The sequence below is a fragment of the Danio rerio genome, chromosome 8 (genome assembly GCF_052040795.2).
Source record: "Danio rerio strain M-AB ecotype USA chromosome 8, GRCz13ab, whole genome shotgun sequence".
NCBI classification, from domain to species: domain Eukaryota; kingdom Metazoa; phylum Chordata; class Actinopteri; order Cypriniformes; family Danionidae; genus Danio; species Danio rerio.
In genome coordinates this window covers 42,664,389-43,817,821 of record NC_141028.1, presented here as the reverse complement: position 1 = coordinate 43,817,821, position 1,153,433 = coordinate 42,664,389, and the positions used below count along the sequence as shown (strand labels likewise).

Below are 1,153,433 nucleotides of genomic sequence, written 5' to 3'. Positions count from 1 at the left end.
TCCAACACAAGCTAAAGACTGTGTATCTAACTGCAGCATCACGCTTCCCCCAAGAAGCAGCCAGTGCCACCATGCTTGCAACCTCAGATACCAGGAAACACTGGTCTGGTTGTCTGTTTACCTCCCGAGCCACAGCCCACCAACCAGCCACACCTGCGTACAAACAACTGCTCAGGCCCCTGCACTTCAACTCTTGGGGAACCTGAACAAAATGGCGTGGCAACAACACGCTTCTTGGCTGTAACCGTGCAGATGAAAGAAAGATGAAAAACGCGCGTCAGCACTGGAGCAGACCTCACAATAAATGTCATCTTTCCTGTTTGAGTAACTCAAAGCAAGAGCTCAGAGACTAAAACGAACTCTTAATTGCCAACCAGGCAGGCTGATGGTGCAAATCATACAGCCAAACTGAGGTTCAATTCGCATACATCGCTCCCATTCAAGTAATTACTGTCCCATGACTGCAGTGCACCCCGTGTACCCGTCGCCAATGGGCACATACCTGCTGCTGAATGGTAAAGATCTGCTGGATATGTTTGAACCTCTTTCGAACTTTGAACCCCTTTAAAATCTGGGCCCAAGTGCGAGAACTCTCTCAAAGCCGCCAGGTCAACCCCAACAGACTTTCAGGTCACCGAGGTCGCGGGAAACTGCTGGAACCCGCGAGAACCCAAACTCAACAACATAGACGGGGTCAAGGTCGCTACTCTGCAGCCTTCAAACCAGCTAGCAACCCCAACGCTTGCTGCCCCAGGCCTCAAAGGGCTTAATGTTGAATAACCGAACTGTGAATGACACTGTACTTGCACTGTGAGCAGACCACCCAGCAGCCATCAGCCTCGCACTGTGCGACACTCCGCCTGAACACACCCCCAGACCTGTGTTCAACTAACAAGCATACACACTACTGTCCAAATGCTGAACTCTCACACATGACAACTGCCAACAGCATTTGCACATTGAACTTGAATCGGAACGGCGGATGGTTGAGCCATCCCGTCCTAACTCTCACGGCCCCGCCGCACGATGTTAACATCAGAGCTAATAGCCTGATACATCTTCAGGCATATATATAGACACCTTTAACGACCGGTGATAGGCACCCACACTTCTCACAGCCAACATCTATGGCTGTCACCCTCAAGAAGCCCCACTCAGGCCAGACCATGCCAGAGGCCTGCTCTGTCATCATCAAACAAGACTCTGTGGTGCCAGCCTATACAAACAGGTGCTCTATATGGCTCTCCATACGAAAGGCCGAACTCTAAACCATACATTGGGTTTTCTTCCAACCAACAACAGAAGGCATAAAACTGGGCCTCAACCTGGAAGCCATACCCTAAATGGAACTGTCCTCATGAACAATATATGTCTTGTGTAATAGCTGCATGGCAACTGACATAAAAATCCCCAAAGACTACCTACTGGGACGATTGGTCAGCTACGAGTTCCATGACTTTGAACTCTTGGGCCAATTAGTGGCCTCAACCCACATGCAACGAAACCATAGAGGAGCTTAGAAAACACAAACTATACTGTTCCATTCAAGCTCGCCACACTCATGTCTGTCTTACCAGTAAACAAATAACAGGTAGGCAGAAGTGAGCTCACTGAGGACTAACTCCTTGCCGTGTGCCCAGCCACTTGTCACCCCATCACTAACATGGATGAAGACAGGGCACTTTCCTCAACAGGACAGACATGCGGAGGCCACGCAGGATGATGTCAACCAACAAACGTCAGCACATCCTGTATGACTACAACGGTGCCCTCACTAAAGACTCTTTAGACTGCAAGTCCCACTGACTTTCACATGGAAATATCCAACTCCATGCTGGAAAAAGGACATCGGGCTATGTAACAAAACCTGCTAGGCACCCATCTGGCCCGTCCTCAAGCCCAGGGTCAAAGGGTGCCTGACCATAGAAAGCTAAATCAGCAAATGCCATGGTCACAAGGGCCAATGACACCACTGGAACAGGAAGTGCCCAGAATTCAAAGACCAACCATCTTCTCAACGCTTGATGTGGTCCCCGCCTTCTGGATGATACCTGTACATCCAAATGACCAGCATAAGCTAGCTTTCACCTTGAACAACAGACACTAAACGATCATGAGGTGCCCCGTCGGCTAGGCCAACTCACCAGCCGAAAGCAACACCCTCTGAACAAAGCATATACTGATGCTTATGTTAGAGGCAACCTCATCTAAGTTGATGACATCCTCAATGAAAGTACCACCGTGTCTGGCCACTGAAAGGAGATAGACCATGGCCTACAACAGTTGACTGCGGCTAGCGCAAAGACTACCGCCTAGAAAGGTCAACACTGCAACCCTTCAAAGCACAGCAGCCCATGACATCAGAGTGCACTTAGCTGCAGACTCCAACTTGCTAGACTCTGTTTCACGTTCCACCACCCAGGGTGGAAACAAAAGGCTTCAGAACTGCCCACCACAAGCCCGTGAAACATCAACACTTTTTCTTTTTCCCAAGTAGGCGACCATAACACTAACAACCACATCATGGTCATCTACAGAAAAAAGATAAGAACAGTTCAAACTTTCAGGCACTGACAAAGACCTGAATGACTGGACTGATGCCCTTACCAAGAAGGTGCATCACACGGTGGACTATGGTCACCACCCAACCAAAACCCCGAGATCTGGCAGCTGTAACCGGCAGCCAACAACCCTGCCTAGCCTAACTGCTACATCCAATCTCACCAGCCCGACAAATGTCGACAAACGACACTGCGACTACATAGGCGTCTGACTCCTCACGTCAGACCAGGTTTATTTTTACCTTTAAATTGTCTCTTGTTGTATTGTTTTGTTTCCACCACTCACCCCACCTACCACCTGATCCTTCTGTCTGACCTCAGCTTCAACACAGATGTCACTCAACACCTCCTACATCTTAAGAAAAACAGGTGCGTGTGAATCATTTTTGGGTTGTCCCTGAAGACCCCACGACACCACAGTTCGTGCTGCCTCAGAGCCAGAGGGGGGTAATGCTAATGTACTGACCCTGCACACAGCAAAACATGCCCAGGGCGCTGATTCACCGAGCACCACAGCAACACAGAGAAACCATCCTCTCATGATCAGACACCCAGATGGATCGGGCGGGACACTTCCATGGGCTCACAAGGAGCAACAATTTTTTTTGTGTGTTTTTTTTCTCTCCTTCGCTTTCTCTTCCCCTTGAACTCATATGCCAGTACACCAAATGGGTAGAGTGTCTCTCAGCACCGACGACACAGCCCAGACCATGGCATATCTTCTGATGATGTAAACAACTTGGACAGAGGCACCCCCCCTGCACTACCAACATCACACAGGAAGGGCAAAGACTCCTGGTTGTATACGCTCAGCTGCATAGCAGCCAACCCTCAAACCTACGTATCACAACCAGAGTAACAAACACTGGGCCACAAGCCAGGAAATGGGGTAGAGACCCTGCAACCGGTGTCACAGTGGAATGCCCAGCCAAGCACAGTCATCACAGACACCACCTACTCCCCTGTTCCCTCTCTCTCTCTCTCTCTCTCTCTCTCTCTCTTCCTTTTCTACACAGGATACAGCCACGATCCTGTACCTCAGTCTCACCAGAAGACCACTGCAACCTCACAACTATACTCCTCTATCACTCATCTCTGGAAAACTCCGGAACAACTACCACTCCGTGCCTCCCGACAACAGGGAAGCACACATTAACAAGGGCTTCGCCATTCAATAAGATGCAAGCACAAGTGGACAAGTGCACCCCTGACCTCCCCCTCAAAGCTTTCCTGCATGAAACCAGGAAGGGGGGGAGAGCATGAAGAAACCAGGTCAAAACTGCTTGAGTCTAAGCCACGACTCGTCGACCCAGCAACGGAGGTCGAAGGAAACTCACCTCCAACCCATCCTGTACGTCAAGTTAGATTTCAACCAACGAGGTTTTCTCCGAACCTCCTTCGTTGCAAAAGGGGGATATATGTAGCGTACAGTCCACAGATAAAATTACTTATTGATTTTATCACGGTCTGGCTTTGGTCACAGAACGGTTTTACGACTCCTGGCTCCAAGAAGTCTGGATTTTCGTGACAGCTTAAGTTGTTCAGGGGGACTGGAGAGATAAGCAGGAAAACTTCAAAGACATTCCTGCCCAAATACACACACACACACACACCCCCACACGAGGCTGTTCCGACAGAAATAAAATGAACTCATCAAATCCTGAACCAGCACAAAACCAATGTGTTATGTTTTGTAAACTTTGTATCTCATTTCTGACTTTTCTTACCTGTGTAACCTCTCTTATAACCTGTATGCATGTTCCATTTAGGCCTTTGTAAAGCATAAATATTGTAAGGATATGAAAAATTAGGTTGATGTACTGTAAACCCCCCCATGTTTGGTACCGATGGGTTTCTGCTGACATTTTACAACACATGATGCATAGAGCAAGACCATAACTCGCATTGCTTTATTCTTTAAAGCCCTGTATTAAATGCCTGTCCGCATGCTTTAGGCGGACACTCAAATTTGCATACAAGCAGCCCCGAGACAAAGGAAGGTTCGCGCGCAAACTTTCCCCTGAAATCATTGGTCAGAATGCTGTACGGGTTGTCACGTGACCCGCAGGTATAACCAGACCTTTTGCCAAACATCTGGGCAGAAAGAGAACGTCCCAAAAAGGAACATCATTGACGGTGGTCCCTTTAAGGGCCACACGGCTCTTCACAGCCGCATGGACTTTCCCGCCACGTTTTCTTTATTTTCCGGCAAAAGTAAACTCAGTTTTAAAGTTTGCGATAGTGTTCGTCCGAACTGCATTACAAACTCCACGCATCAAGAAGGACATTAAAAGGAGTTTCATCACGACGGAAGAGAGACGCATAAAAGAGACCTCCAGACATGAAAGACCAGGGGCCTCATGTATCAACGCTGCGTACGCACAAAAACTTTGCGTACGCCAAGTTTCACGCTCAGAATCGCTCACGTTTGGATTTACTAACAATGAACTGAACGTGGGAATGTGCGCAGGTTCACGGCAGCTTTCTGGCAGGCGTACGCACATTTTTTGTGCGTGTCTGTTTTATTTCCATTGGCGACTCCTAGAGGCAGTTGTGTTAAATTCCTCTCTACAAAGTGTCTGAGCCTTGCAATGGCAGCTTTATGAGACGGGTTCAGCAGGTATATAAGGTTTCCATACCATACAGTTGACCAGCTAAACATTAAAGCACAATTTGCAGCGGTCGCCTGTTTTCCCAATGTAATCTGAGCGATCTACCGCACGCACATTGCTATAAAGACACTATCTGAAGATGAATTTGCATGCGTGAATCAGAAACATTTCCATTCAATAAATGTGCAAATAAAATATGATGCACAAACTTATTGATGATTCATACTTGTCTTTCTCTTGATAAATAGTGGGCAAAATCTGATATGTAGCGGGGAAAAAAATAAAGAATTCATTAAACGCTGGATTCGAGCCGAGATTATGCTCGAACATGTCAGAACATGATCACGTGCTTCTTATGAGGTGCGCCACTGAGACTGCTAAGGGTACTGCAACATTTTTCAGTTATAAACCACACTATTTCTTTTTTAATGCACTCAGTGCGATGTTCAGACCCAACTGTGTTAACTGCATCAGCTAAACTCTCCCACTCTATTTTTTTCTTTTGTTGTTAATTCCGGAGAACAAACTTGCAAATAACACCGCTTTTCTCCGGTCTACCTCCGAAAGCAGCACCTCCAATTCACATTCTGTTCAAAGTTTCTCTTTTTGCTTGATTTTGCCGTTGCTTTTTCGTTGGGTTTTGCCATTAGCATAGTCATTAGCATATTCATACGGGGGAGGAGGCAGGGAGGGGTTTTGTGCTCGTGCATGTTGCGCTCAGTTTCACGTTCATTCAGATGTACAAAAGAATATGCGTGAGATTCGGCGTACGCAGTGTTTCATACATCTGAAATTTTTTCTGCGTACGCACATTTACAGCTTTGTGCGTACGCAATGTTTTAGTAAGATTTCCACGCAAGTCTTCGTACATGAGGCCCCAGGTGATTTTAGTTATGCGATTAAGCTGTGCCCCTTTTATCAAAAAGGTGTTTTTTTTATAACCTTGGTGGTCCGTAATGGTGCGTGTGGAACTGAAAGTTTTGTCACTCTTGTACCTGAAATCTATATTTCCTAGCTTTACTATGTTTCTTTGCTGTTACACGTTCTACAGACCCGATATCTCCACGTGGTTTACCTTTGTTTTGTGTTTAATGTATGTTTGTGCGTTTGTTTGTTCGTTACGTCTGACTAGTCAATAAATTCCATTTATAATTAAATTGAATTTTATTGTTTGCCTCACGAGAAAATGTCACTGAAATACAGATTCCCCTGCCTAGCTATTATAAGTTGTTTAAAACTTTTGAATGATTAATCTACTTCACAAGAAGTAGCAATTAAATTCCCTTTTTCTAAATGAATAGATTACCGTGTCCGCTTGGGAGAGCGGCGGCTCTGCTTGTGTTCATTTGGTCAAATTAACAATAAATTGATCCGGAATATTAATGGTTAATAATAATTCATTATTGTTGATAATTAATATTCATAATCTGGGAATCCGCTCGGTCGCGCGAGCATGATCATATACCTACAATCATATGTTTGTTTGACCAAACTGACTGAAGCTTAAGCCGGAATATTAATAATTAAGAATAAACCGTTATTGTTGATTATTAATATTCATAAAATGAGCTAATTTCATGTTACAGATTGAATAAAGATTTTTTTTTTACTCACACTAAAACATTTACAAATAATAGGTAATATAAATGTATATGCATAGCAGCAATAAATTAATTGATAAATTCATTACTTTAGTAAATAAACTGAATTAATAAGTGAAAATATATACTTCAATTGATAAATAATAGTTTACTCATATTCAAAATACCTTAAACAATATTTTTTCAAACTCAGAAATAAGGTATAAAAAATATTTAGACACATGCCCAATAATTTAATAGTTATAAAATCACAATATGCAATGTTCATATTTTCAGTTGTAAATTTTCCCAAGTATCCCAGTAATTTAAAGGTAAACTGGAACTAATACACTGATACTTAACAGTATATTCTTCATTTTCTGAAAAACAATTAAACATCAACATCAGTTACTACCATTGGTAGAGAAAAATAGCATTTTAGATTTTTCCTTAAATATTCAAAATATAAAAAGAGACGCAAGTTATACTGGACACTTATATGATGACTTTAAACTTAGTTTTATGAAATCTCTCATACTGTTCCAGAATTAAATGTGTACTAATGTGGAAATTTAGAAACACTCATTAAATATGTGAATCTCAAAACTAAAACCTTAAGCCAAATTTATGCGCATTGATTGAAGTGTGTGTAAAAATAAATAAATAAATAACTTAATAAAGAGCATGTGCTGGTAAGGCATGTTTAGATTTTAGATGTTCAGGACCAGCAAACTAGCTGCATCACCAGCCTGTGCTGTTTATTCACCAGGAAGAGCAAAGGAAAAATCAAAAAATTATAAGGATGAAGCACATAATCGACCAAACTTATTATGAAATTAATTTCGCTCAAAAATCAGAGGGTCACATGCCCAAAAAACATTGGTTAGGAAGTGTATGGCAGCATAGGAGATTGGAAAACGCACTAAAAAAATCGATCTTACATTGCATACAATAGTGTGTGTTTGTAAGTAACACAGGTAGAACCCATTGTGTTACATAAATAGCTTTATTTTGTTGGTATATCGTCGCAATATGCCAATTCAGTAATGCAAATCATGATTCTTATCATTACAGAACATGACACGCCATTCTACATGACGTGTAAATAACCAACTAAACACTTAATAGCACTTTTAACATCAATGGCCGTTAAAAATCATATAACAGAACTATAAAAATGCAATAAAGTAAAAAACAGAACTTACTTGGAAGAAATTTGCAAGTTATTGCATTGCTCCGATTCACTTCACCACATCCAAAGTCTGATCAATCCCATGATTCCGGGTCTGTGTACGTTTTGTTTATTTGTTTTCTGTCACGTACAAAGAATGTTCAGAGAGATCCAAGTGCAAGTGAAATAGTATTTATTGACACAGTCAAGATAAATGTAACAGAGAGTGCGGTGCTAGGACTTGGAGAAACCAGAGCAGGGATCAGACGGGAAAACAAGGTCCAGTGGTAACTCAGTACGGTCCTGAGCACAGACAAACAAACACATAAGCACACGTAACGAACTGACAAGGAAACACAGAAAACGTTCCATATATATAGGCGTAATAATGAGCCTCAGCAGGCGAACTAATCAAACCAACTGAGTGCGTCATAACACATGACCAAAACAAATACACGTGGGGAACAAAAACAAAACAAACTCACATGATCAAACAGACACTCCATCAAACAGACACTCCGGAAGAGCGCACAAACCTGCAACCCAGACATTACCCCTCTCTCAAGAGCACCTCCTGGTGCTCCCAGAAGCGCTTACCTGGCGATTATAATCATCGATAGGAGAGTGATTAAATATGTCATTTGCAGGAACCCAAGTTCTCTAGTACTGAAATCCTCACCCCCCTCCGTCTTGAGTCCAGAATGCGCTTAACCGAATAAACGGTCTCCCCATCTATGAGACGTGGCGGGGGTGGGGGGACCGGAGTGAGCGGGAACACGGGATGTATTCTCCTGTACGCTGGAGGAAGTTTGAGGCGGACTGCCACCGGACTAATGATCTTGATGACAGTGAATAGGCCAATAAATTTAGGTGCAAGTTTATTACATACGGAACGCAAGGGAATATTCTTAGTTGAAAGCCACACTTTTTGACCGACGACGTAAATGGGAGGCTTCGACTGGTGGCGATCGGCTTTGGCCTTGGTGCGCGCACCCACTTGGAGGAGGATCTGTCTGGCCCTGCTGCAAGTGCGTCGACACCTCTGGACAAAGGCGTGGGCGGAGGGGACCGCAACTTCAGATTCCAGAGTGGGAAAAGCTGGTGGCTGGTAACCTAAGCTACACTGAAACGGAGAGAGGCCCGTAGCCGACGCTGGTAATGAATTGTGTGCTTACTATACCCATGGGAGTTGCTGACTCCAAGAGGAGGGATTCTGGGAAACCAAACAAGGTAACATGCGCTCGAGATCTTGGTTGGCCATCTCTGTTTGTCCGTTACTCTGAGGATGGAAACCAGAAGAAAGACTTATAGTTGCTCCCAATAAATGACAGAATTCTCTCCAAAATTTAGAGACAAACTGGGGCCCCCTGTCAGAAACCATGTCCGTCGGGAGGCTATGAATGCGAAAGATGTGATTAATGACAGCATCCGCTGTCTCTCTGGCTGAGGGTAATTTTGGCAGAGGAATAAAATGAGTAGCCTTCGAGAACCGGTCTACCACGGTCAAAACAGCCGTATTGCCACCAGATGGCGGGAGACCGGTGACAAAATCTAGCAAAATGTGCGTCCAGGGTCTCGAAGGCACTGACAGTGGCTGAAGGAGTCCAGCAGGAGGGTGAATACAAAGGCCACCTTGGACTGCTCTGAAGAAAACAAGGACGGCTGCAAGGTGATATACAGGGAGCATTTGGACAAGAAGGACCGGCATAAGTGAGGCTCTCCAGCATAGCAGATCGGAGGAGGAAGGTGAGGCTCAACCGAGCGGCTAATATTAGCAATCACTGGCGCAGGCACCACCTCCGGGGCTGCAACAAGATCCACTTAAGCCGCTCCAGAAAAAAGCTGTCATCAGCAGTGAAACCTGACCAACCAAGGCCTGAATAGCCTGTGCTGTGGTGGCCAAAGCCTCATCCTGATGATCGATCCTGGCATTGCTGGTTGTGAGGAACTCGGAAATCTGTGACGCAGTATCATTTGAACCACACACAGTTAGCAGGCTTACATTCATTGCGCATGTATAAATTAAATAAAAACGTAAATTAGCGTCTATTAAGTCAATGCAAACATGCAAATAGACATCCTGCGGCACGATAGGCGTGAATGGAGCGGCATGAATGACGCGAATTGCGCGATAGGTACGGTGCGAATGATGCTATACGCGCGAATTGAGCGTTTTGCGGGTTTGACACGCTTAATGCACGAATCGCTCGAGTACGAAAATCTGAACTTTAGCGGACATTCGCGCTGCGGTAAACAACCAGGAGCTTGCTCTTGTGGGGGTGTGATTGTAATGTATAGCCTGTTGTGGGTGTCCCAGGGGAAATCCTTCAGCTGACACCGACAAGAAGTTCATCAAACTAGGCTGGGCTCAGTCAGAATCACCGCTGAAACCTTCCGTCAGCCAGGTTAAGTTTCTGGAGGAGTTTATGAGCTCACAGAGCTGGATGCACCTCTGAAAAGATGTAGTGGACTCAGACACAGCGCTATACGTATAGACGCTGTTTTACAGCCTTCATAAAGCACATAAACACTGTAATTTTCTTCATAAAATCCATGTTAACCATTTAGCTATGGGGGCGCTAGTGCGCATGCTTAGGGTATAGATGTGTTTGGTTGGAGCTCCTCTCCAGGTCCTCTACAAAGTTGTTATTTTACCAAGTTTTTTGTTTTTTTTCAGTAAAAGTTAACAAGCCCTACTGCGATCAACTTGAGTGTACGTCGGGACTCAAAAATGCAGAAACCGAGCGTCTCTAGCAAAGGCAAGAATGGCGACGAGCGAGCTACCGGAGCTAGCGCTAAACCTAGCTCACCCAGCACGTGTGATATTACACCAGATGTCTACGCGTTGTGCAAAGAGCTGTGTAAAGAGATGTCGGAGTCCATCCTACAGGGAGTAAACGCTCGATTTGATACATTCGAGCTGCATTGCCAACAACTGATGTCTTCGCAAGCCAAACTACAGACCCGTGTTGCTAATCACGAGTTAGCCGTTAATGACTTTGAGGCGCGCATTCTGGAGGCTAATTATGCAGAACTAAGTCAACAAAATAAACAGCTCCGCGCTAAGGTTACGGATTTGGAGGCTCGCTCTAGAAGAAACAACATAAAGGTTGTAGGGAAACAAGAAGGGGAAGAAGAAGGTAAACCTACCGACTTTGTTTCTAAACTGATTCCCCAACTTCTTGGAAAAGAGTTTTTCCCTCACCCAATCAAAGTTGACCGAGCTCATCGCTCTCTTCAGCCCAAGCCAGCCGCCGGTGAAAAGCCGCGTACCATTCTGGCACGCATCCATAATTTCCAAGAAAAGGAGCTGATTTTGCGACACGGGAGAACGCAGACGCTGGAATTTAAGGGCAAAAGGGTCTTCATTTTTCCCGATTACACTGCCGAAGTGATGTCACAGCGAAATGCTTTTCGAGATGTAACGCAATCCATGCGGAAACACGGCATCAAGTTCTCACTACGATACCCGGCCAGGCTGCATGTCTATCGGGACGAAGCGGAGGCACCAGTGACTTTTGACGACCCAGCAAAGATTTGACGGCAACGAGATACGTGGAAGGGCTCGGCGGGCATTCATGAGAGCGACCCAAAAGTGAAACATAAGGTCTCCCTATATAACTGTAGACGGTTCGCACTACTACCTCAAACGTGTGTTCCACGCACACAGTTTTGACATTTGTCACTGAGATCGTAATATGGTCTGCTCCCTTTATTATTACTAATTACCTTGTCTTTTAAAATTTTATTTACATTTCTTTAAATCTATCTATATCAAATTTATTTATTTATATTTTGTTTAATTAGTTAATTAATTTTTTCGTATTATTATGGCTTATCAGTGTGTTTTAAACAACTTTCATGTTTACTAATGCCTTTTTCTATTCATTTTATTATTTTTTTGTTTGTTTTTATTTTTTGTTATTATTTCGATTATTATTTTTTTTTTTATTATTATTTTTTTACGGTAACATGTATAATGTGCTTTTACACCTGAGGACCTAAAGAGGAGTCTTTTCCTTTCCTTTTCTTTTTCTTGTGTGAGTTTTTGATTATAGCTACCCGCCCGGCAGCTCCTTTTCAGATGGAACGGGGATTTTTATGTTGGCTTGAGAAAGCCAACATACTGTAATGCTACTTAAACTTATTCTTATTATGTTGGCTTGAGAAAGCCAACATACTGTAATGCTACTTAAACTTATTCTTATTATGTTGGCTTGAGAAAGCCAACATACTGTAATGCTACTTAAACTTATTATGTTGGCTTGAGAAAGCCAACATACTGTAATGCTACTTAAACTTATTCTTATTATTATTATGTTGGCTTGAGAAAGCCAACATACTGTAATGCTACTTAAACTTATTATGTTGGCTTGAGAAAGCCAACATACTGTAATGCTACTTAAACTTATTCTTATTATTATTATGTTGGCTTGAGAAAGCCAACATACTGTAATGCTACTTAAACTTATTCTTATTATTATTATTATTATTCCGGCTTCTGACCAAAAAAAAGCAATCGCTTCTCCTCCCAGGGCTTAGATGCTACAAGCCCCAAATTTGGTCAAAAGCTGTCTATTACTCATGAGATGGTTGCTGTATGTCCTCATGCCGATAAGATTTGTAGTTTTTGAATTAAAATTTTTTTTATTAAAAAATTGTATCGAGTATTTGGGGCATATAAAAAAGTATACAATCCTCAAATTTGGCCAAAAGATGTGTTTGAAATTACTGATAATTGTCATATTTATTTGGTGTAATTATAAATAACATTTTTCCTATAAATATTTTTTTTATATTAAATTTGTAAAATTCAGACTCAAAGCGTGTCAGAGTGTCCACGAGATGGCGCCAGAAGACTATTTTTGAGCCCTTTGTAATTTAGTAATGGCCCTTTAAGAGGCACTTTCCCTTTAAGAGGCGGGGATATCCGTGCTGACTGTTTTGAATCTACAGAAATTCGGGCTCATTTCAGACGTGCTTGTTACAACATTTGAAGCTGTTTACATTAAAATACTTTAGCGAAAGTACACAAATACAAGAAATACAACACTTTTTAGTGTTCCTTTAAGAGGCAGAGAGATCTGTGGTCAAAATCGAGGTAAGATTGAACTTAATTCTGGTCATCAGTCATTCATATTATGCTCGCGGTGAATTCCATAAAGCGTAATAAAACTGAACTGGATGCAGAATCTTCCGCGTCGGAATCGACCCGCATGCATTTCTGTCTGCTACCCTGTGAGTTTTAAAATGCATGCCTCTGATGTTGGCAGAAACATAACTATACTTCAGATATTTCTTTCAAAACAGAATATTCTGTGCCGTGAAAAAGCCTTCTCCTCTACTTGTGATAATGAAAATGAAAGCCATGCGAACATTCACGTATATTATACAATAAACATATTTAATATAAAATCATTCTAACTTTATTTTTCATCTGTATTTAACCCACTAAAACAGCTATGTCCTTGCCACAAAACTAATAATCCATCTTCAAAACCTACAATTTCTTTCCAGTCGGTCCGGTCGGACCTGAACGTCTTTATACCGTTGTAATCACGTGTAAATTCTAACAAAGACAATGTTTGCACTTTTTAAATCACATTTTATTTATTGTGCAAAAATAAATCCAAACAGCATCATAACCAATAAAAACACACAGCAAAGAAAATGTATTTTAAAATAGTGAATATATATACATACAATGTATGAAGATTTTTTATATCCCCTTATATGCTCTGCTGTTGCTGCATCAATTTCTCTCTGTAACATCTGGATTGCAATTTACACTGCAAATTTTCACAATTTATTATTATGGGGGGAAAATCCAAACAGTATTATAATGTTTTAAAGCAAAAATGTTAAGAACAATTATTTACAAACAGTGAAAATAAAGTGTGTGTATATACATATATATACATACAGTTGAAGTCAGAATTATTAGCTCCCCTGTTTATTTTTTCCCCAATTTCTGTTTAATGGAGGGAAGATTGTTTCAGCACATTTCTAAGCATAATAGTTTTAATAACTCATTTCTAATAACTTCTTTATTTTATCTTTGCCATGATGACAGTAATTAATATTTGACTTGATATTTTTCAAGACACTTCTATACAGCTTAAAGTGACATTTAAAGCCTTAACTAGGTTAATAAGGTGAACTAGGCAGGTTAGGGTAATTAGGCAAGTTATTGTATAACGATGGTTTGTTCTGTAGACTATCAAAAAAAAATTGCTTAAAGGGGATAATAATTGTGTCCCAAAAATAGTTTTTAAATAATTAATAACTGCTTTTATTCTAGCCGAAATAAAACAAATAAGACTTTCTCAAGAAGAAAAAATATTATCAGACATACAGTGAAAATTTCCTTGCTCTGTTAAACATCATTTGGGAAATATTTAAAAAAGGGGAAAAAAATCAAAAGGGGGTTAATAATTCTGACTTAAACTGTATATATGTATGTATATATATACATACATATATACATATATACATATATAACACATACACACATTTATGGTTAGGGTTATAAGGATTATTTCTTAATCCCCCTTTTATGTTAGCAAAAACATAAGTTTACTTCAGATATTTCTTTCAAAACAATATTCTGTGCTGCAAAAGAGCCTTCTCCTCACTTGTGATAATGACAATGAAAGCCAAGCTTTTGGCCTATGCTGTACCAAAAAAAAAATAAAATCACCCAGGTGATGACAACTAAATATTACGATTATAACATTGTGTTAATGGCCAGTGGGGTGGAACGTCATTGGTCAGAATTAACCACGTGATGAAGACGGCCTATAATATTGTATTTAATGCGATTTTCTTCCTGTAAACTGTATATAACTATATAACTATAACTATATATATAATGCTGCAAATTACTGTAAATTGACTGTACTCTATATTAACTGCAAAACTGATAAGACTGATTAAATAAAAGACAAATTAACTAAATGCATGTGCTATTGTTTCATTAGTATTTTAATTTAATATTTTTCTTTATATGATATTTATTATAATGTAATTTTGTTCAGATTATAATATATACTATAAATACTAACTATACTATAGTGATCTGCATTAAACAACCTGAACAAATCAGTCCTCTCTCTCTCTCTCTCTCGATTTGATCAAAAATGTAAATGAGGCCTTCCGATTAACAGTCCAGTGGACCCTAGCAACAGCCTAGAAACCACTCAGAACACCCTAGCAACTACCTAGGAATGCCTTAGCTACACCTTAGCAACCGCCTAGCAACCACTTCTCAACCGCTGTGCTTCCTGCCAACTGCCTTTGAGTCCCCGGCGCAGTCACGTTGGCTTTCTCAAGCCAACATCAAAGTTCGTCAACGAACTTTAGGTTCTAGTTATTATTATTATTATTCCGGCTTCTGACCTAAAAAAAGCAATCGCTTCTCCTCCCAGGGCTTAGATGCTACAAGCCCCAAATTTGGTCAAAAGCTGTCTTTTGCTCATGAGATGGTTGCTGTATGTCCTCATGCCGATAAGATTTGTAGTTTTTGAATTAAAAAATTTTTTTTTAATTAAAAAATTGTATCGAGTATTTGGGGCATATAAAAAAGTATACAATCCTCAAATTTGGCCAAAAGATGTGCTTAAAATTGCAGATAATTATCATATTTATTTGGTGTAATTATAAATAATAGTTTTCCTATAAATATTTTTTTTTATATTAAATTTGTAAAATTCACACACAAAGCGTGTCAGAGTGTCCACGAGATGGCGCCAGAAGACTATTTTTGAGCCCTTTTGGAATTGAATTTACAGCCCCTTTAAGAGGCACTTTCCCTTTAAGAGGCGGAGATATCCGGGCTGTATGTTTTGGCTGTGCAGAAATTCGGGCTCATTTCAGACGTGCTTGTTACAACATTTGAAGCTGTTTACATTAAAATACTTCAGCGAAAGTACACAAATACAAGTAATTAGGGCTGTAACGATACACGATATAAAATCGAAATCGCGACACTCAGATCTACGATCCTGTGTCGCGGTGTGATAAGGGAGAATCGCGACACACCCCGTGATACCTTTCCAATAACGTCACGCGTGCCTGCAAAAGTTGAGCTAATTAACACTTTTTTTCGTTGGACATTACAAGCACTGCTCCGTTTAAGCCCTCCAATATTTAGCCGGGAGAGCTCGCACGGAGCTCTTAGTAAGGGACCGTCTGATTGTGTCAGGAATATTAAAAACAAAACCAACTTAACCCCGCTTGACAACAGACAACGCCAGAAACATTGCCAATGCTGTCAAAGCGGCCGGATTTTCAGTGCATATACGATGATTTGCTCACACTGTTAATGTGGCTGCGCAGAGAGGGATGGGCGTTCACCAGATGTCAGGTAACAGCGCAAACTTTTCTGTAACCGTGCTGTGCGATTTCTGTTTGAACCTTAGAGAGTGCTGACTGACCAGCCGAATTGCCGTGAGATTGTGTTTCACGACGAAGCTTTCAGTTAAGATGAACACAGTTTCTATAGTTATACTTTATTTAGAGATAAAGGTAGCCTATATGGCTCTGCATAATCACTCAATCTTGCTGGAGTTTATAGCCATTTCGCTTTACTTCAGGACGCATTAACGCCGCTCTGAAGGTCTAATCGCTGTTTTAGGTTATCCAGAGCTGTATGAATATACAAATCTTGAATATCACAATAGTATTAAATATTACTATTGTAACAACACAGACAGCAACACTTTTGCTGATTCAGTCGTTTCATGAGAGGACCGCGCCTCTTCTTTTTTCCTTGTCAACAAAGGCAGTGAGGTGTGCCTCGTTTTCGCCCCTTGTTTAACTGCAAGGCATACTTATTTTGCGGGACCATAACGTGTAACCCGTGCCTACTGACACATTTGCCAAGGAAGCAAAATGGAAGAAGAATATTGCTGTTTGAAACAGACCTGTTGATGCTTAACCAGCGCTTATGTTGACCTGGATCTGCGTAATAAACGCAACAAATAGGCTTTACTTTTTATTTTACAGCTTATAAAGCATGTACGCAGATTAATGCAATATCATATTTAAACAACAAAACTGTTTACAAAAAGTTCACATATGAGCGCATTGTTGCTGTCTTTTCATCACGCAGCGCGCGCACTTGAACCGCGAGGGAGAGAGAGGAAACCATAGACTATATCAGGACATAATCTTTAAAATAATGATTTCTATTAAAATGTAAAAGGTTTTGTGATTATAATAATAACAGTGGGGCATTAAATAAATGCATATTTTCCGTGAAGCGAGCAATTTGAGGAAGTCTGCGATTTTTATTTGACGGAAGAAAAAAACATATGATTGGAAAACATATATATATATATATATATATATATATACATACATATATACATATATAACACATACACACATTTATGGTTAGGGTTATAAGGATTATTTCTTAATCCCCCTTTTATGTTAGCAAAAACATAAGTTTACTTCAGATATTTCTTTCAAAACAATATTCTGTGCCGCAAAAGAGCCTTCTCCTCACTTGTGATAATGACAATGAAAGCCAAGCTTTTGGCCTATGCTGTACCAAAAAAAAATAAAATCACCCAGGTGATGACAATTAAATATTACGATTATAACATTGTGTTAGTTGCCAGTGGGGTGGAACAACGTCATTGGTCAGAATTAACCACGTGATGAAGACGTCCTATAATAATGTATTTAATGTATTGTATTTTATTTCTTCCTGTAAACTGTATATAACTATATAACTATAACTATATATATAATGCTGCAAATTACTGTAAATTGACTGTACTCTATATTAACTGCAAAAATTATAAGACTGATTAAATAAAAGACAAATTAACTAAATGCATGTGCTATTGTTTCATTAGTATTTTAATTTAATATTTTTCTTTATATGATATTTATTATAATGTAATTTTGTTCAGATTATAATATATACTATAAATACTAACTATACTATAGTGATCTGCATTAAACAACCTGAACAAATCAGTCCTCTCTCTCTCTCTCTCTCTCTCTCTCGATTTGATCAAAAATGTAAACGAGGCCTTCCGATTAACAGTCCAGTGGACCCTAGCAACAGCCTAGAAACCACTCAGAACACCCTAGCAACTACCTAGGAATGCCTTAGCAACATCTTAGCAACCGCCTAGCAACCACTTCTCAACCGCTGTGCTTCCTGCCAACTGCCTTTGAGTCCCCGGCGCAGTCACGTTGGCTTTCTCAAGCCAACATCAAAGTTTGTCTACGAACTTTAGGTTCTAGTTATTATTATTATTCTTATTATTATTCCGGCTTCTGACCAAAAAAAAGCAATCGCTTCTCCTCCCAGGGCTTAGATGCTACAAGCCCCAAATTTGGTCAAAAGCTGTCTATTGCCCATGAGATGGTTGCTGTATGTCCTCATGCCGATAAGATTTGTAGTTTTTGAATTAAACATTTTTTGAATTAAAAAATTGTAAATATTACAATCGAGTATTTGGGGCATATAAAAAAGTATACAATCCTCAAATTTGGCCAAAAGATGTGCTTTAAATTGAAGATAATTATCATATTTATTTGGTGTAATTATAAATAACAGTTTTCCTATAAATATTTTTTTTTATATTAAATTTGTAAAATTCAGACTCAAAGCGTGTCAGAGTGTCCACGAGATGGCGCCAGAGAACCATTTTTGAGCCCTTTGTAATTTAGTACTGGCCCTTTAAGAGGCGGGGATATCCGTGTTGACTGTTTTGAATCTACAGAAATTCGGGCTCATTTCAGACGTGCTTGTTACAACATTTGAAGCTGAAATTGCGACCATTTTGGTCGCATATGCGCCTGAAAATTAATCTATGCGACCTCATAACATATTTGGGCGCATTAGTGCGACTGCAGATGGTTGTAGTGCGACCTGTTTTGATTTTTTGTAAAAACGTGCTGATTCGCTCTTCCCTGCCGCCATATTGGTTCATATTAGCTGTCAATCACTCAAGGTATTCCGCTGTCAGATGACAGGGAAGGAGCTTTTATGACCACGGGAAATGCAAACGGCTGAAGAGTAAAAACTTAAAGCACACAGGTTTGCAAACCCCACCTAAAATTGAGGTGTAGATGAGAGAGATCGTGACACGTCACGTGGTGAATAATGATCCACCAGCTGAGATCACTGAAACTGCGGCTCATAACAAAGACCAGTATTGCGCCGATGGTTAGTGCAAAATTCCTGCTCTGCCTGCTCATAAATTGGGTCGGCTGACTCGCCAGCTTTTCCACAAACACAGAAAAATGAAGATCATCTCAGACTGAACCTTTAAATTGACACAAACTGAAACCAAAACTTTTAAAGAGTGATAGAAGTGAGACTTTACTTTCTTTCTTTTGTCTATTCTTTTTTTGAGGTGTATATTATTTTTTTATTTATTTACTGATGACTGCTTTGCAGCTTTCATCATTGAATTGAATTATTTATTATAATCTTTTGTTTGTTTTGTAGCAGAAATATTATTTATTAAATTGACATGCATATAAAAACAGCAGTACAAAATCAATATTTCTTACTGCAATGCTTCATTTTTGTTTGATGCAAACTATACAATTATTTTTCATAAAGTAACAGACTTTTTATAGCAGATAACCTACATTCATGCACATTCAAGGCAGTATCATAATGAGAAATGGAATTCATTGTTACTATTATTGTCATTTTCATCATCACTAATATTCTATGGCCTAATTATTAGACATTCATTTTAGAATTATTGCACACAAATATCAATGTCTTCACAGCATTAGTTAGATAGTTGTTTCTGGTTTTTGTCAGTCCTATTGATGTTGTTTTAAAATACAATAAATCCCTTAAAAAGCAATTTGCAGCGGTGCTCATTCATTTTTGGTGGGTGCTCCTAAATTTTTTCTGGTGCTCCTAAATTTATTTTGGTGCCCCTGAATATTTGAAGTTGGGAGCACCGGTGCTACCAAGTAAAAAAGTTAATTTCGAGCCCTGTATATATATATATATATATATATATATATATATATATATATATATATATATATATATATATATATATTCATACAGTTGATGTCAGAATTATTAGCTCCCCTGTTTATTTTTTCCCCAATTTCTGTTTAATGGAGGGAAGATTGTTTCAGCACATTTCTAAGCATAATAGTTTTAAAAACCTATTTCTAATAACTGATTTATTTTATCTTTGCCATGATGACATTAAATAATGTTTGACTTGATATTTTTCAAGACACTTCTATACAGCTTAAAGTCACATTTAAAGGCTTAACTAGGTTAATAAGGGTAACTAGGCAGGTTCGGGTAATTAGGCAAGTTATTTTATAACGATGGTTTGTTCTGTAGACTATCAAAAAAAAAAATATCTTAAAGGGGATAATAATTGTGTCCCAAAAATGGTTTTTAAATAATTAATAACTGCTTTTATTCTAGCCGAAATAAAACAAATAAGACTTTCTCAAGAAGAAAAAATATTATCAGACATACAGTGAAAATTTCCTTGCTCTGTTAAACACCATTTGGGAAATATTTAAAAAAGGGAAAACAAAATCAACTGGGGGTTAATAATTCTGACTTCAACAGTGTATATATATATATATATATATATATATATATATATATATATATATATATATATATATATATATATATATGTGTGTGTGTATATATATATATATATATATATATATATATATATATATATATATATATATATATATATATATATACATACACACACACACATTTATGGTTAGGGTTATAAGGATTATTTTTTATCCCCCTTTTATGTTGGCAAAAACATAAGTTTACTTCAGATATTTCTTTCAAAACAGAATATTCTGTACCGCAAAAAAGCCTTCTCCTCACTTGTGATAATGACAATGAAAGCCAAGCTTTTGGTCTATGCTGTACCAAAAAAAAATAAAATCACCCAGGTGATGACAATTAAATATTACGATTATAACATTGTGTTAGTGGCCAGTGGGGTGAAACAACGTCATTGGTCAGAATTAACCACGTGATGAAGATGGCCTAATATTGTATTTAATGCAATTTTCTTCCTGTAAACTGTATATAACTATATAACTATAACTATATATATAACGCTGCAAATTACTGTAAATTGACTGTACTCTTTATTAACTGCAAAACTGATAAGACTGATTAAATAAAAGACAAATTAACTAACTGCATGTGCTATTGTTTCATTAGTATTTTAATTTAATATTTTTCTTTATATGATATTTATTATAATGTAATTTTGTTCAGATTATAATATATACTATAAATACTAACTATACTATAGTGATCTGCATTAAACAACCTGAACAAATCAGTTCTCTCTCTCTCTCTCTCTCTCTCTCTCGATTTGATCAAAAATGTAAATGAGGCCTTCCGATTAACAGTCCAGTGGACCCTAGCAACAGCCTAGAAACCACTCAGAACACCCTAGCAACTACCTAGGAATGCCTTAGCAACATCTTAGCAACCGCCTAGCAACCACTTCTCAACCGCTGTGCTTCCTGCCAACTGCCTTTGAGTCCCCGGCGCAGTCACGTTGGCTTTCTCAAGCCAACATCAAAGTTCGTCAACGAACTTTAGGTTCTAGTTATGTTGGCTTGAGAAAGCCAACATACTGTAATGCTACTTAAACTTATTCTTATTATTATTCTTATTATTATTATTCCGGCTTCTGACCAAAAAAAAGCAATCGCTTCTCCTCCCAGGGCTTACATGCTACAAGCCCCAAATTTGGTCAAAAGCTGTCTATTGCCCATGAGATGGTTGCTGTATGTCCTCATGCCGATAAGATTTGTAGTTTTTGAATTAAAAATTTTTTGAATTAAAAAATTGTAAATATTACAATCGAGTATTTGGGGCATATAAAAAAGTATACAATCCTCAAATTTGGCCAAAAGATGTGCTTTAAATTGAAGATAATTATCATATTTATTTGGTGTAATTATAAATAACAGTTTTCCTATAAATATTTTTTTTATATTAAATTTGTAAAATTCAGACTCAAAGCGTGTCAGAGTGTCCACGAGATGGCGCCAGAGAACCATTTTTGAGCCCTTTGTAATTTAGTACTGGCCCTTTAAGAGGCGGGGATATCCGTGCTGACTGTTTTGAATCTACAGAAATTCGAGCACATTTCAGACGTGCTTGTTACAACATTTGAAGCTGAAATTGCGACCATTTTGGTCGCATATGCGCCTGAAAATTAATCTATGCGACCTCATAACATATTTGGGCGCATTAGTGCGACTGCAGATGGTTGTAGTGCGACCTGTTTTGATTTTTTGTAAAAACGTGCTGAATCGCTCTTCCCTGCCGCTATATTGGTTCATATTAGCTGTCAATCACTCAAGGTATTCCGCTGTCAGATGACAGGGAAGGAGCTTTTATGACCACGGGAAATGCAAACGGCTGAAGAGTAAAAACTTAAAGCACACAGGTTTGCAAACCCCACCTAAAATTGAGGTGTAGATGAGAGAGATCGTGACACGTCACGTGGTGAATAATGATCCACCAGCTGAGATCACTGAAACTGCGGCTCATAACAAAGACCAGTATTGCGCCGATGGTTAGTGCAAGAATCCTGCTCTGCCTGCTCATAAATTGGGTCGGCTGACTCGCCAGCTTTTCCACAAACACAGAAAAATGAAGATCATCTCAGACTGAACCTTTAAATTGACACAAACTGAAACCAAAACTTTTAAAGAGTGATAGAAGTGAGACTTTACTTTCTTTCTTTTGTCTATTCTTTTTTGAGGTGTATATTATTTCTTTATTTATTTACTGATGACTGCTTTGCAGCTTTCATCATTGAATTGAATTATTTATTATAATCTTTTGTTTGTTTTGTAGCAGAAATATTATTTATTAAATTGACATGCATATAAAAACAGCAGTACAAAATCAATATTTCTTACTGCAATGCTTCATTTTTGTTTGATGCAAACTATACAATTATTTTATATAAAGTAACAGACTTTTTATAGCAGATAACCTACATTCATGCACATTCAAGGCAGTATCATAATGAGAAATGGAATTCATTGTTACTATTATTGTCATTTTCATCATCACTAATATTCTATGGCCTAATTATTAGACATTCATTTTAGAATTATTGCACACAAATATCAATGTCTTCGCAGCATTAGTTAGATAGTTGTTTCTGGTTTTTGTCAGTCCTATTGATGTTGTTTTAAAATACAATAAATCCCTTAAAAAGCAATTTGCAGCAGTGCTCATTCATTTTTGGTGGGTGCTCCTAAATTTTTTCTGGTGCTCCTAAATTTATTTTGGTGCCCCTGAATATTTGAAGTTGGGAGCACCGGTGCTACCAAGTAAAAAAGTTAATTTCGAGCCCTGTATATATATATATATATATATATATATATATATATATATATATATATATATATATATATATATATTCATACAGTTGATGTCAGAATTATTAGCTCCCCTGTTTATTTTTTCCCCAATTTCTGTTTAATGGAGGGAAGATTGTTTCAGCACATTTCTAAGCATAATAGTTTTAAAAACCTATTTCTAATTACTGATTTATTTTATCTTTGCCATGATGACATTAAATAATGTTTGACTTGATATTTTTCAAGACACTTCTATACAGCTTAAAGTCACATTTAAAGGCTTAACTAGGTTAATAAGGGTAACTAGGCAGGTTAGGGTAATTAGGCAAGTTATTTTATAACGATGGTTTGTTCTGTAGATTATCAAAAAAATTGCTTAAAGGGGATAATAATTGTGTCCCAAAAATGTTTTTTAAATAATTAATAACTGCTTTTATTCTAGCCGAAATAAAACAAATAAGACTTTCTCAAGAAGAAAAAATATTATCAGACATACAGTGAAAATTTCCTTGCTCTGTTAAACACCATTTGGGAAATATTTAAAAAAGGGAAAAAAAAATCAAAAGGGGGTTAATAATTCTGACTTCAACAGTGTATATATATATATATATATATATATATATATATATATATATATATATATATATATATATATATATATATATATATATATATATACACACACACACATACACACACACACATTTATGGTTAGGGTTATAAGGATTATTTTTTATCCCCCTTTTATGTTGGCAAAAACATAAGTTTACTTCAGATATTTCTTTCAAAACAGAATATTCTGTACCGCAAAAAAGCCTTCTCCTCACTTGTGATAATGACAATGAAAGCCAAGCTTTTGGCCTATGCTGTACCAAAAAAATAAATAAAATCACCCAGGTGATGACAATTAAATATTACGATTATAACATTGTGTTAGTGGCCAGTGGGGTGAAACAACGTCATTGGTCAGAATTAACCACGTGATGAAGACGGCCTAATATTGTATTTAATGCAATTTTCTTCCTGTAAACTGTATATATAACTATATAACTATAACTATATATATATAACGCTGCAAATTACTGTAAATTGACTGTACTCTTTATTAACTGCAAAACTGATAAGACTGATTAAATAAAAGACAAATTAACTAAATGTATGTGCTATTGTTTCATTAGTATTTTAATTTAATATTTTTCTTCATATGATATTTATTATAATGTAATTTTGTTCAGATTATAATATATACTGTAAATACTAACTATACTATAGTGATCTGCATTAAACAACCTGAACAAATCAGTTCTCTCTCTCTCTCTCTCTCTCTCGATTTGATCAAAAATGTAAATGAGGCCTTCCGATTAACAGTCCAGTGGACCCTAGCAACAGCCTAGAAACCACTCAGAACACCCTAGCAACTACCTAGGAATGCCTTAGCAACATCTTAGCAACCGCCTAGCAACCACTTCTCAACCGCTGTGCTTCCTGCCAACTGCCTTCGAGTCCCCGGTGCAGTCACGTTGGCTTTCTCAAGCCAACATCAAAGTTCGTCAACGAACTTTAGGTTCTAGTTCTTATTATTATTATTATTCCGGCTTCTGACCAAAAAAAAGCAATCGCTTCTCCTCCCAGGGCTTAGATGCTACAAGCCCCAAATTTGGTCAAAAGCTGCCTACTGCTCATGAGATGGTTGCTGTATGTCCTCATCCTGATAAGATTTGTAGTTTTTTAATTAAAATTTTTTTAATTAAAAAATTGTATCGAGTATTTGGGGCATATAAAAAAGTATACAATCCTCAAATTTGGCCAAAAGATGTGTTTGAAATTACAGATAATTATCATATTTATTTGGTGTAATTATAAATAACAGTTTTCCTATAAATATTTTTTTTATATTAAATTTGTAAAATTCAGACTCAAAGCGTGTCAAAGAGTGTCCACGAGATGGCGCCAGAAGACTATTTTTGAGCCCTTTGTAATTTAGTACTGGCCCTTTAAGAGGCGGGGATATCCGGACTGACTGTTTTGAATCTACAGAAATTCGGGCTCATTTCAGACGTGCTTGTTACAACATTTGAAGCTGAAATTGCGACCATTTTGGTCGCATATGCGCCTGAAAATTAATCTATGCGACCTCATAACATATTTGGGCGCATTAGTGCAACTGCTGATAATGGTTGTAGTGCGACCTGTTTTGATTTTTTGTAAAAACGTGCTGAATCGCTCTTCCCTGCCGCTATATTGGTTCATATTAGCTGTCAATCACTCAAGGTATTCCGCTGTCAGATGACAGGGAAGGAGCTTTTATGACCACGGGAAATGCAAACGGCTGAAGAGTAAAAACTTAAAGCACACAGGTTTGCAAACCCCACCTAAAATTGAGGTGTAGATGAGAGAGATCGTGACACGTCACGTGGTGAATAATGATCCACCAGCTGAGATCACTGAAACTGCGGCTCATAACAAAGACCAGTATTGCGCCGATGGTTAGTGCAAGAATCCTGCTCTGCCTGCTCATAAATTGGGTCGGCTGACTCGCCAGCTTTTCCACAAACACAGAAAAATGAAGATCATATCAGACTGAACCTTTAAATTGACACAAACTGAAACCAAAACTTTTAAAGAGTGATAGAAGTGAGACTTCACTTTCTTTCTTTTGTCTATTCTTTTTTGAGGTGTATATTATTTTTTTATTTATTTACTGATGACTGCTTTGCAGCTTTCATCATTGAATTGAATTATTTATTATAATCTTTTGTTTGTTTTGTAGCAGAAATATTATTTATTAAATTGACATGCATATAAAAACAGCAGTACAAAATCAATATTTCTTACTGCAATGCTTCATTTTTGTTTGATGCAAACTATACAATTATTTTATATAAAGTAACAGACATTTTATAGCAGATAACCTACATTCATGCACATTCAAGGCAGTATCATAATGAGAAATGGAATTCATTGTTACTATTATTGTCATTTTCATCATCACTAATATTCTATGGCCTAATTATTAGACATTCATTTTAGAATTATTGCACACAAATATCAATGTCTTCGCAGCATTAGTTAGATAGTTGTTTCTGGTTTTTGTCAGTCCTATTGATGTTGTTTTAAAATACAATAAATCCCTTAAAAAGCAATTTGCAGCGGTGCTCATTCATTTTTGGTGGGTGCTCCTAAATTTTTTCTGGTGCTCCTAAATTTATTTTGGTGCCCCTGAATATTTGAAGTTGGGAGCACCGGTGCTACCAAGTAAAAAAGTTAATTTCGAGCCCTGTATATATATATATATATATATATATATATATATATATATATATATATATATATATATATATATATATTCATACAGTTGATGTCAGAATTATTAAAAAAAAATTATTAAAAATTATTAAAAAAAAAATCAACTGGGGGTTAATAATTCTGACTTCAACAGTGTATATATATATATATATATATATATATATATATATATGTGTGTGTGTGTATATATATATATATATATATATATATATATATATATATATATATATATATATTAGGGATGTAACGGTATTGTAAATACCGTCATACCGCAATATTAATTTTTTTCGATATTACCGAAGTCGCATGACTCGGTAAAACTATAGGTCTTCTGAGAAAATTTGCTCAGGCGAATGAAGCGAACGGGAGGTAGCGAAAACTACAATACCCATCAGCCCATGCTTGACCATCATCCCTTGCGGTCTGTTGTCGCTACAGATCCAGTAATGCGGAAATGGAGTGTGCTGCTAGAAGCGGGGATGAAAAGAGCTGGAAAACTCTAAAGCAGGTCGCACACCAGAAGCGCCGCTCGGCGCGTACATGACAGATTAAAGTATCGCACACCAGACGCGCACATTCGAATGATATTTAACATGAAACTAATCTGATGGCGCTCTGTGGCGCGGCTGAAAAATGAACTGCGTCCTGAGCCGTCGCCGGGCGCCGCCGACAGCCGCCGACTTGCGGCGCCGGTGTGTGTATCCTGATAGAAACCTATGATTAGAATTCTAAAATACATGGTGCTGCGTGGCGCTGCGCGGCGCGCCGCCGAGCGTCGCTTCTGGTGTGCGACCTGCTTTACACGCACAGTTCAGTCCTGCATTATCTCCGTGTAAGTTCAGACTTCGCAAGTTTGATCAAGGCTGCAGTCTCTTCTTCTCAGTTTGATATGGAAAAGCAGATTATACCGAGGACACGGGTAAATCTTCAAAGGGAACAGTGTACTTTATAACTTCATTCACATCACCCTGGCTTCGTTGTTTCACTTTCTCAACAATAAAATGTAAACATGATTTAAGGAACTGCCTATTTTCATTTTAATATTAGCAACTTAGACAGCAGAAATGTTGAGGCGTCGTGCTGCATATATGAGCGTCATCTTCACTGTGTGCATATTTATAACAAAACGGAGCCGATAACAACTGCCTCCTTTCAATTTCAGTGAAAATACGAAACACAGCCTCTCTTTTGCTGAGTATCAGTTTTAAGAATCGATAATGGCCATTTTAAAAGTATAACATACAATAAGTTTATACATTATAGGAAATAAAGGCGATCAGTCAATATACAGAATGTACGTGGTTACATTAATCATTAACTTATCTTTGCGCTCAGCCAAAACACGTTACCTGAGAACAGTTAGATAAAGACAACAAGATGAATGAAATATCACGTTTAATAAATATAGTGAGATTAGATCCAGCGGGAGATGCTTGATGAGAAGTCCGACTAGCAGAGCTCTCATCTGGGTAGATGGGCTGAGTGTGATTAAATGTTGAATGTGATGAGTTTTCAACAATACTAAATTGAAACTTTATTTTTTTACATGGTTTAATAATTTTTTGTTATTAAAATTGAAGTTCCTGTTTCAAAGCTTACAGATAGATGGCTAATTTGTATGTCATTGACACTTTTTTGGAGTATTTTCATAAGTTTTGTTTTTTCCTGTAAATGATTCAATAAATACCGTACCGTGACATTCATACCGAGGTATTACCGTACCGTGAAATTCTGATACCGTTACATCCCTAATATATATATATATATATACATACACACACACACATTTATGGTTAGGGTTATAAGGATTATTTTTTATCCCCCTTTTATGTTGGCAAAAACATAAGTTTACTTCAGATATTTCTTTCAAAACAGAATATTCTGTACCGCAAAAAAGCCTTCTCCTCACTTGTGATAATGACAATGAAAGCCAAGCTTTTGGCCTATGCTGTACCAAAAAAAAAATAAAATCACCCAGGTGATGACAATTAAATATTACGATTATAACATTGTGTTAGTGGCCAGTGGGGTGGAACAACGTCATTGGTCAGAATTAACCACGTGAAGAAGATGGCCTAATATTGTATTTAATGCAATTTTCTTCCTGTAAACTGTATATAACTATATAACTATAACTATATATATAACGCTGCAAATTACTGTAAATTGACTGTACTCTTTATTAACTGCAAAACTGATAAGACTGATTAAATAAAAGACAAATTAACTAAATGCATGTGCTATTGTTTCATTAGTATTTTAATTTAATATTTTTCTTTATATGATATTTATTATAATGTAATTTTATTCAGATTATAATATATACTATAAATACTAACTATACTATAGTGATCTGCATTAAACAACCTGAACAAATCAGTTCTCTCTCTCTCTCTCTCTCTCGATTTGATCAAAAATGTAAATGAGGCCTTCCGATTAACAGTCCAGTGGACCCTAGCAACAGCCTAGAAACCACTCAGAACACCCTAGCAACTACCTAGGAATGCCTTAGCAACATCTTAGCAACCGCCTAGCAACCACTTCTCAACCGCTGTGCTTCCTGCCAACTGCCTTTGAGTCCCCGGCGCAGTCACGTTGGCTTTCTCAAGCCAACATCAAAGTTCGTCAACGAACTTTAGGTTCTAGTTATTCTTATTATTATTCCGGCTTCTGACCTAAAAAAGCAATCGCTTCTCCTCCCAGGGCTTAGATGCTACAAGCCCCAAATTTGGTCAAAAGCTGTCTTTTACTCATGAGATGGTTGCTGTATGTCCTCATGCCGATAAGATTTGTAGTTTTTGAATAAAAAAAATTTTAATTAAAAAATTGTATCGAGTATTTGGGGCATATAAAAAAGTATACAATCCTCAAATTTGGCCAAAAGATGTGCTTTAAATTGCAGATAATTATCATATTTATTTGGTGTAATTATAAATAACAGTTTTCCTATAAATATTTTTTTTATGTCAAATTTGTAAAATACACACAAAGTGTGTCAGAGTGTCCACGAGATGGCGCCAGAAGACTATTTTTGAGCTCTTTTGGAATTAAATTTACAGCCCCTTTAAGAGGCACTTTCCCTTTAAGAGGCGGAGATATCCGGGCTGTATGTTTTGGCTGTGCAGAAATTCGGTCTCATTTCAGACGTGCTTGTTACAACATTTGAAGCTGTTTACATTAAAATACTTCAGCGAAAGTACACAAATACAAGTAATTAGGGCTGTAACGTACACGATATAAAATCGAAATCGCGACACTCAGATCTACGATCCTGTGTCGCGGTGTGATAAGGGAGAATCGCGACACACCCCGTGATACCTTTCCAATAACGTCACGCGTGCCTGCAAAAGTTGAGCTAATTAACACTTTTTTTCGTTGGACATTACAAGCACTGCTCCGTTTAAGCCCTCCAATATTTAGCCGGGAGAGCTCGCACGGAGCTCTTAGTAAGGGACCGTCTGATTGTGTCAGGAATATTAAAAACAAAACCAACTTAACCCCGCTTGACAACAGACAACGCCAGAAACATTGCCAATGCTGTCAAAGCGGCCGGATTTTTAGCGCATATACGATGATTTGCTCACACTGTTAATGTGGCTGCGCAGAGAGGGATGGGCGTTCACCAGATGTCAGGTAACAGCGCAAACTTTTCTGTAACCGTGCTGTGCGATTTCTGTTTGAACCTTAGAGAGTGCTGACTGACCAGCCGAATTGCCGTGAGATTGTGTTTCACGACGAAGCTTTCAGTTAAGATGAACACAGTTTCTATAGTTATACTTTATTTAGAGATAAAGGTATATGGCTCTGCATATAATCACTCTATCTTGCTGGAGTTTATAGCCGTTTCGCTTTACTTCAGGACGCATTAACGCCGCTCTGAAGGTCTAATCGCTGTTTTAGGTTATCCAGAGCTGTATGAATATACAAATCTTGAATATCACAATAGTATTAAATATTACTATTGTAACAACACAGACAGCAACACTTTTGCACAATCGATATCCAGCTGATTCAGTCGTTTCATAAGAGGACCGCGCCTCTTCTTTTTTCCTTGTCAACATAAAGGCAGTGAGGTGCGCCTCGTTTTCGCCCCTTGTTTAACTGCAAGGCATACTTATTTTGCGGGACCATAACGTGTAACCCGTGCCTGCTGACACATTTGCCAAAGAAGCAAAATGGAAGAAGAATATTGCTGTTTGAAACAGACCTGTTGATGCTTAACCAGCGCTTATGTTGACCTGGATCTGCGTAATAAACGCAACAAATAGGCTTTACTTTTTATTTTACAGCTTATAAAGCATGTACGCAGATTAATGCAATATCATATTTAAACAACAAAACTGTTTACAAAAAGTCTACATATGCGCGCGTGTTGCTGTCTTTTCATCACGCAGCGCGCGCACTTGAACTGCGAGGGAGAGAGAGGAAACCATAGACTATATCAGGACATAATCTTTAAAATAATGATTTCTATTAAAATGTAAAAGGTTTTGTAATTATAATAATAACAGTGGGGCATTAAATAAATGCATATTTTCCGTGAAGCGAGCAATTTGAGGAAGTCTGCGATTTTTATTTGACGAAAGAAAAAAACATATGATTGGAAAAAAAGCCTATGCCGGTTATTAAAAAGAATCAGTCAGTATTTTCGTTTTGTAATATAAATTAATTATTTAAGTGAAAATAATTTAGGGCAGTCCTATTTATTTTATTCATTTTATTTAGATTATTCTGCTCTTCTGTGCTAAACACTGCAGGTGCGTGGAAATGCTCTGTTGTTCTGTTCCGCTATTAATATTCTAACATATAAAAATAAATCAGTATTTTAAAATGCAATATTTAATGTGTCAGACACAAAATAGACACGTCAATTTGTTTAATATAAAATTAATAGTAATCTGACCAGTTAACCGGTAATAACCGATTAATGAGCTGCTGTTGTCCGTTAGCAAAATTAACGAAATGAGCATCCCTAGTAGCTTTTTAATTTACTTTTTCTAAGTAAGAGAACTTGATTGAAAAATAATTTTCAACATGCTTGAACCATCTACACAATGGAGTTTAGTTCTGTTTGTTTTTTCAACAGTATTTTGTTACAAAAAACAGAAGTGATAGCTTTGGCTATTTATTTATTTTATATATGCCTATTTATGTTGTTAATAATTTGCATAGTTAATATTGTTCTTTGATGTTTAGTTTATAAAGATTTTTCAAATGTTATTTAATAAAAAATAGTTTAAAAAATCTTTTTTTTCCCACCCCACACGAAAAAAATAAAATAAAAAATCGTGATACGAACTGAATCGTGGGTCAAAAATCGTGATACGAACCGAATCTTGGGTTTGGTGTATCGTTACAGCCCTACAAGTAATACAACACTTTTTAGTGTTCCTTTAAGAGGCAGAGAGATCCGTGGTCAAAATCGAGGTAAGATTGAACTTAGTTCTGGTCATCAGTCATTCATATTATGCTCGCGGTGAACTCCATATGCGTAATAAAACTGATCTGGATGCAGAATCATCCGCGTCGGAATCGACCCGCATGCATTTCTGTCGGCTACCCTGTGATTTTTAAAATGCATGCCTCTGATGTTGGCAGAAACATAACTTTACATCAGATATTTCTTTCAAAACAGAATATTCTGTGCCGTGAAAAGCCTTCTCCTCTACTTGTGATAATGAAAATGAAAGCCATGCGAACATTCACGTATATTATACAATAAACATATTTAATATAAAATCATTCTAACTTTATTTTTAATCTGTATTTTAACCCTCTAAAACAGCTATGTCCTTGCCACAAAACTAATAATCCATCTTCAAAACCTACAATTTCTTTCCATTCGGTCTGGTCGGACCTGAACGTCTTTATACCGTTGTAATCACGTGTAAATTCTAACAAAGACAATGTTTGCACTTTTTAAATCACATTTTATTTATTGTGCAAAAACAGTATTATAATGTTTTAAAGCAAAAATGTTAACAACAATTATTTACAAACAGTGAAAATAAAGTGTGTGTGTGTATATTTATATACATACAGTTGATGTCAGAATTATTAGCTCCCCTGTTTATTTTTTCCCCAATTTCTGTTTAATGGAGGGAAGATTGTTTCAGCACATTTCTAGGCATAATAGTTTTAAAAACCTATATCTAATTACTGATTTATTTTATCTTTGCCATGATGACATTAAATAATGTTTGACCTGATATTTTTTAAGACACTTCTATACAGCTTAAAGTGACATTTAAAGGCTTAACTAGGTTAATAAGGTGAACTAGGCAGGTTAGGGTAATTAAGCAAGTTATTGTATAAGGATGGTTTGTTCTGTAGATTATCAAAAAAATTGCTTAAAGGGGATAATAATTGTGCAAATTACTGTAAATTGACTGTACTCTTTTTTTAACTGCAAAACTGATAAGACTGATTAAATAAAAGACAAATTAACTAAATGTATGTGCTATTGTTTCATTAGTATTTTAATTTAATATTTTTCTTCATATGATGTTTATTATAATGTAATTTTGTTCAGATTATAATATATACTATAAATACTAACTATACTTTAGTGATCTGCATTAAACAACCTGAACAAATCAGTCCCCCCTCTCTCTCTCTCTCTCTCTCTCTCTCTTGATTTGATCAAAAATGTAAATGAGGCCTTCCGATTAACAGTCCAGTGGACCCTAGCAACAGCCTAGAAACCACTCAGAACACCCTAGCAACTACCTAGGAATGCCTTAGCAACATCTTAGCAACCGCCTAGCTACCACTTCTCAACCGCTGTGCTTCCTGCCAACTGCCTTTGAGTCCCCGGCGCAGTCACGTTGGCTTTCTCAAGCCAACATCAAAGTTCGTCAACGAACTTTAGGTTCTAGTTGTGTCTTGTTCTTCTAGACACTGTAAGGGTGGGGTGGGGTGGGGTGTTCTTTGTGTTGTTGTTCGCACGTTCTCGTTCTTGTCTGTTGTTTATTTCTGTTTGCGACTATTTTACTATTTACATTCCCTGCAATGACTTTTTTGATGGTATTAATAGTTCTCTAATACTAAAGAAGTGTTTACATTGTAATAGTCTTTTTTTCTCCTTTCTTTTACTTTTATGCAGGGGTCTTTCGATAGAGCTATGACTGGAGGAGCAGTAAAATTAGTCTCTTGGAACGTTAGGGGATTAGGACACCCTATAAAAAGGGAGAAAGTATTTAGACATTTAAAATTGTTATCAGCAGACATAGTCTTCCTACAGGAGACCCACATCAAAGCCACTGAACAGCGCAGGTTGCGGTGTAATTGGGTTTCACAGGTTTATCAGTCACCATTCACATCCCACGCGCGTGGGGTGGCTATTCTCTTTCGTAAAAATATCCCGTTTCAGTTTTCCTCTATGGTCACTGATCCACATGGCAGATATATATTAGTTTCTGGCACCATAAACTCGATCCCTCTGACTTTCCTGAACATCTACGGTCCAAACATAGATGACCCTAACTTCTTTCAAAAGGTTTTCGATTTGCTCCCAGATGACAATACTTTTTATATTGTAATAGGGGGAGATTTTAATTGTTATCTAGACACTTTTTTAGACAGACTGTCAACGTGCCCCCCTCCTGGACTTGTGTCTGTGCAAGTTTTAAATAATTTGATTAACTGCAGACATGTAGTGGTCATTTGGAGACTCCAACACCCCACGGATAGGGATTACTCTTATCATTCGCACGTGCACAAATCCCACAGTAGAATAGATAATTTTTTAGTCAATTCACAATTAATCTCATACATCGCTGACACAAAATACAGTGGTATATTAATATCTGATCATAGTCCCCTTATCATGTCTATTGATTTATCTCTTCCTAGGCAGTCCTATTCCTGGCGCTTTAACCCGTCATTGCTTGCTGATAATAAATTTGTAGAATATATCACTACTAAGCTGAAAGATTTCATAGAGTTCAATGACAATGGAGAGGTGACAGATTCTACCCTCTGGGAGACTTTAAAAGTGGTTATGCGTGGGCATATAATTTCCTATAAATCTGCTGCCAAAAAAGAAAGGGATAAACGGCTTTTGGAAATATGAAATACTCTTCCGAATACAGAACAGATGTATCAGATATCAAACTCACCTAAAGATTACAACAAGATAATGAAACTCAATTATGAATACAGTCACATTCTTGGTACTCAAATATACAGTCTTTTTATGACAAACCTGACAAACTTTTGGCACAGCAACTTAAAGGAGCTCAAGCTTCTAGGTTAATTCACTGTATTAAATCCAAAAACGGTACATTGTTGACTAACCATAAGGATATCAACGCCAGTTTCAAAGACTTTTATAGTGAACTGTACTCTTCCAACAGCACAGCCACTTCCTCTGATTTAGCCAATTTTTTAAATTCTTTTGAGACGCCCAGCCTCAGTGATAATGCAAAGATAAATTTAGATTCTGATTTTACTTTGGAAGAGATCATCTCTGCCATTAAATCATTCCCATCTGGAAAAGCAGCAGGGCCAGACGGATTTAGTCCTGAGTTTTATAAAAAATTCTGTAACATCCTCGCCCCGTTTCTACTCAGAATGATAGTTGATTCCAAGGAAAATAACATTCTACCTAACACCTTGTATGAAGCCAACATCTCTCTTATCTTAAAGAAAAATAAGGTCAAAACTGACCCAGGCAGCTATTGTGGTAAATTTTGACTTCTCATCAATTACAAATTATCAGACCAGAGGTTTTGAATATCAGAAAATAGACTTTATTCTCCATAATAAAGCCGAGAAAGAGCAGAGCAGACCCCAGAGCATTCTGAAGTCTCTCCTGGACACCTTCTGAAGTCTCTCCTGCACCTTCTAAAGTTTCAGTGTGTTTGTTACAATTTTTATACAGGATTATTTGACACACCCCTAAGTCTCTTTTTAACTCTTGACCATTTTTGAATAGGTTTCTAGTCTAAGGGGTCCTGCTATTCTTGGCTCTCAGCCCACTAGCTCATGTCAACAGAGATGTTACAGGTCTTTGTCAGCAAAGTATAGATGCAACTTATGCAAAGGAACTAAGTGTTTACATACAATGTTATGATAGGATAATAACTTGATAATATGTTACTCATTCTAACTTCTAACACATATAGCTTCATACAAGTATTTAACATATATAATCAGTGCTTTACATATTCAGTTATTCTACAATCAGTCACTCAGCCTTCTCCTAGTGTTGCTCCTGTGCAGGCATACTCATCTTACACAGATATATCACTGTATTTTTAACACAGGCTGGCATGTTTGCTGCAAACACTACATACATTTTGTGAAGAGAAAATTAACTGCTTTACACTTAGAAAATACTTCATACAGAGAGAATAGAAATATACTTTAATCCCTCCTCTTAAGACTTTAGTCTTAATATTATTGTCTTTTAACCCCAAAGTGCAATTTCATAATCCAGTTCTCTTAATTACCTCTATCTAGTGACTGATATTAGCCACATAGCAGTTATCAATTGACTAGATTATGCCACTGTACTTTGACAGAAGTCCAGCCAAACATCTCCCCTTTTGCTTTTGATTTGAAGGAAGTAAAAGACTGTACTCTGTTTTTCTCTTAACACATTAAAGACAACAATGTTTTAAGCATAAGTATTCAGTTGGTTCAGTGCTAGCTGCTAGTTTTCACACTCATGTAGAATATACTGAAGTGATATTATATATAGGTACCATGAAAGCAATATGCAAACAAAATCAATATGCAAACGTAAAAAGCATCAAATGTTGGTCTTCATCTTTGCTCATCCTTGTTTCTCTTCTTCTGAGCTATCAGCATCTTCATTAAACTTTGAAAAGATGTTGATGGATATGTGTGGTTGAGAGTCTGAGTTCTGATATCTGCAGTTGTGCATTCATCATCCTTTGATTTGTGACACTTCTGTATGTGGTACGGGCATATTATCAGAATCACTCTTTACTTTGTTCTGATAAACTTCTCCTTCCACAAGTTGAACTTCGTAGTTTAGAGCTTTGGAATATTCAGGCTTCTCTGTTTCCGGTCAGCTTTTCCTTGTTGGAGTTGTTTCCTTTCGCTCCTTTGAGGCATTGGTACCCCATCAATGGCATCCACTTTGGCAGCTGTTGGATTTGCCCTCATCCAGATATGGTCCTTTCCTCCTGAGCTCTCCAGAGCATCCTCAGATAGACTCAATCACCTAGACCAATTGGACCTTGTATCACTGCTCTCTCCCATGGCTCCTTTCTGGTTTCCTGCACAGATATCGCTATGCACATGGCAATTATTTGTTTCTTCATAAAAGTCCCTACTGCATTAGACATCTTTGCAAACCATTCCAAGAGGTTTATGCAAGGTTATAGGTGAGATTATATGCCAGGTTTTATGCAAAGTTTCATGTGGTTTCTTGCAAGGGTCATGCTGTTTCTTGCAAAGTTTCTTTCAAGGGTCGACCCAATAGCAGTTCATGCGATGCGGTGTTAGATGCTTGTTTCTGTCAGTTTCCATGCCATCACTCACCAATGCACTTGTACACACATTAATCCCATTAAGTTTATTATTTTCACATATTTCATTGAGCGTTGGTCTTGATGGATCATCTTCATCTCTTTCAGCTATTTCTGGTAATTGAGCATAATACAATTATTCTCTCTTTTTCTTTATTCATAATTTTTCATACTCCTTTAGATGATTTATTTATTGATCACTTATTAACTTTAATTTTTAATTACTTTATGAATGCAAACCCATTATGAACTTATTTCTGAAAGCATTTCAAAATTTAGGAAATACTTCTCTTGTCACAGATGTAATACCTGTTCCTGCTTCATAATTTGCTTCTAGTATTACTCCAATCATCTACTCATCATAGTTTCTTAACAGTGCTTCTTCGCTGAATAATTCTTCATCCAGTCAACAACAAAAACAGTCATCATATCTCACTTTTTGGAGCAATGGTCTACACTCAAGTCTTTTAATTGAACTAGAGCTCTGTGAAGCTGTAGATAATTCAATCATCCACATATTGTGACAGTGTCCATACTATGATCTTCTCCCTTATTATAACCCTTTATGCATTTTGGTGTATACAATATATGCTACTCATCAAGCTACACAAGTACAAACAAGTTTCTACCCTCCTCTGGTAGTTACCTAAAATTAACTCAATAGAAACTAAGCACTTGATATATTTACCATCCAAAAGAACATATCTCCACATACAATATGAACTTCAGCTGGAAAATCTTTTCTTATTGATTTTCTTAAATCATAACCTAAACATAATCTTGTTTTGTCTTCATATGTAATTATTGCCTTTAAATTCCATAAAAAATTATTAGTCATTTATACACTTATTACTACTTTAAATTTAAATAGAAATGTCTAGGACAGATTGTATATTACAGTAAATGTTTCTATTAATGCTCCTATTTTTACACTTTTCAATGGAGTTTTATACCTATTTCAGCATCTCGTGGTTTTCTTTCTGGGCAAATCTGCATGAGATCTATTTTAACCCTCACTGTGCTGGCTGATTTTATCTGCATCTCAGTCCTGTAATGACAATCATTTAGTTGGAATTTGATACTTCTTTCTTTGCTAATTTATTTTCTGATCTATATATTAATTCCTTTTTTGTCTTTGAGTTATTTTCTTTTGGCTCATAATTATTTCCTAAGGCACTCCCCTCAAACTAGTTGTTTATACAATTTTGATGCACTTTTTTATCAGCTGACTAAAACTTACTGTATGCTTTGTAAATTTCTCTTTGCTCTGTTTTAATTATTATTCCTTAATATTTTTTTTTCTAATTATCTTTCACATATGTTTTCATGTAAAATATTATCTTTTTCTTAAACACTTTTCTCTTTCAATTTGTTTTATAGTAATTTAGAACTGTTACTTTTTGACCTTATCATGTCCTATGAATTAATTAAAATTGTTATTTTAATCTTCTCTTTAACTATAAATCATTTTTCTAAATTTGAATCTCTTTCCAGTTTTCAATATCTAATCTTGATTTAGGCCATTCACAATAAGATTATGTTAAGATATTTCCTTTACTTAGTTTTAACTTAAATACTTAATTCCAATCTTATTTATTCTCCAAATTATTTATTGCCTTATCAAAAGGTTTTTCTCTTTTTCTTTAGTCAATCTGCTGCATTGTAATTTATCCTTCAATGTTTAAGGACTTTTATGATTAAACCTATTAAAACTTAAACCTAAATTATTTAACATTCATCATAATATATCATTCAATATTTAAAATTTTACCTTAAAATTACCTTATAACACTTTTTCTTACTTAAAAATTTGCATGAGAATAATTTCTCTCAAACTGACAGGAGTCTGATTTGATACAAGAATGGGTAGCTACACTTTTGTTCTTAATTTTCCTTCTGTAATGCTTGAACTTAATTTGGACTATAGGAGCTACTTTGAAATGGACTGTCAGACTATCCCCCCTCGCAACCTGAGACAACTAGCTTCAGATTGGCGGTACAGTCTTTTCAGCGTTTTCCCCCTCTCTCTTTGGGCTGGCTTCTTTCTTTGACTCAGCTGATGTAAAGTTCTGGTGGAGCGTTTTTTCTCTTTGATCAGTTCATCAGTCTCTTGTTAGTGTCTCTTTTGAATGTCTCTGAACAAATGTAACTTTTTCAGTCCTCAGTAAATCCTGGGCAAAAAGTTCATGTCACAAGTGTCCACAGCCATTTTGCTCTGTGTTTTTCAAACACCTTTCCATTTGCCAGTGCACTCAGAAATGTCTGGTAGGTACGAGACTACAGTCCCCCAAAGTTCATCCATACGTCCTTTTAATGAATATATATAGAATTTAGCTCATGACTCTTTTTTTTTCCCCATTTTTTCCTTCATCAAATAAAGACTCCTTTTATCCATTTTTTTTATTAATTAATTAATTAATTTATCTAATTTTGTTTGCTGTTTAACAACTTATTTTTTCTAATTCTCAATCATTTTTATCATATGTAAATATTCTTAATTTTTCTATTTGTTAAATGTTCTTATAATTAATTTCTTTGGCTTCAGATTGTGCTTCACTTATTTTTCCTAATTTATTCTAGTGTTTCCTCACTAGTAACATTACATCTTACAGTATTTTAATTTCTCTAACATTTCCATACCTGTTTTAATTCAACAGTACTATATGGTGGCCTAATGTCTAATATACCTGTTCAAAATCCTTACTGCAATAGCTTCAAGTTCATAGTACTATTTTAACTCTACATGTTTGTTTACTTTAAGCATTTTTCCAATCTGAAATGCAATTTTTAATTCTCAATTACCTTTTAAGTACATAAAATATTAACTATAAAATTTTTGAACTCACTATGATGTTCTTTCATTTTTCCTCAGTGTCTATGCTTTATATCTGACTCACTGCTTTTAATACAAATAGCTGTTGGCTCAGATGACAGTCTGTAGCTGACTTTAAAACAGATGACAACAGTCAACTTACTCCACAACAAGTTTTTCATTGCACTTAAACATAATTTATCTTTTAAAGCCAAATCTTAGTTTCTTCAAAATGTTACTGTTTTTTCAAATTTTTATTTTATCTCTTTAATATGTATTTTTAAATACCATGTTCTCTTTTTATTCTATTAAACAATGTTTGGACCTTTTTTTTTTCCATTTTCCTATGCTTCTTTTCCATTTCAAAAATTAGCATTTTTATCTCTTAGCTTTTCCTAATTCATTTTCCTTTGGACTTATTTTACTTAAACATTTGATCATTAACTCTTCAATTAATCCATATTCATTAAAGTTTTCTCTTCTAATTCTTTATTTACTTAAATTAATAACTTATCTATTTTTATTCATACTTTATTTAGTAAATTTATTTCCTTATTAATATATCAATTTATCTCCATATGTAGTTATTTCTATGCTTCAATTTTTAAATTTCTTAATATTTATTAGTATAGCTTCCAGTTGCATTTTTATTAACACTTTTTATTTATTAAATCTTATTCTATCATGTATATTTTCTTATTTCATTTATCTTATTACATTACTTTATAATATTTCTATTTATTTAATACCTTATAATATATCTTTACTCTTTAGCTTCTATCTGTCCTGTGAAACTTTTGTTCTTAAAATAGACAGATTCTTACCACTCCTGAAGCAGACCTTCTTCCAAACTGTCAACATGTCAGGAATTTCAGTCACCTCTCTGCCTAGTTCATACTTAAAAACACTTCAAACACACAGAGATTATTCAGAAAAATGTTGTATATTCTTCTTTTCAGTCTGTCTTTCAAATGCAATATGATCTCAATTAATTTTATGAGGCTTAATCCTCCTTTGTATCACAATATCTTCCCTCAACTGCATCACTCTCTATCTTATTGTTCATAAAATCACACAACATATGCAGTTTTTCTTTTATATTATAATATAAAACGATAATTCTTTTAAACTCACTCTTATTGCAAACATACTTCTAAACACAATCATACTTCTCACTCGTCCTAACCTCATCTCTTACACTGTGTAACCTGAACCTCACCTCTATTCTAGTCTCTCTAGATCAAAGGTGATAGCTTCTAAGCACCCCAACAACACAGACAAATACACAAATACTTACAATTACATAAATACACCTCACTCTTCTTGAGTGACCTGTCCGAGCAGCCTCTAACCTTAGAGCTGTAACCACAGAATTCTCCACTACACTCCTCTTGAGTGACCTGTTACTTCTGCTCCCGTCTTTACTGTTCTTCAGTAAAAATAGCATTTCACAGGATTTGTGCCTTTTTCCCCCCAGCCTCCTGAATAATAATATTAATTATTATTAAAACAGAACGGGTACGAGGTGGTCACATGACCCAGAGCGAAATGGCTGCTTGAGTTTCTAGCTCCGCTCTAATTTTCAAGATTTTACATATTTTCCTCCGAATCTCTCGTTTTTACGGATCACCTACCATGTCTGAACCGATTTCTGACAAATAATTTCCAATTTTCGGATCAACGCGGTCCAAGAAAGGTAAAGAAAAGGACAAAAAAAAGACGGCTCACTCATCGACACCAACTGAGGCTAACGCTAACGTTAATGCGGCCGAGGCCCAATCAGATATGGCGCTGGTAATCGCTGAAATAAAAGCCAACGGCTCCCGTCTCGATGCGATAACTAACCGGCTGGAGGGAATTGCTGGGTCCGTCTCATCACTGCAAAATTTGTTTGCGACCCTCACCGAGAAGATCGAGAGTATTGAAACTAGTCTAACGGAGGCTGAAGGTAGGATATCATCCGCCGAAGACACGGCAGCAGTCTCTGAAGGCCAGCTTGCCAATTTGCTGACCAAGGTGGAACAACTCCAGTCAAAAGTTGACGATCTAGAGAACAGAGGACGTCGGAAAAATTTGAGAATAGTTGGTCTACCTGAAGGAGCGGAAGGCTCCGGTCCTCTCGTGTCGTTTCTCCGCTCCTCCATCCCCAATTGGTTAGAGGTGCCCGCTGATTCTCTCACACTGGATATCGAAAGGGCTCACAGAGCCAAACTCACATCCAAGGAGTGTATTGGTGCGGTTTTTGCGGTTCACGGATAAAGAAACCGTTCTGAGAGCAGCGTTGAAGAAAAAGATTTCACACGGGGGTGCAGAGCTTCGGTTTTATTCAGATTTATCTGCCGGTGTCCTGCAGAAGCGTCGCGAGTTCAACCCAGTTGTCAAAATCATGATCTCTCATGGATTAAACCGCGGATTCGCCTATCCCGCCCGGCTCAGATGCTTACATCTGGGTAAAATCCGCTTTTTTGAGGATCCGAACTCAGCGAAATCATTTCTGGACTCTTTGGACGGGTAACTCATAATGTAACTTTCGGAGGACTAACTTACCTTTATTTTTTTGAACCTACTAATTTCCTTTTCTTCTTCATCTAAGTTACTTTATTTTGTTTTATAACTTTTTTTTTTTTTTTAATCACTTGATTTTTTAATTTATTTTTTCTCCACAATGTAAATCCATTAGTTGAACATTGCATCTCTGCCCCTAATATAGGTTTACTTCTGGTACTGCAGGACCTTTTTCCGTTTTTTATATGTGATTTAATATTATAGTGATACGTTTGGGATTAATATTTTAATTTTTTATTTTTGTCTGCCTACTTATATTTATAATTATTTTGTTTTAATTCATTATTGATTATATGATAATTACATAATTGTTTATTTGATATGGGTTTGGTTAACTTAATTTTGTTTTCATATCATAGTTGCTATAGGAGCTATTCTTAATGGAGCTGTTTTTTCTCAGTGGTTGTAGTATGGTAACAGGCTTAACGTTACTTACGTTAATTGTATTTTGTGACTTTCTGGTGTTATTTGTGCCCTATCGTTTGGGGATAGGGCCTGGGGGGGTGGCTTTTCTTAGGGTTATTCAGTGTTTAATCAGTGGTACTGTTCTGTTCAAATATGGTGTCCTCTATATGCCAGATTCTTTATTTGTCCATCAGCATCTTAAAATTGTATCCTTTATTTTTTCTCCATGGATATCTTTAAACTAGTTACTTGGAATGTGAAGGGTATCGGCCAGGTCATAAAGAGAAAGAAAATTCTTACATTCCTGAAAAAAGCCAGTATATCCATTGCTCTGTTGCAGGAAACTCACATGTCAGACGCAGAGCATTGTAAACTGAAAAGAGAGTGGATGGGTCAGATTTATTACTCATCTTTTACATCAAATAGTAGGGGTGTAGCAACTCTAATCCACAAGAATATCCCATTCAGCCTGGAGCATGTAGAATCTGATTCTGAAGGTAGATTTGTACTAGTTTCAGGCCACATTTATGGTGTACACCTCACTATTGGAAATGTGTATGCTCCAAACATTGACAATCCCACCTTTATATCTTATACAGTCTTACAATTCAACAAGCTATGTACAAATCTGGGATTCTTAGGTGGTGATTTTAATTGTATTATTAATAACAATTTGGACAGATCCTCCCCGCAGACCCTGACAAGTAAAAAATCCTCTTTTACTCTGCAGCATATATGTAAAGATTTAGGCCTAGTAGACGTTTGGAGGGAATTACATCCAAAAGACAGAAACTATACATTCTATTCTCATCCCCACAGTTCCTATTCTAGATTGGACTATTTTTTTGCACCATCTGAATGTATTTTCCAAGTGAAGTCGTGTCATATAGGCCCTATCGTTTTATCAGATCATAGTCCAGTTTACTTAGATTTTGACCTTAAATTGTCTATTCATAAATCTAATAATTGGAAATTCAATATTTCACACATAAATAATGCAGATTTTTGTATATTACTTAAGGAAAAAATAGCTTATTATTGGCAAGACAACCAAAACTCTCCGGTTTCTGCAGCAACAAAATGGGATGCAGCTAAAGCGGTATTACGTGGCCATATAATTTCTTATGCCTCCTTTATGAGTAAATCTAAGACCAAGAGGAGGAGAGAATTAGAGGATGAAGTAGCAAATTTGGAAAATCTGCACAAACAAATGCCAAATCAGACCAATTGGATTCAGCTGAACAGAGCAAGGGCTAAACAAAATTTAGATCATACAGAGCATGTTAAGAAATTATTATTTTTTAGTAAGCAAAAATACTATGAATTTGGGAATAAACCAAGTCGTTTACTTGCATATCAGTTAAAAAAGGCACAACAAGAGAGTTATAAAATCAGTTAGGACCCCAGAGGGCAGAGTCACTTTTGATCCACAGATAATTAATGATACTTTTTCTGATTTTTATAGAATTTTATATAAATCTGATAACTGTAATTCAGAAGAGGATTTATCTTATTTCTTGAGTAAGATTGTTCTTCCTGCTGTTTCCGAAAATGAAAAAAGTATTTTAAATGCCCCCTTCACCAAGGAAGAAATCTGGCAAGCAATTCAGAATATGCCCTCTAATAAAGCTCCAGGCCCAGATGGGTTCCCACTTGAATTTTACAAGCAGTTTTGGGAAGACATAAATCCAATTTTAATTCCTGCCATTAACAATCTTTTAGATTTAAACTCAATGCCTGACTCTTGGTCTTCTGCTGTTATTAGTCTTATCCTGAAAAAAGATAAAGACCCTCTGGACTGCTCCTCATATCGTCCAATTAGTTTACTAAACGTAGACTATAAAATTGTTACTAAAGCAATAGCTAGACGCCTTGAATCCATTCTTCCATCTATTGTCTCGCCGGATCAGACTGGGTTTGTAAAAGGTAGATATGGCTCTGATAACATCCGCAGACTGTTAAATATCCTAGATTACGTACACATGAGCAAAGAACCTACTTTAATTGTTTCGCTTGATGCCGAAAAGGCATTTGATAGGGTGGAGTGGTCCTTCCTTTTTGCTGTGTTAGAGAAGATAAATCTAGGTTGTAATTTTATTAATTTGATTAAACTCTTATATTCTCAGCCTATGGCGGCGGTCAATATGAACCGGTTAATTTCCAATAGATTTCCTGTCAGTAGAGGTTGCCGGCAGGGCTGTCCACTCTCACCCCTCTTATTTTCCTTGGTCATTGAACCTTTGGCAGCGGCAGTAAGGGCCAGTACAAATTTACACGGCATTAGGATTGGATCAGAGGAGCATCGTATCTCACTCTATGCTGACGATGTTCTGCTGTATGTTAAATATCCTGAACCTTCTGTTAAGGCAATTCTTTCTATTATTGAAGAATATAGCACATTTTCAGGATATAAGATTAATTTAAATAAATCTCAGGCACTGTATTTGAATGTCCCCTCGGAAGATACTTTTATTTCTCCATTAGGCTTAACTCTCTCTGGTTTTCAATATTTAGAAATAAATGTTACACCCAACTTGTGTGATTTACTCAAAGCTAACTACACCCCATTAATTTCTAAAATTACACAAGATCTTTCTAACTGGTCAGATCTTCCCATATCATTTATGGGCAGGATTAATGTAATTAGGATGAATATTCTCCCTAGGTTAAATTTTTTATTTCAAAGTCTGCCCTGCTACCTGAACTCTGATTTCTATAAAAAAATACATTTCATCATATCAAAATTTATCTGGAATAAAAAAAAGCCTAGAGTTAAATTTTCTACTTTACTGAAACCCAGAGAATTAGGAGGGGTCTCATTACCCAATTTTCAGTTATATTTTTGGTCTGCCCAGATAAAAAATATGTTAAACTGGTTTCTTAATAGAATGGATTCTCAGTGGCTGGGTATAGAATCTATAAGAAGCTCCCCAAATTTGTTATGTACTTTACCGTTTATTAATAGTGTACATAAACTTGACTCTGTATCCAGAATCTTTACAGTATCAAACACTCTCCTGGCATGGAAAGATGTGGTAAACTATTTGAATATTCCTTGTACTCTTTCTTTAAAATCTCCTATTTCGTGTAACCCTGATCTACCCCCTGCTATTCAAAACATTGGTTTTCGATCATGGAGACTAAAGGGCATTTTGGAATTAGATCAGATATTTGAAAACCGAAATCTGAAATCATTTCAGTTACTAAAACAGTAATTTCATTTACCAAATAATGACTTTTATAAATTTTTGCAACTACGACATTTTCTAGAATCGTCCTTTAAGGATGGCAGGATACGTCTTGATCTTTCTGACATGGAAAAACAATTGTATTCTTCATTCTCCCTCAAAGGGAAGATATCTTTATTTTACTCAATGTTATCCAATGAAGGGTGTTCTTCCTTTACCTCCTTGAAAGTTATATGGGAGAAAGACTGTGGAACAAATTTTAGTGAAGAAGAATGGCTTTCTATCTGTTCTGGCATATTTTTCAAAGGGGCCACAATATCAAACCATGAGCAAAATTTTAAATTCTTTTACAGAACTTATTTAACGCCAGTTCGTTTAAATAAAATATTCCCTAATGTTTCTCAGTGTTGTTTTAAGTGCAAATCCAATGTTGGTACTGTGATGCATGTATTCTGGGACTGTGACATGATTAAGACATACTGGAAAGAAATTCACAAATTAGTTCAGAAGATTATAGGTAAACCTTTTGCTCTTTCTCCAGCTGTTTATCTTCTGAATTGTAAAACTGCTCTACAACTTAGTCATGGACTAGAATCTGTGTTACACTTTTGTACATATCTTGCAAGAAAATGTATTCTTTTGCTGTGGTCCTCTCCTAACATTCCTTCTGTCAATATGTGGATAAATCAGGTTGCCATTTTCTTACCCTTGGAAAAACTGACTTGTGACTTGCGTCAGAAATCTGATGATTTCTGGCATATCTGGAATCCTCTATGGGAGTTTTTGGAGAATGTATCTTGATTTTTATTTAATTTTTATTTTAATTTATAAATTTTTTGTTAATTTTACCCTTCACAAAAGACTTGAATTATTAGCAGATGGACAATTGTATAATAGATTGCTATATTATTGTATATGATGACATGAGACACCTATACCACTGTTCTGTCATTGTAAATCTTTAAATAAAAAATAAAAATAAAAAAATAAATAAAAAAAACAGAACGGGTACTCCGAGGTCTTTGCGCGCTTCTCTCTATACCTTATTAATCTGTTTTAACTTATTAATTGTCACCACACTTTAATAACTTCCTCTTAAAACTTAAAAATGCTCTATGCATATTCTTCATTATTAAAAAATTTCCCAAACATGAGTAAAAGTTACTAGTTAACGTTTATCCTATCCGTCAAGGCCCTCTTAGGAAAACACAGATCATTTGCATGCAAATTGTTATTTTCTTCTGGTATTCAAAACCCCATTGTTTTCCTTTTATATCTTTACTTTTACTTTTTTAGTTTTACTTGTAGTTCGTTATAGCTGTAGAAACAGTTCAAGTGACTTTTTACCGTTACAAGCAGGTCCTTGGTAGAAAAAACACAAACGTATAAGCGAAAATTGCTTACCGTTTTTTATCGTGGCCACATATTTGTGTTTTTCCTCCAAGCCCCAGCACGTCCAGTGTCACCTGTTCGTCTCTTTCCAGCCCCACGTTGGGCGCCATTTGTGGTAAATTTTGACTTCTCATCAATTACAAATTATCAGACCAGAGGTTTTGAATATCAGAAAATAGACTTTATTCTCCATAATAAAGCCGAGAAAGAGCAGAGCAGACCCCAGAGCATTCTGAAGTCTCTCCTGGACACCTTCTGAAGTCTCTCCTGCACCTTCTAAAGTTTCAGTGTGTTTGTTACAATTTTTTTACAGGATTATTTGACACACCCCTAAGTCTCTTTTTAACTCTTGACCATTTTTGAATAGGTTTCTAGTCTAAGGGGTCCTGCTATTCTTGGCTCTCAGCCCACTAGCTCATGTCAACAGAGATGTTACAGATCTTTGTCAGCAAAGTATAGATGCAACTTATGCAAAGGAACTAAGTGTTTACATACAATGTTATGATAGGATAATAACTTGATAATATGTTACTCATTCTAACTTCTAACACATATAGCTTCATACAAGTTGTGGGGAGTCAACGGATCGTTCCAGAACCGAACAAGTCACAGACCATGTTATCCTTAAAAGATTGGTTGGTGCCTACATGTCTGAGCTTTGATTTCATTTTCAAAGCAATCCACAGGCACCCAGCAAAAGGCAATCCACAGGATGACAAGCCAGTCAACATCACAGTTGCGTGTTAATTAACTTTACACCTTAAAACAATAAGAGGCTCTACAATCAAAAACCCACCAAACCGGTTTATGAGAAGTACCTTTTGGTTTGCGTGCCCTTTGGCGTCTGCAAGGAATACACATTCTCAGGCAGACACAGAAGCGATCAGAAACGCTTCCAAAGTTTAATGGACATTTAAGTAAAACAGTTTATTTGAGTAATGTACGTTTGCTTTATGTTTCTGTAGGTTTTTGTGTGTACATGTTCCATGTGTTTAACAAAACTGTTATGGATAGTTATTGAGTAATAGCCCTCAGCGACAAATGAAATCTACAGAATGTTTGTGAAATACTTCATGTTTGGTATCGATTGAAAGCTAGGAACATTTTAAATGCATTGGTTTATATGAAGAAACCATACTATGAAAAGTATTGACGTTATAAGACTTTATTTTAACCACTATGCTATCAAAGCAGCACCCACACCAGGTGTCAACCAGGCCTCCTAGAGGGCAGAATTGGGGTGTGACTCCATCCCGCACCTTATCTGATTGGACAAGCATTGTGTAGATCCAGCCTCTACCAAAGCCTATAAAACTTTGAACAAAGGAATTTCATCGTCGTCTTTTGCCGGTCATCTTTGCCAGTCGTCACCGCCGTCGCTGCCCGGACGTCGCTCTTCTCGTGCTGTGGCCGTTACATCGCCTCGCCAGAAGCCTCGTTACATCACGGAGCAGACCGCGACCTTCACTTGCTGCCGGCTCGACCCCCGATCTGCTTGTGCAACCGCTTCAACAACAAGCCATCGGGTCAACACATCCAAACTCTGAAACTCATCATAACTACAGGAACCCAGGAAGGACTTCGAACGCCGCCTTGTCCAACATCCGTATCCCTAGCAACCGACTAAGGAAACCCCTCTTCACCGACAAGGGAATTCCATCACGTCACTGAAGTTGCTACGCTGACCAATCAGCTTCGCCGGGATTTCCCTTTGGACCAGTCGAGGAAACCAAAATTACATCAGAACGCAAGTAGCACAAACAAGGTTTCTACCCATTACTGAATCTGGTGTGAATTATGTTTAAGTAGTAAAGAATAGCAAAATTCTCTGCTTTTATGGTTTCTCTCAGGTTGCAATGCTAAGAACTTAGCAAAGGCTAGAAGTTAAATCCACTCAGCCAAAACTCTCCTCAAACTGCTTGTGCGTGTGTGTATGTATGTGCATTTGTTTGTTTTACGTAGATTAGTACTTTGTGTTATAGAAGTAGCAATAAACTTTTGTGTCGTTCTAAGATCAGTGTTGGTGTGTTGTGTGCTTTATAAGTTAATGCCTCAGCTTCAGATACTGCTACCTTGCTCATTAAATAATTAGATACTGTTTTTATATTGTTATTGTTGGCCACGTAATAATATAATACAAAATTGCTTTACACTAAACGTTCTATTTGCTGGACAAATACTTAAGTTAAGTGTAAGCTTTAAATAATTCTATGTGAATCATGTTCGAATCTTTGATTCGAATACCCAAAGTTTAAACATGATTTAAACCAAAGAGCTGATTCTTACAAAGTATTTAACATATATAATCAGTGCTTTACATATTCAGTTATTCTACAATCAGTCACTCAGCCTTCTCCTAGTGTTGCTCCTGTGCAGGCATACTCATCTTACACAGACATATCACTGTATTTTTAACACAGGCTGGCATGTTTGCTGCAAACACTACATACATTTTGTGAAGAGAAAATTAACTGCTTTACACTTAGAAAATACTTCATACAGAGAGAATAGAAATCTTCTTCACTATAGACCAATAGCACTCCAGAATTTTGACAGGAAAATAATTACAAAAATTTTGGCTGCTCGTCTCAACAAATATCTGCCTCTCATTATTCATCCCGATCAAACTGGGTTTATTCCTGGTCGTTTTTCTTTTTTTAATGTGCGACGCCTCCTCAACATTACATATGCCAATCATAAAGAGGCACCGGGCCCAGCTATTCTGTCCTTAGATGCGCAGAAAGCTTTTGATCAGGTAGAATGGCCCTATATGTTTGCTGTTTTGCATAAGTTTGGTTTTGGTGAGGCATTTATATCACGGGTACGAATAATATACTCAAGACCGGTGTGTTCAGTCTTATCTAATACTGACAAGTCATCTGTGTTCCCTTTGCATCGTTCAGTACAACAAGGTTGTCCCCTCTCACCTGCTATCTTTGCTATTGCAATAGAACCTCTTGCTCTAATGATAAGGGGACATAAAAATATCACAGGATTGACAGTGGGAGATAGGGAAGCTCGCATTAGCCTTTACGCTGACGACATCATATTATATTTGCAGAATTCTGAAAAGGCAGTCCCCATTCTTTTGGATCTAATAACGTCATTCGGGAAATTATCAGGGTACACCATCAATTGGTCAAAGAGTAATTTCATGCCCCTTTCTGACACGTATAAATCCGGTTTCCTGGAGAATCTCCCATTCAATATAGTTAGAGACCACTTTGTTTATCTAGGCTTAACCATTCCCAAAGATCCAAAATTACTGTATAAATAGAATTTTTTTGAATTTCTTACTAAACTTAAAAGCAACATAGAGACTTGGAAAGTTCTGCCTTTGTCTATGATTGGGCGTATAAACTCAATTAAAATGGTTTCCCTCCCTAGATTTCTTTACCTTTGCCAAAACCTTCCAGTTTTTCTAACCTCTGCTTTCTTCAAGGAATTAGATTCTGTAATTTTTTCTTACATTTGGAACTATAAGACACCTAGAATCTCTAAAATTCATTTGCAGAGACATAAGTCAGTAGGGGGATTGGGCATGCCGGTTTTTAAGCACTACTTCTGGGCTGCAAATATGCGGGCTTTAATGTACTGGATAAAAGGGACCCCTGCTAAAATAACCCCTGAGACCCCCCTCTGGGTACAAATGGAGACTAATCAAGCCTTTGGCACCTCTCCAGCAGCCATGGTATTTTCTAAATTAGATAAGCCCGCACTGCTGAAAAAATTAAACTTTGTGTTAAAAAACTCAGTCTAAATTTTAAATCAGGTGAGAAAAGTCTTGTCTCTACCGGAGACCTCTGTCTACACGCCAATCTGTCACAACCATTCTTTTTTGCCCCCTTGGACAGACAAAATCTACTCCGATTGGAGAGAAAAAGGTTTAAGTTCCATCGTAGACCTGTATGTTAAAGGAAGATTGGCATCCTTTGATCAATTAAAAGAAAAATTTAATTTACCCCATACACATTTTTTTTCGTTACTTACAAATCAGACATTATGTTCAGGCTAAATTTAGTAGTTTGGAACAACCTCTTGAAAAGCATGCTTTTTTTGATGTCTTTTTGGACCCTCCAAATTCCAGGCATCTTGTCTCTAAATTTGTCAGTTTATCCGATAGCTATGGTGTAGCTCCCACTGAAAGGTTCAAAGCTGCCTGGGAGAAAGATCTAGGGTCTGAAATTTCTGCAGACACATGGGATAAATGCCTGGAGATGATACGGTCCTGTTCGGTGAATAGTAGACTTCAATTGGTCCAATTTAAGGTTATCCATCGGTTACATTATACTAAAGCAAAGTTGCATAAGATTTTTCCCTCCATATCACCATTATGTGACAGGTGCAAAGTGACAGAAGACACAACTTCCCATGCTTTCTGGTTCTGCCCTTTGTTATATACATTTTGGTCAAACATATTCGATTGGTACTCTAAAGCTTATGTCAAATCTTTAACACCTGATGCAGAACTTGCTATTTTTGGATATTCACAACACATTTCTCATCTCCCACATGGCCTCCAGCAGTCTTTGTCTTTAGGCATGATTGTGGCCAAAAGGCTTTTTCTTCGACATTGGAAGTCATCTTCACCTCCTACATTTCAAATGTGGATTGCAGACATGACTTCGGTAATACAGATTGAAAGACTGAGAATTTTGAGGACTCATTCTATTGAAACATTTTTCAGTGTTTGGGGTTTATTTTTTAAGTGAAGTTTTTTAAACTAATTTCGAGAGGAGCACGTGATATAATTGACCGCAGCTGGCCGCCTATCTACACTCATTAGTTAGCCAATCAGATCTATCCCAACTTACTATAAATAGCCTAGCTAGAAATTACTCCCTTACCTTCGTTTTTCCGAAGAACAAGGACAAACCCTGCTCCTTGACAAACCACCGAAACCCTCTACAACAAACAACAACGACGACGACAACAGCTACAACAACAGCAACAACAACAACAGCTACAACAACAGCTACAACAGCCTACATCAACAACAACAGCTACAACAACAACAGCTTCAACAACAACAGCTTCAACAACAACAGCTCCAACAACAACAGCTTCAAGAACAACAACAACAGCTACTACAACAACAGCTACAACAAAACAGCGACAACAACAGAAATAATTCACAACCTAAACAGAACAATCCAACATCACAACCATCATCAAGCATCATGGAAGGAACCAACACACCAGCTCTCCCGGAAACACCAGCCCAAACACAGCAACAGACCCAAATAAACCCCGAGGCTCCCATCAGAGGCCGAAGACCCATCCGCTCCACAGTCACAAGAACCCATCGCCGCACGCAATCTCCATCTCCAAACCGCAACTTACCGTCTCCCGCTTCCTCCTACGCCTCTGCAAGATCTTCATCCATCACATCCAACAAAATGACTGTTTCTGAACTCCGCCAGTCACTCACAAACGCCGGAATTTCCATCCCCACCCGCTGTAATAAATCCGAACTTCTGAAACTGTACGAAGCCATCCCGTCACCAACTCCACCTCCTCAAGACAGTAGACCAACTCGCTCCCGCCACACCCCCTATCCACAACCCTCCGCTACTCAGCACTCAAGAAACCCCCCTGGACCACCCAAGAAAGCAACAAAGAAAACTAATAAAAAGCAACCTCAAGCTAAAGGACAGACCGCACCTTCTACCAACCAACACACAGTGAATCCACCGGACAATTATGCCACCCCAGGACTTCCCACCCCCCTCCTTTGGCCTCCAGCCCCACAATCCAGCGAAAACTCCAGTCCGACTTTTCAAGCAATTCCCCCGACTCTCAACCCTCCTCAGTTCTCTCTTTCTTCTAATCTCCCTCATTCTTCAACTCAACTTATTCCCAATCTTTCTTCTAATCTCCCTCACTCTTCAACTCAACTTATTCCCACTCAATCCCTTCCTACAAGCTCCAACGCTCTCCCTCTGCCTGCTAATTTTTCATCTACTAATCCCCCCTTTTTTCCCTCTACATCCCTCCAAGCACCCACTTCCATTACTAACCCTCCCCAACAAAATGCCTTCTGTACTAACACATCTTCCGCACGAGCCCCCTTCACCCTAGCCACAGCCACACCCCTTCCCATTCCGCATAACGCTCCAGTCCTGGAACCACCTCAGATCTCCAACACAGTCAGGAACCTCATCCTATCAGGTGCAGACATAGACCTCTCTACACTCCTTTCACCTATTGCACCTCCTTCGGCAGATTGACAGGTGGATTGCGGCGAATTCACCATTACACTTAAATCACCAGTCAGCTCTCAACCTCGCACACTCACAATAGCCGAATTCCACGTAGCTTTCTCACGTTATACAGACACCATCTGCTCGGTCTTTCCCCATAGGAGGCGCGAGCTGAATGACTATATGGCCATTATTTCGGAGCTCGCACTCTCCTATGGGGGAACACATTTCTATACATATCACAAATTATTTTTAGCAAAATGCGCTATTCGCATTGCTCAATGGAATCAGTGTTCTTATTGGGGGGCTTTGGACACTGATCTCCATAACAGAGTTTTTCTAGGATGCCGCAATCTTTCCTGCGCGGTCTGCCGCTCAAACCTTCACCCAACCACTTCCTGTCCCTTCATAATGCCCTCCGCTGAGAAAGAACTACAAACCCCAAGATCCACTAGTTAGTACCCCACCCATCTACCTCTGCTATCCCTGCTCTTCTCCCCCCTCCCTCCTCTCAAAACCCTCCATCATCTCTAGCTTGCAATAACTTTAACGCAGCCAGATGTTTCCGCCACCCTTGCAAATACCTACACATATGCAGTTACTGCGGTGGCGCTCATGCTCGAGTAGTCTGCCAAGTGTGGAAAGCAAATAAAAAACATAGATCTTATTTGTCGACTCCTGTCAATATTTCTAATCTTTATCATGAATTATGCATGCACCCTGATCCTAACTTTTCTGAATTTCTCATTTCAGGTCTGTCTAATGGATTCCACCCCGGTGTTTCGACTCTTCCTTCCTATAACCTCGCATGTCCTAACCTTCAATCTGCTAACGCTGAACCAGAAGTGGTGGAGCAATTAATAAAGAAAGAGATCGATAATAAATTTATGATCGGTCCCTTTCTTGCCCCCCCGTTTAGCACCTATCGAGTCAGCCCAATTGGAGTAGCGACGGCTAATTATCGACCTGTCTTCTCCCCATAATTCCGCCTATTCAAGCGTCAACAGCATAATTTCACCTGACGAATTCTCTCTGAATTACCACGATATAGACCAAGCCATTTATTTAATTAAACTCGTCGGACGCGACGCCTGGCTCGCGAAAGTAGACATCACGTCAGCTTTCAAAATTATGCCATTGCATCCCGAGTTCTGGCATCTCTTTGGCATTAATTGGAAATCCCAATTCTACTTTGCAGTCCGTTTAACCTTCGGCTGCAGAAGTAGCCCCAAAATCTTCGACATGCTTTCAGAAGCATTATGCTGGATCCTCGCTAATAATTACGGCATTCCGCACGTAGTCCACCTACTAGATGATTTCCTCATAATTTCCCCTCCAAATTCCCCACCTGCTAAACACCTAGAGACTACTAAAGCAGTGTTTGCCAAACTCGGCATCCCTCTAGCTGAAGAAAAAACCGCCGGCCCCGGCACCTTCATAGAATTCTTAGGCATCAATTTGGACTCCAACAAATTTCAAGCATCTTTACCCAAAGAGAAAGTCGATCGCATCATTTCTCTATCTTCCATATTTTTGGAGAAACAAGAATGTTCTAAACGCGAACTGCTGTCAATATTAGGGCATTTAAATTTCGCCATGCGCATCATACCTCAAGGACGCCCGTTCGTCACTCACCTCCTTCAACTCGCAGCTTCAGTTCAGAGTCTAGACGAAAACATTTCCTTATCCGATCCATGTCGAAACGAACTCAGCCTCTGGATTTCCTTCCTTAAGTGCTGGAACGGCTGTTCTTTCTTTTATAGTGATCTAATTTCATCCCCCGTAGACATCCATCTTTATACAGACGCTGCACCTTCCATAGGATTCGGCGGTTACTATCAAGGCCGCTGGTTCGCATCCGATTGGCCCCCCCAAATGTTAGAGATTCCATCACACCAATATTCATCTGCGTTATTCGAACTATACCCCATAGTCGTCGCGTCCCTATTATGGGGAGATGAATGGTCTGCTTCCAGCATTCTCATTTACTGTGACAATGAAGCCGTCGTTCACTGCATTAACAGAGGGCGCTCTCACTCCCCCGCTCTAATGCCGCTTCTCCGTCGCCTTATTTGGACTTCAGCCAAAAAACAGTTTATTATAACTGCTGTACATGTTCCTGGTTTTCATAACCAAATTGCTGACTCTCTCTCTCGTCTTCATTTTCAGAAATTCAGAGAATTAGCGCCGGAGGCGGAGCAGCACCCGACGCCCATCCCTCCTTATTCAGAGATAATATTCCAATAAATCATCCCATGCACGATCTGCACCAAGCATCCATATCTCTCATTATGCAAGCGGTGGCTCCAAGAACCTTACAAGCTTATCTCACTGCATGGAAAACATTCAAACATTTCCATTCACTATACAACACTACATTCCCCAATTTCTCCCTACTTACAATCACATCATTTATCACTTACCTTCATTCTCACAAACATATCCAGGCAAACTCGATTAAGAGCTATTTAAGTGGCATTCAGTTTTTTCACAAACTCATGTACGGCTCCAGTTCTGAATCTATTACTAACTCACAAACTAGCCTTCTTATTAAAGGCATTCAGAAGACCCGCCCCCCCCTCCCAGACACAAGGCTACCCATCACACACAACATACTAGCTAAATGCATTTCCACACTAAGGAAAGGCTATTTTTCATTTCATACAGATCATACCCTAGATGCAATGTTTATTCTTGCCTTTTTTGGATTTCTAAGATGTTCTGAACTTACAGTTACATCTAAATTCGATCCCTCTATCCACCCTACTATAGCAGATCTGACCTTGATTGATGAGGAAACAATTGCTTTCCTCATTAAGCAAAGTAAAACAGATCAATCTAGAAAAGGACATTACATCTACATATTCAACATTCCCTCCCCCACAAGCCCATTCCAAACTCTTCTAGCTTACACACACTACAGGAAAACACTAGGTGCAAGTCCCCTAGACCCCCTTTTCATAGACGACACACACCACCCAGTGACACGCTTTTGGTTCCAAAAACACCTTAAATATGAAACCAATTCAGGCTTCCCATCAGAATCATACTCCAGTCACTCATTCAGAATTGGAGCCGCCACTACAGCAGCACACAAAGGGTTATCACAACAACACATACAAACACTAGGAAGGTGGTCTTCTGACGCCTTCAAAACCTACATCCGACTCAGCCACAGCCATCTCAGGGAAGCCCAGAGGACCCTCACCAACAGATGCAGTTATCCCAGCGGCCAAAGGCACGAGCCTAGTACAAGGAAAGAACACAACCCAGCTTCCCGAGGGCAGAGGAACTACCAAGTCTCCCAAGGGCGCGGGCATGACCCAGCCATCTAATTTCTTTTCTTCCTTCCAGCTGATTTGCACTCAGCCTTCTCTCCCCTTTCACTCACCCAACTACAGTAAGAGTTCTTTCTCTGCCCAGGCCCCCCCCGTCACCCCCGCCCCCCCTGGCCGCTGCCACAGAAGTTTTCACTGCCCACCAACTTTTATAACTTCTGTAGGACCCCGCCCCCCCCATGGCTCTGGCCCCCGCAGGGGCGTTACCCCGAGCTTCGATTCCCGCAGGAATCATCTCACGGCCCGGCCTTAGCTTTTTATATTATATGTCATTTCAATGACATATAGTATAGCACTATTTATTTTCTCTCTGTTTGATTTTATTTGTATAAATTCACATCTATATGCACCCACGCATATAAATATGAATTTATATATAGTGCTGTCACCCTCACGCTCTGTTCCCACAGGAACACCCCCAGAGCACCTATACCGCCCGTCACCCTCCAGTGAGAGTCTTCACCTCCCCCTCATCTTTCCAGACTCCTACCGGAGCCAGTTAAATAGCTCACCCAGACCCGAGCTGTGACACTAGTCATGTCACCGACCCTCCCCGGCCCTAGCTTTTATTCGTTTATTTCTGTTTATTTCTCACATTTATCTTTTATTTTTTTTTAAATTTATTTATATATATGTATATATATATGCACCCACGCATATAAATATATATTTATATATAGTGCTGTCACCCTCACGCTCTAACTCCCGCGGAGTTAATCCCGAGCACCGGACCCCCACAGGGGTCATCGCCCAACTGCCATTTCACCCTCCAGCTGGGGCTTCACCGACCATTCCTTTTCCCGACTCTAGCTAGAGATGGCACATACAGCTCTCTCTCCCGCAGGAGAGTCAAGAGCTTCGACTCTCTCAAGAGTCAGTAAAAAACGCCCCCCCAAGGCCCTAGATTACCCCATTATATATTTATATATCTATATGTTTCATATAAATATATAATTATATATAGTGCTGCCACCTCCCAGCTCTATCTCCGCAAGGAGTGTTCCTCGAGCAAATTACTCCTTCGGAGTCCCCGCCCCCCCCCTGCCCCCCTTCACCCCCCTCTCCAGCCGGAGTCCTTCACTCCCCTTCCCTCGTAATGACTCCAGCAGGATTCCCGCCCACCCCATGGCTCTGACCCCCGCAGGGGTCTCCCCGAGTCTCTACTCCAGCAGGAGTATTCACAGCCCACGCCAACTCTGCTCGGGTTCCCGCAGGAACCTGTTTCACCCTTTGCTCCAAGGAGCCCTCTTTAAATTTCCTTTCAAATAACTATATCCAGCAGTCGGATATAGCATTTCAAGCCTTTTGGGGAGTTTCTTCGAATACACGGCTGCTGTCCCGAGCTTCATGCATTTGGGGAGCTCTCGAGAACCACCTGATCTCGTACTCCCCTTACATGCTCTATGGACCTGGCGGGAGCCCTGGGCTCAACTATCTCCGAGCTCAGGGTTCTCTCCCGGGACAGCATGCCAAACCTGCTTACAGTTGTCAAGCAATATCTAAGTGTGAACTCTTGAAACTATCTAGATGAGCAAACCAGCCACTCAACCTCTGATGATACTTCAGAGACTTAGTTTACTTATTTTACATATTTAATTATTTAATTTTACTTTTTTATTCTATTTTCTGTTGTCACTTGCTAAACTGTGATGTCATTGTTATTTGTTCATTGACTCATTGTATGGGATTTGTCCGAGACAGTGCCTAGTGTTGTGTGTGTTTGTGTATGTGTGTATATATGTATGTGTGTCTTTGTGGTTGTTCTTGAAAAATCCAATAAAATACAATTATTAAAAAAAAAAAAAACATTTAACTATGAAGCTAGAGTCACGGGGCAGACAGAAGCCCTGCCCATCACGCGAGTCTGCGTCTGTTCTGAAGTGAGTTTGACAAGCGAATGAAGCGGATTTGACACGCGGATGAAGCAGGGTTTGACGCGTGAATGAAGCGAGTAACCTTAAATGTTCACGCGGCTATATACGCGCGAATAGCGTGATTTATCCACGCGTTACGCTTCTGGTGTGAACACAGCATTAGACATTTGTCATTAAAATAAGGTCATTGTTCACTGTCAAGCTTCTTGCTGCTGTGCACCTGATGCTGAGCAAAGATAGCCATTTCCGAGCAGCACCTGGTTTGTATGATTGTTTCAGAGCAAGGGCTTTATAATAATAATAATAATTATTATTATTATTATTATTATTATTATTATTATTATTATTATTATTATCACGTACTAGTGTTTTTATTGTTTTTTTTTTCTCTTAATAGTTGTTAGCAGAACCAGAAAAAGAACACATTGGGCCCTGCTATAAAAACAAAGGTTATCATTTGTTTTTATTTTATTTCTTCCTATTTTAATTAAATATTGAAATTATTTATTTGATAATTAATACTATTTTATTGCAACGCCAAAGTAGGCCTGTCTTATTATTTTTTGTATTTTGCTGTTATTGTAGGCTACATGGTAGGCTATGCGAAAAATTTTAAATAACATTTACTCATAACCTTACTAATTCGAGAGCCGAACCTAAAAAAGTTTAAGTGCAATAAGCATGTACAATAAAGTGAGCCTTTAATGCATATTTCTAGCGCATTCTTTCACTCAACAATTATTGCTGGAATAATTAAACAAATTTCAAATTAACTAATTAAACACATTATAGTTGATAATAAATAGTGGCTAGTAGTTCCGACAAACAGATGAGTTCTCTGCATGTGCGATTCACTAATAATTTGACATTTGCTCTGCTTATTTTACATATAAGGTTAGTGATAAGTAATTTTTTTTTTTTGCAAATTATTTTGACAATAAATAAGGCACCCAGTATTTCTGATGCACAGTCTCTTTTATGGCTACACTACTAAATTAGAGGACACAGTCTCAAACAAAACTTGATGCTTATTTACATTATCTAAAATCATTTCTTACGAGGTAGGATCTGTTGTTGTATTATATATTTTCAATTTAATATGCAAATAATTTTATTTAATTTGTAATAGGCCTAATGTCCCTCATTGCATAAAATAACCAGCCTTTGTATTTAATATATTTGTAAATTGTCCATCCAGTTTGATGCAAACTAAACAACATTTTGGCCTGTTTAGCTTATTAAATGAGTGCTTTTTCACAGAGAAACAAATCATCCATTCACACAGTTTTGTATAGGACCTGTGTGAACAAAAATATACACTTCATCATAGCCTATAGGAAAACGTATCTGTTTAGAACCAATTTTGTTTGGTATAATTAAAAATATGAAAAATACAATAAAAATAAAAAGGAAGAATAACATTTGAAGTGCAATGCTTCAAAATAAGATCCACAATAGGCTGCATGCAGCACCAAAACACAAACTGGTTTGTTTGTTTGTTTGTTTGATAAAATAATAATATGAAATTAAAGTGAGATTTAATTTCATAATATTTTAATAATTACAGATTACCTCGGAATAAGAACTCGGTCTGTGAAGGATGCAGAACACAGAAACTCGTTGAGAATGGATATGCATGTTAGATGTTTTATTTCCCTTTAGATATTGTAAATTAGCAACATGTTTTTATTGAAATTGTGTCATGTCTTTTCTTTGACGCATGCACTGAACAGCTCCGAAAAGGCGCCGTTATTTAGCCTGTAGCCTAAATAATAGTTTAGATTTTATAACATATAATGTTCCATTACTTTAAATGTTTAATGTTTTTTTAATATTTATGGATTATATAAAATATATAGTTTATATAAATGCGCTTTGATCATGTAAGGGTCATGATGCTTTGCATATTCTTCTTATTCTTCATTAGGCTTGATCCGTAAATTGTGTATTTTATAAACTGATCATTTATAAGGACTAAGCTATTAATAACTGTAATTCCTGGAATGGAAAAGTCGGGATTAAAGAAATAAAGAAAACTTAATACGGCATATGCATATAGTGTGCTTATTTCTGCGTGCATCGCGCGCTTTAGCGAATTACCTTTTTTATTATTTTAATAGTGAATGCATCTGGCAGCACCAAAAAGAACAAATGTCAAGTTATTAGCGCAGCGCACAGATAGCTAGCTCGTCTGTTAGTCTAAACCAGGGGTTTTCAAACTATTCATCCACATCCACCGATCCTATTGTATTTTATTATAAATTTTATTTTATATTTTTATTTTATTTTTTATTATATATTTATTATATGTATATTGGCACTGGTGGGAGGCGTGTGTAACATAACTGGTAACATATATTGTGACATGTGTTCTGGAGGTAAACATTCCATTTAACATTCCATGAAAACGGTCTGGGTTCAATTTCCAGGACAATTCAGATTACTCAGTGACGAAAAGTCTGGCCTAGAATATCCCTGCTGACAAGTTAACGAGTTCGGGACACTTCGCAGAACGGTCCTAAACCACTCTCTGTCGACTTCAAAAGAACATGGCAGATAAGATAAAAGAGAAAAAAAAAACATCTTTAGTCAGCCTTCTGCTCACAGACAAAAGACATTCCTCAACATTAAACAAAGACATTTTGAAATCAAATCTCTTGTTTAATTACACTTAACTTTTGTAATGTGTACAATTCCTCATATAGACTTTACACATTCACACTTTCAGGCCTTTTTAAAAGCATCAATGATGTAAGAATGTGGGAATTATGTTGATGTATTTTGATGTACCTCTATTGTTGATGTACTTGTGGAGTGTTTGGTGTCGTTAGAATGCCCTCGACATTTTACAACGCATGAAGCATATAGCATGATAATAACTTGCACTGCTAACATTCTTTAATACCCTGCAAAGTTTGCAAACATAACATTTTAGTTCTGTGCTGTTCCCTGGTTTCTCAGTCAATTTCTCTTTGGACTAGTGTCCTTGTGGGTGTGGGGATGTGTGTGTGTGTAAGGAAGGAATGTCTTTTGTCTGTGAGTAGAAGGCTGACTAAAGATGTTTTTTTTTTCTCTTATCTTATCTGCCATGTTTTTTTGAAGTCGACAGAGAGTGGTTTAGGACAGTTCTGTGAAGAGTCTTTAACTCGTTACTTGACAGCAGGGATATTCTAAGTCAGACTTTTCGTCACCGAGTGATTTGAATTGTCCTGGAAACTGAACCCAGACCGTTTTCATGGAATGTTAAATGGAATGTTTACCTCCAGAATACATGTTGCAATATATGTTACCAGTTATGTTACAGTCCCCCTCTTCCCAGACAACGTGGTTTAGAGAAAACCCGGTTGGTTGGGATCTAACTTAACTTGTTGGTTGGGCTGGAGGTGAGGGTCCCTCGATGTCCTTTCCTGAGTCAGCTGGACGGAGTTTCATTTCGATCAGCGTGGGCCAGCTCCTTGGCGTTCCTTTCCTTTCCCAGCTTGCCGCTGAAAGGCTTGTGGGAGTGCGATGGCACTTGTTCACTGATTCCTGTATCTTATTGAATGTCAAAGCCCTTGTTAATGTGTGCTTCACTGCTGTCGGGTGGCACAGAGTGGTAGTTGTCCCGCAGTTTTCCAGAGATGAGTGATAGAGGAGTATAGTTGTGAGATTGCAGTGGTACTCTGGTGAGACTGAGATACAGGGTCGTGGCTGTATCCTGTGTAGAAAAGGAAGAGAGAGAGAGGGAACAGGGGAGAGAGTAGGTGGTGTCTGTGATGACTGTGCTTGGCTGGGCATTTCACTGTGACACTGGTTGCGGGGTCTCTTCCCCCCTTTCCTGGCTTGTGGCAAAGTGTTTGTTACTCTGGTTGTGATACGTAGGTTTGAGGGTTGGCTGCTATGCAGCTGAGCATATACAACCAGGAGTCTTTGCACTTCCTGTGTGATGTTGGTGGTGCAGGGGGGGTGCCTCAGTCCAAGTTGTTTACATCATCAGAAGATATGCCATGGTCTGGGCTGTGTCATCGAGGCTGAGACCCTCTACCCACTTGGTGTACTGGCATATGAGTTTAAGAGGAAGAGAAAGGGAAGGAGAGAAAAACACACAAAAAAATAAAATTGTTGCTCCTTGTGAGCCCATGGAAGTGTCCCGCCCGATCCATCTGGGTGTCTGATCATGAGAGGATGGTTCCTCTGTGTTGCTGTGGTGCTCGGTGAATCAGCGCCCTGGGCATGTTTTGCTGTTTGCTTGGTCAGTACATTAGCATTACCCCCCTCTGGCTCTGAGGGAGCACGAACTGTGGTGTCGTGGGGTCTACAGGGACAACCCAAAAATTATTCACACGCACCTGTTTTTTCAAGATGTAGGAGGTGATGAGTGACATCTGCGATGTTGGCTGCCGTTTACAGCTGCCAGATCTCGGGGTTGTGGTTGGGTGGTGACCATGGTCCACCGTGTGATGTGCCTTCTTGGTAAGGGCATCTGTCCGGTCATTCAGGTCCTTGTCAGTGCCTGAAAGTTTGAACTGTTCTTATCTTTTTTCAGTAGACGACCATGATGTGGTGGTCAGTGTTGTGGTCGCCTACTTGGAAAAAAGAAAAAGTTTTGATGTTTCATGGGCTTGTGGTTGGTAGTTCTGAAGCCCTTTGTTTCCACCTTGGGAAGTGGAACGTGAAACAGAGTCTAGCAAGTTGGAGTCTGTGCAGCTAAGTGCACTCTGATGTCATGGGCTGCTGTGCTTTGAAAGGTTAAAATGATGACTGCCATTTCTGCATACTGCGATGTTTGTGGGAGCATCCATCGACACGGGCTGTGGGCATACCTTGGCACACATTCTCATCCCAGTACTTGGAGTACTTGAATGCCAGGTTGGCAGAGGTGGCTGGGGTTCATCCACTTCGGCATCGCAGATGGTTTGTCAGTTGTACAGTCTTGGTAAACAGCTAGGCCGTTGCCCAGCGTGGATTTGTGGCTTAAGATGTAATGAGTGTCAATACAGTGGCCCTGAGCGGCCATCGGCCGCATGGTCATACTGGCGTTAGTCTTTATGCCATCCTGGATGTGCTGACTTCAGCAACATGACAGGTTGGTGTCTATGATGGCTTTTGTGCTCCAAAGAAGTTGGAGAATAGCTGTTGAAATGGCACCCACTGTGCAGAGCGATGTTATTTTACGATGTCTTAGTATTTGCCTTCTGGCGCAAGGAGTGTTTTACTTGCATGGCATCAGCATGTTCGTTCTGTTGAGGAAAGTGCCCTGTCTTCATCCATGTTAATGATGGGGTGACAAGTGGCTGGGCACATGGCAAGGAGTTAGTCCTCGGTGAGCTCACTTCTGCATACCTGTTCTTTGTTTACTGGTAAGACAGACGTGAGTTTGACGAGCTTGAATGGAACAGTATAGTCTGTGTTTTCTAAGCTCCCCTCTGGTGTCGTTGCATGTAGGGTGAGGCCAATAATTGGCCCAAGAGTTCAAAGTCATGGAACTCATAGCTGACCAATTGTCCCAGTCGGTAGTCTTTGGGGATTTTTATGTCAGTTGCCATGCAGCTATTACACAAGACATATACTGTTTATGAGGACAGTTCAACTTAGGGTATGGCTTCCAGGTTGAGGCCCAGTTTTATGCCTTCTGTTCTTGGTTGGAAGAACAACCCACTGTATGGTTTAGAGTTCGGCCTTTCGTATGGAGAGCCATAGAGCACCTGTTTGTATAGGCTGGCACCACAGAGTCTTGTTTGCTGATGACGGAGCAGACCTCTGGCATGGTCTGGCCTAAGTGGGGCTTCTTGAGAGTGACAGCCATAGATGTTGGCTGTGAAAAGTGTGGGTCCCTATATATATGCCTGAAGATGTATCAGGCTATCAGCTCCTATGTGAACATCGTGTGGCTGGGCCATGAGAGTTAGGAGGGGATGGGTCAACCATCCGCCGTTTCGGTTCAAGATCAATGCGCAAATGCTGTTGGCAGTTGTCATGTGTGAGAGTTCAGCATTTGGATAGTAGCGTGTATGCTTGGAAGTTGAACACAGGTCTGGGGTGTGTTCAGGCGGAGTGTCGCACAGTGCGAGGCTGATGGCTGCTGGGTTGTCTGCTCATAGTGCAAGTACAGTGTCGTTCACAGTCCAATTATTCAACATTAAGCCCTTTGAGGCCTGGGGCAGCAAGCGTTGGGGTTACTAGCTGGTTGAAGGCTGCAGAGTAGCGACCTTGACCCCGTCTATGTTATTGAGTTTGGGTTCTCACGGGTTCCAGCGGTTTACCGCGACCTCGGTGACCTGAAAGTCTGTTGGGGTTGACCTGACGGCTGTGAGAAAGAGTTCTCGCACTTGGGCCCAGATTTTAAGAGGTTCAAAGTTCAAAAGAGGTTCAAACCTATCCAGTGGATCTTTACCAATCAGCAGCAGGTATGTGCCCATTGGCAACGGTTACACTGGGTGCACTGCAGTCATGGGGACAGTAGTTACTTGAATGGGAGCGATGTATGTGAGTTGAACCTCAGTTTGGCTGCATAATTTGCACATTCAGCCAGCCTTGTTGGCATTTAAGTGTTCGATTTAGTCTCTGAGCTCTCGCTTTGAGTTACTCAAATAGGGAAGATGACATTAATGTGAGGTCTGCTTCCGTGCTGACCAGCGTTTCTCTTCTTTCTTCCATCTCGAAGGTTATGGCTGTAACAGAAAATAGCTCATTTTATGAATATTAATAATCAACAATAACGGTTTATTCTTAATTATTAATATTCCGGCTTAAGCTTCAGTCAATTTGGTCAAACAAACATATGATTGTATATGATCTTGCCCGTGCGACCGAGCAGATTCTCAGATTATGAATATTAATTATTAACAATAACGAATTATTATTAATCATTAATATTCCGGATCAATTTATTGTTAATTTGACCAAACAAACACAAGGAGAGCCGCCGCTCTTCAGAGCGGACACGGTAATGATCTATTCATTTAGAAAAAGGGAATTTAATTGCTACTTCTTGTGAAGTAGATTAATCCTTTATAAGTTTTAATCAACTTATAACAGCTAGGCAGGGGAATCTGTATTTCAGTGACATTTTCTCGTGAGGCAAACAATACAATTCATTTGATTATAATGGGATTTATTGACTAGTCAGACAGATAACGAACCAACGCACAAACATACATTAAACATAGAACAAAGGTAAACCAAGTGGAGTGGTCGGGTCTATACAGGTCTAGAGAACATGTAACAACAAAGAGAAATAGTAAAGCGAGGAAATAGAGATTTCAGATAAAAGTGACAAAACTTTCAGTTCCACACGCACCATTAAGAATCACCAAGATTATAAAAAAAACATCTTTCCCTTAATGCAGGGAATTAAAGAATAAAGTATTGCGAGTTATGATCTTGCTCTATGCATCATGTGTTGTAAAATGTCAGCAGAAACCCATCGGTACCAAACATAGGGGGTTTAAAAGTACATCAACATAATTTTTCACATCCGCACATTATTTATGCTTTAAAAAAGGCCTAAAGGGACCACACGTACAGGTTATATGAAGGGTTATACAGGTAAGAAAAGTCAGAAATGAGATACAAAGTTTGCAAATATTTTTTTCTTTGCAAATATCTCACCTCCAGCTTTTCCGTGGGACCCGCGCGCTTCCCGGATCAGCACACCCACTCTGCGCTGCCCCACTGCTGGTACGTCAGCGATCGTAGCGATGAGTCCATTAGCGAGAGCTCTGCCTGCCTGGTTAGCGCGGGCCAGCTCTTCGCGGTGGCTCATACGCACAATCAGACTTGGCTATGCGATTCAGTTCGCGAAACGGCCCCCCAAGTCACGGGTGTGTATTCACCAGGGTCAGCCCCCTGTCCGCCCCTGTCTTGCGAGAGGAGATTGCTGTCCTCCTGGCGAAGGATGCAATCGAGCCGCTCCCTCCAGCCGAGATGGAGAGCGGGTTTTACAGCCCACACTTCATCGTGCCCAAAAAGAGCGGTGGGTCACGGCCAATCCTAGATCTGCGCGTTTTGAACCGCTGTCTGCACAAGCTGCCATTCAGAATGCTCACGCAGAAGCGCATCCTCCGGTGCGTTCGTCCTCTGGGTTGGTCTGCAGCAGTAGACCTGATGGACGCGTATTTCCATGTCTCCACTCATCCTCGCCACCGTCAGTTTCTGCGGTTTGCGTTTGAAGGTCGAGCTTGGCAATACAAAGCCCTCCCCTTCGGGCTCTCTCTGTCTCTGCGGGTCCTCACCAAGCCCGCGGAGGGTGCCTTAGTGCCCCTTCGGCTCGCGGGCATCTGCATACTCAATTTCTTGACGACTGGCTGATTTTTGCCCTCTCTCGGAGCAATTGATTATGCACAGAGACAAAGTGCTCCGGCACTTCCACCTGTTGGGGTTTCAGGTGTAGCGTACAGTCCACAGATAAAATTTCTTATTGATTTTATCATGGTCTGACAGAACGGTTTTACGACTCCTGGCTCCAAGAAGTCTGGATTTTCGTGACAGCTTAAGTTGTTCAGGGGGCCTGGATAGATAAGCAGGAAAACTTCAAAGACATTCCTGCCCAAATACCCTCACACACACACATACACCCCCAAGAGGCTGTTCCGACAGAAAGAAAATGAACTCATCAAATCCAGAACCAGCACAAAACCAATGTGTTATGTTTTGTAAACTTTGTATCTAATTTCTGACTTTTCTTACCGGTGTAACCTCTCTTATAACCTGTATGCAAGTTCCATTTAGGCCTTTATAAAGCATAAATATTGTAAGGATATGAAAAATTATGTTGATGTACTTTCAACCCCCCCCATGTTTGGTACCGATGGGTTTCTGCTGACATTTTACAACACATGATGCATAGATCGAGACCATAACTCGCATTGCTTTATTCTTTAAAGCCCTGTATTAGATGCCTGTCCGCATGCTTTAGGCGGACACTCAAATTTGCATATGAGCAGCCCCTAGACAAAGGAAGGTTCGTGCGCAAACTTTCCCCTGAAATCATTGGTCAGAATGCTGTACGGGTTGTCACGTGACCCGCAGGTATAAGCACACTTCCCCCCAAACATCTGGGCAGAAAGAGAACGTCCCAAAAAAGGAACATCATTGACGGTGGCCCTCGGGCCACACGTGGCTTTCTAAGCCGCATGGACTTTTTCCCGCCACGCTTTCTTTATTTTCCGGCAAAGTAAATTCAGTTTAAAGTTTGCGATCGTGTTCGTCCGAACTGCATTACAAACTCCACGCATCAAAGGACATCAAGAGTAGTTTCATCACGACGGAAGAGAGACGCATAAGAGAGACCGCCAGACATGAAAGACCAGGTGATTTTAGTTATGCGATTAAGCTGTGCCCCTTTTATCAAAAAGGTGTTTTTTATAACCTTGGTGGTCCGTAATGGTGCGTGTGGAACTGAAAGTTTTGTCACTCTTTAATCTGAAATCTATATTTTCTAGCTTTACTATTTCTCTTTGCTGTTACACGTTCTATAGACCCGATATCTCCACGTGGTTTACCTTTGTTTTGTGTTAAATGTATGTTTGTGGGTTTGTTTGTTCGTTACGTCTGACTAGTCAATAAATTCCATTATAATCAAATGAATTGTATTGTTTGCCTCACGAGAAAATGTCACTGAAATACAGATTCCCCTGCCTTGCTATTATAAGTTGTTTAAAACTTTTGAATGATTAATCTACTTCACAAGAAATAGCAATTAAATTCCCTTTTTCTAAATGAATAGATTACCGTGTCCGCTCGGAAGAGCGGCGGCTCTGCTTGTGTTTGCTTGGTCAAATTAACAATAAATTGATCCGGAATATTAATGATTAATAATAATTCGTTATTGTTTATAATTAATATTCATAATCTGGGAATCCGCTCGGTCGCGCGAGCATGATCATTTACAATCATGTTTGTTTGATCAAACTGACTGAAGCTTAAGCCGGAATATTAATAATTAAGAATAAACCGTTATTGTTGATTATTAATATTCATAAAATGAGCTAATTTCATGTTACACAGGTCAACTGAGAAAAGAGCAAACTCGCAACCGTGCAGAGGATCTTTTCTCTCGGGCTGGAGCTGGACTCGGTCACCATGGCAGCGCGCCTCTCCGGAGAGCGCGCTCAGCTGATGCTGTACTGTCTGAGAGAGCTCGACAGTAAAATAGTGGTCCCACTGAAACTATTTCAGAGGCTCCTGGGGCATATGGCATCCGCAGCCGCTTCATGCCGCTCGGATTACTCTATATGAGACCACTTCAGCACTGGCTTCACGATCGAGTCCCCAGACGCGCATGGCACGCGCGCGCACACCGAGTCTCTGTTACTGCGCTGTGTCGCTGCGCCCTCAGCCCTTGGAGCGACCCCTCGTTCCTACAGGCCTGCGTGTCTCTAGAACAGGCGTCCAGTCTTGTTGTCGTTTCAGCAGAAGGGCTGTGCGTTGCGGGCATGCGGCTGCGGACCTGTGGAAAGGTACCCAGTTGCATTGGCATATCGCCTGGAGCTGTTGGCAGTGTTCCTCACTCTCCACCGTTTTTTTCCGGTGCTGGAGCGGCAACACGTGCTGGTCAGGACGGACAGTACGGCGGCGGTGGCGTATATCAGCCGTATGGGGGGTATGCGCTCTCGCCGCATGTCTCAGCTCGCCCGCCGTCTGCTCCTCTGGAGTCATCCGCGACTGAAATCGCTGCACGCCATTCATATTCAGGCAAGCTCAACCGTGCAGCCGATGCGCTCTCACGGCAGCCTTACGTCCTGGAGAATGGAGACTCCACCCCGAGTCTGTTCAGCTGATATGGGCGCGATTCGGGGAAGCCCAGATCGATCTGTTGCTTCCCCCGAGATCGTTCATTGCCAGTTGTTCTTTCCCTGACCGAGTGCTCTCGGCACGGATGTACTGGCTTACAGCTGGCCTCGGGGCATGCGCAAATACGCGTTTCCCCCAGTGAGCATGCTCGCGCAGTTACTGTGCAAGGTCAGGGAGGACGAGGAACAGGTTGCTGGTTGCGCCCCTCTGGCTCAACCGGACCTGGATGTCAGAGCTCTCCCTCGCGATAGCCCTCCCCTGGCAGTCCCTTCGAGAGAGCACCTACTCTCTCAGGGACAGGGCACCATCTGGCACCCTCGCCGATCTTTGGCGGTCCTTAGACGCGAGGAAGACTTAGGTAACCTCCGATTGCGGTGGCTAATACCGTCACTCGGGCTAGAGCCCCCTCCCCGAGCGCGCCTATGCCCTGAAGTGGAGTCTATTCACTGAATGGTGTGTCTCTCGCTGAGAAGACCCTGTAATTTGCCAGATCAGCGTTGTGCTTTCTTTACGCCGAGAGAAGCTGGAGAGCAGGCTGTCGCCCTCCACACTCAAAGTTACGTGGCTGCCATCTCCGCTCTCATGATGCGGTGGCTGGCAGCACCGTGGGAACGTATAACCTCATCATCCGGTTCCTCAGGGGTGCTAAGCGAATTAATCCACCCTTCCCCCATCTCATGCCCTCTTAGGATCTCGCCCTCGCTACACAAGCACGTCAGATCCCTTCGATCCTCGACTCAGTATCTTTCTGTCCCTGAAGACAGCTCTGCTGGTCGCGTTGATATCGATTAGAGGGTCGGGGACCCGGAGGCATTTTTTGGTCAGTGACTCGTGCCTGTAATTGGGCTGGCTTTCTCTCACGTCCTGAGACCCCGCCCGCGATATGTGCCACAGGTTTCTACCACTCCGTTTTAATACGAGGTAGTGAGCCTGCAAGCGCTGCCCTCGGAGGAGGCAGACCCAGCCCTTCTTTATTGTCCAGTTCGCGTTTTGCATATTATCCGGACCGCACTCAGAGTTTAGATCATCTGAGCAGCTCTTCGTCTGTTATAGCGGTCGGCAGCAGGGAAGTGCCGTACGGAAATAAGTTACCACTAGATTGTGGATGCCTTCTTTCGCTATCAGAGCCAAGGTGAGCCGCGTCCCCCGAGAGTGCGTGCGCACTCCACTCAGAGCTTCGCATCCTCTCGAGCGCGCGCACGCGGCGCCTCTCTAACAGACATCTGTAGAGCTGCTTGCTGGGTGACACCCAACACATTTGCAAGGTTTTACAATCTGCGAGTGGAGCCGGTTTCCTCAAGGGTATTAGGTAACCCTTGGTGATTGAGGAAACAATTCGGTAGGGTGTTGAAATACGCTTGCTGCACCATTCTCCCTAACACGGAGGTACGTGCGCCTTTTTATCTGTCAGTAAAGTTCCCCGTCAGGTGAGCCCTGCAGACTCCTCCGTGGCCCCCAGCACTGACTCAGCGGAGGAGTCACTTGCTGGCCCACTACGTTGTAGGTCTGCCCGCTGGTCAGCCCGCATTTTGGATAAAGGTGCCTGCTATGCGTGATCCCCACTAGGCGATCCCATATGCTTATTCCGCCACGGTTAAGTCCCCCCCCCAGGGCGGACCCGTGTCTTCCCTCTCCGCTAACCACTCTTTTGCTATGCGTACTCCCCCTTTTAGGGCTAGTCCATATGTAAATTCTGCCATCTATCCCCCCTTGGGTAACGAATGGCCTCCGCAGCGTCCTCCCTATCGGGATTGCACGCTTCGCAACGTACTGTCGTATTTCCTAGAATTATCTAGATGCTCACGACTTCCCAAAAAATATATCTAAATCCGTAAGACTTCTGTTGATGTAGGATAAATTAGGGCCAGGGACACGTTGGAGGACCGCGCCTCCCATGATGTGGGTGCGTCACGCTTGCTTGACTATCCCCTCATCGGGGGCGTTGGTAAGGTGCAGTCATTTTGGCGCTTTCCATACTTCTCCCATTCGTGGATTTCAATCAATCCACTCTATGGCACTGAAGTTCCCCAACCGAAGGGGAACGTTCGAGGTTACAGAAGTAACCCTTCGTTCCCCGAGGAGGGGAACGGAAGTGCCATACTCCGTCGCCATAATGACTGTCCCTTAGCTGTTTGAAAGTCTCTTCAACTTAAAAGGATGGCGTTTGCTCGCTCCTGGTGTGCTTATATGCTGGGATAATTGGCAATGAAGTACACCTGTGCAAGCTTACGCTGCCAATTCATTGCATTCATTGGCCCGTTCAATACTCTTTCAGACAAGCGGCTTCTGAACCGAATCCTCCCATTCGTGGATTTCAATCAATCCACTCTATGGCACTTCCGTTCCCCTCCTCGGGGAACGAAGGTTTACTTCTGTAACCTCGAACGTTCTGTGCTGGTCCCTGGTTTCTCAGTCGATTTCTCTTTGGACTAGTGTCCTTGTGGGTGTGGGGAGTTGAGTGTGTGTGTAAGAAAGGAATGTCTTTGAAGCATTCTGGCTTATCTCTTCAGGTGGCTCTGGACTACGTAAGTTGTTGTGGATACCCAGACTTTGAGGAGCCAGGAGTCGTAAAACCCACGCAAGAGGGTTTAATAAAACCAATAAGTAATTTATCCGTGGACTGTACGCTACAAATATCCCCCCGTTCGCAACGAAGAGGTTCGGAGAAAACCTTGTTGGTTGAGATCTACTTGACGTACAGGATGGGCTTGAGGTGGGTTTCCTTCGACCTCCGTTGCTGGGTCGATGGATCATGACTTAGACTCAAGCAGTGTTGACATGGCTTCTTCATGCTCTTTCCCCCTTCCTGGTTTTGCGCAGAAAAGCTTTGAGGGGGAGGTCAGCGGTGCGCTTGTTCACTGGTGCTTGCATCTTGTTGAATGGCGAAGCCCTTGTTAATGTGTGCTTCCATGCTGTCAGGAGGCACGGACTGGTAGTTGTTCCGCAGTTTTCCAGAGATAAGTGATAGATGAGTATAGTTGTGAGGTTGCAGTGGTCCTCTCGTGAGACTGTGATACAGGGTCGTGGCTGTATCCTGTGTAGAAAAGGAAGAGAGAGAGAGGGAACAGGGTAGAGAGTAGATGGTGTCTGTGATGACTTTGCTTTGCTGGGCATTTCACTGTGACACTGGTTGCGGGGTCTCTTCCCCCTTTCCTGGCTTGTGGCCAAGTGTTTGTTACTCTGGTTGTGATACGTAGGTTTGAGGCTTGGCTGTTATGCAGCTGAGCTTATACAACCAGGAGTCTTTGCACTTCCTGTGTGATGTTGGTGGTGCATGGGGGGTGCCTCGGTCCAAGTTGTTTACATCATCAGAAGATATGCCATGGTCTGGGCTGTGTCATCGGTGCTGAGAGACACTCTACCCACTTGTTGTACTGGCATATGAGTTCAAGAGGAAGAGAAAGGGAAGGAGAGAAAAACACACAAAAAAAATGTTGCTCCTTCTGAGCCCATGGAAGTGTCCCGCCTGATCCATCTGGGTGTCTGATCATGAGAGGATGGTTTCTCTGTGTTGCTGTGGTGTAGGGCTGCACGATATTGGAAAAAATTGACATTGCGATATTTTTTTTCCCTGCGATATATATTGCGATATATTAAATATATATACATACATTATATATATATATGTATATATATATATATATATATATATATATATATATATATATATATATATACATTAAGACTTAAGACTAGGGCTGTGACGGTCACCGAGACAACCGTGCCACCGCCGTGGTCAGTTGCCACCGCCGTTGTCCATTGCCACCGGCTGTAGTACGTGACGTCACGCACTTTAAAACACAAATAACTGTTATGTTGCCAAGTATTACATATCTGTTAGAATATAACATTAGGCGCGATTCAAGTTCAACCATGAATCTTGTTAGAAAACGAAATCTTACATCTGGGAACATTTTGGATTCATGCCGACCGAGAAAGGTGAACGAATTAATTTGGATTAAGCTTTTTGTAGGGGGTTTTTAAGTGTTAAAGTGTGTTTTAATATTCACTGCTGAGAGTCCAAACACTGAAGAGCAAATCCATCGATACGCAGATCCACGGGTCCCGAATCATGCAAGCCAGTGGCGAGGGAAAAAAAAGCCATGTAGGCTTAATCAACTCCTGTCTTCTAAATGCAAAAGCCCAGCTCAGCCAGGCATGGAAGAGGCATTTGCAAAAAATGGCCAGATAAAAAAGAGAAAGTGATAAATGGAAGACATTGACGAGAAATGGAGCAACATATTTCGTAACTAGTTAAGAACGCGCCGCTCCGCAGCGTAGAGAAACCTGCGTTGCGAGAAATGCGGGCGGCGGAACAGAAGCAGAAGCCCTCTCTCGCATGGCTGTGAAAAAGTAGCCAGTCTGCATTTTCGCTACAAGCACACCGTCTGACAGTGTATTGCTGGAAACATTATAACCCCATTCTTCACTTAAACCGGACAAAGTTAACATGTTAGTTTTTCTGGCAAATAATTTAAAATATGAATACAAAAGGTGGAGAGAACCTACGTTGTTTTTTTAAACATCTGACTTATATTGTTACTAGGTTAATATTTACTTTTTACTTATAATTATTAATATTTATATTATTATTACACTGATTAGTAAAGTGCCATTTAGGCTATTTGTTAAGTTCTTTAAAAAATGTCACGTTTAATTATTATTATACGGTTTCAAGCAGTAAAAGTTATTTAATATTTAACTACCATATTTATAGGCCTACGTTTATACGGATGTTTTATTTATTAATATTTAATTAAGTTATTAAGTTATTCCTTAATTTTTACATAAAAGGTCAATTAATTAAGGTAGGCTAGTTTATTTGTTAATGTACGAGATCGAGGAACATGTTTGCCAGTAAATAATGCTCTCACCACTTTAAAAAAATAAATAGATAAATAACTTACGAAAAGGATGCAATAAAAAATGCAAGCGCTTAATCATTCTTCACAATCGGATTCGTGTGTGCAATAAGCCGAGGCTATATTGCGCCGAAGAGAAACAAGCCCTAAAACAAAGTCTAGAGAGAGAATTATTATTAGTTAATATCAATGATTATTAACACAAACTGCGTTGTATGATAAACGCCTCACAATGTCGTGATCTTTTCTGAATAACAGATAATCCATGTTGTCACCGTCTCCTCAGCCAGGTTTTCATCTGCTTTTTTTTCTTCTTCTCGCTACAAACAATAAAGTTTCAGCGCCAGACCAGTGGTTTAAATTATATTTTACTCTCCTGATTTCTTTTTATTTAAAAAAACCCATAAATGTTAAAAGTTTTGTATTGCATATATATTTTTAAAGATTATCATTCAGCTACCTGCAGCGAGAAGTTGTGTGCTGGGCAAATCCCCTTTAATCCCACCTATTTCATTTATGACACTGTAAACTTGACTTGGCAGGCTGATCATCTTTAAACTCAAAAGGTGTTTTTAACTTCTGCATAATGTGATGTTTTTTTATTACAACTGTTAGCGGTGTCAAAATGAAAGCAATTAAACAATAAAAAGGGTTTTGTTTTATCAATTGTATAGTTTAGTTTTAATAATAATGTATATAATAAATTATAATATTGATTATTGTGTAGACTACAGTGTCCAACAAAACATTGTTATTAGGTTAATAGACCTAATCCCTCACTGAAAAACGAATGTGAAAATGACAGGCAGTTGCATCTCTGCTAAAATTAATTTAACGACAAATTTCTTTTGCATTTTTTACCCTTTAGAGGATCAAGAGAGCTTTATTTAAATAATTATTTAACTGAAACATGAATTGAATGCCCAGTTCTTTCCCGTCTGAGTTTAGTGCGCCTCCGCATCTGTGTTTTAAAGTTTACAGGTGCACCCTGACCTGACGCGGGGACTAGATCTCTGCACTATTGCTTTAATTTCACAATTTTCATAACTGCATTGCATTTTTATATGGTAAAATATCAAAATTTATGTTCTGAAAGTAGTAATGACGGGAGTGTTAGTAATTAATGACAGAAAGAACTTTCACTTTTGAGTGAACTTCTATCACGTGTTATTTTAGTATGATCAAAAAAAAAATTTAACAAAAATAGTAATGCAGTATTTTTCGCTCTGCCAAGCCTTCTCTGTTGCTGTTGTGGAACAGCAGCATGCTGCAGTCACCTTTTTTCCCCGGCGCCACCCCGCCTCCGACTCCTGAACGTCTCACTTACTCACTCATGCGGGCATGCACTGCGGTCTCATGAGGAAACGCAGCTTTTTGATATAATGTTTTTCTTGTTCCCCGAATACAAATCATTTTTCAAGTATTTGTTCGAAATAAGTATTGGTAAAAACACGCTATTCGTGCTTATCCGAATACGTATTCGGGTTCTGCTCCACCCATAATACATATAGCCTATATATATACATTTTTTTTTTGCATCGCACCCTCCTGCGATGTGACTATCGCAGATGCGCACATCGCGATTTCGATGCTGAAACGATGTATCGTGCAGCCCTACTGTGGTGCTTGGTGAATCAGCACCCTGGGAATGTTTTGCTGTGTGCTGGGTCAGTACATTAGCATTACCTCCCTCTGGCTCTGAGGCAGCACGAACTGTGGTGTCGCGGGGTCTTAAGGGACAACCCAAAAATTATTCACACAGCACCTGTTTTTTAGGATGTAGGAGGTGTTGAGCGACATCTGCTATGAAGCTAAGGTCAGACAGAGGGATCGGGTGTGTTCGGTTAGGCAGGGTTGTTGGCTGCCGGTTACAGCTGTCAGATCTCTGGGTTTTGGTTGGGTGGTGACTATGGTCCACCGTGTGATGCGCCTTCTTGGTAAGGGCATCTGTCCAGTCATTCAGGTCCTTGTCAGTGCCTGAATGTTTGAACTGTTCTTATCTTTTTTCCGCAGACGACCATGATGTGGTTGTCAGTGTTGTGGTAGCCTACTTGGGGAAAAAAAGAAAAAGTGTTGATGTTTCACGGGCTTGTGGTAGTTCTGAAGCCCTTTGTTTCCACCTTGGGAGGTGGAACGTAAAACAGAGTCTAGCGAGTTGGAGTCTGTGCAGCTAAGTGCACTCTGATGTTATGGGCTGCTGTGTTTTTAACGGTTACAATGATGACTGCCATTTCTGCATACTGCGATGTTTGTGGGAGCATCCATCGACACGGGCTGTGGGCATACCTTGGCACGCATTCTCATCCCAGTACTTGGAGTACTTGAATGCCAGGTTAGCAGAGGTGGCTGGGGTTCATCCACTACGGCATAGCAGATGGTCTGTCAGTTGTACAGTCTTGGTATTTGCCTTCTGGCGCAAGGAGTGTTTTACTTGCATATGCCCAGACGTTGTCTCAATTCAGTCGTGGCCAGCTGTTGACCTTCCATCAAACAGAAGGACAGCCCTTTTTGAACAGGTTGGTCACGGGTCTAGAAGTCTTTGAAAAGTTCTTAATGACGTGTCTGGAGCCACAGTCAACTGTTGTAGGACATGGACTGTCTCCTTTGAGTGGCCAGACACGGTGGTACTTTCATTAAGGATGTCATCAACGTAGATGAGGTTGCCTTTAACATAAGCATTGGGATATGCTTTGTTCAGGAGGGTGTTGCTTTCAGCTGGTGAGTTGGCCTAGCCGACGGGGCACCTCATGATCGTTTAGTGTCTGTTATTCAAGGTAAAAGCTAGCTTATGCTGGTCAATTGGATGTACAGTATCGTCCAGAAGTTGAGAAGATGGTTGGTCCTTGAATTCTGGGCACTTCCTGTTCCAGTGGTGTCATTGGCCCTCGTGACAATGGCATTTGCTGATTTAGCTTTCTATAGTCAGGCACCCTTTGATGTTTGGCTTGAGGACGGCCCAGATGGGTGCCGAGTAGGTGTTATTGCATGGACAGATGTCCTTTTCTCAGCATGGAGTTGGATATTTCCATGTGAAGGTCAGTGGGACTTGCAGTCTAAAGAGTCTTTAGCGGGGGCACCGTTGTAGTCATACAGGATGTGCTGACTTTTGTCGGTTGACATCATCCTGCATGGCCTCAGCATGTCTGTTCTGTTGAGGAAAGTGCCCTGTCTTCATCCATGTTAGTGATGGGGTGACAAGTGGCTGGGCACACGGCAAGAAGTTAGTCCTCGGTGAGCTCACTTCTGCCTACCTGTTCTTTGTTTACTGGTAAGACAGACGTGAGTGTGGCGAGCTTGAATGGAACAGTATAGTCTGTGTTTTCTAAGCTCCCCTCTGGTGTCGTTGCATGTAGGGTGAGGCCACTAATTGACCCAAGAATTCAAAGTCATGGAACTCGTAGCTGACCAATCGTCCCAGTAGGTAGTCTTTGGGGATTTTTATGTCAGTTGCCATGCAGCTATTACACAAGACATATACTGTTCATGAGGACAGTTCAATTTAGGGTATGGCTTCCAGGTTGAGGCCCAGTTTTATGCTTTCTGTTGTTGGTTGAAAGAAAAACCTAGTGTATGGTTTAGAGTTTGGCCTTTCGTATGGAGAGCCATATAGAGCACCTGTTTGTATAGGCTGGCATGACAGAGTCTTGTTTGCTGATGACGGAGCAGACCTCTCTCATGGTCTGGCCTGAGTGGGGCTTCTTGAGGGTGACAGCCATCGTTGTTGGCTGTGAGAAGTGTGGGTGCCTATAATCAGTCGTTAAGGGTGTCTATATATAGGCCTGAAGATGTATCAGACTATTTGCTATGATGTGAACATCGTGCGGCAGGGCCGTGAGAGTTAGAAAGGGATGGGTCAACCATCCGCCGTTCCGGTTCAAGTTCAATGTGTAAATGCTGTTGGCAGTTGTCATGTGTGAGAGTTCAGCATTTGGATAGTAGTGTGTATGCTTGGTAGTTGAACACAGGTCTGGGGTGTGTTTAGGCGGAGTGTCGCACAGTGCGAGGCTGATGGCTGCTGGGTTGTCTGCTCATAGTGCAAGTACAGTGTCGTTCACATTCCGGTTATTCAACATTAAGCGTTGGGGTTGCTTGCTGGTTTGAAGGCTGCAGAGTAGCGACCTTGACCCTGTCTATGTTGTTGAGTTTGGGTTCTCGCGGGTTCCAGCGGTTTCCCGCGACCTTGGTGACCTGAAAGCCTGTTGGGGTTGACCTGACGGCTGTGGGAGAGTTCTCGCACTTGGGCCCAGATTTTAAGGGGTTCAAAGTACAAAAGAGGTTCAAACCTATCCATCGGATCCTTACCAATCAGCGGTAGGTATGTGCCCATTGGCGACGGGTACACAGGGTGCACTGCAGTCATGGGGACAGTCGTTACTTGAATGGGAGCGATGTATGTGAGTTGAACCTCAGTTTGGCTGTATGATTTGCACCATCAGCCTGCCTTGTTGACATGTAAGTGTTCGGTTTAGTCTCTGAGCATTTGCTTCGAGTTTCTCAAATGGGGAAGATGACATTAATGTGAGGTCTGCTCCCGTGCTGACGCGCGTTTTTCATCTTTCTTTTATCTCCATGGTTACGGCCAAGTAGCGCCTCATTGCCACGCCATTTTGGTCAGATTCCCCAAGAGTTGAAGTGCAGGGGCCTGAGCAGTTGTTTTTACGCAGGTGTGGCTTGTTGGTGGGCTGTGGCTCAGGAAGTAAACAGACAACCAGACCAGTGTTTTCTGGTACCTGAGGTTGCAAGCATGGTAGCACTGGCTGCTTCTTGGGGGAAGCGTGATGCTGTAGTTAGATACAAAGTCTTTAGCTTGGGTTGGACTCGCAGTACTCTGCAGGGATGGAGCAGAAGGTAGGTGTTTAAGGGGGTAAGTGGTTTTGGACCCCCCCTCTAGTCATAAGGTGTCTGGCTTGACTTCTTGTGGGGTCCCCTTCAAGTTTTTCAGCAGTTCTGCTGCTCATGACGCCACTGTGCTGTTGTTTGGTGTCAGGTTTTTACCTTTGGCTTTCTCTGGCGTGTAACTAGCTGGATGCTGGTTGCTTGAGCTCCTAGCTACTGCAGGTTGGCCATTCCTTGGTTGCTTTTAGGCTCCTTTTGGACTGCTTGTGGAGAGTGGCTTGTCCCAGTGTGTCTCTGAGCATCCTGTCTGGTGTTGGGACATGCACCTTCCTGGCGGTGCTGTCCTCTGCTGGCAGAGAAAGGCTTTAACTCACAGTTTGGAAGTCTTGCGGCAGGGAAACAGTAGCGTGCTTTTTAAAGTCAGCTCTGGATGAGATTCTGAGACAGGGTAGCTTGTGTTTGACAGTCTTTCAAAGCAGTCTTTGTTTTAAACAGATTTTATGAGCTAAACTCTGCCGCTGTTGGGTGGTCAGGGCGTGGGGGCAGGACATTGCCCGAGTGTGGGCTCACCACAGAAAGCAGTTTTTTGGAGAGAGAGGATCTGGAAGGTGAAATCCTCCTCCGTCCGTGGCTCATTTCCTGTCTCGAAGTAGGGTTGGTGTAGTCGACTGCAGTATGCTTGTGAGGTCTCGTGGCTGTTCTGAGACCCATGGCGACAATCAGTCCTTACTCTGACACGGGGTCAGGTAAAACACTCTAGCTTTTGCATCGGCTCGTAATCTGCTTTGATGGCACGGGGCTGTTGATTCAAGAAACTTCTTGCCTCACGGCTCGAAGTAATTCTTAGCAGATACAATTTGTCACAGAGAGTGGCACTTGGCCTCGTCTGTGTAAAAGTCAATGTCTTAGAAGTAGGAGTGCATGTCGTCGCCTCCAGCAGGGTTTTGGGTGAAAGTTGGCATTTCTCTGGTCAGCTGGTTCAGGTCTTTGGTTGACAGATGGTGTCTGTTGTGGGGGGACCCCTTTGGAGGGAGTCCTGGCACTGTGTTGCTGATGGGCGTTGCTGCAATGCTGGCTGGCGGGGCAGTATGAGTTGGATTCACCCCCCTCTGCTGGTCTATCCAGTCTTGGCTTTTGGGGCTGACTGCGGCACTTCCCCTTTCGGGTAGTCACATGGATTGTAGGAATGTGACAGTTTTGGGTGAACTGTCAAGTTCATGCTTAAAGTCTCTTGGTTGGGTTCCGTGTTGGAATTTTGCTCGGGCCCTCAGCCGTTGACTTTAGAGGCTTTGACACGAGCTTCACTGTCTTTAGTTCTGCTCTTTACAATAGTGTTTCAGCTTGTAGCTCTACACTCAGTTCATCTTTGGCTTTCTCCTCTCGTCGCTCCTTGTGTGCGTTGTCCGCTTGTAGCTCCATCGGGGCGCGCTGTAGTCCGTCCATTTGCTCTAGAAGTTCGGCGTCCTTTTCCCTCGTCGTCTTGCAGGCGTCCTGGGCTCGATGCTCCAGCTGGTTGAGACCCTTTCCTATGGATCTAGCCGGTGCAAGGGTGAGGTGTGTCAGGGCCCTGGAGAGTTGAGTCTGGGCTTTGCTGTTATGGCTCCGGGCTAGGTTGTTCGCCCTCAGTGGCTTAATGCGGACTTCCAGCTGTTCTCTGCTTGGCCGCTGCAGCTCCATGGCGTCGTTGGGCAGGAGGTTGTGGGTTAAGCACTTAACCAGGCCTCCAGTTGGTCCCAGTGAGCAGCGGGCTGGACGCACTTGACATGCTGGTCTGTTGGGTGAGACAGAAGCTGCGTCCCAAATGGCACACTATACACTATGCACTCATGCACTATTTACTTATGCACTTACACACTCAACAAGATAGTATATGTATGTAGTGGCGTCCCAAATGGCACACTAATGTGTTTTTACTAAGCGGAAATTCAAACCGTTTCCCTGATGACGTTTGACGGTTGCCAAATCAGTGAAATAAACAACAGAATTATCAAATAATACCTGCCGTGAGTATTGCCGCATTCACCATCGGGAGGCGCTAAAATCACTCTCGTAGGAGAATTTTGCTTTCACCATCCAAAATAAATAAAGTTATTTAACATGTGCGTCTGAAAGCTCCGCCCCTTCCGCTACGTAAGCAAACCTGCGGTCGTTGAGTGCGTGAAGTGTCCATCATTACACACTTCATTTTAGCGGCTGAATGAGTGCATCATCCGGGTAATTAAAGTGCACTAATTATTTTAAGTTTTCAGTGTGAACACACTACTTAAACTATTTATACTACAAAATGGCGTAGAATAGTGCATAAGTATGCGATTTGGGATGCAGCTAGAGATCACAAGGGAGAGAGAGACCCACATGGCAAATTCGAGTGGATGTTAGCATTGTGCTATATTATTAGTCTGACAGGGTTGTCAGCTAGGGGGTATGTGCCGGCTAGACGTTGGTCCTTCTAAGGATCCACTGGGGGCCGGACAATTCGGATATCAAATTTGGGTGGCTAGATAACAGTTGATATCTACGTACTGGCCTCAAGGCTTTTAGTCATGCGCCAGGCTGTGCAAATTACCAATCAATTATTTAGATCACCCTGGTGGTTCTCAATAGCGTGGTCTCTGAGCAGGTCAAAGTAAATAAAATAATTAAGTAAATAAAAATAACAGTAACCCAAAAAAAACAAAAATAAATAAATAATACTAACGATAGGTTAGACAAAATGGCACCTTGCTCGGATGAACGAGTGTACAGGGAAAGAAAAATGAATGAAAATAATACTAATAATGGATATCAGTAAATATGAATAAAAATAAAAATAAAAGACAGACAAGGATGAAAAAAGAGGGGGAGAGAGAGAGAGAGAGAGAGAGAATAGCAAAACCTATGGGCATGTCTAAAGCGTTCATTTATAGTCCTGTAGGGGGTTAAGTTTAGACTAGGTTTTACATGCTATTTACACTTGGTGGTGAGTGAAAGGCATTCAGATGAAAGTCAAAAGAGCGTGCTATCTGGCTAGACTTTCCCCAACTCCTACTGCAGTCGCTATCAGATCACTTGCCCATAATGTGACTCGGTTGCGAACTCACACAGCGTAGGCTTTTAGCACAATATGTAGCACTCAAGGAGGTCACTGACTGCCTGGCACGATTCAAAATTGGGTTTCGCCTGATGATTCCAGTGCCGCTCTAGGCCTATAGAATGAGGTGGCCAATCTCACTCAAGCGGGCACGTGTGTGGAATCATGACAGGGTAATTAACCAAGATTGATCGTATGCCAGTTGACACGGACGGTGCTTCTTGGAGTACGATTGCTGATGCCACTGTGATCCACACAAGCCGGAGTGACAAAACGCCAAGGTATCTAACGCATTCTTCAGCAGGGGTCGGTTATGTCAGACAGATGAACCCAATCTTTTGATCTGCAACCTGGATAACCTGTACGCTTAACCACACAAGCACAGAGGACTCGGGTCCGGATACGGGCAGTATTTTAGATCTACTATGCTGGGCGAGCCAGTTGGAGTAGGAATCTTAGTATGCTGTAGTATCTGATGGATAGAGAAGGTTATCACCCTGTGATGGAGGGAGGCTAAAGGAAAATTAAATCAGCATAAAATAATTTAAAAGAATAATCATAATAATCCCCTATAGGTAAAAGCAGTACAGGACGGCTTAGAAAAAGTAGAAAGAGTGCCCTAGTATTCAGGGGCATCTACAAACATTAATGTGTAAGAACTGAAATATTACAAATATTTTTGATGTCTTTGGCAATTCAAAACATGAGCTGAAAACAGGGCCAATGGACTCCACAACCCACCAGGGGGGAATGCGGGAAAAACCAGTTCCTGCTGCATTTGCATCTGAGTATGCTGAAACTCAGCTTCATCCCCCCAACTCACGCATATGGTCATTTCAATGTTTTAGATTAACCAAACTGACTTTAACTATCATGTTTGATATCATTTGAAATATCTCAGTGCGATTGGTACAATGGTCTCATTCTCTCAGAAATAGACATAATCAAAACAATAAATATATAACTTCAGGCTTCTTTTGAACCACTGTGAAGGGTGTGACTTTTTCCTTTTGTTATACATTCACACCCCATTCCTTGAGGGAATTCTTGGATTATTTAAGGTAAGGGTTGAGAAAAACTCAGCGCGATTCTGCCTAACCAGATCAGCCCATAACATGGGGTCTGCCCCATGTTATGTATATTTCAAAGTCAGGAATGCATCTTTTTCATCTTGGATTTATCTTTGATAATTTGATGTTTTGTATTGATCATTTATGAATTGACTTATTGAATTGGCATAATACATTTACCTGACTAATAAATTGTAATGTTTGACCATATTTTGCTCACTCTGTAATTATTAATTCAAGTAGATTACGCTGTATCCTTGTTTCCGCACGTCTTGCGTCAGGTCAGTAGACGGACTAAAATCCAATTGAGATGGAGCATTGGGCACACTAATTGTGTTTTAGCGATCCGGCTGACTCTTGATATTGATTCATGTGCACTTAGGTGGAAAGGGCGATAACTTCCGTCTAGGTCAACAAGGTGTTGCACGACTAACCTAGATTGGGTACCTGACCTTTGTTTGAAGGTAATATTATTCTAAATTAAGTTCATACGAGAAACCATGGGCTTGGTGAAAACCAAAGTTAATATAGAGTCCAGTAGTCGGGTACATTTATATTAATGCCCTAACCTCTAATTAGAAATGATGATTGTCTTAACTCAAAGGTGTACATCTAAGCGGGACTAACTAAAGTATTTTAGAACGAGCGCGCTGGTAGCGGCCATCTAAAGTATTAGTCAATTTACCTCTGTTTAATATTCAAGACTGACCGGAGTGTGACCGTGAGGGACGCCTTCGGCCGAGGCGATTTCTCTGAGCGACATGAGCACCCGAATGAACGGATGTAATAGTTACTAGTGAAGACAAAAGGTTCAAACATTTATCTAAATTACATATTGATATAATCTTCCTAATGTTTTATGATTGGAGTCAGATAAAACGAGGATAAATATATTAATATTCTAAACCACCTCATATTAAAATTGGAGTCAGATATGAGCTAAGTTAATATAAATCAACATTGTGCACTGGAAAGACCGAACATGCAATGAACCTTCATCCACCAGTGGACACCGGCATTGGGCCAACTGGGTGGACCCTACAAATGGGTTAGAGTTAAAATAAAATAATAACAAAATAAACTGGACACGGTATTAAAATGAAAAAGACAGAAGGCAGAAAAATTTATAAAAAATTTTAAAGTAACAAAATAATTCATAATACCAAATGAAATAAAAACCAAGACCAATAATCTATACTTAGGTAACTAAAATATTGTTTGAATAAAATTATGACAGGGAAAATTAAATGCTTTATCGAAATTAAAACAAATTAACTCAAAACTATTTGACCATTTCAGACCACATGAGACACAATGTTGGGCGGAACTGATATGAGAAGATGCAGAAGGAGACAGGGGGGGATGTTTTCGAGTTGCACTTCACATTCGGTTAGCCTTGTGCTAAAGTTTGTTAATGTTACAAGACGTGAAGGGTTAGTTTGCTTAAGCTTTAACTGGCGTTAGCCGCTAGCAAGTTGTTACGAGTTACGCTTCGCATCCGGTTAGCCTTGTGCTAACAGTTTGGTAATATTAAGACGCGAAGGGTTAGTTTACTTAAGGCTAGTTGTTAAAAGCTAGCGAGTTGTTTTGCCCTGTGATGTAAGCCGCGTCACACACTCTGCCTCCTAAAGCCGGGTCTGATGCTTTAGGGTGGTGGCTACGTCATTCACGCATGCGTGCGTGCACATGAGTCATGTAGACGAGGAGCCAATGAGTGCTCGAAGAGCGGTTTCAGTCATGAAAGGAGCTTTCATTCATAACTTGGTATGCGGCTGACTTCACAAAGGCAAACCGCGAACCACTAAGATTCGCATAAACAGTCATTTCTTATATCACGTTGCAGTAACACTGATTATGATATCTGACCATTACAATTAGACAAACAAACATAAAATGCGGAACGTCTCTCGAGGCAGTGCACGTTTGTACACAGATTTGGTCCGGATGAACATAACTGAAATATGGGAATTCACATCCATATCAGATTGTGGTACCATTTAAAAACACGCCTATTATTCTGAGAATTCCTTTCGTCAGAAAGCGGTTAATAGGCAAGCTTGCAGCTCCCAAATACATTAATTTAGAACCGTCCAGCAAATCTGAAATTAATTTTGCACGGCGGCGAAGCAGAGAGGTTTAACGTTAGGCAGCTAAACTAACTGTTTTAAACCACGGGAGCAAATAGTCTAGAATTTTTCTAGCTATTAGAAGGCCTTTTAAATGGACAGGTTTGGGGTTTCCAAACTGTCTTACAGGCGCTGAGGGAAATCTCTGTTCTGACAGGCACAATAATATATTTAAATGATTTGCGGAACAAGCGTCTTTGCAAAATCGATTTAAAATATTATGAACTGCAGTTTAAATCGTTACACTCAACACGGGGCAACTCTCTGCTGTGTAAGTGAACAGAAGGGCTGGGGGAGGCTTTCGTCCTTACAGCTTTGAAGAAAAGGAAGTGCTTCTCGCGGTCCTTTTCTTCTATAGCGCGCTCCATAAAACACAATGAATTGGAAAGTTTGCCTCACAGAAAATGTTTGGAAAAATGCCCGCATTCTCCACCAATATGTAGCAGAAATTAGCTCATTTTATGAATATTAATAATCAACAATAATGGTTTATTCTTAATTATTAATATTCCGGCTTAAGCTTCAGTCAATTTGGTCAAACAAACATATGATTGCATATGATCCTGCCCGCTCGATCGAGCGGACTCTCAGATATGAATATTGATTATCAACAATAACGAATTATTATTAATCATTAATATTCTGGATCAATTTACTGTTAACTTGACCAAACAAACACAAGCAGAGCCGCCGCTCTTCCGAGCGGTTACGGCAATGATCTATTCATTTAGAAAAAGGGAATTTAATTGCTACTTCTTGTGAAGTAGATTATTCATTCATAAGTTTTAATCAACTTATAACAGCTAGGCAGGGGAATCTGTATTTCAGTGACATTTTCTTGTGAGGCAAACAATACAATTCATTTGATTATAATAGGATTTATTGACTAGTCAGACAGATAACGAACAACGCACAAACATACATTAAACATAGAACAAAGGTAAACTACGTGGAGATATCGGGTCTATAGAACATGTAACAACAAAGAGAAATAGTAAAGCGAGGAAATAGAGATTTCAGATAAAGAGTGACAAAACTATCAGTTCCACACGCACCATTAAGGATCATGAAGATTATAAAAACAAAGACACCTTTTTTGATAAAAGGGGCACAGCTTAATCGCATAACTAAAATACCTGGACTTTAATGTTTGGGTCTCTCCCTTTATGCTCCCGTCATGATAAAACTCCTTTGATGTCCTCCTTGGTGCGGTGAGTTTGCAATACAGTTCTGAGGAACGCGATTGCAAACTTTAAACTGAGTTTACTTTGCTGGAAAATAAGAAAAGCGTGGCGGGAAAAGTCCAGAAGAGCCGCTGGCCCCTCAAAGGGGCCACCTTTTTCGAGTTCTTTGTCCGGACTTCTCTGTTCAGATGTTGGGGGTTATACCTGCGGGTCAGCCCGGTTATACCTGCGGGTCATGTGATAACCTGTTCAGCATTCTTGACCAATGATTTCAGGGCAAAGTTTGTGCGCGAAACCTTCCTTTGTCTCGAGTCTGCTCGTATGCAAATTTGAGTGTCCGCCCAAAACATGCGGAGAGGCATTTAATGCAGGGAATTAAATGATCAAAGCAGTGTTGATTATGATCGTACTCTACGCATCATGTGTTGTAAAATGTCAGCAGAATCTCATCCGTACCAGACATGGATAGGTACATTAACAATGAAAACTCATCAAAATACCTCAACATAATTCCCACACAATTACATTATTTATGCTCTAAACAGGCCTAAATCAGGGGTGTCAAACTCAATTCCTGGAGGGGTTGTACAGGTAGGGAAGGTCAAAAATGAGATACAAAGTTTGCAAACATAACATTTTAGTTCTGTGCTGGTCCCTGGTTTCTCAGTCAATTTCTCTTTGGACTAGTGTCCATGTGGGTGTGGGGATGTGTATGTGTGTGTAAGGAAGGAATGTCTTTTGTCTGTGAGCAGAAGGCTGACTAAAGATGGGTTTTTATTTGAAGAGTTTTTCTCTCTTATCTGCCATGTTCTTTTGAAGTTGGCAGAGAGTGGTTTAGGACAGTTCTGTGAAGTGTCTTAAACTCTTTACTTGTCAGCAGGGATATTCTAAGTCAGACATTTCTAATCACCAAGTGATTTGAATTGTCCTGGAAATTGAACCCTGACCGTTTTCATGGCATGTTAAAAGGAATGTTTACCTCCAGAATACATGTTACAATAAATGTTACCAGTTATGTTACACATTATATATATATACACTGTTAACCCTTACTGTAGATTATGCAGTAAATAACTGTAAAATAGCCAGTGTTTTGCTGTAATAAAAGGAAACAGTATTTTACTGTAAAAGGAGCAGGATTTGTATGAAATTTTGTAGTGCAAAGAATAAATTACAGTAATTTACTTTATGTACCCATTACAGATAGTTACTGTGATAATAAATGGTAAATTACTGCTCAACCATTATTACCCCATGTACTCTGATGCTTTATGTTGCTATATATATATATACTGTTCAGTTTTGGTATGTGTATGGTCAGTATTGAGGAGAAAGTGAGACAATGCATTAATGATAAGCTAAATTTCTCTGCAGCCATCTTTGTGTTTTCTTTGGTTCCTTTTATGTTTTTAACATTGAGTATCAGGAGTCAACCAATGTCAATGTCACAGAGCTAATTAAAAGGTAAAGATATCGAAGAGATGCATTTAAAGGCAAAAATATTCACACAGAGCAACCAAATTATCACAATCATTTTTATAACTTTGTTTACTTTTCTATAATTAATCTAATTTGCCTAGTTTAGCCTACAGTTAAGCTTTTAAATTGCACTTTAAGCTGAATATTAGTATTTTGCTAAATAACTAGTAAAAATGTGTTGTTTAAAAAATATCTTAAACAGCACGTACATACATTTTTGCATAGACTCAATTAATTTGTCTGGAAAACTTCAAATGAAGTAGGTAAAAGTGGCATTAACAGTATAGTATAAAGGCTTTCCTAAATAAATGTATTAATCAGGTTATTTTATTTATTTATTTATTTTAATTACTACAGGTTTGGAACAACATGAGGATCAGATTATTTATTATTATTATTTATTTATTTATTTTTTTTTTTTGCTTTGGATGAAGTTTTTATATTTTTATTGTTTTTATTCAATGATATGTGCATGATTGTGATAAATGTAGGCAGTTTCTTTGAAAATATGCTATGTACCAGGGATGTCAAACTCCTGAAGGGCCGCAGCCCAGCAGAATTTAGTTCCAGCCCTGCTTCAACACACTACCTTTAGATTTAGTTTGATCAGGTGTGTTTAATTAGTATAACTGCACTGTTACTCTGTAGATTGTGCAGTAAATAACTGTAAAAAAACAATGATTTAGGCATCACCACACACTCCCACAGGCTGTCCGTCTAATTCTAAACACAAAGGTGTTAGAAAGAGTTTTCAGAAAATGCCGGCCCTTTAAGGGAGCCAGGTGTTTGATTTGTTTACTGCTGAGTGTGCTCTATTCTCTGTCTATCAATTCAGATGTAGAGTCTGATATGTTTTAGGCTTTAAATAAGAATCTAAAACGAGTAAGTAAAATGTGTTCAAATGTTTTTTAAGGTTTCTAAAATAAGGTTGTGTTTTAAGTTATATTGTTGTTATCTTGAACTGTGTACTTGAAAGCTACACTGTTAGCTAGTTAGCCTCTCCTCATATAACTTCTTACATTACTTTTGTTTAAGTACAGTATATGTATTTATTGGATATTGCATACTGCCATAATGTACAGATGCTAACAGTTGTTTGTATCTTTCTGGCAACTAAGCCAAAATTAAATTCCATCATCTCTGTAAGGTAACATGTGCACATCATCACAGGGAATCACAAAAACATGATACACATAGCCATCCACACACAAAAGCTCCACTGTCCGGTCCCAGGTTGTGAGTTTGTTACTAAGTATTTTTCAGAGCTGTGTTTCCACCTATGAATTTATATTAAAAACAATAAAAAAGTTTGTTGTCATGAGATAATTATAACAATAAAAGATTGGATCCTTTGGTTTTTCAGTGTTGCCAACTTTATTTTTGTTTTCTACAATTATTTTAAACTTTTTATTGAGAGTTGACACAGTTTTTAATAATTTAAAACTTTAAAATTTAAAATAATTATTTTGTGTTTTTTGCTGTTCAGTTTTTTTTTTTTTTTTTTTTTTTTTGCATGGTCAGCATTGAGGAGAGAGTAACACATTTCACTGCAGCACTTTGTGTGTGTGTGTGTGTGTGTGTTTATTGGATATGTGATTGTGATAAATGTTGGCAGTTGCTTTAAAAGTATTGCTAATACCAGGGTTTCTCAATCCTGCTCCTGGAGATCTACCTTTCTGCAGATTTCAGTTGCTATCCATATAAAACACACCTGAACCAATTAATTAGGACCTGAACACCACGTGATAATTACAGGCAGGTGTGTTTGATATGGGTAGCAACTGAAATCTGCAGAACAGAGTTTAGTACCCACCCTACTTCAACATTACCTGTAGAATTCTAACAAGCCTTAATTAGTTTGATCAGGTGTGTTTAATTAGAGTTACAGCTTAAAGTCCCGGTCACACTGCACTTTTCTCCCTATAGACTTCCATTCATACACATGTGAGTACTGCAGACCTGGAATGATTGCTCATGCGACAAATTTCATAATTTGCAGCATTGGAAAGTTCAAGCTTGGAGAACGCTGAATGCGAAATCACATCATGTGATTGTTTGAGACCAATCAAAGATCAAAACATGACCTCTCTGGCTTGCTTTTTCAATCTCTAATTATTTTGTTTAATTTCACTCCTCGCTTTGTTTAATTCCACTTCGCAGTGCAGTATGACAGAATTTTGCATGCTCAAACATTAGTGTGACCGCAGTCTGTACAGACCTGTAATATGCAAGACAATATTTATATCTGCTGATTTCTTAATTTTGTTAAACATTTTCTGTTATTTATTTGTTTGGTGCCAAAACAATAAAATAAATTTGTCTGAAAAATGTTATGCCTTCTATTTTTAAATAACAGCTAAGAATACTGATTAATTTTAGTAACACTACAATAACTATATATGACATACTATTAATGTGTATGCAGTATAGTGCTGTGATTTGTAACACTACAGTACAGTAATTAACTGTGCACAGTTTCCAGTTAGTTACCACTGCTGCTCTATTACAGTAATTAACTGGCAACACTGTTGCCTGCTACTCACTGTATCGGTTCAGTTACAGTAAATAACTGGCAACACTGTTGCCAGCCACTCACTGTAATGGTTTAGTTACAGTAGAATATTGGCAACGCTGTTGCCAGCCACTCACTGTAATGGTTCAGTTACAGTAATTAATAAACACTGTTGCCAGTTACTTACTGTAACCAAACTTTTACAGTGAGTAGCTGGCAACAGTGTTGCCAGTATTCTACTGTAAAAAACCCTGGTAAGGTCTAACAGTGTGTATATATATATATATATATATATATATATATATATATATATATATATAATATTAAAAAGACAGGCTTTTGACGTTGCAATAAAACAGTAATAATTATCATATAAATAATTACAATAGGCTAAAGGCATATATTAAATTAAAATAGGAGAAAATCCAATAGAAACAAATGGTACCATTTATTATAGCCCCATGCAGGGTCCAATGTGTTCTTACTCTGGCCCTTACAACCATTAAATAAATATGTAAATAATAATAATATTAATAATAATAATAAAAAATTATTATTTTATAAATTATAGAGTATTATTTAGGCCTACAATAGCCCTGAAACAATTATGTAAACCAAGTGCTGCTCGGAAATGGCTATCTTTGCTCAGCATCAGGTGCACATGTTGCAGGCCCCGCCTCCGGAGACCCAGCAGACAGATTACTGTTTAACTGTAAAACAGGATAATGAAATGAAAACCACGGAGTCACGTCTGCTCCCTTGCAGCTCCTCTGGCGATCTGAGGGGGCGCGCAGTTCACCGTGGTAGTTTCCGTGGATCGAGTGTCAAAATAAAAGTCCTCTCCATGAAATTGCAAATGTCCACTATTTTGTAACTTTTAAACCCATCTTATTTAAACAAAACAACACAATTGTATATACACTTTGTGTGTATCACACTCTCCCTGACAAAATAAGAAAAGCTCCAGTGATCAAATCCTAATTACCCATGGCTCAACATTTTACCACTTCTAATAAACGGATGTTGTGACCCCATAAGGTGTATGTATTGTAGGTAAGTATAAGTGAGAGTAAGGAATTGGTGTAGTGTAATTGTGCAGACCCCAATTGGGTAGGTGTGGAGTAGTGTAAGCAGTGACTGAGTTCAGTGTGGGGTTGTAGGGGTGAATTAGAGGCTGCCCCAACGTCTCATATGTATATATCTGCTTTGGCCTCCGCTCTCTCGATGATCTCCTCACACTAGTCTCTTCTTCTGGCCTTATCCATTCAGCTCTGTTTGCACTCTCTGCCTCACTGTCTGTATTTGCTCCCTCTTTTTCCTCAGTATGGACTGGATGTGCTGCCTCAAGGTAAGTAGTTGGACTGTCGCATGCCCTTTGCATTTCACTGTTCTGAATCTGTCCAGAATTTTCTCTCCTTGGCATAACACACATATTTTCCCTTATAGGAGCTTGTTCAGGGAGTTGGGAACTTTCGGATGCCCGCTGATGGACTGGAGCCCTTAACCAATATCCTCCTCCTATTTCCTTCTCATCAGAATCAACCAAGTCATTGTCTCTATCATCCATATCATTGATGATTGTATGTCTCACTGTCTTTTTCTTCCTATCAGGTCTCGAGGATCCAGGTGTTGTTGCTGGAGGTTCAACAGGTAAGTCGTTCACCTGTAGCAATAGGTTTCGATGTAATGTCCTGGGGCCTCATGTATCAACGCTGCGTACGCACAAAAACTTTGCGTACGCCAGGTTTCACGCTCAGAATCACTCACGTTTGGATTTACTAACAATGAACTGAACGTGGGAATGTGCGCAACTTCACGGCAGCTTTCTGGCAGGCGTACGCACATTTTTTGTGCGTGTCTGTTTTATTTCCATTGGCGACTCCTAGAGGCAGTTGTGTTAAATTGCTCTCTACAAAGTGTCTGAGCCTTGCAATGGCAGCTGTATGAGACGGGTTCAGCAGGTATATAAGGTTTCCATACCATACAGTTGACCAGCTAAACATTAAAGCACAATTTGCAGCGGTCACCTGTTTTCCCAATGTAATCTGAGCGATCTACCGCACGCACATTGCTATAAAGACACTATCTGAAGATGAATTTGCATGCGTGAATCAGAAACATTTCCATTCAATATTATTATATCTGTAAAATGTTGCAGCACCCTAAACAGTCTCAGTGGCGCGCTCGTAAGACACATGTGAACATGTTTTGACACGTTCGAGCATGAACTCGGCTCGAATCCAGCGTCTGATGAACTCTTTCTTCTTTTTTCCCCCGCTACATATCAGATTTTGCCTACTATTTATCACGAGAAAGACTAGTAGGAATCATTAATAAGTTTGTGCATCATATTTTATTTGCACATTTATTGAATGGAAATGTTTCTGATTCACGCATGCAAATTCATCTTCATATAGTGTCTTTATAGCAATGTGCGTGCAGTAGATAGCTCAGATTACATCGGGAAAACAGGCGACCGCTGCAAATTGTGCTTTAATGTTTAGCTGGTCAACTGTATGGTATGGAAATCTTACATACCTATCTGAAGATGAATTTGCATGCGTGAATCAGAAACATTTCCATTCAATAAATGTGCAAATAAAATATGATGCTTATTGATATGAACTTATTAATGATTCCTACTTGTCTTTCTCGTGATAAATAGTTGACAAAATCTGATATGTAGCGGGGGAAAAAACAAGAAAGAGTTCATCAGACGCTGGATTCGAGCCGAGTTCATGCTCGAACGTATCAATTCCTGATCACATGGGTCTTACGAGTAGCGCCACTGAGACTGTTACCCATCCTGCAACATTTTACAGATATAAACCACAATATTTCTTTTTTCAATGCACTATACAATATTTCTTTTTTCAGACCCAACTGTGTTAACCGCATCAGCTAAACTCTCCCGCTCTATTTATTTCTTTTATTGTTAATTCCGGAGAACAAACTTGCAAATAACACCGCTTTTCTCCGGTCTACCTCTGAAAGCACCTCCAATTCACATTCTGTTCAAAGTTTCTCTTTTTGCTTGCTTTTGCCATTGCTTTTTCGTTGGGTTTTTCCATTAGCATAGTCATTAGCATATTCATACGGGGGAGGAGGCAGGGAGGGGTTTTGTGCTCGTGCATGTTGCGCTCAGTTTCACGTTCATTCAGATGTACAAAAGAATATGCGTGAGATTCGGCGTACGCAGTGTTTCATACATCTGAATTTTTTTCTGCGTACGCACATTTACAGCTTTGTGCGTACGCAATGTTTTAGTAAGATTTCCACGCAAGTCTTCGTACATGAGGCCCCTGGTCTTTTTCCCATCACCCTTCTCAGGGTAGATGACATACACAGGGTTGTTTGATATTTGCTTTTTCACGACATACACAGCCTTTTCACAGTAGGATCGTAACTTTCCTGGGCCTCCTCGCTCTCCAAGATTTCGGACCAGTACTCTGTCTCCTTCCTTCAGTACAACTCCTCTCACCTTCCGATCATACTGACTTTTCCCCCTACTGCTTGACTGACGACTGTGGGTCTCTGCGATCTTATACGCCTCACTCATCCTGTGTGCCCACTGCTTGGCATAACCTTTAGGTGTTGTTTCATCTTCTGGTTCTACCAAACTGAAGATCAGATCTACTGGGAGATGAGGATGCCGCCCATACAGCAGGTAAAAGGGAGAGTACCCTGTTGATTCATGTCGGGTACAATTATATGCGTGTACAATCTGAGGTAAGTAGTTTTTCCATCTCTCCTTTTCCCTGTCTGTCAATGTCCTCAGCATCTGCAAGAGCGTCCGGTTGAATCTTTCTACCGGGTTCCCTTGAGGGTGGTACGGTGATGTGCGGGAGTGCCCAATGCCAGCCAGTTGTCTAAGTGTTCTGAATAGCTCGTTCTCAAATTCACGGCCTTGATCGTGGTGCAGCTTAGCCGGGTACCCAAAGCGAGGGATATAGTCCTGAAACAATCGCTCTGCTGCAGTCCGCCCTGACTTGTTCTTAGTTGGGTAGGCCTGAGCAAACCTGGTGAAATGATCCATTACCACCAGAATATACTCATACCCCCCACGGCTTGGCTCTAGGTGGAGGTAATCGATGCAGACCAGCTCCATAGGTGAGTGTGTTGTAATACAACCCATTGGGGCCCTGACATGTACGGTGGGTTTCTTCTGTTTTATACAGGGACACTTCCTCACTTTCAACATGAAGTTTATTCCACTCATACATGAGCCTCCTACTGGCTCCCGTCAGATTTTCTTTCATCTCCTCTGTTGGATTAACCCCATCAACCTTCCACTGCATCACTTGTGAGATTATTATGTTCTCTTTCTGGGCTGTGATCAACTCCTCATTGCTAATTGTTGGCAGCAAATTGTTAGATGGTTCCACTTTCTTCTCCACAGTGGACAGATACAAAGCAGCAACCCAGGCCACATCCTTTTCCCCGGAAACCTGACTACCTTCCCAGGCTGCTTGCACAATGCTGGTAGGTAACTCTTCAGTGCATTCCGACTCAAAAGCTTCAATGTCCAGGGGGAGGCGGGACAAGGTGTCAGCGTCGATGTTAGCTCGTCCTGGACGATACTTTATGTCAAATCTGAAGTCAGAGAGCTCCCCAACCCAACGATGGCCCACTGCGTTCAGCTTAGCTGTACTCATTACGTACGTTAGCGGGTTGTTGTCAGTATATACTGTGAATTTCTGGGCATAAAACAAGTAGTCTCTGAATTTTTCGCAAACTGCCCATTTCAAGGCCAGGAATTCCAGCTTGCCGCTGTGCAATCGATAGTTCCGCTCTGCCTTAGTCAATGTACGGGACCCATATCCAATTACTCTAGGTTTTCCTCCCTGCCGCTGGTAGAGTATTGCCCCTAGGCCTTCCTCAGACGCATCAGTGTGGAGAGTAAAGGGCAAGTTAAAGTCTGGATATGCCAGTACTGGTGGTTTTTCTAGCATACCAGCTAATCTCTCCAGAATCTCCTGATGGAGTGCCATCCATTTGACTGGAGTTTTTGAAGGAAGTTGCGAGCCTTTGGGTTTCTTTCGACAGTGCATTTCTGATTCTGTCCCAGCCTTTGTCTGTAGTAACTCATACAGGGGTCTTGCAATTCGGGAGAAGTCCTGAATAAACGTCCGGTAGTAGCTTAGAAATCCTAGTATTCTCCGTACATCTCCCACTGTCTGTGGAGTCCTGGCTGTGAGTGAACGAACAGCCTCCAAGTCCTTGGGATCTATCCTCACTCCTTCAGATGATACCAGCCGCCCAACATATCTGACTTCCTTCCGAAACATCTCACACTTCTCTGGCTTTAGCTTTACACCATGACAACGAAGGGCTTTTAGCACTCTCCTGAGGCTCTCCACATGTTCTTCAAATGACTTGGCGTAACACAAGACATCATCCAGATAGGGTATACAGTACTCATCCCTTAAAGAGTCAAGCATCTCTTCCATGCTGCGTTGGAAGGCAGCTGGCGCATTTGACAAACCAAAAGGAATCCGGACCCACTCATACAGGCCCCAAGGTGTAATAAATGCTGTCATGTGTCTGGAACCCTCATCGATAAAGCCCTGGTGGTAGGCCTTACCCTGGTCTAAAATACTAAACCATGAATATCCTCCAAGTGTGTCGATTAACTCCTGTATTCTGGGTAGTGGGTGTCGATCAGGAATGGTCTTTTTATTTAGAAGGCGGTAGTCTACACACAGCCGGAGTTTGCCATCTTTTTTTCTCACGCAAACTACAGGTGCAGCATATGGTGACTTGGACTTGATAATCCATCCTTTGGCCAAGAGCTCTTGTATATAGCCTTTTACCTCGCTGAACAGGGGTTTTGGAACAGCAGAGTATGCCCTCTGAACTGGTATATTGTCCTGAAGAGTTATCGACATCTGTAGGGATGGAATGCATCCTATGTCATCGTCACCTTTACTGAAGACATTAGACTCCTCATATAACATCTTCTGTACTACTTCACGTTGATTGTCACTCAGGTGTCCCAAGTCTACAGGAGGATGCCACAAGCCTGTGCTTTTCTCTGCTTCTCGTGTCATTGTAGTCTGGACTCTCACTGTCTGCCTCACTCCACTAGAGGGTTCAGAATCCACAACTCCTTTTATCCTCTTATCCTCTGCCATCCTTCTCCAACATCCAAACACTTCAGGTGGGTACTCTCCATGTGTGGCTCAAACAAGACTACAGAGTCTGACTGCACTACTTTTGGTTTAAAGCGGCATCGTACCCAAGCGACCTGCCCTGTCGGTACAACAACTGCCCTCTGACTGACTTTCAGACTGCCACATTCCTCTTTTTCTGTATTCTGGATAACTTCAATTAGGGTTTGTGCTTTCTCTGTTGGGACATCAATGGCTCCAGCTACTAGTGTGGTGAGTGTTTGCATGAGCTTTTCAGGTTTACCTTGAATCAGTTCTTCGATTACATTGAAGCCCAGAAGTGGTCTCTCAATCGGCATTTTGCTCACAAGAAAAGGTACAATCAACCATATAATCACTCTAGTGTCTACAACATCAAATATCAATCACACTCTGTCTTATCTTCTCATTTTCCCCTTTAAGTTGTCCTTTGAATACTCAATACACATCTTAATCAGTATTAACAATTATTAATTACAAATATATTATTTATAGATGTACATATGAAGCTGTAAAACTAGTATAAAATCAGCAATACTCTTATTCTCAGTCAATGTGAACTGAACTGCACCATTTTCTCTCATATAGAGGCATTTTCAGAGAACCCCTTAGCTGCAGCAGCTCTCTGTGCTTCCCTTCAGTGAGTGGTCACGTGACCATTAAGCGCGCCAAACGCGAGTGCTGAGTGAGCCTTACAGTGCCTTTTAACCATAATAAATTAACTCTTTACATGTCTAAACAGGTGGCTTTTGCCTTAAAATAAATATTACAATAACATAGACTGCTATAGCGATCACTGGAGCACACGTAACAACTTATTTTTGTACATTAGTGCAAACATAACATATAATCGGTACTAAAACATACTCTTAAATAACCTCAGACACTTGTACATATTCCACACATCAAAATAATACACATTCACTGTAATATTATGTTTAGTTTGTCCATATTTACCTGTAAAACAGGATAATGAAGTGTGATACACACAAAGTGTATATACAATTGTGTTGTTTTGTTTAAATAAGATGGGTTTAAAAGTTACAAAATAGTGGACATTTGCAATTTCATGGAGAGGACTTTTATTTTGACACTCGATCCACGGAAACTACCACGGTGAACTGCGCGCTCCCTCAGATCGCCAGAGGAGCTGCAAGGGAGCAGACGTGACTCCGTGGTTTTCATTTCATTATCCTGTTTTACAGTTAAACAGTAATCTGTCTGCTGGGTCTCCGGAGGCGGGGCCTGCAACAGATTCTTGGGGGCTCGTCCGGGATCGGCTTCACGTGGTACGAGGAGGCTGATCCACTTATTTCTGAACCGTGGGGCCAGGTGGCGCTGGTTCTGGAGGTCGGCGGCTACTACGTCAACGGTGACACACAGCAGCAAGAAGCTTGGCAGTAAACTATGACCTTATTTTAATGACAAATGTCTAAGAATACTGCTAATTTACGTTTTTATGTAATTTATACATGCGCAATAAATGTATAATGCCTGCTAACTGTGTGTGGTTTAAATGATAGAATATGTAAACTTGGTTTATATATAATTAAATAATAATAATTAAAAGCCTGCGTGTAAGGCTTTTATTTTGAGGGCGACATCACGAGCGCAGATTTGGTTGACCAATTAGCGGAACGTGGGCGTTTCAGCACCGGCTACATGTGTAAAAGGAATTTTAAAGTCGTTTATCCGTTTTTCCACCTTAAACCAAAAAACGAAAATCCAGCCAAAATCTTGTTTTTTCGTGAGCAAAAGAAAAACAGAAAATGGCATTTTTTTCCTTTCCTTTATTCCGTTTAAAAATGGAAAACAAATCAACAAAACGTACATGGACAATTCCGCTTGCGCAAAATTCGAATCTCCACACCTTAATTTGACCAGCATTTGACCCCAAGAGGCACGTCGCGACGTTTGACCTTGGTTAAACCTACGGTGGGCAGAGTTAGTGTAAATAGCCTCTGGCAACAAGTCAGGCTATTTACACTTAATGCAAATAGCCACTCCGTAAAAGAAATTGCAAATTTTTGCCCCCTTGGAGGTGCCACACGGCTCTTCTACGCCGCGTGGACTTTTCCCGCCGCGCTTTTCTTATTTTCCGGCAAAGTAAACTCAGTTTAAAGTTTGCAATCGCGTTCCTCAGAACTGTATTACAAACTCAGCGCATCAAGAAGGACATTAAAGGAGTTTTCATCACGACGGAAGAGAGACTCGCATAAAGGGAGAGACCTCCAGACATGAAAGTCCAGGTATTTTTAGTTATGCGATTAAGCTGTGCCCCTTTTATCAAAAAAGGTGTTTTTGTTTTTATAATCTTGGTGATCCCTAATGGTGCGTGTGGAACTGAAAGTTTTGTCACTCTTTTATCTGAAATCTCTATTTCCTCGCTTTACTATTTCTCTTTGTTGTTACATGATCTATAGACCTGTATAGACCCGATATCTCCATGTAGTTTACCTTTGTTCTATGTTTAATGTATGTTTGTGCGTTTGTTCGTTATCTGTCTGGCTAGTCAATAAATCCTATTATAATCAAATGAATTGTATTGTTTGCCTCACGAGAAAATGTCACTGAAATACAGATTCCCCTGCCTAGCTGTTATAAGTTGATTAAAACTTATGAATGATTAATCTACTTCACAAGAAGTAGCAATTAAATAGATCATTACCGTGTCCGCTCGGAAGAGCGGCGGCTCTGCTTGTGTTTGTTTCGTCGAATTAACACTAAATTGATCCAGAATATTAATGATTAATAATAATTTGTTATTGTTGATAATTAAAATTCATAATCTGAGAGTCCGCTCGGTCAAGCGGGCAGGATCATATATATGTTTGTTTGACCAAATTGACTAAAGCTTAAGCCGGAACATAATAATTAAGAATAAACCGATATTGTTGTTTATTAATATTCATAAAATGAGCTAATTTCTGTTACATACTATTAAAATCAACGTTTATATATCGTATTGTTACATGATTATTATTATTATTATCATTACAAGACATATTTATTTTAATATATTTGTTTACTTATTAAAAAAAAAAAAAACAAGGCAATAAAATAACCACATTTGTGACCAGGAGCATAAAACCCATGTTATGTTGCACAAGCAAGCTTTTTTGCAGTAGCCAGAAAAACATTGTATTGGTCCAAAAAAAATCACTTTCGTCGCTTACATACATTTAAGAGTCACTTGCATACATTTGAACTGTTGTAAAGCATTGCACCGGTTCCACACAGTGGCACCCCCAGAAAATTTTCTTAGGGGTGGGCAGAAGAGGCCGCACCATATCTTGGGGTGGCACACAAAAAAATTATGAATTCAGTGTAATGTTATATTTTTGTTTTTGGTAAATGTAATAATGTAGTTTTTATTCATTTAATTAATTCTTTTTGAAATATATATATATATATATATATATATATATATATATATATATATATATATATATATATAAATATATATATATATATATATATATATATATATATATATATATATATATATACTGTATAAATAACTTTTTACGTGCTTTTATTGTACATCATACGGTATATGCCATGTCTAAAATTAATGAAGATTAATGAGTTTATTATTCCCAGAGATGGGTTGCAGCTGGAAGGGCATCCAATGTGTAAAAATGTGCTAGATAAGTTGGCGGTTCATTCCACTGTGGCGGCCCTGGATTAATAAAGGGACTAAGCCGAAAAGAAAATGAATGAAAGAATAATGAGTTTATTAATAACCCAAACAAATGAACAAACTGAATGAAAGGCATTACTATATACACACTCACTATACCAAATAATATGATTTATCCATATTGCTTTTTGAGCCATTTTATTAATGCAGCTTCTTCTATTGATATACTGTACCTTAAGGTAAATAGTAAATTGCCATTGCTGTCTATTGAAGGTGTGTGCGTGCTGTCAACGACGATCGGGAAGGGTGGTGGTTCTAGTTTAAATGAAACCCTGGGCGAACAACCCTATACACCCCACCTCCCTTGAATTGTTAGATTTGTTATTCAATAAATATAAAAATTTGTTTATATTTATTTTAAATAAATAAAATTAATATTATTATACAATTATTATTCTGAATAGATAACAGAAATCAATCCTAAATACTACTGGTAAACAACTGGAGTGATATGCCAAGATCACTTAAGAAACCTTGAGCATGAAAATTAATTATGACAATTCTAAAGAATACAAAAAATGTATTATAGAATTATCTGTGGTCTTAGACCAGATCATGGCTGAGAAATCATGTTATGAAGTCTTACCTCCCTGAATCATTATCCATCCTTTCTGCTTTAAAGGCATGTTTAGGGAAAGTAGCATCATCACCATCATATTATATAAACTTTAGTCGACTTTTACCTCTGCACAAAAGGCTGTTACTCCGTTTCACAGCGCATGAGCGGCGCGTATTTTGTCGGCGTGCATGCAAACAACCAACTGGGATTCACACAGGAGTGCGTGAGGCGCGCGGGAATGGTTTTCTGCGCGCATGCGTCAGTTTGCTTTCACCAGCATTCAGCATTGAACCAGCACTAAGGGGGAGAGACAATGAATCAGCTATGTCAGTAACACCAACAATAATTTAGTCGCTGCATTTTATTTATTTAAACGATGGGAATTTATAAGTACATTTAAATCAATAATGTCAACAGCAAAATTATATTGGGGTAGCCAAAGGGGTCGCCACAGGGGTGGCCAGAGTTTACCGAGGGGTGGCCCCTTGGGGGCGCCCCTGGTCCCACACACCAGTAACTAAACTAAAATGCAATAGTAATTTATGGTAAAAATATTTTGAAACATACTAAAGTGTATTAGATTAGATGAGATTCAGCTTTATTGTCACATGTACACATTACACATGTACAAGTACAATGCAACGAAGTGCAATTTAGGTCTAACCAGAAGTGCATTAGCAGCAAGTGCAGGATACAGGTATAAGTTATATAGTGCAGTTATAGAAAACCTATGTTGATATTTACAGATGGATGTACTATGAACATTATATACAGGTTGGATTAGCTATGAAAAGATTTACAATATATGAATAAATGTGCAGGTTGCTATTAATGATCATAAGTGTGCAGATAAATAAGCATGATTACAAGTGTATATGTTACGATATATGAATATATGTACAGGTTGCTATTAATAATCAGTTATGTGCAGATAAATAAGTGTAAAAATATGTACAGTGGGTGTGTGAATAATTACAAATGTCCATGTGCAGTGGGTATGTACAGTTCACTAAGTAAATCAGTTCAATGTGGTGCAGTGAATATGTGCAAATTTTCAAATGTGCAAATAAAAACAGTGCAGTTATGGCGAGGAGTTTAAGTTAGAGGAGAGTGGGGGGTGTATTGAGGGAGGGCAAAAGAGTCAGTAAGGGGCAGAGTTCAGGGGCAGTAAGGGGGAGCCTGAAGCGCCTGCCAGAAGGCAGGAGTGAAAACAGTCTGTGAGCGGGGTGAAAGGTGTCCTTCAGAATATTGCGTGCTCGGCGCAGACAGTGTTTCCTTTGGATGTCCTCTATGGCTGGCAGTGTGGTCCTTGTGATGCGTTGGGCAGTTTTCACCACCCGCTGGAGTGCCTTACACTCAGCAACAGAGCAGCTTCCATACCAAACTGTGACGCAGTTTGTCAGGATGCTTTCTTTTGTGCAGCGGTAGAAGTTTACCAAGACGGCTGATGAAAGGTGGTTCTTCGTAAGTTGCCTTAAGAAGAATAAGCGCTGGTGAGCCTTCTTGATCAGGCTGGAGGAGTTGGTGGTCCAGGAAAGGTCCTTTGAGATGTGGGTCCCCAGAAACTTGAAGGATGAGACAGGCTCAGTGGCCATCCCATTGATGTGGATGGGATCATGTGAGCCTGTTCTTCCCTTCCTGAAGTCCACAATGAGCTCCTTGGTCTTGTTGGTGTTAAGGAGCAGATTTTTGTTGGTGCACCAAGTGGCCAGATGCATTATCTCCTCCGTGTAGGCCGTCTCATCATTGTTTCTGATTAGACTAATCACTGTGGTGTTATCTGCAAATTTAATGATGGTGTTGGGTCTATTAACAGGCCTACAGTCGATGGTAAAAAAGGAGTAGAGGAAGGGGTTCAGCACACAGCCCTGTGGTACACCAGTGTTGAGTGTGACGGTGGTGGAGCAGATGTGGCCTGATCTAACATGTTTGTCAGAAAGTCTATAACCCAGTTGCAGAGTGATGTGTTGATATCCAGGTCTCTTAGTTTGATCAGTAACTTGGAGGGTATGACAGTGTTGAATGCTGAGCTGAAGTCAACAAACAGCATTTGTGCATAAGTGTTTTTATTGTCCAGGTGTGTGTGTACAGTGTGCAGTGCTAAGGAGACTGCATCCTCTATGCTCCTGTTGCCACGGTAAGCAAACTGATGTGGGTCCAGTGTGGATGGCAGAGAGTCTTTTAGATGTGCCAGGACCAACTGCTCGAAGCACTTCATGATGATGGGTGTAAGTGCTAAAGGGCGGTAGTCGTTCAGGCATGTTGGGCTGGAGTGTTTGGGCACGGGCACAATAGAGGTGGTTTTAAAGCATGTTGGCACAGCTGCTAGGTTAAGCGACAGGTTGAAAATGTCTGTGAATACCCCAGCGAGCTGTTCTGCACTTGCTTTGAGGACACGACCAGGAATACTGTCAGGTGCAGCAGCCTTACGTACATTGATCAGACTCAGTGCGGTGTGTACTTCTGAGAGGGTGAGTGTGATAGGTGAGTGGTCGGTTGAGGAAGTGAACCTGGTGTAGGGTTCTTTATTGTCTCTTTCAAAGCGGGCATAAAATCATTTAGCTCGTTCAGGAAGGAGACATCTGTGGCTGTGGGTGTGGACTGGCTGGGTTTGTAGTTGGTGATGGCCTGGATGCCCTGCCACATGCGCAGAGGATCAGAGTTGGAAAAGTGCTCCTCTGGCTATAGCTTGTAACAGTGCTTGGCCTTTTTGATGCCCCTCTTCAGATTAGCCCTGGAAGTGCTGTAGGCCTGTGCATCCCCTGATCTGAAGGCAGTGTTGCGTGCTTTCAACAGGAGGTGCACCTCCTTGTTCATCCATGACGTCTGATTCGGGTATGTGGTCATTTGTTTCTGGGTTGTAACACTGTCTATGGTGGTGTTGATATATTCAAGAACAGAGGAAGTGTAACTGTCAATGTCTGTTTGAGAGCCACAGGTGGTCTGGGAAGCAAACATACCCCAGTCTGTTTGTTGAAACCTGTCCTGGAGTGTGGAGTCTACCCCCACTGGCTACACTTTGATGGTCCTCACTGATGGCTTCACACGGTTGATGAGGGGTGAGTATGTGGGGATAAGGAACAAAGAAAGGTGATCTGATTAGCCACGTTTCCACTATCGCGCCTAAAGCGAGCGAGCCAAGGCCAGTGGGGTTTCCACTGTCACTTCCGGGGCCTAATCGGGCCAAAGCGGGGCTTTCTTGGGGCCAAGGAGGGCCAGCTGGGGCTTCGGGGCGGAGTGAAAAGAGAGGCGGGCAGTTTTGAGTACATGCGCCAAACAAATAAAGAAATAAAGGGAAAGAAAACATCTAGCCTTATAGTGTGGGATCTTTTTGCGTATGAAGGTTTTCGAGAGTTTTTGTCAAGTTTAAAATGTTTGTTAGTGCGCGCTTACATGCCTGTATGTGTGTGTGAGACCGGGCAAAAGCGCTCATTCACAGCTCTGTTATGCCGCGAGCGGCTTTTTTCTTTATTAATTTTGCAGATAATACACAATATAAATACAACAGAAAGACATAAAACTTAACAAATTACGTGCCCACTTTCTTAGACTTTAAACAATATAGTGTCATATCTTGATAAAATAGCCTAAGCTATATTGAAATATAATTTAAAGAATTACAAATATCGGATATATATAAAATCACATTAAATAAATAAACCAATATAAAATAAACAAAAGCTAGCTATAACAATGTAGGTAGCCTATATACAATACATAAATCAAACTGTTTTAAAGCCACATATAGCCTAACTTTCATTTTACAAAGACCTGTCTGAAAAAAAAGATTTTCGATATTTTCTAAAAACAATTAACACCGGAGAAGGTTTGAAATATTATTTATATAGTATTTGGATACGATGATATTAATCAAATCGCGCAAACAGAGCATTATTTGGGTGAGTGAAAGCAGAATCTAGCCTATACCTTTTTTTCTGTCACTCAGTCCTGCGCAGCGCTCGCTGCTTTAAACGCATCGGGGGAAAGTCCAAACACAAAATGTGTTCTATGTCCTCAAACAAGTGTTTATGTTTTTATATGACGTGGTAAAATTTATAAATGAAACTTTAAATGAAGAGCTTTAGTGAGTAGCTGCCGAGCGCAACAAATATGGCTATATTTTATTAGGCTACTCGCTCTAGTACTGAAACACTTAGCTCGACTTCAATCAAAACGAGGATGTTATAAAATACATGCCATATCGAGTTTTAAAGGAGAATTTGTGTGGCTTTATATTAGGGATGTGTGCGCTCTCTGTGTTAGGTATCTCCGTTAGTCGGTCGGCGAGTAAACAAATGTAATGAATGGAAATACACAGGTCTGTGCGTATAGACATTTCATGTACTGCTGTACAGTAACGTGTCGTTTGTTTGTTTCGGTTATCTTCATTTTAATGGTTTCGTTTCGTGATGATTCTATGGTGTGCTTTATCTGCCTGTCCTGATTCCCGCTGAAGTGGGCGGGTTGTGTGACGTTTGATTCGGGGACGTTCTGTGGGCGGTGTTTGCGTGACGTGCTGTGAGCTACTAGCCCGACAGTGGAAACGCGACATGATTTTGGCCTCATTTCTCAACCTCCCGGGCTATTGGCCCAGCCCAGCCCGATTAAAGCCCTGGCTCGCACTGGCCCGATAGTGGAAATGCGGCTATTGACCCAGGTGGGGGAGGGGGTCACATCATATACTTCAGCCATGTTTGTGTAAACATGGTCTAATGTTTTGTTTTCCCTTGTGTGGCAAAAAATGTTTTGATGGAATTTAGGGAGCACTGTCTTTAAGTTTGATTGATTAAAATCCCCCGCAACAATAAAAGCAGCCTCCAGGTTAGCAGTGTATTATTTACAACTATTTTTAAAGAACGCCACTGCATATTGTAGTGTAGTGTAACAAAGGACAGCCGGTGCGTGCAGCTCCAAAAGCCACACTTCCATAGCCTCATCGTTAGAGCAATCGCCTCACATGCAGGAATCGCCAGTTCGATCCCAACTTGGAATGAGGCAGTGGGTGAAAGACCAGTTGGAATACGATAATAGTCAAGGCTTTTGAATATTCTGAATTTCTCTACAGTCATTGGTGGTGTAATGTAACTTATATGTAAAAAACTACAGTAATTTTTTTTATATTACTGTTGTTGTATAACTACATAAATGCACTGGTCAGTTGTGAACATCTGACATTTTTGCAACACAGTGCTTTCCCACACTTTAACCAGCAGAGGTCCTCATCGAGTCCTGACTTGGAAAGCTTATGAACCTTTTTCCTATACAATTGAGCAGTTCACTGGTTCAGAAAGCTTTATTTCATCATCACTAGTAATCTGCATTGCTAAATACTACTACAGGAAGGCACAGGATCTCAGGATTATCAAAAAATTAGATTTATTTACAAACACTTACATAGATAAAGACAGGAAGGACATGGGGTGCAAACAGGCATCAACTGAGAATACCAGATGAAGATTGAATGACATACAGGGACTATAAATACACAGAGGATGATTAAATTGATTACAGAGGATGAACACAGGTGAAGGTGATAAACATAAAAAAAAACGGTGGGAACTGGGGACTTCCGGTTTGGGCGAGAAGACGATGGCAGCGTGATAACCTTAGCTCCCGACAACGAGAATAAAAAGGCCTAAACGAAGAGTAAATACTCGACGATATAATTACTAGTTGGTAGGAAGAAGTGGATGGTCATGACAAAAGAGAGGCAAAACAAGATTAAAGGCAAGAAAATTGTACACAACATGGTAAACGTCACTGAGGTAAACGACGAGGAACCGCTAACCGAGCACAGAGAGGGCGAGGGGGAAACGGAGGTTGATCTGAAGACGATATTCAAAGAAATAAAGGATTTTCGTCAAGATAGCAAGAAACAATTCCAAGAGCTAAAAGAGGACATCAACAAAACTAACAGAAGACTTGACGAAACGGAGGAACGGATAACAGCAATGGAGGACAGAATGCAAACTACAGAGGATGTAGTCACGGAGATGATCAAACTGCATGATCAACTCGAAGCCAAACTAATTGATCAAGAAGGACGCGATAGGCGCAACAATATACGAATCTACTCAATACCCGAAGAGTCTGAAAAAAATTACACATCAATGATAGCCTTCATTGAACAGCTACTAAAAGAAAACCTCCAATTACCAACGGACTTGAACTTACAGATCGAAAGAGCCCATAGAGCCCTCACTCCTCTACCGCCACGGGGATCAGCACCACGATCCATCATTGTGAGATTTTTGGACTATAGAACGAAAGAAGAAATTATTAAAATGGCATGGAAAAACAAAGGATTTGAGTGGAAGGGAAAACGCATAAATTTCGACCACGACTACGCAACAGGGGTGTTAAAAAAGCGAAGAGAATACGCGGAGGTGAAAAGGCTATTAAAAGAAAAAGGAATACGCTTCCAAACTCCTTTTCCTGCAAAAATGCGGGTCTTCTACGAGGACGGCGTCCGCATATACAGCTCTGCTACGGAAGCGACGCGAGATATGGCCGAGAGAGGATTGCCGGTCACCGTAGTGAAGCAGCCGGAGACACTAATGGACAAAATCAAGAGGACGACCTGGTCAACGAGTGATGGACGAGGAAATAAAAGTAGGGAAGGAAGGAGGCGAGTTGACCAGTCAGTTGTAGAGAAACTCCAGCAATTCAGACGCGAATCAGTGGAAGAGGATTAAAAAAAAAAAAATCCACTCAATAGACAAAAACTCGAAACAGAATGAAAACAATTTAGCCGACACCCTTTACTTTATCACATGCGCAACAGACCAAGTTCGCGCTGTCAACAAAGACTGAAACTAACGTTTACCAGGTTGACTAAATTTAATTTAGAATGTATTATTATTATTAATAGTATTATTATTTTAAATGGGCCTATAGTAAAACTATTAGTTCGGGAGCATAACGGGACCGGGACACAATCGCCAGGAGGTATGAGTGACTTTCAGAATAAAGTTACTTCGGAGAGCCCTCTAGTGGTGAAAAGAGGTAAATTCTCCGCAATGAATACCAACCCAAACACAATTAAGGTTAACTTAAGAACCTCACTGTTGGAAGTTTTTAAATGGGTTTTCACTATGTTACAGAACGTTTTATCTTTTACTTTAAGGCATTATAGTATTCTGGCTGATGTTCATAGCAGCCAAGAGGATGGAGCACTGAAAATGGGTATTGAAAAATATGTACAGTTTATAGACACAATTTTGACATGGAGACTAATAAGCAGAGATTAAGAGTAGTTTCATTCAACGTTAATGGGGTATTGAACCCTCAAAAACGAACTAAAATAATAACTAAACTAAAGAAAGAAAAGACTCATATTGCTCTTTTACAAGAGACACATTTGAATGAAACAGAACATCTGAAACTTAAACAAAGGGGATTTAAATGGATATTTTCTTCTTCCTATAAATCTGGCCATAGACGAGGAGTTGCAATTCTTATCTCAAATCAAGTAAACTATGAGCATTTATCAGAAAAGAAGGATAAAGAAGGAAGATTTATTTGCATTAAAGGAAAAATAAATGGGACCCAAGTAACTATATTTAACATATATGCCCCTCCAGGAAGCCAGTGGTCTTTCTTTAAACAAATATTAAATATGATATCAACAGAATCAGAGGGCATTCTTATTTGGGGAGGTGATATGAATATTCGATTATCTAAACTGGATTATTCAGGAAAAAGTATAATATCTCAAAACCAAGTAAGAAAGAAAATTAACACAATATTAAAAGAAATTGGTATCATTGATATTTGGAGAAACATCAACCCAAATACACGGGATTATTTACACTTTTCAGCCCCACACTCAACATATAGCAGAATTGATTATTTTTTTACTTTTCTTAAAGACAGACACAGAGTCACATCATGTGACATCGGAACAATAGATATATCTGATCATGCGCCCATAATAATGACAATAAATATTAATCATAACAAAAGGAATACCCTCTGGAAGCTAAACTCGAGTATACTAAATAACCCATTTGTAAAAGAGAATATTAAATCTGAGATTGAAACATACTTTGAGGAAAATAATAATGGGGAAGTAACACCAATAATTTTATGGGACGCATTTAAAGCAGTCTTAAGAGGAAAGATGATTGCTAGAACAGCACTATTAAAGAAAATTAGTCAAGGAAGAATTGATAGTTTACAAATTAAATTGAAAAAGGCACAAGCGTTACATAAAAGAACAAATGATCCTGGTGAAAAACAGATAATTAAAAAATTGCAAAAAGAATTAGACAGTTTGTTATCAGAAGAAATTCAGCGTAAACTATTATTTCTTAGACAGAATTATTATGAAGCAGGAAACAAATCTACAAGACTTTTAGCATATAAATTAAGAAAACAACAAACAGAGTCAACAGTGTATAAAATAAGGAACCCTGAAACTAATAATATACATCATAAATTGGAAGAAATACAAAAAAGTTTCGAAATATACTACAGAACCCTATACACACAACCAACAATGCAGAATGAACAGCATATAAAAAATTTTCTCAACTCATTAAGTTTACCAGAAGTAACCGAGGAACAAAATGCCAGTTTAACAAAAGAAATTACAGAACTAGAAATAAATGCAGCAATAACAAAATTGAAAGCAAACAAAAGTCCAGGTACCGATGGATACACATCTGAATGGTACAAATGTTTTCGAGATCAGATAGTTCCAAGACTTAAAATGGCATGTAATTGGGCACTGCACAAAGGAGAAATTCCTCCTTCTTGGAGAGAAGCGACAATTACAATTATTCCTAAAGATGGGAAAGACAAATTACAGTGTAAAAATTATCGCCCAATTTCGGTTTTAAATATAGATTATAAAATATACACATCAATTTTGGCAAAAAGACTAGATAATATATTACCAGACCTTATACAACTAGATCAAACAGGATTTATACGACAAAGACAAACCCAAGACAATATTAGACGAACTTTACACATCTTATCGCACATACAACAAAGAAAGATAGAATCACTGATCTTGGGACTAGACGCAGAAAAAGCCTTTGATACAGTTAGATGGTTATATCTTTATAAAGTAATGGAGAAATTTGGTTTCCATCCAATTATCATTAAAGCTCTACAAGCAATATACAACAAACCAACAGCTAGAATCAAAATTAATGGAAGCCTCTCAAAATCATTTATTCTAGAAAGATCTTGTAGACAAGGATGCCCCTGTTCTCCACTATTGTTCGCTTTGTTTTTGGAGCCACTAAGTCAGAGCATAAAACAAAACACCGATATTGAGGGAATTAAGGTATTTGGAGAAGAACAGAAATTATCTCTTTTTGCAGACGACGTGTTAATTTATTCAGGAAAACCACAAAAATCATTAGAAGTACTTATGGAAACATTAGAATCCTTTGGAAAATTATCAGGCTATAAATTAAATGTACAAAAAACTCAGGTTCTAACTTTAAATTATCAACCATCTAAATATTTAAGGCAAAAATTTGATTTTAATTGGAAAGAAAATTCAATGAAATATTTAGGAGTTAATATCCCTAAAGATTTAACCTTTTTATTTGATTTAAATTATAAGCCACTATATTCAAAGATAAAGGCAGATTTAGTTAGATGGAACCTTCTACCATACCTAGGATTACACTCCAGAATAGAATCAATTAAAATTAACATACTTCCAAGATTTTTATATCTTTTTCAAACACTACCTATAGAAATAAGTAAACAACATTTTACAGAATGGGATAGATCGATTTCACGTTTTATATGGCAAGGGAAAAAACCAAGAATTAAATTTAAAACGCTACAATTACAGAAAGACGAAGGAGGATTTACATTACCATGTTTGGAGAAGTATTACCAAGCGGCCCAAATACGACCATTACTATGCTTAAGTAACCCTAATTTTAAAGCCAGATGGAAAGAAATAGAAAATGCCACTCCAAACAGACCCCCAATTCAAGCAATAATGGCTGATGACAATTTGAGGAAAACCTATGAAAAAGAAATTAATCAATGGACAAACAATTCATTAAAAACGTGGCAAGAAATATTAAAAAAATATGATCTAACAGAGTCAGTATCAATACTGAGATGGCCAGCGTTTGACTCCACATTCGCCCCAAACAAAATAGACACTAGTTTTAAAGTTTGGAATAAGCAAGGACTTACGGCATACTGCACTTTTCTACATAATGGAAGTGTTAAGGATTTTGAAACATTCAAAAATGAAAATTCACTATGTGACCACGACTTTCATAGATATTTACAGATAAGACACAAAATTAAAAACATTAGAAATGGTGATGAAAATAAAAATAATGACCTCCTGACAATATTTATCACAGCTTATAAAGGAGGCAACATGACCAAAATAATTACTAAACTATATAAAAGTCTACAAGACAATAAAGCAGAAAACACATATTATATAAAAAATAAATGGGAAAAAGAGAACAATATTGAAATTACTGAGGAAGAGTGGAAAAGTATTTTTAAAACACAGTGGAAATCAACAGCCTCCTCAGTCTGGAGGGAATTCGGTTGGAAAAATATAATTCGTTTTTTCGTCACCCCTGAGCAGAAGAGATACTTAAACAAAAATGCAGTCTGTTGGAGACTATGTGGCTCAAATGAAGCGAATCATACACACATATTCTGGAAATGTTTAAAAATTCAGGCATTTTGGAAAGAAATTCATAAATGTTTAGAGACTATATTCCACACCCCCATCGATTTTTCCTTCTCAACTCTATACTTAGGCCTCAACTCTCCTATGCTAAAAGAAAAATCTGACAAAAAACTGATTAAAATTTTGCTGATAGCCTGTAAAAAAGCCATAACCAAAAAATGGTTACAGCTTGAAGCACCTCAAATTAGTGATTGGTTTGAAATAACTTATGATATCTATAAAATGGAGAGGCTAACAATGAATCGTCGATTACAGACTGTGGAGCTTAATGAGACATGGAGAAAATGGGTAGAATATATTCTCCCATTAAGGCCAGACTTGATATAGAATGTGTAATAGTCAGAGAGATGTGAATTTTATTTTGATTATTTTATGTATTATTTTTTGAGATAAAACTTACAAGAAAAATAATAAGAACAATACCCATTTAAAAATAAATAAATCAAGGTGCTAAAAGTACCATCCTCACAGTTTCATATGTATATAGTTTATGAAAAAAAAAAAAAAAAGTGCAAAAAAAACGGTGGGAACTGGAACAAAGGAGCACGTGGGGAAAGGTCACATAATAAAAACAAACATACATGGAAGACAGAAATTGAAACTATATTTAGACAAGTTTGAAGGCATTTTTTAACCCTCAGACTGTAGATGTTCTAATAATTTTCTTATAGCCAAATACTGTCCTATCCTAACAATCCATACATCAATGAACAGCTTATTTATTAAAATTTTATATAAAGTATAAATCCTAATTTCCAACAATTGAAAATCTATTTTAAACTTTGGATGTAGCACACTCACTTTGGATGCAGAAAAACACAGCTTTTGTATGATGGATCAAAATAATAAAATAAAGGCAGCGGCTATTTGCACTAAGTGCAAAGGGATGTTATTTACACTAAGTGCAAATAGCAAAAGATGCTATTTACACTAAGTTCAAATAGCATCAGATGCTACACAATATAGCAACATAAAGTACAGTAGATAATATTTGCACTCAGTGCTTAATAGATAGTACATGCCATTTACACTTTTAGTGTTTATAGAAGTAGATGCTATTGCAATGTTACTAAAAGTATGATGCTATTTACACAAAAAAATTAATCATACACTGTTTGTAATACACTGTAAAATCCAAAGTGTTAATTGAGCTGTGTTAATCTGCATTTACTCATTATGAGTTAATTTGAGTCAATAAATGAGACAATCTACCTCCTGCAGAGAAGTTGTTGGAGTTTCGTCATCGCCATTTTTTTGCTCCCTCGTGCGTACAGGTAAGGTCTCCTTTTTAACAACTTAAAATATAATTTTATCAATTTATGTGAGTAAATGCGGGCATAAGTTGGAAAAAATCGCAGGCTTTACATGGGTAGTTCTTCCAAGAGCGATGTCCGGCGGGCGTGTTATAAAGACGGGAAGCCTGCAACGCAAAGTTAGTGTGTAGAAATCCCTCGTGGAGCCAATGCGAAACTATGTCAGTACAAACCGAGAACAAAATGAGAACAACAGAGAACAAAAAAAAGAACAAAGAAGTTTGCACGGCAGTAGAGTTTTATAGTTGGCAAAGTTCTTCCAGCCTACTCTGTGAATGCCCGTGGCTGCTGAGCGAGACCACGCCTCTCTTTTCCTAGTTGTCTACGCCCCGGGAGGGGAAGACCCGTGGTTGCGCTTGGGCATAAACTTAACTTTACTGTTATCAAAACTTCAATAAAGCTCTGTAATTAACTACTATCTGAAAATACAGTTTTACCATTTTGACCAATGTTTTCTTGAGCCTTATAGCTTCAGTTTGACATCAAACATCACAGTTTTATCAAATGCAGTTAACTACATGCGTTACACACGCTACAACGTTGCATTTACATGCACCCTATAGTGAATACACTTGCTTACATACATAGTAAAACATACACAACTATTAGCAATAAAACATTAAAGCAAAACACACTTTAAAACGTGAAATGTCCAAAAATCGCGAAGGCTTTTGTCCAGAGACAATACTGATGCTGTCTCTCCTAGGCAGGAAGAAGGGAGGGGGTCACGCGCCCGAAGAGGGGTGAGTCAAGGTTTCTATGACTGCTGGTTTTTAACTCAGCTTAGAATATGGCTGAGTTATTACAGTACTTTGATGCATTTTGTTTGTTAAAACATTGACTGTCTTTGTTACAATGTCATTGTATAGATTTTATCACAGTGTGATAACGATGAAACGATGCCAATGATCTTACTTAAATTATTTAGTGTGCCAGTTTCTTAATCTTACTCTTTTTATTCATTTAGTTTTGAACGGTGAACTCTTTGAAGAGGACTGTAGATACATTTAGCCTCTAAGTTTGTTTTTAAGGGCAATGTTTGAGGTAAGTTAACATTAGGTTAGTATTTTGTTCTTTTAACATGTATTAAGATGGTACAGAGAAAAGTTATATGGTATAAACATTTGTTGTGTTAAATTAACCTTCTCTTTATGGCTGTCAAGCTCACTGCTGGTTAAATATTTCCAGTTACATTTTTCAAATGACTTCCTAATTAACGTTTCTCGGTTAAGAAGTTGCAATTCAACAGCAGTGTTTTTGTGAAACTGTATTTAGGTACCTATCGGTTAACATTTACTAAAATGTTAAAAATGACAATTTCTTGCGAACATTTAATCGCTGTCTTAAACACTGCCGTTTGTCCATTGTGTTTAGCTCCTCAAATGAAATCACTGAAGATCATCAGTTCACCGAACTTAACCGTTGTTTACCAAGTGCAAACACTGAAACCGGACCATTTTAAAGCCGTGATTTAATTCGATTATTAGGGAGAATGTCTGAATATCCCAACATAAAACCAACTTTACCTGTATAATTTAAATACCTGTCGGCCCGAGCTCGGCTCTGACTCGGCGCCTCCGGTTCCGACTCGGCATCGGCGAGTATTATCGGGCCGAGTCTGGCCCGCAGCTCCCTCCCGGACATGCGTTTGGGATGCGGCTGTTAAGCACTGGCCCGATTCCGGTCAACCACATCTGGCCCGAGTCTGTTTTTTCCGGGCCGCTTCTGGCAAGGACTCTGCAAGGACTTGGCTTGTTTAACTGATGACCGTAAAAACTCCTGATCCAAACTCCAATCCATGTGGTGGCGGTAATGCTCCAAAAAGCAGGTTGCCAACCGCCACGAAGATCACAAGAAGAAAAAGAAGTTTCGTTGTTCTAAACATTGGATTCCGGTCAGAAAGGTAAGGTTTTTACTAGTGGTGGGCAAAGTGAGGCTTTGTGAAACACTGAAACAGTCGAAGCAAATGTGTCGAAGCTTCGAAACGTTTCGAAACCTCACTCTACAGTGACATTTAGTGGTCATTTTTTTATGTATTGCACTGAAACAGCTTCAGCAAAGAACAGTCGAACAAATTGAGACATTAAACCCAACTTTGTATGTTTAATGCTTCATTTAACATAGTACAGTGGTTAAGGTGTCAGACTCCCATGCGGGGTTAGAAGGATTTCGAAGCCAGGCTGTCGCAGCTGATTTGAAATGCTTTAATACCAATTGGTAATGCTTTGCTCTTGTATCGTTTTGTTTCAACATTGGTGTGATATCCAAATGAACAATTTGTGAATAAATATGTCTTGTTTTTGTCTTAAAACAGGGTTGTTGCTAGATCAAAAACGGTGGCCTGAAGTTATCAAGAATTATTTATATTATACATTAAATTTCCCATTTATTGTATTTTATTAATGTCTAAACAAACCCGAAACCCAACCATACTGTAAAAATATTTATATTGTTTTACAGTGTTACAAAAATGATGCTAAATTGATGGCGTAACTGCAGCTGTATCCTATTTAGGCTACACCAAACAGAAACATGATTAAAATACATAAAACCAGAGTATTTGTACAAGTCGGGATTCGAACCCAAAACATCATGCAAAGCATAAAATCAATTGGCACACTCACAGTCCTCTAAGCCATACAAGATAGGTTGTTTAGAGGCCTTGGCAGTTAAATGAGGATTCGCCAGGTCTCGAAACGTTTCTAAGCTGATCGATGCTTTGAATCGCTTTAGTCACGTGACTAGGTGTTTCGAAACACTTTAGTCACGTGACTTGGGTGCTTCGGATCAGCGCTTCGGGATCTCGACACTGTGTCGAAACATCAGTTTCACGTCAGCCATCCCTAGTTTTTACTGCTTGTATCGTGTATACTATGCAAATTTATTGCTTAAAACATTTTTCACAGTGTTAGGTTGTAACAGTGTGTAGTATATTAAAACAATTTGATACGAAATGCAACTTGTTGTAAAGAAACACGACTGCAGCTAATTGCTATGCAAACGTGTGAAAGTGCCTGTTCCTTTGTTAGGTTGAAACAGTGTTTAGTAACTGAAAACTATTTAAATTATTTTAAAGAAACATGACTAAAAACGAATTAGTGTGTATGCTAGTTTCTGTAGACAAATCTGTTTAAACTAATATGGCAAAACATGTGCTTTTAACTCCTGAGTTAACTAAACATTATAAAGTACCGCGAGTGTTGAAAAAAATAATTTTACAGGCGTGTATTTAAACAACAGTAATAATTATGTGATTGTGTACATAAAAATGAATCGTTTTGGATTTATACAATATTATTGTTTAACTTGTTTAAGCAGTGCAACACGAAAAGCGAAACTCAACACTGTTTACTATTCTCTTTAAATCACCTAAGAGAAATATATTAGTGTGTGCTTTAATTCATATGTGTTAGCGTATGTGAATTAATTATATCTTGTGTTCAAACTTTAATTTGCGCATGTAAAACTGAAAGCAGATTTTGATGGGGTTTTTTTTTTGTTATTGACACTTATAAATTCTGATTTAAGTGAAGTTTAGTTTTAAACTAATTTCGAGAGGAGCATGTGCTCATGATTTACCCAGCTGGTCCACATTAACTAATTATGATCCTCCAATCGAAGGATCCCAAATCACTATATATATCCTCATTTCCTTTCTACAACTATCTTCGTCTGGAAGAAAGCTTCCTACTTCTAAAAAGCTTTAGCTCTAAAAGCTTTTACAGCATTGCACTTTTTAGCCCATCAATATGGAAATAACCAACAATATCTACAACTGCAACCAGAGCCCTGCTCTCCCTGAGACTTCAGCCACTGCAATGAAGCCAAACTCTCACCGCTCTTAGCGGTCCACCTGTGGTAACGTAGTATGCTTTAAGGGGAAACTTCTCTCTTTAAGGAGAAACTACTCTCCAACAAGATTAAACATTTCTTATGTCTTTAGAAAAGCAAGACTTTCATAAATAAAAAATAATTTAAACCAATTTAAAGACACAAACACTATGGACTTAACGTCCTCCTATAATCTGTAAACAAGCAGAGATTATAACAAACCAAATAAACCCACCTTTCAAGCTTGCTGTCTGTTCACAGGTCCATAACATTTTAACAGCCTGGCTGATTTCACTGCAAGGATCAAAGCAATCCAATCCAAAAAACTTTAGTCCACAACATGTTTACATGTTGATAAACATACATGGATACACTGTTGTCATCCAAACTTGTTGCTGGAGTGCTTTCAGTACAGTAGTATCTTTCAGACAAAAACACTTGTATTATAGTCTAACAAAATGGCTGCCGACCTTTTGATTGACACGTCATTGAGCCAATAGCTGAAAAGAGAAGTGTCACCATCCAAGAGCTGTCAGAACATGAGATGGTCCCGCCCTCTCTTACGATAGTTATGAACAGACTTGGTTGCAAAGACTTTGTGAATGAATTGGGCCAATTATGCTTCTGAATTCATTCATGTTAAGATTCCAAATGTAATGTTATTTAATCAATCAGATTAAAGAAAAGCCCATAGTAAACATTTAATTGACACAGTTTAATAAGTATGTTCAAGTGCAAATTAAATGACAACATCATTTTAGAAATTAAATAAATAAATAAATTAAACAAATAACTAACATAAATAAATAAATAAACATACATATAAGTAAACAAACCCTGCCACTTCCAATAGCTATTTAACTTCTAAAATAAAATTACCCACCTAATGACAATAAGCATCACATCGATCATAGAAGTCCGATCGTAATATGTCACAGGAATTTAAACTTATCACTTCACCTGCTCCATTTTAAAGAGGTATTTTTAAGACCACCAGCCAAGCCATGCTCAATATCCTTGGCCCTCCACTATCCTGGGGGGGAATGAACGTCTACCAAAACACTATCTGTCTGTCGATTCCTCACCTCGCTAGAGAACTGCGTTCTCTCCACTAATTTTTTCTGATTTTCTCATTTCAGGTCTAACCTATGGATTCCACCCGGGCACCTCAGCTCTCCCTTCCTATCCTAATATTCAGTCAGCTTTTGCTGATTGAACCAGAAATTGTGGATCATCTTATTTAAAAAGAGATCGACAACCACTTTATGTTTGACCATTCTCTGCCCCACCACTCAAGGTTTCACGCATTTGTCCCATAAGCAGTGCAACTCGCAAATTCTCCATCACTGGCTTCTTTCTAACAATCGCAGAATCCCCCACCTTATCCAACTTTAGATGATATTCTAATCACCCCCCCACATTGCCTCCAGCCAAACACCTAGAGATCACCAAAAGGTTTTCGCCAATCTAGGTATTCTGCTCGCAGAAGGCTGGACCCAATACATTTATCAAATTTCTAGGCATCAACTTCGATTTGCTCAAATTCCGAGCTTCTCTTCCTAAAGAGAAAATTGGCTGAATAATTTCTCTTTCTCTTGTATTATAAGAAAGAGACTTGAGTTAAACACATACTGTTATCTATCCTCGGCCACCTAAAATTCACAGTGCAAATTTACCTCAAACTTGCCTACTCCAGCTCCCTACCACAAGTCACGATTTAAAAGGAACAATTCTCTCTCAAAACCCACCCACAATGAACTCCGCTTATGGATTGCTTCCTTAAGCTATGGAACGGCTGTTCCTTCTGCAGAGATTGTTCGCACCCCCATTAGATATTTGTCTATTTACTGGTGCTACCCCATCAGTTGGGTTCCAAGGGTACTCAGAGGCCACTGGTTGCCACCACATGGCCCCCTCAATCTATTTCCACTCTAGAAACCATTGTTCATCAGCTTTCTTCAAACTGTACCCAATAATCGCTGCCGCCATACTATGGGGAGACGAATGGTCCACCTCTAGGATTCTCATTCATTGTGTTGAGGAAGAAACAATATAATGCATAGACAAAGGCGTTCCTACTCTCTAAGCTTTAATGCTACTTTTAAGATGTCTTATTCGACATTAGTCAATTTATCATGTCTGCATAATATGTGCCAGGTTGCTAAACCAAATCACTGACTCTCTCTCATTTTCTTTCCAGAAACTTTGGTCACTGGCAACAGAAGTGGACCCCAACTCAACGCCTGTCCATCCCTTTCCACAAATGACGTTACCTTAAGCCACCCCCATTATAACCTCCACCAAACTCCATGTCACTTATCATTAAAGTAGTAGCCTTCAGACCCTTCAGTCACACATCACAGCATGAAACATTCAAACTCAACCCTCACTCCAACCCACCATAGCAGATCTAATTTTGTGTGATGAGGAAAGAAAGGGTTTCCTCGTCCTGCAAAGTAAGATAGATCTATTGACAAGAACATTTCATTTACATCTTCAACATTCCTGCCCTCACCCACCCAGTCCAAACTCTCTAGTATACCTACACTCGAGGATTAATAAACAAACCCCCTAGCCCCCCTTTTTACTGATGACGCTAATCGTCCAGTATCACATCTCTGGTTCCAGAAACACCTCAAAGTTGTCCACCTCTCAGGATTTCCTCCCGAACCAATCTCCAGCCATTCATTCAGAATTGGCATTATTAAAAGGCTTTCCCAGCACCAGATCCAGACCCTCGGTCATTGGTTCTATGAAGCCTTTCAAATCCTACATTCGCCTCAGTCATCTCAAAGAACCCAAGTTGTTTCTTTCAAACCTCTCAGCCCAATCTTTGCCACCCCTTTATTCTCAAGCCAAAGCCATCTATCTGTCCATCCCTAGCAAACCCCCTCACGGCTCAGACTCCCGCTGGAGTAAATATGAGCCTCAGCTCTCGCAGAGCTTAACATGACCCTCTTTCTGTTCCCCCTGCCAGCATTGAGTTTCTCTGCTGTTTCCTCCTAGTTCTTTACTCCCTGCCTTTGACTCTCATGTAATCTCCTTGCTACATCAGAATTACCCTAAGCCCAGATTTCGCAGGGGACAACATGAGCTTGGCTCTGACAAGAGCCTACCCTATCACCCTCTCCTTTCTGTTCCCCCTGCCAGCATTGAGTTCCTCTGCTGTTTCCTCCTAGTTCTTTACTCCCTGCCTTTGACTCATGTAATCTCCTTGCTACATCAGCATCACCCTAAGCTCAGATTTCGCAGGGGTCAACATGAGCTTTGGCTCTGACAAGAGCCTACCCTATTACCCTCTCCTTTCTGTTCCCCCTGCCAGCGTCGAGTAATTCCGCTGTTCCCTCCTAGCTCTTTACCCCCTGCCTTTGGCTCTCTAGTAACCTCCTTGCTCCATCTGCATCACCCAAGCTCAGACTCTCGCAAGGGTCAACACGAGTTTCGGCTCTCGCAAGAGCCTCACCTTTCACCCTCGCCTTTATGTTCCTCCTGCCAGTGTTGAATGCTTCCCCTGTTCCCTCCTAGCTCTTTACCCCTCGCCTTTGGCTCTCTTGTTACCACCTTGCTCAATCTGCTTCAAGCTCCGACTCCTGTAGGGGTCAACACAAGTTTCGGCTCTCCCAAGAGCCTCCCCTTTCACCCTCTCTTTTCTGTTATCCCTGCCAGCGATGAGTACTTCCGCTGTTTCCTCCTTGCTCTTCACTCCTTGCCTTTGGCCCTCCCATAACCTCCTTGCTCTATCTGCATCACCCTAAGCTCAGACTCCTGCAGGGGTCAACGCAAGCTGTGGCTCTCGTAAGAACCTCACCTATCAACCTCTCCTTTCTGTATCCCCTGCCAGCGATAAGCGCTTCTGCTGTTTACTCTTAGCTCTTAACTCCTTGCCTTGACTCTCAACTAACCTCTTTGCTCCATCTTAGCATCACCCTAAGCTCAGACCCCCACAGGGGTCAACACGAGCTTCGGCTCTCGCAAGAGCCTCCCCTATCACCCTCACCTTCCTGTTTCCACAGCCAGAAATGAGTGCTTATGCTGCATCATTTTATTTATTCTGTATTGTCATTCATCAGTATCTACATTTTGTTTAATCTGTATAGTAGTTCATTAGCATTACATGTTATCATATTCTGTATTTTGCATAGTAATCTCGTTACCTCCAACAGCTCTCCCCTTTTTCTTTCCCCCCCTGTCAGCGTTGTATGCTCCCTCTGCTTTAGTATCTTATTGCATAATTTGTATATTCTGTATAATAATTGTTGGATATTTGTGTTTCTTACAGCTGCTCTCCCCCCTTTTTCCTGCCCTGCAGCATCAAGCACCTTTGCAGCTCCAATTAATTTATTCTGCATAATGGTTATTGTTATATCTTGTATTGTATCATTTGCATAAAAATTGTATAGTATATCTGTTACTTCAGCCACCTTGCCCATTTCTTTTCCCATTCCAGTGTGGAGTGCTTCCGCTGCACCAGTTTATTTGTTTTCCATATAGTTATTGATAAAATGTCTACATTGTGTTCATTCTGCATAGTAGTCCATTTGTATTTCATGTATTTTATTGTGTATTTCTGGATAATAATCACGTTACTCCCAGCAGCTCTCCCCTTTCCACTTGCCAGAATTGAGTGCCTTACTGTTTTCTACCAGCCCTTTACTCATTGTGTTTAACTCTCATCCAACCTCCTTCCTCCACATTAACATCACCCCAAGCTCTGACTCCCGCCGGAGTCAATAGGAGTTTTGGCTCTCGCAAGAGCCTCACCTATCGCCTTCACCTTCCAGTTTCCCCTGCCAGTGTCGAGTGCTTCCGCTGCATCAGTTTATTTATTCTTTATAGTTATTCACCAGTATCGGCATTAACATGTTTATTCTGCATAGTAGTTCATTAGCATTTCATGTTCTGTATTTTGCATAGTAACCTTGTTACTTCAACAGCACCCCCCTTTTTTCTCTCCCCTTACCAGCGTTGTGGGCTCCCGCTGCATTAGTATCTTTCTTATTGATTATTTTGCACATTATGCATAGTAATTGTATAGCATATTTTTGTTAATTACAGCTCTTTTCTTCTGCCAGCGCTAAGTGCTTCTGCTGCTTACTGCATTTTATTATGCATAGTATTTCCCTAATGTTTCATGTTTTTATTTTATTGTTAATATATTAAATCTGTGTTAATATCAGCTTCCTTCCCCTCTCTTTCTCCCTGCCAGTTTCTAGCAACATGCCAGCATTGAGTGCTTCTGCTGCATAGCAGTTGTATATTCCATACAGTAATTTATATAGCATTGTTTCCTCCAGCTTCTCTCCTTTGTTTACCCCCAACAGCTTTTTATGCTTCCGCTACCAAATCTCTTCCCTCCTCTTAAACAGCCAGCTCCACACCCTTCTTTATTACATCTCCTCACAAACCTTCTCTTAAGCACTGACTCCCGTAGAGGGCCCATTTAAGCCCCAATTAACACACAAGTCTCCACCCACCCTCTAAGCCACTCAGACTCCCTTAGACTTCCTAACTTTATTTCTTAGCCACCAAACCCACCCTGCCCTTCACACACTCCCTAGAAAGCTTTTCCCCCACTTTTTATCAGTTCTTCACATATATATCCAGCAGCCGGATATAGCACTTTTTCTTTGCACTTTGGGGAGTTCCTGTGTAAACACGCGGCTGCTGTCCCGAGCGCTTATCATTGGCTTTTTGGGGAGTTTGAGATAGACCTGAGCTCAATCTCCACTCGCCCTGAAAAAGGGGGGGAGCCCTGGGCTCGACGATCCCTTGAGCTCAGGGCTCTCTCCCGGGACAGCATGCCAAACAAGCTATGTATAAATCATGAGCTAAGTGTGAACTCTTGAAGTGAAGTTTAGTTTTAAACTAATTTCGAGAGGAGCATGTGCTCATGATTTACCCAGCTGGTCCACATTAACTAATTATGATCCTCCAATCGAAGGATCCCAAATCACTATATATATCCTCATTTCCTTTCTACAACTATCTTCGTCTGGAAGAAACCCCCCTCCTCCCCTTCTTCCTCCTTTATCCAGAATGGGCGGCACGGTGGCCCAGTGACTAGCACTGTTGCCTCACAGCAAGAATACCAATGGTGTTGGGTCCTCGCTGAGCCATCTGGTATTTCTGTGTGGAGTTTGCATGTTCTCCCCGTGTCCGCGTGGGTTTCCCCCGTGTTCCCCGGTTTCCTCCCACCATCCAAATGTGCTCTATATTATAGATAAAACAAGCCTAAACCTTTTTTATAATGTCTTACTCTCAGGAAGTTCGCCTTGGCCTCAGCAGCGGGGGAGTTTGAGATAGACCTGAGCTCAATCTCCACTCGCCCTGAAAAAGGGGGGGAGCCCTGGGCTCGAGGATCCCTTGAGCTCAGGGCTCTCTCCCGGGACAGCATGCCAAACAAGCTATGTATAAATCATGAGCTAAGTGTGAACTCTTGAAATGAATAGGTAACAATATTTTCTCGGTGAAGTCTTATTATTCTTGTTTAACAAAGGTTCGTGAGGTCATTTTGCAGCACATCACAGAGACAAAAGATGCCAATGGCACACTCTTATGAACATGTGAATAGGCATGTTATAGTTGGGTGCTTAAAGTCCGTTAAAAACTGTAAACAGCTGATACATTTTCAACATACTTGAGCATTTCAGATTTTACTAATTGCTTCACAAATGGCAGGAATGGTTTATTGTTATTAGCTATCATCATCATCATCATCATCAAACATTTTTCACAATGGTAGGTTAACAGTATTTAGTAACTTACAACTATCTGATCCAAAAGGTTTCTTATTTTAAAAAAATATGACTGATTGACTTAATTTGCTTTCCTATTGGTTTCATAAACTGGTTTGTGCATTGTGTCACAAAGTGATTGGAACATTTACTGTTATTGGCTTTCATCTGACTCGAAGTAAATCAAAAGCATCTGTATTCATCCAGTAATGTCTAGGTTTTAAATAGAATTTTAGGCTTATGCTAATTGGGTATAATATATTTCAAGCTTTTTCTGAATAGTCATTATTAATGTTTATATTGATTCTAGTGAAGATAAACATTTGTATAAAATGTTGTATGTTTGTTTGTTTGTTTGACAGTCCACAACAAGATCCTTGACCAAGATCAAACAAGCTTGGCACAGAAGAGGTCAGTAAATGCAAGTCAATGCTGAAATTATGCATGTGCTTAGCCATCTTACAAATCTGTGTCTAAGATTCATAAGTCTGTCACTCTGCATGAATCTCTGAATAAATCTTGTGCAACCTTCAGGGTGCTGATTATTTACAGTATAGGTATTATAGCCATTAATTAACTTCGATAGTATTTCAGAATTTTAACTTTTCTTTGGGGGAGATTAACAACAATGTGATGTTTTATTATAGAAACATCCAAAAGCAACTGAAATGTCTGACTGGCATACAGATGAGGACGATGATCGCCCGTCATACACCTAAAGAAAGAACAGGTTTGTTTGCAATTATTTTAAACATACTGTCAACATTATTTCATAGATCTATTACAACCTGCGGGTTTGACCCTGGCACTATACTAAAATGATGTTTTGTTTTGTAAATGTATCTGATCATGGTACATAAGGCACAACTATAGTGACACTGATGAAGAAAAATTGTTTAAAACAAGGAGGCTCGAAAACAAAAAGCAGATATGAAGATTTCAGGAATCGATGCAGCACCGCAAGTACCATCACCACCAGAATTCTTAAGACCACCATCAAGATGCACGGATGCTGAACATTACAGTATGGCTATGAACATTTACAGTCCTTGTTCCAGTGCAGTTGGAGATCAAGACAGAACTTGTTGCAACTCGTCATATCTTTGTAAGAATTTAAGACATCACTAAATTTGTTAAGGTTTAATGCAGCTAGAAAGTAAAGATCAACTAGAGAATATCAGCAGTATCTAACCCACTGTTGTATTTACACAAGTTGTATGAGAATAAGCTACAGGTTGATTTATACTAATACCTTATTTTTCTTTTTTAGCATGACTGACTGAAGTTTTAAAATCATGCAACGTCATAAAGCAGCAACTGGTCCTGATTCTTATGGCAAAACCAAAACAGACGTGATGAAATTCCAGATGTAAACACATTTGACCTTCCTGTCCAATTTGATATGGAAAAGCTTGAAACTCAACTAAAGGAGCAGCCCGAACAAATTAAGAAACTGTTAAGTTCAAGCTCTTGCTTATTTCAAAGCATTTTAAGTTTATTTATTTATTTGTTTTGCTTCGTATGGACCCTACTTTGGAATCATTGGTGTTTTCCATTAAGGAAGCAGTTTGGTGTATCCTGGAAAAACTCCTTGGCTAAACAAATGAACTGGTGCGGGGCAAACCAAAAAGTGGCATTTTGTGCACTCCCCTTAGGACTGTCTAGTCTGTAAGTTGGTTTTAAATATACATTTAAATACAATTAGGGTCTGTTCCATTTCTGTATTTCTTTGAATCATTAACCAGAGGAACAAAAAAAATCTATATATAGTCCCATTTAGGTTGTACTTATGTGAGCAAGCATGTTTCTTTTTTCCTTTTCTTTTTTTGTACTTGTTCACTACTAATTATATATTTATCTTTTAATTACAGATGCAGTGAGGACAAATGTCCATACCACACCGCTGATAAAAGAAGTGGAAAAGGCATTACAAGGTGGCTACAACTTCCTTCCTCTATCCCTGTCAGGAGCAAGGAAGAAGAGAGCTCTATATGCACACACACATTTTTATATATATATATATATATATATATATATATATATATATATATATATATATATATATATATATATATATAATCTCACTTATGTATTGCTGTTTGTGCAATTTATTCTGGTCAAGTTTATTTAAAAAAATAAGTTTAGGTCTTTATACTTCTGCAATTTTACATTTATATATTACTTTATTATTATTATTTAAAAAGAATGTTTCAAGATGTTTCTTCAGAATTCAACAGTTCTTTTTACAATTTTGACTTGTAAATTTTATGTATTATCAGGTTTTTGTAAGATGTTTCTTGCTATATCTTAAATTGGTTTCTATATTCATGTTTCTATAAAATTTTGCTGTTTTAAGATGTGTCCTGTATATATATTTTTTTCAAGTCTATTGGGAAAACAGTGTTGTTTTAAAAACTTGTGTATGTGTGCACTGTGCAGTTTTAGTTTTCTTTGAATCTTCCTGTGTGTCTTAATTGTGTAGTTTTATTGTTTTTATATTGATGTTCTTGTGCACTACAAAATAATTTATTAAATTTTATTATTATTTGTTTCTTGCAATCAATAAACGTTTATCATTTATTTATTTTGTCCTTGGTTTGATTATTTTCGTCATAAGATATGTATGCTGTTTCCTGCATTTTATTCAAAGGTTAAATGCAGTGCCTACACTTTGTGTTTACATTATAGCTTGCGTTTGCTGCTATATCAACTCAAAGGGTTGTAATATAAAGGTAAATAAAAAGGTATATAAAAACTTAGTCGCGCCAGCTCCGGGCCGCAGCGCACATTACTCTCGGGCCGATTCCGGCACGGATGCGGCAGCGTCGGCTCGCCCGAGTCCGGCCGGTAAGTCTCATTATCATCCCGCAATTTGTTTATTTATTGGGATGATAAAGGTGAAACTTTGGGATGCCCAATAGCTTGTTAAAATAGCCAATCAGAACCTGGAAGACATTTTGTCTGCAGGTAAGAAATAGTTACACTTATGTTATTCAGATTTTATTCAGATTTCTTGTTTGGCATGTGGTCAATTTATATACAGATGTATATGCTGCTGTGTTATGTTTCCTGATGATATTCAGAGTTACCAGTATATCATGATATATACTGATCAGCTTTAACAATTTTTATTATTATTATAATACAAGATATTATTTACATATTGTTTAACCTTTTTGAAGTTTGGTGTTCTAAATGTACCTGAGAATGTGAAGATTGTGGATGAATCTGGCACTGAAGTGGATGGTGATGTTTTTGAGGAGTTAAACAAAGATCCCTCCTGTAACACGGGGAGTGACACTGACAACAGAAGTAGGATCCACATGCAGGTTTATTCAGAGTCAGGCAAGCAATGGTCAACAAAGGTGCAAACAGACGTATAGAGGCAGTCTAGAATCGTTGTCAAAGGATCAGGCAAGAAGTCAAAAGGCTTGCAGCAGACAGGGAAAACTTGGAAGCAATACTAAAGAAACACGTTGAATTGTCACCTTACAGATAAACAAGACTCAGCAATGAGGGTTTCAAAGTGAACTGTATATATGTGTGTGCAATCAGTACATGAGCAGCATCAGCTGTGTGTATGCAATCAGTCAGGATCTGGAACCGGTTGTGTGTGAGGAGCATGACTGGTTATGTAGTCCATTTATAAGCAGATTTGTAGTCCTATGTGTGTGTGTGTGTGTGTGTGTGTGTGTGTGTGTGTGTGTGTGTGTGTGTGTGTGAGTGTGTGAGTGAGAGAGAGAGAGAGAGAGAGAGAGAGAGAGAGAGAGAGAGAGAGAGAGAGTGTTTACCAGCAACCTCTGGTGGTTTGATCGCTGGTGATCATGACATCTCCATTGGCGTTCTCACCATAAAATATGCTGCAGGTTTGTATTTTATCACATTACTTGACTGAATTGTTTAACATTTTTTATGTCAGATTTCCTTATCCCCCCTCCTTTTGTTTTATGCGTAAAACAGACTTGGAACCGGCCTCTCCACAAGTCTCTGTCTTCATCCATTGACTCCCCTGACTCACAGGATACAGTCATTATTGAAGAAGGCCCTTACAGTAAGAGAATGAAGTTGGATGATGTATGGAATTTCTCTTTAGAGTAAAACAGCTTAACAACTTTCGGTGTTGACCAGTGTTAAATTTTTAACTCAAAATCGAGTTAAAATTAACACAATAAAGAGTGTTAATTTAACACCAATTCTGAGTGGGACCAAATACACTCACGTACAGCGTTACATTGAACTCTTTAAGAGTTTTTTCAACACAGCAACATTTACTATGTATAAGACTTGATAAACAATTTTTTTTATTTAGGTTTATGCCATTTAGTTAAAACATTGTATTTACACTACATATTAATAAACAGTAAAAGCTGTTTACAGCACACTTAAGTGTTAGCAGAGAGTAGATGCTATTTACCCTAAGTATTAGCAGTATATGTCATTTAAACAAAATGTTAGCAGAAAGTACATTTATGAGATTTATACTGTATTAATAAAAGGGATATATTTACACTAAGAGCTGAAAGAAGGTAGCCAAAATGTTGCTCCACAACTATTTAATAAACAAAATATACTAATCAGTGGAAAAAAAAATGCAGGATTACTGTAGTATAATTTTCAATCCTTGAGAAGACTTCTATTGATATAACAATGTTAGGATTATATGATTTGTTCGAAATGTATAGAAACATTATAAATTAAATCTATATAGAAACGGACATGACACATTTTAAAATAAACACAATTTATTTATTTTGTCATTCTTGCCATGAAAAGCATCATCATCTGCTGCAAGGCCTCTGCATTCTGGAAAACATAAAAAAAAATAAATAAATAAATAAACATATGAATGGCTAACTTGTAGATGTCTCTGCAAATTAGGCTGAAACATGAAGAAAAAAACTCACCTTTATGCACTTTCCAATCTTCCAGTAAGTTTGTGTTTAATGCATTTTAACACATCTATGTCTTTATGGGGAATTCATTTATTTTCTTCTGCAGCAGGTGCTCTGCATTCTGGAAAAAAAACGTCGGATTTATTTGTTAATTATCTCTACATAATAAAGTTGCATTCTAACTATCAACAACATTGTAACATGTTCCTGCTCTTGTTTCAGTGGAGAGCTAGGAATTTCCAACACAAGCAACAGCGATTTATGGTGACAAGATAAAGGCTTGCCTAATAATGTGACGAGTTGAAAAATGTCTGTACACTAGTACTACAATAGATTATACAACAACATAAGTGGAATGTTACTTTAACAAGAAAACAGTCGAAATACAACATCAAGTTGTGCAATATAAAATATATAATAAAGTTCTCATCAATTTACAGTTGCATCTCAATAAATTACAATGTTATTAAAAAAAGTTGTAATAATTGTAATTTCAGTAATTCCATTAAAGAAGTGAAACTTGTATATAGATTTGTTACACATAGACTGATACATTTCTGTTTACTTCTTTTTATTTCGATTATTGTGGCTTACATCTAATGAAATCTCAGAAAACGGTAATATTACTGTAGTATCGTTCGTTGTTGTGTGGGAAGAAGAAGACAGGGTCGGCGATATCAGGTAAATAATATACTTTTATTTTTTCAATGCACAACACGTGTAGCAGTTCAGGTGTGTGTGTGCTCTCTCCTCTCCCCGGCTGCTCCTTCTCTTCTCCTTAAGAAGGGTGTCTCTCCGGCTCAATCACTAGAACAAACAGGTGTTATTTATTATTTCTGATTGGCCTGCTGATTAGCCGCCAGGCTCTGAGCATGCTCTCCCCCGTCATTGGTTGTTCGATCATACTTACCTCTCCACAATTACTTAAGCCCAGGGCTCCAAACCGGTACAAGGAATGGAACCGAAAAACAGAAACAATTTACATTTTTCAGGAACAGACCTTAATCATTCTGAACAGAAACTTTTACAGTTAAACGACACCGTTTAACTGTAAAAGTTTCTGTTCAGAACGATTAAGGTCTGTTCCTGAAAAAATGTAAATTTTTTCAGTTTTTTGGTCACAGAAACAATGTTTCTGTTTTATGTGTCACCGTCGCATTTGTACACATGATTTAAATGATTGTTTTTTGTCTCCCAAATACATATAATAAAGAGAACGATAAAATAACGTTATTACGTTTTTTTATCATTCTCTTTATTATATGAATTTGGGAGACAAAAAACAATCATTTAAATCATGTGTACAAATGCGACAGTGACACATACAACAGGAAATGCCCGCGAAGCAGACAACATAAGCGAGAGTCGTTTCTGATGCGACAAGCTTTTCTTAGAGTTTACCGAGAGCCTGCTCTTTCATGTACAAAGGTATGTTTCGGTTAAGGTTATTGTTACTAAAACTTGTATTTATACTAGAGTAATTAATGATTGTCAATTGTTTTTAGATGAGTGTCCATAAAAAAATTATATTAGTATAATATAAATTATATTTCTCTTATGACAAATCCTCGAATAAATCGATCTTTAATATTAAAGGATGAGGGGTAGATCATAAACATGATGGATAAAGATTGAATGATATGATATATTATCAAACCACTCAAGCATTTTCCATTTGGAGAATTACAGCATTTAATAGCTTAGTCCTTATAAACAATACAATAATAAAATACATTATTTACAAGGCTACTGAAGAATTAACCGAATATGCATTATGATCCGCATAATGCTCACAGTGAAATGAGGTAAGCGCTCATTCTTATTTAAACTATAAATGTCAAGCCGTGATGTGTATTAAGGCCTATGCCAGTCTATAAAAAGATAATATAGCTTGAAACACTTTAATATTTTAGAGAAAGTAATAAAGTTTGAACAACCAATGTTTGGTCTTATTAACCTGCCCATAATTAAACATCATGTAGCCTACTTTTTGATTACTTGAACCGCGGATTAACGACAGCACCAACGGACATAAACAAGATCCGTGCATAACAGGGTATGATCAATATGTGCATAACCAATATGCAAAGTCAAGAGAGTGCAGGACTCCATAGAGTAACGTAAACTATACACACTTGATTATGTAAGGTGTGAAATCAGAAACGCATCTTGCAGCACAAAGCATAACTTATTAAATGTCCATGCTTAATCAGTCATCGATAAGGTCTATCGGTTTTAATAAATCAATCAAGTTATCGTTAGTATCCCTAGTTTAACTAATCGTAAAAGTAGTGTCAATTTTATTAAATTCAATTCAATTCAATTCAGCTTTATTTGTATAGCGCTTTTACAATGTAGATTGTGTCAAAGCAGCTTCACATAAATGGTCATAGTAACTGGAACAGTGTGGTTCAGTAACTGGAACAGTGTGGTTCAGTAACTGGAACAGTGTGGTTCAGGTTTTAGTGTTTAAGTTCAGTTCAGTTTAGCTCAGTTCAGTGTGATTTAATCATTACTGAGAGTTCAAACACTGAAGAGCCAATTCATCGATGCGTAGCTCTACCAATCCTGAACCATGTGAGGCAGTGGCGACAGCGGAGAGGGAAAAAAAAAACTTCACCTGATGGGAGTGAAGAAAAAAAAAAACCTTGAGAGAACCAGACTCAGTTGGGCACGACCATTTTAATTTCTCCGCTGGCCAAAAGTCTTGTGCAGAACTTCATTCGTCGTGGTTTAGGCTGGAAGATGGCCTCAGCGAAGACTCGTCTGTCCCTGGAGCGTCGCTGGAATCAGACTCATGTTCTCCACTCCCCACGACCATCAGCAGCTCAGGATATGGCCTGGTCCCGGATATGGAATCCTTGGGATCATCACGTCGCTGGTCTTGGATCCAATTAGTGACTCCGCATAATCTGAGGACCTCGGGATGAGTATCCCCAGGTGAAAATAGAGAATAAAGAGAATAATTAGCGTAGCTGCTGTTCATAGTGTATATAAGTAAGATGTAGAAGCCAGTGTGGAACCCGCTAGGTGATGCATTGAGTGTATGCTTTACTAAACAGATAGGTCTTTAATCTAGTTTTGAACTGGGAGAGTGTGTCTGAGCCTCGGACGTTATCAGGAAGGCTATTCCAGAGTGTAGGAGCCATGAAAGAGAAGGCTCGACCTCCTTTACTTGATTTTGCTATTCTAGGTACTACCAGAAGCCCTGAATTTTGAGATCTTAAAGAGCGAGTTGGTTTGTAGTGAGACAGAAGGTTGGTTAGATAAACAGGAGCTAGATTATTTAGAGCTTTATAGGTGAGAAGTAATATTTTAAATTCAATACGAAACTTAACAGGCAGCCAGTGTAGGGAGGATAAAATTGGGGTTATATGATCATATTTTCTAGACCTGGTCAGAACTCTGGCTGCTGCATTTTGTACTAATTGAAGTTTGTTAATAGAGGATGCTGGGCAGCCAGCAAATAGAGCATTACAGTAATCCAGTCTCGAAGTCATAAAAGCATGGACTAGCTTTTCTGCATCTGAGATGGATAGCATATTTCGTAATTTAGCGATATTTCTCAGATGAAAGAAGGCAGTTTTTGTGACATGGGATATATGGTTTTTAAAAGTTAGATTGCTGTCAAATATGACACCCAAATCTTTTATAGTAGAGCTAAAGCTAACTTTGTATCCTTCTAATTGTAAATTGAGTTGCGAGATCTGCTGTGTGCAAGATTTAGGCCCAATAAGTAATAATTCTGTTTTGTCGGAGTTTAAGAGAAGAAAATTGTTGGTCATCCAGTCTTTGATGTCTTTGATACACTCAGTTAGTTTAGAAAGTTCAGACGTCTCGTCAGGTTTAGTTGAAATATATAATTGAGTATCATCTGCATAGCAGTGAAAGCTGATCCCATGTCTTCTAATAATGTCTCCCAGAGGGAGCATGTAAATTGTAAACAGTAAAGGGCCTAAAACTGATCCTTGAGGCACCCCATACTTTACTGGGCAGATTTGTGAAGGCTGTCCATTAAGATTCACAAACTGGTAGCGGTCAGTTAAGTATGACTTAAACCATTGTAGAGCCTGTCCCTGGACACCTGTAGACTTTAAGTGATTTATGAGGATATTGTGGTCAATGGTATCAAATGCCGCACTACGATCGAGTAAAACTAATAGCGAGACGCACCCTCGGTCAGCAGCTTAGAGTAAATCATTGGTTATTTTCACTAAGGCGATTTCTGTACTGTGGTGAGCCCTGAAACCTGACTGAAACACTTCTAAAAATATTGTTCGTCTGCAGAAAAGAGCATAATTGAGTGGAAACAACTTTTTCTAGTATTTTAGACATAAATGGAAGATTTGAAATAGGCCTATAGTTAGCTAAGTTGTTGGTGTCTAGTTGCGCTTTCTTAATAATAGGCTTAATAACAGCTAGCTTGTAAGAGTTTGGAACATGGCCTATAGATAAAGAAGAGTTGATAATGTTAAGAAGAGGTTCTCCTATAGCAGGTAGCAGCTCTTTCAGTAATTTTGTTGGAATTGAGTCCAGCATACACGTAGCTGGTTTAGAGCTATTTTTAATTTTTACTAACTCTTCATGTTCTATGATTTTGAAGCAGTGTAGGTTATTATTATGATTTAATGAAATATTTACAGGATTTGGAGTATAAGCCGGTGCAGAAAGTTTGGCATCTCCTATTTTTTGTCTAAAGCCTTCTATTTTATTACTGAAAAAATTCATGAAGTCATCACTACTAATTTGCGGTGGAGTAGTTTGTTCCAAGGATGACCGATTATTTGCTAATTTAGAGATGGTGTTAAATAAAAATCTAGGATTGTTATGATTATTTTCTATCAGTTTGCGCAGGTGCTCGGTCCTGGCAGATTTTAGAGCCCTCCTATAGCTGGACATACTGTCTTTGTACGCAATTCTAAAGACCTCTAAATTAGTTTTTTTCCATTTACGTTCCAGGGCGCGGGTTGTTGTTTTGAGCGCACGAGTATGACTATTATACCATGGTATAGTTTTAATCTCTCTAGCCTTTTTTAATTTGATGGGTGCCACAGTATTTAGTGTGCTAGTAAAGATGGCATCCATACTGCTGGTTACTACAAGATCATTTGAGTTTGCGGGTGCATTACGAAATAGAGAAAGATCAGGTAAGTTATTTATAAATTCATCTTTAGTTGACGGAACAATAGTTCTACTAGGGCGGAGTATTGGAGCGGGTTTGCTGATTTCAGGTAAACACAGCTTATATAGTAAGAGGTAGTGATCTGTAATATCATCACTTTGTGGTATAATGTCTACGTCAATAACCTCGATTCCATAAGACAGAATTAGATCTAATGTATGCTTTAAGCGATGGGTTGGACCCACAACGTTTTGCTTTATCCCAAGTGAGTGTATTAAATCCATAAACGTGAGCCCTAATGTATCATTAGCGTCATCTATGTGGATGTTAAAGTCACCTACCATTAGCATTTTATCAGTTTTGACTAGTAAGTCAGAAATAAAATCAGAAAATTCTTTTAGAAATTTGACAAAGGGTCCTGGGGGTCTATATATGGTGATTAAAGCGAGAGATAACATAGGTTTTTGTATAGTATCTGGAAGCTGAACATTAAGCGATAATACTTCAAAGGAGCTAAACATAAGTCAGTTTCTCTGTTTAATAATAAGGAAATCACTGAAGATTGATGCAACTCCACCACCACGACACGTTTGACGAGCCTCATGTTTATATAAGAATCCTGGAGGAGTTGCTTCATTTAAGCTAATATAGTCATTTTATTTCAGCCAGGTTTCAGTGAGACAGTGCATTAAGATTGTTTTCTGTTATTATTTCATTAATGATAAGTGCTTTAGGTGCAAGTGACCTGATGTTTAGGAGACCAAGTTTTACGAAATTTGTATTTTCACTTTCTACTGGTTTTTCTGGTTTGATTCTTAATAGATTTTTTCTGGAGCACACAGTACGTTTATTTCTTAATGACAGCTGTTGCTCCATTTGTTCTTGTCTGGCGGTGAGCTGTTCGGTTATTACCTGTTGTTTTCTTGAAATTTCCGCTAGATGGCGTACTACTTCTTTCAACGACATGACTCAGGAGAGGATGACAGCCAAGCAAGAGATCGTGAGTGGGAGAGAGAGAGCGGATGCCTGTCTGTAACACAAAGAAAAGAAGAAAAAAAATTCAGCGATTATTTCTCCTTACTGGTAAGTGTTGATTTCTGAATTTTTTCCCTCTGTAATTGCCCGCATTCTCCACCAGTTGTATCGAGGCAGAGGGTAAACACCGACACAGTTGGATGAGTTTACAGACAAGTCCCCGGAGGGTGCTTTATTTACAAGTGCAGGGTGTGAATATGGTGCTCTTCTTAGAGGTGAGGTGCTCTGGTGCTCCGGGAAGTCGGTGAAGGACAGTGAGTAGTCGGGTGTGGGACTGTCACGAGCTGGAGTCTGCTGTGGAGGAGAGACAGAGAGACAAGCATTAGTGCAGGGAGTCATTAGTAGAATGAAGCTCATCTTCCTCTGGCGTGGGTTTGGCTTATATGCCTCTCCTTCTGATGAGGTCCAGCTGTGATCGATCCGGTGTTAATGATGATCCAGCTGAGGTGGATCTGCGACCAGGGCGACGTGGCATTTGTGTGCTCGCTACAAAACACATAATGTAATACATACTTTACATATTTACACAGACCTGAGTTTGACCACCCAGAGTGACAAGCTGCTACAAAAGTCACTGCTGGTGAGTATGAAGCATTACTTATAGGGCCAAAATCCTGAACATAGCAGATCTCACAACTTAACCTGCAATTAGAGAAATACAATTTAATATTAGCTTTACTGTAAAAGACCTGTGTTAGCAGCAACTTAACTTTTGAAAATCATATCATTCATCTCACAAAAACTGCCTTCTTTCAGCTGACAAATATCACTGAGATACTAAACATGCAATCAATCAAAGATGCAGAAAAGCTTGTTAATGCTTTTATGACTTATAAGCTGGATTACTGTAATGCTCTGTTCGCTGGTAATAATATAAAATATGACCCTTTAACTCCAATGTTATCCTCTTTACACTGGCTGCCTGTTAAGTTATAAAGCTTTAAAGGTGCTATTGCTAGAACTATCTACTCATTTTCTGTTGTTAAACGAATTAAAATCTACATTATCGATGGTGTAAAAGTTACCATATAAAATTAATCACATATATTAATCACATCACTCTTTCGCCAGAATATGTCAGTGCCTGATCAACATTTCTGTGCTTATTACCATTTGTAAAACTTTGTGTTTTAAAACATTAAATTATTTGTCTAAAAGGAATACTTTAGCCATGGTGTCATCCTTCCTTCAGCATGCAAAAGTAGATAATGCCCAAGGCTTAGACACACGCTTTCAGTTCAAAACTAAAATAAAGACCTATCTTTTTAGTAAAGCATGTACACAATGCAACACTTAACAGTATGATGCAAGAGTATGCTCCATGAAGGTGAGTGAGTTTGAGATCCACCTGTAGTACACACTCATCCTTAAAGCACCAGGCATTTTGGTAGAAACACTTGTCAGGGTATGTTGACAAGGACGGAGACAAAAGGTGTGGATCCAAGGGCATTTAATGATGGTAACAGGCGGTAACAGAAAAAAAAAAAAACACAAAAATCAAAGTAACAAAATAACAAGAAACAAAAAAACAAAACAAGGAACTATAACAGATAACTAGAAACAAGACTCAAGAACTATGACAGGATACAAAAAAACTTCTCAGAACAACATACCAAACACAACGAACTGACAAATAATGGGACAATGGCTGTATATATAGTTCAAGAAATCAACAACAAAACGGAGACAGCTGTGTATTGCAAATCAGTATAGAATGAAGACCGGGTGTGTGCACGAAGGAATGTATGGACTTGTAGCTCTTGGCAGCTGTAGTTCGCCCTCTGAGTTCATCGCGCCCTCTGGTGGACACAGGCAGTCACGACACTTTTGCTTTATATGTTTGTTTCTGTTTATATAACTGCTATTTTCATTTATAGCACTTAATTTTTTGCATTGACATGTAATATATCTTGTTCAAATACATTATGAACAGCAGCTAGGTAAAATTATTTTTGTTGTTTTCTATTTCCACATAGAAATTCTATCTAATTCTTTTTTATTTCTATATCACTTTTACGATGTAAATTGTAAAAGCAGCTTGTATTAGTGACATTGTAATGTTACGATTTGGTGTGTATTGGACAATTAAGTGCTTAAAATTCTCAAATGTGTACATACATGTTTAGAAAAGGAAAAAGGTTGGTTTTATTTCAAGAAAAGGTGTACATTTTCACTTAAATGTTTTCACATGCTAATATCTGACAGTTGTTCCAATTTTTTTTTTTCAGTTAAAAAGTGGTAAACCATATTATTTAAAAACAAACATATTATTTAAAAACAAACATGTTAGATTAAAGTGCTTAGCAGAGTTTAAAAGTTTTTTGCATAAGCAAGTATTTGTATTATTTGTTAAATAAAAACAGAGATGTATCTTACAGAAGTAAATCCATGTTTAATCCTCATTTTACCAGTTTTCACCAGAAAAAGTTGAGCTGTAAATATGCTGTGAAGTCTGCAATCACCTACACACACACACACACACACACACACACACATACTGGTTTTTGTGGTATAGAAGGACTTTGATCACCAAACAAGTTGGGTGGTTGTATAAGGGGACACCCCTTTCCCGATGTCCTACAGATATAATAAACATATCAAAAATTTTGTTTTCCCTCTGCAGATCTCATACATCACTTTGGATTTTCTATACACATAATAAAATGAATAATTTTACTGTATGATATTATGGTGGTGTACAAGGACAGCCACGCCCCTCCAAAAATGTTCCCGCCTATTACATAATTGGTCTATATAGGGGCCTATTGAATTATTAGGACAGTAATTTTACAACACACACAACATGTTAGTTCTGTGGATTACTGGGACCAATGTATTTTAGAGGTACACGATCATACACAACACACAAACACAACACTATGCTACATTACTAAGACTGAAGTGTTTAAAGAATACCGGCTCCTAAACAATACACATCTACCCATCATTCAATAGGATAGTGAACAATATGATTCACTGGTCTGGAACATGATCATACACCACACCAATACATTTTAGAAGTACTTTATTAACAATTTAACACAGTGACAAATATAAACAAACAAAAGGATTTAATTGTGAAATCCACCACTATAAAAATAACTAACTAAATAAATAAATAAATAAAATAAATAAATTCAATAGTGTAATCTGTCTATAAAACAGGAGACCATACAAAACACAACAAAAATAACAATATCCACCAACTTAAAATGTATCTTTAAATAAAATTACAAAAAAGTCTTGCCACTAAAGTACCTCACAAAACATTCTTTAACATTGAGCACAAATGCTGCAAATCTTAGTTCAATCAAATTAGTAAATTCTCTTATGAATAACTATATTCTAATTCCATGATACCTTTGTTCACCTTTGAAGCACAAATTAGGATATTTTGGATGTGACCTAAGAATTCTCTGACCCTCCAAAAAAGGTAAAAAATAGGTACAAAAACAAAGTATTCTTGTGAACGAAATCCCTGAACTGTCACTACAGAGAAGAACATGTTTGACAAAGATGTTATTTGTGTGCACAAAAGTTTTGTAGCTTCATAATAATAAAATTGAAGATTTCTTGTTAACGCTTTTTAATAACTACACACTACGCATCATTTACAAAGCATTAGCATCTAGTGAATACATTATCTGTTAAGCATTAACTCTACATTAATTAACGCTAGTAAGCAGTTTGAACTGCAGCTACAAATACTGTATTCTTGACTTAAAACCACATTTATATTGTGCTTAATAATTGTACTTCCATACTCTGTTTATGATTTTTTCATGACTAAATTAAGTATCGCATCATTTACAAACCAGTTGTATTTAAGAGTAGTTGGAGGTTTTTAAGATCATTCAGAATGAGTTTGTTAAATTCAGTAATTTATATATCAATTACTTTTATACATTTATCTTACTATTGAGGCATATATTAATGGTTACTATGTGTTAATAAATGCTTTATTAACTCAACCTTATGCAGTTTTGTGACCTAAAGTGAGAACTATTTATGCTTTATAAATCCCTTATAAATGACAACTAAAGTTGTTTAGTTGTTACTGAGCAACAAATGAACAATAATCTTTGCAATCTTTTCTAAAAAGTAAAATTGCTGTTAAATGATGATGCCAAATCATCTAAAGAATGCTAAATAACAGGATTGTCAAAATACGTCATAAAACTGGATAAAACAACAACATAACAATTTAACAATATGATAAGATGCAATGTTCAAACTTTACAGTCATTTTATTTTAGATAAGGTTGCAAAAAAATGTATTTTTTAATTTAAAGTACAGTTTCATTTGTGTATCTTCAAATGAATAGGAATGAATAAAGTCATTTTTATTCATTTTTCCTGTTTAGAATTTAACTGACTCTGTTAACTTATATCTATCTCAACTGACTGTCATTTATTAGGGGTTTATAAAGCATAAATAGTCCTCACATTATATTAGGTCACGAAACTGGATAAAGTTTAGTTAATAAAAAATTTATTAACATATAAATTAACTATTAGTAAATGCCTGAATACTAAGATTTATAAATGTTAATTTTAATAGTTTATTAATCATTTACCAACTCATTCTGAATTATCTTAAAAAACACCAACTATGCTTAAATAACTGGTTTGTAAATAATTCGATACTTAATTTAGTAATGAAAAATAAATCATTAACAGAGTATGAAAGTACAATTATTAAGCACATTATTAATTTGGTTGTAAGTCAAGAACAGAGCATTTGTAGCTGCAGTTATAAATTGCTTACTAACGCTTATTAATATAGAGTTAATGCTTAACAGATAATGAATTCTTTATTTGCTAATGCTTTGTAAATGATGCACAGTGTGCAGTTGTTATAAAGTGTTACCGATTTTTTTTATTCCATCAGAAGATGATAGGTTTTTGATTCCTTTCTGGACTTTGTACATCTCTGGACCCATGCTGTCTATATATAACGCTAAATCCTTAATAACAATTTAAATTTTTGGTTAAACAAACCCTTTTAGTAACAGGTGGAAATCCACAAAAAACCAAGGACTAATAACCAGTCCACAACAAGAAATTGCCAAATTGACAAATTCATCTGTTAGCTTCTTAAAGGTAATCAAACAGATTTCTCTAGTGAGATGAACTAATAATAATAATAATAATTCCTTACATTTATATAGCGCTTTTCTGGGCACTCAAAGCGCTTTACACAGTGCTACTCGCTTACCAGTTTTGCACTAAGAAAAAAAAAACTACAAAAACAACCAAAGTGCTTATTGTTACAGAATGACATCAAAAGAGACAGTGTATGTAACCTCACTTATCTAGGGCTCTCTTTTTTAAGCTAATACCCCCATTTCTCACAAAATCACGTATGTTCTGTGCACTACGTCTATCCAGAACAGGGTGCTCAGCAGATTTGCATTGCTGGCATTCATGCTTAGTTGCCAGTGATCCTTTGGCAATATGACCCTTAAACTGTTTCATCACAGCAGTGATTTCAACATTAGTCCAAGGCACTTTCTGACATCTCCGTGGGATTTGAGGTTCTGCCTCATTCTCACTCTCTGTACAAAAAAAGACTTTTTGAGCTCATGTACTTACATTGGAGGCATTGTAATTTAAACCTCTGGTACCTTCAAGGACTTCTGTGGTGTCAGTATTCAGTGGCATCTGAACCCCTGCAGAAAATAGGTAATATAATAATGAGGATACCCAGAAGTAAAACTCAGAGAAAAAAAAAACAATTTCTTAAGGCCTGTTAGTTTTCTATAAGCTGCATTTATCAATTTTTGTCCAAACATAATTTATATTGTGTTAGAAATGCTGGATAATATATATCTTTAACTGTATTAAAAAAAAAAAAACAACTTAAGCATACCAGTATTACTGGCATCTCTAGCAGTTCCAGCACTCCCATCATCAGCAGTTCCAGTTCCATCATCTTCAGAACCACTTTCTTCATGATCGCTGTCATCGCAATCTGTTATTTGGATCTCATCTTCAAATAACATTTAATTCAACATGAAAAACATACATATCTGGATTCAGAAGTCAAATAGCAATCATACAGCATTTATGAAACATGCCAAATGACACTACATCTTTTGCTGTGTTCACACCAGATATGGATAAAGTGTCAAGCACAAGTGATTTACATGTTAACTCACTGCAAAGATGCAAATAAATATCCTGGGGCGCAAATTGTGCAATTGAGGTGGAGTGAATTGTGCAAATCGCTTGAGTTGGAATATCTGAACTTCAGTGGACATTGCACACCGCGTTAACGAGCTATCTCTTGTTATGACATAGTGCCTGTTGTTGTTGTCTGTGGGGAAATCCTCCTGCCGACATCTGACAACAGCTGATCAAACTGGGCTGGGCTCAGTCTGAAGCAAACTAAAAGCCTCTATCATCCAGGAACAGTTTCTGGGGGAGTTGATAAACTCACAAATCTGGGTGCACCTCTGAAAGTGTCTAGTGAACTCAGACATGGCGCCAAACAAAATTTTCAGCCTTCATAAAGCACATAAACACAGCTATTCTCCTAATAAGCCATTTAGCAATGATGATAGAGTCACCGAGCAAACAGAAGCCCTGCCCATGACGAGAATTTGACCTACGAATGACGCGAGTAAACTCAAAATGTTCACGCGTCTATTTAAGTGCGAATAGTGTGATTTATTCATGCATACCGTGTCTGGTGTGAACACAGCATTACAATGCACAAGAAATAAGTCATATGACTTTCCTTAAACCTCCCTGTGAGTGTGTAAGACCCTATGTGCTACTCACACAATAATGGACATACCTTCAATCTCAATGTCATCAAGTGATTTGCCTTGAATATTAGGAAGACAACCCTTTTCCATTGCTAGCAGAAGTTTTGAAATCTTTGCTAGCTGAGTAGTGGCTTCTGGCAGTCGATAATAATCACGGTGTACACGAATGTCATGCCCTAAAAAGTCTGCTACCTGATCTAACTCATTGTTTTTCAGGTTTAGAATTTGGGAGAGAGTAGCCACATGTTTACGCAAATAAGTAGATCTCAGAAACTCTGGATTCTGAGCTCCACATTCATTAGCATATACCCTCAGAGAATCCTGACCTCTTTAGTGACTTTGGCAGTTTGGTCGAGCAAACAGGAATGCATTACTGTCCAGCACTCCACACTCACTTCTCCTGCTGACCAGCAGCGTCAGGGCATCAACCATATCAGGAGAGAGAAGAATGGCTACCTTTCTTCCTCTCTTTCCCCTGATCTCAACTCGACTAAAGTGGCTGCAGAGTCTCTGCTCAAACTGGCTCAGGCCCATCGCCACATCATCATGAAGAGCAGTGCTGTCCCTTTCTCTGAAACCCTTTAACAGCTGTAATAACGTTCGTTGTTGAGGGAAGAAGAAGACAGGGTCGGCGATTCAGGTAAGCAAATATTTTATTTCTTGTTTAATGCCACCACACAGGTAACGGTGTATGTGTGTGTGTGTGTGTGCTCTCTCCTCTCCCGACTGCTCCTCCCGTTCTCCTTAAGAAGGGAGTCTCTCCGGCCCAATCACTAGAAAGACAGGTGTTATTTATCATTTCTGATTGACCCGCTGATTAGCCGCCGGGCTCCTAGCATGCTCTCCCCCCTGATTGGGTGTTCGATCACGCTTACCTCTCCACATACCCCCACCGCCCGCCTCAGGCCGGGGAGCCGTCCGGCCTGCAGCCCTCCCCCCCCCCCCGCCCTCGAGAGGAAGTCGGCTACAGCCATTTGTACACCCGGCCTGTGGATCACCTTGAACTTATAAGGCTGTAAAGCTAGATACCAACGGGTGATCCGCGCATTGGTATCCTTCATGCGGTGAAGCCACTGGAGAGGAGCGTGATCTGAACAGAGAGCGAATTCCCTACCCAGGAGGTAATAGCGGAGAGTGAGAACGGCCCACCTGATCGCCAGGCACTCCTTCTCTATGGTGCTGTACTTAGCCTCACTCTTGCTGAGTTTGCGGCTAATGTACAGCACCGGCCGTTCCACTCCCGCCACCTCCTGCGAGAGAACCGCCCCCAGTCCCCGATCGGATGCGTCCGTCTGTAAAACAAAGGGGAGAGCAAAGTCAGGAGCGTGCAATAGCGGCCCCCCGCAAAGTATAGATTTTACCTTTGAGAAGGCCTGTTGGCACTGCTCCGACCATTGGACGGTATCCGGTCCCTCCTTTTTAGTGAGATCAGTCAATGAGCTGACAAGGGCCGAATGATTAGGGACAAAACGCCTATAATAACCTGCCAGCCCCAAAAACTGTCTCACCTCCTTTTTGGTCTTAGGTCTCGGACAGGTTGCAATGGCTGCAGTCTTATCAATTTGGGGCTGCACCTGCCCGTGACCTAAGTGGAAGCCCAGATACCTTACCTCCACTCGCCCAATTGCGCACTTCCGTGGGTTGGCCGTGAGCCCGGCCCGTCTCAGCGCCGACAATACCGCCCTCAAATGTTGTATATGCCGCTGCCAGTCATTACTGTAAATGATGATATCATCTAGATAAGCAGCGGCATATGCTGTGTGAGGGCCGAGTATTTTGTCCATCAGGCGCTGAAACGTCGCCGGTGCCCCGAACAGCTCGAACGGAAGCGTCACAAATTGGTGCAATCCAAACGGCGTAGTGAAGGCTGTTTTTTCGCGGGATATTGGAGATAAGGGGATCTGCCAATAGCCCTTCGTTAAATCCAATGTCGAGTAATATCGAGCAGCACCTAACCGGTCGAGCAACTCGTCAATACGCGGCATTGGATAAGCGTCAAATTTCGACACAGCATTCACCTTGCGATAATCCACACAGAACCGGACCGAGCCGTCCGTCTTAGGCACCAAGACAATCGGGCTGGCCCAGTCGCTGTGGGATTCTTCTACTACTCCCATTTTCAACATATTATTCAATTCTTCCTGAATCACTTTTTTCTTGTGTTCAGGTAGGCGATACGGCCGGGTCCTAACGACCACGCCCGGTTCGGTCTCGATATGGTGCTGAATCAGGTTAGTACGACCGGGCAGGGGCGAAAATACGTCAGAGTATTCACGTTGGAGGTGCCGGATGTCGAGGAGCTGGCTCGCTGAGAGATGATCGCCCCCGGTGACCAGAGCGCTTGGCCGTTCTCGGCCGGAGCTCTCCGGCCCCAGGTCATCCTCGTTAGTAACAAGCGTAGCCAGCGCCACGTCCTCCGGCTCCCTCCACTGCTTAAGCAGATTAATGTGATAAATCTGACGCGAGTCAGCCCTGTCCGAACGAACCACCTCGTAATCGAGATCACTGACTCGTCGTGTGACCACAAACGGCCCTTGCCACTTGGCGAGTAATTTAGAGCTGGAAGTGGGTAGCAGTACAAGTACTTTATCTCCCTGTGAAAATTTACGGAGTTTAGTGCCCTTATCATATCGCCGGCATTGGTCATCCTGAGCCTTAAGCAAATTCTCTGTAGAGAGCCGCCCCAGTGTGTGGAGTTTTGCTCTAAGGTCCAGGATATATTGAATTTCATTCTTACTATTAGAAGGCTCGTCCTCCCAAGCCTCTCTAACAACATCCAAAACCCCTCTGGGCTGTCTGCCGTAGAGAAGCTCGAAGGGGGAAAACCCCGTGGAGGCTTGGGGAACCTCCCGCACAGCGAATAATAAGGGCTCCAACCACTTATCCCAATTTTTCGCGTCCTCGTGAACGAATTTATGGATCATTGATTTAAGCGTGCGATTAAATCTTTCCACCAGCCCGTCTGTTTGTGGGTGATAGACGCTGGTGCGAATAGATTTAATGCCCAATAATCCGTAAAGCTCGCGCATCGTGCGTGACATGAACGCGGTGCCTTGATCAGTGAGAATCTCCTTGGGGATTCCCACACGGGAGATGAGGCGAAACAGCGCCTCCGCAACGCTCTTTGCTGAGATGTTACGGAGCGCGACTGCTTCCGGGTAGCGGGTTGCATAATCCACCAGAACTAATGCAAACCGATGCCCGCGTGCAGATCGCTCTAATGGCCCGATGAGATCCATACCAATTCTCTCGAAGGGGATCTCCATAATTGGTAAAGGGCGCAATGGCGCTTTTGGGGTGGCCGGCGGATTTACCAGCTGACATTCACTGCACGCCGCGCACCATCTGCTGACGTCACCGTGAATGCCCGGCCAAAAGAATCGGGTCATGAGGCGATTTAGTGTGGCCGCCTGACCTAAATGTCCGGCCATAGGATTAGAATGAGCCGCCTGAAAAAGCATTTCCCGGCGGCTCTTTGGTACTAATAGCTGGGTTGTATCTTCTTTTGTCTGAGCGTCTTGGGTCACTCGATACACCCTATCATTAATCACCGCAAAATACGGATAGGAGAGGGGTCTATCAGGCTGGAGGATTTTCCCATCAATAACCTGCACTCTTTCGAGTGCATGTTTTAGTGTATCATCACGCGACTGCTCCAGGGGAAAGTCTTTACACCGGGAAATTCCCAGCCCTTCCCCTGAGTCAGCGCGTGACGTCACTGCTTGGGATTCCCCCAGCTGAGCGACTCGCCCCCTATCCAGCGATTTCTTCTTCCAAGAAACACCCGCACATAAAACTCCCAATAATCTATTAAATCCAGGCCAATTAGTTCCCAGAATTAGCGGGTGTTTGAGGTGCGGGTTAACCGCTACCTCTACACTATGTTTTTTCCCCCGGAATTGAATATCTATTGCCGTTAGCGGGTAGTGAATAACATCCCCGTGCACACACCTTACCCTTACAGTGCGGCTCGTATCCAATGCCGGGTCTTGAAGCAGGCTTTGATGGATGGAGGTTTGGTTACACCCCGAATCCACCAAAGCTTGATATGTACCCCCTTTTATACTCACAGGTATCCGGTATAACCCGTCGCGACCGGGGGCGACGATTGGCGTGGCGGGAACGCGAATCAGCGCACTCACCTCCTTCATGGAGCAAACTTTTGGTGCGCTATCCTCGTGCCCGCGGTGCCAATACCTCGGCCCAGACATTCTCACTATACCCCCGGGGCCAGCAGTATCAACCGATTGAACCGGAGAGAGACCTGTCATTGTCTGGGGAACCGCCAGGGGTCGTGGCTCCACCCCTCCATCCAGATAGGGCCCCGCCCCCCTTGGGACGTTCAGCGGATCCGCCTCTGTGCACCGCCGCCTGGGTGCTGGTGTGGGCGGTCCCCGCCGTCTGGGCCTGGGAACAGGAGGAGAGAGAGAGAGAGGGGGAAGAGAGAGAGAGAGAGAAGAGGTTCTTTCGCCAACCCTGGACCTCGCCACCAGGTGATCCTCCGCCAGTCGGATAGCCGTCTCCAGATCATCAGGCCGGTGGCACTGGACCCACTCCGATGTTCGGGAGGGGAGGCGGGTGATGAATTGCTCCAGCACCACGGCATCCACCAGTTGGGCGGTGGTTCGGCCATCCTGTACCAGCCATCTGCGGCAGGCGTCACGGAGCTGCTGGGCGAACGCAAAGGGCCGGCCGCCTTCAGCCAAAACCAGCGATCGGAAGAGCTGACGTTGCTCCTCCGGGTTGCGGCCGGCCCGCTGGAGAATAGCTCGCTTCAGATGAGCGTATTCCAGGAGATTCTGGGCCGGTAGCTGCTGTGCGGCGATCTGGGCTTCGCCCGAGAGCAGCGGGATGACTCGTACCGGCCACTCAGCCCGCGGCCAGCCACACGCCTCAGCTATCTTTTCAAAAAGATCCAGGAACACTTCCGGGTCATCCTCCAGCGCCATTTTCTGTAGCATATAGGGAGGGTGGGCGGTAGATGTTGAAGCGGGCTGGATCTCCTGGGTCAGCAGACTCCGGATTACCTCGCGGTCCTCCCGCTGGGCCTCCATGAGGACTTGGAAACGATGTTCTAGATCTTTCTTCAACTCCACCAGCGCATGATGTTGTTCCTGATGGAGAACCGCGAGCGCCTGGATGACTTCCGCACATGGATTAGTAGACGGAGTAGACATTCTGGCAGCGAAGTTTCTTCTTCTTCCCGGGTTTCGGCACCACTGTAATAACGTTCGTTGTTGAGGGAAGAAGAAGACAGGGTCGGCGATTCAGGTAAGCAAATATTTTATTTCTTGTTTAATGCCACCACACAGGTAACGGTGTATGTGTGTGTGTGTGTGTGCTCTCTCCTCTCCCGACTGCTCCTCCCGTTCCCGGAGTCTCTCCGGCCCAATCACTAGAAAGACAGGTGTTATTTATCATTTCTGATTGACCCGCTGATTAGCCGCCGGGCTCCTAGCATGCTCTCCCCCCTGATTGGGTGTTCGATCACGCTTACCTCTCCACAACAGCATTTTAGAGACCTCCCCTGCACGCCTGCGGTTAAAAACAATGATTCTGGTGAGTGTTGCTTAGGTTAGTTCTGCATAGCTTTGAGTAGATGCGGTCTCTTGCAGTTTCTGAAAAGCTGCATGTGCAGTTTTGTCAAGGTGTCGATGAAGGGACTGGACATCCTGAGTAAAGGGCAGTGTTGAGGGCTTGTTAAATTTAGCTTCGCTCAATGTCACCAAAGCGGTGTGAGAGATCATCTCTGACCACTTTGAAGAGTAGAGCTTTTTAAAGGTCTCTGTAGATGCGATCAAGTCCTTGTCTTCAGACATCAGTGCCCGGCAATGAATGATTTCACAGATCTTATTTAGTGAATGCCCCAGTTTTAAAGCAAGACTCGGGCTTTGGTAGCAGTGACTTTCTTCATCATAGCCAGATACTATCTGAACTGCTCTAATGAGTCTATGAAAATTGGCAGGCTTAATAGATTCTTCAAGACTGTAGACAGAAAACTCTGCGCAAAGTCAACAACAATCGTCCAACCTCACGTAGTTTTTGACGAATGTACTCAAATTTGGTGGGGTCATGCCCGTGTTTGTTAAAAAACGACTGTGCAAGCTGAAGAATACTCAGGTCATTTTTAACAACAGCAGAAATGTCATCCTGCTTCATCACACCCAAGAGTTTCCAGACACCTTGAGAAATGTGCTGACTGAATAAAGAGTCCGCTATAGACACAAGACCCAGAACTCTTCTCCTTCCTTCAGTTTCACTGTCTGCTGGTTTCAAAGGACATCTTTTCAAATGACGCCAGAGATCTCTTCATACAAACATTCCTTTGCAGTGTATGCAATGAACAAAATTCTTTGCATCACATTTTCTTTTAGGTGCCCGCTTTATTTTGAGGTCCCCCTCTCCACACTGTAGAACATCGATATTGTGTTGAAAGTTTCCTTTGTTCCTGAGCTTCTGCAGCATTTCTTTACGTTCTTTCGAGTGAACAGGAAACGAGAATGCCTGCACAACTTCAAGTTCACCCATATGAGTTTTTAAATGGCGTGCTAACTTGAATTGAGGCTTCCCACAGATGTAGCAATAGTTCTTACACTTTGCTGAGCATGAGATTTTTGCAGACTGCACACACTGATCTTCAGCCACACTGCTTTCCTTCTCTACCTCTCTCACTGTTCCGGTGCTTCTTGCATTCAAAAGTTTCTCATCATCATCCTTTCTATTTTGTGACTAAGGCAAAATAAGCACATCTGGGGCCTCATGTACGAAGACTTGCGTGGAAATCTTACTAAAACATTGCGTACGCACAAAGCTGCAAATGTGCGTACGCAGAAAAAAATTCAGATGTATGAAACACTGCGTACGCCGAATCTCACGCATATTCTTTTGTACATCTGAATGAACGTGAAACTGAGCGCAACATGCACGAGCACAAAACCCCTCCCTGCCTCCTCCCCCGTATGAATATGCTAATGACTATGCTAATGTCAAAACCCAACGAAAAAGCAATGGCAAAAGCAAGCAAAAAGAGAAACTTTGAACAGAATGTGAAATGGAGGTGCTGCTTTCGGAGGTAGACCGGAGAAAAGCGGTGTTATTTGCAAGTTTGTTCGGCGGAATTAACAACAAAAGAAAAAAAATAGAGTGGGAGAGTTTAGCTGATACGGTTAACACAGTTGGGTCTGAACATCGCACTGAGTGCATTTAAAAAAGAAATAGTGTGGTTTATATCTGTAAAATGTTGCAGTACCCTTAGCAGTCTCAGTGGCGCACCTCATAAGAAGCATATGATCATGTACTGACACGTTCGAGCATGAACTCGGCTCGAATCCAGCGTCTGATGAATTCATTCTTCTTTTTTTTCCCCGCTACATATCAGATTTTGCCCACTATTTATCACGAGAAAGACAAGTAGGAATCATCAATAAGTTTGTGCATCATATTTTATTTGCACATTTATTGAATGGAAATGTTTCTGATTCACGCATGCAAATTTATCTTCACATAGTTTCTTTATAGCAATGTGCGTGCAGTAGATAGCTCAGATTACATTGGGAAAACAGGCGACCGCTGCAAATTGTGCTTTAATGTTTAGCTGGTCAACTGTATGGTATGGAAATCTTACATACCTACTATATGAACCCGTCTCATACAGACGCTATTGCAAGGATCAGACACTTTGTAGAGAAGAATTTAACACAACTGCCTCTAGGAGTCGCCAATGGAAATAAAACAGACACGCACAAAAAATGTGCGTACGCCTGCCAGAAAGCTGCCGTGAACCTGCGCAAATTCCCACGTTCAGTTCATTGTTAGTAAATCCAAACGTGAGCGATTCTGAGCGTGAAACCTGGCGTACGCAAAGTTTTTGTGCGTACGCAGCGTTGATACATGAGGCCCCTGGTGACCTGTGCACCACTGAGCCCTGCTTTCTGGAAAGGAGATGTTCACCAGATTTGATAGAATCACTATCTGTCTCAGTTAGCTGCTCCTCATGACAGAGTAAATCAGGCTCTTCATGCACAATTCCTGCCTTCCTGGCCTTTAAAACCCCTTTTCCTCTGCACTTTGGTAAATTCAGGGGAGTTACATCTGACGTCAGAGGCTCACTAAACTTAGAGGTTGTAGCTTCCTGTATATCTGAAAGGAATTTCAATTGAACGTAACATGCTGGTCTTGCTGCAATGTCATCTGAACTGTCTGACTGATTGTCTGACTCGGACTGTGGTATGTACTCTTCATCTGACAGCTCATCTTTCTCTGAACTTACTTCCTATTATCAAGATGATTCTGATTAATTTTCAACACCTATAGCTGACAAAAATAAGATACAAAAGAATAGAATTAAAAATTCTCTTACCCGCAATGACCGTTTCTGATCCCATTCATGAAGTTTAAATAGCAGGACTATGAGAGAAATGTTATGTGTCAGGACATCTACAACTGCTAACATCCTATGCCTAAATGTAAACCCTATGATTGTTAATCTATTCAGATCTGTGCATTAACAATGAACCATACTATTTACAGCAGTTATACTATTTTAAGTTGGATTCATAACATAAACCAGTGAAACCAAAATGAATTGTTAAAACATGTCATGGTGCATATAGAACAAGATATCATACTAACATTGACATTTTAGGCCAAGCCACTTCTGTGCTGCTACAGGTCCCACACATTCAGCACATTTGTCCATACTCGATATTGCTGAAGGGACCACAATATGTTTGCAGACCTGTGAAGAAAAAAAAAACATCAGTGAATGAAAAATTAAAGCAAAAAAGATATTAAAGTGCACATAGTTTACCTCTTTTTTATGATTTAATACTAATATTATGGTTGTTCTGAGTGTGCCAGTTTAGGTTCAGTTCAACACATAGTTCAGATGTTTTTATTATAATGTGTTCAAAAGTGTCATGCTGGGGGCGTGTACACTGCTCGCTGTTTTAGGGGTGTGTTGCTTCACATGAAAATTTGTTTCGGCTTCCTGCCCAACATAACAAGGGGGTGGAGCCAAGATCTCCCACGCTCTGTGTTTGCAACAGACAGGCAGACTGAGAAAAGGAGCAGGAGTAAGAGGATCAGCATTTAGCCGTACATATACGACTCGGGACACAGACCAAGCAGAGAGTACAAAATCACTTGTGTCTTTGTATAGTTTTACAGCCAACTGTATGCTAGTTTCAAGTACCGAGCTTGTACATCAAGACTAATAACCACGCACACTGAATTATCTTTGACTGAGGCACAGGATGCGCCGCAACACGGCACACTAGACACTCTCTTTGTCGCACCATGAAGAATCGAATCATCATGCCAAGCATTTTAGAATTCTAAACATAGGTTTCTATCAGGGTAAACACAATGGCGGTTCAAGTCGGTGGTTGTCCGCGGTGCCCAGCCACCGACTTGAAGCTCCATTGTGTGTACTCTTATAGAAACCTATGTTTAGAATTCTAAAATACATGGCGCTGCGTCAGCATCGCACCACACAGAGCGGCGCTTCTGGTGTGCAACCTGCAGGCAAGTTTGTTATTTTATTAGCAATGGAGAGACGCGCACATGAGGCAATGCGCTTGCACTTTTCCAGCTACACCTAGTTAAGATCACAGAGAGCTTCTGTGACTGCAAGAAATGCAAACAGCTGAAGTTTAAGGTAGACACAATGAAAAGTATACGTTTGCAAACCTACCTAAGATACAACCAATAATTCCGATTAGAGCGATAATGTAGAGAGTATTTATCTTGTGTTGAGCACAATGAGCCTTGCATCTAAAAATGGAGCAAGGATGTTCCTTTAGTGACATCGCTTTGACACACGCTGAAAATGGCGGACGTGAAACAACAAACTAAGGATATGGTAGGATACTGTCAATCAATATTGGTGGGTGGGGGGACCGCACTCCTACGTCAAGTTGCGGTCGGTCTAAAATGGCTCCAATTGGTCCACCATTTTTATGTTGTTTAATTGAAAAAAAGGACTGTGTGTGTGTTTATATCAGCCCAATATGACGGTCTGTACACTAGACCTACACACGTCTGTCCGAACAGCTTAAAAAGTAGATTTTTTACCATAGGTGCCCTTTAAAACACGTGAAACTACCGTACATTATGAGCTGCATTGTCTTCCAAGAATCATTTAATGCATTTTCAGTGAAGGGCGTTGTGGTCAATTTGTCAAGATCACTTACAATTATGAAAGAATATTTACATCACAGGAGACTTTTGTCATTATTTGGGTATTTTATTACATATAATACATTACATTGAGTAGAATATTACATATTCTGAATGCCTTCAAATGAATTCAAATGAGGCATTTTAATATAGATTAATCTAGATAAATTCCAAGATTACAGTGAGATTAATCTAGATTTTAAAAAATAAGCCATGCCCAGCTATAATTTCTACAAATTAGCGTTGAGCTATGCCCACCTACATCTACCAAAATTAGGGCTGTGCAATAAATCAAAAACTCGGTTTCAATTTTGGCTTCTAATGATTATGAAAAAACATTTGTTGCTCTGCAAAGCTAAGTTTCACTTAAAAATTACTAAAAGCATGTGCTGTAATGTAACGTTTGCAGCACGGGATGCACGGGATATTATTCATTGATGCACATTCTAAAAATTCATGTTTTTAAAAGCGCGAGCGAGCATGCGGTCACAGTATGCGATCAGTATTCGGTCTCATTCGCAAACTGTGCCCCCAGCCACAGAGAAGAGCAGAGCACACACAACTAAAGTCATCTTAATGCGAGCATTTTATTGGTCAAATAGGTGTCAAAATACGGTGTTTAATGATTATTCATATTAACCCTCATTAGTGTAATAAATTAGTCGAGACTCAAAAGATATGTGAAAGAGAAACCAATATTCCAGCTGCCGCCTGCTTTTATTATTATTAATCAAACAACAAAAGGAGAAAATCACTCACTATTGACTAAAGAACTTTGGTAGCTAAAGTGTTTTTCTTTCAGTGAAGATGCTTAAAGCACAGATTGTTTCATATTTTTATTATACTGTATTTATTTCCCTTTTCTTTGCAGGGAGGAAAATGACTGTATATAAGCATTTGAAGTCAGAATTAATAGCCCCCCTAAATCATAAAAAGGGATTATTTCCCTTTTCCCCCCAAATTCAGTTTAAAGGAAAGATTTTATTTTTATTGATGACAGTAAATATTTGACTAGATATTTTTTGAAATACAAGCATTCAGATTCAACGTGCGATTCAAAGGCTTGATTAGGGTTATTAGGCAAGTCGTTATATAACAGTAGTTTCTAGCCCTGCTACAAATTTTTATTCATGACTTTTATTAATGAAAGAGAAAACAAATCATTTTTCCTTTTTTTAAACTGCTTTTTTCCTCTAATAACTAAATGGCAGACCATGCAAATATGGACTTTTAAAGCCTTTACTGTTATGCAGGGGAAAAAATTGTTAATCCGAAACATAAATACCTCTTCAACTTCTTCAGCAGGGGCACAATATTTCTGCTTCTTATTTAACACATGCTCCTTGACAGGTGACATCTGAAAAGACACATGTAGAGAGGATTTTAGCCAGCAGCAATATAACTTTTTTTTATTTTTTATTATGCAATGCAGATTTTATTACCTTGTCAACACAATCTAGATCCTCCGATGGTAAAATATTCATCTTTGGAGTTACCTGAAAGGATGTAGAAAAAATACGATAAACATTCTGTAGACAATGGATTCAGAAATTATCCAATTGTATAACTTACCTTTTCCGGTTCAACAGAGGCTGCAGAAACACTGGAGTCCACTGACACTGACTGATCACAAACAACTGTCAGCTAAAAACATAAGAAAAAAAAGTTATGAAGTAGATACCCAAGGAAAAGAAGGCAGATAATGAGAACAAATTCAGAATTGATGGCATGCCTAAAAACACAAAATAAATGAATACCATGTCTACATCTTTGACTTCTAACAGGCAGTGTATGTTGATTTCAAGAGGTGAAGGTTCAATCTCACTACAACTCTGTAAAATATAGAAATATAAACATGTAAAATTGACTAAGACAATAATATGCATAAAATACTGACTTCAAATTTAATTTAAAATGGCAAAAATAATATCATTATAAAACAAAAATAAAATAAAAACACCACACCTCTGTCTCTCTGATTTCTGAATCTGAGATTGTGTTGATTTCAGGGGGTGGTTCAACCTTACAAGGAGTCTAAAAAAAATTAAAATAAACTTAAGAATCATTGGCAGCATTAAAATTGTTGGGTGGATACCTTCAAAAAAGGTAAATTACAAAGTACTAGTTTGATCATGACAGCAGACCTAAAATTACTTCTCTAATTACTTATTACTGAAAAATTATTTTATTATTGAACTCAAAACCCCTTTAAACAACAACAATTTTTTTTTAAATTCACGTCAAATATAGCCTTTAGCTTTTAAACAATTTATAGTAAAATATATGAATTTACAGCATTTAATGCACGGTAATCATAAGTAACTAATTCCTTTGATCTAATAATTTACTTTGTTTTCAGTTGAAAAGTAATTGAATTATAGAAAGTAGTTACTTTTACAACAACAAACGCCGAACATAAATATGATCTAGAACACACAAAAAAAAATACATACATACCTCTCTCATACATACATACATACATACATACATACATACATACATACATACATACATACATGAAAATAAAAGAAACAACAGAAAATTAATACCACCTTACATCTTTGACTTCTGGCTGGGAGAGAGTGTTGATTTCAAGAGGTGGTGGTTCAACTTTACAATAAATTTGTGCATGTAAGATGTAAAACTAATTTATAATCTTGCTTAAAATGTAGGTATGTAATATACAAGATATGAGTATTTCAATCTTTAAGTGTCACAAAATAATATTCATGTTTTTTACAAGGACCCTGCTTTAAGAAGAACACTATAAGAACATGTTTCTGATGGCAAGTTGATGTGTGTGTTTGTGTTTACACCTGTATTAAAAGCATCCTGTTCTATGAGGACCTCCACAAGAACATGTTGACTTGACTGACGATTCTTAGTAGGTTCTGATTTGATTTGACAAAAGTCTGGGGCATGTTCTTCATATGTGGATTACTGAGTTAGCTGGATTTGATTATTATTATATTCGTCAAAACTCATCCAGGATTTTTTATCATAATAAGAGGTCCTTGTAGATTAATACTTTTCTAAAGCAGTTTATTTCATATTGGATTGGAGTGATTTTAAGCAAGGGTGCTACTAAAAGTCTTTTCGTGTTAGTGAACTCAGCCCCATGGGGTATAATAATAATAATAATAATAATAATAATAAATATTATTATTATTTTGTATTAAAATAATTACCTCAAACAAAAATACATTGTATACTCCAAATAAAATGTTACATTAAAAACAACAAAATGTTAGCTACAGATTTGCTGTATTGCAAACATGTAGATATTATCACAATATTGATAAACAGCTTGTTCTATTACTCTGCATTGTTGTGGTCTATGGATTAAATCAGCTGAAAGAAGGGAAGAAGACAAAATGTGCTGCCAATTAAATATCAAATTTAAAAGGGGACTGGCAATCCCAAATTATTGCACATTTCATGGAGTAAAAGCTAATTGAAAAACATTAGGGGGCTGAGTAGAATTTTAGGTGGGATAAAGCTACTTAATCTATGCAGTTTAATGTACTCCTTATAAGCATGGTCATCAAATATCAGCCTTTTATCAAAGAAACTTAAATCAAACATTAGAAACACGTTCTTATGAAGGTCTTCCTAAAAAATGCTCCTTTTAACACAGGTGTAAACACACACACACCAACCTGCCATCAGGATCATTCCTAAGAAGGTCTCCTTAAAACGGGGTCCTCCTAATACAGGTGTAAACACACACACATGCACACAACCCAACCTGTCATTATTAGGAACTTGTACTTAAGAAGGTTTTCCCTAAAACAGGGTCCTCTTAATACATATGTAAACACACACACAGCAACCTGCCATCAGGAACGTTCCTAAGGTCTTCCTAAAACAGGGTCCTCTTAATACATATGTAAACACACACACACAGCAACCTGCCATCAGGAACGTTCCTAAGAAGGTCTTCCTAAAACAGGGTCCTCTTAATACAGGTGTAAACACACACACACACACACACACAGCCCAACCTGCCATTATGAACATGTTCTTTTCATGGTCTAATACTGATGTACACTTACACTGAAATACCAAAATGAACTTGAATGCATAATTATGTAATGCATAAGCAGTAACTAACAATACATTATTGATCACCTAAAAATGTTAATTACTTCCCCTCATTTCATTCCCAACATGAGACATTTATTGATCTTCAGAACTAAGCGTGTCACAATAATCAATCAATCGACTTAACGCACAACACATGGCCATGACCTCAATAATTTTTAGTAATATATATATATATATATATATATATATATATATTAGGGATGTGCGGAGCAGCCGGTATTTATATTTGTTGAGGGGGGAAAAGTATTTGTATTTGTATTAGAGTAAAATTCAAAATGGCGCAAAAATATATATTTTTTCTATTACACTTCTAATTTACGTTATAGTGAAAGTATTGTTTAATTATACCCATTATATAAATTATAGACATGCAATATTGGTTGTTGTTTTTGAACATGTGACAAGAAATGTCATTGAAAAGAAAATAACATAGAAGCCATTATCTCATCCATGGTTAAACCAACAACTAATAATATACCATTGTGAATATTATGAACCCCACCACCACCGTTCTTGTTGAAGGACACTGAATAGACAGAATAAAAACAAATAATATTTCAAAAAACTGTACTTCTTCTGAAAGAACTTCTTTCCAATGCACAGAATTCCAAAAACTAAAATTAGCTAAATAAATTTAAATAAAACCCTGCCTGGGGGATCTGGCAGAACAAAAGTATTCTATATAATACTAATAGATACAGCCCTGCTATTGTCATCTGCCTGCCACAAAACAGACACAAAGTTTTTTTTTTTTTAACTTTTTTATGTTTGAAACTGACTTGCTGGGGCAGAATGTGGCTGTGTTGATGGTTTGGTGCTTGTGGAGGATTTAGCAGAACATAGCTGTGCTGATTGAGGAGATTGATGCTTGTGGGGGGTTCACAGACAGTATCAGGAGAGGATGCTTTTAGTGCATGTGATAATACATTACATAGAAGGTTGCACGGTGGCACAGTGAGTAGCACTGTCGCCTCACAGCAAGAAGGTTGCTGGTTCGAGCCTCGACTGGGTTCTCCCCATGTTGGCGTGGGTTTCCTCCGGGTGCTCCGGTTTCCCCCACAGTCTAAACACATGCAATATAGGTGAATTGGGTAAGCTAAATTGTCCCTATTGTATGTGTGTGAAAGAGAGTGTATGGATGTTTCCCAGTGCTGGGTAGCAGCTGGAAGGGCAGCCACTGCGTAAAACATATGCTGGATAAATTGGTGGTTCATTCCACCGTGGCAACCCCAGATTGATAAAGGGACTAAGCCGAAAAGAAATGAATGAATGATTATGCATAGAAGATGTTGACAGATGTTTAATATCTCTGCCTCTACTGATTTCACTTTTGCACACATTATACAGTATCACTTTGTTTTATCTGCAGCACCACTGACTGTAAAATGCTTCCACAAAGAACATGAATTTTTATTTTTTTACTGGTGGAGGACCAAGAAATGGCTTAGCAGCACTCTCACTCTTTTTCATGGTGCCCAAATGTATTTGAGGAGTTTCAAGTTAATAAAAAGTGATGGGAAGCTATGCTAAGGTTAACTAGCCTATAGCATATATCTTGCTGTCTGCAAGACAGTAATTTAGACGTACCATATAACTCCCATAAGTGCATACTATACATTCACAACTGCAAAAGCATCGCTTTAACCTTTATAAACGAACGTTAACGTTACTCTGCCAACAGTCTATTGTCTAAATTACCGCGCTAACAAAGCTAACGAGCTAACAGCGCTAACAGAGCACCCGATTGCAAACTTCAAAAATGCAGCGTAATGGAAAATCCCGAACAAACTCCGCTACAAGTTTATAAACTGCATCTGGAACCCAATTAAGGTACAAAAATCTATTTAACAAAAATAGTGATGCAGAGAAGTATTTTTTTCGCTCAGCCGAGCCTTCTGTCTGCTGCTGTGGAGAAGCTTGTGCCAGAGATCTTTTACCTCCGCCCCACCCTCTGACTGAGCGTCTCTCTCGCTCTCTCTCTCTCTCTCTCTCTCTCTCTCTCTCTCGCTCTCTCTCTCTCTCACTCACGCACTGTGGTCTCAGGAGGAAATGCAGCTTTTTGATATAATGCTTTTCTTGCTCCCGAATACAAATAATTTGTTCAAAATAAGTATTCGTAAAAACACGCTATTCGTGCCTTTCCAAATACCGTATTCGGGTTCAGCTCCACCCTTAATATATATATATATATATATATATATATATATATATATATATATATATATATATATATATATATATATATATATATATATATATAAATAATACATAAAAATATAAAAATATACATAAAAAAACTATTCTAGCAATGTTAGAGCTGATTGCGCAGCATCTCTATCACTATTGGAGGTGTCAGTGTCATCATGGTTATAAAACACTGCAGTATTAACTGTAAATTAATATAGTATATTTTTATGTGGGTTTATTTTCAACTGAAAATAGATCTGGTAGCAGATATTGCAGCCTCGGTTAATTTTACACTGCACTTTTATAACATTCTTTTATTTATGTTTTCAGCATTCATTTTTATGAAATAGTTTTATCGCAATATATTTTGATGCAAAATATCCTTCAACAAACAAAGATATAGTGACAGACCTATTCAACACAAATTGATGTATTTCAAATAAAATCTAAGATCTCTCATCCTCCATAGCCAGCAAGTAAAAAAAATAGTCTTTATGCTTTTAATGGTTCAATCAGAACATTGTCAAGCTATAGGAATAAATGTGCACAAAGAAAATAAAAAGAGTAACCCTATTTAACTTTTTTTTCCTCCACAGTGTAAGTATATCTCGCACATTAATGAGCTCTGTGCAATGATGTATACCCAGGATGCCTGTGCACAACTTCCTCTTTTTAAAAACAAGGCACAAGCGCATTCGAGCTAACACACCAGAGGTACAGCCAAGCAAAACAAGCAAAAAGTAAAAGCACACCCTAAACTGACAATGGGAATAGGAATCTGTTGAAAATATATATATTTGTGCGCACAAAAGTTTTTTTTTTTTTTTTTTGTAGCTTGATAATATTCTAATCTTAATTTGTGTTCTGAAGATGAACTAAGGTCTCAGGGGATTGGAACAACATGGAGCGAATAATTAATAACATAATTTACACATTTGGGAGAACTAAAACTTGAACTTTGGTAATAACTGACCTTTTATATTTTACTATAATCCAATAAGTCACAATTAATAGTGTATAGGATTTCATACCAAGCATCGCCATGGCCACTCCGAATCGCCATAATTGTAGGTTATTTCTTCACCAGCACAGATGTTCCTTGTGGCAAATAAGCAAAGGTGAGGTTTTCCATCGACACAGATAGTCTTCATCCTGCTGTTTGGGTTAATATGGTCATCATTTACAAGACGTCCTAGAGAACCGTCATCTCGGGCTGCATCGACACTAAACAAATGACACATATTATCACCACTGAAAAAATACAACAAGGAGATATCATATTCTTTGTGATCACCAATAATTTAACAGCAATCATTAAGCTTTAAGAACTATTTACTATTACTAATAATCACAGCAAACCTAACTACTGACATGTTTACTGTTACAATGTAATATAATTCAAAACTTTTTTAAAAAATATATATACAAACTAGACATATGCTGATATTGAATAATTTATAATATCATGATAATGAACAAGCACAACATTGATATTATGCTGAAAAATTCAAAAACTGTTTTTTTTTTTTTTTGTTACTTTTAGAGTGGCTTTTAATTATGTCCAGATTGTTGTGTTGGCACTGGTCTTCTTAACAGTGTCAAATACTTGGAGAATTTGACCATAGTTTTTTAAACAAACATGTTAATCTGGCCTAGGCTATTTAAAATTCTCTAACTATTTATAGAACTGTAGGTCATTACCTCTGTACAGAAAGGTTCTATTTAACATCAGTTAATTTATCTAAAATCTGTTTAATGACAATTACAAAAGCATTTATTAATTACATGTGATGTTAAATTCTTAATGCCAGTAATGCATTAAAAAGTCAATTGTTTTGTTAAATGGAGTTAATAACTAATAAAATTCAGTCATAGCTTTAACAAATAGGATATGTATATTTCTCACTGTAGATTTTATATTAACATTTACTGAGTCATTTTAAAAAGTGTAACCTATTCTACTTTATCATACTTTTGTTATTTAATTTGTTTAAAACATTTATTTACTACAAACATGTACATAGAATAAAGCAATACACAAAGGTTATTTTTGGTTATTATAAAGTAATCGTTTTAGCAGCTTAGGTCAATATTGTGATAATACCGTATACAGATAAAATCTTCAGCAAGTAATCACAACAAGAAATTTTGATAAATTACAGAAGCCTAAAATAAATGTGAATCAAACATTTGTACATACCAGAGGAGTTTTCCATTGTAGCGAAACTCAAACATGAAAACTTTGAGAGCATCATGATATAATCTTTGTCTCCTTTCACATTCTTCTTTGCTTATGAGATCGCCTCTGTATTCCAACAGGAAATCACCTTTATCAAACTCAGTACAACTGAACACACCTCTCCCTAAACAACAAAGAGGGAAAATAATTACTGAGATATAATTACTGAGTGAACCACACTTAACGAACCTTAAACAACTTTATTGCACAAGCCGCTTTAATGAGATAGTTTACAAAAAAATCATTTACTAAACATCAAATTATGGTAATATCTTTTATTGTGTGAAATAATAGAAACTTACAACAGGTTTGTAACAACTTGAGTGACTAAATGACACATTTTTCACTTTTTGGTGAATTATACCTGTAACATGACTCCATAAATACATTTTACTAACCTTTATTGTCATTAATGAATCTGCCATCCAGCCCATTTTTGTCATTCTTCAAGCGACAAAACTGTATGGCATCTTCCTGTGGCCTGAGCCTTTTCCTTCGCCTTTTCACTTCAGCCATAATTTGATGTCTCTGCTTCAACAACAATAATTATTATTATTGAATTCCATTTGAGCTTGAATTAATAAATTACATTTCTACTGGGACAAAGCAAATGTAATTGAAAATATATCAAAGCTTAATTGTTTAGTTAGTAACATGGAGTGGCAAACATTTTATAAAAAACCCCCCGGAAATTATACTTTTGCATATTCGTCTTTATTTTCTAAGCCCCATATTTTAAAAAACCTACAGAAACTTATTTATTACTACAGTATTCTGGAGAACTTGCAGTTCACACTATAATATATACTGTATAATGTATAAATGCGATATATCACTTCTCCTTAAATTTTGTAAGTATAAAAGCACAAAAGTAGAAGCAGTAATATTTCATGTAAGTTAGTCGTTTTACAGCACTAATATGAGGCAAATTTGGTTTTATATTCACACATTCGTTCATTTAGAAGTCTCTAAATTATAGTTTACCATATTACTTTGAATATTCGATCGGAATTAACATGCAAGTATGACTTGAAAACAACATTAACACTGTTTAATTGAAAGTGAACAATGTTGTACTTTGATAGTCATTGGCTGTTAATATGATTTTGCTATTTAGAGTTGGCAAATAATACTTTTATGAAATTATATTATTAAGGGGAAAGTCAGAATGTGTGAATATAAACCAACTTTACCTCTATTAGAACAATGGACTTGTTCGGACGCATTTCCACTTTACAGACTGTAGACAGGTCAACACATTCGATGTCTACACTGTTTTATCAAAGATATATTGTTAACAGAATTGTTACATATCCTACATTCAGAAATATAAATCGGCAAATATGCTACATCTGTTAGCATCACGCGCTGGCTGATTTTAAACTGTAAAACGAGATGCAGCAACTTAGAGGATGCTCACAAACAGGCCAAACTTTGTCACAAACACTCAGAGAAGCAATTTATCAGCAGTATAACTTACCTTAAATATAACAGGTGTCTTAAAATCCGTTCAATTTGCAGATGTCTTTGCATCAGGTACAGAAAGGCCCTCAGGTCAAAACAGGAAGTTACAAAACGTCACCTTTGCGCTGATTAAAGTGCACGTAATCGTGATTTTTAGATCGTGAATCCTAATATTAATAGTTTAAATACCCATATATGATATAGACCTTGGTGTTTATCTTTATGATTAGACGTAATATTATATAATACTTTAATGTCTCGATAATAAATTATTTCAAGTCACTCAGACTTTAAGATATTTAAAGTATTTAAAGATCATGTTAAATTGCAGGATTTAGCAATATACATTTAATAAATAAATAAATTACATAAAATCAAGTAGAACCAATAAGTAAACAACATTAACTTACTTTTAAGAAGGTTTCCAGCACAATGATCACAATGATGAGTTAGTGTAGAGTAGTCCCGCCCACATTCGCCGTTTTGTTTTTATGATTTCGCGCCTCGAGGCGCCGATCTAGCCAATCAGAGTCCTCCAAAGATACACAAGCGTAAAACATGCAAATTTTTGATGACGCAGTTGCTGTACCGGTTCCGGGCTACAGGGGCGCACCCACTGTCTCAGAGCACACACAGTGTATTGTATCATTTCTGACATTTGTGGTATATTAAGACATGCCGCCAAACTTCGAGGAAATGTTTTTGGGACATATAGAAGTGCATCCGCGCTGTTTTGTTTACGAGGACATGGGGTCAGTCCTTATAAGCGGAAATGTCCGTGTAATGCTGGTGCTTATTCAGGTCAAAAGTCCGTGTAAACCACAAAAACCAACACACACACACACACACACACACACTCAAATATGCTTCTCTCTCTCTCATACACAAAAGAATTTGAGGTGTTTTTAAACATACTGAATAAAGTAGAAAAGTTTTAAAACATAAAAAAGTAAGAATTAAATAAAGTTGACAAACAACAACAACAAACTAAAGTTGTTGCTTAAACTCTTAAATGTATTTTAAGTTTTCTCTGTAGTTAAGAACTGTTAGGCTATTATTGAAAAAAAAGATTTAGATTAAAATATAATTTATATGTTCATCATTATTAGAACACTTTACTTAATAAAATGTTATTTAAACTATGGCTGTTTAGTTTCACCTTATGTACAATTTTGATTAATTTAATGCAATTTTCTAGTAAAGTAAGTAAAGTTGCAAGATAAATAAGAAGAAAATCATAAAATTATGTCTATCTATCAATTTGATACAAACTGAAGTCAGCTATAGTTTTGTGTTCTTTCATTGATTCTGTTTGTTAATAGCAGGTGTTCATCATCAATTATCAATACCACTCATTTAATTACTTAATAATTTTGTTAAATTCTGTAAGGATGCAGTTGTTTAACCCTAAGGAGAAAGCAAGATCTCAGTTGCCAAGGTCAGACTGAAGTTTTTTTTTTTTTTTTGAATACGTTTTTTATTGATTTTGATTCTACATGTGAGTGGTTGTAGCCTCTTTACAATTTCCTTTCAATAAACAAGATCCACTTTTCAACCCTAGGTAGGCTAGGGGATAATTTACAGAGAAAACGTTTCTTTGGTGTCCAGTACAGTCTGTGACAGAAATAAAAAATGTTTTACCTGGTGATTTGGATTTTTTGAAGAACAAACTATGTTTTCCCAAACCGTCTCCCAATCAATCTGATCCTTTGATAATTCACTAGCCCAAATCATTGGTATTGAGAGTTGCTTTTGGTTAGCCTCAAGCAGGCGGGAATAGATACCTGAGACGACATTTTGTAGAGAGGTATTAGTAAACCTGCGAAGGATTGGATGTGTTTCGAGAGCAGATCCCCAAGGGACTCCATATGCCCTGAGAGCAGAACACAATTGCAAATATAAGAAAAAGGATGATGCTGGTACATTAAATTTTTCAGTTATATTCTGAAAACTAAGCATGCAATTGTCATTCCATATGTCAGCCAAAGTTTTTATTCCCTGCTTTGACCACTGTTCTGATGTGAATGGTATAGAACCACACTTGATGTTCCTATTGTGCCATAAGGGGATCTGTCGGTGCCATTTATTTTTGTAAAGTATTGTTTTCTCCACTGCTCTAAAAATCATTATGGTGTTTGTTACAATGGGGCCAAAATATTATAAATTATTAAAATATCCATAAATCTATAGATAAAACTGCACATGGGTTATTTTTATCTTTAGTCTCATTGATTACATGCAGCAGTCGACGTATATTTTCTGACGCTGAACGATGTGGAATAAAGCCAGATTGGTCACTATGAACTAATTTACTAATACATTTTTCAAGACGCAGCGCTAAGACCTTAGCATATATTTTTATATCAGAGTTAATTAATGAGATTGGTCTATAATTTGAACATTTAGTATGGTCCTGGTCTTTTTTTGGAATTAAAGAGATTAGAGCTGTATTCATTTGTTTTTCAAAATGTCCTTTTAGTATTTCTGTATTTATTGCAGCATGCATGACTTGTCCTAGTATATCCCAGAAATGTAAAATTAACTCTGGGGGAATCCCATCTGGGCCAGGTGATTTTCCTTTTTTTGACATTTTTAATGCTGCATGCAGCGCCTCAGTTGTTATGGGTTGACTCATCTGTTCAGAGTCAGATTTTGTTAATTGAGGCAAATTAATGTCTTGAAGAAATTTAGAGCATTCAACCATATCTATACTGTCCTGTTGTTGATATAGATCTTTAAAATGTTCTACAAAAGTACCATTTATCTCTCTAGGATTAGTTATTAGGCCCTTTGTGAGTGAATGAATATTATCAATAATGGCCCTACCTTCACTTTGTTTAAGTTGTAGAGCTAGCAACCTGCTAGGTCTTGGCCCGTTATAATAATACTTCTGCCGGACTCTGTGCATAATAAATTCAGCCTTTCTTCGAAGTAAATCATTTAATTTGGATCTTGATTTCTTTAATGCTCTTTCAACAGATTTAGAGATTTACAGGCAGATTTGTTCTAATTCCTCAATTTGCTTTTTCCTGACTTTATTTGAATAAGATGAGAAGGAGATGGAAAAATCCCTAATAAATCCTTTTGTGCCATCCATACCAGCATATGATTATCTACACTATTTATATTATTATTTAGAAAGTCTATTAGTTTGTTTCTAAAATTGGTTAGAAACCCAGAGTCTTGTAGAAGCGTAATATTAAATTTCCATCTTGGTGTTCTCTCGGATGAGCAGTAAGAATATTTAGTCAGTAGCGGGTTATGGTCTGATGTTACAGCAGGGAGGATTGTGATGCTCTCAAAACATCCTAAGTTCGCATGAACAGAGAATATAATCTATTCTAGAATATGTCTGATGCCTGGCAGAGTAAAAAGTGTAATCACTTATTAGCGGGTTCTGAACACGCCACATATCTATGAGATTCAGTGTTTGCATAAAAGACTTAAAGTTTGTTGATGTTATTTATTGTGATTTAGAAAATGTAGTGGTTGATTTATCTAGTTTCATGTCTGCAAGTGCATTCATGTCTCCTCCAATAACGAGTGCATATTCATTTAAGACAAGTAACTGGTTTGTTAATTGAAAAAACAAAGCATCAAAATATGCTGGGGCATAAACTGAGACAAAAGCTATTTTTTTTATCTTAAACACTTGTACAGAAATAGCTCAGCCTACCTGATGTGTCATCACTACATTTTCCAATAACAAGAGGGAGATTACGTTTAATGAGTATAAGTGATCCCTTTGTCTTTGTACCATCACTAGAGAAAGCAATGACTTTATAAAATTTGTTTTGTAGACGAGAAATATCAATTGTTTTGTAAGAGTTGAAATATTGCAAATATTTTGATATCTTTGACAATTCAAAACATGAGCTGAAAACAGAGACTGGTGACTCCACAACCCAGCAGGTGGGAATGCGGGAAAAACCAGTTCCTGCTGTATTTGCATCTGAGTCTGCTGAAGCTCGGCTTCAACCACCCCAACCCACGCATATGGTCATTTCAATGTTTGAATGTTCTAGATTAACCAAACTGACTTTATCTATCATGTTTGATATCATTTGAAATTTCTCAGTGCGCTTGGTACAATGGTCTCATTCTCTCAGAAATAGACATAATCAAAACAATAAATATATAACTTCAGGCATCTTTTGAACCACTGTGAAGGGTGTGGCTTTTCCACAAGCAGCACTAAGTGTGAATGCCTTTTGTTATACACACACCCCTTTCCTTGAGGGAATTCTTGGATTATTTAAGGTAAGGTTTGAGAAAGGCTCAGCGCGATTCTGCCTAACCAGATCAGCCCATAATATGTATTTTGAAGTCAGGAATGCATCTTTTCATCTTGGATTTATCTTTGATAACTTGATGTGTTGTATTGATCATTTATGAATTGACTGATTGAATTGGCATAATACATTTACCTGACTAATAAATTGTTATGTTTTAAATTATTCAAACAGTCCTCGTGTTATTATCACTGATAAATGTTGTTGTCCATAGCACTACAAGCCACTGTACAGGTTAGTAACGGACCACAACATGTTAGACGGAGCAGTGTGGCACGCTATACAATGTTGTTAGAGATCCGACTAACAAATTGGCATTAATTCAAGTATACTTAGACTGTAAAAGGCCAACTATAGGTTTACTATTTAGAACAACAAAATATTGTTGAAACCAATTTAAATGTGGATATTTAGGCCTTCATCTACAAACTTATAATCCAGTGCGATTATTATTAAAATACTTTGTCTTGATTAAGTAGATAACAGATCTATGGGGACCACATAAAAATCTCCTAAATTGAGTAATGTAGGGCTCTGCCTTTTTAGGAGAGTGGTTAATCGCCTGTTTAATGACCAAGACTGACAAGCTTGTATTAAGAGATTGTATACCCGGCCGGTGCAAGACTCGAGATGCTATAGGAATCTGAGTAAATGAGAATAAGGTATAATAACAAATCAAAAGAATATTCAATCATAATCTAAAATAATGTGAAAGGAAACAAAATGATCTTATCAATGTTTTATAATTGGAGTCAGATAAAACGAGGATAAATATATTAATATTCCAAACCACCTCATACTAAAATTGGAGTCAAATATGAGTTAAGTTTAATATAGATCAACATTGTGCACTGGAAAGACCGAACATGCAGTGAACCTTCATCCACCATTGGATACCATCATTGGGCCAACTGGGTGGACCCTAAAAAAACATGGAGCTGATGCTCCATGTTATGTATTTTGAAGTCAGGAATGCATATTTTCATCATTAATGTCACCTTTTTGCCTCTTTATGTGTCACAACGGTGCCAGGGGAGAATTGTAAGAGGCTAAATTATCATATGCATTTGTTTATATGACAAAACATGCTTTTTGAATCAAGAAGGTCCATACTGACTACAAAGCCAGATACTGATAAGATCAGGGCCTGTTGTGTGGACTTTGGGGGTTTTATGGTGTGGTCACATGTTGATTGGATAGTTGGAATGTCTTGAATGGCTTTAGTCACATGGTCAAGAAAGATAGAAAATAGGTGGTAAACTCGAGCTTTGTCTCTTTTCCTGCCCTCTCTTTTCCTGGCCTGCTTCTCTCCTGCTCTGCTCCTCTTCTCCTCTGGAGTCTATCTTCTCTGACTCTACTGCAATCAGGCTTCTAGGCCTGCTCTCTTTGGCCCCGTTTAGACTAGTGCGTTTTAGTTTTAAAACGGCGTTTTAGAATGAAAACGATCCGCGTCCAGACTCGCGTTTTACCCATCGTTTCTGAACTGCTCTCCGTCCACACCAAAACGCTGAAAACGCACATCACGTGACCACACGGACACTCTCAGGCAAGCGCTGCAGCCCATCTACCCAGATGAGAGCTGTGCTAGTCGGACTTCTCATCAAGCATCTCCCGCTGGATCTAATTTCACTATATTTATTAAACGTGATATTTTATTCATCTTGTTGTCTTTATCTAACGACATAATCCCTGACTTTGGTCATTGGAATCTATTACTTTTTCTCAGGTAACGTGTTTTGGCTAAGCAAAAAGATAAGTTAATGATTAATGTAACCATGTAGCCTATTCTGTATAATGACTGATCGCCTTTATTTCCTATAATGTATAAACTTATTGTATGTTATACTTTTATTATGGCCATTATCGATTATTAAAACTGATATTCAGCAAAAGAGAGGGTATGTTTCGTATTTTCACTGAAATTGAAAGGAGGCAGTTGTTTTCGGCTCTGTTTTGTTATAAATATCCACACAGTGAAGATGACGCTCATGCAGCATGACACCTCAACATATCTGCTGTCTAAGTTGCTAATATTAAAATGATAATAGGCAGTTCCTTAAATCATGTTTACATTTTATTGTTGAAAAAGTGAAACAACGTAGCCAGGGTGATGTGAATGAAGTTATAAAGTACACTGTTCCCTTTAAAGATTTACCCGTGTCCTCGGTATAGTCTGTTGTCCATATCAAACTGAGAAGAAGAGACTGATCAAACTTGCGAAGTCTGAACTTACAAGGAGAGAATGCAGGACTGAACTGTGTGTGTAGGCTACTTAATATTCAGGAAAAGCCCCAATCAGAGAGGCGAATGTCTGCAGCCCCACCTCCGTTTTCAGATGTCTCCGTTTTCCATCATCCACACAGAGACGGAGCAGCAGCGTTTCAGAATGAAAACGGCCTCTCCAGCGTTTTCGAAACGCTCCGTTTTCGGCGCTCGAGAACTCCGGCGCAGTGTGGACGGTTGGCGTAACTGTAGCAAAACTTATGCGTTTTCAAACTAAAACGCATTAGTGTAAACGGGGCCTTAGTCTCTCTCTCTCTCTCCCCCTGTGTCTCTCCTTCTACCTATGTTAACTTTAATTTTACATTTAGGCTGGGTACAATTTATACCATTTGTTTTATCATTTCATATTTTATCATTTTATACAGCATTTTGTAATTAATTCAGTTGTAACCATCGAGAATTATTGCCATTACATCATTTCATTTTCAAGTATTTGTGAATAACATTTGATTTAACATTAACACTTAATTGTTCCATATAGCAATACAATACAATCACATAATATCAACGCTCTCCCACATTTATAGCTATTAATACTGCCCTTATTTCCGTTTTTGGTATGAGATTGCAGAAGAATAGTTTGACTAGAAATGTACAGTTTTTTACCATCATGCTGATTACTTTTTAGTCGCTCGGCAGAACTACAGTTCGAACCACTGTGGTTTAAAGACCGTTCTTACAGTTTTTAAATGTGATTCTTGTACCAAAGTTACATCTACAGAATATCTGCGTAAACTATGCAAACCCCACCCCCCCACCCCCGACCGCTGGTTATTTATTCCCCAACTTTTGTATAGGAACCGTGACTGAATCTTACGTTCCACAGATCGGAGACTCACCGCTCCCTCTATATGAACATTAAATATAAACAGCCTAACAGGAACATAATAATTATGAAATAAAATAACACGTTTAACTACTACTGAACTACTAGTGTTTGTCCGAGAGTAGAGAGCAACTGAACCCTGTTACCAATTGTTAGCGTACTATAACAGCATCTATAAATAAAACATTTACCATTGTTGTTTGTCCGAAGTAAAGTAAAATGTCATGCATTGCAAAAGTTCTACGTGTTCTCCTACCAGGTGGTGGCTACTGGCTAGCTAAACATCATTTTGATTCGAGTCCATATGGAATGGATTGATATCGGCAAAAGTCAGCTCCCGTCTTGCTCGTGAAGCATCCCTGATCTGTTGTAGAAATTCCTCTGCTTCTTGTAGGGAGGAGAAAAAAGTTTCTCGCCATTATGCATAACACGTAGAGTGGCTTGGTAAATCAGAAAAGACTGGATTCCTGCTGCTGGCAGCTCCTTCCGTATATCCGCGAAGCTTCTCCTTTTTTGTGAAGTGTAGCCACTGTAGTCAGCAAAGAATTTCAGCTGGTTTTTGCCATCGAGGATTGGTTCGTTCTTGCTAGTTTCTCTGGCCCCATTTAAGATAGCCTGGCGGTCTTGGTATCTCAGCACTTTAAAGATCATAGTGCGGCCCGACTCTGTGGTTCTCTGCTGCCCGTAGATGCGGTGAGCTCGCTCAATCTCGATCTGTTTGTTTGCCAGTGAGGGGATCCAAGTCGGAAGTTTTTCTTTGAGAAAACGAATCGCGTCACCTCCCTCGCGGTTTGGCGCAAGACCTACAATCCGCACATTTTTGCGTCTTTCCCGATCTTCCATTTCTGCCAGTTTTGTTTTGCAACATCCGATTTGCAGGCGCCGACGTTTTGTTTCAGAGATCTCGTCTCTCGCTGGACGTAGTTCACCTTGTCAACCAGTCCACTTACAACAGTCATTTGTGACTGAAATTCCGTAGTTAAGGATTGTATACACTGTGTTACATCTTTCATTGCAACCTGCACTGCATTCCGGATAACTTCTTCCAGCGAATCTTGCTGTGAGTTGAGGATTTCATCCGTTTTCCAGTTGGTGTTTTTTCGCAGGCGACTGCGCAGGTTTCTTGTTTGGGTTCATCTTGTCGAGGGTTATATAGAATGTTCAGTTTACACAAATTAAATCTGTTAAATATTAATCAAAAGAGGGAGCGTGTCAGGAGCTCTAGCAATCTGCAGCCATCACGTACAAAGCGTCACGTGATCTCCGTCAGACTGAAGTTTGACATCATCCATCTATGACACATTTACTAACCCATGTTCTAAAACAATACCTCAAAACAAAATCTGTAGCAGTAATTTTGGTCATAGCGTGCAGTCTGACCGCCCTAAATTCAAGTTAACTTTGCCCACATATTACAGCCATTAAAAGAGAGAGCTGACAGGCTCTGCTGACATTCAATTAAAGCAATATGTACCATCAAAGATGCCTGAAGAGTTTACACCTGCCTGCTGCTACAACAACACACCTGAAACTCTACCTGCAATGTCTGATGACATTGCCTGCGACACCACTGGAGTTATCCATACAGGTCTTTGGCAAAGCCTGCCTGACAAGTTTTTTGTTTTGATTTCGGCTTTCACAACCTATCTTTCCTCACAAACTACATACCCCCTGGTACCACCGCTGACAACTCTAACTCTGTAGATGGCTGCATAGGAGTAACCAGTCACAAGGTCATCAAAGCTGTGGTCACAGTGATTCTGGAACATTTGATACACAAAAATTAAAGAAGGAATGTTACAGACGTGAGGTTGATCATCAGAGCCAGACACAACACTCATGGCTTTTTTAAGCCCTAGCTTATTATTAATATTTTTAGGATGCTTTCGAGGAGCTGCCCCAAAAACTACTTAAACCTGAACTAAAACTGATTCTTTCAGGATTGCAGGTACCTAAGCAGAAACATTCTAAACACAAGTTATTAACTTTAGTAGAAGCAGCGTGGATGACTTGGACATCACAACCCATCTCGCAGAGGGGTGCGAAGCAGTTCTCTGTGGGAATCCCGAACACAGGAGGAGGAGATGTTTTGCCCTGGGACTTGGTGTGCACCCTGCGCAGCTGCACTCAGGGGCCACGGAAGCCTGGTGCCATAGTGAATGACCCTTGGGCAAACCGTTTTCTCGGTGCGTTGGGCCTGGACAAAAAAAAAAAAACACATGGGGTTGAGGTGGATGGAGTGTTGAGATTGTATCACACACTTACCTCAAATGAGTGGCTGCAGCCCGGGAGACATCGAGCAAGGCCCGTTGTTCCCAAAGCTGTGCTCGTTTCATCTCAAGATCACCGATCTGTGCTTCTACTGCTTAAACAAGGCAATAATTTTGTCACTGACTATACTGTTGAATATAAGACCCTGGCTGCCACATGCCAGTGGAATGCTGAAGCTCTGACTCCTAATTTTTTGGATAGCCTCACTGAGGAGGTAAAGGATGAAATCTATGTGAACCACCAGACAGCTTGGATGAACTCATCAGGATGGAGGTATGCCAGCCATGCCAAGGTCTGCCAAGGGCTGAAATCCTGGTTTCCTTCTCTCTGCCTGTGGTCATGAACAATTGATGACGCTGAGACTATGGTATTGGGCCACTACTGTTTGACTGCTGAAAAGAAACGTGATGCCTGGGGGCTGGTTTCTGTCTCCACTGTGGTAGGCAAGGCAATCAAGCATCTTCCTGGAGTGGGGTTCGTCTTTGTAAATGGAAAGAAAGAATGAAAAAGAATGGCTCTCTGCGCTAGGCATGACACGATAACTGTTTTCAAGGTATACTGTGGTCTGGAAAAGTGAAAGTTTTAAACCGCCAAAATGTTCTGTAATGTACAGTTAATTCCGTCACTCTAGCCTGAGTGATGGTATTAACCACCGCCGTCGGTAGGTTTCCTAAGTCTTCCTCGCTTCTAAGGAACACTGGGTGTTTCAAAGATCTGGGCCAGGGTGCCAGATGGTGCCCTGTCCCTGAGAGAATAGGTCCTCTCTCAAAGGGATCTGCCAGGGGAGGGCTTGTTCTGAGGGAGAGGGGAGGAGAAGAGGAGGAGGAATTTCTGATATCCAGGTTCGGTTGGGTTAGAGAGGCGCAGCAATTTCAGGCGTGTATGACTCCAGAGGAGCAGACAGCGAACGAGCTGAGACATGCGGGGAGAGCGGATACCCCCCATATCGTTGATATTCTGAGAGCAAGGAACACAGCCAACACCTCTTGGCAATTGATATGCCAATGCAACTGGGTTCCTTTTAACAGGCCCCCAGCTGCATGCCCATAGCACACGGCCCCCCAGCCAATGCTGGAAGCATCTGTAGAACCACAGTATGTCTGGATGCCTGTCCTAGAGGCACTCCGGCCTGTTGGATCGAGGGGTCGTTCTCAGTGATAGTCACCCTGTGTGTCATGCCTTGCGTGACTGGGGACTCAATAGTGAAGCCAGTGCTGAAGAGGTTTTATATGAAGTAATCCGAGCTGTGTGAAAGCAGCTATATGCCCCAGGAGCCTCTGAAATGATTTGAGTGTGACCAATATTTTGCCGTCAAACTCTCTCAGACCGTTCAGCACTAGCTGAGCATGCTCTCCAGAGAGGCGGGCTGTCATGGTGATCGAGTCCAGCACCAACCCAAGAAAAAAGGGCCTCCGCATGGGGGTGAGTTTGCTCTTTTCTAGGTTGACCTAACCAGGCAGGCAAAGCCCTCACTAGTGGTTGCATAGCTACAATCGCTGACGTACCAGCAATGGGGCAGTGCGGAGTGGATGTGCTGATCCGGGGAGCACTGGGGTCCCGCGGAAGAGCTAGAGGCGAGAGATTTACTCTCATTTTGCACCCAGACTTTAGAGGGGAGGGCTGGAGGTGTGAGAGAAAGAAGATCGCCTCTCAGTGCTCGTGAGCCACTGGCGAAGTGCACAGATCCTGCGAGCTTGAAGGCATAGTGTCCCAGACTGGCAGTATTCAGGCTGTCCCATACGGGGAAGGGAAAATGCTCTCATTCTCTGAGGTTTGGTGGCATTTTTTAAGCGTCGTTGCATACCTGTCAACCCTCCCATTTTTCCCGGGATTCTGCTGTATTTTACAGTTCTATCCCACTATCATCCCGTAAAGGTATTTTCTCGTATTTTCAGTCTTTCTCTGAACAGCCGAGCCTCTCTATACGCAACCCATACCGCCGAACCACAAGTGGTTGCCCCTTGATCTAAAACGTGAGTCTTCTGAGCTTTCGCTTTGTTTAGGAATGAAAAATAAATATTTAAAAAGGACACGATTCCATTTCCTTTTGATTACAGGTGCCATCACCCATCCTATACAATCCTCAAAACAGTCATATAGCTTAATGGTGCATGACTGTCAGCTGACGTGTTCCATAGTGATAAACAGATGCTGTTTCCCAAATGGATTCTGTACACGCGATTTGAAGTGGAGAGAAAGTATGGCTTTTGGGTGTGTGTTTAAACAGACATACACACAAAATTAATCATAATAACATATAAGGATGTCGATCTTGGTGGGTTTTTTTTCCAAACACAACTTATTTTGTCTTAAATGAGCATAAAAAGTTAGGAAAGCAGTCGAATGCTTTTATTATAACATTAGACGTGTGCATTTTTAAAGTGACACCTCTTATTTAATGTAATAATAATTGTGTTAAATGAGAGATTCATATGTTGCTCTTTAATCAGAATGTGTAAGTTATACAGTGGAGAAACGGCTAATGAGATTTGATAGCTTGATTCTGTTTCATTATAATAGCTATTGATTTTAATAAGCTGAACTGTTTGCTAATTTATTTGCTGCTAATGTATACTATTTTTTTACTTTTTGTAAATAATAATAAAACATATTACTGACCATTTATTGGTTTATTTACAATGAAACAGCTCCAAATGAACATATTTAGTAATTTGGGGATTTTTTAAGTTGGGGGGTGGGCATATCCCTTATTTTCACACCCCAATGTTGACAGGTATGCCATTGGATGAAAAGCAAGAGCAAGTTCCCTCTTCTTTAGATGGCCCATCTCAGGATCGCTTTGCGGTTCATTTTACTGGACTTAGAGGCACCCTGGGGTGGGCAGCGCTGGTTGCCTATGAGGTGCTCGCTGCTTGGCTCTTGTAGACGGGCGCTCTCTGCGATAAGCAGTAGATGTGGACGGTTCGGCGAGGGGGGAGCAGTCTTACTTGCCTGCCGATAGATGACTTAGCCTATCTTATTTGATTGCAGTGGAGGTCCGTGGAGCTCAGTCGAGTGTGGTGCGGGGCTTGTAACAAGCCTGGGTCGGAACCACCGTCGTGCAGCCTGGCCCGCGGATGTGTGGGCTCTGGCTCTGAGGGAGGCAGAAAACCAACATGCTTTGGACGTGAGACGAGGCTGATTCCAGCAGAAAGAGGCACCACGCGGGCCCGCAATGACACTCTTAATCTGGGGAGTCGACTCGTACACCTTAGCTGCTCCACCACCAAGAGTGGTAAGGTGGAGGCGCACGCAGATTGGGCAGAGAAAGATGTCCTCCAAGACTGCGTGAGCCCACTGTGCACTTACGGGAAGAGATGGGAGGCTAGAAGGTCTTACTTTTTAAGTCCACCACATACACCTATCTAGTCGGTCTGGCTGTGGGGCTGAGGGATAAACCATCTCCAGGCCCGCAGCCGAAGCATCCCGGAAAAGCCCAGTTATCATGTCTGCTTTTAGATCAGCCGCCACGCTCGCTTCTGAGGGGAGGGAGCGGAGGGAGGGAATCCTTCATCAGACAATGACAGCCCATCTTCCGATGCAGCAGTAAACATCTGAGCCTCTGTGTCATCAAGTGAGAGGGCGGCCATCCGAGGACGGAGCATTTCTCTCACTCGAAGCTTGGATCACAAGCCCAAGGGTGGCAGATTTACTTCCACTGTAACCCTCAGATCTGCCAAAGTGTCCACCGTTGAGCGGGGGACAACTGGGGTGGGTGGCCCTTTTGCAAGAGCAAGCCACGATCTTAACTGCGCAACAGACATGCCACCGCAGTTATGGCATGTACTGCCCGTGAGCACCGCATTAACATGCTGGACCCTCAGACATGAAACGCAATGCTCGTGCCCATCATTCAGGGTACAGGAAACCACCGCATCCAGAAACGCACAGTCAGAGCAACGTCTTGAAAAAACATGCTGCATGACGGTGTTGCTCTTTTAGGAAATTCGCCACAATACAAACTGATCTGGAAGAATCAGACCCAAAGAACGCCAGGCAAGGGAGAAACCCAGCTCAACCGTCTTCCGCTGCATGTCACACACTCTGGACAAGGAGACTGGTTCACTCTTTCTTGTAGTACAGCTGGAGGAACCCTCATAGACTCTCAGATGCTTCGTGAAAGACTTTGAAGCTAAAAAAGATGCGTAGCTTTGCACGCACTGTGCTTTTATTGTCAAATTGATTGCAACAAGCATCAGCTGCCAAATCATTGGCATTTCATTTGCCCGTTTACATACTCTTTCAGATGATTGGCTTTCTAAACAAAATCCCCATAGTGGAAGTTTTTTTCCACATAGCACTGAAGTTCCCCTCCCGAAGAGCGAGCGTTATAATTAATGGAAGCGTTATCATTAATGGAAACTAGTGTACTGTAAAGCGCGGGGGGTGGGTTGAGCGCGCGTACTCAATATCAGTGTTGTCGTGCACCTACTGAACGGCGGGACGGAGGGTGTGTCGCGTCGCGGGGGCACTTTTGATCATTTTGGAAGGGCACTTTCAATCCAACACTAAAAAGTGCATGTGCACTGCACAGGTTGAGCCCTATGTGTGCACGTGCCTGGTGTTGTGATGAGTCAGAAGCCATTGGATCTATTTGCAAGCTTTATTAGCACAGTCACACAAGTATAACAAACAGTGGGACAAACCAGGAATCAGGTCATAGAACAGGCAGAGTTCTGGGCAGGGAGAGAACAATGACAGTCAATGAAGCAGGCTAGAGTTCAGAACAGCCGGATAATAATCACAGACAATGAAACGGGTTAGAGTTCAGTACACAGATCAGGCAGTAATAGAATGAAAACCGCTCGGTAATGACTGCTGGGCAAATCAAGACTTCACACTGAGTGTGGGTGAGAGTGTGGTCTAAATGCACTGAGATGATGAGAGACACCTGTGCCGCAATCAGCGACGGGCAGAAGGGCTTATGGGAATTTGAGTCCAAGAGTCTGATTAGAATTCGGGTGATGGCTCCCTCTGGTGGTGCACAAGAGGGGTAGCCGCATTCTCACTTACAACAAAAGACCTGCATAATTATGTATGGAGCTAGATTTGTTTCTTTATTATTTAATCAAAAATATTTACTTTTAAGGAAAAATTAAGCACATAGTAATTAAAAATAAAAGATTGCAAATAAAAAAAACATTTCATTTAAAAAAAATATGTCAGTGATAATAAAATGTTTTGCATTGCAAAAAATAAACCATGCAGTAAGTACAATTTTCATTGCACACTCATTAATTTTGCTCTCTGTTCTGCTGTCATTTATTGCACATCTAGAATCTTTCCTGTCACACCCCTGGTTTGATCACGCCGCCTATGTTTATGTTGTTATGTCATTAGCACGCGTGGATGTTTTATTTTGGTCTGTCACCTTGTGCTCAACGTAATATTCCTCCCTCCCCCTTGTTGCCTTATTTCACTATTATCATGATTTAACTGGTCTCACCTGGATTCAGTTATGCTCCTTCCCCTATTTAGTTCCCTCTTGTGTGTCATCCTGTGTCAGATCGTTGTGTGTCAGTCCGTGTAACTGTCTTCCGGGTTGTCTCTCTAGTCCTGTCGTGTTGGTTGGTGTTATCCATTCCAGTTGTGTTTCGCCTGGCCGTCATCTAGCTTCTAGCGCTCTGTCCTTCTTGTGTGTGTTCCCTTTTGGCTCATATCCCTCTGTTCTCAGGCACCGTCATCCCCTCCGCACTGAGTTCTCCGACATCACCTGCCATCCGGCTTCCCCTCTTCCTCGCTCACTCTCGTCGGCCACATCTAAAAACGGAGGAGTTTGTAAGGACATTCTCTTCTCAATATATTTTTTGCTGTCCTAACCACGGCCGTTTTGAATTTTTTTTTTTTTTTTCTCCTTGTGTGCAGCGCCACTGGCCGAGAGACTCTGTTTTTTCCCCCCTCAGAAATTTTTTTTTTTCTCTTTACATACCCGGTAACGGAGGAGGTCCTAAAGACTATTTGTTTGATCTTTTTGGATTTTTGTGTTAATTTTTGTCTGTTATTTTGTGGTCCTGACTTCTGTCTTTGCTGTTCATTAAAATCTTTAATTTGAACTGCATTTGTGTCCTTCCAGTCCCATTCCTGACTAGGGTTGTAACAATATACCGGTATGACGGTTTACCACGATTTGAACGTGCACGATTATCATACCATGAACAATTGCATATCAACGGTTTTAACCCTTAAAGACCGAGACAGCCGCCCGCGGCTAAAAATAAGTATTGCTCTTAAATGTTTAATAACTTTTGATCCGCTGATCCGATTCATACAATTCAAAGATTGGCATAAAGAAGAGAATCTCAGCTTTCCAGTGCTGTATCACATAACATTCGCGGACTTTCAGAGGCTCCGGAATTAGTGCGGTTACAACATCAACATTTGACAACGCTGATTTGACAAAGAAACGCTCGTCATTGTGTCTCCGGACAAATCAGACATGATACATTGATGCATTGTCCCTCCTCCATGCCCAGATTGGTTCAAACTCGCTATATCACAACCAATAAGCATAGGTTTCGCTTTTGTTTGTGGACCAAGGCTGTTTCTCAGAGAATGGACTTGCGTTCTTGTAGAGTGCGGTCTTGCCAGCTGTCCTCGGAAGAACGAACTCAGGAGACCGCGAGGGCAGAGAACGCGTCCTTTGAGAAATGGGATGCTGCGTTCTTCCTGATGGTCATGTGACCTTCACGCGTTTTAAATGGAAATTAATTAAACATTACAGCCTTCGTACAACGATTTGTTTCCCCCTCTTCAAAATATATACTTTGCATAAAAAACATTATAAATATACTCTGCACATTATAAATAAAACAAATTTTAATACGAATTTCATCAAACAAACACAATTAATGTGTTTATTCCTTTATTAAGATGTTCATGTTAATGTTTACCTTCACCGTTTCATTTAGGGAAACTCCTGAGGTAAATAAGTGATATCTCTGAACTTTAATAATAAATCTAAATAAAATGCTGCGCTTCCCACCTCCAGTCGCAATGACTTCTGGGACTTCCAGAGCGAGTTCGGTGCTCAAGTCTGCATCGGTGCGTCCTCGATGTCAAGAACACATCCGGGAAGTTTCACGCGTCCTCCGTACTTGCGGTCTTGAGTATTGGAACTGAACTTAGGCAGCTGATGATGACGTTTCACGAGAACACGAGGACGCAAGACCGCTGAAGAACGCATATTGAGAAACAAGCTTTTTGAACAACACGGAATGAGAGAAAGGCATACATTTATGCGCGGCTAAATAAAACGCAAAAAAAAAGTTTTGCATGAAATAATTCTCATACTAAGTACTTTTGCATGCACAGCAGCACAGAAACATGACAAAACAGTGACACAGCAAAGACGAACTGCTGCTCTTGCGGTTTTCAAAAGACGCAAATGAAGATGCAGCTGTTTGTCTGCATTGCAGACAACCATATCCAAATCCATATCCACAGACAACCATATCCATGCTGGCACATAAGACCTAAGGATGTTCCATATTGAATCTAGTTTCGTTATGCAACTATTTATAGTATAGTAAATATTTATATCTATTTTTTTACTGAGGATTTGCACCATGTTTATTTGGACTTTATTTGGACTTTGACACATTATTTATTATTTTCTTATTTTTATTTGTTCATTGTAAGTGGTGTTGTTTATAGTAACTAAAAATATATTATTTGGAAAAAGTCAAATTTGCTTCACTGTTCTATTATTTTGTAACATACCGTATACCGCGAAACCGTCAAACCGTGGTATTGTTTTAGACGATTATCATACCGTGAAAAATTCATACCGTTACAACCCTATTCCTGACACTTTCCTTGCAAATTGAAAGATTTTTCTTGCATATTGAAAGGTTTTGAATCCCTGTATGCTAATGTAATTTTTGTGTCTTTATTATTCAAACAAACATATTTAGTATTAGACCAAAACTAAGTACATTGTAATTAAAAAATAAAAGATTAAAAAAAAAAAAATTAATTAAAAAATTTCCTTGGTTAAAAAAATCTGCATTGCAAAAAATAAACTATTGCCATTTTATTCAGTTACCAGTAGGGCTTTTACTCATTTTGCTTTCTGTTGGGTCGTTTTTTTTTTTTTTTTTTTTGCAGATCTTAAATCTTTGCTTTCGAGTTGAAAAGCTTTGAACTCTTCAGCGCAGGGGGCGGTATCTTGCCTCTGGGATGAGAGGCCTTTTTCTATTGGTCAATCTGGATTGACATCACAGGTTGGCCACGCATGCTACATTTTCGCGCGGATGGACTCCTAACAGTTAGATGAGCAAGCGATGGCGAGCAACAGGTCTACTTCTAGGTAATTTAACAAAAACTGTGTAACTTGTATATTTTTATCCACATGTCCCATTGGATAACATAACGACTGCTATTATTAACTCGGTGTACTTCGTAATATAGCTGAATAATCTCGATTAACTTACATTTGCTGTCGGCCATCAGTAGTGCACAGCAGCAATAGGCAACGGAAGGCCGCTGTACGTAATTTTGGAAAATATACATATAAACAGGCTTTGCTTATGTCTGTAGATGAAGGCCAGGTGCACCTTAACTTACGGTCGCAAACTTTTGTAATGAATCATCAAGGTTCACAAAACGAAGCATTCTTTTACCTGTAATGTTAGACATGTAAGAATAATATATAAATAAAGTTTCACTTTTTTAAATTAAATATCCTGTTTAATTATGTAATATATAGTCTATGCTTTATATAAAATATTCAAACACATTTTTTTTTCTTTTTGTGTTTACTGATTAATGTTTAAAAACCTTATTTTTCATAATTAAATTTATGGTCAATCTTCACAATTCCAAGCATGATGACATTCAAATAAGATTTATGCTGATGCTTATTTGCTTTACTTCTGTTACTGTAGTAGCTGGTATTTTCTATTCAGATAATCAAAATATTTTAGAATCAAAACATTGAACTGAAATCTCAAATGCAGTGAGTCTGTAAAATCCACGTTTCTAAATCCAAATTAGATCTGTTGACTACAGAATTTGTTCTCTTTTTTATTGTATATACATAATCTCTGAAACTGAACATTTGAAAGAGTACTGTAATAAAATAAAATAAATATTTTTAATAAACATTTTTTGTTCAGCCAAATTTGAAGTTAAAGAAATGGCAATATTTTGTTTACAACTTACCAGTAAAAATTATATCCAGTCTTCCAGTGATAATAGATTTGGTCAGGGTTGTACCGTGCAGTCTGTCCTAAAGTAGTGTAATGAATATGGCCGACCAGACACATAACTATTTTGTAACCATGACAAACACTACCCACATTCTGCCAAAGAAACACTTCCTAGAGCACCCCCATCATGTCACCAACGACCCGTGACCCAAGGAAAAGATGCATAGAGCCAAACTTCATGTGTACCTAGAGACAATGAATGAAAGCAAGCGCATTAAACCAGCAAGAAAGGGGGAGGGCCAAAAGGCTGAGACAGATCTGACCATACAGTACACGCATTACATCAGTAACTGCAAACAGCAAACACATCTGACATTAAAACATCATTGTTTGGTTTAACTCTGCCTATCGTTTCCTCTCCTATCTTTCTTTAATTAGAATATCAGGATTGGCACACCATACCTACGCCAGTTGGTCATATTATCATAGACTACTGAGAACTGAACTAACTTAGAAATGCTGAGTGTCAGTTTCAACAATCAGTACCCAAACAATTTGATACTCTACACCAGTACAGTATGTTGAGATGGAGGTGTTGTCTTGTTGTTTGCTGTGTATCTGTCTGTCTCTCCATCTTGTTTCTCCAGCGTTCAACGATGTCTTCATCCCAACACATCGCCTAACGAAAGGGGGATTTGTAATGAATATGGCCGACCAGACAAATAACTATTTAGCTTTTTATTCCACAACGAGCCAACTTTGCCCAGAGAAGACTCGAAACCTGATTCCAAGGTATTTACGACCCAAAGGAATGTGCCATGTGGCATTAAACACAGGACTTACAAAGGACTCTTTAAACTGCTTGTTTAACACTGATGTTTTCATATAAACTTTACTCTCTTCATGTTTAATCATATGTTTTGCAAAGTTTCCCTTTCTCTTGTATTAATATTTTTGGTTTTAATACACCTGCATAAAATGTTTAACTGTACCTAAGCTAAACAACCTCTTATACTGAATTTGCTCTTCAGTGTTTGAACTCTCAGTAACGATTAAATCACACTGAACTGAGCTAAACTGAACTGAACTGAACTTAGTAACTGGAACAGTGTAGTTCAGTTTTTAGTGTTTATGACCATTTATGTGAAGCTGCTTTGACACAATCTACATTGTAAAAGCGCTATACAAATAAAGCTGAATTGAAATTAATTGAATTCAAGTTTGGACTTTTTGAAAAGCTTACTCGCTGTACAAATCGATCGTTGACATTTTATTTTAATATGAGTGCAACATATTAACGTTTTAAGAGACTTTAACATTTTTGTCCCAATTTGCAAAAAAATTGCCTATGCAAATTCTTCTGCCTCGGACAAAGACCCGTAAAATTAGTATTCCAGGAAGTTAGCTTTTAATTGGTCAACTTTCCATGTAGGGTGGATCCTAACCCGCCCTATAAAGCTTAGGACCAACCTCTTGGGACTGCTCTTCGCCTCTCTCTCTCTCTTTGCACCCCTCTCTGCTCACTTTCTTCAAAACTACCCTCTGCTCTGAAACACGCTGCCTGGGAGCTCCTCCCTCTCTCCCGGCTCCAAGGGCCTTTGTTTTGAACTTTCATCAACTCTCTACAACTTACTCAGAGACTGAGAAACCTCCAAAAAGCAGGCAGAAACCCAGACAGAAAGGGTTAATTGCACCGCGCTCGGTCATTTCACTGTTTAGAAACTTTTGCGGCTTCAGCGTCAAACGGTCTCCCCCACTACAACCTTTGGAAGAACAAAGGATCAGCCAACCAACCACGGGAGTAAAGACATCACGAATAGACCGCAAGTATCACCTTTCTCCCAACATCTTAACTGGTGTGAACTAAATTCAACCTTAAAGAGACAATTGAAGGGTTATATTGAATTTGATTACGTTTGGTTTGCTTGGTTTGTGCTTACAAACTTTTTTCCCATCATTACATCCTCTCAACCTCTTACTCAACGTTTGTTACTCTCCTCTATGCTTGTATGAATGTGTGTTTGTGTTAGGTGTTAGTTTCTGTTAGATTAGTCAATAAAGTTTAATTTTGTATAAAGAAAGGTGCCTGTGTATATTAATGAATCTAATGTCTTAAACTTTGATCTTGCTACCCTGCTCAAACTTTATGGGCTTTATTTTGATAACATCGCTGAATGATTCGTTTGTTTGGATCAAAAGAGTCGATTCATGACTTTCAAATGACTCTTCCTCCCACTAAGCTAGTCCGCTATATAATATTCAAGAAGGTACGCAAGCATTGAAATCTGAATCATAACTCTCAACATTATAACAGCGGGAAAGGCGCGGGAAGAATAACCTTGAGCTAATTTACTACATTAATAATGGTGTAGATATGCGAGCACTTTAATCTACATTATTATTATAATTTGCTACATGTTTATTTGTGGAGAATAAACAAAGCATTAAATATGTAATTTTACAGTAGATCATTCAATTTTACTTAATTCAATTTCTTTTCAAAAGATTACCTTTTGAAAAATCTTTTGTTTTTGTGAAGGAACATGATTTTATATCACATAATCAGGAAGAAATCATTATTTTGTAGCACAACATACCAGAAAATATTTTGAATTAATTTCAAGTCCATATCACCTATCCCTTCACATTTGATGCAATGCTATGCAATGCTGCTGAATGCCATGAATGTTACATTTTCAAGTAATTTTGTTAATAGCTATATTGTTTATCTTTACAGATCTCTTCAGTGGGAGATTTTGCGTATGTCCGCTGATAGACTGGGACACGTTACTGATCGGCAGCCCATTGATGTTGAATATCTGCAGTTGGTTTGCAGTCAAGAGCTACTGTTTCTTCGAACAGGAGCATCATATTTAGAAATTCCACAGTGCGTGGTGGATGCTCTAGAACACTTATCTGAGGTCATCTCTAGCTACCTCTCACAGAGTTTTGTCCCTCCACTTTTAGAAAATGTAGCTGTGGCTGAAAGTTTTGGAAGTGTGGGGCATACCAAGTGTCACACAGAGGCGTTTTTCGGGTGTGTGTGAAACAAGAAAAAAATTAATGATGGCTCAGCCGACGTAGCACTATGGTGCAAGGTGCGTTTATTTACAGTGCAAAAGTTTCCATTCCAAAAATCCCAAAAATAAAGTAGACAAAAAATAAAAAATAAATAAATATATATATATATATATATATATATATATATATATATATATATATATATATATATATATACAAAAAAAATAAACAAACAACAAAACAAACAAATAGAGACAATAAAGTAACAAAATAATTATATACAAAATATTTGCTATCCAGAATTATCAAACCAACCATTCGCCACTACTCACACCTTCTATCTCCTACGACTCCCACACTGAACTGAGCACAAGTCACTCTATTTATAGTGAGTGACTCCGCCCAGTTTGGATTAAACTATATTGAAGGTAAGTATAAGGTAAGTATGGACATAAACAAATCTTTCAGGTCAGCATTTCACACTTTCATACACTTCATTTGTATTACTATATAACTTAAAACCAAAATTATTAAATCAGCATTTTCACATGTCATGAATACTCCTTTTTTCATTGTTTTCCCATTCTTTTCATCCCCCACATAAAACACATAGTCTCCCCCGGGTGCCCAACCACTCAGCGCATGCGCAGCGCATCACTGTGCATAAAATGCTGTGCATGACCTTTTTGGCCCCTTTTGCCTCCCGTAGCCGCGATTGCGCAACCCGGAAGAGGGACGCAACGAGACGAACAAACACAAACACAAACGGACACACAGGTAAGACAAATGTATGCGGTGTGGTTTATGGCGTGTCAGAATATGCAAGGATTAATGGAGTATATAATGTGTTTGTGCGTGTATGTGTTTTTATTACAGCGCAATCTCCCGTGTGCACCCGGTAGATCGGCTGGTGGAGTGAAGGTAAGTTATGTGTGTGTGCGTGAATATGTGGGTGTACAGCTCTGCCGCAGGCCAGTGACAAACTCCTTTGTCACATTACCTCCCACCTCTCCTAGATTGCCGACGTCAGGCAATCGTGACAGGTAATCTGCTGTGACATTGCTCTTTCCCGCCTTGTATCTTACATTAAACTTGAAAGGCTGCAGTGACAGGTACCATCTGGTCACTCTGGCATTCTGGTCTTTCATTGTATTGATCCAGGTTAAGGCTCTATGATCCGTTTCTAGGGTAAACTCTCTACCCATCAGGTAGTATCTCAAACTGTCCAGTGCCCACTTTATAGCCAATCCTTCTTTTTCAATGGTGGCATATCTGGTCTCTCGTGGCAACAGCTTTCTACTCAGGTATAGGATGGGGTGTTCCTGACCTTCATCCTCCTGCATAAGCACTGCTCTAATTCCTCTCGCTGAGGCATCCACCTGTACCAAGAACTTCTTTGTAAAGTCTGGGCTTCGTAAAACAGGTACAGTACACATTCTCTCTTTTAAGGTAATGAAAGCCTTCTCACATTCTTCGGTCCACGGAATCGGATTCTTTATGGCTTTAGCCGTCAAATTCGTCAAGGGTGCTGCTTTTTCAGAGAATTGAGGAATGAATCTCTGATACCATCCCACCAGTCCGAGAAAGGATCGTACCTCCTTCTTGGTACGAGGTCTAGGACAGTTGCAGAGTGCCTCCACTTTTTCCACTTGTGGTCGTATCTCTCCATTCCCCAGTTGGAACCCAAGATACCTTGTTTCTTGTCTGGCCCATTTGCACTTGGCGACGTTCAGTGTCAAACCAGCTCCCTGTATCTTCTGCAGAATCTTGTGCAGATGGTGTACATGATCGGTCCAGGTAGTACTATAAATGACTACGTCATCCAGGTATGCGGCACTGTACTCCTCACAGTTTCTTAATACCTGATTCATGAGTCTTTGGAACGTTGCGGGAGCTCCATGAAGACCAAAGGGCATGGTCTTAAAATGGTATAGCCCCACTGGTGTCCTAAATGCAGTATACTCCCTGCTCGTCTTCTCTAAGGGTACCTGCCAGTATCCTTTACAGAGGTCCAAAGTAGTGATGTATTTGGCTCTCCCAATCCTCTCGACCAGTTCATCGATGCGTGGCATCGGGTAAGCGTCAAACTTGGACACCGCATTTAATTTCCTGAAGTCCAGGCATACTCTCAGCGTACCATCCTTCTTAGGTACAATGACTATTGGACTACTCCAAGCACTAGTCGATGGTTCTATGATGTCCATTTCCAACATCATCTTCAGCTCTTCCTTCAAGGGTTTAATCAGGCTTTCAGGCACTCTACATGGCCTTTGACGAATAGGTGTTGCTTCCGTTAGACAGATTTTGTGCTCCATCAAGTTTGTTCATCCGGTCTTCCTCTCTGTAATTCTGGGTAGGTGTTTAACACTTCGGTCAGTTCCACTCTTTGCCTCTCTTGCAGATGTTCCAGGCTTACCGCTGACTGCAAGTGTTCTGGGGTTTCAAAGTCCCCCTTGTCGTCATCTTCTGCTTCAGGTGTCTCTATCTTACAGGCCAACATACCTTTCTTCCACTCAGGTCCTGGCTCCCGCCATTCCTTCAAAAGATTGACGTGGTAGGTTTGATTTTTCTACCCCTTATCTGGATGAAACACCTCATAGGTAACAGGACCCTTCTTCTTAGTGATCTCATAGGGACCCTGCCACTTTGCCAATAGTTTGTTTGTGGAAGATGGTAATAGTAACAGCACTTTTTGTCCTGGTTGGTATTCTCTCCGTCGAGACCATTTGTCGCACCACAGCTTCTGGTTCTTCTGAGCTTCCTCCAGATTCTCCTGAGCTTGCTCTCGGTACTTCTCAAGTCTGTCTCTCATCTGTAATACAAACTTTACTATATTAGTTTCTCCTTCGGCTGTAGTGCTTGATGCTTCCCAACTCCTCTTCACCAGATTGAGAGGACCTTGCACCTGCCATCCGTACAGGAGTTCAAAAGGCGAAAAGCCTGTGGATGCCTGTGGGAACTCTCGGTATGCATATAGCAGGAACGGAAGCCACTTGTCCCAGTCTTTGCTGTTGTCACTTATAAATTTCCTCAACATCCTTTTGAGGGTTTGATTAAATCTCTCTACTAATCCATCGGTTTGTGGATGGTAGGGACTTGTGCGGATGGAATGGATGCCCAGCTGCTTGTGCAGTAACTGCATCAGTCTTGATGTGAAATTAGTGCCCTGATCAGTGATGATCTCTTGCGGGAATCCAACTCTGGAAAACAGTTGTGTTAATGCAGTGATTACCTTAGCAGTTGTGATGCTGCATAGAGGGAATGCTTCAGGGTATCGTGTAGCGTAATCACAAATGACTAATATATAATGGTTGCCTGTACTGCTTCTTTCCAGTGGCCCAAAAATGTCCATGGCGATCCATTTGAATAGAGTTTCGATGACAGGTAATGGATGCAAAGGAACTCGCGCTGACCTGTGAACAGAGCTGGTTTTCTGGCAAACAATACATGTGGAGCAATATGTGTGTACGTCAGTATACATGGAAGGCCAATAGAATCGTGTACCGATGCGTTGGTAGGTTTTCTGGTGTGCTAAATGTCCAGACCAAGGAATGGTGTGTGCTAGATGTAATATGAGTGATCTGCAACATGTAGGCACAACAAGACGTTTGACACCATCAGACAACACATATAGTACATCCTTTTCTATCACATATTTCTCTGCCCCTAGCGTCTCAATTTGTTTTTCCCCCTCACACACTTTAGCAAACAAAGGTTTCAATGTTACATCTTCAGCTTGTAACTGTGCAATATTTTTAGGGATATCCCATTCAGTCACCTTCAACCCTTCAGTTGACACTTCCACAATAGGTGAACCCAATTGCTTCTCAAGACGGCGCTGTCGCCGTGACTTTTTTGGTTTACCCCCCTCCCCTTGGATCAAACTGTCATCCATAGCAGGTAAGGGCTCTAAACCCGCTCTGGTTTGTGAGCGTGTTAGCACAGGACATGATATAACATCATTCACATTGGTACTTTCAACAGCATTGCTTAACAGTTCGTTCAACACAGGTAGGTCCCATCCCAAAACCATACCTACAGGTAAAGCATCCACTACCCCCACTGACATCAAGTATGGTTGATCATTGATAACAAGAGTCACTTCAGTGGTAGGATAGTCTTTTTTGTCCCCATGTACGCATTTGATGTTCTGTGTGTGTGTAAAGTCAATGGTGTTTCTTGGAATGTAGCATTGTTTTATCAGTGTAAATGTGCTGCCAGTGTCAATGAGTGCATTTATGTTTTGTCCATTCACGGTGACGTCTATGTATCGATTAGTGTACGTCACCCTGTCTTTTACGTCCCCCTCTCTTGGAACATAACACAGACAGGTGAGTTTGGGTTTGCGTACTGGGCAGTTCGACGCCTTGTGCCCCTTTTGTTGACAGTAATAGCAAATAAGCTTTTTAGTAGGAAAAACAGAGACAGTACCTTTTCCAGATGTATCAGTGTGCTTGGCCCCTCGTGTTGGTGTAGAACGGGCATACATCTGACCTCCTCGGTGTGCATTCAAGTACTGGACTGCCAACTTTGCTCCATTCAGCCCATCGGTCGGCTCATGCTCTCTCACCCAGGTCCGTACCTCCAATGGCAGTACTCGTAGCAGCTGCTCGAGGATGACAGCCTCTCCTACCTCCTCCTTTGTGCACTGCTCGGGACGTATCCATCGTTTGTAGAGCCCCTTGAGGCGATTGTAGGTCTCCGTCGGTGTTTCTCCAGCAGGAATAGATGTCTGCAGAAATCATTGTCGGTAGGTCTCTGTTGATAAATCGAATTTCGCCATCAGTGCCTCCCAAAGATCCTTATAGACTTCCGCCCGATCTTCGGCCATCGCGAGGTATGCCTCCAGCGCTTTTCCGGTGAAAAGGGGTACTAGTCTATTCGCCCATTCTTCTTCCGGCCAACCCCAGGTCTTTGGTAGACGCTCAAAACGACGCAAGTAATTCTCCACGTCCTCTCCCTCTTGAAATGCTGGCATCCGTGACTCTGGTCGCATTGGTGGTGGTGGTGGTGAGTCTGCTGCCCTCTGCGTCGACAGTGTCGGGTTCTGCGTGACTGACGGTCCCCGAATTCGTGAAGCTGCAGGTGTGGGTAGATCTAGGCGTAGACTTTGGCTTGGTGATGTTTCTGGTATAACTGAGCGTTGCAGTGACTCTCGCAACCCCCGTAGCTCATAGATGAGGCCTTCTTCCCTTTTTGACTAAGCTGTCAGAAATGTCCTAATCAATGCCACTACATCGCTCTCCATACCTTTTGATTCAGATTTAACTCTAGGGGACCTGGCTTCGGCACCCTCTGCACTGGCTGTCTCCTCTTTGTCCATAGTGTCCCATGCTACCTCTTCCAGCACAGGTTTTTGTGACCGCAGACCCTTCCTGGCCTGTTTTTCAGAAGTCACTTTTCTACGACTGGCCATCCCACTTCTGACACCACTTGTCACACAGAGGCGCTTTTCGGGTGTGTGTGAAACAAGAAAAAAGTTAATGATGGCTCAGCCGACGTAGCACTATGGTGCAAGGTGCATTTATTTACAGTGCAAAAGTTTCCATTCCAAAAATCCCAAAAATAAAGTAGACAAAAAAAAAAAAAAAAATATATATATATATATATATATATATATATATATATATATATATACAAAAAAATAAACAAACAACAAAACAAACAAATAGAGACAATAAATAACAAAATAATTATATACAAAATATTTGCTATCCAGAATTATCAGACCAACCATTCGCCACTACTCACACATTCTATCTCCTACGACTCCCACACTGAACTGAGCACAAGTCACTCTATTTATAGTGAGTGACTCCGCCCAGTTTAGATTAAACTATATTGAAGGTAAGTATAAGGTAAGTATGGACATAAACAAATCTTTCAGGTAAGCATTTCACACTTTCATACACTTCATTTGTATTACTATATAACTTAAAACCAAAATTATTAAATCAGCATTTTCACATGTCATGAATACTCCTTTTTTCATTGTTTTCCCATTCTTTTCATCCCCTACATAAAACACATAGTCTCCCCCGGGTGCCCAACCACTCAGCGCATGCGCAGCGCACCACTGTGCATAAAATGCTGTGCATGACCTTTTTGGCCCCTTTTGCCTCCCGTAGCCGCGATTGCGCAACCCGGGAGAGACAAACAAACACAAACACAAACAGACACACAGGTGAGACAAATGTATGCGGTGTGGTTTATGGCGTGTCAGAATATGCAAGGATTAATGGAGTATATAATGTGTTTGTGCGTGTATGTGTTTTTATTACAGCGCAATCTCCCGTGTGCACCCGGTAGATCGGCTGGTTGAGTGAAGGTAAGTTATGTGTGTGTGCGTGAATATGTGGGTGTACAGCTCTGCCGCAGGCCAGTGACAAACTCCTTTGTCACACCAAGTTAAGCATACCAAGAGAAAGACTTCAAGATGCTCAGCATGCACTTACCAATGGCCTCTTTGGCTAAAGTGCATGGTATTTCAAGATCTACCTTATACAGGCGAATGAAGGAGGAAAATTTGTCCGTAAAGAACAGCTATTCACATATTTCAGATCATGAGCTTGATCAGAAGGTTAGATCTATAAAAGGAAGAATGCCTCATGCTGGATATATGCTTGTAAAAGGATCTCTACAAGCAATGGGACACAGAGTTACATGGAGACAAGTAAAGATGTCTATGCAACGTGTAGATGGTGCTGGGGGGGGGGGGTACTTTCAAGAATGGTCCAGCTGTCTTGCATTGCAAGACGTGTATACTCTGTTCCTGCTCCCTTGTCTCTTCTCCACATAGACACCAATCACAAGTTGATAAGGTAAAAAAAGTATTAATACACACACACACACACACACATATCATATATATATATATATATATATATATATATATATATATATATATACACACACACACACACACACACACACACACATACATATGTGTGTGTGTGTGTGTGTGTGTATATATATATATATATATATATATATATATACACACACACACAACAGTTCTGACTGGTTCTTGAATCTTATTGGCTGATATATCTATGCAATATTCTGCAAATAACAGCACTAGTTCCACCTCTTTACCCTTGTGTATTACTCCGCCCTCATACAGCGACAAGCAGAGGACGCTCTACAGTTTGACAAATACTGATGCTGTTGGGCAACATGATATACTTTTGAGGCTTTTTAGGCTAGAATGTAGTTGTTTATATTGCAAATATGCAGTTTATTTAAGGATAGTGCCTATTTCAAATATTTATAATTTCTGAGAGAGCCTGTCATTAAGCAGAGTAAAGAGGGTTGATGTTGTCCATCCACAAGATGGCGACAGAGAACTCATAATAAGCCCTTAGAGGAGAAGAAACCCAGTGTAAATTTCATACTACAGCTGATCAAATTATTAAACTGGTAAGTGACTTTCTGAGTCGATCTCTATTTTGTATGTTGTAGTGCTATTTAGTATGACATTTAGTATGACATGGGACTCGCATATCAGGAATGTGTGTATTTTGTGTTGACCACTCTTTGTATAACCCTGAGTTTTTTGGTTGGTCAACTGTTTGTTTCTAATCAATCTCCTGTTTTCTTTACTGCAGACTAGTTCAGTAAACAAAGAGAAAAAAAAATGCCCAAATGTGTTTAGCATTTTTCCTTCTCATTTTATGCTGTTCATGCCGCAATATTACACTTGTAACAGTGCGATGTGGCTGTATATCAGCACTGGTGGGAGACATCCGTTGGCACAATGCCACAAGTGCTTTAGTGTCCCACCAGTGACGATATACAACCACATCACACTGCTTCGAGTGTGATTTTCCCAGTATTTCTTTGTTGCAATTCGGAGATCACAATAATTAACTCAAATAAAAGCAGCGCAATCACTACCAGATTACTGTTGTGATTGCTATAAGGAAAAACACTAAACACATGTGGGCATATCTTCTTTTTCTCTGTTTACTGAACTAGACTGCAGTAAAAAAAACAAGAGATTGATTAGAAACAAACAGATGGCCAACCAAAAAAGTAACTCAGGGTTATACAAAGCGTGGTCAACACAAAATACACGTTCCTGATATGCGATTACAATCTCACACTCAAAACATTAAAATTACTATAGAATAAATACAGCACTACAACATACAAAAGAGAGAGAGATCAACTCAGAAAGTCACTCACCAGTTTAATAATGATTTGATCAGCTGTAGTTTAAAAATTTTCCTCTCCTTTCAGGGCTTATTATGCAGTCTCTGTAGCCATTTTGTGGATTATGCTATATCTCAGAAATTATAAATATTTAAAATAGGCACTATCCTTGAATAAAGAGCATAGTTGCAATCTCTAAAAAAAACAATATTTTTGACTAAAAAAAGCCTCAAATGTACATCGTGCCTAACAGCTGCAATATTTGTCAAACTGTCAGTCTATGTGGGTGAATTGATACAAAAGGTTAAAGGGTGAGGAAGCGGTACAAGTTCTGATATTGCGAAATATTGCACGGTTATTAGCCAATCAGATTCAAGAACCAGACAGAACTGTTGTACAAATACTGTATATATATATATATATATATATATATATATATATATATATATATATATATATATATATATATATATATATTCATTTCCATCTTAAAAATTATTGTATAATTAATCATAGCTATCATACTTTTGTTAGTTTTTATTGTGTATGAAATGTTGTCTTTGTAATCTCATTTTAATTCCTCATTATACACTTGTTTTAATAAATATAATATAGTGGTTTTTGGGGCTGTTGATGGCTTTTCGCAGAAGGTAATCTTTAATCCGTCATTTCATCTGTATACCAATTTGTCTTGCATATCTTGCACAAAATTAGACTTTGCATGTCTCCCTCTTGAACAGGTCTTCTACTTGGATGTTGCTGGGAATAACAAAGCCAGTACAGCTTTTGGATTTTTCATGAATGGAGTGAACAAAAATTGATGGCCATCAAGGTATGCACATTGCACTAAATAATGGCCACAATTTTCTGACAAATAGTGTGATTTCATAGTACTAGTTTGAACATTTAAAACATTTTAAACAATTTTAAAAGAACTACTGTCAGTTGGCTGGTAGAGAGAGTGTTACGTTTAAATCGTTTAGACTTTACAGACCTGAAACTTGCCTATAGCACTTATTCATTGTTGCTCTTAGTTGTGTAAGTTGCTCTTAGTTGTGTAAATTGCTTCCTTGTCCTCATTTGTAAGTCGCTTTGGATAAAAGCGTCTGCTAAATGACTAAATGTAAATGTAAATGACTAAATGTAAATAAGGGTCAGAGAGGATCCAAGTGCAAGTGACAAAATGTTTATTAGTATCTGACAAATAAACCAGAAAGTGCCAGGCTAGAGGGACGCAGAACACAGGACAGGAACAGAACAGGGAAACCAGATCCAGATTCTCCTCAGGGCCTGAGCACAGACAGCACACACACATGAGCGATAGTAACGAACTAACACAGACACACAAAAGCGTCGCTCAAATATAGGCACCATGATGAGCCTCAGCTGGCGAACTAATCAGACCAACTGAGTGTCGTCATAACACGTGAGCATAACAAATCCACATGGACAACCAAAACAAAACAAACCCACGTGATCAAACACACACTCCGGAGATGCGCACAAACCTGCAACCGTGACATTACCTCCTCTCCTACAAGCACCTCCTGGTGCTCCTAAAAGAGCTTACCCGGCGACTGTAATCATCGATGAGAGAGTGATCCAATATGTCCTTTGCAGGAACCCAACTCCTCTCCTCCGGACCATAACCTTCCCAGTCCACCAAGTATTGAAATCCTCGTCCCCTCCGTCTCGAGTCCAGAATGCGCTTAACCGAATAAACGGTCTCCCCATCTATGAGAGGTGGCGGGGGGACCGGTGTGGGCGGGTTAATGGCCGTATGAAAAACAGGCTTTAATTTGGAAACATGAAACACGGGATATATTCTCCACCGGACTAATGATCTTGATGACAGTAAATGGGGCGATACATTTAGATGCAAGTTTATTACATACGGAATGCAAAGGAATATTCTTAGGTGAAAGCCACATTTTTTGACCGACGACGTAAACGGGAGGCTTCGACCGGTGGCGATAGGCTTTAGCCTTGGTGCGCGCACCCACTTGGAGGAGGGTCTGTCTGGCCCTGCTCCAAGTGCGTCGACACCTCTGGACAAAGGCTTGGGCGGAGGGGACCGCAATTTCGAATTCCAGACTGGGAAAGGCTGGCGGCTGGTAACCTAAGCTACACTGAAATGAAGAGAGGCCCGTAGCCGACACAGGTAATGAATTGTGTGTGTACTCCACCCATGGGAGCTGCTGACTGAGGAGGGATTTTGGGAAACCAAACAACGTAACATGCGCTCGAGATCTTGGTTGGCCCTCTGTTTGTCCGTTACTCCGTTTGTCTGTTAATATGGAATTAAGACCCCAATTAATGTGAGGTTTATGAAGAATTAACCAAGGATGTCCTAAAACCACCGGTGAGTTGGAACAGTCTGTTAAAAAAAATGAAATGTGTTCAACATGATTTCCAGACGTCATAAGTTTTATGGGTTTGATGGAGTGAGTGATAATAGAAAGGGAAAGCCCACTGAGGGCGCGTACTGCAATGGGTTGTGACAGAGCTATAACCGGAAGTTTAGAACTGAAAGCGAAACTGGAGTCAATGAAATTTCCCTCTGCCCCGGAATCGACGAGGGCATGGGTGTCATGACTGTGTCATGAACCCCATGATACAGTGACGGGCAATAAAGTAGCAGCCGTAGAGGATTTGTCCAAACTAATTTCACCCATCAGTAACCTCTTACCTACTGATGGGTGTTATCTTTTACGGGACAGGAAGCCACCCGGTGACCCGCCCCTCCGCAGTAGAGGCAGAGTCCCTCCGTTCTCTGTCGGCGCTTTTCTTGTTTGGACAAGCGGGATCTCCCCAGCTGCATGGGTTCCGGGTCAGCGCTTACCACTTCCGGTGTAGCAGCCAACGGCGGAAAGTCAGGGACGGAAACTGGAAACCTGCTCTGCTGCAGGCGAGTCTCACGTCGGAGCAGTCTGGTGTCCACTCGGATGGCCAAATCTACCAACTCGTCAAGAGTCTTTGGAAGATCTGAGGAATAGATCGCATCCTAAAGACGATCAGATAATCCGTGCAGAAACATGTCCCACTGCGCCTCCGAGTTCCAGCCGCATTCATCGGCTAGTGTTCGTAACTCAATCAAGTACTCCGCCATGCTCCGATTCCCCTGGCGGAGTTCAGCGAGGACTCGGGCAGCCTCTCTCCCGAAAGCGGCCCGATCAAAGACCTTTTTAAGTTCTTTGGAGAACAGGTCAAATGTAGAACAGCATGGTAGCTTTTGTTCCCATGCTGTTGTTCCCCACTGGGCCGCCTTGCCCGAAAGGAGGGTGATGACAAACGCCACCTTAGATTGCTCGGAGGAAAATAATGACGGCTGCAGCGAGATGTAAAGGGAACACTTAGACAAAAAGGATCGGCACAAGAGAGGCTCTCCAGAGTAGCTGGTCGGAGGTGGAAGGCGCGGCTCAATAGAGCGACCAAGAACCGCAGGCGCTGGTAACTCTTCCGGGGTCGGTGCAGTCTCGGGGGTCGGTGCAGTATCAGCCTGTGCAGCTCGGGTAACCAGTTGTTGGACCTGGGAAGTGAGCAGTGAAACTTGGCCAACCAGGGCCTGGATCGCCTGAGCCGTAGTGGCCAGGGCCTTATCCTGTCGATCAATCCTGGCGTTGCTCTGAGAGACAAATTTGGAGATCTGGGAGACACTTGCTGGATCCATGTAAAGGTCAGTTTGTTCTGTTACTTTTAAATAAGGGTCAGGGAGGATCCAAGTGCATGTGACAAAATGTTTATTAGTATCTGACAAATAAACCAGAAAGTGCCAGGCTAGAGGGACGCAGAACACAGGGCAGGAACAGAACAGGTAAACCAGATCCAGATTCTCCTCAGGGCCTGAGCACAGACAGCACACACACCTGAGCGATAGTAACGAACTGACACAGAAACACAAAAGCGTCACTCAGATTTAGGCACCATGATGAGCCTCAGCTGGCGAACTAATCAGACCAACTGAGTGTCATCATAACACGTGAGCATAACAAATCCACATGGACAACCAAAACAAAATAAACCCACGTGATCAATAACACTCCGGAGAAGTGCACAAACCTGCAACCGTGACAGAGAGATGGTGAGAAGAGATAAAAAAATAATAATAAAAAAGATTTGGAGGGCCTATTGTTTAAGCATATTTATTTTATTTATTATTATCTAGAAAACATTAGTTTAAGAGATTAGTTAAGTCATTGTATTGTTGCTTAAGAACTCTGAAGTTTTAAAAATTTTAAGAATTTTTATGATGCATATTTAATATAAAAAAGTAGTCATATATTTGAATGAATAAAAAACTCTTTCTGACTTTTCTGTTAAAAGAGTACGAGCAGACCAAGGGGTTGAGAATGTAGACATTGCTCGGTGCATGTTTAATGTGAGAGGAACTGGCCGTGGCAGCTTTATTACTGGCAAAAGTGTGCACAATCAGAGGTAGTTAAGTAAACAAAATAAACTTGAAAGATGCTTTGCAATTAACCTTTTTTTCATACTTTATAAATTTTTCTGTCTGTTTTAGAGTGGACCGGTTGTGGAGAGATGTTTGGACCTCTGTAACATCAAGTTACTACAATGTGCTCCACACCTAAGAAGAGGAGAGATTCATTGATCTGTCCAGTGATGTTGACCTTTTCTGTGTAGGATATGTTTTCATCCCCAGAATTCATGCAGACTTGCAGCATTTTACAGATATCTGAAATTGTCATCCCTTGCGAAACTTGGAGGGAAACTTGACACCAAACGAGCTCTGGAATATCGGGATGTTGCAAGCACCTGTCTCAGAGCCTGATTTTTCAGAGGTATAGTATATGCCACTTAAGGCAATACACTTGAACAACAACAACAACAATTAATATATATGATAATATTTCTCCAGTTTTACTTAGCTTCAAATGAGTCATTACCTAATTAAGTATGTGCTAAGTGCATACATTATACTTTTTTATCATTATCTTTAAAAATGTACAAAAATAAACTTTTACAATTTTTGTTAAAAAAAATTTATACAATCAGACAAATTATGTGTAAACATATCCATCAGTAAAAAAAAAAAAAAAACATTTGGACTTTATATGAATATATAAATTATATGAATGGGTCATGGAATTTTGAAAAAGTCATGTAATGTAATATCTGTTCCTATTAGATATTGAATGTTTTCAGGCCCATCAACAACTAGTCTCTGAAGTCAAATGCAATCTCCAGACTACCTGCTAACTAGGGCAAACAAGCCAGGAAAATATAACTTAGTAGCCTTGTCTTCCAAATGTCTACTCCAAAGTCTGGATTTTAAAAAGATGACCTAAAAGATAAAAGTCTGTAATCTATTATTGAGGTTAACAAATAAGAAAGAGTGCACTTTACAGCCATGCAAACAGTAAAAAAATAAGTAAATTGCATTTTCTAACGTTGTTCTCATAGTGGAAATTAAATCATTGCAAAGTTATGTTCCACCCAAAACCATTTTACTATTATGCAAAATACAGAGATGTATAAAGTACTAGAGACCCATACTTAAGTAAAAGTACAAGTGCTCTATCAAAAATTGACTTGAGTAGAAGTAGAAGTGCTCTTTAAGCACCATACTTAAGTGGAAGTACAAAAGTATTCAACATTTTTTGTACTTAAATATTGCAAGTAGTTTATTTCAAAATTTACTACTCAAGTACTGAAAGTAAAAGTACAAGTATTGTGTAATGTAGTTATTAAAGAAAGCAGTCAAAATACACTAATTGTTTTGTTTATTTTAAATATCAAACTAAATCCTGCTTCACTAATTAACTTGTTTTTGTGTTGAAAACGTGTATATTACTGTGTTAAATGAAAATATGAAATATTTTATGGCTTATGGCTATGATTTAGTATTAATTTTTATTTATTTTTATTATGATTTTAAATAAATTGGTCTTACAGTTCATATTTTCTGTAGTATATTTATTAATTCTGGTACTTTTACCATAAACTAAAGTCTCAACCATTTGGTAGAGGCTGATTAAGAAATTAATCAGTTAAGAAATTAAGAGTTAAAGGGTTTTTTTGTAATACAATTTTGTCCTTTAATGCAGCTGTCAGATATACGAACTGTGTCCTTAATTTGACCTGCTCAAAGAAAACACTTTTTCTGGATGTACTGTATCAAACAAAACTCATGCACAGAAGACAGCACGAGCATTTACAGCTAATAAACTCATGTCAATATTATCCCGCCTGCTTTTTGAGCGCTGACAGGTGGGTCTTACACGGCTATGGTTGGTTATTTTCCTCAACAGAAAGGGCTTTAGAAATATAAGCGCTGTTCACCCATGGCGGGAAGAATACGCGATTATCACAGGTAATAGACACAGTCCACAGCTTTAACAGCTAAGAAGAGAGGAAAAGTTACCTTACAAACTGGCCAGCGAATCAAATGTCCAAAGTGAGAGAGCGAGAGATAGACAGAGGTTAAGTTTTACAATATTTCTCCCAAATAGTAAACTAGCGGCTGGTATGCTGTGCCGCCTCGCCCTCGCGCCTCCGTCCTTCGCCATAGTATTGTGACATCGCGCATAGGAGATAAATGACGTCATCACGTAATAACCGGTTATGACCTATTATTACTGAACTGATATCAATCATTTTGACACCCCTAGTAACGAGTAACGATGCAGCACATAAAAAATCTATCGGAGTAAAAGTATTAAACTCATGGAAAATATGTACTTAAGTAAAAGTGGAATTAGGAGAAAAAAATAATACTCCAGTAAAGTACAGATACTGCCTTTTAGTACTTAAGTACAGTAGTGAAGTAGTTCTACTTCGTTACTATACATCTCTGGCAAAATACAACAGTGGCCTGTTATTACCAATCATTATACTAGGTCATGAAAAAAAATTTTTTTAGGAATTTGATTTTTTATTTGATTTTATTTTTATTTGATTGTTTATTTTTATTTGATTGTTTAGCTTAGGGTGGGAACTCTGTAATCAAAAACCATACTGTCATACTTTGTATGCTGATTGTTCTTATAATTAATATCTAATGCCCTTCCCCACCCCCTTTCCTCTTTTCCAATGCCAGATTTTGCAATCTGAGGAGATGCTGTTCAACAATCAACACACAGCTCACTCTGACAGTGGAGTCATTGTCCCAGAAATACCTTGTCCCTAGTCACCTGCAGGGCTTGCTAGTCTACAGAATCAAGTGAACCCCACCACTGTCCTTATCCTTTGGTTATTGGTTATATTTGCAAACACGCGAATTTGCATTAAACTTAATGACATAAACATTTTTGGACATTGAAATAGCTACAAGTGCCAGTCTTTGTTATGTTCTGTATATGCTGTTTTTATACACCTGTTGATAGTTTATAGTAATATGTATGTAGTAAAAACTGTCAATGTTTTTGCTGCATGAAAAAAAAAAACATAAAAAGTCTTGCTTTCTGGTTTGTTTTAAGTGTAATTTATTAGGGAAATTATTGAAACTAATGAATTTTACGTTGTGAAAAGTGATAATTTATTCAGTATCAAAACTATTTTTGTAGAACGTATATCAAACACAGTAGCATTAATTTGTCTTGCATAGGTTTAGAACCTTAAGACGTAGTTATCAATTACAAGTTTCTCAGTATGCTAACAGGAAGTTGTTTTCCATTAGAGCTTATTACTACCACAAAAGGTGTGTCAATGTGTGGAAACAAATGTTTACCCAAAAACATTTAGGCTTAAATGCATTTAAACAACATGCATCAAAAATAAACTTAACATCCCAAGTGCAGAAAAGATAATGTTAATCAGGAATCCATAAACTGATTTTCTACAGTAGACTACCATTGTCAAAAGTATCCTTAGTATCAGTAATACAAATGTACAAAATATGATAATGCATCTTAAGTGCTGCTGAGTGGATTCTTGAACACTGCTGATTGACCATCATATTCATATGCTCATGTATAATGATCATTGCTTTACACTTTTTACCAAGCATTTGCACCAACACACAGAGACTGGAGCGTTTGAAATCCATGTTTGTCATTTACATTTACATTTAGTCATTTAGCAGACGCTTTTATCCAAAGCGACTTACAAATGAGCAATTTACACAACCAAGAGCAACAATGAATAAGTGCTATAAGCAAGTTTCAGGTCTGTAAAGTCTAAGAAGGGAAGTATTAGTAGTATTAGTATTCTTATTTTTTTTATTTATTTATTTTTTTGTACAGTTAGTGTGATATTCAGAGAGGCAATTGCAGATTAGGAAGTGTAGTGGAGACTAAATAGTTGAGTTTTTAGTCGTTTCTTGAAAGTAGCGAGTGACTCTGCTGTTCTGATGCAGTTAGGGAGTTCATTTCACCAACTGGGCAGATTGAGCGTGAGCGTTCGCGAAAGTGATTTCTTCCCCCTTTGGGATGGAACCACGAGGCGACGTTCATTCACAGAATGCAAGTTTCTGGAGGGCACATAGATCTGCAGAAGCGAGAGCAGATAAGAAGGAGCAAGGCCAGAAGTCACTTTGTAGGCAAACATCAGAGCTTTGAATTTGATGCGAGCAGCAACTGGCAGCCAGTGCAAACGGACTAGCAGCGGAGTGACATGTGCTCGTTTAGGTTCATTGAAGACCACTCGTGCTGCTGCATTCTGGAGCAGTTGAAGAGGCTTGATAGAGTTAGCTGGAAACCCAGCTAGTAGAGAGTTACAGAAACCCAGTTTGGAGAGAACAAGAGCTTACACAAGGAGTTGAGCTGCATGTTCAGATAAGAAGGGTCGGATCTTTCTGATGTTATAGAGTGTGAATCTGCACGATCAAGCAGTTCTAGAGATGTGGTCAGAGAAGTTTAGTTGGTCATCAATCGTTACTCCAAGGCTTTTCACCGTTTTGGATGCAGTAATGTTTGCCCCTTCCATCTGGATTGAAAAGTTATGGTGTAGAGTCGAGTTGGCAGAAACTACAAGCATTTCCGTTTTTGCGAGGTTCAGCTGAAGATGATGATCTTTCATCCAGTGTGAAATATCCAACAGGCAGGCTGAGATGCGAGCTGGAACCGAGGGATCATCAGGATGAAAAGAGAGGTATAGCTGGGTATCATCAGCATAGCAGTGGTAGGAGAATCCATGTCTCTGGATGACTGGTCCTAGAGATGATGTGTAGATGGAGAAGAGAAGTGGCCCAAGAACAGAGCCTTGAGGTACCCCAGTGTTTAGATGCTGTAGGTTGGACACCTCACCCCTCCAAGACACCCTGAATGACCTGTCAGTGAGGTAAGATCTGAACCATTGTATAACAGTGCCCGCAACGCCCAGTGACTCGAGCGTAGATAGCAGGATCTGGTGGTTAACAGTGTCAAAAGCAGCTGACAAGTCCAGCAAAATGAGGACTGATGATTTAGAGTCTGCTTTAGCCAGTCTGAGATCCTCCACGACCGAGAGCAGGGCAGTCTCAGTTGAGTGGCCTTTCTTAAAGCCGGATTGCTTGTTGTCCATGAGATTGTTTTGAGTAAGAAAGTCCAGGACTTGATTGAACACTACTTTCTCCAGAATCTTGGCCATGAATGGAAGCAGGGATACTGGTCTGTAGTTTTCAAGTAGCGTATGGTCCAGGTTGGGTTTCTTTAGCAGTGGGGTTACCCTAGCCTGCTTAAATGAAGTGGGGAATAAACCAGAGACAAGAGATGTGTTAATTATGTGAGTCAGTGTTGGTATGACTGCAGGAGAGATGGCTTGCAAGAGATGAGAGGGAATGGGATCGAGTGGACAGGTGGTTGCATGGCTAGATAGCACCAGTTTGGACACCTCAGACTCAGAGAGCTGAGAAAAAGAGGTGAGTGTGTGTGGTGTACCTTGCGTGTTTATTGTAGGTGCAGCAAATTGAGCACTGATTTTTGCAGTTTTGGTGCAAAAGAATGTAGCAAAGTCATCAGTAGTAAGTGTGGAGGATGCGGGTGGAGGAGGAGGATAGAGGAGGGAGGAAAATGTTTTAAAAAGTAGGCGAGGATTAGTGGCATTGTTGATTTTCAGACGGTAATATGTCTGCTTTGCCGAAGTAAACTCAGCTGAGAAAGAGGACAGAAGAGTTTGGTATGTTAAGAGCTGTGCAGGATTTTTAGTTTTCCGCCAAATTCTTTCTGCAGCTCGAAGTTTTGAGCGATGCTCACGGAGAGCATCCGAGAGCCAGGGTGCAGGAGGACTGGCATGGGCTGGCCTGGATGCAAGAGGACATAATTGGTCTAGACATGATGCTAGTGTGGAGCAGAGTGTATCAGTGGCACTGTTCGAATCAAGTGCAGAGAGTTTGCAAGATGGAGGAAGAGAGTCTGAAACAATGGTGGATAGTCTATTGGGTGAGAGAGATCGTAGGTTTCTGTGAAAGGTAACCAGTGTTGGAGTGTGTGGCGGCTCAGGAGTAATGTGGATGTTGAGAGACAGAAGGAAATGATCCGATATTTGTAGTGGAGTTACTATTGTTTGATCAGCGAAGCAGTGTCGTGTGTAAATAAGGTCTAGCTGATTACCTGATTTGTGGGTAGCAGAGGTAGGTGCTCTTTTTAGGTCAAAAGAGGCAAGCAGAGTCTGAAAGTCTGCAGCTTGCGGTTTGTCAACGTAAATGTTGAAGTCACCTAGCACCAACAAGGGAGTGTCAATATTAGAAAAAGATGAGAGAAGAACATCCAGTTCATCTAAGAAGTGACCTAATTTACCTGGTGGGCGGTAGATGACAACCACATTTATGTAGAAGGGGTGGATAATGGTGACTGCATGGAATTCAAAGGAGCTGATTGTTGGCAGGGACGGTATCAGAGTAAATTTCCATTCTTTGGAAATTAGTAGTCCAGTCCCACCCCCTCTCCCTGTGTGACGAGGAGTGTGGGAAAAAGAGAAATTAGCAGAAAGAGTAGCATGTGTAGCAGTGTCCTCCGGCCTCAACCAGGTCTCAGTTAGAGCCATGAGATTATAGTCAGAATATGTAGCTATGGAGGTAATAAAATCTGCCTTGTTAACAGCTGATTGACAGTTCCAGAGGCCCACGGAGAGAGAGAGTTGTGAAATAGCAGATACATGTATTGAACGAAGGTTGTGAGGATTACGCCTGCAGCGTACCTCCCGTGTTTTGCGAGTGTTAGTAACAACAGGAATTAGAAAACACATAATAAAAGTGCACTGACAACAAAAGATAAAGTAAAAAAAAAAGAAAGTAAAGTACTCAAGTGCTTTGTCGGTGTCTTTGCTTGGTGGAGTCGCGCAGGTAGAGTCGATGGTCTTTACACTCGTCGGTCTTCACACGAGGCAGTCTTCACACGAGGCTGCCGTGACCGCTGCCGCGGTGAACTAGTTGTTTATATAACCCCAAAGCACTAACGTTAGCTGATTGAATTCAGCTGGACACGCCTCGAGAGCCAAAACAAGGGCCGAAACTGAGGCGGACCGTCCGCGTTTGCTACACAAGCTCTTATAGTAACCAAGGAAACAGTGGCTAAACACTTGTAGTATTATACACAACTGAAAGCAAGTTTAAATGTCCTACAACTTCACACAAACAGGTGAAAACAAGTCCTCAAACCATACACAACAACTGAAACAAGTCTTAAATGTACTTACAGGCTGCTGGTCTCGATGTAAAAGTGCTTGTCAGAATTGGTCTGAGTTGGTCAGAATTGTCAGAATTGGTCTGAGAAGAATCTGCTAAAAGATTAACTGATATGTGGCTTTCAAATGTTCTAGTGTCTGTGTATCAGTCCAAATGTTTTATGAAGTGATGATCATTGTAGCCAATCATAGTTATATCTAGTGGGCATGTGAACATAATGGTCAATCAGCTGTGTTTAAAATGCAGGTCAGTTTTTTTTTTTCATTAGTACTGATACTCAAGTCAGTACTATTTACACTCTGTCAAAGGCTGACCTATATTTAACAGCAGTTTGCAAGAGTGTTTTAAAAGATTCATAATCGGCCATGTGGGCTACAGGAAATGTTATGGTATTTGTGCAAGCACTGACAATTGGGTAGCACACACTGTGGTTAGGAGTATGTTGCAGACAACAATGATCAAACTTAATTGAAACTTTGAATTTCTGCCTTTCGGACATAAGTAGATGCCTGTGAGATTGGCCAGTGATACACTACATTATCTGAGATACAGACATGCCATCAGATTACCCTGCAACATCATCTTCTGGTTGTGTGTCTTCAAAACAAATAAAGAAATTTATTTAGAATTAACTTTTTTTTTTTTTTACACTTGTGAACTCACAAATGTGAACTTGTGTACAATAACACAATAAGTACCAGGGCCTGTTCTTACAACATGGAATACTTGGCTGGACTGTACAGTTGACTATTTAACATGATCAAGGATTGTTAGGTTCTTTAAAGCTCATTCTCATATAATTATATTTACTCGGCCCAAAAGTTTTTCAAAAAAACAGAATTAAACTAATATTTTAAGTAAATGTGATACTTAAAGTCTCTTTTAGCCATGACTGTTTTCTTACAAGAATTTACTATTCAATTTGGCTCAATAAAACAAAAACTTGTTTTGCAATATGCAATTGACAGGTGTTTTTGCATAGCAGGGTTATTTCTAAATACAGGTTTCTTGACAATAAAAAGTGTAAAGCCTGTACAAATAATAAAATATGTGACGAATCATTTAACAAATGTAAAAATTGTTGTTTATTTATTAAAAAGCTTTTTATTTTATTGACTATGGTTGAGGATTAATATATTTGACCTTTCCAGTGAAACAAGCACACATAGTGATTTTAGTTAACTTTAATAACTTTTTTTTAGAATTTATAAAAAAATCTACATATTTTCTAGATCTTATTTAGATCTTCTAAATAAGAGTTTAGTGATTAAATCTTCTTGATAACCTAGTTTGTTTAAATATTTATTGACAACTAAAGTATGAATAATTTGCACATGCTTATTTCAGAGTGCATCCCGCTGTATGTGTGTAAGAGCACTGTGGATTTTATCAAGAGCAGAGATCATTAGTGTTCACAACCCTTCCAATTAATAAGACCTTTCCATTCTATGGCCAGTTTCTTGACTTGTACATCTTTTTAAAATAAGCACTTACCTAAGTCACATATCTATGTAATTATCAGAGAACAGTTATGTTTATAAACAATATGTCAATGCATTCTATGGCATATTTCAAAGATTCTGCACCTGCCAAATCATCTCAGATGTACTGAACAAGGCAAGAAGGACAGGCCTCTGGACTTCAATATAAGCAAATAAAATTTAATGGTTGTCCATACCTTCAAGTTCAAGTAAGAAATCTTGGAAGAATTCCAAGATTTTGGACTCATTTACTTGTTTAAGTGAACAGTGGGGCTCATCTCTGGGGCTAGGTGGGATGAAATGTAATGGGCATCAACCTAAACAAAGTCAAATAGATTTTAATATCTGTCATTTAAGCCATAAAACAAAAAAGCAAAGTGAATGAATGAACAACACATTATTTATACCTACTTTGTCATCATTACCTATAACAAACAGGTCATGACACTCACGTGGTTTGGCTTGCATGATTTTGATAAGATCATAAATCTGAAGGCCTTCACGGAGTTGTTGCAGCATTGGAATGCGTTTTGTGGAGATATGTAGAGGAAGTGCTCTGAAAGACAAAAAATATTATGTAATGTATCAACCTCACATGAGACAGATAATTATTTCTTACATATTACAAACACAATATCCTCTCTCAACGAGCAAACAAAGTGCTAAAGAAAAAGCCTGTGAACTGCAACCCAACACCAAGGCAGAACTAAGCACAAATTATTGTGGCAACATAATGGGATCTTTTAGCATCAGCACAATTCAGCACAGATTTTTGTATCAACAGTACATTAACTTTACAACTCATGTTAATCTCAATGTTACCAATTCTGCTATATAATCCAAGGAATATGTATCACATGTATCAAAATTAAATAATCAATAATTAGAACTATTTATAATTAATTTTAAAATCTTTATATTACAATCAAGTATGGGATTGACCTCTCCATGTCAATCATCTATCAACTAGACCACAGCTGCCAAACTCAGTTTCTGAAGGGTTGCAGCTCTGCACAGTTTTGTTTTAACAGTAGTCGAGTCAATAGTTGAAGCTGAGATATTTATGAGTGTGTGAGATCTAGTTTTTAGTAATAGGTAATTAGTAATATTTTCCTCTGAGTTGATCTGAAACATTAATATTTAATACTTGATACACTGAAGTGGAAATGAAGCGCCCAGTCTAGTTTATATTATTTTGTAAATTGATTTCCACTTCAGTGAAAATATATTAAACAAATTTGATTTATGTAACCATTACAATAAGCATGTTTTACTATAGTTTTTGAAGCTAGGGTGCTGCCATCTTGGAATATCACTGTCTGACGTCACAGTGTTGGTGTTGTTCCCTTAGCTAAACAGATACAGTGGAACTAATGGACTGAATACGGAGACAGAACAGCCTAATTTAACACACGTTCAACAGATCAGCATCAAGCATCAGATGTCTATCTAATATAAAAAATATATATTTATTACATTTTTCCTTTTTAGTTACCGATCATTTGATGCGCTTTGGTTCACTCTCTGTTTTATCCTGGCTGCTACCTACTTTCACTTTTCACTGCTACAGCTTCTCACCTCTTCATGTTAAAACCAAACTAAGATCAACATAGTTTTTCACATTGCAGATTTTTACATCCTTCATAGATGTTGCTAGATCAAGTTGATCAACTTGTGCTTTAATTGTTGCATTAGTCTAGATGTAAATCCTTTCATAAGGCAGCACTGCAAAAGTGTGAGAGAGTAGACCAAAGCGCATCATACAAACATAAAAAAAAGAAAAATAGAAAACGTATTAATATTTTTGTATGTATTAGACACAACTTTGATGCTTGTATTAGCACCAGCTTTTTTATTTTTGATGCACTTTCTTCATGCATAGGGTTTTATTAAGCTTTACAGTCTCTGTGTTCAGTCCATTATTTACACTGTATGTGTTAAGCTGAGGGAACTGTGTTGTTTTGACATATAACATATGCTGGATAAGTTGGCGGTTGATTCCGCTGTGGCAAACCCAGATTATTAAAGGAACTAAGCCTCATCATATGCATCATATAAAATCATATGTATCATTACAAATGCTAATTACATGTGATACAGATAAAATTTATAGCCATAGAAGTGTGTCATCCCTGTAAAACAATCATATCCGTTTTCAAAGATTCCATTTAAAAAATGTACAAAGTATCATTAGGACAGCAGACAAGGTTGTTTTCTGTCCATAATGCAAATAATCTTTTTTACCTCTTTACACCTGTCTACCCCAGATATATATGTGGCCAGACAAGCGCCGCCCCTCTGTGGTTGCGGGTGGCATACCCCCTACCCTATTAGTAATCAGTGGGGAAAGATATAAAATGACAACCAGGATGGTATGTGTCACGAGTCCCGCCCCTTCCGACTGGTCACTTCCCGCTTTCAGTCACTCGCCGGCAGGTATGTGGATGACAGCTCGCCTGTGTACGGGTTACTTCATTGGGAAAGCTCATGTGTTGTATGTTTGTTTAGTGGTGCGTCTTATCGGGATCACGGTGTTGGTGGGCATCTACGGCTGCTCTTCTGCAGGTAACTGGCTGCGTTTGCTCGTTGCTTTTTGGATGGAAAGTTGATTGTAGTAAAGTGATGATCATTATTTGTTTCCTCCCTCCTTTGCAGTCAGCAGTTCGTTTTACTGCGTTACAAAACTACGTTTAGCCCAACGGATATGTTTAGGACTTATTAATGATTGATTGAGCCCGTTTTCCTCTGTGTGGGCGTTTTGATGCTCTTGATTAGGCGAAATTGAGTGTTGCGGTAAGTGATTTTAAAATCTTGGGATTAGCTTGTTCATGCACTCAATCTAACTTAAATCCCCTTACCATTTTACAGACCGAAAATGAGTGCTGGGTGCCGTATGACAACCTATAGCTACGTGGGAGGTTTCTAAACAACGCTGCTGCTTACCCGCGGCTTAACTGCTACTTAACCGCGGCTTAACTGCTGCTTTTACTGCTGTTTAACTGCGGCTTAACTGCTGCTTTTACTGCTGTTTAACTGCTGCTTACCCGCGGCTTAACTGCTGCTTAACCGCGGCTTAACTGCTGCTTTACTGCTGTTTAACTGCTGCTTTGATGCTGTTTAAGTATTTTTGGGGATGATGCTGTTTTAATGTAGTAAACATCAGTTTCCCTACACACTCAGTGCTAGGACCGTATATTTGAAGGTTGTGGTTGACCGATTTGAATGGTCCTTGTGTTCTTTTTTTCTTTTATTTGGGTAATTTCGCCTAGTTTTGTTAGATATATATTTATTTTTTACTTTTGTGTTGGTTTCCTTGAAATTAGTATTTTCTAATGTGATTTCTTTCTGTTACATTGTTTTTTTTTGTATGCTTTGATGAAATGGTATTTGTTTGTTTTTTTGTAACAGTCTTCGTGTATGTATATTCAAGACTGTTTAACCCTTTTGTGTCTTCCTTTTATATTTTGTATTTTTGGGTTGCTTCTTCAGCAGAGGGTTTATTAAGAGGGGTTGTAATCCATTAGCATTGCAGTGTGTTGTGCGGCCAAGTGATTGTGTGTTAGAGTGTCAGTGACCAGTTTATTAAAACTTTGTAGTAACTGGATTTTGTGTTTTCAGGAGCAGAGCACCTAAGGCAGGGTGGATTCCTGGTGGAGGTCTTTCTTGCACGTGTGCTGTGTGTATGCGCTGTGTGTGTGTGCGTGTGTGTGTGTGTGTGTGTCACAGGTCTTGGTGGTCTTGCTGTGGAGGCCTTGTTGTGCCCTTATTCTCTGCTGTCACGTCTCAGCTCCTGCACTCCTAAATCCAGGTGTTTTAGTGTGTGCGTGTAGTGTATTTTTAGTAGATGGGTTTTATTGAATTTAAACAGTATATACATTGTCCCCTTTTTTGATGCATTTTTTAAAAAAAAATAAAGTTTGTATGTATTTTTTCCAATCCACGTCTCTTGCCATTTACTGCAAGCTTACCTGCGTTGCCTTTTATAATATAAAATATAGGTCCCTGGCCATATTCCAGGGTGGCGTAGTCGTGCTAGCTGTTGAACATTATTGAACCCCTTGGTTATGCCACATATACATATTTATATATGTATGCAGTAATAAATTTCAATATTATACAATAATGAAATAGTGTTTGATTATGAATATGGGATTTCTTTGTGTCTCCCGTTTTGCATTTATACCCACTCTCCCTAACTGTATTTTATTTTATTATTTTGTAAAATTATTATCTATTATCTGGTCTGACACCAATTTTAAACACATAAACAGTTAAACAAAAAAGACCACCAAACTTTATCCGTATGGTACAGTAACACATTTCTAACTTGAAATTATTATTTTCTGTCTAGAAAAACATAAAAATTTCCTGGGGGAATATCAATGTAATTAAATTGTTATTTAACTACAAACTATGAATCTACCAGTATAGACAACAACAGAGACCAAATACATTTTTTTTCTTCCTTACAAGAATTTGGATGGGCAAAAGTCAAGACTACATTAAAGTTCTTCAATGAACCTGTTTTTCTAATCCCAGAATTTAAAACATCCTTTTACTGATCTATGCTGATCACTTGATTTCAGTGTCTGCACGTTCATGAGTGAACATTACTCCGTGGTCACAGTTTTCGATGGGTTCGAGATTTTTATCAGGTTTGTTTAATATATTTTCATTAAAGTGGAAACCAATGTACAAAATAGTGTAAACTTTACTGAGTGCTTCACTTCCACTTTAATATTTGGATTTTAACATCAAATCATATTGTAAATAAAAGTTTATGTATTCGTAGTTATAACATCCCTTAATATGCTTTCTTTATGCTCAGTGTTGACTGGTCCAGTGTAGCCACAGTCCAAGATTTCTTTTTGTGTAAGTGGTCAGGTCAGATGGGTCTTCAATCTAAATCAATTTGAAGCAATATTTTACCTGTATTCAATATTAATTAATAAGCATGGTTCAATTTTAGCAAAAAAATGACAATAATTGATAATATGATTAATTTTTCCAGCAAACGTATTAAATGAAATTCTGTCGACCTACCATTTTAATTAGTGGTGATATCTCTGTGTCATGTACTCCATCCCGTCTGATGTTACCAGTTGCAAGGTATTCATAACACCATTCTTGCATAAACCATGGGGCTGGTCCTCCTTGGGCAATGCTCACAGCAAATATTTCACCTGCAACTCTAGTTCAAGGATATATATATGTTAGCAATAGATGATGAAAGGGCATTATACTACTTATAGTATAATCATTTACTTATATAAATGATTCATCATTAATTATACCATATACAGATGACATTTGTTTGTAGTGCTTCACTTCAAATACACATTTATCAACACAAAAATTACTGCTATAATTAAAATCCCAACATTATTTACCAAGCGTTAAATTATTGAAAATGAATTTTGTAAATATGAAGTGAAGCTTTAATCCAAAAGGTAAGACACTTACTTGAACAGCTCATTATCGAGATCATTCAGGGAGTACTTAGGCATTTTTCCATTCTTTGAATCACCTTCAAAGAGACGTTTTTCAAAGCAGGCAACAATTGCTAAATGTGTGAGGGGAAAAGGGAAGTTTTAGGCAACAAAGTGACAGAACAGCTTGTGTATATAAATATATAGGGGTTGGGTTGAAAACAATTTTAGGGTATATAAAAAAGCATACTACACACTGGTAAGAAACTCTTTCCTCAGTGCCCCTGTGTCAACTCCGGGTTCTCCCAGGAAGCTAATTTTCAAGGGATTGACAGGGCTTCCTATTTTTTGCCGTTTCAACATCTTTAGACCTCTCTCAACCATGTTGTCTCGTGACACGCATAATTCAAATGTTTTTGTGGCATTTATCTGTGCTGCTGCATATTGAATTACGTCCTCCTCACTGTAATAAAAAAAAAACATTTACAACCTCTATAGTGTATTGTTTTGACAAGACAATAATTAGAATACCGCTTAATAGCTTACCATGAGATGTTATCAAAACCAAAGGACTGTTGTTCTTCTCTCATTTCATATTGTCACGATTTATGGATATGTGTGTTCCTCCTGTATGTTATGTATCATGCCTTGTGTGTTGTCATGTGTGAGGGTGTGTGTTTGTTTACCTTTTGTGTTGACAGCGTGCTAGGATCAGCTGATGTCATCAGCTGACTTATCATCCTCCAGCTGAACCTCATTTGGCTGGCTATATATTTCCTCCTGTGGTATGTGCTGGTTATCAATCCGTTGGTTGTCCTTGTTTGTGTTTGTTCTTGACTGTTGTCTCCCAGTATCCTTCGCTGTCCGTTTGATGTCTTCATCGTGGCCTGTGGCTTTCTTTTGTTTGAACTTTCATGTGTGCTTTGTTCATTAAAATACTCGCATTTGGATCCTCCTTGTCTAAGAGTCATGACAGAACGGACTGATCAAACATGGATCCAGCGAGTATCTCCGGCCTGGCTGAAGTTGTTGCACACGCTACCACACGCATGAACAGACATGATGATCAGATGGTCACCATCAGTCGCGCTGTCCAAGCGCTTGTCACTCAGATCACTGATCTCACAACACGGTTGCAACGTCTTCATGCTGTCGGTCTTCAGCAGCCTGTTGCAACTAACCTTAGTCCACCTGTTATGCTGGTTCCTGAGCGAACAGCTGGATTTTTCGAGCCTCGCCTTCCACCTCCAGCGTTCTACTCCGGAGAGCCTAAGTTTTGTCGCGCCTTTTTAGCGAAGTGCTCATTATACTTTTCCCTGCAGCCTTCCTCGTTTTCCACGGAGGAATGGTAAGTGGCGTTTGTCATCACGCTTCTCACCGGGAGAGCAGCGCAGTGGGGAACTGCTGTGTGGGAGAGGAAACTCCCTTGTTGCTCTTCATTTGATACCTTTTCGACAAAGCTTAAAAAGGTATCAGGGTTCGATCGAGGTTGGGCTGGTCTGGGCTGGCAGACCAGATAAAGGTTAAAATATTCACCCTGGATCTTCCTAAGACCCTGGACGAACTCATCGATCTGGCCATTCGTGTGGATTCTCGTCTTTAGCTCAGGGAGAGAAACACTCGACGTGCGCAGTAGAAAAGAGTATACAGACGGGTTGAGTATCTTTGAACAAATCTTCCCTTGCAGCTACTCTTTTGAATGTTATGTTGGAGTGGTCATCTGGCAATTTTAGTACTCAAGCAATTATTGACTCTGGGGCAGAGGGAAATTTTACTGACTCTGCTTTAGTGAAAAAACTCAGACTTCCTGTGATTTCTCTCTCCCAACCTATATCTGTTCATGCTCTTAATGGTTCTTCTCTTTCTTCCATTACTCATTCCACTGGTCCTATATGACTGATCACCTCTGGTAACCACTCTGAAATTATTCATTTTTTTTTAACAGAAGCTCCTGTCACTCCAGTAGTCCTTGGGCGTCCTTGGCTGGTAATACACAATCCACATATTAACTGGAGACAGGAATCTGTAATTTCTTGGAGTGATAGCTGTCATGCTACGTGTTTGTTGTCTGCTTCTCTGCCTCCACATCTTCCCTATGACTGTGCTATAGAGTTATTGCCAGGTACGTCTCTGCCTAAAGGCAAACTTTAATCGCTCTCTGTTCCAGAGAGGGAGGCCATGGAGAAATATATTTCTGATTCTCTAGCAGCCAAGATCATCCGCCCTTCTTCATCACCAGCAGGGGCGGGGTTTTTTTTCGTGAAAAAGAAAGATGGCTCCCTCCGTCCTTGTATAGACTTCCGAGGGCTGAATGCTATCACGGTAAAGAACACTTATCCTTTGCCGCTGATGTCTTCTGCCTTCGAACGTCTGCAGGGGGCATCCTTTTTCACGAAATTAGTCCGCAACGCTTACCATTTGGTCCGCATTCGAGAAGGCGATGAATGGAAGACTGCCTTTAATACCCCCAGGGGGCACTTCAAGTATTGTGTTCTTCCTTTCGATCTGTCCAACGCCCCTGCAGCCTTCCAAGCACTCGTGAATGACGTGTTGAGAGATATGCTTAATCAGTTAATTTATGTTTACCTGGATGACATACTGATATTTTCTCATTCTCTCCAGGAACATGTTCAGCACGTCAGGCGAGTGCTTCAGAGGCTGCTAGAGAATGGGCTTTATGTCAAGGCGGAAAAATGCGTTTTTTATGCAGTCTGTTCCTTTTCTGGGACATATCGTGTTAGTCGAGGGGATGCGCATGGATCCAGAGAAAGTTCAGGCTGTGGTAGATTGGCCAACCCCAGATTCCCGCAAGGCCCTGCAGAGGTTTCTTGGTTTTGCCAATTTTTACCGGTGTTTCATCCGCAACTTCAGCCAGCTCGTCGCGCCTCTGACTGCCTTAAGCTCCATCAAGACTCCGTTCTTGCAGCACAAGTTGCATTTGATCGTCTGAAAAGCTGCTTTGTTTCAGCACCTTTTCTTATTGCCCCTGATCCATCACGGAAGTTCGTGGTGGAGGTTGACGCATCAGATGTGGGGGTCGGTGCTATCCTGTCCCAGCGCTCTTCCTCGGATGGCAAGATGCATTCCTGCGCATATTTTTCTCATCGTCTCAACAATGCAGAACAAAATTATGATATTGGTAATCGAGAGCTGTTGGTCGTCAAGCTTGCATTGGAAGAGTGGCGTCATTGGCTAGCAGTGTTGGGAAGGTTACTTTGGAAATGTAATAAATTACAGATTAAAAATTACCCTATTTAAAATGTAATAAGTTACAGTAATTTTTGATTACTTTATAAAAGTAAAGTAACTAATTACATTTGATTACTTTTTGATTACTTTTAATTTTCTAATAAACAATTTCAACTAAATTTTCAAGCATTTATACAGAGCAGGAGTGAGCTTGCATTAGCTCTGTTTACTGTTGAAATCTCAAACGCTTTCATCACTTAAATAAAATTAATTTCATTAATTCAAATTTAAAGTAGAGCCTCCACAAAACCAGACCTCATCACAAAAACATGTTTACTGTTGTTACAAAAATCTAAATTTTAACTAGTTGTGCAGGTAATTCAATCACATCTTAGTGATCAATAAAACTGCCAATGAAACATATGAGGCAGAACTGTTCATTTCAATTATTTACTGTAACTAATATGCTGTACCAAACAGGAATAAATTATAGTACATATCAGCAAAAACAATAAAATCTAATAAAACCAGGTGTTACACATTTAAAACACTATTGATCCGCGATCTGTTAGTGTAGCTTGTGTGGACACTGCTACGCTACTTCACTAATAAAAAAGCTTCGCTACTGTGAAAAGCTATTTGATTTTTTAGCGACGCTACCGCCACTCTACTGAGAAATGTAGTTAAGCTAGCAACACTGTTAAATGTGATAACATCTCTTTGGTCAGAGGAGTCTGCTGGTGCCCTGAAATTCCCAAATCGATAACTTTGTGAGTCATAACATATAATTGGAAATGAAAGAGTGTTTTTATTTCTGTGCACTCATGATACTGACAAAAACATTTTTGCTTTTATAAAACAAGGTAAGGCTAGCTTACATACCTGCAGATGCTTCCTCATGCATTTCAATGGCAAAGAGGATTAGACGTGGTGTGCCCATGACCATTAATTTGATTTAACATTAGGGGGGATAATAATTATAAAATTTCTTATGAGCAATTTTTTGAAGTGGACACAAATAATACAGCCAAATTGTACTTCTAAATATATGTCCCCACAGTTAAAAATGGTTTAATTGTTCATATTACAGCATGGAGACTACATTATTATGGTTATTTTCAAAGTTTTTCTCAGGTTCAATGACAGCAAATTTTTCTTGAAAACTATTTCTTGCATTATTTGTTGTGTTGTTTATACTCAACAGACTGACTCCTAAAGCAGAATAAATGCAGGAAAAGACATTTTCTATTATCATAATAACTAACTTGTTTACATTACACTTGTTAAATTGGCAGATCATATTGTAAATCAGTGAGCCTGTGAGGTTCCTCGATCATTTCTTTCTCCTCTGCCTGTGATTGATAATGTGACATTAGTATTTTCATAAGCACTCATTCTCAATGCCAAATAGGCTTAATATGTGAACTTTTTGTACTTGTTGTTTAGGTGCACTGAAAAACTATCTTATGTCCATTGTCCTTTTCTCTGTCATTTTATCATTGAGTTAAAGTTGGTTTTATATTCGCACATTCAGTCTCTCATTAATAATATAATTTCAGAAGAGTATTCATTGGAAATTCTAAATAGTAAAATTATATTAGCAGCCAACAACCATCAAAGTACAGCATTGTTTATAACCAATTAAATAGTGCTAATATTATATTGTTTACCTATAGGTTCTATAAAGACGTTGTAACTGATACAAAATACAGCAGCCAGAGTTTTAATGAAATTGAAGACACGCGAACATATCACACCAGCATTAATAGAATAGATTTTAAGATTATTTTATTAGTTTAAGGCACTACACAACATGACACCTTCATACTTTTCTGACAGCTTATCAAAATTTAATCCGAACTGTTTTCTATGCTCTTCTAGCGCTCGACTTTTAGAATTTCACTCTTTAAATCTGATGCGATCTGGCGGCACTTCTTTTAGTCAATATGCTGTAAAAATTTGCAATTGTCTCCCAAATAAAGTGAAAGAATCCCCCTAAATTGATGTTTTTTAAAAAGCTTAAGACGCACCTTTTTAAAATTGCGTATGAATATAACAGTTTGTGAAGTTTATGCAATTTATGTATATTGTGTAGGTTAATGTATATATTATGTATGGTGTGTGCATGTATGTAAAGAATATTGTGTGTGATTGTGTAGATGTGTGCATATATGGGTGTACATGTATGCTTTTATCTGAGTATATATTTTACTTTATTTGTCTATAAATTTTTTTATTTGGTTTATTTTGCAACACCTGTTTGTTGTTTGTGGAGTGCTTTGAGTAGCATGGATGTAGGAAAAGTGCTATACAAATAAAATTTATTATCATTATTATTATTATTAATGTTGTTTTGAAGTCAAGCTTACATGGGATTTCAGTTTGAATATACAAAGTACTATGGTAAACAATGTATGGAGCTGTCACTGAAAGAATTTGCGAATATAAAACCAACTTTACCTTAATCATTTTATCTAGTCCATGACACTGCAATGCAAGTTTATTTATACTGTAGCACATTTTGCTTTACATAAAGAACGAAAAACTATCATAAAAATCATCACAACAATAAAAACAAGGACATTTTATATTTTAAATTAATTTAGTCACTTAAGAACAGAACTGAAATTGATTATACAAAAAATACAGTGGGGTTGGTTTGGACGTAGCGCACAGTGCTTATTTAGCAAATCCACAGCTAAACAATATGCTAATTGTGGGCGTTAATGTAAAGTTAACATTATGCCAAGTCGTCACAAATGAAAAAATGCATGGGAAACGGCTTTGGAGTGTTACGTTGCAATGCAATATGCAACAAGCTAACTTAAACAAGCATACATTACCTACATGAGTAACTTTAACCGCTAATACAGCCGATTCATGGACATCAGTAATCAGCATTTTTGCCGCAACTAATTTATGAATGATTCTGCATTAACTACATTGTAGAGAATCGCTTTATTTAATGTGATTAATACACTATACTTACAGAAATTCAACATTGGCCCGTAGCCACACACCTCACTCGTGTATCTGTCTGTCGGTCTGCTGTGACAGGCTGCGTGAGTAGGTGAGACGCGCTCCCGGCAGTGGATTAAACCACTATGAGGAATCAGGGGCGAACTCTTTCTAAATGCATTTTAAATAATAAATGCTGGGTGTTTTTTCTACTTAGACAATTATTTTAGGTATACATACATATATTTTTTTTAAATAGAGAGTGTGTTTTTATATATATTTATATATTTTATTTGGTGAGGGGGACAATGAACATGTTCCCCCCGGGATTTACGCCCGTGGTTGCGCCGCAAATCTAAAGCATCAGCAATTTAATAAATGGCTTTAGCAGAATGCATCCTGCATATCAAAAACAGGCAAAGAAATAGATTAATATTATTCAACCTATCCTAGATTTTTAAGGAAAAATAATAGAAGTAACCCCATTTGTAATTTTTTACATTTTCAAAAGTAACTTTAATTTAATTACACATTTTTCTCAGTAACTGTAACGAATTACTGTTACTTTTATTTTGTAATTAAATTACGTAACGCCGTTACATGTAACTAGTTACTCCCCAACACTGTTGGCTAGAGGGTTCGGGGGTTCCCTTTATCGTTTGGGCCAATCATAAAAATCTAGAGTACATCCAATCCGCCAAAAGATTGAACTCTAGGCAGGCACGGGGGGCTTTATTTTTTGGACGTTTCGATTTTCCATCTTGACCGACCAGGTTCCAAGAATGTTACACCTGATGCACTTTCTCGAATTTTTGATCACTCTGAGCGCGCATCATCTCCTGAGATCATCGTGCCACGCAGACTTTTTATCTCTGCTGTCACCTGGGAGATCGAGTCGAGGGTCCGCATGGCCTTTGAAGGGGTAACGCCTCAGCCTGGATGCCCACCGAGTCATTTATTTGTGCCAAAGGAATTACGGTCTGACGACATCCGTTGGGGTCACTCTTCCAAGTTGGCCTGTCATCCAGGGGTGAGTTGTACCTTGTATCTAATCAAACAACAATTCTGGTGGCAAGTTATGGCTCGTGACATAAGGAATTTTGTGTTGGCTTGCTCAGTTTGTGCTGTTTCTAAGATTTTGCTAGATTTCGTTACGGGTCAAAATCATTAGTCCGGTGGTAGTCTGCCTCAAACTTCCTCCAGCGTACAGGAGAATTCATCCCGTTTTTCATGTCTCCAAATTGAAGCCCGTTTTTCATACCGCGTCTCGTAGAGGGGGAGACGGTTTATTCGATTAAGCGCATTCTGGACTCGAGAAGGAGGGGAAGAGGATTCCAGTACTTGGTGGACTGGGAGGGTTACGGTCCAGAGGAGAGGAGTTGGGTTCCTGCAAGGGACATATTGGATCATTCTCTCATCAATGATTACAATCACCAGGTAAACTCTTCTGGGAGCACTCTTAGGAGAGAGGGTACTGTCACGGTTTATGGATCTGTGTGTTCCTCCTGTGTGTTATGTATCATACCTTGTGTGTTGTCATGTGTGAGGGTGTGTGTTTGTTTACCTTTTGTGTTGACAACGTGCTAGAATCAGCTGATGTCGTCAGCTGACTTGTCATCCTCCAGCTGAACCTCATTTGGCTGGCTATATATTTCTTCCTGTGGTATGTGCTGGTTATCAGTCCGTTGGTTGTCCTTGTTTGTCTTTGTTCCTGATTGTTGTCTCCCAGTATCCTTCGCTGTCCGTTTGATGTCATCGTCGTGGCCTGTGGCTCTCTTTTGTTTTGAACTTTCGTGTGTCCTCTGTTTATTAAAATACTTGCATTTGGATCCTCCTTGTCTAAGAGTCATGACACATATGGACCGCTTTTAATCAAATAAAGAAATTGTGTTTAAATAAAATGGAAAGTTTATATTTAACCTCCTGCCATTCTAAACCCATAAAAATACACAAGTAGTTTAATAATTTGTTATGAGGACTGTTATCAATGTTATATTAAAATTGAGAAAGGATAGGTAACAAAGTTCCGATCTAATCTTTTTGTTATATAGAAAACATTGTTTTTAAGCTTTAAAGTGAGTAACTACAAGTATTAACTTTCTCCACAAAAGCTGGCATGCACTTCTAGTTCTGAAACAAGAAATGTGCAAATTGGGCACTGGGCCTCAAGTGCCGATATATATATATATATATATATATATATATATATATATATATATATATATATATATGAAGTATGCTGGAGTAATTTTTTAATAAAAAAAGTAATTACTAACTGTGACCATGGAACACAAAGCCAGTCTTATATTGAACAGGTATGTTTGGCAAAAGCTAAACTGTATGGGTCACAATTAATGATTTTCTGATTTCTGTCAAAAATCATTATAATTTAAATAAAGATTTCTTCATTATGCTATTTAGTAAATTTCCTACGGTAAATACATTAGCAATCAAGTTTTGATTAGTACTGTGCATTGCTAAAAACTTCATTTGAATTACTTTAAAAGACTCTGATTCCATATATTCTAATAGTTGTATCTCAGCCAAATATTATCCCATCCTAACAAACCATGGAAAACTTTATTCAGATTTCAGATGATGTTAAAATGCCAGTTTCCAAAAATGTTACTTTTAACTGATTTTGTGGTCCAAGGTCACAAATGACTGTTTAGTTTTAGCATGTACAGTATACCTCCTGAGGGTATGGTTCAACATTGGATGATGCATCATTAAAAGGTGCAATATTTTGCCTTGAAGACATTGTCTCCTCTATCAACACCAAATCATCTTCCTGTGAACAAAAAAAAAAAAAATTAATTGTCTCATGCAATTCTGGGCTAGAATTCCATGATTGCGATATATATATATATATATATATATATTTTTTTTTTTTAATATATATACTGTGATATAAATAAAACTTCACCAGATGACTTAATATCTCTATTTACAAAATGTATGACGTTAGATTGATTGGGATGATTCTACAGTGGGAATGCATCTCAATAAAGTCTAATAAACAACCTAAATACAAATCAAGAAAAAGATACAACTAAAGCGTTTTATCGTCAGTAACAGTAATCAAGTTCAGTAATTGAATGTTAAAAATAAAAATTAATCATTGTTAAAGTCACAAATGGTAAATTTCTTATGCCTAAATGCTTTTAAAATCATTATACAATGACAGGCATGAAAAACACCCACAAATGATAAATTAAAATACAAACTCATCATTGCATATATCCTGCAATGTGACTACTGCAAATGATCACATTGTGATACTGATGCTGAAATATATATTGTGCAGCCCTAATTTATTTTTATATTTTAATTTGAACTTTACCTCATTTTCAGAAGTTTCCAAGTTGTCACACTGTTCAGCATGCAAAGCCAATGTCTGAAGAGGCATCAAAGTATTGCATTTTTTTACAATGAGCCTTTGGCATTCGTGCAAATTCAGATGCATCTGGTGGCAGTGGCGTCAAATCAAGCTCATGTTGAAGTGGTACGATGTAAAGTAAATTTTTTCCTCCACCTGAGGCATTTTTGATTAGTGACCCTGTATACCCCTCTGAATCCAACAGTACAGCAGACCTCTCCTTTGTCCATTTCCACCTACATTGTTTGGGGATACAACAAAAGAAACAGGATGACATAAGTTTTGTGGTCTCTAAACCTTAAGTTATATTTCAGAATGTGAACACTTAATGAAACCACACCTGCGCTTTGAAAATTAGCCATCTGTCTTCCAAATCATTCATTTTTGGATAGGTTTCCCGTAATTTATTTGACAACTACATTAATAAAAGCTTCAAGTAAACAAACTATTTAACAACTAATACAACAAATATTATTTTTTTTTAATGTGTTTGCTTAAGACTTCTCACCTCTGGATGTGTTAAATCTGAAGTTAAGGACAGGGTCCTCTTCCCTAAACCTGCTTGCATTAACTCCAGCTCTTCCGACAGGGATGGGGTTGTTTCTGATTTAGATCCCAGCAAAGAAACAGAGAAAGCAAATCTCTTTTGTGCCTTTGCTGGGATTACAGGCTTGTGACTTTTAGCAAGCTGACGTTTATATTTGCCAGCATTTAAAAAAAAAAAAGGAAAGGATCTGGAAATGACAGAACAGGTGTGACAATGGCGGTGGTGACGACATGGAAACAGATGGGATCCAAATGCAAGAAGTTTAATAGTAAAGAGTAAACAAATCCAAAACACTAGGCTAAATCGTAGTCAAAAAGCAGGCAGGTTCAAAGTAACAAACAGAGTGTCCACCAAGGCAAACAAGGCAAAAACAGTCTTCCAAAATCAGTAGTCAAATAGAACAGGCTCAAAGGTCATAACAAAAGGCAGATCAAACAGAGAAATTACGCTCGGTAAGGCAGCAGATACTGGCAATACTTCGCATTGAGTGTTTGGTGTGGCCAGGTTAATATGGCCACCAAACAGGAAGTAACCAACGAAGTGAACTGACAGTCAGAATTCCGGTGAGGGCTCCCTCTGCAGGTTGGATGAGTGGTTGTCAGTTCTGTTTGTTACAGATTCCCCTCCTCTAGAAACACCTCCAGGTGTACATCTTCTAGGTCTACCTCTGGGTCGTGGTGCTGGGCGATTGGGGTACCGTTGGTGAAAGTTCTGGGTAAGAGATGGGTCCAGTATATCCTTCGACGGAACCCAAGACCTCTCCTCTGGTCCATAGCCTTCCCAGTCCACCAAGTATTGTAACTGACCCCTTCTGCGGCGAGAGTCCAAAATCTCGTTAACTGCATATGCAGGTGCTCCCTCAATTTCCAAAGGTGGAGGGGGTTCAGGGTTTGATGTGCCAGAGTCAGACGTTGGGTGGACCGGTTTTAGGAGGGAAACATGAAAAGAAGGGGAGATGCGGTAATCAGCAGGAAGCTCTAAACGGTATGTGACATTGTTAATTCGTTTCAGAATTTTGAAGGGTCCTACATACCTTGGTGATAGCTTCCTGCTAGGTAGTCGTAGTCTGAGGTCTCGGGTTGATAACCAGACTCTCTGGCCAGGTTGATAGTTAGGATTTGGACGCCGTCTTTGGTCTGCATTAATCCTTTGGGTTCGAATGGCTCTTTGAAGTCTCACATGAGCGATGTTCCATACTTCTTCACTGCGTTGGACCCAGTCATCCACTGATGGTACCATAGAAGGTTCACCAGACCAGGGGAACATGGGAGGTTGGTAGCTTAGGATGCATTTAAACGGAGTTAGTCCCGTGGAGGAATGGGTGAGAGAGTTTTGAGCATATTCCGCCCATGGCAGAAAGTTGCTCCATTTGTCTTGTTCTCTGCTGCAGTAGGTTCTGAGATAGCGTCCAATTTCCTGGTTTAATCTTTCCACTTGCCCATTAGATTCAGGATGATAGCCTGAAGTGAGGCTGACGTTGATGTCTAGTTGTTTGCAAAATGCTTTCCATACTTTGGAAGTGAACTGGGGGCCTCTGTCAGATACTATGTCTTCTGGGATGCCATACACTCTGAATACGTGTTGGAATAGTTCTAGGGCAGTTTCCATGGCTGTGGGTAGTCCCTTAAGTGGGATCAGTCTGCAGGCTTTAGAAAAGCGGTCTATGATAACGAGTATCGTTGTGTAGTTATTGGAGTTGGGTAGATCGGTGACGAAATCTATCGATAAGTGTGACCATGGACGATGAGGGATGGGGAGTGGTTGAAGTAATCCGGATGGTAGCTCCCGTGGTGTTTTTGACTGGGCGCAGACTGCACAGGATTTGATAAACGTAGTAATATTTTGGTTCATCTTAGGCCACCAGAATGCATTGCGTACCAAGTTCAAGGTACGAGAGATGCCAGGGTGTCCTGAACTTAGAGAGTTGTGTACCCACTGCATGATTCGTAGTCTGAGAGTTTGTGGGACATATTGGCGATTTGGGGGGCATTCTGGAGGTGGTGGATCATCTTGTTGGCCTCTTTGTATTTCTTCCATGATATCCCAGCTGATTTGGGCTATGACTACAGATGGTGGAAGAATTGATACTGGGGTTTGATCCAATTGCCCTTGGTCATATCTGCGAGAAAGGGCATCTGCCTTATGGTTCTTGGTGCCTGGGCGATAGGTTACTGTAAAATTGAAACGGGTGAAAAATAAAGACCAGCGAGCCTGTCTAGGGTTTAGTCGTCGGGCACTTTTGATATACTCAAGGTTTTTGTGGTCTGTGATAATCTGGAAGGGATGGACAGCTCCTTCTAGCCAGTGGCGCCATTCTTCCAGTGCTGCCTTCATGGAAAGTAGTTCCTTGTTACCTACGTCATAGTTTCTTTCAGCTGCCGTCAGTTTGCGAGAAAAATAAGCACAGGGGTGGAGTTTACCTGGGTTACCATGGCGTTGTGATAAGACTGCCCCAATGCCATAGTCGGATGCATCCACTTCAACAACAAAGGGTAGCTCTGGGTTGGGGTGTTTCAGAATGGGTGCGGTGGTGAAGCTGGTCTTAAGTTTCTCAAACGATTTGACTGTTTCTGGATTCCATTTCAACTTAGATGGTTTACCCTTTTGCAGTGAGGTGAGGGGGGCCGATATTAGGCTGTAGTTTCTTATGAATCGGCGATAAAAGTTGGCAAACCCTAGAAATCTTTGTAGTTCTTTCACTGTTTTGGGGAGAGGCCAACCAGTGACTGCCTGAACCTTGGTGTCATTCATTTCCACTCCGTGGTGGCTGATAATGTATCCTAGGAAGGAGGTTTTGGACATGTGGAATTCACACTTCTCCAGCTTAGCATAGAGTTGATTTTCTTGTAATCGTGTCAAAACAGTCCTAACGTCTTTGATGTGTTGTTCTAGGTTAGGGGAATAAATCAAAATGTCATCTATATAAGCAATGACACATTTGTTCAGCAAATCTCTGAAAATTTCATTTATGAATGACTGGAAGACTGCTGGGGAGTTAGCAAGGCCATAAGGCATAACGAGGTATTCATAGTGCTCCCTAGTGGTCAGGAATGCGGTTTTCCACTCGTCTCCCTCCCGAATACGAATAAGGTTATAAGCACTTCTGAGATCAAGTTTAGTATAGATACGGGCTTCACGTAGTTGTTCAAGGGCAGGAGGAACCAAGGGAAGAGGGTAACGATATTTGACAGTGATGTTATTCAATCCTCGGTAGTCGATACATGGACGGAGACCTCCATCCTTTTTCTCTATGAAAAGAAATCCTGCTGCTGCGGGGGAAGTAGAGGGTCGAATGTAACCAGAAGATAGGGCCTCCTCGATGTATGTTTCCATGGCTTGAGTTTCAGGACGAGACAGTGGATAAATTTTGCTTTTAGGTGGGGACATATTGGGTAGCAGTTCAATAGCGCAATCCCAAGAACGATGAGGTGGTAGTTGGGCTGCTTTAGATTTGTTGAATACCTCTGCAAATTCTCTATAGGGCTGTGGTAACGTCACTTGTGAGTGGGCCTCTGGGCTTTCAATGCTGGTGGACAAACATGGTAGAGACAATATTTTGGAAAAGCATCGTAGTTGACAATGAGTGGACCAGTGTGCGAGTTCACCTTGATTCCAGGAAATGGTCGGGTCGTGGATGGTAAGCCATGGGTGACCCAAAATAACTTCATATTTACAAGATGGGATCACATAGAATGTGATGGTTTCTTCATGGAAAAGTCCAATGCTCAGGGATACAGGTTGTGTGATGGCTTTAATCCCTGAGCCGATGGTACCATTGTCAATTGTGGTTATATTAATGACTGGAACACAGGGGGATGTTGGGATCTTTAATTTGTCTGTGAGTTCCTGACTTATGATATTAACTGCTGACCCAGAATCCACTAATGCTGAAACACATTGAGAGGTTGTATTATAACTTAACTCACAATTTAGAAGAAAACTGTGCTTAGAAAAAGTGGGAAATTCAATGGTACTCACACTGTATTTGGTTCTTGAAGATTTCTTGGCTTTGTGAGGGCATGAAGCAGTGCGATGATCCTCCTCTCCACAGTAGAAGCACAGGTTTTCACGCTGACGTCGATCTCTTTCCTCCGTAGAGAGACGAGTGGCAGCAATTTGCATGGGTTCTAGAGTGTCCAGGCATGTCTGGGCTTGTTCCAGGTGGGTTGTTCGTTGTTTATGACTGCGTGAGTTGCTACGTAATAAGTTATCTATCTTAATGGCCAGGGTTATGAATTCACTGTATGTCAAGTCTACTGCTTTGCAGGCTAGCTCAGTTTGAATTTTAGTATTTAATCCTTGTTTGAATGCTGCTTTGAGTGCAACATCATTCCATCCACTCTGGGCAGCCAGCGTTCTAAATTCAATAGCATAATCAGCTGCCGTGCGTGATCCTTGCTTTAAATTTAGGAGTTGTTCAGAAATATCCTGCCCCCCTTCAGGATAAGCAATAACTTCCTGCAGTTGGGATATGAAATGGTTAAAGGACGTTTGTATTGCAGCATCGCTTTCCCAAACTGCTGAGGCCCAATCTAGGGCCCGTCCCGTTAGCAGCGACATTAACACTGCACACTTCTGGGTATCTAGTGCATAAGTGTCCGGTTGGCTAGTAAAGAATATCTTACATTGGCGAACAAACCCACGACATTGCTCAGGCGAGCCATCAAATTTGTCAGGTAAAGCCAGTCTTACCGAAGAGCTTTGAGGAGCAGGAAGTGAACGGTTGTATTGAATGAGATGATCGTTGATGTTCGATAATTGCTGCAGTTGTTCCTGATATCCCTTTAGTACATCACTTTGATAAGCAAATGCAGCTTGCATCTGAGAAACTTCTGCTGGATCCATGTTAGGCGAAGTATTCTGTGACAATGGCGGTGGTGACGACATGGAAACAGATGGGATCCAAATGCAAGAAGTTTAATAGTAAAGAGTAAACAAATCCAAAACACTAGGCTAAATCGTAGTCAAAAAGCAGGCAGGTTCAAAGTAACAAACAGAGTGTCCACCAAGGCAAACAAGGCAAAAACAGTCTTCCAAAATCAGTAGTCAAATAGAACAGGCTCAAAGGTCATAACAAAAGGCAGATCAAACAGAGAAATTACGCTCGGTAAGGCAGCAGATACTGGCAATACTTCGCATTGAGTGTTTGGTGTGGCCAGGTTAATATGGCCACCAAACAGGAAGTAACCAACGAAGAACTGACAGTCAGAATTCCGGTGAGGGCTCCCTCTGCAGGTTGGATGAGTGGTTGTCAGTTCTGTTTGTTACAACAGGTAAAACTATGAATACTTTTTGTAAGAATCAAACAATACAATCATTCTGTGCTTAACATATGAACAGGTTCAAGTATATTTTCCATTGTCATGACTAAACAGTTAGGCAAATATTTAACTACAAAAAATTATATATATACACACACACACACACACACACACATGTATATATATATATATATATATATATATATATATATATATATTTTTTTTTTTTTAAATATTCAACACCTGAACTGGCCCTTTAAAATACGCTTGCTGTTCTACCTAGCCATTTCATGCTCCACTGTGGGCCTTTCTGACTGCTGGGGTTGGATCTGAGTCTGGCCCTGTCTTGAGTTTTTTTATCTGGTATAACTCTTGCCACCAAGGACATAAAATGCTGTGCAGCTTCCGTAATGGCACGTTGGTCATACAAGGGGAAAAAGGTTTTGATGCAAAGCACTACTATCACAATACTGATCAAATTACAAAATGATCATCTGATTACTTTGTAGGAATAAGGTAATAATAACCGGTTGCTGCGATCTGCCTGCTTGGTTTTCCATTCTGTAATTAAGAAATTGAGATTGACAATTTATATTCCTTTAAATAGACACAACAGGGGCAGACTGGCCAAGGGGTGGGATGGATCCAATAGTCTACCTGGCCTGCCACTGTGAATCTGGCTTTCACAAAAGTATTTTTTGCAAATTTTAAAAAGGAAATCATATTAGAAGTTAATGAATATCAAAGTAACGTTACAACATTGTTCACAGTCAATTACATAGTGCAAACATTGTTTTAAAGTTAACGTTATCCTTCCATGCTATTTCAGACTCAATATTAAACTTAGCGTGGTAAACAATATATGGGCCGTTAAGAATGTATGAATGAATGAATGTATGAATATCAAACCTATTTTACCTCAATCTCTCCTGGTCAAAAATACTGTCCCAGGTAGAGATCTGCACGGGAATGCAGACCTCTAGTATCAGGCCGCCCCTGCGACACCATATTAACGTTAGATTTTACAAATTTTTATTTACTGTGATGTCCGGCTTCACTAAAACCAATTATTTTAAAGCTGTCGTCTAGAGACATAAGCAAAGCCTGTTTTTTACAGTGACAGTACATTAATGTATATTTTCCAAAATAACGTACAGCGGCCTTTCGTTGCCTATTGCAGCTGTGCACTACTGATGGCCGACAGCAAATGTAAATTAATCGAGATTATTCAGCTATATTACGAAGTACACCGAGCTAATAATAGCAGTCGTTATGTTATCCGATGGGACATGTGGATAATATACAAGTTATACAGTTTTTGTTAACTTACCTCGAAGTAGACCTGTTGCTCGCCATCGCTCGCTCATCTAACTGTTAGGAGTCCAATCGCGCGAAAATGTAGCGGGCGTGGCCAACCTGTGACGTCAATCCAGATTTACGAATAGAAAAAGGCCACTCATCCCAGAGGGAAGATATCACCCCCTGCGCTAAAGAGTTCAAAACTTTTCAACTCGCAGGCAAAGATTTAAGATCCGCAAAAAAAAAATAAAAAATGACCAAACAGAAAGCAAAATGAATAAAAACCCTACTGGTAACTGAATAAAATGGCAAAAGTTTATTTTTTGCAATGCAGATTTTTTTTTTAACCAATGACATTTTTCAATTAAATGTTTTTTTTTTTATCTTTTATTTTTAATTACAATGTACTTAGTTTTGGTCTAATACTAATTATGTTTGTTTGAATAATAAAGACACAAAAATTACTCTAGCATACAGCGGTTCAAAACTTTTCAACATGCAAGCAAAACCTTACGATTCGCAAGCAAAGATTCTAGATGTGCAATACATAACAGCAGAACAGAGAGCAAAATTAATGAGTGTGCAATGAAAATTGTGCTTATTGCATAGTTTATTTTTTGCAATGCAAAACATTTTATTATCACTGACATATTTTTTTGAATTAATTGTTTATTTGCAATCTTTTATTTTTTAATTACTATGTGCTTAATTTTTCCTTAAAAGTAAATATTTTTGATTAAATAATAAAGAAACAAATCTAGCTCCATAAATAATGAGCTGCATAATCAGCCATCAGACAGGTATGTGACAAAGAGGGGAGAGTTTCAAGAAAGAATCTGAAAAAAAAATAACCCCCAATATTTTTTGTTTGCAGTTTATTTAAAATATATTATACTATCACACAAAATAACCCGAGATAAACGTGTGGGAGTTAGTTCACTGTATAAAACTGTAAACTATATAAACCTACATATATGAAATCTATTGATAAAGTTACTTATAAATACATTTTACATATAAATTAAGGCATGCACTTGAATTTACACATAAAACATTATGTACAGGAGATACGTTCAGGGCAGGGCTGGACTGGGGCAAAAAAATCGGCCCTGGCATTTTGGGCCAGAGCGGCTCGCTACATTCAATCAAAATGCTATCTATCTATGCACGTATAATATTTTTATCAACTCATATTTTATAAAACACAAAAGCCATATATATGAAATAAATAAATAAATACAACTTTTAATCTCAATTTATTTTTTGTATACTATCCATAACAATATTTGTTGAGTTCTAAAAAATACACTATTCATTCATTTATTTTTCTTCGCATTAGTCCCTTATTTATCAGGGGTTGTCGCAGTGGAATGAACTGCCAACTATTCCAGCATGTTTTATGCAGCAGATGCCTTTCTAGCCACAACCCAATATTGGAAATCACCCATACACACTCATTCACACACACTTATACACTACAGCCAATTTAGCTTATTCAATACACTATTCACTCAGCCTATATTCAATAATAAACAACAAAAACTGCCTGCTAATGCATGGGTAAATCTTCAAAGGGAACAGTGTACTTTATAACCTCATTCACCTCATCCTGCTTGCTGTTTCACTATCTAAACAATGAAAACATAAATTAAGTAAAATTTGTTTTATTTTAAAATTATGATTAACAGACACCAAACAGCCTCGTGTAGCTACATTTTTATATGACCGTCATCTTTACTCTGCATATTTACAACAAAACAGGGCTTAAATAGGTCCGTGTACGTTTTGTTCATTTGTTTTCCATTTTCAAACGTAATAAAGGAAATGGAGAAAACATCCGTTTTTCCGTTTTTCTTTTGCTCACGAGAAAACGAAAAAACGAGATTTTGGCGGGATTTTCGTTTTTTGGTTTAGGGTAGGAAAACGGATTAACGACTTTAAAATTCGTTTTACACATGTAGGCGGTGCTGAAACACCCACTTTCCTCTAATTGGTCAACCAAATTTGAGGTTGTGACGTTGCCCTCAAAATAAAAGCCTTACAAGCAGGCTTTTAATTATTATTATTCAATTATATATAAGTTTACATATTCTATCATTTGAACCACACACAGTTAGGCTTACATTCATTGCGTATGTATAAATTAATTAAAAACGTAAATTAGCAGTATTCTTAGACATTTGTCATTAAAATAAGGTCATAGCTCACTGGCAAGCTTCTTGCTGCTGTGCACCTGATGCTGAGCAAAGATAGCCATTTCCGAGCAGCACCTGGTTTGTATGATTGTTTCAGGGCTATTGTAGGCCTAAATAATAGCCTACTCTGTATAAAATAATAATTTATTATTATTATTATTTACTTAGTTATTCAATGGTTGCATGGGGCTATAATAAATGGTACCATTTGTTTCTATTGGATTTTCTCCTATTTTAATTTAATATATGCTTTAGCCTATTGTAAATATTTATTTGATAATTAAAACTTTTTTATTGCAACATCAAAGTAGACCTGTCTTATTATTTTTATTTTTTGTTATTATTTTGTTGTTGTTGTTGTTATTATTATTGTAGATGGGACATAGCCACAGGAGAGAGAGTTATGATGAACAACCTGTCAAAAAGTTTGATGGATTGTAGCCCCGCCCCTAAGGCGGGACTTTCGGTCTTAGCCCCGCCCCTTTTATATAAACTTTATAGTTCCGGTAATTAGATTCTTATCGGTTTAATATAAATTAAAAATTCCGGTAATTAGATTTTTATCAGGCTAATTAAATGTAGGGTCCAGCCAGTTGGTCCAATGACGGTATCCAATGGTGGATGAAGGTTCACTGCATGTTCGGTCTTTCCAGTGCACAATGTTGATTTATATTAAACTTAGCTCATATCTGACTCCAATTTTAGTATGAGGTGGTTTAGAATATTAATATATTTATCCTCGTTTTATCTGACTCCAATTATAAAACATTAAGAAGATTATTTTGTTTCCTTTCACATTATTTTAGATCATGATTGAATATTCTTTTGATTTGTTATTATACCTTATTCTCATTTACTCAGATTCCTATAGCATCCCGAGTCTTGCACCGGCCGGGTATACAATCTCTTAATACAAGCTTGTCAGTCTTGGTCATTACACAGAGGCGATTAACCACTCTCCTAAAAAGGCAGAACCCTACTTACTCAATTTAGGAGATTTTTATGTGGTCCCAATAGATCTGTTATCTACTTAATCAAGACAAAGTATTTTAATAATAATCGCGCAGGATTATACGTTTGTAGATGAAGGCCTAAATATCCACATTTAAATTAGTTTCAACAATATTTTGTTGTTCTAAATAATTGGCCTTTTACAGTCCAAGTATACTTGAATTAATGCCAATTTATTAGTCGGATCTCTAACAACATTGTATAGCGTGCCACACTGCTCCGTCTAACATGTTTTAGTCCGTTACTAACCTGTACAGTGGCTTGTAGTGCTATGGACAACAACATTTATCAGTGATAATAACACGAGGTTTGAATAATTCAAAACATAACAATTTATTAGTCAGGTAAATGTATTATGCCAATTCAATCAGTCAATTCATAAACGATCATTACAAAACATCAAATTATCAAAGATAAATCCAAGATGAAAAAATGCATACCTGACCTTTTACATAACGTGTAAATTTTACATAACGTGGAGCCTAGGCTCCATGTTATGGGCTGATCTGGGTAGGCAGAATCGCGCTGAGTCTTTCTCAGACCTTACCTTAAATAATCCAAGAATTCCCTCAAGGAAGGGGGTGTGAATAACAAAAGGCATTCACACTTAGTGGAAAGTCACACCCTTCACAGTGGTTAGAAAGATGCCTGAAGTTATATATTTATTGTTTTGATTATGTCTGTTTCTGAGAGAATGAGACCATTGTACCAATCGCACTGAGACATTTCAAATGATATCAAACATGATAGTTAAAGTCAGTTTGGTTAATCTAGAACATTCAAACATTGAAATGACCATATGCGTGAGTTGGGGGGATGAAGCTGAGTTTCAGCAGACTCAGATGCAAATGCAGCAGGAACTAGTTTTTCCCGCATTCCCACCTGCTGGGTTGTTAAGTCACCAGTCTCTGTTTTCAGCTCATGTTTTGAATTGTCAAAGATATCAAAATATTTGCAATATTTCAACTTTTACATAAATTAATGATTCCGGTAGTTAGATTTTAATCAGACTAATTAAATTAATAGGTTATTTCCGGTAATGAAAATATTGGTAATTCAACTCTAATCAAACTGAAATAAAATTAATTTAATATTAATAACGGTAATTAAATAACTGTTATTAGAACCATTATTTAATTATTACATTATAATATAATTAATAAATTATAGTAAATGCATCACTTACCCATGTGATGTTGCCTGCATGGTGGTATGAACATACTGACTGTATGTGATAAGAAAAACGTTAGACAACACCTATCAACTGCTTGTGAAAGATAGATTTGTATCAGATGTAGAATATGTATATCTTATTGAATATGTTGGGTGTCACCTACTAACTACTATATGTTGTTAGGTGGAAAGGAAAAAATGTTGACTGTTAGACAACGCCCTCGCAGATACATCAGGATGATAGAATGATAAGTTTATTGTTTGTCCTAATGGTAAATAATGATAAGAAAGCATTGACGCAACATATAACTGATAGAGTACGGGTGTGTCACTACAGATGGTATCAACATATGTCTGTATATGTATATGTAGACCAAGAAATAGAGTGAGTGTTATGTCAAAGACATGTCTGCCTTTGAAGTAAACACTAGCACACTGGGTCAGATTTGGACCGACGATCTCAATACCTGACTTAAACGGTAATCCTATCTCTATGGAAGAAAATTGGGAAGACCATATGCTGAGAAGGCTGACGATGGCTCCTAGAAAAAGGATCACCAACCTGAAGCAAACAAATTTTCTTCACGAGAATAAACGTTACATGAAAAAAGAGTTTGCTATGCCTAGCGAACGCATTTGTCATTAACTATTTGACAAAAAACAGCGGGTTGTTACCTTGTACACAACGGAATCTGGAGAGCCGCACACTCTGGATGACCCCTGTCTGATCTTACCAGTTAAAGACTGGTTCTTATTCTATAATCATGTCTGGCCGGATATCCAGAATTCTAAACAGGAGCCATTGTTTATCGCCGAGTGGGATTCTGAAAAACCGAACAATCGATTTCGAGTGGTTGGAAACAACTGTGAAAAGAATCCTAAAGACTGTATTTTCATATTCTTGTGCGATGACAAGACAAAGCTTTGTGAGCGTTCTGGCATAATACATGCTGATGAGCATAACGAGCGATATGAAATGGTGCTCCCCATCCTCTGGCGAGACGTCGACAAGCTGTCTGAAATTTTTGGCACCATAAACCAATTGTTCAAATGGTGTGACTTGAATGATTGATACAGGGATATTAAAGTTCAGCTGTTTCACCCCCAGAGGTCTATGCGACGAGGGAGGGAACACTCCCAACTGTCTCCGCCCATCTACTACGAGCATAAAAACCCCTAATTCAATTCAATTCAATTCAGCTTTATTTGTATAGCGCTTTTACAATGTAGATTGTGTCAAAGCAGCTTCACATAAATGGTCATAGTAACTGGAACAGTGTGGTTCAGGTTTTAGTGTTTAAGTTCAGTTCAGTTCAGTTTAGCTCAGTTCAGTGTGATTTAATCATTACTGAGAGTTCAAACACTGAAGAGCCAATTCATCGATGCGTAGCTCTACCAATCCTGAACCATGCGAGGCAGTGGCGACAGCGGAGAGGGAAAAAAAAAACTTCACCTGATGGGAGTGAAGAAAATAAACCTTGAGGGAACCAGACTCAGTTGGGCACGACCATTTTAATTTCTCCGCTGGCCAAAAGTCTTGTGCAGAGCTTCATTCGCCGTGGTTTAGGCAGGAAGATGGCCTCAGCGAAGACTTGTCTGTCCCTGGAACGTCGCTGGAATCAGACTCATGATCTCCACTCCCCACAACCATCAGCGCAGCAGCAGCTCAGGATATGGCCTGGTACCGGATATGGAAACCTTGGGATCATCACGTCGCTGGTCTTGGATCCAATCAGTGACTCCGCATAATCTGAGGACCTCGGGATGAGTATCCCCAGGAGAAAATAGAGAATAAAGAGAATAATTAGCGTAGCTGCTGTTCATCGTGTATATAAGCAAGATGCAGAAGCCTGTGTGGAACCCGCTAGGTGATGCATTGAGTGTATGCTTTACTAAACAGATAGGTCTTTAATCTAGTTTTGAACTGGGAGAGTGTGTCTGAGCCTCGGACGTAATCAGGAAGGCTATTCCAGAGTGTAGGAGCCATGAAAGAGAAGGCTCGACCTCCTTTACTTGATTTTGCTATTCTAGGTACTACCAGAATCCCTGAATTTTGAGATCTTAAAGAGCGAGTTGGTTTGTAGCGAGACAGAAGGTTGGTTAGATAAACAGGAGCTAGATTATTTAGAGTTTTATAGGTGAGAAGTAATATTTTAAATTCAATATGAAGCTTAACAGGCAGCCAGTGTAAGGAGGATAAAATTGGGGTTATATGATCATATCTTCTAGACCTGGTCAGAACTCTGGCTGCTGCATTTTGTACTAATTGAAGTTTGTTAATAGAGGATGCTGGGCAGCCAGCAAATAGAGCATTACAGTAATCCAGTCTCGAAGTCATAAAAGCATGGACTAGCTTTTCTGCATCTGAGATGGATAGCATATTTCGTAATTTAGCGATATTTCTCAGATGAAAGAAGGCAGTTTTTGTGACATGGGATATATGATTTTCAAAAGTTAGATTACTGTCTAATATGACACCCAGATCTTTTATAGTAGAGCTAAAACTAACTTTGTATCCCTCTAATTGTAAATTAAGTTGCGAGATCTGCTGTGTGCCAGATTTAGGCCCAATAAGTAATAATTCTGTTTTGTCGGAGTTTAAGAGAAGAAAATTGTTGGTCATCCAGTCTTTGATGTCTTTGATACACTCAGTTAGTTTAGACAATTCAGACGTCTCGTCAGGTTTAGTTGAAATATATAATTGAGTATCATCTGCATAGCAGTGAAAGCTGATCCCATGTCTTCTAATAATGTCTCCCAGAGGTAGCATGTAAATTGTAAACAGTAAAGGGCCTAAAACTGATCCTTGAGGCACCCCATACTTTACTGGGCTGACTTGTGAAGGCTGTCCATTAATATTCACAAACTGGTAGCGGTCAGTTAAGTATGACTTAAACCATTGTAGAGCCTGTCCCTGGACACCTGTAGACTTTAAGCGATTTATGAGGATATTGTGGTCAATGGTATCAAATGCCGCACTAAGATCGAGTAAAACTAATAGCGAGACGCACCCTCGGTCAGCAGCTAAGAGTAAATCATTGGTTATTTTCACTAAGGCGGTTTCTGTACTGTGGTGAGCCCTGAAACCTGACTGAAACACTTTAAAAATATTGTTCGTCTGCAGAAAAGAGCATAATTGAGTGGAAACAACTTTTTCTAGTACTTTAGACATAAATGGAAGATTTGAAATAGTTCTATGATTTTGAAGCAGTGTAGGTTATCATTATGATTCAATGAAATATTTACAGGATTTTGAGTATAAGCCGGTGCAGAGAGTTTGGCATCTCCTATTTTTTGTCTAAAGCCTTCTATTTTATTACTGAAAAAATTCATGAAGTCATCACTACTAATTTGCGGTGGAGTAGTTTGTTCCAAGGATGACCGATTATTTGCTAATTTAGAGATGGTGTTAAATAAAAATCTAGGATTGTTATGATTCTTTTCTATCAGTTTGCGCAGGTGCTCGGTCCTGGCAGATTTTAGAGCCCTCCTATAGCTGGACATACTGCCTTTGTACGCAATTCTAAAGACCTCTAAATTAGTTTTTTTCCATTTACGTTCCAGGGCGTGGGTTGCTGTTTTGAGCGCACGAGTATGACTATTATACCATGGTATAGTTTTAATCTCTCTAGCCTTTTTTAATTTGATGGGTGCCACAGTATTTAGTGTGCTAGTAAAGATGGCATCCATACTGCTGGTTACTACATCAAGATCATTTGAGTTTGCGGGTGCATTACGAAATAGAGAGAGATCAGGTAAGTTATTTATAAATTCATCTTTAGTTGACGGAAAAATAGTTCTACTAGGGCGGAGTATTGGAGCGGGTTTGCTGATTTCAGGTAAACACAGCTTATATAGTAAGAGGTAGTGATCTGTAATATCATCACTTTGTGGTTTAATGTCTACGTCAATAACCTCGATTCCATAAGACAGAATTAGATCTAATGTATGCTTTAAGCGATGGGTTGGACCCACAACGTTTTGCTTTATCCCAAGTGAGTGTATTAAATCCATAAACGCGAGCCCTAAAGTATCATTAGCGTCATCTATGTGGATGTTAAAGTCACCTACAATTAGCATTTTATCAGTTTTGACTAGTTATTCAGAAATAAAATCAGAAAATTCTTTTAGAAATTTGACATAGGGTCCTGGGGGTCTATATATGGTGATTAAAGCGAGAGATAACATAGGTTTTTGCATAGTATCTGGAAGCTGAACATCAAGCGATAATACTTCAAAGGAGCTAAACATAAGTCTGTTTCTCTGTTTAATATTAAGGAAATCACTAAAGATTGATGCAACTCCACCACCACGACCAGTTTGACGAGCCTCATGTTTATATAAGAATCCTGGAGGAGTTGCTTCATTTAAACTAATATAGTCATTTGGAGGACAACGGCACCAGGGCTCTCGGCAACGCCCAGGATGGTTGGAATCTGTGTAGAAATATTTCTCACACGGGCACCAGGAAAGCAGAAAGTACGTACTTTATTACCTTTTGAGGAAGCGGCACGGACGTGACGAACGATCGAGTCACCGATGATGGCCACATCGGGACCCGACTCGCGGAGAGGGGAGAAGCGGTTCTCCGTGGAGATCTCAAACACGGGAGGAGACGTTCTGCCCCGAGATCTGGGAAGCACCTTGCACCCAGGCGCTGTGGTAGCCGGGTGTCGGCGTGAACGACGCCTGGCTGAGCCGCGCCCTGGGTGCTCTGGGCCTGGACAGAGAAGGACGCGGGGATGAGGTAGAGGGAATGATGTGGTTGTAATTTCCACGTACCTTAGGTGATGAGACGGCCTTAGCATTAGGTACAACAAGCAGTTGTTCCCGTAGCCGCGACCGTCTCACCAGAAGCGATCGGATCTGGGACTCCACTTCTTCCAGCTCCAGCTCCAACGCCTCCATCGATGCTTCTCCTGCACACAAGGACAGAGACGGAAGCGACATTTTACGGGGTAAAGAGCAAAGCCAGTAAGTCAAAAGTGTATGGTAAAAGAGGTCGGTAGCTTTAGCTGACCAGCGGCGCTAGCAGGCTAAAGCTACAAACAACAGGCGGATGCTCGAGGGACAGACCGTTTTTAAAGCAGATTTGTTTGTATAAATGTATTAAGGGTTTGGTCACCCTAAGTAGGAGAGACAAATACTTAGCGAATGAGGAAGAATTTTATGATTAAGATTTAAATTGCGAGTAAATAGCAAGTCCAAACTTCAAGCACACGCAGTATGTGACCGAACGGAGACAGTGACGCCAGTCACTAATCAACAACTGCTCACCACAGTCCTAAAACATGTCTCAACAACTCTCTTCAGAATTTGGTATCTTCAAGCCTGAGGATATCAAAGCAATTCCCCCTGATGACAACGCTTTGCCATGCTTTCCGAAATTCGGAACTTCTGCATTAGACCACGACTTACCATGCTTTGAGCTATTCAAATCTTCTGAACCAGAAAACGATGAAAAAAACTGGCTGGATAAATTTTGCACCGAACTAGGATACCGTAACCTGACATACCTGACCAACAAGTACAAAAAAAGATGACGATACAAAGTTTGACGTCACAGATGGATGTTTCTGCAGTTCCGGTTTCAAGATCATAAAAGCGTTGATCGCAGTGCTCATGCAACACATCATCAACGCTCAGCTGAAAAAGGAATGTGAGGGTTGTGCTATCGACCACCCGAGCCAGCTGCAACACTCCTGCTTGTTTGAACCGTCACCATTCTACTTCGACTCTCACTTTGGAACACTCGTCAATAAACTGATTAAACCTAAGTTTCACACTGCTGTGTCACAGGCTATGATGCGTGTTGGCTTAAAGTCACAGCCTCAGACGATCCACGGAACAGCCCTGGGTATTCTACACGAATTGAGGAGTGAACCATTCATCGTTGCAAGACTGGAAGACATCAGGACCAAGATTCTGGACAACTCCTGTGAGAAAATGGTCAGTGACGCTGTAGATTTCTGGCACCGCAGTGGCTAGACCTCAAACCAGCTGAAAACACAACAATGGGAAACACATGTAAACCTAGTAAGATACTTGAAAACGTTTTAATAGAGTACTATAAAAATCAGTTAAATGGTCTTTTATGTAAAGTCATTAATGATGCCACGAATAATGATCGTTTATCACAATCCAAACGTGTGATGAGTTTTAAAAAAGAAATGAAGATTATTAGAAGTCTGAATAACTCAAGGGACAATATGATTGATGTTTGTGTTAATGGTACCGAACCATGTTGTATTATGATTAAGAGTTTTAGATGCTATGTCTGAAGTATCTGATCAGTTTGGAGTCGGTGATGTCCTCTGTATGTCTACCTATGTAACAGATGTATGCATTTCGCTGATTGCAAAAAATTATGATGATGATATATCAGAAATTGTTGAATCTTTGGTCACTTGCATTTTAGATAAAAACATGTCATCGTGTGTCCAATTTCTTTGTTACCTTGACCGTATGTAACCATTTTCTGATTTGATGTCATGTATGTATCCTCGCTTTAAATAAAAAAAGACTCGTACAAACAATGTTTTGCATTATTCTTTGACAACAATCGAAACAGGACCATGTCTGATATAATGAAGAAAGTTTATTACGACCCATCAAGCCCCGGTGCTTTAGGTTGTAAAAAACGTTTAAAAGATGCTGTGTTTAAGGAAACTGGAGTCCGTCTAAGCGATATACAGGTATCTGGATGGTTGGCCGGGGAAGACGCTTACACTTTACATAAAACAGCACCCATAAAATACAAACGAAATAGAGTTGTGGTATATGGTATGGATACCCAATTTCAAGCCGATCTCGTCGATATGACGGCCTATTCTACGGAAAACGACGGTAATAAATTTATGCTAACTTGTATCGATGTATTCAGCAAGTATGCATGGAGTCGGGTGTTGAAGAATAAGAGTGGAGTCGAAGTTACTAAAGCGTTCGAGTCTATACTCGATGAGGGTCGCGTACCCCGGAAATTACCGACTGATCAGGGAAAGGAATATTTCAACAAGCATTTTCAAGAATTTATGAAAAAACATGATATTAATCATTTTGCAACTGCTACTGATTTAAAGGCAAGCGTTGTGGAGCGTTTTAATAGAACATTAAAAAGTAGAATGTGGCGATTTCTAACGGCCACTAATTCACGGCGTTACATCGATGTCTTACAAGACATTATGACAGGATACAACAACAGCTATCACAAGACTATTAAGATGAGACCTGTTGACGTCTGTAAAGAAAATGAAGCTACGGTGTTTCAAAACTCTTGCGGTAACAAAGATTCAAAAACCAGATTTCAAATTCAAAGTCGGTGACGTGGTTAGGATTTCTAAAGTAAGAGGCCCCTTTGACAAAGGCTATGAACAAAACTAAACCGAAGAATTTTTTATCGTTTCTGAGTGTATTCCGCGTCAACCACCCGTCTACAGGCTCAAAGATTATGACGGCGATGTTATCGAAGGAGTTTTTTATGAGCAAGAGATACAGAAAATATTTGTAAATAAAAACAAATCGTTTAAAGTGGAAAAGATTTTAGGTGAGAAAAAGCAAGGGAGGTCTACACTTGTTTTAGTAAAATGGTTAGGATGGCCATCAAAATTTAATAGCTATATCGACAAAAAAGCCCTGGTAGACTTGCAAAAACCTTAAATTACACATTTCTTTTCATGGCTATTTATTATTATACAAATCAAGCTATGGACAACGGGTTCTATGTTACGCTCCCGTGTAACGCTTCTTTATCCGTTTATCCTGAAAATCGTATATCTAGTTATAAGACTAATTTGGCTGAAACTATACACCTGAAAGGGGAATGGGAATTAGGTCTAGCTGAAATTGAATATCCTAGAAGTTGGTATAATATTACAGACGATGATGGTATTTTCAACTTAAACATGTACCCTGACCGTGATAATGAAGAGAGAAAAAAAACTAGAAACAAATGTACTTCCAGATATACATGGTTTCTTTGTTTCGAGAAAGTAAAAAAAATTCATTTTGAAAACGAAATGCATTGATTTTATTTTTTTGCTGTTTGAAACAACTAACACTCATTTGGGGGATGGTGGGTCTCTAGCAGGGGGGGTCTTTGGAACGACCGCTGGCAAACGCTATGGATGAGCTCACCGGGGGCGTTGGATAGACCCAGGGGAGAGCCCACCAAGCCATGCCCGGATAGAGACCACTCTCCCCGGCATGACCCGCGCCTGGAGGGGGGTAGCGCGTCCCTGGGTTTCACTGACCTGCCGTTGAGTTTTCGTCAACAGACAGAAATAAAGCACTTAGTGCAATTTTTGATTTAGCGGTTGAACGTACCAGGGGTCTAAAGAGGGGCCCGTTGCCCCAAGACAAGCGTTCGAACCCGGGCAAAGCCAAGTGGGCGCTGCTGCCAAAGACCAAAGACCCAGGCCTCAGAGGCCAGCAAAGCTGCCCCAAGACAAGCGTTCAAACACGGGCAAAACCAAGTGCACGCTGCTGCCCCGGTCCTACCAAAGACCCAGGCCTCAGAGGCCAGCAAAGCTGCTCCAAGACAAGCGTTCAAACACGGGCAAAACCAAGTGCGTGCTGCTGCCCCGGTCCTACCAAAGACCCAGGCCTCAGAGGCCAGCAAAGCTGCTCAAAGACAAGCGTTCAAACATGGGCAAAACCAAGTGCGGGCTGCTGCCCCGGTCCTACCAAAGACCCAGGCCTCAGAGGCCAGCAAAGCTGCCCCAAGACAAGCGTTTAAACACAGGCGAGGTCAGTGGGCTGAACCCCATGGGAGTCAGGGGGCCATGGCTGAGCTATCAACCCGCGCCAAAGCATCCTTCTCCCCGCAGGCCAGCGCGCGCGCCCTGGGGAGAGAGGGGGATGCAGCTGAGCTGCCAACGCAGCAAACATGAGATTTCATTGCTCACGGAGGCTAGAAATACTTGCTGCTGGTGCCCCATCCACGAGCCAAAGGCCGGTGGTGCTCCATTCAGAAACACAAGACCGATTGGGCCACCAGCGGTACGTCTTGGCCAGTTGGGTCACCAGCAGCATGTCTGTCTTGTCCGTGCGGTTTGGAGGAATTAGTGTCACCGGGCTTAATAGTGGGGTGCCCGGGCACTGCTGGTGATCAGGTGCCAATCTGGAGGGTACTTTGGAACCAGCGCTTGCCCCCGGAGAGTGGGTGTACCTCGGCATTGCGCCCAGGGCACAGGGCCCCCCTGGATGTCAGAGGCTCCAGGCCAGGGAGTGGAGCTGGGCTTTCCCCCCGGAGAGTGGGTGTACCTCGGGCATTGCGCGCAGGGCACAGGGCCCCCCTGGATGTCAGAGGCTCCAGGCCAGGGAGTGGAGCTGGGCTTTCCCCCTGGAGAGTGGGTGTACCTCGGGCATTGCGCCCAGGGCACAGGGCCCCCCTGGATGTCAGAGGCTCCAGGCCAGGGAGTGGAGCTGGGCTTTCCCCCCGGAGAGTGGGTGTACCTCGGGCATTGCGCGCAGGGCACAGGGCCCCCCTGGATGTCAGAGGCTCCAGGCCAGGGAGTGGAGCTGGGCTTTCCCCCCGGAGAGTGGGTGTACCTCGGGCATTGCGCGCAGGGCACAGGGCCCCCCTGGATGTCAGAGGCTCCAGGCCAGGGAGTGGAGCTGGGCTTTCCCCCCGGAGAGTGGGTGTACCTCGGGCAGTGCGCGCAGGGCACAGGGCCCCCCTGGATGTCAGAGGCTCCATCAATGGTTCACCAGTGGCACATCCTTACGCATCTAGCGCCCAAGGTCCAACAGGAAAACGTTAGGCCTGGCGCTCACCGGGGCGTTGATTAGACCCAGGCCTGAGCCCACCAAACCATGTCCGACGGGAGACCACCCTTCCCGGCCTACTTGTCGGGACGTCCCGCGCCTGGAAGTATTTGCCTGACACAACAGTCTCTGACCTGCCATCAAGGTTTCGGTGAAGGCGAAGAATAATGGACTTAGTCTCTGACAGCCTTGTTGCCAGACCTCTAGGTGACTGATCGATAGGAGCAAGTGTGACGCCCCAGGGGCTAGGCCCCCCCAAAGCACCAATGGGGTCGGCCTCTATGGGTGTGGCAGATCCTCCCCGTCCTGGGCATTCTATCAGGGAGGCGTGGAGGTGTCCCTCCGCACACAGCGCCCCCCCTTCTAAGGACCCAGATGGCCCGTCTGGCTATGACCCAGAGCTTGTCTGCTGCTCAGCCCGCCTGCCAGCCCGCCCCCCTGGACTCCGATTCCCCCGCGCCGATACTCGGCCCGAGCCCCCGCCCCACGCCCTGCGAGGGCTGGGGGATGTTCGGTGGGTTCGGTCGAGTCACCCGGCGTGGTGAATCGAGCCCCCAGGGGCAGAGTAGGAAACGAGCTGGTGTAGGCTTCGATTCTCCCCCCGCCCGAGTGTGTGCGTTTGCATCCCGTCCGCCCGCAATGCCGCCCACCCCCTGGTTTTATTCTTGCTGGCTCCCGGCTGACTGTATTTTAAGAAATACAGTTCCACCAACGTCGTGACGCAGAAGTGGACGCCGCCTCCGCCCGCTTATCAACCGCGGCACGTGGCGTGTGGGCCCCTTTCCCCCTCTGCATTGGCTCTAGCACGGTCATGGCTGAATGTGCCCTATGCCTCAACGTGTACAGTTGGCTTGCTCCTCACCTGACGACCGTTCACAAGGTGACCAACTCGGATGAGAAGCGGCTGCTGCTCGCGCTGGCCGCCGGCCGCGTGGACACGCAGAAGACGCTGTGCCCAGTCCCGGGCTGTCGCAGGACGCCAGCCCGCCTAGACAGCCACTTGAGGCAGCACGCGGAGCTCTCGACCTTGGTCCGGAAAGAGGCTATGGGAAGGCTGAAACGTCAGAAAGGAGCTCGGGAGTTGCAGTGGCTTCAGTCCACCCAGCCGGCAATCCCCGTCGTGTCCCGGCTAGCCTCGTCCTCCGAGGAGGAGCGGGACTCTAAGGGCCCAGAGCCCGGCCGCCCGTGCGCCGACCGCGGCTGCAGACGTGCCACGGAGCGCATACAAGCTCAGCTGATTGACCTGGGGAAGCAGGTTACCAAGATGCGGTCCACCATCCTTCAAATCACACGCCTCTACCGGGAGTTAAGGAAGGGAGAAGGGGGGAAAAGAAGGAGTAAGTGAGCGAGGAGAACCAGGTCGCCTCCTGCACCGCCGGCTCCCGGGCGAGGGGTGGCCGGAGGTCCGACGCCTCCGGAGGCTTTGGATCCCCATGCCTACCCATTCCCGGACCACATCCCCGTGCTGAGTTGAGTATATTTCAGGCACCTCACTGTCCCTGTGCTGGGTGTGGGTCTTCGGGGAAGTTGACTCTTGGTCGTGCTCTTTCCACAGACCTTCTCTTGGGGGCTACCCCAAGAGAAGGCTACCAACTGGGCAGCGAGCCCACCGCCCGCCTGCGGAACAACATCACTTCGAAGCTAGGGAGAATCAAAACTTTCCTTGGTTACATGGCCAGGGGCACCATGGAGCCAGGGACCTTACTTTTCCTCAACCAACCAGCCCGAATCCGAGTGTGGGCCGCCCTGCTAGGTCAGACGCGGATGGCCGACCCCACCAGGCAGCACTATCTGAAGCACGTGGCCCAGTTCCTGGACTACCTATTGGCAACCCCGCCAGCCGCCTCTGGTTCTGATTCGAAGGGACATCAGAGCCCTCATTCGCGGCATACGCCGGCGTGTCATCGTGCACGAGGTTCGGACCAAGCAGGCGAAGGAAAGCAGACTGATCCCCAAGGCCAGACTAGTGCGCTGTCACCGGACCGCTGGGAGGAAAATTCCCGCCCTGCTAGGTAAGCCAGCCTTCCACTGTTCCAACCATTCCCCCTGTTCGTTCTTCCGGGGCACCAACAGCCCTGGGTTCACCCATGTCTGTCTGGCCCTCTCCCCCGCGAATGGGACTCATTCGGGGGGAAGGGGGGCAGATAGATGTGGCTTGGTGAACCAACTGCTGCTGGTGGCCTAGGTTTAATTTACTCTCTGGGTCACCAGCAGTTCTTGGTTCATCCACCCACGACTGTCTGCCCCCCTTCCCCCCGAATAAGTCCCATTCGCGGGGGAGAGGGGCAGACAGACGTGAGTGGGTGAACCAAGAACTGCTGGTGCCCCTGAAGAAGAAACGAACATTTCCTCTCCGGGCCACCAGCAGCTCTTGGTTGAGCTGCTGGCGCCCCGGAGAACAAGTCACCAGCAGCCAAGAGCTGTTGGTGACCCAAAGAGGAAATAGAACCGTCGGTGGTCTAATTTGTCTAATGTCCTTCATCAGATCGAGTCCAACCCAAGCACTAGGCAACAGTGGCGCTTTTATGGCTTTCTGACTGGTTACCTAACCTCCATCTCTGGGCACCGCTGTGGAGTCTTCCAGAATCTCACAATCCAGGAGGTTGAAGAGGCCTCCAGAAGCCCCGACGAGTCTGCTTATGTCATTAACGTGAGTATGGCGCAAGTAAGGTGGGGGTCACCAGTAGCATGCTCTCACTCACTGCTTGTTCTCTGATGGCAGATTACCACGCACAAGACAAACAGAGCCTTCGGGGCGGCGCAGTTGTCCCTAAACAGGGAGGAATACAGCTGGTTCCGCAGGTTCTTGGCGCTGCAGGCTGGTCTCCCTGGAGAGAGCCAGGCTACCTATTTCTTTTTCACTTCCAGAGCCAATCCTTTTCGGACCCTGAACAAGTACTTTCAGTCTGCTTGGATCAGTATGGGCCTTCCAGGCAAACCCACCTTTACTGACGTACGGACTGCTATCGCGACCCATGTGAGTATGTATGTGATGCCCCTGTAACTACCAGCGGCGGCTTCGGTCCTAATCAAGCTTCTGTCTCTCTCCGACGCAGGCAAAGAATGCACACTCTTCAGAGGATCGCCGCAAGGTGGCGCAATTCATGTGCCATGACACTTCAACCTCAGATAAGTTCTACACACTTCACCTCGGACCTTTCCAAGCACACGAGCGTCGCAGACTGTTTGAAAGGGCCCTGGTGGAGGAGGAGGAGGAGGATAGGGAGGCAGCGGGCACTGAAAGCCCCCCGCGGAAAGGACGCAAGAGGACTGAGACTCCCGTCTCTCCCCTGGTAAAATCAGATTCTCTTTGGCGTGGACAGCAGAACGTGTGGCATTGGCTAACTGCCCTTTATGTGTCTCTTTTCCAGGAGGGAACCAGCAGGAGGACGCTGCCATGGCGCCCTGCCAGGGGGAAAAGCCAGGGCGCTCGCCTACTCGAACCAACAGAAGACTTTGAATCGTCCTGAATAAATATTGTACAACTTAACAGTCAAATGGTGTTCAGTGTCTTCATTATTCCTTTTATTTATTATCTGTGTGGTAAAAGTAGATTCAGTAGAGACAAATGAGCCCTGTCTTCTTAGTTCAAAGCTAAATGCCTGCTGCGTCCAGGTTCTGCCTTGGCTACGTTCCGATTGGGACAAATTATCCCTGCCTTGTGTGTTAAAAGTGACTCGCGGGACAACCCCCCCGTCCAGGTTCAGCCTTGGTTGATAGCTCATAGGGAGAATTCATCCCTTTTGCAGCACAAGGAGGTGGTGGGCTGGACGAATCTGTCCAGGTCTGCAAATGCTTTGAATGCCCAGATGGCCTTGAGTCCAATTCTGTATATTAGCAAGCTTCTCCCGGGACAGCTCGGTCCTTTGAGATGCATGAAGAGGTCAGGACAGGGCAGCTGTGGAGTGGAGGTTAACTTTATGGAGGCGTTATCAAATACCCGGAGGATACTACAAGGATATACCGGCTGTGATCAAAATGATAAACGATGCTATCAAACCATCTGGGATATTGTTTTACGATGAATTAAAAAATAAAATTAATCTGATTGCAAAACCTAACATTTTTATAGGTTTCTATGAGAAACTAGGTGCTATATTAGGAGTGAGACCTGAAGAGGGACTAGGTCATTCGGCCTTCCATGAAAAAGCTGATTTTACCAGGACCGTCACCACATATGCACCTCATCAAGCCGACATCAAAGGTGGATTCTACACATTATATGTCTACACCGATATCATCGACTACCAATCAGTCTGTGATTCATACGTACCACTTTTAAGATGCGTACATATAACGGGTGAAAACAACAATATCGTCAGTGTCAGATACGACAAACCGCATTACGCATCGGTAAACAAATCGATCATCACGTACATAAACATAGAAATAAACCGAGAGGTGAGATTTGCTTACGGTAAAGTTATTGTGTAGCTACATTTTAGACCAGTCTCTTTAAAATGCCTTATTACAATACACAGTGTTGGGAAGGTTACTTTGGAAATGTAATAGATTACAGATTACAAATTACCCTATTTAAAATGTAATAAGTTACTGTAATTTTCGATTACTTTATAAAAGTAAAGTAACTAATTACATTTAATTACTTTTTGATTACTTTTAATTTTCTAATAAACATTTTCAACTAAATAATTTTCAAGCATTTTTACAGAGCAGGAGTGAGCTTACAGCAGCTCTGTTTACTGTTAGAATCTCAAAAGCTTTCATCACTTAAATAAAATTAATTTAATTTATTTAAATTTAAAGAAGAGCCACCACAAAACCAGACCTTATCACAAAAACATGTTTACTTTTGTTACAAAATCACAATGTTAGTTAGTTGTGCAGGTGATTTATGTGGCATTTGCAATAAAAAAATACATCTAATTTTTGAAATTTTCATTTTTAAATCGAAGCCACTTAAATCCAAATCAATCACATCTTAGTGATCAATAAAACTGCCAATGAAACATATGAGGCAGAACTGTTCATTTCAATTATTTACTGTAAATAATATGCTGTACCAAACAGAAATAAATTATAGTACATAACAGCAAAAACAAGAAAATCCAATTAAACCAGGTGTTACACATTTTAAACAATATTGATCCGCGATCTGTAAATGTAGCTTGTGTGGACACTACTGCGCTACTTCACTAATAAAATAGCTTCGCTACTGTGAAAAGCTATTTGATTTTTTAGCGACGCTACCGTCAGGCTACTGAGAAATGTAGTTAAGCTAGCTACACTGGTAATGTGATAACATCACTTTGGCCAGAGGAGTCTGCTGGTGCCCTGAAATTCACAAATCGATAACTTTATAAATCATAATATATCATTAGAAATTAAAGGGTCTGTTTTTATTTCTGTACACTCACGATAACGACAAAAACATTTGCTTTTATAAAACAAAGAAACGCTTGCTTACACACCTTCAGATGCTTCCTCATGCTTTTCAATGGCAAAGAGGATTAGACATGGTGCGCCCATAGCCATTAATTTGATTTAACAGTAGGGGGGACAATAAATATAACATTTCTTATGAGCAATTTTTTAAGGGGACACAAATAATACAGCCGAATTGTACTTATATGTCTCCGCAGTTAAAAATGGTTTTATTGTTCATATTACAGCATGGAGACTACATCATGGTTATTTTCAAAGTTTTTCTCAGGTTCAATGACAGCAAATTTTTCTTGAAAACTATTTATTGCATTGTTTGTTGTGTTGTTTACAGTCAACAGACTGACTCCTGAAGCCGAATAAATGCAGGAAAAGACATTTTCCATACTCATAATAACTAACTGGTTTACATTACACTTGTTAAATTGAGAGATCATATTGTAAATTGGTGAGCCTGTGAGGTTCATCTGCTAAACAGCCACAACTCAGAAAACATTTTTAAAAATTGTTCACCCCTAAAAGAATTGTCATTATCCCTTCAATAAAGCACAACACCCTTACCTGACACTGTACATCTGACTGACCCTGCTCTGCCTGTTCCTCAATCAGTTCTTTCTCCTCTGCCTGTGATTAATAATGTGACATTAGTATTTTCATAAGCACTCATTCAGAAAGCAAAATTGCTTGATATGTGAACGTTTTGTACTTGGAGTTTTGCTGCACTGAAAAATTATCTTATGTCCATTTTCCTTTTCTCTGTTATTTTATCATTGAGGTAAAGTTGGTTTTATATTTGCACATTCAGTCTCTCATAATATAACCTCAGAAGAGTATTCTTTGGAAATTCTAAATAGTAAAATTATATTAGCAGCCAACAACCATCAAAGTACAGCATTGTTTACAGTTAGTGTTAATATTATATTGGTTTACCTAAAGCAGGGGTCGGCAACCCGCGGCTCTAGAGCCGCATGCGGCTCTTTAGCGCTGCCCTAGTGGCTCCCTGGAGCTTTTTCAATAAATTTTGAAAATGAAAAAAGATGTGGGAGGTAAATATAGTTTTTGTTTTTAATATGGTTTCTATAGGAGGAAAAGTTTTCCAATGCTGTAAAAGTGTGTAGAATAAATATTTAATTTCAACATTTCTGTCAACGAAGATTTGCGTCATGGTCTGCGACACACGTTTCCATCAGCAGGGCGGGATGCCAGACAGGTGGCTATTGTAAATAAACCGGCGGCTGTGTGATGGACGATGGATGCAAGAGGAAAAAAGAGAAAAATAACTGAGGAGAACAGAGGATTTAACGTTTCTTGGACCGAATCATTTGCATTCGTTGCCAATGCGGAAGGTTTGCCTGAATGTTTGCTCTGTAGTGAGAAGTTGTCAAATAACAAGAAGAGTAATGTGGAAAGACATTTCCAGGGAAGGCATGCTACATTTGCAGCCGAGTACCCAGTTGGGAGTGAGAGAAAAAGTGCGATTGCATTACTTGTGGAGAAATTAGAGGAGCGCAAAAATAAATTTAAAAAGTGGATTGCATCTCCAAACTCCACTACTGCTGCAAGTTTTGTTGCAACCCGGGAGATAATAAAACGTGGAAAACCGTTCACAGATGGTGACTACATGAAGGAGTCATTCATCAACATATCAGAACACCTTTTTTCAGACTTCAAAAATAAAACCGAAATAATACAAAAAATTAAAGGCATGCCTCTCTCCGCTAAGACAGTGAAGGAAAGGGCCATTAAAATGGCTGGTAACATCACCGAACAGCAAATCAAGGACATTAATTCGGCGCCAGCATACTCAATAGCATGTGATGAGTCCTGTGATGTAACCGATATTGAACAGACTGCGCTTTTATGCAGGTATGTGAACTCCGATGGGCCGCAAGAAGAAATAATTAAATTAATACCACTGAAAGGCCAAACACGGGGGGAGGACATATGTGAGGCTGTGCTGAAATGTTTAAATGAAAATGGAATAAACACCAACCACCTGATTTCAGTGGCTATAGATGGGGCACCCAGCATGAGAGGATCAAAAAGGGGGTTTGTGACTTTGCTACAGAAAGCATTGGATCGAAATCTGCTTGCATTTCACTGTATCTTGCATCAAGAGGCACTGTGTGCACAAACATTCCCATCTGAGTGTATGGTGGTGATGAACCTTGTCATCGAGATGGTGAACAAGATAATTGCAAAAGCATTGAACCACCGTCAGTTCCGTGCATTGCTTGATGAAGTTGACAGCGAATATTCCGATCTCCTGCTACACAACAAAGTCCGATGGCTCTCCAAGGATGAGGTTTTACGTCGCTTTGTGGCTTGTTTAGAACATGTGAAAACATTCCTGAAAAGCAAAGACCTGATCTACCCGCAATTGGAAGATACCGAGTGGCTCGAAAAACTGCACTTTATGGTGGATATGACAAGCCACCTAAACAAGCTGAATGAAAGTCTCCAGGTGCGGGGAAACACTGCACTGTAAATGCTGGAAGCTGTTTTGTCATTCGAGCGCAAACTGACTGTCTTTGCCAGAGATGTACAGCGAGGCACGCTCTCTCACTTTCCCTCCCTGAGAGAATTTAAAGAATCCCATCAAGATCACACAATAAACGGCGATTATTTACATAATGCGATCGTTGATATGCAAACTGCATTTGAGAGCAGATTTTGCGAGTTCAGAAAGGAAAAAATGACACTGTCTTTCCCTGTCACACCTCTGGAGATTGACCCTTCCCTGTTAAGCACATTCCCAGGAATTATTCAAGCTGACCTTGAAATGGAAATGGCTGATATATCCGACAAAGATTTATGGGTGTCTAAATTCAAACGTCTGACAGCCGAGCTTGAAGACGTCACTCGCCAGAAAGCCCAGCTTGCCCAAAGCCACAAATGGAGCGAAATGGAAGGGCTCCCGGTACCCGAGAAACTTATCTATGATACATGGAATGCTCTTCCTGATTGTTATAAGAACATGAAGACATATGCATTTGGAGTATTATCCATCTTTGGATCAACATACTTGTGCGAGCAGATATTCTCAAACATGAACTACATCAAATCAAAATATCGCACCCGCCTCACACATGAGAGCTTGCAGTCCTGCGTCAAGATCAAAGTTACATCTTACATGCCCGATGTTGAGAAGCTGTCCAGTGATGTCCGAAAACAGAAGTCACATTAAAAGGGTAAGAATCCTGTCATAGGCACGTATTTAGTGGTAGTTATAAAGTGATTTCTTATTTTTGTCAGTATATATTTGGAATGACACTTAAGGGATATGATTGTGTTTTGATAGGTCCGAGGTAGCTGCGTTGGTTGCGTGTCAAAAGAGAAGAGGATGCTGGATTTCACCCTTGCACTAACTTGCTTGGCATTTGCACAGAAATCAAACTTAAACTATATTAATTTGATTTTATATACTTTTTTTAAAAGGCTGCTGTTTTATTTTTTTATAAATGCAGTCTGCGTTTTATTGCACCGTTTGTTGCTCTGATAAGGGGCACGTTATGCACGTTCTATTTTGATGTTGTTTTTGAAATCCTTAAAATAAAAATTTTATCAAAAATCTAATTTCTTTATTACATTTATTTTATTTTATCAAAGCAATGAAACATAATCCCTTAATATTGTAATGAAGTTAAACTTGAGGCTGCATCGTACAACAGAGTAGTCACGTGGTGCGTCATTCTACAGGATGCACTGCAGGGAAAATAATAGATACATATGGCATTTGTTGCCTTCATTATAAGGCTTAAATAAGGCTTTTAATTTTCTGCGGCTCCAGAAATATTTGTTTTTTTGGTCCAATATGGCTCTTTCAACATTTTGGGTTGCCGACCCCTGACCTAAAGGTTCTATAAAGACGTTGCAACTGATACAAAATACAGCAGCCAGAGTTTTAATGAAATTGAAGACACAAGAACATATCACAGTAGCATTAATATAATAAATTTTAGGATTCTTTTATTAGTTTATAAGGCACTACACAACATGACACCTTTCATACTTTTCTGACTGCTTATCAAAATATAATCCAAACCGTTTGCTACGCTCTTCTAGCACTCGACTTTTAGAATTTCACTTTGTAAATCTAATGCGATCTGGCGGCACTTCTTTTAGTCACTATGCTGCAAAATCTGGGAATTGTCTCCTTAATGAAGTAAAAGAATCCCCCAGAATTTATTTTTAAAAAGCTTAAGAAGCACCTTTTTAAAATTGCGTATGAATATAAGTTTGTGAAGTTTATGCAATTTATCTATATCGTGTAGGTTTATGTACATATGCATGTACGGTGTGTGTGCATGTATGTAAAGAATATTGTGTGTGATTGTGTAGATGTATGCATATATGTGTGTGCTTTGAGTATATATTTTGCTTTAATTGTCTAATATACATTATTTTGTATTTGGTTTATTTTACAATGCCTGTTTGTTGTTTGTGAAGTGCCTTGAGTTCCATGTATGTAGGAAAAGTGCTATACAAATAAAATGTATTATTATTATTATTATTGTTGTTTTGAAGTCAAACTTGCATGAGATTTCAGTTCAAATATTCAAAGTACCATGGTAAACAATGTATGAAGCTGTCACTGAATGAATGTGCGAATATAAAACCAACTTTACCTCAATCATTTTATCTAGTCCATGACACTGCAATGCAAGTTTATTTATACTGTAGCACATTTTATACACAATGCTAATTCAAGGTGCTTTACATAAATAATGAAACACTATCATAAAAATCATCACAACAATAAAAACAAGGACATTTTATATTTTAAATTAATTTAGTCACCTAAGAACAGAATTGAAATTGATTATACAAAAAATAAAGTGGGGCTAGTTTGGACGTAGCACAGTGCTCATTTAGCAAATCCACAGATAAACAATATGCTAATTGTGGCCGTTAATGTAAAGTTAACATTATGCCAAGTCGTCACAAATGAAACAATGCACTTTGGCGTATTATTTTGCTGTGCACCACTAACGTAAGCTAAACAAGCATACGTTAACTACATGAGTCATTTTAACCGCTAATACAGCAGATTCATGGACATCGGTAATCTGCATTTTTGCCGCAACTAATTTATAAATGATTCTGCATTAACTTTGAAGAGAATCGATTTATTTAATGTGATTAATATGATGTGAGTATACTTACTCAAATTTAACATTGACCTGTAGCCTGTTGGACTTCAAAGGGTCCAGTGCATGTTCAAAAATGGGTTCGGAGTCAATCTGTCAAAAATTATAAGTTTTATTTGCTCAAGCAGGAAAGAAACCAAAAGCAATACACTGCGCAGGAGAGGTTCAACTCTGAACTGTCCTTCAGAGACACATCCTTTTATACCACAGTTGTCTTCCGTGCATCTTCTCTTAAGAGTTAACCTTTTAAGGCAAATGTCTCTTCTTAGCACACACATGGCTCATACATCCTGTCGTTCTTAGAACTCGCACCTATATTCAATAACAGGATGTGCTGGTCTCAGCAGTCTGCAACACTGGTCTATACCGTGCTCACAATATGGCTGTTAACCCTTCAGACGATTTCATAGTAACCAACACCCTACGGGTCAATCGTTAAAGACTTCTTATGCATGGAAAACATGTCAAAGTTTTATTTAAACTGAAAAATACCACAAATCCCTCTCTTGGCCTCTGAAAGAGGCCACACTTTATTATATCCAATAAATCTTCAAACTACTATAACTAAATCTATTTGTTAAAATAAAAATAAAGGGAAAAAAAAATCTTTTCAGCCCAATATGTCCAGATGAACCTTGGTCGACGTATGGGCAGCCACCACGTTCATCTTAGGCATCGTATCAGACTGCTATTGTAGATCAACATTTCACCCTAGTCTACATTGTACACTCATAAAATTCAGAAATAAAAATCCCTATAAATGCCTTTTAAACCAGTGTGCTCAGACAGGACTGGGCCGAAAACCCCTGTGGGGAAAGACACCCAGTCGGTCCCCTAATTGACATGTGGGCGACCACAACAAGTCAGCTGAGTCAATCACACAAAACAAAAAACAAAACAAAACAACAAAAAATATATCTAAGCTAAACTTTTCAATAGATTCCTTTTAGACTCAAAATATCTACTTAACATTTCTTATAACACAAAATATATGATGAATCAGCATCTGCGGAAAAAGCACAGTTAGTAGAGAGACATTTACACACGGCTTTCCTCCTCTTCCTTCTTTTCAGCAGATATTAATATTGGCATTGTGTAAGGGGGTGGTGGCCCATCTTTCTTTTCAATTGCTGTTACTATCACCCTGTTACACAATGACCTGATGCATGGGACACAACAACATCCACATGTCACCATTATAGCTACAAAGGTAGCAATTGAGATCAAAACTGAAGTTATCATAGTTTTATATTTTCCAAACACACGGGTCATCCATTCATCAAAGGGGTTATCTATACCAAAGTGTTCTGCCATCGTCTTTAAGAGTATTTTCAATTCCTCTAGGGCCCTGGTTATAGACCAGTCATTATTTTATTTTTTCTAAATTTTCTTCAATCTAATTTGTCTAATTCATTTATTCATTTTCTTTAAGGCTTAGTCCCTTTATTAATCTGGGGTCGCCCCAGTGGATTTTATCCAGCATATTTTTACACAGTGGATGCCCTTCCAGCTGCAACCTATCACTGGGAAACATCCATACACGCTCAATCACACACATACACTACGCCCAATTTAGCATATCCAATTCACCTATACCACATGTTTTTGGACTTGTGGGGGAAACAGGAGTTTCTGGAGGAACTCTGTCCAATTTATTGAAACCCTGTCCAATTCATATCTCTTTTTTCTCATTCTTTCTTTACAATTTTTGGCATCAAGATGCTTTTAATGTTATTTTCCTTACAATTGTCACTCACACACTTTCTGTCAGATTGTCATGTGTTAGTAAGTCAGTCTTTTTTTTTTTTTTTTTTTTCTATTTTAAAATTTAACATAGTATTTGTTTCCCCTTTTTGTGTTGGCCTGTATCTAATATACAGTTGGCCTCATGCATTGGTGTTGCAGCATGTTCTTCTCCTACACCAATACATGCTTACACACCAATTGGACCAATTAGTCCAATTAGTCATCTGTTAATTAATCTCCCCCTTTCGGCCTGGACCTAGTTCCAGGCCGCTTTTACACCCCTGTGTTGACTGTCAAGTTAGTCCCGACAGCCTTACACCTTCAGCAACCTGTTTAAAAAAAAATTGTGAATAAAGTTGTTAATCTGTCATAATATAATCTCTACATAAATGATTTAGTGCACATCAAAGCTGCACCAGGTACCCGAAACTGCAGTCCTTTAAACAATTTAAAAGTCATTAATTCCATTTTTTTTTTCCATAATTAACTAAAATCCCTTAATATGATTTTTATTTCATTTCCTTTTGGTCTGTGCACAGATTTTTTGCCAGTTTTGTTTTCAAATTTCTGTTAATTCTCTTGACATTTCCCTGTAATTATTATTTTTTACACCATTTCTAAAATCAAGTTTCAGGCCCAGTGCCCACTCCACTGATTTAAAATATTTGTTATTCCAGTGTTTATCGTTATCTAATCTAATTTTCCCACAACATCTATTTGTTTCTAGATTGTTATTCATTAAACACTTAATCACTCCACCTATCCCAGACACCACTCGTCCCAATATTGTGGCGTGTCATTTACTCAACTATAATTTTAATTTACTTTCTTTAAATCTGGTTCCCTATAAGTGTCATAACACCTGCTTACTTCCAATCAATCAGGTGTCCACTATTTTTCAGCTAGTAAAATATCACCATCATATATAGTGACACCCCCTCTGTCAAGTGGCAATCACTCAGCGGGCCTCGCAGGGCGTAATTTAACAACCCTGCAGACAATATTAATTCTTGTGGTACTCTGGTGTACCTGTATTGCTGCCCCCTAAAGGTAAATGAAAACACATCCTTCAAATTTGGTGCCAGTGTTAAATAGAAAAATTCATTGACTAAGTCTAGACATTAAAATCACTTATTCTCTTGGTGTAAAGCTGGTAATGCAGTATATTAATTTGGAACTGGCATTGTGGCGGTTTTCACTACCGCATTAACTTAAATCATGAGCCATTCTGTATTTTCCTGTATTTTGTTTTTCTACAGGTAAAATTGGAGTGTTTAGGTGTCAGGTCGATGGCTCTAACACAACTATAGTCAACAATTCTTTAATTGTATCTGCAATACCTGCTTCAGCTTGTGGTTTGTGAGGATACTGTGGCTGCCAAATTTCATTATTTAACTTCATTATTAAACTTTAATTTATGTCTGAGAGTGAGGAGCAAAAACCCACATCTGCTGGTCCTGTAGACCATAATTGGCTTGGTAAACTGTACAGCATTGGTGCCGTCACCTCATTATCCGTTCTTTCTCTTCCATGCCACCTTGTGACCCATATATGTTTAGTTAATCTGCCAACCACACCCTTCTAATCATAATTTTTTTCTTTCTTTCAGTTTAGTTTTTGTCACAGAATAAAGTCATGTGAGGTGGGTTGGTGGGAGGCATGTATGGTGCAATAAGAGTTACCCAAGGTCTCCATTGAGCATAAAGTGAGAGAAGGCCGTCTCCCGGCATGGTTTCTGGCTACAGTTTGCCCCAGTAAATGTCAGCTCCTACAGGCTCTCACATCGATGACAGCAACCATTGTCCTCGCAGGTGAGGTGTACCCAGTGAACAGTTCTTAGTCGTCCCTGTAGGAAATCTCACCATAACACCATCAGCATACCATAGAATAATTCATCAAGCTTTATCAGCAAGTCTCTGCCCCATAAGTTCGTGTGGGCTCTGTCTGACAACAGAAAGTGATGTTTCAGTTGTTGTCCATCAACAGACACTGGTATTAGCTCAGTTAAAGACAGTCTTTCACATTCCTCAGTGAAACCCATTACTTCCACAGTTTTTTTTTTTTTTTTTTGTGAAATCAAGTCCTGATTGACAGGGTTAATCAATGTTTAATAAATCGCACCCGTGTTGACCAAAAAAGTCCAGACAGTCTTTGTTGACCCTTCATAGATAACAGTTGCTCCACCTTAGCCTCGCTTTGGTCTTCCTGTGGGCCTCCTCAGAAATAGTCCCATCTTCCCCAGAGTGGATATTGTGTTCCACCCTGCCCTGGGTTCTGTCCTCCAGGGTTTGGAGCTTGCCCTGCAAGTGGTGCCACAAAGCCTTTGCCTCCTTGCACGCCCCCTCTCTCGGCATACGGATTTTGTCCGTTGGGATATCTTGTCGAAATGTGTCCCAGCTGATTGCACGTGTATCATTGACTAGCCTGGCAGTTGCGATGTAGCTGACATAGGCGGCCACACCTGAAACAACCCTCTCCAAATCCACACCCTCTGTAAGCCCCCGGGACCCCCTTGACCCTAATGCCTCCCCTATTCTGTCTTCTAAATTGAGGTTGGTGTTTAGGTTTTTGGTTTGATGGCTGTTTGTACACAGGTGCCATGTAAGATTGTTCAGGGTCAGGCAACTGCACCAATTGTTTGCCTTTATCTTTCTCATTTGATCATTGACTTCTTGTTTGGCTTTGTTCACTTGTAATTTCACTAACTGGTTTTTCAGTTCCTCAATCTCAGACTGACTCTCATCAGCTTTATCTTTAGCTCTATTGATGTGATGGAGCAAGTGTCTCTCCCAGGTGGCCGAAGCACTTCCTGGTATGTCAGGGGTTATTATTTATATATTTTTGATTTTATTATTATTATTATTTTAGTCATTTAACACAGCTTGAAGTATCCTCAACCACTCCTTTATGAATTGGTTAGCCTGAATATGTGTCCCAGTCTGGGCTTCTCACTCCAGTTTACATCTCAATACATATGCTGCTGATGTTTCATCTGCCTTAGGGGTGGACTTTATGTTATGTATAGCACGAGGTGGTGCAGAAAATTTTCTCCTTATTACTGTGCCCCACGCAGTTGCTACTTTGCCAAAAGGAGTGTCTGATTTACATTCATTTGTATTAGCTACCTGTTAAAATTGTCACAATTCTCCATTAGTAATCTTAGAATAACAACAAACTTTTATTATTATTATAATCTTCTTTAATTATTATTATTTTATTTTTTTTGCACCTAAACACAATTTCATCCTCTAATATCAAGTCTTAGTTCCTCAACTAATTACTTCCTTAAAGAGTTATAGCTTTTTCTAGTTTCTATCTCATCTGTTTAATATCTCTCTTTTTTTATATATATATATTTTAGACATATTTTAAACTATAATCTTTTTGACATTTCTTTCTATTAAACAATAATTAGGAGTCTTTTTTTCTTAGCTTTTAATTTTTCCTTATTTTTTTTATTATATTATTATCTTCCTTATTTATTTGGCCAGTATCACTTCAGTTAACCATTTTCAACCAGTCAAATGTTCTTTTCTAATTTTCCTCTCCATCGGCCGAAGACTCCTCAATTTTATCTCTTTGCTGTTTAACAGCTTATTTTCTATCTCTTATTTCAGTTCTTCATTTTCTTCCAATGTATCTCTTCTAATGTTTGTTTAGTAGCTGGTCTTTATGTTGTATTTTAATTTATCTTTATTATTTATTATTATACTTATTTATTTTATTTATTTATTCATATAGCTTCAAGGTCCATTTCAACTTTTATAACTATATTAAGTATATCTCCCATTATTTTTTATTTCACTTGTCTTTTTATCCTGCAATATAATAGATCTGTTTAATTAGTAACTTATACTAAATCTCTAATTATTATGTCAACATTTATCAGTATTTGATCAAATATATATATTTATTTTTTATATTTTCTTTTACTATATTCAGCCTAACTGTTTTTTCCTCATGAAAAGGCATGGCTCCAGTTATCTTCCTTTTTTCATGTCTGGCTAAGCCTGTCTGCCTTTACTTTGTCAACCCCGTATCTTTCTGTAAATAAATCCCCAGTTTTGTGGACCAATTGCAAAGCTTGTAGACTACTTTGTGGTAAATGGAAATTTTCTTTTTGGTCTTTTCCTATATGTGTATGTGTCAGGGGCGTTGCTAGGGTCGAAAGGGATAAGGGGCTTAGCCCCAAAGAACCGTCCACCCCCCGCCCCAAAAAAAAAGAAATTTTAATTCACCACACTAATATACCTATTCTAATCTTATTAACAGGATTAAAAATTGTTAATAATACATAAAGGGTTTTTAAGACTTGTAAAATCCAAATAGGAAAAAAACTAGTCTGTTATGAGCCATATCATACCTCTTGAGCCTCCTATCTCCTCCTGATTTGAAGTTTCTGTTTGTTTTTTGAAAATGTAATTTTCTGCATGTCTTCAAATCTGAAAGTATGATTTATTTTTATAGTGCGAGTTGTTATCTAATGTGATACAAAGCTACAAACATGTTCATTTGGACAGAGTGATTAACTGAGGTGTTGTCAAAATAATGGAATTTCTAAATTCAATACCTTGCAAAATATTGATATTCAATAGGCTACTATTTTTTACATAATAACAATTCTATCAAAAATAGTAGGCTAGCTAAGGCTACAAAAAAATTAAAATAAAGATCTATATGCTAGAAATATGTTTACTTTAAATTTCTTCAGAGGGATTTTTTTTTCAGTTTTCCTCAAAATAGGGTGATGTGGGCATTGTAGCACTTTAAATGCATGTAATGCCTGTTTTATTCATACTTGAGCAGAAATTCCATATATATTCTTCACAAAAGTAGTAGAACATTCTAGGAAATCCCTAATATGGATGAAGGCATCCAGCTGTTGCTGTAGTAGAATAAAAATATGATCTGAATAAAAATAAAAAGGCTTTAACTGATCATTTACACGACTGCGACAATAAATGTTTTATACAGTTGAAGTCAGAATTATTAGCCCTCCTTTGAATTTTATTTTCTTTTTTAAATATTTCCCAAATGATGTTTAACAGAGCAAGGAAATTTTCACAGTAGCCTATGTCTGATAATATTTTCCTTTTGAAGAAAGTCTTATTTGTTTTATTTCAGCTAGAATAAAAGCAGTTTTACATTAAAAAAAACATTTTAGGGTCAAAATTATTAGCCCCTTTAAGATTTTATATATTTTTTCTATAGTCTACAGAACAAACCATTGTTATACAATAACTTGCCTTATTACCCTAACCTGCCTTTAAAGCCTTTAAATGTCACTTTAAGCTGTATAGAGGTGTCTTAAACAACGTCTAGTCAAATATTATGTAATGTCATCATGGCAAAGATAAAATAAATCAGTTATTAGAGTTGAGTTATTAAAACTATTATGATTAGAAATGTGCTGAAAACAATATTCTCTCCGTTAAACAGAATTTGGGGGAAAAAATAAATGGGGGCTAATAATTCAGACTTCAACTGTGTGTTCTTCCAACCATTTTAGGTATTTTCATAAGAAAGTCGATTTATAATTTGATTCAAAGTAACATAGCATGTTACAGTATATATAGTTATATAATAATAAGCTAGATGCATAAACTCACTGTGATTTAACTATTACAGAAACAGATGTGACTTGCTATATCATATAAATATATCATATCTAGAAAGCTAGAACAATTTACGTTTTTTTTACTTGTATTTACATTGATATGATGCACATTTTACTGATTATAGTTATTTTATGTCACCAAAACTACACACATTTTATGCTGTGGAAACAAGCTTCATCAGTAGTTAAAACTATTCAGTTTCGCGAAAGAGTTGTATTATTACCTCATTAGCTTCAGCTCCTCAAAATAATAAATGAATGATGTGCAGTGACGGGATTTTTTTTAACACCATGTGACAACAGAGCCACTCCCACCTGCCGGTAGAAACAGGTACTGCTGAACAGCTGACGGTTTAATTACCTGACACAAACGCTGCGTTAAGTGGAATGTTCGTGATGTATGTGGTAATTTTTAGTACTTACATAACAAAATAAATGTTATACAACATATTTTTATTTAAGTGCAACATATTCCAAGAGATCAGGGGCTTTTGACAATACATCAGGGGCTTAAGCCCCCAAAGCCCCCCCCTCGCAACGCCCCTGGTATGTGTCACCTCCTTCTGCAGTGGTCTCCTTCCTGGTTGCCTCCCTCTCTTGGACCCGAGAGACTCAGCTAGTTCCTGTTCAAGACACAACTACACATATACTTTTAACCTTCACATTAACATTGTTTTCAGGGTGTGGTGTCACTCATCCTCACACTTCTTTACCATTTATCTCATTCATACCAACACATGACCTCGTCAGGTCAGTGCTTTTCCCTACACTGTCCTAATCCTGGTTCTCTAAAACCTTTTCTTCTAGTCCCTGTTCTACAGTATATTTCATATTTTCTATAGTATTTCATATATATACAGTATATCTCATATTTTCTTTATGTTCCTCAAATTGCAATATTAACTTTTTCTCTCATTTATTTTTCCTTTAACACTCCCTCTTGTATTCTTCTTCCATGACGTCTTTCCTGTATTCGCGCGTTAGATGTTTTGAGCTCTGTTCCCTACTCTGACCCTCAGTATACGGCGTCACCCACGCCCGGGGCTACCTAAGCTGTCCCTACGTCTTTTCAGAATTTTTTTTTATTTTTTATTTTTTTATTTTATTTTTTTATTATTTATTTTTTGTTCCCTACTCTATCCGTTCCTGATACTGCAATCAGTCTTTCTCAGGAAATTATTTTTTCTTCTCAATTTTTATTTTGAAAGTATCTGGTTCTCGTCAGAACAAGAGTGACTCTCAAAAATGCCTCCCCAGGGAGGGGGACTTCCTTACAAAGACATGACTTTCTGTCTTTGTCCCTGGTATTAAAAGCTTTCTACCTTCGTCAAGAGTAGGGTCACTTTTAATTTTTTACCTCCTAAGGGAAGAGGATTTCCTTCGAATTCTCTTGCGCGAAAATTCGCCCTTATACCTTGTAGGGACAAGGATTTTATTTGAATTCTAGTTATTCACCCTAAATTTACCCTGCAGGGACAAGGCCTTTCCTTTAAATTCTAACAATTTACCCTGATACTCTTCAAAAAATGTAAAAAAAAATGTAAAATATTACTTTTGGTTTCTCTGTATTTTACTTACATCAGGATTATGCTGAATTCAACACTTAATTTGCAGTATTCAATCGCAGAATTTATTTAAAAGGTTTCTGCTTACCTTATTTTTTAGGCGCGCCTTTGTGTTGAATTCAGTTCATCCCTCTGTTCAGCAAAATTCCTCCTTTTCCCATCACGTCGGGGTCACCAAAATTGTTGGACTTTAAAGGGTCCAGTGCATGTTCAAAAATGGGTTCGGAGTCAATATGTCAAAAATTATAAGTTTTATTTGCTCAAGCAGGAAAGAAACCAAAAGCAATACACTGCGCAGGAGAGGTTCAACTCTGAACTGTCCTTCAGAGACACATCCTTTTATACCACAGTTGTCTTTCGTGCATCTTCTCTTAAGAGTTAACCTTTTAAGGCAAATGTCTCTTCTTAGCACACACATGGCTCATACATCCTGTCGTTCTTAGAACTCGCACCTATATTCAATAACAGGATGTGCTGGTCTCAGCAGTCTGCAACACTGGTCTATACCGTGCTCACAATATGGCTGTTAACCCTTCAGACGATTTCATAGTAACCAACACCCTACACAACAAAATATGGGGACCCAAAACAACTCTATGGGTGTTAATTTCAACCCTTTGAAAGTGTCTCATGGGGTCCACTCAAAACAGAGTTAAATCAACACTTTCAAAAGGGTTGGCACATTGACACCAAAGTAAGGGTTAATTTCAACTCTGGGCAGAGTTAAAATATGTAACTATATTTAACACCGCCTGGTATAACATAGTTATTTTATTCAACTCTCTTGAGTGTAAATATGGTAAAAAGGTCAAATAGACTGTAAATTACAAAAGAAAATACATTTTATTTGAAAACATTCACTACTTCAACAATTCATTCAGTTTTTAAAATGCAACAATGTCAAATATGCTTTAAATGTTTTATTAGTACAGACAGTATCAACAAAATATGTATGACCAGTGCTCAAAAAGGCTGTTTCAGTCCTTTGGTCCAAACTTGATGTTTCATCAGTGCAATTTGAAAGTTCAATATATCGTCACTCATAGTTTTCTTCTGAACGCATGGTTTTCTTCTGAAATTACATTTTAAACAACTTGGCGTGCAAATCTTTCACTTCTGGTGTTTCCTTGGTCCTCCATATCAAACACAGCAGTTTAAATGAAGGTACAAATGCTGTAAACTTGTGTGAAAACAAACTGGAGCTAGGAAATCTCATCAAGCATGTCCTGTGAATGAAGTGCTTCCCAGCCACAGGATGACCTTTTTATCCATGACGATGTAGCAGCTGCTGATCGCTCATCTGGTGGTTCCTGATGCACGGATATAGGGTGATGCTCATCTAAGAACTCTTCAAGACTCCAGCATGAAAAGAAAAATGATAAGAAAAATGTTTGAAAACAAATTGCAATCAAATTCTATGATATATTTAAAAGAACATTTAAAGTAAATAAAACATTCAAGAAATCTAAACTCACCTTTTGAAAATCTACATGATGATCCACAACTTGACTCTCCCAGCTGGTTGAGGTGACAGGATATGGAAGAGTAGAAAAAACACATACATCCCTGTTGGATCTCCAAAAACAATTAGGTTAACCACTATGGCTAGAACTGGAAAAACAGGCAGCTGTCTGTCCAGAATCCTGAATTTAACACAACACTTGGAGCAAAATTTAGAGGAGCTTAAAATCTTTTATATCATTTAGTGATGCTGACTTCCCCAAAATATTGGCCAGTTTAAAAAATATTCATAAACTTACAGTTTTCTGTAAGCGTGTGCGTGCGTGTGTGTGCGTGCGTGTTTCTTTACCAGATTCAACTTGTTAGGCCCTTTCAGGTCCAGTATTGACGCCACCTTTCCTGGAGTCCAGCAGATGTTTCAGGTCCAAATATAATCTAAAATATTAGGATAAGCAGAAGAGGAAAAGTGCAAAGCAAAGAGCAAAACATTATTTAAGTAACAGTTCACCCACAATACAAAACTTATCACCTTCATGTCATTTGTTATTCTCTAATGCTCTAATACCCTCTTAGCTTAATGTGAAACAAATACAGAACTTTATCAAACATACCTTCATTATTATCACCACATATGACCAAGAAGGTGTGCTTGGTCATTTCACCAACTCTGGAAATACACCATCCGTCTCTAATCAGCCACCGTCACAGGGTCTTGTGTTATTGTATAGAGAACTGTGGCTGTTAAAAAACAACACATTAGTATCTAACACATGCATAACCTTCAGATAAAAAAGAGAGATAAACATCACAAAGTATGCCTCACACTTTTTCAGATATCTTTTGATTCAGATGTTGATTATTGATAATACATCTACAAATCAAACCTGTATCATCATTTGGCTGCTCAAATATGAATCAGTTGATTAATTTTACAGACAGGTGGCTGTTTACAACGCACTAAATTGTCTTTAATAAAACGGGAATGTTGTGTACAGTACATGCTAAGTTTAGCCTATAGTTTTAAGCACAATATCATGCGGGAGAAAAAGCTTGACTAAGATGTTCCTGACTACAGAAATAGCCTAACTTACTAACGTCAGACATCCCGAGTTGGCAAAAGTCATTTTCGGGGGATACAGAGTTGATTTGCGGGAGGTAGCGGGAGAGATGAGTACCTGAAGAGCAATGAGATGAGTTGCGCGCGACGTAACGTAGACTAACCATGTTCCGTACACTTTTCGCTATTCAGCGCACTCAAACGACCACTCCTCCGTCATTGAAAGCCAGATAAGCATGCTTGTGTGTTCATTCTCTGGGGGAATACCTATTGCACAATCCAAATCTTGATTGATGTCTTTTGGACCAGTAGTTTTTGAGAAAAGATGGGAAAAGTATCGCCTTCGCATGTGTACGGAAGATGATAGGTATTAACGGTGTTCCGTACACGACTAAAATAGTGTTCCGTACAGGGCGCATAACTTTATTTACTGGCAAAAATGGGCATTGTTTGAAGTCTTATTAAATTCTTATGTCAGAATTTACTATTATTGTGTTTAACTTGAAGTCAATGATATATTAAATAACTCTTTTATGAAAGTTTTAAATGAAATAGCTTCAAAATCTTTTACTTTTTATATCATGTTTATTTTATGACAGCATGACAATTTAAAATATAAAAAACATTAAATTCATGCACATTGAAGCTAACTTGACTGACCTTTTATGAATATAAACATCATTACTGCAAAAGGAGGATCCAAACAGCGTTCTCTCAGGCGGAGAGTTGCGACATGCGGTATTTACCCACAATTGATGTTTAAACATCCCCATTTCAAAGCATTTATTTAACAAAAGATAATTTATTTAACAATTTGTGATAACATAATATTCACTTCATAAAGACTGTAATACCGTGTGATGCATAAATTAAATGCAAAAGCATATTGTCGGGGCTTTAAATGTCTCCCCTCCCAGGCGACACTCGCACTTTAAGCTTGCCCACTTTCTGTTTTCAAGCGCATTAGGTGGACGTAGCAAACTTACTGATTTTACTCGGAAACATATAGTAGGAATGTCTCTGTTGTGGTTGGGGCTGAAAGAGTGAGAATTAAAGATTACACAGATATATAGCTTGCCTACGACCCATAAGTATTTATTCAGAGATTAACGTTAAAAGGTCATCTGTACGGAACATCGTTGTGTACGGAATATGGTTAGTCTACGTTACCTAAAGAGAGGTGGGGGTGACTTGCGCGCGACGTACCTGAAGAGCTGGGAGGGATGCGGTGGAGAGGGGTGTGCAAAGTGTTTAATGACCGGGCGGGAGACGTGCGATTTCCAGGAGATTATCATTCATTTGCGGGCATCTACTTGGGCATTTGGGAGTCTGTGCATTTGCGGGATAACGTTAACGTTAGTCCCGCAACTTCCGGGAGACTTCTGTAACGTCAAATGTCTGATAAAGTGCAAACGCGGTCATTTAAAGACATTAATGTTAACATTCCGACTTTAATGGTTGTCAACACTTAATATAATTCAAGCGTAACTGTTACGTTATCACACGAGTCTATGGACTAACGGTATATGGACGGCCACGAATCAACCAGTTTAAAAGGGCCGCGGTGTTTAAAATAACCAAATTAACGTACACGAATAACAAACAATCATATGTTTTAGTCAGGAAGCCTTTTACAAGTAAGCATGTTCATTTACTCACCAAATATGTTTTAGAAACTCTCCAGAGCTCATGGAAACCGTCCTGTGTTGCCGTTAGCATCCGGGCAGAGTAGGCTAGGCGCTCTGGGGATTCCCTCGCTAGTTTGCTTCGAATTAAAGGAGAAGTGTCGATTTTATTTTACAGATGGGTAACAACGCACAAAATGGCATTAAGCGTGACAGAAATGTGTTGAACATGTACATATGATGTTTTTATGCACTATGTATGCGTGAGCATATATAAAAACATTCTTGAAAAGAAGTCAATAGTAATGCAGTTAAGCTAGATACACAAACGACCATGAATGAACCGCAGAAGTTTAAAATTGTCACTCCATTCTAAAGTTATTAACTTAACAATATGTTTACAACTGTATTTCCTTAAAGAAAGTCAGTAAAATACCAACATGTAGGTAGTTTGACTCACCAGTTGCTGTTCTAAACCTCAGATGGAAAATGGCGTCTGGAAAATTCTTCAGTGACTGGGGCTGCATGAATTCCCGGATGTTGAAAAGATAACTCCTTGATTTCGCACTGAATAAAATCAATTTTAACTCTTATTATATTCATTTATCAAAATTTAACTCTTTAACGTCAACACTTTACTCTGAAATGCTTCAACACCGAGAATTTAACTCTGATGAATTTGCTGTGTATGGGTCAATCGTTAAAGACTTCTTATGCATGGAAAACATGTCAAAGTTTTATTTAAACTGAAAAATACCACAAGCCACACACCTAACTTCTGCGTCTGTTTGTCTGTGACTGTGTGACAGGTTGCGTGTACTTGAGGAGTAGGTGGATCAAACCACTATGAGGAAGCGGGGGTGAACTCTTTCTAAATGCATTTTAAATAATAAATGCGTTTTTTTTTCTACTTAGACAATTATTTTAGGTATACACACATATATTTTTCAAAATAGAGAGTGCGTTTATATATACATATATATTTATATATTTTATTTGGTGAGAAGGACAATAAACATGTTCCCCCCGGGATTTACGGACGTGGTTGCGCCGCAAATCAAACACATCAGCGCTTGAATAAATGGCCTTAGCAGAAGCCATCGTGCATATCAAAAACTGGTAAAGCAATAGAATAATATTATTCAACATATCACAGAGATTTAAAGAAAATTATTAGATGTAACCCCATTTGTAATTTTTAACATTTTCAAAAGTAACTGTAATTTAATTACATATTTTTCTTAGTAACTGTAACTAATTACTGTTACTTTTATTTTGTAATTAAATTACGTAACGGCGTTACATGTAACTAGTTACTCCCCAACACTGACAATACACATCACGGCGAAATCAGCGATTATGTCAACTACTACCAAAATCAAGCTGGGGGAGGCCTCCCGGGGTATGAAGGCGGTGCCGTCATGTACGGATCAGGCCTGGGAGGGTTATTTAGAGGTCTGTTTAGAATGGCGGTACCCTTGTTAAAAAAAGGGTTCAACATCGCCAAGCCTCACTTGAAAACGGCTGCAAAAAACATAGCATCGGACGTAATTTCAAACGTGCTTTCAAGAAATCGTGATGAAAGACAACAAGACGGTTCAGGTCTTATGGTCATGGCCCGTAAGAGAATGTCTAAACCACCAGAGGTCAAGAGGCGTGGTCGTGGTCTATAAAGAAAAAGCGCACTGTCAAGAAAACTTCACTCACACGCAGGAAGCGTAAGAAGACTGTGAGACGAAATACCTTCACTAAGAGAAACATAAACACGATTTTCTAACATGGCTCTACTGCATCGCATGTCCGGAGAGTGTATTAAGTCAGAGCTTGACTTATTTACAGTACCTTTAACACAGACGGCTATAGAAAAAAATACGTATGTTGAGGTACCTCCTCTATCAGCCATCTCGGATTCGTTGCCTTTGGAGTTTTTTATAGCAGGGTCTGGTGAGGAATACATCGATCTAAATAACACATTGTTGCATCTAAGACTTAAAATCACAAAGCCTAATGATGGTAAAATAGCAGATCCTGCAAAAGTCGGTTTAATCAATTACCCCGCCGCCACCATTTTCTCACAAGTCGACGTGAGTCTCGGAGATTGACTAATCTCTCAAAGCTCAAGCACCCACCCGTACCAATGTATCATCGAGAGTCTCATCAACTATGGCAAAGACACGCTGGAATCAACATTCAGCGCCGGTCTCTTCTTCAAAGACACGGGTGGTCATATGGATGACAAAGACCCCTTAGGCAATAATCAGGGTCTCCTGAAAAGGTCAACATACACAAGCAAGAGTAAGATTGTTGATCTGATGGGGCCTATTCACAGCAATATTTTCTTTCAAGAAAAATTAATGCTTAATGGCGTCGATATAAAAATACGCATAATCAGAGGTAAAGACGAGTTCTGTCTGATGAGGAGTGATGACGTAGCATATAAATTAAAGATTGTGTCTGCATCGCTATTTGTCAAGAAAGTATCAGTCGCACCGATCGTTCGGCTGGCCCATGCTCAGGCTTTGCTGTCCACCAACGCAAAGTATCCGATTGACAGGGTATGCCTGAAAAATTTCTCCATACCAGAAGGAGCCCGAGTTTCAAATCATGAAAATCTATTTTTGGGGACTTTACCGAAATCAATCGTCTTGGGGATGACCGATAACGATGCATTTACCGGTTCTTATGATAAAAACCCATTTGCGTTCAAACATTACGATTTGGAGTTCCTAGCCATCTACGTCGACGGACAACAAATTCCTGCTAAACCTCTACAGCCAAATTTTACAGACGGGTCTGTGGTACGAGAATTTTATCAACTGGTAACAGCTACCGGCAGACATCTTAAAAATCATGCACTGTCTATCAGCAGATCTGAATTTGCCAGGGGTTATTCTCTTTATGCATTCAACCTTACACCGGACGAAGACTGCGGTCAACACGTTTCGCTTATAAAGTCTGGAAATATCAGACTCGAAGCCCGTTTCAGACAGCCATTGCCAAATACCATAAACCTCATCATATACTCAGTGTTTGACAGTATCATCGAGGTGTCTAACCGAAGACAGATTCTGGTTGATTACTATTAATCGAAAATGAACACCATACAGCTAAACGCAATCATGGACAAAATTACATGTAACACCCATTTTCTCGGGACTCTGGCATCTGATCTGAAAGACCGTTAACAAACTTACCATCGATGGTGATTATTAACACACACCCTTCAGAACTACCGGGCGAACACTGGCTAGCTGTTTATTTATCGCAAGATGGTGTCGGATGTTTCTTTGACAGTTTCGGTAACAAACCGGACAATGATGGATTTCCAATATCCATCAAAAACTTTTTAATGAGAAATAGTACAGTGACAAAATATTCTACAAAACGTGTCCAGGACTTTATGTCAAATGTGTGTGGTCAGCACTGTGTTTTTTTCTTGTATCATATGTCTAGGGGTCGTGACTACAACTATGTGATGAATCTGTTTAGTGAAAATTATGTTAAAAATTACAAAATGGTAGAACTTTTTGTGAAAAAACTAAAAGCTAATGTTTGCAGTGATAACATGTATTTGTGTACCCATTGTGTTCAGACCTGTAATTCTTCCATGATGCATAAATGAATTTAATGAGTAATAAAAAAAACATAAAAACATGAAACATGTTGACATTAAAAATTCATCCATCGACTCTTATCACGAGTAGGTGAAACAAACATGTCCTTATCCAGCAGTTGTGTCCTTTGCTGTTTTTTTTCTTTTTACGAGTAGTTTTTTAGTAGACAGAATCTCCTGATCATCGTTAATAGGGGTGTTTTAAAACGAATAATCTAACTCCTAACTTGTTGGTTTGGTACAGTCGAAAAAGGTATGTTTAATTCCGCACATGCTTGAAGAATCTCCGTCCAGCCTTTAGGTCTTCAGTCATCTCGTACTTGTTGCGGGGCTGTAACGTTGTTTCTAAAATCGAGCATGTGTGAACCAGGTATGGTTTTACCCTTAAACACAAACTCACCAGACTCGGACCAGGAGCTGAGATCTTTAGCTTTAGACATTTTGTCTAATATATACTTGCTGTTTTTCATACGTTTTGTCGGTACGTTCTTTAGAACTTCAGACGTCACAGCATATTTTGACTTGTCTTCAGCATGTGCTTCGATAGAGTTAACTTTATGATCGTGTTCAGGGGTTGGTAGCGATAGCGTTAAAACACTACTCTCACGATCGCCTAGTTTAACAATTGTTAAATATCTGGTTAAGATGTTTGAGTAAAGTTTAACTTTTTCACGTTGATCCAAATCAGTCTTGAGTAAAATATTTCTTATAGCCGTATCAAGATTATTCTCTACGACCTGTTGAATATTTTCACGAGCGCTTGTTGATTGTATTTTGTCCAGCTGATTCTGTGGTACGAGATACATTTTCTCTGCATACTCCATCCTTCACCCCTGTCTAGAAGCGATCAAACTTGAAATAAATGGTACAGCAACGCTTAGGAGCGGTAAAAGAAATCCGCCAGTCTGATTAAAAGACTTAGAATAAGTCGTCTTTGTTTAGGAGTAGATTTATGTAGCATTTTTAATACAGGTAGATGTTTACATAGTCGCGCTGACATGGTTCATTATCACGATCTTCTTTTTTTCTGGAGATAGACCACCTGACGATCTGAAAACAATCCTGTTCTAAGTCGAAATTGTTCAGGTGTTTTAGCTTTATAGTCGATCATGAGATACCCGAAAGGACTCTTGACTGCATCTTGATAACATTCCATAAAATATTTTGTGTTACCAGGATACATTTGACGCCCCAACACCGCTACTTGATTAGCATCGCGGGGGTTTTTAAACAAAATTAAATAATTTGTGTTCAAACTGATGGTTCTGCTGGATTTACCTTGATCAAACAAATTTTGTACGATAACAATTGCAGAGAGATTATGAGGATGAACGTATTGTGTGAAGACTTTTTCAATTTCGGAATTACCACTTGCTTATCGATAATCCACTTGCGTCGATAATCAACAAGTTTGTTTTATCACGGGGTAGTAGATGATCATCATTCAGACTCTGAGGTATACCTTCAATGAATTTAATGTCATGCAATTTAAGCAATTCATCATACAAAGGTTGCCAACAGTCATACAGGAAAACAACATTATAATTTTTTTTAGAAATCATATTTACAGCATTTTCCAAAAGCATTTTTACAAAAAAGGACTTCCCAGAATTGGATGGTCCACTTATGACACATAAAAATGGATGTTGAAGCCTGAAATCAAAATCAACCATTTCACGCATTCCTCTATACACTGAATTAAAAGCCATAAGGCAGAGTTGTGTAGTCGGGTAAAAGTCTTTGCTTGTTATACACCACCTTGAACTTTTTAACGACTGATTTGTTGTGGAGTGTGAGGTGTTTTTTATTCCTGACAATGTTGTCAACTTGAGCTAAAATGTATCGAGAGTCATCGCCGGATGTCACATACCCATCAACCAGACCAATCAATGTGTCTAATCTTATCATTTAGGAATTTTTAGCATTCAGAGTTATACGCTTAGCTTTCATGCAGACTTTACCGGAAGCGGTACGGTAACCATACGACTTGGGCCCGCTGGAACAAAACTCGGTAATATAATCATCGACGCCTATTTCATCTGTCAAGTCCCCCAAGTAATCCCCCAGAGGTGGCATCCAGTCACCGTCCTTGGATACAAAAATAACGCTATCTGAGTTAGAGTATAATAAACGATCGCCAAGTTTGTCTATCAATTTGTACAATTCTAACCGACCCCACGCCATTGTGTATGCACCCACAAAAATGTTAATGTCACAAATAATTTGATGACTATCTTCGGTAGGGTGAAATTGGACTAGTGCTACATCATCTGTGATGAACGTAAAATATTTCAATGCATCAGTTTTACCGAAAACAATCGTGGTGAATTCTTCAGGGTCTCGTACAAGCTGCGTAACCGCATGACGAGATTGCATGGCGAACCTCCCCCAAATCGCATTACGGAGGAGCTTGTTTATGGCCCTCTAGGCGGGGTTATGACTGATCTTTGAAGGGTCAAGTTGAATCCCCTCTCTCTTATAGTATTCGCGGATGTATGTCTCTTTTTTCAGCATCAGTGGTAACGTTTGAAGGGTATCCGGATGCTTGTTGTTTTAAACGTAAAACCGTTTTAACGTATTCGCTAAACAACTTGTCCGACCTTTCAGGACAATGCCAAACTTCATCGACTTTGACCATGACATACCCTTTCTCTGTATGTCATGCATGGTTCACGCAGCAAGACAACATCATTTACACCATATTGGCACAACTGTTCCTTGAAGTCAAAAACCTCCCGTGAAGCAGTACTGTACCACGCATCGAACTTTGCCTGATCTTTTTCCTGATCTTTTTTTTGTCTGGATAAGGTCCTACATAGTTCTCATTTTCTAATCTATTGAAATGATGCGGAAAGTAGCCTTTTTCTGTTGTGGTGAGATTTAATGCGGCCGGCATCTTAGAGCCATCGGTATGAAGGATATGCTATCTATGTAGCGTTGCTTAAGTGAAGTTTCATAAACTAATTTCGAGAGGAGCACGTGATATGATTGAGCACAGCTGGCCACTAATTTGTAATCAGTAATAATCCAATCCGAGTGATCCTAGCCTACTAAAAATGGATCACTCCCTAACTTTTTCCCCTATCTTCATTTTGGAAGACCAAAAGCCAAGAACGCGCAACTGCAATCGAAGCTTGACAAACCAACAAATCAACAAACCAACCAACCAGCAAACAACAAACAACAAACAAGCAAGCAAGCAAGCCAGCCTGCCAGCAGTCTAACAACCTTGCATCCAACAAATAAATCGACATAATGGAACCAACAAGCAACAACAACAACGCCTTAACCACCAGCGAGAGCTCCGCTCTCCCCGACACGCCCGCCGCGGCACAACGCTACACAGCCCCGCAAACAAAGGAACCCGAAGGCGATGCCCCTGTGAGAGGACGCAGGCCAATCCGCGCCGCAACTACACAACGCCGCCAGATTTCTCCGTCTCCAATAACACCAAGCCGTCACCTACCTTCACCAGCTTCCTCGTATGCCTCCGCCAGATCATCATCTCACGTCTCCAACAAGATTACCATCCCTGAGCTCCGGAAAAACCTCTCAGATGCAGGAATCCACATACCTCCACGATGCAATAAAGCTGATCTCCTGAAACTCTACTCCGCTATCTCTCCTCAATCCCCGCCCACCATGGACGCCGCAAGAGCTTCCCGGTCACGTCACGCTCCACAAACCACGCCCACCACGGACAATGCAAGATCCTCCCGCTCTCGCCACGCCCCCTATCCTCAACATTCTACTTCACAGACTGAACTTTCTCACCCAGGACAATCAAAGAAAGCCACCCAGAAAAGTTCAACTACCAGCAAGAAAGCATCAAGACCACACATTCAAGAAAGCCGGACCACCCCAGCCATATCATTTCAACACACAGAAACACCTCTCGCCAATATTTCCACTATATCACATGCTAACCAGCCTTTCACCACCTCTCTCACTTGGCCTCCAGCTCCACACTCTAGCTCCACCCCTAGCCCCCCATTACACACCACTGCCATCAGTCATTCTCATTCTCAGCCCCCCATACCTAATCTCCCTCATACATCTACACAGCTCATTCATACCACCTCTAGCTCCATTCACAACGCTCAACCTCTCTCTAACCCCTTTACTCTCTCTAGCATTCCCCCCTATAATCCTCCCCCTTCCCTTCACCAAGCACTCACTCACTCTTCCAGCACTGATGCAGCTCAACATCCCACTGTCCCTTCACAAATTTCTTCATCACACCCCCCGTACACCCTTTTCACAGCCAACCCCCTCCCAGTGCCACACAACGCTACAGTCCTGGAACCACCACCCGTCTCGAATGCTGCAAAAAAACTCATTTTATCAGGTGCTGACATCGATCTCTCATTACTCCTTTCACCCATTACACCCCCTACGGCAGAACGACAGGTGGATTGCGACGAATTCACACTCACGCTCAAATCTTCAAACACCACTCAATCACGTACTCTCTCATTAGCAGAATTTCAGGTAGCATTTTCTAGATTCACTGACATTATTTGCTCTGTATTCCCCCATAGGAGGCGCGAGTTGAACGACTACATGGCCATCATCTCAGAGCTCGCGCTCTCCTATGGAAGTACTCATTTCTATACCTACCACAAATTATTTTCCGCTAAATGCGCTATCCGAGTAACCCAGTGGAATCAGTGTCCTTACTGGGGGGCGTTGGACACTGACCTCCACAACAGGGTTTTTCTAGGTTGCCGCAATCTTTCCTGCGCGGTCTGTCGTTCCTGTCTTCACCCTACCACTTCCTGTCCCTTTATTATTCCCTCTTCAGATAAAGAATCCCCTAACCCAAGATCCACTAGCTACGTTCCCCGTCCTTCTACTTCAGCTATCCCTGCTCTACTTCCTCCTTCCCTTACCTCCTCTCAGCTTTCTTCCTCCTCTAACCCATGCTTCAGTTTCAATATAGGCAGATGCTTCCGTCACCCTTGCAAGTTTCCTCATACATGCAATTATTGCGGGGGAGCGCACGCCCGACTAGTTTGCCCAATCCTGAAGGCTTATAAAAAATCAAGAAATTATTTATCGACTCCTGTCAATGTGTCTCAAATTGCATCTGAATTATGTTTTCATCCTGACCCTAACCTTTCTGAATTTCTCATTTCAGGTTTATCCTATGGATTCCACCCAGGTGTTTTGACCCTGCCCTCTTACAACCTCGCTTGCCCAAATTTACAATCTGCCATTGCTGAACCAGAAGTTGTAGATCAATTGATCAAAAAAGAGATCGACAACAAATTTATGATCGGTCCTTTTTCCACCCCCCCATTCAGCTCTTTTCGCATCAGCCCTATCGGTGTTGCCACCAGAAAATTTTCTGACAAAAAACGACTCATAATTGATCTATCATCCTCCCATAACTCCACCTTTTCAAGTATCAATAGCCTAATTGAATCAGACCAATTCTCGCTCAATTACCATGATATCGATCAGGCAATTTGTTTAATCAAGTCAGTTGGTCGTAACGCATGGCTTGCTAAAGTCGACATTTCCTCCGCATTTAAAATAATGCCTTTACATCCCGATTTCTGGCATTTGTTTGGCATTAATTGGAGATCCAAATTTTACTTTGCAGTCCGTTTAACCTTCGGATGCAAAAGTAGCCCCAAAATATTTGACATGCTTTCGGAGGCTATATGCTGGATTCTCACTAATAATTATGGCGTGTCGCATCTCATCCACTTACTAGATGACTTTCTCATCATTTCCCCTCCTAGTGAGCCACCCGCAAGACAGTTAGCGATTACTCAGAAAGTCTTCGCTAATCTCGGCATCCCTCTAGCTGAGGAGAAAACGGCCGGCCCTAGCACCTCTCTTGAGTTCCTAGGAATCAAGCTGGATTCTAAAAACTTCCAAGCTTCACTTCCTAAGGAAAAAATTGATCGAATCATTTTCCTTTCATCCATCTTCCTTGAGAAGCAAATTTGCACAAAACGCGAACTTTTGTCCATCCTGGGACACTTGAATTTTGCCATGCGCATAATTCCTCAAGGTCGCCCCTTTGTCTCTCACCTCCTCCAAACTGCAGCTTCCATTAACGGTCTAGAAGAAACTATCCCCCTGTCTGAAGCCTGCCGGAGGGAACTCAGCCTTTGGATTTCCTTCCCTAAGTGCTGGAATGGCTGTTCATTTTTCTATAGCGATCTGGTGTCAGCTCCTATAGACATCCATCTGTTCACCGACGCTGCCCCTTCTGTAGGGTTTGGAGGTTATTACCAGGGTCGTTGGTTTGCTTCTCCATGGCCTTCACAAATGCTAGAAATCCCATTGCCCTCTCAATCATCAGCTCTCTTTGAATTATACCCCCTAGTGGCCGCAACTATCATTTGGGGTGACGAATGGTCTGCTTCCAGCATTCTAATTCACAGTGATAATGAAGCAGCTGTTCAATGTGTTAACAAAGGGCGTTCTCATTCCCCTACTTTAATGCCTTTCATTCGTCGTCTAGTTTGGACATCAGCTAAAAAACAGTTTATCATTACTGCAAAACATGTACCTGGTTTCAAAAATCAAATTGCTGACTCTCTTTCTCGTTTTTCCTTCCAGAGATTTCGGCAGTTGGCCCCAGAAGCGGATCCACATCCTACTCCCATCCCTCCATATTCAGAGATGATATTGCCCTGAATCATCCCATGCATAACTTACACCAAGCATCCATCTCCCTCATTCTAGAAGCAGTAGCCCCTAGAACTATACAGACTTATCTCACAGCATGGAGCGCTTTCAAAAAGTTCCACACCCAATACAACACAAGTTTTCCCAATTTTTCCCTCCTCACCATTACATCTTTTATCACATACCTACACACTTCCAAAAACATTCAAGCTAGCACTATTAAGAGTTACTTAAGCGGGATTAATTTCTTTCACAAATTGATACATGGCTCCCCAGCTGAATCAATTTCTAACCCCCAAACAGGCCTTCTTATTAAAGGCATTCAGAAAGTACATCCCTCCCCCCCAGACCCTAGGCTTCCCATTACACAAAGAGTCCTCTCCAAATGCATTTCTACCCTCCGCAAAGGTTATATTTCCACAAATACAGATCGCACTCTGGATGCCATGTTTAATCTGGCTTTTTTTGGATTTCTTAGATGCTCTGAATTCACCATAACTTCTAAATTTGATCCATACATTCACCCTACCATCTCAGACCTTACTTTGTTAGCTGAGGGAACTCTTTCTTTCCTCATAAAACAAAGCAAAACAGACCAGACACGCAAGGGTCATTTCATCTATATATTCGACCTCCCCTCACCCACACTTCCATTTCAAACACTCAAGGCCTTTCTACTCTTTAGGAAAACACAGGACCCGAGCCTTTTTTCCCCTTATTTGTAGATGACTCTAATCGCCCAGCATCACATTTCTGGTTTCAAAGACACCTCAAGGCAGTTCTCAGTCTCTCAGGCTTTCCCTCAGATTCATACTCCAGTCACTCATTTAGGATAGGGGCAGCCACCACAGCATCTCAAAAAGGGCTCTCACAACAACAGATTCAGACTCTGGGAAGATGGTCATCCGATGCCTTCAAAACATACATCCGTCTCAGCCAAAGGCACCTTAGAGATGCCCAGAGGACTCTCGCCAGTCATCAACCTACTTCTATCCAAGGGCAAGGGCATGACCCAGCCATCTTCCCTTCCTCTTTTCCTTCCTTCTAGACTGAGTACCATCAGTTTTCTCCCCCAATAACATAGTATTGGAGTTCATCCAAGCCCACTTGTCACCCCGCCACCCCGGCCATTTTCTGCAGGAATCTTCACAGCCCCTTCCTGTTTCCTGACTCCTGCCAGACCCTGCCCCCCCTCCTAAGCTCTGACTTCCGCAGAAGTGTTACCCCGAGCTACGACCCACGCAGGGGTGGTCTCACCGCCCCTTCCAGGCCTTAGCAATCTTTTTATATATATATATCTATATACACCCGTACATAGATATATATTTATAATAGCGCTGTCACTCCCCCGCTTCATCTCCTAACGGAGTGTTCCTCAAGCACCTAACTCATCCCGTCACCCTCTAACAGGAGTCTTCACCGCCCAAATCCTCTTTCCCAAACTCCTGATAGAAAAGGCCAGCTTGCCCTGTTCCCCGGGCGCCGACCCCCGCAGGGGTCAGTCACTGCCTCCCCCAGGCCACTGAAACTCATTATATATATATATATCTATGGACTTTGTTTATAGATATATATTTATATAGAGCGCTGCCACTCCCCACTCTATCTCCAATTGGAGTGTTCCTCGAGCATCAACTCCAGCAGGAGTTCGCCAACTGCCAATCACCCTCTAGCAGAAATCTCCACCGCCCAAATCATTAATCACGATTTCTGCTGGAGATGGCAAATTAAACAAAAAATTGCTGCACCCAACTCCCGCAGCGTCCATTCTGACTCTCAGAAATCTCTTGATCACCCCCTCCAGGCCTTAGATTACCCCATTATATATTTATATATATGTATATGCTCTCATATATGCATATATATATTTATATATAGCGCTGTCACTCCCCGCTCTATCTCCATTCGGAGTGTTCCTCGAGCATTTTTCTTGACTCTTTACGAGCCAACCCCGCCCACCCCTTCTGGCCCACCTTCACTAGTATCCCCCAAGCCCTTCCCCCGCTCAGGCTCCAACTAGAGTCTGTTTCAAACTTTGCTTCATCTGAAGCCCCCTACTCTTTCTTCTGTTCGTTAATCACTATATCCAGCAGCCGGATATAGTAAAAAACTTTCTAGCCTTTGGGGGTAGTATTCTTCGAAATACGCGGCTGCTGTCCCGAGTCAAAGGCAATTTTTGGGGAAATATCAAGACCTTCCTGATCTCGGATCCTCTGATATGCTTATTGACCGGGCGGGAGCCCTGGGCTCAAATATCTCCGAGCTCAGGGTTCTCTCCCGGGACAGCATGCCAAACCTGCTATAATGCTAAGCATATCTAAGTGTGAACTCTTGAAGTGAAGTTTCATAAACTAATTTCGAGAGGAGCACGTGATATGATTGAGCACAGCTGGCCACTAATTTGTAATCAGTAATAATCCAATCCGAGTGATCCTAGCCTACTATAAATGGATCACTCCCTAACTTTTTCCCCTATCTTCATTTTGGAAGAATCCCCCCTTCCACCCCATCTCCTCCTTTCTTTCCCTCTTCTAAAAGGGGGAAACATCGAGACCTTCCTGATCTCGGATCCTCTGATATGCTTATTGACCGGGCGGGAGCCCTGGGCTCAAATATCTCCGAGCTCAGGGTTCTCTCCCGGGACAGCATGCCAAACCTGCTATAATGCTAAGCATATCTAAGTGTGAACTCTTGAAATGAATCATCGAACATGAAGATTCATTTACAACCTTGCATGATGATGTCCATTTGAAGACCTGCTTTGCAAAAATATTCAAGAAATAGAAAGGAGTCAAATCTGGATGCGTTATGAGCTATGAAACAATACCCTTCGTATTTGGGTTTTCTGAAATGATTGATCATTTTTTTCACACAGTCAGTCCCCCCGGCTAAAAATCTTGCGCCACAAAACGTTATTGCACAGACAAAATTTACTACGTGTCTCCCATTTTCATAACAAGTCTCGAAATCGTAAAAGATGTATTTATTCTGAGGGACTTTGAGTGGTACTGTTCTAATGAAACACTCATGTTCTCCACCAGGGACAAGTTCTTCACGACATGCACCACAGCGGTTTGGTGCACATATGTGTTTAGACTTTTTCTTTTCATACCGTCTATTACATTTCTTGCAGTATTTTATAACGTCGCAAGGTACTTTTTCTCCTTCAAGCTTAGGTTTCTTATGAGCTTGGTAGCAGTAAGACGATTTGCAGTAGCGCAAACAATCGGTACAATGAATGATTTTTTTAGATTGCTTGTAACATTCGATGTCGAACCAGACATTACAGACGTGCTTGCATTGATGATTTCGCAGGGATGTGTACCCCTTATAGCAGAATTCACATACATAATCAGCACCTATGAATGATTTCAAATTGAGAATCATGTAGTAAAGATCGTCTTGTAAATAAAGGAACACCGTTTTGTTGTGAGGCTCTTTGTTATTTGCGTAGGTTTGTAACACACCGGTGTTTGTCCTATGAAAAACAACAATTTTGATGTCTAGCATGATTTCAAATTTTGCTATGTCGTGAAAACCGACCTTGTCTTGGATAGCAAGACCCGCTTTATTGTGTAAGATTGATGCACGGTTTTCTAATTCACACTCTGGTAATTGAGGGTCTAGAAAATGTGCTATACAGATAGAGAAACATAATTTGTTTGAAATATTTGTAGGTATTAACAAGCTCGTCTTTTTTCTTTTGATTACCTGATCAAACGCCAAATCCATAAGTTTACAGCGACCTCCTCCTAGTCTGTTCATTACAACCTCTGCTTCAATCTCAACAGTTCCGTTAGCTGCTAACCGATCATCGCTCTGCAAAATTTTTTCAATTTGGTCTGTAAAAAGATTAACGTCGTAATTATTACCCGGTGTTAAAACAGCATTTACATCAGATTTCAGAGTGGGGGTTCGAAGGCATAAATTGATGACGCTACCATCGCCGCCAATCTGTCTAGCAAATGACACAATGTCATCCATGGTATCGTGTAAACGTATGTGGTACAATGCTAAATCCTGAGATCTTATTTCACTCATATTCAATGTCCTACGCAACGACACACTATTAAAACGAGGCCTTGGTAAAACATGATATTCGTTTACATTACCACCATCTCTCAACAATGTCTCAATGTCTATCTGTCTTGTTGACCTAGGCCTTAAAGGCTCCACAACATTAGAGGTTGATGGTTGTTCATCATCGACATTTGACTGATGTGTTGTTTCAATATCAGGCCTACTGTAAGAATTAAAATATTACAAATGTTTTTGATGTCTTTGACATTTCAAAACATGAGCTGAAAATAGGGCCAATTGACTCCACAACCCACAGGGGGGAATGTGGGAAAAACCAGTTCCTGCTGCATTTGCATCTGAGTTTGCTGAAACTCAGTTTCATATGGTCATATGAAACTTCTCACGCATATGGTCATTTCAATGTTTGAATGTTCTAGATTAACCAAACTGACTTTAACTATCATGTTTGATATCATTTGAAATGTCTCAGTGCGATTGGTACAATGGTCTCATTCTCTCAGAAACAGACATAATCAAAACAATAAATATATAACTTCAGGCGTCTTTTGAACCACTGTGAAGGGTGTGACTTTTCCACTAAGTGTGAATGCCTTTTGTTATTTACACACCCCCTTCCTTGAGGGAATTCTTGGATTATTTAAGGTAAGGTTTGAGAAAGGCTCAGGGCATCTCTGCCTAAGCAGATCAGCCCATAACATGGCTTGCTCCATGTTATGTATATTTCAAAGTCAGTATATGCATCTTTTAATCTTGGATTTATCTTTGATAATTTGATGTTTTATATTAATAATTTATGAATTGACTGATTGAATTGGCATAATACATTTACCTGACTAATAAATTGTTATGTTTTGAATTATTCAAACAGAGTTCGTGTTATTATCTTTAGTAGATTGTGGTAATTTCATAGCACCACAAGCCCCTGTTCAGGTTAGTAGCGGACTAGGACACGGTAGACGGAGCATTGCGGCACGCTATAAAATGTCTCTAGAGCTCCGACTTACAAGTTGGCATTTATTCATGTATACTTAGGCTGTAAAAGGATATCTAAGGGGATAGTCCTTCACCCGATAAACTTATAATACTATTTAGATAGTATAGTGATTATTCAAAGTTACTAATAGTTTAAGTACGACTGGTCTGCTTAATTCTATAGTAATGATCATTATATGACTAAATAGCTCTGTTTGATTTAGGAGGTAGCAGACCTATGGGGACCGCATAAAAAATATCCTAATCTGAGTAAGTAGGGTTCTGCCTTTTTAGGATAGCGGTCAATCGCCACTGTTTAGTGACCAAGACTGACATGCTTGTGCTTAAGAAATTGTATACTCGGCCGGTACAAGATTCAGGATGTTATAGGAATCTCAATGAACGAGAATAACATAAAATGATAACCTGAAGAGAATATTCAATCATAATCTAAATTAATGTGAACGGAAACAAAATAACCTTCTCAATGTTTTATAATTGGAGTCAGATAAAACGAGGATAAATATATTAATATTCTAAACCACCTCATACTAAAATTGGAGTCAGATATGAGTTAAGTTTAATATAAATCAACATTGTGCACTGGAAAGACCGAACATGCAGTGAACCTTCATCCACCATTGAATACCGTCATTGGACCAACTGGCTGGACCCTACACTACCGTGTGTTGCATGGCTAGTTGAATGGTTGTTGTCATCATCATCATCAAAACCACCATCTGTCAGTTGGCTGTTAACAGTAGCAGAAGGAATAGTTTCCTGAGTGAGTGTACCACCGCTCTGTTCACTGTTTAAAAAAGATTCCACATCTTCAGTCAAATTAAAATTCAATTCCTGTTCTATATACATTTCCAATTCATCCATATTTGTAATTTGTGAAATAGGAATATTGTTAAAGTTATGTCTCTAGAATTTGGATACATACCTATCATATGTTGAAGAGATGCAAATATGTCTTCATCTCTGTCTGTATATATTTCGATAGCTCTTTGCAGTCTAACAGATAGACCTTGGTCTGGTTGAATATTGTATGTATCATCTGTACGATTTTCATCATCCATTGTAATTATTAGTTTATTTTATTATTTTTGAATTATTTTTGTTAATGTTTATTTTATTTCTGACTTTTATGGATAAATTAGTTTTATTGGTTATTTTAGAATTATTTTATTTTATTGTTTAACTTTTGTATTTTATTTATTGCTTTATTTACTTTTATCGCTTATTTGATTGTTTAAGTTTTTCATATTATTTATTTTATTTAGTTTTGTTGGTTATTTTAGGATTAATAATTGTAGTGTTTATACAATTCAATCTTTATTTATACATGAATATGTATACATATTTAACCATGTTATTAGAAATGCATGTGTGTCAATAGCAGGAATATAATTATGAAGTAATGTATATGACTAGCTAGAATAAAACACAAATGACTAAGTTCACAATAAAAAGCAAACTCAAAGGAATAAAAATTTAATATAGATCAACATCAAAAGTTAAAACACTAAACAGCTGAGTCAATTTAAAGTTCATCAAAATGTTAAACTGAATCAAAATACAACGGTATTACATCAAATTTAAACTCAAGCACTAAACAATTGACTAAATCACAATAAAAAACAATCACAAATGAATACACATTTAATATAGATCAACAGCTAAAGTTAAAACACTAAACAGTTAAATCAATTTGGAGTACATCAAAATGTTAAGCAGAATAAAACTTGAAAATGGGTTGTATTACATCAAAAGTTAAAACACTATCAGTTAAATCAATTTAAAGTACATCAAAATGTTAAGTTGAATAAAAATGCAACTGTATTACATCAATTTTAAAAGCTCAAACACTAAACAAATGACTAAGTTCACAATAAAAAGAAAGCCAAAGTTGAATATACAAATTGAATATAGACCAACATCTAAAGTTAAAACACTAAACAGCTAAAGTCGATTAAAATTAGAAACGTAAGTCAAGTATAACATTTATCAGAGTATAAAATATTGTCTTTTAACAAGTACAATGATGAACGATCGTACAGATGATGAGAATATTCCTTTTAGGAATTATTCATCCATCAATGAATGGCTAATAAAAATGAGTAGTGTTGTTATTAAGCGATGTTTGCGTTCACTTTTACCCAACAATTGCTGAAGCTCGGCAATTTTTTCATCCATACGTCGCTGTTGTTCAGACAAGAAATCCTTGACATTTTCAATCACACGCTGCTGCTGGCCTATAGAATCCGATAGAGCATTAATTTTTACCTCATATCTGTCCAGATATTCACGAATTAGACAATAAGCAGGCGCCTCGAAAAAATCTTTGTTATTGTTGTGGTTGCTGTCGCTACCGGCCTCCTGATTCTCCTGGGGGCGCTGTGGTCGTGTCTCCTTCGACGTCTTCCGGGTCTTCTTCTTCTTCTTCCTCTACTGGTGCTTGAAAGGCATAAATCGGATGATGTGCGACTCCCTGAGTTGATTCATGATGACCACTGTTGGAAGCATCTTGTTCGCACCATGGATCTGTATTAAAAAGAAATCAAAATATTCTTTAGTATTGAGCGACAAATAATACTTAACAATAAAAATATATTATTTGAGTTCATTCAACAGTAATCATGTTTATAAATAATTGAAACTTTAAGATAAATCAGTTAAAGACAGTATATTGATATAATCAATTAAATAAATGTGTCACTAACCTTCAGATAAATTAAAATTAATAACAGAAGGATTTGGTTCTAATGGACTGGCATAAGGACTTAGTGGGCTAGCAAGAGGTGTCCATGGATCTGCGTGTGAAAATATAAAAATAATACGTTTGTTATTAAGTGATTGAAATATCACCAAACGTAAAATATTTTCGAGTCATTCATACATTCGTGTAGCATTCTGACCTAATAATCACATAATTAAGTATACATACGTACAATTTTTAAAGTTTACACATATGACTTTAAATATATAAATTATACAAAAAAATATAGGACATTACCTGTGTTACCAATAAAGATAACATTAACATGGAGTTTGTTAATTTCTTTATTCCCAGATGTAGAACTCACAACATTTGGTTGTTGTAATAAAGCATTTGTAGTTGTCGTTGTTAATTTTTGATTTTGTGCACATGTGTGTGTGGTCAAACTGCAACATAGAAAAGAAACAAATAAAGTATTACTAATTAATGAAAGCTATTTCACTCAATAGCTAACACATCCTAGTGTAATCAACATTTCAGTGCAATAACTAAACATAACCATATTCAGAGCATATGAGCTTCTAGAATAGTTACCCAAACACAAAACACTCCCTAATACGACAGAAAATATCCACAGACAATCATCACTAAACATATAAAGCAAAAAGGAGTGTAGTTTAGCATTAATCAGCTAATAATCACATTAGACGCTAACTTTACTTAGCGATCTCAAATAGACTATTCAAACTTCACAAAAGTGATATCAAACAAAGATTAAACTTTCTTACCACACTGGGAACAGGAAAATATTAGTTTTTGAACAGGTTTACAGGTTATCTGTGCACAACAACATGAGTCACTCGCTGAGCATTGTGTACTTTTCGCTTGTGTTTTTTTTTTATTTTTTATTTTTTTATCCCAGAGTCCAATGCGATCTCCCGCATGGCTTTCTCTTAAAGGGGACAGAACCCAACATCCCGGGCCCCAATGACCCTTTCAAAGGTCATTTAAGAACAGAAAAAAGGGTTGTGTCCTAAACTTAATTGTCATTGGTGAAAAGATTGGCCTCCAGAAGACAGATTTTGTCCACTGGACGAGTGAAGATTCCTGCTTGAGTTTTTACTTCCACAGTACGCACAAGTCCATCCGCGCCTGGATAAACTTGAGTAAGCAGTCCTAAAGGACAGTGATTTCGGGGTGTGTGTTCATGCAAGATAAGCACAAGATCTCCAACTTTTAGGTTCCTCTTTGGTTGGTGCCATTTCTGACGTTGCTGTAAAGCAGGCAAATACTCTTTGATCCATCTGGCCCAGAAGACATCAGCCAGATATTGAACCTGACGCCATCTGCGTTGGTAAAGATCCTGTTTCACAAAAGCTCCTGGAGGTAGAGTTGGACCGGAACGAAGTAACAGCAAATGATTTGGTGTAAGTGGTAGAGGATCTGATGGGTCATCTGAAAGTTTAATAATTGGCCTACCATTGACAATAGACTCAACGCAGCAAAACAATGTTGCCAAACCTTCATCATCTGGGGCCTCATGTACGAAGACTTGCGTGGAAATCTTACTAAAACATTGCGTACGCACAAAGCTGTAAATGTGCGTACGCAGAAAAAAATTCAGATGTATGAAACACTGCGTACGCCGAGTCTCACGCATATTCTTTTGTACATCCGAATGAACGTGAAACTGAGCGCAACATGCACGAGCACAAAACCCCTCCCTGCCTCCTCCCCCGTATGAATATGCTAATGACTATGCTAATGGCAAAACCCAACGAAAAAGCAATGGCAAAAGCAAGCAAAAAGAGAAACTTTGAACAGAATGTAAATTGGAGGTGCTGCTTTCGGAGGTAGATCGGAGAAAAGCGGTGTTATTTGCAAGTTTGCTTTTCGGAATTAACAACAAAAGAAAAAAAATAGAGTGGGAGAGTTTAGCTGATGCGGTTGACACAGTTGGGTCTGAACATCGCACTGAGTGCATTTAAAAAAAAAATAGTCTGGTTTATATCTGTAAACTGTTGCAGCACTCTGAACAGTCTCAGTGGCGCGCTCGTAAGACGCATGTGATCATGTTTTGACACGTTCGAGCATGAACTCGGCTCGAATCCAGCGTCTGATGAACTCTATCTTCTTTTTTTCCCCCCGCTACATATCATATTTTGCCTACTATTTATCACGAGAAAGACTAGTAGGAATCATTAATAAGTTTGTGCATCATATTTTATTTGCACATTTATTGAATGGAAATGTTTCTGATTCACGCTTGCAAATTCATCTTCAGATAGTGTCTTTATAGCAATGTGCGCGCAGTAGATCGCTCAGATTACATTGGGAAAACAGGCGACTGCTGCAAATTGTGCTTTAATGTTTAGCTGCTCAACTGTATGGTATGGAAATCTTACATACCTACTAGATGAACCCGTCTCATACAGCTGCCATTGCAAGGCTCAGACACTTTGTAGAGAAGAATTTAACACAAGTGCCTCTAGGAGTCGCCAATGGAAATAAAACAGACACGCACAAAAAATGTGCGTACGCCTGCCAAAAAGCTGCCGTGAACCTGCGCACATTCCCACGTTCAGTTCATTGTTAGTAAATCCAAACGTGAGCGATTCTGAGCGTGAAACCTTGCGTACGCAATGTTTTTGTGCGTACGCAGCGTTGATACATGAGGCCCCTGGTGTCTGCTGTGACAAGACAGTGTTGAGAACAGAACGAACAGTACGTATTTGTCGCTCCCAAATACCACCCATGTGGGAGGCAGCAGGTGGATTGAATATCCACTTTACACTGTTTTGCAGCAAATAATCGGAAATTTTTCGCTGATTCCAGTCTCTGATAGCATTCCGCAATTCTCTCAATCCCCCCACAAAATTAGTTCCGTTATTAGATCGTATTTCAGTGGGTGGGCCTCTCCTAGCAATGAACCTTTGTAAGGCATTGATAAATGAATCCGTATCAAGGCTGTGCACAATTTCTAGATGGATTGCTCTTGTATTGAGGCATGTGAACAAACATCCATACCTCTTGATCTCACTACGTGCCCTTTTAATCAAGAAAGGTCCGAAGTAGTCAATGCCTACACGACTAAATGGAGGCTCGCTTGGCGTCACTCTAGAGTCAGGCAAGTCTGCCATTTGTTGGTCCTGAGGTTTAGCTCTAAGTTTTCGACACTGCAGACATGACTTAAGAGATTAATTAATGACAACTCTGCCTTTCAGAATCCAGAAACGTTGTCGAATTTCACTGAGCACTTTTTCTGTTCCTGCATGTCCCAAGCGAAGATGGTAGTGATTCACAATCAGAGAGGTGACATGGTGATTGTTAGGCAGAATAATTGGATGTTTAGCCTCAAAAGGAATTGGGGCATTTGTTAGTCTCCCTCCTACACGAAGTAGTTGGTCGTTATCATCCTGATACGGCTTAAGCTTGGCAAGAGAATTGTTTTTTGTTTGAGTTGTTCCGAAAGATTTAGTTTGTATATAGCTGAGAATGGCTAATTCTGCCTGTTGTAGCTCATCAACAGTGATTAGATCAGAAAGATGCTCACTGGCATTTTTGCGCAACAAGGTCTTGAGACGCAACAAGATAGCAGTAGCCCTTTTTAATCGGTGCCAACTGGAATACTGTTCCAGAAGTCTATCCATTGCATTTTTCGTCACCTGGTTGGAACTTATGCTAGCTGCATACACCTTTTTAGTTCGCTTGATCTCTGCTTCCTCAGGTAATTTGTTCACATCAGGTTGGACAGGCCAGTGTTCCTTCTTATGCAGAAGAAATTGTGGACCAGACACCCATCGTTTACTTGATAAGATGTCTCCCACAGTCATCCCGCGAGAGACATCATCTGCAGGGTTAGAAGCAGAGTCAATGTGTCTCCATTGACTGGGTTCTGAACGTTCAAGTATTTTTGCAACTCTATTAGCAACAAAAGTCTGAAAACGACAGTGTTTATTGTTAATGTACTGAAGTACAATTGTACTGTCCGTCCAAAAGAAAGTTTCTCCAATTGGGATTTCCAAGTGATGCTTGATAATCTGATCCAGCTCTGTAGCCACTACGGCTGCTAGTAGCTCCAATCGTGGAATGCTAATGGGTTTGATAGGCGCAAGTCTGGCCTTTGACATTACAAGCCTACAAGTTTCATCCATCATGATGTAAGAAACTGCACCATAAGCCAATTCTGAAGCATCAGAAAAGTGATGGAGCTGAATCGGTGACAAGCAACTGGTGGATATTGCTCTAAGACATCTTGGAATTGTCAACGCCGAGAGCAGAGGCATGTCATTTAACCATATGCGCCACTGTGTTATTACATCTGCTGGTATTTCCTCATCCCAATCAACTTTTCTGTGGCACAGCTCTTGAAAGATTGCCTTTGCTTTGAGCACAAATGGGCTAGCCAATCCTAAAGGATCAAAGATGGAACTGGTAGTACTCAAAATTCCTGTCTTTGTTGCAGGCTTATCAACTGTCTTGACTTCGAATGTAAAACAGTCTCTTTCTACATCCCAAAGGACGCCTAGTGTTCGTTCATATGGTAAGTCCTCCTGATCGAGATTGACCTAATGCAATGAGTTGGCCCACAGTTCAGCTGGAATTGTTTTCATGACTTCCTTGGAATTGCTCAACCACTTAGTTAGCCTAAAGCCTCCACAGCTGAGGAGCTCACGGAGTTCAGAAGCAAGTTTAATGGCATCATTCACAGTTGATACTGACTTGAGACAGTCATCGACATAGAAATTTCGTTTCACAGTTTCCAAGGCATCATCAGAAAACCTATCACAATTGTCTTCTGCAACTTTCTGCATGGCAAAATAGGCAGCACTAGGACTCCAAACACCTCCAAAAAGATGAGCGGTGTAAGATACGGCCCACTAGTCCAACGGCGGCAGCCAATGGCACGGCAGAAGGGTCTTTGCGCGTCACTATCTTTTCATAAACAGCAGACATTACAATAAAGAAAAATATACCTCTTATGTATTATCTCATAATTTCATCTGACTCCATGTTATATATATTATTTATAATAGTTAATAATAATAATGATGATTTATAATTTGTTAATTTAGACGGAATTTGGAAGAATGTTTGAACTTTCTGTTTTCACTATTAACCATTACATCCGTTCATTCGGGTGCTCATGTCGCTCAGAGAAATCGCCTCGGCCGAAGGCGTCTCTCACGATCACATTCCGGTCAGTCTTGAATATTAAACAGAGGTAATTGACTAATACTTTAGATGGCCGCTACCAGTGCGCTCGTTCTAAAATATTTTAGTTAGTCCCGCTTAGGTGTACACCCTTGAGTTAAGACAATCATCATTTCTAATTAGAGGTTAGGGCATTATTATAAATGTACCCGACTACTGGACTCTATAGTAACTTTGGTTTTCACCAAGCCCATGGTTTCCCATATGAACTTAATTTAGAATAATATTATCTTCAAACAAAGGTCGGGTACCCAATCTAGGTTAGTCGTGCAACAACTTGTTGACCTAGACGGAAGTTATCGCCCTATCAACCTAAGTACACATGAATCAATATCAAGAGTCAGTCGGATCACTAAAACACAATTAGTGTGCCCAATGCTCCATCTCAATTGGATTTTAGTCCGTCTACTGACCTGACGCAAGACATGCGGAAACAAGGATTCAGCGTAATCTACTAAGACTAATAATTACAGAGTGAGCAAAATATGTTCAAACATAACAATTTATTAAACAGGTAAACAAAGGTAATCATTCAAATCCAATTCAACAACATACAAAATATAATCTAATCTAAAACAATAAAAATATCATCAAATTAATCAAATCAAATCTGTAAACATAATGAAAAGAGGTTTTAGAAATGTTTACCTGGAGATGAAAACTACACACAGAAGTTGTGCGGGATATCTGCATACAGATTCCCTGACTTCTCTGCCACCTTCTCTTAAATACCCATTTTTGCACCTCAGGGTGTTCCTATGATATTTACCATTTCAACATCACTCTATTGATATGGAAGTTTTGTGTTTTTTTGTTTTTAGTGAGAAGAGGGGTCCGTTCTTCGTACGTGGATTACTCAGTTAGCTGGATTTGGATATTGACGATTTGACATGATCCAGGATCGTTTCGTTCTTCAAAGCTGATCCGAGAGTTGTTGTCATAGCAACAGTTCTGCTAGGTCAAACCTGATCGGGAGCAGGTTTAATTTATATAAACAGGATTAGATCGGGTAAGTTCAAGCAAAGATAATACAGAAAGTATGTTCTGAATTCTGATATTTTCTTACAGTAGTAGTTATATACACTTGGGAAAATGGTACATATTTTTAAACTATGTACATAAAGTTAAAGTCATTCATAAAATAAATAAAGTTATACATATTAATAAAACGCATGCAATCTGCACCCTCGAAATAAAAGTACAAAGACTGCCATTTGGTGGTGCAAAGAGAAAACTTATTGATATGAACTTTTTAGATCGCTTTAGTACAAATTGTGTATAATAGAAATGCACAATATGTGACTTTTTTAAAGCAATAATACATTTATGCAGTCATAAACATGTTTTGATAGTTAATATGCCGGTGATTTGATGCCCCACAAAAGTTGCAGACGCCTTTACCAATATGAAAACGCTTTTGTAAACAACCAGTTATTCTTTACACCGATTAAAAAACGGATACTATTATAAAGAAAATCTTTAATTTCTAAATGTAGAACTAAATACATTGATTTGCATTGAAATGCATGATGAATACTCTTGTCTTGACAAATGAAAGTGTAAAGCCTGCAGCTCACAACAAATGTGGAAAGTTCTTGCGTGTCATATTTGACAAACGGTTTACTGCTAATTTGATGTAATTTTGCTCACATGGATAATTGAATATTAATCAGAAGATGTCATTACGCTGCTGTGCCGTCAGCCAATCGTGGCATTGCTGATCATGATTTCGAGGATCGATAGATCTGTCCTTCACAACACACGCAGCGATCTCAGATCAGTTCATCCAGACATTCTAATCTGATTCGCGAACTTGTTTGAAGAACCAAATTAGCGAGAGATCAGTTATCAAGATGAAAAGATCCAGGATCTGCCAAATCATCTTAGATCATTTAAGCGAGGTACGAAGAACGGACCCGAGGTCTTGGTCGGGGTTCTCGTGATATTGGCATTTGGTTGTTCCTTTGTTTTGGGTAGAAGGGGGTTTGGGCTGTGATGCTTGATTTACAGTTTTATTACTGGTCCTAAGGTGAGTATTTTAACGTTTAAAGGAGTGAGACCTTCTTTGCCAGACCCACCGGAACCTTCAATGTGTTGACATTTGAATATCTTAAGACAGAGATGAAAAGAAGAAATGTATGTCAGTAGATAAGTGTCAGTGAGAGGTTTCGTTCCCACACTGAGGGTGGTGGGTGAGAGTTCTTTGATGTTTATCAGGTGTCTGTTCCTGTTAGAGCCTGAATATTTGATCATTTACAAAAGCAGTCTTACAGTAATCATTTCTGATATCAACCTTACAGTAATCATTTCTGATACCAGCCTTACAGCGGTCATTCGATAGTGTTTAGCTGGTTTGTCAGGATCATTATCCTCCCACCACAGGAAACGAAGCACATCTCTTTCTTGTGGTGGCACCTTGACTTGGTAGTACATGCTTTCAATATCAGCATTTAAAGCAATGGGATCTTGTCTAAACTTTAGAAGAACAGCAAGCAGCTTGTTAGTAAGGTCTGGGCCTTGGTGAATGCAGTCATTTAATGAAGCACCTTGGTATCGTGCAGCACAGTCAAAGACAATTCTATTCTTTCCTGGCTTTCGTGGATGTAGCACTGGATGATGTGGAAGGTACCACACACACCCATCGTCTCTGTTAATGTCAACAACCTCCTCCGCATAGCTTTTACGCAGAGAGTCACAGAAACCATCTATGTACCTTAGTTGTAGATTTGGATCCTTCTTTAACCTCCTTCCCAGAAGGTATAGTTGATGTTTAGCCATTGCATAGTTGCATGGGAGTCGAGGTGGGTGTTCCTTGAAGGGTATGGGAAGTGTATAACGACCGTTCTCTTTGACCGCTTGTTTTGTCCAAAGCTCCACCACTTGTTTGTCGACTATAGACATTGAGTTATTGTTCACATGTACTGGATCATCAAGTCTCCAGAATCTTTCAACAGCTTGTTGCAGTGAGTTATCGGCTTGTATGAAATTGGCAGATATAGTTGTGGAACCATCAGATATTGGTCCATGAAGCGTCCACCCCAGACCAGTTAAAACTGCATACGGCTCACCTGACTCACCACAACGTGTCTCACGGGGAACAAGAATGTCAGGCTGATCTAGTCCAATCAGCAGGTGAACTTCATCAGATAGATCAATGTCAGGTAGGCTGATTTCATCTGCGATTTCTTGTAGATGTGGCCACTGAAACACCTCCTGTTGAGTGACAAGGTTATCGAGACTTATATTTAGATGATCCCGACAGATCACTCCCTTCATTTGAAAGGAATTTCTTCGTTGTGCATCTTTAACACACAGATCCACTGCCATGGTGACTACATTAAGATTTTTGGTCTCCATAGTGTTCAGTTTAATGTTCACTTTGCGTGATTACAATTTAAGAGTATGAACTAGATTTTTGAAAGCAAATGTACCGTTGGAGCCACTGTCTAGCAAAGCAAATACATTCATTGAGAATTGATTGTGCATGTCTGAAACAACTACTGGCAGTATAGGAAGTGCAATCTTTTTTTTACTAAATTCAGTGCACTTTCTGGTGGCATGTGCTTGGATTGTTTGTGGTGAATCACCAACTGCATCATCTCTGGATTCCTGGTTTGTAGATTGTCTGTTGTCTGTGTTATTAGATGTCACTAGGGCTGAGTGCAGCCAGCTATTGTGTTTCTTACCACATCCCGGCACCTTGCATACCCAGCTGCAAGTACAGACTGAGCTTTGATGACCTTTCATGAAACAGTTTAAGCAGAGTTTTTGCTGTTGGACAAAGATCAACCGCTTTTGTACTGACAGAGCTCTGAAGGCTTGACACTGGTTTAGAAAATGTCCATCAGTACATTTTGGGCATTTAAACCTTATTGCTGTTTTTGGTGTGAATGAAGTAGTGGGTTCATTAGTAGCTGTCACTGCAAATGTCTGCCTTTTTTTGTTGAAAGTTGATTTAGCGTTTGATTTAGAGTTTGGTAGAGAACTTCGACTAGAAGGGCTAAGAAGATTTCCGTAGATAGGATCCGCCCTCTTAGCGGCTTCTGATTCCACAAGACTGACTATGTCATCCAGCTTTGGCATATGTCCAGCCTTGATGATCTCGTAGTTTATTGTAAGCCATCTTTTCTTTAGATCCTCAGGCAGCTTTTCCACAATTTGCAGCAAAGTGCGTCCACCGTTTAGCTCCTCCTCACACTTCATCACTTTCAAAGTGTCCCGGCAGCTGCACAAAATGTCCGCAAAGCTCTGTAACTGCTTGTTGTCTTTAATATCTTTGTAGTTGAGTACTTTGTCTACCCATGCCTGCGATATTGCATATGGATTGCCAAAACGTTTTTTCAGAATAGCCATTGCATTAGCATAACCCAAGCTCGAATCAGGATTATACAAGCAATGTGAAATGGCATCTCTAGCTTGCCCCACTGTGTACTGATACAGTCGAGTTAACTTCTCTTGGTCAGGCACTGTCTCTTTATCAATCACAGAATTGAATAATTTCATGAACTGCCAATACTTCAAAGGCTCTCCATCAAACTTGATTATGTCAACAGGTGGTAGATGCATGGAGTCGATATGTGACTGATATTGTTGCTTTGACAGCTCTAGAAGTTGACTCAGAGAATTTTCATTCACTGTTGAGAATGATGAACGAAAGTTAAGGGGTGGGTTACCTGAAACAGGTGTTGAAAAGTCCTTGTTTACTGTCATTAACTCTGGCTCCTTAACTCCGTGTTCATCCATTTTAAGCTCTGTATGTTGAAGCTGTAATTTAAACTCTGCACGAAGGCGTTCTTCCTGCTGGGCCATAAGCATAGAAAACTCCTGTTTTTCTTTTTGCCTGAGTTTATGTTGCTCCTGTAGCTGATTAGATAGTTGGTCTGCAAAGGATATAGAAGACTTCACAGTTTCATCAGTAAATGAATCTTGAATATTTAGTGCATCAGGAGATTCTATCTTAAAATCTTCCAGCCAGCTTAAGACTGTATGCTGCAAATCTTGTACATCACGCATGACTGATGTTAAATATTCGTTAGAAGCATCTAGGTCATCATCATCTTCTAATGTTTTGTGGTACATGTCATGTACCTCATGAAACTGAGCTACAGCCTCATCCAAATTAGAAAGTTTTGTTTCTACTTCTTTGGGCTGGTTACAGTTCATAGCTGAAGTAATTTGTGTCATCAAGCGTGTTACTGCTGCCTTTGCAACTCCACGTTGACGCTTTAGATTTGGTGGTGGTTGTTGTTGTTGTTCAGGAGTGGAAATTGCCTCTGCATCCATGTTGCTGTTTTTTTGCTTTATTAATTTCTTTATTGTGATGTTAGTCTTCTTGATTAGATATTAGACTCCTTGATTCAATGTGTTTGACTTTAATGTTACCAATAAAGATAACATTAACATGGAGTTTGTTATTTTCTTTATTCCCAGATGTAGAACTCACAACATTTGGTTGTTGTAATAAAGCATTTGTAGTTGTCGTAGTTAAACTGCAACATAGAAAAGAAACAAATAAAGTATTACTAATTAATGAAAGCTATTTCACTTAATAGCTAACACATCCCAGTGTAATCAACATTTCAGTGCAATAACTAAACATAACCATATTCAGAGCATATGAGCTTCTAGAATAGTTACCCAAACACAAAACACTCCCTAATACGACAGAAAATATCCACAGACAATCATCACTAAACATATAAAGCAAAAAGGAGTGTAGTTTAGCATTAATCAGCTAATAATCACATTAGGCGCTAACTTTACTTAGCGATCTCAAATAGACTATTCAAACTTCACAAAAGTGATATCAAACAAAGGTTAAACTTTCTTACCACACTGGGAACAGGAAAATATAAGTTTTTGAACAGGTTTACAGGTTATCTGTGCACAACAACATGAGTCACTCGCTGAGCATTGTGTTCTTTTCGCTTGTGTTTTTTTTTTTTTTTTTTATCCCAGAGTCCAATGCGATCTAAGAATATATTATATAAAATATATATAATTTCTTATATAAGAATATATAAGAAAAAAAAAGAGAAACGTAAGTACCAATATTGATAAAATAAAAACTAATGTCTAAATATGTTCAAAACAATAAATATAATTATGGAATAAAACTTACAAATACGATTGATGGCATCAAAGGCATCACTTTCGGAAGGATTTAAGGACTTTTAAGGACTTTAAGGACTTTTTGAAGGACTTTTGTTGTTGTTGTTGTTGTTCAGGAGTGGAAATTGCCTCTGCATCCATGTTGCTGTTTTTTTGCTTTATTAATTTCTTTATTGTGATGTTAGTCTTCTTGATTAGATATTAGACTCCTTGATTCAATGTGTTTGACTTTAATGTTACCAATAAAGATAACATTAACATGGAGTTTGTTATTTTCTTTATTCCCAGATGTAGAACTCACAACATTTGGTTGTTGTAATAAAGCATTTGTAGTTGTCGTAGTTAAACTGCAACATAGAAAAGAAACAAATAAAGTATTACTAATTAATGAAAGCTATTTCACTTAATAGCTAACACATCCCAGTGTAATCAACATTTCAGTGCAATAACTAAACATAACCATATTCAGAGCATATGAGCTTCTAGAATAGTTACCCAAACACAAAACACTCCCTAATACGACAGAAAATATCCACAGACAATCATCACTAAACATATAAAGCAAAAAGGAGTGTAGTTTAGCATTAATCAGCTAATAATCACATTAGGCGCTAACTTTACTTAGCGATCTCAAATAGACTATTCAAACTTCACAAAAGTGATATCAAACAAAGGTTAAACTTTCTTACCACACTGGGAACAGGAAAATATAAGTTTTTGAACAGGTTTACAGGTTATCTGTGCACAACAACATGAGTCACTCGCTGAGCATTGTGTTCTTTTCGCTTGTGTTTTTTTTTTTTTTTTATCCCAGAGTCCAATGCGATCTAAGAATATATTATATAAAATATATATAATTTCTTATATAAGAATATATAAGAAAAAAAAAAGAGAAACGTAAGTACCAATATTGATAAAATAAAAACTAATGTCTAAATATGTTCAAAACAATAAATATAATTATGGAATAAAACTTACAAATACGATTGATGGCATCAAAGGCATCACTTTCGGAAGGATTTATTTCTGTAAGACATAAGCTGATAGAATGAAAATATAGCAAACACTGGTTAATGAGGTAGTATACAAACCGGTAGGCAGTTGAGTAATATATCAATTTCTACTCACGCAATTCCATATCTTGTTCAAAAGCTCTTCAGAAGTTCCAGTCATTATGACAGTGTAACTGAGGATTCAAGTTTACTGTGAATAAGGTATGTATAGCGGGCCTTTTTATGCCAAATGCCGAGAGGCGTTGTCGTTTGTTTAAAAGCTGGTTCGGAACGATAAGGGACAAGCAAAAAATGAAATAAACTGACCACGACAATATTATAGTTAATTATATGAAACTATATACAATCTAGTAGATAGTGTTAAAACGTAACGAGACAAAATATTCATGTAATGTCCTTAATCTTGTTGAAAAACACAAATGAACTTGGTGTAATACTTTAGTGTAGATATTTGTTATATTAATAAAAACAAAATTCTTTCAATATTTTGGCTGTTTCAAATTTTTAGCATACATTATTACATACTCAAGATAACTACCGATTTTATAGATTATAATAAAGCATATATTTATTTAGATATGTGTGTGAATGAAAATTTTAAAATGAGAAATATTGTATTACATTTGTATTCATTTTCTATATAATGAATGAATGATAAAAAATAATAATTCGTTGTTTGTGATAGAATATTTTACATCTCATATTTTAACATTTTCGTTTATAATATATAATTAACATATGTTATTACCAATATTAAAAATACTTATAATACATAACATTTAATTAGTATACAATTTTTATTAAAAGTTAATACAATAAAACATTTTATTCACAACTATTCTTTCAAAGTTAGCGGTTAACCAATAAACATTATTTTCAGCCAATAAAATATACTAAAGTATGACTAGTATATTCCCCAGTGTGACCAATAGATGGTGCTAGATAGCCATGTATGAACTCTGTATGTTTTCGTAATATGGTAAACACCCTATTTCGTAGAAAAATACTAGTCATTTATCATAAACAACAATATGCGGCAAGTCAACAGTCGAATGCGCTTTTTTCTTATCGAGCAAACCATACATGGGTTGTGACTTGTGACATTTCGTATTAGCGCCAAAATTACAAGACTCTTTAAAAAGTTAAATAGTACTGTAATATAAGACGTTATTAAAACAATATATGAATCTTTTCATCTAAAAAATTTAACGCAGTAAAACTATACAACACAATTTACGAATGTATCTATTACTGTTCAGTACGATTTAAATATTTTTCATTAATCTTTAAACATATAAAGATTGATAGTGATTATTAAGTGAGTTGACAAATATGATTGAAAATTATTCTTGACCTTAAATTGTATAGTGCATTGATATGTAATACAACTAAAATTGAATATCATATTTTAGTTTTTCAAAAAAAAAAAAATAAATAAATAAATAAATAAATAAATAAATAAATAAATATATATATATATATATATATATATATATATATATATATATATATATATATATATATATATATATATATATATATATATACATACACACACACATTAATTTGTGTATATATGTTATATAAATGTTAAACAAAACCAAATTTTTATCTTATTACCGTTTGATCTTTATGTTATATTGTATGTATTTTATGTTATATAATATTCAATAATATTAGTGTTATACCTGTTAAACACAAAACCGCATGTTAATCATCTTATTGCCTATTGATTGTTTATTATATTATATATTATATTGTATGTATTATATAATAAACAATAATATTAATGTTATACATATGTTAAACATAAAACCAAATGTTAATTATCTTACTTCCTATTGAACATCATGGAAAAACGCAATACTATATAGTAATAATAATAATAATATTAATACTATTAATAATAAATTAGCTGAATATATATTTTATTTATTGTGTGCGTTAAGCCTTAATGAAACAAATGATCATGAGGCCCCTCTCTCTTCAGCATGACTTTGGCTGTAGCCTTATCATCACACACACACACACAAAACACACACACACACACACACACACACACACACACACACACACACACACACACACAGCAAACACATAGGTGATGCACAGAAAAAGTATATGCTAATAGTTTATTAATTATAATATAATATAATATCATAATGTAATGATATAATATAATAATGTAATGATAGAGTATAATAGAATAATTATGATATATAATATAACATAATTAAATTTAATATAAATATTAATATTATAATAATATAATATAATAATATGATATAATTATGATTTAAGTTAATAAAATAATGATTTAATATAACTTAATATGATATAATATAGTACAATACATAATATTATTTATTAAAATATTAATTTTATATAACTTAATATAGTATAATATAATTTAATGTAATATAATAATATAATTTACTCCAATATTAAAAATATAAAATAATGGTTCTAATAACAGTAATTTAATTACCGTTATTATTATTATATTAATTTTATTTCAGGTTGATTAGAATTCTAATTACCGGAATCATTAATTTAATTAGCCTGATAAAAATCTAATTTAAGAAATTATTAATTTATATTAAACCGATAAGAATCAGGTAGTCCATCATAACTCTCTCTCTCTCTCACAGGTGTGGCAGAGTGTGCTGGTGCCACCAAAAGTGGCATCTTGCACCTGAAAATAGATGCCCTCGCGCTCAAGTGCGCGCAAAAAACTTGCACAGGCAAAAGTAATGATGAATGTGTTGGAGGAAAAAAAACATTCTAATTATTTGTTAATAAAATAGTGCAACATTATTCTCAGTCAGTGTAGGCTGAAAAAAATTAAGATCGCCAGCATTTCAAGAGTGGTTTTATTTTCAGTTCATTGCTGTGACGCGCTATATTTCACGGAGGCTGCATGAGACTGAAAGCGCATCTTGCTTATTTTCTCTATTTTACAAAAGCATTGTTTGTTAATATATTGTTGTTAATGTATGTATATATATATATATATACATATATATATATATATATATATATATATATATATATATATATATATATACAGTGTACATATATTTCCATACAGTCTACGATCTACTGTTCTAGTAAGTGTGGGGCATTGCTTTACAGTGGTAAAGTGGATTATTTCTTGGCAAATTCATAATGATTCACTTTGTTTAGTAATAAATTTCATAGTTATAAAATAACTACATTTCAAGAATATGTTAACACTTTTAACTATTCAGGATTATTTATTGCATCAAAAGTAATTTCAAAGTAGCATTAAATGTATGTATAAACTGCTTAATTTTTGTGTGCAAATGTCTAAGATGCAAAAAGCTTATTTAGACCAGAATAGGCCTGCTAAATGCAACGTGCAATGTATGTAAACTTATGACTTAAAATGTCTTAAATGACTACATTTAAGTCTTTTTAAGTTTTTAAATAATTTAAGTTTAACTTAAACGATTTAACTTAAACTTTAAATTAACGGAGTATGGCAAATAAAGTGTTTATTAAATGGAGGTCAGGTGTCTATTTTAATTATAATTATTAAATTATTAAATATTATGACACTATAATTCAGTGGTGTATTGGAGAGTACGCAGGCAACCTTTTAATTAATTAATTTTTAAATAAGTGGTTTATCCTAAATAAAATACAATGGGATGTGCAATGAATAGTTTGAAAACCCTTGGTTCAGACTAACAGACGAGCTAGCTGTCTGTGCGCTGCGCTAATAACTTGGCATTTGCTCTTTTTGGTGCTGCCAGATGCATTTACTATTGCATAAAAAAATAAAAAAACGTAATTCGGTAAAGCGCATGATGCGCGCAGAAATAAGCGCACTATGCATATGCCGAATTAAGTTCTCTTTTTCTTTAATCAAGACTTTTCCATTCGAGGAATTACAGTTATTAATAGCTTAGTCCTTATAAACGATCAGTTTATAAAATACACAATTTACGGATCAAGCCTAATGAAGAGTAAGAAGAATATGCAACGCATCCTTGAATGATCAGAGCGCATTTATAATAACTATATATTTTATATAATCCATAAATATTAAAAAATATTATACATTTAAAGTAATGGAACATTATATGTTATAAAATCTAATTAGGCTACAGGCTAAATAAGGTGCCTTTTCGGAGCTGTTCAGCGCGTGCGTCAAAGAAAAGACATGACACAATCTCAATAAAAACTTGTTGCCTATTTACAACATCTAAAGGGATATAAAACATCTAACATGCATATCCATTCTCAACAAGTTTCTGTGTTCTGCATCCTTCACAGACCGAGTTCTTACTCCGAGGTTATGAGTAAATATTCTCATTTTTAGAAGAGTCTGTAAAGGCTGTTCCGGCACATTATTGATTAAAGGTGAAACTGACGGCGCATTGGATGATTTGTCATTTAGAGTAAATACAGTTATAATACAGGTTATGAAACTATGAATATTTCACTTTAATATCATAATATTATTTTATTAAACAAACAAACCAGTTTGTGTTTTGGTGCAGCATGCAGCGTATTGTGGAACTTATTTTGAAGCATTGCACAATGTTATTCTTCCTTTTTATTTTCATTGTATTTTTAATATTTTTAATTATACCAAACAAAATTGGTTCCAAACAGATACATTTTCCTATAGGCTATGATGAAGTGTATATTTTTGTTCACACAGCTCCTATTCAAAACTGTGTGGATGGATGATTTGTTTGATTCTGCAATCATTGATTTGATTTGCAAATCAATCATTTAATAAGCAAAACAGGTCAAAATGTTGTTTAGCTTGCGTCAAACTGGATGGACAATTTACAAATATATTAAATACAAAGCTGGTTATTTTATGCAATGAGGGACAATAGGCCTATTACAAATTAAAGAAAATTATTTGCATATTAAAACGAAAATATGTAAGCTTTAAAACAACAGATCCTAAGAAATTACTTCAGATAGTGTAAATAAGCATCAAGTTTTGTTTGAGATTGTCCTCTAATTTAGTAGTGTAGCCATAAAAGAGACATCAGAAAAGAGAGTGCATCAGAAATACTGGGTGCCTTATTTATTGTCAAAATAATGTGCAAAAAATAAAATTAAAAAATTACTTATCACTAACCTTATATGTGAAATAAGCAGGGCCCGCTGTAGCACTTTCTCAAGGAGAGCAAATGTCAAATTATTAGCGAAACACACATGCAGCGAGCTCATCTGTTTGTCGGACCTACTAGCCACTATTTATTATCAATAATGTGTTTAATTAGTTAATTTGAAATTTATTTAATTATTCCAGCAATAATTGTTAAGTGAAAGAATGCGCTAGAAATATGCATTGCGGCTCACTTTATTGTACATGCTTATTGCACTTAAACTTTTTTAGGTTTGGGTCTCGAATTAGTAAGGTTATGAGTAAATGTTATTTAAAATATTTCGCATAGCCTGCCATGAGGCCTACAATAACAATAACAGCAAATTACAAAAAATAATAAGACAGGCCTACTTTGGCGTTGCAATAAAATAGTATTAATTATCAAATAAATAATAACAATATATAATTAAAATACAAAGAAATAAAATAAAAACAAATTACTCTTTGTTTTTATAGCAGGGCCCAATGTGTTCTTATTCTGGTTCTGCTAACATCTATTAAAAAGAAGAAGAAAAAACTAAACTATAAAAACACTAGTAAGTGATAGTAATAATAATAACAATAATAAAAAATAATAATAATTATTATTATTATTATAAAGTCCTTGCTCTGAAACAATCATACAAACCAGGTGCTGCTCGGAAATGGCTATCTTTGCTCAGCATCAGGTGCACAGCAGCAAGAAGCTTGCCAGTGAGCTATGACCTTATTTTAATGACAAATGTCTAAGAATACTGCTAATTTACATTTTTATTTAATTTATACATACACAATGAATGTAAGCCTAACTGTGTGTGGTTCAAACGATAGAATATATAAACTTAAATGTAATTAAATAATAATAATTAAAAGCCTGCGTGTAAGGCTTTTATTTTGAGGGCGACGTCACGAGCTCAGATTTGGTTGATCAATTAGTGTAACGCCGGGGAGTGACACTGACAACAGAAGGTAGGATCCAAATGCAGGTTTATTCAAAGTCAGGCAAGCGATGGTCAATTCAGGTGCAAACAGATATATGTAGACAATCCAGAATCGTAATCAAACACAGGCGAGGGGTCAGAAGGCAGGCGGCAAACAAGGACAAAAGGATAAACTAGGCTAAGGTCAAAACACAGAGAAACAAGACAAGGAAAACGCGTTGTAGTGTTACTTTTACAGTTAACAAGACTCGGCAATGTGAATGAGTGTGTGTGCTGCTTAAATACTGTGTGTAATCAGTCTCTGAAAGTCCTCAGGTGTGAATGTAAATCAAGCTAAATGAGAAAGCAGGTGTGTGGGCGAAGAGCATGTACGAAGTTGAAGTCCATTAACTGGCAGATTTGTAGTTTCATGAGTGAGTGTTAACCAGCGACATCTGGTGGTTTGGTCACTGGTAAACATGACAGAGCCCCCCCTCTAAGGAGTGGCTTCCAGACACTCCTAATACTGTTCAGGCGGGAGGTGGAGCGGAGGCGGAACTGGGGGAGGGATGGAGGGCCAGGACCATGCAGCTGGGGCGTGGAGCTGAGGCGGGCCTGGAGCTGGGAGCTGCGGAGGGCCTGGAGCGTGGAGCTGCGGAGGGCCTGGAGCGTGGAGCTGCGGAGGGCCTGGAGCGTGGAGCTGCGGAGGACCTGGAGCGTGGAGCTGCAGAGGACCTGGAGCGTGGAGCTGCGGAGGACCTGGAGCGTGGAGCTGCGGAGGACCTGGATTATGAGGCTGCGACCATTGAGGAAGCTTAGGTGGCAGCGGCCATTCAGGAAGTTCAGCAGGCGGCGGCCATTCAGGAAGCTCAGGTGGCGGCGGCCATTCAGGAAGCTCAGGCGGCGGCGGCGGCGGCCATTCAGGAAGCTCAGGAGGCGGCGACCATTCAGGAAGCTCAGGTGGCGGCGACCATTCAGGAAGCTCAGGTGGCGGCCATTCAGGAAGCTCAGGAGGCGGCGGCCATTCAGGAAGCTCAGGAGGCGGCGGCCATTCAGGAAGCTCAGGAGGCGGCGGCCATTCAGGAAGCTCAGGAGGCGGCGGCCATTCAGGAAGCTCAGGAGGCAACGGCCTTTCAGGAAGCTCAGGAGGCGGCGGCCATTCAGGAAGCTCAGGAGGCGGCGGCCATTCAGGAAGCTCTGGCGGCAGTGGCATTGGCAGCTCTGGAGGGTCTGGCAGCTCTGGAGGGTCTGGCAGCTCTGGAGGGTCTGGCAGCTCTGGAGGTGGGTTTGGCAGCTCTTGAGGTGGCGGTGGCAGCTCTGGCAGTAACAGCTCTGGTGGTGACATCAGCTCTGGTAACTCAGGTGGTGGCGGCCATTCTGGGGGCTCAGTTGATGGCATTTCAGGAACTAGAACAGGAACTAGGACAGGAACAGACTCGGAACAAGAAGCTATCTTGTGAGCTGGTGGCAGATTGGCGCTTACCACATTGTGAGTTGGAGGGCTGGTTGTGACCACTTTGTGAGCTGGAGGACTGAAGGCAGTCATCTTGTGAGCTGGAGGACTGGAGTCGGCCATCTTGTGAGCTGGAGGACTGGAGTCGGCCATCTTGTGAGCTGGAGGACTGGAGTCGGCCATCTTGTGAGCTGGAGGACTGGAGTCGGCCATCTTGTGAGCTGGAGGACTGGAGTCGGCCATCTTGTGAGCTGGAGGACTGAAGTCGGCCATCTTGTGAGCTGGAGGACTGGAGTCGGCCATCTTGTGAGCTGGAGGACTGGAGTCGGCCATCTTGTGAGCTGGAGGACTGGAGTCGGCCATCTTGTGAGCTGGAGGAATGGAGTCGGCCATCTTGTGAGCTGGAGGACTGGAGTCGGCCATTTTGTGAGCCGAAGGACTGGAGTAGGCCATCTTGTGAGCTGGAGGACTGGAGTAGGCCATCTTGTGAGCTGGAAGACTGGGGGCGGCCATCTTGTGAGCTGAAGGACTAGATGTGGCCATTTTCTGAGCTGGGAGTGTGGTGATAGAATGAGCAGCAAGCCCCGTTGCCAGCGGGTCTTGCTGTCCTTTGCCCCCCCCCCCCAAAACATATTTAGGGGTGTCCTCCACCTCTCCTACAGTGAAGGGGGACCCACTCATTTGAAGTGCAAGATCAATATAACCTTCTAGAGTCCCGTGGGGGTCATGCAAGGGCATTGTGGAATATAGGGGCTCAGAAAGTCCTCCACGAAAGAAAATCATCAAACATAACTCATTCATGTTAAGTATGCCAGTTCAATGAATTTCTCCACATACTCCTCAATAGACCGTGCTTCCTGACGAAGACACATGATTGCGATACCTGCTGGATCCATGTTGTGTGGCCGAGTCTTCTGTAACGCCGGGGAGTGACACTGACAACAAAAGGTAGGATCCAAATGCAGGTTTATTCAAAGTCAGGCAAGCGATGGTCAATTCAGGTGCAAACAGATATATGTAGACAATGCAGAATCGTAATCAAACACAGGCGAGGGGTCAGAAGGCAGGTGGCAAACAAGGACAAAAGGATAAACTAGGCTAAGGTCAAAACACAGAGAAACAAGACAAGGAAAACGCGTTGTAGTGTTACTTTTACAGTTAACAAGACTCAGCGATGTGATTGAGTGTGTGTGCTGCTTAAATTCTGTGTGTAATCAGTCTCTGAAAGTCCTCAGGTGTGAATGTAAATCAAGCTAAATGAGAAAGCAGGTGTGTGGGCGAAGAGCATGTATGAAGTTGAAGTCCATTAACTGGCAGATTTGTAGTTTCATGAGTGAGTGTTTACCAGCGACATCTGGTGGTTTGTTCACTGGTAAACATGACAATTAGAGGAAAGTGGGCGTTTCAGCACCGCCTACATGTGTAAAATGAATTTTAAAGTCGTTTATCCGTTTTCCTACCCTAAACCAAAAAACGAAAATCCAGCCAAAATCTTGTTTTTGTTTTCTCGTGAGCAAAAGAAAAACGGAAAATGTTTTCTCCATTTCCTTTATTCCGTTTGAAAATGGAAAACAAATGAACAAAACGTACACGGACCCGTGTACGTTGCATTCATTCAATTTTTGATTTTAAACGAAATTTAAAAAACGAGGAAACGGCCATTTTCATTTTTTCATTTGCCTACAAAAAAATTCAATAACTGATTTTTGCTCGATTTTCGTTTTTTGGTTTAGGGTAGGAAAACAGATAAATGACTTTAAAATTCATTATCCACACGTAGGCGGTTCTGAAATGCCCATTTCCTCTGATTGGTCAATCAAATCTGAGCTCCTGACGTCGCCCTCAAAATAATAGTCCTGTAGTCCTCGTCCTCTGCGGATCAGCAGCACCCAGGCATTTAATATATTATATTAAATATATAATATATTAGCAGTATTATTAGACATTCATCATTACAATTTATCATAACTTTTATATTTTGCCGCTAAATTTGCTGCTATGCACCTGATACTGAGCAAAAGATTTGCGAGCAGCACTTGGTTTGCACGATTGTTTCCAAGTGTCACCGACTCGGTCCCAGTCATTCCCCTCGCTGGCCAGCAGAGGTCATCATCACCGGACTTTTGACATTACATCATCCATTGACTGATTAGCACTCACACCTGCACTACATCTCCTAATCACCTGGCTCACGCTTATAAGCAGCACACACAACTTCATTGCGAAGTCTTGCTCTGCCCTGGCTAACACTACTGAGCGTTCTCATCCTTGCCTGCTTTCCCGTTGTGATCTTGCTTTGTTTACTGACCCAGTCCTGTCTGCCGCCTGCCTTGTACTTCAGCCTGAATCCCGACTTTGATCCTCGCCGCCTGCCTTGAACTCTAGCCTGCTTACCGACTCTAATACTAGCCGCTTGCCTCTGACCCATGCCTGCATACTCATCCTGTGTTTACCTGCCGCCAGCCCAACGACTATTTACTACTGTGTTTGATGTGAGTTTGCGCACGCACAACATCTGTGTGCTATTTGTTATTAAACTGTGTTTAATAAAAATACTGCAAAAGGATCCCTCTGTGACAGCCACTTTGTTACAGAAGACTTCGCCCGACATGGATCCCGCAGCCCTACAGGTCCTTTCCAACGAACTCACAACCCAAGCTCAAGTTCTAGCGACCCACCAGCAACAGCTTGCTCATCTCACGCAGCTACGGAGGAACTTGTGAGTACCATACGAAACTTGAAAGTTGCGACCCCAGCGCAACCCACCGCCAACTACTCAACTCATTAACCTCCGGTAACCTTTACTCCTCATCATACCAGTCCGCGCCTGGCATTCCCTGACAAATTCTATGGTAACCCTTCCAAATGTAAAGGTTTTTTGCTTCAGTGCAAGCTGTTTGTCGCACAACAACCCCATATGTTTACAGATGAGAACAGCAAGATCGCCTTTGTTTGCTCGTTGCTCTCTGGAAAAGCCCTGAATTGGGCTACTGCAGTCTGGCCGGAAAACACCCCCACATTCCCTACATTCAAGGAGTTTCTCCAGCGTTTTTTTTTTTTTTTTTTTTTTTGTGTGGTCTTCGATCCCTCATCCCGTGGGAAGATTTACTGTTAATCCAACAAAATTATTAACCAGCGGCGGAGTTTGCTCTCCATTTTCGCACTTTGGCTGCACAAACTGGCTGGGCTGACGATCCTTTAAAGACTCTTTACCGCAAAGCATTGAACCCTGAATTACAGACTGGATTAGTGTGTAGAGATGATGGCAAATCACTTGACCAGCTCATTGAGCTCTCAATCAGGCTGGATAATCTGCTTCGTACCCGAAAACACTCACCTGTCGCCCTCTCCTGTCCCAGCCAGGAATCCACTCCAGCTCCTTCTGGTTCAGGTGAACCCATGCAACTGGGTCGAGCCCATTTTTACTCTGAAGAGTGTGAGAGACGCATTAAGAATAACCTCTGCCTGTATAGTGGTCTTGGTGGTCATACGAAGCTCAAATGTCCCAATAAGCCTCCATGCACAACAGAATCGGTGAGTGCAACCTCAATTCTTGCCATTAAAAAAAGCGCTATGTTGTCCCCATTGTGGTGTGTTGCAGGAACACCAGTATTAACACTGTCAGCTTAGTTGACTCAGGAGCCGCTGGCAACTTCATGGATGAGGCTTTTGCTCGCAGTAACAATATTCCACTAACTTCTTGTGATTTTCCCCTGGCAGTCACGGCAGTAGATGGACGCCCCCTAGGGGATGGAAAGATCACTTACCGCACTGTTCCTCTATCATTACAAACTGGCTCTCTTCATGAGGAAGAATTTGATCTGCTAATAACCAAATCCCCGCAACATTCCACTATTCTTGGTTTATTGTGGTTGCAGACTCATAACCTCTTAATTTCCTGGAAAACCGGTGAGATCACAAGATGGAGTGATTTATGTATTGAAAATTGTCTATGTTCTATCATCCCTGTTCAGCTCAATAATATGGTTACCTGTCCTGAAACCTCTGAGATTTCCATGATTCCTGATTAGTACAAGGATTTAGCCGAAGCTTTAAGCAAGAAGAAAGCCACCACACTCCCACATCACCGTGAGTACGATACGAGTACGTGAGTACGCAATAGACTTATTACCTGGCACAACGCCCCCTCGTGGGAGAATCTTTCCTTTGTCCCAAAACAGAGATGGAGACCATGAATGCTTACATCAAGGAGGAGCTGTATAAAGGGTTTATTCGCCCATCCACGTCTCCTGCATCCACTGGCTTTTTCTTTGTCTAAAAGAAAGATGGTACCCTCCGCCCATGCATAAACTACAGAGGTTTGATCGAAATAACAGTAAAGTACAGATATCCTTTGCCTCTAGTCCCTGCTGCCTTGGAACAATTACGCTTAGCCAAGTACTTTACCAAGCTTGATCTTTGCAGTGCTTATAACCTCATACGCATAAGGCGGGGTGACGAGTGGAAAACCGGGTTCTTGACGACCACCGGGCACTATGAATACCGGGTGATGCCCTTCGGCCTGGCAAACAGTCCTTCTGTGTTTCAAGCATTCATCAACGAGGTATTTTAGGACATGTTAAATCAATGGGTCATTGTGTATATTGACGACACACTTGTCTACTCAGAAATGCTTGAAGACCACTATAATCACGTACAAGCTGTGCTCCAGAGGCTGATCAAGAATCAGCTGTATGCCAAATTATCCAAATGCGAATTTTACAAGACGTGCACATCCTTCCTGGGGTACATAATCAGCACAGATGGAGTCGCTATGGATGAGAGCAAGGTAAATGCTGTGTTGAATTAGCCAAGACCAAAAATGGTGAAAGAGATGCAACGCTTCCTGGGATTTGCAAATTTCTATAGAAGGTTCATTCGCAACTTCAGTTCAGTAGCTGCACCACTCACCTCTCTGATTAAATCAAGCAATCCTAGACTCAAGTGGAATCCAGATGCCGAACATTCAATCTCCTGAAGACCCGATTCTCCTCAGCACCTATCCTCTGTCACCCTGATCCAAAGCTCCCCTTCACTCTTGAAATTGACGCTGTATTATCACAAACGCAAGCCACATCCAACAAACTCCACCCTTCTGCCTTCTATTCTTGAAAGTTAAACTCAGCAGAAAGAAACTACGACGTAGGTAATCGAGATTTTCTTGCTATGAAATCAGCAATGGAAGAATGAAGGCACTTGCTAGAAGGAGCTTTACACCCATTCACCGTCATAACCGACCATAAGAACCTTGAATACATCCGTTCAGCAAAGAGACTAAATCCCAGACAGGCTAGATGGGCTCTATTCTTCACTCGTTTCCATTTCACTGTGACATACATTCCTGGATGCAAGAACACCAAAGCCGATGCAATTTCCCGTCTGTCTGAAGAGGATCCCAAAATTAAAGATGCAACCCATCATACCCGACTCTATGATTCTGGCACCCATCTCTTGGGATATAAAGGCAGAAATCGCTCAATCCGCAGCTGAACATCCCCCTCCTTCCACCTGTCCAGCTGATAAAGTCTTTGTCCCACCACCACTCAGGGGCAAATTAATTGAAGAAATTCATACTAACCCCAGTTCCAGTCATCCAGGCATCGCAGGCACCCTTGATCTCATTCTCAACTGCTACTGGTGGCTCGACGTGAGAAAGGACATCATTAACTTCTTGAAGAATTGTGCTCCCTGTAACATGAACAAGCACTCCCGTCACAGTCCAGCCGGCCTCCTACAGCCTCTTGAAATTCCCCGTCGCCCTTGGTCACACATCGCCATCGACTTTATTACTGATCTTCCCCTGTCTATTGGTCACACCACTATACTCACCGTCATCGACCAATTTTCCAAAGCTTGCAGGCTGATCCCCATACCAAAGCTTCCCACAGCATTAGAAACCACTGAGCTCCTGTGCAACCAAGTTTTTCACTTCTATGGGCTACCTGAGGATATCGTGTCTGACAGAGGTCCCCAATTCACTTCAAGAGTATGGTCTGCAGTCTTTAAAAACCTTAATATCAATATCAGCCTAACTTCCGTATATCATTCTCAGTCTAATGGTCAGGTAGAGCGGCTGAATCAGGAAATTAGAAGAGTAAAAATTACATATTTAATGCTTTGTTTATTCTCCACAAATAAACATGTAGCAAATTATAATAATAATTTAGATTAACTTGCACGCATATCCACATTAATAATCTGTGACAAATTATAATGTAGATTAAAGTGCTCGCATATCTACACCATTTTACTGTAGTAAATTAGCTCAAGGTTATTCTTCCCCCGCCTTTTCCGCCGTTATAATGTTGCGAGTTATGATTCAGATTTCAGTGTTCGCGTACCTTTCTGGAACATTATATAGCGGAATAGCTTAGCGGGAGGAAGATTCATTCATTTGATCTGAACAAACGAATCGTTCAGCGATGCTATCAACATAAAGTTTCAGCAGGGAAGCAAGATCAAAGTTCAAGACATTAGATTCATTAATATACACAGGCACCTTTCTTTATACAAAATGAAACTTTAATGACTAATCTAACAGAAACTAACACCTAACACAAAAACACATTCATACAAGCATAGGGGAGAGTGACAAACGTGAAGAGGTTGAGAAGATGTAATGATGGGAAAACCTCGGAGTTTGAAAGCACAAACCAAGCAAACCAAACGTAATCAAATTCAATATAACCCTTCAATTGTCTCTTTAGAGTTGAATTTAGTTCAAACCAGTTAAGATGTTGGGAGAAAGGTGATAATTGCGGTCTGTTCGGGATGTCCGAGCTCCCGTTATTGAGCACGTGGTTGATGTTGCTCTTTGTTCCTCACGAGGTTGTAGTTTCAAGTTGAAGCGGCAAAGAGGATTCTGGGCGGTGAAATATCCGAGCGCGGTGCGATTAACCCTTTCTGTCTGGGTTTCTGCCTGCTTTCTTGGAGGTTTCTCAGTCTCTGAGGAAGTTGTAGAGAGTTGATGAAAGTTCAAAACAGCGTGGTTCAGAGCAGAGAGAGGGGTTGACTGGAGTTGGGAGAGAGAGGGGGAGCTCCCAGGCAGCGTGTTTCAGAGCAGAGGGGTGCCAAGAGAGGTCCCAAGAGAGTTTGAACAGAGAGAGTTTGAACAGAGAGAGTTTGAACAGAGAGCGGAGGCGTAGCTCTTGGTCCTAAGCATATATAGGGCAGGTTCGGATCCACCCTCCATGGAAAGTTGACCAATTAGAAGCTAACTTCCTGGAATATTAAATGTATGGGTCTTTGTCCGAGGCAGAATAATTTGCATAGGCAAATTTTATGCAAATCGGGACAAAAATTTTAAAGTCTCTTAAAACATTAATATGTTGCACTCATTAAAATAAAATGTCAACAATCAATTTGTACAGCGCGTGAGCTTTCCGAAAAGACCAAACTTGAACAGTATAAGAGGTTGTTTAGCTTAGGTACAGTTAAACATTATATGCAGGTGTATTAAAACCAACAATATTAATACAATAGAAAGGGAAACTTTGCAAAACACATGATTAAACAAAGAGAGTAAAGTTTATATGAAAACATCAGTCAAGCAGCTTAAAAAGTCCTAACCCGTTCCTGTGTTCCATGCTGCATGGCACATTCCTTTTGGGTCGTAAATACCTTGGAATCAGGTTTCGAGTCTTCTATGGGCAAAGTTGGCTCGGTTGTGGAATTAAAGCAAAATAATTATGTGTCTGGTCGGCCATATTCGTTACAGAAGATTCCTAACAACTGTCATCCTACTGTCATCAGCATCAAGCAAATTGGAGTCGTTTTTTGATGTGGGCCGAATACGCCCAAAACTCCTTGAGAAAAGCAGCCACTGGCCTAAAGCCTTTTCAAGTCATCCTAGGCTTTCAACCCCCCCTGTTCCTATGGTCTGGCGAACCATCCGAACTTCCAGCCCTCGATCATTGGTTCCAACAATGTGAAATAACCTGGAACGCAGCCCATACACATCTCTCCCACGCAGTCTGAAGATTTAAGGAGCAGGCCAATTGTCACCGCCGCCCCAGTCCTACTTACACTCCTGGACAATGGGTTTGGCTATCCACCAAAGACCTTCGCCTCAGACTCCCCTGCAAAAAACTTTCATGATTGATCGTCAAATCACAACCGTATCCTACAGATTAAAACTGCCTAATCACTATCGCATCTCTCCTACCTTCAACGTATCACTGCTCAAGCCAGCTGCTGGTCCAGCCGAGGTGGATAGGGAGGTGGCAGCCGGTGATCAGGGTCCCCCACCTATCATCATCGATGGAGAGGAGGCATACCAGATCTGTGAGATCCTGAGGTCCAGACGCCGGGGGGGGGGGGACATCTACAATACCTGATCGACTGGGAGGGGTACGGCCCGGAGGAACAATCGTGGATCAACCGCAAGGACATCCTTGACCCAACTCTGATAAGTGAGTTTCATCGTCTGCATCCGGAAATGCCGGCCCCTCGTCCCCGTGGTAGACCCCGGCGTCGTGGCACCCCTCACTTCAGGAGCCAGTTGCAGGAGGGGGGCTCTGTCACCGACTCGGTCCCAGTCATTCCCCTCGCTGACCAGCAGAGGTCATCATCACTGGACTTTTGACATTACATCATCCACTGACTGATTAGCACTCACACCTGCACTACATTTCCTAATCACCTGGCTCACGCTTATAAGCAGCACACACACACAGCTTCATTGCGAAGTCTTGTTCTGCCCCGGCTAACACTACTGAGCGTTCTCATCCTTGCCTGCGTCACCGTTGTGATCTTGCTTCATTTACTGACCCAGTCCTGCCTGTCGCCTGCCTTCCTGCCTGTCGCCTGCCTTGTACTTCAGCCTGAATCCCGACTTTGATCCTCGCCGCCTGCCTTGAACTCTAGCCTGCTTACCGACTCTGATACTAGCCGCCTGCCTCTGACCCATGCCTGCATACTCATCCTGTGTTTACCTGCCGCCAGCCCAACGACTATTTACTACTGTGTTTGATGTGAGTTTGCGCACGCACAACATCTGTGTGCTATTTGTTATTAAACTGTGTTTAATAAAAATATTGTAAATGGATTCCTCTGTGTAAGCCACTTCGTTACACCAAGCTAGGCCTATATAATAGTAATATTATAATTATTATAATAATTGTAGTGTTTTTTTATTGTTTAGTTTTTATTTTTATAGTTGTTAGCAGGGCCAGAATAAGTTCATTGGAACACACACACACATTTTCTCTCACGCAAAAAGCCTTCCTTTCGAGACTTTCGCTGGATTAATGTCGAGTACAAAATATCTGTAAATTAACAGTTTTCAGTATTTTGTAATTTTTTTTATTATTTATATATTTATTCTTATTGTCTGGGCTGGTGTTGTATATTATGCTACAAAAACTTTGTAATAAACGGTCAGTGCATTTTCTGTTATTTTACATTAATTTATCTATAGCCTATAAGCTGGACATATAACTACAGATATGATTGAGGCGCAGCTAGGCGCCGCGCTTCTGTTCAGCAGCAGCTGCAGGTGATGAGAATGATACAAGTGTCGGTGTCACGAATAAAAGAATGTTCAGGGGGATCCAAGTGCGAGTTTAACAAAAATAATATTTATTGACAAAGTCAAACAAAAATCAAGTAATGAATGTCGTGCTAGTGCTAGGAGAGATTGGGCAGGAATCAGACGGGAAACAGGGTCCAGAAATTAGTCCTCAGATCCTAAGCACACAGACAGAACAGCACATCATAAGCACACATAACGAATTGACAAAGACACACAGAAAACGTGGCCCATTTATAGGCCCGAATATGAGCCTCAGCTGGCGGGCTCATCAAGCCAGCTGAGTGCCGTCATCACACGTGATCAAAACAAATACACAAGGAGAGCAAAAACAAACCAACATGATCAAACAGACACTCCGGAAAAGCGAACAAACCTGCAACCGTGACAGTCGGATCCAACAGCCAAAGAGAACGAGGATCTTTAATTTTTTCGTTTAAAATAACTGTTTAATATACATAGTACACTAAATTTACATATCATTTGAACCACATACTAGAACATAGGCCTATGCCTGATACATTCATTGCGTATGCATAAATTATATAAAAACATATAATTATAATTATTAATTATTTATTTACCAAATTTTGAGCTCCTGACCTCGCCCTCAAAATAATAGTCCTGTAGTAAAAATGTAACTATTATTATTTGATATATATATTATTAGACATTTATCATTACAATTTATCAATAAAAAAGTTATAGTTCGCAGCCATATTTGCTGCTATGCACCTGATGCTGAGCAAGATTTCCGAGCACAATATTTTCACGATTGTGATCTGCAAGGAAAAGGCAGATGCTTCAGACATAATTCGTAAAATAATAACTTTAAAATGTAAATGTTTGTAATACAGAAATTACTGTAAGCATAGGCCTATTATTAAATATTATAAGCAAAACAATTCATCCACAGCAACGTATAACAGACCGGCACTAAAAAAATATACACTTCATATAGGCTTTTTTTTGTTGGAAAGATGATCTTTTTGGAACGAATTTTGTTTGGTATAATTTGTATGATATCTTAATTTAAATGTATTTTTTTGTTGGCCAGTTAACTACAAACAACAATATTTGAGGTCCGCTATATAGGCCTGGCTTCAGTGCCAAAACACAACATTTTTTTTTTTAATAAAATAATAATATAAATAAAATTAAAGTGAAATATTCACAGTTTCAGAGTAGCCTAAATTAAACTGTATTGGCTATTAATGTCAAAATCATCCATTGCGGTTGTCAGTTTCGATTTAATTCCGTGATTTGAATGAGCCAGGACAGCCTTACAAACTCTTTGCAGCAATGAAGGTATTCCCAGGTTACCTCAGAAAACGAACTCGGTTTGAAAATATATACAGAATTTGTATTGAAGCCTGTATAAATGCACTGATTACTGTACGGTTCTATACCACCTTAAAGGATATATTGATGTCCAAAGAATAGAAGAAGAGTAAAGAGGTCAGACACAAGTTATTATGTTTAAACAATGTATTAATTCCTTTATGATTAATGTGTAAACATAATCATCACAATACAAATCAAATAAAACAAAATAGCGTAGGCCCACGTAAATAATAAACAATTATCATATAAGAATGACAATAATTTTAATAATAATAATTATTAAAATAATATAGTGTAATATAGTGATGAAATAAGTCCCAATAGTTTCAGAGTATAAGTCCACCTTATAAACAGGAGGTCCAGCGATCACTTCAGCAGACGATCATATGCCATGACTGTAGAATGTATATTGAGGAGTTATTGTGTTAAAACAAGTGATCAGATGAAGTTAAATGTTGCTGTAAATGTTTATGCAGTTGCGGGTGATTGTGTATGTATGTATGTGGTTATAAAGTTATGTCAAACTCCAAAGCAAATCACACCACATCTTCCTCTCATCTGATAAGATTCAGTCAAACTGCTTGCTCTTGGAATGGTGTGGTTGTAATCCTAACAGTTTGTTGGCTATAATTCTTTAAACTGGCGACTGAGCATTGCGATGCGCACCTGCCTTTTCCTCTGTTCCTCTTCCGTTACTGTGTCAAATACATTCATTGAACTCGCGAGTGGACCTCTTAACCACGCCCACATAATAACATAACAGGTAAAGAATAAATGTACAGTTCGAAAACAGAATAATTAAACATTCTTTTGTACAGAATTATAGTCATATGCGAAAACATATACCACAGTGCACATACAAAAGAATTAAAAATCTTATATTCTTGAAGAATATAAGCCCTCTTTGCTTTTTTTATGAACAACATTCTCCAAACTTGTGCAGTAAACTTATTATGAAAGATTGTCGCGTGTCTGGCCACGATGAAAGATTTTCATATCCAAATTTGTGAAAGTCTGTCAAGATACACATTGTTAAAACATCTGATTATTTTACAGAACGTAGATGAAGTTTGCATAAACAATGACTGATCCTATCACCTGATCCACCTGATTAAATAAAAATGTAGACTTTAGAGCTTAAAATATACTCCCATAAAAGCTATGTTACTCTTGCGAATTCACCGAGTAAACTGCTGAGCTCTACAGTTAATCTATTATTTATGTAGCGTAAGTAATAATATATTTTAAATTGTTGTTTTGAAATAGATTTCTTTGTTATTGAAATAAGCCAGAGAAAATGTTCGGAAATCAGCCATATGGCCAATTGAAGTATTTCATTAATATTTGGCTGAATTTGAGCTTTTGTCCTTACAACATGTACGCATATCCATCCATCCATCTCTCGCTCTCTCTCTCTTTTTCTCTCTCTCTAGGCTATATAGCCTTTACACACACACACACACATACAGAAAGAGAGAGAGAGAGGCAAAGACTATAAAGGGACTTTGATATATATATATATATATATATATATATATATATATATATATATATATATATATATATATATATATATATATTTGTTAAATAGGTCTAGTTTTAATTACATCACGATAATACGTGAAAATAATCACGTATTATAAAGCTAGGCCTAGCTCGGAAACAATAATGCAAACTATGTGCTGCTCAGAAATGGCTACATTTTGCTCAGCATCAGGAGCATAGCAGCAAGAAGTTTGGCAGTGACGTTAATTTAATGTCAAATAATTATACTGCTGTTTTTATATAATTTATGCATACACAATGAATGTATCAGGCATAGGCCTATGTTCTAGTATGTGGTTCAAATGATATGTAAATTTAGTATATTATGTATATTAAACAGTTATTTTTAACGAAAAAAAATAAAGATCATCGTTCTCTTTGGCTGTTCTTGCATTATTCACTCCTGCAGCTGAGAAGCGCGGCGCCTAGCTGCGCCTCCCTCATATCTGTATATCTGATGTCCAGCTGAACTAAATTGATTTTATTTATATAAAAGGCCATGTAACACCGACTATAGGGCCAAGCCTGTGTATTATACTGTGTATAACTTCCTGGCAAGGCTACACCTTAAAAATATCTGTTAACAGTTTCCGTATGTGTTTGCTGTTTATTTATGGTTTTGGATTGCATTATGGGACCTTAATCCCTGCTCTGTGGACTTTTGAAATAATATAATGTTTAAGAAATAATATAGGCTATAGATAAATTAATGTAAAATAACAGAAAATGCACTGACAGTTTATTACAAAGTTTTTGTAGCATAATATACAACACCAGCCCAGACAAAATAAATAAATAGGCTACATAAATAATAAAAAAATTAAAATCACAAAATACTGAAAACTGTTAATTTACAGATATTTTGTACTCGACATTAATCCAGCAAAAGTCTCGAAAGGAAGGCTTGTTGCCTGACAGAAAATGTGTGTGTGTTCCAATGAACTCTTATTCTGGCCCTGCTAACAACTATAAAAATAAAAACTAAACAATAAAAAACACTGATAGTAATAATAATAATAATTATTATTATTATTACTATTATATAGACCTAACTTGAAAACAATCGTGTAAACCAAGTGCTGCTTGCAAATCTTTTGCTCAGCATCAGGTGCATGACAGCAAATTTGGCGGTGAACTATAACAGTAATGATAAATTGTAATGATAAATGTCTAATAATACTGCTAATATATTATATATTAAATATAATATATTAAATGCCTGGGTGCTGATCCGCAGAGGACGAGGACTACAGAACTATTATTTTGAGGGCGACGTCAGGAGCTCAGATTTGATTGACCAATCAGAGGAAATGGGCGTTTCAGAACCGCCTACATGTGGATAATGCATTTTAAAGTCATTTATCCGTTTATCTAACCTAAACCAATAAACGAAAATCGAGCCTAAATCAGTTATTAAATTTTTTGATTTGTACACGGACCTAAATATAGCTGCCTCCTTTCATTTTCATTGAAAACAACAAACTTTACCCCGTCTCTTTTGCAGAAATCAGTTTTAATAATCAATAATGGCCATTATAACAGTATAACGTACAATATATTTCTATGATAAAGGTAAGCAATCAGTCACTGTGCAGAATCAGTGTATGTTACATAAATTAATATATTAGCTTATATTTGCACTCAGCCAAAACAGTTACGAACAAGTGATTCAAAAAACATAAGAGTTGTTAGATGGAGACAACAAGATGAATTCAATATCACGTTTAACAACTATAGTGAGATGAGATCATCCAGCAGATTGACATGCACTAAAATCTCACCTGGGGTTTATGCTCACCCGCTGAACTACTGGCTGCAGCTCTAGGCAGAGAGTGTGTGGTCACGTGATTTGCGTTTTAGCCGTGTACTAGAATAAGCGGAGAACTTTTCAGAACCGATAAATGAAACGCCGGTTTTTCCCGCGTTTTCTCTGCGCCTCCCTTGCGTTTCTTCTCTCTGACTCTCAACTATTTTGACAAATACACACAGACGACGCACGCTCACACAGAGTCCAAAATAGGAGTTTGTGATTGGGGCCGCCCAATGTCAATACAGAAAAGAGCCAATGGGCTGCAGAGTGTCACATGGGCCGGCCCGGTCTGTCTGTCCAGGGAAAAAAAAGCACCTTACTTTCAGAGAGTCACAGATCACAGCAGCTTCAATAATAAGGCAGAAAATAAAAACGATAGGCTGCTAAGCCTTTTATGGGCCGATCAGATCATAAGACGATGATCAGCCTGGCCCAAAAAGTACGTCGGCCAAGCGGGAAAGTGCCTGGTCTGCCAGATGGCCAGTCCGCCCCTGGTTCAGGGCAAAATCAACAATGTAATTATGAAGAGTGTAAGGTAATAAAGGGTGTCAGGTTTGTAAAAGCCCAGTGTGGGCATCACATGGTCTTAGCTGTACAGGTAGGAATCTCAGAGCCTGTGGAGCCATGTCAGTATCAGTCTCTCTTTACCGCTACTGTTTTCACATCTAGCAAAATAAGAAAATAAGAAAAATAAACAAGCATTATGTAACAGAAATTAGCTCATTTTATGAATATTAATAATCAACAATAACAGTTTATTCTTAATTATTAATATTAACGTTTATCCTTTTCATCATCCTGTTTCTCAGTATTTAACTGTGAATTGATTTTAATTTATGAATAAGTTAACATATTGCTTTATATAAGAATGTTCAGTGCATTTGCCTGTCTCTTTATAACTTTTCAGAAGCCACCAATCTAGGTCAGAGGTCACGGAGACCTTGAGTGGAACTGAGGACTGGAAGCAACTGTTTCTATTGTTGTTTCTACGAGTTAATATTGTCTAAAATGTCTAAAGTGATTTTGCTATTTTTACGGTTAAATCTTTTAAAGTGATTCTACTTTTTATTCAAGATAGACTTTGTATAGTAAGAATATAACTGCCTGAATGTAGATTATACCAGTTTTTAACCAGTTTCAATAAAGACGGCTGACAGTACAGTCAGCCTTGGATAAGAAACAGATTATACTTTGTGTGTGTGTGTTCTATTTGATTGTTGATCCATTTCACAGGTCTGAAGTCAGCTCTAATCAGTCTAAAGGATGTCTGACATTTATGTTTAGATATTGTTCAGAATTGTACGCACGAACCCCACGCAGAAATGTTCCTAGTTTATCTGTGTTTTAACCAATCAGGTTAGAACACCTATATGTATGACGCAGTTAATGACGTTATGTGAGAGTATAATTGTTATTGATTGGTGATTGTAAGCAGAGCGGCCTAGGAACTCATTGAGAGTGTTGAAGCTGGCTTCTGCGAATGAAACTGCAAACTATCTTCAGTAAACTTGATTTATTTTTTTAAATCTCTGACTCCGGCTCTTCTTCATCTACCAGACTGGTCATTCTTTGAGTTAAACTGTAAACTATCCCTACATTATTAATCATTAATATTCCAGATCAATTTATTCTTTATTTGACCAAACAAACACAAGCAGAGCCGCCGCTCTTCCGAGCGAACACGGTAATGATCTATTCATTTAGAAAAAGGGAATTTAATTGCTACTTCTTGTGAAGTAGATTAATCATTTATAAGTTTTAATCAACTTATAACAGCTAGGCAGGGGAATCTGTATTTCAGTGACATTTTCTCGTGAGGCAAACAATACAATTCATTTGATTATAATGGAATTTATTGACTAGTCAGACAGATAACGAACAAAGCACGGACATACAATAAACATAGAACAAAGGTAAACCACGTGGAGGGGTCGGGTCTATACAGGTTTAGAGAACATGTAACGACAAAGAGAAACAGTAAAGCGAGGAAATAGAGATTTCAGATGAAAGAGTGACAAAACTTTCAGTTCCACACGCACCATTAAGGATCACCAAGATTATAAATAACACCTTTTTGACAAAGGGGGCACAGCTTATTCGCATAACTAAAAATACCTGGGCTTTCATGTCTGGAGGTCTCTCTCTTTATGCGGGTCTCTTCCTGATGAAACTCCTTTGATGTCCTTCTTGATGGGTTGAGTTTGTAATACAGTTCGGACGAACACGATCGCAAACTTTAAACTGAGTACTTTGCCGGAAAATAAGAAAAGCATGGCGGGAAAAGTCCATGCGGCATAGAAGAGCCGCGTGGCCCTCCAAAAGGGCCACCTTTGATGATGTTCTTTGTTCGGACTACTCTGCCCAGATGTTTGGGGAGAAATCTGGTTATACCTGCGGGTCACTTGACAACTTATTCAGCATTCTGACCAATGATTTCAGGGGAAAGTTTGAGCGCGAAAAATTCCTTTGTCTCGAGGCTGTTCGTATGCAAATTTGGGTGTCCAGAGGCATTTAATGTAGGGCAGTGGTTCTCAAACTTTTTTTCATCAAGTACCACCTCAGAAAAAATTGTCTCTCCAAGTACCACCAAAATGAGCAGTATTGAAATACAGTAGCACAGTAGGCCCAGTATAGCGGCTACAACTCTGCATAGTTAAAGAACGTGGCAGATTACCTCAGAAATATAGGCTATATGTCATATATGACATAGTATATACATCATTTTTGATAAATTTTGAAATGTGTGTAGCATGTACATGACATATTTCATTCCTCCACGTACCACTAGAAGGAAGCCTGTGTACCACTAGTGGTACACGTACCACAGTTTGAGAACCACTGATGTAGGGAATTAAAGAATAAAGCAATGCGAGTTATGATCTTGCTCTATGCATCATGTGTTGTAAAATGTCAGCAGAAACCCATCTGTACCAAACATGGGGGGTTTAAAAGCACATCAACATAATTTTTCATATCCTTACATTATTTATGCTTTAAAAAGGCCTAAAGGGAACAGGCATACAGGTTATAAGAGAGGTTACACAAGTAAGAAAAGTCAGAAATGAGATGCAAAGTTAACAAAACATAACACTTTAGTTTTGTGCTGGTCCAGGATTTCTGAGTTCATTTTCTTTTTTGTCGGAACAGACTTGTGTGTGTGTGGTATTTGGGCAGGAATGTCTTTGAAGATCTAAGCTTATCTCTCCAGTCTCCCTGGATTACGTAAGTCTGTCGGGTGTACCCAGACTTGTGGAGCCAGGAGTCGTAAACCGTCCTGTCGACTGAACCCAGACCGTTTTCATGGAATGTTGACGAAATGTTTACCTCCAGCATATATGTTACAATATATATGTTACCAGTTATGTCACAGTCCCCCTCTTCCCAGACAACGTGGTTCGGAGAAAACCCGGTTGGTTGGGATCTAACTTAACTTGTTGGTTGGGCTGGAGGTGAGGGTCCCTCGATGTCCGTTCCTGAGTCAGCTGGATGGAGTTTCATTTCGATCAGCGTGGGCGCAGCTCCTTGGCGTCACTTTTCTTTTCTAGCTTTCTGCTGAAAGGCTTGTGGGAGTGCGGTGGTGCACTTGTGCACTGATTCCTGTATCTTATTGAATGTCAAAGCCCTTGTTAATGTGTGCTTCCCTGCTGTCGGGAGGCGCGGAGTGGTAGTTATCCTGCAGTTTTCCAGAGATGAGTGATAGATGAGTATAGTTGTGAGGTTGCAGTGGTCCTCTGGTTGGTGAGACTGAGATACAGGGTCGTGGCTGTATCCTGTGTAGAGAAGGAAGAGAGAGAAAGGAAACGGGAGAGAGTAAGTGGTGTCTGTGATGACTGTGCTTGGCTGGGCATTTCACTGTGACACCGATTGCAGGGTCTCTACCCCCTTTCCTGGCTTGTGGCCCAATGTTTGTTAATGTGGTTGTAATACGTAGGTTTGAGGGTTGGCTGCTATGCAGCTGAGCATATACAACCAGGAGTTTTTTCACTTCCTGTGTGATGTTGGTAGTGCAGGGGGGGTGCCTCGGTCCAAGTTGTTTACATCATCAGAAGATATGCCATGGTCTGGGCTGTGTCATCGGTGCTGAGAGACACTTTACCCACTTGTACCGGCATATGAGTTCAAGGGGAAGAGAAAGGGGAGGAGAGAAAAACACACACACAAAAAAATAATAATAATATTGTTGCTCCTTGTGAGCCCGTGGAGGTGTCCCGCCCGATCCATCTGGGTGTCTGATCATGAGAAGATGATTCCTCTGTGTTGCTGTGGTGCTCGGTGAATCAGCGCCCTGGGCATGTTTTGCTGTGTGCTGGGTCAGTACATTAGCATTAGCCCCCTCTGGCTCTGAGGGAGCACGAACTGCGGTGTCGTGGGGTCGTCAGGGACAACCCAAAAATTATTCACACGCACCTGTATTTTAGGATGTAGGAGGTGTTGAGTGACATCTGCGCTGAAGCTGAGGTCAGACTGAAGGATCGGGTGTTAGGTGGGGTGAGTGGTGGAAACAAAACAAAAAAACAACAAGAGACAAAGTAAAAGTAAAAATAAAACTGGTCTGTCGTGAGGAGTCAGATGCCTACGTGGTCGCAATGTCGTTTGTCGACATTTGTCGGGCTGGTGAGATTGGATGTGGCAGCTGTGTTCGGTTAGGCAGGGTTGTTTGCTGCCGGTTACAGCTGCCAGATCTCGGGGTTTTGGTTGGGTGGTGACCAAGGTCCACCGTGTGATGCGCCTTCTTGGTAAGGGCATCTGTCCGGTCATTTAGGTCCTTGTCAGTGCCTGAAAGTTTGAAATGTTCTTATCTTTTTTCAGTAGACGACCATGATGTGGTTGTCAGTGTTGTGGTCGCCTACTTTGGAAAAATAAAAAATGTTGATGTTTCACGGGCTTGTGGTGGGCAGTTCTGAAGCCTTTTGTTTCCACCCTGGGAGGTGGAACGTGAAACAGAGTCTAGCAAGTTGGAGTCTGTGCAGCTAAGTGCACTATGATATCATCGGCTGCAGTGCTTTGAAAAGTTCTTAATGACGTGTCTGGAGTAGTTGCACCTACTTAGGGAGCTGCTCAGTTCGGAGACCTTGCTAGGCGGTAGTCTTTAGGCTAGCTGCAGTCAACTGTTGTAGGACATGGTCTGTCTCCTTTGAGTGGCCAGACACGGTGGTACTTTCATTAAGGATGCCATCAACGTAGATGAGGTCGCTTCTAACATAAGCAACGGGATATGCTTTGTTCAGGAGGGTGTTGCTTTCAGCTGGTGAGTTGGCCTAGCCGACGGGGCACCTCATGATCATTTAGTGTCTGTTGTTCAAGGTGAAAGCTAGCTTATGCTGGTCATTTGGATGTACAGGTATCGTCCAGAAGGCAGGGACCACATCAAGCGTTGAGAAGATGGTTGGTCCTTGAATTCTGGGCACTTCCTGTTCCAGTGGTGTCATTGGCCCTTGTGACAATGGCATTTGCTGATTTAGCTTTCTATGGTCAGGCACCCTTTGACGCTGGGCTTGAGGACGGGCCAGATGGGTGCCGAGCAGGTTTTGTTGCATAGACCGATGTCCTTTTCCCAGCATGAAGTTGGATATTTCCATGTGAAGGTCAGTGGGACTTGCAGTCTAAAGAGTCTTTAGCGAGGGCACCGTTTTAGTCATACAGGATGTGCTGACGTTTGTCGGTTGACATAATCCTGCGTGGCCTCAGCATGTCTGTCCTGTTGAGGAAAGTGCCCTGTCTTCATCTATGTTAACGATGGGGTGACAAGTGGCTGGGCACACGGCAAGGAGTTAGTCCTCGGTGAGCTCGCTTCTGCCTACCTGTTCTTTGTTTACTGGTAAGACAGACGTGAGTATGGCGAGCTTCAATGGAACAGTATAGTCTGTGTTTTTTAAGCTCCCCTCTGGTGTCGTTGCATGTAGGGTGAGGCCACTAATTGGCCCAAGAGTTCAAAGTCATGGAACTCGTAGCTGACCAATCCCAGTAGGTAGTCTTTGGGGATTTTTATGTCAGTTGCCATGCAGCTATTACACAAGACATTTACTGTTCATGAGGACAGTTCAATTTAGGGTATGGTTTCCAGGTTGAGGCCCAGTTTTTTGCCTTCTGTTGTTGGTTGGAAGAAAAGCCCAATGTATGGTTTAGAGTTCGGCCTTTCGTATGGAGAGCCATATAGAGCACCTGTTTGTATAGGCTGGCACCACAGAGTCTTGTTTGCTGATGACGGAGCAGACCTCTGGCATGGTCTGGCCTGAGTGGGGCTTTTTGAGGGTGACGCCCATCGTTGTTGGCTATGAGAAGTGTGTGTGCCCATAACCGGTCGTTAAGGGTGTCTATATATATGCCTGAAGGTGTATCAGGCTATTAGCTCTGATGTAAACATAGTGCGGCGGGGCCGTGAGAGTTAGGAGGGGATGGGTCAACCATCCGCCATTCCGGTTCAAGTTCAATGTGCAAATGCTGTTGGCAGTTGTCATGTGTGAGAGTTCAGCATTTGGATATTAGTGTTTATGCTTGTTAGTTGAACACAGGTCTGGGGTGTGTTCAGGTGGAGGGTCGCACAGTGCGAGGCTGATGGCTGCTGGGTTGTCTGCTCATAGTGCAAGTACAGTGTCGTTCACAGTCCGGTTATTCAACATTAAGCCCTTTGAGGCCTGGGGCAGCAAGCATTGGGGTTGCTAGTTGGTTGAAGGCTGCAGAGTAGCGACCTTGACCCCGTCTATGTTGTTGAGTTTGGGTTCTCGCGGGTTACAGCGGTTTCCCGCGACCTTGGTGACCTGAAAGTCTGTTGGGGTTGACCTGACGGCTGTAAGAGAGTTCTCGCACTTGGGCCCAGATTTTAAGGGGTTCAAAGTTCAAAAGAGGTTCAAACATATCCAGCTGATCTTTACCAATCAGCAGCAGGTATGTGCCCATTGGCAACGGGTACAAGGGGTGCACTGCAGTCATGGGGACAATAGTTACTTGAATGGGAGCGATTGAATGAGGGAACCTCAGTTTGGCTGTATGATTTGCACCATCAGCCTGCCTTGTTGGCATGTAAGTGTTCGGTTTAGTCTCTGAGCTCTTGCTTTGAGTTACTCAAACAGGGAAGATGACATTAATGTGAGGTCTGACGCGCGTTTTTCATCTTTCTTTCATCTCCACGGTTACGGCCAAGTAGCGCGTCGTTGACCTGCCATTTTGGTCAGGTTCCCCAAGAGTTGAAGTGCAGGGGCCTGAGCGATTGTTTGTACGCAGGTGTGGCTGGTTGGTGGGCTGTGGCTCAGGAGGTAAACAGACAACCAGAACAGTGTTTTCTGGCACCTGAGGTTGCATGCATGGTGGCACTGGCTGCTGCTTGTGTTGTACCCTTGAAACAGGGGAGAGAATTTTTAAGAAATATCAGACACACTCAGCGATGTTTCTTCACTGCTGACTTTATGCGCAATCATATTTGTTTACAAATTCAAATAAACATATTCTCCAAAAAGCATCATTGTCTTCTTAATGTCACACGATTTCCAAAAATTGTAAAGTAGACTTTTAACAATGTACACTATTTAGTTATTTTTACATTTACAATCTTATAGAACACTTATAAAGTTTTTATACATTTTATCATCTTCGGAAAAGCACTTATCCTTTTTAATCCAATACTTTAACATAAATAAACTAAAGCCAAATAATTTAAGCAACATATAATTAATCTTTTTAAACTATTATTTTAGCTAGATGTGCATCGTCTTTCTCTAATTATTTATCTATCAATGTTACAGTGCCAATTACTTTCACTTTTTCCAGCAATACACATAAAACATTAAATAACAGCCTTGAATGTCAAATGAAAATGTGCACACTCATAATGTTACTTCATTGTGGCCTCACGCTAATCACATTCAAAATGGAGCCCAGAGCTCGGCTCCTTCGAACCACACACTCTTATAAACATTCCCAACAGAATCCGGACAACATTACAATAACATACACTCTCAACGATGTCAGAACATTAACACATTAAATTTAACTGATTAGGAAAACACATACATGAAACAGGGGAGAGAATTATTAAGAAATATCAGACACACTCAGCGATGTTTCTCCACTGCTGACTTTATGAGTGAAGGAGAAAAACCGCGAGCTCTCCCCCTAGTGTTCAGTCAAGGCATCACAAATCGATCACCAAGCATCTCAGACTAAACATGTCGAGCACAGATCAGTATAAAACACACAGATTTGCAGGCGTTGAACCACTCTCAACGTTCAATAACTTTTATGAATTTTCCATTTCAGGTTTTGATCTAGTTTTTGATATGCAAATTAATTTATATATCAATCTGTCACACTTGGGGGAAGTGTGACCCTGTAGTTGGATACACAGTCTTTAGCTTGTGTTGGACTCGCAGTACTCTGCGGGGATGGAGCAGAAAGCAGGTGTTCAGGGGGGTAAATGGTTTTGGACCCCCCCTCTAGTCATAAGGAGTCTGGCTTGACTTCTTGTGGGGCCCCTTCAAGCTTTATAGCAGTTCTGCTGCTCATGACGCCACTGTGCTGTCATTTGCTGTCAGGTTTTCACATTTTGCTTCCTCTGGCATGTAACGAGCTGGATGCTGGTTGCTTGAGCTCCTAGCTACTGCAGGTTGGTCGTTCCTTGGTTGCTGTTAGGCTCCTTTTGGGCTGCTTGTGGAGAGTGGCTTGTCTCAGTGTCTCTGAGCATCCTGTCTGGTGTTGGGACATGCGCCTTCTTTTCGGTGCTGTCCTCTGCTGGGGGAGAAAGGCTTTAACAAACTGTTGGAAGTCTTGCGGCTGGAAAACAGTAGCGTGCCTTTAAAGTCAGCTCCGGAGGAGATTCTGAGACAGGGTAGCTTGTAGGTGTTTGACAGTCTTTCAAAACAGTCTTTGTTTTAAACAGATTTTATGAGCTAAACTCTGCCGCTGTTGGGTGGTCAGGGCGTGGGGGCAGGGCCTTGCCCGAGTGCGGACTCACTACAGAAAGCAGGCTTTTGGGAGAGAGAGTATCTGGAAGGTGAAATCCTCCTCCGTCCGTGGCTCATTTCCTGTCTCGAAGTAGGGTTGGTGTAGTCGACTGCAGTATGCTTGTGAGGTCTCTTGGCTGTTCTGAGACCCATGGCGACAATCAGTCCTTACTCTGACACGGGGTGTTACACCTGGCTCAGGGATGTAACATAATAAGGGAGACGACAAGGAGAAGTATAATCAAAAAGAAGATTTATTTAACTCAATTTAAATTATATACTCAAAATATCAGTATCAGTATGTTCAATCAGTGTGAAATGCAAATGAATGGATGCAGTAAATGTTGTCAGTGATAGTGTATGGATGCGAAACAAAGCATAATGCCCAAATAGGAGCCAACTGGCCAACTGCCAAGTGAATGGACAGCGGCCCCGACAAGCTCTCTGCCGGGGTTTAAATAAGGGCGCTAACCAGCATCAGGTGCACTGAAGGCACGCCCACAATCTAGGAATTAAATCAACACACAAAAACACAACAACGCAGGCCTAACACGGGGTCAGGTAAAACACTCTAGTAAGAGCTTTTGAATCAGCTCGTAATCTGCTTTGATGGTACAGGGCTGTTGATTCAGGAAACTTCTTGCCTCACGGCTCGAAGTAATTATTAGCAGATACAATTTGTCACAGAGAGTGGCACTTGGCCTTGTCTGTGTAAAAGTCAATGTCTTAGAAGTAGGAGTGCGTGTCGTCGCCTCCAGCAGGGTTTGGGGTGAAAGTTGGCATTTCCCTGGCCAGCTGGTTCAAGTCTTTGGTTGACAGATGGTGTCTGTCGTGGGGGACCCCTTTGAAGGGAGTCCTGGCCCTGTGTTGCTGACGGGTGTTGCTGGAATGCTGGCTGGCGGGGCATTATGAATTGGATTCACCCCCCTCTGCTGGTCTATCCAGTCTTGGCTTTTGGGGCTGACTGCGGCACTTCCCCTTTCGGGTAGTCACATGGATTGTAGGAAAGTGACAGTTCTGGGTAACCTCTGTCAAGTTCATGCTTAAAGTCTCTTTGTTGGGTTCTGTGTTGGAATTTTGCTCGGGCCCTCAGCCGTTGACTTTAGAGGCTTTGACCCGAGCTTCTCTGTCTTTAGTTCTGCTTTTTACAATAGTGTTTCAGCTTGTAGCTTTACACTCAATTCATCTTTGGCTTTCTCCTCTCGTTGCTCCTTGTGTCCGTTTGTAGCTCCATCGGGGCGCGCTGTAGTCCGACCCTTTGCTCCAGAAGTTCGGCGTCCTTTTCCCTCGTCGTCTTGCAGGCGTCCTGGGCTCGATGCTCCAGCTGGTTGAGACCCTTTCCTATGGATCTAGCCAGTGCAAGGGTGAGGTGTGTCAGGGCCCTGGAGAGTTGAGTCTTGGCTTGGCTGTTATGGCTCCGGGCTAGGTCGTTCGCCCTCAGCGGATTAATGCGGATGTCCAGCTGTTCTCCGCTTGGCAGCTGCAGCTCCATGGCGTCGTTGGGTAGGAGGTTGTGGGTTAATCGCTTAACCAGGCCTCCAGTTGGTCCCAGTGAGCAGCGGGCTGGACGCACTTGACATGCTGGTTCGTTGGGTGAGACAGAGATCACAAGGGAGAGAGAGAGAACCACATGGCAAATTCGAGTGGATGTTAGCATTGTGCTATATTATTAGTCTGACAGGGTTGTCAGCTAGGGGGTATGTGCCGGCTAGACATTGGTCCTTCTAAGGATCCATTCTAAGGGGCCGGACACTTTGGATGTCGAATTGGGGTGGCTATATAATAGTTGATATCTACGTACTGGCCTCAAGGATTTTAGTCATGCGCCAGGCTGTGCAAATTATCAATCAATTATTTAGATCACCCTGGTGGTTCTCAATAGCGTGGTCTCTGAGCAGGACAAAGTAAAAAAAAAAATTAAGTAAATAAAAATAACAGTAACCCCCCCCCAAAAAAAATTACTAAATAAATAATACTAACGATGTGTTAGACAAAATGGCACCTCGCTCGGATGAAAGAGTGTACAGGGAAAGGAAAATGAAAGAAAATAATACTAATAATGGATATCAGTAAATATGAATAAAAATAAAGCTAAAAGACAGACAAGGATGAGAAACGAGAGAGAAAGAGAGAGAGAGAGAATAGCAAAACCTATGGGCATGTCTAAAACGTTTGTTTTATAGTCCTGTAGTGGGCTAAGTTTAGACTAGGTTTTACATGCTATTTACACTTGGTGGTGAGTGAAAGGCATTCAGATTAAAATCGCAAGAGTGTGTTATCTGGCTAGACGTTCCCCAACTCAACTCCTACTGCAGTCGCTATCAGATCACTTGCCCATAATGTGACTCGGTTGCGAACTCACACAGTGTAGGCTGTTAGCACAATACGTAGCACTCAAGGAAGTCACTGACCGCCTGGCACGATTCAAAATTGGGTTTCGCCTGATGATTCCAGTGCCGCTCTAGGCCTATAGAATGAGGTGGCCAATCTCACTCAGGCAGGCACGTGTGTGGAATCATGACAGGGTAATTAACCAAGTTTGACTGTATGCCAGTTGACACGGACGGTGCTTCTTGGAGTACGATTGCTGATGCCACTTTGATCCACTCAAGCCGGAGTGACAAAACGCCAAGGTATCTAATGCATTCTTAAGCAGGGGTCAGTTATGTCAGACAGATGAACCCAATCTTTTGATCTGCAACCTGGATAACCTGTAAGCTTAACCACACAAGCACAGAGAACTCGGGTCCGGATACGGGCAATACTATGGATGTACTATTCTGGGTGAGCCAGTTGGAGTAGGAATCTTAGTATGCTGTAGTATCTGATGGATAGAGAAGGTTATCACCCTGTGATGGAGGGAGGCTAAAGGAAAATTAAATCGGCAAAAAAGAATTTAAAAGAATAATCATAATAATCCCCTATAGGTAAAAGCAGTACAGGACGGCTTAGAAAAAGGAGAAAGAGTGCCTTAGTATTCAGGGGCATCTACAAACATTAATGGGTTAGCCCAAAATGTTTTAATCAGATGTGGGATCTATAGATCGATATCTCTGAATTTAGCTTCAGACTAATACTTGCGCCCTTATGTTAAGTAATACTTTCCCTATAACCTAACCGGTGAGGGAATAGATAAGGCATGAGAAAAAGATGGAATAAAAAAAATCAAAAGGGAAGAAAAATTATGCTATTAATGATAATAATAGAGAGATTAAAGGCTATTTCCCAAATAGCAAAACCAACAAATTAAATTTAAACATGACTTAAGTTTAGAATAGATTATTGGGAACTTGATTTAAAATCAAATAAAATAAAATCAAATAAAAACAAAATAAACTGGACAACGGTATTAAAATGAAAGAGACATAAAATAAATTGAAAGTAACAAAATAATTCATAATACCAAAAGAAATAAAAACAGACCAATAATCTATACTTAGGTAACTAAAATATTGTTTGGATAAAATGATAACAGGGAAAATGAAATGCTTAATCAAAATTAAAACAAATTAACTCCAAACTATTTGACTATTTCAGAGCACTTGAGACACAATGGTGGGCGGAACTGATGTGAGAAGATGCAGGAGGAGACAGGGGGGGATGTTTTCGAGTTGCACTTCACATTCGGTTAGCCTTGTGCTAAAGTTTGTTAATGTTACAAGATGTGAAGGGTTAGTTTGCTTAAGCTTTAGCTGGCGTTAGCCGCTAGCAAGTTGTTACGAGTTACGCTTCGCATCAGGTTAGCCGTGTGCTAACAGTTTGGTAATATTAAGACGCGAAGGGTTAGTTTACTTAAGGCTAGATGTTAGAAGCTAGGGAGTTGTTTTGCCCTGTGATGTAAGCCGTGTCACACACTCTGCCTCTTAAAGCCGGGTCTGATGCTTTAGGGTGGTGGCTACGTCATTCACGCATGCGTGCATGCACACGAGTCACGTGGACGAGGAGCCAATGAGTGGTCGAAGAGCGGTTTTATGAATGAAAGGAGCTTTCATTCATAACTTGTTATGCGGCTGACTTCACAAAGGCAAAGCGCGAACCACTAAGATTCGTATAAGCGGTCATTATATCATGTTGCCGTAACACTGATAATAATATTCGACCATTACAATTAGACAAACAAATATAAAATGCGAGACATCTCTCGAGGCGGTGCACGTTTGTACACAGATTTGGTCCGGACGAACATAACTGAAATATGGGAATTCACATCCATATCAGATTTTGGTACCATTTAAAAACACGCTTATGATTCTGAGAATTCCTTTTGTCAGAAAGCGATTAATAGGCAAGCTTGCAGCTAACAAATACATTAATTTAGAACCGTCCAGCAGTTCTGAAATTAATTTCGCATGGCGGTGAAGCAAAGAGGTTGAACGTTTAGGTAGCTAATCTAACAGTTTGAAACCACGGGAAAAATAGTCTAGAGGTTTTCTAGCTATCAGAAGGCCTTTTAAACGGACATGTTTGGGGTTTCCAAACTATCTTACAAGCGCTGAGGGAAATCTCTGTTCCGACAGGCACAATAATATATTTAAATTAAATGATTTGCGAAACGTGCATCTTTGCAAAATCGATTTAAAATATTATGAACTGCAGTTTAATTGTTACACTCAACAGGGGGCAGCTCTCTTCTGTGTTTAGTAAACAGAATGGCTGGGGAGGCTTTTCGTCCTCCCAGCTTTAAAGAAAAGGAAGCGCTTCTCGCGGTCTTTTTTTTCTTCTAGCACGCTCCACAAATCACAATGAATTGGAAAGTTTGTTCCACAGAAAATGTTTGGAAAACTGCCCACATTCTCTCCACCAATATGTAACAGAAATTAGCTCATTTTATGAATATTAATAATCAACAATAACGGTTTATTCTTAATTATTACTATTCCGGCTTAAGCTTCAGTCAATTTGGTCAAACAAACATATGATTGTATATGATCCTGCCCGCTCGACCAAGCGGACTCTCAGATTATGAATATTTATTATCAACAATAACGAATTATTATTAATCATTAATATTCTGGATCAATTTATTGTTAACTTGACCAAACAAACATAACTAGAGCCGCCGCTCTTCCGAGCGGCAACAGTAAGGATCTATTCATTTAGAAAAAGGGATTTTGATTGCTACTTCTTGTGAAGTAGATTAATCATTCATAAGTTTTAATCAACTTATAACAGCTAGGCAGGGAAATCTGTATTTCAGTGACATTTTCTTGTGAGGCAAACAATACAATTCATTTGATTATAATAGGATTTATTGACTAGTCAGACAGATAACGAATAAACGCACAAACATACATTAAACATAGAACAAAGGTAAACCACGCTGAGATATTGGGTCTATACGGAACTATAAAACATGTACAAAAAGAGAGAGATAGCAAAGCGCGGAAATAAAAGATTTCAGATAGAGTGGCAAAATCTGGTTTCAGTTCCACACACACCATTAAGGATTACCAAGATTATAAAAAACACCTTTTTGATAAAAGGGGCACAGCTTATTCGCATAACAAAAAATACCTGGACTTTCATGTCTGGAGGTCTCTCTCTTTATGCGGGTCTCTTCCTGATGAAACTCCTTTGATGTCCTTCTTGATGAGTTTAGTTTTTAATACAGTTCGGACGAACACGATTGCAAACTTTAAACTGAGTTTACTTTGCCGGAAAATAAGGAAAGCGTGGCGGGAAAAGTCCATGCGATTTAGAAGAGCCGCGTGGCCCTCTAAAAGGGCCACCTTTGATGATGTTCTTTGTTCGGACTACTCTCCCCAGATGTTTGGGGAGAAGTCTGGTAATACCTGCGGGTCACGTGACAACCCGTTCAGCATTCTGACCAATGATTTCAGGAAGTTTGAGTGCAAAACCTTCCTTTGTCTCGAGGCTGCTCGTATGCAAATTTGAGTGTCCGCCCAAAGCATGCGGACAGGCATTTAATACAGGTAATTAAAGAATAAAGCAATGCGAGTTATGATCTTGCTCTATGCATCATGTGTTGTAAAATGTCAGCACAAACCCATCTGTACCAAACATGGGGGGTTTAAAAGTACATCAAAATAATTTTTCACATCCTCACATTATTTATGCTTTAAAAAGGCCTAAAGGGACCACATGTACAGATTATATGAGGGGTTATACAGGTAAGAAAAGTCAGAAATGCAAAGTTTGCAAACATAACATTTTAGTTCTGTGTTGGTCCCTGGTTTCTCAGTCGGTTTTTCTTTAGACTAGTGTCCTTTGGGTGTGGGGAGTTGAGTGTGTGTGTAAGAAAGGAATGTCTTTGAAGATCTAGGCTTATCTCTCCAGTGTCCCTTGATTACGTAAGTCTGTCGGGTGTACCCAGACTTGTGGAGCCAGGAGTCATAAACCGTCCTGTCGACTGAACCCAGCCCGTTTTCATGGAATGTTGACGGAGTGTTTACCTCCAGCCTAAATGTTACAATATATATGTTACCAGTTATGTTTCATTTACTAAAATATTTGTCTACATGTTCCACTGTCACAGGTGCTCAGTTTTGCTGCAGTAATGCTAAACACAATAGATGTATTTTATGCAAAAAAAACAAGTAAATATTTAGCATGCAGACCTGCAAAGTGAAGGCGCAATGTCATATTTATAGATTATAGCAGGAGTTTTCACTGAAGTCATTCATTCACAATTAATTGGATTGGCAAACCTCATTTTTGATTTTGTAGGATACACACCAGGGGCCTCATGTACAAAGACTTGCGTGGAAATCATACTAAAACATTGCATATGCACAAAACTGTAAATGCTGAATCTCACGCATATTCTGTTTGTACATCTGAATGAACGTGAAACTGAGTGCAACATGCACGAGCACAAAACCCCTCCCTGCCTCCGCCCCCGTATGAATATGCTTATGACTCTACTTTGGCAAAACCCAACGAAAAAGCAACGGCAAAATCAAGCAAAAAGAGAAACTTTGAACAGAATGTGAATTGAAGGTGCTGCTTTCGGAGGTAGACCGGAGAAAAACCGTTTTATTTGCAAGTTTGTCCTCTGCAATTAATAAAAAAAGAAAAAATAGAGTGGGGGAAGTTTATATATATATATATATATATATATATATATATATATATATATATTGATATATATATAGTGGGGAAAGATTAGCTGATGTGGTTAACACAGTTGGGTCTGAACATTTCACTGAGTGGATTAAAAAAGAAATTGTGAGATCTATAGGTGTAAATTTTTTTAGTGTTTTTAACAGCCTAAGTGGCTCAGCTTGCTAAACCCATGCCAACATGTTTCGATACGTTCAAGCATGAACTCGGTTCGAATCCAACGGCTGATGAATTTATTCATTTTTTCCGGCGACATATCAGATTTTGCCTATATACTCTTTATCATTAGAAAGACAAGTAGGAATCTTTAAAAAGTTTATTGTGCACGTTTATTGAATGGAAATGTTTCTGATTCACGCATGCAAGTTCATCCTCAGGTTATGGTGCCTTTATAAAATGTGTGTGCAGTAGATTGCTCCGATTACACTGGGAAAACCGCGACCTCTGCAAATTGAGCTTTAATGTTTGGATGGTCAACTGTATGGTACGGAAACCTTATATACTAGACATGCGGATGAATCCGTCTCATACAAGCTGAGAAGACACTTTGTAGAGTGCAATTTAACACAACTGCCTCTAGGAGTCGCCAATGAAAATAAAACAGACACGCACAAAAAATGTTTTTGTGAGCAAAGTTTTTGTGCGTACGCAGCATTGATTCCTACCCCTGGGGCCTCATGTACGAAGACTTGCGTGGAAATCATACTAAAACATTGCGTACACACAAAGCTGTAAATGTGCGTACGCAGAAAAAAATTCAGATGTATGAAACACTGCGTACGCCGAATCTCACGCATATTCTTTTGTACATCCGAATGAACGTGAAACTGAGCGCAACATGCACGAGCACAAAACCCCTCCCTGCCTCCTCCCCCGTATGAATATGCTAATGACTCTACTTATGGAAAAACCCAACGAAAAAGCAGAGCAAAAAGAGAAACTTTCAACAGAATGTGAATTGGAGGTGCTGCTTTCGGAGGTAGACCGGAGAAAAGTAGTATTATTTGCAAGTTTGTTCTCCGGAATTAACAACAAAAGAAAAAAATAGAGAGTTTAGCTGATGCGGTTAACACAGTTGGGTCTGAACATCGCACTGAGTGAATTAAAAAGAAATAGTGTGATTTATAGGTGTAAAATGTTGCAGTACTTACAACAGTCTCAGTGGCGCAGCTAATAAGTTGCATGTCTGCATGCTTTGACACGTTCGAGCATGAACTCGATTCGAATCCAGCATCTAATGAACTCTTTTTTCTTTATTCCCCCGCTATATCAGATTTTGCCTACTATTTAGATCGAGAAAGACAAGTAGGAATCATTAATAAGTTTGTGCATCATATTTTATTAGCAAATTTATTGAATGGAAATGTTTCTGATTCACGCATGCAAATTCATCTTCAGATAGTGTCTTTATAGCAATGCGCGTACAGTAGATAGCTCAGATTACATTGGGAAAACAGGTGACCGCTGCAATTTGCGCTTTAATGTTTAGCTGGTCAACTGTATGGTATGGAAACCTTATATACCTGCTAGATGAACCCGTCTCATACAGCTGCCATTGCAAGGCTCAGACACTTTGAAGAGAGGAATTTAACACAACTGCCTCTAGGAGTCGCCAATGGAAATAAAACACACACGCACAAAAAATGTGCATACGCCAGCCATAAAGCTGCCGTGAAGTTGCGCACATTCCCACGTTCAGTTCATTGTTAGTAAATCCAAACGTGAGCGATTCTGAGCGTGAAACCTTGCATACGCAAAGTTTTTGTGCGTACGCAGCGTTGATACATAAGGCCCCTGTACGAAGACTTGCGTGGAAATCATACTAAAACATTGCGTATGCACAAAGCTGTAAATGTGCGTATGCAGAAAAAAATTCAGATGTATGAAACACTGCTGACGCCGAATCTCACGCATATTCTTTTGTACATCATAATGAACGTGAAACTGAGCGCAACATGCACGAGCACAAAACCCCTCCCTGCCTCCTCCCCCGTATGAATATGCAAATGACTCTACTTAGGCAAAACACAACGAAAAAGCGAAGGCAAAAGCAAGCAAGAAGAGAAGCTTTGAACAGAATGTGAATTGTAGGTGCTCCTTTCGGAGGTAGACCGGAGAAAAGCGGTGTTATTTGCAAGTTTGTTCTCTGGAATTAACAACAAAAGAAAATAATAGAGTGGGAGAGTTTAGTTGATGCGGTTAACATAGTTGGGTCTGAACATCGCACTGAGTGAATTAAAAATGAAATAGTGTGATTTATAGGTGTAAAATGTTGCTGCACCCTTATCAGTCTCAGTGGCGTAGCTCGTAAGACACATGTCAACATGTTTTGACATGTTCGAGCATGAACTCGGTTCGAATTCAGCGTCTTATGAACTCTTTCTTCTTTTTCCCCCCGCTACATATCAGATTTTGCCAACTATTTATCATGAGAAAGACAAGTAGGAATCAATTATAAGTTTGTGCATCATATTTTATTTGCACATTTATTGAATGGAAATGTTTCTGATTCACGCATGCAAATTCATCTTCAGATAGTGTCTTTATAGAAATGTGCGTGCAGTAGATAGCTCAGATTACATTGGGAAAACAGGCGACCGCTGCAATTTGTGCTGTAATGTTTAGCTGGTCAACTGCATGGTATGTAAACCTTATATACCTGCTAGATGAACCCGTCTCATACAGCTGCTATTGCAAGCCTCAAAGACACTTTGTAGAGTGCAATTTAACACAACTGCTTCTAGGAGTCGCCAATGGAAATAAAACAGACACGCACAAAAAATATGCGTACGCCAGGCATAAAGCTGGTGTGGAGCTGCGCACATTCCCACGTTCAGTTCATTGTTAGTAAATCCAAACGTGAGCGATTCTGAGCGTGAAACCTGGCGTTCGCAAAGTTTTTGTGAAGATCAAAACGCAAAAGTTTTCGGGAAGATCAAGCAGCGACGGCCATTCAGGAAGCTCAGGCGGTGGTCACTCAGGAAGCTCAGGCGGCGGCTGCTCTATTCAGAATAAATGCGGCTCTGGCAGGTCTGGCAGTGGCAGCGGCTCTGGCAGGTTTGGCAGTGGCAGCGGCTCTGGCAGGTATGGCAGCGGCTCTGGCAGGTCTGGCAGTGGCAGCGGCTCTGGCAGTGGCAGCGGCTCTGGCAACTCTGGCAGTTCTGATGGCAGTGGCTCTGTTGATGGCAGCAGTTCTGGCAGTGGAAGCGGCTCTGGCAGTAGCAGCGGCTCTTTCAGTTCTGGAGGAACTGGCAGCTCTGGAAGATCTGGCAGCTATGGCAGTGACTGAGGATCTGGCAGCTCTGGAGGATCTGGCAGCTCAGGCAGTGACTAAGGATCTGGAAGTTCTGGAGGATCTGGCAGCTCTGGCAGTGACTGAGGATCTGGCAGCTCTGGAGGATCTGGCAGCTCTGGCAGTACTGGTGGCAGTGGCAGCTACTTTGGTAGCTCTGGCGATGGCCTTTCAGGAACAGGAACAGGAACAGACTTGGGACAGGAAGCCATCTTGTGAGCTGGGGGAGTGGAGGCAGCCATCTTGAGAGCTGGAGGACCAGAAACGGCGACCTTGTCAGGTAACTGATGTTTATGAGACAGGAGTGATGGTGATGCCAGCATTAATGTTTCAGTGGGGTGTGCAGCAAGCCCTGTTGTCATCTGGTCTCGCTATACACTGCCCCCCCCTCCCCAAAAAAAAAACAAACATTTAAGAGTTTCCTCCACTTCGCCAACAGTGAAGGGGTACCCACTTATTTGCAGTGCCAGTTCAATATAGAGCAGTGAGGATCATTTAATGGCATGTTTGAATATAATGGCTCAGATAGTCCATCATGAAAAAATATCATTGAGCATACCTCATTTAATGATGTTAAATGTGCCAGGTTAATGAAGTCCTCCACATACTCTTTAATTGATCATGCTCCCTGACGCAGAAGCATGATTTTAATACCAGCTGGATCCATGTTGAGGCCGAGTCTTTTGTAACCTCGGGGAGTGACACAAACAACTGAGGTAAGATCCAAATGCAGGTTTAATCAGTGGTCAGGCAAGCAATGGTCAATACAGGTGCGAACAGGTACATGGAGACAGTCCAGAATCATAGTTGAATAACAGGCTAGAGGTCAGAAGGCAGGCAACAAACAAGGACAAAAGGATAAACTAGGCTAAGGTCAAAACACGGAGAAACAAGACAAGGAAAACGCGTTGTAGAGTTACTATTACTGTTAACAAGACTCGGCAATGGGAGTGAGTGTGCTGCTTAAATAGTGTGTGCAATCAGTCTCTGACAATCCTCAGGTGGTGCGAGTAATCAGTCTAGATGAGGAAGCATGTGTGAGTGTGACCGGAGTGCATGAATGAATATGTAGTCCAGAAATGGCAGAATTGTAGTCCATAAGTTATTGTGAGTGAGATCCAGCGATCTATGGAATTATGGTCGCTGGTGATTGTGACAGTACTGCATGTATTGTAACCTGCATGGTTTGAATGAACCATTGTATACTGTAAATGTTGCTGTATATTTAGAATAAATTAAGTAATGTGGTGAGTATTAAATAAATTGATACACAGGCTAAGTTGTGTATTTGTATTGTGTATTGTTATTAGTAAAACTTTGTCTGCTATATTTACTTTATGTTGTATACAATTAACTTGCGTTAAATTGTATGACGGTGAAACTACGTCAAGGTATCAACGTTGATCCAATTTGCAAAATTGAAAGATAATTCAAACTTCATTTAACGTCCACAAAATGACCACAAATCACTTATGAAAAAGGTAAGAGTGTGAAACAATGTTGGGATTTCAACGATGAATCACCAGTGGTGGTCCGACAGTGAAACAACGTCACTATATAAACGCTGATCCAATTTGCAAAATCGAAAGGTAATTCAACGTTGATCCAACCATAGACCTGACGTTGATTCATTGTTGAATTACCGTTGAAATGCCGGCTGGGCATGTTCACAGCATGGAAATGTTGAGAATACATTATCATGCTGTGAAAACAACAATATATACAGTAACACACTGTGCACAGCTTATACAGTAAGAAACTGTTGAGAAATACAGTGTAATACCGTGAAAACAAAATAAATCGTTTACAGTGTAACCATACTCGCCATTAAAAGGAGAATTCATTCAAAACTGAAAATTCTGTGACCATTAACTCACCCTTTACTTGTTCCAAACCCGGGTTTATTATTTTTTTCTGATGTTGAACAATAATATCCAATAACTTGTAATGTATTTGGTTGTTACAGTAAATGCTTATTTAGGATTGCTCTTTTGTTTAATATTTTATTATTTATATTGTCAGACAGCTAAAACATTTAACTAAATGTGTTAAATCAGCTGCACAAAGTGATTGGCATACTGAAAATGTTATAAAATTTATAGATATAAAGATTTTACGTTTATTGTGATAAATATCGATATCGACTGATATGAAAAAAAAAACTATCGAGATAATTTTTTTTTGCCATATTGCCCAGCTCTAATTAGAGTTAACGCTAAACTTTGAAGACCTGTGGCCCTCTGTAATATGTCAAATGATATTTAAATGTTTGACACCTGTGCTATATAGACACTGTTGTGATGAGTCAGAAGGCATTGAATCCATTTGCAAGCTTTATTAAAAGCACACATACATACAAACACAAAGGGGCAATCCAGGAGACAGAACGTGGGACAGGCAAAAGTTCAAAGGCAGGCAGATATCTTACTGGTCAGAATAACAGGCTGGAGATCAGGGGCAGGCAGATGTCTTTCGTAATCGTAGAACAAGCACAGGGTCAGAAACACAGATCAGTCCGAAGCAGGGAGTATGGAACGCTCAGAAATGACAGCCAGGCAAATCAAGACTTCGCAAAGAACCGGAGCGTGAGTGTGGTATATATACACGAGAGCTGATGAGTTGCACCTGGACCGCAATCAGTGCCAGGTAGCAGGGCTTATGGGAGTTTGAGTCCGTGAGTCGAATTAGAATTCTGGCGATGGCTCCCTCTGGTGGTGCACAAGAGGATTGGCATCGCCCTCATTTACAACAGAACCCCCCTCCTGCGAGCGGCTCCTGAAGCGAGAAGGCACCTGACGCCGGGGTCTACCGCGCTGTCGGGGAGCTGGTTTCTCTGGGAACCTCTGATGAAACTCTTCCGTGAGAGTTGGGTCTAGGATATCCCTAGCATTCACCCAGGACCGTTCCTCTGGACCATACCCTTCCCAGTCCACCAGATATTGGAGGGCGCCACCCCGACGTCGAGAGTCCAGCACTTCTCGAACGAGGTAGGCTTCCTCGCCCTCGATCATGACAGGTGGGGGGGTCCTGGTTTCCGATTCCTCCTCAGCCGCCTCCTCTCGTGGACCACCAGCGGGTTTGAGTAATGACATGTGGAAAGTAGGAGAAATACGATAATGATTAGGCAAGGCTAAGCGAAAAGACACTGGAGTAATCTGGCGTAAAATTTTGAATGGCCCTACATACCTGGGACTGAGTTTGCGGCAGGGTAATCTCAGACGAAGGTCTCGTGTCGACAACCACACCCACTGCCCCGGTTGATACGTGGGTCCCTGGCGTCGATGACGGTTCGCCTGAATCTCTCTCCTCCTGACTGCCCTCATGAGATGTTTGTGAGCCTGATTCCAAACATCCTCACTCCGTTGCAGCCAATCCGTGACCGCAGGTAACTCAGTGGGTTCTCCGGAACATGGAAACAGAGGTGGTTGGTAGCCCAGAATACATTTAAATGGCGTAATACCCGTGGCTGGCTTTATTAATGAATTTTGTGCATATTCTGCCCACATCAGATAGCGGCTCCAGTTGTGCTGTTGCTGATGACAGTAGGAACGTAGAAATCGGATGACTTCTTGATTCATTCGTTCAGTTTGACCGTTGGATTGAGGATGGTACCCTGAGGTGAGGCTAACATTAATATTTAGATTTTTACAGAGAGCGGACCATACCCGGGAAGTGAATTGGGATCCCCTGTCTGAGACGATATCATCAGGTAAGCCAAACATTCGAAATACATGATTGCACAGGGCTTCTGCGGTTTCAAAGGCAGAGGGCAATTTGGGCAATGGTATTAGGCGACAAGCCTTGGAGAAACGATCAACCACCGTGAGAATGACTGTGTTGTTCTGGGAAACAGGGAGATCCGTGATGAAGTCCACTGCTATATGGGACCAGGGCCGTTGCGGAACCGGTAGCGGTTGTAATAAGCCAGCAGGGGTTTGGTGAGATGCCTTCGTCGTTTGGCAAATTTTACATTTCTGAACATAATTAATCACATCCTTCGTGAGAGACGACCACCAGAAACGAGCTTTGACTAACTCCAATGTTGCAGTGATGCCTGGATGCCCCGAGCTGGGAGTGTCATGAATATGGGTCAGTAATCTGGTACGTATGTTATTGGGTACAAAAATTAGGTGATTCGGACAGTCTACTGGAGGGTTGTTTTCTCGGTTTGCCTCTTGGATCTCGGTAAGTATGTCCCACTGTACTGGAGCCACTAATAAGTTTGTGGGAAGAATGGTTTCATCACTACTTGTGGGTTTATCCTCTGATAGCCTGGATAGTGCATCTGCCTTACCATTTTTACTCCCTGGTCTATAGGTGACGATGAAGTTGAATCTGGTGAAGAACAAAGCCCAACGAGCTTGTCTGGGATTTAGACGTTTGGCTGAGCGGAGATATTCCAGATTCTTGTGGTCAGTTAATATGGTGAATTGCTGACTAGCCCCCTCCAGCCAGTGTCTCCATTCTTCCAGGGCTAATTTCATTGCCAGTAATTCGCGATTTCCCACATCATAATTTCGTTCTGCGCTGGTCAATTTACGGGAGAAGAAGGCACATGGATACATTTTGGGTGGCTGACCCTGACGTTGGGATAACACTGCCCCGACTCCTGTGTTGGATGCATCCACTTCCACAATGAAAGGTAGGTCTGGGTTGGGGTGACGGAGAATAGGAGCTGTGGTGAATTGAGTCTTCAGATCACTAAATGCTTGGCGTGCTTCAGAGGACCAGGATAGTTTGTGGGAGTTTCGTTTGGTCATGGCTGTTAACGGTGCGGCTATTGAACTAAAGCCTCTGATAAACCGTCTATAGAAGTTGGCAAAACCTAGAAATCGCTGCAACTCCTTGATATTCTGGGGTAACGGCCATCGTTGAACTGCCTGTACTTTCGTGTCGTCCATGGTAATCCCTTCTGCACTGATGACGTATCCCAAAAAGGCGATCTGTGTCTGGTGAAACTCACACTTCTCTAATTTGGCGTACAGACGATGTTGAGTCATGCGTTGCAACACCATACGTACATGTTCAACATGTTCCTCCATCGTGTTTGAATATATGAGGATGTCGTCGATGTAAATGATGACCCAGCGATCCAGCATATCCCGAAAGACATCATTCATAAAAGATTGGAACACGGACGGACAGTTTGACAGGCCGAAGGGCATTACCGTGTACTCATAGTGCCCCCTAGTGGTGGAAAACGCGGTCTTCCACTCGTCACCAGCACGGATTCTGACAAGGTTGTATGCACTGCGAAGGTCAAGCTTGGTATAATATCTAGCCTTTCTTAATTGTTCCAGGGCAGGAGGTACAAGGGGTAATGGATAGCGGAATTTTACAGTGATTTCATTGAGCCCTCGGTAATCAATACAGGGACGTAACCTGCCATCTTTCTTCTTTACAAAGAAGAATCCAGCTGAAGCAGGAGATGTAGAAGGTCGGATGAAACCCTTGGCCAATTCCTCGTTGATATATTCAGACATTGCCTTGTGCTCAGGTTGTGACAGAGGAAATATTCGACCCGTTGGAGGACTTGAGCCTGGAATTAACTCAATAGCACAATCACTTGGTCGATGTGGGGGAAGTTGAGTAGCTTTTTGTTTGCTAAAAGCTTCATGTAAGTCATGGTACTCAATAGGGGTTCGTTCATCAACGAGTTCAGGTAACATATAGGTGGTTCGTAATGGAATTTTGTAAATGGGCTGGATGCACTGTTTCATGCATGACTCACTCCACTGTAATATCTGTCCGTCCCTCCAGGAGATATGAGGATCATGTCGCCTTAACCATGGCAGTCCCAACACCAGTGGATGATTAACTGAATCAATAATGTAGAATTGCATTTCTTCAATGTGTAGAACACCGACTTGTAACTGTAGCTTATTCGTAATCATACGGATGCGTCCTTCACCCACAGGACGACCGTCTAGTGCTTCCACTGCAAGACAGGAATCATATGAGCTGAGAGATAGTTCGTGATTTAAAGCAAATTTCTTAGATATAAAGTTTCCGGCAGACCCAGAGTCGACAAGAGCCGTGGTATTAATCATCCTTTTATCAAATTTAATAATTACAGGAATCAGTACACTGAAAAGTGCAGGAACATGGGAAGGACTCACCGATTGAACTGGTGTATGAGGTCGTACGCTGCAGGTGGATTTCCTGTGCCCTGATTGGCCGCAGTACAGGCATAGATGATTTTGCAATCGGTGCATTCTTTCCTCATGGGTGAGACGGGTGAAACCCAGTTGCATGGGTTCATCAGGGGGCGTGTCGCTTGGAACATGGAGCTGTGGGCGAGGATTTCTACGGCTGCGAATCAGATGATCCAGACGGATGGTAAGTTCAATGAGTTCGTTCAATTTCTTTCCTTCATCACGGCAAGCCAATTCAGATTGTAGAGTGGCAGTTAGACCCCGTCTGAATAGTGTCTTCAGTGTATCCTCAACCCAGTTAGTTTGAGCGGCGAGAGTGCGAAATGACAGGGCGTATTCTGCAGCTGTGTTACGCCCCTGGGTAAGAGAAAGTAACTGCTCACCGGGGCTTCTCCCCTCTGCTGGGTGCTCAAACACTTCCCGAAATTGCTTGAGAAAATTTTCAAATGTGGGATAGTTACATTCCTCCTCCTTCCATATCGCTGTAGCCCATTCCAGCGCTCTCCCTGTTAACAGATTGCATACAAAAGCCACCCGACTAGAATCAGTGGGATACAATGCAGGTTGCTGGTTAACAAATAGTTTGCATTGCAATAGGAAGCCTTTGCAGCGAGAAGGTGAACCATCAAACTTTTCAGGAAAAGCTAATCGGGGACTTACGGTAGCCGGAGCATTGGAGACATGCTTTGGTTGAGAAGCTGTCATGGTAGCAGGCGGGATAACTGCAGGATTCGGATGACGGAGTTGTTGCATAGCTCTCACCAGTTCCTCCATGAGAGAAGTTAGATGGGTGAGTTGTTGATGATGGGTGGCTAACTGAGTGGCTTGAGCGGAAAGTTCAGTAGAGACTTGTGCTAAAGCTGCTGGATTCTGTAGTGGCGAAGTCTTCTGTTGTGATGAGTCAGAAGGCATTGAATCCATTTGCAAGCTTTATTAAAAGCACACATACATACAAACACAAAGGGGCAATCCAGGAGACAGAACGTTGGACAGGCAAAAGTTCAAAGGCAGGCAGATATCTTACTGGTCAGAATAACAGGCTGGAGATCAGGGGCAGGCAGATGTCTTTCGTAATCGTTGAACAAGCACAGGGTCAGAAACACAGATCAGTCCGAAGCAGGGAGTATGGAACGCTCAGAAATGACAGTCAGGCAAATCAAGACTTCGCAAAGAACCGGAGCGTGAGTGTGGTATATATACACGAGAGCTGATGAGTTGCACCTGGACCGCAATCAGTGCCAGGTAGCAGGGCTTATGGGAGTTTGAGTCCGTGAGTCGAATTAGAATTCTGGCGATGGCTCCCTCTGGTGGTGCACAAGAGGATTGGCATCGCCCTCATTTACAACAGACACACAGCATGTGTTGTTTATTAATTGAACCTTTTTTGTTTCGTTGTAAATAGAAAATGTATTGATATCTGCTGATTTCATTAACTTTGTTGTACATTTTCTGTTGTATTTTTGTTTGCTACCAAATCAATAAATACACTTGTCTGAAGAATTTAGATGCTTTCTAATTTAATAACACTTAAGAATACTGATTAATTGCTGTAACTCTACGCTAACTATATATGACATACCATTAATGTGTATGCAGTATAATGCTGTGAGTTGTAACATTACAGTACAGGAATTAACTGTAAGCAGTTTCCAGTTAGTTACTGCTACTTCTCTATTACAGTAAATTAACTGGCAACACGGTTGCCAGCTACTCACTCTAATGGTTCAGTTACAGTAATTAACTGGCATTGCTGTTGTTAGTTAGTCACTGCAATGGTTTAGTTACAGTAATTTACTGACAACACGGTTGCCAGTTACTCACTGTTACCAAAGCATTGCAGTGACTAACTGGCAACAGTGTTGTCAGTAGTCTACTGTAAAAAAGCCTGGTAAGGATTAACAGTGTACAGTTCCTATCACACCATTGGTGGAAGTAACAAATTACAACTACTCACGTTACTGTAATTAAGTAAATTTTTGGTGTAATTGTACTTTCATGAGTAGAATTTTAAGCCTGTAATTTTACTTGTAATTAAACAAAATAATTAGAGACTGAAAAAGCAAGCCAGAGAGGTCATGTTTTGATCTTTGATTGGTCTCAAGCAATTACATGATGTGATTTTGCATGTCAGCATTCTCCAAGCTTGATCTTTCCAATGCTGCGAATTATGAAATTTGTCTCATGAGCTATCATTCCAGGTCTGCAGTACTCACATGCGTATGAATAGAAGTCTATAGGGAGAAAAGTGCAGTGTGACCGGGACTTTAAGCTGTAACTCTAATTAAACACACCTGATCAAACTAATTAAGGCTTGTTAGAAATCAACAGGTAATGTTGAAGCAGGGTTCTCCAGGAACTTGGAGTTTGACCCGCATGGTATATAGCAGGGGTGCTCAATCCTGTTCCTGGAGATCTACCTTGCTGCAGATTTCAGTTGCTACCCATATCAAACACACCTGCCTGTAATTATCAAGTGGTGTTCAGGTCCTAATTAATTGGTTTGGGTGTGTTTGATATGGATAGCAACAGAAATCTGCAGGAAGGTAGATCAGCAAATGAACAGCAAAAAACACAACATAATATTTTAAATTTTAAAGTTTTAAATAATTAAAAACTGTGTCAAATCTCAATAAAAAGTTTATAATAATTATAAAAAATAAAAATAAAGTTGACAACAAAAAAAACAAAAATTGAAAAAATCTAACTCTTGGGAACAACCAGATGTAGGAGAACAGGAAAAAGAAACAAGCAAAGGTAAACATCAATGCTGTAACAATGAAAATACACTAGTAATGAAAAGGAGAATTTCTTGATCTTTATAATCAAGATAGTTAATGTCACTGCTATGATGTCAAGCAGGACAGCCAAGATAAAAGTAATTCTGGAAGCAGCATCAGAATTTCTGGGGATATCTGGAATGTCAGTAGAAAAGGTGTATGATATCTTGACCAAATCATCAAATGATGCTACTCAGCTATCTGATTAGTTTGATGGTGATATATGTTCTGCAATGGAATTCAAGAAGCCTCACAGCAAATGGACAAGAATTAAAGAAATTCATTTCAGAATTAAAACAAAAACCTAGCATAATATGTATTCAGGAGTCATGGCTAAAACCAAATCTACAGTTTAATATAAATGGTTATAGTTCTGTCAGGAAAGACAGGAAGGAAACACAAGGTGGTGGAGTAATAACATTTATAGAAGAAGGGATAACATACAGAATAAATCCAGGTGTAACAGAATTGGAATGGGTTGGTGTAGAAATATACTACAAAGAAGGATCATTGGTAATACATAATATATATAATCCATGTAATAAAATTTCAAAAGAATTACTAGATAAGATTGGTGGAAGCACAGGAAAAAGGGAAATGTGGTGTGGGGATTTTAATGCACACAATCCATTATGGGGTAGCAATAGAATAGATTATAATGGAGATATAGTGGAACAATTTATGGAAGAGAGAACACTAGTATGTCTAAACACAGGGGAAGGTACCAGATATAATATAAAAGAAAATAATACATCATGCATTGACTTAACGATGATCAGTAATGAGATGGCAGGAGTATGTGATTGGTTTGTAATCAAAGAATCCAATATTGGAAGTGATCATTTCCCAATAATTTGTACATTAAGAGTTAATAAATGTAAATCAGAGGTATATCTATATAAAAAAATGGTTGTATGAAAAAGCTGATTGGGAATCCTTTAATAATCATTGTGAGAGAAATATAACTATGGTAAATGAGGAAACGGTAGAAGTCTTTTATGAAACATTGACTAATTTGATAATTGGAGCTGCAATGAAATTTATACCACAAAGGAAAGCAGGTGTTAAAATTAAGAATATACCTTGATGGACAGAGGAATGCAACAAGGCAATCAAGGAAAGAAATAAATTATTCAAACAGCTTAGAAAGAATATGAATATGAGCAATCTTATGGAATATAAGAGAGCAAGAGCAAACACCAGAAGAATAATCAAAAATGCGAAAAAAAATAGGATGGAAGAATTTTTGTTCAACTATAGGAAAAGACACACCTATAGGACACATATGGAATATGGTAAGGAATATGTGTGGAAAAGGAAAAAAAAAAAACATTGCAAATACCAGCTTTAATTGATAATAATACAGTTGCAGTATCAGATGTAGAAAAGGCTAATTTATTAGGGAAATCATTGGAAAAATGTCATAAAATAGAATTAGGAGAAAATTACGAAAAGTGCAGAAGAGACTTGTTAAAAGATAATTTAGAAGTAATGAATAAGAAAAATTATAGTGATTGTTATCTAGATTTAGAGTTTTCAGCTAAAGAAATCAAAATTGCATTACAAAATTGTAAAACCACAACACCAGGACAAGATAATTTAAGCTATATAATGTTCAAGCATTTATCAGATAAAGTAATAACAGTAATACTCAAGTTATATAATAAGATATGGAAGGAGGGAATAATTCCAAAAGCATGGAAACAGGCAATAGTCATACCAATACTTAAACCTAATAAAGATCCACAGTTGCCAGGTAGCTATCGCCCAATAGCATTAACTTCACATTTGTGTAAATTAATGGAAAAAATGATAGTTAAAAGATTGTCTTATGAATTAGAAAAAAAGAGAATATATAAGTATATATATATAATTAATATATAAGTAATGATATAGAAAAAGCTATTAGTATGAAAGAGTATATGGCGGTGGTGTATTTTGATATTGAAAAAGCATACGATACAGTATGGAGAGAAGGGCTGTTAATTAAAGTCGATAGATTAGGAATAGGAGGTAATATGTATAATTGGTTATTACAATTTTTATTTGAAAGAACATTTGTAGTACAGGTAGGTTTAAAACAATCATCTAAATATAATGCAGAAAACGGTATCCCACAGGGAAGTGTAATCAGCCCTGTATTATTTAATATTATGATTAACGATATATTTGACAATGTGGGATTTGGGATAGGATGTGCATTATATGCAGATGATGGTGCCATATGGAAGAGAGGACGTAATATCACGAATGTTGTTTCATGTATACAAACAGCTATTAAAAAGGTGGAACAATGGACTATGGGATGGAGTTTTAAAATGTCAACAAGTAAGTCATGTTGGATGATATTTACTAATAAGAGGAAAATGCTGGAAAATCAAGAACTAACATTATATAATAATGTACTAGAACGAGTGGAATCATTTAAATATCTAGGTATGTGGTTTGATAGAAGATATAACTGGAAAAAACATATAGATGAAATTGAAAATAAATGTAGGAAGGCTTTAAACGTGATGAGAGCAATAGCTGGAAAAGAATGGGGAGCAAAAAGAATGGGATTAATGACAATATATCAAGCCATAATTAGATCTATATTAGATTATGGATGTATGATTTATGGAGCAGCTTCAACAACTTTATTAAGTAGATTAGATAAACTACACCGTTAGACCTTACCGGGGTTTTTTTTACAGTAGAATACTGGCAACACTGTTGCCAGCCATTCACTGTAAAAGTTTGGTTACAGTAAGTAACTGGCAACAGTGTTGCCAGTTAATTACTGTAACTAAACCATTACAGTGAGTGGCTGGCAACAGCGTTGCCTGTTATTTACTGTAACTGAACCAATACAGTGAGTAGCTGGCAACAGTGTTGCCAGTTATTTACTGTAAGCGAACCATTACAGTGAGGAGCTGGCAACAGTGTTGCCAGTTAATTACTGTAATAGAGCAGCAGTGGTAACTAACTGGAAACTGTGTACAGTTAATTACTGTATTGTAGCGTTACAAATCACAGCATTATACTGCATACACATTAATAGTATGTCATATATAGTTATTGTAGTGTTACTAAAATTAATCAGTATTCTTAGCTGTTATTTAAAAATAGAAGGCATAACATTTTTCAGACAAATTTATTTTACTGTTTTGGCACCAAACAAATAAATAACAGAAAAAGTATAACAAAATTAAGAAATCAGCAGATATAAATATTGTCTTACATATTACAGGTCTGCACAGTAAGGCTGCGGTCACACTAACGTTTGAGCATGCAAAATTCTGTCATACTGCACTGCGAAGTGGAATTAAACAAAGCGAGTATTGGAATTAAACAAAATAATTAGAAATTGAAAAAGCAAGCCAGAGAGGTCATGTTTTGATCTTTGATTGGTATCAAGCAATCACACGATGTGATTTCGCATGTCAGCGTTCTCCAAGCTTGAATTTTCCAATGCTGCGAATTATGAAATTTGTCGCATGAGCTATCATTCCAGGTCTGCAGTATTCACATGCGTACGAATAGAAGTCTAAAGGAAGAAAAGTGCAGTGTGACCGGGACTTTAAGCTGTAACTCTAATTAAACACACCTGATCAAACTAATTAAGGCTTGTTAGAAATCTACAGGTAATGTTGAAGCAGGGTGGGTACTAAACTCTGCTGCGATGCAGTTCTCCGGGAACTTGGAGTTTGACCCCCATGGTATATAGCAGGGGTGCTCAATCCTGTTCCTGGAGATCTACCTTGCTGCAGATTTCAGTTGCTACCCATATCAAACACACCTGCCTGTAATTATCAAGTGGTGTTCAGGTCCTAATTAATTGGTTTAGGTGTGTTTGATATGGATAGCAACTGAAATCTGCAGGAAGGTAGATCAGCAAATGAACAGCAAAAAACACATCATAATTATTTTAAATTTTAAAGTTTTAAATAATTAAAAACTGTGTCAAATCTCAATAAAAAGTTTATAATAATTATAAAAAATAAAAATAAAGTTGACAACACCAAAAAACCAAAGGATCCAATCTTTTATTGTTATAATTATCTCATGACAACAAACTTTTTTTATTGTTTCTAGTATAAATTCATAGGTGGAAACACTGCTCTGAAAAATACTTAGCAACAAACTCACAACCTGGGACCGGACAGTGGAGCTTTTGTGTGTGGATGGCTATGTGTATCATGTTTTTGTGATTTCCTGTGATGATGTGCACATGTTACCTTACTGAGATGATGGAATTTATTTTGGCTTGGTTGCCAGAAAGATACATACAACTGTTAGCATCTGTGCATTATGGCAGTATGCAATATCCAATAAATACATATACTTAAACAAAAGTAATGTAAGAAGTTATATGAGGAGAGGCTAACTAGCTAACAATGTAGCTTTCAAGTACACAGTTTAAGATAACAACAATATAACTTAAAACACAGCCTTATTTTAGAAACCCAGTGGCGTAGCGTAAAATGCAGAGGCCCCCCTGCAGGGATCGCTGACGGGGCCCCCTGATGAAGGGGGGGGGGGGGGGGGTATGTCATACGTCAATTTGCATATCACTGGCGTCATCACGTTCTACCGTTTCTGTTTGTTTAACAGCTTATAGTTAATAAAGGGGCATTTATAATTGCACTACACTTTATATAAGCATGTTTATTTAACTAAATTTATTGCTGTTTGAATACAGTATGTCATTATAGATATGTAGTGAATGTGCAGTAATCTCTCATATGTAATAAACTGAGACAAGTTCAGAAACTGTCACTAATATCTGTGATTGTGAACAAGAAAAGAATAAACGCTCCAATTAAATTGTTAAAATAAAGTAGAAGTACATCGGTTTGACTGTACAAGGGAAATACCTTCACACTGCCTGTGCTAAATCATTTGTCGCGGTACGCAGAGGGGTGATCTGCACTCGGGCTGCAGGTGGGAGAGGCTGCTGTACGAGGACTGACTGGGCCGCCTGTCAGTGCTGTGAGGCGGGGGAGGGGCCGGCAGCATCACACGCAGCTTGTTGAGAAGAGTAGGGACGGTACAGTATGGACAAATGACAGTCTAAAAAAAACTCTAATAACACAAAAAAGTCGCTAGATTTGTCGCTAAGGGGGTCTGAAAAGTCGCTAAATCTAGTGACAAAGTCGCTAAGTTGGCAACATTGGCGGCAAGCAATCAGAATTAAGTAGTCCACCGCTTGAGAGGTGTTCAGAGAACACAGACCTGTGAACTTTGGTTCCGACCACAGTTGTTCCCAAGAGTTTGATTATTGCGTTCGCCGGTGGATTTTTAATTATTGAAAATCACGACGACGCAGGGCCCCCTAATCACGCGGGGCCCCCCCGCGGTGCGTGCCCTGCGGGCCCGTCCGCTACGCCACTGTAGAAACCCTCAAAAACATTTGAACACATTTTACTTACTCATTGTAGATTCTTAGTTAAAGCCTAAAACATATCAGACTCTACATCTGAATTGATGGACAGAGAATAGAGCACACTCAGCAGTAAACAAATCAAACACCTGGCCCCCTTAAAGGGCCAGCATTTTCTGAAAACTCTTTCTAACACCTTTGTGTTTAGAATAAGACAGACAGCTTGTGGGAGTGTGTGGTGATGCCTAAATCATTATTTTCTGCCTTTAAAATGCTTGTCTCTATATATAGCAACATAAAGCATCAGAGTACATGGGGTAATAATGGTTGAGCAGTAATTTACCATTTATTATCACAGTAACTATCTGTAATGGGTACATAAAGTAAATTACTGTAATTTGTTCTTTGCACTACAAAATTTCATACAAATCCTGCTCCTTTTACAGTAAAATACTGTTTCCTTTTATTACAGCAAAACACTGGCTATTTTACAGTTATTTACTGCATAATCTACAGTAAGGGTTAACAGTGTGGTACATTATTTGAACCAATAAATGGCTACTGCAGATTTACGTGTCCGTGGGGATCGGCAAGGTGGCGGACCGGACAACCAGCGTTTTCTAAGCTCTCGGTAATTTGCCCCAAAAGTTACTAAAAAATCTATATTTTCATTACTCAAGATTACTCCAAGTAAAGTAAACATTCTAAGAAGAGACTGAAGTGTTTCATAGTTTGAAATTTAATCACAATTTACGGTCATGCCGAATGGAAAGACAGAACAGAGGTTAGCCAAAGTAACGTTTCTGGCGGATCATCACTACTTGCAAATGGAGGCATCAAGTAGTAGGACGAAGAGAAAAAATTCCCCCGTCACTCCAACGAAAAGTACGACGCCACCTTCGAAGGTTAAAACTGCGCAGGAGTCGTCAGAAGTTATAAATACATCTCTTGTCGAAGCTATTGAAAAGCTAACATCCAGAATTGATTGCTTCGGTGACCAGCTGAAAGAAAACTCAGTCATGGTTGCTAACATCACAAAATTAGTGGAGCTGAATGTCACTGAGATTAAACAATGCAAAACTAAGATACAAGTTATGGAAAAAGAGATGCCCCGGTTAGTAAAGAAAAACATTGAGCTGAAAGAAAGAGTCACAGAGCTAGAACGCTACAAAAGACGCTGGAACCTTAAAATACATGGCTTGAAAGAAAAAGTAGAAGAAAACACCCGAGATGTAGTTACGAGTGTCCTGTCCAAATTAGTCCCGCAGTGGAGCACTTCGATGGAATCGGTAGTGGATACAGCTCACCGTATTGGCAGGAAAGACGAAGAGAGAGATCGCCAGATCATCAAACAGGTCACAATGAGATTTCATCGGGACTCTTCTGGAAACTGTCCAAAAACAATAAGACCTGCAAAGACTTGGGGATTCGCTTCAAGCAGGATTTTTGCAAAGCAGACAGAGAGGCTCGTGCAGCCGCGTGGCCAAAGATGGAGCAAGCTAGGGCGGCAGGTCAGATCGCGTACTACAGAGGGCATGTCGGCTACATCAACGGAAATAGGGTTATTCAAGATTAGGGGAAAATAAATAAACTTTGGATCAATGCAGGTAGTTGCTTTAATACAGCACATTGAATGATGCACCTCGACGACTTTGTTAATATCTTGTTAAAAGGTTTGATCTAAATATGTATATACTTATTAGATAAGTAAAGTTAAGTGAAGTAAAGTAAAGTGTTAAAAAGGGTAAATTTGTTTTGAATGTTTTTGTAGAAAAGTGTTACATTTGAAGGGGGGGGAGAAATAATGAAACATTATTACTAAGTATGTTCTCTTGATTGTTAATTTGGTGAAAAGAGTTAACTTGTTAATGTTTAATAATAATTCATGGGGGCTTTTTGGGAGTGCTTAGATAAGAAGAAAAGGAAAAAAGCTAAGTCAGTTAGTTTACTTTGTCCTTTATTTTTATATTATTATTTTTAGTTTTGTGGGTTTTTTTTTACTACTACATGTTCTCACATGTTTCACTCAACACTAGGGGTCACAGAGATTCTGTTAAAAGAAAGTCTATTTTTCTCTTTTGTAAGAATGAAGAAGCACAATGTTTTCTTCTTCAAGAAACTCATTCTGATGACTTAGATGAAAAATTTCGGTCAAACAAATGGGGAGACAAAATATTATTTTCTCACGGTTCTAATAGGTCTGCAGGAGTTGCCATTCTTTTAAATAATTTTCCTGGGAAGATTCTAACCACTGTTAAAGACACTCGTGGTCACTGGATAATTTGTGTTTTTGAACTAGATGAAAGTGTTGTGATTTTTGGAAATATATATGGATATAATAGTCCTAGCCAAAACAAAATTTTAATGACTGAGATCACAACAATTGTCAAGAATTTATGCCATAGGTATCCTACTGAAGATTTTATTTTTGAGGGAGATTTAAATATGGTGATAGATGACTGACCACACAATTAAAATCCCATATTGCTTGACTTTTGTAGTGCGTTTAAATTGGTGGATGTATGGCGCATTAAAAATCTTGGCCTTTAAGCTTTCACATGGTTTAAACCTGATGGTTCAGTCAAGTCTAGGTTAGATTTCTGGATAATCTCTCAATTTAGAACTGGTTTAGAGTCAGACTCTATAATTTCTGCTGCACCCTTAACTGATCATTGCATGGTTAAGCTTATTCTTAGACCTACAAATGATTATCAAAGGAGAAAAGGTTATTGGAAATTTAATTCAAATCTTCTACGTAGTGACTTTTTCTATCAGAAAACTATATCTACTATTGATAATGTAAATGAAGACTCAAATTTGAAGTCTTATACAGAGAAATGGGAATATTTAAAGTATAAAATACGTCAGATATCTATATCTTATGGTAAATTAGTTAGCAGGAACAATAAAAAAAAAGAATTAGAAATTATCAAAGAAATTAACAGCATTTGTATTAAATCTCTCCTAAGTGAAAATGATAAACAAAAACTACTAATACTCTAATCTGCGTTAGAAAATATTTATGTTGAAAAAGCCAAAGGTGCATATATAAGATCAAGAGCTAAGTAGATAGAGGAGGGGGAAAGGAGTTCTGCATATTTTTGTAGACTGGAGAAAAAGAGACAAGAACGTAACAATGTTAAAGCCTTAATGATTAATAATCAAGAATGTACAGATCCTAAAATGATTTCTAATGAAATCTATTGTTTCTACAATAATTTATACTCCTCCTCGTATTCACATACAGATGCTGAAGCCTTTTTTGGTTATGTAAAAGATTGGATTCCAAAAGTAGATGAAAGATGAAAATGTTTGTGATGCTGATATTAGTATGGAAGAAGTGGACAGAGCAGTTAATAGTTTATCATTAGACAAATCGCCTGGTTCTGATGGATTAACGAGTAACTTCTATAAGTATTTTTGGAAGTATATTAAAAACCTATTTTTTATTATATGTTGAAAGAAATTTCTGAATTCCATATTCTTCCAACCACTATGAAGCAAGGTATCATCACTCTTATCCCTAAACCTGGAAAAAAATCCTAAATTAATAGACAATCATAGGCCCATAACTGCTTAATTGTGATTATAAAATTTTAACTCATATATATGCGAACAGATTTAAAACTGGAATTTCAGAGATTATTTCAGAGACACAGTCAGGTTTTTTAAAGGGGCGCTCAATTCACAATGACATACTGTATGGCTGGTACTTGATTTACTGGAATATAATCACATGATTGAAGATGGTTTCATTTTATTTCTAGATTTTTTTAAAGCTTTTGATACGATTGAACAATTTTATGTTTCGTACTTTCAAAGCATTTGGTTTTGGAGAGAAATTTATTAATTTAGTTAAATTAATTTACAAAGACACAAATAGTACAGTAATATTACCAAATGGTATCTCTCCAAGATTTTCAATTGACAAAGGAATCAAACAGGGCTGTCCAATCTCTCCCCTACTTTTTATTGCTGCAGCAGAAATGCTGTCTGTCCTTATTAAAAAATCAGATTTTGAAAAACTATCTGTATTTGGTAAACATTTAGTCATCAGCCAATTGGCAGATGATACAACTATATTTATGAAAAACATTCACCAAGTTCCAAAAATTCTTCAAACCATCAAATTCTTTTCAAAGGCCTCTGGCTTAAAGTTAAATCTTAAAAAATGTGAATTATTACCTATTCATAGTTTTCCTCTGTCAACCATTTACAATCTTCCTGTTAAAGACACTGTTAAATACCTGGGTATAGAGATCACGAGGGATTATTCTTCACCTAATAATTTAAATATTTGGAATACCTTAGATTAGTGCAAGTCTTATTTAAACTTGTGGTCTCAAAGAGACATTTCTATTATTGGTAGAATTTTTCTTACAAAAATGGAGTGCATTTCTAGACTTGTTTACCCAGCCTACTCAATTTCTTTTCCTAAAAATGCAATAAAAGCTTTAAACCAAGTTATTTTTAATTTTATATGGAAAAGAAAAACACACTATATTAGAAAAGAAACATTGAAAAAATATGAAGAAGGAGGTCCTTGACATTGAATGTATTAATGGTACAATTAAAATAAATTGGCTTAAATCCTTTTTGAAAAATGAACAAAAAGCTTTTGGTTTTATATCCCCAGTCAAATTTTTAAGAAGTTAGGAGGTATCCATTTTTTGCTTAGATGTGATTATGACCTAAAAAAAACTCCCTGTTAAGAAATCAGTGTTTCATCAACAGGTTTTTCTTTACTGGAAAATAATATACAAGCATAATTTTAGTCCCCATAATATTCCTCTATGGAATTGTAGATATGTTATATTTAGGAAATAAAATCTTATAGGAAAGAAATCTTTATTTTACGAAAACAATATGATAATATTATTAAAGCTATCCCACAATCTATATTTCAGATGTCTGGTTATCTATCTCAAAATAATATAACACATTGCCTTCCTCAGCTTTTGGTGGATGGAGTTTCAGTTATCGATATACACTTATCCAATACTGTAATCCGAAATATTTTTTATTTAAGAACTATATCCCTTTCATTCAAATAAAAATTTATTATTTTATTATTTCTCTAAGGAAAAAATTCAACTAAATATTTAAAGTTTCCAGTAGCACCAAAAGTAAAGGAAGTCCATTTTAAAATTCTAAGTGGAGTCTATCCTTCTAAAGAATTTTTGAGACGTCGATTTGGTTTTGATAAAAACAATTGTTCCTTTTGTGATGATCAAATTGAAACTACAGAGCATCTTTTCTATGACTGTAAATTTGACTGTGCCTTTTGGGAAGATTTGCATTATTGGTTATTCTCTAAGTTTGAAGATTTAAATGCTTTAACAAAAGAAAATGTACTGTTTGGTTTATTTTTGAAAGATGAAACACATGATTTAGCAATTAACACCATTATTATTCTTGGGAAGTTTTTTTTTTTACATAAGGATAGGTTCTTAAGAGTTTCTCCCAAATTTTATGTTTTTCACAAGGAACTATGTCTTTATTTTCTATCGCTTAAGCAAATGAAGAAAAAGAATGCTATAGTTCTCTGTGATTTAATAGAACAACTTGAACTTGTTGAAAACCCCTAGATGTTGTTGCCTTTTTTTTAATCTTGTTCTTATGTTTTGTTAATAATGCTTGTCTGCTGTCTGATTAAGAAGATTTGTATTTTGTACTAGGCCATTTATAGTTGTATTGTTTACTTTGTTCAATAAAGTTATTTAAAAAAAATAAAAAATTATGTGACCGTCATCATACAGTCACAAAGTTATCAATTGACATATGGAGATTTAAGACAGAAGAAATGAGGAAGAAATAGCAGAGGATGAATGCATGTCCACACCCGGAGGAACTGTTCACCTACAGGTACATAGGGAAGAAAGGGGACAGATGTGCTGATGTGAATAGCTATGTTATCATCTAAAATGCTAATTAAATGTATGCCCAAAACTGGAATATCGCATAAAAGACTGCAAATAAAGCAGCGTTTCTGTCCATCAAGTCAAAGAGAACAAAATTGCCTCCTTCTGATTACTAACGACAAATACCAAAAGTAAAAAACAGAATTTGCATCAGCAGGAGCAGCTGCGTGAATAAATTATCTTCATTTAATAAGTGACTTGCGCATCAAAAGGCAATCCTGCACGCAGTGAACGCGCGCTGGCGTTTGAAGGCGCGGGACACGGAGTGCAGGCACTCTTGACAATTCTGGAGGTCATTATTAATATAATATATTACTGAAATGGTTGAGGCGTTTTAGAATGACCAAAACAACACTTTAGATGTTTTACAATGTGCTTAGCCTGCTGGTTTGTCCATTCACACACATTTTCAAAATATATGCGCATTATAGCGTTTCCATCAACCGTTTTTATGTGCATATCCAAAAAGCGCAAAAAATAAGTGGATGAAACCTGCCCTCTGCTGTGCCATCCGGCTTACAAAGGGTTTCGGTGGGGTCTTAAAATGTCTAAAATATAAACATCAAAATTTTAGGCCTTAAAAAGTCTTAAATTCGCCGTTCTAGGTCTGAAATATGTTTGCACTAGGGATGGGAAGATTCATCGATATGTATCGATACGCGGTCATGCGCGTGCACGATGCGAGTGCATCGGTTGAGCAGCAGAGGATGAATGTAATTTTGGAAGCAAATCGAGATGCATCGGTTTTTGCGAGATGCATCGATTTTTCCAAGATACAGCTTATATTTTTAATATAGAGTGTATTTTTTATTTATTAACAAGTGTTACAGTGACAGTGATGTTTCAAAGCAGCATAACACTGCTAGTTCACGACCTTAAGTTTTGAATAATCAGTGGCAAAATATCTTTGTAAAACTTGTTTTCATATTTTCATAGTTGAAAAGTTAAATCACAATTCTTGTTGTGCAATGGTAAACCTTTATGTTGAAAGAGTGCAAATATATATATATATATATATATATATATATATATATATATATATATATATATATATATATATATATATATATATATATATATATTGCACTTATACATTCTGTTTATCTTGAAAATACTTAAATAATATGTGCTATATGTTCTAAAATGGCCCTCTACTGTAAACTGACACTCTGGCTCTGAGAGAAGAGCCAGTTTTTAAAAAAAGTCTTGGTTTTGCTTGGTTTATAAATAATCAAACTCATTCAATGGCACAGCATCCTCTTTCACATCATCTCATAAACTTGATCTAATTAGTTAGTGCTGAAATATCGCATCGTATCGTGATATGGGTGTGAATCGTATCGTGTTGCATCGCAATATGTCACAAATGTATCGCTAATATCTCGGATCGTATTCTTTGTATCGAGATGCGTATCGGATCGGCATTATAGCTTAGATGCCCAACCCTAGTTTGCACAGGTCTTATTTTTCCGATGTACATGTAACGCTACTCCTAATGCTCATTTAAATTATTTTTTGTTGTTGCTTTCGTGGTGGTGTAGTTCTTTATTTCACTAGTCCTATTGTAATTTGCAGTATTAAAACTACAAATAAGACCAGTATGCAATAGCTCAGTGCGCACGGCGAATGTGACGTCATCACCGTGTTTGCGGAGGTTCACTTTGGATGCGCGCGACATGATTTCGGGTGAACAGTTTGCGCTGCGCCCACTTGATTTGAGTTGAATTTGAATCACTTTGAAGAGATTTTGTCTGTAACAGTACGACTGTACTGACATATAACTATCCGACCATTCGTGATCAGCATAGAGATAACCAGATGACCAATAATTCTTGGCTAGAAATTGCAACAGCCATGGAAAGGAAGTGTTTTGTTAAAGTTTGGAAAAACCTGGGGGATAAAATTGTTACAACAAAAAAGAGGCCATGGCAAAAGTGGAGACCCAGGTGGTTTTAAGATTACAGAATATGTTTTTCCACCAATTATAGGTTTTACACTGATGTATCATTTTGAAGTTAAAGCAATGTAACAAAAATTAAGTAACAAATTAAGTATTTGATAACTGGAAAATAATATATGAACCCATCGGCTTACAGTATACTGATGCCCAATTTTTAGGCTTTATTGGTGATGATGGACAGGATTGTTGGGCCATTATTGCCTTTTCAGCTCATTAGGACAGAAACTAGCCAGACAATAATGTGTCAATTGTTGAGTGGGCAAAAAAAAATTGTTTTTTTTTTGCTATTATTCTTGCCAGAATAAAAAAATAATAATTGTAGCGTAACCCATGTTCTGTTGTCATTGATATTTAACTTTAATAGGTAGAACTGTCCGAGATATAAAAAAAGTGAGTGATGCATCAAACTTTGATTTTGAAAATCTTGAATAATTATAAAACTTTATAATCATTCATTAATTTTCTTTTTGGCTTAGTTCCTTTATTAATCTGGGGTCTCCACAGCAGAATGAACCGCCAATTTATCCAGCATATGTTTTACACAACGGATGCCCTTCCAGCTGCAACCCGTTCTCATTTACAACAACAGACAATTTAGCTTACCTAATTCACCTAAAATGCATGTCTTTGGACTGTGGGGAAAACCGGAGCATCTTGAGCAAACCCACGCAACACGGGGAGAACATGCAAACTCCACACAGAAATGCCAACTGACCCTGCCAAGGCTTGAACCAGCAACCTTTTTTACCTTGAGTCGAGAGCGCTACCCACTGCCCACCCTGTCACCCAACTTTGTAATCATAATAAATTATAAGAATAATGAAAAATATTTATTTTTAAAATCTTGAACAATATTAAAGATATGACGTAGTTCTGGAAACATTTTACTTCTCTGTTTATCCGTCTGACTTTACAGTGAGGTTTCTTTTGACTGGCCCGTGATGTTTTAAAGAATATCACAACGACGAACGCGTCTAATATTAAAGCCTCATCCATTTCATGAGGTGCGCGTACAGTCAGCGGAGGTGTGCAATGCGGAGCCAGGCGAAAGTATAAATTAGCCTCAAAATGTTTGTTTCTTTGTTTTTTTGTTCCTGCACTTCAATGGTGCATCTAACCTGTCTTCAGTACTGTTCTATTTAAATAATTTTATTTTACCACAAATTTTGTGTTTTTGCATTTTCTCTTGCATGCTTTTAATATTGTGATATAGGTCTTACATTTAATACTTTATGGTCTTAAAGAGATCTTAAAAAGTCTTAAATTTGACATTATGATATCTGCAGAAAACCTTTTTTATACAAGACTTCAGTCTATAATCTGAAAAAAAAACATTATGGTAAGAAGACATATCACTTAATTTGTGTGATGTTTAATTTATTAATAATATGTTTAGGCACTAGGCAGTGTTGTTCTGTGGTTTCTCACGGTTCAGTTCGCGAATTCTGTAATTAACAAAGTTTCTACATAATTTGCAAGTGTTTTTTTTTATATCAAATCATCTATTGATCGTACAGATAAAAGAGGCATCATTTGAAATGATAAAAAGTTGTGCATTTGTGCATATTTTCTGTTATCTTTATACTCAAAATAGCAAAACATTGTTTTTGTAAAATAATCATGGTGCGCAGTGGGCATCGCTATCGCCTCAAAACAAAAAGTTTGTTGGTTCAAGCCCTGGCTGAGTCAGTTGGTGTTTCTGTGTGGAGTTTGCATGTTCTCCCCATGTTGGCGTGGGTTTCCTCTATAGGTACTCTATAATTATAATCTATAATTAATGCTGTTTACACAGTTTTAAAAGTGTTTATAGTATCTTTAAATGTGTTATGTAAAATGTGTTTTACTGCCTGGATCTTGTCTGACTCCGCATTTATGGATAATTCCACCAATACCGCCAAGCTAAAAAAGTCATTTGTAATTTTGTAATTTGAGTAGTTTTTATGAAGAATAATTTGTACTTTTACTTGAGTACTTTTTAACACCAGTACTTTTACTTGTAATTGAGTACAATTTTTTTGTACTCTTACCACCACTGCCATTGACATATTAGACTACAGCAGCACAAGTGCAATAAAGATGGAGTCTACTTGTTTATATTCCAGTTTACTGCAACTTATACTGCTGTTGAACTTTATTGTACTGTATTTGAACTTCATTGTATTGAAATTTTGCAAGTGTACTTAATTTTACTGCAGTTATACTGCTGTTGCAGTTATACTGCAGTTTTACTTCAGTTTACTACAGTTATTTTTTGTAAGGGTTAGGTTGGCAGCAGCTTACACAGTTAGGTCACTGAATTATGAGAAAACCTCTGACACCAATAATGCTATGGACTGGCCAACCTCCCCAGAACTGAATCCATTAAGCACATCTGAGACATCATGTCTCTCTCCACCAACACCACATTGCACCATAGATGGTCCAGGGGTTGGCAGATGCTTAAGTCCAGGTCTGGGAGGAGACCCCTAAGGTGATCATCCGCCACCTCATCAAAAGCATGCCCAGTCGTAGAGAGGCCATACAGACATGTGGAGGCCACACACACTACTAAGCCTCATTTTGAGTTGTTTTAAGGACATTGCATCAAAGTTGTTTTAGCCTTTAATGTGTTTTTTCCACTTCAGTTTTGAGTGTGACTCCAAATACAGACCTCCATGGGTTAATCAATTTTAAATTCATAGATAATTTTTGTATTATTTTGTGGTCAGAAAATTCAACTATGTAAAGAATAAACCATTTAATAAGAATATTTCATTCATTCAGACCTAGGATGTGTTATTAATAAATAAAGGTAGGCTTGATAGGCTTAATAGGCTGGGTTGATAACAGGTTTAAATGGTAAATGTTTTAGGCACATATCCTGGTATTTATAGTGCAAAGAACAAGGCTGCAATTCTGAGAAAAATTTTTTTGAATATATGTTGTTGATTTGGAGGAGTTAGCTATTTTCATCTCACTCTCATACTGCTGAAAAAGTCTGAAATTTATTCTTTGACATTCAACAGTGCTGGAAAATTTTAATTGGGGAACTAACTATATGGCTTAACCACCCCCTCCACCGACCCCAAGCTAGCTGTTTAGACGTGTCTATTGACCTTATTCTTCACATAAGAGCAAGCACAGCCATTGGAGTGTTTTTGGCTCAAGACTTCCGGTCTCATTCACTTCCATTCATTTTTAGATGTTAAAAACAGCTTGCTGCTTTATAATGCAAATCTATCTTTTCTTATTAGTCATGAGCACTTGTTTATAGAGCAAGTTGTTGGATTGTTTTCTCCTGTTTATTATTCCTAATCATTCCATAGGTAACTGAATCAGAAGTTCTAAATCGCAAAAACAACCTTACTTACAGATTGCAGAATAAGGTCAATACCAACTGTGTCCCATTACTGATGAAACACTAAAACTATTTTTGCTGAATGTGTGTTTTGTTTAAAACTTTACTGTAGTTTAGACCACAACATTAAACAGTGATTGCACACAAATATAGACAAAATATAAACCAAAAGTGTAATATCACACAGAAGGATCACGGATCTCTCATTAGCCAACACAGACGGATTTGTTTTGATAAAACACGGTGTGTGTTTAAGACCCTGCGGAACCCCGATAACCCCAAACGGCTCGCTGTCCGTTCTTTCTGTAGTTTTTGAGGGAGGCGCTATAGTCACATCTTTACTTAACAAAAAAGACAGAAATAACGGCACTCCATTGAGAGAGCATATCAAGTCAAAGCTGGGCAAGCACACTGTTGCGTCTTTCTCTCCGTGGCGTTGGAGGGTGTACGGGTGTTGCGCTGCAGAGTGAAACATTCGGAGATTCGTATCCAAATACTGTGCTCACCCTCTGAGTATATGTGGAGCTCAAGCGACACTTCTATGAGAATCCCCGTTGAACGGCTAGACGAAGTTTGGTTGTTTTCCTAAACCGGGGGTGCTGGGGAAAATCGAGGCGAGAGAGAGGGGGGGCGAAAAATGGTTTTAAATAACCTCCCGTGCGTCCTGGTTTCACTGTGCTTGATTTTTTTTTCGTCTAACGTTACTCCATGTAAAGCTCGGATTTACACCAACCACTGGGCTGTTCGGATAGCCGGTGGACCTGAACAAGCGGAACACATCGCCAACAAATATGGGTATAGAAACCTGGGCCAGGTACGCGTTTTCATTAAAGTTCGTTTTGAATAAATTTGTTTATCTTTTTTTAATCATAGCTTACGTTGTGCTCTTTACTCCCAGTTCAAGTGTATCATCACTTTGATTGAAGTTCAAACCTCAAGGCTGTAAGCGTTATACACAAGTTTTTTTTTAGAGTTGTAACGTTACATGCTGTGTTGTAATAGTTCAAGCGGCTTTATTTTGGTTTTAAAGACTTACATTTTCCTAATAACGTTTTATCTTAAGAGTCGTTCTAAGTTCAAGAATAGTCAGTTTTCAAAATAAAATCTTAGTTTGTTCCAACAAGCAAACCGGTCTAAAAATGATTTATCAACAACAGGTGTTTTTGAAACTGCGATCTATCGTGTAAGGCCTATCTATATACGTTTCTTTATTAGTTATAAACGCTATAGGATTACTTAAAACAATGATAAATTAAGTAAGTCATTAACGTTAGCCTCGGCAGTAAGTTACTCATGACATGTTCAGCATGTTACGCGTATGCTAAACTTGATACACTTTCATGTTTCATAACTAACGTGATATTCTAATTATGCAACTTTTTATGTTAGCGTGTTTATCTGTTAATTGTAATGTTTTAGTTTGTTAAACCACGTTTTGCAGAAGGATTTATTTATGTAGGATTAACTGTCAATTTGGTCTTCATCCCAGGAGCAAGACAGTGATAATATAATAATTCCGTTAGGTATGTTTGTTTTAATCAGTTTAGTTTGGAAACAATACTCGTGTATTTGAATAAAATGTTAATGCAGGCAGTTTATGGTATATCCTCTTGAGTAATGAATATTTAAATTAACGTTTGGGTTCTGGTTTCCTGACCTGTTGTAGCTATATAGCTATTTTGTGATGGTTATTTATTTAGAATGCAGTAATTTAAATTGCAATTAATTGCAATTGCAATTAAATTGTTTTGTATTTTGTTTCTGTAGATTGGTGATCTAAAGGACTACTACCATTTCTTCCACAGTCGGACAATAAAAAGATCGACACTATTCAGCAGAGGCATGCACAGCTTCATCTCCATGGAACCAAAGGTCAGGCTGTAACTATGACAACCCCACACCTGTGTGTTCTTTGGTCTATATCATCAATAACTAAAACTTAAATTGCAATCAAAACAACTTTTGCAAAATGCAAAGGAAGCAAATGGATTTGCTCATAAATAAGGATGTAACCATATTCAAACTACCCCCCCCCTCTAAAAACAAGATATGCCCCCTACGGTTTGAAACCACAATACGCTCATAGCGATCCGAGGTCCTTAGCTCATAGCGATCCTTACCCTCAGTGAATCTATGCACCTCTACCTGCCACCCTCAGCCCACAAAAAACATAGAGAAAAGTCTTTATTCACAGAGAAATTAAACCGAAATCTGACTTCGATAATATAGAATGCCCTAGCCTAGATAAACCAACCAGGGAGGGAATGAGTGCAACCATGCCCAAGTGTTCAAAAATTTGTGTTTTACTAAAGCTAAAACATTTCAATTGTCATCAAATGCTCCATAGTCACAATGATGCTTTGTATAACTGCAGGTAACATTCCGGATTTAAAAAACAAAACAAAAAAAACAACAACAACAATGTAAACAGCCTCAATGTGATGTCTCCCCAAGGTGAGTCTGTAATGATTTATGTGAAGAACAAGAAAGTACACATGAAATCAAAACTAACCATTTTGATTTTGTTAGCTCACACTGCTAGTTTTGTGGTGATCAGTTCATCTGTGACTTTAAGAAAAAAAATAGTTTGCCCCTTTAATTTTTAAATAAAACCTGAAATCTCAATTACTGTCTCTTTTCAGTTAAATTCTGAGATTACGTCTGTCTGAGGTTTTTGGCATGGTTTACACTTAACCATGTCCTTTCAACTGTCAGTTTTGACAGAACTCTGACAACAAACAGAAATGGTGAGAAGGAGGTGTCTGTTAGGTTGTAAGAACTCTCTTGAAACCCTTTTCCTGAACTTCCTAAATCAATTGATTACTTTACTACATTTAATCAGCTCGTAATAAAAAAAAAAACAAGCCACAGCCACTGTTTTCTCATTTAATATTCTGTTTTCTAGGAACTGCATCACAATATAAAAATAAATAAATAAATAATGGTTGCAGCTTCCAGTTCATGCAGACTGTAATGATTGACTATTGTTCGTCAGTTCTCAGAGATTTTTCTATGCATTTTATCCTGTTAATAAAAATGCTGTCTAGGACTGCTTTAACACAAAACCACAGAACTGGTTGAGGAATAAAAAGCTAAAGAATACTTACCTAACCCTAATGCAGCATCTTCTCAGCCATAGTAACTAGTGATTTTTTTTAGCTGTAGTTTAGACTGAGCAAATAAACTCTAGTCATTGCTTTGAGCATGTGAGTGCGCTATATTGACACGTTGTCATCAAATACAGTTTACATGCAGAAATGCTGTCTTGGTGGGCAGTGTGAACTAGGACACAGTATGAAAGTGAAAGTTGTTCTTTGTGCCACCAGCTATAGTATTTGTTTCGCTATTAATTAAATAGCACACATACATACAAAGATGTTTATGTTTTAGAACATGTTGTTAAGTTTAACAAATTAAACTGTCATCTCTTACTCATTCAGAAATAAATTAAATCTTCTGTGGGTTTAGCTAATTATTATTATTATTTATTTTCATGTATTTAGATATGTGGTGTGCCAGGATAGGTCTCTTAAGGCAGGGGTTCCCAAACTTTTCAGCCCGCGACCCCCAAAATAACAATGCCAGGGAATCGCGACCCCCAATACCCTCTGAGGTGGTTATAAATACAGAAACCTTGCATGCAATGGCACATACACACACACACACACACCAACAGACCCAAGTTTATTATTTGTTTAATTTTTAAATGTATGTCAGTACTGTAAATGTGCCAGAAAGTTTAACCTTGCACTATAATATCAATCTGCTGCATCTGATGCTATTGCTGTGTCTTTAATATAATGTAATTACCCCAAGGGTTGCAGTCCAATAGAACTAGTAACTATAAGCTACGATTGTAACTATATAGTATTTATAGTATTTAGTAACTATAAAAGCGCCCCCTTCATTGTCCCACAACCTCACTTTGAGAACCACTGTCTTAAGGTATGAAATCACCAATACAAAAAAAAACACACACACATATATATATATACATATATATATATATATATATATATATATATATATATATATATATATATATATATATATATATATATATATATATATTTGTATTTTGTGCATAATTTGCAAATAATCCTGCTAAATGAATCATGTCAAAGCATGTTTAGGTAATCTTACACCCCGTTTAAAAAGTTAGTAACAGTTTATGTCCAAAAAACAAATAAAAAAATGTCTTAATTCAACAATTTCCTCTCTTCAGTGTCATTTAATGGTGCATGTTTACCTTGGAAATTGTGGGCACAGCACAACGCTCTTGTTAATGGGTATCTTAAACTGGTACTCAAGAAAAGTTGTTTTTGTTTGTCCACAAAAAAAAAATTACACTTGAACCACTGAAGGCATATGGCATGGGCTATTTTGTCTTGATGTCTGTGGAGGGTCAGAGAGCAAAAAAAAAAAATCTTAATTCGAGTTTTTAAAAATGAATGAAGGTCCAAGGTTTGGAAGTACATGAAGGTGAGTAATTAATAACAGAATTTCCATTTTTGGGTGAGCTATCTATAAAAAAAAACTGAAATGTGTGTATATATAGTGTTTGTGCCTTTTATTTTAATAAACAAACAGAACTTTCTTGATGTTTATCTTTACTTTATTTTAGTTATTATACTGTAATATGTTGTTTATTTATTTACCAAGCTGAATGAAACTTGATTGTCAGTTGCTAAATAATCTCTTCACCCCTGTTCTCAGGTGGAGTGGGTGCAACAGCAGGTTGTAAAAAGGAGAATAAAGAGAGATTATAAACCCTCATATCCTGGTACTGTACAATCCAGTATGGGCCAGCCCAACTCCATTTTCTTCAATGATGCTAAATGGAGCAGTATGTGGTATATAGTGAGTATTCTTAATTGAATATATATATATATATATATATATATATATATATATATATATATATATATATATATATATATATATATATATATATATATATATATATATATATACTTTTATACATTTTTCTCTTATTACCCACAATAATTAGGGTCAAGGTTATTGCAGAAAGGAAAATGTTTCTAATGCAAAATAATTGTTGGAATGAATACTATTATGCTGTTTTTATCCAGTATTACCAGATTAAATTCAAATTCTAATGAATACACTTAGGTTTTGCTATTAACAGCTGGGTATTAATTAATACAGCAAATTAAATAATAAAATCAAAAAGTTAATTTTTATATTGTTTTAAAATGTATCAGGTTTTTAAAGTGTTATATATATTTTTAAACATGATTTAGGCACAGATCAAACCTTTATTGCATTGAGAATTACCTTTTTTGAATCAATCTTTTTCTAAAGGATGCAGACGTTTTGTGTGCTGCTGTGCAACAGAAAAATGCATTTGGTGTGTTCGGTCCCTGATTCAAAATGCTATCGGTGGTAGTGAAACTTTGGACCTTTAAACTGAATCTGATTTATCATTTTCCATTATGCTAAAGGGAAAAGATACCTCTGTGTCCCCAGATTCGAGTTTTTTTTTTCTGAATAGATTTTTTTCATGTTTTTTTTTTTTTTTAATTTTGCAGTCATCATTAACCAAGCTTGAACTTCTGAGTATTTTGAATATATTGAACTTTGAATCTCTGTGGGAGCATTTAAGGGAGTGTTTGAAAGCATCATTAGTCAGCTGATGCATCAGCGTATTGATCACTCTAATATCTGCAAGGTTGAGCGGATAGCTTTGGCTTTAATATGCTCTTGTGTTTGTGTAAACGCAGGGTAAAGTGAGTGCATCGATGACCATTCTGTTATGACTTGCTCTCTCATTGGCTACATCTGACCACAAGTGGGAGTCGACTGACTGGTCTGTAATATTTAGCATGCTAGATATTGGACTTTCATTTGCGAGGTGTCTATAATGAGTCGGCAAGCCTTTTTGTGTCATTCAGTAGTTCATACATAAAGAAGCTGAGTGTTATGCACTAGCAGTTTCTCCTGAACCATTCAATCTGTAGTCAAGTTTATCAACTTGCAAATTGGGCTTTAAATACTGTAGTGTGAGCTAGGCATTAGGGTGTACTCATACTAGGCTATCCAAACCGTGCCCAGGCGTGTTTGACCCCAGTATCCTGGTTTGTTTGAATATTGTGAGTGCTCTGTGCCGCACCCAGGCTAATGTGTTGTTAAAGCTCTGTCAATGATTAATACTCCTCAGATAACATCAACACTTTGACCTGAATGCATCCATTTGGCTCAGGGCTGTTTTGTTGTATGTTGAGAGCAAACAAACCTGACATGAGGATGGGATCTTATCCCAGTTCGAAGCCCAATGCTGTTGTACATTTGGTTTCATATGACTATTTGTTACTGCATGAAGAAAATGCGCAGTAATTTACTGAATTGCTGAGAACTTTTCACAGAATTTTACTCTAACTGTGATCTACCAAATAGCATGCATTGATCAGCATTGAGCTGTGGTAGATGACTATTGTGTGTATAAATCGACTGTACTTGGTCTCTCATTTGTTATTTGCTGTCTAGAGGACCCAAATGTAATTTACATAGTTTTTTTTTTTTCTTTTGATCGAAGTCTGTTGCTGTCACCTAAGGGTGGATTTCACTAAACTAGAAAGAAAGGGCCAAGAGATATAAATATTATTCCAGTTTGAAAAAAAGTTTTATTATTAAAAAATAATGTAACAATTCTGTGATGGTAAAATGTACATTTTGCAGCCATCACTCTAGTCTTCTGAAATCCTTCTAATATGGTAATTTTGAATGTTGAATGTAGAATGTTAAAAAAGAATGTAGCTTTAAATTTTTGTAGAAAGCACAGTACATGTTTTTTTTTTCCATTGTAGATAATGACATTTATTTATTGTAACAAAAATTCCACAACATCCATGTCTTAGCCTTTAGATGTTTTGATGTTTGATGGCCATGTCTTTTTGATGGGAAAGCTTTTAAAGACTTAAACATACTAATCTTTAATTAAAAATCCTTAGCCTCTGAAGAATTAGGGCAGATATCAGTATGCATGATTCATTTTATTATTATTATATTTTTTATTCTACTGAATTCTGCTATTAAATCTCTAACTGTATTTATCTCTGTGTCTTTGCAGCACTGTAATGATAACATGCATAACTGTCAGTCTGACATGAATATTGTGGGTGCATGGAAGAGAGGCTACACAGGGAAGGATGTGGTGGTTACGATTCTAGATGACGGTATTGAGAGGAACCACCCAGATCTCATACAGAACTATGTAGGTGTATCTTTTTGTGTGATTGACAGTTTTTTTTTTTTTGGAATGAAATACCTTACACTGCGTAATGTTCATTATACATCATGCACAGTATGTAGTGTGAGGTATGCATAATACATTATTATTTTAACAGTTAAAAGTGAAAATGATATATGTTGTGTAGCAATGGGGTGGGCAATTAATCGGTAAAGCCAGTTGTCTAATCAGTAGTATGTCTCCAGCTTGTGCTATTAGATGGAGCAACATTTACTGCACAAAGTCATAACAAGCTACACAATAAATTGCTGATGATTTAATTTCCCAATATTGATTGCAAAGATAATCTTTATGTGATAATGGCATATGTTGAATAGGTTTTCTGTGAACTGTGGCTCTATGCCTGCAAACATGTTTTTACACCAAATGCACTAAAAACTTCAGTTGGGGGTTTGTTTACTACAGATCATAAAATCATCTTGAACCAGATGTGAATTTCAATCTCAGCTTTTGCAAAAAACAGAAATGTGTCCACATCTAGAAAATCTTGAAGGCAGGTGCTCGATCAAAAAACAAACATTTGTAGCAAAAGATCCAAAGAAAATCGGCACACTGCCACTTTAGCTCTCAAAAAATCTTTTTAATGTGTGTGTTTTTTTTTTGGGTGAGTTATCAATTCATCTTTAATGTGATGTAATGTTTGTTGTCCTATTACAAAAATACACAGCAAATTTCACAATATACACATTAGACTATCAAAAATTTTTATTTAAATAGCCCTTATGTCTCTTCAGGATGGTATATTGTTGGCCAATGAAACTGAAAAGCCTGGTTTTAGACCATAGTCAAAGTCCAAGACCAAGTCATTAGTGTGGTGTAGGGCCACAAGTAGTCAAAGGAATTAAGCCATTCTTCTTGCAGAACAGTGGCCAGGTCACTGTGTTGCTTGTGGTGGCCAACGTTTCCCAACTTGCTCCTCCAAAACACTCCACTGTTACTGTGCACGCTTTGGATGATGTTTAACTTTACTTTCATGTTTATCAAACTATGCTTGTTCATCAGGATACAATGTTCAAATCATTGGGTGCACATGGTCCTCCAGAATGGTTCAGCAGTCCTTGACAGTGACGTGCCCATCTAGCACAAGTATTGGGCCTAGGGAATAACATGATACTGCAGACCTAACCATCACTGAGCCACTCCCATGCTTCACTCTCAACATGCAACAAACTGAATAGTATGTTTTTTAGGCTTCTCCACATCCTAAGTTTCCTAAATGTGTGTAAGGTCAGGCAGGTGGACTCTTCTGAGAACAAGACATCTTTTACATTGTCCACAGCCCTGTATTTTCACTGCTGGCACCAAAACTAACTTTTGGCATTGGCACAACTGACCAAAGGTTTGGCTATAGCAGCCCAGCCATGCATATTTACCCTGTGGAGCTCCCAACTGGTTTTGGTGGAAACCAGGAGAGTTAAGGTGCATACTTAATCATGCAGTGAGTTGGGCTGCTGTGGTTTTATGTTTCTTGGATACAGTCTGAGTTATTACCTGGGCATCTCTTTCTCACAGCTTCCTCTTGCATCCACAGTTATTTCTGTTATATGTGCTTTGTCCTTCTTGGTGGTTTGTTGACATTACCCTGGATACCTTGACTCGTAATACATCACTTGCTGTCTTGTTCACAGATGGTCCAGCGAGATGTGCACCAACAATTTTCTTCATATCAGAGTTGAAAAGTCACACATGATGTTGTGTGCATAGCAATATTAAAAAAATAAAAACTGTACTATTACTCTGCTAAGTCTCTGTTCAGGGCAATAGTGAGAAGAAAAGCCTATACCATAACAAAATAAACAAAACTTTGGACACAAACTATTTAGGAGGTTTTATAAATTAACAGCCTATTTCCCACCACATCCATTCCAAATCTAAATCAAACAACACTCTCTGAAGAAAATTCACTCTCTTCCTTTCTCCTCTATACAAAGGAAGAAGTATTTAAACTTTGTTCTTTGTACATTTTCCTGGCCATCATGGTGGCTCTCTCTCTCTCTCTCTCTCTCTCTCTCTCTCTCTCTCTCTCTCTCTCTCTCTCTCTCTCTCTCTCTCTCTCTCTCTCTCTCTCTCTCCCTCTCACTCTCAACCTCACTCTCCCTCTCTCCCCCTTTCCCTCTTCTGTTTCATACCAAAACACTGGAAAAGGCTGTTCAACCAAATTTGTCCACATTTTAACAAATAAGCCGTATGGTCAATGAAGCCCTTTGGATTGCCAAATCAGGCTCTAAATCCTCTATTCTGCTTTTAGTGGACCTGTCTGCTCATTTTGACATGGTGAAATATAAGATTCTACTATTCACCCTTTTCTCACTGGGCATCACTGGAACTCTGCTGGTTGGAGTCGTACCTCACTGGCAAAGCTAGTTACAGGGGTTCCCCAGGCATCTGTTCTGGGTCCCCTTGTATTTTCCATTTACACATCACATCACTGAAACCATCATCCAATCACATGGTTTCTTTTATCATCGTTATGCTGATAACACCCATTTCTATCTTTCATTTCAACTGGATGACCCAACAGTAGCTGCAAGGATCTCACACTGCCTGGAGGACATCTCAGCAGAAAAAAAAATAACATCACCTACAGCTTAATCTGGCAAAAACAGAACTTATCAACTACATTTTCATTCAGTTTCCATGCTGGTGGAATGATTTTTCCCACACATTCACACACAGGCTGTCGATTTGCTAATATCATTCAAATGACAACTAAAACAGTCTTTTATCTTTCTCAGACACTTGTTTTGCACATTTGCATCAGACACATTCTTACACACGCGCGAACAAGTGCAAACATGCGTACAGAAAACGCGCGCACACTCGTGCACACACACAAACACAGAGAATACACACACAATCACAGAGAATACACAAAATACACTATGCATTTGTGTATGCTTCACACAGGTGTGAGTATGCTCTACACTCTCTCTCTCTCTTACTCTAGCACCTAATTTTCTAAAATCTCACAGTTCCTTAAAAAATTAGCACATCCTGTGTGTACTGCCTCCTCTTGTTGAATTGCAAAATGTCTCCTCAGTTGTAAGTAGCTTTGGACAAAAACGCCTGCCAAATGACTATATCTAACAGACTCTGCTCTTACTGGTATAATGTGCAATCAATGAAGCTTGGCCACCAGGCTGGCCATGAAACCTCCAATACTAAATTGGCCATTGCCTCAGTTTCATTGTCCAACTCCTGGTATGTATGTCACATTTTGTGTTTTGATTAGCTGTGAACACTCTATTTTCATGCATAGCTGTCTTCTTCACAAAACTACTCCTTTTTAGTTTCCCTGCCTCTCTTGTTTCATTTTGTTTTCTGACAAGCTGGGAACACTTCATTGTTATGCATCAATGCCTGCTTCACAAAACCGAATTCCCACATACATAGTATGTTTAATCCAACTTCAATCCCTGTTCAGATTACACAATTTTTATTGTCTGTTATGACAGTCGCTGTGACACATTATGCAATATTATCTAGATAAAATCTTGGCTTGTCTTAAACACATTAAGTAATCAAGAAGCTGAATACACGACAAATATTTCTGTAATTCTCTATTGAGTGTTTCCCACAGGCAGGATTTTACCCCATATATGAACTTGTGTGTTTGTGTGTGTGTGTGTGTTTTCAAATAAAACATCTTTTCCACTAACCCAACTAGGCCATTAGAAAAACAATGTTTAGCCCTGTAAAAGTTCATTAAATTATATATTTTAAGTATTGAAGAGTATAAATTTCGTTCATAATGACTTTGAAAAAGTGTTAAGTTTGACTTGAACCCTGCTTAAGCTCATGGGATTTACATCATGAGAATGAGGAAACGATAGTGTCCATGGGTCACAGTTTGTCATTTTCATGTACTGTGCTCATATTATTGCATCTATGCCTAGGTATATCCACATTTTTATTCTATCGCATCTTTGAAGCAATACATTTTAACTATATGAAGGATTTAAATATTTTTAGTGACTTGGCATATGAATGTAATGGATGGACAAATCCATGTCTGAATCAGATTTTTCTGAAAGTCTCTTTCTTGCTTTTGATCTGTTTATAGGATAATGAGGCCAGTTATGATGTGAACGGTAATGATGTGGATCCTATGCCTCGATATGATGCCAGTAATGAGAACAAGTAAGAAAAAATTTCATCACACTCACAGACACCAAATTCTTTGAATGAATCAGGTCATTAAAACTCTGAATCCATGAATAAATATATATAAAGGAATTCAAAAAGTATTTGTACCATATATAGTTTTTGTGTTGACCCAGGTTTTAATTTAAAGTGCATTGGCCAAAGTCCAAAGTCCAAAACACTGTCTTGTTTAGTACATTGTACATTTCGGAGAAAGAGCCATTTGCGGGAGTTTTGATCATTTGTCATGTAAACACGGTTTCATTTTTGTTTTCATTCACTAATATGACAGCTGTGTCTTCCACTGAGCTGAAGCTCTGATGTGTGATGGGACTGTAGAGACTATGCTGATTGCCAGAGTGTTATTGCATGAAACAAAACTTGGTGTCACATATTTAAACTAGAAAAGTTAGTAAACAAACTTTTTGGTGACTTGAGATCCTAGTTTAAAGTAGATTTAAAGTTTAAATAACTATAGTAGTTTAAGAAGCTTGAAGTTTGAGTTGGTATAAATAGATAAGAACAAATATGCGTGTTTCTAGTATGGATTGGCATGTTTTTTGCATGTATTAACATGTTGTTAGCATGTTGTTTTACTTTTCTGTTTCTAGGTGGTTACCAAGATGTTGCTAGTCATTTGCTAGGGTGTTCTCAGTGGTTTCTAATGTCTTATTAGGCAGTTACTTAGGTGTTCTGGTTGGTAGTCAGGTGGTTGCCAAGGTGTTGTTAGGCAGTTGCTACGGTGTTATAAGTGGTTGCTAGGCAGTTGCTAAGTTGAAGTTTTCGATTTAAAAAAAAATACAGCCAGCCTTAATTATAGGGATGCATGATATTGGATTTTTTTCCAATATGCTAATATATTTCAACAAATTTAGATAAATATTCGAAACTGTTACTAAAGTCTACATACATTTATTTTTCTTCTTGTATACTGAAATCATTTTTGGCTTTATGATTCGGCTCGTCGAAGAAGAGGATGAATGGAAGAGGTTCATTCAGTAGATTGTCATTAATCTCACACAGATGGTCTTTAACCATTTTTTTAAATAATGAAGGTAATAGGACATAAGACTGAATGGTTTAATGCAGTGGTTCTCAAACTTTTTTCATCAAGTACCACCTCAGAAAAAAATTGTCTCTCCTAGTACCAACAAAATGAGCAGTATTAAAATACAGTAGCGTAGTAGGCCCAGTAAAGCAGCTACAACTCTGCACAGTTAAAAAAACGTGGCAGAATACCTCAGAATTATAGGCTATATGTCCTAAATGGCATATTATATCCATCATATTTGGTAAATTTTGAAATGTGTGTAGCATGTACATGACATATTTCATTCCTCCGCGTACCACTAGAAGGAAGCCTGTGTACCACTAGTGGTACATGTACCACAGTTTGAGAACCACTGGTTTAATGCATGTTATGCCCAAAACAAACCTTAAAGTCATTAAGAGAATAAGGACAACTCTTTTAGATCATGTGCCGGTGCTCAGACCAGTTTAAGGCCCCATTTATACTTATACGTTATAGTTAATAAAAATATAAGTTTTTCTATGGTTACGTCATCCGTCCACACTACCCCGGAGTTTCTGATCGCCGAAAACTGAGCTTTTTAGAAAAACTGAAGAGACCATTTTCATTCTAAAATGCTGCTGCTCCATGTCAGAGTAGATGGGGGGAAAACGGAGACATCTGAAAACGGAGGCATGGCTGCAGACATTCGACTATCTGATTGGGGCTTTTTCCTCAATATTAAGCAACCAAAACAGTTCAGTCTTGCATCCTCTCATCGTAAGTTCAGACTTCCCAAGTTTGATATGGAAAACGAACTCCCGAGGACTCGTCAGGTAAATCTTCAAGGGGAAATGTGTACTTTATAACCTCATTCACATCACCCTGGCTAGTGTTTCAGTGTATCTCGACAAAAAAATTTAAAACATGATATAAGGAACTGTCAATTGTCATTTTGATATTAACAACTTAATAGACACTAACAATGTTGAGGTGTCGTGTAGCTACATTTTATTTGAGTGTCATCTTCACTGTATCCATATTTATAACAAAAAACAGCGCATAACATCACTGCCTCCTTTAATTTTCATTGAAAATATGAAACCCTGTCTCTTTCACTAAACATCAGTTTTAATAATCAATAATGGCCATTAAAAAAGTGTAAAAAGTAAAAATACGGGCAAGCAATCAGTCAAATGTGCAGAATCAGTGTACACGGTTGCATTAATTAATATATTAACCTAAATTATCTTTGCGCTCAGCCAAAACACGTTACCTGAGAACAAGTAATAGATTAAAAAGACCAGAGTCTGGGATTATGTTGTTAGATATAGTCAACAAGGTCAATTAAATATTACGCTTAACAAATATAGTGAGATTAGATCCAGCGGTAGATCCTTGATGAACAGTCTGACGTGCACCGCTCCCATATGGGTAGATGTGCTCAAGGCAAGCCGCAGTGCATACCAGAGTGTGTGTGTGTGTGTGTGTGTGTGTGTGTGTGTGTGTGTGTGTGTGTGTGTGTGTGTGTGTGTGTGTGTGTGTGTGTGTGCGCGTGATGTGCGTTTTCAGCGGTGTAATGTAGAAGTAAAGTTGTACAGAAACGCTAGTGTGGAAGCGGATCGTTTTCATTCTAAACACCGTTTTAAAACAAATGTGTCAGTGTAAACGGGGCCATAATCATATCTGGATTATTTTTTTTTTCATCATAACTCTCCTGTATTGGCAAAGTATATCAGCATAATTTGTTACTTATCAGCCAATGCTGATAATTAATTAATACTAATTAATCACTGTACAGTATGTGTGTGGACTTGCAAGGGTTAAATGCAGAGCACAAATTCAGAGTACGGGTCACCATACTTGGCCACATGTTACAGTAAGACATGGTCTGGCCATTAATGTTTTACACCACACACTCTTGTTGCTGCTAGTAATTTGTTGCATTATGGCCATGTAGTCACTGTGAACATTTCTCAACTGTATCCACTCACTTTTCGGCATCAATCCGCTATGGATGACACATGGCTAGATGAATGTTCATCGTTTGGCCATTTTTGCACCACTTTTTTTTGTGGCTCTCACTCTGTCAGTTTGTGTAAGCCTGTGCCAGATGGATCAGCAGCATTTTTGGACTGTTTAGAGGTTAATCTTGGCCCAGGCTCCACTGTTTCTTCTAGGAGCTCCAGAGCACTGCTGCTGATGAGAGCAATTCATCTGCTTTTTACAGCAAATAATTTTATTTTTTCTTTTGTGAAACAAAAATGTTACTTTTCATTATAGTCATATATATGCCCATGTATATGACTGAAGCTTTGCTCTTTTATTTATGGCAAGAGGAGAAGTGGTCGTCCTGGTCTCCTAAGGTTTGTTCTCCATTTCTATCAAGTGGTGGAGTTTTGCTTCCTTGCCACTGATGCTACCGGCTTGCTTAGTTGGGGTTGGCAGAGATGGAGCTGCTCTTTAATGGATCAGCTTTCAACAATGATATTTGCCCCTGTTGTGGGTTTCTAAAGAAACACTTTTTTTTTTACAACAAAAGTACCAAAAGAGTTGTTAAATGATTCGTCCGTCAAATAGATATTTAGCCTTTTTCTTGCATGACCTTGACCTTGCATGCATATCAGCAAATCAAAATATGAACCTTTTATAATAGGGGCACTTTAAAGGTGATTTGTCTTTAGAAACATTTATTGTTGTGCTAGTTAAAAGTCTCTTCACATTCCAATAGTAATGATTAAAGTAAATGATCTAAATGTATTTTTATATTCAGGGTAAGGCATACAACTAAAAAATATTTATCCAGTTAAATATTGTCAGTCGACAAATAACTCAATTACGTCAGGTATCTCAAACTGTCTGTCAACAAATTTAAATATGAATTTCTGCGCAGCCTCTTTAAGCAAACAGATATGTCACTCATGCGTACATAGGAAGCACGGATACGGCTGACAAAATCAGGCATACTCCGCATCAACCTGAACTTCTTTTTGAAAGACCAGCGTAGCCTTGTATGCATGAAAAGAAAGATTGTTTCTGAAAGGGCTACTGCCAAAAATGCAGAATCAAAACTTTTATAAACCCTGAATCAATAACAGAATTACTTTTGCCCGCTGGAGCAAAAAAACATTATGCAGTTCAACTAACAATCTTGACACCACGGTTGAAGTATTTCTTTTAGACAGGTATGTTTTAAAACTATTTTGGTTACACAAAGCTTATGTAGATTGTGTTCTTGTTTATGAATGGGTTTATATGCACAGAAGTGTTTTTCAACTACTGAAAATGTCCGGCATTTCGAGTTCATAGAGTACCTTTTACAGCATTGGTAATATAGTCGGGTAAATATACCTGAGCATTCATTTATTTCTTCAAGTGTAAAAGGAGCTGAAAACAACCGATGTACAAGGATTAGCGAGCACAATTGAAAGCAGTCACTCGTTGTCTAGGTAATGAAAACGCAAGTGTAATGTAAAAAGAGGACAGAAAATTTGTGTTTTTAGCTTTACTTTTTTTGATCTAACTTTTAATTACTTTCATAACAAAACAATAAATATAACTCCTGCACCCTCTGGCCTGTCAACAGTTACGCTTGATAAAGTGCGTCTTCAAAGAGTTTTCTAACTAGTGAATGACATCTAGTTTTATCTAATCAGTGCGTGTTTATGACTTATGAAGGCATGGCTTTGGACAGCAGGGAAGAGACATAAAATTTCTAAGCTGCACCTTTAAACAAAATGTAACAAATATTGACAATTATACATTTATATCAAATGGAAAGGAAACCTGAAGTATTGTTATGCCTTTTCCTTTTCTTTTTTTTTTTTCATCTGTTAAGCTGCTTTAACATTTACCTTGTAAAACGCACTATAGAAATAAAAAGATGATGATGATGATGATGATTTATCTGTGAAGCTAAAACAAAACAACAAAAGCAAAACAAAAAATCAAACCACAAAATCTTTATATGTCATTTATTTCAAGGTGAATTTCCAAGATATGTCAAGATTATGCGCAGGACACACTTCACCCTATGTTTCAAATATCAAGTTGTTTTGTAGATTTATTTTCTTTTAAACTTTTTTTTTTTTTTTTTAATAATTTAACTTTAGGCTTACTTGTTTTATTTATTTTCAATGAGTCATTATACTTTTCAATTTAAACTTGGCATAACAGCATTCATCATTTTTGTTTGAAGTTTTAGTCTATTCGTTTAATGAAACTTCAAGTTTATACATTTTTAGCTTCTGTTTTTAACTAGGAAAAGAGCACACTTTTCTTTAGATATACAATTTTAAACATACAGGTTTTAGGTAAAATTCATGTATGTATCATGTATATTTTATCCTTAAAATCATTGCCTTACTTATATCGAACAGTGCTAAATACAGATATCTCTACATGTGAGTGCATATACAACATGATAATTTTGCTGCTATTCTGTTTCTCTTAATTTACACTTTCAGGAGGCCCATAAGAAGTATTTCCATGACCTAAGTAAAAGAGCTATTTTTTTATTTTAGGAGGAACTCTGTAGTGGAGCCAAAAGAGGCATGTTTAGGTCTGCATGTATGAACATGCTGTATAAAATAATACCATCTAACTAATAACGTTGCTTCTTTTATCTTTGTAAGGCTTAGAGTGCAGAAAATTCAAAAAATGCGCTTGCTTGTATAATGCCAGTGCACAGCAACCAACATTAAGCTTTAAAAAAGTAGTTTAAAGTTTAAAATGTATCACCTGATACATTTTGTTTCTCCATCAGGAAGCAGGCAGAGCACGTTTAGACTTGATTGTGAACAGATTTTTTCACAGCATTGAAGTTTTGCCCCACTTCCACGCAAACTTTGTGTTAAATTTGGGCAAACACAATGTATGTTTGGTGACTGTAACTACATTGCTATGTCCAAAACTACACTTCATGCAATGTGTTTAATTGGATAAAACTCTTCCATTGATGTACAGGAAAGTCCCTTTTAAAAAATAATATATATGTTTTAGTTAATGGTACCACAGTCCTTAATAGGGCTGCAGGATTGGGAGAAAAAAAATCTAATAGTTACAGAAACTACTACAACTACACTATTACTACTCTTACCACAACAACTACTACAACAATTACTACTTCCACTACTATTACTAAAACCAGTACTACTGCAACAACGACTACTACTACCGCTACTACGATTAATACTACTACAATGACTACTACACTTCAACAACAACTTGTCTAATAATAATAATAATTATAATAATGTTGATGATGCTGATGCTTAAGTTAATATAATATTGTCATATTGATAATAACAAAAAATAATTACAAATACCAGCTATATAATAGTTTTAAGGAGGTGGAGGTATGCAGTATATGTCAGTTGCTTTGTGATGCATTAAAAAAAGTATGACATGCAGCATGGATCAGTCCAGTGAAATTACCCACGTCATAATTTAAAGAAAAAAATAAAAAAAATATTTAAAGACAAAATTATGGTGTAAGAAAATAGAAAAAAGAATAGGTGTCATACACATTTTTCATTTACCTTATTTTTTTTGTCTTCTCCCTATTTTTAGATATTTTATGAGACTTGGTATTAGACGCAGTTTCTACCTTTTTCTGAGCCCCTCCCCCCCTGCTTTGTACTGAAGGTGTTGTTGGGATTGGCTTCAGCCTAAGAAGATCAATGGATTCATGATTAATGAAAGTTTAAAAGATATAACCTAGATGAATCTAATTCTACTGTATTATTTTGATTGGATGTGGATATGTTTTCAACTGAGTAGGGTTGTGCCGATAGATGATAATATCGTGTATTGACGAGGCAAAGATCTACCTATGACGATTTTAAAAAAGATATTTAACTAATTCCACATTAATGTAGACTGATTACATGTTTTAATTTTTCATTTTATTGAATAAAATGAATAGCAATATTAATCCTTAATAATAAATGAATTACAAATAATTTGACTGCTTCAGCTGTTCACAACAGCATTACATGGCTTACACTTTTGGACCCTTATCTTTAGCATGAATTGAAAATTAGACTAGCCTACTAAAAGGAAAAAAAAAGTTTTTTTTAAAAATTGCAAGGCGATTATATCCCTCAGTATGAACAGAGTGTAACAGGTTTTATGACTTAAATGGTAAATTAGGGTAGTCTGGAGAAAAAGATGTGCCCGAAATGAGTGCTGTTTTAGATGACATGCAGACATCAAACAAATTGAGTCTCAGAACCATGTTGAACAGTTGGTTGAAAAAACAAACTCACAGATTACTGATAGCGATGTGGATTATTTAGATTTAATCACAGAGTTTCAGGTTTGCAGGAAAATTTGGCAAAATTTATCAAACCTAGATATTATACTGTAGAACAAATTAATGACTTACTGGATTTTACAAAAAAACAAAAAAAAAAAAACGGAGAAAACCAAATAATCAAGTGTTCATTCCTAATTTAAAACTTTTTATAAATTCTTCTGTAATTGCCATGAAGTAAGCAACACTTGATAAATTAGATCTGCCTAAGTGTTTTTTAGAAAGCTTGTGACTGATGTTTGAAAAAAAGATAAAGAAAAGCTCTTCGAGAATTACCATGTATTGAAATTTGTGTCTTCTTTCATTTGTAATTATTTTCTCTTTATTCATCCTGATGGTGTCCTTTAACAGTGGATTGTTGAATGTATATGGCTATAGGGGTGTACAAAAGAGAAATACTTTGTTTTTATAATTTAAAAAAGCAAATGTAATTTTGTTACACGAGGCGCATACAGATAGTTCTAATCAAAATGAATGGGTAAATGGATGGGAAGGTTGTATTAGCCTAAGTCATAGTACTAATTTTACTGCTGGTGTTGCATTTTATTTTTTTATTTTTTTTTTCAAAATGTGTTAAAGCTATCCCAATTTTCCCTGAAATAACATCTGGACGATTACTTGGAGCTGACGTAAATATAGGTGAATTTTTATATATATTTTTTGTACTCCTAATATTGGAAATTAATGTGGGGATTTTTTTTTTCTAAGGTTTTCTGAAGAGCTGTTCAAGGTTTCTAATGACATAGCTTACTGTGATAGGTGAAGATTTGAACTGCACTGTTGATCCCAAAATGGACAGAAACCTCATTTAGGTTCAGCAGATATTTTTAAATCCTTAATTAATAAGCACGATCTTGTGGACTTGTGGAGAGGTTTTTCCCTCATGTCAGACAATATACATTGGTTAAAGATCTTTGACAACTGTCTAAAGAAGGAAAGATGGAGCTGGAAGGATTCTTAACTTTCTCTGAACTTTCAAGTGCTGTACAAGAGTCGATCAGTGTTAAATCTCCTGGTTTGGATGGCATCTCTGCTGAGCTTTGGAAGTTATTGCAATGTGCTTGGACAAGATTTAATTAAGTTTTTTTGGAGTCCTTCAATAAAGGTCTCTTGGCATTGAGCTCTTAAAGAGCAGTGCTGACACAGATTCCCAAGAAAGGGGTATTTTAAGGAATTGGTGCTCTGTGTTTTTACTGTGTACTAACTTAATACTGTGCCCCCGTGGGGACCCGGGGTAGAATAGGTCCCTAGCACCCCCTTGCTGTTCGTAAGAGGCGACAAATGGGGCAACTTGTTGGCCGTGAGTTGCGACTCGTGTTGGTGGAGGAAGAGATCCTGGTGATTGAGGATTTTGATTTGCTGCGGCTATCAATTATCCAACACATCACTTTGGCTCATACTTCAACTAGACGAGAGATTGGAAAGGCCCATTCCAATCAATCGGCTTGTCAGGACTTGCCTTTCTTCCGGAAGGCGCTGGCATAGGGTCAATTGAGTATTATAGACCCTGTGTTTATATGCTCAAGTATATCATCACTGTATCCTTGATGTACATCCAGTGGATGTCCGTGGCTCTGTACATCCCCACTCCGAGGTGGGTGAGGAGCAGAGATGAAGAACAAATATCTAAACATTATGGCAAAAAATCAAAACACTAAAAAACGGATATTGGAACAAGACTTGGAGACTGAACTAAGAACTGGTTTTATTTTCTCATCTGAAAATGAAAACTGGCAAAGATTTATTGGACTAGAATCACTGACTGATGACATGCCCCTGACCAAACTGTCCCCTTTTGCGATCCACAAAGGAATCACAGGAATTGCAGGAACAGTAAAAGACATTAAAAAGCTGCGATCTGGACAAATTTTGGTGGAATGTGCTAGGAAAGCTAACTCAGAAAATTTACTACAAGCAACAACTTTGGCTGGAATTACTATGAAAGCATTCCCTCATTCTACCCTGAACAACAGCAAAGGTGTAATCCGCACCAGAGAATTACAAGATATGGACGAATCTGAAATCGCTTTTGAATTAAAACCAATAGGTGTAATCGACGTAAAAAGAATAATCATCAAAAAGGATGGGCAGATGATTAAAACGGGAACATACATCCTGACCTTCAACAGACCACAACCACCAGAGAAAATCAAACTTGGATATTTAAGTGTTGCTGTAGATATATTCATACCAAATCCACTAAGATTTTTTAAATGCCAGAAATTTGGTCATGGATCTGCAGGATGCAAAAATAAGACAACATGTCAAAATTGTGGTGAGGATGATCATGGAATGAACTGCACAAAACCTCCTAAATGTAAAAACTGCCTTGGAGATCATGCAGCCTCATCAAAGAATTGTCCCATTTGGCATAAAGAGAAAGAAATACAGAAAATAAAACACACAAGGAAGATGAGTTATCCTGAAGCTCGTAAAAAAGTTGAAGCTCTTCCTGCCTTCTGTCTGAAAAAGCCCTATTCTGTTGCAGTCACACCAAAAACTCAATCAATAAGTTGTCAGACGGATCTAACTTGGCTATTCAAGGACAAACCTCAAACCATAAGCAACAACAAAAATTCAACTTCCCAAAAAACAAAAAATGAACTCATTCAAACTGGACCAATTCAAGACTCATACCTAGAACAGAAAGAATCAAAAGTGAAAAAGAAAACTCCAAGTTCAACAAATCAACAGCCAAATCAAGATAAATGTCGAACTCACAAAGATGACAATCCTAAAGATATTGAAATGACGGAGACAATGACCAGTCGTAGTCGTAGTCTCTCACCTAAATGTAAAAATAAAGGACCTGTACCTATATTTCCCACTTGAGAATAAACAATCACATAATACAGTGGATTTGTCGGGGACTAAAAACCAACTTTGCAGAATTACAGCATTTAAATTCTGTTTTTAACCCACTTGCCTATTGTATTCAGGAAACCCACTTATCTCCAAATGATGCCTTAACTTTTAAAGGTTTTAATATGATTAGTTTATGTGGACCAAACATACAACGACCCTCTGGAGGATCAGCTATCCTAGTGAGAAACGACATTATCCAAAGTCAAGTTGCATTGGACACTCAATTACAAGCAACAGCAGTTCAACTTACTCTACATAAAACAATTACAACATGATCTATCTATATCCCACCTCATGAAGCTGTAATACCTCAAGAACTGGACAAACTTATTTCACAATTACCAACTTCATTTATACTGATGGGTGATTTTAACAGCCACAACATCTTATGGTGTGAAGATCATTGTGATGCCAAAGGAAGAAGAATGGAAACTTTTATAGAAAATAATGATTTATGTCTTTTAAATGATGGAACCAAAACATATCTTCATCCAGGACATGGCACTTATACAGCAATCGATCTGACAATATGTAGTGCTGATCTTTTACTTGACTGTTCATGGAGAGTATGGAATGATCTATCCGGGAGTGACCACTTCCCAATTATCCTCACATTTCCACAACTGGATATAACAAGTAGACCTTCAAGATGGCAACTCAAGAAAGCAGACTGGACCACCTTTCAAAACATGTGTTGTGAAAAAATTATTTCAGCTACCCAAGATAATCAGAACTCAATAGAAGACTTCACTCAGCAGTTAATCGCTATAGCAGATGAAACCATCCCAAAGACATCAACAAAACCACAACGAAAGACAAATCCCTGGTTTAATGAACAATGTAAAAAAGCTATTGAAACTCGAAAAAAAGCAGAACGTGCTTTTAATAAACATCCAACAACTACAAATTTTATCCATTTTAAAATTTGTCGAGCCCAAGCTCGCAGAACCCTAAATGAAGCAAAGAAACAAAGCTGGAAACAATTTGTATCCAGCTTAAATTACTATACTCCCATGAAGAAGATTTGGAACATGATCCGTAAAATGAAGGGAAAGGAAAATGGAACTCGCATACAACATATTATAAAACAAGCAATACTTCAAACAAAGGAAATGGACATAGCAAATACATTAGCTGAAGCCTTCGAAAAGAATTCATCAATAGAAAACTGCCTCCCAGCATTTCAAATCATACGAGCACAGCAGGAATGCAAAGAACTAAATTTTTATTCTGACAACAAAGAAGTATAAAATCAACGTTTTAAATTAAAGAATTAGTAAATTCTTTGAAATGCTCACATGATACAGCCATTGGACCCGATAAAATCCATTACCAGTTTTTAAAACACTTACCATATAGTTCACTATGCCTCCTACTGGACAAGTTCAACAACATCTGGTCTTCAGGAAAAATTCCAGCTTCTTGGAAAGAAGCAACAGTAATAGCTATACCTAAACCAGGAAAAGACCACACTGATCCAAATAACTACAGACCAATTGTTCTAACCAGTTGTTTATGTAAAACGATGAAAAGAATGATTAACAACCGTCTTGTCTGGACACTGGAAAAAAACAAACAACTAACTGACTACCAGTGTGGATTTAGACGTGGAAAGAGTACATTGGATCAGTTAATCCGACTAGAAACTTATATCAGAGATGGATTCATCAGAAAAGAACATGTTGTTGCTGTTTTCTTTGATTTAGAAAAAGCTTATGACACAACATGGAGATATGGAATTTTAAAAGATCTTCACCAAATGGGATTTAGAGGAAGACTTCCTACCTTCATTTCAAACTTTCTCACTAGAAGAAACTTCAGAGTCCAAGTCGGAAATTCCCTTTCAAATACCCACCAACAAGAACTCGGAGTTCCTCAAGGAAGTATACTCTCAGTCACACTCTTCAGTATTAAAATAAATAGCATTGTGGAAATCATTGCCCCAAATATGTTCTGCAGCATCTACGTGGATGATTTATGTATCTGTTACAGAGGGAAGAACATGAATACAATTGCAAGGCAATTACAGTTAAATATTCAGAAAATTAACCAGTGGGCTGTCGAAAATGGTTTTAAATTCTCTAAAACAAAAACTGTACACATTTTTGTATCCAGCGATCACTTCATCATGATCCAGAACTTTTTATCAATGGAAATATGATCAAAGTTGTTAAAGAAATCAAGTTTTTAGGTCTCCTTTTTGATAACAAAATGACTTTTATCCCTCATTTAAATTTTTTGAAAAACAAGTGCCTCAAAGCTATGAACATAATCAAAGTGTTGGCAAAAACAAATTGGGGTGCTGATTTAACTGTACTTTTACGATTGTACAGAGTACTCATTCGATCTCGTTTGGATTATGGAAGCATAATTTATGACTCTGCCAGGAAATCTTATAAACAAATCCTCAATACAGTCCACCATCAAGGATTACGGCTTGCTTTAGGAGCATTTAGAACATCACCCGTTCAGAGTCTGTACATTGAAGCTAACAAACCTTCACTTCAAAATAGACGGCTGAAACTTTCATTACAATATGCTATCAAACTAAAGGCAAATAAGAACAACCCAGCCTATACTGCAGTTTTCGAACCTCAGTTTGTACAATTATACGAGAGTAAGCCAAAAACCATCAGACCTTTTGGTTTACGTATCAATTCACACTTACAAAATCTAAATTTAAACCTGGACATTTTAAAACAAATACACTTCAACTCATTGCCTCCCTGGAATTTAAAGACGCCTATAATCAATATGGAGCTAAGACATTAGAAGAAAGCAGTTACTCATGCCAATATGTACAAACAACAATACCTGGATATCAGAACTCAATGTTCTCAGCACATACCAATCTTCACAGATGGTTCAACGATGGAAAGTAATGTAGCAGCAGCAATGGTAACAGGGGAACAAAGTCATGGAATCAGTCTGCCTAAAGAATGCTCCATATTCACAGCTGAAGCCCGTGCTTTACTTTTAGCATTGGAGTATATAGAAAATGCCCAACAAAAGAAATCCATCATTTTTACAGACTCTAAATCATGCCTCCAAGTTATGGAATCTTCAACGAATGATCATCCTTTGATTGACAATATTTTAACTAAAGTTCACCAACTACAAAATCAGTTTTATCACATCATTTTTTGCTGGGTTCCTGGACATGTCGGACTTTTAGGAAATGAGCGAGCTGATGCAGCTGCTAAATATGCTTTGAAGCAAGTAGTGAACAAATGCCAAATTCCTCCGTCAGAGATGAAACCTTTTATCAACGCTTACATTTTAAACAAGTGGCAAAAGGAATGGGATGCATTAGAAAACAATAAACTACATGAAATCCAACCTGAAGTTTCACACAGAATTTTTAGACATTTTAAGAATCGATTTGATCAAGTAGTTTTTGCCAGATGTCGTATTGGGCATACGAGAATTACACATGGTTTTTTGATCCAAGGTGAAAACCCTACTCAGTGTTTGTGCTGCAAAACTCCTCTTACTGTAAAACATATTTTACTGGACTGTCCTGCTTTTACTGATTCCAGAAGGACTTTTTATGAAATGAACTCTTTTAAGGACATTTTTGACAAAGTGAAACAAGAAAAGATTTTAGAATTTTTATCATGTATTAACACAAAAAATCTTATTTAATTTATGTTTTATTTTGTTTGTTAATTTTTAAATTGAATATTTATTGTTGAAAGATTCCTGCCATGAAGATAGCCTTGGTTGCTGACATGGCACTAAATAAAAAATACATTACGTTACTTAATACTGTGAAAAGCTATAACTAAAAGACTAAGTTCCACTCCCAGTTCTACCCCTTAGCTTTTCCCCTTGTCCTAATTATCTTTAACTTGAAGGCGTAGGGCTTAGGGGAAGGGCTAGATACTCCTCAACAATGATTTTTTTTAGGACCACACTTGAAACCAAGGGGTAAGAAAATTTCTCAGAATACACCAGCTACAATGGCAGCATGGTTGCACAGGGAAGTAAAGAAATGCACAAATTAGTATTTTTTGTCATTATTACAATTTTTACAACAAACAAGTATATGTTTTAATACATTCATAATGACTTTCGTGTTTTACTATCATGCTAAAAAAAAAAAAAAAAAAAAACGCTAAATTTCGCTATCTATAATCTCTAATAATAACTCCTGTTTAGTGGTCCAACAACTTTCTGTCAGTCGATGACACTCGGGATACCCTGTCAGAAAAGTCTAGTGGCTGAGCATGAGCTTTTTACAGTGGGTTTTGATGTAGTCTATACAGGGAGTATTCCAATTGTTCTTAAGTATTTATTAACTCATTTGTTGTGTGAAAAAAAATTGTTCTATATGTTCTTTCTTTTTTGCTTTTATAGCTTGTTTATGTTTTAAGAGCTTTGTGTACTAAAGATGTTCTTGATTGTCAGGATCTCTGTTTTGGATTTGATTGGTTTCTAATGCTTTTACAAACCCCTTTTCATTATTGTCAAGAGTGTGTCCTACAGGTAGCTTGTCAAGCCCTGTCACCTTGATGGTACACTCTCAGAACTACACAATATATGACTAGGTGATTGCAAATGTGCATGAATGTTCATGAATGTCCAGGGAGTATGCATAAGTGCATGAATGTGCAGATATGGAATGTCTGTAAGTGTCCGTAAATGTGGAATGTGCAAAAAAGTGTTTTAGTCTTGTGTGTTGTTTGGTTAAGAGACACATTCTACAGACACACTCTTGTCAGGATCCACAAGTATCACTTTAATAGCGATAGAGTAAAATAGCATCTCCTGGTTCTGTTGTACTTCATTGCACAGTTGTAGTGGAAGCATTTTAATTACTTGCCCTTGTCTTGTTCAAATAGTATTCTACAACGGCATAGCACATATGAGATAAGTGATGTCAGTACGTTATAACCGGTGATGATCTATTAATAAACCGATACCAAATTGTCCACGTCTGCATCGTGGTGCATTGAAAAGACAATAATTTTGACATCCCTAGCATTTTGAATAATGTTGTGTTCCCACTGCAGCACGAACACCCCTTCTTCTCAAAGCCCCCGAATCAAACGACAAACAATTAATCTTTATTTCTATAGTGCTTTTTCAATGTAAATTCTGTCAAAGAAGCTTAACATAGAAGTTGAAATTCAGTTTAGTTTAGTTCCATGTAATTTAAATGTCACAGCTGAAAGCCCAGACACTGAAGAGCAAAACCTCAAGAAAAACCAGGCTCAGTTGGGTACGACCAGTTATCCTCTTGAGATCGCTGGATGTCTGTCATGGAGAAGCTGCAGGTCTGAGTATTTAATAGGTGGGGGTTCAAGCTAGCCCTCGTGATCCATGCGGAAACTTCTCTGTCACTGGGCTCTTTCAGGACTCAGTCTAACGCTTTCCACTTCTCCATGACCACCAGAGCATCTGCTCTGGATATGGGCCGGGTCCAAGATTATTCAGACCTCGGGATAAGAAGAAACATATACTCCTCACTGCACGTCAGCTGCGCGCCTTCAGCAGACCTCCTAATTCCTGCAGCACAAGAGCTTTATGATTGTTTATGCGCGCCAATAGTGGCGGATCTGTCCGGTAAAATATCTGACTGCGTGTCCCCGCATCCCTAAGGACTGTTTGGCGAAATATTTGACTGCATGTCACTGCATATCAAACGACTGAAAGGATATAACTAGAGAACTCTCCACTGTGCTACTGGATGAGAGCGTGTGGCAAGCCGTTTTAGCATTTAAACCTTGTTCAGACTATCCATAAATATATTTAGAGATATCTTTAATTATATTTTGACTTGTCATAATTATAATTTGACTAGTCAGATTGGAAATATCTGCAAATATATTATGATAGACTAGTCATATTCCTCCATTGACTTCCATTGAAAAATATTTGCAGATATCTCTAAATAAGTTTTGACTAGTCACAATTGTAATTAGAGATATCTCCAAATGAATTTTGACTAGTCAAAAATCCAATTCAAGATATCTACAACTGTAATTAGACTTTTAGTAAATAATTAGAGATATCTTTAATTATATTTGTAAATATCTCTAAATATGATGAATTAAAGATATCTCTAAATGTATTATGACTAGTAAAAACTCAGAGATATCAATTACAATTGTTACTAGTCAAAATTCATCTGATTTCGTACTAGTACAATTGTAATTGCAGATATGTCTAATTGTCATTCTGAGTAGTGGAATTATAATTATGACTAGTCAAAATATAATTAGAGATATCTCTAATATATTTATGGAGTCAGAACAAAGATTTAAATGCTAAAAAGGCTTGCCATAGAGAGCGCTTCTCACTGAACAGAGCACCGCGCAACCTTCTATGTAATGTATTATCACATGCACTAAAAGCATCCTAAAAGCATCAACACAGCCACATTCTGCCCCAGCAAGTCAGTTTCAAACATAAAAAAAACAAACAAACAAACTTTGTGTCTGTTTTGTGGCAGGCAGATGACAATAGCAGGGCTGTATCTTTTAGTATTATATAGAATACTTTTGTTCTGCCAGATCTCCCGGGCAGGGTTTTATTTAGATTTATTTAGTTAATATTAGTTTTTGGAATTCTGTGCATTGGGAAGAAGTTCTTTCAGAAGAAGAACAGTTTTTTGAAGTATTTGTTTTTATTGTCTATTCAGTATCCTTCAACACGAACGGTGGTGGTGGGGTTCATAATATTCACAATGGTATTTTATTAGTTGTTGGTTTAACCATGGATGAGATAATGGCTTCTATGTTATTTTCTTTTCAATGACATTTCTTATCACATGTTCAAAAACAACAGCCAATATTGCATATCTATAATTTATATAATGGGTATAATTAAACAATACTTTCACTATAACGTAAATTAGAAGTGTAATAGAAAAAAATATATATATTTGCGCCATTTTGAATTTTACTCGAATACAAATACAAATACAAATACTTTTCCCCCCTCAACAAATACAAATACAAATACAAATACCGGCTGCTCTGCACATCCCTAGTATATGTATATATATATATATATATATATATATATATATATATATATATATATATATATATATATATATATATATATATGTATATGTATATGTATATGTATATGTATATATATATATATATATATATATATATATATATATATATATATATATATATATATATATGTATATGTATATATATATGTGTGTGTATATATATATATATGTGTGTGTGTATATATATATATGTGTGTGTGTATATATATATATATGTGTGTGTGTATATATATATATATATGTGTGTGTATATATATATATATATATATATATATATATATATATATATATATATATATGTATATGTATATATATGTATATATATATATGTGCATATATATATGTATATATATGTATGTATGTATATTTATGTATGTATGTATACATCAGATTTTACCTTGGCGATGTGCTGCCATTTTCTTCGTCTCACTCGCTAGGAGCTCCCTATTTTATAAATGAATATTTTAAAGGGCATTTATTAACTGTTAGTTATTATCCAAATATTTATAGAAGTGTAAACATCTTCAATATGCTGCATGTTGAAATTAGACTAACACTGGAAATTTATCACTTCATCACACAAATGGTTTTTAAATGGATAATTTAATTTAAAAAAACAAGTTAACATGTTCAATCTGAGCGTCAGTGGCAGGGCAGCCAGAGTGAATTTTGATGCTCTCGTTGGCAGCAATATTAATGCGGTGTGAATTTGTTTGATTTTGTCAATAACACAAATGTCTGATGTGTTCTGTCCAGGCATGGCACGAGGTGTGCTGGTGAAGTAGCAGCATCTGCCAACAACTCCCACTGCACGGTGGGCATCGCTTATAATGCCAAGATTGGCGGTGAGTGGCGCAGACAAGCACTATCTATTTTTAACCCTCTACAATACTTTGGAATTGTGCCTGTTATATTTTCAGATATACACATAGATGGAATACTCCATAGCTAGTATTGTAAATAGCAAACTAGTATGTAAATTTTATATTCTAAAAACCCGAAAAGCATTGTTTCAGACACTAAACTAACTCCGGTTAAGTGCATCAATTTTTTAATGGTGCAAATATTCAAAACAATTTCAAACCGCAAAAAAGACTACACAAAACGCACACATAAATTCATTGTCCAGATGGAACAACTAAAGTGCAAGAGTGCAAAGAGTTCATGCTTAACACTTCATCAATACTATGTTTCTAAATATATAAATGCACCTATAAATTTGGAAAATATTAAACCATCTGATAAAGGTCATAGTTTAATTAATTTAATAAATACACCTCTGAAGTAATATCTCCATTATCTGATGATGTGTTAAAGGGATCCTAATATGCTTTGTTCAGCGTTTGCTATCGAGCATAGATATCTGCTTTAGAGATTATTTACAGTTTTAACCCAAAGAATGACCAGTCTTTCAGATGAAGAAAACCAGAGATTCAGAGATTCAAATAAATAAAAGTTTAATAAAGATAGTTTGCAGTTTCTTCAACTGAAGCCAGCTTTAACACTCGCAATGAGTTCCTAGGCCGCTCTGCTTACATTCAAAAATCAACAACAATTATACTCTCACATAACGTCATTAGTAGCATTTCCACGTGGGTGCGTGTGTACTCTCAGCCATCCTTATCAAAACTGGTTAAAAAACGGTATAATCTACATTCAGGCAGTTATATTTTTACTACTCAAAGTTAATCTTGAATAAGAAGTATAATCACTTTAAAAATGGAAATAGAAATAACAATAGAAACAGTTGCTTCCACTCCTCAGCCCTTTAGTTTCACTCGAGGTCTCCGTGACCTCTGACCTAGTTTGGTGGCTCCTGAAATTAGTTACAAAGAGACAGGCAAATGCACTGAACATTCTTATATAAAGCAGTGTGTTAACTTATTCATTAGTTCAATAATCATCTTTAATAAAAATAACGAGAAACAGGATGATGAGAAAAGGATAAACATTGATCCATGCTGAGACTGTTTAGCAGGTATAAATCTGAATCCTTCACTGCAGATTGCAGCAGTTCTCGGGGATCAGAGCTACTGAGTCTAACCTAAAATTAGGTTTTGAAAGCTGGAATGTCTAATATAAGTTTTGATCTTTGAAAAGAAATGACTGCAGTCTCCGCCTGTGGCTGCTTGGGGGAGGGGGATGTCAGTACTGAAACACCATCTTTTGGCCTGTTTCTGCTGAGTGGTACCATACGGTATAATTCGGTGCGCTTTTATGTCCATTTCCACTTTCAAAACGTACAGGTTTTGGGGACCTTTTCCAAAGGAAAATAATGTATATACATATAATAACGAACCATGGTCATCCAGAGCTCAAACAAACCTTTCATCTTAAAGAACAGCCACAAAGCCAAGAAAAAGAGCTGAATCTGTTGTTGTTTACAAGGCCGTCTAAAAGTGCGAGCAGTTTCACTTTCTATAGAGAACTCTGTTTGCATGTGTTTGCCGTTTATCTAAATTTTAAATAACAAACTTAAGAAGATGCTAATGATGTGCGCGTGATTATTGAAGTGCTTCTGACATAATTTCAGTTATGGACAAATGTGAGAGGGAAGCGCAAAAAACAAAGGAGTTGGTGATTCTTTCAGCAACCTAAAACATGACAAACTGCAATTTATTATTATTGTCATCATCTATTAAACTATTATGAACTCTTAATGACTAAATAACTTTTTAACAATATGTCAGTGTTACATGCTGGTGAAGAATAAAAATGAGAGGTTTGTATTGACTGTTTTGTGTAGTTTATGAACCCAAATAAGGTCTAAATGTATTTTAGGGGTATTTTTGTGATTCGTAATATTTCAGAGACTGAAAGGCTTTATATGCATTCATATATGATTTTTAAAAAAATATTTTATGTAATTTTGCATTATCATTGCTTTGCAGCTATAATCAAATCATGTTCATAGAAAGGTTAGTTATTAAGATTTGTTATCAAGTAGGACTATTTATATATTATATGTTAAAGTCAGGGCGAAGCAGTGGTACAGTAAGTAGTGCTGTCGCCTCACAGCAAGAAGGTTGGTGGTTTGAGCCTTGGTTCAGTTGACGTTTCTGTGTGGAGGTTGCATGTTCTCCCTGCGTTCGCGTGGGTTTCCTCTGGGTGCTTTGGTTTCCCCCACAGTCCAAAGACATATGGTACAGGTGAATGTGTGTGTGGATGTTTACCAGAGATGGGTTGCGGCTGGAAGGGCATCCGCTGTGTAAAAACTTGCTGGATAAGTTGGCGGTTCATTCGGCTGTGGCTACCCCGGATTAATAAAGGGAGTAAGCCGACAAGAAAATGAATGAATGAATGAATGAACATATAAATATCTGTAGCTAATATATTTGAACTTATTTGAAGCCTATATTTGAAACCATTCCAATATTTTGAAATGTTGCTTACTTTAAATTTTTTTGGATAAATGATATCTAAATTAATTTGTATAGATTCCCACATATCATCTTTTCTCATCACATCCATTTCACATCTCTGTCAAACAACACCTTCTAAAGCAAAAAAACATTCCTCCTTCTCCATCCTTTTGGAGGAACTATGCAAACTTTTCCTTTCTGCTCATCCCACTACAGTACCTGCCATCTGAACCCAATCCACTCACACATCCTGCAGGACATTTTCCCAGCCATAGTGTCAGCATCTAATACAAATCATTAACACTTCACTCCATTGTCCGATTATTAAGAAGTAATTATTGAAATAAACTAAAAATAAGATGTAAAGCAAATAGGAGCGACCAACATGACAAAGCATCTGCGGTTGGTTTACATAGGCCTACTTCACGAAAATTGAATAAAAAAAAATGGCATGTTGGGTTCATTGGGCATCCCGGGTGCAACCAAAATTGTGCATTTTAGCTTAACTTTTTAAGCATGATGTAGCAGTTCAGTGTTAGTTATTAGTAAATATTTTGAGGTGAAACTTTAACAGCGCATTCTCTCCCTGTTCTCATTCACAAACAGCTGTATGCAGGAGAGATGGCTTTACACTCCGTCATTCATAATCTTAGCTGTTGTATTGTAGTCGAAAGAATATATAAAATAGAATGTTCTTTTAACAGTCTCAATATGTTTATTATTTTCCTTTTCCAAAATTACTGTCATTTCTTTTCTTCAAATTAAATTTTTTTACATCCGAAAGCAGCGCCCGTCACTTGGTGTTTTTCCATAAGATACACCTTTGTGAATGTTTTATTTTATGTGTATAGTCGTAAATGAGCTTTGTACTAACTTTGTTTTATTCAAAGTAGCACTCAGATGCGAGTTTATCCGGGAAAATGTGGCATAAGGGGGATGCATGTGTTGGATTTATTATTATTATTTTTTTTTTTTTGTGTGCGCGTGATCAATTCCTGTTCCTTTGCCAAAAGTTTTTAATCAAAAGACGTGTTATTTCATTACTTTCTGTAATCAGGGTATGTGACATTGACAACAGAGGTGTGGTTATAGGATCAAAAGAATCAAAAAACAAGACAAAACAAGACAAAGGAAAACGCGTTGTATTGTCACTTAACAGATAACAAGACTCAGCAATGACTGTTTGTGTTTGTACTCTTTGTAGTGCATCAATCAGTCCTTAAGCAGCTTCAGCTGTGGGAGTGTAATCAGTCAGGATCTGTAACGTGTTTGTGAACGAAGTACATGTATGGAGTTGTAGTCCTTGAAATGGTGGATTTGTAGTCTATTAACGTTTATGAGTGTTTTCCAGCGATCTATGGTGTTTTAGATCACTGGTGATCGTGACACTTTTGATGTGCAAAAATATTTGTTAAACAAATGTTATTAAAAAAAAAAGCATATCTACATAATAAAATTGTAAAACAGAAAAACGTGCAGGGTCTGATCGGAAATAAATGAAATTAGTTATCCATTTCATTATTAATTGCATAAAAAAGGTTAAAAAAAGGCTAGCCTTTTATAAATTTAATCAATTGATCTGAAACCAAATTCTAGGGATGTAACGGTATCAGAATTTCATGGTACGGTAATACCTTGGTATGAATGTCACGGTACGGTATTTATTAAATAATTTACAGGAAAAACAAAACTACAAAAAATACTCCAAAAAAGTGCCAAAAGTGTCAATGACATACAAATTAGCCATCTATCTGTAAGCTTTGAAACAGGAACTTCAATTTTAATAACAAAAAATTATTAAACCATGTAAAAAAAAAAGTTTCAATTTAGTATTGTTGAAAACTCATCACATTCAACATTTAATCACTCACTCACTCACTTAGATAGAGATGGGTTTTAAGGAAAATTATCATATAACTATAATCTGGTAAAAGCTGGTATCTCTGGGTATTTACAATTTCCCCTGCAACAGAAATAAACCCTCTCATTTGGGACTGAGGTTTCTGGGACAGAGATATGACTTGGCCAAGGTTGACAGCAGTGGGTGACGTTGTGCATTGTCTTTCCCCCACTTGAGAGGACAAGCCATGAGTGAGATAGAGGTCTCTTTGCGGTACAAGTCAATGCCTGCATCAATCTGAACAGTGTGCTGTGTTTCTGCAGTCCCCATGACTGTTTTTAGTCGTATTCCCCAACTTGCAGGCACGTGCACACATAGGGCTCAACCTGTGCAGTGCACATGCCCTTTTTAGTCTTGGATAGAAAATGCCCTTCCAAAATGATCAAAAGTGCCCCCGCAACGCGACACACCCTCCGTCCCACCCTTCAGTAGGCGCGCAACAACACCGATCTTGAGTATGCACGCTCAACCCCCCCTCCTCGCTTTACAGTACGCGCGCGACAACACAGCTGATCAGAACGCGCGCGACAACACCGCTATCAGTACGCGCGCGGCGACAACACCCGCTTTAGGTTCGATCATTTCCAGCTCTTTTTCATCCCCGTTACTAGCAGCACACTCCATTTCTGCATTACTGGATCTGTAGCGACAACAGACCGCAAAGGATGATGGCCACGCATGGGCTGATGGGAATTGTAGTTTCTGCTACATCCCGTTCGCTTCATTCGCCTGAGCAAATTTTCTCAGAAGACCTATAGTTATATCGAGTCATGCGACTACGGTAATATCGGAAAAAATTTCTATTGCGGTATGACGGTATTTACAATACCGTTACATCCCTACTAATTACTTTTTCTTTTTTGGTAAATAATAAAATTTGCCTCAAGTAACAAACTTAAATACCCGCGTAAACAGGGCCACAATGACTTTTTTTTTTTTTTACACTGAAACATTGGATACAGTGTCTTCTGTTGATTGCTGATTGAATCTCCGTGAATATTTGGTTAACTTATTAAACAAATGTCCAGTTTAGTAATGTTATAATGCATAGAAAAACGCGAAGCTGAATTCTCCCGAGATTATTTACCCTTTAATGACAGCCACTTTGTGATGGCTTTAAAGGTGGTTATTGAGGTTTGTTGTGTTACCCTGATGAGTTTAGACTAAACGGGAGCAAAGGCTACCTAATCCACACTGCATACCTTGGAAAAAAAGAAAACTTGCAATCTAGATGCAGTCACCTCATTCTTTTGATGCTGTGCAATCCGTAAAGTCCAAATATTAAAAATAACGGCTTGGTCTTTATATTGTAAAATCGCGACGATATTTAATTATTGATCATGGGCCACAAATATCGATATCGTAATCATAATACGACTAATCATGCAGACCTACTATACACTACATCAGGGATCAGCAACTTGCGGCTCTAGAGCTGCATGCGGCTCTTTAGCGCTGCCCTTGTGGCTCCCTGGAGCTTTTTCAAAAATGTTTGAAAATGCAAAAAGATGGGGGAGGTTAATGTATTTTTTTGTTTTAATATGATTTCTATAGGAGGATAAACATTTTTAACGTTTTCAAATGCTGTCAAAGTGTGTAGAATTAATATTTAATTTCAACATTTCTGTCAACGAAGATTTGCGTCATAGCCTGCGACACACGTTTCTATCAGCAGGGTGGGATGCCAGGCAGGTGGCTGTTGTAAACAAACCAGGAGATTATAAAGCATGGAAAACCGTTCAAAGATGGTATGACATATTAGAACACCTATTTGCAAATTTTAAAAACAAAACCAAGATAATACAAAAAAATAAAGATATACCTTTCTCCACTAAGACAGTGAAGGAAAGGGCTATTAAAATGGTAGGTAACATCACCGATCAGCAAACCAAGGACATTAATTCAGTGCCAGCATACTCAATTGCCTGTGATGTGACCAATATTCAACGCGCTTTTATGCAGGTATGTGAACTCTGATGGGCCGCATGAAGAAATGATCAAATTAATAACACTAAAAGACAAGAGGCTGTGCTGAAGTGTTTTAATGACAACAAAATAAACACCAACCACCTGATTTCAGTGGCTATTTAATCATGAAGGCTCATTATGTCTTTGTAGCCAATTTAGTCATTTTGATAGTAGGCTAATATAGCTAATATAGATACATACAGCATGTGTTTCCTTCATTATGAGGCTTTAATAAGGCTTTACATTTTTTGCGGCTCCAGACATATTTGTTTTTTGTTTTTTGTTTGGTCCAAAAATGTATTCATAACAAATGTAGGCTATAGGCCACTTGGTAATTGGAACAAAGAAATCAAATAATTCCTCTGTAACATCATAACATCTTAGCACTCTAAATAGGCCTGGGTACATACACTTAGCCTTTAAATTGGCCAACACACCAATAAAATTAAGTCTTTCTTAACAAATTAAATTAAAATAAATTAAAAATTTTGAAGGGTATTTGGGTAAGTTTAGGTATAGATTGTACCAGTTTATTTCGCCACTTCTCTTTACTATCTGGCCTTAAGGCGATGGTGAAGCTGAAAATTAAAAGAATAACCTAATGCAACATTAGCCTGTATACTATCTCTACATTATGATTTTATTGTTTAATTAGTATTTATTTATCATTTGAAAACCATTTACTCACCTTGATTAGGCTACGTGTTTTTGTGGAGGAACTTTATTGAATCCACTGGCTTGAGCGCAGTCCTGCGCTCAGGATGGTGCATCCAGCAGCACCGAACACCCTTTCACTGCTGCTGCTAGAGGCCGAGATGCATAGTTCTGATGTGGCTAATTTTGCAAGTTTTGGGTAGGATTGTTTGTTCATCTTTTACCAACCAGGAACATCCATTTAATTTTCCATGACAGCACTTTTAACGTAGTTAGTGACCTCATCTTTTTACCTGTCAGCTTGCTGTTTAGCGCTCTAGCGTAATACACATTGTATGAGCAACAGCCGAAATAACTTGGCGGCTAGAATGACTGTTCCTTCTGAACTGGTGACTTGTTTGACTGCAGTCAAAATTCGCTCTTCAACTTCTCCGTCATCATTTGTTTCACCTTTGCAAGGAAGGATTTTAATGTTGTAACAAACGATTTGATTACTTTCTTTCACTAATCGAAATGCATCACATGACTATTCATTTACCTACTGCACACTGCGCGACCCTGTCACTGGATGGAAATAAGAAAGACAATTAATTGCATTATCATTTACGTTATTCCATGTTGGAAAAAAACCCCATGAAGGAACCTCATAATTTTCCATTAAACGCCCATTTTGATTTTTGTTGACCTAGCTAACTTAATTTTAATGTTAGGCCTTAATTATGCATCATACAGAAACATGAAAACTAACGTTAACAAATCATAATGTAAAGTTTGTCCAAACAAATAACTTTACAGTTATTTAAAATGGAGTGTGATCACTTTGCAAACATTAACATTAACGTCAGTTAACATTGACTTGAATGAACTTGAAACATTAGTTTCCACCATTTAAGTGAAGATGAAGACGACAAATATTGCCCAACAAAAGTGTGCCGGGCTTGCCAGCCAAGGCCACTGAGGTAACGTGCCCTTCTCCTTATAAGCATAAACTGCTAATAGCATAAACTGTAACCTGGCTGACAACTTAACTTGATTTTAACTTTAACAACAAAACGGTAAAACATTTAAAATGTAGAATAAAATGTTGAATATTTAAGTAGTTCGTAGTGCTTACCAGGGAATACTTTTCTGTCAACGGCTCATTCTCGCAGTGTATGACGGCAAATCAATGCCAATATTAATCGAGCGCAGCGGTGATGTTCCGGCTAACTTCCGGAAAGGCAGAGTAGCCAATAGCGTTAGAGATAACAAGTACACCAAGTCCCGCCCCAGGACTGACAGAAATCAAAACTGTTTCGAGCGAGCAGAGAGAAGAACCAGCGAGCGAGCGGAGAGAACTGATCGCGCGTGCGCGCTGTAGGCATGACCTCGCTCGCGAGAGCGTCCATCGTGCGCACAGATGATGATGTGCGTGCCCGGGATTTGTTTTCTCGCGCTGGATCAGTTGAGCACGCGCGTGAAGATCCCCTGTGCGTTCGCGAGCTGTAGTTTTCTCGCGTGTAGACCTGTAATCTGCTCACGGTTCACTTCTCCTCGCGCGCAAACATCACCGCTGCGCTCGATTAATATTGGCATTGATTTGCTGCCATAGCAGTGTGTCTGTGACTGCACTGCAGCTGCAGAGGAAGGGTGCACCGCATTGACTGCATTTGGGTCTTGGGGAAAACATGCAGGGTTTTCCATTCAGATGCCTGAATAACATGCTATTTTTTCAATTTTACATATACACTATAAAAAATTTTAAGCCAGTTCAACAAAAAAGCTTAGTACTCATTTCCTTTTGTTTTTGTCTTGTTTACTCAACTTTTGAAAACATCAGCTACACTGACTGAAAATTATTTGTCAGTGACACCAAAAATGTCTAGTTGAGTCAACTTAATATTAGTAGTTTTCCTGCACCTGCAGCACAACAAATATTTTTAAGTTGTGCAAACTTAACATTTCTTGTCTGCAGGACTGAAATTACATAAGTTGAGTGAACAAGAAAATATAAAAGGAAATAAGTACTAAGTAATTATATGTTATCAGAGCAAAAGTTGTATTAACTGAACATTTCTTGTCTGAATGGCTGAAATTATATGCTGTCAGAGCAAACATACATGGCTCAGTTTTTTTAAGTTGTGATAACTGAACATTTCTTGTCTGAATGGCCTGAAATGACAGAAGTTGAGTAAACCAAAAAATACTATTGTAAGTTAGTACTAATAAATAAATTGTTATCAGAGTAAACACACATGGCAAAAAAACAGACACAAATTTTACCAAAACATTCATATTGCTGTATGACATTAAAGCACATCTCTGAAACTACTTTACACTATCAATTTTAATGACCTTAGAATATCCCATAAATTATTTACAACACCCTGCTGAAAAAAACAGCACATGCTGGTAAGGTATTTTTTAATGCTGGTCTCAATGCTGGTTTTGCTGGTCTTTCTGGTCTCAATGCTGGTCTTGCTGGTTTCAGTGCTGGTCTCAATGCTGATTTTGCTGGTCTAAGTGCTGCTCCTGGACAGCATTGAGACCAGCAAGACCAACATTAAGACCAGCAAGACCAACATTGAGACCAGCAAAACCAGCATTGAGACCAGCAGGACCAGCATTGGGACCAGCAAAACCAGCATTGAAGCCAGCATTGAGACGAGCAAAACCAGCATTGAAACAAGCAAGACCAGCATACCAGCATCAAAACATACCTTACCAGCATATGCTGTTTTTTTCAGCAGGGCAATCAATCTGAATTACTAGTTGCCTTGAGATATAAATCTTAGTATTTTTTGTAATTCATTTTAAAATCTATACTTGCATAATTACATGTTTTGTGCTGGTACCTTGGCTGGTCATGGATAAATATGATAATAAAACTGCCAGTAAATGATCTTACTTTAGTAATAAGTGTTTCACTGTATACACCTTCAGTTCAAAATGAATGATTTATTACTATTATTTTGGTTTTGATTTGATTTTGTTTGCTTAATAATAAGCAGTTGGAATATACGCGCTGTCACTTTAAGAGGCACCATATATATATATATATATATATATATATATATATATATATATATATATATATATATATATATATATATATATATATATACACCTTATATACCAGCAAACGCAGGCTATAATGTAAAGGCAAAGTGTAGGCACTGCGTTCAACCTTTGAATAAAATGCAAACAGCATACATATCCGATAACGAAAATTATCAAACAAATGACAAAAAAATAATAATAATAAACGTTTATTGATTGCAAGAAACAAATAATACTAAATTTGAATAAATTATTTTGTAGTGCACAATACACAGAAGTTTTTAAAACAACCCTGTTTTCCCAATAGACTTGAACTAAAAAATTGTACAATACACATGTTAAAACAGCTAAATATAGAAACCAATTTAAAAATATATAAGTCAAAATTGTAAAAAGAACTGCAGAATTCTTAAGAAACATTTTTAATAAATGTAATAAATAAAACATAATAATAAATTTCATAATGAGTGAGATGATTTTATATATATATATATATATATATATATATATATATATATATATATATATATATATATATATATATATATATATATATATATATATAAATCTGTTTTTTCAGTGAAAGCTGCTAGTGAATGGAACTCCATCTCACCAACAATTAGAAGATCATGCACTTTTTATTCTTTTCAGTCTCATGTTAAAAATTGGTTATTAACAAATCAGCATCGTCAGCATTAGTACTGTATTCTTGACACATTTGTACTGTTGTCTTTGGCTTTTTATCCTCCGCTTCCATCAGTCTGTTCTTTTTTTCTTTACTTTTTTAACTGTATTTTTTTATATGAAAGTGTATTTAATGTTTAATGTTGTGCTTCTATTTAGGTGTGACTTTTTAAGATTCTGTAAGGGGTCTACAGATGAAAAATAGCACTTCTTGGCTAATTCTGGCACATTTTACAGTAATGTTTATTAATGTGCATTGACCCTGTAAACAAATAAACTAAACTAAACAAAAAAAAGTGTTAAATGATAATTTAAATATCAAATTTCCATGTGAGGTGTGATTTCTAAATCATTTTGTATGTTTTTTTTTTTCTATGCACTCCTTAGGAAATTTGTGATTTCAGTCTCTATTCAGTTCCCTGCTCCAGTCAGTCTAGAGTCATGTGTTCCTTTCTATTTTATATGTTTTAGGTGGGGCAGTTTTAGGGCAAGGTGAAGAGCATGTAAATGAGGTATATATGTGAAAGAACCACTCTGCACTGAAGTTTTATCTGCTTAAATCTAATTAACAAAAAAAGTTTTTTTCTGCCTGTAAAGATCCACAAAAGCACAATCGTTAAGACCCAGTTTGTAGTACTTTTGTAGATCGGTCAGCGCTCAAGAAGGCAACAGATTTATTGTCTTTCATGTCTGGGCTGATAGAGTTTTGATTTAAATTATATAAAAAAAAAAAGCAAAGAATATAGCTTATATATTTATACAACAGTTCTGTCTGGTTCTTGAATCTGATTGGCTGATAGCTGTGCGATACTCTTTAAATCAGTGATTCTCAAACTTCTTTCTCCAAGTACCACCCTAATGACCAGTATTAAAAAAAATGTTTCCGTAGGCCTGATTAAGCAGCTACAGCTGTGCACAGTTTAAAAAACGAGGCAGATTATTTCCTATTATTAAGAATATGTATTATTGTCAGTCACTTTAAACATTTTAAATAGTCTGAACATTAACTGTGCTTGCAAGTAAAAAACAAAACAAAAAAAAAACGTTTAAATTAAAATGTGCTTTTAAAATTTCATTTAAAAATGGCACTGTTCTTAAAAAGTAAAAAGAAAACTGCTGTACTTAAATCTAAAGTATTCATAGTAGCCTTTTCATCAAAAGCTGGACATCTTGCTTAGACCTCTTAAATATAGGCTATATGTCATATTCATACACTTTCTGACAAATCTTGAAATATATGTTAAATATACTTATGACAGGGTTCATACAGGCACAGCCTTATGAAAATAAAGGAATTTTAAGCACTTTTTCCAGCACCCATTTTTTATTTTCAAGACTGACATGCTATGTATTAAAGACCTAAAATGTATTCTCAGCATCCCATAAAACATTGCATAGGAATTGATATAAATAAAAACCATTAATAATAATAATAGTATTTATTAATCATATATCAATAATATAATAAACCTGCACTAAATTCTTGTGAAATATTTTTTGTACTTAAGTAAAAATACTATTACACTGCTAAAATAACACAAATTTTAGTAAATAATACTAATATTAGGTAAAAGTACAAAGTACTAGTTGGTTACTTTTGAAAAAAAATCAGATTTTCATAATGAAATAACTTTTTTTTTTTTTTTTTTAGTGTAAACCTGATTGAACGGTTTAATTGCTTAAATCTCAAAACTACATGTATAGGAATTTGCACTAACAAAGGAAGTGTGGTCAATTTTTCCTTTCATGACAATTAATCTTTTTCAGTAGCACTGGTAAAACTACCGCATAATCTTTAAGGCCATAGAGATCTTTTTTGCCCATTTTTTAAACAATATTTTCAAGCTTTGAAAGGTTAAATTAAAGTATATGATGAAAAGATTTAAATTTAGCCTTTTATTTACATATTTTACACCATTTTTCTTTACAATATGGCAAATTTGTTTAAGTAGCTGTACATCACATGTAGATTTTATTTTACACTTGATCTTAAACTTTTAATAAAAACTTCACAAAAAAGACAAGTACACTGTCAGTAAAAAATAATAAAACAAATGACTTGATTTTACTAGAGGTATTTGAAATATGACAACAATACATTTATCAAAGCAGTGTTTTAAGAGCTTTATTGTTAATTTTGATAAATAAACCATAAGTAAAAATGGATTGCTTTGAGTTGTAATGCTTTAAGACAGATCAGAATACATCTAAATGTATAAATCAAAAAGATACCTCATCCAGAAACATTTCCAGCATAATTCTTTTGTCGTAAAGAATTAAAAAAGTTCCTCCTTTGCTAAAAGTTTCACTTCACAATACAGCCAAATAAGAAGACCATTAGCATTGTCATTAATCATGCATCAATCTACTAAATACTTGATAACTTTGCTCCTTTACTATATTTAGTCAAAAGTATTCAAAGATAAATATTGTCTACTTTAATAGTGAACAAATCGCGATTTTATTCAATCTGAGCACACATGTGATCATGACAGCACTTGCAGTTCATTTGAAAAAATCCTATTTAAGAGCTCGCATATCTGTTTTAGCGATTAGCGTACATGAATGCGCTCTCGTGTTAAAATAAAGCACTCGCCACATTTGCAGAAATTAGTAATTTCGCAATACCTCCATTCCTGCGCCGCCATTCAGAATGTATTTAGAGGTGTGACAGGTCAGAGGTGAGTCGACTCGCTGTCGGAGAGCGAAACGTGTATGTAGATCATCAAATAGGCAGGAAATATGTCCACCGTTTAATTACTCTGCTAGACATCTTTAAAGTGAAAACATCCAAGAAGCATTATTCCAACAAAACATTTGTTTTAAAGTTGTTTTTTCTGTCTCTGCAACTCAGAAAACCTTTGTCCCGCCCTTACGTTTCACGCAAAACTTGACAAGGTCGACTGTGATTGGCCATTTTTCATGTCAGTCAAACCACACTTCAGAATCCATTCTTAAACTTCGGAAACTGGTTTTTAGCAGCTTATGACACATTGCACTAAAATAAACACTCTTAAGCAGAGCGCTTTGATCGTACGCTTTACAAAACAGCCAATGCCGATCATATCAATGTTATAGTACGCATCAAAGGATTAAAAGTGTTAATTGTTTATTTCATTATTTTGCGATTCTTCTGCGTACCACTTGGAGGAACGCGCACCAAAGTTTGAGAACCACTGCTTTAAATAACAGCACTCGTCCAGCCTCTTCACTCTTGTGTATTAATCCGCTCACATACAGCAACAAGCAGAGAACACTCTACTGTTATATTGCTGATAAATAACTCTACTGTTAAATATTGCTGCTGTTGGACAACATGATGTACGTTTGAAGCTTTTTTTTTAGTTGAGAATGTGATTGTTTAGATTGCAACAAAGATCTCTTTCTTTGGTATGAATACAGCACTACAGTATCCACTGGTAATTGTAGTGTGTTGAGTTTGAGATGGGACTCTAGTATCAGGAATGTTTGTATTTTGTGTAGCCACTCCTTGTATAACCAAATGGTGACTTTCTTTGAGTTAACATTTGGTTGGCTATCTGTTTCTAATGAGTCTCCTGTTTTTGCTACTGCAGACTAGTAAACAGAAAGAAGAAATGCGTGCATGTTTAGCATTTTTCCTCATCAAAAACACAACAGTTATCTGGTAGTCATTGCGTTGCTTTGGCTTTTTTGGGTCAATTATTGTGATCTCCCAACTGCATCTGAGAATTATTGGGAAATCTCTGTAGACTGATGGCATTTCATGCTGTTCGGCCTTGTAATATTAAAATGTCAGAAAAATCACCTGTTTTGTCATTACTTTAGACATTACACTAGAGCAGGGGTCACCAAAATTGTTCCTGGAGGGCCAGTGTCCTGCAGATTTTAGCGCCAACCCTAATCAAACACACCTGAACAGCTAATCAAGGTCTTATATGCAGTCTTGAAACACTCAGGCAGGTGTTTTGAAGCAAGTTGGAGCTAAACCCTGCAGGGAGTCTGGCCCTTTAGGACCGAGATTGGTGACCCCTGCGCTAGAGAATCACTTATTCTAGCTATAAAGTGATGCTTGTGAAGTAGCAATGGTTACTGCTGTTCTGATATCAGCTGCAGATGTGAATGATCAGTGGAAAAAAGCAGTTTATCTTACAATAGGATTTTGAGAATCTCCTTGTTTGATTTTCTTTTTTATAAACGTGATCATGCTGTCGAACTGTTGTATTCATGCAATATCACTCTCCAAGTAGTGCCATAGCAAGGCCAGAGCAAGCTGGGCTGGTGCTCTAGGCAAACAGCAATCAAGCCTTCCTTTAACAGAAGTGAAAAAGAAAGTGACCCGTTCGCGGATGAACGTAAGGACCTTGAGGGAGGTGGGTGGGTGTAGCGGATTAAAGTGAGGACCAGGGGGTTCGCTCACTATTCTGCTGCCCATGGCGGCCGTCTAGGTCACCTCTATGCACGTGCTGTCCCTGAACTCACGTCGGCTACAACAGGAAATTAAAAAAACCTCTGTGTGTGTGTGTGTGTGTGTGTGTGTGTGTGTGTATATATATATATATATATATATATATATATATATATATATATATATATATATATATATGTGTATATATATGTGTATATATATGTGTATATATATGTGTATATATATGTATATATATATGTGTATATATATATATATATATATATATATATATATATATATATATATATATATATATATATATATATATATGTAATGGTTCGGCCCTGAAGTGTGTGTGTGTGTAAGATGTAGCCTTTGCGCGCACTGGTGTTAGAGAGAATAAAGTTGTCCTATTTGTAGCCTGCAGTGCATGTATTAATATTCAATTCAATTCAATTCAGCTTTATTTGTATAGCGCTTTTACAATGTTTTCAACAAGATTGTGTCAAAGCAGCTTCACATAAATGGTCATAGTAACTGGAACAGTGTTGTTCAGTTTTTAGTGTTTAAGTTCAGTTCAGTTTAGCTCAGTTCAGTGTGATTTAATCATTAATGAGAAATCAAACACTGAAGAGCAAATTCATCGATGCGTAGCTCTACCAATCCTGAACCATGCGAGCCAGTGGCGACAGCGGAGAGGGAAAAAAAACTTCACCTGATGGGAGTGAAGAAAAAAAACCTTGAGAGAACCAGACTCAGTTGGGCACAACCATTTTAATTTCTCCGCTGGCCAAAAGTCTTGTGCAGAGCTTCAGTCACCGCGGTGGAGGCTGGAAGATGGCCTCAGCGAAGACTCGTCTGTCCCTGGAGCGTCGCTGGAATCAGACTCATGTTCTCCACTCCCCATGACCATCAGCGCAGCAGCAGCTCAGGATATGGCCTGGTTCCGGAAATGGAAACCTTGGGATCATCTCGTCGCTGGTCTTGGATCCAATCAGTGACTCCGCATAATCTGAGGACCTTGGGATGAGTATCCCCAGGTGAAAATAGAGAATAAAGAGAATAATTAGCGTTGCTGCTGTTCATAGTGTATATAAGCAAGATGCAAAAGCCTGTGTTTAACCCGCTAGGTGATGCATTGAGTGTATGCTTTACTAAACAGATAGGTCTTTAATCTAGTTTTGAACTGGGAGAGTGTGTCTGAGCCTCAAACGTTATCAGAAAGGCTATTCCAGAGTGTAGGAGCCATGAAAGAGGAGGCTCGACCTCCTTTACTCGATTTTGCTATTCTAGGTACTACCAGAAGCCCTGAGTTTTGAGATCTTAAAGAGCGAGTTGGATTGTAGCGAGACAGAAGGTTGGTTAGATAAACAGGAGCTAGATTATTTAGAGCTTTATAGGTGAGAAGTAATATTTTAAATTCAATATGAAACTTAAAAGGCAGCCAGTGTAAGGAGGATAAAATTGGGGTGATATGATAATATTTTCTAGACCTGGTCAGAACTGTGGCTGCTGCATTTTGTACTAATCGAAGTTTGTTAATAGAGGATGCTGGGCAGCCAGCAAATAGAGCATTACAGTAGTCCAGCCTCGAAGTCATAAAAGCATGGACTAGCTTTTCTGCATCTGAGATGGATAGCATATTTCGTAATTTAGCAATATTTCTCAGATGAAAGAAGGCAGTTTTTGTGACATGGGATGTATGGTTTTCAAAAGTTAGATTGCTGTCTAATATGACACCCAGATATTTTATAGTAGAGCTAAAGCTAACTTTGTATCCCTTTAATTGTAGATTGAGTTGCGAGATCTGCTGTGTACAAGATTTAGGCCCAATAAGTTTAAGAAAAGAAAATTGTTGGTCATCCAGTCTTTAATGTCTTTGATACACTCAGTTAGTTTAGACAATTCAGACGTATCGTCAGGTTTAGTTGAAATATATAATTGAGTATCATCTGCATAGCAGTGAAAGCTGATCCCATGTCTTCTAATAATGTCTCCCAGAGGTAGCATGTAAATTGTAAACAGTAAAGGGCCTAAAACTGATCCTTACTTTACTGGGCTGACTTGTGAAGGCTGTCCATTAATATTCACAAACTGGTAACGATCAGTTAAGTATGACTTAAACCATTGTAGAGCCTGTCCCTGGACACCTGTAGACTTTAAGCGATTTATGAGGATATTGTGGTCAATGGTGTCAAATGCCGCACTAAGATTGAGTAAAACTAATAGCGAGACGCACCCTCGGTCAGCAGCTAAGAGTAAATCATTGGTTATTTTCACTAATGCGGTTTCTGTACTGTGATGAGCCCTGAAACCTGACTGAAACACTTCAAAAATATTGTTCGTCTGCAGAAGAGAGCATAATTGAGTAGAAACAACTTTTTCTAGTATTTTAGACATATATGGAAGATTTGAAATAGGCCTATACTTAGCTAAGTTGTTGGGGTCCAGTTGTGGTTTCTTAATAATAGGCTTAATAACAGCTAGCTTGTAAGAGTTTGGAACATGGCCTATAGATAAAGAAGAGTTGATAATGTTAAGAAGAGGTTCTCCTATAGCAGGTAGCAGCTCTTTCAGTAATTTTGTTGGAATTGAGTCCAGCATACACATAGCTGGTTTAGAGCTATTTATAATTTTATCTAGCTCTTCCTGTTCTATGATTTTGAAGCAGTGTAGGTTACTATTATGATTCAATGAAATATTTACAGGATTTGGAGTATAAGCCGGTGCAGAAAGTTTCGCATCTCCTATTTTCTGTCTAAAGCCTTCTATTTTATCACTGAAAAAATTCATGAAGTCATCACTACTAATTTGCGGTGGAACAGTTTGTTCCAAGGATGACCGATTATTTGCTAATTTAGAGATGGTGTTAAATAAAAATCTAGGATTGTTATGATTATTTTCTATCAGTTTGCGCAGGTGCTCGGTCCTGGCAGATTTTAGAGCCCTTCTATAGCTGGACATACTGTCTTTGTATGCAATTCTAAAGGCCTCTAAATTAGTTTTTTTCCATTTACGTTCCAGGGCGCGGGTTGCTGTTTTGAGCGCACGAGTATGACTATTATACCTTTTTTAATTTGATGGGTGCCACAGTATTTAGTGTGCTAGTAAAGATGGCGTCCATACTGCTGGTTACTACATCAAGATCATTTGAGTTTGCGGGTGCATTACGAAATAGAGAAAGATCAGGTAAGTTATTTATAAATTCATCTTTAGTTGACGGAACAATAGTTCTACTAGGGCAGAGTATTGGAGCGGGTTTGTTGATTTCAGGTAAACACAGCTTATATAGTAAGAGGTAGTGATCTGTAATATCATCACTTTGTGGTAAAATGTCTACGTCAATAACCTCGATTCCATAAGACAGAATTAGATCTAATGTATGTTTTAAGCGATGGGTTGGACCCACAACGTTTTGCTTTATCCCAAGTGTGTATTAAATCCATAAACGCGAGCCCTAATGTATCGTTAGCGTCATCTATGTGGATGTTAAAGTCACCTACAATTAGCATTTTATCAGTTTTGACTAGTAAGTCAGAAATAAAATCTGAAAATTCTTTTAGAAAATTGACATAGAGTACTGGGGGTCTATATATATGGTGATTAAAGCGAGAGATAACATAGGTTTTTGCATAGTATCTGGAAGCTGAACATTAAGCGCTAATACTTCAAAGGACTGGGGTGCAGGCCGTCAGCACGGAAGAGCCTAGGACGCTCCCAGAAAAGATTCCAGTTATTCGCAAAGAGCAATTTCTGTTCTTTACACCATGTTAATAGCCATTCATTCAGAGCAAAAAGTCTACTGAACCTTTCATTTCCTCGGCGGTAGGTAGGAAGCGGCCCAGAAACGATGATCTGCGTGGCGGGCGAGGTGCGTCGAACCGTCTCGATCAGGCTCCTGAAGTCCTTCTTCAGGATCTCCGACTGCCGGAGACCGGTGTCGTTTGTCCCCACGTGGAGGACAACGGCACCAGGGCTCTCGGCAGTGCCCAGGATAGTTGGAATCTGTGTAGAAATATTTCTTACACGGGCACCAGGAAAGCAGAAAGTACGTACTCTATTACATTTTGAGGAGGCGGCACGGATGTGACGAACGATCGAGTCACCGATGATGGCCACATCGGGACCCGACTCGCGGAGAGGGAAGAAGCGGTTCTCTTTCATCATCTCGTGTTCGAGATCCACCTATGGGAAGGCATCCGTGCCTGATCTCTGCAGAAGCATCCAATTGCACCAAGTCTGGCTTGACAGACAGAAGCGCATGCCCAATGGCAGGTAAAGAACCGCCCCTTTACCTGTGCGCATAAATCATTCTGCACGCGCTGCTATTCTCCAGTTAACTTTCGCTTCTCGCTGACTTTGCAACTCTACAGCTCGGTTGGATTACTGCTGCTCATTTACGTGTCTTCAGGAGGACATATCTTTCGATCAGCCTCCACCAGACGTGACAGTCTGTTATCTGACCAGGTTAGTTGTGGTTACGCATCCCGAGCTGCCCACGCTCCTCTTACACCTCTCCCTGTCCACGGCTGCCCGCCTCGGATATGTCATTTTCTAAATCTGCCGCTTCTCCCGAGCACTCATCACGGGCCTGCCCGGCCGCGTGTGGCGTGCTTATTGCTGCAAAGGACCCCCACCCCTTCTGTGTTGTCTGGTTGGGCTTCAAGCACGCTCAAGAGGCGCTGGAAACCCCGGAGAATTGCAGCCATTGTCTTAAATTACCGAAAAAGCTTCTGCGGTGTCGTATGAAAGTTGCAGCGACTCAATGTGTTGAATTTTCTGATTCGGATGGGGGACATGGTGACGACAGCGCGCAACCAGGGGACTCCCGGGGCGCTATGTCTCTCGACTGGGCTGACCAGCCCAATCCTGCTTTCCCCAAAGAGGACATCTTCGTAGGTGTTCCGCCGTTCACGTATGAACCGGCCGGTTCTGGCGACGATGACGACGCGGGTCTTCTGGGTGTTTCAGAGGACGAGGAGGCCATCCCGCCCTCTGTCGCTCCCCAGATTCACACTCCCGTGACCGTACCCCAGTCCATCCTCCTAGATGTGTGTGACTGAGCGGCCGCTCGCCTCAACATCGAATGGCCAGCTCCACAGTGTGCCACCGACTAGGAGAGGGACATTTATGATGGGAAGTTGCTGGGGCCTCCAACAGGCCCGAGGAAACAACTTTTTCTTGTCCTCCCAGCGTGTGCGAAGCACATGAAGCACTACTGGGGCGACCCGCTCAACCTTAAACAAGGTCTCGCGGGTCTGGAGGTTAAGGATATGGCATAGATCAGCATGGGTGACCCACCCGTCAGCACGGAAGAGCCTAGGACACTCCCAGAAAAGATTCCAGTTATTCGCAAAGAGCAATTTCTGTTCTTTACACCATGTTAATAGCCATTCATTCAGAGCAAAAAGTCTACTGAACCTTTCATTTCCTCGGCGGTAGGTAGGAAGCGGCCCAGAAACGATGATCTGCGTGGCGGGCGAGGTGCGTCGAACCGTCTCGATCAGGCTCCTGAAGTCCTTATTCAGGATCTCCGACTGCCTCTCGCGAATCGAGAGGCAGTCGGAGAGCCATCAATCGCTCGACACCTCAGCCCCATTCAGGGCGGGCTACTCGCCCCCCCGAAACTGGTCCTGCCAAACAAAATGGACCGCTTTTCTGTCTCTGTTCACCAGGCCGCCTATAGGTCCTCAGCCGTAACTGTGAGGGCTCTTAATGTCTCCTCGCTCCTCTCCGTTTACCAGGCGGAGCTGTTGGATGATTTGGGACAGCAACTGGACAAGAGAACCCCTTCCCCATCACTGTGGAAGGAGATTCTCACAGTTAACAACCTCGTCCTCCGTAACCCACGTCAGGCCGTCCAAGCCTGCGGGCGTTCCATGGCACTTTCGGTGGTAGGAGAGCACGCGCTCTGGTTGAATCTGTCAGGCCTCCCTGACAGTGAAAAGAGGCGGATTGCGGGCACTCCAGTAGAGCCCGGACAAGCTCTCTTTGGCCCCGCTGTTGCATTAATGCAACAACGCTGCGACGACAAAAAGGAGGAGGATGAAGCCTTCAAATTATGTCTTCCAAGGAAAGCAGCTCCACGCCAGGTGCCCCCAGCGCGCGCCCCTATTTCCCCTGCCACAGGGCGGAATTTATTAGGGCAAGGATAAACCTCGCACCAGACCCCCTCCGCGACAGGGCAACCATCCTTCTGCAAAACCTTGGGGAGGAACAACGCCCGCTGCCGCGGGAAAACCCCCTGCCCCAACCCCCTCGGATCCGAAACGCAAACGGCCGGCCTGATGTTCAGCCAATGGGGGCGCCGAGTCTGTGTTCACGGGCCACAAGCCCTACAGACTTTTTTCCTGCCCCAGAGCTTCTGTCCAAAAGACGGAGAATAGCGCAAAAGGAGGTCGTCCACCCCTTGTGTTCAGTGGATGTTGTGTGTTCTTGCCCCAGGTTCAAGGGGTCTGTTGTGAGGAAAAGTGTTCAAGCAGTGTCACCACACCGTTCAAACTTTGTTCCCCTCACTCAAATAAAGGCTTCGGCCCATGTGTTCCCAAACACAAAACACACAATATACACCTCAAAACAAACGAATCAAATGAATTCGTTCCCAAAAGAACACATTTCTGTGAACCCCTGCATGTCACCCCTAGTTTGTCCACTAGAGGGTGCCATTGCACCAGAAATGAACAAACCGGACGAATTTGCAGTAAGCAGTTCTCCGGTGTGTGTAGGGTCACTTGCGAATCAGGTAATAGCTTGGCAGTCTGTGTCAGCACCCGAATGGGTAATTCACACAATAACCAGGGGATACAGGCTTCAGTTTGCCAAAAGACCCCCGCATTTCAACAGAGTTTTCTCTTCTCAAACAGAAGAGAGCTCTGCTCACATTCTGAAAGACGAAATCTCCTCTCTCCTGCAGAATGGGGCGGTTCGAGTGGTACCCCTGCACCTGATCGGGCAGGGGTTTTACTTTCGTTATTTCCTAGTTCCAAAGAAAGACGGCTCTCTTAGTCCTATTTTGGATCTCAGAGTGTTGAACAAACATTTGAGGTAATACAGCTTCAGAATGTTAACACACGGTTCTCTATTACGCTCAGTAAATCATAACGGTTGCTTCACATCAATCGATCTGAAAGATGCTTTCTTCCACATAAGCATCTATCCTCCGCACATGAAATTTCTTCGTTTCGTTTATCAGGGCATTTGCTACGAGTTCAGTTCTTCCGTTCGGGCTCTCACTAAGCCTGAGGACGTTCTGTCTGTGTGCGGAGGCAGGGCTTATGCCGCTGAGAACAGCTGGTCTCAAGATCCTGACATACATAGACGATTAGCTGATCATAGACGATTCGCGAGAGAAAGTAATTCAAAATACTTTCCGTGTGCTCACTCAGATCAAAGCCCTCGGTTTCCGGGTGAATGTGAGCAAAAGCAGTTTCACTCCATCCCAAAATGTGACTTTTCTGGGACTGGAGCTGAATTCAATTACGATACGCGCGCGCCTGTCGCAAGAGTGCATTCTCTCTCTTCTGAATTGTCTCTCAGAATTCAGGGAAGGAGCAAGGGTACAGTATCGTACATGTTTCAGACTACAAAGTCTCATGGCCTCGGCTATTCATGTCCTGCCACTAAGCCTTTTGAGAATGAGTTCATGAAGTGGGTTTTATCTCTTCATCTCAGCTCGTTATGCGATCTCTCCCTTTATGTCAGTATCGCGCTCTTGCACAACAGCGCTGCGCCACTGGAGGAACGCAGAGTTTTACGCTCATGGGAGCCCCCTCGGGGCTGTCATGATGTGCAAAGTGGTAACGACAGATGCCTCGCTTACAGGGTGGGGCGCCACACAGGAGGGCAGGATAGTGAAAGGTCTCACACACTTCACTCAGCCCACATAAATTATTTGGAGCTTCTCACTGTGTGGAAAGCTCTAAAACATTTTCTGCCCCACCTGCAGGGGCATCATGTGCTAGTGCGGTGCGACAACACTACAGCTGTAGCACATATCCACCGCCAAGGGTGGATGCGATCCTCCAAGCTCCACGCCTTAGCTCACAAGCTTTTAGTATGGAGCAGGCAACATTTTCTGTCGTTACGGGCGGCGCATGTCCCAGGCGTTCTGAACAGGGGTGCAGACTTTTTGTCAAGGGGGAACCCACTCTATGGGGAGTGGCGTCTCCATCCTCAAATAGTGGGCCTGCTTTGGGAGAGATTCGGCCAGGCAGACGTCGATCTCTTCGCCTCGCGCGAAAACGCCCATTGTCCTATGTTCTTCTCGCTACAGGACGAGGATGCCCCCCTCGACGTGGACGCACTGGCTCAGCCATGGCCCAATGTGCTGCTCTATGCGTTCCCTCCTCTTTGCCTAATAACCCCAATCCTAGTCAGGGTGAAGGAACAAGGCTTGAGACTGATCCTGATAGCACCGAGGTGGCCCAGGGCTCCATGGCTGGCAGAGATAAGCTGGATGCTTTGACTCACCCTCCTTTTGAGACCCTAGAGGCTATTTCTCTGAAGCATCTGTCTTTCAAGACAGCTCTGCTGCTGGCCTTGACTTCAGCTAAACGTGTCAGTGATCTACATGCACTCTCTGTTCACCCCCCGTGCATTAAATTCTCCCTCAGTGGAGAAAAGGTTTCTCTCAGGCCTAACCCGGCCTTTATGCCAAAATGCTTCCCTAATTTTTCTTGTGAGGGGGTAGAGCTTTCCGCTTTCCACCCTCCTCCATTCTCCTCCACTGAGGATCAGAGGCTTAATGCTTTATGTCCTGTTCAAGCTCTGCGGGCCTATATCAACAGGACCAGCTCTTTTAGAAGAAGTGACCAACTCTTCATTTCTTGGGCCCCCCCAAACAGGGGGAATTCCATTTTTAAACAACGCCTCTCTCATTGGCTTGTGAAAGCCATCTCTCTGGCATTTGAATCTAAGGGAGTGCGGCCTCCAGGGGGCCTCAGAGCACATTCCACTAGAAACATGGCTGCTTCTTGGGCTCTATTTAGAGGGGTTTTCTTGCAGGACATTTGTGCCGATGCAAGCTGGGCCTCTCCACATACATTTGTCAGATACTACCGTCTTGATGTTACTCAGACTCCGGTAGCTCATTCTGTCTTAGGTGTGGGCTCTTCTTAGCCCTGTGCAGTATGCCTTTTACAACTTTTTGAGCCCAGTTGGTCTAACTTGGCTAAATTTTGTCCCTAAGTGTTATCATACCCTCACCTGACACAAATTATATACATTTTATATGTACAAATACATATATTGTATACATATATATTATATATGCTCCAGCATATTGTGTTTTCAGGTGTCCTCAAACGCATGTTACCACATGCTTTGTGACGTGTCATGCACCGCCTTTCAGGAGACCGTCCGCTGGCTTGCTAGGCCTTGCTGTGAGTGTATTGGGCAACCGGGGCGCTGTCCATATCTCCCATAGGTGGATCTCGAACATGAGATGATTAAAGGGAACAATAGGTTACTGTTCGTAACCCCTGTTTTTTTTAAACACTGAGTGGAGAGATCCACCAAGTTTGCCCCGCTTGCTGCACGAGAAGCGAATATGCTCACTGGAGAATAGCAGCGCGTGCAGAATGATTTATGCGCACAGGTAAAGGGGCGGTTCTTTACCTGCCATTGGGCACGCGCTTCTGTCTGTTAAGCCAGACTTAGTGCAATTGGATGCTTCTGCTGAGGTCAGGCACGGATGCCTTCCCATAGGTGGATCTCTCCACTCGATGTTTCAGAGAACCGGGGTTACAAACAGTTACTTATTGTTCTCTGTGGAGATCTCGACCACGGGAGGAGACGTTCTGCCCCGGGGTCTGGCAAGCACCTTACTAGGCTGCACTCAGGCGCCGTAGTAGGCGGGTGTCGGTGTAAACGACGCCTGGCTGAGCCGCGCCCTGGGTGCGCTGGGCCTGGAAAGAGAAGGACGCGGGGTTGAGGTAGAGGGAAAGATGTGGTTGTAATTTCCACGTACCTTAGATGATGAGGCGGCTTTAGCGTTAGCCACAACAAGCAACGCCCGTTGTTCCTGCAGCTGCATCCGCCTCACCAAAATTGCACGGATCTGGGACTCCACTTCTTCCAGCTCTAGCTCCAACACCTCCATCGATGCTTCTCCTGCACACAAGGACAGAGACACAAGCAACATTTTACGGAGTAAAGAGCAAGGCCAGTAAGTCAAAAGTGTATGGTAAACGAGGTCGGTAGCTTTAGCTGACCAGCGGCGCTAGCAGGCTAAAGCTACAAACAACAGGTGGTTGCTCGAGGGACAGACCGTTTTAAAGCAGTTTTGTTTGTATAAATGTACTACGGGTTTTTTCACCCCAAGTAGGAGAGACAAAGACTTAGCGAATGAGGAAGAATTTTATGATTAAGATCTAAATTGCGAGTAAATAGCGAGTCCAAACTTCAAGCACACGCAGTAGGCGACCGAACGGAGACAGTGACGTCAGTAATAGCGTTAATAGCATAAAAGTTACAACACGAAGTTCGCCCAACTGTAAAATTACATATTTCATGCTTTGTTTATTCTCCACAAATAAACATGTAGCAAATTATAATAATAATGTAAATTAACTTGCACGCATATCCACATTAATAATCTGACAAATTATAATGTAGATTAAAGTGCTCGCATACCTACACCATTATTACTGTAGTAAATTAGCTCAAGGTTATTCTTTCCACACCTTTCCCGCCGTTATAATGTTGTAAGTTATGATTTAGATTTCAATGCTCGCGTACCTTCTGGAACATTATATAGCAGGCTTGCTTAGCGGGAGGAAGATTTATTTGAACGGGGCTTTAAATGAATCGACTCTTTTGATCCGAACAAACGAATCGTTCAGCGATGCTATCAACATAAAATTTGAGCAGGGTAGCAAGATCAAAGTTCAAGACATTAAATTCGTTAATATACACTGGCACCTTTCTTTATACAAAATTAAACGTTATTGTCTAATCTAACAGAAACTAACACCTAACACAAACACATTCATACAAGCATAGGGAAGAGTAACGTGAGGTAAGAGGGTGAGAAGGTGTAATGATGGGAAAGCCTCGGAGTTTGTAAGAACAAACCAAGCAAACCAAACGTTATCAAATTAAATATAACCCTTCTATATTCTCTTTAGGGTTGAACTTAGCTCACACCAGTTTAGATGTTGGGAGAATGGTGATACTTGTGGTCTGTTTGTGATGTCCGAGCTCCCGTTGTTGAGCACGTGGTTGGCTGGCTACAATACAAGAGAAAGGAAAACTTTGCAAAACATATGATTAAACATAAAAAGAGTAAAGTTTACATGAAAACATAAGTGTTAAACAAGCAGTTTAAAGAGTCCTTTGTAAGTCGTTCCTGTGTTTAATGCCGCATGGCACATTCCTTTGGGTCGTAAATAACTTGGAATCAGGTTTCGAGTTTTCTCTGGCGAAGTTGGCTCGGTTGTGGAATAAAATTTAAAATATTTATGTGTCTGGTCTGCCATATTCGTTACACAACTTTAAAATGATTTTGAGGCGAAGCAGGTGGGGAAGGGCTGTCATCGCAGCTAGCGTTTATGGTTTATATGCTGTATGATGTCCTCCACCATTCAGAGGAATGTGTGGGTACGAGAGAGATCTCAGGTCTAGTGGGAGCAAATAATGGCGACTGACCACCTTCCTCCACGTTTCCTCTGTTGTTGTTGCTGTTTCTTCCCACGTCTGAATATCCACACACGCTCTCCCTTCTACACCATTAAACAGCGGAGAAGCACTACATTGTCACAAGTTTAAGCAAAAAATCGGAATTGGGTCACATTTAACTGGTAGTGTAATCGGGACCTTAACTTTAACGGTACACAAGCAAGAAGTGCTAAAAGTTAACTAATTTTGTATGTCTGTTTACCTTTTGGAGCCCCAATCATCGCGCAGTTATTCTCATCAGTCACGGAGAACGACGTTTGTGGTGGGCTCGTTGTTGGAAGCCCTGAGTCAGGAAAATACTGAGAGGATGAAGATAATGACTGCGCCGGCGTGATATTTTTGCAGTTAAACACGGAGCAAATTTCTGCTCGTAAATTAATTCTGTGTACTGTCAGGTGTTTTATCATATTTGACGTGTTGCTAGTCTTGGTTGCGATAACTTTTTTTACAGATATTGCATCGCACGTTGTTACCGTCAATCTTTGCATAATGTAGCCATACTTTTGATCGCTTAAACATCGTTTGTGTTAAATGTATGCTATGCTTTAAAGTGTAGTAACTTGGTGTACGCATTACAGCCTTACATTTGATAAGCTCTGAGCAAGTGTGCGTAACCCCATAAACTATTGATTTTCAAGACAGCCTAGCTGCAGCCAATCACCAGCATTTGATCAGGGCACGTTAAGGATGCCACAGGTTTTCTAGCTCACTGACGTTGACAAGATTATACACTTGGGTATCAAAATTTGGTACCAAATGAAAATGAATTTTCAGATACTCTATAGTATCGAGTCGACTCTGTCTGTGCTTAAAAAGTATTGAGCTCGATACCCAGCCCTAGTGTTCAGTGCTGCTGGACGCACCATGAGTGCAAGACTGCGCTAAAGCCAGTGGATTTAATAATGTTCCTCCACAAACACACGTACCCTAATCTTGGTGAGTAAAGGGTTTTTAAAATTTAAATAAATATTAATTAATTAAACCATATAATCATAATGTAGACAGAGTATACAGGCTAATGTTGGCATTATTCTTTTAATATTCAATTTCATCGCCGCCTTAATGCCAGATTGTGAAGAGAAGTGCAGAAACAAATCTTGCAGAGCCTTTATCTTAATTTCGTTATTGCCAAAATACCCGTCATCATTTAGAGTTTATTTTAATTTGATTTGTTAAGCAATATTTCTTTTCATTGGTGTGTTGGCCAATTTAAAGGCTAAGTGTATGTACCCAGGCCTATTTAGAGTGCTGAGATGTTACGATGTTACAGAGGACTTATTTTATTTCTTTGTTCAAACTTCCAAGTGGCCTATAGTCTACGTTTGTTATGAATAAATGGTGTTAAAACATATAAATGACTCATTCTTGAAAAAATTTATAAGAGCTGTGTGCATGAGCACATTTGAATAATGTCGGGCTGTAAACGGGTTCAGGCTTTATAAAGCTGTCAATCAAAATGTACCTGTCGTACTCGGAACCTATCGTGCCTAATTTTTATGGCCCGATTACAGCTCTCTGCATTCCCGCTGCTGTACCGCGGGAGCTGGCCAGATTTCTTATGGTGTGGGAGTAAATTAATAAATAAATTGCGGGAGAGATGACCGGGAGCCTAAGGTCGCATAGAAGGTATTCAGTTTCTGAATGGTTTAGGCTCAAGTCAACAGTTTGGTGACTCTGTCTGAGCCTTACGTCATAATTTTTTTATTACGCCAGTAACACTGGATACAGGGGTAAAATATGGAGGCGGTTTGACGGTATGAAAATGTGGATACCGCCCAAGCCTAATATATATATATATATATAGCTGCCACACCACCTATCCAGCCATGACATGCGGAGCCAGCTCTGATCATGTTATCTTCTGAACGCAAATGCCCAACAAGCCAGCCAGGTATCTCAGAGGTCTTTTCAAAAATGGCCAAATACAAAAGAGAAAGTGATAAATAGAAGACATTGATGAGAAATGGAGCAACATATTTGGTAGTTGAGAATGCGCCGCTACACAGTGTAGAGAAACCTGCTTTCCATGAAATGCTTTTGGCGGAAAAATAAAGCGAAATATTCTCTCTCGGCCACGGTTGCAAAATTTGTCTGCATTTGCGCCACAAGCACACCGTCTGAACGTGTATCCAGTGCTGCTGAAAACATTATAACCCTGATAAATGTAACCCAAGCTATTAACAGACACAAGAAGATATGGAAAAATACATAAATGAAAGCAAGAGAGTAAAAGTAATCCCTGACAAAAATTAGTGATGGCCCCTTTAAGAGAAACTTTGTTTGGAGTAAAATTAAGCGCGCTCACGAAAAACGGCAGTGCGCGTCTGGATTGGAACAGAGAGCGATTTAACTGAGAGAGTGAGAGTTAAGTTAGAATCCTTAAAGAAGATTTAGTCGATAAAATCCAACTAATACAGTTGAAAAACTGCATTTGAGTGACGCAGAGCAGTCATCGCCAGAGTGAAGCTGGGACGAGGCAGAGGCTCAAGGAGAAGAGCTGGTGTGATCTCACGGACTGCCGCAGATTTGCTTTTCATTTAGATCTTTGTTGCATTATCGCTTTGGCTGGGTTCTTTTTCCTTTCTTCTATCCTTTTCCTGAGTAAATGTGAGAGTGCTGATCTATGAAGATACCTATCTAAATGAAGTTTAACTTAGTTCAGTTTAACGTGCAAATGGCGAGCCGCCCACAGATCTGTGAGTGTTAAATAGGATGTGAGAGCAGCGAACTGGTAGGAAAGTTCCTATATTTTTTCCCATTGGACAAACAAATGCACACTTTTCCCTGTTTTTTTCCCTTTTTTTGGATTTTTTGTCGTAAAGGACTCTTCTTTTTTTCCGAGCTTGAACTGACTCTCAGTGAACAACGGTTCACTGAATTGAACTTGAACTTGCATGGACTGAGTGAACTGAGTCGATTCACCCATTCGAACTGAATTCGAACAAGGTTCATTTAAACCGAGTTATTAACAAACCTGAGTGAACTGAATCATCTGAAGTAGAACTAAGATCTATTTGAACTGAGTCATTAACAAACCTGAGTGAACTGAATCAACTGAAGTTGAATTAAGATCTATTTGAATTGAGTCAATGACAGAGTTAAGTGAGATTTGAAGTGTTTTAACTGAACAGAACTTTAAATTGTATTCTTTTTTACTGAATTCAGTTTATTGTTTTGCATTTATTGAATTGTTTTACTTATTTGATCATTTATTTTGAAAGTTTTCCTGTTCATTATTTTATTTGGGGAAAAAGGAGTGTATTATCTGAGTTGAGTTTGATCTTTCCACTGTTCAACCTGAAAGAAAACAAGTGTTAGTAGGAGTTTTATTGATATATATATATAGTACACAAGCTATACATTAATAATAAATTACATGCAATTCATCTGCTTAATGTGAACATTTTTATTATTATTCTGCCCTTTTTAAAATACAACTTTGGGTTAAACACACAAAAGAGTGCTTGTGTTGATTATTCACTTACCTGATGTCATCCTCTCTCCAGTAGTCATTCCTTGCTTGTGGTCATCGGCCCACATTGAGCTTTATAATAGTGTGACACGCTAAAACATGTTACGCGCATGTCTTAGCTTAAGGTCTTAGCTTTAACCGGATAGTCAATATTTATTTATTTATATATATATATATATATATTAGGGATGTAACGGTATCAGAATTTCACGGTACGGTAATACCTCGGTATGAATGTCACGGTACGGTATTTATTGAATCATTTACAGGAAAAAACAAAACTTATGAAAATACTCCAAAAAAGTGCCAAAAGTGTCAATGACATACAAATTAGTCATCTATCTGTAAGCTTTGAAACAGGAACTTCAATTTTAATAACAAAAAAATATTAAACCATGTAAAAAAATAAAGTTTCAATTTAGTAGTGTTGAAAACTCATCACATTCAACATTTAATCACTCACTCACTTAGAGATGGGTTTAAAGGAAAATTATCATATAAATATAATCTGGTAAAAGCTGGTATCTCTGGGTATTTACAATGTCCCCTGCAACAGAAAAAAAACCTCTCATTTGGGACTGAGGTTTCTGGGACAAGAGAGATATGACTTGGCCCAGGTTGACAGCAGTGGGTAACGTTGTGCATTGTCTTTCCCCCACTTAAGAAGACAAACCATGAGTGAGATAGAGATCTCATGTCTGCATCAATCTGAACAGTGTGCTGTGTTTCTGCAGTCCCCATGACTGATTATTATCGTATTGGGGGACGTATTCCCCAACTTGCAGGCACGTGCACACACAGGGCTCAACCTGTGCAGTGCACATGCCCTTTTTAGTCTTGGATAGAAAGCTCCCTTCCAAAATGATCAAAAGTGCCCCCGCGACACGATATACCCTCCGTCCCCGCTTTACAGTACGCGCGATACCATCAACACAGCTGATAAGAACTCGCGCGACAACACCACTATTCAGTACGCGCGCGGCGACAACACCCGCTTTAGGGTTTTCCAGCTTTTTTTGATCCCCGCTTCTAGCAGCACACTCCATTTCCGCATTACTGGATCTGTAGCGACAACAGACCGCAAGGGATTATGGCCAAGCATGGGCTGATGGGAATTGTAGTTTCCGGTACCTCCCGTTCGCTTTATTCGCCTGAGCAAATTTTCTCAGAAGACCTATAGTTTTACCGTGTCATGCGACTACGGTAATATCGAAAAAAATTAATATTGCGGTATGACGGTATTTACAATACCGTTACATCCCTAATATATATATATATATATATATATATATATATATATATATATATATATATATATATATATATATATATATATATTTTTTTTTTTTTTTTTTCTGACAATAAATTTAAAAAATGAATAGAAAAGAAAGAGTTATAAGCTCTTTTTTTTCAACATCTGACTTATATTGTTGCTAATAGGCTTAAATTTTTTTGTTCTTCTTATTATTAGTTACTATTTATATTTTTACTGATTAGTAAAGTGTAGTTTTAGGCTATTTGTAGTTTTTAAAATGTAACGTTTAATTATTATTATACTGTTTCAAGCAGTTAAAGTTTTTAATATTTAACTACATTATTATAGGCTGCATTGTGCTGTTTTATTATTGAAAGGTAAACAAACAAGTACATTTTTATGGATATTTTAGCATAAGTATTTGGTCTTTGTTATTTCTTAATTTTTACTTAAAATATAAATTAACTTATGTAGGCTACTTGGGTACATGCAGAGGCATAATTTGTTGGTGGTATGGGAGAAACATTTTGCCAGCGAATATTGTCCCCATCATTTAAATAAATAAATAAATAAATAAATTAAGCACCTTGTGGAAAGGATGCAATGAAGGAAAATCATGCTCTTAATCCTACTTAATCTTCTGATTCGTACATGGAATAAACCTATTGCGCCAACAAGAACAAGCTCTAAAATGTAAAGTCTAAAGCGAGAGGAGTTTTTAATCTGTTACTAATATTAGTTGTTAATGATCATAAACACGAACTGAGTTATAATAAAGGCCGTCACAGTGTTGTGTCTGCGATCTTTTCTTGTTGAAGAACAGATAATCTATATCGCTTTCTCCCCATCCAGGTTTTCATAGTTTCCGCTTTTGTTTCTTCTCAAACAATAAAGTATAGCTTTAGGCCCCGCGGCTTAATGTCATAACTCAGGAGGCATTTTAATCCCATTGCACTTGACCTGGTGACTGATTTTTGGTCGCTCTTGTTCCTTTCATTTAAGCAAGTATTAGGTTACTTTGCATTATTGCCTAAGTTACTGACTTAAGGCAGTATACTTTTTTTTATAGTAATAATAATATGCACAGTTTTACTATTACTGATTTTATGAAATTTAGGCAACTATACTGTTTAAATTAACGCTGACAGATCATGGCTTCAGTACCAAACAAGCTGTTTAAATTCGTTTATTTTCGATATTGATATTAGGAATTCATCCGATATCAGTCCAAAAAACTATATCGGACTGCGTTAAAAATCTACGATATAAGCAATCCGATTTGCTCTAAACTCCGTTACAGTTATTCTATCCAGCAGCGTCCACACAAGCACACGCTGACGCAAGCAACAATGGCACATCTCTAACGTTACTGGTTTAATTACTTCACGTCAAGCGATCTTTACATTGTTTTGTATACACTCCTAAGCAACACAAGGCACCGAATGGTGACGTAGCACACATCGTGTGAGCCTCAATTCGGTCATGGCATGTCGCGGTGCATCCAGTTTGTTACCTAATTCAACATCAGAGCATCCCACACATAAGACTTTACCTCAACGGCCCGGTTCTGTGTGTTCGTGAGAATAGTTTTCGTCACAGACTGCTGCTGCAAACCCACAAAGATGCGCTAGACACTTGCCCTGACTTTAGCTTTGAGAAGAGCACACGGATATGCGTAAAAAAGCCTTTTACTAAATAGACTGATCCAGCTCATTATTTAGGGTGACAATACTTCCTCTTTTTCCGGACATGTCCTCTTTTTGGGACCTAAAAATTGCATTCAGCAAGGATTTCTAAATCGCATAACATGTCCCGGATTCTGCTTTCTTTAGCTGGGTTTTTACATTATTTTGTATGCAAACTTTGGCCGGTGCATCTCAATCTCTCAGCAGCACCAGGACTAGAGAGGGAGTAGATTTGACTTGTCAGTGGTGCACATAGATAGTAGGAGTGAAATAGTGGATTTCTTATTTTTAAGTTCATTTTTTTACTTTAACACTCTGAAAAGAAACAGTGTCATGTAAAATGCAAAACATTTTTGTTGTTTTAATTGTCTGTTAAATAATAACAAGAAATCATTCTGTTGCTGAGGGCCATTACAGTTTAAAAGAAAGAATGGTATTACTTTTGGGGCAGAAGGTAAATTTAATTAGAGGCATTCCCATATTTAACTCTTCTTTATAAAGCCCAGAAAGAAAAAGTGCTCTGATAAACAGTGTCAGCTTTGCACATGAGTTTTCAGTTCTGTCTTTATTTACATTAATTACTTTTCCCATGTGGGATGTAGGGTGTAATCTGTGCAATATATTATGCAAATATAATGAATTTTGATAAATAAAATTATTCTTAAAAGTCACATTATTTCATGTGCTGTGGAGAAAAGGTATGTTTCAATCCAGCCTCTGCAAGTATATTTATGTTAAAGATAATATGTGCAATATATATTATTATAAAATTAATATAGTTTGGGAACATTGATACAGCCATAATCTTCTTTTGAAACAAACAAAGATTAAATAGATCTAATCACATAAATGTATCATACATGTATGTACATTTTTATTAACCTAACAATAACTATTTCCTCTGGCCAGTGTGAAAGATATTTTTCAGTTCAACTGGATCAAAAATTCATTAAGAAGCTGTGAGTGAAATTGAAACTCTGGACACTGATTCTTTAGCAGTTGTTCAAAAAAGGATAAATTGTTAAAAAGGATAATCTGTAAAATACTTTAATTTTTAAATTTGTTTATTCAAATAAAAACAACTAATTGGATATTTATATCACCTTGTCCCTTTTGAGAAATAGTTACTCTTTTCTCATAAGTACATTTTTAATGAGTTAATTTTTACATTTGCTTGAGTAGATTTATAGACAAGTAACTTTTACATTTTTTGGAAGTAACAGCACTTTTACTTGAGTAAAAGATTTTATTACTCTTTCCACCTCTGTGGAAAAACAAAAATATCATGTTACAGGGTAAACAAAATTGAGCACTGACGTTTGTGTGCTGTTAATATAGTCTGCAAACCCCTTTTGCAATAAAAGGAGCTGCTGCATGAGTATTTTTTATAACATATGGCATGCTGATTGCAGATTAAATAACATTCATATTATTTATTATTTAATATTAATATTATTTTGCTCTACACACCTGTATTGCCACAATTGTTAAATATCGTCAGTTGTTCCACACAACCTGAAAGCAAAAACAATATTTAATAATTGTATTACATTCACACATTATAGCCTATGTTACACTGACACAATTAGCAGCAATGGTTTAAAGTCTGATCCTTCATCTGATTTTACTTAGATTTATGGAATGTATTTTTTTATTACTTTGACAGTGTTAGCTGCTTAGGAGTTTAAAGGTGCATAAGGTGATTGTCTTCAGATTTTATGTATTTTTTATTTTTGTGCTGGGTAAAGTCTCTTCACATTTCACTATTAATGATTAAAGTAAATCATTAAATTTATTTATATGTACTGGGTAAGGCATAAGACTAAAAAATGTTCATCCAATTAAATATCGTCAGGCCGATAATTCCCATAATTCTGATAAGTAGTCCAAACTGTCAATCAGCAAATGTAGATTTGAACACCTGCGCATCCGTTTGCGCAGATCCGCCGATGCTCGTTCAAGCAGGCCGTGGTCTTGTGGACACAAGTGACATTGCTTAAAACAAATGCTCAATCTAAACTTTTTAAAATCCTGAATCAGTATTGGAGTTACATTTTGCGCTCCCTATATTGTTTACCATGCTACTTTGAATATTCGGACTGAAATAGCATGTAAGTATGGCTTAGTCATACGTGTGATTCCTGCAGCCTGCCAGCCAATCACTACACATACAGTAGTCGCTTTAGGACAAAGCGTGTGAGAGAGTGAGACTGATGAGAGAATGTAGACAAGTCTTGCTTGCTAACTACATACCTAAAAACATACTAGAAAAAATACAGTTTTTCGTTCAGAACTGTAGGATTATAAAGCACTCTAAAGTTTTTTTATCTGGTGAATGACTTGATGTAGTGGATCTCTGTTACTTCTTTACATTCTTTAATGTACGTTTTTGCAATTTTTTATGAGGCGTGGCTTTGGACAAGAGGGCAGAGATTGTATTTGAAAGATATTATGCCAACCAGGGCTTAAAAAAAATAAAAAATCCAATTAGTTCACTCTGAGCAGATATTTTTTTTGTTTCTGTTCTTGCGTTCCTTACTAAACAAATTATTCCGAAAACGGTTTTCTAGAAAAAAAAAATATATATATATTTTATAACAATGTATTGCTGCTCTAGAGTGCCCTGATTTCTTAATGGATTATATTATTATTCTTAAGATTATATGCGAGGGGTAAAATAAAATTACTTTTTGATTAGTATTGTTAAAGAAATATTTACAATATGAACTTGCTTTGGGTTATATGTATACCAGCTTTTAAATCTCTCAAATTAGGCTAACATAATCTCCCTCTGAAATATTAATTAAATTATGTGCTGTAGGCTATTGACCAACACCCCCTGTATACAGTATACACACTGCAGGTCTACAGTTATGATGTATTATGAATTACTTGTTTTTAATGACAGTGATACATGCTATTTTTAGTTTTTATTGTAAAATATACATTAAATACAATACAAAGTAAAATAATATTTATTAATGGCCTATTGGCAGCATATAGTTGTTAAGCTGAAATAGTCTAAGCATGTTTTTTTTTTTTAAACAAGATACAAACACATTTTTATTTAAATTTTTTTTCCTTATATTTTTAGCAAATGAAAAATGCAACTATTTGTGTTTAGGTTTTAATTTTATTCTAAATTTAATAGCTGTTTAGGCAACACTACTTCTACATAACATTGGCTCTGATTGCGCTTTTACAGATATCCTACAGATCAGTGGCACCTGCAGCTGTGCGGCTGTACGCACTGTGCGTACATACCACGAGAGGGCGGGAATTAATGCAGCTTTTTTATTTCTTTATTTATAAAATCATTTAAATAGATTATTAAACGGTATACACTACAGCTGCTTTCACTGGCCCACCACATTCTTACAAACATATTTGGCTTATTATTTATTTTATTTATTTTACTTGTATCATTGACTTAAATATAATTAACCATCTATGATATTATTACTAACCCATCGTCTAAAATCTTAAAATAATAAAATAGCCTATTATTTTATTCGTGGCTTGAGCTTGATTAATTTGATTGACATCCTAGGCAATGAGACCTTTACTTCCACTGACTGAATGTGAGTTTGCATACAACGCAGTAAACAGGCAAAAAATCAGACACAAGGGTCAAAAAATTACGTTACGTGTTTAAGATGTTAAATAATTAAAAGGATGATACGCGTTACTTGTTTAAGATGTTAAATAATTAAAGGGATGATACGTAACAATCAGTGAGTCTATTGATGCTGGGTGATTGAGGAGAAGACACAACCGCTTGATAAGTGAAACAAAAAGTAACTATTTATTAATGGATAATGTCAAACAATGAATATGAGATGGAAGATAAATGTAATTTTAAATAATCAAAATAAATAAAGAAAACAGGAGTGTTGCCAAAACAAAGAAATAAATATAACAAAACGACCCAACTAAACCCCAACCCACTAAACTGACTGATCAAAGAAAAATGCAGAAACAAAACCGTAATCTTCAGCAAGTAGCTTAACTAAACTTCATAACTCCCAAACATAATTACACATGTGGCAACGCCTCCATTAACTAACTAATACAAAATTATACTAAGATGCTCTCAATACTAGAATTCTCGTAAAGTACATACTGTTAGCCATTAGCAAACAAGATCTCAGGTAATCCAATTCTCATAAAGATCGTTCAAATTCTCACTATACATTAACCTGAGCAGCACAAGTTTAACTGATAAATCAATATAAACAAAGAGAAAACTAGAACACAGCACTCGCAAACGAACCAAGCGAAACAAACAAGTTAACAGTCCGGCCGACACAAGTGAGGAGATTGGCAGGCCAAGTACTCCTCCAGAACAGCGCAAGCGCACGGCTTTTATACTGCGCGGACCCAATCCATATTGGCGCGCCGATTGAGTGACGAAGGTGATTGACAGCTCACTCGACCAATGATAGCACACCTGAAACGGATTGGACCCCAACGAGAAAGAGAGAGAGAGAGAGAGAGAGAGAGAGAGAGAGAGAGAGAGAGAGAGAGAGAGAGAGAGAGAGAGAGAGAGAGAGAGAGAAAAGCGCAAAACAGAAAACAAACAACAAAATACCACAAAACATATGTGAAACGTATCAACAACTATAAAGAGTAACTTAGCTTCTCTAAAGGATCAGGAGAACACCGGGCAGTAATGGCTCAGAGATGGAGGACTTGAGTCACATGACTTGACTCGAGTTAGACTTAAGTTGCAAAATTTAGGACTTGAGACTTGCTTGACAAATATCCAAAAAAGACTTGACTTGACTAAGACTTGACTGTCATGACTTGGACTTGAGTGAAATAACTTTAAAAAAACTTGTTTTTGTTAAATACACAACCGTTTGTTATATACTAACCACATCCAGTCAATGTTTATGTTTATATGTCAATGTTTATGAATAGATTACACCAAAAAGGACATGAGTAATCTTGAAAAAACTGTACATCACTTTAAAGCTACAACCCCTTAGCACCCATTGTAGCTAGTTGTTTTTCAATAGATACCTTTGGACTGTGTTAGGCCCATAACAAAGTCCAGTGATTTGTGCGTCCATGGGTGTTTAGAATTAGACAGTGGGTGCAGCAGGCCTTGAGGTCGGGTTCTTGGTTACTTTTGTGCACAAATAGAGCAAGCAGCTACATAGTTCCTGACATCCTTTTGCAGCTTTTGTTGCCAAAATTTTCTCTGGATTAGCTTGTGCGTTTTAGTAGCCCCAGGGTGACCCCATTGGAGGAAAGCATTAGCCTACTGCAACACTTCAGAGCGGAGATGGTTGGGTACAAAGAGACGCTCTAGAGGGCATTTACCTGGTGCTGTTTGTGGCTGTGCTTTTGCTGACAGTCTCTTTAATTCCCCACTGGATTGCACTAACCACTCTGGAGGTAGGTATAATGAGTTCTGGTGTGGCTTTGCTGGCTTGAGAGTGCATCTGACTTTGAATTATTTGAGCCTGGGCGATGAGACAGAGTAAAGTCAAAAAAGTTAAAGAATAGGGCCCAGTGAGCTTGCCTGGAGTGTAACTTCTTAGCCTCTCTAATGTAGGTAAGGTTCTTGTGGTCTGTCTAGATGAGAAATGGATCTTTTGCTCCCTCTAACCAGTGTCTCCACTCCTTTAATGCAACCTTGACTGCCAAAAGCTCGCAATTCCCAATATCGTAATTCCTCTGTGCTGGTGTAAGCCTGTGAGAAAGATAAGCACATGGGTGAAGCTTGTTGTCGGTCTTACTTCTTTGAGAAAGGACTGCTCTTATGCCTATGTCAGAAGCATTCACCTCCACTACAAAAGAAAGCTCTGGATCCGGAAGAGCTAAAATAGGGGCAGATGTGAAGAGAAGCTTTAGTCTGTTGAAGGCCTTACTGGTTGTCTCAGTCCACACAAATGGCTTATTAGTCTTCTTGGTGAGGGTAGAGAGGAGTTCTGCAATGGAACTGAAGCCTCTAACAAATCTCCAATATAAATTGCCAAACCCCAAAAATCATTTTACGTCCTTAACTGAATGTGGTTGTGGCCAATCCAGTACTGCCTTGATCTTGCCAGGATCCATCTGAAGGCTACATTTGGATACTATGAACCCAAGAAATGACATTTTTGGAGATATTCACTGTTCTCCAGCTTAACGAACAGCCTGTTGTACATGATCTTGATAGTTACTTGAAAAAATTAGTATGTCATCCAAGTAAATGAAAAAAAAAAGTGTTTAACATCTCCCTGAGGACATCATTAACGAACGCCTGGAAGACGGCTGGGGCATTTACAAGACCAAAAGGCATTACCTGATATTCATAGTGGCCTGTTGGAATGTTGAAAGCGGTCTTCTACTCGTCTTCTTCCTTGATCTTGACCAGATAGTAGGCATTTCTAAAGTCCAACATCGTGAAGATAGTGGTTCCCTGCAGTATCTCAAAAGCAGTGTTCAACAGGGGTAATGGGTAGTGATTCTTAATGGTGATGTGATTCAAATCTCTATAATCAATACAGGGTCGCAGACTCCCATCTTTCTTAGAAATAAAAAAAGCCTGCTCCTGCAGGTGAAGTTGAATGGCTAATGAATCCACTCTCTGGGGCGTTCAAGTACTTCTCCAAGGCAGTTCTTTCAGGGATCGAGAGTACAATCTTCCTTGAGTTGGGCATGCTCCGGGTACAAGCTCAATAGAACAATCATAAGGACCATGCGGGGGTAACGAAGTAGCCTGAAACTTACTGAAGACTTCACTGAGATCCATATATTCTATGGGAACTCGGGACAGACATGAAGAAACCTCAGGTAGGTCTGGCAAGGGGGCTGGAGACTTGATAGTGAATGGCTTGAGCTTGGGTGTGACTCGTACTTCAGTGGTGGGTATGGTTATAGTGTGAGCTGAAGGAGATCTTGAGAAATCTGGCTGAAGTCCAAGAAATGTTTCCAGTGGCTCAAGAGATTGGCAAAAGGAAAAATCAGAAACACAGCAGTTAGTACCCCAAATCTTTACAACATCTGGACCAGTCTATAAAAGGGTTGTGATGTAATAACCAAGGGAAACCAAGAACTAATGTAAACGCAAGACAAATACTATTTAAATTAAAAATATAACTCATTATTAGAATTTTTGATTAACTTGTAACACAGATTTCATCATGTAAACAACATACCCACAATAAGCCATCAAGATCCTGGCTTGACATATTTATTACAAAAATAAAAACACAAGCATGTTAATGCCATTTGAACTTCAAAACAAGCAATGCCAATAAAGAAAACATTGATTTCCATGTTGAATTCTAAGTGGACTGCAATAAAATTCCAAAATACAAGTATTACAGATATGGAAAATGGAAAACTATAATAATAATAATAATAAAGTATTGAATACAAACATTTGCACTTATTGCAGGGCTGGACTGGGACAAAAAAAATCAGCCATGGCATTTTGGGCCAGAGCGGCCTACTACATAAATCAAAATGCTCCCCATCTGTGCACGCCCTTGAATAGGTTTACCAACTTCCATTCTATAAAAGCACAAAAGCCATATATAGGAAATAACGAGAGTTGACAAATTAAAAACTTAAAAATATTTTATTATTATAATAAAATTATAATCCACACTGGAAAAGTGGGTGCCTGTGTGTTTTGAGGGAGCCTAATAAATAATGAATGAAACAAAAACTGCCTGCTAATGCACACAGTTATATATTATAAAAGCAGTTAAATAATAAAAGCAATGTGTCAGAGACTCTTAAAAAAAATGTTTAACTCAACAATGAAACATCAAATGTAGCTAAAAGATTACATTGTCAATCAAATGAACTTAAACAATTGAAAAATGAAACAAATATTTGTTTGGGCACGAACTACAAAACTAAATGTAAAAAAAGATGCTTAAGTTGCACACTAATTTGGTCATGTATAAATGTCATTATAATAATCATAACCATCATATATAATAATTGTATAAATATCATTGTCACTATAAGCCTACATCATGCTGACAAAACAAAAAAAACAATGTCATGATATCTTATGCGCTTGTCTTCTGACCGAGTGCATCTTAAAATACAAGAATGACACTCTTCATAGAGCTTGAGAAGCAGACATTCTTTATAATTTGTAAAATAAAGACTTGCAGGTTAAGGAAACAGCATAGGAGGAAGTTGCCGCGGGCCGTAGTGCAGATTAAAAGTTAAAAAAAAGTATATTTATATGGACAGAGAGGTAACTAGATAGAATAGACAGGAGTATATTGATATGTGCCCCGCTGCAGAGTGAAGACCCAAGTGCCTGCTCTCTACGTTACACAGAGCCCAACATGGAAGTTTTTGTGATTGGGTCAGCCCAATGTCAATAAAGAAAAGAACTAATGGGCTGCAGATTATGTCACATGGCCGCTATGTCCGGAAAGGAAACATCTTACTTTCAGAGAGTGACAGCTTACAGGAGCGTCAATCACTAAGGGAGAAAAACATGACAGTCTGCTCAGTGTTTTATGGGCCGATCAGATCATAAAAAGATGTTCAGCCCGGCCCACAAAGTACGTCGACCCAGCGGCAAACTGCCTGGTCTGTCCATGGCCACAACAGGTAAAAAAAAAAAACTACGACTGCGTTAATTTTTTTTAACGCGTTAATTATTTCAAATTAATTACATGCGTTAACGCGTTAATTTTGACAGCACTTATATATATATATATATATATATATGTATATATATATATATATATATATATATATATATATATATATATATATATATATATATATATATATATATATATATCACTTCTCTGTGTGCCCCTATCTTTAACTGGAGAGATGTGGTGCAGTGACTAACCTGTCCTGAACCAAGAGGTCTGGGTCAATCTAGTTCTCCCCACATGCATTGGTTCCTCAAGATCATTGAGTTGAAGGGGTTGACAGATTGTGCTATAAGGTACATAAGGGTCAAATAACCTGGTCTCTCTACTTCGTGCCTGTTGTCGTTCTCTTAGGCGATGGTCTACTCGAATGTTAACATCAATGAGAGATGGATATAGAGGACAAGTCAAGGTGAAAAGTTGCTTTCAGTGCACGTTAGTCCCATCCACTCTCTGGGGCCAGGGTTCTGAACTCAATAGAAAATTCTGCCACACTCCACTTACCCAAAGATAGTTGAAGTAGGCGATAACTCACATCTCCTTTACTGGCTAGATAGTGGAAGACCTTCTTCATCTCTGCAATGAAATTGGTGCTGTTGTTAGTAAGGGGACATTTCTGGTCCTATAACAATGTGGCCCAATTCAAAGCTTTGCTCGTAAGTAGAGTGATAATATATATACCTTACTGTTCTCTGTGGGAAAGCTGCTGGGTTGCAATTGAAATGCCAGTGTGCACTGGCTGACAAATTCTCGACACCTTTTTGTCCCAAACATTACCTGTATTTCACTTCAACATCAGCAAAAGGGTTTGAAAAAAAAAATGAACACAAAAAGTACATTGTACTAATTGTTTTTATATAAGCATTATTTAAGGGCGCTGGCTACCTAATACAATAAGTATGAGCTAAATAAAAAAACTCATTTTCACTTGACATCTTAAAGTTATGAGGTTTAAGATTGCATTTTTTTAAATTACTGTTTTAAAAATGAAGGCTACCCATTACCTGGCATGACTGTCCTGCTTGGTACATCTTCCTTCTCTTCTTGTGCCTTTCTCAAGTACCTCAGATGCTTTCGTATGTTCCTCAGTCTCTCTTCCATGTACCCAGGACTGGTCCGTTATTTCAGCTTTGGGCATACCATGTTTCCTGCAAATACATTTCAAAAATTTTTATGAACACAAAACACACATGAAAACCTGAATTAGACTGTGGGTATTGTTAATAATTCTACACATTTTATCTAGGCATTGTCAATTATCCACCATATTTTGCAACAAGAAAGTATGCTTGTATCTGCAATTCTGTTAAACTTACAATTTATTAGCTGTTATGATAAAAGACTAGAAGAATAACAAAATGAATGAATGAATTTATTTATTTAACAGGGACAATGCACAAAAATTTCATTAACCTCAAGGAGGAAAGATGCTATGTGCCAGGTTGTAGCAGGATTGCTAATTTCCACCTCCAGTCCCTGCACAAGTTAGAATTAAAACAATAATATCAAATTAGATAAAAAGTCAGTTTAAAACATTCAGGCATAATCGCATTTAAACTAAAACACTAACAACTCAAAAACATCTCACTCAGTGTACAAGTTTGATTGGACAAAAACCACCTCCCAGTCAGGCGTAAAAACATCTTATAGTTTGTACATGTGATTATTTCTGTTGGAAGAGAATTCCATAGATTTGTGGCTTTATAAATAAAAAAGGATTGACCAAAAGATTTCTTACGTCTAGGGACAATACTTTACCCTCTTACCATAGAACCCAACACTCGCGATGTTTGATTGGATTTGGAATTTAAAAATGTTTTTATTGATGGAGCAAAAAGATTGTGAATAATTTAAAAAACAAAACAGATATTGGAATGTTTAATAATATTATCAAAACTTAAGAGACTATGTTTTTTTAAGATATTGCAGTGATGGTACAACCAAGGCTTTTTATCATGTACTTTAAGTGTTCTCATGTATAATGATTCCAACGGTATAAAAGATGATTTACATGTCTGAGACCAGCTCGTTATATAATACAAAAAATTTGGAACAATCATAGTATTTAAATACATACCAGAGGCATCGTAAGTTAAAGAATTTCTGATATGTTTAAAATTTCTTAGATTCAATCTCAGTGTGGTAGCAAGTTTTTATATACGAGTTTTAAAATTAAAGTTTGAGTTCAATGTGATGCCTAAATATTTAAATTCAGTGACATTTTTAATAATTTGCCCATTTTTAAAAAATTCTAAAACATTTCCATTTTTATACCTATTTAAGAAACACATGGATACAGTCTTTTCAACATTTAAGGTAAGGTTTAAATTTTGCAACCATTTAAATACATTTCACATTTCATTTGTTAATTTAGTAGCAACTTCTGTTGGATTTTTTTCCATAAGTGTAAAGCATAGCATCACCAGCGTTCATTAAAAAATCGGCGTCAATGCATATAGCTTGTAAATCATTTATATAAATACTCAAAAGTAAAGGTCCTAAAATAGATCCCTGATGCACTCCTAATTTAATTGGTTTAAAAGTAGACTTAAGATTGTTAACCTGAACACAGTGACTCCGATCAAATTTATCCAATTTAGTGTTTGCTTTAAAAGATTGTAATTGTTTAATTTCTAATTAAAGTATCATGGTTAAAAGTATCAAATGTCTTATGTAAATCAAGAAAGACTACTCCCACCAACCCTCTTTATCTGAATTTGTTTTTATCGTTTCTTAAAAGTAACAGCAAGCTGTCTCAGTTGAAGGTTTTTTTTTCTAAAACCAAACTGCATAGGATGTAAGAGAGAATTCCCATCTAAATGAGCCATAAGTTGCTCTGCTACAATTTTTTCAAGTACTTTTGATACAACTGGTAGGATGCTTTTAGGACGATAACTGCTAGTTTGCTGTTTGTCACCTGATTTATATATTGGTGTTATTATTGCAGATTTTTAAAGCATTGGGAAAAGTACTATCATTTATGGATTTATAATTTTTTGTGAAAGGAGAACCAAAAATATCTTTATCTTTTTTAAAAGGCTGTATCAAGGCCATACACATCTTTTGCTTTACTATTATTCAATGTGGAAATAATTTTTTAAACATTTATTTCATCTGTGGGACTCAGAGAAAAAATAATATTGGCTGCTTTTTAGGCTAGAACATGGATGAACAACTGGAAAATGTTCAGCAAGTTTCTGAACAGAGTTAAAGAAATATTCATTAAAATTAGTTGCAATTTCTACAGAGTTATAAATAAATTGTCTATTTATTTTAAGCTGTATATCCTCTACTCTCGACTTTTCTTTTCCAGTTAATTTGTTAAAAGTTTTCTATATTATTTTACTATTTTCAATAATTTTAAGAAAGAAGTTTGCTTTAGCTTTTCTAATTTCAGATATTACTTTATTCCTTGGACTTGTATAAATTAATCGATCCGTAGTTAATCCTGATTTTAAGAACATTTTCAAAGAGCCATCACACTTTTTTATCATATACCAATGAGTACTTGTAAACCAAGGTAAGTTATGTTTTTAGTTTTCTACTAGTGCTTTTTAATGTTTTATTAATATGTTTTTTAGGGTAGACAGTAAATTCTGAAAACCCTCTTCACATGATTTATTTTCAATAATAGATTCCTAATTTGTTTGCCTTATTTCACTTTCAACATTCAGTAGGCCTTGTTTTGGAATAAATGCTATACATGCTTTACTTAGATTTTGTAAAATTAGATTTTGTAGCCTATAACAGGCTTTAGTCAATTTTTTCGCTACAAGGGTTAGATTTTGATCTGACAGTCCTGTTATTAGATTATATATTTTATTTATTCTCTCTGGTTATTTGTAAAAATTAAATCTAATAGACTTTGTTTATCTGTTTTGCCTTTTCTACCAGTTGTGTCATTTGAAAACATTCAGTTTTTTTCCTTTAGTTGTTTTCTTCGTGTTCTGTCTAACCAATTTAGATTAAAATCACCCATGAGTATTACCTCCTTTCCGTCGCACTGTTTAAGAATTTTACAAAGAGAATCAAAAAAATTGTTTGCAGCAGTTGGAGGTTGATAAATCACCAAAACAACAAAAGACATTTCAGGGGGCAGATTAATAGTAATCCCTACACATTTAAGAAGGTCACCAGTGTCTATTTTTTGACTTTGAAGACCATTTTTGACATGAATTAAAACTCCACCAGGATGCATTCATACTCACAAGAGTTGAATAAACTCAGAATGATAAAACTCCATTCTTCAGAAAATAGTGCACTAATTTCTTTAGAAAGAAGTTAATTTTTTTTATATTTATTTTAACTATATATATATATATATATATCACTATATATATCACTATTCTCCCACCCTGAGTCTTAGCAAAAACACAACAACTCAACAAATTAACATGCTGTTTAATAGTTTCTCGTGAAAGTTGCTGCAGTCAAAATAGAACAGTCTATGAATTGATTAAACATGGTTTAATGACTAGATAAATAAATAAACGTTATCTAGAATGAATCTGAATTTAAATCAATAGTTTTTACCTCTGATCATGTTGTAATTTATAAAGCATCACACTCAGAAGGGTTGTTTAATTTATTCTGTTTTGATTGTTTGTATATAAAGCCGTAGTGATATCCGAACAATAAACATTGCGTTGTGGTTCATTATTGTGAGTAGTTTGTGATGCTGTGACGCTCTAGCCTTTTGCTTATTTTTTTTTCTTTTGTCGCTGAGAAATGTTCACGTGTGCTTATTGGGGCCATTGCAAAGTTACAGCTGAGTTGCAGGTCAGAACCAACCAGTTCCAGACAACCTACATTACCAGTTTAGCGCTCGGTTGGTAATATGAGCATAAATCTCTTTTAATCATCTGACATGGCAAGGAACCTGTGTTTATGCTATATTTTCATTTCATTTAAACAAACTAGTATATAATATGTGGTATCCCAGTCAGCCCCTGCTGTGAGTAGATTTGAACCAAGGAGCTGGGTTAAAACTACCCAAGACTCTAAAAATAACCCTCCAAAAATTACCCAAATGCCTCAACAAAATAACCCCATATTTTTCAGAGTGTAAAATTCTTTCCCTGAGGTCACTGCTCTGTATAGTTCTGCTCAAACCTGCTCTGTTTTGAAGTTTTTAGTAGTCTTAAAGATTGGATCAGAAATATTTAATTAGAGTTAGAGCAAAACTGTTTGATTTCAGTGGATTTTTATTTTAATTCTAAGATACTGATGTACAGGCAAGCTCTTTTTTTATAGAAAAATTAAAACTGACAATAATGAAATAATTATTGACAGCTTACCATCTGGGAGAGGAAAGGGTTCAGTTTTGAAAATTTTTAATGCCATATTAATGAATTCTGCACCTTCAATATTTTTGTGGAAACTGATATATTTTGTTTAGAATTTTAAAATAAATATACAGTTTTAAAAAACGGCATACTGTAACCTGATTGTTACTAATTATCTTTGTTAGGTAAATGTATTCTTATATAACAATCTTTCTTTGTTGGTGTACTGATCCTTAGTGTCTTGGACATGATTTTCCTCTTGAGATTTATTTAATTTTTGGCTTATCTTGCAGGTGTCCGGATGTTGGATGGAGATGTTACAGACATGGTAGAGGCCAAATCACTGAGTCTACACCCTCAGCACATAGATATTTACAGTGCCAGCTGGGGTCCAGATGATGATGGTAAAACTGTGGATGGCCCTGCTTCCCTTGCCAGACAGGCCTTTGAAAATGGCATCAGATTGGTAAAAACTACATTAACATATATAAAGTTTATTCATCATGTCAATTTATAGCCTTTTCTGTGTTATATGGAGTGTTGTAAAAATAATGACTGATGAGAGAACCCAGTCCAGAACACTCAAACAAGCAGAGATTCTTTATTGTGACGTGTCAGTTAGTCTGCAGTCATAAAGCATTTTCAAGAAGTCCATGAGTCTGCAAGAGCTTAAAGGAATCTCTTACAGCGGGGAGAGTAGTCTGTAAAGTCTTTCACAAGTCTGTAGCTGGTCTGAAATCAAGTCTAAAATGAGACTGATTTGAGACAAAGCTGTCTTGCCTGCAGTATATTATGTCTTTAGGAGAAGGGGTGTTAAGGTCGAGATGACTGAACAAAGCATGTAATTTAAGATTGAAGTGAGCAAGATAAACTGCATTTTCCAACCCTGATCTCATTGACATAATAGTGCCCATTTACATGTATAGGGGTTAGAAACCTGCCCAGCTACGAACTGTACAAGTTTCTCAACAAAAAGGTTAATTTGGCCTGAAAGTATCACCCAATGACAAAAGAACAGTCGTTGAGACCCTGCCAGTAGCATGCGCATCACTTTGGCTCAGCCAGTGTTCAGGAAGCAAAAGGTTTTACTGTTTGTCACTCCTGAGCTGTTATAGTTTTTATTTAAATAATATAATTAAAAAAACAAAGAATGTAACTTTTCAGTTACAAATCATTGTTAATTTGGATCTAGATTTTATATATGTATATATATATATAATTTTTCCCGCCACAGGAGTATATGGTGATCTTTAGAATGTGATTTTAGTTTATCTTTCCTATGTTATGAGTTGATTCTTAGGCATGTTCCAGGTATGTGAATCTCATAGACATCAGCAAATGCTGGTTTCTTTTTAAAACGTTCGAGGTTACAGAAGTGACCCTTCGTTCCCCAAGGAGGGGAACGGAAGTGCTATTAGTGGATTTGATTTGAAAATCCACGAATGGGAGGATTCGGTTCAGAAGCCGCTTGTCTGAAAGATTATTGAACGGGCCAATGAATACAATGAATTGGTAGCGTAAGCTTGCACAGGTGTGCGTCATTGCCAATTATGCCAGCATATAAGCACACCTGGAGCGAGCAAACGCCATCCTTTTAAGCTGAAGAGACTTTCAAACAGCTAAGGAACAGTCATTATGGCGAACGGAGCATAGCACTTCCCTTCCCCTCCTCGGGGAACGAAGGGTTACTTCTGTAACCTCGAACGTTCCCCTTCGGTTGGGGAACTTCAGTGCTATAAGTGGATTTGATTTGAAAATCCACGAATGGGAGAACTATGGAAAGCGCCATAATGACTGCACCTTACCAACGCCCCCGATGAGGGGATAGTCAAGCAAGCATGACGCACCCACATGATGGGAGGCGCGGTCCTCCAACGTGTCCCTGGCCCTAACTTATCCTACTTCAACAGAAGTCTTACGGATTTAGATATATTTTTTGGGAAGTCGTGAGCATCTTGATAATTCTAGGAATACAACAGTACGTTGGGAAGCGTGCAATCCCGATAGGTAGGACGCTGCAGAGGCCATCCGTTACCCAAGGGGAGATAGATGGCAGAATTTACATATGGACTAGCCCTATAAAGGGGGATTACTCATAGCAAAAGAGTGGTTAGCGGAGAGGGAAGACACGGGTCCGCCCGGGGGGGGGGGGACTTAACTGTGGCGGAATAAGCATATGGGATCGCCTGGTGGGTATCACGCATAGCAGGCACCTATACCCAAAACGTGGGCTGACCAGCGGGCAGACCTACAACGTAGTGGGCCAGCAAGTGACTCCTCCGCTGAGTCAGTGCTGGGGGCCACGGAGGAATCTGCAGGGCTCACCTGACGGGGAACTTTACTGACAGATAAAAAGGCACACGTACCTCCGTGTTAGGGAGAATAGCGCAGCAAGCGTTTTTTAACACCCTACCAAATTGTTTCCTCAATCACCAAGGGTTACCTAATACCCTTGAGGAAACCGGCTCCACTCGCAGATTGTAAAAATGTGTTGGGTGTCGCCCAGCCCGCAGCTCTACAGATGTCTGTTAGAGAGGCGACGCGTGCGCGCGCTCGAGAGGATGCGAAGCTTCCTTCGCCAGGAGGACAGCAATCTCCTCTCGCAAGACAGGGGCGGACAGGGGGCTGACCCTGGTGAATACACACCCGTGACTTGGGGGGCCGTTACGCGAACTGAATCGCATAGCCGAGTCTGATTGTGCGTATGAGCCACCGCGAAGAGCTGGCCCGCGCTAACCAGGCAGGCAGAGCTCTCGCTAATGGACTCATCGCTACAATCGCTGACGTACCAGCAGTGGGGCAGCGCGGAGTGGGTGTGCTGATCCGGGAAGCGCGCGGGTCCCACGGAAAAGCTGGAGGTGAGATTTTTGATCTCACTCCGCACCCGAGCTCCGGAGGGGAGGCTCGAGGGGTGGGAGAAAGGAGACCGTCCTCCCAGCGCTCGTGAGCCACTGGCGTAACGCACCGAATCTGCAAGCTAGAAAGTATAGCGTCCCAGACTGGCAGATTTTGGGCTGTCACATCCGGGGAAGAGAAAAAGTGCCCTTTCATGATGTTTTCATGGCAGTAAAAAGTGCCGTTGGAACTGGGGCCCGCCCTCCAGCGGGGAAAGAGCAAGTTCCCTCTTCTCCAGATGGCCTGTCCCAGGGACGCTTTGTGGTCCGTTGCCGGACTTAGCGGCGTTCTGGGCAGGGGGGGCTGCCTGCTTCCGAGGTGCCCGACGCGCTCACTTCGCCAGAGGCGTGTGCGGGGGCGGAGCAGCTCTCGTAGGCGGGCGCCTTCGGCGAGGAGCAGGTATGAATGGCACGGCGGGCGGAGCGGGCTACGGACCGCCGACAAGACATCACCCATCAACTGCTCTCTCACCGCCTTGAATTCCTGGGTGAATTCACAGACGGTGTGGCCGAACATGGCTTGGAATATGGGGAAGTCAAGAAAGCGGACTTTGTCGACTTCGCGCATATCAGCCAGGAGTGGCGCTCCTGGATCACTAATGTGGACATCGTCCTCCCCAACGCACACGCAGCAGACTCAGTAGTCCGAAGAGCTAAGTCAGCGGCGGTGCGAAGCTCGTAAGCCTAGGTTGGACCCACCCTCATGCAGCTCGGCCAGTGCCTGCGTTTGGTAGCGCTGTAGGTGGCTATCGCATGTAGGGCGGAAGCAGCCTGGCCCGCAGCTATGTAAGCTCTAGCTCCGAGGGAGGCAGATAACTTACAGGCTTTGGATGGGAGACGAGGCGGACCCCGCCAAGAAGAGGCGCCGCGCGGATTGACCGCCCTGGCTGTTCCATCGTCAAGAGTGGTGAGGGTGAAGGGATACGCAGCACTAGCAGAAAAAAGTGCTTTTCAGACCGCGTGAGCCTACTGTGCACCTCCGGGAAGAAGGGAACGCCCCTCTAGTCGGTCCGGCCGCGGAGCTGAGGGATAAACCATCTCCAACCCACGGCCGAAGCAGCCCGGGAAAGCACGGCTAACATGTCCGTTTCAGGATCCGTAGTGACAGCGCTCACCAGCCCGAAGGGGGCGAGCGGGTCTGGATCATCATCGGACAATGAAAGCCCACCCTCCGTTGCCGCGGTGGACGGTCTCCGGTGTCATCGGGCATAAGGGCTACCATCTGTTAGACGGATCGCTTCCCCCGCCCGATGCTTGGATGGAGCGCTTAGAGGAACGGGAGGTCCGTGGGCGACGGATTATCTCTCGCTGAAACCCTCAGATCTGCCCGAGTGCCCGCTGTAAAGCAGGGGACAACTGGGGTGGTTCGCCCTTTTGCAAAGGCTAGCCACGATCTGGACCCCCCAGGCATGTAACGCAGTGCCCGTGCCCATCATCCGAGGACAGGAAACCACCGCATCCAGAAACGCACAGTCGGAGCGCCGTCCTGAAAAGGATGTGCTGCACGACTGTGTTGCTCTTTCTGTGAAGTTTGCAACTTTATACGCACCACTCTGGAGGACCGGACCCAAAGAACGCCAGGCAAGGGAGAAACCCAGCTCGACCGTCTGCCTCTGCGTGTACACACTCTGGAGAGGGAGAGTGCTTTCGTTCGCTCAGAATTGCTGGTCACAGCAGGAGGAACCCTCATCGATTCTCTCAGAAAGTCTCTGAAGCGAAAAGGATGGCGTTTGCTCGCTCCAGGTGTGCTTATATGCTGGGATAATTGGCAATGAAGCACACCTGTGCAAGCTTACGCTGCCAATTCATTGCATTCATTGGCCCGTTCAATACTCTTTCAGACAAGCGGCTTCTGAACCGAATTCTCCCATTCGTGGATTTTTAAATCAAATCCACTTATAGCACTGAAGTTCCCCAACCGAAGGGGAACTCGGGCTTGGAGGATATTATTGCCTGAAATTATATAGTTCTGTAGCTATTAGTTTTTGATTTGAAGTTCGTTCTATCTTTGTGTATAATGATTTAAAATTAGGCAAAAATGCTTTTTTTAATTATTATTATACATTTTTTATAGAGTACACTGAACTCGAGGTAGGCTACAGTTTTTGAATATGACATCACTGAATGAGAATGGGTTCCTGATAGCTTTACTTTTGGTTCATTTCAAATTTTTGACTGTTTATTTCAGCACATGGCTTGTGACCCTGTTGACTTTTTGCAGTGTTTTTGTGATGGTTTTGTGATTACTCCCCAATTTCGAAGAGTGCTACAACCCCTGAAAGACTCCTGCAAAAACGTTTTTAATTTTGCTCGTGCTGCTGCTTGAATTTAAGATTGCATTTGCATGTATATTGACAAACATTTATGGACAAATTATAATCTTCTTGATGAGCCACCAATTGCCTGATTGGGCCACTGACAATCTTGTCTAGTGTCTTGAAAATCTCTCATGCTGGCCTGCGCCATCATGTCATGCTTATTGCCTGGCCCTGGAAAATGCATATTATTAAATTTTATTGTACTTTTTAAACAACTTAACCCTTTATGCAGTTACCACACATTGCATTATGCACATGTTGGGATGAAAGACCTTTCTCTATTTGTCAATATTTCTTTTACGTTACAGATTAATTACACCTACTAAATTTTCCCACATTTGCTGTCTTTTATCAGTGTAGACAGTAATTTGTCAGTATGAAGGTTCAGTAACAAGAACTGGGATGCACAGAAGCCTTTATACTTATTTAACTTCAAACAGTTCCAAAAGACTGTCTGCTGTCTGACAAAACAATATGTTTTGGTTAGAATATTTGCAGCTGCTTTACAGTTACATGTTCCATCAATGTACTGATAAAGACCAGTGAATGGAAGTGTTATAAACTGGCCAATCATGAAAGACCCATGTCATCATTAAGACAACAATCACATGTGTCTGAGGTCTAACCATGTTTTTCAGTGCAACAAACTCATTAAATGTGTTAACTTTTTTTGTTCTCCCCCAAAATTGTCAGATGATAGGACATTTCAAATAGATGTTTATCTACACTGGTCTCACGGTTCGGTTCCGTTATGATGATTATGCCATCGTTTCGGTTCAATTCGATGTCTCAGTGCATCATGGTGCTTTTACGTTGCTTTTCAAACACAGTTATATATTTTCTTCACAGCACAGCAATTATTGTATTAAAATGTATAAATATATTTATGTACTGTTTGTAAAACCTTTTTTTTTAACTAAAGGTCAGATGTATAAACTGTACCTTTAAACAACACAAGCATTTATAGCTAATAAACAAATATAAATATCCTGCTCGCTTTCTGAGCCTTGTCTAGCAAGTTCTTTCTTACACCCCTATGGTTGTTCTCGCGCTCAACAGAAAGGGCTGTGATTGGCTCTTACGTGCTGGCACCATTCACAGATGAGTGACACTGATAAATGGCAGCGCCGATAACAGCTAATCCATGATTGACATGGTGAAAACTCTGCAGACACGCGCTCGTGTCTGTATCCAGAAGAATTACTGTAACAGCCTAGAGAAGAGAAAAAGTCACACCAACAGGTCAAATGGGCCACAGTGAGAGAGAGAAAAATGTAGTTTACTTACATTCTCTTTAATTGCAGTGAAATAGGGGCTTCTGCTGTTCAGTGTCAGTGAAAGACTGTCCAGCAAACACACACGCAGTGAAATTGTGCAGAGCTCCTGTGTTTTTAAGTATTTGAAGTGTTGTAAATACTCTCGCTCGCCTCCCTTACCATAGTAAGCTATCGTGACAGCGCATATGAGATAAATGACGTCAGTACATAATAACCTGTTATGATTATTACTGAACCGATACCAAATCGTCTGTGTCTGCATTGCGGTGCATGTTAATTATGACACCCCTATCTTCAAATGTTTTAAAGATGCATAGGTGTTAGAGAAATAAAATCAATCATCTAATAAAATTATAAATATTTACAATTTATGAAAATACATTTTATTGTATTTAGCACTCATCATTTCTGAGCAACTGGCTTACCATTGTAACCCATCAGTGTGATCAAATGTTTTCATGCACAGGATTTGCTTGTTTTTCGGGCAGTCTATCCTACTGTTGAGGATACCCCATTTCTGTGTCCATTAAGCTATTTTTTTAATATAATTATCATCTATGAATTTATCAAGGTCTGGACCTCTGTGTTTTATGTTAATAAATAAATTTGTAGTTAAAGATCTATGAATAAAAAAGTTGTTGTAATTTTCACCTTAACATTACCTGCTCTTTACTGAGGCTTATTTCCTGATTATGTGCTTACCAGTTTGTCTAAGTAATCATGTCCAGTCTCTTTTTTTGTCTGATGTCTCCTACCTGTGATCCTACCAGTCATCTTGCTGTTTGAGTCCAGCCTCTCTGTCCTCGCCAGCCAGCTCCAGCACCTGCTGTGCTATAAAGGTTCTCTCTGTGCCTTGCTCCCTCAGCCATCCTCGCCACAGGCTCCTAGGGTGAAGTTACCCTTAAACCACTCTGTATTCCCCCAGTGATGGCCACCAAATAGCAGCTGCTTTTATTGTCTTTAAAGGGTCACGAAACACCAAAACACATCTTTTGAGCTGTTGACAGTCGTATATGTGTCCCACACTGCTAAAAACACTATTAGGACACCTATATTTCACTAAAAAGTGTAAATTGGTTGTTTTTGCATTATTTCAAGCAAATTCGTACTTCCCGTTTGAAACTAATTTTTGAAGCTGCGTCACGGCCATGACATGATAGCGTTGTATTCCAGCGTGCAGACTGGGCATCTGTGCCAAAGTGTGTCTTATTACGTCTTACAGTGTGTTGCATTAATGCCTGAGTAAGGCTTGGTTCAAACCAATCAGCGCGCTCTATTGTGCAACCTTATTAATATTCATTACTGTCATAGTGTTTAGACGGCAGAGACGCCACGTTGTATTGGCAAAACAAGTGTGAAGTGTTGCTTTTATAGTTTGCTGACGTTAAGTTTTGTTTTCATTTTCTCTCTGTGAGAGCGCAGCTGGCGTCACGTGTGGATTAACAGTGTACGTGACGCGCGACAACAATAACAATAAGACGCATAACAATAACAAAAGGAGGATTATTGTTTACCTTAGAGCTGTTCTCATCTGCAAACGCTAAGATCCGGATTCGCTTGTAGTCTTCTCTTAATAAAGACGCAGCTCTAGTTGCTGGCCTGTCTCTACAGATTTGGTAAGTGAGCGACCACTGCTCTTTGTTTATTCAGTTCATATTTTATTCGTATCAAACAAACTATCGCACCGAGTGTAAACAAGTTAGCACTAACAGTTACAACCAAACTATAACCTCGTGTTGGATTTTGTGATCGGAATAAAAGACGCAGCTTTCTGACGCTACCTGCTGTGTGCATCTAAGTTTCCGGGAAATGCTGAGTTTTTAAACATTGCATGAAAAATACACGCTTAGAGCAGCTCCTCAAATCAAATATCACGTTTGTCACGAGGGACATGAATGAATTCCCTGAATGAAAGAGCCAAACTGCAGTTAAAGTCCACCATTTAATAATTTGGCAAATAATTTGACTACAGATGTCCATGTAAACACAGTGACTTAGTCCGCTGTGGTTGTGTGTTTTGACTCAGAAATTAAGCGTGCCCAAATAGACACTCCCACACCAAGCCACACCAAGCCTCTTTTATTCCTCCGACACTCCCCCCTAAACAGAGCTAGACACGCCCACTTTTCTGACTTTTTCCAAAGTAGAGGTGTGAAAACACCCTGCTGAAACGAGGAGGTTTCATGGCCCTTGAAACTTTCTACAATTTTCTATCCGGCCTTAACAGAATAATCTGACCAAACACATCTGATTGAGCTGGCAAAGGAATCCCCCATCTGGTCTGCCGTGGAGGTGCAGGGTGTTATGCTCAGCCGATATGAGAAAGAGCTAGCAGCCGCCAGGCATACCTTGGAGAGCTTACCTGCCCAGGTCATGAAGCTCACCACTCAACTACGGGGTCTGCGACATGATTCCACCCTGGCCCCAGACTCCCAACACTTCCCTTAGCCATTTTGAGCATTTAAAGGAATTATTAACCACCTTATTCTTGTCACAACAGTTTATTCTAGAAGTAGATGTGTCTAGTGTGGGTGTTGGAGCTGTTCTCTTGTAATGGGCTAGAAATTACTAAATTCATCCTTGCACCTTTTTTTTCACCGTCTCTGACCTGCTGAGCAAAATTACAATGTTGGTAATTGCGAGCTCTTTGCTATCTGACTAGTCATGTGGCGTCATTGGTTAGAGGGGTCTACTAACCCATTTTTGGTTTGGACTGACCACGGTATGTTCGTTCAGCCAAATGAGTAGACAGGATTGGTGGACTTTTTTCTTTCTGTTTTCACTTTTCCTTCTTTTATCGACCAGGGTGTAAGAACGTTCAACTGGATGCTTTATCTGGTCAGTTTATGTTCACCAAAGAAGAGCCTGAATGCTAAGTTAAGAAGGCATAAACTCCTAAGCTTATTCAATGTGACTGCCCTATAGGTAATTTATTTGTTTCTAGATGCATATGCCCAGCAGTCCTATGTCAGACTCACTTCTCAAAACTTATTGTGCTTAGCTTCAAAGACACCCTCGCTGCTGCCATTTGACTTTGCTTGCCTCATTCTGTGCAACATGTCTATTCTATGTTTTACGTCTTGTGTATTAAGCTTGTTATTTGTGCATCCTCCAACACCCCCCCCCCACCCCCCCCCCCTCCTCCCAACCTGTTTTTGTCCTGTTCAGTCTCCCTCCCTGGGAGCACGGTTCAGTCGTGGGTCAGGTTTGATCTGGGTTTCTCTGTCATGTTCTGTTTTCCGTTTTAACCGTTAGCCCTTAAAATCAGCATCAGCATGTCCATTACACACCTGTTTCACTTTTGATCTAATTTTCTCCTCTACATATACCTACTCTTTATGGAGGCTTAATGCCAGATTATTGTGATTTCGACTCTGCTGTTCATACTATGTTGTTAACAGTTTGTCTAAGTTTATATCCTGTCCAGTCTCTTTATTTGTTTGATATCTCCTATCTGTGATCTGCGCAGTCATCCTGCTGTTTGAGTCTAGCCCCTACTTTCATGCTTGCTAGTTCCAGCACCTGCTGGGCTACAGGGGTTTTCTCCTCACCCTGCTCCTGTAGCCATCCTCGCCACAGGGTCCGAGGGTAAACTTTCCATTACTTTAAAACCACTCTGCATTCCCCTATTGATAGCTGGCAAACGGCAGCTGTTTTCGTTCTCTTTCAACTTTTCAATAAATCATTTTTGGCATTATCTGTTCTGCATTATCTGTCCAACTTTAAAAGTATATATAGTCTAGTACTGGGTTGGACCCCCATTTGCCTTTAAAATTGCCTTAATACTTGTGGTATAGATTTAACAATTTACTGAAAATATTTGTCTGTGATTTTGGTCCATATTGACATGATAGCATCACAAAGTTTCTGCAGATTAATCAGCTGCACATCCATGATGCAAATCTCTCATTCCACCACATCCCAAAGGTGCTCTTAGAGTATTAGAGTGAGATCTAGTGAATGTGGAGGCCATTTGAGTACAGTTAACTCATCGTCATGTTCAAGAATCCAATATGAGATGATTCGCACTTAATGACATTGCGCATTATCCTGCTGGAAGTAGCCATCAGAATATGGGTACACTGTGGTCATGGTTAGCAACAATTGGCATTGACACAATGCTCAATTGGTACTAATTTGCTCAGAGTGCCAAGAAAATATTCCCCACATTATCACACCGGCATCACCAGCCTAAACCGTTGATACAAGGAAGGATGGATCCATGCTTTTTATGTCTTTGACTCCAAAATCTGACCCTACCATCCAAATGTTGCAGCAGAAATCGAGACTCATCAGACCGAGCAACATTTTTCCAATCTTCTATTGCAAACTGTAGTCCCAGTTTCCTGTTCCTAGCTGACAGGAGTGTTTTATTTATTTATTTATTTTTTTGGAAATTAATCGCGATTAATCACATTTTAAAAGACTGAAACTTTTAATTTTGGCTATTCGAATGTAAAATTAATTAATTAAACGCAAAACAAAAACTATTTGAATTAAAAATATAATTGTTTATTAGAATATTTGTTTAGCTTGTAACAGATTTCTTCATGTAAACAACATAACCACAATAAACCTTCAAGATCCTGGCTTGACAGCCATACTTATTACAGAAATAAAAACACAGGCATGTGTTATTTGACAGGCATCAATGCCATTTGAATTTTAAAACAATCAATGCCAATAAAGAAAAAAAATGATTTCCATGTTGGATCCTAAGTGGACTGCAAAATGCATTTAAAATATAGAAATTGGTAAATTCTAATAATAATAATAATAATAATAATAATAATAATAATAATAATAATAATAATAATTATAACAATTATAACAATTATAATAGATTGTTGAATACAAACAATTGTACTTATTGTAAAGTTGTATTGCTGTGAGTTGAGAATATTAAATATAAATTAGAAACAATTTGGCTTAGTCCTCCTTTACATTTATCCAGTTGCTAAGACAGTCTAGTCTGTTGACATAATCGGGGGACAATGTGGACCTTTTCTTTTGAATGATGTGAGCTGAGAGTGCAATGCAATCTCACGGCGATTCGTAACTTTTTGATTTAGTGGCTACTGACAACGACGTTTAGGCAGGCTTGTTGCTAAAAAAACACACACAGACATACAGACCAGGGGCCTCATGTATCAACGCTGCGTACACACAAAAACTTTGCGTACGCCAGGTTTCATGCTCAGAATCGCTCACGTTTGGATTTACTAACAATGAACTGAACGTGGGAATGTGCGCAACTTCACGGCAGCTTTATGGCTGGCATACGCACATTTTTTGTGCGTGTGTGTTTTATTTCCATTGGCGACTCCTAGAGGCAGTTGTGTTAAATTCCTCTCTACAAAGTGTCTGAGCCTTGCAATGGCAGCTGTATGAGACGGGTTCATCTAGCAGGTATATAAGGTTTCCATACCAAACAGTTGACCAGCTAAACATTAAAGCGCAAATTGCAGCGGTCGCCTGTTTTCCCAATGTAATCTGAGCTATCTACTGCACGTACACTGCTATAAAGACACTATCTGAAGATGAATTTGGATGCGTGAATCAGAAACATTTCCATTCAATAAATGTGCAAATAAAATATGATGCACAAACTTAATAATGATTCCTACTTGTCTTTCTCGTTATAAATAGTAGGCAAAATCTGATATGTAGCGGGGGAATAAAGAAAAAAGAGTACATCAGACGCTGGATTCGAACTGAGTTCATGCTCGAACGAGTCAAAGAATGTAGACATGCGACTTTTGAGCTGCGCCACTGAGACTGTTGTAAGTACTGCAACAGTATACACCTATAAATCTCACTATTTTGTTTTAATTCACTCAGTGCGATGTTCAGACCCAACTGTGTTAACCGCATTAGCTAAACTCTCTATTTTTTACTTTTGTTGTTAATTCCGGAGAACAAACTTGCAAATAACACCGCTTTTCTCCGGTCTACCTCCGAAAGCAGCACCTCCAATTCACATTCTGTTCAAAGTTTCTCTTTTTGCTTGCTTTTGCCTTCGTTTTTTTGTTGGGTTTTGCCATAAGTAGAGTCATTAGCATATTCATACGGGGGAGGAGGCAGGGAGGGGTTTTGTGCTCGTGCATGTTGCGCTCAGTTTCACGTTCATTCGGATGTACAAAAGAATATGCGTGAGATTCGTCGTACGCAGTGTTTCATACATCATACGCAATGTTTTAGTAAGATTTCCACGAAAGTCTTCGTACATGAGGCCCCATGGTCTTCATGTATCAGCGCTGCATACGCCAGGTTACACGCTCAGAATCGCTAACGTTTGGATTTGCTAACAATGAAAAGAACATGATAATGTACGTTGTTCCACGCCAACTTCATGCCTGGCGTTTGTACATTTCTTGTGCGTGTCTGTTTTATTTTCATTGGCGACTCTTGGAGGCTGTTGTTTTAAATTGCACCCTACAAAGTGTCTTTGAGCCGTGCAATGGCAGCTGTATGAGATGGGTTTATCCGCATGTCTAGCAGGTATATAAGGTTTCCGTACCATGCAGTTGACCAGCCAAACATTAAAGAGCAACTTGCAGAGGTCGCTGTTTTTCCCAAAGTAATCGGAGCGATCTACTGCACACACATTGCTATAAAGGCACCATCTGAAGATGAATTTGCATCTGTGAATCAGAAACATTTCAATAAATGTGCAAATAAAATATGATGCACACACTTATTAATGATTCCTCCTTGTCTTCATCATGATGAAGAGTATAGGCAAAATCTGATACGCAGCAGGGGAAAAAAAAGAATGAGTTCATCAGACGCTGGATTCGAACCAAGTTTATGCTCGAACGTGTCAAAACATGTCACCATGTGTTTTACAAGCTACGCCACTCACACTGTTAAAGACACTGCACAATTTTACACCTATAAATCACACTGTTTCTTTTTTAATCCACTCAGTGCGATGTTCAGACCCAACTGTGTTAACTGCATCAGCTAAACTCTCCCACTCATTTTTTTTCTTTTGTTATTAATTGTTATTAATTTTTAATTTGTTTACTTGCAAATAACTCAGTTTTTCTCCGGTCTACCTCCGAAAGTAGCACCTCCAGTTCACATTCTGTTTAAAGTTTCTCTTTTTTTCTCTGTTCAAGTTTCTCAAACTTGCTTTTGCCATTTGGTTTTTCGTTGGTTTTTGCCAAAGTAGAGTCGTTAGCATATTCATACAGAGGAGGAAGCAGGGAGGGGTTTTGGCTCGTGTATGTTGTGCTCAGTTTCACGTTCATTTAGATGTACAAAGAGAATATGCGTGTTATTATGCGTGTATGTATATGTATGTATATATATATATATATATATATATATATATATATATATATATATATATATATATATATATATATATATATATATATATATGTATGTATGTATGTATATTTATATATATATATATATATATATATATATATATATATATATATATATATATATATATATGTGTATATATATATATATATATATATATATATATATATATATATATATATATATATATATATATATATATATATATATGTCTATATATATATGTCTATATATGTATATATATGTATGTATGTATGTATGTATGTATGTATGTATGTATATATATGTATGTATGTATGTATGTACAGTATGTATGTATATGTAGTTGAAGCCTTCTTTAAATATTTCTCAAATGATGTTTAACAAATTCAGAAAATGCTCACAGTATGTCTGGTAATATTTTTTCTTTTGAAGAAAGTCTTATTTGTTTTATTTCGGTTAGAATTGTCATTCTGGTAGACAAGTAAGACGGATGGTTATCTTTTTACAGTATTTATTCAAAACAAAGTTACTAATCATGAGGGGAATTTAGAGGGTTGATATATATGCTGTAGCGATCTGCTGTAACAGCAAAATATGTGTCAACAGTAGATGTTATCGATCTCACTTGACGTTCACTCGTAGGAGCAGGTGAGTAAACAGACACAATGATCATCCAATAGATAGCTGATATTTTGGTAAACACTACACAAGTGTAAGCATTTCTCTAGATCAGTGAGAAGGTTCAGAAAGCATGTAATGGTCATCCGTTAATGAATATACACACAGGTCATCAGAGTGGTTGCAGATCTTCTAATACACATCAGATACTCGAAGACTCATAAGGACATCCATGGAAGAAGGGGAGACGGTGGAGTGAAGATGAGGACAACCATCTGACTTCAATATCGGCCGAAGACTGAGAAGGTGAGTTTTTTTGTAGTGTTCTGGGTTGATGGAGAACAGGTGCAAACCATTAGAAGTCTGGTCATCATGGGATTGGATGGAGGTGGTTTATGAAGATGAATGCTGATTAGGTGAGCAAGAATGAGCAACTGCCCCCCCCCCCCCACCCCCCCCCACGGGTGTATCCATGCACCCTAGACCTGCGGCGGTGACGACTATGTCCTCGGGGAACCGGGCGATCGGGATGACTCTGGTGGAATTCTTCAAGGAGAGTTGGATCTAAGACGTCATCTCTGTGTGTCCAAGATCTCTCCTCAGGGCCAAAGCCTTTCCAGTCTACGAGATATTGAAGTTGTCCCTTCCACTGCCAGGAGTCTAGGAGTTCTTTGACTTGGTAGATGTTGTCTGTCACCAATGATCCCTGAAGACATCCTTGACGATTGATAAACAGAGGAAATGGTGAGGCTGGAGGATGAGTAAGGAGTTTCAACAGTCGTGGCTTGTATGGGTAAATGACTGGAGTTTGTTAAATGACCGGTAGAGGGAGTAGTATGACCGTGGCTTATACAGGTGCCACTCCATCCCAGAATCTCACCTGTATCCCAGTTGATGTGGGGTTGGTGTTGTTTAAACCATGGTCGACCCAGGATGACATCAACATTGGCATGAGGTAGGATGTGCAGGGTAAGTTTTTCATTGTGATTAAGGGGTGAGATCAGAGTTAGTACTCTGGTATGTCGAGTAATTTTGTCATCTCCTAATGGTAAACTTTGGATGGTAGGTATTGGGTACTAGATCTCATCTCGAACGGAGGGGATACGATTTTGAAAAATGACGTTACATTAGATGAAGTTACCAGCAGCTCCCAAATCCCCCAGCACATGTATGGGGAGAGTTCTGGAGTTTACATTTAATATACATACTTGCATATGTGGTATATGAGACATTGATGGAGTGAGTAAAACCTTACTCGCCATTAGGCAAGGCAGGTGAACAGGGCAAGCAGAGATGAGGGAAATCAATTGTCCACAGTACAGGCATAGCTGGTAACGAATGCTTCGCTGACGTTAGGAGGATTCCAAGTCGTATGCGTCCATTATTATCGGCTCCTCTGTATCCAGCGCCGGTGGTGAAGAGAAAGAACAGGCAGATAAGTGTTGGATCACACTGATGGCTTTCTTAATGAAGGTTTTGAGATTAGCATACATGAGGATTTGTTTTCAAATGTGAGGTTTTAGTCCTTTTTGTTACGCCGCTAGAAGGGTGACAGGATTCCACCCACTACTGGCAGCAAGTGTTTTGAATTGTAGTGTATACTCATGGATGGTGAGGATTCCTTGGTGAAGATTTATCAATTCATCATTTACTAACAAGGGAGTGAGTGGGACTGCAAATACGTTTTTGAAGTGGTTTACAAACATTTGATTAATGGTCATCACCGGGCTGTGAGTTCTCCATAAGGCATCTGCCCACTTTAGAGCTTAACCTGAAAGCAGGGATATAATAAAAGCTATTTTCAAAGTTTCGTTAGGAAATTGCATAGCATTGGCTTCTATGTACAGGGAACATTGGAGGAAAAAACTTAGAAGTGCTTGGTTCACCGGAGTAATTCATGGGTGGAGTGCTTGTGGTGACCACTGGGTTGGAGGTAGCGCTCGAGGGCATGGAAGGCAACATCTGACTCATGGTGTAGACCAGGTGTGGGCAAACTTGAACCTGGAGGGCCAGTGTACTGCATAGTTTAGCTCCAACCTTATTCAAACAGACCTCCCTATAGAGTTCAAATGATCTTGAAGACACTGATTAGTTTGTTCAGGTGTGTTTGACTAGTGTTGGAACAAAATTCTGCAGGGACACCGGCCCTCGAGGATCAAGTTTGCCCATCCCTGGTGTAGACCATACCAGCGAATGGATCCGGTGCACTTCCGGTTAGTTAGTGCTGCGCTAGCTTCCATGTTTTTGTTAGGACCGGTATTATGTCATGCTGGTAGACAAGGAAGACAGGGATGGTTATCTTTTCACTGTATTTATTCAAAACAAAGTCAATAATCACAGAGGGGGAATTCACAGGGTTGATAAATATATGCTGTAGCGATCTTCTGTAACAGCAATATAAGTGTCAACAGTAGATGTTATCGATCTCACTTAATGTTTGCTTGTAGGAGACTTAGCAGGTGAGTATACAGACACAAAGATCATCTAGTAGATCGCTGATCTTCTGGTAAACACTATACATGTGTAAGCTCTTCTCTAGATCGGTGAGAAGGATCAGAAAGCATTCAATAGTCATCCGTTGATGAGTATACAAACACACAGATCATCAGAGTGATAGCAGATCTTCTAGTACACATCAGATAGAATAATCCATTACCTTAATCAGGATGAAGGACTCAAATACTAATAAGGAACATCCATGGAAGAAGGGAAGAAGATGAAGAAGTGACAATGAGCACAACCATCCGGCTTCAATACCAGCCGAAGACTGAAAGGAGAAGGTGAGTTTATAGAGTGTCCTGGGTTGATGGGGAACAGGTGCAAACCATTAGAAGGCTAGGGAGAGTTAACGGGATTGGATATATATATATATATATATATATATATATATATATATATATATATATATATATATATATATATATATACACACACACACACACACACACACACACACACACACACACACACACACACACATATATATATATATATATATATATATATATATATATATATATATATATATATATATATATATATATTTATATATATATATATATATATATATATATTTATATATATATATATATATATATATATATATATATATATATATATATGCAGCTCATCCTACTGATGATCCACACACACACATAAGAAGCTCACACACTCACTCCTTCGCGAAGTCTTGTTCTGCCCTACCTGACATTACTGAGCGTTATCTTCTTGCCTGATCTTCCGTGTATTACCTGGACTGTATATCGACCTTGCTTTGCCTGCCGCCTGCCTCAAACTTTGCTTGTACCCTTGACTTTGATCCACGCCGCCTGTCCTGAACCCAGCCTGATATCTCGCCTCTGAACCACGCCGCCTGCCTCTGACCCATGCCTGCTATCACTCTCCTTAATAGCCAGCCGCCCATACTAACTACGTTTGATGTGAGTTCGCACACAAGTGCGTATTGTGTGATTGTGATTAAACTGTGTTTAATAAATATACTGCAAATGGATCCCTCCGTGTCAGACTCCTCGTTACAGAAGACTTCACCCAACATGGATCCCACAGCCATGCAGGTCTTGTCCACGGAACTCACAACTCAAGCTCAGGTACTAGCGACACATAAGCAGCAACTGTAACATATCACCCGGCTGACTGAAGAATTGGCTAAAGCACTGCAAGATTTGAATGTTGTGACCCCAGCGCAACCCACCGCCAATTACTCTCCCAGCCAACTTCCCGTAACTCATGCACAGACCCTGTCCAGTCCCCGCCTAGTGTTCCTTGAGAAGCTTACTGGTAATCCAGCCAAATGCAAGCATTTTCTGTTGCAATGCAAACTGTCGCTCAACAGCCCCTTATGCTCACTGATGAAAACAGCAAGAACGCCTTTGTGTGCTCCCTGCTCACTGGAAATGCTCTCGACTGCCCAACTGCTGTCTGGCCAGACAACACCCCTATATTTCCCTTGTTCAAAGAGTTCATTAAACGTTTCTGTGTAGTATTTGATCACCCTGAAGGAGGTCATAATTTCTGGTGAAGAGCTTTTGAGTAGACCGGCTTCTCTACTGTAAATGACCACTATGAATATTTGGTTATGCCCTTCGGCCTAGCAAACAGTCCTTCCGTCTTCCAGGCTTTCATTAACATAGTGTTTAGAAATATACTGAATCAATTTGTCATTGTCTACATTGACGACATCCTCATCTACTCCAATTCCTTACAGGAGCACATCAACCATGTCAGAGCGGTCTTGAAGAGATTGATTGAGAATCAACTGTACGCCAAGCTATCTAAGTGTGAGTTTCACCAAACTTGCATCTCATTCCTGGGTTACATCATCAGCGCAGAGGGCGTGGCTATGGACGAAAAGAAGGTAGATACAGTCATTAATTGGCCTCAACCCAAGACTATCAAGGAGTTACAACGTTTTCTGGGATCTGCTCATTTCTATCGTAGATTCATTAGAAACTTCAGCACAGTTGCCGCTCCTCTCACGTCCATGGTTAAAAGCAGGTAACACCCGAATTGGAATGATTACGCAACTCGGGCATTCAACCACCTCAAGTCTCGCTTTTCCTCTGCATCGATTCTCTGCCACCCTAATCCTAATTTGCCGTTTACCCTGGAAATTGACGCATCAAACACAGGTATTGGAGCCGTACTGTCCCAGAAACCCAACAATTCTAACAAACTTTACCCTTGCACCTTTTTCTCCCGCAAGCTCAATTTAGCTGATAGAAACTACGATGTGGGAAACTGTGAGCTCTTAGCTATAAAAGCAGCAATGGAGGAATTGAGCCACTGGTTAGGAGCCAAACATCCGTTTGTTGTGGTTACTGACCATAAAAACCTTGAATATATCCACTTAGCCAAGAGATTTAACCCCAGACAAGCACGATGGGCGCTGTTCTTTACCCGCTTCGACTTCACAGTCACATATATCCCCGGATCCAAGAATGTTAAGGCTGATGCTCTTTCCCGGCTATCTGATGATGAATTATATGTTGAAGAACAACCCATCATAAATGAGTCCATTATCTTGGACCCCATTCGGTGGGATATCGATACTGAAATCTCCCAAGCCCAGTCTCAAAGCCCTACACCTCTGGCGTGTCCTAAAAATAAGAGCTTTGTTCCCCTGTCTTTGAGAGAGAAACTAATTACTGAAATTCATGCCAATCCCAGCTCCAGACACCCAGGTATCACTGCCACAATAGACTTGATTCAGAACGATACTGGTGGTCCTCGATTAACAAAGATGTTATCAAAGTTGTCAAGAATTGTTCATTTTGCCACATGAACAAACACTCTTGTCATCGTCCGGCTGGTCTGCTGCAACCCCTGAAATCCCACGTCGTCCCTGGTCGCATACTGCCATCGACTTTATCACTGATCTTCCCACATCCCAAGGCCATACCACCATACTCAGCGTCATTGATAGATTTTCAAAATCATGCAGACTCATTCCTATTCCCAAGTTACCCACAGCCCTGGAAACAGCAAAATTACTGTGCAACTACGTTTTCCGTTACTATGGTTTACCTGAAGACATTGTGTCAGACAGAGGTCCCCAGTTTACCTCCCATTTGAGGTCTGGCTTCTTCAAAAATCTCAAAATTAATATCAAACCGAGCGCCAGATCGGAGATTGGATGCTTCCTCCGCACCTATTGCCATGATAATCAAGAAGAGTGGAGTCGATTCCTAATGTGGGCTGAATACGCACAGAATTCGTTATGAAAATCATCCACTGGATTAACCCCCTTTTAATGTGTACTAGGCTTTCAACCCCCTCTGTTTCCATGGTCCGGAGAACCCTCCGAACTCCCAGCTGTCGATTATTGGTTCAAGAAATGTAAAGAGGTCTGGAATGTTGCACATACTCACCTTTCTCATGCTGTCAGACGTTTCAAAGAGCATGCAGATCGTTATCGGCATCCCAGTCCCACGTACTCCCCAGGCCAATGGGTTTGGCTATCCACCCGAGATCTCCACCTCAGACTCCGCTTTAAGAAACTCAGCCCCAGATGTTGGTCCCTTTCAAATAGATTTCTCCAGTGTCTTACCGACTTATACTGCCAAACCATTTTCGTATCTCTCCCACGTTCCATGTTTCCCAGCTCAAGCCTGCTGTTGGCCGAGGTGGATAGGGAGGTGGCAGCCGGTAAACAGGGTCCCCCGCCAGTCATTATTGATGGAGAAGGGCTTACCAGATCCATGAGATCCTGAAGTCCAGACGCTGAGGGGGACAACTGTAGTATCTGATTGACTGGGAGAGGTAAGGCCCGGAGGAACTATCTTGGATGAATCTTACGAATATTCTTGACCCAACTCTGTTAAGTGAGTTTCACCTGCAGCATCCGGAAATGCTGGCCCCTCGTCCTCGTGGAAGACCCCGGCGTCGTGGTCCCTCTCATGTCAGGAGCCGTTCGCAGGAGGGGGGCTCTGTCAACGACTTAGTCCCAGTCATTCCCCTCGTTGGCCAGCAGAGGTCACCATCACCGGACTTATTACGTCATGCTCATACACTGATTGCTACACACACCTGCAGCTCATCCTACTGATGATCCACACAAACATATAAGCAGCTCACACACTCACTCATAATTGTATATGTATATAAATATATACATACATATACAATTATATACAGGTGTATATATATATATATATATATATATATATATATATATATATATATATATATATATATATATATATATATTAGTGCTGTCAAAATTAACATGTTAACGCGCACGCAATGATTTTGAAATAATTAACGCATTAAAAAAAACTGACACAATTAACGCAGTTGCAGACTGTCATGTTTTTCTCCCTAAGTGAAAGTAAGATGTTTCTTTTCCGGACAGAGCGGCCATGTGACATAATCTGCAGCCCATAGGTTTTTTCTTTATTGACATTGGGCTGACCCAATCACAAACTTCCTTGTTGGGCTTGGTGTAACGTAGGTGTGTATTTGTCAAAATACTCAAGAGTCACACCTGTTTCTCAAGCGTGGTGGCGGGAGAGCAGAAATGGAGAGCAGCCAAGCACTTGCCCTTTGCGTCTCTGCACTCTGCACAGGTCATCATATTCCTGTCTATTCTATCTAGTTACCTATCTGTCCAAATTAATATACTTTTTTTTTTTTTATCTGCACCACGGCCCGCAGCAACTTTCTCCTAGGCTGTTTCCTTAACCTGCAAGTCTTTTTTTTTTTTACAAATTATAAAGAATGTCAGCTTCTCAAGCTCTATGAGGAGTGTCAATCATGTATTTTAAGATGCACTCTGTCAGAAGACAATCGCATGAGATATTATGACATTGTGTTTTTTAACGTCAACATGAGGTAGCTTATAGTGACAATAATATTTATACAATATGGTTATAATGATATTTATACATGACCAAACTAGTGTGCAATTTAAGCAACTTTTTTTTTTTTTTGCATTTAGTTTTGTAGTTCGCGCCCAAACAAATATTTGTTGCATTTTTCAATTGTTTAAGCTCATTTGATTGACAAAGTAAAATCTTTTAGCTACATTTGTTGTTTCATTGTTGAGTTAAACTTTTATTTAAGGGTCTCTGATACATTACTTTTATTATTTATATTTATTTTATTAATCAACAATAACTGTGTGCTTCAGCAGGCAGTTTTTGTCATGTTCATTATTTATTAGGCTCCCTCAAAACACACAGGCACCCACATTTCCAGCGTGGATTATAATTTTATAATAATAAGAAAGACAAGTTAAGTTTTTAATTTGTCAACTCTAATTATTTCCTATATATGGCTTTTGTACATTTTATAGAGTGGGAGTTTGTAAACATATTCAAGGGCGTGGGGTGATGGGGAGTATTTTGATTGATTTAGTGGACCGCTCTGGCCCAAAATGCCATGGCTGATTATTTTGTCCCAGTCCAACCCTGCAATGAGTACAATTGTTTGTATTCAATACTTTATTATTATTATTATTATTATTATTCATTTTCCATATCTGCAATGCCTGTATTTTGACATTTTTTTGCAGTCCACTTAGAATCCAACATGGAAATCAATGTTTTCTTTATTGGCATTGATTGTTTTGAAATTCAAATGGCATTAACATCACTGTGTTTATATTTCTGTAATAAATATGGCTGTCAAGCCAGGATCTTGATGGTTTATTGTGGGTATGTTGTTTACATGAAGAAATCTGTGTTACAAGTTGAACAAAAATTCTAATAAACAATTATATATAGAATTTAAATAGTATTTGTCTTGCATTTAGATAAATTTTACATTCGAATAGCCAAAATTACAAGTTTTAGTCTTTTAAATGACTAATAATCGCGATAAATTAAAAAAAAAAGTGTGATTATTTGTTATTTTTTAATCGATTGACAGCACTATATATATATATATATATATATATATATATATATATATATATATATATATATATATATATATATATATATATATATATATATATATATATATATATATATATTAGGGCTGCTCGATTTTGGGAAAAGTCATAATCACGATTATTTGTCATAATTGTAATCACGATTATTTAAAACGATTATCAGTTAAAGTCAAAATTGTTAGTGCTCCTGAAAAATTTTTTTTTTTATAATTATTTCCAAAATGATGTTTAACAGAGCAAGACATTTTAACAGTATGTACTATAATATTTTTTCTTCTAGGCTTATTTGTTTTATTTTAACTAGAATAAAAGCAGGTTTAAATTTTTTGAAACCCATTTTAAGGTCAATATTATTTGCCCCCTTAAGCAATATATTTTTTGATTGTCTGCAGAAGAAACTACTGTTATACTATGACTTGCCTAATTACTCTTAGCCTTTGAATTGCACTTTAATCTGAATGGTTGTATTTTGAAAAATATCTAGAAAAATATGATGTATTGTGATCATAGCAAAGATAAAAGAAATCAGAAATTAGAAATGAGATATCAAAACTATTATGTTCAGATATAAGTAAAAAAAAAAAAAAAAAAAAAAACGTCTTTCCATTAAACAGAAATTGGGCAGGAAAAGGGCTGCTAATATTCAAGAGGGCTAATAATTCTGACTTCAATTGTATACATACAGTTATTTTCCACCCTGCAAAGGAGAGAGAAATAAATATAATAGTAAAATATAATAAAGTCCTTCAGTCAAGAGCAGTGAGGGATGTTCTCCTTGTTTGATTAATGATAAAAACAGGCGGCAGCAGGAATATTTTGCGCGGTCACTGCAATGGTTTCTCTTTCACATGTCTTTTGATCCTCAACTCGTTTGTTAATTACACAAAAGAAGGTAAATATGAATAATCACTAAACACCGCGTTTTGACACCTATTTGACCATTAAAGAGCTTATGTTAAGATGACTTAAGATGTCTGCGCTCCTCTGCTCGTCTCAGTGTGCGAATGTGACCGAATGCTGACCGGCCACATGCTTCTGACTGTGTATGCGTGCCGCACACACACATAAGCACGCGGTCTTCCGCGCTTTTAAGAGCATAACTTGTGTACCACTGGAAAGGGGGCGGTATATGATGCAATAATCTAACTCGATTAATGCTTTTTCATAATCCTTTGAAGTCATCAAAATCGAATTTTCGATTAATTGCACAGTCCTAATATATATATATATATATATATATATATATATATATATATATATATATTGTAACATGAAATTAGCTCATTTTATGAATATTAATAATCAACAATAACGGAATTGCTAATTCGACCAAACAAACACAAGCAGAACCGCCGCTCCTACAAGGTAATCTATTCATTTAGAAAAAGGGAATTTAATTGCTACTTCTTTTGAAGTACATTAATCATTCAAAATTATTAAACAACTTATAATAGCTAGGCAGGGGAATCTGTATTTCAGTGACATATTCTCGTGAGGCAAACAATACAATTCACTTGATTATAATAGAATTTATTGACTAGTCAGACGTAACGAACAAACAAACGCACAAACATACATTAAACACAAAACAAAGGTAAACCATGTGGAGATATCGGGTCTATAGAACGTGTAACAGCAAAGAGAAATAGTAAAGCTAGGAAATTCAGATAAAAAACTAGATTTCAGATAAAAGAGTGACAAAACTTTCAGTTCCACACGCACCATTAAGGACCACCAAGGTTATAAAAAATGCCTTTTTGATAAAAGGGGCACAGCTTAATCGCATAACTAAAATCACCTGGTCTTTCATGTCTGGAGGTCTCTCTCTTTATGCTTCCGTCCTGATGAAACTCCTTTGATGTCCTTCTTGATGCGTTGAGTTTGTAATGCAGTTCTGAGGAACGCGATTGCAAACTTTAAACTGAGTTTACTTTGCCGGAAAATAAAGAAAGCGTGGCGGGAAAAGGTCCATGCTGCGTAGAAAAGCCACGTGGCCCGTAAAGGGACCACGTTTGATGGGTCTTTGTTAGAACCTTCTCTTTCTGCCCAGATGTTTGGCAAAAAGGTCTGGTTACACCTGCGGGTCACATGACAAACCCGTTCAGCATTCTGACCAATGGTTTCAGTACAAAGTTCGAGCGGGAACCCTTCCTTTGTCTCGAGGCTGCTCGTATGCAAATTTGAGTGTCCGCCTAAAGCATGCGGACAGGCATTTAATACAGGGCTTTAAAGAATAAAGCAATGCGAGTCATGGTCTTGCTCTATGCATCATGTGTTGTAAAATGTCAGTAGAAACCCATCGGTACCAAACATGGGGGGTTTAAAAGTACATTAACATAATTTTTCATATCCTTCCAATATTTATGCTTTACAAAGGCCTAAAGGGAACATGCATACAGGTTATAAGAGAGGTTACACAGGTAAGAAAAGTCAGAAATGAGATACAAAGTTTACAAAACATAACACCTTTGTTTTGTGCTGGTTCAGGATTTGATGAGTTCATTTTCTTTCTGTCGAAACAGCCTCGTGGGTGTGTGTGTGTGTGTGTGTGTGTGTGTATTTGGGCAGGAATGTCTTTGAAGCGACAGACCCTTCTCTGCTTATCTCTCCAGTCCCCCTGAGCAACTTAAGCTGTCACGAAAATCCAGACTTCTTGGAGCCAGGAGTCGTAAAACCCATGCGAAATACTCAAATCAAATAGTGAATATCAAATATTGAAATCAATAAGTAATTTTATCTTTGGACTGTACGCTACAATACAGATGTTACTACTTCAATGTGTTCCTTGTGCCGCCATTCATACCGCGCCGATGGCAGTACTTGATGCGCTAGCAGCATTTGACTGCTGGGTGGCACTTTAACCACAGATATTCAGCTTTGCCTTTTCACAATGCTAAACAGACTGTTCTGTAGGCGTAGCTTACTGTATGTGATGTGTTCATTTAAAATATAATTTTAATTTAGTTTTTCTGGTAATAGACATGCTCTTACACTATACTATGCTGTAGAAAAGATACATGGTGAGAAGTCAAAAAGCAAATATAAGAATTAAGTTATTAGCCTTCAGTGCCCGATTAAATTACGTTGGGGTGAAAATAATGTTTTGATTTCTTTGACTATCATGGCAATGTTATTATCTCAAATCTTAAACGTGCGCATATGAAAAACAGCAAAATAATATAGATTATCCTGCCGGTAGAGCACATCACCTCACATTTGTGAACTTGCGATCACCTCAACTTACATTTAAAATTTGTTTACCTGGTTTATTGTAAACTTTTTAAGTGCAAAGAGGATTCTTTTTGGAAAATAGAATTGAAGAAATGAAAGACAACTAAAATGAAAGCACAAACATTCAGTACAAATAAGTAGTCTTAAATAAAAAATAAAAATAAATAAATAAAGCAGTCTTTTAGTCTAAATATAGAGAGATGTAGTGTTTGCTATTTTGATTGGACTAAGACAAGACATTTTCATTTATGTTTTTAATTTACGTTTTTATTTACATTTTCGTTGTTGATTATATTTTACTATCTCATTTTATGTTTCAAATATAGTACATAATAATAAACGAATAATGAAAATAAATGAATAATGAAAATAGGACATAAATTAAGTCTGGCAGGTTTATTTTTAATAATTTAGTTTCAGTTCCGTTTTTTTTGTTTCAAAACGTCAATGTTCTGCTTTAAAGTATAACTGTTGTTTTGTTTTGTTTTTTTACTTAATGGCTCAGTATGTTTTGTATTTTAATTTCATATTCAGTCACCTTGCATATGCGTGTGAAATATAATGCCGCATAACCGCGGAAAAAGAAGAAAAGGCTGTCAGTTAAAGCTAATTAATCAAAATAAGCTATATTAAAATACAGCATTTATGTTAATACAGGCAGAGTGTGAACAAACTCAAGGCTAAGATATGCATTTGCCTTTTAATGCATTTAAAAATATTTGCGACCTTTTTATAGGCTACAGGCAACTATGGTGTATAATAATGTTTTTTTTTTTTTTTTGTATGGTAAAGGTCAATGCACATTATGTTATTGATGTAAACTTAGGCTAAAACTTACCATTGATAAACGTGACCTACCTCAAGCAGATCACTTAAAGTGTAATAAAAATAATGTTGCCGCAGGACATAAATGAAGTCCCGCAAGTTTATTTTTAATAATTTTGTTTCAGTACTATTAATTTTTTTTTTCTCAAAACGTCAATAGCACCTTCAATAATCTAAACATTAAAGATGGACCGCAAGATGTGTTGAGTGGCTATGTGGTGAAGAAAGATGGCAATGCTAAGTGTGATTATTGTAATAAACTAATAAGTTATAAAGCAGAGTCCCGACCAACAGGACTAAGCATATGCGGTTGGCTCACTCTTCACGAATATAGAATTAAAATTATGGCGCGTTAGGTTCATTGTGCATCCTGCAGGTGCAACCAACAAGGGTTGTGCATTTTAGTTTAACTTTTTGAGCGTTAAGCAGCTCGTTGTTAGTTTTTATTTTAAATATATCGAGCCAAAACTAAACAGCGCATTCTCTCCGCCTACTCGTTTATAACCAGCGGGACACGCTGCTGAAGCAGGAGAGACACTCTGTCGTTAATCGATAATCTTAGCTGATGTGTCGGAGTCGAAAGAATATATCAAAGAGGAATGTTCTTTAAACAGTCCCGATATGTTTAATCTTTTTTTCCCTGTCATTTCTCTTCAGCAAATTATATTTTTAAAGCTGCTTGATTCTTTCAAAACCGAAAGCAGAGCCCGTCAATTGGTGTTTTTTTCATAAGATACTCCTTTATGAATGTTTTAATTTTATGAGTAGTCTTTAATGTGCTTTTTAATAGTTTTATTTTATTCAAAGCAGCACCTAAAAGCAAATTTATCCTCAAAACGGCATGAGAGCGATGCATGTCATGTGTCGCATATATTGCCTTTTTTTCTGATCTTTTTGCATAAAGGTTTTAATCAAAAGACAGGTAATTTAATTACTTTCGATGTGCTAAAATATTTGTTAAATAAATGTTATTTCAAAAAAAGCATATGCAATGTGCTCTGACAGGTCAAATCAGATTCTTTCTCTCTTTCAAGTTCAAAGCAAATTTGAATGCCAAAGGATTTTAGATATGCATATACAAGACTATGTAGTATATTAACATCAACAAATCAATAAAATAAGTAGCAAATGAGAAATAAATGACAGAAACGTTGATAAAAACAGACATTATCTCTAAAAGTTATCAGAATTGCAAGATTAAAACAGCTGAATATAGGCCTAAAATAAATCTAGAAAGCAACTACTGTGCGCTGATATTTATTCTTCGTTTTTTTTCGAATAACGAACAATTTCAACCGCAGGGAGATACCGACAGCTTGATTTGCAGTATTTTCTAACATGTTAGAAGCGGGCAGCGGACATCAGCTAGCCGTAGAGACGGGCCGGCACAAAAAAAACATGGCTGCCGGTGGATATCCCTATTGAGTGCACTAAATACTCCGAGATCCGGAAGAAATTCTACCCGATAATCCAACACATACAAAACAACTTTAGCTGCTTTTCCACTATCGTGCCAAACCGTTCTAAGAACACTTTAGTACGGTTACGGTTGTTTCTCCACTGAGCCTGGAACGGCGCGGCACGATTACAAACCGTTCTAGGCCCGGAATTCTCGGCACAGTTAGACAACCGTGCTGAACTGTGCTGACAGATTCTGTGTGTTGACGTCGCGACTCGGTTGCTAAGCTACCACAGCTGGCTCAGCAGAAGCGCGCTAGTCATCAGACATCCTCAATAAACTACAGTACATTTAATATAAAATAATGATCCAGGTCTAAACGATACAGTTTGAAAAGGGTTTTAAAACCATAGAGCAGTCTCTGGCAGAGAAGTGAATAACTCATCATATTCTTACGAGGATATTTTATTAATTAAAGTTATTATTTTATTGACTTGAATACAGACCTACTTCGCCTGCCTGAATGTGAGTTTATTGCACGCAGCGCTGTATTTCACAGCACAAAAATCGCTCTGATCCGGGAGAGACATGCCAGCGACTTGCGCTGCTGACTTTTTTTTCCTGCTGCGCATCGAATAAAGCGAATAAAGTCAGGCTTTGCATCGTCGATGTCTAAATTCCACAACAACATCACTATATCCATGGAACACGAACTAGCAGCCTCTTTTAACAACGAGGAAATAATTGCACTTTTTAATTCAAAGCCAGGACAGCTTGTTAATACCAGCGAGACCACCTGAAGGACGGCGTGTTCGTGTTGTAATGTCGGCCGTCCAAAAGACTTTGCTTGAAAGCTTTACGGAGCGGCACTGTAACTGTCCAAGGTACTGTTGTATGATTTATATTATAGCATATGCACTAATAAACAAGTCAAAAGAATGAATGAATTAAATAAATATGGATTCTTAAATGTCAGTATTGCTTTTACTCAAAATATATCAATACGTTTTGACAAATGTTTTATAAAAATAAAATGAGCAATTTTCATCATTTCAGCGATAGGCAATTATATGATTCAGTTATACATAAGTTATATGACATTTATGAGGCATGTAACATGTTTCTGTGTTTTTGTTTTTTTGTGGTGATCTTTAATATAGCTACGCAAATATTTTCTAAAACGTCAAGCAATAATTCGCTTACAGCTTGTTAGTTAATTATGAACACAAAAATAATTATAATAATAAAAATAAAAAGATCAAAATAAAAAGATAACAGAGCAGCATTTTGCTAAATATAATAGTGCTTTATATGCTTTAAATCCTGCAATATATGTGTCGTTTCATATTCGTTTTTTTTTCACTTGCTGCATTATTTATTGTTTGAATAGAAAACCAAATAACAGCCATTGCTCTATTGGTTTCATTTTACCATCAAAATATAGTATATTTTATATCATTATCAACTTTTGATATAAAAACGCAGTGTAATTTAATTAATTGTTAAAAATGACATTTTTATGAAAATTATATTTCTGCCACTATAATGCAAATGCACTATTATTGTTGTCTTATCATTATTTATTTTTCTGTTATGTTCAGAGATTTTAAATATTATTTATTTCCCCTACAATTATTTTCAATCATCACGTTACATTTAGGTAATTTTCCCTCCAAATAAAATTTAGCCAGAGCTGTGCAACATATAAATAAATAAGGGTGCACATTTAGCACCCCTATTTGATAGAGCGGCATAACTGTTTAGTCACATGGTTGCTTTTGCTTTTATGAAAAAAAAAATAGTTTCGGTTCTTATTTAACTTTAATTGAACAAAGGGAGCCGTTTACATTGCGTTACCAAGGCAACTACTGATGCGTTTTGTGTAATGTTTTAAAGAGCTTTGTCGCAGCACGACAGTGGAAAATGAAACCGTATCCGTGCTGTCTGGCACGGAATGGAACAGTTCTGTTTAAAGAACGATTCAGCACGATAGTGGAAAAGCGGCTTTTGAGTCCCTGTCGAACAGAACCCATCTTACTGGGGGAGTGTGTGTGGTGCTGTGTGTTCAACTAACAATACCCGCTCCTGTCTCCAACACACAAATACTGGAACTCTTTATGTGGACTTAATTTTGATAATAGGCTACTATTATTACCTTTATCCTGTTTAATGTTATCAAAAATCTATTTTTATTTTTATTATTATATTTGTATTTTTTTATTCTATTTTTATTTTATTAATTATTTTCTTATTATATGTTATTTTCATATTTGTTTGCGCTACTGCCCTTTTTGCACTGTCTTGTTTGTGAGACGCGACGCTGCACTGCTTTGGCAAAACGAATGTACAGTTACTTGTCATGCCAATAAAGCACCTCAAATGTGAAAATGTGAAAATAGCCTAGGCAACAAATAACAAATAGTAGTCTAATAATAACAAAAAATGCCCTTTTCATTTTCATACAATAGGCCTATGTGTGGGTTTTGACAATATGTGTTTAATTAAGCTATCAGATGAAATGCAAAGTGAAATATGAACTAAATGTCTCTTTTGCTGAATATTTAATTAATCTATATATTTATTATTTTAAAAATCAACTCCTTTTTGCCCAGAGAAAGAGGCACGCGGCACTAGCGGACATGGGGTGCTTTCCCAAAAAAAGACGTACAGTAACTGGCGGCTGAACTATGCACAGTTTGGGGAAAAAAAGGATAGTGATGCATGTTTCCCAAAACCCCTAGTTTCTCTGTCGCAGATCCATCATTTGAATCACGTTAGTTATAAGTAAAACTCACATAATGATAAAGCACACCATCATCATGAGGGCAATTAAATAAAGGCAACCTAAACATATTTTTAATTGTTTATTTATGTAATGTGAGTTTTTATAACTTTGTTCTTTAAATTATTTCAATATAACTTAGGCTATTCTATCGATATGACACCTTAAAAGGCCTTCAATGCACTGATATAGGTAATAGGAATACAATGAAAAGCCGATTTCACTATTGACCCTGTTTTTATTCATTGACTGCTTCCCAACGCCACATTTCTGTTGTGCGAAAAAAAAGCTGCTGAAATAAGCAAATTCATGACAATACAATTTTAATAGTTTCATGATGGTTGTAGCTGGTGTGCTTCATCTGCGTGATTCTGATTTGACATTCTTCCGCTAAACTTGCACTGTGTTGATGTGTAAATGGGCTATGATCTTTGCTATTGAGGCTAAGGCATCAAGGTGTAAATGAGCTATAGTTCTCTTTGCAACTTTCAATTTCCAGGTGGGGGAAGTGGAAAGAGGCAATTCAAATGTACCATCTCTAAAAATAAAAAAGGCCGCTTACGCAGCATTTGTGTTTAAAGATTATTACCTTATTTTTATTTTATTATTATTAATTTATTCATTCATTCGTTCATTCATTTTCTTTTCGGTTTAGTCCCTTTATTAGTCTGTGATCACCACAGCGGAATGAACCGTCAACTTATCCAGCATATGTTTTACGCAGTGGATGGCAGGAGGGCCAGCTGGGGCTTCGGGACGGAGTGAAAGGAAAGGCGGAATTTGCCCCGAGTCAGGGAAAGATGGCTTGCCGTAATTACACTAGTTTTCCTATCGTTTATGCTTTCATATTAGTTGCAAAAAGATCAGAAATTGATCGCGCACGCGCAGGGAAAAAAGGCAATTATGCGACACATGACTTGCATCGCTCTCATGCCAAGTTTTGAGGATAAATTCGCATTTGGGTGCTGCTTGAAATAAATTAAAACTATTAAAAAGCACATTAAAGACTTTAAAAAAAATTTAAACATGCATAAAGGAGTATCTTATGGAAAAACACCAATTGACGGGCTCTGCTGTCGATTTTAAAAGAATCAAGCAGCTTTAAAAATATATATAATTTGCTGAAGAGAAATGACACGTAAAAAAAAATAAAAAGATTAAACATATCGGGACTGTTAAAAGAAAATTCCTCTTTGATATATTCTTTCAACTCCGATACATCAGCTAAGATTATGAATGACGGAGTGTCTCTCCTGCTTCAGCAGCGTGTCCCGCTGGTTATAAACGATGAGGCGGAGAGAATACGCTGCTTAGTGAACCTAACGCGCCATTATTTTAATTCTATATTCGTGAAGAATGAGCCAACCGCATATGCTTAGTCCTGTTGGTCGGGACACTCTGCTTTATTACTTAGTTTATTACAATAATCACACTTAGCTTTGCCATCGTTCTTCACATGTTGCCACTCAGCACATCTTGCGCTCCGTCTTTAAACAAATGTTTACATTATTGAGGTGCTCTCCGGCGGCGAAGTTTCTGGCAGAGTAGCGAGTGAAAAAATGTGCTTGCAGAAATTGGAATCAAAATTTAAATTATATAACAAGCATCGTATTCTTTCTAATCCTCGCCCAGCTTTAATACAAGTTGTGTTTTTTATATTTGTGGCTGTGAAGCTTATTAAGAATATATTATATATACATTATTTTTATTACACTTTAAGTGATCTGCTTAAGGTAGGTCACTTTTATCAATGGTAAGTTTTAGCCTAAGTTTACATCAATAACATAATGTACATTGTCCTTTACCATACAAAAAAAAGAAAAGAAAAAAACATTATACACCATAGTAGCCTGTAGCCTATAAAAAGGCCGCAAATATTTTTAAATGCATTAAAAGGCAAGCCCATATCTTAGCCTTGAGTTTGTTCACACTCTGCCTGTATTAACATAAATGCTGTATTTTAATATAGCTTATTTTGATGAATTAGCTCTAACCTTTGACAGCTTTTTCTTCTTTTTCCGCAGTTATACAAGGTGACTGAATATGAAGTTAAAATACAAAACATACTGAGCCATTAAGTTAAAAAACAAAAAAACAAAACAACAGTTATAGCTACTTTAAAGGAGAACATTGACGTTTTGAAAAAAAAAAAAAACTGAACTGAACTGAAACTAAATTATTAAAAATAAACCCTGCGAGACTTAATTTATGTCCTGCGGCAAAAATATTTTTATTATACTTTTAGTGATCTGCTTAAGGTAGGTCAATTTATTTTTTCTTTTGATGAAGCAGCATTCAACTTAAGCTCTTTAGACCATGCTGCTGACCGTTTCTCAGTGTTTCACGTACTGTACGGCAATGTCTTTAAATATATAATTTATTTAGGCCTATTTTCATTATTCATTTATTTTCATTATTCGTTTATTATTATGTACAATTGTTGAGACATAAATGAGATAGTAAAATATAATCAACAACGAAAATGGAAATAAAAGCAGAAATAAAACATAAATGAAAATGTCTTGTCTTAGTCCTATCAAAATAGCAAACACTGAACGTCTCTATATTTAGGCTGCTTTATTTATTTATTTATTTATTTAAGACTACTTATTTGTACTAAATGTTTGTGCTTTCATTTTAGTTGTCTTTTACTTCTTCAATTCTATTTTCCAAAACGAATCCTCTTTGCACTTAAAAAGTTTACAATAAAGCATGTTAACAAATTTTAAATGATTAATAAAGGAATTATAATGCTTTGACTTAATGTTTAATATCATTTACAAGCACAGTAGCTGCTGTATGGGCTATTTCTGTCCGTTCGCATCCTGTCCCTTTGCGCCCCCTGGCGGCTCATTCACAAACTGCGGTCATACACTAAAAACAGAGCGTCACCTATTTCAATGCTGCGGCGTTAATAGCCACTTTGAATTCACACCTACTATATATATATATATATATATATATATATATATATATATATATATATATATATATATATATATATATATATGTATGTATGTATGTATGTATGTATGTATGTATGTATATATATATATATATATATATATATATATATATATATATATATATATATATATATATATATATATATATATATAGATAGTACGATCCAAGATGGCGGCGCGTGTACAACACGAGGCTCAGGGTCTCTCCAGTTTCTGCATTTTTGCAGTACTATTCCTGCTCATTTCGGGTCTGTTCGTGCAGAACAGTGGTGCCTTTACATCGTACACCGGACAGGAGCTTTTGGATATTGGTTTGTGCATTCCGGACAGTTTTATTAGCAATCTTCGACTCATCCATGAGATCGCCAGAACACCCCGGGTTGGGGCGGAACACCCCTGCCTGGCCGGGCGGAAGTGCTTGCAGACCGCGCAGAGAACGTAAACAAAGACGGGGGAAGCGCGGCGGGCTAAGAGCTAAAGCTAACACCACACTGAAGGATTCGGATTTTCTGCTTTCCAGTCCATCTCATCATGGACCAACGTTTATCCTTTTCATCATCCTGTTTCTTAGTATTTAACTGTGAATTGATTTTAATTAATGAATAAGTTAACACATTGCTTAATATAAGAATGTTCAGTGCATTTGCCAGTCTCTTTATACCTGTTTTCAGGAGCCAGCAAACTAGGTCAGAGGTCATGGAGATCTTGAGTGGAACTGAGGACTGGAAGCAACTGTTTCTATTGTTATTTCTAGGAGCTAATACTGTCTAAAATGTCTAAAGTGATTTTGCTATAGTTTTACGGTTAAATCTTTTAAAGTGATTCTACTTTTTATTCAAGATAGACTGTGTAGTAAGAATATAACTGCCTGAATGTAGATTATACCAGTTTTAACCAGTTTTGATAAAGACGGCTGACGGTACACTCAGCCTTGGATAAGAAACAGATTATACTTAAAGTGTGTGTGTTCTATTTGATTGTTGATCCGTTTCACAGGCCTGGAGTCAGCTCTAATCAGTCTAAAGGGTGTCTGACGTTTATGTTTAGATATTGTTCAAAATTGTACGCACGAACCTCACATGGAAATGTTCCTAGTCTATCTGTGTTTTAACCAATCAGGTTAGAACACCTTTATGTATGACGCAGTTAATGACGTTATGTGAGAGTATAATTGTTATTGATTGGTGATTGTAAGCAGAGCGGCCTAGGAACTCATTGAGAGTGTTGAAGCTGGCTTCTGCGAATGAAACTGCAAACTATCTTCAGTAAACTTAATTTATTATTTTTTTTTAAATCTCTGACTCCGGCTCTTCTTCATCTACCAGACTGGTCATTCTTTGGGTTGAACTGTAAACTATCCCTACAACACCGGCTCTCTTTACCCAGCATCTTTCTCGCCAATGTACGGTCACTGCTAAACAAAATGGATGAGATTCGACTGCGCATCAACCACAGCAAAAGATTATGGAACTGTAACGTCATGATTTTCACAGAAACATGGCTAAACAGCGGGATACCAGACAACGCTGTATCGCTAACGGAGCACCACACATTCCGAGCGGACAGAACGGCGGATGACTCCGGTAAGACCAGAGGTGGAGGATTATGCATTTATATTAACAAAGCTTGGTGCACAAACTCTGTCGTCGTTGGGAGACATTGCTCTGCTAACCTGGAATTCCTAATGGTTAAATGTAGACCTTTTTATCTACCACGGGAGTTCACATCCACCATAATATCTGCTGCTTATATTCCAACCGACGCTGATGCAAAGCTGGCTATGAACGAACTTCATGCAGCCATCAGCAAACAACAGACTGCTCACCCGGAGGCTGCTTTTATTGTTGCGGGGGATTTTAATCACTCAAACTTAAAGACAGTGCTCCCTAAATTCCATCAAAACATTCTCTGCCACACAAGGGGAAACAAAACATTGGACCATGTTTACACAAACATAGCTGAAGCCTATGCTGTGACCCCCCCTCCCCCACCTGGGTCAGTCAGATCACCTTTCTTTGTTCCTTACCCCCAAATACTCACCCCTCATCGACCGTGTGAAGCCATCAGTGAGGACCATCAAAGTGTGGCCAGCGGGGGCAGACTCCACACTCCAGGACAGGTTTCAACACACAGACTGGGGTATGTTTGCTTCCCAGGCCACACATGGCTCTTACACAGACATTGACAGTTACACTTCCTCTGTTCTGGAATATATCAACACCACCATAGACAGTATTACAACCCAGAAACAAATCACCACATACCCGAATCAGAAGCCATGGATGAACAAGGAGGTACGCCTCCTGCTGAAGGCACGCAACACTGCTTTCAGATCAGGGGATGCACAGGCCTACAGCTCGCTGGGGTATTCACAGACATTTTCAACCTGTCGCTCAACCTAGCAGCTGTGCCAACATGCTTTAAAACCACCTCTATTGTGCCAGTGCCCAAACACTCCAGCCCAACATGCCTGAATGACTACTGCCCTGTAGCACTCACACCCATCATCATAAAGTGTTTCGAGCGATTGGTCCTGGCACATCTAAAAGACTCTGCCATCCACACTGGACCCACATCAGTTTGCCTACCGTGGCAACAGGAGCATAGATGATGCAGTCTCTATAGCACTGCACTCTGTACTCACACACCTGGACAATAAAAACACTTATGCACGAATGCTGTTTGTGGACTTCAGCTCAGCATTCAACACTGTCATACCCTCCAAGTTACTGATCAAACTCAGAGACCTGGATATCGACACATCACTCTGCAACTGGATTATGGACTTTCTGACTAACAGACCTCAGAATGTCAGATCAGGCCACATCTGCTCCACCACCGCCACACTCAACACTGGTGTACCACAGGGCTGTGTGCTGAGCCCCTTCCTCTACTCCCTTTTTACCGTTGACTGTAGGCCTGTTAATAGATCCAACACCATTATCAAAATTGCAGATGACACCACAGTGATTGGTCTAATCAGCAACAATGATGAGACAGCCTACAGGGAGGAGATACAGCATCTGGCCACTTGTTGCACCGACAATAATCTGCTCCTTAACACCAACAAGACCAAGGAGCTCATTGTGGACTTCAGAAAGGGACGAACAGGCTCACATGATCCCATCCACATAAATGGGATGGCCGTTGAGCCTGTCTCATCCTTTAAGTTCCTGGGGACCCACATCTCAAAGGACCTTTCCTGGACCACCAACACCTCCAGCCTGATCAAGAAGGCTCACCAGCGCCTATTCTTCTTAAGGCAACTAAAGAAGAACCAGCTTTCATCAGCCGTCTTGGTGAACATCTACCGCTGCACAATAGAGAGCATCCTGACAAACTGTGTCACAGTCTGGTATGGAAGCTGCTCTGTTGCTGAGCGTAAGGCACTGCAGCGGGTGGTGAAAACTGCCCAACGCATCGCAGGGACCACACTGCCAGCCATAGAGGACATCCAGAAGAAACACTGTTTGCGCCGAGCACGCAGTATTCTGAAGGACACCTTTCACCCCGCTCGCAGACTGTTTTCTGTCCTGCCCTCCGGCAGGCGCTTCAGGCTCCCCCGGACAAAAACCAGCAGACTGAGGAACAGCTTTTTCCCCAGAGCTGTCTCCCTCCTGAACTCTGCCCCCCACTGACTCTTTTGCCCCCCAATACACCCCCCACTCTCCTCTAACTTAAACTCCTCGCAATAACTGCACTGTTTAACATTTGCACATTAAAAAATTTGCACATTCACAGCACCAGATTGAACTGTTTACTTATTGAACTGTACATAACCACTGCATATGGACATTTGTAATTATGAACACCCACTATAAATATACACTTGTAATCATGCTTATTTATCTGCATACTACTGATTATTAATAGCAACCTGTACATATATTCATATATTGTTTGTAACATGGAGACTGACACGGAGGGATCCATTTTGCAGTATTTATTAAGTCACACTTAAACATCAACACCTCGCACGGCTGTGCGAACATACAACATACAACTCAACGATGATTAGCAGATAACAGAGGCAGAGTGATTACCAGGCTTGTGTCAAGGGCAGGCAGCGTGATTCAGAGTCCGTGTCACAGGCTTTAGTCAGGGGCAGGCAGCGAGAATCAGAGTCCGTGTAAGCAGGCTTTGGTCAAGGGCAGGCAGAAGACAGAGCAGAGTCGAGAAACGGGCTGAAGTGGTAAACGGGAGATCAGGCAGGATAGAACGCTCAGAAATGCTGGCCGGGGCTAAACAAGACTTCGCAATGAAGTGTGTGTGTGAGCTGCTTATATCTGGTACGTGGGTCATTAGTGAGATGGAGAACAGGTGTGCTGGGATCAGAGTGAAATGGATGACGTAATGGTTAGAAGTCCGGAGATGGTGACCTCTGCTGGTCAGCGAGGGGAATGACTGGGACCGAGTCGGTGACAGAGCCCCCCCCCAACGACTGGCTCCTGAAGTGAGGCAATTCTCGACGCCGGGGTCTTCCACGGGGGCGAGGGGCCGGCATCTCCGGATGTTGTGAGTGGAACTCTTCCAGTAGTGTGGTGTCGAGGATGTCCTTGCGGTTAATCCAAGATCTCTCCTCCGGGCCGTACCCCTCCCAATCAACGAGATATTGGAGTTGTCCACCCCGGCGTCTGGATCTCAGGATCTCGTGGATCTGGTAGGCCTCCTCACCATCGATCATGAGGGGCGGGGGACCCTGTTCACCGGCTGCCACCTCCCTATCCGCCTCGGCTGGACCAGCAGCAGGCTTGAGCAGAGAGACATGGAAAGTGGGGGAAATACGAAAATGATTAGGGAGTGTCAGTCTGAACGAAACAGGAGATATTTGTCTTTCAATCTGGAAAGGACCCACGTACCTGGGACTGAGCTTTTTGCAGGGCAGCTTGAGGCGTAAGTCGCGGGTGGAAAGCCATACCCATTGTCCTGGGGAATACATGGGACCAGGACGTCGGTGTCGATCGGCTTGTTCCTTGAAACGCCGTACGGCGTGAGAGAGGTGAGTGTGAGCTGCGTTCCAGACCTCTTCGCAGGTTTTAAACCAGGTATCCACCGCAGGGAGTTCAGAGGTCTCGCGGACCAGGGAAAGAGAGGAGGTTGGAAGCCCAGCACGCATTGAAATGGGGTTAATCCAGTAGATGCTTTTCTGAGGGAGTTCTGAGCATATTCTGCCCACATCAGAAATTTGGCCCATTCATTCTGGTTCGAATGGCAGTACGTGCGGAGAAATCTGCCGATTTCCTGGTTCAAGCGCTCTGTCTGCCCGTTGGATTGGGGATGATAGCCGGATGTTAGGCTCACATTAATTTGGAGATTTTTAAAGAATGCTGACCAGAGTCGGGATGTAAACTGGGGACCTCTATCCGACACGATGTCTTCGGGGAGACCGTAGTACCGGAACACACACTCGCAGAGTAATTCGGCCGTCTCCATGGCTGTAGGCAGTTTAGAGATGGGGATAAGGCGGCAGGATTTTGAGAATCGATCCACTACTGTGAGGATGGTGGTTTTGCCCTGAGATATGGGTAAATCGGTAATGAAGTCTATTGCGATGTGTGACCAGGGACGATGTGGCACCTCCAGGGGTTGGAGTAATCCAGCTGGACGGTGACGGGAGTGTTTGGACATCTGACAGGGTGAGCATTTATTGATGAAGTTAATGACATCTTGGTGTATGGATGACCACCAATAGCGGGATTGAATCAGTTGTACGGTGGCTGTGCTGCCTGGGTGACCGGAACTGGGGTGGTCATGTACCTCGGAGATGAGCCTTTCTCGAAGTGATGGGGGAACGAAGATTTTATTCTCTGGACAGGGCTGTGGAGATGGATTGGTTTCGGCGGCTTGAAGGATCTCCTGTTCAATATCCCACTGGATAGGAGCGACGATTAGAGGATCTTTGATTATGGGTTCATCATGGTATTCAGAGGTCTCATCGTCTGAGAGGCGGGACAGAGCATCTGCTTTGATGTTTTTTGAGCCAGGGATATAGGTGACTTGGAAGTCAAATCGGGTGAAAAACAGCGCCCATCTTGCCTGTCTAGGGTTCAGACGTTTACAGGAACGGATATATTCTAGGTTTTTGTGATCGGTGATGACGATGAAAGGATGTTTTGCGCCCTCAAGCCAGTGTCTCCATTCTTCTAGCGCAGCTTTCATGGCGAGGAGTTCTCGGTTTCCCACATCGTAGTTCCGTTCAGCGGAGTTGAGCTTGCGAGAATAGAAGGCACAGGGATGGAGCTTCTTAGTAACGAGGGATCTTTGGGACAGGATGGCTCCAATTCCAGTGTTGGACGCGTCAATTTCGACTACAAAGGGTTGCTCGGGATCAGGATGACGCAGAATGGGTGCACTGGAGAAGCGAGTTTTTAGCTGAGTAAATGCTCGGACAGCGTCTGGGTTCCATTTAAGGCGAGCATTGTTGGCTTTTACCATGGCGGTCAGTGGAGCGGCGACTGAACTGAAGTTTCTTATGAAGCGCCTGTAGAAGTTAGCAAAGCCCAGAAATCGTTGTAGTTGTCTGATGGTCTCGGGTTGTGGCCATTGTGTCACGGAGTCGACCTTTTGCTGGTCCATGGCCACGCCTTCTGGACTGATGATGTAACCAAGGAATGAGATGCAGGTCTGGTGGAATTCGCACTTGGAGCTCTTTGCATACAGCTGGTTTTGAATGAGGAGTTTGAGCACTGCCCGGACGTGCTGAATATGCTCAGACAGCGAATTGGAGTAGACCAGGATGTCGTCAATATACACTATGACCCACTTGTTGAGCATGTCTCTAAATACCTCATTTACGAATGCCTGGAACACGGAAGGACTGTTTGCTAGGCCGAAGGGCATAACGAGGTATTCGTAGTGGCCGTCGATTGTAGGGAACCCGGTTTTCCACTCGTCTCCCTGTCGTATGCGGATGAGGTTATATGCACTACGGAGGTCCAACTTAGTGAAATACTTTGCGGATCGAAGTTGCTCAAGGGCGGCTGGAACCAATGGCAATGGGTAGCGGTATTTAACTGTGATCTCATTTAAGCCTCGGTAATCAATGCATGGGCGTAAGCTGCCATCCTTCTTTTTGACGAAGAAAAACCCTGCTGAAGCGGTTAAAGTAGATGGTCGAATAAAGCCCTTCTCCAGCTCCTCAGAAATGTAACTCTTCATAGCTTCAGTTTCAGGTTGTGAGAGAGGGAAAATGCGACCACGAGGGGGCGTGGTGCCGGGTAGCAGCTCGATGGCACAGTCATTTTCACGATGTGGAGGGAGCTTGGTAGCCTTCTGTTTATTAAATGCCTCAATTAAATCATGATAAGCATCAGGAACATGACGGAGTTCAGAGTCTTCGGTCTTGTTAATTGTGTTGATCTGGACAGGGGAAACAGGATGCAGACATTGGGTAAAGCATTGATTGCTCCATTTTGTGATATCTACCCAATTGCATGGGTTCAGCGGAGGTTTCAGGGGATACAGGACTGGAAGCAATTGAGCATAGCGGATTGCGAGTGCGGAGGAGAGTGTCTAACCTTATGGAAAGTTTGATTAGTTGATCCAGTGTTTTTCCCTCGTCACGACATGCCATCTCTTGCTGCAATTCTGGTCTTAGAGCCTTTCTGTAGAGCGTGGTAAGCGGATCATCAGCCCAGCCAGTTTGCGCTGCCAAAGTGCGGAACTGCAGGGCGAACTCAGCTGCGGAGCAATCTCCCTGTTGGATGCACAATAGCTCCTCGCCAGCGTTACGACCACCCTCCGGATGATCGAACACAGTGCAGAAACGTTTGAGAAAGTCATTAAACGAGGGAAATATCGGGGTACTGTCTGGCCAAACTGCAGTAGCCCAGTCTAGCGCCTTCCCAGTGAGCAGGGAGCACACAAAAGCAATTTTCCCATTCTCGTCCTTAAACAGATGGGGCTGTTGGGGGATAAACAGTTTACATTGCAGTAGGAAGCCTTTACATTTTGCTGGGTTACCTGAGAACTTGTCAGGAAAAGCCAATCGAACTCCGGAAGTCATCGGGGGTTGTGCAACAACAAGTGGACTTGGAGAGTAGTTGGCGGTGGGTTGCGCAGTGGCAGCAGCTTGCAGGTTTTGTAGGGATTTCACCAGTTCGTCTGTTAACTGAGTTAGATGTGTTAGTTGCTGTTGGTGTGTTGACAATACCTGAGCTTGTGTTGTGACTTCGTGAGACAAAACCTGGATGGCTGCGGGATCCGTGTTGGGCGAAGTCTTCTGTAACGTGGAGACTGACACGGAGGGATCCATTTTGCAGTATTTATTAAGTCACACTTAAACATCAACACCTCGCACGGCTGTGCGAACATACAACATACAACTCAACGATGATTAGCAGATAACAGAGGCAGAGTGATTACCAGGCTTGTGTCAAGGGCAGGCAGCGTGATTCAGAGTCCGTGTCACAGGCTTTAGTCAGGGGCAGGCAGCGAGAATCAGAGTCTGTGTAAGCAGGCTTTGGTCAAGGGCAGGCAGAAGACAGAGCAGAGTCGAGAAACGGGCTGAAGTGGTAAACGGGAGATCAGGCAGGATAGAACGCTCAGAAATGCTGGCCAGGGCTAAACAAGACTTCGCAATGAAGTGTGTGTGTGAGCTGCTTATATCTGGTACGTGGGTCATTAGTGAGATGGAGAACAGGTGTGCTGGGATCAGAGTGAAATGGATGACGTAATGGTTAGAAGTCCGGAGATGGTGACCTCTGCTGGTCAGCGAGGGGAATGACTGGGACCGAGTCGGTGACATTGTTACATATACATTTGTAATCATGTTTATCTATCCCTGTACATATATTCATATATTGTAACATATACACTTGTAATCATGTTTATTTATCTGCACACTACTGATAATTAATAGTAACCTGCACATATATTCATATATTGTAAGTCTGCTCATATCTTATCCAACCTGTATATAATGTTCATAGTACATCCATCTGTAAATATCACCATAGTTTTTCTATAACTGCACTTTATAACTTATTCCTGTATCCTGCACTTGCTGCTATTGCACTGCTGGTTAGACCTAAACTGCATTTCGTTGCATTGTACTTGTACATGTGTAATGACAATAAAGTTGAATCTAATCTAATATATATATATATATATATATATATATATATATATATATATATATATGTATTTATTTATATATATATGTATTTATTTATATATATGTATTAATATATAATTTTGTTTAACAAACTAGTTTGTGTTTTGGCTGTGGAAGTATAGCAGACCTTGTCTTGATGCACTTCACATCAAATAATATTTGTTCTTTTTGACCAATAAAAAATACTTTAAAATTAACATATGGATTATACCAACTGTAATCTGTTCCAAAAAGATATATGAAGTATAGCTTGGCTATATTTTAGCTTCTGCCAGTCTGCTACACAGCTGTGTGGTGATGATTTGTTTCACTTCATGGAATATAAGGATTTAGTTAATGCTGTACTGTAAATGTTGTATCACAGACCTTTGATTTTATCCTTGTATTTTGGGAACTCTCATTTTCTTCATCCTAATTGCACTGAGTTCAGGTGAAGGAGTGTTTTCATTTGTAAAACTGGCTGCAGTTTAACATCAAACTGGCAGAGAAACATGAGGTTTGCTGAAAGTCTGGTTATTTTACCGACAATGAAGGACAAGTATTACAGATTTCAAGGGAAATATTTTATTAAAGAGGAAAGAGCTTGACAACAACAGATTCTATCAGGATTCTATCAGATTTTTCTCTTAATGAATGCCCTTAAATATTGTAGTGGTGTTGACAGCAAACATCAAGTGTTCATTAAAATTGTGTTCTGTTTACAGAAGTTTTAAACTGTGCGGTGACACAGCAATGTTCAGCTTTAATGAGGCACCTTAATCGAAACTACTATATAATATATATTTTTAACACAGTGTTACAGTGATGGAGGTCCAAACACAAGCAACAAGGCTGCAGCAACAATGTGTTATCATTGTCTTTGGCAAGATTGAAAAGCCAAAGGTTTACTTGCTTTATCCTCAAATTCATAAAATGTGTATCAGGTTTTTAACAACTTCTCTTCCAGTGAGGTTGATAAAAAATTATATTCCAACTGAAGACTTAATAGCTCTTTATATAAATCAAGTCAAGTTGGCTTTATTGTCATTTTAACAATAATCTTTTTAATTTTTGTGCGTGTGTGTGTATCAGTCCAGTTTCTTCATGTGTAGAAGTCTGATGGCTTATGAAAAGAAACTGTTGCACAGTCTGAATGTGAGAGCCTGAATGCTTCAGTATCTCTTTCCAGACAGCAGCAGAGTGAAGAGTTAGTGTGAGGTAAGTCTGTGATCAGCCACAATGCTGATGGCTTTTCGGATGCAGTGTGTGGTGTAAATGTCCATCACAGAAGAGAAGAGTGAATCCAATGAGCTTCTCAGCCATCCTCACTATCGCTGTATTGTCTTGCGATCCGATACGTTGTAGTTCCCAAATCAAGCAGTGATGCAAAAGCTCTTGATGGTTACTCTGTAGAAGGTTGTAAGGATGTGTGGTAGATGTACCTTTCTCAGCTGTGGTTCTTCGCCAGGTGAACACCTTGAAATTTGGTGATCTCCATTGAAGTGCCGTTGATGTTCAGCGGAGAGCAGTGATGTTTCCTCCTGAAGTCAACAACCATCTCTTTTGTTTTGTCCACATTCAGAGACAGGTGTTTTCTTTACACCAGTCCATCATTTTCGTTCCTGATGATGAGACCCACCACGGTTGTGTTGTCTAAGAATTTGACAATGTGGTTCAGGCTGTGTATTGCTACACAACCGTGGGTCTGAAGGGTAAACAGCAGGGGGCTGAGAACACAGCCCTGAGGAGCCCCGGTGCTCAGTGTGATGGCATTGGAGGTGCTGTTCGTGATTGAGAGCCAGGTGCAGTGTTGGTGGAGCAGTTAAGCTTCCATAGACGAATGTGTTCCAAAAGAGCACATCATCTAAAGGTTTAGATTTCAGAGACAACCAGAACATAACACAGACAGGAACATAAACATGTATACATGGCATAACGCATAGCATGCAGAAAGTACATGTAGACCCATAAACAGTGACTGTAGACTCTAATAAAAGTGCCTCCTGGAGCTCCTAGAAGAGCCTGCTTGGTGATTTCAATCTTCTATGAGAGAAGGATCCCATATGTCCAATGCAGAAACCCGAATTTAATGTAGAATTTAGACTTTAATTTAAACAACCTTTAATTTAGAAACATGAAATACGGCATGTACGCTGGAGAGAGTTTGAGGCGGACTGCCACTGGACGAGTGATTTTGATGACATTAAACAAGCCATTATATTTGGGAGCAAGTTTATTACATGCGGTGCAGAGAGGAACATTACTAGATTACTAGACCAGTGGAGATTGGCTTAAGTCTTGGTCCGCATACCCACTTGAAGAAAGGTCTGTTTAGCCCAGCTGGGTGGGTGGAGGCAATCGCCTTTCAATGGATTCTAAGACACTTAACATTGCAACATACATTCATGGTCTTGATTGGCTCTCTCTGTTTGAAAGTTATTCTGAAGATGGAAACCAGATAAATGACTAACAGTTAAATAAATTATCTGCAAAATTTATAAATGAACCAAGGCCCTCTGTCAGAAACCACATCTGTTGAGAGGCCTTGAATGCAAAAGAAACATGATTAATGACAGTTCATCTCTGAATTTTAAAGATAGTTTTGTAATTTATTGGGTGTCGCTTTCTCTCTTGCTGAGGGGTAATTTGGGCAGAAGGATTAAATTATTGAAAGTCTTAGAAACAGAGCAAACCAATACAAAATCCTTTGTCACGAGTCATAACTGGCCACCAGAATCGTTGTTTAATTAGAAACAAAGTAAGACTCACCCCTTGATGACATGCTAACTTTGAAGAATGACCTAAACAGATGACACCAGAATGTAATTCTTAAATATCAAACGTTGTGAAAGATCTAATTTGTTAAAAAAGGACACCCCATGCAGATTTTCGAAGGCAGAAGACATCAAGAGCAACGTATAAGTGTTCTGCAGCGTGATGGCATTCAACCCTCAATAGTCTATACAACGACGGATGTCTTTCTTTTCCACAAAAAAAATCTTGCCCCTGCCGGTGATGCAGAGGAATGGCTGATCTTAGCTGCTAGAGAATCAGAAATATATTTCTGGGGTTGAGAGCGAATAAAGTTTGCCTTTAGGTAGAGATGTACTTGGGAATAACTCTATAGCACAGTCATTGGGTCGATGAGTAGGTAAAGAAGCAGCTTGCGACTTACCGAACACTCTTCAGGTCAAGGTAATCGCTAGACCATTTTAATGCCATTCTCTTTGCATTCTTTAATAATTCAAAAGCCATTCGACAAAAAGTGATTTTGCTTTGTGGCATGCATTGTTTTGGTTGGTTCATCTTTCTTCAAGTTAAATTTAGAAGCATACATACAGCTTATTATTTTATTTTTCTATCGTGTGCCCATACAGACCCACGCTGTCACAATCTAATTTGAATACAGAATCGATTTTTAACTTTTGAAAATCCATTCAGATTTTTTCCCTCCCACTTCTACATGATAATTATAATTCAACCAAATCATAATTTAAGAGTAGGTCCACACCCATAATGTATGTGTATGTGTTTTTGGTGAAATGTGCTTCCTGCATCTATGTATATTATTATTTCTAATTATGGTTTTAAGCTTGTTTCTGTATGTACTGGTCATGTAAACTGTAAACAGAGTCAGTAAATAAGTAATAATAATAATGTCATTAAACAGGAAATACCACCCCCTCCCCCCTCACTTCTCTCTCTCTCTCTCTCTCTCTCTCTATCTCTCTCTATCTCTCTCTCTTTCTCTTTTTCTCACAGGGCAGGAAGGGACGGGGCTCAATATTTGTGTGGGCATCTGGAAATGGTGGCCGGAGTCGTGATCACTGTTCATGCGACGGTTACACTAACAGCATCTACACAATATCCATCAGCAGCACAGCAGAGAGTGGCCGCAAGCCCTGGTATCTTGAAGAGTGTTCCTCGACCCTTACCACCACCTACAGCAGTGGAGAAAATTATGATCGCAAAATTGTAAGTTACCAAGAACATTGCAAGACAATTGTACTTGCATCTTTAGCCTTGAGTTGACTTGTTTTTAAGCATTTATGAAAGTTACCACATTGACTGTGACTATGTTTTTGAAGACAAAAAACATTTTAGAAAAAAATTTTAAAAAAGGCATATTATGCTAATAGCACCATGGCTGACCGAAGCCTGTAGCACTGGAGCTCAAAATTCATTGAGGCCTAATTTATGCCAATTCAACTGTAGGGCCAACAGGTCACAGTGCAGAACAAAAAAGTTTTTCTTAAGTATTTCCCCAAATCAAATGTCAAACAACCTACCAGTTCAAAGGGAAGTAGAAAGTCATATTAGAATCACACCAGCTAAGTGCATTATTGCATATCATCATGAAACTTTCAAGATGGAGACAACAGAAGCAAACAAATGTTATTTTATAGAATTAAATAACACACACACACACACACACACACACATTTTTTATTTGTTATTTTTGTTTCTTCATGACTGTAATGTTTATTATAACATTAAAAATTAGGATTTTTTGGTTTAAAGAACCGCTGTGACCACTGTGAATTGAAATGGCTTTACACTGTGCTCACAATTTGTTATATAGTTGTCCTGGACTTTTACTGTTTTGTGTTGAATTTGTAGCTTACCAAACTCAGCAGCAATATATTGTCATTGTTGTCAATCCATAAGGAGAAGGTAAATCTGCCAACCTTCTCCTCAATCCAAATGCCTGAACCCTGGCATCTTCAAATAAGCAGAACAGACTGTTCTCCATTTTTTCTTTTTTCTTTTTTTTTTGTTTGTACAGTACGTTCGTACACAAATGGTAATGCTGCTACACACCCTCCTTACCTGGCTCAGGCAAACACTGCCTTTTGCCTTTAACTCTGCCCCAAAACACCAAGGCCCAATCCCAATTCTACCCCTTAGTTTGCACGTTCACGTCAAGGAAAAGGGGTGTCCCAATTCTCTTTAGCTTGAAGGCGTAGGGCTAAGGGGAAGGGGTGAATAGCCCTTCGAACAAAGATTTTTCAGGACCACACTTCAAACCAAGGAGTAAGAAAATTTCCCAGAATACACCAGCCACAAGGGCAGTATTGCTGAACTCAAAAGGAGATCCACAAATTAGTATTTTTTGTCATTATTACGAGTTTTTACAACAAACAAGCACATGTTTTATTGTATTCATAACCGCATTCGTGTTTTACCTTCATGCAAGACAAAAAAACGCTAAAATAAAAACAGTCCAACAACATTCTGACACATGATGACGCTCAAATATCCTTATAATAACTTTTTACAGTGTCTGCTATAATGTTAATGTTGTGTTTGGTGTGTTTACATAGATAAATATGGCCACTGTGTAAGTGCACAGTACAGTTACAATCTTATTGCCACTTTAGATTGTTATGATAACATGATATGTGCCTTCAGTGATTTCTTGAAGATAAATACCGAAAAATAACACAACTGGAAAAACTACAGCAGTCACGATCGTCTGGTCTCATAAGAAGCAAGAGATTGCAATGACATTGTACAGGTTATGTAGTGGTGTCCCAAATCTTAGGGGTACATTTTGAAGCCCTTCCTCTTCACACTTGGTTTTAAGGGCCTAGGGGACAGGGTAGGGGTACAAAAATAGAATTGGGATTGGGCCCAGATAACCTGCTTTGCCCCAAGGTTTCTGAAAAAGTGGGCAGAAAAAAGCCTGTGATTGGCCCCAAGGAACTCCATACTACACTAACAAAATTAACAATACTTCAGACACTCACAAATTATTCAGGATGCTCAATACTGTGCTCTGTCCTTCCCCCCCACCTCATCAGCTCATGATTTGGCCTCACTTTTTGCACAAGTGGCCTTTTGGCCTAATTTTTAACTCAAATCAGCAATTTGTTTACCGACACATCTATCCCAATTCTTCATCAAGCAATACCCCCTGCTGAGAATTCACTCTCCTCCTCCTCACTCCTTCTCCTGAGGAAGAAGTATTCATATTTGCTCATCCCTTGCACTAGCACATTCCCAACTACTTTTTATGCATGCCCGAGTGCGCAAAACCCCCCTGCTCAAAAACATCACTCAACACCTCATTGGTTGTAAATTACAGACCAGTCTTTCTCTTTTTTTTTCATTGGCGAAACAGTTGTTTTTAACTAAATGTCCATATTTCTATTTCACAATAACCTGCTGGATGTAGCCTAATCAGGTTTCAAATGTGGACATTCCACTGAGACTGCACTACATTCAGTCACTAAAGCCCTGCGGATTGCCAGAGCAGTTTCTAAATCATCCATTCTGCTTATACTGAATCTGTCTGCTGCTTTTGAAACAATAAATCACCAGATTCTACTTCCCATGCACCCCTCAATGGGCATCACTAAAACCCCACTCTGCTGGTTGGAGTCTTACCTCACCAGCAAATCATACGGTGTTGCCTGGAGAGGAGAGGTATCCAAAGCTCACCATGTGGCCACTGGAGTACCTCAGGAATCTGTTGTAAGTCCCCTACGATTTTCTATTTATGCAACGACTTGTGGTGCCATTGCAGAGATGCTATTAATCACTTTCCAAAACCTTCTCATTTAATGAGCTGTAATCATTCAATAGTTTAATGTGAAGTACAGATAAATATTCAAGTGGTAAAATTCATGTTCGCTTCAGCCTGTCAATCGTTCTCCATGCATTCACAAAGCGAACTGCACGCCATTTGGAGTGGAGGGGTTTATTACCTGCTCTTACCTACTCTTCACACACAAAGTAAGCCTAAACTTTAGTAAAGGCTCAACGATACATTTCACTGAGCCTCAATGCACTGATTTCTTCCATTTGTGATGCCAAGTTTTAGAAATGTATGCAGATACAGGAGAGCTGTGCACTGCTGTGTGTCAGTGATGCATCAAGTGTGTCATTCTTACTTTAGTTGTGCTGACCGAAGTGCGCTGGTCTGTAAAATTGTTCTCACAATGCGTTTCTGTTCTCTTATCCTACCAAGTTTATTCTTCTTAGGGAAATATTGTCAGCGTTGCGAATAGTTTGTAAAGCCTGGTTTATTGTAGTCAAAGTAGTTGATTTAAACCAATAAAATTTAAACTGATGGAATAGATGATTTTGTCATTAACAGTGAAAATATATAGGTGATATAGGTCAATATAAGCTGCACTGAAACTGTGATTATATCACTGTAATATTTATTATATTAATATTTTATTTAGCAAGTTTGTAAAGCATGCAAGCTGACCTTGTTTTGAACATCACTTCAAATGTTATTCATTCTTCTTGTTTATTTTGTAGATAACTGAGCAACAAAAAATACATAAATTAAGATACAAGTTATACCAAATGAAATTCGTTCCAAAAATATATTTTTTTCCAACAAAAATATATAGACAATGAACTTAACTGAGGCAACACAGGGACTCAGTGGTACTTTCCTCACAGCAAGAAGGTCGCTGGTTCGAGTCCTGACTGGGTCAGTTGGCATTTTTGTGTAGAAAGGATGACACATCCCCTGTGTTGGCATGGATTTTTTCTGGGTGCTCTGGTTTCCCCTACAGTCCAAAGACATGCAGTATAGGTGTTACGGTCACACAATGAAGACAAGGATGGTTATCTCTTTTTTTCAATTTATTCAAAACAATGTGGATAGTTCAACAGAAGAAGCAAGTAAGTGATATTCTTGGATAGAGAGCAGTCTTGTAACCAGTTCACAATGTAAACGAGGATCTTTATTCAGCCATCTGAATATAAAGTCACTTCCCCTTAATCACAGCCTGTGCATCCACAGTTTAGGTGAAACGTCCACAGGAGAAGGTAAACATCCACGGAAGAATGCGAGCAAGGGAGAAGGTAAGGTGAACCGTCTGACTTTGATTCCGTTGTATGACTGGAAAAGGTCATACAGAGTCTTTATAGGGGACTGGTGATTTCTGGTGCAGGTGTGTATAAATAGTATTCTGGTGATTGTGCATGGGTGGGGTGAGAGGTGGCTGGAGAGGGAGAGTGAGGATTGGAGCTGCAGGAATGAGATGGTGAGTGAAAAAGTTATGATTGGAGCAGCAGGAGCGAGCCGAGGATGTGACAGCTTCTCCAAAACAGCTGGAACCAGAGGCAATGGGTGGGCGAATTTGACTGTGGCTGCATTCAGGACCCTGTAATCTATACAAGACCTTAGTCCTCCATTCTTCTTGGCAACAAAGAAGAAGCTGTATGCGGCTGGCAAGGTTGATGGTCTGATGAACCCTTGACTGAGAGCCTCATTGATGCAATCATCCATCGCCTCAAGCTCAGGACGGGGATAAATATCATAAGGGATAAATCCAAGCGGTAGTTTGGAGTTAGAAAGCAGGTTGATACTACAGTCTCAGGACCAGTGTAGAGGTAACTGTGTGGCTCATTCCCTGCTCAAAACATAGAGATAAGGGGTGTAGATTGACGGGATAGAGGCATTTGAAGAGGGAGGTGAGTTTTCCTTTGAAGTGGAGTGAACAGAAAGGGTGGTCCGATGCAGAGTGTGAACAGCAGGGGAAGCAATGTGACCGTTTGTGGTGCATGCGGAGCTCCATCATTTGAGGTCTCAGGTGCTCCAGTTAATGTCAGACTGGTGTTCTGCGAGCCACAGTCTGCCCAGGATGACATCCACGTTAGCTCAGGGGAGAATGAGTAGGATTAATACTTCTCGATGATGATGTGGGGACTAGATGATGACTTCTCTGATATGGCGAGAGATTTTACCATGCCTAATGGTGAGTCCTGAATAGTGTTTTTTCTATGTAATTTTCGTTATGTACTGTAGGTATATGATGTTGGCCGAGGAAGAGGTGAAGTTGCCAGCCATTTCGGAATTCACCAGTACATGTATGGGGACGATACGAGAAATCACGATTAATTAGCTTGTATATGGGGTATATGGGACACAGATGGAGTTAATGTGATTTTACTCGCCATTGGGCTAGGCAGGTGGACTGGGCTGGCCGAGATGAGATGGTTGGATTCTCCACAGTACAGGCAGAGGTTGTTCCGAATGCTTCACAGCCATTCGGCGGACTCAAGATGGTAGGCATTGGTGATCATGTGTTTTTTCCGGGTCTGGTGGTGGTGATGGAGCTCTAGTAGATAAAATAGGGTAAACAGACTAAGATGATGAACAGGCAGAGATGTGCTTTGACACACTGATGGCTTTCTCAATAAAAGTTTCTAGGTTGGCATTGTCATCATGTTTTCAAATTTGAGGGTTTAAACCTTTCCGGAAAGTGGCAAAGAGGGCCACTTGATTCCAGCCGCTGCTAGCGGCAAGTGCTCAGAATTGCAATGTGAATGGTGGAGTTACCTTGCTTTGAGTTTATCAGTTCGTCGTGTAAAGATAGTGGGGTGAGTGGTACAGCAAACACCTCCTTTAAGTGACTCAAGAAAGACTGGTAAGTTGCCATCATAGGACTGTTTGCATTCCACAGTGCATCAGTCCACTGTAGATATTGTTCTGTAAGAAGGGAGATTATGAAAGCAACTTTGGAAATCTTATTGAGAAACTGGTTAGCATTAGCCTCTATGTAGAGTGCATATTGCAGCGAAAAGCCATTGCAGGAATTAGGATCGCCTGAGTAGCTCATGGGGCGAGCCAAGGACATACTGGTTATGACCACCGGGGTGGTAACTGCGCTCATGGAAGTGGAAGGCAGCGTCTGACGCATGGAATGCACCATTCTAGCAAATGGGTCCAATGAGATTCCATTTAGCTTCCATAGCTGCGTGTGTTTGTTATCTGGGCTGGAATCCTGTCATTGTAACAAAATAAAAACAAGGATGGTTATCTCTTTTCATCAATTTATTTAAAACAATGTGGATAGTTCAAGAAGAGAATCAGGTAAGTGATATTCTTGGATGGAGAGCAGTCTTGTAACCTGTTCACAATGTAAACAAGGATTTTCATTCAACCATCTGAGTATAATGTCACTTCCCTTAATCACAGCCAGTGCATCCACAGGTTAGGACAGGGGTTTTCAAACTGTGGGGTGCACTGCAGTTCATTTCAAGTTTCACTTTCAGTCATGAACATATTCACGCTCCCCTGACAAACTGGGGTAATAGATGCGAATATAGAGTAAGGACTTAAGGGAGTTGTTTTAATGAATAGCCGAATAGAAAGAAAAAAAAAACTCTGCATTTCGTAATATGTGTGTGTGTGTGTGTGTGTGTGTGTGTGTGTGTGTGTGTGTGTGTGTGTGTGTGTGTGTGTGTGTGTGTGTATGCGGCCCTTTACTGATAGCCGTGTGTGTGTTGATCTTGTCACAAAATGCGGCAGAGTCTTACATGACGGTAATAGTTTGATTGCGGTGTTTATCTCAATAATGCCACTAATATCTGCATACTCCACATGTAAATCCATTTCAGTTTAGTTCAGTTATGACTTTAGTCGAATTAAAGTAATCAAAAATCGCTGTTTACATGCTAGACCCTTAATCAGAGTATTGTCTAAACCATATTAAAACCTTATTAAAGAATTGTTGCCCATGTAACCATACTCAATGTTCGACTCAACCACACTGTCAGGGCTTTGCGATCTTGGCTTTGTGAAGCAGCATTTTCTGTCTGTATGTATATCAAAAGCAAGTATGCTATGGCTCATTCTTATTGACAGTGGAAGATGATTCACGGTTAGTCGTGTCAGGAATCCAACCACAGAATAGCATGTTGTCCTCACAGAAACATGCTCAGCCATCATACTGGATCAGTTAAGGTATTTATGTTTCAATGTAATTAATTCTACGCACTTCACATGCGGGGGCGTGTGTCATAAAAGTTTGAAACTCCCTGGGTTAGGAGAAACATCCATGGGAAAAGGTAAACATCCACGGAAGAATGCAAACAAGGGAGAAGGTGAGGTGAACCATCTGACTTCCATTCCAGCCGTTGTACGACTGGAAAAGGTGAGTCTTTATAGTGGACTGGTGATTGCTGGTGCAGGTGTGTATAATTAGTATTCTGGTGATTGTGCACGGGTGTGGTGAGAGGTGGCTGGAGAGGGAGAGTGATGGAGCTGCAGGAAAGAGATTGCGAGGAAGAGTGAGGATTGGAGCTGCAGGAATGAGCCGGGAATGTAACAATTGTTGAATTAAATAAACTAAATTGGCCGTAGTGTATGTGTGTGTATGTAGAAGTGTATGGGTGTTTCCCAGTACTGGGTTGCAGTTGAAAGGGTAAAACGTGCTGTTTAAAACAAGTGCTGGATAAGCTGGTGGTTCATTCCACTGTGGTCTGTTGTCTGTTAACAAATTGTTTTGTTGTAATTATAAATATATACCAATACAAATACACATTTTTGGAAGAAATGCAATTAAATCCATTTAAGAAGTGAAACCTATGTAATGTATACATTAATTCCACACAGGCTGATATATTTCAAGTGTTTAAAACATGTTTAACACTCAACAATGCAATTTACTGTGGAACAAGGTCCTTGCACAATATTGCCCAGACCCTAATAATAAATGGAGCTATTCCATCAGCTTCTTCGAACCACCAGTGCTTGGGCTTTAATAATAACAAACAGCAATTCCACTAGTGCTCATATGCTGATAAACATGTCAATTCTATTAGAATCCTTACACTTCCAGTGCTTGGACCCTAATAAACATATGGATCCATAGCCAACTAAAATGTGAAAAGTCATTAAATCATTACAACAAAGTTAGAACTAACCTTGATTTCACAAACTTGCCATAAAGACAGCTCAACTTATTTTAAAAGGAAAAGTCTTTTGTAGTGCTACTATTTCATGTTAATCATGTTCATTTTATCATTTACAATACATGTGCTCTTAAATCACCAAGCATATTTCTCTTTTTGGTAGATCACTACAGATTTGAGACAGCGTTGCACAGACAGTCACACTGGAACATCAGCATCAGCTCCAATGGCAGCAGGGATCATTGCTCTTGCTCTGGAAGCCAAGTAAGGCTCTAAACCTCTCACCAAACTCTACTGTATTTTTCAGCTGTGTCAGAAATGGCTTATCTGTTTGTTATTCCATCTGTGAAATTTGCATATTAAACACAAATCACAAAAGGATCATACAATGCAGTAATTTTACCCTCTTTTTGACCTTCTCAATTAAACAATGTTTTGTTTTTGCTACATTTGTGCATTATTTACCTGAGTTTTAGTTAACCATTTTACATAAGGGGTGAGAAGACATAACCCACTAGACAAGAAGACTAAAAACTAGGAGCTAAGTTTTGGGACCTAAATTTGGGGTGCCTGAATTAACTGTAATACATCTTTTCCAGAGATTACAAGCAATAACATGTTGTTCCTGCAGAGTCCCATAATTTGTATAGAATGAGAATACAAGTGAGAATAACTGCCAGAATTTTAACAGAGATTACAATCAATAATCAGTTATTATGAGATATAATGAGAATTATGTTCCACTGCTATTTCAAATATGATGCTCAAAACAGTTTCTATTTGTCTTGTTTGCAGTGTTAATTTTGTTGACAAAAAAAAGACAAAAGAAAATCTGTGGCGAACAACTTTCTACCCATGATTAATAATAAAAATGAAGATGATGATGATGATGACAGCTATAACAAAAACATAGTGTATTTTCTTGTGTGAGATGAAAATGTGAGTGGAAATTTTTTTGGAAAATATCCAATCAGAATTATCAATCAGTATTGGCGTGTGATGCGTAAGATGTACTTGAAAAGTAACACCTTGAAAACGTAACTGATTCACCGTAGTGGTGTTTGTCTGATATAACTATAATGAAATAGAAACATATGAGGAGGAAAAAGTACAGAAAATAATTTGGTCAATTTCACATTTGATATCAGGACAAAAATACTGTGTAAACTGTGTGGAGAGGAAATTGCTCATTAAAAAAAAAAATAATAATAATCTAAAGCAAATCTCCAAGCCAGGGAATCATCTTGAAATTCATACAAAGACAAACTACATTTTTTATATTATTTTATCTATCAACTGAAATTGTATAGCCTCTCGCTGACCTGTAGAGAACTGACATTAGATTGTACATTACAAGTTAATGACATACTAAGCATAAACATTATTTGTTGCTGTCCTCAGTTTGAATCAGTACGTTTTAAATTCATGTGATCATGCCATTAAATTTGGCAAAGAGTTGTTTACTTACGTGATTTCATTTTACAGTGAAGCAAAGGTGCACTTATTGTTCTACAAGTAGCTGCAGCTACAGTTTAGCTCTAACCTGAACAAACTCGAGCTATATTCACACGGGCTGTCTGCATGGTTCCCACACTCCTTAAAAGTTCTTGAATTTCACACACACAAATTAAAGGCTTACAAAGTACTTGAAACAAACACAGTTTTTTTAAAAGTGCTTGAATTAAATTTGAAATAAAATTTGTTTGTGGTGTTATTTTAAACGTTGTACTTAAATAAGCAAAAAAAGAACAAATTATCTGATACCCAGATTTCCATTGGATGTGTGTGGCACTAGAACTGATCGCTGCCACTCTAGTCAGTGCTAGTGTTTACAGGGTTTATGTGAGACCTTAAAAAGTGTGTAAATTTATTTAAATACATTTTTAAAAATTGATGTGACTTTAATTATTCTTTGTGGATTTGCCTTTTCATGTGACAGGTCATTTATATAGGTATAGTATTAGGCTACATCTCTTACAAGGAGGAGAGAAATAGAATACGTGGCTAAATGCATCCTAAATTTATTAATTAAAATTTGTTATCCTCTATGAATATATGTATCATTTCATATGATGATATCAGTTTTTCCTGCTTAGAAAATTGAGGCAGCCACCTTCATATTTTATTTATTAGCTTGGCCTACATGGCCTCTCTTGTAATTTAATAAAAATAATAAATAAATAAACAGATAATTAGCAAAATTTTCAAAAAATATTGATATGGGATTTTTGTCAATATTACACACCCTATGCAGAGTAATAATTTTAATTTCATCAGATCTTAAAAATGCCTTCAACCTTAAATTTAAAGCCCACTTATGCAGATTTTTTTAAAAAAAAATGACTAAATGAGATTTAAGTAAACTGATTTACAAAATAATTTTGACTTGAGTTTATTCATTAATAAGTAACATCTCTGTTAATGATTGTGCAAATGTTTAATGTTAACCAAATTGACAATGTTATTTTGAAAAATTCTTAATTTAAAATGTTTTATTTTGCATAGCTAGAATTGAAAAAAAATATAAAAAAAGGTTTTAATTAATATTTTAGCAGTGTTTCGAAAACTACACTTACGCATCCTAAACTTTATCATTACTCTGACATTTTTAATGTAAATATCAAGTGTAAATGAAATCTTAAGTACAGTAATAACTTTAATGATGCTGCATATGCTCGGGATATGAATTACAAAGGTGCTTAATTTAAAATGAATAGTGTTTTAAAGAAACCTTGAAATTGTGGCTCACGAAAGAGAGGGAACCCCGTGTCTGCCTCAGCCACAATTGTCATACTGTAATTGACAATACTGCAGTACTGTGATATGCGTGTATTGGCAATTGCTATCGATATGCAAGACATTGAAAGTGCCTTGAAGTAAAGCCTGCAATAGACTGACATTGCAAAGTATACTTAAAGGGCATCTATGGTAAAAAATCTACTTTTCGAGCTGTTTGGACAGACGTGTGTAAGTATAGTGTATAGACCGTCATATTGGTGTGATATAAACACACACAGTCTTTTTTTTTTCAATTTAGCAACATAAAAACGGTGGACCAATTGGAGCGGTTTTCAGAGCGACTGCAACTTGACATAAGAGTGCGGTCCCCACGTCCACCAATATTGATTTACAGGCGCGTCATCATATCCTCAGTTTGTTGATTCACGTCTGCCATTTTCAGCGAGAGTCAAAGCAAAATTGCTAAAGGAACACCCCTGCTCTATTTTTAGATGTAAGGCTTATTGGGCTCAACAACAGATCAATATTCTCCACAATATCACTCTAATCGGAATTATTGCTTGTATCTTTAGGTAGGTTTGCAAACATGTGTACTATTCATTGCGTCTACCTAAAACTTCAGCCGTTTGCATTTCTTGAGGTCACAGAAGCTTCCTGTGATCTTAACTAGGTGCAGCTGGAAAAGTGCAAGCGCGTTACTTCATGTGCGCGTCTCTCCATTGGAAATAATATAACAAACTTGCCTGCAGGTCGCACACAAGAAGCGCTGCTCTGCGTGGTGTGACGCTGACGCAGCACCATACATTTTGGAGTTCTGGGTGTGGGTTTCTGTCAGAGTACACACAATGGTGCTTCAAACCGGCAGCTGGTTGCCGTGGACAGCCGCCGTTGTGTTTACCCTGATAGAAGCCTGTGTTTGGAGTTCTAGAATGCGTGGCGCAATGATTCGGGACACTTGATGTTTCTGCTTTGCCACAGAGAGTGTCCGGTGTGCCGTGTTGCGGCGCATCCGGTGCCTCAGTCAAAGTTAAAATCAGTGTGCGTGGTTATTAGTCTCGGTGTACAAGCGTGACATTTTAATCTAGCACACAGTTGTATGTAAAACTATAGAAAGACACAAATGATTTTGTACTTTCTGCTTGGTCTGTGTACGAGTCGTACATGTACGGCTGAATGCTGAACCTCTCACTCCATCTCCTTCTCACAATCTGTCTGTCTGTTGCAAACTTAGAGCGGGTGAACTCTTGGCCCCACCCCCTTGTTACGTTGGGCGAAAAGCCGAAACTAATTTTCATGTAAAGAAACACGCCCCTAAAACAGCAAACTGTGTACATGCCCCCAACTTGACACTTTTGAACACAATATAATAAAAACATCTGAACTGTGTTTTAAACTGAACCTAAACTGGCACACATTAAATCATAAAAAATAGGTAAACTATGTGCCCTTTAAACTATTTTCAATTCAATTAAATTCAGCTTTATTTGTATAGCGCTTTTACAATGTAGATTGTGTCAAAGCAGCTTCACATAAATGGTCATAGTTACTGAATCAGGGTAGTTCAGTTTTTAGTGTTTAAGTTCAGTTCAGTTTTGTTCAGTTCAGTGTGGTTTGAAGTCATTATTGAGAGTCCAAAAACTGAAGAGCAAATTCATCGATGAGTAGCTTTTCAGATCCTGAACCATGCAAGCCAGTGGCGACAGCGGAGAGGGAAAAAAACTTCACCAATAGGAGAGTGAAGAAAAAAAACCTTGAGAGAACCAGACTCAGTTCGGCACAACCATTTTAATTTCTCTGCTTGCCAAAAGTCTTGTGCAGAGCTGCAGTCTCAGCAGTGGAGGCTGGAAGCTGGCCTCAGCGAAGACTCGTCTATCCCTGGAGCGTCACTGGAATCAGTCTCATACTCTCCACACCCCCATGACCAACAGCGCAGCAGCAGCTCAGGATACGACCTGGTTCCAAATATGGACACCTTGGGATCATCTCGTCGCTGGTCTTGGGTCCAATTAGTGACTCCGCATAATCTGAGGACCTCGGGATGAGTATCCCCAGGTGGAAGTAGAGAATAAAGAGAATAATTAGCGTAGCTGCTGTTCATAGTGTATATAAACAAGATGTAGAAACTTGTGTGGAAACCCGCTAAGTGATGCATTGCGTGTATGCTTTACTAAACAGATAGGCCTTTAATCTAGTTTTGAACTGAGAGAGTGTGTCTGAACCTCGGATGTTATCATGTAGGCTATTCCAGAGTTTAGGAGCCATAAAGGAGAAGGCTCTACCTCCCTTACTCAACTTTGCTTTGATATGATCATATTTTTTAGACCTGGTAAGAACTCTGGCTGCTGCATTTTGTACTAATTGAAGTTTGTTAATAGAGGATGCTGGGCAGCCAGCAAATAGAGCATTACAGTAATCCAGCCTAGAAGTCATAAAAGCATAGAGTAGCTTTTCTGCATCTGAGATGGACAGCATGCTTCATAATTTAGTGATATTTCTCAGATGAAAGAAAGCTGTTTTTGTGACATGGGATATGAGTTGATAATGTTAAGAAGAGGTTCTCTTATAGCAGGCTGCGATTCTTTCAGTAATTTTGTTGGAATCGAGTCCAGCATACACGTAGCTGGTTTAGAGCTATTTATAATTTTATCTAGCTCTTCCTGTTCTATGATTTTGAAGCACTGTAGGTTATTATTATTATTGTTATTATTATTATTATTATTATTATTATTATTATGACTCAGTGAAATGTTTATAGGATTTGAAGTATGAGCCGGTGAAGAAAGTTTCTCATTTCCTATTTTCTGTCTAAAGCCTTATATTTTATCACTGAAAAAATTCATGAAGTCATCACTACTAATTTGCGGTGGAACATTATGTTCCAAGGATGACTGATTATTTGCTAATTTAGCAATGGTGTTAAATAAAAATCTAGTATTTTTACAATCTAGGATTGTTAGATTTTTTTCTATCAGTTTGCGCAGGTGCTCGGTCCTGGCAGATTTTAGAGCCCTCCTATAGCTGGACATACTGTCTTTGTACACAATTCTAAAGACCTCTAAATTAGTTTTTTTCCATTTACGTTCCAGGGCGTGGGTTGCTGTTTTGAGCGCATGAGTATGACTATTATACCATGGTGTAGTTTTATTCTCTCTAGCCTTTTTTAATTTGATGGGTGCCACAGTATTTAGTGTGCTAGTAAAGATGGCATCCATACTGCTGGTTACTACATCAAGTTCATTTGAGTTTGCGGGTGCATTACGAAATAGAGAAAGATCAGGTAAGTTATTTATAAATTCATCTTTGGTTGACGGAATGATAGTTCTACTAAGGCAAAATATTGGAGCAGGTTTGCTAATTTCAGGTAAACACAGCTTATATAGTAAGAGGTAGTGGTCTGTAATATCATCACTTTGTGGTATAATGTCTACATCAATGACCTCAATTTCATAAGACAGAATTAGATCTAATGTATGCTTTAAGCGATGAGTTGGACCCACAACGTTTTGCTTTATCCCAAGCGAGTGTAGTAAATGCATAAATGCGAGCCCTAATGTATCGTTAGCGTCATCTATGTGAATGTTAAAGTCACCGACAATTAATATTTTATCAGTTTTGACTAGTAAGTCAGAAATAAAATCAGAAAACTCTTTTAGAAAATTGACATAGGGTCTTGGCGGTCTATATATGGTGATTAAAGCGAGAGATAACATAGGTTTTTGCATAGAATCTGGAAGCTGAACATTAAGCGCTAATACTTCAAAGGAGCTAAACATAAGTCTGTTTCTCTAAATAACATTAAGGAAATCACTAAAGATTGATGCAACTTCACCACCACGACCAGTTTGACGAGCCTTATGTTTATATAAAAATCCTGGAGGAGTTGCTTCATTTAGGCTAATATAGCCATTTTGTTTCAGCCAGGTTTCAGTGAGACAGAGTGCATTAAGATTGTTATCTGTTATTATTTCATTTATGATAAGTGCTTTAGGTGCTAGTGACCTGATGTTTAGGAGACCGAGCTTTACGAAATTTGTATTTTCACTTTTTACCGGTTTTTCTGGTATGATTCCTCATAGATTATTTCTGGAGCACACAGTACATTTATTTCTTGATCTAATAATACGAGGAACAGACACAGTCTCTATGGGGTTAGCCAGATATGCATTACTGATGTTTAAGTTGGGCGAACAATAGTCTATTTGGTTATAATATCAATTTTTGGGATTTTTACCTACTAGTCAGAAGGAGCGAAGTAATCTGGAGATGTTGTCCGACAGGAGTTCAGCTCCAGCTCGACTGGGGTGCAGGCCGTCAGCACGGAAAAGCCTAGGACGCTCCCAGAAAAGATTCCAGTTATTAGCAAAGAGCAATTTCTGTTCTTTACACCATGTTAATAGCCATTCATTCAGAGCAAAAAGTCTACTGAACCTTTCATTTCCTCGGCGGTAGGTAGGAAGCGGCCCAGAAACAATGATCTGCGTGGCGGGCAAGGTGCGTCGAACCGTCTCGATCAGGCTCCTGAAGTCCTTCTTCAGGATCTCCGACTGCCGGAGCCCGGTGTCGTTCGTCCCCACGTGGAGGACGACGTCAACAGGGCTCTCGGCAGCGTCCAGGATAGTTGTAATCTGTGTAGAAATATTCTTAACTCGTGCACCAGGAAAGCAGAAAGTACGTACTTTGTTACCTTTGGAGGAGGCGGCGTGGACGTGGCGAACGATCGAGTCACCGATGATGGCCACATCGGGACCTGTCTCGCGGAGAGGGGAGAAGCAGTTCTCCGTGGAGATCTCGAAAACGGGAGGAGGAGACGTCTTGCCCCGGGACCTGGCAAGCACCTTACGTGGCTGCACTCAGGTGCCATGGCAGCCGGGTGTCAGCGTGAACGACGCCTGGCCGAGCCGCATCCCTGGTGCACTGGACCTGGACAGAGAAACACACGGGTTGAGGTAGAGGGAGTGATGTGGTTGTATCTTCCGCTTACCTTAGATGATGAGGCAGCCTTAGCGTTAGGCACAACAAGCAAAGCTCGTTATTCCCGCAGCCGCGTCCGTCTCACCTAGAGGGTGCGAATCTGGGACTCCACTGCTTCCAGCTCCTGCTCCAACGCCTTCATCGATGCTTCTTCCTGCACACAAGGACAGACACACAAGCGACAATATACAGGGTGAAGAGCAACGCCAGTAAGTCAAAAAATGAGTGAATGAAAGAGGTCGGTAGCTTTAGCTGACCAGCGGCGCTAGCAGGCTAAAGCTACAAACAACAGGCGGATGCTCGAGGGACAGAACATTTTAAAGTAGTTTTGTTTGTTTAAATGTATTAAGGGTTTGTTCACCCTAAGTAGGAGAGACAAAAAATTAGCGAATGAGGAAGTATTTTATGATTTAGATGTAAATTGCGAGTCCAAACACAAGCAGTGAGGCGACCGAACAGAGACTGTGACGCTTATTTTAAGCCCTGTCATAGAGTTAATTGCTTGAAGTTTAACAAACTTATCAAAAGACTAGTAATTTACCCAGTGGAAATAAACAGATTAATAAGTAATTGCAAAATCCTGCATTATCATTACTATTCTTACATGTTGATTGAGTGGTGATGCTTAATTTCACATATTAATTATGATATGAATAAACATTGCATATCTAACATTTGGTCTTTTATTTAAAAAAGCTAGATTCCATATTTTAATTAAAAAGTTAGAATAGTTTGTTTGAATAAACGTATACAATACTATAATTAAATTAGACTTAAAATAAACCAAATATATTTTAGTCAACTAAATCTAGAGTAGATTTAATTAACTAAATTTTGTGAAATTTTGCTGACTACAACTACACTAGACTCTGTCTCTGAACCAGCACTTGAACATACAAAAGGGATATATGTTGCACACTTAGGTTATCAGCATGATAATGCTTCAAGATCTTGTCACATCTCATGTGACATAGGGAGTATCTGTGACATAGGGAATACCTATTCGAAAAGTTAGATATTTAAGCATGGATGGTCATGTGCATTTACTTTAGTAAATCTCACAATACTTTGGGGTTTGTGTCTTCTGTTAATTATTAGAATGAATTCTTTAAGCATAAGCATGCAGCAAATAGCTGAAGCCAGCAATAATGTTTGGATAATAAAAGTGTGTGTAGAAAATAGGCATTTTTAAAATCTTGTTTGGAGATGTTCATTCCTTTGTTTGATCATATAGTTGCAGAAGTTCATTAAATATCTTATTTTCACTTTGTTGCAGTCCTTTCCTGACATGGCGAGATGTACAACACATTGTAGTGAAGACATCCCGTGCTGGCCATCTCAGTGCTCCTGACTGGAAAACTAATGCAGCTGGTTATAATGGTAAGAGCCTTTTAATTTATTGTAATCAATTGATGGGATATGACACTTTTGAATAACATCATGTGCCCAAATAAATTCAGACATTTGATTTTATTATTGTATTTTGAGCCTTCTGGATGTTCTCCAGAAAATTTAATCGTGATTTAAGGTAAAATTAGTTTTATAGCAAGTCTAAGTCTGTGCACAAATTATTTTTTGTTGACCAGTTAAGTTGTACATATTCTTACAGTCAGTCACCTATATGGCTTTGGGCTGATGGATGCAGAAGCTATGGTGAAGGAGGCAGAGCACTGGAAACAGGTTCCACTACAGCACATTTGTGTGGAAAATGCAGATAAACAAATCAGGTACCCATAATGCAATAGTTGTTTAACATGCAGAAGAAGACCAGATGTATAAGTAATTGTTAAGTAGTAAATTCTCAAACAAGACAATTTTCATCCTGTAGAACCATCCGCCCAGAGCATGTTGTTCGTTCCGTGTACAAGGCAACAGGCTGCACTGATAATGCAAATCATCATGTCATTTATCTGGAGCATGTTGTTGTACGTATAACAATTACACACCCGCGACGAGGAGACCTGTCCATCAACCTAACCTCGCCATCAGGGACAAAGTCACAGCTACTTGCTAACAGGTATATTATACATTATACAGACCATCCACTATTTTAAGAATTAGTGCATATTGCAGTTCTTTCGTGAGAACATTTTAGTTGAAAAATTCTCAGCGTTACATTGGTGATGCTAAAGATATTTTTTATATATTTGTCCAGTGATTGCCATTTGTGCTGTGATAATAGCCTGTTTATTTCAAGGCTGATTCAAACTTCCTATTCCTATCCACTCCACCTGTGTGTGTTTGGTTGTTAAACCCTCCCCTTCTAATTGCAATTGGCTGTATGTTTTAAAGGAACAGTTCGGACCAAAATGAAATGCACGGACAGCAGTTTCAATCAAACATTAAAATATACAGCTCTGTAAAAGTCTATTGTGTGTGTTTCAGTTTAGTGTTGTGTTCAAGCCACTCATCGTCATTTTAAAGTTATGCATAACATACACATAACATTGTTTGCAGAGACTTACCCTGATGTTGTACCATTTTAGCCCAGGCTTTATCAAAAGCACTATATAAAACCCGAAAGTACTATATATAACTAGGCTATCTAAAAAATACCATGTGAGTTCTACATAAGGTTATTAATTAGCAAATTATATAAATATTACGAATGTAAACATTAGGGGAGCAGATTACATTGTAATCCCGTTTCCTCACAACACGCTATGGGATGATATTTGTAGTAATAAACAGTTTGGCTGTTTGCACCAGACGAAACCCAACAGAAATTTAAATGCAGCCATTCAGAAGCATAGAATATGCACTCACTTACAAAATAATAAGGTTTATAATCTAGTTCAGGGGTTCTCAAGATTTTCACTTCGGGGCCCACTATCTTTGATCAATTTTTGAAGGCCCACTTGTCTGACATTTTCTTTAAAATGTTTGTATAAAAAGCTCATTTAAACCTTTATTTATTAACCAATTTATACCTGTATATAATACTATATATATATATAATACTATATATATACATATCCATATATATATATATATATATATATATATATATATATATATATATATATATATATATATATATATATATAGTATGCATGTATTTCGTATGTATATATACATATTTCGTATGTATATATATATATGTATATATATATATATATATATATATATATATATATATATATATATATATATATATATATATATATATATATATATATATATATATATATATGTATATATATATATATATGTATATATATATATATATATATATATATATATATATATATATATATATATATATATATATGTATATATATATATATATATATATATATATGTATATATATATATATATATATATATATATATATATATATATACGAAATCCTAAAAGTATAGTACAATATTAAGTAGAGGTATGACAAGATGCCTACTTCAAGAGACAGGCCAGACACGAGATTTGTTATAGACGATATTTTTACACTATTTTAAAGAAATCCTTAATGAAACATATGAATGGAATAGTCTTCAAATATTTTGCTAATGTATGGATGGAAAATAGATTTTTATATAAAAATGTTTTTAAATCACAAAATGCAAAACAATTTAAGTGTTTTTATTTTACCTGTTTTGAACGTACTTCCATTTTTTAAGTATGCAATTTCCATAATTATTGCCAAAATGTTATGTATGCAATAGTTTTATACTAGTTTATATTGAATATATGAACATGCAAACACTGCAAAATATTTTAAATTTATAAATGGAAAATAGCAAACTCTATTGACTGGCTTTTCCCGATTTGGATTTTGTGACAATATCCATTTTTTTTGATGACCTGCTTACATTTATCATGTTTTAAAGGTGACTCATATCCGATTATCTGCATTTACAAAACACACGACAAAAGGCGCAATGAAAAAAAAAAGAGCAGACGCTGACTGACAGCTGATAATAAAAGAGCACTCTCTTCTCCATTCCTGTATTTATTCTGTTTACATGGTTTCATTTTTTTATTTTATTTTTGACAAGTTGTTTTCCTATAGTTCATGACAAACGCTCTCATTTGAACATTCTTTTTATCTAGGCCTTTTAAGCGAGTAGGCATCTTAATGTAATGCACGTGATATATGCAACAGTATTATTTTATATTGGTTACGTTGTGGATGTTGCACACTTTCTCGAGAACATGCAAAAAATACTTTTGCTACATGACAATATAAAAGCGTTTTTAGTCCTTGTGTAGAATTTGGTCACTTGAACCATGAAAAGAAACGTAAACGTGTTTGGTAAAGATAAAGGTGGGTGTTTTGAGTCTCCAGCAGTTCAGTATGTGTGTGTGTGCTTAGATATGTGTGTAGGTGCCAAGAATATAGGGTCAAACAGCTGTGTGGACTGTCCTGTTGCAAAATGCAGCTAGAAGTCCAACAAGATGATAATAGTTTGTTTGAGACGTTTACTGTACTGCATTTCATTAATGCGGCTTTCTCCACATCTCACTCCGGTGAGAAAAAAAAGGGGTTACGTCACACCTGCTGCCTAACCCAGTGACATGTGCATGACGGAGGCCAGCCTTACCAGGTGTATGCAAGCACTTGATTTGCGGTTCAAATTAAATTCTGCTTTCAATCTTCAATGCTGATTTCACCCTGACCCTCCATCATGCTACCATCTCAACTCACAAAAGAACTTTTCACCTCGACGAGAAATCTCGTCGCGATTTAATCTCTCGCGAGATCTCGTGACACCCTTAATATTGAGAGTTAATTTTAAGGTATTTCGCGGCCCACCAGCAGGATCGCTGAGGCCCACTAGCAGGCCGCGGCCCACCGGTTGAGAATCCCTGATCTAGTTAATACATAAACCTCTTTAACATTATTAAATGTAGATGCTGAATCACTGATATGTGTTGGTTTTGAGCTCTCTTTATAATGTTTATTTTATTTTCAAGATCTAAGGTGAACTTTCTGCTGCTGCTTTTAGTAGTACCACAATAAATGTCATGTGAAATAGCATTTAAACTCACATTATTAGCATTTAACCTTCAAAAATCTTCCAAGAAATCAGATATATTATCATAAGTTGTGGTTCAGCCTGTCTGACATCGGCCCGACTTGTATGATTCTGGAGCACCCTTTAGTGCTATACTCAGTTATTCAAAGGACAAATTTTGACCAATTGACACTTGCTTACACTTGTAAAATTGCTACATGACCTGAAGAGGCCTTCTCAAAAAAAGCGACAGGCACGCTGGGTTCTCGCTTGTTCTGTAGACATTTGATGAAGATACTGTCATCTAATCAGACACCCAACACACGTCAGGTGGGCACAGAGGTGGTTGTAGAGCTTTGCGTTTTTTGGTTGTTAACTGGAGGCTTGTAGCAATCCTCTATTTTTTTTGAGAAGCTCAAAAGGGGAGAGCCGGATGAAATGGAGAGCTGTCTGGTGACAGAGGCTGTGGTTCTGGAGTTACTGGCTGCTGAAATATAGTATCCTGCCTGTTTTCCTCATTCATTGAGTGCTGACTCTTGAAACTGTTCTGATATTTTACAGTCTATCTGAGCTCAGCGTGCAAGGCAGAGGTTGCTGTGGCTGCGTGGTGTTATCGCTGTCCTTGTAGGATGTGTAAGCCACAAGTCCACTTAGGAGCTAAAATAAAGCTGTGGGTCATTTAAACTATAGTAGTCAACAACTGAAGTAGATCAAAAAAAAAAAAAAGTTGTCCTAAAACTATTGAACCCATTCTTGTCCTAGGACCATTTGATAACCTTTTTTAATCCACTTGAATTTTTGACTACTATATATATTGTCCTTAAGCACTTTTGCAACAAGTCTGTTTGTATGGATTAAATCTGATGTAAACAGTTGTCTTTGATTCCAGAAGAGATTGAAGTTGTCAATAAAATGCAGTCCTCTCCTGTTCCATGTTGTCTGCAGCCATGCTTTAATTAAAAGCCTTTATTTGTCACATATACTTCCGCATACATTGCCCCGACCACCATAAACAAACATCACATTTCAGGAAAAGACTGGAGGTAGCATTTCGAAAAAGGAAGTAAGATACATTTTCAGGAGAGGGAGGCGAGAGAAAAAAATTTGCTCTTGAATTAGATCAGTATGAGATCAGGGAGAAAAAGCCCCTGTAGTCAAGCACATAAACACATAGACATAGACATAACAATGCAACAGGGGATGGGAACAGGGGATGTGGATATAGTACAATGAGGGCGGGCAGCCATCCGGTCCTACAACTAAAGAGCGATTAGTAGCAACCCTGCTCACCACTGTTTCAATCTAGCAGGCCAGCTTGGTGGGGTTTTGAGCAGCACTGACCGCTTTCATCAATCGTCGATATCCCAGGGCCCCGCATAAGCCCATTAGCTGAAACCCTGTTATCAAAGTTCCGGAAAGATAGATATCTTCAATATCCTCCAAGGACAGAGCAGCCAGGCACTCCAGGCACCACTTCTCCCACCTGTCCATCACGTATCCAGCTGCAAACATCCCGACAGGACAAGTGGGCTGTCCCGAGCCCAAACTTCTCGTCGAGAAAATGGTGTAGATTGCGTTCAGAGACCAGTTGATCAAATCCATAATTCCTTATTCATTTGGATAGCAGGGCACGGAGAGCCTCAGAGACAGAATTAGACGAGACAAGAGGAGCCAGCCAGGAAAGATAAGGGACGGAGAGGAAGAAAAGTGCGCCGCCTTTGCCCGAGAGACAAAAAAAGAAACATTGAAAACATATGCATCTTCAGTATACTGACTGTTTCCAAGATTTCACAAAAAGTCCCTCTTCAGCAGTTCTGATGATAATCAATTTTGCAGTCTCGTGCTTCTGTAAAAATTTCTCAGGTTCTTTGTTTACCTCGCACTGTTACAGAGGGAAGCCGCATGTTCTTGAAGCCCTGCTCCTAAAGTTCCTTATTATTAAATTTCCAAAAGTCAGTTCTTATGTCAGCTGCGCAGTATACCGATGTCTGCTTGGCCCTAACCTCCTGTTTAATGCAGAATTAGCTGATGAATTATGTGATCCGTCGGACTGCATTTGGGGATTCTTCACCTTTATTACTCAATGCTTTATATCTGTTTTGAAACTGTACTTGAGGTTAAGCTGTTTTTGTAGTAGAGGATGCTAATGCAGCAGTGTATGATCTTTGTGATCTGACCCCACTGTAACTTTTGAGTAACTTTTGGTCTCACACCTCATGCTCATTTGCAGCAGTTTCCTTGTTTTTCTGTGCTCAAAACAGTAGCTCAAGTAGATTTCTGGTCAGATCACCAATAACTTCTACTGTTTGTGCAGTAGGGAAATTCTGAATCAATTCGAACCAGGGGCATTTTACAGCCATCTGTGTTTTCCTGTTTCATTAATGTAAGCTGCTGGTAGGGGGAGGTTGTTCAATTCCAGAAAGTTTGTAGGTTTAGTGTTGATCTTCAAAATGTGTATTTGAGTGTGCAGAATGTTTAAAGTAAAATTTAGAATAAAAAAAATTAAGAGCAAAAGTCTAGCTCATCATGCTAGATGTGTTAGCATCCACTTTGTTAGTATCCACTAGGTTTTGATAGTGTACTTACATTTGTGTAGATTTCTTACCATTTGTGCCTTAAATTAATGAATTATATAAAGTTTTGTGCAGAGCTCACCCAACTTGCACGCTACTTCATTGCTTGCTCAGTAGCACCCCCATATATTCTTTTTTTTTTACAAAATCCTGCATTACAATATCTTCTGAAGCTGTGTTATGGAAATAAGACCCACAGAACATACCCGTTTTTAGTTCATGTGTGCGTTGACTAATGGGCCTGTCATAACTTTTTTTTTCGAAGATTCTCAAAAAAGGAGCACATTGAGGTCTAGATAAATTATTATTAGCAAATCTCTGCATTACATTTTCTGATGCAGTGTTAAGATATCAATGTTGAAATGCAGGATTTCATTAAAATGATAGTTTATCTAGACCTGAACATGCTCCTTTTTTGAGAAATTTTGAAAAAAAAAAAAAAAGATGTGACTTGTGGTGTGGTGGGTCCAAGCATTCCACTTATGGATGATGGAGGCCACTGTGCTCATTGGAACTTTTTAGAGCAGCAGCAATTTTTCTGTAACCTTCCGCAGCCTTTTGCCTCGAGAAAATCCTGTCTCGGAGGTCTGCAGACAATACCTTTGTCTTCATGCTTAGTTTGTGCTTTGACATGGACTGTCGACCCTGGGACCTTTTATAGACAGGCGTATACATTTTTTTTTAATCCTATCCAGTCAACTGAATTTACAATAGGTGAACTCCAATTAAACTACTAAAACATCTCAAAAATGATCAGTGGAAACAGAATGTAGCCGAGCTCAATTTAGAGCTTGACGGCAAAAGCTGTGAATACTTATGTACTTGTGATTTTTTTTTTTTTTTTTTGCAACTATTTAAAAAAAACTTTTTTTCTCATTTTCATTATGGGGTATTGTGTGTTGAGTTTTGAGAAAATAAATAAATTTAATCCATTTTGGAATAAGGCTGTAAAATGTCGAAAAAGTTCTGTGAATACTTTCTGCATGCACTTTAAAGCAAGATCTTGTTAGAGAATAGTTTAATCTGGCCCTTTGCTTTTCTTTTTTAGAACATTAAGTATAATAATCATTATTATTATTATAAATATGGATTATTATTGTTTAAAGGGCAAAAAGTTTACCACTTTTTAAAATATACAATATTATTTTAGGGTTGTTCTTTCGATTTCCCGTCCAACTTAACAGAGCGCAAAGCCAAGAGCTCCCCTGCTTTGTGCATGGTAACAAACAGGCAGACACAGAGAAGCAATAGTGAGAGGATCAGGATTCAGCCGTACATGTACAACTCGTATAAAGACCAAGCAGAGACTCCTGTTGAGGAATCAATATTCCTAATGTGTCAGAGTAGCAGTTATAAAATCGTTTGTGTCTTTGTATAGTTTTACAACCGCTATGTAATGATGCATGCATCATCCAAATAGGGATGTATTGATTAACAGGTTTCACTAATAACGCCATTTTAATTCATCACGGTTAATTAATCAAAAAGGTTGCTCACGGAACAAAACTTCAGCAACTAAACAAACTTATGCCAACTGTGTGTTAGTTTGAAGTTCCGAGCTTGTACACCGAGACTAATAACCAAGCACATTGGATTAACTTTAACTGAGGCTATAACTAAGGCAAGTTGGTTATTTCCAATGGAGAGATGCGCATGCGAGGCAACGCACACACATTTTCCAGCCGCACCTACTTGAGATGACAGGGAGTTTCGGTGACCGCGAGAAATGCAAATGGTTGAAGTTTAAGAAAGATGCAATTATAAAAAGTACACATTTTTGCAAACCCACCTAAAGTTAAAAACCATGGCGCCGATAAGAGCGATCATATGGTGAATGTTGATCTGCCAGCTGAGATCAGTCGAGTGTTTATAGAGAGAGTGCTAAAGGACTCGGTGGATCAGCTTTTTTTATTGGTCCGAATCTTCATATGTTGCATTCACGGCACATTCAGTGCAAGTGGCTGCTAAATGTAAAATCTATGTTGTTCATTTGCAGGAAGAAGATGAAAGCTCTTGTGTTGAGCCCAATGAGCCTTACATCCCAAAATAGAGCAAGGGTGTTTCTTTGGTGACATGATTCACGCTGAAAATGGCGGACGTAAAATCACAAACTGAGAATGTGGTAATATGGGCCTGACAATATTTTTGGGCGGGTGGACCGCACTCCTTCTTCATGTTGCGGTCTGTCTCAAAACCGCTCCACTTGGTCCACTGTTTTTATGTTGTTAAATTGAACAAAAAGGACTGGGTGTGTTTATATCAACTCAATATGACAGTCTATACACTAAACCTACACACATGTCTGTCCAAACTGCTTGAAAAGTAGAATTTTTACCATAGGTGCCCTTTATTACATTTTTGATAGTCACAATAGTCAGCTCATACAGTTAGAAATATGGTGCCTGTTCTATGGGTCATTTTCCATAACAAAACATCACAGAATGTTGTAATGCAGTTTTTTCCGGCCTCATTTATGAAGAGCTTTTGGAATAAAAATGTTATGATACAATATGTAGTAATATACATCATTAATCTTTTACTACAATAGACAACGTTTGACATAACTTAGGCTGAAATGGAAAAAAAAAAAAAAAACATTAGACTACGTCTTTGCAAACAATGACTATGTTGACATCAGTAATTGAATCACTTGCCTGTATGATAATTGATGTTTACATGAGTTGTTTTTTGAATGTTCCTTTTATGATGCCATTTTACATGTTATAGCACAAAATTCGATTAACATTATTGCGTCACCACGCTATCCACAAAGTCAGCACACTTTACATGTCTCAGTTCAATTTCTGTTTAGTTTGATTATGACTTTAGTCTGATTAAATTAATTAAAAATTGCTATTTACATGGTAGACTCTTTACATGGTAGACTCTTAAATGGAGTATTAATTAATTATTAATGGAGTCCTTATTATTAAAATGTGTCCCCATTAAAATGTGAATATTGGTGTCTATGTATATGTATTCAATGTTGTGTTGATATAATTACAATAAAATGACGCTGAGTGGGTTGAACACAATACAAAATGGGAACACACACATTATTTTTTTACAGAACTAAATATTTTAATGTTCAATTGAAACTGCTGTACACTACATTTAAATTTGGTCTGACTGTTTTTTAAAAAAACAGCCATTAATACTGAGAGGGGAGTTAATAGCAAAACAGGTGGAAAAGACAGTTTGGCAAATAAGCTGACAAGTCAGCCACGTCTGTTTATTGTTTTTGCAGGCTGTTTGATCACTCAATGGAAGGCTTCAAAAACTGGGAATTCATGACAACCCACTGCTGGGGCGAGAAAGCGGCTGGAGACTGGATATTAGAGATCTATGACTCTCCTTCACAGCTCAGGAGCCAGAAAGCACCAGGTAATTTCTCCTACCAAACATACTATCTATTATTCAATCTTTACATTTCAGATCAACAGTTTTACCTAGAGGTGAAGTTTTATAAATATATGAATATATAAGTTGTGTGCTATGACACTTTTAACACGTAAACATATTTTAAAGACTTCCTAAAGTGCTATGAAATTCGCAGCTTTGTTCAATGTGTGATTCCAATGGAATTTTTTTTACAAATATTTTACAGTCACACTTTACAATAAGGTTCATTAGTTAATGTTAAGTAATGCATTTACTAACATGAACAAACTATGAACAATACATTTACTACAGTATTTATACATGATGATAGACATTAGTTAATGAAAATTAAGTTGTTCATTGTTAGTTCATGTTAACTCATGGTGCATTAACTAATGTTAACAAGCATGGACTTGATTGTTAATAATGCATTAGTAAATGTTCAATTATGATTAATAAATGCTGTACAAGTGTTGTTCATGATTAGTTTATGTTAGTAAATGCATTAATTAATGAACCTTATTGTAAAGTGTTACCTATTTCACAAACAAATGGAGTATTTTGCAAACAAAAACCCAGTGTTGTTAACAAATAAACATGTTGAGTTTAAAAAATATAAATCATATTTCACAAATAAATCGTTTATGCATGCAACTGCATGTAACCCTTGCACAAACAGCAAATCTAGTTCATATAGCTGCATACCTGTAGATTTCTCACAAAAAAGCCAGGCAGATGTTTTCATAAAAGCATACATGTGGTTTTTCTTACAAATGCGTCCAGGTGGATTTTCTTACAAATGGATTGAGGAAGATTTTCTCACAACTGCATTTCGGCAGATTTCTTTTACACCAATACAACAGATGGTGATATGGGTTAACTTATGTTACTTTCCTAACTAAAACCAATAAAATAAGTTGTGAACAGGTAATTTTTTATAAAGATTTGCACACTGCCAATCTAACTAAAAATAAATAGTAATAATTATTAATTTGTTTTTCTTTGGCTTAGTCCCTTGCTTATCAGGGGTCACCACAGCGGAATTAACCGCAGACTATTTCACGTTCACACTATGAATTAGATATTTATTATGGCAGTGATATAATGCTAGATTTCATTAATACTTGCTCATGGGTGTTGCTTTGTTTATTATTTATTTCTATGAGTCTACTACATTATATTTCATAAAAAGACACATATAGGGCCCTACCAAACACCCGCGCAAGGCACGACACAATTGTTGTTTGCTAGTTTTAGCTTGGCGCAAGAGTCATTTTGACGTTTTGCACCACGCTGTTTAACCCCTTCAGACCTGAATTATGTACCAAATTTCAGAAAAATGGGATGTAATGTGATGTCCATTGTAATGGACGCAGGGTCTGAAGGGGTTAAATATCAAATGCATTTGCGCTCATATGTGCGCCCATAGAAGTTCTGGTCTAAAAAAGGAGGTGCGTTAAGGCGCATTGCTGGCATGTTGCTATTTTGAGGAACTAAAATAGACTGTTCAATAGACCAGATCAAAGCAGGTCTATAGTCCAGCGCAGAGCGGCGTTGTTTGTGTGCCTCGTTTACATATTGTTTAATACATACAGGGTGTACAGCAATACGCAAATATCTTTACAAATGAAAAAGAATTAAAGGATTTAAAATATTATAAAAATTGTTATTTTCTAGCCTACATAAATATAAAAACCATACTTTCATGCCTTCTTCTCGAGGGACTTTTTCAGTTTATTCATGAAAATTTGCTTTTGTATAATGTTATTATTAGTAGTATTATTGTATTATATGCATATATAAACCATATGGGGCATAGCATGTGTATTTGGATATAATAATTTTGAAACAAATCTTTGTGCTTTCAAAACTAAATTAATTATGTAGGCTAATGAATGTCTGTGTACAACACGTTTCCCTATCCACGAGAGTGAAAGTAAAGAATGAGGAGGCTCAATCTCTCATTCTCGTGCTGTAGATGCTTTGTTTAACTTTACAAAGTTCGCCATGTAAATAGTAAATGTGCTATTGTGCGACGCAACTGACTCTTAAAGGGAATGGGAGATGAGACTCTGATTGGTTTATTCTCAAAACACTCCTATAACTCATTAAAGGGCACATAGTTTACCCCTTTTTTATGATTTAATATTAATATTATGGTTCTTCTGAGTGTGCCAGTTAAGATTCAGTTCAGCACACAGTTCAGATGTTTTTATTATAATGTGTTAAAAGGTGTCAGGTTGGGGGCGTGTAAAGATGTTTTAGGGGCGTGTTGCTTCTCATGAAAATTAGTTTCGGCTTCCTGCCCAAAGTAACAAGGGGGTGGAGCCAAGAGATCCCACACTCTGTGTTTGCAACAGACAGGCCAACAGAGAGAGAGAAGCTATGATCAGCATTTAGCCGGTCATTTATGACTCGGACACAGACCAAGCAGAGAGTACAAAATCATTTGTGTCTTTGTATAGGTTCGGTGTACAAGTGCCGAGCTTGTACACCGAGACTAATAACCACACACATTGAATTAACTTTGACTGGAACGGTGACTGTGACACAGGTTGGTAAATTGAAAAAAAAAGAACTATGTGTGTTTATATCACCCCAATATGACGGTCTGTACTCTATACTTACACACGTCTGTCCAAACAGCTTAAAGAAGATTTTTTACAATATGTGCCCTTTAAGAGAATAAGCTCGACCCTGTTAGACCATGCACCATGGCGCAAAGCAGATTTTTCCATCCTTAAAATAGCAAAAGTGGATTCTGACACACCCTTAATGATTTTGCGCCCTGCGCTTTAGACTTTGCACATGGATTGTCGAAATAGAGCCCATAGTGTGCTGTTTAAATGTTTTAAGTTGCTTGGTAAGGTAGCCTAGGCTCACACTATCTACTTCACTAGAGTTAAGCTGCTCAGCAAAGTAGCCAAGTTTTACACATAGTATTGTACACTAGTGTTATCTCCCTGGGGTCAGCAAACACGTACATGCATTTCCACAGATTATGTCATAAAATACTTTGTAATTTTTAATCGTATTGATAGGACAAACACAGTTTTGAAAACTGTATTTTTACTTGTATATATTCATAATTACAAAAAAACATTGTTTTTGTAAAATTAGCAAAACAGGCAGGGGATGCTTTCTCTTTCCGACAGCTCTGTCAACATGACTGGCAAATGCATCAGAAAAAACTACTGAATATATTTGAATATTTGTCTTAGATACATGAGTGACATACCTGCATAAAGCCTCGGATGTGACATTTCAAAGCTTTTTGAGAACAAATATTGTCTTGCTTGGTAATCCGTATGGAAAGAACACAATGCTGGGAAAGCTCAATACCCCCTTTATCCACTAATCAGTTACCACCTCTGGCATTCACATGCAAATGATGACAATGTCCACTTGTAAACGCCCACAAACACAAACAGTGCTGCTAGTAGAAGAGATTGTTTCATTTTTATTATCCGCAATAAATTGCCATTTGACCATTATGATCGGATGCTGCTTTATTTAGAAAGTGACACGTTATTTATTTATTTATTTATTTATTTATTTATTTATTTATTTATTTATTTATTTATTTTACCATATGTGAGTCAACCAGTCAACAGTTTGAAAAGAGCTTACTAAAGCTGTCATTTCTGTTTTCTGCAAAAATATAAATAAAATGTCTTAAAATCTTATTACAACAGTGTTGTAATATGGTAAACAGTTAACAGAACATTTAAATCAGTCTAATGTTTTCTGTAAGCACATTAAAAAATATAATTTTTACATAATTTTGAAGCAAAAACTATAGACTACAAAATCCAGTTTTCGAAAATTTTGTAAACAAATATTCAGTGTTTTCATGGAGTTATTTCAGTGACTTAATGTCAGTATTTCACTAATTACTCACAAATGTTTTATCTCAAAAACACAGTCCTGTACGTAAACATTTCTAACATATTATTTTGCCCAGTTTGTGCTGTACTGTGTACAGTAGTACTAGTCTTTAGCCACCTGTATGTTACATATTGCTGTATGTTATGTTGCATAATAATATAATACATAGTAGCCAAGGCACACACAAGGTCTAGTTCACTGGATTTAAGCCAGTTGGCAAAGTAGTCAAAGTGCACACATGAGCCCTTTTCACACATACATATTTTTTAGCAATTTTCTAGAAAGAGATAATTTGTTAACATGTTCATTTTTTAAGTACATTATGCCAAAGAGAAGTTGTAACATTACCAGCAAATTGTCTTTTCTGGGGCCAAACAAGCTGCATGAATGCAAAGTTTTAAACATGTTAAAGCAAGTTGCAAGTTAAGATGTATGTCTCTGACTGAGTTTGCATTATTGCTTATTCTGACCTCTCTGCTGGCTGGGAAAAGCTCATTGACGTTGAAAAAATGGCATTCCATAGGCCCAATCCTTGTGCTAGATGGATGCATCACTGCCAAGAACACCAAACCATTCTGGAGGACCATGTGCACCCAATGGTTCAAATATTGTATCCTGAAGGTGGTGTCGACTTTCAGAATGATAATTAATCAATACGCACAGCAAGACTGGTGACAGAATGGTTTTAACATTAAATATGCTGTCTCTTAACACCCAGTCTTAAGGGTTTATGAGTAAGAACTTCCAGACCTCACTAAGGAGCAACATAAAATGACATGCATTGTCTTGGACTAAGCCTTGCAGCTGCTAGGGAACACACTGACAAGGAAGATATTAGTATTTTTTCTGGCACTCAATCCTTGACCACATACTTCAGTGCACAACAACTTGAACTCCTAGATTTCACCTTTATCTTCCTCCTTGCCGTCCTCTGAGGTGGAAGGGAACACATTAGACTTCCAGGTTGGATGGATAAGTGTGCAGTGCTGTAACATAAGAGGCACTTCAACACTGTGAATTTTATCTCAGTGGTGTAGTTCTTTGCAAGATGGTCTTTGGAGTAGCAATAGTAGAAGCAGATGTAATTTTCTTTCAAAAGCTGTTTGAGATCATTTATGGTATTCTCATTTAAGTCTCTATATTTCCTCAGATGGTGTGGTTTCATATGCAAAGGGTAGTTTTTGTTATGATCAATACATTCTGTAATTTCTCCGTACTCTACTTTAGTGGTTCCTGGGACCTGTATCTTTTAAATGTATAATGATATATTATGCTTCTCCCTTTTCCTCCTCTCTATGTCAGCTTGAACAAAGAAGTTAAAACTTAGGTTGGTGCAAGCTTGTGTCTCTATGGTGATAAAGTTTACCAACACTAAGAAAGTTGGAAAGCTAATAAAGCCACTTCTCTTGCAATTTGAATTGAAATTTTCAAAAATAGGCCTGATACCTTGGGAGGTGTTTAAATATGGCATGTCGGCAAGGTAGCTGTCCTGTTTGTCCTCTTTGGCAAACTCAGATAGCAGGTTGGCTAGATTTCTGAGTCTTTGTGAATCTTTCATCGTAATCTTTGTAAGGTTTTCCAGCTTGTTTAATAAGGTCTGTTTGACAGCCTCTGGTGAGCCATATATTTTGTTGAGGCATTACCATGTCAAGCACAGTCCAGTTACTGGATTCCTTTATGTTGATATTTATAATTATTCGTTCTTGTTCTACTGACTCTTGTCCTAGATACCTAGTGAGAAGGTCGAGTTCTCCAGCAGCAGACATGTCTAGATTGGCTTTCTGGAACATTGTGTTCCAAGCTCATAAGTTCATTGGTTGGTCATCATATGCAATAAGGCCTGAGGTAACCAGGCTGCTACAAGCTAGGCATTACTGAATTTTTAAACAATAGGTAGAAATAAACAAAGTTAACTTGATGGTTTAAATAGTCTTGCAAAATGGCAATGGATACACGTCTAATGTTGTACAATAAGACATAGTAAGAGACATTGCTTTGGAAGAGAAAGACTAAAGAAAACGAATGACTATCGCATAGCACATAACATTCTGATTTATATCATGTGCAGCATGTATCATTAAAGTTACAGAGACGGTTGAAAAACACTGTGCTGCTGAAATAAAAAGAAAAATAACATTCTTTTTTAGTTTTTTTAGATAATATGACAGCAACTCTGGGTGCTGAAATATAATTGGGTAAACTGCCAGTGGGCAGGTTATAGAGACCAAAACAAAGACAGACATTCTGACACGAAATCACACTTTCCATTTTAAAAGAAGAACTGAATTTAGCATTGTTTTTCAGCAAAAAAAGTATGATCAATTAGCATGTTTTTAGAAATCTGCAAAAAAAAAAAATACTTTTAGTATTTTGATAAGCCAAAACATAAAACAACTCTAATTTCAGTAATGTGTTTTGTTCCAGGCAAACTAAAAGAGTGGTCACTGGTTCTTTATGGTACCTCAACACATCCATACTCATTCCGTAGTGACAAGCCTCGCTCATTGGCAGAGTCTCAGCCCGATGATGAGTACAGTGAGGAATATGTGGGTATGTACCCTATTATACTCTTTTTATATCATACATTTGACTATCTGCAGAATCATTTAATGATTAATTTACTCAACAAAAAAGAAAGTTCTATCATCATATACTCACCTATATTTATTTCAATTTGTTTTATGATTTTCTTTCTTCTTTTAAACACAAAAGAAGATATTTTAAAAACTTTCAGAAACCTGTAACCATTGACTTACACAGACTTAGTTTTTTTTCCTACTATGGAAGGAATTGGTCAAAGTTTCTTCCTCAAAATATCTTATTTAATATTTAACAGAATTAAGAAACTTTCAGGATTAGAACCACTTGCGGAAGAGTAAATTGTCATTTTTGTGTGAACTACCCCTTTAAATGTTATGAGATTTTGTCCTGTGACAAAAGGCACCTGCCACCCTGAGTGCGGTGAGAATGGCTGTGAGGGGCCAGGCCCTCAGCAGTGCATTACCTGCCTCCACTACTTCCTCAAGTTCAAGAACAATACCAGGTATACAGTTTTTATAACATCATCACATGTGAATAATATTTATTTTTTTTTTATATAAAAGCATGTTATTTCTGTGAAATTACACACACAATTATATGTTAAATGCAAAACGGGCAATGTTATATATAATATATTCAACATCTAGAAGTGCACAAAACACATAAAATACCAAATACATTACAAACAGGACATTGATATTAATATTATATCATATTGGTATGCTTAAAATATAAATTTGAAATATAAAGTTACTTTATCAGAAGTTTAACTCTAATATAATAAACACAATAAGTATTACATACCAAAGTATATGACAACATGACAAAATTTGTCCGTGTTTTCCTGTTAACTATCTAGTCTTTATGTGTATGCGTCATGATTATGGCTTCATTTCCTGCGTTTTTTTTTGGTTTGTTTTTTTATGTGGATGTCTGTTTGTCAATCAGGATGTGTGTACCTGAGTGCCCACCTGGGTTTTTCCGGGATGATAAGAAGCGCTGTAAGAAGTGCTTTCCACTGTGCGAGTCTTGCATTGGCAGCCGCAGTGATCAGTGTTCCACCTGCCGTCCAGGTCTCTATCTTGTGGAGGGAGGCAATAACTGCATCAGCTCTTGTCCTGATGGCTTCTACTTGGATCTGGGCAAGTGAACTAAGATTTTTTTTCTCACTCCAAAATCTATCATGATTATTAACAGAACATGAGTTTTTGAATTTGAAACCTAATTTGTGCGTGTGCGTGCGTGCGTGCGTGTTTTGTTTTTTTAACAGAATCCATCATGTGCCGAAAATGCAGCAGCAACTGCAAGAACTGTCTCTCAGCAAATATCTGCACAGAATGCCAACCTGGTCTTAGGTAAATACCTACCTACAGTATTTCTAAACCAATTTGTAGGGTCAAAGAATATGCTTTAATCTTTAGGAGAATGAAGGAACTTTTGGGGCAACAAGTTTTGGGATGTCCTGACATTTTTTCCACAATGATTTGCAAGCAGCATGTACTTTTGATGTTGTATTTCTTGTAGAAAAATAAGGAAATGAGTGGTTAGTATAATGTACTTCTCAACCAAGCAGTGGCAAAGAATCAAACTTGACAGAAATTAAGAGAAAAAAACTCAAAATAATTCTAGGCTTAGCTGGGCACAACCAGTTCTTCTCTAGCCAAAAGTGATGGAAAGCTGCAATCTGGATGTTGGAGCTTTAAGAAAGATGCCATTCTCCATCTTGGGAAGATGCAGTTTCAATTTGGTTTTAGGGCAGGTGTTCAGACTAACCAATCGTATCAATAGCCGCGTTTCCACTATCGCGCCTAAAATGAGCCAGGTCGAGCCAAGGCCAGTCCACTATCACTTACGGGGCCTAATCATGCCAAAGTGGGCTTTCTCGGGGACAGCGGCCAGCCTTTGTAGGCCTGTTAAATACCTTGGGCCAAAGAGGAGCGCCAGCTGGGGCTTCGGGGTGGAGTGAAAGGTGAGGCGGACACAGTTTTCCGATTGCACACGAGTACATGCGCCTAACAAATAAATAAATAAGGGAAAGGAAACATCTAGCCTTAAAGACTGGGGTCTTTTTGCACATGATCGCCCTTATGTTACCCTTTTAAATGTAAGGCTGTTGCATAAAATAATAACGTTTTATTTTATAGTGTTTTTTTTATTGCTGCGTAGCCTACTCCTTGATGTTTTAATAACTCATAATAATATTTACACCATATTAAAGACACAGCAGCCAGTAAAGGTTATTAAGAGTTTTTGTCAAGTTTAAAAGGTGTGTTTGTGTGCGTTTAGATGCCTGTATGTGAACTTGAGACCGAGCAAAAGAGCGCTCCCTTCACAGCTCTGTTGATGCCGTGAGCGGCTTTTTAAAAATTTATTTTGGAGTTAATACACAATATAAATACAACAGAAAGACATAAAACTTAAAAAACATGTGTCCACTTTTGTAGACTCAACAAAAGTGTCATATCTTGATAAAATAGCCTAATCTAGATGGAATTAATAACAGAATTAAAGAATTACAAATATCGGATATAATAAAATCACATTAAATAAATAAACCAATATAAAACAAACAAAAGCTATTGCTCTGCTTTTTTGTGTCATCCTGTCCTGCGCATTGCTGCTTTACAAACGCATCGGCTAAAACTGCAAATACAAAATGTGTTGTGTGTGATGTGGTAAAATTGAAGCGCTTTATAAGTGAAAAGCTGCAGAGCGCAACGAAATATAGGCTAGACTGAATACGCAACATCCTTAAATAAAGTGATTGGTGATTGGCCTGGCCCGCACTGGGCTTTCAAAGTTATAAATTTGTGTATGCTAATACAAAAAGATGTTTCTTTAGTCTATACTGAATATGACAGAGTGTGTCTGCCTCGCAAACTATGTTAGGAAAGCTGTTCATTTTGATATTCTAGGAATAATCAATTATCTAGAATTAATTGAGTGGAGTGGATGTGAGGGCTTTAATGGAGCAGGAGCTCACTCAAATAATAGGATCAAATCACTGTTGATAGAAAAGGACCAATATATTTCTTAGTTCTAGTATGGACTCTAGAAGGTCCATTTTGAACCGGCTGTAGTTCGTTAATTAGGCCTAGAAGGCAATCACCTAGTAATGCATTACAAACCAACAGTAGTCTTTACAAATATCAACCCCAAATTTTTGACTGATGATAGGACTGAACTTGTTAAGTTACTTATTAGTTTTTATACATTTAATAAAGTTGATTAAACATAAAAGAATTGGTGTCCCAACGAAATCTCAAGAATTGTGTTGTTTCAGCCCATTTTCAATTAGTACTTTTAACAAGCAACAAAAAATTGTTTTGAGTGTATCTCTTACTCGTGAAGACAACTGTCGCTTGAAACCACACAGGCATAAAAGTATAACAATAAATAATATATTATAAAGTAATACTTATGGGAAATAGTAATAAAACATAAAAACACAATAAAATGTCAAATAATATTCAATAATAATTTCGTTATTGACTAATGATAAATAAAATGATATAATGATAATTATGTAAATGACTTATTATCAATTTAAATTAAATGATTAAATGAATATTAACAAATGAAAATAAAACATAACACAAATGAATGGTTGCTTTCTTAAAACAAGACGCACACAAGTTTTCAATAAGGATTTTCAGGTCCTTAGTTAGATTCTTCAGCCCCCCCTTCCTATTTATATGAAAACATTTAATTACATATATTGATTAAATGCTAGCAAACATTCACAATCATGATCAAAGTATCAAGTTTGGATGATCAGGCCATTCTTTTCTCTTGCACATGTCCATTAAAGAACATGTCTCTCCTATCATACTGCATACCAGAATCTGTTAGGGCAATGTGTCTCAGACTTCAGTCTAAAAAGTTAAGTTATCTGACAAAGCAAATCAACATTCTCATTATAGTGAAATGTACAGGAGTAAGATTATATACACTCCTAGCCATACTAGATTCATCTTTTTATTATGAATGTTTTAGCAATTACTCTAAACATATTCTGTTTTTCGTTTCTGTGTTGTGCTGAAAGAACCATCTTGATCAAGTGTGAAGTTCCATCTCTATCTGAAGCTCGAGTTTTACTCTTTGCAGGTGTTTGTCTTTACAAACTGTTCCCATAGAATGATAAAGCTCGAAGCTCTTGAAGGTCATCACCAAAGATCTGTGAAAACACAAAAACAAGAGAACGAAAAGCAGAGTCTGTTCTTTTAAAAAAAACAAGATTATTAAAAATTTATTGAAATTGTTTTGACTTCAGTACAACCTAGTTTCCAGTATATGAAAATAAACAAAGACCATAGAGACCTTTGCTGGCGACTAAACTGTAGTCTTGTGTAAGCTAATTATTGTAGCCCCCTCACCCACCGTATCTTCATCATGAGGTTGGTCACCAAGTCACTAGAAGACAAGGGTCTTCCTTAAAACTTCATCATACACCATTTCGCCAGTCTCATTTAAATTTTAAAATTATGACCTAATGTCTAATTTGTGTTATTCTAATCTTGAATAATTTCCTAAGCCAGAATTCTCAAACAAATGTTAGCTATAGGCTTTGTCCACAGCAGTCCACAGACTTCCTGACAATCGTGACCATTAAAGTCTGTCTACTATACAGAATCAATAATGCGTGGCATTCCTCATCTGATAATGATGCCTCAAACCAGTATCATACATAAAAACAGCTGTGTCTTTTTAACTTTAAAACTGTAGCAATTATAACCAAAACATCTATGTAATATTTGCTGTTAAAGGTCATGTAAAAAAAACATTTCAGATTCACAAAACAGTCCTGAGGGTGCAGTATTTTACAAATGAATTAAATTTAACTGCATATCTTAAAAATTCCTTTGTCTATAAACAGAAACAACTTTAAAAAGGGTCCGACACACTGTGAATTTGTGCAACCAGATAAGGAAGCAATGTTTGGAGGTTTTTCAGTCTAATAATTTAGATGCAGTTTAAATTCACATATTTAGCATTTCAGCTTTGTCTGTGATTTTTGAGTGTGGCGTTTCAATGCACAGATGACATGCCTGAACAGTTTTCTTTTCAGAAGATTTCTGCCATTCATGCAGTGTCAACCGCAGCTGCCTGGTCAGCAAGGGTTCTTCCTTTAGTTTCACCTGAGTTTGTGAGAAAGCCTCTCTGGTGGCAACCTGCTCATAAGTCCTGCACAACTCTAAAGGCATAATGGCAACCTATCAAGATGTTTACTAACTCACATTGTAGAGCCAAATCAGCCAAATCAACTTTGAAACTATGACATTTAGTCTTTAGTAATGCTCAACCAGACTTTTTTTTGACCTTGTCTCCAAAATATGAATACTCTAGAAAATCAAATTGGAATTTAGAATGCCAAATTGCGCAAAGTTTATTTTTCATTAGTTCAGACTTAACAAACTAGACTTGACAGCTTACTTCTCCTAAGAAAATGTCTGGCATTTTTACATTGAGAACCATTTTTTAGTGTCACACAGCTTTCTGCTCAATTTAAAATAACGCAACTCAGTGCATTTGTATTGTACAAACAAGCAAGTAGTTAAATTAAACCCTCTCTTTCTCCTTTACAAAGCAAAATCGACTATCTGTCTGTATGAACAGCGCAAAAACTTGTTGCTGTTAAAACTTTTTTGAGTACTTTTTACAAACTGTAGAAAATAACTCAAAAGCTGCATTTCCTTTGCATAGCTTAGAATTCAACTACCACCTTATCTACAAAAGTATCTCGCCTCTTAAATAGTTCCAGCAACAGATGTTTTTTAAAATCCTCACAGCAAATATTCACAAATACGGATGTTTCCAGAAACAATTTGCTTATTTGTCTAATGTTGTTGAAAGAGCAGTTACATTGTCAAAACCCAAATACAACTCACAGCACTGATATTTCAACAACTTCTTGTTCTGCTTCCTTGACCTTCAAAGTGCTCTGTCAGATGTTCGTTCAAAATTTAAATTGTAATCTAGCTTTACATCTGACTCCTCCATGAATTTAGGAGTGGACATCAACTGACCCAGAAGCTAAGCTACCCTTAGTACCAAATTTTCATAAAATGTCAAGCAGTTCATAATTGGGTTGCACTTTTTGCAAACTTCAGGACGACTGCAGGAGAGTCTTCCACTTCTTCCTTATGTATGACTCCAGAGTCAGAAGCCCAATTGGACTGAGACACTTCACCATCTGATCATGTGGGAAGCATCTGGACTCTACTCTTATGGAGATAACAGATCCGTAGTTTCATTATTCCATCCTGCCAACTTTACCATGAATGTTAAAACACACTCTCCACACCAGATAGATAAGATCTAGCCCTGGATGCCAGATCCTGTCTGAAAATTCTTATTCTGACAACAAGCCACCAGAGCTGTCCAGTACCCAAACTTGTTAACCAGATTCAACAGAATTAACTATCTACTCTTAATATATGATTTGTGTGATCCAATGCTCAGACTTTGTCTGACCAGGATAAATCCAAAAAGTGTTATTTAGTTTCCAACATCAATGAAAAATTCACAACATTCTACAGTGACAATACAGACCTTGAAATGGAGACGTTTCTTACTTACATTTCTTACATCTCTTACTCCTGAAAACAAGTGTTGCTTGAATCCACAGTCATAAGATAATAACAATATAGAAAAATAAAATAATAATATAGCAATAATTATAGGAAAATAATAATAAAATTTAAACAGATAATAAAATAATATTAATCAAATAATATTCAATAATAACCAAATCATTAACCAATGATTATTAAAGTGGTATATTGATAATTATTTAAATGAATAATTATCATATCAATAATTAAATAATTAAATGAAGAATAAATGAATATAAACAAATGAAAATAAAACACAACACAAATGAATGGTTGCTTTCTTGAAACAACACACACATAAGTTTGCTACAAGGATTTCAGATTCGTAGTTAGATTCTTCAAAGTGATTAAGGTATAAAAAGCAAATACTGATACTCTGGCACTGTTTCTGGAAACATTGAGTATTGTAGTGTAGATTTCAAACCCCTCTCTTACAGTAGGAGCATCAACAAAATAAACAAACATGGTGTAAAAACAAAAGAATTAGATGCTGTTGATGTTTCTGTAAACATTTAAAATTTTCATAATGAAAAATAAAATGAAAGTTCATTCAGTTATTAAAACAAAAAGTAGTTTTTAGTGCAAAAAGGCAAAAAAAACAAGAAAAGGGCAAAACAAATCACATTAGCAAAACGTAAATAAACTTTCTTTCTTGAAATGCACACAACAGATGTAAAGCTTTCCAATATATAAATATTTGGTAACACTTTTTTTAGGGTCCTAAATAATACATTAGTTACGCATTAACTAAGGGCTAACTAATGGTTTTGTTCACAATTAGATTAGATTTAACTTTATTGTTTTTACACGTTCAAATACTAGGCAATGGAATGCAGTTTAGGTCTAACCAGGAGTGCAATAGCAGCAAGTGCAGGATATAGGTATAAGTTATATAAAGTGCAATTATTGAAAAAAACTATGGGTAATATTTACAGATGGATGTACTATGAACATGATATACAGGTTGTATTGATTGTGATCAGATATTTATAATAAATGAATATAATTAAACAAAAATGTAAAAAAAAAAGCTGAAGCACAATTAATTACTGTTGTCATAAAAACAGATCAACTTTAATATAACTATATATTATATTAATATAACCAATCAATAACTTTAAATGTATTTTAGGATACATACATATATTAGTTAAATTGCAAACAAATTGTTGAATTATTTATTTATTATATTTTTTATTTACAAATAACACATTTGATCATCATTTAACAACAAAAACAAATCTAGCATAGCAACATTGTTAGCCACTGATTAATTTTTAACAATAACCCTTGGAACAATAAATAACAATTTAAGTGTAAATGTTTTTTCATAACCCATTTTACTGTGGGAATAACAGCTCTTTAAAGTCATTTACACAACAGTTCTGTCTGGTTCTCGAATCTCATTAGCTGATAGCCGTGCAATATTCTGCAATAACGCCACTCGTACAACCTTTTTACCTCTTGACTTGTGTATTATTCCACCTACATAGAGTGACAGCAGATCAATAAACTCAGACAAATATTGAAGCTGTTGGAAAAGATAATGTACTTTTGAGGCTTTTTAGGCAAGAATGTAGTTGTTTATATGGCAACTATGCAGTTTATAAGGAGAGCGCTTATTTTAAATATTTATAATTTTAGAGATGGCAGCACATTGGCACAGTGGGTAGCACAATTGCCTTAGAGCAAGAAGGTCGCTGGTTTAAGCTTCGGCTGGGTCAGTTGGCAGTTCTGTGTGGAGTTTGCATGTTCTCCCTTTGTTTGCGTGTGTTTGCCCCCGGAGCTCCGATTTCCCCCACAAGTCCAAAGATGGGGTATAATTGAATTGGGTAAACTAAATTGTCCGAAGTGTATGTGTGTGAATGCAGGAGTGTAAAGATGTCTCCCAGTGATGAGTTGCAGCTGGTAGGTCATCTGCTGCATAAAACATATGCTGGATAAGTTGGCGGTTCATTCCGCTGTGGTGACACCAAATTAATAAAGGGACTAAGCCAAAAAGAAAATGAATGAATTTTGGAGATTTTGCTTTGGCGGCCATAAGCCTCTGATTGAGCAGAGCAAAGAGGATTGACGTTTTGCCACAAGATGGCAACAGAGACCGTATAATAATCCTTAGGCAAGGAAAAACTCAGTGAAAATTTGAAATTACAGCTGATCAAATCATTATAAAACTATTAAGTGACTAAGTAGATCTCTTTCTTTTGTATGTTGTAGTGCTGTATTTATACCATAGTAATCTGGTAGTGTTTGCTTTGCTTTGGCTTTTTCAGGGTTAATTATTGTGATATCCCGATTGCAACAGAGAAATACTAGGGAATCTCTGTAGACTGATGGCATTTTATGCTGTTCAACCTTATAATCTTAAATGTGAGCAAAATATTACACTATAGAATCATTCAAATACTAGACCGTTAAACATAATAAGTTAAGGTAACTCAAACCATTTAAGTTCAAAAACTAATCCTAATGAGTACTATGAACTTAATCCGTTTGAGTATATGAAGCAATTTGAGCACAGTAAAACCCAAGAAATGAAGAAAACTCAAACCAATTGAGTTCTGTAAAACCCAGTAAGTTAAGGCAACTCAAACTGAGAAAACCGATTGCTACAAACCATTTGAGTTCAAAAACTAATATATATGAATAATGTGAACTTACCCCATTTAAGTTGAAGTAATGAGTTAATTAAGTGGTTAAGTAAGTGTTTATTGAGCATTAATGATGACCACCTGCTGTTAACAAGCTGAATTACTGGAGTAAAACACAAAACTACAGCTGACTTCAGTCACAGCCTTAAATGAAATAAAACACATTCAATCTCTCAACATTTCAACAGTTGTTATAAAACAACTCAACAAACAGTATCAGCAGCTTCACTTATTACTAACCTGCTTGAGTTTATCTTTGTAATGTCTTCGAAAATTATTATTTTCAGAGAATTTCAGAAGACATCACAAATATGAACAGTATTTGCTTTATAGGGCCCTTTGACTACCTCACATTAGTTTTTCATTGGCTTTTGTAACTGTGTGTCATGGCAATTGTGTGTGTATATATATATATATATATATATATATATATATATATATATATATATATATATATATATATATATATAGAGAGAGAGAGAGAGAGAGAGAGAGAGAGAGAGAGCTAAAATAAATAAGTAAATAAATACAATTTCATTTCCTGAGGGGGGGAACGAAAGTTCTATGTGGAAACCTCCACTATGTGGAAATGTATGGAAATTGCCACATTGATGGAGCCTACGTTGCCCCCGATGAGAGGTTATGTTAAGCCAAGAGTGTGAGAACACCTGCATCACCGGAGGTGCGGCCTTCCACGTACAACAGTACGTTATGAAATCATGCAGTCCCGATAAGGAGGATGCTGCAGAGGCTACCAGCTGCCCAAGTGGGGAGACCTGGTGGTAGGACGACATAGGGACTATAAAGGGGGGTACCAACGCAATATCACGGCAATCAGGAACTTTTCGATTTAATGGTTAATTTAGTGGTTAATTCGTATGAATTCGTACAATATTTAGTGCGATTTGCTCATCACCCAATGACTATTGTGGTTAGGGGTGGGGTTGGGTGCCACACCTCCATTTTAAAATCGTACATATTTATATGACTGAACTCATACAAATTTGTACGAATAGCCACTAAACTGCCAAAACATAAAAGACTTGCGTTTTTCCTCGTGAGATCAGTCTGTGAGTACACAAATGAGAAAATATAGTTTGCAGTGAGGGAAGACACTTGGAGGGGGGACTGAATCCTGGCTAAGTAAGCATATGGGATTGCCAGCGGGGATTGCACATAGCAAGCACCTATACCCAGAACGTGGGCTGACCAGCGGGCATGCCAACAACATATCGGAAATCTGAGGAATCTCTGCACGGTTCGCCAAGCGGGAAACTTACTGACAATGCGGGAAAGAGCACATATCTCTTTGTTAGAAATAAAGACGCAGCAAGCGTATTATAACACCATCAGGGAGATGGCATCCACTATCCTGTTTTGATACGGCACTTCCCTTCTGCCGACCACTATAACAGATGAAGAGCTGCTAAGATGAAGAGCTGCTAAGATGATCTAAAACTCCTCCTGCATCCTCCATGGGCGGAGCTTGCAGGCTTACTACCTGGTCCTTAAACGATGTGGTAGGACAGGCATGTCCAAACTACGGCCCGCGGGTCATCTGCGGCCCGCAATCAATTTTTTGGCGGCCCGCGAGACTTTTTATAAATATCAATAGAGTCTGGCCCGCTATACAAAAATGAACGTAATTCAAAAAATAACCACCAGGTGTCGCTATTACATGCATTCAATTAAGCAGCAGTTCTTGTTATGATCTATCTATCTGTCTGCCTGTCTGTCTGCCTGTCTGTCTGTCGGTATGTCTGTCTGTCTATCTATCTATCTATCTATCTATCTATCTATCTATCTATCTATCTATCTATCTATCTATCTATCTATCTATCTATCTATCTATCTATCTATCTATCTACACACAGTTGAAGTCTGAATTATTAGCCCCTCTTTGATTTATTTCTTCTTTTTTAAATATTTCCCAAATGATGTTTAACAGAGCAAGGACATTTTTACAGTATGTCTGATAATATTTTTTCTTTTGGAGAAAGACTTTTGTTTTATTTTGGCTAGAATAAAAAGCGGTTTAAATTTTTTTTATGAATCATTTTAAGGTCAAAATTATTAGCCCCTTAAGTCTTCAGAACAAACCATTGTTATAAAATAACTTGCCTAATTACCTTAACTTAACAAGTTAACTTGCTTAACCTAGTTAAGCCTTTAAATGTCACTTTAAGCTATATAGAAGTGTCTTAAAAATATCCAGTCAAATATTATTTACTGTCGTCATGGCAAAGATAAAATAAATCAGTTTTTAGAAATGAGTTACTAAAACTAATATGTTTAGAAATGTGTGGAAAAAATCTTCTCTCCGTTAAACAGAAATTGGGGAAAAAATAAACGGGGGCTAATAATTTAGGGGGGGCTAACAATTCTGACTTCAACTGTATTTATATATATATATATATATATAAATACATGTGCATGTCTGTGTGATGTATGTAAAATTTGGCCCGCGACAACGTTTGTTTTTTTGCATCTGGCCCTCGGCCCAAAAAGTTTGGACAACCCTGTGGTAGGAACTTTGGGATTGGCTGTAACCCACTACTCTTTTTGGGTACAATGAAGTATGGACTGTAAAACCCACCCTCCATCTCGGCTGGAGAGACAGGTTCGATTGCATCCTTCGCCAGGAGGACAGCAATCTCCTCTTAAAAGACAGGGACGGATGGGGGCTGACCCTGGTGAAATACACACCCGTAAACTTGGGAGGCTGTTTCGCGAAGTAAATCAAATAGACAAGTCTGATCATGCGTATGAGCCACCGTGAAGGGCTGGCTCTAGCTAACCAGGCAGGCAAAGCTCTCTCGATAATGGCTTCATTGCTACAATTGCTGACTTACCAGCAGTGGGGCAGCGCTGAGTGAAAGTGGTGATCCGGGGTGTGCTGGGGTCCCATGGAAGAGCTGAAGGCAAGAGATTTACTCGCACAAGAAAAAAAAACGCATCCAGAAAAGCACGCGCTGAAAGACGCGCTGCACGACCATGTTGCTCTTTTAGAAAAATTTGCAACAATACAAACCGCTCTGGAGGACCTGACCCAATGAACGCTGGGTAAGGGAGAAACCCAACTTGACCATCTGCCGCCGCGTATCAAAAACTCTGGACCAGGAGATCGCTCTCAGCTGAAGGAATTCTCATTGACTCTCTCAGAAGCTATGTGAAAGGATTTGAAGTGAAAAAGGATGCTCAGCTTGGCACGCACTGCACTTTTATTCCAAATTGATTGTAAGTAGCAACAGCTGTGTATGCTGACGCTGCCAACTCATTGGCATTTCATTGGCCCATTTGTATACTTTTTCTAATGATTGGACTCTGACGAAATACCCAAAGTGGAAGTTTCCACATAGCATTGAACTTCTCTTCCTGAAAAGGAATGTATGTTATTGTTCACTTCAGGTTATAGTTAAAATATTTTCAATGATAATAATTCCCCTGTTGTCGTACTGAAGGTAACCCAGCAGAGTTTGAAATACATTGAACAACTGAACATCTTAAACAAACCGACATCAAGAATCAAAGTCTGCAGCATACACTGCAACTTGGAATAATGAGACTTATACTCTAATTCTTGATGTGTCTATCTCTTAATTTGTTCTGATGTGAAGAAAACATCTATGTATGTTTGGAAAGCCCTTAATAAAGTATAGTTAAGCATCTACTTTATTCAATACTTTACATTCAATACCATATCATCAACTTCATTATAAATTAAATAACAATATAAATTATGTTTCTGCAATTTAGTTCCTTCTTCTTTCTTTTATCATAAATCAAAATTACAACATTCAAAGAGGAACTAACACTTCAACTGAAGTCAAAGAGCGTTAAAAAAGCAACTGCTGTTCTCATCAATGGTTATGTCTAACAATATTTTTTTCTCCAGTGAATATTGCAAAGGGCTTTTGTAGGCATCTGACAGAAATAAAGTCAAGCAGGTTAGTAATAAGTGAAGCTATTGATACTGTTTGTGGAGTTGTTTAATGATACTCTGTTAAGATTTTAAAAGATTGAATGTGTTTTATTTCTCCTATTTCTCCTTCAGCTTTGACTGAAGTCAGCTGTAGTTTTGTGTTTCTCTTCAGTAATTCTGCTTGCAAACACAAGGTGTTCATCATTAATGCTCAATTAACACTTAATTAATCATTTAATTCAGTAACTTCAACATTGAGTTCAAAACTCTTTTCAAATGAGTAAAATTAACTTCCAGTAAATTTCGAGTTAGCTGCACTCTTTTCATTTGATAAATTTTATTGTTTTACAGTTTAGCTCTAGCGTGACATTGGTGAAGTAGCAACGTTTTCTGCTGTACAGCTAGAGATGTGAAGGAATGGAAGAAAGAAAGAAAGAAAGTAGTTCCTCATACAAAAGGATTTTTGAGACTCCCTGTGTTGTCACTCTTGTTGTATTAACACAACATCACACTCGTAGAAGTGTGATATGGCTGTATATAATCACTGATGAGACACTAAGGCAATGCACGGCTCGCACCACTGTTGATATACAGCCATAGCGCACTGCTATTTGTGTAATATTGCTCATTTATACATTATAAGCATTACAAAAAAACTAAACTCCTCATAAAAGAAAACTTTAAAACAATAACTCAGTTAGTGGCTAAGAAGTATTGAAAACTCCAGCCAGTCTTTTCAAATAGGTGAATATTTTCTATTGATTACTCAACCTAATATCTTCCAAGATGTTTTTGTTCCTTCTACAGATCACCTTTGAAGAAAGTGGTTTTTTTTTTTGTTTGTTTGTTTAGAAAGTTGTCCAAGCTGTGTTGATTCTTAAAACATGAGTGAAAAGATTACTTAAATATGAGATGTAGATCACTAAAAGATTTTATTTATGCAATAACTTAATGTTGTCAGCATAAATGTAATCCATATGACTCTAAATAAAGCACTGTACTTTAACTATAATCATTTGGTTCTGGATAAAATAACAATGATTGTTGTTATATTACATAATGTACATTTCCTTAAAATTAATTAACCTCATAAAATAAAATGTCTTTTGTACAGCTGTTTTAGAATATTTTGGGTTTTTAAAATGTCCTTAGTAATCATTTATTAACTAATCTCTAACCACATTTGAAGTGAAAATAATACGCAAAGAAGACACAAAAAACAGTTGCATGAGAAAAAAGATTTTTTTGTATTATCATATGGCATGCACATTGCAGATTAAATAATATTAATTAATTAATAACAAAAGTTGTCTTGTTCTGCACACTTGAATTGCCACACTTACATCCTTCATATCTCCAGTTGTTTCATACAACCTGAAAGCAAAAACTGTGTTAAACTAAACAAAGGTACGCCAACTGTGTGCTTGTTTAAAGTTCCAAGCTTATACCAATACTAATATGCACACACACTGGAATAATTATAGCAGCGGGCCGTTTACATATCGCATTTTTTCCGCGCGTAAGTTTGTTGTTTCTAATATTAGAATATATGTCCACATGCATGCTCAAGCGGAGCGATGCGCTCACACATTCCAGATGCACTGAGTAAAAAACATCTCACACCGTATCGGTGAGAGTTGTGCGTGTCTTTCAGTGCAATGTAAACAAAAGATATGTTAAATGATTTAAAATAAATTATTAAAATAATTATTTATTTATGGACGCATATGAAAACAACAGTTCATTTAAATACTTACCCAATATAAAGCTTAAATTTATCTTAGATGTGATTACCGTGAAAGCATGATTATTTTTCAGAATACATCAACCAAAATTTCAGAATCATACAACCAAAATCTATGATTGTTGCATCCATATTTGTTGTGCAGTTCAAAACATAACATATGACTATGTCTGAATGTAGAAGAAGCCTACTTAAGTAATGCACTGTCATAAAGTCATATGTACCCGGCCCCTTATTTGTGATGCTTTTCAGGAACTTGCCCCATGACAAACTAATTGAATATGCCACAAACAACATTCAAAACATAAATTGCAATAGGCTAATAGTTATACAATATCTCTACAGAGAAATGTCTGGCTCAGCAAAAAAGAATATAAGCATCTTTTTCTGTGCAACTTTTTTCATTGTTAAACAGTTAAAAAGTGCATCCTACTTTGTTTATATTTTGATCCAAGGTTTGTACTTAAATCCTGTTTCAGTGTAAAATATTTAGATTATTTGGGTTATTTGACAATATTCCATGGTCTGTTGAAATTCTTGATTCTGGTATGCTGGAGGGTGTGCATTATTTTAGTTGAAATGCACAATTAGTTCCTTTTATACAGCTTAAATACAGTTTTATACAGTGACATTTAAAGGGTAAACTAGGTTAACTAGGCAGATTAGGGTAATTGGGCAAGTTATTGTATAACAAAGGTTTGTTATGTTTACTATTGAAAAAAATAAATATAAAGGGGCTAATAATTTTGACCTTAACATGGTTTCTAAAAAAATTAAATACTGCTTTTATTCTAGCCGAAATAAAACAAATAAGACCCTCTCCAGAAGAAAAATATTATCTGTAAGATTAGTATACTGTGAAAATTATATTATACTATTATACTTGAGATTATTATACTGTGAAAATTTCCTTTTTCTGTCTACAAAAAAAACATTTAAATGAGGGGCTAATACAAAATTAGAAAAATCAATTATGCCACAAAATAAAGTTAAAGTTTTTAAAGCAATATTAAAGTTATTTTTAAAGTCAAATCGGAAGTTTTATGTATGAGGATAGCGCATTTTAAAAGATTTCAGAGTCTGAGCTCCAGGTGGTCAGTGGCAGCTCAGTGAACAGCTCTCCACCAAGAAAAGCTTTATATCGGCCAGACCATCTCAGGATCTGTCACTGGATCTCATCTCTTGCATCTCTGTTGTTAAAATGTGATATGTAATTCATCTTGTGTGTAATTAAAAGTAAGTCTGGACTTTTGAACCTATTATTTTTCCTCAGGTGTATTTTTTTTTTTTTTTTTTGGCAGATTGCAAAGATAAGGTTCATAATTAATTTAATTTGGATATCAACGGCTTGCATTTTAACACACTTCACGGCAAGGTATTGATTATCCCATATGTAGCTTATTTGTACCGAATGGTAGGCCTATATTTAGATATAAAAGTTACTCAAGATAACATATTTTGTCATTATGTGGAATTTGCCATCATTTATGATCATAAAGTAAATAGTCTAAAGTAGTTTATAATTTAATTTAATAATTTCTTTCAATGGTTTTAATGATGAATTTTCAGCTTCATTACTTAGTCTTTAGATTCACATGATCCTTCAGAAAGTAATAAATAAATATTTATTAAATAAGAATTTAACAATTCAATTTTTTTTTTTTTTACATTTAATATATGTCATTTGTACAGCTCAGTGCCATTTGAGTCCTCAAGCCATTATATGGTACAGAATATTTAAAAATACAATTAAAAAAATCCTTAAAGCTTGTCTGATAGAATTATGCAATTTCCATCATAGAACACAGTGATATGTATTCTAAATTAAATTAAATTTAATATAATTACTCTGTTTTGAGCTGAAGTAGCTGAATTGTCATGTTCCAAGTCATATACGCTCATGTTCAGTTACAAATATTACTTTATCTAATAAATATTATCTTTTATTGATCTTGTATTATCATATATATAATACATCTCACCAAATGCTTTTTTTTTTTTAAATAGCAATACCCCCACCCCCCTTTTTTGTTGTAATACCCATGAAATTGCCCCCTGACTGCTCCTCTAGTCACATGATTCTCAGGAATTCTCACAATATATATGTTTGTAATTTTGAGAAATACAGTTAATAAACATGTTCTTACTTTCGCTATCATGTAGCCAATTGTTCATTTATAAGTAGTAACGCCACTCCTGTTCAGTTCACCTCGCCCCCACTCCTTTCAATGTTTGGCCCCCTTGTCTGCTGCAGAAAAGCAGGGGTGATACAGGGCACATCAAGAAAACAATAATAAACACATCAAACAAAAATAAAATTTTACATTTAACATAATAGTTTTATTTGCAATGTTTTTTTTTTCTTCTTTTTTTTTTACATTATAAATGCATTTACTTTCACTATTAAACAATTTATTTTGATAAAATAAAATTTCATTCATTTTCTTGTCGGCTTAGTCCCTTTATTAATCCGGGGTCGCCTCAGCGGATTGAACCGCCAACTTATCCAGCAAGTTTTTATGCAGCGGATCCCCTTCCAGCCGCAACCCATCTCTGGGAAACATCCACACATACACACACACACTCATACACTACGGACAATTTAGCCTACCCAATTCACCTGTACTGCATGTCTGGACTGTGGGGGAAACCGGAGCACCCGAAGGAAACCCACGCGAACACAGGGAGAACATGCAAACTCCACACAGAAACGCCAACTGAGCCGAGAATCGAACCAGCAACCCAGCGACTTTCTTGCTGTTAGGCGAACGTGCTACCCACTGCGCCACTACGTTGCCATAAAATACAATATTTTTTATAATAGATTTGAATGCCATTTTATGTTTCCCAAACAACAAAACAACAACAACAATATTAATAATAATAATAGTTTTTTCTTATGGAGATCATGATACTAGATCATTTAGTTAGGTCAATTAAAAACGGGACTTAATTGCATCTTTTTTTATACTAAATTAAATACATAAAATTTACGATGTGCCATAAATCATAACATGTCTTTTTAGGATAAGTCTTATTTAGTAATACCTTTTACAAAATACTATTGCTGGGTAAAGTGATAGACATTTTAGCCCTAAGAAAATGTAAAAATTGCAGTAACTATTTATTTTACTATTTATTTAATTTATCACCTTTTAAAATATATGGGAATGTGCTGTAACATGGGGGACATTTGACCTGGTCACATGTGAAAATTCTGTAATAAATTTAAACCGTAATATCCTGAGCTGGACCAATATATTTTTCTGATAGTTTAGTATGTACTCCTTCAACTGAAATGTTAAAATCTTGGATAATGTAAACATTTGTCAGGTACAGTTACTACTATGACATCGCACCAAATAGTAGGACTTACTCAACCAGGAGCTACAGCTTTAGAGAAAAAGTTGCAAAAGTTTGCGACGCAGTTTGCAAATGTTTGTTGGAACGATGGTTTTGGGATGCACCAAATCAACAAACTATGTTTATAACTAAGGGAATTTCAACTTTAGTTGGTTTTTGAAATTATTATATTTAAATGTTAAAAATATTTTGGAAATAATATAATTCCTTGCGCCACCTGGTGGATATTGTGTACAGCACAAATGTGTAGCACATCATGTGACAAATTGCAGGATGACACGTAAAGAAACGCACATCCCAGTAGCCAAATCTGTACATAAACTGACAATGTTTGTTTTACAGTTGAGTTACAACATTTTAAGTTACAAAGCAGACAGTCTATTCATATTCATGTTATTCAAATTAGGCATCATTGTCAGCATGTCTTTCTTTGGGCCTTTGTGCCGCCCTGCAACAGAATACTGTCTCAGTCAGGCAAAGACTGGATACCGTCCTTAGTTTGGGCCCTTTCCACATCAGATGTGTATCAGTATTTTGGCCTCAAATTTTTCTCTCCCTAAAATAATATCAGCTGGCAGTTTGTCCACCACTGCTGTTGCCTAATTATACCTTTTTATATCCCTTTATTGGCATTATGTGTCAGTTGTAGAAGCATAGTTTTCATTATTTTATTGCTAATAAATAGTAAAGCTTTCATAGATTGTCCATAAACAAAATACTGAAGCTTTGTGGCCTGGCTGCTTTCATAAGAAACAAATAAGCTCTTGACCAATTATATACCATGTATATCTGGCATAGTATTGTGGGTTGTTGTTCAGTTTAGACTCATGAGCATGTTTGATGTTGCATGTTTGGTGTAGTTTAGATGGCTGAGAACTGCTGAGCCTGTTTGGTGGCTTCAAGACCTGAGGTCAGCTTGTATTCCTTGACCCAGGTTTGACTGTCATATGGGGGCACTCAAAGCAACTGCTCCGAGTTCAGCAGTTCTCCAACCATCTCCTTGATGTGAATATCTGGCCTGGCCTCTGTTCTGCAGACAATTCGATGCTTCTGTTGGAGGTTTCCCCCTCTGGTCATTTCTTGCAATTGCTGATGGTAATGTTAAACTTCTGCAGAAGCTAAACTTTCAGGTGGTCATAGCCATCTACAGTACTTGATCCTCATCCATCACTAAGTATGCCTATATAAGGTATATCTTGTCCCATTAGCAATGGCACCAACTAATAGCTCTACTCCTCTCCTTGAGAGGCTAGCTGCTCAAATTGCCACAAGACAGCTTTCAATGTTGTCCCCCAATTGTAGTGCAAGATTCGGCATCTTTGTCAACATGACAGGCTCTGCTGATTAGGGATGGTTAGTGTGTCAGCATGCTGAACTAATATTGATCTACTGGATACTCTGCACAGTGCAGGAGTCGGGTGCTCCATTTGTGTGATTGTGGTGTTTTTTTAAGTCCCTGCTGCAGGTTGACCTGTCTGCAGAATTGAGTCATGTAACACCCATAGCTCTTGAAGGTATCTGAGCCACTGCACATTGAGAAATTGACTCAAAAGGAATGCCTCTCCTGGAATGAGATGGGCCCGGCTCGCTCTAGATACTTGGGAGCCCCTCAGATGCCTATTCCTCTTTAACAGACTAAGAATGTAGATGAAAGGTCTTTTCCCTTTGTGCTCTTTTATGAATAGCTATCCCACTATTACCACCATTGATCTAATTTGTCAGCTGAAAAGGAAAACTGAAAACTGTATTAACCGTTCATCATAAGATTTTGCTGTTTAACATCTACAGATATGCAAAAAAAATTTATGGAAGGACAGTCTTTTTACTCAAAGTTTATTAATAAAATCCGTGATAATCCTAGAAGGCAATTCTTTACCATAGGTTGTTTAATAATTTCTTGACCAGCCATCTTTAAGTATGTATGAAGATTAAATCTTTTTATGATTGAAATTGGAAGTTACCACAACATAAAATGGATAGTAAAGAGAAGCATTTGCAAATTTTTCATTCTTTCATTTTCTTTCAGCTTTGTTCCTTTATTCTTAACTCATTCAGCATATGTTTTACACAGCTGATGCCCTTCCAGCTGCAACCCAGTGCTGGGAAACCAAAATTCACACATATACTCTACAGCCAATTTAGTTAATTCAGTTTACCGATACCTTATGTCTTTGGACTGTGGAAGAAACTAGAGCACCCAGAGAAAACCCATGCATGGAAACATGGAAAGAACATACAAACTCCAAACAGAAATGCAAACTGGTCCAGATGGTACTCGAACCAGCAGCCTTCTTGCTGTGAGGCGAACGTGCTACCCACTGAGCTTTTTGCAAATTTTATCTCAGTGAAATTCCTCTTCTAGCTGCCTTGACCCTATTCCAACAATATATTTAAAGAAGTAAATAATTGATTGTAAACAGGAACTTGTACAAATGCTTTAATAAAAAAAAAAAAAAAAAAAACTGTTGTGAAGCCACGTTTAAAGAAACCAAACCTGGATTGCACCATCTCTAATATTTACAGACCAAATTTCCATTTTTAAGTTTTAGATAAAGTTGTATTGCAACAGCTTAATACATTTTTAGATGAGCAGAGAATTTTGGGATAAATATCAGTCAGGTTTAGGCAAAGTAAAAAAAAACTTAAAAAAAAACTGAAACAACATAACAAAAAGTAGTAAACGATCTGAGATTAAATTCGGATAATGGTAATGTATCAGTTTTAATCCTCCTGGATTAAGAAGACATGCAGTACAGGTGAATTGGTTTGGCTAAATTGTTCGTAGTGTATGAGAGTGTATGAATGTTTCCCAGAGATGGTTTGCAGCTGGAAGGACATCCGCTGTGTTAAACATATGCTGGATAAGTTAGCGGTTCATTCCAATGTGGCAACCCCAGAATAATTAAGGGACTAAGCCAAAAAGAAAATAAATAAATGAATGAAAATATTAATATTCTAGAAGCATAATCTTGTATAACAAATAGAGCTGTAAATGTTATATATTATTTATATACTTAATTTACAGGTGGCTTTTAAAAAATTTTAATCAACATTAAAATGAATGTAAATTCCTCTTTGCCAGATATAATTAAGGGATCAATTAAACTAAATTAATACAGTTGCAAAAAAATGATAAATATTACATAAGCAATGTTTCAGAAGCCGATGGACATCAGTTGATGAATTAATGATGCGAAGTTTATTGTACAAATTTATAAGGATTAAATATCCAACAGGAGTAAATATCTTGTTGACATTTAGAAATCTTGCTGTATTTATCATTTAAATGCACGATTTTTCCCGCATGGTAATTCGTTATCTATGGTGTGTAGGCTATATTTTGGGTCCTGTTGATTGCTAATTAAAAATCAAAACCTTTCTAAAATGTATGTGTTGTTTATATGTTATTATTCATGTTTTATTTTGTTCCCCTGTGAAGATAACAAATACCAACAACCCTATTATAAGATAATTTTTTTGTGCTCATATTAATCTAACTCAGGCTAGAGTGCATGAAAGATTGTTTTTTTCTGCAGTCCAACATGTATTGCTTTTATTAAATTATAACAGCTGACATCACACAGTTTTTAAATTGTATAGTATTACGTGTTTTTAAATGGAAGTGCTTATATGTACTTTAGCGACCCTTTGTTGTAGTGCAGATACCGGCGGTCAAGTGAGAAGTTTGGGGGGCGTGGTTGATTTGACCTACAAGCATTTGGTTGGAAGCTTGATTCCGCAGCTCCTCCTCTGCCTTCATCAGGCAATCCTTCTGCGCATGCCCAGGCTCCAATTTCAACAGTCTTTTGCGACAGTTTGTGCCCGTCATGAGGGGTTTTGCCTTCAAAGCATTCAATGGAAAAAGGAACCGTCACGTCGTCCATATTGTATATAGTCATTGAATTCAACATGTAGCTTGATATATTGACTAGTGTAACATATAACAAACAAACGTACAAAACATAACAAAAACAAGACAGAAAAGCAAGGAAAATAGAGATTTTAGATAAAAAGGCAAATCTAACTCTTGCACAACTATTAAGAACCAATAAGTATGTAAACACCTTAAGAGGCCTCAGCATAAATGCACAACTAAATACTTGTATTTAGTGGGTCTTTGTTTCTCGTGTTGTGCTTGTTAGATGAAGTCTCTTAAGAGTTACTTTGTTGTTTGCATGGAGTTTGCTGAGCAGATAGGGGGATATGCGCGATGCAGGCTTTTAACCAAGTTACATTTTGGCAGAAAATAAAAAAACAACCTCAGCCAAGTCCTGCGTGTACAGAAAAAGGGTCTCCCATGGTGTTAGGAAACATCTGCGATGATGTTGGGGTTTAACAGTCATTAAAAGACTAAACAGACTAAACTATAACTCATGGTTTGAAAATACACCAAGCATACAAGTTATTATTCTATGTTATACTGTAGGTCATGAGCTGTAGAATTATGTATGGAGAAGAATGACACCAAACATGACAATTTTAGAAATATATAAAACATAATTCATGCATTCTTAGTAAGTCTAATGTCTTGAAAAGGGCATATACTGGTGTAAGAATTCAAAGTGTAATAAAGCAAGAGAATACTTAGGTAACAAAAATATGAATTTTAAGATTTATAATGAGTCAATTTCAATAGTGTGTGTCTTTGGGTGTGTTCTTTTTTTTTTGGATTGTCTTTTAGGATGGAACAGGTTGGTTCTGGCAAGGATCTTGGTAGATAAGATGTCACTGAGTGACTTTCACCAGCAAACTCGCTAGCACCAGTCATAAACTCACATAGAAAAAAACAAGAACCTTTTTAGAGTTACAATGAAATTTCACCTTAGGACTGTATGTTACAATTACTGCATCTTGATTAACAGGTTGGAAAAACAAATAGGTTTGTCTGGAACATTTTAAAATTAGGTCAATCTGTATATTTAATTTATATTTATTTCTATAGCGCTTTTACAATGTAGATTGTGTCAAAGCAGCTTAATATAGATGAAGTTCTAGTGAATTGAAACGGCTTTAGTTAAGTTTTCACAGTTGAAGTTCAATTTAGTTCAGTTCAGTATAATATAATTGTCACTGCTGGAAGCTGAAACACTGAAGAGAAAATCCAATGCTCCGCAGCTCCATAAGTCCCAAACCAAGCAAGCCAGTGGCAACATTGGCAAGAAACAAACTTCAACAATTGACGAAAGTGAAGGAAAAAAAACTAATTGAGAAAAACCAGGCTCAGCTGGACACAGCCAGTTCTCCTCTGGCCACAGTAGTAATTGTAGAAGTAGTAGTGGTGGTGGTGTGGTCTGTGATCTCTATGAATAGTTCACTTTTCATTTACATATTTTTCTTCATTTCTGTCTATCTTTTTTCTGATAGTCTACAGGGGAATAAGTGTCAGCTGAGCTGTGAACCTGGCACCTATTATAATGGGCACCGAAGGGCATGTGAAAAATGCCACTCTACTTGTGCCACCTGTGCAGGTAAATGCTCATTATTGTTTATATTATTATTATCATTATCATTATCATTATCATTATTATTATTGTTATTATTATTATTATTATTATTATTATTATTATTATTATTATTATTATTATTATTATTATTGTCATCGAGTAAACAAATGGGTAAAATAGGGGTTTCAGACTTTTGGGCATATTAAATATATAATTGCTTATTTAATTCTTTGGATTCAAAAAAATAAAGAAAGGAAGTTCTAGAAGGAAGAAAAAAATTTTTTTGGTATGGTTTTTCATCAATTTCTGGACAACTGCTTGTTTTTGAGTGGCGGTCCTTCTCTGTTGAGATCAGCTTAACAGCTTCAGCCTATTTTTAACCATGCCTTTCAGACCATTAGTTTGCTATGAAGGTATGATATAAAAAACATACTGATGTGCATCCACTTTATTAGTTTACATGGTTTTTAACATAGTTTTACTCCTAACTCACCCTGTAAGTAATAAGTCATTTTGTAAGATGATTCCATGTTTGTTTATTATTTACACTGAATTATTAAAAACAGTCAAATAAAGATTTACTATGATCACAGAGCAATGTTTCCATATCGAGATGTGCATGAGAATCACAGCTTTTGATAAATCATGATCTCCAGTTAATTTCAAATAATTGCACAACTTTACTTATGGGAGTAGGTTTTCAACTAGAAATCTGTCATAAGAAATTATTGCATTATTCAAGCACATGATTGTAATTAAATTCACTCCATAAATATTGTCTTGTTTTAATAATATGTAAAAAATTCAATGAGTTTTTCCTTAAAACTAGCAAAATAGCAATGGGGTAGGTTAAAAAATTGTTCCATTTCCTTTAGACAAGATTATTTTACCACATTTGCAGATAATTTAGCTTTTTTTATCTCTGGATTTTTTTTTTTTACTAATACACTAGTACCAATGGTCTTCCTAGCATTCTCAGAAGAAAAGTTTTAAAATTAATTTTCTTTGTGTGCATTGAAAAGTGTATATCAGATTATTTTGGGAAGATTATGGAATTTTCTGTACTCAGGAACTGGCTTGGAAGCATGCAATGAGTGTGCTCTAGGCTTTTACTTTGAGGAATGGCGTTGTGTCTCCAGCTGCAGTGTGGGATATTACTTGGCAGAACAAACAGCTGACAATGGAGATGTTCAAAAGTCCTGCCAAAAGTAAGTATTTCACTTCTAAATGTGGCATTCAAGAAAGTGTTTACACACAAACTAATGACATATTTTCCTCTGCACTGCTGTGATTGTGTATCTAGGTGTAATCCCACCTGCTATGCCTGTGCAGGGCCAGGGGACAGAAACTGCAGCAGCTGCGTGAATGGCTATAACCTGGAAAATGGTGTGTGTGTCATCAGCACCGTCTGCAAAGATGGTGAGTACAGTATGTTTGTGTGTGCTAGTGTCTAAATTTTGTTTTCTTTCCTATATATATATATATATATATATATATATATATATATATATATATATATATATATTCAGTAAAGGCTAATACACTGGTCACAATAATATATATATATATATATATATATATATATATATATATATATATATATATATATATATATTTTTTTTTTTTTTTTTTTTTTTTTTTTTTTTTTCATATTTACCGTGAAACATGTGTATTTCTGTCACCCTTTGACACTGTAAAATTGTATTTTTGTTCACTTTCTAAATGTTTATTCTCATTTTCTTCCCGATGATCTTTCCCTCAAATCTTTCCATCCTGGATTCCAATCACACCTGGATTTTCTCCTTCTTCGACCAATCAACTGGATTTAAAAAATAAATAAATAAACCAACAAAACAACATTTGCCTGTCACCTTGACACAATCTACATCACTTTCTGTCTGCTGGCCAATTGTCTCTCTGCTACTGTTTTTTTTCTGTTTTCTTTTTTCCCTGATCTCTGGAAAGCAAATGAAGAATCGTGGGCTGAGGGAAGTTTCTGTGTGCTAGTGAAAAAGAACAATCTGTGCCAGAGGAAAGTTCTTCAGCAGCTGTGCTGTAGAACATGTTCTCTAAAGGGCTAAAGGAACATTTCCAGCCTCATCTGTGGCTCACGTTCTGCTAATTTATATTCCAGTCGGGAGCCTCAAATATGGGACTACATCTTAAGGTTTCTCAATGCCAGAACTACAACAAACCTACCTTTATCTTTGTGTGTGTGTGTGTGTGTGTGTGTGTGTGTGTGTGTGTGCGTGCGTGCGTGCGTGCGTGCGTGCGTGCGTGCGTGCGTGCGTGCGTGCGTGCGTGTGTGTGTATAAGTGTATTTGTGTGTGTGTGTGTGTGTGTGTGTGTGTCTTTCTGTGTCTCTGTCTTTGTGTGTTGACAGAAGCTTTCATTGTGGTGTGACTGAGATCAGTAATAAACAGCAAATCATACATGTCAGTATTTTGTGACCAAAGCAAGGATGCCAAATTTTGTACCTTTTTTTTTTCGCTTTGGGTCCAGAGAAGAATAAGTGGAAGAGACTTACTAAACGTTGAAACAGCATTTCTGACTTTTCCACAAGTTTCACAAATGATGACAAAAGTTATGAAAGCCAATCTCTACACATTAAATGCAAACATCTGTAAGCAAATGGCCAACTATAAACCATAACACAGGTTTGTCTACTGACCATTACGACTGCAGTAAAATCAATAGCTGACTGAAGTACAAGGTACAATTAGTACTTCAAAGCCATGAGCCTTGAACTAATGTTAATGACCTGCCATTTAGCCCAGGAAAACCACTGCGATTAGATTAAAAATGCCGTGTCAGGTTTGTCTCACTATTGAGAGTTTCTTCTTTTCAGGCTCATCTGTTTTTGTATACTTGCATGTGTGTAATTGTAAACACCCATAAGTTGCATAAGTGGAAGAATAGGTGTTGTGAAACCTAAATATAACCACAGAAAGATGTTAGTGTAACCATGAAGAATCAGCTGAAGCACAGGTTTTAGTTGTGGTAGACAAAATAAATGACTGAAACATATTTTAAATGTTATTTTTTACCAAGCCCTTGTGATAAATCTTCTGATACATTCCAATAAATCCGTATTTGTGTATTTTATCTCTCCAATTCACAAACAACTCTCTTTGAAATCCTAGAAGATTTATTTTAAATTAACAAGGAACATTACAGCATGTATGTGGGTAGATCAGAGACGATTTATAGCATTTAGGTGAACTTCACAATAGTTTTTCACACCCATGACAGTGTCCATTTCAACCATTTCCCCTTTGTCTACTTGTCTTTTTTTTTTTTTTTTGATTCATCATGCAGATTAAAAGTTAGACTACTATTTTATTTATTTTTACTATTTTGTTAAGAATAATAAGTCCTCTATTCACTTAACTGGTGCTATTGAATAAATTGAGTTGTTAAAGACATAATATTTGTGGCTATTTTTTAAAACTTGGATTTGATCAGTCAAAAAAATTCATGAATTACAAATAAAAACTTTTAGTGTAGAAATTAATATAATCTCAGTGGCCATATGTTACTATGTAGTATATCCCTGCTGCAGTTTCCTAGGAAAAAAGTAAAGAAATGTATATTGTGTTTTAATAAAGGTCAGAAACGAGATGAAATGTTTAGTGCTACTAATATTACTACACAACACAAATTAGAATTATACATTAATTGAGAACGTCTTTGACCAATCCACTTCTGCTCAATGTTAAGGGGGTCTTTATATTTTTATTTATGAACGATGTGGTTTAAGATGGCATAGGCTTTTATTTATGAAAAAGATGTATAAATGGTAATAGCTCAGATGAGTCATGTGTTGTGGACTGGATAGCCCAGCCACTTTATATTAATTTTGTGCTCATTACTTTAAACAGCATGATTATAAGTTTTCTGTGCTTTCAGTAAATGCAAGTTTGCATAACTAATGTTATATAGAATTACAAAAAGAAGTCTTTGTTCAAATGTCTTACGTTTGCTTTGTTTTCCCAATGTTTTTTTTTTCTGTAAATGTATGCATGCATCTTTTTTTAAATAACCTTGTAAAACACGTTTTACCCACAATTAAAGCAATTCCCCTTTTGTACTACTTAGAAATACCATACATCAGCATAAATTACATTACCTGTTTAGAGGATTTAAAAAAGGCCATGTATTATAATTTCAGTCTTAAATTTTATTTGACTTTTTTGTTGTTAATTAATCGTAATGATGACAGTGCATTAATTGTTGCTGATGTCAGTTTAAAAATTCTTCTGTGAATGTGTCCTTTCACTTTAGATTCATATCCGACAGTTATATATGGCTATTCTGACATTGTTACATGTATTCTGCCTATATGTTGATTTAACAAAAAGCATTTGTAAGCAGAATGCAGAACAGAGTTTGTTGCATCTTGTGCTGGAATATTTAAATTGATAAAACCTTAAGCATGCAAGTTGGCAAAAGTGAAGCGAAAGCAGAAAAGTGAGAGATGGCAAGAGAGGGAGAGCATCAGCCTGCAACAGGTATCACAGGAATCACATATCCAAGTCAGATAGCAAAACACTCTCTTTGCTGTAAAATAATTAAAACAACGCATTAACTGCTCAGTGCACACATGTACTGAACTGTGACAAGAACCGAACACACACACACACACACACACACACACACACACACACACATATATATATATATATATATATATATATATATATATATATATATATATATATATATATATATATATATATATACATGTGTGTGTGTGTGTATATATATATATATATATATATATATATATATATATATATATATATATATATATATATATATATATATATAAACTACATATATTATATATATAAACTACATATATATATGTAGTCATAGCCAAGAAGAAAATAATTTATGTAGAAAAAAAATATGTTTCTTTATTTCTTTATTAATGAACTTCTAAAATAAAAACAACACTAAAAAACACTACATTTATTGTGTGATTTACTATGGCTATAGGAAATATTCCATTAAGTTGAATTCTTGTCGTTAACTGATTTGAAAAAAATTTATCTTCTTTTTGTTTACTTACAAAAAGCCATTTTAGTTTTAAAAAGAATAAATACATTTGAAAAGACCGAAAGCTGCATAGGTCACAGTGTCTTTTAAAGAGAAAATATATGTGCAGCCCCTTGTTCTTACCTGTGGCTATGACCTACTGCACAGTATGCTGCATAGCATGATATAACCTTTGCCGTTGACACAATAGTAGTTCTTGACAGTGTCTGTAAACATTTTAGCAAATGTATTATAATAAGCAGTTTAAGTGAGAAAACGTGTACACCTTTATCTTACTGTGTTACTTTAAGCATGCTGATTGACAATTCTGTTATTTATCATAAAGGTTCTTTGCTTTAGAACTTAACATAAGTGAAATTTTGGAATGATGGTGGCGCTAGAGAGTTTGAGTTAGAGAATACAAATTTGTCTTGGTCTAAAATCAGACTGTCCTCTATCAGTGAACTGCCATTGACTCCCAGAGCGGAAGAAGTAGAATAATGATAAGAACCAGACCGGATATAATAGGTGCCTGTGCACCTTCAGTGCTCAGCCCCTAAATATAGCTGCAAGCAGCAATTAAGGGGCCAACCAGTCCTGAGTCAAAATAAGCAAAGCAGTCCAGAAGCCATGAGCAACAAGCTTGGTAGGGAGTGATGGGTCGTTCTTGAACGGTTCGTTCATTTTGAAGCAATCTTTAACATGACTCAGGAACTACAAGTCCTCTCAGGGAGTAATTTGCTCATCCGTGTGTGCGCACATTTGTGCAGGTGGTATCGTTCATTTTTCAAGTCTTTTGAGTCGTTCATCACGAAAAGGCAGAAGCCAATCGTTTGCGTTTAGAGACAGAAAGAGATTTGATCCGTTCATCTCTCGAGTTCTTTATTAAGTTTGAGTCATTTATTCATCACAGAAAGGCAAGCCAATCATATGCGTTTAGAGCCGGAATGAGATTTGATCTGTTTATCTCCTCAGTCATTTGTTTTTCTTACTTGACTTGACACTACAGCAGAATTTGGTGTAGAAATTAGTAAATGGTTCCAAATCCTCTTTAAAGCCGGGTGCATCATAATCATTAATTATTATAATATTATAATTACTATTAATATTGTTATATTATTATTATGTGCATTTCTGATCTTAAACTGCTCCACTGCACACTGCAATGAGAACCTCAGTCAGTAATATTTATGTAAAGCTGATTTTTTGTTGCATCATGGAACATATTTTAGACTTTTCATAAAATCATCAAACTGTGTACCTAAAAAGCATTTTCTTAGAAATAAAAACGGTCTTTCCTATTGTCACTAAGTTGTTGTTACTTTTTTTTCTGGTGGATATGTGGTTTTATTTTTTAGTCTACAAATGATGGAACCATAGTTTTAAAAATATATATATTGTTTGTCTTTGCTGCCTTGCTATCAAAAAACAAACACTAAGCTATGATATGATAAATTTATCAAATTTTACAATTACAAGTGATTTGTAATTTGTTTAATTTTTTGCAGACTGTGTATTGGTCTAATATTTGTATAAAAAAAGATCATTGAGCATTTACATTTACTCATTTAGCAGAAGCTTTTATCCTGCGACCAACAAGTAATGATAAAAGATGCACTTCAAATCATCACTCCTCTCTTATGCTTTCTTTCCCGTTGTGTGACAAAAGAGCGAATGAACTAAGTGATTCATTGATTCGCACATGCGCACGTTGTATATAGTGCAGGAGAAGATTAGTTCATTTTTTGAGTTTTGTTTGTTTATCATGTGAAAGAATAAAATCTAGTCAATCATATGCATTTAGAGCCAGAAAAAAATTATCATGAGATCACAGGGTGCGTTTGACCCAAGGAATCAGAGAGAAAAGAATTTTGATTGTAGTCCATTCAGTTCAATAGTTATAAAGATTTGTAAGACTAATGGTGGAGCTACAGAGTTTGAGATAGAGATTTCAGGTTTGCTGTGTTTTATGTTTACACTGTCCTATCATTGTGCCAAATTATACAACTTTACCACATACAGCTAAATGGGCTGCCATTCAAATCCAGTGGAAGAAACAGAAGAATAAGACATTTGAAGTCTATTTTACTTAAAATGTCAGAAAATCTTAAAAACAACGATTGTCAAATATATATTGGTTTATAACTGTTTATAACCAAATTTATATGGTGCGGTCAGTGTGACACATCAAGTTTATTGTCAATATATTGAAGCATTGTACAGTTACAATCTCAGATTTGCCATTGGTCCAGTGAAAAAAAAAAAAAAACTTAACGCCTATTGACACAAATTCTTTAACTTTTTTTAGTATACTCTTTAAATGAGGTGAAAATTGGATTTACGGTTGAAAAGTTAAAAAATTTCTTAAAACAAAATCAAAATGGCAGACAGAAATTTTGCAGATGATGGTATAATTGGTGTCTGTGTTGTCAGCATGACCCAAAGATTAATTTGAGACCAATTTTATCAAAATAAGCATATGCAGTCAAAAGTTATTATTGAATTTGAACGTTTCATTATTAATGGCTAATAAATGTCTTATTACTCTTCACCTATAGGTGGTGCTGTTACCAAATTTTTATGGTGTCGTTAGCGTAAAAATTTTGTGTCAATAAAATTTGATGTCCTAAAATTTGATGTCTAAATTTTCTGTGGTTAATATCGAGGCTGTCTTTTATCATTGTACCAAGTTTTATAACTTTTGAGCAAACGCTTTTATGGGCTGCAGATTGCAAATTGCTGCAGAAGAAGAATAGGAACCAGAACAATTACAACAGGTTCCTTCCCAGCTTTGCTGCTTGCCCCTTAATAGTAAAAAGAACCGGAAATGATACAATAGGTGCCTACACGCCTTCATTGCTTGGCACCTAATGAAAACAATAACAAATGGTGTTTTCGCTGTTTGGTCCCTAATAAAAATAATGCAAACAAAAACAATATAGGTGCTTCTGCAACTTCGCTGCTTGTCTTCTAATAAGAAGAATGGCAATAAAAAGATTAGTTGCCTCCCCCTTTCTGTGCTTGGCCCCTAGTAAGAACACCAATAAAAGGCGGTAAAACTTTCTAAAAAAACTACTCACTACGAACTATTTATTAAGCATTAGCAATTAGTTAATTTATTATCTGTTATGTATTAACTCTACATTAATAGACATTAGTAAGCAGTTTTTAACTGCAGATACAAATGCTCTATTCTTGATTTATAAGCACATATATAATGTGCTTAATAATTGTATTTTCATATTTTGTCAATGATTAATTTAAAGTATTGCATTTACAAACTGCTTATTTAAAAATAGTTGGTGCTATTTTAAAATTAATTAAAATGCATAAGTAAATGATTAATAAACTAATTAAATTAACTTTTATATATCTTATTATTCAGGCATATACTAATAGTTAATTTGTATGTTAATAAATGCTTTATAAAGTCTTAAAACTTCCAGTTTTGTAACCTAAAGTGAGGACTATTTGTTTTATAAATGCCATATAAATCATAATTAAAGGCTGTTATATTCTAAACAGGAAAAAAAAAACATTAAAATAAATTTATTCTTCTATTCATTTAAAGATACACAGTAAAATGTTATGAAAAGAAAAATCTAATTAAAACAACCTTTGCAATCTTATGTAAAATAAAAATACTGTAGAGTTTAATCCTCGATAAATAACTGAAATGTTGTAGCATAATATATTGTTAAATTAATATGTTGGTTTTGTTTTATTCAGTTTTATTTATTGTATTTGTTTCTAACTGAATTTTGAAACTCCTGTTATTTGGCAAGGTTTAAAGTTTACAGTAATTTTACTTTTTAGATACGATTGCAAGCATTTATTGTTCATTTGACACTGAGCCTTAAATTGTCATTTATAAAAGGTTTACAATGCATAAATAGTCCTTTAGATTGGGTCCCAAACTGGATGAAGTTGAGTTATTAAAGCATTTGTAAACATACATATGTCACATTGGTAGGCAAGGAAGACAAGGATGGTTATCTTTTATGGTGTTTATTTAAAACAAGTCACTGAATCAAACTGAGGAAGCAGGAGAGTGGTGTCAAGGCTGTTAGTGATCTCATTAACAGCTCATAAGGTAAACATCTGATGTTAGCAATCTCTCACACAGTTCGATCTAGGAAACATCAGAAGGTTGAGACAGTAAGTGATGGGACTGATCTGGGAGTGCACGGTGACAGATCCTATGTAGCGAGGTCTCAGCTTTCTGGGCAGACAGAGGCGAATGTCCCTGGTGGAAAGCCATACCTTATCCCCTAGTTGGTAAGTGGGATTCGGCTGGCGGTGACGATTGGCATTGGTAGTATACCTCCGCACTGCCCGCTGAAGAGTCCCACATCCTCTCGCTGCCTAGGAACCACTGATTCATCCCGGGCACCTCCTAAGTTTCCCCGGTCCAGGGAAACAAGGATGGTTTGTAACCTAGGACACATTGGAAGGTGGTTAAGCCAGATGAGGTTTGACGAAGGGAGTTTTGAGCATACTCAGCCTATGGTAGATACTGTCTCCCGGTGTTTTGGTGATTGTTGCAGTACGTTCGAAGGTTCTGGGAAATCTCTTGGATTTTACTCTCAGTCTGGCCGTTAGTCTGCAGGTGGTAGCCAGAAGAAAGGCGAATGGTAGTGCCCAGAAGACAGAAGAACACTTGCCAGATACTGGAAATAAATTGTGGTTGAATGAATCGTGTTGAGGCAAGTTGGAGCTAAACCCTGCAGGGCACCAGATCCAGGAACAAGATTGGTGACTCGTTTTAGAGGGATTAGTTTACACAACTTTGATCAACTACTACGAGAATGGTGGTATACCCTTGTGATAGAGGCAGATCGGTGGCAAACTCAACTCCCAAGTGGGTCCAGGGTGGGCGGGGATTGGGCAACGGCTGCAATTTACCTTCAGCCAGGCGGCAAGGTGTCCTTGTGATGGCACAGATCGAGCCACCCATAATGTACTGGGGTGACATCTTGTGTCATTTTGGGCCACCAATATTTTTGTCTGAGGAGCAAGAGGGTTCGCCTGCTGCCAGGATGTCCTGAGCCAAGGGATGTGTGCGTACTATCCAGGAGTGGTACACGATACCTGGTATGCACATAGAGAAGACCTTAAAGGAGTTCAGTGGGCACTGGCTCTTCTATTGTGGCTATGCCGATATCTTCATCCAGTAGACACATAATGGGAGTATTGAAGACAGAAGGTGGTAGAACATGTTCAGGAGAATCGTGGGTAGGATCAGGTCAGTACATCCGAGAAAGAGCATCAGCTTTCACATTCTTGTGACCGGGCTGATAGATGATATTAAAGTTAAATCGTGCATAGAATAAGGACCAGCGAGCTTGACTGGCATTGAGGCATTTGGCATCTCAAAGATTTTGGAGATTTTTGTGGTCTGTGATAACAGTTAAGGGGAATTGAGCGCCTTCAATCCAATGTCTTCATTTTTTAAGAGCGAGTTTAATAGCCAACAGCTTGTGGTCCCAAATCTCATAATTCTGCTCCGTAGGTGTTAATTTCCTGGAGTAGTATGCACACGGATGAAGAGCTTTGGTTCATCAGACCATTGGGAGAAAACGGCGCCAACTTCAGTATGAGTTGCATCTACTTCAACCGTGAAGGGCAGAGAAGGGTCCGGATGATGGAGAATGGGTGCTGTGGTGAACAGGGTCTTCAGTTTGTCAAAGGCATGATGCGCTTCAGCGTATCCGAGGAAGGAGATGGTTTTATTGAATTTACAATTTTCTGCTTTAAGGAAGAGTTGATTTTCAAAGACGTTGAAGGACTTGTTGAACATGAGGCTGGTGTTCTCTTAGATTACAGGAATAGATAAAAATATAAATATACACTTTCATGAAACAATGGAGGAAGTCTCTGAAAATTTCATTCATGAAATTCTGGAAGATGGAAGGACTGTTTGCTAGGCCATAGGGCATGACCTGATATTCATAATGGCCGGAAGTGTTAATAAAAGCCATCTTCCATTCATCCTCTATTTGGATATGGATCAAATTATAAGCACTTTGAAAATCGAGCTTACTAAAGATGTGTACTTCTGAGCTCTTCCAAAGAAGGGGGAAACAGTGGTAGCGGGTAAGCAAATTTCACAGTGGCTGTATTTGGTACTCGATAGTCGATATTGGGCCTTAATCCTTCATCCTTGGAAAGGAAGAATAAACTAGATGCAGCTGGAGAGGTATAAGGTCTGATGAAGAGCCTCATTGATGTAAGAATTCATCACCTCGTTCTCAGGATAGGAAAGGACATATCCTTCCGTGAGGGAGAGCTTATCTTTTGGCAGCAGGTCAATGCCGCTGTCCCAGGACCCATGAAGGTGTAACTGGATGTCTCATTCCTTGTTGAAAACGTCAGTGAATGAGTGGTAAATGGAGAGAATGATGAGGATGGAGGAGTGATGAGTAGCTTCAATGGTGGTGGCTTGAATGGATAATGGTTCAGGTGTCGTAGGGTGAACAGCAGGGGGAGTAATATGACCTGGAGAGACACAAGCAGTGCTCCATTTCAGGATCTTGCCTGTATCCCAGTTAACATGGGGTTGGTGTTGCTTGAGCCACAGTCTGCCCAAGCTGACATTAAATTTGCCTTGAGGAAACATGAGTAAAGTTAACTTCTTTTGAGGTTCGTGGGGAGAGAAGAACCATTTCCTTCGTGCGTCAGGATATTTTGCCATCACCTAATGGTGAGCTCTGTAGGGTGGTTATCTTGTACTGAATCTCTTTTCAAACGGAGGGAATACAATGCTTGGAAATTAAGTTGGAATAGATAAAGTTTCCAGCCGTTCCAGAATCCACCAGCACATGTATAGGGACAGTATGGGAATTCACAACTAATTCTGCTTGCATATGTGGTATATGAGATACAGAAGAAGTGAGCGTAACCATACTCACCATTAGGCGAGGCAGATGAACTGGGCAACCTGAGATGAGGTAAGTGGATTCCCTACAATACAGGCAGAGTTGGTTCCATATCTGCTGTTGATATTTGGAGGATTCCAAACGATATGCATCAGTAATCATGAGTTTTTTGGTATCCGGTGCTAGTGAAGGAACACTAGGGGGTGACACTGGGTTGACAAACATAGAAGGACAGGCAGATAAATGTTGTAATATGCTGATAGTCTTCTTTATGAATGTCTCTAAATTTGCATTATTATCAAAAATGGCCATTTGTTTACGAATTTAAGGTCTCAGTCCCTTAGGATAAGCTGCTAGAAGGCAACTTGATTCAATTCATATAAACAGGATTAGATCAGCTTAGTTCAAGCTAAGATAATACAGAAAGTATGTTCAGAATTCTGATATTTTCTTACAGTAGTAGTTATATACACTTGGGAAAATGGTACATATTTTTTAACTATATATATATAAAGTTATAGTTATTAATAAAATAAAAAAGTTATACATATTAATAAAACTTATGCAATTTGCACCCTTGAAATGAAAGTACAAAGACCGACACCTGGTGGTGCAAGGAGAAAACTTATTGATATGAACTTTTTAGATCACTTTAGTACAAATTGTGTATAATAGAAATGCACAATATGTGACTTTAAAAAAAAAAAAAAGCAATAATACATTTATGCAGTCCTAAACATGTTTTGACAGTTAATATGCCAGTGATTTGATGCTTCACAAAAGTTGCAGACGCCTTTACCAATATGAAAATGCTTTTGTAAGCAACCAGTTATTCTTTCCACCGATTAAAAAAAAATGCTACTATAATAAAGAAAATCTTTTCTAAATGTAGAACTACATAAATTGATTTCCATTGAAATACATGATGAATACTCGACACATGAAAGTGTAAAGCCTGTAGCTCACAACAAATGTGAAAGGTTATTGCGTGTCATATTTGACAAACCGTTTACTGCTAATTTGATGTAATTTTGCTCACATGGATAATTGAATATTTATCAATATTAACCATGATGTCATTACGCTGCTGTGCCGTCAGCCAATCGTTGCATTGCTGATCATGATTTCGAGGATCGATAGATCTGTCCTTCATAACACACGCAGCAATCTCAGATCAGTTTATCCAGACATTCTAATCTGATTCGCAAACTTGTTTGAAGAACCAAATTAGCGAGAGATCAGTTATCAAGATTAAAAGATCCAGGATCTGCCAAATAATCTTAGATCATTTAAGCGAGGTACGAAGAACGGACCCCAGGAGAGTGGTGTCAAGGCTGTTAGTGATCACATCAACAGCTCATAAGGTAAACATCTCTCACACAGTTTGTTCTTGAGCACGTCAGTTCTTTGATTGGGGGTAACAGGTGCAGATTAAAAGATTAGAAGGCTTGTGATTGTTTGTGGGATTGAAGAGAGGTGGTTTGTGAGGTAGAGTGGTAATTGGGGAGCAGGAACGAGCCGACGGTGTTACAACATAGTAACCATTAGTATATGTCTGAATAATAAACTATATATGTAGATTTGAATAGTTTATTAATTGTTACTAAATTTAGTAATGAACAATTAATGAATAAAAGTATGAACAATTAATAAGCACATTATAAGTGTGCTTGTCAAGAATAGAACGTTTGTAGCTGTATTTATTAACTGCCTGCTAAGGTCTAAAAATGTAGAGTTTATGCTTAACAGATAATGCATTAACTATTTGCTAATGCTAAATAGATGATTCATAGTTTGTAGTTATAAAGGGTTACCTAAAAGGCTACTATTTAAATAACATTTAAAAAATTATTTTTTTTGGATTGTGATCCGTATATACAATCACAGGTAAATAGCTGGAACCAATGTAAACCAAAATGTAATGTAAACCAAATGTAAACCAAAAAATTGTTGCAAAGCGAACAACAGAGCAAGGGTTTCCTTTTCAGTCGTAGGATAATTGAGCTTATGTTAATTAAATTTACGAGAGAAATAGCTAAAAGGATAGTCAATATCAGTTTCATCCTCGTGAAGGAGTACGGCACCAGAACCCACAGCAATTGCATCAATCTCAAGCTTAAATGATAATGCACAATCAGGAGCGGCAAGAACAGGTGCATTACAAAAAAAGTGCTTTCACACTATCAAAGGTACTTTGACAAGCATCAGACCACACATACGATGTAGAAGGGCTAAGCAAGGATGTTAAGGGGTCAATCACGGTAGAAAAGTTTTTGCAAAAACTGTGGTAATAACCGACCATACCCAAGAACCTCCGTAGTTCTCAGCGAGTGGTGGGGACTGGAAACTGGAAAATAGCGGTTACTTTCGCATTTACAGGGCAAACTTAACCTTGTCGGAACTCCTTGCCCAGGTATGTCACAATAGCTTGGCCGGACTCACATTTAGCCAAATTCAGTGTCTCAGATGCATTAGAAAGTCATGTAAATATTTCCCTTAATGAATGCACATGATCACGCCGGCTCATGGAATAAACCACTACGTTATCGAGATACGCGCTACAGTTTGGTAAGTCTGATGAATCTAAAGTGACAAATGTGGAGATTTCAGAAGCTCTATCGGTGAGAGGGACCTGCCAATATCCCTTCAGCATGTTTAATCTAGAGACAAAACGAGCAGAACTGACATTGTCAATACAGTCCTCCATGCATGGTAAAAGATAGCTGTCTGGGACAGTGACTGCGTTAACCTTTCGGTAATCAGTACAAAATCTGTACATTCCATCTGGTTTTGGCACCAGCATGTATGGTGAACTCCAAGGACTACTGCTAGGTTTTGCCATTTTATTCTTAAGCAAGTAGTTCACTTCTTGACGCATAATGGATTGTTTAGCCATTTTCAAATGATATGCATGCTGCTTTATTGGATGCGCGCCATCCACATTAATATCATGTTTTAACATGTTTGTTTGGGTTGAAAGATAACCAAACAAACATTTAAAATCAGATATTAACTTAAAGATATACGTTTTCTGATCAGCAGGCAAATGTTTGAGATATGAATTTAGATTATTTAAAAATTTCTGAATTGTCTAACCTCACAGATGATTGGGGAAGGTTATGAAGAATCACACCGTCATCAGCATCTGACATCACAGCAGAAGTCTGTTCAGCAACTGCAACAATGGTGGAAACAATGGATTCTGCTTTTGACACGGGCACATCCTTATCTGTCTCTTTGGAATGGGATGCTTTAAGCCTATTTATATGACACTGTTTGCTGTTTTCTATCGGTTGTATGAATCATATAATTCGTCTCAATCATTTTTTTTTTATGACGTAGGGACCAGGGAAACGAACAGTGTAGAGAAAACCCCTTAAGCGTTACCAAACTACTTTCACTGCAGCAATAGTTGTCCTCTTTAGGCCAACGTAAAGAAATGGCTATCGGCACAAAAGAACAAAAATAAGAATCTACTTCTGATTCTCTAAATGGTGGGACTAATGCAATTTGCTTACCTATGTCAAATGCATTTGGAGCTGGATCAGTAGGCGGGGACACATCAGAGGCATGAGCAGAATTGGGCTGCGCAGCTGAGCCAGAAGAAACCTTCATCGCCTCCAGATCTAGCTCTCGCAGCTTGATCTCTTTATCAGCCTTAATTTCTAGCTTGCGTATTTCAGACTGACATGCGCACACATTTTTTGTGCCTTTTACTGCAGACGGGCTAAGCAGACTTTCAGTCGCGTGTCATATCTGTAACCCGAGGAATTAGGGGAGAATGGATAAAACTCTGGCAAGCCGGCCTTCGCCTCCGTGCCGTAATCAACTTCATCATTGAGATCATCCTTAGCATCTGGACTGAGATGCACCACAGCAAAGTTATCCTGGCTAATATATTCACCAGTCTCCCATACAACATTTGACAGAGGAAGAACATTAATCTTATGTAAATTCAACATTATCCTACCTTTTATTTTGCTGCCTTGCGACTGTGTTTACAACAATCTGATAATGATCAGCAATCAGTAATCAATCCTGCAACTACAAACATTAATCAGTAATCAATCCTGCTCTTACAAACATTAATCTGCTCAACTATTGGTTTTGTAAAAAATTTCTCCAAACTAAAATCCTCCATGATTCTGACTAGACGAAACAAACAGCACGATACTCTTCCGTATACATTTATTATGTGCAATACACAAGCTAACACCAATTGCCACCAACAAACACTAAAATTACCACAATTTCAGGTTTTATTTGAGTAAAACGAGATCCCAGACACGCCCCCGTTTAAATGTTATGACTTTTAAGTTTGGCTGTAGGGTTTAAAAAAGGTAACATTTAATTTGATAAAATTTTGTGGTGAATTGGTAACAAAAAAGCAAAACGGCAACCAAAATACTGCAAAAATAAGTAAATTTATTTACAAAAGTAAAGAGAAGTCAAGCACCCAAAAAAGAAAATAATGTAATCAATGTTTATTATGGATGAGGGAAACAAGAATTAAGTGGCGCCAAAAATAATGAAAGCAATATAACAAAAACCCCAAATGAAGCTAATATTTACCCTCTAAACCACAGGTGTCAAACTCTGTTCCAAAAGGGCCCCAACTCTGCACAGTTTGGTTCCAACCCTAATTAAACACACCTGATCAAACTAATTGAGTCCTTCAGGCTTGTTTGAAACCTACAGGTAAGTGTGTTGGAGCAGGATTGGAACTAAACTGTGCAGGGCTTCGGCCCTCCAGGAATTGAGTTTGACACCCCTGCTCTAAACTATCTAATAGAAAATAAAACAAAACATCTTCAGCATTTTCACGCTAGAACTAAAATTACTCTTTTAACCAAAAACACAGAGAAAACTTACAGCGGGTGGCACTCACTTCTAAACTAGTGTGTTTGGACAGTGGAGTTCTCTGTGTGATGCGAGGTGTATGTCATGTGACATCTAAACTCCTCGAATCCCAGGGGAAGGCTGACACCAGAGATCAGGGGATTGTCACACACAAGACAGTAACAGCGATCAACACAAGAACTAGACCAAAATCAAAACTCTCAAGTCAAATCAATATCACAGGACATAACAACAAGCCAAAACACACACAAAAGGCAAGCAAGGACAAAGCAAACAAGACAGAGTAGAGCAGAACGAGGTTCCCGGCTTCCGTCCATTTAAACTTTGAGCTACTATCCTGATTGGTAGCAAGGGTGATGACGTCACAGGGTGGAATGGAGATTGACTTCTTCACGGAAGAATGGTATACTGGAGTCGGTGATCCTGAGAATTGACACACAGAAAGAGAGAGAGAGTGCACACACACAAGCAAAACATACAGCCATATACATATGACTGTACCACTGAACAACACTTCTGTGTATATGCTTTGTAACAACAAAATCTACATAAGATTAGCGTGACTAAATTACTTTTATAATGTAACATAATCTGTCTTGAAGAAATACTGGTGTCATCCTTCCTCCAGCATGCAAAAGTAACTCCAATATTCATTCAGGATTAAAAAAGTTTTGACTGAGCATTTGTTTTTAGCGCTGTTACTCGTGTCCACGTGAACGCGGCCCCTGTGAGCCATATAGTGAATCTGCGTGAACCAGTATGCAGTTCTTCAAATCTACATTTGTTTCCAGACAGTTTGGGCTACTTATTAGAATTATCGGAATTATCGGCCCGACAATATTTAATTGGATTTTTTGTCTCATGCCTTACCCAGAATATGAAAATACGTATAAATACATTTAGATAATTTACTTTAATCATTACTAGTGGCATGTGAAGAGACTTTCAACCAGCACAACAAAATTGTTTCTAAAGACAATCACCTACTGCACCTTTAAGAAGTTAGTTTTATGTATTGTATCGTAGCTCAATAAATATTTGTTTCATTTTGAAATAATTTTTTGTTTATGTATTTCTGAATCATTGCCTTTTCTTCTTGTTTTGATTTAGTCTTGCAAGATCTCGTAACCTGAGATCTTGTCACGCCCACATGTATGTGTGTGTCCACAGCAGTGTAATGGTGTGTTCACACCAGACGCGGAACGCGCAGATAAATCGCGCAGATAAATCGCGCTATTCGCGCGTAAATAGCCGCGTGAACATTTGAGTTTACTCGCTTTATACACGCGTCAAACCCCGCTTCATTCGCGTGTCAAATTCACATCAGAACAGACGCGGATTCGCGTTATGGGCAGGGCTTCTGTCTGCCCGAAGACTCTAGCTTCATAGCTAAATGGCTAACATGGATTTTTTGAAGAAAATAACAGTGTTTATGTGCTTTATGAAGACTGAAAAACAGTGTCGATACGTTTAGGGTCGTGTCTGAGTCCACTACATTCTTTCAGAGGTGCATCCAGCTCTGTGAGCTCATAAACTCCTCCAGAAACTGAACCTGGATGACGGAGGCTTTCAGCGGTGCTTCTGACTGAGCCAAGCCGAGTTTGATGAACTGTTGTCGGTGAAGGCTGGAGGATTTCCTCTGGGACACCAACAACAGGTTCTACGTCACAATCACGCCCCCACAAGAGCAAGCTTCTGATTGGTTAACGCGGCGTGAATGTATGCTGAAGTTCAGATTTTCAAAATCGAGAGATTCGTGCGAAACGCTCGTTAAGCGCGTCAAACGAACAAAACGCTCAATTCACCCCGCCATTCGCGCAATTTGCGACATTCGCGCGTATCGCGCCGCAGGATGTCTATTTGCATTGACTTAACATGTAAATCACCCGCGCTTGATGCGCGTTCAGCGTCTGGTGTGAACGCAGCTTAACAGAGCCATTCAAAAAGAATGCATCTGTGCCTAAAAACACAAGATGTAGTTTTCAGAAATGGATTCATGTTTTCGTGTTACCTTGCTACTGTAAACAAAAGCATGCAACCTTTGCCCTGCTTTTGAGTTTTTCTGATTGGTTCGCTCCCCTTGAACTGACATTGAGCACTGCTTCAAGTAAAGGCTGTAACTGTTTTATCTTGACTTGACATATAAAAACACAATACTCATGGGTGACATAGAAACCAAAAGAAATATAAGATTCTGTCATCTCGTGCATGTCAGTTCTGCCTGACTGAACAGTTGTTCCACTGCACCCCCTGCTATTGTAGTGATTAGCGGTAATGTCAGGAACTTGTGGAAATTAATCTCCAATATGACAAATGTTGCAGCCAGTTAAAGTAATTATTTCAATTTGGCCCTTTTTGTTTAAGCTCATCAGTAAGTGTGGCAATGGATATGGTGAATAAACATCTGTCCTTTGTTACTCTGAATGACAAAGGTGTTAAGAGGCCAAAACTTGCAAAACGGGTTCTTGACCTAATAAACATTTTCCTTCTTATCTACATCATCTCAGACACAAAAAGACACATGGATTACAGTTTTCCATCTAACAAAGTGGAAACAAAATGGAACATTTTAATTCATATACCTTCATATTCAAATAATAATGTATGTATTTAAAATGCACTGTTTAAGACACTCTGCTTATTAATGTTTATATATGAATGCTTAGGTAAAGATCAATAGTACATAGTGATATTTAAACTGTTTTTAGAGTAATGCCTTGGGTAAACTAAAAGTGGTTTGGAAAGTAAATTATGCACAGGGAAATATTTAGGACACTTAAATATAAAAACAGTTTAACTGTACTATAACTATGCAAATGCTAGTCACACTATGGATAACACCCTACAGTGACCACCTCACAGGATCATCCAATCACAATGCTGGATATGACAGGCGCCATCTTTTTAATCTCACCTTCCAGAGAAAGAATAAACATTCGAAGAAGTTTGAGGTGTGGGTGGTGGTACACATTTTGTGTTGTTTTCAATGCAATCGTTACACCACGGAATGTCTGCAAGATGAAAAATAAGGATTTTCTGCACATTCCAGGCTATCCAAATTGCTCAGATTCCAGAACTTTGCTTCGTGTTTCAGCAAGGATGTGCATGGTGATTGGATTCATAGTGCTTTTTCCAAGGCATCTGAAACCATAATTTCAGTGCTTTCCACCTCCAGAAATGTGTGTGTGCGCCAGACTTCCAGGCCCTCTACCTTCAAGGATGAAGACATCGGCGTGTCCTAGACATTAAAACCACCACCTTCAGAAATCTCCCATTCTGCGTCTTTCAGAGTCTCCAGATTTCTAAGCTCAAGAGAGTTTCAGCTTTTTCCAACAACTGCATCAACAGCAAAAACGTAAATATACCACTTTCCAAACCTCTAACAGAGACCTTGGCATACTTTGTTTCAGTATAAAATGGTCTAATTAATTAGATGTTTATAACTGATATTCATTAATAGCAAAAGCTTCATGTTGTTTGTTATTTTAGAATAAGGTTTACCTTATCGGACTAGCTTTGCTTCAGAAAAGATAACAGAGGTATTAATCACAATCTTTAACTTAATCATCTTCATGATTCATGTCTATGCACTTTACACTTTATTTATTGTACATTTAGTAATTGTAGTTACTCTTGTACATTCTTTTGTTAATAAATACTCATTTATTACAGTTGTGTCTTCCTTTTGTTGAAAATACGGTAATGGAAAAGCGGTTGTTCCTTGCGCCACCTGGTGGATATTGCACAAAAGTGTTTTTTAAATGAAAAGGCGGCCTTTGCTGATGCATGTTACTGCTTCAATGTGTTCCTTTTGCCGCCATTCATACTGCGGCGACGGCAGTAATTGATGCGCCAGCAGCATTTGACCGCTGGGTGGCACTTTAACCACAGATATTCAGCTTTGCCTTTTCACAATGCTAAACAGACTGTTCTGTAGGCATAGCTTACTGTATGTATATATATAATTTTAATTTCGTTTTTCTGGTAATAGACATGCTCTTACACTATACTGTATGCTGTAGAAAAGATACATGGTGAGAAGTCATAGGCTTCAAAAAGCAAATATAAGAATTAAGATATTAGCCTTCAGTGCCCGATTAAATTGCGTTGGGGTGAAAATAATGTTTTGATTTCTTTGACCATCATGGCAATGTTATAACCTCAAATCTTAAACGTGCGCATATGAAACACAGCAAAATAATATAGATTATACTGCCGGTAGAGCACATCACCTCACATTTGTGAACTTGCGATCACCTCAACTTACATTTAAAATTTGTTTACCTGGTTTATTGTAAACTTTTTACCTGCAAAGAGGATTCGTTTTGGAAAATAGAATTGAAGAAATAAAAGACAACTAAAATGAAAGCACAAACATTTAGTACAAATAAGTAGTCTTAAAAAAATGAATAAATAAATAAATAAATAAATAAAGCAGTCTTTTAGCCTAAACATAGAGAGATGTTCAGTGTTTGTCAATGTTCTTCTTTAAAATAAAATAGTTTTTTTTTGTTGTTGTTGTTTTTTTTTTTACTTGTAATGGCTCAGTATCTCAATATATATATTCTTAAAAACTTCACAGCCACAAATATAAAAAACAAAACTTTTATTAAATCTGGGCGAGGATTAGAAAGAATACAATGCTTGTTATATAATTAAAATTTTGATTCCAATTTCTGCAAGCACATTTTTTCACTCGCTACTCTGCCAGAAACTTCGCCGCCGGCGAGCACCTTCAATAATCTAAACATTAAAGATGGACCGCAAGATGTGCTGAGTGGCTATATATGGTGAAGAATGATGGCAAAGCTCAGTGTGATTATTGTAAGGAGTTGAAAGAATATATCAAAGAGGAATGTTCTTTTAACAGTCCCAATATGTTTAATCTTTTTTTTCCTGTCATATCTCTTCAGCAAATTCTATTTTTTTAAATCCGCTTGATTCTTTTAAAACCGAAAGCAGAGCCCGTCAATTGGTGTTTTTTCATAAGATACTCCTTTATGAATGTTTTATTTTATGAGTAAAGTCTTTAATGTGCTTTTTAATAGTTTTATTTTATTCAAAGCAGCACCTAAATGCAAATTAATCCTCGACGTGGCATGAGAGCGATGCATGTCGTGTTGCATAATTACCTTTTTTTCTGATCTTTTTGCATAAAGGTTTTAATCAAAAGACAGGTAATTTAATTACGGTCGAGGTGCTAAAATATTTGTTAAACAAATGTTATTTCAAAAAAAGCATATGCAATGTGCTCTGACAGGTCAAATCAGATTCTTTCTCTCTTTCAAGTTCAGAGCAAATTTGAATGCCAAAGGATTTTAGATATACAAGCCTATGTAATATATTAACATCAACAAATTAATAAAACAAGTAGCAAATGAGAAATAAATGACAGAAAAGTTGATAAAAACAGACATTATCTCTAAAAGTGATCAGAATTGCAAGATTAAAACAGCTGAACATAGGCCTAAAATAAATCTAGAAAGCAACTACTGCTTGCTGATATTTATTCTTTTTTTTTTTTTCGAATAAGAAACAATTTCAACCGCGGGGAGATACCGACAGCTTGATTTGCAGTATTTTCTAACATGTTAGAAGCGGGCAGCGAACATCAGCTAGCTGTAGAGACGGGCCGGCACAAAAAAACATGGCTGCCGGTTTAGAAGCGGCTGTGCCCTCAGCAGCTGATTGAGATGGAGCTGTATATCCCTACTGAGTGCACTAAATACTCCGAGATCCGGGAGAAATTCTACCCGATAATCCAACACATACAAAACAACTTTGAGTCCCTGTCGAACAGAACCCATCTTACTGGGGGAGTGTGTGTGCTGCTGTGTGTTCAACCAACAATATCCGCTCCTGTCTCCAACACACAAATACTGGAACTCTTTATGTGGACTTACTTTTGATAATAGGCTACTATTATTACCTTTATCCTGTTTAATGTTATCAAAAATCAATTTTTATTTTTATTATTCAATTTTTATTTTTTTATTCTATTTTATTTTTATTAATCTATTTTTTTATTGTATATTATATTTATATTTGTTTGCACTACTGCCCTTTTTGCACTGTCTTGTTTGTGCGACGCTGCACTGCTTTGGCAAAACGAATGTACAGTTACTTGTCATGCCAATAAAGCACCTCAAATGTGAAAATAGCCTAGGCAACAAATAACAAATAGTAGTCTAATAATAACAAAAAATGCCCTTTTCATTTTCATACAATAGGCCTTTGTGTGGGTTTTGACAATATGTGTTTAATTAAGCTATAAAGATTGCCTATCAGATGAAATGCATAGTGAAATATGAAATAAATGTCTCTTTTGCTGAATATTTAATTAATCTATATCTTTAATATTTAAAAAATCAACTTGTTTTTGCCCAGAGAAAGAGGCGCGCGGCACTAGCAGGCATGGGGTGCTTTCCCAAAAAAAAGACGTACAGTAACTTGCGGCTGAACTATGCACAGTTTGGGGGGAAAAAAAGGATATAGTGATGCGTGTTTCCCAAACCCCCTAGTTTCTCTGTCGCAGATCCATCATTTGAATCACGTTATAACGTAAAACGCCCATAATGATAAAGCAGACCATCATCACGAGGGCATTAAAATAAAGACAACCTAAACATATTTTTAATTGTTTATTTATTTAATGTGATCTTTTATATCTTTCTTTTTAAAATTACTTCAATATATCTTAGGCTATTCTATCGAGCTGACACCATTAAAGGCCTTCAATGCACTGATATAGTTAATAGGGATACAATGAAAAGCCGATTTCACTATTAACCCTGTTTTCATTCATTGATTGCTTCCCAACGCCGCACTTCTGTTGCGCAAAAAAAAGCTGCTGTAAATAAGCAAATTGATGCCAATACAACTTTAATAGTTTCATGATAGTAGCTGGTGTGCGTGATTCTGATTTGACATTCTTCCGCTAAACTTGCACTGTGTTGAGGTGTAAATGGGCTACGATCTTTGCTATTGGGGCTAAGGCATCAAGGTGTAAATGAGCTATAGTTCTCTTTGCAACTTTCAATTTTGAGGTGGAGGAAGTGGGAAGAGGCAATTTAAATGTACCATCTCTAAAAATAAAAAAGGCCGCTTAAGTGGCATTTGTGTTCAAAGATTATTACCTTATTTTTATTTTATTATTATTATTAATTTATTAATTCATTCGTTCATTAATTTTCTTTTCGGTTTAGTCCCTTTATTAGTCTGTGATCGCCACAGCGGAATGAACCGTCAACTTATCCAGCATATGTTTTAACAAACATAACAACAAAACAAAACAACAGTTATAGCTACTTTAAAGGAGAACATTGACGTTTTGAAACAAAAAAGAAAAAACTGAACTGACACTAAATTATTAAAAATAAACCTGCGAGACTTAATTTATGCCCTGCGGCAAAAATATTTTTATTATACTTTCAGTGATCTGCTTAAGGTAGGTGAATTTATTTTTTTGCTTTTGATGAAGCAGCATTCAACTTAAGCTCAATGTCGGCAATGTCTTTAAATGAATAATTTATTTAGGCCTATTTTCATTACTCATTTATTTTCATTATTCGTTTATTATTATGTACAATTGTTGAGACATAAAATGAGACTAAACTATTATCAACAACGAAAATGTAAATAAAAACATTAAAAACATAAATGAAAATGTCTTGTCTTAGTCCTATCAAAATAGCAAACACTGAACATCTCTCTATATTTAGGTTAAAAGACTGCTTTATTTATTTATTAATTTATTTAAGACTACTTATTTGTACTGAATGTTTATGCTTTTATTTTAGTAGCAAAAAGATCAGAAATTGATCGCGCAGGAAAAAAAGGCAATTATGCGACACGACTTGCATCGCTCTCATGCCACGTTTTGAGTATAAATTCGCATTTAGGTGCTGCTTGAAATAAAATAAAACTATTAAAAAGCACATTAAAGACTTTAATCAAAAAATAAAACATTCATAAAGGAGTATCTTATGGAAAAAGACCAATTGAAGGGCTCTGCTTTCAGTTTTAAAATAATTAAAGGAGAACATTGACGTTTTGAAACAAAAAAAAACTGAACTGAAACTAAATTTTTAAAAATAAACCTACGAGACTTAAATTATGTCCTGCGGCAAAAATATTTTTATTATACTTTTAGTGATCTGCTTAAGGTAGGTGAATTTATTTTTTTGCTTTTGATGAAGCAGCATTCAACTTAAGCTCTTTAGACCATGCTGCTGACAGTTTCTCAGTGTTTCGCTTCAATGTCTTTAAATAAATAATTTATTTAGGCCTATTTTCATTATTCATTTATTTTTATTATTCGTTTATTAGTATGTACAATAATTGAGACATAAAATGAGATAGTAAAATATAATCAACAACGAAAATGGAAATAAAAACAGTAATAAAACAAATGAAAATGTCTTGTCTTAGTCTTATCAAAATAGCAAACACTGAACATCTTTCTATATTTAGGCTGCTTTATTTATTTATTTATTTATTTATTTAAGACTACTTAATTGTACTAAATGTTTGTGCTTTCATTTTAGTTGTCTTTTACTTCTTCAATTCTATTTTCCAAAACGAATCCTCTTTGCACTTAAAAAGTTTACAATAAAGCGTGTTAACAAATTTTAAATGATTAATGAAGGAATTATAATGCTTTGACTTATTGTTTAATATCATTTACAAGCACAGAAGCATATTTAAAGCTGCTGTATGGGCTATTTCTGTCCGTTCGCATCCGTCCCTTTGCGCCCCCTGACGGCTCATTCACAAACTGCGGTCATACACTAAAAACAGAGCGGCACCTATTTCAAACGGCGGCGGTATATGCTGCGGCGTTAAGGCTGATTTATACTTCTGTGTCACACACCGGTGTATGCTACGGCGCTGACGTACAGAGACAGCGCGCAGAAGTATAAATGCACAGCCACGTGCGTTGCATGCGCCGTGGGTTACGCCGGTCACTTGACGCAGAAGTATAAATCAGGCTTTAATAGCCACTTTGAACTTTCACCTACTGTACGTGAAGCCAAATCTGTAGCAGATCTATGTCACAAGCACCAAATATATCAACATTGTCATATACATATTTATTACCATACTAAATCTAATAATTGTCACATTGTACAAGCTTTGAGGGTTAGCACTGTCTTTCTCTAATTTAATTTTTTTTTCCTGCTCAGTGTATGAAGAGTTTCTCTTCCTGCGTAAGGATAAATGTCTTGTTGACTGTCCCATAGGGTACTTTACAAATCTAGAAAAGAAGCAGTGTATGCCTTGCCACAGTGATTGTGCATCATGTAATGGACCCGATGAAGATGACTGCTCCTCCTGCAGATTACCTAAACATGTTAGTTACAATGGAAAGTGCCTTTTGAGCTGCCCATCAGACACTTACCTGGCTGGAGAAGAGTGTCAAGGTATACAATAATATATACATACATGCATACACACATATACACACACGCACACACACACACGCATATATATATATATATATATATATATATATATATATATATATATATATATATATATATATATATATATATATATATATATATATATATATAATATGATTAATATCACACGAGTAGCAGTGCGATATGGCTGTATATCGCCACTGGTGGGAGGCGTGCCTTAGTGCCCCCACCAGTGCCAATATACAGCCATATCGCACTGCTACAAGTGTGATATTGCATTTATACAACCGTTTGATGGCATAATTGTGTATATAAAAACAAAATCAAACATGGAGAGTCTCAAAAACCCTTTTGTATGAGGAACTACTTTCTTCCGGATTCAAATCATAAGCTGACAGTTAAACAGCTGAGCAAACATAATTTAAACTTTAGATCTTTTTTGTCTGCTTTTTGCTGGCTGTATGTGGGCGGAGTAAAGGGTAAAGAGACTGTAAGTGTGCTGATATTACTTAATCATATTATGGCTATCAGCCAATCAGATTTTAGAACCAGACAGAACTGTTGTGTAAACATATATATATATATATATATATATATATATATATATATATATATATACACACACACACATAATGTGTTCATTTTATCCTTGTTTATATTTCTTTATTGTATTAATATGTTGGTATTAATTTAAAAAATTGCATTTTCTGCATCCATTCCTCTAGTCTTTGGTGTAACATGATTTTTTTAGAAGTCGTTGTTACATGCTGTGTTTGTGATTTCTGGTCAGTCAATATTGACCACTTTTTTGTTTTGTTTTTATAAATACTTTTTTGAAATAATTAAAATACATTAAAATGCATATATGATAAATACTGTTCATCCCTGGTTAGAACAGTGGAAAGTATTGACAGAAAATAGTGGATCGCAGTAAGAGGAGAATGACTGGTAAATGTCCTTGAGCTAGGAAATAAACTCAGTTTGCTGTGAACACTTAACCACTAGGCTATTGGTTGCCAACCATTTTATAGTTTTAAAATAGTTTAATTATGCAATTACTAAATAAAACTACTGCACCATAACACAGAACAATAATTGGGGACTGCAAAAACTATGTGAAGTTTATTTATAAACTAATTTCAAGAGGATCATGTGCTTATGATTTCTTGCGGCTGGTCCTTCATTATCCAATTTATGATTCACCAATCAGACGATTCCTAAGGCACTATACATACCCTAAGTACCACATAACAGTCCTCCACTATTGCTCCTCCTTTCCTAGATGGGTGACACGGTGGCCCAGTGGTTAGCACTGTTGCCTCAAAGCAAGAATGTAACTGGATGTAATCCTTACCAAGCCAGCCAATATTTTTGTGTGGAGTTTACATGTTCTCCCCATGCTCACGTGGGTTTCCCCTGGGTTCCCCGGTTTCCTCCCACTGTCCAAAAAAACATGCAACTTAAATTAATTGACTAATCCAAACCAGCACCATAGACATGCACCTAGTAAGTAGTTATCTCTTAAGAGCAATCCCATATTCATTACCTACTACAGCAGGAGAGCTCTCAAGATCTATCTGAGGGAGGGCAAACGGGAGGGAGCCTCAGGCTCGAGGATCTTATGAGCTCAGAGCTCTCTCACACGACAGCATGCTAAACAAGCTTTATTATCAATAATCAGCTAAGTCTGAACTCTTGAAATGTGTTTTATGAAAGAAAGCATTTTCAATCTTCACTTCTGATTTTCTTAACCCTTATGCACTGTTCAAATTTACTACATTTTTGTAATGTTTTGGATGAAAACATCAAAGTAAACTTAACTGGAGTAAAAATGCATCAAAACTCCTAAATGTTAAAAAAATTACAAGATTTTACAACTTTTTAATTGCCAAATTCATAAACCTACCTCTGTTTTCTCTCGGCTTGGCACATCCAATTGCCATAAATATGTATAAATAGCAAATTCCCTTAGGCCGCAGTAAAGCCACCAGCAAGCCTGGGCCGTGCCTCAGACACAGTGGTCGCTGGCCTGGATCATTCGATTGCCAGCCCGCTACTCCACGCGGTGAAGCACCGATCATTTGCCAATACATTTGCCATGACAGCATGAGCATGTCTCCGTTAGCAACCCTGTCCGATACCCACACACAGTGCATTTACACTACAGCGGGTCAGTCCCACCAGTGGACAGTCCCACCCTAAATGCTGCAATGCCACTGCTTTCGTGGCACATCAAATTTAGGAATAACATGCCACATGCTGCTTGCAAATTAACTAGGTAAAGGCTTTATTTATATTAGTGACATGCACACCATATTAAGGTTGCATCAATTTAATAAGTTAACCTTTATTTCTATAGTGTTTATAACGTAATTCTGCATAAAAGGCAAACACTTATGCAGCTTTCACCTGTAAATGCAGGACAAGGCAGGCAAGAGCAATCAAATGGCAAAAATAATAATAAATAAATATAGTAATAAATCTAAAAAAAATTACAATGAAAAAAGCTGATAAGCAATTTCATGTAGAAATCTGCCAGTTCAGCAATCACTCAGAATCACGTCATAATGCCTCACTGCCACCACAGTGACAGCTCACACTAGAGACACACACCTCCTAATGTACCACTGCCACAGCAGTGACTGCTCCCGCCAGACGATGCACACCACATTATGAAGTGACAGCTAATGCTGGAAACGTACACCTCATAAAGCACCATAGCCACAACAGTGACCACTCCCACTGGAGACGCACAAATTGTAATACACCACTGCCACTGCAGTGATTACTCCCAATGGAGATGCACACCTCTTAATCCACCATTGCCACAGCAGTGACAGCTCCCTCTGGAGATGTACACCTCATAATGCACCTCTGCCACAGCAGTGACTGCTCTCGCTGAAGACGCTCACCTTATAATTCATCACTGCCTCAGCAGTGACTGCTCTCACTGAGCATTTATGCATCTTAATTTCTAAATTTCACTACTGATACATCATTCCTACTAACTACAATAGCAGTAAAATACCCACTTGGTACAACCCCATTGTATAACCCCATTGCCTCAGCAGTATTCACTCTCCAGTGAGCACTTTTACACTTCCATTTCTACTTTTCACTAGCGTTCTGGAGGCGGGCTAGACACTGCTCGAACCTCTATCTCTCTCTCAATCCTGATAGGGGGAATAACATGAGTTAGGGTGTCTTTCAGAGCTCAGAGCCCTCTCCCTAAACCGCACACCAAATACACATATTCTATTCAGTGAAGTATCTGTCTTTTAGTTTTTTTTATTATTTTATTTTATTTTATTTTAAAGAATTTCCCCAAAATATGTGTCAAAATAAGATTCATCACCAAAATCATTCTGCTAGCTGAAACACAAAAAAAGTTATGGCCAAATTAAGATTCAAAATCACTCCAGAGTAGATGAAAACATCCCCAAAACATACATAATAGTTTAATCGGAATCTTAAAAAAAAAAAAAAAAAACCATAATGGGCCTCCTATGGATTTGTTTTATTTTTTTATAATACAATAGTTGATGGATTTAACATATTTCCATGTTTTGTATTTTTACTACAAACTGTGGTTGATATTTCCATTTAAATTCATCTATGCCAGGTGAATATTATGACTGAAAAAATTGTAATATTTATTAACTTTGCTGTTTTAAATTTGTTGAATATATGTTGGTCGTGTGACAATGCAATCTGTGTGCTAATGTATGTGTTATGTGGAAATATTAAAAACACCTTAATTGCTTGTGTCTGATCTTGACAAGCAAGGAAAAAGTTTTTTTAATAGGAAAGTTAGGATGGTAAATGAAAGCATAGCTTTATAGTTCAGTACATGTAAAATACATGTTTCATTTGTCTGAGTTCAAGTTTTATAGTTTTCAGGTTAGCCTCACTTCTCAAGAAGCAGTGAACTATTTTCAAATATATGACTATTTAATATAAAATATTGTATAAATATACTGTATAATACAAAACTAACCACATATATCTGTTTTTAGACTGTGACAAGTCATGCTTGACTTGCTCAGGTCCTTACCTGTCCTCATGCCTCACCTGCAGAGAGAACATGAGGATAGATGATAATGGTCACTGTGAATTTGTCAGTGACTGCTCTACATTCATGGATGAAAGTGGTCAGGATCAGCCATGTCACAAGAGCTGTCTCCACTGTTCTGGCACAGATAAGGATCAATGCCTCAGCTGCAAACCCAATCACATCTTGCTCAGTGAGACCTCACCAAACATAAATGTCTTAACATGAACTAAAATTAACATGAGCAAAATTTAAAAGTTTGTAAAAACTAAACCTTAAATATAAATTATAGATTTGACATTGTGCATATTTGGTTGTTTTTATCAGATCAGACTTGTGTGTCCGTGTGTCCGGATGGTTACTTTGAAGACAAGGAAAAACAAGAGTGTGTTCAGTGTCATTTGAACTGTGCATCATGTAATGGACATCAGAGCAATGATTGTGTTACCTGTAAACCAAGCCTGGTTCTGCTAGGACACAGCTGCTTCACCAGCTGTCCACCAAGGTATTATACAACTTCTTATTTGCTTATACATATTTTAATACATTATTTTCATATTTACTTGGCTTTTACTTAAAATCAAATAACATAGGAAATTGTATTGAATACAGTAAAATAGGACTTTTGATAGTAAGTGTGACTCGGATGTATCTAAATTAAACAAATTAATAAAAAAAAAAATCTGCAAATTTAGGGGGTTCTGTGGAATATGGATTTTTAAAATGTCTGTTCCAGACATTAAAAGTCTGACATTAAAATTTAGCTGCCACTTATCAAATTGTACATTTTCTTTATTGTACCTGTTTTTTTTTTCTTTAAATCTGTTTTACGCCTATTGTTATGGTTTGTTTCTAGTGCCATTGTATCCTTGTGAACCTGTACCTGTTAACTAATATCAACATGCCAGGAAAATATTGATTTCAAAAGCTTTATTTAGACAATTTTCATACTTTTTTATGTACTTCGGCATAAAAGGCAAACACTAATGCAGCTTACACCTGCAAATGCAGGACAAGGCAGGCAAGAGCAATCGAATGCTAATAATATTATTAAATAAATAAAGTATTTAATATAGTATTTAAATAAATAAATATATTAAGGTTGCACCCTGCCACCTTGCAAAGTAAACTCATTTCGGTCACTTGTATCCGAGATCTTGTCCATTCGGTCATGACCCAAACCTCATCACCATAGGTGAGAGTAGGAATGTAGATTGACGGTAAATCAAGAGCTTTTCCTTTTGACTCAGCTTCTTCTTTACCACAATACACTGATATGTCGACAACATTACTGCTGCCGCTGTACCAATCCGCCCATTCAATCTCACATTCCATCCTTCCCTTACTTGTGAACAAAACCTCAAGATACTTGAACTCCTCCACCTGGGGTAAGGACTTTCTTCAAGCCTGGAGATGGCAAACCACCTTTTTATTCGGTGGAGCACCATGGCCTTGGACTTTGTAAATGCTGATTCTCATCCCAGCCGTGTCACACTCGGCAGCACACCGCCCCAGTGCATGCTAAAGGTCTTTGTTCAATGAAGCCAACAGAACAACATTGTCTGTGAATAACAGTGATTAAATCCTGGGTTCGCTGAACCGGACCCCCTCCAGCCAAAGGCTGTGCTTTAAAAAATTCTGGCCATAAAATTTATAAACCAAATTGGTGACAAAAGGCAGCTCTGCCAAAGGCTAACATGCACTGGAAACAAGTCTAATTTATTGTCGGCAATGCGAACCAAACTCCTACTCTGTTCATTCAGGGATGAGACCACCCTTTACAGAGCACCTCGGACCTCAAACTCCCCGAGCCCCTTCACAGAATTCCATGAGGGACACGGTCAAATCCCTTTTTCAAATCCACAAAACACATGTAAACTGGTTGGGCATACTCCCATGCACCCTCAAGCACCTGGTAAGGGTATAGAGGTGGTCCAACCTGGACAAAAACCCCATTGTTCCTCCTTGATATAAGGTTTTACCATCAGCCGGATCCTCCTCTCCAATACCCTGGCATATACTTTCCCATGGAGGCTGAGGAGTGTGATCGCCCTATAGTTGGAGCACATCCTCCAGTCCCCCTTCTTAAAAATGGAAACCACCACCCCAGTTGCCCAGTCAAGAAGTACTGTCCCCGACCTCCATCCGACATGTCAGCCAAGACAGCCCTACAACATCCAGAGACCAGAGATACACAGCCAACCAACCAAGCCCTGTAGGACTTCTTCTTTAGCTTGACGGCATCTCTTACTCTGCAGTCTATCACCGGGTTCATAGATTGCTGCCTCTACAGGCGCCACAGACTTTATAGCCACAGCTCCTCACAGCTGCGTCAGCAATGGAGTCGGAGAACATGGACCACTTGCTCTCAATGTCTTCAGACTTCCTTGGGATCTGGTCAAAACTCTTGTGGAGGTGAAAGTTTAAAAACCCTCTGACTTGAGGTTTAGCCAGACCTTCCCAAAGGACCCTCACAATATGTTTGGGCCAGCCAGGTCTGTCCAGCTTTCCCCTTTGCCAGCGGATCCAACTCACAACCAGGTGGTAACAGCAGAGTCCTCAGTGTGAGCGCCTTTCAGCACCCCTTTCAAGGACTCCAAGAAGGTGGGGTACATTGCACTGGTGTTTGGCCCATATACACAAACCATAGTGAGAGACCATTCCCTGACCCAAAGGTGCAAAGAGGTGACTCTCTTGTTCACCGGGGAAAACTCCAACACATGGCGGCTGAGCTTGGAAGCTGTAAGCAAGCCCACACCAGCCCATCTCCTCTCCCCGTGGACAACTCCAGAGTACAAGAAAGTCCAGCCCTTCTCAAATAGTTGAGTTCCAGAGCCCCAGCTGTGTGTGGAGGTGAACCCAACTATTTCTAATCAGTACTGTTCCACCCCCCCGTACATTCCATGTTCCAAGAGCTAGTTTCTGTGCCTCCCGATTGGGTTGTCGTGGTCTTAACCTTCGACCACCAGATTCATAAATCTCAGTTCACAGTTGTCGGGAGAACTACAAAATGGATAGACAAATAGGATAAATTGGACAAACAGACTGTTAAGGTTTTAAGATAACAGGATGAGTAAGCTAATTAAGATACGAGATGGCCTTAAGGCACTACAAACAATGCAACAATAGGAATGTAAACCATACAAACAATTTAATAAACATTATTTTATGTACAAAGTATGTTTAAAAACTAGGGATGGGAAGATTAACCGATATGTATCGATACGCGGTCATGCGCGTGCACGATGCGAGTGCATCGGTTGAGCAGCAGAGGATGAATGAAATTTTGGAAGCAAATCGAGATGCATCGGTTTTTGCGAGATGCATCGATTTTTCCGAGATACAGCTTATATTTTTAATATAGAATGTATTTTTTATTTATTAACAAGTGTTGTCAACCTGTTTTTGGCGCATAATTTAATCAACCTACATAAAGTAAGCCTTAGCAACGGATTTGCGGATGTGCACACACTACAACTCAGTGTATCAGGTGTGCGGATGAAGCTAGTGGAGCGCCCTCAGAAAGCGCGAGAAGCAAAACAAACATTTTATTCTTCACTGAGTTTTAAATCTAAAGTATGGCAAGCAACATTATGGATTTAAGGATGAACGACATGACAGGACAGATGCAATTTGCAAAATGTGCCGCGCATCTGTAAAATACGCGGGCAGTACGACTAATCTGATATCTCACTTGAAGCGGCGCCACGGTGTTGTTGTGAAAGCATCTTCTAGTGTTTCTGCATCCCTGGCTTTCGCACTGCTTCAACCAGCTCCAAAAGTGGTGAGAAAAGCATTGAAAGTTTTTTTTTCCATGCGCAACAGTTCTGCTCGCTCTACACCAATAACGAATGCTATTGCATTGTTCATCTGCAAAGATATTCAGCCTAGTGTCACGGAGAACGAAGGTTTTAAACACCTCCTCCTGTTAATTTTTATTTAATAATAATAATAATAATATTAATAATAATAATGATAAAAATAATTGGGTGTCACGGTGGCACAGTGGGTAGTTTGACCACCTCACAGCAAGAAGATTGCTGGTTTGTTATATTTTTATTAGCCTGTTGTTTACAGTGACAGTGATGTTTCAACGCAGCATAACACTGCTAGTTCACGACCTTAAGTTTTGAATAATCAGTGGCAAAATATATCTTTGTAAAACTAGTTTTCATAGTTGAAAAGTTAAATCACAATTCTTGTTGTGCAATGCTAAATTTATTTATGTTGAAAGAGTGCAAATATATATATATTTTTAATATATATTGCACTTATACATTCTGTTTATCTTAAAAATACTTAAATAATATGTGCTATATGTTCTAAAATGGCCCTCTACTGTAAACTGACACTCTGGCTCTGAGAGAAGAGCCAGTTTGTAAAAAAGTCTTGGTTTTGCTTGGTTAATAAATAATCAAACTCATTCAATGGCACAGCATCCTCTTTCACATCATCTCATAAACTTGATCTAATTAGTTAGTGCTGAAATATCGCATCGTATCGTGATATGGGTGTGAATCGTATCGTGTTGCATCGCAATATGTCACAAATGTATCGCTAATATATCGGATCGTATTTGTATCGAGATGCGTATCGGATCGGCATTATAGCTTAGATGCCCAACCCTATTAAAAACGTGTCATACAAATATTTAACAAATATTTATAATATATTTTAAATATTTAACAGTTCAAATCAAAAACTCAAACCTCAATAAAACAAAAGAACAAAGTCTATTTATAGACCTCAACCAAGGAACTGGGCAATGAGCTATTTTAGGATTTGTGGGTAATAGTGTAAAAAGCAAATATAAAATAGAGAATCAAATTCACAACATGGTAAATAGCTGCTTTCATTTGCAAGATTTGCAACATTTTCAACTATTATTTTACAAAAACCTTTTCCATAAATTATCAGTATCATGTTTTTTTTTTTTTTTTTTTTTGCTGTGTAATTACAGTATGTCAACTGATTTGCTTTTCATAAATGTTTAAATTTTTTGATAATTCAAAGTGATGCTTCCTAAACTTAAAAAAAAAAAAACATTTTATAGTATGTGTATTTTCCTTGCAGTTTTTTTGAAAATGTCACCAGTAGAACATGTCAAGAGTGTGATCACACATGTGAGGAATGCTCAGGAAGCAGCGGTGTCTGTCTCCAATGTAGAAAAGGATTTTTCCTGTTGAGAAAGTCTGAGGAGTGCTTGCAAGAATGCCCATCAAATTACTTCCATCATACTTTGGACAGGGAGTGCAAAAGATGCCATCATACCTGTAAAACATGCAAGGGTAAGACTCTTCAACTACTGTTATACTAGGTGTTAAGTATCAGAGCAATGTAATTATTGTATAATTACTTTTTTATGCTTGTTTTTTTTTTGTATTTTCGAGAATAAAATGTTTTAGCAGTTTTTTTGGCATATATTTTTGAATACACACTATGCAAATTAAACAAGAAAAGGTAAGTGGGGGGTGGGGATGGGTGAATCAAACAATAGTGATGAACCTGCTTTGAAAGCAGAATCACTGAAGAGAAACACAAAACTAAATCTACTGAAAAAGATCTACTGAAATAAAATGCATTAAATATTTCAAAATCTCAGCAGAGGATCATTAAACTCCACAAAGAAAATAACGGCTACACTAGACTAACTTTACTACCCACATTACTAACCTTTTGACTATTTCTGCCTAAAAAAGTACACAGTGAGATTTACTGCAAAAATAAAAATTGTTAGATGTCACAATTGATGAGAACAGCTTTACATGGTCTCTATTGACTTTATCATTCATGTTTCTGTTCAGCCACTGTAACTCAGAATATTTACATGGGCACCAATACTCATTTAAATACAATTAAGACAATACTTTTATTAAGAATCTAAAATCTAAACAGAGATTTTTAATTACATTATAGGAGTGCAGTACAAACATATAAACACCTCAAACTATTCGTCATGAAGAGCTTTTCGCAGCTGTTTTAGTATGCCCAAATTATTACTATCTGAAATGTTTTAAAATGCCAAAAATGCCTTGGTATGATTTGTATTTTTACACTAAAGTGGATAAGGGTGGTGCTTTTCAAGAGAGGGTAGCAATACCAAAAAGAATGAAGCAATACAACTGTTTGTTGCTGGTAAATACAGCTAATATCAATACTAACCATAATATTCACAAACCACATTCAATAATGTAATAAAATGCATAGAACACTTATGACAATAAATAAAATGAGAACATGGATAGAAGGAACGAACAAGTCAAGAAAGAAGGTAAATGTGACAATGGTGGTAGTGACGACATGGAGACAGATGGGATCAAAATGCAAGACGTTTAATAGTTATTAGCAAACAAATCCAAAACACCAGGCTAAATCGTAGTCAAAAAGCAGCTTCAAAGTAACAAACAGAGTGTCCACCAAGGCAAACAAGGCAAAAGTCTTCCAAAATCAGTAGTCAAAAATAACAGGCTCAAAGTTCATAACAAAAGGCAGATCAAACAGTGAGAATATGGTTGGTAAGGCAGCAGATACTGGCAATACTTCACACTGAGTGTTTGGTGTGGCCAGGTTAATATGGCCACCAAACAGGAAGTAACCAACGAAGAACTGACAGTCAGAATTCCGGTGAGGGCTCCCTCTGCAGGTTGGATGAGTGGTTATCAGTTCTGTTTGTTACAGATTCCCCTCCTCTAGGAACACCTCTAGGTCTACCTCTGGGTCGTGGTGCTGGGCGATTGGGGTACTGCTGGTGAAAGTTCTGGGTAAGAGATGGGTCCAGTATATCCCTCGACGGAACCCAAGACCTCTCCTCTGGTCCATAGCCTTCCCAGTCCACCAAGTATTGTAACTGACCCCTTCTGCGGCGAGAGTCCAAAATCTTTTTAACCGTGAATGCAGGTGCTCCATCAATTTCCAAAGGTGGAGGGGGTTCAGGGTTCGATGTGCCGGAGTCAGAGATTGGGTGGACCGGTTTCAGGAGGGAAACATGAAAGGAAGGGGAGATGCGGTAATCAGCAGGAAGCTCTAAACGATATGTGACATTGTTAATTCGTTTCAGAATTTTGAAGGGTCCTACATACCTTGGTTATAGCTTCCTGCTAGGTAGTCATAGTCTAAGGTCTCGAGTTGATAACCATACTCTCTGGCCAGGTTGATAGTTAGGAATTGGAAGCCGTCTTTGGTTTGCATTGATCCTTTGGGTTCGAATGGCTCTTTGAAGTCTCACATGAGCGCTGTTCCATACTTCTTCACTGCGTTGGACCCAGTCATCCACTGATGGTACCATAGAAGGTTCACCAGACCAGGGGAACATGGGGGTTTGGTAGCCTAGGATGCATTGAAACGGAGTTAGGCCCATGGATGAATGTGTGAGAGAGTTTTGAGCAGGGGAGGAAGTTGCTCCATTTGTCTTGTTCTTTGCTGCAGTTGGTTCTGAGGTAGCGTCCAATTTCCTGGTTTAATCTTTCCTCTTGGCCATTAGATTCAGGATGATAACCTGTAGTGAGACTGATGTTGATGTCTAGTTGTTTGCAAAATGCTTTCCATACTTTGGAAGTGAACTGGGGGCCTCTGACAGATACTATGTCTTCTGGGATACCATACACTCTGAATACGTGTTGGAATAGTTGTAGGGCAGTTTCCATGGCTGTGGGTAGTCCCTTAAGTGGGATCAGTCTGCAGCCTTTAGAAAAGCGGTCTATGATAACGATTATCGTTGTGTAGTTATTGGAGTTAGGTAGATCGGTGACGAAATCTACCTATAAGTGTGACCATGGGCGATGAGGGATGGGGAGCGGTTGAAGTAATCCGGATGGTAGCTCCCGTGGTGTTTTTGACTGGGCGCAGACTGCACAGGACTTGACAAAAGTAGTAATATTGTGGTTCATCTTAGGCCACCAGAATGCATTGCGTACCAGGTTTGATGTACGAGAGATGCCTGGATGTCCTGAACTTAGAGAGTTGTGCACCCACTGTATGATTCGTAGTCTGAGTGTTTGTGGGACATATAGGCAATTTGAGGGGCATTCAGGAGGTGGTGGATCATCTTGTTGGCCTCTTTGTATTTCTTCCTTGATATCCCAGCTGATTTGGGCTATGACTACAGATGGTGGAAGAATCGATACTGGGGTTTGATCCAATTGCCCTTGGTCATATCTGCGAGAAAGGGCATCTGCCTTAGGGTTCTTGGTGCCTGGGCGATAGGTTACTGTAAAATTGAAACGGGTGAAAAATAAAGACCAGTGAGCCTGTGTAGGGTTTAGTCGTCGGGCACTTTTGATAAACTCAAGGTTTTTGTGGTCTGTGATAATCTGAAAGGGATGTACAGCTCCTTCTAGCCAGTGGCGCCATTCTTCCAGTGCTGCCTTCATAGAAAGTAGTTCCTTGTTGCCTACGTCATAGTTTCTTTCAGCTGCCATCAGTTTGCGAGAAAAAAAAGCACAGGGGTGGAGTTTACCTGGGTTACCATGACGTTGTGATACGACTGCCCCAATGCCATAGTTGGATGCATCCACTTTAACAACAAAAGGTAGCTCTGGGTTGGGGTGTTTCAGAATGGGTGCGGTGGTGAAGCTGGTCTTAAGTTTCTCAAATGATTTTACTGTTTCTGGATTCCATTTCAACTTAGATGGTTTACCCTTTAGCAGTGATGTGAGGGGGGCCAAAATTAGGCTGTAGTTTCTTATGAATCTGCGATAAAAGTTGGGAAACCCTAGAAATCTTTGTAGCTACTTTACTGCTTTGGAGAAAGGCCAACCAGTGACTGCCTGAACCTTGGTGTCATTCATTTCCACTCCGTGATGGCTGATAATGTATCCTAGGAACGAGGTTTTGGACATGTGGAATTCACACTTTTCTAGCTTAGCATAGAGTTGATTTTCTTGTAATCATGCCAAAACATTCTAAACAGAGAATAGATCAAAATGTCATCTATATAAGCAATGACATTTGTTCAGCAAATCTCTGAATATTTCATTTATGAATGACTGGAAGACTGCCGGTGAGTTAGCAACGCCATAAGGCATAACAAGGTATTGAAAGTTCCCCCTAGTGGTCAGGAATAAGGTTTTCCACTCGTCCTCCTCCCGAATACGGATAAGGTTATAAGCACTTCTGAGGTCACGTTTAGTATAGATACGGGCTTCACGTAGTTGTTCAAGGGCAGGAGGAACCAAGGGAAGAGGGTAATGATATTTGACAGTGATGTTATTCAATCCTCGATAGTTGATAAATGGACGAAGACCTCCATCCTTTTTCTCTATGAAAAAAAAATCCTGCTGCTGCGGGGGAATTAGAGGGTCGAATGTAACCAGAAGATAGGGCCTCTTCTATGTATGTTTCCATGGCTAAAGTTTCAGGAAGAGACAGTGGATAAATTTTGCTTTTAGGTGGAGACATATTAGGTAGTAGTTCAATAGCGCAATCTCAAGATTGATGAGGTGGTATTTTGGCTGCTTTAGATTTGTTAAATACCTCTGCATTTTCTCTATAGGGCTGTGGTAACGTCACTTGTGAATGGACCTCTGGGCTTTCAATGCTACCATGGTACCATTGTCAATTGTGGTTATATTGATGACTGGAACACAAGGGGATGTTGGGAATTTTAATTTGTCTGTGAGTTCCTGGCTAATGATATTAACTGCTGACCCAGAATCCACTAACGCTGAAACACATTGAGAGGTTGTATTATAACTTAACTCACAATTTAGAAGAAAACTGTGCTTAGAAAAGGTGGGAAATTCAATGGTACTCACACTGTATTTGGTTCTGGAAGATTTCTTGGCTTTGTGGGGGCATGAAGCAGTGCGATGATCCTCTTCTCCACAGTAGAAGCACAGGTTTTCACGCTGACGTTGATCTCTTTCCTCTGTAGAGAGACGAGTGGCAGCAATTTGCAAGGGTTCTGGAGAGTTTAGGCATGTCTGGGCTTGTTCCAGGTTGGTTGTTTGTTGTTTATGAATGCGTGAGTTGCTACGTAATAAGTTATCTATCATGATGGCCAGGGTTATGAATTCACTGTATGTCAAATCCACTGCTTTGCAGTTTGAATTCAGTTTGAATTTTAGTATTTGATATCACTTTGATAAGCAAATGCAGCTTGCATCTGAGAAACTTCTGCTGGATTTATGTTAGGCAAAGTATTCTGTGACAATGGTGGTAGTGATGACATGGAGACAGATGGGATCCAAATGCAAGAAGTTCAATAGTTATTAGCAAACAAATCCAAAACACCAGGCTAAATTGTAGTCAAAAAGCAGGCATATTTAAAGTAACAAACAGAGTGCCCACCAAGGCAAACAAGGCAAAAACAGTCTTCCAAAATCAGTAGTCAAAAATAACAGGCTCAAAGGTCATAACAAAAGGCAGATCAAACAGTGAGAATACGCTTGGTAAGGCAGCAGATACTGGCAATACTTCGCACTGAGTGTTTGGTATGGCCATGTTATTATGGCCACCAAACAGGAAGTAACCAACGAAGAACTAACAGTCAGAATTCCGATAAAGGCTCCATCTGCAGGTTGGATGAGTGGTTGTCAGTTCTGTTTGTTACAGTAAAACTATTTACAACTTTGGAGATGTGCCATCATCTTCCTCTCCAAAGACTGGGGAGTCCGTTGCAGTCACATTAGAGGGCCAACACATGTCCAAGAATAGAAGACCGACACATGCCCGAGAATGAATGTCGGGCGATGCATGCTTGTCCCATGGCTGAGCTTTCAATGTTTCTGCAAGAAGTTCTCACCTTTATAGTGAAAAAATTTGGCTGCACGTTTTTTTTTTTTCCTAATTGTACAGAATAAACCTAACCTCCTTTTCTAGTCACCTTAGGTGTATTGCACAAAAGTGTAATCAAGAAAGCCAGGATGGCAGAAAAAGTGCAGCTTGACCTAGATTAATCGAGTCCTCCTGGCTTAGTCTGTTGGACAATTGCTGATCCAAGATGAGAACTAGTCACTAGGTCAAGCCAGATGTAGATAGCCAGGATAACAGCACATTCGTGAAATTTGCTAACAGACCATGAGATCGATCACAGAATTAATGGTGCAAGTATGGATAAGAACATATGTGAGCCAATTAGGTGATAAGCTGAAAATTGCCTGGTGGCGCTATTGTGCCAAAAACCAACATTTTGAACATTTTCGGCCACCATTTGTGGATCGTTTGACGTAGACTCAAAAAACAAACATATTTGAAATTCCTGGGTCAGCCCGAACAAAAGTGGTGTGACTCAAATTTTCCTTACGTTGGAAAGTTTTTCCGCTACATTGTGATTTCTCCGAAACCTACTTTTGCAAACTAGTCCTAGTTTTTTTGCCCAATCTGAACCAAACTAGTTCAGAAATGTTCTCTGGAAACTGAATATCAATAATTATCCAAAAAAAAAAAGTTGAAATTTTGATTCTCGCACGAAACCATAGACAAAAATGTTCAATGCTAATTGAAGCTAAATTGTAAGTGTAGCTACAACTTTTGAACGCAATAAGATATCATTACCAAACTTGGTATAAACATGTTTAAGGTCAATTTGAGGTCACAGTGCAAAACGCCTAACCGTACAACCATTAGTCCAATCAGCTGGAAATTTGGCATGCAGTGTCTTTGACCAACTAGGGGGCGATTTTGTGTTTTTTGAGGTTGTAATTGATTAGTTATTACAAAAAGTTTTGCACAGCCACACAAAATACATATCATATAATAGGTCTGCTCAAACCAAGCACTTTGACACAAACATAACTGCTGTCAGTCATCCTGTTCATTAAAAAATCAATATATGAAAAACCAACCTTTGGTTTTTCGCTCAATCGCAATGAAACCAGTGTTGTTAGAATCTCTGGACTGAGTAGATCAATAATTATAAAAAAAAAAGGTTAAACTTTCCATTGTGGCTAGCTGTAACAGACTCATTTTCAAAAGGGGCATGTCTACATAAACCTGCATGCCTGTAAACCCATAAGAAAAACTCAAAACTTCATGAAATCAGCTATGCACATCTGAGATGTGATTCAAGCATGCAACATTTTGTGAAGATAAGTCAATAGGTGGCACTATAACAGTAGAAAATGTCTCAAAAACACTTATTTTCATTGCTATTTGACCACAACTTGTATAATATGTGTTTATTTTAGACAGGTTTTCTCAAATATACTTGATCTGACATATTATATGACAGGCCTGCTCATTCTGATCATTTTGGCACAAAATCCATTACTGTGACTCAAACCACCCATTCATTATTCACTATCATTTCAAAAAACTACTTTTAGTAACTCGTCCCTGCCTTTTTGCTCAAATTGAACAAAACCAGTGTTGTGCAATTGTCTGGACTGTCTAAATCACTAATTACAAAAAACAATTGAACTTTGTGCATAAATGAGCTTGATATGTTTATTTAAAGAGCAGAGTGTTGTTCATATGCTTCCGCAAAGGGTCTAAACATGCATTACTAATTTAAGCCACTAGATGACAGCACAAGACCTCATAATGTTGGTTCAAAGTCACAAAAATTCCTTTTAAGATCATTCTGTATCACAGGGGTCTCAAACTCACGGCCCGCGGGCCATTTGCGGCCCTCAGTGCAATATTTTGTGGCCCGCGCCGACCGCTGTACACTGACAGAATCAGCGGAGCTCCGTACACAGCGGTCACTGGCATTCCCCACCCGCCGTGTAAATAAAGGGGCGGGGATGCCAGTGACGTCACCACGCACCCCGCCCCTTTGTTAGACGCTGTGACGGGCGGGAAGTGTTAGGGAACTCGCGCCGGCCAGAACCAAGGTAAGCTGTTCCCGCCCCTGCCTGCCACTTAGCTACCTATCTGCAGCCTGCCACCTACCTAGCTACAGCCTGCATCTTATATATATTATAGGTAGATACAGACTGGTACAGACTGATGTGACTGGAGTGGGGTGGGGGTGTTTTATTTATACATATATACGCCTTTTTTTAGGTGAGGGCAGGCACGTGCACACATAGGGCTCAACCTGTGCAGTGCACATGCCCTTTTTAGTCTTGGATAGAAAGTGCGCTTCCAAAATGATCAAAAGTGCCCCCGCGACGCGGCACACCTTCGATCCCGCCCTTCAGTAGGCGCGTGACAACACCGCTTTTGAGTACGCGCGCGACAACACAGCTGATCAGTACACTCGCGATAACACCGCTCTTCAGTACGCGCGTATCCACTCTGCAGATCTGCACCAATCCTCCCCCCCACCCCCCCTGCACATGCCATTTGGACGGTCTCTGCACGGGCCTGGGTGAGGGAATGGAAGTTTTGAGTGAGTTCCCCCAAGCCATACTGAGGGTCTCAACTGCTTCCGCTCTAAAGCCAAATGTGGTTCAGATTTGTGAGAAGAAGCGCTGTCAAGTCTCTGGCAGCAAGGAGTAGGCAAAAGATGCCATGTTCAGAAGAACTGTTCATAATCTTCACTCAATGTTCTATTAATTCTTAACTCTGTTTTTGCATTTATAATCTATTTAAGTCCCAGGATTTATTTTCAGCCTTAAATTTTGGGTTGTCCTGCATCTAAATCGCCTAAATGGCAATTAGGTTGCCAAATGCTCGAACCCCGTCAATTGCCGTTTGCGGCTATATTTTCTATTATTATTATTATGATTTAATTATGAATGGTTGGGTTGACTTTATTGTTAATCGAAGCCGATCTAAAATACATTAAATTTAACTGCTCATCTGTTGCATCTTAGTCTACAAATTATTAGTCTATTAATTCAAAGATCAAGTAATTTCCTGTTGTGTTAATGCCAAATAATTTGTGTTCAAAGAAAAGTTTGTTTCTCTTTTTCACTTCAGCTCAAACAGGTGTGTCTGTGATCATCCAACAGAAGTTCTACTTGTATGCAAACCTAGATCTGGTTAGCCAATGGTAGATTGGTCTCCTTTTATTCCATCTTCCACTCCCAAACACAGTGAGACACATCTCCAGACATTTCTACACATAAGAATAAGACACACATATTTATAGTAAATGTTATTATATCTATGCCTGGATCCACAACGGTGGCTTCCTGTGGAATAAAAGTGGCTAATGCATGCAAATGTAAGTCTGCTAAGCTGTGATGACCTCAGTATTCCAGTTTCCTTAACTTCTCCCTAACTGGTTCAAAGCATATAAAAGTGAGTGCTAGCTTCTGGAGGACGGGGTGGCTACTTGGTCGTCTTCACGTCCAGACAGACACTTTATTTTGGCAAACCTTATGGTTTTGTTTGGCATTATTTATATGTGTAGTTAAAGTTAGTTATTTTTGTATTATCCTCTAGACATTTGTTTGTTTTTTGATTTGTTGTTCTATTAGTTTAGTATAATAAATAAATTGCATATATAATCTTTTGTTGCCTGAGCTCTTTTATGTTGCGACTCGAACGAGGGGGTCGTAACATAAGCCAAGTGTATCCCTGAAGGCTTGAGATTTATTTCTGAATCTATAATTAGATATTACTCTATTGTGGGGCTGACTAGGCTGACATGTCTCTACAATATCACATGGGGGGTTGGGGACAGTATCTCTGGACTGGAAACTGGAGTGGTGGTTCCCATTTTTAAGTAGAGGGACCGGAAAGTGTGTTCCAACTATAGAGGGAGCCCTGTTAAGGGCTGTCAGGTCCCTGTAAGAACAAAGCAGGAGTTTGGTTTGCATTGCCGACAATAAGTCAGACTTGTTTCCAGTGCGTAGTGAACTCACACAGGGTTGCTCTTTGTCATCGCTTCAGTTCATAATTTTATAGACAGAATTTTTATGCGCAGTCTTGGCTGAGGGTTGGAGACCAAAGCATTTCATCTCTGTTGTTTGCAGATGATGTTGTTCTGTTGGCCCCATTGGAAATGGACCTTTAGCATGCAACTGGCGATTTGTTGCAAAGTGTGACGTGGCTGGGATGAGAATCAGCACCTCAGGGGCCATGGTGCTCTACCAGAAACAGGTGGCTTGCCGTCTCCAGGTAGGAGGAAAGTCCTTACTCTAAGTGGAGGAGTTCAAGTTTCTTGGGGTTTTGTTCACGAGTAAGGGGAGGATGAAATGTGCGATTGACAGGCAGATTGGTGCAGTGGCAGTAGTAATGCATTTGATGTACCGGTCCATTGTGCTCGATTTATCAGTAAATCTACCTTCCTTTTCTCACCTATGGTCATGAGCTTTGGGTCACGATCGAAAGGACAAGATCTCGGACTCAAGTGGCTGAACATAGTTTCCTTTGCAGGGTGGCAGGGCAAACCAATTAGGATGAGGAGTTCTTTTAACCAGGAGGAGCTTGGAGTAGAGCTGTTGGGGTAGCTCGATCATCTGTTTCAGATGCCTAAAAAAATGGAAGCCTACCTAGGGAGGTGTTCCAGGTATCCTACCGGGAGGAGGCCCTAGGGAAGACCCATGAAACGCTGGAAGGACTATGTCTCTAGGCTGGCCTGAGGCCCCGTTTACACGAACACATTTTAGTTTAAAAACGTATGAGTTTTGTTACAGTCTTGCCATCCATCCACACTATGCCGGAGTTTTTGAGCGCCGTAAATGGAGCATTTTGAAATGCTGAAGAGGCCATTTTTTTTTAAAATGCTGCTGCTCAGTGTCAGTGTGGATGGGGGAAAACATAAACATCTGAAAACAGGCGGGGCTGCAGACATTCACCTCTTTGATTGGGGCTTTTCCTCAATATTAAGTAGCCTACACAAAGTTCAGTCCTGCATCCTCTCCTTGTAAGTTCAGAATTCGCAAGTTTGATATGGAAAACAAATTCCTGAGAACACGTTGGGTAAATCTTTAAAGGAAAAAGTGTACTTAATAACCTCATTTACATTACCCTGGCTACACTGTTTCACTTTTCTTAGCAATAAATTGAAAACATGAAATGAAGAACTGCCTATATTTATTTTGATATTAGCAACTTAACATAAACCAAAAATGTTGAGGCGTCGTGAAGCTGCATATTTATATGACCGTCATCTTCACTGTATGCACAACACAATGGAGCCTATAACATAACAGCTTCCTTTCATTTTTATAAAAAATACAAAACATGCCTTCTCTTTTGCTGAATATCAGTTTTAATAATCAATAATGGCCATTATTGAAGTATAACGTACAATAAGTTTAAAGAAATAAAGGCAAGTAATGAGTCAATTGTGCAGAATCAATGTACACGGTTACACACATTAATATATTAACTTATCTTTGCACTCAACCAAAACCTTACCTGAGAACAAGTAATAGATTCAAAAGACCAAAGTTGGGGAACACGTCATTAGATATAGACAACAAGATGAATCAACAAGACAATAAGATGAATCACAGCTAACAACGATACTAAGATTAGATTCGGCAGTAGAGCCTTGATGAACAGTACAACATGAACAGCTATCATCTGGGAAGATGACTGCCTGGAGCTCAGACGCTCACATATGTTGCATCACATGCCAGAGTGTGTGTGTGGTCACGTGATGTGCGTTTTCAACAGTGTACTGTGGATGGAGAGTTGTTCAGAAACGCTAGGTGAAGCACCAGCGTGAAAGCGGATTGTTTTCATTCTAAAACATAGTTTTTAATCTAAAACATATTAGTGTAAACGGGGTCTGAGAAAACCGCAGGATTTCCCCCAGAGGAGTTGGGTCCTAAGAGAAAGAAAAAAGGAATAAAATTGAATGACCCTTCATTCGTGTCTACAGTCCCTAAAGGTCTTTTAAGTGTTGTGAAAAGGAATGGCAACATTATAAAGTGTTAAATGCTTCAACTACACCAACTTTTTTAAATGCGTTGCAAAAAAAAAAAATAATAATAACCTGCAATGAAATACAAAGTAAATTTAGAAGCCACTTTTTTTTTTTTTTTGTGTTTTCCTTACTGTCTTAACCTTTTCTGATTCGGGTTTTTAATTTAATTTTAATTGTATTAGCTCATAATCATATTATAGTTAATATGAACATTTAATTTATATTTTGTTTATGCTTTGTTATAATGAGAGGATTCATACATTTGCAACTCAACATAATGTAATTGTTAACCAGTCTCTCTTGTGTGATCATCAGGCTCTGGTGCAATTTTCTGCACCTCTTGTTATGATGGTTTTATAATGTTTGGAGGAATCTGCTCATCAGTATGTCTAATTGGACAATATCACATCCCTGAGGTAATTTTTTTATTTTTTTTTTTGTGGACACATTTGTAACAAATCAGTCATTTACTAATCTGACTATGCTGTGGTGTCTGAATGTGGCACTAAATCTTTGTATATTTATATTTTTTTCCTTTAATGACACAATTTTTGTGCATTAAACTAATTGATTTGTTTGACCTAATGCTACACAAATCTTTAACATTATTTATGTTATAAACAGAGTGAGACATGCTTGACATGTGACACATCCTGCAATGAATGTAAGGGCCCAGGACCATACAATTGCACATGGTGCCCTGCTCTGCACCGGCTCACAAAGGATGGGAGATGTCTTTTTTGCTGTGGAGAAGACATGCACACAAAATCAAGGTTCCTTTCAGAATGCTGTCAGTGCCAGGAATTGAATGGTACAAGCTATAAATTAATTAATTATATATTATTTAAATTACTGATGTTTCCCTTTTGTGTGTATAAATAAATATATAGATAGTTGTAGTCAAAATTATTAGCCCTTCTGTAAGGTATTTCTTTAAAAAAAATTTCAGATCAATATTTCCAGAGTGCTGAGATTTTAATAACACATTTTAAACATAAAAGTTTTTATAACTTATTTAAATAATTAATACAATTATAACAAGTTTTAGGTTGTCTTTGCTACAATACATACTGTTTTTCTAATTAATTCGCAAGATGCTATTATTTAGCTTAGTGAAGTTTTTAAACTAATTTCGAGAGGAGCACGTGAAATAATTGACAGCAGCTGGCCACCTATCTACACTCATTAGTTAGCCAATCAAATCTATCCTAACCCACTATAAGTAGCCTAGCTAGACATTACTCCCTTATCTTCGTTTTCCGAAGAAACAAACGACAGGTCCGCTCTAGCTCCTCCAAACGTTACTCACGGATAAACGGATCCTCCACATCTCCTACTATTCTTCAACTACAATACCACACCACCATTACTACCATCGTCAGCAACTACAAAAAAATGACAACAACAACAGCGACGGCAGCGGAGATCACAACAGCATCAGCGCAGCTACATACAAGGATGAAAGCTCCGCGCTCCCTGAAACACCAGCCCTGTCTTAACAACACCCAGCTCAGCATGAAAGTCAGCTCGAGACCGAGGCTCCAACAAGAGGCCGTAGGCCTATCCACTCCAGCCAGATCACAATGCAATCCCCAGCTCTGCTACGTACCTTCTCCAGCATCATCATGCGTCTCTCATATCCAACAACGACTGTCACTGAACTCCTCCAAACTCCTAGACGCCGGGACCACAATTCAAAGCCGCTGCATTAAACCCAAAAAACTTGCGAATCCACGTCTTCACCGCCACCCCCAGGACATAACACGCTCCTGCCACACCCCCTATCCTAAACAGACATTAAACCCGCAATCTCTCCGCCTCCCCAGAGAATCAAGGAAAGGATTAAAAAGCAATATTGGATTTGGACATATTGCAGCAATCATTAATTCTAAACACGAATAAAACCAATCTCCCGGACAATAAAGCAACTCTTGGGAATTCCACCCCATCTCTTCCAGCCTGCAGCTCCCGATTCCAGTGCACACTCCAGTCCTCCTCTTTCAGCGATCCTTACCACCTACGGGCTACGCACCCCGCCCCTCTACCTTGCGTATCATTGCTTTTTCCCCTCTCATTTTTACAAGCTCGCAGCTACTGCGGCGATGCATACGCTGTCAGCCAAGTGCTAAGCCTAGTGAAAAACAGAAATAACTCGTCGACTTTCGTCAATATGTTTATGCTTTTACTGAATTACGTTTATAACTGACCCAATTTTCTGAATTTCTCATTCCAGGTTTCGTCTACTGGATCACAGCTGATCTCGGCGCTCCCTTCCCATAACCTCACTAGCACGTCCACCAACGCTGAACCAGAAATCACAGAGCAATACCCTGTTAAGCACATTCATACCAGCCCTACTGAAATGGGCATTAGAACGTTTCTAAAAACGTCTAATAACAGCTCTTTCATCTCCTCATAATTCTGCCTTTTTCAGCATTAACAGCATGATTCTGCCTGATGAATATGCTTAAATTATCACGTTATAAATCAAGCAATCTCTCTAATCTAGACGGCTGCAACGCTCGGTTGCAATCAACATTACACCCGCCACCCGATTTCTGGCAATCGGGGGTCTCAATTATATTTCGTAGTCCGTTTAACATTCGGATGCAGAAGTAGCCCACACATTTATGCTTTAAAACGATCCGCTGGATTTTCGCCAGTAACTACGGCGTTTGCACGTAATTCATCTACAAGTTTCCCGTTTCTCTCTCCCTAATATCCCCCAGCTAAACTAGTGACCGGTTTTCTAATATTTGCATTCTCATCGCGGAAGAACCTCCGGCTTAAGCACTCTATAGAATTCTTAAGCATCAATTTGGAGTGATAGAATTTCAAGCATTAATAAGCTACTTGAATAAATCGACAAATTAGTCCCCTTTTATATTCTGGAAGAAATATCACGCTAAGCATAAACTGCTCTCCATCTTAGAACATCAAACACACATGCGCATTATCCCGCAGGGATGCCTTTTCGTCACTCACCTACTTCATCTCGCAGCATCAATCTCCGGAATAGAAGAGAAATTATCTAAATCCGATCTTGGCCGTAACAAACTCTGCCCGACGGCGCGGTGACGCGGCGCGCTTACGACAGAGAGTAGTAGATTAATGCACACCAGACACACGCATTCATACTTTATTAAAATAAACTTATCAATTATACAAATAGCGCTCCGCGGTGCGGCAGAATACGAAGTGTCATGAATTGTGGCTGGGCACTACGGACAGCCGCATTGACTTCCTTAGTAGGCTATTTATTTCCTTCCTGTGAAAGTCAATGGTTACAGGTTTTCAGCTTTCTTCAAAATGTTGTCTTTAGCGTTTAACACGGGAGTCACCAACCTCTATGAAACTAAGAGCTACTTCTTGGGCACCGATTAACGTGGAGGGCTACCAGTTTGATAAACCCTTCTCAAATAACAAGTTGCTTAATTTACTTATAATTATAATTTAAGTTTTTGGTAATAATTAATAATATTCATCCAGGTGAAGTCACTGATCATGTTATGATTCTCTCAAAGTTACCAACAATGATTTAACAAAGTAGGAAATACCCTGTAATTAATATATCAATGTGCAACACTATTTTATTTATCTTTGCAAATATTTACATTTTTAAATGATTACTTCTATATTAGAGAAAGCTTACTTGTAAGTGGCGTTATGGTGAGCTATTTTTAGAACAGGCCTGTGAGCAACACACGAGAGCCTCGTGGGCTACCTGGTGCCCACCAGTACCATGTTTGGTGACTCCTGGTTTAACAGAAAAGAAATTCATAAAGGTTTGTAACCATCAGGTGGCGCTTAAAGCATGCGACCTGCTTATGCTTTCCTTCCTTAAGCGCTGGAATAGAAGCCATTCATTTATTAGCTATCCAATTTCATCCTCAGTATACCCTTTTTACACAGATGCTGCCCCCTCCGCGGGGGTATATTATCAGGGCCGCCGATGCGCTTCTAACGGGCAATATCGTCAATACATTCTGGAAAAAAAAAAAAATTACTGTTGTACATGTGCCTAGTTGCATAGGAAATCTCTGGCTCTCTTTTTGCTTATTTTCAGAAACTGGTATCAGAAGCAGAGCCGCAGCTGACTCCATCTCTCCTTTTAAGATGATAATCCCATAACCACAGCATACACAATTTGCGCCAGCATTCATTTATACATTTTAAGTTGTCCCAGAACACCTCATCAGTTTCTCACTGCTCAACACATCCACACATTCCGTTCATTAACATTTTTGGTTTCAAAACACCTTAAAGTCATAGGACTATTCAGGCTTCCCACCAGATTCATAATCCAGTCACTCATTCAGAATTGGAGCCGCCACCACAGCAGCACACAAAGGGCTATCGTAACAACACATACAAACACTAGGAAGGTGGTCTCCCGACGCCTTCAAATCTTATATCTGACTCAGCCAACCATCTCAGGGAAGCTCAGAGGAACCTCACCAGCAGACGCAGTAATCCCAGCGGCCAAGGGCATGGGCCTAGTCCAGGGAGAGAATACGACCCAACCATACCAGCTTCCCGAGGGCAGAGGAACTACCCAGGGAGAGAATACGACCCAACCATACCAGCTTCCCGAGGGCAGAGGAACTACCCCCCCCATGGCTCTGGCCCCCGCAGGGGCGTTAACCCGAGCTTCGATTACCGCAGGAATCATAGCACTGCCCTAGCCTTAGCTTTTTTTATTATATGTCATTCCATAATGACATATAGTATAGCACTATTTATTTTTCTCTCTGTTTGATTTTATTTATATAAATTTATATCTATATGCACCCACGCATATAAATATGAAATTATATATAGTGCTGTCACCCTTACGCTCTGTTCCCGCAGGAACACCCCCAGAGCACCTATACCGCCCGTCACCCTCCAGTAAGAGTCTTCACCTCCCCCTCATCTTTCCCGACTCCTACCGGAGCCAGCTAAATAGCTCACCCAACCCCAACCCCAACCCTGAGCTGTGACAGGAGTCATGTCACCGACCCTCCCCGGCCCTAGCTTTTATTTATGTTTATTTTTGTTTATTTCTCACACTTATCTTTTATTTTTTAAATTTATTTATATATATGTATATATATATGCACCCACGCATATAAATATATATTTATATATAGTGCTGTCACCCTCAAGCTGTAACTCCCGCGGAGTTAATCCCGAGCACCGGACCCCCGCAGGGGTCATCGCCCAACTGCCATTTCACCCTCCAGCTGGGGCTTCACCGACCATTCCTTTTCCCGACTCCAGCTGGAGATGGCACATACAGCTCTCTCTCCCGCAGGAGAGCCAAGAGCTTCGACTCTCACAAGAGTCAGTAAAAACGCCCCCCCAAGGCCCTAGATTACCCCATTATATATTTATATATCTATATGTTTCATATAAATATATAATTATATATAGTGCTGCCACCTCCCAGCTCTATCTCCGCAAGGAGTGTTCCTCGAGCAAATTACTCCTCGCCCCCCCTGCCCCCCTTCACCCCCCTCTCCAGCCGGAGTCCTTCCTTCCCCTTCCCTTATAATGACTCCAGCAGGATTCCCGCCCACCCCATGGCTATGACCCTCGCAGGGGTCTCCCCGAGTCTCTACTCCAGCAGGAGTATTCATAGCCCAAGCCAACTCTGCTCGGGTTCCCGCAGGAACCTGTTTCACCCTTTGCTCCAAAGGAGCCCCTTTACCTTTTCTTTTTCAAATAACTATATCCAGCAGCCGGATATAGCATTTCAAGCCTTTTGGGGAGTTTCTTCGAATACACGGCTGCTGTCCCGAGCTTCATGCATTTGGGGAGCTCTCGAGAACCACCTGATCTCGTACTCCCCTCACATGCTCTATGGACCTGGCGGGAGCCCTGGCCTCAACTATCTCCGAGCTCAGGGTTCTCTCCCGGGACAGCATGCCAAACCTGCTTACAGCTGTCAAGCAATATCTAAGTGTGAACTCTTGAAGTGAAGTTTTTAAACTAATTTCGAGAGGAGCACGTGATATAATTGACAGCAGCTGGCCACCTATCTACACTCATTAGTTAGCCGATCAGATCTATCCTAACCCACTATAAGTAGCCTAGCTAGACATTACTCCCTTATCTTCGTTTTCCGAAGAAACCCCCCATCCACCCCTTTCTCCTCCTTTTCTTCTTTACAAAAAAGGGGAGCTCTCGAGAGCCTCCTGATCTCGTACTCCCCTCACATGCTCTATGGACCTGGCGGGAGCCCTGGGCTCAACTATCTCCGAGCTCAGGGTTCTCTCCCGGGACAGCATGCCAAACCTGCTTACAGCTGTCAAGCAATATCTAAGTGTGAACTCTTGAAGTGAAGTTTTTAAACTAATTTCGAGAGGAGCACGTGATATAATTGACAGCAGCTGGCCACCTATCTACACTCATTAGTTAGCCAATCAGATCTATCCTAACCCACTATAAGTAGCCTAGCTAGACATTACTCCCTTATCTTCGTTTTCCGAAGAAACCCCCCATCCACCCCTTTCTCCTCCTTTTCTTCTTTACAAAAAAGGGGAGCTCTCGAGAACCTCCTGATCTCGTACTCCCCTCACATGCTCTATGGACCTGGCGGGAGCCCTGGGCTCAACTATCTCCGAGCTCAGGGTTCTCTCCCGGGACAGCATGCCAAACCTGCTTACAGCTGTCAAGCAATATCTAAGTGTGAACTCTTGAAGTTCAGTTTTAGTTTAAAGGCTTATCTAGACTAATTAGGTTGACTAGACCATTAACGGGTTGGACAATGAAACTGAAATGTGTGGTTTTAGACCACAATAATTGTTTTATTTTACGGCCAATACACAGAATCAATTAATCTTGGGAAGGGCAGATACAAGTCATGGGATTTAAGCCATTCTTTTTGCAGAATAGTGGCCAGGTAACGATCGGATGCTGGTGAAAAAAAATATTTTCTGACTCGCTCCTCCAAAAATCTCTAAAAGTGGTTAAAAAAAATTTGGATCTTGTGACTGTGCAGGCCATGGAAGATGTCCAACGTCACCTTCTAGCTTGTCTCCCGTCTTGCACCCTTAAACCTATGCAGATGATCCAGAACACAGCAGCCACACTGGTCTTCAATGAGCTCAAGAAAGCCCATGTGACACCTTTCATAATCTCTCTGCATGGGTTCCCATTTGAGGCTAATATCAAGTTTAAATCATTGATGCTTGCTTACAGAACAGCCACTGGCACTGTGACACTATTATCTCCACCTGTTCCTGAATTTCTATATCCCCTTTAGCAAATTCAGTTGGAAAGTGAGTGCTAACTTGTGGTACCATCGCATAGAGGCAGTAAATTCATTCATTTATTTTCATGTCAGCTTAGTCCCTTTATTAATCCAGGGTCGCCACAGCGTAATGAACCGCCAACTTATCCAGCAAGTTTTTACGCAGCAGATGCCCTTCCATCCGCAACCCATCTCTGGGAATCATCCACACACACATTCACACACACACACTCATACACTACGGACAATTTAGCCTACCCAATTCACCTGTACCGCATGTCTTTGGACTGTGGGGGAAACCGGAGCACCCGGAGGAAACCCACGCGACGGCAGGGAGAACATGCAAACTCCACACAGAAACGCCAACTGAGCCAGGGTTCGAACCAGCGACCCAGCAACTTCCTTGCTGTGAGGCGACAGCACTACCTTCTGTGCCACTGCCTCGCCCAGGAGGCTGTAAATCACTTTTCACCCTTTTCATTCAGTGTTCTATACTGGTGGAATGGTCTTCCTATTCATACATCACAGTTTTAACCCAAAACTGACTAGCCTGTAAGATGAAAAAGAGCCGAAGTCAGACATTCAATTAAAGTTAGTTTACTGTAGACAGTTTTGCAGTTTCATCAGCAGTTTATAGACTGCTCTGCCTACAATCTCAAATCAACAACAATTATACTCGAACATGCATCACTGCATCATATGTATATGTGTTTTAACCTGATTGTTCTGAACAATATCTCACATGATTACTTGGGCGTCAAGCATACAAATGTCAGACTTAACAGGAGGATGTTTCTGTGGTCAGGATAATCAGAAGTGAAATTCAGCTTGTATTCATATCTCCAACGATGAAGAGCATTATATACTTCATATTTGCACCAGAAATGTTCTTACAAGAAAGAAAGAAAAAAATAGAGAATAAAATGTTTGAACCATTGGGTGCACATGGTCAGTGGTGTGCCCATCTAGCACACAAGTATTGCACCTAGGGAATGCCATGATATTGCTACCCAAACTATCACTGATCCACCCCATGCTTCAATCTGGGCATGAAACAGTCTGGTTGCACATTGTCCAATGCCCTATATTTTTGCTGCTGGCACAATTGAAACCAACATTTGGCACTGGCTCGAACGGTTTGAATAAAGTAGCCCATCCTAAATATTGACCCTGTGGAGCTCCCGAGAAAAGGTTTTGGTGGAAACAGGAGAGTTGAATTGCATATTTATTTCTACAGTGAGTTGGGCAGCTGTGTTTTTATGTTTTTTGGATACAATCTGGGTTAGCACCCAGACACCCTTTTCAGGCAGCTTCCAACCAATGTATATATGTCCAATCAATCACTATGAGTACTATATTGTTATACAAAGTGCTTTTACATTTTAACTTAAACACTGAAGCTTTTATATATATATATATATATATATATATATATATATATATATATATATATATATATATATATATATATATGCATATATATATGCATATATATATATATTTATATATATATATATATATACATGTGTATATATACATACATGTATGTATGTATGTATGTATGTATGTATGTATGTATGTATGTATTTAACATAAATTCATACATACATTCATACAATTCAGTTTAACACCACCATTTTCTCTCAGAAAACATTTTTGTAAAGGTGCTGTTTACTTGAAATTTCCACCAGATACGAAATACATATATGAAAAGAAAACATATCTAATTAGTTTACAAATTAAGTTTTATGTAATAAAATAAAATGACACAGGAAAAAAATATTGAACACATAAAGCAGGGGTGTCAAACTCAAGTCTTAGAGGGCCGCAGCCCTGCACAGTTTAGTTCCAACCCTGCTCCAACACACTTACCTTTAGGTTTCAAACAAGCCTAAAGGACTCAATTAGTTTGATCAGGTGTGTTTAATTAGGGTTGGAACTTAACTGTGTTATAAATATAGAAAATAATATTTATTGATTAAATATTAAATATATTATTTACACAACGCTTTCAGCGTATTATACCAGCTTGTCACCCAGTGATAAGCACAGGGATTCTGCAAAATTAATGGTAAAGTGAGCAGCGTTTGTCTGACAGGTCCATTTGCGATAGCACCCTCTTAATAAATATTGGATAAGACGAAATTACCTAGCATCCAGCCCGAAATATACAATCTCACTGAAGTGCCAAGTGATTTTACAAGACAGAAGTTAAAGGCCAATAAGACTTGCTAACAATGTTGTTCTGTGTGGTCATGTGCAAGAAATAATGTTCCATGATTACCAGATTCAACACTATGTAGTGCTAAAAACCGAGGTTCTGCCAGGCCAAAGACATTGAAAAAAGACAGAGCTCTACAAGGCTTGTATTAATCATCATCAACAAGCAAAACTACTGCATTCTGACAGCGAACTACACCTGTACTGCAGACTATGTAAACCTATAGATAGAGGTAAAGTTGGTTTTATATTCGCACATTCTGACTTTCCCCGTAATAATATAATTTCAAAAAAGTATTATTTGCAAACTCTAAATAGCGATATCATATTAGCAGACACTAACTAATAAAGTACAACAATGTTCACAGTCAAATAAACAGTGTTAATGTTGTTTTCAAGTCACTTTTGCAGATTATTTCAGACCAAATATTCAAAGTGCCATTGTAAACTATATAGAGTGTCACAAGTTGTCACTGAATGAAAGTGTGAATATAAAACCAACTTTATCTTAATAACTTAACATTATATTTCACGTTTCATTTTAAGGAATCAGTGTCTGCAGTTTAATTAACCTTATGTAACTGTTCTTGCTGAAATCATTGCTGCAATCAAAAACAAGTAATGAGTATGATTCAGCATAACGTGAACTTTCCTGATATAACATGAGAACTGCAGAGTCTAGCATTTCTAATTAGGTCGTCACTTCATTCAGCTGCCTTTTAGCCAAAGACGTCTGCAGTTGGCATTGAAGCAGTGTGGTGTATCGTAAAAGTTAAGTTTTCTATTTTTGGTATCCTACCGCACAGCCGGTCTTTTTTTTTTGCAACCGGGGGCCCATGTTACGGCATGTGTGACGTAAGTTGGTAATTGGTCTATATTATAGTATTTATTTATATTTTTCACAACACTTAGTTAAATAAGGAATTCTTGATTTACAAATTACATTATGTACATTAATCATCTTGAGCTTTAAATGCAAACTGGGTCATTGTTTCAAAAATGTATTAAATGCTTTTCCTTAATGTAACATTTAACCTTTCTTTTCTCAGATGAATGTGTTGTTGTGCTGAACTACAACCTTCTCAACCATGATCCAGCAACTTTTGCTAATCCTGGAACTGTTGTTTTTATAGTAATATTTGTGTTAATAAGCTTGTGGCTGGCCATTTTTCTCTTACTGCATTTCTGGCAAAGGATCACTTCAAAGCCTATTACCAAATCAAATGGCTATGCCAAAATCAATGATAGCCCTTTCACCTCTGCAACCCTCAAAGACATCACGCAAATGGAGTACTGTGATAAAGCTCAAGGCCAAAATGAAGAAGATGATGAGGAAGATGAAGATATTGTTTACATGGGGAGGGATGGGGTAGTGTATCAGAAGTTTAAATACAGACTGATGGAGGGGGAAGAGGAGGAAGTGGAGCTGGAGTATGATGAGATGTATGTTCTCACATAAAATATAAAGAAAGGAAATTGAAAGTAAAACTATAATTCAATTAAAAAGACTACAGAATAATGTTTGAATTCAATTATCAGAGGTGGGTAGAGCATCCAAAAATTAAGCACTTGGGTAAAATAGCAAGTACTTGAGGAAATATTTACAAAAGTAAATGTAACAATATTAAAAGTCATACAAGTAAGAATTAAAAAGTATCTGATGAAAAAAGAACTTGTTATTAATTACTTTTATCTGATATGTAAGACGTAAACCCTAAATTACAAACTACTTGGTTTAGCTTTCACTCATCTCTTTTATGCATGATGGTCACATTAAAATTCCATAATCTTTTATTGGCAATAAAATATAAAAAACAGAAAACTAAACAAAACATTTTTTGGCTAACTGTCATCAACATCATGGCAATTTGTAACTTTTTTAGTGGAATTCGTTTGAATTCATCTAATCTCAATCATAAAATTTTGTACGACTTGCTAAGCCCCCTATGATAGTTGGGTTTAGGGACGGGGTTGGGTGTGACGCCTCCTTTTTAAAATCATACAGTACATTTTTGTACAAATAAATTTGCATGAGTTAATACGAATTAGTCACCAAAATGACAAAACATGAAGAGTTACATTTTCTTTTGAGAGCAGTCTGTCATTACACATTTGCTTTTTTGACAACACAAACTTGTAAACATCTGGATTTAAACAAGAGAGAACAAAAAAGTATGAATTTGTCTGTGAAAATAAATAAACTGACGCAACTCCAAGTACTTTCTAAGAATGTATTTGTCGTATTGTATCTTTGTTACTTCCTAGACACCCTATAGACCAGGGTCGTAACAGTTTGCATTTCAGCATGTAAATATTTATCGGGTCATGTTCTTTCTTAAACAGTTTTACAAGTTTTTACTTTTGGCACTAAATAAATGTACACACACACACACACACACACACACACACATACACACACATTTAAACATTTTATAAAACACATAAGCATTATAATTTGACATAAAAATGGTTAATAATGTTAAAACAGTTTGTTTAAAAAATGTATTTAAATGTTTATTATATTTTTAATGATTAAATGGTGTCAATTAATCATCCGTGCCTGGCTAATCAGCTCTTTTAAGAGCAGTTCCTTTAAAAACATACTTTATTTGTATATTTTATGCAATCTCAGAAATAATATAAAGAAATAGATATAAAATGTTTATTTTGCATGCATGTTGTACAGTTTAGTTTTTTTAGTTTTTTTTTACTTAACAATATAAAGAATACAGAAAAATAAAAATCATTTGCACAATATGCACATTGGATAAACAAGAAAGAAGAGAGAAAGAAAGGAAAAAATGAAACAAAATAATAATAATAATACAAGAACATTAGGGAAATATAAAAGAATATATAAAATCAAAAATATTTTAAAAAAAAGATGAATTGAATGAAGAGTCTCATAATATTTCTTCAAAAACAAAACAGATTATTTTATTATCAATTAATCTAAGTGAAGTAATTACATGTTCTATTTCACATTATAATAACAGTTATCATTTTTATCATTATCAGTATCATTTAAAGAAACCTTTGTAAAATTATAGATTAAAAATGTACATAGCTTAATGATTTGTTTTGCTTTTTAAAATAACACAACACCTTTGAGGTGCAATTTGGAACTCGTGTTTACCTTTGAAATCATTCCAAAACAATAATGTTAAATTGCATGAAATAATAAGACATGTTCCCCTTCGGTTGGGGAACTCCAGTGCTATAGGTGGATTTGATGTAAAAAATCCACGTATGGGAGGATTCGGTTCAGAAGCCGCTTGTCTGTAAGAGTATTGAACAGGCCAATGAAAGCAATGAATTGGCAGCGTAAGCTTGCGCAGGTGTGTTTCATTGCCAATTATCCTATCATATAAGCACACCTGGCGCGAGCAAACGCCATCCTTTTTGCTTCAGAGACTTTCTGATGGAGTCGATGAGGGTTCCTCCTGCTGTGATCCAGCGATACCGAACGAACGAGCATTCTCCCGGTCCAGAGTGTGTACATCACAGCGGCAGACGGTCGAGCTGGGTTTTCTCCCTTGCCTGGTGATTCTTTGGGTCTGGTCCTCCAGAGCGGTGCGTATAAAGTTGCAACTTCACAAAGAGAGCACGGCGCTCCGACTGTGCGTTTCTGGATGCTGTGGGTTTCTGTCCTCGGATGATGGGTACGGGCACTGCGTTACATGCTCCAGCATGTTAATGCACTGCTCGCGGGCAGTTCATGTCGCGACTAGCCTTTGCAAAAGGGCAAACCACCCCAGTTGTCCCCTGCTCTGCAGCGGGCACTCGGGCGGATCTGAGGGTTCAGCGAGAGATAATCCGTTGCCCACGGGCCCGCGGACCTCTTGCTCATCCAAGCGCTCCATCTAACAGATGTTAGCTCTTACGCTCGATGACACCGGAGACCAGACGTCCACCGCGGCATTGGAGGGTGGGCTTTCATTGTCCGATGATGATCCAGACCTGCTCGCCCCCTTCAGGCAGGTGAGCGCTGTCAAAACGGATCCTGAAACGGACATGTTAGCCGTGCTTTCCCGGGCTGCTTTGGCCGTGGGTTGGAGATGGTTTATCCCCCAGCTCTGCGGCCAGACCGACTAGAGGAGCGTTCCCTTCTTCCCGGAGGTGCACAGTAGGCTCACGCGGACTTGAAGGGCACTTTTTTCTGCTCGTGCTGCGTGTCCCTCCACCCTCACCACTCTTGACGGTGGAGCGGCCAGGGGGTATGTGGCGATTCCTCAGGTTGAGAGCGCAATGGCGGTCAATCCGCGCGGCGCCTCTTCTTGGCGGGGTCCGCCTCGTCTCCCATCCAAAGCCTGTAAGTTATCTGCTCCCTCGGAGCTAGAGCTTACAAAGCTGCGGGCCAGGCTGCTTCCGCCTTGCATGCGACAGCCACCTACCATCGCTACCAAGCACAGGCGCTGGCCGAGCAACAACAGGGTGGGTCCAACCCAGGCTTATGATCTTCGCACCGCACCCGACTAAGCTCTTCGGACTACTAAGTCCGCTGCCTGTGCGTTGGGGAGGACGATGTCCACACTAGTGGTCCAGGAATGCCACCCCTGACTAAAACTTGGCTGATATGCGCAAAGTCGACAAAGTCTGCTTTCTTGATTCCCCCATATCCCAAGCTTGTCGGCGACACCGTCTGCGAATTCACCCAGGAATTTGGGGCTGTGAGAGAGCAGTCTGATGGGTGATGTCACCTTCAGTGGGACCGTAAGCCCGTTCCGCCCGCCGTACCATCCATATCTGCTCCTCGCCAAAGGCGCCCGCCTACGAGAGCTGCACCGCCCCCGCACACGCCTCTGGCGAAGCGGTAGCGTCGAGCACCTCGGAAGCAGGCAGCCCCCTGCCCAGAACGCTGCTATGTCCGGCAACGGACCGCGAAGCATCCCTGGGACAGGTCGTCTGGAGAAGAAGGAACTTGCTCTTTCCCTGCTGGAGGGCGGGGCCCCATTTCCAACAGCACTTTTTACTGCCATGAAATGAAAGGGCACTTTTCCACTTCCCCGGATGTGACAGCCCAAAATCTGCCAGTCTGAGACACTGTGCTCTCTAGCTCGCATGTTCGGTGCGCTTCGCCAGTGGCACACGAGTGCTGGGGGGATGGTTTCCTTTCCCCCAGCCCTCGAGCCCCCTCTCGAACGGCCCCCCAAGTTCACAGGCGTGAATTTCACCAGGGTCAACCCCCTGTCCGCCCCTGTCTTGCGAGAGGAGATTGCTGCCCTCCTGGCAAAGGGTGCAATTGAGCCGGTTCCTCCAGCCGAGAAGGAGAGCGGGTTCTACAGCCCGTACTTCATCGTACCCAAAAAGAGCGGTGGGTCAATGCCAATCCTAGACCTGCGCGTTTTGAACCACTGTCTTCACAAGCTGCCGTTCAGAATACCTACGCAGAAGCGCATCCTCCGATGCATTCATCTTCAGGATTGGTTTGCAGCCATAGACCTGAAGGACGCATATTTTCATGGCTCCATTCTTCCACACCACCGCCAGTTTCTGCGGTTTGTGTTCGAGGGTTGAGCATGGCAATACAAGGTACTCCCCTTTGGGCTCTCTCTGTCTCCGTGGGTCTTTACCAAACTTGCGGAGGGTGCCTTAGCGCCCCTTCGGCTCGCGGGCATCCGCATACTCAAATATCTCGACGACTGGCTGATTTTCTCGGGATGGAGCTGGACTCGGTCACCATGGTAGCGCGCCTCTCCGGAGAGCGTGCTCGCCTTTTGCTGAACTGTCTGAGGGAGCTTGACAGCAAAATAGTGGTCCCACTGAAATACTTTTAGAGGCACCTGGGGCATATGGCATCCGCTGCGGTTGCCACGCCGCTCGGACTGCTACATATGAGACCACTTCAGCACTGGCTTCTAGATCGAGTCCCAAGACACGCATGACATGCAGGCGCACACCGAGTCACTGTTACTGCACTGTGTCACCGCACCCTCAGCCCTTGGAACGACCCCTCGTTCCTGCAGGCCGGTGTGCCTCTGGGACAGGCGTCCAGTCATGTTGTTGTTTCAACAGACGCTTCCAACACGGGCTGGGTAGCTGTGTGTCGCGGGCATGCAGCTGCGGGCCTATGGAAGGGTGCCCAGCTGCATTGGCATATCAATCGCCTAGAGCTGTTGGCAGTGTTCCTTGCTCTCCACCGCTTTATTCCGGTGTTGGAGCAGCAACACGTGCTGGTCAGGACGGACAGTATGGCTCCTCTGGAGTCATCCGCGGCTGAAATCGCTGCGCGCCATTTATATCCCAGGTATGCTCAACCGTGCAGCCGATGTGCTCACCGCAGCAAATTCACTCTCGAGAATGGAGACTCCACCGAGAGTCTGTCCAGCTGATATGGGCGCAATTTGGGGAGGCCCAGATCGATCTGCTTCCCCTGAGAACGCTCATTGCCAGTTGTTCTTTTCCCTGACCAAGGGCACTCTCAGCACGGATGCACTGGCCCACAGCTGGCCTCGGGGCACACGCAAGTATGCGTTTCCCCCAGTGAGCCTGCTCGCGCAGCTATTGTGCAAGGTCAGGGAGGACGAGGAGCAGGTTCTGCTAGTTGCGCCCCTTTGGCCCAACCGGACCTGGATATCAGAGCTCTCCCTCCTCGCAATGGCCCTCCCTTGGCAGATCCCTTTGAGAGAGGACCTACTCTCTCAGGGACAGGGAACCATCTGGAACTCTCGCCCTGATCTCTGGAACCTCCACGTTTGTTCCCTAGACGCGAGGAAGACTTAGGTAACCTACCGACTGCGGTGGTTGATACCATCACTCAGGCTAGAGCCCCCTCCAAGAGTCTAATCACTGAATGGTGTGTCTCTCGCAGAGAAGACCCCCGAACTTGCCAGATCAGTGTTGTGCTCTCTTTCCTTCAAGAGAAGCTGGAGCACAGGCTGTCTCCCTCCACTCTCAAGGTTTACGTGGCTGCCATCTCCGCTTATCATGACACGGTAGCTGGCGGCACCGTGGGAAAGCATAACCTCATCAAGCGGTTCCTCAGAGGCGCTAGGCGATTTAATCCAACTCGCCCCCCTCTCATGCCCTCTTGGGCATGATCACTTTGAGCCACTCGAATCAGTATCCTTAAGATTTCTGTCCCTGAAGACAGCTCTGCTGGTCGCGTTGGCCTCCATTAAGAGGGTCGGGGACTCGTGCCTGGAATTTGGGCCGGATTTTCTTACGTTATCCTGAGACCCTGCCCAGGTTATGTGCCTAGGGTTCCTACCACTCCCTTTAGAGACCAGGTAGTAACCCTGCAAGCGCTGCCCCCAGAGGAGGCAGACCCAGCCCTTTCCTTACTCTGTCCAGTTCGCGCTCTGCGTGTCTATGTGGACCGTACTCAATACTTTAGGTCATCTGAGCAGCTCTTTGTCTGTTATGGCGGTCGGCAGCAGGGAAGTGCCGTAACCAAGCAATATTATCCCACTGGATTGTGAAGGCATTTTATGTGCTTATTTGAGCAGAGGTCAGCCGCGTCCCCCGGGAGTGCGTGCGCACTCCACTCGGAGCGTTGCATCCTCTTGGGCGCGTGCACGCGGCGCCTCTTTAACAGACATCTGTAGAGCTACACTTGCAACACATTTGCAAGGTTTTACAATCTGCGAGTGGAGCCGGTTTCCTCAAGGGTATTAGGTAACCCTTGGTGAGCCCTTGGTAACGCCTGAGTTGGTGGGGTGTTGTAATACGCTTGCGGTGCCTTTTTCCTTAACACGGAGAGATGTGCACCTACCTGTCTGCCAGTAAAGTTCCCCGTTCGGTGAGCCCTGCAGATTCTTCTGTGGCCCCCAGCACTAACTCAGCGAAGGAGTCACTTGCTGGCCCACTACGTTAGGTCTGCCCGCTGGTCAGCCCGCGTTTTGGGTATAGGTGCCGGCTATGTGCGATCCCTATTAGGCGATCCCATATGCCTTTTCTGCCACGGTTCAGTCCCCCCTCTCGGGTGGACCCGTGCCTTCCCTATCCGCTAACCACCTTCTTATGCGCACTCTCCCTTCTTAGGGCTAGTCCATATGTATTACCATTTTGTCTCCCCCATTGGGTGCAGATGGTCTCTGCAGCGTCCTCCCTACCGGGATTGCACGCTCCCAACATACTGTCGTATTCCTAGAATTATCTAGACGCTAGCGACTCCCAAAAAAATATACCTATTCCGTAAAACTTCCTTTGAAGTGGGGATAAGTTAGGGCCAAGGGCACGTTGGAGGACCGCGCCTTCAATGACTTGGGTACGTCACGCTTGCTTGACTGCCCTCTCATCGGAGCCGTTGGTAAGGTGCAGTCATTATGGCGTTTTCCATAGTCTCCCATAGGTGGATTTTCTACATCAAATCCACCTATAGCACTGGAGTTCCCCAACCAAAGGGGAACGTTCGAGGTTACAGATGTAACCCTTCGATCCCCGTTTGCCATAATGACTGTCCCTTAGGTGTTAAAAGTCTCTTCAGCTTAAAAGGATGGCGTTTGCTCGCGCCCATTACGCTGCCAATTCGTTGCTTTCATTGGCCCGTTCAATACTCTTTCAGACAAGCGGCTTCTGAACCGAATCCTCCCATTCGTGGATTTTCTACATCAAATCCACCTATAGCACTTCCGTTCCCTACCTCGGGGAACGAAGGGTTACTTCTGTAACCTCGAACGTTTCTTTACCTTCATTTTTACAAAAGGTGCAAATATCAAAAACAATATAATATTTGAATAAAAGTACATTACAGGGGTAAAAATTGTGATTTTTTTTTTAAGTTAAACCGCTTTTATCTAATGAGGAATGCAACAGTTGTATAGTAAAACCCATGTTTTCTCCATAACTCTGTAACTCCTTGTAACATAACTAAAGGAAGCTTTCATCAGACACAGTGTTTAAATTTACAATTGAAACTTGTTACAAAATTGCTCTAAAATGCTCATCTCAATATGCTCTAGCAACTGTACAGACCCTAAATCAGAAGTGCCTAAACTTGGTCCTTGTGGGCTGCAAAGAGGTCCCAAAGAGTTTAGCTCCAACTTCAATTAGATACAACTGAACCAGCTAACCAAACAATTTTTAGGCATATTGTGTGTTCCAAACAAGATAAATTGAATATTTGGTGTCACAGAATGACTACTTGAGATTGACTTTACAAATAAATAAAAGTATAGTATTTTTCTAAGCAAGTAGTGTAATATTTATGAACAATGTTGTAAAAAAACAAAGAGTTATAAATAAAATAAATATAAAATAAATGAAAAGTAAAAATAAAAAAAAACATGCTAACATACATACACAGGCTAAATATAAACTTGCATGCATGAATAAATAAAAGTGCAGCCTGCATAATGTTCATTGCTACATGCATGTTTTGTGGTCTTTAACTAATGTGCAAAAAGTGCTACTAGGCACAACTCTTAGATAATTTCCAAAAGATAACTCATTACAAACAGAAGATTTATTGACCCCTACACCATTCATCCCTTCAAAGCTGTCACTTCAAAGGCTAAGCCCTTTAAAGGCATGAATGGTGTAGGGGTCAATGAATCTTCTGTTTGGAACACAGCGATACAAAAACTTGTGTGTTACAGCAAGTTGGAGCTCAAATCTGCAGGACACCGGACCTACAGAGATTAAACAATATCTCCTTTAAATTTATTGATCATAGTGGTAAACCCTGCAGAGTGATTAGATTTGTCATTATTAAAATAGGCCTTATAACTCTATTGTGATTTCCAAAAACATACATCAATCTTACAAGAATTAATTTCTTGTACAATTAAGTCAGCATTCATTCTTCCACATAAAAACTTGCTGGATAAGTTGGTGGTTCATTCCGTTGTGGCAACCCCGGATTAATAAAAGGACTAAGCCGACAAGAAAATGAATGAATGAACGATCACACTTTTTTTTTAAATCCAATATTAGTTTAAGTAAAAACATGACTTCGTTTTCCATATTAATTTAAATATATATAAACGGATAAACGGCACATATAGGACCTATTTATGTTTCCTTTACAAATATTATTGAGTAAATATCACAAATTTTCTTCTTTTTTTAGCCTATTAAATATAAAAACCACTAAGCTAACACATATTCTAATCTCCTGTATAAATCATTTAAATCTGTATTGGTTGTAGGCCTAATTTACAGTAGGCTATTTACTAAGAAATGAAAAAAATCCTACTTAATATCATTATTATTATTATTATTATTATTATTATTATTATTATTATTACTATTTAAGTAGGATACTGTTTATTTATTTTTTAATTTATTTTATTTTAAAGTCTACTTTACAATTGACACATTCAAACCACTGCAGAAATGTTCTAACCAACAGGCCGGTGTCATATACAGTAAAGATACTTAATAAATGACCTACTATAAATTTAAGCGATTAACTTTTGCTATATTTTTTTTTTTGTTTTCACAAGCTTTGCAGACGTAACATAATTTCCACTTTTTAATAATATGTCAACTATAGCGTCCATCATGAGCCACATCTGTGTTCAAAATGACATCAATGTTTTCAAAGATGAAATGTTTTGAAGATTGCTAAAACTGAATTTTAAAATGCTTTGAAAGCAAATTTCACCTAAGAGTGATGACTTTAATACTTAAAAAACAAAAAAATACCCATTTCAATTTTAAATGTTAGAATGTTTTAAACAAATAGGGCATAGGAGAGATAACTGGGACTAGAACACAACCAGGAACTTTCTAACTACAGCTCCAGAGATGTAGTTACAAGAATTTGCGACACAGTTTGCGAATGTTTGTTGGAACAATGGATTTGGAAAATGCTAAATCAACAAACTATGTTTGTAAAGTCACAACTTGCGACCTTAGTTGGTTAACGATGGTTTTCAGAAATACACTGCTGGGTTGAATTTTCAACCCAAACACTGGGTTAAGACAGATGAGTAACAACGCTGGCTTGTTTTAACCCAATGGGCTATATGCACGCATTACTTCAGCGTTTGTAAGGCCGCGGTCCAGCTTCCGGTCCGGGTGATTTTAAGCAGAGGTAAACAGTATTATGGCAGAGTCGTCAATATTTACTCGCTTTTTGCGAGTAAATTATGGTCAACGATGTGCAAATGATTGTCCGGATGTGCACTGCAACACCGCACTTGCGAAAGGTTTCAAGTTTTATGCATCTTCCTACCTGTGCAATTATGAAGGTAAGTTCAGCTAGCCTGTAGGCTAACGTTAATGCTATTCTTATGATCTGTCCATCTGCAACTTTATCACGTTAGTAAAAATGATCATATGTGTACGTAATTCTGTCTCAAAGTGTTAGGTAAAAACAGGGCAGGATTAAGATCTTAGTGAGAGCTCATTACTACCGATAGATCTATGAAGAAATCATTATCCTCACCAGCTGAGAGTAGGACAGCATACATGTGAAGTTCTGTCCCGTTCATATTTTTACTGTTCTAAAGTGACCACCACTATTCAGTTCGGATAATCACAGAAACACAGATGCTATCTTAGCTTGTAAGCATGATTATTGAGCAAGATATATTAGGAATAAAATAATACAATGCAGTTCCATCCACAACAGACAAATAGCACTGTGTCATTGCTGAGATTTATTGCTGAAACAGTGGAGATGACAGATGCAGTGTAAAAGTGTAGATGACATGCTATCTCTTTAGTCTATATATCTATAATATCTATGTAATAGCTAATGTTAACAAGCATGACTTTGGATTTTTATTCATTAGTAAATTAGTTGAACAATGCTAACTATTAAATATTAAACAGTTCTTTTAATAGTGAGCAAATACATTAACTAATGAAACCTTATTTTAAAGTGGGACTAAAGGAAGCTACTTTTAAATGATTTAAAATAATGATTTACAGTGTAGTTTAATCTGATGATATTGCTGCAGATGTTTTTCAAAAGAAGATATTTTGAAGAAAGCTGAAAACCTGTACCATCGACTTCCATAGTAGGAAAAAGAACTACTATGAATATCAGTGGTTGCAAGTTTCCAGCTTTCTTCAACGTATATTTGTTTGTGTTAAACATCAGAAAGAAATTCAAACAGGTTTGGAACAAGTGAAGGATGAGGAAATAGAATTTTCAGTTTTGGGTGAACTGCCTTTAATGACTCACTTAAAAAAAAACTATTAATATTCTTGTTTCTGTTTTCTAGGTAACATTATGAGATTTAGAGCTAGAAAATTTTGTGTGTTACTTCATCCTAGAACAGACATCCATCAGAAAATCCATGCCATCGTCCGCTAGTTAATAGCTCCTGCTCTTGTGTGGCTGAAAGTGGGATATGCAAACATTTGGTTGCTTTGCTTTTCCAGACAGCCCATTACTCTAAAATGTGTAATGTGTGTTGTCACATGAACAACTGTTTGGAATGGTTCAAAATGTTAAATTTGTTTTGACAATTTTTATTTCAAATTATATACAGTGAATTTTATTTTATATGTACAGTGAATAAAATAAAGGTCTTTATTCTGAATGAAAAAATTGCAATTAGAAAGTAGCTTAAGAAATGTTTATGTATGTTAATGTTCAGTTTTTTTTACTTTAAAGGCAATGAAAATAATCTATTATTTGCCATAAAAGCTCCTTTCTTTAAATGTCTGCATCTGGTTGGCACTCGAGCCTCGATCAGGTTGCTAGACTGAAAATGTCAGCTATACTCTTGTCTTTTTCTGTTTCTGTAAAATCCTTACGTTGAATATTAACAACCCACCTCTTCTGCACGACTTTGTCTTTTGGATACGTGTGGAAATTGTGGTAAGAGTTCAATTTCTGACGCTGTGCGTTGCTGAACACAGCAGTGGTTGCTGAAAGTACTGTTCTCACGTCTTTGAAATGACACTTTTAAACGTTTAGATGTCATATTTATGTAGCTGACATAAACATATATAAGTGGGCTATAATGGCATAAAACATTGACAACTCTCCAAAACATTGCTTGTTTTTAAAAGTAGCGCTCCTGTTGTAGCACTGTACTGTACGATTGGCGGAAGTTGGCTCGGGGTCTTACATTTTACCGGAAAAGCGTCACGCGCTCCCTTGCATATAGCCCATTTGGGTTGGCAGGAGTTCTAATGAATCTGCAGGTGAGCCACAAATTTAGTTGTAGATTAATCCTAAATTTGCAACTATTACAGAAATTGTCTTTCCCATCATCCAAATTGCATGTTTGAAAGCATTTTGACTTTTGTGAAAAACATAATAAGGACAGGAGTTGTGGTGGCACCTAAATGATTTTTTTAAAGGTGCTTTTTGTGACTACTTGTTTATCCTGCATTAATGCATTCAGTGTAAAGCTGCAAAATTACTCATCAAAGGATCTCAATTCAAACACCTACACAATATAAATTATAAATGATGATGATTTGCATGTTTATGAATCCTATGTTTGATTGAGAAAGATTCAATTTTTTTTACTTTTTAGTTAGTTACAAAGTCACAAACAATCCAATAAAATAGAAGTACTGAGATAACAGTTTATAGTTCAGATATAAACACTGATGTTTATGGTAAAGATTAAAATCACAGTTTAATGCAACTTTTACAGTTTAAAAACAACCATCAGAAATATGCCACTTAATAGTTTTTCAAAAATAATACCATTAATAAAGAGACATGACGTTTAACGAGTGAACTATTGAATCATCCATTAAAAATGGGACAAAAATTAAAATGTGTTTATAAAGTTAGATTCATACATTTTGTATTATCAGAAACATTAGTGAAGATAATTTTTTGTAGTATTCAATATTTGACTTTTTTATTCAGCTGGTTATTTGTTGATTTTTTTTTATGTTTTTTGAAAATTACAGGTTCTAACTTTTGTTAAAACCAACATTTTCTTGAAGTATTGTTTTTGTAATAAATGGAAAGCAAATTAAATTTGCCTCGTGCCTTTTTTTACTGATCCGATGGGTTCAATCCATGACTCAAAATGTGATCTGAACCATGAGATTTGTGATCCATTACACCACAAAGTATTTAATAATGCTCATAACTAGAATGCTTCCGCTTTGCTGTATAAACTAAATGCGCAAATTTAGGGTTTCAGTCAATTTAATTTAGATTACCTCATGGCCAAGTCACAGCCGTGCTCTGCCTCAGAACAGCTCAGTGAATGGGAGAGCACAGCGAGAATGTGCTTGGAAGGCAAGTACTTTAAAAAAAAAAAAAAAACATTTATACGGTAAATCAACATTATTTAGTAGAATGTATTGACTGTGTTAGAAATATGGTTGTAAAAAATGCTCTGCTTGTAAATTTCAATCAAACTCATGCATGTGAGTGTGTGTGTGTGCATATTAAAAATTGTTATTGATAGCACAAATCTAACAAGCAATGCACATTAGCCTTACTCTTTTGCATTTAGCTCAATATTGTTTCATCTGTAGGTAGTAACTAACAGTATGGATGCTTTCTTTGATAGTATGTTTTATACTGTTGCCTTCATCAAATTAAAAAAGCTAATAAAACTAGACCATAGTGTAACGATTATTAACTTATAACTTATTTAGCATTCTTATTTGCTTAACAAACAAATAACCAGTTGTCATCTGAACAAAGATAATCCTGTTAGTTCTTCCTCAGTTGGTGTTATAATCATGTGTAATCATTCTGGTCAAGAACATCTGTCTGTGTTTACTTCTCTTTTGTCTTGCAGTATGGATGAGGATTTATATGAGATAAATGAGGATGGAAATCTTCTCTCTTAAGGAAAAATAGATGGACAGCTTAACTCTCAGATTCTCTCTGATTTGCTCAGCTGCCTTATTTAACAGAAGGGTTGAAAAAATGACATCAGCTAGTTCTACATGGTCTAAATATCTTGACCAAATATGAGACTTATTTTCACACTTAGATGAGGCTAACTTAACAATCAATCTTGCAAAGTCTGAATTCGCAAATGCGACAGTCACTGAAAAAAGGTATGTAAAGCCTATTGGCGGAAAAGTCAAAGCCATCTGTAATTTTTTCAACTACCAGAAATCTGCATGAACTACATCAATTTCTTGGAATAATTTGGTTACTATCAGAGTTTTTGTAAACACTTTGCTAGCATTTTTTCAGACCAGATTGATCTGATGAGTCCAAAATGTGTGGTCTGAGACAAGTCAACAAGTCTTTAAAAATTGTAAAGCCTTTGTTGGGAAGTGCCCCACAGTGTCTTAACCAGGGCTCCGAATCGGTTCAAGGAGCAGAAACGAAAATTGGAAACGAATGACATTTTTCAGGAACAGAAACGAAAACCTAAAAAAGATTAACTTTAATCTTTCTGAACAGAAACTTTTACAGTTAAACGGTTTCTAACGTTATTTTATCGTTCTCTTTACTATACGAATTTGAGAGACAAAAAGCAATAATTTAAATCATGTGTACAAATGCGACGGTAACGCATACAATGTAAAATGTCCGCGAAGCAGACATCATAAGCGAAAGTTGTTTCTGATGCGACAAGCTTGTCTTAGAGGTTACAGAGAGCCTGCACTTTCATGTACAAAGGTATGTTTCGGTTAAGGTTATTGTTACTAAAACTTGTATTTATACTAAATGAATTATTGATTGTCGATTGTTTTTAGATGGGTCTTCAAAAAAAAATCTTTTTGTTAATATTTCTCTTATGACAAATCATCTGTAATATTGAAGGATGAGATCCATCCATGATGGATAAAGATTAAATTATATGATATATTATCAAACCACTCAAGCATTTTCCATTCGGAGAATTACAGCAGAGGTGGGTAGAGTATCCAAAATCTGTACTCAAGTAAGTACAAAAGCCGAAATTTTTACTCAAGTAAAAGTAACAATCTTAAAAGTTACTCGAGTAAGAGTAAAAAAAAGTACCTTATGAAAAAATTACTCAAGTAATTAGTTACTTAGTTACTTTAATTTTATGTATATGTGTATATATATGTGTGTGTATATATATATATATATATATATATATATATAGGGTGACGTGGTGGTGCAGTAGGTAGTGCTGTCGCCTCACAGCAAGAAGGTTGCTGGTTTGAACCTCGACTGAGTCAGTTTCATTTCTGTGGGGAGTTTGCATGTTCTCCCTGCATTCGCGTGGGTTTCCTTCGGGTGCTCCGGTTTCCCCCACAGGCCAAAGACATGCGGTACAGGTAAATTGGGTAGGCCTAATTGTCCATAGTATATGTGTGTGTGTGAACGAGTTTGTGTGGATGTTTGTGGATGTTAGCTAAAAAAGAAAATGAATGAATGAATGAATGAACATATATATATATATATATATATATATATATATATATATATATATATATATATATATATATATATATATATATATATATATATATATATATATAAAATTTATTAGTTTGTCAAAATTAATCGTATTCCTGTGAATTTTTTTTTCTTTTTTCAAATATTTTCTAAATGATGTTTAACAGATTCAGGAAATTTTCACAGTATTTTTTTCTTCTGGAGAAAGTCTTATTTGTTAGAACAAAAGCAGTTTTTTTTTTAAACCCAATTTTAGGGTCAATATTATTAGCCCCTTTCAGCAATATTTTTTTAATTGTCTACAGAACAAACCATTCTTAATGACTTGCCTAATTACTAAATCTAGTTAAGCCTTTAAATGTCACTTTAAGCTGAATGCTAGTATCTTGAAAAATAACTAGTCAAATATTATTTACTGTCATCATGACAAAGATAAATTAAATCAGTTATTAGAAATGAGTTAAAACTATATATATATATATATATATATATATATATATATATATATATATATATATATATATATATATATATGTGTGTGTGTGTATATACACCATTTTATGATTTTGTGTTAAAAATAACGTTTAAATTTTATATTTTTAATGATTAACAGCCTGAATGACTAATATTCATTCATTTTCTTTCTCGGCTTAGTCCCTTTATTAATCCGGGGTCGCCACAGAGGAATGACCCACCAACTTATCCAGCACGTTTTTACACAGAGGATGCCCTTCCAGCCGCAACCCATCTTTGGGAAACTGAATGAATAATATGTACTGGGATAATCTGTTATTCCATTAAACAGATTGGTTATCTCAAAGCAGGCCGGTAACCAGCCTGTTATAAAGTGTGTTTTCTAAAAATGTGGACTTTTTTTTGCAGTTATTCACCTCATTTACAATGTATAAGATTTAAATACTGTATTTTAGTGACAATTTAAGCACTATTTTAGCTGTATTAGCCTGTTAAGTCATCATCATAATGACACATTTAATGTACCAAAATATTTTCTAAAGATTTAGAATAAAGAAAAATAATTAAATACTTATTTTTAAAATACAAATGTATTAGATCATAAATCGTTAGAAAAAGTAGGAATCTGTTGAAGTTTTGAATTAAGAACTGTAGCCTATAGTAGCTTTAGACTACAAACTGGCCAGAACATTTAACTGTCCTCAGTCAGAATTTGGCTGATAGCCATAATAATAATAATAATAATAATAATAATAATAATAATAATAATAATAATAATAATAATAAAAGAGCTTCACAATTTTTTCTAGCCTCTCTTGTAAATAAAGTACATTTGATTTGATTGAAAATTCATGGATAACAAAATAGTCAAATTAATTTTAATATAGCATTTTGCTTGGTCTGAAAGCCTTTTTCAAAATATTTATTTTACTATTTATGTTGACATAGCAGTCAAAATAAGGCAAATGAGCTCATGTATGGGACAAATTCTGGATCTTTGTCAGAGAGGGGTGAGATTTTCCAACCACCTGAACCCCCCCTGGCTATGGGCCTGCATAGTTACCAATAATAAGGTTCAAATTGGGATAATTTTGACACTTACCACTACTTTTTTCAGGTTGGAGCTGGAATTCATGTATATGCTGTAATGTCAGTTAAATGTACAGCACGTGTCGCATTGTCAGACTATTGTTGTTGACACCTTGGAGAGAAAACAGACTGAACTTGAGGCCGGGTGACCTGGGGGCTATTTCATAAAAGTGGTTAAGAAAAAAAGAGGGGATTAAAGTCAAAAGCCTGACTTCAATGAGCTGAACTAAACCTCCACACTTAAATTGGTTCCATAACAGCAAGTTGAAGATCATTTGATCTAGTCTGAGTTCAGTTTAAATAATCTGGATAACTGCTCGTGCACATTTCTGTTGTGAAACCTTAAAAGTCGATCATAGATACATCGATCATGTTGTGCGCTACCATGGCAACTTCGAGAACTGAAAGAGCTCTGAAATGAGACACAGCTGTGTTCACAGTGAGTGAGCCGCGAAACTGCAGATTGTTCAATAGGCTACATTAGTAGCAATATATTTTTAAATGTAGGCTATTATTTAGGCGTATTATATGTTGCTATTAAGTGACTATAAAGTTTTAATCATTATTAAGAGGTTAAGTGAATTAAAATGGCACCAGAATATGGCAAGTGAATGGTAACATTACTTTGATTAGGTTTGAACTTAAGACTTAGCCTGAGAGTTAGCCTGCTCCGGACCAGGCTAGTTTCCCAGCATAAGTTGCCAGGGTAACTAAGTTTGAACTATCGTAAATTTGATTTATGAAACCGAATCCGCCATTAATAAACCTGACTTACCAAAATAAGCCTGGCTTTTTCTGTAAGCTTGGTTTATGGAATAGCCCCAAGGTCTGATAAAATCACTATACAGACAGCATGATCGTCCTTCTCGGAACCGCATATGACCATGGCGTGACCGCAGTATAACTCGCACGTCTCCCTCGTCAGCCATCATTCAACACACAGGCGCGCGCTAACAGAAAGCAGGAGACGCGTCTTTATAGCAACCTCTCGCGACACAACCTCTCCAATGCGGCGCCTTGCGATATTTGCAAACAAAACATATGGATAATGTTTATTATAATTTGACAGTAACGGAGGAACCCCACGAAATGTAGCGAAGTAAGAGTACTGATTTTTCTCTAATAATTTACTTGAGTAAAAGTACACACATTAAAATGTACTCAAAAAGTACACGTTACCCAATAATTTTACTCAAGTAAATGTAACGAAGTAAATGTTACTCGTTACTACCCACCTCTGAATTACATTATTTAATAGCTTAGTCCTTATAAATAATCCAATAATAAAAAACTTTATTTACAAGGCTACTGAAGAATTAACCGAATATGCAATATGATGCGCATAATGATCACAGTGAAATGAGGTAAGCGCCTCAAATATCTGGCTGTGATGCGTATTTAGACCCAGTCAATAAAAAGATAATATAGATTGAAACACTTTAATATTTTAGAGAAAGTAATAAAGTTTGAACAACCAATGTTTGGTCTTATTAACCTGCCCATAGTTAAACGTCATGTAGCCTACTTTTTGATTACTTGACCAGCGAGCATAAACGAGATCTGTGCATAATGAGGTAAGAAGAGGTGTTTCAGTGATCCGAAGGTTATGACTTGAGACTTGCTTGTGACTTGGACATGTGACTTACTCCCACCTCTGATTAATGGAAAGCAATTGACATTCGTCATCTTCCTTTCTTGCTGATGTGAAAAATGGTCCATGAAACCTCTAATTAGTATTAATTTCTGTACTTGCACCTTTTTTTTATTTTCATTTTTCTTTTCTCAATTTTTTGACAACTAAACCTGTTGTTGGAGTGGGTCCGGTAGTGGAAATATGTTAAAGAAAGCAAAAAGGATTTTATTATTCTTTTGTGGTTTTACAGCGGCAAGGTACTGGTATCACTCTCTAATCTCTAACAAATCTCACTTCACCTGCTTTTTTCTCTCTCTCTTTTTTTATTTTTTTTATTTTTTGCTGGGTTTGGTATCTCTGTAATCTCTAACACACAGGTGTCAAACTCAGTTCCAAAAGGGCCGCATCTCTGCACAGTTTAGTTCCAACCCTAATTAAACACACCTGATTAAACTAATTGAGTTCTTCAGGCTTGTTTAAAACCTACAGGTAAGTGTGTTGGAGCAGGGTTGGAACTAAACTGTGCAGGGCTTCGGCCCTCCAGGAATTGAGTTTGACACCCCTGCTCTAACAGATCTCACTTCACCTGCTTTTTTTTTCTTTTTTTTGCTATAACCCAGCGCCCCCTAAGTACAACCAATCACAGGCATTTGTACAAAACACACACCATTACAGCTCAAATTGAAAAATAATTACAGCAGTAGCATTCAGCATAATGAACAAAAAAAATGCACTTTCTCTTTTTTTTTATTAACTTTTTTTGGTGAACAAACACCACATGGGGAAAAAAAAATTATTCCCTAATGGTGAATCAACAAAAGGAAACGCACAAATGTGCTATGTACAGTAGTAGTGTCTCTAAAGATCCACTCAAAAGAGATTAGACAATTGGCAGCTTGTCTGAGGCGACACATTTTAGACTTCTCAGGCTGTGTGTGTGTACAACACTGAAAGATAAAGCATCTGATGAAAATGACACAAGTTTGACTCTATAGAAACCCCGGCTTGCTTCCACACCAGATGAAAGTCCATGTAGTCCAACAGAAGTCAAACTTTGCAATCTCCACCTTTTGTGCATATCAGCTCAATTGATGTACTTCAGTCTTCTGGAGATGAAGTGGTTTTCCTGGGTAATGATGTGGACACATCCTTTGACATAATCTCTGATATGCTTGTGTACTCACCTGTACATGTTGATTGTGTTGGTGATAAAATGTTTGTTGAAACAACAACAGAAACCGTTCCATTTAATTCAAATCCAGATGTTTTTTTAGGTAACTTTTCCTATGTAATCAAAGATGCTGAAGAAACAGTGGCAGAAGTGCCAGAAGACTCACAGGAACCAGCAAAAAAATGTAATTCTTTGAAAACTCAAGAAATGCAACTAAAAGTGAAACCATTGTAATTTGCAGTTAACTGTGTGAAAATTATGATGCAAGCTTTCTCTGACAAAAACATTCTACATACCAGTATAACATTTAAACGTGTTTTTGAAAATGGTGAGGTGGAAGCTGGCATTGGTGATGGAGTGTTCCAGGACTGTGTTACTGAATATCTTTTGGATATATATTTTTTCCTTCACTTTGATCAACTAGTGAAGTTTGTTCCTTGTCACTGTCACCACTGACTTGCTTGGTTTGGGACTTGTTGAACTGCGCATCAGTGGATTTGCTCTTCAGTCTTTGGACTTTCTTCAGTGTAATGTAAAGTACACTGAAATGAACTAAACTGAACGTCAACTCTAAAAACTGAATTAGTTTCAATTTACTAGTTTTCTGTTAAGTTGTTTGACACAATCTACAATGTAAAAGCACTATAAAAATAAGATGGATTGAATTAAATTAAGGTTACGTGGTAAACACTTTCTCTCTTTTCCTCTCAGTGTTTCCTTTATATAAATGATAAGAGATCAATGGTTCTTGAGGTCAAAAATATAATAAAGAACTAATTTGTGTAAATAAGTGTGTATATATTACAGCAAAATAACACAGGAAATGACACAAATACTGTCAAGGTAAAGTAGTTTTAAGTAATTTTAGGCTGCAATAATTACAATTGTTTTCCTGCAGACAGGAGGTACTGGTTGAGCAGACAAAACAGCCACAGACAGTATTTTAACAAATATAATTGTGTAAACTTTGTGTTACTTCAACTAAAAAACTATTTAGGTTTTTTTTTTTTTTAAATAACTGGTAAAGAATGTTATACTACTATTTTAATACATTTTAAGCTATAAAGAACATGCAAAAAAATAGCTAATATCTGAATGGAAAATATTTTATATATAATTTAAAATTTTAGCAAAATATTTGCTAATAAATGAATGGAAACACATTTTTATTCAACTGAAAAACAATCCCAAAATGCATAAAAATTTAGGTGTTTTTTAAAAACTTGTAATGAATGTTATTTTACTTCTATAAGGAATAATTCCATAAATACTTACTGGCTTATCCTTGTACTGTTTCAGGAGAAATCAACCTACTTTCCACAAATTGAACTTTAAAAAACATTTAAATGACCATGTAATTTTATAGTTGTTGTTTTTTTCAGTAGTTTCAATTAATTTAAGGAAATTCTATGCCCATGTAACAAACTCAGAGCTACTAAATGAGAGTATGAAGAAAGGACTGACAGAAAAAGAAATGTTTTAATGGAGTTTAATCGCACATCGAATGAAAAGAAAACATTGGCTTTTCACAGACAGCATAAAAGTGTATTTGATGATGATGATGACAGGTGTGTTAAGTCTCCAGGGTTCCCCTATCTGTGCATTGGTATCTGGATGCAGCCTTTATGATGAAAGCTGAGATTGCATCACTCAGCAATGCAATGTCAGACACAATGCACTCAAATAACTCCGGTAAAAAGATTGGTTACATCACACCCACCGAAGCAAATGAGTGACATGCAACACAGTAGCAGCCCAAGTTGCCAGGTGTGTGCAAAGCACTTGTGATGTGCGATTCAAATCCAATCCTGCCTCTTCAGTGTTAAATTCACCCTCACGCTCCATCATAACAAGACTTTTCATCTCGACGAGATATCTCACCACGATTTAGGTCTCGTCACACCACTACTATAACAATAGATAAAAAATGTGAAACAACAAGATAAAAAACTTGGTATAGAAAAAAATAAATTAATAATGTTCAGTGAACATAAAATTACAATTGCTTGATATTTCATGACTATCACTTTTATGTATCACAAATACATAAAACTCAATGACTTTCAATGTCTTGATTGGGACATTTAAAATTTCATGATATTACAGAAATGCCATAACCTGTGTGGAAACCCTGCCTATGTTTAGTCTATAAACTAACAGAGCATATTTAATCAAATAACTGTGATGTAGCTAGAGAAGTAGGAGCCTGTTTGGTTTCATTTCTCTTTCTCTTCTTTACTTCCTAAAAATAAAACACTCTTTTGGCTTCCTCTTGGATTTTAGACTTGCATATTAGATTATTTCATTATATAGTTATCATGTAGTTGGCCAACTACAACCAAACAAAGTAGCAAATGTGATTTTGAGTAACACGAGGCTGCTCTGGTAGCCACAGCAGTGAAATATTTCCAGAAATAATTTTATAGACATTATTTTAAGGTTGAAAAGCTACATAGTGTTGCTTTAATTAAACACACATTATCAAACAAATCAAGTAATTCAGGCTTGTAGTAACCTTAGTAAAAGGAAAAAAGGCAGTTGTAAAGTATTTTCCATAAAGAATTAGTACAAAGATAAATTAAGAATATGGCAATTGTTTGCTATTTAGAGCTTCAGTACATAAGGAAACATTTTAATCTCCTTTAGGATTAATTTAGGTAATTACACTGAAACAATGGCTGAAGACAACCATACATTATTGTACTCACATTTACATCAACCGTTGTTTTATTTCTAAAAATAATAAATAAATACATTTGTATTTATTAAATAAATACAATCTCAAAGAGGACAAAATGCTAATTTTGACTATTGTTTGATTGTTTTATTTTTATTTTTTAAAGTCTCTAAATAGAAAACAACAGACTACATCTTGACAAAAAAAAATAAATAAATGTAAAAGAAAAAAAAATATATATATATTTTTTAATTACTTTAAATTTTTTCCCCCCTCAATCTAGAGGTGATATGTCCATTAAGGTCTGTTGTATACACTGTTGTTCTGTTGTTTCCTTTCGCAAATGGCAGCAAATAGGCCTTGCTGTTTTTTGGTTATTCAATAGTCAGTAGTTAGTTAGTCATCCGCTGATCGAAAAAAAAAAATTCTTTAATGATACACTGCCTTAGACAATTTTGCTCCTACTAAAACTCAGAATGTTTCTTTTGCACGCATATCTCCTTAGTATAATGACAAATTGCATCTGACGAAAATGTGGTGTCGCAAACTGGATTGTATATGGCATTGTTCTGGTCTGTCACTCTTTTAACAAGCTTGGAATTATTATTTTTTTTGGATCGGTTGGGATGAGCCAGGAACATCCTATTTCTCTCAGATAATTGATGATTTCAAATTTTCCACATATTTAAGTCTATTGAAAGTAGATACTGGTAGGTCACCCAAAACATAAGCTCTGAAATGTAGCAATTTTCTTAACTTTTTAGAACAAAAATCATTAATGTCCGTAAGGATATTCTAAGCACTTCCAGATCACGTTTAAAGAGGCCTTACAGAAACACAAAGTTTTTTTTTCGGAACACCCATTTTTAACCTTAGCTTAGTTAATTCCAACTTCCTTTGTGCACAGGTAACTTGTGTGAAGGATTCCACTTTAATTCTTTATTCCTTGCCTTCTAATGCATTTAATTCCTGTTTTGGCTATTTATTCTCTTTGATTCTTTCAATAATAAATAATTCTCTGTCTGGTATCGTGCCAGTTGTTTTCCTCACTTAGAAAAGCATAACAGTAATCCAAAGAATTTTAATTTCTGTCCAATTTAACAACTTATGTTTATTGCAAAAAATCTAAAGAGTTTTGTCCCAACTGCTTAACCATTTAGGGGTTAACTTGTTTGAGCCCTTTCACTCTGGGTTCAGAAAATTAAACAGTATAATAACAGCTCTGTTCAAAGTTGTCACTTACTTCTTGCCACTGATTCTAGTTCCCATTCGATTCTCATTTTACTTGATTCTAGCTCAGCTTTTGATACCATTGATCATTTGCGTCTTAATTCTCTTAATTCTAGTCTATTTGTTTTAATGCATGGTCTTAGGCAAACTGCATTTCTGAGATAAATTTATGGATGACAAACTTTTTTTTGTGTGTTTAAACAGCTCTGAAACTTAAGTGATGCTGCTTGGTTCTCCCCACCAATTGTGTCAAGCAGCTTCTATAGATCTCACAATTAATGGTTTCAACTTTGGGATCTTAAGTAAATAAAAAAAAATAAAAAAAAATCTTGGTGGCATCTTGGATTATTTGATAACTCCTTTCATCTTAAGAACATTGCACATATTTGAACCATTTTGCCCTTTTCTCTTTAGTTTTTTCACAAAATTGACAATTGTAATGCTCTTCTTGCTGGTTTCTTCAAATTATCTCTTAACAAATTGCAATATTGGCAGAATTCAGCAGCTAAAATTTCAACTGGGCTGAGGGTAGGTGAGCATATTACCCATAAGTACCACACAGATTTAAATGCTAACTTAGAAAGCTTTGCATAAACAATATCCAAGATCTTTTAACACTCTACACTACTGTCAGAATTTTGCAATCTTCTCAGTGTGGTCTCCTAATTGTTCCTAAAACTTGTCTGCGATCCAGGGGCGACAGGGCTTTTTCTTATAATGCTCTGACACTGTGCTACTTTTGCTACTTTTAAATCTATACTTAAATCTGTTTTGTTGAGGATTACTTTTAAATAATGTCTTCTATTATAGTTTTTTTCTTCTATCATTGTAATATATTTTACGTATGTTGTCTTGATTTGTATGTAAAGCACTTATAGGAAGTAACTATTAAAAGGCGCTACATAAAATAAATGTATAATTATTAGATCCTCATTTTTTAATTATAAACAAACAAAACACAATCTGATGATTCTATGTGAACATAGAGATATATACTGTCTGCTCCACAAGAGGAAAAACATATTTGTACAAAAAAATTGCAAGAAAAAAAAAACAAGCAATAAACAGAGATGATCATAAAAGTGAGTGTTGACCATTCAAGATCTGATTAGATGTTGTGGATACGGAAGTCTTGAAGAAATTATCCTCTTTCAATTTCAAGTGCTCGGGTAGGTCCAGCTTTTTCTTTGCTTCCTCAATGTCATTATGAATTGCTGTTATTAGCTCATCTGTAAGAAATAAATTTGATAATGTTTTAACAGGTTCGTTTGTGTGTGTGTGTGTGGAGAGTGTATCACCACTGAGATAATTGCATGCATAGTTTATCTTACCCAGTGATGTAAATCCTCTTTCAGGGCGAATGTAGCCAGCCATAGCCACGCTCAATATATGACCATAGAAGTCTTCCTTAAACGTGTGGATCACATGTGCTTCCTGCCACAGAAAAAAAAAAAACAATATATGTGACATCAGACACATGATGCACTGTCCATCTGCATCACTATTAAAGAGCACCTATTATATATATTTTTTTAAATTAAAATCCATGCAGTGTGTAACATAGCTCTAAGTGAATGGAAACATCCAGCTGAGGTTTAAATCTGAAAGCACACTGTGCACCATGTTTAAAACATTTGATTCTTTTGAGTCGACTCCATGATTGACTCAAAAGAATCAAATGAATGAATGATTCGCCCTGTTTAAATATGAATTGCCTGATCCGGTTAAACCTGAACGCGCCTGCAAGGGATCTTGAGCTTAATCATGACATGCAGATTACTATAACTGAGAGATGGCTAGACATGTGGCTGTGGGGAATAAAGGGTTAAAGTGTGTTTTCACAATACCACAGTATACCAAGTGCTGTGTTTCTTCCAGTCATTTTTCTGATTATTGATATACCCTGCAACATGAGATTTGCTGGCCGTTTGTTTTTAGAGGAAAGATCAGTAAAGACTACTAATGTATGGGACAAATTGTTGTACAGTTTAGATCAAACATTTTCTTTTCCTTCAGACCCTGTAAGCGTTTCTCCTTCTTAAAGAACACACAAGTGTGATTTAAATTTTCTGTAGTTTGCAAAATATGTATTTGCTTGTGTGTTGTTATTTGTAATCACTTTGCACACCTTGTAAACATGATTATAGATCAGTGCTTGTAATGTATTTCTCAAGTTAAATCTTTGAGGCATATTGTGTCCAAAACCACGTTGAAAATGTGACGTGTGCTTCTTCCTTTACTTTATTACTATTTAAATGCGTTTGGGGCTCGTGATCCTCTGCCGTTTGTCATTGCTATGGCCACCATCAGATGTTTCTACACACGGCATGGTAAATTTTCAAAATAGTTCAGCTTTTGCCACTGTAGATAAATACAGAATGTGTATCATTGTTATTACATGGGGTTGTGGTTAAGAATAGATTATGTGCTGGTATTTAACTGCATTGCTTTAATGCACTTCTGCATTGGGGTCACACATATATTCTGTGCTACTTCATGACCGTGGTGGGCGTTTCTCTCCGTCTAACGCTGAACGCAGTCAACCAATCGCAACAGGCTGGGTCATTGGACCAATCACTGCAGATTAGTATCACGCAAACGAGAAGTTTGGGAACAAATGAATCACTGAACAAGTTATGAGTCACTGGGATAACTAGATAAAAATAAATGCATAATATAAGACAATGAAAGTGTTTTTGACCTTGCATGCATATCAGCCTGTTGTTGAAGACTCCCAAAACCAAAATGACCTTTTATAATGCATAATAGGGGGTTTTTAAGTAGTATTTATGGAATGCAAACATCAAACGAGTTTGCACCCTAGAAAGATTCATATGTACATACCATGGACTTTTTTGTGTTTTTGTAGTAAGGGTTCCAGCCAATGCTCATTACCATCTTGTGAATATCTCCATTATCAAGACGTGCCCAACCGTAGTAGATGCCAGTGCTGATGTCAGTGGGGAGACTGTCCACAACTGACTCTGGGAAATTTGCTAAGTAAAAAAATGGAAAAATTAAATTAGTATTTTTTTTATCTATTAGGGGTGGGAATCCCAGGTAAACTTACAATACGAGATTATCACAATATTTTTCCCCTGATATTAATATATAACAATATCAGTGATATACTGACATTTTACAAAAAAAATTCCACAATATTGTGATATAATATTGTGATATATCACAATATTTGTAAATGAATAAGAAAAAATGCATCAAAGTTATAAGATACTTTTTTTTATTACCAGCACATAGTTTTTAGAATTGCAACAAACAAGCACACAGCTGTTAAACAAGCTGAAAATGCTAATGTGCAGAGATGTTTGTGACGAAAAAGAACACATCTCAAAACACAGCAGCAGAATCAGCAGAATCTCTATTTTGTAGAATACACAATTAAGAATACACAGTCAAAATAGAAATTGATTGCTTTCTACTTTTATGTAAACTTAAGACTTATTTGATGTATTTTATTCTTAGCCCTGGTTTATTTTTAATCATGAAAAATCCCACTAGAAAGTAGTGGGAACTATGCCAAATTGCGATTGTCCCCCCTCCTCTCTCCCCCGACGGTCTGCACTTACACAGCTTTTACCTTCCAAGCCGGAGCACACTTACATCATCGATTATGCACTGTTCAATTTACAGGAAGAGAAGTGAAGTGCTCACTCAGCACATTGAACATTACTTAAGTTATATAATTTTGTGCTATATGTCGTCATTCGGGATCGAGTGACATGCAGTCAAATATTTTGCTGAACAGATCCACCACTTTTGATGCTCATAAATTATCATAAAAGTCCTTGTGCTGCACATATAAGGAGGTTTGCTGAAGGTGGCAGCTGACGTGCAGTGAGGGGTTTGCATATTTAATCAACTATGACAGTTTGCGTTCATTGAAAAGTAAAAAAAAATTATAATTTCATATGAAACAGTTGCTTAAAAGTGACGTTGAGTCTTCAGTTTCATGCTCAGACTACAAGCGTACCGCGCCAAAGCCCAATCGAACCACACTCTGACAAAACTCTTCCAACCGGGCCAGTGCTGGTCAACTGAATCATGGCTGGGCTCGATTTGGAGCACTTACACTTGTCAAACGTACCAGGAAAGTGCACGGGCACGGTTCAGATAGCCTAGTGTGAGTGCACCCTGAAATCACCAAATTCTCAACAATTTGCCGCAGTGACCTAGATTAAACTGAAATCACAAAATTCTTAACATTTGCTATGAAAGACACTGGACTAGCAGAAAGATGGGGAAGCGCGGCACACACAAAATAAAAGTTTCCATTTGCTAAAGATTTTTTTCTTGCACAATTTAGTGTTGGGCCATATCAAAATGTTTTAAATCGTCCTACTGTAAGTTTGCCGATACATGATACTATGGCATGAGGCATGGCACTATTATGCTTACTTATTTGCTCATTTATTTAATAATTTCTAAAGATTTGTAACAACCTATGCTATGTGCTGTTGAAATTTTAGGTGCATTACTTAAATTTTAGGTGCAACTTAAAATGTTTCAACAAGACAAAATAAGCTTTTTAGAGCAATGAGTTTCCATAATTTCTTTTTAGATTCAATCAACCTTTAGGGGCTTAATGTACTCATATGGTTCCAGCTCCATTCTTGAAGCCAAGTTGCTCAAAGAATGTCTTCTGATCTAATATAGATGTTATTTTAAGGGGGAAAAGGTGCTGTCTGAGTTCATTTATTGAACTATTTATAGAAAAATAATTAGATGTTAGCTAAAAACATACAGTAAAAACAGTTACCAAATAGTTGAGCAACAGAAGAAAGACTGATGAACAGTTGTATTTTTATCTCTTAAAATTGTTTAGGAGTTTAAAGTAAGGAGGATAAAATTTCTGTATTAATTAGACTTAGTATCACAATTCCAAATCTTTCAGATTTCTCAGTGTCCTATAAGTTTTACACTATGCCTTTGTTCTAGTCTTACAGAATTTTGCCCAGGCCTTGTCTCTGACTCTGTTATGAAACATGTATTTTTAATCGTTTCTCTTTGTCAATAATCAATTGCATATTCAAGAAATGAACGATTTTCAATTATAAATCAATACATAATGTAAAAAAACAAAATCTGGTGGAAAGACACCTTTTGGCTGGTCTACTTTTACACCAGACCTGCACAGTTGCTAAATATATTACATTGTATCCCGATAACACACTTTCAGACTTTTTTCCAAAAGAAGTTTTTGTCCTAACTGTGATGATGATGAAAAGTTTCTATTTTGGAGCAGGATATTTCTGCAATGTCTCAGCTGAAAAAAAAAAAAAAGTGCAACGAATAATAATATTACATGCTTACCTTAATATAGGCTACACAAGATTTTTATGCAGAGAATGTTCACAGAACAACAGAGAATGTATTTCTTGAAGTATAATAATATCTAAAAAAAAAAACATTGTACAGTCACACCCTTTTCTCTCTTTTTATATTCAGTAGGAATTTCTATATTTACAGTAGCTTACTTTAAAAAGTTTGTTAAAAAGAAATTGCCAAGACTACGACTACCAAGCTTAAAAACCTCAAAAAGAAAAAAATAAAAATAAATAAAAAACTCAACATTGAAGTTTGTTCATTTGAGAGTTATGAAATATACATACAACTATATTTTTGTGCAGAAAATCTGTAATCTACAATACTGTTTTCTATAAAGGAACTGTGCTCTTCGATTCTATTCTTTTTCAATTTAAAGGGCAGCATGAAAAACATTCTGTGGTGTGAAACGGTTTGGATTTTCAATCCATTATAGCCAGGGCTGTGACCAAAATAATGCCCTTTTAACACTTTTACTGTCTTCCCCCATAAGGGAAAAAAGCCCACACAAACACACACACACACACACACACACACACATTGTATTTATATTTATTTAAACATGAATTTATTTATTTAGATATACAAATACATACTGAAAATTGTACTTTTAAACATTAAAATCTTTAAATTACAAAACAATACTTTAAACACTGACATGTCTTCTGCAGGACCATTCCTAATTCCAACTATTTACAAAAGGTAAGGAATAAAAGCCTCTCTGTACCTGTTAGTTAATAGATGGACAGTACTCAGTGCAGTATTCAGTGTCTGTATCCATGAAGCTGCTGGGTTTCTCTGAAGCAGTGCTGGATGATGCCACCTCATCTTCTTTTGTGACAAATTTCAGCATCAAACCCACAGAACAATGCAGAAGAAATTAGTCATTAAACTGATGACACACCAATAATATATATAATTATAACCAAAATGTGGATTTAACCTACACTATAATCTATGGTAACAGAAACTTGCCCTTGTTGTCAGTATGAATCAAACCATTTGCCATTTTTTTTTCATTATGGTGTGCTTTTAAACAAACAGGTAATGTAAACATTCAGCCAAAAAAATAAATAAATACATAATAATAATAAAAATAAAAATAGAGGAGTCCAAGCAATAAAAATGGTTTATGGTGTATAGCTTATTAGTACAGTGAATTTGACTAACTTTATACTCTTGAGCTTTCAGAAATCAGAGAATGTTAGTCAATTTTGTAATTTCATATGACAATGCACAAAAGAGAAAATAATGACCTATTAAAACACAGCACTCCATGAATGCAAAGACAGTAATACAACAGAATTAGCTTGAACAGAAGTAATAAAAAAGTGTCAAAATAGACAAAACAATAAACAAAGAGAATTGCACTGAATTATAATTAACATTGTATACAGTGAAAAAATGTGCAATGCATGTGTATGGTTTGAAAACAGAACTGTCACATATTGCTCAAATTAGTAATAATAATAATAATAATATTAATAATAATATAATGGCTTGGTTTATTACACAAAGTCAAAGCTCAAAACACAATGCATAGCAGCAAAGCAAGAAATTATATTACATAATCTGAATGTAAACTCCTACAATTGAGGAAGATTTGGTAGAGTTGTGGCAACGTTGAATGCTAATAAGCCTAAATAATCAACTTAAACCAAAGATGTCATTTTTAACCAAAAATAAAATGTTTTCTAGATTTACGTACATACCTGAAAGTGATGCATGGGGTTTGTCTGGCTTTTTCCCCCTCTTCTCAGAACCAGACTGCTGTTGTCTTTTCCCAGCCATTGCAACCACAAACATAAGTGGGTCGGGGCACGCGCACGGAAAAAAATTCACATTATATGTTTTTTTTTTTTTCATTTGCCATAAAAAGCATTTTAATATATTTATCAACATGCTTTTTATACTCAGTTTATGTTTTTATTACTATACATATTTTTTTTTGAGCAACCGGGAGGGTTCCCCCATGAAGTTGGTGCCCTATGCAACTTGCTTAGTGTGTAAAGGAACTGCCGTTACTGATAGGAGCCTGTATGATATTTAATTAATTTGAATTATTCAGTGACTGTGACATGAGTAGCTTTCTGACACCTTCAGTAGTATTTGAAATAATGTTCGAGACCACTCCTATAGAACCAAGATACAAAATTCATAGCAGACAGTTTTCAATGTAAAACGTATGGCTGAATTGTATCAGTTTGTAATAGAGGAGCTAAAGCTCAAGTTTGCTCAGTCTGTCTATTTCCTACATGTTCAGAAATATTTTCAATGTTTATAATTAAACACTAATGTTTTATTGAACATACTAAATATATAAAACATTATATATATATATATATATATATATATATATATATATATATATATATATATATATATATATATATATATTATGTTTTATATATTTAGTATGTATATATTAGCTTAAAATACAGAAGTTCTGCATCGAGTTGCTGAAAATGTGTTTAACTGGTCATAAAACTCCTGAAAAAAATATTTAATTTAATCTAATGCAAAAGTTACAAAAAAAGTAGGCTACAGAATCGAACATTTAAAAGAAATCGGATTGTATTGTGAATCACACACAATTGACAAAAATTGTTTTTGAATTGAAACGGAAAGCTAGGTATTGTGAATAAAACTCATTCGTTTTCTTCTTAAAGACTCACAGCCCTATTTATTCTACAGAGATTTCTGTTTTACTGTCTCTAGCCTTAACAAAAATAATTACATTTCGGAAACTCTTTAGTTTAAAATTTATTGTGTGTTTTCTGTATCACAAGAAATAAATTATAGAAAATAAAAAAACTACATTTTATAATAAAAGTACTGGTCACCTGGAGTTGTCTCACTTGTGTTTTACTGTTTAACAAAAATCTATATTTTTAAAATAAAAAAAAATCACAGTTTTTTTTCTATTTAATAAAGATCTATGAGGAAAGGTCCATTGTAACTACATTGTGTTTCTGTTATCATGACCTTTTATATCATGTCATGACTTTTAATAAAGTCATGACATGACATAAAAATGTCATGACTTTTAATAAAGCTTTTGGCATTGACATCCTTTTGGGGAATTGAAACAGAATTTAAATAGATTATAACTAACGTTACCTAATTTATTGAGTATAAAAATGATTGTCAACTTGGTTTGATACCATGTAGCAGACATTTTGTAAAATGATTTTTTAATGAAAATTGTCACTGTGCTCTTCCCTGTCACCATAATTAAAAAGTACCAAAATCATTATAAAATTACTATAATTTTTTATTATTATTATTTTTAGTATGTTGTCTAATTAGTATCACTTTGGGAGGCGATTTTTAAATTAAACTTTCCATATACAAGAGAAAATGAGGATCACTCATTATAGACTTTATCTCACCTGTTGGGATGCCCAGGTCTTTGCTTCCTCGTCCAAATCCGCGGACAACCGGTCCCCGGAAAAAATATGGCAAACTCCTCATGCCGTTCTGTTAAAAGTGATTCAGTGATCCAGCGGTCAATGCTGCTGCTGACAGTGATCCTGTAGATTCTAGACTCTTCTCTCTTATCGAAGTCTTGTCTAATGTGCCCAAGTATAGCTTCCTTCTATCCTGTATATAAATATATTACTATTCATATGCCATTATACACTGTTCTAACCCAGTAGTTTTGGATATCGAAACTTAACGAAGAAGTAAATAAGAGCTCGGCAAGCTGATTCTTACAAATTCTTTACCGGTTGGCAAGCTGTCTGTGTCATACTTTTTTTTTTTTTTTTTTGCTGAATGACCTTCACTTACGTATTTCCTTTCGATAATTTCAGAGTAAGAGTCCTGTAATTAAAAAAAAAATTCTTCACTTGTAGGCTGTTAACATAAAGAAAGCAATCAGCTCGCAGGACCTAGTAGTTAACTTAAATAAATAAAGTATGGCAGGGATAAAAACACCGCAGCAAATGAAAGTTAAGCCTGTAACGTTATTAGCCAAATTTATTCTGCCATCAGCAGCTGCCGGAAGTTAACGTTAACAATTAATAATATTATTATATAAAAAAAAAACTATTGTTAAGCAGTAATTACTATTTTTTACTTTACGGTGAGTGGTAGGTTTAGGGTTGAGTTGGGGAGGAAACGTTAATATCCAATCTCCCTGTTGTAAACTGATCTCTGATAATGCAGCCCGTTCATCGCCGTAGTGACCAGAAGGTGTCGCGATTTATCTGGATATGTATTTGAGATAATGTTCTTTTTTATTCTTGTTTATTTTTATTGGATCTAAAGTCTTTAAACTATCGACTATCTTATTAAAACGGTAAAGCAATTTGGAAAAAAAATATCTGGAGAGTAATCTTTATACTTACATGTTTTAATGAATAATTGAAATAGTTGCATTACAGTTTTCCAAGTATGCTAAACGGGCACACATGCTGTAGCGATAAAGTGCGAAGATTAATGATTGATTCTCATTGAAAGGTGAACATTCTAAAGCGTACATTTATTTTCAGAGAAATGCACAGCTAACGTAAGAAGTAGATCTAACTATTTATGATATTAGGAGAACAAATATTATTTTATGATTGATTATCACACTCCCTTCACTTCCACATAGCCTACTAATTTTAGCCTACTTGCCGCCTTTACTATTAGATTTTTACCTATTTGTCATTATTAACAGTATAATTTAAAATGTATACCAAATACAATAGTAAAATAGTAATTTAAAATTTTTAAAAGTATGATCAATATTTTGAATATAACTTATATCTGGTTTCAATATGTAAACGGCGATACATTACAATGTCTCAGTGGTTCAGTGGCCCAGAATCTAGAGACTAGAGCAGTGGTTCTTAAACTTTTTTCATTAAGTACCACCTTAGAAAAAAATTGTCTCTCCAAGTACCACCATAATGAGCAGTATTGAAATACAGTGGCGTAGTCCAGTAAAGCAGCTACGGCTCTGCACAGTTCTAAAACGTGGCAGATTAATTGCTATTATTAAGAAAATGTATCATTGTCAGCCTGATCGTAAATAGTTTGAACATAAACACTGTACTGTGCTTATGTAAACAAACTAACTAAAAATGTCAACATTTAAATTAAAATGAGCTTTTAAAAGTTAAAAATGGTAGGTTAAAGTTCATAAAAAGTACAAAGAAAAGTGCTCTACTTAAATGTAAAGTATTAAAATATAGTAGCCCATTCATGAACACCTGGAAATGTTGCCTGGACCTCAGAAATATAGGGTATATGTCATATAATAAATATTATTATATGTCATTTTCATATATAAATCATTTTTGATAAATTTTGAAATATATGGAGCATATACATGACACATTTGATATCTCCGCATACCACTAGAAGGAAGCCTGCGTACCACTAGTGGTACACGTACCACAGTTTGAAAACCACTTGTCTAGAGCATTTACTCTCAATTCACTGAGTTAGACAATAAAACACAACTTGTAAAAAAATGACTGTATCTTTCTAGCGGCACAATACATAAACACCTGTTATAAAAGGAGAGAGCAGACCAATAAAAAAGAACAGTGATGCGCTTGAACACACATACATCCAGATTAATATAAAGTAGTCATTGTAAATATACTGATTGTTATTGTTTTTATTACTATTTTATACAAAATTTTGATTGTTAAATGTACAGTTTATTCAGATCTATTATTAGTTGAAGTGATATATATATATATATATATATATATATATATATATATATATATATATAGCATGATATATTAATTATATATTTGTATTTATATATTTTTCTACTACCACTATTCACTTTTAACTATTTTTTATTATATTTTTTATTATATGTATGTTCTTTTTTAATGTAAACTTAATAAATGCTTTGTAACATTTGTCATAAAAAGGACATAAATTGAGAAGGCGACGCAGTGGCGCAGTAGGTAGTGCTTCACAACAAGAAGGTCGCTGGTTCGAGCCTTGGCTCACTTGACGTTTCTGTGTGGAGTTTGCATGTTCTCCCATAGTGTATGAAAGTGTGTGCATGTTTCCCAGAGATGGGTTGTGGCTGAAAGGGCATCCACTGCGGAAAAATGTTCTGGATAAGTTGGAGGTTTATTCCACTGTGGCGACCCCGGATTAATAAAGGGACTAAGCCGACAAGAAAATGAATGAATGTAAGGTGTAGGCCAGATCTGGGCCAGAATAAAAGATAATTGTGGCCCAGAATATGATTAAATTTGGTTCATTTGTTTGTGTATATATATATATATATATATATATATATATATATATATATATATATATATATATATATATATATATATATATATATATATATCTGGCTGATATGTGGTATTGCTTTGGTTTATTTGTGGCCCAGATCTGACAAACAGGAGTAGAGCAATCATTCCATTTAGTATGTGGTCCAGATATAGTGTCTGGTGTGGGCCGGATTTGGGCCAGAATGAAAGCAAACTGTGCTCCAAAATAGGGTCAGTTCTGGTTCACTTGGTTGAATTCTGGCTGATATGTAATATTGCTATGGCTTAATTGTGGCCCAGATCAAGCAAACAGGAGTGGACCGCCCAAGTGCCATCATTCCAAGCGGTATGTGGGCAGGATGTATGTATGTTTGCCTGAATTACTGCAGCAAAGTAGCATAGCATGAAGTCGATAAGTCTATGACAGTTCTCAGGTGTTATGATAGCCCAGGTTATGATAGCCCAGGATAGTGGCTCTTCTGCATTGTTGGGTCTGGCATATCGCATCTTCCTTTACACAAAGAGGAAGGTCAGGCAAGTTTGCTGGCCAATTAAGAACAGAGATCCCATGGTCCTTAAACCAGGTACTGGTAGCTTTGTCACTGTGTGCAGGTGCCAAGTTCTGATTGAAAATGAAATCCGCATCTTCATAAAGTGCTTTAAAACGTCCTGGTATAGAGCTGTGTTGACCTTGGACCTCAGAAAACACGGTGGAGCAACACAAGCCAATGACATGGCACCCAATACTGTTACTGACTGTGGAAACTTTACACTGGACCTCAAACAACATGGCTTGTGTACCTCTCCACTCTTTCTCCAGACTCTGGGACTCTAATTTCCAAAAACAAAAAAGCTAAATTTACTTTCAACAGAGAACATACCTTTGGCCACTTAGCAGCAGTCCATTCTGCAGCCCAGACCAGCGTGACACTGCTGACACTGTCTGTTGTTCAAGAGTGGCATGACATAAGGAAGGCGATAGCTAAAATCCATGTCTTTAATACATCTTTGCATAGTGGTTTTTGAAGCAATAATTAAACCACTGGAGCTACAGTGATTAATGAACATTTAACAGGCCTAAGTAAACATTTCACAAAGAAAATGTTTGAACTGTAAGGATGGGTTTTAACTACAGCGGTTTAAACTGAAGTTATCAGTATGATGGTGAAAAACCATCCTTCAGCAATCTTTTTCCAAAACGAAAATAAATGCAATAAAAATAGCTTAAAATATTGAAGAGCATTGCTATTATGTGATTGTATCATATTGCATTATGGAGCAATTAAGTTTTGATGTTAAATTAAAAGTATATCACAGAAAACCTGGAAATAAAATTATTTAATGACAATGAGTTGCTATGATACACTGAATTAGTTATCAATATCTGCCTTTGGAATCAGCATGATTCTTCTTGGTGAAAAATACATGTTTTGTAATAATAATAATAATAATAATAATAATAATAATAGTAATAACAATAATAATAACAATAAAAACAATAAACAAAAACAAATGCATATGATAATTTACATTCTAACAGAACTCAAAGACAGACAGACGTCAAAAATTATTAATGTTATCTTTGAATCTCAACATTGGTCACAATAAGAAATAAATAAATAAAAATTAACCACCAACAATACAGAATAATCTATTAAAATCTACCCACCACAAACAAAATAAAATAATGGCAAAAAATAAATAAATAATAATTGTGAAAATATTAAGCTGGGCGATGCAGTGGTGCAGTAGGTAGTGCTGTCGCCTCACAACAAGAAGGTTGCTGGTTTGAGCCTCGGCTGGGTCAGTTGGTGTTTGCACTAGTAATGCACTAGGATTTTGGATAATGCATTGGATCAAATATTGAAAATGGGTTTTTCAAAAGAAAAAATGGATTACATAATTTGATTAGACCATGTAATCCAATCTTGGTTTTGATCTAGATCAAAACTTTAGTGTCACCGACTCGGTCCCAGTCATTCCCCTTGCTGGCCAGCAGAGGCCACCATCCCGGACTTCTAGCATTACATCATCCACCTAGACTGATTGTGCACACACCTGATCTGAATCACGGTAATGACCCACGCTCCCCATATAAGCCACACTCAAACAACCCTCGACCCTCGCTTGTTACACAGACTCTGAACCACGCTGCCTGCCCTCGACCCATGCTTGTTATAAGGACTCTGAACCACGCCGCCTGCCACTGATCTATGCCTGGTAAATCACTCTGTGTCTGTCAGCCGCCAGCCCCACTTTGATACAAAAAATCTGGATTAAACTGATCAAGCAGCCTCTGATCACTATGTTGGTGAGGTCCAATAAAACATTTTCATTAAAAAAATTGTGTGTGTGAACAGTCAGATTACATACATAAAAAAAAACATATATATATATATATATATATATATATATATATATATATATATATATATATACACACACGCATACACACACACGCATACACATTAACAACATGTATACCCATCAATAAATGAAGCAAATAGCATAGATATAAAAAAAAATCAGTTTTTAAGAAGTGACAAAAATGATAGTAATGTAATGATAATAACGACAGTAAAAAGAAAGAAAGGACAATAGAAATAATGAATGATGACAACAACAACAATAATAATAATTATATACTGCACCAACTACTACTACTACAGAAAACTACTAATTTACAACTACGACTACTGCGATGTCTATTAATACTACAACGTCTACTACAACTGATACTACTACAACAATGCCCTTTTAATACTACTACAGCGTCTACTACTGCTTATTTCATGCGACCACCATTTTAAAGATCCAAAGTGAGGCTGCGGTGGAAAGAAACCTGGAAGTATAGGACGCACACTATAAACATTGCAGTAACATGCTGACTATAAACCTTCAACTGTTGCCGAGATTTCAAAATGCAGAAATGGTGTAAACATCTTTTTAATATCATTCAGTAAGTTTAATTTAAACAATTAAAAGCAATTTAGCATCAAACAAAATCACAATCTTTTTAAGAGTAATATGCTCAAGTGTTCTACTAGGCTTCAGTTCATAGCACTAGTTTAAACACCATGGGAACACTTTCCTGCTTCAGACTACAGTATGTAACCCAGTGAGTGATAAAACAATGCAGTCCTCTTTAGCACACCCTGGTGTTGTCTGTAAGTTTTGTCCCGGTACTGAAGTTTTAAAAACATCAATTTCCTGCTAACATTCAAGTGCAGCTTAGCGCGTTCATAAACAGCGCTGATTTATCATAGTATTCACCAGTGCTGAACAGTTTACCGCTCTTCACCAAGTGCAAACATACCTACCATACCATGATACCATAGCCTACAAGGACACTGGAGCGCCAAACAGCCGTGAATATCAGTCGAGTCATCAAGCAGATCGCTCGTCTATGTTTGTACTCGGTAAACAGCGGAGGGTGAACATGAATTTCTCGGCCAATCACAATCATTTCTGTTAAGCACGTGAACACAATGGCAAATCAGTGCTGTTTTAGGAAAGCCATCAACAGTGGCTTAAATTTTAGCGGGAAATTGACGGTTTTTCTTTTAATTCAGTATCGGGACAAGTCTAATATAGTGAAAGAATCAGTTCATTAACTTGAGTTTCATAAATGAGTTTGATGGCTAAATGGCAAATGTGTCTTTGGGAAAGAAAACGTTAGCTAACTTGTGTCATTTCCCTTAACTTAGCTGAAAATGAGCTTTATCCCTGTTTATTTTCACCATTCATTCAGAACGGACCTTCGGGTCACTTGGAAGGTGATGAAATTATAAATTTTCTCCCAACAATACTTCCGGGTTCCTTCCCACCGCAGCTTCAATTTCGCATTTAAAAAAATGGCGGCCGCATGAAATCAGTCTATTGATACTAGGGGTGTAACGGTTTACAAAAATCACAATTCAGTTCGATAAGACACAGTGGTGTCACGGTTCGGTATGTTTTCGATACAGCAAAAAAAGAAAAAAGCCAGATAATTTACACAATCTAAATGAAATCGTGTGACACTTGAAAAGGCCTATAAAGAAAGACAAAAAAGCTAAAAAATAGCAAATAAAAGGAAAAAAAAAAAAAAAAGAAAGCAACCCAAAACTAAGTCATAGTTAGCAGCTCTGGGAAAAGTAATGTCCCTGTCTCAGTTGATAATGTGTCTGACAAAGAGAGCTCTAAGGGTGAGAGTAGTGGTCCAAGAAACACAGATCTGTCTGTGGGAGACTTTGTCATAGATAACTTTGCAACAAAAACCACAAGTGTTAATTACACTGGCATGGTTAAGGAAGTTGAGGATGACGAGATACGAACATCATGGTTTTGCCAAGTACGATCTGATCCTGGATCAACATCTATGTTTATCCTGGTGCATCATTTTTTGTTGGAAATTGTAATCCATACCTATTCCCTACCCCTAAACCCAGCCATAACTGTACATTACTCTCAAAATCAGAGGGGAATAATAGTTTGAGAACAATCATCATAAGTGCATAAACCTAACCATAAGCCTAAACTGAACAACGGCAAACGTAACCCTTAATTCTGATTGGCTGATTGAAATGTTGTTAAAGGATCAATATTTACTGTAGATGTTAATCCAGGAACATGTGGGTGAAATTAGGTTGGCGATGAGGCACATGCACAATTTTTGAGAAGAATCCAGCGAAACACAAAAGAGTGGGAGTTGTAGAGTATGACAGTAGACTGATGTTCTAATACAGGTGAGTCTAGTCCTGTGTGCTTCCCAAGCTGTTCTATCTGGTTCTGATTGTCTTTTTCTCTGATCCCCATACTATATTTGGCTCTAAGGGTCCTGTGTTCTGACCCTCGGATTGTGTTCTAATCTAACTGGTTCTATCTGTCATTAGTATGTGTATTTAAATAGTTTGAATTAGATTGTTGTATTTGATTTTGTTTAGAGTTACTTTCAAGTGTTTAGAAAAATAAATGTGCTTAATTGACAAATCCCCAATCCATAATTGACTATTCAGACATTAGTTCTGAATGTGTGGTTGTCAGGATTCAGACTCTTACAACATGCGTTGTTATGGTAGTTTTTTTACCCTCAGCTGCATCACTTTACCCCTTTGATTTTTCTGGCCTGTCTCAGCTGGGGTAAAGTGAGACACAAAATTTTTTTTTTTTTTTAAACAATCATATTTTCACTTTCCTTTATCCTAAATACAGTCTGATAAATCCCATTGCTAGAAAACATTCTGAATTAATAAGAAAGGTTTAAATTTTACTGATATATAATTTTAGCTCGCTTAGAGGGGTGAATATAAAAAGTGTCTCACTTTACCCCGCTCTCCCCTATCTAGCCCTTTACATTTTCGCGGCTGTGGTACCCTGTTAGCGGAACTGAGGGATTGACAGCTGATATTAACCAATTCATTGGCGTTCTGTTCTAGCGCAGTGAGCCAATAAGAAAAGCTTAAAGGTGGGTCAAGCATTGCTGACCTTTTTTTGTTCGTACTCTCTTTTATCTTTTTAGATATTAGTCTGAATTGTTCGGTTTGCAATGCGTACCGAACTGAAAGTCTCGTACCGAATGGTTCAATAAGAATACGCGTATCGTTACACCCTTAATTGATACTACTACAACAATTTCCATTACCCCTAGTGACACTACTACAACAACGACTGCTACTACAACATCTACATTGATAACATCTGCTACTTCTGATGCTATTACATCAACGACAACTACTGCTACTGCAAAATCTATTAATTCTGTCAATACACCAATGATGTCTATTATCACTGATACTACTACAACTAATAAAATAAAATAAAATTTCAATAAAAATACACACCCAAGCTAATTATCATTTTTGGTAGATGTGACAGAAATGAAGTCACACATTAAAGCCGATACCTTACCAAGTATAATTAGCATATTGCACTGGCAGACCATTTGACTTGTTTTTAGTCTGTATCCTAATAAATATTATTTTTTAAGTGCATGGACTTATGATGAAACCTGTCTCAGTCCAATTATCCTTCTCTCCATGATCTCTGTTCAATAAACAAGCCAAAAGGCCAGAAATGTTAATAATAAAAACATTATTCAAATCTAATGAGGATGTTTGCCCTGTCTATTATCAGCACAATCAATTGCCCATGAGAGTCTAGCAACTTTGCTGCAGTAATGGTAGAGTGGGGCAGAGACAAACAGATGGCGAGAGAGTTTCATAGCGCAGGTGTGTTTAAGCAGTCAGTGTGTATGTATGAGGAGAAACTGTGAGAGTTAGAAAGATAGAGGAGCACTGCTGTTGTAATAATGTTGGAGTGGGTGTATAATGTGAGTATACAAGATGTTAATCTATCCTGTGTAGCTGTGTTTAAATGCGTTTATGCTTCATTAAGCATGCATTACCTGCTTCATTACCACTGTGTTGCAATCACAGCCAGCGAGTCTCACATTCCTAGTGTGGGTGTGAGGAAGTTCATACACTCATAAAAAAAGATATGTTAAAACAGAACGCAACCTGTGTTATTTCTTAAAACATCCACGAGTTACATTAAAGACAAAACCTTGCCTACTTTCAGCCAGTTAGACACAATTTGCAAACCTTATGAAAGTTTTGTGTTATTTTCACTCAACCAGTCTGTTACTTTTAACCATGTAACCACGTATTATTTTAACATATTACAATGACAGAGCTACTCTAAAAATTGTTAAAATTAACAAAACCTGTGTTACATCTAACACATGTTAGATTAAAGGCAACACATTTTAAGTAACAGTTGAGTAACACAGATATTGTTACAATATTTTAACTCAAATGGAACTGAAAAGTTTTGAGCATGTGCAATTTTTGTTCACAATCCCTAAGGCACAAACCTTTTCTCTGAACTAAATAAACTCAATAAACTAATCATACGATTTTGAATAAATTACACTTTCTACCCATAAACTCTTACACAAGTTTAGGCAGTTAGACACAATTTGCAAATCTTATGAACTCTTATTTGGCAAAAAGGCACTCACTCAAATTAAATTCACTGCAATGCTTTTATATTGCAAAATATTAAGCACAAGAAACAAAAGTTGGAAAAAGTAGGATACAGACTAAAAATAAGTCAAATGACAGTCCTATAGTCATAACTGTTCTCACTTGTTTGAAATGATGTACAGATACCCGGATGGAATGCGATGGTGAAATAAAAAAATAAAAGAGTTTTTGCATTATCTCAAAAAGTTTTGCATTCCCTCACAATATAGGTCTTTTGTATGTACAGTTGAGAGTGAACCCATATATTATATTATATTATATTATATTATATTATATTATATTATATTATATTATATTATATTATATTATATTATATTATATTGGGCAGCACGGGGACGCAGTGGGTAGCACAATCGCTTCACAGCACTGGTTCGAGCCCCGGTTGGGTCAGTTGGCGTTTCTGTGTGGAGTTTCCATGTTCTCCCTGTGTTCGCGTGGGTTTCCTCCGGATGCTCTGGTTTCCCTCACAGTCCAAAGACATGCGGTACAGGTGAATGGAATCAGCTAAATTGGCTGAGTATGTGGGTGTTTCCCAGTGTTGGGTTGCGACTGTGTACATCCACTATGTAAAACATGTGCTGGATAAGTTGGCGGTTCATTCCGCTGTGGTGACCCCTGATAAATAAAGGGATTAAGGTGAAAAGAAAATTAATGAATTAATTATATTATATTATATTATTATATTTTATATTGTTTTAGCCTATATTATTATTATAAGCCGACAAGAAAATGAATGAATGAATGAATGATGATAAATAGGTTGCAAAAACAATTCTATTTTTTAAAATGTCTAAATTAGATAAAAAAAAATAGATAGGAGTTGTGTAGGAAGTTTTTTTATTGGTTTGTTTGTTTTTTGTAGACTGATTGCAGGAGCGATAATGGCCCACATTCCTTTCCTGCTGGTGGAGGTCATACACACGAAGATGAAAAAGAAACACGCAGCATCAAATGAAACACAAAAAAGTTTTTCGCTGCATTCAAAACCTTGTAATTCTAATATTGGGTGTGGAAAAAAAAGTTGGCGAGCGATTGAGTATGTTTGAATCGCCAATGTTCAAAAAATAGTAGGTGAAAATTATTTTAATCCTCGCAAGATTCAGCCGTGCGTATACTTAATTTGCCTAGATATGTGCATACTCACCTACAACATAATAGAAGAAAACAGTACGTGAAGTAAGAAGTACGTTTGAAACTTTCGTAATCAAAAAAGTGTAGGCGAGAAATCCCGGATGCCCTACTGCTTCAGCCCAGATTCCGGAGTATTCTTAGATGGTTACTTTTTTTTTTTCCAGGAAGCAATGGGACAGCACGGAAAAGAAAAAGCAAGAGAAGCGGATACATCATTATATTGACAATAACGGGACGCAGATGCTTTGAAACGTAAGTTATTGGAAAGCAAAGAGACGCCCACCTGAGTTAAACCGCATTTGTTGAGCTAACGTTAGTGTACAGTGAACTGTAGAGTTGCTGAAAGTGTAAAGATGCTTTATAGTAACGTTATGTTGGATTTATTTTGCTCTAAAACATAGTTATGTATAGGAACTTGAAGCGCATAACGTTATGCTTCAAATGTGAATTTACATAAACAAAAGGATGATTATTAAATGTCTGACATAAATAATGAGAAGTGTTGCAGATCAGCAAATAACAACATTAAACAGACACCTGAGAGAGAGAGAAAGAGAGAGAGAGAGAGAGAGAGATGTGTTTGCTGATGTAGAATTCACTGTTGTCAACACTGTTTACATTAGCTAATGTTACATATAATATTGATAAATCCAAATAAAACCATAATTAATTTGTTTTATTTGTTCATTTGTATAGGTGATAATGAGGAATTTATTTGTATTCATTTTCAATTTATTTTTATTTAATTTCAAACACAAAATGACATTTTGCTGTTAAAATTACTTCTTTATTTTGTATGATCTGAAATGCCCTCAGACTGGTGCCGTGTGCATTGAAGATGAAGAAGCACAGCAGTGTGATGGAGATGATGAAGGAGATGATGTTGAAGGTGCTGTAGTGCTGTGGACCAGACCCTGAGGTTTGTTGCTGTGGAGTCTTCATCTTCAGAATCCGTTTCTCAGGCATGAACAGCTTCATGTCTAGTCCCCCATTTTAGTCTGACTGCAGCAGTGATGATGCTGATGATGATGACAAATATAGATGAAGATCTGCTGATCATCTTCAGAACCAGCACTGCTGTGTGGAGATGCAGCAGAACATGCAGTTCCCCATCTAGGGAACTTCAACACTGCGTCTAACCAGAACGCTAGGGGATCACCTCTTTTATACGCGTCTTGACGCACATGTGAAATCAATCTAATGTAATTAAGCAGGTGCCGTCAGACCAGAGAGTATAAAAGCCTGCACTGAGCATTCAGTGTTAAGTTCTTTGCTTTCAATAAGCACACACGTGAAAATACACCCTCTTTATGTGACTTTTCATTACTGACTTTATCACGGCTGGTGACACATGATTTGTGTTTAGAGTGTTTGGGAGAGGAGCATGCCCTGGTAGTATTTGAGAATGCTGACTGTGGACACTGTGACGCTCTCTCCCGCAAAGTGATGCATAGTTGGAGGGAGTTCTTTAATAAAGCTCCAGTGGCACGCGCTCCTGGTGGTTGGGGTCCCACTCGTGCTGAGGCTGAGCGTCGACTTCGGTCGTACTGTTACAGTATTCTGAGATATGAAATGACACAGTCAGTGACTCTTTATTCTACTTTACATTTCTCTATCGTGTTTCATAGAGAGAGGATATGTAGATATCTGTAACGAGGAGTCTGACACAGAGGGATCCATTTGCAGTATATTTATTAAACAGTTTAATCACAATCACACAATACACACTTGCGTGCAAACTCACATCAAACGTAGTTAGAATGGGTCTAAGGGCTGGCGGTCAAGGAGTTTAATAGCAGGCATGGGTTAGCATCAGGCGGCGTGGTTCAGAGGCGAGATATCAGGCTGGGTTTAGGGCAGGCGGCGTGGACCAAAGTCAAGGTAACAAGCAAGGTTCGAGACAGGCGGCAGGCAAGTCAAGGTAGAGAAACAGTCCAGGTAATACACGGGATATCAGGCAAGGAGATAATGCTCAGTAATGTCAGGCAGGGCAGAACAAGACTTCGCAACGGAGTGAGTGTGTGAGCTGCTTATATGTGTGTGTGAATCATCAGTGGGATGAGCTGCAGGTGTGTGTAGGACTTCTAAACATTACGTCATGCTCATACACTGATTAGTGTATGAGCATGACGTAATGTTTAGAAGTCCGGTGATGGTGAACTGCTGGCCAGCGAGGGGAATGACTGGGACCGAGTCGGTGATCACACTCAAACAGTCTAAAGGATATATTCACCTCATCATCTGTACTGTATAGTTTATACAGACTATGTTTTAAAGACTGCGTAGTTGTATATATTGATTGGCTTTGTTTGTGTTGTGGTGATACAGTTATACATAATTCACCATAGCTTACATAGGTCATCTTATTCTGTTCTTTCAGGAAGCATTTGTCGTCAGTATTTTCCTGACTTAATTGTATGGTCTTTGTAATCACAATGCTTTATGTTGCTCAGTGTTTAGCTGTAGATTTCCTTTACCCTTTAAGGACCTTAGTGTTGTGATAATCTTTTTTGCCCTTTAAGGACCTGTGTGTTTTGATGACGGGTTTTTGATGGAAGTTTCAGAGAGTTTGTTGTTGGCAATAAACGACACACGCATTTTGTGTGCTCAGCTAGAAAGTGCGTTTGCGACTATTTATTGACCCTTTCTACACTGGTGACCCCGACGCTTGTTTGCTGAACGTATTCAGTGCAACAACGATGACCGCGAACGCTGTCACGCTTAAACTCCCGGAGTTTTGGGAATCATCGGCGTCCGCTTGGTTCGCCCAAACCGAAGCTCAGTTCGCATTACGAGAGATCACCGCAGATGCCACGAAGTACTACTACGTTGTATCGGCATTAAACAGTTCAACGGCGTCCAGAGTGGTGAGCCTGCTGAAAAACCCTCCAGCAACGGGGAAATATGACTCTCTTAAGGCACATTTATTGAAAACTTTTGAACTTTCTGACGCTGAGAGAGCCAACAGGCTTTTCTCTCTCCAAGGACTGGGCGACAGCAAACCCTCCGAGCTTATGGACCGAATGATGGATCTCCTTGGTGAGCACAAACCGGATTTCCTTTTTGTCCAGCTGTTTCTGCGCCAGCTACCTGCCCACGTACGGGCAGCACTAGCCAACACAACAATAACTGATTGCCGGGAGCTAGCTGAAGAAGCTGATAAATTTTTTTTGGCAAGCCAACAACACTCTGTGTCTGCACTTTTCCCCGTGCACGATATTTCTACGCCACCAGAAACCCCCACAGTTTTCGCTGCAACTTCTCAACGACAGCTGCCTCCTGGCCTGTGTTTCTACCACGCAAAATTCGGAGCCAAAGCTAAACGCTGCCGTTCTCCGTGCAGTTTCGGCAGAACGGGAAACGCCAAAGCCGGCGCTCATTAGTGGCCATGAGCGTCGGCCGTGCAGGCAGGCTACTTTTCGTTCACGATGCTTTATCTGGACGCCGTTTTCTGTGTGATACAGGGGCACAGAGGAGTGTCCTACCCGCATCCCACGTGGACGTAATGGCTGACAGCCACGGCCCGCCTATGGAAGCAGCTAATGGCAGCCCCATCCGCACGTACGGCACAAGGTATGTGGAGTTGTGTTTTGGCGGACATCGTTTTGGCTGGGAGTTTGTTACAGCAAAGATAGCTTTTCCCCTCATAGGCTCAGATTTTTTGTGTGCACATGGGCTGTTAGTGGACGTTAAGAACTGCCGTTTGATTGACGCCGTCACGTTTTGTTCATACACATGCACGTTTAGCGAGGACAATTCTATCAGACTGTCTTGTATGATTCCCACTGTTGATGATTTCCACATGTTGCTCACTGAATTCCCAGCTCTTACGCAGCCCACTTTTTCTGCACTGACTGCCAAGCATGGTGTGGAACACCATATAACCACTTCTGGTCCACCAGTTTAAGCCCGCGCTCGTCGTCTCGACTCCATCAAGTTGGCTGTAGCCAAAGCAGAGTTCGAAAACATGAAACGCCTGGGCATAGTTCGCCGGTCAAACAGTCCTTGGGCTTCTCCGCTGCATATCGTGCCTAAACCTGGTGGCGGCTGGCGCCCATGTGGAGACTACCGACGGCTAAACGAGGCAACAACACCCGACCGTTACCCAGTTCCACATGTACAGGACTTTTCAGCACACTTGGCAGGAAAGGTCATATTTTCCAAGGTGGATTTGGTCCGGGGATATCACCAAGTGCCCGTGCGGCCAGCAGACATTCCCAAGACAGCAGTAATCACGCCATTTGGCTTATTTGAGTTTCTGCGCATGCCGTTTGGGCTCAAAAATGCAGCTCAAACGTTTCAACGGCTTATGGATTCTGTGTTGCGTGACCTGCCTTTTCTTTTCGTATATTTGGACGACATTCTTGTGGCAAGCACCTCCAAATCTGAGCATTTAATGCACCTCCGCACACTTTTTGAGCGGCTCAGTCAACATGGATTAATCGTAAATCCAACCAAATGTCAGTTTGGCTTGTCCATAATTGATTTCCTGGGGCATAGAGTCACTAAGGATGGGGCTGTCCCCCTACCATCAAAAGTCGAGGCCATTGCACAGTTCCCACGCCCACTCACAGTAAAGTCCTTGCAAGAGTTTCTTGGAATGGTGAACTTTTACCACCGTTTCATTCCCCGTGCCGCCCAACTCATGCAACCCTTGTATGAGACTTTGAAAGGTAAAAAACCTAAACACAGTGTGGACTGGTCTGCAGAAAAAGACAAGGCTTTCATAGACACTAAGACAGCCCTAGCAAATGCTACTATGCTGGCACATCCGTCGGCCACAGCCCCGATTGCCATTACCTCGGACGCCTCTGATTACGCTGTTGGTGCAGTGTACGAGCAATGGGTGGATAGTACATGGCAGCCCCTCGCTTTCTTCAGTCGACAATTACGCCCTAGCGAACGGAAGTACAGCACTTTTGACAGGGAGTTACTTGGCCTTTACCTTGCCATCAAACACTTCCGTTTTCTGTTAGAAGGCCGTCCATTTACCGCTTTTGTGGACCACAAGCCACTCACTTTTGCCAAGGCCAAAGTAGCAGAGACTTGGTCTGCCCGCCAGCAACGCCAACTGTCTTACATATCTGAATTCACGACCGACTTGCAGCATGTCGCCGGAAAAAACAACCATGTCGCTGACTGCCTCTCCCGTGCTATGGTTGGGGTTGTCCATTTGGGTTTAGACTACAATGACATGGCTGTAGACCAGGTCAACGACCCTGAGATACAGTCCCTCAAAACCTGCGCTACAAGTTTGCAGATAGAGGCTGTGGTTTTTGACAACGCAGGCACCACACTCTTATGTGACGTCTCTACAGGCCAGCCTCGACCAATCGTCCCCACAGCATGGAGACGACAGGTTTTTAATGCAGTCCATAATCTTTCCCACCCTGGCGCAAAAGCATCACAAAGACTGGTGGCAGCTAAGTTTGTATGGCGTGGCCTCAAGAAGGACATTAGGGCCTGGGCTTCTACATGTGTCGACTGTCAGCGGGCCAAAATACATCGCCATACTAAGGCCCCTTTAGAACCTTTCCACGTCCCAGAAAGACGATTTGACCATGTTAATGTGGACATAGTCGGTCCTCTGCCCCCCTCTCATGGCTACACTCACCTCCTAACCATGGTTGATAGAACCACTCGCTGGCCTGAAGTTGCCCCCCTGGCATCGATTACTTCTGCGGAAGTGGCAAGGGCATTTATTGCCATCTGGGTGGCCCGCTTTGGCACCCCTTCAGACATATCTTCAGACAGGGGCACGCCGTTTACGTCTGAGCTGTGGAATGCTGTGGCAGAAAGTTTGGGGGTGCAACTACACCGTACTACTGCTTATCACCCCCAGGCTAATGGACTCTGTGAGCGTTTTCACAGGGTGATGAAAGCTGCTCTTCGGGCCAGCCTCAAGGACAGCAACTGGTTAGACAAACTGCCATGGGTCATGCTGGGCATCAGGACTGCACCTAAGGAGGACCTCCAAGCCTCATCGGCTGAGCTAGTTTACGGCCAGCCACTGCGGGTGCCCGGTGATTTTTTCCCCAACACTTCTAGTCCTTGGTAAGCAACAGTTCAACGTGCTACATTACTGGACAATACAAAGCTTTTTACACCAGTCCCAACTTCCCGTCATGGCCTTCCTCACTCTCACATTCCCTCTGGCCTTCAGTCAGCAGGCTATGTTTTCATTCGGCAGAATGCTCATAGGGGACCTCTACACCCACCCTATGAGGGCCCATTTCGAGTTGTTGAGGCAGGGAGTAAACATTTTGTGGTGGACATAGCTGGTAAACGGGAGCGGGTTTCAGTCGACCGCCTTAAACCAGCTCACTTGGATGTGTCCACACCCATTCTGTTGGCAAAACCCCTACGGCCCGGACGCCCCTCAGCTGCACCTTCCTCCCTCAGACCACCGCCACAGCCCCCTCAAACACGATATAACAGGGCTCATAGTTCTGCTGCTGCAGACGAGTCAACTGTAGCCCCAGAGCGGCGGAGCCGCAGTGGCCGTTTAATCCACCCGCCTCGCCGTTGACTTTTCTTTTGTTATGGTGAATTCTGGGGGGACGTGTGTGGTGATACAGTTATACATAATTCACCATAGCTTACATAGGTCATCTTATTCTGTTCTTTCAGGAAGCATTTGTCGTCAGTATTTTCCTGACTTAATTGTATGGTCTTTGTAATCACAATGCTTTATGTTGCTCAGTGTTTAGCTGTAGATTTCCTTTACCCTTTAAGGACCTTAGTGTTGTGATAATCTTTTTTGCCCTTTAAGGACCTGTGTGTTTTGATGACGGGTTTTTGATGGAAGTTTCAGAGAGTTTGTTGTTGGCAATAAACGACACACGCATTTCGTGTGCTCAGCTAGAAAGTGCGTCTGCGACTATTTATTGACCCTTTCTACAGTGTGGTGTATACTTGCACGTTGTAAAATTAAAAGAAAAGAGAGAAAAAAAAACAGGCTTGTGAAGTTAAATTTCTGTATTTTTGAATTTCTGTGTACTCCTTCAGCGTAACATCATTTAGAGAGGTGTTACACCTTACAGGTCTAATCCGAGGTAATGACAATTCCAGATACATTTTAACACGTGTGTTTTTAGAATAACATGCATAATAAACATTTAAAAAAAATAAAAACAAACGTTTAAAAAGAAGCCAAAAAATGTCAAACTTAACAGTAACATGTTCTATTTAATGTGGATTTAAAGACTGTAGTGAACGTAGATGTCATAGAACTGCAATTATAGCAGTTGCCAAATCTCTAAAAAATTTAATTTACGTGTCATATAGCTGTAGTATAAACAAATTAGGTCCCAAACACCATTATATCTGCCAAAGTTGTCGCACCTTTAGTGATATGACCTTGACTACTTTTTAAAATTATCACACCACATAATTATATAAATAAGCAATTCTTACCTTCAAGATGACAAATGGCACTCTTTCGTCATTATGGATAGTTTACTTCATTGGAATTGAGCTAATTTTGGTTAATTATTCGTCTCTCCCTCATGTAGCTTTGGCAGCCAATTAGAAATTCGATAGTGGGAGAATACACACACACACACACACACACACACACACACACACACACACACACACACACACACACACAATAGAAGTTATTTTGTAACAAACAACATAAACTTGAATCTTGGATTTTAATTGGTTTTATTATTTCATGTACTTGGTTTTAAATCATTATTGGTACTTCATGCATCTGCATGAGGATTCTAATTCTGAAAGTGTTTAAAGGGTTTATGTAGCTTCAGATGTGCAACACAATTGCCCACAAATTTTCTAATTATTACTGAAAATTTTTATTTTTATATGATAACATGGTACAAATGATAAAATTACAAAAGTAAGACAGACATATTCACAAATATGACCACATTTGCAATGAACACTAAATTTATGTTAATTGACTTGCATTGTCTCAAATTTTCAAAAGATATTTTAAAACTGTGTCAAGTGAGGCAAGTTCTCAATGTTGGCAGCAAACACAGGTCTAAACAAATCCACATCAGAGCTTTTAGACAAAGAGCATTTCTGACATTTCATTGATCATTAGTGATTTTCTACTGGCTTCAGTTGCATATAACCCCTGTGTGGTGTCGTATTTTGGTTACTCAGCCAGTGTTCATGGGTCTGGTGGACCTTCTAGACTTTTGGCATTCCAAATTAACACTATCAAACAATTTTGTTAAATTACTCAACAAATGTTTACTTAATCCCAATTACAAGCCATTTAACAGCAAACATGGTGAATTTTCCCCTTTACCTTTTTAGATCATATTGATAAATTAATGTGCTTCTCGTTTATTTTTTAAATAATGTTATGAAAAAAATAAAACCCAAAGATTTGTTTTTCGTATTGTTCCCACCATGGTCTTGGACATCATCATCAGAAGCTCCTCTCTTTTTAACAATCATTTGCAAGGCCCTCGCAGCAGACAATCTTTTGGCCATCTTGATCAGCTGTGATAAGGAATCACACTGGCAAAAGTCTTATTTATAGTACCATGCCCTAAATTCACAGATGGGACAGGGTATGAGAAAATAAAGCGTGGTTCCCGCAAGAGAAAGAGTGAAATGTGCGGAAATTTAAGAGCAGACAGTGTTGATAGTTGGAAAACAGCAGCACTAGAAAGGAGGAGGACAGAGTGTATGAACATTGGACCAACACTTTCAACATATTTATTAGACCTGGATCTAGTGGACCCGATCACCTTGTATGTAATGTAAATGTGTGGGGGGAGATACATTCTGCGGCCGTTGAAAATTTGTTTGGATTTATGTTCTTCACAGAAAATAGGCCAAAGCCAATAGGTTGAAAAAAAAAATTCATTGTTTAATTTTTCCTTTAAAAAAAAAAAAAAAAAAAACAGGTCTCACAGACCCGAAAACCATACAAGGGTTAAAAGTGTTTTAATATATATATATATATATATATATATATATATATATATATATATATATATATATATATATATATATATATATATATATATATATATATATGTGTGTGTGTGTGTGTGTGTGTGTATATATATATATATATATATATATATATATATATATATATATATATATATATATATATATATATATATATATATATATATATATATATATATATATATATATATATATATATTGTAAAATTGTTTCATATAAAAAAATTAAATAAAACTGTTTTTACTAAAAGTAAAATATTAACTGATGCTGTGTTAATTTACAAACCTTTGAGTTAATTTTATTTGCAGGAAGTAACTGCATTTTAATTGGCATTACTGGCATTAAAAAGCAATATTTTAAATGTCTAAATAATATGTCTGGGCATATTGATATTGAGGACCATTGTACATCAATTCACTAGGAAAAACTTTTTAAGTAATGCAAAGTCATTAAATGCGTGTTCATGTGTGGTTACAATTACCGAACAGATTTTGACTGCATTAGTTAAAACGCACTTACATTTAAATAAAAGAAGATGCAACATAACATCAGATACTCTCAGGTCATATTAGACTTGCACACAGACACTACTATAGGTGACACTCAGTGCTTTTTCAGTATTTTGCCATTTTGTTGTTGTTTTTTTAAATATTGGTAGCTGTGGTTGCTAGAAATCTACAGTTTTTTGTTTTTTTTTACATTTTACGTTTATAAAATCAGCTTATACAGAATATTTCCTTTAAAAACATTCCACAGTGTGTATTTTTTAATCAAATTTATTTAACCCCTTAAATCCCAAACCAAAATCCTCACAAGTGTTTTTACTACAGAAGTTTGAACACTAAGGTAAGTGATGAAGTAATGAAATAATTAAGTGTCCAATTAAAGGAGGATTAAGAATTTTTGATGAAAAACCGTAAACAAACAGAATCATTGAAGGAAAGAAAAAACAAAACCAAGTAACATAAATAACAGCCAAAACCAAAGTTGAAATTAACTCTCAACAATCCAGCAGAGATCATTAAACAACTACACAAACATCAGAAGCTTTACTTACTATTAACCTTTGACTTTTTTTCTGTCTCATGTGGATTAAAGTGCAAAATGAAATGTTTGTTGTTCATTAATTTCAACATGATGGGGGCTTGCATCTGCAGTTGGGCTTTTCAACGTCTTATTTAAATGCTATTTTTATTTTATTTGGATTGCTATAATTAATTGTGTATTTAAAAAAGCTAAAGGAAACAACATGAAAAATCAATCAGATGATGTTATGTGTTTATGAAGTCATAACCATCTTCACCTGCATGTGCACTCATTGAATATTTTGCTAGATGTTTATGAGAATTTATCAATGTACGTAAATTACACCACTGGAGCAATAAATGAGTGTTTAACATGCCTAAGCACACATTTCACAATGAAAGTTTACAAACTATATTAGAACTTAAAAACACACACACACACACACACACACACCAACAACTAGTCTTAGATTCTCAACATTGGTGACAAACAAAAAATCTAAATCAAATAAAACATCAGCCAATAATACAAAACAATGTAATCATCAATCATTTAACAGGTGTTTACAGTAGATTGTAAAGGCTTTTACTGTTAAAAAAGTACACCTCTCACAAATCTTTTTTTTTTTTTTTTTACCTAAGGCTCAATGTGTTTTTTACATGCATTTTTTATTTCTCTTTGCTATTTGGGCTTATTGGAACCTAATTAGAATAAAACCTAAGCATTTTTTGATATTATGTACTATTAGAGAAACAGTTAAATCTATATATGTGGTCCGAATTTACATAAAACATTTTTTTCCTGACTGTTTTTAATGCATATATAACATGTAATTTTTCCCGTTTTTTCCCATTTTGCACAGTTAAAAATAGTGTTTGGGACATTGCATGTGCTGCAAAACAGTTGCAGGATGACACTGCGGGTCTGTAACAAAATATAAAACATTCAAAGTATTGTAAATAGCCACTTAAGAGCTAAAATGTACCGTCCACGTATATAGCCGCTAAGCCCTAGGAGGTTAAATTCATATTTTTTAATTGGAGCTATACATTATTATATTTGTGCATATACATTAGATTAGTCAGTATTGAAGCCAAATCTGGAGATTATCTAACAAGATAGTACACTCAAATTTATAAGTAATAGAAAAAAATTAAATGCACATTTTAAAAAAGAGGAAAAATCAAGAGAAACAAAAACAAAAAAAAAATTAGTCGAAATTTTGTAGGTTGTGATTTATTTATTTAAATTTTTGTAAAATATTTTGTTTGAATTTAATTGTATTACGTTTCAATTTCTTACGGGTGGTGACTAAAATATTATTTTAATAATTATTTCTGTTTAATAAATGTTTTGTTAAAATGCACCAAAAATCCATTGCCTATATTCACTGATAAATGCATAAAATATTCATTTTCAAAATGGGGTATATAATACACTGTATTTGGATCTCTCAGATTAGTCTGAAAAATGCTTATCTGGTCTTGGTCTTGATTCCGTTTCATGTTGCTTTGGTCTTGGTCTTGGTCTCAGTTCAGGTGGTTTTGACTACAACACAACCAGATACTTCAATATGTGAGGTGACAAATGCTGATATATATATTTTTGGCATTATTATTATCTTGTAAATATTCTGAAGTTAAAACATCTCAATATACTGGTTTATCACTTGTCTCAGAGTTAGAACTATAAAACTGAATAAATTATAAAGGTGAACAGGATTTTAATGAAAATTACAGCATAGACGTCCTATAAGCATACACGTGATGAAGTGCATTTAAAATTGCCCCCTCTCTGTGTAAAAAGTACAAAGTGCGCAAGATGAAAAAGTACAAGTGCCACAGCACAGAGGGGGTATACAGAAAGCCAGACTTTTTGATTAATACTCCTCTAAATTAACTGTTTACTCTACAGACTCTTAACATTCACAGATTATGATAATTTTGTGACAGACGGAAAGATTGATGTTTGAGAGCTTGTTTTAATTAATGGTTTTGTTTGTCTCTGGAGAATGGATTTTTTTCTACTCCTCTTCATAGTTGCTTTTGAATACTTTTTTTAAAGGAGCTTCTTTGCTATGTAATGGGACCCCCATGTGTGTTTTATAGTGTGTGAACAGAAAGAAAGAAAGAAAAAATGATTATTTTGCTTTTGAAGGAAAGGCTAATCACACATTTCGTGGTGTTTGCTTTTTTACATTAATGTAGAAGTGTTTATCTCATTTTTATGACTTTTAAAAACGATCAGAAATGAAATTTGATTGTTTTGAGTGTGTGATTGTAGTGCAATTGTTAACCTTTCTATATATGTTATTACAGTTGAATGTTCCATATTTTGTCAAAGTTTAAGTAACTTTGTTTAAAATGCACTTAAAGTAGCATTATTTCAACTCTTGTTTATGGTGGCTTGCAATGTAATTTCTTCATAGAAATGTACTTAATTAGGCTTAATCAGCATGAGGACAAGGATTGTGTTATTTAATTCAATTCAAGTTTATTTTTGTAGTGCTTTTCACAACAATTATTGTTCCAAAGCAAAAGTCGTCAAAGTCCTCGGAAGGTTGGCATCCTCTCTTTAAGATCTCAAAGATTAGGGGTTCTATTTAATGATCTAGGCACAAATTCTAAATTCCATAAAGGGCATGTCTGAATCCACTTTTGCTATTTTTTAGGACAGAAAAATACTCTTTGCTCCTGGGTACATAGTCTAACAGGGTTGTGCTTATTTTCTTAATGAGCTATGTTGTGTTTTAAACAAAATGTGTATTAAACCAATCAAAGTCTCATCTCCCATTCCCTTTAAGAGTCAGTACATGGGGGACTTTGTAAGAGGAAAAACTTAATGCTTTTGCTAGCAAGAAAACCATCTGCAGTGCAAGGATAAAAAACGAGCCTCTTCCATTCGGCCTCTTTATTTTTTCTTTGTTTTACTTTTACTCTTCTTTACACCTGTACTTTTGTGGATAAGGAAACGGTGGAAACTCACTCCACTGAAGACATCCATTAGCCTACATATTTAATTTAGTTTGTTAAAAACTATATCAGATTTGCTCCAAAACTATATCTAAATTCAACTTTACAGACTGAAATGAAAATATAGAGAGCAAATAAATAAATAAACATTAATAACAAAGTGTGGTTAAAAAAAACTAAGTTATATCCGAACACGCGTCATGCATACATCTAAAAAACCCAACAGGTGGACAAATCCAAACTTGTTTTTATTAAAACAAATATAAATATGCATATAATAAACAATACTGCTATTAATAATAACACAAATGCAAATTGTCCTTCCTGTCATGTTTGGGTCAAATCTGACCGATTTACAACTTAAATCACTCAACAGCACCAGCAACTGCGCTACCTACTGCGCCACTGCGTCACCTAAATAAAAATTAATAAAACAAAGTATTTTGATGTCTGTCATTTTTCGTTTTTTTTTTTTTATAATATATTTTCAGCACCTATTTGTATTTTCACTGCAGTTATTTTATGTATAATTCTGTAAATTCATGTTAAACACTACTTTGAGACATTGTTCACAGCTAAAGAATGGTTGAGAAAAATGATTTTTGTGCTAATATAAGAGCAGTTAAAACAGACCGGTCAATTTTGATCGTGAACACTAAAGTAAGGGGCAGGATGTGAACACAGGAGGGTTAAGTAATGTGTAAGTGTTTCAGACCTGCATAGGCGTATAACTAATGTGCTTTGTGCTGGACTTTAGACCAAGTTTTAGTTGGTCAATGGTGCTCGCATTCCAGTTCTTTAAAATAGCAACGAGCCAATAATGCACCTTAACACACTTCCTTTTTAGACTGGAACGCTCATTAGTCCACAAAGTGGTGCAAATGAATTTGCTAATTAAACATTGTGGTGCAAAACATGAACATTAGGGTTGCGCTGGTCTAAGAATAGCAACAAATCGCACCAAACACATATTTTTCCTTATTGCACCCTAGGGCCCTAGGTCTTGAAGAGATGCTGCCAACCCTATAAGGGTTCTATAGAAGTATATTTTTGTGAACTCTTTTTTTGTTCATGCACTTAAATTCTACAAGTTTAGATAAAGAACATGAACTTTGAAAAGTTGACTGTAGAATAAAAAAGCTGGCATTTATTACAGAAGAACAAAGGTGGTACACAAAACTGGTACACAAAACACACCACCAAAAATTATACCATAAACATGCATATAATTTTATACAATTACAGTATGTTGATATACTACTGTTGCTAATGAAAGTAGTTTTATTCATTACTAAACAGTCTATGCAAACAGATAACTATTATATGCTACTCAATAAATATCTACTATTCCAAATACTGACAGACAATATGAGGATAAAAAATGTAATGTAATGTGTGTTTATATAGCACATGTATCGTATATGGCCATACATGGGATCTCTCCACACCACCACCAGTATGCAGCATCCACTTGGATGATGCGAAGGCAGCCAGAGGTTAAAGGCGCCAATGTGCTGACCATACACCAGCTATTGGTGATGTGGAGAGACTGTGATAAGGCCAATTTGGGGGATGGGATGATTTGCAGGCCAATAGATGTGTTTTGGCCAGGACACCATGGTTACACCCTTTATCTTCATGAGCAGTGCCATGGGATTTTTTTAATGAACACAGAGACCATGGTTTAATGTCTCATCCGAAAGACTCACTGACAAGTGCTCACTTACAGTATAGTCTTCACTCTATTTACTGGGGCATCAGAACTTACACAGACCACAAGTTGAGTGCCCCCTGCTGGCCTCTCTAACACCCACTTCCAACATTAACCTTTTCTCCCATCCAGCTACTGACCAGGCTCATCCCTGCTTTGCTTCAGTGAGTTTTGGGTCTTGGGCTGCAGGGTAATATGGCTGTTACTAAAGAAGTAAAGCTGGCAGGAACACCGTATGCAGCCATTACATTATTGCCTCCTAAACATAGGGATTTTGTCAAATTTGGCCTATGGGTGAGGGCCGCATGATATAAAACCCGTTTAATAATAAATAAGCATAAAAAAGATTTTAATAGTAAATCAGTATTCAGTATTTTTTTTTTCTTTGGAAGCTCAAAATGTTTTTATTTATTTTTTATTTTTTTATATTCTTCAAAATACGTGCTATTTTGTTTTTGTTGTGGCTGTACACTTTCTCCCTACATGCCCTCCACAGGTAGCAACTGTTAAACAGTGAATTTTGGCTTCTCCGACCTGCCATCATTATGTAGAATTGCCTAAGGTCCAAACTCCTGCTCGATAACTCATGCCCCGTGCAAATTCCCATGCAAACACAGTCAATGCAAAACACATTTCCTGCTGTCAACAACATTGCTGGCGAGAATCAATCAACCGTTCATCCATTTACTCTCTTTGCATACCCTTATGTCAAAGAAAAAAGCGCTTCGAGACTCCACAGCTCTTCTGAGGCGATCGTTCCATCGTTCTGAAGAATCCATCAAGCCGTGTTTGATTGATAAGTCTGTCTGTGTGCACAGCAGTACAGCTACAGCAAATGGGGTGGCAAAGCGCGAGCTGACATAATGCAAGTCTGCTCAAGTTTGGGAGACAGACTGAGCATGTCCGTGGGGGGTAAAAGTTTGATGCGACATGCTACAAGACACACACAGCACTGGTGATGGCACACATAAGGTGCCCCCCTGTCCAACCCTCCCGCAAAGACAGAGTTCAGCATGGGTTTGTAGAAGTGTTTTAGTGCTTTACACTACTGTAGATTTTACGTCGCAATTTATTTTCAGATATACAAGCGTATGTTTATCAGTTGTGGCACAGTGGTTTTTGGAACAAACTTTTGATAGATCCAGCTTGAAAATACTTAAAACATGGATCACTGGAAAAGAAAAGCTAAAAGGAAAAGAAAATCTGTAAGTCAAAGTAGTTGCGTGAGGAAAATGTACATAACATGCTGGTAAATGGTCCATTTCCACAAAGAATAATGTCGAACTATATGAATTGTACATTTGAATCTGTACACATTAATTGATCATATGTAAAACGAATGAAATTAACTTAATTGACAGAGTTTTAGCTTGAGCATTAACCCTATAAATTTAGAATGAAATCAAAATGTGCTTTTCATAAATGCACTTGTTATAAATGTGCCTGTGCCCTTAATTATTTTGAACAAAATAATTGGACATCATAATCCTAGATAAAATATCGTAACCTTTTTTCCCCCTTGAAACAACTTTTCTTCACTTCTGGTCAGTCTCGTGGATGGCCTTTTGGGTGGGGATATTACTGCATGTCTCATTTAAATTAATATCACACGATTCCGTTTGCAAAATTTAGCTCCCTGTTCTTGTCATCATTGGGCATCTGAAAACATTCTGCACCTGAGGGTGCATGTCGACTGTGGTGGATAGTAATCCTCCACAGCTGTGTACAAACTGGCAATCAAATCATTCTCTGCTGTCACCGATGCCCCTCTTCCAATGATCCAATCGGTTCCGGAAGTGCTAAATCATGCATCTTCCTGCATTTGTTTCTCATTTTAGAAACCGTTTCAAGTGGCTTACATCACCATATATGAAAAAGGGACAATATCTTTCGGTCCATAGGTTATTATTAATGCAAAAATCTAAATTTGAAGCAGTGTCAGGAACAACAAAAACATTGCTCAATAAATCCAAAGGGTTAAGATAATCGGTTAATGTAACATAATGCTTTGGACTATGGATCCAGTCACATTACATTATGGAAGAAAAGATCTTTTACTACATCCATTTTATCTACCAACAGGAAATGTTTCTTAGCCAGTTCTTTAAAGTGTCAGATTATGGAGTTTTGAAAACCGCCTTCCATGCATTGTGTGCACAGTTCTGTTTGAATGAAAAAATCCAGGTGAGGTTGAAATCTGAATGTACACTGTGTTTAAAATCATTGACTCTCAAAAAGAAAGTGACAACTCAGGGTCATTATTAATTATTATATTAATTTTAATTTTCACAACAATACCACAGTATAGCTACTACCTTGTCTGTTTTTGTCATTTTACTGACAACTGCTATAGCAACATACTCTTGTTAAAGTAATGACCAATACTAAAGCCTATGGCCTGTATAGCCAATAGGGATGAGAAATCTCATTTTCAGTTCATATGTACTTTGATGAACTTTCTAAAAACTAAAAACAATTAATTTATGTATGGAGCAGAGTTCAATCAATGTTACATTAAATATGTGCAGAATCGTTTTTATTCAGTCATTGTTATTACATCTGAGAGATTTGTGAGACTTTTAGGTGAGTTTTATTTAGTGCAAGCGAAGCTAATGAATCAGTGGTTTGTGCACGGTGTTTGAAACAGAAAGAAGATAGTGTGGAGAGTTTTTTGTTTTCCATTAAGTGTTCCATATCTTTCAGGTAAGTTTAGTTTGTTAAATCAAACAGAAAATATGCATATGTGTGAATTAATTAAGAATCTGTTCTTACTGTCTCTACTTAACCATTTCAGTTGTTCAAAAAAGTTTTGAGTATCACCTTGAATACATGTAAAAAGAACAACACAATGTAAATTAATTTACTTACACTGAGAAGGCAAGACAGAAGAATGTTTTCTCCTCATCTCGAAATGATATTAAGTTTGGAACAAAGAAGATGCTTTTTAGCGTGAAGAAGAGAAGTTTTTCCTAATTTTCCTTAGTAAATAAACAGAGTTGATGTGAAGCTGTCATTGTCTCCGTCTGTCTGGCATTTTTTATTATGTGGAAGTCAGGACTCTAGTTGTCTATTTTTTTTTTATTTCGCAAAGGGAAACTTACGATGTGCACAGACAAAGTGTAAACAAAGTAGCATTGATAAGCAAAAATGTCTGACAATCTAAATCTATATCGTTTGCAAATATTTGACAAATGTAGCATAATTACATCCGACCTCTTTGTGATGCTTCTTGGCTTGAATAGTTTACTCCCTCGGTCACTTTACTATGTCACACACAGCAGTTTGTAACTTTCTGTTTAATTGGCTATGGAGACATTCATAAATTGTGTATAAACCTCCACAAACACAAGACATCTCCAACAAGCAAATGTGTGCATTGTGGTTAATTTTCAAAATAGTTAATATTTTGCCAGTTGATACTGAATTCATGTCATTGTTATTACTAGTTATGTTACTAGAAGTTATGATGAAGAATTTGCTGTGTGTACAAATGTTGCTGCTGTACAAACTGCAGTACTTTATCAATTTGTTGCTGCATTGGGCTCACACATTGACTCTGTACCATGGCTACTTGTTGCGCCAACACTGTCTTGGTAAGTGATGTGCGTTTAATTTCCAACACGTCTTAGACCAGTTCCAACAGAATGGATCATCAGACCAATCATCGCAGATTAGTGACATGAAGGAGTTTTGGAAAAGGAGGGTTTGGAAAATTAATCACTGAACAAATCATATGGGAGTCATTGATAAAATTAGGCAAATTTAAATGCATTTTATAAGGCAATGAAGTTTTTTTTTTTTTACCTTTCATGCATGACAACCTGTTGTTGGGGACTCCCAAAACCAAACTACTTTTACAATCCATAATAAGGACACTTAAAAATTAATAATTGGAATTGACTTGTAATTTTAAAGTAGAATAAATATAATGTATATAATATAATATAATATAATATAATAATATAATATAATATAATATAATATGTATATATTATAATGTATATAATTTAAAATAAAATTTTATTTAATTGCTAAATTAATTGCAGTCTGAATCAAGGAGGGATGAACTATATATACATACAGTTGAAATTGAAATTATTAGCCTTCCTGAATTATTAAACCCCCTTTAATTTTCCCCAAATTTCTGTTAAATGAAGAGAAGATTTTTTAACACATTTCTAAACATAATAGTTTTAATAACTGATTTATTTAATCTTTGCCATGATGACAATAAATAATATTTTACTAGATATTTTTCAAGACACTTCTATACAGTTTAATATGACATTTAAAGACTTAAGTAGATTAATTATGTTAACTAGGCAGGTTAGGGTAATAAGGCAAGTTATTGTATAATGATTGTTTGTTCTGTAGACAGTCAAAAAAATAGCTTAAAGGGGCTAATAATTTTGACCCTAAAACGGTCCATAAAAAAAATAAATAAATAATACATATATATGTTCTAACATTAACAAAATATAATAAAAATTTATATACAAAAATAAACACACACACAGATATATATATATATATATATATATATATATATATATATATATATATATATATATATATATACATACATACATAACAGCAATAACAACAAAACTGTCAAGCACTATGTCTTTGATTATCCGTGCAAAGTCTTTTTAGATTTATACAATAAATCTTAGCCCTTTATTTTAATTTGTATTAGGAAGATGTGTCTTAATGAAAAAGGTCCTTAAAAACATGGCATTCTTAAGGCCAGTTTAATGGGTCTCACACTAGGGGCCAGCTGCACACAATGTTATGCCCTCTGTGCTGAGAACAACCCCCCTATGTATAGCACATTATTCTTTGGGGGGTATGTTGAAGCGAAACGACCCATTCGCCTGTGGGACACGAGAGAAGAATATGGGCCCCCTCTTCAATTTGAGTCCCTAGGAGGGCCACCCAGCACCTGCTAACCAAAGGCAGTACTCATCAGAAAAGCATTTAGCGTGCTTGCTAACTCCGGGCCATAATTAGTGTGGGTAATTATTTACAGGCAGCACTGGGCAGAACTGGCCTAGCATAAACAAACAGGCGGCTTGGAGACACACGACAAACATCGTTAGCTCTTCGTTCATTTTCACCCAAACAGCAAAAACACTAGCAGCATGTAGACTCACTCCTGGGGCACTAAATTTCTGGTTTGAAAGCAATTCTTTCCCAAATAGCTAGCACATTTGAGACACACAAGCAGACTTATTGTAACATCTGTAATGTGCTACACACACACACACACACACACACGCACACACACGCACACACACCCACACACACACACACATATGTAAAGATACACACCCAGACTCACAGGCTCATGAATATGATAAAGTGTGAAATGACAGATTTATTTGTGTGTGGCTCCAGGGTTTTATCTCTAGCACAGTTCATCAACTCCTCAGCACGAGGACTACTAACCAACGCAGTTCCTGCACATGCTAATTACTGGACCATTGTTAGCTAAAACCTCGGTTCTGCTCCCTTCGCTATATATGCCCTGCTTTTTATGACAATTTTATGAAACTAGAAAAAAAGAGTTAAGGTTTAAAATCAGGAAAATTTTGTAGTGCATGCTACAATACTAATGAACTATTACCATTGTCAGCAAATTGAATATGATGTTTTGTACACATAAACTGTTGTTTATTTTATTGCTATTGCCAGATTAAAAAAAAAAACTAAAATCTTTAAAAAAAAAGGAAAACATTTTTTTAAAGAGAATCCATCAATAATGATTAACATCAAGCTAACATGGCTAAATATTTTCTTTAGACAGGAAGGATGTCTTTGTACAGAAAAAAAAGCTTGTTGATCAGCCCTCTAAAATACTCGGGCATGAATGATTTCAAGAATCGTAGTTAAGAATCTGTTTAAAAAAAGTCTACATTAGCTTCACTCTAAGAAATACTGTATACTTAAGAAACTCAATCATTTTCCTTTTTCTTAGTTTTATCAGTGGTCACCACAGTGAAATGAACCACCAACTATTCCAGCATATTATCCAGCTATCGGGAGGAAACCGCTTTCACCAGACGATATAAAATCTTGCAAATGACAGCATTTCTACAGAAAAGCTTCACGTACTAACGCCCAAAAGGAATCAGCTCTTGTTATGCATGCTCTCACTCGTGGGGGACACGGCTCACCCTGGCCCTGATAAGGGCAGTGGCATTAACTATGCAGTTGGCCAACCTCTGCTTTGATACGGTGTGTCCCTTCTGCCAATCATAACAGAAAAAGAGCAGTACATGAACAGAACTCAGCAGTGAAAGGGCAGGATCTGCCTCCTCCACAGGCAGCAATTGCAGGTTCATTACCTGTTAAAAAGGTGTGGTAGGAACCCTGGGCACATAGCTGGGCAGAGGTCTCAGAATAATGTGAGAGTAGGCCAGCCCAAATTCCCGGCATGATTCGCTGACCAAAAAAAGCCTCCTGAATTGAGTGGCCCGAATGTACCTCACTGCAGACCACTGGGGCTACAGGGATGGATTTAACCATCTCGGACCATGCACCTCTGAGGAACCGGCTCATGAGGTTAGGCTTTCCTAGCATGCTACCATCTGCCATGTCACAATGAATGGAGATGACAGTAACGCAATCCTATCAGTTTGGACGGTGACCTCCTAAAGGAAGGATAACATAATGCTGATTTGGCATGTCCTATGTTTTTCCTAATAAGAAGCACACCTAACAGTAAATAAACTCATCTTCAGGACATGGGCGTGCCTCAGAGGGGCTCCAGCATGAGTGATGGAGTTAACCAGTGAAACCGGTAGGTCACCTAAGTCTTCTGAAACCACCCTTTAAGGTTCAGGAACCCCATCTGGGTGACAGAGGTTAAACAGTCCCTGAGAAAGGACGTGCTTTCTAAGAAGAATACAGGAAGGGGCCGTCTCGGGGGGAGTGTGCGTTTGGAAACTCAGGTCATGTTGCAACAAGCATGACTCACTCCTCATTCTCCCGGACCTTGCACAGGTTCTGTGTGAGCAGGCTCACTGGAGAAAAATATAGCATAACATATAGCCTAAGCCCCAGGGCCAACTGAGAGCCAGCACATAAATACAGAGCAAGGAAAAAATCAACTGGTGATAGGAAGACTTTTGAGGAGCAACAGGATGACTTGGGCTTCTCTGAAGTGCACCCATATCAGCTGGATTGTGCCAGGGTGAAGTCTTGAGCCGGTAGCTAGCTCTCTGCAACTCTAACATGGTCGCCCACCGAAGCTAAGCAGGGCTGCGCCTGGTCAGTACCTGGATGGGAGACCAAATGGGAAAGCTGGGTTGCTGTGGGAAGTGGTGTTAGTGAGGCCAGCAGGGGGTGCTCAACCTGCAGTCTGTGTGGGTCCTAATGCCCCAGTATAGTGACGGGGACTCTATACTGCTCAGTGAGCGTCGTCTTTCGGATGAGACGTTAAACTGAGGTCCCGACTCTCTGTGGTCGTTAAAAATCCCAGGATGTCCTTCGAAAAAGAGTAGGGGTTTAACCCTGGCATCCTGGCCAAATCTGCCCACTGGCCTCTGTCCATCATGGCCTCTGTCCATCATGGCCTCCTAACCATCCCCATATCATAACTGGCTTCATCACTCTGTCTCCTCTCCACCAATCAGCTGGTGTGTGGTGTGTGGTCTGACGCAAAATGGCTGCCGTCGCGTCATCCAGGTGGATGCTGCACACTGGTGGTGGATGAGGAGATTCCCCCCCGTTGTGTAAAGCACTTTGTGTGCCCAGAAAAGCACTATTCAATGTAAGGAATTATTATTATTATTATTGTTATTATTGATTCTCCTGGGGGCTGTTCCAGAAAGCAGGTTATGTGACATACACGGGTAAGTTTGAGAGTAAGTAGGTGGATAACCTCAACTTTGGTTCCAAAAAAGGTAACTTCTGGGTATGTTAAGTAGCCATAGCAACTAACTCTCTGAAGATAACCTGCTCCGGAGCAGGTTATGTTCAGAGAGTAAGTTGCTATGTTTCAGAGTTTGTCTGTTTCAGAGAGTTTACTGAGGATTGCGTGCTCTTTTGCTGAGAATATTTATGGATGTGGACACACAGATACAAGTTTTTTTCGTTGTGAAAGGGGTTATAAGTGCTTAGTTTTTTTGCATAACCAAATTCATAATGTTAATGTATTTAACAAACCTTTTTGAAATCAAATGTGACAAACCGCGGGTCTGCACTTACCATAAAAAACATTCAGTGCAGCTCTTTGTATTCGCGTCAGGGCATTTTAGGCAACTGTACAATGTGGCAGTAGGACCACCTGTACAGTATGCCTGGCACTGAACTGTTTTTTACACTTTTGTACAGTTCCTTGGTCATACATTACTGCGTATCATTACACAGATGATTCAGAGCACGGGAATAGCGTAGTGGACAGTCCGTCGATAAAGAACAACGGAGCGCACAACGGAGCGAGTTCGAATCTTACTTACAGATCTTGTGTTTTTTCTCTCCTTCTGCACCCTCACATTTTTCTGTATAATATTATAAGTGGCAGCTTTGTCTTTTGTAGGAAAATATATCTTTAATTTAAGATGTAGGACGTCGTTCTTATTTAAACATTCACGCACACACACCTACATTTTTTATTATAATATTTTTTTCAGGGTTTCTAAATGCTATTGTGTGCATTAATTGCAGCCAATTTTAAAGCTCCATCAGTCACTAAAGGACACTGATAATATAAAATTTGTCCAAAGTATAAGTGTGCAGGTACAACTTAATTTTCTATCCTTCATCTTTTGGTGTTTCAACTATTAAACTTATTACTGCTTCCACTTACCAGCTCATCACACACCCCACCTCATCACTATGTTGAGGCTAAATGGCTGATTTTCAGGAAGTAATGATTCAAGTGTATAACACAAATATAGTTTAAAAAAAAACTATAAAGCAAATGTTGCTTAACACAATGTTTATTTTTATTATATTTGTATTATAAAATAGAATCATTACTGGGCACTACATTGTTACTTGCTGGAGGACAAAAGATACCCTTTTCTGCCTTATACCATGACACGTACTTGCAGCCTGACCCAGAGGAAATCTCAGTGACCCAAGCAGACAAAACAGATGGAAGAGTGCTAAAAATATATAATTAGTCAAAAAACTATGTTTAATCAAATAGTTTGGTCTGTTCATTTCTTCGTTTCCTGAAATAAAATGAATGATTTTGTACACTGCTTTATACACACACATTTCAACGTGTAACATATTTTTCATATACATTTCTCACCTGAAGTTGATGCTCATGTGACTTTATCTTTGAAGATGGACCTTATACAGCTACTTTAGAATTTAAATATGTAGATAAAAGATTTTGTGATCCAAGAGTAATATTCAAAAATGGAAAAGTGCAGAAAATTCTTACACTGCTTGTTAGTTGAGGCAGAAGGAACTTCGTCTGCATGCAAAATAAAAAGAACCTAAAGCTATCTGACAACAATCACTTACAACAGTGACAGAGTGTGTGGTTTAAGTCAAAAACTCAACCACTGAAAAGCCTTTATTATAGGACACAGCAGTTAGACAGGCCTCTTTCTATTAGCTGCATGTCAGAAAGAATATTCTAGAGTGTTAAATAAAGAGCTCCAGTAATTAAATATTACATTTTATGATAATGTTTCTGTGTTTAATGACTTTGGACAGAGTTCTAGCTCCAGAAAGATTACAATTTCTATAAGCCTTATTAGTCAATACACATATTGTGGCCTTAAGAAATTAATGGCAAGAAAAATAAATGCATGAATGGTTACACAACATACTCAAAAAGGATGTTAAAGAGTAGTTTAATTTATCATTACAATAAAATGGAGAGTGGCATGTGTAATTTAATGAACTAATAAATTTTCTTATTATTTATTTTTTATTTTCTTATCTATTTCTTATTCTATATTTCTTTCCTTCGTTGAAGCAGATGTGTAATCTCTGTGTTTAAAACCTCCAGCTTCGCCTCTGTAAAGTGCATTGCCCTTTTTTTCTCACCGTGACTTTCTATGGTGACTCGTGAATTCGGCGATCTACTGAAAATGCCTTCAGGTGTGTGTCGTACACGCGCATTAACCCGCGGTTATCTTAAAGAGGTTGATTTAAATAACTCTTGTCACCTGTTTTGGAACCAACATACTCGCGGTAAGCAGGTTTTGGGTAAATCAACCGAGAGTTTAGGTTTTAGCAGATGGTAAGTTAACCCAGCTTTCTGGAATACCCCCCTGGTAGCATGAGTCACCATGAGAGCATGTTGGCTGGCATGGTTATGCTTACCTGGGATATGAACGGCATTCAGCAATTTTCACCCACATAACTCTAGAGGAGCTGATGGCGAGTGAGATGAGACATGTGGTAGAAGAGAATACTGCCCAAATAGTTGATATATGCTACCACAGCTGTGCTGTCTATCTTAACCAGAACGTTTTTCTGTTCCAGCACTAGTAGGAAGCAGTGAAGAGCAAGAAACACTGACTCGGTTTCGACTTTGTTTCCAAACCTGCAGCAGCATGCTCGATACACACAGCCCCCAGCTCATAATAGAATCATCGGTCAGAGTGACAGCATAACTGGACACTTGTTGTAAGTGCACCCAGGCCTGTAGAAGGCAAGGTCCATCCATGTATTGACGGTGCAGCTACAGAGTGGGGCGATGGTCACCCTGTGACCATTCTCCATGCCAATTTGGGAACCGATTGTGAAGTCAGTGCTCAAGTCGTTTTATGTAAACAGCCTCAGCAAACTGAAAGCAGCTGTAAACATCATATGCCCCAGGAGCCTCTGAAAAACTTTAGTGAAACCACTGTTATTTTGCTGAACTGTATCAGACAGGGCAGCACCAGCCCAGAGCGCTCTTTGTAAGGTATACAATAATGGAGAGTCCAGCTCCATCCTGAGATAAGAAAAACTCTGCCCGGGCAGAGCTTGTTGTTTCCCACTTGATTCAAAACCCTAACAGGTCAAGGTGCTAGAGTGCCAGGTCCCTGTGCAAAATCGACTGATTCAAAGACTGCAAAAATAAGCCAATCAATGAATATCCAAAAATGTAGATGCTCACAAGCCGATGAGCCAAATGGCAAGCCACAATCTCTTCTACGCAACAGACCACATTTAGCACACCATCGACATGATGGACTTCCAAACCTGTGCTCATCATCTGGAGATGTGAACCAACACATCCAGAAACACTTGGTCTTGATCTCTCTCTCACATAAGGCTTCTGAAGCGAAAAATCTGAAGCACTATCTGCATGTGCTGGTTATATACTCTAATAATGATTTGATGCAAAGCTGTGCTTTGCCAACTCATAGGCATTCATTGGCCCATTTGGTCCCACTTTATATTAAGTGGCCTCAGCTAATATGTGCTTACACTGAAATTAATGATTTGTTACAATATACATATTGTCTAAATACATGTTTTTACATTATACTTATGATTGATTAAATACATGTATGTAATTACATCTGTAATTAATTTCTGTAATTACATCTTTAATAACACTGTTGACCATCCCTTACACTTTAACCCACCCTTAAACCTAGCTATACCACCAAATCTGTGCCTAAATCTACCTGTATCCCACCTCAATAGCACCAAAAGTGATCTGCAACACAGTAAATACATTGTATTTATTCATTTTTTACGCAAGTACATATTAGTTAAGGTCACTTAATATAAAGAGGGACCACACATTTTCTTAAACAATAAAAAAAAATCCTTGATTATAACAGTAAGTCTGTACAATCTACAGTGAAAACCTGTTAAATGTTTAACAGCTCATTTCTGTACAATATTGTAACGAGGAGACTGACACGGAGGGATCCATTATGCAGTATTTATTGCTCAAGCACTTATTCACACACACAATATGCACTAACGTGCAAACACACAACAACAACAGTCTATGATGAATAAAGACTGGCGATGAATAGACACAGGGAGTATTACCAGGCATAGCTCGAGGGCAGGTTGCAAGTATCAGAGTCCATGAACCAGGCGTGGGTCGTGGGCAGGTAGCGAACATCAGAGTCCGTATAACAGGCGTGGTTCGTGGGCAGGCAGCGAGTATCAGAGTCCGTATACAAGGCGCGGGTCGTGGGCAGGCAGAAGGCGAAGCAGAGTCAAGAAACAGGCTGGAGTAATACACAAGGAGTCAGGCAGGAATAACGCTCAGAAATGCTGGCCGGGGCTAAACAAGACTTCGCACTGAATGAGCGTTTGGTGCTGGCTTATAAAGGGTACGTGGGTCATTAGAGGGATTTCAGTTCAGGTGTGGATGATCAGGGTAAATGGATGATGTAATGCTTAGAAGTCCGGAGATGGTGACCTCTGCTGGCCAGCGAGGGGAATGACTGGGACTGAGTCGGTGACCCCCCCCCCAACGAACGGCTCCTGAAGTGAGAAGAGTCTCGACGCCGGGGTGTTCCACGGGGGCGAGGGGCCGGCATATCCGGGTGCTGTAAGTGGAACTCATCCAGTAGTGTTGAATCAAGAATGTCCTTACGATTGATCCATGATCTTTCCTCCGGACCGTACCCCTCCCAATCGATAAGATACTGCAGTCTGGATCTCAGGATCCGATAGGCTTCCTCTCCGTCGATCATGAGAGGCGGGGGACCCTGTTCACCGGCTGCCACCTCCCTATCCGCCTCGGCTGGACCAACAGCAGGCTTGAGCAGGGAAACATGGAAGGTAGGAGAAATGCGATAATGGTTAGGGAGTGTCAGTCGAAAGGAAACAGGTGATATCTGACGTTCTATTTGGAAAGGACCCACGTACCTGGGACTGAGCTTTTTACAGGGGAGTCTCAAGCGAAGGTCTCTTGTAGATAGCCATACCCACTGTCCTGGGGAATACGTGGGACCAGGGCGATGGTGACGATCGGCTTGTTCTTTAAACCTTCGGATGGCGTGTGACAAATGAGTGTAAGCTGCGTTCCAGACATCCTCACTCCTTTTGAACCATGTGTCGACTGCGGGAAGGTCAGTGGTCTCACCGGACCAGGGAAACAGGGGAGGTTGGAAACCTAATACACATTGAAACGGGGTTAGACCTGTGGCTGCCTTTCTCAAGGAGTTTTGTGCGTATTCCGCCCACATTAGGAACTTGTTCCAGTCAGATTGGTTGGCGTGACAGTATGTGTGGAGAAAGCGCCCGATCTCCTGATTAAGGCGTTCTGTCTGTCCGTTAGACTGAGGGTGATAGCCGGAAGTTAGACTGATGTTGATCTGGAGGTTCTGGAAAAAGGCTGACCATAATCGGGATGTAAACTGGGGACCTCGGTCTGAGACGATGTCTTCGGGAAGACCATAATAGCGAAATACATGTTCGCACAGAAGCTCTGCAGTTTCTAAGGCTGTGGGTAGCTTGGGTATGGCAATGAGTCGACAGGCTTTGGAGAAGCGATCCACAATCGTGAGGATAGTGGTCTTTCCTTGTGACAGGGGCAAATCCGTGATGAAGTCTATGGCTATGTGAGACCAGGGTCAACGGGGAATCTCCAAAGGTTGCAGTAAACCAGCTGGACGAAGACGGGAGTGTTTAGCCATTTGGCAGGGAGAACATTTATTCAGGAAGTTAATCACGTCCTTATTCAGGGAGGACCACCAGTAACGAGACTGAATCATCTGAGCCGTAGCATGGATGCCTGGATGACCGGAGCTGGGGTGACTGTGTACTTCAGCGATCAACTTCTCACGGAGCATGGGGGGCACATATATTTAGTCCTCGCGACATGCCTGCGGAGTAGGATTTTGTTCGTAAGCCTGCGTGATCTCATGTTCGATGTCCCATCTAATGGGTGCAATAATCAATGGGTCCTTAAGGATGGGTTCTACCTCCTCTAGCAAAGTTTCCTCGTCAGAGATACAAGAGAGAGCGTCCGCTTTAATATTCTTGGAGCCTGGAATGTAGGTGACTTGAAAATCAAATCGAGTGAAGAACAACGCCCATCGGGCTTGTCTGGGATTCAGGCGTTTACATGATCGAATATACTCCAAATTCTTGTGATCAGTAATGACGGTGAACGGGTGTTTTGCCCCCTCAAGCCAATGTCTCCATTCCTCGAGTGCAGCCTTCATGGCGAGGAGTTCTCGGTTACCCACATCATAGTTTCTCTCAGCAGAATTCAGCTTACGGGAATAAAATGCACAGGGATGAAGCTTATTCGTAGTAGAGGATCTTTGGGACAGGATGGCTCCGATACCGGAATTAGAAGCGTCAATCTCCACAATAAAGGGTCGGGTGGGGTCTGGGTGACACAGAATGGGTGCCTCCGTGAAGCGAGCTTTGAGTTGGTTGAATGCCCGAATGGCTTCCGAGTTCCATTTTAGACGGGCATTATTGGCTTTTACCATCGCGGTGAGAGGAGCAGCTACTGAACTGAAGTTTCTAATGAACCGTCTGTAGAAGTTTGCGAATCCCTGGAAACGTTGTAACTGCCGGATGGTTTCAGGTTGTGGCCAGTGAGTGACAGCGTCAACTTTCTGCTGGTCCATAGCAACTCCCTCGTGACTGATGATGTAGCCCAGAAATGAAATACATGTCTGATGGAACTCACATTTGGATACTTTGGCATAAAATTGATTCTGGATGAGGCGTTGTAGCACTGCTCTGACATGTTGAATGTGTTCTGGTAGGGAATTGGAGTAAATCAGGATGTTGTCAATGTATACGATGACCCACTTATTGAGCATGTCTCGAAATATCTCATTGATAGGCTTGAAACACAGAAGGACTGTTAGCTAGGCCGAAGGGCATAACGAGATATTCGTAGTGCCCGTTAATGGTAGAGAACCCGGTCTTCCACTCATCTCCTTGGCGAATACGAACAAGGTTACTAGCATTACGGAGATCCAATTTGGTGAAATATTGAGCTGAGCGGAGCTGTTCAAGTGCTGCTGGAACTAGTGGTAGGGGATAACGGTATTTACTGGTTATTTCATTCAGACCTCTATATTCAATACAAGGGCGTAAACTGCCGTCCTTCTTCTTGACAAAAAAGAACCCAGCTGAAGCAGGTGACGTAGAGGGTCTTATAAATCCCTTCTCCAGTTCCTCAGAGATGTAAGAATTCATGGCTTCGGTTTCAGGTTGAGAGAGAGGGAATATGCGACCAAGAGGGGGCGTGGTGCCGGGCAATAGTTCGATGGCACAATCATACTCACGATGAGGTGGGAGTTTGGTTGCTTTTCTCTTGTTAAAGGCTTCAAGTAAATCGTGATACATTCTGGGAACTTGACAGAGTTCAGAATCCTCCATACTAGAGATAATGTCAATCTGAACGGGAGATACGGAGTGTAGACACTGGGTTAAACACCTCTCACTCCATCTTATAATCTCACCCGTTTTCCAGGAGACTTGGGGATCTTGACGTTGTAACCAGGGGAGTCCGAGAATCACATTGTGTCGGGGAGAGTCGATAACGAGAAGGGAGATTTCTTCCACATGGAGAGAGCCTGTGCGAAGACATAAGGGCTGAGTTCGGTACTTTATGTGTCCTTTCCCCAGGGGGCGCCCATCTATAGCAGTGATGGCTAGAGAGGAAGTACAGGAAGTTATAGGGATGGAGTGAGCAGCAGCAAACTTGCAGTCAATAAAGTTACCAGCGGCTCCTGAATCGACCATAGCCAAAGTCGAAATCTCAACCTCCTCATACTTCAAACAAACAGGTACACTCATGGTGTCATTAGTGGTCGTGAAAACGGTGGTTGCACTCACCGGAAGTGCCTTAGGTGGAGGTTTATTGGGACATAAGTTCTTCATGTGACCTGAAAGTCCGCAATACAGACATAATTGGTTCCGTCTCCTCCGTTCACATTCTTCGGGGGTCAAGCGAGTTCTACCCAACTGCATGGGCTCCGTGGGAGTTTCAGGGGATACAGGACTGGAAATAGCAGAGCATATGGGGTTACGGGTGCGAAGCAAAGTGTCTAACCTGATTGACAGTTCGATGAATTGATCCAGAGTCTTCCCCTCATCCCGACATGCCATCTCTTTCTGCAATTCTAATCTTAGAGCTTTGCGGTAGAGTGTAGTAAGTGGATCATCAGCCCAGCCTGTTTGCGCTGCCAGCATGCGGAAGTGCAGAGCGAATTCAGCTGCGGGTCGATCTCCCTGTTGTACACATAAAAGCTCCTCACCAGCATTACGACCACCCCCAGGGTGATCAAACACAGTGTAAAAGCGCTTGAGAAAGTCATTGAACGAGGGGAATATCGGGGTACTATCTGGCCAAACAGCAGTAGCCCAGTCTAAAGCTTTGCCAGTAAGCAGTGAACATACAAAAGCGATTTTCCTATTGTCATCCTTAAATAAATAGGGTTGTTGAGCAATAAATAGCTTACACTGCAGCAAGAAGCCTTTACATTTAGCTGGGTTACCTGAGAATTTATCGGGGAAAGCCAAGTGTACTCCTGAAGCATTCTGAGTCTGGGTTTGCATGGGTTGAGTCGGAGAGTAGTTAGCGGTGAGTTGCGCTGTGGGAGCAGCTTGCAGGTTTTGTAGAGATCTCACCAGTTCATCTGTTAACTGAGTCAAATGAGTTAGTTGTTGTTGATGTGTGGTGAGTACCTGAGCTTGAGCGGTAACTTCCTGTGATAAAACCTGTATGGCTGCGGGATCCGTGTTGGGCGAAGTCTTCTGTAACGAGGAGACTGACACGGAGGGATCCATTATGCAGTATTTATTGCTCAAGCACTTATTCACACACACAATATGCACTAACGTGCAAACACACAACAACAACAGTCTATGATGAATAAAGACTGGCGATGAATAGACACAGGGAGTATTACCAGGCATAGATCGAGGGCAGGTTGCAAGTATCAGAGTCCGTGAACCAGGCGTGGGTCGTGGGCAGGTAGAAGTCCGGAGAAGTCCGGAGAAGGTGACCTCTGCTGGCCAGCGAGGGGAATGACTGGGACCGAGTCGGTGACAAATATACAGAAAATAACTGTAACAGATCTAACTTTTTTTTTTCAAGAAAGTGAGCAGAATGTCTAAAATCTCAGCATACAACCTTCACTAGTCCCTAAATTAATTAATTTGTTTAGTCCACTAGACAGAGTAAATGTGTTTCATTGAAAATGTTTCATTAGACCTCACCACCATGGTGATCAAAGGCTGCTTTATTTGACCTCTTGATCCTTTATGCTTTTATTCTATTTTTTCTAAACTCATCACTTATGACAAGAAATGCAATAAGAAATTGTATGTAATTAACACTGACAGATGATTTAGTAACTAGTTAAGTCAAATAAAGACAGCTCAATCTAATGTGAGGTGTATAAGACAATAGAGCTTCCCATGAGGAGTTTACAAAAAAAGAAATTAAATAATGTGTCATGCATAAAACTTTAAGAACATCTGCAACACATTTAAAACTCACAGATATCAAAAATCAGGATATGAACCTCAACCAGGGTTGTTATAAAAAAAGTTGCTAAAATAGTTAACGCGGCAATGCATGCTGGGTACCAGCATAGTACAAAATAGTAGATTATGCAGCTTTATGTTCCTACAATTGATTTATTTGCCTTTATTTTGTTTTGGGCGGGGTAAAGTTTTAGTAGATTGTTTTGTATTGATCTATGTTGATGATCTATGTTGATTTTTTTTTTTTTTTTTTGTTGATTGTCACCATGTTGAGATTCAAAGAATTGTTTATGTGTGTATTTTCAAGTTCTACCATAGTTCAAACATTTCCATAGTAAAATTTGTGCTTCTGTCAGTTGTGTGTTGTCAATGCAGTAGTGTGATTTACATAGATTGCTATCATAAATAACTAGCAAAGTATTCAACAATTGCATAAGCAGGTGAAGATGATTGACATTATAACACATAATATCATAATTTTTTCTATTTCCTTTTGATGCTATACAAATAGTGTAATTAACTATTCATTCCTTTTTTTTTGGCTTAGCCCCTTTATTGCCACAATGGAATGAACCACCAACTTATCCAGCATATGTTTTACGCAGCAGATGCCCTTCCAGATGCAACCCATGAGAATGAGAAATATATATATATATATATATATATATATATATATATATATATATATATGTAACGGACCAGACAGAATACCAGTGGTGTGGGAAAACAAGGACAGTTTATTAGGTACAGTTCAACAAAGGCAGGCTGCCGCAGGCAATACCCAGGCTGTGCGCAGTACTGGATAACTCAAAAGTTCATCAGATGTAAACAGATGGGCCCCGCAAGAGAGGTCAAGGAAGGAGGAGAGGAGGAGAGCTGGCGTCGGCTAACTAACCCCGGCTCGGGACCAGATCCAGACAGGCACTTGAAGGCTGGTTAAGCAGAGCGTAGGTGAGAGTACACACAAACAATGATAGCATGCAGGACAGCTTACTGGACTGGACAAAAATATGTGTGTGTGTGTGTGTGTGTGTATATATATATATATATATATATATATATATATATATATATATATATATATATATATATATATATATATATATATATATATATTCAACAAATTTCAAAACATAATAGTTTTAATAACTCATTTTTAATAACAGATTTATTTTATCTTTGCCATGATGCCGTAAATAATATTGTACTAGATATTTTTTCAAGACACTTCCATAAAGTGACATGTGCAGCCTCAACTAGGTTAAGTTATCTTGGCAGGTAAGGGTAATTAGGCAATTTATTGTAAAAACAATGGTTTGTTCTTTAAAAAAAACAAAAAATATATATAGCTTAAAGGGGCTAATAATTGTGACCTTAAAATAAATAAAAAAATAATAAAACTGCTTTTATTCTAGCCAAAATAAAACAAATAAGTCTTTCTTCGGAAGAAAACAATATTATCAGACATACTGTGAAAATTTCTTTGCTCTCTTAAAAATCATTTGGGAAATAATTAAAAAAGATTAAAAAAAATCTAAGTGAGGCTAATGATTATAAATTAAGCATTTTTGAATCAGTTATATTTAAAACTTGATATAACAGAATTAAGTTTGCAATTCAAGCAAGTTTGTCCAGTGAACATTCAGTGCTGATTGTATTAATTCTCCAAATATAATTTTTTGTTGCTCCATGAAAATAACCTTCTTAATTAGATGGTTAAGCTTACAACATGCAGCAAAAATCTGTATCTGTCACATCCTGCCTTTCATGTATGTTTGTTTTCGTCATCTGACCTTCCCCATGTGCTCCTTTGTTTCAGTTCCCGCCATTTGTCAATGTTCATCACCTGTGTTCCTGTTCATTATCCTGTGTATCATTCTGGTAGTCTCAGATAATGTCTGTTTTCACCCCATGTTCATCAATGTAAGCATTTATCAATAAATCTATGTGTTTTGAAAATCCTGCGATCCAGTAGTGAACACAGGCATTGCAGTATCCTTAAATTTACTTTGATGCATCAATTATCATCAGAGACTCACTCATGTGTGATGTGCTCAAAAGTTGTATTAAGTTAAGGGGACAAACGATGCACACAACCAAGCATACATCAAATGAGAAAAGAAGAATAAATGAACAATGAGATGAGCTTAACCGTCTGATAAACAATGACACCTTTTACAAGAAGCCTTTAAGTTTAACCTTAACTTTTCAGTTAAAATGTTTGATACCTGCATTATTGACTCTGCACTCTTGTGAAATCATTCAATGCGATCTTAGATGAAAGTCTTGATGAAAAAAAAAAAATCAGATACTACAGTAACATATATTTTTACAGTAATTTCATGTAAAAAAAAATGCTTCCTGGGTAATCTTTTTGTTGCTGAGAATGTAACCAAAAGCAGTAAACTGTGAAATTAACATAGGGTCAAAGTTTACAAGCCTGTGTTTGAAACCACACTTTGTGAGCTTGTTCACTTTTAGATCCTATATACACTAGTTTCCTAATATAATTCACTTGACAGACGTTGTTTCTCATTATGTGTTCTTTACCAATCTTGCATCCTTGTGTGTTTGTGAGGGTCGTTCACATTACATGGAAATACTATATGCATATAATAACCAGCCAAGGATGACCGAGGCTCAAACAAACCTTGTCGTCGTCTCGATGAACAGACACAAAACCAAGAAGAAAAATCTGCCGTGTCCTGTTGTTGTTTTACTAGCCCATCTAAAAGTGCAAGCGGTATTCACTTTCTTCCGGGAGCTTGCGATCGCTTCTATATTTGATATAACGAACTTCTTGAGCTGTTGATAATAACGTGAGTGTGATTTTTGAAGTGTCTCCGTCATCTGATCCATTAAAAAAAAAAGGACAAGCGGGAGAGTGAAGCGAGAGTGAAACACGTAAAAAAAGAGAAGCTGTCAAAACACAGGAGCAAAGTGTCACAACTCAAAGATGACGAAGGAACCCAAGTGCAAGTGACAGTTTTATTAACGCACACAAAGATAACACAGAGAGACTGGGTGGCTGGAAGTCGAAGGTCATAGAAGCAAATATTCACAGTAAACAGAGAATCAAGAGTTCATCAGGAAGAACCTCAATCTCCGTCAACAGAGCGTATCAAAAGTTCATCGGGGAGCACTCCAATCTCCGTCAACAGAGCGAATCAAAAGATCATCGGAGGAGAAACTTCAACCAGCACACTAACCAGCGAACTCAACGGGGAGAGCCTGACAAAGGACACAGAGACAAGTGAGGACAACGAACTGACAAGGTGAGACAGGAACGCTGAACATTTATAGCCACAGTAAATGCGCTACACCTGGAGCGCAATAATCAGCTGAGCGGTGCTAGGCGACCGATGACCATGATCATGTGACCGCCCAGCTGATAACATGAAAACAACAACAACACCGACAGCCACGCGACTCACACAAACACAGAGACAAACGCAGACACACACCGCAAACACAAATAAACAATTCGCACCACGCAGACACATCATAGAAGAGCAGATAGATCCACAACCGTGACATTACCCTCTCCCCTAGGGACGCCTCCTGGCGTCCCCAGACGAGCCTACCTGGCGATTGTAATCATCGATAAGAGAGTGATCCAGTATGTCCCCGGCCGGAACCCAACTTCTCTCCTCAGGACCGTAACCTTCCCAATCCACCAAGTACTGAAATCCTCGTCCCCTCCGTCTAGAGTCCAGAATGCGCTTAACCGAATAAGCAGTCTCCCCATCTACGAGGCGCGGCGGGGGGGGAACTGGTGTGTGCGGATTAATTGCCGTATGAAAAACGGGCTTTATTTTAGATACATGAAACACGGGATGAATTCTCCTGTACGCTGGAGGTAATTTGAGGCGGACTGCCACAGGATTAATGATTTTAGTGACAGTAAAAGGGCCAATAAATTTAGGAGCTAACTTATTACAAACGGTGCGGAGAGGAATGTTTTTAGATGAAAGCCACACTTTTTGACCGACAACGTAAACGGGAGGCTTAGACCGGTGGCGATCGGCTTTAGCCTTAGTGCGCTCCCCCACCTGGAGGAGGGTCTGTCTGGCCCTGTTCCAGGTGCGGCGGCACCTCTGGACAAAGGCGTGAACGGAGGGGACCGCGACTTCGGATTCCAGACTGGGAAAAACTGGTGGCTGGTAACCTAGACTACACTGAAACGGAGAGAGGCCCGTAGCCGACACTGGTAACGAATTATGTGCGTACTCCACCCACGAAAGTTGCTGACTCCAAGAGGAAGGATTCTGCGAAACCAAACATCGCAATGTGCGCTCAAGATCCTGATTGGCTCTCTCGGTCTGACCGTTACTCTGGGGATGAAAACCAGAAGAAAGACTAACAGTAGCCCCCAATAAACGACAGAATTCTCTCCAAAATTTAGAGACAAACTGAGGCCCCCTGTCAGAAACCACGTCTGTCGGGAGGCCATGAATGCGAAAGACGTGATCAATGACAGCAACCGCTGTCTCTCTGGCTGAAGGTAATTTGGGCAGAGGGACAAAATGAGCAGCCTTCGAGAACCTGTCCACCACGGTTAAAACCACCGTGTTGCCGTTAGAAGATGGAAGACCCGTAACAAAATCTAGCGAGATGTGTGACCAGGGTCTCGAAGGTACTGACAGCGGTTGAAGGAGTCCAGCAGGTGGGCGATTGGAAGTCTTAGAAGCGGCACAGACAGAGCAAGCCAAAACAAAATCGCGCACATCACGAGCCATTACTGGCCACCAGAATCTTTGTTTAATAACAAATAATGTGCGACTCACCCCCGGATGACAGGCTACCTTGGAGGAATGACCCCACCGGATAACGTCGGACCGAAGATCCTCTGGCACAAATAATCGACTCGGCGGGCATCCGATCGGGGGCGTTACCCCATCCAGGGCTGTGCGAACCCGCGACTCGATCTCCCAAGAAATATTCGCCACAAAAACCCTCTGCGGAAGCACCGGATCTGGAGATGACGTACGATCCGAGCGATCAAAAAGACGAGATAACGCATCAGGTTTGATGTTCTTAGAACCAGGTCTGTACGAGATTGAAAAATTAAATCGTCCGAAAAATAATGCCCACCGAGCCTGCCTAGAGTTTAGTCTCTTGGCAGCTTTGATGTACTCAAGATTCTTATGATCGGTCCAAACGATAAAAGGCACCCCAGAACCTTCCAACCAATGTCGCCACTCCTCCAACGCAAGCTTGACGGCCAGCAACTCTCGATTACCAATGTCGTAATTTCTTTCTGCAGCAGATAAACGATGTGAGAAATACGCGCAGGGATGAATCTTGCCGTCCAAGGCAGAGCGCTGGGACAGGATGGCTCCGACCCCCACCTCGGACGCATCGACCTCCACCACAAACTGCCGAGAAGGATCAGGGGCTATAAGAATCGGGGCTGAAACGAAGCAACCCTTCAGTTTTGAAAATGCAGCCTCGGCTGCGTTAGACCACCTGAACGGTGTTTTGGAGGAGGTCAAATTAGTCAGAGGTGCGGCGAGCTGGCTGAAATTGCGAATAAAACGCCGGTAAAAATTGGCAAAGCCCAGGAACCTCTGCAGGGCCTTACGGGAATCTGGGATTGGCCAATTTACCACAGCCTGAATCTTCTCTGGATCCATGCGCATCCCCTCGACCGACACGATATGCCCCAAAAACTGAACCGACTGTGCATGAAAAACGCATTTCTCCGCCTTGACATAAAGCCCATTCTCTAACAGCCTCTGCAACACTCGCCTGACGTGCTGAACATGTTCCTGGAGAGAGTGAGAAAAAATCAGAATGTCATCCAGGTAGACATAGATAAACTGATCTATCATATCTCTCAACACATCATTGACGAGTGCCTGGAAAACCGCCGGAGCGTTAGAAAGGCCGAAGGGCAGAACGCAGTACTCAAAATGCCCTCTAGGGGTGTTAAACGCGGTCTTCCACTCATCCCCGGGTCTTATGCGAACCAAATGATAAGCATTGCGGAGATCTAATTTTGTGAAAAAGTTCGCCCCCTGCAGGCGCTCGAAGGCTGAAGACATCAACGGCAAAGGATACGTATTCTTAACCGTGATGCTGTTCAGCCCTCGATAGTCAATGCACGGACGAAGAGAACCATCCTTCTTTTTCACAAAAAAAAATCCCGCCCCCGCCGGTGAAGAAGACGGGCGGATGATCTTGGCTGCTAGAGAATCAGAAATATATTTCTCCATAGCCTCCCTCTCTGGAACAGACAGCGAATATAACTTGCCCTTAGGCGGAGACGTACCTGGCAATAAATCTATAGCACAGTCATAGGGACGGTGAGGAGGTAGAGAAGCAGCCCGAGACTTACTGAACACTCTCTTCAGGTCGTGGTACTCACGAGGCACGTTTGACAGATCCACCTGCTCCTCCTGAAACACAGAACAAGGAACATTAGGACAGGCAGACAATAAACAAGATTCATGACAGCTCTCACTCCAGGAAAAAACTGCATTATGACCCCAATTAATGTGAGGTTTATGTAAGACTAACCACGGATGTCCCAAAATAACAGAAGTATCAATGGTGTCAGTGAGAAAAAATGTAATGAGTTCAGTGTGATTTCCAGAAGTAATGAGTCTTATGGGAGCAGTAATGTGTGTGATGGTCGGAAGAGACAATCCACTAAGAGCGTGCACCGCTATTGGAGAGGAAAGAGGAAAAATAGGGATCTTCAGACTGTTCGCTAATTTAGAATCAATAAAATTCCCCTCGGCTCCGGAGTCGATGAGGGCGTGGCATGTGTGAGAAGTGGAGTTAAAACACAGTTTAATAGGTAAGAAAGTCATATTAGCAGAGTTCTTTTTAGGCATAATTTCACCCACCAATAAACTCTTACCCATAGATGGCTTATCATTCTTGGCCGGACAAAAAGCCACAAAATGACCCCCAACTCCACAGTACATACACAAACCCCCAGAACGGCGACGACGTCTCTCCTCAGCAGAAAGACGAAACCTTCCCATCTGCATGGGTTCGGGCTCCGATTCAGGGGGCGTTGCCTCTTGAAAACAGGTCTGCGAAGCCAGGCGCTGAAGACGGGGCTCCTTGTGAAGATGTCTGCGTTGGAGACGATTGTCCACTCTAACAGCCAGATTAATGAGACCTTCGAGTGTTTTCGGCAACTCCAGCGCGTAGATCTCGTCCTTGATGTGCTCCGCTAATCCATGAAAAAACATGTCCCACTGCGCCTCGCTGTTCCAGCCACACTCCGCTGCCAGCGTACGAAACTCAATTGAATAGTCCACAACGCTCTGATCTCCCTGATGGAGCTCTGCCAGCTTTCTGGACGCCTCTCTGCCCGAAGCCGCTTGATCAAACACCACTTTAAGTTCTTCTGAAAAGGCTTTGAAGGTGTTACAACAGGGATTCTTGTTCTCCCAAACCGTTGTTCCCCATAATGCCGCTTTACCTGTTAGCAGATTGATCAAAAAGGCTACTTTGCTCTGCTCGCTGGGAAAAGACGAGGGCTGGAGAGCGATGTATAGCGAACATTTTGCCAGGAAGGCTCGACATAAATGGGGTTCGCCCGCGTAACTCTGCGGCGGAGGTAGTCGTGGTTCGGTGGAGCGGGTTTCGATAACAGCTGGGCTGGCTGGTGGATTAACAGGAGGAGGTGGCTGAGCGGATCCGGCAGCGAGACCCGTGCTGAGACGCTGGACTTGAGTGGTGAGTTCGGAGACCTGGTTAACAAGCGCTTGAATGGCCTGACTGGTTACCTTCATCTGTTGGTCTTGATGGTCTAGGCGAGCGATGCTGCGAGACAGGATCTCCTGAACTTCCGATGTACTTGCTGGGTCCATAGTGGTCAGTTCGTTCTGTCACAACTCAAAGATGACGAAGGAACCCAAGTGCAAGTGACAGTTTTATTAACGCACACAAAGATAACACAGAGAGACTGGGTGGCTGGAAGTCGAAGGTCATAGAAGCAAATATTCACAGTAAACAGAGAATCAAGAGTTCATCAGGAAGAACCTCAATCTCCGTCAACAGAGCGTATCAAAAGTTCATCGGGGAGCACTCCAATCTCCGTCAACAGAGCGAATCAAAAGATCATCGGAGGAGAAACTTCAACCAGCACACTAACCAGCGAACTCAACGGGGAGAGCCTGACAAAGGACACAGAGACAAGTGAGGACAACGAACTGACAAGGTGAGACAGGAACGCTGAACATTTATAGCCACAGTAAATGCGCTACACCTGGAGCGCAATAATCAGCTGAGCGGTGCTAGGCGACCGATGACCATGATCATGTGACCGCCCAGCTGATAACATGAAAACAACAACAACACCGACAGCCACGCGACTCACACAAACACAGAGACAAACGCAGACACACACCGCAAACACAAATAAACAATTCGCACCACGCAGACACATCATAGAAGAGCAGATAGATCCACAACCGTGACACAAAGTTGTTATAGCAACCTAAATCATGAATAAACTGCCATGATTATTTTTTCCTTTTGGACTATTATGAACTGGAAATGATAAAATTACTCTCTAACAGAGCTTACATATGCTGCTGAAGATGAGACACAGATGAGAGGTTTGTGCTGACTGTGGGCTATATTGCGTGTATTTTTGAACTCAAATAAGTACTAAATGTTTGCTGTGTGTAGCTTTTTCTGTAATTAATAATATATCGGAGACTGTAAGGGGCTGTATGTGTTCATATATGTTGCATTTATGTATTTATTTTATATAATTACAGACGTTACAGTAGCCTATTTCGTCATTGATCTGCAGTTATAATCAAATCATGTTCATAGAAAAGTTAGTAATAAACATTTATAAACAAGTATTTATGTGTATAAAGCATTTGTTTTGTGAGTGCTGCTCATTATGATATGTGAATGACCCGTACATCTTTACTGTAGACATTTATTTGTGCGAGCATGACGTCGACTTAAACTTTGTCATACACCACGCCCACCAAAAGGGTACCCTTTGTGGTGGAAGCGCAAGCCTGATAAAGGTGACCTATACTGACCCGAACCGTACAGTACTGTACCAGTCAGTGGAAACGAGGCATATGTGGAGTCACTGATTGGATCCAAGACCAGCGACGAGATGATCCCAAGGTTTCCATAACCTGGACCAGGCCGTATCCTGAGCAGCTGCTGCAGTGTTTGGACTCAGTAATTATTTTAAACCACACTGAACTAAGCTAAACTGAACTGAACCTAAACACTAAAAACTGAACTACTCTACTACTCTACTCCAATTTACTATGACCAATTTACTATGACCATTTATGTGAAGCTGCTTTGAAACAATCTACATTGTAAAAGCGCTATACAAATAAAGCTGAATTGAATTGAATTATTCAAAGCAAGAAAAAGAAAGACAAAAAAGTAGCATTCAGTACTTAAACAAACTACACAACTGTTCAGCATTACAAAGAAAGTTACAGCCTTTACAAAGTTATAGTATTTACAGAAATTAAGACCTGGACTTTATCTGACAGATTATTTGCACCTGGCCCCTTAAAATGTGTTTTTTTAAATACTCCAAAGGAGTACTTCAGGTTTGTGAGAATCAACATTGTCCATGTTTTTAAGGTTATCTAAAAGTTTTCACTGAACATATGTGCAAATAAAAAACAAACTTCACCTCAATAAATTATTGACTACTGAGGTTCGTTGAAGCTGTTGAAGCAGATTCTCCATGTCTCTTTAAATCAAGAGCAAGTGTTTTTTGCATGCAAATATACTATTACTCTTCATTCATTCATTCATTCATTCATTCATTCATTCATTCATTCATTCATTCATTCATTTGTTTTGGTGTGACTGGCAATGTCTTATTTGTCCATGTGATCGGATTGATGAAATCAAATTTATGCCCAATCTCAATTCTATTTTTCTTTACCCCTTCTCCTTGGCCCTTGAAACAGAGAAGGGCTTCAAATTTCACCTGTAAGAAATGGGACAGCACTACAACACCTGCACACTTACTGAATGCCATCATATGCCATCACAATCTCTTCACATGAGATTGATGATGGCGTCTGTTGTAGTTATTCCAGTTGGTTTATTTTTGGATATTTATCTTCGGGAAATCACTGAAGGCAATTATATCATGCCATCATAACAATAAAATGTGGCAATTAAGCTCATAACTGAGTATTTACACCATGGCCATATTCATCTATGTAAACACACGAAAGCAACATTAACATTATGTCAGACACTGTAAAATGATTATTCCTAGCCACAAGACTTTTCAGACAGAGTGTTTGAGTGTCATTGAGTGACAGATGTGACAGTATGTTGTGGGACTACTGTACAAGATTATAGATGTTTTGATGATTATAGTTTTTTTTTTAAAGCATGACGCTATAACACAAGCACCATTTTGAATGTATTAAAACATATGCTTGTTTGTTGTAAAATTCATAATAATGACAAAAGTACTAGTACTTTTGATGTCTCTCTCCCGCACACTCTCTCTCTGCTGCTGATTTAGTGAGGGGACTGGGAAATCTAGCATGTCTAAAATTTAGTTAAAAATTGCGCTGCAAAGAGCAAAACTAGTTTGAACTTGAATATAGGCCCACAATAGCAAATGACCATAAAACAAACGGTATAATAAACTGTTTGCCTTGCATTAAAGGATTTGCTGAGTGTCATGTAATTCTTTGCCTTCAGGTTGTGCATTAAAATCATAAACATACAGCAAACTGCAGATTATCCCTTACATACGGGCACCTTCATTTAAAGTGTTACTTGTATATTATTAGTTCAGATCAGGGCTCGATCATTAACACCCGCCAAACGCGGGTTGTGTCAGACAGCTGCTCCCACCAGCCACTTTGGCAGGTTGAATATCATTTTTAAATTCAATTTTTTTTTAAGTCACGCAAACTAAAAACTAATTGCAATGTGACATGTGTTGGCAAATTGACATGCATCCCAGTGTTTGCTCTTGCATGCTTGAGCAGCATCACACAACATAAAAAAGTCAAATGAATGAGCACAGATCTCCAAATCACTTTGGTCGAATTCAGTTATTTGAACTTGCTTGGGAGACGATGCATTCTGCATCATTAGTGTTGTGTGGCAATAATGTGGTTTCTATTCATGAATTACCATTGATTTTACATGTAGTCTACTCTCACAAATACTTTATTCATGTTTTTGGTGTAAACCCAGCAGAGGAGTCAATCTAATGATGAAAGATGATTTTAACTTTAACAATGTATCAGTCACTCACATAACATAATAGTCACTTAAACACATAACATGTAATATTGAGTTTAGTGAATTGTAATTGATTAGCCAATTTCTTTTCTCTTTGTGCTTTAGTGCAGACTTTATTCTAGAAGGGACATTATTTATTCTGAAATTATTAAATATTTTAATTCTCTTTAAATGTTGACTACTGTACACCAGCATATGCAGATACTATGCATATTATATTTTGGGTGAGATTTAAATGACCTAAATCAACTAAAATTACTTAAAGTGAAGAATACCAAAGTGATTTTTGTTAGTGAAAAATGCAGAGTGGCTAGTAATTCTGGAAAACTACTAGTCACATTAAATAAATACACATACATACAGTGACTGGTAAGCAAAAAGGTTAATGTCGAGCCCTGGTTAAGATGTACCTTTCCGGTCTACATACATGTTATCAGGAAACACAGCCATCACTAAATTGATACAGAATCATCCTCTTCTGCATTGCACCATTGTATAAAATCACTTTGACACCCCTATTCAAGTGTTTTTCTAACTGTTCAACACAAAAGAAGAATGGTGAATACCAGTAGCCACTGACTTCCATATTAAGAAAAAATGTGTCTACACATTAACAAAATGAAACAAAGTATGGTCTTAGTTTGACATATTTTAAGTCCATCTGAAGCTCTGCAATCCTTAGTCAGATTTCTATGGTTATTGCCACACTTGACTAAGTATTATCTTGTCATTTGCACAAACACATATGGACACATACACTTTCATGCACTAATCAAAGCAAGCGTTTTCAGTCCTTTTGTAAGAATTTATGGCCTAATCCTAAATGCTGTGCTCATGGCTTTGTTCTCTTCTCAAACACAATTAGAAGATAATATATAAATATATACATATTGCAAATGGCATGCATATAAAAGCTTCATTTGAAGCCCGCTCAGGTCATTAGTAACCCAACAGGGCGCTACAGAGCCGCCGGTCCCTTTCTGCCAGTCGACCAGTGGAGATTTATTTGATATTAACTCCCTAATGGCCTAGTTTTTTTTCTAGTAAAATATGCACAAAAGTCCAACATGAGCTCTGCCATTCAGTTGAATGCTTATTTATTCACTAAACGAGGATCTAATGTTCAATGTTCCCTGGATGCTAAGGTAGTTCTGGGGGAGGAAGTCTTCCCCCTACAGCTATATACATCATTTATTTTACACATATCCTGGTATCACACACTGGGCAGTGAGGGGAAAAGAATGGCTTTATGAAAATCAGAACAGTGAGTGTTACAGGGTACATTAAGAGTTGGGGGAGAGCTGCGGAAGTAGAAGAGGAGAGAGTAAGAACGTTGTTGCTGGAGAGAGATGATGTCTCTAGTCTGCCGCCCACAAGCAGCGGGCTGTGCTTGACACCCCTCGGATAGGAAGCGAGCTTTTACTTACTGTATCTTTTGAACTCTGAGACCCTAGCCATCAAGACAAGTGGTTGTTATTGCACAGTTTTTTTTGCATTTGAATTTATTTAATGCTTTTTTTAAAGTATGTTTATCTGCTGTGTTGTCTTTAATTGCAGTACTCATGGTGATGAGGCTGGGTGAGACTGTGCTGTTTTTGTTTATATTGTGTTAACCAAATTGTAGAATTTAAGATTATGTATAGCTATCATCTGTTTCTGACCACTTTTGCCTAAAACATTTTTTTGTACTGCTCTTCAAAAGATACAGAAAATACTTAAAGTACAAATTCTAAACATTTTTACCCCTAAGTTCTTGATTTAGTATTTAAACCTTCTGTAATAGTGGAATATGTGCCATTTAATAAGCCATCAGTATAAAAAGATGAATCTCAAAATCATAGTTATTATTAATGAGGGTTCAAATAAAAATAAATAAATAAATAATAAATAAATAAAATAAAAAAATATTGCTACATGATATTGTTAGATGAAAAATGCAGTTTTATGGATGCTTCCAATGTGGCCTTCAAATGGCAGGCTACTAATATCACATATCACCCCCAAAATATGCAAATATCACCCCCAAATTTTTGACTGATGAACTGACCTGACTGAACCTCCATCAAGGGTTAGTCAGTGTTTTAGGTTTTTTTGCAAGAGGATTTTTGTTCCATCAGTTTTACCTGAATTTTTTTAAATAAAGTTATTAGTTATCTCTTTGTGTGTGTATATATATATATATATATATATATATATATATATATATATATATATATATTACAGTGGTAATGAGGACAGCAATAATTTGGACTGCTGTGATTTAAAATATTATTCCACAAATGTGTACATTCGCTTAAACTCAGACCTGGCCAATGGTTGAATATGGGTGTTCTGATGTTTGTGAGCTAAGAGAGAAACACACTCAAGTGTAAGTTTTGTGGTTCTGCTTTGTCATTTGCTTGAATCTTTAAATTGATATAATCTGAAGAGCATGTATGTTAGAAGCATTGACTGTGAAAGAGGCACTATAAACGCTAAAAAAAAATTACAAACAGTCATGGGACTGCATAAACTGTGATGGGTCGCAACTACAGTAACACACCAATAAACTGCTTTAAGAGGAAAAAATTGGGATGTGCAGAGTGAGAAGCTGAGAAGGAGTGGACATAGTGAGAGAGTAAAACACTTCAGAGAAACATCCTACCTCAAACCTTCAAGCATTTACCCTCAACTTTAATGTTAAATAACACTCACATTTTTTTACTTGTTCAAACTAATTAATTAAAATGACCAGAAACAACACAATTCTTGAGATTTAATTGGGACAACTTATTTTTTATGTTTAACCCACATAAATTTGTTAAAAGTGCTAAGTTAACCTAATCGATTTGTGTTGGGGCAACATGAATGAATTGTGTAAAACCTTGCACTTTTTCCAGTAAATAAAACATAAATTCCATATTTACTAAAAAAGAAAATAGATTGTGTCCTCCTGGCAGCACAATACATTAACGCCTGTCACAAAAAGAGAGAGGAGACCAATAAAAACATAAGTGATGCGCTTTAAAAACAGAAGTGATGCGCTTGCAAACACACACACACACACACGCACACACACACGCACACACACACACACATACACACACGCGTACACACACACACACACACACACACACACACACACACACACACACACACACACACACACACACTCACTTCTAGATGGTTGTAAATGAATTATTGTGAATATACTGATAAATATTACTGTAATATAATTATCGTAAAAATTGTAAATGCTGTTTATTATGATTTATTATTATGATTTCTTTTTTGAAAAGCATTCATTTATTTCGAATGTTGACAACTGTGTGTATATACAATTGAAGTCAGATTTATTAGCATCCTGAATTATTAGCCCCACTGTTTATTTTTTCCCCCAAATCTGTTTAACATAAAGTTTTTTTTCAATACATTTCTAATCATTATAGTTTAAATAACTGATTTATTTTGTCTTTGCCATGATGACAGTAAATAATACTTTACTAGATATATTCAAGACACTTCTACACAGCTTAAAGTGACATTTAATGGCTTAACTAGGTTAATTAGGTTAACTAGACAGGTTATTAGGCAAGTTATTGTATAACGATGGTTTGTTCTGTAGAGTAGACTATTGAAAAAATATATAGTTTAAAGGGGCAAATAATTTTGACCCTAAAATGTTTTTTTTAATTAAAAACTGCTTTTATTTAAGCCAAAATATAACAAATAAGACTTTCTCCAGAAGAAAAAAACATTATGCACACACAGTAGTGTAGACATTTGAAGTGAATAAATGCTTTTCAAAATTGGTGGTGTTCAATAACTTTAGGACAATTTTTATGAAAGGTGATGAATCCACTTCAAATGTTGACTACTGTATGAGCATAACATAGTAAACACAGTAAATAGTAGAAGTAAATATAATAATGATGAATCATAATAAACAGCATTTCAAGATTAAACATTAAATGATTCTATATACAATATATACAATATTTTTTGTTTACTATATATTAGATTGTTTACAGAACAAAGCATTGTTACACAAGGACTTGCCTAATAACCCTAACTTGCCTACTTAACCTAGTTAAGCCTTTAAATTGCACTTTAAGCTGAATACTAATATCTTGAACGATATCTAGTAAAATCTATTCTTTATCGATATATTTATTCTTGATATTATAAGTAAAATCTTCATCTATTGCTCAGTCATTTAATCAGCATTTTTCGTCTGTTAGTCCCACAATAGTATCTGATTCTAATTTAAATATTGGTACCATATATGAGACTTTTTCTTGTAATAGTTGCTTTCAGTTTAGGAATTTTACCTATTGAAATTCAGAATGTTATTAAGGAATTAAGTGGAAGTAGTGGTGCTGGAGGGTATTGATAATAAGTTTCTTAAACTGTCTTATTATGTATCCACTAGCTGAGTTGTTTAATTTATCTACATCTGAAATACCATATATTTGGAAAATGGGACGCATTACCCCACTTCACAAGGGTGGTGATGTACTTGATATCAACAACTGTAGACCTATATCCATTATATGTTCTATTGCTAAAGTTCTTGAAAAAACAATATATAAACAACTTTCAGAATATTTAAGTGGCAATAATATTTTATCACCTTATCAATCTGGTTTTAGATCTAATCACTCCACAACTACTACATTACTTAAGTTTACTAATGATTTGTTTGCTGCGGCTGATGAGGGTAAACTCACAGGAACTATTTTTCTTGATTTATCCAAAGCTTTTGATCTAGTTGATCAATAATTACTGTGATAAGCTTCGTGCCATTGGTCTGTCTGAAAATGCAAGTATGTGGTTTAACGCATAATAGAAAACAATGTGTAGTATTAAAAGGGTTTAACTCTGACTTTTTGGTCCAAGAAAGAGGTATTCTTCAGGGTCAATACTAGGACCACTTCTCTTCTCTATTTATGTTAATAATTTACTGTTGATTCTCAATAAGCGTAGTGTCCAACTTTATGCTGATGATACCATCATATATGTGTCAGATTCTGATATCTCACAAATTCAGTTGTCCCTTCAGTATTTTAATCTCTTACAAAATTGGCTGTTAGATATAAACTAAAGCTTAATAAAACTTCTTGAAAAGTCTTACATCATGGTTTTTGGTTCCAGACGAAAACTTAAATCAAAAAGTTACTCTTATTCTATATTATGTAATGACGGTACTTCTTTGAATGAAGTCGATACAATTAAATACCTTGGAGTGTGGCTTGATTCTGAACTTTCCTATAAATCACATATTAATCATATCGTAAGCAAAGTTAACTTTGGAATTAGTACCTTATATCGGTCTAGGCATTGTTTTTCATTTAAGGTTCGCAAGAAACTTGCTCTTCAACTTAGTTTGCCAATATTTGATTATTGCAATATTGTTTATCAGAGTGCATCAAAATTAGATCTTGCTCCCCTTAATACGGCATGTAATAACTTTGCAGATTTGTTCTGGGTTGTTCTTTTAATACACATCATGTTTAATGTATGATCTGTTGCAGTGGCCAACTTTGCACACAAGACGACATATTCATTGGCTTCAATTTATATTTAAATGTATTTATTTTGAGTATCCTTACTATTTACAACAATATTTTGTTTGTTTTTCCTAAAATTATCGAGTTAGACATTCTGTTCAGATTTAATTTTTTGTTCCTTGTTGTAAAAAATCTATGGGTTAAAAGAGCTTTTATGTTTAAGGGTCCATCAGATTGGAGTAATTTACCTGCGGACATTCGATCCATTACATCATTTAAGGTCAATAAGCAGACTTTGTTATCATATTTTTCTTTGGATTGTACTTGGGTTTTTTATGTGTGTGTGTGTGTTTTTTTTTTTGGTGATTGATTTACTGATCTATATAAAGTTTTTCTACATATATATAAATATGTGTGTATGTATACTACTCCACCCCCCCTCCCTTCTTTTTTTTTTTTTTTACTTTTTAGTGTTTAGCCCAACTGTTTCAGTGGATTTTAGTAAATTGTATTTTATTTAAATTTTTCCAAAAAATCTTTGATGGTTATACGCTGTGAAATAACTGAGAACATTCAGCACAGTGAAATGGAACTGTATTGCAGTCAAGATCTCCTTGGAACTTTAGAGAAGCGGTTCGCTGAAAAAAATTGCATACTTTAATGTTCACAAGTCAATTAAGCATTCAATAACCTGTAATATAATATAATATAATATAATATAATATAATATAATATAATATAATATAATATAATCCCTGTGATGGGTTGCAGCTGGAAGGGCATCCGCTATGTAAAACATATGCCAGACAAGTTGGTGGTTGATTCCACTGTGATGACCCCAGATTAATAAAGGGACTAAGCTGAAAAGAAAATGAATGAATGAATGAATGAATGAACGAATGAACGAATGAATGAATGAATGAATGAATGAATGAATGAATGAATGAATTAATGAATGAAGAATAGAATAGAATAGAATAGAATAGAATAGAATTTTTAATAATATATTATTATACATTTTTACCAAATATTTTCGGCACACACTGTAAATATTTAGGTTGTCCCAATATTAATTGATTAAGTTAACTTAACAATTTTAACAAATTTATGTGGACTGAACATAAAAAAGTTACGTTATCCCAATGAAATCTCAACAACTGTGTTGTTTCAGCTCATTTTAATAAGTAGTATGAACAAGCAAAAACATATTTATTTATTAAGTGCAAATAGCCAACTGCCAATAGGACATTTTGAGATTGAAGAAGGGAAAATGTTACATAAATACCAAAGTCAGTGGTTGACTGGTTTGTATTTAGCTTATGATGAACAAAATTTATTTTTTAAGGTCTGTACAACAGGCATTAAAGTGTAGGAAGAAATGTTGATAGTAAAATAGGTATGATTAATGAATTGGAATAAGCATTTTTAAGGTAAGGAATAACAGTAGGGAAAGGCTTTGGCGGGTAAGGGCCACTGACTGAGGGCCCATTTAGTGTGTCTGGGGGTGTGAATGGATTGTATACCAACTGCACGATTCACTAAGCTCTCACCAGGGGATAGAGATAGATAGTTTTAATGTGTGTGAGTGGAAAAAAATGTAAGTAAGGATGAGAGAGAGTGTCTGTGTGTACCGAAAACTAAAATCTGTAGGCGAATAGGTTGTATAGTCTGTTGTGTATATCAACTAGCTGCAGGTACTGTAAGAAGATGAATCAGTTTGTCTATATTAAAAATATAAACCAGAGGCAACGATAAAGGACAAGCCTATACAGTAAACCAAGTGTCAAAATATCATCTGTGTCGGAGTTTGTGGACAGATAAAGCATAATCTTAAAACTTTGCTTTAGGGTTAATATAACCAAACATCCCTCTGATAAAAAATCTTGAATTTATAAAGGTGTAAATGGAGGACCAGGACTGCCTTAAAATGAGACATTAAACAGATGAACTTGATCACTTTGAGTGTGATGAGAAACTCATATGTTAATCGGCATCAATAAATCATTTGAAGGCCAAGAAGTCCTCTTGCTGGTGCCAAAGTCTCATTTCCCAATAGGATCACTCTAATTGATTTAAATGCTTCACCCTTGCGGCAACCGCTACCATTCTCACTAAGTAAGGGGTCTTTAACATTATTATTATTACCGATTCTCTATTTTCTATTGTACGACGTTAGTCAGAATCTCTCGCCCAAAGCTGAAAAATATTTATTAGCATCTTGCAACAAACAGACGAGCCCCCAGCATTCATCGCCACCCCCCGTAGCGGCCCAGAGCCGACGCCCCCTCCCGCCTCGACCCTCCCTGCTCAGCCTCGCAATAGCGCACTCATCTCCCCATCTCCGTTTTTACCACGTTCAGCTCTTAATTTATGCCAAATTAATTGATACATCTTTTATAATTGATGTGCTGTAAAATTAATGAGTAATTTATGTAATTAGTCAATTAAGGCTAATTCCAGCATATGTTCAATATGCCCAGAAGGTGCGCTTTACAAGTTGTTATTTGTCCAGGAGTTGAATGCAGCGAAAACTCGACTAATTAATTTCTTATGCATATCAGTGTGTTGTCTACTTAACACTGCGCTTTGTGGGATTAGGTTTAATATTGATCTAAACAACACGGTGAGGAGGAACGCGCGCGCTCCCGCTGCTGCATCGAAGGGCCTTTCCTGTGCCAAGAGCTCCACATGATTCGTGTCAAAGGCGCTTTTAAATACACGTTATTCTTCGGCGGCTCGGCGCTTAAGTTGAATTTCAAAATACATTTAGCCCGGAGGGTAATGACGCTGAGTGTCGCCGCGTGTGAAATATGCACGCGACTCGCTCGCCAGTGACCCTTTAAACTAGAGAAAACTAGAGCTCTTCAGGAACATAATGAGAAAGATCTGTTGGCTAATTAATTGACACCGTTTTGAATATTCATCTCTAATATAACCACTACGCCTTTAATTATAGTGTTGGACATCTCTCTCTGGAAGGTAAATCACAGAAGGCTTAATTAATGTAATGTATTCGCTACCCGCCGGGAACCCAAGTGAAGAAGGCGCCTGGTGGGACAGTGCCGTGACACCTGGCCGCACAAGAGCGGCGGCGCTTTTGTTATTCTGTTTACTGGAGTAAATGTTCTCAGGTTTTGTGGGGAAGCGTTTATCCTTGTGAAATCCGTGTAAAGCGCAAACCGCTTGACAGGTTAACTTTTTTTTCTCGGCCTGATGAAAACTGGCGCGCTCTTGGTGCTTGTAAACGTGCGCTTTCAGCTTTTGAATCAGCTTATCACAACAAAATAAAATGAAATTAAAATTAAACAAAATACAAAAAAAAAAAAAAGGAAATTACTCAGAAGAATGGAATAGTTAAAGAGTCTATAAATTTGTTTGCAATATGTTTGCAGGCTAAACTACGTGGGAGCAAGGACAGAAATTATTAACGCATGCATAAACTTTGATGGCATTTGGAAGACTACAAACTTAACAGTCAAATGGATATGTTATTATATCAAATTTCAGAATAACATAAATGTTACTTAAATAAAAAATATATATATAACATAGTGTGCATAATTAAACAACATATAAGATAATATGCATTTGTTAGATATACTGAAGTAAAGGGAAAATAAAGATTTAATGTAATTACACGTTTGTATTCTCATGATTCTTTTCATGTTAAAACAGTCTATTGAGAACAGATGAACCACTTCACTGTAAAATATTTTAATTTTTCATATCAGTCATTAGTCTCGCAGAACAACAACAAAGAATTGTTCATATTGTAGTGCAGATATTACCATATAATTTTAATATTCTATACATGTACAATTTATCTTCATAAGATAGCTGTGGCGTAACACTGAAACTCACTCATTTTAGATGTTGGTACAATAAACAGCATAAAATATGCGTACATAACAGATTACCAAATAATAATATAACCATTTTAATTAGATAAATACTTTGGCTTGTACCAGGAATGCCCGTCTCGTCGTACAAATTGATTTACTTTTACTCTTACATGACAAGTTTTTGTGAGAGAGAGATAAAAATAACACAATACAGTGAACGTAAACATGAAGTATATATAGTTTTTTCTGGAATTCGACACGTTTAAAATAATGTCAGCTCTTTATTTCTAGCGCATGAAATCCAACATGCATAGCATTAGTCTTGCAATGTGTGTTATCATTATCAGACTCATTAGTGTGCGCGCAGCTCTTTGCCTCTGATTGGTGGAGATGAATGGGTCTAAACGCATATGAATTTAGACACTCCCCTGTTTACCCCTTATTCGTCCAAAAGTCAGTGTCATCATAATAAAACGCAACTAGCTGGGGGTCTGGACCTCTGCCATTCTTACAAAAGCGTCACGGATCCTCTGTGTGTCTAAGCCAAGTTCATGCATCCCCTGCAGGAGAAGTTCTTGCGTTCTGAGAGGACACCTGTGTCGCAGGCACTTGAGGAGTATCATAAGAGAGGTAACTTTGTAAATGATTCGTTCTGTTTTACATTGTTTTGTCTTACTCGTGTTAATATTTATTTTTTTTTATAATTATTATTATTTTTTATTTAACTTTTTTTTTTTTTTTTACTTTAGGAAATGTATCCATACGGTTATATAAAGCAGATGTAAAAATACAAACAGGTGAAGTTGTCTAAAAAAAAACTAATGCTATAGTGTGCTAAATAATAATTGAAAGCAAAAAAAATATATATATATATATATATATATATATATTTTAATGTTCATATTATTTTTATTTTATTTATTTATTTAAACAGAGAATATGCTGGCTTGCTTCTGATTGATTGCTCTGAGAATTTAAAAAGCCATGCCCCGGCCAGGGAAGAACTCCTACAGTGACCAGAAACCTCCATATTCATACATCTCTCTGACTGCCATGGCCATCCAAAGCTGCTCTGAGAAGATGCTCCCTCTCAGTGACATCTACAAATTTATCATGGATCGTTTCCCATATTACCGAGAGAACACTCAGCGTTGGCAAAACTCACTCCGGCACAACCTTTCCTTCAACGACTGCTTCATTAAGATCCCTCGACGCCCTGACCAGCCAGGCAAGGGCAGCTTCTGGGCCCTGCATCCAGACTGTGGAGACATGTTTGAGAATGGCAGCTTCCTGCGCCGCCGCAAACGTTTTAAGCTCCTTCGAGTAGAACATTCGGCATGCAAGAGTAGCCCCTTGCTACACTCCTACCATTCTCACCATCATACTCAGCACTCATTGCATCAGTCCCACCATCATTCGGGGAAGCTGGGTGTGGGACATCCAGAATACCTGGGCACCATGGGCCGACTTTCCCACTTCCAGAGCTACACACTCAGTGGTGGGCAGACCGGCAGCTTTAAGCATCCGTTTGCCATCGAGAGTCTGATCGGCCGAGACTATAAAGGAGTGATGGCTAGTGGTTTACCTATTGCATCGGTCATGCATCACCTGGGCTATCCGATGCCCCCTCAGCTGGGTGGTATGGTCAATTCTGTGTGGCCACACGTTGGCATGCTGTCCGAGCCAGTGTCATCAGACTATCCCCCATTCAGTGTGGCAGTGAAGGGGCTTTACCATCATCATCCTGGAACCCAGAGCTTGCCTGCTGTGCCCATGCCCATCAAACCTACACCGACCCTGGGCACAGTGTCCAGCTTAACTGCCATTACACCAGGAGTTACACAGTTGTGCCCAAGAACAGCAGCAATGATGGAAAGAGATGCAGCAGCTCTTATTGAGGAAAAAAGTGCATCTCTTCATCCTGCTCACTTGCAGTCTTGAGGCTGAAGACTCACGACAAGGGTGTTTAGAGCACGTTTTGGATCTCTTTGGACTTAATATGCCAACCTTTTCCTGAAGATCTGTAATGTCATTTAAAAACTGCTAAAGAAGCACTTTTGGCTTTGTATTTTAGGCTTCTTTATATTATGCAGAGGGCAGATTTTGTCTGAAGTTTGCCGTTTTCTGCTTCGTGTTTAATGAGGTATGTGTACACGCTTTAACTTCTTTAAAATGTATACTGTACAAAGGACTGTATAAACTTGAAAGAGAAAATAAGTAACTGATTTAGCTTTTTTAACATTTAATTAAGCCTTATACATGTTATTATAACTACACAAACTGTGTAAAATGAAACAAAAGCTGATGGGTTTGCATACAACTATGATTTGCACGCTACTACGCTACAGTTAAATCAACAAAGAAGATTGCTGTGTATGTAGAAAAATATCCAATAACCCAAAGTGAATTTTGCTAAATCATTGTATGTAAAATAGTAAATACATTTATGTTAAAAATGTTGTTATTTATTGTAATAAATTGTAAACTGTATTTGTATATATGTGTAGAATATAATGACTTACATAATTTGAATTGCACTTGTGGTACTTACCAATATATGATGAAAACATTTAATGAAAGTCAAGCAGTCAAACAAATAGTTATAGTAAATAAAAGTTGCCTTGGCTTAAGTATGCTATTTTAAAGTGATATGAATTTCAACTCGGGCAGTATAACTGTATAATTTTCTGAAAATTAAATGTTTTTACAGTAAAATCATGTCTAGTCACCGCATGTTTCAGCGCGTGCATGTGTTTGTGTTAAATAAGAACAGATTAATCAAATCAGTCGTGTGCTTGTGTGTGTTGTATATGTGCCTTCAATTCTTTTTAAAGCAAATTCATTTTTCAAGAAAAGGAAAGGAAAGTACAATATTACAGTATGTTTCACTTTGTAAATAATTTATGTCTCTATGTATCAGATTTTTTCACAATACTCAAGCATAACAGCATAAAATAGCTTCTCATCCTCACTTTTTTAACATTAAAACAAATGTTACTCCAACGTATAGAAATGAAATCCAAGTCTGTTAGTCAAACTTCAGAAAACATGATGCTGTCCAGCTGAGGAGCATTTGCCTAATCAGTTGCTAAATCCTGGTTTATTATATTTATCACTATTAGTAGTTGTAGTAGTAGTATTTATTTATTTATTTATTTATTTATTTATTTATTTATTTATTTATTTATGTTGCTATTCACATGTTTGACAACCAATTAATTTCCAGGTATTGGTATTTTATGTAACTTTCTAATGTGGCAGGGGTTATTCAGGAGCTCCATAATTAGTGGTGATAGAGAGGTATCTCTTTTCTATCTACATTTATTTTTATTTTTTAAGTTGTGGTCATCCATTATTAACTATTAAAATTAAGTCTTTTATTTCAAGTATCAAACATTAACTTGAAACATTTAAGAAAGCTAGGAATTTTAAAGTGCATTTAATGCAGATTTGTTTGAAATGAAAAAGTAAACAAACAAGTAAACAAAATAAAATATAACATTTTACATAAAACTTGTGTAACAACAAATTGCTAAATAAATTCAACTTTCTTTCTTTCCTTCTTTCTTTCTTTCTTTCTTTCTTTCTTTCTTTCTTTCTTTCTTTCTTTCTATACGTTTTGCTGAAATAGATGCACAGACAGTTAAAAGAATCATGATGGCTATAGGGTCAGTTAAGTGATTAATTTTAATGTTAGTTTAAAAATCAACACATTAAAATCAACACGGGCGAGGCAGTGGCGCAGTAGGTAGTGCTGTCGCCTCACAGCAAGAAGGTCGCTGGGTTGCTGGTTTGAACCTCGGCTCAGTTGGTGTTTCTGTGTGGAGTTTGCATGTTCTCCCTACCTTCGCGTGGGTTTCCTCCAGGTTCTCCGGTTTCCCCCACAGTCCAAAGACATGCGGTACTGGTGAATTGGGTAGGCTAAATTGTCCGTAGTGTGTGTGTGTGTGAATGTGTGTGTGTGTGTGTGTGGATGTTTCCCAGAGATGGGTTGCGGCTGGAAGGGCATCCGCTGCGTAAAAACTTGCTGGATAAGTTGACGGTTCATTCTGCTGTGGCGACCCCAGATTAATAAAGGGACTGAGCCGACAAGAAAATGAATGAATGAATGAATGAATGAATAAAATCAACACATTTTATTTGCCAGATTATAAATGATTATATATAAAAATCCTTATTTGCTTGCTTGATCTCTCTCTCTCTCTCTCTCTCTCTCTCTCTCTCTCTTTCTCTCTGTGTGTGTGTGTGTGTGTGTGTGTGTGTGTGTGTGTGTGTGTTTGTGTGAGTGTTTGTCTGAGATGCCGTGTTACACATAAATCACCAGAAGGAGAAGGCCACATTACTTCAAAAGCAGCCGTTTCATAAAGTTGTTTTGTGCTGCTCTTCTTGACATAAATTTTACCTTTGAAGCTGACAAGCTGGTCCTCTTCACAACACAAAAGCTGCCAGTTGGGAGGCCATTTAGAGTGTCACTGTTTAGCATGGCAAAGGTTCTTTTATACATCTTGATATGTGCACACCAGGAGTGAACCGAACCTGCTCTCTGAACAAATAAGATGCACAAGTGGCTGGCTCATATAAAGACTACACCCACATCAAATCTAGTCAATGTAATCTTTCTTGCACTTGTTCTTTTCATAACTCTCTGGATTCATTTCTTTCAATTTCTTGACATCTTAAAGGACATAAGATTTGTCATGTCATAAGCAGCGACACTAAACATTTCAAACAAAATGTGACATTTTTAAGTAAGTTTTTGATATAAAAAATACACTTTGTGCAAGAAATCATCTCATTTAAAGCAACTATGTAACCATTTACTGAAATTATGATTATGCTATAATATTTCAGTATGTGATGATTTTTTTCAGTCCTTGAGTCTTTTAAATATGGATTATCTGGAAAACTATGATGAATAGGAATGAGGTCATTGTGAAGTTGCTGGTTTGCGGATTGTAAAGGGCCAGAATTTAATATGAGGTATTATTGTTAATTACTGTGCAACAGGGTTGAGGTGACACATTCATGTCTTAATGACTGCAAAGACTTTGCCTTTGTAATGAACCTTTTTATTCATGAATCTACTCGTCTCAGCAACACCACAGAAAATTAGTATTATTGCATAATTATTTATAAATGTTATAATATAATTTTTTGTGTATGTGTGTTCGTCCACGATTTTATATAGTATAATTTCTTTTATTTTATATATAGTTTTTTTTTGACATCCTCTGCCTATGCATTGACGAAATTAAGAGCTGGATGTGTCAAAACTAAACAAAGAGAAAAGTGAAGACATTGCGTTTAGGAACAGAGATGAGGTTCTCAAAGAAAATGTTTACCTTGGCTCTGAGGGTCAAACAACAAAAAATAAGGCCAAGAAACTTGGTGTGATTCTGGAGTCAGATATGAATTTCAGTGGTCATGCCAAAGCAGTAATTAAATTAGCATGCTATCAAAAACATTGCAAGAATTAGATGCTTTTTTCCCAGTGAAGACTTTGAGAAACATGTTCATGCTTTCATCGGCAACAGGGTGGATTACTGTAATTGACTCCTCACTGGCCTTTCTAAAAAGACAGACAGTTGCAGCTCATCCAGAACCCTGCTGCCAGGATTCTGTCCAGAACCAGAAAATCAAAGCACATCGCACCTGTCCTCAGGTCTTTGCACTGGCTCCCAGTGACATTCACATTAGATTTTAAAGTATTATTATTTGTCTATAAACCACTAAATGGCCTAGGACCTCAATACATTACAGATATGCTCACTGAATACCAGTTGTGTAAATTAAATATACTCAAACAACTGTAATTGAGTATTTTTTTCAGGAATTGTAAATTTCTAAGTAGTTTTAAAAATGTGTACTTTTTCCCCATATTTGCATTTTTTTGTGCAGTATCGGTACTTTTACTCCCCTACTTTCCTTTAACCTGCAGTCACTACTTTTTTTTTTTTCTTGTCTATGGGGATTAGAAAAATCAGTCCTGCGAGTCCAATCAAATCACACATAGAATATAAATCGTATCATAATGAACTACCTCAAGACATGGCGATTTATAATTGCAAGCAAAATGTTTGGAAGCATTAAAAGTGTCCAAGAAGATGTCCAAAATCTTTACACGCATAACTGTTTAGATGCATTTCACTGAAGAAAATATGATGAATGTTTACTGTATGATGACTGAAATGGCCTTTAACACCCAGTAGGCACAAGACTTCAACATGACATCAGATTAATGTTGTACTCTAACTTTGTGGGGACGTTGCATTTTGTTTGGAAATGAAAATCGGGTTGATGTCAGAACTCAATTGTCAGGCCAACATCAATATCTAATGTACAACCTAAAACCAACCAAATATCAAAGTCTAATGATGTTACAGTTTGACGTTGTGTGAACGTTACCACTATGATGATTATCAGATGTTGGATTTTGGTTGCCGTACCTGTGGAATAAATGTCAGTATTTGACATCAATATGATGTTTTTGTAAGATGTTGTCTCGACGTTGTTTTTTTGTCACTTACTAACACAACCTAAAATCAACCAAATATCGACATCACTTGATGTCATTATTAGACATCAAAATAACACTGTGCTTAGACGCTGGCTAGACATTGAATTTTGGTCACTTGACATCACAACCTAAATCTAACCTAATATTAACATTATGATGTTGTGTGCCTGCTAGGCAATAACTAAATTCTCTACAGAATGTTACATTTACACACATCCACAAATTACAAGTAAAGCTTTTTAAAGCGTAATACACACTACTCACTACTCTCGAGTACTTTTGAAAGATCTACTCTTTACTCATACTTTGAGTAATATTTACAAAAGATACGTTTAAAGTATTTGCACTACATTTTTAGGCAAGTAATTGTACTTTTACTTGAGTATGATTTTTCAGTACTCTTTCAACCACTGCTGAATACAAATGTAACAGATATCTCAGATATTTAGGATCAAATAAACTAGAAATTCCAAGAGTTCACTTAAAACAGGGTAAATCCGCCTTCAGCTATTACGCCCCTCGCTGGTGGAATCAGTTTCCAGAAATGATCAGATGTGCTCCAACATTAGGCACATTCAAATCAAGACTGAAAACACATATAAACGCAAACAAACTTGCCTTGCCTTTTATTTTTGATTCACTTGTGGCTGTTCTCAGTTATAGTGAAAGCTCAAAGATTTGTATTTTTTTTTTTTTGGTTCATTGCTTGGCATGTTCTTCTGCTTTTCACCTTCAACACACCTCGAGCCATAAGTCACTATCTCATAATAAAATGCTCATCTGCTATGTATTAACAAAAGATGAAAAGAGGTCACCAGTGTTGTAGAGCTGATCACTAAATCTCTCTCTTTCTCTGTGATTCAAACACCCACATTCAGTTTGCCCTCTGGGCTAATTGAAATGGTTGGAGGTTGTCCTTTTAACAAGGATTGTTAGATGCAGCCAAGTCCTGTGTTAATGGTCCTCAATATAGCAGATTGTCTGGTGCTGAACTGCTTTCTCTTATTACCTTCATGATTTTTGAAGAATTAAAGTCAGTTTTTGGGACTTTTTGAAAACAATTTTAAGTATTTTATCATTTTCAGATGTCCTAAAAAGAGTTGAGGAGACCAGGGCTCTACTCAGGGTCTTACATTTTTCTTACAGGGTCTTAGCTTATATGTCTTATGGTGAGTTAAGTTAAATAATAATAATAATATGTATAATTATCTTTTTAACAACATGTCTCATTTGAAGAAAGCTTTTACACCAAATGCTGACATTAAGCACCTGAGCATTTTGACCACACTGAACTTCAAATAATCTCAAACTGGTTTTAAACAGTTTTTTAGCAACCATGTGATGCTGTAAATTGATTTGAACCAAACTCTCTAAGGAAAGCATCCAGCACCTAATTGAATCTATACCATGAACAATTTATGTAATTGTGAAGTTAAAAGAAGGCCCAACATGGTGTAAGCAAGATTCATGTAAAGTCTTTTGTAATTAGTCTTTTGTCCCAAAACATCTTCTTTGACTGTTTGCAGTGTGTTAGTATTTTTCTTTGAATGGCAGTGGCTATTTGCACTAAGCAACAGATGCTATTTACACTCAGTGTTAAAAGTATATGCCATTTACACTGAGTGTTAATAGAATATAGTTGCTATTTTACACTCTGTGTAAATATATTGCACTTCACTTAAATAATAAAATAAAACATGTTAATCAGTTGTGTAACGATCCAGGATGACGTAATATGGTTAGTGTCAATGCATGATGACATACTAAACATTTAACAGTTACTATGTTTCCATCCAAAGATGTGAATTAAATGGCTGCGTAAAAGTGGAATTGATTTGATTGATGTGGATTGATGCAGGCCATTTCAATAGCTTCATTATAAACATGTTTTGCTAATTGATGCCCTAGTAGTTTTGCACTAGTAGTTCTTACAAAAACACAGCTAAATGATTCTGTCACCCTCTATCATCAGTAAACATCATCTGTGTGATCACATAGATCTGAAGGTAAATCCAGATGTGTAGTCTACTGTAGCATTAGCATTCAAGTGAGACTTGAAATGTCTACAAAATGGTGTCAATCTCAATTCCTTGGAGGGCCAAAGCCATCAGAGTTTTCATCTAACACTTACTCAATACACTTACCTGTAGGCAAGCCTGAATGACTTAAATAGGTTTGATCTGGAGTTTATTTGAGATCAAACCCACATTAGACAGGGGGTTGGCCCTCCAGGACTGGAGCCTGGGAATCCTGGTTTTCAGACAACTTGAAGTATAGAGACAAGTGGCAAGCAGCAACTTAGTTAAAGTTAAAGTGAAAACTTAAAAAGCATAATTTACTTAAATAAAAAGCTTTAGGTGGGCGAAGTGGTGGTGTCGTGGGTAGCACGTTTTTTACTCTCCAAGTGAGATTGTAACTTTTGATTTATAATTTGATATCAATCACCATGGTCCATAGTCATTAAACTTTTCTGATCTACTGAAGGAAGAAGTCATCTACGTCTTAGATGCAATAGCCCGATGGTGACCTTAACCTAAGAAAGAAAAGCACTAAAACAGCTGCCCACCTTGTTTTTAATTGATAGTCTTAATTCTTAACATATTCTAAATTTTTTGCTTTTTTTAATTTGGCAGTTTTTCATCAAGTAGTTGGCAATTTACTTTCAATTCAGTAATTTATTTCTATAGCGCTGTAGATTGTGTCAAAGCAGCTTTATGAATACATTTTTTTTTTTTGTAAAAACAAAATACAATGTAAAATGTTTTTACAGAATTTTTCACCATAGCTGCCAGTATTTTTCCATAGTTTTTACAGAATCTTTTTACAGTGTACCCAATCACAACAGTTTGTTCCTTTGCATACATTCTTTATTTGTATACAATATTTAAAGAGAAGTACATTGTAATATGTGTAATATATAATATGTATATATATATATATATATATATATATATATATATATATATATATATATATATATATATATATATATATATATATATATATATATATATTTGTTTTGTGTGTTCAATATCTTGTAGAAACATATGCTGTTATTTCACTGTACTTATGCAGTACTTTGTGGGTTGTAATCTAAAGTTTTACCATAAAATAAGCACCATCAATCTGCCTCCTACAGCATTGTCCCAATTAAAGCACTGTATATTGTTAATGGATAAGCTTTACACTTTCTCAGTAGTAGGAGGAAGAACTGTCCAAACTAATAAATTCCTCCAAATCAACACTATGTTAAAACCTATACCGACCAAATTATTAAAACCATAGTTTTCAGAAGTTGCTGATCTGTTCGATGTTGTTATTGGAGCTCAATGCTGCACTGGATACCATTGATCATAACATTCTCCTCCATAAGTTTGAAAATAACATTGCTATTACTGGAACTCATTGGCTTGGTTCAGGTCTTGTCTATCTAAATGCTATCAATTTGTATCAGTTAATGAAAAGGCTTCATACCAATCAAAGTACAATGTGGGGTACCACAAGGCTCAGTCCATGGTCCCTTAATGTTTAATACTATATATGCCACCACTAGGAAATTATCATTAAAAATACATGAAATTAGTTTCCACTAATGCCCATACACAACTCTACATATATCTCTTCTCAGCCTGATAATTTGCACAAATTCATAAAAATAACACATTTTATAGCTGATATTACAAATTGGATGAATAAAAACATCTTATTACTAAAATCAGATAAACTGAGGTCTTGCTTAGCAGATGCTATGGCGATCATAGAGGAGTGGAGAGTGAGAGTGATTTGTGAAAGACCCCATGACAGACATGTTTCCACATTGATCTCATGGGCTACCCTGAACACCCTTCAGTGGTGACCTACTTAGACCTACAGCTTCTCCATGAAAGATATCCTGCATTTTCAAGCGTCTGGCAGACTGCGGCTCTGCACAAAAAGTTTAAGCCAGAGGAGAACTGTTTTTTCTCCAGGTTTTATTTTCCTTCACCTTCATCAATTGAAGAAATGTGTTCCTTGCCATTGTCTTGATTGGTTTGGCACTTATGAAGCTGTGCATCAATAAACTTGCTGGACTGAATTTTCATTACATTTTTTTTTTTTTTCATTTTACTAGATTTTTGTTAACTGATACAGTATTTATTGAAATACATAGAAAAAAACATACAGATGTGAACCTCAAGGGTGTCCTTGACTAAGCTGAAACAGATGTTTTACTGTTGTTGCTGAGTCTGAGTCAGGCAGGCAATATTCAAAGCAGAAGCAAACAGTACAGTAGCATCAGGGCAATTCAAAAGCGTAGTTGTGGTCTCAGGCAAAGCGGTCAATAAAGATGAAAACACCATGAACAGTAAGCAAGACAATAGTCAAAACATGGCAAGACTAGACTAGGGAAATGCTTTGTAATGCTAACAGAAAAAAAAAGACTCAGCAACAGATGAGTGTGTGAGTGCTATATATGGTCCAGAATATCAGTGCATGATGAGCTTCCAGCTGTGTTTAATTAAGCGTGATGTGGAACTGGTGTGTTTGAGGTACATGATTGGATGTGTTTGGTGCCAGTTTTGTGGGACACGTGTATGTTGGGTATTAGTGAATGTTTTCCAGTGATCTGCAAGGGTTAGATCAAAACATGACAAAACCACTGTTGTCCATTGGCTTTTTAAAGTTTTCTTTAACATATTAATAACCTATTAAGTCTTTAAATTGCTCTACAGGCTGAATACTAGTATCTTGAATGTTAACTTTATTTATATGTTTTAGTTTATTTATGTTAACTAATATGGATTAAATGTGTTGTAAATGTGTTTAGCTGAACTTTTTATACTTAAAAAAAGAGTTGACTAATGAATATATATTAGGTAAATGATTATGTATATTTTTAAATATCTGACCTTTAAATAGTTAAATATGTGCAAATGAAACATTTCATTTAAATAAATCCACTTTAAAAATACATATATAATCCATAAAAATACAATTTTAAAGTGGATATATATATATACATTCATTCCTTTTTTTCTTTGAGGCTTAGTCTTTTTATTAATCAGGGGCCGTGACGGTGTAATGAGCCGCACCTTATAACTTAACCAACTTACAACATTTTTTTAAATTGTAATACTTTTACTTTAATTTATATTTGTTTACTTTTTGATGATTTCAGAATATGGACGTCTTCCTGCAGTTTAGATTTTGACTGTGCTGGTAAAAAATGGCTTAAGTGGGTTGGCAAAATTTGGGAAGGAAACCTGTTTTTAGTATTAAAAAATTAACATGGTCCACAATGGCTCAGTGGTTAGCATTGTCGCCTCACACCAAAGAGATGCCATTTTGTCTGCATTTAAGTATGTACTGATAATCTTTCATTTTGGAATTTGACACTTCCTTCTTTAATAATTCTTTAATAGACTTTTAAAAATGTTTTTTTTTTATATTTCTATGTTCAACATGTATCAGTTCAACATTACACATTTAAATTTACAAGTTACTTGATACTTTTCTTTCTATCAAATTGACAGGAGTGTGATTTGAAACAAGATTAGGTAATTACACTTTTGTTTTTAATTTGCCCACTGGACATTGAACTTGATTTGGCCTATAGGTCTGATCTATTTTCTCCTCTTTGCAATTTAAAAACCATTGCAGTTTTTATTATATGTACTTTGATTTATATACTGTTCTTAAATGATCCAGTTTTTACATTTGTAATAAATTCAGTCACCGCTAGGGGTCACTTGTGGACTACTTTTTTGCAGATAAGCACTAACATTTAATTCTAACATGGTTTAATTCTAACATGGTCTAACATTAGTCCAGGAGAAGTCTCAAATCACAGTCAAGAGTAATAAATGCATGAAATACATATTTGTTTATTGGCAAAAATAATAAAATAAGTAGCTGCAGGGCATTGTCTCACTTCAATAGTGTGATTACACACATAGGTAGCGCTGGACAGGGAAAAAAATAATAAATAATAAAAAATACACACTTGGACATCTAGAGCGACCTACCATGCACTCACATTGCTATTTTGTGGGTACAGACTCTCCATAGGCATAATGGCTGTTATTTTGTTTAAACTGTACTTTTTATCACACTACATCTAAACCTACTCTGTAGCTACCCCTCACAGGAAACACAGCAACATTCTGAACTAACCTGAGTAGGCTACATTTGGTCCCTCTCTAAATTGAGTTAAAGCTACTCAGGGACAGAATTAAAGTTAATGAGACAGTGAAAGAATTAATTAAGTGATGATTGAGCACTGATGATGAACACCTGCTGTTCAGTGCCACGTCCCTCAGGTTGGTTTCATGATTCACTGTTAAGGGTTACTTTCTAAACTATATGTTTGCTTCGCTATAAACAAAGGGAATGTTCCCTCAAAATGTAAAAATGCTCAATAATGTTCTCACCATCAAGCAATATTATCCCTTGAACAGTCAGGGTGTTAGCGTGGGTTTCCTCCAGGTGCTTCGGTTTCCCCCGGGTGCTCTGGTTACCCACACAGCCCAACGACATGTGGTATAGGTGAATTGAATAAACTAAATGAATCATAGTGTATGTGTGAATGAGTGTGTATGGATATTTCCCAGAATTGGTTTGCAGCTGGAAGAAAAACTTATGATGAGCAAGATGTCGGTTCATTTTGCTGTGGCGACCCGTTATGAATAAAGGGGCTAGGTGAAAAAAAAGTGGAAAGTGTAGTGGGCTTCTGCAAATAATAATAATTAACTCAAAGGTTTGTAAATTAGCATCAGTTAAAACTAAATCTGCCACGACAAGTTTTTACACTAGAGATTTTTATTAGGCTAGGCCTACTCAAGTTTTTTTAATCGACTTAAGGATAACTGTATAAATCTATATAAAAATAAATTTTGCATCAAAAAAGCTTTTTGAAATCGGTAAAGGAGTCTGCAACTTTTGCTAAGCATCATATCATCAGCATATTAGCGGTGAAAACATGTCCATGACTGCAAAAATTATTGTGTATTGAATATTGTGTATGTACGCGTTTTATCTAAAAAGTTCATATCAATACATTTTCTCTTTGAACCACCAGGTGGCAGTCTTTGTACTTTTATTTTGGAATTCAGATTGCATAAGTTTTATATTTTTTTTACTTTTTATATTTACTATTTTCCCATGTGTTTATACTATATATATATATATATATATATATATATATATATATATATATATATATATATATATATATATATATATATATATCTCAGCATTCAGTACATACTTTCAATATTATCTTTGCTTGAAATAACCCAATCTAATCCTGTTTATATGAAATGAACCAGCTCCCAAGCAGGTTTGAGCTACCAGAACTGCTGCTATGACAACAAGTTTCAGATGAATTTTGAAGAACTAAAAGATCCTGCTTCATGTCGAATCGTTATATCCTAATCCAGCTAATTGAGTAATCCGTGTACAAAGAACGGACCCAAGGCCTGAATTTTCAAGTTTTGGTTTCAGTCACCTGACACTGTGCTTTAGTGTGGACAAATAGCGAAACCATGAAGAGAAAAAGTGTGGTTTTGTGTAGACAGAGAGAAGCCCAGATCAAACCTGACTCTTAAAAGTTAACTGTTAGCCTATAATAAACTAAATGAAATAAATAAATAAATATTTAATTTACATTTAAAGAAATTGTGCTTTGGTAACTAACAGAAAAATAACTGTAACGTTTAACTTTAGATTTAAAATATTCTGTGAAGGCCGCAGCTTTGCACAGTTACAACCCTAATTAAACACCTGATCAAACTAATGGGCTATATGCACAGTTAGTGCTTTTTAGCCAATGATGAGCTTTTTGGTGTGAGCTTTATGTGCCTTTTTTTCAATTTTATAAGGTTCTTTTTACAGCATCCATGTTATAACCATAAATCCATAAATAGACTTAAGCTTCTATTTGGTTGTAAAAAGTGACGAAAATCTGTGTGAACTCTAGCACCATCATTAGTTGCTTGTGCAAAAACTCCATTGAAAATACTGGGGGAAAATAAATATCCATATTTTAAAGACATGGTGCAGAAAAAAGTGAAGATCACTGTTTTTTTAAGAAATCTGATCTTAAACACAGCGATTTTGTATTGGATGACAATTGACCGGAAGGCCAAGGGCTGGCTGATTGAAATTAAAAGTCTGTGTGCATATATCCCATTGAGTCTTTCAGGCTTGTTTGAAACCTACTGGTAAGAATGTTGGAGTTGGGTTGGAACTAAACTGTGCAGGGCTGTGGCCCTCAAGAAACTGAGTTTAAAACCCTTGTTTTAAAGAGAATAAAACACAACCAAAAATTAAAACATTATGATTTAGCACAACATTGATTAGATATTTTAATATGCAAAATTTGTTTTTATTAATTTTTTTGTCATTACAGCTAAGATAAAATAATAATTAGCCCAAAATACACTAGCAAACTTTTGCAGTTAACAATTTCTTTTGCTGTAAATGTTACACACTTAAAAACAAACAAACAAACAAACAAACAAACAAACAAACAAACCATAAGACCAAGTCTGAAAAAGCATGCATATTAACATAGTTCTCTACATTAGATACTTCATTCAAAAACACTGGCTTTTAAATGCAACACTTATTTACTTATTACATATATTTAATAATTGTGTATAAACATCTATGAATTATTAGTTCATTTGAAAAGCAAAGCATCAATAATGGTTATATTTCTTTTTGACTATGCATTTAAGTCATCACCTTTACCAGGCACGTGCACACATAGAGCTCAACCTGTGCAGTGCACATGCCCTTTTTAGTGTTGGATAGAAAGTGCCCTTCCAAAATGATCAAAAGTGCCCCCGCGATCTGCACCAATCCCCCCCTTCCAAAAATTTATCCTGCACATGCCCTTTGGACGGTCTCTGCACGGGCCTGACCTTTACTTCTGTAACACCATAGACTACATTTAAGCCTTATTCAATTTTAAGTAACATGTTTGCCTGATCAATAAACCAGACTTTTTAATCATGTAATTATGATCCTTTATTGCTCAAAAATTCTAACTTAAAGCTACAACCAGCTTTATCATAGTCAATAGTTTAAGAAAAGGAATCTGGAACACATTATGTTTTTTTTTTCCCATAAGACACAGTAGCTGTGTCCCAAATGGCACACTATGCACTATGTATTTATGCACTTACACACTCAACAACATAGTATATGTATGTAGTGTCATCCCAAATGGAATACGAATGTTTTCCATTTCAAAATCAAACCGTTTCCCAGATGACTTTGACGATTGCCGAATTAGTGAACCAAATGACCAAACTATTAAAGGGCCATGAAACCCCCTGGTTTCAGCAGGGTGTTTTTACACCTCTACTTTGGAAAAAGTCAGAAAAGTGGGCGTGTCCAGCTCTGTTTAGGGGGGAGTGTCGGAGGAACTAAAGTGGGATGGTGTGGGAGTGTCTATTTGGGCACGCGCGAGTTTCAGAGTTAAAATACACACACACACACACACACACACACACACACACACACACACACACAGGAGAAAGGGATGGTGTTTAACCTACATGGACATCTGTAGTCGAATTATTTGCCAAATTATTAAAAGGTGGACATTAACTGCAGTTTGGCTCTTTCATTCAGGGAATTCATTCATGCCCCTTGCGACAAACGAGATATTTGATTCGAGGAACTGATCTAAGCGTGTATTTTTCATGCAATGTTTGATACCGCACGGCGAATGAGAGAAAAAACCCTCCGTATTTCCCAGAAACTTAGATGCACACTGCAGGTAGCGTCAGAAAGCAGCGTGTGTTTTTCCGGTCACTAAATGCGGTGAAAACCCTACACAAGGTTAAAGTTTGGTTGCGGTGCTAACATGTTTACACTCGGTGCAATAGTTAACTTAGTTCGATACGAACAAACTGTATAAACAAAGAGCACTGGTAGCTCACTTACCAAATCTGTAGAGACAGGACAATCATCAGCAACTAGAGCCACGTCTTTATTAAGAGGAGACTACAAGCGAATCCGGATCTCAGCGTTTGCAACTGCGGTCACGCCATCTGCGGTTCAGAAAGAGATGGTCACGCTATCTGTACTTTAAATTGAGGTGCGCGTCTACTCGGTGTTTAGTGGTAAATTCCTATTTGGGTATATAATTATCATGACTTTGCATGTAGGCTATGCTATTATTCCTTTGTTTTGCTCTAATTGTGTACTGGAGCTTGATTCGTTTTGCCATCATCACGTGATCAGTGATGTCCGAAGCTTCATTTTCACCTATACCCACGTGACTGCTTCAAATTTTGATTCAAAGGTTTAAACACCCTAATAGTAAAGTGTATAGCGAGAGATTAGGCGTCGATAACATACATTTGAACTGCTCACATGAGAACATGAGAACAGCTCTCAGGTAAACAATAATCCTCCTTAGACACGTAAGTTATTGTTGTCGAGCGTCGCGTACACTGTTAATCCACACGTGACTCCAGGTGAGCTCTCACAGAGAGAAAATGAAAACAAAACTTAACTGCAGCAAACTATAAAAGCAACATTTCACGCTTGTTTTGCCAATACAACGTGGTGTGTCTGTCGTCTAAACACTGTGACAGTAATGAATATTAATGAAGTTGCACAATAGAGCGCGCTGATTGGTTTGAACTAAGCCTTTCTCATGCATTAATGCATCACACTGTAAGATGTAATAAGACACACTCTGGCACAGACGCCCAGTCTGCACGCTGGAATACAACGCTATTATGTCATGACCGTGACGCAGCTTCAAAAATTTGTTTCAAACCGGAAGTACGAATTTGCTTGAAATAACGCAAAAACAACCAATTTACACTTTTTAGTGAAATATAGGTGTCCTAATAGTATTTTTAGCAGTGTGGGACACATATACGACTGTCAACAGCTCAAAAAAATGTGTTTTGGTGTTTCGTGACCCTTTAAATAAAACCTCTCATAAGTATAACCACATTCACCATCGGGAGGCAGTATAATCACTCTCGTAGGAGAATTTTGCTTTCACAATCCAAAATAAAGTAATCCCACATCAGTACCTGAAAGCTCCACCCCTTTTGCTACATGAGCAAAGCTGCGACTGTTGAGTGTGTGAAGTGTCCAAAATTCCAAACTTAATTTTAACGATTAAATAAGCGTACCATCTGAATATTTAAAGTGCACTTATTATTTTTAGAGTTTTCAGTGTGAATGAAAAACTTACACTATTTATACTACAAAATGACATAGAATAGTGCAGTTGTTCCCAACAGTAAGGTCCCAGCCCACAAGGGGGCCTCAGTGAGCTCTGTGAGGGGTCGCGTCAAATTTGTACAAATTTCTAAGGTCATTGGTTAATTAGGAGAATTTTCATGTTGGCTGCATCCGAAACCGCATACTTTCATACTATATAGTATGTTCAAATCAGTATGCGAGCCGAGTAGTATGTCCGAATTCATAGAATTCGAAAATCAGTAGGCGAGAAGTACCCGGATGACTTACTACTTCTGATTCTGAAGTGCGCATCCCATGCACGCTGTGCTATCCCATAATGCCCCGTGAGAGAATTCATGAATGGAAGTGAGGCGACGCAACTGACGCAGGTAGGTCACGTGACCATGACAAAATGGCGGATATAGTACGTCCGAATTCCATTTATACTTTTCACATTCATACTGTACAGAACGTACTTTTCTAACGGCAGACTAGTACGTTTAAATTCAAATGCAGTACCTACTGAGTAGTAGGCGGTTTCGGACGCAGCCGTTGCCTTATTTCATTTTACCCCAAGCTCAGTCGTCCTCAACCACCGGGCCAATTGGTTCCAGGCTGCACAAGAAATCATTAATTATTTCCGTTTTATTTATTATTTGAGTCTAAATGATTTTTTTATTTTGAAAAGTCTTTTATTAATTTAACCCACAAGCAGCAAAATAATTAAGAAACAGATGACTTTGGAAAGTTTCTTTGCTAAGGGGTAAAGGCCCAAACGAATAACCCACGAACTGCCAGGGAATGGATTTGCAACCTATTTGTCAAAAAATCAGGTGAATGCACTATGGTCCGTGGTGATAAAAAGGTTGAGGATTACTGCCCTTGGTGACCAAAAATGGACACATTTGTAATTCATTCTCCACAAAAAGGCCTTAATATCTTATATTAATGTTATAATCCTTATATTAATGTTAATTGATAGAGGAAAACAAATAACATGCAAATATAAATTGTAGTAACCTGTATTATTTTTTTTACCTCATACATGTGTGTAAATACTGATATTTTTGTTATTGAATTCCAAATAGGGCCAATTTAAAATGCTTGCAATATTCAGTTATAAATGGCCTACTAATGTTTTGCTTTTATATTTTACTGTAGGCAATTATTTGTGCATAAACATGTATAGATATAGTAATAAACATACTGTTTGTTTGAAAACAAAACTTTTTGTCATCGTTACTGCAAACTTATATGAGCGATAATATTGTTAAATGTGGAGGGGGCGCTTACAATATTTTCCAGGGGAAAAGGAGGTCTCAGGCAAAAAAGGTTGGGAACCACTGGAAATAGTGCATAAGTATGCAATTTGGGACGTACCTAATGTCTTTTTACAGTGGCACTAGTTGATAGAGAGGTTTGATGACAATACCTAGCACCATTCCTCTGCCCAGTCCTGAGGCCTTGTCCAAGACCTTCAGTCTGAGGGCAAAATCTTTCAGACTGCCATGCTCCTCTGGCTCTTGGAAGAAGAAATCTTCATTGAACACAGGGTTACGGCAGTTCCTGATGATGGCACTGTTTTGTTGCTGTAGCTTGCCAGGGATTATGGTCAGGGTCAAGCTGCAGGTCAGTGGTCGAAGGTCTCCAGGATCTCGCAAGTCTTCCACTGATACAACACGAATGCGAATTGTTGTAGAGCTTCCAGCTGAACTGCACTTGAAGGCAGAGATGCGCACTTTGCCTCGCTGAGGAAGAGGAAGCACATGCTCCTGGTGGAAGCGTTCTTGGCAGTGCAGCATGTCCAGTGGGAACTGGACTGGTGGGGCTAGTTTGCTGCAATGGGATGTTTGAAGAACTTTGGCATGCTGAAAGACCTTTGAAATAAGCTTTTTGTCTGGAGTGGAGTGAACTTTCTTTTTCTCATTCATTGAAGCATTAAGATCTTTCTGAAGTGTATCTTCAGAAAATGTGTATTCATCTGTGAAATCCTTTCTTCTGAGTGGTGGTGTTGTTGTTGAATAAGGGGAGGAGTCTGCAGAGGGTGTGTCACTCTCAGTGTTGGCCATCATCACTTCACTAGAGGAATGTTTATTTGATTTGATGGTCATTCTCTCTACTTTGTAACTGGTCAGCGCAGAATGGAACAATGATTCTTTTCGACGTGTGTTTGGACTCTCAAACAAACCAGACTCAAAGCATGTCATTGAATATGGAAGGGGTTTGAATTTGTTCAAAGCCGTTGTTGATCTGTTCATACTTGCTTTCAGTGGCAGGGTAGTATCAGGTCTTGGCAATAGTGTTTTTGGTGTGTTGACAACTTTTTTTTCTTCATTCAAACACTGTGAGATTTTTTCTGTGTCTACCATGTAGCAGCGCTTGGCCAACTTGGGTGGCAGGAAAAAATCTGGAATTTTATCCTGTGTGAGGACGTTACTGTGCATTTTATTGAGAATGTTGGTCTGTAATCTGGCTGAAAGCTCCTCTTTATTGCTGCTGATGAGATGATTGATCTGCAATGGAAGATTTTGCGCTCCTTCTTGCACTTTCTGAAGGATCCACATTTTGAATGATGATGATCAGCCTACGCACTTGACGATATGTTCTCTTCCTGCTAGTGTGAAAGAAATTCCATAAACTCACCTATTTCTGCTTTTTAATGTCCAACATTCCACACTTTGCTCCTTTTTTGCTATGAATGAGCGTTATTTATTTAAATAATTAACAATTTTTTACAACACTCTTTATATATTTTAAAGAATCAAATATAATACAATTCATATATGGTACCCTGGACCACAAACAGTTTTGGAAAATGAAATGTGCATATGAAAGCTGAATAAATAAGCTTTCCAGGATTTTTGTTTGGATAGGACAATATTTGCCTGAGATATAACTAATTAAAAATCTGGAATCTGATGGTTTTGAAGAATCTAAATATAGAGAAAATTGCCTTTAAAATTGTTCAAATTAAGTTCTTAGTGATGCATATGACTATTCAAAAAAGAGTTTTGTATTTATGGAATATATTTACAAAATATCTTTCTGCAACATGATCTTTACCTAATATTCTAATGACTTTTAGGCATAAAATAAAAATGTACAATTTTGACCCATACAATGTTTTATTTTGTGACCCACAGTAGTATAATCATTTACTGTTGTCGTTTTTAGATGAAGATAAAATCTTGTATATAAACAAGGCACAATTGTTATTCATACACTTTTCTACATTGCTGTTGTTGTTTGTTTAATTAATACTTTTATTCAACAGGGATGCATTACACTAATTAAAATACAATTAGGATTATTGCAATTTTAGTGATTAAAAATAAATTTAATCTTTAAATATCTAAACACAATTCCATCACAGTTTTATCCATCACATATTAAAACATATTAAAACAGAAAACACTTTACTAAACATTATTAACCACTTAAAAATACTGCCATTATCTGTTTCTCTCTATTCATTTATTTTATGTCTTTACAATATTGCTCACTTGAAGTCAAAGATGTCTATAAATAATAATGAATTTTGTCCTTACCTGTTTTGGATGATCTGTGGTAGAGTTATGCGTCTATGTTTAACTGAATGTGAAAGTTTTAATGTTCAGTTTATCTGTTTATCTTTTTCTATTTATTTATTTTTTTATACACAGTAGCCAATCACACTACATGTTCTATTCTAAAGGCCACCTTTCTATTCTGTATGAAGCTTGACATTTCTTTTTAATCTGAATTGGCCACAACTGGTTTCAGACAAGCCTCACACCCAATACCCTTCCCTAGAACAGTTATATCGCAGATAGCCACACTGATCTCAGATCAGATGGTTATGGATAATTAAATATATATATATCTTTTTCCCTTTCACATTTAAAGGTCAACAATGACATCGCTTGTGTCACTTCAAAGAGAAAACTTTCCTCAGAAAACAGTCTGGGGTGTGGGGTTCCCAAACAACAGCTGAACTACACTGTACAAAATGAACATGAGCAGTTGTTGTCTTAAAGCACTATTTAATTTGTTCATTCATTCATTCATTCATTTTCTTTTTGGTTTAGTCTCTTTATTAATCTGGGGTCGCCATAGCGGATTGAACGACCAACTTATCCAGCATATGTTTTACGCAGCGGAGGCCCTTTCAGCTGCAACCCATTACTGGGAAACACACATGCACTTTCACACACTACAGTCAATTTTAGCTTACCCGATTCACCTATAGCGCATGTCTAGAATTCAGTGCAATTTCATTTTTTATTGACATGGCCAATAATAATTTTTTTTACAATTATATTCTATATAGTTACACATAAATTATATAGTTATTTAATGTATTCTTCTCCATGGCCATCGCTTGCAGGTTCACTATGTGGTCTGAAAAAAGCACAATAGGAACCTCAGGCACCTGGATGGGCCAGAGTCTTAAAAAAACATGGGCTGGCCCAAATTTCTGGCAGACTTCGCTAACGGAAAATGCTTCCAGATACCCGACACTCTTGACCGATGCTAATGCAACCAGCAGAACTGTCTACCTACTGTAGATAGAGTCTTCGAATTTTAGTCAATCGAGCAGACCTCACCTACAGAGAGATATCCAAGAGGGCATAAGAGGGGGAAAGGAATTATTTTTAATCATCCAGCATCTCGCACCTCTGGGAACTGGATGATGAGGCAATGCTTTCCCAGCGCTGTGATCCCCGCTTTGTTCATAACGCCAACCCTTCAGTGCGGAGGGGACAGCTTTACCTCCAGCCAGCTGAAGGAGGATAGCATCACATTGATCTGGCATGTCCGGGGTCCTTCTTGGAGAGAAGCACACCACACAGCAAATAGACTCCACTTTAGGGTGTAGACATGCCTTGTACAAGGTGCTCTAGTCTGAGTGGTACCAAACCACTAGGTCACCTAAGTCCTCCGCACTAAATCTATGGACCACATGTGAGGTTCCAGAGATCTGGGCGCGGGTGCCTGTCCCAGAGAAGAAGTACTTCCTCAGAGGTATTTGCCAGGGAAGAGCCGTCACGAGGAGAGAGGGTTCTGATTTGCAGGTCCGGTTGAGCCAGAGAGGCACAATTTTCCCCTTTAGCACTGGTAAAAAAAATGGTGCAGCGCAAGATATACTGCCACCAGCTCCAAGCAATTGATATGCCAATGCAACCAGGGGTACTTTCCATAGACCCGCAGCTGCATTGTCGCAACACACAGCCCATCAGCCCGTACCGGAAGCATCCGTCTGAATGACGAAATGCCTGAACTCTTGTTCTTGAGGCACACAGGCCTGTAGAAACACAGGGTCCATCCAACGACTGAGGCCACGGCGACACAGAGGGGTGACAACCACCCAGTGCGTGCCCGTGTGCAATGCTGAAGCGGTTTTATTTGAAGCAATCTGAGTAGCATGACAGCGGCCGCGGATGCCATATGCCCCAGGAGCCTCTGACATTATTTCCTGTCGAACTCTCTCAGATGGGTCAGTGTCAGCCCGGCGTGCTCTTGGGAGAGGCGCACCGACATGGTGATTGCCGACATGGTGATTGCGTCCAGCTACAATCCAAGAAAAGAGATGCTCTGTGTGGGGGCAAGCTACTCTTTTCTCAGTTGACCTGAGACCCTAAAAGGTTGAGGCGCCAAAACAGACTGTCCCCGTCCATAACCAATTGATCCCACGAGTGAGCTAAAGTCAGCTAGTTGTCGAGATACTTGAGTATGCAGATGCACGCAAGCCAGAGGGGCGTTAGGGCATCCTCTGTGAGCTTGGAGAAAACCTGTGGAGACAGGAAGAGCCCGAAAGGGAGGACTTTGCTCTGTCATGCTCGACTCTTAACGAAAACCACAGAAACTGATGGTGGCGTGGAAGAATAGAGACATGAACATACGCATGCTTCAGAACTATAGCCGCAAACCAATCCTGAGGACTGAGGCACCAGGGAATGTGCTTCTGTGTGATTATTCTGAACAACTGCTTGTGAAGGCAGCCGCTCAAAATGCGCAGAACTAGGATTGGTCATAACCCACCACTCTTTTTAGGTACAATGAAGTACACGCTGTAAAACTGATACCTCATCTTGGCTGGAGAGACTGACTAAATTGCATCCTTTGCCAGGAGGACAGCAATCTTCTCGCACAAGACAGGGGCGGACAGAGGGCTGACCCTGGTGTCATACACGCCCTTGAACTTGGGGGTCGTTTAGCAACTGAATCGCATTGCTGAGTCTGAATGTCAGAATGAGTGCAACTGGCTGGGCAGCGCTAACCAGGCTGGTGGAGCCTGTGTGAGTGACATGATCGGCTCAATCACTGACCCACCAGCAGTGGGGCAGCAAGGGATGGGATAGCTCACCCCGTGAGGTGGCACATCCTGAAGAAGAGTGAAAAATAAGAGGTTTAATCTTAACTTCTACCCAAGAGCCCAAAGGGGGAGGTGGGACTGTGAGAGAAAGGAGCCCATACTCTGACTTTCTCTGAGCCTGTGGCAAAAAGCACCGATTTTCTGAGCTGGAAGGCATAGCGCTTGTAGCGGCTACGTGGAGTAACAGCTGAGAGCCAAAACCAGAGACATGTTTTGTGATGCAAACATCAAATGAACACAAGGCAAGAAGTCGTTCCAATGTCATCACTCGTTTACTTTACAATATAAAACATACCTTGATCTTTTGACAGTGTAGACTTTGATTTGGGCTTAAGTTTGATTTCGTTTGAGTTTGTTTGGTCAACAAAGAGTACCGCGTCCCCGTTCACCCCCTCTCTCTCTCCTTCCTGAGTTGTGAACAAACAGGTGCCACCTATATGCGCACTACGTAACCCCGGTGACCCTCCACCACAATCACGTGACACGTTAACCATTTCATGTCTACTACAGCGCTGTCTGTGTTCTTTTTCTCCTATTGGCCCATCTCAGGGACGCTTTGCGGTCTGTTTATCAGACTTAGTGGTGTTAATTCACTAAGTTTGGTGACAGATGGTAATGCTTGTGATACTGCTGGCATTATCTTGAATTTTGGATTCATGGAAGAGCACTTCTATCACCGTTTTGCTGTTGTTACACATCAGCCATCTACTTTGGTCCTTGGTATGGAGTTCAAGCAACATGCTTAAGTTTCCATTCACATTCCTTCAAGGAATGGGACATTTATATAAATGAAATTCTAGCAATATACTCATGACAACACCCCAAAGTCTACAGTCGGATACAAACATGAGCTACCCAAAGCACAAAACTGAGTAATAATAACAGTTAAAGTGTTCAACATAGCACAAATCACAAAATAGAGTTATAATATTGACCAGCATCACAGCAACATACCAGCAACACAGAGAACACGTCCAGGCATGTGGAAGAGCACATTAGCATTAGCTAATCTTACCATCCCCCTACCATGCAGCATGGATAGAACTTCCAGAAACCTTTAAAAAAAAAATGAAAAAAAAAAATAGAGGGTTGCGTAGAAATAAATGCAAAATAAGTTGTCACATTGTCACAGTCCAGAATTAGATGTTTGGGCACCAGTTGAGGCATTTTGTGCCAGCTAGCCAATGGGAAAAAAAACATCTTAAAGACAAAAATGCCATTCAGACTCAAACCTTTATGATTAGCCACCTTCATCATCACATCACAAAAATTATAATAATGTAATTGGGTTAACATCAAACATTTGAGGAATGAAACTATGTACCAAATGAGCTCATACTGATTATGTTACATTATTGAGTACAAGCAGAAACCGTAAGATGAACGTTAATGACACTCACGCTTCATACAGCACATGTTTGCACCTGCATAAAAGACTAGTGGACACATCTTTTTTAAAATTAAGCAAGAGGTTTTTAAAAATAGTGTGAGGATGGTTGATGAATTAAAAAATGAAAAGGCATGACCTGATTGGGTGAACAAAAAGCAACTGTTACTTATTTACGTTTTATGTAGTAACTGATTAGATTTTTAATATTTATGTGTTTTGGGATGGCACGTTGATTCAGTGGTCTGCACTGTCATCTCACAGCAAGAAAGTTGCTGTGCTGGTTCAAGTCCTGGTTAGACCAGTAGGCATTTTTTCCACAGTTTGCATGTTCTCCCTGAATTTCCTCTGGGTGCCCAAAGACATGCGCTTTTAAATGAATTGAATAAACTAAACTGGCCATAGTGAATGTGTGTGTGTGTGTGTGTGTCTGTGTGTGTGTGTGTGTGTCTGTGTGTGTTTGTGTGTGTGTGTATGGGTGTTTCCCAGTACTGGGATGCAGCTGGAAAGGCATCTGCTGTGTAATATATGCCAGAATAGTTTCATTCCGCTGAATCAGAGACTAAGCCAGAGGTAAATAAATTAATATTTATATAAAATATGATAATTTCATTTAACAAATAAAAACTGCCCTCTTGCCTGGAGATGACACATGTACTGTAGATCTATGCAAAGGCATAAAAAAAAAACGGACGACATATGTCTGACATATGGTGTGTTACAAATCTACACAATATGTCAGATTGACATCAACATGACATTTGTATTGTTTTTGATACATCTCTTTTTGCAGTGTATCGATGTTAAAACATGATTTAAGAAAAATATTTTTTTAGCTATAAAACATTTTGTTTTTAAATTGTATATTGAATTACAGAAAAAAAACAATTAATAAGCAAATTCTTTTATTGAACTCTTCATATGCATTTATATCATAAATCAATTAAATAAATATAGCAATTTTATTTATTAGTCATTCTGACTTTTTCTGTGTATGACATGTAGTTGTCATAGGAAAAGTTTTTATTTCGTTTTTGACTTCTCTTGCGTTGCAAGTAATTTTGTCTGTATCTGGTTATATGTCCAGTTTTCAAGTCCTTTTTCACTTCAGAATGGCCGCAGCACCATCTAGTGGATATTACACAAACAGCTACAGCTTCTTATGCTCATTTGTAGAATTAACTTTCAGTAAATTTTAAGTACACTTACTACCCTTGTTTCATTTAGGTAAATTTGACTTTTAGGTTTAACAGTGTGCTTTTTCATTGGATTAACCCCAAAGGGGATGAAATCACCTAAAAGAGAATACCTCATCATCTTTTTCCTATTTTTGTACACAAGCTAACAGCAATCTTGAACCACACCCTAGCTTGTGCAAGGACTATTTTCCCATTAATCAAAGATCATTAAACTGACACTGTTTCTCTTTTATATACCAATTTCAGCCTCAGTATTTTCCTTCAAACAGGTATGTTTTAAGTGTATGTTTGTTATTTCAAACAAGATATGCAAGAATCAAACTTAGTCTCATTAACTGATACATCTACACCTTTTTACAATGGTGTTTCAATTATGAAGCTGATGTTTCCTTCAGGCTTTATAGAAAAGGCTATTATAATGTCATGCTTTTATTGTTTACTTTTTACTGACTCTTCATGGCCTCTCCCTCTATTGACAATGTGTGTGTATGTCATATTAGTTTAAAGGATTAAGGAGGTTGATAAAGACTTTTTTGTATCACACTCTGTTTTTCATTGTTTTGCTAATAACTATAGTCCCTAATCTGACAGGCTTGTGTGGGCGGTAGAAATAAGGTCAAAAGTCAGTAATAAGTGAAGCTCCTGATGTGTGTGGAGTTGTTTAATGATCCTCTGCTGATCTCTTGAGGGAAAAAAAAAAAAAAAAAAAAAATATATATATATATATATATATATATATATATATATATATATATATATATATATATATATATATATATAATGTATATATAGTTTTATTTTCGATTGATTTCATCTGCTTGTTCATCAATAATTCTCAATCTTTCTTTGATTAGACACTTAATTATCTTATTAACTTAATCACTGCCTATTAGTGTTCAACACTGTAGTGTGGACACTAGTGAGGATATTGCTTTTGCTCTAAATTAAGTTTAATTTAATTTTCAGTTTTAGAAAATCAATAAATCTCAAATGGTTATTGTATCAGTTATTGGAAAACTGCAAATTTTAACAGTTCTATAAAGCTTTTGTATATTTTACAGAAAAATTTACAGAAAAAATTTACAGAAAAAAATTTTTAACAGTGTGTTTGCAAATTGAACAAGAACACATTAATGCATTGAATAAAGCATGACTGAATATTTAATTGTTTTTCCTTGTGAACTGATCTATTATGGTTCTCAGTACCAATATGCTCACATTAATAAGACTTACAAATATTGTTTTATAAGCAAATGATGGTTAATTTTAGTGTAGTCAGTTTCAGCAAATAAAATTAGGTTACTCAAATGTTTGTAAATTAAGATTGTATCACTTAATGAAATACAGTTATTTTCTGTAAATTTGAACAGTTCTATAAAACAATTTTTACAGAAAAGGTCTGGCAATCAGATCTGCAAGCATTTTAATGTTTTTTTTTTTAAAGAGAGCAGCTTTTCTGCCAACTGTACTGAACAAAATTACAGAATAACTGTGAGACACTAATATAGTTGTAAAATAATACTTTTCGATAAGAGATTTTTTCAAAAACATAGTAGTAGATATATAACCCCACCTTAATATTTTAAGGAGAGTAACAAACATTTTCTCAGATGTGTTTATATAATAATTTCCTGTTTAAATTTTTTTTAATAAATTGCAAATGCAACACTGCTATCACATTACGGCTCAGTAATATCAGGATAATACTATGGAAACTTCTGTTATTACCAAGCTATAAATTGAAGTGGTATTTTGTTTGTAGTCATTTCTAACCTTAAAGACCTTAGTCCAGTCCCTTACCCTGTTGCTGGCCCTGGAACTGTTCCGTTATCCTATTTTTTTTTTTTAATCTCTTTAAGTATGCTCTTTTTTTCTTTTCCTTGTCTTTTTTCAGCCTCCATCTCTCCTTTTCTTTCTGAAGATGTCTCCTTTCTCTCAAGGTCTGCATTTAGTCATGGCAAACATTGCCTTTGTCTCTTAGCTGTACTAACTAGTGCCATCTAAATGCAATCTATATAAAATGGATAGTTAGTCACCATTACTCATAAATAATATAAATGACAATTATGTATATGTACTACAATGTCACTGATAAACTTGGTCAAACACAAAAAAAACAAACAAAAAAAAAACAACAAAAAACAACAACAACAACACAAAAGCAGTGCAGCAAATGGGCAAAATTGTTATTTGTAAATCCTTTGACATAAAACAGAAAATACTTTATATTTACAGTATAATTTATGTTTGTTGAAATTTTTATTTGTATTATATGTGAAATAAAAAATATACAATATTATAAAAATTTTATTAATAATTATATACAAAAAATATAAATGAAATAATAATGCCATTCAGTTGTCAGGCCTGTCACTTCAGTCAGCCATTTTAACCTCTTACCCTACACCCCATTTTTGAGCATTTACAAAAAATGAATGAAAAGCTTTCAAATGATGCCTTGTTTTTGATAAATGGTTGGATTTTTTTTCTTCATAAATTAGGGTAATAAATTCTAGAGTCGGCCAAAATATCTGTGAGGTAAGGTTAAACTAGCATTATACTGCCTGTTAGAATAAAAACAGTAAACATGCAATCGATGAAATTCATTTTTGAAAAGTTCTGAATTTTTTTTTTCTGAAATGTTTTACCCCTTAAGCTCGTCCTTTTTAATTATTCATTTATTTTTTTATTAAAACAAACAAAAAACAAACAAATAAATATATAAATAAATACCCCTGATAAAAATATGTTTCAGTAAATGCTATGCAAGGCCTAGATATTTTGCCTCACTAGACTGACGCACGGAAACTTTGACGCTTAGCATTTGTACAGTAACTCACAGTAACAGTACATGTGCGGGGCGGAGCTTCACATGCAACATAACACTGACAGCGCAACTAGTTTGGTTTTCCCTGGCACGTCAAGAACTCCAAGACTATATGCTTCAAAGCTTGGTTAATTCCGATTAGAAATGCAAGTCTAATTACAATGAATACAGGCGGAGATCTCCGTGTCTAGAGTTGAGCAAGCGAAGAAGTAAAAAACGTGAAAGTGAATATATTTCCTCATGACAGAAGGACGAGAGATGCGGTCGTCGCTCATGTGGGCTCTGTCTTCAGAGCGAGATAGCTAGTCTTTCCTAATCTTATCTGTAAGCCGTTTGTTATTCTAGCTCTAAAGAGCTACGAGTGGGATTCCCTACATCAGATTAGACTTTTCTACAACTTGTTCTTATCATGGAGATGTACACGGACATCTTGCTGGTCACTGCAAACGTGGGATCACTGTTTGACAATGTAAGTAACGCTTAAACCCCTTATTACTTTCTAGCTTCATTTGATGCGCCTTGTAAATGAGTAACGTTACTGGAGCTAAATATTATAACTTTGTTATTTCACAGCTGGTTACTTTGCAACTCCACGCAGTTGATATGCTGTCTAACATTGTCTGTGTCTTTTGAAAGCAATCGTAAAATGATTATAGGCCAACACATCGTCCTAAAAAGCTGCCGTATTAAACGGCCCCGAAATTATTTCAGTTGCGTTATTTGTATAAGCCAGCCGTTGTGAGTGACGCCTTCCTGCGTCATTTCGCGCTGTTTTAATTTACTATGTACACATGCGCTATACTGTTGACTCTTATCTCATTGCATTTTACTGCGTTTTGTTTTAAGACGCCGAAAGAAGATTATTTTATAAAACGCTTCTCGAGAAGCCTATGCTGCGTCTCGCTGTTTTTGAACACGAGAGCTCGTTCTGCTCGAGAGTGCCCGATGCCTCTTTCAGCAGTGATACAGTTGGACGTTCTCGTGCGGCACCTCTATACTAGTGGTACTGCAGTAAACACGTCGGGTTTCTTCGCTCAGTTGGGCCTTTCTAGCACATGAGTCCCCAGTCTAGAGTGATATCGTTTCCCATCCACCGTGTGCTGTCTTACAGCACCTCCCTATAGGTCTAATGACCTATCACACACCGCGCGCCTGGCCTGCGTGTGTATTCAAATAAAACAGGAAACTGAAAGCCAGTTCAAAGCACTACCGCGAAAGTGGTTATGTGAGCTGCTGCAATAGGCAGCTTGCAGTTTAGTCTAAACTCAAAAAAAGAAAAAAAAGAAAAAAAAAAGAAACAAAAGATTTCATAAAGACAGATTTATGTTGTGAATAATTGGTAAATAATGTAGGGCAGGGGTGTCAAACTCAACTTCTGGAGGGCCGCAGTTCCAGCCCTGTTTCAACACACCTAGCCAGTCAATAAGCATAAAGAAAAGCATAAAGAACTCATTTGTTTGAATAGGTGTGTTTAATTAGGACTGGAACTAAACTGAAGATCCGCAGCCCTCTTAGAACTGAAGACACCTATTTAGGGTGGGACGGTTCACAAAACTGTTCAGTTCGTATCACGGTGTGGTCACAGTTTTCCGGTTGATTCGGTTTACATGGTATAAAAAGCCCAATTCTTACACTTTAAAATACCACACATCATAAAATAAAATACACATCATAAGTGTCATATCATAAGCATAAAATACACAGCCTTCTAATCTACTGTTTATAGCAGGGGTGCCCAAACTCAGTCCTGGAGGGCCAGACTCCAGTAGAGTTTAACTTCAACCGCAATTAAACACACCTGAACCAGCTAATCAAGCTCTAACCACCCTAATCAAGGGCTGTGATAACTGTAATAACTGAAACTTATTTAAACATTACAGCATTCATACAACGATTTATTGTTTTTCCCCTTTTTAAAATATATACTCTGCATGAGAACATTATAAATATACGTTGCACAATATAAATAAAACAGATTTTAAAACGAATTTCAGAAAAAAAAAAAAACATTCTTAATGTGTTTATTCCTTTATTAAGATGTCCATGGTAATGTTCATAATGTTCACCGTTTCATTTAGGGAAACTCCTGAGGTAAATAAGTTATATCTCTGAACTTTAATTATAAATAGATATAAAATTCTGCGCTTCTCATCTCCAGTCGCAATGACTTCTGGGACTTCCAGAGGGAGTTAAGTGCTCAAGTCTGCATCGGTGTGTCCTCGATATCAAGAACACATCAGGGAAATTTTACGCATCCTCTGTTCTTGCGGTCTTGAGTATTGGAACTGAACTTGGGCAGCTAATGATGACGTTACACGAGAACACGAGGTCGCAAGACAGCTGAAGAACGCATATTGAGAAACAGCCAAGATCTAGGTATACTAGAAATTCCAGGCAGGTGTGATGAGGCAAGTTGGAGCTAAACCCTGTAGGACAGAGGCCCTCCAGAACGGAGTTTGGGCATTTTAGTATTAAAAATTTATTCTCAACAAGGCTATGTAATCAAAAAACTGCGCAGGAACATGTATATAAAAATATCTTAACATTTGTGAGCTGGCAGAAATGCACAAGCGAGCATTGAGTTTTTGTCATGTCTTGCATTGAAATCTTTAATCTGATAAAACCTGAAACATGCAAGTTTGCAACATTAACTGAAAAAATACGCTGTACACTGGAGAAATTAATAAAGTGAAACCATGATGAGATAGAACAAACTGCAATAGGCCATAACCAACACCAACAATCTTCTTCAGGGGCTGTTCACATACAGTATTATGTCTTTTCTGCGCGCAAGTTTGCTATGAAACGGCAGGGATGCACCTGCACTGAGTGTCCTTGAAAAGAAAAAATTGAGAGAAAAAAATAATAATACTAACAGAATAAATACCGTAAACTGATCTTAACACATGTGTACCGAACAGTGAGAAGAGCACTGAACAGTTCATTTTTTATAGACCATCCCATTATATTTCACTTTCATATATTAGCTTGCATGCATTGACAACTGTTACTGAACTTGAATAGGCTACATAAAGTAAGCATAAATATTCATTTTCTTTTCGGTTTAGCCCTTTGATTAATCAAGGGTGGCCACAGCGGTATGAATTGCCAACTTATCCAGCATTTGTTTTACGCAGCAAATGCCTCTCCAGCCACAACCCAACATTGGGAAACACCCATACACACTCTTTCACACAAATACATTTCGGCCAATTTAGCTTATTCAGTTCATCTATAGTGCATGTCTTTGGACTGTGGGGTAAATCGGAGCAACCGGAGGAAACCTACGTGAACACAGGGAGAACATGCAAACTCCACACAGAAATTCCAACTGACCCAACCAGGGCTCAAACCAGCGACCTTTTTGCTGTGAGGCAATCATGCTACCCCCTGTGCCACCGTGACACCCCAAAAACATCATTATAATATATAAAACTTTTGGCCCTCAAAAATAGAATAGTAATGAATAAAAAATGTTTACCATTTAATGCATTTACGTTTTTTTTTTCAATGGTTCAAAGTAAAATAAATGTAAAAAATCAGTTGAAATAAAAAAAAGAAAGAAGTTTAAGCTTTTTTGTCATTCGCTACATGTGTAGACATATAGTGAAATGAAATGTTGTGTCTCGCAGGATCACAGTGTTACTTAAAAAAAGATAATCATAATTGATTAATCATAATCATGATCAATAATGATAAAACACTTAACAGCAGGAATAGTGTACTGCCGCTTTAATAGCCACTCAGTTCTGTTTACATTTTCACTATGACATGCCGTTTTATTCTTAGCACTATATGTTCAGTTATGTGTGAGTAAAGTGCTGCATTTAAACATTTTTTTGCATGTATTTGACCATTTAGGCACTCTGGTGTGTATGTGTTTTGCTCTGAGACTGAGCCGACAGACAACAGCATGCAATTACTTTCATGCTTTTAAAAACATGATTGAATGTCAATAACTGAAATGCATCTCATGCTGCAAAAGTTTTTTTGAAATGTTTTTGGTCATTCTAAAATGCTTAGCCAAATCCAAAGTTGTTGCATTGCTGTTTTAGTATTGCATTTATACTTCTGCACTTCTGTTTCTGTTGCTCTGCAGTAACAATTCTGAAATGCTAGCTGACAGTGTTTATGTTTCTCTGTGTTGAGTTTCTTTGCTGGTGTTTTGTTTTGTTTCTGAACACTACCTTAATGTACAAGTGGCTCAAACTCGCTCATATTGAGGCTGGAATTGGCAGACATTCAACACTTTTAATCATAAGGAAAACACAAAACAAAGTCTCCATCTGGAGCTTCTTTACAGGATTCCACAACTGTAAAACACTCACTGCATCGGGCTCACGCAGCTCTCATCTCCGCCCATATTCATCAGCGCTGCCAAGCCGACCAATCACAGAGCTTGTGTTACACGCCCTTGCGAAGTGTAGTTAAATTTTTTGAGAGGTGCTCATTAGCTGCGAGGAAGTACTTGGTCCTGGAGTACTTGACTTCACCTCAAAAGTTCGTTCTTCGTGTTTATTTTCTAGGTAACAGATCAACAAAAAATAAACTAACATTAAGGGTGCTTTCACACTAGCACATTTCGTTTGATGTCATAGTATGGTACGTTTAGCTAGTGTGAACGTGTCTACTGAACTCTGGTGCGCATCCGTGAACCGTACCCGAGTCCGCCTCGGTGGTCTGGGGTATAGTTCATGCGAACTCTGGTATGGTACACTTCTGATGTGAATGCAATCGTAAAAAAACGGAAGTGAACCGCCAACTGTACAACAAACTATCGTTTTCATAACGTTCATGTATGTGTGTGTGTGTTTGTCTATGTGTGTGTGTCACATATTGTACCTTGGTGACAAGAGGGACTGAGCCAGGGCAAACACAATGATAATTTCTGCTTGTCTTCTCCAAAAACAGCTTCTACAGACACTGTGTGATGTTCTGAATGTTTATAATATTTTTTGGGCAGATTGACGCGAGTCGCTATTTGTATGTCCAAAACTAAAAGATTGAATAAAAGCAGAATGACCGTGATGTGTGGACGTCTTTCCATTTCGGCGCTTTGCTTTCGTGACCATCAGCTAGCAACAGCGCAAACAAAACAATAGTTCGATGACGCAAGTATACTGGGGTTTAGAAAGAAAAGAGACAGTGTGAACACAAACCAACCGAAAAGGTGGCAAAGGGGGACAATCAAACTTGGGTACGGTCCAGGCAAATGAACCAATTTTTTTCCGACAGAAGTATATTTTTGTGTATCCCCATCTGCTACACAACTATGCAGTGTTTGTTACGCTTCACAGAAAATAGGGACTTTATTATGCTCCAATGTAATTGATCACAAAACTCGGTTATATATTGGTTACATTTAAAATACAAATGTATTTTAAATTTGTTTTATTGTATGGCCAAATATGTAATCTGTTTTGTTAATAAATAATATTTTTAAATATTTGTTGACAGTGCTTTACCAACAGAGAGAGAGAAAGAGAGAAAGGGAAAAACATTATCTGATGGATTGTTGGTAATATTTCCGGAAGAAGACCATGTCGTAGTTTAGCAAAATTAATTCACGCCTGCTTCTGACGTGCGTTGCGCCTTTGTCATTTGCAATGCCTTAAAACATTGTTTTTCAACCGCACTTCATTCTCGAAATGTATAGTTTATCTAAAGTGATGTATACAAACTAGTATAATATGAGTAAACTATACAGTATAGTATACTATGAGCAGGGATACAATCAGCCAGCGCAGTCGTAGCTCCATAGTAAAAAGCGACATTTTGTGTCTGCCGGTTTGTTTACTTGCGGGAGTTCCATTGGCATTTTCTTGCACATGAATTCTGACCAATCGATTAGCAGTTTAGGAAATACGTTCAATAATATCTGGCCAATGAGTGATGGTTTTGTCAGATGACTGCATTTTGGTTCTTTTCAACTGGTTCGGACTAAAGCAATCAGTGTGGTGTGAAAAGGACCCAAAGACAACAGAAAATGCTACAGTGTATCATTTGTTGTCCTTAGCTCGGACCAAATGAACCGAACTACAGATGTGAAAGCACTCTATAACTCTAGAACTAGAAAGCACCCTAGAAGTAATTTTTTTGACAAATTATTCAGCAACATATTTTTTATGGCTGCTTGGCTAACTATCGGTTAAATAATGTAATTGCTACAACTTGCACTTTTGAGCATCCAGTTAAAAGCATATGACAGCGATTAAACAGTGATTATAATCTTTACCATAAACGTCAGTGTTTATATCTTAACTATAAACTGTTATCCAATATTAGAAACAGTTTTCCAACAGTTTCCAACAGTTTTCTGGACGCTGATTACAATGACACAGCTGCAGCACGTTGCACACACTATTTAAGCACCACACTCACATGTTTTGATTGTGGGATATTGTTTTGTGCCATGGACATGTGTTCTTGGTTCTCTGTTTTGATTCTCAAACTTTTTCTTGTTTTTTGATTATTTGCCCCCTGCCCCAACCTCTGCCTGTTTATTGAATTTACACTTTTTAGACTATCCTTTATACTGTTGTTTGCACCTGACTCGACCTCTACTTGCCTGACCATTCTTTATAATAAAAATGAAAGTGGAACTTCACCTCCATTGCCACTCCCTCATCATTAAAATTACTAATTGCTACAGTTAAGCAAAAGATAGTATTATCAGTTTAAGATAACACTACAGAATGCAGTATCATTCATTTACCCAGATTACTATATTACTATATTATACAGTATAATAAAAGTTACTATTGTAAAAAGTATGCTATAGTGTTTTTGAAGTATACTATAGTTTTGTTTTTTTACGCATGGGTTTAAAAGAGTAAATCTAATCAAATCAATTTTTAAAATACTAACATTAATGTTTTAGTTGTTATATTTTATTATAAAATAATATAAAAATAAGTAAACAAGTTAAAGAATATATAGATTAACATTTTTCTCGTTGGCAATATACTGTATGTGCAGATTTCTTTTAATAACCAATTATAATTTGTGTTCAAGTGAGAACGTTTTTTAAAGGGGTGGTCCACTATGATATCATATTTTAAGCTTTAGTTTATGTGTAATGTAGCTGTGTGAACATAAACAACATCTCTTAATGCAAAAAGTTCTAAGTTCAATGCAAAGGGAGACCTTGGTTTTTACAGAGTTAGCTTAGCAAAGCCTACAATAAACAAATTTTGGAGACTACAAAAAATACTTCCGCCCCCTGTGAGATCACAAAAGTTCGTTACTGCGCATCCAAACTGCGCATGCAGGTAGGGGCCGTGGCCAGAGGCGCTGTAACGTTACAGCAGAGATGAAGCTAAAAATACGTCTAAGCACTGCTGTTTCCTCAGAGCTTCAACTGTTTCTGTATTTGCGCTTCCAAAGGTCACGACACAAAGATAGAAGTGCTTACTGTTCAATCATAATTATGTTTCAGAGAATTATAAAATACACAGCAAGCATGATTTGACAAAACAGCTCCAGAATCTCTCCCAGTTCAGTGCTGGATTCTGCTAAAATCTCCTCAGCAGAAGCTGTAAGCTACAACCAGTAAGTGTTTTTATTAGCTAAAATTGATCTTGACGTACAGTGTCTAGCGTTAACGATATGCTGTAGCAATGATGTAAACAATGGGAAATGCTGCTTTGCGGGCAAATGATTGAGCTACAAATTCATATTAATGAGTCAAACTGCTGTAAACACACACACACACACTCCACCAGCACGTTCGTGTCTCTTATGTGTGTGCGCGCAAGGGACTGCACTGATTGTTTTCAGGCAGCTTTTCGATGTGTTTCACATCTCAGATAATGATGTCGCAAAAGATATGTGGATGATTCATATTACTTGCGTATTCTGGATACACGTGAAAGCCGTCTTGTAACGCATGGAGTTTAAAATAATACAGGTTAGCTTACCTGACTTGGGGTCGTAGCAGAATAATAAATCAAGGCTCAACAGGTAGCATCCCACATCTTGTGCTTTATTCTTCTGTCACGATATATTGCAGAAAATAACTTAAGCCAAGCATCAGAGAAAAAGAAAGTCCCGCGCACACGCGCTTGTTACAGAAAGTTCACACATTCACACACACATAGACGCAGACAACATTTACACCGCACACACAATGGCAAACACTTAAAGGAGCCGCACCCCATTTTCACTCGTTACAGACACTTGTCAGATTTTTTTTTAGAGCAGGCAGGAGGTTGACTGCATGTTTACACAGCAGAAAAGTGCGTGCTTTTACAGCCGTGACGTGGAGCCGATTGGTGAATAGCAGCACATTATGACGATGACAAATCAGAGTCACTTAAGGGCGGGCCTTTTTAGAGGAACTAGGAAATATGACAGTCGTTTTCATGTTAGCTGAATAGCTGTGTATAATCAAAGTGAGATATATGAAAAAATAACGTGATTTCGTACAAGTGAAACATGAGCACACATTGCTTTGCATCTTATAAACACAACCAAGCCTTAAAATTACATTGTGGACCACATATTTTAAGCTAATCTGCACTTAAACACAGTTAGAGTTCATAAAACATTCGAACCCATTGAAACCTATTGCCTTGGCCAGCTTCTTCCAAGCAGTCATGTAGAGCCACGTCCAGGACTTGCTGGAAAGACTCCCAAGGACCATAATGGATTAAGGTAGATTCAAATGATTCATTAAGTCCATGGTAAAAAAAGTAAATAATTATGCAGTCAGGCAGAGATGTATCATTGAAAATGTCCAGAAAAGTCATTACATGGTCCTCGAGGCAATTGAAAACTTGCTGGTAAGAGTTACAATTGAGTCCATTGAAACTGCTTTAGCTCACCTCTTTTAAGCAGGCCAGGGCCGGCCAAATGAACTGCATTTAGGCACAGTACATAGTGCTCACAAAAGGCAAATGAACTGGGATTTGAGGGTCAAATATACTTGGTTACTGTTCAGATTTCCTAGTTTGTGTAATTAGTTGGGTCGGCAACAGAGGTGAGGATCCACATGCTGTTTATTAAACAGAATGGTCGTACAGGCAATGTTAACACAGGGACATACGGGAGCATGGAGGTAATCCAGAGCATAGTCCAAAAAGCAGGGTAATGGTCGGGACAGGCAGCAAAACAACATAAACAATGAAACAGCAAAGGTCATGACCGTTTCTTGTGTCTCATGAACGCACTTAAGCGCCACGTTTTGTTTAGAAACTATGTCAAGTTAAAAAAACACTTGAAATTCATCAGTGTCAGTTCCAAAGCAGTGATCCAAGGAGAAGAACTTGGAGGCAAGAAAAGTGTTGCAAGTTTCTGTTTACAGGCGCTCAGTGGCTGTGTCCAGATATCCTCATGCTTTATTTCAGGGCTGTCAAATTCCTGGAGGAGTTCCTGGAGGGCCACAGCTCTGCACAGTTTAGTTCCAACTCTATTTAAGCACACCTAATAAAACTAATTGAGTCCCTCAGGTTTGTTTGAAACTAACAAGCAGGTGTGTTTAAGCAGAGTTGGAACTAAACTGTGTAGGACTGTGGCTCTTCAAGAGCTGAGTTTGTCACCCATGCTCTATTTAAACATCAGTCCTCCCGAACTGAGTGGGCATCCCTGCTCAAATAATTAGGAAACTGTACTAAACGAATAAACCATCCCTTAAAACAAAAAACATTAATTTTAGATTAAATTAAGTAATCTTTAAAACAAATCTCTTTTAATGAAATGGTTTAAGTGCGGCATGAGAACTGAAAACTGAAAACATCCCAGTTCATGACATGTATGGCCAGCATATTCACTGGACATGTCAGACATTGAGCATATCTGGGCTGCCCTGGTTTGCATATATGGGTCTGTTTACACCTGGTCACTTCATCTGATTTCTGAAAATGGTTCAATTTACATTTGACCACATAATTGCATCTCTGCTTAACCGATATGATTCTGATCCTCAAATCCCATGCTGCTTGCAAATTTAATTAGGGTATATCAACTAAAGCATCAGTGACACCACATTTTATTCACTTTATATTCTTTAAAGAAACATAAGCTTATTATCTTTTTTGGCATTCAAATTATTTTATATGCAGGCTGTAAAACATCATTAGCCCACAAGGCAGGCTCCATGATTACTTTCATTATACATTATTAAAGAGTTTAAATTAATTTATGTATAACGTTCCCCCAAAAACAAAAAATGTGCCTTTGTAAATAATGAAGCATTAGATCTTTGTATTATTATTCCTCTCTTTTCATGGAGATATAGATGTATACTTTTATTCATCTATTTTCTTTTCGGCTTAGTCCCTTTATTAATCTGGGGACGCCACAGTGAAATGAATCCCATACTTTTCCATCATATGTTTTACGCAGCGGATGCCCTTCCAGCTGCTACCCATCACTGGGAAACATCCACTTACACACATGTGCTACGGCCAATTTTACCATACCCAATTTACTTATACCACATGTCTTTGGACTTGTGGGGGAAACCGGAGCACCTTGATGAAACCCATGCAAACATGGGGAGAACTTTACCTTCTTGCTGTGAGGCGATTGTGCTACCCACTGCGCTACCGCGTCGCCCTATACGTATATATAAAAGCAGAAAACTTTGACTTTATTGGTAAAACAAATATGGGATTCAGTGGATACAGGTTTGCATCATTCCTCAACATATCTCATTTTGTGTTCCACATAAGAAAGAGAATCAAACAGATTCATTGGAAGCAAAGGGCCAGTAATTGTCAGAATTGTCAGTTTAAGCTGAACTGGTCCTTTAAGCTGTCATGACAACCATACACAATGCACACTACAGGATATGCACCACTAAGAGTATAGGAAATATGTAATCTATCTGTTTTCTGTGGCATAAAGTTCCAAATTATGCCTATAAGGGTATAATTTTTAATGAGCCAAATAGCTTAGCTTGTTATTGCTGGGTTTGACGTGGATTTTGCTAATATACTTTTTAAAATCTGGCAATACACCAAACTCCTGCAACAATAAATATACATTTTAGGCACTGAAGGTAAAACATACAAAAACATACAGTTTTTCTCAGTTGCTTTGGTGCATTTATCACAACACTATTTACATTTACATTTGCAGTTAATGCATTTCTCAAAACAAATAGTACAAACTGCAAAACCCAGTTGATAATCTGCAAAAGTGTGTCACTTGCTCAAAATGGATAGCTCAATCCTCAATAGCAAATATTCATGTCAATGAAAGTGTTGGTGTCTTCAAGTGTCTTCAAGATGAAAAGTCCAACAAAGACAACATTGTTTATGCACGAGATAGTCAAATGGCTTTGTCATGTTTTCATTATGACGGTTTACTCTGTACATTTTTTTCCAATGCAAAAAAATTCAGATTTTGGTGACACTTCCTGAAAATGCTCAAAAACAGGACTATATACTATTTGCACAGCCATTTGAAAACTACAGTAAAGTTAGACATCACTGCATTTAGTGAGATATCGGAGTACAAGAAACTGAATATGTATGTTTCACATTTTCACTCTTATTTACAACAAACACAAACTTCCCTTGGGTAGAGCTGTGCACAACTGTAAACAATATTGCAGTACTTATTGGAACTGAACCTACAACATACAGTTGAAGTCAGAATTATTGCCCCCCTGTTTATTTTTTCCCCAAGTTCTGTTTAACGGAGAGAAGATTTTTTTTCAACACATTTCTAAACGTAATAGTTTTAATAACTCATCTCTTATAACTGATTTATTTGATATTTTCATGGTGACAGTAAATAATATTTAACTAGATATTTTTCAAGACACTTCTATACAGTTTAAAGTGATATTAAAATGCTTAACTAGATTAATTAAGTTAACTAGGCAGGTTAGGATAATTAGGCAAGTTATTGTATGATGATGTTTGTTCTGTTGACTATTGAAAAAATATAGCTCAAAGGGGCTAATAATTTTGCCCTTAAAATGGTGTTTTAAAAATTAAAAACTGCTATTAGACTTTCTCCAGAAGATAAAATATTATCAGACATGCTAAGTTTTAAATAAGAAAAAAAAAATTAAATAGGGGCTAATAATTCTGACTTCAACTGTAGGTTTGCAAACCATTCATGAACATGTTCAATTTAGAAGACATTTTCAGAAAAAAAAAGATTTAATGTTTTTTTATAAAATTAGCTTGACAGATTTTGACAACTAGTTCATCATTGTTGTATGTAATGACAAGTTGAAGTAATGGAATGAGGACTATTAGTTTTATATGGAATGTCTTTAGCATTCACAAGTTATAGTTAATTTTAACTGACTTGACATGAGCAAATGATGATGTTGAAAACAGCAGAGAGTTGTTTGAATGCAATTGATGCATGTCCAAAAGCATTTGCAATTTGTTGGACGGAATGAAAAACTGCTATTATGATGTGCACAAATAACTAATTGTTTTGAGAAATGCATTAAATGTTGTGCAAATGTAAATAGTGTTGTGAGAAATGCACCAAAGTGACTGAGAAAAACTGTAAGTAAAAGTAAATTAGGTTATTTTTTTAAGTAAAAAAAAAATATCTCAACAAAGAAGAAGTTCTCACTTATGTCGAGGTCACAAAATGTCACACTTGTGTCATGGTTTTCAAAGTCATCTGATCGCTGTTTTTTCACAATGTATGAATATCTGGGGTAGCATTCGGTTGCTGCTGTGTTCACACTGTTCAGTCCTTCCTTAAATCCTTCTTTCATTCATTTGGTCCTTCATTCCTTCCTTCATTCGTTTGCTCATTAGTTAATTCATTCATTCATTCATTCATTTGTTTGTTTGTTCTTATTTTGTTCCTTCATTAGGTCTTTCATTCATTCATTCATTCATTCATTCATTCATTCATTCATTCATTCATTCATTCATTCATTCATTCATTCATTCATTCATTCATTCATTCTTTCATTCATTCATTCCTTCCTTCCTTCCTTCCTTAGCTTGTTCAGTCCTTCCTTGAATCCTTCCTTCTATCATTTGGTCCTTCATTGCTTCATTATTTCGTTCCTTCCTTCATTTGGTCTTTCCTTCCATGCGTGTAAAGATTTTGAACATCTTCTTGGACATTTTAATGCTTCCAAAAGGTTTGCTGCATTTATAAAGCGCCCATGTATTGAGGTAGTTCAGTAGATTTGATTTATTTTCTTTGTGCGATTTGATTGGACAGAAATCACAGGACTGATTTTTCTACCCTAGCCAATCACCATAGACAGGTAAGAAATAAAGTAGTGATTGTAGGTTGAAGGAAAATAGTGGAGTAAAAGTACTAATACAGCACACAAAAATTTACTCAATGGAAAGTAAAAGTACACATTTTTTAAACTACTTAGTAAATTGCAATTCCTGAGAAAAACTACTAAATTAGAGTAATTGGAATATTTGTTATTTGTTACTTTACACCACTGGTCAACAACAACTCTGACTTGCAAAAACACACTAAACCCGATAAGGAAATGACTCAAGATCACACATGAGATTGAAGTTGAGAGTAGGGTCAATAAATTATTGTGTAATGAGTTGCTGTGGCAAATGTTTCAGCTTTGTTTCTTTTTAATGTTATTGTAAAGCTTTTTTTATGTTGTGGTTTACATCTTCACCTCGAAGTCCCACGTGCCCTGTGACTTGCTCTCTCGCACATAGCAAATGTTTTCTGGCCCAGATCCGGGCCACACAATAACTTTTCCCTCGGCCCAAGTACCAGTTAACCATGTGAACAAATAAATCACAATAAATCTCAATTCTCAAAATGTGTTTATTTAACAATAATGCACAAGCCATAGAAAAATATGACAGCTAGAATTGTTTACATTACTGTGTGATAGTTGCCTGAACTACATGAGCTATAACTTAATGAATTTAAATGAACACAGCACAGAAATCTAAATAAATTACACTACCTGTCAAAAGTTTGGGGTCAATTATTATTTTTTTTAATTAATTTCATTTAATAATTCAAATAAAATGATTCTGTTCATCAAGGTGGAATTTATTAAATGTAAAAAAAAAATTAAAATGTTAAACATTTATTTATTACTTATTGTACGTAGTTTCAAATTAAATGATTACTCCAATCATTATTGCTTTTATTATTTATTCATTCATTCATTTTCTTTTCGGCTTAGTCCCTTTATTAATCTGGGGTCGCCACAGTGGAATGAACCGCCAACTTATCCAGCATATGTTTTACGCAGTGAATGCCCTCCCAGGAGCAACTTATCTCTGGGAAATGCTTTTATTATTGTTAACATTAATAATAAAAATAATAATAGGTGATGCAGTGGCACAGTAGGTCGTGCTGTTGCCTCACAGCAAGAAGGTCGCTGGTTTGAGCCTCGCCTGGGTCAGTTGGCCTTTCTGTGTGGAGTTTGCATGTGTGCATGAGTTTCCTCAAAGTGCTCAGGTTTCCCCCACAGTCCAAAGACATGTGATACAGATTAATTGGGTAAGCTAAATTGTCCGTAGTGTATGAGTGTGAACAGTCTGTCTTCTAGTCTGTTTTATAGAGCAATCACTGTCCTGTAAGAAAGAAGAAAAAAAGGCATTAACATTGAATATGCCTAGTCAAATATTCAAGATTTACCAATATAGAATACTGTTGCTCTAAAACTCTGTTTTATTATTAATTTTGTTAGTAATTTTGTTATGAAACCAAATCCTAAAATGTGAGAGCTTTTAGACCAGAGTTTTCCACCTTTTAAAACTGTAATTTTAATGTTTTATCAACCAAGTTGTATCCACAATTAAATATTTTATATTTTTTTATCCAGAAATATTACATTTCCTTTAATTTTATAGGATAATAGTTGCAACTTGTGTGGTTCTCCTGGTTCAGTTTTGATGGAAGTGGCCAATTTTTCATAGAAATCCTACATGTGCCCTCTAAGCATTACCTAGGTTGAGAATTATTGTTTTTAGACAACAATAAAATTAATATGATCAAAATCATTCTTTCAGTGTCTTAAAAATAACCTTTCAGTTATTTTAGTAGTACAACATATTTTTCACTCAATCATCTACAAATATGGCACACATGAGATGTCTAGAAGGACATTAAAAAACTAAGCAGGCCTCTGTAATCACAAAAAAGAAAACATGGAGCGTGTCCTATTTATGTTAAACAACAATTAATCCAGATTTGATTCTACATGACTGATGCAAAATGTTAACAAATATACTTATTATTATTCATTTATTTATTTATGTGTAAAAACAGAGTTTAAAACATTTTCATTCACCAGCCAGCGTGGCTACTAAATATTTAGGTCATCACGGCCATTCAGAACGTCTATTAACTAAAACAAAAATATCAGAAATAACCTGATTGTCAGAGTCACAGAATTAGATTTAGATATAATTAAATCTAAACAATTGTATCACTTTCCACTTTATGATTCAATCACTTTTGTAATTTTTCTGTGATTTTATCAATCAATTTAACAGCACCACATTGTTCTGCACACTGGATAGGAAGTTTTGCGCCTCGGACTTCCCAGGCTGGTCTAATACACACGGGCCACGTCAGTGCGCTCGCGCTTTCAAGTTCTAGGCGGCAGTAAAGCAGTACCATATAAGCAAATGTTCACTTCAATAATAATAAAAAAAACTGACAAAGTGCCAAAACAGGTTGTCATTTAACAGTTTATGCGGAATATTACGCACACTGTTTTTAGGCTAGCGTTAGGGATTAATAAAAACACTACAAAGTGTAATCACATCGCAGACTAATCTTTTTCGGCAAATCTTTTTCGAATGATAACCCATGTAGTTGCATATCTGCAGTACCTGTAGGCAAGATAAATTCACTTACCTGAACAATAGTTGTCTGACGGACGTCTTCTCTCTTTAGCTAGTAAAGACAAATTACAACCGACGCTGTATCAAGTGAACCTCATCCACCAACCAGAAAAGCTGTTGTTACTGTAGAGATCGCGCCAACATCCAGTTAGCTTTTTGTATTTTCAGTCACTGATTTTCAAATCATTTTAAAAAGGAGACTAACAATTCTGATCAAGTTTGACCACAATAATTTTGTGGTGCTAAAACTAAAATGTATGGAAAACTATTTACATGTGAATTAGTTTTTCTATTATTATATTATATTTAAAATTAAATTAAATTAAATAAAGGATATTTGTTAATGTATATTTGCTTATTTAAAATGCATATTTGTTTAGGTCAAATAGATTTTTTGATCTTTTCTGAAAAATGAAAGCTGTCAGCCCAGATTCGGCCCAATTCTAACTCACATGTATTTCATGTGTAAGGTGTATATATATATATATTTATTTATTTTTTTTTACCTATAGCTTGTTTCACTGACTCAAAACAGTTATTATTATTATTATTATTATTATTATTATTATTATTATTATTATTATTACTACTATTATTCTTATAATCATTGCATATGTTTTAGAGAGGCAGAGAGAAAGAGAAGATAATCTTGCCTGGGTATTTTGGATCTTGTGGATATCGCTAGACTGATCTGGGCCACACACCTCCCATCCACAATTGGCCCAAATGTAGTTTGCCGTCATGCAACCAGTGCCATCATTGCCATACATGGCCCATATTCGGCTGACATTATGCATGCCAGTGAAGGCATCACGCCAGCAGTGCCATAATGAGGCCACATTTGGGCCAAGTCCGTTTGCTATGTGGGTATAGATCATTATTGATGTGTTTTTTCAGTCAGAACTCATTTAACTAACATGATTTTGAATAGGCAATAGGTTGAGATAATTAGTATGGCAAATAATTTGCTTGGCGACATGGCGAGAACATGCAAACTCCAAACAGAAAAACTTCTGGCCCAGCCTGCACTCAAACCAGTGACCTTCTTGCTGTGATGTTACTATGCTAACCACTTAAGCTGGAATTATACTTTTGCTTGGTGCCGCATCGCGCACCTCCGCTGACTGAGCACGCACTTCGCGAAACGGCCGAGGCTTTTATACTCACCGCGTTGGCCGTTGTGATGTTCTTTAAAACGACAGGTGGCGGTCAAAAGAAACCCACCATAAAGTCAGACGGATAAACAGAGAAGTAGGAAGTTTCCAGAACTACGTCATATCCTAATATCGTTCAATATTTTTAAACTATAAATTTTTTATTGTTTTATACATTATTTTAATGATTATAAGCATTTTTATAACCATTCAAGAATTTTTTTTAATCAAATCACTCACTTTTGTTCATATCTCGGACAGTTTTACCATTTAAAGGTTATTATAATATTAATCACAAGAGAACATGAGTTGCTCTACAAATATATTTTTATTATGGCAAGAAAAAAAGCAAAAAAAAGAAGATTTTTTTTAGAAAAAGATTCTTTTTTAGATTTAGCCCACTCCACAAATATATAAATGTGTGTTACTGGTGAAAAAACATATTCTGTATTCGTAATTAATAACAACAGAACATGAGTTATGCTACAAATTTATGTTTTATTATCGCAAAAATAAAACAAAAATGACACGATTACCAAAACATATAGATGTTTTTTTAGATTTAGCCCGCTCCACAATTCACACATTATTTTCTGGCTAGTTTCTGTCCTCATGCTAAAAAGACAATGATGGTCCAACATTACATCGAACATTACAACATTACATTATTAAAGAAATACTTCCGTGACTTTTTTATAGTTTTGTAACTATGAAACTGTTTCGAATGAAAAATTAAACAAAATGCATCAGTGTAAAACCTATAAATGGTGGAAAAATATATTCTGTGATTGTGTACATGGTCTCCACTTTTGCCATGGCCTCTTTTGGTTTTAATAAACTTATCCTTCAGGTTTTTCCAAACCTTTGAACAAAAACTTTCTTCTTTCCCATTGCTGTTGCAATTTCTAGCCAAGAATTATTAATCATTAGATTATCTCTCTGTTCATGGGTCATAAGATGTGTGTACAGTTGTACTGTTTCAGATAAAATCTCTTCAAATTGTTTCATATTCAACTCAAATCAGTTGCAGCGCCGCACGCACTGTTCTCTCGAGTCTCAAAAAATGCCCTACGCACCGCCAGCCGAAATCATGCTGTGCGCAATCAAAGCAAACCTTCGCAAACTCCGCAATTATGTCACATTCGCTGCGCGCACTCAATCGAACAAGCGGACGCGTCGGGTATAAACCAGGCTTTAGCCACCATGTTTTCTCTCAGATCCCATCTTTAAAGGGCCATGAAACCTCCCGTTTTAGCAGGGTGTTTTCACACCTCTAGTTTGAAAAAAGTCAGGAAAGTGGGGGTGTCTAGCTCTGTTTGTGTGGGAGTGTCGAGGGAGGGAAAATGGAAAGGGTTGAAAAAAAATGGGAGTTTCCATTTGGGCATGCGCTGATTTTCACAGAGGAAAAACACACACGCAGGGGAGAAAGACAGTGGGCCCTAACATACACCCGGCGCAATGTGGCGCAAGGCGCAACGCAATTGTTGTTTGCTAGTTTCAGCTTGGCGCAAGAGTCATTTTGACGTTTTGCACCAAGCTGTTTAAATATGTGCGCCCATAGGCGTTCTGGTCTAAAAATGGAGGTGTGTTGAGGTGTATTGCTGGTACATTGCTATTTTAAGAAACTATAATAGATTTTTCAATTGACCAGAGCAAAGCCGGTCTATTGTCCTGTCAGAGCTCGCTAGTTGTGCGCCTTGCTTACACACTGCTTAATACCAAAAGATGTAGAGCAATAAGCAAGTATCTTTACATATGAAAAAGAATTAAAATATTAAGGATATATATATATATATATATATATCCTTATTATATCCCATATATATATATATATATATATATATATATATATATATATATATATATATATATATATATATATATATATATATATATATATCCTTATTATATCCCATATATATATATATATATATATATATATATATATATATATATATATATATATATATCCTTATTATATCCCATATATATATATATATATATATATATATATATATATATATATATATATATATATATATATATATATATATATATATATATATATATATGAGCAATTCCATGAAAATGTCAACCTTGCCATGAAAAGAAAAATGTTTTCACCAAAATAGCGAAACCGTTTCTACATTTTTTGCGCAGGCAAATGTTTTACAGTACTTTAAAATACTTAAAAATGTCGCTGTCAATGTTTTCAAACTATTATATTTGATTTACCAAAGTCAAACAAATGACAATTTCACATCCGTCACATCCATAACGAAAAAGTGTCACATCCATAACAAAGCTTTTCCCTCAAAAATGCAAAATGTCAAAATAAAATAAAATCAATCAGTTTTGTTCTATAAAGAGCCAACTCTTATCCTTTTGTTGAGCATTATTTATTTGGGGTTGTGCAGTTTAATTCACAGAATTTCTACGAAATATGTTGTATACTGTAAACTCGCAGACTTTTTTTGTCACATCCATAACGCTTGTTTATTTTCCTCATTTAAAGTATAAAAATGTTCACAGATTGAATTTTTTTGATCCCATAACTCTGTGGTTAGTTGTTTTGGAAAATATAAACAGATGATTCAATATAATGTTAACGTAAACTTTCTCTGCGAATTTATGTTTTGAATTTTTGCTGCAAATGTCACGTCCATAACGCTGGAATCAGCCATATATATATATATCCTTAATATTTTAATTCTTTTTTAATTTTAATTTAATTCTGAGTGTTAAAATATTAAGGATATATATATATATATATATATATATATATATATATATATATATATATATATATATATATATATATTAATAGGATATTATATAATATTTATAGGATTTAAATATTACAAAACATTATTTTCTAGCCTACATAAATATAAAAACCACCGCCTTCATGTCTTCTTCATCTTGGGAGGCTTTTTCAGTTCATTCATAACAATTTGCTTTTGTATAATGTTATTATTATATCCGTATTTATATTTGTTTTATTAAAAACAAGCTTAGACTTCTCCACCTGTCAGGTTTTAGACCATATGGGGCATAGCATGTGTATTTGGATATAACTCATTTTTTTGACCACACTGAGTGAGTAAGTGATGATGGTAATGATTTAATCATATGCCATATAGCAGAAAAACAAACTATTTATACAATACTACATACAATACAAATACAATATTTTTCCAATGTTGTGGAGCCTTAATATAAATACACACATGTATATGTTTAAAAAAAAACTCATAACAAGAACATATCAATACTTGCATTGTGGTTTTCGCTCAAGGCTTTTCTGTCAGCATTTTTTATTATTATTTTTTTTGATGGAAGGACTGAATACTCAGGTGCATTCATGCCCTAAAGAATGCAAAGCTAGTTAAATGTATCTTGTCCCTCTGATAGTGTCCCCCATTGACACTGCAGTGTTTACCTGTCATTTTAAAGCACACTAAGTCAACGAGCTTTGTTCTTCTATACTATTTTAAGATGGATGTAATCACGAGCTAGAGCGAACAGGAAATGATGCATTGGAAATTTAGGAAATCCTCTTCAGAGATGAGATTAAGGAAATTTCCACTGGCCTCCCCACCCTTTAAAATGGGTTGAACTAAAAACACAATGATAGAAAACATGGCGATGGTACTCCCATTAAAAGATCATAAAAAGCTATTCTGTGCTTTTAGGAATTTCCTTCCCTGTCAACTTCATAACAAATTAGAGAGTGTCTGCTTCTAGATTTTTTTTTTTTTACCATTTGGCAGTCAAATTCTATTGAGCTGGTTTTGTTACATGCTTGAAGGGAGTGATCAGTGTTTGCACTTTTTTGTGGTCACAATATACAAAACATAAGAAATAGTTCTATGTTGCAAGCAGTATGCAGCTTATTTCAGTTAAGCAGTAAATAGACAAATAGTCCTTCTTCTTTCACAGTTCTCAAGGAAACTTTATGAAGTCCAGTGCCTTTTTACTTGGCGTTATGTGGACAGGACAGAAATAAAAGTCACATTTGTGGTTATAGTATAACAGACCACAGGGGCATGCATCTATGTCTCTGAAAAAAACAACAAGAACAGACTATTTTGTTGCAACCAGTGTTATTATTAGATGGATATCTTTGAATATGCTGTGTGATATTCAGTATTTTTGTATTACATTTGTATAACTATTTGTTATAGAAAATAGTTAAATTTTTTATAAATGCCTGAGTCGATATGATCATCTTTTAAATATTTTATTTTTATTAGTAATTACTTTCACAAAATTTGCACAATCAGCTTTTTTGTTTTATTTATATATATAAAATAGTCTTAACCAATATATACATACATACAGAAAGACAGACAAACAGACACACCAGATAGATATATAGTATGTAACAAATGTGAGTGCAACCCCTCACATTTTGTAAATATTTATTCATAACTTTTCTGACAACAATGAAGAAATGACACTTTGTTATATCATAAAGTAATGAGTATAAAGCTTCTATAGCAGTTTAAATTTGCTGTCTTCTCAAAATAACTTAAAACACAGCCATTAATGTTAATCCATAAATCTGTTTGCAATAAAAGAGGTAAGTAAACGCTTAAGTAAAAATGTCAGAAAAGGGCCAAAAGTGTCAATGTTTGAAGGGCCAATAAGTGTCCAGGATTGATATTTTACAAGATATTTTCAATACACTTCTAGACAGCTTAAAATGACATTTAAATGCTTAACTAGGGTTATTAGGTTAACTATAGGTCAGGGTAATTGGGCCAGTTATTGTATAATGATGGTTTGTTCTGTAGACAATTGGGAAAAAAAATTGCATAAAGGTGCTTATAATTTTGAGCCTAAAATTGCTTTAAAAAAATTTAAAACTGCTTTTATTCTAGGTGAAATAAAACAAATAAGACTTTCTCCAGAAGAAAAAAATATTATCAGACATACTGTGAAAAAACTTTCAAAGGGGGGCTAATCTGACTTCAACTGTATATATATATATATATACGATATATTTATATCTATATTTACGATATAGATAAGATTTTATTATAAGATTTTTACAACTATTTTTTATTAAATAACATTTGAAAAATCTTTATAAACTGAAAATCAAAGAACAATATTAACTATGCAAATTATTAACAATATAAATAGCCATATATAAAATAAATAAATAGTCAAAGTTATATCACTTCTGTTTTCTTTGTAACAAAATACTGTTGAAAAACCAAACAGAACTAAACTCCATTGTGTAGATGGTTTAAGCATGTAGAAAATTATTTTTCAATTAAGTTCTCTTACATAGAAAAAGTAAATTAAATGGCTATTAGGGATGCTCATTTCGGTTAATTTTGTTAAATGACAACCGCCGCTCATTAATCGGTTATTAACGGTTAACTGGTCAGATTACTTTTAATTTTATATTAAACCAATTTTTGTGTCTGACACATTAAATATTGCATTTTAAAATACTTATTTATTTTTAAATGCAAGCATATTAATAACAGAACAAAACAACTGAGCATCTTCACGCACCTGCAGTGTTTAGCACAGAAGAGCAGAATAATCTAAATAAAATGAATAAAATAAATATGACTGCCCTAAATAATTTTTACATAAATAATTAATTTACATTACAAAACGAAAATACTGACTGATTCTCTTTAATAACCAGCTTAGGCTGTTTTTTTCCAATCATATGTTTTTTCTTCCGTCAAATAAAAATCGCAGACTTCCTCAAATTGCCCGCTTCACGGAAAATATGCATTTATTTAATGCCCCGCTGTTATTATTATAATCACAAAACCTTTTTACATTTTTAATAGAAATCATTATTTTAAAGATAATGTCTTGCTATATGGTTTCCTCTCTCTCCCTCGCGGTTCAAGTGCGCGCTGCGTGATGAAAAGACAACAACAACGTGCGCATATGTAGACTTTTTGTAAACAGTTTTGTTGTTTAAAAATGATAATGCATTAATGTGCATACATGCTTTATAAGCTGTAAAATAAAAAGTAAAGCCTATTTGTTGCGTTTATTACGCAGATCCAGGTCAACATCAGCGCTGGTTTAGCATCAACATGTCTTTATCAAACAGCAATATTCTTCTTCAATTTTGCTTCTTTGGCAAATGTGTCTGTAGGCACGGGTTATACGTTATCGTCCCGCAAGTTAAGTATGCCTTGCAGTTGAACAAGGGGCCGAAAACAAGGCGCACCTCATTGCCTTTATGTTGTCAAGGAAAAAAAAGTGAAGAAGTGCGGTCCTCTTATGAAACGACTGAATCAGCTGGGTATCAATTGTGCAAAAGTGTTGCTGTCTGTGTTGTTAAAATTGTAATATTTAATAGCCTACTATTGTGATATTCAAGATTTGTACATTCATCCAGCTCTGGATAACTTAAAACAGCGATTAGACCTTCAGAGCGGCATTAATGCGTCCTAAAGTAAAGCGAAACGGCTATAAACTCCAGCAAGATAGAGTGATTATATGCAGAGCCATGTACCTTTATCTTTAAATAAAGTATAACTATAGAAACTGTGTTCATTTTAACTGAAAGCTTTGTCGTGTTTCCTGGCCTCACGCATCGCGCACCTGTCAGTCAGCACGTAACGTTAACTCCCAAACGGTTAAACAGAAAGCGCACAGCACGGTTACAGAAAATTTTGCGCTGTTATAATTCACTTACCTTTTGGCTAAAAGTTACTGTTTCACACTGAGGTAACTGAGACTTAATGCCTGTGCTGCAAACCACAAATCAAGTAAACATAAAACAAATAAACAACTTATTTCTCTCAAGAAAAGCAAACTCGTTTGATTTAAGGGAGTTGAAAATTCTTCAGAAACAGCATCATGTCAACATTGCAGTGAAAAAACGTGACAACTTTCCTTACTCTGCAGAGGATTTGGGACATCTGTTGAACGCCCATCCCTCTCTGCGCAGCCACATTAACAGTGTGAGCAAAGTATCGTATATGCGGTGAAAATCTCGCCGACTCTAAATAGCATGTAGGATATATATTAGGGGCCAATGAATATCAAATCAAAGCACAACATTGTTCACAGTCAAATAAATAGTGTTAATGTTGTTTTCAAGTCACATTTGCAGGTTATTTTAGACCAAATATTCAAAGTGCCATTGTAAACAATATCGAGAGTGTCACTGAAAGTAAAGTTGTCACTGAATGAAAGTGTAAATATAAAACAAACTTTACCTTAATAACTAACACTTTCATGTTTCATTCTTAGCATTACAGTAAGTGTCCGCAGTTTAATTAACCATCTAACTGTTTTTGCTGAAATCATTGCTGCAATCAAAAACAAGTAATGTGTATGATTCAGCATAGCGAATTTGGCATCCTACCGTACAAAGCAACATGTTTGCTATTGCAGCCAGTCTTTTTTTGCAACCGGGGACCCATGTGACGTCATGTGTGACGTAGGTTGGCAATTCGTCTATACATTCAGTGAGAAAGTAGCCTGTATGACAGTTGAAAGCAATCAGTTACCAAATATTGTGAGTTTAACTGAAAGATTCATTCATTAATTTACTTTTCGGCTTAGTCCCCTTTAAGCCACAGTGGAATGAACCGCCAACTTATCCAGCATATGTTTTACACAGCGCATGCCCTTCCAGCTGCAACCCATCCCTGGGAAACATACATACACACTCATTCACACATACACTACAAACAGTTTTGCTTACCCAATTCACTTTTACCACATGATTTTGGGACTTATGGGGGAAACCGGAGCACCCGGAGGAAACCCATGCAAACACGGGAGAACATGCAAACTCCACACAGAAATGCCAACTGAACCAGACGGGGCTCGAATCAGCGACCTTCTTGCTCTGAGGCGATTGTGCTAATTTAACCCAGTTTATTTGAAAATGTTAATAGTTAAAAATAATTAAAAGTGCCCTAACAGTTATTGTTGTTGTCCTCAGGTGGGCGAGATTGAAGGAGACTGGCTGCGAGAGTTCTTCACTGTGAGTTTGTTTCCTTATAACATCTCCACTTTCAATTCAATTTCAATTCATCTTTATTTTTTTAGCACTTTTACAATGTAGATTGTGTCAAAGCAGCTTCACATAGAAGATTATAGTAAATTGAAACATTGTCAGTCCAGTTTTTAGTGTTGAAGTTCAGTTTAGTTCAGTTCAGTGGGGTTTAAAGTTCACTGCTGAGAGTTCAATCAAATCACTTATCCTGCTCTAGCACAATCAAAAAACAAAAGAACACAAACTATTTAAAAATAAAAAGTAAAAGTGCTGTGATTATAGCCATTACTGTTCGAACAGTCACATTTTTTGGCAGAGCTCTTCATCTGTTCAGGCCTGCTCAGAACAAGCACATGTATTTGCAGGGTGAACTTTACTTTATTGTCACTGTAAACCTAAGGTTTGTCACTTCACCCTGTTCTTGGTACACCATAAAATGATCTGCTGTTGTCACATTGCTGACTAAAAGGAAGTTGAGACAGATGACAATAATATTCATGATAGAGGGAAAATTGAGCTAGAAATGCCCATGAGTTCATAAACTCATGCATTATATGGCATGAATCATCAGGAAGGAACTAACATGAGGTCTAAGTCTGTCATTTAAGACATGTCAATTAAGACATTTACTGAGACATCTACATGATCTTATAAATTAAACATGATCATGTTTTCTTTGTTAACAGAAAGAGGTCTTTATTGTCAAATGTGGAAAAAAAGATATGCTCATGCATTCATCATAAATTCATGAGAGAAGTGTTTATTAGTTGCATGTAAATAATACAATTATGTAACTGAATTATTAAAGGAATATGCAATGGAATTGGCATGTCCATCTTTTAAGAACTAATATTTTTCCATTAATTATATTTTAAGTTATCAAGCAGGTTTATATCTTCCTCATAGTAGCCTGCAGGTAAATAGACAGACCCTAACACTAGCCAATCACAGCACATATAGCATGTGACATCTGCCAGTTGTGAACTAAAGTTGGCCGGTCAAAGGCATAAAACTTTAGGGCTGAGAATGAATACCTGTGTGCAAGTGAAAAAAATACACCAAGAATGCTATATAATTAATGCATAATTCAAGCATATATTCATTGTAATCAAGCATATACTTATTGTAAAGTGTTAACAAATAAGTACTTTAGGGATCTTATTTTACTTTGTAACATAATTTGTGAAAATAACCTAATAAGTCTTTTTGAAATTTAACAAAAATATGTATTAAAATATAAATGTCAGTTTTAGCTGTAGTATTTAGTTGAAAAACAGATATATGATTCTCATGATAAGATCGCTTTAAAATTCACAGAACCAACAACTGATAAAGTAAATTAATTTATGTAAATCATATCTTTATAGACGGTCCACATGTACAAGCCACGCTTCGTCGCCCTGCACTTTCAGGAAGTTGGGGGAAAGGACTATATGGTGAACATGGGCCATGCAGAGAACTTTTTCTGGTGAGGATATTGCAAATTCTGTGCAGTAAACTCTATTCAACCAAAAGTGTGATTCCTCAAAAGGTTTATAAGGAGATAAGATGGTAGTTGCTTTATTCGGTGAGGTGAGGTAATTTTTTTGCATCTATATGGTTAATGATTAGCCTCACAAGAACTTAGCCTCACAAGACTTAAGCCGAAGGAAAATGAATTAATGAAAAACCTAAATTTAATTTGTTAATCATATAAAGTGACCATGTCTCTTGTGAAGACTTTCATTTGAATTTATTTTACAACCTCTTTATGAACATTTTGAAGCAGGTTTTTAAATGAATAGACACTTTGACTTGAGGGACAGATTTAGTTTATATAGTAAATCCCTTCATTTGTGTTCGACTAAATGAATAATTAAACAAAATCTGATGCGTTTGTAATGAAATTAGGGTGAATCTTCAGTTTTCTGCCAACAACAAATCACAAAAAGTTTATTATTTCTGTTTCGATATTAATTTTAACCTATTTTTATCTTCTGATTATAGGACCATTGAGTCTAGCTCTGAGATGGCAGACTTCGATAGAGTATGTGTCTATGTGGACAGTCATTTCAAGGCTGTGGACAATTTCACAGTGAGTAATATGGTTGTAGCAATATCTGTTAAGGTAATTCCACTTGGTTTTTTAGCGATTTAGGTCAAGTGAAACATCTAACCATTACACAAATCACTACATTGTGTTGTGCTGTGGCTGGTATTATGTCCACTAGGTGGAGCTCTATTACAATTTTGTGAATGCTCTGCTGCCAAGTCACAGGCTCCATTCAAAAGTGTAGGCTATTATGTTTAAATGCTGCATTCAAAGTCAAGGGCCCTTTACTTTGAAAGAAGCAATTGCACACATAGGCACCTCATGAATATATATATATATATATATATTATATAATTAAATGCGTTCCTACAGGATGTCTTACAATATTATATTTGTGCATGTACATTAGATTATGCTATGGTCCATATTGAAAATGAGTATTCAGAATCAAATTTAAACATGTAAACACAAAGAACATATTCTAATTTGTTTTAAAATGTATGTATTGTTTATTTTAAAACAAATAAGCATCTTTAGTTGACTTCTCTAGTAAATTCTCGTTTTAGCTGCTGTCTAATGGCAGTGATGGTCCAGAGAACAAAAAGAGTCCTGGGGTACCCCATTCATCACTCAGTAAAAAAAATCTATGAAATAAGAGAATTTGTTGGTGTCTGTCAGGGTATTAACCCTCACAGCCCACCAAGGTGAGAGGTGCTGTGTGTGTGTGCTTGCACGCTATATGTTTGGTTTATAACTTGATGGACTGGGTTAATGTGCAGGAGTGGCCAGGCAGTGGACTGAGTCAATACGTTTAACTCCAGATTAAAACTATTGATTAGACCCCTCTCATCCTAACATGATAAATAAACTGAAAGTCTACAAGTGAGTGAGAGTGTGTACCTGTTTAGGTTAGGGAGTTTTATTTTTCTATGTGAATCCTTTGTTCCCTCTGAGTTTTATTTATTTTTTGCCACCAAATTATGGGACAATGTAAAAATATCATAGAAAAAAATGATCTTGTCCAGCCAAATTTGTCTTATAACATGGGTCTCTTTCAGTGTTAAAACCACCCCCAGGCATGGGCACACACGCGCACACACACACACACACACACACACACACACACACACACACACACACACACACACACACGCACACACACACACACACACACACACACACACACACACACACACACACACACACACACACACACATAAAGGCACACTTGCAGAAATCTTCATCAATCAGGCCACTGCAGCATTTATGTATTGACTTAAAAGTGATTTTTTTTTATCTAAACACCATTTGTACAATTTGTCCACAACCTCTTTCCAGTCAAGTGATGATTCACAACCCTCAGAAAACTAATTGCAAATCAATACACATGATGTGAGACAAATCAGAATGAAGGTGCGTGTTCATACAGCTGATGGCTGTGTTAGAGAGAGTATATGCGTGTAAACCGTACGTTTATGCACTGCCATCAGGGTTTAGTAAATTTTAGTAAAATTTAGTAAAATTTATCATTTTAATTTTAGCAATCACAGTTAATTGCTTTGGGAATCATTTTTTCTCAAGCTACTTTGACATTCTGACAGTATTTTTTTTTTCATTTATTAAAACTGTAGTAGTGGGTAGCACAATCGCCTCACAGCAAGAAGGTTGCTTGTTCGAGCTCTGGCTGGGTCAGTTGGCATTTCTGTTTTAAGTTTGCATGTTCTCCGGGTACTCCGGTTTCCCCCACAGTCCAAAGACATGCGATACAGGTGAATTGAATAAGCTAAAATGGCCGTAGTGTATGATTGTGTGTGCAAGAGTGTGTGGGTGTTTCCTAGTGTTGGGTTGTGGCTGGAAGGGCAACCATTGCATGAAACATTCATTCTGCTGTGGTGACCCCTGATTGATAAAGGGACTTACCTGAAAAGAAAATGAATTAATGAATGAAAACAGTAGTACAGTAGTAGAACAGTGCATTCAGGAAAATTTTGTAGCCTACAGTCTAACTGACAGTCAACATTCATCTCATACTGCAACAGAAGACAAAACAAAATGATGATTAAAAAGTTTAAAAAGTCATGATTATTACACCTGAAAAAACAATATCTATAACCTACTCAATATTGCACAAATATTTTAAAAATAAAATTCACACATCTGGAACATTTTATTGAGTAGTTTTTTTTTAGACATCGGATGTAAATAATATAATTAACTAAAAGCACTTGTTCTTTTAAATGCATTTTACTTACTGTTAAAAAACACAACTGTTAAATTTTATGTAAAACAACAGCAGCTGTGGTTGCTAGAATGACCAATCACTCTGAAGAGTAAGAAAACGAGACAATGAATGCCTATGGAAATGTGGGTTACGGACATAACCAGAACGTTCCCGATAAGGTTGGGAAATCTGAAGTGTGTCTATAAGCACTCTATGGGAGAGTGTATTAGGGCTGCTCGATTTTGGGAAAAATCATAATCACGATTATTTTGTTCGTAATTGTTATCATGAATATTCAAAACGATTATCAGTTGAAGTCAAAATTATTAGCGCTTCTGTGATTTTTTTTTAAAAATCAATATTTCCCAACTGATGTTTAACAGAGCAAGGAATTTTAACAGTATTCCCTCTAATCTTTTTTCTTCTAGAGAAATTTGTTTTATTTAGGCTAGAATAAAAGTAGGTTTAAACATTTTGAAACACATTTTAGGGTCAATATTATTAGCCCCCTTAAGCAATATATTTTATGATTGTCTGCAAAGAAAATACTGTTATACAATGAACTGCCTAATCACCCTAATTAAGCCTTTGAATCACACTTTGATTCTGAATCCTTGTATTTTGAAAAATATCTAGTAAAATATTATGTACTGTCATTATAGCAAAGATAAAATAAATCAGTTAGAAATGAGTTATTAAAACTATTATGTTCAGATATAAATAAATAAAAAAATCTGTCCATTAAACAGAAATTGGGGGAGGAAAGGGTTGCTAATATTAAGGAGGGCTAATAATTCTGACTTCAACTGCAAATATATTTATTTTCCACCCTGCAAAGGAAAGAGAAATAAATGCAATAGAATAAAAATATGAAACAAACTGTGCTTTAAGCATATTCACTGTAAGAAAAACACTTTAGCTACAAAAGCCCTTCAGTCAAGAGCAGAGAGGGATTTTCTCCTTTTGTTGTTGGATTAATAATGATAAAAACAGGTGGCAGCAGGAATATCGCACGCTGTCACTTTAATGGTTTCTTTCATGTGTATTTTGATTCTCAACTCGTTTGTTTATTACACAAATGAGGGTTAATATGAATAATCACTAAACACCGTGTTTTGACACCTATTTGACCATTAAAGCGCTCACATTAAGATGACTGTAGATGTGTGTGCCCTGCTTGTCTCAGTGTGTGAATGAGACCAATTGCAGACTGATGCTTCTGACTGTGTGTGCGTGCCGCACACATACACACACACACACACACACTAGCACGCAGTCTTTCGCGCTTTTGAGCGCAACCAATGTGTACAACTGGAAAGGGGGCGGTATATGATGCAATAATTATTTATCTTGATTAATGGTTATTCATAATCGTTGGAAGCCAAAATCGAAATCGAGATCGGATTTTCGATTAATTTCACAGCCCTAGAGTGTACAGAACACATTTGATGATAAAATTGCTAAGCACAGCCTGATCACAAAACATCACAAAAAGTCCCTTGGCTCTTTAATTAACGGAGTATGAGAATAATTTAGGGGGTTGTATATTGTCTTTTAGATAGCTCACTGTAGTCTAGGGATTTTAGAAATATGCCACTACTTTGGGGACACATTCCAGTGCCGAAGGGCCGGGACACTGCGGAGACAACCTGCTACTCAATGAGGAGACCCGGCAGGAATGTAACTTGCTGGTTAGCTGGTAGGTAAGACACGGTCGCATGGAAATGGGCAACACCCTGTAGCTGAATGACGCACATGGGATCGCCGACATGTAATACGCATTGCTGGCACCAATACCTAGCACCTGGGTAGACCAAGCATGCATGACAAACATTGTACGGGGCCAGCCACCCAGCTCCTCTGTGGGTCGGGTGCATGGAGCCTCGTGTTGGATGCTTGGGGCTTCAGAGGAGCTCTCTAGGGTTTTCCAGATGGGGAACCCGGTAAGCAGAGCAGAAGAAGCACACACATATCTGGTTAGGAAGAATGGCACAGCAAGCAATTTGGGACTTCAAGCTTAGTTTCTACAGAACGGGACACAGCAGTGAAAGGGCTGGGTCCACCTCCTCCACAGGCAGCCGCTTACAGGTTCACTACCTGTTCTCAAAAGGTGTGGTAAAAACCTTACACATATAACTTAGCCAGGGTCTCGGGATAACACGAGAGTAGGCCTGCCCAGATAGCCAGCATGGTTTGATTACTGAAAATGCCTAAACCTCTTGATCGATACCAATGTAAGCAGCAGAGCTGGCTTCATAGACAGAAATCTTAAAGATACTGAATTGTGTGGCTAAAATGGACCTTGCTGCAGACAACAAGGGCTACAGAATGATCCCAGCAGAGCATGAGAAAGGGGGCCGAGATGTCTCTGAGGAACCAGGTGATGAGGTTATGCTTACCCAGCAAGCTGCCATCCGCCACATCGTGAGCGAAGAGGGGCTGTTGCAAGGAGTGTGAGTTCGAAAACTCAGGTCTGATTGGGCCATGGAGGCACAACAAGCAAGAAATGCTTCTCATCCACCCTAATGTTGCACAGGGTCAGTGCGAGCAGGCTTACTGGGGAAAACGCATATCGCACAGGCCCTGGGGCCAGCTGAGAGCCAGTTTCCTCCTGTTTGCTGGGTAATGCAATTACCAGTCTGAAGAAAACCAGGCTCAGTGTTAAAAATGCTTGTTGCGCCATTCTCCTTAACCCAGAGATACATGTGCCTATTACCCTCTGCTAGTAAGTTTGTGGTGAACCCTATGGAGTTCCTCCGAGGACCCCAACTCCTGACTCAGCAGATAAGTTGTGTGCTTGGCTCATGATATTGTCTGGTATGTCCACTTGATTAACCCGCGTTCTTGGGATTGGTGCCTACTATGTGCATTACCACTCACTGATGCCATATGGTTAGTCAGCCATAGTAAGTCCCCCTTCCAGGCTGGACCTGGTCTTCCCTATACCAGCTAACAACCCTGCCCATATGTAGCGCTCCCCTAAATAGGGCTGTAGCTCATATTTGTGTATTGTAACAGTGTTTCCCCATTTGGCTAGATAGTAGTCTTTGCAGTGCCTTGTCCTAACTTTGGGACTGAGATGCTGTCCCAACTTACTGTCATAACTTAAAAATCTCTAGTCTACAGTATGTACTGTAAGTTCAAGTTTTACAGCAAAATGATGTTTCTTTCTTGATTTTAAGGTAAACTGCTGCCAGCAATCTACAGTTTTATTTTTAATTTTTTTACCTTCATAGTTTAATGTACTGTTAATTTTTTTACATTGAGTTTTTAATTCTCCCCCCTTTAAACCTAAGAGCAAATTCTTCAGTTTTAATTGACCCTTCAATAATCCACACCCAAACACCACCAGTCATGGCTTAGCAAATGTAGCTAGGCGGGGGATGCCTGTCAAGCCTTTGAGTGAGTGAAACAAACCAAAGAATTGTGCATATGAATTATGCAAATCTGATATCCCCAGTATCCTAAAAGTTTGCATGGGGTAGTGTAAAATTTTCCCTTCCCAAATCCTAAAACCCAAAGGGAAAAATTCAATTTGTGGATCAAGCAGTGTGGGCCATGAACGCAGCACAATACAGTCATGTTTCCATTAAGGTATGAATATTTTAATCATATCAGAGATATGAACACAAACTGAATTGTGAGGACTTGCAATCTATATTCTGTAATTTAAAGCCGTCATGTCCCTGTCAGAGCTTCAATTGGGTGATGTTTATGTTTATGTGGAAAGTCTTCAGCAGTTTAGTCAATAGTGAAGACGTTATAACACATGTCTGCTTTGCATGTTTGTTTTCTAAGATTCACTGGTAGGAAAAATCTATTCGTTCACTTCTTCTATTTATGCTGGTAGGGAAAATCTATCCATTCGCTTCTATTTATACTTTGACTTTGCATTTCAATTTATACTTTCATTGCACTTTAGAATTTAATTGCTAATTAGAATGGAAACTACAAAAAGCATACAAACACACTGATAGTTAAAGGGACTGTACCTTGTTTTGGGTCAATAATTCTACCATTCGGCACAAATGCATAGTTTTTCCTTTTCACATTTTGTATATTTTTAAAAATCTAAGTTCTTGCCAGTCAATATGAGCCCAGAACAGTTTAGAATCTGTTATTTTTGCCGTCTTCTCATTTTCTCATTCCTCGTCTCTCTCCACCTTGTCCCCACTTTGTGTATGTGCCCACTGTAATGTTTAGTCTCTCAAGACTGGTCATCTAGAAAGCACTGTCATATTAAAAAAGCATAATTTATCTCACAAGATTTATATCTTTCTCCTGGGATGGATTATTTGAAGAAAACATGACTGTGTAAACGTGTGTTTATGGTGTGGTGTACTTCATGTCAAAACATCGCTCAACAGCAGGTCATTTTTACCTGCCAGCCATGGGGCTTTTGTTGGGCTAACAGCAGGGCCCTGTGTTTAATCCCTGTATGATTGTTTTAATTTTCAGTTCGTATTGATCTCTCTGGGGATGGATTGATGTGCACTCACTGGAGCAAGCAGCTAGTACATTAAATCCATTTGGCGTGCTGTCAAAAAAGACACAAGAAGTGTTTGTGAGAGGTTTGCAGTATCATAAAACCAGAAGTGTTTTTTTTTTTTTTTGCTATAACAGAGTATTGAAGGTCATTGTGTAATAATTAAGACGTGAGCACATCATCAACCGAAAATCAGAGCCGATCTTCAAATACTGAGAATCTGTTTGGGCCTGATTCTAACTAGATCAACAGTCCAGTATCTACCGAGTAAACTATTAGGGCTTATTTTAGAAGATCACTTGAAATTATAAAAGATTGTATGTTTAACTGATTATTTTATCTGATTTTAGGCTCTAGGAAGCATGTATTTCATCCATAAATCACTGAAGAATATCCAGCAATATGATTTCAATGGTAAGAGCCTTATTTCAATAAATGTGCTGTACATTATTTATACTTCTATAAATGATTCTGGTTGATTTTAATACTTTTAAGTATTTTTTTCAACAAAACTCCATGTCTCCATGCAAAATCTTTTACAATAAAAATGTAAATAGAGTCTCGATACTGATTAATGTATTGTCCTGATTGCCTATTTTGGGTATATTTTGCTATAATGGCTAGCTTATACAACTTTTCTTTGAATCAGATGAATTCACAAAAATAGATTGTATGTTTTTTAAGAGTCTAAGAGTGGCCAGGGATGCCCAACCCTGCTTCTAGTTCAGGTGTTTTTGATGGTAGCTGTCCAGGAGGAGGGTTGGAGACCCCTGTCATTGTTTCAGGGAGAGCTGTGTAATAGGAAAATATATGTTTTGCTTAAATAATTATTTTAGAATATCAGCAGTTGATGATGTTTAGTTGAACATATTGTTCTTTTTAATTACCAAAACTTTGTACTATTGATTTTAAATAAAACATACTGAATTTAATGTATGACAATAATATGTATTTGAACAAATTTTACATTTCATCAAAACAGAGAAACAGTATTGTTACTTAAATTTTTTTTATTTCATTTGGGCTTTTTTATTAAAAAAATGTTTATATGGTGAAATTGAATGAAATATCAATATTTTTTAAATTTATTTTATTTGTATTGAGTTACATGATCAAAATGTTTAATTTATGAACTAAATTTTGTACTAAAAATCTAAATTATTTCATGAAATTCAAATAATTTTGCACAAAAGCTCACAAAAAGGAAATCATCATATTTACTGACATTACCAAAGCAATACATTTCCAACAAAAAACAACACAAATTAATGTTCTCCTTTAAATAATTTGGTTACTGTCTTTTATTGAACTGGATATAATCTCGTAAGCTTTTTTCACTTGTCTTCATTTGTAATGGTCGCAGCATTTCATGAATAATCTCTCAAGAAGAGGTCTAATAGAAGAGCCATCAAGATCAGTAGACCAATAAATTTAGTGACCCATCAAATCAGTCTCTCACAGATCTTGCTCTTATAGCCTACAGTGTTAGTATTAGTAAATCGGTTTTACGTTTGCATTTTCCTTTACAATATCTCTTGTTTGTTCTTTCCTTCTTCTTGTAGTGAAAGATTTTAAAGTTGTGTCTGGCCATAACAAGTATGTGGGCTCGCTGGATGGAGTGACAACCATGGAAAAAGAGAAATTTCCCAAGAACTTTTGGCCTGATGTAAGTGTGTGTAGTGGATTTTCATTCACTTCAGTGTCTTATACGCATAAGAGTATAAATTCAGTCAGAATGAATTAACGAATTAATAGCATCCATTTCGTGAATTAACGGAACATATTTGAACATGTATTATTGTGAAGTAAGTTTAATTACTCATTTTCCCATCCTGCTGCAAAAAGTGTTTAAATTACAGTAATACTTGGTAATTTTATAATCTTAAAGTTGGCATGAAATTAAATTTATTCTTCTTATATATTTGTATATATAAGTGTTTGTTATAAACAGTATGTCTGCATTTTTTTATTAAAAAAAAAAAAAAAAACATGCCGTCATAATCTTACAACAATTAAGATTAAGATTAAATTAAGATAAACTTCCCGTCCCCCTGGGAAATGAGATTTCTTTTCTTCTGGTCACATGGAATGCTTTTTGTGAGGGGCTGTCAGAGTATTTCTCATTTTTGTTTGTTTCATCCATTATTATTTTTCCTCCATTTTGTTAGATGATCCAGTGATCCAATTGATTCAATGATCCAACTTCCAATGATCCAATTGGTTCGGCACTACTTTTTTCTCAATTTAGAACTGTTTTAATTGGATGTACGTCACAAACCCTGTTTCATGCCAATTTTAAAAATGTGTAGTTAAATATTAAATTGAAATATTTTTTAAATAGTGATCAAAATGTATTAGTTTCATTATGTGGCTGTTTATTTTGATATAGTTTATTATTTTAAATTCTTGTGAAAGTTGAAACCTCCATCCTAAAGAGGGGGAAAGTGCCCAGATAACCTAAAAATATTTTATGTGTAAAATTGAATAGATCATTATTTAATGAAATAGCTTTCCTGAATGAGATTCTACACTCACCGGTCACTTTATTAGGTATACCTTACAAGTACCAGGTTGAACCCTCTTTTGCCTTCAGAACTGCCTTTATCCTTCGTGGCATAGATTCAACAAGGTGCTGAAAATATTCCTCAGAGATTTTGGTTCACACTGACATGACAGCATGACGCAGTTGCTGCAGATTTATCGGCTGCACATCCATGATGCAAAATCTCTCAAAGGTGCTTTATTGGGTTGAGTCTGGTGACTGTGGAGGCCGTTTGAGTACAGTGAACCTATTTTCATGTTCAAGAAACCAGTTTGAGATGATTCGCACTTTATGACATGGTGCGTTATCCTGCTGATGTAGCCATTAGAAGGTGGGCACACTGTGGTCATAAAGGAATGGATTTGGTCAGCAACAATACTCAGGTATGCTGTGGCGTTGGCACAATGCTCAATTGTACTAATGAGCCCAAAGTGTGCCAAGACAATTACACCACCACCACCACCACCACCAGCAGCCTGAACCATTAATTCAAGGCAGGATGGACCCATGCTTTCATGTTGTCGATGCCAAATTCCGACCCTACCATCGAGACTCATCAGACCAGGCAACATTTTTCCAGTTTTCTATTGTCCAATTTTGGTGAGCCCGTGGAAATTATACCCAGAGTTTCCTGTTCTTAGCTGACAGGAATGGCACCCGATGCTCAGTTTGAATTGCAGCAGATCATCTTGACCATGTCTACATGTCTAAATGCAGTGAGTTTTTGCCATCTGATTGGCTGATTAGAAATAAGCGCTAACGAGCAGTTGAACAGGTGTTAATATTAAAGTGGCCGATGAGTGTATGTTGGCAAATATTGCATTTAATTTTTTGTAAATATCTTTAGTGTCTTATTCTGTAAGCTATGGCATTCATAGGAAATTGTTGGTTCATTAAAATATTAAACACAAAGTCTTCTACTGTTTTTCTGGCAAGTACAACAAAGTACAGGGGCTCATGCTTGGTCTGTCAATGGCTATCAAATGCCTCTAATTTTAACATGCATATGTGTGTGTGTGTGTGTGTGTGTGTGTGTGTATGTGTGTGTGTGTGTGTGTGTGTGTGTGTGTGTGTGTGTGTGTGTGTGTGTGTGTGTGTGTGTGTGTGTGTGTGGATTTTATTACAGTTCAAGTGGTCCAGAAAGGGCTACATGAGGACACGATGGATCATTCACAACCAGTATGTTTTCACCTTTTGTGATGACTCCTTTCAACTTTCATTACAGTCTATCATGTATGTGTTTTTGGTTCCCACTCAAGGCATACATGTTATGTTAGTTGTTTGTTATTGGAATAGATTGTCATCATAAACACATTAAAAGCAGCTTGATGGCAGCAGTACAACAGAACATTGTAGAATACTGAAGATTGAGTGACAAATAAATGCAGTCTGTGCTTTTCATCAGCTAATGTCCCAGATCCGTCAAAGATACTGACAGGACTTATGTACCGTCAAATTGTGTATTTCTGTATATACAGGGGCTTAGACCTGGTGAATGTTCATCTGTTTCATGATGCCTCCAACCTCATAGCTTGCAACTCTAGTCCTTCGGTGTATTCTGCAAACCGCAAGAAAGCACTCAGATATGTCATCAACAGGTTTGTACTTTTTATTATTCACTTGAATTATACAAATGAGTTTGTATGAATACATTTTAGATTGAACAATGTAGTTTGCACTGTGCTTTTGCGTTACTCTTTTTGTTTTCTTGGTGTGTTAGATAAATATAGTATTGATCTGCTCTCATACGCATTTTCTTGTTGTGATGTTTTATTTTACATTCATCAGGAAACAGACACACAAAGCCTTCCCCAGTGTGTAGAGAAAAAAAAAATTAAAACTGAATAAAATGTATTCGTGTATGTGATAGATTGTGATATATTTTCTTCACATTGAAACTAATAATCGGTCTAATTGCAAGCAGTATTTTTAAAGGGGTGGTCCAGAGTCTATTTATAAGGATTGATTGTGTTTATAAGATCCAAAGCAATGTGTGCTCATGCTTCATTTGTTAAAAATCATGTTTATATATATATATATATATATATCTTACTTTGATTATGTACAGCTACTCATCTAATATGAAAATGGCTGTCATAATTCCTAGTTCCCACTATCAAGAGGCTCTGATTGGTCAGCTAACTTAATGTGCTGTGATTTACAAATCAACTCTATGTCACTAGGAAATGCAGCTCGCCCCTATAAACATGCATTTTTGTGCTGTGTAAACACTGTCAGTGAGAGTAGCTGTTAGGCTTATCAACATGAATCAGACAGAAAATGACAAAGGACACAGCTGAACCTCATGTCTGCTCTCTAAAATAAAATCTGACAAGTGTCTTTCATATATATTCGGGTTATAAGCATGTGTAAGTAATATAAAACGTTCACATAATTTTTGTGAGTTTATTATTTGAGGTGTAGAACACAGAGAAAGCGGCAACACAGAGAAACACTACACGCGCTACTGAAGATTGTGACACATGGGTTTGACGGATAAATATTAATTTGTAGTTAAATTGTTAACGGTGCCAAACCGCATTTTTTATTGTTGACATCCTTGTTTACATCCTTGCTACAACATACAAATTTTCACCAGACACTGCGCATGTAATTGCTCAATTTTAACAAATAAAAAATACGAACAGGTTGTGGCTTACAATCCACAGCTTGGTCTATTATAGTTAGAGCTGCTCTTTGAGGAGTTTTTAGCCGAATCCAGCACTGAACTGGAAGAGATTCTGGAAGCTGTTCTTTGTCAAATGTTAGCTATGTATTTTTTTTATATAATTCTCTGGAACATAATCAAAATTAAATTATAAGCACTTCTCTCTTTGTGTCATGTCCTTTTAAAGGCCAAATACCCAAATGGTTTTACATATACTCGAAATTAGACCTCTGCCTTAACCCATCCAATGGCACACACATTTTGAGTGAGGAGTGTGAGCACTGATAGACACACACAGTGACAAATATATTGCTTAGCTGGGTATCAAAGATGGAGAGAGTGATGATCATTCAATCCCCCCATCCTCACTTCCTGCCAGGACCGAGATTTCATCCCACAACCTTATGTATATGATACCTATTTCAAGTCCAATTCCCTGAGGTCACAACTGTATACAAGTTACTGAGAGCCAAAATAAAGCCCACATGGGCAACTATCTAATAAGAAATGACAGCATCAAAGCATAATGGTTAGAAATAATGTAATGTAATGTAATGTGTATTTATATAGCACATTTATTGTGTACGGCCATACACCCAAAACCCTTCACAATCATGAGGGTGGAGTCTCTCCACACCATCACCAGTGCAGCATCCGCTTGGATAATGTGACAACACCACAGTACAACGGCGCCAAAGCGCTCACCACACACCAGCTATAGGTGGAGTGGAGAGACAGCGATAGAGCCAATTTAGTGGATTGGGATTATTGTATGGCCATGGTGGGTATGGAGGCAATGAAGGGAATTTGGCCAGGACACTGAGGTTACAACCCTACTCTTTACAAGAAGTGCTATAGGATTTTTTGCATCTGAAAGACGGTGCTCAATGACAGTATAGTGTCCCCTTCTCTTTACTGGGGCATTAGGACTCACACAGACCACAGATTGAGCAGTCCCTGCTGGCCTCACTAACACATTCCGCTTCCAACAGCAACCTAATTTTCACATGTAGTCTCTCATGCAGGTACTTACCAGGCTCAGCCCTGCTTTGCTTTAGTAAATAACCCGTCTTGGGCTGCAGGGTGATATGGCTGATAATATACTGTTCAATAACTGTCTTTTAGCATAAATGACATTCAATATAATGTATTAAACTCTCATTCTCTTCTCTTGAAGGATAACAGATAACACCTACAGCCCTCTCCCCTTCTTCCTGTTTGGAGATTTCAATTTTCGTCTTGACACACTCAGTCTAGTGCAGGTAGACTTGATTGATATGTTCTTCACAGAGAACCAAAATACACATACATTCTATAAATATTAATATGATTATTTACTTGTTTGAAGAACCTCTCCCTGTCGGCTGAGATCCAGACGGTTAAAAAAGGCAGTAGCAATGAGGTTGAAAAAATCATTTGTGAAGAGAAAGACAATGACCACAAGGTAAATACAATTTTTGAAGTCATCTTGAGAAAGAAAAGAAAAAAGCTTACAAATTCTGTTTACATCACTTAAGGAGTTAATGTTTGAGCCATTCACACATTTTCAGTTTGTGTTTTGTACAGCGTACATTACTTTTTGTTTTGTTATATATAAAATATAACACTACATATTCATTTTGCATTGCATTTGTCAAAATTACCATATAAACATGTATTGAGTTTGTTTAGAATTTAATTGAGCATGCATAATTTTAAAGCCTTCAGCAAATCTACTGTGACCCCTGCTTTTCTGAAATATTGTTAGCATATATGTTCAACGCTCTGATCTTATATGCTGGAGATGATAAATTTTTTTTTCTTTTTGTGTGCGCTCAGACATATCCAGTACACTGTCCAGCCAGATTTATGGTTCTTAGAGGGTTGATATTGACTTCATGCCAGTCCAGAAAATGCGAGCTTGCATTTAGATCACTCTTGCGGACGTGTGCTTCATTTTATGTGGCAGCAAAGTTGGAGTTACTCTCCATTCTTTACTAGTTTTATATGCCCTGCATTCATTTATCTTTCTTTTTTCACTCTTTTGTTTTGCCTCTAGACTATTTTATACTCATGTTTTGTTCCTGTTTTTAATCATTTGATCACTAGGTCCTCCTTCATATAGAGACAAAGTTATTTGCTTACTTGCACCAGGCTGTGTTCAGAGAAAACAACGGAAAAGAGGTCTGAAATTAGTTTAAGTAATAAAACATTTGACTGAAATTAAATAATAGAAAAATAAAAGAGTATATTTATTGATAAAAGATTTTGCTTATCTATGTTTATGACTCTCAGCTGCTGAAGTACGATAAGGAGATCTCTGCATTCCATGACGTCATCACAGAGGAAGATATCGCATTTCCTCCGAGGTGCGCAGCTTTAGAATTTTTTCTTAAAAACATGACTGTAAAGTATTTATTACAACACTCCAAAGGTAAATATCTAAGAATAATCAAATTTGTATTCAAACCTTTTGTCAATTGGAACTTCCTGTTCATCAAATCCTGAAGAAAAAAATCACACTTTACAGGTATTTATTTAACAGCACAACTGTATGTATATTAGTGGTGGGCAAAAAAACTGCATCCAAAATAAAAGTTTTTTTTTTTTACATAATATACAGTATGTGTGTGTGTGTGCACTGTGTATTTTTATTATTTAGCTATAAGCACTCACTTGCATGCATCTATTTGGGAAAAAGTATATTTTGTTCAGATAGAAATTATTTTTGTATATGATATATACATTATATTGGACCCTTAACAAGTGGGAGGCACATACTGTATGTTGTACTGTTGTAATTCCTACAGCGTTCACCTGATTTGGATGTAAATACCCTCAAATTAAAGCTGGTTTGCAGTTAAAGTAATGTTATGTCCATGTAATGTCCAAGAATGTTAGAATTATGTCGATGTCCAAATATTTATATACCTAACTGTTCATATTATACTAAATAGGCCGTAGTGAATGTGTGAGAGTGTATGAGTGTTTAACCGTTACTGGGCTGCAGCTGGAAGGGCAAAACAAATGCTGGATAAGTTGGTTGCGACCCCTAATGAATAAAGGGCTAAGCTGTAGGAAAATGTATAATCGCAATTAATTTTTGCCTAGCACTAATTTATATATAATAATAAAAGATAACATTTTTTAATGTTTTCTCAAACATGCATCCTTAAAAGCTGGAGCAGTGGCTGCTGAAAAATAACCACTGAAATAAATGAGATTTTTAGATATTTTTGAATAGAAAGCAGGTACTGTTTTCATTTGTTATTAATAATTAACTAACAATATTTTTGTTTGGTATACTGCACTTATAAGACATAAAAAATCATTTCAAAGTTGTAGTGTGAAATATGGTAATTAAAGGTCTTTAAATACTGGTTTGTCTGTCAGAAATTTATGTGAGGATCATTTTTACTTTTCAGTTACCCATACAGTGAAGATTACACTAAACCTACACAGTACATGAACACACGATGTCCCGCATGGTGTGACCGCATCCTAATGTCTCACAGTGCAAGAGACATCATCCATCGGGTGGGTTTATATCAACCTTGGCTTTTTACAGTATAAATAAATATGTTCTTACATAAAGAAATATCACAAATAAAAATATGTACAATATGTTTGACTTAAATAAACAGTGACTTGTATTGTTTTGTGTTTGTTTATTCAATGTTTGTTTTCTGCAGAGGGAGGAGGGAGAGGGTGAGAGTAGTGTAGTTTATGACACACTGGGTTCCAACATCTGCATGGGAGACCACAAGGTGAGTTAGATTGTTCAGTTATATACCCTTCATTTTATTTTGTCAGGATTTGCTGATGAATGAATCAGAGTTTTAACCATTTACAAAAAAAAATAAAAAAATCATGTATTTTTTTTCTATCCAGCCTGTTTTCCTGTTTTTTCCACTAAAGACATATGCACATTGACACAATGTTGGGAAAGTCAAAGGGTAAGCTATTTGATTGGTTTTTTTGTTGTGTTTACAGTTTTTTTAACTGTTTATTATAGACACTTTACAGTATTTATGACACTGGTAGCAGACAATTATGCTTATTAACCAAAAAAGTTACATATAGCAGATTGAAGGACTCTGTTCTGATCTTCCCCAAGGAGCCATTAGCAGCCCTTATGCCCTCATTTACTGTGACACTCAACTGAGATCAAGCATGAGGCAAGATACACCTATTATTTATGTCTGTAGGACTTTCTGCCTCTTAAGCTACACAAACAAGTCCTTGCACAGCACCTTAAAAGCACCAGTGTTCATTAATTAGAGAAACATCGTATACACATCTATCTTGCATTGTTGTTCCCTATTGGCGTTTTTAGGGCAGGGATTTTGTTTTGCTGCTAGTTTTATGTCAATCAATCAATCAATCATTTGCCATTTGTTCAGCTAGTGGTGACCAAATAAACTTAGTTTATGGACAGAAGTAATCCTAGGATTTTACATTAAATTATTTTGGTGTAAAATGTATTGATTACCTTTTTTAACATTCAAGCGAATACATCAATATGATATCCTTTGTAAAACAAATTCAGTCTGCTATAACTGACAACTAAAAACCTAAATAGTATAATTTAAAGAGTAAGTTTATCTAAAAATTATATTTCTGCTATTTATTACATCATAAGATCATAAAAGGAATCAAAAACATCAAAATGACTTCAGTGGTTCAACTAATCATACGAAGCTCCATGAAAACTTTAGTGTGCCTAAAAAAATTGTAAAAAAACTCTTCAGTGTCTTCTCTTCCTCCTCAAGTCATTAGTGTGCATTTTGGGATGTTCAGGATACTCCCATTAAAGTCAGAAGCACAACATATGAGCCATAATAAACATGCACCTTGATGAGGAAGATATGGGCAAGCACAGTCGTTTCTTTGGTGCACTAAAGTGTTCTTGGATCTGAGTATGATTACATTTGAACCACTGAAGATGGACCGTTGCCATCTATAAAGGGTGATTAAGGGTGCTTTCACACCTACACTTTTGTTTCGGAACGTGTCTCGTTTGCCTAGTTAGCGAGGTTCGTTTGGCATATGTGAACTGGGCAATCGCGCTCTGTTCCGCGCCAAAGTAATCGCTCTGAGATCGCTTAAATGAGGTGGTCTCGGCTCGATTAAAACGAACCCTGGAGCGGTTCGATTGCAGCGAGAAAGCGATCGATCCGAGCGCAGTTATATCACAGTGTTTTATGGATATGTAATAGGCATACAGCTTTATGAAGAGAGAATTATGAGTATGGCGGGAAGTTTCGCAAATCTCCGAATGCCCGCAAATGGGTGAAAATCTCCCGGTAATCTCGCATCTCCCTCCCGATCCTCAAATAGGGTACGTCGCGCACCCTTCTCACCCCTCCCCACCGCATCTCTCCTCACTCTTCGGACACGTCGCGCGCACCTTGTCAAACACCATCAAACCACCACCTCTCCTGACAGCTGAGCGAGACTCTGCAAAATAAACCCTGACACTCTGACCAATGTGAGATGAGTTTACTCACACGTGACTTGTTTTAGGTTTTTTGGTCTGATTAGAAACTTTGCAGTGTGAAAGCGAACCGCACCAAGAGCAAAAAGCAACAATGTAACATTTGTAATCTCTGTTTCGTAACAACTGAATCGATTCACAGGTGTGAAAGCACCCTAAATTAAATTCAATTTGTGATCTTAATTTGTATTCTGGAGATGAACAAAGGTCTCAGGGATAGGAATGATTTGAGGGTGAGTAATTAAAGGTGTAATTCACCCTAAAATATACACACAATCACCATCAAGTGGTTCCAAACCTTAATTAATTTTTTTATCTGTTTAATACAAAATAAGATATTTTGAAGCTGAAAACCTGCAATCATTAACTTCCATAGTAGAAAAGAAAAATCTTATTTTCTATTTCCATTTTTGTTAGCTTTGCCTTAATAACATATTTTTTTTTCTGTGAACTGATTGATTAAAATAAAAATAAAATATGTAAATATGAAATATATAAAATTATTTAATCGAAAAATGTAGAGATTGTAACCAAATGATGTGCTGTCAATACAATATAGCACAAATGCAATATAGAGCTATATACTCATCAAACTGCTGGACAAAACTATGTATGTGAGTGACAGTGCTTTACACTGGAATAATGAGAAAGAATTAATAAAATATACTTTTCTAAACATACTTGGAAATATTATACATTTAATTCCAAACAGATCAGTCATAATTTCTTCAACCACAAATCAAAAAAAGTTGAGACAGTATGGAAAACGCAAATAAGAAAAGAAAATAGTAATTTCGCAAGTTACTTTTACTTGTATTTCAGTGCAGACAATACAACAAACAATATTTAATGTGTTCCTTTTTTTTTAAATAAACACAAATTGCAATTTTTTAGTTCTTGCAACACATTTCAAAAAACGTTGGAACAATAAAGCATATATTTAGGGACTAAAGACACCAAGTGATGAAGTGTTTCAGGTGTAATTTTGTCCCATTCTTCCTGCAAACATGTGTTAAAGTGGGCAACAGCATAAGGTCTTCGTTGTCGCATTTTGCGCTTCAAAATGTGCCACACATTCTCGGTTGGAGACAGGTCAGGACTGCAGGCAGGCCAGTCAAGTACAGGAATCTTCTTCCTTTGCAGCAAGGAGTTTGTAGTGTGTGCAGAATGTGGTTTTGCACTGTCTTGTTGAAATATGCATGGTTGACCCTGAAAAAGTAGGCAACATTTTGTGCTCTAAAATCTCAATGTATCAAAATGTATTTTTCAGTATTAATAGTGCCATCACAGAAGTGCAAGTTACCTTTGCCAAAGGCACTGATACAGCCCCATACCATGACAGAGCCTGGCTTTTGGACTTGTTGCTGGTAACAATCTGGATGATCCTTTTCTTCTTGGGTCCAAAGCAGACAGCGTCCATTCCTCCCAAAAAATACCCGACATACTGATTCATCTGACCACAGTACATGTTTACACTGTGTGATGGTTTATTCCAGATGCCTTCAAGTTCAGTTGATGGCGCTTCTGGACACTGTTAACATAGGGCTTCCTTTTGGCAAAATACAGTTTTAACTGGCTTTTGTGGATATAACTACATATTGTGGTATGTGACAAAGGTTTGCCAAAGTAGTCCTGAGCCCATATGGTGATATCCTTTATAGATGAATGACGCCTGATGAATGACGCAGTGCCACCTGAGAAATTGTCAGTTGTTCAGCTTAGGCTTGCGCCCTTGTCCCTTAAACACTAATATTCCTTGAATCCTTTAATTATGTTAGTCACTGTTTATGTTAAAATATCCAAAGTGTCTTCCTATCTGTCTTTGAGGAACATTGTATTTAAGCATTTCAATAACTTTCTTATATATTTGGGAATTCTCAGTCCATCTTTTCTCGTAAAGGACTAGATGCTGCTTTTGTACCAAATCTTAATGACAACCACCTGTTGATATCACCTGTTTCAAATCACATCATTATATAACCAATTTACTGTATTTCTAGCCCTAATTTGCTCCTGTCACAACCTTTTTGAATGTGTTGCAAGTCTGAATGACAGAAAAGGATGTATATTTTCAAATGAAATTAAGTTGAACAGACAAAACATGAAATATTTTAGTTCATATTGTCTGCAGTGAAATGTAAGTCAAAGTAAATTTGGAAATCACTACTTTCTTTTTTATTTACATTTTCCATACTGTCCCAAGTTTCTCTGATTTGGGGTTGTATATCTTTTTAACCACATTTTTACATACTCATAAACCGAATGTCTTTGCTAACATTTACACTCTTTACACATTTTACAATATCACTTTATTGGTTTAAAGATTTGGTCATTATTTATTTTGAAGACCTGTTTCCTCCATATATTATTTTCTGTAGCCTTTCAAAATATATGTCAAACACATAATCAATCTGATGAATAGCAGGTTTGTATGAGAACATAATTAAGACGATGAATGTAAATATAATTTGTAAATTCATTTCTCTCTTCATCAAGGTTTCCTGTGTTGTTCATTGTCTACCCAAGGGTTATTCTTTGGACGTCTCTACTTACCATGCAAGAACTGTACAGCAAGAATATACTCACTTTTAAACATGGAGACAATGAACAGTCCCCTACCCAACCCAGCACACATGACCTTTGAAATCTCCTGGCAAGCTTAAGTGGAAATGCAACTTTTCGTCTTTTTTGCTGTCTGGTTTTCTCATCAGAATGTTTACCAACAACTTCAAGCATGATCAGCATGACTTAAGAAATGTCTAAAAAATATAAAAATAAACATGGAATAAAACAAAGAAAATAACAAAGACACTTTACTCACAAACTCACAGCTCCTCACCTTTTACAAGCAGCCAAGTTTCAGATTTTACATCGAGTATATTAACTCAAGATTACAACTCCATTGGTTTGCTTCAAATCATTGTTAGGATTGCTAAAAAAATAGCACATCATATCCAAACGCAAGCTGCTGCGACGCACAAGCTTTGCTTTCAGTCCGGAATCATCATCTGCATTTCATCTGTGTGAGATTGCCTTTAATAGGAGTTGTTCTGTGAAAATATTGTTCAGCTAGTCTCATTTTATTCTTTACTCTTCCAGATGTGTGAGTATGAATACGTAAGCACCTGCTGTTGCATTTACACTCACCTCAGCACTTACGGGCTTCTGTGAGTTTTCAGCGTCAGTCATTGTCTCTGTGGAGTTGTTAGTCAGACTCTCGGATCAATAGAATATGTACAGGACAGCAAGGGACAAATTATTAAGCCATTAGCACTTGAGAATTATGGAAATCCAACCCAGAGTGCCCTGGCCTGGAAGCCTCCCAGACTTTTAATTAGAGCACTAGTGCAATGTTGAATGCTAATGTGGAGTCTAAATTCTGAAATGTGTTAATCGTTGTAATTGTGTTGAATCGTCTGTGCATGCTATCATTTTCATCTGTGTTGGTTTAGCGTTTAATATGTTTAAAGCTAGTTGCTATTACCAAGGATTCAGAGTGGTAATAAGCTGGTTTTTAAATTGTTGTATATTCTACTTTTCTTTACTAATTGACTTTTAATTGTAAATAGGTTGGGCCGCATTGTTATTTTTAAACCATCTTGTTTTAACATCAAAATGTTGAGCAGTCAAAGATATGTAGAAATCATATTTATAATATATTCATTCTAAAACACCCCTTTAAATGTTCTCCACATCACATTGCTCATTTATTTTCAAAATCAAGCGACTTGCAAAGTATGACAGGCTCTGACATCTTAACCCAACATGAATTTATTGATTAAATCAATAGAATCTGAACTTCCATGCATAATTTACGTGTGAGGGTTAAATGGTGCAGCCCACCTGTCAATAATGGACTTGTTGTAGTTGATTCATGGTATGGTCAACATAATTTACTGTTCTCGGGGGCATTTCTCCAAACCGTGTTCAATAGGAGGCCACGGAGTCACTGTAGGAGCGGCGTCAATGTCATTTAGCATTTGAGATTTTACTGATAAACACAAACACTACAGTCTTTTAAGATTTATGTTCACTGTTGTTAGCATGCTAAGTTAAACATGTGTAGCCATTCATATTTGCACTTCTTTTGGGGGCTTACTTTACTTTACGGTGAGCAATTTAAGACCATAAATAATAAAAGAGATACATCAGAGCAGTTGTAAAATCATCATGTAGCTTATTTTAAATGTCTTTTTTTGTGTCTTTTGTCCCTATTTCTTACGTATGTCTTAGAATGTTAGGCAATGTTTTTAAAGCATTGTTATGGTGTGAGCCCAGAACCATTGAAAACTGTGTTTGTCCAGAAGATGGATGGTGTTTTGAGAAGTCTAAAATAAATGGCATACTGCTTGGCCAGGGGGAAACTTGTCGATAGGATTAGATTTGCCACTAGGAAATTATAGGTCGTTCAGAGTAAACATATGCATAAATCTTGCTTAAACAGTCATATTCACACTTAAAAATTCACTTTCCACTCTATATAGTGACTAATGATGTACGCATTACTTGAGACTGTGCCAAATATTCTTTTATTTCCTCAAAATAAAGATTTTTTTTCTCAAAGTTTTATGATATTTGTCTAAGCTTGTGTTTGGTAGATCTGTTGTAACAGTTGTAACATGCAGTAGATACTGTACAGTAGCTGCAGTGCATTTACTCTAATCATACCTCAGTAGGTGGGGAAAGTTGAATTGACATGAAACAGTGTGAAGACCATCTTGATGTACTACCTTCTGCTGCACCAATGAATGTTTTCTTAAATATGCTGTCTTATTTCTTAATAAACTGTATATATTCGTGAGCGTTGTGGATTTTTATTCCTAAAAGAAGAATTTGCAGCATGTTGATATATTGAAGTGTAATCAAATGATAAAATCTGTTCCAAATTAGGTATTGATGATATACAGTTGAAGTCAGATTTGTTAGCCCCCCCTGAGTTATGTGCCCCCTGTTTAATTTTTTCCTAATTTTTTGTTCAGAGAAGGTTTTTTCAACACATTTCTAAACGTAATAGTTTTAATAACTCATTTCTATTAACTGATTTATTTTATCTTTGCCATGATGACAGTAAATAATATTTGACTAGATATTTTCTAAGACACGTGTATACAGCTTAAAGTAACATTTAAAGGCTTAACTAGGTTAATTAGGTTAACTAGGCAGGTTAGGGTAATTAGGCAAGTTACTGTATAATAATGGTTTGTTCTGTAGACTGTCAGAAAAAAAAAGCTTAAAGGGGCTAATAATTTTGTCCCTAAAATGTTTTAAAAAAAATGAAAAATGCTTTTATTCTAGCCGAAATAAAACAAATATGACTTTGTCCAAAAGAAAAAATATGATCAGACATACTGTGAAAATTTCCTTGATCTGTTAAACATCATTTGGGAAATCTTTAAAAAAGAAAAAAAAAAAATTCAGAAGGGGGCTAATAATACTGACTTTAACTATATATATATATATATATATATATATATATATATATATATATATATATATATATATATATATATATATATATATATATATATACACACATACATGAATATAAAATAACTGATTTATTTAATCTTTGCCATGATGACAGTAAATAATATTTTACTAGATATTTTTCAAGACACTTCTATACAGCTGAAAGTGACATTGAGCTTAACTAGGCTAATTATGTTAACTAGGCAGGTTAGGGTAATTAGGCAAGTTGTTGTATAATGATGGTTTGTTCTGTAGACTAACAATCTATAAAAATATATAGCTTAAAAGGGCAAATAATTTTATCCTTAAAATGGTGTCTAAAAATTAAAAATGCTTTTATTCCAGCCGAAAAGAAACAAATAAGACTTTATCCAGAAGAAAAAAACATTATCAGACATACTGTGAAAATTTCCTTGCTCTGTTGAACGTAATTTGGGAAATATTAATAAAATAAAATGTAAAGGGGGGGCTAATAATTCTGACCTCAATTATATATATATATATATATATATATATATATATATATATATATATATATATATATATATATATATATATATATATAAAATATAGTTGAAGTCAAAATTATTAGCCCCTCTCTAAATTGTTAGCCCCCGTGTTTATTTTTTCCTCGATTTCTTTTTAATGGAAAGAACATTTTTTGTAACACATTTCTAAACATAATAGTTTTAATAACTCGTTTTGAATAACTGATTTATTTTTTCTTTACCATGATGACCAAGAAACTTCTATACAGCTTAAAGTGACATTTAAGGCTTAACTAGGTTAATTAGGTTAACTAGGCAGGTTAGGGTAATATATAGGCAAGTTATTGTATGATGGTTTGTTCTGTAGAATATCGAAAAAATGCTTAAAAGGGTTAATAATTTTGACCTTAAAATGTTTTTTTTTTTATTATTAAAAACTGATTTTATTCTAGCCGAAATAAAACAGATAAAAGACTTTTTCCGTAAGAAAAACTATTGTCAGACATACTGTGAAATAGTTAAAAAGAAAAATAATATTTAAAAAGAAAATAAATTTAAAAAGATATGACTTACTGGAGTCACGAAAATGAAGGACCAGTTTGTTTGTTTTTAGACACTATGAATCCTAATATACTGAGCTTTTATTAACATTTAAAATTGCGCAGCTGTTGTTAAGAATTTGCATTAATGGATTAATGGGAAGATCGATTAATGACTGGTCAGTTGTTTCAAATTGAGTCAGTTTACATTAATTGATCATAGTCATAATCATTATGAGTCCTTTTAATTGAGGTGCAGTTAAGATGAGTATACACAAACACACACACACACACACACACCAAAACCATCTGCTATGTGATGTAGATTAAAGGATCTTGGATCTGACTAATCTCTCCCTGTAGACAACTGGTCTGAAAGGAGCCATTAGTTGACAGTTGACAAATGACCACTTCAAATCAAGTGCTTGCTGATTTGCTTTTAAATTATCAGAGGTAATTTTACATTCAGTGGCATTTTTCGACAGGAGGCTAAAGCTAAACCCTTATCTTAACATGCTTAAAACGAATTGTTTTTTTATAATCTGAGTGCAGAATTTTTTACCATTTTAAAATTTATTTTTTGCAAATGTAAGGATAAAAAAGATTGTAGTTTTCAACATAACAGGACAAACTCAACACTGAAAACAGATATTTATTGAGCATTTCCATCATAATTCATTTACAGATAATACACGTTTTAAATTTGTAATATATATTTTTTGTAATGTTTTGCATCATTAAGGGAATATCTGTATACCCTGACATTTCACAAATGTGAAAGAATTTTGATTCATTTGCAGCTTTTTATTCATTACAGCCAATGAGTAAATGATTCACAAATGTCAGTAAACGGTCAAGCCAGTGTGTTTATGCCATACGTTAAAAATAAAATAATATAAAAATATAAGAAATAAAAAAATAGAAAATCATATTAAATGGAATTAAATTACTTGCAAATCTCGACACACATTGTCACGGCCCGCGGTGTTCTCATGTGAAAAATGTGGACTTTTACACAATAAATCTGCCTTTTCTAGTTGCTATATCCTCATTTACAATTCCAGTTAGCCTACACAATAAAAAAAACATGTTAGCCTAATTAACAGTTTCCGTATGTTGTGTTGTCTGTTTATTTATGATTGTGAATTGCATTATGGAACCTATAGCTTGATATATGCTCTGCCGACTTTTGATATTTAAAATAAACTCTACAGTTTCACTAAATGACCTTTATTGACATTTTACTATTTTGAAATAATATGTGTAAGAAATAATATAAATTTGAAACAGAAAATATATAACATGGTTTTTGTAGGCTACCATAATATGCAACACCAACTCACCTTTTCTAACTTTTTAAAAATGATAAAGGTCTAATAATGCGATTCAAAAGCATGAATAAAGAGGAGGAAAAAAACATGAATCACAAAATACGAAAAACAGCCAATTCACGGATGCATTTTCTCAGTTTTTTTCTACCACTTTATATTAGTTGTCTTTTTTTGGCAAAAATGGTAGACATTTTTTAATAGGCTTAGTAGAAAGTGGTACCAAGTTGTATAACAGTTATTTATCACTGTTTATTTGTATAATTTCAGACATTCCGGGTTTATTAATGGATATGCATGTTGTCCCATTATGAGTTCGCATTCAGATATGGTGTGGCCCCAGGCGCAGTACTGAGAAAGCTCTGCGGTGTTTGCGCAGCAGCTGTCGTATCTTCTCATCGTCTGTGTCGGGGTCCAGAGGTTTGTTGTACTCCTCGTCCTCCACCTCATTTTCCGACCCGTCTCCTGCACTCTCCCCACGCGAGGTCTGTGTGGAACTGGGCTCCGTTGCGCTCTTTTTCCGCCATTTAGTACGCCGATTCTGGAACCACACCTGCGACGAAAAAACATGATCAACATGGTGCTGTTATTTGTGCTGTAATGATAAATAAATGAAATAAATTATCTCTTTGATAATGTTTTACGACAGGGATACCTCCCTGCAACTTAACCAACTTTATCCATTACACAACTATTATTCATTATACATTTTTTCTTGGAAAATGTTAATGACCATAAAATGCTAGGTGTGTTTTCTTACTTTAACTTGTGACTCAGTCATCCCTAGCGAGTATGCCAGTCTGGCTCTCTCTGGTCCTGCCAAATACTTGGTCTGTTCAAAGGTTTTCTCCAGAGCAAAGATCTGATGCCCACTGAATGTAGGTCGTGTGTGCTTTTTTTTCCCCACATTCTCAGGATTATGCCCCATATCTATGGATAAAACACACAACTTTGACAATCAGTTTATCTGAACATTGTGACATGTATGCTGATCAAATGGATCAAGCATAAACTTAAATAAACAGAAACAGAAATAAACAAACATATAATTCATTCAGTTACATTATTTAAATTGTTTATGGAACAAAAAAAATTTTTAAATAAAGAGATGACAAATTCTAAGACTATAGAATTCAAGAGATAAAAAAACAACATCTGGTAATATAGAATTTAAGATGTTTATTTCTCAGAAATATATTGTATGTAGATTTCACATCTTTCAAAAAAACATTTTATTGAATAATTGCACATTAACTGAATGCTTGACAGCTGTATTGTCCACAGAACACATTATCCCTTCTGATAATTATTGTGAAAAGCACTATACAAATAAACTTAAATGAACTTAACAAAAATTAACAAGTTGATCGTTTATTTGTATTATTTTGTAATGTTTAAAATGTAAAATTTAATTTGTCATATACACCGTCATACACAGTACGATATGCAGTAAAATGCATATAAAGTTTTCTGTTATACAGGTACATTTTTATATATTTAATATGATTTATTTACATTTCAGTATATTTTATGCCCATATCTTAACATAATGAAGTATTTGAAAGGATGGAATTATTTATATTTTTTTCACTTAAATTTAATATATGTCATATATAGTCAGTTGTATGTATACACTATAAAATCACCCAATTTCAACCCCATCTTATCAGTCTAAATTGTTTTCCTCACCTAATCTAAAGTCAAATGTTAAAATGCTATCTTTCTTATTATCTCTCTTTTAATTTAATACTTTTCTATAGGATGCTTTAAACTAATTTATTTTTGCATATACATTAGACTAGTCGGTACCAAAGCCAAAACTAAAAATAATATAGCAAAAAAACTTTACAGAAAAAAAAAAACCAGGTCACAGTCCAAAAATGTGTACACTAAAGTAATATGTTTAGCAAAAATATTAAATAAAATATCTATAAACTGGAAAAATCTAGAAATATTAAAAAAAAAAAAAGGTTTAGTTGAGATTTTGAACTTGATTGCATTTAAATGTATTCTCCTTCTATTCCTAAAGGTGTTATGTGACCAGACGCTTATTTTAATGGTGGTAACTGTTTAATAACATTTTTCTATACAGTAGATAGATAGATAGATAGATAGATAGATAGATAGATAGATAGATAGATAGATAGATAGATAGATAGATAGATAGATAGATAGATAGATAGATAGATAGATAGATAGATAGATAGATAGATAGATAGATAGATCCTTAAGTGATTCTAACTCTTCACAAGTTTTTGTTGAACACAAAAAATTCATATTTTTAAGAATGTTGGAAACTGGTAACTATTGACATTCATAGGGATATATGTGGAAATTAATGACTACCGGTTAAACAAGTTTCTTTAAAACATTTTTTGTGCTCAACAGAACAGGTTTGGAACTAGTGGACAGTAAGTAAATTATTACAAATGTATATATAAATGAATGTACACATAAATAAGGAAAATGGATATATTTACTAACCAGCATTCAAGGAAAATGTTACATTGTTAGTACCACACATGATAATTAATCAAACCTCAGACTTACTGTTGCCACACTGCTGTCTCGCGCCTCTCCACTCATACCCTCCATCCACCCAGCAGCTGCTGCTTTTACCCTTCATACCTGCACATTCGACAACAGGTTTAGGAAAAGTGCTCAGTCCTGATGGGGTGTAATCCCGATTATAATACACCCCCGGACTGGGAACAGTTGTTCCAAAGCCACCCATGGATGGGTACCCAGACAATAGTGCAGGGGCTCCTGGACCGCTCACCATGGATCGACTCAGAATGTCACTGATGCCATGCGGAGTGCCAGCCTGTAACTGTGAGTTGATATTGGCAGGGCCAAGCTTGTAGAAGGAGTTGGGAATGGAGTACTGGCACACCGGGGCCTTGATGTCTGACGGAAATTGGTTCAAGCTGTTGTTAAAGAGGAAGGATCCTGAGATGTTGGACTCCATGGAAACCAGCGTGCGCTTCTTCTGTTTCCTGTGATGATAATGTTGATTCCAGGCAGATTTTTTTACCAAGGTCCTGGCATCACTTGCACTTGAAGTGCCTAGTCCAGTTCTAAGTTAACACAGCCCGACAATATTCTGTTTAAAAATCTAAAGTATTTCCTGAGCTCAATGTGATCCTCATCTAACCTAGAGTTCAAAATGCCTCAAAGGTCAGGTGAGAGTCTGTTTCACCCCTCTTCTCAATTCTTTAACTAGTCCATAATGGATGCCGTAGTGGGACGTCTGAGAAAGTGAGAGTGCACTAGGTCTTTCATTTCCTTAACAAAATGTACCTTACACCAAAATGGCACTTTCTTCATAATGATGGACAATATTTGAATAGTCTTCCTTGATTGGTTGAGTTCTTAGCGTCTCGAGCTTCTCATTGGTCTGTTGCAGGAGGAAAGCTTTTGATTGGTTGTCATCTGATTAATAGTTTTTTAAAAAGTCTGGGTGAAAATAAGTTGCTTTTTGATGCGGTGTCTGCTCTGGCTGTGGAGGAGCGGGTAAGAGGCATAACAAGGAAATTGGATTTTCTGTCCTCTTTCACGGTCATTTGGGAAGGCAGTTACATCATCATGCTCATCAATTTATTTGTGGCGTTGTGGATAATGAATAAGAATTAGCTTGGTGAGTGCTATATTTTTGTTGTGAATTTCTGGACTGATTCATTTTATAGAGAGTACTGTTACAAAGATATAAAATTATGTAATTCATGTAAAATATAATAACACAACAAAAATGTGTATATGTGAAAACACATTTTTAGTACATAATTTGACACTTCCCATGCGACATTTGTGATATATATATATATAAAAAAAGAAAAAACTTGAGGGGTGAATGTTCAAAGCTTTAAGTAAACTCTAAGTAACATATTTAACATATTGACTTAATTTAATCAATTTAAATCATTGTATGAGTTATTATCATAAATTAATGCATTTACATGTATTGTAAGTTTTTTACACACAGTTTTATACATATTATATACAAGAACCCATTGAGTAATTTAAATATATCAGTAGACCAGTGAAAATAGGTTAATAGGGGAATTTTTATTTTTTTTGGACTTGGTGGTGTTAGAGATGAGCAATCTCACTATTAGCAAAATATTGCCGATCATTCATTCCTTGCACAACGACAACAAGATTAAGCAGGCATACTGAAAGCATCCTTAAAAAAGGCAAATGCCAAGCTCAGGAGCTGAACCTGAAAAAGGTTGTCAATGTTTTGAAAATTACAACAAAAGGAAATTATGCAACTGATCTTGTCTTAACTTGAACTTGGCCTTGAATTGAGACAAGAAATAAAAGAAACCAGTCTCTTTATTCACTTAGAGGCTTCAAATATTCTCCCCTTGTTCGCGTGGGTTTCCTTCGAGTGCTCCGGTTTCCCCCATAAGTCCAAAGACATGTGCTATAGGGGAATTGGATAAGCTAAATTGTCCGTAACAAATTAAACAAATTTAAACATTCATCAAAGATAATACAAGTAAACATATCATGCAGTTTTGAAATGAAAATTTTTATTATTAATATTATTATAGGAAAAAAAGTTTTTGACAACTTGTATGGAGTAAGGAATTTTGGCTGACTCATCTTTGCAAAATTGTTGTAATTCAACCACATTTGAGGGTTTTGAAGTGTCATACCACAGCAACTCAATTTAATTCAGGTGATTGAATTCTAGCTTTGACTAGGCCACTGTAAAGTGTTCATTTTGGTTTTCTTCAACCATTCAGATGCGGACTTGCTGGTGTGCTTTGGATCATTGTCCAGCTGCAAAACCCAAGTTTGCTTCAGCTTAAGGGCAACAGATTCTCCTTCAAGATATTTCGGAACACAGCATAATTCCTAGTTCCATTTAGCATAACACAAGTCTTCCAGGTCATCAAGCAGCAAAACAGCCCCAAACCATCACACAACTACCACCACATTTAATTTTTGATATGATGTTCTATTTTTGAAATGCAGTGTTACGTTTACATCACACATAACAGGACACACACTCAACTTTTGTTTTGTCAAACAACAGAGTGTTCCCAATTGTCTTGGGGATTATTAAGATGTTATCTGACAAACCTAGACAACCGTTTATGTCAATAACACTCAATTTAACTAAGGTAAGTGGTGTGTGAATTTCTTTGTATGTTGTTGTGGGGTATTTTGTGACCTCTTGGATCAGTTGTTGCTACGCACTTGAGGTAATCTTGGTCCGCCAGTCACAACTAAAAAGGTTCTTTACTGTTCAATAATTGGAAATTGCTTTATAACATTTTCTAGATTGATAGATCACAATTATTGTCAATTGTTTTTTAAAATGACTAGCATTAAAAAACCTTTTGGTCTACTTTACTTTGTCAGGCAGGTCCTATTTAGTGATTTCTTGATTGCAATTGGAGGTCGGGGTTATGTACAGTATCTATGTAGTTTAGCATCTTGTGTTCTGTTGATAATAAATACCTTAATTTACAAATTGCAAGATGTGTTTACTTGTGTTATCTTTGACTAATACTTAAATTAGTTTGATGATCTTAAACATTAATGTGTGACAAACATGTAGAAAAAAATAAAACACTTTTTCACCCTATAGTGCGGGACAACATAAAAAAAATCTAACCATTATTCACATCTCATATGAAACAAATTCAAAAGTTGTTCAATAACACTTAAGGTGTTAACAACTAAGGTGTTTTACAGCAGTTTTCGCTTATTGAAAGTTACAAATAACTTGTAAATATTAGCTTAAAATAATCAAATTAAAACTTGAACAAAAGCTATTTGCCATTGCCAGAGTATTTGGTGAGAATTAAGAGTTTCTTACATCAGTGCTTCTCAGTTCCTCTTCTTTCTTTACCAAACTGTTCTTAGATAACCAGCTGGACAGATCACTGCTTCATGCATGAACTGTTTTCAGACTTACAGGGTCCCTACATAGTGTTTACTACTAACCTGAGCACATGAAAACTTTTTTTAGACAAATTATCTAGGTCAAACACAGAGCACCTGCACACTGCTGTCTGTTGTTTGTTGTACGTGATGTCATCTAACCCATGCCAGTGTTCATCAGCCCACCTCTCCTGTGACCCATGGACTTGGTCGGCATTGCTGGGAATGCCCACAAAAATTTCACAACCATTTGTGCGTAACAGCCTATTAGAATGAATGTATGGAAACCTTGTTGGACGCTTTATCTTCACTTAAAAAAAAAAAATAAAAATACTATTTATATAAGTTGCTGTGTAGTTTGTATTTTTTTTACTTTTGATAAGTTTAAAAATTCCGATCTTAAAAAAAAAAAATCTTTTTTAAAGTTTTTTTTTTTTTTTAGGTTTAACTCGTATGATTGCAGAGAAAGCTTAACATGCTGTAATTCATAAAAAACAAACAAACATGCAATTACAAAAAACACCAGAAAATTAAAAAAAGATCTTCATCCTTTTGACAGCACATGTGCTACAAATCCTCACAAAGCATACACATTAATAAAAATGTTTTGCATTCTTTCAAAACGCAAACGATTTACAAAAACATGCTGCATTTTCTCACAAAAACACATGCACAACACAGCAGAAATCTTTCAAAGGCACCCAAAAACATGACGGATGCCGCTGTGCCATGAGTATTGCTTAGTGAAGTTGTAGGTAATCTTAGAAAAATGTTGTTTTTTTTGTTTATTTTAACATCCTGATCCCCTTGTCTTTTGTATTTTATTAGCCTAAATACCTGTAACCTAAATTACATTTATGGTCCCCTTGAAATATTTCCATTGTGTTCCGTGCTTTTTACAAGTGTTGTGAGAATTTGCAGGCATTTTCATAAATTGTTTGTGTTGTGAGAAAATGCAGTGTGTTTTAATTATTTTCTGCAATGTGATGATTTACAGCAATGTGATGATTTTACTGTCAAATAGATAAAGATCTTTTCTCCATTTGCTGGGTTTTTTTGTAATTGCATGTTTTTTATTTTATTTTTTTTTAAATTGCAGCACATTAAGCTCTCTCAGCTACCATACTAAGGACCCTATCATACAACTGGCACAATATGGAACCGGGCCTGTCGGACGTCATTAGTTGCTATTTTCAGGCCAGCGCATGTCATTTTTACTTTTGCACCACATTGTTTAAATAGCAAATGCATGTGCGATACTGTGGAGGCATGCTGGTCTGAAAAGAAGGTGTGTTAGGGTCAGTGTCCTTAAAGGTCACATTCCTTTAAAAGAGTAATTAGTTGTAGTTACTAGTTACTTCTTACAAATAGGTCGTGGGACAGTGTGAGAGACAACCATTAAATTCAACGTATCATTATAAATATATAAATATTCTTGCCTTTCATGTCAATGAGGATGCTTATATTTTCAGTTTGCAAAAGCTATTTTTGAACTTGGATTTGTTATCGTTCTGACATCTGGTCGTTGGTATGTGCGACTGACCTTGTGTGTGTGCTTTTGTGTGAACGGCCACACTACTCTGTCACTGATTGGCAACCAATGGAAACTTACTCAATTTAAGCCAATCATAACATTCTCAATTACACCACGTTCACAGACATACCAATCACCATCACTGGGTGGCTATGTGTCCCTCCTTAGCCCCTAACACACACCCCAGAGAAACAGAGTTCCTATGGCTGAGAAAGATGCTACTGTACTTTCATGAAAACTGAGTGTTTTCAATAATAGTAACGGGCATTTTATGGTTAATAATGGCAACAGCGTTGTTACAGGGGAAACAGTAATTTATTTGATTACTTGTTACCTGCAAAAATAATCACCATTAGTAAAGGAGTTAATTTATAGCCCTATTATTACCATCACTGGTTAAGGTGCATTTTTGATGTGCTATTTTGAGGAACTGATATAGTCCAGAGGCTATGAATGTCTTTAGTAGAGTGTGCACCACTATTTCCTTACTCAATGAAAGTAAATGAGTAAAGTTAAAAGTGAAGGTAAAGTAAACAGAAAAAAGGGGCTAAATGGAGGAGGCTCTCCATTATCTCGTGCTGCAGATGGAATGTTTAACTGTTTTTCTCGCCAGTGAAGCATTCATTTTTTTACACTTACCAAGTTTGCCATGTAAATAGAAAAATGCACCATTGTGCGGCAAAACTGACTCTTAAAGGGTATGGGAGATGAGACTCTGATTGGTTTAAAGCACATTATGCTCGAAGCACACCCATACAGTAACTCATTCAGAGAATAAGCACAACCATTTAGACCATGCACCCAGGTGCAAAACTTATTTTTTCGTCCTTAAAATAGCAAAAGTAGATTCAGACACTCATTTAATAATTTTGCGTCTGCGCTTTAAACGTTGTGCTTAGATCATTAAAATAGAGGCCTATGATTGTTGTCTCTGGGTTTTTAGTCTCAGTGAGCAATGGACTTTTTAAATTAGCAAAAATGTATATTAAAAATGTCTTAACATACAATAAAATAATTGATAGCATGAATTAATTCATTAACAACTTTATAGTTTTGAAGTAGTTTTGGAGTTTTAATAGTTCTGGACTATCTTTCACACACACGCACACGCCCACGCCCACGCTCACACACACACACAAACACACACACACACACACACACACACACACACACACACACACACACACACACACACACACACACACACACACACACACACACACACACACACACACACACCTTTTTGCAGCAGGCAAATTCACATAGAGGTAATGATTTTTATACTGTACAAACATTCTGTCCCCTACCTCTACACTCACAGCATACAATTCCTATCTATAGAGACAATTAGTCCAAGATTCAAACTTTTAATCCGACTTGTGTTTATTTTTATAGTGTTTTTTAAAACATAGATTGTGCTTTTTAAAACATAGATTGTGCCAGATAAGCTTAAATAAAGATAAAACATATGGTGAACATATGTGAAGTAAAGCTCATCTGGGGCAACCAGTTCTTTTCTGTCATAGAGAAGGTTCAGGTTTAAAATAAATATTGAAAGGTAATGTGATAAAAGGGAAATCTTCTACAGTATGTGCTTCAGGACATAAGTAAATTATCGTATGTTTTTCAGATGTTATTAGTTTTGGCAAAGATTAAAAAACAAACATGTCAAAAGAAAAAAATAATCAATTTATTTAAAGATGTCACGTGAGATTGGGTGAACTCACGCTTTTGCTTTTACTATTCTTGCAGTATTCTTCTTGTTTGTGGTGAAAATAAATAAAAACAAAATAGGCACTGGATCTCAGTTGTTGTAAGTGAAGTAAAAACAAATGTACACCACCGCTAAATACAAAATGTATGTAAAGATTAAATCCTATGTTATAGTACATAATACTTGCTACAAAAGATATTTAAAATGTCTTATGATTTTAAGATTGTAAATGTTTTGATAAAGGTTGAAGAACCAAACATGTCAAAACAAAATAAAAAGTCACATGTTTTAGAGGTGGCAATTGAGATCAGATGAACTCATACTTTTGCTTTCATTATGACAGATAGTCTTGGCACACGTGTTTGTGGTAAAAAGAGGGAAAGGGGGATAGGCCCTGAATCTTGGTTGTTTTTTAACTGTATTTTATGATTTAAGTACAAGGAAGTAAAAATATTTATTGCCCACCACTGCTGAATACCCACTATATTTAAAGATTAATTCCATTTACACTTCTCACAAAAGATAAAGCACACGGGTTGAAATTTACAAACGTTTGTTTTGTTCATTACTTCAAACGAGGTAATAATATGATTGAGCATATCATAAATATAGTAACCTTGACACAAACACTCAAACTGAAAGTGAAATAATACTGAGTTTTCTAGATATGGCCTTGTTGACCAAGTAATTAGCGTAAAACTTTAAACTGACAGTAAAAAAGGGCCATTGAAGCTTGGATATGCCTGGTTTTAGAAAACTAAATATGCAGAATTTATTAAGTTATAGCTATATTGCATGTCCATTTATGTTAAATAAGTTTTCTAATTTAAAAAATGCCTAAATAAATTAAAAATGCAGCATTGTATGTAACCGCATGAATACAGCAGGAAATGTAAACCGTTCTACAAAATCAAGTAATGATTAACCAACAGAGTGAAAGTGAAAGTAGCCTACACCGATGCAACAGTCTATAGCAATTTATAGTAAATGATGGCAACTCAAGATTCTTTGTTTTTTCTGTCCATCTTTGATTGATAATATACTTCAAAACAAATAAAAATGTAGTTACAAATATATCAATAAATTGTCTATAAGGAAAATTTTCTAAAATATTAAATTAATATAATATGAATGTATGGGGGAAATCAAATTAAGGTAGCCTATATGGAAATGTGAAAACGTACTCATAGAAACATCCAACCTCAAAAAAAAAAAAAAAAAAAAACTTTTTTACTTGTTCAAACTACTGTTCAATCCACATAAATTTGTTAAAAAGTGTTAAGTCAATCGATTTGTGTTGGGACAATATGCATGAATTGTGTGGAACCCAGCATTTTTACAGTGCACATTTGTGTGTGTGTGTGTGTGTGTGTGTGTGTGTGTGTGTGTGTGTGTATATATATATATATATATATATATATATATATATATATATATATATATATATATATATATATATATATATAATTTTATTTTATTTTTTCTTTTCTTTGAATGCATTAATCATATGCAGCATTAAGGAATATTGATTTCCCGGAAAGAAGGCAATTCCACAAAGCAACTTTCCAGAGATCCGCCCCTAGTCCCTCCTCATATCATCATCCTATGAGATAAAATAGTATAAACTACAACACGTGCATTTAAACAGCAACAAAACTCCCCACTTTGACAGAAATTGATGAAGGGTAGCTACTGAAGATACCAATAGCTAATGAAGAAATCAGGATGACAGAAAAAAAGAAAGGTAAGATTTTGAAATAAGATAATGGTAACTTGTGAACAACAATACAGAAAAAAGACAATGAGATAGGGTTAAACAGTAATTTAGAATTAGGTTTTATGCTTCATTAACAAATCAATTTACAGCAATTCACATATTTTAATTGTCAATAAATAATTCGATTATTGTTAATATTATTTGTTATTAAGAGTTTCGCGCAATACTGGAAAGTGATTGTTGTGTGTTGCGTCAAGAAATCTTTTCAAACTGGTAGGCTATATTGGTGCGTAGCAGCGGCATCTAGTGGCCTGATGCCGGTAGAGAATTGAAACTTTGCTTTCCCCTTAACAGTAATCTCTGAATGACAACTAAACTAAATTCTTGGTTCCGTCCAAATTTACTCTTGACGCGCTTGGAACGATGCAGCCTTGTATTATTGAACCAGGCTGACCTATCTGTACCGGTTAGCTTAAAATAATGATTAATGGATCAGACCAACTGGCAATTAAGTATAAGCCTACATATATTGGGAAAATATGTTGATGCCAGATTTTTTTTTTTCTTTGCCAGAGAAAGTGAAGTGCGTGTGTCACACGTCGTGGAGCCTGAAAGCGATTTCTTTCCACTCAGCTGTGAAGGGTCGTCTAATAACGTTGAGTGAAGATGGTCGTCAGGTGACTAGGGATGTTTCGTCATTCTGCCACGGACTGACATTTAGCGGGCGACAGGTTAAAATAGAGGAAAAGGTGTGCCTGCGAGTCGAGCAAAGTGTTGGACGTTGGCACGGAGCACTGAGGGTCGGATTTGCTCATGTTGCACCCGATCAAACAACGTTACCACCTTTTGCCATTCCAGACTTGACAAACTCACCACTTTACGCGGCAGTTGTAGTTCCCGCGGACACTTGTCGACCTGGCTCAGATATTCAGTTTTGGTTGAAGAAGAATGGCTGTCTGCGCGTACAAAGTTCTGATGGTAGAACACAATCAGTGCCAACTGCCCTGAATGTCAAGTGGCCCATTTGGGCAATTATTGACGTCTATGGACAGACCACAATGGTGACGATGCTTGGTGAGGCTTTTTTGAGTTTTCAATAAAAAATAAAAAAAAATTAATAAAATAAAAAAACTAAATAAAACAAATAAACAAATATTATTAAAAGAAATAAACTACTTTTTTGCTGGTTTGTTTTAATATTGATTGGCTTAATATACAACACAGGAACATAAATGTTTAGTGCTTTTCCCTTTGCCTAACAGTGCATGTGGCATGTCTGTGTTATAGGTTCCAAAAAGAAATGTTTTATTTTCACCAGAAGGTCTTGTCCTGCTCTCACACACATCAAATACACTGAAGATCAAGACATTCAGCAAACAAAGAAACAACTGAGCATGCCGGAGCAGGCAAACCTGAGAAAGGTTCATCTTGTCAACACAGGTAATGTGATTATGAAAGAAGATTATGTCCAAGGCAGCCATTGTATGTAGTTTTACCACTTGTTATCTTTCTTTTTCTTCCTCAGAACATGATGGCCAAAACTGTGAGGAATGTGTAGTGTGTTACGGTGATGCAGAAAACACTCGTTTGAGCTGTGGTCATAAATGTGTTTGCACTCCGTGCGCCATGAAGGTTTATATGACATTTGGTACGTGCCCTCTCTGTCGTAAGCGATTTGATTTTTTCCAACCATATGGCAACTAGTTTACTGTCAAACTAGTGACTTTTTGTTGTATATATTTTGCACAGTGAATTACAGATATGTTTTCTAATGTACAGATCTAACAGTGTGCAGAATTTGTGTACTGTATTTGCACTCTAAAGTATCTCTCCTTAGTAAGTCACCTTGGATATATCTTTACAGTTTGATTGTATATTTATACATAGGCTATTCATGTTTTAATATAACATGTAGGCCTATCTGTGATGTAAAATTGTATAAAGTATTGTAAAAAAAAAAGTGTATTTAGGTATGTATATACTGAAAATATGTAGACTATATCTGAACAATGATTGTTTTTCTTCCAAAAAGAATAATAAAAAAAAATTATATATATATATATATATATATATATATATATATATATATATATATATATATATATATATATATATATATATATATAATTTAAAGGATTTTGTTGATTAATTTGCCAAAAAGTGAAGTGTAAGGGGTTGCACTCTTGAACATATTTCACTAGGTGTCAGTATTGCATAGGTAAACATAAACTCCAAAGAACAGGTACCCTGGCAAAGTGCGTTTGATTAGTTAACGTTTACGCTAATTTGAATTCTTTTAAGATGTTCATTTAAAACGCCTAAAAAGTAGTAGCATTTACAGTACATCATCTTTGATAAAAGCACATTTTATCTAAAGTACGAAAATAAAATGTTTATATTGATATTTGCATATGGATATTTTTAATGTTTATATTGATGTTTATATTAAACTTTTTTGCATTTTTGTCTATGCCCTAAAGTGAGACCAAAATTAAAGGGATTAAAACCATTTTAATGAATCATATATGATTTCATAAATCATATGTTTATTGTATGTTGAATGAGAAGTGTTGCCTTTAAAAGAGTATTGTTAGTAGCTGTGAGAAAAGCTACATTTAATCCTGTTGGATCATTATGAATGTCAAATGTATGAACATTCTTATTCTATAATTAGTGGACTAATGTGACAAGTAAACCTCTGGGTCTGTGGAAGTTATTGTAGTAGGACATAATGATAATTAAAAGAAATAGTTCACCCAAAAATGAAAATCAAGTTAATATTTAGTTTCTTAAACCTTTATGAATTTATTTATTCTCTTAAACACAAAACAATACATTCTGAAGAAAAATGGAAACCATAGCTTTAGTCTTCCAAAGTATTTGTTTCAATGAAAGATTACGATTACAGGTTATCGGATGTCTTTAAAAAATCTTCTTTTTCATTCAACAGAAGAAAGAAAGTCATAAAGGTTTGGATTCATTTTATAGAGAGTTAATAGTGTGTAAATTTCCATTTTTGGCTAAACTATCCCTTTAAGGTTTAGGAGAACACTGACTGTATGAAAAAATTGAAGGAAGTCCTGAAGTTGCAAGTCATGTTTGGCTGTATGACAGATCAGAGCAGACACGATGAAATGTCAGAGACCAGAAAGTGTGGGAAGAGAATTGTGTGTGTGTGTGTTTTACCTCAGCCTGCATGGAACTTTCTATTATTTCCAGCTGTGCATGTGCTGCATGTGAGTGTGTGTGTGTGTGTGTGTGTGTGTGTGTGTGTGTGTGTGTGTGTGTGTGTGTGTGTGTGTGTGTGTGTGTGTGTGAGTATGGGATGGAAACTATTACAGTGCTTGGACTTGTTAGGCACAGAGCGTTTCATGTACATTCTGGGCTTGCCCAAGACAGTTTATTAGAAACAGACAGTATAGAACAGAATATTACACACACACATTCATGTTTTATGGGGACTTTTCATAGACAATATTTTTATACTTTAGAGATATACAGATATTATGTCCCCTTATCCCAATCCTACCCATAATTCCAACACTAACAGAAAAATAAAAAATCTGTTGTTTTATATTTCAAATTACTTAATTCTGTTGGATTTAAAATTCTGTATACCACAAATAAATCTCCACAAGGTCAGAAATTACAAGTATTTTTATGCTTGTGGTGATATTTGGTCTCTACAATGTGATGAATACCAGGACTACACAGAGAGAGGGAGAGAGCGGGAGAGAGACAGACACGCACACACACATGCACACACGCGCACACACACACACACACACACACACACACACACACACACACACACACACACACACACACACACACACACACACACAAAGGCTGAGTCACAGAATCACAGCGAATTGTTAACACGCTCCCAACAAAACAGAACTTTTGCTCTCTCTGCTTCATTTTGTTATACTCAATCCAGAGAAACATCTCCTCACGGTAAATACCAGTTTCTTATTTCTCTTCAAACTAAATGACTCTCTTTCTTTCAAAAGCATCATGTCTTTACTGCTGTGTTATTATTATATTTAATTTTTTAAACTTAATTTTAAAATGCTTTTCAACATAGAACATCACTATTACTTTCTTTCTTTGACATTTGTGGAGCTGCATAGTAGTGCTCAGGCAAGAGGATTTACTTGCAAACACTCAGTCAGTAAAATTAACACTCACCAGCAGTCACTTACTTCGAGTGCTGTGGCTAGTTCAGATTGAATTTGCCAGATATTTAATAAATGACATGTAACCCGTAACCTGCTTTCTAAAACATTGCAACATCTGAGCCTGATCTACTAGATTCCTTTCAAACTGTTTTGTATGCGGCAGGCTGAGAACTGTCATTTTTATTTATATAGCAGATATAATTGACAAACAGACTTCATCTATTAGTGGAGCTAAATGAATATAATCGTGTACTGTTTATGTGCTCTTTTGTTTTAGGGAAAATAACAATAATTATTTAATATTCACATTTTTTTTAAATTGCAGTTTTACAATTACAAATCAGAATAAGTTGGGACAGTATGTAAAATGCAAATAAGGAAAGTTGGGATAAAGAAAGTATAAAGTTGTGATTTCCTAAATTACTTTATATTTCATTGCAGTAGGAACACAAAATATTTCCTTTTTTCTGGTCAACTTTATGTCATTTGTAAGTATACATCCTCTCCTGTCATTCAGACTTGCAATACATCCAAAAAAAAAAGTTGGAACAGAAGCAAATTAAAGGTAGTAATCAGGTAAATTGGTTTAATAATGATGTGATTTGAAACAGGTGATGTCAACAGTTGATTGTAATTATGATTTGGTACAAAAGCCGCATGGCCAGGAGGTTGCCAGTTTGCCAACAAATATGTGACAAAATTATTGAAATGTTTAAAAACAATATTCCTCAAAGAAAGATGGGAAGAAATCTGGATATTTCACCTTTAACAGTGCATAACATAATTAAAAGTTTCAAAGAATCTGGAGGAATTTCATTGCACAAAGGACAAGGGTGCAAGCCTAAGCTGAACTACTGTGATCCCTGATGCATTAAGCAGCACTGCATCAAGAATTGTTATTCATCTATACCTGATATCACCACATGGGTTCAGGACCACTTTGGCAAACCTTTGTGAAGCACCATAATACATCCACAAAAGCCAATTTAAACTGTACTGTGCCAAAAGGAAACCCTATGTTAACAGTGTTCAGAAGCACCATTGACTTCTCTGGCCCCAGAGGCTTCTGGAAAAGACGATCACACATTGCAAATGTGCACTGTGGTTAGATAAATTATTTCAAGTATTTTTAAGGAGAAATGAACCCCTGGTGGTGAAAAAAAAAAAAAAAACAGTCTCTAGGAACAAGTCCAAAAGCAAGAGTCTGTAATAGTATGGGGTTGTGTCAGTGCTCTTGGCAAACTTCCACTTCTGTTATGGTATTATTAATGCTGAAAAGTATATTCCACTTTTCCTGCTTGGGCGCAATATATAGCCTATATGCATGCCTAATATCTGATGACCAGAAAGTGATTAATTTTTTATAAATTGGTAAAATTTTTGTATTTGTGATGCAGCAAGTCTAAAGACTGATGTGTACACTATGATTTTTTATAAAAAATTCACTTTAAAGTGTGAAAGGACAAAAAAGTAGCCATAAACAAACATTTTTTCAGTTCAAATGAGTGGTGGCTTGGACCCGGAAACAGTATTCCATACATCTCAACTTAACAAACTGAGAGAGATTTTGCGATACATAATGCTGCATTCTTTTCCATGCATATTTAAACAAGACAATGCAAAACCTAATTCTCCACACATTACAAAGTCCTGGCTGCGGAGGAAAAGGATACATATTTGACTGGCCTGACCTGTCCCCGGTGGAGAACTTATGGCGCATTTTAAAGTGCAAAATGTGACAACGAAGATACCGTACTGTTGCCCACCTTAAGACTTGTTTGCAGGAAGAATGGGACATAATTACACCTGACACACTTCATTACTTGGTGTCTTCAGTTCCTAAATAGTTTTAAGTAGTAAGTAATATTTTAAATAAGTGTTGTGAAATGGCAACATCAAAAGTAGCAAATGCTTTACTGTTCCAACTTTTAAAAAATGTGTTGCAAAAAACTTAATTGGAACACATGTTTATTTTAAAAAATAAAACATTAAAAATCACAAACAACACATAAAAAATGTTTGTTGCATACAAGTCAAAGTAAATTCAGAAATCACTACTTTTTTATTTGTGTTTTCCATACTGTCCCAACTTGTTTTTTCTACCAGTATTAAAAACTGAAATATAATATATAATACTCACAAGAATATTAGTCAAAGCATAATCAATTTGCTATAATTTACACAAATGAACATGTGCATGTAAGCAGCTGAACTGACTGTTTATAAATAAAACAAGTATAATAAGTGAGTATGTCTGATTTTTTTTTTTCTTCTGGGAAAAGTATTGTTTGTTTTATTTAGGCTAGAATACAAGCAGTTTTAATTTTTTAAACACCATTTTAGGGACAAAATTATTAGCCCCTTTAAGCTATATTTTTTCTTGATTGTCTACAGAACAAACCATCGCTATACAATATCTTGCCTAATTACCCTTAAGCCTTTAAAAGTCACTTTAAGCTGTATAGAAGTTTCTTGAAAAATATATAGTAAATTATTTTTACTGTCATCATGGCAAAGATAAAATAAATCAGTTATTAGAAATGAGTTATTAAAACTTAGATTAAAAATGATAGACTGGACAGTAATAAATATGGAAGAGAGAAGCTTCCCAAAAGCTTCCTATCTGCGCTGAAAACCAAATCCTTTTTAATATTTAATTTCGCTTCCTTAAATGATTTCTATGGTCATTGTGTTTTTTTTTACTTTTCTTTGTTGCTATTGTTTCATTGACAAGTATTTGTTTCACTGTACTCCTATTTGATCTCAGGTCTGCTCAAGTTCTTGGTCTTATATTTTATACATTTTAGCAGTTTAGTTGTCACACATGTTGCATCTCTGTAAAATCAGTTTTCATTGAGTGCTAGATATACAGCAGTGTGGTCTGGGCCTTGTCGAGAGTAAATATTTACATTTGTGGTGAACCTAATTTCCTCTTACACAACACTAAGTCATGCCAGTCACAGTATCCCCTAAGCCTTTGGTTAAGTTTGTAAGTATTGGTGCAACATGCTTGCTCTATAATTAATTAATTTCAGACTGTATTTTCATTATAGTGTAGAGATTGATGCACAGAGATGGACTATGAACTGCATTTTTTTTTTTTTTAGCTGTAATGTTCTCTAAAGTCCACTTACAAGTAAGGTTTCCAACATCATAAATTCAAGCAACAGGCAGTTTTATGGTTGAGTCTCTTTGCCATACTGTCATTTCATTTACAGTAAGAACCACATCATCTTTTATGCTCAATGTCTCTGAAAAAGCTTAGAGACGGTTGAAAAATCTACAGTCAAATGAAATGAAGAAATGAATAATGTCCAACTGGAACATTGGTAAAAACTTTCCTTAATACTGTGTCTATACTGAACAGTATAACATCAAATGTACATGTTTTTTTCCATAAGTAATTGTGCAGTTACTCTTTTATTGTATTTATATTATTTTATTTCCTCTCTTTAAAATTGTCTCTACCAGTACACAATAATGTATAATTTAACAAGACTTAGATTAATATAGATTTAGTTCATGTTTAGCTTACACTCAAAAAAATGTGCTAGGACTGTTTTATGTGCAATCAACTTAAAATGGCAAAAATCATTAAGTTAACTTAATCGATTTGAGTTGGGACAACATGAAGGAATCATTTGGAACATTTTTACAGTGTACACAAATCTTCATGTTGTCCCAACACAAATTGATTAAGTTAACTTTGTCGTTTTTACAAATGTAAGTAGATTGGAAATAAAACCATTAAGCTATCCCCCCCAAAAAACGTAGAAATTGTGTTGTTTCAACTTATTTTAAACAGGTAGTTTGAACAAGTAGCAAAAGTCACTTTGATAATACATTTAAAATATGTAAAATAAATATTTTATTAAGAAATTATAAATAAATCATAAAATTACCATTATTTGTAATGTATGAAATATGTTTTTTGAACTTTGATTTGAATCTTTCTTTGTAAAAGCCATAACATGTATCATACTGATTTAAAAGTTACGGATTCGATAGTTATACTAAACTTAGTTTGCAAGTTTACAATGAAATAAACATTATTATCCATAGTTCATAATGAAATATGCTTTATTTTTGGCAAAAGAAGTCCACATTATTTAGTGTGCCACAGCTGAATTATAAAAATATATATATAAGCTAGCAAAAATAACTTTAGAGAAAAGATATAATGTCACTTTAAGCTGTATTGAAGTGTCTTGAAAATATCTAGTAAAATATTATAAATGTCATCATGGCAAATATAAAATAAATCAGTTTTTAGAAATGAGTTATTAAAACTATTATGTTTAGAAATGTGTTGAAAAAAAAATCTGTTGTTAAACAGAAATTGGGGGAAAATAAAGAGGGGGGCTAATAATTCCGACTTCACATACAACTGTATGTCATTTGTTATAATATTGCACATAGCCCCAGTTCCCTAGTTTCCCCAGATTAAGTGTGCACTTTTGTCATGGCTTTCTGTTTAAACTGTCAGTTGTGCATGTATTTTCTTCTTTTCTCTCTAAATAATAGACTGCTTGCTGTTTGACAAAAAGTCCTCACCGTGCATGCTGGCACACACACAAACACACACTGTAAGACTATACCATTTAAGACTGGTTTGCCCTTCTGAGCCAAACCACTGAATTATTAAGAATAAGCTGACTCCCCAATATCCAGTGGAAAATAGACACTGAAAAATGGGGCCCATGCATACAATAGTCCAGATTATAAAGTAATTCACTGTTTAACCCACCTTATGTTAATTTAGTATACACTGTTTGCCCTTCAGATGAAAAATGGCCCATCTTCATTAGTCCTCTGAAATAAAGCAGCAAGATCTGATTGCAATCCTCAAATCTAATTTTCATAAAGAAACAACTTCACCTTCATCACAAAATCTGTATGTCTAGGTTTTCGCTCATCAGTGTGAGTATTTCATCAATGTTTAATCAGTGAGTATTATTTTCTTATGCTAAAAGTACTTGCATAAGTGTACATGATTTTTTAGCAAGACATAATTAATAAAAGTTAAAGCAGCAGATTTTTATTGTTTGTGTTTCTGTATGCATAGTTTTTTTGTGTTTGTGTGTGTGTGTGTGTGTGTGTGTGTGTGTGTGTGTGTGTGTGTGTGTGTGTGTGTGTGTGTGTGTGTGTGTGTGTGTGTGTGTGTGTGTGTGTGTAAAAATTGACTAGAAGGACAACCTTTGAAATGTGTACAATCTTCATGAAAATATAGAGATAGAAAATGTTTATTAAAAAAATTCACCAAATTTTTAAATATATTTTTTCTGTTTAAATGTTGCATGGTTCAGTTGTCTTCAATTAAAGTTTTATTAGCATTTTGTTTCTATTTTGGATGCTGTGGCTACAGTAGGTGGTTAAAATTCTGCACATGAAGGCATATACATATAACACACAAAATACGTGCTTTACACCTGCTCAGTCCGCCAATATAGCACCAATTCAGTGTCATAGTTTAATCCTAAATTGCCACAAGAAGTTGAAGGGTCAAGATCTGCCTGGAACTACTTTTTTGTTTATGCAGCCACGTGTTAAAAGGCACCTATTTTACCCCTTTTTTCAAGATTTAAGATAAGTCTTTTGTGTCTCCAAAATGGGTCTGTAAAGTTTCAGCCCAAAACACCCATCAGATTTTTTAATATACCATTCAGAATATTGGAGTTTTCTGCTCTGCTCTGTGGGTTTTTTTTTTTGTTGCCTGTGCACTCAATGATTATTTTCTGTATTTGTTGCTAAGTTAATTTAAGCCTTTCTGCAATGATGAGTCATACACAATGTCTTTACAAAGTTCACGCACACACACAGTGAAAAAAAGTTACTGTAACTTTGCACTTTTTGCACGGCAACTGTGACAGGATACACGCTAATGTACAATATACAACGCTGAATAGATATCTGATATATTATTTGTACAAAATAAACCTGATTTAATGTCCACAAATTAGGATTTACTTTAGAAATTTATTGATATGCAGCAGTGGTGATAGAGACGGAAGAATCACTGTAATTCATTACAAACATGCACTGTTTTGAAAAGTTTTAAACTTGTAAAACTCATTCTTGATCACTTGATAATGACTTGATAATGATTGATAATTACAGCGAGCAGTAACAGTCCCAGTTGCTTTGAGCACACCCTGTCTTGTTGATATAAAACCCAACAGTCAAATATCAAATGAAATGAGTGTAGTTAACTCAAAACTTACTGAAAGTTAATTCTACTTATTTGAGATATTTGAAAGTTTTGAATTCAGTGTTGAAGGCAATGAGTTAATTACGTACCTCATTACTTCAACTTAAATGGAGTAAGTTAACAGTACTCATACAGATTCGTTGTGCAGAGATCGGTTTCCTCAAACGGTTTGAGTTACCTTAACTTATTAGGTTTTACAGCTCTCAGTTGGTTTGAGTTCTCATCATTTATTGGGTTTTACTTTGCTCAAATTAATCTCAAAAACTCAAATAAATTAAGTTTAAAGTACTCAATAGGATTAGTTTTAGAACTAAAATGGTTTGTTTCAATCTGTTTGTTGAGTTAATTTATTCGGTGTTACAGTGTACGCGTTTCTACGGAGACATGTTAATGCGCAGCTGTCAATCAATTAGGTGGGTGGGGAAACCACACTTCTTCTTTCAAACCAAAAGCATGGCAAAGTTGCATAAGCTATCTACTATGCCCCGTGAATCAAATCCAAATAATTAAATCAAATCTTCTATTGCACTCAATCTGTTCCACATACCAATTATGTGCACCTCTGAGTATAATGTGACCACCTGCTGGCACAGGGATCATACCTTGCAACTTTTTGTGAGAGACATTTCAGAGCATATTACTTTGGTGCAGATCCTGAATCATTTCTATTTCAACCGAATACACTGAAAATGAATGTGACTGAACAGACAGGTAATGGAGGAGAAGAGCAGGTTTTAACTGGTGGTGCAAGTATAGGGCTTGGTGCTGGGGATTATTATTGTGCCTACTGTAGCCATGATATGAAAGCAAAGTTCCTTGAATTTTGCTCTGGATTTAGAGTATAGTTCCTAGCCTGGAAAACAGCAACTTTTCATTTTAATTTTTGGTCATAGTGTATGATGTAACTACAAAAGAGTCAAGCTTTAAATAGGGAAACTTATGGAAAATAGGAAATGCTTGTCATTTTTGATTGAGAAGCGAATGGTCTGATTCTATTGAGAGATCTATTTTAAGCTAAACCGAGCTAAAAGTGTTCCTGCCAGACCCAGAGATGGGGTGAATAGATAAAAAATTGGTAAAACCAAAAACTCAAGTCAGGAGCCTCATGTTATTTTGTCTTTGAATTCAGCATACTTGAAACCCATGCTGTGAAATATTACCTTATGGCCACAAAAGACTGACTGGCTATTCAAACTCTCTTCAGTGAAAGCAGCCAAAAGTGAGCCAGGCCTCTGCACATTGTCTGTAGGTTACCACAGTAACCCTTGTCAACCAGGAAGTCCTGTGGAGGTGGAGTGAGTGAGAGAGGGAGAGTGCATGTGTGTGTCAGTATGTGAGAGGGACTTAACAGAGGTTAAGCAGACGGGTGCAAAATCCAGTGGGGAAGGGAGAGAGAGAACTGACTGTTAAAGCAGACCGAGACAGAGAAAAAAAAAAGAGAACAGAAAGAGTACAACTTGAAAGGTTAATTTCTACGAAGCAGACCAAACAGCACTTTGAGAATTGTGTGTGTCCTGGGAAATCTGTTTGTGGCAGTACTGTCAGAACACACCCACACAAACTGGTGAGTTCACATGTCTTCCATCTAACAACCATAATCTTGTTACTGTAAGTTTCCTAATGTAAAATACTGTTTGTGCACATAAACCAACTTATTAATTAATTCAGTTTTTTTTTTTTGGTCCAGCTGTGGCAAGGCAGGTTTGTGCTAAATGTTGTGTTAGTCACACATTACTGCTGAAGTTGATTCTTAACTCTCTTTGAAAGGATTAAAGGTCTTTGGTGGGATTTTAATTTCAAAGCAGTGGGAAATAGTATAAATCCAAATCCAAAATCTGTATTCTTCTGGGTGAACGGGGATTTTTCTGTAATGTGGTTTCAAGATTTGATATTTTAGATTTTATTGAGACAGCTTGGTTTGTTGGTTTGCCTGTTATAAATTTGCCTGTTTAGAGTGGTGTAATTGTGTTTATTTTATTAAAATAGTTGTACTATGACCTTGAAATAATTAGGTGTTTTTTAATGAATTAAGATCCACAGGATAGAAAAAAAAACAAACTATGAATTATTTTGCACTTTTATTCTAATTTGTATTATGATGAAATGTTTTAACATAAAAATAATCATTAACCTAAACAAGCATTTAATTATTGATTTGGGATGTGTAATCGTTAAAATTATGTAAACCATAAATATTACAATTATTAAAAATCTTGTATAAATACAGTCTAAATTTGTATGTATAGTGTGTAGGTGGATTTGATTACTCTCTTTGTAAGAGTGTTACATAATAAAGATTTGTCTGAAATACATTATTCTGATTGGTCAGTTGTGACATTGCAAAGTAAGTTATTCCAAAATTACAACCACAGAATAAAACTGACCAGCTTTGTTTTTTGAAAATTTGGGGCCATCTTGTGACTGAATAATGTGCTGGTGTGTATATGCTCCATTCAGCTTCAATTAGCCGTTTTTGCTTCTGTCAGCTTTGTGTTTATTTAAAGATTTAATTAACTATTACAGCTCAGAACAGTGCTTTGTGCTTATTAGTATTTTGGCAAGAAGCCATGTGATAACTGAAATAAAGTATATGCAGCAAAATATTTTGCAGAATAAAGCCCCTTTAGACTTATCCAAACTAGTTCTCTGTAACTCCCTCATGGTCACTTACTGAAGCTACAGTAGGCAGGGCTGCGTCTGATCAGTAACTGGATGGGAGACCACAAGGGAAAACTAGGCTGCTGCTGGAAGTGGTATTAGTGAGACCAGCAGGGGGCTCAACCTATGCTCTGTGTGGGTCCTAACGCTCCAGTATATTGATTTTGACACTATACTGCATAGTGAGCACCTTTTGGATGAGACGTTAAACTGAGGTCTTGACTCTGTATGTCAGGGGTGTCCAAACTTGGTTCTGGAGTTTAGCTCCAACTTACTGCAACACACCTGCCAGGAAGTTTTTACTATATATAGTAAGAGCCTGATTAGGTGGTTCAGGTAGAGCTAAATTCTCCAGGACACCGGCCCTCAGGGACTGAGTTTAGACACCCCTGCTCTATGTGGTCGTTAAAAATCCCATGATGTCCTTTGAAAAAGAGTAGGGGTTTTACCAAGGCATCCTGGTTAAATTTGCACAATGGTTTCTGTCCATCTTGGCCTCCTAACCATCCCCATAGAACAATTGGCTACATCACTTGTCTCCTCTCCACCAATCAGCTGGTGTGTGATGTGTGGTCTCAAAATGACTGCTGGCGCATCATCCAGGTGGATGCTGCACATTGGTGGTGGATGAGAAGATTTCCCCCAAAAAATATGTAAAGCGATTTGATTGTGTAGAAAAGTGCTATATAAATGAAAAATATATGTATTGATAGGGACACTTAAGTGCTCAGTGAGCGCCTTTCGGATAAGACGTTAAACTGAGGTCTTGACTCTCTATGTCAGGGGTGTCCAAACTTGGTTCTGGAGTTTAGCTCCAACTTACTTCAACATACCTGCTAGGAAGTTTCTACTATATTTAGTAAGACACTAATTAGGTGGTTCAGGTAAAGCTAAATTCTCCAGGACACCAACCCTCAGGGACTGAAGATTTGACCCCAAAAATGTGTAAAGCAATTTGAGTGTCCAGAAAAGCGCTATATAAAAGTAAAAAAAAATAACAACCCTTCATGTTGGGCTGCATTTTTTTCAATTGGTGATGAAAATAGATAAAGTTTTCAAATCTGTAAAAGGTTTTTTTATTATTATGAATATACATAATTACTACAAAACAGTGCTTTTCTATAAATTGAAGAAACAGTGAATGCTTTCTGATGATGACAGAATGTCTTCTGTTAACATCACTGAAAAACATGGTAGAAAAAGAGCTGAATCTTAGTGAAAACTGACCTCACAATCATGAGAAAAATATCGGCATATAACTTGAAAATGCTACTTTTAAATTATGCAGCTCTGTTTGAAAACAAGTGTTTTTTTTATCTTTATGAAACAAAAGTAAAGTATAGACTTTCCAGTCTGTCCTCATTTGCTTTAAAGAATTCCTACCGTTCAAATGCTAATCACAACCTTGTAAACACCCCAAAACACAGAGGACACTACCATTTTGAAAAATAAATATAAAATATATAAGAAAATATAAAAATTTCATTCAAAGAAATGCAACCTTGGTGAGTAGAAGAGACATTTTAATAAAAAAAAAAAGTGGAACAGTGGAAAATTACACTTTTGGTTAGTGTTGTTGCAGTTGGGAAAACTAATGTTTGTTTTGGTAATTTATATTATTGAAAACAAAGCTGAATATAATTATATAGATATTTTTGTTTGTATACACTGTCAACTGTAGTTCTTAAAAAAAAATGTGAAAAATCAGTATGGCGGTTCATTCTGCTGTGGCGACCCCTGATAAATAGAGACTAAGCTGAAGTAAAATGAATGAATAAATAATCAGTATCTGCAGATCACACGTGCCAAAATACTGGAGAATGGAATCGGCCAAGGAAACTGCAGTCAGTGCATATCTAACATGCTAAACACTAACTGAGTTTTTTGGATATAATCTGAAAGATTTATTAAAACTAAGAATCAACTTTACAATAGACGTATTTAACTATCCCACTTTTTGTTTATTTTTTTGATAATCCACTAAAATTAATTGGTGTGAAATGACTAAATGTAAGACTTTTTACCTAGTTTCATACTTGCAAGTTAAAATATCTTCACAGAGAGCTCTTAGTCAATGACTGACAAGTTAATCTCACTGAATATGTCCTGCTTTTCTACGTGTCTGATTCTGACTGTTGCTCACTGTTGTTAGACAAATGGGAGTAGACTTCATTGTCAGCTCCATTAGAGTGTGTTCCAGTGACACAAGCATGGAGAGAGTCAGTGTATGAGAGACCAAAGGGTCTCCTGTCAGGTCCATCTGAAGGACCTTGGCAGCTCATACTGATCCCTCTGAGAATATTATCACATGGTATGTGTGCGTGTGTGCGTGAGTGTGTGCTTGAGTGCTTTAGCACTCATTACATAAGAATACCATATTATCAAGGCCCTCATACTATGGGGTATTTCCCAGACTCAGATCTACTGTACAAATACATAAGGGTACAGCATTTTCTTGTATGGAGAGACATCTTGCTGATTAGAATAATCTTTTTACAGGTTCAGACAAGTGGTTCATGGCCAACACACTTTGTGTAACTGATTTACATAGGCCTAATGGTTAGTGAGTTGGACTTGGAATCCAAAGGTTGCAGGTTTGAGTCTCTGCACTAGCAGGCATTGTAGGTGGTGGGAGTGGATATGCAGCTCTTTTATCACCCTCAACACCATGGCTGAGGTGATTCCACTGAGCAAGAGACCAAACGCCCTACTGCTCCCCAGGCAACCCACTGCTCTGGGTGCATGTTCACAGATGTGAGTTGCTTTGGATAAAGGCATCTGCAAAATAATATTGGATAGTCCATGTGGGGGAGATTGTTTCATATTGTTTGTGGGATCCATTCCCCCTGAGTCAAGCAAAGGATGACCATACATGGTGATCAGATGGACCTGCTGCTGATTAATGTGTGTATCATGCAATAACGGGAGATTGTAAACAGACGCACAGGAGAGCCTTGTATGGTGTCTGCTTGCACTCATCAAAGTCTGAGCACAACAGATCTATAAAAAAAGAGAGATTTCATTGAAGTTAGCACTGAAACAGATGAGGGGGGGGGGGTATCTATTGGAAAACAATAGTTTTCAGAAGATTAGTAGCCTGTAACATGAGGCTAGTTGAAAAAACATGTCAGAGTAAGCTGGCAAAACTAGACATATGCATCTTGGTTCAGATCAGGTTCAGTGGTTTTACAATTATCAGTATAAACATTTGTGATTTAACTTTGGACCACATGCACTTGAATGTGTGACATGCAGCAAACAGCAACAAAACATTGAACATTGAAAGTGCTGTTTTGATTCACTTCACACAAGACTGTGAAGACAGGACCAAAAAACTTTCCTCAATTAAATAAACTCACCTTCCAGTGAGCAAAAGTTTCAGAGCATTATAAGTTCATTTAATTTTGAAGAATGTTGTAAACCTACTGTACCATAGGGTAAAAAAGCCAAAGTAGACAAAATATTATGGAGATCAATAGCTTCCAGCAGTTTCTAGCATTCTTCATAATATCTTGTTTTGCACTTATAGAAGAAAAAAAATCCAAATAGATTTAGGACAACTAGAAGATGACTAAATGATAACAGAACAACCAACCAGTCATGTCTCATACTGTGTTTTGTCTGTCTGTTCCCTTTTATCTTTGTAATCCACGCACACACGCACGCACGCACACACACACACACTCAAATTTGACTGGTATTGCTATTTTGGTAGACATAATGCAAAAAATACAAAGTGTACAGACACACACATACACTTTGTGCAACATAAAAAGCCCTCTAAGCCTTTTATCATTCTATGAAAATGACAAATGAAAGATTTCATTTTTACATGAAAGATTCAGATGTTATCAGACAATGGAGATGTTTAAAAGTATGAGAATTAATACAAATAACTTAATTTCTTATTATGAATTATTCGGAGTGAAATACAGACTATAGTCTATTTGTTGTATATACAGTGACAAGAAGGGTCAGTTTTGGAAAAGGATCTGGCTAACATGTTCCATTAACTGTTACGTTAATGGAAGTGGAGGCAAGCAGTTTTAATAAAGTAACACAAACGCATACCATAAATATAAAGCATGACATGGCAAAACGAAGAACAAACTCACAGACAGAGGTGTGTAAAACAAAGCTATACAGGGAATAAAGAAACGCAGTCATAGTGATCACATGACATCAAACAACCAATGGGAACTAGGCACAAGACGAAGACAACCAGTAAGAAACAACCCAGCAGGCACAGGACATCAACATAATGTTTGATTGACATTGTACCCCAAGGTTGCGGCACATTGCATTTTGTTTGTAAATGAAAATCAGGATGATGTCAGAACCCAACGTCAGGCTGCCGTCAGTGTCGAACGTCGGACAGACTTTGCATTTTGGTTACTTTCCAAAGTAACCTAAAAACAACAAAATGCCAACGTCTAATGTTGTTACAGCTTGTAGTCGTGTGGACGTTATCAATATGACGTCTATCAGATGTTGGATTTTGGTTGACATACTTGTTGAACAAACGTCAGTTTTTGACGTCAATATGATGTTGGTTTAAGATGTTGGCTCAACATTGGATTTTGGTCACTTTCCAACACAACCTAAAATCAACAAAATGTCAAAGTCATTTCATGTTGTTATTGTACGTCAAGATAACATTGTCCTTAGATGCTGGTGACCTAAATCTATCCTAATATTAACGTCTTATTACGTTGTGTGTCTGCTGGGAAGACACAAGACTAAACAAACCAATTAGAACATGACATACACACAAAGGTGCCTCATTTCAAATGTACACATTTTTGTTGCCACATTACACATGTCTAAATATGCACGTTAAACTACCAAAATATTTAATTTTTAGACAGCCAGCCCAATGGCTTCCTATGACAAAATTCTTTCCATTACAAAATTGCCACATTTCTTTGAAAATAAATTATCTTCACTCTCTGATTTATATATGATATAAAGTGGGTTTCCGACCGAAGAAGCACTGCATTAAATTCCATTTTCCTTCCTATCACTTTAAAATATAAAAATATATTTTACCCCAGTATTTTTAATGGAGTTTCTATGCCCGCCTGCTGGCACTAACAGCTAGAGTTTACACGGTCTATCATCTCGTTTTATGCTTAAACAACTAAATTAATGCTTTTATTTATTTAACTAAGGGTCCAATTACACTGCAGATCTTAAAGGTCAATTCCGATTTTGTGACTATCCATTCATTCACTTTCTTGTCGGCTTAGTCCCTTTATTAATCCGCGGTCACCACAGCGGAATTAACCGCCAACTTATCCAGCAAGTTTTTAAACAGCAGATGCCCTTCCAGCCACAACCCATCTCTGGGAAACATTCACACACACATTCACACACACTCATACACTACGGACACTTTAGCCTACCCAATTGACCTGTACTGCATGTCTTTGGACTGTGGGTGAAATCGGAGCACCCGGAGGAAACCCACGCAAACGCAGGGAGAACATGCAAACTCAACACAGAAACGCCAACTGAGCCGAGGATCGAACCAGCAACCCAATGACTTTCTTGCTATGAGGCGACAGCACTACCTACTGCGCTAATACTTCGCCTTTTGTGACTGTATCTGATTTTTTTTGATGACCTGCTTACATAATCTTTGAAAAGTGACTCGTATCCGATCATCTGTACCTACACAGCACACGGCAAAAGTGCAATGACCAGAAAAAAAAAGAGTGGGCGCTGATTGACCAGCTTGATCTCACGAGAAAATGTATTTTACGTTTTGTAAGTATGTTTTACGTTTAATGGCTTATTCGTACAAGTTCAGTCGTACAAAATTGTATCATTTTAAAAGGAGGCAGGGCAAAGCAGTGGCGCAGTAGGTAGTGCTGTCGCCTCACAGCAAGAAGGTCGCTGGGTTGCTGGTTCGATCCTCGGCTCAGTTGGCGTTTCTGTGTGGAGTTTGCATGTTCTCCCGGCATTTGTGTGGGTTTCCTCCGGGTGCTTCGGTTTCCCCCACAGTCCAAAGACATGCAGTACAGGTCAATTGGCTAGGCTAAATTGTCCGTAGTGTATGATGTGTGTGTGAATGTGTGTGGATGTTTCCCAGAGATGGGTTGTGGCTGGAAGGGTATCCGCTGTGTGAAAACTTGCTGGATAAATTGGCGGTTAACTCCGCTGTGGCGACCCTGGATTAATAAAGGGACTAAGCTGACAAGAAAACAAATGAATGAATGAATAAAAGGAGGCGTGGTACCTAACCCCACCCCTAAACCCAACCGTCATTGGGGGATGAGCAAATCTTACTGAATTGTATGAATTAGATCGTACGAATTCATACGTATTAGCCACTAAATCAAAAAGTTACGAATTGTCGTGAGATTGTGTTGGACTGACAGCTGATAATTAAAGAGTGCTCTTTTCTAGATTCCTGTATGTAATCAGTTTGCAGCTTTTGACAAGCTGTTTTACTATAGTTTATGACAGAAAGGTTCTCATTTGTCCATCTTCTTTTGATATATAGCCTTTAAAAAAAAAAAAAACCTTTAGGTATCTTAATGTAATGTAAATGGCGTGATTTATGCACTTGATGTATATACTAATTTTATATTAGTTTATACTGGTTACGTGGCAGACATTGTGCTCTCTCGCTCTCGTTAACATGCTTAAATACCTGGGCTAAATGACAATATAAAAGCTGTTTAAGTCCTCGAGTATAAGATTTAAGTTTTGGGACTCTGCTGAAGTCTGTTCTTAAATGAATGTGTCAGACGATGTCATTTGCTATGGTTTTTAATGACGTGCGACTCGCATTGACAGGTGAAAATCTGATCTAACTGCTTACACTGCAGACATGAGAACACATCCGATTCATATCGGATAAATTTCCACATATAAACAAGGCCTGAATCTCACTTGAGTAAATCGGAATCCATGTGATTTGTTCCTGCTTACAAGTACATGGGCCATATGCGATCTGTGCCACATGGGAGAAACAAATTGAAATTGAATCACTTGAACAATGCAGTGAAAATGCGGACTAATTGTATTTTCATTACATTACAATGTCGATGCTGTAAAAGGAACCTTATACAATTAAAAATAGTCACATTAACCGTTCACCGGAAATTTACCATTGGCTGAAAAACACAAATAGTGCATTTAGTCCATTGTTGTACTCTGATGAGTTGTAAACAAATGAGATGCTCTGGGCCAATTGCATTTACTTACCCCAGATGTAATGTATTGCCTGTCCTCTTTTCAAAACAAGACTCACAAATATATATTAATAAATCTAATAATTAAAAAAATAATAATAATCTGTTACACTCAGAAAATAAGGAGGGGCTCCTTATCTTTGCTGTTATCTCATTGCCAAATGGCCAATCAAGTGCAGAATGGATATTATAGATTTTGAGAGTAACGTCAGACTGTGTTTTGTTCCGACTGACCCCTCTTTCAGTCTTTTACACTCAAGGGATTTAGATGAGGAGAAAACAATGGTGTTTTAGTCCCAGATCCTAGATCCCAGTATGTCTTTACCTGAACTGAACTCTTGTTGTTCAACTATGTGTATGTCCAGTTTATTCATTTTATGGCACCATCAACATGTTTTTCTTCTGGATTTTAAAACACGAACAACTGAATTCTGTCAGTACAGCTCTGTCTTCAACTCGGTTATTGTGGCTATAAAAAAAAGCTGTGTGTCGAGTTGTTCTTTTCTTCCTGAAAAGCAGAATCATTTAGCCTTAAACTGAACTGTGCCCCTTTTGACCTTTGATCTTTGGTCCATGATCTCAAGATCCAAACTGCTGTCAACAAGACAAAAATAATCACTATTCCATTCTTTTATTGAGTATAATGCATCTGGTTTGCTTATTGAAGTGCTTAACTGCAAAGAATACATTTTGAGATGAGAGCTGACTACGTTTAACTAATATATTTTTGTGTAAATAGTGAAATTTATGTTTCTATATTGCAGCACAATGGCTCAGTGGTTAGCAAGAAGGTCACTGGTTTAAGTACTGGTTTGGTCAGTTGGCATTTCTGTGTGAAGATGTTCTCCCCATGTTCACCTGGGTTTCCTGTTCCTCCGGGTGCTCTGGTTTCCCCCACAGTCCAAAAACACAAGCTATTGGTGTTTCTCAATACTGGGTTGCAGGTGAAAGAGCATCGGCTGTGTAAAACATGTGCGAGTTAAGTTGTAGGTTCATTCCACTGAGATGACCAATGATGAATAAAGGTTATAAGCTGAAGGAAAATGAAAAAATAAATGTTTCTATATTTTAACTGAAAAAATACAACATGTCAAACTTTTTATTTACCAACGGTGTGCATATATAAACCTTGGTCAATATAAATAAATTACAGGTCGTCTTTATCTTATCAAATGCAATCATGCATAAATGTATTGTGTATTCTACAACAAACTTTCACCATCACAGCTGTCACAAGCACCTTTGCCAACAGTCATTAGCTTTTAGGAGTTATGTGTTTCCTACTATGTATTTAGCTCACACTCACCAAAACTTCTTGATAACAGATCAATTTGTGTATTTAAAATATACAGTTTAACTAAACCAACCGGTAGCCAAAGAACTGTAGAAACATAATCCATGTGACTCAGTATTATGTAAGAGCTGTTCATATTTGTAGTGCAATTAAGTCACTGAATTTGCTGAGCAGGCGGGTGGTGTTTGTTCATAAATTGTTCCATAGGTCACTCTCTCATACCAAAGACTTTTCCTTTTCAAGAAAATGTCATTTACTCATCATTTTTGTTTCGCTGGTTCAAGTCCTGGCTAAGCCAGTTGGAATTTTTGTGTGGAGTTTGCATATTCTCCTCGTGTTCATGTGGGTTTCCATCGGTTGCTTCGGTTTCCCTCTAGCCTAAAGACAAGCAGTAGAGGTGAATTGAATTATTTAAATTGGCCATAATGTATGAGTGCATGTAAACGTGAGAGTGTAGGGATGTTGCCCAGTATTGGGTTGTTAAAACATGCTGGAATAGTTGATGGTTTATTCTGCTGTGGCAACCTTTGAAACAGAGACTAAGCCGAAGGAAAGGGAAAGAATAAATTTAAACTTTTCTTCTAAAATCTTGATTTCCCAGAGTTTTAGATTGTGACTAGTTTTTAGAACTATTTACTAAGAAGATACATTTTTTAAAAAGAAAGAAAAAAAATAGAAGGCAGAATGAAAACTACCATATGTAATGAAGATAATGTTCCAGCCATGATGTCATTGGGAGTATGTGCTCATGTACTGACTACAGACAAGAGGATGTGACACTTACCGTTTTGTCAGTGCTTGTCATGGGTTGAAGGTCTTGATTTTGTTAATACAACACAGCATAGATTAATCAGTTTATCACATGGATAGCTGCAGTTCTGCTAACAGTCAGTTGGTTTAAATTGACCCATTCATTAATAAAAACAAATTAGAATTCAAGTATACAATACATTTTGTTGTTTATGTATCTGAATAAAGCAACATGTGCCTGCATAGAGCACTGATTTAATAACATATGCAAGTGATTTCACCACAGTAATTAACTTACTGACCCATGTAGTCAGACATTCATTAAGCAGAGTTTGTGTCCTACTTAAATCAGTTACTCCTCGCAGATGGTATGTTTGCTGCTTGAAGCAAAAGGCCATAATGCGTATAAGTGTTGGTGCCGGAACTCCTAATGGCTCATAAAAAGCAGAACCCTGATTAAATGGTAATGCTTTTTCATTTACATGTTGCAAATTTCCTGCAGGCCTGTTCATTTACAGTAAAACAAGATAAGTACTGACTTAAGACTGGAGTAGGAGTATTTTTGACATTTTAAAAACTTGAAACCAAAATAAAACTTGAGACAATTATTTAATCTATCTTCACACCGTAGTAGCATAAAATGTGTGCAGTGTGTGAGAAAACTAAACTCATTGGCATTTTATAAGTATACAACATACATATTTACCCAGAGAGCAGAGCTTCGTTGAATTTTCATTGAATCAACAGTCAAAAGTCAACATTGACTTTTCATCAAGTTTGCACCCTCAAATAAGGTTTTATTTTTCAACGATAGAAACCATTTCAAGAACTAATGCTGTGGTCACACTAGAGTTTAAACATGCGAAATTCTGTCATATGGCACAGGGAAAAGGGGCGGGATTGATGATTCTACATTTAAAAAATCTAGTAATTGGAACATATTTTACATTTCTGTAGAGAGGTCATGTTTTGATCTTCAATTGGTCTCACGCAGTCAGTTCAAGCTTGGTGACAGTGTTTCTTGAACTTTACAATGCAGCAAACTGCGAAACTTGTCGCACGGTCTTGCATTTCCGGTCTGTTGCATTCTCATGCGTATCAAAGGAAGTCTATGGAGAAAAAGTGCAGTATGACCGCAACTTAAGAGGCAGTGATGAACGAGATAAATGAGAAAAAAATAAAAAATTTTATAAAATAAAAAAAAATAATAAATAACAAGCAGAGCAACAAGATTTTAACAAGCAGAATCACTGAAAGAACACAAATCTAAAGCTGATTTAAAGGCTGATTTATACTGCTATGTTAAGTGCACACGCAGTGGTGGTTCTAGCTAAAATGACACACTGGGAAAACCACCCCAAACAGATGCCGTTCCAGCCGCAACCCATTACTGGTCAATATACCGTCCAATATTATTATTAATATACAATTATTATTCCAAATCAATAACAGAAATCAATCCAAAATGTAACTGAAAAACTATTTAAAAAAGACACAACTGGAGTGATTTGCAAAGATCACTTAAGAAATCTTTTTCATGAATATTAATAACAACTCTATAGAATACAAAAAAATACATATATTTATAGAATTATCAATTGTCTTTGACCTGACTCATGGCCGAGAAAGTCTTACCTCCATGACTCATTATCCCTCCTTTCTGCTCCATGGCCATGCTTAGTCAAAATAAAATCATCATCATATAAACTTTAGTTTTGTTGACTTGCAAAGCTCGCTGCATGCTGACACCTCTGCATAAAAGTTACACCAGTTACTCCTGTTTCACAGCACGTACACGGGCGTATTTTATCGACGTGACTGTAAACAATCGAAATTAAACTAAATGTGAATGGCCCCTTACTTCTTTATTCTGGGAATAACACTCTGAATCATTATAAAGTAAATGGTATCTCAAAGTTTTTACTGGGGCTCGTTTTTTTTTTCTCCGTGTCTTCCTGTGCCATCCCCCAGAAAGAAGTTGCCCTGGGCGATCGCCTATACTGCCCATGCCTAAATCTGCCTCTGCACACGCTTATGCTCTGGCGCATCCTACGCATGGTCGCATAGCCCTTTCCGTGGCCGTCTGCAATGCTGACAAGGACCTCAAAAAAACATGTAACTACAAGTCGCAACAATGCATATTGCAAAGCTCTGTGATTGATCGACTTGGTATTGCTGACGAGTATGGCCGGAGGTGAGAGCAGCGAGAGTCAGATGGAGCCAGTATTTACAAGTGTCGAGTTGTGTGAAAGAGTTTCAGATGAAAAAAATTGTTTGGTGTTTACCTTATGATTAATGTTGTTGCACCTCTGCCAGTTCCCGCCTCAAAATGAGCAAGTTTGAGCCACTTGTATTTTAAGGTAGCATTTAGAAAAAAACAAAACACCAGTGAAGAAACTCATCACAGAGGAACATAAACGTCTACTGCCAGCTAGTGTTTCTGAAGTGTTTTTGCAAAGCAACACACACAGAGTGCAGAAGTGTAAATGCACATCAACGCGCAAGCTACACGCTGTGGGTCACACCAATCACTCGACGCAGAAGTATAAACCAGGCTTTAGCTCATAGGTTCCAATGAAATCAACTAAAATAAAACATGTTCAATTAAAAAAAAAATCTCAGCAGAGGATAATTAAACAACTCCACAAACAGCACCTGCAGCTTCACATACCTAATCTGTTTGACTTTATTTCTGTCAGTCATCAAAAGCCCAATCACAGTTATTGAAAAATAAACTTTTTAGTCACTGCTATGGTCAAGAAGGGTTGCTTTTCTTGGGGTCTCTGCACTTTAAATTTAGCTTGCTTTACATTGTTGTGACTGTGTGGAAGGACAAGAAAAACAAGAAGTAATTTAATTATGTTTTGGTCAAAAATTGAATTCACTAATCTAGTCAGTGGTAATAAGTTGTGTTTGATAACAACACTGTGTTGCATATTACATTGAACTGACCATAGAATGAGGTCCAGCTAATGGTTGGTCAGGTTTTAAAAGCACATTGAACATCAGAATCACTCAAAACTCTTAGACATCAAGAATCAGCATAAGAGTATTATTGATGGTGACAAATTTCTTGCCACAATGCATGCTGCGAGTTACAGATGTTTTATGATTCTCCCAGCATTCACTGTGGCAAGAAATTTGTCACCATCATTAAGACTCATACACTAAATCTTAATGTCTGTGTTTTTAAGGGTTCAAATGTTCAAGGTTTTTAAAACCTGATCAATGCACTGCTTAATATGCAGAATCGTGTAGTAGTTCAATGAAATAATCATGACATTATTATCATTATACACAATTAAACCACTGAAACAATCAGTGAATCTGAACTACCACATATGATGCACCAAACACGTTGCTTTTAGTCTGTATTGCCAAAACAAAAAGCATCAATAAAGACACAACTAACACAATAAATTAAGAATCAGAGAGACCAAACAAAGCAACACCTCTTCACCATAATAGTGACTTCTGAAAATGAATTTTGAATCGAACTTAATTAAAAAGTCTCATTAAAATGTAAAAGAAGACTTGGGTAGACATCTGAAATACAGTCAAACAAGGTGGTATTAAGTGAAGTTGCTGATGATGTTTATTGAGTTGTTCAATAACCTCTGCAGAGCTTTTGAGAGATTTGGTGGGTTTTTTTTTCTCAGTTAATTTAATCTACGGTTGTGATTGAAGTCCAAATAAGATTATAATTTATTTTTAATAATAATTAATTTTACACTTTGACATCAGACAGTCATATGAACACTTTGCTTAATGGAAAGTCACCATAGTATACACTACCTATTACAGTTGAAAGAGCAACTTGACTTTTAGTTGATCAATTGGAAAAGTGACAGAAGTTAGATTTTTCTGATAAATCAACTGCATCCCAATCATCACAAAAACTGCAGAAGACCTATTGGAACCTGCATTGACCCAAGATGCTCACAGAAATCAGTCAAGTTTGGTGAAGGAAAAGTCATGGTTTGGGGTTACATTCAGTATGGGGGGGGGGGGGGGTGCGAGAGCTCTGCAGAGTGGATGAATCAAGATATTTGTGCTTCCCATTACATTACAAACAACAGGAGAGGGAAACTTCTTCAACAGGATAGCACTCCTCCTCATACTTCAGCCTCCACATCAAAGTTCCTGAAAGCAAAGAAGCTCAAGGTGCTCAAGGATTGGCCAGCCCAGTCACCAGACATGAACATTATTGAGCATGTCTGGGGTGAGATGAAGGAGAAGGTACTGAAGATGAATCCAATGGATCTTGATGAACTCTTAATGAATCTTGGAGTCCTGCAAGGATGTGTTCTTTGCCATTCCAGATGACTTTATTAATACGTAATTTTAGTCATTGCAAGGATGTATGGATGCCATCCTCCATACTCATGGGAGTCATACACAATATTAATTCTTTTTCCACCGCACCATGACTTTATATTTTATACTTAACATTATTTCTGTTAAGTGACAAGACTTTTGCCTAAGCAAATCCAGACCTTACTGCGCTATTAAATAAGTAAAAATTAAGGCATGATCATATTTTATTTTGGTAAAATAAGAGTGATCCTGAGGCCTTTGCCTTTTATATAACCCACTTCTAATACCAAATGATCAACTAGAAGTCAAGTTATTATTTGTTGTTCCCAAAACTTGGATAGGTGACAAGACTTTTGTCAGGTACTGTAGTGTACTTCCTGAACCACCAGTTACTGTGGCATAGGTTTTATGAGGCAGATGCATTTCCAGTCAAAACCCAGCACTGACAGAACACAACTTGTAAACCCCAAGTTCTAGGAAACACACTTATACACTACTGCCAATTTACAAAACCAAAGCACCAAGATCCACAAAAAATGCTATCTGGCCCAGCCGAAACTCAAACTAGCAACCTGTTTAAACTCTTTTATATGAAATTGATCAGGGTTTTTATACTGCCAAAACTGTGTATCTGGTCCTCAGTAAACATTTTTTAAGGGACAAACAGATGGTGCAAGCTAGAGCTTCAAAGATATTTTCAGATAATATAAGATGCAAGTGGTGCCTTAATGATGCTGGTGACTTCAGAGCTGTGTAAAGAATGTCTGATGTCATTGCCAAGTTTACAGAGTTCTCCACTGGGACATTCCTCATCCCACTCGTCCACATTATCCCAATAACTCCCTCTTTTTCAGTTCTTATACTGGCTCCTTCAATTGAATATATTTCAGAATTACGTCCAACCATTTGAAACTAACACTTTTATTGAAATGTCTATCCATCCACACATGCACAAGATACAACCCCATAAAACTTTACTTTAGCAGTATTAGCACCATTCAGCACAATATTCCAAAAGAAAACATAGAAAGAAGCCGGGTCTGCTAGCCTGCTGTCTGAAAAATGTAGCATTTATGGACTGCAGATGCTTGTTTGAGTTTTGTAAACCCTAAAAATTGCTTGGAGCGCTCAAAACAAACAACTGTAATGCTCAATGTGTTCTGAAGAGGAATCTGAACATATTTTACAAATGGATATCTGAGGGAGACGTGACCGTATTAGGTTGTGTTTTGGGAGTCCTCTCCCTACTCCTAAGAGAATGTTGTCCCTTGCTGTTTTCCCTCTCTTCCTTCACTCTTTTCTTCTCACAGTGCTCATTTAGGTAATAACGGTCTAAGAAGCCAACATCATTGCTGTCTTGTCTACAGTCTTTGGTGTGCAAGTGATTTTGAGACCATCATAATGAGTAAATTCACTCATATTACAGCTAAAACAAAGTAAAACATTGAACAAGTATATATAAAGACTTAATAATGACCATCGTAACACCTGTTAAGAGTGGTAGTATGTGTAGAATGTAGTTCAATGACAGGTTTACACACATACATAATTGCACACACACCTACACACACACAATTCTCTTTGTCTCCACCTACATGTAGAGACGTACAATACAATAATTCAACATTCCTCAGATGTAGAGTTTCCGAGGTGGCTATTCAGTACAATTCTTTCCTTTATCTTGACTAAACAGTTCTTTATATTTGACTTCACAATGCATGGCCGTATACAACAAAAGCTTCATATTCATGAAATAATGATAAAAAAGCTAAGAGGTTGGGTTTCCTTCTCTGTATAGCAAAATGAATGAATGCATGCAAATTAATTAAATAGACTTGAAGAGAATGAATGATTTGTTTGTCAAGTTTTGACATGTCAAATACAACGGCTCATGAAAGTAAAATGAACAGGCTTCATAAGATATTTGGTTTCTGTTATGACGACTATTTTGCTTTAATGCTAACTTTTCTCCTAATGTTTTTGTATGCCCCCTCTCATTCCAAACCCACTTTAATGTGCTATATTCCACGTCTTCTGAAAAAATGTGATTTGTGAGCTTTGTATCAGGAACAGAAACCTTTTAAGAATCAGCTGAATGTTATGAGGAGGTGGCATGGTAGCACAGTGGTTAGCACTGTCATCTTACAGTAAGAAATTAGCTGGTTTGAGTCCCAGTTGTCTTTTCTGTGTGGAGTTTGCATGTTCTCCTCGTGTTTGTGTGGGTTTCCTCTGGGTGCTCTGGTTTCCCCTACAGTCCAAATACATGTGGTAAAAGTGGGTTACCTGAATTGGCTGCATGGTATGGGTGTGTGTATACAAGAGAGTGTATTGGTGTTTCCCTCTACTGGAATGCAGCTAGAAGGACATCCACTGCATAAAACATATGCCAAAGTAGTTGTAAAATAAATGAATCAATAAATGTTTTGGGGAGTATGAGAAAAAGTGACTTAACGTTTTGTTTCTGATGTTATCAAATCAATGGCAATATACTTTTTAAAACCATATGAAATTTTTCATCTACTTTCAATTAGTTTTTCTCAGTTGCTTGGTACATTTCTCAAAATCATTCTTAAAATTTTCAAAACAGTTAATCGATTTTTAAAAACAACTTGTACAAATAGCAAAACACCATGGATTACATTATGGTCTCTACTCAAAATCCTTAGTTCATTTCTACAAAAATAAATATCTGTGACAATGAACAGGTCAGTGCCATCAGAATGACAACTCCTTGTATCGTTGTTTACTTATAAGATGGTCAAATAGTCATGTTTTAAATATAAAACATGAGCCAGAGTTGGGTAAATAGACCCATTATTAAGTATGCAGATGACATTCATTGTCAGCAAACTTTATGATAATGAAACAGGTTATTGTCCATTACTAACTGATTTTGTCAGATGGTGTGAGGAGTCATATCTTCAGCTAAATGCATTAAAGACAAAATATATGATCATTGATTTAAGGAAGGCTGCTCACACACAGATGAACGCTTTCATTAAAAATCATATTGTTGAAAGTGTGCTTCAAATACAAATACCTTGGCACAATTATTGACTTTAAACTATCCTTTCATGAGAATTGTGAAGCAGTTTGTAAAAAGGGGCACCAGCGACTATTCTATTTGAGAAAGTTAAATCATTTTCATATTGATAAACCAGCCTGATCCCACGAGGAATTGTAAGAATTTTACGTTTTGTCAGTTTAGTGGCTAAATCATACGAATTCAGTTGTACGAAAATGTATGATTTTAAAAAGGAGGCGTGAACCACAACCCCACCCCTGACCCCAACTGTCATTGGGTGATGAGCAAATTGTACTAAATTGTATGAATTAGATCGTACAAATTCATACGAATTAGCCACTAAATCAAAAAGTTACGACTTGCTGTGAGATTGCGTTGGATAAACACATGATGAATTTATTTTACCATGCTTTTCTTGAATCCATTTTATCTTTCACTTTGGTGTAATGGTTTGGGAATTCCCTGTTAAGAATAAAAACACACTCAATCAAATAGTTATGTGGTCTATAGCTGACTGGGGTGTCACTAGCCAGAGGCCAGAGGCTAAGAGACTGTGTACACCAGGCAGCTAAAGAGAATTTCAAATTAAATTTTAAGTGACACCGCTCATCCCCTACTCAGGGGTTTCAGCTTCTTTCTTCTGGTTGCAGGTTTCTAGTATCAAGCTGTAAAACTAAACAATACAAAAATTGTTTCATAACAGAAGCCATTAGACATTTAATAAATAAGGCATAGACTAAAGCAGTGGTGTATATATATATATATATATATATATATATATATATATATATATATATATATATATATATATATATATATATATATATATATACAGTTGAAGTGATTATTTATTTATTCTTAATAAGGGTTTCTATGTTTATGTTTTATGACTTTATGTTCATTTGTTGTTGTTACTATGTGAGATTTTTTGTGTGGCACTGTTATGAAATTAGGACTCTTACTGCAAACCAAATCTACCCTCAAGTATAAATAAAGTAACCTAACCTAACCTAAAAATGTATTTTAAAGAGATGATTTGATGTGTGATACCATTTTTATTCAGTTGTTGGTTACATCTTAGTGCAGTGTTTTTACTGGAGGACCATAAGAGCTGCACAATTTCCATGTCTCCCTAACCAAACACACCTGATTTAGATCAGCAGCTCATTAGCAGACTGAAAGATCTGTAATGGGTGTGACAGACAAAGGAGACATCCAAAACATTCAGTGTGTTGGTGGCCCTCGAGAAATGTGGTTGAGAAACACTGCCTTAGTGTTTGTGGGAGTTTGATTGCAATAGACTGGACAAGATTTACATTAAAGTTGTTACTGTTTGTACAGTAATTTGTTGGCACACCATGTCCTTACAATACAGGCAATACATGTCCACATTAATGCGTAACTTCTTAAAAAAACGCTGTCCAAAGTGGTTAGTTTTGCAAATTAGCAGATATTTTGACTGCAGTCTGTTTTGACAGCTCCATATTGTCTTTCTTCAAAGGACACAAAAAGTTTACTGAGAGCTATTGTTCAGCAGTGGAAGCTGAAGCATTTTGCCACAATGTTTCAAAGAGACGGAAAGTAAATAATTGCCTGGCAGACATGATGCATAAACGCATCTTATGTCTGCGTGCAGGCACAGCACATGACTGAAAATGATTTTAGTCCTTTTAGGGTGCTTTCACTCTAGCACTTTTGGTCTGTACCTAGGTTTGTTTGATGTCAAAGTATAGCAGGCCCGGATTGGCTAATCGGGAGGACCGGGAGAATTCCCGGTGGGCCGGTCCGTTTTTTGGCCGCGAGGACCGGTGTCCCTAGTTCCAGAATCTGTTGCTCTCAGCAGTCACACTTTTTAAAAATAATTTATTTATTTACTTGACCACTGCCTTCTTATTCATTGTTTTACCGCAGCTCTGCTCTTTTTATCTATTTTCTCGTAGCCTTGTGAGCAGGATCCAGTCACCATTCAACGTGTAGCTGTTGTGGTACAGTGGTTAGTGCGTTAGATTATGACGCGGCTATTCTGGGTTCGGTCCTTCTCTGAGCAACAATTTCTTTTTCATTTTTATTGTTAAGACATAATACTGTAAGGGTTGTTGAACATTTGAAGTTCTAAAAGAGCTGTTTTCTCAAAAAAAGACGTGATAGTGTAATTAGAAACTGAATTGGAAATAGCCTTATTTTAATATAGTCAGTGGTGAACTGAGGTGGACCGGTCTGAGGCTTGAAACTCCAGGACTGGAAAAGAGTCCCACTCCGGCCCTGAAGTATAGTACATTAACCTAGTGTGAACATGTCTTCTGAACTCTAGTGCACACCCATGAACCATACTCGAGTCCGCCTGAAAGAGCTACGAACTTTTGTCCTGTTCACTTCTGCTATGAATGTGATCAGACCAAAAAACTGAAGTGAACAGCCTACTGTACAACAACCTCATAACGTTCATTTGTATGTGTGTGTCTGTGTATCACCTACCTTGGTGACAAGCGGCACTGATCCAGTGCAAACAGTGGTCGGCTTGTCGCCTCCAACAAAGACTTCTACAGACTTTGCGTGATGTTCTAAATGTTTTTAATATTTTTGCAGCAGATAGACGCAAGTGGCTCTTTGTATTTTGATTTTAGTAACAAAACCAAAAGATTCAGTCAAAGCAGAATGACCGTGATATGCGGATGTCTTCATTTTGGTGCTTTACTTTCATGGCCATCACCTAGCAACAGCTGTACACAAAACAGCAGCCTGATGATGCAAGCATACCGGGGTTATGAAGGAAAAAAGACCAGCCAAGAAGGTGGCAAGGGGGGACAGGCAATTGAACCAAATGTGAAAGCACCCTTAGAGTGGGTGGCGGAAAGAATTAAAAACAATAGTGTCGAAATGGATTGTTCAAATGTTTTCAAATATATCTAGATTAGTGTAGACATACCCACAGAAAGGAAAAGGAAAACAGCATTGCCCGTGTAAGACAATTTCCTTTGAGATGCGCCTTCGTTAAATAAAGTCATAATTAATCTGGGAACAATTTACCATTATATTGTGAAAACACAATGGTGGTAATATGAAAAATTAATACAATATGTTAAATAATTTATTGTCACAATTTTAGAATTAGTATGGATTTACTTATAAATCTGTAAAGTTGCTCATATGTAAATCATTTCTGTTTTAGATCAGAATTGTATTTACATGCTTTTAAATGAAGTTCACAATGTAGGTTTGGGAGACACCTTATCATTTAGGCATGTCAATCGTTATCACATGGGTATATATACTGTAAGCCTCAAGCCTCCTTCAAGGACAGAAGGTTCAAGCCTCCTTTGAGGGACAGTTAGCCAAAGTTTGTTTACTATCATCCATCTTGACTGAATGAGTGGCGAACGTGTGGATATGTTAATATTTTGTATCACTTTCTGTACAAACATAGACAGTTGGTAAACCACACTTCATTAAATAAAGAATATCAATACTTCTCAGTTCATTTTGTGCTCACGTTTTGCTAAACTCTGTTATCTTTGTGAACCCAGAAAGTTTATATTTATTTCCAAACTTTTGTTGCTCTTAAACTTGCCATTTAATAGCAAAACTTTGTATTACTTGAACAAAAAAAGACTGCATTCACCTGATATGCTTTAGATTTAACTTACAATTTAATATTACAATTAAACAAAAATAGAGCAATAGATACTGATTTTGCATTCACTTAAAAAAATTACATTTTCCTTTGATTCACACCCATTAATTGATATAGCACTTGTTAATGTGTATGTTTTTAAGCAGTTCCACTCATGCAAATGAACACGTCCCCATTGTCTGTCCTCACATACTGAGAGATCATTGTGAAGCACACATACATGAACACACACTCAATTGTTGTTTTCTCTGTTATGCAATGGAGCTCATTCAAGACTGGTGAGTCATCTGGGCCAAGAGAATGAGAAAACAGACTGAGAGAAAGAGAATAACCCAACATATAATCCCCTGTGTGAATAGCCCAGTGTTCAGAGCAGTGGATACAGCGTTTAGGAAACTGACGGCAGTCATTATGATCTCCAGTTTATAGTTAATCATCTCGAGTGGAAAACACATCTAGGAGCACTCAGTTCTTGGTTTCTCTCTCAGAGTGGGAAATGTTGATGTCAAATGGAAAGCTGAAGTCATATGAAACATTTAATGTGCACAGCTCACTGGTTGTCATGTGACAAAAACACATACAACAAAGATGTAGAGCAATTGGAAAAGTCCTTATTTTAAATAATTTAGTTTGTTTACATCTTTTGGTTTACATATATTTCTATTGATATATATATTTTTATTAAAGGTGCTGTTTGTAAGTTTTTGACTCTTCTAAAGCATAAAAATATAATATGTATGTTGATATTTAAGAAACATGCTAAGGGAAAACTTGCTTGTCTGAACATCAATGCTAAAGTCAGATATTCTGCTGTGAAAATGTGCTTTCCGTGCTGGAATGTCTGTCTTTGTTTTGGCTCCTGTAACCTGCCCAATGCCAATTTAGCCAATTATATTTGAGGACCTTGGGTGACCTTGCATGGTGGAAAACAGCACTTTTCATTTAGTATCTCAAAGCATGTGTCCATGACTGAAATGTGACCTCTGGTGGACAGTAGCAGACTTTCAATTCAATTCAATTCAATTCAGCTTTATTTGTATAGCGCTTTTACAATGTAGATTGTGTCAAAGCAGCTTCACATAAATGGTCATAGTAACTGGAACAGTGTGGTTCAGTAACTGGAACAGTGTGGTTCAGGTTTTAGTGTTTAAGTTCAGGTCAGTTCAGTTTAGCTCAGTTCAGTGTGATTTAATCATTACTGAGAGTTCAAACACTGAAGAGCAAATTCATCGATGCGTAGCTCTACCAATCCTGAACCATGCGAGGCAGTGGCGACAGCGGAGAGGGAAAAAAAACTTCACCTGATGGGAGTGAAGAAAAAAACCTTGAGGGAACCAGATTCAGTTGGGCACGACCATTTTAATTTCTTCGCTGGCCAAAAGTCTTGTGCAGAACTTCATTCGCTGTGGTTTATGCTGGAAGATGGCCTCAATGAAGACTCGTCTGTCCCTGGAGCGTCGCTGGAATCAGACTCATGTTCTCCACTCCCCACGACCATCAGCGCAGCAGCAGCTCAGGATATGGCCTGGTCCCGGATATGGAATCCTTGGGATCATCACGTCGCTGGTCTTGGATCCAATCAGTGACTTCGCCTAATCTGAGGACCTCGGGATGAGTATCCCCAGGTGAAAATAGAGAATAAAGAGAATAATTAGCGTAGCTGCTGTTCATAGTGTATATAAGCAAGATGCAGAAGCCAGTGTGGAACCCGCTAGGTGATGCATTGAGTGTATGCTTTACTAAACAGATAGGTCTTTAATCTAGTTTTGAACTGGGAGAGTGTGTCTGAGCCTCGGACGTTTTCAGGAAGGCTATTCCAGAGTGTAGGAGCCATGAAAGAGAAGGCTCGACCTCCTTTACTTGATTTTGCTATTCTAGGTACTACCAGAAGCCCTGAATTTTGAGATCTTAAGGAGCGAGTTGGTTCGTAGCGAGACAGAAGGTTGGTTAGATAAACAGGAGCTAGTTTATTTAGAGCTTTATAGGTGAGAAGTAATATTTTAAATTCAATACGAAACTTAACAGGCAGCCAGTGTAAGGAGGATAAAATTGGGCTGATATGATCATATTTTCTAGACCTGGTCAGAACTCTGGCTGCTGCATTTTGTACTAATTGAAGTTTGTTAATAGAGGATGCTGGGCAGCCAGCAAATAGAGCATTAAAGTAATCCAGTCTCGAAGTCATAAAAGCATGGACTAGCTTTTCTGCATCTGAGATGGATAGCATATTTCGTAATTTAGCGATATTTCTCAGATGAAAGAAGGCAGTTTTTGTGACATGGGATATATGGTTTTTAAAAGTTAGATTGCTGTCTAATATGACACCCAAATCTTTTATAGTAGAGCTAAAGCTAACTTTGTATCCCTCTAATTGTAAATTGAGTTGCGAGATCAGCTGTGTGCAAGATTTAGGCCCAATAAGTAATAATTCTGTTTTGTCTGAGTTTAAGAGAAGAAAATTGTTGGTCATCCAGTCTTTGATGTCTTTGATACACTCAGTTAGTTTAGAAAGTTCAGACGTCTCGTCAGGTTTAGTTGAAATATATAATTGAGTATCATCTGCATAGCAGTGAAAGCTGATCCCATGTCTTCTAATAATGTCTCCCAGAGGGAGCATGTAAATTGTAAACAGTAAAGGGCCTAAAACTATCCTTGAGGCACCCCATACTTTACTGGGCTGACTTGTGAAGGCTGTCCATTAAGATTCACAAACTGGTAGCGGTCAGTTAAGTATGACTTAAACCATTGTAGAGCCTGTCCCTGGACACCTGTAGACTTTAAGCGATTTATGAGGATATTGTGGTCAATGGTATCAAATGCCGCACTAAGATCGAGTAAAACTAATAGCGAGACGCACCCTCGGTCAGCAGCTAAGAGTAAATCGTTGGTTATTTTCACTAAGGCGGTTTCTGTACTGTGGTGAGCCCTGAAACCTGACTGAAACACTTCAAAAATATTGTTCGTCTGCAGAAAAGAGCATAATTGAGTGGAAACAACTTTTTCTAGTATTTTAGACATAAATGGAAGATTTGAAATAGGCCTATAGTTAGCTAAGTTGTTGGTGTCTAGTTGCGGTTTCTTAATAATAGGCTTAATAACAGCTAGCTTGTAAGAGTTTGGAACATGGCCTATAGATAAAGAAGAGTTGATAATGTTAAGAAGAGGTTCTCCTATAGCAGGTAGCAGCTCTTTCAGTAATTTTGTTGGAATTGAGTCCAGCATACACGTAGCTGGTTTAGAGCTATTTATAATTTTTACTAACTCTTCATGTTCTATGATTTTGAAGCAGTGTAGGTTATTATTATGATTTAATGAAATATTTACAGGATTTGGAGTATAAGCCGGTGCAGAAAGTTTGGCATCTCCTATTTTCTGTCTAAAGCCTTCTATTTTATTACTGAAAAAATTCATGAAGTCATCACTACTAATTTGCGGTGGAGTAGTTTGTTCCAAGGATGACCGATTATTTGCTAATTTAGAGATGGTGTTAAATAAAAATCTAGGATTGTTATGATTATTTTCTATCAGTTTGCGCAGGTGCTCGGTCCTGGCAGATTTTAGAGCCCTCCTATAGCTGGACATACTGTCTTTGTACGCAATTCTAAAGACCTCTAAATTAGTTTTTTTCCATTTACGTTCCAGGGCGCGGGTTGCTGTTTTGAGCGCACGAGTATGACTATTATACCATGGTACAGTTTTAATCTCTCTAGCCTTTTTTAATTTGATGGGTGCCACAGTATTTAGTGTGCTAGTAAAGATGGCATCCATACTGCTGGTTACTACATCAAGATCATTTGAGTTTGCGGGTGCATTACGAAATAGAGAAAGATCAGGTAAGTTATTTATAAATTCATCTTTAGTTGACGGAACAATAGTTCTACTAGGGCGGAGTATTGGAGCGGGTTTGCTGATTTCAGGTAAACACAGCTTATATAGTAAGAGGTAGTGGTCTGTAATATCATCACTTTGTGGTATAATGTCTACGTCAATAACCTCGATTCCATAAGACAGAATTAGATCTAATGTATGCTTTAAGCGATGGGTTGGACCCACAACGTTTTGCTTTATCCCAAGTGAGTGTATTAAATCCATAAGCGCGAGCCCTAATGTATCATTAGCGTCATCTATGTGGATGTTAAAGTCACCTACAATTAGCATTTTATCAGTTTTGACTAGTAAGTCAGAAATAAAATCAGAAAATTCTTTTAGAAATTTGACATAGAGTCCTGGGGGTCTATATATGGTGATTAAAGCGAGAGATAACATAGGTTTTTGTATAGTATCTGGAAGCTGAACATTAAGCGATAATACTTCAAAGGAGCTAAACATAAGTCCGTTTCTCTGTTTAATATTAAGGAAATCACTAAAGATTGATGCAACTCCACCACCACGACCAGTTTGACGAGCCTCATGTTTATATAAGAATCCTGGTGGAGTTGCTTCATTTAAGCTAATATAGTCATTTTGTTTCAGCCAGGTTTCAGTGAGACAGAGTGCATTAAGATTGTTTTCTGTTATTATTTCATTTATGATAAGTGCTTTAGGTGCAAGTGACCTGATGTTTAGGAGACCAAGTTTTACGAAATTTGTATTTTCACTTTCTACTGGACTTCAAAATAAGATGCAGATTTGTTGATCCACATTAGGTGGTTATTAATTAGCAAATATTATAAGTATCATGAATGTGAACATTAGTTTGGCAGGTCACATTGTAACCAAGTGTCCTAACAACACGCTACGTGACGAGATTTGCAGTGATAAGCAGTTTGTCTGTTTGCACCAAACGAAACAGAACAGACACTTAAGTACAGCCATTCAGAAGCACAGAATAGTGCACTCACTGCACTCCAATGAAATTGTGAGGTTTATAATCTAATTAATACATAATAAACACCTTTAACATTATTAAATGGACCTGCTGTGTCACTTATATGTGTTGGCTTGCACTGAGTCCCAGTTCTAAAGTTCAATTTCAAATAATTTTTTTTTCTTTTCAAGATCTCAGAAGAACAATCTGCTGCTGCTTTCAGTAGTATGGCAATAAATGTCACATTCAAACTCACATTATTAGCATTTAACTCTGAATAAAGCACATGAGGGGTACCTGAGGTAATCATTGTCTGTTTTTCCATGTTGTCCAGCTACAAGAAATAGAAGCTGTTTCTAATATGTAAATTTTAGGTGTTGGTTAGTATAAAAGCTCATTTTAATATGGAACATAATCCTTTTATTGCATGCTGTTGCTTTTTTTTAGAACACAACTTAAATCAGCCTTAAATCAGCCTTTTTTTTTTTTTGTTTAGTTTTTTGCGCAATCAATTATTATCAGACAAAAATGGCAAAAACTTAAAGATACAGTTAAATTATTTAATTTCAATACTGTGTGAATATGCCATACCATGACCACGTCACAAAATATCTCTGTCTAAGACAATGAAATGAATGTGAGCCAGTAAAACTGTGAAATAAAGCTGTTATTATTACTTTTTTATGATCAACAAAAGTACTTTGTACATTTCACAGAATAATAAATTCACCAAAAGCAACTGAATTTGCAATTGAACATAATTCAGGCAAGACATACTTAAATGGTTACACTGAATACATGGTTTAGTGGACTTAATATATACAAATTTTAAAACTGTAAAAATGTGTGCTGTGACACCTTGAATAAGAATTTCCGGTACTATAAAAGTTGACGTATTTGATGTTTACCTTTATTGTCACCATGGTTGCCAGATATATTCAAACCATTGCAAGAAAAATAGTATTGGCCTCTTATTATTACTTCACACAGTATGGACCAGTGTTTTCAATTTGCTAGTTACTGCTTCGTTTTTTTTTAACTGACTGAAAAAAAAGCATGTCTATATTTGATATTTATAAGTAATGGAAAAAAATTTAATTGGAAATTTGGAAAGTAAGCTTTTAGTTGATTGTGTGAGCATGTAGATTAGAACAGGGGTATCCAAACTAGCTCCAGGAGTGCCGGTGTCCCGCATAGTTTAGCTCTAACTTCCTTCAACACACTAGTCTGTATGTTTTAATACACCTTGAAAGAGCTTGATTAGCTGGTTTGGGTATGTTTAATTGGTGTTGGAACTAAAATATGCAGGACCCTGGCCCTCCAGGACCAAGTTTTAGCACCCCTGGATTATTAGATATAGGCAAACAGGAATGGGCTGACACCAGGCAAAGTGTAAACACATTGCAGTGATGACAGTAAATATGCTAATCATCACATGATGAAATCTAATTAAAGATTTATTTACTACTTTATGTAAAGAGCTATAGACAGCACAGTGACTCAGTGGTTATTACCGTCAGTGGTTCGAGTCACAGCTAGACCAGGTGACATTTCAGTGTGAAGTCTGTGTATTCTCCGCCTGTTTGCGTGGGTCCTCCAGGTGTCCTCCAGGTGCTCTGGTTTCCCCCATAATCTAAAGACAAGAGCTATAGGACAACTTGATTGACCACAGTGGCCGTTGTGAATAAGTGTAAATGTGAGAGTGTATGGGTGTTTCCCAGTACTGCTCATTCTGCTGTGACAACCCCTAAAAAATAAGGGACTAAGCTGAAGGAAAATGAATCTAAACAGCTACAGATGAGGCCACTGAGAATTAACGAGTGAATGAACGTGACCACATGCAATGCTGCAGTGTCCGTGCTACCACACTGGATGGTGTAACACAAAAAAAGACATGACCAGCAGGGGGCAGTTATGTAACATAGTGATCATAGTGAACTGATATAGTAGCGCACAAATGGAGAAGCGCAAAGGGTAAAAAAATTTTAAATAATGTAAATATGCTATTCATGATTGTCTCATAGTATATAGTATCATCTCACAAGTTTTTCTTTATGATGGTTTGAAACTACATTTCAAAATGTTGTGGATCAACTGCTAGGAGTTTGAATGTTATGTCATTAAGCATAAAAAAATATGCTTAATGGGATAATACATTGCAAATGCCTCAATATGTACCAGATATGATATCCAGATGTACCAGATATAATATATGATTAAAAAAAAAGAATTTCACCGTCAGCAAACTACTCTTGCAACTTTATTTTTCCTAATTTTATTTTAATTCAGTTTTTTGCTTTTTCAAAATTTTATTGTGAATGCAACATAATGTTACGCAAGTGCGTATTAGGTTGTTTCTGTGCTACTGTGTGGGTGTGTCTCTCTTTTTCCCTCTCTCGTCCTGTCCCGTTCCTGTTTCTAGGTTACCCCGCCCTAATTGGACGTGCTGCGTGCGTGCGCTGTGGTTGGTGCTGGGAGAAGTCAGCATCTTTTGAAAAGGAACCGACGGAGTCAGATCGCTGGGGGGAGAGACGGAGAGTTTTCTAAGAGTGTGGCGTTCGTGTGAAACATATCATAGTGCTACTGGTTGTTTATGAATTGTGAACATTAAGGTGTTCTCTCCCTTTTTCCTCTCCCCTCCAATTTTTGTGATTGTCAAAATACCGTTTGATAAAGCTGTGAGCTGAGCGCCGTAGGGGCTGAGCGCCATTTACTTTGACACTGATTTTCTCCTGTTTTTTCGTTTAGTTAAGGAGTAAGGGTAGTGTTTGTAATTTATTTTCTTCATTTATTTTTGATTCAGTAGGTAAGTTATCTTCGGGGTGGAGTTAGTAAATGTTTTGTTTGTTATTTTGGCCTTGCTCAGCCCTGAAGCTTTTTGTTTGCGCTCATTTATTTTGTTTATTGTAAATACAAACCTTTTCCACCTTCTCACAATAAAAGAACCTTAAAGGTCATTTAAAAATCAAACCTGCTACTGTTTATTTATTCTCTCTATAATTTTTATGTTCGACTTCAGCCCTAGACATTTTTGAGGTCGTAACAATAATGACGTTTATGGTATTAAAATTATTTATCAATCTATCATTTGAAAAATGTACAAATTACAGCACATATAGTGCAGCACATATTTAAAATAAAGTCTGCATGATGGATGTGCTGTAAAAGAATATCAATATTTAAATGAGTTATGACATGCTGCTGTATTTCTTTCAGGCAATACATCTGAGAGCTGAGGAATTACTGACTAGGATCCCTGCAGATGACATGCAGTCTGAGGTGGGCTAAATCTTTGGATGATCTGTCGCATTTGAATTTCTTGCTCTCTTCACTTTTTTAACTGCTTGCACATATACCTATGATCCCTGGCAACTCCTGGGTCATTCAGCATCACCTCGAGAGAAGCCCTGGAAACAACGAAAAAAAGAAACCTTACAAACAACCCCTTACTCAATGACAGGAGGAGAGAAAGAGGGAGCTATTTATGGACTCACTTGGATTTCCATGAAAAAGCCACAGTCCCTGCTAACAAAGACATCGCCATGATTTAACAAGATACAGTTTCACCCTCTGTGAGAACACATGGATCTTCCCATGACCCCTAAAGTTCAAACTTAGAGAGGGAGCATAATTCAGGTCCCAGAGATAACAGAGCATGAGGGATGGTGGGGTTTAAGTCCAAAGGGAGAGGAAAGAAGGTCAGGCAGAAGTTTGGCAATGCAAAATTGAATGCTTACTTAAGATATTGTCAACACTCACACATGTCATGGCTGGTTCTAGTGACCTCTTCATGACCCTGATGGCCAAGAGTCACACCTTAGGGAGTTTGAATGAAGAACATAACTACTGTAAATGAAAAAGAGTCCATAATGAGGTAGTAATGTATTACTCCATTTTGAGTTTAATCTGGCCATAAAAGTTAGGCCCGATAGGGCCCAAACCCGACAGAATTCGGCCTGAGCCTGCCAAGTATATTTTAAATCACAGCTTTTTAAAAGCTGAAACTCGTTTACAGCCTGACATTATTCAAATGTAAACATGCTCACAGCTCTTTTGCCTTGTTTCAATGAGTCATTTATAAGTGTTTTAACATCATTTATTCATAACAAATGTATAAGCCACTTGGAAGTTGGAACAAAGAAATAAAATCCTTTGTAACATCGTAACATCTCAGCACTCTAGGCCTAGGTATATACACTTAGCCTTTAAATTGGCCAACACACCAATAAAAATAAGTCTTTCCAAATAAATAAATTAAAATGAATTATAAATTATGACAAGTATTTGGCAAAAAAAAAAAATTAAGATTTGAAATTAAGACTCTGCAGGATTTGTTTCACCACTTCTCTTAACGATCTGGCCTTAAGGTGACGGTGAAGCTAAATATTAAAAGAATAATGCCAACATTAGCCTACTCTGACTACATTACCTGTTTTTGATTTTATTAATATTTAGTTATAATTATAGTTAAAAAATCCTTTAACCTACTCATGAAGATTAGGCTATGTGTTTTTGTGGAGGAACATTATTATATGCTGCTCGCCAAAATGCATACAGTAGTACTACTGATCTTGCTTGTTTTGGGTAGGATTGTTTGTTAATCTTCCACCAGCCTAGAACATCCATTTCATTTTCCATGACAGCAGTTTCAGTGTAGCGAGTGACCTCGCTTACTGTACATTTTTCCATTCCGCAAAATTCGCTCTTTTTGACTTCTCCATCATCATTTGTTGCACTTTTGCAGGATGGGTTTTAATGTTGTTACAAATAATTTTATTACTTTCTTGCACTTATCGATTTGCATCACATGATTGTTTATTTACCGCACAAGCCGGAGCACAAGCTCAAGCCCGGCCTGAGTATTGACACCAACTAAAATGATAGAAATTAAGCCCGAACGATCTTCAGCTCTAGTTGAAAATATCCTAAATATAACTGTATTGCTCCTATAATGTGTGGTATGCCTCGATGTGACAAAGACACCACTCTACCGACAGATTTCTGACAGTTTATTATGTTTATAAAGTTTATTAATTATACAGTCCCTCTTAACACAACTTACACTGCAAGAAAATGAATGAGATAATCTTTAGAACAACCAAAACAATCAAGATCTAGGATTGTCATAATGGGAGGAACTTAAATCTGGGAGAAACTTAAATCTTAAAAATGGGAGGAACTTAAATCTTAAATGCACAATGATGTACAATTTCCTTGATCTAAGCACACAAAACACAATTTTGTTCAAATGATATCTTTTAGACATTTCTTCTGGACAATTAGATGTTGAAATGACATCCCATGAACGTTTATATGATGTCCTTTTTAAACTTAGCCTTAAATCAACGAAAACATTAAATCTCTCAAAATCTCAGCTGAGGATTATGATAAAACAACTAAAGCGTTTCATTCTTAATTAATGTGATGGGGGACATTTGAATCGGCAGTAATAAAGTCAAGCAGGTTTGTAAGTGAAGCCGCTAATGCTGTCGACTTGTTTATTGATCCTTTGCTGAGATTTTAAGAGATTTAATGCTTAGCTGATTTCATCTAAGGCTGTGTCTAAGCCAAAAAAGGATACCATAAAACTTTCATTCTGCACCCTTAGGGGATGTAATTTCAATGTCTAATTGTCTAAAGCAGGGGTGTCCAACTCAAGTCAACCCTCATCAAACACACATCCAATCAAGCTCCTAAAATTTATGCTATGAAACCTCCTGGCAGGTGTGTTGAAGCAAGTTGGAGCTAAACTCAGCAGGACACTAGCCCTCCAGGACCGAGTTTAGACACCCCTGGTCTAAAGGAAAAGTCTAAAAGACATTAATTGAACACAATTTTGTTTAGTGGGAGAATGAGTAACAAATTAATTTGATTGGAAGGGAAATACATATATTTTTGTGGTTGTCAATAAAAGTGCATTTTTTTAACAGGACACAGCAGAGCAAGACACTGATGTTGTATTTGAAACTGCCCCTATACCTTCATTCACCATACCCTGCATAATCCCACTTGATTGATTAAATAAAACTAGCGAGTTGATTCCATTCCAGAGTGATGTCATTTGTTTGTGCTTAGCAAGCCCAATTTTACAAGGAAATGTTACTTTTTTCAGTTTAGTGGCTAATTTGTACAAATTCATACGAGTCATAAGAAAATGTACAATTTTCAAAAGGAGGCATGACACCAAACCCTAGTCTAAACCCAATTATCATTGTGGGATTAGCAAATTATACTAATGAGAATTGTGCAAATTCATGCGAATTAGCCACTTAAAACATACAAATTGGCGTGAGATAGCGTTGCCTTTGCTGGTTGATTAATCCCGCTGACAGATTACACTTGAAACTTCCTGGTAAGACCCTGTGAATTATTTAAAAGTCAGCAAGTGTCTATTAGTGATATAACAGATGAAGTATTTTAATACAAATGTTTCTTGATTTAAATAATGTTTTATTTATAGGTATGAATTCAGTTTGGCACTATGGGTACTTTCTAGTTATTGAGATTACCAGGGTTATACACTCATTATTGTGGTGCATTCAGGGATTGACTGAGTGCTCTTCAGAATGACTCGCTATAGTTTTGAACACTGCAACATATGGCTGCTGTCTCAAACAATGCACTATTTAAGGGTATAGGGATGACTTAAGATACAGCCTTACAAAAAGATACAAAAAGATTCAGATACAGATTCAGATACAGCCTTACATAAAGTTTGTGCATTACGCTCAGCACTGCAGTTGGAGATGCTCTTGCAGATAAGTGTATTTAAAAGAGCGCTGTCATTTTCAGAGCTTCTGTGGACACGTCCCATTAGGTTTGCACATGCTAAAGTGGTTCCAGGCAGGTTTTTACTGCACTACAATTCCATTTCAACAGAATAAATTATTTCAGTTGTCTTTTAGATTGGTAACAGTAACAGCAGTACATGCGTGATAATTCACTCTGGTTCATTGAATTAATAGAATATGATGCATACTTTGCTTTTTTTTCTTTTTTTATTATTAAAACTTGTTCAGCTTTCCCCAGTTCTCACTTTCTTCTTCCCTTGAACATTGTTGAATAATAATGTACAAATGCACACACACACGAACACACACACACACTCACACACACACACACACACACACACACACACACACACACACACACACACACACACACACACACACACACACACACACACACACACACACACACACACACACACACACACACACATATATGTATATATATATATATATATATATATATATATATATATATATATATATATATATATATATATATATTAGTGCTGTAAATCGATAAAAAAATTAACTAATTAATCGCACCTCCAACATGGACATCAATGTTTTCTTTATTGGCATTGATTGTTTTGAAATTTAAATGCCATTAACAAGCCTGTGTTTTAATTTCTTTAATAAATATGGCTGTCAAACCAGGGTCTTGATGGTTTATTGTGGGTATGTTGTTTACATGAAGAAATCTGTGTTACAAGTTAAACAAAAATTCTATTAAACAATTATATTTAGAATTTTAATTCTAATAAACAATTATATTTTGAATGTAAATAGTTTTTGTCTTTAGTTTACATTAATTTTACATTTTAATAGGCAAAATTACAAGTTTCAGAATTTTAAATGCGATTAATCGCGATAAATTTTTTAAAAAAAGGTGCGATTAATTAGTAATTTTTTTTAATCGATTGACAGCACTAATATATATATATATATATATATATATATATATATATATATATATATATATATATATATATATATATATATATATATATATATATATAAAGTAATATATTTAAGTCATTAGATAACATATGTTTTGTTTTTTTCTCTCAGAAAAGAGTGGAGGTATATGATCATCTCAATGGCTCACGGATCATTTTCTCAGATGAGGCTCTACCTGGCAGTGGATCGAGACAGCACTTCATGACTCCGGATATACCCCAGGATGTAGTAGTCATCTCTCCTGGTCTTCCTACACCTCCATCAAGTCCAATACTCAACACTTCAGCCCCTTCACAGCAGAAGGCAAGAATTTAACCATAAACCAATACTCATTGCTCACACTGCACATTATTCCTTATGTGTATTGGGAATTTCTTTGATCTGATTGAAAATCTAGAACCTAAAATTTAAACCTGGAAATAAGCTGACAATTTTAACATTTAAATAAAGAATAAATTATTACCGGGCATCACGGTGGTGCAGTAGATAGCACGATCGCCTCACAGAATGAAGGTCACTGGTTTGAGTCCCAGCTGGGTTAGTTGGCATTTCTGTGTGGAGTTTGCTTGTTTTCCCGGTTTCCCCCCACAGTCCAAAGACATGCGCTATAGGTGAATTAAATGGGCTGAATTGGCCATAGTGTATGTGTGTGAATGCAAGAAACATATGCTGGATAAATTGCCGGTTCATTCCATTGTGGCAACCACTGATTAATAAAGAGACTAAGCCAAAAAGAAAATGAATGAATAAATTGTTACCACATGTAAATAAAAAAAAAACATGTTTTAGGTCACTTTATTAAATTGATAAATTTAATTTTGTAATTAAATATTTACTTTGATTTACGTTGAAGTATTTACTCTGAACCACAAGATGTTTTAAGTATTCTGGAGTGCTAATCGTGGATAATCATATTTTACACAAACATTTGGAGCTTTGAATTTATGCACAATTTAAACTTATCTAAGATAAATCAATTCTACACCAAACATTTTCGCACTATGCAGATAAAACGTTGGTTGAGTAATGCTGACTTGGGCTGGATTAGTCCAGGCACATAAATGATCTTTTTCTGCCCCCTTGTGGTTTTTCTAAGGACTTAAGTTCATGGTATGTCATTCTTTATGCAGTAGCCAGAAAAGGAAACAAGCTACATATTGTAGTTTCAACGTTATTATTCAAATTTTTCCTTTTAAATATTGTTGAGATGTCTGCAAATTCACCCACATTTTGATTTTAAACTTTGAAAAATGCAAATTAAACAGATCCATATAAGAATATTATTTAATAATAAACTTTCAAGATCTGAACTTGAAAATGTTTATTTATTCATTGAGAACCAAAAAAATTTGTTTCGAGTTTGCTTTGAAAGACACAATCAACAATTATATAAGTAAATATATAAGTAGAATTAATAAATTGATTTATTGATTCATGCAATGTTTGTAGAAAAAAAAAAACTCAAAAAGACAAATTTGTAATGACACCGTTAGCATGTAATGGAGAATAAATTGTTACTGTCACTAGATTTTACTAACAGAGCAAGCTATTTATTAAAAATAAAATTATGATACTTTTATCTTTATGTCATAGGTTATTCTTATCCCCCTGCAATTTGGCTCCAAATCTCAGTCGAAAATGGTCAGGCCTGTTGCACAAAACCAATGTGGGTTTTTGCCACAAATGGCTTTCTCATACTTTTGCTGCACCAGCAGTGTTTATTTCTGCCTTGTAAATGAAATAGAAATGAATCAAACTGATGCTCTCCTTACCCCTTAGCCATTTGCTGCAGGCATTTTACCCTGATCTTTGGATTTGTTTGATTTTGTCAATCCAAAACTTACTCAACAACTTGGAGTCTGCTCAACTATCGTGCAACATCCCTCAATTGAATATTCTGGTGTCCACCTTACTTCAGAGAAATATAAACAAAATTGGATATGTTTGATGGAAAAGTTTTTACATTTGGTCTATTTGACATGGAATAGATTGTAGCAATGCATTTACAGTATAACTACTGCAACTTTTGTGTTCAACTTTTTATAAATTAATGGCACTAAATATTTTTTTTTGTTATGTGTATTCTCCTTAACTCGCTGTTGTAACATTCTATTGTAAAACTGTATTTTTCACTTTGCATTATTGTCTTCAACAGGTCGCCGAGGTCAATGGAGGAGGATTCCCATCACATACATTTGGATCTTACTATGGACCGGCGGAGACATTTGGTAAATTTGGTACAAACAAATATACACCAATTTGTTGTTGTGATTATTTACATACTGTAAGGCAAAGAATGTGTGTGATTGCTTGTTATCTGCTAACAGCATTCAACCTCATGTATTACCAGAAGTATCAAAAGAAATTTATAACATTAATTTTGGGCTGATATGTTGGCTGATGGATTTTATTTTGGACTGATGCTGTAAGTCTCAGTGTGTGAAAGTAAATTATTTTTTTCTGATTCATTTTTACCGAGTCAGGCAAGGATCGGATCATCCACATCTTTGTGCTTTATAAAACAGATTAGCGAATTTAAATTTCATTTCATTTCAATTTTGTGGATTATTCAGTTGAACTGTGATTGTTTCACTCTTAAACAGTGAAGAACTTGATAATGGTTTTGCACTTGCAGATTTTATTGATAGATGTAATTTGTCCATTTGTAAGATTAATATATTCAAAAACTAAAAAGAGGGTTAGGAAGAATTCTACAGTCATCTTTTCGGGATAATAAAGATGAGTGAAGTGAAGTAAGCCTAGTTTACTAAAGTTTAACCTTCACTTGAAATTGGTCATCTGCTTTTAAACCATCGAAGTACACACACACACACACACACACACACACACACACACACACACACACACACACACACACACACACACACACACACACACACACACACACACACACACACACACACACACACACACACACACACACACACACATACACATATTAAGTGAGAAGTAAGAGCACACACACTGTGAGCATATACACCCGGTGCAGTGGGCTTAGGTGAGTTACAAGTCCAACTAACTTGCCACAACTGAAAAGATGTTTGAGCCTCATAAGGATTTTTTTTTTGGCTACAATTTTTATGTTTTATCTGAGGAAGCTTTGTAAATTTAATTTGGGTCAGAATAAAAAAAATTTAAAAAAATTAAAAAAAAAACATATTCCAAGACCCAGGAACAATCCAGAAAAAAACACAAGTGGTTTCATTCTGGTTGCTTGAATGACAGTCCTCTGAGGCCAGTTTTTATACAGGCATACGAACAAACGACGAAACATTGTCTTTAACCATTGGTCTAAACCAGGGGTCCTCAACGCTATTTTTGGAAATCTACCTTCCTGCAGAATTTAGTTCAACTCTAATAAAACACAACTAAACCAACTTAAAGAAGCACTAGGTGTGTTTGATCAAGGTTGCAGCTGAAATCTGCAGGAAAGTATCTCCAGGAACAGGGTTGGGCACCCAAGGTCTAAACCAAGGGTAGCCAAACTCGGTCCTGAAGGGCAGTGTCCTGCAGATTTTAGCTCCATCTTGCCTAAACACACCTTCATGAATGCTACTACACAGCCCAGTAAGAGATTGATTAGCTGGCCCAGGTGTGCCTGATTGGGGTTTGAAATAAAGTTTGTGTTGTTGGCACCGTTTTGAATGCCTTGAAGGACTTGTATAAAGTCAGGACTTTAAAGAATTGTGAGTTATTCAAAATGTGTGCACTTTCAGGGCTGGATAATAAATCAGAGTAACTGGTAGTTTATTCCACTGTGACAACCCCTGATAAAGCATGTACTAAGCCTAAGAAAAGTGAGCGAGCATGCAATGCTAGTCATCATTTTTGTCAATTCATCAGTATCTATTAATGGTTGTAATTAACATTAATTTGATAAGTTACTCTATATTCCTAGCAATGTATATTAATTGTCATCTTGTTCTCTTACAGGCGGACTGTCCAATGGTGGAATACAAAGTGGTTCCGATACACTGCCTAAGACTTCTGGCACCCGGGAGGAGCGCTTAATAAAGTTTTCTGGAATAGGTCCTGTAGATGAGACAGGCATGCCTATTGCATCTCGATCTGTGAGTGTTACTGGACCACTACAATCTTAAATGGCGCTCAATCCTCACATTTTCAGTGAATTGAAAAGAATTTAATTAGTCATACAGTTTGCTAGTTATCACAACCTTAAAACGCTTAAAACAAACAAGTCAAGGTTTTTTGTCATTCCACTACATCCCAGCAAGCATTTTTTGTTTTAAAAGATGTCTAATAGACATCTAAACAGGTGTCTTGGCTAAACAAGGCTAAAATTGGGCTGTCGATGAAAATCTAATAGACATAAGACTAGGCCAACTAGTCATCAAATAAACAGAAATGAGTAACTTCACAAAGTCTGTCTATTTGAGGACTAGTCTAGTTTTGGGCTGTTCTTAGATTTTCACTGGCAGTTTAGCTTGGTTTCAGCCAAGCTGTCTACATGGTCTCACATGACTATGTTGCTACATTAAATTCATAAACATGAACAACACTGGACATTTAAACCTATACATAACACTGAAATGTAATTTGACCAACTACTAAATATATTCTTGTTTTTTATCTTTATTTTTGTAGTGTTTTTACAATGTACATGGTGCCAGAGCAGCTTTAGATGAAGAAAAAAAAGTCACATAAATAAGCCACAATATTTCTTAAGCATTTTAGCATATCATTTTAAAGATTACATTAGCTAGAGTCACTGGTCAGGTGCACTATAGGAGTGCAATGACTAAACCAGCTGAATATGATCTGATGGAGCTCTAAGTAATTAAAGGCTGGCAAATTTTATCAAGGTTCCAGCTAAACTCTGAAACGCGGTATATCTTCAGGAACAGGGTTTGGCCCTCTGCACTAGTAGAACACTGAGAACATATGAAAGGGCATATTTCTGAATGAAAAGCATAAATTAAACCTTTTTAAAAGTATTGTTCACAAGTGTGGACACATTCATTTTTAATTTAGTTCTTGAGATGGCATGAATGGACCTTAACTCTGAGTGCTACAGTATGTCAGTGCTCTGTATAAAATGCTCTATATCCTGATTGTCATTTCTCTCCAAGAACATGCACAATTGGGTATGACTTTTACCAGTCTCTTAGGTTTGAAATGGGTCTACAATTTCCTGATTACTTGAGATAAAACTTTGATTTGGTTAAACAAGAGGATTAATAACTGGTTCTACACATAAAATTAGTAATGATGAATTTATACTTTAACAAATGGAGTCTGTTTCTGACAACAGTTTTAATTTATTGATAGAATATAACATAGAGGTTGATGTAACAGTCATGTGTCTGTTGATTCATAAGCAGCTTCATTTAACAAAGTATTCCTTATCATGCACTGGTCATGGGCAGGCAGATACTGACAAGTAGAATAGCCAGCGTGGGGTCAATATAACTTTATTTTTATTTGAAATAAAAACTAAGAGAATTTAATAAATATTCAAATAATAATAAAAATAAATAGTAAAAACAAGAAAAATCCCACCCTATCCTCTTTCAGCAGTCCGCTCATCTGAGACCTACAACACTGTACATTGAGGATATTTATAATAAGTTTCAAATATAGATGTAAATAAAAAAGACTTAATGTCAAAAACTAATTTCAGACTTCCTCAACTGATGTGGAGAGACCAGCTTGTCTGAGCGTAGCCTTTAGGAGGCGGATCTCAAGTCATTGGCATTGGTTTTCTGCAGTTTGGTTAGAGTCAATTGTTTCTCTACCAGACGAAGCTGTGCTTCTGCCCTTTCAGTCTCTTTGCAATTGTTGAAAGAGATTTCAAAAATCAGTCATTGCCATTCTTTGCATTTTTTTTTGTTGTTGTTGTTATTCTGTAATCATTGCATGCATCACTAAATAATATTCTAAAAAGAAAAATATTTTCCATTGTGATTAATATAAATATCAATTAGTGACAGAATAAAATTGATTGTTTTTGGTCAGTTTTGACAGCTGTTTGGGGGATTATTTTATGAGGCCAAACTCTTTCTACTTTGCTGTAGGCCTATACTGAAAGGCTGAATACGTTAAAGCCTATACTCCCTATAGCCTGACGGATGAACAAATAAAATTAAAACCTTATGAATAATTAATATATCTCGTAAGATACTGCATGATCCAAAAATAGTAATATTTTTAAATTTTTTTTTTAAGTTTTCATTACATTTTGGGCATGAAATCCACGCTAAATCCACCCTTCTGATGGGATCAGTTTAATCCAGGTTTTTTGGATCAAAGTCATCTAGATCCTACAAAAAAGGTCTGAAAAACCCAAACTAAAAGTTTGATCCGGATAAAAACCAAGATTGGATTACGTGATCTAATCTGATTATGTAATCCTTTTTTTCTTTTGAAAAACCCATTTTCAAGATTTGATCCAATCCCTTATCCAAAATCCTAGTGGATTACTTTTGAAAAACCGGGCTCAGGTGATAGTCAGGGCCCACTAAGAAGGTTTGAGTTAGTAAACATAGAGCATCAAACAGTCCAGCTTATACAGCAAATTCAGAATAATAATAATAAATAAAAGAGCAGAGGATCAGCAGGCAGGCAGCAAACAGGGAAAGAATAATCATGACAGTGCGTGGTCAATGTCAGATAATCGGGAATGACTGCTCAGACGTGCTTACAAGTGGCAGAGACGATACTTTACACTGAGAGCGTGCTAGCATGGAGTTTATGCAAAATCAGTAATCAGTTAATTGATAGCATGCAGGTGTGCGTGCCTAATTCCACGCATGATTCCCATGATTGATAATGGGACCAGTTCCAAAAATTGCCTGCTACAATGAAAAAAATATTTCTGCAAACTTGTTGCAAACGATTTATATGGGTTGAATTTAAACAAACAATTGAATTAGTTCAACTTAATTTTTGTTTAAATTCAGCCCAGTTTTTTTTTTTAATTCAGGCAATGCCTCCCTCTGGTGGCCCAAGGAGAGCATAGCAGAAGCCCATTTCGTAACAGTTGACTTGGTTAAGATCTGGAAAAATCTGAAATGAATCCTTTGATCTACAGTGCCCTCATAGGGACAGCACTGTAGCAGACATGTTTTGTCTCTGATATCAGCAGTCTTGCATGAAAAAAAAGTCATCACAGTTGCGTTGCCTGCTGATGCTTTATTTCTGGATTGTGTTTTATTTCTGGATTTTGTATTGGGTTTTTTTTTTAGTTGGAGACATTTGCATATCTAGAAGACTTTAAAGCTTTAAAGTGAAAATGAAAGACCTCTAATTTTGTCTTCTCTCTGTTCATTTTTCCGACAGCTTGCTTTTAGAGCATGAGTGTGCTCCTTTTTTCTATTTAAATGAAAAGGAGCAACAAGACTGATTCAAATTTTCAGTTATAGGATAAAGCTCTTCTTTGCTGTCAGGCAATTTCTCTAAGAAAATTAGGATCAAGTAGGTTACGGATAGTTTATTTATTTATTTATTTATTTATTTATTTTTTGGTGCTAAAGGTGATTGTTCAACAATTTGTATAAATGGAAGCTATTTGTGCACCCTTCTCTATGCACATAGTAATGATCTGAAATATCATCTTAGTGTAATTTAGTTTTTACCTAATTACACAGAAGTAAAAACTTCATTGTTCTACAAATTTAAGTGGATTGAACATAAATGAATAAAAATGGACAATACAAATAAAACGAATAGTGTTGTGTCATTTTTAATAAACAGTTTAAGCAGCATATTTAAGTCTAGAAGACTTGGCTTTTTATGAAATGTTACACTACAAGACTTTAGAAATGAGTTACATTATTTTTTTTTTATTGTTACATTGTAAATTAATAAAAAAACTTTTTTTAAATTTATTAGAATGATTTTTTGACAGATTTTTGTAAAAGGATTTTTTTTTTCCTGTTGAATTGTTTGTGAACGACAAAAAAAACCCATTTTAAAGTGTATGTTTCTTTTACGTTTAGTTTTATTTTTAAATTTCTCTCTCTCTCTCTCTCTCTCTCTCTCTCTCTCTCTCTCTCTCTCTCCCCCTCTCTCCCTCAATCCCTTCACCAGAGCGTAAACAAGCCCAAGGACTGGTATAGGAGCATGTTCAGGCAAATCCACAAGAAACCAGAGGGTATGTGCTTTCCCTGTCGGAAACAATGAGGAAATTCCTCCCTTTTATTGTCTGTCACATTCTAGAAAGAATAACGCTAAACTTTGGCTTAGATATTTTAGATGCAAGTTCTTAAAGATTGTTCAGCCATTCATTACACTTGGAAATGAGAGTGCACAATTGATTCTTTGAAAGTGGAACAAGCTAGCCTTTACTGAACATGATAGGATTAAGGAAACCAGATTCTGCCTTAATCAGTAAACCTTCAGAGTTAAATGATTACAAACCAAACACAAACATGCTTTACAAACTCCTGATGAAATTCATGGTGCTTTACCATTTATTACTTACACAAAACCCCACAAAGTCTCTAAAGGAAATTTGGCCAGAGACATACTGTAGGATTTTACGGCTGCAATTAAATAACGTGAGTAGCTCCTGATGTAGTTCAGAAATAATAAACCACTTAATGCTAAATAGCACAGCTTGCTAAATGTGTCTCGATAGACCCAGCTTGACTCAGACTTATTGAGCTTATAGAGAGAATAAGTCAATTGTTGTTAAATGTTAAAAACGTTAATTTAAATTACACTCTAATCAAAAGGGATGCACCGTTATATAACCAACCTCTTTCTTTCTTAAATGCACAAAAGCCTATAGAATAAATCAGATATGGTGTAATGACTTATCTTTTATTATATATATATATATATATATATATATATATATATATATATATATATATATATATATATATATATTTTTTTTTTTTTTTTTTTTTTTTCCCCTCACCTTTAAAGAATCCAATAAGCACATGAATCTTCATCTTTTCTTTGGGGTGGTTAAGATACTAAATAACATCATATTCTAAGATGTAAATGTTACAGTATGTAACGCTTCATATGGGTTTGCTGATTATGAGCCAAAGAACACCCTTTTAGTGCTGTTTAGCAGTATTTGTTTATAGTGCCCAGTTACAATGTTTGGTTTTATGTATTAAACTGCTGCTCATACAATTCCTTAGTGAAATAATTAAAAGCATATATATTGATTATATCTATAGTGATTTTTTTTTTTGTATGTTTTCTCCTTTAGAACCTGAGTTTGACTGGAGAGAAAGTAAGTAGCTAATTAGATGCATTTAATATATGAAAACATTGCGCTTATTTTATGAGCCCTATCAACAAGCAAAAATCTGAACTGTGCAACCCTAAATTTACTTTGTATCTACTATACACGTAATGGGTGCGATGATATTTAGACATTATTCTCATATTAATGTGTAAAATATCCAAGCTGATAAGTCTTTTTTTATGCCTACAGGGAAGCTGTCATCATACTCTTCCATAGATTCTGCCCAGGATGGATTTTCAGACACCATCACCCTCACCCAGCATGGAGCTCTGACTGACTGGTGAGAGAGAGTGAGATAGGAGTTACAAAGACACTGGGCAGGTTTAGATCTGTTGCTGCAAGAACCAACAATGATTATGAAGTGGCCTATCTCTCTCTTTTTGTATGTTGCGTTACAGGGCTGATCTGGGTGACTCAGGGAAACACCCAGAACCAAAGAATATTTTTGACTTTGAGCCTGGAAGAGAAGCAGTGACAGGGGATCATAACCAGGTAAGAGACAGCTAACCATCACTTGAGCATCATAAAAGCTCTTCATGAAATATTGATTGACATTTTAACATACAAAAGGACTAGAAGAGGGGTGTACAGTGCTCTGCATAATTGTGTACACCCCATTCTGAAAATTTATATTTTTAGCAATTTCTCAGTGAATGTAGGCAATGTATTTTGTGGCATTTAAACAAGTAATTTATTAAACAGATGTATTTATTAAAGTCATATTTTAGTCACCAAACATATTTAGAAATTTGAAAGAATACAATTAAACTCAAGCAAACTATTGCAAAAACTAATTACAAAGTACAAAATTTCAACAATTTTTCAAAATTTTTTCCTATTTTAAATTTTTATTTAACGTTTTTCTATAACATATGGTTTTTGGACTGTTATCGTAAGTTATTTTGATTTGGCTTCAGTACTGATTAATCTAATGTATATGCACAAACCAACACAATCTCACGGCAATTCGTAACTTTTTGATTTAGTGGCTAATTTGTATGAATTCGTACAATCTAACTCATACAATTTAGTACGATTTGCTCATCCCCCAATGACGATTGGGTTTAGTGGTGAGTTAGGTGCCACGCCTCCTTTTTAAAATCGTACATTTTCGTATGACTGAACTCGTACGAATTAGCCACTAAACTAGCAAAACATAAAATACTTACGTTTTCTCGTGAGATCAAGCTGGCACAAACATAATATTGTATATCTTCCTTTTAAAAATATCAATTGTAAGAGAAAGATTTGTGAGGGGTGTACTTGTATACTCTGAGCATTTTATTTACAGATGGTATATATTTTTATACTTCTAAACCTTTTTAGTGTGCTATTCGTCCATAGGATTATTGTGTTGGTTGAAAGCATTTGTTACTATACCTTTTGCCAATTTGTGAATGGGCTAGACTGAACACTGCATAAATCAAAACACCATATGCAATACTGCAATGTCTTTATTGCTGTTATTAAAGCTTGTAAAAGTGTGGCTTAGGTCAGGGTTCATACAGTTTGTTTTACTTTTTTAGTACACAGTGTTTAGATTTTTCAGACTTTTTCATGTGTAATTACAGTACTTCATATTTCTCAAAACACCTCCTTAACTTATAGCGGAGGAGTAAACAAACAAAACAAAACAAAAAGATATATAATTTGTATGAGCACATTATGTTTACAATTAAACTATAAATTGAGGTAATATACTGTAGAACCCAAAATACAAAATTAATAAACAGGAAAAACAATACATTGTGAGGGTTAATCGAGCTTGTTGTGTATGACAACAGATTAGACAACGATGCATTGCATTGCGTCTGTTTTGCTCCTGTGATACTTGCCTGACACTTGTTTACTTAAAATGTCCTTGGGGAAAGTGGTTGTGCCTGTCCAGCATTTAAAACATATAAAAGCTATATCATAGCTGTTTCACACTTTTGTCAAATTAATCGATGTTCACTTAATCTCACGAATGTGGTTCCAACAACACCATAAACACACTCCTAATCCTCATGGAAAGTCCTCCTAAACCAATTATACTGTTATACTGTATAATGGGCGGGTCAACTCTATATTAAACCCTGCAGTTTAAAACGGGCATGTTATTGAAGTTACTTTTTTCGTATTATGATTCAGTTCCTAGACAAACTAAATGGGTGTGGCTTGTTTTTTTTTCTACTGCAAGCTAAATGGATTTAAACTATGTATTTCATTCAGAAATATGGGCAAAATGGTTTCGGTAGAATTATCACAACAGATTCCTTCTCACCATTTCTGTTTGTTTATAAAACTGACAGCTGGAGAGTTGTAGTTGAATATGTTAGCTACGCCCAATTCCTAATATATACTGTACATAATCTGACAATTTAGCAAAAAAAAAAAAAGGACAGGGTGAGCATTTTCAGATTTTAATTAAAGATTACGTTTTTTTGTTATTTATTTATTTTTTCTTAATGACCGGTACAGATGAATTGGTCACCACAAGACTAGTTGAGCTAACGAAATCATATGGTTAGTTTTGATTTCTTGGGAACTTTAAAGTAACTCAAATTAATAGTGTTTATATTTAAATTTAATTTAAAAAATTAAATTTAAATTAAATTAATGATGTCAGTCTGGCAAAGCTTTTATACGATTCAGAACATATGGAATGTTGTGCTCCAAGAGTTCCAAAATCATATGAAAAGGAGTAGCCTGAAGATGATAATGTGGACAGCTATTGTACAATTTCAGTTTTTAGTTCAGTAAACATGTTTTGAATTTATCATCAGATGCTGTGTAGCATGGTCGGAATCCATTTCTGATCCGGTGTCTTTTAACACAAAGAGATGTATTAGTTTCTAACCTTCACTAAAAACAACACAAACAGGGGTATCAACTTAATCAAGCAAAACCCAATGTACGTCTTTCTGCTTCTGGTGGAGTCGTGCAAATTGGCCTATAGCTGTGATTATTTAAATGAGATCTTGCATCATGGACTTTTGAGGACTGCAGTGCTGGTTCCTACTTGTACACATTAGTTTGGTCATGGTGATGCAGAAACGCCAACCTGACTTCACCAAGTAGGACTTGTTCCTGGATTAGCATCTTTGTTCATCTTAAAACAACATTCCAATCAGTATTAAGAAATACATTTACAGTTTTTGTTAACTTTAGGCTTACAGTTATGCACTTCTGCATCATTGTTACCAAACTATTATTCCAGAAAACCCTAACTCCTTTGATTTTGGGAATAATTTACAGTTATGGTTGGGTTTAGTACCCCTATAGCTTTAAACAGATTACATTTTCGAACAAAAATGATGTTCCAGGATCAACATAGATCTTAATCCAGGGCCGCATCATACTTGGCAAAATCATGACAGGCAATCCAGAAATTGCTTTACGTATGAATAAAACGGAAAGAATGCATGACAACATTTTTTATACAGAAACAGTCTTACATGGCACAGAAATATGTCGACGGGCAACTATGAGATATGACTTAGACAGCTGTAGTTTACAGTGAATTTGTAATTGCTTTTCTAGGAACGGTTCCATACATGCATATATTAAAGACTAAATGGGTATTTTTAGAAAAATTTGCAGCAACTTCAAACATGGCTCATACAATTACAATCTGGGGATGGAACTGTTTTATAAATTATTTTAAGCACCATCTGTATAGAATTCTCTATCATCATGGATTTTAAAGACCGCAAGGTAGTTAGTTACATGCAAATCTATGTGCCTCAAGCAAAATGCTGGGCTATGTGCACTATCTGCATGTCTGAGGTTAAGGCTTGAATGTCAATATATATACATTTTTTAATTAAATGAGAAGAAGACTGAGGCATTTGTCTTTGCACCATAAGCCGGCTCTTGCAAGCTGGATCAAATCTAATCTATATGATTACATTACACCATCTGTAAAAAAAAATAAAATCTAGGTTTCATCCTTGATTCTGCCCTTCTTATTGGACAAGCAGGTAAATGCTGTAGTTAAATATTGTTTTTTCCATTTGAGATTATTAGCCAAAGTTAATTTTCATTATATTTTATTATTTTAGATATTATTTATGCATTTAAATAATCACGCTTAAACTGTTGTAACTTAATGTGTATAGGCCAATTCTATATTAACTGTCTACAAGTGGTCCAAAATGCCTTACTGGCACCTGCAAATATGAACACATTATCCCCCATCCTTTGCATTCTGAACTAGTTGCAGATATGTTTAAGAACAGAGTTAAAATTTACCACATGTTTTTAAGGCATTAAATGGTCAGGGACAGACATATTTTTCTAATCTTATTACTGTTGAAGTATTTGGCAGATGTTTAATGTTGTCAAACCAGAAAATGTTTGAAGTCTCCAGATCCAAACTAAAGAAAAATGGAGATTGGGCATTTTCTGTAGTAGGTGCTAAAATGTGGAATTGGCTACCAATGTCTGTTAAACAAACACTGATAAATCCTTGTTCAAAGGGAAAAGCTTTTAAATTGCAAGGGAATTGATCTTGTCTATCTTGGTTTCTGCTGCGTTACATGTTTTTTTTTGTGTTATGTTGGTTGCACTACATGCTGTTTTATCTGTTGTTGTCTAGTTTTGATAATTTATAACTCAAGGTGTGTAAAGCACAATGGTCAACAACTGTTGTTTAATTGCGCTTTATAAATAAAGTAAAAGAGGTTTGGATTATTAGCTTTGAGAATATTCTTAGATTAAGATGTTTAAGGATTGCCCTCGGTGTTTAAAACTGATTTTGCTGTCTGGCTCAGTGTGAATATGAGAATAAAAGAATCTATTGTTTTATCTCAGTGTGTGGAGCTGTGTGAAGGAGGGCTGTCTTGTGATGCATATTTAAACCTGTTAACTGCTTGTGTGATTTAACAGTCATGGTTTTCAGGTTGTGAAGCAATCTTTCTCCACTTAATTCTCTTTTGACACCCATTTCTTACAACGTGACAGCTGTCAGCTCATTCATTAGTTAAAGTTTTGCTTCTTTAACATATTTGAAAGATCACTTTATTATGTCTTAGTTATTGGCTTTGGACGTTTGACTTGGTTTCAGTAAGATTATCATCTGCCAAGATATATCCAATAAAAGCAGAAAACCTTAAGCTTGCCTACAGCTTTAGTAAAATCATTAATGCTAAAATCTTTCTAGTTAAAAAGGCTCATTAACATGAAATGGTATTCAGTGGTAAAGTCCTGTAGCTACTTGTTGATTTTTAAGTCTGTCTTTCTTTAAATATAAGTTTGGCCAGTACAATTTGGGTATCACAGAACTTCCCAAGCTATAAATAAATAAAATAACACACATAAATAAATAAATAAATAAATAAATAAATAAATAAATAAAAAGTTTCCAGTACTTTTTGATTAATTTATAAGAGTGTCACAATCAGCAGCGATTATAGCGGTTGCAGATCGCTGGAGAACTACAAATCCCATTATGCACCTCACACACACCAGTTCCAGTTCTCTCCATGATTGCGCGTACACACAGCTAGAAGCTCATCATAGACTTATTACCAGGACTATAAATGCACCTCACATTGACACACACACACACACACACACACACACACACACACACACACACACACACACACAGGGCTGAATCTAGTTCCTCTGTAACATTTCTTGTGGTTTCCTTGCCTTGTCTTTCTTGTTTTTGATCTTTGCTTTATTCATTGTTTTGTTTCACTGCCTGTCCCAACTGTTGCCTGCTTTGCTGACTACGCTTTTGGAATACCCTTAAGTTAATGTTTGCTCTTGTTTGACCATTGCCTGTCTGACTAAGCTATTAATAAACTGCATTTTGGCCCTCAACTACATTGTACCCTGACTCAAATGTTGCAGAGAGTTTCGGTTTACATTTTTTAATAGCATTTTAGAACTTTTTAATTGTTTCAAAAGAAAAACTATAAATAAAAATTTACAATGACAGAAATATACTAGCAGCTCATTACCTGATTTTTGCACCTTTATTTGAATGTCAATTCTAAACAATTAAAAATCTTAATGTCAATTAAACCATTTAATTTGAAAGCACACATTTACTGAAAGCATTGTTTTTGTTCTAATGCAGTATGTATATTTTTAATTAGAAATCATTCTAATTTGAAAATGACATTTTTTATGATCTACATTTTGTAAATTAAGTTTAGGTTTTTTTTTTCTTTTTTTTTCAAAATAGTTTGAAGTCTCACTTGGTATATGATTTTTGTTTTTCAGTATCTAAGATCTAAATCGCAGCTGCCTTTACATCACACTTCAGTGAAACCTCAGTCTCAATCTCCATCAATAGAGGTGAGCATCTACATATCCACTTTAGACATTTATTGCATTGACAATCTATTTATTGTATTCATATTGATGCAATTCATATGTAATGCTATTGAAGTTAGACATGTATTAAAAATAGGGATTTTTTTTATTTATTATTATTTAATCTTTAAAAGTATTTTAATACTGTTGATAAAGAAGTACAGGTTATTTTTACAACATGGTAATTTTTTTTAAGCATTTTGTTTTAAATACTGTCAAAGTTCCATTTATATCAAACTAAGTGTACAAATTACATTCAAAATTGTGCTACCAGTCTCGTGGCTGCAAATAAAAAAGAAGCTAATACATACATGGTTTTCATGCTGTTTTGCAGGCAACATTGGTGTCAGAACTGAACCAATTTGAGGCAGAGCTGGACTCAGAAATACGTGGTTTGGAAAGAAAACTGTCACAGAAGCAGTATCAGCGGCCAGGCCGGGGTGAGGTACTGACTCTCCCTACAGATTACACTCATAATAGATTGAATCATGTTGTACCTCCCTGAAAGCAGCATGGTTACATGCACATTGTTCTAAAAAGTGGATATTAATACATCAATAATGTATTAATGGTGCAAAATGTGATTTCTATTCTGTCAGATAGAACAGCGGCTGCATTTTCATACTGGTTTTTTTATCTAAAAATAACATTTACTCTCCACCCACTTGTTTGTTCTGTTGAACACAATGGAAGATTTAATATAGTATGGCTGCTGGTTCTAAACATTCTTTACATGTATTGTTTTGTGTTTAATAGAGTAAAGACATTCATAAAGGTTTAGAACCACTTGAGTGGAGTAAAAGTTCCTTTTTGAGTAAGCTATCTCTTTTTTTTTTCTGCAGTCAAATCTTTTGATTTTTGGGTAAGCACCCTTCTGGCCTCACTAACACCACTTCCAGCAACAAACTATAGTTTTCCCATTTGGCCTCCCAGACTCAGCACTGCTTAGTTACAGTGAGCATCAAGTCGTGGGATGCAGGGTGATAAAATATTTGAAAAGATGATTTATATTGCAAAGTTAACCACAAAAGGAAATCATATCAGACTCTAGAATGAGAGAGACTGAAAGTCCCATTTCCAAAATCATCAAAAATGCAAAAAAATATATTAAGAGGATATGGGTGTGAGGAAAATGGAGACAAAGCAGTTAAATGGCTTTAAATTGTTTCTGACTGCTTATCAGACTTTAGTCATCCATTATTTTGCAAAAATTTCCACACTTTTCCGACAAGGTATTAGCCTTAAGCTCAGACTAGCTGTGCCAAAAAAAAAAAAAAATTTCAAAGGATTTTATGGTTTCTGGCCTCTCCTGTGTGCTTCAGATCACTAGATGTAGCCTCTGAACTTATTTTGTATTTTGTGATTCACTGTTTATTTACTGTTGTGAATTGCAATTTGTAAATTTGAGCTCTGCTCTGCTGACTTTTGATGAAAAAATGCAACTTTACAGTTTAACAAAATGACATTTTAGTAGTTTGAAATAATATAATGTATATGAAATAATACAGAAATAAGTGTGTAAAATAACAGAAAATGTACTGGCTGTTTATTACATGGTTTTTGTATATACAACACCAACCCAGAAAATATATTACTGTAAGACATTAAAAATGTCAATAATAGTCACTTTTTGCAACTTTTTAAGGTTGAAAGTTGTTGAAAGAAAGATTGAGATCCCATTTATATTTTTGAACTGCATTATGGGAAAAAAACATGAACCACAAAATACAGAAAACTACTAATTTACAGATATTCTTTTATAGTGTATCTTCTCCGTTCCTGTAATACTGAACAACCAAAATCTGAAGTCATGCAATGCAGAGTTCATTTTGGATCATGTCATCCTGCACAATGTCTGCTTTTTAAATCCCAGCTCCGTTTACATGATCCTTTTTTTTGTTGCCATTTCTCTACTTCTGTTATTCTTAAAGGGACAGTTCAACCTAAAACGAATTATAATTCTTCTATCAGTTGGTGTTTATGACTCTCTGGCTCTTATTTGCATGTGGATTACAAATTAATGAAATCCTTTGCTAATTAGATCACCAGTTCCATCTGACTGACATTTGCAATGTTGCCTAAATGAAAGGAGTATAGGACCCAGGGGAGAAGCACAACTTTCTGTTCAGGAATGGTCACCGCCTCTTGAGATTTCCTCCGAGCTGCTCCCAAATGCTTCTGTTTTACTGTGAGTCTGAAGGACTTCATGTGTTAGAGGTGAATTAAGTTGTTACTTCTGTTTACAGGTTAAAGCCAATGCACCAGCCACAAGGACAGGGGAAAAGAGACAAGAAAACAGGCAAGTCTTTATTAGAGTTTACTTGAGGGTGAAATAGAAGTAAACAATACAACAAACATCACAGATAAAACCTCAATCATTCTATTAATTAATACACCTTTTAATAGATAAATTTCTTTCTTAATATATTAACTTTTTAATTGTATTAAAATGGTGGAGTAAACAAACAATCATGCACTGATACCTAAATTAATAATAATGATGTTAACGCATGTAAACTAATCAAGAACTAACCTAAAGTTTGACAAGTCATATGAATGTAATGACCAACTTGAGTAAATGTTCATTGGTTGATGTTTTAATTGATTAATTAAAGCAATATAATATTATTTAATGTTAGATATCTTATAGATGTCTTAACTACTCTTTTTCACTTTAAAGTATAATAATTAAATCGATTGAATAAAACAAGATTTATGCATCCATTGAATTCTGTGACAATTTAGAAGTTCTTCAATAAAAAAGACAGGTGGCACGAAGTAGTTTAATCCATTGTTGTTTTACTTTGTAGTCTTTTACAGAAATATTATCTGACTAATGCTAATAGAGTGTGACACATGCAGTAGTTTCTCTGTTGTTTTCAGTGTCTTATTAAGGTCATATGATATGCTTGGCCTGTCTCCATACAGTCTGATTGGTTAATTGTTGACTCTCTGGCTGGCAGCCCACATACCAGACCCCATGCTGAGCTTTTTGTGTGTCTGTGCATTGGTTTGTGTTTTTTGTTACAATATGTGATGTGAGAGTGTGTGTGGATAAATTAGAGATGTGTTTGTGTTTACTTACATACTTGAACTTGTTAATCCATTTAATAATGTGGTACCGTTTAAAACAGTATTTAGCTAGGACTTAAATTTATTTGTGCGTTTTAAAAGTTGTGCGCCCAAACACGTATCATTAAAAAATGCGTGTCAAGATGGAAACAAGAAACTAGGTTAAAATAAAATGTGGCAATGTAAACAAACGCAGGCAGAGTCGCATAATACACTAAAATCACTAAATGTAGTGAGCATGCAGGTGAAGTCCTTCTTTAGTACAGACAAAAACAGGTAACCCTCACCCGCTTAGAATGTTATTACTTGATCGTCATTATCAGTGGTTATCAGCTGATAGATATGGGCCAATAGTGACCTTCTGCGCCTACTGGTAGGCTCAAAAGTAGAGGTGTGAACCTATACTGGTCTCACGGTTCGGTTCGGTCATGATTATAATGTCATCGATTCGGTTCAATTTGATATCTCGGTGCAATGACTATGCTTTATATGTTGTGTTTTGGGGGTGGCTATGACAAGCTGTCTGTCAAAACACACACACACACACATACACACACACACACACACACACACAGGGACACACAGCACCACACGGTCTCTCATTCATACACAAACATAGACAGCATCAAACAAACACGCACGCGCGCTTGCTTGGTCGCTCGCTCGGGAGCGATATTGTGAGACTGCCCACTCCTGTTAAAATTACACCAGAGTTACCGATCGCTCCCGCACTTTATTCGGATATTTATTCCCGCACCACATGAAATCTGGTCGGCTCCCGCGACAATGCACAGATACAGCCGCGGGAATGCATACAGTCGAGAGCAAAAGAGAGGGGAGGAAAAGTCGCGCCAACAGGTGAAATGGGCCACAGTGTGAGAGAGAGAGAGAGAGAGAAAGAGAGAAATGGAGTATTTTTATTCCCTCAATCACAGAGAAATAGGGGCTTCTGCTGTAAGTGTCAGTGAAAGACTGTACAGAAATCACACACACGCAGTGAAATTGTGAAGATTGCGCCAGGAGTGTTGTGAATATCCCCTCGCTCATCTCCCTCGCAACAGAGCGCATATGAGGTAAATGACGGCAGTACATAATAACCGGTTATGATTATTACTGAACCGATACAGAATTGTCTGTGTCTGCATCGCAGTGCACCAAAGAAACAATTAATTTTGACACACCTACTCAAAAGACTGTTATCATCCATCTACGTGAGTAATCAACTATAGATCACATACACATACCTGTCAACATTGGGATGTGAAAATAAGGGATATGCGCACCAAAAAAATCACCAAATTACTAAATATGTTCATCTGGAGCTGTTTCATTGTAAATAAACAATTAAAGTAATATGTTATTATTATTATTATTATTATTATTATTTACAAAAGGAAAAAATAATAGTATACATTAACAGCAAATAAATTATAAAAAGTTTAGCTTAAATTAATAGCTATTATAAAAAAATCAAGTTATCAAATCTCATTAATATGTTCTTCACTGTATAACCTGCATCTTCTGATTAAAGAGCAACGAATAAAACTCTTATTTATTTAGATTTTGCATTTGATTACATTAAATAACAGAGGTGTCATTTAAATGCACACTTCTAATATTATAATGTAAGCATTTGATTGCTTTCCTAACATTTTATGCAAATTTAGGACAAAATTTGTTGTGTTTGGGGAAAAAAAACAATATCGACATCTTTAGATGTTGTTGTTGTTGTTGTTGTTGTTGTTGTTGTTAATTTTGTGAATATGTCAGTTCAAACACGCACCCAAAACCCAGACTTTCACTTTGCTTTAAATCTCGTGTACAGAATAAGTTTGGGAAACCGCATCTATTTATCACTATGGAGTGCCATTTTTAGATTTATTTTAAAGTGCTTTCATGCCTAAATAAATGAGGTGTCCCCTTGTGGTTCGGTTGTATGGGTTGCGTATAGGAAGGATTAGCTCTTTAATGTTTATTTGGCACTCTTCAGAGAAAGACTGAAAATACGTTTTATGGGATGATAGCAGGATAGAATTGCAAAATACGGGAAAAATCTGGAGTGTTGACAGGTATGCATACATAAATTGCTAATAATAATTATTATTATTCTAATAACTAATTAACTAATAATTTCCCATAAATTGTATTTTATTAACGTCTACCCCATCCCTAAACCCAACCATAACAGAAATGTAAAAAACGATCTGGAACTGGAGTCTTCTCTATAAGTATGGCTGATTAACCATGTGGATGGATGATAACAGCCTTCTGAGCCTACCAGCAGGTGCAGAAGGCTCCTACTGGCCCATATCTATCAGCTGATTATGCCCATTCAATCGAGTGATAACATTTGAAGCGGGTGACACTTTAGTGAATTGAAAAATTCTGAGATATGTAACTGTTAATGCTTTTCAGTTGGCTGTCTAGTTGATACATCACTATCAGGTTATTGCTAAAAACGTAAAACACAAAAATTAGCATAAAAATAATATAAAACTTGCAGCTCAAACATAACTTTGTAAGTTGTTGTTGTTGTTGTTAAATGTGGGGTTCTTCCTCCTGGTCACGTGTTAGTGACCACCATTTTCCAAAGTTGACATTTTGATTTTGAGATTTATTTTTATCACTCTGTAACCCATTAACCAATATATATATATATATATATATATATATATATATATATATATATATATATATATATATATATATATATATATATATATATATATATATATATATATATATATATATATATATATATATATATATAATTTTTAAATTTTTTTCCAGAGAAGCAACAATGCTGTGTTGTTTGGATGAAAGGTTGAAATGATATTAATCTTTTTTGGATTGATCTAAATCTGTTGCTGTGTGGATGGGTCTTTAGAAACAGTTTAGGTGTGTGTGTGTGTGACTCCACGTTTGTTCTTTCTGTATCATTACCCCTCAAACAGTTTTTTTCCTCTTTGTGTGCTTTGACACAGCAGAGCTATAAAAGGTAATGTTTGATGCTTCAAGGCCTGTTCTTCAGATGTTCATGCCCATTCTGACAGCTTTACCTTGTACAGTATTAGCAAAGGGCTTGTAGCTCGCTGAATCGGACGCATTCTTTTAGTTACCTCTCTACTTTTTGTGACATGTTTTCTGCCCCCTTTGAGACTACTTCCCCTCCCTCTAAATACCATAAATGCCCCTGCTGCTACAAAAAGTACCCCGAGTAAAGACGGTTTTACAGCTTCCCTCATTCTGGAGGGAATAATAACCCTCAGGCTGAAAACCTGTTAGCAGCACACAAACTGTGTTTTAAAAATGTCTGTGCTATTAATGTCAGAATTTTTGGATATTTTCATATGGATACTTTCTTTTTTGGAAAGGATTTTTGTATATTTAGATTTTCAGTAATATATTGTGGCACAGAGGCCTCAGCGCACTGTCACCTGACAGCAAGAAGCTTACAGGTTAGAGCCCAGGCTGGGTCAGTTGGCATTTCTGTGTGGATTTTGCATGTTCTCTCCGTCTTGGCGTGTGTTTCCTCTGGACGCTCACCAGCAGGCTAAAGACATGTGCTATACGTTAATTGGGTAAGCTAAAATGTCCATAGTGTATGTGTGTGAATGTGAGAGTGTATGGATGTTTTCCTGTACTAGGTTGCAGCTGCAAGGGTATTCCCTATGTAAACATGCTGGATAAGTTGGCGCTACATACTGCTGTGGCGACTCCTGATGAATAAAGGGACTAAGCCGAATGACTGAATGAATAAAATTTATATTTGCAGTATTACCCAAGTATTACCTTTTTATTATGTTTATTGTAGGCGGTTCATTCAACTGTGGCGATCCCTGATTTATCAGGGACTAAGGCGACGGAAAATTAATGTATATATTAAAGTTTGGTGCAGCAAAAACCTCCACCCTTAGTTATGTAACTCGGTCACTTACATATTCATAGATATAACACAACAGATATTCTGTCCCCAATTTGAGGATCCAATTTAATATGAAATAAGTAATTCTTCCTGTCTTCTCTGAGTGTCCAATATAAGGTTTTGTTTTATTAATTAATTTTATAAACTTATGGTTTGGCAAATTTAATTTGCTCAGAATATCTAATAAACACAAATGCAAAGATACTTGTCATTAGTTTCATCATGAATCACTTGAATCGCAGTAGTTAGAAAGCAAACGTGTCTCTTGTCAGTACAATACTAGGATAATGAAATTGAAACCAGGGTGGACATTTCAGCATGACAATGATTTCAAACACTACCCTTAACTGGTTTCAGAAAAATAAAGCTGCTTTAATGAACCAGCCAATCACCTGACTTGAACCCAATAGAAAATACCAAATAAAGATCAGATTTTATTGAAGAGACTCTCAGAACTGTCGAGAGGAAAAATCACAAGTAAGCACTACATATGACTACATTTTCCATACAAGAGGTATCTTGAAGCTGTCACTAACAAAAAGGCCTTTCATACAAAGTACTCATTCAGTACTTTCTCCTTGTTTCATTCCATTGTTATTACAGATAATATGATTTGTTTGTTTATTTGTATGTTTGAATAAAATCTTAGGCCATTTCATGTCAACAGCTCATTTAGAACAATATTTATCAGGACAAATCATAACATGTTCAATACTTATTTTACCCACTGTATATATTTATATATAAGACAATTAAATGTGAACTTTTACCTTGACTCGAGTCAAAAGTTCTGAGTTCAGTGTATTTTTTTTTTCCAGATCGCATGATAATTTTGTTTTGTTTTTCTTTTCCAGCTCTCCCATAATCCCCTGCTCTGCTGTAAAGCAGGGCATAACTTCAAGCTTTATGCATGCTGATGGTAAGAAAGATATATTTTCTTCATATCCACTCCTCTGCTTTTTTTATTTACTTGTACTTCTTGCCACTCTTCTACTCTCATGTCATTTCCCTAGGTTGTTCCAAGCTTTGCTCAATTAACGCAAACACATTTTTCAAATGAGGAGAATCAAATGACGTCAATCACTGTACAGCAGGACAGGATGTGTGTAACAATCAGCATGATGGAAATCTTGATTGGAGATTAGATTTACCCAGTTGTTTTTCCTGGAGACCAGTTCACAAAGTCAATAATGTGTGGAGATCTGGGGGCCACTGAATCAGCTTTCTTAAAAAATGCATTTAACAGACTAATTTGATTGAATCCCCAAATTCACTTATGTATATAATATATAAAATCATTCTTATGTTGGAGGTTTATAGTCAGAGTATAGCCTTCTGATTATCACTCAAACAAGCTGTACAGCATGGTTGTGCTTTAGGTGACCTGACTTGGAATCTTTGTTTAGAGACCCTTTCCAATTCTGTCACCTCTCATTCTCCCAATATGAGTCTATTAAGTACCACCTCAATAAAAGGTACATTTATACAGATAGCACTGTTTGCACCTAGTGCAGCACAGTTGCTCAGTGGTTAGCACTGTTGCCTGACAGCAAGAAGGTCACTGGTTCGAACCCCATGGTATTTCTGTGTGGAGTTTGCATGTTCTTCCAATATTTATGTGGGTTTCAACAAAGCCTCGTGTAAAGGTGTCTCACAAAAGACCCCAACAACATGCAAAAAACTACAGGTATCACTTGCCTCAGTTAAGGATGGTGTTCATGGCTTCACCATAAGAAAAATGAGCAAAAAAAAAAAAAGGGTCACATATATACACCTATTGTATGTGTAGGTAGGAAGATAAATGCAAACTCAAAACACCTAAAACCTGTGTAAAGTTTTTTCTGTCCAAATTTATGTTCCCGACAATAAAATTTAATTTTAAATTATTGGCTTTTTAAAAACCGTATAATTTAGGTTACTGAGTAAAATTTAAAGTCTTTCAAAATTACTTTTTTGTGAAGTGAAGCAGGATTCAGAATCCATATTCACCCACCTCAGTTTCTTTGAACACATCGAACAAGTCACTAATAAGCGTATAATGAGTTTCAGGAATTTCAGGAATTGTGGTTTTGTTTTAGTTTTTACAGTACAAACAGGCTCTGTGAGGGGGAATCACACTGCAAAAGAGTTTTCAGATATTTTTGTTATACCTGAAAAAAGATGAAAAATTAGAACTTATTGTTGAAAGGTGCTGAAAGTTTTTGACTCTTTTAAAGCATAGAAATGTCATAATATGTTTGTAGAAACCTGCTAAGTGAACATTCTTGTTTATCTGAAAAACAATGCTAAAGTAAGTTACTCTGCTTTGAAAATGTGTGTTATGTGCCAAATCAGATGTCTTTTTGTTTTCATTATTTTAAACCTGCCCACTGACAGCTTAGCCAATTTTATTCAGCAACGCGGGTTGTCTTGATGAAAAACCACGTATTACATTCATTCTGTCAGAAAGGCTCTCTAAGTATGTGTCTATGACTGAAATGCAATCTCTGGTGGACAGTATCAGACTTCGAAATGAGATTCGGATTTAGAGTTCCACATAACGTGGTTTTTAATTAGCCAATAATATCAATATTACTAATAAACAATAGGTGAGCATTGTCAACCTGTGTTCTAACAACACGCTACGTGACGATAAGCAATTGGGCTACTTGCACCAGTTGCAACACCACATAAATTTAAATACAGCCATTCAGAAGCACAGAATAGTGCACTTACTGCACCCCAATGAAATTATAAGGTTAATCAACATTATTTAAACCCTAAACATTATTAAATGTACCTGCTGACTCAATGATGTGTTGGTTTGCAATGAGTCAGTTCAATTTCAAAGGGTTTACCATTTTATTTTCAAGATCTGAGGTAAACTATCTACTGCTGCTTTCAGTAGTATGGCAATGCATGTCATGTAAAATGGCATTCAAACCCTCATTATAAGCATTTAACGCTAAATAAAGCACATAAGGTGTACCTGTCCAAGAAACAGGAGCCATTTTTAAAGTATAACTTTCAGATGTTAGATGGAAGGATCACTTTTCTATATTAAAAGAAGTTTATTTAGAACATGACTTTAGCTTTTAGGCTCGATAGTTAGGGACACTTTTGTTGATGTCAATATGGCAACCTGTGCTTGTGTGTTTTGAATCAGGCTTGCAATACCTAGTTCAACCACTGGGTGTCAAATTAACATACCGCATCTTTAATATAAAACCTGCTGCAGCATCTTTGTTTAGGGATGTAATAGGTTCATTGTCTTACAATTTTGGGATCACACTGAAGGATGGGTGATTTTTAAATCGGGTCGTCAACAATTCATATTAGACGTTTTCTGAACAATCATTCAAATATACTAATGGGGTGTCGGAAGTTAGTTTACTATGCAGAACTGTTACCCAATCAGAGCAGTGGCTGTTTAGTTTCAAGACTAAAACCCATACAAAACAGAGCATCTCTTAATCCTGCTTATTGACCCCAAGCATTGCAGTGGTGTTAACATTAATCCAGATTACTTCTACTGACATCAAAGACATAACTGATCAAAGTCAACCTGTAAAACCTCCATGTAAAACACCTTATTAAAATTCCTCAAATATGGGAATTGCACATGTGCACATGACAGTAAGGTATCCAGATACAAGTTTTAGATGATGGTGTTTAATCAGTTTATAAAAAAAAAATAATAATAATAATAATAATAATAAATAAATAAATAAATAAATAAATATATATATATATATATATATATATATATATATATATATATATATTTATATATATATATATATATATATATATATATATATATATATATATATATATATATATATATATATATATATATATATATATATATATATATATATATATATATATATATATATATATATATATATCCTTTACATGACGACCACATCCTTCAACCTAGGATGTACAGTAAATGTGCCCAGAGCTGAAGAAACAACCAGTAATTGCAGAATAAGTTGGCACCAGACACGCATCTGCTATTGATATTGGGGTATTGGCCAAAATCTCTTATCTTGCTTTTCTTGCCTCTACAGATCACATATCTTCAAAGATGGATTTTCCACCTAAGAAAGAAGAAAGAAAGGTATATAATTGTTCTTTTTTTGAGTTGCATGGAAAGTAGCTGACAAAATGACAAAGCATGTGTCTCTACACAGATGAAAGCAGCCCGAGCCAAATTTAATTTCCAAGCACAGTCACCAAAGTAAGTTCAAACAAAAGACATATCGCAGATTTGACTGTTCATAAATATATTCAGAAATGGGATCTAAATAAAGAAGGTATAATAAATTTTGATTAAAACAACTACAAATAAATCTTATATCTCATCTTTGACCTCTCGTTCATAGGGAGTTGACCATACAAAAAGGTGATGTAGTGTATATACACCGGCAGATTGATGCCAACTGGTATGAAGGAGAGCATCATGGGAGAGTGGGAATATTTCCCACCAGCTATGTGGAGGTATGTTTGTGTGTATACAAAAAAAAAAAAAAAAAAAAACCTTTACCGTATGTCTTTTATTTTGTATTTTATGCTCTTTCATATCTTCTCATTCCAGATTATTCCTCCAACCGAGAAGCCCACTCCAATAAAGTCTCCCACCATTCAGGTTTTAGAGTATGGGGAGGCCGCAGCCTTGTACACCTTCAATGCTGACCTGCCTGTAGAACTGTCCTTCAGAAAGGTGCCATAAAAATGAAGCACTACACCCTACAAGTAGCACATAATAAAACAAAGGTTAATGTAACATCCATATCCTCTTCAGGGATACAGCTGCACATTATTGTACTACTTAAAATGATTAGACAGGATGACATTTAGATTTCCTTTTTATTATTACTTTTAGTGTAATTAATAATAAAAAACTCATCACATTTTTTGCAAAATGTTAATTAAGAGATGAGAGGGGGAGCAAAGTGATATGACTCTAACTGGATGTTCAAAACTGATGGGATTGTTTTTGATTTAGCGGAATTGATTCCAAATGTTTTTACAGAGAAATGAAAAGAGCTGAGGTTATAGCAAGGTTACATGCTCATGCATACAGTAAGAGCATATACAGTATATGATCATGTGACCTTTATTGCTTAATAAATCCTTATTGATGGATGTTGAAGTGATTATTTTCACATATAATGGCTTAAGCATCACACAAACCAAGGGGACAAAATAAGTTCCCAGCAGACACACAACAATATAAGATTTAATATTAGGTTAGATTTAGTTCATGACATCAAGTGACTAAGGGTGCTTTCACACCTACACTTTTGTTTCGGAACGTATCTCGTTTGCCCAGTTAGCGCGGTTCGATTGGCATATGTGAACAGGGCAATCGCGCTCTGTTCCGCGCCAAAGTAATCGCTCCGAGATCGCTTGAATGAGGTGGTCTCGGCTCGATTGAAACGAACCCTGGAGCGGTTCGATTGCAGTGAGAAAGCGATCCGATCTGAGCGCGGTTATATCACAGTGTTTTATGGATATGTAATAGGCTTACGGCTATATGAAGAGAGAATTATGAGTAGGGCGGGAAGTTTCACGAGTCTCCGGATGCCCGCAAACGAGTGATGATCTCCCGGTAATCTCGTGTCTCTTTCCCAGTCCTCAAATAGGCATCGTCGCGCACCCTTCTCACCCCTCCCCACCGCGTCTCTCCTCAGACACGTCACGCGCGCGCACCCTGTCAATCACCACCAAACCACCACCTCTCCTGACAGCTGAGCGGGACGCTGCAAAATAAACCCTGACACTCTGACCAATGTAAGGAGAGTTTACTCGCACGTGACTTGTTTTAGCTCTTTTGGTCCGATTAGAAACTTTGCAGTGTGAAAGCGAACCGCTCCAAGAGCAAAGAGCAACAATGTAACAATTTTAATCTCTGTTTCGGAACAACTGAATCGATTCACAGGTGTGAAAACACCCTAAAATTCAACGTCTACCCAATGTTCAATTCTTCAATAACGACGTCAAATTACATTGATATTTGGTTGTGTTAGAAAGTGACCAAAATCAACCTTTGATAGAGGTCATAGTGGTAAGATGGTTAGACGTTGATTTTTAGGTTGGACTTTGGACATTGACGTCGGCCTGACATTGGGTTCTGACCAAGCGGCAACCTCCCGCACTCCCTCGTGAAGCAAATATGAAAGGACCTGAAACTGCAATTCATTAAAATTCCGCTGGTCCTGGCTATTCCTGGGACAGCCTGGTACAAAGATTGATTCTTGGTTCATATAGCTAATATTACCCTTCATGACAACTGTGAGGCGGTGAATTATTATTTTTTTTATGACTCATCCGTTTCCTTTTATATTAAGTCTGCTTAACTAAGGGCGTGGCCACTTGAGTGACAGCTAGGTCTCGACGGTCGCCGTCATGTTACCTCAGCTGATTCTGGCTGATTAGCTGCTGAACTCAGCATATAAATTGTATTTTTTTTTCGTTTTATGTGGCTTTACAGTCAATTGCTTTTTAGAATTATTTCTTACAATTATCAGATAATATGGCATGCTGTGTGCAGTTAATTGTGCTCACAAACCATTCACGTGGCCTTCATTTCCCAGGTGAGTGGGAAATGAATTTGTTTTATTTAAGATCATTAATCATTTATATATTTTCTTTAGACCTGTAATGCACTTCAGAATCTGACAGATTGATTAGCTGTAGGCTCTAAAACAGTCATCTGAAACATTGTCATAGTGTTATGCCTGGATTTCATAAATAGCCTTGCATTCATAATGTTTTACAACAGTTTTTAAAAGTCTGAACACTTTATATAGTATACAACCAAGCACATGTGGTCAGAACACAAACAAGTCGCAGGTAACAAAGTATCATTTTCTCCCATAGGAAAGCCTGTCTAAGCAAAATGCTAGCAGGTGTCTGTAGCTTCGCCTTTTTGCCCTTGTTTGATATTTCCCAGTTGGTGCGATGACGCGTGAACAAAATAGCGATGGTTGGCCACACCTACTGGTAGCTTCTTTTGGGTTCTTCAGAAACCTATGGGTGACGTCATAAATTTTACAGTCTATTGTTCTAAAGTCAACCCGATTTTTATCTCCCAAAACAAATCCAGCGTCCCCATCACGTTGGGGTACAACCGCAATATGACGTCATGTTGAAGTACTGTGGCTGCAGGGTTTGATACCATCATTAATTATGTCATTATTAGACCTGTAAATTAGCATATTGGTATTGAGCCTAAATTAATAATTTGCCATAAATAATAAACGAATATGCTCTAATTGACCAAACATAATTAAGTATTCCAGTAAACTTTGTTGCAAGCTGTAATGTTTTAACCAAACAGCTTAAGCAACACTTTTTTTCTCTTTGTTTTGTTTGTTTGGTCATTGTCTCAGGGTGAGGTGATCTCCATCACCAGGCGTGTTGATGATCATTGGCTGGAAGGTCGTATTGCTGGCACCACCCGCAGTGGAATCTTCCCTATCAGCTACGTCCAGGTCAACAAAATGCCTCGCACTAAAAGCAGTGACGATTTTCCATCATCTCCCACTCTTACTCCAGAGCCTCTCAGTCCTGGCCGGCCTCAGCATTCCCCTCTGTCTCCCTTGTCACGCTCCCCTGAACCCCAGCTTTCACATCACAAACAATCTAGCCAATCACGCTCCCCTCTGTCACATGCACAGGCCACCTCTCCCAAACAGCCTACAAACCACTTCCTGTTCTCGCCTGGCCCCACTTCATCCACCTCACCCACAAGCAAACGGACAGGATTAATGCACCTTCACAATACACCGGAAACAGACAGCAGGTCACCTGTGTCACCCTCCAGTCATGTGCTCCAATCCCTACAGGGCCCAGGACTGCCAGCCAAACATGCCAGTCCATACATCACACAGGTTTGACTACAATTTTTTATGCTTTATTTATCAGAGTATAATTTTAGTTTATTTTATGCAGTTCTAGTGTACTTCATATAGGTGAGTGGGCTTGACAAAGCACTTAAATACTGTAGGATACGCTTTCTTTTAGTACAGATACTCTTATATTATTATACTTTGTACTTTTTTCTACAGCCACATACTCTATATCGAAAGTCTCTAACTGGTTTTATATTTGCTTGTATCTTTAGTTTCATTTATTTCTCCAAAATTGATTCTTATTGATATTTTTTCCCTTATTATTACTTTCCCTTATAGCTGTGATCTTACATGTTGACTCGATGTACCACAGTGTATGTTTACATTAGTACATAGTATATGCATGTGTAATGTTGGTTTAACTAATTTTAAAACTAAATGGTATTTAAAAGTACAAATGTGTAATGGGACATTGGTAACTACATTTTTTTAACATCAGAAACCTAATCAGTCCTCTACAAGTACTATTATTATAGTACTGCACATTGTAACCGATCAGGAACTGTTTACTTAATAAAGTGCACACTCAGAAATAAAGGTACAAATTCTGTCACTGTGGCAGTACCTTTTTAAAAGTTACATTTTTGTTTCTAAAAGGTCCTTAAACATATTAATACCTAAAAAGTACTTAGCCCTTGCTGAAGATTATGAAGTAAATAAATCTAAAATAGCCAGTGTTTTGCTGTAATAAAAGGAAACCGTATTTCACTGTAAAAAAGGGTCTAACAGTTTACCTTAAAGGTACAAAATGGAACCTTTTAATGAAACAAAAGTGTACCCAAAAACTGCTAATGTCCACTTGTATGGTACAAAAGTGAACCATTTGAAAAGTACCACCTCAGTGATAGATGTTGTACCTTTTTATTTCTGAGTGTGTAAAAATGTCGCATTTCTGAGTAACTTGTAAAACACAATCCTCTGCGTAACACTCTGCGTAATACTCATGTACTTAACATAAACTGTCCACATACTGTATATACAGTATAGGCGAGCAACTAGGCAGCTACTGGCCTATGAAAATGGTTTAGTTGGTGTTTCGTTTACATATAGGTCTGCTAAAACAAGCTGTATCTGAAATCACCCTATTTTCTTTGAATAATGTGCCCTTCTAATGGTGTCCAAACCATAACTGACATTCTGAAGTGCATTCAATCAATTCAACCTAGGCTCATTCTGATTATGTACCCCTATATTTCTGGAGAATGCTAAATACGTCCCAGGAGCTATGTTTTTTTTTTTTTGCAGGTTGTTTACGCGAATCCACCAGAGGCTGCGGTGTATGTTTTTTGAGATCTAAAAATTTTCTCACGAGTGTCATTTGCACCTGCTCTTCTTGCATAAATCTACCAGAGGCCGCTGTCAACTGACTGACCGTCTCTCCGATACCCCCACCCAACTCATCCCTAAACCCAACCGATAGTGTTTTAAAAAGCGATGCAGATTTTTTTTATTGTTTTTTTTAGCTGCTTTCTGAAACTGTTCTTTGCTAGACTCAAAACCCCGTCGTCAGTCATTGCCACTCCAACTAGTAACAGCGGAAAAGCTGTCCACACAGGTAAGTGGTCAGCTGGTGAGTGTGAAAAAGAAACTGTGACATACAGCCCCGAAGCTTTCAAAGCTTTTAAAGACGAAATGCAGTCATACATTCCTCTGGCTATATAATTTGAGATCTCCAGAAATGTATAAAGGGGTACATTTTCAGGATGAACCTATGTTAAGTCAATCACACAATGGACCACCATAATTAATATACAACCCATGTACACTCAACAGCTAGAAAGTACTGTAAATAATGCACTGTAGGGCTTTGAGCACCAAATTAATTTCCATATCTGATGGTGTAAGTTTCAGAATTTTGCAGTATAGATGTCTGCTTGAGGAAACTGAAGAAAAAAAAAAAAGTACACCATACACTTAAATAATTCTTGTTACACTTGTATTTTCCAATGTGGAAAAAATGTGTAGGTACCCATTTCCTAAACTCCTGTTTTACATTTGTACTAGCATATAATATTCAGTAGGTTATTATGTGTGAGCATAAGCTCACCAGCTCACAAGTTGCACCAGCTTTATACATGTAGATAATACAGTATGATTCAATGTTTACACACTGTGCTTGCATAAACAAATAGAGATCATGTAAGTTCACTGGTATAAGGGATAAAGTGGGAACAGCTATTTTGCATTTTGCATATTTTGTGTCTCGTCTATTTAAAGTTTGCATAATTACGTTTCTTTAAAGAAAATAATAAAAAATTCCCCCTCAAAGATACTTTACACTGATGTAAACTAACAGTTGCACTTGCATATCATTGCAAATTCAATGTCAAATAAACACTAAACTTGTTATTCATCAAGGAATTAAAGTGTTTTATAATTTCCACAAAAGTCAGATTTTTCATTAAACAATACATACACCGTGAAAACCAAAAGAGGAAAGAAATGCTATACAATCTGTACACTAGTAACATCATACAATCATGTAAAAGTGATGCTGCATGTGTGTTAATAAAGCCATTTGGTACAATAATTTTTAGGGAAAAGGGAATGAAAAACAGCAACTTGAAAACACTGTTGTTGTTACTGTGTGTTACATTGTTAACACTTATTTATAGGATGTGGCCAGGACACAGTCTTCACAGCCCAACACTGTGATTTCTTCCACATCCCAGTCTCCTGCGAACATGGGTCATTTGCGACAACCGTGAGTACTTGACATGAAGCAGAATAAAACATGACACTCTCCATTTTTTTGAGAGAATTGTCCTTTTAAAGCAGTACAATTCAGATATTCAGGTTTAATCCAGCTATGTTGTACTTATTTATAATTTGGAAAATTTGAAAGTACATTATTTGGAATGGTTTTATTTTGTTTACGTTCAGGTATAAAGCAGTTTACAACTATAAACCCCAGAATAGAGATGAGCTGGAATTGAGAGAAGGAGACATCGTTCAGGTCCTAGAGAAGTGTGACGATGGCTGGTTTGTAGGTAATTATAAATATTTTTGACATCATAATTAAAAGTGCAGTGTGTAAGATTGACACCTAGTGATTGAACTAGGTATTGCACTCCAAAATTAAAACACTTTTTCACCCTGTCCCCCCTCCAAAGTCTTCACGCAAAGTCCCTTTAAGGCAGGGGTGTCAAACTCAATTCCTGGAGGGCCGAAGCCCTCCACAGTTTAGTTCCAACCCTGCTCCAACACACTTATGCCAAGTTCAGACTGCATGATATTCAAAGTAGTCGTGTCACAGATGTTTTCACACTGCATGACTATCTGGGCTAGCGTTTCGTCGCTGCTTTGTTTACACTGCAAGATGGTTCAGCGACATGGACATTCACATTGCATGACTTTACTATAGGGAGAATCGCCGACAACTTCGTCCAAACTACGTCTCACAGCCAAAAACATGTAGTATATCTTTTGTTATTAACTACATAATGAGAAAGAAGCCTTTTAATGGGGTAGAACATGTACATATTTGCTCACCTGGGTTTAAAGGGAATTAGCCATTTCTCCTCAACGTTGATAATAAACTAATTTCTTTCTGTATGAAATGTCAAACAGACACGGTTGCTCCTGAGTCCTGTCAAACCTCCACTAGTTTTTCCTCCATTTCGTGGGTCCAAATAAACCAAAAAGAGCGCTTTTAACTTCTCCCCCAGCCTCCCGCTGGCCTGCAGCAGGTATACACACACGCACATATAAGTGAATGCCGCTCTCTCATTGGCTGTAGGCGATCGCTGATGTTATTTTCAGTCAAAACTCAATTCACACTGCATGGTTTGAATCGCTGACAGCTCCTGATATTCAGCACGCCAAATATCTCACAGGCATCGGCGACTCATCTGCGATTCTCTCAGATCGCGTCTTTAATCGTTCATACTGTGTGATTGTCACTCACGTTCACAAGCAGCGAATTGCCTGTGATTTTAGGCATTTGTCGGCGATTTCTCAAAACCTGTCGGCGAGCCAAAATCGGGGCTAAAATCACGCAGTCTGAACTAGGCATTACCTGTAGGTTTCAAACAAGCCTAAAGGACTCAATTAGTTTGATCAGGTGTGTTTAATTAGGGTTGGAACTAAACTGTGCAGAGCTGCGGCCCTTTTGGAACTGAGTTTGACACCTGTGCTTTAAGGCAAGTCATTTCACTTGGCGGCCATCTTTGAAAACTCCTCTCGGGCAGTATGCTCAGGCATTCTGTTTGAATGGGGAAACATCAAAATCTCAAACTTGCCAAGCTTACGATTGAATATCATATTAGTCATCATTAATAAAATTAAATGACAAATGTCTCTTTAGTTTCATTTCTAAGCGAATTACACAAAATCTGCAGAAACTCAAATCAGCTTCAAGCCCCTCCCCTGTAGTTTTGTAAGTCTATAGCAATCGATGATTGGCTTCTGTGCTAAAAGGTGGCTTTATTCGCCATATAGCAGTCGATGATTGGCCCCTGTACTAGTAGGGAGGGCTTTATTTTCCACATTTTCCATATTCAAAAAGATATGAGTGACATGTTTTTTTGTAATCTAGTCTTTGCTCCAAGCAAACGCAGATGGCCAGAGTGATGACAGAAATGAGCATACCTGGCTATGAAGCCTTCATTGTATCCTAGCTACAAGCGATGACATAATAAAAATTTTTTTTTTCATAATTAAAAGGGTTTTTATTAATGGTGTGCTCCATCAAACACTGAAAAGGTTAAAGCAATTATGTCGAAGCTTCAAAACATTTCAAAATCCGTCTCTACAGTGACACTTGGTGGTCATTTTTAAGTATAACTCTGAAACTGCTTTAGCAAAGAAACGGTTAAACAAATTGAGAAATTATACCCCACATTGTAGAGTTGATGTTTTAAATGATTTAGTGGAGTGGTGAGAGTTACTGACTAGCATGTAGAGATAATGGGTTCAAATCTATGGTGATGCAGTTATAGATATTTAGATATTGGCGCAGTTATAGATATATAGATATTGTTTTAACATTGGTCTGACATTAGAATAAACACTTTGACAAATGTCTTGTTTTGGTCATTAAAAATTAACATTATTAAAATACATCAAGTCACAATTTCTGAAGATTTGTACAAGTTAGGATTCGAACTCAGGACATTTGTAGCACAGTTACTCTGTGTACACTCATGGTCCTCAAGGCTACAAAGATTTTTCAACCCTGTCAATCAAACGCAGATTCACTAGGTCTTCAAGTGCTTCTGAAATGTTCGATGCTTTGAATTGCTTTAGTCGCATGACATTGGTGATTTGAATCACTTTAGTCATGTGCCCTGGATGTTCTGGATTGTGCTTTGGTGCAGTGTTTCAAAAACACTTGTGCTTTAGGAGATTGCCCACCCCTGGTCTAAACCATCACCTGGGATTTTTATTTTAAAAATGGTTTCAATTTCTCAGGGCTGAACAACTGTACAAACTTGTATGACAATGATCACCCCAGGTACTAGTTGTGCTTTTATTCAATGCTGAATGCTACACATGTAAGTTTGATTATAGTAAGATTATACACTCACTGGCCACTTTATTAGGTACACCTTTCCAACATGGCAGCGACTCAATGCATTTAGGCATGTAGACATGGTCTAGATGATCTGCAGCAGTTAAAACCCAGCATCAGAATGGGGAAGAAAGCTGATTTAAGTGACTTTGAACTTGGCATTTTATTGGTGCCAGATAAGCTGGTCTGAGTATTTTAGAAACTGCTGATCTACTGGGATTTTCATGCACAACCGTCTCTAGAGTTTACTGAGAATGGCCTGAAAAAAAAAAAAAATTATAAATCCATTGAGCGGCACTTCTGCGGGCACAAATGCCTTGTTGATGCCAGAGGTCAGAAATAAAAGCCAGACTGGTTTGAGATGATAGAAAGGCAACAGTAACTCAAGTAACCCCTGTTACATCCGAGGTATGCAGAAGAGCATCTCTGAATGCACATGTCGAACCTTGAGACGGATTGGCAGCAGAACACCACACCGGGTGCCACTCCTGTCGGCTAAGAACAGGAAATCGAGGCTGCAATTAACACAGGCTCACCAAATTTGGACAACAGAATATTGAAAACAAATTGTGCTGGTCTGAGTCTCGATTTTCTGCTGCGCCATTCGGATGGTAGGGTCAGAATTTGGCATCAACAACATGAAAGCATAGATCCATCCTAGCTTGTATCAATGGTTAAGGCTGGTGGTGGTGTAATAGTGTGGGGGATATTTTCTTGGCACACTTTGGGCCTATTAGTACCAATTGAGCATTGTGTCAACACCACAGCCTAACTGAGTGTTGTTGCTGACCATGTCCATCCCTTTATGACCACAGTGTACCCATCTTCTGATGGCTACTTCCAGCAGGATAACAGACCATGTCATAAAGCATGAATTATCTCGAACTGGTTTCTTGAACATGACAATGAGTTCACTGTACTCAAATGGCCTTCACAGTCTCCAGAACTCAATCCAATAAAGCACATTTGGGAAGTGGTGGAACGGGAGATTAGCATTATGGATGTGCAGCCGACATGTTCTGAAAGCAAAAGGTGGTCCAGCCTGGTTCTGGTAAGGTGTACCTAATAAAATGGCCAGTGAGTGAAAGTCTTATTTCATTGGAATTCAATGCACTATTCTGTGCTTCTAAATGGCTGGTAATTTGAAATGTTTCTGTCTTGTTGCATCTTGTGCAGATAGTTAAATTGTTTGTCGCTTTAATCTTATGCATCGCGTGTTGTTGGGACACAGTGTTGCAATGTAACCTCCCCAGCGATGTTTAATGTTTACGGTTGTAATATTTATACATTTGCTTTTTAAAAGCTACAAGAAGAAAACCTTTTTGTAAATCTGCGACTCATTTTGGTGGCTGCTGCTGTTCTCCAGAGTTTGTGTTTTCAGCCACATTAAAGCAGCTATCATAACTGAAGTGAAATATGCTTTGTTTTCTAGCAATGGGCAAACCAGGATGTAAAAATAAAATTGTTAAAGTGGCAGAAGATGGGATAAAGAGACTAAAACAACGATATCTTGCATATCGTTTAACATGCAGAACTGCACTGACAGTCACTCAGTATGTCCTTCCAATAATGTTACAGAGGATTATTATTTATTATCTAGATTATAAATCTGTCTATTTTTTTTACCTGGAGAACATTGTAGCTTGAGAACGGCTATGGAATTAAAATTTTTCTGTTATGTAATTTTTCTGAAGGCCCTGACCGCCTTCTAAAAGATTTAATTTTTAAGATTTAAGTCTTAGTAAAAACATTGTAGGTCTACTGCCCTCCATTAGGTTATTTTATAATTACTGCATTAAGTCCTTCCAACAGAGTGGTAGCTTTTTTTTTGCCCTAATCATATTTTGTTTTCTCTTCCTGTCAGGTACGTCTGAAAGGACTGAAGCTTTTGGAACATTCCCTGGCAACTATGTGGCACCAGTTTAAGAGCTTTCACCAACTTTTCCTAGCAAATTCTTATTCACTGACACTACTTGCTCAACCACTACTCAGTGCAAAATAAAGTCTATCTATACTGTTGCTGTCCACTAAACACAGAACTACTGCCCCACACTGTATATACCGTACTTAAAAAAATATCCTCCTTCACGTTCTTCACCAAGCATGTGCACACCTTGTTCTTATAGTCTTTTAGATTCAACTCAGATGTTAAACACGGATGGGTTTGTGACAGTATGACCACTCACATGTATGTAGTTGTGATGAATCCACATTGCAATGTGCTTTAAAGATCCTTAAATTTATTATTTGTGTCACACCAATACTGACATTATCTAAAATGACTTTTCCCAGCTTTAACATTGATGTAAAACCTTCGTTTTGGTTTCAGATTTGTAACAGCATTGGCTATGAAAACTACATAGCCTGAGGATCTGGATGTAAGACATGGTTAAACCATCATTTTATTTAAACATTCATCACAGTTTTTATTTATTTGTTTTGTTTGCTTAGCTGACTGCTATATCATAGTCTAAACACAATCTCAGTCTTTTCAATCATCAAGTGTCTGTAAGTACTTAGTGCAGCGGACTCTATTTAACCTGTCTGTCATTAGGTTCACATTTAATGTGCAACAAGCAGCAGGTAAAATTATTTTGGGCTTAAGGACCAGGAAAATGTTGAGGCAGTGGTGTTTTTATGTCTATACCCAGTTTAAAGTCAGTTACGGTATGCTTCTTTGTTATGAGTTTCATCCAAGTTAGATTAAGCATGGTTTTTGATTCCATATAAATGATTTGAAATTCACAGCATAGGCTATTCATATCTAAAATAATATAAAAAAAAATCAGGATTAGGCTTGGTCAGACAAACATGTTTTGTATGGCTTTCATAGAACACAAAAAGAAGTATTTCATTTATTAATAGTGATATCTTGACAATATTAAAAGACTTGAGGAGCAAAATTGGTACAGAGTAACATTTCAGAGAATGTTTCTTAAAAGAAATTTCAGTTTTCCTTGTTTTAACCCCTTAACTGTGTGCTGTTGGTGATGTTTTCATCCACTCTGAGGTGATTTTGAGACTTAATTTGGTAACTACTTTCTTTGTGCTTCAGCAAATGGAATGATATTTGGTGCTGTATTGACATCCATAATAATGACATTTTTTATTGCAAAGTTCAATGGATTTAATTTGATTCAGCTTAAAAATTTAAGGTAACCATTATTTTTTAATAGTGTGGAGTTCTATGGAAAATTGTGTGTGTGAGTGTGTGAAAGTGGTACAGAGACCTTTGTACCCTTACCTTGAAATGTCAAAGTAAAAGTAAGCACTCCATCTCTCAGAACATGTAAACATTGTAAGTGTATTTATGCATGCACACTTAATTGCAGTTATACAATAACTCCATAGAACTCTATATTAACGACAGAATGTTATTTGCGCAGGTTTATTTAAAGCGTTAGTGGAGCCAACCGATGATCAATAGTAAAAGTTATAATTTTTACCTCTCCCAAACAGGGAAAGCAATCAAGAATGCAGGATCGTATGGTCTCGTCATGACTTTGCAAACAAAAAATGTCATTATAATGAAAGTCAATGGGGCAAAAACAGCAACCAGCATAACAAAAGGATAGTAAATTTGAACAATACACAAGAGTTAACCATAAATCTTATTCGTTTATACCTAAAACAAGAACTAATGTAACAATGTTTTCCTTGTGTACACTTTAACAAGATGTTGTCACCTTGTGTTAAATCATGTCAGAGCTAAAAGAATGACTGTTGAAGATGCCAGTGCTGATTCTTTTCACTTTAATTCCATCATTAACTCAATTTTGTCTTCTTTTTGTCATTTTCTGGTAACTGAAGTAGCTGTCTGTGTTTTGTTGTGCAGACAGTTAAATTGCTTTCACAATGTTATTAAATAATGGAAATAAAAGTTAATATATTTGTATTGACACACACAGACGATTTATTGCAGTATGCAAGGTACACAAAGATTTTTGATAAAAATAAAATAAAAAAATAAAAACATTTGTTGTTTCTTAACTTCATTACGAGCATCATTTAAATTTTCTTCGGTCTTCTTGGTCTATCCTCTAGAAGCTGCTGTAAATGTTATTTACACTCTATTGCATTGGTCACCACTGCTGTTTATAAAGAACAAATCAAGGAATTAGACTTTGAATACACAGTGACGGATAAATATAGTCATAATCAGTGTTGACAAAAGTAACTTTAAAAAGTAATGCATTACAATATTGAGTTACTCCCCAAAAAAGTTACTTTGATTTACTTAGTTACTTTTTATGGTACAAAATGCATTACATTACTTTTGAATAACTTTTGCGTTACTTTTTCTGACCTGGCTGAAGCTCGATCTCTTTGTTTTTTTCTTATTTTTTTATAAGATGAGCTCTGCAATTTGAAACACACCTTCGTTTACCTTTATAAAAAAACACATAAAATTAACAAATCAATTCATGGAGAACTTCCTGACCCCAGAGCTAAACATACAGATTAATGAATGTTTAAAGCAATGTGTTTGCTACTTTTGTTCTTTTTATTAAAAAAGTAAAACCAATCACTGTCCATTCAGATAATCCTCTTTTTTTCTTCCCTTTTTAAAAAATAATGAGAATTTTCTATTGCAGAAATGTAAGACTGTGCCATCATCTTTTCTGTCTGTTCCTGCATTCTCTCATTTGACATTAATATTTTCATTTTAATTTAGCAATTATTAAAAAAAATAAATAAACTAAAAAAGTAATTTGCATTACATATTCAAAAAAAGTAACTCAAATAACATTACTTTTTGAAAAGTAATGTGTTACTTTACCCTTTACTTAGAAAAGGAATATTATTATGTAACTCGCGTAACTTGTAATGCGCTATCATAACGTGCTAATATTCGAAAACATGCAAAACTACTTTCTAACCTTTTGTTGATTCAGACTGTCAACTATTTGATTGTCGTATGATTAAAATACTTGTTTAATTGAGAGAATAAAAGAAAAGCTTTCATTATAGTGTGCAGTGAGTAATGTGTGGATTCTAGAACGTTTAGAGAGAGAGAGAGAGCCTAAAGCAAGACCATTTCTTATGTTCATATTTCTTATTATTATTACCATTATCTTGATATTTTTAATTATATGCATTTTTATTTTATTTTTTTTATTAATTTTGTTAATATGTAGTTACTTCTTTACTTTATATGTAACATGTACCTGTTAATTATTTTACTGATTTGTTCTTGTTCTATCTATTGTATAATTGCTTTGGCAATACCGTGGATGTCATGCCAATAAAGCTCTTTTGAATTTGAACTGAGAGAGAGCGAGAGAGTGAGAGACGAAAATATGTAACGTTAGTCGTTTAATACACTTAATCATTTAATAAAATCTTTCTCCATTGTCGTCAGCAGGTGGCGCATAAACACAAAGTCATGATTGTTGTTAAAATGCAGTTTCTGATTCATCTCACATACTCGTCACGCCCCGCGTGCCACCCTCTTGTGCCCACCCCCAGCCTTTATTTTGACAGCAACACGTGGCATTTGAGTGAGGAGCGCGCGCAACATCTCTACAGCGGAAACATTAACGGGAAAAGTAGAGAAAAACTGGGCGGTGTGGGAATTTGGTCACATGGAGCGCACAGACTAAAAACTGACGCGCTGAAAGTGATTCAAGCAGGTCTGCTTTTATAAACGAGCAGAGGTGAATTTGAACAAGAAGAGCAGCGACTATCCGCTCTCATATAACGTGCGTAAGTTTGACGTCATTCGCACAGGTGTCAAGAGCATCGTTGTGATTGCCTTCCTTTTTCTGGTAAGTGCTTATTTATCCAACAGTATCGTTTTATCAGAAGTAACTTTAACTTTACTAGGTTATAGACTAGATGTTAAGAAGTGGTACTTTAAATGGTGCTGTGCGTTTGTGTACTGTTGGTGAGGTGTGCGTTTAATGGCATCAGTTCAGCATCCTTCAGGCTTTCACTCTTAATACTTTAACATGCTTTATTGTATTTGGTATTTCCCAAAACTTCCAAAGAAATTTGGTTTATTTATTTTTACTTATGCCATGCCTAATGTTCCATTTTAGTCGTCACAATAGTAACCTAACAGCTTTATTCAGAATAGTGAGCCTAATCTGTACCTTTCCATCACTGAAATTGGTTCTGTGTGATACTGTACAGTAAACAGATGTTGTTGTTGTTGTTGTTATTATTAATAATAATAATAATAAAAAAAACTAAACAAAAGTAAGTTCAGATGCATTTGTCTTATGGGACATCCAAACACACTAGAGCTGTTGGTTTATTCTATGCAATAGAATAAATTAAAATGTATTTCATTATAGTTAAGTCTGAACTGTATTTGCTTGTAAGTAAAGAAGAGAGACTAGAATAGGCCTGGCCAACTCAAATTCACTTGATTTTAATACACGTAGCATTGCACCACAGTTATGTTTTAAATAGACTATGAACCAATCTAGTGCATGTTGTTTTTTGAAAGTCTTCTGTCAAGCTCTTGCACACTTATTGATGTTTTGCTTTGGGATGAACTGAAATTTTTTGGATTCAGTTATGCAGAATAATGTGAACAGTTTGACACGTGAAGGCATCAAGATCACAATCCAAAATTGCACGGCAATGTAAAAATCTCCAATTTCAGCCAGTTGGTCCTGTGGCAGTCGCTCCTGTAACATAGCTCTGTGCATGTTTAAAGTGAACGGAAAGCATTTTTGTGGCTGGGCAATGAATGTGACTGATGACTGAGCAGTACTATTGAATTGATGGGAAAACGCCAGACATGCTTCTGAACTCATGTGGCTGACCAAACCCATTGAGAGTGCTTTTGTATCTCTCTATTGTCTCCACCTGTGCAATTCCTTTCTCTACCATTCCTTGATGTTTCAGTTTCTCTTTTGTGTTTTGCTCTGCTCTACCCAACATCCATCAACCCCACAACACGCATTCTTCTAATTCAGGTGTTTGTTTGTTGTTTTGTTTACTTTTTTGACATATGATTGACACTGTAAAGAAGATTGGAAAAAGGAAGCATTAATAACAAATCAAATAATGTAGCAGCAGGGTTATTGCTGTTAACTAACAGCATTTTTCTTATTTGAAAAAGAAAAAAAAATGACAGTTAAAAATAAACCTGTTTGCTTGACAACTAAGGGTATGTTAATGTGAGAACAATGTATTTAAAATAGAAAAGACAAGTACAGTTGAGCTTGTCAATAAAATTAATTTGCAGTTTGTAAAATCACATTTGTTGTTTAAAGAATGGACATTGAAAAAATAAACTTTTTTTCTTTCCCCAAGTTTGCTTTTTATTCCCTTTATTATAAAAATATATATATTTTTTATATATAGTTTTAAGTAAAATTGTTGTCAAGGTATTGTACTGTACCTTAACTTGAGTATGTTTAGGCACAAAAATTAATTAATTAATTAATTTACTTTTAAGGTTAGTACCCTTATTAATTATTAACAACGAAATGAACCGCCAACTTGAGCGCTAAAATTTAATATAAATAATAAACATAAAATAAAATAAACATTGATAGTAATTCATCAAGTCATTTTTTTTCCTGCTCAATCTGTTTATTAATCAGGGGTCGCCACAGCGGAATGAACCGCCAAATTATCCAGCACATGTTTTTGCAGTGGAAACCCTTACAGCCGCAACCCAACACTAAGAAACACCCATACACTCTTGCACGCACTCACATACACTACGGCCGAAGGAAACCAACACGAACATGGGGAGAATATGCAAACTCCACACAGAAATGCCAACTGACCCAGCCGGGGCTCGAAACAGCGACCTTCTTGCTGTGAGGTGATTGTGCTACCCATTGCAACACCTCACATTAATAGAAATAATACAAAATGAATTAATGAAAAAGTTTAAATTAATGCCAAACATGAAAAGTTTTATAAAACTACTACTAATACTACTACTACTACTACTACTACTACTACTACTACTACTACTACTACTACTAATAATAATAATAATAATAGTAATAATAATATAAATAAATAAAAATAAAATATTGGTACTTTTTAAAAAATAAAAATGTAAAAAGTAAACAGTATTAGTTAATGCTAATAATAAGTAGTATTTTATATTATAAATATTTGTACAATTCTATAATAATTCAGCATAAAATTCACACACTGAACCCCCTTCCTTTTGAGATAAATGCATAGGCCTATCTTTTTTTGTTGTACGATATATTCCAACAAAATTTATTGTGATAAACAATATTATTATGGTTGGGTGATGTCGACCGATCTGGCATTGTATAATGTGTAATGTGAAACATCGCAATGGACGATGACATCGTCGTCGTAGGCTGTGGTAAATTAATTATTTATGAATAATGAATTCATAACAAATTAATTATTTGTAGCCTGCCGTTTCAACTACCTGACCCGCATTGTTTTACCCATAACCAAATCATAAATAAATAAAGTTACACACAAATTACCACCAGTCAATTGCTTTTTCCGTGGGACTCTGGCATGAATAGGCAGAGTGATCTGTGTCGTTATAATGATGTCGATAAACTTTGTTGGTAAAAAGGTGCACAACCAACAGCAACCAACCAACAGTATCTGAGGTTTTCACTATTTATTACTAAGTACAAGCTTGAAAGCAAAAGATTGAAGCAGTTTACTTTGACACGTTGCATGATAAATTAAAAAGACCAAAAAGTCGTTAAATAAAGGCAAGATTGATTAAGTATCATGTTATATAACTATAACTATAGTGAGATGGGATCCAGCGGAACATCCTTGATAAACTGTCCAACGTGCACTGCTCTCTTGGTTTTTGTGTTCAAAGCACCCGCTGACTGCTGCAGTTCAGACATGCACGTATGCTGCAGTGCATGATAGTGTGTGTGGTCACATGATGTGCATTTTCAGCAGTATAGTGTGGAAGGAGGGCTTTTCAAAAATGCAAAGATGTATTGGTGTAAACAGTGCCGTGTGTATGTTTCGTAAGCGGGTTGCTGCTGTGATGGGGTGGGGTGGAGGAGTGCGATGCTGGCTCTGCATTATGATGTCTATCGGCCATCGATGATGGAAGATGGCATCATCTATCGACCCAACCCTAGATATTATTGTCATTTTGAGACCATTTTAGGCCACTTATTATATAATGCCAATATAATATCCTCACAATTAGGGTTGTGCAATTAATCGAAAATCCGATTTCGATTTTGGCTTCTAACGAATATGAAAAACCATTAATCGAGATAACCGACTATTGCATAATTCACCACCTTCTTTCCAGTTGTACACGTGTTGCTCTTAAAAGCGCGAAAGACTGCATGATTCTGTGTGCCGCGCACACACAGAACAGAAGCATGCAGTCAGCATTCGGTCTCACTCGCACACTGAGACAAGGAGTGCGCACACATCTTAAGTCATCTTAACGAAAGCGCTTTAATGGTCAAATAGGTGTCAAAATGTGGTGTTTAGTGATTATTCATATTATTAACCCCCATTTGTGTAATAAACAAACGACTTGAGAATCAAAAGACAAGCGAAAAAGAAACCATCAAAGAGACGGCGCGCGAAAATCCTGCTTCCACCTGTTTTTATGATTATTAATCAAACAGCAAATGAAGAACATGCCTCTCTGCTCTTGACTGAAGAACTTTTGTAGCTAAAATGTTTTTCTTACAGTGAATATGCTTAAAGCACAGTTTGTTTTATATTTTAATTATATTGTATTTATTTCTCTTTACTTTGCAGGGTGGAAAATAACTGTATATGTACTGTTGAAGTCATAATTATTAGCCCTTCTGAATATTAGCAACCCTTCCCCCCCCAATTTCTGTTTAATGGAAAGAAGATTTCTAAACAATAGTTTAAATAACTCATTTCTAATAACAAATTTATTTTATCTTTGTCATGATGACAGCACATAATATTTGACTACATATTTTTCACAATACATGCATTCAGATTCAAAGTGTGATTTAAAGGCTTAATTAGTGTAATTAGGCAGGTCAATGTATAACAGTAGTTTCTTCTGCAGACAATCAAAAAATATATTGCTTTAGGGGGCTAATAATATAGACTTTAAAATGGGTTTCAAAATATTTAAACCTGCTTTTATTCCAGCCAAAAAAAAAAAAAAAAAGCCTTTCTCCAGAAGAAAAAATATTAGAGGAAATACTGTTAAAATTCCTTGCTCTGTTAAACATAATTTGGGAAATATTTATTTTAAAAAAATTCCCAGGAGCGCTAATAATTTAGACTTTAACAGTAATCGTTTTGAATAATCGTGATTACAATTATGACCAAAATAATCATGATTATGATTTTTCCCAAAATCGAGCAGCCCTACTCACAATGCAAGTTCCATAGCTCTTCCAGAGCACACATAATATTTTATTCTTAAAAATATTTTATTTAAATAGTATTTTAACAATTTAATAATTAGGCATTGGAATCAGAATGTGTTAATGCATATCCTAAATAAATAATAATAAATGTTAATAAAAGAAGTGCAAGGTAAAAAAGTAACAGAGGCTGCGATACATGAAAATAAATTCAAGTAATTTATAGTAAATGCTATAGTGTTTTTTTAACCATACTGGCACTTACACCTTCAATGATATATATATATATATATATATATATATATATATATATATATATATATATATATATATATATATATATATATATATATATATATTTATATTTATTTATTTATTTATATTTATATTTATATTCCGTTATCAAAAATGCATGAGGTCATAGCCAAGTGTTGTGTGATAAGTTATCATATTGCTTATTGTGGCCGGCCTAATAATGCCTTGCTCTTTATTTATAATCCACAAACAAGCCTTTTAATTTTGCTAAATATTTAAATGTCTGTTACTTTACAACTGTACAACAAACTATTCTACTGAGACCACCTATAGGTAAAACAGTGAAGTCAGCTGGACTACAAAATAAAGTGGCATACTAAGTAATGGTTAATTCTGTACAGATCTTTATTCTACCATCTTTAATGGTGAGTTTCGATTGCTTTCAGCATTTGCAATGTTTCTAGCTTCTCTTTGGTTTTAGCAAGCACTTCAACACCACAAGTTCAAATACACAGGAAATAACTGGTTTTGATATGATCTGTTGTCAGTTGTTGATGATGAAAAATACCAATGTCTCTTTCAATTCGCAGTGTTTCTCATGCAAGCAAACAAATGAACAACATCAACAAAAATGATGGTTATGTTTTCAGTTATTAAAAGTGAATTGTTTTAAGAATTGTCTGAGAGAGAAATTGTCTTGTCTTAGAATCTTGCAAAGTATTTGGCAACATGGTATGAGGTCATGTTTTTGGGCTTATGTTTTGCAGTAAATCACAAACAATACATTCTAATTTTTTCTATGTATTTTACTTTGCCTATAAAAAAGCATCAATCTCGGTCAGTGTGCCTCACACACTGCACAGTTTGTAAGATTCTCTTTTCACTTGTGAATCTTGTTATAATTCGACCATAAGCTTAGGGCTGCATGATATTGGAAAAATCTGACAATATTTTGTTTTAGTGCCATTAGGGTTGCGTGATGTCGATGAATTTGGCATTGTACGATGTCTATAATGAAACATCGCGATGGATGAGGGGGGAGTGCGCGCAACGTGTCTGAAGAGCGTGGAGTGATCAGGTGGTGAGGGGTGAGAAGGGTGCGTGTCTTATTTGAGGACCCAGAGGGAGACGCACGATTTTCGTGAGATTTTTACTCCCTTGCGAGGATCGGGGAGTCTCTATGCATTTGTGGGAGACTGCCGGAACTTCCGGGAGACTTGGGATGTCTGAATATATCGTTTAACAACTGTAGTGAGACGCGATCCAGCAGTGCTTCCTTGATAAACTGTTTGACATGCTCTTCTCACTGGAGCTCAGGTGAGAACATGACAGTGTGTGTGGCTGTGCGTGTCTGTGGCTCTGTGTGTGTGTGGTCACGAGATGCCCGTTTTCATCGAACGGAGGGCTGTTCAGAAATGCTAGGTAAAACACGCTGTTGATGTGGATCATTTTCGTTCTAAAATGCCATTTTAACACTAAGACGTATTAGTGTAAACGGGGCCGAATTGTGTATTTTCGCGAGCGAGTTTGCGACGGGGGTGAGCGGAGGATCGGCGATGCTGGCTCATCGTGTTGTCTATTGGCCATCAGCGATGGCCGATGGCATCGTCTATCGATCCAACCCAAACTGCGATTATATATTGCAATATGAATATAATTTCACCAGCTCTGTTTGTAAAGATATCATTATTTTTATGCAGTCTTTTTCTATGCTGTGCGTTTTAAATTAAAGTGTGTGTGTTTGTGCGTGCATGTATATATACTCTCTCTCTCTCTCTCTCTCTCTCTCTCTCTCTCTCTCTCTCTCTCTCTCTCTCTCTCTCTCTCTCTCTCTCTCTCTCTCTCTCTCTCTCTCTCTCTCTCTCTCTCTCTCTATGTGTGTATATGTATATGTATATATATATATATATTTATATTATAAATATAGTAAATATAAAACATGTAAATACAAACTTTTATTTTGGTTACAGTTTTAGTTTGGATTAATTGTAATTAATTGTTTCAGGTGGAAACATTTTTAAAAGGATTGCCATCGATGCCTAAAACAGGGTTGTTGTTAGATCAGATACGATCGTGCCCGGAAGTTAGCGAGAATCGTTTATATTTTTTCTTAAATTACCTATTAATTGTATTTTATTAACCCCTACCCTAAAACTAACTGTCACAGTAATGTAAAAACAGTAGTTATACTGAGTATTATTTATGCTATTTATTAAATTACAAAAATAAGTTGTATTTTATTACTTTCTACTATCTATCTACTAAACCCAACTATCACAGTACTGTAAAAATATGAATTATTGTTATAGTGTCACAAAAAAAGATGCTATATTGATGTGCGGATCTGCAGCTATATCCTATCTAGATTTTACCCTAAAATGCTATATTGTTTATTTCAGCCCGTAGATCAGGGGTCACCAATCTCGGTCCTGGAGGGCCGATGTCCCTGCAGGATTTAGCTTCAACTTGCCTCAACACACCTGCCTGGATGTTTCAAGTATACCTAGTAAGGCCTTGATTAGCTTGTTAAGGTGTTTGATTAGAGTTGGAGCTAAAATCTCCAGGACATCGGCCCTCCAGGAACAAGTTTGGTGACCACTGCCATAGATGATTGTCACCGTCATGTCATGCTCTAAGTACTTAAGCATGCCTGTAGATGGAGTGCATACAGTTCATATAAGCACAGTCATTGTTTATACAAATTGCTTTCTTTAATGTTGACACAGAACACTGTACAAAATACTTGGTTCCACACTATTCCTTCATGTTGCCCTAACACAAATTAATTATGTTCACTTAATTGGTTTATGTTTTAGGTTCTAATTAATATATATTTTTAATTTTTGAAAACAATTCAGTCAACCAAAATGAACCACCAACTATTCAGGCATATGTCTTACACAGCAGATGCCCTTTCAGCCACATCCGATTAGTGGAAAACACCCACTTTCAATCACACACATGCTCAAACATGGCCAATTTAGCTTCTTCAGTTTAGCTGTTGCATATCTTTGGACTTTGTGGGAAAGCACCCGGAGGAGAATATGCAAACTCCACACAGAAATGTCAACTGGTCCAGCAGGAACTCAAACCAGTGGCCTTCTTGCTGTGAATCAAGAGTGCTAACCACTGAGCCACCGTGCTGGATGTGTTGTTTCAACTTTTAAAAAAAATAAGTTTGAACAAGCAGCAAATGTCAGTTTTTGAGTATAAATGCTATCATTTTCAAAAACATCAGTTGTGCAGCTGATTTTTCACTTTTGCTGAAGATTGCACTCTTTGGAGTGGTGGATGTTTTTCTGGTTTCTAGCACGCTTGGTTGTTTGTGAGCAAAATGTGGTATCTTGCTGTTGGTTTTTTGGTCTCCTAACAAATTTCCTGTGTGCTCTCTTTCTGTTTTGCTGCAGTTAAGACTTTCTATGATGTTATTTAAAGTTAGTGAACAGGATAATATTGTAGTTGTAATGATGGCATATGTCTGTCTGCACCACAGTTTCTCTGTTCAATGCTAAATCTACCCCATGTTTTCTGTGCCGTAATTGAAGTACAGAAACTCTCCTCTAACCACTTCCTTGGCTAAAAGAGTCAAGAAGGAGTTTAACCATTGCTTGCTATTGCTATTTAATCAGTTTGGATGAGTTGGATTTATGACTGTGTCTGCTTATACAGCATAGATTCATACAAATCTGTCTCTAAATTGGAAGTTCAAAAAAGAAGCCTGCATGTACTGTATATGGTGAGCTTTTTAGTCACTATTTCAGTTTTTTATGCTATCCCTTAGTATTAAAGTATTAAAGTGGATCTTGCTAAATTTGTTACAGTTTTTAAATTATATGTATTTTATTCAATTTAAGTGTGTAATGTATTCATTAAAAAAAAATGAAATTGATGTTAATCAATTTTATTATTTGTTGTAATAATTTATTTTTTTTCACTGGAATTAAAATGTATTCACAGAGCTGGGTGATATTGCAAAAATAATTATCACAATATCATGATCATCATTCGATATTGATAATTATTAAATGTTTTTTAACAATACATTTAGGATTATTTGGATTTTTTTAAACACTGTTTTAATTTATCACAATTAATTAGGCAAATAGTTTTAATAGTCACAAACAAAAATATTTAAACAAAATATAGTCTCTTTATAATAAAATAAACAAGTTTTAAAGAGACTCTTAAACTTGATTAGATAAAATGCGTAAATACTAAACAATTTAAGCAAACTTTAGGGTTTCAATAATAATGATACAGTTACCCCTCAAATTCTGTCAACAACAGAAATTATGGTAATCAAATCTGAGCTTTCGGGTAAAGGAACCAGCCATCATTATTCAAATGCAAACTGCAACATCACAAATTGTGAAGTTACATCAATGTAGACTAACCATATTTTGTACATAACGGTGTTCCATACAGATGACCTTTTAACCCCAATCTCTGAATAAATACTTACGGGTAAGTATTTACCCATAAGCTTAAGGGGTGTGTGTCGCTGGGGAGGGGACAGATATAAACATCAATGCCCATGATCTTTGCGCATTGAAGTTTCTTTTTATAAAAGTTCAGCTAAGTCAGCGGTAAAAATATATACTATAATAAAATAAGCATGATCTAAAGCCTAAATGATTGTAAGGTTCTTTCATCACAAACGTTCATAAAAAGATATTAAATATAATATTAAGTTCAAGTTAAACGCCTATCATCTTCTGTACATATGTGGAGGTGCACTTTTCCCATCTTTTCTCAAAAACTACTAGTGCAAAAGACATCAATCAAAATATGAATTGTGCAGTAGGTAGAGGGTCAATTTAACACCAATAACGCAAGGAGCATGTGGCAGGGACTTAATTACATCGCGGACTTTAAAAGTAACAAATCTGCCACTGTAAACATTGCCGCGTCTCTCCCGGATGAGCTCAACTCGTTCTACGCCTGCTTTGAAGGCCAGGACAGCTCGCACACTCTCTGTTTCTGTAGCGGACGTAAGGAGATCTTTCTGTCACGTGAACATCTGGAAAGCTACAGGCCCAGATGGCATCCCTAGATGGTACTCAAAGCATGCGCACACTAGCTAGCGGGGTTTTCACGGACATCTTTAACCTCTCGCTTACTCGGTCTGTGGTTTGCACATGCTTTAAGACAGCTACTATTGTGCCCATACCGAAATCAACTAAAACCACATGCTTGAATGACTGGCGTCCAGTTGCTTTGAAAACCATCTTCAGCTAGTGCTTTGAGAAGCTGATTAAAAAGCACATCTGCTCAGTACTGCCCACTCACACTGACCCTCTGCAATTTGCATACAGGAATAACCGCTCCACTGATGATGCAATTGTTTTCACCTTGCACACTGCTCTGTCTCAACTAGAAAACAAAAACACATATGTGAGAATGCTGTTTGTGGACTACAGCTCAGCATTCAACACCATAGTGACTGCCAAGCTGGTGGTGAAGCTCCAGCATCTGGGTCTTCACAGCTCTCTGTGCAACTGGATACTGGACTTCCTGCCAGGCAGACGCCAGGAGGTCAGAATGAACAACATTACATTATCGACACTGATCCTTAACAATGGTGCTCCACAGGGCTGTGTTTCAGCCCACTCCTGTACTCCCTGTACACACATGACTGTACAGCCAAACACAGCTCCATCGTCATCGTTAAATTTGCTGATGACACAACGTTGGTGGGCCTAATCACCGATAATGATGAGACGGCCTACAGAGAGGAGGTGCACACTCTGATGCAGTGGTGTGAGGAAAACCATCTCTTACTCAACATCAGCAAAACCAAGGAGCTGGTGGTGGATTTCAGGAAAGAGAAGAGAGAACACACCCCCATCACCATCAACAGGACACCAATAAAGAGAGTCAGCACATTCAAGTTTCTTGGAGTCCCCATCGCTGAGGATTTGACATGGACGGCTCACACAGACGCAGAGCTGAGGAAGGCACAACAACGCCTCTTCTTTCTCAGGGGGTATGGAATGAGCCCCCACATCCTCCGCTCATTCTACACCTGCACTGTGGAGAGCATCCTGTCTGGCTGTATCACTACCTGGTATGGGAATAGCACCAGCTGCAATCCCAAAGGGCTGCAAAGGTTAGTGCGAACTGCTGGACGCGTAGTAGGAGATGAGCTTCCCTCCCTCCAGGACATCTACACCAGGTGGTGCATGAGGAAAGCCAAGAGAATTATCAGTGACTCCAGCCACCCACGCCATAGACTTTTCTCTGCTACCCTCAGGCAGACGGTTCCGCAGCATCCGATCTCACACCAGCCGGCTGAAGGAAAGCTTCTTCCCTCAGACTATAAGGCTGATGAACACTTAACACACCTCACACAGACAGACTCTTCCATACCCTCACACTTTTAATATGTAGCATGCACTGCACTTTAGCCAATCCATACTTGAAACAATACTGCCTAATCATTGCACATATCGCTTTTTTTATTTTTTTTGGGAGTATGTTGTTGTATTTGCACTGTCTGTATTTTGCACTGCCGTTGTATTTGCACTGTATTTGCATCTATTTTGTACTGTCTGGAGCCATCACCTAAGCTTTTCACTCATCATAGCACACGTGCTGCTGATGATGTGACAATAAAAGTGATTTGATTGTGATTTTGATTTGGTATTCACCCAGAGAATGACACACAAACATGCTCATTTGGCCTTAAATGACGGAGGAGTGGTCGTTTGAGTGCGCGGAAGAGGGGAATGTGTTTGAGACATAGTCTACATTACCCTTGTGCTAAAACTCTTTCAGATAAGGAAGGGGGCTAGTGATGGGATGCACAAGAAAAGAAACCAAAAAGCCACTCTAGCGACCATCCTTGAATCCTTTTTACATTCCTATTTACAATCTCTTCACTGCTGCTATACGGCACTCATTTTTGCATGTGCTGTTATTCTGACCTAAAGTGACAAGCCTGTGCGCATGGATTCCTTGACTATTTCAATAGATGCTGTGTTTGTCTGAGGTAATTAGTCTGCCGTTACTGAAATGTGTATATTCAATACAAAGTGTGAAGCAGATTGGTTAGTTTTACTTTTATGATTTGCAGTGCGCTTGCGGCATTTGGAAAAGTGTTTAAGTAGGTTGCAGCTAGAAAATGCGTTCGGTTCACGTGCGCGCTGCTTGCACATCATTGGAAATGACAAACTTACACCCTAAGCTTATACGCACTGGCACATTTTAATAAAACTATAGCGCTTCATACCAAAAATACCAAATCTTTTTTTTTATTAATATTGACAATGGTTTTTGGTCAGTAAATATTGATACTGATTTTATCGCCCTGCCCTATATTCATGCTTTAAATGATATTTTAAGTACCATTATATACACAAGTAATTTAAAAAATGCTATAGTGTCAAGAAAAGTCCATTTTGATAATATAAGCATAAACTACAGGACCACCATAGGAGCAGCTTTATTGGCCAATATTTTTTTTCGTTTTCTTTTTTTTTTTTTTAACAAACTGTTTTTGTGATTGTGGCCTGTGGGGGGAAAAATTTCTGCTTGTTAGAACGAGGAACTTGTGAATACCTCCTGTTCTTGAGTCATGATCATAACATCTTGTTCTGTTTCTATGACAGCCAAACATACAGCATCAAACATGGTAGCCATGGAATGAATTGCTTAAAGCAACCTTGGAATAACTGAAGTCAAATATCGAAACCTCATGCCATGGTAATTACCTGTTACAGGAATGTGAATTTGTAATGTTTAATTTGGTGAAATTTTCAAGTACCATCTCCACCCAATGCCCTTTTTTCTTTTTAGTCACCATTGTTGTACTGTGTTGTTTAATGTTTCTTTTTCACTAATACGATTGAGAGTATAGCAGCGTTGACTCACTGGTATTGAATGTAGGAAGAATTCAGAGAATGTTTTATTCTGGTTTGTTTTAACCAGAATAGGGAGTTGTGCTTCTGTGGCATTAGTGTAGTTGACTGGGTGTGTGTTGGGCAGGTGTGACTGTGTTATGCTCACTCATGGGAGTGGATTGTGTGAGAAAAAGCACAGTATGTTCAGTAAGGGTGTGCGCTTGTATAGACGCGTTACTGTACAGCTCATACTTTGAATCTTTTAATTGTAATAACTCTATACATCTTGCATCTAATTTTGTAGCGTTGTTTCGGTCTCAGAACACACCCTATTTGGTCACATTATTTGAGGCAAAGGATCTAGTATGTAGAAATAAGCACTTTTTAAATTGGATAATGGTTAATATTTAAATACGTATCAACACCTTTTTTTTTTTTTAATACTTTGAATGGTCTGTGATGATGGGAGGGGAGTGTGTCATTTTTAGTTGTCTAAGCCATAGCAAAGTTTAATATTCTGTTAAATTATTAGATATTTATTAACATATTGTTTTAAACCATTTAATAATTCTAAAGTAAACCTAAAAGACATGTTTGTCATGTCCATGAAAAGACATGTTTTTTATTTCCATCAGTAATTGAATATACATATACAATCAGTTATAAAAGGGAACATGGCAGAAAATTACAAGTTATATACAATGTGACCCTGGATGGCAAAACCAGTCTTATGTTGCACTGGAATATGTTTGCCAATAGGGTCAAAATTATAGATGTTTATTTTCATCAAAAAAACAAACAAACAATCAATACTAACAAACCATACATAAATAGGAAGCTTATTTATAGATTTCAGGTGATGTGTAAATCTCAATGTCCAAACATTTACACTTATGACAGGGTGTTAACATGTAATTAAATAAAATCACTGAAATTTTAAATTAAATTAAATTAAATTGTCATTATTCTTCATCGTCAATATAGGGCAAAGTTTGGGAATATAGCCACATATCGGTTGTAGGCACATAGACACCCCCTGAAGACATTCAAAACTATTAAGCTGAAAAATTCTGTAACCATAAAATCTGTAAATGTAAAATCTGTAAACTGAAATTGGTATATGTTACAATTAGTCTTGGAGTTTGGCTTTTTTGCTTTTGGTAAGTCAAAAGTTATTTATTTATTTATTTTTGAATTTTCTGTCTAAATATAAAATAACGATGTAAACATTATTTAAGATGTCACAATTATTTTGACTAAATTACCAAAACCTTAGGGTAAGTTTGTGTCCAACACAGCACTCTCTGCCCTGACTATGTTTTTTATTAGGAGCAGTTTGCAAATTACAAAATAATCTTCGGGAGGGTCAGAGCACAACATTTGGTATGTTTTAAGTGATTTAGAAAAAAAAATGCAGAATGTGCAGATTTTTTATTTTTTTTTTAAATCTCGCATTGAGATGAATTAGCATGCGTTTAATGTGCAGATTGATTAAAACTAAAACTAATATTAAGAAAATTATTCTTGTTAATTTGGACTAACACTAATGAAATTTGATTTACCACTCCCATGTGTACATGTACGACTTATAGATGTTAAACCAGGTTAAAGTGTTACAAGTGAAGTGGCCAAAATTAAAATTGACTTATTGTTTACTCAGTTTACTTTAAGTGGTTCCAAACATTTGAGTTTCTTTTTCTGTTGAACATAATTTTCATTTTTAATAATCCCTAATGTCTTTAACACACTCTTATTCAGACTGCTTGAAGCAGTTTGTCACTCGACAAAAGTCTTGTTGTCATCCAAGTTTTGGAACAACAAATAATAACTTCTAGTTGATCATTTGATATCAGAAGTGGCTTATATGAAAGGCAAAGGCCGCTATATTATACTTATTTTACACTTATTTTAAGACTTCTGACTTGTCACCTAACAGAAATCATGTATAATATAGAATATAAAGTCATGGTGCAGTGCAAAAAGAATTAAATTTGTGTATGAGTCCCATGAGTTTGGAAGACTGCATCCATACATCTCTGCAATGACTCAAATAACTTTTTTAATAAAGTCATCTGGGATGGCAAAGGAAGCATTCTTGCAGGACTCCCAGAGTTCATCAAGATTCTTTGGATTCATCTCCAATGCCGCCTCCTCAATCTTACCCTAGACATGCTCAATAATGTATATGTCTGGTGACTGGGCTGGCCAACCCTGGAGCACCTTGACCTGCTTTGCTTTCAGGAACTTTGATGTGAAGGCTAAAATATGAGTAGGAGCATATTCTGCTAAAGAATTAGCCCTCTTCTGTGGTTTGTAATGTAATGGGCAGCATAAATGTGTTGATACCTCAGGCCAACCTCTCTGCTGATCTCTATACTGAATGTAAACCCAAACCCCCATTATTTTTCCTTCACCAAACTTGACTGATTTCTATGAGATTCTTGGGTTCATGCGGGTTCTAGCTCTTCTGCAGTATTTGTGATTGGGCTGCAGTTCAACAGATGATTCATCGGAAAAATCTACCTTCTGCCACTTTTCCAAAGGAACAACTAGAAGTCAAGTTATTATTTGTTGCTCCTACAACTGGGATTGACGGCAAGACTTGTCAGGTAGTGTAGGGGCACCATGGTGTTTTCTGTCCCATTACACTTTCACTTTGCTCATTTATAGAGAGGTTACAGTGTTTCATTTCACAATCAGTTCTGTAAGCTTGTAAACGACATGAACATCATTGGCAACACTAGCTAGTTTCTTTGAGGCATGAAGATATACTTTAAAATCAACTTTATTTATTTTTTTTAAAAAGGTACTATTCAAACTAACTGGTTTTATTAACATTTTAGTAGAATGTATTGCAGATTTTTTTTAAATTTAGCTTAATAAAAGGTACACTGTTCTTCCTATTATACATCTTAACTTATACATCTTAATATTAATTGTTTGTATTGTCACAGTGCAAAACCATGTTTGTATTAAAATTATTGTTTTATGTTAAAAATCATTATATTTTCAAGTAAACATTTCTATTTGTTTAAATGTGACTCCATGTTATTGGCAGCTTGTGTAGGAATCTACCCTTTCCCCATACTCAAAATAACTTTGTAGTAATAGGTGCTAAAATCTTACATTACTATGTCAGGTTTCACTCTAGCTCTTTAACCTTTTTACTTAGAAATCCTCTAACCTTCTCAAGTTTAAACCAAGTGCCAACTTACCACACAAAAAGCCAGCTTTATGGGTTTTCCTTTCACTGACACTACACACACTCAGTTGTACTGTAGTTGAAAGGGCATTAACAGCAGTTTTATGTCCTGTTAGATTCAAGTTCCAAACCTTAGCCAACTACTGCTCCGAATATTTGACGATCCATTACGTTTTTGAGTATGAATTGTTGTTTTCCACACAAAGTACAAAAAAAAATAAAAAAAAATAATAATAATAATAAATAAATACTAAATAACATTTGATCATGACTTTATTTACTGATGCACTGACATTTCAACCACTGCAGTTTTAGTAACTATTGTCATAAAATTCTAGTTTAAAATGTTAACAAAGGTAATACGTTGAAATATAAGAATACATTAGATAACCAAAAATGATGACACTTTTTGCTAGAATCTAAAGTTCATAGATGAGTTTTAATGTTGGATTGAGAGGCAACAAGACAGGAACTTATTTGGAAGGAAGCAGCAGAAGTTGCAGCATATCCATCAATACAACTCTCAAAAGTTCTGAGGGGCTACTAGGCTTTTACTAACATGTTGCTAGGGGTATCATTACATGGTTGTTAAATGGTGGCTAGTAGGGATGCATGATATATCGGTGGCCATATCGTTAGCGGTCAATAAATGCAATTTTTAAGATTATCGTTATTAATCCGTTGTCAAAATTAGGCCGATATCTTTAAGCCGATAAATTACGTAATTGTGCAGGCCTGCCTCGCGTACGCATGGGCGGAACATATTTGGGCTTGCCCATTGCGCTATAATGGAGCTCTCCTCACACTGTAAAGTCCGTCCTTCCTTCATGTGGCATTGCTGTGCGTTAATAACTCAGTAAGTAACCATTATGCTTATCATTGTAGATATGTTTGATTGAGTGTCATTGTGTATTTTGCTTCAAATTGTCTCAGAAAAAAAAATATGACGTGTAAACCTTTCGTGCTCTGTCTCTTTGTTGTGTTAGAGATAGCAGAGGAAATTCACTTTTATTATTCCAGGGCCGAATAATATTAGTTTCGGGGTTAACTCCCCTTCCTTCTCTTTGAGTTGCAGCCGGTAAATGAACGAGGACACATGTAACTCGACTCAGTCATTTATCACTCTCCGTGTGGTACGACAAAATCAGTAACCAAAGAGGGAACATCACTGAAAACAGTCTCATTGCGAAAAAAATGCTATTTTTTTCTGTCTCTCCCTCTCCACTTCTCACACACACACACACACAGACACACACACACACACACACACACACACACACCATATGGCAGCCCCTGAACATGTATTAAACAACAACTTGTTGGGCTGTTTTTAATCTAATATGATTATTTGTTATTTTCAACATGTTGCTTGCCATGTGTTGTTGATGTAAGATTGTATTCAGTTTAATCGGAATATTCACATTGATTATAAGGAGTTCGCGTGAGAGCTGTCACCCCGCGCGTGCACACACGCACACGCACACGCACACACACACACACACACACAAACACACACAAGCGCACACTGATCTGACAGCCTTCACAGATCAACAGGGAAGAGTCCATCATACGGGCTCTCAACTCGCCACACATTCTGTCTTTATATTATGCTCTGTGTTTGTCATAAAGTCATCAGAGCTCAATGATCAGGTGTTGAATGAAAATGTGACTCCGAGGGCAAATCTGCACCTGCAGTTGAGTGAAACTCGCAGCGGTTTATCATAAACTTTTCATTGATAATTTTCCCTGCGATTGACAGCAAGAACGAACACAGAAGCGTTGTCTGATTGACAAGCACTGCAGTTATATGTGTTTAAAAGAATCTAAAATGCCAAATAATTTATATTTTTATTTATATATGTATAATTTATGCTGCATTTTCTAAAGTAGTACATTCTATATCTAGCTTTTCGCTTGTACGGTGGCTCTGAACTGTCAAAACACCTCTAAAAAAGGCATTTTTGGACATGACATATTTGTACATATGTACATTTCTGTAACATATTTTATTCAAGAACATTTGAGCTGGTTTCAGTCCTTAGCTCTTTCATTTTCTTCTTATTTAAAATTTATTTAACTTCATTGATTAAATCCCATTTTGTTGTTTACCCTATTAATTTTATGCAACCTTCAGTTAATTTGTTAATTTGCTATGAAGAAAAGATTTTTATTTTTTTTGCATGCTGATATATGTGAAATCGTGAATATAGGTCTGTATAATCATCTTGCAATTTTGAAATTTTAGCTTTTTTGCTTTGAGTATAGACTATTCAGTTCATAAAAGCAGTTCAATCTTTTATGAAGTATGTTGTATAAAAATATAACATTTTAAAAAATATTTATAATTATACATATCGTCTATCGGCTTCCAAGTCTGAAGAACTATCGGTTCTCGGTATCGGCCAAAAAATCCATATCGGTGAATCCCTAGTTGCTAGGTTAGTCTGTCTTGTTATGGACAGCTTAAAGTGAGGACACATCAAAGCTGCTTGCTAATTTGAATGATATAAATCAACCTTGATGTTTAAGCAGTGGACAGACCATTGCTATTGTGTTTCTAGTTTCTAGTTTAGTTAGGGTGTTCTGAAGAGATGCTAGGCAGTTTCAAGGGTACCAGAGTTGTTACCAGTCAAGCCTCATTAGATCAAATCTTATTACATAGTAAGCATTTCTATCATGTCCTAGCACTTATCATTATTAGCATGCAGCTAATCACTGCTAGCATTTATAGCATACAGGAAGTCATGTATTATATAAAACTGTTGGAAAACAAATTACTATTATAAAGAAACAATAGTTTTCCCTAAAGTGAAACACTAATTTAATTAATTTATTTTTTAAATGATAATTTTATAGATTATAACTTGAAGATTATATGTGCCTATGAAATATGTTTTGGTTATCATTTGTATGTAAAGTTTTGCACTTATTTTATAGACTCATGTTTCTTGTTCTAGTAAATCATTCGCTGACAACTTAAGCCTGACTTATTTTCTCTCTTTATGAATTTTTAGTTTGAAAGGAAACACATAAATCAACAGTGACTTAAATTACATTTTAAATCTGGTAGTATTAATCTGTCAGAACTCTTGATGTGGATTAACCTGAAGACTCAAGCCCAAGGAAGGATCTGTGTTGACGCTCCAGCAGGTCAGCTTCTGCTTCTGGACAGTAGTGGAGAGGTGGATCTTCACTAAAGTGGAGTGCATTCTCCATCAGGAGATCATTATGTGTGGATTGGCTTGAATGGCTGTGTATGATAACATGAGATTAAACCACTCAGATGGTCATGGCAAATCAATTACAAAGTGGCACTTTTACGCACAATAATGTCAACATCAGTGGAGAGCTATTTTGATCTTTAAACTTTGAATGTCACGCGATGTGCTTTCTGCGTCCATTGCAATTTTCATTTAATGTTTTTGGCAAATTTATCTTCTGAGTTTTTACCCTTCCCAATGTCATCCAGGTGCATCATCACAGATTTTATTGGTTGCGTCTAGGGCTGGGCGATTATTTCATTTATTTCTTTTCAATTTTTTTGATTAATTCGAATTTACGTTTTGAGATGATTTAAATTTTGAATTAAATCGAGATATTGCGTTTTTTTTTATTTTTTATATATAATAATAAAAAAAAAAGATTAGATACATTGTAATTGCAACAATGCGCTTTGGTTCACTCACTGTATTACCTGACTGCCTGTTTGGGTTTCAGTCATGGTTCTGACGGACTGAACACAGAGACTGGACAGCCTAATTTAACCCAATGAATGAAGTTGTGGGCATGCATCGCAGAACTGCTGCAAATACGGCAACGCAATCCAGTCTGACGAGGGGATGTACATTCAGACTAATGCAACAAGTTAAATCCTACATGACTTCATGCTTTATTAAGTCACGTCTGCGTGGATTGTCAAGACATATTCCCTTATCAATAAACTCGTCGATAAACTCGATCTCTCAACATGTACGAAGGATGTAAAACCTGCCATGTGAAAAACCGCTGATCTTAGTTTGAACCACGCTGATCGGCTAAAATCATGGCTTCTGTATAGATCAGACAGCCTATACAGATCACAAAGTCTCATTAAACACCATGTAAATGTATAAATATTTCGAAATGTATTGGTAATGGAATATTCAAAACAACATGATCTTGCTTTTGGTTATATGCCAACTTTGAGCTCTTTACGCTCTCTCTCTCTCTCTCTCTCTCTCTCTCTCTCTCTCTCTCTCTCTCTCTCTCTCTCTCTCTCTCACCAACCGGCACATGAGATGCGCTGCAAAAGAGCGCTAAAGTCCACGGGACCAGTTTTATTTGCTACTTGTTCATATTTTAAAATGCCTTTTATTTTTAAAACCAGGTATTATGATCTCCCTCAGGTATGGGAGTTTAATAACGTGGTGTGCAGTAACCAACACCGCCCTGAAAGTTTACACACTGCATAGATAGGCCTACAGCTCTAGTGTGTTATAAATTGCATGTTTTAAAAGACAGGGAGACATGCTACATTTAGTTTTTATTGTATAATATAAATAATAACCTAGTACACAGTAAAATAATAATTTTTGAATAGCGTGTCTATTGGCGGCTTAGCTATATAGACATTTAGCTTTAATATAAGCATATTTTTATTAATATTAAAACGCATTAATACAAACTAGCCATCCTTTGTTTTTTTTTGTTTTTTTTGTTTCTGTATATTTTTATCAAACGAAAAATGCAATGAATTGTTTATTTTGACTTTCATTTTATTAGAATGAATATATATATTATTAGGCGACACAACTTCTCCATAACATTGGCTCTGATTGCGTTTACAGATATCCTACAAATAGACTTTTTGGCTCAAAAACATTTATGCCTGTTTATTTCAGTAATTTTTGATTATTATTAAAAGTATTTTGATAGATTTTGCGAAGGTTCAGCTATTCTACCTTTCAGCTCGTATACCAGCCTGATGACAGTGCGAGAGAGAGATGAGATCAGACCTCAGATTCGATGTGTGGTCGCACATCACAATTACTTCACTGCATTTTTTTTTATATTGGCTCATCTAAATTAACTTTTCATTCATTTAAAAGCCAAAATATTGCCAAACAGATGAAGCAACTTTCGTTTTTTGAAGAGACCGGCTTCAGTGATAAAAGCGCGCGCGTTTTGATTTTTTTAACATTAACCGCATAATAATCAAGTGCAAAAAAGAAGAGCTGAGCTTCGGAAAAAGTGCTTGGTTGCCGTGATGGTAATTGTTTCTCTGCAGTTGGCTTGTCAGTGCTGAATCAATTTTGTTTTAATAAAAAATAAGATTATTTATTATCAAACATTGTGAGATGATGGTCACGTTATATCTAAAATGAGAGTATGTATTGCGTAATAATTAAACATCGAGTAGCCGACATTTTGATTACCTGACCAGCGGATTAAGGACGGGACTCGTGAATATGAAAGAATCGCACATAACAGGATTTTATGCGTCCCCAATATGCAATGCCAAGAGAGTGACTCCATTAGGTAATGTAGACTGCACTTTATATAATGTGTGAAGTCAAGGACGCATAAGCACAAGGATAACTAGTCCTTTAAAGGTCTGGATTCGCAGGGTTAATAAAAATACAGTGTTCCTTAACCAGATTTTCAAGTTACTTATAAAGAGAATGTTATTTCAGTCATGTTGTTGTAATGTTTTAAGTTGAGTAGTTACACAATAAAAAAAAAAACTCGAAATCGTGAATCGGTCAAATTTTATAAAAAATCTAGAATTTTTTTTTTTTTTTTGCCATATCGCCCAGCCCTAGTTGCATCAAATAAAAAAAATAAAATGGGTTGAACTAGTGATTGTACATACAGTAGTTGAATATTAAATTAATCTAGTTAATCTCATTTTAGTCTAATCTTAGATCTATTAATCTAATCTTAATCTCAGGCTGGAAATGCAAAGGAAATATATACACTAAATATACACTATTATTACTATTTTATTAGATTATAATTATATAGATTATAACTTGAAGATTGTATGTGCTTATGAAACATGTTTTGATTATTATCAAAACATCATCACTCTACACTATTAAATTTTTATGTCAGTTCAGCTTGACTAGGTTTTCCAAATTATTCTTGGGCATTCCCTTTATATAATAAACTAACCCATTTCTTTCAAAGATTACTTTTTTATACAAGTTATACAGTAGTTTGAGATAATTTTATACTTTAAGGCCCAACCCCAATTCTACATCTAAGCCCTTCCCCTTACCCCTACCCCTCGTTTTGCATGTTAATGTGAAGGGGTTATAATAACTTTTGTATAGCAGTCCCACAACGTTCCTACATTTAATGACATTCGAATACCCTGTCGGAAAGGTCAAGTAGCTGGGAATGAGCTTTTTACAGTGTTAGCTATAATGTTAATGTTGTTTTCGTGTGTTATGAATATGACCACGGTGTAAATGCCCAGTGTAGTTATGAACTTATTCCCACTTTATATCATTATTATAACATAATATATGCCTTCAGTGATTTCTTAAAGATAAATACCAAAAAATAACACAACTGAAATAACTACAGCAGTCGCGATCATCTGATCTCATGAGGCATGAGCATGAGGCATCGCGATGACATATGATGACAATTGCAGGTGTTGTAGTGGTGTCCCATTTCTTAGGGGTAAATTTTGAAGCCCTTCCCCTTCACACTCTGTTTTAAGGGCCAAGAGGAAGGGGTAGGGGTACAAAAACAGAATTGGGAGTTTGCCTAAATAGGTTCCCATTCGCATAATCTGGATGAAAGGTTCAGTAAAACAAGGTGAAACCTATTAGTTCACTGTTACTTGTGTCAGTCTAATTCAATATTCACAATGAACCAGTGTGGTTTCATACTACTTGCAAATCTGTTTATCATGTAAGTTGAACGCTATATGGGACTTGACTTCAACATAGACTTTAATTGCTTTTTTTAATAGTTTAACCTACCATTAATTGGTCAAAAACCTTACATTTGGTTAAAATGTCAAACTGAGCATTCCTAATTGTGTAATGCAATTCTGCGTGAGGCAATGCTGTCCAAGCAGTTGACAACAAATCTCATTCCAAGCAGCAGGAAACAGTTAACGTTTTCAAAAAAGACAAACATGATCTTTTTTGAAAGGCAGGGGAAATACCATTTACAAGAGGATCACTTTTAATTTACAATGCCACATAAAAATGCTTTGGACACAGGATGTAGCTTTAAACAGTTATATTGCAAAAATCTGATTCTGATCCAAGCAAAATTGCACATGAGCAGATCAGTTTTCTCTGGAGAAGTGTTTTGTCTTGTTTGTGTTTATTGAATCCACCATAGAGTTAGTGCAACTTGCTCTTAAATAGAATAGGGGATGAGTCTCTAGTTGGTTTATGACATGTTATGCCCAAATCACACTTACTGTTGGATTCATTAAGATAACTGGTACAAATCTTATTTACCATGTGCCTGGCATTACATTTATTTTTATTTTGTTTTATTGACCTGAGTGTACCTGCGCTGTGCTGTTTGTGACATGTGCTTGGATCATTAAAACAGGGTCCCTAGTCTTACTGGTGTAAAAAAATAGAGTTTATAATGCTGTACACAATATTCCTTTGCAAGGTTTTCCAAGTTTATTCTTGCCTTGCCTGGATCTTTTGAGGCTGGGCCTCTGTCTGCACTGTGACTCTAGTTTCTTGCTAAATGGCTAACATGGTTTGTATCGAGAGATTTGGGCCCAATCCCAATTCTATTTTTGTACCCCTACCCCTTCCCCTTGGCCCTTACAACCAAGGGTTAAGGGGAAGGGCTTCAAAATTTACCCCTAAGAATTGGGACAGCACTACAGTACCTGCACACGTCATCATATGTCCTTGCGATTTCTTGCTTCAAATGAGATCAGACGATTGCGACTGCTGGAGTAATTCCAGTTATGTTATTTTTTAGTATTTATCTTCAGGAAATCACTGAAGGCATATATTATGTTATCATAATGTGGCAATAAGATTGTAATACTGTGCATTTAACACAGTGGCCATACTCATCAATGTAAACACACAAAAACAGCATTAACATTATAGCAGACACTGTAAAAAGTTCTAGACAGCCACTAAACTTATCTGACCGGGTATTCCAGTGTCATCGAGTATCACAAAGTTGTGGGACTGCTGTACAGGAGTTATGATTTGGGATTATAGATTGCGAATAGATGGCGAAATTTAGCGGTTTTTATTTTACGATTTTTTTTTAAGCATGATGGTAAAACATGAACGCCGTTATGAATATATTAAAACGTGTTTGTTTGTTGTAAAAATTCATAATAATGACAAAAAAATACTAATTTGTGGATCTCCTTCAGGGTACAGCTGATGCTTTGGTATTCTGGGAATTTTTTCTTACCCCTTGGTTTTAAGTGTGGTCCTGAAAAGTCTTGGTTTGAAGGGGTGTATACCCCTTGCTCTTAGCCCTACGCCTTCAAGCAAAAGAGAATTTGGACACCACTACCCTTTCACAAGCACACGCAAAGCGAGGGGTAGGGGTATGGGGAAGGGCTAAGGGGTAGAACTGGGATTGGGCCTTAATGTGCTTTATGTGGTTTTAGGAAGACTGAAAAAAGCCTAGATTTGTTAACGCACAATGTCTGAGTGAGTTAGATCTTTGAAGTATACCCAGTTCTGGGAGTTAATCAACTCCTCCTCCAGCTTTCAGCTGTTTTTTCAACTCAGCCAAGCCCAGTTTGATTAGCTGTTGTCCAGTTTCGACAGGAAGATTTCCCCCTCAGTACATGCTCTACTGGCACTATGTCATAATCATGCCCATATACATGAGCAAGCCCCTGATTGGTTAACGTGCCACAAATGTCCACTAAAGTATAGATTTTCGAAGTATTTTCAAATGCAATGCAAATGTCTTTGCATTGACTTAACATGTAGATCACTCCTGGTTGATGCATCATTCGCGTTTGGTGTAAATACACCATTAGAAATCACCCTGGGGGGTAGGGCTGCATGATTTTGGAAGAATCTAACATTGCAATATTTTCTTTTTGTGCCATTTTTAAATGTTTTATTATTATTATTATTATTTATTTTATAAAATATATGAGCAATATCACACTCTTAGCAGTGTTTTAGCAGCCTGCTAAAAGTGTGATTACTGCGTTTATTTAACAGTTTGACAGCATAATCGTGTATATAAAAGAGAAAATCAAACACGGAAAGTCTAAAAACACATTTTTATGAGGAATTACTTCCCACATTCTTTCACATCTGCAGCTGACGTCAGAACATTCATTCATTCATTTTCTTTTCAACTTAGTCCCTTTATTAATCTACGGTCGCCACTTATCCAGCATATGTTTTATGCGCCGGATGCCCTTTCAGCTACAACACATCTCTGGGAAACATCCATACATACTCATACACTATGGACAATTTTGCCTACCCAATTCACCCGTACAGCATGTCTTTGGTCTGTGGGGAAACATACGCAAATGCAGGGAGAACATGCAAACTCCACACAGAAACGCCAACTGACCCAGCCGGGGCTTGAACCAGCAACCTTTTTGCTGTGAGGCAATTGTGCTACCCACTGCGCCACAGTGACATAATTTCAAACGTTTTATTTTAAAGATCTGAGGTTAACTATCTGCAACTGCTTTCAGTAGTATGGCAATAAAAGTAAATGTAAAATGGCTTTCAAACTCACATTGTTAGCACTGAATAAAGCTGTTGTTCAGCTGCAAGAAATAGAAGTATTTTCTAATATGTCAATTCGAGGTATTGGTTAGAACAAAACCAGCTTTAAAAATGGAAAATATTCCTTCTATTGTGTGCCGTTGATTTTATTTAAAACACTACTTTAATTAGCCTTTATGCTGTGTTCACACCAGATGCAGCGTTTGGGGATAAATCACGATGTTTACGCGTAAATAGCTTGAACATTTTGAGTTTACTCGCTTCATTTGCTTATCAAATACACTTCATTCATGCGTCAAATTTACTTTACAATAGACACGGATTTGCGTAATGGGCAGAGCCTCTGTCGGCCCAGTGACTCTAGCTTCATTGCTAAATGGCTAACATGGATTTTATTGAGAGAATAGCTGTGTTTATGTGCATTAGGAAGACTGAAAAAAGTCCACTAGATCCATTTCTGAGGTACACCCAGCTCAGTGAGCTCATAAACTCCTCCAGAAACCATGCCTGGATGAAGGAAGCTTTTAGCCGAGCCCAGCTTGATGAACTGCTGGCCGGTGTCTGCAGGAGGATTTCCCCCCGGCATACCAACAGGCGCATAAGTCATAATTACACCGCTTCAAGAGAAAGTTCCTGAATGGATAATGTGGTGCGAATGTCTGCTGAAGTTCAAATTTTTCAACTTGAGCGATTTGCATGTCACTCGCGCAAAAAGTTGAACTTACACCGCTTCGTTCGCACGAATCAAATTATTCGTGCCACCTATTTCCCGCGTATCACGCCGCACGGTGTCCATTCACGTCTTTGCATTGACTTAACATGTAAACCACTCGTGCTTGACACTTCCGTGTGAACGCAGCATAAGGCTCAATCGTCAGACTCACTCATCAATCTTCCAACCTGCGCTTGTTTTTATTTTGATCCAGAAATGTAATACCTAGTTCAACCACTGGGTGTCAAACTTGCATACTTCACTTTTAAACTCTCACATGCCTTAAAAACATGTGCAAACAAAAATCTTTTTCTCCATTACCAAGATCCTGCAATGTGATCATTACGGATGTGCACATTGCGATATCAATGCTGAATGATTTCGTGCAGCCCTACTAGGGGTACTGCTCCTGTTAACAAACACTATACGATATTGTTAAAATTGACCCCTCCTAATCATTGAATTCAGTTTAGCTGAATTTAGTTTCTCATAATTGCTTATCTTTGTTTCCTTCCACAAAGAAACTCTATCTAGTGGTCTTTTGGCAAATGCCAACAAATGTCAGCATGGAAGCATAGACTCCTAAAATGTATTTTTAAGATGCAAACACTTTCACTTTCCTTGTTGGCTAAACAATGCATTTTCTTTTTCCACCAAAGTTACCCTCCCTGTGTTTCCTTCCCTTTCCTTTTATGATTAAAATTCACACAAAAAAGGTTCAAAATTGGGTCCAGACTCTTGTGTTTTCTGTGGATTAGTGTTGATTTACCATCATATCAGAACATGTTGGAACATAAAGTTTCTTAGTTTACACACTATATTTTGAAGCACAAAACAAACTGATTAATCATTTGTATGAATGTTTAGTGGTCAACAGCAGTCAGCAACATTAATGTTAGTCCCTACTTACCATAATAAAGTTTGCGTAGAATTTATGCCATTTAATGTGCAAAACAACATGATAAAAGTGTGCTTATTCAGTGTGAATTCAGTAATGTTCTTTTCTGTTAAGATGGTGCTAATGGAAGCAGCTGATGATCCTTGGTAGAACATTGACTAATTGAGCTTCCAAAGGGAGGAAAATGTGGCTCCCTCCTCCTCTTTGATTACATAAAAAAGTGCAGAGCAGTCAGAGTCTCTGGAGGCCACAGTAATTATGAGAGCTCCTCATGAACAGAGACATCGTTAAGGCTGCTAATTGCCTGGAGAGCTAATGATGGGGTAGATTTGCATTCTTTGGACCAAACTCTCCAAGAATGTAACAACATCCGTAGCCTCATGTGGGTCACGGTGGGTAGAGAAGACTCTGCGGGATTGTTTGTCCTGTGTGTGGAGCCAATTTTTAGGCTTTCACACACTTTCCCCTGTTGATATTAAATTCAGGACAGCTTGACACAGACGGTGACCTGTCTGGAGTGTTTACATGGCCAAATTCCTTAAATTCCTCCTTTTAATTACATCATTATCAGTCGTGGTTGATCCATGTTATCCTTTCAAAACAGAGTTGGTACTGTACATGTGCAAATTGTGTTATATAATTATTGCAGTAGAGATATCTGTGCTTTTAATGGCAAGTCATGACTGCTTTGCACATGGGCTGGAGAAAGAAATTTCTACAATAAAATGTAAAAAAAAAAAAAATTGCATTATGGGACCTTGATCTCTACTCTGTCTAATTTTTTATGTTGACAATTACACTCTATAGTTTAACAAAGTGACATTTATTAACATTTAAAAGTTTGAAACACTGTGACGTATAAAAAATAATATGGAGAGGAGTGTGAAGGGTTTTGTACCATAATATTTTGAGATGCACCGAAACTATTTTTTTTTTTGGAACTGGTCCGATCTCTACCAATATTCGGAATATCGACCAATACAGATCCGATCACAATACTGTGCGATTTTTTTTTTTTTTTTTTTTTTTTTTTTTTTTTTTTTTTTTTTAATTAATTAATTTATTTTCTAAGCATAATACAGTTTCTATAGCTCCGGTGCTAACCTCAAATAACATGAGTTTCTTTGTGAAATAGGACCTATAGGCCTACTAATATATGACAGATCACAAGGCACAATCTAAATATAAACCTAATGCTTGCTGTAGACTAGGCTACTGTACATTATTGAGCATTCGTTATGACATTGATCTGTTGTGTTTCAGCTTATGTTTCCTTTTTAATATTAAGATTTTTCTTTGAAACCTGTAATAGGCCAGTTATACTTAAAAATCCGTTTCAAATCTTGCTGTGAGAAGGAGAAAGTTTGAAATAAAGTCCGCTTGTATGCTTCAGCGCCAAAACATAAACTGGTCCGTTAAATTAAATGTTGATTAACAATAAAATTACAGTAAATTACTCACAGGTTCGAGTAGCCTATACTAGGCTACCTAATTTTTCTGTTAATGACAATCCATGTCACCCGTCAGATTCACTTTAATTTATCGAACTAGCTTGCTTTGACCACAATGAGCCAGGCTTTACAAACTATTGGCAGCACTTAATTTTTTTTGTCAGCTCTGTGATTGGTTGGCTTGATGTACCGGTGATGCGCTGAGGCGGTGCTAAGAGCCGTGAGCCCAATTGAGTGAGTGTTTAAGAGTGTCGAGTACCGTGAAGGAGCTCCAGATGAAACAATGAGTTTACTCGGAATTAGTGAGTTTTAACTAATTGTAGTGTTCAGAAAAAATATATGTATACACACAAAGAAACTCAACACAACGGAACATAAAGGACCTACTGCCTGCAGTTTCAGAAGTCTTATTGCAGAGCAAAACAAACAGCATGTAGAAGTATAAATGCACGACTACTGTATGCAAAAGGCAGGTGACCCATCCTTCTTGAATATTTTTTATTTTTTATTCGACCACTCGACTCTTCGACCACTGGTTACACCCCTAGTAGCTATAAATGCATTAAGATTTTTACTGAATTTTATGACCATTCACTCTGTATACAAGCAAAGCATAACGGGTCGTTTTGTTTTCTATTTAAAAGGTCTATAGAATATTATAACCATATTTATTAAATGCATCACATTTATATACAGTAAGTGTATGTTTCCAGCTCAAATTAACTTTTAGTTTATTTGTTTATTGTTTTGGCTATATTGAAGACTGAAAATAGCTATTTTAAGTCTGATCAGCTTAGTTTTCTGGTCCTGCCCTTCAGTGACACTAAACTTTTGATAAGAGTTGGGTGGTTGACTCTGTTTACAGTATTGCATAAGAATATTGAAACTATCGAAATTCAAATCAGGGTTAGTAAGTGGACATGCAGGGAAGACAGTAAACCACAATTCAGTATCAAAAGGGAATCACTGTCCACACTTAAAACAGTGTTTTAAAAAAGTATTATTTTCTTAATACAATATTTACAGTATCTACAAAACATCACAGATCACATTTCAGAGACCATATGCTGACTGACAAAAAAAAATGCTAGTTCTCATTTGTCACTTGAACCTGACAGCAAATAGTCTTCATTTTTAAAGGTTTGCATTAGACAGTCTGAGCATGTTTTTGCTGTAAGGTAAATAGTTCATGAACACCTTGGTGGGATCTTTTACAAAGCTCTGCTGCAGGCAAATGCTTTACGTGAATCTTCAGGACCTTTAATAAAAAAAAAAAAAAACATTCATGTTGACAGAGATGAGTAAGTGTTTGTCCCATAGTTTTGCTGCTTACTTTAGATTTAATGATGTGCTGGTTAATATGTTCATTTCAATTGAGATAAATCTCGTCTTAGTTTTTTTAAATCAATGACTTATTCAATGAGATATTCTGACCCAACACAGCTGTTGTATGATATGAGATTTGAAACATAATTTGTGAATCACTTTGCCTAACTTTATTTCTTGAGTCCTTCTTGGTGCTTGAAAATGTTCGATTCTTTGTTATGTCATTGCATGTTAATGAGCAACGAGCACAGTCTTGGCTGACCACATAATTTATCCATTTATGTACCACAGAAGAAAACGTTGTGTGGGTTTGGAAGGGTGCATAAATTGAAAGAATAAAATGTGTTTGGGATCTAGTTCTGGAAAACCGCTGTTTTCATCCAAATGTTTTTAGCAGTTAATGGACATCAGATCTAGACTGTTTGCTGATTCAGATTTGTCATTGAGTCACTGGATTATTGTATTTCACCAAAACAAATAATTTGAATAAACCTACAGTAAATATTTCCAAAATGCTTGTTATCAGCTTGTGTAACAAAACTCTTTAGACAGTTTTGTTGCAGGGACAGTAGAGAATGCACATTGAAATTTAAGACTGGGAATGCAAAATTAAATTAAGATGTATTGTATTCCTAGACCAGAACTCTGGGGTTCTGTATACAGTACATGACACTGCATCTAATTAAAATCTGAGAACTTCTAAAGAGTTTTGCCTTTCGTTTACACAATCATGACATTTTGCTGGCCTGAAAATGCAAACTTTAAGGATGTAAAAGTTTTTGAAAACAATATGTTGTCATATCTGTGTAAATGAGAAAATTAGATTTTTTTTGTGTGAAAATGGTGTGTGTGTGTGTGTGGGTGCATTACATGTTTAGTATATGCCTCTGCTGACAACCAAAGCAAAAGTGGTCTACAGGATCTCATGTACTTGGTTGTAGTAATTTTTTAGAGCGGATGTGCCCAAAGTAGGGCCCTCGGGCCAATGTTGGCTTGTGGTAACCTTTGGTTTGGTATGCCATCCCATCTGCAAAGAGAGAGAATGATGGGGAGTTAGGTGGAGCGAATGCCTTTGACATAGATCGTCATTTCGAATTCAATGTATACCTTTTGTTTTTTTGTTTAATTAAGGAGCTACAAAAAATGAAACAAATTAAATGTTTCATATGAATCAGACTTTTAAAATGTAAATACCGTCATTAGACAGAGAGTACAATGCACAAGACATCGGTGAGCAACTCTAGTCAACGGCAGGAGCTGCTCGACTAGTGTATTCAGTATTGAGCTTCATTGTGTTATAAATGGGATCGTTTATGTTTTTACTATAATAAGTTGATTTATAAAACGTTCAAAACTGTACTGCATCATCATTTAATATGATTTAAAGCACCTTTTCTAGATATTTTTAAATAATAAGCTAACAAATGAGCAAATTTTATGTAATACAGTTTGGTATATTTAATTTATTCAGCCCACAGCCCTCAATAAAGTTTGTTTTTTTCCCTTTATAAGAAAAAGTTTGGGCACCCCTGATTTAGTGCTATCACATTACTGACCTAGCAATAGCATGCATAAAAGCGTTCACTGTAGTTTAATATTAAGCTTTGTTTATAGTCCATATATCTTTATGTTGACCTCAAAGTCTTTCTGAAAAGCAACACAGATTCTCTAACTATGTAATCCTAAGTACACTTGTTTGCATTTCTGCTTGGTTGTTTTAGGGAGCAGTAAGCTAGGTAAACAGTAGGGTCCTCCTGCACACTTGTTGGTAGAGCTGGGCGATATGGCTTTTTTTTCCCCCCATTTCATAATAATTCTGTTAAAACCTTTACAACCTTATCATAGTTTTAACTAATTGTAATATATGAAAATTATATAGAAAAAAGCTGCTGTTCATTAATTTTCCTTTAGCTTGGCCCCTTTATTCATCAGGGGTCACCACAGCGAAATAACCGCCAACTTATCCAGCATATGTTTTACACAACAGATGCCCTTCCAGCAGCAACCCAATACTGGGAAACATCCATACCTTCTCATTCACACACACACACACACACACACACTCATATGGCCAATGCAGTTAATTCAATTCACCTGTACCGCATTTTTAAAAATAAATTGGTATTACACTTCGTACTTTTCAGATTGTTCATAGTATATGTACTTAATCTGGCACTTTTACTATAAACTGCCATATCAACCATTTGGTAGAGGTTGATATTTTAGACATTATGGAATGTGATGGAAAAAAAATGCATTAATTAGTGACATTAGGAGTTTTATTTCTTGATAGGGTAGTTAAAGGGTTAAAAAGGAGACCTTTTTCAAGATGAATTATTTTTATTTTATTTATTTTGTGAACTTTTTTAAGAAAAAATATTTTTATTTTGTTATATCGTTGATTCATTCATTCATTTTCTTTTTGGCTTAGTCCCTTTTATTAATCTGGGGTCGCCACAGCGGAATAAACCACCAACTTATCCTGCACGCTTTTACGCAGCGGATATAAAATTATAAAAAATATAAAATTGAAAAAATTTATAAAATGACTCTTATTTGGCTAGTGGGTTGCATTTTATTGCTTTTATTTGCGTCAGGTTGCGGCATTTTTTAAGATTAGTCTAGTGCACTGAGCGAGTTTTGTCAGTGTTGATATTTGCAGTAATGAACGTCTTTACGGCTGGGTCACGTCATTTATCTCGAAACAACAACAGCAGATTCCTATGTTAGATCGGTAACAATTACTTTCATGTGGGTGTTTTCATTAATCGTGTTCTCCATTAATTTTTAGCATGGGACATACATGTTGTGGCACGAAGTTTCAAATGTGTGTGGTGAATGTGTAATCGAGAGCCCTGAATTATGTAATTTTTTTTGGCATATTCTAGCCCTACCTGTTGGTCTTCCTTTTCTTTCAGTAGCTTCTATTTTTGGTGCTTTTCATCCTCACATGTGTTAGCAATAACTACTTGCACCAACATCTAACCTGGTCTTTATGGGGTTAGGTGCATTTTTACTGTGTAGTCATTAAACCCACATATCCTCAAAGAGCTTAATGAAGAACGGTGCATAAGTGAATGATCAACACTGTTATGATTTACACTAAAGATAGCAGAATTTTTTTTAAAATGTCAGATTCCTTCTTTCCTTCCTTTTTTCCCCCCCTTTTTATTGCTTTATTTCCTTCCTTCCTGTGAGGCTACTTTGCAGGCTTGCTCAACTATTTAATCAAAACAAAAATTCCTCTCCTCAAAAAATAAAAATAAAGTCAATTTTTGTCCGTTTTTTTTTTTTTTTTAACTTTAAGTAATAAATGTTTATGGAAATGTAAATCTATACTACTCTGAAGTGGTTTTTCTCATTCCTTATGTTTGCTACAGCTTGTCAGACTTGTGAAATTCGTCTGTGTCTGTTGGTAGATTTGAGGTGCAGTCAAGTGGAATAGGATGAAAGGTGTTCTGAAAAACAGGTGAAGGTAGTTTAGCTTTCAACAGCAGCCAGTAGCTTAGAGATGTGGAAACTATGAGATGCATCTGTGGCATTTCAGCTTGATGTAAAATCAAAATTGACAAAGTCTTTCTCCTTCTGTCAGTGTTCCACTTTTACGCTCTCCTCTTTTAACACTGTTTTTTTTCTCTCTCTCACACATCTCTCATTAGAGCATTGTACAGCAGCTCGTGATCACATGATGCCGTTTACAGTGAACCTGATTGGCCCATCCCCGTGGGGATTCAGAATATCTGGAGGGCGAGACTTTAAGAAGGCCATAACCGTTTCCAAGGTAAATTTTAATTTCTGTTAACCAAAGTACTTGTAAGATATGATGAGTCATTGCTCAACATTATACCTTAATGTCTAACAACTTCATTTAAAAGAGGTAGATATCAGTGATCAAAAGTATAATGTCTTTTTGGTTTTTGATGATGTCTTATTTACTTGTCTTATTTACTTATTCTTATTCGGAGAGTCATAATCAGGGCTAAAATCATTCAGTCTGAACTTGGAATTAGTTTTATTCTCCATTCTATGTAAAGGTGACATTGACTAAGTTACTGTTGTGTCTTCCAACTTCCAAGTTGAAAAGAAACCATGCAGCTTTATTTTTTATTTATTTATTTATTTATTTATTTATTTATTATATTTATGTGCCATAATTGTTTGAATTTCATGCTGGTTTAGGCCTAACCAGCTAGTTTTTGTTTTGTACGGTATGTGCCCGCAAACTACAAGCTCCTCTTAGTAAGGTTTTTTTCAAATCTCTCCTCTTGTAAACAGATAGCAAAACTGCTAATGATGGTCCTTTTCATTTTTTTGTTTGAACAATGAAGCAATCATACATGCAGTCTGCTCTGTGTTCAGATGTAACTTTATAGGCTCACAGATGTCCTTACACAGAATCCCAGTTCAAAAGAGTCAACAGAGAAAATGGCCTATAGCCCGATCTTAACTTTTGTCGTCACAATGGGTAGACAGCTTAAAATACTCATTGTCAGTCATACAGACAAAAGTGAGCAAAAAATCAAGGCTTGGTTAAGCGCTGTGGGCACTGTGCAGGTTTAACTCCTCAAGAATGGATTGTCATTCCTGATCCAGCTCATTTAAAGAGATATGATGTGAAATGACTTGCTGTGCACTGAGGTGTTTTTGACAGGGTAAAAGGGTGTTTATTTACGTTACTTCAACTTTAACATTAACAAAGTAGCTTTTTGGGTAAATAAGATAATAATTGCAATAAGGCGCAAGACGTGTTTGGCGCGATTTATTGTTTTTTTCAGACCAGCACACCCCTAATTTTAATTTTCGCCACATTGTTTAAATTGCAAACTTATTTGCTAAACCTCATGAGTGTTCCGGTCTAAAAAGGTGTGTTAAGACACATTGTTGGCACGTTGCTCTTTTGAGAAACTGAAATTGACTGCGACACTCATCAACTGAAAGCTGGTTTAATGTCCAGCACGGAGCGCATCAGTTATGTGCCTATGCAGGTCCAAAACGTGTACACATTGCTTAATACACACTGGATATACAGCAATACACAATTATCTTTACATAGGAAACATAAATAAAGGATTAAAATGTTACAAAAAACATTATTTTCCACATAAATATAAAAAAACATTACCTCCATGCCTTCATGTTTGGTTATTTTCAGTTTCTTCATGATACAATTTACATTTGTATAATGTTATTATCATTAGCAGTATTATTTATTATAAGCATATTTATACTTGTTTTAATAAAATCAAGTTGACATTTGTCCGTCTGTCGGGTTTCAGAGATGTATGCATCACCATATGGGGCACAAGAATAGGACAGGTGTTTTGACCACACTTTGTTATTGTTGTTCATTTATTTGTTTGCTGGACATTAGAACTGAATTTAGAAATAGTTTTGAAACAAATCTTTATGCTTAACAAACAAAATTAAATATGTAGGCTTATGGATGTCTTCAGTGGAGTTTCTACAACACCGTTTCCTTATACACGAGTAAAAAGTAAAAATAAACAAAAGAAAAAGTAAAAAGGCCGAATCGAGGAGGCTTGAAACAAACAAGAAAGGTTTAACGAGAACGTAATTAATTGCATTTACACTTATTTGTATGTTGGTTAAATGTTATTTAACATTGATCTGGGTCTCTTGGACGTTTGAGCACAAGATTTCAATGCTGTTTTTCTGCTGGGAAGTTCTGAATCTGCTGTACTTCTGCCACCTAGTCTGGAACCCATTTATTATTTTTTTTTATATTTTTATTTTTATTCATTTATTTTTTGTGGGCTTTGAGACCGTTTTAAATGGAAACAAACCAATTCCTCTCAGCTACAGTAATTCTGCATCGCCTTCCAGAAAAACACCACAGGATTTCTAATTAAAGTAAGCTAATGGCACATTTCCTTCAGATCCGGGTCACAGCTGCATTGTAACCATGAATTATCTTGGATTTAAATCTTAATCTCTGAGACTTTCAGTTTTTGTGGATTTTATTTCCCTTTTTTTTAAATATTTTTTTAATTTGTTTTATTACCATAATGATTTTATTATGAACAAAAAATGAGATTATAGTCGTAGTTTTAAATACCCAATACTTAAATTTATTTTTCAAAACACAATAAAATGTATGTCTAATATATTGGAATGATATCCAGAATATGTCTGTCTCCCTGTTAAACGAGTTAAAGTTATTTAAACGTTAATGCTTCAAATTTAAAGATAAATTTGACATTGTAAAATGTATAAGTTAAAACTAAATATAAGCGATTTATGTTTTTTTTTTTTTTTTTTTTTTTTTTTTTTTTTTTTTTTTTTTTTTGGTATTTAGAGTGGTTTGTAGTAACACACAATAAAACAGCATGATGTTTTTAAGGGGGTTCCAAAGGGTGTCATGGAGGTAAAGGTCTGGGTGTAGTATAGCAGGAAATGTGCTTAGGCACAGATTTAGTGCTTTTTTACTTTTTGCATTGCTTTTGTCTGAACTCCCCCTTATACTAATTCTTCCTGTTTTTCATGTACGTCTTTTACACAGTGGCAAAGTATTTTAGGAGACGGATAAATTTATTAGGGGTGAGAGAAAAAAAAAAATCACACGATTGAGATTATTTTAAATACCATTTTATAATTGATTGGTGTAATCCAAAATTGATTTACAACCACAAATCAGGAAATGCTGGGACTGAATGGAAAAGCAAATAAAGTAGTGATTTCCAAACTTAACTTTACTTGTATTTCATTGCAGGCAATACAACCAACATTATTTAATGTGTTCCTCTCAATTTTTATTGTTTTGTTTATTCATTTATTTATTTGTTTAATAAACACGTATTTCAATTTTAGTTCTTGCAATACATAAAAAAAAGTTGGAACAGTAAGTATTTACCACTTTGTAGTGTTATGATGTAGTGTTTGTCATTTTCTTTTATTTATTTGCGTTTACCAAACTGTCCCAACTTTTTCTAATTTGGGGTAATATATTTAACAATTGAATTTTTTTCACAGATGTGGAGCGTAGATGTTGTCACTTTTAATTTACCACAAGATGTGTTTGTTTACAATATTAATGTTAGATGATATTATATCTATCCAAAGGAAGCAACATCATGGTGGAGGAAGAGTAAGCAAGCATTTTTATTTCATTTATATGGAAGTTGAGCATAATGCACTGCTTGATTGTTGATGATAATATTCTGTATTCCACTGCCACGTTTTGCTCACAGCATGCCAGTGAAAAAGTACTTTGAGAAGTGCAGCACAATGCGCTGTAGTGATGAATGCATCTGAGAAGATGTTTACCGGTCTGTGACTCGCATCACGTGTTGTTATCGCAACATGCATTCAACCTTAATCTGTTTGATCTAGGCTCTGCGTTATCAATCGCTAAACTTCTGACAGATGCAGCAGATGCATATACTGTACATGATGCAACAGATGCATGGTCTGATTTTTCTAATTCTGTTGTTGAAGAGATTTTAACAGTTGTCTTTGATAATTATACAGACTTAAATGACTTTATAGGACTTTGTTTTTGTTTTATTATTAATTTTGTTGCATATTTGACTTTTCATGTGCAAGTTCAGAAATTGTTTTTAACATTAAGATTTAATTATACAATGTTTACAATGTAAGAAGTATATATGTGCATTCTCATGTAATAAAACTTCATAAAGATGTTCTCATTATACAGTCACTTTAAGGGTATGATGTATTTTTCATTGTTTTAATCTTAATGTGCAAACCAAAATCACAACATACCTAAATATCAAATCATAGTAGTTGTATAATCAAAACACTTAATTATCACAAAATATATTAAATTGTGACAGAAGGAAAGGTAGTGGAGTATTGGATATGTAAATTAGTGCATGTCCTAGCCCTATAATTCATTTTCTGAAAGTTCGTTAGAAGTACTTGTGTTATCTGCTGTCATGCACAGAGGTAAAAAACAGAAATTCACACTTGTGCATGATTGAGGCATATTCAGATTACACAAGGCACTCTTCATTTTGCATCTCTGTAGCAACAGTTAATTGGCACTCGAGCAGGTCCTCAGACATGCCACTTCTGCCAGCATCAACAACAGCAACAACTGGCTGGCAGTCTATAAGGCCTCTCTGTGCTGTGCTCTGTGTCTGTGTTTTGAATCAAACTGAGCTGTTGCTTTCCTTTTCTTTTACTAATGAGGTGGTGGCCTTATTGACTGTTAAGTCTTGAGGGGATTCTAAACTTGGTTGAGCTAAAAGCATGCCTTGTTTAGTTGTTTTTAGGAATCCTGCCAACTATAACAACACTAAAAGAAAGTCAGGTTGATGGTATGGAGTAAACAATGTTTGGTGTGATCAAAACATTGATTTATTTGTCACGTGATTTTATTAAGTATTTTTTTCCATCCCACACAAGAGACTGTTCAGAAAATCTATATTTAGAAATTAATGGATTTGATATATATATCAAATTTATTTTATTTATATTTATTATGTGTGGATCGGAATAGGAGACAACAAATACAATTGACAGATTTTTTGGTATTATATGTTGTCATTTCTCAGTTTATTTTTCATGTATACCATTTGTGCCTTTTCTTGTGTTGTTTTACATTGAAAAATACACATTTAAATATCTAAAGTTTGCCATTTTTGACCTAAGCAATTGGAGAAACAGTAAGTCTTTACATCTTAACCTTATAAAGTCATTAAAGACTCTGATTACATTAAATACAACTCTGTTAAACTATTTTCAACAATAGCATTAGAAAAATCTAATATATAAAGTATATTTATAATATGTGATGTTTTTTATGTTTAATTTGCTTCGTAAGCCTACTGAATTGCTCTGCTTTAATAAATTGCATACAATTTAAGAGATTTCATGATAAAGGTAAGCATTTAAATGCCATCAAACCTAAATACCAGTCATTAGGAGTTTTGGGGCAATAAACTATATCTGTTTGCATTCCGGTATTCTGTACTAGTATTGTATACCATTATAGAAAATAATTCTCTTAAATTCATTCACTAAATTTCAGTAAAAATATGCTTTATATCCTGTGTTGTCCCTATTAAAATCTGGTATATCTAGAAACCTACATTATTAACAAATCAGAGCATGTAAAGTGCATACGGAAAGTGCATCACTTTTTACACATTTATTATGTTACAGCCTTTTTCCGAAATGAATTAAAATAACTTATTTCCTCAAAATTATACACGCAATGCCCTATAATGACAATGTGAAAATTATATATTTTTTAATTTTTGCCAAATTAAATAAATAAATAAATAAATAAACTGAAAATCACATTTACACACTGTAAGTATTCACACCCTTTGTTCAATACTTTGTTGATGCACCTTTGGCAGCAATTACAGCCTCAAGTCTTTTTGAACATGATGCCACAACCTCATCACACCTGCCTTTGGGAGTTTTTGCCCATTCCTCTTTGCAGTACCTCTTAAGCTCTATCAGGTTGGATGGGAAGCGATTATGTACAGCCATTTTCAGATCTCTCCAAACTCAAGGACATTCACAGAGATGTTGTGAAGTCATTCCATTGCTATTTTGCTGGCGTGGTCATTGTCCTGCTGGAAGATGAACAGTCACCCCAGTCTGAGGTCTAAAGCATTCTGAAGCAGATTTTCATTTAGGATGTCTCTGTACATTGCTGCATTCATCTTTCCCTCTATCCTGACTAGGGTAGGGTTTTCTCCAAACCTAACACCTGGCATTCAAATAAAAGAGTTCAATTTTAGTCTCATCAGACCAGAGAACTTTGTTTCCTATGGTCTGAGAGTCCTTCAGATGCCTGATGGCAAATTTCAGGTAGGGAGTGGCTTCCGTCTGGCCACTCTACCTTACAGGACTGTGGTGGATTGCTGCACAGATGGTTTTCCTTCTGTAAGGTTCTCCTTTCTCCACAGAAGGACGCTGGAGCTCAGACAGAGTGACCATCGAGTTATTGATCACCTCCCTGGATCTCCATGAATCTATGTGTGCACATGCCTGATGCACTGTATATGCATCTGCTGAATATGAATTAGCTACAATGACCACAACACTCACTTAAAAAAGGCTCCCTAACGCGAGATTCTTTTTTTTTTTTTTTTTGATTCTTAATAAGACTGAAAAACAAACACTAGATGAGAAAAGGCGAAAATAGCAACAGGAAGCACCATGAAAACAATATTTTTAACTTCATATTTTGTTAAAACGAATCTCTTCTTGTAAAAAATTTCATTTGGTATAATTTGTATTTTAATTTAAATGTCTTTTTTGTTGCTCAGTTATCTACACAATAAAAAAAAGAACACGCAACTTTTAAGGAGAAGTGACATTTTTGTCAGACAACTTTGTAGACAACTTTGTTTCTAGATTCATTCCACTTGAGCCATGGCTGCAGCTGCAGGTCAATGAGATTATTCGAGCACAGACGGGGCAGAGTTGAATACCGATACCGTCATAGTTTTCTGCATTCATGCCAGATCATATGGTGTGTTCAATAATTTATTTATTTATTTATTGCAATAACAACAAAAAAGTGACAGTTTGTATTAATAAATTTAAGAACAAAAAACAAATAACGGGTTGACAAGTAACAGGTTTTCAATAGTAAGGGAATTATAAATTAAAATTGAAGTATTATAATTGTTATAGTATTTCTCACAATTAACTTTATTTTGTAGATTTCAGTTATGAATTAACACAGTATCGTGATACTACTTGGTATAGTAATACTTCAGCTGGTAAAGTATTGTGGCCTAAATCTATGGTATCGTGACAACCCTACAATGCACAGCCTAGTTTCAAACAGACTTTTTTAGCACTGTGTCTAAAAACAGGATTCTTATTTTTTGCCAAGCTCTGCAGATGTATTTTTTCTGATTTTCATCTGGTTGGTGCAACACACAGTATTCTCATGGAATATATACATTAGTCAACCTTTGAAGTGGATCAAAACCTTTCATCAAAGTAGTCCGAAAACTATTTAACAACAAACATTCTTGTGTTAAAACAATTTTGATCCACTTCAAATATTGACTACATAGATATATAATGTATATAAAACATACATGCATCTGACTTGTATTCTTTATTTTAAACAGCTAATGAATGAAGCTCCAGAGTTCTAATTGGTTGAATGTTTTTGTCTCCAGGTTAATGCTGGCAGTAAGGCAGAAACGGCATGTCTTCAGCCTGGTGACATCATCATGGAGATTAATGGACTTAGTGCTGGTGAGATGCTGAATGTAGAGGCACAAAACAAAATCAAGTGCTGCACGACACAACTGCAACTTCTTGTAGAAAGGTAAGATTCTGTACAAATTTTAAATCGTTATATTGCATGTAATTACAGAATTTAAAAACTCTTTCTCAGATGAATAATAAGTGATTGGTATATGTGTGCATTAGTATGTACTTGGTAGTCACTCACTGAAGTCACTTGTCCACTTGGCAGCCATTTTTGCAAATCCTTCAAGCAGCTATTTTGGACATGCAAAAGCAACTACTGTCTACTTGAATGGGGTAATATTGAGATTTCAGAAAAAAAATGTCATGATGTTTGAGTATTGTTTTTAGTTTAAATTTGTATTTTATATGGCCTTTAACATCTGGCATAGGGACTACCAATAAAAACTAATCTATGGGCTAATTTGGGTACATTTACGTTCTTGGTGAACGTCGATTAACCCTCACTTGTTGTAAAAAAATAATAAACAATTAAATCAGATATCTGTAAGAAACAGTTTCTTATACTTAAAAACATATTTTACTTTGATTTAGCTAATGTGGATCAAAGAGCTTAGAATAACAAAGAGGCTACACTCAATAGAACGTTTCATTGCAACAGCAGCGCCTGGCAACAGCCCCGTGATTCCGCCATTTTGGAGTGAAACCGATCGGCCGTCCGTTGGATCATATTGCTGTCGCAATGACAAGCAGCTGCTTTGTTTTTTTTATTCACGTATTTATTTAAAAAGCGCATTAAAGCTGAGATACAACCTGAAAAACGACAATACAACACTTACCATGACAATTATCAGCATTTTTAAATAGTTTATTTTACAGACTTATAATATGCTGTTGTTCTATTGGAATTTTCAATCCAAAATGGCCACCATGTGACACTATCGGCATCTTGTGGCTGTTTCCCAAATTGCACTAGAGTGTCGCCTCTTGGTGATTCTATGCTCTTTGTTTTTATTAACTAGATAACTAGATAACTTAAACAGTCTTAGTGTGTGTATATACAACTACAAATTAGTTTCATACTACTGAGCTGCACCCACAGTAGCTATTTTTGAACAAATTGTCTTGTACAAATGAAACTTGGGCCCAATCCCAATTCCATAAATGCCCCATACGCCTTCGCCTTTTCCTTTTCCTTTCCCTTTGATCCTTGAAACTGAATGAGAACCCCAATACTACACCCACACACATTATTTCATGTCATTGTTAACTCATACATTACGTCATGCAAGATGCACAGTCGTTTTTTGTGGCTTAATAACGTTTTACAGAATACCCACTCCCACTTTCATTTGCACTGTATTTGGACTTGGTTAAGTAATGTACAAGAATGTACAGTCAGAAGACTAGAGTTAATGGGTCAATGGTCACGGACTGCCCATGATGCTATATGACTGTTTAATGTAGCTAATGTTAATCTGACTCCTTCAAAGTAGCGCTGCTGCACAAACAAACGTTATGAATGCACGCTACGCTTCTGACGGTACATTAAGTTTTCTTTTTCTTATAATGTACAGAGTTTTGAGGTAAGGAACATTTTCATTTGCCATTCACTGACAGTTGGACTCGCTCATTCACTTCATCACACTTCATCTTTTGAAATTGAAAGCAGAATAAAACAGCCTTATAAAGCCGGCTCATCGGTGCGCTGCTACATTGAAAACATGTGATTCGGTTCTTGTCTTCTGATTGGTTCTCAGGATATAGCGGCTTCTGCTGTCAAAGGCAGTGGGCGTTTAGCGTCTTTTGACAACAAACTGTTATTTCTGAATGCGCTGACGCTGCAATTTTAGATGATTTTAAACAAAACTATTTGTTAAACATGTACTACGCGCCTAAAGCTGTCACTTAGGGCTCCTATGGTGAAATATTTACTTTTCATGGTGTTTGGATAGACTTATGTGTAGGTATAGTGTATAGACAGTCAGATTGGGGTGATATAAACACACCCAGTCCTTTTTTTTTTTTTCAATTTAACAACATATAAATGGTGGACCAATTGCAAAGCAAAGCAACTGGGAATAAAAGATCTGTTCAGTTTGCTAGTATCATCAATCATCATCAAATGTTACCAAGAGAGGATTTTACAAGTTTAAAATGTTTTAAAACAATGTAAAACAAGTAATGAATTAAAGCGATTTACTTCAGCTTTACTCTATCACCACAGCTGCGTGTCAGAACAGTTATAAAAGAAGACTCTTCAATCCCAGTTTGTGGACATTAAATCAGGTTTATTTTGTAACATTAACATAATAGATATCCTCAGGGCAGTGGATATTAACCTGTATCCTGTCACATTTGCGTGCAAAAAGAGTGCAAAGCTGAACACTCGCTGTCTGTGTGTGTGTGTGTGTGCGCGCGTGTGTGCGTGCGTGTGTGTGTGAGTGTGTGTGTGTGTGTGAACTTTGTAATGACATTGTGTGTGACTCGTTGCACAGCAAATGCATTAAATACTCATTGGTAAAGTTCTTACTGTAGTATTTCTCACAAACGCTATGTGAGATCTTCTTCCTTTATGTCTGTCTGTTGTCTGAAGCAGGCGAGGGAGGAGATTAGGCATGCTGAAAGGCACGTAGAAACGGTGGGACTAGCCTTAAAGGCGCAGTACAACAAAACCACCACCTAATGCTAAAAGGTATAAAATAGAAACTTATAAAAGGTATAATGCACTGCTCTCTGCCTGGCGCTCAGACGACCGCATGACAGCGTGTAGCTGTGTGTGTGTGTGTGTGTGTGGTAACGTGATGTGCGTTTTCAGCAGACGGAGGGCTGTTCAGAAATGTTTGGTTGTTGATGTGGATTGTTTTCTTACTAAAATGCCATTTTCACACTAAAACGTATTAGTTTAAACAGGTGAGGGTGTATTTTTCACGAGCCGGTTTGCGACGGGGGTGGGACGATGGTTTGCGATGCCGGCTCAGCATTGTGTTGTCTATTAGCTGTCTGCGATGGACTATGGCATCGTCTATCGGCCCAACTATAGACACTGGCCCTCCAGGACAAAGTTTGGACAACCTTCTCTAGTGTATTAATCTTGCTAACTTGGTGCTGAAAGTTTTTCTCCTTTCTTGTTCTGATCTCCATGGATATGTAGCACATCAAAGAATCCGATTTTTAGGAGTTTCAGAGCACACCCACCAATTGTGTTGTCATCACTGACCAATGGTAGTTTAAAGATGTTAAGGACCCAAAACTAGCTTCCTCTAAAAGTTTGAACTGCCGAACAAACTCAAAGAACTTTTTGAGTTTGATTTAAAACACTAAAATAACTATCCGTCATAGCTAGTTAAGTCCATTAATAAACTATTTGTTAATAAATTATAAATGACTTGTTACTGTATTTTAATGATTTATAACTGTACCTAATAAATTAGTAATAGATCATGAACAAGCTGTTAGTAAATTATGTACTTAAGACTTGTTAAGTATCAGTTTATAGTTTATTCATGTTATTGGGACGTTATTCTAAAGTTGCAGCTATTCTACATTTATTAACTGTTAGAAAATGAGTAATAGTTGCAACTTTAGAATAACGTCCCAATAACATACATAAGCTAATAACTAACAACTAATATATTAACTCACACTTTACAAATGAGTTGTTCATAGTTTGTTTACCATCTACTAATAATAGTAGTTAGGGCTGCAAGATTAATAAAAAAATAATTGGTGATCTTGATTTGACTTGCCCACACGATCTTAATCCAGCCTTTTTATGATTCAGTCAGTTATATTTTGAAGTTCAGGAGAGATGCATAAAGGCGGTCGCACAAGTCTTTACATTATTTTATATACATTTCCCAGCAATGTGGACATCTCCAAATGCTGTTGAAAGAGTCATATACGGTATAATTCACTCAAAAATGTATTTTCTGTTGTCATGTATGATGTATTCACTGCCCTGATATCACACGAGAGCTGACTATGAGCTGTTTTGCTTTATTAAACAGAACCTGCATAGGCTGTGAATAAAAGGTTATAAAGTTGTAAATAACATTCAGTTTGTTGCACAGCGAAAGTAAAACCAAAACCGCGCACATCATTTAAATAATTGTATCGCATTTAGGAGTTTACATAATCATTTGTATTGATTACAGCATTTGATATTTTTTTTCTTTTATAGCAAACACAGTTTGTGCATTAGAATAAGCATGTAACCGTGTCATTATAACTACTTTCACGCCTATATAACGTTGAATGTAGTGCAGGAGGAAATATGATAATGACAAATGTCTCATTTTAAAAGTGGTCTAATAATGTTGTTAGTGACAGATTACAAGCCTGCATCTAACATAATAATTCAACTTATAATGATTATAAATATAATAATAAATTGATAATAAATATCAAATTGTAAATAGTTGTATTTTGATGTCATCACTTTGCTGTGCATTAACCAGGACATTGAAAGTTTATTCAAGTCCACCATTCCAAGTCTATAGGAAATTTAGCATTTTAACTGACAGTAAACCTACTCATAGGCCTATATTATTATTGTTGTTTTACCATTTGTTTGGGAAACAACAATAATAATTGCCTACTCATATTAACCTTTATTTTACATCTACAGAATCGTGAGAAAATCATGATGTTGATTTTTAAGCCAAAAAAAAAATAAAAAATTACAAAAAAAAAAAAAAGTTGTGATTCTCATTTAACCAGAATCGGGCAGCCCTAGTTTGAAGTATACAGAGACTGAGATTACCTATATCGCTTTAATGTGCAAAACGGACGGCTAGAGGGAAGAAAAATGACTAAGGTGTAGAATTGATATTGGCCCATAAACGTGAAACCAACTTAATTGTGTAGGACATTTTAAAATGATTTCTTAATTCAATATTTGGTAGTTCAATCATCCCACTTACTAGCTCACTACTTTGAAAGTCAATTCCCCACCCCTTTAGAAGACAGCTGTTAAAGAATGCTTTTCTGCCCACAAATGTAGCTTTTGCTCTCTCGCACATGCACTTTGAGCTCTGGGTCCATGTGAGTACATTTTTCCCATCTGACCTCATGTCTTGAACCAGGCCAGAAACAACACTGGACCGACAATGGCACTCTAGATGCGTGTATGAATGAATGTACTGTAACCTACAGTATTGTAGGAGTGAGGTGCGTTTTCCCTCTTAGGTTTATATTATTATATTCAATTATTTAATTAGTAAAAATCCACTGTCAGCACACCTGTTGTTTGTTTGATCAATCTACAACCATAATATAGACACATTTATAGGCTCAGAGTGGGAACACATTCTGGTAATTAACTTGAAATGGAGAATATTCCAAAAGAGTGTGTAGCCCAAAATATAAGTTTTTAATGCAAACATTAGGGCTGCACGATTCTGGCTAAAATGAGAATCACAATTTTTTAGATTACAGATTTCTCACGATTCTGTAGATGTAAAATAAAGGTTAACATGAGTAGGCTATTATTATTGTTATTCTTGATAAAAAAAAAAACAATATTAATATTATTCCTATATGTGTAGGTCTACTGTTGGTTCAGATGCTCAATTTTGTATAGACTTGGAATGACTTTAAATTAGTGCTGTCAAAATTAGTGCATTAATGCATGTGATTAATTTGAAATATTTAATGCGTAAAAAAATTTACGCAATTAACGCAGTTGCATTTTTAATTTTTTTTTTTTTTTCCTTTTGTGGTCTGTGTGTTCAACATGCAAAGAAATGTGGATAAGACCAAGAAAGAACTTTTTGAAAGCAAAACAAATTAATGTTGCATTACCAGGTTATCCATGTTTCCTCCAGAATTTCATCTAATTTCGTATGTTTCATTTTTAATCTTTCGACTTTTGTTTTAATGGAATTTGATACCGCATGGCGAACGGAAAAAAAAAACCTCCGCATTTCGTGACTCGGTGGTCCTTTAAGGTAATCAAAAATCGATGCTTACATGGTAGACTCTTAATAAGAGTATTATCTTAATCATATTAAAAGCGGAGTATTGGTTTCCATGTACATGTGTCAGTGAAAGTAGCAGATGAAGTCGCAAGCTGTCAAAGATAGCGCATTCCTCTGCCTTTCGGCATGCGCACTCCAATGTTTCATTAAGTTTGACATGTTTTGCCCTTAAACGCAAGTTTTGTGAAGCGACTGCTTCGCATTGATGAGTCAGAATCCATGTGAAATACGGCCATATAGAACGCTTAGTTTAAGCAAATTTGATGAACGCGATCATGCGTGTTGAATCTGAAGGGGGTCGCTCCGGCTGCCCTGTCCTGCGCGCATTGTGTGTTTGTGTGTGTCTGTGTGTGTGTGTGCGCACACGCGCATTTCCTAGCAACAAGAACAAATGCATAAACGTTGTCTGTATATCCCTCAAAGTTGTTTAAATTTTAAAAGATAGTGTAACCAAAGACCCTGTTAGAATTAGTCTTTGTTGTGACAATGCGTACCTGTGCGTGTTTTTGATGTACCACTTAATGCTTCTTATGTCCCTGTCGCAGCACCAGTGGCAACAAAATTAGGCACCAAAATGCATATGCTGATTCAGTGATTCTGATTATGAGAGAGTGTTCTCACTCTCAACTCAAAACATTCCAAATAAATGGTGCACATTAACCACCAATAATGTCAATAGACTGGACTGTCTTGGCAACTGGCTTAATGTAAAAGTCTAAGCAAAGTTTTTCTACTTTATAAATAATTTTCTCAACTCACAGCAATACAACTTTTCAATAAGTGCAATTGTTTGTATTTAATGCTTAATTATTATTATTATAATTTTCCATTTTCCAAATTTGCAATGCCTGTATTTTGGCATTTCTTTTCCAGTCCACTTAGAATCCAACATGGAAATAATTTTTATTCTTTATTGGCATTGATTGATTTGAAATTCATGCCTGTGTTTTTATATCTGTAATATATATGGCTGTCAAACCAGGATCTTGATGGTTTATTGTGCATATGTTGTTTGCATAAAGTAATCTGTTACAAGTTAAACAAAAATTCTAATAAACAGTTATATTTAGAATTTAAATAGTTTTTGCCTTGCGTTTACATTCATTTTACCTTTAAATTGCCAAAATGACAGGTTTTAGTCTTTTAAATTCGATTATTTGCGAATAATTGCAAAAAAAAAAAAAAAAGTGGGGTTAATTAGTTATTTTTTAAATCGATTTACAGCACTACTTTAAATATGTCCTGATTGTTAATTCACAGTAAAGTGATGACATCCTAATACAATTATTAATATTCCTAAAGAAATTCCGAATTATTATTTTTGAGACATATGTCTTTATTAGACCATTTTTACACTGGTAAAATTAAACATTTCTCATTATGAGATAATCATATATATATATATATATATATATATATATATATATATATATATATATATATTTATATATTTATATATTTATATAGATAGATAGATAGATAGATAGATAGATAGATAGATAGATAGAGAGAGAGAGAGAGAGAGAGAGAGAGGGAGGGAGGGAGGGAGGGCGGGCGGGCGGGCAGGCAGGCAGGCCCAGACTACAGGAGTTTGAAAATCCTAACCCATAATTATATCTATTTGCAGCACACACATGAAGAGAATCTTCTGCAATTTTGACCACATATCTTAAATTTGCACACAATACAAGATATAAAAACTGTGACACAGCACACACTGCAAGCTATTATTAAGATCATCATGTCCAATGGATCACATTACCTGATCGCAGAGTAACTTCCGTTATCAATAATTATTTATTATAGGCTACTAATAATAACATTATTAATAACGAATAATAACTGCCACTATATGCAAAACATTGTCATGCACTCAAAATAGGTTCTTGTTTGTATAGCTGTTAGTGGCAGTTCATTCATTAATTTTCTTGTCAGCGTAGTCCCTTTATTAATCCGGGGTCGCCACAGCGGAATGAACCGCCAACTTATCCAGCATGTTTTTATGCAGCAGATGCCCTTCCAGCCGCAACCCATCTCTTGGAAACATCCACACACACACACACACACACACACACACACACACACACACACACACACACACACACACACACACACACACACACACACACACACACACACTATGGACAATTTAACCTACCCAATTCACCTGTACCACATGTCTTTGGAATGTGGGGGAAACCGGAGCACCCAGAGGAAACCCAAGCGAACGCAGGGAGAACATGCAAACTCCACACAGAAAAGCCAACTGAGCTGAGGTTCGAACCAGTGACCCAGCGACCTTCTTGCTGTGGAGCGACAGCACTACCTACTGCGCCACTGCGTCGCCCACGTTAGTGGCAGTTATAAAATTAAATAGCCTAAATGGGGCATATCTGCACAAAAAGTGAGTTGCATATTGTTTATCGTCTGTTCATTTCTCACACACACATGCAGAGAGAACTGCCTTGTTAAAAAGAGCACATTAGCTTATGTCCAAATGAGTGTCTAATAATAATAATAATAATAAGCAGCTAATAATATCCATAATGCCGGGATGTTCTGTGCTTTGACTGGCTATCTAGTTTAAAAGCAAAATCGTTACCTGCTGCACTGATTATAGTGTGTAAGATTGTAATTCACTGAATGCAACATGGGCCTAAACCCTGGTCTGCAGTTATTGCACTCAAGATAAAGAATGAAAAAAAACAAACAAACAAACAAACAAAAAACATCCTCTTATAGCCAATATATTATACATCCAACCATGTTCCCCCAACTACATTTTATCTTATTTTTATTTTTTCTGCACGCTTACTACAAAGCACAACTCTTGATTCTCTTAGTTTTGAGCTAGAAACAGAAGGAATGGTGAAGGGGGAAATTTAATAGGAAGCCAATAAATCAAAGGGAGTAAGGCTTTTGGGTGAAGTTGAGTGAAACATGGAAAGAAAGATAAAACAATTGCAAACAGAAGCAGACAGAGTTAGAGGGTGCGTAAAAGGAACATGTCTGCCAGGACCGTTCGTGTCTTGTTGTTGCTGGCAGTGATAAGTAAATGTTCTCCTTTAGCCTTAGTAAACATCTCCTTAACATGAGTGAAAAACCAATTGATTTGTAAAAATTCCTTCTCCATCTCTCTGGTATACATCTGTTCTGTCAGAGTTTAAAGGGGTGGTCCAGAATGTAATTTTAAGGCTTGGTTGTGTTTATAAGATGCAAAGCACAGTGTGCTCATGTTTCACTTGAAGGAAATTGCGTTATTTTTTTTCATATATCTTACTTTGATTATACACAGCTACTCAGCTAACATGAAAACGACTGTCAAATTTCCTAGTTCCTCTGAAAGGCCCGCCGTTAAGTGACTCTGATTGGTCATCGTCATAATGTGCTGCTATTCGCGGATCGGCTCCACGTCACGCCCGTAAAAGCACACGCTTTTCTGCTGTGTAAACAATCAGTCAACCTCCAGCCTGCTCTCTAAAATAAAATTTGACAAGTGTCTGTAATGAGTGAAAATGGGGTCCGGCTCCTTTAAGAGCGTTTGCCATTGTGTGTGCGTCTATGTGTGTGTGTGTGTGTGAATGTTGTCTGCGTCTGTGTGTGTGAGTGAATGTGTGAACTTTCTGTAACAAGCGCATGTGCACGGGAGTTTTTTTTTTTTTCTCTGATGCTCGTATTAAGTTATTTTCTGTGATTTATCGTGACAGAAGTATAAAACACAAGATGTGGGATGCTACCTGTGTGAGCCTTGATTTATTTTTCTGTTGCTACCACGAGTCAGGTGAGCTATCCTGACGCTTTTCACATTTATCAGAATATGCAGGTGTAAGTAATATGAGTCATCCACATATCTTTTGCGACTTCATTATCCGAGATGTGAAATGCATGGAAAAGCTGCCTGAAGACAATCAATGCAGTCGTGCGCACACATAAGAGACACGAACGTGCTGGTGGAGTGTGTGTGTTTTTACAACAGTTTGACTGATAAATATGAATTTGTTGCTAAATCATTTGTTTGCAAAGCAGCATTTCAACTAATTCAACTAATTTTCTTAATTGCTGAGCTTTTCTTTTAAAATTACTGTGGTGTAGTGAAGTAATACAAGTGCATTGGGGTGTTTACATAATAGGATAAAAGCATAGTATTTCATGAGAAATAATAATATTTTCCAAATCTTATCTTGGCTTCATGATGGGGGAAAAGGGATTTTTCTGCTTCCTGAAGATGTAGAGCTCCAGCTTTGAATCAGCCCCTTGTGTGGGTCCTTGTTTGTATAGCTATGAAAAACAGTCTGTACCGAACATATGCCAGGGATAAGTTTTATGATAAATAAATGTTTTCAGATATGCAACACTCTGGTTCTAAGTTTTGCTAATTTAACTAATACAGTGTTGACTTCACACTGTAAGATTTCGAATAATATTTTAATGCTAAATCCACATCAACCACTCCCCAGACTAGGAGATATACATTTATATAAAAAAAAAATAAGTATATATATATATATATATATATATATATATATATATATATATATATATATATATATATATATATATATATATATATACACACACACACACAGTTGAAGTCAGAATTATTAGCCCCCTTCGATTTTTTTTATTTTTTATTTTTTATTTTTTTTTAAATATTTTCCAAATTATGTTTAACAGAGCAAGGAAATATTCACAGTATGTCTGATAATGTTTTTTCTTCTGGAGAATGTCTTATTTGTTTTATTTCGGCAAGAATAAAAGCAGTTTTGAATTTTTTTATGAACCATTTTAGGGACAAAATTATTAGCCCCTTTAAGCTTTATTTTTTCTCGATAATCTACAGAACAAACCACTGTTATACAATGACTTGCCTAATTCCCCTAACCTGCCTAGTTAACTTAAATAACCTAGTTAACCCTAAAGCCTTAAAATGTCACTTTAAACTGTATAGAAGTGTCTTGAAAAAAATGTATTAATATTATTATGTTAAATGTGTTGAAAAAAATCATCTCTCCGTTAAACAGAAATTGGGGAAAAAATAAACAAGCGGTCTAATAATAGGCGGGCTATTTTATATATATATATATATATATATATATATATATATATATATATATATATATATATATATATATATATATATATATATATATATATATATATATGATATCATCATGTTTCAGATAATTCGGTCACCACTTTATTTTAATTTACCATCATAACTAAGTCATAACTAAGTCAGATAGTTTTAATAGTCAAAAACAAAAATATTTAAACAAAATATTTTATCTCTTTATAATAAAATAAACTTAAGTACTAAAGAGACTCTTAAACTTGATTAATAAAATGTTACAAACTATTTATAATAATCAAATCTGTGCTTTCAAGTAAAGGAACTAATTATCATTATTTAAATAAATTTTGCAACAAATCAAATTGTGAAGTTAAATGACTATATAACCCCAATGCTAAAAAAAATCTTTGATCTCAAGTGACAAGTGCGAGCGCATGGTTTACCATTAACAATGAGCCTTGCACTGTCGCTCCCCTGGCATCTCTTGTAACTAGGCAACCATCAAGTGTTTTCTCAGAGGATGACAAATAGACAAACCATTGCGGCAGCTCCGATGTAAGTTTATCCAAAAAAGTAAAAAGCACTGCAGTGTTTGGATGTGCTGTGTTTGTCTGAGGTAGTCTGCCTATTACATATATGTGTAGATTCTATACAAAGTGTGAAGCAGATTGGTTAGTTCTACTTACATCAATCGCAGTGCGCTTGCAGCATTCATAAAAGTTGATATGTTTTCAACTTGGTGCAGCTGGAAAATGTGAGCGTGACACGTGTGCGCAGCTTGAATAACATGTGCATATCTCTCCAATTGAAAATGACAAACTTACTCCCTAAGCTTAATGGAATTGCTTCCAAGGTGCATGCTCAGCAGCCACATTTTAATAAAACTTAAGCCTTCATACGAAACTTCATACTGAATCTTTTTTTTTTATCGATATTGACAATGGTATTTGGTCAATAAATATCGATACCGATTTTATCGCCCAACCCTCCTCCACACTTTATTTTTTTGTATTCTTTATATATTAAACATTTTACATTTTTAGAACTATATATCACAGGGCCCGAGACCTATCCAACAGAAACGAACCTGTAAATTATAATATAAAAAGCTAGAATAGCTGAATAATAGGTGCGAAATTAGGATCTGATATAGTCTCCCTCATATTTCCCACACTTTTCTTGCTGGCACCATTTATTTTGGCTGTGGTATATTGCAAGCTATTGATGTAAGTAGAGATTCCAAGTAGGATCAACTGGAGTAGATGGATCCAGCTATAGTTTCAGGATCCAGCAGCAGCAGTGGTCTGAACAGCAGACAAAATCATTATTTGGTGAATGGATAAAGAGTGATGAATTGTTCAACAGCAGTAAGAGTAATGGGTCACTTTGTATTTGAGTTCTTATTAGATCTGCATGTCTCATATTATGGATGAGAAGAATGAAATTTGGGGACATATGCATATAAGTCCAACTCTCCATACTTTTAGGAGAAAATATCATATATATTCTTATATGAAGGCAGTGTTGAGGTTTCTATCATGAGGTTTTTATCAGTTTGTAGTTGTTTGTTCTTTCAGTCATGTGTTATGTCTTGGCGTTGTGTGTACAATGTGTCTCAAGTTTCAGCATAACTTAAGATTTTCTATTTCTTTTGAAGTGGAGTTTAATTTATCAAGCTGCTTTATCAAAACAAACTAATGGATTTGACTTTTTAAATATGCTTGAATCCCCTGGTTTATTGCGATTTTGTACCATCCACAAAACTTTCATCTCCTAATGTTCGATTCTTATCACACAGACCTGCTCCCCCCACTCCTGGTCAGACCAATGGAATCACAGAGCAGCTGGTTGGCCGCTTTCAGGTCAGTAAAATACAAATTCATCTTTATTTCTATAGCGCTTTTACAATGTAGATTGTGTCAAAACAGCTTAATAAAGTAGTTCTAGTAAATTGAAACTGTGTCAGTCCAGTTTTCATAGTTGAAGTTAAGTTTAGTTCAGTTCAGTGTGGTTTATTTTTCACTACTAAGTCCAAACACTGAAGAGCAAATCCATCGTTGTGTAGCTCCACAAGTTCCAAATAAAAACACCCATAAAAAACAATAAACACTTAACTTGGTGTTTGAATTTATTCTCTGATTTGAGTGTTAAGAGCATACCTGGTATACATTAAGAGAAGATGAGCCACTGTACTTATTAAATCATTATTGTTTGTCAGGTTTAGTTCAGATAAGAGCTCAGAGAGAAAAAAAAAAATAAATTTCACATTTGCAAAGAGATGGAGTAACTCATTGAATTAAAACAGCCATTTGAAATAAAACTGCATTTTTGAAGCCCTAAACAATGTGCGGTACAAATGTAAAATTACACTAATGGAATCTTTTTACTTTTTACAAAAATTGTGTAGATAAACGTTACACAGAAATGACTATTAAAAAAAATCACATTTGAAACGAAAATGCATCGAATTAAAATAGACTTTTTAATGTTAACATTGTACTACTGGAAAAATTGTATACTATATTCTGTCATGAAACAGCATGGGTGTGCAGTATTTGGTGTTTAAGTTCATTTCAGCTCAGTTCAGTGTGGTTTAATAATCACTACTGAGGGCCTAAACACTGAAGAGCAAATCCATTGATGTATAGCTCTAATGATCCCAAACCATGCAAGCTAGTGGTGAGAACAAGCAATATATAACCATAAACACACTTTTTATTCAACAAAAATATATATTTTTTAAAATTGACATTTAAAAAAAAAAAAAAAATTTCCATATATCTAAAACTATACACAGTAGTCTGTCTTGGCTAAAGGTCCCAGATCACCAGTTGACTATACATTATTGGAGAGTTAATTTCATTTTAAAGCAGTGTTATTGTAAAGGATGATAATTAAACACTATTAATAAAAATAACTTTAAGCAAAACAAAACATGTAAAAAACATTCTGTGTGCGATAATGAAAGGATGATCAGGCGAACACAGTTAACATAATTTCTGTTCAAAGAATGGTTTAAGCGAAAGCGGCAACTGCTCCTGAACTGCTCTTGAAAGCAGCAGGATTGTGGGTGCACAAGCAACGCTTTTTTCTAGTCCATTTAAATAGAACAGATCGCACTCGTTGCATTTTCAGACACAGTTGTTTTGCACAAGGACATCACATCAGCTGTGTGCGTGACACTAAAGCCCTCATCAGTGAGTGAGGATCACCTGTGTCTTACTGTGCACCTGCTCATCCTCTCATTCGATAGTCACCTGCTTTCTTTTGTTCACCTGAACAGTTATTAATCGTGTTTTCAATTTTTTCACTGCTTGTGCAGGAAGCTGTGCAGGTGAGTCGCGATGAGAACCAGAACTACAAAGAGTACACCATCTCCAGCCCGGCATCTCTGTCACCTGGTCCATATACACCAGAGCCACCTTCAAGCCCTGACCGCAGAGGGGGTAGGATCACTCCCACCAATAAGAGGTACAGTTGAAACACGGATGTTTGCTACTGTCACATTGAAACAAAATTGTGTACTCTATATACATTTGCTGTTAATGTTTTGGTCAGAGAATACACTGAAATCATTGCATGATACATGTAATTGATGATTGTAGCAAATTTACTCATGGGGATATATACAATTTATTTAGTAGTAGTCTTTAACCTCTACAGAAGTCACGTTTACTGGAGGCTGATCTGGCCAATGATATAATATACCATGTCTAAGTGTGTAAAGTTTCTTTGATTGTTTTTGTGGCATTTGCGTAGTCAAGGTGGATTTGCAATCTGGAGCATGTATTTGATTAGAATACCAGCATTGTTGTACAATTTATTCATATGTGAAATACTCCAAGGTACACAATATCTCAAGAGAATCATTTTTATAGTAGACTTGAGATACTGCAGCTATTACAAAATTATTTAGGAATTCTATAAAAAGGCATGCAGCCTGGGCGAACCACCCCATACGGATACCCTTCCAGCCGCAACCCAGTACTGGCCAATATACCGCTCAATATTATTAATATACAATTATTATACTAAATAAATTACAGAAATCAATCCTAAATGTAACTGGAAAACAATTTAAAGAAAGACACAACTGGAGTGATATGCAAAGACTATTCAAGAAATCTTTTGCATGAATATTAATGACAATTCTATTAAAAACAAAAAAAAAAACATATTTTATGGAGTTATCTGTTGTCTTTGACTCCACTCATGGCCGAGAAAGTCTTACCTCCCTGACTCATTATCCCTCCTTTCTGCTTCATGGCCATGATTAGTCAAAATAACATCGTCATCATATAAACTTCAATTTTGTACACTGGCAAAACTTGCTGCGTGCCGACACCTCTGCATAAAAGTTACACCAGTCACTCCGGTTTCACAGCACATAGACGCATGTATTTTAGCGATGTGACTGTAAAAAACCTAGATTAACACCGGGAGTGTGAGGCGCACAGGAATCGTTTTCTGCGTGCATGCGTCAGTTTGATTTCATAAGCATTGTTTCGGTTGCACATAGAGAGTAACCAACTTGCGCATGCAAAAGACACTAAATGTGAATGGCCCCTAAAGTCTTTATTCTGGTATTAACACTCTAAATGAATATACCTGCATAAAGTAAATGGTATCTCAAAGCTTTTACTCGGGCTCGTTTTTTTTCTCCCCATCAACGTCTCCCCGTGCCACCTGCAAGCAAAGGGCGATCTGCCATATTGCCCATGCCTAAATCCACCACTGCATGCTGTCAAATGTTTTGCCGAACAGATCAGCAACTTTTGACGCTCAGAAACATCATAAAGTTCTTGTGCTGCATATATAGCCAAATTCAGAGCACTCACACTTCTCAAACGATCAAAATCAAACAAGCCTAGGCATGGTTCGGATAGCATAGTGTGAGTGGGTCTATACACACATGTACAGTGGTTAGAGAAATTTTGTGGATCCCTTGCAGAATCAGTGAATATGTTAATTGTTTTAACCACAGATGCTCGAAGTTGGCCCATGGTAACTTTGATTTGGGCTACCAACCAATCATAGAGGAGATGGAAAAATGATGGAGAAGGTTGGGGCAAATCCCTCAAACAAACATCATAATTTCGAATTTTACATAAGCTTTTGTTTGTTTGTTTAATTGCTAAACTACTTTTTTTGCCTATAGTTAAAAAACCTGTAAACTTTTTTTTTGGTATAGTATTAAATAAACATTTTTAATATAATTTTGTATGTTCTAAGTTTTTTTTTTTCTTTACATTTTCACTGATTCTGCAAAGGGGTTAATAAACTTTCACTTACTGTATATGCATGTATATGCATGCTCACACACAGTAGATTCAAACTTCACTTTATCTGTTCTCCTCCACTTTAAAACCGTAAATGACTGACATCTCACAGGCTGGAGCACATTCCATGTCACTGCTAATGAAACTCATTTGATTAGATTTTGTGATTAACATTTACTCATTTAGCAGATGCTTTGATGGATTATGAGTAGATTCATAAATTATGGATTAATCATGCAGAACTTGGCAGATGCCTGCATTACAGCACAGCATGTTGCTGAGAAAGTTACTTGCTTTTTTGGATACTGAACACCTAATAAGATCTGTATTGCACATTAGGGTCAACACTGTGTATTTAGAGTACAACTATATAAATGAATAACTGTGTAACAGCAAACATTTTGCAAAAAAATCTTATTTTAATGACAAAGCTGAAACTTCTGCAGCCGTCTTTCCAGTCCTGTAACATTGTCCTTTTTTTCTAGCATGAAGATTTGGTCAACAAGAAGAAATTCTTGAATAATAATGTGAAAAATAATGCTGCTTAATATTGGATGTAGCATTTATTTAACAATATATTGTAACTACTCATTTCGATGTTTGTAATACTAACTCCCAGGGCCGTTTATATCAAAGTTGATATTTAGCCACACCATGTTGGTATATTGTAACATCTTTTTTTTTTTTTTTTTTGAGGTGAGTCGTTAGCCCAATGTTAAACCCCCAACCTGGGGTAATGTTTGTAATACTTTAATGTATATCTTTGCTTAAAAAAATAGTATTAAAGTGTCTTAAATAAATAAATAAATTTGTCGAACAGTAGTGAATTTATAACAACCCACATCAAATCTTGCTTGAATAGTTAGCAGATCAGAAATGTCCCGTTGACTTGTAGGGTACTTAAACTAGCTATTTCTTTATATTTTAGCCTGCAGTTCCATTCCTGGTCCTCAGAGGAGAAGAATGTACAGAGTCACAGACTGTCTCGGCCCCTTTCTCAGGTACAGACAATCTCTGAACTCATTTATAAGAATAAATTACAGTTCTGAAGCCACTGTGTTATTTCAAAATAAAAAGTCAGGATGGCACTTTTTTTTCTTTTTAAATCTGTATTTTTTTTTTTAAAGGTTAAATTTGTTTTAATTGTAAAATCTTTTTTTTTTTTTACTGGTCTGAACCAGTCATGGCACAAGCAACAACTAATGGAACATGTTGCTGTTTGGCCATGGATCTAAGACTTTAGTTTACAGCATAGGTAGCACTACACTCCACCATAAATTAAGTAAACAGTAATCCATTATTTATATACTTTACATGTAATGGAGTATTTTCATTTCTAACATTTTATTTGACCAAAATAGGCACTTATGTTTATAAATAAATACAATGTGTGCTCTTGTAAATGCTTTTTTTTTTTTTTTTTGTATTTTTATTCTGTTTTTATACTGAATGTGAATCAGTACTGAATTTTATATGTTGTCACATGAACAAGTGAAGTTGATGTTGACGAGGGCTGGTAAGTCTCAATGTTGAAGGCATCTGCAGCAGAACATTGACGTTAGTTCTGCTTAATGCAAGCACTGCAAGGGGCTTACATGTTTGTTCATCTTACACTGAGCCTTCTCACGAAAGAGTATTTCTTCGCTCTGCTCCTGAAATGTGGCTCATAAATCCATTTATTCGCCGCCGGTATAGAACCTCATGGGAAAAACAGGTTTTCAGTGGGACAATTTAACCTTAATACTTCTTCACAGCAGGCTCCAGATATTACTCCTAGGAAATGAGATTATAATTTCCATCCGTAAATACCGTTCACAATAAAAGGGTTAACATTTACAATATTTTCATAGCAACGTTGAGTATATAAACTTTGAAAAGGTCACCTCACAAAGCTTATGGTTATGGGGTCTCAATCTGGAAATGGTTTATCTAGAACATTATTGAAACAGTGTGACTGACCTTTCCTTTTGCTTCTTTTAGCCTTGATTTTATTAGCATCATCAATAGCACACTGCTTATGAGATCTTGTTTGTGCTGCTCTGCATTCTCCACTGGATGATGCCTGGACTCTTTAGCATCTTGGAAAAAATAGAAGAACCAGCAGTAATATGTAGGGAAAGAGTTACAGCGATTGCCCGCAAAGCTAAAATTGTGCAAATGAAGTTGTGGGAAAGTTATTGTGAGATATGTCAGATATTTAGCAACAATCTCAGTCCCACAGAAGTTTTTACAAGGCAGATGTCAGAGCAGGAAAAAACAGTCAGGACCTTTGATGGCTGAAGACATTCCAGCCATTTTATCAGTGTGTGGTTGTTAAATATACACACATTCATGACACGGCTTATTAAACTCAACAACATCCCAATTCCCCTGAAAGAAATGCTTGGTCCTTTTTAAAGATGACCATTTTAATGCTTCTAAAGAAAGTTCATGGAAGGTCTGGGAGATGTCATCATGATGATAGTGACACTGCTCACTGGCCTTTGTCAAAAGAACTCTCATAGATATAAAATGCTGTGAAAATGTCCAAAATGCAATTGTTCATGTGGACAGAATTATTACAAATAATTAAAATGTTTAGACACTATTTATTTCATATTATTTACTTGTCCTCATGTTATTTATAGATGAAGGTACTCTCATTTAGGATTTTGATTGTAATTGTACAGTGAGAAAAGTGGTCTTAGCAATGTAAGTCATTCAGCTGATGATTGCAGTTTTTTAGATTTGGAATGTATGCGAGTTTGCCTTTAAGATATTTTAGTACTCTTGGAATTTCTAGTTTTCTGCTCAGCAATTGAATATGCGAAAGTGAAGGAATTAGGAGAGTGGAAGGATTGGCAAAGGAGCTCAAACTCATTTTAACTGAAGCACCATGACAGTTAAACCGAAAAAAAAAAATGTGTTGACTTTAATAAGCCTTAAACATGCATCATTAATATACTAGGTGCAATTGCCCTCAATGCATTTGAGAAGAACTGCAACATGATCATGCAAACCAACTCTTTAACAGGCATTGTCGCTTTATTGTTAACCTCCATTAAAATAAAATAATTTAATAAAAAACACAGTTTAACTAAATAAATCACTCCTATTTGTTATTCTTCGATTTGTCATATAGAGGGTTTTAAACCTGGGACACACCAAACTAACGTCAAAGAACTAGTGGCAGTGAAATCCGATGTCAGTTGTACTTGCTCCCGTCTGGGCCAAAAAGTTCTTGAACACACCAAATGGACAACAGCTCACTAAAGCTACAGTGTGCATTCTGTATCTGCATGAGAGAGATATTTTTACTTTCCCGCACTTTGCAATTTTCTGTATTCTCATTCTATAAGGGCAAACTGGAACTAGTGTCACACATATACATGCTTTAAACAAAGCAGTGTTTTCCATAGGGTTGGGTATCATTTGGGGTCATCTCTATACTAGTGCTAAATTTATACTTTTAAAACAGTACTGGTGCCAAAACGGTCCCTGAACCAATACTTTTGAGCCACAAAATTATGGTGGATGACTCTAAAAAAATCTTTTATTTGGCAAAAAAATATATTTTAATCATTTTAATTGATCAACAAAATTAAAGATTAAAGTACTCATCAATTCATATTTTATCTATTTGAATTTAATCGCATTATTTTCTTTTGATCATTGGTTTGTTAGCATGGATTTGAGATTTGCATTATGCAATTAACATTACATTAGCTTACTACTAACTTGTGGAAAGGCTGTCATCACAAACAGGGAAAACCTTTTTTCTAGGGTTGGGGCTTGTGAACATCGGTAAATCTAATTATTTGCTTAATCTAAATAAGACAATATAATTCAAGTGTTTGCTGTTTTGAAAGTTGCTTTTTGAATGTTCCGTTTATGATCCCGTTTTACATGTTATAGCACATGGATTGATTAACGTCATTGCGTCACCACGCTATCCAAATTTTGGAGCTTTCATTTTTCAACCTTAACTGCCGTTCGGCAGTTTCATTTTCAGTCAGCAATATATTGTTCATGCCCCATGACAAACTGAGATATTGGACGAGAAAACAAAGTAAGGACTGGTGGAAGTTTTTGTCCTTGTGTTCTGATTCGTAGCTGAACAGACAATCAGATCACACTCTCTTGCCAATGGCCCCAATGTTGCTAAATGCTGAATATGGCTAACTCCCACCAACATGAGCCCGATGAGTGTAGACTTGTGGAACACATCAAACAAACTAACCTAACAGACACTTAGCCATGGGACGTCGAGCGATCGCTGTTGACCCACTGCACATGCCTTGTATGTAGTCATGCATTTATACTTTTGCATACTTTTTGTGTTGCTCTGCAATAACGCTTGCGAAATGCTAGCTGGGAGCGTGTTTTATGTTCCTGTGTTGAGTTTCTTTTCATGCATTTTGTTTTTTCTGAATGTTACCTTAATGTACAAATAGCTGAAACTTGCTTATTCTTAATCATTCTTAAGCTCATTTTTTTCACACTGAAGTCCGAAATTTTCATATGCGCTTTTTTCACATTCATATGCAAAAAAATTTGTCACATAAACAAACCTTGCACACAGAGTCTGATGTGTATTAATCAATCCATCACAAAAAAAATGCTAAACATTTCGGAGTCAGTTCAAGCAGTGATACAGTACTTTCTTCTCCGCTTTCTTCTACAAAGTAGAAAAAGAAAGGGGAAGAGGCTACACATGGTTTGCATTTAGGTGCATTTAGGACTAGCCTACATAGATAGGATAGCTCTGAATTGTTAAACACCTCTTAAATCGTTTTTTTGGATGCGAAAAGCAGAAAAAAAAAATTAAACCAGTTAGAATTTTTTGTATTGCAGACGAAAGTATTGGAGGCAGTGTGTCAATATGATTCAAACAATGTGAGGTTGAATTTATTTTTTAACATGCAAAATTTACAGACTAAAATTTCAGATTCAGTGTGCAGTAACCTTTAGTGTGCGGTTATCTGCAGACTTGCAACAACTTTAATCATAAGGTAAACGCAAAACAAAAGTTTTCATCTGGAGCTCCTTAACGGGGCTCGACACTTGTAAACACTCGCTCCAGAGGGCTCACATCTGTCAGTCATTGCGACATGTAGTTACATTTTTCAGGTGCACATCAGCATTGGCATCAGCCATGACCAGGGCTATGTGACCGCACAAAGGCTGCACTGAACCATATGCGTGCACTTGATGCAGAAATATAAATCAGCCTTAACCATCAATTTGGTTTGTCCCTACCCTTAAGGAGGTCCATTCTACTGGGGTCTTTGTTCTTGGCAAAAAATGGTGAGATTTATTTCTGTAACTACTGTTACCTAAAGCCTGATCTCACGAGAAAACGTAAACATTTTACGTTTTGCCAGTTTAGTGGCTAATTCGTACGAAATTGTACCATTTTAAAAAGGAGGCGTGGCACCTAAACCCAACTGTCATTGGGGGATGAGAAAATCATACTAAATTGTATGAATTAGATCATACGAATTCATACAAATTAGCCACTAAATCAAAAAGTTATGAATTGCCATGGGATTATGTTGTTACGTACTATCATTATTTTTGTGGATTTAAAGATAATGTTAGAACCTGAAAGTAACTGGCTCTTCAATGTCAAAGACAGCATTACAGTATGTGTATCATATTATACCATATTAGTTGACAAAATAATTGCAGTTGGATATTTATTTATTGTTTTGGCCCAGTTGTGCAGCCCTAATCATTTGTTCTTTCACAGACATCCACTAATGTGCATTTGTGTGCTTTAAGAAACCCTGCTTTCATGCCATTTTTTTTAAAAGTATGGGATCCCATATCTCAGCCATTAATTTGACCCACAGATATTGAACTTTGGGCCTCCCAATAAATCTAAGCCAACCATCCAGTTAGCACTTTTAATTTACTGCACACACCAATCCAGTCCAAATAAAGGTCATCACCTTCTGTGCACAATCAAAACATTTTTCTCATTTTTTTTGTCCGTTCTTTGGCTCTTGCATAACGTGTTTCATGACAGAGTGGCGTCTGCTTTTTAGATTCTTATACTAGAGCAAACCATTTTTGTTGAGGGGAAAAAAGTCTGGAGTCAGCAATGCCGAACAATGTATTAGATGAATAAGGGAATTTTCTTTGTAGTAAATGAAGCTGAAAGACTGGAACAAGGAAGCAGCCAATGAGGTGTAGCAGTAGGGTTGATTTGCTGCGATGTCTGTGGTCAGAAACCCTGAACACACAAACAGCACATAAACAGCTGGCGTGCTGTTCATTGAGTTCAGATTCTTTCATGCTTGTCTGTCATGAGGGTCTGTGGTGGGGTACTCTGGTATAATTGTGGTATTTCTTAGCTCCCAAAAGGCACTTTGATCCCATAGAGGGTTAGGTCTTTCCCTCGCATATTTCTGCTGGAATTTTAAGATCTGTTTTGGCTCTCCACTCATTTTTTTTCATCCTTAAACCTTCAAAGTCCTTCTTCTTTCTCTGTCTTAGGGAACACTATCATTCTTTTAGCCCTATTTTGCTTCAGCACTTACTGAATGGTCTGTTTCCACTGAGCGGTACAGTACAGGATGGTATACATTTATGTCTGTTACCACTAGCTATGTTTCCATCCAGAAATGCATAAAATAATAAATGTATCGAAATTAAAACAGCATTTCCATTAAATGAGTCAAAGTGAACAAAATCATCACTTGCTGATTATTTGCCCAAATATCAACAGTAAAAACAGAATTTGCAGCGGTAGGAGAAGCTGCATGAATCTTTTCTTCATTTAATAAATGCCTTGTGCCTCAGAATGCAATCCTGACATGCAGTGAACGTGCAGTGGCGTTTGAAGGAGTGAGATGCGGAGCACAGACGCTTTTAATTCTGGAGGTCATTAATAATATAATAACACTAATGGTTAAGGCGTTTTAGAATGACTGAAACAACATTTTAGATGTTTTACAGTGTGCTCAGCCAATGGTTTTATTTTTATTATTACATGATCTCTTATAACACAATTGCCATACTTTCCTCTAGATGTGCTTGGAGAGCATGTGTGAATGCGACAGCATGTACATTTAAAGTACATCTGATTAATTGACAATATTCAATTAAAACATTTAAATTCAATCAGCTTTAAAAAAAAAAAAAAAAAAAGTTACATTAGATTTAAAATTGCAATCTTCAAACCTTCCCCATCATTGTTTTCTTCTCAGATGGGATGGTGGGCCAAGTAAAAGATTATCATGGGCCAACAAACCCTGAATCTGTTTAAAACCGCTCCTATTTAATACATTTAATTTAATTAAAGAATCCTGCTAGCAGTTTTTCATTGATTATTCATCGATACTAAGCACAAGCATCTAAACACAAGTTATGACATTGTACATTAAAGTTGTAAACATTATCTACTGTAAATAAATATGGTCTGTTTTTACCTTAATACTGTATATTTTATACATTTACTCTAAAGTAGGGCTGTGCGAATCGCAATTTGAAACATTGTCATCAGTTAATTGCAAGTGACTGCAATATAAACAATGTATGTCTCCCCATCCCAGGGCAAATGCGTGACTTTTGGCCGTGTTTGACAGACTTACTAGCCAATTGAGTGAGCAGACTTTTGTTCTGCCCAGTCAGAATTGTGCAATCGAACTACACCCACAAAAAGAAAAAAGAAAATAAACAGGAAAGCGCTGACAAGTGAGATTATAATGCCTGCTGCTTCAGAAGCATTAATAGACAAACTAATATAAAAAAAACAGAATGTTTGTAAATTTTAAGAGCTGTTGTAGTAGAATTGCTGCCATGGCTTACAGAATTTTCAGTTAAAGTTTGACTACAGAATTAAATAGTAAATCAAATCGCAATCGCAATATCTGTCAAAAAAATCACAATTAGATATTTTCCCCAAGTCACACTGCCCTCTAACGGATACCGCAAGAAGTTTATTTTTCTCTATTACACATACTGCAAAAAGCATAGTTAAATTGCATCCAATGTTAAAAGGACTAATTGGTAGAAAAGCTGAACATGCACTGCCCCCCCCCCCCCCCCCCCTGTTTTGTTTATGGTGGTGTTCTTAATTAAATATTTTGTAATAAAATATCATTGAAATAATAAAAATCGAAATATAATAATAATAATATATCATATTTTAACAGCTCTACCATCATACTGTATGTATCAAATAGCCAGATTCTTGCTGATACACAGCACTACAAGCCAGGAAAGCTGCAATGACGCAGAAAGCACCATTTTAAAATACATATCCCAGGCATGACACATGGCGCATAACACATGGACTGCATGCAACTATGAACCATCTTGAAGTGAAGCTTTGTCATCTTCTTGTGTCAAATATCCAATGCCATTGTAGTTTTGGAGGAAGAGGTTGTAAAACAGACAGAAGCTGTTCACATATCCCATAAGAATATGTAGAAAAGCAACAAAGGCTTTCTGAGACTCCCTCTCTTTATTTGAGCACACTATCCATACATTTAAAATATTGAATTTAAAATATTGAATTTGAGTGTGCAAATGAGGTGATATGTGAATGGCCCCTATGTCTTTCTTCTTTGAGTAAGGTTGCTGTTGGAAGTGGAAACACAAACCTGATCAGGGTCATCCTGGGTGGAAACATTTTATTCTATAATTGGATAGAGTATGTAATGCTGTATATGTATCCATGTTTTGAATGGAATGTATGACCCCATTTGCTTGCTTGGAAACATTGATTTTTACTTGTAAATCAAAAGGTTTTAAACAGCTGTAACACTGCTAAAAGCTTAGATTAGTAGATAGTTATGCCACATCCTTTTCTGTCACATGTGCTGTATATACACATCTATACGCGTATTGTGCTTGGCACTGAGGGTCATTTTTCTTTATTGGTGCTTTCTGCTCGGTGATCTTTATAAAGCGTAATTCAGTTAGAGATATAGTCTCTAGAGAGTGAGCTAAGAGAGGAAAAGATAGCAGGAATATCCATTAGTCCTGCTTCGGGGGTGTAGTGTATCCTGAGAAAAGTGGTGTGTACAATAAGGGCTCTGATGCAGAGCATTCAAGGTGTGTGGTGTTGGTTTTCTCGCCCTTCTAAGGCACAGGCCTGTCCTTGTGCAGCTGAGCCTGGTGGAGATGGGCTTTGGAGGGTCTATTCAACTCGTCTGCTGTCTCTCTCTCTCTCCCCCTCTTGCCAATATACAATGTTCTGTTTGGTCAAATTCTACTCTCCTCCCTCCGTTCCTCATGTCCTGGCAGCCGAACGAGCACAGAGACAGTCATTGTACCACTCTCCTTTACTCCACTTCTCACTCTGTTGCTCGCTTTCCCCTCTGTATTCATAGCCGTTCTTTGAGAGAGATGGACAATTGTGGAAGACTTGAGTTATACACCCAGAAGAAGGGATGGAAGGATGAGTTTGGTCATGTAAACTGCACATGAGTACTTTTAGAGTGAAATATAAAATTCATAAAATTCAAAAATGAACAACATAATTTATAAATTCAAAACACAATTTATAAATTCACAAGTAAAAAGCAAACATGTTTTCTAATATATGCTCACACATATGCATCTTGTATAAATGCATATTACAAAAAAGATTATTACTGTGTATTATTACGTATGTATTATTAGATGTATTACTAAACGAGTTGTTTATTTAACCGATTCGTTTGAATCAATGATTTGCTTGTGAATGCAATGAATCCCGCGGTTCGTGGATGACATAAGATTATCGTACTCAATATTACTGATTAATAACGTTACTCAGCTTATTTAATTCAAGTCAAGTCTACAATTTTATTCACTCCATGCTCTGCAATGTGACAGTTTTACCACGGATTATAATGATTATTATAGCTGAAAAAGCTAAATAAAGCAGATGACATGCTAATGGCCTGTTTCCACTGAGTGGTACGGTACGGTTCAGTTTGGTACGCTTTTATGGCCGTTTCCACTGTCAAAAGGTGAACCGAACCAAACCGTACCATACCACTTTTTCGGCACCCTTTCGAAAGGGTACCAAACACAAGAAAGGGTACCAAAAGGAGGAGCTAGACATGCAGCTGAATGCTATTGCTTTACAGAGATGCGTCATTCGCTTGCGCAACAAGCCAGAATCAAAACAAAAGAGCCGCCATGTTTGAAATGCACAGTGAGAGATTACAGCGAAGTTATATAAATGTATAATAACGAGCCATGGTCGACCTGGGCTCAAACAAACCTTGTTGTCATCGTGATGAACAGCCACAAAGCCAAAAGGAAGAGCAGATTAACCTAGTGCCCCATAGTTTTTTACGAGCCAATCTGAAGCGCGAGCGGTTTCGCTTTCTTCCTTGCGCTTGCTGCGTGTCTATTTCTGAAATAACAAACTTCTTGAGCTGATGATAATACCGTGCTCTTGATTATTGACGTGCTTTTGAAACACAATCCTGTGAGAAGCTGACAAACGCGAGAATGACACATTCAGAAAGAAAAGGACAAACATTAGAGTGAAGCGCGGAAACGAGAAGCCGGGAAAATAGGAGCACATTATTTTTTCAGCAAACATGAACACTAATAAACTTAGAAAGATGGAACTGCTTTCTAACAGAGGTTACTTTTGCTGCTGAAGATTACAGACACAGATGAGAGGTCTGCTCTGACTGTGGCCTATATTGTGGGCTATATTTTCTGTTGTTTTTTTTTTTTACCTAAATAAACACTAAATGTCTGCTGTGTGTAGTTCTTCTGTTGTTGGTAACATATCAGAGACTGTAAGGGTCTGCATGTGTTTATATATGTTCATTTGTTTCTTTATTTTATATAATCACAGAAGTTACAGTAGGTTATTTTGCACTGTCATTGATCTGCAGTTGTAATCAAATCAAATTCTTGTTCAAAAAAATTGTAAAAAACATTTATACAGAAGTATTTATGTGTATAAAGCATCTGTTTTGTGAGAAGTGCTTCTCATATGATATGTAAGCCACTGTTAAGGCTATTTTGACATTTCCTCGAGCAAGAATGTTGCGACTGAAACTCTGTCATACACCACGCCCACCAAAAGGGTACCCTTGGTAGTGGTAACGCAAGCCTGATAAAGGTGACCCGTACTGACCCAAACTGTACCGTACTGTACCAGTCAGTGGAAACGAGCCATAAGATGCCCTAGTATGATGAGAGTCTAAATATTTGTGCCAGTCTGTCAAGATAAAGTTGCTTAAAACACCTTACTATGATGTTATTCTAATTATACAAAACAATTTATTCATTTTGTATAAAGTAATAATTAAATGGTGGAGCTTCTTGTGTTTGTTTAGTAAGGAGTGTTTTGATTTGTTGGATTTAAAAACTTACATTTGGCTAAACAGAATATCTTTTTTAAAAAATGTGTATGAATCAAGTCCTGCTTGAAAGGTCTCAAAGAATACTGCACGAAAATTCAAAGGACTCGTAATATTTCATAAATGCATGAGGAAAGTGATTTAAGAACTTCATTTATACAAAATTGTGTTAACATGTTAAATATATTTATATACAACGTATATGTGAGAATCTGGGAAATATTTTTGCTTTTTACTTTTGAATGTATGAATTAGAGTTGTAGATTTATGAATTGTGTTTTGAATGTATGAATTGAAGTTGTGGATTGAGATGTTAAGAATTTTTAAATTGGAATTGTTGGTTTATGAATTGTGTTTTAAATGCATGAATTGGAGTTGTGGATTTATGAATTGTGTTTAGAATTTATCAATTTGAGTTGTGGATTTATGTGTTTTGAATGTATAAATTGGAGTTGTGGATTTATGAGATGTTTAGAATTTATGAAATGGAGTTGTGAATTAGAATGTATGAATTGGAGTTGTGGATGTATAAATTATGTTTTGAATTTATGAATTGGAGTTGTGATTTATGAGATGTTTAGAATGTATGATTTGGAGTTGTGGATTTATGAATTGTGTTTAGAATGTATGAATTGGAGTTGTGGATGTATACATTATGTTTAAAATTTATGATTTGGAGTTGTGATTTATGAGATGTTTAGAATTTATGATTTGGAGTTGTGATTTTGTGAATTGTTTTGAATTTGCAAATTGTGCTGTGTATTTGTGAATTTTATTAATGCAAATGTATTATATTTGAGACTGATCGGCTTTATAGAAATATACTTTCTGTCTTAGCAACTACTATACTTTTTTCTTCCAATCCTGTTTTGCTCATATATTTTGGTGCCAGTATTATCAGGCTACCATATTTAGAAATATTAATACACTTGAGACGAGTGCCATTGTACTACAAGAAACTAGAGGAAGTACAGGTCTACATTTTTTATTTTATTTTATTTTTTCAGATGAAATTTAATAATTTCTATTAAGCATGTACTCAGTTAACAATTTCAGTTTATGCATCTGTAGGACAAATAACATTGTGCCTAGGGATTTTATTTATTGTACAATAGTTTCAAATAAACCTGGATGTAAAGATAAGAGAGCAAGAGCATAACATTGCCGTAATGTTGTAATATATTGGCTGTTACAGCAAATACTTCTTGTAATTGCTAATCAGCTTTTTGCATCTCCACAGGTATTTTTGCACATTCATCTTTAGCCATGAGCTTCAACTTTTTCACATTCTTCAGTCTCTTTGTCATCACCCTGATCTTTAGCTCCCTCTACATACAATATTCTCAATTGGATTCAAGTCAGAACTCTGGCTGGGCCACTGCAAACATTGTTGTTTGTCTGCTAACCATTTTTAACCACTTTGGCTTTGTGTTTTGGGTCATTGTCATGTTGAAATGTCCACTCGTGTTCAATACCAAGTTACTCTGAAAACTGCCTGTTGTTGTTGAGAATTTTTAAGTTTTGCTTCCTTGTTCTCACCACCCTTTTGACAGTGGGTATGGTGTTCTTGTTGTTGAAGGCTTTTCATTTTTTACGCCAAATTGATGCGACGTTGTGCGCCGAGGCTTCGAAGCATGTATCAAAAAAATATATACATCTCGCAGTGAAGCAGTGTAGCGGAGCTTGATTCGTTTTTGCAATCATCACATGATCAATGACGTCCGAAGCTTCATTTTCGCCTATACCCACGTTCAAAGGTTTAAACCTAAATACCCCCATGGGTTAGTAAAGTGTATAGCGAGAGATTAGGCGTCGATTACATACATTTCTACTTTTTCAAAGCACTGCACCGGTCCCACACACCAGTAATTAAATTAAAAGACAATAGTAATATATAGTAAAAAGGTTTTGAACCATACTAAAGTGTATTTAGTGTATTGTTTTACAACTACCTGTATAGTAAAAAAAACCCTGCATATCGTAGTATAGTGTTTAACGGAGGGCAGCTGGTGAGTGCAGCCCACAAGCATCGCTCGCATAGCCTCCTCCTACAGCATTCGCCTCCCATGCAGGAATCGCTGGTTCGATCCCCGCTAGTAACGAGTGGGTGGGTGAAGGACTAGTTGGAATACAATAAATGTAAATAGTTTTGAATACTTTGGATTTTACTACAGTCATTGGTGGTGTAACATACCTTGTTTAAAAACTACAGTAATTGAGTAATTTGTTTATATTACTGTTGTTGTATTACTACATGAATGAGTTGGTCAGTTGTAAACATTTGACATTATTGCAACACAGTGCTTTTCTCACACTTTAACCAAAAGAGGTGCTCATCGAGCTCTGATTTAGAAAGCTTCGAGTAACGAATCTTTTTCCGATACAATTGGGTCGAGCATTTCACTGGTCCAGAAAGTATCATTTCACCATCACTACGCCAAATGAAGGCTACATCATTGTGGTAAACAATTACATTTTTGTTTCATCTGACCATAAAACAGAAGACCAGAAGTCTTCTTTGTCCTTATTAGCATTTGTAAGGGCCAAGCAGGCATTTGTGTGTCTTCTCTGGAGAAATGGTGTCCTTCTTGGTCTACATCTGTGGAACCCAGTGGTGTGCAGTGTCCATTGGCTGCAGGTCCTCACTGAGCGTCTTTGTTTTAACCATGACCGTCCACAAACCAACAGCAGAGAGCTTCTGTTTTCCACACCCTGGGTTGATTTAATCAGCTGTTCCCAATGAATCAGGGTAATTGGGATGCTTTAAAACAGCTTGGGCTATTTGGCATGGTTTAGAACTTTGTTTTTTCCCATAGAGTGTGACAGTTTGCAAAGCGAAGGAATAATTTTGTACATGCCACAGTTTGTTCAAAGGTTAATAAAAGCTGATAAATGTTGCTTTTTTGTACATCATCTTATCATATATTGGGAGAAGCTTTTGTCATTCAGTCTAAATAAACTAGCTGGTCATTATTTAATGACATTTTTATCTAATAATACTTTAATAATAAAAAGTCATAATTTGCTAGAGTTATGAATGATTTTGGGCTTGACTGTGTAAGAATATAAAAACATTGTAATACTTTGTATTAATACTGCTATTATACTATTATTGGTTACCTTTTTTATTCTTAGTAAAAAAATAGTTATTAGTTATTAATATTAACTTTAACTTTATTATGAGGGTTTTTTCAATTAGTTAAGATTATAACACTACTTCAGCCTTTAACCTTTTATTGTCCTTCCTGAGTACTGTAATTTTGGAAAATGTATATGTTCTTCACACACACACACACACACACACACACACACACACAACACACAGCACACAACACACACACACACACACACCTTGATTAAAAGAAAAGTGAAAAGATTAAAATGTGTTCAGTTCATTAGGATATGCCCATGCTGATCGTGCCACTCCTGGGAGAGGGATGTGCAGCCAAACCTAAAGTGGTTGTGGCAACGGATTATTCTCTGCTCCATGGTTATTATTGCCCGGTCATCAAGCTGTTATTGCCTGTAGTGACTGCTTTGAGGTTCCATAGTGGCAGGCCTTATCCTGTGAAAAGGCTTAGAGTTTGGATATAAATAGATACTGGAGTAAACCTGTTTGCTGCATTGCCTGTTTATGAACAGTGTTGAAGGTAATGCTCTGTGGCTTTTCAAGTTGCAATAATTTATTAGCTAAAATTGATCAAATAATTATTAATTATCACTTTAAGTATAAGCTACTTTAGTGAAAAACATTTCACTGACTTCATTGAGGTCATCTAATTTATTTATTTAATTTTTTACATAAATGCATGATATTTTTTTATTTGTTGCAGGAGTTTTAAAAAGCGACTTCGTAAATGCAAGTAATGCATGCTGAACATGCAAACTTTGTGCAAGTTTGTATTTAAAATTATGTCAGCGGTACCCAGGGGCACATGCAGGATTTTATTCCAAGGTACACACATACAGTATAGCACCACTCCACCCCATTATCCCTTACTCTTATTTCAATCTCAAGAAACACTGATACTTCCTGTCAAAGGCTACATTATTTAATGGCATTTTTTATGACATTGATAGGAAAAACATATGTTTCCTTTTTAAAAACGATGAAAGCACATCAGCACCCAGGAAAAATCAGATTACAGTAAAGCATTAATTAAATCCTTTTTTTTTTCCACTGAACGAAACAAATCATTACTGCAAAGTAGGGTTGGGACGATAGACAATGCAATCATCCAGTGTCAATGGCCAATAGCCTTCACGATGCTGAGCTGGCATTGCAATCCTCCTGCCTGAGCAACCTGCTCGGGAAAAATACACATGGCCCTGTTTACACAAATACATCTTAGTTTTTAAAATGGCATATTAGAACAAAAACGATCCACGGTCACACTGGCATTTCTCCTAGCATTATACTATACTGCTGAAAATGCACATCACATGATCACACTTACACATGTACACATGTACTGCAGCGTCTGATCTCCAGCAGTCAGCCCAGAGAGCAGTGCACGTAGGACAGTTTATCAAGGATGCAATGAAGGATCGCATATCACTATATCTCTTAAACATGATATTTAATATATCTTGTCTCTATCTAATGACTCTTCAGTCTTTTCAATCTTTCAGGTAACGTGTCACAGCGTCAGTACACGGCTTTAATGTTTCGCTTTCACGCTTGTACTTAATAATTTTAGTGAAAACCTCAGATACTGTTGGTTGGTTTCTGTTGGTTGTACCTTATTTACCAACCATGTTTGTCGACGCCATTATAACAACACAGATCACTTTGCCTATTCATGCCAGAGTCTCGCGGAAAAAGTGATTGACAGGTGGAAATCTGTGTGTAACTTTATTTATGATTTGGTTATGGTTAAAACAAAGACCATGCGGGTCAGGTAGTTGAAACGGTAGGCTATAAGTAATTACTTTTTTATGAATTAATTACTTATTTATAAATAATCTATTCACCACCGCCTACGACGACGATGCCATCGTCCATTGCAATGTTTTACATTATACATTGTATGATGCCAAACTTGTCAACATCGCCCAACCCTACCGCAAAGTTGAGTAGTGTACGGGCACAAACTCAAATATAATTTGTATAAGTTGTATCTTAATTATAATATGTTGTTTATTGGTCCGTTATCTACTAGATAAAAAAAAGAAAAAAGAATAACATTTGAGGTAAAGTGCTTCAAAACAAGTCTGTTATATCCTTCAGTACCAAAATAAGCACTTGTTTGTTAAATAAATAATAATCTAGCCTAAGTAAAATCAAAGTGAAATGTTCACAGTTTCAGAGAAGCCTATATTCAACTGTTTTCACTGCTAATGACAAAACTGTCTATTGCACTATTCAATTACAATTTTATTCATTTAATCAAGTAATTTGAATAAGCATGTATTTACAAGGTATTCGCAGCAGCACTGAACATGTTCGCAGATTACCTCGGAAGAACAAACTCGGTTGGAAGGGTGAGAGAACTCTGAATGGAGATGTCTGCTTATTTGTGCCAGTTTGTCAGATAAAATAATTTAAAAACACCTTGAATGGTAGTGATTGCATGTGAGGAGGCTGCACAGCTAGCAGCTGGATCCTAATCGTTTGATGAAAGGAACACTGGCTACCCCTTGAGTTCCCCTGGCTCAGGTGCTGATGAGACTGCGGTCTCCGCCCCGTGTCGGGGAGAAAATTTTGTCTCTTTAGTTTTAGGCCTTTTGGCAAATGTTGCAGTTCAGTCCGGCTGTTTAAGACTGTTTAGTCATTTTGAATCTTGTTTTAAACAATAGCTTTCTTGTAATTATTACAACCTATTGATTTTACTTAATTTTATCCTCATGTTTCTAATTCCTGTTCTGAATACAGTTCATTTAGGTGCATTATTGTGGAGTGAGGGGAAACCAAAAGATCTTTTTTAGGTATGGTGGTTGAGGTTAGATTTTTATTTTCCCATCTGTATTTCACATTTATGTAAGAACAGGATACCAACACGTAACACACATTATGCACTCTCTTTTTAATGGTTTCCAATAGTGGTGTGCTCTTTTATCTCTTCTCCATTAGTTAGGCTGGGTGGAGTGGCCCTGGTCTTAAAAATGTGGGTTTGTGCTATTTTATACTTGCTGATGGCAGATTATTCTCCATGTTTGCGTGTGCATGCGTGTTTGTGCATGCTGGAGCAGACTTGCTCAGGGGGTGTGGCTCACTGGAGTGCTTGCTTGCGGTCTCAGCCTCAGAACACAAATAAAGGCTTGGCCCACAGCACACGGCCGATCAATTGCTGTTCCAGCCTCAAAACAAGTCTCTTTCCCGTAAGCTTTCCTGTCTCTTCCATAGATTGCTCCTTGAGGATATTTAAGATTTGCTCTTCCAGAGTACACACTGAAACTCTTTTTGGCTTTGTCTGTAATCCCCCTCCCACCTTGTTTCCTTTTTCTCACTTCCTGAGACACTCTCAGGAGGAACACAGTGCTATTTCAGGTTTGACTTAAAAACATGGCTGCTCTGTGTTGAACTTGACATTATAAGCTGGTTGGACACTAATACTTTTAATTCTACAATTTTCTTACAATACCAGTCACCTTTCCATGGCAAATAATCTTCAGGCAGCTCTTGTTCATGCAGGGATGGTGCCTTTTTAAATTAAGTACAGTTTTACGGAATAAACCTGGAAAAGTGACAACATTTGTCAATGTAATCAACAATTTTTCACTTGTTCTGTCACACCAGACTTCAAATATTGTTTGACCTCTTTTTGTTTTTGTGTATATACTTACTTTTTTAAACATGCATGATGTGGAATAGATTTCCTTGAACCTATTTTTAGTTATGTTAACCTTTAAAACTCACTTGGCAACATCTTTTGGAATCGACTTAGAATCTACAGTAACTTACTGTAAATTAATTACAGCTAAATACTGTATTTACAGCACCATTTCTTTATTTACAGTATGTCTTTAACGTAAAATATATAGTAAGTTTCAGTTAACTTTAAAACACCGTAATGTACTTTACTGTAGAACAGTTATGCAGTATATTTTATATTACAGTTAAAAAGCTCCTAATTTGCATAAAAAAGGGTCATATTTTGGTTTTGGGGGTCTCCAACAACAGGCTGATAAGCATGCACTGTCAAAAACACTTTCATTGTCTTATGATATGCATTTATTTTCACCTAATTATCCCAACGACTCTAATGTAATTTATTCAGCCATTAATTTGTTCCCAGACCCCTCTCTAGCACGAAGCTAATCTGATTGGTCTGATGACTGGACTGTTTTGATTGGTCGACTGTGTTCAGCGTGAGACAGAGACAAATGTCCACCACAGCTGTGAAGTACCACACAGAGTATGTAAGATCCCAATGCACAAATGCATTGAAGCAATGCAGCGAACACCAACATATTGCTTTAGTCCTAAACCCTACCTCAAGTAACAACAACACACATTTAGTATTAACCCATATACAGAGGCAAAAGTTTAACTACTTTGCAAATTGACCGTGCCACACATGTTCAGAAACACATTTAAATTGGTAAATTAAACAGGATTAAACATATTTTGCAAACTATACAACACGAAGAAACAATTTTAATCACATTTACATGTTATGATCCGGAGAAAGAAGAAACTGTAACAATTGCTGACAAAGTCCATGTCAGAGTCCGACAACCTCCTATAAATAAATGTCTCTGCTGCTCCTTCCTTTAATAGCAAACGGCCGGCAAAAAAAAAAAAAAAAAAAAATGCAGTGTAGGCTATTGTATCAAAACACACATCACTTGGTTTGCTATATTGTGGTATTGCTGTGAAAATAAACTTTAACCATTTATTCCCCACAGCCGAATCTCCATCTGTCAGTGATCGTCATTTTCACGTCATAGTCAGTCCTGTGATCCTCCGCACTCCGCTAGTGTCTAAAAGGAAAGTTGCGTTCACGTTTTACCCAATCCGTTACTACACATTTTGTGATGTACTGTATCGACGTTGACGCGTTCAAGCAAAAGATTTGAACCCAACACGATTCATTTATTCGACTCTTGAGTCGACTATTTTATTAAGGATCAATGGTTTTAAAGGTGGTCCACTTTCATATTTAAACCTCAGCTGGATGTTTTCGTTCACTCAGTGCTGTGTTACACACTGAATGGACGCTTATTTTCAAAAACTCATAAAATAACCCTTTAAATACTGCGTAATTTACAAAAAATTGTTAACAGTATAGCAGTGAATTTATAATGGAAAGATGAGAAGTGTGTACACCGAGAGATACACAAACAACAAAGCAGAAACTGAATGCAGACAAAATCCTGAGAGCAGAAGACATCAAACAGGAGACATGGTTCATCCAGGTGGCTTTTATAAAGCAGTGGTTAAAAGCTCACTAATTACTCTATAAACCTTCTCCATCAGGAAAGAGGAATGACAAAGGTTTAGAACAGGGGTCTGCAACCTGTGCCTCTTTTTATTCTTTCCGCTATGTCTCCCTGCAGCCTGGACAAAACTTGTAACGTGACTGAAAATACTATTTTATATTCTTAAAAGCGTGACATTTTCTGTCTACTTCCCAAAATTTGACCCACAAATCTTTAATGTTGTTAATATTTCCATTGATATTAGACATCTCTTTAGGGTTATGCTCATCAACAATTCATTGACTTGTCATTAATTCTAAATCAACACTAGGAGTGCTTTATTTTATTTGCAAGACTGACAAAAGTTTTTACAGATAAGAAAAAGGACAAGAGTGTGAAAGCTTTTGCTGATGATGATAGATAATAATGAGCTTTAAAGTCTGATAGGGATGGGATGTGGCTCACCATTGTGCACATTTTATGCCCCATATACAGTTTTCATTCTTGTAATTTTTATAGCAACCACAGATGGCAGTTTACTATATGAGGAACGTGTTTCAAGTGTTTTCACCGTATTAAGACTACTGCTTCGTTGTTACTGAAATAACAGATTTTTTGCTTTCCCTATAAAGATGCCAAGCACACTTAAATAAGCATATAGTTATGTTTAATCAGGATGTCTGTGACATTTTAAAAAGTTTTAAATTTCCCCTAAATAAATTTAACGCCCTAAAGTCTTCGAATTCCATGAAGCATGCTGTTGTGGGCCTTGTGTAAAGCTACCCAAACAGTACAACCAACAAATCCATCTAAAAGAAAATGTTTAACCTATGTAAAATGTATTAACTATTTAGCAATATGGTTGAATTATCATCCTTATGTTCTTATAATAACATTTTTGTTATTAATATGTGTATATAGTTTGCGTTTGCTTAATTTTAAACATTATTTTAAATATGTGGTTAATAAATAAATTAATTTTAATTGTAATTGGGAATGTAAAAAAATTACACTGGCCATTCCAAAAAATTCTTAGTGTTTTGCCTTGTCAAATCTGATATTTCATTCATAATGGTCTTAAAAAAGTCTTTAAAAGTCCTTCAGAACCTGCATGTACCCTGTTAATGGACTGGAACACATGTAATTTATTTTATTTTTTTTAATACGTAAATCAATTCAACATTCTATTATGCGTTTTCTTTTACACCGTTTCCTTTATTATGGTTTTTCAAAATGCAGGGTTCTTTGTTGGGAAACGAGGAACCTATATTTGATGTCGACTTAAAAAATAATTAATTCATTTCAATAGCAATATATTATGTATAACAAAACAAGATTCCCCATGTAAAATCGAAGTAAAGCAGAGTAAATAAACACAATGCCATTCTCCTATATTAGGGATGCTTGCCTAAATTAATACAAAAGTATTTAGGGGTTGGCGAAAGGGCAAAAATATCATGCCATAATTTTTTTCCAGGAATATCACAATTTTACAAGTTTATCACACGTTTTTTTTTCTGATGTTTGTTCTACTACTACTGCAATTTTTGTGAGCAGTGCAGTCAAATGATTTCCCTTATTTTACAAACAAATTTTAAATAAAAATATATGATGGACAAAATGAGTGAAAATTAAAATCGTCACTTTTTTTAATGAAACTAATAAAACCAAGAACAAAGATCTACATTACAAAAACAGATTCTAGTGGTTTATCTTTCAGGTACAGTAGCTGTAACATTTAAGAAATTGAATGAACTAGTATAAAAATAAATGCTTTGTTTTATTAACATAAAATACACTCACCAGCCACACGAACACCTGTCCAACTGCTTGTTAATGCAAATTTCTAATCAGCCAATCACATGGCAGCAAGCATTTATTTTATTTAGACAATCTGCTGCAGTTCAACCCGAACATCAGAATGGGAAAGAAAGGTGACTTGTAAGTGACATGTAAGTGTAAGTGACTTTGAATATGGCATGCATGTTGGTGCCAGAGGCAAGTCTGAGTATTTCAGAAACTGCTGGTCTACTGGGATTTTCACGCACAACCAGGGTTGTGGGCTGTTTACTAGGTTTAACAGGGAATGGATCAAAAAAAGAGAAAATATTCAGTGAGCGGCAGTTCTGTGGTCGCAAATGCCTTGTTGATGTCAGAGGAGAATGGCCAGACTAATTTGAGCTGATAGAAAGGCAACAGTAACTCAAATACTGTAACCACTCATTATAACCGAGGGATGCAGAAGAGAATCACTGAATGCACAAATGTTGAACCTTGAGGCGGTTGGGCTACAGCGGCAGAAGACCACATCGGGTATCTATACTGTTAGCTAAGAACAGGAAACTGCACACAGGCTCAACAAAATTGGACGATAGAAGATGAAAATGTTGCCTGGTCTGAGTCTCATATTTCTGCTGCGACATTCAGATGGTTGGGTCAGAATTTGGAGTCAACAACATGACAGTATGGGTCCATCCTGCCTTGCATCAATCGTTCAGGCTGGTGGTGGTGGTGGTGTAATGGTGTGGGGGATATTTTCATGGCACACTTTGGGCATATTACTACCAATTGAGCATCGTGTCAAAGCCACAGCCTACCCGAGTATTGTTGCTGACCATGTCCATTCCTTTATAACCACAATGTACTTATCTTCTGATGGCTACTTCCAGCAGGTTAACTTTCCATGGCATAAAGCTTGAATCATCTCTGGTTTCTTGAACATGACAATGAGTTCACTATACTCAAATGGCCTCCATAGTCACCAGATCCTCAATCCAATAGAGCACCTTTGGAATGTGGTGCAACGGGAGATTTGCATCATGGATGTGCAGCCAACAAACCTGCAACAACTGCGTGATGCTATCATGTCAATATGGACCTCTGAAGAATCTCTAAGGAATATTTCCAGTACCTTGTTTGAATCTATTCCACGAAGGATTAAGGCAGCTCTGAAGGCAAAAGTGGGTCCAACCAGGTACTAGTAAGGTGTATCTAATAAAGTGGCTGGTGAATGTATGTGGTTGACTTAAAATTTACTAACCTGCATTTTTTTTAAACTTGCATAATTTCATTTTACACATTCTTTTAGTGAATGTGTATAACCCAAAAGTTGCTGGTCCCCATTCTTGTTATCAACAGTCAGAATTGATAACGTTTTTCATAATATTATTAAGTATTTATTTATTTTTTAACGTGTTGTACAATAGCTATATTGAGTATGATAGAATATTCTCTCAGAAGCAGATTGTGGAAACATTTTAATTGTCCCTGATGAAAAAAAATCATATTGCACACCCCCACAATAATGACTAGCAACTAGACACTTCCTTACATCTGTATAAACAACCAACAACCAGTTGTGTTATATTCATTTAGAGGATTGTTTTTTCATGGCTCTGGGTAAAACCATGGTTTGGATGGAGATCATTATCTTTATTAGCATGAATGATACTAATCTTCTCTCATTCGCTGAGCTTTAATGTTGGAAGCTAAAAGGTAAACTATTCCAACTGTCTGTGGTCCAGCTTTACCCTAGAAACTGTAAATGCTACACTTGGTATTATTTTAGCTTTTTTTTTTTCTCTAACATATCATAATGTAAATCAGTTTCAAAGCAAAGGTGGATATACTTATACTATACTACATTGTATTGCTGTTACGATAACCAGCGATCATTCTCTGGAGATCGCTGGTTTCCTCTATCATCATTAACTTCACTTCCGTATTCCCCAGGACTACATTTTCATACATGCACTTCTTCCAAACACGCACGCCTGGTCATTCATCTTCCTGATTACATCACCAGCTGAAACTTGTCCCAGACTGATATTTCACACAGTATTTAAGCAGCACACACACTCATTCAGTTTGCCGAGTCTTGTCTACTGTTTGGTGACATTTCTACGCGTTTCTCCCGATCTTGTTTCTCCGTGTCTGTACCTAGCTTTGTATTCTAATTATCCTTTGTAGCCGCCTGCCTTTCGATCTTTTGCCTGTTTACTGACTTCGACTCTGGATTTGTCCGCATATGCCTGTTCATACCTGTTTTGACTATTGCTTGCCTGACCATCGATTAAACCTGCATTTGGATCTTACCTTCAGTTGTTTGTGTCACTTCCAATCATAACAATTGCAAATCAGAAAATTGTTGTGCTTAATGTAGTGGCACTTAAATAGTAGGAAGTAAGATGTAAAAACAGTATGTTTTAATAAGGAAAATAGGGTATAAAGATTATATAATTAATAAAAGCTCCAATAGTTTCAATGCATTATTATAAAAGAAGAAGGGAGTAACAGTTTATATTCCCTCTGACCCTTAAATTGACAGCAGGGTACAATAAGTGATCTGACGGGTATTTTGAGCTGAATCTTCACAGATACATTCTAAAGACACCAAAGACTTATTTTCCATCTTGGTGAAAGGGGCTTAATAGGTGCCCTTTAAATCAGTCACAAGATATATATATATATATATATATATATATATATATATATATATATATATATATATATATATATATATATTTATATTTATATTTATATATATATTTTTAACGGTTTCTTTCCAGTTCATTCTTCATACTGTAGAATGCACATCACAGCATCTCTCTTTGAACAAATACTATATCAGAGCAATAAAATAATGGTAATGCTGAATTACAGTTTGTATTACTCAAAAGAAGTGTTATTTCTAACTGTTAGACCACTTTTGTGTTGAATGCCACACCATTGAACTGACTTTTAACATGCTTCAAGCTTCTATGACTTTCAGATTATTCTAACCATGCTAAGACAGGGGAAAAAAGATGAACCCCCACCCATTTTTAGATGTTCAGACATGGTAACTACTGATTAAATAACTTTTTTTTCACTCCTTTCTAGGGTTAGATTCAAATGTGGGAAGGGGGTTGTGGGCTGCAATAATCATCAAGATGAAGTCCACAGATTTAACAAAATCTTAATGATTACCAGATGTCCAAACGAGTTTGATTCTAGGCTACAGTTGGACCACTTTCACAGTTTTCAGTATAAGAATGTGTGCTAGTGTTGTCCAACATGCTGCAATCTCTTACTCTTTTATTTAGTAGAGTAGCACTGGTTATGACTTCTGTACATGCTGATCCTTGTGGCAGAGTTGAATGAGTTGAATATTGTTGTTAGCATTGGTCTCCTGCTGATTTCTTTTAACTTTTTTTTTTTTTACCATCTTCTGAAGAAAATTTTATTAAATGAAAACCTGCAATGAAGATTTATATAATTATTTATATTATGCATATTTTAAAATCAGCAAAAAGGAGAATTTCCTGAGCAGTATTGTCTTTAGCTTAAATTTATTGAACATTAATCTTACTACTCGTAGTTTAAAGTAAATGCTTATGTGGGTGAATGTGTTCAAATAGCCACAAAAAATAATTATGCACTCTTCTCCCATTGTTTTTATACTTTTGCAGGACATTTTGCATTATTAGCCATCAGAGTTTGTTTGTTTGTTTGTTTGTTTGTTTGTTTGTTTGTTTGTTTGTTTGAAGGGGAAAAATCTTCTTTATTTCACTTTCTTTTGCATTCATATGTAAATTATGTGAACATATTTTGCAGTATTAGAGTGAATGATTAAAAGAAGATCATGACTCTCCTCTCAAAGAAATTGTGAAAGTAGTCAAAAGTGAAAAAGGAGACATTAAAACCATTAATAAACAGGAATGTCTCTCTTTTCTACTCTTAATTGTTAGTGCTTATGATAATTATTACTTATCTACTTGAGTTCATTATTTTTTGAGCAAAACAAACAAACCAAAAAAATTGTATATCCAAATAAATTAAAGACCATACAAATAAAGAAAACAAGACAAATACTAAAAATTGCAATATAAACATATATAAACATGTATACATTTTTTTAAAATGTTTCCATAATAAGGTCAAGATGTAGTAGTAGTAGTAGTAGTAGTAGTAGTAGTAGTAACCAGGGCTTAACATTAACTTTTTTGACCACCAGCCACTGTGGCTAGTAGTTTTCCAACATTACTAGCCACTCGCCATTTTCACCAGCCACAATTTTATTGTTGGGAAAATATATTTTATACACATAAATATGACTTTTGACATGCTAAATTACTTGATTTAGAGTTTGCGTTATCTCTACATGCCTCCTCATTCATTTCACTTTTTGTGTGTCGTGTATGAGCTTGCTCAATAATCATGAGCAAATGGGTCAGGGTTTCATATATTACAATTAGTTTTCATAATTTTCAGAGACCAAAATGGAAGGATTTACCCAATTTATCTCTGACCACACCATAAATAAACAGTTAATTATTTTTTAGCCACAAATTTTAAATGTGTGAAAACATGCAAAATATAGCTGAATACTATACTTTTTATTTAACAAAAAATATGCACAGTCATATGTCCTGGCTAAAGGTCACAGATCACCAGTTAACTACACATAAATTGGGAGTTATTCTCCCATTAAAGCAATGTTATTGTTAAAAAAAAAAAAAAAAAAAAAAGATAATTAAACCCTATTAATGCAAAAGAAAGCAGATAAAAACATACTGTGTGATAATAAAAGGATGATCACACACGCATGGTTAATGATAGACCCATAAATTATCTTTTCAAAGAATGGTTAAACCGAAAGCAACTGGCGCTGCTTACAATAAGTCGACTCTGGAACTCTTGAAAGCAGCAAAACTGTATGTGCATGTTCCTCCCTTTTTGTCAGTCGTGTTGCTTCTCGATCGACTGTGCATGCATATTGGACCATCCTTATTGTCGAACCCTGCTTTTAAAAATTATTATCTGGAAAAATAATTTTCAACAAGCCAAAGTGGCTAGTGGGAGTGTCTGTCTTACCCGCCACCGCCGAAATCTTCCCGCATTTGGCAGGTTGGCGGGTGTTAATGTAAAGCCCTGGTAGTAACGCTAATTTATACTTCTGCGTCAAGCGCATGCATATGCTCTGGCACAGCCTGCACATTGACTCATAACCTTCAACATGGCCATCGCCAACGCACACCTCTCAAAAAATGTAACTACACGTCGCATTGATGCGTAGTGCAAACTCTGCGATTGATCGGCATGGTAGCGATGATGAGTGTGTGGGGGGACCAAGAGCCGCTCAAATCTGTTGGAGCGAGTGTTTACAAGTGTGAAGGATTTAACATTTTTTAAAAGAAATATATCTGCATATCTATTTGGCATAAGCTAAGGTCTTTGCACATCAACAATGTCCCCTACTGAAAAAAAAGCTCTTTCACTGGGGACTAAGATGACTGTTGTGGAGAGGAAAGCCTTTCCTAAACCAGAGAGCAGTGTGTACAGAGGTGGTGAATAGACTCTCTGAGGAGTTATGCTGTTATGCTGGACACTGGCATAAAATACTGATTATAAAATTACTGATTATATAGTAGGATAGAGACAGGAGTTGAATATGATTTAAAGGTGAACAATTAATATTACTTGTAGAATTATTCAGTATAAGAATCAGTGCGATTATATTTTAAGAAGAGATAACCTTGAATATTTTTAAATATTCAACAATAAGCAAATTATTAACATATGCATAAACGAATTTGAATAGGAGAGGGTAAAATAATCTAATACCTACTTCTGTAACAGAACGACTTTCACTTTCAGTCTGAAAAACATCTTCACATTTTCGCTATGAAAACACTCATGCACTGTGTGATCTCCATAGCCACCCCAATCTGTAACCTTACCTCTGACTGGCAATTACGTCCCAGGAGCTACGTTTTTTTTTTCTGCAGTTTTTGTTTTTGCGAATCCACCAGAGGACGTTGTGTACGCTTTTTCAGATTTCAAATTTCACTCGTGAGTGCTATTTACGCCTGCTGTTCTTGCGTAAACACACCAGATGCTGCTGTCGACTGACTGTTTGACTGAATGAATGACTGACTGACTGACCCGCCAACCCATTTCCTACCCCCAACCAACAATTTTCAAAAGCAATCCAGAAAAAGACAAGTCATCGTCTGATTTTTACCATGTTTTCAGATTTTACCACATTGTCACCCATTTTCTTACCTACAATCTGGTTCCGTTTTTCGGTCGTCGTAGTCAACTCCTCTTTTCCTCTCGGCCGATGAACTCTGGCTACATAATTTGCTATCTCCAGAAACGTATATAGGGCTTTGTTTTTAGAATGAGCCTATGTGGTTGTTAGCACTTGTCGGAGCAAGCAGAGCTGCAAATTATCCACGTGGTTTGGCTTATTAATAGTTTTTTTGTATATAGACATCCATGACAGTAGTTTTTCACTTTGCTGATGATTTCTAGTCATCATATTTGTAAACGTCTTTTTACTGTACTTGCACACAGTTTTTGTCTGGCTGCATTTTACTCTGCCACCCCACCTCTTGCTCGCCACTGATGTGCAGGTGAAGTTAGTTTGAGCCTGTAAACAGCGCCCCCTCTGTTCAAAAAATGTTTTGTGATTCATTCAACATTTCTGCTGGTTTGAACCGGTAGTAGTAGAAGTAGTGATGATGAAAATAATAATAATAATATTAGTAATTGTTGTTGAGAAGGGACCAAAACAAATCTTTAAAGTAGTTTGAACAAAAATTTTAATCAAGGCCCTGGATGTCCTTTGAGATGTCCCACTAGCCTCTGTCCATTCATAGCCTTCTAACCACCCCCATATCTACTGATTAGCTTCATTACAGCTTACTACTCTGGTTATTTTGGAAATTGTAGTTTGATTTTGATACAGTTTACAAATGCATTAACTGCATAATTGTGCCTGTAGAGGAGCAACGCGCAAACACATGCTTAGATTTTTTCTAATGGTCTCTTAAGTGTTTTTTTCTTTCTTCACATGCTGAATGTCTGCTTTTGATGTACTTTTAGCAAATGTGTCTGTACACCATGCTCACACGCAAGTCACACACATCTGAACAAGATCACTGTCACATGGTTTGTATCCACCCATTGAAGATGGTCTGAATTAGTTTTTAAAAACACAGGCATGGACCATGGACACAAACAATACCTGAATCTAATAAGAACTCATTGAGTATACCTAGAATGGTTAGACGATCACATCATTATTTTGTTTCTATTAGGTTCATGGTTTGTAGCTACTGTAGCAGTTTCTAAAATGGGCTGAAATTGTGTTCTCTCAAAAATGGGCTGGACTTCTCCTCTGAATCAGGATGCATGAGTAAGTTGGCCGTGTGGTGGTTTCAGTTCTGCAAAGTTTAAGCCTACTTTTTCATAATAGGCCATTGGTATAATTGATTCAAAATTTAGTATGGATCATCTAGAGCAGTGTTTCTCAACCACGTTCCTGGAGGACCACCAACAATGCATGTTTTGGATGTCTCCTTGGTCTGTCACACCCATTACAGGTCTTTCAGTCTCTGCTAATGAGCTAATGATCTGAATCAGGTGTGGTTGGTTAAGGTTGTCTGGAAAATATGCAGAGCTGGTGGTCCTCCAGGAAAGTGGTTGAGAAACACTAATCTAAAATAGGTTCTCAGCCTAATTGTCACAGACTACCACCATCTATATATTATTTCAATAGTCAGACACTTGTATTTTGGAGTAATCCAATAAGTATTGCAGAAGATTTAATATTTGCGGTTTCCACTTCTTTAACCAAACTTCAATTGTTTCCTTGTTTAATGGTTACTGATAAAAGGTGTTTTTTTTTTTTTTTTTTTCAAGTTATTGCATTTAAATTTCTCAAGAATGTAGGATGGTTCTTGAAATTTGACGTTTCTTATTTTACAGCCTTTTTATTTTGAGGCTCGACATTTTCTGAGGCCTCTCAACATCTGAATTATTTGAAGATATATAAATCACATTTAATTAATTCACAGTAAATTTGGACAAGAAAATAACCAGGAAATACCCAGAACACCCCTTCTACATCTTTTTTCACCAGTGGTTTGCAAATAAATGTTTTTGCTGATTTCGCTTATCATCATCAGTTCAGGATAATGACATTTAAATCTCACAGGAAGACCTGATTGTTCTCTAAACTCTAAAAATATCTTTCTAATTTAATTATCTTGTTAATTAGGATACGTTTTAGTAACAGTTTATAATAACTGCACTCTTTGAATCATTTCTTACACGTTAGCAAATAGTTCATCATTTATTAAGCATTCATTCTACATTATTATCCATTAGTTAGCAGTTTATAAATACAACTGCAAATGCTGTATTTATCATTAGCACATGTACTAATGAGTGCATTTTCCTACTTTAATGATACATTTTTCATTAAACTATTGCAATATTTACAAACCAATTATTTTTGAGTAGTTGGTAGTTTTTAAGATCAATAAGAATACGCAAGGCAAGTTTATTTATACAGCAGTTTTCATACACAATAGTAATTCAGTGCTTCACATAAACACGAATAAAACCACCACTACACATTGCTCCGGTTGAACCATACAGTATTTCAAAATGAATAAAATAAATGCTGACTACAGCAACTTGAAAAAAACTTGGAATAAACCATACAATACAATGAAAATCTTAATATATGTAGGCATAGCTGAATAAATAGATTTCGGTTAATGGAAATTACACACAGTACCATGAACCTCAAACACCATTGTTTCCTAGCTTTCATGTAATATCCATGTAAAAAAAAAAAAAAAAAAAAAAACAGCCCAATTAGAACAAAATACAGACACTGATGATCCACACGGGATAATTAATATGCATGGCTCAGGCTGTTTGATTGGCTACAACATTTCCTTGTGAGATTACAACAATGATCATATTTTTACTTACTGTCAAGTCTTACTACTGTAAGTGCATTAAACATATGTACAGGTATGTATGTATGTGGGACCACAATTTTGAAAATGGACGAGTCATGAAAGCAAAAAAGGAGAAGTTTTAATGATATATGTACTATAGCAAGTGTTCACAGCTTACAGAACAAAAATGTGAGATATACGGATTAAAGATAAATCAGCACCTGCCCTCTAATTAGCTATTTGGAATGAGCGATATTTTTCTCCAATATCAGAAACAAAATAATTCCTATAAAAAGTAATATTTCGAAGTGATACAATTCCATTAAGAAATAAAGATTGTATTGATTTGTTTGAAGAAGTTGCTTTAAACAACCTTTTTCCACCATTGTAGTAGAAGGGTCTAAACGAGGAAACGCAGAAGGATAGAAGATGTCTTGGAATAACTTAATAACTCCAGGTGGTATGGCATCAAATACAACTGCAAATTCTTTAGGATGGATGGGAATATTGAATTGATTAAGAAATTATTTATAATTTAATAAATGACCATTTGAATTAAATAACTGACTAACAGGCAGAATAACTACATATCAGAAAACAATTTAACGTATTGTATCAGTGCACACTATGGCCTCATGAACAAAGCTCTGCTAAAGACTTAGCTTTAATGAAAGTGGTGGACCACAGTCCCCAAACTCAAAGTGCAGTGTTTATTTTTCCTCCTGCATGTGCTGCACTGTGTCCTTTGATACATATTCATGCCATATGTAGTGCACAAAATTAATCATGTGGTGAATAGGGAGTTCTCATGCACATAAGCCACAAGGGTGCTAAATCCAAGTTTCTGGCACCATGCATGCAGTTTTTACATTGTTATACTAAAGCTCTGAGAATTTAAACCATCATTAAAAACCTACATCTAATCGCTCAAAGATGTGCATAATAGTGAAAAATAAAGAGAAAAATGTAAAGCAAAGTAATTTAATTTGATATTAATTTAACTTCAATATTGATTGATTGATTGATTTTATTCATTTATAATAATATACTGTACTCTACCTGACATTAGTCTTGTCTTCGATCACAGTTGTGAGAGCAACAAATAATAACTTGACTTCTAGTTAAAGTGGCAAAAGATAGATTTTTTGATGAATCATCTGTTGAACTGCATCCGAATAATCACAAATACTGCACTAGACCTATTGAAACCCACATAGACCTAAGATTCTTACAGAAATCAGTCAAGCTTGGTGAAGGAAAAATCATGGTTTGAGTTTACATTCAGTATAGGGGCATGTAAGAGATCTGCAGAGTGGATGGCATCAACAGCCTGAGGTATCAAATTACACAAAAAACCACAGAACAGGGCAAATTATTCATCAGGATAGCGCTCCTTCTCTTACTTTAGCCTCCACATGAACAATCCTGAAAACACAGAAGGTCAAGCTTTGACCAGCCAAGTCATCAGATATGAACATTATTAAGCATATCTAGGGTAAGATGGAGGAGGCATTGAAGATGAATCCAAAAGATCTTGATGAACTCTGGAAGTCCAAGACTGCTTTCTTAGCCATTCCAGATGATTTATTAGTAAATTATTTAAGTCATTGAAGAGATGTATGGATGCCATCTTCCAAGCTCTTTAGAGTCATACACAATATTAATTCTTTTCTTCCTGCACCATGGCTTTATATTCTATACTGTACATTATTTCTGTTAAAGCTAAGTCAGACATCTAGAGGCCTTTTCATACAAGCCACTTCTGATACCAAATGATCAACTAGAAGTCAAGTTATTATTTGTTGTTTGTAAAGTTCAAATAGGTTTTGTTTTTTTTTTTCTTGGAAAAAAGACAAATTTAGGGAAAATAAATAATATGCTAAATAAAATATTGAATTGAATTATATAGATTGAATTATATTCATTATCATTATTGAATTATCTATTGAATTATATTCAATAGAGATTGAATTATTCTGTTATTATATACTCTTCAATTGATTTAAACCTGTTTGACTTTCTTCTGTTGAACACTAAAGAAAATATTTTGAAGAAAGCGTGAAAACCTGTAACCATTGACTTCCATAGTATTTGTTTTTCTTTCTATGGAATTCAGTAACTACGGATTTTCAGATTTCTTTATAAAAAATCTTATTTACTGTTCTACATAAAAAAGAAACTCACTGGGGGTGAGTAAATATTAATTATGTTTTAATTTTTAAGTGAATTATCCCTTTAAAAACCACTACAATTTACATTTCTTTACATTTTGCAGTTATTTTAGATAAATTATTGTAAAAGTTATGACCAATCCACAATCGCAATGTTTCATTGAAGATGCATAATTAGTCCCCTTCAAACCTAGATGTTCTTCAAAGAATACTATGGTAACCTATGTTATTCAAAATACCATAGAAACAGCTATTTTTAGCTGAGATATTTGGTTACTCTGGTGACATGGTAATTGTCCCCCAATGAATGTCATATAAAACAGCAAGCTGTTCTTCACATTTATTTTAACAAGATCTGATTCTGATATTTTACTTTACACCCTGTTTAATTAACTAGTGTACCATGACAGTTTATGGTACTGTTTGACATTATTATGACACACATACTGTATACTTGAAGGTCATAGGCCAAACACAAAGTTGCAATTGTTTAGCACAAACCTGCCGAAACTTGGAGTGCTCTGGAGGGCCACTATTCAGCCTAATTACCTGAACCAGCTAACCAAGCTCTTAATAGTTGTACAGGTACTTGAAGCATATTTCATACTCTAGCATATTTCTAACTGAAATGATTTCTGCCTATATACTGTAGTTAATATACATTCCTGGCAAAGCAGTCAACCTTTTAAGAAATACTAGCAGCACATCTGTGCACTCACCACTTTTAAGTGCCACCCTCAATTGTGTAGATAGTCTGTTCAGTGTGCATTGGAATGCTTGTGTGTGTACAGTTCTGTCCTAGGGATATTTAGGGGTCCTGATTACAGTATGGATGAAAGCTAATCAAGCGCACTGACCTGTGCCAGCCAGAGCAAAGACTTGAGAATGTGTTTAGGCTTTGAGGAAAGCCTGTGATTGCACATCCTCTTCCTTTTCCATCTCATAACCCCAGTCCAACACAAACACAGCTAACATTCATATACACATGGGGCAAGAAGGGAATGCACCCTTTTTCCTGTAAAACAACATTCGCCAACACTATAAATGGTCAAGCACAAAAGCGGTTGACCTGCTGGGGTGCACACTTTATTTCACTGGACACAGAACAGCCAAGGTCAATTTGAACTTAATTAAAAGAATGGCAAACTTTGTTTACCTTCTCTTCCTTCTGCCCCCATGTCCAAGTCTGTTTGTTTTTCCCATTTTGCTCATGTTTGGGTTTGACTGCATTCCTAGCAAGCTTGTCTAGATTTTAACTATGTGCTGTTGATGGGTACTATTTAGAAGCAGGCAGTAACTGTACCAGCTCAGTGAATAACTACTACAGTCCCTTAGTAATCCTGTGTATGCGTGTCTGTATGTGTCTGTATGTGTGTGCGTGCGTGCATGCTTATGTGTGTATTATTGTTTCATATCATTTTGCTGTATATGTCAGTTTGCCGTTTTAGGTTCTTTCATACTTGGTGGATATGTTGGAGACATTTGCAAACAGGTTATTAGTTCTCAAAGAAGCATGTGTCTGAACAGGGCACTTCCAGTGGTCAATGGGGCAACTTTTAGGTAATTAAACCTTGAGTTGAAATTGTTTTTCTAGTCCTTCGAGGATGTATTTTGACTCATTTTTATGGACAAAAAATAAATCTGAAATACAATAAAAAAATGCGAGCACATGTGTATGTATATTTATGTTTGCTAAGATTATATTAGTCAGTTTCAAATGTAAAACAATCCTATGCTTATCAGTTGTCAAATTTTTTTTCCAATAAAGGCTGATACACACCAGCACGCTTTTTGTTTGCATTTATCGTCAGCGTTTAAGACGTTTATTTATTTATTTATTTTTTTTCCACTGGCGTCAAGCAGAAAAGTATGCAAAATCACACCTTGAAGTTAGATGGCGCTACTTAAAAGAACACAGAAGAAGAAGAAAAAGTCTACGCACTTGTTGTTGAAGTAACAGGTGATTTGAACAAGCATGGATGGTTCAATTAGCAGCTTCAGCTCTAGCCATTTAAAAAAATTGTTATTGTTCACCAGGGCAATAAGCAGCTCCACGTTCATATTGCCTCTGGGCATCTTCTTCAGTGTGTGCTCTCATTGACAGTTTTGCACTTGAGTGCCTTAAGTGTTGTTTACTGTAACTTCAGCAGCTCCATGCACATGAACAAAAATGGCAATCTGATTGGTGGAGAAGGTTTTGACGTGGCTCGTCAAAGAAAGAAAAAACGAGCATAAGGCATTTCTTAAAAAACTACGCTTTTTACACCTGCCGTTCACTATCCTTTTGCTTAATGCCTGATTTATCAGCGTTATGAACTGCCCATTTCTCTGGCATAAATTTTATGCAACGCATGCCCTTCCAGCCATAACCCAACACTGGAAAACACCCATGAACTCTCATTCACACACTCATACACTATGGCTAATTTTGTTCACCCAGTTCTCCTTTACCACATGTCTTTGTGAGGCAACAGTGCTAGTCATTAAGTGCTAGTCATTAATCTGCAAGATACAATTGTATTTTGAAAAAAAAATAATAATAAATTCCAGTTCTGAAATGGAAGGACACTGTGGAGACCACCTTTTAAACTGTGGGGAGATGTGACAAACACAGATATGGCTAGCCCTCTCAGGGGAAGAACTACATAAGGGAAGATGGTTAGCTGGTAGGTAAGATGTGGATTTATCCAGCATAAGAACTCACCATCGCTAAAGAAACACTTATGGGGTTACTCAGAGTGGAACTACGCATAGGAAACAAAAATCCTCAAAATGTAGGCAGACAAAGCAGGCATACAACACAACTTAATGGGCCAAGTATCCAGTTCTGTCGAGTCGGGTGTTGAAGATCATGGAGGAACTCTTTATGTTTTACAAGCCACATATTATCAATGCCCCCAGAGGAGTGATGACACTTGATGGTGTGTTGTGCAAATCTTGGCACTGGCCTGTGCAGTCAGCACTGCTGTGATCTCCGCAATCTGAGCAGAGAAAGTGATTACAAGTGTCAAATACCTTAAGATCCTCTGAAAATTTTCAGTGTGACTACGGTTTTCTCTATTTCAAAGAGAGCCATGCAGTGAGATGGTCTTGCTCCATCCTAAGAAAAGAGATGCTCTGTCTGAGCATGTCTGTCACTTAGTTTACCCAAAGTCACAAGGGCTGAAATGAGAAGCGCTAATTTTAACTGTCCCAAATTGATGAGGCACAGGGAAGTGATCATCAATTGATGATGCGAAATGTGCAAGAATAAGCAAATTGCAGCGCAAGTTGAGGATGTGTATCTTCCAAAGAGGGGTCCGAGCACACTCCATGAATTTCTGGAAAACCCATGTAAACATTGAGCCTAAAGGTCTCTGACCCTCATGTCTGACCCCCACTCCTGGATGAGCAGTCTCTAGGCATCTTAAGTACGAAATAGAGATTTGAAAAACACGGAATATAGATTCATCATAACTAACCACTCTTATAAGGTACAATGAAGTATGTTATGTAAAACCTACTCTTCTGCCCTCGTGGAGCACGGCCTGGACCTGGTAGACCAGGTATGTGATCATAGCATGCAAGGTGGAGGCAGCATGGCCCTCAGCAGTGCAAGCTCATGCACTCTCCAGAGAGAAAGAATACACACCTTGTAATGAAGCTGCGAACAATCCTATGATGTGGAGGTGCTCTGCTGGCAGTGTACTGTATTTTGAGATTCTGAGAACAAAACCTAAATTCTCCTCTTGTTCTCACGGTAGTGTGTTTAATTGTTTATTCATTTTCTCATGGCAATACAGGTAAAGATTATTTTTTTTTGACCACTTAATAAGTCCTGCAAATTACCTGTACAGTTACACTGATAATAAAGACCAAAGAACAACCACTGGAATCAATAGTGACATGAATAGTCTCCCATAAAAGCAATGGAGTCTCAAAGCATTTCCCATGAACATGGAAATGCAAGTACTTGTAAACTTTTCCATGAATTCTTTTAAAAGGTTGGATGTCATTGCTGCCATCCAGCAGAGGTTTAGACTACAGGAAACTTTTGTTTGGATCCAGGGAAATGGGCACTTTTCTTTTTGTAACTTATCCAAATAAACCAATACATATTTTGGCACTCAGAAAGTTGAGAGCAATGTGTTACTCATAACAACCATGGTGCTTCAGGAAAGACTGCAGGAAGTCAACATTTTAATTTAGGTTATTTCTCCCCCTAGTGGTTATGTTGCTAATATCTTCATCTCAATCTCATGTTCTGTTCTTTTCTCTGCTTCTTCTCCACTGTCACACTGAAAGGATAATGGAGTAAAATGTCAGTAAGCTTATTGTATAATTAGTAAAGCTGATCAATTAGCATGTGATTTAGAAGGGTGTATAGTCTCTGGTGACCAAAGAGATTTTGTTGTTATGCTTTTTTCTTCTGCATTATATGTTACTGTATTATTCGGTTGACATTGCATCTAAAGTTTGTTTGTTTGGTGGATGGAATAATAATTTTTAGAACAATATAAAAACATTCTTCACAGAAGTAGCACATTTTCCCCATTCATTCAATCTGCCATATTAATAACTTTTGAATGAGAATTCATAACGTTTCTCATTGAGTATTCTTTAGTATTTGATGCCAAAATCTTCCAGCAGAGAAATCGATTGTCACAGCAGCTGATAATTGCTTTAAGTGGGCGGAAATGCTCTTGGCTACACTTTTGTGAAATTTGTTGGAATGAGCCAAAAAGCCCCAGGTGGAAGCTGTCGTTTGGAGCTGGCCTGAGAACAGACTCCTCTATTTAGTACAGCTGGTGTCAGAAGAGCTGCCCAGGACAACATCCATCAGCATTAGAGCCAAACATCTGCTGGCATGCCTTTTCCATCACTCTCATCTCATTCCCAACAGTTCAGTAGATATGCACGGACATCAGGATCTCACAAGCCCGAAAGATTCTCCACAGCTGCTCCTCATGTAAATGTAGAGTCAATGTGAAATCGATTGTATAGTCTTTGTGGGAGATATTCTGCTTAGATCATAGTCAAAGATAGTCTGGACACTACACCAGCTCAAATGTTGACAGATCTGCATGCTTTAAAATTAGGAATCTGTTTTTCGTCATTTTAATGCATAAGGGAAGCTGTTCAGTCAGTGTAACGGTGTTATTCCCTTTATGTTGTCATTCATTCATTCGTTCATTCATTCATTTTCCTTCAGATTAGTCCCTGATTATCAGGAGGCGATAGTGGCACAACAAAACGATAGTGACACAACAATAGCGAAGGGGGTGGTATGAGATTTTTTTTTTGGAGGGGTTTGGGGGGGTATGGGAGTTGGGGGGCGGTTGTCTTGGACGAAAGTGAAGAGCACCGTATGGGGATGTTGTCACAGATAAAAATTAAGAGTGGGGGGTGGTGGGTTAAGGTACTTGGGAGGGGAGGTGTCCTGAGAGCCCCTAATATTATTTCTTGGGCTCTAAAACTATGTGGGCCCTTTGAATCATCTTAAATTTCTTCCCCAGGGGTCGCCACAATGAAATGAACAGTCAAATATTCAAACACATATACACTCGCATTCACACATACATACATCACAGACAATTTTGTTACCCAATTCACTTATACTGCATGTCTTTGGACTGTGGGGGAACAGGAGCACCTGGAGGAGACTTATGTGAAACTCTACACAATAATGCCAACTGGTTGATCCGGGACTCAAACCATCACCCTTCTTGCTGTGAAGCGACAGTGCTATACACTGAGCCACTGTGCCACCCTTTTATTTTCTATATTGTAGACTTAGTGTTGTTTTAAATGTTCTTTAGAACTTATTAAGCCATGTTCTTTGAGGAAACCCTGAGGATTTTTTTCTGCACAAAGTCTGTCTCTCTATAGTCCCTCCCTTTCAATAAAATATTTGACACTAGCCAATGCACAGCGTCACATTATATATTCTAAAAAAATATCAAATGTATGATAAAACAAAATTCCAGGTAATGATTTATTTGATTGGTTTTAGTTTCCATTCTTTTAAAGCAACACTAATGCAGAGTTCAGACTATGATTTTGGCCCCGATTTTGACTCGCAAACAGGTTTTGAGAAATCTGCCTTATGGCCCATTTCCACTTAGTGGTACACTACAGTTTGGTTTGGTACGCTTTTATGGCCATTTCCACTGTCAAAAAGCGTACCAAACCATACCATACCACTTTTTCAGCACCCTTTCGAAAGGGTACCAAACAGGAGAAAGGGGACCAAAAGGTGGAGCTACACATGCAGCTGAACGCTGATTGGTTAGAGATACGTCACAAGCTCGTGGAGCTAGACAGAATGAAAACAAAGTAACCGCCATGTTTTTTAATACAAAGCCGAGGCATTACATGGAAATATTATATGCATATAAAAATGAGCCGTGGATGACCCGGGCTCAAACAAACCATGTGGTTGTCTTGATGAACAGACACAAAGCCAAGAAGAAAAATCTGCCGTGTTCTGTTGTTGTTTTACGAGACCGTCTAAAAGAGCAAGCAGTTTTTGCTTTCTTCCGGGAGCTCGCGATCGCATCTAACGTTATATTTCAAATAAAGAATTTCTTGAGCTGATGATAATAACTAGTGTGTGTTTATTGAAGTGTCTCTGTCATCTGATCCATTCAGAAAGAAAAGGACAAGCGTGAAAGTGAAGCGCTGAAAAAAAGGAGAAGCCCGACAAAACAGAGGAGCTAAATTGTTTTAGCAACCTGAATCATGAACAAACTGCCATGTTTATCTTTGCCTTTTGGACTATTTTGAACTGGGAATGACAAAATTACTCTCTAACAGAGCTTACATTTGCTGGTGAAGATCACAGACACATGTGAGAGGTTTGCGCTGACTGAGGGCTATATTGCGTGTGTTTTTTAACTCGAATAAGTACTAAATGTATGAGGTTTGTAGTTTTTCTGTAATTAATAATATATCGGACACTGTAAGGGGCTGTATGTATGTTTATATATGTTTATTTATATATATATTTTTTTTTCATTACAGACGTTATTCAGACGTTACCCAGACATTAGTCATTGATCTGCAGTTATAATCAAATCATGTTCATAGAAAAGTTAGTAATAAACGTTTATAAACAAGTATTCATGTGTATAAACCATCTGTTTTGTGAAAAGTGCTTCTCATATGACATGTAAACGACCTGTACAGCTTTACTGTAGACATTTATTTGAGCGAGCCTGACATCGACTTAAACTTTGCTGAACATGATGCCCACCAAAAGGGTACCCTTCGTGGTGGAAACGCAAGTCTGATAAAGGTGACCCGTACTGACCCGTACCGTACTGTACCAGTCAGTGGAAATGAGCCATTAAATATCAGGCAAATTGGTGCTCATTCACGTGAATAACAATCACACATTGTGAACTATCAAAGACGTGATACCTAATGAGATATTTGGCATGCTTAATATCTGGACCAATCTGCGATTCAAATCATACAGAGTGAAATGTGTTCTGATTGAAAATAACATTGGCGATTGTTTAAAGCTAATAAGAGAGCAGTTTCCATTACTATGGGAATCTGGAGGCCAGCAAGTGGTTGGGGGAGAAGTTAAGGGTTTAAGGGCGAAAATTAAGGGCGAAAAATAAAAAAAGTTGAGAAGAAAATGTTAATTGTTTAAATTAATGTAAAAGCCAGGTGAGCAAAATAAGTGCATTTCTTCCCCACTAAAGGTTACTTTCTCATTATGTAGGCTAGTTAATATGGGCTACTATGTGACATTGCGTTGTTTTCATGTCACTCCTCGTGTGTGTTTGGTAGTGAGATGTAGTTTGCGACCGAGACAAAGTTGTCAGCGATTCTTCCTATTGTATAGTCATGAAGGGTCAAACACCCTGCTATTGATTCATCTTGCAGTGTAAACGCAGCAGCGATGGAATGCTGTCCTACATAGTCATGCAGTGTGAACATCTGTGACACCACTACTTTTAAAATCATGCAGTCTGAACTCGATCAACTGTACAAATAACCTTGCACTTATTTGACACAAGTTCTAAAATGTGCATTTTGAGTAATGTTTTGAGATTTTGTATTGTCACAGCACAATCTCTCGTATCATTGTGCTTTGTAACGTATCTCCAGCTTCATGAACTTGATCTCATCCGAAAGACATCGCTCACTGACAGTAGTTTCCCCTTCACTTTACTGGGGCATTAGACATAGAAGGTTGAGCTTACGTCGCTGGCCTCTCGAGCACCACTTCCAACAGCAACCTAGTTTTCCCATGTGGTCTTCCATGCAGGTACTAACCAGGCTCAGCCCTGCTTAGTCTCAATGTATGATCTGTATGAGCCAGAATGATTGTTTGCTCAAAAGAGTTCTTCTTTTAACAAAATGTTCCTTGATTTCCGTTGAAGCAAAATAAGCATTATACACTTAAAAAAAAAAAAAAAAAACTCATTGGATTTACTTTTTTTCACATTAAGTGGTTGCAAACAATTTATATTGGCTGAACTTAAACAAATTCAATTTAGTTATATTCAACATAAATTGCTTAAATTCAGTCAATGTAAAACTAATAAATCTTTTTTCATTGTCTAATGGCAACATTCAACATAAATATCACTAATAACTTAAACACTACATTTACATTTACATTTAGTCATTTAGCAGACGCTTTTATCCAAAGCGACTTACAAATGAGGACAAGGAAGCAATTTACACCACTAAGAGCAACAATGAATAAGTACTAAAGGCAAGTTTCAGGTCTGTAAAGTCTAAGAAGGGAAGTGTTAGTATTTTTTTTTTTTTTTTTTTTTTTTTTTTTTTGTACAGTTAGTGTGATATTCAAATAGGCAATTGCAGATTAGGAAGTGAAGTGGAGACTAAATAGTTGAGTTTTTAGTCGTTTCTTGAAAATAGCGAGCGACTCTGCTGTTCTGATGCAGTTAGGGAGTTCATTCCACCAACTGGGCAGCTAGTAGAGAGTTGCAGTAATCCAGTTTGGAGAGAACAAGAGCTTGAACAAGGAGTTGAGCTGCATGTTCAGATAAGAAGGGTCGGATCTTTCTGATGTTATAGAGTGCAAATCTGCACGATCGAGCAGTTCTAGAAATGTGGTCAGAGAAGTTTAGTTGGTCATCAATCGTTACTCCAAGGCTTTTCACCATTTTGGATGCAGTAATGGTTGCCCCATCCATCTGGATTGAAAAGTTATGGTGTAGAGTCGGGTTGGCAGAAACTACAAGCATTTCCGTTTTTGCGAGGTTCAGCTGAAGATGATGATCTTTCATCCAGTGTGAAATATCCAACAGGCAGGCTGAGATACGAGCTGGAACCGAGGGATCATCAGGATGAAAAGAGAGGTATAGCTGGGTATCATCAGCATAGCAGTGGTAGGAGAATCCATGTCTCTGGATGACTGGTCCTAGAGATGATGTGTAGATGGAGAAGAGAAGTGGCCCAAGAACAGAGCCTTGAGGTACCCCAGTGTTTAGATGCTGTAGGTTGGACACCTCTCCCCTCCAAGACACCCTGAATGACCTGTCAGAGAGGTAAGATCTGAACCATTGTATAACAGTGCCCGCAACGCCCAGTGACTCAAGCGTAGATAGCAGGATCTGGTGGTTGACAGTGTCAAAAGCAGCTGACAAGTCGAGCAAAATGAGGACTGATGATTTAGAGTCTGCTTTAGCCAGTCTGAGATCCTCCACGACCGAGAGCAGGGCAGTCTCAGTTGAGTGGCCTTTCTTAAAGCCGGATTGCTTGTTGTCCATGAGATTGTTTTTAGTAAGAAAGTCCAGGACTTGATTGAACACTACTTTCTCCAGAATCTTGGCCATGAATGGAAGCAGGGATACTGGTCTGTAGTTTTCAAGTAGCGTATGGTCCAGGTTGGGTTTCTTTAGCAGTGGGGTTACCCTAGCCTGCTTAAATGTAGTGGGGAATAAACCAGAGTCAAGAGATGTGTTAATTATGTGAGTCAGTGTTGGTATGACTGCAGGAGAGATGGCTTGCAAGAGATGAGAGGGAATGGGATCGAGTGGACAGGTGGTTGCATGGCTAGATAGCACAAGTTTGGACACCTCAGACTCAGAGAGCTGAGAAAACGAGGTGAGTGTGTGTGGTGTTGGTGTTGTATCTTGCATGTTTGTTGTAGGTGCAGCAAATTGAGCACTGATTTTTGCAGTTTTGGTGCAGAAGAATGTAGCAAAGTCATCAGTAGTAAGTGTGGAGGATGCGGGTGGAGGAGGAGGATAGAGGAGGGAGGAAAATGTTTTAAAAAGTAGGCGAGGATTAGTGGCATTGTTGATTTTCAGACGGTAATACGTCTGCTTTGCAGAAGTAACCTCAGCTGAGAAAGAGGACAGAAGAGTTTGGTATGTTAAGAGATGTGCAGGATTTTTAGTTTTCCGCCAAATTCTCTCTGCAGCCCGAAGTTTTGAGCGATGCTCACGGAGAGCATCTGAGAGCCAGGGTGCAGGAGGACTGGCACGGGCTGGCCTGGATGCAAGAGGACATAATCGGTCTAGACATGATGCTAGTGTGGAGCAGAGTGTATTAGTGGCACTGTTCGAATCAAGTGCAGTGAGTTTGCGAGATGGAGGAAGAGAGTCTGAAACAATGGTGGATAGTCTGTTGGGTGAGAGAGATCGTAGGTTTCTGCGAAAGGTAACCAGTGTTGGAGTGTGTGGCGGCTCAGGAGTAATGTGGATGTTGAGAGACAGAAGGAAATGATCAGATATTTGTAGTGGAGTTACTATTGTTTGATCAGTGAAGCAGTGTCGTGTGTAAATAAGGTCTAGCTGATTACCTGATTTGTGGGTAGCAGAGGTAGGTGCTCTTTTTAGGTCAAAAGAGGCAAGCAAAGTCTGAAAGTCTGCAGCTTGCGGTTTGTCAACGTAAATGTTGAAGTCACCTAGCACCAATAAGGGAGTGGCAAAATTAGAAAAAGATGAGAGAAGAACATCCAGTTCATCTAGGAAGTGACCTAATTTACCTGGTGGGCGGTAGATGACAACCACATTTATGTAGAAGGGGTGGATAATGGTGACTGCATGGAATTCAAAGGAGCTGATTGTTGGCAGGGACGGTATCAGAGTAAATTTCCATTCTTTGGAAATTAGTAGTCCAGTCCCACCCCCTCTCCCTGTCTGACGAGGAGTGTGGGAAAAAGAGAAATTAGCAGAAAGAGTAGCATGTGTAGCAGTGTCCTCCGGCCTCAACCAGGTCTCAGTTAGAGCCATGAGATTATAGTCAGAATATGTAGCTATGGAGGTAATAAAATCAGCCTTGTTAACAGCTGATTGACAGTTCCAGAGGCCCACGGAGAGAGAGAGTTGTGAAATAGTAGATACATGTATTGAACGAAGGTTGTGAGGATTACGCCTGCAGCGTACCTCCCGTGTTTTGCGAGTGTTAGTAACAACAGGAATTAGAAAACACATAATAAAAGTGCACTGACAACAAAAAAAATAAGTGTAAAGTAAAACAATACAGTAAAGTACTCAAGTGCTTTGTCGGTGTCTTTGCTCGGTGGAGTCGCGCAGGTAGAGTCGATGGTCTTTACCCTCGTCGGTCTTCACACGAGGCGGTCTTCACACGAGGCTGCCGCAACCGCTGCCGCGGTGAACTAGTTGTTTATATAACCCCAAAGCACTAGCTGATTGAATTCAGCTGGACACGCCTCGAGAGTCAAAACAAGGGCCGAACCTGAGGCGGACGACGCGAAACCGCGTTTGCGTTCGCTACACAAGCTCTTATAGTAACCAAGGAAACAATGGCTAAACAACTTCTAGTATTATACACAACTGAAAGCAAGTTTAAATGTCCTACAACTTTACACAAACAGCTGGAAACAAGTCCTCACACCATACACAACAACTGAAACAAATCTTAAATGTACTTACAGGCTGCTGGTCTAGATGCTGATAAAGTGCTTCTCCTGCCGACTAATGCTAGCGTGCTCGCTATATAGTGGTTACCTGGCGTTTGGACACGCCTCCCGAGTCAAAACAAGGGCCGAAACTGAGGCGGACAACGCGAAACCGCGTTTGCGTTCGATACACAAGCTCTTATAGTAACCAAGGAAACAGTGGCTAAACAACTTCTAGTATTATACACAACTGAAAGCAAGTTTAAATGTCCTACAACTTTACACAAACAGCTGGAAACAAGTCCTCAAACCATACACAACAACTGAAACAAATCTTAAATGTACTTACAGGCTGCTGGTCTAGATGCTGATAAAGTGCTTCTCCTGCCGACTAATGCTAGCGTGCTCGCTATATAGTGGTTACCTGGCGTTTGGACACGCCTCCCGAGTCAAAACAAGGGCCGAAACTGAGGCGGACGACGCGAAACCGCGTTTGCGTTCGCTACACAAGCTCTTATAGTAACCAAGGAAACAGTGGCTAAACAACTTCTAGTATTATACACAACTGAAAGCAAGTTTAAATGTCCTACAACTTTACACAAACAGCTGGAAACAAGTCCTCAAACCATACACAACAACTGAAACAAATCTTAAATGTACTTACAGGCTGCTGGTCTAGATGCTAATAAAGTGCTTCTCCTGCATCTGCGGCATCACTAAAACCTGAACCACACTGTTCCAGTTACTGAACCACACTGTTCCAGTTACTATGACCATTTATGTGAAGCTGCTTTGACACAATCTACATTGTAAAAGCGCTATACAAATAAAGCTGAATTGAATTGAATTGAATTGAAATATCCTGGTAACTCCTGGATTTTATTGTCATAATGAAGTGCTAATTTTTTTCTGGCATTTGGACTTAGGTCACAACTTTGCTCTACCTCAGACATCTCTAAATAGCTGCAGGTGCCCCAGTATGCGGCATCAGACATCAGGATTTCTTAGACATCTGTGAAACACACACATGCGCATATACAGTATACTGTGCTTTTTGGATTAATATCCTGACCTGTCCCATGTTTTGTGTATTTTGTAGGAGTTTTCTTCTTTGGATTTCCGCAGTAACTGTGTATCCAGTCGAACTCCAACTCCACCTGGACAATATTCACCACACAGCCCCATTGAACGAGAGCTGTCGGTTTCACCTCGACGCAGGTACATTTATACACATTTTCTGCTTCTTCTCTCGGGTCCCTCAAAAAACAGTTTTATCACGTGTCTTAATAAATTCAATCAAATGTTATTGATTGTTCTTTATCATGCATTGTATATTTAATACTGTATTTATTGTAGGGCTGCACACTTAATTGGAAAAATATCGCAATCTCTATTTGACCCTACACACGAGCTTTTCTATCATTGAGTCAATTATATTTTCACCGTCAGGAGAGAAGCGTCACACAAGTCTTAGAATTATTTTTATATACATTGCTCAGCAACATGGACACCTCCTAATGGTGGTAAAAGTGTTACATACTGTATTTGTAAGGTATAATTTACCCAAAAATGTCATTTCTGTCTTTATGCAATGATGTATTCGCGGCCTTGAAAGCGCACTGTTTGTTCACTACCCATAGGACGCACGTGTACATGCCAATGACGTCTGCTTTAGTGAATATAACATGCATAGGCTGTAAATAACAGGTAATACAGTTGCAAAAACATTCAGTTTGTTGCAAACTGTACTTAAAATGATGGTTACCGTGAAACCAAAACCATGCACATCATTTAAATCAGGGGTTTTCAAACTGTGGGTCGCAACCCACTAGTGGGTCACACAGTGAACAAAGGTGGGTCGCACAACGTCACATAGCTGCAGCTATATTTACATTACGGTGAATCAAAACCAGTACGATTGACGGCAATAACTTAAAAACCTCTTACCCTAAAAATATCTAAAGTGTGTTTCCTACAAAAAGACAAAGCTGGTTATGTTTCACAGCTGTCTTTTTCTTGGTTTTCGCTTGACATTACGAGCACTGCTCCGTTTGAGCTCTCGCAATCTGCGCTTAGCTGGTAGAGCTCGCGAAGAGTGGAGCTCTCAGTAAGGGACCGTCGGAAAAGTGCTTATTTTTTAGTTTTTTTTTTTTTTTGCTTTGTCCTGCAGGTTTTATTTTAAACACAACTAATTTTCTCTTAAATGAACACAAACAGTTACTAAAGTAGTCGAATGCTTCATTATGGATCTGTGCATTCTTAAATTAACACCTCTGTTATCAAGCAAAACACAATGAGAGATTCATTTGCTGCTCTTCACTAAATAACTATAGTAACTTTAATCAATATGTGAATACAATTAAAAGTGAAATCATTTTTATAGCTTTATTCAATTTCTGGGAAGGCCATTGATTTTAATAGGTTAAACCTTTTATTTTATTGTCAATATTTTCTGATGTTTGCTATGTATTCTATCATTTGAAGCTATTTGTTGTCCAATATTTTTTACATCCCAGCGTTGACAGATTGCTAATCAATAAATAGCTATAGTGCTATCTGTTAGTTTTAACGTCAGCTAATGTTATGGAAGGGCATAGATGTTTTGGAAAATAGTAGTAATGTAACTACCCCCATCATTCCTTCCTCAAGCAAATGTGTAAATATTAGATCTATTCGGCAATAATGTTTATTGCATTGGCATATTTATCTGACATTTTCCCAGCTTGTAGTAGTCGATCAAAAAGCTATTCAGTTTCTTATGACTACACTAACAGTGGAATTTACTGCGATGTGACGGGGCTTGATCATAATCCAGGGGCTTGATCAAAGGTTGATCATATTTTTTCCTAAAAAAGAAGAGTATCTTTTTCCACAAAAAAATGATCACAGTTAAAGCCAGCATCCCACAAAAAGCACTTCGAGCCTCATTATATGCATATCAAATCGCAAAATCCAAAAAGCTGCACACCATATATTTTTGACTGCTTTGAATGGATACATTTTTTTACCCATTTTTCCATAATAAAATATTATGGTGGGTCTTGAGATTGAATTACTTGCCTAGGTGGGTCCCGGAATAAAAAAAGTTTGGAAATCCCTGATTTAAATGATAATATCGCATTTTAGAGTTATGATTACGACAAGCATTTAATATGTTGATATGTAGTGTTGTGCATAAAAATTAATGTTTATTGGGTCAGTGTAACTACTCTAGCCAATATAATGTTGAATATAATGCAAGAGAGAAGCTGATAATGACAAATATTTCATTGCAGTGAAGAAAAATGGTCTAATATTTTCAATGACAACTGACAAGCATATGTCTCAAACATAATTTTTTAACTTTAAGATTATGAATAATTATATTCTGATGTCACCACTACTGGGAATTAACAACCAGTTGCAATTCGCAAACAACAACATAACATGCGGCTGAACTAGTACGATGCATCACTTGGGAAAAGAACAATGCAGTGACAAGTTTTTCCCAAAATCGTGGTTGCTCTGTCGCAGATCCATCATTTGAACCATGTTAGTTATAACGTAAAATGCCCATATGATGCTCTAAACGGGGTGGTAAGAACTTCTTTAGAGAAGAACTCCACAGTTTCACACGCATTTAAAAAAAATCAATATTAGTTTTGGTAAAAGCATGCACTCGTTTTCCATACTAATTGAAATATATGTAAATAGCACATATGTTTCTATTACAAATGTTTGTAATGACGGAACTTGCGTTCTTAGTTCGCTAACAATGGATTTTGGCACCCCTGGATGTGTGTAAAGTCTTTCCAAATTGATACAAAATGTAGGTTGTTTGAAATGCTACATTTAGGCCACATATTATTGTTGTTGTTTTACCACATTTTTGAGAGATAACAATAAAAATAGCCTACTTGTATTAATTAACCTTTATTTTACATCTAAAGAACCATGCGAAAATCGTGGTCTTGATTTTAAGCAAAAAAATTGTGATACTCATTTTAGCTTGAATCGGACAGCCCTAATTTATTGCAATTTAGAAAAAATATGCAAATGGAAATAACTTAAGTTGTTAAAGTTATATTATTGCAGATGAGCAAATAACATGTCTTGGAGATCAGACAAACTATGCAGTGACAAAGCATTTAAATGACTCATTTAAATGAGTTAAACATCTACTGATAGATGTCTCTGAAACACTCTGGAATGATTTGTTGTCATTTAGATTCAGTTCTTTCAACACTTCTCAGAGAGAAAAAAAAAACAAAAAACAGAAGTATTTTGGTTCCTTCCTTCAGATGTCTAAATGAGTCAGAAAATGGCTAAAGTCCCAAAAGTTTTCCTTTCTTTTCTTTTTCTTTTCATTCCCTTTTTCTTTTCCCTTTGTCTTGCTTTCTAGAAAATGATCATATAATTTCTGCCCCTAATTGCACCCCCCACCCTTCTCCCTCTTCTGCACATTCATGACTCCACCCACTTCTTTGCTCGACCAATGCAAAAATGTAAAACATGAGTAACCACAACCCTTTTATGTTGTCAACCAAAACAAGGCAACAGAAACTCACACCTTTCTGGCTGAAACGTTCAACTTTCTTAAGTCTCAACAAAGGTGTGTGTGTGTGCACTCCCTCCTGTGTGGCTGTGTGTATATGTGTGCAGTTGTCACCGTAGGCTCTGTTGTTGTTCCAACAAGAGATGAACTAGTTGGATAGGAATTTGCCTTTGTTTGCTCTTGAGGTAAGTCCAAACTGTTCAGACATCTTCCTTTTAACTTACAAGGCATATGACAGGCTTGTCTGCGGTAAGAGAAATATTGTAATGTGAGCCTAGCGCTCCTCTCTGTTCTCAGTGCTGTAATGTAATGATGCTGTGTCGACTGTTTTCACTGCTCAATCTAAAACCTGTTTAGAAAGTTGCAGTTGCCGTTTAGTTTTGGAGAGTCACAGATGGATGGAAAATTCTATGCATTATTTATTGCTTTACATTGTTTTAGCCCTAAAATCGGTTCAAGATAAAATGCTTGTCATGAGAGTTGAAAGACATGCATCCCCTATATGTATCTGGAACAAGCAGGTCCGTTTTATGAGGGACACAAAACAGTCCCCTGTGGGATAACCTACACTTTGGTCCCAATGGAGGTGGCACACCCACAAAAATAAAACCGCAAACAAGTATTTTAGAAGTTAGTGTTGAGAGTGTTGATCAGTACTTTGGTAGTTTTGGATAATAAATTGTCCTTTTCTGTTAATGCTAATTTGTGTAATAAGGGGCAGCAAAGATTGTACTGCTTACAGAAATTAAGATAGATTAAAATAGATAAATCACTCATGTGCTTGTTTTACATACATTCAGTCACTGTTATCTTTTTCTTTGCTTTCTTGGTTCAATTCTCAAAATTAGTTTGAAGAAATGTGAACCTAGGAGGAAAAATAACAGGGAAACAGTTTACTATGGCTCAGTTATATCATGGATAAGTTTTGAGTAAAGCTCAGAGTATTCTGACAGATGATTCTCATCCTATGCACCACAATTTCTCCCTTCTGGTATTTTACAGAACTCATATTAGTAAAACAAATCAGTTCATGCTTTCATCTATCCCTTCAGCTGTAAAGTTTTAAGATTTAGGGTAGATTTCTATTGTACAATATATTTTTGTGTATTATGTGTGACATGCTTGTATGCTGCAACCAAATTGCTTTCGGGAAATGAATAAAGACTGACTGACTGACTGACTGACTGACTGCAAATGTTGTCCGAAGCCTGTTAAATTTAGACAACAAACCTGGTGGGAACTGAGAGTTCCTGTAAGAGCTTTCAGGAGAAACTCAAACACACTGTCTGTTTTCAATTTGAAGCATATCTTATTGAATAGCATGCAGATAGTGAACCTGCCATTTTATGGAGATTTATTGTGTATTCAAAAGCTCACGGTAATGACTATTCCAAATGCTTCTTTTTCATTTTTTCTTCTTTCATATTTTGTCACAGAATTGAATTTCATTTTCTTTTTGTTGTGTATGGATTGTCATGTCAGCTATTACATGCTTGCTGTCATACAGGTTTTTTTGTGTGACTGCCACTCCCTGAAACTGAAATAAACTTACATGTTGAACACAGTAAATCACATTGTTTTCTCACTGTGTAGTTTACTGCCTCAAATTACAATAGTAAGCAAGCACTTCTTGTCAGGTCAAGAGTCCTGTTTAAAGTTTTGGCTTATTGGTTAATGATTTCTTAAGCCATGCCATTGCCTTTTCACACAACAGAAATCCTGATAGCGTTTGTTTTGACAGCAAACGTTTCAAGCCAGCTATCACAAGGCCACTTCACTGAAACAATTTGTTAATGCATTCCTCATGACCATGAGGTAAATTTGGTCAGAATGATCCAGAGCAGCATGATTATTATAAAATGATTATTGGCCGTTTGTTTTCTAGTAAAGTGTAGTCACTAACAAAAAAAAAATATATATATATATATGTGTGTGTGTGTGTGTGTGTGTGTGTGTGTGTGTGTGTGTGTGTGTGTGTGTGTGTGTGTGTGTGTGTGTGTGTGTGTGTGTGTACTTCACTGATAAAAAAAGACTGTTTTCCATCACTAATTATTTTGTAAACATGAAGTAAAATCTATTTATTCGTTCATTTAGTCCCTTTATTTATCAGGGTTAGCCGCTACGGATTAAACAGCCATCCTATCCAGCATATATTTTACAAAGCGAATGCCCTTCCAACCGCTTTCCCAGTGCGTTTTCCCGCACTGGGAAACATCCATACACTCTCGCATTCACACACAAACACTACGACCAATTTAGCTTATTCATTTCAACTATACCCCATGTCTTTGGGGGAAACCGGAGCACCCGGAGGAAACCCCTTGCAAACACGAGGAAAACATGCAGACTCTACACAGAAACTGACACAGCCAGGGTTCGAATCAACGACCTTGCTGTGAGGCGACAGTGCTACTCCCTGAGCCACTATGCCGCCCATGAAGTAAAATTAAATGTATAAAATTAAACAAATAAGTAAATAAAATAAAAGACTAAAACAAAACTTGAGCACATTGTACTGTATGTGTGTGGTTTAGTGTTAATTGTTCTCATGTGTCTGTATTTTTGCTCCTTCAGGCTGTATTATATGTATGGCAGTGGCTCAATAGGTGTAGAGCAAGTAATAGGATGCCCATGTGTGTAAGAAAGTTCTGTGTTTATGACTGCATAAAAATGCAGCCATAAACCTCCCGCTGTATGGCTGCTGTATCTGCACACTAATCAGCTCGGTACAAAACACTCACAGTTTCTCAAAGCTCGCATTCATTTTCTCCCCCTACTGTTTTACTCCTCAGGTCCTCATAGAAGTGTTGTAATTATTGCATCTAAAGAGAGAAAGGATAATAACAGGAATTAACAATGTAGAGGAAAAAGAGTAAATTGATTATTGCAAGGATTTCAATTGCCAATAATATGGAAAGGCTTAGTCTACAGCAGAGGTGCCCAAAGCAGTTGGCCCATGGTAACTTTTGGTTCGGTCCCATCTAAAAAGAGAATGAGTTGTTTGGTGCGAATGCCTTTGACAGAGATTGTCGTTTCAAATTAAATGTATTCCCTTTTGTTTCTTTATTTAATTAAGGAGCTACAAAAAACCAACTTCAATCAAATGTTTCATATGAATCATACTTTTACTTGACAGATAGAGGAGAATGCACAAGATAAGCACAATCGGTGAGCAAATCAAGGCAAAGGCAGAAGCAGCTTGATTAGTGTATTCAATATTGAGCTCCATTGTGTTATAAATTGGATTGTTTATGTTTTTACTATAATAAGTTGACTATAAAACATTCAAAATTCAAATGCATTGTCATTAAATATGTTTTAAATCAACCTTTTCTAGTTATTAAAAAAGCAAACAAATGAGCAAATTTAATGTAGTATGGTTTGGTAAATTTACCTTCGGCCCACAGCCCTCAATCAAGTTTGGTTTTTGGCTCTTTATAAAAAAAAAAAGTTTCGGCACCCCTGGTCTACAGCTTTCAATTGTTTTTACATTTTGGAAGAATATTTATTTATTTATTTATTTATTTATTTATTTATTTATTTATTTATTTATTTATTTATTTATTTTTGTTTCAAGTTGTCAAAATTATTGTTGATTTATGACCTCTCTCTCTCTCTTTATTTTTCAGCTCAGATTTTGCCATGCAGAAGTTTGACCGAGACTCGGAAGTATACAAGATGATTCAGGAGAACAAAGAATCTCGTGCGGCTCCCCGGCAATCCAACACCTTCAAAATGCTACAGGAGGTGCTGGAGGCTGATGAGAAAGGTGAGGTTATTTTAAAGGTTATTTAATTTAATTTAATTTAATTTTATTTTATTTTAGTATTTTATTTTTTTTATATATTTTAGTGATTTAATTTATATTTTATATTTAATTTTATTGTTTTATTATTTTATTTTTATTATCTTAATTATTAATTTAATTTAATATTTTTATTTAATGTTATTTTGTTTTTTAAATATTTTATTTAAATTTAATTGTTTTCTTTTTCTTTTTTATTTTATCTTTTTAAATTAATTGAATTTAGTATTTTTATGTTATATTTTTATTTTAGTTATATATTTGATTATTTTTGTTTTATTATATTAATTTAATTTAGTATTTTATTTTATATTTTTATTTATTTTTTACATTTTATTTAATTCTATTTATTTATTTTTTATTTGTTTATATATATATATATATATATATATATATATATATATATATATATATATATATATATATATATATATATATATATTATTATTAATTTAATTTCATTTTTTGTTTTATTTTATCATTTTACTTTTATTTTTTATTTTTTGAATATAAAGTTTGTAAACTGTGTTCTGTATTTACAGAGGCTGCTTTGCGGTTTCCAAGCAAGTTGTCACCAAACCCCCCTAAGACATCCTCTGTTGCTGGTGTGCAGAAACATCACACTTGTGAAAAATGTGGCACCAGCATTGTGTAAGACAAGATGCACACATGCCTAAATCTCTCTGTTTCTTCACACACACACATACACACATACACACACACACACACACACACACACCATCGTATGTTTTCTGCACAGGCATGCTGGGATTGCATAAGCAGTTAATGAGCCGGTAACTTTATGAAAGGGTTGTATAAAAATCAGCCTTTAGGGAAGAGTCAACACATCAACTTTTCATATTTATTAAAGTTGATGATTGAGTAGCACTGAGACAAAATCATCCCACTGGTTATTCATTTGGATTATATCACCCATTGAGAGCGACACTTCTACACCTTAGTTAATGTCATTAGACAAACACTTGACCACAATCAAATATGTACAGAAACAGTGCTTAAGTAATGCTCACTGCTCATCCTCTTGTTGTAAAATTGTATGTTTCATTATTATCTCACCCTGGTGTTGTTGACCTATGAGACTTTGTAAGGCAATTTTTATTAACATTTAATTAAGGCATGTTATAAACATTATTAAATTATATAAACATAATTGGCCAGAGTCTTCAGACATGATGACAAGTATTATAGTCACTTTCAAAACAAGTTGTATTGTGAGAGCATCTTCTCTTGAGTTGACAATGCATATGCATCATGAATGCGTATTGGAGCTTGAGGCATAACATTTAAATAAATTGTTAAATACTTTTTTTTTTTTTTGCCCACAAAAGCATTCTTTCATAGGATGTCAAAAGAGTGAAAGAATCCTGAAAGATTTAAGTGTCTTCAGTTGTGTTCCAATTTCGTAAAGGTTTGAAACAACAGGAGAGTGCATATTTAAAGTTATAGTTCACCCAAAAATATAATTTTCCTCATCCTTCAATTTTCCTCTTTACTGGTTCCTAACCTTTATGAGTGTCTTTCTTCTATGCAATATTTACTGTAAGATATTTAATATTTCTATAATAAGATATTTTGAGAAAAGCTGAAACTAAAACTATTGACTTCCATAGTAAGAAAACAATTACTATGGTGATCAATAGTTACAGGTTCTTCAAAGAATCTTTTATGTTTGCAGAAGAAAGAAAATAATAAAGGTTTGGAACAAGTGGGATTAAATGATGACATATATTTTTATTTTTTTATTTTTTGGGGTAAACTATTCCATTACATAACATTACAATAAATGAATTAATATTATGATTACAAACACAGCGCTCCACTTTTTTTTTTTTTTTTTTTTTTTACAATTTTCTGTTACAGCCTATTTCAAAGTTTTATAAACAATACCCCATAAAGGCAATGTGTTACTAGTGTGTTTGAAATCTTTGTGAGTTTAATTAAAAATGAGGTGAATTAATTTTAAAACGTGGATGTAAAAAACAACTTGAGTTTTAGGTAATCGGCTAATCTCTTAATCCCTTTTTCAAAAGTTTGGAGGGAAAATGCCACATGCTGCAGTATCAAATAAGATGTTTATCATTAACATCTTAATTACCCCCTCCTACAATGTTAAGTTAGAAAGGTAACAACATTAATGTTTATTTCATTATTTTCATATTTAACTTCAATTCTTCGAAGAAAACACATTTAATATATTTATCTTCGCGATGCAGGACTGTCTGCGAATGAAACCCAAACATCTGCATGTGGTGGTTTTTAAAAGAAAAAAAAAATATCTGAGAATATCTGAAATAAAATTGCTTTTGTGAACCGCAAAATAGCAAAGTTGTGCTAGATAATTTTCCCCACAACAAACTGCATTTTCGCATAATTCATAAGCATTCACATTAAAACTAAAATATACGTTGGGCTTCACTAAAGCGAGTGGTAACAGCATCCGTTGTTAGCTTAGTAGCATGCTAACATCAGTCTCATCTGGAGTTAATTGCTTGTCATTCCTTCCATGTGTTATTTGCTGTGCCACAGTTTGTGTGGCCTGCAAAGTTGCTGCCTGTGGACTAGAGCATTCCAAAACAGTGACTGTAGATTTGGACATAGTTATATAACTACACAATTATGGTTACAAGAGTAGTTTTTTAACCCTGGCTAGGGAGAACCCCCAGCGTTACATGTTTCTGATATCGCTCCATCTTTGATTAAGTGATATGAGAGACAGCAAGTACTGTGTGCAGTGTTAGGAATAAGTGGGCCCGGTTATGCATAAACCCCATGTTTAAATCTGGCTAACCTTGTGTAAAGTTTATAAATAGATTTATTAATCAAAATAATAACAATGATAAACATTTAATTTTGTTTCACTTTGTATATTCAGTTTTTAAAATGTATTAGATGATTACAGTTTTCATTGTCTACCTGCATGAGAGTTTTATTTACCCCCTCTTACAATGTTAAGTTAGAAAGGAAACAACATTGATATTTGTTTCACTATTTTCCTATTCAACGTTGATTCTTTGAAGAAAATACATTTAATATATTTATCTTAGCGATGCAAAACTCTCTGCAAATGAAACCAAAACTTCTTCATGTGATGGATTTACAAGAAAGAAAGATCTGAGAATATCTGAAATAGCATAAGATTGTTTTTGTGAATTGCACAATTGCAAATTTGTGCTAGATATATTCTCCCCATAACAAACTGCATAAAAACATGCCTTGATGTGTCCATATTTACTCTGAATGCAAACTTGGGCTGGAAAAAGTCATAATGATTATTTTGTTCATAAATAAGATCAAGATCATTGATTATTTTCTACACAATAGGGTATATGACGAAGTATGCTAAAGGACTTTTAATTTGTCAGTAACCTGGGTCAAGCACTTCCGGTGAACTGTATGCCATTGCAAAATCGGCACATTTAAAGTCTGTTTTTCTTCAAAAATCAGTGATCTTCATTGGCTGAGTGATATATAATATAAAGTGGGTCTCAGATTGTACAAGCACTGCATTAAATTACAATTGTCCCCGCCATGTCTTTATAATATGAGTATTTATTTTACCCCAGTATATTAAATGGAGATTCTGCACTTAATCAACTAAATTAATGCCTAAATTAAAGTCTATTTAACTGATTATATTTTAATTACATTACAACATCGATGTTGTTAACAGAACCATATAAAATGGAAAAATCTTACAATATCCGGTCACCGGAAGTTTATCAGTATGGGAAGAAACACTAGCTCGGCATATACGCTATTGACTTTTTGAAGTTGCATTTATTGAACAAAGCAGTCAAAGTGTTTAATTTTTATTTTTTATTTTTTTTTATTTACTTTATTTATTTATACAGGGACAATGTACAACATGACATGTTGTGCCAGAGTTAGCTATAAAGCTAATTTACATCTGTAGTCCCTGGGCAGGAAGTAACAAATTTAACACTTATAACAAATACAATATACACTTACAGTACAATAAATACAATACATCATTGTCAATAAAATGAAATCAAATCAGTGGCTGCATATTTGATTTTGTTTTAGCCAGATTTTAAGAACATTTTTAAAATTATTAAAAGTGCTGCTCTCTCTGATATACACTGGTATTTTATTCCATCTTTCTGCTGCTTTAACTGAAAAAACTGATTGTCCAAAAGCAGTTCTCTTAAGTTTAACAGAACAATCACCTCTAACAGATGACCTAGTCTGTCTTATATTGTCCTTGCCGACAATAAAATAAAATAAAATAAAAGTGTTTAATTTAGTGTTTAAAAAATGTTTAATTAATTCAATTTGAAATCTGAAAAACAATTCAAATTTCAGGTGGGTGATATACAGTCGACAGATATAATTCAAATATATTTTTCACATATATTTTCGTATACGTTTTAAATATGTGGAATAAGTGTTTGACAGTATGGCACTTACCCACACTGACTAGATACACAACAGTTGACAACAACAGTTTGAAAATGATTAAAGAGCCCCTATTATGCATTAAAAAGGTCTTATTTTGGTTTTGTGGGTCCCCAACATGCTGATATACATGCAAGGTCAAAAACACATTTATTGTCTTATAATATGCATTTCTTTTTATCCTAATTATCCAAACAACTCCTATATTATTTGTTCAGCGTTCCATTTGTTCCCAAACCCCTCCTTTGCGTGATCCTAAGCTGCACTGATTGGTCCAATGACCCAGTCTGTTGCAATTGAACGACTTCGTTCAGCGTGAGACAGAGAGAAATTCCCACCAAAGCTTATAAACTGTTGAAGTAGTCAGTGTGCAGAGTGTATGTGTGAGCTTTAATGCAGGAGTGCATTAAAGCAATGCAGTTAAACACCAGCATATTGCACTATTCTTAAGTAATAACAATGACACACATTTACCATTATTCCACACAGAAAAGCTGAACTTTGCTGAAACTTGACCGGCGCATGTGAGTAGGAAGAGCTGACGGTCTAATATCAATTAGAAACGACAGTGGATCGCAAGCTCACAAACGCATTTAAATCTGTAAACAAAGCGGCACACACCTCGTTTTCAATGTGGCTTTAGGCGTGATATTTGAATATAAAGAGTTAACCAGATTTAGTACAAGCCATGCGGACGCATAAATACATATTTGGCAGACTAGGGAAAACAAGGAGGCAACAATTTTAATTGCACTTACTCTTGTGAAATGGAGAAAGAAAATTCCTTTCAAGCTCTGACAAACTCCAATACATCAATAGTCTTTTTTTGATCCTTCCTTTAACAAACGGCCGACGAATACCCAGTTGCAGGGTAGATTATTGCATTAATCACCAGAACATTCACTTAATGTTCACTCATCTTTAGTAATGATCAGACTCACACTTACCTGCACTCTGCTAGCGTTGGAAGGGAAAGGCACGTTCACGTTTTACCGGATCCGGTACAGAACATATTCTGTATTGTTTCATGACGATGTTGATACGAACAGGCAAAAGATCTGGATAAACAATGAATCATTAAACTACTAGAATCTTTTATTTAAAAAAAAAATGGTGAAAAATTCTGAAAGGTGCACTTTCAGATTTAAAGCTCAGCTGGATGTTTTCATCCACTTAGAGCTGTGTTGCACACTGCATGGAAGTTCATTTTCATGGGGGCACTTTAAATTATTATCTGAATTTGAAAAAAAAAGACTGTACATCATCAACTATAATTTTTGTGGGAAGATTAATTCAGATCATATTGTCTCCCAACAACAACTATACAAAAATCTTGACTGGGGTTTAGAATTGCAGAAGATAACATTCTGTAAAGACAGCAGCTGATTTCATTTTGGAATGTTCATTGACTTGTCCTTGTACTTTTTTTCCCCTCCTTTCAGCACTCAGGCTGTGAAGATTACAGACAATTGCTATCGTCACCCAGAATGCTACACCTGTACAGAATGCGGGCTCAACCTAAAGATGCGGGGCCACTTCTGGGCGGAGGACAAAATGTTCTGCGAGAAACATGCCAGAGAAAGATACCAGGGTCCTGGCAGTAGCCCTCACTCGGTTGTGTCCCCACACCACTGAAAAGTATAGTTCCCCACCTTTAACTCCTCTGCTTGGCAGGAAGCACAGAAAGGGGATGATGATGAAATCATTGTTACATTGTCCATTGGGATCCAAAACAGTATGTCTTAAAATCACTTGAAACTTTGGGACTCTGCACAGTTTTGCCATTTATCATGACTCTCCACAACTAGAGACTACAAGCTTCAATCTATTAGAAATGGAGTGTCTGTATTAGAGCTTGTGCTATTTCTAAAACTGCCAGCATACTATAGTTGAATTTACATTGCCTGCCTCTTCCACATGTTGTATTATGCTTTCAAAACAGCTTGTATTTAAAGAGACATTTAACTTGGGTTATTCCTTACTATAAGGGATAGTTCACTTAATATTGAATATCATTCACTCATTCTTAACTTGTTTCAAATCAGTTTGAGGCTTATAAAAGTAAATATTTGAAAGATTGTTGGAAAACTGTAACCATTGACTTCCTTATTTATTATTATTATTATTATTATTATTATTATTATTATTGTTATTATTGTTCTTTCTCAATGCAGATGTTACTATGGAAGTCAGTGGCTTACATGTTTCCAACATCCTTCAAAGTAACCTATTGTGTGTCAAAAGGAACAAGTCAAGGTTGAGTAAATGATGGCCGAATTTTCATTCTTAGGTGAACTATTTTTCTATGAGTATTTGTAAAGCTTTTCCATATACCGAGACTATAATGGTGAGATGCATCAAGTGGGCATCAGCAGTGCTGATGCACACAGTACTGGTTTCATCATTGCGTTTGTATGTGTGAATAATTGCAAACAAATTTATTCCAGTTTTCACTTGTATATGAAGGGTTTGATGATAACTTGGTAGTGATTCCTAGTTGGACATATATTTCTCATAGTTCAAGATATACACGCACACAAACACAAAAAATAAATATCACAACAAAGCCTCCATTCACACAAATGTACACGTTTATAACGCTGCATAGTTTATTTGTCATTTGCTTTGTATTAAATAAGGGAAATTTAAGAAATTTGAATATTTGTGTGTACAGTAAATGTTTATTTTTCACCTTGCTGTATGTGGACCAAATGGAGGGTTGTGCATGCACTTTTTTTGTGTTCAGGGTTGCATGCTTTATTTGGAATTTTTGGGGGGTGAGTGAGGTTTGGTAATGCTCAGATACACAGTTGTTTTGTTTGAGTGCCAGTGAGCAGAATATTAGAGTATAATATGCAATTTAAGACCAGAAACATTTGTAAATCAAATATATCAGATGAATTGTGAATTCCCACATTGCGTTTGTAGGGTTGCCTCAGTCTTTACCTTTCCTGTTTCAAATAAAAAAAATATATATATTATTGAATGCTTGTTTGTTTGTTTTTTTTTTTTGTTTTTTTTTTTTTCTAAATAAGGATTTTAGTATGCCATGTTTTTGACTATAGGTTCATGTACATATTGCTCTTGCTGTGGGGCGAATGTGCTACCCACTCCGCCACTGTTTTGTTTATTTCCGCTCTGACACTTCGAAAGAAAGCCGCATTCTCAGTTCATCTGTTTTTTCTCTCTATGATTTAAGCCTATAACTCTAGACATTTTTTTAGATAGATTTTTTTTTAGATTGATTGATTTGATGATTTGAAAAGTCTTACCTCTCTGATTTATATTTGGTGATAATGTCTGTGGATGTCAAAATTAAAGTGCACCCATTTAACTTACTATGCGTTATTGCTTATCATCATGAATTAAAATACCAATGTGACAGCTGAGCAGAATCCGTGGGACTCTGAAAATAAACCCTAAAACTCTGACCAATGTAAGGAGAGTTTATTCACATGTGATGTTTGAACTATTTCGGTCCGTTTAGAAACTTTGTTGTTTGAAAGCGAACAGCACCTGGAACAAAAATAGACATTGTAATGATTTCAATCCCTGTTTCGGAACGAAGCAATTGATCGACAGGTGTGAAACATTTATAAAACACTTAATTATTTATCAAATTTACCTGAGATCTGCCAAAAAGGGCTAACCAATCATTCATGCGTTCATAAGGTCATGACTATTCTTGACATTCAAGGGTGAATGCCTGACTTGGTCTTGATGCCTCAATAACCATAACTGCGTTGCACTACTGATTACCATCATTGTCAAAAAACATACCTTGTTCTTGCAGCTTCCAGTCATTCCTGTGTGTGTGAGACAAAATGCCAGACCGACATTACACACCATGAATACATCTCCTCCTGCACCCTCAGATTCCTTCAATTAGCTGGACAGTTGTCATAGCTAAACCACCACCACCATCTGCCCCTGTAAATCCTACAATGTTTTCAGCAAACAATCAGTTAATCCCCCTGCATCTGCCATTGGACTGTACAGTTGCCTTGAACCGGGCCAAAGCACGCTTGTCCCCCCTCCCATCTTCCCAGACAGCCCGCACTCACACTGCATTTGAGTCTGAGCACGCTTCCTTCATCGATGATGCAGTGTTTAGTTTAAGAAGCGAATCACTGTGCTAAGCAAGAGCGGAGATTTGTTTAGTTATATCATTTTAGTCGTTTGATATGCAGTGACGCGCAGTCAAATATTTCGGCAAACAGATCAGCACTCACATTTCTCAAACGATCCGGAAAACAGGTTTGGGCACGGTTCCGATAGCATAGTGTGAGTGCGCCCTAAGATTCCTAAGGGTCACATTAGCCGCGTTTCCACTATCGCGCCTAAAGCGAGCGAGCCAGGGCGAGCCAAGGCCAGTGGCGTTTCCACTGTCACTTCCGGGGCCTAATCAGGCCAAAGCGGGGCTTTCTTGGGGCCAGCGGCCGGCCTTTTTCGGCCCGCTGGATACCTTGGGCCAAGGAGGGTCAGCTGAGGCTTGGGGCGGAGTGAAAAGAGAGGCGGGCAGTTTTCTGATCGCACATGAGTACATGAGCCAAACAAATAAAGAAATAAGGGAAAGAAAACATCTAGCCTTATAGTCTGGGGTCTTTTTGCGTATGATCACCCTCATGTTTCCCTTTTAAATGTAAGGCTGCTGCATAAAATATTAAAGTAGTTTTAATTTATAGTGACTTTCTTTGCTGTGTCCTCCTTTATGTTTCAAAAACGCATAATAATCTTTACACCATATTAAAGACACAGCAGAGAATAAAGGTTTTCAAGAGTTTTTGTCAAGTTTAAAATGTTTGTTTGTGCGCGTTTAGATGCCTGTATGTGTGTGTGAGAGACCGGGCAAGAGCGCTCCTTCACAGCTCTGTTATGACACAGCTCTGTTATAAAACTTAACAAATTACGTGCCCACTTTCGTAGACTTTAAACAATATAGTGTCATATCTTGATAAAATAGCCTAAGCTATATTGAAATATAATGTAAAGAATTACAAATACCGGATATATATAAAATCGCACTAAATAAATAAACCAATATAAAATAAACAAAAGCTAGCTATATGTAGGTAGCCTATATACAATACATAAATCAAACCGTTTTAAAGCCACATATAGCCTAACTTTCATTTTACAAAGACTTATCTGAAAACAAAAGATTTTCGATATTTCTAAAAACAATTAACACTGGAGAAGGTTTGAAATATTATTTATAAAGTATTTGGATGCAATTATATTAATCAAATCGCGCAAACAGAGCATTATTTGGATGAGTGAATGGTGAATCTAGCCTATACCTTTTTTTCTGTCACTCAGTCCTGCGCAGTACTCGCTGCTTTAAACGCATTGGGGGAAGTCCAAACACAAAATGTGTTCTATATCCTCAAACAAGTGTTTATGTTTTTATATGACGTGGTTAAATTTATAAATGACACTTTAAATGAAGAGCTTTAATGAATAGCTGCTGAGTGCAACAAATATGGCTATATTTTATTAGGCTACTCGCTCTTGTGCTGAAACACTTAACAAGACGTCTATCAAAACGAGGATGTTATAAAATACATGCCATATCGAGTTTTAAAGGAGAATTTCTGTGGCTTTATATTATGGATGTGTGCGCTCACTGTGTTGGGTCCCTCCGTTAGTGGCGAGAGCACTCGATGCCCAATGCCAACAGTCGGTCGGCGAGTAAACAAATGTAATAAATGGAAATGCACAGGTCTGTGCTTATAGACATTTCATGAACTGCTGTACAGTAACGTGTCATTTGTTTGTTTCGGTTGTCTTCATTTTAATGGTTTCGTTTCGTGATGATTCTATGGTGTGCTTTATCTGCCTGTCCTGATTCCCACTGAAGTGGGCGGGTTGTGTGACGTTTGATTCGGGGACGTTCTGTGTGCGGTGTTTGTATGACACGCTGTGAGCTACTAGCCCGAGAGTGGAAACGCGACATGATTTCGGCCTCATTTCTCAACCTCCCGGGCTATTGGCCCGGCCTGGCCCGATTAAAGCCCTGGCTCGCACTGGCCCTAGTACAAGGCTATATGTGTATAAGGCTCTACTGAGAATGTGATGAGTGGAAGAATATTGGGTATTCCCAGCGCTACGAATATTGGGTCATGTAATATGGACTCTCCATCTATCCAACTGGCTTTTAAAACCTTTGTAATGTCTTCCAGGAGTTCCTCTGTTGTCATAGATGATTGTCTACATCTTTGACATTTTCATATACATCTAGAATGTGGCTGACCACTGTCAACATGTCATACAGGTCCCCCAATGCATTAGACAACACCTGTAACTGAAGTTGGAGAGGTGTGAGTTTCAACAACCCTCAGTCTAATTCTTCCAATACATCATCAGCCAGCTAGAATAATATGCAAATGGACCAGGGAAAGGTGAAAGCAATTCTGGCTGACCCAGATTTTTAAAGAACTCCTTTGTATTCTTGGGTTTGCTAAAGTTGCGAAGGAGTTAAAAACAGCCAGGCACATGCAAATTTGTTACAATAACCATCCATCAATGGCCCTGGTCCCACCCCAGAGTAGATTTATCACTGACTTACCAGAATCTGAAAATTTATCTGTGTACTGGTCACAATCAACCAGTTTTCCAAGTCATGTAAACTCATTCTCACCAGAGGATTACCTCAGAAACTTCAGATTTTCTGATGTGATTGTATCAGACTGGGACCCTCAGCTCATTTAACAGGTATGGACATTTTTTTACTTCTACTTGGAGTCACAGTAAACTTGGTATCTGATTATTATCCACAGCCAAATGGTCTGGCCTGACAAGGTCTGGCCCTCCACCTGGGATCTGCATCTCTGTTTCCACTGCAGTAAACTAAGTGCCCAAAACATTGTTATTGTTTTTTTTTAAATATAGAGGCAGATCAACAACCTTGCAATACTGTACAAACTGCAACTACTCTTGTCTGCGTGATAAGTTCCACCACTTTTAATTAATTCTGGACAATTAATTATTTCTAGAATTTGAAAATTCACTGTAGGTGGTAAATCATTTTCCAATCTGGTGCCTAAACTGTGGAACAGCCTTTATAAGAGTGTCTTGGATGCAAACACTGTCAGTTTAATTCTTGATTAAAGACACATCTCTTTAAACTACTACTGTAGCATACATATCAAACAAAAATGCATAGCTCTGAAATTCAAATTTTCTAATAGAATGTTTGGCTGTATCAATCAGGTCAACTGGAGCTTGGTACTCTTTTCAAAAAAGCTCTGTTATTTGAATGGCATTTTTGGTCTGTCTGTTTCTCCTTATTTTGATGTTCACACAATCTTGGATCCAGCCTGTACTCAGAGCAGATTGATTTCATGGTCATTAATTAGTCAAGAGCACAGGACGGATTCCTACAATGACCCCAGTGACCGATGAATCTTTGCATAAATGCCTTTGCGTAGGCTGAAAACCCAGCCAGTGACTTACTTTGATATGCAGCTTGTCCAGGATGGGCTCTCATTCCCAAGACCATTCCCAAGCCCTTTGTGGTTGGCCAGAAGTGAACTAGCCACCATAACTGAGCCAGGTTTCTCCCAAGATTTGTTTTCTCACTTTCATCAGTTGGTGAAGTTTTGGTTCCTTGCTACTGTTGCCTCAGGCCCCGTTTACACTAATGCGTTTTAGTTTGAAAACGCATAAGTTTTGCTACGGTTACGCCATCCGTCCACACTACGCCGGAGTTCTCGAGCGCCGAAAACGGAGCGTTTCGAAAACGCTGAAGAGGCCGTTTTCATTCTGAAACGCAGCTGCTCCGTCTCAGTGTGGATGATGGAAAACGGAGACATTTGAAAACGGAGGCGGGGCTGCAGACATTCGCCTCTCTGATTGGGGCTTTTCCTGAATATTAAGTAGCCTAACACGCACAGTTCAGTCCTGCATCTTCTCCGTCTAAGTTAAAACTTCGCAAGTTTGATCATGGCTGCAGTCTCTTCTTCTCAGTTTGATATGGAAAACAGACTATACCGAGGACACGGGTAAATCTTCAAAGGGAACAGTGTACTTTATAACTTCATTCACATCACCCTGGCTACGTTGTTTTACTTTCTCAACAATAAAATGTAAACATGATATAAGGAACTGCCTATTTTCATTTTAATATAAACAACTAAACAGACAGCAAAAATGTTGAGGCGCCGTGCTGCAAATATGAGCGTCATCTTCACTGTGTGCATATTTATAACAAAACGGAGCCGATAACTGCCTCCTTTCAATTTCATTGAAAATACGAAACACAGCCTCTCTTTTGCTGAGTATCAGTTTTAAGAATCCATAATGGCCATTTTAAAAGTATAACATACAATAAGTTTATACATTATAGGAAATAAAGGCAAGCGATCAGTCAATATACAGAATGTACGTGCTTACATTAATCATTAACTTATCTTTGCGCTCAGCCAAAACACGTTACCTGAGAACAAGTAATAGATTCCAATGTCCAATGAATATGTCGTTAAATAAAGACAACAAGATGAAAGAAATATTCCGTTTAATAAATATAGTGAGGTTAGATCCAGCGGGAGATGCTTGATGAGAAGTCCGACTAGCACAGCTCTCATCTGGGTAGATTGGCTACAGCGCTTGCCTGAGAGTGTGTGTGTGGTCACGTGATGTGCGTTTTCAGCGTTTTGGTGTGGACGGAGAGCAGTTCAGAAACGCTGGTTGAAACGCGAGTGTGGACGCGGATCGTTTTTATTCTAAAACGCCGTTTTAAAACTAAAACGCACTAGTGTAAACGGGGCCTCAGACTTGTTTGGTTGAGCTGCTTATCAGTGGATAATTCTCCAACTGTGACATTTTTATAAACCTGAACTAAATTAGTGCAAGGCCATGAATACATGTGCATGGGTATCTTCTCAACATTCTTTTTTTTAAATATCTGTCCATATGAAAATGCAAAAATGCACTGTGATGCATGTTAGGAGCACACCGAACCAACAGGCAACAATTAAAAGTCTTTTATACTGGGCTCACGTAAAATGTGCGATTAAGTGTTTTTGAGAGTACACTGCATATCAATGTAAACGTGAGAACACAGGTGAATTACCATCCCATGGTGAGAACGACTTGGAATGCATAACACAATGGAGTGGACCCATGGAATTCACTTCAAGCATGTCTTCCACACTTAGTGTGAACCCAACCATGCTGACCAATCAGAAAGGAGAAAACAGAGTGCGTACCTATGTGATAAGGCAAAAACTCTGGTGGCCACACAACCACATTATTGTGACCGTTTTCAGAGAGTTTTGGTTTCAGTCACCTGATATGTTTTTTTTTTTGTTTGTTTTTTTTTTTTTTTTTAACAATTGTATTTGGCTGCAGACTTGCACATACAAACTAAAACAAGCAATCTCAGACACATGCACTCGATAGAGCTATAAGCATGTCACTGTGGGATAGGGTTAGGTGCATGCATTAAAAGCAGCTTGCATGTGCAACTGGTCTGCAGCCAGACCCCTGTTCTGTCGATTTGCTCTATCTTGTCAGATTGTCCTACTTCCCATTCAAAAAAGTAGAGGTAGCACATTTTGATGATGCATTATACTACCCATCAGATTTTGCTACCGGTGTAAATTTTAATATGAAGTTGTGTGATATGAAGCTGTAATATTACCCTAACTTACCTAATCCCTTACCCCAACCCCTGAACCATTCAAATACAGTGTTGGTAGCATAATCTGAAGAGTAGGATAAAATGTCAGGACTTGGACAAACAGTCTAACTGCATAGGGAAAAAAAACTGCTGTTTTGAAAATGCTTGTGTTCATGTGGACAGGGCCTGAATTTAACTTGAACCACACCAGAATTGTACCACAACTCTGTTCCCTTCCCAATATACTGGAGTGTTCCACAATCTGAAATATTTTTATGGCTTTTTATTCACTTTTCTTTGTCTATGTTAAAGGGCTTTGACACAATTTTTACTGTAAAAAGGCTATTAAAATAAAGATGATTTAAATGATAAGTTCTAGTTCTATAAATTATATCAATTACTCATTCCTATGTCCTTCCAGTCCCTTGAGATCTTTTTCATCTTCAGAACACCATTTAAGATATAATATATTAAATGTGAGAACTCTCGGACCATTCATAGACAGCAAGGGAATACATTTAAAGATTATAAAAGGAAACAATAAAACTATAAATGTGTTCTATGAGTTCCATGAAGCTCCAAGAACATTTTGTCTGCCTAAAAAACTAAAAACGTCTTTGTGCACCTATGTCCCGGTGCGCCTTTACTAAAGACAATATGGTTGAAGGTTGTACGGCTGACACTGTGTTATATTTGCCACAGGGACTGTTCACACAGATTTAATCTGAAAAATCCTTTCACTTTTTTACTGTAAACTATATTGTTGCCTTTTGGGGTGATTTGTTCTGCAGTGTATTGGATTTACAACACATATATCACACCACACACTTAAGACAAACATTAAACAACATTAACAGTATTAAAAACAGCAACTACCTCTTCCCATTAAAATTTTAAAAATCAGTCGCAAAAGGAACAAATGAAATTATGAAATGTTAAATCTACTGGTCTTTGCCAAAAGGACCCTATAAACAGATGCAAAGGAAAACATTTGAAAATTAATCACACAGAGCATGGGATATATCTGATGTAATTTGATGGGCTTTCTTTAACACCTGGGCTGCATTTGAAACCATCTACTACTCAGTCTGCATTTGAATTATTTGAACTACTCGGCCATTAGAAAAGTATGTTCTATACAGTATGAATGTGAGCAATATGAATGGAACGCGGACTTACTACATCTGCCTTACTACATTTGTCATGATCACGTGACCAACCCGTGCGAGTTGCTTCACTTCACTCCCATTATGAATTGTCTCGCAGGGCATCATGGGATAGCGCAGCGTGCAAGGGATGCACACTTCAGAATCTTGCCGGAAGTATTCGAATTCTACAAATTCAGACATACTACACGGCTCGCATACTGGTTTTAGCTAACTATATAGTATGGAAGTATGCGAATTTGAGCTAAGCCCTGAATTTCATACAAATAGGATAACCCTGGTACTTTAATCCCTAATACTTTACTGCAGGTATTTAAAACCTTAGACATTGAGTTCTTCTGTTTTACTTTTAAAGAAGCAACTCAAATAATCAATGAAAAGGTTCAAATGGATTCTATATAGGCCTTATAAAATGCCACCATCAGAGTTCTATCAATATTATTGTCTACTAAATTAGTGAAGTATAAAGTTTTTGTTGGCCTACCCTACATAGTCTTTCAGTATTTTCATTAAAATTTAATCTATTATCAATAATAGTACCTATACATGATTTACCAACCGTCACGCATAAAGTCCCACAGGTCCCCGGTTGCAAAAAAAGGCCGGCTGCAATAGCAAACATGTCGTGTTGTGCGGTAGGATGCCAAAGTCAAATTCAAATTCAAAGTCCAAAAATAGTAAACGTAACTTTTACCATACACCACACTGCTTTAATGCAAACTGCAGACGCCTTTGGCTAAAAGGGAGCTGAATGAAGTGACGAAGGGTGCTATCGCAAATGGCCTGTCAGACGAACGCCGCTCACTTAGCATTAATTTCGCCAAATAACTGTGCTTATCACTGGGTGATGAGCTGTTATAATATGCTCAAAGCCGTATGTAAATAATTAATATAATATGTAATCAATATATCTTATTTCTAAGATAAAAACAATCTCTGTACCGCATCGGATGTCATTCCCTCGCTGTAAATGCTAGTGCTCTCGGTTATTTATTGCCACCTCCCTGCGCGAAGCATCCTGAATGTTTACAAACATGGTAATTGGTCTACAGGTACTAAATACTCTCTGCTTGTTAAATGTGACGTCACGCGAAGCAGCTTCCGGGTCCTAGTGCTATATCAAACAGTACGGAGAGACTTATTAAATGGTAATAATAAACGTTAACAAAGTGATGTAATACTTTCGAAAATCACTATCGCAATATATATATGTCCATGCCTAATATCCGATGGCAAAAGGGATGTGTTTTTTTTTAAGTTGTTAAAATGTATGTATTTGTGATGCAGCAAGACAGATGTGTACACTATGATTTTATATAAAATTTACCTTAATGTGCGATGGGACTAAAAAGTGGCCATATAGGAATATTTGACAATTCAAATGAGTAGCGGCCTGGACACGGAAACAATATTCCATACGTCACCGATATGTCACGAATCAACAAGTGGATAGGCTAATCCAATCAGGTGGTTATCAACCATAGTACCTAGAACTATTTCCTGCTTCCACCGCAGGTCAATGCACATCTCATTTGTTTTCTCTGTGTTCAGACGTAGACCAGCCTCTCGACACCAATCTGTAAAATACTCAACAACAGGTCCATGTTCTCCCTCCTCACCACCAAATATCCTAATGTGTGTTTCATAAATCAAAAAAGAAGATTCAAACAAAATAGTGGTGAGTAATAAATAAGAGAATTGTCGTTTTTTTTTTTTCATAGCTTGAGCGATTTACACGACATGTCAATATAAATATAAAGGTAAAGAGAATTTTGTTGTATTTCTGGTACATTTGAAAGCCTAAGTCTACAACTGTAAAAAGTTTAGATAAGCACTGCTTTTATATTGTTCTGCTGAACAAAAATCTTAACCACATATTGCATTAAAGAACAAAAATAAAAATAAATAGACAGACCTTTGAAGTTCCAGAAGAATGATATAAGACTGATAGCAGCTCAACCCAAAGGCAAATCATTTATTAAAAAAAAAAATAAAAATAAAAACAATATTTTGTTGTTTTTCTGTTTGACCAATAGAGGGCAGTACATAAATGTTATTTGCAGACCAGTGGGGTCACTGGTTCTCAGTCTATCAGCACCACCTTCATCATTCAGATCACCATCTCTAAACATTGAACCATGCCATTAAGAGGTCGTTAGAAAAGAAAACTACATTTGTCTTCCACTGGCATGCTTAGTAGTTTAATGTGTTGGCACAGAAATGTACATAACATCTATGTGATGCAGTGGAAGGAAGTGAAACTTATATCAATGGCAGTTTCACTTAAATCAACCTTATAAATAATCTCTGTAATAGCTGCAGATTTTAGTTCAGCTCTTTCAGCTAATTTAAGATTTGCTCTCTCATTAAACTACACAGCGAAAATACCTCGTGCCGGAGCAATTTCCATTGTTTGTCAGAGATGAATGACCTACCTATTTTGTTTGATATTTTTGGACATCGGTTTCTCCCGGCAATCAGTTAAGGTCATGGGTTGTTATCTCTGGTGTTTTTGTTCACGTGTTGAGGTCATGCTTGTTTCCAGACATCGCTGTAATCAATCTTTCCCCAAAAGCCCATTAAGCAGAATCAGTGGTTAACACTAAAGACAGGAACTGTGCTCGGGTGAACAGGGAAATGGGAGTAATCAGACATTTGTTAGGTTGATTTCCTAATGGGACACAATGACGGTATGGTTGATGTACATTCAAGTGGTGCGCACTTAACTCCTGGTCTCTTAGCTCATTGCTCAGACCAAACATTTTTATGTGGTGTGTCAAATACTGGCCCGCTTACACATACTTTAACTTGTTTTAAGGCTTTGTTGAAATGCATTATAGCTATTGTTAACATTGTCATTCAGCAAACCATTTGCTATATCTTAACCCTTATGTGCTAATGGGAATGTTTTCATCCACTCTAGGGTGATTTTGATTCTTATTTGGCCATAACGTTTTCTGTTTCAGCCAGCAGAATGATTTTTGGTGACAAATCTTATTTTGACACATATTTTACGAAAATGTTTTGAAAAAAAAAAAAAAACTTAACAATACATTGGGCATATGTACTATCATTTTGTTTGGTTAGGGATAAAAACATCCACTGAATTAAACTGCTGTAAAAATGCACCGTTAAAAATACATAGTTGAAGTCAGAATTATCAGCCCCTTTGATTTTTTTCTTTTTTAAAATATTTCCCAAATAATGTTTAACAGAGCAAGAAAATTTTTAAAGTATGGTTGATAATATTTTTACTTCTGCAGAAAGTCTTGTTTGTTTTATTTCGGCCAGAATAAAAGCAGTTTTTACCCATCTTTATACAATAGCTGGTTTAATTACCCTAACCTGCCTAGTTAACCTAATTAACCTAGTTAATTATTTAAATGTCACTTTAAGCTATATAAAAGTGTCTTGAAAAATATCTAGTAGAATATTATTTACTATAATCATGGCAAAGATAAAATAAATCAGCTATTAGAAATGAGTTATTAAACTATTATGTTCAGAAATGTGTTGAAAAAATCTGTACATTACTTGTGTTTTTCTATCAAATCAGTGACATCATTTATGACTTTGGCAATTAAAGAGTTAAAATCCTGTAATTTTTAAAAACATTTATTAGTTTTGATCATGATTGAGGTTGATTAACAGATTTATGCTATATATATATATATATATATATATATATATATATATATATATATATATATATATATATATATATATATATATATATAATACATATATTCAATTCTGCATTTGTTTTTACAAGAAAAATTATGACCGAAATTGTATGGCACAAAACACGTTTACTGCATTTACTTACCAAATAGATGGCATGATCAGTGAAGAACTGTAAAGAAAGTTTAAAGGTCATTTCATCACAGAATTTGTTGTTATTATAGATCATATGCAGTGACATAACGATGTTTGGAAGTAATGTTTTAGTGGGATTTTTTTCTTTTTCATGAATTTTAATTTTACTTAAAATAACTGACAGACGTTTTTACATATCATTAGCAGATGTAAACAGCAAGAACTAAAAGACACCACAAGGGGGCATTGTACATAAACACGAGTCTGTTGAACTTCCATATCACATAACTTCCTAGTCACTTGACTTCAGATCAAGTAGATATCCTTTTATCACAGGCCAAGACTGCTTTGAAATGAACTCACAAAGTGTTCTTTATATATTTGTTGGCTACGTTTTTGTTTTTGTGCCTTTCATACATTTGGTTGTGTTTTTCAACCAGCATTAAATGTCCATGTGGAGTGGAGGCAGATAGTGACCTCATCAGAGCAACAGAGAGATGGGAAACAACATCAGTAACCAGGGGTCATTACCTTCATCCCTGGGAGTAACTGTCCACTATACTGTATGTTTTGATTATAAGTCAGTAGGATTGCAGTTGCTAGCTTTGATATAATTTGCTTTAACAACATGCAGTAAAGATAACTGAAAACTAAAAAACACAGATACTAAAATTTTTTTTTAAAAACACTCATTTGAAGAAGACCATGATTTTAATGCAGGACAATACTCAATGCTTGCTTTGAAGCACAATTTTCTAAGTAGCTAGCCAGTAAAGGAATATTGTAGCAAGCCAGGTATGGCCTTCACCTCACCTGAACCCTATTGAGAACTTGTGGGCCCTACTTAAGGCTTGAGAATGATGTTGAAAAGAAAGTTGGCTATGTTCAGTTTTTTTTTTTTTTTTTTTTTTTAATGGCAGGAATAATTATTTAGTTTTGGATATTTCTTTTTTTATTTATTTATTATGGACCCTTTTCACAGGACGGGTTTGTTATGACGGGTTTAACGATCATCATCTTAGGGTGCTTTCACACCTAGACTTTGGTTTCGGAACCTGCCGTGTTCCCTAGTTAGCACGATTTGTTTGGCATATGTGAATCGCACTCAGATCCACGCCAAAACATGAGATCTGAGATCATCTGAATGAGTGGTCTCGGCTCGATTGAAACCAACTCTGAAGCGGATCGATTGTAGTGAGAAAGCAATCCAATCCAAACCAGGCTATATCACAGTATATTATGGATATGTAATAGGCATATATATGGCTATTTAAGAGAGAATTATGAGTAAGGCAGGATGTCATTCCTACCGGTAGATGTGCGTTTCATGTCAAATACGAAAGTGAAAGTATTTTAACTATACGAGAGCTGTTTATCCGAAAATTGACCGAACAGCAGTCTTGGTTAATCTGTTATTTCTCTCTATAATATAAAGCCTATAATGCATAAGCCAACTGCTATATATGAGCAAGTCTTACCTCTGATATATTTATAAATCTGGTGACGATGTCTGTGGTTGTCATCATTCAAAATGAAAGTGCAGCTTATTTCGTAGCTATATTGTCTTAATGCTCATTGTCATAAATTAAAATAAGGACGCGTGACAGCTGAGCGGGACTCTGCAAAATAGACCCTAAAACTCTGACCAAGGAGAGTTTACTCGCATGTCACTTTTTTTTTTTTTTAGCTATTTTGGTCTGTTTAGAAACTTTGCCATGTGAAAGCGAACCGCACCAAGAACAAAGTGCAACATTATAACAATTTTAACCCCTGTTTCGGAATCGACCCACAGGTGTGAAAGTACCAGATCCTTAATTTTTTTTTTTTTAAGTAAATCTTAATCATTTTCAAAAAACACCAACTATTCTTAAATAACTGGTTTGTAAATAATGCAATATTTTATTAAGTAATGAAAAAAACAATCAATAACAAAGAAAATACAGTCATTACGCTAATTATAAATGTGCGCATAAGTCAAGAACAGCATTTGGAGCTGTATTTATAAACTGCTTATTACCGTTTGTTAATGCAGAGTTAATGCTTAACAGATAATGAATTCACTATTTGATAATGCTTAATCAATTATATCATATTATGTGGTCAAAATAAACTGTTACCGAAAATTGTTATTGTAACTAATTGTCCTTTTTATATAAAAAGGAAAATAAAACAATACTTTAAATGTCATTTTATTTTGTCGTAGAAATTTGGAAAAAGGGGGAAAAAAAGGTAGACATTTATAGGATTAAATGAATATTCATATTTTACTCAAATCCATACCTTACAAATCCAGTAAATCTTGTCTTTGTGTGTTTGTGTGTGCACAGTATTTAAAAAAAAAGATCAGTAGTATTTGTTTAAGATATAATTACATTTATATATCAAGTATGCAATAATTTGTTCAAATTGACAGAGTAATTGATTAATCTTTGAAACTACATGAAAAACCTAATTTTTAAATACAATTAATACATCCAGTTGTAATAATATATCACAATATTTACTCTGACATTTTAAAAAAGTGAATAAAAAACTAAATATTTGCAATAATTTTAAAATGCTTAATAAATTAAGTCTAAGAGTATGAGATTTTTCTTTTCAAAGTGTCACATCTGTAGCATCTGTCTCTTTCTAACTATCTGTGTCATTTGTTCATTGTATTGCTTTCCCTCCCTGCAGACTGAGGCCCACTTCTCTATTTCTATTCCCTCTGCTTTATTCCACCTGGAATGGACTCCAGATGTTGTTCAGGGAGAGAGAGATTCTGCTTGCTCTGCGATATGAGCTTGAAAAGAAAAGCAATGGGGGAATAAGAGGGAGTAAGCGAAAGTAAGCGCGAGAATGTTGGAAGGACATAAAAGTTTGTCTGGATGCCATTATGTACAATTTGATGTAATGTGCAGTTTGGGACGTGACATTTTAAATGGAAACTGCTTACCAGATGAGGAGGATTTGAGGGTCTTGGAGGTGGGGAGGGAGCGTGCTCGAAACGTTATTTAAAGTGCAAGATAAACAGACCTCGGTTGGAGGCGCCGTGGTGTGCGTTTGCAAGTTTCCGGAAGCAATCGGAATCGTCTTTCCCGCAGGCCTTCATTTTTGTAGCACAGTATCGAGTGGAGCAATAACAGACGTGGGCTTGCACGGTTTTAGCTCCAGCACAGTGTCCCTTTGTGCGAGTGGGCAGCGCTCACACATCTGAACCTGTGGCACAGGACAAGAACGTCAACCTCAATTCAAGACCTCTATCCATTTTCTCCACAGTATTTTCAAAACGTGGCATGAGTCTGTTTTTAAGGCCAAGCTACGGTTTCTTATTTCTCCGCTTCTTGTATATCAAAAGGGGGTCGGTTTTAAAATTAAAAGTTACCATTTTAAAATAAAACAACACTGTGGATTCGAGCTCTGCTGGAAACCGACGTTGACTTACAGTAAGACCATCAAAGACTCGAGGAAATGAAGTCTCATGTGTGTTAAGAATTTTACAGCATGGTCCATAAACATCTCTGCGGTCCATATCTGGTTCCCCTTTCCTCCTTTCCTGAGTTACAACAGAGGTTTTTGGAAAAAGTGCAAAATTTATGCTGATGGGAGCATTTCCCCCACTGTAGAAAAGGCCTGATAAGAGGATTTTAGTAGCTGCTGAACAGACACATATTGTTTTTATCATCAAGACAAACAGAATTTGCAAAAAAGTTGGCCCCTTCAACATAAGCCGTAATCCTTCTGATTATGTCTCTGGGGTTTTCTTTTGGTTCGTCTTAAGGTTAACCTCAACCAGTCTGTGTGTATATTGCATGACACATGACAATCATCCACACATTTTGTCTAAGTGAGATTCAATTTTACTCAATTCATCCTTATTTCTGCAGCGCTTTTACAATGTAGATTGTGTCAAAGCAGCTTAACGTATAAGTTCTGGTATTTGAAACTGTGTCAGCAGAGTTTTCAAAGTTTAGTTCAGTTCATTGTGGTTTAATTTTCACTGTAGAAATTCCAAAACCTAAAGAGTAAATCCATTGATGCGCAACTCCACAAGTCCTAAAACCAATCAATCTTCACCAATTGACGAAAGTGAAGAAACAAAAATGCTAGTGAGATCATAATAATTCATACAAATTAGCCACTACATCAAAAAGTTACAAATTACTACAAGACAGGCCCATGCAGAGACCGTCCAAAGGGCATGTGCAGGATAAATTTTTTGAATAGCGGGGGGGGTTGGGTAGGGGGGGTTCGGTATTGTCGCGCGCGTTCTGATCAGCTGTGTTGTCGCGCATACTCAAGAGCGGTGTTGTCGCGCGCCTACTGAAGGGCGGGACCGAGGGTGTGCCGCGTCGCGGGGGCACTTTTGATCAATTTGGAAGGCCACTTTCTATCCAAGACTAAAAAGGGCTTGTGCACTGCACAGGTTGAGCCCTATGTGTGCAAGTGCCTGCTACAAGATATCATTGAAATATTATTGTCTGGCGCTCAGTTTTTTGTTTCACTTCTGAAGTACACATTTGTCAAACAGGAAGCATTTAATAAACATATTTTTATCAATTTATAGTCGAGCAGTAGCATCAACAATACCTAGAAAAGGAGGATATGGAAGATATGAAGAGCTCAGATGCTAAATTCTCAAGTACCGTCTGAATTTTTCTTCTAAACTGAGTTTTTTTTTTCAGGTTCCTATGTGTAGGTTCAGGTTCATTGCTTTTAAATTGAAAAATAGAACAAAAAGACAGGAGGCTGAAAAGAAATGCTCAATTTAGATCAAAATTTCACTTCATTCAATATCACTTTATTTTGCTGGTCCCTTCTAGTGCATTTTGTTGAATTTAAGTTACATTACATCTACATGCCAACTAATCCTCAATCGATTATAAGTAGAGGTTGGGGTTAGGGTTAGTGTAAGGGCCTACTGACACTATGCTATCCAAACTGTGCCCAACCCTGTTTCCCGGATCGTTTGAGAAGTTAGAGTGCTCTGAATCAGGCTCAGGCATGGTTCACTTGGGCTTTGGCGTGGTACGCTTGTAGTGTGAGTACAAAACGCTAGAGGTGTGAACCTATACAGGTCTCACGGTTCGGTTCGGTTACGATTATCATGCCTTCCATTCGGTTCAATTCGATATCTCGGTGTATTAGTGCATTGACGATGCTTTCTATATACAATGTTATATTTTAGGGGGTAGCCTATAACAAGCTGTCTGTATAAACAGACAGACACACAGCACCACACTGTCTCTCATTCAAACACATACACAAACATAGACAGCACCAAACAAACACACACACACACCCACACACACTTAAGCCCTCGCAACAGGGAGAGCTCGCGCTGAGCGGAGCAGAAAAAAGAAAAAAAAGAAGCACTTTTCCGACTGTCCCTTACGGAGAGCTCCTCTCAGCGCAAGCTCTCCTGGCTAAACACATATTGCGAGGGCTTAAACGGAGCAGTGCTCGTAATGTTGAGCGAAAAAAAAGAAAGACAGCTGTGAAACATACTTTAGATCTTTTTAGGGTAAGAGGTTTTTGAGTTATTGCCGTCTATAACTGAATGTGTGTCAGGAAAATCGAAAACAAAACCAACTGAACCACGCTTATTTCTGGCTCCCCCCTGGATGTACAGTGCCCTTAGCATATGCCTATGGTGCCTATGCCACGGGCCGGCCCTGAGTTGCCTGAGTGTTGTAAATACTCGCGCTCACCTCCCTTGCGACAGAGCGCATAGGAGATAAATTACATCAGTACATAATAACCGGTTATGATTATTACTGAACTGATACAGAATTGTCTGTGTCTGCATCGCAGTGCACCGAAGAAACAATTAATTTTGACACCCCTACAAAACGCGCCTAAGCCCGAAACTGAAAGTGAGACGTGAGGGAACCGTTTCATACGATTTAATTAATCATTCTTATGTTCAATGAACACAAACTGTCATAGATTATTAAATACGCAAACCTCTCACTGCACGAAAGCTGCACTTTCAGCAAATGTCCTAATACCTGCAGCATGAGGACTTTATGATTGTTTATGAGCGTCAAATGTTGCTGATCTGTTCGGTCAAATATTCGACTGCATGTCACCGCATCTCAAATTAATAAAACAATATAACTAAAGAAATCTCCACTGTGCTGAGCGAAAGCATTTACTGAACAGTGCATCATCGATGACGTAAGCAATCCCAGGCCTGAATGTAATGTGAGTGCGGGCCGTCGGGGGAGTCAGAAGGGGGGACAAGTGTGCTTTTGCCCGGTTCAAAGCAATTGTACATAGTGTGAGTACGCCCTCAGTTGACATGCACTTGCAAAGTTTCTGATAGGCAGTTAAATGTCTGTTGAAGGAGAAATATCAGCTGAAATTAAAGGGCCAAAGTAGGGAGACAGGACACTGACGACCCATGTCTCCAAACAATTCTTCTTCAACTTGTTTTAATTCCACTTGGCAACACAACGTGGTGTCTCTTTGCCGTCTGATCACTGTAACAGGTAAAAACCGTCTTCAAAGCTATCATGCATATTAATAAAGTTGTAACTCATACACAATAAAGCTTGCTGATTGGCAGTCTGGAAAAATTTGGAAGTCTCTCTCATGAATTAATGCTGCAAGCTCAAAGATGTCACATTGTACCCAACGCTACAGGATCTAATCGCCGTGATGTATAGCTTCAAAAATTCTTTTCAAACCGTAAGAACGAATTTGCTCAAAATATTGCAACAACCAATTTTAACTTTTTTTTGAAATATGTGTGTTCTAATAGTGTTTTTTTTAGCAGCGTGGGACACATGTATGACTGTCAACATCTCAAAAAATGTGTTTTGATGTTTCATGACCCTTTAAGCAGACAGTCTACTAATACTCAAATGAGAAGTAATCTGCATGTATTTGCAATGCAACATTTAGTCAACAAAATGAAATAATAGGGACCATCAAAATAATGTGCTACCAATTTTTTTTATGGCATTTAGAGGGTTTTTGCATCTGAACTCTTCATATTTTGTCACAACAGTGTTTGCAATAGAAGGACATAAGTTTCTGCATGCATTTGTGTGATTCATTATGTTATAAAATGTTTGTAATAATAAAGTTATAGATTCTGTGCAATTCTTTGCTGTAGTAGCTTTGATTTCCTCAGCTGTGCATTTATGATGTGTTGACACAGCTGTAAGATACTAGTTTCACTGGAGAAATGCTTATGTGTACATTGTGAAACCTTCCTTCAACTGCTTCATTAAATCAACACATTTTGTTGTATTTGTGCTGTCAGAACCATGAGAACAAACTAAGAGGCAACTGTATATCTATCATTCCTGATGATCTGTTTCCTGGATGTATCAGATTTCTGCTCTCTAGTTCTCAGACCCCATTCACATCGCCTACAAATCCTCACACTGGCTCCTATGGTCCAGTCGCACGCAAAGATCCATGGAGGCACCAACAGCCACAAGGACTGGCCACCTGGGTCATAGTGCCTGATATGTAGTCAGCATAAATTGCAGGATTCTAGTCATCCTCAAACACAATTTATAGAAGTATATAGAGAGGGAGATAAAGAGTTTTTAATCAGTTAAGAACAATATGATGTCGTACTATTCCTGGGCTCTTAAATACACTGTAAAACGCAAAAAGTTAAGGTACTGTAACTCAAACCATTTGAGAAAACCAACTGCAACAAACCATTTAAGTTCAAAAACAAATTTTAATGAATGCTTTGAACTTAATCTATTTAAATAAATAGAGCAATTTGAGCAAAGTAAAACTCAATAAATAAAGAGAACTCAAACTAACTGAGTACTATAAAACCCATTAGATTAAGGCAACTCAAACCATTTGAGGAAACTGATTGCAACAAACTATTTGTGTTAAAAAAAACTAATCTAAATGAGTACTGTGAACTTACTCCATTTAAGCTGAAGTAATTAGGTATTTAATTAATATTACCTTCAACACTGTTCAAAACTCTTTTCAATTTAGAATTAACTTGATAAAGTTGTCTGTTGGGTTTTACAGTGTAGCTATTCCTGTTTCATGCTGGTCATGTTAACCTTCTCAAAGAGGCTCTTCGGTAGCAAGTAATTATCTAGCAAATATTAAACACAAAGACATCTTGATGTTCTATGGTTGCCTAATGTCATATATTGTTTTTATAGTTGCATTTTGATCATGATTTAGGTTAAACAGTAATGTACATTTTTTAGATGACATGGACCCCCAAATCGGGTATATGCAGAAGGACCTTTGCTTCCTGTGAACCGTATGTCGTAATAAAATCAGCGCATTTAAGGTAATTTTTTCTTTAAAAATCTAACATTCTTCTCTGATTGATGTACGATATAAAATGGGTCTCAGAAATTTCCTTGCTTTGCCTTGCCTTACCCCAGTATATTAAATGGTTTTTGCGCTTGTCTGCGATTCCTGAAGGGCACGTGCATGTAAACAGCTTTTCATCTTGTTTTACGCTTAAACAACTAAATGAACGCTGAAGTCTATTTAACTAATTATATTTTAATTACATTACAACATGGATGTTGTAAAAGGAACCTTATAAAACTGAAAAAAGTTACACTACCGTTCATCGGAAGTTTATCAGTACAGGAAGAGCCACTAGCTGTGCATATATACCCTATGATCTTGTGAAGATCCCCCACCCAAAAATGCGAATGGCACCATGTTTGTGTAAAAAGTTTGTTCATAGACTTGGTTTGAAGTCATTGAGCAAATAAAGCCAAATAAATTCACGTGCATGTCGACTTGGGCACTTGAAAAACCAAAAAGTGTTGATTTATTTTTCTGATTTTGATATATGTGAATCAGATTTAATCGTAGTTATGAATTATTTAATTTGTGTTTTAATTGTTTATTTCTGTTATACTGTGCTTAATTATCTAAATGAGTTTTAATTAGATCTAATCATTTCATAGTATTTTTTCAAGATAACTGGGTTTAAGTAAATTCAGCCACTCATAAGCATTATAACAAAATTAAAAAAAAGTGACTAAACAATCTTTTCTGTTGTGAAGCAAAGACACCAAAAGTAAATTGACCCATAAAAGTGTGAAAAAGTTCATGTTTTTTTTTTCTTTTTTTTTTTCAAAACAGTCTAGTCCAATCCATCTTGGACATTGTATATATTGTTAAAAGAAATTTACAAAAATTATCAAAAATCAAAAAGTCGAAGTACCAAATAAATATCCAAAAGCAAAAAAAAAACAAAGAAGTTATAAGCATTTTATATACAATTACAAAACTGGTGAATACAACACACACACACACACACACACACACACACACACACGCACACACACACATACACACACACACACACACACACACAATGTCTCACAGCTCTGCAGTAGCTCGCTCACTGACTTTATAAACAAGCCTGAAATGAGCCTGGTTTCTCCTTGTATATGTCAGACACCTAAATTTGCCTGGGGGATACTATCAATCAGTAAGCAAACATATTTAAACTTTTCCATATTTAAATAAACAAACTTTAAATCTTATTTTTCACACATGAATCATAAACATTACCTAAACAGTAATACACATAATTTAACATTCATACTTTTTTTTCTTTTACTGTCACGAATAAAAGAATGTTCAGGGGGATCCAAGTGCGAGTTTAACAAAAATAATATTTATTGACAAAGTCAAACAAAAATCAAGTAATGAATGTGGTGCTAGTGCTAGGAGAGATCGGGCAGGAATCAGACGGGAAACAGGGTCCAGAAATTAGTCCTCAGATCCTAAGCACACAGACAGAACAGCACACCATAAGCACACATAACAAACTGACAGACACACAGAAAACGTAGCCCATATATAGGCCCGAATATGAGCCTCAGCTGGCGGGCTCATCAAGCCAGCTGAGTGCCGTCATCACACGTGATCAAAACAAATACACGAGGAGAACAAAAACAAACCAACATGATCAAACAGACACTCCGGAAAAGCGCACAAACCTGCAACCGTGACATTACCCCTCTCTCAAGAGCACCAACTGGTGCTCCCAGAAGCGCTTACCTGGCGATTGTAATCATCGATAAGAGAGTGATCCAATATGTCCTTTGCAGGCACCCAAGTTCTCTACTCCGCACCGTAACCTTCCCAGTCCACCAAGTATTAAAATCCTCGCCCCCTCCGTCTCGAGTCCAGAATGCGCTTAACCGAATAAACGGTCTCCCCCTCTACGAGACGCGGCGGGGGGGGAACCGGAGTGGGCGGGTTAATCGCCGTATGAAAAACGGGCTTTAATTTAGAAACGTGAAACACGGGATGTATTCTCCTGTACGCTGGAGGAAGTTTAAGGCGGACTGCCACCGGACTAATGTTCTTGATGACAGTGAATGGGCCAATAAATTTAGGTGCAAGTTTATTACATACGGAACGCAAGGGAATATTCTTAGTTGAAAGCCACACTTTTTGACCAACGATGTAAACGGGAGGCTTCGACCGGTGGCGATCGACTTTAGCCTTGGTGCGCGCACCCACTTGGAGGAGGGTCTGTCTGGCCCTGTTCCAAGTGCGTCGACACCTCTGGACAAAGGCGTGGGCAGAGGGGACCGCGATTTCGGATTCCAGACTGGGAAAAGCTGGTGGCTGGTAACCTAAGCTACACTGAAACGGAGAAAGGCCTGTAGACGACACTGGTAATGAATTGTGTGCATACTCCACCTATGGGAGCTGCTGACTCCAAGAGGAGGGATTCTGGGAAACCAAACAACGTAACATGCGCTCGAGATCTTGATTGGCCCTTTCGGTTTGTCCGTTACTCTGAGGATGAAAACCAGAAGAAAGACTTACAGTCGCTCCCAATAAATGACAGAATTCTCTCCAAAATTTAGAGACAAACTGAGGCCCCCTGTCAGAAACCACATCCGTCGGGAGGCCATGAATGCGAAAGACGTGATTAATGACAGCATCCGCTGTCTCTCTGGCTGAGGGTAATTTGGGCAGAGGAATAAAATGAGTAGCCTTCGAGAACCGGTCCACAACGGTCAAAACAGCCGTATTGCCACCAGATGGCGGGAGACCCGTGACGAAATCTAGCGAAATGTGCGACCAGGGTCTCGAAGGCACTGACAGCGGCTGAAGGAGTCCAGCAGGAGGGCGATTAGAAGTCTTAGAAACAGCACAAACAGAACAGGCCAAAACAAACTCGCGTATGTCCCGTGCCATAGCTGGCCACTAGAATCGCTGTTTAACTAAGAATAATGTACGACTCACCCCTGGATGACAAGCCACTTTGGAGGAATGTCCCCATCGAATGACGTCAGACCGAATCCCCTCCGGCACAAACAATCAACTAGGTGGTCATCCGACTGGGGGCGTTACCCCGTCCAGGGCTGTGCGAACCCTGCTCTCGATCTCCCAAGTCACTGCAGAAATAAAAATCCTCTGGGGAACGATGGGCTCAAGAGACGTATATCGCTCGGAATAATCAAAAAGACGGGATAACGCGTCGGGTTTGATGTTTTTGGAACCCGGCCGATAAGAGATGGTAAATTCGAAACGTCCCAAAAATAATGCCCACCGAGCCTGCCTGGAGCTGAGTCGTTTGGCGGACCTGATGTATTCGAGGTTCTTATGATCGGTCCAAACGATAAAGGGAACCCCCAAACCCTCCAACCAATGATGCCACTCCTCCAAAGCGAGTTTGACAGCCAACAACTCCCTATTACCAATGTCGTAGTTTCGTTCTGTGGGAGATAATCGGTGAGAGAAAAACGCGCACGGATGAATTCTGTCATCCGAGGCGGCGCGCTGGGACAGGATAGTGCCCACCCCCACTTCTGACGCGTCAACCTCCACCACAAACTGCCGGGAGGGATCAGGTGTCACTAAAATGGGAGCTGAAACAAAGCGGCTCTTTAGATTGGAGAATGCAGCCTGCGCTGCGCTCGACCACCTGAAGGGAGTTTTGGAGGAGGTTAGGGACGTCAGAGGGGCGGCGAGCTGGCTGAAACTGCGAATAAAACGCCGGTAAAAATTGGCGAAGCCCAGAAATCTCTGCAGGGCCTTACGAGACTCCGGAATTGGCCAATTTACCACAGCCTGAACCTTCTCTGGATCCGTGTGCACCCCCTCGACTGACACAATGTGTCCTAGAAAGGGAACAGACTGTGCATGGAACACGCATTTCTCCGCCTTGACAAAAAGCCCATTCTCTAGCAGCCGCTGAAGCACTCGCCTGACGTGCTGCACATGTTCCTGGAGAGAACGAGAAAAAATCAGAATGTCATCCAGGTAGACATAAATAAACTGATCTATCATGTCTCGCAACACGTCATTTACGAGTGCTTGCAAAACTGCAGGAGCATTAGAAAGCCCGAACGGAAGAACACAATATTCAAAATGTCCCCTGGGGGTCAAAAACGCAGTTTTCCACTCATGACCCTGCTTCATGCGAACCAAATGATATGCGTTACTGAGATCTAATTTCGTGAAAAACGAAGCCCCCTGCAGACGCTCGAACGCTGAAGACATCAGCGGCAAAGGATACGTATTCTTCATCGTGATGCTGTTCAGCCCTCGATAGTCAATGCAGGGTCTAAGAGACCTATCCTTCTTTTTCACGAAAAAGAACCCCGCCCCCGCCAATGAAGAAGAGGGCCGTATGATCTTGGCCGCTAGAGAATCAGAAATATATTTCTCCATGGCCTCCCTCTCAGGAATAGAAAGAGAGTATAACTTGCCTTTGGGCGGAGACGTACCTGGCAATAAATCTATTGCACAGTCATAGGGACGGTGAGGAGGCAGAGAAGCAGCTCGAGGCTTACTGAACACTCTCTTCAGGTCGAGGTACTCACTGGGCACGTTTGACAGGTCCGTGCGCTCCTCCTGAAACACAGAACAAGAAACAGCAGAACGAGCAGACAAAAGACAAGACTGATGACAATTCTCACTCCACGAAAATATAGTATTAAGACCCCAGTTAATATGAGGCCTATGGAGAATCAACCAAGGATGACCTAAAACCACCGGTGTGTTGGAACAGTCTGTTAAAAAAAATGAAATGTTTTCAACATGATTTCCAGACGTGATCAGTTTTATGGGTTTAGTGGAGTGAGTGATAGTGGGAAGGGAAAGACCGCTGAGTGCGCGTACTGCAATGGGTTGTGACAGAGCTATAACCGGAAATTTAAAACTGAAAGCAAAACTGGAGTCTATGAAATTTCCCTCCGCCCCGGAATCGACAAGGGCATGGGTGTTCTGACTTCCGGAACCCCATGTTATGGTGACAGGTAGTAATGTGGCCGCCGCAGAGGATTTGTCCAAACTGATTTCACAGTATCAGTAACCTCTTACCAACTGATGGGTGTTGTCTTTTACGGGACAGGAAGCCACCCGATGCCCCGCCCCCCCGCAGTAAAGGCAGAGTCCCTCAGTTCTCCGACGGCGCTTCTCCTGCACGGACAAGCGAGATCTGCCCACCTGCATGGGCTCCGGGTCAGCGCTACTCATCTCCGGCGCCACCGCCGAGACCGGAAGCTCAGGAACAGGATCCGGAAATCCAGCAGTCTGGAATCCACCCGGATAGCCAGATCCACTAATTCGTCCAGCGTCTTAGGCAGATCTATAGAGTAGATCTCATCCTGGAGCCGATCCGAAAGCCCATGTAGAAACATGTCCCATTGAGCCTCCGCGTTCCAACTGCTTTCAGCAGCCAACGTGCGGAACTCGATTGAATAGTCCGCCATGCTCCGATTCCCCTGGCGGAGCTCAGCAAGGATTCGGGCGGCCTCTCTCCCTGAGGCGGCCCTATCAAAGACCTTCTTGAGTTCTTTGGAGAAAAGATTGAAGGATGAACAACACGGAAGCTTTTTCTCCCATGCTGTGGTACCCCATTGGGCTGCTCTTCCAGACAAGAGGGTGATTACGAACGCCACCTTGGACCGCTCAGACGAAAACAAGGATGGCTGCAGGGTGATGTACAGGGAGCATTTGGCCAGGAAGGACCGACACAAGTGCGGCTCTCCAGCATAGCAGGTAGGAGGAAGGCGAGGCTCAGCAGAGCGGCTAGCGTTAGCAATAACTGGCGCAGGCATCACCTCCAGGGCTGGTGCAGGAGCCGCTTGAGCTGCTCCAGAACCCAGCTGTTGAACCTGCGTAGTCAGCAGTGAAACCTGCTCAACCAGGGCCTGGATAGCCTGTGCTGTGGTGGCCAACGCTTCATCTTGGCAATCGATCCGGGCATTGCTGTTTGTGAGGAACTCCGAAATCTGTGATGCACTCGCTGGATCCATGGTGAAGGTCAGTTAGTTTTGTCACGAATAAAAGAATGTTCAGGGGGATCCAAGTGCGAGTTTAACAAAAATAATATTTATTGACAAAGTCAAACAAAAATCAAGTAATGAATGTGGTGCTAGTGCTAGGAGAGATCGGGCAGGAATCAGACGGGAAACAGGGTCCAGAAATTAGTCCTCAGATCCTAAGCACACAGACAGAACAGCACACCATAAGCACACATAACGAACTGACAAAGACACACAGAAAACGTAGCCCATATATAGGCCCGAATATGAGCCTCAGCTGGCGGGCTCATCAAGCCAGCTGAGTGCCGTCATCACACGTGTTCAAAACAAATACACGAGGAAACAAAAACAAACCAACATGATCAAACAGACACTCCGGAAAAGCGCACAAACCTGCAACCCTGTCATTTACAGGACATGACACAGAAGTACTCCACAAAGAACAAATAATGAAATGTTATAGTTGGAGTTCTGAAGGCTGGAATTAGGATTAAGGCTGTACTCACACTAGGTACAGTTGCCTCGAACCGGGCCAAAGCACGCTTGTCCCCGCTCCCGTCTCCCCCGACAGCCCGCGCTCACACCACAAACGGGCCTCGGCACGCTTATGTCATCGCTGCTGCGCTGTTCAGTGAGAAGCGCTCTCTCAGACGGCAGCACAGTGGAGATTTCTCTAGTTATATCGTTTTAGTCGTTTAATATGCAGTGACATGCAGTCAAATATTTCGCCAAACAGTCCTTAGGGATGCGGGGACACGCAGTCAGATATTTTCGCCGAACACCGTGCTTGAGCCCAATTCAGCGCACTCACACTTCTCAAACGATCCGGGAAACGGGCCTAGGCACGGTACTGATGGCATAGTGTGAGTAGGCCCTAAGGTGCACCTGCCAGTACCCCTTCCAAAGATCAGTGTGGTGATGAATTGTATCTATGCAACCTTTTCTATTAATACATTGATCCTTTTAGAAAGTAGGATAGGGTAGACATCCATTATTTGCTTATGGAAGTTGACACAGATTCTCAAAGGTCAATCATTCTTTGGGACATTCATAAGCGGGCTAGTTAATTTGCTTGTGGAAGCTTCTATCACCCCCAGCTCCTCCAAGGTCTTAATGTCCACTTTTAATGGGATCAGTGTTCTCTGAGATTCTGAATGGTCTGGGAGGTCATGGACACAGTGAGCGGGATAGTGTGATGGATTAGGCTCTGTTCTTACTGGCCACTAGAAAAGTAAAGGGTAAGTAGCAAGCAACTTTGTTAGTGGTGCAAAAGTACAAAACAAACACAATAATGAAAAATAATTAGGAAACTAATTAGGAGTATATCATTTAAAAATTAAGCTCAGCCCTCTCATAAAATAACAGAAAAAACTGTAATTCTGTATTAAATATAAGATTCAGTAATCTTTAAAACTAAAATCTCTTTTGATAAAAATGCAGTAGTTTGTCCATCCATAGAGTAGCTGCAGCAGACAACAACTGTTATGTGCGTGTGTGTAGAGAAGACACTCACTTACTTACAGACTGACTGTTAAGTGCACAAAATGAGACAATATCTTATATTTCCATTGTTTACAGATGTGTGTGATCATTATACAGTCTAACTTTCACTAACACAGACTATATTTGAAGTATTTGAAAGTAATTAGCATTTTTCCCCTTGGTGGCTCAATGTATTACAATAGGGTTTTTAAAAGACCAAACAGAATTTATTTATATAGTACACAACCACACACATGTGGTCAGAACAAAAACAAATCGCAGGTAATGAAGTTTTAAGAGTTTCGCCAAAAGAAAAACTCATCTAAGCAAAATGCTAGCAGGGACTGCTCACACCCCGCCTCTTTGCCCATTTTTTGTTACCCTTGATCAGCGCAATGATGAGCAAACAAAATGGCAATGATTGCCCACGCCCGCTTATAGCTTCATTTGCGCTATTCAGAAACCTATGGGTGATATTACGCATACTATGTCCATATTTTTTTTACAGTCTATGCTTTTAACCCAAGTACTGCATTGAACTTGATTTAAGTTGCAAAACTAAGAATTGGAACAATGATATGTAGGGAACACCATTAATGACACTAGAAATAGAACGACTACCAATTTCAATGTATTCAACATTGGTAACATTTAAGAATGAATAAAGCAAATAATAAGTACATGAGGTGGTCATCTTCATAGAAGTGAATGCTGTTGTTCAGCCACAAGAATAGAAATCTTTTCTAAAATAGAAATATCAGGTGTTGGTTAGGGCAAAACATGGAAAACCTGTAGCATTGAAAATACATTGTTGCATGTAGTTGTGAAATTGTGTAGGCTTAATAGTCAGGCACGCTCACTCTTGTTGGTGTCGTCAATATGGAAACCTGCATTTGCATAGAGTCGGTTTTGGGAGAGCGACAGGGTAGAACATGTTTGATAAATTGTTACTCTGCTGAGATTTTGAGAAATTTAATGTGTTTTAATTCAGTTGAGTTTATCCAAGGCTGTGAATGTCAATCAACACTTGCTTAATCACGTAACGATAGTTAATTTTTTTTTAATGAGTAGAGTAAGGTTTGATTTTACTACGCTCATTTCATTTGGTAAATTTGTCTATTGGGTTTTACAGTGAACATGTTAAAATAAATGTTATGTGGCTTGCTATCAATATTATCAAACACTATTAAGGCAGATAATACATCATTGGCTAACCTCAACTAGTTTCCTCCCTCACATACTTCACAAAACAGGGAATCGCACAATGTAACTTACAATGTCACTGTGATTTAGTACAATTGTTACATTTAGCTGGTATCACATCTCTGCTTTTAGGCCTTGTGTCATTGTTAACATTTGTTTAGGATTGTGATATAAAAAAAAAAAGAATAAACCTTTAAAAAATCTTTGCCACTGCTTGAGTGTACAGCCAGAGAGAGACCAAGTACAATTTGTGTTGATCTCTAATGTGTAATTGTAGCTACATTTGGTACTTATTTATTCTTTTAAAATTGTTATTTGTAATTTTTTTTAATGGTTTACTTATTTGATGTCTGAGTTAGTGTTGTATTACATAATGTACAATTTTGTAATCAACATATTTGATTTTACTCTTCTTTTAGCTATATTTCATTTTTTATAAAAGTTCTAAATACTATTTCTTACAATTCAACAACACTAAATTGGTTAAATACTTTAATCCAACAAGCACTGAACTATTAAAAGAACAAAAATTTTTCACCAAGAGACTGGAAAGAATTGATTCATAAAGTTTTTTTGTCTTAACTTTTTGAAATGCTAAATGTATCTGTTCATTTATCAATTATAATCACCCATGTCCATCAACACTGGAATAACGAAAATCTATTTCAGAACATTAATTAATTTACATCCTCAACCGTATATAATTTACAAAAACCAATCAATTCAATTGTGTAATTCATTGTCTTGCTTTTGTTAAATTCAGAATATAAGTTACCAAAACAACATGCATTAGGCAAGAGTAGGCTACAGTCATTAAAATGTTAAGAAAGTGTTAAGCCCAAGCTGGTTGTTTGGTTTTAGCTGGGCGTCCAGTCTGGCAATAGAGGGGTTTTTGGTCATTTCTAGGCTGGTCTCAGCCATTTCCAGCCTGGTCCTAACTGGTCAGGCTGGGAAATGACCAGCTAAAACCACCTAAACCCCCCTTGCAGCCTAGCCAGTCTGGGAAACCAGCCTAGGTGGTTTTTGGTGGTTTTAGCTGATCTAACCTGACCACACTCAAAAAAAAATTATAATAAAAATTTTATATATATATATATATATATATATATATATATATATATATATATATATATATATATATATATATATATATATATATATATATATATATATTTGCACACGCTGCAAAAAAAAAAAAAAAAAAAAAAAAAAACGTGCTGGATTAGTTGGTGGTTTATTCCGCAGTGGCAACCCCGGATTAATAAAGGGACTAAGCTTTCTGTAGTTTAACAGCCGTTTTTTTTTTATTTTTTTTTTTTTTTAGGTTTTTTACGTTTAGTGTAACTTAATCGATTTGTGTTGGGACAATAAATTGTTTGGAGTCCTGCTTTTTTCCAGTGCAGCTAAGACCAGGCTAGAAATTGCTGAAACCAGCCCAAGACCCCTCTAAAACCAGGCTGATCAACCAGCTAAAACCAGCCAACCACGTTAGTCTCGTTTAAGTTTTTTTTTTTTTTTTTCAGCAGGGAACTGTAGTATCAGGTTAAGAATAGAATAAATATGATTAATACATTTATTTGTTGATCTTTTTTTTTTTTTTTAAGATTTAAGATTCGACCGATATCACTGCATAAAGAAACGAGATAAAAATAGTTAACATGAAAATTGCAATGACATAGTCACAGTATTCAAGGTTCATTACATTGATTTATTACATTATTACACACTGGCAGTGTTTAATAACATGCAAGTCCTACGTATTTAATTGTATTACTATAATAATTTAAATAAAATAGCATATAAATTTATATTTTATAGTGTAGTAATTGGTTAATATGTAAAATGTTCGAGCTGTCATAAATATACCTATAGTGGTAACTGACATTAAACTCGCTGCGCTAGGACCGCGCGGTTCGGGCAGAGGAATGTGCGCACTGAGGCTGGAGCTGAGTGTGAGTGTGACAGGATGGCAGAGGAAAAGCGCCAGAGTCCTGGAATTAAAATCGTGACCATTATTCAAAGTCAGATTGCGAGTGACACCGCACGGACCCCGGAGCTCACCGTAGTCGCAGTCCGTCATGTCTGCCGACGCGCGGCTGCAACACATCTAATGGCATTTTTCCTCTTCTGTGAATTACTCCAGAAAAAGTATGGACAACGGTTTCTTTGAGGAGTCGTAATTGCGCTGCGCTTAAAGTACAAGAGTAAAACTTAACTTTTCTTTAGAGAGGCGACAAAGTGACTATTCTGCGAGCTCATTTTTAAAAGTTGTACGATTTTATTTATTTATTTTACCATCTTGGACGTGGAAGAAGGAAAATGCATGATGGAAATATGACATGATGGATGTATTTTATTGCTTCAGTGACAGGAGTGCTGTCATGTTTCAGCAGAAGTAAAGAGTCTTGTTGTCTGGTGATCTATCCACTCACAGTTTGGAAAGGAGTAACTTTTTAACAATTACAGTTTCTATAAGCTCGGATACTTTAAGCAGTTATCACTCAAAAGTGTATGCCCTGATGTCATGGGCTGACCTGGGACCGCATAGTTGATAGTGTGGGGTACAATGTCGGGACCCTGCGTCCGCATCCCGTTTTGGGTTCGCGTGTTTCTCCTGCTGCTGCTTTATAGAATCGCTGCGGGCTGCCCGGAGCTTTTTTCCAGCGGCTGCAGCTGCACGGAGGACCGCAGTAAAGCCCACCCTACTCCCGGGACTCGGAGGAAAGTGAGCTGCGGTGGAAAGGAGCTGACTGAAACGCCCGAAGTCAGTCTGCTCCCCAACAGGACTGTCTCTCTGTAAGTATTCGTTTAGTGTTTCTCCTTAGTGACTTTGTCAATGTTATATTTCAGGGAAATAAATCACCCAGTCTCCCAATACATATTTAGTTGCATTTTGTGTTTTATTTGTGTTACTTAAACCTTCATAATATAGTTTGGACAAACAATTAAGAGGCTATACCTCAGTTTGCAGTAGGGTTTGTGGTGCTGTTTGAGAATAACATTAACCAAAATTGTTCAAAAAGCTTAAAAGTTTATCAAGAAGCAATTAAAACAAATCTCCAATAACTCTCTAATGAGTGTATCAATGACATGACCTTGGTTAAACAGTTGCGTCTACAGAATTTACTATAAAATTCTGACAGCAACAGGTCATGATGTCCAAATGGCATTACAACACAGATGGAGGCAAAGTTCGGGGACTTGGCAGCTTTTAGCAGCTGTCAAAATGTAACTCTATGAGAAGTCCAGCCACAATTTTACTTGTCATATATTTCTTAACCACTTTCTGATTGCTACAAATATGTGTGCACTTGTTGGTGCACTATAAGAAACATTTAATTAGATTTTATTTTTATTTTGTTTGCACTTACAACTGCTCAACATTTCAGCTATAATGGAAATATTAAAAGGAAACTACTGTACAAATAATTGGTATTACGCTCTGATACAGCTTCTCTTGGACCAATGCCCAAGAGATAAGCTTAAGATGCAGGTTGTATTAAAATACATTGGAAGTATAGTTATGAGCTTAAAATATTATTTTAAAATGGAAATAAAAGTAACATTTGAATTTCTCACAAAGTGAAACAATCACTTAAGTGTGTACTGAGAGTGTTAGGTATACACTGTACTAATAGTTGTCTGTTTGTTTCAACTATATAATTAGCTGAAACACCATCATGTTTTATGTTCAATTAACTTAAATTAGTAAAAATAATTAATAAGTTAACTTAATTTTCTCGCTTCTGTCATTCAAAGACATATCAAATGTTTGGAACCCAGCATTTTTTAGTTTGTGAGCATATGTGCTGATTAAAGCATCGTATCTCCACACTCATCTACTGTTTACACACAAGCATGCTCACACTAAACACCTTTAGCCTTCAGCTAAATTAGCCATCATATAGTTGAATTAAAAGGAAATACATCTAAACCCCCAAATCTCTCACCAACCCAGTATCTGTGCATTTTAATTGCCGACCGCCTCCCTCCTTTTTCATGGCTGTGGGATTCCAGTCTGTTATAATGGACCATATTTGTAATGTCTGTGCAGGAAGGAAGTAAAACCCATTGCAAAGTGTGGCTGTAGCTAGTTATGACCTATTGTGCTATTAGCTTGATGACTACTCTCCTACTTGAGACTAAGGCTGTGGCTGTTTGGGCACCTGTACAAAAACCTTATTGGACAAAATATGCGCTTAATCCTGGTGTGAGACAAGGAAGATCAGCCTAGAGCTATGTATATTTGTTTTGGTGAGGAGAGTGCAATTCTTCGTCTGTTTCTTGACATGGACGCCTGAGCAGTCGTCCAACGTTTTCAGTAGGATCAACTTGAATATTGGTGTGGAAAAGCAGGAATTAAACACTCACCATTGCAGTGACTTTCAATGATGCCCTCCTGCTCCACAGTGGGAGCAGAATTGCCTGCACATGGCTGTCATAACAACGTAAACATTAAAAGCTTTGAAACGCTGTGAACAAGCCCAGGAGAGGAGTATAGAGCTTGAGGATTGGTCCCCTTATAGGAGGAGGCCCAGGGTAGCCAGGACTCCATTTAAAGAGGCTAGTGGTTCTGCTTAATAACCGCTAACATCTGCTCAACACATTGCCTCTGTGAAACCAGAGGAAATGGGCTGAAAAAAAAAAAAAGATAGGAAGGGGGCAAAAGTAGGCTGGGTGGTAGACAATGGAGGCGTTTGGAGACAAGCTCTCATGAGCCTTTGCACCTCTTAATATCTTTTATTTGTTTTCCAAACATGTGGAAAGTGCACCGTGTGGCACTTTTATGAGGCTTTGTGCGTTAGAAATGTTCATAGTCCTCTGCCCCCTGAAGGGAAAATGAGTAACGTTTAATGAAAATGCCGCTCTCAGCACAAGTTTAGTTGGGTGTTTTTCAAGGTAGTTAATAAGACTGCAAATTTCTCAAGGTTGTCTTTTGGTCTTTATACATGCAGAATATTTAAAATTAATATTGTTGTAAAGTTGTTTCCAAAGTCATTTCTTGGGTTTTTCCAGTGAGCATCCAAGGTGCACTTTGAGATAATCACCTGTCAGTTTCTTGCTTAACTCCCCTGTTACTGTCTAGTTCAATACACTCTTAGCAAAAAAGTTACAATACTGCCACTTTTTTGTTATAGTTAAAATATCTAAAAATTCTTAAATCAAGAAGCATTTTCTTGGCAAGCAAAACATACAGTCTTGTTTTAAGACATGATATGTCAAAGTTAAATGAGTTTTTCCTTAAAGCAAGCTAAATAATCTGCCAATGGGGCAAGCAAAATATTCTTGTTATCCTTTAGACATAAGATTGTTTTGCTCGTTCCATTGGCAGATTATTTTGCTAGTTCTAATGAAAAACAATATTTAATTTTGACACATTATTTCTTAAAAAAAAGACAATATGTTTTACTTGTCTACAAAATGCTTCTTGATTAAATTTTTTTTTTGATATTTACCTAGTAGGGTGCATTGGGAAAAGACAATATTTTGATGTTCTGTGATTTATATTCCAGTAGTTCACTAGATGACTTGAATAGCTCTTTTTGGAAAGATTTAATAATTTTAGATTGAGTGAGATGATTTTGTAGGGGAGCGCATCTACATAAAATATAATAAACAAATTACGAACATTGATAAATACAACGGAGTCTTTTAACAGTATTCAGAAATAAAATGATTAAATATATAATAAAACGATATAATCTTCATTGTATAAATACAGCTAATCTTTGTTTAAGCTAAAATGTAATAATTCATTGTGTCCAAATACTTTAAACTTAACTTTTAATGTTCTTTAAAAAGCGTACACAATCAAGACATTAAAAACACACAATTGATAAACTTTCACTTTTATATGGTTTAATCGAAATTACTTCACAATTGTACCTTATCAACTATAATCCTGACTCTATATAGCTCATCTTGCAATGTAACAATTACGGTTTTTAATGCTAAAACAATAAATTGTGCAACCTACACAGTTGAGTGTGTTGGTGTACATGCAAGTAATCAGGTAATTACAGCAATATTCACCTCAATTAAAGGCTCACGAAACACCCAAATACATTATTTTAGATGTTGACAGTCAAATATGTGTCATATGCTGCTAAAAACACTATTAAGACTATTAGGAAAACTGGTTGTTTTTGCGTTATCTCGAGCAAATTCGTTCTTCCGGTTTGAAACTAATTTTTGAAGCTGCGTCACGGCAATTAGATTCTTGTGAATTTGTACCGGCGGGTAGAATGTGAAATCTTTGAGCTTTCAGCATTAATTCATGAGAAAGACTTGGTTCAAACCCATCAGCTCACTCTATTGTGCATGCTGTGCAAATTAATAATATGCCTGATAGCTTCGAAGACTGTTTTACCTGTTCAGATGGCAGAGAGTTGGTGTTGACTGTCCTGTCTCCACAGATTTGGTAAGTCTGTAATCAGTGCTCTTTGTTTGTTTATTCAGAGGCAAAGTTTGTATCTGTCAGCAGTATTCTTTTAGTTTTTAAAGACATACCTTAGTCAAAATTATTTAGTTATTAAGTTTACAGTACCTTAATATCAATACAAGATTATGGACTGAAAGATCCGCTGTAAATGCTGCTCTCTGAGTGTAAACATGTAAACACCTTTATTAAACTATTACCATCGTGTAGAATTTTCGCCGCATTTTGTGACAGGAAATTCTATGAACATACGGCTTTCTGACACTACTGGGTGCATCTAAGTTACAAAAAACTGCAGAGTTTTTTTTTTCTACCATACAGCGTAGGGTTTCAAAAACTCCATTAAAACTGCACTCTTCCAGCTGTTACTCGCGTCCAACATCTCGTTTGTCATGGGGGGCATGCAGGAAATGTTATTGAAACTGCAGTTAAAGTCCACAAATTAATAATTTGGCAAATAATTCAATTACTGATGTTCATGTAAATATAGTCACTGTCTTTTTCCCCTGTGTCTGTATTTGTTTTCCCTCTGTGAAAATCAGCACATGCCCAAACAGAAACTCCCATTTTTTGCAAAAACTGACACTCTGACACTCTCGCCTAAACAGAGCTGGACTCACCCACTTTCCTGACTTTTTTTTCAAACTAGAGGTGTAAAAACACCCTGCTGAGACAGAGGGGTTTCGTGGTCCTTTAGGGCCTACTCACACTATGCCATCCGTACCGTGCCCAGGGCCGTTTCCCGGATCATTTGAGAAGTGTGAGTCCGCTGAATCGGGCTCAAGCACGGTTCACTTGGCCGGCCCTGGCCCGGTTGGAAGAGGTGGGCCTGAACGCGGTTCACTTGGGCTTTGAGCCCGAAACTGAAAGAAAGACGTGACTTTTAAGTAGCGCTGTCTAAATTAGTGCGTTAACGCATGCGATTAATTTTAAATAATTAACGCGTAAAAAAAATTAACACAATTAACGCAGTTGCAGGTTTTTTTACTTCCTGTTGTGGTGGACATGTGTTTAACATGCAAGAAATGTGGATAAGAACAAGGAAGCACTTTTTGAAGGTAAGTTTCAGTATAAAACAATTAGTCGCATCACCAGGCTCTCCAAAGTTTCATGCAATTTCAGGTGTTTCATTTTTAACTTTCGACTTCTGTTGGAAGTTGATACAGCATGGCGAACAGAAAGAAAATCATCTGCATTTCATGACTTGGTGTTCCTTTAAGGTAATAAAATCACTGCTTAGGCTATACGGTAGAATTTTAATAAGAGTATAATCTTAATCATATTAAAATCGGAGTATTGGTGTCTTATGTGAATGTACTCAGAAAGTCGCGAGCTGTCAAAGACAGGGCATTACTCTGCATTTCAGCATGAGCCATCCAAGTTTAGCGTGTTTCCTCATTAAACGCAACGAAAGTGTATGCTTCGCGTTGTTGTATCAGAATCCTTGTGAAATACAGTAATACTTTAGGACACTTAGTTTAAGCAAATTTGATGAACGTGATCATGCGTGTTGAATCTGAGGGGAGTCGCTCCAGTATGGAAGGCCGTTGGGGCCAAAATGTCTGCAGCGCGTTGTGTGTGTGTCTGTGTGTGTGTCTGTGTCAGGCCCGTTGAGGGGTGTCAGGGGTAGAGTGAACGACGTATCTGAGTAGGGGCGTGTGCGCGCGAGATGTACCTGAAGGACGGTGGGGGTGAGTTGCACGCAATATAGGCTACCTGAAGAGCTAGGAGGGATGCGGTGGAGAGGGGTGGGCAATGTATTTAACGACCGGTTTGCGAGAAATTATCATTAATTTGCGGGCATCCGGGAGTCTCTGTGCACTTGCGGGATACTCCTAGTCTTAGCAACTGGATGAATGTAAAGGAGGATTAAGCAAAATTGTTTCTACTCTATAAGTAATGTTCTCAACTCACAGCAATAAAACTTTACAATGAGTGCAACAGTTTGTATTTTATAGTTTATTATTATAATTTTTCATTTTCCATATCTGCAATTCCTGTATTTTGGCATTTTTTTGCAGTCCACCTAGAATCCAACATGGAAATCAATGTTTTCTTTATTGGCATTGATTGTTTTGAAATTTAAATGTCATTAACATGCCTGTGTTTTAATTTCTTTAATAAATATGGCTGTCAAGCCAGGATCTTGATGGTTTATTGTGGGTATGTTGTTTACATGAAGAAATCTGTGTTACAAGTTAAACAAAAATTATATTAAACAATTACATTTTGAATTTTAATTCTAATAAACAACTATATTTTGAATTTAAATATTTTAGTCTTGCGTTTACATTAATTTTACATTTGAATAGCTAAAATGACAAGTTTCAGTATTTTAAATGCGATTAATCAAGATTAACTGCATATCAAATGACTGAAACAACATAACTAGAGAAATCTCCACTGTGCTGCTGAGTGAGAGAGCGCTTCTCACTGAACAGCGCAGCAGCGATGACGTAAGCGTGCCGAGGCCCGATATGGTGTGAGTGCGGGCCGTCGGGGGAGACGGGAGGGAGGACAAGCGTGCTTTGGCCCGGTTCGAGGCAACTGCACCTAGTGTGAGTACGGCCTTAAACAGCTATTATAAGTTAAATCCTCTTTAAAAAGACAAAATAAAATAAAAAATCTAAAAAAAAATAAATAGAAGTGTTTACCAGTATAAATTAACTTTTGTTCAACTGAACATTTCTATAGTTATTAATCTATAGATAGCAATAAATATTTAGATCTGATGGTCACACTTTATTTGGATGGACCATTTGTTGAATTAAGTTACATTGCTTTTACATGCCAACCAATTCTCCTTAGATTATTAGTAAACTCTTTGGTTGGTGTTGGGGTTAGGGTTTGGATTGGTTTAAATTGACATGTATTTGCAAAGTTTCCTATAGTCAGTTAAATATCTGTTGAAGGAGCAGTATTAACAGATATTAAACTGACAGTCTACTAATACTCAAATAGAGCATCAAAATAAAATGTTACCGATTTGATTAAATGCAAGTTGTTCATGACATCCCCATATTGTTCTTTAGAGTTTAGTTACTTTATTTTTCTATGAGTTATCTATTTCATCCCCTATAAACAATGCATCTATGTTGAAACGGTGTTAAACTGAGAATAAGAATTGTGGATTACGGACAGGGTATTCACTAATATCTGAGTAATATATGGTACAGTTTAAATGTATTTTATTTTCAGAGTAATGTTGCACAGAGACAGTTGCGAATGTATGATTGTATGAGTTGTGCCTGGTTAAACAGACAGGCCTCAGAGGTCAGAATGTGATTTCTGGGGTCAGTCATTTTGGTAAGGGTTATCTCTTGGACCAGCTGCAGGCCCGCAACACAACATCTGGCATTCCTCAGCTGATTAGGTTAGATAAGCAGATGGCACCCCTTAATCTGATTGGAGGAGAGGGAAAATGTGGGGGAGTGACCCCCAGTAATTGCCCAAAATCATAATCTCCTTCCTTTTTGTTCTTCCATGTACCATAGCCTGCATGTATTGTTCAGTGAATTGTAGAGAGATGACACATAATAACAGCATTTAAATGAATTTATTTGTTTCTACTCATCTTTTGGTTTCATTACTAAGTTATTGACAGTTCAAGAATAAAGAGTTGCCAGCAGTATTGTAAAATGACATAAACCTAATTCAAACACAAATAAACCTAAACATGTGCGCTAACCACTAGTGACCAGCTTATTCTTCATTTCCTTACATCCTATACTTTGCCTCTGCCCTTCTTTTAAATATATTTAGACCTGTAAATCACACTTAGTGCTTTGTTAAAAGCAGTAGAGATGCAGTTCGTTAATTAGGAGCATGTCATTGGCTACTTCTAGTTGTTTGTCAAGCAACTCTGCAGAGGATTTGTGGCTACACCTCCATATTATAGTTTAACTGCTTTGACCTCTGTGGGTAACTGATCGCTCTTCGACAGTGTGTGTGTGTGTTGTTTGATGTTGTTCCACACGTCAGCCTTCTCCAGGTTTCCATTGCATCCCAAATTACTCATAAATCCTCTCTGCATTAGTGTAGAACGTTGGCATATAAAAGTCATTTAGTGCTACTTTGTGGTATAAAGCCCAATATATTTACCATAAACGGCCATTTTTCCACTTTCTCCCCCTCTCTGCGCAAACTCACCCTCTCTTTCTCCACCCCTCTATCATGAGTTCATCTATACACAGTGAGTCTGAACCTAAATATTTAGCTGTCCTGGTAGGAAACTGCCATGCCTAAACTCTTTCCAGATGTGGGGGAGAGCAGTGCGCTGTTTAGAGCTAATTATGTGCGGCTGCACAGTGACTGAGTTGATAGAGGGGGATGGAGAGAGAGAAATAAGCAAGAGAAGGTAAAGACTCGGAAAGCATGAAACAGTGGTAAAGATCAACAAAAGGAAAGAAGACGAGAGATTGAGATGAAGCGGAGGCAGTGAAGAAGTATAATTTTAGATAAATGTGTGTTTATCTAGTGAGCAAGAATGAGATGGGAAAGAGTGAGAGACTGTAATGAGAGTTAAGACAGAAGGAGTATTGCTTCAAAAGAATGCACTCAAGAGTTTGTGTGTTTATACTGTAGCTGTATGTGTGTGTGTCTGTAGTTTTTTAGGTTAAGTACTAAATGCTACATTGAAGGTTTATTAGATGAACAGCATGAAACTTCAGTTGTTAAATCTTTGGGATATTGCAAACCAAACAGAAAACAATTAGACAACATGAGAAGTCTGATTGTCTGTTTGAGATTTATATGGCTGCAGTCCACCAGGTATTGATTGCTTCATGTCAGCAGATACAGTAAACGGCAAAATTCACAACCTTAAACATGTACATTTTTTAAATGTGTTTTTGAAGTACTTAGTTTAAAATAAATGAAATTTGATTTGCTTGTTTATAAATGTTTATTTTTTATATATATATATATATATATATATATATATATATATATATATAAAATGTATGATTTCCGAAGCTTTTCAACAATTTACCAATATGTGAAAGGATTCCTGAGTGTTCTCATCATATTAGCAGCATATCTGCTCACATTTATTATGGAAGAGTAGGTCAGGTGCTCTCCTGAAACGATAATGTTTGCAGGTAAAATATTGAAAAAACTTTCCTGCTCTGCCTTTAGGAAGATAAAAAGTTTTAAGTAAGATGGTTTGTCTCAGTTGTGTAATGGCACTCATCAGTTTTAAATAAATGAAATAGTCAATCTACTCAGATAAAGCTTTTAACAGCGAAAATTAGAATTAGGTAAGATAAAAAAATAAAAAAAATAGACAATTGTCTTACAATAAAAATAAAAATCCATTTAATTGGATGAATTTTTAAATTATGACTTGTTTGTCATTTTGAATCATAAACATGAGATGAGTGATTTATTGTTATTCGTAATAGAATGTGATAAGAAAAGAAACATTTCATTGTTTTGTGTTTGCACCAAATTATGCACACATTATTGTGAAATACATACAGGTTAGAATTATTAGCCCCCCTTAGAATTTTTTTCTTTTTCAAATATTTTCCAAATAATGTTTAACAGAGCAAGAAAATTTTCACAGTATTTTTGCTAATACTTTTTTCTTCTGGAAAAAGTCTTATTTGTTTTAATTTGGCTAAAATAAAAGTTTTTAATAAAAAAAAAATGTTTTTAAGTAAAAAATTATTGGCCCCTTAAGTTATATATTTTTCTTATTATTTACTATCGCTAAACAATAACTTGCCTAATTACCCTAATCTGCCTAGTTAACATAATTAACCTAATTAAGTCTTTAAATTGCCCTTTAAGCTGACTAGTAGTCTAGAAAAATATCTAGTAAAATATTATTACTGTCATTATGGCAAAGATAAAATAAATCAGTTATTAGAAATGAGTTATTAAAACTATTATTTTTAGAAATGTGTTGAAAAAATCTTCTCTCCATTCAACATACATTTTTGGGAAAACATACATACAACATACATTTTTGGGCTTCTAATAATTCTGATCTCAACAGTATGTCAACTGAAAAAATTATTAAAATGTAAATAATAAGTCTAGTCTAATGCTTGAACAATATTAAAAACACATTGATATGACTTTAAACAGCAAAAGTAATTCCAAAAAAGTGAACCTGATCAATGTTACCTTGATGAAGACAAGTGTTTGCCGAAACACATAGGTGCAGTTTAAGGGATTAGCCATGTCGATAAAGGCTTTTGTATATTTTTTCCACATTTTTCAAGTGCCTTGGACTTACTTTTGTTTATTTTGATGAATCCCTTACCCAAAGAGCACAGACACCCTAATTAAGCTACACCTGAGCATTTTGTCTTTGATTTTGAATTGTTATGGGCTTGTTTGTGGGCATCACAGAATGGAGAGATACGTGTGTACCAGAAACCAGCTGATGGATGTAGATGAAATGCACACTATTAAAACAACCAATAGCCAGGCTCCCAGCTAACTCTATCAAACCTCTTCAGATGCTTCAGAATGCAACAGCATGAGTGGTCTTTAAGGAGCCTAAAAGAGCACATGTCACTCCACTACTCATTCGTTTGCACTGGCTGCCAGTTGCTGCTCGCATCAAATTCAAAGCTCTGATGTTTGCTTACAAAGCGATTTCTGGCTGCGCCCCTTCTTATCTGCTCTCACTTTTGCAGATTTATAGGCCCTCCAGAAACTTGCATTCTGTAAATGAACGTTGCCTCGTGGTTCCATGCCAAAAAGGGAAGAAAACGCTTTCCCGAACGCTCGCGCTCAATCTGCCCAGTTGGTGGAATGAACACCACAGTGATTGGTCTAATCAGCAACAATGATGAGACGGCCTACAGGTAGGAGATACAGCATCTGGCCACTTGGTGCACCGACAATAACCTGCTCCTTAACACCAACAAGACCAAGGAGCTCATTGTGGACTTCAGAAAGGGACGAAGAGGCTCACATGATCCCATCCACATCAATGGGATGGCCGTTGAGCCCGTCTCATCCTTTAAGTTCCTGGGGACCCACATCTCAAAGGACCTTTCCTGGACCACCAACACCTCCAGCCTGATCAAGAAGGCTCACCAGCGCCAATTCTTCTTAAGGCAACTGAAGAAGAACCAGCTTTCATCAGCCGTCTTGGTGAACTTCCACCGCTGCACAATAGAGAGCATCCTGACAAACTGTGTCACAGTCTGGTATGGAAGCTGCTCTGTTGCTGAGCGTAAGGCACTGCAGCGGGTGGTGAAAACTGCCCAACGCATCACAGGGATCACACTGCCAGCCATAGAGGACATCTAGAAGAAACACTGTTTGCGCAGAGCACGCAGTATTCTGAAGGACCCCTTTTACCCTGCTTACAGACAGTTTTCTGTCCTGCCCTCCGGCTGGCGCTTCAGGCTCCCCCGGACAAAAACCAGCAGTTAGAGATATCTGCAATTACAATTGTACTAGTACGAAATCAGATTGGAGATATCTGCAAATATATTATGACTAGTCATATTCCTCCATTGACTTCCATTGAAAAATATATATCTCTAAATGAGTTTTGACTAGTCACAATTGTAATTAGAGATATCTCTGAGTTTTTACTAGTCATAATACATTTGGAGATATCTTTAATTCATCATATTTAGAGATATTTACAAATATATTTGAAGTTCTCTAATTAATTTACTAATAGTCGAATTACAGTTGTAGATATCTTGAATTGGATTTTTGACAAGTAAATGTAAATAAGAATATGTACACATACCTTAGGAACAGTATTACAGAAAAAAAGTTTGTGGTTTTAAAAACTTGACTTTTCCAAACCGGTCATCGTCCCATGCCTACTCTCAACAAGCTGCGGGTGATGCGGGTGGGCACTTTCCCAGCCTCAGTGCACTCACGGGCAGCCCAGTCTTTGTACAGCAGTCTCCGACACCTGCAGTCTGAGAGCAGATCACCCCTCTGCGTATCGGCACATGATTTAACACTGTGAGCGTGAAGGGATTTTCCCTTGTACAGTCAAACTGATCAGCTTCTCCTTTTTTTAAATTTAACAGTTTATTATTTTCTCATTTATAGTCAGATATTTTAGTGAAAGTTTTGGAACTTCTGAGTTTGTTATGATTGAGAGATTAAATTCACTACACATTTATATTGTTATACTGTATTCAAACAGCAATAAATTAAATTGTCATGCATATCTAAAGCATAGGTCAAATATAAATTTCCCTTTATTAACGATGGGCAACAGGGGTGTGTTTCTGAAAACCATCGTTAGCCAACTAAGGTCGCAAGTTGTGTCGTTACAAACATAGTTTGCTGATTTTGCATGTTTTTGTACATGTTTGCTTTATGTTTACAATTGATCTTCCATCGCAGTCCACTTTGAAAACATTGATGTAATTTTGAACACAGTCAAAGCTCATGATGAAAGCTATAGGTGACCTATTATTTAAAAGTGGAATTTATGTTACGTCTCCAAAGCTTGTGAAAACAAAAAAAAAAACATAGCATACATCAATACTTTTAATTTATAGAGGGTTATTTATTAAGTATCTGTGCTGTATATGACATGAACATTAGGAAACAAAATTACATTTAAAAAAAATGTATTTATGTTGTGCATAAATTGTTTAATATTTCAAACTTAAAGAAAGGTTGTGCTAGTAAAAATATATGTATATAACTAGAGTTTGCCTTTTTTGGAGCGACGCTCCAGGGACAGACGAGTCTTCATTGAGGCCATCTTCCAGCATAAACCACGGCGAATGAAGTTCTGCACAAGACTTTTTGGCCAGCGGAGAAATTAAAATGGTCGTGCCCAACTGAGTCTGGTTCTCTCAAGGTTTTTTTCTTCACTCCCATCAGGTGAAGTTTTTTTTTCCTCTCCGCTGTCGCCACTGCCTCGCATGGTTCAGGACTGGTAGAACTACGCATCGATGAATTTGCTCTTCAGTGTTTGAACTCTCAGTAATGATTAAATCACACTGAACTGAGCTAAACTGAACTGAACTGAACTTAAACACTAAAACCTGAACCACACTGTTCCAGTTACTGAACCACACTGTTCCAGTTACTATGACCATTTATGTGAAGCTGCTTTGACACAATCTACATTGTAAAAGCGCTATACAAATAAAGCTGAATTGAATTGAATTAATTAAAGTATGTGACTAAAAAACAACTGAATTTTAATTTTAATTGGGCAAGTAAAAAAAATAAAAAATCCACTGGCTATTACAGAAAATTATTAGCATTTTTCCCTGTAATAGTCTGAAATTTCATTGATAATGGTCTTAAAAAGTCTTAAATTTGACGTGATGAAACCTGCAAAAACCCTGTTTTTACCCATACAATGAAAAACAATATATTTTAGAGCAGTAATCACATTACTGTGAAACCGTGATATTTTTTTTCAAGGTTATCATATCATCGGAATCTTATACCGGCCCATGCCTACTCAGTTCTGTCTCACACAGCCCAAGAGTACACATTGTGTTGATCTCCATCTTTAACTATAGGTCTGTGATAAGGTTTTGACTGTTATGCAGCAAATAGAGATTTCCTGACTCAACTGTAATGAAATCAATGTTTGTTCAATGTCGTATCAACATTAGTTGGCTTCATATTCGAACACTAGCATGCTTGTGTGTATGTTCAGGGACTGTAAGAATGTGGGTGTGAGCTGATTTGACGGTCGGATATGTGTATGCGAGTGTTTATAAAGCTGTTTTGAGATGCCAGCGATTCCAGCTTCACTAGTGACCTTGATCCCAAGCCCCTGTCGGACAGCTGCGAGCAGTGTGTGTACATCTGTCTGTCTGGGTCCAACTGCAACATGTCTATTTTTTCAGTGCTGACATAATGAACTTTGGTAAACGGGAACTTTATTGTGTTGTGCAATCATAACTCAGCATCTGTAAGGATGTCTGCACACGGTCCTCCTTGAGGTCAGAGTGTGACGAGAGGGGAGTATGTTTTGAGAAACCTTCCTGACAGACATCCGGGGAATTGTGTGGAGGGGCGTCCTAAGATCGCCGGCATTCCAGGAGGGTTTATTTTTGTGGGAAAAGGCGACGAGAGTAGTGGAGGCAAAGGGAGGGGAAGACTGCACGTGTTCTGAGAAGGGGCGGTGGTCCGCAATAAATCAAAAAAGCAAACAAAGTCCCAGACACTGGATACTGGGAGTCTAACCCATCACACCTGCCCCTGCCACACACACTTTGACCTCTGACACTCCGTCGCAAATATGGCGTAGGTAAAATCTTTCTCGGCGGAATCATTAAGCAGTTGTGTCGTGTTTATTTGTGTGACCACTTCAGATGGGAATTTGCAGTCAAAAATCCCCCAGCAGTGTGAGAGAGAAAGAGAGATGCTCCTCCCGGCGCGCAGCGGGAATCTCTGTTTGGATAGTTTTTCCTTTCACTCTACTTGTCTTAACTGACTCCAAAGAGTGGTTGAACTCTCTCTCGCTATCTCTCTTCCTCCTTCCCTGTCCTCAGACTCTCATTTTGATTTCTTTCTTTAGTCCTCTGTGAATATCTTTGTCTTCAGCTGTCCTCCTCTTGTTCACCAAAGTGCAAATGTGCAGCTCATGAATGTGTTTTATTGTACTGCTCTAATGCTTTTGATTTTGATGAGTCCATCTACCATAATATTCGCTCTGATTAATTTGGTGATTAGTTCTGTGGCCCTTTCTGTATTGTTATTCCAGTAGTAAGTGACAAATGTGTTTTGAGACTGTCTCAACCAGGGCATTCACAATCAGAACATTATGTCAAATGCTGGGTAGTACTATTATGTTACTGGATGTATCACGGGTAGGGAAACTATGGCTCGCGAGTAGAGGTGTAAAGTAACAAATTACAAATACTCAGACTACTGTAATTGTGTAGTTTTTCTCAGAAAATGTACTACACTAAGTAGTTTAAACAATGTGTGCTTTTACTTTTCCTTGAGTAAATTTTTGGTACTTTTACTCCATTACTTTCCTTCAAACTGCAGTCACCACTTTATTTTTCCCTGTCTATGGGGATTTGAAATCAGTCCTGTGTTTCCTGTTCAACCAAATCACACATAGAAGGTAAATCGCATCATAATGAACTACCTCAAGACATGGGCAATTTATAATTGCAGCAAACTGTTAGGAAGCATAAAAAGTGTCTGAAAAGATGTAAAAATGTTTACATGCATTGATGCCAAGACTGTTTAGATGCATGTCACTAAAGAGAAGATGATGAATGTTTACTGTATGATTACCGAAATGGCCTTAAAGACCCAGCAGGCACAAGACATCAACATGACGTTACATTGACGTTATATCTGACTAATACATGTCAGTTTTTATGTCAATATGACGTTTATTTACACAGTTGAAGTCAGAATTATTAGCCCCACTGAATTATTAGCCCCGCTGTTAATTTTTTTCCCCAATTTCTTTTTAACGGAGAGAAGATTTTTTCAACATATTTCTGAACATAATAGTTTTAATAACTCAATTCTAATAACTGATTTATTTTATCTTTGCCATGATGACAGTAAATATTATTTTACTAGATATTCTTTAAGACACTTCTACTTTCACACTTTACTTTTACACTTCTTCTGTGTTATTAGGCAGATTAGGGTAATTAGGCAGGTTATTGTATAATGATGGTTTGTTCTGTAGGGTATCGAAAAAAAATTACCTTAAAGGGGCTAATAATTTTGTCCTTAAAATAGTGTTTGAAATATTAAAAACTGCTTTTATTCTAGTCAAAATAAAACAAATAAGACTTCCTCCAGAAGAGAAAATATTATCAGACTTTAAATATTATCAGACTGCTTTGTTAAACATCATTTTGGAAATATTTATAAAAGAAAAAAAATCTCTTTGCTGAAAAAAATGTCTCTGACCCATGTTTTATGTGGTTTAGAACAATTATGATAATTTTATTTAGTAATTTGCTTTTTAGAAAGCTTACTGTGGATATAACGCAGTTAAAATATGTTATGTTTACTTGATTGCATGATGTTTACAAATCAATGTACTGTTAAATAAGTATGTCTATTCTTTTAAATGAAATTTAGTTTAACTAAGGGGGGGCTTTTTGACTCACTTGAGAAGGTAATGACTTTAGTCATCAAATCATCTTAATCTTTATCTCATCCTTATCACTTTTTACAATGTTAATAGTGTTAAAGCCACGGTGGCAGAGAGAGCTTAAAGTCCCTATGAAGTCAAAACTAACCATATGATTTTGTTAGCTCCCATTGCCAGTTTTGTGGTGGACAATTCATTTGTGCATGGCATTAGGAAAAAAAAAATGTTTGCCCTTTTAATTTTTTGTGTAAATCTGAAAATGCACTTCCTGTTTGTTTCAGTTAATTTATTAGATTACGCGATTTTGAGGTAATGGGCGTGGCTAACGCTGCTCCAACAGTCAGTTTTGACGACAAACAGAAATGCTGAGTCTGTTGTAATAAATTTTTTTAAATCTTTTTCTCAATCTTTCTGAATAAAATGCCTACTTTACTACATCCATTCAGCCTGCGGTAGAAAAACTAAGACACGCCCACTGTTTTCTCATTTAAAATGTAGTTTGTCTAGGAACTGTGTCACATTAAAAAAAAGAATAATGATCACAGCTTCTGGTGACTTTAACATGCTGAAATTTAAGAAAACACGAGCAGTTGCAAAAATTGCCTGCAAATTGAGAGAAAATCTACATCCATTTGACAGCACACATGCTGCAAATACTCACAAAAATGTAAAAAATGTACTGCATTTTCACACAACTCAAACAAATTAATTAAATGTGCTGCATTTTTTCACAACACAAACAATTTATGAAATTGACAATACTATTAAATAACTGAAATGTAATACTAAACACAATGGAAATGTTTCAAGGAGACCCTAAAGCGCAACAGACAGGTTATTCAGGCTAATAAAAACTAAGGACAAAATAATCAGGATATTAAGATAAACAAACAAAAAACTCACCATTCAAAGATCACCTACAGCTTTACTGAACAATAATCACGGCACAGCTGCGTCCATCAGGTTTTTAGTCCCCTTGAAACATTTCCATTGTATTCCGTTCTTTTTGTGTTGTGAGAAAATGCAGCACGTTTTATCAATTTATTTTCATTGTGAGAAAATGCAGCACATTTTTTTTGTGTTTGTGTTGTGAGGAATTGCATCACGTGTGCTGTCAAATGGATTATTTGCTAGTGTTTTTTTGTAATTGCATGTGCTTTCTTAAATTGCAGCACGTTAAGCTCTCTTGACCACGGTTCAGAGCAGATTTAAACTGATATAAAAAAAGAGAATACAAAACTATAACAATATTTCAGATCGTGGAGCACATTCAGCATGTCAGGCAGACAGTGGCTCATTTCAAATATATTAACTTTAAATAAAATGTTTTAAAACAACTATAACCATTTGTAACCTTTTATGTGCTTTTGAATACCACATCAGTTTGTGTTCACTGAAAAAGTGCACATTTAATGCAATGCAAGCACTGCAATTGTTCAGTCAGTTTAAAATCAAAACACCAACTAGCTCAATATTTTTCTACCAATGAAGTTGTTGATCACAGTGTACATCATCTTATTGTAAATAAGTAATGTTAACATATGTGTTAATGTTAAATAACTTAAACAGGACACATTAAAAAAAAGAATCTATATAGAATTGGATATGGGAAAAAAAAGTTTGGTGTATCACTAGTGGTTTTAGTTAGTAACGTCACTTGTTCACAAAAATGGATTTAAAAAAATTATATATATATATATATATATATATATATATATATATATATATATATATATATATATATATATATATATATATATATATATATTTAATGAATGGTTTTATTGACAGTGGTGGCTCTTAAGCAAAGTTGTTCAGAATAAGCAGATCTCATATAATGTATATCAAGTGAATTTAAGTACGGGCCGGTATAAGATTCTGACAGATAACCTTGGATAAAAATATCACAATATCACTGTATTGTGATTTTCTGCTCTTCAATATGTTCTTTTTACATGTCTGGGTAAAACAACTTTTGAACACAATATATTTTGATTTATAAAAACATTAAAATATTTTGGAACTGTAAACATGTCAGGCTAAATAATTAAACTAAATCATTGACTTTTGCTGACTTCAGTAGTTTCCAAAACACAACTTCAAAATCCAACTGTGGATAACTTTCTTTTCTTTTGATATAAAGTAAAGCCACTGCACTGTTCAGGTCTATAGCATGCTGGATGTTGCCATCAGGGCGATATGGTTTTTTAGATGTTTGCTGAATCGTGGGCTGACCAGTAGCTTTTGATGTGAAGGGTCTTTTCCTGCTGGAGAGTAAAAATAGTAAATGAAATAGTCGTAAAGAACATGTAAATACCAAAAAAAATAAATAAAAATACATGAAACGCAGGAATGGTATAACAGAAACGATTAGCGGTTTTAAAACCTTGACTTTTCCAAACCAAAGTATTGCCCCATTCCTAATGTATTTGTGAAAAACATTTTCTATAATCTTTTACTATTCAAACTTTGTGTTTTGATACCTTTATAGCCGTTAAAGCACCATCTTTAGTCCGATCTGTACCAAAGAGTGATTCTTGTTTACAATCTTGATACATGTGCATACCTGATACAATGAAGTACAGAGTTTTGATTATGTGTTTACAGCCATGTAGGTTCATAAAAGCCCAATTTAAAAATCCCTAAATAAAAAAGATTGTTTGTTGTCCTCCAATTGACCAGTGGCCTGTACATAATTACAAGCAAAAGCACAGATCTTTTGTGTTTAAAATGAACTCATCCAGCATCCAAAACCATTTGGTTGTGTTATCTAGGTCAAATCATTAACAGAAAGAAATGGCACACAAGGCAGTTTCCAGGAATACAGTGTTTCTTCTCTGCAATATGACAGCGATGGTGGCCTTGCATGGTTAACATTGTTTAGAAATAGTTGAGCATTCCAAAGGCAGCAATTAACATTCACTATACTACTGAAGTAGCTAGCATTTCAGAAAGTGTGTCGTCAAACAGATCCACACAAATTGCTCTATTTACAAACCCATACTGTCTTATATGGCTGCTTATTGTAGTATTTTCTGCTCTGCAGTACTGTTTTTATGCACATATGTATTTTCTGTTATAGTAAGTCTGTGTGTTTGTGTGTACGAGAAGGGCGTTCATGGCCACAGATCCCAAAAATAGTGCATCATCTTCTCCTCCATAATTAGAGAGCGTTTATAAAACCCAGATTTTAATTTTAGGCTGCGGAAAAGCCCAACATATGCACACAAGCACACATACATGTACCCACTTGCTTTCTCTCTAACACACACACACACACACACACACACACACATACACGTGTCCCAAACACAGTCTGTAATTTTGAAATAAGCAGCAGCTTGTGGGACCGCTAGGTTTTCTGGCCTTCATGGGTCACTCTTTAACACACACACATTCACTCACTCACACAGATACTGAATTTCTCCATTCTTTTAAGGCTCCCAGTAAAGTCAACTTAATGACTAAAGACTGCACTACCTGCTTTAATTCAAATGCAAGCTTTAGATAATATTATAGACTAGAGTCATATCACACAACTTATATGATTATACAACAGTTCATCAGCACAAATGTGTAAATAAATAAGAAACTATGGCGTTTCAACTGAGAAAGAATAAATGGAAGGATGGATGGATAGATGTGTGGATTTGTATAAATTTCAGGTATCTTTGTAATATCTGGATTTATCGGTGTAGGTTCGAGTAAAATGTTTTGTTTTACAATATAAAAGACTGAAAACATTTCTTCCAAATTGCACATACAATATTTGTCTTTTAAAGTATAATAAATATACTCATTTCCCAGAGATGGGTTGCGGCTGGAAGGGCATCCGCTGTGTAAAAACTTGCTGGATAAGTTGGCGATTCATTCCGCTGTGGCAACCACGAATTAATAAAGGGACTAAGCCGACAAGAAAATGAATAAATGAATAAATAAATATACTCACCCGCTCTATTATTAGGTACACCTGCCCAACTGCTCGTTACTGCAAATTTCCAATTAGCCAATTACACGGCAGCAACGCAGTGCATTTTGTCATATAGACATGGTCAAGACGATTTGCTGCAGTTGAAACTGGGCATCTGGGAGGCTGGTCTGAGTATTTCAGAAACTGCTGATCTACTGGGATTTTCACGCACGAGAAAATATCTAGTAAGTAGCAATTCTGTGGGCGCAAATACCTTGTTGATCCCAGAGTTCAGAAGAGAATGGTTCCAGCTCATAGAAAGGCAACAGTAAATCAAATAACCACTCGTTTAAACCAAGGTATACAAAAGTGCATCTCTGAATGCACAACATGTCAAACCTTGAGGCGGATGGTTTACAGCAGCAGAAGACCATACCGCGTGTCACTCCTGTAAGCTAAGAACAGAAAACTTGCACAATAGAAATGTGGAAAAACGTGTCCTGGTCTGATGAGTCTCGATTTCTGCTGCGACATTCGGATGGTCAGGTCAGAATTTTTGCATCAACAACATAAAAGAATAGATCCATCCTGACTTGTATCAACAGTTCAGGCTGGTGGTGGTGGTGTAATGGTGTGGGGTATATTTTCTTGGGACACTTTAGAACAGGTCGATTCGCATCATGGATGTGCAAACGACAAATCTGCAGCAACTGCGAGATGCTATTATGTCAATATGGACTAAAATCTTTGAGGAATATTTCCAGTACCTTGTTGAATCTATGCCACGAAGGATTAAGGCAGTTCTGAAGACAAAAGGGGGTCCAACCCGGTAATAGTAAGGTGTACCTAATAAAGTGGCCATGTTTTTAACACTGCTGAAGTTAAAGAATCGGTACACTGATGTGAAAAATTAATTATGACACGTGATTTGTTATTTTGGCAACTCAGTGGCACAGTAGGTAGTGCTGTCGCCTCACAGCAAGAAGGTCGCTGGTTCGAGACTTGGCTCGGTCAGTAAGCGTTTCTGTGTGGAGTTTGCATGTTCTCCCTGCGTTTGCGTGGGTTTTCTCCAGGTGCTCAGGTTTCCCCCACAGTCCAAAGACATGCAGTACAGGTGAATTGGGTAGGCTAAATTGTTTGTAGTGTATGAGTGTGAATGAGGGTGTATGGATGTTTCCCAGAGATGGGTTGCAGCTGAAAGGGCATCCGCTGTGTAAAACATATGCTGGAAAAGTTAGCGGTTTATTCCGCTGTGGCGACCCCAGATTAAAAAAGGGACTAAGATGAATGAATGAATGAATGAATGATTCGTTATTTTTTGCAAATGAATGCATTTTAAATTGAGAATAAACATCATCATTGGTTAACAAAATGATACAAACATTATGTATAATCATAATTATAAATCATAAAAAAGAAATTTTGGTGTCTTATAAAGCCAGTCACTATGAATAATTGCATTGTTTGTTAGTTTTTTTCAGTGATTGATAAAAAAACATACACACAAGTGGCTAGCCTCCCTGGGCATATCAACTTTTCATCTTGGAGACATAAATTGTGTGATATTAGTCTGAATTTCTCCCACTGATTATCTATAAACTACTTAATGGAGGCTAAAGATAAGAAATGCTTGATATCCAGTGAATTTATTGAGCTACCACTTGAGCAGTGAATATTAACTACAACTGGAGGCATACAGGAGACATCCCAGCAGACGCAGGACATAAACATGTCGTTAAATTGACGTTGTACCCCAACATCGTGGGGATACTGCATTTTGTTTTAAAATAGAAATGAAGTTGACGTCAGGACCCAAAGTCAGGTCGACGTCAATGTTCAACATCCAACCTAAAATCAACCAAGTATCAAAGTCTAATGATGTTACAACTTGACGTTGTGTGAATGTTACCACTATGACGTCTATGTTTGGATTTTGTTGACTTTAGATTTTGGTTGTCATGCCTGAAGAAGTAATGTTAATATTTGACGTCAATATGATGTTGGTTTAAGACGTTGGCTTAACGTTGGATTTTGGTCACTTTCCAAAACAACCTAAAATCAACCAAATATCAATGTTGTTATTGTACTATTGTTGTCCTTAGACGCTGGCTAGACATTGAATTTTGGTCACTTGACGTCACAACCTAAATCCAACTTAATATTAAAGTTCTATGAGGTTGTGTGCCTGCTGGGGTCTTCCTTAAATGACTGAACGTCTATTAACATCAACAATTAAAAGCAGTTAGAAACAATTCAACTAAATCTATAGTATTGTTATACTTTTGTATTCTTGGAATAAATTAATAAATATACCCATAGAAGCATGCTTCAAAATACACAAACACATACAATAAAATTGTAAAACAATGAAATTAAGAAAGGACTGCTAATCATCTTATGATTGTGGTAAACTTGGTCAGCAAACAGTTGCTGTAAAATTACATGCTTCCACTTAACCGCTTAAATATGGACAGAGTAGAATATTTCTTTCTCTTCGACTCTGTTTCGACTCTCTTCCTGCAGGCGGGCTACACAAAGACACGCATTCACATTTCAAGAATCATTTAAGTACTAAGTGCTCATTGTGCTCAAGGCTTCAGAGTTCTGTGTGTGTATTGTGAGAGAGACAGGGTCATATTTTCTCTATTTATTAATGCATTCAAATCATTATACAGGTGAGATATTCTTTCTGCTTTGTCTTTTTCGCCCTGTCACACCTCTGCCAGTGCCAATAGGTCAGCTGTTTAGTCATTATGTAGTTTAAAAACATATTTTGCCATGTTGACAAACGAAATAACCCATCCTACTCTGTCTCGGATTGGCTTTCCATAATGTTCTGTCCCTCATCTAAAAAGTCTCAGACTTGAATCCTTTACTCTTTAGATGCTGCAGCCAACTGTACATATTTGCAGAGGCTAGATAAAATGTGAAGGACAAGCTAATTTTTATTTTTGAAGTAATTGGTGCTTAGATTAGCCTATTTGTAGCTAACTAAAGTAAGTTTGCTTTAAAGCAGTACACAATGTTTTTATATCTGCTGTAAATTATGGTCTTCTAGTTGATTGGAGATTACCGTGTGAAGGCTTGCACACACCGGGACGTTTTTGTTTGCGTTTATCGTCTGCGTTTTTCAAGATGTTTTTCCGTATTCAAACCCAAGTGATTTTAACTGGCGTAGAGCAGAAGAGTATGCAAAATTACTCCTTGATGTTAGATGGCGCTACACAACTTTAAGCTTCTGACACCCGCTTGTAACACAGAAGAAGAAGAGAGAAAGTTGACATGCTTGTTGTTAAAGTTACCGGTGATTTGACCATGCATGGATGGTTCAAGTAGCAGCTCCCTTCCTAAAAAATTATGCTTTAGCACCTACCGTTTTGCGCGTTGGTGTGCATGATCACATCGGCGCCCCTTATTTAGTCACGAAGCATTAAAAGTCAACGGAAAATTAGTGCAAAAAGCGTCTTAGTGTGCACGAGCCTTAAGGCTGCTGTTTTTGTTTCTGCATGAGTCTGCTAGAGTTACATTATCAATACATTCGTTTGCTACCGTCGAATGGACTGCTTTCCCGCTGTTACCAGTTTGTCCGGTAGCTTGATGCGTATGTCGGTGGACTTGTGATAAAGAGCGGACGACAAGGTCCAGTTCCAGAAAGCAGGTAAGACAAAAGCCAAATAAATAAAATTAAAAAAAGTAAATAACAGGGTGAGAATGTGGTAAAATCGAGGTAAAAATCGTGGTAAAAATCAGGCGAGGGCTTTTCTTTTTCTTGATTGCTTTTGAAAATCGAGCTTTTTAAAATACTATTGGTTGGGTTTAGGGAAGGAGGAGGATGGGGGGATTGGTCTGTTGACTGTCAGTCAGTCAGTTAGTCAGTCAACAGCTGCCTCTGGTGGAAGAGCAGGCGCGAATGGCACGCACAAGAGAAATTTGACATCTGAAAAAGTCTACATAGCGGCTTCTGGTGGATTTGTGTAAACAAAAAATGCTAAATCTGTAGCTCCTGGGATGTATTCGCTCTCTCTAGAAATGTATATAAGGGACTTTAACTGGAATGAGCCTGGGTTGCAACTTATTTTTAAAATAATTGGTGCTTAGATTAGGTAGTTTGTAGCTGGCTAAAGTAAGCTTGCCATAGAGCAGGACACAATGTTTTTATATCTGCTGTAAATGATGGTCTTCTAGTTGAATTGGAGATTACCGTGTGAGGCTGTTGTTTTTGTTTTAGCATGAGTCTGCTGGATTTATGTTATCATTACATTAATTTGCTAAGCTTTACAAAATGCTTACCAAAAAATTCAACATAGGCTCATTCTGAAAACGTATCCCTATATACATTTAGGGAGATTGCAAAATATGTTGCCAGAGCTACATATGGCTGCATTTCTTCTTTAAAAGGAACACTAAAGGGCGGTATGATGCTGTTCCTTTTTTTCGCTTTCCAGCTGACCGCTTACCTGCATGTGGACGCCTTTTCTGCTGTTACCAGTTTGTCCGATAGCTCGACACGTATGTTGGTGAACTTGAGATGCAGTGCATGGTGTTAACCTCAACAACAAGGTTAGAGTCCAGTGAAGAACAGTTCTAGGTAGCAGGTGAGACAAAAACCTAAGCCAAAAGAATAAAAAAATAAAAAAATAAATAAATAACAGGGTGAAAATGTAGTAACAACATGGTAAAAATCAGACGGGGGCTTTTATTTTTCTGGATTGTTTTTCAAAACAATCCCGTTGGGTTTAGGGATGAGGGTGGATGGGTCAATCTATGCGTTTAAAAACACTATTGGTTGGGTTTAGGGAAGGAGAAGGGTGGTTCAGCCGATCAGTCAGTCAGTCAGTCAGTCAACAGCGGGCTCTGGTGGATTTACATAAATGGAAGAGAAATTTGAGATCTAAAAAAGTGCATACAGTGGCCCGAAAACAAAAATTGTGAAAAAACGTAGCTCCTGGGACATATTTGGCACTCTCCAGAAATGTACATAGTTGAACGTTTTCAGAATGAGTCTGGGTTGTTAACATTTGTTCCACATATCAGTAATCATACAGTACCATTTAATGTGCTGTAGTAGTAGTATCACCAAGTTAATTGACGACAGCGCCAAAGCTAGCCTGGGTTGTTTAGTTTGTCACCTATTTCACCTCAAATGAGTTTGCACCCCCACATCTGACCTTCCATGTTGAGGACAGATACAGAGCTTTCAGACACTTTGCTACTTGTCTTGAGTGGCTTTTTGCTGCAGAGTGCTTTTCCAGACAGCCACCCTGCAGCAGTACTCAAACCCCAGCACGGATGAGGGGATCCTGGCTGAATGATGAAGCGGGATGGGGGTAGACTGGAGCTTCAGAGGCAGTGAACTGTCAGGCAGCAGCCGTGGTACTTGAAGAGCTCAAGAGAGAATAGCTGCCCTTTTACAAAAAAAAGCAGAGTGGCCCACCAGCTCCTGTTCACACAGACACACACACACAGTCTCACAAGGACACACACTCCTAGACTTCACAAACACGCAAGGATTAGGGTGAGTAAAAGCCATGTGTGTGAATAAGCAGACACAAACACACCAAAAACATATTCATCTAAACAAATATGTACACACAAAGAGGTGTGTATGTCTGCACACTAATAAAAGCATTAACACACACATACTCTTTTGGCTGCTCCTGCTGTTAAAGCTGTGTAATTGGGCTCTTAGGCTTCATTAGTGGCACAGATGAAGGCTTTCTCTCTCTCTCTCTCTCTCTCTCTCTCTCTCTCTCTCTCTCTCATTTATGTTTTTTCTGCTCTGGCTGGTACCTCCTCTTTCATTCTTCTCATGTCTTGTAAGATGCCATTTAACAAAAAATAAACAAATAAAACATGAATCACTCAGAATATTGTCTCTGATGAACCTATCGTTTTATTTCCGCATATCTTTGGAGACCTAATGCTGCTCTTAATTACACTCACCGGCCACTTTATTAGGTACACCTTTCTATCTGGTTGTTAACGCAAATCTCTAATCAGCCAATAACATGGCATCAACTCAATGCATTTAGGCTTGTAGTCATGGTCAATCTGCTGCAGTTCAAACCGAGAATCAGAATGAGGAAGAAAGGTGATTTAAGTGACTTTGAACGTGGCATGACTGTTGGTGCCAGACAGACTGGTCTGAGTATTTCAGAAACTGCTAATGTTCTGGGATTTTCATGCACAGCCATCTCTAGGGTTTACAGAGAACAAATGCCTTGCTGATGCCAAGGGTCAGAGGAAAATGGCCAGACCAGTTCGAAAGATTAAAAGGCTGATAGAAAGACAGCAGTAACTCAAATAACCATTCATTATGAGGTATTCAGAAGAGTAGGTTTTCGAATTTTGAGGTGGATGTGCTACAGCAGCAGAGAACTACACCAGGTAGCACTCCTTGATTGGAAAAATGTTGCTGGTTTGAGTCTGGTGGTGGTGGTGGTATAATAGTATGGAGGATATTTTCTTGGCACACTTTAGGCCCCTAGTAGCCTACCAATTGAACATTGTGTCACAGTCTACCTGAGTATTGTTGCTGACCATGTCCATCCCTTTATGACCACACTTTACCCATCTTCTGATGGCCACTTCCAGCAGAATAACGCATCATAAAGCACAAATCGTCTCAGAGTGGTTTCTTAATAAGTTCACTTTACTCAAATGGCCTTCCCAGTCATCAGAATTCAATCCAATAGAGAACCTTTGGGATGTGGTGGAGCTTCACATGGATGTGCAGCTGACTAATCTGCAGCAACTGCATAATGCTAGCATGTCAATATTGACCAAAATCTCTGAGGAATATTTCCAGAACCTTGTTGAATCTATACCATGAAGGATTAAGGCATTTTTTAAGACAAAAGGGGTCCAACCCGGTGCAAGACAGGTGTACCTAAAAAGTGGCTGGTGAGTGTATGTTTAATTTCACTATCAACACTTTTAAAATTTAATGAATGTGAAAATTGTTATTTGTCCACCAGTCTGAAGATAAAAAAAGAAAAAGAAACAATAATTAAAATCTAGCTATATCCAACTCATGGTTCATGTAAAACCCTGTTCACAAACACAATATGGGGTGTGTTTCTCTAAACACAACATATTGAGTTATAGTAAATAGTTATTTATAACTTTCTCAAAGTCTGCTGCTAATCCATGATTTGAACCATGTTGGTTAGAGCTGTAATTACGGAGGTGGTAGAGTGAAAACTTTTACTAATAAAAAAAAACATTTGAGATCATAATAATGTAAGAATTTATGCAAGTTGTTTTACACCTTACATAAAATCTTACATAATTATGATTTCAAATGTTTTTACTAGTAAAAGTTTTTACTCTACCACCTTTGTAATTATAGTTCTAACAACAACAATAACATAATAATCTGCGTTTTAACAATAAAACAACAACATCATTAAAATACTACAATTATGTTTTATTCTCTGTTAATTTGCTTTATTTTATGGGTTCTATCACCTGATATCACTCCAGGGTTCTGTAAATGTGTGCACTCTTGAAAACACCCCATGGTGAATGTTTACATGTATGGAATAAAAGATACAGGATTGATTGTACTGCATGCTAGCTTTCTTATTTGGTCACTTCCATCATCTATTTGAAATACTTTTACATTAAGAGGAAACTATGGTTCTAATTACAAGGCAGGAGCACTTAAGTTTGTGACACTGTTTGCAAATATTCATTGAAATGATGGATTTGGGAAACACCAACTTGTTGATCTATGTTAAAAATGATGAAACTTGTGTCCTAACGATGTTTTTGGGAAATTCACCCATTCTAAATGCTGCAATTGGACTTGATGAGTCACATGTGATGTCATTATAAAATAGCCTACTGTGACCACACGTTTCATAGTAGTTTTTAAGTGATTAATCACTTCTGTGTTGGCTGTTTCCGCTGTATTCACTCATATTGATTCCTTGAGACACATTAAATCATTAATTGACCAAAAATATTTTCAGATTTATGAAAAGTATCACTGAACTGCTGATTACAAGGTTTGTGATGTGCCCAGTCATTGAGGGTTTTCTAAATGTTTTGATCTGCGAACATCACAACAGGAGGACGTGAAGGAGACAGGAGGTTCTTTGAGGTTAAGGGTATTTCAACATGCCACATTTGCTAGACAGAGTACTTTCTTTTTCTGATAACCTCCACTTCAGTGTGAGGCCTATGATTGGACACACACACACACACACACACACACACACACACACACACACACACACACACACACACACACGCACACACACACACACACATTGTGTAGTACAGAGACTAGTGGCCCCACTTGAGCTTAGAAACCCACAGTCAGACAACAGAGACACGGGTTCTCTATCATCCCCCTCAACTCTCTCTATATGCGTTCATCTTGATCTTTCATCATTCTCTGTTTCATCACTCTCGACCTCCTCATCCCTCCTCTTCCATGATGTTTCATAACTTGCACATTATGTGGTTGCTTGCATAAAGTTCTTAGTCATTTTAGAGGTAGGTTTAGAAGTATTCATCTATTTTTTCATAACAATAGACTGGTCTGTTTTAAATTGAAAAATTAAGATTGATTAGCGAGTGGCTATATGCTAGTTCTTAGGGCAAAGCCTTAACACAACAAGGTAGCGCTGTGCTATTACTCAAATTTAGATTTTGATATAAGATTGTACCATGAAAGTATAGCTACTTTCCTGATTTGATGGTAACATTTTAGGTGAATGGGGTGGTCACATGACATTTAGGCACAAATTTATGGATGAGTTTTTATACACCATAGCAATTGTGTTGTTTTCTTAATTATGCTGTTTTAAATTCAAAGATGACATTGTTTGATATGTCTTTGCTATAACATCTTGACACAAACAAGTGCATCCCAACCTGTCTTTGTTAACACAACTTAACAATACCAAGAATAATACTGCAACTTTTTTGAGTGCACATTCCTCAAACCTAAAATCCATAAAATGTCAAATATAACCATTAAATGTATAATGCAGTGTTGCCTAAACACGGTAACCTTTAATTTGACCCACCATCTTATCTGAGAAGAGAAGAAGAATGATGAGGATGGTTTTGAAATTGTCAATTTAAATTTAATCTAAACCTTCGTTTGTTTTATGTAAAAATTTAACTGAAATTAAATGGTTCAATCAAATTGTGTAAATTAATCAGATTTTGTTTAAATGCACATACAGTTAAAGTCAGAATTATTAGCCCTTCTTTGATTTTTTTATTTATTTTTTTTATGTTTCCCAAATGATGTTTAAAACAAATTCAGAAAGTTTTCACAGTATGATAATATTTTTTTTTCTTCTGGAGAAAGTCTTAGTTGTTTTGTTTTGGCTAGAATAAAAGCAGTTGAATTTTTTCATGAACCATTTTAGGTTAAAAATTAATAGCCCGTTTAAGATAATTTTGTTTTTAACTGTCTACAGAAAAAAAAAACACTGTTATACAATAACTTACCTAATTACCCTAACCTGCCTAGTTAAACTAATTAACCTAGTTAGGCCTTTAAATGTAATTTGAAGCTGTATAGAAGTGTCTTGAAAAATATCTAGTCAAATATTATTAACTGTCATGAGATAAAATAAATATAAGTATAAGTATAAATATAATATTAAGATAAAATGAATCAGTTATTAGAAATGAGTTATGAAAACTATTATGTTTAGAAATGTGTTGAAAAAAAATCTTCTGTTCGTTAAACAGAAATTGGGGAAAAAATAAACAGGGGGCCTAATAATTCTGACTTCAACTGTACCCGATCACCCAACAATGCAGAGATTTTGATGAGTAAATCAAGTCCATGGCAGATTCTACTTGACTAGTGTATTGAGCGTTGAACTCCACTGTGCTATTAATGTCATTGCTTATTGCAATAAGTGATCATTTTAAAAATATATAGTGCATTGATTAATACAATTTAAAGTGATGTTTTCTGATGACCTATGACAACTTTAATGTAATATATTTACCTTCGCCCAATGGCTCTCAACAATATTTGGTTTTTGGCCCTTCATACAAAAAAATATGGGCACCCATGGTATAATGGGTTAAATGTCGTGAGCATTGTAATGTACAATATTTCAAGTGCATAGTTTGGATAGTAATGGATGAGTTACTGTTTAGTTCCATATGAAATGTGGAAAAGAAAATGGTTATAAGTCAGGAACAATGATGATTAGAAAGTATGACATTTGATTCATGTTAAACATGTAGTCTCCTCAATTAGATATAACATTAATGTGCTTTATATAAAAATGTGTTCTCACAGTCAACCAAAAACTGAAACTGAAAAACGTAATAATTAGACATGAACAGTGACATTTAGAAAGTGTGACATTTGTGTCAAATTAAACTTGGCGTCTGCTCCGTGGTCCTTAGCAGAAGTTAGTAATGTGCTGTAGGCATTTCAGGCAAAGTGGAGGTCTTTAAGGGGAGCATGTTGGCTAAACTCATCTGAGAATTTATTAAATTTAAATCCCACTGTGTGACTCCCATCCAGTCTGCGGTTCTTCTGTTTGGCTCCAGAAGGAGAGAGAGTGAAGTCATGTTACGAGATGTTCTCAGAATGATGCTGAAGTACAGTTAGACAGCTCCTGTATTGACAGTCACAAGTAGAATGCCGATGTGAAGTAATAAAGGCATGACGAATGATGGATTTGCTGCTCCTTGATTGTGGCAAGTTAGGGAGGAACTTTCATTAGAACTTTCATTGATTGACCTTACAGTGACTTTTCGAGAAGAAGAAGAAGAAGATGAGATTGCAGCTTATCTTTAGTGTTTATTTATTTATTTATTTACTTACAGTTGCAATCAGAATAAAAAAAAAAAAAAAAACCTCCTTAGAATTTTTTTTCTTTTTGAAATCTTTCCCAAATGATGTTTAACAGAGCAAGGAAATTTTCACAGTATGTCTGATAATGTTTTTTCTTCCTTATTTGTTTTATTTCAGTTAGATTAAAAGCAGTTTCTATTTTTTTAAACACCCTTTTAAGGTTAAAATTATTAGCCCCTTTAATATATATATTTTTTGATAGTCTACAGAACAAACCATCATTATAAAATAATTTGCCTAATTACCCTAGCCTGTCTAGTAAACCTAATTAACCTAGTTAAGCCTTTAAATGTCACTATAACCTGTATAGAAGTGTCTTGAAAAAAAAAATATGTAGAAAAATATTATATAATGTCATCATGGCAAAGATAAATTAACTTAGTTATTAAAAATGAGTTAAAACTAACATATTCTGAAATTTGTTAAAAAAAATCTCCTTTAAACAGAAATTGGGAAAAAAATAAATGGGGACTAATAATTCAGGGGGTTTAATAATTCTGATTGTAACTATGTATTCATTTATTTATTTTTACTAAAACTGTTTTTTTTTTAAAGGGGACCTAATATGCAAACAAATCAGGGGGATTAAACACGTGTATGGCAACAATGTGTGAAATATGAAATTGGTATTATTATTTTTTTATCATGACATTTTATATAAACAGTCTGCAGAAACATTTTGATCGAAATTTTTCCTTTGTAATCATTGGGGAAAGCATAGCCCATTAGTTATGATCTCTCCTTCATTAACATAAACAGCCTTGAGTGAGAGTTCCTCCATTAGAGTGTTCATGCTGTACCTGTTGAAGATGATGTCAGTGACTAAGAGGCATTATAAATGTTTTAGATGCACAAATGAACACCATGGTCTCCATAGAATAAGCCACTTTTTTTTTGGATGTGTTCAGTTTACCACAAAGAAAACAATAGTCCTTTTTTGAATCTGACACTATGCCACTATGCACTCTTTTGAAAAGACTGCTGGCAGCACAATCTCATTTGAATTTAAAGCAACAGTAAGCAACTGAAACTTCACACACTGTATAGTTAGTACGGAAAGAAATCAGATCCCCTTAATTTTTTTTTACTCTTCGTTATATTGCAGCTATTTGCTAAAGTAATTTAAGTTTATTTTTTACTCATTATTGTACACACATCACCCCATATTGACAGAAACAACACATAATTGTGCAGATTTATAAAAATAAAACTAAAATAAAACTAGTAAAGTATTCAGACCCTTTGCTTTGCATTTAGCAGGAAAACTATTTTGATTTAATACAGTCATTAGTCTTTTTTAGTAAAAATGCAACAAGATTTTCACACCTGGATTTGTGGATCCTCTGCAACTCCTTGCAGATTCTCTCCAGTTCTGTCAGGTTGGATGGTAAACGTTTGTGGACAGCTATTTTTGGCTCTCTCCAGAGATGTTCAATTGGGTTTAAGTCAGGGCTCTGGTTGGGTCATTCAAGAACAGTCATGGCGTTATTGTGAAGACACTCCTTTGTTATTTTAGCTGTGTGCTTTCTTGTCATTGTCTTGTTGGAAGGTAAACCTCCAGGCTAGTCTGAGATCCTAAGCACTCTGGAGAAGGTTTTTATCCAGGATATCACTGTACCTGGACGCATACAACTTTCCCTCGATTGCAGCTAGTCGTCCTGTCCCTGCAGCTGAACCCACACAGCATGATGCTGCCACCACCGCTGTTGCGGCTGTATAGGACAGGTGATGAGCAGTGCGTGGTTTTCTCCCCACGCACCGCTTAGAATGAGGCCAACAAATTCTATCTTGGTCTCATCAGACCAGAGAATCTTATTTCTCACCACCTTGGAGTCTTTCAGGTGTTTTTAGCAAATTTATGCAAGCTTTAATGTGTTGAGCCACTCTGCCATTAAGCATTTATATTACATATTATATATTACAATTACACATGACACTTTTTTTAACTGATGGTTCCAGTCTTGCCTGTAAAATACTTTGGCTGATCTCTGCCAAATAGTAGGTCCCCATGAGCAGGGTTGAAGACCTCTGCTTTAATACATGACCAAATATTTTAAATATTGAATATAATTACAAAATGAATATTTTTTATAATTTAAAAAAATTACATATATATATATATATATATATATACAGAGGCAGTGTTACAATTACACATATATGTATAATTACACGTATATATATATTAACAGAAAATTCTGGTGGAAGAGCACCAGAATTTCTGTGTTCTTTAAAGTTCTATACTGGTACTGACATTTAACTTTTCTTTCTTTTTTCAGAAAAATACATGCACTAAAATAAAACTCGAATGAACTCAATCTTTTCCAGGCAGAAACCAACTGCCTCAAATTGGCCAACTGCTGTTTTAAGTTAATGAAACAACATTTTCAATGTACTATATATGCTTAATAAAAGCATATTTTCAAAGGTAACTTATTTTAGCTGCTTTAAAACAACAGTTTAAGTCAGATCACTTGATGTTTACAGAAACACACATGTAACAACTAACAATCTACTTCTCACTGCATCAGCCTTTAAATAAAGTAACCTGCAGAATAACATTAGAGATTCTCTGTTTATCTTTGACTTAAACACAGCTTCTTCTCTTCAGCACAATGGTGACACATGAGACTTTTTGTTTTATGGACAAATACCATGTTTTCTTGATTTTGCAGAAAATTACTGACAGCAGGGGTCCCAATAGTCTACCATTTGTTTGTTTTTGGAATACATGGACTACTTCCATAATTTAAATGAACAGTATGTATTATTTTCAAACTATTTTTTACAAGGATAATTCACACTTTAATTACAAAAGCAAAATTAAATGAAGCCCCAGGCCCACTTCTCATCGTACCTGCTCATCAGAATTCTGATTACTAACACCTGATGCATGTCTTCTAGTCCCCTATAAAGATAGTCACCAGCCAAGCACTCAATGTTTGGTCTATTTTCCACTTACTGTTCACATACTGTACCTGAATTTTCTTTTGAAATCTCTCAGTAGTTATTCAGCAACCCTCTGCCCTTGGTCATTTTAAATTAATATTAGCTGCTTCAGTCCAACATCTACATTACCTGGATGAAAGATAAAACCAGACTGGACATTTCAGCAAGACGGTTGGTTGCTTTCTCTAAATGGTTTCAGAGAAAGAAAATCAAGCTGCACAATAGCCCAGCCAATCACCTAACTCGAATACATTAGAAAATACTAAATAAAGATCAGTTTTGATAGACAAAACCCACAGAACTATCAAGGTTTTTACACTTTGTTGAAGACTTCATTCCCAACACGAGAGTCGTCTTTTAGCTGCCATATGAAGTGGGTCAAAACAAATTTGTCCTAAAACTATTCAACAACACCCATTCTTGTCTTAAGACTTTTCTGAAAAAGATTTTTGATCCACTTCAAATGTTGACTACTGTATATATTTTAGTGCTCAGGATGCCCTAGAATAAGATGTTATAAAATTTCAGGTTTCCTAAGTACCAGTGGCAGAAGTGAAGGCCATTTAGCTGTCCGAGGGACAGAAACTGACATGGCCTGTTGTTTTGTCTCAGAGGCCTTGCGGTTTGTGGAGACAAATTGAACCAAACCACTCCAGCGAGTGGTACAGAATGGGGAGGAACTAAGAACCGCTGCTGTCACAGAGAAAACACATGTCTTTGCCAGACAGTGTCACATTACACTGCCATACTACAGCTGATGCTCTATAAGAGTCATATGTACTTTTTACTGGTACTGTGGTTTGATATATTTGAGCAAAACCATGTCTCATGCTGGATAACCCTTGACATTGGCTTGTATGCCTTTAAAAACCATACACATGAGGAGCCTTTGTCTCTCATGTGGTAATTAGTATAATAATTGATTAAGTTGAGTGTACTCAGTGCTGAAATGACAAATTGTGTGTGTGTGTGTGTTTGTGTGTGTGTGTTTTATGTTACTGTTAATTTTGTCTTAAACTAGATGATTTAATTAAGGGGCTTTAGACTCTTGTCTGGTTTATGTAGATTAGCTGTCTCTCTGAGGTCTTTTGTTTGAAGGACAGAGCTGTTACTGAAAAGCACAAGTTAATGTGTGTGTCTGTTTTTTGTCAAGTTTTTATACACTATTTGGTTTAGTTTGATGATTCATTTCTTTCTATACTTTTAGTTGCTTTTGATTTTAGTTATTTCCAACAGTAGTAATGTAGGCACATGCAACCATCTGTATAATTCTGCCACCGTGTCATCCTGTTGTGCTAAACCTGAATGGAGGGTATCTTAGAAAGATTAAATTATCCTAAGTCTCAAAAGCTATATTTTAGGCATTTAAAAGTTTTAAATCTAACAAAATGTTGTGTTGTAGGTATTACATATTTTTTTAACAGGTCTTAACTTTCTTATGTTGATGTTTAGCTACCCAATCTGGCCATTAACACCCATACAATCACCAGCAATCCATCTTAATACAACTTTTCTTTTCTTTAAAAATATCTTTTAACTACTTTCCTTACAGTAACATTTGCTTATAAGTTTTCAATTTTTCACTGCTAAGGATACTGACCTGACCTATATATATATATATATATATATATATATATATATATATATATATATATATATATATATATATATATATATATATATATATATATTAGCGCTGTCAAAATTAACACGTTAACGCATGCGATTAATTAATTTATTTTTTTTCCTGTTGTGGCCAGGGCAGACGTCGGGCAGTTTACCGCTGTTTCGATGTACTTTTTGGGCCGGGCTGATCATCTTCTTATGATCTGATCGGCCCATAAAACACTCAGGAGACTGTCATGTCTTTCTGCCTCAATGATTGACGGTGCTGTGTGAGCTGTCCCGCTCTGAAAGTAAGATGTTTCTTTTCCAGACAGAGCGCCTGTGTGACATATTCAGCAGCCCATTGGTTCTTTTCTTTATTGACATTGGGCTGACCCAATAACAATCTTCCATGTTGGGCTCTGTGTAACATAGGTGTGTATTCGTCAAAATAGCTGAGAATCATGCCTGTTTCTCACGCGCAGGTTCGCGCCACGGGAGAGCAGGCTTTTGCGTCTGCACTCTATAGCAGGGCACATATCAATATATTCCTGTCTATTCTATCTAGTTACCTATCTGTCCTTATACATATACTTTTTTAAACTTTTAATCTGCACCAAGGCCGCGGCAACGTCCTCCTATAATGCTGTTTCCTTAACCTGCAAGTCTTTATTTTACAAATGATAAAGAATGTCCGCTTCTAAAGCTCTAAGGGGTGTCAGTCATATATTTTAAGATACAGTCGGTCAGAAGACAAGCGCATGAGATAACATGACATTGTGTTCTTGATCGTCAGCATAATGTAGGCTTATAGTGACAATAATATTTATACAATATGCTTAATATAATGATATTTATACATGACCAAACTAGTGTGCAACTTAAGCAACTTTTTTACATTTATTTTTGTAGTTCTGCCCAAACAAATATTTTTTGCATTTTTTAATTGTTTAAGTTCATTTGATTGACAATGTAAAAGCTGTTAGCTTCGTTTGATGATTCATTGTTGAGTTTTAGCTGCCAAAAAAAAAAAAATTTAGGGTCTCTGACACATTGCTTTTATTATTTATCTTTGTTTTATTAATCAACATTAACTGTGTGCGTCAGCAGGCAGTTTTTGTTATGTTCATTATTTATTAGGCTCCCTCAAAACACACAGGCACCCACATTTCCAATGTGGATTATAATTTTATTTTAATAATAAATTTAAAAAAAAGTAGTTTTTTAATTTGTCAACTCTCGTTATTTCCTATATATGGCTTTTGTGCTTTTATAGAATGGGAGTTGGTAAACCTATCCAAGGGCATGCACAGATTTTCAATACTTTATTATTATTATAATTTTCCATATCTGCAATGCCTGTATTTTGGCATTTTTTTGCAGTCCACTTCGAATCCAATATGGAAATCAATGTTTTCTTTATTGGCATTGATTGTTTTGAAATTTAAATGGCATTAACATGCCTTTGTTTTAATTTCTGTAATAAATATGGCTGTCAAGCCAGGATCTTGATGGTTTATTGTGGGTATGTTGTTTACATGAAGAAATCTGTGTTACAAGTAAACAAAAATTCTAATAATGAATTATATTTTGAATTTAAATAGTATTTGTCTTGCATTTACATTAATTTTACACTCGAATAGACAAAATTACAAGTTTCAGTCTTTTAAATGCGATTAATCGCGATTAATCGTGATTATTTCTTTTTAAGAAGTGCGATAAATTAGTTAATATTTTTTAATCGATTGACAGCACTAATATATACATACACATATACACATATATATATACATACATACACTGTATATATGTGTGTGTGCGTGTTTGTGTGTACATCTTGTGATATTTATGTACCCTTGTGGAGTGTTTCCTTTGGTTCCTATGCATCCTTCCTGTGTTTAGTTTGTTCTGCCTTTTCATGTTCCTTTGCTTCCTTTTTAAATGTGCTTCTCTGGTTACTTATTGGTTAATTGAATATGTTAACCTGCATCTCATATGTTGAGCCTTGCTTTCAGTTCTATACCTTCTTTGCCTTGGATCAGAAAGTAATTGCTCTGTTGTTTTTCCTTTGTAAATTTTGTGCATTTTATAAATATTTACATTTGTTTTATTAAAAACCAGCTTAGATTTGCCCACCTGTCAGGTTTTGGACCATATGGGGCATAGCATAAGATATAACTAATACTTAGGCTACGAGGCCAATGGATGCCTGTGTGTAACACATTTCCTTATTCACGGAAAAGAATGAAAGTGAAAGTAAAGAATGAGGAGGCTCATTCTGTCATTCTCACACTGCAGATGCTATGTTTAACTGTTTTCTTGCTAGTGAAGCATTCAGTTTTTTCACTTACAAAGTCCGACATGTAAATAGCAAATGCGCCATGGAGTGACGCAACTGACTCTTAAAGGGAATTTGAGATGGGACTTTGATTGATTTATTCTCAAAACACACCTATATCTCATTAAAAGAATAAGCTCAAGCCTGTTAGACCATGCACCATGGCACAGAGCGGATTTTTCCATTTATAAAATAGCAAAAGTGGATTCAGACACACTCTTATAGTTTTTGTGCCCTGCGCTTTGCACAATTATGAGCCCATAATGTTTGCTCTGGTTAATGTTGAACCATATTATACAACTTTCAAGCATATGGTTTTATGGGCTGCCATTCAACTCCGGTGGAAGAAGAAGAAGCCTAAGAATAATAATAATAATAATAATAGGAACACTAATAAGTTCAATAGGTGCTTGGCTCCTAATAAATACAGGCCACAACTAAACATTGAGAATGATCTCTGAATGACGGTCTGCAAAATTAAACCAAGAATAGACTTGTGCTGAAAACATTGTACCCACCAGTCTCATTGGCTGAGGTTAATATTAAAATTAACAAATTAATAAATGACTATAAAAATTGTTGTTGTCAATATGCTCATGTTTTTACAAGCCTATAGACCATTTTGAGGGACGCAAACAATAACAATGGTTCTGACATATTTCCTGTTTTACATTTAAAATTTCCATAGCTTCTGAGGGTCTAAAAAGTTCCACATATTGATAAATAATGTTACAATAGCTGTTATAAAATCAAGTTATGATTGAAATAGTTATGATTATGATATGAAATAGTTTGACAACAAGCAGAAAATTTTCATGTGCTAATGACATGACCACATTGAAATAGTCTATTGTAATGTGTGCAACATTTGTATATTCATAACCACCTCTGAACAATAAAGGGATTGCAAGTCCCCTTATTTTAGGGGTGGCGGGCTGAAAGTTTGAACCCCTAGTTTACATGATGTTACAACTATTATTGAATGTCCTACCCTCATTTCTTTCCTACTATCATTATGCATAAGTTTAATTCTCTAACTGGATTCCTTTTCTGTTTCCTTTCATTCTCAACTTTTATCTTTCTGTTGTCGAACCGTCCTTATCTCTTCCCTTCATTCTGTTGTCCACCTGCTCGTACTCTCCACACTGTCCATCAAACAGCAGAGCAGGAAACGCTCTGGGGTTGACCTCTGACCTCAGTCAGGCAAGCTCTGTATAAACAGCTCATTTTCTGCACTTCCTGTTTAGCTGAACAGGAGCACTGCCTGTTTTAGTTTGTTTACAGAGCAGAACGCTTCAAGTTCTTTTGTGCTTGTCTGTACGCAGCATGTTTTATGTCATGTGTGCATTTTTGTATGCGAGTGTCGTTGTGTACTCATCTTTGTCTGTTATGTGAGAAGAATACAGTTGGTTTCCTTGATCTGATGGAAGTCTCACAATATAATGCCACAATTTAATCATATTTCACGATTACAACTGTGTATCATAATTGTAGCATTATTCCTCTTAAAATGAATCTTACCAGTGTAACTTGTCACAATCCGATTATTTACCTCACAACTGTGACATTATAATTTGCCTCACAATATAACTATATATGTCCAGTGGTGTAAAATAACACATTATGAATACTCAAATTACTGTAACCTTGTTTTCTTGTCTTTGTCCATATGTAAATGTGTGTGTGTGTGTGTGTGTGTGTGTGTGTGTGTGTGTGTGTGTGTGTGTGTATGTGTGTGTGTGTATGTATATATATATGAGTAAAAAAAATGTCCTGTGATTCTCATTGCACTTAGAAAGTAAATGGCATCATAAACAAACTCAAGACATGGGCGCTTTATAAATGCAACAAACCATTTGGAAGCTTAGAAGTGTCCAAGAAGATGTCCATAATCATTATATCACATTTCATACACAATGGTAATTTAAAGTGCTTTACTTAAACAGAAATAAAAGAGACAAGTATAAGAAAATAAAACAAATAATAAAAATGAGTAAAATGTGTTAAAACAGTTTTAAATGGATGAAATAGAAAAGAAAGACATAATAGTGTAATCTTTTAGACGTAGCACAGCTAAATGGATGTGTTTAGGTCTTCATTTGAATGTGCCTAATGTTGGAGCACATCTGATCGTTTCTGGAAGCTGATTCCAGTAGTGCGGGGTGTAGTAGCTGAAGGCAGATTCCCCTTGCTTTGACTGAACTCTTGAAATTTCAAATTTTCTTGCTCCTTATGATCTGAGTGATCTCTTAGGTTTGTATTGAGTGAGCATATCTGTAATGTATTGAGGTCCTAGGCCTAGGCATTTAGTTATTTGTAGACAAGTGATAATACTTTAAAATCTATTCTGAATGTAAATGGGAGCAAGTGTAAAGACCTGAGGACAGGAAACCTGGCAGCAGCGTTCTAGATGAGCTGCAACTCTCTGACCATCTTTTTGGAAAGGCCTGCTGGTGACAAAGTTTTCTCACTGGAAACAAAGCATCTAATTCTTGCAGTGTTTTGAGATGACAGTATGCTGATTTAGTTACTGCTTTGACATGACTACTGAAACTTAGATTTGACTCCAGAATAACACCAAGATCCTTGACATTTTTTTTTATTGTTTGACCCTTGGAGCCAAGGTACGCATTCACCTTGAGAACCTCATCTCTGTTCCCAAATGCAATGACTTCAGTTTTCTCCTTGTTTAATTTACACGCAATAATCAAGATACATGTCACTGATGAGAAGATGGCAGATTCCTACTGTATGATGACTAAAATCACCAAATGGCCTTAAACAAAAATAAATAAATAAAACATCTCTGGGAAATATCCATACACACTTATTTATACTCATACACTACGGACAATATTGCTTACCCAATTCACCTGTACCGCAAGTCTTTGGACTGTGGGGGAAAGCAGAGCACCCAGAGGAAACCCACGCGAACACAGGGAGAACATGCAAACTCCACACAGAAACGCCAACTGACCCAGCCTAGGCTCGGACCATTGAACCTTTTGCTGTGAGGCGACAGCACTGCCTATTTCGCCACCGCGTCACCTATTATTATTAATATTATTATTTTTATTCAGAGCCATAAACAGCATATTCACTATGCAATTGTTGGTTTGTATGACTACATGCAAAAACGTAGTAATGTTCTGTATGTTTAATTTAATACCAAAATATACAAATTATTTATGCAAGTGAGTTTTAGAAACTGAAGACCTTACATAATACATAACCAGCACACAGTCACTTACATGGTTTCTGACCAAAAAACGTTCATTACTCAAGCCCGTAGCCAGCCTAGTGAAAGGGGTCATTCTTTTTTTTTTTTTTCAAAAAGAGGACATTTTTGCAGTTATTCGACCCATTTCCTATTTAATTGTGAGATTTAAGTACTGCATTTTAGTGACATTTTTAACACTTTTTTTTTTTTTTTTTTTGCTGGATAAGCTTGTCGAATGGTCACACTTTTTGATGTACCAAAAACATTTCCAAAAAACTTAAATTAAAGAAATGTTCTGTATTTTTAGGCTACTTTATGGTATACTGTATCACTAGAGGAAAAATAGCAATCTGTTGAAGTTTAAAAGTTTAAACTATGGCCTGTAATCATTTATTCGACAAATTACAAACCTGGTCAGCACGTTCAACTTTCCTCTGTCTCAGAATTTAAATATTTGAATAATAAAAAATAAACATAATAATAATAATAATAATAATACTGTTGTAAAGATCAACAGCAATCTAGGGACTGTAGATCTCACTGGTGAACTACACACAGACTACATGAACTACCACTACCAGAATGCTTTGCGACAATCAGCACCTGACTCATGGTCATGATGGCTTATGGTCATTTGAACACACACACACACACACAGACACACACACACACACACACACACACACACACACACACACACACACACACACACACACACACACACACACACACACACACACACACATACACACACACACAGCTACGGTTCATTCCCACTTTTTACCAGCACTATATATTTCAATTGTGTTCCACTCTCCTTTTTTGTTGTTTTCTGTTGCTCCCGTGATGCCCATGTGTTTCTTGCTCTTTGTTGCCTTGTCTTAGTATTTGTTTTGTTAATATCTTTCAATAAATATATATTAAATTCTGCACCTGGATCCGCACTTCGTTTTCTCCCCTGAACTACACACCAGATCATAACAAATGTAAAGGTTCACAATTTTACAGCTTTTCTTGTACATTAGAAAATTCATGGATAACAACAATAGCCTAATAAGTATTAATATGAGCCGCTTTTTGTGCTTCACAACTTTTTCTTCGTCGTTTTTATCAAGAATAAGAATTAATATTTAGTATAAAAGTAAGTCATAAAATGTTTTCCTTTTAACTAGAATACAGTGAAAGTTGACTTTACTTGCATCAGATTGCCCTTGGTGTCAATGCCTTTTTCAATGGGTTATTTTGATAACTTATGATTGCTTAATAGTCAAAATAAGACAAATGAGCTCAAATGTATGAGACAAATGCTGTTCCTTTGACAGCGGGGGGTAAAGTCTGTCGAACCACCCGAATACCCCCCCCCCAACACACACACACACACACACACCCCGGCTACGGGGCTGTTACTATGTATAGCTCTATAGTTTCTGCGTCCAATTAACCATTTGTGTTGTTGCCAGCGATATCTCTGTCTCTCAGTATTAAATTATGCAGTAGATCTGTCTGGTTTTGAGCTTTTATCTTGTGTCTGGCTTCAGTTAGCTGACGGTTCATGTGCCCGAGCAGAGCATCAGGCGGGGTAGATCAAGGTCAAAGAGCTATTTGAAGATCTGTTCAGCTGGCCGTGTCCCAGAATGCATCCTGATCCTCCATACACCCTGCAACAGTAGGATGACTGCAGTCGGTTAGTGGTTTGGAGTAGTCACTCTTAGTAATGGCCTGACAAAAGCAAGATGTCATTTTCATTCATTTTGAGCCAAAACACTGAGGCTCACTTTTGGGTACTTGTGTGGTTCTGAAATGTCCTTTTTAATTCTCTCTAATTAGATGGCAGGATGTTGATGGGCTAGTTTGTCCACATGTGTGCGTTTGCTGGAAGTCATTAGCATGGTTTCTAGTCTAATCATTAGTCATAGAAAGAAAAGGGGTCAAAATTTGTTGATAAGGTTTGGATGTTTGCTTGCTTATTTGTGGTTGGTGTGGCCTACAGTTGAATCACATCCTTCAACACTACCATTCATATTGAACTGAACTGAATCAACATTGAATAATTTGATGGGGTGCATTTCCTAAAAACATTCAAAACACATCTGCTTAAGCCTGATTCTGATATTTTGCTGGCATATCTCTTTGGTTTAATATGACTATACATGAGTTAAGGAGAAGCTCGGGGTTAGGTTTAAAGATAGTGCTTGTGCTTTATTGCCAATTATGGCCCGTTTCCACTGAGTGGTACGGTACGGGTCACCTTTATCAGGCTTGTGTTTCCACTGCCAAAAGGGTACCAATGGTACCAATGGAAAATTTCAGTTGATGTCATTCTCGCTTAAGGAATATTGATGTAAAGCTGTACGGGTCACAAAACAGATGCACTATACACATAAATGCTTTTGTATAAATGTCCTTTACTACCATTTCTATGAAAAAGATTTGATTATTACTGCAGATCAATGATGTGAAATAGCCTACTGTAATGTCTGCTATTATATAAAATAAACAAATAAATGTAACATATATGAACACATACTGCCACTTAACAGTCTTAGATTTGCTACCAATTACAGAAAAACTACACACAGCCTACATTCAGTCCTTATTTAGCTTCAAAACAACAATCAACATATAGCCCACAGTCAGTGCAAACCATCTTTATCTTTAATCCTCACCAGCAGATGTGACCTCTTGTTAGAAAGTGATTCCATCATTCTGAGTTCATTGTCTAAAAGGTGATGATAATAGTTATTTAGGGCAGTTTGTTCATGTTTTAGGTTGCTGAAAGATTCATTTGCTCCTTTTTTTGTTCCGGATATTTCTGTTTTTTTATGTTTTACTATCACGTTTGTCCACTTCGGAAAGGATTGGATGTCAGAAGCACTTTAATAATTATGCTCACATTAATATTGTCAGCTCAAGAAGTTCGGTATCACAAATATAGAAGCACCACTTGCACTTTTAGAAGGCTTCGTAAAACAAAAAACAGGACGCAACGAATTTTGTTCTTCTTGGCTTTGTGGCTGTTCATCAAGATAATGACAAGGGTTGTTTGAGCTTGGGTCAACCATGGCTTATCATTATATGTATATAATATCTTGGCTATGCATTTAAAAATTGCAGTTCCTTTGTTTTAATTCTCCTGGCTTTTACAAGCGCTAGTGACATTTCTCTGTAAACCAATAGCATTCAGCTTCGCGTCTGTCTCTGCTTTATGGTACCATTTTGCCATGCTAGGTACCCTTTCGAAAGGTTAAACAAAAATTGGTATGGCATGGTTTGCTTTTTGGTACCTTATGACAGTGGAAACGGCCATAAAAGCATACCGAACCATACCGTACCACTCAGTGGGAACAGGCCATTAATGACAAACTTTTTAGGACCTCTTACTTTTGTATGCATTCATTCATTCATTTTCTTGTCAGCTTAGTCCCTTTATTAATCCGGGGTCACCACAGCAGAATGAAACGCCAACTTATCCAGCAAGTTTTTACGCAGCGGATGCCCTTCCAGCCGCAACCCATCTCTGGGAAACATCCACACACACACTCATACTCATACACTACAGACAATTTAGACTACCCAATTCACCTGGGCCACATGTCTTTTGGACTGTGGGGGAAACCGGAGCACCCGGAGGAAACCCACACGAAGGCCGGGAGAACATGCAAACTTCACACAGAAACACCAACTGAGCCGAGGTTCGAGCCAGCAACTCAGCGACCTTCTTGCTGTGAGGCGACAGCACTACCTACTGCGCCACTGCCTCGCCCTTTTGTATGCACATCAACTTTAATGATATCTCAACCTAAATCTGTAAGATTTATTGAGTTACTTTTGCAGATATAACAGCAGATATAACAGTATATTCTTTCTGATGAGGCTTTCAACAAGGTTTAGAAGTTTAGAGTGTTTATGGTTAAAGTTTAAAGTGTTATTTTGACCATTCTTCTAAAAGCAACAAAAAAAAGCTTGGCTTTGCTTCACTTTTAATCGACTTTTAACCCATAGGTGTCCTATTGGGTTGAGGTCAGGGCTCTGTTCACGTCCCTCTTATAGGTTCAAGTGCACACCAAACTTGCTCATCCATTGTGCTGTAAGAATCAGCTCTTTGGTTTAAATCATGTTTAAACTTTGGGGATTCGAATCAAAGATTCGAACATGATTCACATAGAATTATTTAAAGCTTACACTTAACTTTAGTATTTGTCCAGCAAATAGAACGTTTAGTGTAAAGCAGTACTGTATTATATTATTACGTGGCCAACAATAACAATATAAAAACAGTATCTAATTATTTAATAAGCAAGGTAGCAGTATCTGAAGCTGAGGCATTAACTTATAAAGCACACAACACACCAACACGGATCTTAAAACGAAACAAAAGTTTATTGCTACTCTATAACACAAAGTACTAATCTACGTAAAACAAACAAATGCACATACATACACACACGCACAAGCAGTTTGAGGAGAGTTATGACTGAGTGGATTCAACTTCTAGCCTTTGCTAAGTTCTTAGCATTGTAACCTGAGAGAAACCGTAAAAGCAGAGAATTTTGCTATTCTTTACTACTTAAACATAATTCACACCAGATTCAGTAATGGGTAGAAACCTTGTTTGTGCTACTTGCGTTCTGATGTAATTTTTGGTTTCCTTGACTGGTCCAAAGGGAAATCCCGGCGAAGCTGATTGGTCAGCGTAGCAACTTCAGTGACGTGATGGAATTCCCTTGTCGGTGAAGAGGGGTTTCCTTAGTCGGTTGCTAGGGATACGGATGTTGGACAAAGCGGCGTTCGAAGTCCTTCCTGGGTTCCTGTAGTTATGATGAGTTTCAGAGTTTGGATGTGTTGACCCGATGGCTTGTTGTTGAAGCCGTTGCACAAGCAGATCGGGGGTCGAGCCGGCAGCAAGTGAAGGTCGCGGTCTGCTCCGTAATGTAACGAGGCTTCCGGCGAGGCGATGTAACGGCCACAGCACGAGAAGAGCGACGTCCGGGCAGCGACGGCGGTGACGACTGGCAAAGATGACCGGCAAAAGACGACGATGAAATTCCTTTGTTCAAAGTTTTATAGGCTTTGGTAGAGGCTGGGTCTACACAATGCTTGTCCAATCAGATAAGGTGCGGGGTGGAGTCACACCCCAATTCTGCCCTCTAGGAGGCCGGGTTGACACCTGGTGTGGGTGCTGCTTTGATAGCATAGTGGTTAAAATAAAGTCTTATAACATCGACACTTTTCATAGTATGGTTTCTTTATATAAACCAATGCATTTGAAATGTTCCTAGCTTTCAATCGATACCAAACATGAAGTATTTCACAAACATTCTGTAGATTTCGTTTGTCACTGAGGGCTATTACTCAATAACTATCCATAACAGTTTTGTTAAACACATGGAACATGTACACACAAAAACCTACAGAAACATAAAGCAAACGTACATTACTCAAATAAACTGTTTTACTTAAATGTCCATTAAACTTTGGAAGTGTTTCTGATCGCTTCTGTGTCTGCCTGAGAATGTGTATTCCTTGCAGACGCCAAAGGGCACGCGAACCAAAAGGTACTTCTCAAAAACCGGTTTGGTGGGTTTTTGATTGTAGAGCCTCTTATTGTTTTAAGGTGTAAAGTTAATTAACACGCAACTGTGATGTTGACTGGCTAGTTATCCTGTGGATTTGCCTTTTGCTGGGTGCCTGTGGATTGCTTTGAAAATGAAATCAATCTCAGACTCGTAGGCACCAACCAATCTTTTAAGGATAACATGGTCTGTGGCTTGTTCGGTTCTGGAACGATCCGTTGACTCCCCACAGTGCACTAATGCTTTGTTCACTAATGGAACAGAAAAGGGCCATCCTCAAACTGTTCCCACACAGAAAATAGTACAAATTTTATTAGTATGCTGAAGCATCAAGAGTTATTTCCCTTTTCACTGGAGTTAAGGGGGCAAGCTCAACCATTAAAAAAACAAATCCACACCATAATACTCCCTCTACCAAATTTTACACTAGCCACAATGCAGTCAGCTTGCCATCGGTTTTCCAGACAGAGAAGTATGGGAAACATCTCTTCTGTTGTAGAAGTCCAGTGACGGTGTGCTTTAAACTTTATCTGACACTTTGAATTGCATTTAATGATGTGAGGCTTGGATGCAGCTGCTCAGCCATGGAGCTCAACCCATTTCATGAAGCTCTCATGCAATTTATAAACAGTGTCTTTACTTTAATTTAGTTGACTCGACTTCTGTTGTGCAACATTGAGTTAATGTCGATTATTGTGTCACAGAAGAACGAATGTAGGTCTGAAAATAAACAGTGGTTTGTCTTCATAGAGGATTGTATGTTCATTTAACACTGAGCAGAATTGTTTTCTATTAAGCTGCTTACTTTCATTCAGTGAATACATATTAGAATGTCCATGCATTCATTCCATTGATATTGAACTCAGGACCTTTTACCTAAAATTTGTATTTGTGCTAAAATAATAATAAAAAATAAATCACTGCCTCAAACGCTGTTGATTAAATCTGCTCATTAACTTTTGTCACAAGGCAGGAAATAAGACAAACCAGCTGCTGGTTTGCAAATGGAAGCACACACACACTCTTTCTCCATTACAACATTTACACACACACACACACACACTGCCATACTGCAAACATGCACTTCAGTGCTGATTGGTAACACACTTCCTGCCACTAAGAGGATATTAAAGACAGTTATGCTTTTCTTGGCTGTGACACATTGAGAACAGGCGATAGAGTTACATGAGTCACAATTACACACTTTAGAAGATGTAAATGTATGCAATTATCAGGGGTGTACATAACTGGTACGCAGGTGTGCATTTGCTATTACAAAAAAATGTAATCATAGATCAGATACAGTGCTAGAGAAGCACTTTTGCATACCATGTGCGCTGTTGGCATTATTACCACAAAATCAGGCATTTTCTTGTTCATCACTGAATAGGTAATTTTTTACAAAGGTGTTGTTAGCTGTGTAAAATAATGTGCTTGTTTTTATGTTATCTAAATGTGCTTGTTTTTTCACGTATTTGTGATAGGCTTTGAATTTAGTTTGTTATAAGATTTCATTATTTTGTATGTGATTTAAATGGCACGGGACAAAATACATAGACTTGTGCAACTATGCTATGCTTGTGGCATAGAAGAAGAAGAAAGTTGCTCTTAGACCTGCTTCATTTACTTTGGTTGACCAATTGAAAAGCAGTTTAAGAAGGATATTTAGTGGCCAAGGAATGGCATGGATATTATCACATGACGTCACTTTGGTTTGTTTAAACTAGTCAGGACCAGAGCAATCAGTGTGGTGTGAAAAGGAAACCAAATAATCCAGACCACAGGTTTGAAAGCACCTTAAAATGCACGCCTCTCTCTGGACAGAGTTGGAGTCAAACTATGAGTCATGAGTTCACCTAAAAGGGTGGTCTAGTGTGCAGTTCATGCAAATTCTGATAAGGGTCAATTAAAGGTGCAGTATCCAAGTTTGACAACCATTGGCTTAACTAGGTATTGCATTCCTGGTTAAAAACACAGACAAGCACAGGTTGCCAGATTGAGGACCAACGGGACTGTGCCTGACTATTGAACTTAAAGACTCATTTAAGGCTGATTTAAATCATGTTCTAAATAAAAGCAACGCCACACGACAAGGAATATTTTCCATATTAAAAGAAGTTTTTGTTCTAACCAACACCTGAAATGTATACTTTAGAAATGGTTTCTATTTCTTGCCGCTGAACAACAGGATAAACCGACTATAATCACCTCATGTACACTGTGCTTTATTCAGTGTTAAATGCTAATAATGTGAGCTTGAATGCCATTTCACATGCTTTTTTTTGCCATACTACTTAAAGTAGCAGCAGATAGTTCACTTATTATTATTATTATTATTATTATTATTATTATTATTATTTAGTTTCTAAATATCTGTTTAACAATCTACCAACTCCTTACAGATGAGGGCTCTAAAAACACACCTTCAGATTAAAATGTGCAAATAAAAGAGTTCAGTTATAGAGTAGTTTTATGTTTTGTAAATACTGAAATGTACTGATACAATACATTTTGGACTGTATGTTTTGATTATTTAAATGATCTTGTTGTAGGCCATTACATTATATATGCTCTATATAATATCATCATAATTTAAGTGACAACCATTGTTGAACGTTATAATGGTATGATAAATCACAATGTAAAATTGATGTTTTAAGGACAAACAGACATCAAGCTGACACATAAAACACATTTCAGCTCAGCGTGCTTGCCTTTGTGTGTTTTTGTTTGTTGTTTGTATGAGACATAAACCTAATCCAAACCTGTTGTTCACAAGCTCAACCCATACCATCATCTTCTCTTTCCTTTCTTCCTCCCGATAAGACTCTCTGGTCTCAGGCCCATTAGCCAATGGCGAAAGGGATAATTGTCGTGGAAAAGAACAGGCCGTGCGTTTGATGTGGACCTCGACTTCCTTTTGATGTAAAAATGTATCCACTGTGATTATCAAGATTATGGCTTCCTCCCCCTCCTCTTCCTCATTCCCTCGCCCTTTCCATCCCTCCATTAAGCTGTGAAGATTAATTGGAAACAGCCTTGTCTGATGGCTAAAGTTGATGTTCTTTGTAGCTGTCAGCTCGATGAACTCGCTTTTGGGCATCAGCTTTCATGCTTTTTCTTCGGTTTTTAGTTTTAGCACCATGCTATCTTAAATAAACTATTAAAACACACTATATAGATATTTGTTGATAATATTCAATAATATTCAATGTATTGTGATAATGAACATACACAATATTGATATTGTGGGCCCTTTAAAATACTGTGCACATTTATTGGAATTATTAAACCTTTTTGAGCTCTTCTTAAAAAAAATATTCATATTGTATTTGCATGTGGTGTTCATAACAGCATCAAAATACTTGAATATCGAATTGGTTATCTTAATAGTTCAAACATATTCCCTTGTTAATCTGGCTTACGTGCTGAAATATTGATTGAAAATTCTATCACTATTTTTAGGGTTATTATACACTCTCAGAAATAAAGGTATGAGATCTGTCACTGGGGTGATACCCTTTGAAGTGCTCATATTGGTACCTCAAAGATATATTTTAGTACCTAAAAATTTCAAGAGGTACACTTATGTACTTTTTAGGTACAGTAATGTACACTTGAGGTATTATTAAGGACCCTAAAAAAGTACCTCCCAAGGGACAGCTCTCATACCTTTAATTTTTCAGAGTGTACGTAAAAGTAGGTTAAAATCATAGTTGTTATTTCATAATTATTTTATTAAATGGACTTAATCACTAATGCAGTTCAGATGTATTTAGCAAATAAATTTGAACAAAGTAGCTGCAATCTGGTTTCTCACTGCTAATATTTTCTAATGAGTCTTTGTTGTAGTGTTACCCACTTTACAATGCTTTTGCTATTTAATTTGGTTGAAACATTTGGTTTATCCGGACATGTAGAGATCAGAGAATCATAAGAGAATGTATGTTCTTAGGAACTGAACTCTTTTTGTGTAGAAAACTGTGTAGAGAACTGTTTATACTATCGATATTGAGAGCATAATAGGCTTTTCCTTTTTATGCTGGTTCTCCTCTTCGTTAGACAAAAATTGCCTCAAAACTTTGAATGCTCCAAGATTATTAGTTTGCCTCTGCGGAGTATAGCAGAGTTACATGAACATCAAAGTCAGTTTGCGTTTCTGTGTGGAGTTCGCATGTTCTCCCTTGCGTTCGCGTGGGTTTCCTCCGGGTGCTCCGGTTTCCCCCACAGTCCAAAGACATGCGGTACAGATGAATTGGGTAGGCTAAATTGTACGTATTGTGTGAGTGTGAATAAGTGTGTCTGGATGTTTTCCAGAGATGGGTTGCGGCTGGAAGGGCATCCGCTGCTTAAAAATAAACGTGGTGGATAAGTTGGTGGTTTGTTCTGCTGTGGCGACCCCAGATTAATAAAGGGACAAAGCCTACAAGAGAATGAATGAATAAATGAATCTTACATTCTAGCAAGTTTATACATTTTTAATGTATGGGCTTGTCTTATTGCCTTTTTTATTTTATTTTTGTAGTATTTATAAAGCATGCTGGATTGTGCTTTTTAATATTGTTTAAAAGCTATTTCTCTTTTTATGTGTTCATGATGCTACTGCCCTTATTAAATTGCCCCTAGTGGTATTAAAAAAACTTGTTAAACTTCAACTTAATGTATATCAAATGCAATACCCGAAGTATTTTTGATTTGGTTTTTAAGTTAATATTGTGATAATACCATATACGAGGATAAAAACTAGAACATTTTTATTTGTCATGAGTAGTGTAGGGGGTAATGCATTATAAGTAAAAAAAATAAATAAACAAAACTGAATGCAAAGCATCACACCCGCACCCCATCTCCAGCTAGACAACAATGGTTGACATCAGTTCACATTCTCCAGGTATAGCAATTAATTCGACTAGTTATTGTTTTTATTGTTGAGGAGCTGCAGCCACTGTCTACTGTAGAAGCGACTACTCTTTTTTTTAATATAGTACGAATATAATTTACACAGTTGTTAAGTCGTTTAATGTTTAAAGTTAAAAGATTTATTTAGATTTGGGGATTTTTTTTACTATCGTTTTACTGTTAAGTTTGTTATTAAACATTTTAAAGGATTAAAATCATTTTTTGCCTTAACGTATTTCTTGTTAGTACTCTTAGGCTTTATTGCAATCTTTATCTCAATGGACAGTAAATTTATTTAACTAATAACACAAAAGTAGCAAACATATTACATGCTTTCGTTAATCTGTGTATACAGCATGTATAGGTCTGGGCTCAAAACGTTCTCAAACTATAATTTTATCCTACTTTTTTTTTAAAGGAAAATGAATGTGTTTGTTTAATAGGTACAATGAATGCAAAACTTTTCTATTAAAAAAAAGGTATAAAAAAACTGTTCAGAAAGAGATCAAATCTTAGCCAGGTAGGGAAAAGAAGTGCAAAAAGTGTAATTTGTCCTCGTTAACCAGGTTATTATTTTAGTTTTTTCTTATCAGTTATCACAGAATATATTTACAAGATAACACTGAGATCACTTTGGAAATGTTGTGTGTATGTGTCTCTCTCTTTGTGCATTTGAAGGTGTTTTTGTAATATAGATGAAAATATTTGTCTTTATTAAATTGGGTTTTCATGTTCTTTATTTTATTGGGTTTTCATGTTTTATGGTGACGTCCCACAGACATACTGTAGTGATTTTTAATCTTCACAGACTGCATACAGTAGTTAACATTTCAATTGGAGCAAAACCTTTCATCAAAGCTGTCCTAAAAGTATTTAAAAAGCACCCATTCTTGTCTTAGGAGAAAAACTCACTTCAAATGCATTCTGTCCTCTCACCCCAACACTACACCTAAACCCAACCCTCATAGAAAACATTCACAAGTTTTACATTTTCAAAACAAATAATTCAATATAATTTATGAGCTGTTTTCCTCATGGGAAACAAAATAGTGTCTCCACATGGTGAAAAATGACTGGTGTTACTGGTATTATAATGTATTCCCTAGCATTGGGAGATCAAATTTGCGGTGCAGATTTTCACTCACATTTGGTGATTTGTGAGTGTTCGTTTTAGGCCAATGGTGTGTATAAGTCTAATGCTCCAGTCATGGAGACTGTAGGCAGCAAATGAATACTATTTGTGAGACCTGGCAAGCTTGTATAACATAGGTGTCTAGCCATAGACGCATGCTTGTGTCAGGGTGTTTACTGCATATGCATATTTTTGTTGGACACGAGTGTGTGTGTTTTAGTTCAGCATGCTTGCTGGCAGGGGTGTGCATGACAGTATTTGAGTGAGGTGTGTTTTCATTGGATACATGGTGGGATTTTATTTTACATCTCTGCCTATGAATGCGTGATTAGTGACTGTCATCACAATGACTCATTTCATCTCGGCTTTGCCTTTCTTTGCAGAAATCTGAGCAACAACCGTATTCGCATGCTGAAAAATGGCTCCTTCGCTGGCTTATCCTCCCTTGAGAAGCTGTAAGTAAACCTCTTCCTTGTCATAATATTTATCACCATTGCGGAGCTCAGTGGTTTCTTTGATGCTTGCCGTCTAGGCAATGGGCAGCTTGAGTCATTATGGATTCAAGTACTATATTATAAAAAACAAATAAGCACTGACTTAACTGACATATAATATATTTTACATACTGTGACTTATTTATTTACTTACTCTCAGGGCCAATTATATCGAACCTGATATTTAGCCGAACCATGTTGTTTCGTAACATTTATTTTTTACAGGGTGGGTTGTTAGCCCAATGCTCAACCCCTAACCTGGAGGACCAGGACAAACACACATACACTACGGACAATTTAGCTTACCCATTTCACCTCTAGCGCATGTCTTTGAACTTGTTGGGGAAAACCAGAGCACCCAGTTCCTTCATAGTGACCCAAAACAAATTGATTAACTAAACCAGTTTTACAAACTGATAAAACAATTCAATTATCCCCCCAAAACTTAAATAATTTATCAAAAGTAATTTTTTGAATGTAGAAAGCTTTTGGTCACACTTTACAATGAGGTTGTAATTCACAATATGCGTACATTTATTAATCATAATTTAACTAAGGCAGTAGGGCTACACAATATTGGAAAAATCAATTTATCAATTTTGATATTGTGTTTTTCTGGGATAAATAATGCGACATGATTACAATTTGACTAGATAACTTTAATATCTCTATTTGGAAAGAATTCATAATTTTAGATTGATCAAAATGATTCTGCAAAGGAGTAAATTATACATTTTATATATATATATATATATATATATATATATATATATATATATATATATATATATATATATATATATATATATATATATATATAAAACATTATATCATAGACAAATACAATAGAGAAAAAATGGAAAATAATAATCGTGTTATTTAGGTACAGTATTTGAACAATCCCATGTTAAATGATCACATCAAATATAATGCTGCATAAAAATCATTATTAAAGTTACACATTTTTTTATGCTTGAATGCTTTTAAAATCATCATGCCTCAAAAACATGCAAATAATAAACTATAATCCAGACCCAACATTGCGTATGCTGCAATGTTACTTTTGCAAATTATCCCATTGCGATATCTATGCTGAAATTATATATCGTGCAGGTCTATAAAGCAATATTAAAATCCAAAGTTGTTCTTGTTAACATTAGTTATTTGCACAGAGTTCACAAGAACTAACAATGCATGACTCAATTTTCATTAAAGGGATAGTACATTCAATTCATTTACACACCTTCTACTTGTTTTAAACCTTTATGAGTTTCTTTCTTTTAAACACAAAAGATGATGTTTTTGCACAGTGGCTGAGCGGTTATCACTGTCACCTCACTGCAAAAGGGTTGTTGGTTCGAGTCCCAGATGGGCCAGTTAGCATTTATGTGTGGATTTTGCATGTTCTCCCTGTGTTCCTGTGGGTTTCCTCTAGTTTCCCCCAAAGAAGTCCAAAGACATGCGCTAGGTAAATTGGATGAACTAAATTGACTGCAATGAGTGCATCTTTGAATGCGAGAGTGTATGTTTGTTTCCAAAATAGTTGGTGGTTAATTCCGCTCTGGTGACCCCTTATAGATAAGGGACTAAGCCGAAGGAAAATTAATGAATGAAAAAGATATTTTGAAAGCTGGAACCATTGAATCTCATAGTATTTGTTTTACCTAATAAAGATGCCAATAGTTACAAGTTTTTTTACTTTCTTCAAATTATCTTCTTTCGTTTTCAACATAAAAAAGAAACTTTTTGAATGAAATGACATGTTGAGATGCACTATTCCTTCAAATAACTTTTGTAATTAATTCAATAAAGTGTTTACATCAATAGAATCATTAACATCAATAAATGCTGTACATAAATGTTTGATCCAGAAAATAATATTTTTTCAACAAATAATAAATAATATTTATGAGCATCTTTTAATGGTTTTTGAAGGATATATTGAAGACTAGAGAAATTACTAAAGGAAATGTGACTACCGTAACTGGAAATCATAATATCATACAGTGGGAGATTTAGGCATGGGCAATGTGAGTGATCGCCCAGTGCGGCATCTTGCTTGTGGTGGCATAGAGACACATTACACCAACAACCCTGTGCACACCAAAGTTTATTTTATTTTATTTTATTTTATTTTATTTTATTTTATTTTATTTTATTTTATTTTATTTTATTTTATTTTATTTTATTTTATTTTATTTTTTATATATATTTTTTATATTTTTATTTTTTTATTTTATTTTTGCTGACATCGAAGGACATTTTGGCTTGTTGCACAAATGAAATCGAGATGCAGCCACAATGCAAAGCAAACCATACAATTCATAAAATTCAACAGACCCCTGTTTATTATTCTTTATATACTATGGATACAAACAACTGAAGACAGTGTTTAGATGTTGTCTTTCAAGACATTTTTTCTTTAACAACAGCTCCTGATTGTTGGACTGGACGTCTCATTTAAAGCCTCTGTGACTAAATTGTGCAATTTTTGTTATAAATATTTAATCTTAAGCCATTGACTGCAAAAAAATAAAAAATAAAAAATGCTGTAATTAGGAAGGGAAAGTATGGTTATGTCAATTATTTATTTATTTCCACATAGGAAATTTCTCTGGCTTAGCTCTGGCCGGCAAAAGCTGATTTGGGCAGATACGTTGGTGTGTCATGTCTGCAATGAAACTGATAAACCCATGAAGCATTGCACTTTAGGTGTGTTATGAGCATGCTTTTTTTAAAGCGACCTGACCGGCGGAATTTTTTTTCACGCAACAATAATTACAAAATGTTTTTTTAATGTGGTCATAAATATCAAACTTATGTGGCCCAGATACATGTCACATATCAGCGCCAAATACTACGTTTAACATCTGACCCAAGTCTTGTGTGCTGCTTTAAAGGCGGGTGTTTGCTCTACCAGCTTTATGCCAAACCTGAGCCATAATTCTTTACTTCCTGAGTTCATTCATTCATTCATTCATCCATTCATCCATCCATCCATTCATTTATTTATTCATTTAGTTGTAGGCTGTAAAGTAATTTAAAATAACTGATTTCATTCAGTGTGGTGATATGGAAGTTTATTGCAAATAATTGCCTGAAAGTACTTGAACTTTGTGTTTATATGAAACTAACTGTATACCAAAGAATGCATCAAACAGTCAATCAAAATCATCTGCGTTGAACATGAAAAGGCTGTGTCTGTGTTGTTTTCTGTTAAAATAAATCAGCAATGTGGAACTTTAAATTAGAAAAGAGTGTTCCTCAAATTCCCACACTCAATGTTAAAACTAATTTTGCTGAAGACCCGTTTGCTGTAACTGTAAGCTGCTACAATTAAGAGGATAAGCCTGTACGCGTGACTATCACACAACTTTAGAGGAAAGAGTCTCATTACACCTCCATATATCATTAAGTGAAAACTGGAGAGATAATAGAGGAGGAGGAGAGGAGGCTGCCAGGGATTGAAGGAGGATGAAATATGTTCAGTTACTGAATGACCTTCAGTGTTGGTGCAAACTGACAGCTAGTCTATATTATTATCTAATAAAACAGATTTTTAGCTCTCTTAATTGATTCCATATACGTTAAAACATGCTGGAGTGTCATAACACTGTATTGGGTCAAATATGGACAACTGTTAGGTTAAAATGTAATTTAAATATAAATTGTGTATTTATTTTCATAGCTTACATTGTTATTGTTAAAGTGAGTATTCAAGTTAAGTCAATCCACAGAAAATGTTTGTTTGGTCACTTCAATTAGATGGTCCATTTGTTGAATTTAAGTTACATTGCATCTACATCCCAACTAAATCTCATTAGATTATAAGTAGACTGTTAGGTTGGGGTTGGGGTTAGGGTTAGGGTTAGTGTAAGTTGACATTTATTTGCAAAGTTTCTTTAAGCAAAGACCATAGAATACGAATGACATGTCACTTTTGAATGGGGAAAAGTGTAACTGATGGTGATTGAAGCCCCGCCTTCTAGTACAGGAGTCAATCAGCGATCGCTATATGGTGAATAAAGCCCGCCTTCTAGCACAGGAGCCAATCATCGATTGCTATAGAATGACAACTCTCCAAGGGAGTGGCTCGAACCAGACGTGAGTTTCTGCAGATTTTGTACAATATGAAACTAAATAGGCAGTTGTTGTTTAATTGCATCGGTTATTCATAATATGAAACATAATTGAAAGCTTGGCAAGTAGTTTTGGAGAATTTAATGTTTCCACCCTTCATCAGAATGCCGAAGCATGCTGTCCGCAAGGCGTTTCAAAGATAGCCACCGAGTGAAATGACTTGCCTTATAGTAAGTTAAATGTCTGTTGAAGGAGCAGTATCGACAGATTTTAGGTAGACAGTCTACTAATACTCAAATGGACTACCAAAATAGTGTTACCATTTGGATTGCTATCTTTCTATCCAAAAATATGAAATAACTTTATACGCAAAACTAGAATATTGCATAAAACACATAAATTAAGCAGCATTTCAAATCCAACAAGTCAAAGGGAACAAAATCATCACTTCCTGATTAACTTGCTCCAAATATCCACAGTAAAAACAGAATTTGCTGCGGTTTGAGAAGCTGCGTTTCCTTATTTAATAAATGACTTGCGCCTCAGAAGACAACACTGCAATGAACGCGTGGTGACATTTGAAGGGGTGAGACGCGGAGTGCAGATGCTTTTGACAGTTCTGGAGGTCATTATTAGTTACGTAAAAATACTTATACTGAAATGGTTAAGGCGTTTTAGAACGACCAGTACAGCATGTCAGATGTTTTACAGTGTGCTCAGCCTGCTGGTTTGTCCATTCACACATATTTATATCATCACATGATCTCTTGTAACCAAATGACATGACTTTTTTAATGCGAATACTAGAATTTGTTTGGTTTCCATTACAGTTTATGCACATCTTTTCTTATAGAATAAAAAGTTTATCCTACTCAGTTATGCGTGTAATTTTTTTTATGTGCAGTTTTAAAAAAGTGTATGCGCATCTGTTTCCATCAACCTTTTTTTTTTTTTAAAAATCCAACATGTGCATAAAAATAGATGGATGGAAATGTAGCTAAAGAAAGTCTGACCATTTGCTTCTGTGTTTGGAGAGGCTGTCTCTCTGTTAATGTCAACCTGAGCAGCTGCATATTAATACACTATCTTATCATTAGTTTGCTATAAGGGAATGATGCGCAGAAGAAAGCCCCGCCTCTACATAATCTTCAGTTTCAGCTACATCAGCATTCTGACATAAAAGTCTGAGCAATCTTCTGGTTCACTTCCTAAATGGAAAAGTATTTGGTCATTACCTCACAATTTTTGTTACAAATAAGATAAAAGAAACATCTTAACACACTTCACACAAACTCTTTCCATACCCCTTACTGCATACCATCAAGATGTAGCATGCACTGCACTTTAACCAATCCCTGCTTAAAACAATATTGCCTACAATAATTTCCCACCAACAGTCAGACTATTTATACACCTATTTATTGTCTTTTACGTCTTATTGCCAGCATTGCTAACTGTATATTGTTTAGTTTTTTGGGGTATGCTGTTGTATTTTGCACTGTTGTTGTATTTTGTACTGTCTGGAGCCAGCACCTAAGCTTTTCACTCATCATAGTACACATGCTGCTGCTGATGTGACAATAAAAGTGATTCGATTTGATTAGATATCTTTTAAACTAATTTATAAATTCCATCCAGTTTTCCAAACATTTTCGCAATAAATTTAAAAAGGACATTGATATAAATTGTTCTTTTTTGTTCTTTGCATTTGGGAACTGTACCCCACATCTTTTGGTCATCACTGTGGTTATGTTAAAAAGCTTTGGTATGATGCTTTGTCATTATTTAAAAAAAAGTACTCTTTGGGCTTTATTTTGACGATCTAAGAGCAAAGTCCAAAGTGCAGGTCGCAAAAGCATTAAGGGTGTGTACGAATCCACTTTTGCTATTTTAGAGATGGAAAAATCCGCTTTGCGCCACGGCACATGGTGTAACATGGTTGAGCTTATTCTCTTAATGAGTTATAGGTGTGTTCTGAAAATAAACCAGTCTCATCTCCTATTCCCTTTAAGAGTCAGTTGTGTTGCAACATAGGGCATTTGCTATTTACATGACGGACTTTGTAAGTGGAAAAACTGAACGCTTCACTAGAGAGATAAGAGTTAAACAGAGCATCTGCAGCGTGAGAATAAGAGAATGAGACTCCTCATTCTTTACTTTCACTTTCACTCTCTTTTGTGGATAAGGAAACATGTTGTACGCACAGACATCCATTAGCCTATACATTATTAATTTTATTTGTCAAGCACAAAGATTTGTTTCAAGACTATTTCTAAATTCAGTTCTAATTTCAAGCAAACTAATAAATAAACAATACTAATGAAGTGTGCTAAAAAAACTGAGTTACATCCAAATCCACATGCCATTGATAGGTGGACAAATCTAAGCTTGTTTTTAATAAAACAAATATAAATATGCATATATAAAATAATACTACTGCTTATAATAACATTATACACAAGCAAATTGTCTTGAAAATACTGAAAAAGCCACTCCCGAGATGAAGAAGGTATGGAGACGGTGGTTTTTATGTAGGCTAGAAAATAATAATTTTTGTAATATTCTATTTCAATAATTCTTTTTCATTTGTAAAGATAATTGTAACATCCTGTGGGTGTTAAGCAATGTTAAAGCGAGGCGCACAACTGACGCGCTCTGTGCTGGACTTTAGACTTGCTTTCTGCTGGTCCATTTTGAAGCGCTAGCAATGCGCCTTAACACACTTCCTTTTTTACACCAGAAACGGTTATGGGCGCGCATATGAGCACAAATGCATTTGCTATTTAAACAGTGTGGTGCAAAACGTCAAAATGACCCCTGCATCCAGCTGAAACTAGCCAACAACAATTGCGTCACGCCTTGTGCCGCATTGTGCCTCTGGGCGTATGATAGAGCCCTGTAATTTTAATTTGCATTTTGAAAACTTAATTTTTAGATATTTTAATTATGATAATCTGAATAATTAAGTTTTTTGTTATTAATTTATAAATTTTGTTTATTTAGTTTTATATTTATAAGTGTACATTTTCCAAAAAAAAAAAAAAAATTACCTGTTTTACTTTGTTTTTTGAAGGAATTGAAAAATTTATTTTGTACTATTCGACATAGTGCTAGTAGAAAGGCCATTAAAACTCTCCATTTATGCTCTATTTTAACATTTTTGATTAATGTAAATATCCTGCTTGTTTGTAATTGTAGGAATTGTATTTAATTATTTATTAATTTAGTTATTATTTTTGTATTTGTTTAATTTATTTATTTTTTGTACTGTTATTATCATTATTTACCTTCTATCACCCTGGCATTATTCTGTTTGTTTTGTTGTCATGCGTTGTTGAAAGCATAATAATAATAATAATAATAATAATAATAATAATAATAATAAATCTTCTGGTTTACGTGTTTTTTAATTAATAAAGAAAATTAACCCAATGTTGGGTTTGTTAATATTGGACCCAACTTGAGTTTTATGACAACCCAGCACTTTTTAGAGAGTAGTAAACTTTTTTTTTTTTTTTTTTTTGTGAGCATAAACAAATACTTTGTTTTTTATTGCTATAGGCCATGTATGCGCGTGTGTTTGTGTATGTGTAAGGTCATTAGTATGTGCACGTGTGCTTGCTTGTGTTCATGTGTGCACACGTGCACATGTGCAGTGATTAGCCATGTGTGTGTAAGACAGGGCTGCCCTCTGTATGTAGGTGTTTGTTTGGGGTAAAAGGATCTGATTTGCTTGTTTTTGCAAGTGCAGACAAGACCCCCAGAGAGCTGCAGAGGTCAAAGGTCAGAGAAACTGGAGATGTGCCCACAAACACATTCATACCTGGGATTGTAGTTAAAGTGGGTCAGGATGGGGGTAGTGATGTTACGGTAGATGTGAATCTATGGATGTTAACTCTCTGTTAGTAACACATAATTTCTTTTAAAAAAATCAGTGTTTTTAAAATACATGGCATTAGTATGTATTATATTTTAGTTAAGTTAGTTAAGTTAAAAAAAGCAGAAACAGAAAATAGTTTGAGTCAGATATCTTCACGATCCACTATGATACCCTTAGGTCCATCATTATGTGTGAATTCTGATCTAATTGAGTGGCTGGCTCTTTCTGCAGCCGAGGTTTGGAGGACATGTCAACAAACCAATTTAATAAATGCAAAACATTTAATAAAATCAATTTAATAGAGCATGCCCACATATTCTGTTAAACTAAAAACAAACAAAACAACATCAGCAATAATAAGTACATTCACATGGACACCAATAATCTGATTTTAATACGATTAAGACAATACTCTACTAAGAGTATTCTATTAAGTCTACTATGTAAACAGCTTTTTTGATTAATTTAATCCGATTAAGGTCATAATCGAACTAAACATAAATCGGATTAAGACATCAAATTCCAATAAAACAACACTCTTTGATCCAATATCTCGTTTGTCATGGGAGCATATATACAATTTTCCTGAATGAAAGTGAAAGGGCCAAATTGCAGTTAAAGTCGACAAATTAAAAATGAAACACCCGAAATTACATGGAACTCCAGAGGATATGTGGATAGTGTGATGATGCAATGGCGTTAATCAAATGATGTGCTATAACATGTAAAACGAGATCATGAAAGGAACATTGAAAAAGCAACTAATGTAAACACCTTAATCATACTGTCTGATTCAGATTAAGGCAAATAATTTGATTACTGATGTCCATGTAAACATAATCAAAGATTAGTAGGAAACACAGTTTGAAAGTTAAATCAGATTGTAATTGTATTTTAAGAATAATAAAAAAGTTAAGATAGTGTTTGTGCAGGATGTATGAAGTCTGTAAACATGAAGTTGCTGAGAGTCCAGCAAGCAACTGAGAGTTTAAATATGTTGATGTCTTTCCGACTGAAACAAAATATTGGGTAGGGGTGAGGCTTTCATTTTTGTGCTTCATTCTCTTATAGCAAACTAACAGAAAAAGGGGTGTGGTTCAAAATATTGTGGCTGAGGTCATCAAATTGACATTGACAAAGAATTGACCACCACTCCAGATGCAGAAGCAGAGGTCAGACTGTGAAGATTACCAAAACAAATAAGTTTTATTGGATTAACGTGTACAGTTTAATTGTTAACCTAAAGAAAAGCCATGAGTTTGCAAAGTGAACATTACAAATGTAGATTTCATACTGACTTAAACTTCTGAAAATCAGTTAATGAAATACATGCTAAGACTAGGGATGTCCTGATAATTTTTTTTCAGCTCTCGAGTCTGAGTCATTTGAGCATAAATTTCAATCGATTTCAATTAAAAATCAAAATCGTGACACCCCTAGCGACAACACAGCTGATCAGAACGCGCGCGCAACACTGCTCTTCAGTACGCGCGCGCAACACTGCTCTTCAGTACGCGCGCGACAACTACACCCCCTTTTACTGTCTCCTTTTACATATTATTATTATTATTATTATTATTATTATTATTATTATTAGTATTAGTATTAGTAGTGGTATTAGTAGTAGTAGTAGAAATAGTATTTTAAAGAGTGTACAGTTAAATATTTAGCTCTATTTTAGGTTAGGTTGGATATTTTTTGCTGGATGAATTGTGATTTTTCATTTGTTTTTACTTGTTTTAAGAGGTATAAGAGGGTGTAGTAGACATGAAATAGTTAGTTGTGTCACACGATCATGGTAGAGGGTCACAGGGTTATATAGAGGGTTTACTGTATATTGGTCACCTGTTCATTCACGGATAGAAAGGGGGGTTACGCAGTATTCTTCTTTGAACAAAATCTAAATCAAAACAAATCTACACAATATTCTTTAAAATATCAAGAAGGTACATTTCCATTTGGGAAATAAATAAGACATTGGAAGAACTTCTTTCCTTGTTTTGTTATTTGATGTTTGAATCTCTGGCTTAGCCTCTCAGCTGTTACTCCACGTAGCCACCACAAGAGGTATGCTGACTACTTATTTGAGTGCTGTAGAGGGTTAAAAGAACAGGAACACACACACACACACACACAATGTACTTATTATATTTGAATTTCCAAAACTGAAAACACATTCCTTTTGCAATAGGTTTATAATAAACATGGCACAAAATGGTATGGCATGGTACGTTAAGAAAACCAGCTTTTGTGGCTCATTTTTAGAAAGTCTAATTATATACCTGGTTACTATAACTCTAATGCTGCATTTCATGCAAAGTCAGATGTGGGATATTCTTTCCAGTAGATATCACTGACTTCATTTTATAAAGTGTTTTTGTTGCCAGACATTCTTAGGGCGATGTGTAATTAAACAAACTGCATTATGAGCATTTGCTTTGCAGGTGCTTAATCATCAACAAAGTTGTCACATAGCAACCAAACTGCAGTTTGTAAACACTGTAATGTATGCAGTGTTAGCATTTGTTTCGCAGGTGCATGAGAATCATGTTATAAGCGATCTGGTTTGATCTTTGTATAATGCAGGAGCTTTGACTTATTGAAATGTTGTGATCCCTTGTTTGAGTGATTTAATTTTCTGAATAAGAAAATCTTTTCAAAATGAAAATTTGATTTCAATTATCAAGTTAGACATTTAAATCAAACCCCCCCCCAAGACAATGAAATTATACAAACGTTTTGTGAAAAGTAGTACAAATGGAAATCACCTCATCATTTAATCTTCCTCGTGTGAGTTTTATGTTTCTTTATTTAACCAGATAAATACCCATTGAGATCAAGATCTCATTTACAAGGGTGTCCTGGCCAAAAAGTTTGCAACTCACGACTTATGACAAAATGATAATAATATTAATAATAAATAGAAAATTATGATAATATAAAAATACAGTTTAATTGTTCAGCTATACCCCATTACAATATGTTAAAAACACATACATTAAGAAATGGACTGTTGTTTATACAGGCCAACAGATAAATACAGGCCATCCAAAATGAGGACAAAAACTAGGCGGCGTAAAAATGTAGCAAAGCTAAGATTAGGAACATGGTAGGCAAAAACAAATAGCAAACAAAACTAACAGATGATGAATTCAAACAAAGACTCCTGAACTGTTGTATGTGTGGTGTATAAGTAGTCCAGATGATCAGTGATGACGGGATATGTCAGTGATGAACGGCAACCGATGTGAGTGAAATGGCATGATGGGAATTGTAGTTCATAAATGTGACGTGTAGTTCACAGAGATGAGAAGTAGCGAAGTGCAAATACTTGGTTACTGTACTTAATTTTTCTTGTTACTTTCATTTTCATGTGTTTTGTGGCGCGATCTACATTATTTATTTTCATTGCGCAATACATTCATTCATTTTCTTGTCGGCTTAGTCCCTTTATTAATCCGGGGTCGCCACAGCAGAATGAACCGCCAATTTATCCAGCAAGTTTTTACGCAGCGGATGCCCTTCCAGCCGCAACCCATCTCTGAGAAACATCCACACACACATTCACACACACACTCATACACTATGGACAATTTTGCCTACCCAATTCACCTGTATCGCATATCTTTGGACTGTGGGGGAAACCAAAGCACCCGGAGGAAACCCACGAGAAGGCAGGGAGAACATGCTTCACACAGAAATGCCAACTGAGCCGAGGTTCAAACCAGCAACCCAGCGACCTTCTTGCTGTGAGGTGACAGCACTACCTACTGCGCCACTGCCTCGCCCTCATTTTGCAATTTGAGCACCTTTTTGATACAGTCAGTCTATTTTCGTCAGTGGCAGTTATAGTTTGAATGGCACCCTGGGCGAACCCCTCATATTCACTTCCCTCATCCCCCCTCAAAAATAAAATGAGACACTATGTGGTTGGAAGACATTTAATTAACTCAAACAAACAATTCAGATAGCATACAAACTGAAATTGTACTAATATTTCACTACATCTGAACCTATCTTGACTTTTTTTGCTGTAAAATCATCAATTATATTGTCATATAGTTCATTAAAGTAACCCAAACCTAGGGCGTTGATTGAAATAAAGCTCACATCTCCCCTTCCACGAATAAATATAAATTCATTTTTTTTCAATAAATATAGAAATTTATTTATATTTATTACAATATAATTTTTTTTTTTGAAGGAAAGCTCCTGATCAATTAAAAAGCCAAAATATTTATAGCTGGAAAATAAATTTATTTGTTCACCTTGGACAGTGGTAATTAATGGTTAGTTCTGCACAGGGGTGGGACAATTTGTGAAAATCATTAATTTAGATTTGTCTAATTTTAAAGCCAATTTTAGATCCTTAAGACAAGATTGAAGAATATTAAAAGCAAAGCGAAGGAGAGCAACAACAACAACAACAAATCACTGTACCATCAGTTTTGTCAGTTTTGTGCAATTTATTAAGAGTATTTGTCTAAGCAGGCGATGGTCAAAAGGGCAATCAGGTACATACAGACCTTATAAAACATAGTCAAAAACAGGCAAGAGGTCAAAAACTAGGCGGCAGTAAAAATATAACCAAAAAAAAACATAGTATTTTTTATTAACTGGACAACAATGTAAAGACAGAACTGGAGTGATATGACAAGATCATGTAAGAAATCTTTTGCATGAATATTAATTATGACAATTCTATAAAATATGAAAAAAAAATTTTTATGGAATTATCTGTTCTCTGAGACCCAACACATGGATGAGAATTTTGGTTATTAAGTCTTACCTCCCTAAAATAAAATCATCATCATCATATTATATAGAGTTTAGTTTTGTCGACTTCCAAAACTTGCTGTGTGCTGACATAAAAGGCTGTTATACTCCGGTTTCACAGTACATGAGCGGTGCATATGTTTTTTTGCACGCAAACGTCAGTTTGTTCTCACCAGAATTGTTTCTGTTGCACATAGAGAATAACAAACTTGAACTTGCAAAAGACGCAAAATGTAAATGACCCCTAACATTTTTGTTCTGGGATTACCACTCTAAATTAATACACTTGCATAAAATAAATCGGATCTCAATGCTTTTACTAGAGGGCTTAAAAAAATAATAATAATTGTTTGCACCGTCTCCTCGTGCCGCCCCCAGCAAGAAGCCACCCTGCGTGATCACCCATATTGCCCATGCCTAAAGCTGCAGTCACACTGCACTTTTCCCCCCATAGACTTCTATTCATACACAAATGCGTCAGATCAGAAACGCAAGTTCATGCGCCAAGTTTCACAGCTAAGTTCAAGCATGGTAAACTCTGATGTGCGAAATTGCATCATTTGACTGCGTGAGACCATTCGAGGATCAAAACATGACCTCACTGGACAAAAATTTAAAATATGGACCAATCGCTCACTTTTTTAAATGTCTAATCATTTTATTTAACCTTTCGCAGCGCCATACGACAGAATTTCAGATGCTTAAACTCTAGTGTGACCGCAGCTTAAATCCGCCATTGATCCTCCTCCAAGCTGCAGCGCACAGCTTTTTCAATTAAAGCAATCATGCACATTATGTAGTCTAGTTTATGAAGATTACTATGAGAAAGGCAAGGATGACTACACAGATGAGACGAAGGAAGACAGCAAATTTAACATGACTGATGTTGCCCTGTTTACACGGTAAAAAGAGACTTAATTTTGTTCGATCAGATCACAAGAGACACACATTCCAGTTTTAAAAAAAAATGCCTACAAATGCTTAAGAATACTCTCTAAATTTAGTTCCTGGAGGATCAGAATCAGCATGCACAGGCTGAAACCATGATCATTCAGTTCAGTCTGCCCGAAAGACTATGATTACAGGTGTTTGTATAATGTGTAGCAAAACAAATTTCCCATCATTTCCTGGGACTTGACTTCATGCAGAGTTACAGGTTGGTGCGATAGTGCGTGTGTGTGTCCTCCTCCATTGTTACACTGTTTATTCTTGTTTTAAAACAACAGCTTGTGTGTGCGCACATATCTCTGTTCATTGTTTCCAGCCTATGTGTAGCGTAACATGCTGCTGGGAGTTTATCTTATCTGTGCATTCTGTGGAGCAGTCATCCCAGGACAGGGAGATCTTACTGCTGTCTACCCTAAACCTGCAGCATATGTTGTATTCGTGTTTAGGAGTGTTTTTATATAATTATTAATAGCCGATATGACAACTGACGTTCACTACATCATTCACTCGTTTTCTCTTCTCTCTCAAAGGGCTATCTAAGGAGTATTTCACAGAATTTATGTCAACGCATTCTTTATCATGACACATATTTTATCGATATGACACACACAAAAACGAAACACTTTTTGTCTGGCTGTTTTCTGTCTTTCCATGTGTTGTGTGCTGTGCATCCTATTATGGAAATATCTTAGACTGTTTTGGCGTTGCTTCAAGGCTCTAAGTATTCTCTAAACAGCTGTATCTCTCTCTCTCTCTCTCTCAATCTCTCTCTCTCTCTCTTTCTCTCTCTCCCTACCTCCAGATTGTTTCAATTTATTCAGAAATATCAAACTAATGTTTAAGTCACAGTTCTAATTTTATTAATTAAAACTTCTACCTACATATTAAATAAACTTAGTTTAAACAACAGAGAGCATAATGTAATGTATTAATATATCTATTGTTACGCATTTATGATATTCCATTAATTATCAGCAAGGACTGCATTATATGTATTAATATCTGGTATGTATCTCACTTATTATTTTTTTTTTTTAGTTTTTAACCCGAGTGGATTTTGAAAAGAATTTCAGATTTTCCTGAAAAATTAACTTGGAAATAATATGGTCTATATTTAAACTATGTACAGTATAAGTTGCTTTCACATGGCGTCACAGATGACGTGCAGGACTTCTTCTACATAGAATCTGATCATCAAAATGTTTTTGTTTTATGATGTTTATAATTGTTAAAATCAGCCAAAACTAAAAATGCAAAGCAGCTTTTATTGACTTCCAATAGTTTTTGCTTATGAAGACAAGGCAATGCAAGTTTATTTATATAGCACATTTCATACACAGTGGAAATTCAAAGTGCTTTACATAAAAAAGAATAAAATAGACTAGTATAAAAAAACAAATAATAACAGATTAAACAGATGAAAAGCAGATCAAAACATTAAAATCTGTTAAAACAGCTTATTAAGAATAAAAAAGAAAAGAAAGACATAATAGTATGATCTTTCAGACGTAGCACAGTGCTAATCAAGTAAAGGCACAGCTAAACAGATGTGTTTTCAGTCTGGATTGGAATATACCTACTGTTGAAGCACATCTGATCATTTCTGGAAACTGATTCCAGCAGAAAGGGGCGTAGTAACTGTAGGCCGATTCACCCTGCTTTGACTGAACTCTTGTAATTTCTAGTTTATATAATCCTAAAGATCTGAGTGATCTGTTAGGTTTGTATTCACTGATCATATCTGTAATGTATTGAGGCCATTTAGTGATTTATAGACTAGTAATACTTTAAAATCTATTGTGAATGTAACTGGGAGCCAGTGTAAACACCTGAGGACAGGTTTGATGTGCTCTGATTTTCTGGGCTTGTCAGAATCCTGCCGTAGCGTTCAGGATGAGCTGCAACTGTCTGATTGTCTTTTTGGGAAGGCCAGTGAGGAATCCATAATCCACCCTGCTGCTGATAAAAGCATGGACAAGTTTCTCTAAGTCCTCACTGGAAACAAAGCATCTAATTCTTGCAATGTAAAGGGGGAAGTTCAAGAAACTGACTGAAAAACGAAAGAAAAGGTGGCATGTAATAAACATTTATTCAATACATCCAAAATGATATTTCGTTTGACAGCACCAATAAAGATTATATACAGGTCTAGTTGTATATATGGATATATGGAGGTCTAGCTTAATGTGTTATATAAAAATCAGATACAAACATCAGCAGCGGTGAATGTTTGTTTATGGTAAGTGTATCGACAGAACAAAAAAATAAGAATGTTACCCTTGCGACACAACTAGACAAATATTATTGTGGAGCACTTTTCCCCTTTACAAAAATAAATAATTAATAATGTAGACTATGCCTCCACACTTTTCTTTGCCTTCCATATCCACATTGGTAAAAACTGTAGTTATGTATAATGAACAGGTTTTTGAATTGTACTACTCTTTGTTAATGAATGCTACCATTCGTGCTTTATTTTTAGTTTAGGCTTACAGTTTATACACTTCTACAGGATTAAATATCAAACTATAATTCCTTTCTGATTTTGGGAATAATTTACAGTTATGGTTGGGTTTAGGTGTAGGGAATCAGTTTGGATTTAAATTTTCCAACAAAATTTATGTTCCAGAATCAACATACACTGTAAAAAAAAAAAAAAAAAAAAAAAAAGTTTATTTTACAGTTTTTTTGTTTTTGTTTTTTTTTAAGTGGAAAATAAAGACAGAAATTTACTGTAAAATAGCAGATGTTAAGTATCAGAAATTTACCAGAAATTTTAATTTAAGGAAATTTCTGTAATTTAAAGTCTGTATTTTTACAGTAAATATATGTAATTTATTTATTATTTAGTTATTTTACTTTTTTCAGCACTCCAGATTTTTTTTACAGTGTAGATGTTTATCCAGTATTGCACTACTTTGACATTGACAACTGATATACAGTGTGACATGAGCATCATATCCATGCAGCCTGACAAGCTAATAAATTAGAATTATTAAAATAATCGCACAGTTTGAGCCAGGCTTTAGACAATATAAAATAAATTTTATTTAGTGTGCACATCTATAAGGACTACAGCGTGGTAGTATTATAGTAGTGCCAGAGGGCAGAAGGAGAGGCTGGTTCTCTGGTAGCTCCTTATACACACAGTCCTCCCTTTCATTAAAGCAGACCTCCTCAAAGAAAAGAAGTCCTTCATAGCTCGCCAAACCACCCAATGAGAGCGATGTTTAGCCGTGTTTGTTTTATACCCTTATAGAACTCAGCAGGCTGCTGTAGGATGTCGCGAGGGCCACATGCTAGTGTGCCTGTGTGTAAGTGTGCCTTCACGTTGTCTTGGCTTTCATTCACACAATCACTAGCATGTTATATGGAAGGAGCAATTTTCACCTGAAGCCATATAAGCACACTCAGCCAAACCCGCGTTTTTTTTTCCTCCTTGATCTACTAAATTAAATTTTCCACCCAGCGCCGTCCCCTATAACAGCTCTCAGCCACATAGACACGTACACACACACATATCCTATAATGAGGCTGGTCCCTGCTAACGAGCGGCGACCCTAACAAGTGTGTGAACAGATCACAGTGGCCTGTCTAGCACTGATTTGAGCAGAGCTAATGAGAATAATGAGAGAGAGAGAGAGAGAGAGAGAGAGAGAGAGAGAGAGAGAGAGAGAGAGAGAGAGAGAGGGGATTTAAGGAAGATTTAGGGTGCTTTCACATCTGTGGTTCGGTTCATTTGGTCTGGACCAAGGGCAACAAATAATACATTGTAGCATTTTTTTTGCCGTTTTTGGGTCCTTTTCACCCCACACCGATTGCTTTGGTCTAAACCAGTTGAAAAGAACCAAAATGCAGTCATGTGACAAAATCCACATCACCCATTGGCCAGATGTTATTAAAATAATTTTTTTACTGCTTTTCAATTGGTCAGAATTAATGTGCTGGAAAATGGCAATGGAACTCCCGCAAGTAAACAAACCGAAAACAAAATGTCGCTTTTTACGATGGAGGGATGACTGCGCTGGCTGATTGTATCCTCCGTAGTCAGCCCACTGAAAGGGGTGTGTCTTTTTTCATCAAAAAGTGGACTTTTTTGGAGTTATTTGCTTTATTTTCTATTTAATTTAGCTATTTACTTTTATTAACTTTTAGCTTGATTAACTTGCGTGGTGGTCATCATAACCACACTTTTTAATGTTCTAAAATATTTCCTTAAGATTTAAAATAAAGATATATAAATAAATACTTTTTTTAAATATAAATTTATTACATCATACATCATTAGAAAAAATAGGAATCTGTTAAAAAAAAAATTATTAAAAAAAATTGCAGGCTGTTGCCATTTATTAGCCAAATAACAAACTGGCCAGAACATTCAACTTTCCTCAATCAGATTTTTCAGTCGGACTTTATTTGAAAAATAATAATAATAAAAGATAAAACAATAATAATATTGTAGAGCTTCACCATGTGTTTAGCATATTTAAAAAAAAAAAAAAACAGTACATTTGAATATTCAGTGATAACAACATTAGTTGAATTTGTATTTAAATTCATTGTAATATAGGCCACTTTTGGTGTTTCACACCTTTTTATTGGTCATTTTTTTGTTTCAAGAATAAGCTCCAAGATTTAAAATAAAAGTTACTTTTTAAAATGTTTTCTTTATTTAAAAACAAGAAGGTCAATAGTGAAAGATGACTTTTTTTTTTACATCAGATTGTGTGTTTTCTCACACAGCTGGATGGTGAAAAATAATTCATGAGAGCCAACAGTTAGGTTAATTTCACAATGGGTTAATTTTACAATTTGCTATGGCACAGTAGTCAAAATAGGACAAATAAGCTTATGAATGGCAACCCATCACTGGGAAACATACATACACATAATTTAGCTTACCCAATTCACCTGTACCGGGTAACCGGAGCACACTTCCCATGTGAACATGCAGAGAACATGCAAACTCCACACAGAAATGCCAATTGACCCAGCCAGGGGCTTGAAACCAGCGACCTTCATGCTGTGAGGTGATTGTTCTACCCACTGTTCCACCGTGCCACCCTATTATTATTATTATTATTATTATTATTATTGTTATACGTTAGTATAAAGTTAATGCATACTTTTTTAAACATCCTTTGCATCAAACACATGCATATAATGTCTTTCATGGATAGTCCAGCAAAAAAAAATTAAGATAAAAATAATTTTCCCTTACAGTTTAAAGACATGCAGTTTAGGTGAATCCAATAAACTAAATTGGCCGAAGTCTATAAGTATGAATGAGGGAGTAATATTGGGTTGCAGCTGGAAGGGCATCCGCTGTCTAAACCATATCCTGGAATAGTTGGCGATTCATTTCACTGTGTGACCCCTTATAAATAAGGGACTGCTGAAGCTGAAGGAAAATTAATGAATAAATATTTCTTTAAGATGAACATTGTTTCCAATGTAGGTAAGTATGTGTGCTGGTCACCGCTATGGCCTGCTCATAAAATCTGAAGGGTAGTGGCAGTGGCAGTGAATTTAACCATCTTTTCCCCTAATAAACAAAGCTACTGAAAGACAGATGTGGATTCTGTCAGCTTCTTATTTTGATTAAACATCCAGCCCAACAATCCTGTGTGGATTAACTAGGGATAATACTTTAAGCTAGGAACAAATAAACTGAATGAATGAATGAATTAATCATAACATCATAACATATATATATATATATATATATATATATATATATATATATGTATATATATATATATATATATATATATATATTAGGGATGTAACGGTATCAGAATTTCTCGGTACAGTAATACCTCGGTATGAATGTCACGGTACAGTATTTATTGAATCATTTACAGGAAAAACAAAACTACAAAAAATACTACAAAAAATACTCCAAAAAAGTGCCAAAAGTGTCAATGACATACAAATTAGCCATCTATCTGTAAGCTTTGAAACAGGAACTTCAATTTTAATAACAAAAACTTATTAAACCATGTAAAAAAATAAAGTTTCAATTTAGTATTGTTGAAAACTCATCACATTCAACATTTAATCACTCACCCACTTATCAGAGATGGGTTTTAAGTAAAATTATCATATAACTATAATCTGGTAAAAGCTGGTATCTCGGTATTTACAATGTCCCCTGCAACAGAAAAAACCCCTCTCATTTGGGACTGAGGTTTCTGGGACAGAGAGATATGACTTGGCCCAGGTTGACAGCAGTGGGTAACGTTGTGCATTGTCTTTCCCCCACTTGAGAGGACAAGCCATGGGTAAGATAGAGGTCTCTTTGCGGTACAAGTCAATGTCTGCATTAATCTGAACAGTGTGCTGTGTTTCTGCAGTCCCCATGACTGTTATTAGTCGTATTCCCCAACTTGCAGGCACATGCACACATAGGGCTCAACCTGTGCAGTGCACATGCCCTTTTTAGTCTTGGATAGAAAATGCCCTTCCAAAATGATCAAAAGTGCCCCCGCGACGCGACACACCCGCCGTCCCGCCCTTCAGTAGGCGCGCGACAACACCGCTCTTGAGTGCGCGCGCTCAACCCCCCCTCCCCGCTTTACAGTATGCGCACGACAACACAGCTGATCAGAATGCGCGTGGCGACAACACCCGCTTTCGGTTCGATAATTTCCAGCTCTTTTTCATCCCCGCTACTAGGAGCACACTCCATTTCTGCATTACTGGATCTGTAGCGACAACAGACCGCAAAGGATGATGGCCACGTCTGGGCTGATGGGAATTGTAGTTTCCGCTACATCCCGTTCGCTTCATTCGCCTAAGCAAATTTTCTCAGAAGACCTATAGTTTTATCGAGTCATGCGACTACGGTAATATCGGAAAAAAATTTCTATTACGGTATGACGGTATTTACAATACCGTTACATCCCTAATATATATATATATATATATATATATATATATATATGTATATATATATATATATATATATATATATATATATATATATATATGTATATATATATATATATATATATATATATATATATATATATATATATATATATATATACATATACTTATTTATTATAAATATATATATTTATTATATATATATATATATATATATATATATATATATATATATATATATATATATATATATATATATATATATATATATATATATATATATATATATATATATATATATATATTAGGGATGTCAAAAATAGTGCGTTAAAGTATGCGATTAATTTGAAATATTTAACCAGTTAAAAAAATGTACGCAATTAACGCAGTTGCAGTTTTTTTTTTTTATTTCCAGTTGTGGTCGACGTGTGTTCAACGAAATATGGATAAGACCAAGGAAGCACTTTTTGAGGGCAAGTTTCAGTATAAAACAATAAATGTCACGTTACCAGGCTATCCAGCGTTTCCTCCAGAGTTTCATCTAATTTCGTATGTTTCATTTTTAACTTACAGCTTTTGTTTTACCGCATGGCGAAAGGAAAAAAAAAACCTCCGCATTTCGTTTCCTTTAGGGTAATCAAAAATCACTACATGATAAACTCTTGATAAGAGTATTATCTTAAACATATTAAAATTGGAGTATTGGTGTCCATGTAATGTATCAGTGAAAGTGCCAGATGAAGTCGAGAGCTGCCAAAGACAGCGCATTCCTCTATCTTTAAGCATGCGCCCTTCAATGTTTCAGTAAGTTTGACCTGTTACCCCGTAAACGTTACTTTTGTAAAGCATCTGCTTCACCTTGATTTGTCAGAATCCTTGTTTAACACAGCCATACTTTAGAACGCTTAGTTTAAGCAAATTTGATGAACGCGATCATGCGTGTTGAATCTGAAGGAAGTCGCTCCGGTTGCCCTGTCCTGCGTGCGTTATGTGTGTGTGTATGTCTGTGTGTGTGCGCACACGTGTTTCCTAGCAACAAGAACAAATGCCTAAACGTCATTGTCCGTATCCCTCAAAGTTGTTTAAATGTTCAGGGATGGTGTGACCAAAGTCCCTGTAAGAATTTTAACTGTAAGAACTGTATTTTTTTTTTGTAGTTTCCATATTTACAATGCCTGTATTTTGGCTTTTTTTTTTTTTTTTTTTTTTTTGCAGTCCACTTAAAATAAACATGGAAATCAATTCTTTGATTATTTTCAAAATTGATTGTTTTAAAATTTGAATGGCACTAACATGCCTGTGTTTTTATTTCTGTAATAAATATGGTTGTCGAGCCAGGATCCTAATGGTTTATTATTGGTATGTTGTTTACATAAAGAAATCTGTGTTATAAGTTAAACAAAAAACTAATAAAAAATATAAATTTATGTAGTTCTTGTCTTGTGTTTACATTCATTTTACATTTAAATAGCCAAAAGTTTCATTCTTTTAAATGCTTTAAAAGACGATTAATTAAAAAAAAATGTGATTAATTAGTTTTTTTGTATCGATTGACAGCTCTATATATATATTGGCTGATAGCCGTGTGATATTTTAGCAGCAACATCACACAAAGGCCTCTTCACCCTTCACCTTTGTGTATTACTCCTCCCACATACAGTCAGCAACAAGCAGAAACACTATACAACATACTGCCAACAATCCTGTTTATCCATCTCTATCTTCGCCCTTCTCCCATATTTTTCTGTCTTCCGGAAAACTCCTTGAATCCCGATATTCTAAGTCATTCTCTCTCTTTTGTATGTTGTAGTGCTGTATTTATACCAATTTGCTCAAATATCAGGAATGTGTGTTGTGTTGGCAGAAAGAAATACGCAAAGTCTGCATATGTTTAGCATTTTTCCTTATCACAAACACAACAGCAGTCTGGTCATTGCTTTTTTCTGGGTTAATTATCGTGATATCCCGATTGCAACAGAGAAAAACTGTAGACTGTAACACTGTAAGAAGTTATCTCTGTAGATAGATGGCATTTCTTCCACAAACACTCATTCACACACACTCATACACTACGGACAATTTAGCTTACCCAATTCACCCATACCACATGTCATTGGACTGTGGGGGAAACCAGAGCACTCGGAGGAAAACCATGCGAACGCAGGGAGAACATGCAAACTCCACACAGTAATGCCAACTGAGCCAAGGCTCGAACCAGTGACCAAGCAACCTTTTTGCTGTTAGGCAACAGCACTACCTACTGCGCCGCTGCTTCGCCCCAGAAGAAAGTAGTTCCTAATAAAAAAGGGTTTTAGACTCTCTGTGTTTTATAATTTTTTTTTATTTATATACATGAATGTATATTTTGCCGTCAAACTGTTGTATAAACGCATTATCACACTCTTAGCAGTGTAATATGGCTGTATATCAGCACTGGTGGGACGCTAAGGCACTAAAGCCAACGCACGCCTCCCACCAGTGCTGATATACAGCCATATCGCACTGCTAAGAGTGTGATATTTCTTCATAAAGGGACTAAGCCAAAAAGACATTTCATTCTTGAAATAGTTAAAACAATACAGTTTAATTCAAAATACAGTCACATGTCAAGCTGTACCCAACTATAAGTTGTTCACAAATGCACTGTTAACTTAAACAAATTACATTTAATACAAACTTAAACAATATATATTTTAAAATAATTTGCAAGCAACTTGCAATATTTCACATTTAATTTTTACTTTTTTACAACTGCAAACAATGAAAAACTTTGTTAATTGCAATCTCTGTAGATGTGAAAACTTTGACTAGACTTGATTTGTCTGGACTGCATTAGCTTTGTCTCAGTGTTTACTCAAATGCTTTACGAAACTCCTCCACAGCAGAACAACGGTCCAAGTTCTTCTTTCAAAGTTCATTTCAAGTTGTTGAGACGTCAAGCCAATAAACACGCCTAACAGCAGGGACTGAATATTCAGTTGCTGGAGTTATCTCAGGCTTCATATTCAGTAGCGACGCGGTGAAGAAAGTGTTAAGGGAACGGGACAGAGCAGGAAAAGAGGAGTTTGTGAGGAAGAAGAAGGGGGGGTGGGGGTCGACCACTGGAGTTGATAGACTCCAGATGTGACTATTAGATAAACTGAAGGCAAGGGGTGTGTTTGTGAGCTTGTGTGCTAGTGTGGGTGTGTTTATGTTGCTTGCAGGACCTGATAGCGTCTGGACTTTTTTAGAAAAAGAAAAGCAGGATGAAGTGACAGAGCATGCGTTCAGACTGAAAAATTGGTGAAAGAGCAGACAAGAGTAGATTTTCACTGCTTCTCTGAAGTTCACAGCTGAATTTAATTTACAACGTACACTTTTTTTATTGGGTCTTAGTGCTGTTCTTTCACGTCTACAAAATACCCTTTTCATTTTGCCCTGCTAAAACCCGAACTGACTCGATTTCAAAGTCCTCCTACATGCAGCAGTGTTCACACATAGCCCGTCATTGTCCTGCATTCAATCACTCACTTTGTGTTTTGGGCTGTCAGACAGCTGTTTCTTTGTACTCACACTGGCCTTGTGACAATGCTTCAATGCTGACTCTTAAAGTATTGTTTGCCAGCCAAACATATAATATCTTTGATTGAAAATAGCATCTTTTCCAAGATATTTATAGTTGGACTTCTGCAAAATTTCTGGTTCTGTAGTCTAGGTTTTGAAATATAAATACCATTAAAGGTGCAATAGGTGATTGTCTTCAAAAAACTATTTTTGCTATGCTAGTTAAAATGCTATGCTAGTCTTTTATTCCCTTATCGTGACACATCAAATTGAAATAGTTTCTTAAATGAGAAAACAAATGTAGGGCAGTGCCTGATTTTGCCCTTTGGGAACCGTTTAGATTGTTGGAAGATAGGGATTGCTAACAAATGGACGATGATATGAATGCCAGTTTGCACTCCATTGTGAAGGATTATAGTTCGTCAGAATCACCATTGGCACACTCTGGTGCAGAATGTTTTCAGATGCCAGATAATCTGAGAATGATGAGCTAAGTTTTACCAACATAATTATATACCATTCATTCGAACCAATTTAAACATCTATATGCACTCATTCACACACATACACTACCTAACCTTCTTGCTGTGAGGCGAACGTGCTACCCACTCCCAGTGATGGGTTGCAGTTGGAAGGGCATCCACTGCATAAAACATATGCTGAATAACTTGGTGGTTCATTCCGCTGTGACGATCCCTGAATAATTAAGGGACTAAGCTGAAAAGAAAATAGAATGAAATGATGATTCTTACACAACACGTTTGCTTTTAGAAATCGTACATACTGTATATTAACCAATTGACTTGCTTGTCCCCTAACGAAGTTTGTGTTTACAAGTTAACCATGAGTATTTATGCTATCCCAAAGAGGCACAAAATCACTTTCACAGACCTTTACATGAACCGTTCCCTGCTGGTGGTATGGCTTATCTCAAACTGCTTTTCAAAGAATACTTTGCTTTTCAACACTTGACCTGTAATTTACCAGCGTATTGCATTATAATTGTTTTCCTTAAAACTATTAAAGTCAGAATTAAAGTCAGAATTATTAGCCACCCCTGTTTATTTTTGTCCCTAATTTCTATTTAACGAAGAGAAGATTTTTTTCAACACATTTCTAAACATGATAGTTTTAATAACTAATTTTTAATAACTGATTTATTTTATCTTTGCCATGATGACAGTAGATCATATTTTACTAGATATTTTTCAAGGCACTTCTATACAGCATAAAGTGACATTTAAAGACTTAACTAGGATAATTAGGTTGACTAGGCAGGGGGTAATTAGGCAAGTTATTGTATAACGATGATTTAAGGATGGGAAAATACGCTTTGCGCCATGGCGCATGGTCTAAAAGGGTTGAGTTTATTTTCTTAATGAGTTATAGGTGTGTTTTAAGAATAAACCAATTAGAGCCTCATCTCCCATTCCCTTTAAGAGCCAGCTGCGTCGCGCCATAAGCGCATTTTGACATAAAGTAAGTTCACTTTCGCTTTTGCTCTCGTGGATAGGGAAACCTTTACTCACAGACATCAATTAGCCTATAAATAATTAATTTTGTTTGTTAAGCGCAAAGATTTGTTTCAAAACTATTTCTAAATTCAGTTCTAATTTCTAGCAAACGAATAAATGAACAATAATAAACAAGTGTGGTCAAAATACTGAGATATTTTCAAATACACCTGCCATGCCCCATATGGTGTAAAATTTGACAGGTCGACAAATCTAAGCTTGTTTTAAATAAAATAAATATAAATATGGATATAATTATTACTGCTAATAATAATAACATTATACAAAAGCAAATTGAATGAACTGAAAAAGCCTCCCGAGATGAAGAAAGTAAGGCAGTGGTTTTTAAATCTTCATGTAGGCTAGAAATTAATATGTTTTGTAATATTTTAATCATTTATATTTATATCCTGTATATATCCTTATTATATATATATATATATATATATATATATATATATATATATATATATATATATATATATATATATATATATATATATATATCCTTAAGATATTATATATTTTTCATATGTAAAGATGTATTGCTCTGCATCTTGTTTGTAGTGTGTAAGCCAGGCGCACTTTGCGCCAGACAATAGACCGACTTTGTTCTGGTCTAAAGATCAGACTATTTACAGTTTCTCAAAATAGCAACGCGCCAAAACACGCCTGCTTTTTTAGACCAGAACGCCTATGGGCGCACATTTGAGCGCAAATGCATTTGCTATTTAAACAGCTTGGCGCGATACCTCAAAATGACCCTTGCGCCGAGCTAAAAGTAACAAAAGAGTATTGCGCTGCGCCTTGTGCCACATTGCGCCGGGTGTATGATAGGGCCCAAATATAGCTTAAAAGGGCCATTAATTTTGACCTAAAAATGTTTTTTTAAAAATTAAAAACTGCTTATATTCTAGCTGAAATAAAACAAATAAGACTTTCTCCAAAAGAAAAAGAAAAAAATTCAGCTTTGAAGCACTGTGAATTTTATATAGTGTGTAAATCTAATATGTTGTTACATATTTACATTTTTTATTATATTTAAGCATTTTTAAACTAGTTTGATTTGGACTTGACTGAAAATTATGAACTATTCTAGTTGGTCTGTACTGATAGAAGAAAACACACATTTAGATTGATTTAATATTAAGTGATATGAAAGCTGGGTTTTGGCATTTGTTTTCTTCTATGTTTGTGTCTTTTCAAATGATTTGACAGCAAACTCCCTTCCGGAGTCCGACTGAAGCAATATCCTAAAGCATAAATTGACATTTTTATGCCTAATTTATTTCTGGAAGTAAACACTCCAAGCACAGGCCAGAGTACTTTTCCACAGTTCCGGTCCCAATGTTTCTTTTGGCATTGCATACCTTCCTCCTTCCACTGAACAAAAGATACATTCAAAATAACCACATACATGGAACTGTTTAAGGTCATTCATTTAATAAGTCATTCACTAATTCATTCATTCATTCATTCATTCAACATGGACTTAAAAATACATGTATTTTTTGATCTTGAAATCTTCAAAATATTTTATTCTTTAAGGAACCAGTGCTAAACTAAATATGAATAGTGGTGTTTTTGGTTATTAAGTTGACAATACTTATTTTACACATATATTTTTAGATTATAATACTGATTTTGTGTGTTTTGTGGTTTAATTGGGAGACAATTTGCAAAATGCGAAGATAAGATGCTGTTTCGTTTGACTCAGGAAGGACTGGATAGAGGAAAACTATTCCAATAATCTGAGGAAGGAGAGGAAAAGCAGGAAATGAGTAGGAAAAATAAGAAGCAGGCACATTCAGATTTCCTGTTTGGGTAGGAGTCGATGTAAATTTCAGCTTTATAAGGACCCCATTGTGTAACAGCAGCAGCATGTGTGCGTTAGTGGCCACTCAGAACTCTGGCTGTATGGGAAAAACAGCATTAAAAAGAGACAGAAAGGAAACCATAAAAATCAATGAGAAACCACCTTTGTGCTAGGACAGGAAATGACATACGGCACCAAAATGGCTTCCTCTAAAGCTTTTGGATCTAAAACTGTACAAAGCAACACACCTCTTCAAATTCTTCCTTGTATTATCAAATCAAATCAAATCCAAATTCTTATTTAGACACAAATGTTTCAATAGAACAAATGCTGATTCCAAATAAAGGCATCGTTCATCAAAAAAAAAAAAAAAAAATCAAGAATTAAAATTTGAAATATTGATATATATGATATTTTGAAGAACTTTAATAACATGAAAAGTAGATACACATAAAAATACATTGAATTGCTGTCAACTGTCTTGTTAACAACACTTCAAAATATATTGTTTGTGTGGTTTAGTACAGATTAAGGATGAGTAAATATCCAGCAGATGTTTTTAGGCAGCGGATGCCCTTCCAGCTGCAACCCATCACTGGGAAACACTCATACACACTCATTCACGCACATTCACTACAGACAATTTTAGCCTACCCAATTCACCTGTACCGCATGTCTTTGGACTGTGGGGTAAACCGGAGCACCCGGAGGAAACCCACACGAACGCAGGGAGAACATGCAAACTCCACACAGAAATGCCAACTGACCAAGCCAAGGCTTGAAGCAGCGACCTTCTTGCTATGAGGCGACAACACTACCTACTGCGCCACAGTGTCACCAGTGAACTATTCATTGTTTAAATTATACAAGTATTTTCTTTTATTAGCGTTTTCCTTCATATTCCAACTAAGCCTGTGATTTGTATCTCAATATATATATATTATATATCTGATTATATATCTGATTATATATATATATATATATATATATATATATATATATATATATATATATATATATATATATATATAATCAGACTAATTCTAGAAGTTTTAATGTACTGTTTTGCTGATTTAGTAAAGTACATTATAATTATATTGAATCTCATCTGCAATTATAGATCAGAAAACTTGTTTACTTGTGAAATTGATTTTTACCAACTATTTATAAAAATCAGCATTAACAAATCAACCTGGAGCTCCATGGTTGTTAAGCAATGGTCTATAAATTTCTGGTGAGTGCACAAAGTAGTTTCTAATCAATTTTAAAAGAACCATTTATAGAAATGTATTAATGCGGGCTATTAGTGTTGCAATTGATCCATTATATATATATATTTTATTTCATTATGTAATTTGTAGTTTTGCAACATATCACAAAACTTGGTTTGAATTACATGGTTTTTGAGTCAAGGATCAGACTATAATATTTCAGACCAAGTGTTTCATCTCTAAAAAAATCCAAAATGGACTGATGGTTGACTTCTGTGAGTTGCTCTGCACTTTAAAACCCAAAAAGTTAAGGTAACTCAAACCATTTGAAGAAACCAATTGCAACAAATCATTTAAGTAAAAAAAAAAAAAAAAAAAACTTATAATGAGTACTGTACACTTAATCCATTTGTGTAAACAAAGCAATTTGAGCACAGTAAAACCCAATAAATAAAAATGTAAAATTATAATCTTGTAAACAAACAACTAAAAAAATGAATCATTAAATTTATTTTTAGTCTCATTTTTAATCATAGATTCAATAACTCACTCATAAAAACTGTTTATTTACTAGATAATAATTTTTGAAGAATTATTTAATAACACATTTTTGATGGTTGGTTGTCTTCACCAACTGCTGCAGCCTTCATTTGAAGTGTCAAGCTGTTTTAAGCAGATATTTTAATCTTTACCATAGACATCATTGTTTATTTTTGAACTGTTATTAGAACTGTTAGTAAATCTGTGCTATTTGATTGTTTGTACTTCAGAAATTATAATACGTTGAAAAAAATGCTGTCAAACATACTGTAGATTTGAATGCATTGCTGAGATCATTGAAGATTAATATATGGATTAATATACATATAATCATAGTCATTTACTGCATAATTAAGATTGCCCGGGCGTTTGAATTAAAAACCCAATCTTTTAATAATTGATTGTGCAGCTATACATGCACTGAATGCATTAATGCATGCCAAACTAGTTAAAGTGACAGAAAACAATGTTGATAACCTAAGACATGGATTTAGGTGTATTTCACGTTAAATTTTCTCCCATCTGCAGATGAAGCAGCAGAATAATCGAACCAAAGTTACCACTTAAATAAAAAAAAAAAGTAAGATAAAGAAATTCAGTTAACAGTTTTTCTCAATGTTGTTTGTTTATTTATTTATTTTTAATTATATATATTTAAATAATTTTTAATTATTTGAGTACTTTAAATGCCAGACGGGGGACCTTAGCCTACCTAAAAAGTCTAAGAACTGCCCTGTCCTAACAGTTTAAATTTGTTAACATGATTTCTTTAATGAATCAAATCATTGTTTTAATTTTAACAAACTAGCCATAATGTTTTCTTTCTAAAGCAAAATCCCAGTCGGATGCAAGGAAATCATACAAATTAGATCTGCTGCAGATTAGCTGCATAATCAACATCAAATTTATGTGATAATACAGCCTGATCTCACGAGAAAACGTAAGTCTTTTACGTTTTGCCAGTTTAGTGGCTAATTCGTACGAATTCGTACGAGTTCAGTCGTACGAAATGGTACGATTTTAAAAAGGAGGCGTGGCACCTGACCCCACCCCTAACCCCAACCGTCATTGGGGGATAAGCAAATCGTACTAAATTGTACGAATTAGATCGTACGAATTCATACGAATTAGCCACTAAATGAAAAAGTTACGAATTGCCGTGAGATTGTGTTGGATAATATTGTATTGCTTATAACATCATAGCAATGCACATGTGTTTGTTTATATGAGGCTGACTAATTTGATAAAAAACAATGCGCTAATACAGCTTTTAATCACATTTTCTTGCACTTTAATGTTTAAGTGCTGTCATCATATGCCTTTAAAATGTTTGAGTGTAAATGTAGTGAAAAATCTATTTTTGACAACACTTCTTTTTGCAGAAATTCACAAAGATATAATAAAATTTGACAAAAAAAACTTTGTGATAGAAAAGCGTCCCATATAAATCCTTGAGAGTGTTTATCTCAATCTCCAGGAAGAGCTAAAATGCCACAAGATGCTGTTTTAGGTCAGTGATTGAAGCTTTGTCATCCAAACATGTGCATGCCTGTTTAAATACCTATCATCATGTTCTTACATAAGGTCCTGCTAGGACGGTCATAAACCATATGCTGTGGAAAATTATACAACAGACTTGGCTTGCATTAAATGTTATTTAAAGACATGGATCAAAAATCATTCTTTATAAATCCTTTTTTGGATGGTGAAGTAATGATTTTGAAGACCCGGACAGATTCATAAGTTTTGATTTTAGGTCATGTTTTTCAATTTTGCTATTAAAACAGGAAGTTGGGCATTGGCAATTATTCATTCATTTTCCTTCGGCTTAGTCTCTATTTTAGAGGTCGCCTCAGCGGAATAAACCGCCATTTATTCCAGCACATGTTTTATGCAGTGGATGCCCTTCACATTGTACACTCAAAAAAATTCCGTAATTTTACAGTTTTACCTCAGCTGCCAGAAAAAAAAAGTGTAAAATGGCGGCTGTTAAATTACAGAAATATAACGTAAAATAACGGATATTAAATTACAGAAATTTACTTAAATTTACATTTCTGGTAAATTTCTGTTATTTAATATTTATTTTTTATGCTATATTTCTGTAATTTAATGGCAGTTATTTTACTTTTTTGGGGGGTACCCCAGCTGCCAGAAATAAACTGTAAAATTACAGATTTTTTTACAGTGTAAAAAAAAAAAGTTATTTTACAGTTTTTTTTTTTCCCCACAGCTGGGGTGATGACAAAAAAGGTAAAATAACAGCAGTTAAATTACAGAAATTTACTGGAAATTTAAATTTAAGGACATTTCTGTAATTTAACGTCCATTGTTTTACATTTTTTCAGGTACCCCAGCTTCCAAAAATAAACCGTAAAATTACAGATTTCTTTTACAGTGTAAAAAAATCCATTATTTTACAGTTTTTTTCTCACAGCTGGGGTTCCAAAAAAAGAAAAATAGCAGCCGTTAAATTACAGAAATTTTTTGGAAATTTAAATTTATGAAAATTTCTGTAATTTAATGTCCATTATTTTACTTTTTTTTTTTTTTTTTGTCCCATGCAGCACCCCAGCTAGCGAAAAAGAAGGTAAAATAACAGAATTTTTTACAGTGCACCTATACCGCATGTCTTTGGACTGTGGGAGAAACCAAAGCCTGGGAGGAACATGGGGAAAACATGCAAGCTCTACATGCCTCCTGGTCCAGCCGGAACTTGAGGTGACAGTGCTAACAACTGAGCCACCATGCCGCCCTCGCTTTTGGCAATTAAATAGCTTGTTTATTTTTTTTTGTTCTTGTGAAAGGTACACTTTAGTACAGGGGTGTCCAAACTTGGTAATGGAGGGGCGGTGTCCTGCAGAATTTAGTTCAAACTTGCCTCAACACACCTGCATGGATGTTTCTAGTAAGCCTAGTGACAGCTTGATTAGCTAACCCAGGTGTGTCTGATTGGGGTTGAAATTAAACTTTGCAGGACACTGGAACTCCAGGACTGAGTGTGGACACCCCTGCTTTATTACATAGGGCTAGGCTTTACATTTAAAATGTGTGGTATACTGTGATCTTGCCATTTGTTTTCTTTGTTTTTGTATGTTTCTTGATTTTTGAAAGGGCTTGCTTTGTTGTTGGATTAACAAAAATGTCAAGTCAAGTCATCTTTTTTTGTATAGCGCTTTTACAATGGAGATTGCATCAAATTAGCTTTCCATAAATAAAAAAAATTATAAAAAAAGGTGTTTTTTTAAATAATAAATTAAAAAATATATTTCAGATTGTCGACCATTTCAGCATACCAGGTAGGAAGCATAGCAGTAGAATACTAGTTAAATACTAGTTCTAGTTAAATAAAAATAGTTTCAGTTTAGTTTAATGTAGATGTCATTGTTGAAGGACAATCCACTGTATGAAGATCCACCAGCCCCAACAAAGCAAGTCAGGTGCAACAGTGAGGAGGAACCAAAACTCTATCAGTTGACAGAGTAAATTGAGAACAAACCTTGCGAGAAACCAATGAGTTTTGGGGTGAGTTTTCCTCTGGCCAAACCTAAAAGAGACAAATACAGGTGGGATCCAAAATTATGTGAACCTCTAAGGAGACAGAGACAGACTAGCATGAGTGTCGATGCTGTTCAAATTACAATGTCTTTTTGGAATGTGTTGCTGGCTACTGTTACCATGATGAATGTAGCCTAGCAATCCTTTTGAATTTCAAAGTTATGTATTTGTGTTTTATGTGCATGCTAGTGCACAGAGATAAAGATACGTGTCTTTAGGGTATTCCAGAGTTTAGTAACGTGTCATTTGTTTGTTTTGGTTGTCTTCATTTTAATCATTTCGTGATGATGCGATGGTGTGCTTGCCTTTGTCTGTTTGCTGATTCCCGCTGAACTGGGCAGGTTGTGTGATGTTTGATTCGGGGGATGTTGTGGGGGCGGGGTTTGCGTGACACGCTACATGCTGCTAACTTGTTAGTGGAAACGCAACATGATTCTAGCTTCACGGCTCATGCTCAATATGTCACAGAATAAAAATTCTGTAAGAATACTGTAAGTAGATTTTAACAAAAACAAGTCAGATGTAATTTTAAGGTTACAATTAACTATAAACATCAAAATAAGTTCACTTGTCAGCAATAAATATTTAGACAAGACTGTCAATTTTCCAAATGCATATGTTCAAAGTCGATCAAGAATAACACGCAGAATAAAAACCATAAAGCTCAAGTCATGCTTATGCGGTATGTGTGTGCGCTCCAGACTTTAGGAAGAGAGCTCTGCCTGTTCCAAATTCCCCATCTCAGCGATAAGAGAGTGTCTGTGAGCCGTTGTGTTGATCTTCACACACAGAGAGCACACTTTGCTCTGACCTTTACTCTAGCGGTGTGTGTGTGAGGAAACAGTGGGTAGAGTCTCCCTTTTCATCACAGTGCTAATGAGGGTTAGGACACGCTAGCCAGGAAACAGCTATTGTTCCCTGTCTAAGAGCACCACTACTGGCACACACACACATTTGTTAGCAGATTCATTGAGCAACTCACTGACTGAAATACTCTAATATGTCCTATTTTCTCTATGAACGCAATGTGTTCTCTTTATTCACAGGAATTCACACATGTACTTAATTGTGCATAGCTTTCTCCTGCGGTCACTTTCTCACCTTCTGCCTCTCCACGTCTCTCCACATATTCGTTTTGATTGCTATTAATGTGTCAATCATGTTGCACTGACTTGGCTATACAGATGTAACTGGATAGCACTTTGCTAGCTGCATTCTGTCATGCCAGTGTAAATGTCTTGGTTCCTTGCAAATATATACAGCATATCTGATATCAAGCTGTGTAATGTTCGAGTTTATATTCTGCACATGAGATCATGCTGCAACATTATCTAATGTAGTCCGGCCCATGGCATACAGTATAGGCAAAATAGGGAAACGCTAAGGGCATCGCCAATCTCTAGGAGCATCAAAATGAGTGAAGGTTTTTTTTTATTATTATTATTTAAATATTTTTATTGATTTTGAATAGTATTCAATTTTCGCACAACACAAACACACATATTGAATACAGTGCATAGCTATAAACATACTCATGCCCCAAGAAAGAGAAGAGGAAAAATTTGGGGTTAAACTTTCACTTTGGATATAGTAACCCCTGAGTATTTAATGTAAGACAGAAAAGGCTGCCAAAGCTCATAACACTTTTCTGTAGAGCCTCTGATGGCATATTTAAGGTGCTCAACTTTAAGATTTGATAAAATTCTAATACCCAGTGTTTGTGGGATAGTGGCTTTGTTTGTTTTTCACCTGAGAAGTATCAGGCACCTAACTGTAATGAAGTGAAGGCAATGATTACATAATTAGCTGATAGGTGCATTACTCAACATAGGCTCATTCTAAAAATGTAGCTCTATGTACATTTCTGGAGATCCTGAAATTTGTAGCCATAAGTACGTATGGCTGCATTTAGTTTTTTTTTAAAAACTATGATGCCGTTCCTTTTCGCGCCTACCAGCTGACCACTTACCTCTTTATGGACGACCTTCCCGCTGTTACCAGTTTGTCCAGTTAGCTCGCCATATGTACGTCAGTGGACTTGAGAGGAGTTGACAACGATGACAGGGTTCGAGTCCAGTGAAAAACGCCTGCAAAAAGCGGGTAAGACAAAAATAGAATCCAAAAAAATAAAATAAACAAGTAAATAACAGAGTGAGAATGTGGTAAAATCTAAAAAAGTGGTAAAAATCGGACGAGGGCTTTCTTTTTTGCATTGCTTTGCTTTGTCGGTTGAGTTTAGGGAAGTGGGTAGGCGGTTCAGTTTGTGCTTTTGAAAATATTATTGATTGGGTTTAGGGAAGGAGGAGGGTTTCGGGGGTTGATTGGTCAGTCAGTCAGTCATTCAGTCAGTCAAACACTCAGTCGTCAGCAGCCTCTGGTGGATTAACACGAGAAGAGCAGGCACTAATGGCACCTGTGAGGGAAATTTGAGATCTGAAAAAGCATACACAGTGACCTCTGGGCGATTCATGAAAACAAAAACTGCAAAAAAGCGTAGCTCTTGGGGTGTATTTGGCGCTTTCCAGAAATGTATATAGAGGTACGTTTTTAGAATGAGCTTGGGTTGGCATTACTCCACAAATAATTTAAGTCAAAAGATGATGCTTCACCTCTTTATTATGAAAATGATCCAATGATATTTGTCCAAAATTAATATATTATATGGCATCCCCAAAACATATGACTGCTGGCTCCAAAACACATCTGGGGCAAGATGAATTTGACCCTGGATATATTTTTTGCCACCTTGCTCCTAGATAGAGTGCTCAGCATTTATTAGTACACCCCCCACAAATCTATCTTTTAAATTCATAATTTTTATAGGAAGCTATACAATATTATATATGTCTATATGCTTTAGATAAGTCAGTATTGAAGCCAAATTTGGAGCTTATCTGACAAAATAACTTACCCAAATGTATATGTTATAGAAAAATATTAAATACAACTTTAAAAAAAGAGAAAAAATCTAAAGAAGCAAAAATATTTAAAAAATGTATTTGTAATTTTGTAGCTTGTACTTTTAATTGTATTATCTTTCCATTTCTAAATATGTTTGATGTCGAAAATAGTATTTAAAAAAAAAAAAATCCAGTTCTTTTTTTTTATTACCTGTGCTACCTCAACAGAATGAATTAAAAGATTACAAAAGTGATCGTCCTACAAAAGCAGAACTATTTAATTGGGACTCACCCTGGTTTGATCAATGATCATGATCAATTCTCCCCAGCAAAGCCACAGTTTTTATAGTTACCTGATTGTGATATATGCATAAGTAAACTATCACAATAACAAACAATACCAAAAAACCACTCTGGTAGCCAGTGAAAAAAAAGGGATAGTAAAACTAGAAGAAATAATCGGATAGAGAGAGTTAATGTTATGTAATGAATGAATGAAGGATGATCATAAGCAAAGTTGACAAAAAAACTTGTCTGTTGTTGCAGAGATCCTAGTTTTTGTCACAAAACCTTGTCATATTTCTCATCACATAACACATTTACCAAATTATATATTTACTCATTATATAAAGTATCACTAGAAACAATTTAAAAATAAGGTTCCTTTTCAATAACTAGCATCAACAAAAGTAAGAAATACTGTTACAAATGCATTGTTCATTTTTAGTTCTGGTTAAACCTTCGCTTAATGTTATGTATCTATAGTTTAATACACTCTTAGAAATAAAGGTACGCAAACTGTCACTGGGGTCGTTTCTTTTCTAAAGGTACAAATTTGTTCCTAAAAGGTCAACATTAATACCTTAAGGGTACATAAAAAGTACAAAAGTGTTCCTCTTAAAATCTTTGTACCTTTTAAATAGGTACCACCCCAGTGACAGCTCGTGTACCTTTATTTCAGAGAGTGTATAGTCTTCAATATATTGCAATTATAGTAAATATTTTGTTATATTTTAGCATGTGTGTATAAAAAAATAAATAAATAAATAAACAGTAAATCTTACCTAAAGTGGCAAATTGGCTTGGGCTGGCCCTGGCTGTAGATTTACAATGCTGATTTATGAATGATGTATTGTACATTACAAAAGCAGAATTCTGTCCTTAATAAAATTGTGCTTATTATATTCATTATGTTTATATTATATTTATTTGATTTAAATATATTTAAGATTGATTTATATAAATATGCAGCACACCTTATTATATTATATTATATTATATTATATTATATTATATTATATTATATTATATTATATTATATTATATTATATTATATTATATTATATTATATTATATTATATTATATTGTAGATTAGATTTACTTTCTTAATACACTGCCCTTTTAAAGATATGGTATACCCTTTTTTGACCAGGCTGAAACATCTGCATGTGTTTAAGAGGTAAATTTGACTTGTGAATGTGTAACTTTGCTGTGTGAAAAGTTACATTATAAATGTCCATGGTTTAATGAGAGCATCTCAACTTTCTCTTCCTCCTGAGTTTGTCTATTTTCTCTGCTTGAGGGATCTGCCTCGGTTTTGAGCTCCGGGACCAGGTGTCTTGAGATATGGTTTTAAAAATGCAGGAATTTTCTTCCTTTCACAAACAGAGGCTGGACAAATGAAACTATGTTGAAAGCAGGGCAAGGGTCTTGTGGTCATTGGCATATGAACATTGTTTGATATTTAGTTTCTGTTATTTTATGCTGATATGAACTGGCTGTTTTTGGATGTCAGGTCAGCATATGCACTACTAACGCGTAACATTTTACAAACCTTTTCTTTCAAAGTACATGCAGAATTAGTAATAAAATAACATATTGCTCACATACAGGAAAATAGGCCAATTGCAGGAATAAATCTGCTAAACCTAATGGAAATCTGTTGCTATATACCTGTTATGAGCTTAAGATCTTATGTTCAAAATGATGTTTAATGCATTCTTTGTTTTTATGATTTTTTTGACACTTCTTATATTGTTTTTACATTGTTTGCTTTCTAGTTTTGTTGTGTAATTTGTTTTTTTACTGGTGTAAAGCTGTTTGGTCAACCTTAGTTTTAGTAAGATGCTATATAAACAAAGGTTGATTAATTGATAATACATCTTATTTCATTTGCTAAAAAACAACAACTCTGTTTGTCTTTTTCTCAGGGATCTCAGGAATAACTTGATCAGCACCATTATGCCCGGAGCCTTTCTGGGTCTCACAGCACTTCGAAAACTGTAAGTTGCATCTTAATATCATGATCTTTCTCCACACCTGTGAGTGATTATGTTCTCAAGTTACATTGTTCTCTGTATGTTTTATGCTGTTTTACAGTAATTCTAATAATGTTCACTTACCAGGCTGTTTAAGAATGAATAAGAATTAAGAATAATTGAGAATGTTTTAATAAGTCTTTTTATTCAATGTCATTGTAAACTATTATTACAATTTTACAAAAGTGTTTTTTCTTTAATCCTATTTCAGCTATTAATTTAGTCACAAATCACACTACAGGCTTCAGTGTCACATAATCCTTGAAGTTGGAATGAAACGAAAGTTAAGAATGCAATTTTTACCATATTGTGATGTACATCCAATTTAAACAGTTTCACAAATTAGAAAAAAGTTGGGCTTGCTAACAAAATGGAGGAAGATTTTAATGCAAGTTTGCACTCAGCTGTGGTGGATATCAAATTATTCTATTGTATTCAATAAATTGATATTGCTTTTGCATTAAAGAAACTTCTACTGACTCTCATTGAACATGCATTGGCTAAATCCTTAGAACAATCTAACATTAAACAATTCCATCATAAATTACAATCCACCAGAATCATCATTGGCATCATCTGCTGCAAAATGTTTTCAGATGCCCAATGATTACAAGAACGAGGTGGCAAATTTGATCGACAGAATCGGATAACAAAACAGTGCCTCAAGCGAAGACAAGCAGAAACAAGACATGCACTAATTGCCACGCCCTAAAGGCATTCAATGTGACCAGAAATGAAAAAAAGTTGTTTCAAGAGAGAGGGAAGATTGTGGTATTTGATTAAAGATTGTGTGGGCAAATTAATGAAACAAAAATGTGCAGTGGGGCATTTATAGCAAGCAACTATGTACAGTGGCCCCTCATTTAATGCAGGAGTTATGTTTTAAAAATAGCCCACAATAGGTGAAATCCACCAAGTAGTCTGTTTTATTTTTTACAGTTATTATAGATGTTTTAAGGCTGTAAAACCCCTCTCTAAACTATTTTCTTAACCCACCTGTCATGTTCACATCCTGCCCCTACTTTAGTGTTCCTGGTCAAAATTGACTGGTCTGCTTTAACTGCTCTTATATTAACACAAAAATCATTTTCCTCCACCAAATTTTTATTGAACATTCTTTGGCTGTGAAGAATGTCTCAAAGTAGTGTTTAACATAAATTTACAGAATTAGACATAAAATAACTAATAAACTAATAAAAATAGGCGCTGTAAAAATATATTACATAAATGAACATCAGATGACAGAAATCAAAAAAACATTGCTCATTACTAATAGACAGCTCGCTTAATTCACTTTCACAGGGTCTGACCAAATAAATTGAAATTGTAATCTATCTGAATGATTTATCAACCAGTAAAGCACAAACAAAATGCTATCCTTCCTTGTGTTCTGAGTGATCGAATTTTCTGTCCTTCAAATGTACTAATATAGGGAGTAGTGACTAGTGATAGGGAATAGTGATAGAGAGTATATACGGTGAGCATGGACACAGAACTAGCACTAGTTACATGTACTTTGGTCATTTTTGAGTGAGATAATAACAGTATAATATAATAAAATAATTGTTGCTAAGCTAAAAGAGCTCCTGCTAGATTCAGATATTGGCTGAACGGAGATTAGAAAGAAAGAAAGAAAGAAAGAAAGAAAGAAAGAAAGAAAGAAAGAAAGAAAGAAAGAAAGAAAGAAAGAAAGAAAGAAAAAGTCCATCTCTGTGCTTCTTCCTAGAGAGAAAAATAAATAAATGAAACAAAAAGAATAAAGAAAGAAATAACGAAAAAGAAATAAAGAAAGACACACATATGGATTCATACAACAGACACCAGTGAAACAGTCTGTGTGAAGATAAAACGCTGTTTTATCAGAACGTTGATTCACGTTGGAGGATTGAACAACTTCAACAAAAAAGGGTGGAGTTGTGTGCCACGCTTCCTTTTACAAATTGTGCAATGTTGTATGACAGAACTTATATGAATTAGCCACTAAACTGACAAATTGTAAAATAGTTATGTTTCCTTGTGAGATCAGGCTGGAGGATCAGCACATAATCGATGTGTACAAGAGATGTGTACCTGTAAGACATTGTTCAGTCTGAAATGAGTAAGTGAGTGAGTGAGTGAGTGAGTGAGTGAGTGAGTGAGTGAGTGAGTGAGTGAGTGAGTGAGTGAGTGAGTGAGTGAGTGAGTGAGTTGGGGTAGCGTGTGTGAGGATGTTTTCTATCGGATGAATGAATATACCCATTCATTTCCTATGGTGGTCACTTTTGACCGGGAACACCACAGGTGTAACAAAGTTGATTAAACACTCAAAATTCAATTAAAGAGGTGATCGTCACTTTTATATGTTTAGATTCACAGTGTGGAGGATACTTTAAGGCCTTGAGGCAATCAGATGTAAAACATAATTTATGAGTGATTTAAGTTGTAAATTGGTCAGATTTGACCCGAACACGACAGGAAGGTTAAATGTGCATTAACATGTTTACACTTTTCTCTCTTGTTCAAATACTCGCGTAACTTCTACCTTTCTTTAGCATGTCCAGAAGTCCAAGTTTTTGTGCGATTGTTAGCTTCTTCCTCTGTGCTACCATGGTTGCCTTTGATGGTGCCGAATGTTCAGTCGACATTATGGGGTTTGTTGTGAAGAAAGCTTGCAAACATACAGCAATTCAAAGTTACACTGCTAGCGATCAAAGATTTAAGTATATTTGGCAAGCTGAATGCATTCTGCACTATAAAGGAGACATGGCATGGAGGAGACTGATTGACATTGGTCTACAGCCAATCAGCACGCAGAACACAATGTGCTAATCAGGACGCAGAGCACAATGCACTGTAAAAACGTGAAACTGCAAGATATAGTGAAGGACCACTGTATATATTAAAATAAGAATAGTAAATTTAGAGTTCATGCCAAATTTAAGAAGCGAAGTGGTACACAATTATTAGTACAGGTGCTCAATTACAGTTTTTCTGTCACAGTCCATTTCTCAGATCAGAATTGAAATTCTCAACGCTACCTGTTCAATCCCCACATTATTGTGTCACTTCTGCACATCAGAAAAGCAGTTTCTCAGTCCTTTGAACAAGTTGCAAATGCTTTTGTAAATTCATACAAATGATTATGTGCAATTGATGTTTCCTACATTATCAGTTTCTTATGTCATGTTGATTAAAATTGACTATTTTGGTAAGTTGAAAAGTCTCACCCCCATAACATTTAATTGTTTATTCATGGCTAAAGTCTTCACATGCAAAATGGCTGAAGTTGTCTTAATATTTTGTCATAAAGCATTTTTTCTAAACATTTCCATAAGACTTTTTTTTCTAAATCTGTTTAGAATTGGTAAATTTTTCCCAGGTGAATCTTAACTTTTTTCTAATGAAGGTGCATCTAAAACAGATTGTCCTATGTTCACATTTTTACTTTTGTTTAGATTTTCTTTGTGCTATGCAGCAATGTATTTTCCTTTCTGTTTCACAATGACATGATCTGTCAACAACTTACTGTACAAAGAGAAAAAAATGCTATAGTTTACATCAGAGCCCCTCTTCAGAACATAGTGATATTGACAACATGACTAAGGCTGCATTTACACTGCAGATCCTGATGGTCAATTCTGATTTTGTGACTGTATTCGATTTTTTTAATGACCTGCTTACATCATCTTTCAAAGTGACTAGTATGCGATTGTTTGCATTTACACAGCACAAGTCAAAAGGCTCAATGAACAGGAAAAAAAGAGCGGGCACTGACTGACAGCTGATAATAAAGAGCGCTCTTTTCTCCATTCCTGTATTTATTCTGTTCGAGGGGCTTCATTTTTTTAATTCTTTTTTTACAAGTTGTTTTACTATAGTTTATGACAGAAAAGTTTTCATTTTGCCATCTTCTTTTAAAGTAGGCCTTTTTAAACCAGGCGTTTTAATGTAATTTTCATGGCGCGATTTATGCACGTGATGTGTGGAATAGTTTTATATTAGTTTAGATTGTTTATGGATATTGCTCTCTCTCTCTCTCGTTAACATGCTTAAATACTTGTGCTACGGGACAATATAAAAGCTTTTTTTAGTCCTTGTGTATGAGATTTAAGGTTTGGGACTCTGCTGAAGTCTGTTCTGAAATTAAAGCATCAGAGTTTACATAATTTGCATTGAATTTAATGACGCGTGACTCGCATTGACTCACAAATTTCCACATATAAACAAGGCCTGAATGTGATTTGATTAAATCGGAATCCATGTGATTTGTTCCTGCTTACACGTACATGAGCCATATCTGATCTGTGCCACATGGGAGAAAAAAATCTGAATTGAGTCACTTGAACCATGGAGTGTAAATGCAGATTGTCTTATCCACACACAATGACACAAGGACTTGTCATTCTGATGCCACTGACATGTTCATTGACACAGAAAGTTAGTTTTGAGAGATGAACTAAGGATTTTAGGCAAGAGACTAGTTAACCATGGTGTTATGCTATTTGTACGTGTTGTTTAGAGGAATGTGCTTATTGTTTTGCAAATTTTAATTCTGATCTGGCAAATGTACCAAAGCGACTAAGAAAAAACTGTAATAAAAATGACTATTATCATTACCATTGATGAAATAACGTTTTAATTTTTTAAATTTTTTAAAAAATGTGAAACTTTTTTTTTAAAGTTCAATTTGCATAACATGTCTTTGCTTTCAATTTTGGTAAATTTCATGATACATTTTCAAACAAATATTAAGTAGCTTTTAGTTTGAACATGTACAGTTTCAAAGAGTAAATCACTGATCATTCTGTAATGACTACTGAATAATAAAGTGTTTTAAGTTTTATAAAGCACAGATCCATAACCCCTAACCCTTTATAGCTTGAGCTGGAACACACTATAACACTGTATCGTATTTGCTGTAATCTGCGCAGTGACCTCTCCAGTAACCGAATTGGGTGCTTGACTCCAGAAATGTTCCAGGGACTTACCAACCTCACTAAATTGTAAGTGAAGACCACAATTGCTGAAGTGCTTGACATTTATATGACAATATTGTATTATACTATTGAATGTTTAATTTGTGTTCTTATATTACAGAAACATCTCTGGAAACATCTTTTCCTCTCTGGACCCAAATGTGTTTATGGAGTTGCACTCTCTCAAGCTAGTGTAAGTTCAAGTAAATGCTCTCATAGTACACATGATTATATGTTATTAAACAGGACCTGCAAAATTAACTAGATTAGATGAAGTTTTAACAAAAAAATGTGTTCACATGTAAACCACTAGCCTAGAGTTGCAAAAATTGACTCACTTCATTTTTATTTTTATTTTCTCCATAAATCTGAGGCAGTGTCAGAAAGTGTGATGTATGCAAACATACAGTACAGCATTTCAGTGTCACACTGCTAGCAATCAAAGATTTATGTATGATTGTCAAGCTGAACGTTTCTGTACTGTACAGGAGACACGACACGGAGGAGTTTGATTGACATTGGTCTACATCCAATCACGACGCAAAACACAATGCATAAATCAGGGTGCAGAACACAATGCTTGTAAAAAAAAGCCTGTCAAATTGCAAACAAAAAAATCCATGAAACTGCAAGACCACAAAGGCACCGTGTTATGGCGAGGGACCACTGTACACATCAAATCTGCAAAAAAACTTCCAATGTCAAGTTTAAAATGCATATACATATTAATCTTTCATGTTGATGAAAAACTGAACAGTCACATAAGTGCAATGGGTTATATTGCAATAGGATATTCTTATGAAAATGTGAAATGCTTTGTATTTAAAAATAATAAAATAAAAAACATATTTAAAGATTAGTTTGTAATGTTACAACATATCAAAGAAAGTTATTTATTCATTTATTTTGAGAATTAGGAGATAATAAATGACTTTTTATTACACAAATAAATGAGCAGCATGCTTTATTTTATTCTCACATCCAATGTTGTTCTTATTAGGAACTTCCATTCTGAGTTCCTGTCGTGTGACTGCGGTCTTCGCTGGGTCCCAAGTTTTTTCCGCAGTGGTTCTGCTCGACTGGGGGATGAAACTTTATGTGCGTATCCCAGACGGCTTCAAAACAAACCCCTACGTCTTCTAAGAGAGAGTGACCTCAGCTGTGGTGAGTTAAATCAATATCAGTGTTACAACCACAATATCCTATTTTTAAAATATTTATTTTTATCTATATTTATATATTATCTACATCTATATTTATCTATATTATATTTATTTTATCTAAATTTATTTCAAAATATATTATCATTATTATTATTATTATCATGTATGGAATGCCATGCTTGTTGATTTGAAGTAACAAACAGAACTCACAGTTTTTTATTTATTTATTTTTTATTTTTTTGAAAGAATGGTAGAAATCTTTACAGCAATGTGAACATTAAGTATTCATTCATTCAGGTTGATCAGGTTTACATTTTTCTTTAGTATGCAGATTGACTCATATTTTATGTTTGTGGCTCTATATATATTGTACATGGTTGTTGTATTGTTTTTCAATTCAATTCATGTTTATTTATATAGTGTTTTTACAATGTTTTTATTTGTAAAATTTTTATTTTAATTATCATTATTATTATTTTTTTTTATGCAAAGCCCAACCAGGGACGAGGACTGCAAATTAGCTTCATGCTATATGCCCTGCGTACATGGTATCGGGTGTATATGTATAACAGTGTTGAGTGTATTGTGCCTCTTAAATAATAATAATAATAATAATAATAATAAAAATAATAATAATAATTATTATTATTATTATTATTATTATTATTATTGTTATTTAAATAACACTTAAATCATATTTAAAATTTTATTTATTATATTTAAAACTATTATTTTTTAATGATAATAATAATTGTATTAATTTGTTGACTTTATCATTATTATTGTTATTATTATTATTATTATTATTAATAATAATAATAATAATAATAATAATAATAATAATTACGTTCGTGTGGGTTTCCTTCGGGTGCTTTGGTTTTCTCCACAGTCCGAAGAAATGCGGTACAGGTGAATTGGGTAGGCTAAATTGTCCGAAGTGTATAAGTGTGAATGAGTGTGTATGGATGTTTCCCCGAGATGTGTCGCTGTTGGAAGGGCATCCGCTGCGTAAAACATGCTGGATAAGCAGGCGGTTCATTCTGCTGTGGTTACCCCAGATTAATAAAGGGACTAAGCCGAAAAGAAAATGAATGAATGAATAATAATAATAATAATAATGTTTGTAATGTTAAATTTGTTTGTTTTTAACCAGACTTTTTTACTCAAGCTCTAATGATTATGAATATGGTATAGATCTTTTGATCTTCTTTGTTTTTCCCGAAAAAGAAATGAAAAGAAAAATGCTTTTTTTTTCATAATTTATCGTAAACTGCTCCTCCTTAGTCTTTGATTATTCTTTGTAGTTTGACTGATCTGCTGCATTGCTCAATTCGTGTCTCTTAGCCAGCTAAGATCAAATATATTGGTTTAAAATTCACAATTCCTTGGACTTTTGCTACTAGGGTCTGATTAAGTTTCTCTTTGACTTTCTATTAAACCTCATGTGTGCTTTCGACATACGCTACATTTTTCCATTTCTTGGGCCTCAAACCGAGGCTCCTGTTACTGTTTTAATGTCAGCTCATTTCGCCATCTCTTCCTTTGCTGCTCTTAAACATATTTATGTTGGCCAGAAGTGAATAGCTGTGACCGACTAGGAAAGATCCCTCTGTGGCTCTCGAGTAATGAATACATATCCTCAACCCTCCACAAGAGACTGATTCACCCAGGCTGTTTCACAAGCAAAGCTGATTTTGAATCAGATGACAATAGAACACCCAAAGAACTTTATTATGCTTCCTACTACTTGTTTATGACAGAGCATAAGATTGAATTTCTCATTTCTAACAGTGCAGTATGCAAGGATTGAAGATGAACACACAAAGTAATAAAGTAGATAAAACGATATTAATTCTCATCCATGAAGTACTGAAAGTTTAAACTCATTGCATGTAATGTCTACAATGAAGAAAAGGGCCAGAATCAGAAAATCAAGAAAACATGTGTGAATCCACCAGGAGTATCGCATTCACTTGACTGAGCATTACATGGACATTTACATTCTTGATAAAAAGTTTTTTCAAAACATTACTGCTCAAAGGTTTAGGATTATAACCACAAAAGGCTGCACTTATATGATCAAACATTGTAAAACAATATTACATTTGCATATAACTTTTAATGAAATCTTCGACTAACAAAGCGAGAAAGAAATTTGTCAAATGTCAAAAAATCACTATATATATATATATATATATATATATATATATATATATATATATATATATATATATATATATATATATATAGTGATTTTTTGACATTTGACAAATGTCTTTCTCGCTTTGTTAGTAAAAAAAATGTCTTAAATTTAACTTAGTTTACTGCCTCTCGTTATCAGATTAATGTATTTCTGTATAAACTGTATCAAGTTGAATTTAAGTCTACAAGAGGATGAAGAAATAAAAAAAATACATATTTATATTGCTATAATGTTTCAATACAAGGCGACGCAGTGGCGCAGTAGGTAGTGCTGTCGCCTCACAGCAAGAAGGTCGCTGGGTCGCTGGTTTGAACCTTGGCTCAGTTGGCGTTTCTGTGTGGAGTTTGCATGTTCTCCCTGCGTTTGCGTGGGTTTCCTCTGGGTGCTCCGGTTTCCCCCACAGTCCACAGACATGCGGTACAGGTGAACTGTGTAGGCTAAATTGTCCGTAGTGTATGAGTGTGTGTGGATGTTTCCCAGAGATGGGTTGCGGCTGGAAGGGGATCTGCTGCTTAAAAATGAGCTGGATATGTTGGCGGTTAATTCCGCTGTGGCGACCCCAGATTAATAAAGGGACTAAGCCGACAAGAAATTTTTTTTTCTTGGTTTTTTTTTTGTTTGTTTTGTTTTTCAAAATAAACACATATTCCAAATTTGGCTATTGCAACACATTTTTTAAAAAGTTGGAAGAGTAAAAGATTTACCACTTTGTAATGTTGCAATTTCTTTTCACAACACTTATAAGACGTTTACAGACTGAAGAAACCAAGTGATAAAGTGTTTCAGGTTTAATTGTGTCTCATTCTTAAGTCTTAAGATGGGCAACAGTATGGGCAGTGGCGGCCACTTTAACACTTTAACATACATCACAAACTACTTAATTATTCAAAGTCTTTTTTCATGCATAACACTGCAATCTTCATAAACTAATTAAATAACTTCAACTCAAATTAATCTTCCATCCTAATTTATTTTACAAGTAACTTTATATTATGATAACACATTTTTAACATTCAAGTTAAACTTTAACAGTACAGTTGAAGTCATTTTTTTTTGCCCTCCTGTTAATTCAAAATTTTTCCCAGGTGCTCTCTAACAAAGAAATTTTCTGCATTTTCTTTAAAACAAAAATAATTATTCTGGAGTCATAAGTCTTACTTATAGTTTTAAATAAAATCAGTTTTTAATTAAAATAAAAAATTAAGGTCAGTATTATTAGCCTCCTTATGAGATATTTATATGTTTTGATTGTCAACAAACTGTTTTACAATAACTTGACCAATTATTCTTACTTTCCTAGTTAACATAACCTAGTTAAATCTTTAGATTACACTTTAATCTGAATACAACTATTTCTTGCAAAATAACAAGTAAAATATAATGCACCTATTGGGTAAGTCAAGAAAGTAGTTATTTGAAATTAGTTAAACTATCATGTTTAAAAATGTTTTGCAAAAAATCCTGTGTTTAAAAACTTGTGTTTTATGTCACTACTGAAAACAAAAATGAATGAAGGCAAAACAAAGCGAGTTGAGCTTTACTTTGACATGAGCGTGTACATCCGTTCTCCAGTACTTGCCGACTGTTTGTAAGATTAAGACTGCATTTCCTAACGTAAAACTATGTACACTCATTTTCTGATTTATAAAAGCCGATGGATAGCCAAGAACCTCCTATATTAAAAGTTTTAAAATCGCTATTGAAAACAAGTCTTATATAATCAAAAGTGGACATTTTGATGAACATGGCTAAAGTAGATTTTTTTTATTACCTGTGTCAATTTGAGGCTGAACTGCTGACGAATGTGAGAAACTGAAAATCATACTTCAAAATGCACTACAGATTCTTTATTGGAGACAGGTCGGAACTGCAGACAAGCCATGACTGTAATTTTTTTTTTTCTGTGATTCTCATGTTTATAATTCAATTAATTTTGCTTTTCAGAGGGTCCACTGGAACTGCACACATTGTCGTTATTACCCTCACAGCGGCAGGTTGTTTTTAAGGGAGACAGGCTGCCTTTCCATTGCACTGCCTCTTTGGTTGACAAAATTACTGCCCTTCACTGGCGACAAAACGGTCAGCCTGTTACCAGTGACCCTACCAAGGGAATTCATCTGGAGGAGAGTGTACAACATGACTGTACCTTCATCACAAGGTAACACATACTGTATTGAATTGAAACAGTTTGGTAATATACATTAATTCATTTTCTTTTCAGCTTAGTCTCTTTTAATCATCAGGAGTCACCAACGCTGAATGAACCACCAACTAATCGAGTAGCACAGCAGAGGCCCTTCCTGCTGCAACCCAACAATTTATCATTTTATTTATTAAGGGGTGCCACAGCAGAATGAAACACCAACTTATCCAGCATATGTTTTACGAAGCAAACCAATGCCATCAAGGCAAACTCCACACAAAATAGCATATTATATTGGAAAATTGTTTTTGCTACTTAATAAATAAATAATTAAAGTGCTATTGTAAAATAGTCCTAGGGTTGAATTTAATATATACAGTGTAAAACATATCTGTTAATTAATTAATTAATTAATTAATAGGGTGGCACTGTGGCTCAGTGGTTAGCTTTTTCACCTCACAGCAAGAAGGTCACTGATTCGAGCCCCAACTGTGTCAGTTGTTGTTTTCTGTGTGGAGTAATAATCCAGGTATTGTACCGTAATTTAAGGCACCAACCAAGGCAATGTATCACCTTAAACTATTTTTTAAAAATGTTGATAAAAGTCCCTTTTTCAAACTTTTCAACATCAGAAGTATTTTGGAAAGTATTTATTTGACAAAAAATTATAATATAAATCAAATAAAAAATCACCATCTGTAGCTTGAATCAGGAGGATGTACAGTAGATCCAGCTGGGTGGAGCTTGCTTATATGGAGTGACCTGCTTATATATTCTTCAAGCCGAGTGACTTATTGGTTAGATCTGATTGTACTGGGTGATATGGCATTGGGTCTTACTTGTTGAACAAGCACAGAAACTTATTTTATTAAATTTTTTTAAATAAAAAATAAACTGTATTATTTTTCTGTTCAATATTTATACAGTTAGTGTTAATGTACTAGTGACAAGACATAAAGAAAAAAGATTTAGGGAATAAAATGAAATTGATTTATTGTTCAATAGGGGATAAACCATTATTGACAACAATAGAAATTGTTGGAAAAATAACATTGGATTAAAAACCTACATTTTACTTTATTATTGCCTTTAGACCAGAGATGCCCACACTAGGGCCCGCGGGCCAAAGTTAACCCAAGGTAATTTAAATTTAATGTAAACTTTTTATTTATTTTATTGTTAAACTACACAAAACAGCTACCTAAAATCAAATTTTTTAATTTAAATGCTGTAACTTAGTTTGAAAGCTATATACTGTCACCCGAAGTAAAGTAGAGCACAATGGAGAGACTTGGCGAGCAAATCAAGGCAAAGGCAGATTCTGATTGACTAGTGTATTCAGTATTCAACTCCAGTGTGTTAAATAAATGTAGTTGTTCATGTTTTTGTTCCAATAAGTTAAAATTTAAAAAGTTATACTGCATTATAAAACTTGATTCAAAGTGATGCTTTCTATTTATTTTTTAAATAAATAAGGAAATTACACTTGGCAGATTAAATGTAAAATAGTTTAGTATATTTATCTTCGGCCCACCGCTCTCAATGATGTTTGGTTTTTGGCACTTCATACAAAAACATTTAGCCACCTCTGCTTTAGACATTCTTGACTATTAACAATACTGAAACTACATATCAACAACTTTTATTTTAAAAGTAGTTAAAGTAGTAGTTTTTTCTCACTTTTAAGCAGCTTAACAAATCACAACAGAATCACAGTATGGCATAATTATATATCAAATGCTGTAAATTAATTGCTTAAAATATGCGCAGCTGGTTTTCGACCATACTGTTCATGCTGAGCAACAGTACACTTAAATAATAACATGGTTCTGTTTATTTTTAGTGAACTGATCCTGTCAAACGTCCATGTTGAGGCAAGCGGTGAGTGGGAGTGTGTGGTGTCTACAGGCCGTGGGAACACCTCTTGCAGTGTGGAGATAGTGGTGCTAGAGAACAGTGCCTCCTTCTGTCCGGAGCAGAAAGTGAACAACAATCGAGGGGAGTTCAGGTAGGGGAGGTGTCCTAATGCTTTATCTGTATCCAAATAAGAATTCTCAACAAATGCATGAACTGTCTTCTGTTTGATCTTCAGGTGGCCTAGAACTCTAGCTGGCATCACCTCCTACCAGCACTGTCTGCAGCTACGCTATCCTTCCCTAACTCTAGGGGGTGGTGTGGAGCAGAAGAAGGCTTCACGTAACTGTGACCGGTCTGGACGCTGGGAGGAGGCAGACTACTCTCAGTGCCTTTATACCAATGACATCACACGCATACTACATACATTCATACTGGTTAGTGCAAAGTTCTGGTTTATTAACATATTTTTAAAAGCTGCAAGCTCCCACTGGTTAGAAGGTAATGCACTTTAGCTTTCTTTCGAAAACTTATTATGAAAATAAGATTTGTCATTGATTGACACATAACTGCTGATAGTTAGGTTCCTTTTTTGACTCACTTTATTATACAGATGTTACTACTTCAATGTGTTCCTTTTGCCGCCATTCATACCGCGGCGACGGCGGTACTTGGTGCGCCAGTTGAAGTCAGAGTTATTAGCCCCCTTTAATTATAAAGCCCCCTCCCTCCCACACCCTCCCCCACTATATATTACTAGATATTTTTCAAGACACTTTTATACAGCTTAAAGGGACATTTAAAGGCAGGTAATTAGGCAATTTATTGTAGTATGATGTTTTTTTCTGTAGACCATCGAAAGATATATAGCTTAAAGGGGATAATAATTTTGAACTTAAAATGTTTTATAAATAATTTAAAACTGCTTTTATTCTTGGCGAAATTAAACAAATGAGACTTTCTCCAGAAGAAAAAATATTATCAGACATAATATGAAAATGTCCTTGCTCTGTTAAACATAATTTGGGAAATATTTAAAAAAGGGGAAAAATTTAAAAAATTCTAATTCTTATCTTTGAAATATAGTATGTAATGATTTGAAATGCACCTTTCATTTGACAAAGTCAGATCTCCTGCCGCTTCAGAAAGGCGTCCCACAAAGTAGCATATTGGGGCCTACATTTTTTAACATTTATGTTAATGATATTGTTTCTGCTGCAGGTGATCTTAGAAATTTAGTGTAGTTTTCCCAAAAACAGTTTTGTAAACGAACAGAAATGAACAGAAACCAATGAATTTGTTGACGTGATTGAAGAGAAGGCCAATTCAATAAAGAATATAGTTGACAGTGATGAGTATTAAATGGCGCACTAGTACCAAAACGAATTGCTGCATGGTAAATAATATTGAGTTTGTAAAGGAGAGTTTTTGAAGCTGATCTGTAAATTAAATCTCCATACTCTAGAATTGGTAATACTGTTAATTTGACTAAATGCTGCATTGGAAACTCATCGAGATCTGCTTTCTAGCAGTTTTATTAACCTTTGCATAGCTAAAGTTCGCACTTTCATTTGGTCGCTACTCTTTTCAGTTTTCTGCTGCTGTTCCTTGGAATCATCTGAGGAGACCTTAAAGCTCACAGATTAACTAAAACATTTGATCTCTCAATAATTGTGACTGAGAACTTGGGTAGACACCTGACAATCAAGCTAATTATTTATACGTAAAGCTGCTGATGCTGTTGAGTTGTTTATTGATCCCCTGCTAAGATTTTGAGAGATGTGATGTTTTAGTTGATTTTTATCTAAGTCTGTGTCCAAAAAAGACCTCATAAAAAACGTATATTCTGCACTCTTAGGGGACATCATTTCAACGTGTAATTGTCCAAAAGAAATGTCTAAAAGACGTAATTTGAACACAATTGTGTTTAGTGGGAGAGCAGAGATCAAGGTCTCATAATGCAATTCACAACTGTAAATGAATGAACAACACTTTATTCTAAGAAATGCTGGGTTGTTGAAACCAAAATTGGGCAAAATTTTGACTAACTCAAACACTGGGTTAAATTAGGCCCTAATAATTTAATTAGAAAAATAAAACAGCAGTTGGCTTAGTCCCTATTACACCCAGAGCTGGATTGAAATAACTTGGCATTTTTAGAGTGTTGTGTATCACAAAATACAAAAATGTTAATTAACAGATGCTTTTTTGTACAGTGTAATACTCAAATTTTGGTTCATTTTGTCTTTCTCACTCAGATGCCTGTCAATGCCTCCAATGCCGTGACTCTGGCTCACCAAGTGCGGTCATACACACTTGAGGCTGCTGGTTTCACTGACACAGTGGATGTTCTGTATGTGGCTCAGATGATGCACAAATTCATGGATTATGTTACAGAACTGCGTGAGGTTAGTAGAGTTAGGGAGTTTAGTGGATATATTGCACTGTATATGTGTGTCCTAATATACACATTCTGCTCCTTCATCCCAGCTGTCCGAGGTGCTGGTTGAAATGGGGAGTAACCTGATGCAGGTAGATGATCAGATCCTGGCTCGGGCACAGAGAGAGGAAAGAGCCTGCAGTTCAATCGTCTATACTCTGGAGACTCTTGCTTGGCCTCAGTTGCACTCTCACGCCCAGGACCTTTCCAGAGTATGTTTTTAATTATGCCATGTTACATCAGTTAAGGCTTTTAACCAGCAAGAGTGCATTAAACTCATCAAAGTGTCAGTGAAGGCTTTTTCATTGATACAGAAGATTTGGTCACACTTTATTTTGATGGTCGGTTTGTTGAATTTACATTGCATCTACATGCCAACTAACTCTCATTAGATTACAAGTAGGATTAGGGTTAGAGTTAGGGTTAGTGTAAGCTGACATGTACTTGCAGTTTCTTATAGTCAGTTAAATGTCTGTTGAAGGAGCAGTATCAACAGAAATTAAGCAGAAAGTCTACTAATCCTCTAATGGACTATCAAAATAAAGTGTCACTGAAGAGTTTTTTTTTTTATTATTCCAACTCAATGTTGTTTTGTAAAATGTTTTATTTATTAAACAATCCAGAAACAAACTACAAAATACAATGGTTTAACCCTTATGTGGTGTTGAGGATGTTTTCATCTACTTCAGAGTGATTTTGAGTCTTAATTTGGTCACAACATTCTCTGTGTTTCAGCAAATTGAATGATATTTGGTGACAAATCTTATTTTGACACATATTTTGGGCAACTGCTTAAACAATGCACTCTTGCCAAATTTACTTAGTTAGTGGCTCTTTTGAGGAAACGACTTGTATTATAATAATTTATAATCATGCATTCTTGATTGTTGCTGATTTTCCATCATTGTACTGTCAATTTGCAACAGTATACAATAGTTAAACTAAAATATCAAACAGTAACAAAGACAATATTAATTTATTTTGAGCGCCAAATCAGGACATGTTTTTTCTTTTTTTTAGAATTCTCGTAACATTGTGATGGAGGCTCACCTAATTCGTCCTGCTCATTTCACTGGCATTAGCTGCACGGTTTATCAGAGACGAGAGGGGGCAGCTGGGAGCCAGGTGCATGATGGGGCCGATCTTTCACTTGAGCAGCAACTAAGATTTCGCTGCACCACAGGAACCCACAACACCTCACTGAATGCTTTCCATCTCAAGGTTTGTCATGGTTTGTGTGTAAGTTTGCATTCTTGATGCTGTCAGACGTATACCCTTATTAAAGAGAAGTGCACATAATCTTACTTTATGCACATGTGTGGTTAAAGAAACTATTAAACCCAATAATATTAGAGAGTTTTGAATTGAAAAACCTGTAGTATTAAAGTTCCTGGATGTAATCTCGAATTTGAACCGCTGAATTTATGGAAGCAAGTTTTTGAATTTAAATAAAAAGAGCTGAAAATTGCCTTTTGAATGTCATAACTCGTTTCTTTAAACAGAACTGAATATTTTTGAAGTGAATTCTGGAAGGTGAAAGTATAAAAATATGTGTGAAGTATTTTTTTTTGTTTAAATATAAGCAGCTTAAATAAAGAGTTAAATTTCAGGAGCTAAAACACAAACCCTGGAAATTTAAGTCATTAAAAAGCAAGCATTTGTTAATTTAACACATTTTTCAAATGTACTGTCCTGCCCCATAGACGCTGCATTAGAAATGATACGTGTATTTGTAATTTAAAGCAAAGATAATATACTACATACAATAAATACATAAAATGTTCATAAAATTAAATTAAATATTAAAACCTTTCAAGGATTATAGATGCTGATAACCATTAAACGCGTCATAACAGGCTTGTGAAAAGGGTCCATACCTTGGGCATTGATTTTTCCATACTCAAGTCTGGTAAAACGATAAAGAAAGAAACTTTTAAAATGTGCATTTTTTGTAATAATGCTGATCAAATCAATATTAAAAGCTATATTAATTGATTGATTTAATCATATTTGGTAATACTGTAAATTACACTTGACTAACATACTAAAGTATTATAATATGTAATGTATAGAAAGTCATCATACAATGTGAAAATCTATACCTTCTTTCAAAGACCTCCTAGATAAAGTTGTAGAAAGGCACAGGTATAGGAAAACATTCAAATAAAGTAATCATTTCAAAGGGGTTTGATGATTTCCCACATAGCAAAATATCTCTGGCCCAGCTTTGACCCACACAATCAGCTTTTGCTTGGCCCACATGCCACAGTGAATTACTGTACATGACTGGACCAAGCCTGGCTTCTAGACAAGGGCCAAACATGGACCATATCTGGGCCAAGTCTCAGCCAAGTTAATAAACTATAACTGAGCCTGAACTGGGCCATATATGTTGGTGGATTACGACTGCAATGAAATTGATAAACATATGAATCATTGTGCTTTAGGTGTGCTTTTTTTAAGTGACCTGATTGGTAGAATTTTTTTCTTTATTTGAAAATATTAAAGAGTTACTTTAAATGAAAGTCAAAATAGGCCACATCACATGGCCCACATATAAATTAATAACATCTGGACCAAATGCTACATTTTACATCTGGCCAAAGTATTGTGTGCCGCCTTAAAGACAGTGCCATCTCTGCCACACCAGGGCCATGTTTGGACCACATGCTATATGCCAGTGCTAGATGAAAGCCTGATGTGCCAGATTTATGCCAATTCTGGGCAGAATTCTTTGCTACCAGGGTTTTTATAGGCACTGTACTTTTGAATTAAGCTTTTTGCTTTAATTCAACTGTACTAAATTACTACTATCATCATTACAAATTTAGAATTAGAAAAATACTTTAAAACAAGACATACAAGCTTCAGTTGAAATTGCAGCATAATTTAGCTTTAACACAAACCCTTGTCAGAACATTCAGCAGCATACTTCAACCAAGAACAGAAGATTACAGTAATCATAGAAATTACAGTAAAGTAGATGGGAAAAAACCTTAAGTTCATCTACTGCAATTGGATTTATTGCAATGTAGATTACAATACATTTGCTTGCTATTATTCTATTTGCGGTTTTCTATTAACATCACACTATATTGTTTTTAAAAGCATGCTAAAATCATTATTTTTTCACAAGATATGTTGTCATGTCAATGAGAAAAACAAATGCTCTACTTGGAATTCTTGTCATAATTATCATTATCTATCATATTGCCCACAGTTAAAAGGCTTTATAAAATAGAAGTCATATAATCATGGTAAAGTATCTGAAACACGTTGCCTCAAGTGGCTTTTTGCTTTAATAGACATGTTAGGCAGGCCCTCATGTTGTCCTTTTTTGTGTTTTATTTCTGTCTAGAATGCAGTGGCTCTTGCTACAGTTTCTCTCCCTGCAACTCTTTTCCCGCCGAACGCTCCTCCTGACTGTAAACTTCAGTTTGTTGCATTTCGCAATGGAAGATTCTTCCCATTTACCAGCAATTTTACCGGACATTCGGACCTTGCCCGCAGACGAGGCATCAGCACACCTGTTATCTACGCTGGCCTTGGTGAGTTACCTTCAGCTCAAACATTCAAGGAATTGAAAACTTTCATGAATTTTTTAACAATGAGTACTTGTGTACTAATAGTGTACATGCATTTTAATAGAGGGCATAACACATCCTTGGACTTATAAAATATACAATGAAGTATAACAACATCCACTCGTCTAAAATTCTTAACTTTCATGCACATTTTTTCCCTCACTTTCAGATGGATGTAGCATGTGGAATCAGTCAGATCCCATTATTGTTTCACTACGACACACGTCACCCGGACATGACCCTGTCGCCGCCCACTGGAACTCGCAGGCATTGGGGCATCATGGGAGTTGGAGTCTTGATGGCTGTCAGCTGATTCATAGTGATGTGTCCATATCTACACTGCGCTGCTCAGTACTGAGCAATTACGCTGTGCTTCAGGTAATGCTGACACCTCTACAATTCTGTTCTCCGAATGCATTGCACAAAGCTTTGTGACACAATAAATCCAATATATCCAACATAACTTAATATATGCAACAGTGAGCTGGGTGACAACAGAGTTGAGGATCCATGTGTAGTTTATTAAGAGTTGTCAGGTAGGCAATGGCCAACAGGTATAAACCGTATCATTGAGGTAATCCAAAAGTTTAGTTGTGGTCACAGGCAAAGAGGTCGGTGCAGGCGGCAAACAGCATAAACAATTAAATAAGACAAGGATCAAAAGGCGTGGCAAGATTAGACAGGAATATTGCTTGGTAATGTTACAGGTGATTATACAACAAGACTCAGCCATGTGTGTGTGTGAGTGGTGAATATATAGTCCATGTAATCAGTTTATGATTCATATCAAGCTTTACAGTATGTGTGCAATCTGGGCGAGAACTGGAACTGGTGTGTGTGACGTGCATGATGGGATTTGAGGTCTAGTTCCGTTACATATTTGTAGTTCTCCAGCCATCTGCAACTGTTAGATCGCTGGTGATAGTGACAATAGAAAAGTGTTAATAAAATGTTAAATCATATTGAAATGGATTATATTAACCATCATTTGCAGTGTATGCCATGTCGTTTTGAGAGATGAAATAGGTTACTTATAATTATTCCCTCATAGAAATTATTTACATAGACTTTTTTGCTCATTATTAAGTCTATTTATTTACCTACGTAAATGTATATAAATATATTTATTCAGTTTCCATTAGTTTCAGTAATATTATTGAATAATATTCAAAAAATGTATTTTATGTACAATACAGCTTGAAAAGTGAAATTTTCTGTCTTATAGTAGTTATATTATATTAGAGACTTACCAAACATGTGACCGTGGTTCGATATTCATTGCAAGCCTTAAATAAAAGTAAAAAAAAAAAATATATATATATATTTATATATATATAAAAAAAATTTTTTTTCTTTCTCTTTTTCTTTTATGTGTTAAACAGAGTTATGTGCAGAAATAAAAATATGTTTGCAAATTCTTTCTGGCCTTTCTTATTATTATACACTGTAGTCAAGTATGAGGTTTCCTGACAAGTTACTAATTAATATTGACAGTAGTAAACATGCAGATATTATTTGGAGGTGAACTATCAATGCAATAGAATGAAAATTATGTCAGCTTACTGCTAATGAAATAATGTCAGCTTACTGATTAATAGTGATGATGTTGTCAGTCAAACTTAAAAATAGTTAATCAAGACATTTTATTCTACATGCCCTCAACCTGACAATACATTTTAATGTTCAGCTAGATCATGCTGGGGGTTATTTGGAAAACAACATGAATAATTGACGAATCAATACAACTAGTTATCTTGGTTGGTCATTGGTGGAAATCTGTAATTAATTCATTATTTTATATGTTTTATAAAAATATACATTACATATTTTGTATTTTTAATTAAATAATAATAATAATAATAATAATAATATAAAATCTCTATATTTAAATAGCTGCAAATGAACAAAAGCATTTGATTATAACAAAAGCATTTGATTTACTACAATTTAATGCTCCCAGTATTAGAAGTTTTGTTCTAGAATATGGTACCAAGCTGAAAAAAAAAAAAAAAAAAAAAAAAATATATATATATATATATATATATATATATATATATATATATATATATATATATATATATATATATATATATATAATTTATTTATTTTTATCTCTGTTTTGACAGCTTTGAGGTGTAAACATGCTGTAAAATCAAAAAACTGAATCTTTAAAAAATGCTTTCTCCATTTTCTTCATAAATGTTTAAGGAGATACCAGACTTCCCAGGTTCACCTTCGGTTCCAGTGGAAGTGCTTCATCCTGTGATTTACACTTGCACTGCAGTGCTGCTCCTCTGCCTCTTCACCATCATCATCACTTATATACTGCACCATAGGTATTTGTTTGACCTATTAAAAAAGTCACAGATATATTTGCTAACACTGAGGTATATTAGTTAATGTATTTTAAAGGACCCAAAAATGTTACCAGAAGGTGGTTGGCACTCACTGGAGGAGCCAAACCTGTGAAATGTTTAAACATTTTATTTTTCTACCATTAGCTCCATCAGAATCACGAGGAAGAGTTGGCACACTCTCCTGAACACTAGTTTCCATGTTGCAATGACGTCTGCAGTGTTTGCTGGAGGCATCACTCTGACAGGATACCCAATTGTATGCCAGGCAGTAAGTCACTATTTTGGTTTTGTACAAAAAAAAGTGTTTTGTTCGATTAAGTACTTTTCCCACAACTTTTCAGGGTCTTCATGGAGAATAAACAAAGGTTTGAGACAGAAACAAAATCCATACCAGAGATGGAGGAGATTTTGTGGAGATTTTCAGTAAAAAAAAAAAAAAGAAAAAGTAAAAAATAAATAAATCATGATCTTTGTTTGGCCATGAATTGTTGCAGGTTATTAAAATATAATCAAAATTAAAATAAGAAAAATGTGTATATTATGTAAACAATGTTTATTTGTGTGTATGGTTACTAGGGCTGCACTTTATCAATAAATGATAGCTGCTAAAATTATAATATAAATATAATAGAAAATAATTCATATAATAATTTAAAATTATAATTGTGATAATAGTATATCTAATATACATACGCAGACGTGTAATAAATTACTTTATGGATTGGTTGTTTGCGGGCCTAACACTACGGGGGAAAGAATTTGTGCCCCCCTAGTTTTCATAAAGCACTGTTCACTCAAAACTGAAAATTCTTTCTGTCATTAATTACTAACACTCCCATTCTATAATATGAAATAGCAATTAAATTATGAAAATTGTGAAATTAATGCTAGGCTTATAGTCTAGTGATCTAGTCCCCGTGTCAGGTCAGGGTGCGCTCACATATAGCCTTTAAAAGGTGCACGCGGCTGTTGAGCAGACACACTCTAAACTGGACTAGTGATTGATGTTAAGGCGAGTAGCCTAATACATTACATGTTTTGGTTAACTAATTATTTTAATACAACTCTCTTGAGCTCTAAAGGGATAAAATGCAATTTGCTGTAAGTAAATTTTAGCAAAAATGCAACTGCCAGTGATTTTCACAGTTTTTCAGGTAGGGGATAAAAAATGTTTAGTTGGACACTGCACAGTCTCACAATAGTCTACACTGTTATTAATATTTTATTTTATTATATTCATTAATTATATTATCAAAATTAAGCTAAAATTGACAAAACACAGAAGCCTTTTAAATGTTTGCTTTCATTTTGGTATCACTTTTAGAAACATCCTATCATGCAGCACCAGTCTCAATTTAGGACACCTCAAAATGTCTTTGGAGTTTAAAGATGATCGGCCTTCGAAGTCAAGTTTACAATGTTATAAATGAAATATAGTGCTTGAGTAAGTGGATTTGCCGCGGATCAACTTCTCACATGCACTGCAGGTAGGGTGAAGAATAATCTTTAAAAAATATGTAATAGGCTACTGTTAAAAAATATAATGTAGGCCTGTTTTAACAGCTAAAATACAGTTAGCATATTGATTTTGTTTTGATTTGTAGCTCATGGCCCTAATAAATGTAACCTAAAAAGTTATTAAAATAGGCTAAATAAATAAATAAAACGACGAGTACGCCTATTAGCCTAATGGTTTTTATCAATATCACGAATAAAAAAAAAAAACTCACCTAATATAAATCTTTATTTTTGTCTTGTTGTCTTGAAAAAAAAGTTTTATAGTCTATTGCAGGGGTGTCAAACTCAATTACTGGAGGGCCGAAGTCCGGCACAGTTTAGTTCCAACCCTGCTCCAACACACTTACCTGAAGGTTTCAAACAAGCCTGAAGGACTCAATTAGTTTGATCAGGTGTGTTTAATTAGGGTTGGATCTAAACTGTGCAGAGCTGCGGCCCTTTTGGAACTGAGTTTGACACCTGTGGTCTATTGAGTTGTGTGTACACTAATGCCTTAAACTGTAACTAAGCAACACATTCAGCTACTATTTTTTTAAATGACATTAGATTGTAACATTTAACTATTTCATAACACCGATGTTGGTTGGGTAATAGAGGACACGAACCGTGATGATTATGCTGATTTCACTATATTTATTTACCGGTTATAGAATAGTCTAACCGTGGGTTAGCTTGCATGTAAACGGTGTTGTTGCATAACCTTCATTGATAAAATCAGTAATGGCATATTATTATTACTATAAAAAAGTATATAACTGCCCTAAGTCAGTAGCTTAAGCAGTAATGCAATGTAACAATAAATAGCGTTTTAGTCTAGTGTCTAGTGCCCACCTATGGGATTAAAATACCCCCTCAGTTATGACATCCTGGCGCCGGGCGGGCCTAGTTGTTTGTCTAAATTTGACCAGTTTGATCAGATGGAGCCTCACTATCTGCCACCTCCCCAGTGTTTGCTGTTCTGCTATTGGTTGGAGTGACCCAAAGGCGAACCCATTGCTGAAAACAAATACTTATAAACAGCCAATCAGTGTCAGAACATCTGGCTAGGTTTTCACTCATTTGTAGTGTTTTAAAGACTAAGGGCCCTATCATACACCCGGCGCAATGTGGCGCAAGGTGCAGCGCAATATTCTTTTGCTAGTTTCAGCTTGGCGCAAGAGTCGTTTTGAGGCGTTGCGCTACGCTGTTTAAATAGCAAATGCATTAGCGCTGAAATGTGCGCCCATAGGCGTTCTGGTCTAAAAAGGAAGGGGTTCTGAGGCGCACTGCTGGCGCGTTGCTATTTTGAGAAACTAAAATAGATTTTTCATTAGACCAAAACAAACCCGGTCTAAACTCGAGCGCAGAGTTGTGCCTCGCTTACACACTGCTTAATACGCACAAGAGAGCAATAGGCAAATATCGTTACATATGAAAACAATAAAATATTAAGGATAAATATAGGATATAATAAGAATAGATATAGGATATAAATATAAAGGGTTAAATATTACAAAACATTATTTTCTAGTCTACATAAATATGAAAAATCACTGCTTTTATGTCTTCTTCATCTCGGGAGGCTTTTTCAGTTCATTCATAACAATTTGCTTTTGTATAATATTATTATTAGCAGTATTATTTATTATATTAATATTTATATTTGTTTTATTAAAAACAAGCTTAGATTTGCACCTGTCAGGTTTTAGACCATATGGGGCACAGCAGGTGTTTTAGGATATAACTCAGGTTTTTGAACACACTTCGTTATTATTGTTCATTTATTCGTTTGCTGGAAATTAGAACTGAATTTAAAAATAGTTTTGAAACGAATATTTGCGCTTAACAAACAAAATTAATTATTTATAGACTAATTGATGTCTGTGCGTAAAGGTTTCCCTATCCAAGAGCAAAAGTGAAACTAGATCCATTATCTCTCATTCTCATGCAGTAGATGCTCTGTTTAACAGTTTTCTGTTAAATAAATCTGTTAACTGTTTACAGTTTGCTAGTGAAATGCTCAGTTTTTCCACTTAGACTTACTTTACGTCCTGTAAATAGGAAATGCGCTTATGGCGTGAGGCAGCTGGCTCTTAAAGGGAATGGGAGATGAGACTCTAATTGGTTTATTCTCAAAACACACCTATAACTCATTGAGAAAATAAACTCAACCCTTTTAGACTATGCGCCACGGCGCAAAGCGGATTTTCCCATCCTTAAATTAGCAAATATGCGTTCTGACACGGCCTGAAAGCGTTTGCGCCCTGCGTTTTGCGCTCTGTGCATGGACTGTCAAAATAGAGCCCTAAATGTTAGCATATTGACACAGTTTTTTGTGTGATTTAGCATTAATTAGATCTGAAAACGTTCGAGGTTACTAAAGTAACCCTTCGTTCCCCGAGGAGGGGAACGGAAGCACTATAAGTGGATTTGATGTTCTAAATCCACGTATGGGAGGATTCGGTTCAGAAGCTGCTCGTCTGAAAGAGTATTGAACGGGCCAATGAAAGCAATGAATTGGCAGCGCAAGCTTGCGCAGGTGTGCTGCATCACCAATTAACTGAGCATATAAGCACACCTGGCGCTAGCAAACGCTATCCTTTTTAAGCTGAAGAGACTTTTAACAGCTAAGGGACAGTCATTATGGTGACGGAGTATAGTGCTTCCGTTCCCCTCCTCGGGGAACGAAGGGTTACTTTAGTAACCTCGAACGTTCCCCTTTGGGGGGAACTTCAGCACTATAAGTGGATTTGATGTTCTAAATCCACGAATGGGAGCCCATTGAAAGCGCCATAATGACTGCACCTTACCAACACCCACCATGAGAGGGCAGTCAGGCAAGCGTGACGAACCCAAATCATGAGAGGCGCGGTCCTCCAACGTGCCCTTGGCCCTAACTTATCCCCACTTCAAAAGAAGCTTTACGGAATAGGTATATTTTTTTGGGAGTCGCTAGCGTCTAGATAATTCTAGGAATATACGACAGTACGTTGGGAAGCGTGCCATCCCAGTAGGGAGGACGCTTCGGAGACCATCCGCACCCAATAGGGAAACAAATGGAATACATATGGACTAACCCTGAGAAGGGGAAGTGCGCATAAGAAGGTGGTTAGCGGATAGGGAAAGCACGGGTCCACCCAGAGGGGGGAACTTAACCGTGGCGGAAAAGCATATGGGGATCACCAGCGGGGATCGGCCATAGCAGGCACCTGTACCCAAAAACGCGGGCTGACCAGCGGGCAGACCTAACGTAGTGGGCCAGCGAGTGACTCCTCCGCTGAGTCAGTGCTGGGGGCCTCGGAGGAATCTGCAGGGCTCACCGAATGGGGAACTTTACTGACAGGAGGGTGCACATCTCTCCGTGTTAGGGAAAAAAGGCACCGCAAGCGTGCTACAACACCCACCGAATTGTTTCCTCAATCACCAAAGGTCCCTAACACCCTTGAGGAAACCGGCTCCACTCGCAGATTATAAAACCTTGCAAATGTGTTGGGTGTCGCCCAGCCCGCAGCTCTACAATGTCTGTTAAAGAAGCGCCGCGCGCACACGCCCAAGAGGATGCAACGCTCCAAGTGGAGTGCGCACGCACTCCCGGGGGGCGCGGCTGACCTCTGCTCAAATAAGCACATGAAATGGCCTCCACAATCCAGTGGGATAAACGTTGTTTAGACACGGCACTTCCCTGCTGCCGTCCGCCAAAACAGACAAAGAGCTGTTTAGAAGATCTAAAGTACTGAGTTAAGTCCACATCGCAGGGCGCGAACTGGACAAGTAAGGAAAGGGCTGGGTCTGCCTCCTCCGGGGGCAGCGCTTGCAGCGTTACTACCTGATCTCTAAAGGGAGTGGTAGGAACTTTGGGCACATAACCCGGGCGGGGTCTCAGGATAACGTGAGAAAAATCCGGCCAGAATTCCAGGCACGAGTCACTGACCGAAAATGCCTCCAGGTCCCCGACCCTCTTAATGGAGGCCAACGCGACCAGCAGAGCTGTCTTCAGGGACAGAAATCTTAAGGATACTGTATCGAGTGGCTCGAAGGGATCAAATCGCAGGCTCGTGAGAACGAGGGCGAGATCCTAAGAGGACACGAGTGGGGGGCGAGTTGGATTAATTCGCCTAGCGCCTCTGAGGAACCGGGTGATGAGGTCATGCTTTCCCACGGTTCCGCCAGCCACCGCGTCATGGTGAGCGGAGATGGCGGCAACGCAAACCTTGAGAGTGGAGGGCGACAGCCTGCTATCCAGCTTCTCTTGAAGGAAAAAGAGCACAACACTGATCTGGCAAGATCAGGGGTCTTCTGTGAGAGATACACCATTCAGTGAATAGACTCCACTTCAGGGCGTAGGCGCGCCTCGTGGAGGGGGCTCTAGCCTGAGTGATGGTATCAACCACCGGGGGCGGCAGGTTACCTAAGTCTTCCTCGCGTCTATGGACCACAGGTGGAGGTTCCAGAGATCGGGGCGAGGGTGCCAGATGGTGCCTTGTCCCTGAGAAAGTAGGCCTCTCTCAAAGGGATCTGCCATGGGAGGGCCGTCGCGAGGAGGGAGAGCTCTGATATCCAGGTCCGGTTGGGCCAGAGGGGCGCAACTAACAGAACCTGCTCCTCGTCCTCCCTGACCTTGCACAGTAACTGCGCGATCAGGCTCACTGGGGGAAACGCATACTTGCGTATGCCCCGAGGCCAGCTGTGGGCCAGTGCATCCATGCCGAGCAAGCCCTCGGTCAGGGAATAAAGCAACTGGCAATGAGCGTTCTCGGGGGAGTGAACAGATCAATCTGGGCCTCCCCGAATTGCGCCCATATCAGCTGGATAGACTCGGGGTGGAGTCTCCATTCTCCAGAGTGAATCAGCTGCAGTGAGAGCACATCGGCTGCACAGTTGAGCATACCTGGGATGTGAATGGCGCGCAGCGACTTCAGCCGCGGGTGACTCCAGAGGAGCAGACGGCGGGCGAGCTGAGACATGCGGCGAGAGCGCATACCCCCCATGCGGTTGATATACGCTGCCGCCGCCGTACTGTCCGTCCTGACCAGCACGTGTTGCTGCTCCAGCACCGGAGAAACACGGCGGAGAGCAAGGAACGCTGCCAACAGCTCTAGATGATTGATATGCCAATGCAGCTGGGCACCTACCGCAGCTGCATGCCCACTACACACGGCTCCCCAGCCTGTGCTAGAAGCATCTGTTGAGACAACAACATGACTGGACACCTGTCCCAGAGGCACACCGGCCTGCAGGAATGAGGGGTCGTTCCAAGGGCTGAGGGTGCGGCGACACAGCGCAGTAACAGAGACTCGGTGTGTGCCCGCATGCCATGCGCGTCTTGGAACTCGATCTTGAAGCCAGCAGCAGAAGCCATATGCCAGAGGAGCCTCTGAAAATATTTCAGGGGGACCACTATATTGCTGTCGAGCTCCCTCAGACAGTTCAGCAGCAGACGAGCGCGCTCTCCGAAGAGGCGCGCTACCATGGTGACCGAGTCCAGCTCCATTCCGAGAAAAGAGATCCTCTGCACCGGGGCGAGTTTGCTCTTTTCCCAGTTGACCTGCAACCCCAATCGGCGAAGATGCCGGAGCACCTCGTCTCTGTGCACAGTCAGTTACTCCTGAGAGTGGGCTAAAATCAGCAAATCGTCGAGACAATTGAGTATGCGGATGCCTGCGAGCTGAAGGGGCGCTAGGGCACCCTCCGCGAGTTTGGTGAAGACCCGCGGAGACAGAGAGAGCCCGAAGGGGAGGACCTTGTACTCCCATGCTCGACCTTCGAACGCAAACCGCAGAAACTGACGGTGGCGTGGAAGAATGTAGACATGAAAATACGCGTCCTTCAGGTCTATGGCTGCAAACCAATCCTAAGGGAGGACGCATTCTGAACGACAGCTTGTGAAGGCAGCGATTCAAAACGCGCAGATCTAGGATTGGCCGTGACCCACCGCTTTTTTTGGGTACGATGAAGTACGGGCTGTAAAACCCACTCTCCAACTCGGCTGGAGGTACCGGCTCGATTGCACCCTTCGCCAGGAGGGCAACAATCTCCTCTCGCAAGACAGGGGCGGACAGGGGATTGACCCTGGTGAATACACGCCCGTGAACTTGGGAGGCCGTTTCGAGAACTGCAGTTCGTAGCCGAGTCTGATCACGCGTATTAGCCACCGCGAGGGGCTGGCCTGCGCTAACCAGGCAAGCAGAGCCCTCACTAATGACGTCATCACAGCAATCGTTGACGTACCCGCGGAGGGGCAGCGTGGAGCGGGTGTGCTAATCCGGGGAGTGCGAGGGTCCCACAGAAGAGCTGGAGGAGAGCGATTCACTCTGGCTCCGCACCCTGACTCCGGATGGGGGGCTTGGGGGCTGGGAGAAGGGAGACCGTCCCCCCAGCGCCCGTGAGCCGCTGGCGGAGCATGCAGACCCTGCGAGCTGAGAGGCGGCGCATCCCAGACTGGCAGGGCCTGCAGTGCCCGTGAGCCACTGGCGGAGTGCACCAAACCTACGAGCTAGAGAGCTGAGCTCAAACTGGCAGATTTCGGACTGTCACCTCCGGGGAAGTGGAAAAGTGCCCTTTCATTTCATGGCAGTAAAAGGTGCCGTTGGAAATGGCGCCCCGCCCTCCAGCGGGGAAAGAACAAGTTCCCTCCTCTCCAGATGACCTGTCCCAGAGACGCTTCGCGGTCCGTTGCCGGACTTAGCGGCGTTCTGGGCAGGGGGAGTTGCCTGCTTCCGAGGTGCTTGACGCGCTCGCTTCGCCAGAGGCGAGTGTGCAGGGGCGGTGCAGCTCTCGTAGGCGGGCGCCTTCGGCGAGGAGCAGGTATGGATGGCACGGCGGGCGGAGCGGGCTTACGGGGCCGCCGATTAGACATCACCCATCGGACTGCTCTCTCACTGCCTCGAATTCCTGGGTGAATTCGCAGACTGTGTTGCCCACCAGCTTGGGATATGGGCGAGTCAAGAAAGCGGACTTTGTCAACTTCGCGCATATCAACCAAGTTTTGTTAGAGGTGGGGCTGCTGGACCACTAGTGTGGACATCGTCCTCCCCAAAGCACACGCAGCAGACTTAGTAGTCCGAAGAGCTTAGTCGGCTGCGGTGCGAAGCTCATAAGCCTGGGTTAGACCCACCCTCGTGCAGCTCGGCCAGCGCCTGCGCTTGGTAGCGCTGGTCGGTGGCTATCGCATGCAAGGCGGATGCAGCCTGGTCCGTAGCTTTGTAAGCTCTAGCTCCAAGGGAGCCGAAAACTCACAGGCTTTGGATGGGAGACGAGCCAGACCCCGCCAAGAAGAGGCGCCGCGCGGATTAACCGCCATCGCACACTCAACCTGAGGAATCGCCACATACCCCCTGGCCGCTCCACCACCAAGAGTGGTGAGGGTGGAGGGACATGCAGCACGAGCAGAAAAAAGGTGCTCTTTAAGACTGCGTGAGCCTACTGTGCGTCGCCGGGAAGAAGGGAACGCCCCTCTAGTCGGTCCGGCCGCGGAGCTGGGGGATAAACCATCTCCAACCCACGGCCGAAGCAGCCCGGGAAAGCAGGCTAACACGTCCGTTTCAGTATCTGTTTTGACAGCGCTCACCTGCCAGAAGGGGGCGAGCGGGTCCGGATCATCGTCGGACAATGACAGCCCACCCTCCGATGCCGCGGAGGACATCTGATATCTGGTGTCAGCGAGCGTGAGAGCTACCATCTGATTAGACGGATCACTCCCAGCGGCCGAAGCTTGGATGGAGCGCTTGGAGGAGCGAGAGGTCCGCGAGCCCTTAGGCGGCGGATTATCTTTCGCTGGAACCCTCAGATCTGCCCGAGCGCCCGCTGCAGAGCAGGAGGCGACTGGGGTGGCTCGCTCTCTCACGAAAGTTAGCCGCGATCTCAACTGCGCGACGGTCATGGCATCGTAGTGACGGCATGAACCGCCCCCGAGCACCACACTAACATGCTGGACCCCCAAACATGTAATGCAGTGATCGTGCCCATCATCCGGAGCCTGGAAACCCCCGCAACCAGAAACGCACAGTCGGAGCGCCGTCCTGAAAAGGACGTGCTGCATGACTGTGTTGCTCTTTTAGGTTATGCTTTGCAACAATACGCACCGCTCTGGAGGACCGGACCCAAAGGGACGCCAGGCAAGGGAGAAACCCAGCTTGACCATCTGCCACTGCGTGGACTCGCTCTGGACCGGGAGACACTCGTTCGCTCGAAGTGGCTGTAGATCAGCAGGAGGAACCCTCATGAACTCGATCAGAAAAGTCTCTGAAGTGAAAAGGATAGCGTTTGCTAGCGCCAGGTGTGCTTATATGCTCAGTTAATTGGCGATGCAGCACACCTGAGCAAGCTTGCGCTGCCAAATCATTGCTTTCATTGGCCCGTTCAATACTCTTTGACGAGCGGCTTCTGAACCGAATCCTCATGTGGATTTAGAACATCAAATCCACTTATAGTGCTGAAGTTCCCCCCGAAGGGGAACCATATTTTACCTGTTTAATATCATTAATAAGTAAATTATTCAAAAACATAGCTAATAAAAAATGTTTTTATTGTAAATTGTATTGTTATCGCAATGCTCAACATTATTGCACTTTTTTCAGTTTTGTGCAGCCCTAATTGTTACTGTACTGTGTTTATTGTGTTTATCATTACTCATATATGCATTTGTTTTGTTTTTTCAGGTAGGGATTGTTCTTCACTACTCCTCTCTCTCCACTTTGTTATGGATTGGTGTTAGTGCCAGGGTTATCTATAAAGAAGCCTTATTAAGAACTCCACAGCAACTAGAAGGAGAATCTGCTGTACAACCAACCCAAAGGCCCATGCTTAGGTCAGTAAAGTTCCCATGTAAGGTTGGGAGCATTCGGTTTCTTGAAGGTTTTCGGAAATGTATCTTTTACAAGCACTCTTACAACTCTCAAATAATATGAACTTGGGTCCAATAAAAATGTTGTAGAACAATAATTCTTTGTAAATGACTCAATACACCTATTTGGACTATAATTGTTTTAAAGGGTACACGTTAGCTTTTTTATTGCAGTCCAAATTGGATATTTCAGCGTTTTTTCTAATACATGAGATAACACTGGATATGCTGCTTTTAAATTGACTTGTATATACACAGTTGTTAATTTTGTTGATCGCAGCTGCATTTATTTTATTTTGTTCTTACCGTTAAAACAATACTATTGTAAACTATGAAATATTATTGCAATTTAAAACAAGTGTTTTTTGTTTTCATATGTTTTACTCCTCTAATGGCATGCCATTGCGTCAGTTTTCATTGTCACATGATCTTTTAGAACTCATTCTAGAATTGCTAGATGCTATATAACATTTATTTAAATTAAACCTCATTCATTTATTATCCTTCGGCTTAGTCCCTTTATTCATCAGGGGTCGCCACAGCGGAATAAACCACCAACTTATCCAGCTTGTGTTTTACACAGCTGATGCCCTTCCAGCTGCAACTCAGTCCAGGGAAACATCCATACACACTCATTCACACATGCACTACGGCCAATTTAGCTTATTCAATTCACCTATAGCACATGTCTTTGGTCTGTGGGGGAAACTGGAGCACCCAGAGAAAACCTATGTGAACACAAACTCCACAGGACAGTTTTTCCAACTCCAGTCAGGACTCAGACTAGCGGCCTTCTTGCTGTGAGGCAATAGTGCTAACCATTGAGCCACCATGTCGCCTCACTAAAAAAAACTTCAACACTAAACTTAAGTTCTGTTAGTTTATATCTTTCAGGATATAGATGCAGAATTTACAGATGCTAAGTAAAATCAAGCATTTCTCTTGTATTTGGCTTATCTCTTAATAACTACTTTGCTTTAATTAGCAGCTCATGCTGGCTTAGAATAGTGCTAAGCACCTTAAACATATTACTATTATTATTATATAGTGAATTATAATGGGTGGCATGGTGGGTCAGTGGTTAGCACTGTTGCCTCACAGCAAAAAGGTTGCTGGTTCAAGTCCTGGCTGGGCTGTGGAGTTTGCATGTCCTCCCTGTGTTGTCGTGGGTTTCCTCCAAGTGCTTCGATTTCCCCCACAGTCCAAAGACATGCGCTATAGGTGAATTGGATTAACTAAATTGGCCTTAGCATATGAGTGTGTGTGTAAATGCGAGAATGTATGGATGTTTCCCAGTACCGGGTTGTGGGTGGAAGGGCATGCATGCGCTACGTAAAACATATGCTGGAATATTTGCCGGCTCATTCCGTTGTGGTAGCCTCTGAAATAGACACTTAACTGAAAGAAAATGAATGAATGAATGAATGAGTTAATTATAATTATTATTAAATTTAAATTACATGTTTATTTGTATAAGCTGCATAAAAAAACGGTTACTTATAGAAAGCGCTTGGAATAACTGCTTTTGTAATAGTGTGACTATAACATTAGCCGACACGCTGAATGGACCTTGTTGTCATTATCATTACAGGAACTCATATCTCAAATCAGTTTTGAAGCATTGACAGCTTTATGTTTAGATGCCATATTGAATTAGCACTTCCTGAGCAGAAACTGCTGATAGACGCGTACATAAAATAGGCTTTTGAGAGTCTCTGAATGGACCACCAAAAGACTAATCAAAGAGCGACATTGTCCAGCTAAAAGCTGAATCCCATCTGCTGTTAGAGTCGGACAGAGAAAAAGAAAGAGAGAAAAATGGGAGAACTGGAAAAGTTGCTAAATCAGTTGAACGGGACTAGTTGGGGCAAACTTTCACATGTCCTTAAAGACATGCATGCAAATATATTCATTCCCTATAGCCTGTGTTCTCTGTTTTTACACTAGACCTCCATGCTCTCAACATCCCCAGGGGAAGGTCTGGTCAGATCCCACGCTTGTCCCCTGGGAAATATCCTGTTATGTTTTCTCCCTTTCTTTCACTGTCTGGAGCCCAGATTTGGCTCTTCACTGACACACATTGACAAAGAACCAGCCCAATGTTTAAATATCACATTCATTTATTTTTTATGTCAAGCAAAGGTCAAAGGTAACATATGCATCATAGCAGCAATATGTCTTAAATATTTTTATCTTACATCTGACTGCTAACTAGCATTATTAGTGTATGCCCAAAACACTGTGGTAGAAATTCCCCATTATTAGGTTGAAATTTAAATCTCAACTAAGTATTTGTGCGCTTTGAGCCTTACATTTGTATAAAGGCTTCTTACTAAAATAAAATGTCCAGATTGAAGCCTTGACTACAGAGCAGTAAAAAGACAGAGTACCCTTTTTTGTAATATATTTTTGCATATATTTATATACAGGGATGGGCAGTATTTATGATACATGTATTTCAACAGTGTTGGGCAGTAGGGTTGCTACAAGTAGTGACGCTACTAGCGCAACTACATTTCTCAGTAGCGTTGCTGTATGGTCGCTACTTTCTAAATCAAATAGCTTTTCAGTAGCGAAGCTAATTTATTAGTCAAGTAGCACAGTAGCATCCACACAAGCTACATTTACCGATCGTGGATCAATAAGTGACGGCACCGACATTTACTGAGCTGTAAGGCCGGTGTCTAGCCGATGGAAGTAAATCCATATGATAGGGAGAAGGATGATTTCTTCTTCTTCCTGTTTTACGGTGTTCGACAACAAACTTTTTGGTGCGTTACTGCCACCTCTAGTGAAACTTGCTTGATGGAAAGATGACTGAGGGAGAATAGTTATTTCTGAAGCAGGATTCCTTGAGACCATACCTCGAGAAGTACATGTTAAGATGCTATAATTTAATTTCTGATGCTGTGCTCAAAAAATAAAAATACTTTAGTATTTTAAACATTATAATGGTTATTACAATATATATATATATATATATATATATATATATATATATATATATATATATATATATATATATATATATATATATATATATATATATATATATATATATATATATTATCAAAATATTTCCCTTTAATGACTATAGTATTTCAAATGTGTAACACCTGGTTTTATTGAATTTTTTTGTTTTAGCTGTTATACACTATAATGTGTTTCTGTTTAATACAGCATATTATTTACAGTGAATAGCCTAATTGAACTGAACTATTATGCCTCATATGTTTCATTGACAGTTTTATTGATCACTAAGATATGATTGACTTGGATTTAAGTTGCTTTGATTTAAAAATGAAAATTGTAAAAATAGCTTAGATGTAGCTAAGCTACTTTTGCCGTGTAGCTTTCAGCTTAGCTTGCTACATTTCCCAGGGGGTAGCTTTAGTGTAGTTAAGCTACATTTTAAGTAGAGTAGCTAATAGCTTAGCTCACAACATTTATCAAGTAGCTTGCCCAACACTGTATTTCTAATACATATTTTTAATACAAAATAGTATTTTGTAATTTGTATTTGATAGGGTTTATGAAAATGGCTTAATATTTTGTATCAAAATACTTAAGGGTCTTGTATTTTTATATTTTTTTAAATACTGTAAAATACTTTGTTAAAAGTGTATATGATGACATCTTAAAATGCCGCCTCAGAATGATGCTTTTTCAGTTATTTTTCTAAGATTGAGGTCAAAACAGAAAAATTATTACGAAGGTGGTCAACGCTTGTTGTATGGATGGAAATTATGCATTTATGCTTAAGAAATAAGATGGAATAAAATATCAGTTCTTAAGAACAGGATATGAAGCCTTCAGCACAAAATCATACTCAGTCTCATTGCTGCAGGTGGAAATTTAGAATAATAAAATACTCTAAGATTGTGTGCTGGTGTTCACTTAGGGGGTAAACTGAGACTTTTCCAGTTAAAGGAGAACTAAAAATAGATGTAGATGTAAATGACAAGAAAAAAAGACCAACAGCATAAAACAAGTCTTAAGGCCCGTGCAAACCGCTTTTTACTCACGTTGTTCCTAAACGTTTACCACCTCGAGACTAAATTAAACGCAAAACGTCAGGCGCTAAAGTATAATCTTTAAAGAAACGCCTCATGCTCCTTTTTTTTTGTTTTGTTTTGACATGACGTGTCAAAACCTTCTCCTCCACTCTGATTTGCACTTTTTTATGTGCACGGAGCTGCTGAAGTTAAAGTAAACATCACTTAGAGGCGCTCAATTACAAAACTGTCAATGAGAGCGCTCACTGAAGAAGTTATGCGATATGAATGTGGAGCTGCTTATTGTACTAGTGAACAATAATCATTTCTTCATCGCTGGAGCTGAAGCTGCTTTGAACCATCCCTGCTTGTTAGAATCGCCAGTAACTTTAACAACAAGCGTGTCAAATTTCTCTCTTCTTTTTCTGTGTTAAAAGCAGGTGTCAGAAGCTAAAAGTTGTGTAGTGCCATCTAACTTCAAGGAGTGATTTTGCATACTCTTTTGCTCGACGGCAGGGAAAATCTTTTGGGTTTTAATCCGGAAAAATGTCTAGACAAACACTGACAATAAACGTAAACAAAAAGCGCTCCGGTGTGTATGAGCCTTTAAAGATTTAAACTTGCTCAGAAAAAAGCTGTTACCAAACATTGTTTTCTTCACTTAGTCAGTTTAATGGTAAATGGGATTGATTGCATATGCCTTATGATAGAAGGTTTGCAAAGAAATTTTATACTCCATGTAAATATATTTTGTAGTATATTCAAAATACAACATTTTATTTTGATACTTGTTGTGGCTGCTCTATTTTTTAGTTTATTCTGATACATGTAAAATTGAGGTATTTGGGTATTTTAATTTAAAATACATTTTCAATGTATTTTAGCCCATCCCTGTTTATATTTACCTGTATTACTTGGAATGTTTAAACTATTATTATTAGTCATAGTAATTGTAGTAGTAGTAGTAATCATCATAGTAGTGCGTTAACATGGTTAAAGTGTTTTTTTTTTTTTTTTTGTAAGTGTTATCATTTCTCTTGACAGGTTTTACTTGATAGCCGGCGGCGTCCCTCTAATCATATGTGGTATCACTGCAGCTGTAAACATCAATAACTATGGAGACAACATTCCTTAGTGAGTACTCTTATTACTGTTATTTTCTGTAGAATTATGCTAACATAAACATTGATTATATATGAGCAATTTCAAACAAGTAGCAATGCGATATGGCTGTATGGCTGCGATATGTCAGCACTGGTGGGAGGCGTGCGTTGGTTCAAGGCCACAGGCCGAGTGCCTTATTGCCCCCCATCAGTGCCGATATACAGCCATATAGCACTGCTACGAGCATCATATTGGATTTCTTACAACAGTTCAACGGCATAATCGTGTGTATAACTGCACTTGTTTTCTGTTTATCAAATCTCTTTTCCCCGTATTGTTAGAATTATCATTGTAATATTTTTATTTAATATTTGCGATTACAGTACATATTTTGGCATGCATTCGCTGTATAACTGAAGCACACTTTACTGCAGACTAACTAGAGCACTGTAATCAGTACTGTATATGTACTCCACTCTGCAATTAAAATAGTTTGATTTTAGTATTACATTTATGAGTCTGTACAGCAATTAAAGGATATGTTTTGTCACATTTCATCACATGGTGTTTTTTTATCACATTACAGTCCTACAGAGAGACTGGTGACGCTTAATATAGAATTAAATTGTCTGAAGTCATATGTTAGTTTTTATTAGCTTCTGTTCTTTCACTGTCTGATACTTGTAGCAGATTTACTGCACATGCTGGACCGCTTCTTTACAGGCTCTTTAAAAAAGTGTCTGTTTCGTACAGAGCTTTCTTTGTGTTTCTGCTATTTGACTAATTACTGCCCTGCCCTCTCTGACCTTTTTCATTGCTCTTGACCTTTCGACAGCTGCTGGTTGGTATGGCAACCCAGTTTCGGAGCTTTCTACATTCCAGCTGGATTGATCATTCTTGTGACCTGGATCTACTTCCTGTGCACTGTTTTCTGCCTGAGGCAGCGAAACTTCCAGGAGTCTAAAGATCTTCAATGCTCTGCATCCGACCCTTCAAATTTGCCAGAGAGTCAACCGGCACTCAGCGGCAGCACCAGTCTTCTTTCCACAGACTCTGGGGTCAGCCCGGTGCATGCTGGAACAACAGTGGAGGACCAGTACTCATTGAAGGTCCAGTGTCTGGCACTGATGGCAACCCAGTTTGTGTTTGTTGGGCTGTGGTGCTGCGGCGCTATGGCAGTTTGGCATGTGGATAGAGAGCGGAAACTCTTCAGTTGCCTATATGGAGGAACAGCTACCGGTTTAGGCATCTTTTTAGTGCTCCATCACTGTTTCAAGCGTTTGGATGTCCAGGCAGCTTGGCTAGGGTGTTGTCCAGGCTATCATCGCTCTCAACCCATGCCAGCCTATTCCCACCCCTGCACTGTCACAGTGGGTGTTCAGAGTGCCTCAGAAAGGGGCTCCCAGCTTTTTGTAGCATGCCATCCACCTACGGACCCAAACCATTACTCTTCTTCTGCCAGGTCATCTTCAACTCAGAGTGGAACAGCAAGTATCACTGTTGCACCTTGCAAGCTTACTAACCTCCTCCAAGTGTCCCAAGATAATGCAAACAATGCTAGTCGGGCACCGGCGGGAACTAATACCAATACAAGCACAAGCACAGAGAACAATAAGCCAACCAACAATCTGCTGCCTAGTTTACTGCCCGTCCAGCAGCCTCAAAGGAGGAAAGCTTGTAGTAGAACCAAGGGTGGCAATACCCAGTACCATCACAGAGGAGACGCCAGAAGTCACTACCGCCTCAAAGCTCTCAGAGCAGGTGGAGGGGGTAGCATGGGTGCTCTGGGACCTTCTGGCACAGAGCACTCAAACATTTACCATGTACACAAACATGCTTCCAGTGAGAATGGAAGTCTACGAAATAGCCATTCAGAGGGCCAGAATGGCCTTCTGACCAACGGGCGGCACAGAGGGGAAGGACTGGCGACGAGCCCTTCGGAAGGTAGTGACGGAGGTAGCAGCGGAAGTAGAAAACCTTTTCCACTGTTGCCTTCGGTAGCACGTAGGGCTGCTATGCAGCAGAATGCTCAGTGCCGCAGCGCTAGCAAAGACAATCTTAAACTGGCTGCTGCAGCTGAGAGAGAGTCCAAGCGGAGCTCATTCCCTTTAAACATGTCATCAAATGTTACTGCGACAGCCTCATTGTCGACAGTTTCAGCACCAAATGGAACACTAAAGGGATCTGTGGTGGAACTGGACACTAGTGGAACTGACCAATCACAAGGTTCGGTGGGTATGAAGAGCAGGGTATGGAAGAGCGAGACGACTGTATAACAATGAGTTTCAGGTAGAGTTAACAGACTTTGAAAGTTTTCTGAAGGTGACCTGTATGCCAAAGAATGAGTTATTTCTCCACAACCCTGCTGATTAAACCAGCTTAAACCAGTATAAGGTAGTTTGCTGGTTTTAGTTGGTCTATTGACTGGTTTTAGAAGAGTTTTGGACAATTATCTATGCAGCTAAACACTAACTTGGCCAGACAATGACCAGCAAACCAGATTAACAGTGTTTTGATATTATACGTTGTTTTTTTTTTTTCTTTCTTCTTCTTCTTTTTCCA

The 1,153,433-nt window shown here is 37.6% G+C and overlaps 14 protein-coding genes, 10 long non-coding RNA genes, 1 other non-coding gene and 3 pseudogenes across 63 annotated transcripts; 15 read left to right on the top strand and 13 right to left on the bottom strand.

Annotated features, from left to right (window-relative positions):
• The first annotated feature begins 3,006 nt into the window (after positions 1-3,006).
• Positions 3,007-68,465, top strand: LOC147842802 (uncharacterized). The gene is made up of 2 exons (XR_015498315.1): positions 3,007-3,986; positions 67,274-68,465. It is a non-coding gene; the product is annotated as an uncharacterized LOC147842802 (long non-coding RNA).
• Positions 68,466-139,709: 71,244 nt separating this feature from the next.
• Positions 139,710-162,277, bottom strand: LOC101882501 (uncharacterized). Its single transcript, XM_087265186.1, has 14 exons — positions 162,208-162,277; positions 161,814-161,882; positions 160,732-160,861; positions 160,295-160,457; positions 159,126-159,318; positions 153,766-153,834; positions 153,558-153,632; positions 153,373-153,444; positions 153,243-153,296; positions 153,086-153,157; positions 150,253-150,358; positions 149,981-150,027; positions 140,721-140,840; positions 139,710-140,520 (listed from the first exon to the last, which is right to left on the bottom strand). The coding sequence occupies exons 3-13, from the start codon at positions 160,847-160,849 to the stop codon at positions 140,826-140,828; spliced, it is 984 nt and encodes a 327-aa protein (XP_087121312.1). The 5' UTR covers positions 160,850-160,861; positions 161,814-161,882; positions 162,208-162,277; the 3' UTR covers positions 139,710-140,520; positions 140,721-140,825.
• Positions 141,631-142,257, bottom strand: LOC147842801 (uncharacterized; annotated as a pseudogene).
• LOC147842800 (uncharacterized) lies at positions 147,476-148,382 on the bottom strand (annotated as a pseudogene).
• A 15,776-nt stretch (positions 162,278-178,053) lies between the features above and the next one.
• LOC148679671 (uncharacterized) lies at positions 178,054-252,593 on the top strand. Its single transcript, XR_015944773.1, has 2 exons — positions 178,054-178,575; positions 251,633-252,593. It is a non-coding gene; the product is annotated as an uncharacterized LOC148679671 (long non-coding RNA).
• On the top strand, positions 179,572-183,819 carry LOC147842799 (uncharacterized). The gene is made up of 2 exons (XR_015498316.1): positions 179,572-181,410; positions 182,356-183,819. It is a non-coding gene; the product is annotated as an uncharacterized LOC147842799 (long non-coding RNA).
• Positions 190,325-199,055, top strand: LOC137487386 (uncharacterized; annotated as a pseudogene).
• Positions 199,989-212,157, bottom strand: LOC100330690 (G2/M phase-specific E3 ubiquitin-protein ligase-like). Its single transcript, XM_087265189.1, has 6 exons — positions 210,950-212,157; positions 210,521-210,726; positions 210,298-210,397; positions 209,878-210,025; positions 205,287-205,390; positions 199,989-205,151 (listed from the first exon to the last, which is right to left on the bottom strand). The coding sequence occupies exons 2-5, from the start codon at positions 210,645-210,647 to the stop codon at positions 205,334-205,336; spliced, it is 432 nt and encodes a 143-aa protein (XP_087121315.1). The 5' UTR covers positions 210,648-210,726; positions 210,950-212,157; the 3' UTR covers positions 199,989-205,151; positions 205,287-205,333.
• LOC147835752 (uncharacterized) lies at positions 232,458-251,799 on the bottom strand. The gene is made up of 2 exons (XM_087265190.1): positions 251,610-251,799; positions 232,458-236,194 (listed from the first exon to the last, which is right to left on the bottom strand). The coding sequence occupies exons 1-2, from the start codon at positions 251,620-251,622 to the stop codon at positions 235,875-235,877; spliced, it is 333 nt and encodes a 110-aa protein (XP_087121316.1). The 5' UTR covers positions 251,623-251,799; the 3' UTR covers positions 232,458-235,874.
• LOC141375887 (general transcription factor II-I repeat domain-containing protein 2B-like) lies at positions 247,379-250,953 on the top strand. Its single transcript, XR_015498313.1, has 2 exons — positions 247,379-249,634; positions 249,745-250,953. It is a non-coding gene; the product is annotated as a general transcription factor II-I repeat domain-containing protein 2B-like (transcript).
• Positions 252,594-261,345: 8,752 nt separating the features above from the next.
• LOC137496374 (uncharacterized) lies at positions 261,346-267,810 on the bottom strand. The gene is made up of 7 exons (XR_015498309.1): positions 266,552-267,810; positions 265,125-265,231; positions 264,699-264,804; positions 262,594-262,720; positions 262,332-262,417; positions 261,997-262,039; positions 261,346-261,877 (listed from the first exon to the last, which is right to left on the bottom strand). It is a non-coding gene; the product is annotated as an uncharacterized LOC137496374 (long non-coding RNA).
• A 13,269-nt stretch (positions 267,811-281,079) lies between these two features.
• LOC141375890 (uncharacterized) lies at positions 281,080-283,277 on the bottom strand. The gene is made up of 3 exons (XR_015498314.1): positions 282,958-283,277; positions 282,665-282,754; positions 281,080-282,485 (listed from the first exon to the last, which is right to left on the bottom strand). It is a non-coding gene; the product is annotated as an uncharacterized LOC141375890 (long non-coding RNA).
• A 7,722-nt stretch (positions 283,278-290,999) lies between these two features.
• On the bottom strand, positions 291,000-293,243 carry LOC147835751 (uncharacterized). The gene is made up of 2 exons (XM_087264049.1): positions 291,422-293,243; positions 291,000-291,087 (listed from the first exon to the last, which is right to left on the bottom strand). The coding sequence occupies exons 1-2, from the start codon at positions 293,155-293,157 to the stop codon at positions 291,000-291,002; spliced, it is 1,824 nt and encodes a 607-aa protein (XP_087120175.1). The 5' UTR covers positions 293,158-293,243.
• A 68,675-nt stretch (positions 293,244-361,918) lies between these two features.
• On the top strand, positions 361,919-600,418 carry pcsk5b (proprotein convertase subtilisin/kexin type 5b). 6 transcript variants are annotated; one of them, XR_015497170.1, is made up of 28 exons: positions 361,919-362,376; positions 363,330-363,434; positions 366,279-366,422; positions 368,653-368,796; positions 372,896-372,972; positions 390,955-391,043; positions 438,489-438,661; positions 485,092-485,304; positions 493,157-493,257; positions 501,980-502,083; positions 502,313-502,430; positions 502,532-502,720; positions 511,480-511,616; positions 517,926-518,051; positions 518,442-518,544; positions 518,991-519,184; positions 519,313-519,397; positions 541,701-541,804; positions 542,850-542,988; positions 543,084-543,199; positions 567,801-567,980; positions 572,000-572,227; positions 572,362-572,539; positions 577,108-577,322; positions 586,842-586,986; positions 589,061-589,161; positions 589,370-589,556; positions 599,252-600,418. XR_015497170.1 is itself a non-coding variant. In XM_087263487.1 (27 exons), exons 1-27 carry the CDS (start codon positions 362,200-362,202, stop codon positions 599,659-599,661), a joined length of 4,137 nt encoding a protein of 1,378 aa, XP_087119613.1. In that variant the 5' UTR covers positions 361,919-362,199; the 3' UTR covers positions 599,662-600,418.
• LOC147842798 (uncharacterized) lies at positions 417,030-431,473 on the top strand. Its single transcript, XR_015498311.1, has 3 exons — positions 417,030-417,475; positions 428,818-429,611; positions 429,817-431,473. It is a non-coding gene; the product is annotated as an uncharacterized LOC147842798 (long non-coding RNA).
• On the top strand, positions 439,722-444,404 carry LOC147842797 (uncharacterized). The gene is made up of 2 exons (XR_015498312.1): positions 439,722-441,335; positions 441,434-444,404. It is a non-coding gene; the product is annotated as an uncharacterized LOC147842797 (long non-coding RNA).
• Positions 471,267-765,910, bottom strand: LOC147842795 (uncharacterized). Its single transcript, XR_015498310.1, has 4 exons — positions 762,920-765,910; positions 567,081-567,417; positions 566,259-566,332; positions 471,267-471,820 (listed from the first exon to the last, which is right to left on the bottom strand). It is a non-coding gene; the product is annotated as an uncharacterized LOC147842795 (long non-coding RNA).
• On the bottom strand, positions 620,243-631,804 carry rfk (riboflavin kinase). Its single transcript, NM_001328083.1, is given in 4 exon segments — positions 620,243-623,918; positions 624,021-624,123; positions 625,534-625,685; positions 631,425-631,804. Coding segments are annotated over 4 exon segments (492 nt in total). The 5' UTR covers positions 631,507-631,804; the 3' UTR covers positions 620,243-623,763.
• Positions 643,974-651,359, top strand: LOC147842796 (uncharacterized). The gene is made up of 3 exons (XR_015498666.1): positions 643,974-644,444; positions 644,482-644,738; positions 649,331-651,359. It is a non-coding gene; the product is annotated as an uncharacterized LOC147842796 (long non-coding RNA).
• Positions 694,611-697,785, top strand: foxb2 (forkhead box B2). 2 transcript variants are annotated; one of them, XM_087265187.1, is made up of 3 exons: positions 694,611-695,687; positions 695,807-695,854; positions 695,992-697,785. In XM_087265187.1, the coding sequence occupies exon 3, from the start codon at positions 696,042-696,044 to the stop codon at positions 696,996-696,998; it is 957 nt and encodes a 318-aa protein (XP_087121313.1). In that variant the 5' UTR covers positions 694,611-695,687; positions 695,807-695,854; positions 695,992-696,041; the 3' UTR covers positions 696,999-697,785. The 2 variants fall into 2 exon arrangements, with proteins under 2 accessions (XP_087121313.1, XP_087121314.1); XM_087265188.1 differs by lacking the exon at positions 695,807-695,854 and having other exon boundaries at positions 695,499-695,687.
• On the bottom strand, positions 709,893-716,388 carry LOC101885966 (C2 calcium-dependent domain-containing protein 4C). Of its 3 annotated transcripts, XM_087265184.1 has the most exons (4): positions 716,322-716,388; positions 711,496-715,387; positions 710,481-711,425; positions 709,893-710,301 (listed from the first exon to the last, which is right to left on the bottom strand). In XM_087265184.1, the coding sequence occupies exon 2, from the start codon at positions 715,335-715,337 to the stop codon at positions 714,165-714,167; it is 1,173 nt and encodes a 390-aa protein (XP_087121310.1). In that variant the 5' UTR covers positions 715,338-715,387; positions 716,322-716,388; the 3' UTR covers positions 709,893-710,301; positions 710,481-711,425; positions 711,496-714,164. The 3 variants fall into 3 exon arrangements, with proteins under 3 accessions (XP_087121310.1, XP_087121309.1, XP_087121311.1); XM_087265183.1 differs by lacking the exon at positions 716,322-716,388 and having other exon boundaries at positions 709,914-710,301; positions 711,496-716,298; XM_087265185.1 differs by having other exon boundaries at positions 709,922-715,387.
• Positions 724,585-773,702, top strand: inpp5l (inositol polyphosphate-5-phosphatase L). Of its 6 annotated transcripts, XR_015497257.1 has the most exons (17): positions 724,585-725,010; positions 749,423-749,464; positions 750,844-750,944; positions 751,463-751,550; positions 758,566-758,629; positions 759,778-759,881; positions 761,884-761,936; positions 762,236-762,355; positions 764,603-764,687; positions 764,774-764,869; positions 765,514-765,588; positions 765,700-765,773; positions 766,830-766,941; positions 767,097-767,171; positions 767,296-767,360; positions 767,522-767,582; positions 771,398-773,702. XR_015497257.1 is itself a non-coding variant. In XM_087263846.1 (16 exons), the coding sequence occupies exons 1-15, from the start codon at positions 724,951-724,953 to the stop codon at positions 767,335-767,337; spliced, it is 1,191 nt and encodes a 396-aa protein (XP_087119972.1). In that variant the 5' UTR covers positions 724,585-724,950; the 3' UTR covers positions 767,338-767,360; positions 771,428-773,702.
• A 3,345-nt stretch (positions 773,703-777,047) lies between these two features.
• Positions 777,048-779,693, bottom strand: nkx6-3 (NK6 homeobox 3). The gene is given in 3 exon segments (NM_001166140.1): positions 777,048-777,278; positions 777,486-777,655; positions 779,276-779,693. Coding segments are annotated over 3 exon segments (819 nt in total).
• Positions 779,694-787,462: 7,769 nt separating this feature from the next.
• On the top strand, positions 787,463-789,611 carry LOC101885672 (E3 ubiquitin-protein ligase NEURL3). 2 transcript variants are annotated; one of them, XM_087264043.1, is made up of 4 exons: positions 787,463-787,615; positions 788,162-788,662; positions 788,876-789,028; positions 789,114-789,611. In XM_087264043.1, the coding sequence occupies exons 1-4, from the start codon at positions 787,597-787,599 to the stop codon at positions 789,290-789,292; spliced, it is 852 nt and encodes a 283-aa protein (XP_087120169.1). In that variant the 5' UTR covers positions 787,463-787,596; the 3' UTR covers positions 789,293-789,611. The 2 variants fall into 2 exon arrangements, with proteins under 2 accessions (XP_087120169.1, XP_087120170.1); XM_087264044.1 differs by lacking the exon at positions 789,114-789,611 and having other exon boundaries at positions 788,907-789,028.
• Positions 789,612-791,457: 1,846 nt separating this feature from the next.
• sorbs3 (sorbin and SH3 domain containing 3) lies at positions 791,458-873,351 on the top strand. Of its 23 annotated transcripts, none has more exons than XM_087263276.1 (22): positions 791,458-791,545; positions 828,878-828,940; positions 833,521-833,712; positions 835,565-835,637; positions 837,364-837,500; positions 841,480-841,543; positions 842,618-842,641; positions 842,846-842,936; positions 843,055-843,148; positions 848,873-848,947; positions 849,300-849,410; positions 851,212-851,264; positions 856,817-856,881; positions 860,018-860,067; positions 860,141-860,187; positions 860,333-860,447; positions 860,545-860,670; positions 863,345-863,446; positions 863,801-863,845; positions 866,482-866,570; positions 866,750-866,856; positions 871,708-873,351. In XM_087263276.1, the coding sequence occupies exons 2-22, from the start codon at positions 828,929-828,931 to the stop codon at positions 871,713-871,715; spliced, it is 1,680 nt and encodes a 559-aa protein (XP_087119402.1). In that variant the 5' UTR covers positions 791,458-791,545; positions 828,878-828,928; the 3' UTR covers positions 871,716-873,351.
• A 1,526-nt stretch (positions 873,352-874,877) lies between these two features.
• pdlim2 (PDZ and LIM domain 2 (mystique)) lies at positions 874,878-992,758 on the top strand. 2 transcript variants are annotated; one of them, XM_087263502.1, is made up of 10 exons: positions 874,878-875,146; positions 908,737-908,858; positions 916,216-916,367; positions 929,100-929,163; positions 930,624-930,772; positions 933,509-933,581; positions 978,096-978,214; positions 985,160-985,299; positions 985,878-985,986; positions 991,215-992,758. In XM_087263502.1, exons 2-10 carry the CDS (start codon positions 908,763-908,765, stop codon positions 991,405-991,407), a joined length of 1,095 nt encoding a protein of 364 aa, XP_087119628.1. In that variant the 5' UTR covers positions 874,878-875,146; positions 908,737-908,762; the 3' UTR covers positions 991,408-992,758.
• A 31,115-nt stretch (positions 992,759-1,023,873) lies between these two features.
• On the top strand, positions 1,023,874-1,153,147 carry adgra2 (adhesion G protein-coupled receptor A2). The gene is given in 19 exon segments (NM_001318071.1): positions 1,023,874-1,024,103; positions 1,076,648-1,076,719; positions 1,114,627-1,114,698; positions 1,119,645-1,119,716; positions 1,119,811-1,119,882; positions 1,120,690-1,120,853; positions 1,125,000-1,125,213; positions 1,127,042-1,127,206; positions 1,127,291-1,127,489; positions 1,129,311-1,129,460; positions 1,129,543-1,129,704; positions 1,130,513-1,130,713; positions 1,132,851-1,133,040; positions 1,133,246-1,133,454; positions 1,135,285-1,135,412; positions 1,135,578-1,135,701; positions 1,145,588-1,145,736; positions 1,150,812-1,150,901; positions 1,151,707-1,153,147. Coding segments are annotated over 19 exon segments (4,104 nt in total).
• On the bottom strand, positions 1,042,249-1,071,819 carry LOC147842794 (uncharacterized). 2 transcript variants are annotated; one of them, XR_015498307.1, is made up of 3 exons: positions 1,070,464-1,071,819; positions 1,068,172-1,068,745; positions 1,042,249-1,043,584 (listed from the first exon to the last, which is right to left on the bottom strand). It is a non-coding gene; the product is annotated as an uncharacterized LOC147842794 (long non-coding RNA). The 2 variants fall into 2 exon arrangements; XR_015498308.1 differs by having other exon boundaries at positions 1,043,285-1,044,574; positions 1,068,400-1,068,745.
• Positions 1,153,148-1,153,433: the final 286 nt, after the last annotated feature.

Coding starts and splice junctions, on each gene's coding strand:
- pcsk5b (XM_087263487.1), top strand. CDS start 362,200: ATGGTTTTAAATAACCTCCCGTGCGTCCTGGTTTCACTGTGCTTGATT. Junction 363,435..366,278: donor TCATCTCCATGGAACCAAAG/GTCAGGCTGTAA, acceptor CCCTGTTCTCAG/GTGGAGTGGGTGCAACAGCA. Junction 502,084..502,312: donor TAATGCAGCTGGTTATAATG/GTAAGAGCCTTT, acceptor ATATTCTTACAG/TCAGTCACCTATATGGCTTT.
- LOC101885966 (XM_087265184.1), bottom strand. CDS start 715,337: ATGTGGATCCTTCAGAAAGTGCAAGAAGGAGCGCAAAATCTTCCATTG.
- LOC101885672 (XM_087264043.1), top strand. Junction 788,663..788,875: donor CACAATGGTGACGATGCTTG/GTGAGGCTTTTT, acceptor TCTGTGTTATAG/GTTCCAAAAAGAAATGTTTT. Junction 789,029..789,113: donor GGTTCATCTTGTCAACACAG/GTAATGTGATTA, acceptor TTTCTTCCTCAG/AACATGATGGCCAAAACTGT.
- LOC147835751 (XM_087264049.1), bottom strand. CDS start 293,157: ATGGATGCAGAGGCAATTTCCACTCCTGAACAACAACAACAACCACCA. Junction 291,088..291,421: donor CAAGCACATGCCACCAGAAA/GTGCACTGAATT, acceptor GTCACTCAACAG/GAGGTGTTTCAGTGGCCACA.
- foxb2 (XM_087265187.1), top strand. CDS start 696,042: ATGCCCCGGCCAGGGAAGAACTCCTACAGTGACCAGAAACCTCCATAT.
- LOC101882501 (XM_087265186.1), bottom strand. CDS start 160,849: ATGGCTGAAGTGAAAAGGCGAAGGAAAAGGCTCAGGCCACAGGAAGAT. Junction 159,319..160,294: donor TACAATGGAAAACTCCTCTG/GTATGTACAAAT, acceptor TCATTTGTTTAG/TGTCGATGCAGCCCGAGATG. Junction 153,158..153,242: donor ATCTAGATTGTGTTGACAAG/GTAATAAAATCT, acceptor GTGTCTTTTCAG/ATGTCACCTGTCAAGGAGCA.
- pdlim2 (XM_087263502.1), top strand. CDS start 908,763: ATGATGCCGTTTACAGTGAACCTGATTGGCCCATCCCCGTGGGGATTC. Junction 929,164..930,623: donor AGCTGGTTGGCCGCTTTCAG/GTCAGTAAAATA, acceptor CTGCTTGTGCAG/GAAGCTGTGCAGGTGAGTCG. Junction 978,215..985,159: donor TCGGTTTCACCTCGACGCAG/GTACATTTATAC, acceptor TTTATTTTTCAG/CTCAGATTTTGCCATGCAGA.
- LOC100330690 (XM_087265189.1), bottom strand. CDS start 210,647: ATGGTTGAGAGAGGTCTAAAGATGTTGAAACGGCAAAAAATAGGAAGC. Junction 210,398..210,520: donor GAGGAAAGAGTTTCTTACCA/GTGTGTAGTATG, acceptor TCACACATTTAG/CAATTGTTGCCTGCTTTGAA. Junction 205,391..209,877: donor TATCACCACTAATTAAAATG/GTAGGTCGACAG, acceptor TTTGTCTTTCAG/AGCACTTCCTCTACATATCT.
- inpp5l (XM_087263846.1), top strand. CDS start 724,951: ATGGAGATGTACACGGACATCTTGCTGGTCACTGCAAACGTGGGATCA. Junction 764,870..765,513: donor AGAAAGACAATGACCACAAG/GTAAATACAATT, acceptor TTTGATCACTAG/GTCCTCCTTCATATAGAGAC. Junction 765,589..765,699: donor GAGAAAACAACGGAAAAGAG/GTCTGAAATTAG, acceptor TATGACTCTCAG/CTGCTGAAGTACGATAAGGA.
- sorbs3 (XM_087263265.1), top strand. Junction 833,713..835,564: donor CAGCCCCTTCACAGCAGAAG/GCAAGAATTTAA, acceptor TGTCTTCAACAG/GTCGCCGAGGTCAATGGAGG. Junction 860,448..860,544: donor TTCCCACCAGCTATGTGGAG/GTATGTTTGTGT, acceptor TTCTCATTCCAG/ATTATTCCTCCAACCGAGAA.